The sequence below is a fragment of the Triturus cristatus genome, chromosome 2_1 (assembly GCF_964204655.1).
Source record: "Triturus cristatus chromosome 2_1, aTriCri1.1, whole genome shotgun sequence".
Lineage (NCBI taxonomy): Eukaryota > Metazoa > Chordata > Amphibia > Caudata > Salamandridae > Triturus > Triturus cristatus.
Genome location: NC_140581.1, coordinates 626,809,753 through 627,963,185, shown reverse-complemented (window position 1 = coordinate 627,963,185; position 1,153,433 = coordinate 626,809,753). Strand labels below are relative to the sequence as shown.

Below are 1,153,433 nucleotides of genomic sequence, written 5' to 3'. Positions count from 1 at the left end.
AAGGTATTCAGCATGAGATGTGTCAGCTAATTGAACACGTGTTTGCAACTCAAGGAAGGGAATAATAGAATGTTGAAGGATTAATTGGTGAACGAAGAAAATACCCTTCTCCTTCCAGTGTTTGTAATAGAATGATTTACTCTTGTATCTAAGGAATTTATTTTACCAGATAGTGGAGGAGAGAAAGCATTGAAATGGAGTTAAACCCTTAGTAAACGTATTATATAATAAACTTTGGGAATGTTTTATAATCGGGTTATTAGAAATGAAAGTATAATTAGACATATAAATCACATTCTGAAAAGAAAAATCCTTTAGACATGAACGTTCAAAAGTAATCCATCTCGGGATAGGAGTATTCGCAAAATCAAAAGATAAAGCGAAGGACTGTTTAATAAGAAAGGCTGAGTGGTAAGCCTTAAAATCGGGAAAACGTACGCCACCCTCAGACTTCGGACATTGGAGCTTAGAAAGGGCAATACGTGAGTGTTTCTTGTTCCATAAAAATTTTACACAAATAGAATTGACTTGCGAAAGATATGAAAGGGGAATGCGAATGAGTAACATGGACAATATATAAAGGACATGGGGAACAATCATCATTTTTATAGTGTCTAATCTGCCCCACCAAGAAAGAAATAACGGGGACCATATAAGAAGCAATGCTTGAATTTTAGTAAGTAATGCCGCAAATGTATACTTGATTGTGGCATGTATGGACGTAGAGAACCAAATCCCTAGGTATTTGATTTTTGTGGGGCACCATGCAAAATTAGTATCCTGAAACATATATTGATAACATAAGGAGTTCAGGGGCAGAACCTCTGTTTTAGAGAGATTTAACTTATACCCAGAAATGCTAGAGTAAAGTCGAACCTCATCCAAAAAGGGAGGAAGGGATGTGAGAGGGTTGGACATATAAATCAGCATAGGCTGATAATTTAATTTCTACTGAATTGTGTGAGAAACCAGAAACATGAGCATTAACTCGAATACGCTCAAGGAAGGGTTCAAGGCAAAGAACAAATAACAAAGGGGAGAGAGGACAGCCCTGACGAGTCCCACGAGATAAAGAAAAAAACTTGGAAAAATGATTATTTACAAAAATACTAGCCCGGGGACAGGAGTATAATAATTTGATATAGGAAATAAAAGTTGAACCAAAACCAAACCAACTAAGGGTACGGAACATAAATTGCCAATTAATACGGTCGAAGGCCTTTTCAGCATCAAGAGATAACGCTGCAAGAGGGGATTTGAATTTCTTTGCATGCGCGATAATATTTGCAAACATTCGTGCATTATCTGCTGCTAATCTACCCTTAATGAAACCAACCTGATCAGTCTTAACTAATAATGGGAGAAGACTCTCAAGACGGATGGCAAAAATCTTTGCAAATATTTTACAATCATAATTAATCAATGAGATAGGGCGATAGTTTTTACATAATGAGTGATCCTTATCAGGTTTGGGAATGATGATTATTAAAGCATCCATAAAGGATCCAGAGGCCTTGGCATCCCTAATAAAGGAGTTAAACAATGTCAGAAGTTTAGGAACAAAAATTGATGCAAAGGTGGAGTAAAATTCGACCGAAAAGCCATCCGGTCCTGGAGCCTTTGATTTTTTTAGGGATTTTATGGCATTAAGAATTTCTTGGCCGGTAATAGCACCTTCCAAGGCTTCGAAATCTTGTGGCAAGGATGGAGGGGAAGGAAGGCCAGAAAAGAAAATATCTAAATTTTGACTAGATGGGTTCCTGTCATCAGAATAAAGGGCCTCATAGTAATTATGAAAGATATTGGCAATATCATCGTCAGAGGACACCAGGCGTTTGGTGGATTCATTTAAGATGGGACCAATGTTTATACGTTCAGATTTGATTTTCAAATAATTAGCTAACATCTTACCAGCTTTGTTTTGGCCGCCATGGTATTTGGATTTAATTTTGAGAAGAATATTACATGCTTCAACTGTCGCAAGTTTCTTAAGCTCAGATTTGGCCTTAATGAGGTTGTGTAAAGCCGAGGGAAATTTAGACGTGAAATAATTATGCTCCAGTAGTTTAAGCTGTTGTAATAAAGTTAAATATTTATTTTGAGCAATTTTCTTTTTCCTAGAGACATAAGAAATAGCAAATGCCAGAAATGAGGCCTTAAAAGCATCCCAATTATTGGGAACAGAGGTTGATGAGGGGTTATTAAACATGAAGAATTCATTGACAAAGGAATTAGTTTCTTTTATGAAAGTAGAATCCGATAATAAAACAGTATTGAGTTTCCAACGGCTAAATTTTTGGGAGGTTAACGAGAGATCCAAAACAGAAAGGACTGGTGCATGATCTGAAATGAAAATTGACCCAATCTCCGAAGATTGGATAGATGGGAGCAGGGATTTACTGACCAGAATATAATCAATCCTAGATCGCGTATGGTGTACATTGGAAAAAAACGTAAACTCAAGAGAATCTGGATTACATGTCTTCCAAACATCAAAGAGAGGACGAGAGGTGATGGCCGATTGAAAAGCTTTATGGGATTTGTCAGGATGAAATTTGGACTGAGATTGTCTATCAGAAAATGGGTCTAGCCATTGGTTAAAATCACCTGCAATAATAACATTAGGACAATCAAGGGAGAGTTGGACCTTTATGTCATGCCAGAACTTGGGGTCAGGTTTGACCGGGCCATAAATATTCAACAAAACCAAATCCTTTCCATGTATAACAACCCTGGCCATCACCCATCGTCCATCAGCATCATTTTGCGTAGAAACAATTTGCACAGATAAAGATTTATGAAACAGTATAGCTACACCCCCTTTTTTACTAGAGGCAGGGGAATACACAACTTGGCCCACCCACTGTCTTTTAAGCTTAAGTAATTCTGCTTCAGTACAATGTGTTTCTTGAATGAAAGACACCTGAGAGTGTAATTTAGATAGATGAGAAAGTACCTTTTGCCTTTTGACGTGGTGGCCCAAACCGCGAACATTCCATGTAACAAAATTACACATAATGAGGGATCAGAGGGGAACAGTACAGAAGAAGGTGATAGACTTCAAGGAAACATCTAAAAGAAAAGAGACACCAAAATTGATCAAAATAGGAATAAAAACCACAGTATACAGTAGAACAATGGACGATTCCAAAAGACATATGCAATAAACAACACTGTATCAAATACATAATAGGACAAACTGACGGGAAAAGTAACAGAGCAAAGAGATAAAAAGAGGATAGAAAAAGAAGTAAAAAAAGATAGACCAAGGAAAGATATCCAGATCGAAAGAGAAACAACAATAAAAACAAATACATGGGGCGTAACAGCACCAACAAGAAATGACGTGACAGAGAAAAAGATACAAATAGAAAACCAAGAAACAGCCGAATTAAAGGGGAGAACGAAAAGACACAAGGACATTAAGTAGAAGGAGAAGAGCCAGCCGCAGCAAGGGAGGACAGGTTTTGAAGAAACTACTTCAATTTAAGAGGGTCATCAAAAGGCCGAGTGGAGCCATCATGAGTGACTTTACACAGACATGGATGTAGAATACCATATCGAACATTCAACTGTCTCATTTGCGGACGAAGCGCCAGAAATTCCTTCCTTCGCATGTTGGTAGCATTGGATACGTCTTGTGAAATAAAGATGTTATGGCCAGACCAAGTAAGGTGACGCTTCAACTTGGCAGCTGATAGGACTCGCATTAAGTCGGTAAATTCCAAAAACAACATGATAATGCCTCCAGGCTTAGAAGCATTAGGCTGAAGACGACCAAGTCTATGTGCACGTTGAATGTTCAAAGCAGGTTCCGGGGAAATGTTTAAAAGTTCAGTCAGAAATTTCCTCAGAAAAAGGAGCAAGTCCGGACCCTCCAAATTTTCTTATTACGTCGATTACGATTGCAAGGTCCTCTGTGTGCAGTTTAAGACGCTGGATTTCCTGTTCCAAAATTGGAATTTTAGTAGAAATGTCCTGCACATCACTAATACGTTGCTCCATATCAAACACCTTAGCTTCCATAGTAATCCACCGGTCCTCAATTAACTGAAGCTTCTCATTAGTAGTGGCCATTAAAGATTTAAGACCCCTCACCTCATCCAAAATAGTATCCAGGACAGGATGTTGAGAGGAAAGTATGAGTGAGGGAGGGTCATTCTTGGCTCTCTTAGGCTTGGTACCTGAGGAAACTGCTCTAGCCGAAGTAGAGGCATCACTAGCCATCTTGAAACGGAAAGGCGGTCGAGAAGTGATCTTCAATAAAGATTTGCGTCTGCCCATCCGTCAAAAAGAGACACCTCACTCCACAAAAAGCCTCCAGGGGCCAGAGAACAGAGAAAAAAAAAAAAATATCACAAAAGAACGTCACCTTCCGTTAGCCCTCTAATAATAGATGACACTTGTGGGCAACACAGCGTCGTTGTTGAACAGGACAAGTCACCAAGAGGCTAGGAAGTATGCCACCAAATAACAAAAAAAATTAAGGTCAACACATAGTGGGTAGGAAGCCAAGAGCCATATATAGGAGAGAAGATTGCAGCTGGCGCCATCACCCAAATAGCTCACAAAAAATTGATGCTAAAAATAACATGCTGCGACTGAGGAGAACAGAAATATGTGTCTTGCCTTCATCTGGACATGATAGTAGGCCTGGGCGAAAATTTCGTTCCGTTCGTGGAAATTGCGATAATTTGACATTTTCGCGTTCCGCGGAGAGCGCGAAAATGTCAAAAATTCTGGTTTCCGCAGCTTGGCGATAATTTGTTTCTTGCTCGCGCTATAAAATAATACATTCTCGCGCGCGATCGCCTTACCTGAATCCCTGCGTTCGCCGACAAGTTTTCTTGATCCGGTCGCGTTCTCCATGAGATGTTGTATTGTTTTTAGCCATTTGCGCTGTCTCGCGACAGTTCGCGCCCGCAGTGACGTCATGCGTCGCGCGATCACGTCTTTCTTCTCGCGATCATGCACCGCGAGAAAACTCAAAACAAGATGGCCGCGCCCGCAAGCAACCACATGGGTAAGTTGGCGACCCGCAACCATGCAGAAAATCTCGCAAACATGCCGGAAAAAATCTTCCGCATCTTCGCGATATTTCCACTTGTTTGCGATAATTTTAAACATTTTCGCGATAATTTGCAAAAGTTAATTTCGCAAATTCCGCCCACCCCTACATGATAGCGTGCTGAAAAACAGTTCTTACGGCAAAATATTCATAAATGTTGAGGAGGAGGATGAAAAAAGAGAAATAAACAACAAAAAAAACGTTGCCGTACGCTAATTAATTAGAGCGCCGGATTACCTCAGAATGATCAGCGACTTCACATGCAGCCATCGGAAAATGGCGGCCGTTATCGGCGTTGCACTGAGGGGAGATCACCGCCGCATCTACCAGGTCCGTGGAAGAAGACTTCAGGATCGGAACGGGGTCAGTCCTCGCCCCGATCCTTCAACATCCGTACGCCATCCTCAAAGTGCGGCGCACCTCGGTAGAACCGGCTGTATTTTGTGAAGTTTCTCCGCGTCCGAGCGGAGCTCAAATCTCAGCCGCCATCTCGTCGTGGTGCGAGACCACACCCCCAGGTGTACCTGTTTTAATTGGAAAAAAGTTGAGAGCTTTCACAAAAAAGGGCTTGCCCTCCACGCAGCTGTGGTCATTTTGTTTTTTTATCTAGCTGCCTAAACTTGAAACTTTAGGGGCACCCACATGCCATTCTAATGCTACTCAAGTGTCATAGACAACTAGATAATTTATGATATTTTCTGTGTATTTTAATCAGTATTGCCTAAGTTTTGTACATATTAGCCGCGCAACGTGTTCTGCTTCACGAAAGCGCTCCTCACCAATCCCGAATTCCGGAATTGCTGGGAAGTGGTCAGCTGTGGAGCTTTAAGATCTGCGAGATGCAAAACAGTTGCAAAGTGTTTTTTATTTACTTAATTCCGTAAGCATTCTCGGCAAGCTAGTTTTTCACTTTTTCAGTTTTGCTGTACTGCCTCCTTTTGTTTTCTTTTCTATTAACCCCTTGGATGCTCATGACGGAGCGGTTCCGTCATGAGCATCAGTTGGGCTGTGCTCATGACGGAACCGCTCCGTCATGAGGACAGCCCCTGGGGGAAGCGCTGGCGCTCCCCCCCTGGGGCACCGATCGTGCCCCCACAGACGGGGATGGCAGCGGAAGAGTTTCCGCTGCCACCCCCGAGCCCCCCCACGCTTCCTGGTGACGTCAGCGCGCACAGCGCGCGCTGGCGTCATCAGGAAGTGCTCGGACGCCTGGAAGCCATTTGCTTCCAGGCGTCCATAGAGGAAGGTGAGTGGTGTTTGCTCCGGTGGGGTGGCGGGGGCCTTGTAGAGTGTATTGAGGCGTCGGGGGAGAGGAAAGAGTATTTCCTCTCCCCTGATGTCTCAATACAGGGCATTCCTGCTCCACGATCGCGCACAGCGTCGCGATCGTGGAGCAGGGATGCCCCACTAGACACCAGGGATGTGTTTTTTTTTATTTTGGAAGCGACCCCTTGGGTAAGGGTCGCTTCCTGGGGCCAATTATTATCTGTAGACTTTTCTGCCCCCTCTGGGGGCAGATCGGTGTTTTTTTTTCACCGTTTCTGCTCCCAGGGGGGGCAGAAAAGCCCACTAGACACCAGGGATATTAGTATTTATGTTGGAAGCGACCCCTTGGGTAAGGGTCGCTTCCTGGGGCCAATTATTATTCTGTAGACTTTTCTGCCCCCTCTGGGGGCAGATCGGTGTTTTTTTTTCGCCGTTTCTGCTCCCAGGGGGGGCAGAAAAGCCCACTAGACACCAGGGATATTAGTATTTATGTTGGAAGCGACCCCTTGGGTAAGGGTCGCTTCCTTGGGGCCAATTTATATCTGAAGACTTTTCTGCCCCCTCTGGGGGCAGATCGGTGTTTTTTTTTCGCCGTTTCTGCTCCCAGGGGGGGGCAGAAAAGCCCACTAGACACCAGGGATATTAGTATTTATGTAGGAAGCGACCCCTTGGGTAAGGGTCGCTTCCTTGGGGCCATTTATTATTTGAAGACTTTTCTGCCCCCTCTGGGGGCAGATCGGTGTTTTTTTTTCGCCGTTTCTGCTCCCAGGGGGGGCAGAAAAGCCCACTAGACACTAGGGATATCAGTATTTATGAAGGAAGCGACCCCTTGGGCAAGGGTCGCTTCCTAGGGCCCCTAAATATTTGGAAGACTTTTCTGCCCCCTCTGGGGGCAGATCGGTGTTATTTTTTTGCCATTTCTGCTCCTGGGGGGGGGGGGGGCAGAAAAGCCCACTAGACACCAGGGATATAAATATTATTGTAGGAAGCGACCCCTTGGGCAAGGGTCGCTTCCTTGGGCCCCTAAATTTTTTGAAGACTTTTCTGCCCGGGGGATCGGTTTTATTTTTTCGCCGTTTCTGCTCCCACGGGGGGCAGAAAAGCCCACTAGACCCCAGGGAATTAGTTCAAATAAAAATAGAAGTGACCCCTCGCTTCCAGGGTGCAATTTGTTTTCTGCCCCACCTGGCACACAACCCGATTGACCATTTGGGTAGTGACATAGCATGTTAGAATGTTTATTGTTATATTTTTTGTGATTTCCAATTGTAATGTTTTTTTTTTGTTTACTTTTTTGTTCTAGGTGAAGGCTTTTCTTCTTTTCACGTTGCCGTTTTGTGGCTGGTGGTTCTGCTGTTTGTGTAGTTTGGTAAGAGACTTATTTTTGTACAATGTAAATGTGTTTGATTTCTCTGCCTGTTTTTTTTTTGCAAATGGTGTAATAATAGCAGTATGTTTGGTTTTTGAGTGTCAAAAACTTTTTGCATTGGTGCTCGATGTGTATTTTGTTGTCTTGTGAGTAATTTGTTTTTTTTTCTTCTTTCTAGTTTGATATCGTTGGTCTTTGCTGTGTCACTGCAGAGTTTATTTCTGGTGAGTGCAGCTGTCTCTTGTAATTGGATTGTATAGTTTTTGAGTACATTGATCTTTGTGATAAAGGTACACAATTCTTTACTTACTTGGTGTGCACATTGTTGGTTGTTGTTGACTTGTTTGTGCAGTCTTCCATCTTAGTAGGTATAATGGCTAGCCGCAGGATGACTGCTCAGCAGGTTGTTGGTTTGCTGTTTGAGTCTTCCTCTGATATTGGGTCAGAGACTGACTCTGCTTCTGAGGGAGAGGGGGCAGGGGAAGATTCTGGCAGTGAGTTTTCTCTCCGTATGGGGTCATCGGATGATGAAGATACTCTTAGTGCGGATGAAGTGCCTGTGTTAGAGGAGGAGACTGATGTGCCGATAGTGCGGCAAGAGGCATCTGGGCTGCAGCCTGCGGCTGCAAGGCTTCCCGTTGGTGTAGTGCGGCAAGAGACATCTGGGCTGCAGGCTGGGACTGCAAGGCTTCCCGTTGGTGTAGTGCGGCAAGAGACATCTGGGCTGCAGGCTGGGGCTGCAAGCCTTTCCGTTGGTGTAGTGCGGCAAGAGACATCTGGGCTGCAGGCTGGGGCTGCAAGTCTTCCCGTTGAAAGTGATGACCTCTGGGTTGCCCCTGGCATGGTGCAGCCGGAATTTCCTGAGTTTACTGGTGTTCCAGGGTCTAGAGTGAATACCGAGAACTTTTTGCCTGTAAATTTTTTTCAGTTGTTTATGGACGATGTGTTTTTGGCAGAGATTGTTGAGCAGACTAATTTGTATGCCGAACAGTTTTTGAGGGACAACAGTGCCAGTCTTAAGCCACACTCTAGAGCTACCCGGTGGACTCCCACAAATGTTGAAGAGATGAAGAAGTTCTTGGGTTTAACTTTTTTGATGGGCTTGCTAAGGAAGCCATCATTGGCTTCATATTGGTCTAGCAGTCCCTTGATGGCAACGTCTATTTTTCCGGCAGTCATGAGTCGTGACAGGTATTTGCTTCTGCTTCGGATGATGCACTTTGTAGATAATGGTTTAGCGTTGCCACGAGATCACCCTGATTGTGACCGTCTTTTTAAGATTAGGCCTGTCCTTGATCACTTTGTTGATCGATTTTCTGAGATTTATGCCCCTGGTAGAGAAATTGCAGTGGATGAGTCTTTGGTGTTGTTCAAGGGCCGCTTGGTTTTTAGGCAATACATTCCTAGTAAGAGGGCACGCTATGGAATAAAGCTGTATATGCTGTGTGACAGTAGGACTGGATATGTCTCCAATTTCAGGGTGTACACCGGTAAGGAATCTAGGTTTAACCTCCCTGGTTGTCCGTCCACTTTTGGAGTGACTGAGAAAATTGTTTGGGAACTTGGAAGAGGATTTTTTAACAAAGGCCACCATTTATATGTAGATAACTTCTACACTGGTGTACGGTTGTTCAGGGAATTGGCCAAAGTGGACACTTTTGCTTGTGGCACAGTCCGCTGTAACCGTAAAGGTTTTCCGAAAGAACTTGTTTGTCAAAAGCTTGTGCGGGGACAGTGCAGTGCGTTGCGTTGCCAGGAGCTTCTTGCTGTGAAGTTTACAGACAGGAGAGATGTCTACATGCTGACTTCCATCCATGATGAAAGCACTGCACCTGTGACTGTTTGGGGTCAGGTCGCTGAAGCGCGCAAACCTGTATGTGTTTTAGACTATAATAGGTACATGGGTGGTGTTGACAGAGTAGATCAGAGGTTGGAACCTTACACTGCTCTTCGTAAGGCTTACATTTGGTACAAGAAGTTGGCTATCCATCTTTTCCACTTGGCAATGTTTAATGCTTTTGTTGTGTTCCAGGATTCTTGCCATGAGTCAAAGATGACTTTTGCTAAGTTTCAGGAGTCTGTAATAGGCAGCCTTGTTGTAGTGGAACAGGCAAGTGTTCCTAGAGTTGGACTGGTGGAGGATGTTGCTAGATTGAAAGAACGCCACTTTCCAGATCACATTCCTCCCACACCCGCAAAAGATTTTCCCAGTAGGAGATGTAGAGTCTGTTGGCGAAGAGGTACGCGGAAGGAGTGTCGTATGTACTGCCCCGATTGTCCCTCTCATCCTGCACTGTGTCTCTCTGCTTGTTTTAGAGCGTACCACACGCGAAAAAATTTTTGGGAGGATTCTTGAGTGGTAAAGTGAACTGGCTGGTCTGTATTCTTTGGATAATTTGATTCTGTTTCAAGGTTGGTGTTAGTGCAATGTATTTAGTTGCTGATTTTCTGTTAGAAAATTTGTATCTATTTGCAATTTGTTTGTGTTTTTATTTTTTTCTAAAAAAATCCAAAATGTGATGGCGGTGTGTGTAGGCTTGCGCTTGGCTGTTGGTGTGTGTGGACTGGCACTTGGTTGGTGGTGTGCGTGGAATGGTGCTTGGCTGACGGTGTGCGTGGACTGGCGGTGTGCATGGACTGGCGGTGTGCGTGGACTGGTGCGTGGCTGGTGGTGTGCGTGGCTGGTGGTGTGCGTGGAATGGTGCTTGGCTGGCGGTGTGCGTGGAATGGTGCTTGGCTGGTGGTGTGCGTGGAATGGTGCTTGGCTGGCGCTGTGCGTGGACTGGTTCTTGGCTGGCAGTGTGTGTGGACTGGTGGTGTGTGCGGACTGGTGTTTGGCTGGTGGTGTCCGTGGACTGGAGCTTGGCTGGTGGTGTCCGTGGACTGGAGCTTGTCTGGTGGTGTGTGTGGACTGGAGCTTGGCTGGCGGTGTGTGTGGAATGGTGCTTGTCTGGTGGTGTCCGTGGACTGGAGCTTGGCTGGCGGTGTAGGTGGATTGGCGATTGGCTGCCGGTGTGCCTGGACTGGCGATTGGATGGTGGTGTGCCTGGACTGGCGCTTGGCTAGCGGTGTGCGTGGACTGGCGTTTGGCTAGCGGTGTGTGTCGACCGGTGCTTGGCTGGCTGTGTGTGAGTAGTGACTTTCTGCTGGTCACTACACACACTGCTAGCTGAGTGCCACTCCACGCAATCCTTCTGCCTGTGTAGTTGCTGTGTCTGGATTGTGGGCGTGTGAAAGTGATGGGCCCTTGAATGGCGCTGTGTGCCGGTGTGAGTTTTGTTATGTGATGGGCCCGCGGCTGGCGGTGTGAATGGTTTTGTATGTCTCACACGTATGAAAGGTGTATGAATGGCCTGTAAAGAGGTTGGTGCCTTGTCGTGGCTTTACAGCTCACGAGCTGTGAGTCAATGGTTCAGTTTCTTGCCCTTTCAATTATTACCAGTGCATTTCATTTTTTGTGAAATCACTTGGTAATACAATTTTATCTACTGAACCATCACTCACCCTCGTGCCAAATCCAACCAGTATGTGCGTGTGCTTGCGGGTTAGATGACTGTGCAGTAATATTTGTTTTTTTGAAGCAGGGTGTACCTTGTCCCTTTTTGGTGATTTTTGTACTGTGTTGCTTTTGTACCTGGTGGTGCGAATGGTCTTGTTTGTATCACGTATGAAAGGTGTGTGAATGGCCTGTAAAGCGGTTGGTGCCTTGACGTGGCTTTACAGCTCACGAGCTGCAAGTCATTGGTTTGGATTTTTGTGAATTTAATTATTGACAGTGCATTTCATATTTGTGAAATCTCTTGTTAATAAAATTTAATACACTGAACCATGACTTGCCCTCGTGCCAAATCCAACCAGTATGTGTGTGTGTTTGAGGAATAGATGGTTGTGCAGGAATCTTTTTTTTTTGTTTCTCTGCCAAGGTACACTTTCCATGTAAGAATAACCCACCAACTGTAGATATTGTCGAAAACCTTTGGGAGTTCATGGTGATGTCTCTCTAGTGATTTGAAAAATATTTTTTATCCCCATTGTCCTGTAAACCTCAAATTGTCTGCCACATTTTCTTTGCAGTATTATTCCTAAATTCTCACGCTGTAGTAACAATAGGTAATCTGGTTATGCAAGGGGGGTTACTTTTGTTTTTTGCCCAGGGCTCGGCGGCCATCTAGGGAAACCTACCAAACCCAGGCATTTTTGAAAACTAGACACCCGGCGGCTTCCAGGGAGGTATGGCTTGCGTGGATCCCCCAACGTTTCCTTACCCAGAATCCCCTGCAAACCTCAATTTTTGCCCAAAAAATCACTTTTTTCACACATTTTGGGGTGGGAAAGTAGTGGCATCACCGGGCTCACACAAATTTACCACCACCCAGCGTTCCCCCAGGTCTCCCGGTAAAAATGGTGCCTCACTTGTGTGGGAGGCCCAAGTACCCGCGGCAGGCAAGGGCCCCAAAGGTAGTGAGGCCACCTCAAGATGGCCTATCGCCAAACCACCTGGTTTTGCAAGGGGGGTCACTTTGGTTTTTGGCCCGGTGCGCGGCGGCCATCTAGGGAAACCTACCAAACCCAGGCATTTTTGAAAACTAGACACCCGGCGGCTTCCAGGGAGGTATGGCTTGCGTGGATCCCCCAATGTTTCCTTACCCAGAATCCCCTGCAAACCTCAATTTTTGCTCAAAAAATCACTTTTTTCACACATTTTGGGGTGGGAAAGTAGTGGCATCACCGGGCTCACACAAATTTACCACCACCCAGCGTTCCCCCAGGTCTCCCGGTAAAAATGGTGCCTCACTTGTGTGGGAGGCCCAAGTACCCGCGGCAGGCAAGGGCCCCAAAGGTAGTGAGGCCACCTCAAGATGGCCTATCGCCAAACCACCTGGTTTTGCAAGGGGGGTCACTTTGGTTTTTGGCCCGGTGCGCGGCGGCCATCTAGGGAAACCTACCAAACCCAGGCATTTTTGAAAACTAGACACCCGGCGGCTTCCAGGGAGGTATGGCTTGCGTGGATCCCCCAACGTTTCCTTACCCAGAATCCCCTGCAAACCTCAATTTTTGCTCAAAAAATCACTTTTTTCACACATTTTGGGGTGGGAAAGTAGTGGCATCACCGGGCTCACACAAATTTACCACCACCCAGCGTTCCCCCAGGTCTCCCGGTAAAAATGGTGCCTCACTTGTGTGGGAGGCCCAAGTACCCGCGGCAGGCAAGGGCCCCAAACGTAGTGAGGCCACCTCAAGATGGCCTATCGCCAAACCACCTGGTTTTGCAAGGGGGGTCACTTTGGTTTTTGGCCCGGTGCGCGGCGGCCATCTAGGGAAACCTACCAAACCCAGGCATTTTTGAAAACTAGACACCCGGCGGCTTCCAGGGAGGTATGGCTTGCGTGGATCCCCCAACGTTTCCTTACCCAGAATCCCCTGCAAACCTCAATTTTTGCTCAAAAAATCACTTTTTTCACACATTTTGGGGTGGGAAAGTAGTGGCATCACCGGGCTCACACAAATTTACCACCACCCAGCGTTCCCCCAGGTCTCCCGGTAAAAATGGTGCCTCACTTGTGTGGGAGGCCCAAGTACCCGCGGCAGGCAAGGGCCCCAAACGTAGTGAGGCCACCTCAAGATGGCCTATCGCCAAACCACCTGGTTTTGCAAGGGGGGTCACTTTGGTTTTTGGCCCGGTGCGCGGCGGCCATCTAGGGAAACCTACCAAACCCAGGCATTTTTGAAAACTAGACACCCGGCGGCTTCCAGGGAGGTATGGCTTGCGTGGATCCCCCAACGTTTCCTTACCCAGAATCCCCTGCAAACCTCAATTTTTGCTCAAAAAATCACTTTTTTCACACATTTTGGGGTGGGAAAGTAGTGGCATCACCGGGCTCACACAAATTTACCACCACCCAGCGTTCCCCCAGGTCTCCCGGTAAAAATGGTGCCTCACTTGTGTGGGAGGCCCAAGTACCCGCGGCAGGCAAGGGCCCCAAACGTAGTGAGGCCACCTCAAGATGGCCTATCGCCAAACCACCTGGTTTTGCAAGGGGGGTCACTTTGGTTTTTGGCCCGGTGCGCGGCGGCCATCTAGGGAAACCTACCAAACCCAGGCATTTTTGAAAACTAGACACCCGGCGGCTTCCAGGGAGGTATGGCTTGCGTGGATCCCCCAACGTTTCCTTACCCAGAATCCCCTGCAAACCTCAATTTTTGCTCAAAAAATCACTTTTTTCACACATTTTGGGGTGGGAAAGTAGTGGCATCACCGGGCTCACACAAATTTACCACCACCCAGCGTTCCCCCAGGTCTCCCGGTAAAAATGGTGCCTCACTTGTGTGGGAGGCCCAAGTACCCGCGGCAGGCAAGGGCCCCAAAGGTAGTGAGGCCACCTCAAGATGGCCTATCGCCAAACCACCTGGTTTTGCAAGGGGGGTCACTTTGGTTTTTGGCCCGGTGCGCGGCGGCCATCTAGGGAAACCTACCAAACCCAGGCATTTTTGAAAACTAGACACCCGGCGGCTTCCAGGGAGGTATGGCTTGCGTGGATCCCCCAACGTTTCCTTACCCAGAATCCCCTGCAAACCTCAATTTTTGCTCAAAAAATCACTTTTTTCACACATTTTGGGGTGGGAAAGTAGTGGCATCACCGGGCTCACACAAATTTACCACCACCCAGCGTTCCCCCAGGTCTCCCGGTAAAAATGGTGCCTCACTTGTGTGGGAGGCCCAAGTACCCGCGGCAGGCAAGGGCCCCAAAGGTAGTGAGGCCACCTCAAGATGGCCTATCGCCAAACCACCTGGTTTTGCAAGGGGGGTCACTTTGGTTTTTGGCCCGGTGCGCGGCGGCCATCTAGGGAAACCTACCAAACCCAGGCATTTTTGAAAACTAGACACCCGGCGGCTTCCAGGGAGGTATGGCTTGCGTGGATCCCCCAACGTTTCCTTACCCAGAATCCCCTGCAAACCTCAATTTTTGCTCAAAAAATCACTTTTTTCACACATTTTGGGGTGGGAAAGTAGTGGCATCACCGGGCTCACACAAATTTACCACCACCCAGCGTTCCCCCAGGTCTCCCGGTAAAAATGGTGCCTCACTTGTGTGGGAGGCCCAAGTACCCGCGGCAGGCAAGGGCCCCAAACGTAGTGAGGCCACCTCAAGATGGCCTATCGCCAAACCACCTGGTTTTGCAAGGGGGGTCACTTTGGTTTTTGGCCCGGTGCGCGGCGGCCATCTAGGGAAACCTACCAAACCCAGGCATTTTTGAAAACTAGACACCCGGCGGCTTCCAGGGAGGTATGGCTTGCGTGGATCCCCCAACGTTTCCTTACCCAGAATCCCCTGCAAACCTCAATTTTTGCTCAAAAAATCACTTTTTTCACACATTTTGGGGTGGGAAAGTAGTGGCATCACCGGGCTCACACAAATTTACCACCACCCAGCGTTCCCCCAGGTCTCCCGGTAAAAATGGTGCCTCACTTGTGTGGGAGGCCCAAGTACCCGCGGCAGGCAAGGGCCCCAAACGTAGTGAGGCGACCTTTGGGATAGGCAATGTTGATGTTGCCTCACTACGTTTGGGGCCCTTGCCTGCCGCGGGTACTTGGGCCTCCCACACAAGTGAGGCACCATTTTTACCGGGAGACCTGGGGGAACGCTGGGTGGTGGTAAATTTGTGTGAGCCCGGTGATGCCACTACTTTCCCACCCCCAAATGTGTTAAAAATGTGATTTTTTGAGCAAAAATTGAGGTTTGCAGGGGATTCTGGGTAAGGAAACGTTGGGGGATCCACGCAAGCCATACCTCCCTGGAAGCCGCCGGGTGTCTAGTTTTCAAAAATGCCTGGGTTTGGTAGGTTTCCCTAGATGGCCGCCGCGCACCGGGCCAAAAACCAAAGTGACCCCCCTTGCAAAACCAGGTGGTTTGGCGATAGGCCATCTTGAGGTGGCCTCACTACGTTTGGGGCCCTTGCCTGCCGCGGGTACTTGGGCCTCCCACACATGTGAGGCACCATTTTTACCGGGAGACCTGGGGGAACGCTGGGTGGTGGTAAATTTGTGTGAGCCCGGTGATGCCACTACTTTCCCACCCCCAAATGTGTTAAAAATGTGATTTTTTGAGCAAAAATTGAGGTTTGCAGGGGATTCTGGGTAAGGAAACGTTGGGGGATCCACGCAAGCCATACCTCCCTGGAAGCCGCCGGGTGTCTAGTTTTCAAAAATGCCTGGGTTTGGTAGGTTTCCCTAGATGGCCGCCGCGCACCGGGCCAAAAACCAAAGTGACCCCCCTTGCAAAACCAGGTGGTTTGGCGATAGGCCATCTTGAGGTGGCCTCACTACGTTTGGGGCCCTTGCCTGCCGCGGGTACTTGGGCCTCCCACACAAGTGAGGCACCATTTTTACCGGGAGACCTGGGGGAACGCTGGGTGGTGGTAAATTTGTGTGAGCCCGGTGATGCCACTACTTTCCCACCCCAAAATGTGTGAAAAAAGTGATTTTTTGAGCAAAAATTGAGGTTTGCAGGGGATTCTGGGTAAGGAAACGTTGGGGGATCCACGCAAGCCATACCTCCCTGGAAGCCGCCGGGTGTCTAGTTTTCAAAAATGCCTGGGTTTGGTAGGTTTCCCTAGATGGCCGCCGCGCACCGGGCCAAAAACCAAAGTGACCCCCCTTGCAAAACCAGGTGGTTTGGCGATAGGCCATCTTGAGGTGGCCTCACTACGTTTGGGGCCCTTGCCTGCCGCGGGTACTTGGGCCTCCCACACAAGTGAGGCACCATTTTTACCGGGAGACCTGGGGGAACGCTGGGTGGTGGTAAATTTGTGTGAGCCCGGTGATGCCACTACTTTCCCACCCCCAAATGTGTTAAAAATGTGATTTTTTGAGCAAAAATTGAGGTTTGCAGGGGATTCTGGGTAAGGAAACGTTGGGGGATCCACGCAAGCCATACCTCCCTGGAAGCCGCCGGGTGTCTAGTTTTCAAAAATGCCTGGGTTTGGTAGGTTTCCCTAGATGGCCGCCGCGCACCGGGCCAAAAACCAAAGTGACCCCCCTTGCAAAACCAGGTGGTTTGGCGATAGGCCATCTTGAGGTGGCCTCACTACGTTTGGGGCCCTTGCCTGCCGCGGGTACTTGGGCCTCCCACACAAGTGAGGCACCATTTTTACCGGGAGACCTGGGGGAACGCTGGGTGGTGGTAAATTTGTGTGAGCCCGGTGATGCCACTACTTTCCCACCCCAAAATGTGTGAAAAAAGTGATTTTTTGAGCAAAAATTGAGGTTTGCAGGGGATTCTGGGTAAGGAAACGTTGGGGGATCCACGCAAGCCATACCTCCCTGGAAGCCGCCGGGTGTCTAGTTTTCAAAAATGCCTGGGTTTGGTAGGTTTCCCTAGATGGCCGCCGCGCACCGGGCCAAAAACCAAAGTGACCCCCCTTGCAAAACCAGGTGGTTTGGCGATAGGCCATCTTGAGGTGGCCTCACTACGTTTGGGGCCCTTGCCTGCCGCGGGTACTTGGGCCTCCCACACAAGTGAGGCACCATTTTTACCGGGAGACCTGGGGGAACGCTGGGTGGTGGTAAATTTGTGTGAGCCCGGTGATGCCACTACTTTCCCACCCCAAAATGTGTGAAAAAAGTGATTTTTTGAGCAAAAATTGAGGTTTGCAGGGGATTCTGGGTAAGGAAACGTTGGGGGATCCACGCAAGCCATACCTCCCTGGAAGCCGCCGGGTGTCTAGTTTTCAAAAATGCCTGGGTTTGGTAGGTTTCCCTAGATGGCCGCCGCGCACCGGGCCAAAAACCAAAGTGACCCCCCTTGCAAAACCAGGTGGTTTGGCGATAGGCCATCTTGAGGTGGCCTCACTACGTTTGGGGCCCTTGCCTGCCGCGGGTACTTGGGCCTCCCACACAAGTGAGGCACCATTTTTACCGGGAGACCTGGGGGAACGCTGGGTGGTGGTAAATTTGTGTGAGCCCGGTGATGCCACTACTTTCCCACCCCAAAATGTGTGAAAAAAGTGATTTTTTGAGCAAAAATTGAGGTTTGCAGGGGATTCTGGGTAAGGAAACGTTGGGGGATCCACGCAAGCCATACCTCCCTGGAAGCCGCCGGGTGTCTAGTTTTCAAAAATGCCTGGGTTTGGTAGGTTTCCCTAGATGGCCGCCGCGCACCGGGCCAAAAACCAAAGTGACCCCCCTTGCAAAACCAGGTGGTTTGGCGATAGGCCATCTTGAGGTGGCCTCACTACGTTTGGGGCCCTTGCCTGCCGCGGGTACTTGGGCCTCCCACACAAGTGAGGCACCATTTTTACCGGGAGACCTGGGGGAACGCTGGGTGGTGGTAAATTTGTGTGAGCCCGGTGATGCCACTACTTTCCCACCCCAAAATGTGTGAAAAAAGTGATTTTTTGAGCAAAAATTGAGGTTTGCAGGGGATTCTGGGTAAGGAAACGTTGGGGGATCCACGCAAGCCATACCTCCCTGGAAGCCGCCGGGTGTCTAGTTTTCAAAAATGCCTGGGTTTGGTAGGTTTCCCTAGATGGCCGCCGCGCACCGGGCCAAAAACCAAAGTGACCCCCCTTGCAAAACCAGGTGGTTTGGCGATAGGCCATCTTGAGGTGGCCTCACTACCTTTGGGGCCCTTGCCTGCCGCGGGTACTTGGGCCTCCCACACAAGTGAGGCACCATTTTTACCGGGAGACCTGGGGGAACGCTGGGTGGTGGTAAATTTGTGTGAGCCCGGTGATGCCACTACTTTCCCACCCCAAAATGTGTTAAAAAAGTGATTTTTTGAGCAAAAATTGAGGTTTGCAGGGGATTCTGGGTAAGGAAACGTTGGGGGATCCACGCAAGCCATACCTCCCTGGAAACCGCCGGGTGTCTAGTTTTCAGAAATGTATAGGTTTGGTAGGTTTCCCTAGGTGCCGGCAGGGCTAGGGTACAAAATCTACAGCTAGTCACTTTGCCAAAAAAAGGGTCATTTTTCACTCCAAAACCACGTTGCGTTTTGCGCCGTTTCCTGTCGCGGGCACTAGGCCGACCCGCACAAGTGAGGTACCATTTTTCTCGTAGGACTTTGGGGAACGCGGGGTGGGTGGAAATTTGTGGATCCACGCAGATTCCAGAACTTTCCATCACAGAAATGTGGGGAAAATGTGTTTTTTTTGTCAATTTTTTACGTTTGCAAGGGATTCTGGGTAACAGACCATGGTGGGAGGCAGTCAAGTCACCCCATCCTGGATTCCCCTGGGTGTCTAGTTTTCAGAAATGTATAGGTTTGCTAGGTTTCCCTAGGTGCCGGCAGGGCTAGGGTACAAAATCTACAGCTAGTCACTTTGCCAAAAAAAAGGGTCATTTTTCACTCCAAAACCACGTTGCGTTTTGCGCCGTTTCCTGTCGCGGGCACTAGGCCGACCCGCACAAGTGAGGTACCATTTTTCTCGTAGGACTTTGGGGAACGCGGGGTGGGTGGAAATTTGTGGATCCACGCAGATTCCAGAACTTTCCATCACAGAAATGTGGGGAAAATGTGTTTTTTTTGTCAATTTTTTACGTTTGCAAGGGATTCTGGGTAACAGACCATGGTGGGAGGCAGTCAAGTCACCCCATCCTGGATTCCCCTGGGTGTCTAGTTTTCAGAAATGTATAGGTTTGCTAGGTTTCCCTAGGTGCCGGCAGGGCTAGGGTACAAAATCTACAGCTAGTCACTTTGCCAAAAAAAGGGTCATTTTTCACTCCAAAACCACGTTGCGTTTTGCGCCGTTTCCTGTCGCGGGCACTAGGCCGACCCGCACAAGTGAGGTACCATTTTTCTCGTAGGACTTTGGGGAACGCGGGGTGGGTGGAAATTTGTGGATCCACGCAGATTCCAGAACTTTCCATCACAGAAATGTGGGGAAAATGTGTTTTTTTTGTCAATTTTTTACGTTTGCAAGGGATTCTGGGTAACAGACCATGGTGGGAGGCAGTCAAGTCACCCCATCCTGGATTCCCCTGGGTGTCTAGTTTTCAGAAATGTATAGGTTTGCTAGGTTTCCCTAGGTGCCGGCAGGGCTAGGGTACAAAATCTACAGCTAGTCACTTTGCCAAAAAAAGGGTCATTTTTCACTCCAAAACCACGTTGCGTTTTGCGCCGTTTCCTGTCGCGGGCACTAGGCCGACCCGCACAAGTGAGGTACCATTTTTCTCGTAGGACTTTGGGGAACGCGGGGTGGGTGGAAATTTGTGGATCCACGCAGATTCCAGAACTTTCCATCACAGAAATGTGGGGAAAATGTGTTTTTTTTGTCAATTTTTTACGTTTGCAAGGGATTCTGGGTAACAGACCATGGTGGGAGGCAGTCAAGTCACCCCATCCTGGATTCCCCTGGGTGTCTAGTTTTCAGAAATGTATAGGTTTGCTAGGTTTCCCTAGGTGCCGGCAGGGCTAGGGTACAAAATCTACAGCTAGTCACTTTGCCAAAAAAAGGGTCATTTTTCACTCCAAAACCACGTTGCGTTTTGCGCCGTTTCCTGTCGCGGGCACTAGGCCGACCCGCACAAGTGAGGTACCATTTTTCTCGTAGGACTTTGGGGAACGCGGGGTGGGTGGAAATTTGTGGATCCACGCAGATTCCAGAACTTTCCATCACAGAAATGTGGGGAAAATGTGTTTTTTTTGTCAATTTTTTACGTTTGCAAGGGATTCTGGGTAACAGACCATGGTGGGAGGCAGTCAAGTCACCCCATCCTGGATTCCCCTGGGTGTCTAGGTTTCAGAAATGTATAGGTTTGCTAGGTTTCCCTAGGTGCCGGCAGGGCTAGGGTACAAAATCTACAGCTAGTCACTTTGCCAAAAAAAGGGTCATTTTTCACTCCAAAACCATGTTGCGTTTTGCGCCGTTTCCTGTCGCGGGCACTAGGCCGACCCGCACAAGTGAGGTACCATTTTTCTCGTAGGACTTTGGGGAACGCGGGGTGGGTGGAAATTTGTGGATCCACGCAGATTCCAGAACTTTCCATCACAGAAATGTGGGGAAAATGTGTTTTTTTTGTCAATTTTTTATGTTTGCAAGGGATTCTGGGTAACAGACCATGGTGGGAGGCAGTCAAGTCACCCCATCCTGGATTCCCCTGGGTGTCTAGTTTTCAGAAATGTATAGGTTTGCTAGGTTTCCCTAGGTGCCGGCAGGGCTAGGGTACAAAATCTACAGCTAGTCACTTTGCCAAAAAAAGGGTCATTTTTCACTCCAAAACCATGTTGCGTTTTGCGCCGTTTCCTGTCGCGGGCACTAGGCCGACCCGCACAAGTGAGGTACCATTTTTCTCGTAGGACTTTGGGGAACGCGGGGTGGGTGGAAATTTGTGGATCCACGCAGATTCCAGAACTTTCCATCACAGAAATGTGGGGAAAATGTGTTTTTTTTGTCAATTTTTTACGTTTGCAAGGGATTCTGGGTAACAGACCATGGTGGGAGGCAGTCAAGTCACCCCATCCTGGATTCCCCTGGGTGTCTAGTTTTCAGAAATGTATAGGTTTGCTAGGTTTCCCTAGGTGCCGGCAGGGCTAGGGTACAAAATCTACAGCTAGTCACTTTGCCAAAAAAAGGGTCATTTTTCACTCCAAAACCACGTTGCGTTTTGCGCCGTTTCCTGTCGCGGGCACTAGGCCGACCCGCACAAGTGAGGTACCATTTTTCTCGTAGGACTTTGGGGAACGCGGGGTGGGTGGAAATTTGTGGATCCACGCAGATTCCAGAACTTTCCATCACAGAAATGTGGGGAAAATGTGTTTTTTTTGTCAATTTTTTACGTTTGCAAGGGATTCTGGGTAACAGACCATGGTGGGAGGCAGTCAAGTCACCCCATCCTGGATTCCCCTGGGTGTCTAGTTTTCAGAAATGTATAGGTTTGCTAGGTTTCCCTAGGTGCCGGCAGGGCTAGGGTACAAAATCTACAGCTAGTCACTTTGCCAAAAAAAGGGTCATTTTTCACTCCAAAACCATGTTGCGTTTTGCGCCGTTTCCTGTCGCGGGCACTAGGCCGACCCGCACAAGTGAGGTACCATTTTTCTCGTAGGACTTTGGGGAACGCGGGGTGGGTGGAAATTTGTGGATCCACACAGATTCCAGAACTTTCCATCACAGAAATGTGGGGAAAATGTGTTTTTTTTGTCAATTTTTTACGTTTGCAAGGGATTCTGGGTAACAGACCATGGTGGGAGGCAGTCAAGTCACCCCATCCTGGATTCCCCTGGGTGTCTAGTTTTCAGAAATGTATAGGTTTGCTAGGTTTCCCTAGGTGCCGGCAGGGCTAGGGTACAAAATCTACAGCTAGTCACTTTGCCAAAAAAAGGGTCATTTTTCACTCCAAAACCATGTTGCGTTTTGCGCCGTTTCCTGTCGCGGGCACTAGGCCGACCCGCACAAGTGAGGTACCATTTTTCTCGTAGGACTTTGGGGAACGCGGGGTGGGTGGAAATTTGTGGATCCACGCAGATTCCAGAACTTTCCATCACAGAAATGTGGGGAAAATGTGTTTTTTTTGTCAATTTTTTACGTTTGCAAGGGATTCTGGGTAACAGACCATGGTGGGAGGCAGTCAAGTCACCCCATCCTGGATTCCCCTGGGTGTCTAGTTTTCAGAAATGTATAGGTTTGCTAGGTTTCCCTAGGTGCCGGCAGGGCTAGGGTACAAAATCTACAGCTAGTCACTTTGCCAAAAAAAGGGTCATTTTTCACTCCAAAACCACGTTGCGTTTTGCGCCGTTTCCTGTCGCGGGCACTAGGCCGACCCGCACAAGTGAGGTACCATTTTTCTCGTAGGACTTTGGGGAACGCGGGGTGGGTGGAAATTTGTGGATCCACGCAGATTCCAGAACTTTGCATCACAGAAATGTGGGGAAAATGTGGTTTTTTTTTCAATTTTTTACGTTTGCAAGGGATTCTGGGTAACAGACCATGGTGGGAGGCAGTCAAGTCACCCCATCCTGGATTCCCCTGGGTGTCTAGTTTTCAGAAATGTATAGGTTTGCTAGGTTTCCCTAGGTGCCGGCAGGGCTAGGGTACAAAATCTACAGCTAGTCACTTTGCCAAAAAAAGGGTCATTTTTCACTCCAAAACCACGTTGCGTTTTGCGCCGTTTCCTGTCGCGGGCACTAGGCCGACCCGCACAAGTGAGGTACCATTTTTCTCGTAGGACTTTGGGGAACGCGGGGTGGGTGGAAATTTGTGGATCCACGCAGATTCCAGAACTTTGCATCACAGAAATGTGGGGAAAATGTGGTTTTTTTTTCAATTTTTTACGTTTGCAAGGGATTCTGGGTAACAGACCATGGTGGGAGGCAGTCAAGTCACCCCATCCTGGATTCCCCTGGGTGTCTAGTTTTCAGAAATGTATAGGTTTGCTAGGTTTCCCTAGGTGCCGGCAGGGCTAGGGTACAAAATCTACAGCTAGTCACTTTGCCAAAAAAAGGGTCATTTTTCACTCCAAAACCACGTTGCGTTTTGCGCCGTTTCCTGTCGCGGGCACTAGGCCGACCCGCACAAGTGAGGTACCATTTTTCTCGTAGGACTTTGGGGAACGCGGGGTGGGTGGAAATTTGTGGATCCACGCAGATTCCAGAACTTTGCATCACAGAAATGTGGGGAAAATGTGGTTTTTTTTTCAATTTTTTACGTTTGCAAGGGATTCTGGGTAACAGACCATGGTGGGAGGCAGTCAAGTCACCCCATCCTGGATTCCCCTGGGTGTCTAGTTTTCAAAAATGTATAGGTTTGCTAGGTTTCCCTAGGTGCCGGCAGGGCTAGGGTTCAAAAACTACAGCTAGACTCTTTGCAAAAAAAGTGTAAATTTTCAGTGTGAAAATGTGGTGTGTTCACCTTAGGTTTTGAGCCACTTCCTGTCGTGGGCACTATGCCTACCCACACAAGTGAGGTACCATTTTTCTCGGGAGACTTAGGGTAGTTCAAATTTGTAAAGCTACTGTTATTACCTGTTGATTTTTGATGCATTTCTCCCTTCCAAATGAAAGACATTGTGTAAAAAAAAAGTCATTTTGAAAAATGACCAATAATTGTCATGCAAATATGAGTATTCCCAATTTCGAAAATGTGCAAATATGCACTGTTTCTGAACTCTGTAATTTGTTCCCATTTCAGAAATACATAGGTGACTTTCATACCGATTTTTCCAAGTATACATTTTCCCACAATAATTGCTATATACCCGGACCAAAAAAAAAAAACATTACAAAATGCTGCTCATTTTTCTACTCTGGGTTCGTTGGGCTCTTGATGAACCTACAAGTCCTATATGTCCACACAACCAGGAAGGTCTACCGGATGTAACGGTACATTGCTTTCAAAGAGATGTCATAATTCGAAGAAGTTACAGGTAAAAACGTTGACTCAAGAGGCTGCTTTTTTCAACAAATTTTTAATTTCTCATATATTTGCCTGTAAATTTCTATAAAGAAACCTTGATGGATCTACGCAAATGACCCCTTGCTGAATTCAGAATTTTGTCTACTTTTCAAAAATGTATAGCTTTCCAGGATCCATTATTGTTTTGTTACCCTTTTCTACCGTTAACTGGAAGGAGGTTGAAAGCACAAAAAATAGCAAAAATAGGGTATGTCCCAGAAAAATGCCAAAACTGTGTAAAAAATGTTGGTTTTCTAACAAAAGTCTGTCATTCCCTAAAAGCTGGAGAAATTGTGATTTCAGCCCCACAAACCCTTTTTTGATACCATTTGCAGAGAAAAACCCAGAAGCTTTCATTTGCAGCCCATTTTTCACATTTTTCACAAAAAAAAAAAAAAATTGCTGTATTTTGACTAATTTCTGGGAACCCTCTAGGAGAATCCACAAACCCTGGGTACCTTTAGAATCCCCAAGATGTTGGAAGAAAAGGACGCAAATTTGGCGTGGATACCTAATGTGGTCAAAAAGTTACAGGGGCCTAAGCGCGCACTACCTCAAATAGCCCAAAAAGGGCTTAGCACAGGAGGGGAAAAGGCCTAGCAGCGAAGGGGTTAAACTGTCAGGGGAGAGATAAACAGCAGCCACAGGCGCCATTTACTCTTTCAAACAGTGGTGTTGTTCTTGAGCCAACAACGCTCTCTCAGAGGCTGTGTTCCTATTGTTTACATTTGAGTGCTATGGAATTCTCTGGTCTAGTTTCACCACTCAGGACTGAGATTCTACTGCGGTGATGTTAATATAGGATGCATGACACATTATTCAAAAACATCTCTTTTTTCACGTATGAAAAGTAAAGCATGCTGCATGATTGCAATATGATCATATGTTACTATAAAAAAAGGTCATACATTTGATGAGTGGCCTTGTAGAGACAGTTTCTATGCAGTTTTTATTTTGGTATTTGGAAAACATGTATTGTTTTTGAAGCAGTTGGCGACAGCAGTAGCAATGTTCCTGAAAGAATGCACATATGACGATGACACTTTTTTGTTTCCATCTGAACGGTGGGGGACTTTTCTCTCAGTTGTAATTGGCATGTGTTCGTTTTCCTCCTCAGGATTATGGTGCCAGTATGGCAGTGTGTTTGTCAACAGCAAGCTGATAGCCCTGTTCAATGTTCTGCGATTCATTTGTCTAAATCACTGGGCAAGGGGACAGGTTAGGCAATTATGAGCACCTGCCAAGCAAAGTCTACACATTGGGATTCATTGTGAAATCTAGGCAGTACATTTCACAAACTATACATTTTTGTAGTTGTTCAGGCAGGGTTCCCCTCACTAATTTGGTGCAGTTCATATGGGGACGGTTGACAGTATGAAGCAGTGTTCTGGTATTAGGAAGCTAGCAGCAGAATGAAGCCAGCAGAATGTGTCAGAGAGATAAATGCCTACTCCTAATATCATGCAGTGTGCCAGAGGTTATAAGCTTCAATCATGGCAAGGCAAGCACAGCCTTTTTACCTTTCCGTAGGTGGGTAGTACCATAACTGGTAATGGATAACTTGCTATTTACAGAGCTTAGAAATGTCAAAGTGCAGTACACATCACTTTATAGAGCATAAGTTATTATCAGTAATCATAATTTGTTCTCAGGTGTCACCATACTTGTGAGTGTTCTGCTGATGTCTGGCATATTGCCTTTGTGTGTTTCTTCTCGGTAATTTTCCTCAGCAGATTTGTTTCAGTCTTATCTGTCATTATTTTATTAGGAAGCAGGTGATAACTTTCTAAGGGCCCAATGCACAAAGGGGGTTAGAACAAAAGTCTAACTTTAGACCTGAAGTCTAACTTTAGACCTGAAGTCTAAGGGCCTGATTCACAAACGTCAACATACACTTTTATGTAAGTTTACGATCGTATGCTATTCACCAAGGGATTTACAAATGGCATCTTTGCGAGTGCAGAGTCTCTGCACATAAAAATATAGGTCTTTTTAAGTGTGGAGATTCTGCATTCGTGAAGATACTACTCGTAAATCCCTTTGTGAGTAGGATACAATTAAAAAATTACACAAAAATGTAAGTTTACATTTGTGAAACAGCCCCTCAGTTTAGACCAAAAGTCTAACTTAGACTTAACTTTACTACTATTCGGTATTCACAAGTGTAAGTTACTGCTAGTAACTTTAGTACTAGTAAACTTAAAGTTACTGGTAGTAAAGTTACTACTAGTAAAGCTACTAGTTGTTAAGTTACTATTAGTAAAATTACTAGCAATTGAGTTACTAGTAGTAACTTACATCTGTGAATACTGAAAAGCAGTAAAGTTAGACTTTTGGTCTAGACTCTAAACTTAGACTTCAGTTCTAAACTTAGATTTCAGGTGTAAAGTTGATTTCAGGTGTAAAGTTAGACTTCAGGTGTAAAGTTAGACTTTAGGTCTAAACTTAGTAATCAAGCCTAAAGTTTGACTTTTGGTCTAATTTAACCTTTGCGAATCAGGCCCTCAGTGTTCACAGGGCACGAAGGTGATGATTGTGCATGTTGTAGGTTAATGCTTTTTTTTCATTTTGTTCTCTCTTGCTCTCTCTTGTCATTTGCTGAAGCTGATAAGATCAGAAGTTTTGTCAGTCAAGTGTAACTGTAACTTTTCTTTAAAACTAACTGTGACAAAGATCTTTAGTTCTCGCTGTTCTTGTCATGCATGTGAGTGGATACTTGTATGTTTTTTGCAAAGCTGTTGAGGTTGACAGATCAATGGCTTCTGGATTGGGAGAAACAGGAGGAACAGCTTAGACCATCAGGCCTGTGAACAGCCATGCAGGGCTTGCGGACGAAGCATAGGTATTTGAAGTTAGATTGTTCCTTCACTGGGAGATTATGGAAGAAATCGAGTGTTGGAAGTCGTCGTGGTTTTCAATGGCTATCAATCACTCCTGTTATGTTCACTCCATGTTAGCATGTGTGTCCTTTTCTCTCCACATCTCATCCATCTACATACCTTACAACTCATCTCTTTCATCACCCACTTTTCACTCTCTCCTGAATGCATTTCTTTTCATCTCTTCATTTCACCACCCCCCAATGCACTATGCATCCACTCACCTGTAAGCACTGCATTTTCGTTTACTTTCGCTTTGTCAATATTTTGATAACTGCGTGCCTCCTTCATACACATCTGTACAGAGTCACAATTGCAACTGGAATACAAGACCATTGCTATGCCCTCAGCAGAGAGGCCATGGATTGGAGGACCATGTATTCTGACCACATTTTTTGACCCACTGACAGGCACTGTGAGAAACTCGCACTGCCGTCATCCTGAACTCCAGAGCTCTCAACTGTGGCCTGTTATAAACCACTTGAGGCTACTTAGTTCAAAGTATGCACCACACAAGAATAATAACCTATATGAAAACATACAACAAAACACTCCATGGGAATGGAAGAAAAGCATGTCAGATATGAACAGAACTCAATTGCTGACGTGGATTACCATTAAGATTCTTAAAATTAATTGTTCGGAAATCGGTCAGTGTTTTTGCTAGTAGAGCTAAAAACATGAATATAGGGCCCGATAGGGGCCCCTTTCAATGTGCGTTTGTAATTACTACCTGGTCTGAAACAGGGGCGGATCGGGCCAACTTAAAGCACTGGCTGCATCATGAGTGCCTGCAGATAACAGCACTTGAATCACCGCTAAAACATTTCGTTCATTCTTGGAGGTGAGCATAGAGCAGAAACACTTTAGATCTGAACCAACCTCCAAAACTAGGACCCGAAACACAGGGTGCCACGGAGCTCGCTGCACATCTTAACAATTTTGGTGCTTTTACATTTTTGTTCATCTTAAACAAAGTGCGGAGTATAGTTGTATTCTATTGCACATGCATACTGTGATATTGTGCATTTGCTTTTGAAACATGACATATAGAAGTGTGTTTTCCAGACTCTTCTAAACTAGGCCTCAATTTACGCCCAGGAACAATCATATTTAAAATGGATGTGTTCTTATCTTTCCTCTGCATATTTCACTGTTCATTATTAGTGCAGCGCATAGTCAAGCAGTGTCATGTTTCTTTATTTCCATTGCTGTTGCTCTTCTTGTTCTCGAATCAATCTTTCTAGCTTGGTCACAAAACTCTGTCTTATGCCAAGGTCCCTGTGCTAGCCCACTGTGCATTGTCTCATAATAATTTGCTGTTGTTCATGTATATAGTTTGTTCTACCACCTTCAGATTGCATTAGCACAAAGTGGGCAGAATCAATATTGATCTAATGGGATAGTGCTTAGGTGCTAAGACAGTATGGGCATTTTCACAAACCCCTATCACCATCACAACGTCACTTTCAGTGACGTTGAGGTGGCGATAGGGGCCTCGCATTATTCACAAGGCAGCGTTAAGCCACTTAACGTGGCTTAACGCTGCCTTGTGAATAGGCCCCCTTTCACGCTGTGTTTAGCGTAAAAGGGGCGTGCAGTGGGTGTTGTGGTGGGCGTTCCACAGCAACACCTATTGATATTTACACTACCCCTATTCACAAGGGCAGCGTAAATAGGAGCTAACGCCAAACTTAAGACCAGCAAAACCCTGGTCTTAAGTTGGCGATGCGAGGAGAAATGCTTTATTTCTCCTCGTTTTTGCATTTTCCATGTGTGCTGCCTTGTGCAGCACACATGGAAAATGCAAAATGTCATTGCTTGTATATGTACAGGAAGGTGTCCCTTCCTGTACATAAACAAACCTTTTTTTAAAAAATGCCATCTTGTAACTTACATGTGTGCTGCATGAAGCAGCAGACATGTAAGTTACAAACTGGCATTTTAGGTTTGTTTATGTGCAGGAAGGGGCACCTTCCTTTACATAAATAAACCTCCCTGCTTGCAGTCACCCTTGCACTCTGGTGCAAGAGTGCCTGCGTTGGCGCTAAGATGTGAAACTTAGCGCCATCGCAGGGGGAGAGGCAAGGCTGCACCATGTCCTTGTGAATATGGTGCAGCCTTGCTTTTCCGAAGTGGCGGAGAGAGGCGTTAAGCCATGAAGGCTAACGCCTCTCTCCACCACCTCCTTGTGAATATCCCCCTATGACTTTTTATAAATCTGTGCTCTCATTTGCTGAAGTATTGATACTTTTGCTTACACCATGATCAATTTTCACTTTCTATTCTGTTCCACGAAAATATTTCCTATATCAACCCTTGATTTTAGGGGTGAGCCAGAAGACCTTCCGATTCTACTGAGGATACTGTCCTCTGTTTCTCTATTGGTTTTGCTGCTCATTTTGACTTTGAAATTATTTTGATTTCGCACTTATTCTGTTTGCCCTATTTGTTGAGAGCCTTCTTGGTAAGGACTTTATGCGGACTCTGAATCGCAATCCTTTTGAGTTATGTAGTAAATCTTTAAATGTATTCTGCTTATCTGGACCCAGTCTAGTTATTTAGTGGTCCCTTTATTTAATTACTTTAATTTTGATGTGTTCGGAGGTACCTTAACTCAGGGACACATTGACTCATGAAACTGAGGCTTAACACCGTATGTGACTCATCAACCCATGGGCGTTCTGTTAGGGTAAGTAAGCTTTAAGGTGTAAAATATTTGAGGTTTCCTGCACCAACACATGTCAGAGCATTGATCGAAGCAGAACCAGGACAGAGATTTGCTGTGATCTCCAGTTTTCTGTGCACAAATGTTTACTTTGCAAACTTAAAATGAAAAAGAGCTAGAGTGAGTACTTACAATTGATGCAAAATAGGCTAGTAGCACTTGAAAACTACCAGGCCACTTAAAGCAAAAAGGGAAGAGAACACATCGAAGATGACATAATCTTCCTCACCCTCAATCCTTCAATGAAGCCATGCAACAGTAATCTCCCATACCTTAATGGTAAAATCCCTGTCAGCCAGCCTCCTACACTCCCACACCCATACAAATCTAACTTCCCTGCCCACACAATTCACAGCCCTCACCCCATCCTCAGTCCCATTCCCCGTTTATTTGCCATATACATAAATAGTCTGGGGTTTCGGGACTATGCAGCAGGGGAGGGACAAATTATGCGTCAGGGTTGAGCAAATTATGTGGCAAAAAGGCTAACTTTGCAGCTTAATGCGGCACATTTTGTGATAGTATTACTTCATTATTTTGTCATTTTTAAACTTGTTAAATCTGTCCGGGCATTGGTTGCACCTCATTAGTACCAGTAAAACACATAAGCATACCAATAAGCAACTGAAATGTGACCAACCAACCTTTGTAAGGAGTCTTACACTGCGTGTTGCTGCCTTTTTAGTAACTTTTGACCGTTTGAGCTAGGAACAAAAGTGTTTTTTGTTAAACTCTGCAGATTATGTGGCAGATGATGGATTTTGTGGGAAATGCAGCAAATCTATAGTTATGCAAAAATCACCGCATCCACAAATCACATAATTCCGGTGGCCATGACTATAAATCAGCCCCAGTTTTCTAGTCACACCCTTAAGCAGCAGGTTACTTTAAGGCTTGATTTGTGCAGGCTACATGTGATAAAATATCACTCTGCTGAAGCCTAGCAAAGTTGTAAGGGGGAGATTTACAAGAAAGTGACGCATCTGTAGAGATGCGTCACTTTCCCTGCGCCAACATGCCAAATCCTTCCGTCACCATGGATGCGCCGTATTTACAATACGGCGCACCATGGCGCAAGGATTGACAGATGCGTCAGAAATTCTGACGCATCTGTTGACGAAAACGTCACGCATTACTGGAGTCGTGTCGCAAGCACGACGCAGCTCCTGCAATGCTCAGGGGCACCCTATGCCTAACATGCTGCGTCACTCCTTACGCCTGCTTCAAGCTGCCACAGGGTTTTAACGCAGCATGGACGTGAAAGTGACTCAGTGAAATCTTGTAGATTTCACTGCGTCACTTTTACGGGGCTTCCTGCGACAGAACGCCCACCCTGCATACATTACACCTGACGCAGGTTTAATGTGGCGCAGGGCTTCACAACGTGACGCATCTCCCTAGATGCGTCACGTTGTAAATGGGCCGCAACTTTTATGCTGCCACTGCGTCACAAAAGTGACGCAACGACGGTGCAAAAGTGACGAAAGGGGCTTGTAAATCTGCCCCTAAATCTTTTACCCCTTCACTACAACAAAGATTTGCAATTCGTCCCATTTCACCAGTAAAAGTTTTCCCTTTGCCCACCACAAACACATTTAAGCCACTGCTCTATTTTCGAGTCTCAGTAACAACAGCTGCTCTGTCTTTCCATCTTTGAGGAAGGAAAGTTGATAGGGAAATACTCTAGTCCTGTACCATTCATCCTGAACAGAATGTTTGTGCCACTGTTTCACTACTTCCGCCGGGCGAGCTTTGCTAGGTTTAGTATGATTAACATATGCGGCATGCACTTAAGTAGTGTTGTACCCTGGGCATCTCCTAAAGAGAAACAGCTATCAGCCAGAATTCATACCTCAGCATGTCACAGAGCCAGTTCTTGTCCCATTTAGAGAAGATGTTCTTGCTATATTACCATTGGAGACCTTTCGCTGTGATACTTCTGAACCAATCAGACATGTTTGAGAATCTGGACAATGAGTTACTACTTGACTGGCTTAGGATGGCGACCACCCTTTACGGGATGAAAACAGAGTGTGAGGCTTACATCATCTGCAGGAAGGGTTGAGTGTAGGGTTTGACAAGGATCACTTCCGTTACTACTACTATTTATGGTTTAAATCTTTTATTGATTTTCGGTAAACAACAAAAAGACCCCCAGCTCCCTGGAGACAGTGCAGTGAAGACATCTGGTGTCGCAGAAATAGCATTACAAAAGTAAGATGCTCGGAGCGGGTCTACAGAGGAAGACAATAAATGGGGATAAGGAACACAGAACAAGCATTAAAACCTAGCCCTACCCACCCCCCCTCGTCCATGAACGGGGAAAAAGAAAAAAGGGGGAAAAAGTGGAAAGCGCCTCTACAATCAATGCGCCTGCTTGGGGTTGCATGAGGTGGCTTTTGTCGGAATTTGTGTATCCACAAGTCGGAGAAGTCTGAGATATCGGGGGCATGTCAATTCTCGAAATTCAGCTGTGAGCAATGTCAAAAATGGTCGCCACAGTTCGGGGAATTCATACCCTCTGCCTGCGAGAGTAAGGGTAAGCTTCTCCATGCCCAGTACCTGCCAGAGTCTCTGCAACCATTCGGAGTGAGTTGGTGGATGAGTGGAGCCCCAGTGCGCAAGAATGTTCTGTGTACCCGCCCCTAGAGTGGTAGCTATCAGCCTGCCCCTCCTGGATTTTAGAGGATATGTGATAGAGTTGGGCAAGCCCAGGAGGACGTACGCGGGGAATCGCGGGATCTGTGTATCAAAGTGGCTGTCCCCCTCGTCTAGTATGTAAGACCAGTAGTTCTGGATGCGGCCTAGCTCCATAGCAGGTGTGTAAGGGTAACCACCTCTCCACATCCCCCCAGCACAGGGCACTTTGTTGTGAGTCAAATTGATGTAGGCGTTCCAGCGTGTAATACCAGTAGGTAGCTACTTTTGTCAACGTCTCCGTAAGGCCCATGTGGTATGCCGAGTGCCATGCCCTATGGTAAATCCCATCCTTTATGGCTAAGGGTGCGTCCCAGCTCCCGCTCCCAGCTTAGTCGGCCTGCGTTGTAGGTGAGTGCCAAGGTCAGTAACAGCTGTTTGCACAGGTCGGAAATGAGTTTCTTATCAGAGGTGCGGGTGACTAGCCATTTTTCGCACGGAGTTAATAGGCGTTGGGCACCGGGTGTGATGTGTGGGTGGAGTGCCCAATGCCTGAGTTGTAAATAAGGCAGTCGTTCCGATTCAGCGATGCCGTAGTGTGTCCTGAGCCACGGGAACGGGAGAATCCCTTCTAGATCAAAAAGATGGCCGAGGGATCGACAGTCTGTGGAGCGCCACACTGTGAAGGCCTTAGGGTCGGTGCCAGGGTGAAATTCAGGATTATTAAAAAGGGGCGTCATTGGGGAAGGGAAAGAAGTCAGACCATGGGCAGCGTTGGTGCAGTCCCACACCTCCATGATACAGTACTTGGGGAAGAAGGGTCATTTTGATGGCAGCTATTCTGCCTAACCACAAGAGAGTGTGATGCTTCCATTTCCCCAATTCCTTGCGGACATGTGAGCGAAGGTTGGAATAGTTAACGGCAATAGTGGTTGGAATGGTGGGCCCCAATTGAATTCTCAGATATGGGATTGAAGAGGTCGACCACTGGAGAGTGTGTTCCTCTTGCAGGTGGGCTAGTGTGGCAGTGGAGAGGGAGATATCTAACGCTATAGATTTGTCGATGTTATTATTATTAATGCTATTTGTAGAGCGCACGGCTACCTCCAACGGAGGTGTCCCGACGCTAGCAGCATGAGCAGTGATGTAGCCAGGGCACTAAAATTGCTAGGTCAGGTCGAATAGCCACGTTTGTAGGGCTTTCCTGAATATGCGTTCTGATTTGGACTTCCGTAGATGTTCGGGCATAGAATTCCATAACACGGTTGTTCTTACCGCGAAAGCCCGGCCACCAATCCTGGCTTTCCTAAAGTGTGGAATTACAAGTAGCTCCTGATGATTTGACCGAAGCGCCCTGGTTTGATGGTATTTCCGGAGTCTTTGCTTAAGATATACTGGACCAGAGCCTCTAGTTGCTCTATAGGCCCTGGTTAGTGCCTTAAACTCTATACGTCTTTTGACCGGCAACCAGTGTAGGCTCCGGAGATGCGGGGTGATGTGATGGCAATATGGCACATTCCTAATGACCCTTGCTGCTGCATTTTGTATGATCTGCGACTTTCTAATAAGATACTATGGCAGACCTAGATATAGACTGTTTGCATAGTCCAGCTGTGAGATGACTAATGCATGGACCACTGACTTTCTACAGTCCATCGGCATTAGATTAAAAAATCTTCTCAAGGCTTTCAACTTCCAAAAACATGTGGAGGAAACCTGGCCAGTCTGGGATTTGCCTGATAAATTAGAGTCAAACTTAAATCCCAAGTTTCTGGTTAAAGTTGCAGGCATGGAGGGGGGATTCAGTTCTGAGGGCCACCAGAGTTCTGGCCTGGGGGAGATGGTTGATTAAAAAAGAGAACCTCCGTTTTTTCTGCATTTAGCTTCATGCAGTTATCAGTCATCCAAGATGCCACTTTCAGTAGACACCGCTTGAAGTTTTTGAATGCCGCCTCAGAGTGCTCCCTAAAGGAGAACACGAGCTGAGTATCATCAGCGTAGGAGATAACCTTTCCCCCAGTTGTTCAATTATAGGGGCCAGAGGGGCCAAATAAACATTGAAAAGGGAGGGACTCAAGGCTGAGCCTTGCGGAACTCCAGATGCCAAGGGGCTAGAAGAGGATACATACGGGCGGAGGAACACTTTCTGGGATCGTCCCTCCAGAAAGGAACGGAACCATCTTAAAGTAGTTCCCGTCACTCCCAGAGATGCAAGTCTTTCTATGAGGATCTGGTGCGACACCGTATCAAATGCTGCGGATAAATCCACCAGCACAAGCATCGCACAGTTACCTTGATCCACAGACTCCCTTACTGTTTCTGCCACTTCCAACAAAGCCGCTTCGGTACTATAGCCCAATCTGAAACCCAACTGAGAATCATGAAGAAGTTTGTGAGACTCCAAGAATTCGGCCAGTTGTATTTGGACTTCCTTCTCAAGTACCTTAGCTGGCACTGGGAGAAGCGAGATCGGCCTAAAATTCTTTAAGTCTGCTGGGTCGGCATCTTCTTTCTTTAGGATTGGCTGGACAAACGCTTTTTTCTACTTAGTTGGGTAAGTGCCTGTTTTCAAAGAGGAGTTCCAGATAAAGTTAAGTAAGGGGTTCAGCCAAGGGGCTAAGATTTTATAGAACTTAGGTGGACAAGGGTCGGCTGGGGAGCCAGACTTAACTTTGCACAGCTCCAACATAGAGATCTCTAGACTAAAAGGGCGGAAACCCGACCAGCACTCCACATGCTGATCCGTCGGAGAGGTCTTAACTAATGGCCTCGATGTAATTGTCTTGGGGAGGGAGGCATAGATAGTTTGGATTTTCGTCTGAAAAAAACTAGCTAGATCTTCACATAAACTAGCTGAAGGGGCAATCGTGCTTTTTAAGACTCGTGGCTTCAAAAAACCCTTCACGATCTTAAAAACTTCTCTTGAAGAGTTATCAGAAGCATTTATTTATTATTATTTATTTATTTGATGTTGACCTTAAAGCCTGAGGCCTGGGCGAAGCAGTACAGTTCTATGAATAGAGCGCGCATTGCAGGGATCGGGTTAGAGAGGAAAAGCATAATATCATCAGCGTATAGGCTGATGGTGTGAGTGTCCCTTCCAAATGTAATGCCTGTGATAAGGGGGTGGCTACGAACCCTCAACGCCAACGGCTCCATATAAAGCGCGAACAGGAGGGGTGATAGGGGACACCACTGCTTCGTGCCTCTGCCTATGGGGAGCGTTACAACAAACAAATGATGGACGGAATGCTGACAATGCAGACATTCTCCCCCAGTCAGGAGATCTGGGTTAAATCCATCGTTCTTTTGCCCACTACGCCACCCCAGTTCAGACATGGCCATATGCAAATCAGCCTTGACCCTGTGCCTCATGGGAACAGTCCAGCCCGAACTGCCAAGCCATGTCTTCCCTGGACCGGAATCAAGCATCCTAGGACCGGTTTCTGGCTATCAGCCGTCATCAGCCAGGATAGCTTGACTCCAGTGGCGTAGTGAGCACGGGTCCCACGTCTGGGAATACCCATCCCACTTAGGGCGAAAAGCGTTACAACAAACAAATGATGGACGGAATGCTGACAATGCAGACATTCTCCCCCAGTCAGGAGATCTGGGTTAAATCCATCGTTCTTTTGCCCACTACGCCACCCCAGTTCAGACATGGCCATATGCAAATCAGCCTTGACCCTGTGCCTCATGGGAACAGTCCAGCCCGAACTGCCAAGCCATGTCTTCCCTGGACCGGAAACAAGCATCCTAGGACCGGTTTCTGGCTATCAGCCGTCATCAGCCAGGATAGCTTGACTCCAGTGGCGTAGTGAGCACGGGTCCCACGTCTGGGAATACCCATCCCACTTAGGGCGAAAAGCGTTACAACAAACAAATGATGGACGGAATGCTGACAATGCAGACATTCTCCCCCAGTCAGGAGATCTGGGTTAAATCCATCGTTCTTTTGCCCACTACGCCACCCCAGTTCAGACATGGCCATATGCAAATCAGCCTTGACCCTGTGCCTCATGGGAACAGTCCAGCCCGAACTGCCAAGCCATGTCTTCCCTGGACCGGAAACAAGCATCCTAGGACCGGTTTCTGGCTATCAGCCGTCATCAGCCAGGATAGCTTGACTCCAGTGGCGTAGTGAGCACGGGTCCCACGTCTGGGAATACCCATCCCACTTAGGGCGAAAAGCGTTACAACAAACAAATGATGGACGGAATGCTGACAATGCAGACATTCTCCCCCAGTCAGGAGATCTGGGTTAAATCCATCGTTCTTTTGCCCACTACGCCACCCCAGTTCAGACATGGCCATATGCAAATCAGCCTTGACCCTGTGCCTCATGGGAACAGTCCAGCCCGAACTGCCAAGCCATGTCTTCCCTGGACCGGAAACAAGCATCCTAGGACCGGTTTCTGGCTATCAGCCGTCATCAGCCAGGATAGCTTGACTCCAGTGGCGTAGTGAGCACGGGTCCCACGTCTGGGAATACCCATCCCACTTAGGGCGAAAAGCGTTACAACAAACAAATGATGGACGGAATGCTGACAATGCAGACATTCTCCCCCAGTCAGGAGATCTGGGTTAAATCCATCGTTCTTTTGCCCACTACGCCACCCCAGTTCAGACATGGCCATATGCAAATCAGCCTTGACCCTGTGCCTCATGGGAACAGTCCAGCCCGAACTGCCAAGCCATGTCTTCCCTGGACCGGAAACAAGCATCCTAGGACCGGTTTCTGGCTATCAGCCGTCATCAGCCAGGATAGCTTGACTCCAGTGGCGTAGTGAGCACGGGTCCCACGTCTGGGAATACCCATCCCACTTAGGGCGAAAAGCGTTACAACAAACAAATGATGGACGGAATGCTGACAATGCAGACATTCTCCCCCAGTCAGGAGATCTGGGTTAAATCCATCGTTCTTTTGCCCACTACGCCACCCCAGTTCAGACATGGCCATATGCAAATCAGCCTTGACCCTGTGCCTCATGGGAACAGTCCAGCCCGAACTGCCAAGCCATGTCTTCCCTGGACCGGAAACAAGCATCCTAGGACCGGTTTCTGGCTATCAGCCGTCATCAGCCAGGATAGCTTGACTCCAGTGGCGTAGTGAGCACGGGTCCCACGTCTGGGAATACCCATCCCACTTAGGGCGAAAAGCGTTACAACAAACAAATGATGGACGGAATGCTGACAATGCAGACATTCTCCCCCAGTCAGGAGATCTGGGTTAAATCCATCGTTCTTTTGCCCACTACGCCACCCCAGTTCAGACATGGCCATATGCAAATCAGCCTTGACCCTGTGCCTCATGGGAACAGTCCAGCCCGAACTGCCAAGCCATGTCTTCCCTGGACCGGAATCAAGCATCCTAGGACCGGTTTCTGGCTATCAGCCGTCATCAGCCAGGATAGCTTGACTCCAGTGGCGTAGTGAGCACGGGTCCCACGTCTGGGAATACCCATCCCACTTAGGGCGAAAAGCGTTACAACAAACAAATGATGGACGGAATGCTGACAATGCAGACATTCTCCCCCAGTCAGGAGATCTGGGTTAAATCCATCGTTCTTTTGCCCACTACGCCACCCCAGTTCAGACATGGCCATATGCAAATCAGCCTTGACCCTGTGCCTCATGGGAACAGTCCAGCCCGAACTGCCAAGCCATGTCTTCCCTGGACCGGAATCAAGCATCCTAGGACCGGTTTCTGGCTATCAGCCGTCATCAGCCAGGATAGCTTGACTCCAGTGGCGTAGTGAGCACGGGTCCCACGTCTGGGAATACCCATCCCACTTAGGGCGAAAAGCGTTACAACAAACAAATGATGGACGGAATGCTGACAATGCAGACATTCTCCCCCAGTCAGGAGATCTGGGTTAAATCCATCGTTCTTTTGCCCACTACGCCACCCCAGTTCAGACATGGCCATATGCAAATCAGCCTTGACCCTGTGCCTCATGGGAACAGTCCAGCCCGAACTGCCAAGCCATGTCTTCCCTGGACCGGAATCAAGCATCCTAGGACCGGTTTCTGGCTATCAGCCGTCATCAGCCAGGATAGCTTGACTCCAGTGGCGTAGTGAGCACGGGTCCCACGTCTGGGAATACCCATCCCACTTAGGGCGAAAAGCGTTACAACAAACAAATGATGGACGGAATGCTGACAATGCAGACATTCTCCCCCAGTCAGGAGATCTGGGTTAAATCCATCGTTCTTTTGCCCACTACGCCACCCCAGTTCAGACATGGCCATATGCAAATCAGCCTTGACCCTGTGCCTCATGGGAACAGTCCAGCCCGAACTGCCAAGCCATGTCTTCCCTGGACCGGAAACAAGCATCCTAGGACCGGTTTCTGGCTATCAGCCGTCATCAGCCAGGATAGCTTGACTCCAGTGGCGTAGTGAGCACGGGTCCCACGTCTGGGAATACCCATCCCACTTAGGGCGAAAAGCGTTACAACAAACAAATGATGGACGGAATGCTGACAATGCAGACATTCTCCCCCAGTCAGGAGATCTGGGTTAAATCCATCGTTCTTTTGCCCACTACGCCACCCCAGTTCAGACATGGCCATATGCAAATCAGCCTTGACCCTGTGCCTCATGGGAACAGTCCAGCCCGAACTGCCAAGCCATGTCTTCCCTGGACCGGAAACAAGCATCCTAGGACCGGTTTCTGGCTATCAGCCGTCATCAGCCAGGATAGCTTGACTCCAGTGGCGTAGTGAGCACGGGTCCCACGTCTGGGAATACCCATCCCACTTAGGGCGAAAAGCGTTACAACAAACAAATGATGGACGGAATGCTGACAATGCAGACATTCTCCCCCAGTCAGGAGATCTGGGTTAAATCCATCGTTCTTTTGCCCACTACGCCACCCCAGTTCAGACATGGCCATATGCAAATCAGCCTTGACCCTGTGCCTCATGGGAACAGTCCAGCCCGAACTGCCAAGCCATGTCTTCCCTGGACCGGAAGCACGAGGACCTCTGGCCATTTACGCGAACGGTCGCCTTGGGTAGGCGATAACAGTTCAGTATCCGGGAGCGTAGTTTGTCCCCGAGGCCAAACCGTATCAAGACCTGTTCCAGATAGGGTCAGTGGACTCTGTCGAAGGCCTTTTCGGCGTCTATAGCCAACAACATATATTCTCCGATAGCGCGGGACGCCTTCTCTATCAGGTGGAGGATTCTTTTGGTGTTATCGCTCGTTTGCCGTTGGGGGATAAAGCCGGCCTGATCCGGCTCAATCAGTTGTGTCATGTATGGCGCCAGTCGGGTAGCGAGAATACTAGTGTATAACATGATGTCAACATTCAAGAGGGAAATCGGCCTGTATGCGCTGCATTGTGTCCTGTCTTTCCCAGGTTTCGGTATAACCACTAGCGATGCTTCCAACATCTCCTCCGGTATAGCCCCGACATTTGAGAAGGTGTTAAACAAGTCGCGCAGTATGGGAGCAATTTATGCGCAAAACGTTTTATAAAAGGCCGCCGAATAGCCATCTGGCCCAGGTGATTTGCCCAGCTTAAGGTGAGAGATCGCTGCGATGACCTCCTCCGTGCCTATATCCCTATCTAGGTGGTCCTCCTGCACTTTGGTGAACTATCGCTGCCGTCCTCAGATAATCACTGCAGTGTTGTGCATCGAGGTTCTCGCCCGAGTAAAGTGTTGCATAGAAGTCACGAAAGGTTTCTGCGATGGCCGTATCATCAGTGGTGAGCTCCCCCCGAAGTGCGGATAGTCTGCACTCCCTGTCACTGCCTGGTTTCCCGTAGCTTGTGTGCTAGGAGGTGACCACATTTATCGCCCCCAGTATAGTAGGAGTGACGGAGTTGGAGAGCCGCAAATTCGGCTCGGTCCTGGTCAAGTGCCGCCAGTTGCTTCCGCTCCACACAAAGTTGACGCCAGGCCCTGGACGCTCCTGTGTGTTGGTGCATCTGTTCGAGCTCGGCCACCAGTTGGGTGAGCTCAGCCCGCTTGCGACTATGGTCTAAGTTTTCAGCAGTGGAAATGGCTATCAATTCCCCTCGTAACACCGCCTTAAGAGCCACCCATTGTGTCACCAATGAGGTGTCCGGGGTGTTATTAAGAGCAATGTAATTTGTGATCGCAGCCTTAATCTGATCGACAGTGAAGACCCGGTGCAATAGTGTGTCACGCAGCCGCCATTGTCTCGGCGGGCGCCGCGTAGGGGTGAACTGGAAGGAGGCAATGACTGGGGAGTGGTCTGATAGAGACACTGTCAGGATCTCAGAGTCGCACGCAAGTGCTTGCAATGGGGTAGTGCCAAGGAGATAGTCTAGTCTGGCGTATGTCTTATGTGCTCCCGAGTGAAAAGTGTAGGCTCGGCTGTGGGGGTGAAAGTGGCGCCAGATGTCAACCAAGCCCAGATCCCGGAGGCGACCCGTCACTGCCAGCGAGAGAGCCCCAACTTGGCTTGATCGCTGACATGAGCGGTCATGAATGTTATCAAATACCATATTCAGATCCCCCCCAGCAGTAGGCGCCTCTCCGAATTAGCCGTCGCCTCTGTGAGTGCCTTGTGGAAGAATGGTTCCTGCCCTTCGTTAGGAGCATAAAAGGATCCCACTATAAAGGAGACACCCGCCACCTGGAACTGATACGTAAGCAGATGACCCTTGATTTTCGCCTCCTTCTGGAGCCCTTTGCCCTGAAAGGAGCGGGAAACCAGGATGGCGACCCCAGCCGATTTAGTAGAGTTAGAAGAAAACAGCTGTGTGGGAACAGTGCGTGACTTCATCCTATGGTGATCTTTGGGAAGAAGGTGCGTCTCTTGTAGGTGACATATGTCGGCTTTGGAGTGCTCCAGATAATGAAGTATGGCCCTGCGCTTAATGGGGTTGTTGAGGCCACGCACATTAAAGGTCAAAATGCTAACTGAGTTATGTGGCATGGGGGTTAGTCAAGAGCGGACGCTGTGTCACCCAATGAGCAAATGTGTGGGCAGAGGGTCGGAGGCACATGAGAAGGCAGCCTACCCCATGAAATAGCTGAGCCGCATGGCGTGCAGGGAGAGGGTGGACGAGGGGACCCAATCCAAAAAAGGGAAAGTAAAAAAGAAAAGACCCCAAAAACCCCTAAAACTCGGCCCCAATACAACATCCAGGTGGGGACAGTTCGATCATACAAAGTCAAGTAACATTGTCCGCCATTCCAAGATGACCGGTCAGAGAAATGAGGGGGCTCCACGTCGTGACCAAGGGGAAGAGTACCACTCTGCCCGCCGCCCGCCCATTTCCATGTGGGAACATGCTAGATCTCTAAGACAAGATAGAAACTACAAAATCCCTCAGTGCGTCACTTGGTGCTGGGACCCCTCCCCCCCACCCCCCCCCCCCCACCCTCCCGTGAGGGCCTCTGCGACTGCTGTGATGGCTGCCTGCTGACTTCTGGCAATGTCAGACTTGTGTGGTTTCCGGGAGCGTCTTCTCCTGCCCTGCCTTTGCCATCCCAACAGGGACCTATCCGGACCCGGCCAGTAGAGTTGTCATGTGGGGAAGAGCCAGCTCTTGAGTAATCTTCTGAAGCTAAGATGGTTGTCAGTGGATCATAGGTGCGTGGGAGTAAATTCCCTAGTTTGCCTGTTTAAACAGAGAAAGATGTTCTGCCCATGTTGTTTTCTTGTATGTAGGAGTCTTCATTGATATTGAATCTAGAGAGATCTCACCGCCTCTCCAGCACTAGACTAGTGTTATTAGCTCTCAAAACACAATTAAATCGAAACTGTCACAGTCTATAGAGCCTTTAAAGTCCGGTGGCAAAGATTTATCAAAAGGAAATGTATTCTCAATACCAAATAACTACAAACATATAAGTTGTTGAGAGGCTCCTGGATCCCACAAGTTACCATGGCTCAAGTTACCGAGGGCCCGATTCACCGAACTAACTTAAGACAAAATCCTAAACTTACTACCATTTTGGTATTCACAGAAGGCACTTACTCATTTTCGTATTCACAGAAGGCACTTACTCATTTCGGTATTCACAGAAGTTAGGAGTCCTAACTTTAAGACTCCTAAATGCCTTCTGTGAATACCGAAAGTCTTAAAGTAGGGATTTAACTCAGTTTAGGATTAGTAAAGTTAGGACTCCTAAAGTTAGGAGTCTTAATTTTACTACTCCTAAACTGAGAAAAATACTAACTTTAAGACTTTTGGTATTCACAGAGGCATTTAGGAGTCCTAAAGTTAGGAGTCCTAACTTTACTACTCCTAAAATGAGAAAAATCCTAACTTTAAGACTTTCGGTATTCACAGAAGGCATTTAGGAGTCCTAAAGTTAGGACTCCTAACTTTACTACTCCTAAGATGAGAAAAATCCTAACTTTAAGACTTTCGGTATTCACAGAAGGCATTTAGGAGTCCTAAAGTTAGGACTCCTATCTTCTGTGAATACCGAAATTAGTAAGTGCCTTCTGTGAATACCAAATGAGTAAGTGCCTTCTGTGAATACCAAAATGGCAGTAAGTTTAGGATTTTGTCTTAAGTTAGTTCTGTGAATCGGGCCCCTAGGGTACAAATTACGTAATTTCCCTCACTCTTTTCTCTTCCTGGCGCTAAAGGTGTTTCTTAATTATAGTGTTTAGAATTGCAGCATAAAACAGTATTTAGTTGATGCGTTAATTCGAAAACAACACCGCAGTCTTTGCCAAACCAACAATATTCAGAAATTTAAGGAAAGAAGGTTGGCTCGCTGAAGATACTTGCAAATTAATCTTGTATTTCTGCTCATTAGTCTTTTGCCCTGGCTCCCATTGTTCAGCTTCTGACTACAAAATGCACCTTTGCATGGCAGAATATTTTTTGGCTGGCTAACAAGCCTCTTACGCCACCGGTGCGTCACTTTTTTTGATGCACCGGCAACGCAGTTTGCTGGCCAATTTTTACAGGGCCACGCAAAGCCACCCTGCGTGGCTTTTTATGGCCTTGTAAATATCGCCCCTTTTCACACATCACTTTGCTATGGGAGTTCCCATGCAACACCCATAGATTCTGTGGCATTTCCAGATTTACAACATTTTGTAAACATGGGAATGCATCAGAATCCTAAGCCTCCCCAAGGGAGGCGTAAGGAAGCGCAACAAGAGGAACTTTTTTTATTTCTCCTTGTTTGTTTCTCTTTCTATGTGTGCGGCATTATGCCGCACACATAGAAAGAGGGAAACACCATCAATGACTGTTTTTGTGCAGGAAGGTGTCCCTTCCTACACAAAAACAATCATCCCGCAACGCAGACACATTTGCACCATGGGATGCATCATATTGTGGTAAATATGACACATCCCTGTGCTTTTAAAATGATGCTGCTCGGCGCAGCAAAATGGCTTGCAGTGACGCTCTGTGTTATTTTGTTGTAAATGAGGCCCATATATTATGTTGTGTTATTTACTTAAAGTGTTAGTTCTAACTAAGGCGTACAAAGGTGTGTAAAATAAACACACAGACTGGTCGCTCCTGAGGTTTGAATAACGTTCGATTTGTCCTCCTAATTTCAACCAGGAAAACAGAAACGATTAAAAAACAAGCATTGGCAAAGGAGGAGAGAGTGAGCAACAGGGATGAGGGTGGGAGGGGGACAGGGCAAGCAATGATGGAGAGCGGGATGGAGCAAGCAATATCAGAACAATAAGCAGAGAGGGGAAGATAGACTGCAAACACAAGCACTCTTATGGAGTACAACAAAGATTTTGTTTAAAGTACTACTGAAAGTGGCCAGTGGAAGGATACTGGCCACAGGAAGCTGTACTTGGTTCATGCTCCACAGAACAAACAAGCACTTGAAGAGAAAGTGAAACTGGGAGGCGGTAACCATTGATAAGCATGGATATGAGAGTGATCTTGAAGCCAACCAATGGCAAGTAACAAATGGAAGCTTGGCCCTTTTAAGTTTGTTTTGTTTTGTTTTGTTTTTAGGAACAATGGACTCACAAGGGACAGCGCATGTGCTGTCTCAGGTGAGATCTAAAAGGTAAAGAAACAGAAGAGCAGAAGTACAGAAGAGATCGTGGTTAAAAACAGAAACGAGTATAAGGATCTATGTTTACCTTTGGGGGAGAAAAAGGTAGCGATAAAAGCAAGAAAGCCCACTTAACAATTCTGTGTGCACTCATCATGTAGGCCAGCACCAGGGGTCTCCCTGAAGCTCAAAAACACTGTACATCTTGTTTGATAGCACCAGAAGGCACGCCATGCAGTTCTTTGTGTTTGTTGGGCTGGCTAGTACCAGGAAAAGCACCTAAAGAAGACGCACTATACAGCTTCCTGTGTACTAGGGAGCCGACTGTATAGCTCCTGGTGCACTCTTTGTGTTAAGCATAACTATGAGACACACTGTGCAGTCTTCCGTGCTACTACAGAAGTAGATTAGGTATCAGTCTGTACTAATGCCCATTGTGTTTTTTTAACAACAATACCCAGCCAGAGTTATTTTTTAACAAACAGAGATTTATTACACAAATATATGCATTGCCACCTTATTTTATTTCTCATACAAATGCGAGACAAATTTCATATCTGTCTGTACCCAGTAAATACTACAAATGTATCACTTAATGTGCATCGTTAAATCGATCGCCAATATAGAAATCTGACCTTCCATTAGACGGAGTGGCCTAATTGTTCTCTGCAATCTTGCTGCAAATCGTTTTGGCATTGCCCTCCCGTCTCCCATAATCTTCCTAGCTATGTAACTGATCTTCAGAGTGTAACAGTTAATCTCCACCCCCATCCTGGAACCATTACCATCCCTCCTCTAGTGACCCAGTGCCACTAAACCTTATTCTAACTTCCACCCTTGACAAAATATCCAGCTCGCCTAGCATACCAGTTGCAACAATTTTACAAACAGACATACACAGAATTGTTACCAATCCCATGGTAGACTCACAATCAGATTACACTATTCACCCAAAAGATTCTAAAGGGTGACTGGCCAGGCATGGATTCTCCTCCCTCCATTGTGCAATCGCCCATGTGAGCTCCTGATAGAAGCCCAGCATTGGATGCAGTAGTATCCAGAGGAAGATGGCTGGACCCTGAAAGGAGATAAAACTAGTGCATTTTATCCGCCCATTGATATGTCATTGATAAGTCATGCAAACATAAAATACTGTTGTTGGAAAGTGGATTATTAGTAGGGGCAAATGCATATCTGCTGCTGGCAATAAGGCCATTAACACAGTTTAGGGATCAGAATAGGTCTTAGAAAATTATTCCCATGCTCAACCCTTGGTAGCTTGGCTGCAAGCAGGCGGGCTTAACTTCAAAGACAGATATGTAAAGCATTTAAAAACAACAATTCAATACATAATTAAAACACAATGCACAATAAAAATCCAACACCAATTTATAAAAATAGGAAATATTATTTATCTTTAAGATGACATCAAAACAACAAAAAAACCAGGGTAGGGAATCTGAGATGTACATTTTAAAAGATTTAGCATTATATAGCACATGTCGCAATAGACCGGGTCAAATTCAAAGTTTCAGGCCAACCATGATGGAGCCCTGTGCGGCTACCCCTCAGGGTAGGTCTCAGTCAAAGTTTTTACCTTCTGACTTGGACACCTTTTCTGAAGCTTTTCTTCCCGGGGTCTCTCGAAGCTCTAAGCCAGTCCAGATTCTGTGTGGGTTCATCGGATTACCTTGCGACAAGCTCCCGGTCAAATCTATGGAAGTCAGACCTTCAGAGCGTTCCAGGGGGATATACCAGGGATCCAGGCCGGCTCGTGGTTGAAGGAAGGCGGCTTGGCTCTCGTGGTTGCTTCCGGTTACCTTTTCTTCGTTCGGACTTAGAAACTTTTGCAGAGCTTTTTCTTGAGTGGTCCCTCAATGCTCTTCACCAGGCCGGATTCGGTGAGGGTTCGCCGGCCTCTGATTCCGCCTACTCCTACTCAAACTCTGGAAGTCAGACCTACAGAGCTTTTCAGTGGTACGAACCTGGATGGCAGGTCGACTCGCGGTTTAGGGTTGCCGGCTTGGCTGGCCCAGGTTGAGTCAGTCCCCTTAAGGAGCTTTTTTCCAAAGTTGCTCCGAACTTCTCCAAACTTCTGGAACTTCTTCTTGAAGTTCCCCAAAAAGTCCCAAAGTGTCTCAAACTTATTCCAAGGATCTGGAAGCTCCAGGATGGTCTTTGAAAGTTGAGGACTTCAGTTCCCACAATCCACTTGGACAACACCCTTACAAATCCACTGGTAGTGCTCCAGGTTGAGGATTCTTGATGCTGAGGTTCCAGGTGAGCTCTGTTAACCTGTAGCTTGAAGGACGTCCACTCTTTAGTCCTTTTAAAGCAAGGTAGTCAACAGGGCTGTAGTTCTAGATGGTGCAGAAGGCGCAATCTTCAGAGTGCAGGCCCTAGGGAATGCATATCAAACTCTCAGCATGGCCCATCTTGCTCTCTTAGGGTTCAAGCAGCAGATCCTAGAGGCTCTGCTCCTCACAGATACTTTTTCCAAGTTCTCTGGGTCAAGAAGGATGGCACTCCAGTCCAATGGGGGGGCAGGATAACACCCCAAGGAAAGACCACATCCTTCAAAGTGTGGCACTATTTTGTCCCATAGTGCACCAATTCTTCCAAATTCATCATGGCTGATTTTCCAGCAAGGAGAAAAGAGCTGGGTAAACACAACCCTAGGATGGCTAATCTCCATAGTCTCTTCCTCTGGCATCTGCTCATTCCTTCATTCTAGCATCTGGCTGGGTACAAAAGAGGAGAGTTGTAAATGACAATTGTGTCTTCCCCTTCCTTTGAAGTCCATTGTTTACAACTCCTCCCCCTGCTCTGGCATTCCTGTGTAACAGAACAGTGCCCTCCCAGCAGAGCTGGTTAAACCCATGGGCTATTTATCACCTCTTGAAAGAAGCCTGGCTAATCCACTTAACTTTGACCAATCCGGACAGATTACTGGAAGGCTGAATCTTGTTTTACAGTCAAGAAAGTCTTATAACTTTTTGTCTGTACATTTTAGGAGAAATTCAACAATATCATATTGTTGGATTTATCATTACCATTCTGGGAAGTCTTTGAATGCTATTTTATCATTCTACTAGCGCGATTTATTAGTTAATAACTTCTTGCCACGGTAACCTATGTGGCAGGGGATTTGCAATGGGAAAAATGACTTGGGCCATTATTCCAGCACTTGGGCTTATAAAAACATATTTTATAAGTATTCTGCCTATATCTACAGGACCCTCACCTTTGGAACACCTAGGGGAGACGTTAGAGGTTCTGAATATGTAGAAATATTTCTGATCCTCCCTCCACCTTACTCCTAGCACCAAAGTCGATTTTGTTCAGCACTTTATCACAGTGCGAGGAGTGAAATGTGCAATTTCACTAAACCCAGGGCATATAAAGCTCATTCTATAAGGGTCCTCCTTAAAAATACCTGACCCCATATCCATGTGACACCTAGGGGAGACCCCGGGTGTACCTAATATGCCCAAACATTGTAGGGTATCCATTTGTAAGTTTCCCAAATACCAAAGTTGAGTTTGGGCACAATTTACTTTTTTAAAGCAGTCCTGCAACACAGGGCTGCTTTTAAACTGACCTCAGGCTTCAGCAGTACACACATGCAAGTGCAGAAAGGGCTACTGGCCTCTAAACTGCCATGCCCTAATACATACTAGGGATACTTAGAGGTAGTTTCAATCCCCCTGCCCCATTATGTACTAGGGCCTTATGGGTTAGGTCGTGCCAATCATAGAGGTACCCTAACCCATAGTGTACCCTAGTGTATGTAGGTGTTTTCACTGCATACTAAGTGTCTCTTTCAGCATAGCACTGGCCCTGGGCCTGGTTAGGCAGAGCCCAGGGTCAGTCAGAGTCAGTTACCGCCAGTCAGCAAAAAGTTTGGGGGGCCCAGGGCACAGGATGACTTTGCAACAACTGTGTTGTAATATTGTGTGTACTTTAAGAGACAGGAGAAATACATTTACAAAAGACCTTACAAGATGTAATTAGACTGCTGCCATCGAAACAACATAAGTACAAAAGAGGGGTCCTTTTGGTTGCTTTAAAGGAGTAATTTGCAAGTTTTGAGAACACCACTGTCAATAACAGTGAGAAAGTTTAAAAGTTATGTAACAAAACCCATGAGTCGAAAACGAATATATTGACCGAATTTCTACTGCCAATAATAGCAAAGGGCTGCAACAATATCAGAAGGTGATGATGAAGTGCTCAAGTGTCCCACATCAAAAAAAGGTGCTATCTCATTGCAATAATATCAAATGAAAATGGAAAGATGAAGACAAAAAGCCCCTTTATGTTATCTAAAAATCTAAATTAGAACAATGCAGGGAATCAATGGCTAGTCCAGTAGTTAAAATGTGTAAACACATCTAGTCAATAAAATATTTGTTGAGAAATCCAGTAGCATGGAATGTGATGTTTCAACCCCTAAGGAAAACAATTATTTATATAGGGTCATTATCAGGACTGAGGAGTCATCAGAACTGAAGAGTCAAGGTGGAGCACCCTTTATCATATGATTGATAGAAACTCCCCACCGTTGGTTAGCTATGCAATCATAGCACTCCCAATGCACTACTTAAGTTTCCCAGTAATGGTTAGCTGTGCAATACATAGCCCTGGCAATGCACTGCATACACCGTCACCCAATACATATTACATCATTAATGACTGCATTAGACATTAGACATTGAAGCAGCAGGTGGGTGTCACGTGTGCCATCTGTTTAGTAATAGTTGAAATACAGTCTTATTTCTGTATATTGAGCTCATGGTATTATCTACTTGATGGCAAGCCTTACAGGTGCATTTACTGTAGACGTGAATTGCTATTATATGTGATGGCACTACATCAAAGTTTGGGTATCCTATCGAATTCAGTAGTAATGTAGCTTTACACCTCATTTATGTCCGTAAAAATAACTAGTCAGTGTGAGTGAAACTGAAGTAGACCATCTTCTTTTTATGGTCTTGGTTAAGAGTACAGCTGTCACCAGACAATTATGTGAGCATCCCTACAATGGGGCTTTGGCTCTGTTCACACCTTGGGATCCAGGGGTACATGTTTTGAGTGGGCAGAAGTTCTGTGCTTCCATAAAAGTGCTCGTCCTCCATGCAGCTGTGATCATTTTATTTATCCAGCTGCCTAAGCTTGAACTTTCAGTGACACACACAACACATTGGAATGCTAGTAATGCTATCTACTTGTAATGCTTCACATTACCACACATAATTCTTTTAAAGCCAGACGTATTGGAATTGCCACTGCTTGTTATAATTTTCTGAAAGACAAGTATCTACCAAAAATGGATTCAGAGCCTTACACCTGCTCCTACTGTTTGTATGGATATCATTTACTAACACTCTGTTATTGCAGTCTCTGTTGTCCACTTAATGTATAGCCTGACATCTGTTCAGTGAAACTCCAGTCTTTTTCTCTCTCCAAATTTTGTTGAGGAACAAAGATTATCGAATTTATGAGGTCACTGACAGGATTTCTAGGAAACAGGCTGGTCCTGTTTCACATTTACACACTTGTGAAAGTTGCTGACGAGGAAACACTGGTTGAATTCTCAGGTTAAGGCATGCTGTAACATGGTGATTAACTCATTAAGTCAACACACTAGTGTTTCCAAATACAACAGAATTCACGCCCTGGTTTCAGTGGCAACTCGCACAGGTAATGCTGTGTAGCGGTGAGGCGTGGTGGGTGCATGGCCAGGTGGGGGAGGGGGGGTTGTGGAGTTCGATATCTGACGGGAAAGGAAAGAGTAAAGAATTCAGGGGCATATTATCAAGAGCTGCGTTAAAATTATCGCCGCTTTAGCGGTAAAAGCGGCGATAATGGGCTTGATAATATGCCCTTGAGAATTCTAATAGAAGCCCATGTTCACACCAGAACATGGGCTTCTATTGGAATTCTCTGCTGAATATTATCAAGCCAATTATTTCCGCTTTAGCGGCAGTTTCCTGCTGCTAAAGCAGCGATAATTTTAATGCCGGTTCTTGATAATATGCCCCCCAGTAAATAAAACCACTTACCTAGCGCACGCCGCTTCGCCAAGTCAATGTGTTTTTAAAAGGTGGACAGTAAGGGGCATATTATCGCCGGTTAGAAAACTGCCGCTAAAGCGGCGATAATGGGCTTGATAATATGCCCAGGAGAATTCCAATAGAAGCCCAGGTTCACACGAGAACATGGACTCCTATTGGAATTCTCAAGGGCATATTAGCAAGCCCATTATCGCCGCTTTCCGGCGATAATTTTAACACCGTCCTTGATAATATGCCCCTAAGTTTTTAACTGAATTAGTTACTCAAGTGTTTGTGATTTAGTGCCTGACTTAAAAGATACTTTCCTTCATTTCGGAGCAAGGGGTTCAGCAGCCGCAGCCCATCCAAGTAAGAGCGGTGGGGCAGTGAGGCCGGGTTGGGGGGGGGGGGGGGATTTCAGCAGACGATGACGAAGGAAAATTAAATAAATAATTAATTTTCCCTCTTTGTCGTCTGTCAAAATCCTTCTCACAGGGCCCCACCAACTCATCGCTCTTACTTGCATGGGCCGCAGGTGGGATTCAGATGTGTGTGGACAAGGAATGGAGCACTTTAAACATCCATCCATTCAACATGCAATCAACACCGATTCATTCAACCCATCCTTATTCCACACGCGTACCCATCATCCATCAATTTACCATCTACTCATAACACACTATATAAAGAGAAACTTGTTTTTAAGTCCACTTTCTACCTCCCTCCAGAAGTCCCTGCACGTTACGACTCGGAAGACAGCAACTGAACCCGTGTTTTGTGCAAGCCATTATAGGCGCTTCACACGCAGACTGCTGTGCTGTAGGGAAAAAAGGGGGAGGGGCAAGGAATCAAGACAGGCTGAGTGTATATAAAAGGCCGGTTGGGCTGGGGAAATCAGTAACAAACATGGGGTCAGGAATACCTCATTCCCTTATAGCTCATCACTGCAGAACTGCACCACTCCCTCAGACCAGTACACAAAGCTATCAATCAGAACATCAAACACCTCTGCCGCCACTGTGCTTTGTACTGTGTGCTGGTGCTGTATGCGCAGTGCCATGGTGGTGGGCTCGACACTGCACTGGCAGCACACTACTAAGGTGCTTCTCGTTTCCCTGCAATGCTTCCCAGAAATATCCATAGTTGTAAAGGTAGCAGCGTGCACGCAGACACTTGCCCTCTTCTAGAGCGTATCTAAAGTTCAGGAGAGGGACTGCAGGAAAGTTAAACAAATAAGGCTTAAAGTAAAGTAAAGTAAAGTAAACCTCACGTAGTGTATGTCGAAATAAACATTGAGAAAGCCAAATAGTTATCGCGTTATGTGTGAGGGGTGGGGGCTGCAACATTATGCCAGAGCTGCCGAAATGGGGATGTGAGGTTGATTTCGTAAGCACAGTCACTAGTTTGATCACAATACCACACACGTAGATGTAGACCACAGCACAGAATCAAGTCGTGGTTTCCCTGTCTTGGAACAACCAGAAGGCAGGCCAGGGCGTGTTCTGTGCAGCTGATAGAGCCAGGGGACCAAGGGTAAACTAAGAACTGGGCACAGGATGTGGTCCGTCGGCTAAACTGCCGACTTAGGTATTGGAAACCAGGGTTCGAGCCTCGAGGTCTTGTCCACATCCTGTGATTCTGGGCAAATCACTTAATCTCCCCGTGCCTGAATGTGTAATGTAAATACGGTGCTCATGTAAAGCGCTCCAACACCTGCGGGTCGAGTTCGCGCTATATAAATATGAAAACAAAAAAAAAGAACAGGCTTTAGAATAAAACACGTTTGGTCCGGCTTCATTTAATGTCAGTCAATTGCAAGGCATGCACCAGAGAGGGACGTCCTTGCTTTAATGTCTGATTGGACATAAATGGATGCACACATCATAGGTCCACAGCTTCATATAAGGCCCTGACAGCCTTGATAATCTGTCGGGTGGTCGAATAAGGGTGAAATACATTAGTTGAGCACGGCTGGTTTGAGTGCATGTCTGCAGTGCAGCATTTGCAGAAGCGGCCTGTGGAATGAGAGAAGATCTGCATGCTTCATATTTAAAACTACAACCGTCTTTACTGACTGTAAAAACATATATAAAGAATTGTCTATTTCTTTACTTTTGAAGCAATCTCAGCACCCGACTTTAGCCTAAGATGTTTAAGCTAAAGCACAGGTGCCACCATTACTACATAGAAGTAATAAACAGAATGGCTCACGGAGAACATCAAAGCGGACGTGCGGCCGTGAAAGTGAAAGTGATCACGATCAAACATCAAAGCGGCGTGCGGCCGCGAAAGTGATAGTAATGGCGATCAAGCGCAGCGTGCGCACCCGCGCACATGCACTGTAGCTCTAGGCTGGCCATGGTAGCACTTTTTGGAGCCCTCACAAAAAGTCTCGCCAGACCAGCGCATGCGCTGGGTCAGACGAGACCTAAAAAAAACGTACAGACGAGCAAGCAGAGAAAGGGCATGCAGCGACAGGAGTGAGGTGGTGGTAGGGATGGGCGATCTACAAACTGGAATGCAGAATGAGACCCTAATTAAAAAAAATAGTACAGACGAGCAAGCAGAGAAAGGGCATGCAGCGACAGGAGTGAGGTGGTGGTAGGGATGGGCGAGCTACAAACTGGAATGCAGAATGAGACCCTAATAAAAACAAGCATTTACAATGCAATGGTTTCGGCATTGGTAAAGTTAGAGCTATTGGCATTGCTCATGACATTATTTTTGTTTATGTTTTAAAGGAACAGCATTGTTATTTACAATGTCAATAGCTTAATCACTCTCAAATGCGAGACCTATTGCATTTGCACCCACACACAGAGCCACCTACACACACACTGATTAAGCTATTGACATTGTAAATAACAATGCTGTTTCTTTACATGTTTTAAAAAAACATAAACAAAAAAAATGTCAATAGCTCTAACTTTAACAATGCCGAGACCGTTGCATTGTAAATGCTTGTTTGCTTTAAGTTTGCATGATCGGTAAGTGAAGGGTCATTGACAGACAATGAGACCTACATTTGAGAAGCAAGGTGGCGGTCATGTAGCGGCCGTTAGCAGTAGAAGCATACTGACCGTTGGGTTGTGATTATGAACTGAGCAAAAATAAGTAAAACTGATTAAAACAGACCTCTGGGATGCAGGTGGATGGTGGAACGAGGGAACCGGGACTTGCCCACGAAGGGAACCTTAAAACTGACTGTACGACTGGCAGTTTTCACTTAAAACAACAATGCACTCACTTATGTAGTCCCAGTTCACCTTGATTGAAGGTAAACTGAAGATCATTTAACTCTGTATATACCTGCCTTCTTTTGGATAGCCCGGGATAGGCTCTGGCTCCGAGAATTTGCTAACTATATATTGAACTCTCTAATGTGAATGAGGAGTGTGTAAATTTAACTGGCGGCCATGATCGAAACCCAATTACGATGACATAATCCCATACATAAATTATGAACGTTTGACGTAATCTTCATGCTGGTAGCTGGTTTTGAATTTAGAAACAGTAACTTTATGCAATGCAACCCCAGATTATATTTATAGCATCCAACAAGCTCACACACCAATTCGTTGTCAATAAGAGAGACTGGCAGGTTAATGTTAGTTCTCCACTAATGTGGACGCGTACTTAGGTTCATGCACCTGCTGCACAAACGTTTATTTGCGCGAAACGTCACGGTGACTTCTACTATAGGTTTGTTTCTTTGACAGTGTGAATTGTAAACCACTTAAACACCTCGAAGTTGAGGTGCTGTACAATGAATAGCGAACTAAATGAATTACTCACGCCTTAAAGTCAGGTTATTTTGGGAACCTGGCTTCAAACTTCGAAGGTTGGTATGTGTGGGGGGGAAGGGGGTTGGGGAGTACGTCTGTGTGCCGGGTGTTGAGTTGAGTATTGCTGATGCAAGCTAAACCCGTTGCGGAGTTCAGAGGGCCAGCTCCTTAACCAGCGTTTATAATATGATGTGCACATTTGATAAAAATACCGATTTGAACACGCCTGGTCGCCTGCTTCCACCTCATACCCCTATTAACTATCTATGCCTTCATTTGTATGGAGTACCCTTCTCCCAATGTGGAGCACAGAAGCGCACATTGGGTGCAAGTTTTATTGGAGCGCAGTTTCACTCAAACCACGGTCATCATTTTATGAAAGCCTGACACTTTGCAAGCACTGCCAAACACAGACATTCGGGAAACTTAGAATAAGCTTCATGTGTCTTATTTTAGGACACCTAGTTTCATAAGAAAATAGTGAAATAAATAAACAACGAGGAAAATGTTGTCAATATTAGGAAATACAAGGGGGGTCTTGCGTAGCTGTCAAATAGAGTGGAAATTATTAAGAGAATGAGGGGCGCGAATGAAAAGAAGACCCTTTCGACCACAATTGGAATATCGATAACGACGGCCTCATCTATTCTTCAAACAAGCTCGATCGAAATAATTTACATAGATTCCCCGCTGACATGTTTAAGCAGTCTGTCTCTATTCCACACAACGTAGATCTTACTACTCTACTTAGCACTTAGTCTCAATCTGAGGTCTCACCTACGGATGTAGACCTGCTGTCAAACCCACCAGGTCGCATTGCTAGGGTGAGAGCCTCAACCCTTTGAGCACAGTCACGATCTCAAGTACTTTAAGTCCGGCTCAGAGTCTGCGTGTCTAATATTTTAAAGCACAGTTTCAGTCTTAGCACATATTAGATCTGAATCGTTGATCTCCAATATATCAAATAAACTAAAAACAATCTGAAATGCCAGTTTATACACAGGTCTACACCGCCAGTGTTACGTGAGTGCATTTCCAAACAGTGAAAGGGATGTAGTTGGACATCTGCTCCTAAGGTCTCATGGAAATTCCGCATCCTCCGAAAGGGAGAGATGGTCCAGTTGTTGGAAGGCAAAACAACACTGAAACTGAAATAAAGAACTCCATTGTCGGAAAATAAAGTCTTAAAGAGAAAAAACTGGAGGTCAAATTAAACGGGCGCTATTATCTCTCACTTCAAAACAACAATTTACTGAACATGTCCGCGTTCAAGGTGGCTTGGTGGTGGTACTAGGTTACTGCTGACCGCCACACAAATAACACCTTTCCATTTCATTGACAAAAAGTGCTCAAAAACCGAATATCCAAATAGTTTGATAACATTTTCCAGACTAGAATTTAAGAGACCCGATAAACAAACGGGTGAATAAATGCACGGCATTTTCAGATATTGTGTTCTAATAATATCGTTGTTTATAACACCATCTGAGCCAATTTATATATCTACCTATCTGCCATTACTAGTTTAAAACATCCTGCACTTCGGACGGGTACCATGCTGCATTGGTTACGGCATATTGATCAACAAAACGCTAACGACAGTCTAGAAGAAACGGCTGCTTCGCCTGTAATATTTCTAGCTTCTTCTGTAAAGGTTATGGATTTTGGTCCTTCTTCCGTTTCTCTCCCTCCTCACGCATGCGCTCTTGTTGTTCAAGGGGGTGTGCGGGGGGGGGGCATCGAGGGTTTCGCTCGGTGGTCTCCATTTCAGGGCAGCAGACATAAAAGAAAGCCAGTATGTTTGCTTTTCCAACGGCTTTTGTGTGATCCGCGCAGGTGACACAGTATCCGAAACACAAGAGCCGTCGAAGCATTAAGAACTAAGCAGCAGTTTTAACGTATACGGAGAGCACTTGCAGTGTTAACCAACAAACAGTACGGTGTATGTTATATTATGAAAGGATTATGGTATTTATTTATACGAAACCCCCTGGGCCAACTACATTTTACAGTGCTTGAAAACTTCTTAGCCTTGTAATAAAAATTGTATTTCATGAGTATAACGAAGGTTGCAAGCTCTCTGTGACTCCGCTCGTGCAAAGGGTTCACCGGTAGTCTATTTCCCAACATGGCGCCTGCGCTCTAGCGCTAGAGCCCGCCTCTTTCCATTCCCACTAACTCCCCTTGCTCAGGCTCCGGTTTCCGACCGCGCTCTACCGCATCCTTAAAGTGACTTTGAGGGCAGCTGCAGCGGACTCTGATCGGGCGGTGCAGGAAGAGAACAATACTGTAAGTGCAGGCGTGTGCCGGGGCGCACGTATGCAGGGCCCAGGGGAGAGGCCCCGGGAGCGGTGCGCGTGACTAGGGGGAGGCGCTGCGGCGGGGGGATGTGAGGCTGCCAAATGAAATTAGTGACTGCTTCTTTTCAGTGTCTCCTGCAGCCGAATGGTGGAGGGTGGAAAGAATAGTATTGCGACCGCACGCAAGACGGCTAACAAGCACACCACCGCCTTTCTCAGAGGCGAAGCAGAAATGCCTCGGAGAAACGCAGGGGGGGTTTCGAATTCGGGGGCGTGTTTTCCTTTACTCTCCTCTTGCCATTGGCTGGAGGAGATAATTAGACTTCTTGAAAAAAACACGCCCCCGAATCCGAAAAGGACGGGGCCTGTTCAGAGTGACGGACCTCTTCTCCAATGGCTGGCCAGCATTCAAGAGGCCAGCCAATGGAGAACAGGGGAGAAGAGGGGCGGGTTCAAGCCCCTCTTCTCCAAGTAATTAAATCTCGGATCGAGACTGCGCAAGCGCAGCCTTCGAGCCGAGACCTAAAAAAGAACAGACGAGCAAGCAGAGAAAGGGCATACAGTGATGGGAGTGTGGTGGTGGGAGGGACAGGCAAGCCACGAACTGGAATGCGCAATACAACGCTAATAAAAGTACCTTTACAAGTGGAAGAGTGTTAGAAATGGGATTTCTGGTTGACTGAGGTATACACCCAGGACAGACAGGAACCACCACTTTATTCAGGGTAAGCTAGAAACATAGTAAAAAATAATCTGTGCTCACCCTCTGGTAGCTTGGCACAGAGCAGTCAGGCTTATCTAAGGAGGCTATGTGTAAAGTATTTGTGCAAAACACAAAGTAACACAATGAATACACCACATTAAGACTCCACACTGGTTTATACAAATAGATTATTATATTTTAAACAAAACAAGACCAAAAACAACCAAAATCCAATGTATAGAAGTTGAGATATTCAATTTTAGAGGAACAAATGCAGTAAAGCGCTTAGATTCAAGTTGCACTAAAAAGGTTACTTTAGTGCGCGCTGGACTGGAGCAAAGACAAAGTTCGGGCTGACCGCCATGTAGCCCAGGCTGGCCACAGGACCCATGCAGGCACAGGCAAGTAAAGTACTTTTCCTGGTTGCACACAGCGAGATGCGTCGATGTCAAGTCCCGCTGGCGCAGGATGCGCTGATCTTCTCCAGAGTTAAGGTGATGCGTCAGATCCGAAGACGAGAGCCGGAGTCGACAGGCATTGGGAGATGCGCCAAATTCTGTCACTCAGTTGAGGGGATGGGACGATCTCACCAAGCTGCAGCGGCAGTGATACACTGTCAGATGTTCCAAATCGATAGTTCCGAGGCGATGCAACGATTTTGCTACCACATCTTGGTCGATGCACTGGTTCTTCTAGACGCAGAAAGGAGATGCGTCAAAATCCATGTTGCAAGTATCTGGGCCACTTCCAGTGAGCCAGGCACAGGTCCTGGTATATGCTATTCCACTTTAACGTGGCCAGGAACAGGGGTAGAGACTTTAATATCCCTGAGTCTCAAGCAACAGGAGGCAAGCCAGCAGGCACTTGGAGATCACTTGGAGTGAAGGCAGAGTCCAGCTCTTCTTCAGCAGAGTCAGAGAGTAGCAGGCAGCAGGGCAACAAAAAAAAGCTAGCCTTCTAGATCAGCAGTCCAGTTGGGTCCTTTAAGCAGTACAGCAGTTCTTCTGGCAGAGCATAAGTTACAAGTCCAGTAGTGGCTGATTTTAGGTGTCCACAGGGCCTTTGATGTGGTGGGTGACGTCCAAGCAGCTCTCTGAAGTACACATGGATCCCTTTCAACCCAATACTGTCTGCCAGGCTATCTGTGGGGGATAAATCATTGTTTTGTGTCTGGATAGGACACTACCTATTGAAATGTAATTGTCAGCCCCTCCCAATCCTCCCTGCGCAGGAAGGCCCATCAGAATGCAGATCAGTGCTCAGAATGCAAACGAGCATCACCTTCCTGTGTTTCTGGCGGTCTAGAGGGAATGCAAAAAGTGTAGCTGTTACCCATTCCAGACGTGCATGGGAGACAGGCTGTAAAGCACTAAGGGACAGATGTACAACCGTTTTGCAAGTCACAAAATGTTTGCAAAATGATTTGCGCATGAAAAGTGGGCCACACATGATGTACGACAGGCACTCGCAAATCAAAATATTGCGTTGCAACTGATGACCAACTCACAAAGTCTGTGGGCAGAATTTGCGTGTCCCAAATAGCAGGTTGCAATTTGCAAGTCGCTATCTTTCATGTTCAAATGAGTCGCAATTTGCGAGCATGCGCAAAATGACCTGTTTGCAAATGCAATTTGCCATGAATCCTAAACAGGTGGTAACAGGGCCCAACCTATAAAAACAGGCCCAGAATGCATCAGAAACCTATCAACAATGGCTGCCCTGTATATGTTGATGAGGAGGATGCAGATTGTGGTTACTCAGCAGAGGAGGTGGAGACAGGAGCGGATTTTCAGAGTCAGACTAACCTTGTTTGAGAAAAAAGAGGAAGAGCTATATGGGCAGTTCAGGCTGGGTCGCAATGTGATTCTAGAGCTAATAACCACCTTGTAGCCACAAGTAGAAAGCAGAACCCAGCGCAGCAATGCTATCCCCACCCATGTCCGTGTGTTGCGCTCCCTCCAACTATAGGCCAGTGGTAGTAACCAAGATGTCATTGCAGTGGCCGGAGGGGTTTCTCAGAGTGCGCTTTTCCATTTATTTCATAAAAGCCATGCTCCACCACATATACCAACACATCTACCTGCCCAGAGATGATGTGGAACAACAAAATACAAAATTCAAATTCTAACAGATAGCAAGATTTCCACAGGCCATTGGATGCATATGTGCCAATATGTCCCCCATCTCACCTAGAATACATATGCCAAAGGTTAGAACTGGGGGTCTCTAGTTGGCAATGGTTTGCACCTTTGTCCAAATAGGGACCCTTGCATCTAGTCAGGTAAAGGGGGATACACTCCTAAAATAACTCCTGCTCACCCCCTTGGTAGCTTGGCACGAGCAGACAGGCTTATCTCAGAGGCAGTGTGTAATGCATTTGTGAACACATACAGAAATACAGTGAAAACACTACAAATGGACACCTCACCAGTTTAGAAAAATAAGTAATCTTTATCTAGACTTAAAACAAGACCAAACGAAAAAAATCCACAATACAGTACTCAAAAATATGACTTTAAAATGGTAGAAATAGCTTAGTTCAATGTAGATGGTAAATGCAACACTTTACTCTCAAAGTACCTTGGATGCATCACGCACAACAAACAAAAGGGTCGCAGGGAAGGCAATGTGTTGAATCCTTGCTTCGGGGGAAGCGGCGCACCTGTTCCTTACTACAGCGCAGGGGAGGCAATGCATCTGTTGCTTACCGGAGAAAAGGCGAAGCATCTGTTCCTTACTGCGTTCCGGTTGCGATGCGACAAGATGGCGCCTCGATGCGTTGCGACGATCCGGTGCTGTGCGACAAGATGGCGTCTTTGATGCGATGCGACAACTTGGATACCATGCGTGCACGCCCGACGGCTGGTTTCTTGACCCGGGCCAGGCCCTGCGACGCGCTTCTCTGGTGATGCGACGGCAACCTCTGCGGTGGCGGCACGCTTCTCTGGTGATGCGACACGCTTCTTTGGCGATGCAACGACGAACAGCTGCAGCGGAGGCGCGCTTCTTCTGCGGTGCATCGACAACAGCTGCGGTGGCGACACGCTTCTTCCTTGTTGCGTCGCGCTTCCAGCTCCCAGCGACACGCAGTCTCTAGAGGTCCTTAAACAACAGCAGGCACCTCTCTGCAGGTAGAATTCCCAGCAAGGAAATTCAGGGGATTTGGTGGTGAAGTCTTTGCGTCCCTGAGACTTCAAAACAGGTGGCAAGCTCAGCTTCAAGCCCTTGGAGATTTTCCTCAAGATGATAAAGTACACACAATCTTCCTTTTTTCCCTTTCCTTAGCAATAAGTAACCACTGCAGGCCAACCCCAAACAGTCACTAGTGCTGGGACATTCTCCTCCTTCAGCTTCCTTGGTTTCTCTCGTTGGCAAAGGTTTGTCTTGATTCCCAGGTGTGGGTCTGGGCCCCAATATTTATACTACAAAATCCTTTGTTCTCGGAAGGCAGAGAGTGTCTGTACCCAGCCAACACCAGTTCTGTGTTCCCTGGTGTAGTGTCCTTGCAGGAGGTGGAGACAGCATTGTTGAAAGCAGACCTGGCCCAGGTAGATGAAAAGAAATCTCCTCCCCCTACTCTCTATTCTATGTGGGCTCAGGCAAGTGAAAAGAAATCTCCTCCCTCTACTCTCTATTCAACCCAGGTCCTATTCAGCCCAGCCCTGACTCATCAGACTGCTGGAGTTAAAGCCCTCTCCAGCCCCCCGTCACTCACAAACCAGACATGGAATACACAAACTAGCAGAGCATACTGGATGGTTAGGCAAGAAAATACCTACTTTCTAAAAGTGGTATTTTCAAACACAGAATGTAAAAATCACCCACACTAAAAGTTGTATTTTAACATTCAGTCATACTAAACGTTATTTTCCCATCTTGTTCCCTGGGTCAATTATGTTTAAGATGTTATAATCAATCTGCCCATTCTAGCCTATGGGAACAAATAGCCTTGCAATAGTGAAAAACAAAATTGGCTGTAATTCACTATCATGACACGTCACACACATCAGGGCATGTCCTACCTTTCACGTACAATGCACCCTGCCCATAGGTGTACCTTGGGCCTACCTTAGGGGTGACTAATATGTAGAAAAGGGAAGGTTTAGGAACTGGCAAGTGGGTGCACTTGTCAAGTCGATATGGCAGTCCCAGACTGCACACAGGCTCTGCAATGACAGGCCTGAGCCATATTTTAAAAGCTGCTTCTGTGGGTGGGACAATCAGGGCTGCAAGCCCACTATCAGCATTTGATTTACAGGCCATGGGTACCCATGGTGCACTGTACTAGGGTCTGACAAGTAAATCAAATAAGCCAATCATGGAGTCAGTAATCCATTACAACAATCTACAATAGGGAGCACTTGCACTTTGGCAATGAATAGCAGTGGCAAAGTGCCCAAAGCATCTAGACCAGCAAAAACATAACAAAAGCACAGGAGGCAACAGCAAAAAATGGAAGGGAGACCCATGCCAATGGTGCCAGGTCTATCACTGAAACATAAGAAACACATATTGCCTCAACATTCAAGTAGTCTGCAGTGTATACAACCTCATCACGGACATTGTGGCCAAATATCCAGGGATGACCCATGACTCCTACATCTATAGGCACAGTGGCATACTCCAACGACTAGAAAGAGGGGATTTTGCTGAGGATACGCACTAGGTACTGGAATGTCATGTCCACAGTAAAATGCATTGGCACAATCCTGTCTCACCAGGTGACAGTGTGTTTGCCCTGCATCCATGGATCCTCACACCGTAAGTGTCTCCCAACAACCCACATGAAAGGTGTTACAACATGGCTCATAGGTTCACCAGGTCCATGATTGAGTATACATTTGGCCTGCTCAAATCACGCTTCCGGTGCCTTCACAAGAGTGGCAGAGCCTTGCAGTAGGCACCTGAGACTGCGTGAAAAATTGTCGCAACCTGTGCCATACTCCACAACCAGTGGCGGCTCACCGAGGGAGTGCTGCGGGACGGTGGGGTAGGGCGGAGGAGTGGCAGGGTAGAGGGGTACTAGAGTCCGACATACTACGGACAGGATTAAGGTAAATAATTAAATAAATTTAAAAATGTACCTTGCGCGTGCTGCATCGCCGAGTTCGCAATGCAGCGCGCGCAAGGTAAATTGTTTTATTAATTTAATTATTTACTATACTCCTGTCTGTCGTATGTCGGACTCTACTACCCTCCCCACCCTGCCCCTCCCCCGCCCTGCCCCACCCCCCACAGCACTCCCTTGGCAAGCGGCCACTGTCCACAACATTGCCTGCAGGAGTGGCTTACCGATAGAGGTGTCTGGATCAGACTCAGAGAATGATGACCCTGCCCCACCTGACCAGCAGCAAAGCGACGGAAGCACAGCAGCAGAGGGAAGAAGGCGCGGTGACCACATAGCCAGAAAATATTTTGCAAGGTACGATCTATCCAGTGACACACCACCCTTTGCAAATGACAGTAAGAAATGTAAATTTCACTATCAATGTTTCCCTTTATTTTCAGGGCACACAAAAACCTTGGTGGACAACCAGTCCTTCATTACCAGCATAACAGAACAAAATGACATGTCATGTCATGTCATGTGGTTACTCCACCACCAACAAAATAATAATTGGGGCAACTGTATGGCACATTGCTTGTCAAAAGTAATTTCTTCCCTCTACGTCTGGCAGGGGGTAATCTGTCAGGTGAAATGACAGGTTGGCGGCTTCTGCTCGTACGCTGCATTTGTATGTCTGCAGCAGAGACACTTCTGCAGCTAGATACCTCACTGTCTGCTGCCTCTTCTGCTCCTCTAATGACAAATGTGGCAGCCTGTATCGCTCAACTGCTGCTGTTATTTGTTGAAGCCCTCGTGCAATGTCACCACTGTAGTGGCCTATCTCAATCTGCAGGCCCAGGGTGCGCTTTGTGTGTTGGGTAGTTTCCTGCTCCAGCCTCCCGATTGCCCTGGTCATTGCCTCCATTCTATGTGTCCAGCCACGCTCAATGCACCTTTGTTGCACTCTCTCCTCTGACAGCTTGGTACACAGGTTCCCAATAGCCCCTTTAAGGGCATCACGTTTCTCATCAAGGTGTGCCTGGTTATCAGCCAACTGTTGGGTGATGTTGTCAAAGCCCTGTCTCAGGTTATTTGTTTTCGCTACAGGCGCTGAACCAGCATGGCCTGTTCAAGACCACCAAACACAGCCTGATTGCCTGATCCAGCCTGGGAGAGAGTGTCAAGCCTTGCTTGCAGCCACCTTCTTGATTGCTGTGTTGGACGCATCAGCTGGACCCTGGTGACAGGAATCAGATTATGGCTGGCTGGTGGGATGCTGGTGCATGAATCACTGTAACCTGTGCGAACTGCATGCAGCACTGGCCTGGACATGGGAACAACTTGGCTGACTACTTGTAGCCCCATCCAACACTTCCTCCAACTGGCCCTGCTCCTGGTCTTCGCCTGCATCATCAGACCTTTACTCTCTTCGCAGCGTTGTCTCTATGTGGCAAAAAGGGAGATGAACAAATGTATGTGTCAGCCACTATCTCAGTGGTGGTACTATGTTGTTCAGCTCATGTCAGACCTTAACTGCACTGTTTACGCCACTGACTACATTTCCCAAAATGCACCAGCTATGACTTTTTGATCATGTAATGGAGCATCTAGGTGTAGCAGGGTGAGGGTGTGTGGCATGCATGTGGAGAACAGGGTTTTGGCTGAAATGCTGGTATGGTACACATTTTACATCTACCACGGAGTGGTGGGGGTTGAGATGTGCCGTGGGTCCCAAAGCCTACCACTGCCTCTCTTTCCAGTGAACTCCCCATCAATGCTTCCACAGTTGAAGGTTCAGTGACATTGGATTGGACCTCCTCCCGATCCCTGGATGCCACACAGCCATTTTGCCACCCTGTATTTGTCCAGGGAGCACAGGTCATGCCACCCTTTCTTTATTTCATCAATGGACCTGTTGGCCACACCCAGGGAATTGATGCACTGCTGGATCTCCCTCCAGATTTTTCGTTTCTCAGACTCAGGGACAGTCTGAGATGCCCTCCCAAAAGCTGTTCATGGTTGTTGCAGCATTCTTCAATGAGGCATTGCAGAAGAATAGCCAGTGACCCCTGCAGGCTCTTAAACATAAATGGGAGGCAATGTTGGGACGCAAGAGGACAGGGGCGGTTGCCTGTAGTTATCCCAGAGAGGTTGCGATTAGAGCAGGTTTTCGCTTGAAACACCTGAAAATGCACTGATGCTGGCCAAAAGAGACATTGTTCAGTTGGGGGGTAGTAAGGCAACTCACCAGGTGGATCAATGGGCTTAGAACATGGACTAGTGCAAGCGAGCAGAGGAAACAATATATCGGGCAGTAGACTATCCTCAAAAATTTCCAGTTCTAGTGTCAATGAAAGGAGTTGAGAGTCACGATCTGGGTATGGCTTGGAACCTAGAGGAGAGACTGACATCCCGACCCCAAATAAACAGACACTGGACCGTCGGAGGGCACTGTGTGGAAATTGATCTTACTTAAAGTTTCGCTGATTTAATCAAAACTGGAATCTATAAGGTCCTTGCTTGTCTCTAGAACCACTATGATACCACATTTCTTGTTGAATAATATGATACATGGAATGTACCCAGTGAATGCCACGATGGGTTGTTTCTTACCTTCATAGGTGATTTGAATACAAATAATGATGATGTGTGTGTGTTATGTGCGCCTTTCCTGACCCTCCAAATGATCTACTCCTGTCAATAGTAATGGAAGGCTGCAAGGACACTCCTATTACCATACCTTAGACTATAGGGGGTATAAATCAACAGAAAGAATGCACAGTAGAAAGAAACACACGTGGAAACAGCGCGCTGGACACAAATGTGGACATTTCTCAAAGAGGAGGTAGTTCAGATTTAAAAATGCGTGGGAGTATATGCATCACTTAAAACATAAACACTTCTCTTATTTTAGAATCAGTAGTTTTTTCTAAAAAGAAATATCGACAAAGACCTAATAAACAAAATGCACGTTTAGTTTATTTCTTGTACCGGTGCCATAGGATATGCTAAAGATTCCACAGCTTCTCTCCTTTTATTTTATCATTAATATAGAATGTTAGCTCGCACTCCAGTTCTTTATTGGAATGCTGTATTCAGGATACAGTCGAACACTTGGGGATCAACTGAGAAACAGCTGTTGTGGTAAGTATATTTTTCACTCAGCATGTCAGACTTTGCGAAATGGATTAGGAAATACTTTTAAATTGAAAGGAAATGTGCCTGAATTATAGGCATTGGCACTATTCATAATCTCCCTGAAAACATATGCGATAAAGACTAGTTCCACCCATATGTTGTAGGTTAATTTCTGCGAGGGTTTTTAAACTTTTTACGTGATGAACCCATCTTAATTTTCAGAATTTTCAAATCAGAAAAGGACCAGAAAAAATATTTTTAGAGCACCTATAGACCATTATCACCTTGTTTACAAGTTGCTTCTTTGCCTCGAATATAGCCAGCCACTAATGCATCGCAATAGAAACTGGACACACAAAAGGATTTTGTCTTGATTCTGACTTGCACATCCTACCTGCACCTTGTGGCCTGTTTTGCAAGACAATGCACTCCTTTAAGTTCAGCTTACACACCAGTAGCATTTTTTACTCGTGTAAAGCCCCACTTTTCTTTTGCCATTGTCAAAACATGTTTTTATACCCATAAAAACGTTTTATCGCATATACATTTTATTGTGAGTAAATTATGAATAAGAGAAACGCTGTAGGCAGGGATTCCCTGACTGGTTGTTTGTGGGTGTTCACAAACATGTTCCCACCTATTTCCATCCACCGTGAAATGGTCTGTCTGTACTGCTAAAATTCCTAGAAACAGGGTTGCCCCTCAAAAACATTAACATGGGCAGTCCATTGGAAGATTCACAGAGTTTTAACTTACCTATCATGTTGTTCAAATTCGCCTAAGAGTGATGGGTGGATTGATTCAACTAAACTCAGCCACTGGTAATCACTGTGAGAAAGTAAATGTATGGATTGATTACTAAAAATCATTACAATATACTCTAATAAAACAGTGATAAAAATAATTAAAATATATAGTGATAAAACAGTTACCACACTCATCAAATTATTTTGGTTATAAGCAGGTCTAAATAAAAAAATTGTGCTACCGTTAGATGCATAATTTGTCTGCTGTTCCTAAAACCAGGAATACTACCTTTAGGCAATCAACAACAATTAAAAACAGCAATGCATACCTGCAACCGAGTTAATTCAATAGGTATAAGCTGTTATTCAAAAGTTATAACAGATTAACAATGCTTATGAAGACAATGCAGGCAGATGATTATTAAAGTAGATAATTATTAAGCAGATACCAGCCTGGAAACCATTTTGTGCAGGTGCTAAAATACATTTGAATTTGTCAGGATAATCTTGGCATTGAGGCTAAAACTTACATTCTAAGATCTTTTCAAGAATCCGCTCTTTATTGGCATTAGGAAGCCTTGGTCGTCTACGACACATTAGCTTGTCTCACAAGGTTTCAAAGGCATAGATGAAAGTGACGCTTTTGACTCTGAAGTGGTTGAGATGACACTCTAACATCGAAAATGACACCAAGATATTTATAGGACCTGAGAGTCTCTATAGGCTTCCCACTGATGAGCCAAACACATGATTTCACCGTACAATGACCTATTGTGATGATTTAAAAAATTTTTAATATTCAACTCCAAGCCTTTGTAGAAGTAACTATTATTGTATTTCTTGTGCATGCTCTGTATTGTTCCTTTGTAAGCATGTTTTTCAGTTATGGGCATTGTTCTATCTATGTGTTCTTTCAAGGCAATTGGTCGGCAGGTGTTTATGTTCTTTTGAGGTTCCATGTTCTTGGAGACATTCAAGTGCCAGTCGCTCTCCAGATGTGTGGATGCTCCAATAAAGTACCCTTTACTTAAATGTTGTGTAGTCCCTACTTACTTCATATTGGTGATGATCGATGGGATTTGGCCAGTCGTTGAAGAGGAGTATCCCCGAAATCAACTTACTGCGGGAGGTGTTTTGCTGTTCTGTCCAGCTGGTGTCTAGTGAAGGATTCTGACAGAGGGTTACGAGTGAAGTCCGGCAAGGATATTTTGGCAGTGGATGGTGGAAGAGGGCTGGCGAGTAGTTTGAGGGATGAGGGAGGAGCAGTAGTCGCCGCATGTCCGTTATGTGGTGATTTAATTTTTTTGTGCTTCACTCCAGTCCTGGGTAGCACACCTGTTTCCACACAGCTTTCTACGATCTTCACCTTGAGGAAACTTTCTGCTACTGGCAATTTTTTCTGGAGTATCTGAAGTGAGCGAGTGCTGGCATGAGAGGAGTGCTCCTACGTAATGCCATTGTGAAGCCGCGTGCGGCTGATGACGTCAAGCATAGTGGACGAGTCCAACAAGGTGACATCAGCACGTCATGTACTTCAGCACCATTTTGGATTGAGCAACTAGAACGCGCTGCATGTCTTCTGGCTATCTTGACTCTGCGTATCTCTGTGATGCGGAAACCAATTTGAATTAGCCTGAGTCTGCCTGGTGGTTTTCATTGGCGATGTGCACGCCTAAGGATGGGGCTATAAGCGAGTGAACGGCATCTCACACACCTCTCTGGACGTTATCCTGCGTTTATGATGTCCTCAGTGATGCGCACACTAGTGGATAACTTAAACAGGTTCATACAGTGACTCCCACACTTGATTTATCTGTGTTTTTCAAGGTCATGCGTTTGACATTTGGATACAGTGATGCACACACTATTTATTCAACTGGTGGTACACTGTTGTATCTGTATTTTAAGGCTTTTAATTGTTACTTAGTGTATGGTTATTTTATTATATCTTACCACACAATGATTAGTGTCTGTGGAAATCACCACCACCATTCTTTTCAAGTCCCAATCAACCCAGTATCAGATGGGAAAAATGGTTCAGATACTTTAATGACCATCTTTTAGCCATTAATGGAGATTGTTTTAACATAAAAATAATAAAGCGTGATTATTAAACTTGATGGGTACACATGCTGAGGATGCTTTTGAACATTAACCTCCAACTCCAACTCCATTAGGGATGGAAACAAGAGATAATGATTGTTTTACAGAGGCCATAAATTGACGTATAAAGAGATTTACAGAAGAACCTCATATTGAAATGGAAAGATATACATTTTACACTCGAAATCAATTTGTGAATGAATCTGTAGATGCTTATGTATCTTGTTTGAGAATTCTGGCTGCAGCATGTGACTTTGTGGCACAGGTGGACAAGTATATTCAAGATCAATCAATTATTTGACAAGAAAATCCAGGAACAGCTTCCAAGACAACATAATTCATCTTTACAAAAAGCTATTGAAATTGCCAAAAGTGTTGAACGATCTTTTTCTTCTTTTATACCATAAATGTAAATAGTGAATCTGGAGGTGTGGCTGCTCTTACGATTAAAGATACCAATAAGTCTGTCAGTTCAAAAGGAAAATTTAACAAATCATTTACACCAAATACTGCTATGAATAGACAGTATCCTCATAATTTATCTTCTAACAAGCTGTTGTTTACTCATGTGACTCTCAATCACATTCTTTTCATTTTTAACATTGTCATGCTAAGGGTAAAAAGTGTTTTAAATGCAAGAAAGTAGGACATTTTGGGGTAATGTGTCAAAGCAATAAAAGAGTTGCTAGTTTGGTATATGAAGAAATGGTGGATGATATGGACAATGATTCAGTGGTAGAAAATACTATTCAGTGTGGGAGGCAAGGAGATATGAGTGGCAATATGTTGGGTCAAGTGATATGCAATACGGCAGCTTCAAGTGACATAGACAATGAACTGTACATACCTCCTAAGTGTACAATTACTATTGATGGTAAAAGTGTTGTGGTAATGTCGGATTCTGGTTTCCCATATACCATTATTTTGGATTATTTCTTTAACACGTGATGGGAGGGCAAGATCTTGGAACCTAATAATATTCGTGTGTACGGCTTCGGTGGTAAGGAAATCGAAATGTTGGGCTATCTTTTGACTGACATTTCTTTTAAACACAAAACCATTTTAGGAAAAGTGTATTTTGTGGTTGATGGTTTGACATTACTTTGCATCCAAATGCTAGAGTACAGGTATTGTGTGATCATGATGGGGTGATTTGAATGAACCAGTTAATCCTTCAGAGCGGGTCTCTCCCATGTTTTAGTTAAAAAAAGGAATGGGGAACTTAGAATGTGTATTGACTTGAGGTCTGTGAACAAGCAAATTGTAATGAAGTGTCCTCCTTTACCCAAAATCTACAAGCTGCTGACAAAGTTAGATGGAGCTAAGTTTTTCACCACCATTGACATACAAGCGGCATATCATCAAATTGAATTGACAGAAGATTCCAGAAACATCACCACTTTAATAATGCCTGAGGGAACTTTTAGGTATGTTAGAATGCTTTTCGGTTTGTCATCTGCCGCATCAGTGTTTCAGAGATTGATTAATTGTTTGTTCTGGAACACTGCTGGGGTAGGGGCCTTCCAGGACGATATTATGATATATTCTGACACTTCTGAAAAACATTGAGAGATAGTAGAAAAAGTACTGTCAATCTTAGAGGATAAGAGTATGACCACACAATTAAACAAATGTAAGTTTTTTTCATCTGAGGCAGAATATTTAGGTCATCTTATCAATTGTAATTGTATTGTTCCAAAGAAGGATCTTCTTGACTCTATAAAAAATATGAATGAACCACAAGACAAAGAGCAACTCAAATCCTTTTTGGGTCTATGTGAGTATTATTCCAGATTTGTCCCTAATTTTGGAGATATTGTGCTTCCATTGAGATCATTGCTTAAAAAAGGATTTAAGTTTGACTAGACCAGTGATCATTATCTGTCAGTTAAGGCCATCAAGTCTGCCATTGTTGGATGCAAACCCTTGTCTCCTTTTACCTCCACTGCTATAAATGTTGTTACTGTTTATTCTAGCCCAACTTGACTTGGGGCTGTGTTGAGTCAGGTTAAAGGAGGTAATGAATTCACAATTGCGTTTGCATCTAGACCACTTAGGTGCCAATTCCGATCCGGCAAAATAAATTTGCGTATGACTCGTATCCATATATTTTCACGTACGAATCGTACAAGTACCGTACTGTTGGACTTGGCCCTTCTGGCAGGTTCACCCCTGAACTTTTTGCCTTTTATTGGTGACTTGGTGTGGTGATTTTCTTGGTTTCTGCGCACTTTCCCTGTGTCCCAGGGTAAAGTGCGTGCGTGCTCTGAGTGCATGTGGTGAGATAGGCCTGCCCTCCCATAGGAATGCATGGGGAATGTATGTGTCCCTGGTAGTTCCTGATGCGTGGGGTGTGCAGGCCCGAGTTTGGTATGTGCGGACTCATGGGAGTGAATGCTGCGCGATGATGTGTGCGGCGTGCATGTACCTAGTGTGGAAGTGCCACTTCTAGAAGTGGGCACTTCTGTGTGCAGTGCGTCTGGCGTGTGATTGGCTGGAGCTGGCTGGTGAGCCTGGCTCCAGGAGTCTGGTTGGGTCTGCCCCAGTGGTGAGTGTGAGATTAGCATGCTGATGGCTGGGGAGGAGTGCACCTTGGACCTGAATAGGGCAGGGTTTTCCCCACACACTGCTGGCTCCGCCCCCTGTGGTGCGACTGACGACCCTAGCCCTGCCAGTGAATAGAGTGAGGGGCTGAGCACATCAAGGGTGCTCCCCAACCAGCTGCGACTGGTTTTCCCCCTCACCCTGAACCCAGAACAAAGGGATTCGGTGTATAAAAAGGGGCTGTGTCCCCTTACAAAATGTTCTTGTTCTGCACTTGAATCTACCAGGGGCGCGCTGCTGCTGGGGCCCAGGGGAAGGCTTGCCTCCCTGGGCCCTGCCCAGCCCCTGGATGCCCTGGATGCCTTCAGGACCTCTGGGACCCTTCTTATTTCCCTTGCCCCTGGACCTTTGCTGTCTTCTAGCGCCTGGGAGCGCTCTATCTTGATTGGCCCGCCCCCCCCCTTTTGATTCAGGAGGGAGCCATGCCGTGACTTTTGCAGCGCTGGGCTGCGATCTCCTGAGGGAATCCCGACGTAGGGATTCCCCCGCATCATGGTGCCTTGCGGGTGCCCACCCCGCTGGTCGTTTGCCTCTGGTATGCAGGTGCCCACCCTGCGTCTTCGTTCGTATTTTCTAAAGTACTGCGGGTGCCCACCCCGCTTATTGAAGTCCCATACGGGTGCCTACCCCGTTTATTTACTTGGTTGTATGCGCGGGTGCCCACCCCGCGACTTTGCCGGCCACCGTGATTGCCGCTCTGGGTCCCGCCGCGGCCGCCCCGGAAGTCAGGCAAGTCCGCCTGCGACGGGGGCGGGGCTGCGGCGGGACCGGAAGTAGTGCGACGGCGATGCGGGGCTCCCAGAAGCCGAGGAGAGCCCCGATGTGGAGAGCGCGAGATGGAGAACGGGAGCCCACCCCGCCTCCCAAAAACCGAAAGATAAAGTCCCGGGTCCCATGAGGGGGCCCGGGTGCAGATGGCAGCACGGGGTTCCCAGGAGTGAGGGAAGCCCCGTGCCACGTAAGAAGTGCGGCCGCCGCTGATACAGGAGTCCTCCCTCGCCCCCACCCCAGCCGGTGAGTTCCACGAAGGGAGTCCGGGTGGGGAGAGGCAGGCTCTGAGTGGTCCCGCCATGGAGAGGGCCGCGGGTCGCAGTTGTCTCGAGCCACAGATGGCTCCAACGGTTGGGGCAGTGTTCCTTCTTAGAGCGATAGTACGCTCCAGCTTTGGGGGCAATTCCTTGGTGTTCTGAGCCCAGAGAGGCTCCAACGAAGAGGGCATAATTTGTCTAGAGTCCAGAGAGACTCCAAAGGGGACAGATATATCTTTAGAGCCTCCGTGGCTCCCCCAATTGCGTAGTTCATTCCTCCAAGACGCCAGCGCACTCCACAGTACTTCGGCCCTTGTCTATATTGGCGCACCATTATTTTGGGAGCCCACGCGCTCCAGGGGGACATGTCATTTTCGAGCCTAGGCGGCTCCAACGTCTGGATAGTGTTTCAGGGGCTAGTGAGAGCCCCTGCCTACTATGTGCCTTCCCCAGCTGCGCAGCACTTAGTGCCAGCTGCAGCGTTTAGGCCCTGTCCTTGTCCCCAGCTCCCCAGCAAGTAGTGGGCAGCTGCTACGTTTAGGTTCTGGTGCGTCCTGGACCCTAATGTGATTGAGGTGGTTTTGCGATTCATGCTAATGTGATTTGAGTGGCGAGGGCCCCAGAGAGGGGGCCCCCACCTATCCCTGCCAGTGCTCGAGCGGCCCCGCCTGCCAGAGGGCCGCTCCAACGACGGGGCAGATATTTGTTCAGAGCCACGAAGGCTCAGGGGGCATTTCTTGGTTTAGAGCCTGCAAGGCTCAGGGGGCATTTCTTGTCGTAGAGCCCAGAGGGGCTCAGGAGGCCATAATTGTTCTAAGGGCCCAGAGGTGCCCAGGCCTCAGTCCCCACAGCTGCCCAGCACTTAGTGGGCAGCTGCCACGTTTAGCCCCCCACCCTGACATTGGGACATAGGGCGTCCTAGCCCCGACAAGGCCAGTTGGCCTAGGGACTGCCACAGGTAGTGGCTTATGTGAGTTCTTGCGCAATTGTGTTTCCCTGCACCTCTGAATGTATGGTTATGCGTCATGTGCTTTGCTTTACACCTCTGAATGTTATGCATCATGTGTTTATGTGCTTAGACCCCTACAGGTATAGTGATACTTAGGTGGTTGTTTTCTCCCTAGTACAGGTGGTGCCAGTGAGGTCCTGATTCCCTGCGCAATATTTTCCTAAGGTGGTTAGGGTTGCGTAGGTGGTACTTACCTGATACCAGTAGTGACTGGTTGTGTGCTAGGTGTAATTTAGTGCTACAGTGATTGTATGTGCTATGTTCTAAAATATTATTCCTACGTTCTAATTGCTATTTCTACAAAGTGCTAATTCCTGACAGTGGTCCATGTGGCCCTGTCCCCTGTATATATAATCCCTTGTAAATTCTGCCCGTGCCTGTTGGCACATTGTAGAGTGTGTGTTTTTATCTAATGTGTTGTGTATAATACAAAGGCTATTTTTATAGAATACCTTGTGTGGAGTTTCCTTTGTGGTGGGCCTTGGGTGTTGTTGCTGGGTGCGCGCGCAAACGCTTTACACATCGCCTCAGGGATAAGCCTGACTGCTCGTGCCAAGCTACCAAGGGGGTGAGCAGGGGTTATCTTTGGCGTGTAACTCCCCAGCCCTGACTAGAGTGGTGGTTTCTGTCTGGCTTTGGCGCAAGCCCTAGCCAACCAGAAATCCCATTTCTAACACGTACAAACTGCGAAGTACGATTCATACGTGAAAAATACATACGAATTGCGTCGGGAAAAGGGTACGAGAGGGAGCCGAAAATTTTTACGTCCGAATAGCGTCGGTAAAAGTGTACGATAGGGAGCCGGACATTTTTACGTGCAAATCGTGCCCGGATACGAGTCGTACAGCCCCCCCTCCCCCGCATATGTCAGCACTGTACCCCCCGTATGTCAGCACCATACCCCCCCTCCGCACCGTACCCCAGGCCCGTACCCCAGCCCCGCACCTGTACGCGCCGCACCCCAGGCCCGTCTCCCAGCCCCGCACCTGTACACACCGTACCCCAGGCCCGTACCCCAGCCCCGCACCTGTACGCGCCGCACCCCAGGCCCGTCTCCCAGCCCCGCACCTGTACACACCGTACCCCAGGCCCGTACCCCAGCCCCCAACCTGTACGCGCCACACCCCAGGCGCGTACCCTAGCCCCGTACCTGTACGCACCGTACCCCAACACTGTACCCCAGCCCCGTATCTGTACGCACCGTACCCCAACACCGTACCCCTGCCACCCACCTGTACGCGCGGCACCCCAGGCCCGTACCCCAGCCCTGTACCTGTACGCACCGTACCCCAGGCCTGTACCCCAGCCCCGCACCTGTACGCACCGTGCCACAGGCCCGTACCCCAGCCCCGTACCTGTACGCACCATACCCCAACACCGTACCCCAGCCCCCCACCTGTACGTGCCACACCCAAGGCCCATACCCCAGCCCCGTACCTGTACGCACCATACCCCAGGCCCGTACCCCAGCCCCCCACCTGTACGCGCCGCACCCCAGGTGCGTACCCCAGCCCCATACCTGTACGCACCGTACCCCAACACCGTACCCCAGCCCCATAGCTGTACGCACCGTACCCCAACACCGTACCCCAGCACCCTCACCCAGCATCACGTATGTACGGACCTTACCTACGCGAAAAAGACTCGTACAGAACCAGGACACTGTAAAACAGCACAAGGAGGGTCAATTCGACTTGCACAACACCACAAAACACGTCTACATGACAAAAAACATCTCAATGACTGACCTGGGACATCCAAACAGGCAAACAGAGGCCCTAAATCACAACCACCTCTTATAACACACCCACCAAAATGTCAAACACAGCCACACCCACAAATGGACCAATAAAAAGGGCCCACACACACAACCCATGAGCCTTTGCAACAGACCCACTGCTTACAGACCCCACAGTCAAACAACTGCACCTTACTTACACCTTAACTATACCTTAACTTACACACCTTCACACAACCTCCTTCACAAACACACCCTCTTCACATTCACACACACACCGTCACATTCACACCCACACACCCACAACCATCCACACCCACACCCCACACCATGCCCACAGACAAGAATCCAAAGTTCACAAGGGCGGAGCTGGACCTCCTTGTCAACGAAGTCATCAGAGTCGAGCCACAGCTGTTTGGAACATTGGTCAGACAGACCAGCATAGCCCAAAAAACGAGCTTGTGGCAGAGGATCGTCGATAAGGTGAATGCTGTTGCGCCCATCCAAAGGACCAGGCATGAATGCCAAGCCAGGTGGTACGATCTGCGCAGGGCAGTCAAGAGGAAAATGAACGAGGAAGACGCCCAGAGTAACATCACTGGAGGTGGGCTGCCCCGCAGACCCGTACATTACCATCCCTGGGAGGAGAAGGTGATGGCCATGCTTCCGCCGGTGGGAGTACACGGAGTCAAAGGAGTCGCAGAGCCTGGTGAGTACACAAACAACTCATGTAACATGGGGGGAATGGCATCCACACCACTAATACACCAAATGCACGCAACTTCCCCCAAGCCCTCACCGCACACAACCACACTCAAAACCACGCTCATGCCACTAACGTCTCAATGCCCTATTCACAAATAAAGGCAATGCCATGACCCAGGCCACACCAACCACAAACCCAAGACTGGATGTCCGGGATGCTGGGAGGGTGGGGCTCACACAACACATTGTGCAACTCAGAAGCAGACACCAATGCCCTCAGCCCATATGGCCTAGGTACATACCCATGCACCATGCCCAATGCACAGGGACTGGCAAAGTACAGACAAGGTAGCTGAGACTTGGCCCTGCTGTATGCAGCACAAGGCCCTCCTGTGACCACTGTACACTCAAACACCAACTCCACTAGCTCAGATATCCAGCACAGGAACTCACACTCACTGACATGCCAGCATACACCATGAGGGGACAGACACATCACCTGGGAGACCTAATGACAAATCACACTACACCCAACAGCAGGTCCGGTCACACACCCCCCCTTACACAAGCACCCCCCCCCCCCGGATCAGGCAACGGATTTACCCACACTCACAATGGACATGTGACACAACCAGACCAATCCATAGCCAAATAAGCATCCCAGCCAAAATTCAACAGGTCAAACACTCAGGAGAACATATCAATCTGTCCCCCGCAACATACCCATCCCCAAGTGGACATTCAGAGGAATGCTAGGCACATCCAACTACCTGGAGGAACTGTGACAACTTGAGTATGTATGAAACATGGATGTGGCATGAAACAGCATTAACATTGTCTCCCTCTCACACACAGGGCAACGTCATGGACCTCCCCCCAACAATGGGGGGGAACAATCACAGTCACAGGCTCAGCGTGAAGATGATCCCACCGGGAGCGACGACTCTCACCACTCCGTGGATGACCCCGACCAACCTGGCCCCTCTGGTGCCCAAGCCCCTGCAGCACCTGCGTCCGGTACATCTGTGCCAACCCCCACCCCCATTACTGCCACATCCCAGGAGACACCCAGGAGCCCTGCTCGCACTGAACAACACAGCCAGTCTGACCAGGAGGGACAAGGTTCTTCGGGAACCCAGGAGGAGGCAGACAACCCCGCAAGTGCCATCCCTCAGGGGTCCCGTAGACCCGATGTGCCCACAACGGCAGGCCAGGCTCGTGTGGGCAGGGGTGGTGGGAGTGGAGGCAGGCGGAGGCGAGTACCTGATTAGGCAGCTGAGGGAACCGGTATGTCACACATACGCCACATCCTGGACACATACCGGCGTGACACCAGGGGCATCAGCCAGGTAGTGTCGAGCCTCACAGAGATGAAGGGGACCCTCGACGAGATGAAGAACCTGCATGCCGAGCAACATGCCAGTCAACAAAAACACCAAGGACGGATGGAGGCAAGACTGGCTGAGCTCCTGGCGGTGCAAACGGACATGAGCCGTTCACTCCGTCGGATCGCCGACAACATGGGCAACCCTCCCTGTACCACCAGGCGAAGACCACCACCAGCCACAGGGAGGGAGGAGGAGGAGGATTCGTCCGACAGAGCATCACAGACATCGTCAAGGCCTGCATCTGAGGGTCCCCCCAGGAAGGTGGGTCATCCACGGAAAAGACCGTGAGAGTCAGCGGACCATCCACATCTCCCAGGTCACCTGGCCTGGCACCTGGCCCTCTGGCGCAACAGCAGCACCTCATCCAATGACATTCTCTGCCACATGGACTTGCTGGTCACAGTCTGACCAATGATGACCAACACTGTGTTCTGGACTCTGATGACTTCCAAAGCAAAGGATACCATCTCCCCCTGTGAACTTTGGATTCTATGCACCCGGTAGAGCACCTTAGTTCATCTACCAAAACACGTACCCCACCGTAAATAAATACTTCATTTTGTCATGAGATGTTGCTGTCATTTAGCATTAGTCCACAACATATGTGTGTGTAAATGTCAAACTATGCCTGAGTGTTGAACTAAATCCACCCATCCATACCCTGGGATCTGAGTCTGGTACAGGACACACATGGGTCACAATGTATCATTCAATGCAGACATGGAGCACAATACTCACCTGTGATGGCCTCAAGCTGCTGAGGGGTGGCTTGCAATACTGTGCGGACAGACCTATTTGTAAGAGTATCATTAAGGCGTAGAGGTCATGCCTCATTCGGAGGTTCCCGGGGAGGGAGGCCCAGGTATGTGTTCCCAGGTGGGAGAACTATGTCGTGCATGCTGGAGTACGGTGGATCTGAAAAATGGTGGCCAGGTCAAGGTTGGATGCACGGAGATGGCACTACGGGGTCTCGGATGACAGTGGTACAAGGTTGGTTTTGGGTCGGGGTTGTGGCCTGCCTCCTGAGTGTGTGTGGGGAGTCTGAAGGTCATCCTGCAGCACACAGTGATCCATTGCAGCTTTCTCTGCTGGATGGTGATGTGTCTGGGGCATGGGATGTTGCAGCTGAGGTGTGCAGATGAACCCTGGATGTGGACAAGTTTCCCAGGAGTTTGGATGTGGCAGCTCCGTAGAGGGCAGGGCAGTATTTGACACGGATGTTGTCGTGGACCTGGGGAATGGTCCGTCTTTCCTTGGAGTGGATCTATCTGGGGATCATGTGCATAATTTAGAAGTTGTTGCAGTCTGAGGCACAGATGCTGGTGATTACCTTGGCAAATGTGAGCAAGCAATCCCATGATGCACACCATCTTGTGTGCGTGGACACTGGGTGCTTGTGCAGGGCTTTTGCGGGTGGGACACAAGCAGTTGACCCAGCTGTAAGGGGACAATCCTCAGATGTTGACCTCAGTCCTGTACAAGTCCTGCCTCAGGTGGCTGATGTTCTGCCATTCATCAATGGATCTCCTGCAATCTTGAATATTGGAACTGGCAATGTCTGCGTCCTTGGTGAGGGTGAGGAGCACCTGGCTGTCAATGGCATACGAGTTGATGATGAGGTTGTGTGCACATGTGATGGTGGAGAGGGGGGTCCTGTACACATTGTAGATTGACACGCTGAGAGATGATACCTGTGCCATGTGCCTGACGACGACACCATACCACATGCAGAAGCCTTGAGTCCCACTCCCATGGCCTTGCTGGGGTACAGAGCCGGTGGGGAGCAGGAGGGACATGACCTGGTTGGTGTGACAGGGCCTGGAAGGCGTGGCAGCGCTGTGTAGGCAGTCGGAGTTGCACACTCATCATGCAAAGGTGTTGTGTGTGCACTTAGTGTATGCCTGAGAGCAGGCGGGAGATTTGTGGATGGACATTGCTTGGAGGGTGTCTGCAACATCACACTGTAGTGTGATGTGGGTCATGCAAGGACCTGAGGGTCGTGCAATGTGCACGTTGCATGTGCAGACGGTCCAGCCTTTGGCACCGCGTGGCCGCAACTGTGGCACAGACAAGCTGATGACAGCCAAAAGCATAGGTTTAGGGAGGAAGGGATGAGCATCTTTAATGTGTGTGTGTTGCCAAATCCGGAAACTTCGTGTGCCCTTGCTGCAGGGGCAGCAACAGCAGGCGGCATGTCCTGGACACTATGCCACAAGTTCCACCCAAAGACTAGGATGTCAGAAAGGACCACTGCAACAGGTGTATGTAAAGGAAGGAGTGTCCGGTTTTCCATGGCACACCCAGAGACAAAGGATGCACAATCACCAAAGATGACTGACACCGGATCATGAAACTGAAGGGCGATCTGCGCACAGGAAACACACCCTCAGCAGGTGTTGACGGCCCGTTGTGGGGACCAACATGCCAAAACACATACACAGCCATGGACTCCATGCACAATAGAGAATCAAATACATGAAGAACAGCATGCAGGTTGCTAATCTACACATAGACTCATATGCACAATCTTTGACAACTATGCCAGAGATGCCGCATGCACAGTGGCAAGAGACCTGCATTGACAGAGATGAGGCACATTGGAGGGTGAGGAACACCTTTATTACTCAGCCTCACACCTATGGAAATGCATCAATATGAGCAGACACACAGGTCTTTTGGATGAACATGTGGGACCTACACTGGACACCCCCTTCGCACCACAGATGCTGAAAATCCATTGGACTGGCACACAAGTGAAGGGGGTGAGCCAAACATCCCTTGCTGCACACGGAGAGGCTGCAATTCCCCATTGAGCCTCTTATGGGGATGTCTAACACTATGTCCACCCGTAGCATCCCGTATGTTTCATAGGGAAGTTTTACACACATTGATGCCTTCATCACAATCCACAATCCCATTACAGATGACTGTCACGAAGTGTGACTATCAATTCATGTGAGTCATGCTACATGTCATGTGCCCCATGGTGAGTCAACATGTATGCATAGTCACAAAACCTGCACAGGAGCAGTGCCCACACACTCCAAACACGTACCACCCCCAAAATGGCTTGCTGCAATCCTTACCCAAAGGAGACATCTCACCATGTCTGTGCATGTAACGCTGATTCAGCACACGTTGCAATACTCATGAGGAATAGCAGGAGCACAATGATGCCATGAGCAGACAGCTTGCGCAACTACCTGGGGATGACAGACACACAATAAGTCAGGAAAAATATAGTCATCCGCATGCATGGTGATGTACTCTACATGAATAAGGTTGACACCATGCTTGTTGAAAACTGAGTGTGTCAGCTAAAATGTGTGAAATTACATCATCTCTAGAGTGACACATCAGAACACACCTCAAAGTCACTTAGCATACAGTCAGCTGGACACACACATTGCAACACATGCCACACAAGGCTCCAAGCGTGCACACTCAGACCCAGAGACTCACCATTATGAGAAGAAGTTGCGTATGAGCTGACTCCGGATGTCCTCCTCCTCCTCCGCCTCCTCCTCCTCAGTTGCCTCGTGACCAAGGCCTTCATCCTCCACGGGTGGATGTTCCTGCTCATCGGGATCCAGGATGAGTGGCACAGATTTCTCCACTGCCATGTTGTGCAGCATGCAGCACACGAGGAAGATTTTGCAGACCTTCACCGGTGCATATGGGAGGGACCCGCCTGTCTTGTGGAGGCACCGGAATCGGCTCTTCAGGAGGCCAAACGTCCTCTCAATCACTCGCCTGGTCTGCCCATGGGCGTTGTTGTAACGGTGATCTGCAGCTGTTCTGGTGTTGCGGAGAGGCGTCACCAGCCATGGCATGTTGGGATAGCCAGAGTCCCCTACATGGAAACATCATGTAAAGAAGTGGGTCAGGAGATGCTGTAACATACAAAGATACAGCTAAATACAGGACAAACAGAGTATACCCACCAACAAGACATGCTCGCTCGTTGTGCAGCAGCAGCATCATTTCTGGCACCCTGCTATGCCTCATGCTGTAGGCATCGTGTGCTGACCCTGGAAAACGTGCACAGACATGGGAAATCAGCATGTTAGCAAGACACACCACAAGGGTATTGATGGAGTGATAATGTTTTCGGTTTCGATAGGCTACCTCCTGTGCCTTTGGTGGTACCAAAGCCACATGTGTCCCATCAATGGACCCAATTACATGGGGCATCCCTCCCAGGGCATAGAACTCACCCTTGATACCTGTCAACTGCTCAGGAGTTGAAAAATGGATGAAATCATTCAGGTTCTCCAACATGGCTTCTAAAACATCATGCAGGACACGGCTGAACATGGTCTGGGACATGCCACCCACATCAGCTATGGTGAATTGAAAGGTACCGGTGGCAAAAAAATGTAGGGCTGCCATCACCTTCATCTTGGGGGTCAGCGCAGTAGGATACCTGTGTCGCGGTTGGAGGTGTTGTTCAAGCTTTGCGGTCAAGTCCATAATCAAATGTTGCGAAAAGCGGTAACATCGTAGGAAGTCACGTTCCCTCATGGCAGCCAAGTCTGGCATTGGTCGGGGGAGAGGCGGTGCCCTGCAGATAATTGGAAGGAAGAATGAAGAGGGAGTACCTAACAACATCAATGTCAATGAACTGAGCACATGCTCAACTGCTAATACACATCAGCAAAATACAGAGTCAGGTCTGTGCTACACATCCAGGACACGTATGGCAGCCAGGTGATACTCCTACGACAAGCCAGCTACACCCGTTGATAGTCACGTTCTACATGACATGGGCTGGAACTAGCTGTGGGCCAGTGTAAGTGGACAGCCAGAGACATCACAGGAGTGACATACATACACAAATCTGCATTGGAAGGATGTCATCTCATACAGACTGCTGGCGGCAAGCTAGACGCACAGGTCACATGTCATTGGAAATGTACAGATCATACACATAGCAATGAAGGGGTACACGTGAAACACGAAAACACAGACATGGATACGGCACAGATATGTTCTCATGTCATGAAATCATCTTTGAAGCATCCAGACACACGTAACGTGTGAATCCACATGTGGCATGGTGTGCGTATATATGTGTGCCATGCCCATCTACACACAGACACATGTTGGATGCAGCAACAGCAGATGCATTTGACGGAACAACACCAGCAAGCTCATGGGAACACATGACACACACAGGACATGTTCACATCGGGGCACGCTGTTACATAGATGTCAGGTGTTAGTGTCCCTGGCATCAGGGGACATTTGCGGGTGTTGGTGACTGTGCCATACCAGTGATGCAGTGCTTGACACGTTTGTACTACATGCACACATGTGCATTGTGGAAAGGGGAAGTGTGCCACATACTGCCCCATCACACATGACTTGTGTACACAGGTCATCACACATCTATTGTGCTAAAACATGAGTAGACATGTGCCACATCACTGCCTGACACACCTAGGCCCTGCTCATGTGGGACTGGAATGACTATGACTTGATGTACAGCCGTGCACGAGTCTGACACCTTCATTCCATTTGTGTGTGCCTCCTATCACCTGTGTAAGCTGTGAAGCGCACCGTACACACGCTCTGAGGGCGTGTGAACGGTCCGTATCATCACACTGTTGTTCCCGCCGGAGTACGGGTGTGTGTACGGACCGTACACACGTACGTGTACGACCAGTGTGCACATACGTGTACGCCCTTGTAGTCCACGTACGTGTACACACTGGTAGTCCACATACGTGTAGGCCCTGGTAGTCCACGTACGTGTTCACACTGGTCGTACACGTAGGAACACGCCCTGGTAGTCCATGTATGTGTACACACTGGTAGTCCACGTACGTGTACGCCCTGATAGTCCACGTACATGTTCACACTGGTCGTACCCGTAGGTGTACGCCCTGGTAGTCCACATATGTGTACGCCCTGGTATTCCACGTACGTAGACTACCAGGTCGTACACGTACATGTACAACCAGTGTGTACACGTACGTGGACTACCAGGGCATACACGTATGTGGACTATCAGGGCGTACACCTACGTGGTCTACCAGGGCGTACACGTTAGTGTACGACTAGTTTGTACACGTATGTGGACTACTAGGGCGTACACGTACGTGTACGACCAGTGTGTACACATACATGTATGACCAGTGTGTACACGTACGTGGACTACCAGGGCGTACACGTATGTGGACTACCAGGGCGTACACCTACGTGGACTACCAGGGCGTACACGTACGTGTACGACCAGTGTGAACACGTACGTGGACTACCAGGGTGTACACGTACGTGGACTACCAGGGCGTACACCTATGTGGACTACCAGGGCGTACACGTACGTGTACGACCAGTGTGAACACGTACGTGGACTACCAGGGCGTACACGTATGTGTACGACCAGTGTGTACACATACGTGTATGACCAGTGTGTACACGTACGTGGACTACCAGGGTGTACACGTACGTGTATGACCAGTGTGAACACATACGTGTATGACCAGTGTGAACACGTACGTGGACTACCAGGGCGTACACGTACGTGTACGACCAGTGTGACCACGTACGTGGACTACCAGGGCGTACACGTACGTGTACGACCAGTGTGAACACATACGTGGACTACCAGTGTGTACACGTACGTGTACACACTGGTCGTACACGTACGTGGCTAACGCAATGTGCAACTGGTGCGGTAGGAGTACGTGTGAAACGCACCGTACCTGTGTGTGGATAGCTAAATTACGTAGGGACACATGAGGGACAAGTATTGGGGCCTAAATGCATGCTGGTTGGCATGAATACCGAATTTCAAGTTCAAATTTTCGATCATGTGGCCTGGAATAGGCAGTTGGCAACTAAATACAATGTTGCAAAGTGGTTGTTGACTTCACATCATGCTCAAATTTTGAACCATGCAAAGGCCCTCACTGGGGTATGTTTAAAGGGATTGGAGGAAATGTAGGATGCAAATGAGACTGACCAATCACTCTGTACTCCTGTAAATGTAACAGCCCAGCAAGGCAGATATAAGTCAGCCAGAACCCATGAGAGGGCACTTGCCTGCACTACCTTACACTCTACACCACTGCTGCTGCTTGTGATTCCTCTGGGAACATGTCAGGGACTGTGGAGAGGGCCCAGCCTTTCAGCCATGAGGAGAATGAGGCATTGCTTGATGTCATCCTCCCACAGTACCCCAGCCTGTATGGGAGACCAGGGGAGCAGGTGAGTGCTGACTCCACTAGCTTTGACTGTGCCCCTTTTTTGTGACTGTCACTGCTGGCATTGTGTCCAGGTGTGACAGACATGCAATGTTTTTTAGCGTGGGTCCCAGGGGGGGAATGGCTTATGTCTCCCATGCAGAGCATGATGTAGTTCCTGTGTGCACTCCTCACTTGCATTGTGCTTACTGTGACATTCACTGCATAGTGCATGGCACATTCAGCCTACCCAATCCTTATGCCAAATTTTGTCCTATTGTCCAGAGCTGATTCCCTGGCCCCCCCGGTGTGACAGGTGACTGTACCCACAGATGTGTGTGAGTTGAGTGGAGCTGTGCTGAGTGTCCAAATGATGTGTATGCCCCCTGGACATTGATGTGTGTGAATGTTCCTTGTCACGTGGGTGAGTGCTATGTGGAGTGTTGCACCCCAGCTGCATGGAGGAGGCAACAGCTCCACCCATCTGAGGGGTTTAAGTAAGCCGTGCAGAGTGTCTGACTTGCTGAGCTAGCACCACACCTGTGACACCCCACAGGCAAGTGGCACATGTGCAGAGTGAGGTTTGTATCCGCTGTTGCCAATGGCAGGTGATTGATCTGTGCCTGTGTGTGTCTGTGTACTCTGCTGAGGTTGCGTCAGTGGCCTGCGGCATGTGACTGCTTGGAGGTGCTGTCCATCAGCCTCGTGTTGCATGTGATGCACAGCGTGTGCCATGATCATGGAGTGTGTTGCACCCCTCATGCCACCTGTGTACTTCCAATGCCATGTCCTGCTTTGGGGCTTACACATAGGCTAATGTACCTATGAGAAAGGTGCAATTGGTTGCCAGCATAATATGCCCTGTTCTAAATATGAAAGATGTTCAAATGTGTGTCACTGTGACATGGAGCAGGTGTAGTGATGTTGTCTCACTTTGTCATCCTCACAGGTAACCGCCTACACCAAGGGGGAGATATGGAAGCAGGCCATCAGGGCCGTGAGATCTGTGGAGGGTCGCAGTCGGCGCCTCGCCCAGGTGAAGAAACGCTGGCAGGATATCCGGTGCTGGACCCGGAGGATCGCCCGGTGGCAGCCCAAGGACTCACCTCCACACAAGCACGGCGGGGGCCGACGACTGACCCAACAAATGAAGCGTGTCCTGGCGGTGGTCTTCCCTGAGTTGGATAGGTGGTTACAGGAGTTGCAGCAGCAGGAAGGGGGTAGGTACATGTGTGTTTGTTGTGTGTCACCAGCTTTTGTAAGTGCTCAGTTGCCTGGATACACAGCGAGGGTTAATTTGTGCAGTGCATATCATGTTCCCCAAAGTCAAACGGGGCTGTTCCTCCTCCCTTCCCCTACATGACATGTGTTCCCTGGTCTGTGTGTAATCACTATTGCACATGGTCATCTAGGCTGCCAGTTAATCCAAGTGCACATTACTTTCTGCATCATGTGGGGGGGGGGTCTGAGACATGTGTTGTTACCTTGCCTGTGCCCTATCCTATACAGTCATTTGGGTGTCCATGGTAGTTGGCACTGATGCTGAGTCTCAACATAGGAGTGTGAGTTTTCAAATGAACAGACTTGCAGCATGCATTAACAATGTTGTGGCCTCAGACATGATGTGCATGAATGGGAGATATGCATAGTGCAGGGACGGTAGCTCAGGTTACAGTCAGATAATTCCAGGACAACGGAGCTGTGTTCCCACTACAGTCCCCTAAAACAACCTTGCCTCTGAATCATGTGTGTCATCCAACACTGTGCCCATTCTCTGTGTGTTCAGCATAGTTTGGCCTCTGTGGCATAGTTCCCTGCCCTCATGTGTATTTCTCTGAAGTGTGCTACATGTGCCCATTGTACATGCTGACCCCATTTAGCTTGTGCATCCTCACACTGGGCAGTGCCTGTGTGTCTATGTACAACTATCTGTTGATGGTTGTTGGTCACAAATATGTGTTGGCAGCCTCACGAGGTGATGTGGAGTACATTTAGGAATTTGTGATGCACATTGAAGTAAACCCAGATTAAGAGGTGTCACTTCTTGATCTATCTCAATCACATTGCCTCAGGTATGGGGGGTTTGTGCGGGCAAGGCATACATGTCCAAACCTTATGTCTCCTTGCCGTGTCTGACCTGTGTGTGATAATTGTCTGGACAGACACTCAACATGCAGTGACCCAGTCAGGTTTTGCTGGGTTTAATGTTTGTGATTTGCAGCATGTGTCAAAAATGGAAATACATGGCTCATGCTCATCCATTTTTGTCACCAGTGTGTGGTCGAGATGCTATGTACTTTGGTCTGTGTGTGCTGACATCTGTGTGGACATTCTTGCTTGCCATGAGGGTGTCTCCTCAGTGCATGTGCTCCTTATCCAGACACATTGCAGGCCCATTAGCTAATGCATTGTCCTGTGTTTGGACAGGTGTGCCACTCCACATGATAGGCAATGGGTCAGATGTGTTGCCAACTGTGTCATCATGGTACGGATGGCCATGTGACAGGTGGCATTATTCAAGTTTTCAGTCAATAAGTATTGTACCTTGGCACTGACTACACTTGTCAACATGTCTGCATTTTTCCTATGCTTACTTTTGCTAGTTGGTTGTGAAGGACAATAATGTGCCTGCATGACAGATGTCTCCCAGGGAAGTGCAAAAGAAAGTACTTTTACACTTTCCGTGGACACGCAGGCACATTTCACTGGAAGGCACAGTTTGATTACCACTTGTCTTCTGTATATACAAATCCATGTTCACACAGTGTGTTTGCATGTGTGTAAGTCCTTGGTTGTTGCAGATACGAACTTACCAGTGTCAAGTCATCCAGACCACCGTGGTGCCATGTATATGTACTTATTTCTACACCATTTATTATTTACAGTGGCTTTTTAGAATTCGGCTGCCAGCTCATACAATGACTGTCTAAAAGTATTTTTGTGTGCACATCATTGTGTGACTTCTGTCATGCAGGCAGATGTGTCTTCTGTTCACAAAGTGGCACATTCACACATTCTAAACATGTACATTGTGTAAAGTGTTGTGAGCCCCAAAGGTTTGCAATGTTTTTGGCTATGGTTTCCTAAGTACTCGCAGGTCTCAGAGTGTGGGGACACCTTCAGTATTGAGGTGTGTTATTTGGCCTTGGGTGCACCAATACTGTTTCGTTCACAGTGAACAAGAGGTGGCATGGATTAATATTCTTGCTGTGCTCAACTGTCCCCAGACACTAGCTTCTCAGTATAATTCGATATCAAGTTATTTGCTGTTGTGTCCTGATCTCCATTGTTTCCAAGTGTCATGGTGGGTCAACCAACTGGGGAGTGCAGGGTTACATATGTGCGGACTATTCTAGATGTTACTCATGATGCATTTCCTGATATGCACTGTGACATTTTAATTGTGACTCTTGTGTCTGTTGTATACAGGTGACTGATTATTTTCTGTCTCTTCACCTTGCCCACAGCATCATCGGAGGACACCGAGGGAGGCACCTGCATGGACGTGGAGGAGGGATCCAGCACCACTGCCACCACTGCTGCGGAGTCTGCGGGAGCAAGTGGCACTGAGGGCGAGGGGAGTCAGGCGGAGGACCTGTCTAGTGACAACACTGACTACGACGCAGACGGGTCCGATGCTGAACTCCTCCAGGGGGCGGAGGCTGCTACGACACCTGGCAGCAGCACTACATCTGTCACCGCCCCCTCCATTCCCATCACCGTCCTCCCAGTTGCTCCGGTCCCTTCTGTCCGTGCTAGGCAACACCGTGTCTCCTTCATGCCAGGCACCGCACCCCCTGCCCCTGTCCCCCCTGCTGCACTCCCTGCAGAGTCTGTGGACATTCTGCTACAGTTGCAGGTTGGACAGACATCGCTGCTGAATGTCCTCCATGGCCAGAGCCGAATGATGACGCAGATGGTGTCGTACATGGAGGGCATGTCATCAGCGATGTCTGACCAACGGATGTTGCTGAGGTCCATGGACTCTTCACTGACGGCAGCAGTGAGTCTCCTGCAGTGCTTCGTCCCCCCCTACCCCTGCACCATCTACATTTCCCACTCCCATACCTGTCCCAAGCACACACAGACATTCACAAGCACGCACCCCACCAGACACAGGCAGCACACCACCACGTAAGGGCAAGCGCACTCCTCCTGGCACGCACACTCAGGGGGATGAGGGCACACCCACTGGGTCTGGGGCACACAGGCATACACGCAGTCACAGTCCGAGGCCGCATGGCGCACTAACCAGTCCCTTCAAAGGCACTCCCCTCGGCTCCCCTACCACACCTCCAGAGAAAGAGGCCTACTTGGCTGTGCTGGGACTCAGCCCCTCTGTCTCTCCAGCCCGCAAACGGGAATGGCACTCCACGGGTAGGGGAGTTGAGCCCCCTCCTGTCCCTCCCCTCCCCCAGTAGCGCTGCACCCCATCACTCCGACCCCCCTACTCCTTTGAAGCTGTGTTGTCTTCGGGTGAAGGGGAGACGCTTGACGACCTGGCAGTAGTGTGCAGCACCGAGCTGACCTCCACCTTTGGCGCTGCCCCACCCCCTGTGGTGGAGGCGTCCGTCCCTGCACCCACCACACCTACCCTTCCACCTCCTGTCCCTGCAGTGCCTGGTCCTTCCCCACATGATGCCCCCCCAGTCGAGGAACCTGCGGGTTCTAATGTGCAGGCAAGCTAGGGGAGACGCATGGCCATGTGTCCCCCCCAAGGACTTCATATCTGGACTGGCCATGTGCCTTTGTTAATAGTGTCATTAACTACTTTTTCTTTTAATGCTGAATAAAGCATTTTGTTTTCCCTTTGAACACATTTGCATTTCAGGTATTGATGTGGGTGCTGATGGTCCCGGAGTTGGGGTGGTGGTAATGTGTTATGTGTCAGGAGAAAGTTGTCGTCTGATGCTAATGGGGTGGACCATGGTATCTGCCTGCCATCACAATGTCTCTGCAAGGTATATTTGGTCGTGTGTGCTATTTGTGTTTGGAGACATTGTCCCAAGGACTGTTCCTTCCTCTGTGGCACCTGACATCTACCCTGCAGGGAGTAGCACTTTTGTAGTGCTGACCTGTGTCTAAATTTCCTTTGTTGGTGACGGAACCCTTCAACTATGGCCATGCGTGCTCAGCAATGTCTCCGGCTGCATCCCCTGTGCCATCCTTGCTAGTCACTGTACTTGTGTATTGAGTATGTTGTCATGCCTTAATGGCGACAATCAGCATTTTCCACACTATGCATGTGTGTTATCCCAGCCTAGCACACATTTGGTACTTGTTCTGCAGGGTATTTGAGCACCTGAGTGACAGCTATGGTGAATTGAAAGGTACCGGTGGCAAAAAAATGTAGGGCTGCCATCACTTTCATCTTGGGGGTCAGCGCAGTAGGATACCTGTGTCGCGGTTGGAGGTGTTGTTCAAGCTTTGCGGTCAAGTCCATAATCAAATGTTGCGAAAAGCGGTAACATCGTAGGAAGTCACGTTCCCTCATGGCAGCCAAGTCTGGCATTGGTCGGGGGAGAGGCGGTGCCCTGCAGATAATTGGAAGGAAGAATGAAGAGGGAGTACCTAACAACATCAATGTCAATGAACTGAGCACATGCTCAACTGCTAATACACATCAGCGAAATACAGAGTCAGGTCTGTGCTACACATCCAGGACACGTATGGCAGCCAGGTGATACTCCTACGACAAGCCAGCTACACCCGTTGATAGTCACGTTCTACATGACATGGGCTGGAACTAGCTGTGGGCCAGTGTAAGTGGACAGCCAGAGACATCACAGGAGTGACATACATACACAAATCTGCATTGGAAGGATGTCATCTCATACAGACTGCTGGCGGCAAGCTAGACGCACAGGTCACATGTCATTGGAAATGTACAGATCATACACATAGCAATGAAGGGGTACACGTGAAACACGAAAACACAGACATGGATACGGCACAGATATGTTCTCATGTCATGAAATCATCTTTGAAGCATCCAGACACACGTAACGTGTGAATCCACATGTGGCATGGTGTGCGTATATATGTGTGCCATGCCCATCTACACACAGACACATGTTGGATGCAGCAACAGCAGATGCATTTGACGGAACAACACCAGCAAGCTCATGGGAACACATGACACACACAGGACATGTTCACATCGGGGCACGCTGTTACTTAGATGTCAGGTGTTAGTGTCCCTGTCCCTGGCATCAGGGGACATTTGCGGGTGTTGGTGACTGTGCCATACCAGTGATGCAGTGCTTGACACGTTTGTACTACATGCACACATGTGCATTGTGGAAAGGGGAAGTGTGCCACATACTGCCCCATCACACATGACATGTGTACACAGGTCATCACACATCTATTGTGCTAAAACATGAGGAGACATGTGCCACATCACTGCCTGACACACCTAGGCCCTGCTCATGTGGGACTGGAATGACTATGACTTGATGTACAGCCGTGCACGAGTCTGACACCTTCATTCCATTTGTGTGTGCCTCCTATCACCTGTGTAAGCTGTGAAGCGCACCGTACACACGCTCTGAGGGCGTGTGAACGGTCCGTATCATCACACTGTTGTTCCCGCCGGAGTACGGGTGTGTGTACGGACCGTACACACGTACGTGTACGACCAGTGTGCACATACGTGTACGCCCTTGTAGTCCACGTACGTGTACACACTGGTAGTCCACATACGTGTAGGCCCTGGTAGTCCACGTACGTGTTCACACTGGTCGTACACGTAGGAACACGCCCTGGTAGTCCATGTATGTGTACACACTGGTAGTCCACGTACGTGTACGCCCTGGTAGTCCACGTACATGTTCACACTGGTCGTACACGTAGGTGTACGCCCTGGTAGTCCACATATGTGTACGCCCTGGTATTCCACGTACGTGGACTACCAGGTCGTACACGTACATGTACAAACAGTGTGTACACGTATGTGGACTACCAGGGCGTACACCTACGTGGTCTACCAGGGCGTACACGTTAGTGTACGACTAGTTTGTACACGTATGTGGACTACTAGGGCGTACACGTACGTGTACGACCAGTGTGTACACATACATGTATGACCAGTGTGTACACGTACGTGGACTACCAGGGCGTACACGTATGTGGACTACCAGGGCGTACACCTACGTGGACTACCAGGGCGTACACGTACGTGTACGACCAGTGTGAACACGTACGTGGACTACCAGGGTGTACACGTACGTGGACTACCAGGGCGTACACCTATGTGGACTACCAGGGCGTACACGTACGTGTACGACCAGTGTGAACACGTACGTGGACTACCAGGGCGTACACGTACGTGTACGACCAGTGTGTACACATACGTGTATGACCAGTGTGTACACGTACGTGGACTATCAGGGTGTACACGTACGTGTATGACCAGTGTGAACACATACGTGTATGACCAGTGTGAACACGTACGTGGACTACCAGGGCGTACACGTACGTGTATGACCAGTGTGAACACATACGTGGACTACCAGTGTGTACACGTACGTGTACACACTGGTCGTACACGTACGTGGCTAACGCAATGTGCAACTGGTGCGGTAGGAGTACGTGTGAAACGCACCGTACCTGTGTGTGGATAGCTAAATTACGTAGGGACACATGAGGGACAAGTATTGGGGCCTAAATGCATGCTGATTGGCATGGATACCGAATTTCAAGTTCAAATTTTCGATCATGTGGCCTGGAATAGGCAGTTGGCAACTAAATACAATGTTGCAAAGTGGTTGTTGACTTCACATCATGCTCAAATTTTGAACCATGCAAAGGCCCTCACTGGGGTATGTTTAAAGGGATTGGAGGAAATGTAGGATGCAAATGAGACTGACCAATCACTCTGTACTCCTGTAAATGTAACAGCCCAGCAAGGCAGATATAAGTCAGCCAGAACCCATGAGAGGGCACTTGCCTGCACTACCTTACACTCTACACCACTGCTGCTGCTTGTGATTCCTCTGGGAACATGTCAGGGACTGTGGAGAGGGCCCAGCCTTTCAGCCATGAGGAGAATGAGGCATTGCTTGATGTCATCCTCCCACAGTACCCCAGCCTGTATGGGAGACCAGGGGAGCAGGTGAGTGCTGACTCCACTAGCTTTGACTGTGCCCCTTTTTTGTGACTGTCACTGCTGGCATTGTGTCCAGGTGTGACAGACATGCAATGTTTTTTAGCGTGGGTCCCAGGGGGGGAATGGCTTATGTCTCCCATGCAGAGCATGATGTAGTTCCTGTGTGCACTCCTCACTTGCATTGTGCTTACTGTGACATTCACTGCATAGTGCATGGCACATTCAGCCTACCCAATCCTTATGCCAAATTGTGTCCTATTGTCCAGAGCTGATTCCCTGGCCCCCCCGGTGTGACAGGTGACTGTACCCACAGATGTGTGTGAGTTGAGTGGAGCTGTGCTGAGTGTCCAAATGATGTGTATGCCCCCTGGACATTGATGTGTGTGAATGTTCCTTGTCACGTGGGTGAGTGCTATGTGGAGTGTTGCACCCCAGCTGCATGGAGGAGGCAACAGCTCCACCCATCTGAGGGGTTTAAGTAAGCCGTGCAGAGTGTCTGACTTGCTGAGCTAGCACCACACCTGTGACACCCCACAGGCAAGTGGCACATGTGCAGAGTGAGGTTTGTATCCGCTGTTGCCAATGGCAGGTGATTGATCTGTGCCTGTGTGTGTCTGTGTACTCTGCTGAGGTTGCGTCAGTGGCCTGCGGCATGTGACTGCTTGGAGGTGCTGTCCATCAGCCTGGTGTTGCATGTGATGCACAGCGTGTGCCATGATCATGGAGTGTGTTGCACCCCTCATGCCACCTGTGTACTTCCAATGCCATGTCCTGCTTTGGGGCTTACACATAGGCTAATGTACCTATGAGAAAGGTGCAATTGGTTGCCAGCATAATATGCCCTGTTCTAAATATGAAAGATGTTCAAATGTGTGTCACTGTGACATGGAGCAGGTGTAGTGATGTTGTCTCACTTTGTCATCCTCACAGGTAACCGCCTACACCAAGGGGGAGATATGGAAGCAGGCCATCAGGGCCGTGAGATCTGTGGAGGGTCGCAGTCGGCACCTCGCCCAGGTGAAGAAACGCTGGCAGGATATCCGGTGCTGGACCCGGAGGATCGCCCGGTGGCAGCTCAAGGACTCACCTCCACACAAGCACGGCGGGGGCCGACGACTGACCCAACAAATGAAGCGTGTCCTGGTGGTGGTCTTCCCTGAGTTGGATAGGTGGTTACAGGAGTTGCAGCAGCAGGAAGGGGGTAGGTACATGTGTGTTTGTTGTGTGTCACCAGCTTTTGTAAGTGCTCAGTTGCCTGGATACACAGCGAGGGTTAATTTGTGCAGTGCATATCATGTTCCCCAAAGTCAAACGGGGCTGTTCCTCCTCCCTTCCCCTACATGACATGTGTTCCCTGGTCTGTGTGTAATCACTATTGCACATGGTCATCTAGGCTGCCAGTTAATCCAAGTGCACATTGCTTTCTGCATCATGTGGGGGGGTGGGGTCTGAGACATGTGTTGTTACCTTGCCTGTGCCCTATCCTAAACAGTCATTTGGGTGTCCATGGTAGTTGGCACTAATGCTGAGTCTCAACATAGGAGTGTGAGTTTTCAAATGAACAGACTTGCAGCATGCATTAACAATGTTGTGGCCTCAGACATGATGTGCATGAATGGGAGATATGCATAGTGCAGGGACGGTAGCTCAGGTTACAGTCAGATAATTCCAGGACAACGGAGCTGTGTTCCCACTACAGTCCCCTAAAACAACCTTGCCTCTGAATCATGTGTGTCATCCAACACTGTGCCCATTCTCTGTGTGTTCAGCATAGTTTGGCCTCTGTGGCATAGTTCCCTGCCCTCATGTGTATTTCTCTGAAGTGTGCTACATGTGCCCATTGTACATGCTGGCCCCATTTAGCTTGTGCATCCTCACACTGGGCAGTGCCTGTGTGTCTATGTACAACTTTCTGTTGATGGTTGTTGGTCACAAATATGTGTTGGCAGCCTCACGAGGTGATGTGGAGTACATTTAGGAATTTGTGATGCACATTGAAGTAAACCCAGATTAAGAGGTGTCACTTCTTGATCTATCTCAATCACATTGCCTCAGGTATGGGGGGTTTGTGCGGGCAAGGCATACATGTCCAAACCTTATGTCTCCTTGCCGCGTCTGACCTGTGTGTGATAATTGTCTGGACAGACACTCAACATGCAGTGACCCAGTCAGGTTTTGCTGGGTTTTATGTTTGTGATTTGCAGCATGTGTCAAAAATGGAAATACATGGCTCATGCTCATCCATTTTTGTCACCAGTGTGTGGTCGAGATGCTATGTACTTTGGTCTGTGTGTGCTGACATCTGTGTGGACATTCTTGCTTGCCATGAGGGTGTCTCCTCAGTGCATGTGCTCCTTATCCAGACACATTGCAGGCCCATTAGCTAATGCATTGTCCTGTGTTTGGACAGGTGTGCCACTCCACATGATAGGCAATGGGTCAGATGTGTTGCCAACTGTGTCATCATGGTACGGATGGCCATGTGACAGGTGGCATTATTCAAGTTTTCAGTCAATAAGTATTGTACCTTGGCACTGACTACACTTGTCAACATGTCTGCATTTTTCCTATGCTTACTTTTGCTAGTTGGTTGTGAAGGACAATAATGTGCCTGCATGACAGATGTCTCCCAGGGAAGTGCAAAAGAAAGTACTTTTACACTTTCCGTGGACACGCAGGCACATTTCACTGGAAGGCACAGTTTGATTACCACTTGTCTTCTGTATATACAAATCCATGTTCACACAGTGTGTTTGCATGTGTGTAAGTCCTTGGTTGTTGCAGATACGAACTTACCAGTGTCAAGTCATCCAGACCACCGTGGTGCCATGTATATGTACTTATTTCTACACCATTTATTATTTACAGTGGCTTTTTAGAATTCGGCTGCCAGCTCATAAAATGACTGTCTAAAAGTATTTTTGTGTGCACATCATTGTGTGACTTCTGTCATGCAGGCAGATGTGTCTTCTGTTCACAAAGTGGCACATTCACACATTCTAAACATGTACATGGTGTAAAGTGTTGTGAGCCCCAAAGGTTTGCAATGTTTTTGGCTATGTTTTCCTAAATACTCGCAGGTCTCAGAGTGTGGGGACACCTTCAGTATTGAGGTGTGTTATTTGGCCTTGGGTGCACCAATACTGTTTCGTTCACAGTGAACAAGAGGTGGCATGGATTAATATTCTTGCTGTGCTCAACTGTCCCCAGACACTAGCTTCTCAGTATAATTCGATATCAAGTTATTTGCTGTTGTGTCCTGATCTCCATTGTTTCCAAGTGTCATGGTGGGTCAACCAACTGGGGAGTGCAGGGTTACATATGTGCGGACTATTCTAGATGTTACTCATGATGCATTTCCTGATATGCACTGTGACATTTTAATTGTGACTCATGTGTCTGTTGTATACAGGTGACTGATTATTTTCTGTCTCTTCACCTTGCCCACAGCATCATCGGAGGACACCGAGGGAGGCACCTGCATGGACGTGGAGGAGGGATCCAGCACCACTGCCACCACTGCTGCGGAGTCTGCGGGAGCAAGTGGCACTGAGGGCGAGGGGAGTCAGGCGGAGGACCTGTCTAGTGACAACACTGACTACGACGCAGACGGGTCCGATGCTGAACTCCTCCAGGGGGCGGAGGCTGCTACGACACCTGGCAGCAGCACTACATCTGTCACCGCCCCCTCCATTCCCATCACCGTCCTCCCAGTTGCTCCGGTCCCTTCTGTCCGTGCTAGGCAACACCGTGTCTTCTTCATGCCAGGCACCGCACCCCCTGCCCCTGTCCCCCCTGCTGCACTCACTGCAGAGTCTGTGGACATTCTGCTACAGTTGCAGGTTGGACAGACATCGCTGCTGAATGTCCTCCATGGCCAGAGCCGAATGATGACGCAGATGGTGTCGTACATGGAGGGCATGTCATCAGCGATGTCTGACCAACGGATGTTGCTGAGGTCCATGGACTCTTCACTGACGGCAGCAGTGAGTCTCCTGCAGTGCTTCGTCCCCCCCTACCCCTGCACCATCCACATTTCCCACTCCCATACCTGTCCCAAGCACACACAGACATTCACAAGCACGCACCCCACCAGACACAGGCAGCACACCACTACGTAAGGGCAAGCACACTCCTCCTGGCACGCACACTCAGGGGGATGAGGGCACACCCACTGGGTCTGGGGCACACAGGCATACACGCAGTCACAGTCCGAGGCCGCATGGCGCACTAACCAGTCCCTTCAAAGGCACTCTCCTCGGCTCCCCTACCACACCTCCAGAGAAAGAGGCCTACTTGGCTGTGCTGTGACTCAGCCCCTCTGTCTCTCCAGCCCGCAAACGGGAATGGCACTCCACGGGTAGGGGAGTTGAGCCCCCTCCTGTCCCTCCCCTCCCCCAGTAGCGCTGCACCCCATCACTCCGACCCCCCTACTCCTTTGAAGCTGTGTTGTCTTCGGGTGAAGGGGAGACGCTTGACGACCTGGCAGTAGTGTGCAGCACCGAGCTGACCTCCACCTTTGGCGCTGCCCCTCCCCCTGTGGTGGAGGCGTCCGTCCCTGCACCCACCACACCTACCCTTCCACCTCCTGTCCCTGCAGTGCCTGGTCCTTCCCCACATGATGCCCCCCCCCAGTCGAGGAACCTGCGGGTTCTAATGTGCAGGCAAGCTAGGGGAGACGCATGGCCATGTGTCCCCCCCAAGGACTTCATATCTGGACTGGCCATGTGCCTTTGTTAATAGTGTCATTAACTACTTTTTCTTTTAATGCTGAATAAAGCATTTTGTTTTCCCTTTGAACACATTTGCATTTCAGGTATTGATGTGGGTGCTGATGGTCCCGGAGTTGGGGTGGTGGTAATGTGTTATGTGTCAGGAGAAAGTTGTCGTCTGATGCTAATGGGGTGGACCATGGTATCTGCCTGCCATCACAATGTCTCTGCAAGGTATATTTGGTCGTGTGTGCTATTTGTGTTTGGAGACATTGTCCCAAGGACTGTTCCTTCCTCTGTGGCACCTGACATCTACCCTGCAGGGAGTAGCACTTTTGTAGTGCTGACCTGTGTCTAAATTTCCTTTGTTGGTGACGGATCCCTTCAACTATGGCCATGCGTGCTCAGCAATGTCTCCGGCTGCATCCCCTGTGCCATCCTTGCTAGTCACTGTACTTGTGTATTGAGTATGTTGTCATGCCTTAATGGCGACAATCAGCATTTTCCACACTATGCATGTGTGTTATCCCAGCCTAGCACACATTTGGTACTTGTTCTGCAGGGTATTTGAGCACCTGAGTGACAATTGTGGGCATTGTATCTGTGGGAAGTCCACCCTATTCCTTCCATGCGAGGCAACATCTTGGTGGCTGTCCCGGCACCTGTACATTCCTATCAGTCCTGGGATGTGCGTGACAGTGTGTGTTCCCTTTGACTCTCTTAGTGTAGTGGGCATTGACATGAGTATACAGTCTTGTGGCATTATCTCTGTGTGTGTATTGTGCTGCATCCGCCAGGGGTGGGTATGCATGTGTCATTTGTCCTCACACCCACATGTGTGGTGTCATGCAGTGGGGGAAGGACATCCATCCTCAGGGTTGCTCTAACGCTCCGTCCATCATTCCCTTTAGTATCGCTTTGTTCGCCCTAAGTTGGCAGGGTATGTCCAGACGTGGGTCCCTTGCTCAATTTGCCACTGGGTTCAAGATAGCCTGGCTGATGAGGGTTATGAACCCGAAACCGGTCCCAGGATGCTTGTTTCCGGTCCAGGGAAGACATGGCTGGGCAGTTCGGGCTGGACTGTTCCCATGAGGCACAGGGTCAGACTGATTTGCATATGGCCATGTCTGAACTGGGGTGGTGGAGTGAGCTAAAGAATGATGATGGATTAAACCCAGATCAGTTGACTGGGGGTGAGTGTTTTATTTGCTCTAACGCTCCGTCCATCATTCCCTTTAGTTTCGCTTTGTTCGCCCTGAGTTGGCAGGGTATGCCCAGATGGGGGTCCCTTGCTCAATTTGCCACTGGGTTCAAGATACCCTGGCTGATGAGGGTTATGAACCCGAAACCGGTCCGAGGATGCTTGTTTCCGGTCCAGGGAAGACATGGCTGGGCAGTTTGGGCTGGACTGTTCCCATGAGGCACAGGGTCAGACTGATTTGCATATGGCCATGTCTGAACTGGGGTGGTGGAGTGAGCTAAAGAATGATGATGGATTAAACCCAGATCAGTTGACTGGGGGTGAGTGTTTGATTTGATCTAACGCTCCGTCCATCATTCCCTTTAGTATCGCTTTGTTCGCCCTAAGTTGGCAGGGTATGCCCAGACGTGGGTCCCTTGCTCAATTTGCCACTGGGTTCAAGATAGCCTGGCTGATGAGGGTTATGAACCCGAAACCGGTCCCAGGATGCTTGTTTCCGGTCCAGGGAAGACATGGCTGGGCAGTTCGGGCTGGACTGTTCCCATGAGGCACAGGGTCAGACTGATTTGTATATGGCCATGTCTGAACTGGGGTGGTGGAGTGAGCTAAAGAAGGATGATGGATTAAACCCAGATCAGTTGACTGGGGGTGAGTGTTTGATTTGCTCTAACGCTTCGTCCATCATTCCCTTTAGTATCGTGTTATGAAACTATCAACATAGTTGAACATTAGGGATGCTTACATACACCCATGGAGTTGTGCTCATCTGATCATGATGTACACACACCCATGACTCTGTCCACTGCTGGGAGTCCTCTGCACCCACCCCTCATATGTCTGTTCACTGCTGGGAGTCCTCTGCACCCACCCCTCGTATGTCTGGGCACTGCTGGGAGTCCTCTGCACCCACCCCTCACATGTCTATGTCCACTGCTTGGAGTGATATGCACCCACCCCTCATATGTCTGGGCACGGCTGGGAGTCCTCTGCACCCACCCCTCACATGTCTCTGTCCACTGCTGGGAGTGATATGCACCCACCCCTCATATGTCTGGGCACTGCTGGGAGTCCTCTGCACCCACCCCTCACATGTCTCTGTCCACTGCTGGGAGTCCTCTGCACCCACCCCTCACATGTCTCTGTCCACTGCTGGGAGTGATATGCACCACCCCTCATATGTCTGTCCACTGCTGGGAGTGATATGCACCCACCCCTCATATGTCTGGGCACTGCTGGGAGTCCTCTGCACCCACCCCTCACATGTCTCTGTCCTCTGCACCCACCCCTCACATGTCTCTCTCCACTGCTGGGAGTGATATGCACCCACCCCTCATATGTCTGTCCACTGCTGGGAGTGATATGCACCCACCCCTCATATGTCTGGGCACTGCTGGGAGTCCTCTGCACCCACCCCTCACATGTCTCTGTCCACTGCTGGGAGTCCTCTGCACCCACCCCTCACATGTCTCTGTCCACTGCTGGGAGTCCTCTGCACCCACCCCTCACATGTCTCTGTCCACTGCTGGGAGTGATATGCACCCACCCATCATATGTCTGTCCACTGCTGGGAGTGATATGCACCCGCCCCTCATATGTCTGGGCACTGCTGGGAGTCCTCTGCACCCACCCCTCACATGTCTCTGTCCACTGCTGGGAGTGATATGCACCCACCCCTCATATGTCTGGGCACTGCTGGGAGTCCTCTGCACCCACCCCTCACATGTCTATGTCCACTGCTGGGACTCCTTGGTAGACACCCACCCACCCACCCGCACCCTTGGTGCTGTACACAGCTGTCCTGGCCATGTACACACCCCAATATACTGGTTATATTCTGCCCAGGCCCTAAGCCAACATTTGTGGCGTGTGTACGCTTTGTATCACTAATGTACTGGTGCCCTAGAGGTACGGGTGATGCGGTCCATACCCATGCCCTCAGAGCGTGTGTATGGCCCATACCACCATTGGAGTGGTGATGTAGGGGTACGTGCCGTACCCACGCCCTCAGAGCGTGGGTACGGCCCGTACCAACATTGGAGTGGCGATGTAGGGGTGCACGTGGTACGTGCCGTACCCACCCCCTCAGAGCGTGGGTACGGCCCTTACCACCATTGGAGTGGCGATGTAGGGGTACGCGTGGTACGCGCTGTACCCACGCCCTCAGAGCGTGGGTACGGCCTGTACCACCATTGGAGTGGTGAAGTAGGTGTACGCATGGTACGGGCCGTACCCACGCTCTGAGGGCATGGGTACGGCGCATACCCCTACATCACCACTCCAATGGTGGTACGGCCCGTACCTACGCTCTGAGGGCCTGGGTACGGCGCGTACCACGCATACACCTACTTCACCACTCCAATGGTGGTACGGGCCGTACCCATGCTCTGAGGGCATGGTTATGGGCCGTACCTCTACATCACCACTCCAATGGTGGTACGGGCCGTACCCACGCTCTGAGGGCGTGGGTATGGCGTGTACCACGCGTACACCTACTTCCCCACTCCAATGGTTGTATGGGCCGTACCCACGCTCTGAGGGCATGGTTACGGGCCGTACCCCTACATCACCACTCCAATGGTGATACGGGCCGTACCCACGCTCTGAGGGCATGGGTACGGCACGTTCCACGCGTACCCCTACATCACCACTCCAATGGTGGTACGAGCCGTACCCACGCTCTGAGGGCGTGGTTACGGGCCGTACCACCATTGTAGTGGTGACAGGTACGCGTACGCGGGGATTGGTGGACACGCCCCCCGAAGTGACCAGACCCTGGAGGTAAGGTTAGGACAGTATATGGTATTTTACAAATTTTGTGGAGGTTATGTTTCCTGCCCCTCACCCCCCCTTTGCCCCTGGGTGTTGTGCTGACCTTCTGCGGCGTCTGCGTCGGTTTCTGTGCACCAGGTCGTAGGCTAGGAGGGCTGGGATGACACGTAGGGTGGGGTCCATGGCTGTCCGTCGCGTCCTGCAGCTCCTTCTTCGCTTCGTCCTCACTTTCCCGGGAGTTTTTAGCTGCAGTAAAAATGATGCGTGCGGAGTGACGTAGGCACGAATCGTACTTGCTGGTCCGTAGAACGCTGCCTGACTCCATCCAGACGTCACGTACGTGATGTCCCGGATCGGGATTGTGGGTATTTTTTAGCCGGTCGGTGTTTTGTACGACTCGTACGGAAATGGTGTTTCTGTACGAATCGTACTTGTGGGTTTGTAAGGTGGTTTTCCCGGGTACGAGTCGGACGGAGAATACGCTCCGTACGACCATTCGTATCTGGGTTTTACAGGATCGAATCGGCACCTTAGTGTGACCAAAACAAAATACTCTACCATAGAAAGAGAGCATTGGGCTGTTCTTGGGCAGTTGAACATTTTAAAACTTATTTGTGAGCCAAATCTAAGGAGATTGCTCTCCCTAAATTGCAAACAGAGGACTTAGAAAACCGCAATAGGCGCAACAACCTTCGGATCTATGGTATTCCTGAGGGAGAGGAGGGGTCGGATATGCTCGCCTTTTTGAAGACTCACATTCCTAAACTTGCTGGTCTTAAAGACGGCACCACTCTTAATCTGTAAAGTGCCCATCGTATCGGTCCTAAATCCGGAGGTGCTTCTTCCTCTTTGTCAGTCAACCGCTCCAGAGGGATAATCGTTTTATTTCTGGAATACACTGAGCTTTTAATGGGTCTTTCGGCGGCTAAACTGAGAAAGCAGATTCTGTGGTCTGGTCCAAAAATGTTCTTTTCTCAGGCTGTGGTTCGCGCCACTGCTGCTCGTCGCAAGCAATTCCTCTCTCTTTGGCCAGCTCTTCGATCCATGAATGCCAGATATGGCCTGGTTCATCCTTACTTCTTTAAAGCCACCTATAAAGAACGGTCCTACTCTTTAGATCATCTCAAAGATTTAAGACAATTTATTTCTCTGCATAAATGAGATGAGATGGACATTGGTGGGGCCTGAGCAATGTTTTCTCCTCCTTTGTCTTATGCCCTTTGAGTATCTTTTCCCATTTTAATGTTCTGAAGAATTCGGTCTCCTGTGTTACTGTTGGTTGTGACTTGTTGGTGTTATTGCTGATTGTTATAGTTTGTCCGCCCTACCCAGTAGTCATCTCTTACAATTTCTTTGGTTTTTCTCCACAAATTTTTCCCTTCTCCCACCGACTCATTTCCCCGATGTTTCTTTTCTTCCTGCCTTCCCAACCAGCTGCTAATGTTCATAATTATCCCTCATGTTTGGTAAGTGTTAATCCCTTTATCATATACTCCTTTTACAGTTGTTTGCCTGTTTTATATTTATCACTCTATGTTCCTTTTGTAGTCGTTCTCCCCCTTGGTTTTTTTCTCTACATTGGCTCCCGGTTTTTTATATCTGTCTCTCTATTAGGCCCTGTTGTTTCTCGGTGTCCTTGCTCACTTCGCCATCTGTCCTCCTTCTGCAGCTCCCCGCCTCCACATGTTACCCTTTTTATTCTGGATATGTATTCCGTCATCCTTGACTGAAGTCTCCCGGCTTCCTGTCAACCTTTCTTTGTCTATCATTTACCTTTTTCATCTTTTCTCTTTTCCTCTTCTCTTCCTTTTTTGTTTTTGTTTTCCTTTTTCAGTTTTTTCTTTCTTGATTTCTGATCCCTTTTTCTCTTTCTCCCTCTTAGTTTCATCATCTACTATTCTTCTCCACCGTTTCGTAACCCCTACTTTTTAATCTCTTTCGCATCCTTTCCTATTATTTGATCTTTCTGCAATGTAATAACCTTGTTGATTTTAAATTTCCACATATTGAGTTCTTAACATTTTTCAATTTTACAACGGTGTTGTATATTGAGTTTCCATCTTTTCATATTTTCTCTCAATTTTATAATACTCATGTTGTGTTTAATGCTTTTACCCCCTTGTGATGATAGATACTGTTCGAATTATTTCTTGGAATGTAAAGGGTTTGCGTAATCCTGTCAAAAGGCAAAGGGTGCTCATCTCTCCAAATTACAATGTAAGATTGCTATGCTACAAGAAACACACATTATTGACAAAGATGTTAATCCCCTTAAAAAACAATGGGTTGGCTATGGTAATTAGTCACAATATCGAAAAAAAATATATCGACTGGTCAGAATATCGAGTTTTTAATATAGAATGGACACAATATCGAATTGCAAAAATATAGTGGTGCAGAATATAAAAATTCAGGTAGGAAATATCGATTTTTATAATATCGAAGTTAGTAATATCGACCGTCATAATATAGTTGTTAAAAATATCATTTTTTTATAGTGTTTTAAGTGTTAGTATATGTGTTAAAAGTATGCATTATTCTTGTAATGTATGTTTGATTTTTTTTAAAGTAATGAATTTTATGTTATTTAATTCTTGCGTAATTTAATTCCATAGTGGGTTGTGGTTTTATAGGGGAATAGGTTGGAAGTAATTTAATTATAGTAAATTAAATATTACATTTTAGGAATTATTAATTATTTTTAATTTAATTTTGCGCTGTAGTTCTGTAGCGGGTTGAGGGTTTATAGGGGAATAGGATGGGAAGTAATTTAATTGTAATGAAGTAGTTATGTATTTTTATTTATTGGTATTGATAATTATTAATTGGTAATTAATGTTTAATAATTGGTAATTATTTTTATTAATTGATAATTATACTAATTGTATTAATTTATTATTTGGAGCGGGTTGTGGGTTTATAGGGGAATAGGGTGGGAAGTAATTTAATTGTAATTAAGTAATTATTGAAATGATCTTTGTGTATTGATAATTAATTTACTGTTAATTAGTTATTAATTGGTACATTTTTTATTACTTATTAATTTTGGGCATTGAAAATTATGTTGTTAATTAATTATTAATAGGTAATTCATTTTTAATAAATAATAGTTATTGGTATCTATAATGAATTCATTATTAAATGTTTTGTAATTGATAATTATTTTTTATTGGTATTGATAATTAATTAATTTTTATTTAATCATTAAATCATTACTTTCCCTACTGTTGCACTCACTGGAGTGGGAATAGAAATTTTTACCCCTACGCTGTCCAACACTTTCCCTACTGTTGCACTCTCTGGAGTGGGAATAGTAATTTTTACCCCTAAGCTATCCAACACTTTCCCTACTGTTTCACTCACTGGAGTGGGAATAGTAATTTTTACCCCTACGCTATCCAACATTTTCCCTACTGTTGCACTCACTGGAGTGGAGATAGTAACTTTTACCCCTACGCTATCCAACACTTACTCTACTGTTGCACTCACTGGAGTGGGAATAGTAATTTTTACCCCTACGCTATCCAACACTTTCCCTACTGTTGCACTCACTGGAGTGGGAATAATAATTTTTACCCTCCCGCTATCCAACGCTTTCCCTACTGTTGCACTCACCGGAGTGGGAATAGTAATTTTTACCCTCCTGCTATCCAACGCTTTCCCTACTGTTGCACTCACTGGAGTGGGAATAGTAAATTTTACCCTCCTGCTATCCAACACTAAAAATATTGAATATTTTTTCATATTATTAAGTTAACATATATATGTATTTAAAAATGCATGTTTATTTTTTTTAATTTACATTAATTATTTATTAATTTTGAGGTTATTTAGTATTTTTAAGTATGTTTTACTTAATTATATTAATTATTTCATTATTTTACATTACTTTTAAGGCATTTAAAAAAATTCGATATTTTAACAAACTATATTATTTACAACAATATTTTGGATTCAATATTTTTGTACTTACCTGTTTGTAGTTAGGAATTCGATATTCTGGTGTTCTATATTTTGTGAGAGATAATCTGTCCTCTCGATATTTTGATGGACGATATTCTGTCAGTGATCTGTTGGCTATGTATACAATTCCCTAGCTAAAGATAGGAGAAATTGAGTGGTATTCCTTTTTCATAAGTCCCTTTCCCTTACTATAGAGAGAGAGGAAAAGGACTCAGATGGACGATGGTTTCTTTTACATACCCTCATAAATGGATCCCGTATCTCTTTCCTCAACATTTACAGCCTCACAGGTAATGAATCCCAATTCTGGCAATACATGTCACACACCCTTCATTCATGTTCGGATTCAAATCTCATAGTAGGTGGGGACTGCAACTAGGTCACAGACCCTTTTACTGATAGGAAATCCTCCTCCAGGTATATTCCCAATTACATGCAAAAGACCTTTGCCATTACAATACTTTTGAGAGGCCTAGTTGATGCTTGGAGGATATTTTATCCCATTTGTCTAGAGTTTACCTTCTATTCCCCCACACATAAATCTTCATCTAGAATTTACTACATTTTTTTGAGCCCACAACTTCTTCCCAATGTGCAACATGCTGAGACTAGATCTATCCTTATTTCCGATCATGGCCATGCCTTTATCAATTTGGAGCTCCCTTCCCTGCCTTCCAAATCCTGCCGTTGGTGCTTCAATAACTACCTCCTCAAAGACCCTGCCTTTATTGAGCACTTTAAAGATTTTGTGTCAGAATCTTTCCTCTTTAACGCCAGTCCAGATATGTACTTTCATAATTTTTGGGATGCATTTAAGGCAACAGCCAGGTGATTTATTGTTGATTTTGTTGCTATTAAGAAGAAACAATATTGTAAGGAGTCTGCCTCCATTTTGTCTTCTATTAAGAAATTGGAACACGCATATTTCTCCTCCAATGATGATGTTATTCTTAAAAATTTGGTTCAACCAAAACTAAACTTTAATAGAAAATCCACTGAGGAGGCTCCCGGGACGCTACTAAAAATTAATTCCTAATTTTATGGAGGCCGCAATAGAGCCGGTAAACTGCTGGCAAACTATTTGAAGATTAAGTCCCAAAGATCTAGAATAGTTAAAATCACTGATGATAGTGGTGTTAATCCCTTCAAGGACAATGAGATACTGAATTGGTTTACAGACCCTTTTTATCCCTGAATCCTACCCCTCTGATGCTGCCTTGGATTCATTTTTTGATTCATTACCTTCATTACCTTCCCGCTCTTCCCCTCCCCCTGATTGTTCTATACTGGATACAGATATGTCTCTCTCTGAGATTAAGTTAGCCTTGGCCAAGTTACCTAAAGATAAGGCCCCTGGCCCGGATGGCTTTACTGCCGAATTTTATTCCTGTTTCTCTCAAATCCTTTTGCCTCATCTTTTATCTCTTTTTCAATATTTTATTTCTCACAATGCAGCTTGAGTCTCTTTTCTCGAGGCTATGATTTGTTTAATTCCCCAAAAAGATAAGGATCCCTCACTATGTGCTAATTTTCGCCCCATTTGATCAATCAATATTGTAAAAATTTTGACAAGGTACTGGCCCTCCATATTAATCAGGTACTTCTAGAACTGATTGGTTCTGAGCAGATGGGATTTGTTAAGGGAAGGACTTTGGCTGATAATTCTAGAACTTTTCTTAATATTATTCATCTAGCTTCTAAGAGTTCCTCTCCAGTTGCTGCCATAACCCTTGATGCGGTGAAACTTTTGATCGTATTCACTGGCTTTTTATGATGCGCCCCCTCAAATGGCATGGTTTCGGCCCTCCTATTCTTTCCCTCATCAATTTGCTATATTCCTCCCCAACTACCTCAGTTTTTGTTAATGGATCTCAATCCTCCTATTTTACTTTTCTACGGGGCACCCGTCAAGACTGCCCTCTTTCTTCCTTGCTCTTTATCCTCTCTCTTGAACCTTTTCTTCATTCTCTACGTCATTCTTCTTCTTTTTGAGGTTTCAAACACAAGGCAATTGAAGTTAAATTCACACGAAACCGGTCCTAGGATGCTTTTTTCCAGTCCAGTGAGGACCTGGCTTGGCAGTTCGGGCTGGACTGTTCCCATGAGGCACAGGGTCAAGACTGATTTGCATATGGCTGGATTCAAACTGGAATGGCATGGTGAGCAAAAAAACGATGGATTTAGGCCCAGATCCATGTACTGGGGTGAATGTATGACATTGTTCTGCATTCTGTCCACCAACTGTTGTTTTTTCATTTGTCACCCCGAGTGGGACAGGTATGCCCAGACGTGGGTCCCGTGCTCTCCATGCCACTGGAATCAAGCTATCCTGGCTGAAGAGGGGTGAAATCCCGAAACCGGTCCGAGGATGTTTGTTTCCAGTCCAGGGAGGACCTGGCTTGGCAGTTCGGGCTGGATGTTCCCATGAAGCACAGGGTCAAGACTGATTTTCACATGGCTGGGTTCAAACTGGAATGGCATGGTGAGCAAAAGAACGATGGATTTAGGCCCAGATCTCTGTACTGGGGTGAATGCATGACATTGTTCTGCATTCTGTCTATCAACTGTTGTTTTTGCATTAGGCATTAAGTATTCCTCCTCAATTGTGAGAATGATTCAGAATAATTTGGACGATGGTGGGGCAGAATGGACACAATCAAAATGATGATGCTCTCTGTTATACATTTGTATCTGTCCATGCTAACAGTGAAACTTCCACAAACATTTTTTACAAACCCTTAATGGTAAATTCCTTTGGAATGGTCATAAAGCTCGTATCTCTCTATCTTTCCTGTCTGCTCCCAAGGACCGGGAGGTGCTAATATTCTCAATTTTCAACAATATCATTCCTCCTTTTTAATCCGTCAAGTGTTACAATATTTTTCCCCTACGGAAGACATTCCCTCATCAGTTTGGCTTCAACTGGAGGAATCCCTGCTTCACCCTTTCCCTTTTTCCTCGCTAGTTAATTTTACCCATCCTCCTCGCTCCTTTAACTTCCGACCATTTCACAATTTATTTCAACCTTCCATCCGTCATGCGCAAATCCCATACTCCTCTACAAATATTTCTTTATTCACCCCTTTGGCATAAAAAATTGATTAAATTATCCAATCGTACCATTTTCTGGAAAAACTGGGCGGCTAAGGGGGTCTTCTTGGTTAAACACCTAATACATTGTTCATTTTTTCTTTCTCCCCAGAAAGTTCAATTTAAGCATGGTCTACCTGCCTCCTCACTCCTCCGGTATGACTCTTTAAGATTGCTTTTAACAAATCAATTTTCTCTCCTCCCGGATCACCCCCCTCTGCTTGCGATCCCCTCTTAGAGCCTTTGTCCACATCTCCTTCCCTTCGGGCCTCTCATATTTATAAATATCTTCATTTCTCTTCCCCTAGCCTTCCCAAGAGTAAGGTTGAACTCTTATGGGAATTCGATTTGCAGCGTACCCTCTCTATTCACACATGGAACTCTATTTGGGTACGAATACGCCACACTTCCTACACTGCAAGCACTACTCAGACCCTTTATTATTTCTATAAAAGGTTATTTTCAACACTATTTTCGCTTTTCAAGTATAGTTTAGGTCTATCCCCGAACTGCTGGTCCTGTAAAAACACCCTGGGCTCATTTATACATTCCTCTTTTCTTTGCCCCAACATTACTATGTTTTGGACTAAGGTGCGTGAATCAATCTATTCCATTTGCTCTGTTAATTTTTGTTTTGACGTTTACTCCATATTCTTGGGAAGTAATTTTGTAAACTGGTTTGGCTCTCGAGAGGTGGGTATTTTTGTGGATTTGTTAATTGCTATTGCCTTACATCTAATTGGAAGGATGCCACTATGGTGTCTTTTTCTGCTTGGTGGAATCTCCTTTGCTATCATCACAGATTGGATAGAGCATCTGCTATCACCTCTCAGCAGCTTCTTCAAAAGGAAGACTTCTGGTCTCCACTCACCAATTATCTATCCGCATCTGCATTTCGCAACAAGGACAATTCCTTGATTTATCAGCCACCATGAGTATTTTGTTTCCTTTTTCTTTTTTCTTAAATAGTTTTATAAGTCAATGTATGATTCTTACTCTGTTTTTCAGGATATAATATACTCATTGTACCTCGGTTGTCTTACTTAAGGTTTCTGATAAGGATGTTGCTTTCTTTTCTTTTCTTTTCTTTCCTTTTCTTTTCTTTCCTTTTCTTTCCTACCTTCCTTTCTCTTTTTCTAGCTTCCTTTCTATTCTGAAAAATATAAAACGCTACTTTGTTTTAAGGTACAATCTACCCCTAATACCTTCACTTTCCGGTTTTATTCGTTTGGCAATAGAAGTTATTGTAAGTTAACATTTCCCGTTATTATATACTTTGCCTGTTAATTTTTGCCACTTTTCTAAAATTATTCCTATACTGTTGTACCCTTGTTCCTATTTGCTTCAAAAAAGCTTTTTAAACTTAAAAAAAAAAAAGTGTTGTGGCATCCATTGAGGATATGATGGTTTCTGTAGCACAAGTTGTAACCAGAGAGGAATGGTAAAAGGCCATGTCTGAGGATGAGGTCTTGGAAATGCTAAAAAAGTACATTATTAAAGGTTGGTCTTCAGAGAAGAGTTTATCTAAAGAGCTTTGTGTGTATTGGAAAGTTAGAGAAGAATTAACACTTAGGGGTCGATTCCGATCCGGGTCGGACAGCCCTCCGAGAGCTCTCCGCAGCCTTACCTTGCGACTGACTCGTCCCGGGAGCCGGTCCCCCGGGAGATGAAGTACGATGAGCAGGCTGTGAGTCCAGCAGCCTTTCCCGTACTAGCCGTACCTCCGAACGCCGATTCGAGTCACCCGGAAGCAGTTCCCACAGCAGTTTCCGGCCGGACAAGTACAATGCATAAATACTACGCGCCGGACGGGTCGCCACTAGCAGCACGTCACAGCATCCGGGAGAGCTACATATCAGGTCCGATTCGCGCCGCAACACGATCCACGGCTATGAGACGGACCAATTCTCAACATGTATGAGACGGAGCAATGAGCAGCAAGTACGAGACGAACCAACGATGAATCCCATCGCGCAGGTCATCCCAGTACTCTATATCTATGACCGGATCAGGAACAGACGCGCACAACGCGGACGGTCAGTCAGACACCCCCACAAATAAACGTCACAAACACGCGAAATGCTACACACACATAGGCGGGGTTAAATCCCTTCCACCAGCAACAGCAAAACCACAGGGGTAGAATGGTCTACACTACCAGTCACCACACCAATGGGGGGGTGTCCATCACCACTCCCCTCCCCACTCATAGGGGGCTGTATGTCCTGCACCACTACCCTCCTCACTCATAGGGGTCTGTATGTCCTGCACCACTCCCCACAACTCATAGGGGGCTGTATGCCCTGCACCACTACCCTCCCCACTCATAGGGGGCTGTATGCCCTGCACCACTCCCCTCCCCACTCATAGGGGGATGTATACCCTGCACCACTCCCCACAACTCATAGGGGGCTGTATGTCCTGCACCACTACCCACAACTCATAGGGGGCTGTATGCCCTGCACCACTACCCACAACTCATAGGGGGTAGTATGCCCTGCAACACTACCATCCCCACGCATAGGGGGCAGTATTTCCTGCACCACTCCCCACAACTCATAGGAGGCTGTATGCCCTGCACCACTACCCTTCCCACTCATAGGGGGTTGTATGCCCTGCACCCCTCCCCTCCCCACTCATAGGGGGAGGTATGCCCTACACCACTCCCCACAACTCATAGGGGGCTGTATGTCCTCCACCACTATCCACAACTCATTGGGGGCTGGATGCCTGCACCACTACCCTCCCCACTCATAGGGGGATGTATGCCCTGCACCACTCCCCGCAACTCATAGGGGGCTGTATGTTCTGCACCACTCCCCACAACTCATAGGGGGCTGTGTGCCCTGCACCACCCCCCACAACTCATTGGAGGCTGTATGCCCTGCACCACTACCCTCCCCACTCATAGGGGGCTGTGTGCCCTGCACCACTACCCACAACTCATAGGGTGCTGTATGCCCTGCACCACTACCCTCCCCGCTCATAAGGAGCTGTATGCCCTGCACCACTCCCCACAATTCATATGGGGCTGTATGCCCTGCACCACTCCCCACAACTCATAGGGGGCTGTATGCCCTGCACCACTGCCCTCCCCACTCAGAGGGGGCTGTATGTCCTGCACCGCTCCCCACAACTCATAGGGGGCTGTATGCCCTGTACCGCTACCCTCCCCACTCATAGGGGTCTGTATGCCCTGCACCACTCCCCACAACTCATAGGGGGCTGTATGCCCTGCACCACTACCCTCCCCACTCATAGGGGGCAGTATGCCCTGCACCACTACCCTCCTCACTCATAGGGGGCTGTATGTCCTGCACCACTACCCACAACTCATAGGGGGCAGTATGCCCTGCACCACTACCCTCCTCACTCATAGGGGGCTGTATGTCCTGCACCACTACCCACAACTCATAGGGGGCTCTATGTCCTGCACCACTACCCTCAACTCATAGGGGGCTGGATGACTGCACCACTACCCTCCCTACTCATAGGGGGCTGTATGCCCTGCACCACTCCCCACAACTCATAGGTGGCTGTATGTCCTGCACCACTCCCCACAAGTCAAGGGGGCTGTATGCCCTGCACCACTCCCAACAACTCATAGGGGGCTGTATGTCCTGCACCACTCCCCACAACTCATAGGGGGCTGTATGCCATGCACCACTCCCCACAACTCATAGGGGGTTGTATGCCCTGCACCCCTGCCCTCCCCACTCATAGGGGGCAGTAGGCCCTGCACCACTACCCACAACTCATAGGGGGCAGTATGCCCTTCACCACTACCCTCCCCACTCATAGGGGACTGTATGTCCTGCACCACTACCCACAACTCCTAGGGGGCTGTATATCCTGCACCACTACCCACAACTCATAGGGGGCAGTATGCCTGCACCTCTACCCTCCCCACTCACAGGGGGATGTATGCCCTGCACCACTCCCCACAACCCATAGGGGGCTATATGTCCTGCACCACTCCGCACAATTCATAGGGGGTTGTATGTCCTGCACCACTCCCCACAACTCATAGGGGGCTGTATGCCCTGCACCACTCCCCACAACTCATAGGGGGTTGTATGCCCTGCACCACTACCCTCCCCACTCATAGGGGGCTGTATGCCCTACACCACTCCCCACAGCTCATAGGGGGGTGTATTCCCTGCACCACTACCCTCCCCACTCATAGGGAGGCTGTATGCCCTGCACCACTCCCCACAACTCATAGGGGGCTGTATACCCTGCACCACTCCCCACAACTCATAGGGGACTGTATGCCCTGCACCACTCCCCACAACTCACGGGGGCTGTATATTCTGCACCACTACCCACAACTCATAGGGGGCTGTATGCCCTGCACAACTCTTCACAACTCATAGGGGGCTGTATGTCCTGCACCACTAGCCACAACTCATAGGGGGCTGTATGCCCTGCACCACTTCCCACAACTCATAGGGGGCTGTATGTCCTGCACCACTACCCACAACTCATAGGGGGTGTATGTCCTGCACCACTACCCTCAACTCATAGGGGGCTGGATGCCTGTACCACTACCCTCCCCACTCATAGGGGGATGTATGCCCTGCACCACTCCCCACAACTCATAGGGGGCTGTATGTCCTGCACCACTACCCACAACTCAAAGGGGGCTGTATGCCCTGCACCACTCCACACAACTCATAGGGGGCTGTATGTCCTGCACCACTCCCCACAACTCATAGGGGGCTGTATGCCCTGCACCACTACCCTCCCCACTCATTGGGGGCAGTATGCCCTGCAGCACTACCCACAACTCATAGGGGGCAGTATGCCCTGCACCACTACCCTCCTCACTCATAAGGGGCTGTATGTCCTGCGCCACTACCAACAACTCATAGGGGGCTGTATGTCCTGCACCACTACCCTCAACTCATAGGGGGCTAGATGACTGGACCACTAACCTCGCCACTCATAGGGGGCTGTATGCCCTGCACCACTCCCCACAACTCATAGGGGGCTGTATGTCCTGCACCACTCCCCACAACTCAAGGGGGGTGTATGCCCTGCACCACTCCCCACAACTCATAGGGGGCTGTATGTCCTGCACCACTCCCCATGACTCATAGGGGGCTGTATGTCCTGCACCACTCCCCACAACTCATAGGGAGCTGTATGCCCTGCACCACTCCCCACAACTCATAGGGGGTGATATGCCCTGCACCACTACCCTCCCCACTCATAGGGGGCAGTATGCCCTGCACCACTACCCACAACTCATAGGGGGCAGAATGCCCTGCACCACTACCCTCCCCACTCATAGGGGGCTGTATGTCCTGCACCACTACCCACAACTCCTAGGGGGCTGTATGTCCTGCACCACTACCCACAACTCATAGGGGGTTGTATGCCCTGCACCACTCCCACAACTCATAGGGTGCTTTATGCCCTGCACCACTACCCTCCCCACTCATAGGGGGCTGTATGCCCTGCACCACTGCCCACAACTCATAGGGGGCTGTATTCCCTGCACCACTACCCTCCCCACTCATAGGGAGGCTGTATGCCCTGCACCACTCCCCACATCTCATAGGGGGCTGCATACCCTGCACCACTCCCCACAACTCATAGGGGGCTGTATGCCCTGCACCACTACCCACAACTCATAGGGGGCTGTATGCCCTGCACAACTCCTCACAACTCATAGGGGGCTGTATGTCCTGCACCACTACCCACAACTCATAGGCGGCAGTATGCCCTGCACCACTACCCTCCCCACTCATAGGGGGCTGTATGTCCTGCACCACTACCCACAACTCATAGGGGGCTGTATGTCCTGCACCACTACCCTCAACTCATAGGGGGCTGGATGCCTGTACCCCTACCCTCCCCACTCATAGGGGGGTGTATGCCCTGCACCACTCCCCACAACTCATAGGGGGCTGTATGTCCTGAATCACTCCCCACAACTCATAGGGGACTGTATGCCCTGCACCACTCCCCACAACTCATAGGGGACTGTATGCCCTGCACCACTACCCTCCCCACTCACAGGGGGGTGTATGCCCTGCACCACTCCCCACAACTGATAGGGGGCTCTATGCCCTGCCCCACTACCCTCCCACTCATAGGGGGCTGTATGCCCTGCACCACTCCCCACAACTCATATGGGGCTGTATGCCCTGCACCACTACCCACCCCACTCACAGGGGGCTGTATGCCCCCACCACTCCCCACAACTCAGAGGGGGCTGTATGTCCTGCACCACTACCCACAACTCATAGGGGGCTGTATGCCCTGCACCACTACCCACAACTCATAGGGGGCAGTATGCCCTGCACTACTACCCTCCCCACTCATAGGGGGCTGTATGTCCTGCACCACTCCCCACAACTCATAGGGGGCTGTATGCCCTGCACCACTACCATCCCCACTCATAGAGGGCTGTGTGTCCTGCCCCACTACCCACAACTCATAGGGGGCTGTATGCCCTGCACCACTACCCTCCCCACTCATAGGTTGACCAAGCAAACCATCCCCCTTACATCTTAGCAAGATCATATGTTTGTGTGTGCAAAATGGCCACAACCCAGATCCCGACAGTGAACATACAATGTGGCTCACATCACATGTCTGCCCAAAAGGTTGTTGTGGGGTCACAAACTCACGATTTCTAGGATCATTGTGTTAATGGGGTCTAAACCCCACATCACTACAGTCAGCAAAAGGTGAGTGTGGGGTCCAAAAAACTAGCATTATCGGATCATTGTGGTAATGGGGTACAAAACCCCCATCACTACAGTGACCAAAAGGTGAGTGCGGACAAACAAGAGCAGCATCACCAGACCAGCATTTGTGACTACTGCACCCAACACCGCAACCAATGTAGTGGCAATGTGGTGGTTGTGTCACTTACAAACATAGACATGAGAGGCAAAGAATGCTGTGTATCACAAGAACTTCCTCTGCCATGGGCAGACAAGCATTGGCCATGACCCCTGACAATGCCAACAGTGTACAATTAGACGGTGTGAAAAGTGAGCATCATGATGCATACACACACATCTCTACAAACAGACACACAAACTGTGAAATCCTGTGGAGACTGTCGCTGTTAGGTGACAAAGTCACATACCATGGCAGCAATGGGACATACCAAACATGATCAATGTGCAGACCGATGACCTACAAACCGCTTGGACAATAGGGACAATCACACAAACAACATCCCCCCAATGGAACGCTGAAGCCACACCAATGCAGAGGCACAGATGCACAAACACAGACAGGTAGCCACACACTGCATATCATACACGTGTGTGTCACAGTGTCCCCAGAATAGAGCACAAGGCATGACGGTGGGCTGAAGGGAGACAGGGGTATAGGCCTGGGGAGGGGAACTGGTTGGGTGGGGAAGCAGGGGGGGTGAAAATTTAAAAGCGGAAAATAGGCATCCCTTAATGTGATGAACAACTGTACGGGGGGCACGGGGTTACGTATCAAGACCTACATGTTATCGCTGCCCGGCCTCCGGGATGTGGGCTTTCAAGCTGTGTATGGGAGCCTTAGGCCAGAAAAGAACGCAGCACTGGCATTTGCGATGCAGGATCCTTATGTATGTGAGCTGACTATCCTATTGTTCTGCAATAAAAACGGTTTAAAAAAAAAAAAATGACGGTGGGCTGAACTACAATGAAACACATGTTTTCACTCTGCCATACAAAAGTAAGTCTTTGACTGGGCACACCTTTGAGGGGCAATCAGGCATTGTCAGGTAAGCGGGATTACAAAGGATTCATGTGACACAAGGTGTTTGGAACAGCAACCAACACAGCAAGAGACAGACCCAACAAAGCACTACCCTCTAGTACCCTAATTTGTGGTGACATTAGCCTGTACACCAATCCCACTGTGATGATAAAGCTAGGTTTTCCCCATACTATGTAGCACAGTCAGATGTGCATCCTGGGTTATGTGTCCGGGACCACAAACTCACATCACACCTCCATAAACACAAATCACTGGCCATGGCTTGCAAACAGTGGGCAAAAAGTAATTATGGTCCTAGACATAAAACAACTCCCATTTTGCCAACATCAACACCACACGCCTTGATCTGCAACAATGTGCATCAGCTAGGCACACAGGGACTGGTGATATTGCTCATGCACACATGACAATCCCAGGGATGGTGGGGGGATCAAAGGTACCCACAAATCCTCACACATGGGCTGACAACAACACCTATGAAGGTCTGCCACACTGCACAGCATGCGGCACATCGACATTACGTGAAAACTACACAATTCATTCGGAACCCTGCCAGACAACTACACCAATGTTGAACCACAGGAGAGCCACAACGCACAAATGTTGACACCTTCCAACATAGCAGCAATGACCCTGATGATAGGGAGTAGTCACACACACACACACAAGTGAGCTTGTCAATGACAGATACCACATGGGGAAAACAACATGATGTTGGTAACACATAAGTGCCAATGGTAATCCAGAAAGTGTCCCACATGCGTTGGACAACATCCCTGGAATTTACTGCTGAAACAGCCAGGAATGACAGCCTAATTACCAGTAGTTTGTCATGCACCTACATCCCAGAAAAGGCAGGGCAAAGAAGTTAGATGAACACAGGCCAAGTCAGCAAGTCCACAAAATAGGTACATCTGTCTGGAACACAGGCTGCCTCCAATAAAGGGAAGTGAACACACACAGACATGCTCACACAACACACACCATGTGCCCAGGCAATGTCATGGAATTACACAATACCATGATGGGACTGCACTCCTGGGGAAGGTCAGGTGTGCCACAGTCTGTGCAGGCTCCTGTCCTGCCAGCACAAGCCTTGCCCAGTGATCCAACTATTACAACTCAAGAAAATCAATGGTCACATAAGCTTGTGTATGGTAATCCTCCCTGAGTTATCTGCACATATGCAATACACATGTAGACCAAGTTGGACTGATGACACAGATGACTTGTGTAACATGGATGCACAAACATGCCTGTCCAGTGGAGATTGTCCAAGTCAGGGAATCTTTCCATGTGCCCAAATGTAAGCACAACCTATGTGCAACAGTGTATGCTAAAGATGTGAAGTAGCAACCCAAACGAGAAAATCCGGCCCACAACATGTAGCCAACATCACACACTGAAAATGCAGCTGAGGATGTCATGGATACATATCTGAAAAGTACACAGATTTCATGGACCACATGGAGTAAATCCCATCAAAAATTCATTCTGTCATACCTGTGTAACACCTGTGCAGCAGAAAGTCCATGACACTCATCATTAACATCTTGTACATTTGATGCAACAACACTGGATAACAACAATTGACTTTATTGGGGACATAACTCTTTGGAACCGTCTAGACCACAATGTCAAAAGGCCAATGGCCAGTCCATTTCTTGAGTCCTCACAGGGAGAGATGTGACAAGTCGTCAACCATTTCTTGCCTGCACTGCTACGGGCAGGGGACATCTCCCCTTGAAGGGGCATACACAGGGGCAGGCCAGGCACCGCAGCAACAGGATCAGGGGACAGCAGAATGGGGCAGGGGAGGGCTGGTGGGTGCAGGAGTGTCACTGGCAACTGCCGCGGAGGTGTCTGACACTGTGTGCGCCGTCACCACGGCAGGGCCCAAGTCCAATGGAGTGTGTGCTGACATCAATGCAGGGCCCAAGTCAGACGGGGTTGTTACCGGCACCACTGCTTTGGGCAGGTCAAATGGTTGGGACAGGGCCTCCACTGCAGTGCAAAACTCCAAGGGAGTGTCATGGGGCTCAGGTGAGGTTGGCAGAACAGAGGGGTGGACACGGTCCCCACATCAGTGGCAGGAACAGGCTGAGCATGTGAGGTGGGGGTGGAAGTGCATGTGGTAGGAGGGGATGGCTTAATCATTTTGGGGATGTGGTATTGGTGTGTGGGAGAACCAGGGGCAGGGTATGGCAGGGGACCTGTGGAGTGGTGGCCTGGGGGCTCCAGGAAGGAGAATGTGACTTTTACCTGCGGGATTGGGGGGGTCTTGCTCTTCCTGCTCCGGGGGCACTTGCGGATGGGGGCCTCAGTGTCCAGGCACCTGGGGGAGGGTGTCTGTGTGGGAGGGGAACTCCCCCCAGTGTGTGGTGACCTCCTCTTCCCCTTGTGCGTCTGAGCAGATGGATCAGTGGGGAAGAGGCCAAGGTCACAGAGGAAGAGCTGCTTGGAAAGGGGGGATTGCAGGTGAGGCAGGGGAAGTGCTTTTGGAGGGAGAGGCATCTGAGGTCTGCGGAGTGCTTGTGGATGCCTGTTTGTGCGTCTGTGACCCATCCCTTGTGTGTGTGCCATCAGTCCCTGGAGTGTGCGTGCCTGTGGATTTTGTTTTTGACTTGCGTGAATGTGTGCTGCCTGGGTCTGTTGTGGTGCGTGCCGGTCCAGTGTGTGTGTGCGTTGGACAAGTAGGGTAGTGGGGACTGTGGGTGGGGCAGAGGTAGGAGGGGTGAGGGACTGTTGGAGGAGGGACACTGTTGCCGTCTGTGTGGAGGCCATGAACTGAATGGTCCGATGTAGGGCAGACAGGTTGGATGAGATGCCCTCCATGAAGGACACCAGTTGAGTCAACAGAGTGGTGTGGGAATGGAGGACACTTAGCATCGCTGTCTGCCCTACATGGAGCTGCTTCAGTAAGTCCACAGACTCCACACTGAGGGCAGCAGGGGAGACAGGGGCAGGGGGTGCTGCGCCTGGACCAAAGGAGACATGTTCCCTCACACAGGGGCCTCCACAGACATCTGGGATGGCAGCAGATGGGAGGGTGGAGATGATGGTGGTGGCGGGGACAGACTCGGTAGGTGTTATCTGGGGTCTGCTGACACCCGCCTCCACAAGGGAGTCCTCACTGGAGATGCTCTGTTCCTCAGCAGAGGTGTTTGTAGCTGAGGTCTCCTCTGTGTGGCTCCCCTCACCCTCTGTGCCACTGGGTCCCTCAAACTCCTCTGAAGCTGTACCAGTCTGGCTCTGCGGCTCCTCTTGGTCCATGGAGCTGTCTCCTCTAGTAGCCGTAGATGTATCTGCAATCAATCGGGATAAACAGATCCACATCAGTAACCTGTTTCACCTGACACATCACAGTCAGTACAGCACATCACAGAGTACGGCTTTGCATCAAGTGAAGGATATTGCAAAAAGTGGAGACATTATTTGAAAATGACACCTGTCAGTCTGCCAGTCAACCATGCCCCTCATATCCTGCCTCTCCATGGACCCATCTGTCTGGGACATGTTGTATGCCACTTCTCATATGTGTGCACAAGCACCACATAGACATATCTCAGAACTGCAGGTCTCAAGATTTAAATCTGCCAGGACTAATACATGCCATCTCCTGCCACTGACTCAGTACATGTGTCATGAGAAGGTATGGCCAAAATCATTGTCAGTAAAATGGATATGCTTCACTCACAAGACACCATGATGTGCACATGTCTTGATGGTCAATGCCACAATAGAGTGCATGCTGTACAACTGACATCACTGCGGGATACACATCAGCAAGTGGGATACCATGCTATGGCCCAGTATGGCTAAGCAGCCAGCACTGGCTTCAGTCTCAGGGGTAATGCATCCAAAATTAAACACTCTGCACTGTGTCACAACCATTAACATGTATGAGAATGTAAGCCCTGCAGATGTCAAGTGCACAGGTACACCCAAAGCTAACCGCATCTTCAGGCATCTGATGATCACACGTAATACAAATGCAACAGGTGACTGACTGCAAGCACCAATCTGTAAGCATGATGACTTCACAGCATGATGGGAATGAATTGAGACTGCCTGCACTGTGATGTACAATACAACATTATGTACCGTCATGTGATTCCACACCTATGCATGAACCCATTGTGATGATCCATTTCCCACACCCCAGCTAGCTGCACTAACCAAAATGACCAACACCACAGGAGTGTAAAAGGCAAGGCCACCTCACAATGACACCGATGCAGACACCATATAGCACACTTCACAATGCACTAATATTCGGCTGACACACAGGAGTAGAAGAACAGAGTGTACTTCATGTCCGGAGTAGGCATACCTGTCCAGGAACCTGTGCAGCATGGGATTACCCTGGACACCAGGCATGTGTCCATGCATGTGTGAAACACATGATGTACATTTTTCTGAGGCCCATACATTCTCGTTGTTGCTACATGGCTGTGTGTCAAATACCCCTGGCACATATGGTGTGCCAAAACATCAATTGGAACACATATCAATTGCCCACACAGAGTACATGTCTTTTTTTCAGGCAATGTGCAGACACATGGAAATCATGTGCCTCACTCATGAACACAAAAAAATGCACCGGTCGCAGATGCTGTTGACAACGTTAGGTTTGTACAACAGCAGAGACACACAACCCAAGTTACACAAGTCACAGCCTGAAAGGGGCACACCTGTGTATCAGAGGAGGATGGGACATGACGTTGTTTTGCCACATGACTCCTGCACAAGCAGACAGGAGATCTGTGGAAGTGTAACCAGGATGTGGGCGTGCAAAGAGCATGTGATACATTGGACACAGAGAATGCATGCACTTACCCCCTTCTTGCTGCTGTCTGGCCTTTCACTGCCCATCCAGGTCCGGGAAGACACCACCAGAATCCTGAGCATGTGGGGGGTCAGTGTCCATCATCCGCCCCTTCTGCAAGGAGGCAACAGCTTCAGCTGGACTCTGGCAATCCTCCGGGTCCAGCCACAAAGGTCCTGCCACCTCTTCTGGCAGTTACGGATGCAGCGTCTGTGGCCCCCCACAGAATGAACAGCCCGGGCAATGGTTAGCCAGATCTCCTGCTTCTGGTGGACATCAACCTGTGAGGATGACAAGGGTAGAATAAGTCCTTTACCACACAAGCCACATATTTGTGCATCACACAGTTGGATATACATGTCTTTCTCGCAAGGGAATATGATAGACACAGGTAGTGCAGATATGGTGATTGACAGTTGTCCTGAATTTTCAACAGGGAAACATTGCCTGAGTATTACAACCGTGTGAAAATGCACTTTTCATGCACAGTACCTGTCCACTACAGGGACCTACACACCCTGGGGGTATGAACTACTCAGTGAGCATGCTAGACACTGTTGAACACAATTTCATTGGTGCCAGGCAGACAACATACACAATGAATAAGGGATGTGGAGTGCACACTCACCTGCTCCCCTGGTGTTCCATACAGCTTGCTGTACTGTGGAGGTAGGCTATCCAGCAGGGCCTTGTTCTCCTCCTCTGTGAAGGCTGGGGCCCTCTCCACAATGCGTGCCATTCTTGGAGCCAGAGGATGTAGAGACAGCAGCAGTGGTAGCAGAGATGTCAATCTTGATCATGTTGTGCAGGCAAGTGAGCTCCCAGGTGAACAGACAGACTTAGATCTGTGCTGCAGATGCAGAGTCAGTCCCATGTGTCAAAAGCGATAGGTCCGACACGTTTGCATCCTATGAATCTGGCCAATCCATCGCATTGCACGCCTCGTACACGGCTTCCGCATCGTTTGAAATATTCAAAAGCATCGCAATGACGAGTCTGAAACATTGTTGCAGGCAGCCAACGGATTTTCAAGAAACCAATTCATACCAGGCTCAAATCCGCGTCTGTTCCTATTGAAGACATTGTGCAAAGCGTGCGTGCAAGGTGTGCGTGCGGCTCGGTCCACCCGCGTCAGTCCACATTGGAGACATTGTGCAAGGCATGCGTGCAAGGCGTGCGTGCGGCTCGGTCCACCCACGTCAGTCCACATTGAAGACATTGTGCAAGGAGTGCGTGCGGCTCGGTCCACTCGCGTCAGTCCACATTGGAGACATCGTGCAAGGCGTGCGTGCGGTTCGGTCCACCTGCGTCATTCCACATTGGAGACATTGTGCAAGGCATGCATGCAAGGCATGCTTGCGGCTCGGTCCACCCGCGTCAGTCCACATTGGAGACATTGTGCAAGGCTTGCATGCAAGGCATACGTGCGGCTCGGTCCACCCACGTCAGTCCACATTGGAGACATTGTGCAAGGCGTGCATGCAAGGCGTGCATGCGGCTCCTTCCCTAGGTGTCTAACGCGTCTTTCGCATTGGTCACCTGCATCAATCATCATAGAAGTAACTGCTTAAGGCATGCAACACACCATAGCTTGCCATTGACCCATGGGCACAAGAACAATACAGTCTGTGACACAGTAACTCAAAGTGCATGTCAGACTGCATTACCTGTGTGTGTATGTGGGTACACATGTGAATTTGTATGTTTCACTTAGTGGCACCCACTCCCAGGCAGGGCAGGTTGTCATGGAGACAGATCCAATTGTTGGCTGGACACATAACCACTGTGTTTGACAACAGTACATTTCAGTGCATGAGGCATGTACACAGTTCCCGGTGTACATTGTGTATGTCATGTGACATACACCCTGACTCTTCAGTGCAATGGTAGGTGCCTCACAGGGTGTCACAGCGCCACATATGTGATGTTCATCCACAGTATTTGTGCATTTCAATGCAGAGATGACTCAGATTTCATGTGCTCAATGTCAAATGTTCACAACAGTCTATTGTCAATGTGAGTTGATGTTGCGTCTGTGTGTCACAGACATCCATGTGTGAGCTGACATTAAATCAGGGGGCACTTCATGTGTGTGTCATGTGTGCGTTGTGTTGTGCACATGGGACGCCACATCATGATGGTGTCCATGTTGCGACACAAGGTCCGTGTGTGTGTCTGTCAGGAACCTGTGATGTGGGGTAGACATCTGTCCTCACTAGTCACTGTGGTGTGTGTCTGGTATGTGACACTCATACTGATGTACTGTGACGGAGCCCATTGATTGATCACAGCACAACAGGGACCTTGTTGTGTGGCCCTGTAGAGGTGAGATGTCAGATGAGGGGCATGTATCTGATATGTGTGTCCATACCCAACAGAACACACATCATGTTCTTGTGTCCTGTAATGTGGTATCATGTGCTATTTGTCATGTACACTGGCACATAGATAGGGGGAATGACAAACTGCCTTTGCTCTCCTATGTACTGCAGGATACCAAATGTCCCTAGACTGTTCCCGGACCTGGAAACCATGGTTGAACGTGACTGCATGCGACGGTACCGCTTCACCAGGCCACTGATCGAAGAATTGGCGGAGCTGTTGGCTCCACATCTGCAACCTGTCCGGACATACCCCGCAGCGCTGACCCCCAAGGTGAAGGTGATGGCAGCCCTACACTTTTTTGCCACAGGTACTTTCCAGCACACTGTTGCTACTGCTGGTGGGATGTCACAGACTATGTTCAGCCGTGTGCTTCGGGATGTGTTGGAGGCAATGTTGCATTTCCTTAACCAGTACATCCATTTCCCCAGAGCACAACAACTAGCTGACATCAAGGGGGACTTCTATGCCCTGGGCAGGATGCCACATGTCATTGGCTCCATCGATGGGAGACATGTGGCTTTGGTACCACAGCAGGCACATGAGCAGACGTACCAGAACTGGAAGCATTTCCACTCTATAAATGCTCTTGTGGTTTGTTTGGCGGACATGACCATTTCCCATGTGTGTGCAAGGTTCCCGGGCTCAGTGCATGACGCTTACATAATGAGGAGTAGTCGCATCCCAATGATGATGGCACAGATGCAGTACCAGCGTTCCTGGCTTGTCGGTGTGTACTGACTGCTTAGCATTGTGTGTGTTTGCTAAAGTTGATTTGCACCCTATTTTCACGCTCAACTAATGTGCAATTGTCTCTCTGTAGGTGACTCCGGATACCCCAACATGCCGTGGTTGCTGACACCCCTCAGGAAGCCTGTGACACCAGCGGAGATGCGCTACAATGAGGCACATGGTCGGACCAGGAGTGTGATGGAGCGGAGATTTGTCCTCCTGAAAAGCAGATTCCGCTGCCCGGACAAGACAGGAGGGGCCCTCCCATATGCACCTACGAAGGTGTGCAGGATCATCATGTGTGCTGCATGCTACACAACCTGGCAGTGCGGAAGCGGTTGCCTCTCATCCAGGATGACGATGACCAACCTTCCCCAGCCATGGAGGATCCTGGTCTGGGCATGATGCCAGTGATGATGAGGGTGATGGTGATGTTCGGAGCCAGCTGATCCAGAACTTCTTCTCATGAATGTCAGTATACAGATATGTGTTGTCAAAGTATTGTGTCGGCATGACCTATGTTGGTGGTGCACTGGTGTTGATTGAGTGTGGCTGTATCTTACTTGTCAGTATGCTTGCTGTGATGTGTCCTTTCTGGTAGTCTGTACTCACAGTCTTTACCTGGTTGTTTGGTTGTGTCTGCGTAGTTAGTGTTTTGTTTTGGGCATGTATATTGTTGTTGTTTGCTGTAAATCTGTGTTTTTGATTGTGTTTTCTGTCTGTCCTTCACGGGGTTCTTTGGATGCTGTGTGGTGCGGCCTGAACCCCAAGACACAGATCCTTGTTCCAGAGTGCAAATACTCATTGTCCCAACCAATGATGTGCCACACACCCCTGGACTTTCATCGTTCACCACATGTTTAATTTTTTGATCACTGTCACGTGAGGTTAACGTGCATCTGTTGATTAATTCTCACAATGTGAATATTTAATTAACCTGCCCTTCACTTTGAGATGTGCTCCGTGTGTGTCCACACCTCCAACAGTAATTTGCATCCTGTACCTGTGGGCCGCTTGCCAATGACCCAGGTTGGGTGTTGTGTGTGTGCATTCCACTGTATTTCCTGTTGACATCAGTGTTGACGAGGAGTTAGGGGCCCTGGTGAGTATGTGTTGTGTTGTCCTAGTGGTGTGTCTCTCTCAAATGTGTCACATTCACATGACTCACATAACGGTGTTCGCATTGCTGTATTAGTTTGCATGCACGGTGTTCCTTAGCAGCTCATCATCGCCATGGCACAAAGCAAGTAGGAATCACGACAGAGGCAAGTATTGTGTGATTGTGAATTTATTTACAAACATGTGTAAGGATGGTGAACGGAATATGCAGTGCTGTACAATGTGATGGTAATCCAAAGTTCACAAGTCAGTTGGTAGCCTTGGTAATTGAAATGTCCAGAGTAGAATCCACAGTCATTTGGTGCATTCTCACTACTTTGATCCTCCATGTCAAGTGGGTGATTTTGATGTAGGTCGACAAGGTCAACTGGTTTGCACACAGAGGACGTTAACAGGAGCAGGTGTTGGGTGCCTGGGGGATGTGCATGGCCATCAGCGTCTCAATTGCCCTTCTTCGGACGACCCCTCTTCTTTCTCGGGGGACCCTCATGAGCAGGCTGCTGCGGTGCCGAGGACTCCCCGCCAGAGTCCTCCTCCCTCCCTGTGGCTGTTGCAGATGTTGTGGCAACAGATGTTGTGGGTGCACAGGGAGGTGTGGTCAGGTCGGTGCTGATCTGGCGGAGGCATGTCAGTATGTCACTATGCACCGCTGTTAGATCATCCAATTTGTCCCACTTGGACTCCACCCGGGCCATGTGGGAGTCCAAGCGGGCATGATGGGCAGCCTGCTGTTCTTTGAGTTCCTTGAGGAGCCCCACGACCTGTCCTAACACTCTGGTGCTTTCCTGGTACGCATCTATGATTAGTTCCAGGTGTGGCTCATCATGCAGTCCAGCCCCCTCTGCAGGCCGTGTCCTCTCCCTGCCCACCCTCCCACTGCCCGACCCACACGGGCAGGCCCTGCCATGGCTGACCCAGCCGACACTTGGCCCTCTTGAGTGTTAGCGCTGGTGGTGTTGTCCCTTGCTTCCAGGGGGCCCTGTGTACCTGTTCTGTTGTTGTTCTGAGGCCTGGGCCTGTCCGTGTCGGCATGGGGACTCTGTCTGGTGTCCGATGTGGCAGGAGTGGTTGAGGGGGGTGCTGATATTACTGCTGCTGGGGCTGCACGATGGCTCAAGCCGGAGGTGCCAGGTCAGTCAAGGTCGTCGTCCGAAGAGGATGTAGAGTGATCCACACCGGGGAGCTCAGGGTCCGCCAGAGACTGGGACTGTTCCTCAGGACCTGTGGTGTGTCCACAGCATCCCCTGTGTTTGGAGTAGACACACAATGTATGTTATGTTTCTACAGACCTCAGTGTTTCACACACATGACATTTGACACTGAACAGCATTATGAGGGTCTGTACATTGCATTGTCCTAAGATGTGATAGACAGAGGTTAATATTGTTGGAGCACTTTGTAATGGCAACCTGGAGCATTTTGATGTGCACGTCAAGCTGTGTGCAAGACCAGCTCATGTATTGATCAATTGTCTGTAGATGCCCATTGCCACTCAGGTTCCATCACATGCCTGACACTGCTGTATTATCCCTGTCCACATTTGTGCTTTAATAATGACATACGTACAATTACACTTGGGGTATGTTGTGAGGTTGGGGCATGTGTTGTGTGATTATTTTCTTTCCTCTGTGCGTCACATTTGTGAGTCTGTGCAACATGGTTGCAGTACGGTATGCCTGAGATCCATTGTGAGATACTAATTTGTTGTCTGTGTTCCTAGTTCACATCTCTTTTCATACAAGTCATGGTGTTAGCATAGCTAATGAAGTTGGTGCTGAGTTTTTTATGTGCTAACGCCTTCTATCTTGTCAAATTCATCCACAGTGAGAGGGATTGGGCACAGAAGCTCTCTTGTTTTTCAATGCTCATTACAGTGATGGGCAGAGGTGTGTGTGTTACAGTTCAGCTGCTGTGAGTTGCATGCCTCCTCAGATGCAGTCCAGGTTAGTCATTGTGTTTGAGGTCTCCATGACAGTGAATGATGTGTTGTATGAATGATGCGTACAACGCAGACCGATGTGGGATTGAAATGCAGCTCACAACTGCACATGTTTGGATGACACCATCTATGTGTGTGTCCATTCTAGTCACTGTCAGGTGTCCACTGTCAATGATGTATAGGTGACATTGTGTATGCTTGTTGCTATGTACTATGTCTACATCTCCCCAATTGTCATCTACAAGACACACCTTCACAGCCAGGTCAGGGGACACAACAGGGACACTGCATCTCCAGGAAGTGGGAGGATACCTACAGTTCCAATGGCTATGAGTGTAGATGTGTTTGAGTTGGCCAGTGCATAGGTGTGACTTGCAGACAATTCATACATCATGACCATGTGTCATACATCTTGCCAAGGCATTTACTTTTGGAGTGACTGGTCCCAAGGGTGCACTTTGTTCTGGCTGAGAAGGTGTGCTTTGAGGCAGCATTGATGGCATTTTGAGTCATTATAGGACCTCCTTCACCCACAGAGGCCAGCGAATCCCCCATGTGTCATGCTTCCATTGCAGGGAGTCACAATTTACATTCAGGATGTCTCGCATTGGTGTCCTGTTGTCAGGTAGAGGCCAGGTCCCAGCAGGACCTTGTGCTCCCCACAGCAGGGCCTAGTGTCAGCCATCTTGGCAGTACTGTTGCACTCCCTGTGAGGTGAGCATGGTTCAGTGTGAGCTTGCAGGGACATGTGGGTGGGGGACTGGTGGCTGTGACTGAAACTCCCATCTTGCTTTTGGCTCCACCCACCTTCCCACAATACCTGAGCTTCCTTCCTGTGGATCTTTTTCCCTATGTGGTGGTGTGCCTGTGCTGACAGTTTGGCAGGCAGTGGTGTCCTGGTGTTTGTTTGCACTCAAGTCCTGAAAAGCCCATGTCCTTCACACAGCAGAAACCAGTGTGGTCAATCTTTGTGGGATATTCAAATGGATTCTGAGGGAATGCATTATACCAGGTGGGTTGTGTGGAGTTTGTGTTAAGGGGGGTGAGTGTGCAAGTACCTGCTGGTAGATGTAGTCAGAGCTGGCAGTCCTCCTCCCCCAGTCCAGATATCCCACCATGCTGCATGCTTCCATTGCAGGGAGTCACAATTTACATTCAGAATGTCTGGCATTGGTGTCCTGTTGCCAGGTAGAGGCCAGGGCCTTGTGCTTCCCACAGCAGGACCTAGTGTCAGGCACCTTTGCAGCACTTTTGCAATCCCTTTGAGGTGAGCATGATTCAGTGTGAGCTTGCTGGGACATGTGGGTGGGAGACTGTTGGCTGTGACTGCAACACCCATCATGCTTTTGGCAACACCCACCTTCCCACAATACCTGACCTTCCTTCCTGTGACTCTGCTTTTGTGTGAGTGATTGAGACACCAATGGCAAGATGACTGACAGTGGTATCATGTTGTTTGTTTGTGCACAATTTCCCAGCAGGGCCTTGTGCTCCCCACAGCGGAGCCCATTGTCAAGGTTCTTGGTAGAGACTTTTCACTCACTCTCTTGTGGAGCATAATCCCAGGTGTGTATTTTGGTTTAGGTGGGAGGGGTGTGTGTGTGTGACAGGGGCTGCTGGTAGATGTAGTCAGAGCTGGCAGTCCTCCTCCCCCAGGCCAGTCATCCCACCATGCAGCATGCTTCAATTGCAGGGAGTAGCAGTCACCTTTCAGGCTGTCTGGCATTGGTGTCCTGTTGTCAGTTGAAGCCCAAGTCCCAGCAGGGCCTTGTGCTCCCCACAGCAGGGCCTAGTGTCAGGCATCTTGGCAATACTTTTGCACTCCCTGTGAGGTGAGCATGGTTCAGTGTGAGCTTGCAGGGACATGTGGGTGGGGGACTGATGACTGTGAATGCAACTCCCATCATGCTTTCTGCTACATGCACATTCCCAGCAGCCAAACCTTCCTTCATTTTGACTCAGCTTTCCTGTGAGGTAGTGTGACAGTGGTGGCAAAATGGATGATAGTGTTTCTTGGTTATTTCTGGTCATGCCCTGCAGTATTGGTCTTTAGGTTTGTACATGTTAGGACGTAGTTCCATATTACTGTGGGATGGCAGGTATTGTGTTTGTGTAACTGATGTACACATAACAAGATACTTGCCTTTCCGTTGCTATGGCTTTGCTGGCAGTAATTTGTTTCACAGTTCCCTTGACAGTGTTATATGTGTGTTGCCACACAATGTTGAGTGAATTGGTTGTGTACTCACCAGGCTCTGGTATTCCTGTTAATCCATGTATGCTCCCCGGTGGTAGGATGGCCCGCACCTTCTCCTCCCAGGACCTAAATTGCGTTGGTTTGGCAGGAGAGCCACCGCCAGTCTGCCTGCTCAGGGTGTGTTCCCTGTCGATGAGCTTCTTGACCCTCCTGCGCACATCATAATACCTGTTCTGTATGTCTTCCTTTGTGCGCAAACAAGGTGCTTGTGTGTTGACCTTGTCGACAATCCTCTCCCACATCTTGGTTTTCTGTGACATGGGGGTCTGTTGGACCAATGTACCAAACAACTGTGGCTCTACCCTCAGTATTTCATCAATCATGACTTCCAAATCACTATCTGTGAACTTTGGAATCTTCTTGGGGGGCATGGTGCTGAGTGGTTATGGGGATTGATGGGAGGGGTGTATGTGAGTGTGGTGGGTGTGTCTGCTGTCCTATGCCTGTAGTTTGCAAAGGATTGTGGTAGGGCTTTCCTGCCATTATATAGGTGGAGTTGTGGGTGTGTCTTTGTTATTTTTTTAATTTATTTTTATTCATTGGCTTTGTCCTTTGTTTTTTGAGCTTTTTTTGTGACTTTTCCTTTGCTTTTGTTGCGCATGATGGAGACATTTGTTTGACCGTGTTGGACGCTGGATGTGGCTTGCGGGGGCTAACCCGAGTCTGCCACATTGACATTCTGCTGTTTTCGACGTTGTCGTACGTGTCGGACGCAGAGGGGTCTGTTGTTTGCTAGTCACTATTTGCTGTGCGTCTCTGTTTTCATGATCGTGTCCATGCGAGTCGGTCTCAATTCACACGTTTGGCATAGTACTGCGCGGCTCGTGCATCGCGGGTACGTTTCGGTCACGTCAATTCCTGGTGCGTGCCGGTGAGTAGGATTCCCGGTCATTTTACGGGCGAATCACTGATTTTCAGACAGGTCGGTCGTTCGGCTCGTGTTCTGTGCGAGTGGGTTGTAATTCACACGCGTTGCATCTTACTGCACGGGTCGTACGGTGCCAGTCCGTGTCGGTCGGTCTCCGTTCCTGGTCCGTGTCGGTCGGTACGTTTTACGGCCGCAATTGGCCCCTTAGTGATGAGCTAATCTTGAAGGGTGAGTTATTTATACCTCCAGCTGGCATAAGAAGAAAACTCATTTTGATTGCTCATTTAGAACATTTAGGCTAATCTAGTATCATCAATAAGTGAGGGATCTGTTTTGGTGGCCTTATATGGACAGTTGTATTGTTGATTTTGTTAAAGGATGTTCACTTTGCGCTGATTCTGAAAAAGGTTTGAAAAGTGCAGCATTCAAATTCCCATTGATATTCTGGGTCCATATGAAGGGATCTATTTGGGGAAGACTTACATCTTAGTTGCCATTGACTATTTCTCCAAGTGGGTTGAAGTTAAGTGGGTCTCGCAAGCTGACTCAACAGCTGTCATTGAGTTTCTTGAAGAAATTTTCAGGAACGAAGGATTACCTAGGACTAACGCATCTGACAATCGATCTCAATTCACCTCTCGTGTTTTGTGCCTTTGTGAAAGATGTCTAAATAAGTCACATAAGGACTGCTCTTTACTCACCAAATATGAACGGATTAGTGTAGAGGTTTAAGAAAACTTTGGTTGAGGGTATTCAATAGCCCGTAAAGCTCATGTAGATGTTGAAACACATGTAGTAGAGTTGATTTGGTCGTATCACTGCACCCCACATTGCACTACAAATTCTTCACCTTTTGTACTACTTAAAGTTGGGAAACCTAGGCAAGAGTTATCCCTTTGTTGGTAAGATTCTACTGAAAATTGTCTGTGTAGGAAAGTAGGATCTGCTTTTATGGTTACCCCCACTTTTTACCTGGTGCTAAGCTGTTTTTGACTAGTCTGACTGGGATCCTGCTAATCAGGACCCCAGTTTCTCTGCTTTCTTCCCTAAATTGTTATGTTCAATACTTAGGTACATCTCATATTGGATACTTAGGTACCCTTATCAGTCCCTAGTATACTATACTAAGGTACCCAGGGCATAGGTACCCCAGAGGTCCCCCATGGGCTGAAGCATGTATTATGCCACCCATGGGAGACCATTCAAACTGTAAGTACAGGCCTGCCATTGCAGCCTGTGTAAGCTGGTGCCAGCACCACTTATGAAAGATATAGGTTTCTTATACCTAGGGTTACTGCATTTAAACCTATAAATCACCCCTATAGCAGGCCTTTGCAATCCTGAAGGCAGTCCATCTTGAGTCGCCCTTCCAGCTTCCAGGTCCCAGCGACACGCAGTCTCTCAGAAGGCCAAGCTCAACAGCAGGCACTTCAGATTCCAAGCAAGGGAACTCAGGGGAGCTGGTTGGTGAAGTCTTGTATCCCTGAGACTTCAGGCAGGAGGCAAGCTCTAGTTCAAGCCCTTGGAGATCTTTTTACAAGTTGATGAAAGTAGCACAAAGTCCTTTCTCCTTTCTTTGGCAATCAGGTAACCACTGCAGGCCAATCCTCAAACAGCATACAGCATAGGGATAGTCTCCTCCTGCAGTCTCTCTCTCTGGTTCCTCTCCTCAGCAAAGGTTCTTCTTGTTTCCCAGAAGTGATCTAAAGTCTTGGGGTCTGGGCCCCAGTATTTATACTCATATTATCTTTGTTCTCTGAAGGCAGAGAGGCCTTTGCCTAGTGCAAACCAGTTCTGGTCAGTCTTTGAGCACTTTGTTTATAGGACTCCTTCTTTCATTTGACAGTGTGGACCAGGGACACCAGACGCACCACAGGAGGTGGAGCCAGCATTGTGGAAGGCAGGCACAGCCCTATTCAGGTCCCAGGTGCAAATCCTCCCACCACTCTACATGCAGTTCTCTCTATTCAGCCTTGTGCTGACTCACCCTGTCTCCTGGAATCCCCTGCCCCTGTCACTCACAAACCAGACATGGAATACACAACCTAGCAGAGGCAGGCTTGGACAGTTAGGCAAGAAAATACCTACTTTCTAAAAGTGGTATTTTCAAACACAGAATGTTAAAACCAACTTCACTAAAATATGTATTTTATCATTCTGAGTTCAGGCATACTAAACTCGAATTTCTACCTTGGGTCAGTTGGAATTATAAGGTGTTATAATCAAACTGCCCATTCTGGCCTATGGGGAACAGGTAGCCTTGCAATAGTGAAAAACGAAAATGGCTGTAATTTACTATTAGGACATGCCACACACACCAGGGCATTTCCAACCTTATACTTACAATGCACCCTTCCCTTAGGCCTACCTTAGGGGTGTCTGATGTGAAGAAAAAGGAAGGTTTAGGGACTGGCAAGTGGGTGCACTTGCCCAGTCAACATGGCAGTACCAGACTGCACACAGGCTCTGCAATGGCAGCCTGAGACACACTTTACAGGCTGCTTTGGTGGGTGGCACAACCAGTGCTGCAAGCCCACTAGCAGCATTTGATTTACAAGCCCTGGGCACCCACGGTGCACTGTACTAGGGTCTGACCAGTAAATCAAATAATCCAATCATGGAGTCACTAATTCATACATCATTTTATCATAGGGAGCACCTGTACTGTGGCACAAAATTAGCAGTGGCACAGTGCCCAAAGCATCTAAAACCAGCAAAAACATATGAGTCAACAGCAAAATAAATGGAAGGGAGACCCACGCCAATGGTGCCAGGTCTAACAGTATATAATAGGATTATTAAGCCGGGCACAGGGTAGCCATCAAGCAGTGTGTTTTGCCCATAACCACTCTCATGGAACAGAGTCAAAGACGGCCTTCAAATCCACAAAACAAATATATAATTTCCACTTTTTATATATCACTCTTTTAGCCATTAAGGTGAAAGTCAGTAGATTCGTGGTTGTTCACTGACATTTCCTAAAGCCTGTTTGTTAAATGGGGAATATGTTTTGCGATGCTGCTCGCTCATTAAGCTCTTTGAGTAGGCAGGATGCAAATACCTCAGCTTCAACATCTGTTAAGGCATTAAGCCGGTAAGTCACCTGATTATCTACTGTCCCACTCTTGTGGATAGGCTGTAATTTACTCCCTTGACAAGGTTCTGGAATTTACCTTGTTATTGATATCTCATTGAATAAGGGAGTTAGAATCTCAGACCAGAGCATTGGGTTAGCTTTAAAGATTGCATTAGTGAGGCCGTTTGGGCCTTGCATTTCATTAGATCTGATCCTTTTAAGCAGATTAATACCCTGATCCTCATTTGTGAGCTCCATAAACTGGGTTGATCCTGAAGATAAGCTCAAACACCGAATATCAGTTTTTTTAAATGCTTTATTTATCATTTTCCGTGAATAAACATGGGCAACATGAGACACACAATGTTGCCTCAAGGAACAAATGAAACCAGATTGTTATGTTACACTAGATAGTGCAGCATGTAAAGAAGAACATCAAGACACACCACTTCCTCCACAGGAGGGCAAAATCAACATTGAACAGTGAAACAGAGGAAAAGGTAAGCTCTATGCAATAGTGTATTGACTGGTGAAACATGAGTAGGAAGCAGCGGGAGGGGAGGGAGAGTCTTGGCTCTGGGAGTCTGAGTTCACAGTGAACAAATTAGGTCCATAGGGGTTGCCTAATATCGTTCAGTCTGGCAGTAGGGGGTTGAAATGGGGCATATACTTCACTTATCATGTCACAATACGTCATGCTATGTAGCCAAACATTAACAGTCGGGCATTTCCCGATGTTATGGAACATGATCTCTTTTTTTGCCAGTAACACAGCCAAAGCAATGAACCTATGGGCACTCTTCGGGACGTCAGCCACACTGCCCAAAAGAGCCATCATGGAGGAAGGTACAAAAGTGGTCGAACTCGAAATCATGCAGCAGAGGGTGTTAAAAACTTCAGTCCAAAAAACTGCAACAGGTGGACATGTCCACGTTAAATGGGGAAATGTTGCTTTTGGGACATAAGGAGGATCTGGAAGGGTCAAGTCTGACAAAGCCAACATGGGTGGTATAAGATCTGGGCAAAAACTGAAAGTGGAGTAGCTTGTGCCGATGGTTGGGGGATACCAGTTTAGTTTGCGTGCAGCAAAAGGACCAGTCATTGTTTGAAATAGGACGGCCAAGATCCTTTCCCACTGAAGTCGGACCCTGCTGTCCAAGGGTCGTCAGAGGGTCATGCAAGGCGATAGAGCTTAGTAACCGTATGGGTCCCCTCTGTGTCCATTATTAACATCATTAGGGGTATGAAGTTATCAGGAGGCAAAGGATAAGTGGGGATGCGGGAAAGGAGTGATCCAGCGCGAGAATATCCGGGGAAAAAGAAAAGCAGATTTTCAACTATACTCCCTACGTCGCAGACCCGACGTCACACTTAACTCATTCACACACACATTAATTGGTGGGGCCCATAACACCAACACTCGCACGTCTCTACTCACAAGTCTGCACACAGGGGGGATGATGATCTCACGCTGGACATGTGGGGGAGTACCTTATTACCTATAGGGAGAAAAGATACTTTACAAAATATACATTATCCTTCACCACCTATAGATTCCTAATCCTAAACATCAAGACACTCCACCACTTGGTCGACGGACCAATTAGTTGGATTGGTTGATGGTGATTTAGAACCAGCTAAATCACCTTTAAGACTCAGAATCCTTTACTCTTTCCATTGAATAACCACAAACTCGCAATTTCTGTTAATCAAATATTTGTTTATCTAAATATTGTTTGCAATTAATATTAGCATTTTAGCTCAATCAAAAGTTAGAAATTGTATTTAATTAATATAAATCGCATGACATTATATTTACCTATTCTTGCTATCTGGATTTTTCTCTAATTCATTTAGCTCTGCATAACCAAATGTTGCCGTTAATTGTCCAAATAAAGCAGGCCAAAGCTCAAAGTCCGAAAGTTCTTTGCTCTGCACGTTACAGTCCCAAAGATCTCCAAAGGACCAGAAATCGTGCAAGCATCTGTCATCGCCTGTGGGGTCAATAGGGTTTCTGGTCATCAAGTAAACAGGCAGCAACTCATCAATCGATCTCCATTCTCTAAACTCCTCCCTATTCTACTGCTCTTTTATAATAAATTTCAGGATAACATGAAAGATTTTTAGACTCAGAAAGAAGGTGATTGGCTGGTTGGGAACGTCCGATTTTACGTTTTACCAGGTTCACATGGATTTTGCTGGTTCACTTCCTCTGTCTGTGTTGCCCTTTATGCAACAATGTTGAAGGTTTGCTTGTATGTCCCAATTGTGCATTTAGACCAGTTTTTACTGACTGAAGTTTGGCAGTCCACCAAGTTCCTATCCTTGACCAGGAACACTGTGCCTTGGGGTTACTTGGAGATCTACGGAGCCATCCGAGTCTGCGCAGTAGGCATCGCGCTCACGAGACGGTGGCCACTTCTGAACTCCATTTCGGACGCCATTTTTAGGTAGGCCCAAATGCCAACTTAAGCGAAACAAACACAAAAGAATAATTAATACAAAGAAATGAAGATTCTAATGTTAAACCCTCACTAATCCCTTTATGTATTAGTATTTTCCTAGCCTTTAGCGACATTTAAAGCAATATAACTCACCCTTACGGTCCAAATCGGGAATGCAAACGTCACAAAAGCTACATAAATCATGCGATATCCTATTACCACATATACTACTATTAATATGCGTACATAATTAGTTATTGAAGTTATTTTGCCATGCAAATAGCAATAAGTACCACGTGTAATTGGTGTTTACAAATTTTGCAGAGGTTGAATAAGTATTACACAGCACACCGTTAGTCAAATTATAATATAACTAGGTTATATAATTAGTATTTTCGTGCAAAATAGAGGAGGTATACAAAATTTTGCTCTACCTGCTCCATCAGGAGCATCCCATGTAGCCGCCGAAATATGAATTTGTCCATGTAAGTAACGTCAGCGAACCTAGTGTCATCCTAGTGGGAAAGCACATGGCTAACTGGGAATAAATCTCCCAGTGTGAAGGTCTTGTCATGTCAGTGTTTGTGGGACAAGTTTTTCGAGTATTAGAGGCAGCCATGGATTTTGTGTTAGAGGAAGCGGAGGAGAATACAAGATGTCACAATCCAGGATCAAACGAAGCTTTTGTTAGGCCCAGGACATAGTAGACAATGTCTGTTTGATCGAGCAGTGGTGCTATTATCGGTTGTTCGAAGGAGCTCCAAAGTGTTTAATTGTACAACAGTAGTAGTTATTGATGTTTTGCTCTCATTTAGCATGTTTTGAATGCTATTTGCTGTATTTTGGTTAGACACCATAGATACCTTTGTTTGCTTACATGCCTTTTTGGATGATACAGAGGAGCTCATAAAATTCTCTGGAGATAGCACTACTTGATCTTTGGTAGGTCCAAGCTGTTCATAAGACAGATTTCCTTGAGCTTGATTTTGTGTAACATCGCCTATCTCCTCTACTGGAGATTTTGGACTGTCTATTATCCTGAGGTATGAGATTGAAAATTGGGTAGTTACCATGCATTCTATTGGTTGATATAGCTACTGATCTCCTGGTTGTGTTTCGTACCTTACGTATGCTTTTCCTGCCCTTTTTGTTAGCCCTTGTGCCTTTGAGCAAGTTGATGAGGTTGTCAAATTTAGAGCATGAGCTTCTTCACTTTCATGCCTCATTCAATGAATCAATCAGGGGATTGTAAGCGTGCTACTCACCCGTGAGGGTCTCAAGGCGCTGAGGGGGGGGGGGGGCGATGTGCGCTGCTCTGTTCAGTCGAAGAGCCAGGTCTTGAGCGTCCTCCTGAAGGTGTTCAGGGAGGGGGAGAGTCTGATGTCTGCTGGTAGCTCGTTCCAGGTCTTGGCTGCAATGTGAGAGAATGATCTGCCACCCGCTCTGGCTCTGTGGATGTGGGGGGTTTCAGCCAGTTGCCAGGTTGGATGATCGTAGGTTTCTTTTGGGTACGCAGCAGTTTATTCTGTGGTTGAGGTATTTGGGTCCGCTGTTGTGCAGGCATTTGTAGGCGTGAGTGAGGATTTTGAAGGTGACCCTCTTCTCCACGGGGAGCCAGTGGAGTCGCCGCAGGTGTTGGCTGATGTGTTCGCACTGGGGGATGCCAAGGACAAGTCTGGCCGCTGTGTTCTGTATTGTTTGCAGTGTAGGGACTTGTTGATGCCGGCGTACAGTGCATTGCCATAGTCGAGTTTGCTGGTGATGAGTGCGTGGTTGACTGTTTTTCTCGACTCAGGGGGATCCATCTGAAGGTATTTCCGAGGATGCGGAGGGTGTTGAAGCAGCTGGAGGTGACGGCGTTGACCTGATGGTTCATGGTGAGTGATGAATCGAGTCGATGCCGAGGTTCTTGGAGTGGTCTGAGGGGGTTGGGGGGCTTCAGAGGGCGGAGGGCCGCCAGGTGTTGTCCCATGCTGAAGGGGTGGTTCCAAGGATGAAGACTTCAGTCTTTTCGGCTTCATTGCCGATGGCATATCTTCTCCATCATACCGATTTATCAATTATCAACTCCCGGATCAGCTGTTTCAAGTAATGCCTCCTCCATACACATATTATCATTTAAGGCCTGCTGAGCGACTTGACCAAACTCTGTTCATAATCTTTTTGTATTTGTTATGTTCACCCTAAGTGACCAAGTGTATGCCCAGACGTGGGTCTCTTGCTCACTGTGTCATTGGATTCAGGCTAGCCTGGGGTGATACCCTGAAACTGGCCCCAGGATGCTTGTTTATGGTCCAGGGAGGAGCTGGTCTGATAGTTCAGGCTGGACTGTTCCCGTGGCAGATTAGCATATGGCTGGGTCCAAACTGGGGGGCCATGGTTAGCAAAAGAATGATGGATTTATCCAGATCTCTTGACTGGCGGTGAATGTTAGAAAAGTTTCAGGACTCTATCCATGATCTTATCGTATGAGCAACTTGACTAATCAGACCCTCCGGAAATTGTCAGGCACTATGACTTGAATCCTGGATGACTGCAGGTTTAGGGTAATGTTGCATAAATATAGTTTTGACTTCACCCACAAGGTTGCCTACAATTTTAGACAGCCCTGCAACTGTTTCTATCATATATGCACAAGTACAGGTGATTAATTGATTATCTACAACTAGATTAGTCACTTTGAGTAGTTTAGAGTCTATCCCCGCAACATAGAAAGGCAAGCGAATTAAGCAATTCTCAGTTTATCTACTTACTTACTACTGTGAGCCGCATTGGATTCAATTATTATTTATGTCATGTGTGCCATTTCAAGCAGGTACCAACTGCAAACAAATTTACCTTGGCCCTGCTCAAAAAGTGATGGTCCAGCGCAAATTTCTTGCCTACATACTCTCTGAATGCAAAAAAAACCTATCCTCAATCACATTCTGCCTTGCTGAACTTCATCAGTGGGGAGCATCGGTAATTATTTCTGGGTATATCCCATCTGATTTAGGGAGCTTCACTTTGAAGTGGCAAAGAGGAGTTAAAAACAAAAACAATACACTAGAAAGCAGCCCAGATTCACTGCTATTGGCCGAGATGTAATCAAGTATTCCTCCCATAATATTTGTGCTAGCTTTTAAATTGTCATTGGTGTGGTTCTGTTGCAAGATCCATATTTTTATTTTCAGTTTTGGGAAAGTAATTATCTATTATTTCTTTTATCAAGCAAAGTGTAACTTTGCTAGTCTGAATGTTTCTTGATTACAGAAACATAAGACAAACTAAAAACACTGTGTGAATGTTGATATGTATGCTTGTATGCATGTTTAAAGTGCAAGCCAACCTTAAAATCAACAGAGAGCTGCAGCGTGGACATGCAGCTGATGTGGGCTGCAGGCACGCTGCTGGAGCACCAAAGGCAAACCCATCCATGCCCAGACCGCGCCCAGCACCAGGACTTCTGGTTCTCTCCCTGACCCCCAATACCCTGCTACTCACCTCCATGCTCTTAATCCCAGCTGCTGCTCTCTGCACTGCTGTCAGACATCATCACACAATATGGAAGAAGCCTTCACATGTGCCTCTTGCAAGTTCTCATGCACTCTTCCACACCCTACACCCAACATTCCCTCACCAACAGCACCCAGCGCCCAACTCGCTCTCACTCATGCAAACCAAACCCCCGCTCACGAAAATCAACACCACCCAAATAACACATCAAACTTGCATTCATGCTCCTCAATACACGCTTGCTCACCAAACACACCTCGGAGATATGGGACCTATTTAACGACCAAGCTCTTTCTCATAGAAACATGGCTAAACCCAAACTTGGCACCAGACATTGCTACAGTAATTGTTGCCAGCTTGCTAAGCAAGACCGCCAGCACAATCCCCAGAGGTGGAGTCGCCATCATATGCAAGGATACCATCAGCTGCACCACTTATATTAATACCCCCACCAGCTACATGGAATATCACATCCAACTTCTCCCTGGGTGGAACTCCCATGCAGATCACCTCTGGGTCCTGGGGACCACCATCTCCCAGAGACAACATGAAATAAATATATGGGGGGGTCCACATTGGGGACCACCACCTCCCCGGGGTTACATAACTAAAAATGTTAGGGTGCATGTGGACCCCCTTGGGTCACAGGGATCACCACCTCCCCGAGACAACACAAAATAAATACATGAGGGTCCTGCAAGGACTCTCTGGGCCCTGGGACCGTTACCTCCCTGGGACTACATTAAATAAATATAAGGGGTCCACACTGACCCCCGGGCCCTGGGGACCACAACCTCCCCAGGGCAACATAATTATAATAGTTAAGGGGGCCATGTATACCCCATGGGACCATCACTTCCCCAGGACAACATAACATTAATATATGGGGGGGTCGCATGGACCCCCCAGCCCCCAGGAACCCCACCTCCCCCGTGGCTCCATTAACTAAATAAAAAGGGGGCCACGCAGTCCACCACCTCCCCAGGGCCAAATAAGTATTTTTTAATGGAAGGGGGCTACATGGCCCCCTTACTAGGCCAACTTCATCCTCGGGGACCCCATCCACTGGGGCCCAGCCATGTTTTTCTGGTTGCCCTAGAGTCTATCCAGGGCACCCACCCTGTAATAGGACTACGGGGAGCCTCAATGCCCCAGCGGTCCCATCCAACTTCCCACTCCTGCAGGAGCTGGCATTTCTCCCGCAAGCAGAGAGTTGCTTTAAATAGTAGTTCCCTGCTTGCTGGAGCAACGTTTTCATCTGTTTCCCTGCACACATATTTGCGTACAGGGAAACAGATGAAAACTATGTTTTCTGCAGGGGGAAGCTGTTTCACAGCTCCCGCTTGCAGAAAGCAGAGTTTTGTTTGCGTTTGCTTGGTGGAAGCTAAGCAAAAGCAAACAGCTACCTCCTGAGGGTGGGCACTTAAGGAGGTAGCAGAGGCCGACCCTGGGGGATGGGGCCCTCAAGGACATCTATGGCTCCTCCATGTGGGCCGTGCAGCCAGCCTGCAGCTTTCGTTTTAGACCCGGGGATGTAGTGGACCCCTTTTTTTTTTTGATTGTAGCCTCGGGCTAGGTGGTCCCCGAGGCCTGGGTGGCCGAATACCCCAATACAATTTGATGATTGGCCCGGGGAGGTGGCAGTCCAGGAATTGGCCCACCTGGGTGAAACCCCAAAACAGGTCCTAGGTTGCTTGTTTCCAGTCCAGGGAGGACCTGGCCTGGGAGTTCGGGCTGGACTGTTCCCATTGGGCGCAGGGTCAATACTGATTTGCATATGGCTGGGTTCAAACTGCAATGGCATTGTGAGCCAAAAACGATGGATTCAAGCCCAGATCTCTGTACTGGGGTGAATGTATGACATTGTTTTGCATTCTGTCCATCAATTGTTATTTTTGCATTTGTCACGCCGAGTGGGACGGGTATGCCCATACGTGTGCCCCGTGTTCTCCATGCCACTGCATTTGGCTGGGTTCAAACTGGAATGGCATGGTGAGCAAAAAAACTACAGATTCAGGCCCAGGTCTGTGTACTGGGGTGAATGTATGACATTGTTCTGCATTTTGTCCATTAATTGTTCTTTTTGCATTTGTCACGCCGAGTGGGACGGGTATGCCCATACGTGGGTCCTGTGCTCTCCATGCCACTCGAGTCAAGCTATCCTGGCTGATGAGGGTTGACCCCCCAAAACCTGTCCTAGGATGCTTGTTTCCAGTCCGGGGAGAACCTGGCCTGGCATCACGGGCTGGACTGTTCCCATTGGGGGCAGGGTCAAGCCTGATTTGCATAAGGCTGGTTTCAAACTGAAATGGCATGGTGAGCAAAAAAACGATGGATTCAGGCACCGATGTCTGTACTGGGGTGAATGTATGATATTGTTCTGCATTCTGTCCATCAATTGTTCTTTTTGAATTTGTCACCCAGAGTGGGACAGGTATACCCAGACATGGGTCCCGTGCTCTCCTTGCTACTGGAGTCAAGCTATCCTGGCTGATGAGGGATAAAACACAGAAACCAGTCCTAGCATGCTTGTTTCCAGTCCAGGGAGGACCTGGCATGGCTGTTCAGGCTGGACTGTCCCCATTGAGCACAGGGTCAAGACTGATTTGCAGGTCCGGCTTTAGCGCTGGTGGCACCCTGTGCGACAATGTTTGCTGGCGCCCCCCACGGGCACTTCCAACAGACTCCCTCACTACTACCCTTTTACAGTTCCCCCTCAAGTCTCCATAACCACTCTCTTTCCGATGTGTTTAATAACGCCATCTATACCAGTGTAGGGTGTCAGAGCACTTTACATCACAAACACTAAACTGCGACAATCAATCAGTGTGTAAATCACTGTATAAGAAATGTTACATAATACAAGGTGTAGGAGTAGCATGTCATCCATGCTGGTAGACAGTATACTTTAAGAGTGCTTGGTCTAGAGACGCACAGACTCAGAATTCTTTTTTAAAAACATGGTTGGGGTAACATTCAATAATAAGGATTTTTTCTTTACCAAAATGAACCCTTTTTGAAACATTAGAATAATGAAAAATGGATGAAAACATCATAATTCTCTAATCTATACCTTGCCCTTTGCATGCAGCTCTTTGGCAGTTATTAGCTCACTGGTCCATGTCAGAATTTTAACCTCTGCACTGATAGGAACAAAAGGATCTCTCTGACAAAATCACTTCCCTATTTAAACTATATGCACTTTGTGATCTTCATGGTACACATACTTTGCAGCAGGGACATTAAAACTCTGTGCTACCATAAAATTAGTTAAAACTTCCGCTTGCTAGAACTCCTTCTCTCGCGAGGAAGAACGTTAATCACCGTGTTATCTTGACATTTTTATTTTTGTGTGAAAATTGCGGAGGCCAGAAATGCAGCAGCGGGTGGTTTTAAAACAATAAAATTCTTCTAAACACAGTGCCCCTCGAAGAGTCAGCACCCGGTGCGGTGGCACCGATCGCACCGCCCTAGAGCCGGCCCTGCTGATTTGCATATGGCTGGGTTCAAACTGGAATGGCATGGTGAGCAAAAAAAGATGGAGTCCGGCCCAGATCTCTGTACAGTGGTGAATATATGACATTGTTCTGCATTCTGTCCATCACTTGTTCTTTTTGCCCTGGGTGGGACCAGGGCACCCTCAATTGAAGCCGGGCCCCAAGGGATGGGATCCCTGGGGCTGAAATCAGCCCCGGTAGGAGGACTGCAAGGCCCCACTTCTCTTTTAACAACAACGCCTCCTGTTACCTCCAGTAAGTCCAACACAGCGGGATTGCTGAGAGTTTGTCAAAGGCTCACCCTCTTTCTCCACCACACCGCAAACGTGCCTCCTGGCACACTACTGGTTGAGGGCTGAAATCCCCCTGGCTGCTAAGAGCTTGTGGGTGTCCCCATCCCCTTTCTCCATCACTCTGCAAACAAGCCTCCTGGGGCCCTACTGGTTGGGACTGAAGTCCCCTTGGCTGCTGAGGATCTTTGGGGGCCAACAACCCCTCCTATTACCTCCAGTAATTACCATACAGTAGGATTGCTGAGAGCTCATCTGAGGCCCCGTTCCTTTCTCCACTACCCTGCAAATGCACCTCCTGGCTCAGTACTGGGTGGGGGGGTGAAGTTCTCTTTGGATGCTGAGGGTACTTGGGTAGCGAAGAACCCCTTCTGGTACTTCCAGGAAGTCCCAGACAGTGGGATTGCTGAGAGATCCTCGGAAGCCAGTCCCCTTTCTCTACCACTCTGCAAATGCACCTAGTACTTAAAAAGCCATGGAAATTCACTTAAAAAACAAAGGCTACAGGGAAGTTATAGTTAGGAAATAGAATTATAAAAACCATAGTTAGGTTCAGATTTCACTCATACAAAACCATTGAAATTCAGCAGTTATCGTTACCTGAGCTAACTATAACTTACGCCCCCATAATGCACTGCTTATGACCTTTAATATTACACCACTCAAGACATTGTCAGTGACATCACTACCAACATCGTAAATGACATCACCGATGACATCATCCCATAACTGTAATGTTTTTGTTAACGTGTCTGAGACTAAAGAGATATATAGGCTACTGCATAAGTTAAATTACTATTCCTTCTGTACTAATAATTAGTCATACTATTTCTAACATATCTTATCTGAGTGGCTGCCAGTCAGTGTCAGGGCCTAAGTGGACGCCTGAGTGGCTATATGGGTGTGTGAGTGGCTGTATGGTTGTGTTAGTGATTATGTGAGAAGCGGTATGGGTGAGTGAGTGGCTGTGTGAGTGGCTGTTTTAGAGAGTTTGGCTGTGTGAGTAGCTGCATAGGTATATGAGTGGGTGTGTGAGTGAGTGACAATGTTGCTGAGTGAGTAGGTATGTCAGTGGCTGTATGGGTGAGTGAGTAGCTGTATGTGCGAGGGAGTAGGCATTTAAATGGCTGCATGGGTAAGTGAGAAGTTGTTTGAGTGTGTGTATATGTGAGTGGGTGTGAGTAGCTGTTTTAGAGAGTGCATGTCTGTGTGAGTGGCTGTGTCAGTGAGTGGGTGTGTGAGTGGCTGTCTGGATGTGTGAATGGGTATGAAAGTGCTTTTGTGGCTGTGTTGGTGGCTGTATAGGGGAGTGAGTGGCTGTGTTAGTGGCTGTATGGGTATGTGAGTGGGTGTGTCAGTAGCTGTATCAGTGAGTGAATGGCTGTATGGGTGAGTGTGTGGGTATGTGAGTTTCTGTACGGGTGATTGAGTAGGTGTGTAGGTAGCTGCAAGGGTATATGATTGGGTGTGTAAGTCTCCTCTACACCTCATTGAAGACATTGGCCTCCATCTTGCCCCATTCTCTGCTCTGCCATCTCTCTGAAACATAAACTAAGCTGTGTCCCCTGCTTCAATTTTCCCCTTTTTTGGGTGGCTGGTCCAAGGCCCGAAGCAACACTGGCACAGCAGTGGTGCCCTGGCTCCTAACGTAAGCAAGGAAAGGTATTAAAACCATACCAATTGGGGTTTAGAAGGTGCATCACACCCCTGGGTCCCTGTGACAATGCACCTGCTGCACAAATGATACCTACTCCTCTACCCATTCCTCTGGCCATCAATCCTAGGCCTAAGTCTCAAAGCCGGCTGTATTGCTCCTTGTGTAAAAAAAGGGGGAAAATGCACATCTCACCCACTGTTGCTTTGGACATCTTCCTGCACAGCAAGCGTCACTTGGGCCATAATGCGAAAGGTGAAATAGGCTTCCCACCCATCTTTCTGCTAGTAACGCAGACATAATTTGGGTGCAATGGTCCCTCATAGCAGTGCTCCTGTCACTGCACCTGCCGCACTGATGCCAGTGAAGGTCATTTAAAAAACAATCTCCACCTTCCTCAGGAGAACTCCTTGAGGAAGTTGTGTCTGTCCATTTGTAAATGAAGAAAATAGCCCCCCACATAGCACCATCTCTTCAGGGACATCTCTTTGATACTATCCATGGACAGAGAACTAAAGAAATAGTCTTTCTCCCCAGGGTACTTGCTATCTGAAAGAAAGGTAAATGTGTGCAATTGGTTAATCACCAAATGTAAAGGCTGCATGGAACCGAGTACAGGCTCTTATTTATGGAATCACTAGAAGCGTCATGGTAGCAAAGATGTATTCTTTTTTAAAGGTAATCTAGGGGTGTTAAGCTTTGGAAAGCACCCTCTTAATGGGCTTATAAAAATGTTTGCACTAGGTACAATGTATTACCTATTACTAAAAGATATTCTTTTATAGCACTTGTTTTATCTTAAAAACTAAATAATTTTGAGCAGCTTACCTTATACTCAGGAGGCAGAATCGTCCACATAATTAAGAATTTGCTGCATAATCCACCATCTACTGAATAAACGAAAGAAAATGTGTTTCTAGCTCAAACGGGTACAAAGTTACTAAACATGCAACAATACATGTTGCCGCATAGTGGAAGGCTCATCGCAAAGTTTGACTGGTCACCTTTCTGTTGCTTATTGCTGCATTTGGGTGATAAACTAGTACAAATGAGGAGAAACCTTTACCCAAACAGTGTTGGCATGTAAAAAAACTGACAAAATAATGACGAATAACATTTCCAAAGACCCACATTAACATTTCCAAAGACCCACATTAAGCATCATATTTTGCCTTTTTTTGATGAATAATTTAGTCTGCTATGCTGCAATAAATTAGTCCCACCGTGCTGCACAATTCCTGTGGCCATGCTGATCCTGTGTGAAGAATACGTTTTAAATAATGACTTGCATATTCACAGTGCTTTGTGTTATAGGCTAGGACCTCATAGTGTTAAAAATGCACAAGTCACTATTACGCACTGCACCAACCAGGATGCAATTGTGTGGCCATACAGTTAGGCATCTGCAGTGATCACATTAACCAATTGAGCCTTCACAACATGAAAAAGTGTTCCCAATGATTAGTTTAATTTGCTTTTATTTTTCATTTACGGTATGTGCATTATTGTATATGGAGGTGACTGAAGGTGAATACAAATATTTACAGAACATTTTGTTCTTTTTAGCCACTTAGCAGTGTCTTTGACCCCATCACCAGGGCACCAAGAATCACCATACATTTTTATGCACTTCAACTGCTTGATTTTGATGAATACAGCCTGAAAACGCCAAATAAAGAAAGTCACGCTTCAAAGCCATCTTCTTTTACAAATAGTTAGCAAGTCATTTGTGCTGCCCTGGTAACACAGCCTCAGACTCCCAGGGGGGCGCACCCCATAGTTTGAAGACCTCTGGTGTAACCTGCAATCTTTCACAGTGAGTGTGTGAGTCAGTGCATGAGTCTCTCAGTGGGGGTATGAGTGAGTGTATGAGTGTCTCAATGGGTGTGTGAGTAGGTGTGTCTGTGTCTGAGTGGGCCTGGGAGTCGCAGCATAAGTGTCTCAATGGGTGTGTGAGTGCCTCAGTGGGTCTTCAAGGTGGGTATGTGAGTGTCTGAGTGGGAGTCTGAGCGAGTGCATGAGTCTCTGAATGGGTCTGTGGGTGGGAGTGTCTGAGTGGGTCTGTGAGTGTCTAAGTGGGTCTGTGAGTGGGTGTATGAGTGCCTCATTGGGTCTATGAGTGAGTGCGTGAGTCTCTGAGTAGGTCTGTGAGTGTCTGAGTGCTCTATTTTTTGCCCTCTTCTGCTCTGTTTTGCCTTTTATGCCCTCTGTTTTTCCTTTCCTGCTTGTTTTTCTAATTATGGGAAAAAGGTATTCCCCTTTTGGCTAACTCCCCACTACCAATTCGCTCTCCCTCCTAGTCAGAATCCAGAATTTAATTTTCTGATGGGGTTTTCTCTGACTAGATCCGACGCCCATGCGAGTATCCTTATGCAGATTTATACTCAGTTTGACTTCTCGTGCCTATAATTCCTCTATAGATCATGTCTACTTTGCTCCATCCCAGAAACACTACACATTTTGCAGTATATGTATATTTTTTAAGCATCTTAAAGTATCCTCATAGAGATGTATCTCTTTTTCTATATATGACATCTTTGTAGTATTCACATCTTAGACCTACTTGCGATCCAGTATCACAAATTATTATAATCTGCGCGCTTACTAATATCTCCTTATCCCTCCAAGATGGCGCCCAATTGTCCCATCTTAAAACATCAAATACTTAGAACTCAATCAGAGACCCTGTACCTCTTTGGAGTAAAAATTTCTTGATCACACACGATATCTATGTGAGTATCCACATTTCAAAACTACTCGCATATCCAGCACCATAAACTATTACAATCCGCGTGGTAATTGATAATATCTAAAAAAAAAATTAAGTTAGCGCCTTCTGTTCTACTTTTATCACATGATGCTCCCTTTACACTGCGAGAACATAGGAAGACCTAATCCACTATGCTGTATGATTGCAATTGCTAGACCACACAGCATAGGTTCTTTCTAAGGTTATTCCCACCTTACAGATTTCGTATTGTCACTAACTGCTTCGTGTAATGTTGTTCGTCTTCAATGTAATATCTTATTCATAGGTATTTTACCCTTTCAAAGATGGCACGCTATTACACACAACACACAACAGAACGTTTATACTCTATGGTACTCCACCTTTTTGAGCAATACTCAGCTTATAATATGAGGGCTTCTCTCACTTTATGCTATTCCTTATTGCCAGACGCCCTTTCCAACATGTCACCCAATCTTAAAATAACCTTAGTCACATAGAACCGTAGAAAATATCGCGATACTACGCAATTACAGACAGGGCATTTAAACGCGCCAAAAGTTGATCGGCACAAACTTCGAATCGGACGCTAACCAGGCAACGCTCTACATAATCATCGGAAGGTAAGCGGATCGCACTAAACCAGTCATTATGACTTAGACGCCCCCTCTTCATTGTATCACGGATGGGATCTTATTTTGCCCTCAGTGAGAAGACTATACGTCTATCTCACTAGAACAAACACGTAGAACACGTAGTACACTTTGGTACAGAGATCCTTTTCCTGTTTCCTTTCTTCGTGTAATGGAGAATACCGTGCTACAACCTTGGTTACTAGATGCAAGCAGGTGTTCATTGAAGAGATAAAACTTAGCTTTTGAACCAAAGACGACACAACTCTAGTCTGTTTTTTACCATAAACTACAGTGCCCTTGCCGTTAGATTATACATTTAAATATGGTCTATACGGCGATAAGATACATTTTTGAGTACAACGCAGCGTTGCTAGACATTTGAAACTTTGTTGGTATAAACATGAGGTAAATTTCAGTAGCAGGCCTTTTCATATCTGATGGGTGTAACCGGTCACGATCACGGTTACCAATTGCAAGCAGACAAGATACTCGTGTATAAATACACATACCCATTACGGGACACGTTAATCATTCTGGAAATAAGTGACACTCTCTGTTGCAGTTCTTTTAAAATCGTGTGCACCTGACTAGAATGCAAATGGTATTCTGTCCTATTTATCTTCGAGAACTGACTAATAATCACAGCCTCTCTAACCTTCTGTGGGGAATTTTGACACCAGACCCCTTAGAAAAAGGAGACCACCATCATGCTTCCCACATCTTATTTGAAGGTAAGACTAATATCAGATACTCCAAATACATCGCGCATTGAATGTCTTCTACTTTAGAACCATCAATTTATATGTCCTTTTATTGTAGGAGTAGCGTTGCTTAGAAGAAAACAATAATCCGATGCTGAAACATTTTAAATAGGACTGAACTTTATCGATATACAGATTACTATATATTTAGGGTAAGTGATAACAACACCCTTTTACCATTTAGTCACAGCCTTATGAGATAAGACTATCTTTCTCATCTGTTCTAATTTCACCTTCAGCTATAAACAGACCCTGGATATAATAGACCAAGTCCTACCTTACAGTTGCCCAAGAAGAAGTGGCCACGATGACTTAACAACCTGTATAACTGTCACGTGTTACCCCTAAACAGGTACTTCACAGTAAACACTCATCTTCATCTTAGCACTAGGTTATCTAGTTTTCCCTCTACAATGGCTGCATAATCAAGAATCCTATGGTTTTCTATTTCCACTGATATATTTAGTTTCTCACCTCTTGGAAGGATGACAATTTATTTCCCCCACTCAAAGAATTTCTGTTCACCTCTTTCCCTCTTTTTCTTCTTCGTTTCCCTTTTTCCTCTTTTCTATGTTCTCCCACCCTGAGACTTGCATGTACCAGCACCTTGAAAGAAATATACATAAATAGTTGTTCTAAAGAAAACATTAAGAACATCAATATTCCCTATTCTTATATACAATGTATTTGTATTTATATTTTCAGTACAAAGCCCCTTTTCTTTCTACTTTTATTCTCAATTTCTGATGGTCCTGAGGAAGGTGATCTCAATTACTTTCTCACCGAAACGTAAGTAGACCAGCTACCTCACAACTGGACAACAAACTCTAAACGGATCAATCTAAGTTCAATGAGAAAAGAAATCTAACTTGCTGCTAATGTCATCAGAGTAGAATTTGAAAAAAATATTCAAAAACTAATTTGTAGAAGGTTTATCCAGTTTTTTGTTTTTAGAATTCTTTCACTGTATATTTCTCTGTGTGTAGTATGGATGTTGGAATGCAAGAATAGTATGTCAGATGTGAATACATTTTTGTTTGATTGTTAAGGGGCAAACCTAATTTGTCTTAACAGTATGTTTTGATAACAATGTATTTGATGCTCATATTATTGATTACCTATATTCACTTGTTTTAGTATATCTGTAAAGCACAAAAAAGAAAAAATATATAAATGAAATATGAATATATCTTTGATATAAAAAATCTTTGTGCTTGTTACTAAATAAAAAAAACTAAATAAAAAACCAACAACTGTGTACAGACACTGTATTTATGGGGAATATTGATGTGTTGTCATTCTGATCTTTGAGAGTACTTACCAGTAAAAATAAGATAGGTCGGTTAAGAGGCATCATCCTCATATATTTGTTTCTCTGCTTGTTTTTCTACCCTCTGCTTTGCCTTTTCTGCTTGCTTTCTGCTGTCTGTTTCGCCTATTCCGCTTGTTTTTCTGCCCTCTGTTTTGCTTTTCTTGCTCGAATTTCTACCTGCTGTTTTGTCTTTTCTGTTTCTTTTCCCACTTAGAAACCTCGGGGACCACCACCTCCTGGGGCTTTACTGATATTAACGAGGGGGGCCATGGGGACACCCCTCCATGTAGCTCCACCAGCCCCATCTCCTCAGGGCTTTACTTTTACCAAAGGTGGCGGATCACATGGACACACCTCCTGGACGTCTAAGAAGCCTCGGTGACCACCACCTCCCCGGGGCATTAACATGATTTGGCGGGAGGCTGCACATACCCCCTGGGCCCCAAGGACCACCACTACCCAGGGGTCCAAAAACTTTCTTTAGAGTGGGCGGAACCCCCCTCCGGGGCCAGGCCAAACTTCAAAGGGGGAGAGGAGTCACATGGCTCCACTCCCCAGGCCAAATTTTAGCCCTGGGGATCCAATCCCACGGGGCCCAGCCTTAAAATATATATATTTTTTAAGGGGGCATGCAGCCCCCTTCTCCTAGACAATTTTGGCCACATGGACACACCTCCTGAGCTTCTAAGAAGCCTTGGGGACCGCCACCTCCCTGGGGCAGTAACAAGATTTGGCGGGCGCCCCCAAGTACCTCCTGGTCCCTGGTGACCACCATTTCCCCAGGGTCAAAAACTTAATTTAAAGTGAGTGGATCCCTTCCCCCGGGGCCAGGCCAAACTTCAATGGGGGAGGGGTCCAATTGCCCCCCTCCCCAGGCCCATTATAACCCTCAGGACCCCATCCCATGGGCCTAGTCTTAAAATATATGTATCATTCTGTCAGTTGGTGTCTAAGTAGCTGTATAGGTGTATACGTGGGTCCATGAGTTTCTGTATGGACGAGAGTTTGGTTGATTGAGGACCTCTATGGGTGTCTGAGTGTCTGTGTGGGTGGGTCAGGGGGTGTGTGACTGCCTGTATGGATGAGTGAGTCAGTGGCTGTAGGGGTTAGTAAGTGTGTGTGTGAGGGGCTGTACAGGTGAGTGAGTGTGTGTATAGCTGTGTCGGTGAGTGAGTGCATGTGACAGTGGTATATGGGTGGGTAACAGGGTATGTGAAAGGCAGTATAGGTGAGTGATGGGGTATGTGAGTGACTGTGTGTGTGAGTGAGTAAATGTGAGAGTGGCTGTATGGGTGAGTGTGTGCTTGTGTCAGTGATTGTATAGGTGATTAAGTATGTGTTAGTATCTGTAAGAGCAAGTGAGTGAGTGTGTGTGTAACTGTATGGGTGAGTAAGTGGCTGTGTGATTGACTGTATGGGTGAGTGAGTAGGTGTGAGGTACCAGGAGGTCACCAGAGGGGTAGTTGTCCCCCAAAGACGTTCTTGGAGGACAACTACCCTTTCTGTTACCTCCAGTAAGTCCCACACAGCTGGATCTCTGAGAGGTTCTCAGAGGCCACGCCCCCTTTCGCCACCACTGTGCAAACACACCACCTGATGCACTACTAGTTAGGGGATGAAGTACCCTTGGCTCTTGAGGGTCCTTGGGGGCCAACTACTCCTCCTGTTACCTCCAGCAAGTCCCACACAGCTGGATTGTTCAAAGGTTGTCAGAGGCCCTTTCTCCACCACTCTGCAAACACGCCTCCTGACACACTACTGGTTGGGAAAGAGGTCCACTTTAGTCCTGTGGCCCTCAGGAGTAGAGTGCACTTCATTCCCCAACTAGTAATGTGTCAGGAGGTGTATTTGCATAGTGGTGGAGAAAGGGAGCAGGGCCTCCAGCGAGTTGCTTGGCTTTTTTTTAGATTTATCTATTCCTATTTTTTAGCCCCCCCTTCCCTGTGCCAATTTTGGCCCTGGGAACAGGCCTTTTTGGAATGTGAGTGGGGCTGTGTGGCCCCCTCCCCAGACTGATTACGGCCTGTGCGGCCCATCCCCTAGGGCCTGGCCTCTACACTGGGTGCCCTGGTCCCACCCAGGGCACCCAGTCATTTTAGTTGGGGATCGTGGGGAAGCCTGAAGGCCCCCCCCGGTTCCCGCAAGCTCTCCAAATACTGTGGGAGCCATTGTTGCTTTTGGACAGAGGGAGCTGCTGAATATGCAGCTCCTTCTGTCCAAAATGAATTCTTCTCTGCTTTTCGCAGGCCTGAGAATTTTTAATGCTCTTGCTTGCTGAAAGCGGAGCAGTGTTTGCTATGTTTTGGCAGGAGCAGTAATGCTCCCGCCAAGCCATAGAAAACACCAACGTCCCGGGATTGGGCACCCTGGAACATTGCTGTCCCCAGGGCCATCCATGGCTCCATGAGGGGGCCGCGTGGCCCCCCCTCTTGCAAGTATTTAGCCAGTGGAGGTAGTGGTCCCTGGGGCCGGGGGTCCACAACGGACCCTTAATTATTCTGTTTGTGCCCCGGGGAGTTGGCGTTCTGTGCATTTAAAAAAAATGGATGTGCCCCAGGGACATGGCAGTCTCCAAGGCTGCGGGGTAGGCTGAAGGTCCTCGCCTGCATTCCTTTAAAATAAGCTGTGAGCTCCTGTCCCCGGGGATTACAATAGCCTTAGGGGGGCCCCCGTGTGCACCCATCCTATATATTTTCCACATGTCCCCGGGCCCCGGCCCACCCGGGGGCTGATTACAAACAAAGTGCAGGATCCGTGCTTCATTTTATTTTTAAAATTTTCAGCAGGAGAAGCGGATCCAGCACGATTCCCACCGACATCTTTTTTTTAACGTTTTTTTATGTTACTCTGTTCAACCGAGTTACAAGATGACAACAGTTCCTGGTTTGAAGTGCTGGCAGCCAATCAGATCTCAGCATGAGATCACTGATGGGGACGCGTATCCTCTGCGTCCCCAGTTGTGCATCTTAAAAATCTTTAAATTTCTCCACAACTACTGAATAGACTTACACCATTTGACAAAAAGGGACTTTCTGGACAAACAGCTACCTTTCTGCCAAAGTTGGTGCAATTCTGTTCAGCAGTTTGGGCTGTTGCCGTGTCTAAAACTTTCTATGGAAATTGACTGGAGAAAAAGCATTTTGGGACCCCCCTTTTTCTCAGCCCCTGCTTGAGGAATCACCACAAAATTTTCAAGCAACCAGCTTAAGTGACTGGCAAATTAGTTTTGCGAGGATTTGTGTAATGAGGCCAAAGTTACTGGCAAATGAAGAAACGGTCTCCCTATAGAAACTACATCCTAACTATGCCTACTGGAGACTGCGGCTCCTGGTACAATGCTGCTCGGGGGATGAAGTCCACTTGTTTCCTGAGGTCCCCAGGACACAAGAGGACCTCATTGCCCCACCAGCACTGTGCCAAAAGGCAAGTTTGCAGAGTGGTGTAAAAAGGGGCATGGCCTCGGACCCCCTCTCTGCAATCCAGATGTGTGGCGCTTACTGGAGGTACCTGGTGGGCTAGTTGGCCCCCAGGGACACTCAGGATTCAAGAGGACTTAATTGCCCAACTTAAAAAGTTTGCAGAGTGGTGTGAGGAAGGGGCGGGGCCTCCGGCGTGATGCTGGCTTTTTTAATATATATTTTCAGAAGGGGGGCCGTGTAGCCCGCCCTTCTTTTAGTATTTTTGGGGCCTGGGGACCCCATCCCCCAGGGCCTGACCCTATTAAAAAAAAAAAAAAAAAAACAGGAAGGGGGCCCCCCTCCTGAGGCTGATTTTGGCCCTGGGTACCCCAATCCCCCGGGGGATGACCTCCTTTTTTAAAATATATTAATAGGGAAGGGGGCCGTGTGGCCCCCTTCCCTGGGTCACTATTGGCCCCGGGGACCCCACCCCCAGGGCTGGCCACTTTTTAAAAAAATAATTCAAGGGAAGGGGACTGAGTGGCCCCCTCCCAGGCCACTATTGGACCCGGGACCCCATCCCCCGGGGCATGGCCTCTTTTAAAAAAAATATAAGTTAAAGGGGAAGGGGACCGAGTTGGCCCCTGGGGACCCTATCCCCGGGGCTGGCCCTCAGCATTGGGGACCGTGCAGGGAGCCCCAAGGTCCCCACACGGTCCCAGACAGCACCCCGCCCCTGCGGCAACCGGTATTGCTTTTGGACAAGGGGAGCTGCTAACATGCAGCTCTCCTTTACCAAAAGCAATTCTGCTTTGCTTCGTGGAAGCGAGTGCTTCAATGAAGCAAGGCAGTGTTTGCTATGGCTGGGCGGTACCGTGCTCCCGCCCTGCAATAGCAAACGGCAATGTCCCGGGGGTGGCCACCCGGGACATTGCAGGAGCCGGCCCTGGTGGGTGGCGGTCTCCAGGGCCATAAAGGGCTCCATGAGGGGGCCCCCCTCAAACATGTAAAGCCCCAGGGTGGTGGTAATCCATGGGGCCGGGGTCCACAACAGACCCCCGCATTTACATATTCGATGCCCAGGGGACGTGGTGGTCCCCAGGGCAGTGTGGGGGGCTCGAGCTCCCCAAACTAATTGTAGTTACAGCCATGGGGAAGTGGCGGTCCCCGTGGTTGGGGGGCCCACTAGGCCACCCCACCCAATTTTAATAAAGCCTCGGGAGGTGGCGGTCCCCGGGGCTTGGGGGGCCTGAAAGGCCCCCACCCATATTTAAATAAAGACCCGGGAGGTGGCGGTCACCGGGCTGCAGGGGGGCCACATGCCCCAGCGCATAAATTATAAAGCCCCGTGGAGGTGGCGGACCCCGGGGCTGTGGAAGCCCCCACACCATAATTTAGAATTGCCTACAGGACCTGGCCCACCCAAGGGCTTTTGAACAAACAAAGCATGGGCAACAGCCCTTTGTTATTTTTATAATTTAGCCCGGATTCGAACACCCAGCGCAAATTCGACTGAAATTGTGAAAAAAAATAGTTTTTTGGGCCTGGGGGTCCTTATGGGACCTCCTGAGCAGGCCTAGGGGGTCAGGGTGTTTCTACCCTGCCCCCTTTTCTTGTTTTTTACCTTTTTTTGTTTTACCTTTTTCTTGTGACTCGGTTACTGACTCACAAGATGGCTGCCAACACATTCTGGTTTAGATTGGCAGCCAATGAGAGTGAAGCTTGTGCCCGGGAGGGTTCGCGAATCCTCCTCGGTGCTCAGATATCGATATTTTAATTTTTTTAACTTCTCAGGATCTACTGAACGTATTTACACCATTTTAAAAAAGCACGCTTTCTAGACCAAGACCTACCTTTTTGCCTAATTTGGTGTAATTCCGTTCAGCAGTTCGGGCTGTAGCTTGGTCTAAAGTTTCCTATGTAAATTAACATGGCAAAAACGCGTTTTGGGACCCCCCCTTTCTTCTCGACCCCTGCTTGACGAATCACTCCGAAACTTTCAAGACAGACGCTGACCGGAGGGCCCCATTAGTTTTGAAAATTTCATGAGTATTCGTCAACTGGCGCCAAAGATATTGGCAAATCAAAAAAACGCTTTTCCTATGGAAACTAGGTCCTAACTATAACTACCTACTGGCGAACACCAGTAGGTAATATATATACACATGCACATCTATATATATATTTTTTAAATAAAATAATATAAACCCTAAAAAATAGAAATAATCAAAACATATAAACATAAAATATTAATAAGCTTTAAATACCAATAAAAAAATATAGATTCAGGCTAACAAACATTTCATAAAGCATAAAAGTACTTAATTTACAGAACCATATTTTATGATTCTACTCCATTTTACAGGCACCTTCGAAGGAATTATATTTTGGGCCTTATAATGAGTTTGGCAGTCCACCAAACACACGGTGGCTCGCCACACCGGTGGTCTGACCGCCTTATTACAAGTAGGGCAGTTGTACCGTAATGGGACCGCTGCTGCCGCCAGGGATCTACGATCCCTTGCAATTTTGAAGTGGTCTGAGGCCCCAAATATGCTGGTGGTGCAGCTACTGCTCCACCAAGCATATTAGGAGTTTCCTCACACCACAGTTTTTATGGCAGTGAGCCCGACATGAAAAGTGTGGCAGTGAGTAAACAAAGAGGTCCCTACAGGGCCCCCTGTTGCATCTGCGCCAGGGGATGAATGCAGAGGGGCACATGGAGTGCCCCAGTGTATGTATGCACCCACAGTTCCTGAAGGGCATGCCCTGAAGGAATGTGCAATGGTGTTACCATTGTGGTGCCTTGCTAAGCCACAGGACCACCAGACCTGGATTCCAGTAAGAATCCGATGGGCGGTCTTAATATGACTTTGGCCATGTGGCAGCGGGGCACTTGCGTGGCGGCCCGCTGCCACACCTCCAAAATCATAATAAGTCCCTTACTATTTTACTATTCCCACTCCAGTCTAAGCAATGATAGGAAAAGTGTTGGACTCCCGAGAGGGTTAGTTTATTTTTACTATTCTCACTACAACCTAAGCAATAGTTGGGAAAGTGTTGGACTCCGGAATATTTTGGAGTGGGTATTTACTATAACCACTCCAGTCTATGCAACAGTAAGCAAAGTATGGGAACTCGGAGGGGTTACATTTACTATTCACTCTCCAATCTAAGCAACAGTAGGGAAAGAGTTGGATTCCTGAGGGGTTACATTTACTATTCCCACTCAAGTCTCTGCAACAGTAGGGAAAATATTGGACTGCAGAGGGGTTAGATTTATTATTCCCACTCCACTTGGTTTAGGCATGCATGGTTCCATCATACGACCCTATAATTATCCAAGAGGGCAGGGTCAAGCATAGGTTTCATTAGAAGTGGAACAACTTTGGCATGTTGCCATGCAGTGGGCACCACATCAGTAGACAAAGAAAGGCTGGCCAAACTCATAAAAATGGGGATAAAAATATCCTAATTTTTAATCATCAGTTCTGGTTTCGACTGGTTATCAGGAGAACCTGACTTTAAGAGAAATGTCGTCCAGCAATTTACACTCTACCCGCCCATCCCCCTGTGCCATATTCCCAGTTTTTGGGCTCCGAGCTCTGGCATTGGACGCAGAAATGTCACAGGGGTGCATAGATATATTTGACTTTTTAAATAATATGATCCATGAGCCTATATCGTCAGAAGCTTCATAATGGCATGCGTTGGCAACAGGCTTCAGCAGGTTCTAGACAATGGCATCGTTTTCTTTAGAGGGATTGCTACTTTTCTCAATTTACTCTATGCTTCTTTGAGGCTCTTTAATGAGTTAAGCCTGCTGAGAAGAAATAGAACTGTTGACTGTCAATCCAGCTCAAAGATTTCCCCATCCATGAAGTTCTCTGTACATTCAAGAACTGACATCTGATCTGAGCAATAAAAAGCCATTGGTGGATAAAAGACTATTTGAGTGTGATGAGAATGGGCATTATGGTGATGCCCAGTGCTGATGTTCTAGTAACAACTTGTTGTATTTTACTCTTATCTGTGAAGTAGACATTGCCTGCTTTGAAACTCTCCTTAGAGTAAATGATAGGAAGGAAGAAGTAGGATTTATACATGGCTTGACAACTATGAAGAGTGCTTTGCTCGTGCAAGAGGCTCCATTGATGATGGATGTATAGTAAGTAGTATTAGCTACATAGATGATTTTCACAAATGTGGTGCAGTGATTTTTTGTATCCCTAGGTGCTCTTTAGTCACTATCTTTCTCCATTCTTTTCTTTAACTCTTATTTTTATTTATTTATTCATCTATTGGAAACTCTTCTAAAGCGTGATAGTTACTTTGAAAGAAGTGTCCCAGCGATAACTGGCCAAAAACTCCCAAGGAAGATTACAGAAAGCCAGCAGAATCAGCAGCCTATCTCAAAAGCTATGTTTTCAAATATGTCCGGAACAGAACCTCTGTCTTAGCTTGCCTAAGATAGAGGGTAAGAGAGTTCCATAATTTAGGTTACAGAACACTAAAAGAGATGCCCCCAATTTCCAAACTACTTGGCTCTAGGAATTTCAACCAGTCAGGTCCCCGAGGACCTGAGACACCTCGCAGGAGAGTAAGGCCTGATAAGCGAGTAACGGGAACTAGCACCTGTCTTCCTAAAGACTCTATAACAGTAACAAAGAGCTTTAAAGGAGAGACATTTCTTGATGGTGATAGAGAGATAGCAAATGCCGAGCAACAGAATTCTGCACACACTGGAGTCTCATCAATCGGCCCTGAGAGACTACCAGATAAAGGATGTTGCAATAGTAAAATCGACAGATAGCAAGTGCCTGAATCCCTGTTTGTTTGGGCAGGCTCAGACAAAAGACGTATGCCATGCTTGCTGTTGGTCAGCTGCCCAAAAGCTGGATATAAGCTGACTGAGTGAGAAGATCTGCTGCTGCTACGTGCTACGTGAATGACAGAGGAGGGCGACTGCCTATTGCTTAGAGACACTGTTTCAATTTAGCTTTGTGGACCTAGGATCAATTGACGCCTTAAACTGTATGTTGCTGGACTGGGCCTCTGGTAAATGACAGCCTGAGACCGCTTTGCACTGGACTTGGCTGAGTGCAACATTTGGGATCATTTTTTTTTTTTGACAACAAACTTTATTGGCATTTTAAGGACACCGGGGAACCCGCCCCTATACATGGTACCAATACGGATATAAGAATAGTGAGAATTGGCATCCCTGTTCGGCCCCCCCCCTGGTCAGCAGAAAATGAGACCCACAAACCCTCCCCCCCTCCCGCACAGCACACCAACCCACAGTCCAACATGGATATGCAACATTTCCCATCAGTGTTCGTTCCATATTCTGGTTCCCCTCCAGCAGCTCATAGGTCATGGGGCCTCGAAGGGGAAGCCACCGGGGCTCTAATCAGTCTCTCTATTGGGTCCAATGTCGCTGCACCCGCCCGTACGGATAATACGATGCCCCGATATCGTGCCCATCTCTTCCAGACTTTACTATGCTTGTTCGGACAACCCCTTGCCAAGAATACTGCCTCTTCCGCGGACATGCAGCGATCCAACGCCTTCTTCCAGGTCTGAACCGGGGGCGGGGTAGAGGACTTCCAATGCTGGGCAATATCTCGTTTGGCCAGCGTCAAACCCAGAAACAGAAGGTGCCGCTTATAGATATTGCCCCCTATCTCCTCGGTACAGTGCAATAGTGTTAATCGGGGATCGAGGGGCAGCTCCCAGCCCAGCACTCCTCCCAAGCATGACAGAACCGCATCCCAGAACAGGCGCAACCGACCACAGTCCCACACCGTGTGTATGAAGGTGCCGTCGCCAGCGCCGCATCTGAGACACGTGGGGGACTCAATTAAGTTCATACGCCAGAGGCGGTGCCGAGTGTAATATGCCCGATGTAAATACTTGAATTGTATAAATCGGTATTTAGTGGCCACCGCCGCATATCGCGGACCCGCGATAGCCTCCTCCGAATAGTCCTCCGTGAGTGTGGGGATATCTCGCTGCCACGCCTCCTTGGTAGTATCTAGGTTGGTTTTCATGTATGTTGTCAGCGTCTGATAAATCTTTCGGATTTTGTGATCCCCGAGGCCCCCCATCAAGAGTCTGCCTTCTAGCGGGTGGAACTCTGGCAGAGTGTCCAGATGTTGGACGCTGGGTGTGAGGGCATGTCTCAATTGAAGGTATCTGTGAAACTGGGATTTATGCAGCTCAAATTCAGCCTGCAACATCTGGAATGATTTGAGCGACACCCCCCTCATTACGTCTCTCAGCGTGGAAATCCCAATTACGTCCCAATAGCGAAAGCCCTCCAAACGTGCCGTCTCCTTGAGCAGGGTACCCTGCCACAGTGGGGTGGCCCGCGTAAGCCTGCCTCGCCATCCGATGGAGTTGACCGATTGCCGCCAGATCCGGACCACCGTGGCACACGCCGGGGGCAACCGTCCTAGCGAGGAACGGCTATAGAGGAAATGCAGCAGAGGCGTCCCCGCCAACGCGGCCTGGTCCAGCGCATAGGCTGGATCCGTGGGGGAGGCGTACCACCATTCGTTTATAACTAGGAGATGCGCAGCCCTGTAGTATGCCTGAACGTCCGCCACCGCTATTCCCCCGCAGTAAGTAGATTGCACACACGTCGCCAAGGCGACCCTCACCGGCCCGCCATGCCATAAGAATCCATTCAAAAGTGCATTAAGCTGACGGAACCACGCCTGGGGCACCTGAAATGGGTAATGTTGAAGGTGGTACAAGAGACGCGGTAATGTCACCATCTTAAAGATGGCTGATCGGCCGTAGAGGGAGAGTGAAAGGTGTGACCACACCGTAGTTTCATTGCGGACCTGAGTCAGCAGGGGTGCAATGTTCAGAGTCCAAGCAAGATCCGGTGTACGAGTGACTTCCACTCCAAGGTATTTGATGTGATCTGGGGCCAGCACTAACTGGGAGGCCCAAGCCTGGCTTCTCTGGTCTCCATACAGGGGGAATAGAGTAGACTTAGCTGGGTTAGCCAAGAGGCCCGAAGTCTCGCCGAACACCCGCAGAATCTGAAGCACCCTGGGCCCGGAGGCCCAAGGGTCCGTTATGAAGAAGATGACATCATCGGCATATAACGCGATGCGATCGGAATGGCCCGAGGGCCAGTCCATACCCCGAATGACCGGATCTGAGCGGGACCACGCCGCCAATGGCTCGATCGCCAACGCGAACAGCAAGGGGGACAGCGGGCATCCCTGCCGTGTCCCCCGTTTGATTGGGAAAGAAGGGGAGCAGGCGCCCGTCACCCGAACGGACGCTGAAATGTCCGTATACAGCAATCTCGTATACGCCAGGAAGCGGGGCCTCAAGTTCACCGCCCCAAGCAGCTTGAACAAGTAGGTCCAGCTAAGGGAATCGAAGGCTTTATCAATATCAGCTTGGATCAGGGCCGAGGGCCGTTCCAGTTGCCTGGCCTCGGCGATGACATTGTGAAGCCGGCGTATATTATGTCTGGTCGACCTATTGGGCATGAACTCGGATTGATCGGGGTGGACTAGGGTAGATATGCAGGTCTGCAGCCGATCCGCCAGGACCTTCCCTAGCAGTTTCGGCTCGACGTTTAATAACGAGATAGGCCGGTATGAGCCTGGGTCTTCCGGGGGCCTGCCAGGTTTCAGAAATACTACAATCTCGGCATGTCGCCAGTCGAGGGGAAGAATGTTATGGTCAACTGCGTCTTCCAGAGCCGCAAGAAGGTGCGGGCCCAGTGCCGCTGCATGGGGCCTAAAGACATCTCCCGGAAAGCCGTTGGGTCCGGGGGCTCGGCCCGGGCGCATATTTGTCATCGCGGTGCGGAGCTCATCCAGCGTAATGAGCTCGTCAAGTGCATCCCTCTGGGCATCCGTCAAACGCACGGGGGGAATATCAGAGAGGAACTCATCTATGAGCGCCTCATCGAGGGGCTCCCGCTTCGCATATAAATCCCGGTAAAAGGCAGCGAACGTCTGCGCTACCGCCTCAGGGGAGGTGTGGAGTCGACCGTCACCCGCACGGAGGAACGGGACCTGTGTTTGGGCATCCCGAGATTGGCACAGCCGGTGCAGCATCTGGCTGGACTTATCCCCCCATTGATATATCCGGTGCTGAGTGGCGAGCCACGCCTCCTTAGCATTATCAGTCAGCAGCTGGCCCAGCTGACGCTGGACATGCAGCAGATTACGCTGAGTGGTGGGATCCAAAGACTAGAGGAGCTGCGCCTGTAGCCGCGTCTGTCTGACCTCCAGTTCCTCTATGTCTGACCGCCGGGCCGCCTTAGCGTGCGTTCGAAAACTTATATCAACACCCCGGAGCACGGGCTTCATGGCTTCCCAGAAAATCGCTGGTGAGGACGCAGTACCCGCGTTATGCTGCATGTAGTCTGTGACTGCTTGGTCTAGTGCTTCACTATATTCTGCGTCCTTGAGGAGCCATGGCAACATACGCCATCGATACAGCGTCCTACGAGTCAGCAGGCGCAAATGCACCTGTGTCGGCGAATGGTCTGAAAGACCTCTGGGCAGGATCGCCGCCTGGGACACCCTGTGGAGATAAGTATGGGTAATGAAGATGTAGTCCAGTCTGGACATAGTGGGGTGGGCCGCCGAAAGGTAGGTGTATCCTTGTAGTGTCGGATGTAGCGCTCGCCAGGAATCGGCCCATCCCAAGGTGGTCGCTAGCGCATGTAATCGGGAGTCCGTGTGAGCTGCTGGTCGCCCCTGCATGCGCAGCCTGTCCAACCCCCCCATTGTGGCGTTCCAGTCCCCACCCAACAACACCAGGCCCCGCGGCAGCCCGCCCCAGACCCGAGTAATTACCTCCACAAACGTTTGGCCGAGCGGCGGGGGCGCATACACGCTACCAAGGGTGACGAGTTCCCCGCCCAGCGTTCCCGACACAATAATGTACCTCCCTCCGTCATCTACCCATCGCCTGTCGATCTGAAAGGGAACCCTGCGGTGGATTAACAGCGCTACTCCTCGTGAGCCCATCGTGTAACCGGAATGCAAGACGGTGGTGTAGCCGAAGCGTGCCAGGCATGGCGCCTTGGACCCCTGAAGATGGGTTTCTTGCAGCATAAGAACATCCACGCCGTGTGTCTTACCCGCCCGCAGCAGCGCTCCCCGCTTAATCTTGTCTAACAGGCCCCTAACATTCCAGGACACAACATTCAGGACGGCCAAACGGCCGGCGTTATGACTCTGTGCCATTGCAAGTCAAGCGACAGACCCGGAGGAACCCCCCCCCGGGGCGGACCTTTCGTGGTGATGTCTGTGCGAGAACAACTAACCCCGTAACAAAACAACGCCCTCCCCTCCCCTCCAAGCCCCGAACCCCCAGCCCCCCTACCCACCCTAACCCCCCCATACTTCCCCAAACATGAAGTATGTGTCGCGGTGCCAATCTCCCACCGGCTCCAACTTGAGTCCAGATGTGCGACCACCAATGTATCCCCCCCATCAAACCCTCCCTCCCACAACCAAACAATGGACGGGCTACCATAGCCGCTAGGAGTCTCTGTGTGCCTGATCATACGATACCATTCCGCCGAGGAGGTGATGATCGGTGAAGCTCTCGGGCGCCAGATCAGTGTAGGTCCATCTATGTAGCTGTCGCAGCCGGGGAGCGAGAGCGCCAGTTGGTGCGCGACCTGTGGCGTTTAGGGCGAGAGGTCCCATCCTGCTGCGCCTGTCGATGGGAAGTTTGAGAGGAGTCTGAGTCCAAGGCCGGTGGGGTGTGGGGCCGAGTTCTGTGGCGCTCCTCCAGCCATGCAAGGGCGCTGTCCGGAGTGTCAAAGAAATGAGTTTTCTCCTGGAAGATTACTCTCAGCCGAGCCGGGAAGAGCAGGGCGTTGGGTTAAGTTCAGTTGGCGGCGTTTCCTCTTGACCTCGACATAGGACTGCCGCTGTTGTTGGACCAGCCTGGTGTAGTCCGGGAAGACCATGATGGGCTGGAAGTCGTATCTCATGAGGTCTCCGTGTAAGCGGGCATGTCGCAAGAGAGCGTCTCTATCCGCATAATTGAGAAAGTGCGCAATCACCGGCCTGGGCCGCGCGCCCGGCGGAGGTTTTTGGGTCAGCGCCCGGTGGGCTCTTTCAACAACAAAGCAAGGCGATCTGTGTTCCGCTGGGAAAACCTTAAGGAGCCAATCTGTCAAAAACTGTAGCATGGATGTCCCCTCGCAATTTTCTGGAAAGCCCACCAGGCGCACGTTATTGCGGCGGGCCCGGCCTTCCGCGTCCTACACTCTGGCGGCCAGGTCTCGTGTCATGGCCGTCAATTTGTCCACCGTGGCCTGGAGAGACGTGACATTATCTTCCACTGTGGAGACCCTGTTCTCAGCTTCGGTGATCCGTTCCACCGCCTTGCGCATGTTCTGACGCAGAAATGAGACCTCCGACCCCACCACGCCAATCTGGGCCTCCAGGGACGCGTGGGATTTGTTAATGGCGGCCAGGAGGGTAGCCGAGTCGTGGGACAGGCCTTCGGAGGAGTCCTTGGGTGTCGGTGGCTTGGCAAATTGATTGAGGGTGGGCTGTTTGGCCGCCCCCCCCAGCTGCCTGTCCTTCCCCATACCGATGGTTATCCTCGTGCCACTGATGGAGGCCGTGGATGTTGCTGCCCCAAACGTCGTGTCCCGACCACTGTGGATTCCCGGCTCCCCTGCTCATGGTGTGGGGCCTCCCGTGGTCAGCCCGGCCCCGGCGCACAGCTCCTACACCCTGCGACGCCTCCCGGCCGGGAGAGTCGCTCCTCAAGTCGCCACCTTAGTCACTCCGCAGGCAGCAGACCTTCACTGTCGTCCGGGGCTGAACAGCCCCCAGGCGTGTGCGGGAGGCAGGCCCCAGCCGACCTCCGCCGCGTCTCCGGCCCCGAGGCTCAGCCCGCTCCCCAGCCTCTTCCCGGGTCCGGCCCCGCCTCAACACCAGCAGCTTCGCCGACGAGCCGGCCAGGGATCGCCGCCGCCGTCCACTGTGCTGGCAGCTGGCTCGTTGCAAGCCGCTGCCGCCGCCGTCTCAGGCCAGAGTCTGCAAGCTGCCCTCGTCCTTCCACTCCGCGCCACTTCTGCTGTTACGGGCACTCAAGCGACCCCCAGATGGTGTTGGGGGACAGTCCCGGCCCGACAGCCGTCGCGCCCACCCGGCTGGCTCAGGGCAGCACCGCTGATCCAGCGCCTCGCTGTGGGTGGTATTCAGCCCGGACCGGCCCCGATACCAACACTGCCCCCCAGCCGAGGATATCCGGGGGCATCGGAGGTGCCGGCATCCTCCGGGCAGCCAGCCGCCCGCCGTCTCCTGCCGAGGTGGTCGCCGTCAAAAGGCCCCAAGCCGCGGCCTCGCGTAGCTGGGCTCCCTGGCCCGGGTAGGACCCCTCGCTCGTCTTGCCCCTCAGTCACGGGCGGCTCCTCAGCGCATCCGGCGCTCCCGGTCGGCTCCCCAAACAAGCGCCCCAGCTGCGACGGCACAGGGAGAGGATAAGTGCAGGATCATCAACGGCTAGGTGGCCGAGGTGGCGGAGCTCTAGCAAGAAGCGTCCGCCATGCTCGGAACCCAAGCCACGCCCATTTGGGATAGTTTTGAAGTAGATTATCATTGTTTCAGTGGTTTATGCTGAGTTTTGTGAGTAGGTGAGTGGTGGAGCAAGTTTAACATGATCATGGTGTGATGCATCCAATGCACAAGTTTAGTTAGTGGCATGTTCTGTTTGTCGGAATGGTGAAGATGAAGTTATTAGTGTTCCCCTTTTAGTGGGGAGATAGCATATTTGGCTGTAAGATATCCAGAATGGCCAGTAGAACGAGAAAGGCCTCTTTCATAGGCTTGGTTGATGCTTCGCTTGAAAGTTTTGAATCTACAAAGAAGGTACCCTTCTTGAAGCTGGTTGAGGCTGTTGCAATCAAGCTGAATATTTCTGAATGGAGTGTTGGGATGCTTCTGGGAGGCTGACAGATGAGCTTCAATGTGCAGGTAATTGTGACTCATTATATGAAAAAATATAATATAAGTTGTTGGAGAGTACATGGCCAGGAACCCCACCACCTGCTTTGTAAGAACTGACTGTTATTGGTGCAATTTTATTGAATCAGAACGATCCTTAGTATTTAGCATCCAAAACAAGCATGCAGTTGATGATTCATTGTTTTTGTGTATGTTGTTGTACCAATGGTGGAGCTAACGGTGGGCTAAGTGGCCTATGGTCCCCATTCCCAAATTGTTCTTCTTGAAGCACCCCTTGCCTGGTGCATCACAATAATAATAGTTGCTTGCATTTTACATTTGAAAATCAAGCATTGTATTTGCTGAAGCAGCCACAAAGTCCTCACATAGGGTTTTGGAGTGACTAATTTTGCAAATAAATGGTTTGTATTTAAAACTAAAATGCATCATAGTACATGCTGGTAGATTTGCTGGAGGGATATTAATTTTAAAAAAAGCGACCCATCCCTTTTTTAGAAAAATGTGTGCAGTCCAGCTGCAGGAGTACTGGGGGAATGCAAAATGATTTAAAAAATTAATTTTGGCCCGGGGTGGGGGGGTTCCTCTAGGACTCCCCCCCACAAGGCCTGGGGGTTGAGGGTATCCCTACCCTGCTCCCTTATGCCCTTTAAAATATATATTTTCAGGCGAAGAGACCAAGTTCCCGTGTCCTGTTGTGGCAGCTGCAACATTTCATCTCATGTTGCTGCCAGCCGATGAGATTGCTGGCTCCGAAAAAGCCTTCTCAGCCAATCAAAAGTCATGAGTTATGTAATATGTGAAGTAACTAGCAGTGCATGACATGGGTGCAAATTATAGTTACTCTAGGGCACGAGTTATAGTTACTTGGTATAACAATAACTGGTATATTCCAGTGGTTTTGGTTGTTTAAAACAGTGTGTTTTAAATAATATTTTGCGTGAATTTATAAAGTTTTTTTAGGCAAGGTAAGATATCATTACCATATCTAACTTTAATGTCATTTGTTCATACAGTGAATTTCTAGTTTTTTTTTTACATAAACGAATATTTTATTACCATAGGTAATGCTAAACCCACCCCTGCAGCCAGTGGAGTGTTGCATCTGCGTCCAACACCCCACAGCCATCCAACCCCATGCTGCGCACAGCCTCAGGCTGTGCTCGACGAGAGGTTTGCTGCAGGGCCTGGCTTGTAGTTAGGCCTTGATTCTACCCCCCGCAGATAGCCAAACCTACGCTACGTGCGAGCGTGGGGTTGGCCGCAGCGCCTAATCTCTGGTGGGGGGGTTGAGGCTGGTAGGAGGTTGGGGCACAGGGCCCGGTTCTCTAACCAGCCCAAACACCTGTGGGTTCGCACAGCTCTGTGATGTTACAATATAAAGGGTGTCATTTTAAGTAAAGCACACATACTGACTTTGTCAATGGGTTACAATTCAAACATGTAAAAAGTGGGCCTATTGTCTTTATGAAGGGGTCAATTATATTCAAATATATGTTTCATTAATTCACAGTGTGCAATGTTTAATAACAATGATTGTCATTAAAGTTTTTTATAAAGATTTATAAGAAAAAAAGTTTTGGAGATTTTTTAAAAACAATTTTCAAACTACAAAGTGCAGCTCTAGAACCAGCCACCAAAGAGCTCTGCTCTCCAGCTGAAGAGCATAGAGCTCCAGCTAAGAGTACTTCAAAAATATGGCTATCTCTCATGAGGTCATGGAATTTAATGTCGCTAGGGGCTGCCGTTGACCACACAAGACAAACACAAGGAGATGATGGACTCACCCCCAGTCACAGATCTGGGTTGAATCCACAACGGACCACACAAGAGCCAGCAACATTTTTTATTTTTTAATTGTCCAGCTGGGGTGCCTCGGTGCCCACCTGGGGTACCTCACAGCATTGTTTTGAGTTGGGGTTTGTGGGGGGAGCCCCATGGCTCCTGTAACCAGGTGGAAGCACAGTTCAGTTTTCTGCCCAAGAGAGTGGGGTTAGGGTACGCCCACGCATTCTCCTTCCCCTTTTGTAACTTATTGACCCTGGGGGATGGGGTCCCCGGCACCTCTTCAATGCTCAGGGAGGGGAGGCTGCATGCCCCTCTTCCCTTAGAAGTCAATGCAGCCATGGGAGATGGGGTCCCGATGGCCTGGTTAAGGATTGGGGAGGGGAGGCCGCATGCCCCCTCCTCCTAAATGTCAATATGGCCCCAGGAAATGGGCTACCAGGTGCCTATTAAAAGCTCGGGAGGGGGTCAACAAACATCCCTCCCCTTATTTTTAAATATGTGCTGCCCCCATGCTTTGGCCCCCCCGGGTTGTTTTTCAATATAGAGCAGAAGCCCACACTTTTCTTATTTTTCTTTTATTTTACTGCAGGTTTGTGGATCTAAAATCTTTTATTTCTTTTATTGGTTTGGCCCATGGGAGGGCCCCCTGGGTCCCCCCACTCCAGCAGCCCTGGGGGCAAGATATCCTTCCCTGGCCCTTAAATTTTTTTTTGCTTTGTTTCAGGACAAGGGACTGAGTTCCATGGCCTAAGAAGATTGTCGCCACATTGTTGTTGATATGGTGGCAGCCAATCAGCTATCATCTCGAGATCTTTGAGCTTTGTGGATCCTCAGTGGCATGAAATATACAACGTTTTTAAGTCCTAATTTCATTAAAACTAATAACCTGATTCTCGCCCAATCACAAAAAGCATGCTTTCCCATGCTTTCTACACAAAAATCTAGCTTTCTACCAAATGTCTTGTAAATCATCCGCCTTTTGGGGAGTAGCTGTGTCGAATTTTCCTATAAAAAAATGAATGGGCGAAATTTATTGTGGGACCACCTCTTTTTCTCACTGTTACTTGACAGATCATCCTAAAAATGACCAGTTCAGAGCTTATATGGAAGAACATGTTTTTAGAAAGTTTTGTGAAGATTGTCAAATTGCGACCACCACTGGGTAATATAAGCAGCAAAAAGGATGGATAGACTAGGGAAACATGGATACAGGGTATTGGACAAAAATGGGAAGAGTTCTTATTTGCCATTTAATGCAGTATGATGGTTTAAAATGACAGGTTCCTTTAAGAACTTGTTATGAGTGAGCAAGCTCCTGCTTTGCAGAGGAAGCTCACATGTCAAAAAAGGCATTCCAGTTTCTATGTTTGCTTTTAAGTTACTGCTTTATGGTCCACGCTGCTTTCCTGTATCGGTTGCTCAGTCTTCGTTGGGCGTTTGATGCATTAGGTCAGGATACATGTGGACTCCTTATGTCTTACCTTGTACTTCATGAAATAAAGACTGTATTTATCTCTGCTTGGCTCCCAAGGTCTCTATGTAACAATTGGTGATGATTTATCAAGAAATTTGAGAATTTTGAGTCTACAGCATACTCTGGACAACCCACTCTATCATTGGTATAATTTCACTTGTCGAATCCGTTACCCAATGAGTGCTTCTCATCTACTTCCTGGAGCCCACACAGCCCAAGGATACTTTTGGGCTATTTGAAGTGCAGCTCTACCCTTTTCCTCATTTCAGCTCCGTGTGCTCCACTTCTTCTTCACCACGGGTGAGCCACCGAGCCTGCCTGCTTATATATGGGCTTGATATAATTTCTTCAGTTTACATGCCTATCCTTCAAGTAAATACTTATCTTTCCTATGCGCATATGTCCTTCTGGCACTAGCTTTACATTTCTGATCTGTTCCTACTTTAATTATTGACGTTGTGCCTATACACTCATATTTCAATGGTAGTGGTAGATTGCTTTGGATATTTCAAGTTTACAGCATGGTTTCTTTAGAACTGCAGAGATTTTGCTTGAATTGGCTCAAGTGAACTTGGAAATACTTATTGACTTATCAGAACTTTTTCATTACCAGTATCAACTCTTCATTGGATGGTGGCATCTTAAACAATTGTTTTCAATGGCTTCTAACAATTTAGCTCAAATCTCACCATTACTTCAACTACCTGGCAAGTCTTTGATTACGTGGAATGCTTGGTTAAGATCTGTTGAGAACTATTTAATCACAGTTGGAGCAGATTGCTTTGAACCTAAAAGAGAGGCAGCTGCTATATTGTTTCGTCATTTGGGCAATGAAAGGCAGCAAGTTTTTGATAATTTTTCTACAGTTGCTTCCACATCTGGGTAATCCAGAGATCTAATGAGTACTCCAAAGCAATTTAAAGACTTAGGGCCTGATTTAGATCTCGCCGAACTGGTTACTCCATCACAGCGGTGACCGATATCCCAGCCGCCGAAATATAAATGGCATAGGATATAATGTGATTTATATTTTGGCGGACAGGATGAGGGAGTAACCTGTCTGCTAAGATCTAAATCAGGCCTTAAAGTAGAATTTTCAGAACACAGTGATCTATTGGCTGGATTTATTCTTTTCATGAAGAAACAAACAACTGACAAAACTGTTGAAGAATTCTTATCAGCATTAAGGGCATTAGCTGCTACATGCAATATTGGAGCTCAAATTGACATATACATTCGAAATCAGTTTGTGTATAGCTGCTTTTCAAAAAAAGATACAAGAAAGGCTACTGCACAGATTGTCAGAAGTTTTTGAAATGGTCAAAAACATTGAACATTCGATAATCTCTAGTCGTATAATGGCTCAGGAATCCACTCAGGCATCTTCTCCAATTGTTAATGCTGTGGGGTATTCTGAATGTGTTGCTACTGTACAAATTAAGGGCAAGTCCTTAAGAATGTTCTACATAATACTAACACTTTTTGTTGCAGGGGCACATCTAAATCCCATTTAAGCAATTATAGGCAATGTCCAGCAGTAGGTAAACGATGCAATAAGTGCGAGAAATTCGTTAACTTTCACAGTGTTTGTACATCTAGTAAACACCAAGATTAAGTACACAGGGCCCGATTCACAGAATTAACTTAAGACAAAATCTTAAACTCACTACTTTTGGTATTCACAGAATGCACTTACTACTTTTGGTATTCACAGAATGCACTTACTACTTTTGGTATTCACAGAGTGGATTTACGACTACTAACTTTACGTCCGCACTCGGGCTGGAAATTCCGGCCCGGAGGCAGAGCTTCCTGCCCGGAGGTGGAGATTTTGGCCATGGCTAAATCTCCGCCACTGGCCGGAATCCCCACCTCCGGCCCGGAAGTTCCGCCTCCGGCTCGGAAGCCCCGCCTCCGGGCTGGAATTTCCGGCCCAAGTGCGGACGTAAAGTTAGTAGTCGTAAATCCATTCTGTGAATATCAAAAGTAGTAAGTGCATTCTGTGAATACCAAAAGTAGTAAGTGCATTCTGTGAATACCAAAAGTAGTAAGTTTAGGATTTTGTCTTAAGTTAATTCTGTGAATCGGGCCCACAGTGTTGACTTAAATGAAGGGGACTGTCCTGTAGATCTATCAAATATGGTCCTGAATCTGGAGATTGACTCCTTGTCTACTATCAAAACTAAGGAACCTTTATGTCAGGTAACTCTAGGTTTCAAAAATAACTCTTAACATGATGTGCGACTCAGGCGTGCCTATTACTAAAATATCTGATACTTTATTTTACCAACAATGGAGTTCTAATGTTATCCTGAGCACAGTGGACGCACATCCCAAAGCTTACTGTGATCAGGATATCGATATGGTTGGATTCTTCATAGACACTGTGTCTTGCCTTGGCAGGTTAATGTCATCTAAAATCTATGTTGCAGTCAAGGGAAGATGTATAGTTGTCTGGCACGACCTAGCAAAACTTGGTTTTATGCTTGTGCCTGGTGCTGCTCCACTATATTTACTCACTATTGCTGATTTTAATCCCACTGAAGATTTTGTTAAAAGATTTCCTGGTTTTTTTCTCGTAAGATTTGGCTCATTCAGAAATATGTGCACATAATTAAGTTGAAGAGGCATGGTATACATATTGCATGCAAAGCCAGACCTGTTCCCTTAAGTGGTAAAGCTGAATTGAAAAAGCTATTCAAGAAGTTAGTTAGAGATTGCATTATCAAACCCACTGACTCCCCTGAATGGGTAAGTCCCATTGTAATTGTGCTCATAAAGGATGGTGAGATTTACTTGTGTGCTGATCTGCACAGTCTCAACAGGAACATTGTGGTTAAATGCCATCCTCTGCCCAAGGTTCAAGACTTACTTGCAAACATTGGAGACTCTAAGGTGGATATTCACAAGGAGCTATCACCGAGTTAACGGCACTTTATCGCAGCCAAAGTTGTAATAAATCGATCGCCCCATTCACAAGCTGGTGTTAACAGCCCACAGCACCAGTTTACCAGTGATACAGCTGCAAAAAACATCGCCACAGAAGACCCCTGCAACTTTTGCTAATGAGATGCAGAGTAGGCGTTCCCGTGCCCAAAGCCGCGACAACACCACTCCACAACATTCACAACGACCAGCCAGAACTGCGATAAGAACACAAAACAGGCGATAAGGTTTGTTAGCAGCAGGAAAATAACACCTGCTCTGACCTGGTGCAAAGTCGGACCACAACCTGCACCACAAAAGGGAGACCAGCCCAAGGCCACATCGGAAGGGCAACAGATGCCATGGAACCACCGCTCATGCGGGTAGGACACCCAAGAGGGTCACAACACCAACCAACCCAGGACCCCAACACCCAACCGGAACCCCCCCGGACCACCACAGAGGCAGCGCCGACAAAGACAGCAGACCCCCAGGAAACGCACCAGCCACACAGACTCAACACCTGACAGTGTCATTGCCCACTACAGGCTCAAAAGGACAACCATCCTATGCATTCTGACTAGGGGTGGGCGGAATTTGCGAAATTAACTTTCGCAAATTATCGCGAAAATGCAGAAAATCTCCGCAAACACGCCGGAAATATCGCGAAGACGCTGAAGTTTTTTTGCAGCCTGTTCGCAGTATTTTTTGCGTGATCGCGGGTCGCCAACTTACCCATGCGGTTGCTCACGGGCGTGGCCATCTTGTTTTCACTTGTCCCGCCCTCTCGCGATGCTTACTTCCTGTTCCGGGTCGCGCAATGCATGTTCGCGCCTGTTCGCGGTCGATATTTCCTGTTCGCGACCGCTTTTACTTGATCGCGTTGCTTTTTGCTTGCTCAGGGAGAAAATATCGCGCGAACTTGCGCACATGGTCGCAATGGGCGCGGCCATCTTGTTTTTCACTCTATTGCATGGTTCTGGGGCCTGATTTTCAATCCTCCCTAAATCTTTTCAATCCTTTGTTTATAGCCACTTTTTTTGGATCTTTATTACTTATTATTTCTCTAACTATTTTCCTGCTTCTATATTTTTAGTTTTTGTCTACTTTTTTTTGTTTTTTTAGCTACTTTTTCTCTTTCTATTGCCTGCTATTTATTTCCTTTACTTCTTTATTTATTTTACCTTTTCTTTCCCGCCCCGTCCCCAGAACCATGTCCAAGGGTAGGGCTGTTCGCCGGCGCAGCCAGAGCCGCGACCGCCTTCCTTGCGGAAGGCGGCGCCCACAAGGGGTGCAGGCACGGGCCTTATTTGGGGAGGTGGAGTTGGCTGCACTAATTTTCTTTGTGCAGCGCCACCTCCCCTCAACCCTGGCAGCAGGTGGCAGGCCTGGGTCCGCGTCGGATGCGGTGGGGGAAGGTGCGCCGGGCAGTGTCGCGCATCTCTGGGGTCCGGCGCACCCAGGCACAGCTGACGCACCGGTGGTCCGACATCCTGGACCGTGAGCAGGACCTGCTGGACCTGCTAGGAGTGGAGGTCCCGGGGCTTGGTGAGTACCTATTTAATTATTACAACTTTGTGTCTGTTCTTCTGCTCTAAGTTATATATTGCGAATATCTTTTTTTCCTTCCAACCAGCTAGAATGTTGCTGCTTACAATACATTCCAGGTTAATAACGTTTAAAAGTCTTCTGTGATTATGACACAGGTGCTCTTCTGCGCTACTACTAATCTTACTTGTTTGCAGCTTTGCGTTTGCGCTTGCTTAGCGTGATTCTTTACGAGTTTATTTTAGAGAAATTAAGTTACGTAATGCTACAGTGACTCACGTCCACTCCTTACTTTGTCCTGTCACTAATAGATAGGGGCGGATTGATACTAAGGTTTAGGTACTTTGTATGAGCTTCTAATTGGTTAGTGGTATGCGTGATGCCCCCCCTCACTCAGTTACGTGACGTGCTGCTAGTACGGCAGTCTTTAGAACCTTTTCTAGTTTGTTCAATGAGTGGAGGTAGGCTTAGCAGTTACTTAGCAGTAGCAGATCAGCATCAATCAAACAAAAATTTGGTGTATACAAAAAATGTAGTCATGTTCATGTGTCCTCCATGATTGGACCATACGCATTGTTGAGGAATACAGTGGAAATGCATACTTAATGTACAATTGGCATGCCTGGAATAGGTGGGCTAGGTTGGGTGGTACGTTGTACTACTACTTAGGCTTAGTTGTAACTTAGTTTTCAGGAATCAGAGTGGAAGACTGGATTACTGTTGATAAATAGTAACTTAAGTAGTCGAACTACGAATCCCCCGATATTACATGTTGACCAGATGAGATCGGTCAATGTAGTTATTGCAATTGTTGTTTACATAAGTGTTTTTTGACCGTTGTTGAAAAATATTGTATTTGTTTGACACCATCCATCAATGTTTGTCTCTTTCTTATATCTTTCCTGTTCATCAGCACCCAGGGGCAGACCGACAGGGACTGGGCAGTCGGCGGGACAGGAACACCACCAGGCGGACACCGCTGAGGGCTCCTCTGCTGGCCCCAGTAAGTCTTCTTGTTTTTAATAATATTTCTTATTCCATAACTTTTACTGCCCCATTTTTCCCGAACTATAGTGTGTTTCCAAATGCTATTTTTTTACCACCAATTATCCTTCGATCTGTACGGTTTCAAAAATCTTATCCCTGCCTCCGCTATGATGACTCTGAGTACTACTACTACTACTACATACTATCAGTCTGTCTGTACTGTAGTAGCTAGTCTTGCCCAGTTGGCCAGTGCCACTCTTTGTGAAAGGTTGTAATATAAAACTCATATTCACCAGTAGCTCGTACAATCCGTTGGGTCGTTGTCTTGTACTACTTTTACTCTTATTGATGTTGAGGCTTTGAAAATTCACAGCAACAACAGCCCTACCAGATTTCTTAATATTTTGATATGATACCCTATAGGACATACCACTGTTGTAGGGATCTTGCACATACATTTGCACCAGAAAATAGGATGTTGGTGATGGTAGGTTGGACCTTCCTTGCACACCTCAATCAGAAATTCCGCACCCACCACAATTCCACTGCTTGACTATAGTACTGTCTTGTCATACCTATTAGGTCTCGGAACCCTCCCCCCAAGATACCCAACAAGTACACAACCCAGAACATAACACACCCAACCTCTGTCGTGGAAGCAATTCACATGCACACCCTTACTTTAATTTGCTCACTCGTGTAAGTTAGTCCACACCAAATACCACCAAGTCTATGTAAGTTTAAAATTTTTATTTCAATTTGAGAAGGTCTGTACACTGTTTTCTTAGCAGCACCAACCGGCAAATCAATAACATTAAAACAATATACATTGTTACACTTATACAGTTGGGAATTAAATCATGATAACTGAACAGTGGTGGAAGGCAGCACCACCATCCCATAGCAATTTAGTTTATATAAATTTATAAATGAAGATGTGAGTGAAGGGACCCCTCACCTCAGAAGAACCTAGTTCTGGTAGTTGGTACATCGTTCAGAAGCTCTGGTTCGTAGAAGGGAATCTTGCGTCTGTAATGCGAAAAAAGAAATGGTGTGTGTTAGTATATTGCAACTTGCAAGCATTTCTCAGCCGTGCCAAAAAGTGTAGCATCTATGGATAAGCAATATGGACTAACAATAACAGTAGTACACCAGTTCTTCCTAAAAAAGTGGCTTGTTAATGTTTGTTGACCGCTTGTACGCAGCGCGTAGACTAGACAGTAGCAGTGTGAGGCAGGTCATGTGGGCTCAAAGGTGTCTTAAGAAGCTGCAAGGTAAATGTAACGTCACATGTGCATGGCTAGGGCTAATCAAGCAAAGGCTACAATGATCATATAACTATTAGTGTCTACTCTACTACTACCTGATTTGTACTAGTGATGTATGTTAGTATTAACTCATTTTTCAACCTTGCTACTGATCAATAGGGGGGAGGTGTATATGACGCCTAATAAATGTGTAATGTTTTCTAGGCGCACTACCGACCACCATTGCCGGGGCCAGCGAAGGCGACGCGGAGGGCGAGGATGCGGCAGTTGCAGATAGCAACGGAGCGGTAGGGGGAGTGGCAGCACCAGTGGCAGGCGGTGGTAAGTTAGATTCATAATCCTTAACTATTGTTGAACTTGACAGCACACTCACTGCAAGGGTGTAGTATGTGTATGTATACTGTACAGTTGTGACTTAGGGCCCCATTAGGATGGTGGGCGTATTGCCCCCGCCGGGCTGGCTGGAATTCACTGCCGTCACCGCAGGGGCAAACCTCCCGCCATCCCTGTAGAAAATATTCAGACATGTCCAGGCGGAAAAGGGTTCAATATGGCGGTGGTGTCTCTCTCACCACACCGCCAGCCATATAATCTGCATTTTGGAATGCCTTTGAGTGGCGGCATTCCCGTCCGCCACGGAAAGGCATGCACACATTGCAGAGTATGCTTGGGGGCCCCCATGGAGGGTACCTACCTATGCTATGGTACCCCCCGACTTTCAAAGCAAAACGTGACAGGCTCCGTGCGGGGCCCGTCATGTTGTGCTTGGAAAAGCAGCACAACATTTTAGCATTGGTTTCAGCAAAGCCAACCAGAATTTGATTTCAACTCCGCTTTGAAAGTTTTATGGAGAAGAGCAGCACCTGGTGCACTGTGCAACTAAAAAGTGTAAGACAGGTGGAAGGAAGAAGGACGGGCGACATTTAAAATGTTATGTACTACTGTGCTTTATTTTATAGTGCTACTCTACCATGCCACTATGTGTATAAATAATTACCTTGTCCTACTGTTTTATTAAGACTATATTTTACAATTGTCTTGTTTTTTTCTTTTTGATACACAGCTACTCCGAATCTCAACCGGAAGGAGTTGGCCGCCAAGGCACGGCGCCGGAAGCTGGAGGCAATCCAGCAGGAATACCGGCGGCTGGTGGTCCTAGCCGAGGAGGAGGAGACTGCAGCAGCAATTCAAGCCTCCTCCAGTGCCCCGGGCCCCAGCCACCGCCCTCCAGCGGTACGGCGCCACCGTCTGGCGGCTGCCCGCCGCCACCGTGCCATCTCCGGTGCCCCCCCCACTGTGGCTGCAACTGACGCGGCCTTAGACGCCGCGTCGCCCATTTAGAGGACGAGATGCGCCAGATGCGTGTCCTCCTCCAGTCCCGCCCCACCAGTTAGTCCCTGTCACTGCCCCTTTTTTAATTCCTGTTCTTGTTCTTTACTCGTTTGGCCGTTAAGACATTTTTCTACTGTGGACAGTGGTTGGGGTTAGGGAGGGGGGTGGGTCAGCTTTTGTGAGTTTAGTTTATTTTTGTTAGGGTAAATTAAATATATTTTTCTATGTTACATGCAATGTTGTTAATGTTTTGTAGGTGGGGTAACTGTTTTACATCACACTGTTTCCTTGCTGGTGCATGGCCGCCCATAGCCTGTGTTTGATTTCAATAATTAGCTGACTGTTTAAGACACAAACAGATAGATGCGACACACCTCACTCATTGACTGGTCCTTCTAGTACTTTCAGTCTGTCCTCTAGTCTATGCATTCTTTGGAGTGGTGTGTGAAAATGAAATCATTGACAACATGTCCATTATTAATTCTGCCTCCCCCAAACTTCTCTCTTACCGGTGCTTGATGTTTATGTTCAACTGTGGCACAGCACTGGCTGCATGGTGAAGATGGTTTCCTTTTTCATACATGCCATGATTGGGGTGGTGGTGGTGGTAGTATAGTAGTAGTAGTAGACACTGGCAGGGTGGCAGCATTTCCAAAAAAAGAAAAGGAGACAGTCAATCGCCTTTGAGAGACTGTTAGAGGAGTAGTTGAATGAAGTACATTACAGAACTTACCGAGCAACAATTATATGCTCAAATATTTGACAAAAAAACTGAATGGTGGTTATGAGGATAGCCTACTAGACAGAGTTACAAACTATAGTTGTGTCGACTAGAGTCACTTGACTGTGCCTACAGTCAAACAGTTAGTGCTGTATATGAGGAATGACAACAAACAAATCCAATCAATGCCGGCAATTCATGCTGAGGTATATGTTCCTTTGTTAAATAAAATAACCTCTGAAATATCCTACTCATGGGTGGGCAAGCAGAAGAAGATCATCGCTCTGCATTGAAGTTGAAGTAGTGTTGCTTTCACCACATCCGCCCCAGCAAGTGTGTGATTAAATATTGGTGTAAATTTAATTTAGTTACACCTCGACAATAAGTCACACAGACCGGGGGAAGAGGGTTAGGGTTTGTTGAATGGATGGGAAGGGGGATTTTGGGAAAGGTTTGACATAGAAAAACAGTATGCATACATAGACAAACAAACGACAATCATTGAAGACTACCATATCCATATGTTAAGGGAGAAAAAGGCAATGCATGCATGATGATGAGAGACCCGCATTACATACACTTCTATTTCTTGTTCTGTTCCGGCCTTAATACTTTAACAGATAGCAAATAGAAATTTTAAATATTGGTAGTGAAGAATCGTAAACACAGAGCAAACCTAATGATGATTGATAATAACAACTCCAAGAACACACTGTTGTAAAGATTGTATACAAGATATTAATCAAATTATTTAAAAGAAGTTAAAGGTGGATACTGTTACTGTCTTATCCTGGTCAAAAATGTGGACTGGATTTTTGCATCTCGGCATTCCTCTTGCTCCTCTCGTCCATCAATCTTGGGTGTGTCGCCTCGCCACTCGCCACTGTCCGGCTGGAAAAAAAGGTGATTGATTGGTAAGGTAATTAATTAATATGCATTGTAATGTTTTACAAAGTTTTGGCCAAGGCCCGGACTGTAATTTTAGATTGAAAACCAAAGGGGATATTGTGAAATCAAGTGAAAACAAATGCACAAGTGATGTTGTAGTGCAACAAGAACACTTTCCGAGGTGGCATGTATGCATATGCATCATCTCTACTCTAGTCTGTTTCCAGCATTGACCTTCCACAGTAACAGGAGAGATCAGGCCCACAGTGCTTACCATTAGCACATCCTACGTTAACACTTTAGAGTCCTTTTTTTCTCTCAAAGAGTTGGACAAACGCAAAGCATATTATCCATTCCAAACATAGCATTTTACAGTTTAAGTTAGTAAAATCAATGCACTGCAGTCATCCCACCGCTACACTCTATTCAACTTCTACACAGACATTTGGGTCTGCTGTGGTTGTTGTTGACGTGTTTACCTTTAGGCTTTTCCGTTTTATGCCACTCCTGAAACATCCTCCTCCTGACTTCATCATCATCTCTGAGACTTTTACTGACTGAAGATCGGCCTGCAGTATAAGTATAATTTTTATGACACAACAAGAGTAGAAATATAAATATTACTGACTTGAATCATTCTTTATTGTGTACAGAAAGATAGATTACTACTAGTACACTTTGACATCACTTTGTGCACAACAAACAAACAACGCAAACACAAAGACCAATAGCTCAGAGTCAGGTGTCCAATGCATGCCATTAATTGTCATCATTCATTACCTGTTCCTTCTCATCTTAAGTTAACGGGCCGTCTCTTTCGCCATCATCATGATGGACGGTGCTGTTAAGTCACAGTCATTTGCATTGCGCAGATTGAGTGAGTCCCCTTCCTGTATTGAATTAAAAGCAATGTATCACCAAGATGCAGGAGAAGTACACATTTCTTGTTTGCAAGAAGGGGAAAATTAGTGTGTTCTGTAGAAAGTTGATTAGTGGCAGTGCACAATTACATCAATTCATGCGCAACACACACAACAAAATCTACATCATTCAGTCTGCGATTATGCGGCCAATGCATGGCATCAATCATTACCTGTTCCATCTCATCTTGTTAACGCTGCAGGCCGTCTCTTTCGCCATCATCATGATGGACGGTGCTGTTAAGTCACAGTCATTTGCATTGCGCAGATTGAGTGAGTCCCCTTCCTGTATTGAATTAAAAGCAATGTATCACCAAGATGCAGGAGAAGTACACATTTCTTGTTTGCAAGAAGGGGAAAATTAGTGTGTTCTGTAGAAAGTTGATTAGTGGCAGTGCACAATTACATCAATTAATGCGCAACACACACAACAAAATCTACATCATTCAGTCTGCGATTATGCAGCCAATGCATGGCATCAATCATTACCTGTTGCATCTTATTTTCAGTTAATGGCCAGTCTCTCTCGGCTCTGAAAGGAGGATAGCTATAGTAGTCATCTGATTCATGGTCCACTTGTTTTGGAAGGACAAGGAAAGTTTGAATTTGTTGTTACCATCATCCAATCATCATTCATGAGGGAAATGGAATTGAGCAGGAGATTCAGTATGATCGAGCGGAGGAGCTGGATTCTGAGGACTGTAGTGTCAAATGGCAGACACCTGAAACTTGTATCTTAAATTAGAAGAGTAGAAGACGGTGAGAATGGATTTGTTGCGATTCACAAGTTTATAACCGGAACGACAGAGTGACAGACACATAAACAAAGGGGCAAAAAAGGGAAGAAGACAGTGAGTGCGAGCCTAATTGTCAGGGAAGTATAGCTCGTCCTCAAACTCTGGGGGTTCTTCCAGTAGTAGGTAATCATCTGACACAATACTTCTGTCACCTGAGCCGCTTTCCTCATCTTCCTCTGTTGATTCATGCATTGTGTAATTCGGTGGTATGAAGTGCTGATTCATTTTGATCATTGTTAACCTCTCCACATTTTTTGGAGATAGACTGGTCCTTCTCAAGGTTACAATGGAACCAGCAGCACTGAAAACACGTTCGGAAGAGACACTTGCGACAGGGCAAGCCAGATAGCTTATCGCCAGCCTGCTGAGCTGTGGCCATTCAGACCTTTTCCTATACCAATACTGCACTGGGTTTTGATCAACGTACACCTCTGTTGGGTCGTCCAGATAGGCCTGGACCATCCGCTCAATGTTCAGGGTTGCTGCTGGTAAGCTTTTGTGCTGTTTTTTCTGTGCATCAGCACTGTGCTTACAATAGCCCATCTTTACATACCAATCTGATAATGATTGTACTCGGCCTAATGATCCAGTTATTGTTTCTGTAGTCGATGGTGATGGTGAGTGTTGTGATTGTGAGCCAACCGCACTGCCCTCAGCCGACAAAGTTGCACTTGATTCTGCATGGCCTGCTTCAGTATCAGTACTTGTTGTGGGTTGATGTGGCGGGCTTTTAATTAGCAGCCCTTCCTTTTCAAACTTAATGGCTGCTTCAGCTATACAACTTTTGTAGCGGGCAACATCATTGTCGGAAAAAGCAAGGAATGTCTTCACTAGTCCTAATTTTGCACGTGGATCCAGAATTGTGGCACAAATGTAATGTTTTTGTGACAACATTTTATTTTGTATCCTTACATTTTCAGTTAAGCGCCTGGATAAGCTCTCCACCAAGTCATGGGCTTGCCTTCTGTCCTCTACACCTTTGTAGGATTCAGACACATTATTCAGCTCATGCTCTAGCATTTGCAACAATGGGATAGCTTGGCCCATTGTACAGTCCTCCTTGCTGACTTCACGTGTGAAGACCTCAAAAGGAGACAGCATCTCAGTCAGGCATTTAATTAGGGTCCATTGCTCCATGTCAAGGGTCATGCCTTTAACACTAGCATCACTGCTTCTGTACCAGACATATTCATGGAGTGACCTGTGCTGTTCGTACAGACGATCAAGCATGTAATACGTTGAGTTCCAACGTGTTGCCACCTCCTGGATGAGTGCCTTGACTGGCATCCTACATTCACGTTGGATGATCCTCAGCTGCTTCCGAGCTTTAAAAGAATGGCTGAAATGTGTGCATATTCTTCGGCAGATGGCCAGTAAATTGCTGACTATGGGTTCTTTTTTCAGAAAGTCTTGCACTATAATGTTTATGCAGTGTGCCAAACATGGAACCCTGAAATAGGAACCAAGTTCCATGGCCTTAAGTACATTACTGCCATTGTCTGTGGCAACAAAACCAATACCAAGCCCTCTGGGCCGCAGCCATTCCAAAACCTTGGTGCGAAACTCTTCTAAAATGTTTTCAGCCGTATGAGATTTCTCCATGGCGAACATGGCTACAGTTGCATGTTTCCGAGTACCTTCAAAAATCGCAGCTGTGTCAACAACACCTCGTGCAGATAGTTGATCTCTAACCCCCACAAAAGAGATCCAGTGTGCAGTGATGCACATGTAATCTGTGGCTTGGCAACTGCTCCACATGTCTGTTGTCAGGTGGATATTGTGCACAGCACTCTGCTGCAAACCTTGACCAACCAATTTCAGCACATCATGATGTAGTGCCGGAACAGCAATTCGTGCAAAATAGGATTGGCTGGGAACCTTCCATTTAGGGCAGATGGCAGACACAAATTCAAGGAAACCCACCCCTTCCACAAATGAAAAAGGAAGAAGGTCCAGCGCTAACATTTTAGCCAGCTTCGCATTGTACAATCGTGCCGTTGGGTGGTTGCCTTGGAACTGCCCCTCCAACCTAAACATGCTCTCAATGGTAGGCTGGCTTACTTTCCTTAGTGGTGCTGTTTTCATTAACCCACTAAGGCTCAACGACACAGATTGTCTCATTGAGGTAGTCGCCGGTCGCCTTGGTGTCTCAGCCTGACTCTGAGTATCGCTCTTACTGCGGTGCCACTCTGATGTTACTGAGGAGGATGTGGGCGTTACCACTGCAGTACTGGGGACAGGGCTAGAAATGCCTCCCTCTTCTTCACCTTCCACCACAATAATATCGCTCCCTGATTCACCTTGACCAACTTCAATGAGTTGAGTTTTTCTACTTTCTTTTAACTTAAGTAGGTGAGCCTCCCACACGATATTGTGGTGTATTCTGAGATGACTTGCTTGTCCTCCGGTACCATAGTTTGTACCAAGCTTACCACGCCGAACACCTTGGCGACAAATTGAGCATATAGCAACGTTCTCCTCCTTGGCGCTAACAGAAAAGAAGTCCCAAACTGGGGAGGAGAACTTTCTGGCACAGCTGGATGTGCCACTTTCAACACCAGATGAACTTGAGGGGGTGCTTGAAAATATGTGACCCTGTCCACCTACACTGTGACTTTTACTACCACTACCTACTGAGATGGTTGAGCTGGATGTAGGTCCCTGCCGGGCCTTGGAAAATATGGCAGCTGGAGGTAGTGGTGGTGTAACCTGTGTTGGTGAGATCCGTGCTACATCCCGCTCAGTAGCAGCCTTTCTGGATAGGGTGAGAATGTCAGTCTCCAATCCCTTTGGGGCGGGAGTAATGTGCGTGATGACTGGCTCGTCTTCATCAACATCATCACCCCCCTCTTCTACATCTACCTCCATAACTCTAAGTTTTTCTGGGACCTTCCTTTTCAGAAGCAATGTCTTGTGGCGTACATCACTCTCAGACCGAGCTGGTGGGACCCAAGTGTCATCACGATCATCAGAAGCGGGGCTTGATGAAGAAGAAGATGATGGACTAAGCCTCCTTTTCCTTGCTGGTGGTCTGAAAGACAATTGATCTTCTGAAACAGTGGTTTGACTTCGCTCCACTTTGTCTGCAGGAAGCTCGATTTCCTGAAATGCCCCTATGTCAGGAGCAACAACTACTATGGTGGGCTGTTGCGGCGGCTGCTGCTGTTCTGGTTGCGGTGGCTGCTGCTGTTCTGGTTGCGGCGGCTGCTGCTGTTCTGGTTGTGGCGGCTTGACACTGATCTGCTGAGTTTGCGCCTGCGTTGAACTTGATTGTGTACTACTTTGCGGTAATGACATTTCTTGAACATCGCTGCTCGTTAGTAGACTGGCTACCTCTGCGACACTAAAGCCCTTGGGCCTAGGTTGGTGGGTTTGGACCGCTGTGCTGCTCCCAGCTTGGTTCCCGGACAATGCTTTGGTGCCAAAAAAAACATTGGCCGGCACACCACCAGTCGTGGTTAATGGCACTTCCTTTTCTTTTTCTGTTCCTTCTTCTCACCGGCAACTTTCTTGGTACTGGACCTGGTACCTTTCTTTGGGGCCATCTTCTTCAGATGTCAGGCAGGAGGCCGATGCACAACAAGTTCTGGTCACACGTGGGCGTGATGCGCAGCAGGACTTCTGTCTGGCTGGCAGTACAACAGGTAGCCAGGTGATGCCAATGACACCTCCTACTCTGTCTTTTGTGCACCTAAAAGCAAAGAAGACAGGAGAAGAACATCAGGGAAATGTTGCATTTGTTGTTGTGGTTCAGTTATTTAGTACTGTACTAGTGCAAACAAAAGATAGTCTAGCCATTTATGACTATTTTTTTTAACTAGAGCTATGTTATACTACTAGTACTGTGTACAGCCACACACTACACTCTCAGGAAGGATAGGAAAGTTAATAATAAACAACAAAATAAAAATCTAATGGAAGTGGGGTGGACCATTGCATTATTTGAGCATCTCAGCATCCATGGAGCTGCTGCTGGCAAAGGGGGTGGATGGATGGAAACAGTAAGCCAAAGAGCCAATAAGAAAACCATGCAGGCCTATGGCAAAAGCAGGACACTAATACTCACAGTCCAAACACCCAAAAAGGCCACCACCCACATGGACACACACAAATCACAAAGAAGCCGGGGGCCTGGGAAACACCAGGAGCTGACAAAAGGCCTATAAAAGCCAGGTAAAGAATGCCTGCTAAAGCACACTGCTCTGACTTTTTAATGCAACAAAATGTAGGAACATTCACAGGCCCCAAAAAGCTCTGCAGGGTGCATGCATTGCACACCAACACACCAGTGACCAGACACATAAAAAAAGCATGGATTGTCTTTAAGACAACCAACATCAGCAAGGCCACCCCCCAAAAAGCACACTTCCCCAACTCAATCCAATGCCATCCATGCCCTAAATGATGTCTACATTCAACAGATCACATAGAAAACACTTGATCAATAAAGCTGTGGCTACCTGCTCTGATCCTAGTGGATGAAAAAGCAGGCCTGTTGGCAGACAAGGCCAGGCAAGCTTGCAGGCCTAGGCCTCAAAATGGCCACCAGCCACATGGCCAGGCCCAACAACATCAGCAAGGCCACCCCCAAAAACACACTTCCCCAACTCAATCCAATGCCATCCATGCCCTAAATGATGTCTAAATTCAACAGATCACATAGAAAACACTTGATCAATAAAGCTGTGGCTACCTGCTCTGATCCTAGTGGATGAAAAAGCAGGCCTGTTGACAGACAAGGCCAGGCAAGCTTGCAGGCCTAGGCCTCAAAATGGCCACCAGCCACATGGCCAGGCCCAACAACATCAGCAAGGCCACCCCCAAAAACACACTTCCCCAACTCAATCCAATGCCATCCATGCCCTAAATGATGTCTAAATTCAACAGATCACATAGAAAACACTTGATCAATAAAGCTGTGGCTACCTCCTCTGATCCTAGTGGATGAAAAAGCAGGCCTGTTGGCAGACAAGGCCAGGCAAGCTTGCATTCCTAGGTCTCAAAATGGCCACCAGCCACATGGCCAGGCCCAACAACATCAGCAAGGCCACCCCCAAAAACACACTTCCCCAACTCAATCCAATGCCATCCATGCCCTAAATGATGTCTAAATTCAACAGATCACATAGAAAACACTTGATCAATAAAGCTGTGGCTACCTGCTCTGATCCTAGTGGATGAAAAAGCAGGCCTGTTGGCAGACAAGGCCAGGCAAGCTTGCAGGCCTAGGCCTCAAAATGGCCACCAGCCACATGGCCAGGCCCAACAACATCAGCAAGGCCACCCCCAAAAACACACTTCCGCAACTCAATCCAATGCCATCCATGCCCTAAATGATGTCTAAATTCAACAGATCACATTGAAAACACTTGATCAATAAAGCTGTGGCTACCTGCTCTGATCCTAGTGGATGAAAAAGCAGGCCTGTTGGCAGACAAGGCCAGGCAAGCTTGCAGGCCTAGGCCTCAAAATGGCCACCAGCCACATGGCCACGCCCAACAACATCAGCAAGGCCACCCCCAAAAACACACTTCCCCAACTCAATCCAATGCCATCCATGCCCTAAATGATGTCTAAATTCAACAGATCACATAGAAAACACTTGATCAATAAAGCTGTGGCTACCTGCTCTGATCCTAGTGGATGAAAAAGCAGGCCTGTTGGCAGACAAGGCCAGGCAAGCTTGCAGGCCTAGGCCTCAAAATGGCCACCAGCCACATGGCCAGGCCCAACAACATCAGCAAGGCCACCCCCAAAAACACACTTCCCCAACTCAATCCAATGCCATCCATGCCCTAAATGATGTCTAAATTCAACAGATCACATAGAAAACACTTGATCAATAAAGCTGTGGCCACCTGCTCTGATCCTAGTGGATCAAAAAGCAGGCCTGTTGACAGACAAGGCCAGGCAAGCTTGCAGGCCTAGGCCTCAAAATGGCCACTAGCCACATGGCCAGGCCCAACAACATCAGCAAGGCCACCCCCAAAAACACACTTCCCCAACTCAATCCAATGCCATCCATGCCCTAAATGATGTCTAAATTCAACAGATCACATAGAAAACACTTGATCAATAAAGCTGTGGCTACCTGCTCTGATCCTAGTGGATGAAAAAGCAGGCCTGTTGGCAGACAAGGCCAGGCAAGCTTGCAGGCCTAGGCCTCAAAATGGTCACCAGCCACATGGCCAGGCCCAACAACATCAGCAAGGCCACCCCCAAAAAGCACACTTCCCCAACTCAATCCAATGCCACCCAAGCCCTAAATGAAGTCGAAATTCAACAGAGCACACAGAAAACAGTAGATTAATAAAGCTGTGGCTACCTGCTCTGGTCCTAGTGGATGAAAGCAGGCCTGTTGGCAGACAAGGCCAGGCAAGCTTGCAGGCCTAGGCCTCAAAATGGCCACCAGCCACATGGCCAGGCCCAACAACATCACAAAGGCCACCCCAAAAAACACACTTCCCCAACTAAATCCAATGCCATCCATGCCCTAAATGTGCTTGAAAATGAAATACATTCAAAAAACAAAAGGAACAGTTGCTTCATCATGCACACACACCCATGAGGCCATGCCCATGGCTAGCTTGGGCCTACTACTACAACCCACAAAATAAAAAAAAATAAAAAAAAAGGAATGATGATAATTAATTAATTATCAAAAATAAATTGTAGTTACAACAACTGCAATGCCCATAATCAAACACAACAACCACTTACTTGTAAAATATCCTATTCCAAAAATCCTGAAATCCAATTGCAATGATGCAGCAGACAAAAAGAGTGATCTTTCCAGCTCCAAATCCAAAGGCAGAATGAGCAGGAGATGGACAAAGCACTGGGAGGAGCCTGCTGGACAGGAACAGGAAGTTGGAGATTCTGTGTCACTTCCTCCCTCTCTCCACCTTTTAAAAAAATGACTGCTTGCACAAAAAAGGAAAGCCAAATGTCAATGTAAGGAGTTCTTTTCATCCAAAATCAGCATTTGCAGATGGTTTCATGCTGCTAGAGCCGATATTCCTCTCCAAATTGTAAATTTTACGTTGTTGAGTTCTCGAGCTTCACATTACTTCCGCCGGCGTGTCGAAAACGATATGATCGCGTTCTCTCCTTTGTCCCTGTCGCGTTGGATATGACGTGTTCGCGGTCTCTTTCTCCTGTTCGCGTTCGATTACACGTGCCCGCGTCCTCATCCTCTGGCTCGCGATGTAGAATGACATGTTCGAGATCTCAATCTTCTCATACTCGCGCGGTGCATGATCGCGAGAAGAAAGACGTGATCGCGTGACAAATGACGTTAATGCGGCCGCGAACTCTCGCGAGACAGCGCAAAATGGCTACCAAAATCCAACATCTCGTGGAGAACGCGACCGGGTCAAGAAAACTTGTCGGAGAACGCAGGGATTCAGGTAAGGCGATCGCGCGCGCGCGAGAATGTATTATTTTACAGCGCGAGCAAGAAACAAATTATCGCTAAGCTGCGGAATGCGGAAATTTTGACATTTTCGCGCTTTCCGCGGAACGCGAAAATGCCAAAATATCGCAATTTCTGCGAACGGAACGGAATTTTGGCCCAGGCCTAATTCTGACCAACAACGCCCAACAGGCCGACAGCACCAACACAGCGGAGAACCAACATCCCACCCCACACAAGCTGCTGGCTGTGTTGCACCTGTTGGCCCCTGGTACCTCCCAACCAACACCCGCCACAGTCGGAGGAGTCACACAGCCAGCCACATCCAAGTCCCTCACACCTGACCTGGACAACACCATCAGCCTGTCACCCCAGTCCCTATACGTCCAACACAATGCGCAGGATCCGCTGGACACCAAGCAAGGACCATACGCTATAGCTGGATGCACGCACATGTCGGGGGCAATACACAGCACACATGTCATACCTGTGCCCCCTGCTAACACAGCACACAATCACCGCAACAGAAAGCACACGTCTCACATCAATGTGCAGGCAACAACCAAACACCGTGGAACCTCCACCAATCTCGCCTCCAAATACCCAGCCACTGTGCACGATTCCTACATCCTCCGACAGTCAATCAGCAACCAGCGTCCCATGGATGGCACCAAGGGAAATGCACAGCCCCTTGGCAAGTCCCAAATGAACACCCCACTCACCTCAACTCCACAACCATGCAACTCACAACTCTGGCAATGCACACGTCACAAAATCAAAACCAACATGCCAAGCAACATGCCCACCCACCAGACACAACAGAACTACTCACGATGGTAACCTGGGCATGCCGTGAACATGAGCCATCAATGGCATGACACCTCAGCCACACACTAGCCCAATGAGGGGAGAAGTGGCAACCAGGCTTGTGTGAAGGAGACAGGAGAAGCATGACTGGGAAAGCACACAATGCAAAGAGTGGTGGTGATGTGCTGGACAGACCGCAGTATGCAGAACACACCCATATCCATGCGAAATACATCTCTGGTGTATGGGGTGCAGTGCACAGTGGACCCAACCATGTCACCCCGGCCAGTGGGGGAGTTTGCACAAATGTTGCCTGTTACATCCCCCCGTAAGCGCGAGCGGAGTGGGATGGCCCGGCATACGCCAGGCCAGCATAGTGGTGTGGATAAAAAGCAAGTAGCCCTGGGTGTGGTCCACTTCCGGAAAGCCCAATGTCTCTGCCAGGGCGGCGCCTCTCACCACGCCACGGGGCCAATGCCATCATTGTGAGCATAGTTGCCTGCGATCCTGTGCACCTGCTGTATCCCGGCCAGCTGGACCCCGAACCCGCCAGGCACGCCCCGCGCAGCCAGGCTACACTGATCACCTGCCAACACCGGCGTGTGTCAAGGAGGGTCCACCACGTGCTGGTGCAAGCTCCAAGTACCAGTTACCTGACCTCTGCAGCCTCTCCAGACCATCGGTGGCCCCCGACGCTGGCCCACATTACTCCTTCCGCATTCACATACTACACCGGCGTCCTCTTTGGCCCAGTAGGTCCCATATGTGAAACTGTGTCCTGAGTCCTGAATGGCAGTGACCCCAAAGCCGGGGCAGCGGCCACAGCACCAGACCCCCGATCAGTGAGGCATAGTTCCATAGGGGCATCTTGCGACACGTGGTGCCACTAACCCTGTTCATTGCCAGCCGGCAACACGTGGTGCCACTAACCCTGTTCAATGCCAACCAGCGACACGTGGTGCCACTAACCCTGTTCAACGCCAGCTGGCGACACGTGGATGAGGGACCAGGACTACCCTGCGGACCAGTAGGTCCCGCATCCAGCACCTAGTCGCGAATCACGAATGGCAGAGTAAACACCAGTGGTCACACAGAGAGGAGTAAGAGGAAGATGCGGCTCACTCCGGACAAAAGCCGGGTCACAGTCACAGAGGTGACCGAACACTATCAACAACTGACCTGGTGCCATCAACCCTGTTTATCACAAGTCCGTGTCCCATGGTGCCACTGAACCTGAACTACGCAGGCCGGTGGGGCCATCCAACCTATGCCGGCGACACTCGGTGAATGGCCCGTGCTGACCGCTGCCTCAGGCCTCCACTGCAGTCCATTAGGTCACACATGTGGAACTGTGTTTGGGGTAAGATGTGGAGGAATCCACACCATTGGACATGCCTCATCACAGGCGGCATCCCCTAACTGCACTGGTGCCACTAACTCTGTGCGCAATGAGTCATGGGCACCCTCTGGTTGGACCCTGGTGGCATCAGAGCCCAAGACCTGGGGGTTTTCTGCATCTTCTTCTGGCTGGACCGGACTTGGTGTCCGACATGTGTCTGTTCCATTCACCTCCACCATAGTGACTGTATCAGCGTGGGCCTACCCTCTGCATCCTGCCCTGGGGGTACACCTTCCACTGTCCATAGAGATACTTCACGACAAGGCCCCTTGTCATCCCATGAACCTGCTCTGCACCCGTGACCCTGCCCCAGTACACCGTAAGTCAGCGGCTCGTGGTGGCAGGCCCATGCAGGACGATGTGCATCCGGGCCACTAACTCTGTGCAGCACAAATCATAGGGCCTTTATGGTTGTTTGGTTGTGTCCTTTACGATGTACACTGTTGTCGATTTCTGACTTCACCAGGCAGCCCTTGCCGGCTGGTGTGCACACACACCACACACATCCAACGCAGGTGTCACTCAGTAAGTGTGCCTCATAATAAATGTGGCTGTGCGCATGTGCCTATAGCCATTCACACCATCTGAGCAAGTGTGGCTGTGTGTTCATTGTGTCAGCTTGATGTTCAGGTGACCTACAACATCACAGTGTGCTGTCTTCTGCAGACGTTACCAAGTCACCTCAGCGTTGGCACTGACCCTGGACATGTAGCCCCGCACCTGCCCCCATGCATGCACAGGCTGTGTGTGCTGGTTCGGCAGGGGGGGCAGGGCTTGGTCTGGACCTTGCCCGGTGCAGGAAGTGTGGTAAGTGTGTCTCTGTATTGGGGTGTTGTCGCCACCAGGGCCACAGTACACAATATTGCAATGTGGCATGTACCAGGAGGGTAGGCCCGCAGGTACGGGGACATGTAGGTGCACTAGGACGCTAGGGGTCTTGGCACATGCATGCCAGGTGTGATGTGTATCAGTCTTGCGGATGCATGAGTCTGTTGCCTGGCCTCATTCGCAGCGTGATCCCAGCCAGCCATGGGCTGGACACCTGTGTCCGCCCTGTCTGGACCATTGGCCTACACCCAAGTGGGCTCACACCTTCGAAGGACAGCGTCACGGTGTTGTTGGCATGGTGCTGGACATGCGCTGACAGGCATTAGAATGGTGTCCCGTAGGAGTGCACATGATGCAACCATGCAGCACACACAAGTGTGGGTGCCCGTGGCAGGGCGGAGCAGCTGTGTGGCAACGTGACACACAGTGAGTCCGCTCATGTGCATCGTGCTGGGCATATCATCCATGATTCCCAGGGTCGCAGACGTCCCACCACACCCACGACCAGCCTCTGTACGTCTCCTGTATGCATGCAGCTGGTGAAGTTACTGTAGGGATGATAGGTCCTTTGTATGTACTATCAGGCGGTAGCACAACTGCAGCTCCAAGCAGGAACTTGCATGTGCCCAGCACCCCCTGACAGGTACGATAGCATTTGCTTGCGACTCCCACACTACGCACTGCCCAGCATGAGACCAACGTGTACACATCCCACACGCAGTAGTCCTTGGTCATAGTTGGCGTGCGTGATATGGCCTTCACACATACTCCCACCCCACCCAAGGCCTGCAGCCGTTGCACACAGACACTGCTCATTGCACCGAGCTGTGCCATTTCATCCACAGGGCTGTCTAAGGGCAAGCCAGTGCTGCTTGAAGCAGAGCCACTAACGCAATGCTAGACCATCCCGGACACATGGTCTACTCCAGTCACGTGGAGCTGTACCGTGCATGTCTGCTGCATGTACTGGGGGCACTGCCATTGACAGTGCTGCGGATCAGTTACCGGGTGGGCTTCCGCCTAGCGCACGTCACCTGCGTGCAGCCTGTGTTGCATTGTCGCTCGTGCATATTCGAGTGGTCCATGGATGTCTGCCTCTCCAACGTAACGGTAGCTGACCTGGATTTCGAGGTGTGTGTGCGCCCCCTGTTGGACCATGACCAGGAGTGTCACCAGGATGACTGCTTATGGCATGCATGGATGTTCGGCATACAGGCTGGAAACTGGACCTGGGAGATTGCACGAGTCGTCATGTGCAGTGAGCACATTGAGCCACTACCCGATTGGGCTTTGGTGCACATTGGGGCCACTGGTTGGAGTCAGCACATCTGTCCTGGTCAGCTGAAGGATTATGTCAACGACATGTCAGATGTGGTGGACGACGATCGCTCATTGGATATGTTGACCTACGCAGCTGCACTCACGTTCATGGACGAGTGACAAGGTACCTGCAGCCACAACTGGATGTGAGCCATTGCACTTGTCACGACACATGGTTGCATGTCGTGGATATGGTCACAAGCCCCGAGACGACAGTGGACATGGCTGCATTGGCCGGGACTCATGTTCCAGACGCGGACAACCAACGCGGGTTGGCACTGACTTGTGTTGGTGAAGGACTCCTCCGAGGTGGACATGGGCGCTTTCCTACGTTCCACATTCAGACATGCTGCTGCATTGGTCTGCATATCGTGGCACTTCTCTTGGTCATACTGACTCGCACTTGTTGATAAAGTTTCCCCACTTTCACTTGTCTCCAACTGTGTTATGTCTTGATTTGTATGCCAATGTGTGTCACAGACTCTCTGGCTGCCTGCCATCTGTGCATTGCTACCCCATCAGGACTGTGTGTTTGTACTTGTTCATTATCATGTCCCTGTTATGTGCTTTGCCAGATGCGTATGGCTGTTTACCGCCCACAGGCGGGTGCACTTGTGTCCTGTGTTTGGTTGTGCACAAGTTGGTGTTTGTACCACATTGTGTTGGATGTTGGGGTGCTCTGCTTCCTCTGTGTGTGTGCTGCATTGTGTGTGAGATGTCCCTTCAGCTCTGATTTGGCTCACCCTTCTCCCTTTCAGGCAGTGTTGTGTTCACCTCTGTGCCTGTTCAGTGGTGTGACATTGCCGGGTTGTTTGTCTTGTGCACCTGGTTGGTGTTGCTAATCTTGGGCATGGTTTGTCTGCAGTTGTGCTGTGCTTAGTTGTGCATGTGTGCCATTGTGCCCATCTCCCCCCGTCCCCCAGTCCCTGCTGGATCCTCTCCCTGTTGCCTTTGTGTATGTTGTTTGGTGCAGTTTCCCGTCCCCGAGTCCTGCCACCAACTCCAGACTGATGTGGTGGAGACCATTTCCTCCATGTCATCCAGCTCCTGGTGTGGCGCTGGACTCCCACCTCCGGTGTGCATTGCTGCCTTCTTGTTGTTGACGTGTTTCTACTTGTTTATGCCTTTCGCATCATTGCAGGAGTTCTGGTTTTCTGCCATTGTCCTCCTCCGCTCTCAGGCTGCCTTCATCTTGTCCAAGTTGGCCTGCCATGTACAATGTTTTGTTGCCAATGGGTTTGGTGGGGTTGTCTGCTGGCTCGGGTTGCCTCCATTGTGGTTGGCTGTTGTTTTCTGGTTGGTCTGTCTTACTTTTTCAGGCTTTTGTTGTGCTTATTCCCACCTGCCATGTGTTTCACGCTCCTGGCGGTGCTTATCCCTGCTTTCCTCATCGTGGATGGGCTCATCGCAAGATTTCTGGTGTTGTGGTTTCTGTTTTTATCTCCGTCGGGGTGGTTGTATCGCGGACATTGGCCGTGTTTTCGGGGGACTATCGCATGGTACCGCCGTGTTGTGAATTCAACATTAACACTGGGTTATTTTCCCACGATGGGCTGCAATGTGTAAAGTTGCGTTAGCATTTTTTGGTGATGTTTACCACACGTTCTTGTGAATATATCCCTACATTTTTCACACTTGTGGATCTCAAATCAGCTTACCACCAGATCCCATTAGTGGAAAGGTGCCAAGAATTAACCACCTCTGTAATTCCTTTTGGGCATTTAAGTTTTGCAGAGTTCCTTTTGGATTGGCGTCAACAGTTAGTGTTTTTCAGTGCCTCATGGATAACATATTGGAGCGTGTGAGAGGGGTACAAGCATTTGAAGATGGTGTGCTACTATTTGAAAAATCTTTACCTGAACATAATCATACTCTTGAAACAGTTTTCACTAAATTTAAAGTTTGGTATCACTCTTCGCACTGAGAAATGAAAATGGTTAGCAGAAAACATAGACTACTTAGGACACTCTATCACCCCCAATGTTCACTGATTAAAGCCGCTGGAGAAGCACATTCGCCTACTGACAAAGATACACTTCGCTCCTTTCTTGGGCTAAGGGAGTACTATCCAAGGTTTGTGCAAGGTTATACTTTTATTGTGCAGCCCTTGAGGAATTGACTCAAGAAAGAGTGCAGTATACATGGTCTGATGATGTGCAAGAAGCTTTTTAGAAAGTGAAAAATGTCATTATTTCAGCCCCAGTTTTATGTTGACGCCAATCAATTTGGATTGAGAGCCGTGTTTTCACAGTTATGTCAGGGCAAAGAAAACACCTCTGCCTTTGCCTCTCACTCTCTCAGTAGTGCGGATGCAAATTACAGAACCATTGACCGAGAGCTTGCTGTTGGTGTCTGGATAGGCTCAAGACTTTCATTTGAGGTTCCCATCTTGATCTATTGACAGACCACAACCCATTGCTCCCCCTGTTGAGTGACATGGTGTGGGGAAAGCATCATCACGATTGGTCAGATTGTTATCACAGCTGCAAGAATTTAATTTTCCTGTGAAATACATGCCTGGTGGGAAAAACGTAAGAGCGAACTGTCTCTCAAGGTTACCCATTAAAGGTGAAGAATCCAACATACTTCAAGATAATGAGAATGAGACTGCTTTTGTTATGGATATACTGTGGAATGGAGTTGTGATCACACATAAACGGTGATTAGAAGCTTCCAAACAGGGTGCCACGGTACAATCTGTTTTCAAATTGATGAAAGAAGTTTAGCCCAAGGAAAACATTTCGAGACCTCTTTGAGACCTTTTGTATAGATTTTAGTGGACCTATCAGTTGTTGAACGGGTGGTAGCACAAAATGATGTGTGTGTGCCTCCTGTGACTATAAGAGATTATATTATTAAGGAGGCACACAAGGGCCATTCAGGTGTCCGTAGCACATGCAAACATATAAAATTATTTTACTGCTGGCCTGCATTGGAAGCTCAAGTTTCTAAGTTTATTGATAATTGCACCACCTGCTTGGTAGCTGATAAGCACTGGAAGGCACATGAGTTACCTATTCATATAGTCCCTCAACCGGGGGAAGCTTGGAAAAAGTGCACATGAATTTACGGGTCCATTTGAGTTGTTACCTATTAACATAGGATACGTGATGGTTTTGATTGATTTTTTTTCAAAGTTGATGAATTTTGGTTTTACCTCTGTTCCCAACGCTGACGCTATATTCAGATTTGTTAAAAATTATTTTTGATGTAGAAGGAGCACCCAAAGAAATTGTTAGAGACAACAGCACCTACTTCACATCAGTGCCCATGAAGGGCTTCATTGAGGGTTTTCACATAACTCATCTCAGAGTTGCTCTTTACTCACCTTCTGCCAATGGTTTGGTTAAACGCATGAATACATTCTTAAAAGAGGGTAATTTATCAGGGAGAAAGTTAGGTATTATATTGTAACTCCACACAATACAACATGTACGTTCCCATTTATGATGTCACGCAAAAGATTTCCAAGGGCTTCAGTTTGTCTTGTCTGTGTGAGAGAGGTAAGTAAAAAGAGCACACCTGTTGTGCGGACTATTGCATCCAAAGTTGAAGTAATGTAAAATCAGGTTAAAGAACATTTTGACAAAACACACCATGTCAAATAATTTACATCGGGAGCAGAGGATTGGGTTTTAATCAGGAATCGCACTTCGGTCAAGAAAGGTTTATTGGCATTTTCAACACCAGTTTTTGTTGAAAGAGTGTCCATAGGCTCAGTACTTTCAAAGGACAAAGGCTGGTGGAGTAAGAGAGATCTGGTCAAGATTATCCAGGCGCAGGCAGCCAAAATTCAAAGGGGCAGATTTATGTTCCCTGGCGCATCCCTGCAAATCAGCATGGATGCGCCAGGGAAGATGCGTCACGCAAGTTTGCGCCGCATTTACAATGCAGTGCATCGTGGCGCAAGGACAAGCAGATACGTGACGCATCTGCCGGCGTAAGGTTGGCGCAGTGCTGCAACTCCAGCACTGTTCCAACCTTTCCTATCCCTAACATGGTGCGTCAAGCCTTATGCCTGCTTCAAGCAGGCGCAGGGTTTTGACGCATCAGCGTTGGGAAAGTGACTCAGTGAAATCTTATAGATTTCACTGAGTCACTTTTCAGGGGCGTTCCTGCGACGGAACGCCCCCCCTGAGTTGAAACGCCCACATGAAACCTGACGCAGGTTTCATGTGGCGCAGGGCTTTACACCGTGACGCATCTCCATAGATGCGTCACGATGTAAATGGGGCGCACATGGCGCAGGGTTTACGCCGGCGCTGCGTCACAAAAGTGACGCAACGGCGGCGTAAAAGTGGCGCCAGTCCGATATAAATCTGCCCCAAAGTGTGGGAGGCTATGATGGCAACAATTCCTCTCTAGAAAGCACTTGATGGGAAACAACTGAAAAGCATTCAACTGACAGTCAAGGGTCATCTCAGATCGATAATTCAAATAATGTGTTACTTAAATATTATGTTGTTATGCTTATTTTGGATATTTGTATTTATATATATTTTTTTATCATACTAATTATTTAGCTTTGCTTTTTTCATAATGGGGAAGGTGTTTTAGCGTAAGACACCGCAGGAATGTATGGCGTGCGCAGTACCTTTAAGAACTTATTATGAGTGAGTGAGCTCCTGCTGTGCAGCGTGAGCTCACTTGTCACAAGTGAATGCATTCCTGTTGCTATGTTTCCTGTTAAGCTACTGCCTTATGTCCCGCGCTGCTGTCCTGCATCGGTTGCTCAGTTTTCATTGGGCGTCTGATGCAGGACAACTGCTTGTGGGCCCCTTATTTCTGACCTTGTACTTCATGGAATAAATGCTGCACTTATCGCTGCTTGGCTCCCGAGGTCTCTGTTTAACAGTTCTCCTTTTAGTTTAGCAACTGCAGATTAAGAAAATGCTGTAACAGCGGTCAGTCAGTCATAGTCCACGTTTTCTTGTTTTCTTGCAGCCAGTTCCATAGGAATGATGAAAGTTGCACAGCTGCTGTTCCTGCAACAGGATGTCCAGAGATGCCCTGCTTTTATTCTGTCACAATGTAGAATGTTAGAATCCCAGTTCCCTATTAGAATGCTGCTGTGAAGATACAGCAGAACACTGTGGAATAACCTCAGAAACAGCTGCCATGGCAAGTATATTTTTCACCAAGCACGTCAGACTTTCTAAAATGGAGGAGCAACATATTTGTGAATGTAAACAACGTGTGTCTTTATTTAAGGTTGTGGGGTCATGATTCATAATTTCCCTGGCATGACAATATGAGAAACTGTTTTCTTTCAAAGACTGCATGAATTCCTCTGATGGATTCAACAGTTTGGAGATGATGAAACCTGTCCTAAAAGACTTAAATATCCCAATTTATGAAATCACGGCGACACCTTCTTTTTGCATGCTGCTTCTATTGGTGGGATTCTAAATACTGAAAATCCTTTCTGATGCCTTTCATATAGAAGTCCATGTTGATGTTCAGTAGAAATAAGAATTCCCAAAGCCCATTGAATTAGCCTTTTGTAGTGTGCAAGTGATCCTTCACTGATAGAGAGATTGTTTGTGTGCTTCTATTGATGGGTAAGTGTGTTAATGTTGGAATTATTTAATGATTGAATGGATGAGTGAGTGCACGGATGGATGAGTGATCGAGGACATGGATGCATAGATGAGTGCATGGATGAATTAATGGGTGTGCAAGTATTAATGCATGAGTGCACTGAAGGGTGAATGAATGGGACTTGTTTGAAATGTTTACATTACTGGGGGTGTGGCTTGCTGTCAAGAGAGTACAATTCAAAGCACTTCTGATTGTCAACTCATCAGGCTTTGCTACAGACTGCCATCCACAGCATCACTGGCATGTAACCTGCAGTGAATGTGAATGGATAGCCACAATATTACAAGAACTGCAGCCACGAGGTTAGGGCTGGGATCATGACACACGGACTTGCGGAATGGGGATGTCAGATACAAAGGGGGATATTTCTTATTATGTGCTACATACATGTGTAGATTTCTTATTACGTTATGGAAGCAGAGGCCAGTGTTCTGTCAGGGGTCGATGTCATCATGCCAAGAATGACCTCAATGACCCATAATTCACAGTCATTATACCAGGACCAGTATTAGCCAGGCATTAGCCTTGGAGACTACAATATGCTAAAAGTATAACATAATTCTTACAGCAGGCTCACCAGTGTGTCACAACCAGGCGCCGTCAAGCCTCAGATGCCTAAAATATGAGTAAAAGTATTACCATTATTCCAAAGCCAGTATTATTTATAACGTTTGTGCTATAATTTAAAGAAATTCAACCATTATTCGAGAACCGGTATTGAACCTGTCAGTGATGTCTACACCCAACCAGGAGTTAACACCAATATGATAAGAATGACCACTATAAAGTCAGTCATCATTATGCCTAAATTGAGCATCATAATGCTATTGATGCCCGCATAGTGCTACCATTGTCACTGACATTATCACCATTTTAGCTGAGGCAAGCCCCCTTCAAATCAAAGAAGGACCTCTATGTTGGGGAAGGGATAATGGATTACCAGATGCTTGAGATTTGAACATTAGCTCTCTGCTTTTAGTGACACAAAACACACCACACTCTCTTTCTTACCAAAGCACATGGATGCACAGCACACACACAGACACCACAATGACTGGCCAAGGGAAAAAGTTCCTACTTCTCCCTATATGAACTCTAGGCGGGCACATGTATCAGTTCTACAAATCCTGTACGATGGTAAAGAATGAAGTCTTCACATGTCATGATTGGCAGTTAAGTTTGACCAATAGCAGAATGGTAGATAAATGTGGGGTGATTCATTTGGCAATTATACAAACAAAGCGAGTGGATGCTGAATTGTTGCTACTCTTCCTGTATTAGTCCATATACAATTTTGCAAGGTTTCTAAGGCTGTCTCTAGCTGGACTTAACAAGCATTGGCATAGCCAATAGGTCACGCCTTTGGGACCTTATAAGTGTTTAGCCATGCAATACTTGATGTTGTTGCACCAAGAATATTGTGCTGGATAACTAAACACTTACAAGGTCCCAAAGGCGAGACCTATTGGCTATGCCAATGCTTGTTTTACTGGTCATCCTGCGGTGAGTGCATTGTAATGCAAAATCTGCTAAATTTCACTGAGCCACTTTCACCTGCCACAGATCAAAGAAAGGCAGGTGGCAGCCAATGAACTGCCCCAAAGAAGTAAACTTCCTGCATCATAGGTGGTTTTGCACAGAATCAGTTTTGTTGCAGAAGCAGCCCATCATTAAGAGCGGAGGAGCTCTGCCCCTTCACATTTTTCTGACTCATGAAGAATATGTGTCAATCTGAGAAAAGGTCCATCTGACAGGCACCCATTATGTTTGGGTCAGTCATCAACGCACTGTACATGTGCTATATTTGCAGGAACATGACTACCGGAGCTGACATTTGCCAGGCTGAAGATTTCACAGCACGCTGGGCATGACCTCCTCAGCCCTGCAAAGTCTTCTATGAGCCTCACCCTCTTCCCTCATGATGAGGGCTAGTGTCACAGACATGAGTGCTTCAGTTTTAAGCCCTGAAGTGCCCAAGGCAGAGTGTCTGTCAGTGACACTCATCAGAGAGGGTGTGGGGTTTACAACTCTCACTGATCCCATTCTGTGATGAGTTAATGAAGGTCCTCCTGTCATTGGCAGGTTGGCCAGCGAGAGGAGGTGGTGAGATCATTCTTCAGTCCCTTCCTCCAGGAAACAAGAGACTTCCCTCCTGTCACCCACGATACAGCCCAATACGTTTTTTTTGTGTAATGTTGCGTGCGCGTGTGTATGTATGAACGTTTGTGTGTTTGAATGTGCATGCATGCATACAGTGAATGGGAGTGTGTGTGTGCCTGAGCTGGGTATGAGTATGTGTGTGTGCGTGTGTGTCCGCTTCACAGCTGTGGGGGAAAAACACACAAACAGCATAAAATCCATTTAAAAAAGTTTGTTTCTTTTGCATGCCAGAGGAATTCATTTGGACAGTTTTTATTGCCAATTTTTTGCTGAATACAGATTGAGAAAAGGGCAAATTGAGCCCATGTATACAAATTTGCTAGTGCATATGCCCATGGCACCTTTTCATGTTCACACTGCCTACGAAGCATTGTTTGCTCTCTCCTGGAGGTAAAAATTGTGTGGAAGAAGCATAAATAGAAGAATCACATAAATTACAAAAATGCGATAATTAAATGTGTTAACTGAGTGGAACCTTATTCATCTGGAAGTGCCTGGGTCCAGAGCATGCGTGCGGTGGGAAAGGGTTAACGTTTTATGTGGAGCCCTGGAGAAGCCGTACAGAACTGTTTCAGCCTCCTCTCATGGGTATTCTGCTGCACACTCTGCCAGAACTCATTTCACGCTTTTAAAGGCACTTGTACTACAAAAGGAATATGTAATGAGCCGCCGTGAGATACGATTGTTTGCTGCTTGCGCGGAAAGACCTGTAGCTCTTCGGCACTTGTTAAAAATCATTTCTCAATTAGGCCCACCACCGATGCCTTAAAGGAGACACCCAAACTGCACCGCTCTCACGCACATCTTGTTAGTTGAGAGCTTTTGGCGCACATCTGGCATTCGGTCTTCGCCTCATTAAAATGAAAGTCGAAATCACCAAAATGCCCAAGGGTAGCGGAAGTGACGTCATGCATCATTTGACCTCTCACTGACAAAATCGATGTTACCCATGCCCTACCCATAGCTTCCTAACCAATAGCTTCTTATTTCCTTGTGATGGGCTAAAAACATTGCATGGATTAGAAAAGAAAGAATTAAAGAAATCGTGTTTACCTTCTGTTCCTGCACGGCCCTCATGATTACTGAGACTAGTGGTACGAAGTGCAGTACCAGGGGTGACAAAGACATGCCCACTGTAGCAGCTGCCACCCCTAATCGAGATCCAAGCTTCATAACTTCACTACTTTCCCTCTTCATTCTAGGAAGCTGGTGTGGCTGGAGGAAAAGAAAACAAGCCAAAGCGCGCGCGCCTCGCGCAGCAGCATGGGGAGGGGAGAGAGGAGGGGGCCTGTGCGGTTCCCTTGTGGGAGTGAGCAGCAAGGTGCGATAATTGATAACATATGGCGCCAGCTGCTCGCTCCCGCAAGGGAATTGCCAAACGTGCACACGTTGCCATTGAAGGCAATGGAAGGCGTGCACGTTTTTGGGCGAAAAAGGGAACCGATGGCTAAAGCTCTCTTTCCTAAGCAGCGCATGTGCGCTGCGTTGGCGAGACCTAAAAATGGTGATGCCTAGTAGGGGCGGTCATAACTCATGTAGCAAAATCACGTGGCATTACCTAAGAATTCCACAAGATTCTGTGGAATTATGCGAGAAGAGTAATTCTTTATCTAGCACTATTTCTTAGCTCAAAAATGCCCCCCAGTGTCCAAAATGGGCGTGAGGATGCATTTTTGTGCTAAGAAATAACGCTAAATGCCTCAGAACTTGATTAGTGAATGGCTGCTCGTGCTGGCTAAATGCGCTCTTGGGGTAGGATTTTTCTTCAACATGCTTCTGACATTTAGCAAATTTTTTTAGCCCAAAATGTACCTCTGTGTCTAAATTAACACAAGGATGTATTTTGGTGCTAAATAAATAATGCTTAAATGCTGTAGAACACAATCAGCAAACGACTGCTCATGCTCAATAAATGTGCTCTTGCTGTAGGAGTTTTCCCCCCAAATTAAGCAAGCAGGGGGTAAGTGTGTAGTTATTGGCAATTACGCGTCGCAGAGTAAGGCGAAATTACCAAAGCTACTCGGGGGTAATAGAAATTCCACCCAGCACATAGTCTTGTAAATAATCGCAGAACACTTGGCATGCCACCAATACATTTTACAAACATTTTATGAATTCCTGTCTAAGTTTTTATGCTTGCAGTATGATCCAATGAAGAGGGAACTCTTGGGTAATCGTTTACAAGAGGGATGGAGTTGGGCTCTCGGTTATAACTTCATCACCTGCAAATAGCTGTGATTGGGGTCCCCTTCAATAATATTGCTTAAACACTCTGTGTGAGTATGATACCTGTACCTTGAAAGGGTGTATTTGGACTGGTGAAGTGTAGTCTAGTAAAATCAATTGAATAATGACCTCGTTCATCTATATGCTCTTTGTTTTATCGACCTTACATTGGCACAGGTGAGATGTTGTGCTCATGTGTGCTGTACATTTAAAAAAAGAGCCTCGTTTTACATTGATGGAACTATTTTGTGGTGTATTTAGATGCGCACACTATTGCTAGAGCATTCATTGTTTTCTCTTGCGGGTGAGTGATTCAACTCAAGTGAACAACCACTGGCAAAGCCGTTAGGTATGGCCTCAGAAAGGTGGTGTGATTATTATTTAAAAAAATGTATTGCAAACATACGCCGCCAAAAAAGAAAAAAAAAAAAAAGATGCGCCTTGCTACAACTACATGCTTACTGTTAGACCCGGGATCCCCGGTTGGCTGAGGTAGGTACATTAGGTCAAATAGGGACCCTCGTTTCCACGTCTGGGAAAGAAGGACACCTTCTGAGATAACCCCTGCTCACCCCCTTGGTAGCTTGGCACGAGCAGCCAGGCTTATCTTCAAGGCAAATGTGAAAAGTATTTGCAACCACGCCCACAGCTACGCAATGATGACACCACAAATGGACTCCACACGAGTTTCATAAAAACAAGTATAAATTTATATAAAAGATATATACGATAAGACCACACGATACAAATCCAACATATGAGTATTTGTAATATTCCTCCTGGACGGTTGTTAGGCCAGACAGACCTTGTAAGTTCTGGTGATATTAATGAGCACTTCTTAAATGTTCCACTGCAGTCCTAATGCAATGCTATGCCGTTCGTAATGCTAGAATCAGGCCCTTTGCAATATAAACATAATGCAGTTTGTAATGCTAGAATCAGGCACCTTGCAATGTCAAAATAATGCAATGCGTAACACTAGAATCAGGCACCTTGCACTGTAAACATAATGCAATGCGTAACACAACAATCAGGTACTTCGATATGCAGAAATAATGCAATGTGTAATACACTAATCATGTAGTTCGCTATTCAGTAATAATGCAATGCGTAACACAACAATCAGGTAGTTCGTTATGCAGCAATAATGCAATGTGTAATACACCAATCGGGTAGTTTGTTATGCAGAAATTATGCACTGTGTAATACGACAATCAGATAGTTCGTTATACAGAAATAATGCAATGCGTAATGCACTCCCGCACAGATCACGGTGCCTTTGGCGGTCTCTCCGCCACTTGTGCTAACTCACAGTCAGCCTCTGTCAACAGTTGCCCCCAAATGGGTATGGTGTTACAAAAAGTGCAGCTCCGCACTCTGGCCCCGGTCCTGCCAATCCTTTGGCCATTACGGGCCGCAACACAAGCCGAAGCAGAGGCTCGCACTGCAAGAATGGGAGAAGCCGAGAGCATCTCCCTCTGAGCCCGCACCCCAACCCAGGCGTCAACACACGTTTCCTAGGGGTGCAACCTCACTCTCCTCTCCGCTCCCAGCGACTTGGGCCTCCGATGCAATCTTTGTGAATTCCGGGCAGTGGGACTCGGGCCCTCCCTCGATGAGGTCGGCTTGTGGTCCCGTTCTGACAACGGCGGGGTCAGGCCGGCGGCTCAGCTCCTCCAGGGCTGCCGGTCCGGGTCGCTGCTGCTACGAAGATCACAGGCTGCCACAGGGCATACACACACAGCCTCACTGAGACTCACTTGAGCTTCGGCTGCCCGATCACAGGGCACTCCTCACGAAGGTCTCAGGCTGCACGAAGCACACGCACACAGCGTCGCTGAGACTCACTTTAACTCCGGGTGCACGATAACAAGGCAATCCTCACGAAGGTCTCATGCTGCACAAAGCACATGCACACAGCGTTGCTGAGACTCACTTGGAGTCCGGGTGCACGATAACAAGGCAATCCTCACGAAGGTCCCAGGCTGCACAAAGTACACGCACACAGAGTCGCTGAGACTCACTTGGATTCCGGGTGCGCACGATAAGTAGGCAATCCTCACGAATGTGCCAGGCTGCAAAAGCACACGCACACAGTGTCGCTGAAACTCACTTGGATTGCAGTGCACACGGTAACAGGACAATCCCTACGAAGGACTCAGGCTGCAAAAAGCACACGCACACAGCGTCGCTGAGCCTCGCTTGGATGCCAGGTGCCCACGATCACAGGGCATTTTTTACGAGGGTCTCAGGCTGCAAAAAGCACAGGCACACATCGTCCCTGAGACTCTCCTGGAAACTTTTGTGTTCCTGTGTTTCCACAACAGGGAGCCAGCTCACCTCGGGCCCTTGGGGATAAGTTACTTCAGGACACAGCACAGCAAAGTCATTTCAAGCAGGGGGCACAGCACACAGCAAAGTCCCATCAGCCTCTCCTTGGTTAAAACAGAAAACTGCAGGCCAGCCCCAGAACACACAGCAAGGGTCAGTCCTTCAGTCTCTTCAGTTGTTTCTTCCTTGGCAAAGGTTCCCCTGGACCATGAAGTAGCTTCAGTCTTGTTCAATCTTGATCAAGCCATTCTCCAAAGTTCAGGGGTTTCAGCTCTCATAGTTATACTCCTAAATGTCTTAAAAGTCTTTGTGTTCAGGGGGCACTGACCCCTGTTCAAACCAGTTCTGGGTGCCTCCCTGTCAGTGACACCTTCTTCTTTTGATTAGTGGGGGTCTGGATTCTCAATCACTCAGCATGAGATGGGACAATTGTTTTATGGCAGCAACCCAGGCCTCTTCACCTCTAGGGGCTACACCTCCCCCTACACTCTAAGAGCAGGTCAGCCTGTTGCTGTCTCACCTCCTCCCCTGGGTCAAGATATGCCCCAGATCCTATCACTTTCAAATCCAGACAGTCAATCCACAACCAGGCAGAGACACACAGAAATGTTTAGAGCACAAAAACCCAGCCACTTCTAAATAAGTGGCTTCTAAACGCACAATGCAAAAACCACCTTCATAAAAAGATGTGTTATTACATTGTGAGTTCAGGCCCACTAAACTTCACCTCTCCATCTTAAGCCTTTGGGAAGATAGGCTGGAAAACATATCACACTGCATCCCCATTCTGTCCTATGGTCAAGATATCCTTTCAACAGGGAAAAACGAAATGGAGATTATTTCACTGTCAGGATAGGGTACACACCTTAGTGCATGTCCTACCTTTCACATGCACTGCACCCTGCCCAGGGGGGGACCCCGGGACCTACCACAGGGGTGTCTGATGTGTATAGACAGGAAGGGTAAGGTCTGGCAAGTGGGTGCACTTGTCCGAACAACATGGTAGTTTAACAAACTGCATGCAGGCACTGCAATGGCAGGACTGAGTTCCCTCTTTAAGGCTACTTGTGTGGGTGGCATAATTAATGCTGCAGGGCCACTAGTAGCATTTGCATTACAAGCCCTGGCACACATAGTGCACTTTACTAGGGACTTTACAAGTAAGGCAAACATACTAATCATGGACAACCAATTACCATTACACTTTACACAGGGAGCACTTGCACTTTGACACTAATCAGCAGTGGCAAAGTGCCCAAAGCATCTAAGTCAGTCAAAAATAGAGGAGGTAGAGGCAAAAAGTCAGGGGTAACCACGCCAAGAAATGCCAGGTCTAATACGTGTCCCCCCCAGCCGAAAACTGGGGTAAACTACCTACCCTTGTGGAGAAGTGTGGCTCAATGATTAGGTGGAGAAGTGTGGCTCAATGATTAGAGTGGCAGACCCTGATGCAGAGGTCTAGCCTGGGACCAGGGTTCAATTCCCCACCTCGGCAGGTCTTGGGCTCAAACATTCCACAGACCTGATAATTCTTGCCTCGTGCCTATTCCAATCATGGAGTCCCACTCTGCAACTCTGGGCAATAGCTTGCTTAATCTCCACAACGGCCCCCACAACGCTAAGGATGCCTGGCCCTCACCTTGGGGGTGCCCAGGAGTGGACGCCTCACAGGGAAAGCCAGGATGGGTTCCACAGCAGTATATGTACAAGCACCTTGAGACCCTTGCGGGTGAGTAGTGCGCTATACAAGTATCAAATTTACATTTTAATTTACATTTATGGGAGTTCTCATCACTAAAGTGGAAAAATCTGGACAGACATTCAGCATTGGCGAGTTGTGTTCCAGGGCGGTGTTCCACCGTGAAGTCCATTCCCTGTAGGGAGATGGACCACCTCAACAGTTTTGGGTTCTCACCCCTCATCTGCATCAACCATCTGAGGGGCCTGTGGTCAGTCTGAACCAGGAAGTGAGTCCCAAACAAGTAAGGCCTCAGCTTCTTCAGTGCCCAGACCACAGCAAAAGCTTCCCTTTCAATTGCACTCCACCTCTGTTCCCTGAGAAGTAGCCTCCGGCTAATGAAAGCTACTGGTTGGTCCAAACCCTCATCATTCAATTGTGAAAGTGCCGCTCCCACACCATGCTCTGAAGCATCTGTCTGTACTACAAATTCCTTGGAGAAATCAGGCACCTTGAGTATGGGTGCCGTGCTTATGACAGTTTTCAGGGCATCAAAAGCGGTCTGGCAGGCATCAGTCCAGATAACCTTCTTGGGCTGTTTCCTTGACGTTAGTTCTGTCAAAGGGGCAAAAATGGTGCCATACCCCTTCACAAACCGTCTGTAATACCCAGTAAGTCCTAAAAAGGCCCTCACTCCTGACTGGGTCTTAGGGGGTTCCCAAGCCAGAATGGTATCAATCTTTGCCTGTAGGGGCGCCACGTGGCCGCTCCCCACCTGGGGGCTTATTTATGAGCCCTTGCGTCACTTTTGTGACGCCGGTGCGTTAATTTTGTGACGCACCAGCAGACTAAAAAATTTGCCATGTTGCATCATATTTACAAAGTGACGCATCTATGTAGATGCATCACTTTGTAAACCCCTGCGCCATATTATACCTGCGCCAGGTATAATGTGTGCAGGGTGGGCGTTTTGACGCAAGTAAGCCTCGTAGAAGTGACGCAGTGAAATCTATGAGATTTCACTGCATCACTTCTAGGACGCAAATGCGTCAATATCTTACGCCTGCCTCACAGTAGGCGTAAGACTGACGCAGGAGCACTTCACATGGGACTTGCCCATGTGTAATGACCCATTGATGGAGTTGTGTCACTTTCATGACACTCTCCAGCAATGCGTCATTTTTCCGCCTACAGATATGGCAGAAATACTGACGTATCTTTCACACCTTGTGACATGATGCGTCATATTATAAATATGACGCATCCAGCATGTCGCAAGGAGGGCGCAATGAAAAGTGACGCATCACTGTTTTCTCACAGCGATGCGTCACTTTTCATAAATTAGGCCACTGGTGTCCTAGGTACACCACAGAAACCTGCCCTATCTGGCACATACTTGCCTTGATAGTCAGGCCTGCACTCTGCAAGGCCTTCAACACTTCACAGAGGTGACGCAGATGTTCCTCCCAACTGGAGCTGAACACAGCAATGTCGTCCAGGTAGGCTGCGCTGAATTCCTCCAGCCCACTCAGCACCTGGTTATCCAGTCTCTGGAAGGTGACAGGGGCGTTCTTCAACCCAAAAGGCATAACCCTGAACTGGTAGTGCCACTCTGGAGTTGAGAACGCTGACCTCTCTTTGGCCCCCTCGGTTAAGGCAATCTGCCAGTACCCCGATGTCAAGTCAAATGTACCGGGCAGCTCCCAGCCGATCCATGAGCTCTGGGGATGGGGTGAGCGTCAGTCTTAGTGACGGCATTGAGCCCCCGGTAATCCACACAGAACCGGAGTTCTGGTGTGGCACCTGGCACAGCAGCTTGTGGCTCAATCCCCCTTGGCGCCAGCATCTTGGAAACCTCCACCTTGATGCTGACCCTGACCTTATCAGCTACTCTGTAAAATGTTTGTTTTCCAGACAGATAGTCTCCAGTGTCCACATCATGGATGCACCAATGGGTGACTCCTGGGGCCAGGGAGAACAGGGAGGCGAACTGACCCATTACCTGGCAACAGCTGTTCTGTGGTCAGGGTAGGTGAGAGGTTCACCCCATCCTCTGACCCATCCTTCTCCTTGGCTGACAGGAGGTCGGGAAGAGGTTCACTCTCCTCTTCTGCTCTATTATCTGTAGCCAAGAGCATGGTCACCTCAGATCTCTCAAAGTGTAGTTTGAGGCGGTTCACATGGAGGACCCTCAAAGGGTTCCTAGGAGACCGTAAGTTACCCAAGTAGGTCACTTCGCTCCTGTGCTCCACCACCTTATAAGGCCCAGTCCACTTGTCCTGGAGCACGCAAGGCTCCACTGGCGCCATCACCCACACTTTTTGCCCAGGTTGAAACTCGACCAGAGTGGCATTCTGGTCGTACCACCATTTCATTTCTTCCTGGCTGACTTCCAGGTTCACCTGAGCGAGTTGCCTTAAACGCCTAGTTTGGTTCCTGAAGGCCAGCATGTAGCTATATACATCCTCGGGGGGTTTACTAGGAGCCTTAATCATGCCCTTCAGGGTCCGGTTAAATCTCTCAACCAGACCATTACCCTGGGGGTGGTAAGGCATGGTGAACTTGTAGGTTACACCTCACTCCTTCCATAGAGATTTCATATACCTAGATAAGAAATTAGTACCCCTGTCGGATACCACCTCTCTGGGGAACCCGACATGGGAGAAAATCCCCATAGGTGCACGGCCCACCACGAGGGCTGTCACCGTCCGGAGAGGGATGCCTTCCGGGTACCGGGTGGCATTGTCCACCAAGACCAGGATGAACCTGTTGCCCATGGTGGTCTTGGGATCAAGAGGCCCCACAATGTCAATGCCCACCCTCTCAAAGGGGGTGCTGACTACAGGGAAAGGTTTGAGGGGAGCTTTGTGCTTCCTTCCATTCTTACCACTTGCCTGGCAAGCCTGACAGGTTCTGCAATGAGTATCAGAACTCTTGCGCATTTGAGGCCAATAAAAGTGGGTGACAAGCCTTTTAAAGGTCTTTTCCCGCCCCAAATGTCCTGCTAAAGGTACATCATGAGCCAACCCCAGTAAGAAAGCTGTGAAGCGTTGGGGTACCACCAGCGCACGGCTTGACCCAGGCTCAGCAACCTTAGACTCACTATATAGGAGATCATTCTCCCAGTAAATCAAGTGTGATCCAGACTGATCCCCTGCTGCCTGGTTTGCTGTCTGTTGCCGCAAACCTACAAGAGAATGGCACTTCTTCTGCTCCTCACAGAATTCCTCCCTGAAGGGCCCTCCTTCCTGCGCCATTCAGTCAGCTCAGGTAGGTCCCCCAGTTCGGCCACTTGGTCCCCCGTAGGATCCAGGGCATCCCCCTCAAAGGGTGCCTCCTCCTGGATGGTGTGAACGGTGGGGGCCGGTTTCCCATGCCCCCTGACTCTTCTCTTTACGGCAGGAACCTGGGCCACTGTTTCAGGCTCCAGGTCCTCTTGAACACCTTAACTGACTGCCATAGACCGAGTGGTCAGATAAGCCCACTCAGGCAGACCCAAGATCTCCAAATGTGCCTGGCGCTCCACCTCCTTCCAGGGGGTGTTCTCCAGGTCATTCCCTAGCAGACAGTCTACAGGCATGGGCGGACTTACAACGACCTTCAAGGAACCTGAGACCCCCCCCCTCTCAAAGGGAACCAGTGCCACCTTGCAGAGGCGCACTGAGTTGTCTCCTGCAACTACAGGGCAAAGCACATCCGGAATTACCTGCTCTTCAGACACCCACTGACACTCGACAGATGTCAAACTGGCTCCGGTGTCCCTCAGAGCCTCCACCCTCCTTCCATTGATGGTAACCCACTGTCTGTATTTCTTAGTATTCTCAGGCAGAGAGATTTCCTAGACCATCTCTCGATCTCCTAATGAGACCAGGGTCATGACTGCTTGCTCCTCCCCATTCTAAGGACTCAATTCCTCCCCCAATGCTACACTCACTAATCCTGGTGTTGGAGCACCAGTGGGTGCATATGACTTCTTGGGACATTTAGGGGAAATAAGACCCACTTCTTTACAGAAGAAACAAGTAGGAGGACCTCGGTTGTCCCGCTTGCCCTTATGGGGCCAGGACCTCTTAGCCTTGGGGTATTGGACCCTTTCACCTGGGAACTACTTTGGGGCCATTTAGAGAACCCCTTCTGGTTACCCTTGTCCTCCCCCACCTTCGTCGGGGGACCCTGTACACTTTTGGTAGTGGTACCTTCAATCCCCTTGTGGACTCGGGTACTGGTCCAGTGGTCCGCCTCTATAGCAAGCTTACTGGGATCAGTCAGCTTACTGTCCAAAAGATGCTGGCACAGCTCTGGAATGCACAGACTACTCAAGTGCTCCCAACTAATTAGATCGCATCAGCTCTTAAAATCAGTTACCTTGCTGCCCTTCATCCAACCATCCAGTGCACGTGTGTACGCACTCACACACTCAACCCAAGTACTGGATTCCAGTTTCTTGAAGTTCCTGAATTTCTGCCTGTACTGTTCAGGAGTGAGCCCATACCTGAGGCATAAAGCCGCCTTCATATTGGCATAGGTCAGGGTTCCCACCCTCTCTAAAGCGGGTAAAACATCCCTCCCAGAAGCCTCAAAGTGTTTCCATAGGCCCGCCCCAATGCTTCTCAGGCACCTCATTCATCCTCAGTGTGATGTCATATGCCATGAACCACGCATATATATCATCACCCTCTCTGATGATCTCGCACTAAGTCTTTGGGAATGTACACCTTCCCCACTGGCACTGGTTGTGTGCTGCCACCATTTGAACTGGACTCGGCCTGTTTAACCTTCATTTCCAGTTCCCTCATGCTTAACTCATGAGCTAAGATAATCTTTTTCTCTTCCAAGGCGAGAGCGTTCCTGATCTCCTCTGCTCGCTTTTTACTTTCAATGAGCAGCTTCTCTTCTGCTTGCGTTTTAGGTTTTAAAACCTCCAACTCATGCTTTCTGACCCTTTGGTTTTCCTCCAGCTCCTCTGGTGAAAAACTCCTCCCTGAATGGCTACTACCAGCCCCTGAGGCTGGTCCCTCCACTGGCAAATCCTGTGGACCAAATCCATTCCCTGGGTCATCCTCATCCACCTCAACATCACCCGCCTCCTGAGCCCCCTTTGGCATCCCACCAGGCCCTCAAGGCCATTTGCAGCTCCTCCTTCTTGGCGCTACTTTTCATGGGACATCCCAAAGCTCTGCAGAATTGCCTCAATTGATCAACTTTGTAGGTAAGCAATGCCTAAATCTCAAACTCTAATTCTGCAGCCTCACTGGCTACTTGACTCCTCTGAGACATGATATGTGGCTCAAAGGTCGCTCAAAAATAGAACCAACAAATCAAGAACACAATATGTGTTTGCGTCGTGGTCTGCGCTTAACTTGTGATATGCACCAATCACTGTGAGTAGATTTGCAAATACACGTTCAAATACTTCGTTATGCAGAAATAATGCAATGCGTCATACACTAATCATGTAGTTTGTTATGTAGGAATAATGCAACGCGTAATACACTAATCAAGTACTTCGTTATGCAGCAATAATGCAATGCATAATACACCAAGCAGGTAGTTCGTTATGCAGAAATTACGCACTGTGTAATACGACAATCAGGTAATTCATTAAGCAAAAATAATGCAATGCGTAATACACTCCTGCACCGATCACGGTGCCTTCGGCGGTCTCTACGCCACTCGTGCTGACTCGCAGTCAGCCTCTGTCAACACACAGGTATGGTGTTACAAAACGTGCAGCTCCGCACTCCGGCCCCGGTACTGACACTCCTTTGGCCAGTACGGGCCGTGGCACGAGCCGAAGCAGAGGCTCGCACTGCAGGAATGGGAGAGGCCGAGAGAGTCTCCCTCCGAGCCCACAATCCGCCCCAGGCGTCGAAACACAATACCTGGGGGGTGCGACCTCACTCTCCTCTTCGCTTCCAGCGACTTGGGCCTCTAATGCAATCTTTGTGAATTTTGGGCAGTGTGACTCGGGACCTCCCTCGACGAGTTCGGCTCGAGGTCTCACTCTGACAACGGCGGGCTCGGGCCGGCGGCTCGGGTCCTCTGGGGCTGCCAGTCTGGTCCGCTGCTGCTACGACGATCTCAGGCTGCCACAGAGCACATGCTCACAGCGTCGCTGAGACTCACTTGAGCTTCGGGTGCCCAGTCACAGGGCACTCCTCACGAAGGTCTCAGGCTGCACAAAGCACACACACACACACACACACACACAGCATCGCTGAGACTCATTTTAACTCCGGGTGCACGATAACAAGGTAATCCTCATGGAGGTCTCAGGCTGCCCAAAGCACACGCACACAGAGTCGCTGAGACTCACTTGGTCTCTCGGTGCACGATAACAAGGCAATCCTCACAAAGGTCCCAGGCTGCACAAAGTACACGCACACAGCGTCGCTGAGACTCACTTGGATTCCGGGTGCGCACGATAACTAGGCAATCCTCACGAATGTCCCAGGCTGCACAAAGCACACGCACACAGCGCCGCTAAGACTCACTTGGATTCAAGTGCACACGGTAACAGGACAATCCCCACGAATAACTCAGGCTGCAAAAAGCACATGAACACAGCGTCGCTGAGCCTCACTTGAACTCCAGGTGCCCAAGATCACAGGGCACTTCTTACGAGGGTCTCAGGTTGCAAAAAGCACACGCACACAGCGTCGCTGAGACTCTCCTGGAAACTTTTGTGTTCCTGTGTTTCCACAACAGGGAGCCAGCTCACCTCGGGCCCTTGGGGATAAGTTACTTCAGGACACAGCACAGCAAAGTCCTTTCAAGCAGGGGGACACAGCACACAGAAAGGTCCCTTCAGCCTCTCCTTAGTTAAAACAGCAAACTGCAGGCCAGCCCCAGAACACACAGCAAGGGTCAGTCCTTTCCTTCAGTCTCTTCAGTTGTTTCTTTCTTGGCAAAGGTTCCTTTTGACCCCGAAGTAGCTTCAGTCTTGTTCAATCTTGATCAAGCCATTCTCCAAAGTTCAGGGGCTTCAGCTCTCATAGTTATACCCCTAAATGTCTTTGAAGTCTTTGTGTTCAGGGGGGCACTCACCCATGTTCAAACTAGTTCTGGGTGCCTCCCTGTCAGTGACACCTTCTTTTTTTGATTAGTGGGGGTCTGGATTCTCAATCACTCAGCATGAGATGGGACAATTGTTTTATGGCAGCAACCCAGGCCTCTTCACCTCTAGGGGCTACTCCTCCCCCTACACTCCAGATGCAGGTCAGCCTGTTGCTTTCTCACCTCCTCCCCTGGTTCAAGACATTCCCCAGATCCTATCACTTTTAAATCCAGACAGTCAATCCACAACCAGGCAGAGACACACAGAAATGTTTAGAGCACAACAACTCAGCCACTTCTAAAAGAGTGGCTTCTAAACGCACAATGCAAAAACCACCTTCATAAAAAGATGTGTTATTACATTGTGAGTTCAGGCACACTAAACTTCACCTCTCCATCTTAAGCCTTTGGGAAGATAGGTTGGAAAACATATTACACAGCCTCCCCATTCTGTCCTATGGGCAAGATGGCCTTTCAACAGTGGAAAACGAAATGTAGATTATTTCACTGTCAGGACAGGGTACACCCCTTAATACATGTCCTACCTTTCACATGCACTGCACCCTGCCCAGGGGGGACTGCGCGCAGGCACTGCAATGGCAGGCCTGAGTTCCCTCTTTAAGGCTACTTGTGTGGGTGGCACCGTTAGTGCTGCAGGCCCACTAGTAGCATTTGCATTACCAGCCATGGCACACATAGTGCACTTTACTAGGTACTTTACTAGTAAGGCAAACATACCAATCATGGACAACCAATCACCATTACACTGTACACAGGGAGCACTTGCACTTTGATGCTGATCAGCAGTGGCAAGGTGCCCAAAACATCTAAGTCAGTCAAAACTAGAGGAGGTGGAGGCAAAAAGTCTGGGGTAACTACGCCAAGAAATTCCAGGTCTAACACTTACAATAAACAATTACCTTTTAAAAAAACTTAAATATCACATCGAATTTTAATAGAATAGCACGGGCGCTTCTTACCCGAAAGTTGTACCTAAAATAGGTGTAGGACCCTTTCTAGTTTAAATGTGCATCACAGAAAAAAATTGTTTTTGGTGCAAAGAAAAGGGATTATTGACTTTGAACCATTATAAACTGCCTCAGTGTAAACACACAAGGATGTCTAAAAGAGGATAAAGAATGGACAGAAAAAAGCATTGACAATGTAAACTGCTGGCTCACCATTCCTGACACTGAAAGGCACTTCTAGTTAGAAGGAGGTGCACATCATTGGTAATAAATGCCATCACTCAGTGGTTAAGAGCCAATGGCTGAAAAGGACTGATGGAGACGTCTTAAGGCATGAGCAAAGAGCAAAGTGGACAATTTTCAAGGGCCCCCACCTTCCAAGGGGTCCTTTGGTAAAATTAACTTTCTTTTTATTTGATCTCTGTCTATTCAATTTCTCAACTGAAAACACTTTCCCTCTCTGCCTGCCACTATCACTGACTGTGTCTTTCTCATCTGCGTCATTTATTTATTTATTGAGAGTTTTATACAGCACAAACATGACCTGAGGGTATCCGAGCGCTGTACTGGGAAAAAATTTCCCTACATCAATAATCATCAAGCTCACAAGAGGGTGATGGGGTAAAAGGGCCGGACCCATGAGTTCCAGACCCTTTCTAGAGACACACTCTGATGGTTCTTTTTAGCAGCATGAAAGTGTAATGGGGAGAAAAATTGTTAATACACAATCAATTAACCAATACGTTTCCTTGACACATAATAATCTACGGTCAACTATATAAGGTTAGTTAATTTATTCCAAAGCCAAGAATAACTGGACATAGAGGTACCGCAACACAAGAGTATAAAAATACAAAGGAATTAGTGTGAAGCCCAATTTACACATCCAATTTAAATGGTGTAGCATGAACAAAACTATTAGTTCAAGAAGTAGGATACAGAGAATCAGGAAACATGAGTTCAGATTTCCCTGCATCGAGGGTTGATGAATGAAGAGCATTGCATCTATCCCTACTCTATCACTAAGATGACATCTCTACATGAGCATTTCAAATAAAAGGAAAAAAGGTGGAGTCTTCCTAATTAGCCTCTCTACCATCAATGGGTCAAGTATCATAAAGTCACTGTCGCAAGAGGAAGAGCTCGTTCTGGGATGCTCCCTCTCCGAAGGCAAGAAAGAAGTGGGCACTGTCCCCAATTCCAACAATCTGTTATTCACAGGTAGCTTTCCTATAACGCACAGTGTGCGCATTGTCCACAATGGGCACAGTCATGGGAGCACTTTTCCATGGTGTTCTCCATGTCCATCCCTCATACAATTAGTCCTTAGTTACCATGCCTTTTACCGTGTGAATCTGTCTCCTACTTTATCACCTCCAAACCATGTAACTGTAACTTCTTTTCTCTTTGCCTAGCTACTAAAACAAAGACATTACTCTTCCCCTGATGAATTCTTCTCCATCTTCAATGCAAACGTGAGAAAGAAGAAATTACACAGTCCACATGAATTTCAAACCATTGATTCTAAAACGAGAGTTGTCAGGGTCTTGCAATGCAGGCCCACGACTTTAGCTAACATAAGAACATCTCACTTTAAGTATTACAGATTTGCATAACTCTATAGTGTTTCGACTAACACATCTTAACAATTTATAGAAATTACATTGTTAATCACATTTAGTATATGAATAGTGTCAACTCACAACACAAGATTTTCATGTTAATGTTTTCTGCTAGTTACAATCATCTCCTACGTTAATTCTCCATGCTGCTTGTCAGCAACCCAAAATATGTCACATAGTTAAATTATTAAATTTCACAATCCTAACACTCCACGTTAATATAATTGCACGATTATGTGCAAGTAATCTTGACTGTTGATTATGATGCACCCCTACAAATAAAATTAGATTTCCGCTCCATCAGTTCTCCCCTCAGATGACGTTGAGTCATCATAAAACCTTCAATACATCCCTGCAGAGTAGACCGATCTAAACAGATGTCGTAGCTAATCTTCTCTGCCTGAACTCCTCCATTCACTTTAAATTTCCATTGTAACTGTCTTGCAGTTCTTCCATCCTACTTCCTCTTTCTGTAAAGGAGTTCTCCAGCTGCCTCATTTTGTGCCACTTATATCCCATTATCATTGCTTCTAACACAATGATACAGATTACAGCAATAGTTATTTGCTTCAGGAGGTATGCAAATATTCTCCTACCCAAATCTGCAAACCACTTTACAACTGCACCAAATCCCTTCTCAATCTTATCCCAAACTTCTTCGACTGCCAAGTTGTGTGCTTCATGATGTATATCAGTGATGTCACTGATATATCCCCTCAGCTCTTTACTTCTATCAGGGATAGAAGTACAGCACTGTTGGACCTTCAGCATACAAGTTTTGCAAGTAACTCATCTAATGATAGGCGATTTTACATCATCATTGTCCTTATCGAGACAATCTCCCTATCTATGAGTAGTAAAGACTGAGCCGTGTTAACAGATAACTTATCCACTATGATAGACAGCCTTCTAATCTTGATGCCATTCAACAGTACTCTCAAACTAGGCATTATTGTTCCAAATACATCTCCCACAACCTCTCTTGCACTCAATCAATATTTTTTCCTGCTGTTTGATTTCTCTTCAGAACTCTCCAAATCATCCACATGGTATATTTTCGGAAACACAACCGCCAAATAACAAGTACCATACCATTTGGTCACCAATCGAACATATGCATTTTTCCACACACAAAAATTCTTTCGGTACCATTCAAACTGACTCTTCCAAAAACGTCTTTCAAGGACCATTGACCAAGAAGATAATCACACAAATAGTAAATTGTAACTACTCCAGTCGCGGCTGGCATGACTCACAGGTGGGGGGATGGGGGTGTTGCACAGGGAGCAGGTCGCGCAGGGAGGCAGGGTTAATTAAAAAAAAATGTTACTTACCTTTGCCTCCGGTCCTGCGTCGCGTCTCTTCTCCCTGCTCCTCACAGGAAGCAGACAGCCTCCCTCTTCTCCCCTAAGCCAATCACAACACTGCAATGGCAGTGTTGTGTTGGCTGGGACGCTGACCACACAGGTGTCTATGTGGAGGCTGTTTTCTCCATTCAGGTTGCATGCAGCCTACATGGAAAAAATGGGAGTGAGTGTATGGCTGGTTTGGTCGGCCTTTGGGCCACTCCTCCCCCACCTGGAGCAGGACCAACCACCCGTCCGCCCCAACCAAACCCTTCTGCTATCTCGCAGTGCGAGAAGCAAAAACATAAAATGGTATTCATGATACCATTTTATGTTTCTGCTTCTGGCACTGTGAGAAAGCAGTGGGGCGACGCTCCTCTGCCCATGTGGAGGAGCCACCCTTGAACTACTCTCAGCTTGGTGTAGGAAGGTGGAATCTGACTATATGGTTGCCCCCACTTTTTTCCTGGTGTTTTGCTGGTTTATGACTTAGTTGGACTGGGATCCTGCTATTCAGGGCACCAGTCTATCTGCTTTCTCTGTAAAATGGTTTGCATGTACATTAGGTACATATCTAATTGGATTCTGGAGTGCCTTATAAGCCCCTAATATATGGTATACTATGTACCTAGGGCATAGGTACATCAAAGGCCTACCAGGGGCTGCAGCATGTATTATGCCACCCCTGGGGAGCACTCCAAAATGACACCACAGGTCTGCTACTGCAGCCTGGGTAAGGGTGTGCTTGCACCCCTTACTGTGGTATAGGCTAACTATATCACTACCTTATACAGACACATATAAACCTATAAGCCACCCCCATGGCAGGCCTTGACAATCCTGAAGGCAGAGTGTTTGGTTTTATGTGAGAGGGTGCCCAAGCATGAGCTGAGCCCCTCTGTAGCATTCAGAAATATTTCCTTATGGCTGTTCTGTGATACAGCCATACCATATACTCTTAAGTGCATTATAACCTCGTGGTAAACGCTAACTTTGGAATGGCTGCATCAAAACATGTTGTGTTTGGTGTCAAACGCTTTGGAATACTACCCCCCCCCCGCCAGTTCTGGTGGCGGGGGTAGCATTCCACCCTTCTAGAGGGAGAGACATGTTCACACTGGCTAAACCCGGCTAAACCTTTCCAAAACCCTGGCATCACAAAATGGATGCCACTGCCACAGACAGGGGGAGGCCTTGACAAAAGGTTTCCTGTCACAGGGAGGTGTAACCACCTCCCCAGACAGGCAGATGTGTATTGGGGCAGGGTGGGTGTATTCAGAGAATGCTTTTGAGACACTGCCTGGGGCACACAAGGTGTCCCTGTGCGTAGCCCCGTTCAAACCGGTTGCAGGGGCACTCAGCCCCTGCTCTGGTGTGAAACTGGACAAAGGGGAAGGGGTGTAACCACCCCCACCCCAGGTCCACCCATAGGTGGGGCCTTATAGTTAGTCCATCCCCTAAACTTAGTATAAGTGTAGGAATCCAGTCCCTAGGACTTTAGATTACCCTGGACGAAACTCTGCAACATATATCCTGGACCTTCGACTTTCTATTTAGACTAAAATATGGAAGAAATCTCCCTTGAGGTCAAGGAGTGACTCCCCTGCTTGGCAGGCACCAAAGAAGCAAATGACCGGTCTGCAATTCTGAAGCTCCCTCCAGACGCTGAAGTCTCTGCATCCCCAGAGTTAGATTTCCAGATTTCCCCAAAGGCTACCCTGAGTCCACAGCAAAGCTGAGGCCTATGGCTATCGTGGGTGATGTGGAACCATGACCCCATGGACACTGTGAACTTTTGCAGCAACACTATCTTCCTGGTCATCCTTGAAGTTGTGCTTTGGGCTCCGAATATCCCCAGCCTTGAGTATCTCCTGCACCGAAGATTGTTGGCCTCCACACCACGAGTGACCCATGGGCCAGCTCCAAGTGCGACCGCTTGAGGCTCCTTTGCGATCACTAGCCCATTGGCTAGCAGGTCCCCATGAAGGCGACTCCTTTTTTGATTGGGCTTACCTGGTTGCTCCAGACGTGCCCTGACTTACCCTTGCTGGGTGAGTCTCTCAGACCTTGCTGGTCTGCACCGCAGTCCTTTCTCTGATTTCCAGTGACTTGCCGTTGCCAAGGCTTGTTGGGTCTATTCTGGTCGCTGACACCACAGCACTCGACAGACTTTGTGGGACAGCTCGAATCCCGCTCGTGGACTTCGTTGACGCCTCCTGGACCTCGCGGCTGAAGAGTCCAGACACCCATCAACTTACCTGAAGCACCCGACATCTGTGGGCATTGGTCCATCCTGCCCTCGGTCACTGGCTAGTGACCCAGACTCTGTCCCCTCTGCTTTCAGGTTCCTTACATCCTAGATCCAGGCTTGGATCTCTTCGGACACTTCTCCTCTTCCCGGCAGCAGCAGTTCTTTGCAGGCTTCCATTGAAATCAACAACACGACCCGACACCAAAAGACACCTATGCACCCGGCTTCCCTGGGTGAGGTAACTCGAGTACTCTGGTGCTCTTGTGGGTGTTAGCCCTAGAACTTCTTAAGTCCAAAAGGGTTTGGTCCAGACTCAAATAGAAGTGTCCCTAATCTTTACATTTCCAACCTCAACATTGCCCATAGAAGATAATAGGAACCCGCGGTTGTGTTTTCACACTGCATACAGCTCCCGTGGGTCCCCTGTGTCACTACCTTGAGTGGTTCCTTGGGGTCCCAGCGATTCTAGAGGCAATAGGCCTAGTGCCTGTTCCAGTCGTGGTTCTTATACCATTTTTTTGGTATATGGTTTAGTACGCCCCTAGGGCCCAAACGTGTATTTGTGCTTTTACTGATGCTTGATCACTTGTAACTAAAGTACTTCGAACTCCAGTCTCATTAAGAGACTAGAGGGGTGTGTGTTAACCTAAATACATATATTTTAAATATATACCTGGTGTGGTTGTCCTTTCATTTGATCATTCAAGAGATTATAGACTGGTAAAACGAGCTGCTTTACATTCCTTCAAGACTTAGCCTGAAGGCTGCTCTCCATAGCTACCACTAGGATAGCTTTCACATAAGGTTGTCTTTAACCATTCACCATAAGGGGTTGTTTGGACTGATACAGGGTGCCCACTAGAACTAGTGGACAGCATATATCAGGCCACCTTCTCACACAAAGCCTGACTTGTTGTTGCAAATCCAAAGCTATAGGACCAGAACTTCCTTTAGCCTTATGAGTTAACTCCTCCTTGTTACAATTAGATTCCTTTTCCTTGTTCTCATCATTGCTAAGTAATCCCCTACGTCTATCTTCTACCTGGTCTATGAATTTCTTTTCTATATCTGTTAGTATGCATGTTAGGCAATGTCTATTCGTTCCTCTCTCCTTTGGACTTCATACTTATTCAGATGTTTACATACAGGTATTTCTGAAAGTATTACTGAAAGTACCACATCATAATTTGAAAAGTAGTACTCATGATGGCCTTTTTCATAGAATATACTAAGGAGTAAACTACAACTAATATCTTATGGTCAAGGGTAAGTTATGGTATTGTATTCCTTCCTGGACTGAGGCAGGTAATTGCATTCACACGTAGCAATCCCTAACTTCCATAGTGTCCACATATTTGTATAACAACCTAGCGTAAGCATTTAAAGCAGAATCACTCTTGGATAGGTCTACATGAAGAAAGCGACTAGTTTGCTCTATCTAGCCTTTCTCAGATACCAGTGTACTCTCTTTTGAGACAGCAGTAGTGGGTGTAGATGGCCTGTGTACCCCCACCCTATGCTCCTCGCTTTCAGGTGAACTTAAAAGTGACACTATAATGACTACAGCTTTTACTAAAATTACCCCTACAATGAGTGCACCTACAATACATTTGTGCCTACGATTCAAATTTCCATACTCCATTTTAGTGTAGCTCGGATCACAGTTCAAAAGAGAAAAAACACACAGAGTCTCTCTTCTCCTCCTCGTGTTACGTATGACAAAGTTCTTGAGCAACTTTTGAAATCTTGGAAAGTTCTATTCAACAGTCTCTGCTTTCACAGTATTTACACTGCTAGGAAGAGCTCCTTAGCCCTCTTTCTTCTTCTTCTTCTAGATGAAAACCCTAAATGTATTCTTTTTCCACTCAGACCTAGGATATCTACTTCAAACAAATTATTTACAGTTAAAAATTCAGTTCATGCCTCTAATCATATCAGAGCCAATCTCTGCAATGACTCGAAAAAGTGGAGCTCTTAGTGCTGCAAATTCTTGAGGAGACTGTCGTCCTCCGAAGCATGGGAATTTGATATCTTCCAAAATCAGTGTCCGAAAGCTACTTAATCTTGGCGGGAAGGGAACAGTCAACGACAGAAGTGCATTTGCTTCAATCCCAACAACTCTCAGCAGTATCTTGATAACCAGCACCGAGATCTTGGACCTCGCTCTCCTTGGCATTTGCAACTAGATAAGTCCACTTGGGAGAGGAATATCTCTGATAAGGCACTCAAGCTCTCCTGGATCTTCTCACACTTTCTGTGTTTGGCTCGGTATCACTCTGCTTGGACTCCGAAGCTTCGCTTATGGGTGCAAGTTCTCTTTCAGATGTACGCCTCAGGTTCTTTCTTCTCTGTCTCACAGGCCAATCCTCACCTTCAGCATCTTTCTTCCTTAACTGCACACGCCACTTGTCACATCAGTCTCTTCTACTGAGTCAGACTCTCTGTCACACGCAATGGTACCCTCTCCCTCAGAGTCCATACCAGGGTCATGTGTAGCTTGACTCACCTCAGGTCAACTTAGTCAAGGAGGTGTGTCCAGCCTCCTTAGGTACCTCTACAGCTTGACTTGACCCCTCGGTCACGGCTGGAAGTTCTTCTGGGAGAGAATCTGTTTCCTCAGAGGGACCTAGGATAGTCAGGTGTGAGAGGCATTGACCCAATTCGGCACTCTGCCATACTTTGAAGCAGTCGTAGACACCAGTATCACTTGAAATGTCCCACGCCAATAAGAATCAAGACAGTTTTTCCTCATGCTTTCTGAGGAGAACCCATTCTCCTGGTCGTGGCAAAGATCCTTTGATGTCTGTGCAGTCGCTGCTTCAACTTGATGGGACACAGAATGAAACACGTCAGATAATCCTTTACAGTAGTCAAGGACCAAATCATCTGAGATGTTCACTAACGCAGTGGCAGGCATGGCAGGCAAACGCATCGCTCTTCTGAAACCCCATAATAGGAGAATTGCATGGACTTCCCATGATCCCCTTTAGGATGCCCTGCACAATCATGGATTCAATTACAGGTGCAATCCCTGCCACTGTTTCTGGGATCAGGACTTTACTGAGATTTTCTCAGAAACTCTGCATTGGGTTTGACCTGTGTGCCAAATGGCTCAACTCCTCGAATCAGTCCTATCTCCTCTCCTGAGAAGATCCACACCACTAGAGGGACGGTGTCTCTAAGGAACAATGAGATGTCTTCCACTGTCAGTAAAGGAAACATTGCAGTGCACAGGTTCTGGTTTTCCAATTTGAAAGCAATGCCCTCATCATTGGTCTGCAATTCTATTTCCTTTGGTGTGCAGTAGATGTTACAATTTAACTTGCACAACAGGTCATACACTCGTAAACAGACTGGACTCAAATCACACACCATGGACTGATGGTGATCCGGAAAGGTTCCTATTTTCACCTGCACCTCTTCTGTCAAGGGGTTCGTCATTCTTTTATTAGAGACTCCTACAACTTGGATTTTTTTCCCGAGTTTTGGGGCTACTGCAGATCTCACAGTAGAATGGGTAGCGCCAGTATCAATCAAGAATGTAATGGGATGACCATTCACATCTGCTTCTACGTATGGTCCACTCTGGTCTTCCACTAAGACTGTGCCTAGTGTACAGTCTTCCTCCCCTTCTCAGGCACCGTCCTAAGGATGGGTCAGGATCAAATCCATACAGAAACTCCATTAAGGGCATCTGATGATATGTCTGATGGCCAGTGGAATTCTCGGAGGCTGAGGCACTTGTTCTAATTAGTTCAGACTCCCTCCCGCATTAAATGATATTGGCCTTGTCACTGTAATTGATTCACATCGTCTGCCACCTGTATGAGTTTTCCTCCCTGCTCTTGGTTTGCAGGATTAATGTGGCACTCGCGTTTCCAATACCCAATCTTATGACAAAAATGACAGGCAGTGCTCTTTTCAGGGTGTAACATCTATCCCTGTCTTAAGATATATAGGGATACCTCTCCCTTTTCCTTGGCCTGTCAACCCTGCAACTGGTTGTAGTTGTACACCTCCTGGGGCATTCCCCTGACCACGGACTACAGCTCCCATCATTGACTGCACCTGCTTTCCTTTCTGGGCATTACGCATTTGGACTAGCATCAATTTCTCCTTTATCTTCCCATGTTTCAAGTCCACCTCATCACTGCAATACCTGGCATACCGTGAGATTTTGTCTACGGATTTGTTTTACCAACAGATCAGGTGCTGTTGGATCATGAGGCTGGTCCTCGGCCTTAGTCCAATCACAAACGTGGACACAAATTGCCCCATGTCTTTGGGGTCGAGCATGTCTTACCCGCTGTACTGTTTGAAGGCTTGTAACAGCCTTTCATAATAGGCATGTACCGACTTTAGGTTCCTGGGTCGTTCGATCTATCTTAACCCAATCAATGTCCTGCGGGGCTATTTTGGACAGCAAACATGTGATCACCTGATCGTACTTCTTCATGACCATCGGCTAAGAACCATGAGTTACTGAGTCTCTCTCTGGTTCAGCACTAGGCCACTCAACAGCTATTTTATAGGCAGACCATAGATCACTAGAAACCACAATTTCGAACAAATAGTTTAAATCGTTCCACACCACTTTTGAGATCTTAACAAAGTCATTGACTTGTTTTTCCACTCAGCAGGTTTCTGTCTTAATTTAGGAAAACCATTCATGAATGCAGCGAGGTCATCCTGACTCTAGGGAACATGCATGTACCCTCCACTAGGCACTTCCCGTAATGGATATGCCTCTTTTGCCTGGGTTGCCCCTCCTGGAGGAGACGTCTCTCCTGTTACCTTTCTTGCGCTCGTCTTTTTTGACCATCTCTCCTCCCACTTATCCAGCAAACTCCAAGTCCTTATTCCTATTACCAGCTCTCAAATGTGCGATCTCAATCCAGTCACTCTCTTTTCCTCTAACTCTGGGTCACTGTAAGTAAGCCTGTGATTTCCCTGTAATGCCTTTATTCGGGACAAATCTATCTCATACCTCTGAGGCAACTCCAACAACTTCTCATGCATCTGTCTTGCCCTCCGGGTGACATCCTTAGCCATAAACAGCAAGTCATCTGGCTCATAGGCCTCTATTCTGTCTAAAGGTAGACTCCCACTGATGATTTCCTCAAATTCTGCCTTCATCCTCACCACATCCACCAGCTTCACCTTCATTGCAGCGTAGATAGTACCCTGACTCGTTTTACTATTCTGGCTCTCCTTACTGTTATTATGCTGCTTCAACCATGACTCTAAGTTTTCAACACAAATGACGTGCTGATTCTCATAGGTTCTCTGACCTGCGCTGGCTTCTTGAGTTATAACACTTGGTCCTCTCACAGGAGTTTTCCACATTTTCAGATCTGAACTGGTCCTTACCATAGGTATATACCTATGGTACTGGAGTCAATCCTACTCCGGAAGGGGCGGCAGTAGTCGCTAAAGGGCTACTGAATTCCATAGGCACTAAAGGATGATGACCCCCTTTCACACTCCCTGTTCTTCTCAAACCGGTCCCTTCGGCATGTATGGATTGTCTCTGACTAAGGTTTTCTGTAGGGCCTGAGTCATAAACTGGAACAACAGGACCAATGGTAACCGGTACTGTAAGAACTTCCTGCAACCATGAAACAGCACTAACACCATTCTGTTCCATAGCGCCTGAGACAAACACTCCCGTCCCCCCTACTACTGTCAATATCCTTCCCACGACTCCTGGATGAGAAGCCACTGGGGCTGATATGCTTCCCACATTCTCTGTACTTTCTGCGCTTCGTCCCCCTTCACCCAGTTGTGGACTATAGGGTGGTGGACGCTCAGCCAACAACCCATCCAACAAGCTTTTTTCATTATCCCAACTGTCACTCCCATTTGTCCTTGTGCTCCTATCCTGTGGTTCTCCATCTTCTACCAGCGCTGGGTACAACCTCTCTCCCTCAATTGTATCCACTCTCCACCTCTTAAGCTAAGCGTCCCACTGTACATTGTGATGTACCTTCATAGTTTTCTTCATCCTCCCTTGATATTTCTCTCTTTGCTTAGCATGAACTACACGTATCCATGCATCCAATGCTTCAAATTATGTAGGTCTGGGGAAAGGTTGCATCTCAAACATTGTTCCTTGAAAAGATCCCGTAACACCCTAAAGCATCGTATGATTTCAGAAATGCAATGTTTGTTCAATTGGACTTCACAATGACTGCCAACCAATCCCAGTGCAGAGTTACGCCAACTGACCTATTGCAGTGCGGCACAATCCGAAATCACTCTCACCTCTCACAGCGACTCACCGTCCTTCACATTCACTCAAACAATCAACTTAAATCCATAATTGTCTGCCATTCTGAAAGATCGATTGAATTCAACCACACAAGAGCATTCACACACAGTAACCCTTGACCAGCATGGAACACCTGAATTGGTAAAGTCAACCCCTGTACACAAGGTCTACTATTAGTAGAGAGATGTGGTGCAGCGGCCAGGGCAGCTGACTTCGGAGCACAGAGTTCGATCCCCGGCTCCGGCAGCAGCTCAGCTCAGCACCATGTGACTCTGGGCAATAGCTCACTTAATTTCCACAATGGCCCCAGGGTCTTGAGACCCATAAGGGTGAGTAGTTCACGCTTTACAAATACGGATTTATTTACTAGATGATTTCCCATATATCCCATTCACATAAAGTTCCTTGTCTTAGCTGGAGCTGCAGATGACGTCGCATGACAACTCCTGAATTCTTTGGTCAGACAATCACAATCTCTGTGTCTTCTACACCATTTAATATCCTGGGATCTTAGGCCACTTCGGGACCTGCAACTCAAATCTCAATCCTTGGGCCATGTCAGACCCAAAACTACATTCACTCGACTCTCACTCCAACTCTGCAAAACATCACAAAATCAAACCATTGCCGCAATCAAACATTCTATATACACCCTGTTAAAACTCACTCCTCCTTCCGTCAGACTCCATCGCCTTCCGTTCTCGATCATATGGCTCCATTTCGGGGCTTTGGGGCTCTGAGTTCCACCTTCTGCTAGACCACTTCTAGATTATCCCCTTACTTCATGTGCAACCCATCCTACTCTACTACCAACTGAAAGGTCCAATTAGTTCTAGACCCTTTCTAGAGGCACACTCCAATGGCTCTTTTTAGCACCGTGAAAGTGTAAAGGGGAGAAAAATTGTTAATACACAGTCAATTCACCAATAATTCTCCTTGACACATAATAATCCACAGACAACTATATAAGGTTAGTTAATTTATTACAAAGGCAAGAATAAGTTGACTCAACATGAGGGTATAGAAATACATAGGAATTAGCATGAAGCCAAATCTACGCATCTAATGTAAATGGTGCAGCATGAACAAAACTATTAGTTCAAGAAGTAGGATACAGAGAAGCAAGAAGCATGAGTCCAAAATTCCCTGCATGGAGGGTTGATGAATGAAGAGCATTAAATCTAACCCTACTCTATCTAATTTTCCATGGTGTTCTCCATGTACATCCCTCGTAACAATTCGTCTTTGGTTCCCATGCCTTCTTCCGTGTAATTCCGTCTTCGTCTTTATCACCTCCAAACCATGTAACTGTAACTTCTTTTCTCCTTGCCTCGCTACTAAAAGAAAGAGATTGCTTTTTCCCTAATGAATGCAATGAAAATGTGAGGAGAACAGATTCCCCAGTGCACATGAAATTCAAACCATTGATTCTAAAGCAAGAGTTGTCAGGGACTTGCATTTCAGGCCTACAACTTTAACCAACATAAGAACATCTCACTTAAAGTATTACAGATTTGCATAACTCTATAGCATTTAGACTAACACATCTCACCAATTTATAGAAATAACATTCTTAATCACATTTAGTGTATGAGTAGTGTCTACTTCACAAAATGAGTTTTTCCTGTTAATGTTTTCTGCTAGTTACATTCATTTCCTACGTTAATCCTCCATATTACTTGTCTGTAACCTAAAATTTGTCACATAGTTATATTAATACATTTCACAATTAAAACACTCCACATTAATATAATTGCACGATTATATGAGAGTGCGCTCTGCTCGTGATTATGATGCACCCCAACAAATGAAATGAGATTTCCATCCATTAGGGGCACGGGGATAAAAACATCCAATCAGTATCACAGAGTTGCAGTGGCTTCGATGCAACTGTTCAGGTTTAGGCATTTTTCAACTGTTTTTATGTGAGCCTGTTAAAGGTGCACATATAATCTAGTATTGATTGGCACGCGGGCTTGAATTATACAGGGAATAGGTAATGGCATTCAAATTTGTTCTGCACAGGGGCGTCCAAAATAAGTCTTGCCAGGAACCCTCAAAATCCTTGAGCAGACACTGGACTGCCCCATGATGTAGGCTGTGGTAGATTGTATCAAAATGTAGATGACAGCTGAACAGAATAAGGGATGAAGAGAACCCCTTCTATACATGAGGATTGAAGAAACACCTAATGCGTTCTGTTAACCAGACCTAAAAATGTCATAAAATAGGGTATTTACCCAACATTTAGAAAAACGTTTAACATGTTTTTTTTCCAGCACCAGTGTACCTGCTCACAACACAGCAAGAAAAACTGCACTTAAAAGTTATGACCAGGAACACTTTGTGACTAAAGCATTTTGCTTAAAAGAAACAACATGTGCACAATTTAAAATAATTATTAGGAGCCCCTGCCAAGTGCCAAAGATCACACTAAGAATAACTAGCATTGGTTGTATTGGTAACTTCCTCGTGAGATGATGATGCCAAGATGACTTTGCAGTCAGACACACAACAACCTGTCAGAGGGCGGGGCCTGTGCACCTGCCCACTTCCTCCGCCTATTGCTTCAGGGGGTGGGAGGAGTGTCGAGGAAATTTGTCAACACTGACACGCACGATTACGAAAGATGACTTAAGAAAGATATCTTTTTTTTTCAGATCAGTTGTAATTTTTACGAGAGGCGTGGAAATGAAGCCAGTTAGGGTGGCTGAAGAAGGCGGACCGCGCAAAGACTATGGCGGGTAAATGAGTGCCAGAGCCTTCTCCCTGCTGCCACCTGAGGCACGAGGAGGCGATACCAACAGGTACACCCAGGCGCCCAGTCAGACAGGTGAACAATGGAAGGGAACTGGAGCCCGTGATCGCACGCCCCTTCTCGAGCCGGCAGCTTTAGCGGTGCCTCACAGAGGAAGTTATACAGCCTAGCGCTCAGAAGTGAACTCTGCTAGCGCTATGACGGACGGCGTTGACAACCCGGTCTTCGTCTCGCTCGACGAGGTGGGGCTGACGAGGGTAGCCAGCCTCAGGTTATACCGTGAGCCCGAGCCGGAGCATGCACCGGAAATATCCAACCGGCAGTACACGGCGCAGGACGACAAGTACACGGAGGGGCCCTGCGGATGGGGCCGCTTCACGCCACGGTGTTTGCAAGCGTGCAACAACGCCGTGGGGTACCTGGTGTTCTTCAGCTTACTAGCTATCATGCAAGGTAACAGTTCGATATGATGTTCATGACAATGTTCCCCTCATATATGCCAGTGATGTTTCAGGTATTAGGGAATTACACACGTTGCCACATAGAATAGGAGATGATAAATCGTCCCATCAGGCACCCTTTGCAAAGGTGTATGCAAAGAGCATATTAAATCTTTTTTGCGCACGGTCTGCAAACAGTGAATGTACACAAGTTATTTTGTCCCGGTCCCCTTTTTTGCTAAATAGGAAAATGGAGGAAACTGAGTATGGACCCAATGCACATCACGTGAATTACTTTTGTGAAGTCCGTAGAGCTACTTGATTCTGTTTTTTTGGTACTTTCAAGAAATGAAACATAATGATACTGCTCAAAGGTAGTTGTGTCTTTCAGATTTGAAGACTGGAAAGTTTAAGTGCTTCATTTCTGGTTAAACACAACCAAAAGCATGCTCCATCAGCTTGCTCAATTTAACTATTCTTGGATTTCTTTAGTTGGGCAGAGTTTGTATGATTGCCTAGTATGCAGAAAATGAAAATGGTGCAAAATGCATTTGTTCTAATTCTGGAAGTCCTCTTCTGAGCAGCGTGTGCAGGGGCACTGACTGTCACGCCATCCTTAGAGTAGACAGAGGGACAGAAAGGATGCTTAGGGCCTGCGCCCATCCTAGGGTAGGGCTATACGGCACCCCACACTTGACGAAAGGTGGGTAGGAGGAATGCACTAATACTTTCCTCCAATGGGTGCCACTTTGTCTGCCGTCAAACAGGCCAAAAGGCCCATATTACCACCTAATTTGGGGCAGAGTTTAATTTTGTTGCATTTTCTCACTTTGCCAGGGTGTAAAATGTACCACCCGCTAAGGTATGATGCAAAGGTAATTTTTAGTTGAGCTTTGTGAAATGCATGCATGTCCCATGCGTGATTTGCAAAGTAGAAACCTTGAGAGATCTATTTCTAGAAAGTAGCCTATCTGTGGAATCTAGGGAAAGTCCACTTGCACAACCATGCCCCTTTACTCTTCGTATAAAAGCACATTACACAAGGTAAACTACTAAAAACAAACAGCAGTAAATGCAGTATAGTCCTACACTCTCGAGCATCCCCTGTTGAATACAAGGGCACAGGTCGATTCATTTATGTGCCAACATAGGTAAAAGCCAAGACTTTACCAAATCAAGTGCAAACTATATCCCACATCCTTTGTATCACACACTCCAAAGAGCGCTATGAATCCGTTTGTAATCAAAGTGATATGTGGCCTTAGCTGGGGTGTGAAGCGCTATACAACTACAACAGTACCTTACAAACCAACAGAGCTTCAATGAGTCCAGGTCCGTCTTGCTTTCGGGTTCAAGCCCGAGAGAGCCCTGAACTCACGCAAAACCTTGTAGCATCATTCTTCTATGGAACACAGAGATCTTGGGAAATCCAGTGATAGGTGACTTGTGACGGTGCTGAAAGATCAAATTACCTAAAATGCTTTTGGACCAGCACAGTCTGCTCAAACTGAATGGCAGCAACATTTATGAAGGCGGTCATGCTTTTATATGGTAGTAAACAAATGATTGTAATTAACAAACATTTGTAATAATGATATTAGTACAACCTTGTATTTTAAATAGCGCATTATATTTCGCTTTTTTTATTTATGTGCACTGTAAATAAGGTGCTATTACCACTCAAGGGGGGCCACGATTCTCTTAGCGAAAGCTCATGGGATCTGCAATCCTTGCATTACTCGGGTGGGTCGAAGGTGCCCTTGCCCTATCACAGAGTACAACACTTGCAAAGAATTCCTTTTGGACTTGTGGTATTTCCAGAATCTGACATGCGAACAGACAAAAATCTCGTTGTGATCTAGTTACTTTTTGTGGCATGGGGCCAGGTTTAAACTCCTCTTGTGGGGTTGCCTAGACTTCCTGAACCTAAAAGAGCAGCCCCCCATTGACTGTGGCCTCTGTGCCTTATGTGGACAAGCATTTATAAGGAGGATGTAGTATTCAGGAGCGGGTTCGAGGGACTGTGATCTTAACCCACCAGATGTTGCTCCCTACCAAAATCTTTTGATAAGCCTTCAGAAATTTCCTACCCAGGAATCATGAAAGAAAAGTTGCCTGCTTAGAGTATCTTTAGAGGTAGGATCAACCTTCATAGCAAAATACTTTGGCATCCATTTAGTAGGCTGAGTCAGTATCTTTTTTGAGTGGTCAACGCCACCCACAAAAGATATTTACAGGACCATGCCCCACAGGAGACAGGGTTGCCAATACCTCTGTGAAGGGGTGGAGGCAAACATTGTGCACATAATTCCACTTCACATCTGAAATATTGCCATGCTGGCTGCTGCAGGAAGTCAAAAAGAAAATCGTCCTGACAAGGGTTTGTTGGACGTAGATGGATCCGTTGTATCTCCCTGTGTTCACTTAGTGATGGAGGGCAAAGGTATTCTCTAAGTTGTGGTCACACGAGGTAAGTGTACAGACAGTATTCTACCTTTACTACGCAGTCATTACTTCGTATTACCATTACTAATATTCGTACAGACAGGTGCCGCTGCCTCCCTTCTTAGACTGGGACATGCTAGAGAGGTGACAACATTCCCACGTGCCATACGAAATGCAGAAATGTGGCGCATATCCAGCCCATGTGGCGTAATTTGAACTGATCTGATGCTCTGTGGGCAGAAACAAAAACAGAAACACAGTTTCCTAAATACCTCAAAGGGATGGGCGGTGTATTTATCTTAATGCTATGCACTTTAAGGTAAATATATTGCCTGTATCCCTAAATGCGCACTTCAAATCAACTTGTGCATCTGTGTGCACGCCTGCCTGCAGGGTCCCCCTGGCAGTATAATCACAAGTGGTTCTGTCGGGGTTATTTCAAAAATATTAAAGCATTTAATTGAGAGAGCCCTATTTCTTCCTCCATCTTAATACAATAATGGAAGGCCAGGCTACATTTTCCATGTTTGTGTTATGCAATTTGTGTTATGCAAATAATTGTAACAATCCTTGTTGTTATAATAGTAGCACATTTTTTTGAAACACAAAGCATTTTTTGAGAAAAACAGGATGTACAAGTGCAATGGTGATAAATAAGGTGCTCGTAAAATATGCACACTCCTTTCATTGGAAATTGACACATTTCCATTGAAAGGGAGTGGAATTTGGCTATAATCCATTATACTGATTACCTACCTAGGTACCTAGGAGCACAGGGATCCCCATCAGCTGTTCCGTGGGTGCTCCTGGAAGGCAGGCACTACGCCCAAACTCGCATGCTGGGAAAGTTTCCTTGAAGTACAGACAAGGACCAGACATTCTAATGAACTTAATGCACGATTACTATTAGATCATTTCAATGGCGGGCCCTGACAGTGCCAAGCGGCACAAACATTCCTCCTATCGTTATCGGTCAATGCCCGGTACCTGGAATTCTCTTTTTGGCAGACAGTTCTCTAGCATTTCTCACTTTTTCCATTCCAGGGCAGGCGGATGTGAAATCTGCGAAATTACCCACAGTTTCCTATCTGCTTATTGCTGACAGGAAAAAGGGAATTTCACACAACCCTATTGAACACATTGCAAAATGTAAACATTTTTGACCAATTGCTGTCTTTTCTGACTCTATATCAGATGCTGCAGTGGGCAAAGACTACTCCATTACTGTTTATAAAGAACATTTTTGAAATTGTTTACACAGTTCATTACTTGCTTGGCAGTCAGATTAACTTCACCCGAAATACTCAAAATAATGGTTCAGATAATCTGCATATGTATCACCCACATTAAACGGACAGGCAATCGTACAAAAACGTATCGATGTCACTACGTTTTATTAGATTATTTATTCATCATGTGACCCTATATTATAAATACTGGTACTTGCGGGAATTCTTTCATTCAAAAGACAAAAAGACATAAACCAACATTTTGTGCAGTTCGAATTGCAATGTGAAGCTTGAATGGACCAACTGGAAATTGTGTAACATGAAGGTGAAAGGTCATGTTAGCCTCCGTTATCTAATGTATAAACCTGGGGTTTGACAATATATGCTTTATGCGATGTAGCAGTACCAGAATCATCGTACATATTTCAGTGCATACCTTTCATTTGTTATGATCATGATTTTGAACACTCGACCCATTTCACAACTTAGTAGCTTTTTCAAGGCTGTTGTCAGAGAAAACAATGCATCAAAAAGTTGCAAATGAACTGGTAATGCAAGGTCTAAACACTCCTACATGATGAAAATTACAGCACTTGCTACATGAAAAGAGACCTGAACTGATCATTTTCTTGACTCAAAGAAGAACCTGGTAAAATGAAATTCTGCATCTTTTGCACAAATGTATTACTCCTATCGATACTAGAATTTTATAATCCTACCATATCTTGAATTATCAACTACCTAGGTAATTATTGGCAATACTCTATCTATTATAACTATTGTATCTTCTAGGAAAAATGCGATTAGAAGAAATAGTGCTTAGCTAGACACCACCTAGTGAATTATTCTAAATTAATTAAAGCCCAACTCTCAACCTAGGCCATTGACTATATGAAGGGCTATATTGTTTACATTTGCGGTTTTCTAATAGTGTGAACAATACATAGAAACGAGGCAATTAGACATACAAAAATATTAGCTACTGTATTATACAAGAAAAATGGTACAAATTGATATGCACAATAAGAAGGAGTACAGGCTCATATAGCTATAGAGGACAGGGTGTGAAGGAAATGAGAGATAATATACAGGAAGGTAAAGATTATGAGCAACCTCTTTTAAAACCATTACTTACAAATGTGTTAAAGACACCAAATAGAGATCGTGCTGAAGAAAGGATAATATATTGAGAGGATGAGAAGATATATGAGGGAAAAGGTTTAAACAGCCAACCTGTGTCCAAAGTATAGGGGGAAAGTGGCTATTTATTTAAATAGAAAATGCAGGAGACCAGGGCTTTTCTAAAGAGCATAATACTGAATGGTGGAATTTCATATTAGCACAGTTGCCTAATCTTGATTGTCCTTATGCTGCTATTTTCTACCACCCTCCACTTTCTGCTACTTTACCTCATTCTTGCAAGGTCTTTTGGATCCCTGCTTTTCTCTTTGTCATAGTTTTCCTACATGTTGTTGAACCTGGTGTAAGATCCAATGATGATTCCAGGCACAAAAGTTATAAATGAAGTTTAATGCAGTGAGGCACAGTACTTCTTCTATCAAGATCTCCAGTAGAATAAATGGAGAACAGTTCTTGTTAACAGTTCTAAATAGAATGCATTACAGAACAGCATGCGCAGCAATCATAGATATACAACAACTTTAAAGGAATAGGCACATAGAAATTATAATATGAATACAATACAACACATTTCTCCCCTAAGGAAAATTAAGAATTATTTCGAACACATTTTGAAACACGTCTAACATTCCATGTTTTACTATTTTGGGTGACAACACTATTATAATTAACCTTAACAATTCTAATAGGTTGTCCAAATTTTGCCCCACGTTTGTGTACAAACCCAGGTCTCCGTATCCTAACCCACTCTCCCACAGAGAAAGAGGGTTCTTTCACCTTCATACGGATATCATAGTTAGATGTAACTTTGTCTTGTTTGTCTTCCACTCTCCGAGCAACATCATTGAAAGAAATATCAGAATTACAATACTTCACTCTTTTTTTGAACCACCATGGGCACAATTTTGAATTAGGATCTCTACCCCTCAGAATTCGAAAAGGTGAAACCTCAGTGGTAGTATGAGGGGTTATACGGTACAACAACAGCTTCTCTCTTAACTTCTCCTTCCAGCAAACACCAAAATTCCGTGCCCACAAAACATCTTGTTTGAGAACTCTGTTATACCTTTCCACCTGTCCATTACCCTGGGGTTCATACAATGCTGTTGTCAAATGCTTGATATTGCAGAATTCTAGAAATTGTAACATTTCATAAGATTTAAATTGAACACCGTTATCAGAAATGATCGTTTCTGGATACCCTTCTCGAGCAAAGACTTCTTTAAGAAACAAGATTACACTCTCAGTGGTGGGATGAGATACAAGTTTGACTTCTGGACATTTTGAATGGTAGTCAATCAATACCAAAGCATACCTACAATCGTGTGGTAGAAAATTGAAAGGACCAGCAATATCCAAACCTAATTTTTGCCAAGGTTGATCAGGCCATTTTATTGGCATGAGGGGGGCAGGATCACATTTACACATTTTGTCGCTACTCATGCACTCTTGACATTCTCTGACAACTTTGTCTACAAATCTATCTAATCCAGGCCACCAGAACACAGATCTAATCAACCTCTTCATAGAAGACATTCCTAAGTGACTTTCATGACTCACTGACAGAATGTGGTTGCAAAGAGATAAAGGGGAATGCACTTTCCTTGCTGAAAAATCAAATCACCCTCAATGAAAAGTTCTTCAGAAACTTTCCAAAAAGGAAAAACATCAGCAGGAATATCATGCTTTGATGGCCACCCTATCTTAACCTAATCCATGATTTTACATAAAAGAACGTCTTTTTCCATAGCTTTCTTCCACATTTCCTCAGTGATGGAACCAAATTTGCCTGAGGTTACTTCAGAAATATTAGTAACTACTTCTTCGTCATCACAGTCAACCTCAGAATCACAAGGAAGTCTTGATAAACAATCTGCCATTACATTTATTTTACCAGAAACAAATTCAACATCAAAAGTATACTCTTGTAAACGCGACATGAGCCTGGCAATACGAGCTGTGGCTTTAGATCCACCCCCCGGCGTCAAGATCGATACTAATGGTTTGTGATCTGTCCTCAAAACAAATCTAGCACCCCATATATAATTGCGGAAATGCTCAATTCCCCACACACATCCCAACAACTCCCTTTCAATGACTGCATAACGCCTTTCAGTGATACTTAAGGTGCGAGATGCAAATGCAACATGCCACTCTTCCCTTCCACCTCGTTGAGAGAGCACACAACCTAAACCATAAAGGCTTGCATCAACGGTTAGCACACACAATTTATTCATGCAGAATGGTTTGAGCGTTGGAGCACTCAACATCTCAGTTTTAATATTCTCAAAAGCTTCTTGCTGTCTTTTCCCCCAAACAAATTCTACATTCTTCCTAGACAGTTCTCTAAGAGGTTCCATTTTTGTGGCAAAATCTTTGATTAATTTGCTGTAATATTCGCATAAGCCTGAAAAAGAAAGCAGCTTCTCTTTACAATTTGTTGCTGGAGCTTTCGAAATCGCATCAACTTTAGATTTCTTAGGAAAAACACCTTCCTTTGATACTGTGTGACCCAAATATTCAACAGAGTCTTGATACAATTTACATTTCTTGCTTTTGAGAGTTAGACCATAATTATTTAACACTTTACAAACATTTCTGAGATGTTCCGTATGAGCTTCCCTGTCTGAAGAGAAAAACAAAATGTAATCTTGAAAACATTTGACAAAACCTTCCATATTCTTGAATAAATGGCACATTGACCTCTGAAAAATGGACGCCGCTGATGCCAATCCAAACGGCATCCTCTTAAACTGAAATAGTCCCTGAGGAGTGATGAATGCTGATAAGTGTCTAGATTCTTTTGCCAACTCTATTTGGTGATACGCCGACCTAAGGTCAAGCGTGGAAAACACAGTAGCTTCACCCAACATACTTACTACTTCATTTATGTTTGGTAGAGGATGACAATCAATGGTAATGTTTGCATTTAATGTTCTTAAATCAATGCACATTCTCAGGGATTTGTCAGGTTTTTGTGCAAGAACTACTGGAGAAACCCATTCAGACGATTCTATCTCTTCAATCACTCCACCCCTTAACATTTCATCCAAAGTCTCTCTTAACTCTTCCCTAACATTAATAGGGACATTTCTCAACTTTTGTTTAACTGGAGATGCTCCCTGTTTGAGTTTGATAACATGTGTAAAACCTTTAATTTTTTCCAATTTATCTGAAAAAACATCAGGAAACTCTTTTACCACCTCACACTCCCCCACATTTCCTTCAACTACCATAACAGGTTCTCGGTTCCGAGGATTGAGAATAATTCCCAATTTCCAGTGGTCTCTCCAACCTAGTACATTAACTCCTTTTTTTGCAACATACAATTTGATCAGAGCAAATCTCCCCTTGAACTCAATTTGAGAAGCCACTAACCCAATAAATTCAATAGCCCAACCATCAAAAGTTTGCGCCACTATATCAGGAGGAGACAAATCTTCAACAGATTTTTTACCAGAGAACTTCTCATTGAAATAACACTCTGTCACAATGGTCCAAGGAGAACCTGAATCAACCATGAGTTTGAGTTCTTCACCCAAAAACCTAACTATGCATTTCGGAGAATTCTTCGCCTTCAACACTACTTATATTCACTAATGAGTCAACAATCCCTTTATCTACTTGGGAATCATTACGAGATGAATGTTCACATCTAAGACATGTAATCTCAGACAATTGGTCAGACTTTACACGCGACACTTCGTTATTTTTATTGAAGTTCCTATTTTTATCAAAGTATTTTCTCTTTTCATCCTTACATGCCTTGGAAAAATGTCCTACCCTTCCACACTTGTTGCATTGTTTTCCTATAGCCGGACAAAATTTGAACGAGGCTACATGGTTGTTACTACCACACCTATAACAAATAACACTTTTCCCTCCAAATTTTCCTGCCAGAATATTTTTACTAGTGTTGGTATTGCTAGTATTATTCATCGCACATACTTCATCACAAACCTTTTCACATTTTATGCCTTGGGAATTAACATCTTCTATAGTTTTCATCCATTTGTCAGATTTCTCAAATGCTTTAGCAGTAGCAATTGTATCATGCAAGTTTGGATTACCCAAAATCCATAGCTGTTCTTGTGTTTTCTTGCTTCGAACATTCACAATAATCTGATCTCTAATCATCTCATCCGATATGGCTCCAAAATTATAAGAAACCACTAGTGTTCTGAGTGCAGTCAAATAATCGTCAAATGATTCTGATTCTCTTTGTGCTCTAGTGTAAAATTTGTACCTATTTAGCGCAATGCTAGTAGTAGGTTTAAATCTTGTCTCTACATGTAACATGGCTTCATCAAATCCCCCTAAATCTCCTTGTACTACAGGAAGTGCTCTGAACACCACTTGTCCCTCAGAACCCAAACAATGAAGAAAAATACTTGTCTTCCTCTCATTTCCCATCCTTTCTCCATCAATCGCTTTTAAATAAGTTAGGAATTCTTCCTTCCATCTGATCCATGGAATTGGGGGGTCGCCTTTTGATTGGAGAAATTTAGTTGGGGGATCAAACTGCATCCTGCCTTATTCACTATATACCTGGATGGTTATGATAATTTACATATATAAAATTATGTATCCTATAAGTCAATACATATATACTAAGAAATGTGTACAGAATAAACACCTACTTAACACAAAAACAGTCAAAAAGAATATAAGTACTGTTATAAAACTGTCCAATATAAGCTGTTTAGTGTAGTAGTCCATAAAAGTACTTTTGCAAAATGCAGTTCTGTAAACTAAAAAAAAAAAATTCCATCAGAATAATAATACACTTAGAATTCCATTAAAGTACCTCTTGACCTCTTTTAAATAAAGTGAAATTGCCGAATTTCTCAATCCAACTAGTGCGCGCTTAGTAGCTCGCAATTACACTGTGAGCGAGTTACCTGTAATTGCAACAAACGTTCCGTGAAAGTGACACAATCCTTTCCCTGAAGATGCAGGATATGACGTAGGACGTCATGCTCCTCTGCGTGCGTGATGATTACACGGCGTACAGCTGATGCAGTCGAGGCGGAGAAGAGCTTTCACTGAGACGCCGGTACACACGCTGGGACACCCCGCGCCGAGATTCCTCAAGTATCTATGGTTTCCATTGTTTGTTATGAGGTAAGCGGAGAAAATCTTGGGCCAGTACACCTCGCGCTGATCCATGCTTCAGGTCTCCACGGCAACAGTTCCTCCTGAGTGCATGCGTCGTTGTTGACACCTCGTGCTGATACACGCTCTAGGTATCCATGGTAGCAGTTTCGTCCGAGTGCACACGTCGTTGTTGATCTTTCAAAAAATAAGTAATTTGTAAATAGCGTTCCCAGCGGGTCAGAAAGGTCCAAATTTATTGTAAAATTCCTTGCTAAGAGTACGATGTTCTAAGTAGCCAAAATACACAATATCCAGGAATTTGAAAATTGAGTTCTCATAAATAAAAATCAAAAATCAAAAATCAGTTGAAAATACCGCTCCTGTGCCTCCCAAAAGTAGCAGGTACTCCTCGTCGCCAATTTGTAAGATCCAATGATGATTCCAGGCATAAAAGTTATAAATGAAGTTTAATGCAGTGAGGTACAGTACTTCTTCTATCAAGATCTCCAGTAGAATAACTGAAGAACAGTTCTTGTTAACAGTTCTAAATAGAATGCATTACAGAACAGCATGCGCAGCAATCATAAATATACAACAACTTTAAAGGAATAGGCACATAGAAATTATAATATGAATACAATACAACACCTGGCCCTTTTAGCAGGGTTATCCCCAAACCTTTTACTTTCCTCCACTATTTTTCTGACATTTTTGTTGGCCTTAGGACTCAGGGCACTTTACCACTACTAATCAGTGCTAACATGCATGTGCTCTCCCCCTAAAACATGATATGGGTGATTCACACCTGTTTGGCATATTTGATTTACTTATAATACCCTTGTAAAGTGGTATACCGTATACCTAGGGCCTGTAAACTAAATTCTACCAGTGGGCCTGCAGCTTTGCTTGTGCCACCCACAGATGTAGCATTTTAAACCTGTCTTAGGCCTGCCACTGCAGGGTCTGGTTTCACAGTTTACTGCCACTTTGACTTGGCATTTGAAACTACTTGCCAAGCTTTAAACTCTCCTTTTATGACCCATAGGTCAGCCCTAAGGTAGGCTTGAGGTATCCCCATGGGCAGGGTGCTGTGTAAGTAAAAGGTTTGACATGTGCCTTTATTGTGTGGCATGTCCTGGTAGTGACAGTCTATTTTGTTTCTCACTGCAGTGAGGCCTAATCCTCTCATAGGTTAGCTTTGGGAATTCCTGTATATACAAAGTGGTAATTCCTGATCTGAAAGGAGTAGCATTGCCATGTTTGGTATGTTTAGAATGGTAGTGATAAATCCTGCTTACTGGTGTAGTTGGATTTTGCATTACTATTTTAGAAAAGCCGTTTAGAAAATGGGCATTTCTCTGTGCTTATATCTCTTTGTGCTTTGCAGCCTGACCTCAATCCACGTCTAGGGCTGGGTGACACTTACACTTGGTGCATACTTTCAGGCAGCCACAACAGAGGAAGGGTTGGGTGTGACAGGGTTACATCTGCATTCATTTGCATACTAATGGTCTTCCTTGGCTGGGAGAGGATGTTCACACTTTACATTTCTATAAGTTGTATCCTGCCCTCACACAAAGTGCTGATTTACCCCCTACTGATATCTAGAGCCAGGGCTGGTTTTAAAGGGATTATTCAATCAATCAATCAGGGGGAATTGTAAGCGCGTTTGTAAGAGGGTCTTCAGGTGCTGGGGGGTGGGGTAAGCAGCTCCTTTCAGTCAAAGAGCCAGGTCCTGAGTGTCTTCCTTAAGGTGTTCAGGGAGGGGGCGCGTCTGATGTTGTGCAGGAGCTCATTCCAGGTCTTGGCTGCACCTTCTAAAGGTTCCCTTTGAAGGTTCTCCTTGTACAAAAACATTTTGAGTATAAGTACAGGTGCTCTGGCCCTATGATTTTAGACACAGCGTGGATTTGTAACCAAATGCTGCTGACTCTACATACTGCACATTGCCAGGGGACTGTTGTGCTGTCAGGAGAAACCACCATTGGGACTACTTGCTCTGTTGTAATTGCCTGCCTGCCTGCTAGGCTGCTGGAGAGACTGCCACTTCGCAAACTGCCTTCATGTGCTGGCCTGCTTAATGTTCTCTGCCCTGGTGCCTCGCTACTGCTATCCAGGGACTGTGGCATGCACCCTCTCTGTTATTGTGGGGGTTGTTGAGGAGTCAGGAGGATTACCTCCCACCACCTACCTTTGACCGTGGAACTCGTGAGTCTGGTCACTGACAATCATTTTTGATTAGCGCAAGTTGAGCACTGCTTGCACAGAGGGTAGTACGTGCCGACTGCTCCCCATCGTGTCAGAGTGGCCTTTTAAGCGGGAGTGCCGTGGCGAGGTACCCGCTCTCTGTGTCCTGCACCGCCATCAGCCCGAGTGAAGTACCTCACTAGCGCAACCCCCCTCCCTTCCAGCAATGTGTGGTTGCCAAAGTAACACCAGTATTAATCCCACCGAGAGGCCTGACCGCACTGCAGCATCCGCCTCCCAAGTTAGTTGCAGGAGGGTAATGCAACACTCATGAGGTACCAGCAAAGGCCGGAGGCAGCTCTCCATGCCCCCAGGAAGGAGACCAGGGTAGACTCCATTGGGAGTGTCCGCAATTCCCCAAGAGCAAAGGTACTGTGTGGGCGGGACCCGTCTAGCCATCTGCGCTTCTTTCGGAGCGGCATTAATCCCAGTGAGGAGGAGCGGTCTGAGTGGCCCCAGAGAGCTCTGTACCCACTGAAGATTGGGAACATCCTTTGTTGTTGGTATTCAGGGAACCTTGAGGTCATTTATATAAACAACCACAATGGAGCGCACACCGCTAGCTCCTCCTCCGGGTTGCCCCCTAGGGAATCTGGTACATGCAGTTCTTGAGTGGTTCACCCCAGTGGGTGCAAGTGAGTACTTGTTAAACGGATAATCTCTAGACCCGATACATGTCCCGGGTTTTAAAATATCGCCTGAGACATGGCTCGGGTTTCGGGATAACTTCCCTCCTCAGTAGAGAAAACAGTCAGGGGTGGAAGAGAGGGCCGCCAAGCAACCGTCAAGGGCCTCAGTGCCCGCACAGGCACGCAGGTGCGTCGTCCAGGAGCTCGTCAGCTCAAAGCTCAAGGGAGCCATTTATATAAACAACCGCAATGGAGCGCACACCGCTAGCTCCTCCTCCGGGTTGCCCCATGGGAAGCTGGTACATGCAGTTCTTGAGTGGTTCACCCCAGTGGGTGCAAGTGAGTACTTGTTAAACGGATAATCTCTAGACCCGATACATGTCCCGGGTTTTAAAATATCGCCCGAGACATGGCTCTGGTTTCGGGATAACTTCCCTCCTCAGTAGAGAAAACAGTCAGGGGTGGAAGAGAGGGCCGCCAAGCAACCGTCAAGGGCCTCAGTGCCCGCACAGGCACGCAGGTGCGTTGTCCAGGAGCTCGTCAGCTCAAAGCTCAAGGGAGCCATTTATATAAACAACCGCAATGGAGCGCACACCGCTAGCTCCTCCTCCGGGTTGCCCCATGGGAAGCTGGTACATGCAGTTCTTGAGTGGTTCACCCCAGTGGGTGCAAGTGAGTACTTGTTAAACGGATAATCTCTAGACCCGATACATGACCCGGGTTTTAAAATATCGCCCAAGACATGGCTCGGGTTTCGGGATAACTTCCCTCCTCAGTAGAGAAAACAGTCAGGGGTGGAAGAGAGGGCCGCCAAGCAACCGTCAAGGGCCTCAGTGCCCGCACAGGCACACAGGTGCGTCGTCCAGGAGCTCGTCAGCTCAAAGCTCAAGGGAGCCATTTTTATAAACAACCGCAATGGAGCGCACACCGCTAGCTCCTCCTCCGGGTTGCCCCATGGGAAGCTGGTACATGCATTTCTTGAGTGGTTCACCCCAGTGGGTGCAAGTGAGTACTTGTTAAACGGATAATCTCTAGACCCGATACATGTCCCGGGTTTTAAAATATCGCCCGAGACATGGCTCGGGTTTCAGGATAACTTCCCTCCTCAGTAGAGAAAACAGTCAGGGGTGGAAGAGAGGGCCGCCAAGCAACCGTCAAGGGCATCCGAACACCTGCTGATGATGCGCGTCCTTCGTGGCCTGGAGTCCTTACCCTTCCCTTTGTAGAACACAAGATAGTTCTGTTAACAAGCGGCTCCTCTAGTTGCTAGTGCCTTCCACAGCTGTGTCACGCATTTCTTAGGCCAGCCCCCTGGGGACAAAGGGAGGTTCCCCCACTCATGCCTACAGTGTGTTTACCCCCTTCGTTAGGTCGTACTGTGGACCTATTTTCATAAAGAGAGCATTACGGGTTGAGTCCTCAACGGAGGTCTCCCAATAAAGAAATGGTTAATTAGTAAAAACCTTACTATAGAGGAAATATTACTGCAAAGCACCTAGTAGGTTCTCAGGTGCTCCTGTGCCCTTCAGGGGATGCCTAATGCTGTATGCAGTGTAGGAAGAGTGCAGATGCACTGCACCCTCCATTTATGGTGTTGTTCACTGATCCATGTACTGCTGGTGATATTTGGGGATTAATATGCTTTTCTCTAACCCACTTTACATTACTTGCACTAATGTGGTAATATATGTGCATTTTCATAATCTGATTTGCATTACATCCCCTAGAGATTCACTGCTAGATGTCGTTTTAGCCTTGTTTTATGTACAATATACCATATATACTTTTATATAATCCTGTGTGGAGTTTATTTTGTGATGTATTCTTTGTGTTGCGCAAAGGCTTTACACAATGTCTCTGATGATAAGCCAGCTTGCTCTGCGCCAAGCTACCACAGGGCGAGCACAGGCTAACTTTGGTGTATAATTTACTTGCCCTGAATATGGTGGTGGGTTCTGACTGGTTGAGGTGCATGCCCTAGGCAACCAGAAACCCCATTTCTAACACGTCTTTCCCTCCTTTCTGCTTTCACTGCCTTTATCTTTCTTGCTCTGGGTCATAATCTTATCGTAAAGAAAACACCCTTCTCCTAAAAAGTGAGTGCTTGTCCCCACCACTTGCAACCACTGGAAGGAATGAAGCATTGAGCTGTAATGAAGGGTGGGGACAGGAACGGATCGCACAAATGGGTAAGAGCACGAGGCAGGCAGTTACAAAGCAAAGGAAAAGCTAGATGGAGTAGATCATAATATTAACAACCAAGGCAAAGTGTCAAGGAGTAGTCAAATTGTCAGTTAGTGGGATCAAGTTTAGTAAGGCCTTTCAAAAGAAGTTTAAAGTCCATCTTGAACATATCATTTGATATACTGATGCAGAGAGTGGGGAAAATTGTATTTCAAATTTAGATAGCACAGTCAGAAAAAGACTGGGCAATAGTGCATTGTTCTGTTTTAATTCCAGGAGTACCAGCTGGAATGATTACACACTGCCTACAGACTTTTGAAATTGCATTGCAAGATATTTTCTATATTGATCTAGTTTTGATGGGAAGCTGTTGAAATGTTAGCTGGAGAGGGGAGATGTGGTGATTGTTTTTCCTTAAACTGACAAAGCCAGACACCGCATGCACACCTGACGTCTGTGGAGCCAGGTACATTTTTGGTAGACCATTTATTAGGGATTTGTCATAGTCAAGTCTTGGAGGAGCAAGGATTTGTACCAAGGTATTTAGGCCCTGCTCTGGGGTGAACAAATTGATCTCAAAACATTGTCAGTTGAAGAATGAGTTCGCTAAGCCATACTGTTGATATGCAATTGGAGATTATGGGGCCAATTACGATGGCAGGCGAATCGCCCCTGCCGGGCCAGCGGTGCTCACTGCTGGCCCGGCGGGGGCGATCCGCCCACCATCCTGACAGCAAATACTTCCGCCATATTATGATGGCTGGGGGGTCCGCGGCGGACGGAAAGACCGTCCGCCGCTTTTCTGCCGGTCGACTCGTCGTCCGGCGGAAAACGTGTTTAATATGGTGGCAGTGTCTGGAAGCCTCTTATCAAGGGTTATTCTGATGGACTTTGAACAATCAATAATCACAGAACTATTCTCCAGGACATTGCAGGAGTCAATTGCACTGGTATGTTTAAAGTACATAAGTAAGGAAATAGGACCGACTCAGTTCTCAAAGATGTGTACTTTTGATGCAGTTTGCGTTTACATAGAGATTATGAGCTAGCTGTGGCATGTCATCAAGTGAAGAGACCTTGAGGTTAAGGCAGCTCTGTTGGCTCAGTAGACTGATTAATCAACTTCATGGATACCTGTTTGACTTGAATTTTACAGGTTTGCATATCATTGGGTTCACAATGATTTTCACCCTTCTGAGACCAGTAAATTGAGTTCCATTGAGTTTGGTAACAATAACATCTTTTATTTAGCACCAAGATAGCCACAGATGAACCTGTGGTATAGCAATGTACATCTTATGTTTGGGCTTTCTGTTTATTTGTGATGGAAGTTCCCTGAGTGCTTGAGAATGTCATCAGGAGGTTTCGATTAAAGATTAAAGTGGGTGGGAAATAGTGGCAAGAGAGTTTAGTAGATGTAACATCGATGTTGAATAACTGTCTTTACATTTGACCTCTTGATCTTTAACAGTAAAAGAACATAGATGATAATTGGAAATTTTACAACTTCACAGAGTGTCTCAGTTAGTTGTCACAGTATCAGTTAGAAAAATGATTTAAGAGCCCTTTCTGATCAAATAAAGTGACGGTTGTACAGTCTTGTACCTTCTCTAAGGTTATTGAGGTTGGTGCATGAGTGCAAATATCTGCATATGTTTTCCATCACTGTTAGAATAATTTTCCCTTCACAATGGGCTCTGGAGAACAAGGAAAGGAGTGGTTGGCTCACTTTCTTTTCCTTTTACTCACGGTTAAAACATTGAGAATTACAGTAATGTTCTCATTGCATTAACTGGTGTTTGGTATTGACGCATTGAGTTGACAGGATAATGGGAAAATAGTTAATTGCTGATGGTGCTAAGGTACTGTAGGAAGGTAGGATCCTTCTGCATGGTTAGCTCCACTTTTTGCTTGCTGTAATGCTGTTTCTGACCAGTCTGACTGGGATCCTGCTAATCAGGACACCAGTCTCTCTGCTTCTTCCCCTAAATAGTTATGTTCAGTACTTAGGTACATCCTAGATTGGATACTGAGGTACCCTTATTAGTCCCTAGTATATGGTACTTAGGTACCCAGGGCATAGGTACCCCAGAGGGGATCACTGACAGAATATCGACAACAGAGATGACCACCGACAAAAATATCGTGACAAAAATATAGTTGTCAAAAATATCGACCTCCTATCTACATAATGGTAAGTACAAAAACATCGGAAACAAATATCGTTGTTAAAATATCGTTTTTTAAATGTTTAAAAAATAATGTAAAATAAATTAAACAATACATATAATTACATTTTTTTTTAGAATTAATAAAACATGTTTTCAAATTATAAGTAATACATATAATGTAAAAATAAATTAAACATACATATATAACATGTAATATATATATTTACCTAATAATATTAAAACAATATTATTTTAATACATTATAAAATGATACAAACATATTAAAAATAAAAAAATAAAAATATATATATATATATGCACACACCTGTAAAATAAAAATATAAATAAAATATATATATATAATACATTTAAATATAAAAATATTTAAATTTTTTTAAACTACATTTTACACTACATTAACTGCAACAGTAGTGAAAATGTTGCATAGCGGAGGGGATAAAATTACTATTCCCACTCCGGGGAGTGCAACAGTAGGGAAAGTGTTGGATAGCAGAGTGGAATAATTTACTTTTCCCACTCCAGCTAGTGCAACAGTAGGAAAAGTATTGGATAGCGGAGGGGAATAATTTACTATTCCCACTCCAGCAAATAAATTAGCATTAATTAACAAACAATTAATTAATTAAAAATAATTTACCTTCCACCATATTCCCCTATAAATGACACCACCAATGTCATAAAACATGACACAATTAACATAATTAATGAACAATTAATAACTCAATTAATTACAATTAACACGCAAATTGGAAACAATTATTAAGACATTAATTCACACAATTAATACTATAAAACAAAATAAAATAAATATTATCTAAACATTTTTAAAACATGTATTAAAATTAAATTACTTCCAACCCTACACCCCTATCAACCCACAACCCGCTCCTAAAAAAATGACACAGTTAACAATACATTAATAAAAATTATTAACCAATTAATAACTGATTAATAATACATTATTTACCACAGTTAACATTATAACATATTAATTAATAAAACATATTTATTAATTAATTAAAATTGATTACTTCCCACCCTACTCCCCTATAAACCCACAACCTGATCCAAGAAATATAAAACAATTAACATAATTCTCAATTAATGAATTAATAAAAATAATAACCAATTAATAATTCATTTATAAAACATTACTTATAAATACTAATAAATAACAATTATTAATTACCTTATTATAATGTAATTACTACCCACCCTATTCCCCTCTAAACCCACAACCCGCTACTGAACTAAAACACAAAATGTAATTAAAATAAAATGAATATTCAATTTATTATAATTAAATTACTTCCGACCCTATTCCCCTATAAACCCACAGCCCGCTACAGAACTAAAACGCAAAATGTAATTAACATAAAAAAAATTTACACATACATTTAAAAAAAAGCAATACTTATACAAAAAATTAGATCACATACTTTTATAATACATACTAAAATACATCAAACTAATAAGAAAATCGATTATATAAACAACAATATTTTTACTAACGATATTACTGACTTCAATATTTAAAAAAAACAATATTTCTTTTATAGTCCTGGGCGGTGAACTTAGCTCCATTCGCAGAGTTTGCGGCACTCTGCATTCCGCGGAACTTACAGAGTGCAGAAAACTCCGCTTCGCGATGTGCAGCAGAGTTTTTTCTCCGCTCACGATCGCAAACGGTAAGTTTGCGAGTGTGAGCTACTGCTCGGGTAGAATTTCTACCCGAGCGACAGGAATACCAGCACAAACTGCAGTTCACACTGCACTCCGCCACTCGCAGAACTTCGCAGAATTTCTTTTATAACTTCGCGGTGTTCCGCGTAGCAAAACTCTGTGAACTACGCCCCAGCCTGATTTCTTACCTTACTGTCGATATTCTGGACCACGATATTCTTGCAGTCCATATTCTTGCATTACGATATTTGCAACTCGATATTATGGTAGGCCGATATTTGCAACTCTGTATCTTGTCTGTGCACCACCCCAGAGGTACCCCATAGGCCACAGCATGAATTATGCCACCTATGGGAGCCCATTCAAACTGTAACTACAGGCCTGCCATTGCAGACTGTGCGGAGCTGGTGCTAGCACCACTTATGAAAGATATAGGTTTCCTATATCTAGGGTCACTGCACTTATGCACTTAAAACCTATAATTCACCCCTATGGCAGGCCTTCACAATCCTGAGGGCAGGGTGCTTGGTTCTAAGTGTTATGGTGCCCCTACATGAGCAGGACACCCCTAGAGCTTACGAAGTCCATTCTCCCGGGTTGTAAGTGAAGCAGTCATATACCATATAGTCATTACGCAATGTCCATCTCAAAATCGGCTGCAATGAATCTTATCATGTTTGGTATCAAACATGTTGGAATCATACTCCCACACTGTAAACGGCGTGGGAGGTATGATTCTGAGCACTGGGAGTGCCCTCCGTTAGGCGCTCCCAGTACCACTCTTCTAGACACGGACAGCACAACATGGCTGCTGCCGACCAGAGACACAATTCTGCCCTCCTGCTGCTGAGCCAAGATCAAGCAGGGGAAGACAAAACAATAGGGATCTGTTAGACCTGGCATCATTGGCATGAGTCTCTCCTCCATTTTTTTCTGTTTGCCTCCTCTGTTTACGATGTTTTTGCTGGATTATTGCTTTGGGCACTGTGCCACTGCTGATCAGTGCCACAGTGCAAGTGCTCCCTATGTTAAATTGTTACATTGATTGGTGTTACCATGATTGGCTTGGTTGACTTACTGTTCAGTCCCTAGTCTAGTGCACTGAGAGTGCCAAGGGCGTGTAAGTTAACTGCTGCTGGTGGGCTTGCAGCACTGGTTGTGCCACCCACAGAAGCAGCGTACAAAATGTGTCTCAGGCCTGCCACCGCGGCGCCTGCGTGCAGTCCCTGACTGCCATGTCGACTTGGTAAGGAAACCCACTTACCAGTCTCTAAACCTTCACTTTGCCACATTTCAGACACCTCTATGGTAGGCCCTAGGGCAGGGTGCATTGTTGGTAAAAGGTAGGTCATGCCCTGATGTGTGTGGCATGACCTAATAGTGAATTACAGCCATTTTCGTTTTTCACTATTGAAGGGCTACCTGCCTCCAATAGGCCAGACTGGGCAGACTGATTATTAACTCCATTATAATCTATCTGACTCAGGGAGCATGGTAGCAAGTCGAGTTTAGTATCCCTGAACTCAGAATTTAATAACACACCCTTTAGGATGGATGGTTTTTAAATTCTATGTTTGAAAATAGCACTTTTAGAAAGTGGCTATTTTCTTGTCCAACTATCTACCGGTCTCTGCTGGTTTGGTGTGTGTGTCAGGGGCTGGGTGGCTCCCGAGGTCTGAGTGAGTCAGTGTGGGGTGAATGGGGCGTTTACACGTAGAGTGAGGGAAGAGTAGCCTGCCCTGCCGGACACAATACTGGCTCCGCCTCCTGCTGGGCGACTGATAGCCCTGCTCCTGCCAGTGACAATACTGGCTCCGCCTCCTGCTGGGCGGCTGAGGATTCTGCCCTGCTCAGTGAATAGGCCAGGTGCCTCTGCCTGGCAACACCCCCAACAAACCTGAGCTGGTGGGAATCTCCCTGCTTGGACAAAGGGAACAAAGGGAAAAAGGGGTATAAGAGAAGGACCCCTGAACCAAGAACTCAGATCACTTCTGACAAGGAAACCTGTACCAAGGACAAGAAGCCTGCTGATCTAAGGACTTGCCTCCCCTTTCTGCCAGAGTGCTGTTTTGCTGTGGAGGAACCTGAAAGCTGCTTCTTTATTTTTGCCAAGGAACAAGGAGAGAGGAACTTGGTGTGTACTCTCTGAACACTTGCTAGGAAATCTCCAAGGACTGGAAGAGTGCCAGTCTCCTGCTGAAGTCACAGGGCCAAAGGACTTCACCATCTACTGAATTGCTGAATTGCTGGAAAGTGTTGTTTCCCGTACACAAGGGAAAATCTGCAGTCTCGACGCCAGCAGCAACGCCAGTGAGCAGTGGGTATCGGCCCCGGCTCCAAGTGACCCCGTCTCGACGCCGGTATCGACGCCAGTGAGGAGTGAGTATCGGCTCTACCTCCAAGCGACCCCGTCCCGACGCCGCTGCTGATCGCATCGACTCGACGCCCTTCTCGACGCCGTGAGCGCTGCTCCGGCCCGACATCCCTCGACGCCGCTGCGGATTGACCCGACTCCGAGGCACGATCGACGCCGACCTCGACGCCGACATCTCGACGCCGTGGATCCTCGTTTTCTTCGTTTCTCAAGGTACTGTACTTGTGGGGTCTGTTGCGACTCCAGGCTCGACGTAGCGCTCCTCGCGGTCGACGCCGAACCTTGGGAATCGTGTAGACTCGACGTCGTGTGACTCCTGTGGGGGTTACATTGTTGCCAAAGAACTGTGCTCAGAAGAATACTTTGCTAAAGAACTATTTGCCAAGAAGAAACCTTACTTGAACTATTATTTTTCCTTCCAAAGAGTATTTATTAAGACTGTGGTATATTTTTGTCGTTATTTGGTCTTGTGCTAAGCCTTATATAAAAATACTATTTTTATAATAACTTCCGTGTCGTGTCCATCTGTAGTGTATTCGCTTTATTACTGTATGTGGTCATAAATGCTTAACACACTGCCTCTGAGATAAGCCTGTCTGCTCTGCCAAGCTACCAAGGGGGTAGCAGGGGTTATCTGAGTGTGTAATCCCCTTTCCCTGACTAGAGTTGGTAGGTCCCTATTTGTCAGAAGTGTATACCTCTGCCAACTAGAGACCGCCGGTTCTAACATTGGTGGTCAGCGGTGAGGATTTGAACTTTGCATTTATGACTCATGTGCAGTGATCAGTGTACGCTACATAGTGAAAGCAGACCATAACGCAGCCACAGTCTGTTTGGTAGGATAGCCTATTTTTGTTCTCCGCTTTCCTGGATCTGATTTTTCTAAACACTGCCAGTTTTGACCATGGAGAATGCCAGAGCTGCTACACCTGTGGAGATTGCTGTGGGGGAATTTGATAAGGAGAAGATAGATTCCTACACGCTAAAAGATCTAAAAGGATTTTGCAAGCAGTTTAAAGTTCCTACCACAGGTGTCTCAAAGAAAGAGGGCTTCCTCAAAGCGCTGAAGGCCTGGTTAGAGGCCAGAAATCCCTCTGATCCGGTGGTGGTACCGGAAGAGGAAGAAGAAGAGGAAGAGGAAGAGCCCACAGGTGGGCCAGTGTCATCTCCAGGCAGTAGTGCGTCCTCTAGGAGCCTTTCCCCCGAAGAATTAGAAGACAGGGAGAAGGAGAGGGGGTACAAGTTAGAAATGGCAAAACTTAAATTAGGAGGGCAGTTGGAATTAGAGAATGCAAGAAGCAAGAGAGAAGCTGAAATGGAGAGCAAAAGATTAGATTTTGAGAGAGAGAAATTAGCGTTTGAACGTGAGAAGATGGTGAGGGAGATGGAGCTCAAAACTAAGAGTTTAGAGTTGAATCCCTCTGGTGGCAGCACTCCATCTGTGCCTGCAGAAAGTAGGTTTTATTTTCCTAAAGATGTGATCAAAGATTACAGTAAGAATGAAGATATTAGCCAATGGTTTAAAGCGTATGAGTTAGCATTGTTGGCCCACCGGGTCCCTGAGAAGGATTGGGGAACGGGGTTGTGGAGCCGCTTTACAAACGAGGGGAGAGATACCTTGTTGAGCCTTCCTGCTGAGGATAGGATGTCTTATACTCATATGAAAGATGCTTTAATGCTGAGATATGGCTTAACTCCAGAAAAGTACAGACAAACCTTTAGAGAATGTAAGAAGTTGCCTGGTACTACGTGGGTTGAATATGTGTCTTTTTTCTGCAGAACCATGGATGGTTGGATAAAGGGTAGCAAGGTTGATAGTTATGATGCTCTTTATGATTTGTTTGCTTGGGAGCACTTGTCTAATAACTGTTTTCCAGAGCTACGCCAGCACCTTGTTGATAGCAAGCTATCTAACCCTAGAAAACTTGCTGAGGAGGCGGACCGCTGGGTCAGTACCAGGGTCCACAAGGGTCCAGTGGGAGACTCAGCCAAGGGTGGGCAGGGTCCCCAGCAGAAGAGTGGGGGGGACAGGGGTAAACAGAGGGAGTTTCAGAAAGGGCCCCAAAGTAGTCCCCAAGGGAACCAAGGGAAGGGTTCCCAGCCTCCCCCTGTAAAGAAGCCAGAGGCCCCGACAGGTAAACCTGTTCACAGGGGCCCCATGACCTGCTATGCCTGTAAGCAGGTGGGACACCGTTATTATGATCCCCAGTGTCCCATGAAGGATTCGAATGCACCGCCGCGTGCACCCCCTCGTCAGGTAGCGAGTGTAGCCCTGGGATGGGAGGAGATGGGTGCCCCTGGTGGGTGGGGTCCCGCAGAAATGTCCCTGGTCTCTTTAGGAGACGTGGAAATGGTCCCTCCAACCCCTCTGCCTAGTAACACTAAGAAATATAGGCAGTGGGTGACCATTAATGGCCATAGGGTGGAAGCTCTCAGAGACACCGGAGCGAGTGTGACAGCTGTCAAGTGTCACTTGGTGTCCAGAGAGCAGGTGGTCCCGCATGCATTCTACCCCGTTGTAGCTGCCGACAACTCACAGAGTCAGTGTGAGGTAGCTCAAGTTCCTTTTGAGTGGGGGGGGTCTCAGGTACTCTTCAGGTTGCTGTGAGGCCCGCCATGCCTGTTGATTGTCTCCTGGGCAATGATTTGGAGGACTCCCCTTGGGCTAAGGTGGAGAGAAAAGCGCATCTGGAAATGTTGGGTCTGCCTGAGTGGGTGTGTGCGACCACCCGGTCCATGTCAGTCAGTAAGGGTGTTGATGGGGGCCCGGAGCCTGAAAGTATGGCCCAGGTCCCAACCGTGAAGAGAAGAGGCAGGGGGCGCGGGAAACCGTCCCCCATCGTTCCCGCGGTCCAGGAGGGAGCAGACCCTGAGGGGGATGCCCTGGAACCGACAGGAGAACAAGTGGCCGAACTGGGAGACCTGCCCGAGCTGACCCATTGGCAGCAGGATGGTGGTCCCTCCAGGGAGGAATTTTGTGCTGAGCAGAAAGTGTGCCCTTCTCTTGTGGGTATGAGGCAGCAGGCCTCAGCCCAAACGACAGGTGATCAGTCAGGATCACATTGGGTCTACTGGGAGAACGACCTCCTGTATAGCGAGCCTAAGGCTGCTGAACCTGGGTCAGCCCGTGTGCTGGTGGTACCCCAGCGCTTCAGAGCCTTCCTACTGGGGTTGGCTCATGACGTTCCGTTAGCTGGACATCTGGGGCAGGACAAGACCTATGACAGGCTTGTCACCCATTTTTATTGGCCTCAGATGAGAAGGGATTCAGATATCCATTGTAGGACCTGTCAAACTTGCCAGGCAAGTGGGAAAAGTGGGCGGAAGCAGAAGGCTCCCCTCCAACCTTTTCCCGTCGTCAGTACCCCCTTTGAGCGAGTGGGAATTGACATTGTGGGGCCACTGGACCCCAAGACAGCCATGGGCAACAGGTTTATCCTGGTCTTGGTGGACCATGCCACCCGGTACCCGGAAGCCATCCCTCTCCGCACAGTGACGGCCCCCGTGGTGGGACGGGCACTGATGGGTGTTTTCTCCCGCATGGGGTTCCCCAGAGAGGTGGTGTCAGACCGGGGCACCAACTTCATTTCGAATTATATGAAGTCTCTGTGGAAGGAGTGTGGGGTAACCTACAAGTTTACCACTCCTTACCGCCCTCAAGGTAATGGGCTGGTTGAGAGATTCAACCGGACCCTAAAAGGCATGATCATGGGTCTTGAAGAACCAATGAGGCGTAAATGGGACGTCCTCTTGCCATGCCTGCTGTTTGCTTACCGTGAGGTGCCACAAAAGTCTCTAGGGTTCAGCCCCTTTGAGCTCTTGTATGGTCACCCGGTAAGAGGACCTTTGAGTCTGGTCAAAGAAGGCTGGGAGCAATCTCCCAGGAAACCTCCCCAGGATGTATATAGTTACATGCTGGCCTTTCGGAACCAGACTCGGCGCTTCAGAGATCTTGCTCAGGCAAATCTGGAGGCCAGCCAGGAAGAGATGAAGCGGTGGTACGATCAGAATGCCACTCTGGTTGAGCTTCAACCTGGTCAGAAAGTTTGGGTCATGGCCCCTGTGGAACCTTGTGCGCTCAAGGACAGGTGGACCGGACCATTTGAGGTTGTGGAGAAAAAGAGCGATGTCACCTACTTGGTGGACTTGAAGTCTCCCAGGAACCCCTTAAGGGTCCTGCATGTCAACCGGTTAAAGCCCCACTTAGAAAGGTCCGAAGTGGGCATGCTCCTTGCCACAGATGCTGGGATGGAGGAGGAGAGTGAGCCTCTTCCTGACCTCCTGTGTGCAAAAGAAAAAGATGGGTCAGTGGATGGTGTTGTCCTCTCTGACACACTGACCCCTGAGCAGCAGCAAGATTGTCGCCATCTGTTGGTACAATTCCCTGATCTGTTCTCCTTAATCCCTGGTGTCACTCAGTGGTGTGTCCATGATGTGGACACTGGGGACAGCACTCCTGTGAGGCACAAGGCCTACAGGGTGACTGAAAAGGTCAGAGCATATATCAAGGAGGAGGTCTCCAAGATGTTTGCCTTAGGGGTGGTTGAGTCCTCTAGCAGTCCTTGGGCCAGCCCAGTGGTCTTGGTCCCAAAGGCTGCAGCGCCTGGTGCTCCACCAGAACTTCGGTTCTGTGTGGATTACCGAGGACTCAATTCGGTCACCAAGACTGACGCGCACCCCATCCCCAGAGCTGATGAGCTCATCGATCGGTTGGGGGCTGCCCGGTACCTTAGTACGTTTGATCTAACGTCTGGGTACTGGCAGATCGCCTTGACTGATGGGGCAAAAGAGAGGTCTGCATTCTCCACACCAGATGGGCACTACCAGTTCCGTGTGATGCCCTTTGGGATGAAGAATGCCCCTGCCACATTCCAGAGGTTGGTTAACCAGGTATTGGCCGGGCTGGAAGATTTCAGCGCCGCCTACCTGGACGATATCGCAGTGTTCAGCGCCAGCTGGGAGGAACACTTGCGCCACCTCCAGGAAGTGTTGTTGGCCCTGCGCAGAGCAGGCCTCACAATCAAGGCTAGTAAGTGCCAGATTGGGCAGGGTTCCGTGGTGTACTTGGGGCACCAAGTAGGGAGCGGCAAGGTGGCCCCCCTGCAACCCAAGATAGATACCATCCTGGCTTGGGAACCGCCCAAAACCCAGACTCAGGTGAGAGCCTTCTTGGGTCTCACGGGTTACTACAGGAGGTTTGTCAAGGGGTATGGCAACATTGTGCACCCCTTGACCTCGCTGACTTCCAGGAAGCAGCCGAGACTTGTGATCTGGACTGACGCCTGTCAGAACGCCTTTGACACCCTGAAAACTGCAATGTGTACAGCACCGGTCCTCCAGGCACCCGACTTTTCAAAAGAATTCATTGTCCAGACGGACGCTTCAGAGCATGGTGTGGGGGCTGTTCTAGCACAGATGAATGAGGAGGGCCGAGACTTACCTGTAGCCTTCATCAGCCGGAGGTTACTTCCCAGGGAACAAAGGTGGAGTGCGATAGAGCGTGAGGCATTTGCTGTGGTCTGGGCGCTGAAGAAGCTAAGACCCTACCTGTTTGGGACTCACTTCCGGGTTCAGACAGACCACAGGCCCCTCAGATGGTTAATGCAGATGAGGGGTGAGAACCCAAAGCTGTTGAGGTGGTCCATTTCCCTACAGGGGATGGACTTTACGGTGGAACACCGCCCTGGTACAGATCACGCCAATGCTGATGGTCTGTCCAGATTTTTCCGCCTTAGTGATGAGGACTCCCTGGGTGAAGGGTAGTTCTCCCCACATTTCAGCTGGAGGGGACACGTGTTAGACCTGGCATCATTGGCATGAGTCTCTCCTCCATTTTTTTCTGTTTGCCTCCTCTGTTTACGATGTTTTTGCTGGATTATTGCTTTGGGCACTGTGCCACTGCTGATCAGTGCCACAGTGCAAGTGCTCCCTATGTTAAATTGTTACATTGATTGGTGTTACCATGATTGGCTTGGTTGACTTACTGTTCAGTCCCTAGTCTAGTGCACTGAGAGTGCCAAGGGCGTGTAAGTTAACTGCTGCTGGTGGGCTTGCAGCACTGGTTGTGCCACCCACAGAAGCAGCGTACAAAATGTGTCTCAGGCCTGCCACCGCGGCGCCTGCGTGCAGTCCCTGACTGCCATGTCGACTTGGTAAGGAAACCCACTTACCAGTCTCTAAACCTTCACTTTGCCACATTTCAGACACCTCTATGGTAGGCCCTAGGGCAGGGTGCATTGTTGGTAAAAGGTAGGTCATGCCCTGATGTGTGTGGCATGACCTAATAGTGAATTACAGCCATTTTCGTTTTTCACTATTGAAGGGCTACCTGCCTCCAATAGGCCAGACTGGGCAGACTGATTATTAACTCCATTATAATCTATCTGACTCAGGGAGCATGGTAGCAAGTCGAGTTTAGTATCCCTGAACTCAGAATTTAATAACACACCCTTTAGGATGGATGGTTTTTAAATTCTATGTTTGAAAATAGCACTTTTAGAAAGTGGCTATTTTCTTGTCCAACTATCTACCGGTCTCTGCTGGTTTGGTGTGTGTGTCAGGGGCTGGGTGGCTCCCGAGGTCTGAGTGAGTCAGTGTGGGGTGAATGGGGCGTTTACACGTAGAGTGAGGGAAGAGTAGCCTGCCCTGCCGGACACAATACTGGCTCCGCCTCCTGCTGGGCGACTGATAGCCCTGCTCCTGCCAGTGACAATACTGGCTCCGCCTCCTGCTGGGCGGCTGAGGACTCTGCCCTGCTCAGTGAATAGGCCAGGTGCCTCTGCCTGGCAACACCCCCAACAAACCTGAGCTGGTGGGAATCTCCCTGCTTGGACAAAGGGAACAAAGGGAAAAAGGGGTATAAGAGAAGGACCCCTGAACCAAGAACTCAGATCACTTCTGACAAGGAAACCTGTACCAAGGACAAGAAGCCTGCTGATCTAAGGACTTGCCTCCCCTTTCTACCAGAGTGCTGTTTTGCTGTGGAGGAACCTGAAAGCTGCTTCTTTATTTTTGCCAAGGAACAAGGAGAGAGGAACTTGGTGTGTACTCTCTGAACACTTGCTAGGAAATCTCCAAGGACTGGAAGAGTGCCAGTCTCCTGCTGAAGTCACAGGGCCAAAGGACTTCACCATCTACTGAATTGCTGAATTGCTGGAAAGTGTTGTTTCCCGTACACAAGGGAAAATCTGCAGTCTCGACGCCAGCAGCAACGCCAGTGAGCAGTGGGTATCGGCCCCGGCTCCAAGTGACCCCGTCTCGACGCCGGTATCGACGCCAGTGAGGAGTGAGTATCGGCTCTACCTCCAAGCGACCCCGTCCCGACGCCGCTGCTGATCGCATCGACTCGACGCCCTTCTCGACGCCGTGAGCGCTGCTCCGGCCCGACATCCCTCGACGCCGCTGCGGATTGACCCGACTCCGAGGCACGATCGACGCCGACCTCGACGCCGACATCTCGACGCCGTGGATCCTCGTTTTCTTCGTTTCTCAAGGTACTGTACTTGTGGGGTCTGTTGCGACTCCAGGCTCGACGTAGCGCTCCTCGCGGTCGACGCCGAACCTTGGGAATCGTGTAGACTCGACGTCGTGTGACTCCTGTGGGGGTTACATTGTTGCCAAAGAACTGTGCTCAGAAGAATACTTTGCTAAAGAACTATTTGCCAAGAAGAAACCTTACTTGAACTATTATTTTTCCTTCCAAAGAGTATTTATTAAGACTGTGGTATATTTTTGTCGTTATTTGGTCTTGTGCTAAGCCTTATATAAAAATACTATTTTTATAATAACTTCCGTGTCGTGTCCATCTGTAGTGTATTCGCTTTATTACTGTATGTGGTCATAAATGCTTAACACACTGCCTCTGAGATAAGCCTGTCTGCTCTGCCAAGCTACCAAGGGGGTAGCAGGGGTTATCTGAGTGTGTAATCCCCTTTCCCTGACTAGAGTTGGTAGGTCCCTATTTGTCAGAAGTGTATACCTCTGCCAACTAGAGACCGCCGGTTCTAACAGGATCCTGTTACAGAAAGGTGTGACCACCTACCAGACAGGATTTAGTGTATTGGGGCCGGGTGGGTGTGCTTGCCAGCACCACCCAGTCTGCATGAGGGGCACATTTGGTGCCTCCTTGCATAGTCCAGTTCAAACCAGCTCAGGGAGCTGTTGGCTCCCGCTCTGGCATGGAACTGGACAAAGGACATGGGAGTATCCACCCCCTGTCCAAACCCTCCCCTGGGAGGATCCCCTGAATTGTCCCAACCCTTTCCTTAGGGTACTTAAGGGCTTACCTAGGTGTAGGTCCGTAGATTCGTCGCGGGACACGATTCAATTCAGACACCACTTCAATGTCTACTGTCTGGGCACTCTGGACTTCGCTGGACTTCGTTTGGGCTCAACTTCATCTCCCTTTCAGTCTGCTGCATCGTCTGTGCACCATACATGAACCTTCCAAGGCCTGTGGATATCCAAGACACCTGAAGGAATCTCCCTTGGAGTGAAGGAGTCCCTTCCCTGGATCTGCGGGCACTGCAACTAAGCTAATTGGTCTGCTGATCCTGAGCTCGCACGGACTCTGGAAGGCTCAGTAACACAGGTTGTGGTTCTCCGTAGCTCTCGAGGCCTGCCCTGACCTCTCACCAAGTTTAAGGTCAGCATCCTTTGTAGGAGTTGCAGGAACCGAACCCCTGTGCACCTCATCGACTTGCCCTTGCAAAGGCCTGTTGACTTTCTTTCACCAAGCTCCTTGGGTGCCAAGTAGCCCCAATTTCATGCATCTCCAGTGACCAGGATCTTTGTCCACACCGCATCGGCTGCACTGTGGTCTGCATCTATTGATGAGCTGCTCTAGGTCCTCTTGCGACTCAAATGCCTCCGACCTTTGGGTCCTGCTGAGGGTCACCTTTGTTTCTTTTGGGTTCCCATGATTGCTCGGGGCCTGCCCTGACTCCTCTGCTTGTAGTGAGTCCCCTGGACCTTGCTGATCCCGACACTGCACCTTCTTCAACATCCATGTTGTGTGCAGTTGCCAAGGCTAGTTGGTGCTCCTAACAGACACCCACCCCTTAACTCTCAACATCCGACATGGGACAGCTCATGCATGGCTCATGGACTCCCTCAGCATTGCCTGGTCCTCACAGCTGCACAGTCCAGGTCACCATAAACTCTTCTGCAACTCCCGACATCGGTGGGCATTCGTCTTCCAGGTCTCTGGGTCACTCCTGAGTGACATAGATTCTGTCCCCTCTGCATGCAGGTACTCTTCAACTTGAATCCACCTTTGGATTCCACCGGACACTTTCTCCTTCTCCAGAAGTGGCATTTTCCTGAAGTTCTCCATTGGGTTCAACAGCGGTTTCCGATGCCAATTCAGACCTATGCGCCCGGCTTCCCTGGTGTAGGTAATGTGGGTACTAGGGTATCCACGGGTGGGGTGGCTCTCCAACCTTCTGTTTTCCACTGGGTTTTTCAGGGTCCACTGGGAAGGGTCCTTAATCTTTAAAATTGCAACCATGACTTACAAGTTGATTTGTATGGAGAACGCAGTCATGGTCTCACACTGCACATGCTCTCTGTGGGGTCCCTATCTACTTACCTTGGGTGGTTCCTTGGGTCCCCAGCACTTCTACGTCCTCTGAACATTGTCTTGACAGGAGTCGTGGTTCTTATACCACTTTCTTAATATATGGTTTGTTCCCCCCCCCGGTTTCCACTGTGTATTCTGTGCTATTTACTCGATTTCCATGCAAAGTATTGTGTGCATTGTGTATATCTCCGGTAAGGAGATATTTGTACATATAAGCGAGTGTTATATAATAAATACATATTTTTATTAATACATTGTGTTGTTCTTTTTCATTTAATCTATACATAAAAGGTTTCCTTCTGGTGAAACAAGCTGCTTTACATTTCCTTCTGGACTAAGCCTGAAGGCTGCTCTCCACAGCTTCCACTTAGAGAGCTTTCTAAGGTTGTCTAAAATCTCCTAAATCACCATAAAGTTTGTCTGGACTGGTGCAGGGTATCCACTTGCAAGAGTGTACATCCTATACCAGGCCAGCCTCTCACAGTTACCAATGTCAATATTTCTTGTGTCAAGAAACCAAGGTATTTTCTTTTAAGTTTGACAAATATTTTGAATAGCTTGATGCAGGATATTGAAAAATTATCAGACTAGTTAATAGGGTTTGGGCCTTCAATGGTGAGGAGATATATTTGTATATTGATCAAGAGTGGAGCCTTTTATTGTAGGAAGGTTTACAGCAGTGCTGAATAATTCCCAAGTTTATCAAGAAAAAGGTGAACAAATTGGCTAAGTTTCATTAGAAACGAGTTAAGCAAGATCAAGATAAGTGAGATCAAAGTTGAAGAAGGATTTATGAGAGCCAGAGTCATCAGGCAGAACATATATGTGTACACTAGAGATATGAGAGATCATTTTTTGTTAACAACATGCCAAGTTGCATCAGAACATCTGATGTCAGTGAGTTTGGTGCTGAAGGGGGAATATCAAAGATCATTCAAGTGCAGTGTTTAACTGAGTTTAGATAATGTACATTGGTTGAACATATTGAATGTAGGATCAAGTTAGTATGCAAGAAATCCAAATGTTAAGCCATGGATAGTGTCATGAGAGATAATTTGTGCTTATTTAATTAATTATTTATTTATTTATTTTAAAGGTTTTATATAGCGCTAGCTGGACCCAAGAGTATCAGAGTGCTTTACAGGATTTGGTAACACAGAATAACAGACAAACTTAGTACAATTGAGAAAATAAGGCAAGGCAATGTGAACTTTAAGAAAGTTGTAAGTTCGGAAAATCAAAATCAAGTATCAAATCGAAGATAGTAGATCAGGTAGACAGTGAAGAATTATATAGTGTGTCAGTAGATGGAGGGGCGAGAGAGTGAGGTATATTTGTGGAGGGGAGGGAGGAGGTGAAATTATAAGTAAAGGGGGGCCAATATAAACAGTGAACATGGGAGAAGTTCTTGGCCAGACACAGTAAGTTAAATTAAGAACCCCAGTATTTGTTGAGAAGGAGCAGCTTGAGGTCTTTTTCAAAGCAGGGGTAGGAGGGGTTGCAACGTAGATCTTTGGGAAGGGTATTCCAGGTAGAAGGCGCATTACCAGAGAATGAGCGAGTCAGAGTTGATTTCTTTTTTAACAGAGGGACAAGGACAAGAGCGTTAGTGCTCCTCATTGTTCTGGTGCACCCAGCTTTTTGGAGTTTGTCAGAGAGGTAAGAAGGGGTATTTTGATGAAGGGCTTTGTGTGTGATGCAGGCGATCTTGTAGGTGGATCTGCCTTCGATCGGAAGCCATTTAAGGTTTTTGAGAACAGGGGAGATGTGATCGTAACACTTACAGTCAGTAATAAGCCTGGCAGCGAGGTTAAGAACGGATTTGATAGGGGTTAGATGGACCTCAGGGGTACCAGCAAGAGTGGTGTTACCGTAATCAATTCTAGACAGGACTAATGATTGTACAACTGATTTAAAGTCATCTGCTGGAATGAAGGGTTTAATTTTTTTAAGGTGATGTAGTATGAAGAGAGCACCTTTTACCAAGTGTTTTATATGGGGAGTAAGACTGAGGTTCTGATCAATGCCAATACCAAGGGATTTGACCGAGTTGGAGATGGCAAGAGAGCAGTTGAGAGCTTTACTAGCCGTGATCCAGTGTTGAATAGAGAGCGAGTTGTTCTTGGGAGAGAATAGGATGATTTCAGTTTTTTGGGGGGTTTAATTTGAGGTGGTTTTGGTGGAACCACAGTTGGATCTTAGTCAGGGCATCGTTAAGATGTAAGACATCATCATGGGATTTGATCTTGTAGTATAGTTGTTTGTCATCGGCATAGAGGTGATAACTGATTTTCGCATGTTTAAGAATAAGGGTAAGGGGTTCTATGAAGAGGTTGAATAGAGTGGCAGAAAGAATAGAGCCCTGTGGAACACCCAAGGAGACAGGCTGAGGTTTAGAAAGGCAACCGCTGACTTTAATTTGTTGAGTTCTATTTTGGAAATAGAAAATAAGAGGTGAACCACTTGAGAACATCACCGTCAAAGCCGAAACGGTCTTTGAGAATATTGAGTAAAGCGTCATGTTTAACAGTATCAAAGGCTACAGAGAGGTCAAGAAGAATGAGGAGAGAGGATTCGCCTTTGTCAAGGGAGCGATGTATGTCATCAGTAATGTTGAGCATTGCTGTTTCCGTGCTGCATCCCTTTCTAAAACCTGATTGGCAAACGTCTAAGAGGTTGAATGAGTCGATGTGTTTGTCCAACTGTAGCAGGACACATTTTTCGAGGGCTTTGGATAGGAAGGGAAGGTTGGAGATAGGGCGCAGATAGGGCGCAGGTTGTTTAAGTCGTTGGGGTCAGCCGCTGTATTTTTGACGATGGGGTAATTTGGCCTAGTTGGAGGGAAGCAGGATCACTACCAGTGGCAAAGGACGAGTTGATGATATTGGTCCATAATGGGGCGATGATGTGTTTTAGTTCTTGTACCAGATGAGTTGGAAGTGGAACTCTAGTATGTGAGGATGGTTTAATCTTGGTGATGATGTTAAGGACATCACTTTCTGACACTTTACAAAAATTATTCCAGGAAGCATTATTTTTTAGCTGGGGGCCGGTAAGGTAAGGTTCATAGTGGGTGATAGAGAGATGGAGTTGGGAGGAAACAGGGGGGGGGGGGGGATAGGAGTGGAAGAAGGCTCAGGGGGAATGTTAAGGAGAGGGGGTTGACTATGTGGTGGGGGCGTTAAGGCGGAGGATTGGTCAATCTTGGTGAAAAGAAGCTAGCAAATTCTTCGCACCTCTCAACCGTAGCTAGTAATTTAGGGGGGGCTGAGGTAGTTTGGTTTTTGACAATGTTAAAAAGCTCCCTAGGATGATTTCTAGCCCGATCAAGTTGTGTACGTAGGAAGGAAGCTTTTTCGTTAAAGATGTGTTTTTTGTAGTTGGCCCTTGCAGCTATGAGGAGGATCTGACAAAAGTTTGTGCATTGAGCTTTGAGGAGCTGGGAATGTCCTGCACACAGTACCAAATTAGGCCAGCAGTGATTGGTAAATTCATAAAGAGGCTGCTCAGATTGAGTGGGTTGAGTATTGCAGAGCAGATTTTCAGTGATGATGCTGGTATACCAGCTCTGACTGAAGAGAGATGCCTTACTTGATCTGTGAAAACAAACTTCATCAGCAGGAAGTTATGATGGGGTAGTCCTAAAGCCTGCAACTCATTAATGGATGGATAGGGGTAGCAAGGAAAATGAGTTCCTGCAGCCTTTGTGGAGACAAGGATAAAAAGGAGGAGGTACAAGAGCAGAAATAGTTGTAGGTAGGTAGAACCCAGTGGAGTGGAGGTGGAAACAGTAGAGGCAGGAGAAACAATAATAGGGAGGAAGAGTCAGACAAGTATGATGACGGTAAAGAGGGAAGATATTGTTAGGGGGCTTAGAAAAGTAAGAAGATGGGAACAAGTTAGAATGGGGGACAGCAAAATAGGATATGCAGATAATGAGTAGAGGGGGTAAGTGCAGATGCCTTAAAAGCAGAAAGCTGGAAGTGAAAGTTATGTTAATTATATAAAATATGTGTTAGGATCAAAATGTTTGGAGGGAGCACTGTAATAATATCGATGAAGTCTGTGAAGGTGAGAGTAGGAGGGATATTGAAAGGAGCCTCTGGACTGAATCAAGTGCCCCCAGGTGCAAGCCAAAGGCTGGATAAGAGTCTAGTAGTGAAAAGGGTATGAGATTTAGGAACGAGTAGTAAGAAAATGAGGAAACAGTTCAAACGAGAACGGAGGTGTGGTTGATGAAGTAAGCAAAGTGAGGAAGAAGAGTATTCTTTAGAAGATAAAAGACGCATCAAGAAGGGGAAGTCAAATTGTTCTTGTTTTTAATCAGTTGATTGTATTATCACCTTGCCATTATTACAGATGGAAATTGAGAAATCATTTAATAACCTCCATTCTAGGGAGCTAAGTCAGGGAATGCAATAAAGTGTCTGTTTGACAAAAGCATATCACTTTGTCGCCCCTATCAGTATTCTCTGCGGAACAGAACTGCATGTACAGAAATCTAACGATTGATTTCTGAAAGGTTCTTTTGAGACCAAACACTACACTGTGAAACTTATTTTTAAGATTTTAATTATGTATGAGTTCTGATGCAAATATGTATTTTCTGATCTGAGACTCATTTCTTTTTTTTTCCATAATCCATAAGGGACAGGAACAGCAGCCCCTTCAGTGGACTGTCATCTGTGCAGCTTACATTAGTGATGTGTGAAAGAAAAATATTTCTTCTGAACGCTGTCTCACAACTGTATTCATGCTGAGCAGTAGATAGGAGGAACTGAGAAGCAGCCACCCAATTCTATCACACTTGGAGGCCCATTAGTGTAGCGGGCGGATTGCCACCGCCCGTATGGCGGTGGCGATCCGCCCGCTAAAAACATCCGCCCGCATTCAATTTCCCCCTGCCACATTACCATGGCGGGGGGGACCCCGGCAGACGGGAACACCGTCTGCCGGTTTTCCGCCGGTAGGTAAAACAGTTTATATGGTGGCGGTGTCTGGTAGACACCGCCATCCATATTACTATGAAGGCGGGGACCTGCCTTTCCGTGGTGGCAACCCCGCCACGGAAAGGCAGGTGATGTTTGACATTGTGGGCCCAAAGCGGGCCCCCAGGGATTCTGGAGGGTGCACATGGGGGTACCTATGGTACCCCCCTGCATTTCAATGTACAACATGGCAGGCACCGCGCGGTGCCTGTCACATTGTGCATTGAAAGGCACAGGCTGCCTTTGTGGCATTGTGGCGGGCAGTGCTCTCTGCACCGCCCGCTGCAATGTTGCAGATGAGCCATTGCGCATGCTAATCGGGAGTGCGGGTCCGCCCGCCATACCGATGGTGCTCCAAGGCTTTTCCAGGGGTTCAGTACATCTCTACTGCCATCCAGAGGTATTATTCTCTACTATCTTGGGGTTCACTATTTCCAAGTGGAGAATTACACCTAGGTATGAACTTACATGTCTCCACTCCCTTTAATCCTTCTGTGGAGCCTCCTACAATAGAATGTACAATTGTACAGGTACTACTAATAACTATTCACCTGTTGGTGGAACTCTCTGCCACTGAGGTGGAACTGTCCTAATGGAAAATATGGGAACGATTATTAAAGTGTTTTAAATTAAATTAAATTAAAAAAAATAAAACTATTTTAATGTAATTTAATAATTTATGATTAAACTAGAACGAATAAAAGAAAATGTTACTGCACACTAACTCCATAATTGTGTAATACATATTATGTTACTTTATATATCTAATAATTTAATTGGTAAATATTAATGTTTAAAAATAAATTATTTTAATTTGATATTTAGAATAGGTTGTTAAACGTTCTGTTTAAACAAGATTTACTTTTTAAAATGAAGTAGCAATTACATTTTTCTTTTTAAGTTTATTATTACGTTTCCATAGGAAAGCATAATTAGTTTGCTTATAACATTGGCGCAGTTTGACGAATCTTCATAAAAGTTCATCATCCTCCGCTCTTTCCTTGAATGTTTTGGGGTGATCCATCAAGTGGCACTGAGAAAAAGGGGGATCCTAATTAACCCTGGGCATAGCTTGCGTACTAGCGCTACGCATAGCTACGCGAAGTGCAGTAGGGAAATTATGTTTGCACTGATTGCACAGTGCCGAATGCTTGTCCAGACTGTGCAATCATTGCAAACGGCATCTTGCTGTAGATTTGTACTGGAGCGGCAGCTTTCTCAACGCGAACTGGTAGTTTCTCATCACGAGCGGTCGCGAGCATACGCGACCACTCGCAATGGGAAACCTGACCTCCCCGCGCTGAGAATCTCGCCGGGAGGTTTATTTTCCACGCTCGCGATCGGCAACTTGATGTTGCTGATTATGAACGAGGAAGAAGTCTTGTCGCAGTGCTGATTTTGCTCGCTCGCGGTCGCCAACATTGAGGACCGCGAGCAAGCAAAAAATACCCGCTACGCTATGTGTTTTTGCACTGTGCTATGTGCAATTCGCGTAGCGTGTAGTAGCGCAAACTACGCACGCTCCGCGAGCATAGCATAGTACTACGCCCAGGGTTAATCCTAATCCAAGATCTCCACATTCGATTTCCATAGGGAAAATTAGAAACAGTTACTGCCAAATGGGCTGAATCGAAATACACCAAATTTAGCAGGAAGCTAGATCTTGATCCACAAAGCATTTTCATCCAGATTAAAAAGATTGCCTTACGCCTTTCGGAGCTGCCTTGCTCCTTGTTCACAGGCTTTGATGCACTTGTGCAGATAGAAAGGAAACTGTTCTGTTTGTTCAAATTAAATGCCCTCCAGTGGGCCTCTCAGGTTAGTTTAATTGTAGGTGCAGGCGTGGAACCTGTAGTTTCCTTTTTACAATTTCTGCCAATCAGTGGGTTCTGCGCCAAAAACATACTTGTAATAATTTTGTGAAGCCCTCCAGTGGGCCTCCAGATAAGAAATACCAGTTCATTTTCACAATTCTTACCTGAATGCAAGTTGCCGGTTGGTGTTAAATAAAACAGATTCTTGGTTCACTAATGAACCAATCAGCATGCAGATTTCAAGTGGCTCTCAGCATGACTGCGCCATTTCCCATGAGCCTGTGATCAAGAAGTATTAACTTCGAAACACATAAGGCAGAGTTATTACCCGAATGCATCTTGCCGGTTGGTGTTAAATAAAACAAATTCTTGGAATCCAGACAGCAGGCAAGTACGTCTTCATTTTTGTTGGACACAAAATGGGAACATGTTTACTGGCTGTCCTGCCAGAGAAGACTGCACCATATCCTAAGTGAAGGAGGGGCCGCAGGACTGGAACCTTTCCTGCCTAAAAAGCGGAACTGCTGTAAAACGTAAAAGACTGTGTAAGCTGTTTTTGGGGGCCCACTGGAGGGCTTGAACAAAATAAATATTCATCGGAAATGGCACAAAACCCACTGGAGGGAATGATAGACTGAGGCATACTACAAATCCCAACATACCTTACAAGTGAACTCACTGAAGAGACCCACCGGAGGGTAATTTTACTAATGAACCAATCAGCATGCAGATTTCAAGTGACTCTCAGCATGACTGCACCATTTCCCATGAGCCTGTGATCAAGGAGTATGAACTTCGAAACGCGTACGGCAGAGTTATTATCTGAATGCAACTTGCCGGTTAGTGTTAAATAAAAGGAATTCTTGGAATCCAGACAGCAGGCGAGTGCGTCTTGATTTTTGTTGGACAAAAAATGGGAACATATATATATATGTTACCATATGATCAAGACTCCCAGTGAGTTGAAACGCGTTATGGCGGCATAAAAAATAAACAACTGATGAATGCACCTAATCTGTGGTCCGTGTCCGTGTGCGGCGATGCTAAATTGAAGAGCTTACGGAAAAAGTGATATATATATATATGGTCATGTGATCAAGGCCGTTTTCCGTCCGAAACGCATCATGGCAGACAAAAGGGAGCTATTAATACTATAAATAAATAAGTATTCACCGACGAAGAGGAGTTCGTGCATTCTTTTTCCTGTGAAAAGCTGACGAATGCTCTAAGTTCATATATATATATGTATATATATATATAGTACCAAGTTTCCATAGGAAAAGCGTTTTTTATTTTCCCAACAACTTTGGCGTTGTTCAACGAATCTTCGCGAAATTGTCAAAACTAGTGTGGCGCGCTTCGGTCAGCTCCTGTCTTGAAAGTTCTGGGGTGATTCATCAAGCGGGGGCCAAGAAAAAAGGGAGGTCCCAAATTGCATTTTCCCCATGTTATTTTCCATAGGAAACTTTAGAAAAAGCTACAGCCCAAACTGCTGAACGGAGTTACACCAAATTTAGCAAAAAGGTAGGTCTTGGTTCAGAAGGCGACCTTTTTTTTAAATGGTGTAAATCCGTTTAGTAGTTCCTGAGAAATTATAAAAAGAAAAAGTTTTGATATCTGGGGCAGCGGTGGGTTCGCAAACCCTCCCGAGCTTCACTGTCATTGGCTGCCAACACTCCAAACCAGGAAATGTTGGCAGCCATCTTGTGACTCGGTAGAACTGAGTCGCAAGAAAACAGAAAAATAGAGGTTAAAAAACAATAAAAGGGGCAGGGTAGAAACACCCAGACCCCTTAGGCCTGCTCAGGGGGTCCCACAAGGACCCCCAGGGCCATTTTTTAAAATAATTTCAGCAGAAATCGTGATAGGGTTGCGAATCCCGCCGAAATTATTTTAAAAAACGAAGCGCCGGCTCCCATGCTTCAATTTCAAAAATCCCCCGGGTGGGCCAGGTCCCATGGGCACTGCCAATTAAGCAGCGAGGGCCCACAGAGGCCCCCACAAAAAAATGTGTGGGGTGTCCCAATTCCCCCCCATGCTGCCCTAGGCACCACCACCTCCTCGGGGATTTATTTTTATCTTTTTTAAAACCTTTGTGGGGGTGCTTGAGCTGGCGGGACTGTGGGGGCATTGGGGCTCCCATCACGGTCCCCAACAGAGTGATCAGGTCCCGGGGTATGGGTCCCCGGGGCTAAAAGTGGCCTAGGAGGGGGGGCAATGCGGCCCCCTCCTAATATTGTAAATAATTACTGGCCATGCCCCAGGGGATGGGGTCCCCACGGCTGAGGGATGGGTTCCCTGGGGCTGAAAATGGCCTCGGGAGGGGGGGCCATGTGGCTCCCTTCCCGTATTTAAAAAAAAAATAAAAAATAGTGGTCAGGCCCTGGGGATGGGGTCCCTAGGGCACCAAAAAATAGGAAAAGAAGGACGCCACACAGCCCCCCTTCTAAAAATTAAAATGTAGAAGAAACAGCATCGCGCCGGAGGCCCCGCCCCCTCAGTGCATCACTCTGCAAACGCGCCTGTGGCGCATTGTATGTTGGGGAATGAATTCCCCTTGAATACTGGGGGTCCCTGGGGGACAACTAGCCCCCCAGGTACCTCCAGTATGTGCCACAGAGCTGTGTTGCAGAGAGGTGGTCTGAGGCCAGGCTCCTTTTTACACCTCTCTGCAATGCAGCTCTGTGGTGCTTACCGGAGGTACCTGGTGGGCTAGTTGAACCCCAGGGACACTCAGGATTCAAGGGGACTTAATCCCCCAATTTAAAATGCACCACGGGGCGTATTTGCACAGTGGTGAAGGGAGGGGGTGGGCGCTGATGTGACATGTGTGCAAACACATTCTGTGGCATGTTTTAGGTTGGTGGACTAAGTCCAATTAAGGGCATGGTGCATTGCTCCCCTCCTAACTCCGCTGCTAGTCTCTGTCTTCCCCCCACCTTGTCCTCTTCATTTCCTGGTTTGAGGTGCTGGACGGACCCCTTCGCTTCGTGGCCGATATCCGATGCCTCGCTGGTCTCTCCGGAGGGTTGCTGAGGAGGCGGGCGGAGACCCCCGTCCTGTCTCTGGGCCCAATTGCTTCTGCCTTTCTCTTCAGCCAGCCCGCCAGCCCGCCTGCGTTGCCTCCTCGCTGGACTTATGGATTGACTTGGAGACACGGCGGAGGTGAGAGGGTGCCGGCGCCTCTCTCCGTGGCTGCTCGGAGCCCTTCATCTCTAAACCTCCAGGGCCGATCTGAGTCACAGCGGAGGTTTGGAATCTGCACCGCTGTCCGTGACTACTCTTGAGCCCATCATTCTGCTATCGTTCCGGTGAGACGCCCCCTCCTGCTGTCCTTTAACTTTGTTTTTGACTTTCCTGTCTCCCGTTCTGCGGACAGCTGCCTAGGCGCCCGTGGTCTTTCTTTCCTGATCCCTGGTCTCTGGATTGTACACCTCTGCCCTCGCTGCTCATGGACGATGCGGCTGTTACTTTGGGGCCGACCGCCTCTCTCCCTCCGGACTTGCTGGCTATGGTAGCCCTCTTCCTTGACTTTCGGACTTGGACCTTTGCGCTCCCCGCCATTTTCTTTTTATGACTCGCTTCTTCTACTACCTTTCTCTTGATCCGCCATTTTAGCGATCTCTGACCTCTTCCTCCATCCCAGCGACCTTTCTATTGTCTCTCATGTGCCTCTGACCCACTCCTCGCTGTCTTACTCGTTACTATCTGTTTCCCTCTCTCGTTTTGTCTCACTATCTCTCTCCTGTCCTTTTCTGCCTTCCTTCACCTTTCTCTCTGTCCCCCTCTTCCCTCCCCTGCTCCTTCCCTCCCCTGCCCCTTAGATTGTTCTTGTCTCTTACTTTCTGCCACTTTTACAACTATCCCACTGCTTTTTGTTATCTCACCCAGAGCCTTTGTTTTTGCCATCCTCGAGTATTCTCATTTCCCTACACCCTGTTTTTTTGTAATGTGTAATTTCATGTAATTTATTGTACTGCTGTGGTTACTCTTCTAAAGCGCTCTGATACCTCCGGGTCTAGCCAGTGCTATATAAAACTCAAGTAAATAAATAAACAAATAAAGTCCCCTTGAATCCTTATGGTCCCTTGGGTCCAACAAGCCCACCAGGTACCTCCAGTAAGCGCAACAGAGCTGTGTTGCAGAGAGGTGTAAAAAGGGGCGTGGCCTTTGACCACCTCTCTGCAAAGCAGCTCTGTGCCGCTTACTGGAGGTACTTGGTGGGCTAGTTGGCCCCCAGGGACCCTCAGGATTCAAGGGGACTTAATCTTCCAACTTACAACGTGCTAGGGGGCATGTTTGCACAGTGGTGCAGGGAGGGGGCGGGGCCTGATATAAGAAGTTACAATCCTGCTGTGTGGGACTTACTGGTGGTAACAAAAGGGATAGTTGGCCCCCAAGGTTGACATTGGGGGCTTACTACTCTTGTTACCACACAGTGGGATTGCTAAGAGGTGTTTCGGAGGTCACGCCCACCTTTCTCCCCCACTCTGGAAACGCGACTGGTATGTTATAGTTAGAAATTAGCATTTAAAAAACCTTTAAACTTCCCTGAAAAAACCATAGGTTTCAGGGACGTTATAGTTAGAAATTAGCATTAAAAAAACATTGAAATTCACTGAAAAATCATAGGTTTCAGGCACGTTATAGTTAGAAATTAGCATTTAAAAAACCTTAGAAATTCACTTAAAAAAACATAGGTTTCAGGGACGTTTTAGTTACTTGGACATTTCACTCGTTCAAACCAGAGAAATTCCACCATTATAGTTAGTTCAGCTAACTATAACTCGCGCCCCCGCAATGCACTGCTGATGACGTCACATATTACATCATTCATGACATAGTCAGTGAAATCACTGATGACATCACTGGTGACATCTCAAATGACATCACTGATGACATCATCCACGTGAAACTCTGATGCACCTCCTCACACTCTAATATAATCTTTGATACACCTACTGTAAAATACAGACTACCATTTTCAAAACCATTGACACACCAATACCAGTTACTACATAGGCACTCACTGATTCCTAGGTCTACACACAGAATCCACTCATTCACCCATACAATCACTCATACATGCAGTCGCTCATCAATACAACACTATCATATGCACTCATACACCTATACAGACTCACACACCGCCACTCATCCATGGAGTTACTCACACACCTAGTCAGTCATGCAAAGAATCAATCACACTCCCATTTACTCACCTATACAGTTATACACACACCACCTCACTTATTCCTATAGATACTAACGCATACTTACTCTCTTATATAATCACTGATACAAGTACACACTCATCCAAATAGCCACTCTCACAATCACTGACTCTCACGTAAAGTCATGTATATACTCCAACTCACACATACACTGCCTTTTAAATATGTAGTTACTTGGACATGTACCACTGAGACATCCATTCACTCACCAACACACCCATACACACACTCACCAACCCATACAGCTGTTTCCACATGCACTGTTGAAGCCATACACCCAGTGAATCAACCACTCACACATCTATGCACACACCTCCTGCCCACCCACACACACACTCAGTCTCCCATACAAATACTCAGGCAACCAATCAATAACCCATTCAGACAATCATGTAGCTTCTGACCAACCCATGCAGCAGCTTACACAACAACAGACAGACTGATACAGTCATTCACACAGTTTAGTCACTAACCCATGCATTCAGTAAGATACATTTAATCGCTCACTAATACAGTCACACACCTACTAAATCCTTCATCCAGACACTTATACACCCACTCATTCTTCAATACGCCTTGGCATATATATAAAACATATTTAAACTTGAAAGAAGCACACAGTCACTGGAAGATGTCATCAGTGATGTCATCAGTGATGTCATTTGAGATGTCATCAGTGATGTCATCAGAGATGTCACTGACCATGTCATGAATGATGTAATCATCAGCAGTGCATTGTGGGGGCACGAGTTATAGTTAGCTGAACTAACTATAACGGCGGAATTTCTCTGGTTTTGTACGAGTGAAATGTCCAACTAACTATAAGGTCCCTGAAACCTATGATTGTTCAGTGAATATATATATATATACTTACATACATACATAAATACATAGGACAGATTACATCGGTAGCTCAGAAATCTGTCAGAATACATGTCCCAGAATGCCCAGTGAAATGAATTCAACATAGATACTGACTGTGATGGTTGTTTAATGTGATTCGCTAATTCTCTCAACGCTGCATTGATTGTTGAAATCAATTGTATTTCCAATGTGCACTTTGCTCTTAAGTTGCTGCCAATACTTTTTTCAAAAATGCAAGGACTCTGAAGTCCACATGAACAGGTACAATACCTTTCACGCAGCCCTTGCTCGTCTCACTGATGCATGTATTCTTTAGGGTAAATCCTTTTTCCATCATCCGGTGAAGGCAAACGGGTCATGCCCCCAATTTAAATCCCAAAACAAAGTCTCCAAAGTTAGGGGGCCCCCAACCCTAGCAGGGCGGCCTTGGCAAGACCGGCATAGAGTGGTCCGCATATGGAAGCATCCAAAACAACAATTTCAGAGTTTTAAGCGCCTTTATTGTAACATCAGAGCAACAGCTTGTACTGACGCGTTTCAACACTTAAATGAGTCTTAATCATAGCAGAGCAATTGATGTCAGGTGATCACTGTTAGGACAGATTACATAGGTTGTTCAGAAATCTGTTAGAACACATGTCTCAGAATGCCCCAGGGAAATACATTTAAAATACATTCGGAATGCGATGAGTGTTCAATGTGATTTGATAATTCTCTCAGCGCCGCATTCATTGTTGAAATCAATTTTATTTCCAATGTTCACTTTGCCCTTAAGCTGCTGCAAATACTTTTTTTAAAAGTGCAAGTACTCTGAAGTCTGAACGAACAGGTACAATACCTTTCACACATCCTTTGCTCGTCTCACCGATGCATGTATTCTTTAGGGTAAATCCTATTTCCATCATCCGGTGAAGGCAAGCAGGTCATGCCCCCAATTTAAATCCCAAAACAAAGTCTCCAAAGTTAGGGGGCTCCCAACCAGGGCCCCCTAACTTTGGAGACTTTGTTTTGGGATTTGAATTGGGGGCATGACCCGCTCGCCTTCACCGGATGATGGAAAAAGGATTTACCCTATGAATACTCTCAGGTCCGATTCACAATGGTAAACTTAGTTTTTTGGTCTAAACTTATACCAAACGCCTATATTTATGACTTTGGGAATTCACAAATGGCATTTAGGAGTACTATCTTTATGTCAGCACTCAGGACGGAGATTCAGCCCGAGTGTGGACATAAAGACAGAAGTCATAAATGCCCTTTGTAAATTCCCAAAGTCTTAAACTTGGATGTTTGGTCTAAGTTTAAACCAAATGTCCAAGTTTAACCTTGGTGAATCAGGCCAGGTAAATTTAATCAGACATTTTCACGTAACTATAACGTTTCTTTAACCTTTGTTTTTGTCTATCTATCTATCTATCTATCTATCTATCTATCTATCTATCTATCTATCTATCTATCTATCTATCTATCTATCTATCTATCTATCTATCTATCTATCTATCTATCTATCTATCTATCTATCTATCTATCTATCTATCTATCTTCACGAAAATTTCAAAACTAGTAAGCACCCGAGTTCAGCTGCTGTGTGTAATGTTTTGGGGTGATTTGTCAAGCGAGGGCTGAGAAGAAGGAGGGGTCCATAAACGCGTTTTCCCTATGTTAATTCCCATAGGGATTTTGAAAACTATTACAGCCCGAACCACTGGATGAAAATGCACCAAATTTAGTAGAAAACTAGCTCTTGGTCGAGAAAGAGGCCATTTTGTGATTTGGCATAAATCTGCTTAGGAGAGAAAAGTTGTGTTCGCCATTTTATTGTTGGGGAAAAGGTTCCCGGGACGGAAAGGAAGCATGTAAAGCAGATGAAGGGGTCAGGTTAGAAGTGCACTAACGATATGGGTGTCTTAAAAATGAGGTGAAAGCATTTTTAATGGGCAGTAAAATGCCAGAAAATTATTTTGTGTGGATACTAGCGAAATCCTTGGAGCATTTGCGGGGCTCAGCATGGCCCCAGTGGAAATCCACGAACCACGCGGTAAAGTTACACAGGGGGCCACTCTAAGCATCATGGAGGATTTGAGGGAAAACAACAAAATACCTACCATTTAGAAGTGGTATAACAAGAAAGAAAGACAAAAGGAATGTTGTGATTTGTTAATTTGAGCAGCATAAGTAAGAGCACATGGTGAGAGGTAGACATTTTACCTGCTTTACTACTCAGAGACGAGGTGGTTTGCAAGAGTTCTGACTGGACATTTGTAATGAAAACAGATGTGATCAGAGATAGAAATAAAACTGGGAGAACAGCAAAGAGCTTTTATAGGTATATTAATTAGGTTGTAGTATATTTAGATAAAACATTGTGGGTCCGATTCACAAAGGTTAACTGAGATGAAAGTCTAACTCACAAAGAGCATTTACGAGTAGTAAAGTTAGACTTTTGTCTCAGTTAAACTTACATTTTGGTCTCAAGCTTACCTGGGACCAAAACTGAGACAAAAGTGTAACGTTACTACTCGTAAATGCCTTTTGTGAATACTGAAAGTCATAAAGTTAGACTTTCATCTCAGTTTACCTTTGTGAATCGGGCACTGTGAGTGTATGTAAGTTGAAAGAAAATGTGTACCTTCAAGAGACTATACTAGAAGGGAAAATAGAAGGAAGCTTACATCAAAACATTAACTAAAACTACAGTGAGGAGGAAAGGAGAAAGAGAAATTGGTATACTGAAAGTTTGGTAATTTTACTAAGCCAGTTTGAATGAATGTCTTTGAAATTAGATTTGGGTGTTTGCTTACAGTATGTAATTTAATAGTATGTAAATTGCACACAGTTAGGCAGGCACTTACATATCCTGTTACTCTTCCCCAAAATCACTTATCAACTCTCCACCACTCATATAACCAGACAGTGATTGCAACATTCAGTCACACAACCATAAAATCATTCACACACCCATTTACTCACCTATACGTCAACGTTTGAGTACTAGTTTGCGCTTAGACAATGGGAGGCCATGCACAGAATGCAATCTGCACCACAAGAAGAGTTTGAGGAGGACCTCCTTAGGACTCTTGAAAAGGGAGAACCCTGAATGTAGTTGACCTCCGAATGAGGGCCCCAAAGTGTAGTGGGTTTCAGAACGAGGGAGAGGAGTGGAGAAATGCATGGGTAAAGTCTCCAGAAGAGAGAGGTGGTCCACTAGAGACAAACATCTCTATTGGATATGATGCAGGAAGTAATGTATCATCCCAAATCCAGTCCCCTGAGGAGCTCAAGGACAGACAAGCTGAGTGGGACCTGAGGCCACAGCTGGACCAGCTGGGTGCAGAGGAGAGAAATGGCGAGGTTAAGAAAACCATGAAGCAGAAAAGGGTTGTGCTGGCTGGAGTGTTAGGGTGGTGCACTGTAAAGCTACATAGCTGTTAGAGACTAGCTGAAAAGGCGTGAGCACTACTACTCTGTCCAGTGCAGAAGAAAGACTTCATATATATTCAGGGACTTGGTGCCTGACTTTAAGGAGGGGTTTGATATAGACAGGTTATTTCTGGCATAAGAAGTAGCTTTAGTGGTATAGAGGATATCTTAGGAGGATTATAGAGATGCCTTTGAAGTCATATTGGTGGTGATGGGATGGACAACGTGCTGGCTCTAGAGAAGGGAGGAGGTTCATGTATCCCACTATAAAGGAGGTCTTTGTCAGTAAGTTTGAATTAACCCCAGAGAAGTGCAGGTTGAATTTCAGTGTTAGTCTGAAACTGTGTGACGACTCCTGGTAGGATTTTGTGGGATAGTTTCAAATATTTGTTAAAGGTACTGTTGTTTTTTTAAGAAGGTGTTTCTAACAGTTTTATACTTTTCTTTTTTTTCAAGTAGGAGTGAGAAGAAACAACTTGATGAACCTTTTCTTCAGATGCTTATAGGAGTTCTTTTAGCTTGTATATCTGATACAGGGCAATGGCATCCCCATTATCTCTTTTGAATGTAGTAGATTGATACTGTAATGCTCATATATTTCTTCAGATCTACTTTTATCCACTTTTTCAAAGAGGAAATGGCCTGTACAACGGTGGCTGAGTCATGCATGCCATTTCCCTGCAAGCAGAACCATGCTTGCCTTAACACATATGTGTGGTTAAGGCAGTGTGTGGTCTAGATGAGCGTATCGGTGGGCACAGGAAGAGGAAGGATCGAGAGACGTGGATATGGTCTGGTAAGTGGAGCTGGGGCCGGCTTTTTAAAAGTTTTTAGGGGTGGGGAAGTTTTTAGGGCACAAGGGTGGGTCGGGGTACATTTTCAGGGCTCTGGGTTTTTAGGGCTGGGGGTTCTGGGTTGTTTTTAGGGCTCAGGGGTGTTGGGTTGTTTTGAAGGGTCTGGGTTGTTTTTAGGGTTTCGGGGGGGTCGGGGTTGTTTTTAGGGCTCAGGGCGATTGGGGTTGTTTTTTTGGGCTTGGGGGGGTTGGGTTGTTTTTAGGGCTCAGAGGGGGGACCGGGGTTTTTGTTTTTAGGGGTCGGGGTCGGGGTTGTTATTGGGACTCCGAGCTGGGGGCTATGGTGTGATCTTTACCACACATATCCTTTACCAGTCATGCTTTTACCACGAAATTGCATAATAAGGGCATGCATGGTAAAGGCAGGAGACCGCGCTTGTTTTAAAAAAAAAAACATTTTGATGTGGATTCACGGGTCTTATGGGAATCCAAACACTTTTTGGCCTCAGCGGGGTCCCTGTGGGACCACACCATCAGGCCTAGGAGGTCAGGGTATTCCTACCCTTCCCCTTTCAGTGTTTGGGTTTAGCTTGCATGGGGAAAAAGGGTTTTGGGAGTCCCCTTTTCTTAGCCCCTACTTGACAAATCACCCCAAAACTTTTCAGGCAGCAGCTGCAGTGGGTGGCGTACTGGTTTTGAAGGTTTTTGAAGATACGTCAAATTGCGCCAAAGTAATTAGCAAAACGAAAAATGCTTCCTCTATGAAACTAGGTCCTAACCTATGCTCCCTCTAGGCTGAGCTCGTATGCGTGTGCACAGCCTTGCCTCTTAGAGTGCTCAGACACAATGTAGGAGCGCGCTCTCCCCTAAAGGAGCAGAATACAAACCAAAAGGGCATTGTGAAAACATCCCTTTTTAAAGCGGGCGGCACACCAGGAGACCCAGTACAGCAATTAAATGACAAAGGGGCTCCTTGCAGTGTTCCAAGAGGCCCCTAGCAGGCAGTGTGAAACAAATCATATGTGAATGTGTTTCACACTGCAATGAGAGTGTGTGGATGTGTCATTACGGCCAGTGCTGTTGACATTGGAACTCGGGGAACATTGCAGGGCCGGCTCTTGGGCAAGTATATTAAAATTTAAAAAGCACCTGCTGCCTCATTCCTCGCCACAATAAAAATGTTAAGATATCTCCAGTGATTAATGCGGTAAACAGCATTTACCACGCATGCGTAACAATGCATGCCATAACAACGCGGATGTTACAACGACCGTGTTGTTATTTCGCATACTGTTACAACGCAAGTCCGTACAACGACTTGCTTTGGGGGGCAGAAGGTGTTGGATTTAAAATCCAACACCTTCCCTAGTGTCCACACAGACAGGAGTTGGAATAGTAAATTATACTATTCCAACATCCAGCGCCCCTTAATGCAAGTCGTTTTTACAACTTGCGTTGTAATGGTATGCAAAATAACAACGAGGTTGTTGTAATTACCGTGTTGTAATGGCATGCGTTGTAAACGCATGCGAAAAAGCATCACATATTCGATTAATGTTCTTCCTGGAGTGAGATTGGAGTTTTGTCTAGTGAAAGTTTTGACTCATTGTGAGGTAGCGCAGAGGGTTAATGTGTACCATGCACATCACAGACCTGTATTTATAAAGATATCTCAGTGGGTTACTGCTTTTGTTAGAGGGATCCTTTAGTTACTTGCAGTTTATAAGTTAAAATCCTAAAATAGAACAGCGAGCTATCAGCTGTAATTAAAGAGCTGCATGCAAACTGCAAGGTATATATTAGAGTGTTATGATTTTTTCCCCAGTCTTTCATTTTCTTAGTGTTGAAAAAAAGATTTGTTTGGGTAGGAAACAGTTGTTATTATTACAGAAAACCCCCAACCATGATGTTACATTTTAAATCCTGTTAAAGGGTGGTAGTAAGGGAATCTGTGGCGGAGGTGGTCATTGGGGGGTGCTAACAAACAGTGTCACACTGGGCACCACCAGTGCTAAAGCCGGGCCTGGAAACAGGTTCCAGTCTTGATGCTCAAGAAAAGAACTCCAATACTTTCCAGTCAAAGTTGCTAAACAAACTGTAAAAAAAATCATTAAACATTCATCTTAAAATATAGGCAAATACTTTTAAACAGATCCTCCTTAATATTTATCATCACAAAGAGTACACCTTCAAATACATGAATTCAGGCTTTACACTGTGCAAAACCCCTGACTTGCCTTTTAGTTCACTAACAGCATTGTCTTTTGGGGGGAGGTGGTGGGGGAGTAGCAACGATTCTCAGTTCATGTTTAATAAATACTTTGCACATGATCTGATGTACTAAAATGAGGTGCTTCCATTAGCTTACTATAGTCTAACATAATCTGTGCTGCGTGATTGACATGCCACATATTTTCAAGGCTTGGCTTGAGTATGGGTTCTTAAGAGCCAGAGCAGACCCTTGACTCAGCTGTACCTGTTAATTTGTTGTTTCGCCCACCTTTGCCTTTTGCCATAGTCCGGGTCACTGGAATTATGCGTCAGGAGAGGACCAAATTATGCAGCGGAGTTGAATTATGCAGCAAGAAAAGGCAAGTTATGCAGCGTAATGCTGCATATTTTATGATAGTATTACTTTATTATTTTGACATTTTACACATGCTAACACTAAGTGGGCAAATGTTTCACCTCATTAGTACCATTTAACATCCAAATACAACAATAAGCAACAGAAAGGTGACCAAATCAACCTTTGCAAAAGGTCTTCCACTTCACAGCAATACAGGCAGATCCGGTTTTAGTATTTTTTTATCCAAGCTACAAGCAACTTTTTGGGAATTAAAATCTGCATATTATACAGCAGATGATGAATTATGTGGCACGTGACATCATGCAAGGATGTACAATCTTATAATTCCAAGTGCCTGACCTTAGAACAAGGATGTGAGCATTCTGTCAAGCATAGGTTTTATACTGGAATGGGATCTTTCCATTACAAAAAATATCCCCCCAAAAAATATCTGCCCCAAAAATCGGCAAAAGTCGCGGAGCATCCGCGGATCCTGCCGTGAAAATTAAAAAAAAGCGCTTCGTTATTATTTAGCCTCCGGGTGGGCCAAGTCCCGGGGCCATGCTATATTGTGCAGCCCCGGGGACCGCCACCCCGGGGCTTTTCTTAAATATTTGCGGGGGGCACATGCCCCCCCGCAGCCGTGGGGACCACCACCCCCCGGGGCTTGTTTTTTTATTTTTTAATGAACCTGTATTGGGGAACTCGAGCCCCCCCACACGCCCCGGGGACCGCCACCTCCCCGGGGCACTAACTATGTAAATTCGGGGGTCCGTTGCGGACACCCCAGCCCCGCGGACCATCACCTCCTCGGGGCTTTGCCAATGTTGGGAGGGGTGCCGCGAGGCCACCCTCCAGGAGCCCTTGATGGCCCTGGGGACTGCCACCCACCAGGTCCGGCTTCTGCAGTGTCCCGGGGTCCCCACACTCGGGACACTGCTGTTTGCAATGACAAGGCAGGAGCCGCGCGGCTCCCACCCTGTCATTGCAAACTGCTTTGCTTCATTGAAGCGAGAGCAGGGAAACCTGCTCTCGCTTCTATGAAGCAAAGCAGAATTGCTTTTCCAAAAGGGGAGCTGCATGGCAGCAGCTCCCCATGTGGAAAAGCAATGCCAGCTCCTGCAGGACGCGGGTAGCCGGCGGGACCGTGGGGGCATTGGGCTCCCCACAGTCCCCAACGGATAGGGCCTGCCCTGGGGGATGGGGTCCCCAGGGCTATAAGTGCCTGGGAGTGGGGTCACACGGCCCCCTCCCCAAAAAAATAAAAATAAAAGCCGGCCCGGGGAATGGGGTCCCTGGGGCCAATAGATGCCTCAGGAGGGGGGCCACGCAGCCCTCCTCCATAAAAAAACAAACAAAAAATATGGTCATGCCCCAGGGGATGGGGTCCCCGGGGCCCTAATTGGCCACAGGAGGGGGGCCCACACGGCCCCCTTCCTGTTCATATATTTTTTTTTTAAAAAGGGGCCAGGCCCTGGAGTTTGGGTCCCCAGGGCCCCAAAAAAGGAAAAATAAGGGGGGCCACATAGCCCCTCTTCTAAAAAAATCAAATTAAAAAAACATAGCGATCATGCCGGAGGCCCCACCCTCTCCCAGCAACACTCTGCAAACACGCCCTGTGGCGCATTTTAAATTGGGGAATTAATTCCCCTTCAATACTGAGGGTCCCTGGGAGCCAACTGGCCCACCAGGTACCTCCAGTAAGTGCCATAGGGCTGCGTTGCAGAGAGGTGGTCCAGGTCACTTCCCTTTTTACACCGCTCTGCAACGCAGCTCTGTGGCGCTTACTGGAGGTCCCTGGTGGGCTAGTAGCACCCCAGGGACCCCAGGATTCAAGGGGACTTAATCCCCCAACTTAAAACGCGCCACGGAGCGCATTTGCAGAGTGGTGAAGGGAGGGGGCGGGGCCTCAGGTGACATATGTGCAAACACGCCCTGTGGCGCATTTTAAGTTAGGGCATTAATTCCCCTTCAATCATGAGGGCCCCTGGGGGCCAACTAGCCCACCAGGTACCTCCAGTAAGCGCCACAGGGTTGTGTTGCAGAGAGATGGTCCAGGCTATGCCCCTTTTTACACCTCTCTGCAACGCAGCTCTGTGGCGCTTACTGGAGGTACCTGGTGGGCTAGTTGGACCCCAGGGACCCTCAGCATTCAAGGGGACTTAATCCTCCAACTTAAAATCCGCCACAGGGCGCGTTTGCTCAGTGGTGAATGGAGGGGGTGGGACCTGCGGTGACGTGTGCAAACACGCCCTGTGGCGCGTTTTAAGTTGGGGAATTAATTCCTCTGCAATCCTGAGGGTCCCTGGGGGACAACTAGCCCACCAGGTACCTCCAGTAAGCGCCACAGAGCTGCGTTGCAGAGAGGTGGTCCAGGCCATGCCCAGACCACTACACTTATTTATACATCCATTTACTCACAAACATACCCATACACACACTCACCCACACATGTGTTTCCATATGCACTCTTGAACCTATTCATCCAGTGAAACAACCACTCACTTATCTATGCACACCCCCCACCCACCCACAAAGACACTCAGACGCCCATACAGATACTCAGACAACCAATAAATAACCCATATAGACACTCATGTAGCTCCTCATCAAGCCATGCAGCCGCTTACACACTAACTGACTAATAAAGACATTCACAGAGTTTAGTCTCTAACCCATGCATTCAGTAAGACACATTTACTTACTCACATATACAGTCAGTCACACAACTACTAAAGCATCCATTCAGACACTCATACACCCACTCACACTTCAATACACCTTGGCGTATATATATATATATATATATATATATATATATATATATATATATATATATATATATATATATATATATATATATATATATATATATAAATACCTACTGGCAGTTGCCAGTAGGTAGTTATAGTTAGGACCTATTCTCCATAGGAAATCCGCAACATTCTATTTGGAATAACGTTGGTGTCGATTGATGAATCTTCGCGAAATTTTCCAAACTTTTGGCCAGCTCCGGTCCGCTCCGATCCTGAAAATTTCACGGTGATTCGTCAAGCGGGGGCCGAGAAAAAAGGGGGTCCCAAAACGCGTTTTCCCCATGCATTTTCCCATAGGACCTGTTGACGCAGCTACAGCCCGAAGTGCTGAACGGAATTACACCAAATTTGGCAAAGAGGTAGTCCTCAGTTCAGACTCGTGCCTTTTGCTTAAATGGTGTAAATCCGTTCAGTAGTTCCTGAGAGAATCCAAAGTAAAATCACATATATATCTGGGCGGAGCCTAACCACACATCTCATCGTGAGATCTGATTGGCTGTCAGCACTTCATCCAAGAAGTGTTGGCAGCCATCTTGGGACCAATATACATGATAGCACTTCATTAAAAAGCATTGCAGTTAATAGAAGGTTTTAATACTTTAGTTACATTATAAATCATTTGTTGATGGTACCATACTCATTTTAGGAATTGTGGTGTGTTCTAAGGTGATTTTACCATGTGAAAAAGCCTTCTGCTGTGATATCATGAATCATGTTTGAGAGAAAACTATTTGCTCATGCTTTTCCCACAGATGTTTCGAAGGTTATCTATAAGCTAAACTGAGAGCTTATTTTCTGTAAATTCACATTATCTTTCTCAGTCATGTGAGAATGAAGTCTGACATTTTCAGTAAAACATGTACATCCAACAAGGGCAGAGACTGTCAGTTGATTCCTTTGTGTTCTACTGCAGCTTCCCAGAGTGTTCTAAAGAACAACTTGAGCGCTAACAGTCCTACTTATGACAAACGTATGGCACACCTGAAGCCATCTTGGTTGGAATAAAGTGGTAACTCTTAAAACATTTAATTTAAAAAGGAACAACATGAGGGGGTTCATTTTGCCATAGAAAGTATGATTAGGGCTGCAGAAAGAAAAATTAGGGCACATTTTGAGTGACTTCTCAAATCCTCTTCTATTTCATTAAAACATTCTGACATGCAGACTGAAACATGCACTTTCAATACCAGCAGCAGACTTCCCTGGTGAGCAGTAGCTTTACTACAGTGATCTAATAAGCAACTAGAGTGCTAACATTCAGAATTTATGGCAAATGTGTGACACATCTGAATACCTTCTTGATGGAATCAAAGTAAAAAACTGAAAGCATTTCCTACTGAGGAGACTGCAGTAAATGAGGAAATTAGGAAACTTCATAACAAATAAATCTCCCAAGATGGTCATCAGAGACAAAAGAGCCCAAATGCAGCACAAATATCACCCAGATGTAGCCCACATGTAGCCCAATGACAGAAGTGTGCAAAACACTTATTTGTTGTGTATTTGTAGTTTTATATAGGGCAGACTTGTCAGGTATTGGAGGGCTTTACATGAGCATTGGTTACATTACACAAGATCAAATTCATTTTAGTTGTAGACATGGGGAGATTAAGTGATTTGACCAGAATCACAGAATGTTGAGCTGAAGCAGAAACTCCAACCTGGTTCCCCAGTTGCAAAGTCTGCAGCTCTGGAAGTAACACCACATCCTCTCCCCTAGGTGCAACATTTAATCAAGTGGTAAACTGGATAAAAAAACATAAAGATTACAAATAATTTAAAAGTTCTTTGTCGCTATTTGAAAACTTAGAAAATATGTCCTCATTTTTCCTTTTTTAGAGCACTAACCATATTTTTAATGCAAATAAGACCCTCTCATATATGTAATTTCTAAAGGAAATACTCTAGGTATTACAGTTTTGATTACATCAAGATGACGTCAATAGAATAATAGCAATCTAGTTGTTCATTGGGATACTGTTGAGAGGCAGAGGCCAGGGGCACGGACTCTGAAAATTAAAGGCAGGTAGGAGAGTGCAGATGCAACTATTTGACCACACTGGGCAGGCAGGAAGGGCAGTGGCAGCACAACAGACTATGGAGGGCAGTGGAAAGGGGGGCAGGGGCAACAAACCAACAATACAGGACTGACAAGAGAGGCTGTGGCAATATATTAGACCATTGTGGGCAGAAGGAAGAGGCAGTGGTAGTACAACCATACATGCCAACAGACCCGTTTCAGCCAGGAAACGTCCAATGTTTTTAGGCTCAAATGGGCTTTATTTGATCTGTCTCCTGTCTACAATATCCTCTTTTTCAATGTAACTCAAAGGGGAAAATCAATACCCCAGTTTTTTTTCAAAATCTCCCTCTTACCAAGTTCAAAATGTTTGCAAGTATGGTACATTGGATCATGGTAGGCAAGAGGAATTGGGGTAGGGATATGGACTTGGATAACAGAGGACAGGAGGGACATGGAGAGGTGCACCAAACTGACCCTACAGGGCAGGCATCAGGGTGTGCAGCAGCACAATACACCACACAGCGCATGCGGGACGGGAGTGAAGCACAACAATCCATAGAAAGCAATAGGGAGGGACAGGACCATGCACATGGACAACAGGGAACAGAGGGGAAAGAGGCAATGGTAGCTAGCTAACCATAATGGACAGACAGGAGAGGAAGCTGCAGCATAACAGACCAATAAGGGCAGGAGGGACGGATCAGGGGCATTACAATGGAACAGACAAGCCAGGAGGGAGGGAATAGGGGTCTGCACATGGATACAGAGGGCTGGGGCAAGGGGGCAGGGCAGGAGCAGCAAGATGACCATGGAGGTCAGGCAGGTTGGGCACTAGAAACAAGACACACCATGGAGAGCAACAATGAGACTATGATGGCATACACACAGACCATGGAGGGAAGGTGGGAGGGGGTCAGGGGCAGCTAGCTGACCACACAGGGAAGGTGGGAGGGGCCATGGCAGCACAGAAGACCATGCATGGCAAGCGGAGGGTTAGTGGCAGCACAATGGCTATGATGGGCAAGAAGGAGGGTGCAGGGGCATGCACAAAGGACCATGGAGGATAGAAGGGAGGGTCAGGACCTGGGCACAGACAAGAGAGTTCAGGGGAAGGAGCCTCACAACAGACCGCACGGGGCAGGCAGGAGGAGCAGTTGCAGCACAACAGACCAGGGAGGGCAGAAGGGTGTGGCAGCAAAATGGACCATGGAGGACAGGAGGAAGGGGATAGGGGCATGGCATGTGGACAGGCAGGGTGGAGGTGGCAGGGACAGGTTACAGTCATCTGACAATGCTAGGCAGGTGGGAGGGGAGTGGCAGCTCAACAGAACACTCAGAGTAGATAGGAGTGGCAGGTCCATGGAACATGGTGGGCAAAAAGGATTGAGCAGGGGCATGCACAAAGACATCGGAGGGCAGGGGGAAGGTGAATAGGGGCAGCAAGCTAAGCACAGAGGCTAAGCAGGAGGTCAATGATGGGCCATAGAATTGGGCAATGGATGGCAGGAGGAGTGGACTGGTACATCATTCTAAATGGAGGGCAGTGGCAGCACATCAGACCATGCATGGCAGGAGGGAGAAGGCTAGTCCATGGATTCAGACAACAGAGGATAGGGAGGAGGTGGATGGGGCAGCAAGCTAACTGTTCAGAGAAGGTGGGTATTAGGAACTTTATTGTTTTTAAAATGTGTGTCTGTGCGAACTACTTAAAATATGAACAAGTATGTAGCATAATCTCACTTTTATTCAGAAAGAAGAGGACGTTTGTGACTGTGACTCCGGGCTCACTTGGCAGAAACACCCCCTGACCCTCCACCCCCCATCGCAAAATGTAATGCCCGTGAAAAGGGTAGGTGGACGCAATGTTATATAGAACATAGTCCTGAGAGCACGATTGAAAATGAAAACTAGATATAGTCTATGGTATAAACTATGCACCAAAAAGTGTGATATAAGATGAACCGGGGCGTGAAATATAATATGCAATACATTGTGAGCAATGACAGATTCATTGGAGAGCGCGAGATAGCACAGGCACTAGCGCGTGCTATGCGATATGCGCCTTGGAGTGTAATGTAAAATATGTCCTGGGGAGTGTAACGTTGCATATGCACTGTGACAAAGATATGGATCCCAGATTGTAATATGTATGGCATAGCGCTGTGCGTTATAACATAGGCATCGAGGAAGGCATGTTAGATGGGGCAATATAACCCGTGCAAAGGCAAGTGTGGCATGACATATTCACGGGTGGTGTTATAGTGCACATGGGCTAGAGAGTGTCATAGCAGACGCACTAGCTGGTGGAATACAACACAGAGGTGTGAGGCACTCGGCGGGCACTGGTGGGTGTAACACAGCATTGGGCTCAGCCAGGAGCACGCTGTGACTCTCAAGTGAGGTTCGTCTCCTTTCCAGAGAGTAAAATAAAAAGTATTACACATCCGGCAGTGGATGTGTGTTTTATTAACCGTGATGGGGGTTTCTTGCATAGTTTGGTCGAATATTTGTCGAATCCCCTTTGAATGGCTTGGTGTGCGTGTATATTAAATGTGCCCATCAATAGCTACCCATGTTTGTATAAATAAACGAAAAGGGTGTCTACTTGGAGAGTACCCACCGGCGGGGGTGCCGGGATTAGGCACGGTAGGGCGTCAGACACGTAAGAGCTTCACTAGCGGTGTAAATACATTCCATGTGGATTTATTCTATGCATAGTCGCCTTTTAATGAATATCACGCAAATCGTCATGGTTATAGGTACATATGGTTTGTCCAGCATGTCCTAGGTGTTTCTATAAATATATATTTTTCTAAAATGATAAAAAACAAAGGCCGGCCCCGGGGGATGGGGTCCCCGGGGCCATAAGTGGCCTGAGGAGGGGGGCAACGCAGCCCCCTCCTAAAGAATTTTTTTAAAAAGGCCATGACCCGGGGGTTGGGGTCCCCGGGGCCGATTAAGGCCTTGGGAGGACCAAATTTTTTTTTTCAACAAAAAAATTAGGGTGCAGGCCCTGGGGGATGGGGTCCCCAGGGCCAGTAAATTAGAAAAAGAAGTGGGGGCACACAGCCCTCCTTCTTAAAAAAATAAAAAAAATAAAAGGCAACATGCCGTAACTCTAAATATCCAGTAACATGAGTCCTGCCCATGGGCGTGTCAGCACAATGCATGCTGGTATTGAGAGTTCATATTCATGTGATTCATGTGGATATTTAGAGTTACGGCATGTTGCCTGCCCCCATTTGCCATCACCTGTGATCAAGGGAGCGTGGACTCCCGAAACGCGTAAGGAATATGAAAACTGGCATGCAGAATCCTGTGCTAATGGACGTTATTTCTCAGGCTGCCTAACAGAATATATATATATATATATTTATATATATATATATATATATATATATATATATATATCAAAGCTACCTGTTGCCCCCTCGGCAAGGCATCACTCGAGCAGCAGTCATGGCGGGTACAGCACATCCCCGCACACCGAGAACTCTCTCCGGCGCTCATGTCTTTGATGTTCAGCCTGACGCGTTTCTGAGCCTTCGCTCTCATCAGAGGCTCGACTTGAGGTGAGTATTAGGACACTCCTACTTGGCAAATTGATGGCCCTCCAATGGGTGATTCGGGTGTGACCCGCACTGCCTGATGGAATTCGTAGTTCGTGTCTTCTCCCATGGATTGGCGCTAATGCTCACAGCTGTTGTAATTATGTGGCCCTTGGATGGGCCTCGGGGTGCGTGGTGTGCCTTCATCCCTCAACTGCTCCTTCACATAGAGAGCTCGGCATGATTCCGAGCTCGTGACCCCCATTTTCTTTGGGGTGGTGCTTGCCTTCGCGGCTGGGCTTGCCGCGTGAAAATCAAAGCTACCTGTTGCCCCCTCGGCAAGGCATCACTCGAGCAGCAGTCATGGCGGGTACAGCACATCCCCGCACACCGAGAACTCTCTCCGGCGCTCATGTCTTTGATGTTCAGCCTGACGCGTTTCTGAGCCTTCGCTCTCATCAGAGGCTCGACTTGAGGTGAGTATTAGGACACTCCTACTTGGCAAATTGATGGCCCTCCAATGGGTGATTCGGGTGTGACCCGCACTGCCTGATGGAATTCGTAGTTCGTGTCTTCTCCCATGGATTGGCGCTAATGCTCACAGCTGTTGTAATTATGTGGCCCTTGGATGGGCCTCGGGGTGCGTGGTGTGCCTTCATCCCTCAACTGCTCCTTCACATAGAGAGCTCGGCATGATTCCGAGCTCGTGACCCCCATTTTCTTTGGGGTGGTGCTTGCCTTCGCGGCTGGGCTTGCCGCGTGAAAATCAAAGCTACCTGTTGCCCCCTCGGCAAGGCATCACTCGAGCAGCAGTCATGGCGGGTACAGCACATCCCCGCACACCGAGAACTCTCTCCGGCGCTCATGTCTTTGATGTTCAGCCTGACGCGTTTCTGAGCCTTCGCTCTCATCAGAGGCTCGACTTGAGGTGAGTATTAGGACACTCCTACTTGGCAAATTGATGGCCCTCCAATGGGTGATTCGGGTGTGACCCGCACTGCCTGATGGAATTCGTAGTTCGTGTCTTCTCCCATGGATTGGCGCTAATGCTCACAGCTGTTGTAATTATGTGGCCCTTGGATGGGCCTCGGGGTGCGTGGTGTGCCTTCATCCCTCAACTGCTCCTTCACATAGAGAGCTCGGCATGATTCCGAGCTCGTGACCCCCATTTTCTTTGGGGTGGTGCTTGCCTTCGCGGCTGGGCTTGCCGCGTGAAAATCAAAGCTACCTGTTGCCCCCTCGGCAAGGCATCACTCGAGCAGCAGTCATGGCGGGTACAGCACATCCCCGCACACCGAGAACTCTCTCCGGCGCTCATGTCTTTGATGTTCAGCCTGACGCGTTTCTGAGCCTTCGCTCTCATCAGAGGCTCGACTTGAGGTGAGTATTAGGACACTCCTACTTGGCAAATTGATGGCCCTCCAATGGGTGATTCGGGTGTGACCCGCACTGCCTGATGGAATTCGTAGTTCGTGTCTTCTCCCATGGATTGGCGCTAATGCTCACAGCTGTTGTAATTATGTGGCCCTTGGATGGGCCTCGGGGTGCGTGGTGTGCCTTCATCCCTCAACTGCTCCTTCACATAGAGAGCTCGGCATGATTCCGAGCTCGTGACCCCCATTTTCTTTGGGGTGGTGCTTGCCTTCGCGGCTGGGCTTGCCGCGTGAAAATCAAAGCTACCTGTTGCCCCCTCGGCAAGGCATCACTCGAGCAGCAGTCATGGCGGGTACAGCACATCCCCGCACACCGAGAACTCTCTCCGGCGCTCATGTCTTTGATGTTCAGCCTGACGCGTTTCTGAGCCTTCGCTCTCATCAGAGGCTCGACTTGAGGTGAGTATTAGGACACTCCTACTTGGCAAATTGATGGCCCTCCAATGGGTGATTCGGGTGTGACCCGCACTGCCTGATGGAATTCGTAGTTCGTGTCTTCTCCCATGGATTGGCGCTAATGCTCACAGCTGTTGTAATTATGTGGCCCTTGGATGGGCCTCGGGGTGCGTGGTGTGCCTTCATCCCTCAACTGCTCCTTCACATAGAGAGCTCGGCATGATTCCGAGCTCGTGACCCCCATTTTCTTTGGGGTGGTGCTTGCCTTCGCGGCTGGGCTTGCCGCGTGAAAATCAAAGCTACCTGTTGCCCCCTCGGCAAGGCATCACTCGAGCAGCAGTCATGGCGGGTACAGCACATCCCCGCACACCGAGAACTCTCTCCGGCGCTCATGTCTTTGATGTTCAGCCTGACGCGTTTCTGAGCCTTCGCTCTCATCAGAGGCTCGACTTGAGGTGAGTATTAGGACACTCCTACTTGGCAAATTGATGGCCCTCCAATGGGTGATTCGGGTGTGACCCGCACTGCCTGATGGAATTCGTAGTTCGTGTCTTCTCCCATGGATTGGCGCTAATGCTCACAGCTGTTGTAATTATGTGGCCCTTGGATGGGCCTCGGGGTGCGTGGTGTGCCTTCATCCCTCAACTGCTCCTTCACATAGAGAGCTCGGCATGATTCCGAGCTCGTGACCCCCATTTTCTTTGGGGTGGTGCTTGCCTTCGCGGCTGGGCTTGCCGTGTGAAAATCAAAGCTACCTGTTGCTACCTCGGCAAGGCATCACTCGAGCAGCAGTCATGGCGGGTACAGCACATCCCCGCACACCGAGAACTCTCTCCGGCGCTCATGTCTTTGATGTTCAGCCTGACGCGTTTCTGAGCCTTCGCTCTCATCAGAGGCTCGACTTGAGGTGAGTATTAGGACACTCCTACTTGGCAAATTGATGGCCCTCCAATGGGTGATTCGGGTGTGACCCGCACTGCCTGATGGAATTCGTAGTTCGTGTCTTCTCCCATGGATTGGCGCTAATGCTCACAGCTGTTGTAATTATGTGGCCCTTGGATGGGCCTCGGGGTGCGTGGTGTGCCTTCATCCCTCAACTGCTCCTTCACATAGAGAGCTCGGCATGATTCCGAGCTCGTGACCCCCATTTTCTTTGGGGTGGTGCTTGCCTTCGCGGCTGGGCTTGCCGCGTGAAAATCAAAGCTACCTGTTGCCCCCTCGGCAAGGCATCACTCGAGCAGCAGTCTGCTGCTCGAGTGATGCCTTGCCGAGGGGGCAACAGGTAGCTTTGATATATATATATATATATATATATATATATATATATATATATATATATATATATAATAACAACCTGAACGTCTTTCCATCTTTCCACAAACAGGCACCAACCCCGTGAAATATTTTGGCACAGACGGCGATTTATTTCAAATACAGGTCAGACGCGTTTCGGCGGTAAAACCGCCTTGCTCACTGCATGAAATGTTCTGTCAGTGTCAGCCATACATATACCTCCACCATTTATCTTTGGTTGCCTAGACAACCAGAAAATGTCATAGACATAGAAGTTTTCACCGTGACTTTGCAAAATACAATTGTATCTGAAATAATGCAAAGACATTCATCGATAGCTAAACAATAAAAGCTAGCAACATAAAGCGAATAATTTCATAAAAATAGAAAACATAAGTGATTAGGAATACCGCTTGGATAGAGACAGAACATCCAGACTCAGTGTATCCCAAGTAATGTGCTTTATACCAAGGTTGCTGTACTGGCGTGCAGAGGGGGGTGTGTGGTATATAATTATCATATAACAATAATTGTAAACTCAACCGGCCTAGACAATTTCCACTATATATATATATATATATATATATTCACTAAGAAAACAATGATTAAGGTAACATTATAGTTAGGTGAATATGTCAGTGACAACATTAGAGTTTCAAACTAAAGAAAACACAGAAATTCACCACTTACAGTTGATAGAGTTAACTATAACTTGCTCCCCGCCATGCAACTGCTTATGACTTCACATACTAATCGCTCATGACATGATCTCATGATCTCATGACATCACTGATGACATTTCAAATGACATCATTAATGAAATCACTGATGACATCATCCAATGAGTGTGTTAGATTGTTTTATAATTTACATTGTGGCAGGTAACTATTCGCAAAACACATGTGCTCCTAATGCACCATAGGTGTGTAGAGCTATTGAACATGTTAAAAATCTTTGTGCAGGTGACAGTTGACAACTTATGTTCAAAGTTTCCAGCTGGGCAAAGATTGTACATACTACATACTAAGGGCCTGATTACAATGTTGTCCGGAAAGCAGTCTAACCAAATTGGTTTGGGAATGCTTTTCGAAGGACTCAGGTTTGGGGAATCCAACTGACTGATTACGATGAGTCTGAACACCATTCAGTCAGACTCCCATTGACTTCAATGGGAGCCTGTTTTCCGAACGATAACACAGGCTCCCATTGAGAAAAGGAGTGGTTGGGGAAAACCTTGCACACTATGGCAGGCACCCCATGGTGCCTGCCACTCTGTGCATGCAGGAAAATGGGGACCCATGGGTACCCCCACGGACCCAATTTGAAGGGCCCCGGGTGAAGAGGGCCTGCTATGTGCCCTCCAAGTCAGATTACAGCAGTCAATCTGTGTTGTAACAACCGACTCGGAAAGGCTGTCTGAATCCAACATTCTACTCGCTCGTCTGGAAACGCAGCCCGTAGACCTGTACGAGTCGTCTCCTAATGACACCGTTACTCCGAATGACGTTTGGAACTGAGTCAGACAGTACGGACGCTTTAGGGACATCATGATCCGTCGTTTGGAAATGGTTCCGAGTCGGTTAGAAACAAAGCTTCCGAATCGGATACAACCAAATCTGATGCTGTTCGGAACTTTTCGGGATGGCATCGTGATCATCCCCTAAGTATTGTAAACAGCCCTGAGTTATTAGACAAAATCTTCTAAGCATGACAATTTCTACTTAACACCGAAGACTGTGTGCACTAGGTACGAACCTATATATATGTGCTTGTTTTGCTTCAGAAGATGGGCTTTCTGTAAAGTTTTCACCACCACATGAATGCTTCACATAGTATGAATGTTTGCACCTTCACACCTTGGTTATTTTATGTGAATAGTCACTCTTTTACAAGTTTTGCATAGACTGTACACTCTTTTTAGTAGATACTCTTTAATACTCTATGGTGTATTTTTTATAAGAGTTTCTCTGTCTGAAAACAGTGTGGTACAGAGTAAACTCTCTACATAGACTAAATAGTGTTAACAGTACCAACTTTTCCACTTATATCCACTTCTTTTCTCAATGTAGGTTCAGTGACTCTCTGGGGTTTGATACAGGTAAAAACTGCCTATAGCAGAGCATTAGCTATGTAATATCGCTTCAGTATCTGGAGGAACCTGGATTCCTGAACAGTTGTATATAGATTGAACACCATGTGCAGGAGAAGGTGCCCTTTTATCCGTGGTTACTAGTCAACAGGAACTCGGCTACCCGTGAAACATATGGTATAGGGCCAATGTTGCACATAACACAAGCTTGCTTTACCTATGGGGTTGTTTGTATGATTGCAGTAAAGATGCTTCATATTATTCTGAGGTATTTTGCACTTAGTTTCTTAGCTCTAATGCTATATCTGTTCATTGAGCAATATGTACAAAAGAAGCTTGGATGATGTAATCAGTGATATCATCAATACTGGCATTTGAGATTAGGCCTGGGCAGTGAAATTCGCTCCGTTCACTGAGTTTTCTGCACTCCGCACTCCACGGAGCTCGCAAAGTGCAGAAAACTCCGCTTCGTGATGTGCAGCAGAGTTTTTCCCCGCTCGCGTTACCGTTCGCGAACGCAAACTGCCACTCGGATAGAATTTCTACCCGAGCGGCAGGAATACCAGCCCAAGCTGCAGTTCGCACTGCACTCAGCCACTCACGGAACTTCGCAGAGGTATTTTGTAACTTCGCGGAGTTCCGCATAGCATAACTCAGCGAACTACGCCCAGATCTAAGATGTCATCATTGATGTCATAGAACATGTCATGAGTGATGTAATATATGAGTTCATAAGCAGTGCAAGCCGGGGGCACAAGTTCTAGTTAGCACTGCTAACTATAATGGTGAATTTCTTTTTTCTTTAGTTCAAAACGTTAATGTTGTCACTGACATATTCATTTAAGTATAAGATTACTTTAACCTTTGTTTTTTTCAGTAAATTTATTAGGGTTTTTTTGTTTATTACAAAAACAGATCTTTTTATCACACCTAACTATAACCTTACTTGAAACTTTGTTTTTTTTCAGTGAATTTCTTTTTAACATAACATAATATTTTATCACTGTATGTAAACCCAATTCCCAGCATTGCATGACCTTTGGCCGGGTGCGACGGGTGGTTGGCCATAGGAACTTGTGTTTTTTAAAGGGGAGTGATCCACATTCCTCCCTTCCTGATCCTTATTAGGCTCTGGGGACCACTTCCCTGAGGTCCTTTTTTTTAAGGTGCCCACCTTCCCAGAGCCATATTTGGGCCTGGGGTCACCATCCCCAAAGATCTTTTTTTATGGAAGGGGTGGGGGCATGTTGCCTCCCTTCCCAAGCCTTAGAAAGTGCTGGGGACCCAATCTCCCAGGGACTTTTTTTTAATTAAATGGGAGAGGGTCATGTTACCCTCCCCCAAGCCTTATTAGGCCCTGGAGACCCCATCCACCAAGGCAATCTTTTAAAATTAGGCACTGAGGATGCCATCCTCCAGGGTCACTACTTGAATTACAGGTGAGGTGGGCTGAGTGACCAACTTCCCAGAGATTTATTAGACCCTGGGAGCTCCATACCCCAGGGTTACATCTTAAAATAAAGGAGAGGTGGGTCACGTGCCCCCTCTCCCCGAGCCTTGTTAGACCCTGGGCCCCTATCGATCAGGGCCTTTTATACACATAAAACCAGAGAAATTCAGCAATTATAGTTATCTCAAGAAGCTATAACTCGTGCCCTAAGGGAATTATAACTCACGCCCCACCATGCATGGTTTTCCTAATAATGTTATTGCAAATGTTGCAGTGATAGTATCAATGATGTAATACAAGATGTCATGACTGCCATAATATGTGGGATGATTAGCAGTGCATGGCGAGGGCACGAGTTATAGTTGCCTTAGGACATGAGTTACAGTTTCTTGACATAAGTATAACTCCTGAATTTCTATGGTTTTATATGTGCAAAATCTGATCCTAACTATTATGTCCCTGTAACCTTTGTTTTTGTTACTGAATTTATAAGGCTTTATTAATTCGATTTCCTAACTATAACATACCTATAAACTTCAGTTTTCTAGTAAATTTCTATGGTTTTTAATGCTATTCCCTAATTATAATGTCCCTGTAACCTTTGTTTTTTTCAGCAAATTTCTAGAGGTTGTTACTTGAACATTAAATACCTTGAAAAAAACAAGAGATAAGAGACGTTGGTGAAACAGGAACAATTTGTTTAATTAATTATAGCGGCTGGGAGAACAGTTACAGGCATAGGGTCTAGGGACTGTCTCAATTTACAATCAGTCTGAAGCCTTCTTTTATTCAGTTCATCGTAGGTAATAAAGATTTCTGGTGATCCATGTATGGTGCAGAATGTAAGTTGCTGACTTTGGAATCATAAACGAAATGTCTAAGGGAAAACACAGGAGTGCCTCAACCATGCGTGGACACAATGTGGGCAGTGGATAAAGTGTCCAGATTTCTGGCATGGGGAGTGCATGATCACTGTGTGTGCTGTGTCTCCTGATTGGTTATATGTTCTTAACTCATGTGGCATCTGACTTTATGGAGTTTTTAGAGTGCATGTACCCCCTCTGGCCATGTTTGCGTTATTGGGGCCAATTTCCCATGACCATTGTAGTGCCGAGGCCCCTATCTGTGGGATCGATTTAAGGTTTCTTGTTTGTACGTTTGTCTGCCGACTACGTGCCATCCCACCTATGACCTTTCAATCAATAAACTCGGGCCTAGATCTCAGTGCTTTTCTGACTATGTATTTGCGAGTCAGGGTTGATGTGGAGTTCACAAAAATCGAATTTGTTAATAAAGATGCAATTTTGTTCTAATAAATTAATGTATCATTTTTTATATTAGCATCAACTTTTTCCATATTAACAGGTTTTGTAATGTAAAATAATATTCTATTACTGTACATTAATCCAACCGCCAACAGACAGGTCCACCAGTCAACACCCCGCATGCAGCCAAACCCACACTGTGCATGCCCTTTGGCACACAGCCCCCTCCTGGGTCAATTTTGGCCCAGAGGACCCCATCCCCTGGAGTCCAGACAACAATGAGTGGGTGCGCTGGTGTACCCACCATACTATGTTTAGGGGAGCAGGGAGATCTCCAAAGACCACGCGGCCCGAGCCATCTCCCTGCCTCCAGTGGGAGCCAGCATTGATGATGCCTGCAAAGGCCAGCTAAAAATGCTGCTCCCTGCGGGGGGAAGCAATCTTAATATCTATTTACCTGCCTGTTGACTGTGGGCCGTGTAACAGATGAAAATTTCACTCCCAGCAGGCGGGAGCATTTTTCATGTTCCCGCCCACTGGGAGCAGACTTGGTGTTTGCTCCCGCTTGCAGGAGTTTTGAAATTTCTCCCACCTAGCGAGAGCAAACAGTGCAAGCACCTCTATGTCCTGTGGTTGGCCTCCATGGGACATAACCCGAGTCAGCCCTGGGGGATGCAGTCCTCAGGGCCATTAATGGATCAGGGAGGAGGGGCCACGTGACACCCATCTCTATTTCATGCATGGCTGGGCCTAAGGAATGGAGTCCCTGTGGCTGAGATCAGTCTGGGGAGGGGGGTCGCATCTATCGTAAATTAGGCCGGGCTCTAGTGGATAAGATCCCGAGGGCCGAAATCAGCCGGGACAAGGGCTGCGCATCCTCTTCCCCCTTCTGAAACTCTGCCAAGCCCGGGGTTAAATCGGCCTGGGGAGGGAGCCTACGTAAGCCCCTCCCTCAAATATACTTATTTCCCCCGGGACCAGGCCCATCCAGGGGGGGGGCATAAAAAAGAACCTAGTGCAAGAGACCGCACCTGTTTTTTTTTTAAATTGCCACAGGTCCTTCCCGAATTTGTGGCAAAATTAAAAAAAATAAACAGTTTTGGCCCCAGATGAGGTTCCTATGGGACCGACCTCCAAGCCCAGGGGATCACGACATTCCTACCCTCTTGTTTTTTGGGCCTTTTTTCTTGGGTGCCAAGGTGGCTGCCACCACTTCCTGGTTGAAGTGGTGGCAGTCAATCACAGCATAGGTACTGGTGCATGAATCAATCGCTGTGGATCTGCATCTCTAGATATACATAAATCTTTTTTCTTTAATAACTCCAAAACTACGGAACATATTTACACTAAATCTCAGGGAGATGTTGCTGGACCTCCGTTGGTATAGGGTCCCCTGGTGAAATTTGCGCCACTCTTGATATGGATGCATCTTCTGCACTTCGCTCCCTCTGTGCTCTGGCCAGGTGCTGGGGGTGGTATGCCTTTAGGTGTGTCAACATACTCATTGTGCCACATGAATATTTCTTCGGCGTACCCCAGAGAGGGTCTTCCCACATAGAGAGCATTTCATGTTCCTTGTCACTGTTTCCTTTTCCCCGGAGGGGATAGTGAAAAATTCTCACACAATGGTTTGGCACTTTGTCAGGAATTCCTCTTCTGATGAATTGTCTTCCACTAGGTGTAACTCCTAATTACCACTGCCACTAGATGCTATTTTGTTTTTAAAGTGCACTTAAAAAAATTCAAAAAGATTATTTTAATAGTAGAACAGCAGGTGCTGGAATGTGAACCTCCAATTTCAGTACTGGAAGTCTAAAGAAAAGAGAAATGGGTGGGGATTTCCTTTCTAGAATAAAGTGATTTGTTCAATGAAATCTCTTTAATTCGTACTTCACTTCATATGTTATATCAGTAAACTACTGATCACAAACATTAATTACAATATGTATATATATGTTTTTTATACTTTCTAAAAATCACACTGAGTTTGCGAATAACCATGGTACCGAAATGCACTTATCGCAACTGTTCACAACAATTTTGCAAATATAAAAAAAATAGGATTCAAAAAGACTTCTGTGCATATCTGCTTCTTGCAAGATAAAATATTTCTATATATCTCAAATAATCCTAAACTCCTGGGCTTTGCAAAGGCAAAGTAATAGTGTTTTGTCAGCAATTCCACATTAAAATAAGATATGACATGCTTGGTGGATGGATGTGAATGCATTATTGATCTTGCAGCAAGCAATTAGTAGTGACTCTGGTGAGTGAGTTCTATGTTGTCCTCTCTTGATGAGAGGAGAGTACATGGATCTCTCTTTACATTATTGTAAGTATACAACTCTTAGTATCTCACTATCTTCTCTATAAGAGTTTTCATGTTATCACACACTTCTGGATAAAGATTCATGAGGAACAATCACATTGCTGAAATGCATGCAAGGTCTCAGGGGACATTTCATCCTGGTCCACTATGCAGCTGAACTGTGTGATATGCATTGCACATTAACCCAACGAGATAGCGCTTACTAATTAACCAATAGAAAGTAGTCCATTTGGATAGACACTTTGTGCAAAGCTATTTGCAAATTAGACATTCCAGGGATGTTATAGTTTGGAAATTAAATTTAAAAAACCTTAGAAATTCGCTGAAAAAAAAACGTTAGAGGGATGTTATAGTTAGGGCTTAGAATTTTTTTAAAAACCTTAGGAATTCACTGAAAAAAGCAAGGGTTACAGAGATGTTATAGTTCAGAAATAGAAATTTAAAAAATCCTTAGAAATTTCGTGAAAAAACCCCAAAGGTTACAGGGATGTTATAGTTAGGCTCAGATGTCACTTGTACAAAACCATTGAAATTCAGCAGTTATAGTTAACTGGTCAATGACATCACTGATGGCATCTCAAGTAACATCACTGATGACATCATCCAGGGAGTGTAAGTCTTTTATAAAGGTTTTGGAGACTTAGAGTTATATACTAAGCTACTGTATAAGTTAAATTACTATTCTTTTTGTACTATTAATGAGTCGTACTGTTTCTAACATATGTCGTCTGAGTGGCTCTGTGCCTGTATCATTCTGGGAGTGGGTGTGTGAGTGGCAGTGTGGGTGTGTGAGTGGGTGTGTAAGAGGCTTTATTATTAAATAAATGAGTGTATGAGTAGCTGTATGGGTAAGTGGGTGACTGTATTGGTGAGTGAGTGGGTGGGTGAGTGGCTGTATGGGTGGGTGAGTGTCTGTGTGATTGACTCTATGAGTGGGTTAGTGTATGTGAATGGCTCTATCAGTGACTGGGTGGCTGTGTGAGTGGCTCTATGGGTGGGTGAGTGTGTGTGTGTATGTGTGTTTGTGTGTATGTGTGAGTGGCTGTATGGGTGAGTAACTGGGTCTGTAAGTGGGTGTATGGGTAAGTGAGTGGCTGTTTGAGTGGGTGTATGGATCAATGAGTGGGTGTGTGAGTGACTGTTTTGCACAGTAAGTATCTGTGTTAGTGACTTTATAGTTAAATGAGCGTGTGTGTGCTTCCATCGATGTGTGAATGGGTATGTAAGTGGTTTTGTGAATGGAGGAGTGAGTGGTAGTATGGGTGAGTGAGTAGCACTGTTAGTAGCTGTTTGGGCGAGTGAGTGGTGTATGGGTGAGTAAGTAGTTGTGTGAGTGACTGTATGAGAGCGTGAGTGGGTGTGTGGCAGTAATTGAATGGGTCTGTAAATGATTATGTTAGTTGTTTTATTAGTGTGTGAGTGGGTGTATGAGAGATTGTATGGAGGTGTGAGTGGGTGTGTGAGTGGTTCTGTGGATGATGTCATCAGTGATGTCATTTGAGATATAATCAGTGATGTCACTGACCATGTCATGTGTGATGTAATATATCAGTGCATTGCAGGATCATATGTTGTAGTTAGTTCAGGTAACTATCACTGCTAAATTTCAATGGTGAATATATATATAAGATATTGTATTAATATTATGTATAATAAGAAAATGTAATGTACATTTTTTGTTAATAGTTTAAATTAAATAATGTGTTAATTTTTTTATAAGTATATGTTTTGTAATGTTATATTGATTGTTTAATATATTGTGCATTTACTTTTTATTGTATTATAATTTTAAACATACAAATCTACATTTAATTCAATGTAAGGCTCATAGTAAAATAGATACACTTACTTACCTCTTTTATGACAATATTCTGATCCACAGTATTTTCAACTCGATATTGTTGTAGTTTGCATACAAGGTATGTAAAGGACAATATTTTGGTTCCCAATATTATTCTCATAATATTTGTGCATCACAATTCTTTTTCCTGACATTTCTTCATTCAAGCCTAAGCTTAAGGGCACAGAGTCAGATTTGGTTTATCTCATTGCATTTGGTATTGGCTTTGCTCATGCAAAGACAACTCCCTTTTATCCAGATGAGCAGATGATTCAGGCATGAATTGATTTGGGTTGGGTTATTGTTTTGGTTGGTTATTTACCAGGAAAGGGGTGTGGGTGTCATTTGTGCACATTTGGAAAGCCACATAGTGTTGCTTGTGAAGTTGGACCAATGGAACTACATTACAAAAATACACAATAGAGATGATCATTGGTACCCTACAGGGATAATTTAGGAGACAGATCCCTGATGTCTTGACTGTGATTAGATGGAAACTACTGGACTGATAAATGCAAGTTCTGCTACAATAGCATAATCACCAGTATCATAAGCAATAGATATGAACAACTTAGAAGAGTATTACCTTAAAGCAAACCTTCTTGAAATTATAGTTGGAAACTTACAGGAAGCTGCCAACTGAGTTCTCTGCCAGTCTATATTCCCTTTTGGATATCAGCTCACTCTTTACCCTGTCCTATATGATACAGGATAGGAGAGTGTTTGATTTATTAGCTCTTTTCAGAGCTAATCTTAAAGATAGTCTGCCATGCTTCTGAGACTCATTTGTGGTGTATCTCAATTCTAATCTAGCAGCCATTTAAAGGGGTCCAAGTGTCATGAACTGTCCTGCTGAGACACCGTACTAGCCTTAAGCTGCTAAAAAAAAAGTAGATAATTATTACAGACATACAATCCCGGCATCAGCTCTGCTTGCGTCACTACCAAAACATTTGCTATTTTGTCAGTTAGTCTAAATTCACGAGGGTAGATTAGATTCATGCCAATGAAATTCCAAGCAATATTTCCTCAATATTCGTTTCTGCTTGCCTATAATGTGCTCCCCAACATATACTATTTTGGCCACAGTCACTCGCCCCAATGCTATTGACACATACTGATTTTAAACCAGCCTGCCACACGTTACAGTTGGGCAACCAGATAATATGCCTCAAAATCCATTACTCTCAGGCCACTCTCAGTGTGTGACAGGTGTAAGTTTGAAAGTGTAACTCTGCTTCTACTTGAGCTTCATATTAAGTTGAACAACAATGAGTTTATTTTGTTAAATATCTGTTGTGGCATGGAGACATAGCACCCTTGGCAAACAACCATTTCGGACCTGGCCATCCCTCTCATCACCATTAGGGTGAGTCCTCATCAGAAGGAGAGTTAGTCCAAATCACAGCCATTGACTTTGTTGTTATCCTTGTTTATAATGAGATCAGATATGCTACCAAAATTCTCCAGCCTCACTATGATTTTGATAAGGTCAGTTTGAGCTCATGCAAATATTTTAGAGGATCATCCTCAAACAGTGGGATTACATGCAGGCTACCGGACCCCTTTATCCTATGTGCAATTCCTTCTTTGCGGGTATCATTTGCTATCATTTGCTAAAGGCTTGACCGCTAACGCAAAGGACAGTAGAGGCAATGGGCACACAATCTGGTTCCACTCTCCACCCACCAGCGTTCGGACATGCCTTAGACATTTTTGCCATGAATTAAGTACTTCTTTTGATATTGACTGATACATTTGCTGGTGTTCCACAACTCCCAAAGGTGTTATCTAAAAGACGAAATAATCACATAACAATAACATTCGGGAATGTACAGTTACCTGGTATGATCCATTCTGATCTAAATTAACCAGGATAGATAGAAAAGCACAACACTTTGGTAGCTAATATTTCCCTAAGATTTTGTAATGCAGATTCGGTGTTGATAATCGCCTATAGACAGTCCTATCTAATAAGTCATGATGAGGTTTAAGCAGTACATACAATTTAGTGCCTTTCTTTTCATAGGTGGCAAAGGCCCTAATATGGGGTCCTTTAATGGCAAACATTATTCATAGACTACTAGAAAATATGAATCCATCAAGTGAAATTCATGATTTTTTTTTGTCACTGAGTTTCCTAACACTGGTATTTTGCAATGGTTTTCCACCATTAATGTTGTCATGTTATAATTATGAATGCTTGCATTTGAACTTTGCCAACAAGAAGCCAATAAATTGACTACAGTTTGGACTTAAGGTATATGGATTGTGCATCTTTAAAAATACCATTAAATAGCCTTTCTTTTGTATGGATTGTGTGTACAAATATTCTCCACTGGCTACATTGCTGTCAGTTACTGAATAGGTTCATTGCTTCAAGTCAGCAGCATGGCTGAATTTCACTTCACTCTTAATTTTCATGTTTACTTTTTCTGTAGTGCAAAAGAAAGTGGAGGGATTCACTAAAATCCATAAAAGAATGGCTAGTCCATTGATATATTACTTAATCCTAATTTCAAAATGTCTGGCTACAAGATATTCCCATAAACAGAACTTTGATAAGCTTCAGGGTGAAACTCATGCTGTCTATCATTTTGTAAGGAAGACTTCCATATTAACCTTAACATTGGGGCACATGCCTGCTCAATGTAGATACATTCCAATCCAGTGCAAATTGAAGCTGAACATGTTTCTTCCTCACAATATTCTTAGGAAAACCCAATTTTGTAACAGATATAGCAATTAGAACGAATTGTTTTTTTGTATGGATAAGTTATGGGGAAGTAACAAGTATAGAGCTCTAACAAGTAAATACACCTAATGTACAGAAAAAACAGAAAATCAGGCATGGTTGCCTTGACAGGATCCTTTGTTCACCTTATCGGTCAGTTTTGCAAATACATGCTGTATGTTTTTTAATAAAAGAACCATATGCGGACCAGGTGAGGTCGTCTCACTCAATTTTATTTCCATGTGTTGTTGCTGTACCTTTCTTTTGATTACCTGTTTTAAACATCTGGTTGTGTTTTCTAGTACTGACATTTAATCCTGCTATTCATCTTTCCAAAGCCTCAAGGCATAACATTGAACATTCTTGTGCTTTCGAAAAAATGTTTTGTAGTAATGTCCGATTTATGTAACTCACTTCTACTGACAAGAATTTGATGCTCAGAAACTCGTAAAACCACCTACTTATCTTAGAAAAGCAATTCCAAGTAGAAACAAAAAAAGCATCAATAAAACTGCAAGATCCAACAATGAACACCAGCAAGGCGTCGACATGATGTTGATGTGCAATGCCTTTCATTATGTTGAAAGGATGTCTAAGATCCTCGGCACTACGCCACAGTCACTGCTGTGCCGTAACTGGCGAAGGATTTGGGAGAGAGAGTGGTGAGAAAGCGAGTTCCCTGGGTGAAACTTGAAAAACAATTGTAAGACTGAATGTAAAGCGGATTCGTCTTCTTCTTTTTTCTTTTTTTTAAAAAAAAGTTCCACAGCTTTCATTGTCAGTGTTTTTCCTTCTTTCAAACTACTTATGTTCTCCACTGCGCCCCAACACGAATGGAAAAGAGGTATTTTTTAATCGATAGTGTCCACGGGGATTTTAATAGATTAGCATTTTCATACACCAATTTTATGGTTTCCATTTTAAGAAACAATTTTTTGGGGGGGCTTTCAAATTCTGGGATCAGAATGCTCTGGGTCCCCCTCATTTCATTAGCTATGAGTCTTGTTTCATAGAACATGTCAAGGCTCATATCTTGAGGTTTTGGGGATATTTATTTGTTACTAAATAAATTTTGTCTAGGAGCAGTTCATGCACATATTTGTCAAGACTGTTTACCCCGAGTCCCGAGTCTACAGAATGTGCAGGACTACTGGTCATTCGTAATCAACAAATTCACACGATTCAGGGAGTTAGCTTGGGGTGCCTACACTTTTAACCAATTCATAGAAGGATCTTCATTTGTGGATTTTCAGCATGGGCTATGCACCAAGATACCCTCCTGGGTGAACTATGCACTATACAAATACACATACGTGAACAACATGTCAAGGTGAGACGTCAATGTTATGGTTTATGTGCTCAAAAGCTTACAAGTACCTCATATGTAAAATTAGCATCTCTTTCCACGTTTTATTTTTATTTCATTTGAGCATTTGAGATATTTGTAGAAGCAAATCTTGATTCATTGAGCAATAATGATGTGTAGAGAGAACACACTAAAAACCTTACCTTTCAGTAACAGCGAAATGGCAATCAGGAAGAAGATTGAGAAACTAGCACAGCAAGGGTGGGCATGGACATGGGTCAATGCAACATTTACACCAAGAGGATGACAGGGTTGATTTCTAGGAGGTAGACAGCAGGTTTGGAGCGATTTTCTAATCATTCACCTTAAGGTTATCTCAGAGATCCATTTAAACAAATGGGCCTTGAGGTCTTCCTACATTGAAGGTGGGGAAGGGGTAAGCACATAGAGTTTGATGCTGCTCCACAGTCTCTGGGTGTGGACTTGAGAAGGTCTGTTTCTGAGTCATTTTTCTGTTGGAGGCCTTGGATTATACTTGGGAAAAGTATTGGCTTCTTTTGCTGCAATTTCTGCCAGAGATGTTGAATATTGTGCAGATAAGGGACATTTTCTATGTCACCATTGTTAATATGTGATGGATGACAATTATATTTATTAATTTATATGGTTAGTGTGGATTTGTAGAGTGTGTGGTCTCCTGGCGCTTATGTCACATGTTGGGGCAGAGAAGAGGCTGCATATTGATGGAAAATCCAGGCTTTGATTGGTTGTCTGAAGTGTAAGATGAGGTGATAGCACTGACGTCAAGCAGAATAGCATTTCAGAGCTCAACACAAGCACACTAAAGGAGCGGCTGCCTCAACATCTGAGCTTGAAGAGAGGAACTTCAAACAGATATTGGGTCATGGATTTGAGGGCGTGTGGGCTTATATTTAGTGAATTTGCAAGTCAGAATTTTGGGGCCGTGCCAGAGTAGATTTTATGCATAATGCAAGCAGTTTTGAACACAATTCTTTTTTTGCCTGAAACCTAGCGCACGGACCTCCAATGAGAGAAGGTACAATTTAATTGTTTTAGTTGGAAAATACTTCTGTCAAAGGCTGTTTTGCATTTTTTACAATGTGGCTATTCTTTTGAGGAGCCGTATTTGGAAGAGGCAAAATTTGCTGACATGACTTTAAGATCCAGTTTATGATCTAGGAAACTGCAGGCAATCCTGAATTTAGAGATTGGTTGGATACATTGCCCCTGATTTTACAGCCATAGCAAACTATCCCAGTGATTGAGTTTGTGAAAGATAGGTAGGATTTCTGATTTGGTGGGGTTGATTTTAAGATGAATCACTCCATCCGGGTAACAACCGAGATCACAACAGCTTGAAAGCCACTGACCTGGTTATGGGGATCATCTTGAAGGTAAATCATCAGCTATGTGTCATCAGAATATAACTAACATGCTAGTTGTGAGTGAATAAGGAGTTATGCAAGAGGGACCATATACAGGTTAAGTATTGGGCAGGAGAGTGATGAGCTTTGCGCAACACCTGGTTTCAACTAGAGGGAGGTGAGTGTGCCTAGTTGAATGGTTGGAACTGATTTACAGGGAAGGAAACAATCCACTTAATGGGGAGTGTGATTAATTCCTCGTGAGGATGACATGATCATTAGTATCAAAGACTGCGGAGAGGTTCGGATGCAATAATGCTCCTGAGCCTCCGCTGTTGACTGGAGATTGAAGATCGTCCAGCACAGAGAGAATTACCAGCTCCATGGAGTAGCCTGGTCTAAAGCCGCCCTGGTTATAACATAGAAGATTATGTTTCTCTGTAAAGGTTTGGAGCTGAGAAGTAACAAATTGTAAATGTATCTTGCATTTTAACAGAAAAAAAGAAAGGGAGAGATGGGCCTGAAATTAGCTACATTGCCAGGATCATGACCAGGCTGAGTAATAGGAGGTTTGACAATGTTTCTTCAAAGAGGAAGTGACAATGCCTTTGCTAGGTGATGCCTTCAAAATATCAGTGAGTTCAGCAGCAAGAGTACCTTCTTGAGATTGGAGGAAAGCTAAAGGACAGATATTGAGCAGAGAGCCTGTGGGTTTACTGTTGAGTAGATGTTTGCTTAACTTATCTGGTTTAATGGTGGAAGAGAATATAGACTAGAGTCAGCGGAGAATGAGATGGTGCTAACATCAGAATTTCTTTGGGTATTTCAAAGAGGTAGGAAGAGTTAGTAGAGGAGAGTTATGTTCTTTTCTGTTCTGTTCAAAGAAGGCGCCAAGTTTCTCGACCAATTGTTGGAAGGGTAAAAGATTACACTGAATGGCCAAGGAATTAAAGAGGAATTCTTTCATTTGAAAAGGGCCTTAATACAACACAAAAACCCACCTAATGACCCACCCCCCACCCCCAGCTCAGATTCTGTTGCATTGAAAAGAAAGAAAAAAGGCGTGAAGAACAACAGTTATGGTCAATAAACAGCATACCATAATACGGAACTGACAATAGTCTAAAAAAACAAGTATGGCTTACGAATTACCCCGTTATCTCTGAGACCATTGCAACACGGGATCCCAAATTGCCAGCCCTAACTTGTGCTTGCGCAAGCCCTTTCTTCTGTAGATAGCTACTTCTAAACTACAGGTGGCCAACAGGCGTGATCTCCATTGTTGAAAACTTGGCGCATTTGTATCAAGCCAAGCTGACGCGATACATAATCTAAAGACAGCCATGGCCACAAAAACCAGACCTTGCATATATTTCGGTCTTGAGATATTTGCAACACCTAACATAATCTCTTCAACATAAATCTCTATTCTTGTATTAAAAACTTCCGAGAGAAATGTTGAAATATCGGCCACTACTGAAGTTAGTACCGTACAGGTAGCAAAAATATGAATGCTATCGGCTTCAACTAGATCACATCTAGGACATGTAGTTCCCTTCCCGGTCCCCCATTTAGCGATCTTATATGGAGTATAATATAAAAAGAAAAAAGTTTTGTAAAACTGGGCCTGCAGCTTGGTAGACATTAAAATAGACTGATATAGTAAGAGAGATTGATGAACAGTTTCCCCGGACACACCCAGTTTAAGCTGCCATTTACTTAAGTATTTATCAAGATCATCAGTTTGTCGCAGAAGCAGTTGTTCATAAATCTCTCCTAATTTGAGATTATTTCTCGAAGCCATATTCTCCATTAACTGCACCTTTTGAAACGACACATCTCCTCCTCCTCTTTTTAATACAAAATCCTGAATTTGCAAAAATTTAAAAAAATCCCGTTGCTCTAAATTGTACTCCAGCTGTAATTCGCCAAAAGATTTAATACCTAATGGAGTATAAAAACACCCAAGATGCGTAATCCCATTCAAAAACCATCTTTCCATACATAAATCATTGAAGATCCCAGGGAGGTGGCTATTTTTATGAATTAGGGTGTAGAAAGATAGTTGTCCGATATTAGTAAGTTTTCTAACGGAATTCCAGGTCTTATAAATACCAAATATGGACTTAAATGTAACTTTTTTTAAATAGCTATCGTTAAGATGACGCCACAGGCAACCTCTGGATTCATTACCTAATAGCAGCTCTTGTGGAGTTGGAATATCCCCTTCGCTGCTAGGTGCAAACGTAAATAAAAGCTTATTGCAGTATTTTAAGATAGTAGCCCAGTAATATAGCTTAAAGTTGGGCAATCTCATGCCCCCTCTATCTTTAGGGAAAGTAAAGGTTCGCAAGGCTCTATGGGATTTTTTGTACCCCCAGATAAATCTAGAAAACATACTATCCAAATCTTTAAATACTTGTGAAGGAAATTCTAGACAGATTGATCTAAAAAAATAAAGAAATCTTGGAAGGAAAAGCATTTTAATCAAATTACACCGACCCACAATGGATAAGTGAAGATTGTTACTCCTAATCAAATCCTTTTTTGTACGTTGAATTAATGGATCAATATTATCGGTAACTAAATTCTCTATTTTGGCCGTAATACTCACGCCAAGATATATAGCTTTCTCGGTGACCCATGTATCCATCATCTCAATTTTACTGTTAAGGATAATCTGAGTTTTTGATTGGTTGAGTTTATAGCCCGATATTTGGCCAAAAATGTTAGCTTCCTCTTCAATCACCGCAGCCGAAATCGCTGGGTCACTGGTAACCAGCGCGATATCGTCCGCGTATGCCAATGTTTTGGTGGCCTGATCTCTTATCCAGATGGATGGTATCAATGCGTTGTTATCTAATCTTCGGATAAATGGGTCAATATATATAGCAAATAAGAGGGGTGAGCACGGACACCCCTGTCTTGTACCTCTAGTAATAGAGAATGGTGCTGTAACTGACCCATTCACCATAACACCGGCAGACGGGTTGCTGTACAACATTTTTACCGCTGTAATAAAGGGATCTCCAATGCCACATCTAGCCATCGCAATCCAGAGATATTTCCAGGAGACCCTATCGAAAGCTTTTTCGGCATCTAAAAGTATAAGTGCCATAGGGTCTCCTGAAACTTCACACCAATCAAACAATGAGATTACTCTCTGGATATGATCTGTGGTATCTCTACCCGGGATGAACCCGTGTTGTCGAGCCGATACGATTTTATGTATATTCAGAGCTAATCGTGCAGCGAGTAACTTAGCGTATATTTTAGAATCACTAGTTATTAAGGTAATTGGGCGATACGAACCAAGTTCTGTAGGGTCTTTATGTTTTTTTGGAAATACTATAATTTTGGCCCTTGACCATGACTCTGGGGGTCGCCCCCCTAAAAATATATGTGCGAAGAGTGTTGTTAGTATATTCTTAACTTGGGGAAAGAATTGGATATAAAATTCAGTGGGAATCCCATCCATACCCACCGCTTTGCCTAAAGCAAGACTTTTTAATGCGAGAAGAATTTCCTCCCCTTGCGGGATGACATCCATATCTTCTGAATCATTACTTTCTAATCTCGATGGGCTAACTTGATTGATGTATTCGTTGATTGCATCTAATTGTATATTAATATCATTATCCCTATATAGAGCCTGATAGAATTTATAGAAGGCAGTTCTAATTGCATCCGAATCTGTTATTAGCCCTACTTCTGGATCTCGAATCATCTTAATGGAATTAACGGAATTGAGTTCACGGGCGAGTACCGCTAACTGATGTCCAACTTGTTCACTCAGTTCGTAAATAGTTTCCTTATATGCGGTTGCTTTATTAATAGCTTTTGTAGTTAGTATATCTATGACACTGTTTTTAGCAAGTGAGATCTGTCTTAACTCATTTTCCGTGTCTCTTCCCTCCTGAATGGCTTTAATTAGCCCTCCTTCAGCGATTGCGATGTTACCCTGAAGTGTTTTCATTATTTGTTTAGCTTTTTTATTAGCATTCAATGAAAATCGAAGTGTTTCCCCACTGATTCCAGCTTTAAGAGTGTCCCAAACGATCTCAATTGGTGCACTACCTATATTTTGTTCTAGGAATCTGGGGATCCACTGTCGCATGCATTGACAGTATGCCTCGTTTATTAATAATGCTCTTTCAAACGTCCATATCCTATTGTTCCGTTTTTGCGTACCAATTTCCATAGTTAAAAGAAGGGGATTATGGTCTGAAAGAACCCTTGGTAATTTTTCGATGAAACAACTAGTGGATAGAATACTAGAGACCAAAAAGTAATCCAACCTTGCATGGAGTGTATGTGGATGGGAGTAATATGTAAAACCCTGATCGTTTGGGTATTGCGCCTGCCAACTGTCTATGAGACCATGAGTTAAGCATAGATTTTTAAGGGCTTGGAAAACTTTAGGCTTTCTGCCTTTATATTGGAAACCAGACTCCTCTGACCAATTACTAGGTAGATTTATATTAAAATCCCCGCAGATTATTACTGGAAGTGGCCAATGGACCAGTTCGTTAGATATGTGATCCAAAACTACGGGGTCATCATTAATATTACTATAGATTGTACAAATTGTCATTCTATCTCCATTAGACATCTGACACTCTGTAATAGCCCAGCGACCATATTTATCGGAGATTGAGCGAGTAAACTGTGCCATACTCGCTTTCCCCAAGATAGCAACACCCTTTGTCCTAGTCCCTTGTGTGGTGGCGGTAATAAGCTTAAAACCCAGTTGATTCAGCAAATAAATGTGTGACCCCTCAATATGTGTTTCTTGAACACAGAGAATGTTCGCTCCGGATACTTGAAGCCCAATGGCCACTCTTTGTCTTTTTTTTTCATCATTGAGGCCACAAATGTTGATCGACAATATTTTTAGTTTATCCATACTGCTATTTTCCTTGCTCTAAAAAAATAAAGAAAAAGTTTACTTAATTTCTCAGTATTAATCTTTTTTCTACATTTGATCCCGTTAGTATCTTTTTCTATGTTAGACATAAGATTTTGCAAAGATATTAAGGACCCAGAACTGAGCTTTAACCCCCCTTCCCCCCCTCCCCCCTCCACCCCCCGCCCCCCACCACTATGTAGGCAATCAGGCTCAGACCTGAGCCTGTTATGATGGCGCCTGGTTACATCCTCACCCCAACCCCACGGCTCTCTATTTTTTCTACTATTTTTTTTTTTCCCTTCCCCCCCCCCCTTTTTTTTTTTGCATTTGAAGAGTTTTGGCCACAATCACTTTGTCCCCTCTCTCTTTTATCTCTTTTTTTCTTTCCCTTTCGCCCCCCTCTCCTCGCCCTACAGCTTTCTCCTTCCACAACCAAGAAAAAAGGGAAACAAAAAAAAAGAGATTACCCGCAAGAATAACTATAGGGCGAGTCACTAGGAATAAATGTTACCCATCTTAATTTCTACAGCTACTTCTCATCACACCCTTTTCTATCTCCTTTTGTAATCTCCTCTAGTAATTTCTGCGCTTGAATTTCTGAGGTAAAGTAGCGGTATTGTCCTTGGACATTAACTTTTAGTTTAGCAGGGTTTTGTAGGAAAACGGTAGCCCCAGCTTTCTGAAAAGGTGCAATCAACTGTCTAAGTCGTCATCTTCTCTCAACTGTAGCGTGCGCAAAATCTGGGCGAACAAAATATGAAAAGCTCTCCCAATTCCTTTTCTTGTCCGGTCTTGCGAGTTCAAAGACGGATTGGCGCAAAAGAAAATTTCCAAAGAAAATCAATATTGTTCTTGGGTACTGTTGGTCATTTGGGCGCCGTCTTGAGATATTGAGGGGAAATCTATGCACTCGCTGGATTTCTCTATCCCACTCCCAATGATTTAGTTCAGGTAAAGAGTTCTTTAACAAATTGATAGTGAACCCTCTGATGTCCTCTCCTTCGCTATTCTCCGGAATTCCGAGAAGTCGCAGGTTATTGCGACGCTGCCGATTTTCAGCCTCCTCTAGCTTCCACATGACGTCGTTCAAAGTACTTTCCTGAAGAGTAGTGTTCTTTTTTATGGTATCCACCGTGGTCTCCAACAGCTCGGTGCGATTCTCCAGAAGACTTAGCCTGTCCACAATCTCCGTGCAGGTCTTCCCCACTTTCCGGATTGAAGCTTGAATTTTTCAATAAAGATTGGGTTTAAAAAAAAAAAAAAAAAAAAAAAAAATGAAAAGGGCCTTGATGTTTTTAGCAGTAAAGGGGATACTCTAGGAACAGAAATATCTTACAGTTTTAAATGTCAGGTGATTGTATTATCGCATTCAAGTGCAGAAGGCAGTCAGCACCCAAATATTATAGTTAAAGTTTTCTCCAAGCTCTTTTGAGCTTGCAAACAGCCTTTTTTTTCTTACATGACCAGATCAAAATGCCAGGAGCTGTAGAGAAATTTGGCTTCACCCGTTTATCATGGGGAGGGGCAGGTTTGTGAAAGGGTAAGAATATAAGATGGCATTGAATCCTTTTTTTAAATCAGCATGAGAGGTGTTGTGCCAGTCGCATTTCAGAATAAAAGTTTTGGTTGACTAAGATAAGGAATGGGTGCACTCTTGAAGGAAAAGGAGTTAAGAAAATGGTTGGACCAAGTGATGGGTAGGGCAGTGACTGGGGGGCTTATTTATGTGAGGTTTACCCCGCTGAAGCGGCCCTTTTGTTTTCTCTTGCGGAGCAAGCCTCTCAATCATATCTATGAGGCAATGTAAAGACACTCTGCGTGGCTCTGCATGGCTTCACAGATATGGAGCAAGATAAAGCAGTGCAAGTCGCTGACTTGTCTTAGTCTTTGTCAAGGAGGCGTTCCATGGGCTTTGTGGTGGGTTTTCCCTCAAAACACCCCTGGATTTGACGCTGCCCCAGATTTGCTTAATCACGTACACCTGGGACAGCACCAAAAAAGGTATGCCTCCGCTGAGCAGGCGTAACAAGGAGAAATATTTGTATTCCTGCACAAAACAATCCTTCCTGCAACAGGGGCACCCTTGCACCTTGATGCTAGACAACAAATTGTGCGCCAGCGCAGGGGGGAAGGACAGGTAATCACTGTATTTAATAAATACGGTGCATTCCTGCCATTTCACATTGACGAACGGCAGCGCAGCAATTCCTCTTAAATGATGCCCCGAGTCTACGATATTACAAATGACAAAGTTGACAAAGATGAGGTTCAGGGTATGGCCTCCTTTGTGTGTAGGAAAAGTTACAAGTTGACTTAACCAGAGGGTGCAAATGTTCTTGATATGTTTGGCACATGTGGACTCATCAGAGGTATTGGCGAGTTTCTCTGCCCAAATGTTAAACTCACCTAGGACCAGAATGTCCTGGAAGAGAGTGGGGGTGTGCATTATAGACTCTTCCACACCAGTTAACTCTGTGGGGATATCATAGGGCCTACAGTGAAGTAGGAGGAAGAGAAGAGTAAAACTGCAGCTCAAAGAACAGGGATTCAGTCCCAGTAAATTAGATGCTTGCTGGAGTATGAATTTTAAGATTTTCTTTAAAAAATAATGCCAAAACTGCTATCTCATTTAGTAGGGCAGTCAAGCTTCAGAATGTATAAAACATGGAGTATCTGAATCATATAGAAATGGGAGGCTGTCCTCCAAAATCAAGGTCTTAGTTAAATATAGAGTATCAAACTCCTGTGCATGATCTCTGTTAAAAGAGTTGCCTGACGAAAGAGATGGGACTAAAAGACTTTCAGCTGATAAGGAAGTTTTTATCAAATCTGCTAGGTCATTATTCCCCGAAATGGGTACAGGATAAAAGAACAAGAATCATAAAGCTTATCTGAAAGTCTGGCATGATTGCATAACTTGATCATTTTTGGGATTCTCCACCAGCAGCATGGGTGGTGGCCAGATGTATTGAGTCGTAAACAGGCCAAGATATGCTTGCCTTCGGCATGCCAGTGGTTTGCCAACTGCTCACATCTGCTGGGCCTCTTGCTGTGGCCATCATTAAGTGCAGAGCAGAGACCGCTCCCCTGGGGGAGAGCATGCTTATAAGCAAGGACCTGCCCACAAACAGGTGGAAATAGGTGAAAAAAGGGGCAAATAAAATAGACTGGCAACAAAAAGAAGCTAAAACAAGAAAGCAAACAGAATAGAAAGAAGGGCCATGCAGTCTAAGGCGCAACAAGGAAACAAAATTAGTGATTAAAATAAAGTAGCTAAAATAAGCAGATGGTCTGCGAAGGCGAGGCACCCCTCAGCTGGAGGGCTGGGGGGACTTGGGCCAGTACAAGAAAAATAAAAAGTACGTCATACAGCAAGTCTTGCATCCAAAAAGAGACACAATGAATATCAATGTAAGAACATGCACAAGGAACTAGCAGAGTGTAATAAATCAATCAATTAGGGAATTGTGAAGCGTGCTAGTCACCTGTGACGGTCTCAAGGCGCTGGTAGGGTGCAGCTCCGGGTCAGTCGAAGAGCCCAAATAGGAATTTGGGTGACATGGTTTTACATATAAAGGTGCTTTCAAGTAGACCAAGCAGTGCCTGAGGTAGCCTCCACAGCAAAGTATCCTGTACATTTAGCTGTTCCTCATGGAATCACTGCAGGATGGACAGTACAAATGAAGTGAAGCTAAACCCACGTTGTTTCAACATAACCACAGTGTTGTTAGGTACACGCTCACAACACCTATGGGTGTCATGCTTCATCATCGGGTCTCGTCCTGGTCCATCATGTTCCAGGGAGCCCTTAGGATAATTGTCCTGCCGTAGCCTTAAGGTGAAAATACCTAGAAACATCAAAGCATCCCTTTATACACAACATAGGGAGTGGACTTTTAGAGCACTGGTGCCATTGCATTTCTACATCATTGAACGTAAAACTCGGTATAATTGAGCTCAAAAACGTGTTTTCTGAGAGCGCCTGAGTCTCCTTTACCTCACAGATATTTATTGGTCTTGGCTGAACTAGGGCCCCCTGGAAGGTTGGGGAGCTGAAAAGTTGGGGTCGCCATGCACTGCAGGTGCCTGTGCGCCGCTCCTCCAGAGCATAAGGAAGGCCGTCCTCCAGTCCAACATGAACTGAAGTGTTTATTCAGCACCGCCTCTAAGATGGCTCCGGGCGGTGAGGCAGCTCTGCGACCTGTGTTTACCAGACTGACAACCTTTTCTTCTTTTCTTTTCTTTTCTTCTTTTCTTTTTCTTCTTTTCTTCTTCTTTTCAGTCTGGTAAACAGCTCGCAGAGCTGCATCACTTGAGTTCGAGAACAATAATCACTGAAGTGGTTAATGGAAAACATAACACTTTCACCAAAATGCTGCAAAAGGAAGCGCATTATGCGCAGCAATAAGCCCCTTATAATGGCAGGCTTTATTATTATGATTTCTATTATTATTATTACTGTGGTTGATGAGTCATTTTCTATTCTTGGTTCCCCGTCCACCGTTCCAGCACCTCCACATTTAGTGGACGCATGGCAGAGAAGGCACCGACTGTGTTTCTTTCTTTCCAGGCACTATCGTGAACGGCCTGGTAAATGTCAGCATTTCTACCATCGAGAGACGCTTCCAGCTGAGCAGCTCCCTGACGGGCCTGGTGGCCGCCAGCTACGACATCGCGTTCTGCGTCCTGTCGCTTTTCGTCTCTTTCTACGGACAGAGGGGCCACAAGCCCCGGTGGCTCGCCTTCTCAGCCTTCACCATTGGGCTCGGATCGATACTCTTCGCCTTGCCGCACTTTATCGATGGATTGTACGAGTACGGAGCCGACTTTGAAGGTAAGACATTTCCAGCTCACCATGAAAAACAAACAAAATCCCCAGCTATTGCTAGCGTGGGTGTTTGTTGAGAAGGTACGCGCTCTGCCTAAAATGTTACTCTTTTGGATGCAAAATACTTTGCGTAATGTTTATCTTGAAACTGAAGTGGCAGGAACCTCTGGAATACAACAGTACTGCCTGGTGACATTCCTGCTTGGGACAGTGATTGCTCTTGTTATCTTGAGACTGTTGCATGCAAGTAACGCGCATAACAAACATGCCCAAGGTCAAGGGCGCGGCTGTTATTATTGTTAAGTATTTCTTCTCGTGCAGGTAGGTGCTTGCCCTGACCTCAAACTAAGTTCACCTCCATTATGTTCGATTTTTCCCTTATTACACCAAAAGTGTATTGTGTTTTTCACAGCCATACCCTACATTGTTTTAGTCAGCAGTGAAATAGCAGGCGGGGAGTAAGCAAACGTGCATGATATGATAGTCTATTTAGTTGGGTGTTGCAGAGTATAGCTTCTCTGAATCCTTTGTTGCAAAAGTATCTTCACATTATTTTCAGCCATGAATTTAACAGGAGACAAGTAATAGCAATTACCAAAAAGCATTTGTTTGCGAATCGTTATTTGGTAATCTCTATTACGAATGTACTAAAGTTTTTTCTGGCCCTTTTTCCTAATTAACGATTCACAGTGGGGCGCAAATAGACCCACATCGTGAATATTAATGAGGTAGGTCGCAATTTGTGACCTACTAGGATTCGCTTGAATCACAGGCCACGTCTTTGATGCTTTTAAATAAAGAAAACAGTTTTTTTTTTAATGCAGCCTGGTTTCTATAAAAGATGTGCTTAAAAAAAAGTAAAATGTTTCAGTTTTATTTTTAGGTCTCGCCTGAGCAAGCGCATGCGCTGCTCTGGCGAGACATTTAGGAAGCGGTTTTAAAAGTGCTACCCACAGACATTTTCAGGCCACCAGCTTGCTGTTACGTGCACAAGCGTGCGCGACGTGAACAGCTGGCATCTGGCTTTCTCGCGCCCACAGGCTTTTTCAGCCCGTGAATCCCCTCCCCTACCCCCTCCCTTCTCCCATTCCCTCCTCGTCAGCTTCATGCTCGCCGGTGCCGCGATTGATGTTATCAGAGTGCACATATATGTAAATATCAATCATTAGGTCCATGTTTTGCTATTTGCTGTTATCGGGCTGGCGCCAGGGTTTTAAAAGGAGAATAGCAGTGCTCAAAAACATTTTGTTGTTGCAAAACAGACTAATTGCGTCGCTTTGTAATCACCACCATCAATAGACATGTTAGCACAAACAACCTCGCAGGAGCTGAAGGCTTCCCGCCGAGGAGCGTGAACTGCAACCCAACCGCAGATAGGCGAAGTCTCAGATGTCCCCATCAGGGTCTCGCGCGCATGAAGCACTCACATTTTTGAAGTGCATACCTCCGTTTTGTAGTGGAGCCAGCCTGACCCGAGCGCGCAAGGCCTGCATTCACTTCACTCTTTACAGGGCTTGTTAATTTCAAAGTTTTGCTGATCAAACAATAACAAACATCAGAGCCAAGTATGCAGGTCACTTAAAAGTTTACGGGAATCATGCTCCGGGCCTCAGACAAGCCCTCGCGTACCCAAACAGATTAATATTCGCTATCTTCGGATTAAGGGAACCAATAGGTCACTGTCATCGTTGTAACCCTAGACCAAGTTAAGTGGTCCCGTTCCACTCTTCGCCAGCGACCTAAAACATAAATCAAGAATACATAAGGGGCGAAAGGTTGAGTTGCTTTTGAATAAGTAACCTGCTGACCACCCGAGGTTCTCACTACCAGCAGATGTGTTAACCCACTGAGCAGCGTACCACCCGTTTTAAAAACGGGCATGTGTGTACACTATTTTATCAAAACAGAAAGAACGGCTTTCCCAAATTGTCACTGGATATACGAGCATTAGAGACAGTCCAAGACAATATGCCAAGGTATTCCTTGTTTACACGGCCGTTTTAAAATTAACACCCCACTTCCTCAAAAGCGTAAAAGCCTCAGATTAAAAGTTAAAGTGAATGGTGATTGAAACATAACCCCTTTGCAAGCACACACACGGGCGCCCTACCCAGCCAATCAGGAATATTTTTCTATTTGCAGTTTTTAGTGTCATTTTGAGTCACTGCCGTCAGCCAATCCCGACTTCCGTTGCTTGCTGACATCACTAACTAGCCAAAATGTATGCTGTTAGCGGCAGATGACATCCACCTATTCATGACATGTCTATATATATTGTCCTATTGGAATTCAGTTTGTGAATTTATCAGGGAAACGACTGGGATGCAGATTACAGTCTGTACTCGGTTAATCTTTTTTGGTTTAAGTTTGCAGGAAAATGTGCAGCCTTCCACGTGTAACGCAAAATTTCTGTTTTATGTGATTCTCTTGGCCAGACGGGAGATATGCAGGCTATGGAAATCAGGAAATCCACTATTGTTTATTGAATGTCTTAGAAATATAATATATACCAGTGAGTCTGATATGGCATGTGACCCTACGAGTGAGAGGAGAATTTGGGCTCCGTTGGTGAGATGGAAAGAAAAGGAAATGGGAATCCTATGGTTAAGCCAAATCTGCTGTCGGCTACCATTCTCTCCTATTGGCGGTATCACTGGGTACAGGAGAGGGAAGTGGATGCAGCAGTAAGCTTGTGGGTCACTCCTCATGATTGTCTCATGATTTACCGGTCAGGTTTCCCTTTATAAGACCTAGAGGGATCAGAGTATACCCTAACAAGAATGTTGGCAGAATGAGGACACAAAAAAATCAGTAACTAGCCGGTTCCCTCCAGCTGCAGAGAGCTTCGGTTTCAGTCCTTTTTTTAAAACTGAAATGGAGGCCGGTTCCTCGCCCTGAGAATTATCGCACCGCTTCTCCCGCTGGGTTGGTGGGGTGATCATATCTTTTAGGTAAAGACATTTCACAACAATTGCACCCATTAAAAAAAGTTACCAAACTCGACCCGCCAGGCATTTGTTTGATTTAAAAAAATATATATAAATACGATCGTTTCTCGTATTCTAATTTGTAAAAACTAAAAACAGCATATTTTGAGCAAAGTTGAACTGTATTGTTAAGGAACAAATAAATGCCAATGATGACACTATTTGTAGTAGCCATCCTGTCCAATTACCTCAGTTGGTTGTGTTCAACACGTAGTTTGTGGCTGCCTGCTGTCCATATGTTATTTACTGGGAAGTATTTATATGTAAAGTGGAACAGCACACTGTAAAATTCTGGGCTCCGCCCATTTCACCTCCACCCACCTTCCCTCGCAAAAGCAGAGCACGCCCAAGTCAACATTCAAGCTAAAATGGTTTGTCCTTTAACTCGACTTCTCTCTTCTATAATACCGGTGTTTGTAATCTGGTTTTTTTCTTGATTTAAGACTGCATACTCCATTTCCTGTTTAAGAGGCTTGTTTTATTAGACTTGTACTTGCGCACAGTTAAATAGCTTTGGTGGGCAAGTTTAGGATGAATATGGTGCCACTGGAATCTAGAATTGAAATGGACAACATTCATGTTTTTGTTTGAAGGAGGATTGCTAAAGAGATGATGCACTTTTACCTGATTTGCCCCTCTGTTGAGAGGTTAGAAATATAAGCACGTTGTGTCGAAGATCAACAGATGGAAGGCTTTCTTATGTTTATGAGACGCAGTGTGTGTGGCAGTAGTGTAAGTCGTAGGCAAGTTCGCCTAAGAAGATACCCACATGCAAACTCATAATGTGTTTTTTAAATTAATTTTTTCTAGATTATTCGGCTTGGTGTAGGGGTGACATGTTATTTTATTGTTTAATATATTGTGATTTCCTCTTGCATAACATGATGTATTGTAGTTATTGTGGTTTGACAGTTATGTCTTAATGGAGAAATCAGAATAATCTATGTATTACTATATATAATGCCAAAGAGCTAGCCTATATGCCCCTTTGGAGCACTTTGTTCAGATAGGTACAGGTACACCTGGTAAGCGCAGTGTTGGACCATAAAAGGCAGTAGGTAGTCAGTTGCTAAGGTTGAAGGACAAATAGGTTTATTTTATTTTTGCTCTGTGGGTCATTTCAAATTGATCATGGCCCACTCCCACAGTACCCTGTGTCTGTGCTCTAGAGAATGTGTTAGAACTTTTAATGAAAACGTTTGTTCAAAGAGCTGATGAATTGGCTAGGCTCTCGAGCATTGAGGAAGGTAGTGTTCAGAGACTGTGGCCCTCTAATTCCAGTAGGTCCATGTCATTATTTTTGCCACGTTTACTTCATATGGCAGTTTGGCATGATGGTACTCTATCTAAAGTTGTTGGTTGGTCCATGGAAGGCATTGTTTCAGCTGGTTTGTTTTGACCTTTACTCTAGAATACATGGCGATTCTAGCAGACAATCTAGTTTACATTATTTAATAGAAACCTCTTGTTTCCTCCTCATTTACTCATTATGCATTTTAACTTCAGTTTTAACCTACTATACAAAGGACACAAGTTGGCCCATCACCCCATCCCTTCTCCTGCAACATTCACAGAGAAGAAACATCTATGATCAACTTCTGCACCCCTTTATTATTTACTATCCACCTGAATTTAATGCTGAAATGGCATCCTGAAAAGAAATACTGTACCCCAATTGCTTTAATAAAACTGAGGTCATTTTCTACTAGTGTCCATGCACCCATCTGGGGTTCTCGAACAGCAGCGGCTGGTCCTTGGGGGCAATTGAAGCTGTGTCCCTTCAGGATTGAAGAGGAGTGTGGTGACATGCTCATCTGTTTCTCTCATTGTGACATCTGGCAGAAGGAGAGCAAACCAATCTAAAAACACATACACTAGGCATATGAAGAAGGGTAACTTTCCCCCCGTCTTTCATGTCCAGTGTAGATCTGAGATACAGATAAGAGATCAGGCAGGTGTTGCCAATGTCTCCAACTTGCTGCATCCTGCTCTCCTTGGCTCACTCTTTAGGGGTTTCCTGTTCTGAGCCCTTGTCTCATCCCTATTATCTTCCCCCTCCCAGGTGCCCCGGCATGCCTTCTAAATCTTCGGCCTATTAGCCTGAATCCTGGCTCTCCTGACTACCGTACCTGTTCCATGTAGCCTGTGTGACCCCCTCATGGCTCCTAAAGTAGAGAACTAAGTTTGCTATCTCCTGAGCCATGATGCGGCTGCTGAGTCCTGGGGCCCACTGCTTGCTCCAGCTGCAAAGAAGGTAAGGCAGAGGGTGGTGAGTCAAGGATCTTGTAGCCAGTACCGGTCTCAGAATCAAAAGAAGCCCTTATAAATTATGTCAGGCCAGCCTTCTTGTTGTGAATAGCGAGAGCAGAGAGGGAGCATGATTACTGCAAGGGGGTTCTTGTCTCAATACATTTTTTTGAAAATTGCAAAACATTTCTCACTATGGGAAGAACCCATAGTGAGAACTGTTTTGCAAGAGCCCAATCAATGAATGGATGGATAATTGGGACTTGGCTCTGACAATGCACAATATTTGGGCCCCCTTTGCCTACGCCCTGGAAAGGAACTTTCTTGGGTGCCTGAGAGACAAGAGGAGTTAGGATCAATTTCAATTTACAATTACAGTGTAACCCATGTGTTCACACTGTAAAGCTCAGAGTCAATAAGTGTAATTAAGTATACGTTTATTACAAAGTAATATAAATCAGTCTCAGAAACATAGTATAAAAATACAAAATTACTAACGGAAAGCCAAATCTGTGCACAGTTTTTCTTTAAAAGCAGAAAGTAAATGAGGAATTCAGTAGCCACAAAAAATAATACAGTCTGATGATTAGATTGAAAGTTTCGGTCCTTCTGCTTATGATGCATGAGGGAATACTAATTTTCCTTACCTAACCTACATTAATTAATGCTAAATTCAAAATCCCTGAATAGATCCAACAAAGTAGAAAGGTGTCATCATAGCAGAACTTCTGTAGAAGTTCTCCAAAGAAAGAATATTGCATAGCACAAAGTCACACAAAAGATATGGCACAAAAAGGTCTGTACCTCTCCTAGTCTAAAAGGAATCTGAACAAAGCTAAAGTGTGTTGCTTAGTTATACCCACAGACAGAACTCTCTACAATCCCATATCACAGGTCTCATTCTTTGATTTACATATTCAGAAACAACCTTGGATTCCACCCGTCACCCCATTCTGCACAGATAGTAGCCCTCATTTGTCTCATCAGTCTTATCGTTCTTGCCAAGATTACTCCCTTTGAGCCTCACTATCACGTTCACACAATGTGCCTTTCTCCATTCATTAGTTCGCACCACTGCACATGCATATGTGAGAAAAACATTGCACCCAAAGCAAACATTCACCTTGAAGGGTAAAACATTGCGGAATCCAAATGCTTAAGGCCTTTGGTCAACTTTAGTATAACAAACATCTCAATTTAAATTGTAAATGCATGGTTACAGATACATAGGAAGTTGCATTAAAAGTGCAGAATGCTATTCTAATAGACACATTTCCTATTATATAATAGATATTATATAATTTATAATGTTATTTAAATGAGTAATTGGATACGTAAGGATTAGCAAGATTATTCAAACCACACATGCAGATATATAAAAGGACTGCAATGTTTTGTTACTGTAAGGACAACAGTAATATGCACACACATATGAATGTCAAAATTGCACAGTAAATTTACTTTCTATATTGCTTCAAGTGCACTTCACTTCATTGATCATTTTAAGTTACTCAAATACATAAGGCCATAAGTAAACATATATGTGGCCTAATAAAACATGAAATGGTGGAGCCAAATTTACGCTGCTCGAGCTGCATGACTCATTGAATGAATTAATAGTTGGATGGATAAGCAGTGGGTGGATGAATTTGTTTAAGAATGGATGATAATAAATAAATACATTTAACTTCATGGGACAAACACTATTACTGCTCTGACCAAGCGTGGGTGCTCTGGTTTTCCTTTTAGCTTCTGCATAAAACATCTGCCTTCCCACACTCTACCAACACCATACATTGTGAAATATGATTAGCCTGTACAACTTACTGAAAACCCTCTGGGCTGCATTTGTACTCCCTCTGCCCACTCCAGACAGCCTTGAAGCGAAAACAAGTACACACCATCAGTCCACAAGTGCTAAGAAGCCACACCATTGGCGTAACGCATTATAGACATACCCACTAGATAATATTGCATTGTTTGCTTAACTTGCTGGCAGAAATTTTCCTTATCTCCTAAGCAATGTTCTCCTCTCCTGCACATGCCCAACACTACAGGCTACTGAAGGAATATTCCTGAGCTTAGAGGGAGGGGGCATCATGGAAATGAAGTTCTATAGGGTTATTAAATCACCCCAGTCAGCGACCTGCTGGGTGCTTTAGCACATGCAGTAATTAAGAAGGCCAGGGCCCCATCCCTGCTCGCAGCAGCCAACAGGCCTATAGAGGTGTTGGAGAGGTGATGGAGTGGGTATGTGATTTGTTGCACCCTCCCAAGTTAGGCTGGCACTTGCCCAACCAGCAGTAGTGGGCGAGCCACTGACGACTCAAGTCTGGTGCATTCCAGATGTCTAGCTCTAACACTGCTCAAGATCAAAATCTAGTTGAGTCTTTGTGAATCCTCACTAGCACAGCAACCCCTCCCCTTCTCATCTGGCCGGCACCATAGTGCTGCACAGTGTTGCCTTGTTTATCCAAATAGAGATGGCAATATGCTGAAGACCAGTGAACTGCTGTGAAAGTGATCATTATGCTAATGATTTTTCCAATTGTTGTGAATTTTGATGATTGTTCTCCTCAAAAGCACTTTCACTGCATGATAAAGGGTATTTTGGACCTGAACTGGCCACCCCTGATCTCAGGGGATCAAAAAATACAAACAGCTTGCACGGTATGAGGTACTTGTGAGTGTGTCTGCAGCTGAGCTCTGCACTTCACTTGTATTGGTGTGAAGGCATGTATCTCTATTGCATCACCTAGTCCTTTAATAAAAAAGTGATTCATAAAATTAAGTGATTTATAAAGCACCTGGTTACTTCTGCCGAAGTGTCCCCGCGCTAAAGCTTTTATTCTCCAATGCAGAGCCGAGGAGGCACGCTCAAGATTTGACAAATTAAGTCTGTCTGAATAGCCAAGTTTTTAGTTTTTTTGGGAAGGCTAGTTCAGTGCTTTCCATTTTAAGTGACAGAGGCAGAGAATTTGACATTTTGGAGGCTAAAAAACTAAAAGGGCATCCTCCCATACATGCTTTATTCACCATAGGAATGCAGGCTAAGGAGGCCCCTGCAGATCTGACACTTCTGCCGGGCAGTTAAGGTTTGACAAAACAGTGTATATAGAGAGTCCCTTTCCTATTCAGGATTCTGTGGCAGTAGCACATACTATGAAGGACACTCTCTTTCCCAGAGGCAGCCAATGCAATTTGGCAAGAGCTGGACCCATTGGCGATCGCCTGGGGAGGTTACGCAGCAGTCAAGCTGCCACATTCTGCACTCTCTGAATTGTGAGACTCCCAGGAAAAACACATTGCAATAGCCTAGTTTGGACATTAGTAGAGCTTGGACTACTGACTTTCTATTGGCTTTCAGAAGAAGTCCCAGGATCTTTTTTTAAGGTTTTCAGGACCCCAAAGCATTTTTCAGCTGGGCTGGCGATCTGACTATCAAATGAGAAACTTACATCACAACAGATGCCGAGATTCTTAACTTTAGACTAAGGGTCTGTTAGTGGCTCAAGTGAATCTGGCCACCAGGCAGTGGACCAAATTGATGGTTGCTTCCCTAGGATAAGGACCTCCGGTTTTCTGCCATTTAGTTTAAGACGGCTGTAGCCCATCCACTGTGCCAGCTCTGACAAACAGGATCTTAACAGAGCCACCGTATTTTCTTCATCCTGAGACAGAGTGAGTGATAATAAGTTGCGACCGACATGATGTTGAAGCCATAACACTCAATGATATCAGCTAGGGAGATTGAATAGAGTAGGGCTCAATGCTGGACCCTGGGGTACCCTCTGCTGCAGCGGAAGAACTTCAGATTAAAAGTTGTTAGAGCCACCTGGAAAGTGCGGTTCAGTAAGAAAGAAGCTAGCCACTGCAGGGCCTTGACTCCGATCCTGTAGTAACACAGTTGTTTGAGTAGAAGGCCGTGGGACACAGTATCGAAGGCCGCACTTAGAATCAGCATTGTCCGTGCTGCAGTATTACCCCCGTCAACGACCTGCCTGATGGATTCAGAGGCTAACAACAGCACAGACTGTGTGCTGAAGTGTGTTGCTCAATTTATCCAGTGTAAAAATGGTGATGCGTAGCCCTGATCTCTTTGTGGTACTCCTTCAAGGCCACTCAATAATCATGTTTTTATTGGAGCTTTTTGTTGCTAATAGGTGTACTTGCCTTCACTGGGGATCCTCAGTCTGTATTCAAATCGGTCTCTTTGTTCAGTTTGGGGAGAAGCCAATAATAACATTGAAATAGCATACTTGGCTTCCATTAACTTTGAATTTTTTCCAGCAAGGCTTTTTGTGTCAACCTGATTCTACATGAAATATGTGAATGCATTTGCACTGATTTTACAGCTCAAACAATAAACATAAAGCATTAAGCCTTAATCTAAAATAGGAGAATGAAAGAGGTAAACATATACTGGCTGAAATGCACAACATGAAATCAGGAAACCTTACATCAATCCAGCTTCTGCCTGATCACATTTGTATGATCCTAGACAATAACTTTTTTCACAGTCTCCTTTTCCTTCATTATCACATGAGAGCACCCGGAAATATGTTAGTTAAGGGTGTGCGCTATACAAAAAGTTCCCATGTACATGGGTAAAAGACTTGTACTTGCTTGATAGGGTCATTTCAGGTATGGTTGTAACTGCAGAGGAAGCACTCTGCCAGGTAAATTAGGAGGGGCTGTGTGAGTGTGAGCGAGTGTGAAGTAGCCTGTATGCTTGAGCTTGTGTTTCACCAAATTGAATGGCTGCACCTGAAAGGTTGCCAGATTGGGCGACATGTTGGTTTTCCCTGGCATAAGTGATGACCCCATCTTGTTTGACATAGTGGACATTCTCTGCAACAGAAAATTCTTCGAAAAGAAGGTGCACCAGGAACAAAGTTTAAATTTCACAAGATTGAGTCCATCATGTTCCTTTATTATTACAAAATATTTTAAAAATCAGCCAACGCGTTTGGTTCCTGGATGCCTAGGAATTTCATCAGGTCGGTTGCTTTAGTTCTGTCGAGGGTACTGGCAGAGAGGAACTCTGGAGGGCCAGCATGGTTGATTCCACGCCTGCCCTCGAGAAGCGACCTTTCACTGCACCTTGTCGGCATTCTCTGCAACATGTCGGCCTGCATGGCATAATGGTAGGCCATCCTTGACCTAATGGGTATTCTTAGCTCAACTTCAACATAGTGAGCATTCCCTACAAGATTTTGCATAAATGTAGCCCAACACTGATATAGTGGGTATACATCAATCAATCAATCAGTACATTTGGAGAACACACAACTCAGCTGTGAGAGTCTCAAAGTGCGAGGGGGGGAAGGGGTGCTGCTGCTGCTCGAACAGCCAGGTCTTGAGGAGTCTCCTGAAGGTCAGCAGGTCCTGGGTCTGTCGCATGCGGATGTATAGGGTGTTCCATGTCTTAGCGGCGAGGTGGGTGAATGATCTGCCGCCAGCGGTCGCTCGTCGTATGCAGGGAACGGTGGTGAGGGCGAGGTTGGCGGAGCGAACCTGGCGGTTCGGGGTGTAGAAGCTGAGTCGTTCATTGGCCGGTGTTGTGGAGTGCTTTGTGAGCGTGGGTGAGGAGTTTGAAGGTGATCCTCTTGTTGACGGCTTGCCAGTGCAGGTCTTTCAGGTGGGCTGTGATGTGGCTGTTGCGGGGGATGTCAAGGATCAGGCGTGCGGAGGCGTTCTGTATGCGTTGTAGTCATTTTTGGAGATTGGCTGAGGTTTCCGCGCAGAGAGCGTTGCCGTAGTCCAGCCTGCTGCTGACGAAGGCCTGGGTGACCGTCCTTCTGGTTCCAGTGGGGATCCATCTGTAGATCTTGCGGAACATGCGGAGGGTGTTGAAGCAGGAGGAGGAGACGGGGTTTGCTTGCTTGTTCATTGACAACGCTGAGTCCAGGATGACTCCCAGGTTGCGAGCATGGTTGGTGAGCGTCGGTGCTGCTCCCAGTGCGGCCGGCCACCATGAGCCGTCCCAGGCGGAGGGGGTCTTGCCGATGATTAGGACGTCCGTATTGTCTGAGTTGAGTTTCAGGCGGCTGCTCATCATCCAATCGGCGATGGCCTTCATTCCTTCGTGGAGGTTGGATTTGGTGGTGGTGGGGACATGGCATGCTTGGCAATAATTTGGATATTTTGTGCATTATGTTTTGCCCAGCCTTTGCATAGTAACAGACTGACTGATTGGCTTCTCCTTCAGGGGCTACTTCTATGCTTGATTGAACATGAAACCTTAGGAGATCAGATATATGAACAATACAATTGCAACCCAATGTTTCTTAAGGAAACCTGGGTATATATACATTTTTATGAAACAACAGTTCACGTGGGAGTCATTTAAATCATGTATTTTAACTTCGTTTTGCATACACAGTACTTCAACATGCTGCCAGTACCTGGTCGCAAGGAGAAACATGCCTCTTATTTTAAGGAATTATATCTAGAGATAGCATAATTGCATTCTAGAAGCTTCTTAGATGTTCGCCACTTGCCTCGCTGTGCCTTCTTGCACAATGTCTCCTTGTACCCCTCTCTCTCCCTGCACAGCCAGCACTGTCCCATTTCCTTGAACATCCACAGGTGCATCTCAGGCATCCTGTGCCAACATGGGGAAATTTATAACATCTAAAATATGATCCTTGCATGCAGGAAGGGCGGGACCTCACAGTTATTTTCTTCTAGCTTTTCTCATGGAGTGAGAAAGGAAAGTATCTTTACCTCATGCACACTGACCCCCCAGGCTTTTCTCCTGTTGACGCCGCACGGCCAGCAGAAAGGCTGGAATGGCTGGATCAGTGAGCCTCTTTCAAAAACATGTTCATCTTTATAGGGTGTGCACTAGGATCCTAGCATTCTTGCATATCTTCCCCTCTTCACATTATTGTAGAGTTCACCTGCTCTATACCATGAGGTATACTCATACATCTACCCACTGAATCTAAACCTGTCATCTCATGCCCAGATGACATCTGAGCATTTTTAAAACACCCATATAAGAAAGCATAGAAGCAGAAATCTGCACTAATGATGTATGACTTAATCAGCGAGTCGAGTGCACTACACCTGCAGAAATAAAGCTCTTATCTTTGGCGGCTGGTGTCGTTATGTGGAGCCCAGTCCAACTCTCTCATATGGCCTGGTACTCTCGAGTCCCCTATTTACCTTTTGTAATCACAGGCCTTGTACGGATGGAGTTTCCCTCCCTCCTTCAAGGCAATTAATAAGACCACACCAACTTGGATCAGGGGGTGTAACCCCCCGGCCGTATTTATTACAAAATTAAAAAACATTATTTATTCACATTATGTACAATTACGCAGAAAGTCCGGATACATTGTTAGACAGATGATGTAAAATGGCTAGCCTTAAACGCTAATACACACGACACTCCTACCGTAAATCTAACAATGCATATATTCACTTTCTGCGTGTCCCCTCTAGAGCCTACGGCAAGGTCAATGACTGGCAGCCTCTAGATCCCAGCAAACTACAATTTACTCTGCCGGAGTAGGCTTGCACATGCGCAGGGGTTACAGCTTATTGGACGGATATTCTCCCCCAGGGCCCCCCTACGCCCTGTGCCTTAAACTCCATAAACGGGGGCTGCAAAATTCTGCATACTTGCGCCCTGATGCGCATGCGCGTGTGAGGGTGGCCACAGGCCCACTGGGAAGAGTGACTCCCCTAGCCCCCGCACCCCGACAGCCTACCTACCGGCTGTCACTGCCCCTGGAGTTACATGGTTCTGACCACTAAGGACCGAAGACTATGCTTACCAATCATGACCTTACCGTCACAGGACAGCATAGTTGCCCGACTATCTGTCCTCCCCCTCAGCCCACTAGGAAGGTCATGCCCTGTAACTCGCCTGCCCCTGGACTGGACTCAACTAAAAACTCTTCGCCCCAGGCGAGTCGGGTTGTTACCCCCTAGGTGCAGGTCCATGAAACTATACTCTCGTTCCCAAATTACGCACCTTGGCCTAGAGAAACTGCAAGCAAACATGAAAATAGCACATCCGTCTGTGTATTGCCCTACTGACAGGCTAAAACCTCCCTACTGTACATGATACTATGTAACAGTGTACTGATGCAAACTTCTCCCTGAGTCACAGGGTAAAGAAACTTGCAATTCACGTGAAACAGAACCAATGGGCTACAGCAAGTCAGCTGAATCCAAACCAGCGTCTTGGATGGCGAAAACCCATGACTCTTGAACTGAAACATAGTGAAGCGTAACCCATCGCCACGTAGCAGAAGTGACCCTGACAGCTCGCATTCATTGCGGTATGGGTCACTTCCCAGGTGTCACCTTCATGGATCCACCATACATAAAGGAAACTAAAACACAGATGATTAGTGCTCCTAGCCTTTGGATAAGAGATACCTTCTTGGTCCCTTACGCCTTTTCCTACCCTAAGCCCAGGTTGCAGAGGTACGGTGTGACAATGCGGACATCGAGTGCGCAAGCAAAATGGCTGCATAGGTACTGCGTGCCACCACATACGTATCTAGTGCGAAAAGTGTAAAAGCACAGGGTGTGCAGGTATTGTATGATATGACCTAGGCATCTAATGCCGGAATGCGCCCAAGCGTAGATACCGTGACACGAAACACGGACATCCACTGCATAAGTGTTCGGGCACAAGGGCGCCGAGGTCCTATGTGCCACAATTCATTAATAGTATAAGTGTATGAGCACAATGGGGGGGTGATGAACCCCAGGCATATAAAGCTTGATTGTACAAGCACAAAAGGTGCATAGGTGCCGTGTGACACGACACACCAATGCCTCATCGTTCAGGCACAAGGTTGCTGAGGAGCTATAGTGTGATACCATACCTAACTCATCATAATTGTATGAGCACAAAGGGTGTCTAGGTACTGTGTGACACTCCCCAGGCATATCTTGTGTACGTGTACCCGTGCACAGGTGCAGAGCTATAGTGTGACATCACCAGCTTCCTGTGCATACATGTATCTGCGATGGGTGCATAGATGCTACTTGCCAACAGACTCCTAGTTCATTTTCGTATTTGTAAGAGCACCCGCAAGCCTATGGGTACTTGACAACAGACTCCTAATTCATATTTGTAACAGCCCCCGCTTGCCTATGGCACTCTTGAAGGTGTAACAACGAGGCCTGGGATGTAGTGACCTCATAAGTACTGATCATGTATGTAAGTGACCGCACAGAGGCAGGCGCCTCGCGAGACTGACATCAAAGACTTGGAGTATATTGACGTGACCTTTGCATTGACATCAGACTTTCAATTCTGACCGCTTAGCATAGCCACAGCTCCATTACCTAAGGAACATTGCATGAAACCTTTAATGAGAGCCCTAACATAGCGCCATTTGCATTAAGTGAAGGAACAGTGACAATTATATTACCAACTAAGAGCACCTAGCTTAGCGCCAGCTGCATCCTTTACCTGAAGAACCTTGAAATCAGACTTTCAATTCTGACCGCTTAGCCTAGCCTCAGTTCCATTACATAAGGAACATTGTATGTGACGACCAATGAGAGCACCTAGCATGCGCCATTTGCATTAAGTGAGGGACAATGGAAATCATATTACCAATTGAGAGCGCCTAGCATAGCACCAGTTGCATTTACCTAAGGAACATTCAGGTCAGACTTTCAATTCTGACCGCTTAGAATAGCCGCCGTTCCCTTACATAAGGAACATTGCATGTGACTTTCAATGAGAGTGCCTAGCATAGCGCCATTTGCATTAATTGAGTAACATTGATCAATCATATTACCAATTATGAGCACCTAGCATAGCACCAGTTGCATTTGCCTGAGAAACATTGAAAACCGACTTTCAATTCTGACCTTTTTGCATAGCCTACATAGGGAATATTGCATGTGCCTTTCAGTGAGAGCGCCTAGCGTAGCGTCATTTGCATTCAGTGAGGAACATTGAAAATCATATTACCAATTAAGAGCGCCAAGCATAGCACCGGTTGCATTTATCTGAGGAACATTGAAATCAGACTTTTAATTCTGACCGCTCAGCCTAGCCTCGGTTCCATTACATAAGGAACATATCATGTGACGTTCAATGAGAGCGCCTGGCATGGCGCCGTTTGCAGTAATCGAGGAACATAAAATCAGACTATCAATCAGAGCGCCTCTTGGTAAAACCAATCACTGTCACCATTTCCTACAGAGGGCATCTGCCCTATCGGCCCTGATCAGTAGTGCCCCTGAATCTAAAAGCCTCTTGCCTCTGCCCATGATGTGCAGAAGGCCAAGACCGACGTAACTGTGAGCCCGGCAGGTGTCCCTCACCATCTCTTCCTGACCGCAGATGGTTTGTGCCCGAACCTAGACGAAGAGGATTTTTAGCTACTCACATGACCCTTCCGTCATTACTGCTAACAACCTGGCTGACACTTTACTGTCCATGTTGTCACTTTTCATCGGTGTCTGCTGCTCAGCATAGTATTGCTAAGCACCTGCTTTGAACAACTAAAAATTGCCGCTCTTTGCAGAGAGCAAGCTACAGGGCAAGCGTTCACTGAGAGAATAACATAGCAAAATATGCTTGGGCCTAGCAGTATTACGCTACTGCACAATGTTGTAATGCCGCTGCCCAAACGGCAGTTCAGTGACGCAATCAATCCTTTGTCGTTTTTTCCTAAAAATCGCCCAGTATCCTGAAACTGACCCAGGTTAGTGAGGCAACACAAATTATAATTACTCTTGGGTTATCCAGTTAAACTGACAACAGTTGTGTTTACGAGAGTCACTAGTGCCTGTGCACAAAAATAGCCCGGGATTGGAAATCCGGCAGGAGGCGTGCGGCTTTCAGCGGTGCCATCACGGACAATGAACGAGGGCAGTAAACAGAGGACTGTTGGATTGTCTAAAATGAAGCAAGGAGACCAGGTTCAGAAAAACCAACAAAACACTGGCAAGGGACACAAAGTGTGTACTGGCTGGAACTCTGATGCAGAACATGTTACCATCAACTAAACCCCTGCATATCCAACATTGGGAGTTTTTGCTACTATTTAAACCAACATGTATTTGCCAGACTCACGTTCACCAGAGGGCATCCTGGCGCTGAATAACAGATGTTTATTTTTACCCAACACAGTGGTACTCAACCTCAGCAGGATAAAAGGCTGAAAGAACCCACCGGGATTTGAACCTGCAACCATGAGATCAAACACAGGCCCCTATAGTGGACACAGACCCAACTCAATAATGAAGGCAGCTGCAGCTCATTAATATTGCTGCACAATTACTCTGAGACCCCTCCTGTTTCTTTTATGAGATCCTGATTTTTATCTAAAAGCAACTTTTATAAATGCTGCACGAACAACACTTCCCTGCAGCATGTTTATACTGGGCTCTCATAAGGCAACCTCAGGAGATAAAAGGAACACAGCCTTTAAAATATCTGCTTGAGAATTATTCACGGACATCAGGGCCAGACTCTGCCGAAACAGAGCTTGTTCTATGAGGGAGCCCCCTGCCCGGTTGTGGGCCAAAGCCCACTTTCTATGCATGAAAAACGCCTCTGGGCTAATGCTTGCGTGGAGCGTCTGTTCGCTCCACAAAATCCATGTGTAGTACATGCTCACATGCAACAAGGGATTTAGGCGTCTGGTGACAAGATCGCGTACATGGAAATCTTGTATCTAGAAAATGGCCCAATTCTTTACTTATGGTGTACCTGAGATCCTACTGCGCTCCGAGCTGCCCTGAGGTACTTGGCATTGCTAAAGCAGGCCACGCCTGTAGTTGTCGTATGGCTGCCCAGCCCAACACAAAAAGGGGATTTCCTCTCCCAAGCGCTGAGCCATGGGAAAACGAAGCCTCAGCATAGCTAAATACATGTAATGTCCCAAAGGCGAGACCGATTGTATTACACATGCTTGTTAATTACGGCTTGCCCTGAGACTTGGTAACAAATAATACAAGTACCTAAATGGTACTGTTTGCAACTGCGTTAAGGAAATTGAACAATACAGTTTATGCCCCTAATCAGACAAACATCCAAAGTTTTCAAATTTCATAGCACGGCGATTACATTATGCAGGATATTTCTTCATTAAGGTAAACTTCGGAAACTTGAGCCGCAGCGCCACCTAGTGTTAAGAAGTGTGCTTTTTAAAGTTGGGGCTCAAACACGGAACCCCAGCTCCGCAATCTGCAGCCCTGCTGGCTGTGCCACGTTCTCTCGCTAGACTAGCTCCTAACGCCATCCCGTGCCCGGGATTCCGTGGTCTGCCCAACCATGGGGGAACTAGAGTCTGTTTTGTAAATGCGGGGGCCAAGGTTTCTTGCAGCCTAGCTGAATACACAACCCAACTACTTGAAGTTTGCCTATTCAAAAAGCAATAACACTTCGATTTTCTCTGATTTGACAAACTTTCATGAGAACGGCTCCGTATATACAGGCACACAACAAACAACTATGGAAAACATAGCTTTCTGCATTTTGGCCGATTCCACTCATTGCCATTACAGGAAAAAACTCTAGCATGGCCAGGTCCTAAGACTCAGACACAACTGGAGCAATATAATATACACGTCTTCAACAGACAAGCTGATATTTGAGCGACAGACTAAAAGAATGTGATTATCTGGGTGTCATTATTAAGATGACATGGACGGGGCACGCAATAATAACAGGGAGGCCCTCATAGATTCCAACAACAGGTATGCTGAAAACCCTACCTATTTAGGCATCAACAAGTAAAACGCGGCGGGAGTGGGAGCATACATAATTCGCCCACCGACCGCTACCAGAGCAAACGCGAAGAACGGGAAAAACATGCCCGGGGAACTTACCCACTATCAACAGGGAGGCCCTCATAGAAAGAAAACTAGTTGCACAAACCAACCACTATTGTGCACGGATGTGAAAAAACAGGCGCAGCAACAAGTAAAAACGCGGCGGGAGCATTTATAATTCACCGCCTGACCGCTACCAGAACTAGCGTGAAAACGCGCAAAACATGCCCGGGGAACTTACAAACTATCCACCGCCCTTGTGCCCACTGCAGCCTTCGGCAGGGCAAAACGATGTGCCACAGGGGGCCGCCGCGACGAACACTGCTCCAACGTTGACAAGGCTGCCCACCATGCCGCGGGGCCTCCGGCTGGAATCCTCCTCCATTTGCCTTTGTCCGCTCTTCCCCGGGACCAAAGCTCCTCCGCCACTCCTGCGCTGCAGAGACCAGTTGCTCGCTCCACGGCTACGAGACCGCAAACCTGTAGAGGAAACAAAAGAGAAAACAAATTACGGGCCGCTGGTGGCCCGGGTGCTGTGCCTGCGGGGAGCAAAGAACAAGAGACTGTTCCGCTCCCCGCACCCCCCTTTTAAGGGAGGCCTGGACCAGGCCGGACTAAACCGGTCATACCCCCAAAGTTGGGCGCCCTAGTGAACCGGAAGCACTAAAGTGCTTCTGGTTCACGCCCCTCCCTACACCTCCTATGGGACCCTCACAGGAGGTGGGAGTGTTCCCACCTCCTCCTAGCCCCCGGGGACCGGTGCGACCGCCATAATGGCGGCGCGTGCTATTCTAGTGCTCGGCCTTGCCCAGACTGAGAGTAGACATTTCCTGGCCTAAGGCACCAACTTGTCTCAAAGAAAAGTTAATGCAAACCTGCTTAAATTGTGAAACACATTAGTTAAGCAAAAGAAGCAAACATATTGATATTACAGGAGAAAGAGAAAGAGCAGTGCCTCCTGAAGCAGTTGAGTATAGAATACTAACTACTCCGCATATTTCCCTATCATGAATACATTTCCTTCACATCGGCCATTGAAGGTGGATAGGTGTGACAGAGGCACAAAATGTTAGCTACTGGGGTTAGCTGGTGCATGGCTTTCCCACGAGGACAGTATGTATGAATGTGTATGGCATTTCTATAGAGTGAACCTAGCCAAAAGACAATGGAGCGCTTTGCAAGTTTAAAGACCAGTATAAAGTTAATGAGTGTTTGGAGAGATATTTGACTTGTGGACGGATAATGCATTGTGATGTAATGGTCTTTTATGAGGTGGGTCTTCAACTCTTTCCTAAACTGGAGCAGCGTTGTGGCTGTCCTGATAAATATGGGGATTTTGTTCCAGATCCTGGGTGTAGGGGAAAAGGCATGCTGTCTTGTTTTCTCTTTGTTTTACAGTTCAGTCTACAGTATGATGGTGTTCTGGCTGTGGGTGTGTTGAGAACCACCAGAGATGGTCAGTTTGTCTGTAGGGTAAGACGGGGTTCTGGTTAGGATGGCTGCGTAAAGCTGGTTTTGAAGATGGCCCGTACCGGCAAGGAGAGCCAATTGTCTTCCATCATACTGTGACATGTAGAATGCTCTCAAGGAGTGTGATTGTGGAGTCTGGGGGGCCAATGGAGCAGAGTTTTAACATCATGCAGATGTGAGAGTACTAGTACAAGAACAGCATTTCTGAAGGTAAATAAACCTTGGAAAATATACAAACGTGCTTCCAGAGGCTGAGCTAGATTGATTCAAAATTCTCACTTTGATGTGGCTGGCATGGAAATCAGAAGCAAGAAGGCCCAAGTTAGGAGAATTACTGCACACAAGGGAAAGGGCGACATAGAGCACGAGGGAGAGGGTGATTTCTCAGGTGGAGAAGCCCACGAGAGAGATCAGCACACAAGGGAGACAGCAACATGAGGGTAGGTATCTGGCACAAGGAAGAGAGGTTAAAACAGTGCTTCATTAAAAGAAAACAGCAGTTCCCAAAATGTGAGCAATGAAATTAAACCAGACAAGACTGTAAAGAGGCTGTGGTCCAATCGAGGGACAAACACAAAAAAGACGAAGACAAGCCACTGAATACGTGGCAAGTAAATAAGAGTGAGAATAAGCCAACCAATGGTATGCAACAGGTGGGCTGTCAGCCCATTGTAAGTTTTGTTGTAAAGTCCACAAGAAGCTTTTGTCTATAGACAGCTGAAACCTGTCTGTCTGGCGTCGCTGAAAAAACTGATCTATGCATGCTAGTTTTCAATTCAAGCTTACAGTAAAGAAAGGCCTTGCATAAAATGTTTGAGGGGCGGTGTGTGTGTGTTCACGATCTAAATATGGCAGACCAACTGCAATTAAGCCAACAGAAACAGTGCCTCCACGGCTTTCCTAATTTGGAAGTCAGACTTCCTGTCTCGATGTGATGGGCAAGGGACCTTCAGCATCTTAAAGGTATTTGCAGGGACTACAAACGTGGTGCATCCTGCAAGGCAGACACGATGGGTTGTCATAGCTTGTCTCTAGCCGAATGTATTTACGTGTTGCATAGAAACCTGCCTTTATTTGTTAATATCACAGTAAGTGAACCCAACCAAACTGGTTCGAGCAGTCAGCGTGTGCACTGCCCATGTAACTCAGCACTATCCATGGGTGTGTGAAAACAGTCAAGTGCGCTCAATCCCTCAATGTGGAAATGCTGCCGGACTGGAATGACATGGGCACTTTCCTTTGCATTCTCCCTGCTTATTATCATTGCAGTGAAGAGGGAAAGAGGCCAGCGTGTTTGAAACTGAACACCCGGAGGATTTAAAAAGAAGTGGTTTGGCAGGTTCGCGTTCCAAGGCGAGGTTAGCTACTCCCCTTCGACTAGTTCAACTTAACAAACACACTGAGAAGATGAACTGTCAAAAGAACATACCTGAGAGAGGCTCTGGAAAGGACCCGCCCGGTTTACTGGAGGCTGATAAGATCAGCACATACCTTGCGTAGGTTTAGTGAAAGCATTTATAAACATCGCTAAAGCAAGGCTCTTTCTGCCACGCTCGCAGGTGTTTTCTGCCCAGAGAGATCGTGTCATTTCAAAGTGCGATCTTAATCTCAATCGCGGGGTAATTTGAATGACTCATTAACGATGTTTTGTTTTACTAGAATTCAGTTTGTTTTGCCAGTGACTCGCACTTCCGGTCGCCTGTCATGTAAGAAGTGTAGACACCGCTTCTTAATGTCGACGCTACCGTTCACTCTGCTTTCTACAATTAACCTCCAGGCGAAGGTCAGAGGGAAGCAGTTTTAATAGCTTCGCTTCATAAACTGACTATTTAGATGCCGTTGCTATCAATCAATCAATCAATCAATCAGTGACACTTATATAGCGCGCTACATACCCGTAGGGTCTCAAGGCGCTAGGGGGGGGGGGGGGGGGGTGCCGCTACTGCTCGAACAGCCAGGTCTTCAGCTTCTTCCTGAAGGAGAGGTGGTCTTGGGTCAGGCGCAGGTCGGTCGGGAGGGAGTTCCAGGTCTTGGCGGCCAGGTAGGAGAAGGCCCTTCCTCCTGTAGTCGATCTTCGGATGCGGGGGACGGCGGCGAGGGCGTGGTTGGCTGATCGGAGGTGGCGTTTGGGAGTGTAGAAGTTGATCCGGCTGTTGAGGTAGCTCGGGCCTTGGTCGTGTAGGGCTTTGTGTGCGTGGGTGAGGAGGCGGAAGGTGATTCTTTTGTTGACGGGGAGCCAGTGAAGGTCTCTCAGATGTCCGGTGATGTGGCTGGTTCGTGGGATGTCGGGGATGAGTCTGGCTGAGGCGTTCTGGATCCGCTGGAGTCTCTTCTGGAGCTTGGCGGTGGTACCGGCGTAGAGGGCGTTGCCGTAGTCCAGTCGGCTGGTGACGAGGGCCTGGGTGACGGTCTTCCTGGTCTCGGTGGGGATCCACCAGAAGATCTTCCGTAGCATGCGTAGGATGTTGAAGCACGCCGAGGAGACGTTGTTGACTTGCCTGGTCATGGAGAGGGAGGAGTCCAGGATGAAGCCCAGGTTGCGTGCATGGTCTGTCGGTTTGGGTGCGGTGCCCAGGGCGGGAGGCCACCAGGAGTCGTCCCAGGCGGAGGGTGAAGAGCCCAGGATGAGGACCTCCGTCTTGTCAGAGTTCAGTTTCAGGCGGCTGGTCGTCATCCACTCGGCTACCTCTTTCATCCCTTCGTGCAGGTTGGCTCTGGCGGAGGTGGGGTCGTTGGTCAGGGAGAGGATCAGCTGGGTGTCGTCGGCGTAGGAGATTATGCTGAGGTTGTGTTTGCGTACGATGGCCGCGAGGGGGCTCATGTAGACGTTGAAGAGGGTGGGGCTCAGAGATGAACCTTGAGGGACGCCGCAGATGATTTCGGAGGCCTCTGACTTGTACGGTGGTAGGCGGACTCTCTGTGTTCTTCCGTCGAGGAAGGAGATGATCCATTCCAGCGCCTTGTCCTGGATCCCGATGTTGCTGAGGCGCTGTACTAGGGTGCGGTGGCAGACCGTGTCGAAAGCCGCGGAGAGGTCTAGGAGGATGAGGGCCGCTGTTTCTCCATTGTCCATCAGGGCTCGGATGTCATCGGTGGCGGCGATGAGGGCGGTCTCGGTGCTGTGATTGGCTCGGAAGCCGGACTGTGAGGGGTCGAGGGATCCGTTTGTCTCGAGGAAGGCGGCCATCTGCTTGTTGACGGTCTTCTCGATGACTTTGGCTGGAAACGGGAGGAGCGAGATGGGGCGGTAGTTCTTGAGTTCGGTGGGGTCCGCTGTTGGTTTCTTGAGTAGAGCGCTGAGTTCTGCGTGTTTCCAGCTCTCAGGGAAGGTGGCGGTGTCGAAGGATGTGTTGATGATGTCTCGTAGGTGGGGTGCGATGACAGCGTCGGCCTTGTTGAAGACGTGGTGAGGGCAGGGGTCGGTCGGTGATCCGGAGTGGATGGAGTTCATCGTGCGGATGGTGTCTTCTGTGCTGATCGGGGTCCAGGCGAGGAGGGTGGTGGTGGGGGGTGATTGTTCGGTCATGGTGTGCGTTGGTTGGGTGTTGAAGCTGTTGTGTATGTCCGCGATCTTGTTGTGGAAGTGTGAAGCGAGGGAGTTGCAGAGGTCTTGCGATGGGGTGATGTCGTTGTTTCCTGCGCTGGGGTTGGAAAGCTCTTTCACGATGTTGAAGAGTTCCTTGCAGTTGTGTGCGTTGTTGTCCAGCCGGTCCTTGAATGCTGTTTTCTTGGCGGCGCGGATCAGCTGGTGGTGCTTCCGGGTGGCAAGCTTGAAGAAGGTCCTGTTGTCTGGTGTAGGTTCCCTTCTCCAGACTTTCTCGAGGGCTCGGCAGTTCTTCTTGGAGCTCTTGAGTTCGTCGGTGAACCACGGGGCTTTCTTGCTGCCGGGTCTGCTGGGCGGGGTCCTCAGCGGGGCGAGCTCGTCCGCGCAGATGCTGATCCACTTCGTGAGGTTGTCGGCGGCCTGGCTGGGGTTCGCTGAGCTGGCAGGAGGGTGCTGGCTCAGGGAGGTGGCGAGCTGGTCTGCTGTGATCTTGTTCCAGCTTCTGCGGGCGGCCTGTTGCTGGTGGTGGTGGGTCGTCGTTCTCTTGAAGGTGAAGTGGACGCAGCTGTGGTCCGTCCATTGAAGCTCTGTGGCGTGGCTGAAGTTGATGTCTGTGCTGGAAGAGAAGACTGCGTCGAGTGTGTGTCCGGCGAGGTGGGTGGGGGTGGACACCAGTTGCTTGAGTCCAAGATTGGCGAGGTTGTCGAGCAGGGTGCTGGTGTTGCGGTCGTTGTTGTTCTCCAGATGGAAGTTGAGGTCCCCCAGGAGGATGTAGTCAGCGGAGGGGAGGGCATGCGGGCTGACGAAGTCGGCGATGTCCTCGCTGAATTGTGTGCGTGGTCCAGGGGGTCGGTAGATCAGGGTGCCTCTGAGGGTGGTGTTCGGGTTGGTGTGGATCTGGAAATGCAGGTGTTCGGCGGTGGTCAGGGTGTTGTCGGTGCTGGTCGTGAGACGGATGGTGTTCCTGTGGATGATGGCGATGCCTCCTCCCATCTGGTTGGCGTTGCGGTCCCTCCGGACGATCTTGTAGCCCTCTGGGATAGCGATGGCGATGTCGGGAGCTGAAGAGGCGTTCATCCAGGTCTCCGTGAGGAAGGCAACGTCCGGGGCTGTGGCGTCTAGAAGGTTCCAGAGTTCGATGGCGTGTCTGTGGACGGAGCGGGTGTTGAGCAGGATGCACTTGAGGTGGGTGCTGCTGGTGTTCGACTTTGCGGGTGCTGGTGCGAGGCAGGTCCGGATGCAGGTGAATTTGCAGGCGTGGCAGCTGAAGGGTCCGTGGGTACGACGTGGAGTGGCTTGATGGCATTCTGGGAGTCGGCCGGTGTTGAGTGCGATGAGGGTGGCGGCGGAGTACGTCAGGCGGGTCGGTCGGGGTCCTCGAGGGCCAGGGGTCCTGGCACTGGGCGCGGTCCAGGCGCGGACGGGCGCAGACGGGCGTCCCTTTGGCGCGCCTTCGGCGCACAATCGGCGCACCCGCTGCGCGTGACCGCTGCGCGTTCGCACGGTCGCCATTTAAGGCGATGTGCGCGGGTGGGCGGAGCAGCTGGGAGGCGGGAGCGGGGAGGGAACAGAAGAGAAAAGGGGCGGGGCAAATGGCGGTGGCGGGAAGCGGGAAGCGGGGAGGGGGAGCGGAGGGCGGCGAGGTAGGCGGGCAAACAGGAAGGAAACTGACCCACGGCACAGAGGTTACATTAAATTAAACAGGCACAAATGGAGGGCAAAAATAAAGGCAAAACAGGAAGGAAAACGAAAACGATGTCACGGCACAGAAAATACAGGCACAAAAGGCGGGCAAAAATAAAGGCAAAACAGGAAGGAAAACGAGAACGATGTCACGGCACAGAAAATACAGGCACAAATGGCGGGCAAAACAAGGTAAAAACAGCTAAAGAACGATCACACGGCACAAAGAAACAAGCACAAATTTAGGACAAAACGACTGGCGAAAACCAAAGGGGAGCGAGCAAGGCGGCAGCGAGGCCGGCTGCGAGGCAGAAGGCAGGCAATGGGGCACACGCAGCAGCTGGTGGCCGTGCGGCGCGGGGGTGTCCCAACCAACAACCTCTTTCTGTAGCAATGGATGTGTTGTGGATACTTGCATTGAGAACTAGTATAATATTATGACGGCTTGGTCAATAATGGAAAATAGATTACCTTTCAGCCATCACATTTTCGATAAATACATTTTTATTAATTAAAATGTCGTCTGCTCTTGTCCTCTTCCCTTCTGATCGTTGATACTAGCAGTACGCTTCTCGTGGTATTTTATGTTCCCACTACCACTTGTATTGCCGCTGGGGTACCACGATATTGACCTGCAACAATTGCATCCACAATTAGGCCTGTCTATCGAGCACCAAAGCAAGTAATGTCTAATTAGGAATGGCAGATTTGTGCTTTCTTGTCTATACCTTATATTGACAGTACGACTTGTACTGAGTACAGCAGTAACCAGTACTGTGCATGCAATCATTTCGGTGGCGAATATTTCCACTGCAATATTGTGACATACATTTGTGGTGCCAGATCATTAAGAACGGGTCTAGTATTTTCAACTAAGTTGTCTGTTTTATTGGCAAATCAATGATGTGTCTGCTCATTTTAATGCCATTATACAGCCGGACATTAGCCTGATGTTTTGAATAAAAGACACAAAACACTCTGTTGAAGTAGTCAGCCATAAAGATAGTGGCTGTAAGCACCAGGAGATCCAGTGGGGCATCCGGATTTCGGCCATAAACCCCCCGAGTAGGCAGAGGAAGAGGCATGTGTTCTGAGTCCTATAGCCAATCTATGCAAAGAATAGCGAATCTCTGGCTGACGTTTATTCGCCAGATAATCAGTGTGCTGTGATGGCATAGTGAGTAGCCCACCAAATAGCACCACTTATATGGAGCAATGTGGAAATCTATTCCCAACAAATCGAAAACCAGCCCAGGAAAAGTGTATGACAGATGATGACGCGTAACTGCCTGGTTGTTTCACGCCTCAATCCGTAGAGGATTGGGATGAACCACAATGATGAAGCATGCCATCAAGGGGTAACCCTGGTGGGTGAGGGGTCTCTAGGGAAATCGTTTTTTTCCTAATAAACTTTCCAAGTGGTGATTCATCATATGTCATACACTTTTTCCTGGGCTGGTTTTCGATTTGTTTGGAATACGTGTCTGTAAGGAGGATAAACCAAGACTTCACCTCTATCTCTCCCCTTTTTAGGTCTCGACCTTGCTATCGCGTAAGCGATCGCAAGCGAGACTATTGTAAGGGGGTTTGAAAAGTGCTCCCAAAAAGCGGATTGCATGGCTAGCACGCGCACAATCACGCGCATCGTGCCACCATGCAATCCGCCTTTTGGGAGCACTTAAAAGGGTCCGCTCCCCCGCCCCCAAGCGTGCGCGCGCCACAATCCGCCGGGCTTGTTTTTTTGGCGCATGCGCGCACACACATCTCCCAGGCTTGTTGCTCGCGCTTCTTGTTCTACATTTATGTTGAGCGCGGCGTCCACTTCAGGGACACGGCGCTCTGTTTATTTTTGTTCATGTTATTTTAGGCGGAGCTGCATCCAGGTGCCTTACTCAGTGGCTGGCTGCTTTTCAAATGCGGAAACTTCGAAGGCAAGGGCGAGTGTCTGCCCAGTTTAGCTGCTGCCCAACCCCCCGCAATTACAGACACTGTGCGAGAAAACTCCCTCAGTGTAATCAAGAGTATGAGATTCCTGTGTAAGTAGTTTATCGGACCCGTGTTTTTGCTTTCAATTCTAGGACTTCCCTGGACATCCTATTTAGCGCACGATAAAATCAAGACTAAAAATATCCGAATGAAACGATAAAACCTCCTGGGCGAGTTAGTCCACCGCAGAGATAGGAAATCCAGGCGTTCTGTTCAGTCTCATGACTAGCGCTCAGAAGATGGCATGCCAGCGCTACACAAAACGTCAGTGAGAAAGATATGGGAGGCGTCTCTTACCCTCCCAGTCCGCTGCTCCTGTGGGCCAGCACAAGCCTCCCTTCTCTCCTTCATTCATACTGTTTTTCTCCGCTGCCTCGTTCCTTTTCCTTCTTGCTTGCTGTCTTTCGCCTTTCCTCCAAAAGTCTCTTTTCCCACTGGTTCTCCTCTAGTGCTGGGCTGTTTGTCTCTTCCCCCCCCCCTCTACCTTTTTTCTTTCCCTCTCTCGGTACCGTCTTTCTTCCCCCTGCTATCTTCTTACTTTCTTTTTCATGTTGTAATTTTCGTCTTTTTCTCCTTACTTTTTGCATCCGCGCCCTTTTCTTGTTCTGCCCTACTTTCTCTTTCAATATAAATTTCGCATCAGTTTATTTTTCTTTGCGCCTCTACTCTCTCTGCCCCCTTCTCTATCTCTCTTTCTATACCCTCCGTTACTCTTGCCTCCCCTCTTCTCTCGTCCTCCCGTCTCTCCGCCCGCCAATCGGTCTTCTTTCCTGAACTGTGGCGTTTGTCTGAGACTCACCTGACCCCTCCCTCTTTCACCACCCTGTCTTGAAGAGAAAACTTTTTCACGCATTGCTGAGCCAGCTTGTCGTCTTTCTCCTCCTCTTTCGTAGCCAGGGGGAAGTCACTTCCTTAACAATGCATTGTAAAGTATCCAGCCGTCGACGCAGATAGCTTGGTGGGTTAATTCACCTGGTGCAGGGACTTGCCTTTAAAGTGAGATGATAGGGAGGAATCGCACCTGCAGTACAGATGTGATACGAAGATTACATTTTCAATCATTTTCAATCATTAGTTTGATATGTCAGAAGGATAACGTGCCTCCTGCAAAACACTGTGAATTGTGCGCGTACCATCTATGGGCTTCTGTTAGTGCCGAGCTCCTCAACCATCTGAGGTCGAGAAAATTAATGTCATGTAAATGTAAAGTGCATTTATAGAGCGTCAGGTCAGCTAAAAGAGCTTCTAGGCGCTAGATACCTCAGGTTACCAGATCTGGGGTATTGGGAGAAGGGATTAAAAAAAAAACAGACGACTAAATTTGATAACAAAATTAATTGTTCATATTTAAGACTCGCGAGCTGTCCTAATTGAGTAGCACAAACCTCTCGAAGCAGCGTGTTCTATAATTTAGCACCAATAAAAGGTAGATTCAGAAGCAACCTAGCCGCCGAGTTTTGATCCAACGGAAGTTTCCTATTTAGGCAGAACGAGGTACAAATGAGCTAGCGTAGTCAAGTCTGGAGGTGATTAGAGCATGGATTGCAGGTTTTCTTTTCTGTGGCTAAAGGCAGAAACCCCAAGATTTAAGTTGGTTAGCAGTGTTCTTCCCGGTTAGGTAGTTGAGTGTGGTCATGGTATGACAGAAGCCCAAATCACTGGTGCCAGAGAGCTCATATAAACGTTAAGGAGCCAGAGGCGTAGTTTACTCAGTAAGATTCGGGAAGGGGGCTCACATTTCTCAACTAAAACAGTGGGCAACAGGGTGAGAATGTGTGGGGTGACCACGTTGTGGGATGGACTAGTCTCATGAGGAGCAATGGTCAGTTCTGATTTGCAGAATGTGGGCCTCTGGGACTAATTTAGAGTTTGGCAGACCTGTAATCTGTCTAGCATTTACACGAGTTTGAGCTATTGACTTTGCAAATAACAATGCCTTTTATTTTTGATTAATTTTTAAAACATAAATAAAAGGCATTGTCATTTATAAAAACCAATAGCTTAAACTCGTGTAAATGCGAGACCTATTGCATTGCAAATGCTTGTTTTGTTGAAAGCAATGTGGAAATCAATAATATCAAAAACAAAATGATGAGTTTTCGACTTAAGTATACTATGTTGTTTTGCCATCATCATCAAATAACTTTATTTCGATCACTTTGGATCAAAAAAGTACAGACAAACAAGACAACCAGCATCACAGATATGCATAAAAATAAAATTTTAAATAACAAAAAATACAATTATAAAAAATATTCAAGAATCGCCATTAAAATATAAGTTAAACCATTATAACATCACACATTTGATAAACACAGGACAACTAACTATAGTGCGTAGGAAAAGCAGCAGCAAAGAGTGGTGCCTGCCCAAAGAGAAGAGATATAGCAATATTGCATATTCAACCACACTTCAACATAGGCAGTGTATAATCCTTTTCATAAACTAAAAACTGACTGTACATATTTCAAGCGCTTTATTCAGATTGCGGTTAACAACTTGGCCAGGCAAAAAAACACGACTCTACTATTGTCATACTGCAGTAATCTAAATGTTTCCTTGTATTCTCTAGTGCCCAGGTTTGTACAAAGGGGAACAATCCATTTTGCACGCAGTGGTTTGTAGAGAGGGCAGAAAAACAAAAAGTGTAAGGGATTCGGGTCCCCCTTCACAACCTGTGCACAAATCATCATTTGTACCACTATCCTGTTGCCATTTGCTGGTAAATGATTTTACAGGAAGAGTTCAATACCTAAACTTTAAGTAGAGTTTCCTAGCTAAAGGGGGAACAATTTCCTCAATGGTACTTTCATAAAGAGCCCCTGGTTTATGGTCAGTAAAGGCTACAGATAGAGAGCCCTTACACTGCATAACATTATCAATTGCAACACTCTTCCAAAAATTACTTTAATGCTGGCTTTGCCAATTGAACACATGGTCTCAGGAGAGACCCAGTATTTATCCTGGTTCAACCTTTAAAGTAGTGCTTTGATAGTACAAAGCCACGGAACTTTCCTTGCACACTGTGGGACGAGAAGGTCTTTACTGTCCTCCCTTTAAGACTCTTGGGAGGGTGTTGTCCATAGCCTATATCAATGAATGAGAAGTCTGCACTAAGTCTTGTGGGCAATTTTCTTTGGGGCCAGATCTAAATACAGTGGGTTCAGTGGTGTACTTGCCGGAAAATTAAATAAAGTTCTCATGAACCTATGTTCCACTGTAAAGAGGCTCTGGGTTTGTGAACAGCCCCAGAGCTCTGTACCATATACAACCGCCCCTAGGGCCTTCACATTATAGATTTCTAATGCCAGAGCCACCCTTCTGGATGTGGTTTTCCTGTGTATATTCCTTATGTATGCAGTGTGTTGGCCCATGGACAACTGTGCTTTTTCCACCTGTGGTTCCCAACATAGAACTACTCAAAATTTGACACCACATCTAGGGGGTGTGTCACCGACTAGCATCCTCCTCTTGCTGAGAGTCGACTTGTGTCTGGTAAAAATCATGCATTTAGTCTTGGAGCTGTTAAGCTCAAAGCTCCGCTCAACACACAACATTTGAAAAGAGCTATTGCAGTCCCTGCAGCGACTTAGATATTAGCTTAGTATCGTCCACATAGAGGCATTCAGGGAACCGACGCCCGCCTATCTTGGGGTGTCACAGTCATACTTGTTTAAAAAGTTAATTTCACCATTAATGTATAACGTGAACATAGTAGGTGCCAAGACGCACTCTGGTCTGACTCCCCCCTGTCAATCTGAATGGGATCAGTCAGGGCTCCATCCTCCCCCCACCTCACCTGGTCAAGAGTGTCAACATGTAGCCTCACTAAGATATCCAACAAGGGAGCGGGTACCCCCATCTCCTCGAACACCCTCCCATAGCTTGGCTCGGGGAACCAGATCAAAAGCTGAGTGAAGATGGACAAAGGCAACATAAAGTTTGCTTTTGGCGATAATCACCTCCACCCAAAAATGCAAGCGAAGAGATAAATCTGATCTACAGTGCTCACATTTGAGCTGAAACCCACCTGCCAACCTGAGAGCACACTCTCATTGCTTATCCAGTCTTGGATATGGGCCAAAACCTGTTTACAAAAAATGTTTTGTAAAGAATCAATCAGTCTTATAGGCCTATAGTTGCCTGGATTTGCCTAATCTCCCTTCTTGTAAATAGTAATGATTGCAGCTAGTTTCCAAGAAGGACGAATCTCCATACAATCTAGAATAGTGTTAGAAAGCAGGTTGATATATGGCCCCCATATTTCTGGATTTTCCAGATATAGTCCCGATATAGATCATTAGGCAATCCTTCAGGGCTCGTGGCACAACCAGGGATACAATAATTGATGGATTTTAGAGTTTCATTTAAAGAAAATGTCAAGGTATTAGGGTTAGAGAAGGAACTAGTTTGAGGATCCATACCATCCTCCCTGACAGTGTCACCCTTGGTAGAATAAAGCTGTCCAAAATGTACCATCCGTTTATGGGGTTAGATGCAGAAATCAAGTGACGGTTTACGACCATTTAGGCAAACCACACCTGTCTTCCAAAAGGGCTTGTTGTCCTTAGTGGAGAGTGCTTCATGCAGTTTTACCAAGGTGAACTCTTGCATTCCCTTTTTATTTAGTACTTGCCGATAGCACGTCCTACTTTTATTTATTTCTGGCTGCGATTTTGACTTAATTGCCACAATGAGTTCACTCTTGGCTAGTCTACATTCCCCATTATGTCAATTGTCAGGGTTTAACACAGATTTCCCCATACACCTTTCCCAATACCTCCCTAATATGGGAAAATAGCTTGTTGTGACTGGTAGCAAATTCCTCAATCCTACACATGGAAGATAGTTTTGATAAATACTCATAGTCCGCGATTACACTATCATAGACTACATCAGTGCTTTTGGATTTCTCTTCACCCAATCCCAGATAATCGTTCTAAGATTATTAGTATATAAAAGGGTACCTATATCTCCATTGGTATAAGGCACATGGACTGGGGCTACTTCGTCACGTAGTGACAACCTAAGTGCATTATGATCACTTTCTGTGTGATCAACTACTTCCATGTCCAAAATGGCCAGCCATAGCTTTACATCTGCCAAAAAATAGTCTATTCTACTGCTATGCCCCAGCCTATTGTATGTCATTTTGCCTTGAAGGTGCGAGGAACATTGAAGGAAGGTGGAATCTGACTATATGGTTGCCCCCACTTTTTTCCTGGTGTTTGAATGGTTTTTGACTAGTCTGGCTGGGATCCTGCTATCCAGGACCCCAGCCTATCTGCTTACTCCCTTAAATGATTGGTGTGCATATTAGATGCACTAGTGATTGGATACTGTGGTACCTTATGAGCCCCTAGTATATGGTACCTTAGGTACCTAGGGCATTGGTACTTCACACGCCTACCAGGGGCTGCAGCATGTATTATGCCACCCCTGGGAAGCATTCTCAATCTGACACCACAGGCCTGCTACTGCAGCCTGTGTGAGGTAGTGTTAGCACTCCTCACTGAGGTATAGGTTCCTATATCTCATCATACACACACATATAAACCTATCAGCCACCCCTCGCGCAGGCCCTAACAATACTGAGGGCAGGGTGCTTGGTTTACTGTGTGAGGGGGTGCTTCTGCATGAGCAGGACCCCTCTGCAGCTGGCAGAGTCTATTCTCTGCTGCTGTTTGTGAATGCGGTTAAACCATATACTCTTAAGTGCATTATAACCTTGAGGTAAATGCTAACTTTGGAATGACTGCATCAAAACATGTCGTGTTTGGTGTCAAACAACTTGTAATCATACACCCACACCAGTAACTGGTGTGGGAGTATGATCCCACCCTTCTAGAGGGGATGACATGTACCCACTGTACTAAACGGTAGAAATCTCCTAGAGCCCTGGCATCACAAAATGGATGCCACCAGCACAGACACTGGGCTGCCCTCCTGCTGCTGACCGAAACTCGCAGTGGAGGAAGCCCAACAAAGGTATCCTGTCACAGGGAGGTGTCACCACCTCCCAGACAGGATTTAGTGTATTGGAGCTGGGTGGGTGCACTCTTAGAGTGCTTTGAAGTCCTGCACTGGGGGAGCAGTAGGCTCCTCTGTGCATATACCAGCTCAAACCGGTTCAGGGGCTACCTGCCCCATCTCTGGCGCGAAACTGGACTAAGGGAAGTGGGTGTAACCTCAATCAACGGTTGCAAACTTCACCGCTCCCACCGGAGTCCGAAATCCCTGCGGCCCCTGAAGTGGATTTCCTGACCTCTCAACGGCCATTTTGAGTCCCCAGCGAAGCTGTGGCATCTGGTCCCCACGAGTGACGAGGAACAGCAATACCTGAGAACCGTGCACTGATTTTGAGTGCAAACCCTAAACAACGTTCTACGAACTTGTGCTTTGGACCATTTGTGGCCCAAGTCCCTAGCAGGTCTTGTTCCAAAAATCAGCGGCCTACCCCGTCCTGAGTGACCGTGGGCTCCTGTGAAACTTTTCCTGTGAAGGCGTCTTCACGGTTACTTGCCCATTGGCTAGTGACTCCCCCGAAGACTTTCTAACCGACTTCAAGGGGTCTCCTGGTTGCTCCGGGCCTGCCCTCACTTACCCTCGCTGGGTAAGTCCATCAGACCTTGCTGGTCTGCATCACTGACTATCTGCAGTTGCCAAGACTTGTTGGATCCAATCCGGTTGCCGACACCATCATCAGCTGCAGACGTTGTGGGACACTCGGAATCCAGCTGCTGGTCATCGTCGATCCCTCCTGGACCTCGTGAGCGAAGAGACAAAACACCATCGACGACCTGAAGTGACGCGACATCTGTGGTCATCCATCCTGCTGGCCACCGGTCACTGGCAAGTGACTTTGAACACTGTCCCCTCAATTTTCAGGTCTTCTCCATCTTCAATCCACCTTCGGATTCCAGCGGACACCTCTTCAGTCGTCTCAAGCAGCAAGTCTTCATTGTTCACCATTGAAAACAGCATCGCGACCCGACACCAAAAGACACCTATGCACCCGGCTTCCCTGGGTGAGGTAACTCGTGCACTCCGGTGCCCAAGTGTGTGTTGGCCCTCGAAATACTTACCCTGTAAGTGGCTTGCTTGTTGACCTCTTCAAAGTGCCCTAAAACTTTAAAATACAAACTGCGACTTGCTCCATTGTAACCCATAGGAAACCCTCAGCTGTGTTTAGACACTGCACGCGTCTCTTGTGGGCTTGTTACTTACCTGCTAACACTGCAGTAGTGAAGCCCCAGCGATTCCCAAGGCCCTAGGCTTTGTCATTTTGCAAGTCGACTTTGTTAAACCATTTTTTAGTGTATGGTCTGGTACGCCCCTAGGGCCCCTGTCATATTTGTGCTTAATTTATTGAGAACTGTTGACATTTGAATGTGTATCTGGGTTCTAATCTCATAAAGAGATTAGTAGAGTGTATCTAGAAATAAATACATATATATTTGATATATATACCTGTGTGGTGTCCTTTTCATTTGGTAATTCAGGAGATTATAAGGTAAAACAAGCTGCTTCACATTCCTCAGAGACTTAGCCTGAAGGCTGCTCTCCACAGCTACCACTAGGATAGCTTTCTTTAAAAGGTTGTCTTAAACCTATCTACCATAAGAGTCGAATTGGACTGGTGCAAGTGACCAGCATATGCCAGGCCAACTTCTCACAAACATCTACCATTTGTGACTCTTTAGGTCACAATTTAATGTGAGAGCCAACAATTGGCCAGCTTTAGCTCATATCATCTTATATCATCTTGTTAAGGGGAGATTGATCTGTGGTACACCCCATTGGTTATCCAATTCCGGGGTTAAATCAAGTGGAGTGGCTGCCAATGGTTCAAAGGTGTAATTTAAATCTCCAGCTGCCAAGAGCCTATCCTGACCAACATTCTCCAAAAGTACTTGCTCTTATAAATGAATTACCTTTGTCTCCTCACTGCAGATCTCCACTCTATTATAGACAATATAAATGTTTCAATGACAAACCTGATGGAAACACCAGTCTAGCTGCTAATACAGCACGAGAGGCAATGGGCACTGGATATATTCTTCAGTGGAGTGTTATTTTAACCCATATGCCTAGCCCTCCTGAAGGCCTGCCCCTTGCAGATTTAATCGCATTCATACAGAAAGATGTGTACCCACACCTATGTAAGGGGGTTAAGCGCCACGTCTACTGAGAGACAAATGTCGATAGTTTCAATAAATTGCCCCCACTCAACCTCAGACAATAGCTTAGTAATTCCTACTACATTCCATGACAGAATTTTAATAGAGGTTTTGTGGAGCAACTTGACAACATCATGGACAGGAAAGGCCAACTCAGCAATGGTGCTTCCCCCATTGCTTGTGACTGGGGGTCAAGATGCCAGACGCAATGTCTGGCCCAAAAGCACAGCTCCTGTAGCTTCCCTATTCTTCCAACTATTTGAAGGGAGTGAGCTAGCCAGCACTTGAGCTGGGGTAGAATGTGACTGCACACCCTCCTCAGAGGCTCTAGCATCCTTAATGCTGCAGAAGGGTGTCTTGGGCTCCTGTCAATGAGGGACACCATTTGTCCCATTGTTGGTTTCAGCCAAACCCAGTTTTGATCCCTTCACACTGCGACCCCTGAAACAGGGCCGGGTCATGAAATTTAAGCCGTATAGTAGTATTTACACGAGAGATAGTGCAGGCTTCAACTGCCATAAGGCCCTCCACCCCAAGAATGTCACTCCTAATAATCGCATAGAATTGTCTTGTCTCACGAAACCAATAGATTACCTTATTAATTAGAGAGTCCTTGTCTTACCCAAACTCAGAAGCCAGCTTAGGGACCCTGTCGAGATATACCATCAATCAATCAATCAATCATGGCATTTATAAAGCGCACTACTCACCCGTGAGGGTCTCAAGGCACTGGGGTTGGGGAATGCTGCTACTGCTCGAAAAGCCAGGTCTTGAGGAGTCTTCTGAAGGTCAGCAGGTCTTGGGTCTGCCGTAGGTGGATGGGGAAGGTGTTCCAGGTCTTGGCGGCGAGGTGGGAGAATGATCTGCCACCGGATGTCGCTCTTCGGATGCGGGGGACTGTGGCGAGGGTGAGGTCGGTGGAGCGGAGCTGGCGGGTGGGGGCGTAGAAGCTGAGCCGTCTGTTGAGGTACGCTGGTCCGGTGTTGTGGAGTGCCTTGTGTGCGTGAGTGAGGAGCTTGAAGGTTATCCTCTTGTTGACAGGGAGCCAGTGCAGGTCTCTCAGGTGGGGTGTGATGTGGCTGCGGCGAGGGATGTCGAGGATCAGGCATGCAGAGGCATTCTGGATGCGTTGCAGCCGTTTCAGGAGTTTGGCCGAGGCTCCTGCATGGAGGGCGTTTCCATAGTCCAATCTGCTGCTGACGAGGGCCTGGGTGACCGTCCTTTTCATTTCGGTGGGGATCCACTTGTAGATCTTGAGGGGCATGCGGAGGGTGTTGAAGCAGGAGGAAGAGATGGCGTTGACCTGCTTAGTCATGGAGATGGTGGAGTCGAGGATGACCCCTAGGTTGCGTGCGTGATCGGTGGGGGTTGGCCACCAAGAGTCGTCCCAGGCCGAGAGGGTGGATCCGAGGATGAGGACCTCCATCTTGTCTGAGTTCAGCTTCAGCCGGCTGTTCCTCATCCATTTGGCGACGGCCTTCATTCCTTCGTGGAGGTTGGTTTTGGCAGTGTGGGGGTCCTTGGTGAGGGAGAGGATCAGCTGGGTGTCATCGGCATAGGAGATGATGTTGAGGTCGTGCAGTTGGGCACTGTGGGCAAGTGGTGCCATGTGGATGTTAAACAGCGTTGGGCTGAGGGATGAGCCCTGTGGAGCGCCGCAGATGATCTCGGTGGCTTCGGAGCGAAAGGGGGGAGGCGGACGCTCTGTGTTCTGCCGGAGAGGAAGGAGGTGATCCAGTCTAGGGCCTTCTCTTGGATCCCAGTGTCGTAGAGGCGTGTGCATAGTGTGTGGTGGCAGACCGTGTCGAAGGCGGCTGACAGGTCTTGGAGGATGAGGGCCGCGGTTTCTCCGTTGTCTAGCAGGGTTCTAAAACCCAGTTTGAAGCAGGCACAGTACTTGCATATTTCGACAGCAGCCTTAAGTCCTCATTTGGACATTATATTCTTTATTCTTTAAATATTTACTGCTTGTGTGTTGCATCCAACTACTCACCAACAGCATTAAACACTGAAACACCACCCATTCAAGTAAATAATTAAATCTTTAGTTTAGCTGAGTATAGTCTACCTGATCATGTTGTGAAAGATTGACAGAAATGATGAGTGCTTTTTATCACTTACCACCCCATCAGTTTTTGAGATGGAGTTTTGACAATATGATGATGCTATTTCCACAGCAACACTTTTGGCCAGACAGCTAGTCGGTGGACATGTGGCAGGAAGCAAAAGTGAAGAAGGTCATACAGACATGCAATGACATTATGGAACTTGAATTTTCAACCAGAACAAGAGTTGCCTACTTTATGGTGCTTACAATGCGCACAGTGATCTATGTCCCTAAAATATGCTAACATATGCTTGTGTATTTACTACAAATATTGAGGTGCACTTGTAGGTATCAGAAAGACAGTGAAATAATACTGCACACGTGGAAGAAAAATGACCAGATCTTGGCATCCATCTAGTCTGTGTGGCCATTCTAGATGACATTCCTGGAAGGGTAACAGCAGTGGAGATGGTGGCAGGAGGCTGAGGGTCTGATAGAACAGTTCCATGCAATGTTGACATAAACAGACTATTCATAAGGCTGCGAGGCTTATGTTTTGTTTAGGGCCTCCCACAGCGAGACAGCATACAATGTGCACAGACAAATATAGGTGGCTGGACAACTTAGCAGGGATAGTGAACATTTATACAGGTGATGTAACCCAGCAAACAGTCTTTAAAGTGTGCAAGACCAAAATTTGTGATACCCCTCTCTGGCTATGTGAGGGTGGTGGGCTGCAGGGCCAGTCTTGGTTGTTTCATTGCCGCAGCAAGGGTCGGCACTTTTAATGTCCCATGAAATGGTGAATGCACGGTATCTGGGAAGAGTAAATTATATCATTGATGGCATGTACATTTGATGGCTATGTGTGGGGATGTGGATCTACAGTCATGTGTGCTGTTCCTTTCTTTTTAATTTGGGTTGCGTTGTATGTTGTGAGCCTGGCCCAGTGTGTTTGATTTGCATACACTATGTTTGTGTCCATGTTGACATTTGCAAGATTTGCAAATGTTGATACTTGTACATTTCACTTGGCCCAAAGATGGCGGTCTCCAGAACTGCCAAGACTTGCAGCTTATGTGAGTTTATGGGAATGAGGAAACATTGCTCGATGGGGGTGAGTCATAGTTGTGCTCCAGATCCTCCACCAGGGAGTAACCTACTACCTGTATCTTAGCAAATGTTTCCTTAACATACCTCCTCTCACCTTGCTATTTTTAATATATATTCCTCACAATGAGTATCTCTATCTCAATGGATTCAACATATGGGCGATGTCCTATCCAGAACATCCTTAAAAGCTCCACTAAGGGTGTGTGTAGAGGCAGATGATGTAGTTCACAACAACAACGTTGACCACGCTGTCTGCCTCTTCCTCACCTATGTGAGATGGTGAGCATCTTCAGCAGTGCTGTGGGTTCAAAATGCTGTGTGGAATAATGGAAAGATGGAATGACTGTGGTGATTGCTTCTAAGTAGTGCCTTCGAGTTGTATTACGGCCTGATGTGTTGGATTGCATTTAGATGTGGCTCTTTTCCAATTCCTCCCCATTTAGAATGCAACTCAGTATATGTGTACACTGTTTCTTCTTTTAAACTGTGTGCACAGTTATGTATGTGAACTAAGAACAGAATGGCATATGTGGGAACAATACATTTGTAGGTGTAGATGTATAGATGTATGCGTGTGTCCCCTGTGATTTGTACAAGACTCAAGGAGTGAATCATTGAACGTCTACACTAAAACAGAAGTCTATACATATACTTTGTAAATACTGTTTATTTGGAAATGTAGGCACTCTAGTGAACATGTGCATAGATGTCCAAATGTACAATTACTTTTATGAATTTGGCCATTTGTTTTTAGGGATTCGAGACTAAGGAAAATTTGATTTAGCTCCATTACACCATTTGTAAGTAGCGAAAATAGTGCAAAATCAAATTGCTCCATTTTTGCTTCTATGAAAACTATTTTTGTAATATTTTCACTCAACAAACCCTGTTTACACCAATCCAAGTTACGAAAATAGCATGTATATGCTATAGTTTACACCCAGGTGCCAATATGAGAATGAAAGCCCTGCTATGAAAATTATGTTATTATCAACCAGCCATGTAGCTAGCACTAGAAATGCTGCCTCCAATGTTTCCATACACTTTGTTTCTACTGGTGGCAGTTGGCTTTCAATGAAACTGGCAGATAACAATTTAGCAAGTAAAATATGTGAGCTCCATCCTGAACCAACATGCCTTTCTCTCTCTTTCCTTCTCCCTCTAGCCATCTCTCTCAGCTAATTACAAAGCAGTTCTACAGAACGACACCCATAGTCTGTTCTTGTTTGTGTCTTGTATGCAACGCAATAATATGACATGAATGGGAGTCTCCAATTGTCAAATCTAAAATACAAGGTTGGTTTCTTTTAATATTTGAATTTCATATAATTGTTCTTCAATGCATCTTCTTTTTTACAGGTGTGTGCCCTACAAACGCAACCAGTGGTAGTATCCAAATGTGCAGCACTGCCACAACATTCGGATCCTCCAAATATCTTGCTATATTTATCATAGCACAGCTGCTAACCGGCGTGGGCGGAACCCCTTTATACACGTTGGGGACAGCATTTTTTGATGACAGCCTACCTCCGCATAAATCATCACTGTTTATAGGTATGACTTTTAAATTAATGCAACTATTTTACATGTTTAAGCTGCTATGGGTGGACACTAGAAATGATGCTATGAGCAGATAAACGCTTTTAAGGATTTCCCTAATAAGCATTGCTAAGTTATGAAGCACTGAATAGTTAAACAACTGTTATTTGAATTCATTATATTTTTCAAAACTACCTGCAAGTTTTGACCCAATAGAAACGTTAGCCTAGGTATAGGAGGGGAGGGGATGTCATACAGTGCACAATGGCTCTAATGGCTTGATAAATACAGAATAGAGTAGATATATGTCACTTTCCTGAGCTGTGATGCACTTAAAATGATGGCGTGGGCTGGGGTATTTGAGAGTCAACAGTCTTCTATTATATTGATTATTATTATGTAAGACAGTTGACACCTCATAATTAGTGGATACTGTATCCTTCATATGTAACTGGAATTTATCAGAAAGTTTGTCTGTAAATTATGGTTTCATTGGTCTTCAGTTTTATTTCCTCATGTTGCCCGTGTGGCTTTTTGTGTTCCACTCCTCTCACTTCATCTCTTTCAAGGCTGGTTAGACAGTTTTGCTGATCATCTGTAATTGACCGTGGTCCTAGAAGATCAGATCCGCAGCCCTATTTGGAAGCTTTAAAGATCAGATTTTATCCAACATTAGACCGCATTACAACTTTTTAAAATTATCAGTTTCTAGGACTTTAATCATTTTTAGATGAGTATCAGAACAGCCTAATCACCGCACTGCTTTACAAACCTAGAACTTCACCTGAACTGCAACTGTGCTACCTAGCATTATGAAACGTGTAAAATCCCCCTGTTGCCTATGTACCCAAACACTGCTATTTACTATAATCAAAGTCAAGTTCTTTTTTCCTCAACTCCTGTGGTACCAGGTCAGTATTGTATTGTTGGTCAGAGTTCATAGAATAACTGTGGGCTCCTTTCTGAATTTTTCCTGGGATTGGTACCTAAATGGACTTTCTGGAGCACGCAGCCCGTTTATTGCATTAGAGCTCATAAGAGCTGGAGAGCAGTCTTGAGGTCCTGTAATAACGTAGGAGAAATAACTGTTGAGTAAATACCTGAAGTCCATTATTAGTTACCTCCAAATACTACACAGAATCTATTTGGAACTGCACTTCTCCACATCATATGTTGTCCTATAGCATGACATGAATGCAATTAACTTGGATGTATTTGAAATGTTACTGTGGCCCTTTAGTAGTACAGTTGCATGTGGAAAAGAGACAGACTAGATCCAATTACCAAAGAAGAAACTTTTTGGCAGGGGTTGTTTTACAGAAATTCCACAGTGAGCAGAACCCAATTGGCGCCATATTTGGAACTCCCAGTGTAAATTGGAATTAGATCATAAATATTTACAAAGCTCCACCTCTGCATTAGAATACCGTCAACAGTATTTGATTTTATTGATGGCAACAACAGATAGTTAACAACTCGGTTAGTTGGCATCCCGCACTCCTATTATTCAAAGTTCATCATTTTTTCTTTTGGATTTAGTCTTTTTGGGGTGCAATCCTGGTATGTGCTCTGTCCCACAGCACCGAAGAATATCAAAACATGATGCTGATGCATGACTATGCATCAGTCTCAGGATGCGACACCTGCATATTAGATGAAAAATCATCGTTTAACCATAATTAGTTTGTTTTAAATATATTTTATTCTTATTTTTCTCTTTTGATGTGTCAAATTGGTAATTTCGATTTTCAAGTGCATGTATTATGCTCAAAGGCCTTAATTACAGCATGTCGAAAAAATCCAATATAACAAGTAATCATGAAGTGATTTTAACCCAATGCATTTCGGGCTTCTCGCCCTTCTTCAGGGGTAACTGTAAAACATGGAGAAAAAAAACATATCAGACGCCTCAAAGGCAACGTTCAAATTGTTTAAGTTAAAAAGATCTAAACCTATAGCAATAGCAATACAAGATAATTCAATCACAGAAAACACTGTAATTGTGATGTCATATCGAGACTTCAATAAAAAACATCCCATCTGTTGTTAAGCGAATGTTTCCCCCCGTGATAAAGGTAAATAGGATAACTTGATCAATAGCAAATAGCAGTGAAATCATGCCGTGACTCAATTATAACTCAGAAAGCAAAATAATTTAAAGAAACCTGCAAGATGCTGCGCAGCAGCGTTGCTTACCTCAAACTTCTGGTTTAAATGAGGGTGGAGTTTGGCTTCATTTAACGGGGTCGGTGAAACTGATCTTTCAAATATGGAGTGTTTATTTGTTAGTCGCTTCAAACGACTAATCAAGAAGTTTGAGGTAGGCAACGCTGCTGCGTAGCATCTTGCAGGTTTCTTTAAATTATTTTGCTTTCTGAGTTATAATTGAGTCACGTCATGATTTCACTGCTATTTGCTATTGATCAAGTTATTCTATTTACCTTTATCACGGGGGGAAACATTCGGACTTGGTGTAACGATTTTAGCGTGGCTTGAGCTGTTGCTGTATGCCTGGGCGACGGGTTTTGGAGATGCTGCCAGTCTCCGGAGCCGACCGCTTGTATCGCCAATTGAAGACAGTCGTCGTCCTGGGTAGCGGTTATGACCTCTTGCAGTGACATCGGGAGGGGTCGGGACCGCTCAACTACCATCCGTATCCGTACATAGTCTTCTGTGGCAGCTGCTTCCTCTGCTTCGGGAGGGGTCACTGGCCGGGCATGCCGTGATAGGAAATTGGCCGGGTTACGTGTTCCGGGTCGGTATTCCACCTTCAGCTGGAACTCCTGTAGCTGCAGTATCCACTTTTCAATCCGTGGAGGAGGCCGGGACAACGAGCCTAGGAATGGTGGAATGAGTGGCTTGTGATCTGTGATGACTGTGAATGGGTGGCCGTACAGATAGATGTGGAAATGGCTGCACCCCCACAGAATAGCGATGGCCTCTCTTTCAATTTGTGAGTAGCGTTGTTCAGTAGGCGTTAGAGTTCTACTCGCATAGGCTACTGGTGCCCAGTCACCACACTCCTGGCGTTGCGCTAAGATGGCACCAAGACCGGTGGGGCTGGCATCTACAACCAGTTGGGAGTCATGGCGCGGGTCAAAGTATACTAGGGTTGTGTCCGCGGACAATGCGGCCTTGGTCTGTTGTAATGCTTGCTCCTGAGCTGGGCCCCAGGTCCAGTTGGCGGTTGTCTTTGTGAGCTCTCGCAGGGGGCCTGTCAGATCCGACAGGTTCTTGATGAACCGGCCACAATACGTGACCATGCCCAGAAAGCTGCGGACTCTGGTCACCGATGTGGGGGCTGGCGCTTCTTGCACGTCTCTGACTTTGGCGGGATCAGGCCCGATGCCTCTGTCTGAAAACCGATACCCAAAGAAGCTTATGTCTCGGCAGAGAAATTCGCATTTCTCCCTGTGGAGTGTTAGGCTTCGGTCTCTCAGGCATGTGAACACTGCGTTGAGGCGGACGATGTGTTCTTCTAGAGAAGGTGCGTGGACCAGGATATCATCACTCACATTGAGCACCCCTTCTAGCCCCTGCAGGACCGTTTTGATGATATTTTGGAACACTTCGGCTGCGCTGGAGATCCCGAAGTTAAGGCGTTTGTAACGCCACAAGCCAGCGTGGGTGGAGAAAGTCGTGATTGGACGTGAGTCCGGATGGAGCGGGACTTGATGATACCCTGACCGAAGGTCCATCTTCTAGAACCACTTTGACCCTGCAAGCTCGCCTATGATGTCATCCACTATTGGCGTCAGGTGGCGTTCCCGTTTGATGGCGAGATTCGGGATCCGCATGTCAATGCATATGCGGACGGCGTCAGGCTGCTTCGGTTTTTTCGAGACCACGATGGGCGACACCCATGGGGTGGGACCTCTCACCCGTTCAATGATTCCGGCCACTTCTAGCATGCGGAGTTCTGATTCCACTTTCGGCCGGAGATGGAAGGCAATTCTCCTGTGTCTGAGAGCCACCGGGGCGACTGACTTGTCTATGTGTAGGCGAACTGCCAGGCCTTTGAGGCACCCGATCCTGTCGAAGAGGGGTGCGAACTCAGATATCAACCTGTCTAGATCATGTGCTTGCACCGCAAAAGCAAACTGGATGAGGCGCAGTTCTTGGGCTGTGCGACAGCCGAGTAGAAAACCTGAACCTTCTATGGAAACGTAGACTTTGGCCGACTGGCGGATGTCATTGTGCGAGATTTCTGCTTGGAACACTCCGCACATTTGGAGTGGGGTGTGGGTCCCAAATGCGTACACTTGGACGTTGGTATTGCGGAGCACCGGTGGGTTGGGCAGCAGTCTGTAGGCACAGATGGCCATGAGATTGATTGTGGCGCCGGTGTCAATGAGTGTTGTTACTGGATGTCCTTGCACATTGACAGTGCACATGGGTGCAGCTTGCGGTGGTGCCGAGAGGGCATGTAGCATGTGCACCACGTGCACAGTGGCGGCTTCATCGTCGTCCATGTCTCCGCTCGAGGAATCACCAGGGATAGGCTCCAGCGCACACACTGGTCGTGTTGGGCCTTGCGACCGCCTTGAGGGCCTTGAACGACAGACTTTAGAGAAGTGATTGATTTTTCCACAGGCACTGCATGTTTTCCCTTAAGCTGGGCACGCGCCGTCGTGTGGGAGCAGGTCTCCGCACCATCCACAGAGGCGGAGCTTAGGATTTTGTCCTGGTCTCTGGCTCGAGGGTTTTTGGGGTGTCTGCCGTGGGCCTCGCGGATTGGGTTGAATAGCACAGACCGATTCCTCTTTGATAGACGTCGGAGCTTTAAGTTCCATACGGGCTGCCCTGGCCCTGGACAATTCTTTGGAGCGTCCTAGGGTCAGTATGTCCTTCATTGCCATGTTGTGCTCTTCCAGGACGCGTTCACGAAGCTTTGAGGAAGCGCACCCCTGTATGAATTGTGCTTTTTCCTCATCGTCTTCATCAGGCAGGGTGCACGTGCTTGCTAACTCCTTGAGCCGGGCATAGAATACGTCGACCGATTCTTCTGGGAGCTGTTTCGCTTGGCGGAGAAGGAAACATTTGTAGTCTGCGTAGGCATATGGCTCAAAGTGCGCAGTGATGGCATCCCGCAATGTGGCGTAGGTCTTCGGGGGTCCGGCTTCATGGACGGTCTTCGCGATTTTGTGGATTTCCACGCCACCTAGATGAAGGAGCATGGACCGCTGTCGTCGCTCTTTAATCTCCGCAGCTTAAAAGAACGTCTCCAGCCGTTCTACCCATTCCTTCCATCGTGCAGCCTGGGAAGGCGGCGGACCTGTTACGGAAAAGGGCTCCAGTGGCCGGACGGTGGTCATGGTGGCACCGCCGTGGACGACCCCTGGGGCGCAGGAATGCTATACTGCGGCGTCTGTGTGTCACCAGAGCATCGACGGCAGGAGGAAATCAGGAAAGATACCAGGCGGCGGTATCTTCACTGGTGGCTGACTAGCAGGAGGTGGTGTCCGGGGCCACGATGGGGCGTGCACACTACAGGCGGCTGGGACTGTCCCACAGCCGAGGAGCGCGTTGCTAGAGGCGGGCAGCAGCTCCAGTATCAAAGAGGGGATGGGACCCCACAGGTGAAACGGCTTGGTACTGTGTAGCACTGTTGGGCCTGCGTATTTTGCGAGGTGAGCTCCCAGGACGTGCTCGGCAGCCACACTTATGGCAGCTGGTGGTGATTGGTGGCCAGATAAGCAGAAGCGGAGGCTCAGTGCATGCGCCTGCAGTGCGCGACTCCCGGGCGGTGTTACCCACCAGATATGCCGGGTGAAGGCCTTGTCGGGTGCAGTGACGTCAACCAGCCAGAGGGGGCAGCAGAACGCACGCGAGCACTCACCGCGTTTAGAACGTCTCGCGGGGCACCGGCACACGCGCTCCAGCTCTCCTTGTTAAATTGGCACTGCAGGCGCTCTTCGATGGTGTAGAAGGGCCGCTGCGAGGCCCCAGCAACTTGCGGGGATTTTTGGCTACGCTCGCGCCGTGCGAGGCACATCACCGGGAGGGGCTGCACGGCAGCAGGTGGGTGCGCGGCGATGGCAGGTGGGCGGCACGGCGGGTCAGAGGTAAGGCAGCAGCTTGCTGACACTACCTCGTCGTCAGTGTAGTATGTAGTAAATAATGACGCTGTACACAGGTGTGGTGTTGGTCGTTAGCTAGGAACTAACACCCGCCCAGAGCCCTGGGCTTTTTATTGCGATACTCACGTGGTCTCGGCCTCCGTCGAGCCCACTCTCAAACACTTAATCTGGGGGGGTTTGCTTGTAGGCAAATCTACCCCTATCGTAGCGAGAGACGTGGGCTGTCACATCGCCTCTCGCGATACTACAGTGCCCATGGGCTGTGTGCAGGGCGCCAAGAAGGGCAGATGTCACATCAAAGGCATTCAAATGGAAAAGACATGAACTGCAGGCAGTACCTGGAATCCTCTGTTACTTTCTTGATGAATCCAGACTCGCATCTGGGGCAAATATATTCCTGCAGCAAAAAAAACCCAAAACATCCGGTTTACTGAGAATGCGAACTATGCAGTTTTCACCTGAATAAAATGGATGGGTTTCCTGGCTGGCCAGGAATAGCAGCAGGCCTGTGGCATCATGAAGTGTGTACCCACCCACCCCCGGCGCCTTGCAGGCAGAGGGGGCAGCAACCACTCCCTCCAATGGACGAGAGTGCAGATCTGTCCACGGGGAGGGTGAGCTGGATGCCTAGAGGGGGAAATGCATCCCACGTTCAGTCCTCCAACCCACCCGAAATACTGGCCTTTAGGAGAATGTGTGTACAGGGCAACCGGAGGCACTTTGGGGATGATTTAGAAGCACAATTACAGGGCAAACAAGCAAAGAAATGCACTTTAGAAAACAATCTCTAATGCGAGTGAATGGGGGGTGTTTGTGGAAACGTCACACTTGTTTTCATTGAGGCTTTTAGGAGGAGGAGACTATGTTTAAACAAACACTGACAAAGGCAATAGGTCGGGTTTAAGTGCTAGCGCGTGCAGTTTTAGCGCGTTAGACAGAAGGGAAGGAGCAGCAAGAGCGGACACAAAGGGCTGTAATTGTAAAGTAGTCCCTCATGTAGTCTGAGCCACTTACTTGGGTGGAGGTGGAAGGATGCATCCAAATAGCACAAGCGTTGGCATAGCCAATAGGTCTCACCTTTGGGGCCTTATAAGTGTTTAGCCATGCAACAGTTGATGTTGTTGCACCAAGGATATTGTGCTGCATAACTAAATACTTATAAGGTCCCAAAGACCTATTGGCTATGCCAATGCTTTTTATATTTTATGATTCCAGCATGAGCAGTTATGGGCCTGCAGTTTATGCCCCGCTGCTCAGCGCCTTGTCCTCCGTAGTCTCACAGGATTCAGCTGCCAGCACACAAACAGTCTTGTTAAAGTAGAAAAAGTTATTTTTCCTTTCTTTGAAAAGTATACCTTTTTATTTTATTCTAACATTAACTTACCAGAGAGCCCCTAGCATGGTGGCATAATGTGGGCTTAGTATTTTAAAAAACGTTAGTTAAATCTCAGCATAGCGCAGCACTAATTTTCTGTGCCATCTGACAAAAGGTCGCACATCAGTGTACCTACCTCGGGACTCCCAGAGAAGCTGATGATATTTGGAACCTGCTTCATCGTGGAGCAAAAGACCTGCACACTTTTGATGCTTCGGTGCAGGGAGCTAGTGCCCCCAACCCGCTTACTTTCACTGAAGGGTAAGACCCCTATTGGCCCCTCCTTGAGAAGAGCAAAGTTGGAAGGGCACATGTGTACACATCTTAAAGGACTGCATGTGGTTCAGGACTTATTTTCTAAACATGTGGAGGTGGCTATTACAAGTATGTAAATGTTTACGTTTTTATACATTTTGGTGCATTTGTTTTATTGGTTAAAAGTTTAGTTTGAGTATTATTAGGTGTTGTTGGGTTGACCATGAGTTGTGGTGATGAAATTGGCAGCTTAGTTTTGTACATGTAGTGGATAGTTTGGTATCTGAAGGGCATTTATGATGTGATAAATGGTGCTTGGTTTGAATGTGGTGTGAGGCTTTTTGTGCCAAAGAGGTCCTTACGTGGAGTACACTGACGTGTATGGTGTGAAATGCGGAGAGTTGTATGTATATGTTGCTTGTTATTTTGAGAGTTTTTTGCACGGATGCGTCTAGTGTGTTGTATCGTGTTAGTGGTGAATATTTTCAGGATTTGTCGGTGTGGACCTGGAATGTGTTCAGTTTGAAAGCCTCACCAGGTCTAGCCCTTCCTGCTTGTCTGTGAGACTTTCTCTGCCTTCAGATCTTGCGTGCATCTTGGGTGTTACTCAGTATAAAAGCCACACTCAATCTGGATATCTCTGCTTACTTTGATACATTTGAACAGGGAGCAATAGCCATTTGTTCAGGCCCCATCAGTTCAGCCTTTAGACCGACTGATTCCAGTGTTTAACCCAGATTCCTGCAGCAGTTTCTAGTGTTGAGGAGCTAGGACTCACCAGATGCAGAGCTTCCATTCCAGCACCAGCTTCACAGTTCTTTCTTCAGTGCTGTCTGGAAAATCAAAATCAAAATAAATGTAGTTGGCTAGTCCGTTCGGGATTCAGTTTGCGAGCCTTATGGGCATATCAAAGCTTTGCTCCTCAAGAAGTGTTTTGGATGAGCTTCCCAACTGAAGACTTCACCAAGTGTTAACGCACAATGACATTAGCTTTATCATGTAGCATTCAAAATTCAGATGGTTCCAGGCAAGTTGCCTGTTCTACTGCTGATATAGATACTTCTTTTGATTCTTAGTATTTGTAGACATTCATCCAAGACATGCAGCACCTAGACGCCCTCGGGCATTAGTGTGCTAAATAAAAATCATTTTTCATTTCATCCTAATTATGTTTAGTTGAGATTCTAGCACTCTGAAGTATGGGTTTTCACCAAGTAGCACTACAGAACTTCAGCACTGTCAGTTTGTAATCTCAGTGCATGTATGTGTTATAGTACAAGTGACTGTTTCTGTATTATATTACATTATTATATTTTAAGCTTTAACAAACCTGTGTTAACCTTGCTTGTATTAAATTCACAGCACAATTGAAAATACCCCAGACAACTTGTACAGTATAGCATGATTTACAAAAAGGGCTGGACTCGCCTCTTCCACAGGTAGATAAAAAGATAGGACGTTCCAAGGTTTAGGGGCTGATTACGATGTTGTCCAGAAGCTCTTCCCACCGAATCGGTTCCGGAATAGTTTCCTAACGAATTGGGTTTTGCGAGTCCAACCAATTATGATGATTCCAGACATCGTTCGGTCGGACTCGCATTGCCTTCAATGGAAGCCTGTGTTCCGAACGAGAACAAAGGATCCCATGGACAAAAGAGGTGGTTGGGGAAAAGCTTGCACCGTATGGCAGGCCCCCCATGGTGCCTGCCACACTGTGCATGCATGGGAAGGGGGACCCATGGGTACCCCAGTGGCCCAATTCGAAGGGCCACTGGTGAAGGGGGGCCTGCTATGGGCCCCAAAGTCAGCATGTGACTGCCGATCCGTGTCGGAACAACCAAATTGGAAAGGAATCTGAATGTGACATCCTAATCGCCGTTCATAGACCACTACGATTCGGCTCCAAATGACTCAGTTACTTGCAATGCCTTTTTGAACCGAGTCGGACAGCTCAAATGATTTCCAGACATCGTAATCAGTCATTGGGAAATGTATCCGAGTCAGTCGGAAAGACGGGTTCCAAATCGGATTCGGACAAATCAAATGCCATTTGAAGCCTTTCCAGACGACATCGTAATCAACTCCTTAGTGTGTAAATGTAGGCTGATACTTAGTGAAGTAATGACTTGACTTTTCCACAGTAGCAATCTTATACCAATCACATTGCATGGCAAGACTGTGAGTACCAAGATGCACAAGAGCCGTTTTCTCTCTCTGTCTCTCTTGTTGCTCTTTCCCACACTCCCTTGTGTCACTCACTTCATGATACTTTGTGGTGGTAGTTCCTAGCGAGTGAGGGAGTGGTGGCTCCACCTTCCTTCTGCAGGGCCATCTCATACAGGTTAACACATGTCATTCCCTGATATTTGTGTAGTAAGGTGGTTTAGCTATATGTGTGTGGCGCTATGCTTCCTGGTGTACACTACATTTAAGAGAGTAGTTCTTATTTGGATTTGGCTCTGCTGTGGAATGATTAGTGTGAAGTGTGGGTGTGTTAGGACCATGGCCTAATGCTCCTGAAATGGAATTATTTATTTTGAAGCATTTGTCTCTTATTTTGTCAGGGAGAGGAGTTATACAGAACAATGAGTACTATATATATCCATGATACTTGAGTGCAGTTTGATTCTAATGAAGGGATTAGGACACTTGGCTTGTTTGAAATTTGGTGTGTACCAATGATGCAAAAGCAAAAGGGATTACTGGGTTGATGTACAGGGGGTGGTGGTGTGTGGTAAGTGGCTGTAAATGTGAGTAATATGTATAGAACTTGTTTGTGTTGGGTGAAGTAGGGCCTATGCTGTACATTTGACGCAGTGTTTGGCGTCTTCATGCTTGTGAGTAGTGGGATGGCTTAATTAATGCAAATTATGTTTGTTATATTCCATGGTTCAGTATAGAGGAAGCAGAAAATGCGAGCAGGCTAATGTTCAGGATTTATTGTATGATATTACTTGTTTGCTATAGTGGCATGTGTATGTGGAAAATTTGGGTTGGGATGGGTGAGTTATATGGTGTATCTTTCATTTTTGATGCAGTGTGTTTAACCAGTAGTGTGTGTGGGTGTGGTGTTTCCCTTACTGGTAGAGACCATTAAAGTGAATGGTTGCTTTACGTGGCTGTGATTAATTGCCTCATATATTGCTGGGCCACAATGGCATAACCTTAAACAATTTCATGATTTAATGTGCCCAGATGTGTTATGTGTAGAAGACAGGGAAGCATAATGAATCTAAGAGCAGAGACATAGCTAGGTCTGCCAACAGGAGCAGTCTGACTGTGCTGGTCCACCGACTCACATGATATTGGCAGGCCTGCTGGCTTCACATTTCTTATATTTTTCCAGGCACCATTGCATTGCTTGATGTTTCCAGACTGGAAAAAACGAAACATTTGTGCCACGTTGAGGTATAAAACTGGAACTTTACGGATTTGTCTTTAAAAAACAAAGAAATGCCAACCGGCATTGGGCACCGGCTGTCTTTGTTTGTTTTTCTCACAACTGCTCCTACCATAACAGCAGAAGCAATTTCAGCAAACAACCTTCAGAATAGGGGGGATGCTGTCTCTCCACCAGCCTGATTGCTAAAAAGCCCAGCTTTTAAGCTATAAACATGACCGTAAGGAGATGCTGAAGGTTTATAGTTGCATGTTTTGGAGTGGGGGATTTATTTGCGATTAGTGAGGAGAGACATGTGTATGGGATGGGTGCAGTGGTTTTTCAGGTGCATGGTAGTGATAAAGTGTGATTGGCATTGTGAGTGAGAATTTAGATGTTTAAATGTGCTGTGTTATTAGATGTGGATTATGGCTTTTCTAAGTGCATACGCGTATTCTGTGGTATGTTTTTGGTACTGATACAAATGTTTTTCTAAGAAATTGGTATAATGGGAAATGTCAACCATTATATGCTGTGCTGAAGGAGAGGACATGAGTACACCTTGTTTGAGTGGATGCAGTAAATAAGTTATCAATGTATATGTTTGAGTGGGGCTGTGTTGTGAGAAGTGCAGTGGGTTGGTTTTTCCAGTGGTAGGTTTGAGACACAGGTTCTGAGTGAGATATAAGTTCACACTTTTGTATGTGGCGGGTAGGTGGTTTCGCTGGTGAAGAGTGCTTTTGATGCTTAATGATAGCTTAATTGTGTATGTGAGACTTATTCTTGGGTTAAAGGGTGTGATTCTTTTGTATGTGGGGTGTTAGTACGGCAGTGTGGTATGGGTGAAGGAAGACAGCTAGGGTAATTTATTTTGTGTGAAAGTGATACTGATTGTGATATGGTTTCCAGTGACATTACATGCAGGTGTTGATATTTTTTCTGGTGGTTGAAATCAGTAGCATGTCGTGGACCTGTGCACCAAATGAGGTATCTGGTACATCTTTGTTTCAGGTGACAGGGTTCCTGTACATTGTTGGAGGCACGAAAGGTGGAGTGTATTTTTTTTCACAGGTCCATCAGTGGTTGTTCAGCAGGAGCTAGATGCAGGGGCTGGAGTGCACTGCTGGTGGAGATAGTGACAATATGAATAGGAGGATGGGATAATACAGTGGTGACAAGTTAATTGTTGTTCTGTGTGTGGGCCCCCAGTGTGGTAGGTCGGTGCACTTTGTGATAGTTGATGAATATGGTACTTTTCCATCCTGGGTGGGTGAAGAGATTGTTTTGAGTTACATTTCGGTAAGGAGAGACCTGAATTGAGATGAAGAACTAGGTGCAAGTTTTTAACTGTGGTGCATGTCGGATATATTGTGTTCTGGGTTCGAAAGGTCCAGATGATTGAATCTAAAGATAAGAGGATGTATCAGTAGTGAGTGTATTTCATGAAGGGTAAGGATTGCAGTTCTATTATAGAAGGTATAGCACCTGTGTGGTGGTTCATATGCTGTATATAACATGTAACTGTATGAGATTTGGAGTTTGACTGTAGGAAAGTGCAATTTTGGTGTTACCTCAGCCCCCTTTCTTGGTTGAGTGTGTCTCCTGCTATGTGGGGGGGGGTGGAGATAAGTTGCTTCAGTCCTATGTTGGTGAGGTAATCCAGGACGGCAGTGGTGTTGGGATCGCTGAGGTTGTCTAGGTGGAAATTCAGCTCGCTGAGCAGTATGTAGTCCATGGAGGGGAAGGCATGGGGAGTGATGTAGTTTGCGATGCCATTGATGAAAGGGGGGTGGGGTCCGGGAGGTCTGTAATCGAGTGTTCCGAGGAGCGTCATTCTGGGGTTGGACTGGATCTGAAAGTAAATGTGGTCCATGAGGGGCGAATTGTCATCCAAGTTTGCTGGTTGTTAGTCGGAGGGAGCTTTTGTGGACGATGGTGTGGCCTCCTCCTGGGCGGTTTGTGCTGTCTTTCTTCAGGATCTTTTATCCGTCTGGGATGGCGGTTGCGATGTCTCAGGCGGAGCTGGTGTTGGTCCAGGTTTCTGTGCAGACGGCTATGTCGGGCGAGTGAGCGTTGCGCAGGTCCCAAAATCCTCGTGCGTGTCTGTGCATGGAGTGTATGTTGAGGAGGATGCAGCTCAGGGTCATGTGTGGGGTAGCATCCGGTGGGTAGGGGCCAGCTGTCTAAGTCCAGAGGTGGGTGAAGGTGTGGCGGCAGTGTCGGCAGGAGATTGGGCCACTGGTGTTGCTCGGTGTCGAGAGCTGGCAGTTGTTGTTGCATCCAGGGCTGAGTGCATGGAGAGTGCTGGGGTCGTAGTGGGGGGTTTGGGGGACCAGGGTCCCTGGTGCTGGTCATGTCGTGGATTGGCACAGGTGGACTTGCCATTAAGTAGGGGTCAGGGGAGGGTGAGCAGCTGGGAGGTAGGAGGGAGGAGCGGGAACATGCGTTGGAGGGGCCACGGGGGCCGCAGCAGGGCAGCAGTGGCAAGAAAAAACAGGACAAACAGGCAAAAAGAGAAAAAGACAGAAAAGGCTGACACCCACAGAGCGGACTAGCAGAAGAGCAGGCTCTTCCACTAGACCACCAGGGATGAGGTGCAGCCAGTAGCCTGTGGGTGGAGGAGGGCCTCAAACACCTACCTGGGACACAAGAAGACGCTAAGGGCAGTGCCTTAATGGTAGAGCTGCGCGAGAGGAGAGCAGTTACTCTGACCAGGAGGTCAGAGGTCCTGCTCTCCTTGGTGCGCCGCGGACGCAATTAAGTAGTGGTAGAGGGGAGGGTGAGCAACTGGGAGGTGGGTACGGTAACACGCTGGGGGGAAGAGGCCGCAGGGGCAGCAGCGGCAGGAAAAAACAGAACAAAGAGGCAAAGAGAGAAAAAGGCAAAGGATAAAACAGGCAGAAGAGAAAAAGTCAGCAGAGTAAGGTAAAATAGAAAGGCAGAACAGAAAAGACATAAAAGGCTGAAACCCACAGAGCAGACTAGCAGAAGAGCAGGCTCTTCCACTAGACCACCAGGAATGAGGCGCAGTCAGGAGCCTGCGGGTGGGGGAGGGCCTCACACTCCTACCTGGAATACTAGAAGGCGCTAAGGGCAGTGCCGTAACCGCAGAGCTGTGTGAGGGGAGAGCAGTTACCTTGACCAGGAGGTCAAAGGTCTTGCTCTCCTTGGCACACAGCGGCTGCCATTAAGTAGGGGTTGGGGGAGGGGGAGCAGCTAGGAGGCGACAGGTGGGACCGGGAGCACGCTGGAGGGAGAGGCCACGGGGGCAGCAGTGGTGGGAAAAAACAGGACAACAATGCAAAGAGAGAAAAAAGCAAAGAATAAAAAAGGCAGAAGAGAAAAAGGCAGCAGGGAAAGGCAAAACAGAAAGACAAAACAGATAAGACAGAAAAGGCTGACACCCACAGAGCGGACTAGCAGAAGAACAGGCTCCTCCACTAGTCCAATGTGAAAAGAACAATGGATGGACAAAATGCAGAACAATGTCATAAATTCATCCCAGTACAGAGATCAGGGCCTAAATCCAGCGTTTTTTGCTCCCCATGCCATTCCAGTTTGAACCCAGCCATATGCAAATCAGTCTTGACCCTGCACCCAATCGGAACAGTCCAGCCTGAACTGCCTGGCCAGGTCCTCCCTGCGCTGGAACCAAGCATCCTATGACCGGTTTTGGGGTTTCGCCCCTCATCAACCAGGATAGCTTGACTCCAGTGGCATGGAGAGCCATATGCAAATCAGTCTTGACCCTGTCCCCAATGGGAACAGTCCAGCCCGAACTGCCAGGCCAGGTCCTCCTTGGGCTGGAAACAAGCATCCTAGGACCGGTTTCGATATTTCACCCCTCATCAGCTAGGATAGCTTGATTCCAGTGGCATGGCGAGCACGGGATCCACGTCTGGGCATACCCGTCCCACTCAGGGTGACAGCTGTAAAAAGAAAAATTGATGGACAGAATGCAAAACAATGTCATAAATTCACCCCATTACAGGGATTTAGGCCTAAATCCATCGTTATTTTTGCTCCCCTTGCCATTCCAGTTTGAACCCAGCCATATGCAAATCAGTCTTGACCCTGTGACCAATGGGAACAGTCCAGCCCAAACTGCCAAGCCTGGTTTCCCTGGGCTGGAAACAAGCAACCCAGGACCGGTTTCAGGGTTTCACCCCTCATCAGCCAGATAGCTTGACTCCAGTGGCATAGAGAGCACGGGACCCACGTCTTGGCATACCCGTCACACTCGGGGTGACACATGCAAAAAGTACAATTGATGGACAGAATGCAGAACAATTTCATACAATCACCCCAGTGCAGAGACCTGGGCTTAAATCCGTCGTTGTTTTTACTCCCCATGCCATTCCAGTTTGAACCCAGCCATATGCAAATCAGTCTTGACCCTGCACCCAATCGGAACAGTCCAGCCTGAACTGCCTGGCCAGGTCCTCCCTGCGCTGGAACCAAGCATCCTAGGACCGGTTTTGGGGTTTCGCCCTCATCAACCAGGATAGCTTGACTCCAGTGGCATGGAAAGCCATATGCAAATCAGTCTTGACCCTGTGCCCAATGGGAACAGTCCAGCCCGAACTGCCAGGCCAGGTCCTCCTTGGCCTGGAAACAAGCATCCTAGGACCGGTTTCGATATTTCACCCCTCATCAGCTAGGATAGCTTGATTCCAGTGGCATGGCGAGCACGGGATCCACGTCTGGGCATACCCGTCCCACTCAGGGTGACAGATGTAAAAAGAAAAATTGATGGACAGAATGCAGAACAATGTCATAAATTCACCCCATTACAGGGATCTAGGCCTAAATCCATCGTTATTTTTGCTCCCCATGCCATTCCAGTTTGAACCCAGCCATATGCAAATCAGTCTTGACCCTGTGCCCAATGGGAACAGTCCAGCCCAAACTGCCAAGCCCGGTCTCCCTGGGCTGGAAACAAGCAACCCAGGACCGGTTTCAGGGTTTCACCCCTCATCAGCCAGGATAGCTTGACTCCAGTGGCATAGAGAGCACGGGACCCACGTCTTGGCATACCCGTCACACTCGGGGTGACAAATGCAAAAAGAACAATTGATGGACAGAATGCAGAACAATTTCATACAATCACCCCAGTGCAGAGACCTGGGCTTAAATCCGTTGTTGTTTTTACTCCCCATGCCATTTCAAGTTTGAACCCAGCCATATGCAAATCAGTCTTGACCCTGCGCCCAATTGGAACAGTCCAGCCTGAACTGCCAGGCCAGGTTCTCCCTGGGCTGGAAACAAGCATGCTAGGACCTGACCCCATATCAGCCAGGATAGCTTGACTTCAGTGGCATGGAGAGCACGGGACCCACGTCTGGGCATACCCGTCCCACCCAGGGTGACAAATGCAAAAAGAACAATTGATGGACAGAATGCAGAACAATCAGTGTATAAATGTAGGGGTTCCCCTGACAATGAATAGAGTTCCTAAGCCAGGGGCAAAGGAGCAATTGTCTTAATAAACGTTTAGGCAACTATATATTTTAGAAGTTCTGATAAGTAAAGGGGGGCTTTGGAGCTTAATGACCAGAGGTAGGCAAGATGGCGCCTGAGTGAGGTCACCACTTACCTCTTTCCTCTTTTCTTCTCTGCTGGGTGCTCCGTGGAAGGCAGATGATGCGCCCAGGGCATCAACAAACCAGGGACCCTTGCAGGCTTACACCGGGGGGACAGAGAGGTGGATGCGGTGCAGGCTCGTGCGGGAGAAGCGCAGGTTTCTGTGGTGAGAGCTGGGAATTGCTCGCACAGCTGCTGCTGATGACAGTGGCATCTGGGATGAGACTCATCAATGGCTGCAGACAGCTTTCGTTGCCTAGTTACCGAGATGCTTTTGGTACTCAGACCTCAGAAGAAATGGCGATGGCAGCCCGTGGATGAGGGAAGATGCGGTCAGCTTCTATTCCGATGCAGCCATGCCGGGAGGAGTCCAAGTCCAAAACAGAGGGCAGAAAAGCCAACATTCAAGCTGGTAAGTGGGCAAAGAGGAGAGAAAATAAAAGGAGAAGGAAAAGTAACAGGGATATGAAAAGTTTTCCCAATGTTTACCGCTGACTGGGGAGCAGGGTAAGTTACAACCTCCCATTACAACCTTCCATTGTGCCTTCTGTGAATACCAAAATGGTAGTAAATTTATGATTTTCTCTTAAGATAGTTCTGTGAATCGGGCACGGTGACTCTAAAATGTATTCAAAGTTACTGACCAGCCGGCTTGCCCCAGTAATCCATAAAGTCATCTCATATCACCAACATGGATTTGTCCCTGGTAGATCTACTATTGACCATATACAAAGAGTGATCACTCTATTTGACATAACCAATGTTGCAGGAAACCCTATGGCACTCATATTGTTAGATGCTGAAAAAGCTTTCAATAGGGTCTCCTGGCAATATCAATGGACGTCTATGTCCAGAAATGGCATTAGGGATGGATTTATCAAGGCATTAAAAATTTTATATACTGAGCCATCAGCGATACTTATGGTCAACGGTGCACCATCGGAAACATTTCTGATCTCCAGAGGGACCAGACAAGGGTGCCTGTGCTCCTCTCTCTTATTTGCGGTGTTCATAGATCCCTTTATCTGAAGGTTAGAGAATAATGCGTTAATTTTGGCAATCTAGTTGCAGAATTGTCCAACTAAGACCTTGCCTATGCCGGTGATATTGCATTGGTTACATCTGATCCAAACACTGCCATAAAGGTGAGGCTGAATGTTTTGGGCAGATCTCCGGTTAGGCTCTCTATCAAAAGAGCTGAAAGAGCCATGTATTTGGGTGTCAGCATAACCTCAAAACTAGACAAATTGGTTAGGAACTACATGGAACCCTTAATGGAACATACAAAAAAAGATCTTGCCAGGTTGAACAATTTACATTTATCCTCTGGTGGTAAATGTAATATAATAAAAATTATGTTCCTCCCGAAAGTTTTATATTTTATTAGGGGAATATGTCTGGAATATACCCCACAATGGTTTAAAGCAATAGAGAAATCATTTTCCAGGTTTATATATACACGCGACCCCGTAGAGCACTTAGGTATATCACTTTACCAAGGTATGGAGGTGGCTTGGCTCTCCCAAACCTGAAATTATATTATTGGGCTGCCACACTAATTTAGGGAAGTGAGCTGCTTAGGATTGATATGGATAACAGGCCAAATACTAGGGTTCCCTCACCATTGGAACTTATGTTGGGGGAAGAAATGGGAGGAGGTCTGTTGTGGCAACTACATGATAGTTATTACAAGAAAGTTTATTTTAAAACTCTGTTTTGAATCCACAAAGTATGGAGTACTGTACTTAAAACCTTAGAAATTGGTACAATATCATGTTATACACCTCTATAAAACAACCACAATCTCCCCAAGATTTTGGGATATTTTTATATGGATAAATAGGTTTGGGCCAGGATTGTCCGGATTGGCTGTTTTTTTTCCTCTTTAGGGCTTAAGTCTTTTGACAAAATGAAAAATGAATATACTCTTGATCAAATTGATTTTTTTAAGTTCCTCCAAGTTAGGGACTTTCTCTGGCGAAAGGGAGTGGGAAGGGCTATGTTTCAGAGAGTAGAAATCATTGAAAGTATAATTAGTGATAAAACTGTATTTATCGGGGAAATCTATGGTTTCATCAATGCTGCTATACCCGACGACCTGGATAAATGTTCTTTAAAATGGCAGACCATACTGGAGATTTCAGCTGAAACTTTTTTGTACACTTATAAATTGTCACAATCTCTTTTAATGTCCAGCAGGTTGCAAGCACAATTTTACAAGACATGTTTTTCACTGTAATATACACCTGATAAAATAGCCAAATGGGGATCCGGAAAAGGAGCAGTATGCCCATGCTGTGCACTTCATAAAGCTGATATCATCCATATGTTTGCTTCCTGTAATCTATTACAAAAACTGATTAAGGGTATCTCGGATTTCTTATCAGAAGTGTTAAGAACTGAAATAGCATTTTCAGAAGAGGAAATAATGTTAGGCACGGCAGGTGCAAATCGAAAGAGGAATGGGCATGGGTTGATTTTTTTAGCTATGGCTGTCTTAAGGATTTGCATCGCCTCTGCCTGGTTAGATTCAAGACCATCGGCCTTTCAATAATGACATGCTAGATTGTTAGCAACATTTAGCCTGGAGGTAGCCATATATAAACAGAAAGGGCGTCTTGCATGTAAAAAAGGTATGGAAATCTGGGATCCCCTAATCAAATGGATGCAAGGGCGTAGCAGGCCATGGGAATCTATGTATGTTTTTTATCATTTTTTGTATAGTTTCCTTCTCTTCTTTAGCAAAAGGGTATAAGCACATGCCACTTTAAAACTGCTCTTGCACGTTTCATGGATATTACTTGAATTGAGATGCACAGAATTGTATTTGGATGATTTATGCTCTTGGGACGCCTATCTATATTGTAATGATTAATGATGTTATTTATTGCACCCAATGACTTAAGTGTTGTTGTTTTACCTGTCTGAGGGGGGCGGGAGTGGAGGGGTGGGGGGAGTTCGCATGGAAAACAAAATGAATAAAGATCATTTAAAAAAAAAAAAAAGGATCTTAATGACCAGAAACGACTGACCAAAATACTGAACTCGATTTGGTGTATTTATTATATCAAAAATAGAAAATAAATAAATAAGTATATATTCTTTTATCACAGATTTTTAGTACAGAAATATCTTATTGTGGCTTGTAGTAGATAAAATTCATTAATACATCCTCAATCATACTATCGAGTATTATTCATAGTGTAATGTGACACAATTATATCCTCATTTTAACATTTTATTCCTTCATTGCTCTATTAACATTGAACATTTCCAATCTTTACATGGAAGATATGACCTTCTACATTTTATCAAATGCCATTATATCTTCAATGAACTAGCTTTTTAATCATATCTGTTTTTTGTTTTTCTCTTTTTTTAAAATATAGAGTTCTGTCAAAATATGTGGACTGTAAGAATGAATCTTTTGTCAAACATTATGGCTGTGTGTTCCCATCTCCTACATGCTTTTCGGCTAAACAGCCTTTGTCAGGAAGCCATGTACAAATGAAAAGTCCTATAATGTCCCAGTAACCTTCGGTTTTTTATTTGAGTTTCTAAGGTTTTTATTTCCCCTTACTGTAACCTCTAATGTTTGCCACAGAGACCACCACCTGCCCAGGGCTTTAAATAAAAAATGATATGGCGGGGGCTGCGTGGACCCATGTGCCCCGGGAACCTCCCCTTTCCTGGGTGCTCCAATAAACATTAAAGAGGGGGTCCACGCGGATCACCGGCCCAGGGGATTACCACCTCCCTGTGGCAATTACTTTTTTTTAAATACGGAGGGCCCCCCCCCTCCTGAGCCACATATAGTTCCGGGGACTGCCACCCCGCTACTGCTATCTTGTGAGGTGTCAACCCTCGGGAGATAACTGTTTGCTTTTTCTTGGCGGGAGCTGTGAAAGCTCCCACCAAATAAAAACAAACACTTTGCTTCCAGCAAGAGAGAGCTGTCAAAGTGCTTCCGCTTGCTAGAAGCAGAGTTTTCCTGCCTGGAGACATGCGGGCACTAAAGGCGAGGACAGCATTGCTCTTGCAAGCAGGGAGCTTCATTTTCAGCAGCTCCCAGTGTGTGAGAGTAATGCCTTCTCCTGCAGGAGGTAGGGAGCTGGGTGAGACATTGGGGGTCTTGAGGCTACCTTCGCCATTCCCAACATATACACTGGGTGCCCTGGGTGGGACAAGGACACCCAGGGAGATGTGGCTGTGCCTTGGAGGAAGAGGTCTCTGAGGCCAAAATTGGCCCTGGGAGGGGCCCCCCTCCCAATTTTCCTTAATAGTATGCAAAGGTATTTTCCCACATTGATGGACAGCTTAACAAAAGGGCCTTGAACGAATTTGCAGCCAATTTTGGTGACCCGTTATTGAAGCAGAGGCATACGAGGACATCTCCACCAGAAGTACCCCTAGTTGGTGGAGATTCACATCTTTGAAGTCGTACCCTCTTCTCTTGACAAGGATTCAAGTTATCACAGATTTGCGAATGAAGACACTCGAGGAACATTCACATTGCTGAAATTACATGCACACAAGGTCACTGGAAACATTCCAGTGGTCCTTTATGCAGCTGTAGTGCAGAATATGCACAAGACATTTACCCAGTGAGATAGCACTTACTACTGAACCAGATGAAAGTACTTCAGTTGGGTAGACGTTTTTGGGAAAACTTGGGACTCTTCGGGGAACAAATGAGGTACCAGTCTAGCCCTGGTGCACATTTCATAGAAATAAAACCTCAACGGGAAGCACTTACAAATATAAACATGGCAGGTGCCTCAGTAGTAGCTCCACTTCAGTAAAGCACAAATGTTCATAACTTCTTGGGCTTGGTGAAGGTACATCAAAAGTGTTTCCACTCGTATTTCACATTGGAAAACAATTTGAAATCCTTAATGGAGGTGAATTCATCATTGATCCAATGGAGCACAATTTGATCTGTGACTGTGAGGAGTGGTTTCTTTCTTGTTGCCTCCTGGTGATAGCAGAGTCCATGGACCCTAAGTATGCAAATGCCCAAAATCTATAGTGCTACTTACACACCCACTCACAGACCCACACTATTACTCACAGACCCACACAGGCACTAACACACCCACTCAGACACTCACATAGGCCCTCACACACCCACTCACAGAGGCACACAGGCACCCACAAATCCACTCACAGACACACAAAGCACTGACACACCCATTCACACACACTCATACTGGTACTCACACACCCACTCACACACTCACACAAGTACTCACAGACCCACACATCCACTCACACACCCACTCTCACAGAAAAAAACAAAAGTTACAGGGACATTAGAGTTAGGAGATAGATTTTTTTTTAAACTTAGAAATCACTGAAAAAAACAAAGGTTACAGGGATGTTATAGTTATGCTCAGTTTTCTCTCATACAAAACCATTGAAGTTCAGCAGTTTTAGTTACCTGAGCTAACTATATCTTACACCCCCACAATGCACTGCTCATGACCTCACATATTACATATAAAATCAATCAGTGACATCACTCGTGATATCTCAAATGACATCTTTGATGAAATCATTCACAGACACACTTACACATCTACTCATACCCCCTTCCAACCTCTCATATGTCTGCTCACACACTCATACAACCACTCACATACCCATTCACTGACCCATTCAACGACACATACACACCCACTAACAGCCAAATCACCCATCATTACAGATACTCATCCACCCATACAGCAACTCACACACCTACTCACTCACCCATATGGCCACTCACACTAGCATTCACTCACCCATAGAGCCACTCACAGAGCAACTCATTCACTAACACAGCCACTCACAACCACTCACTCACCCAGCAAGCCTCTCACACTAGTACTCAGTTACCCAAACAGCTACTCGCACAGCCACTCACTTACACATATAACTACTCACACATCCATTTACTAATCCAGCTAACCACTTAAATACCCATTCACACATTCATACAAGCAGTCACACACCCACTCACTCACCTGTCCAGCCAATTGCACTGTCCCTGTGCACACCCTCCTTTTATATTTTAATGGCCACAGGACCCCAGGACCTGGCCCACCTGGGGGGCTATAATTTAAACAAGGGCAGGAGACCGTGCTTGTTTTTGCCTGGGATTCACGACTCCATCGCCATTACTAAGAAAACATTTTTTAAGTGCTTTTTTGCTGTGGTGGGGTTCCCATTTTTCCAAGCATTTCCTGTGTGAATAGGTCCCTAAACATAATTATGCCACTTGATGCAGTGTAGAAATACCCTGTTCTATGACTAAAGTTTCTTGAAGTTGACTGTTGCTACCTAAATATTTGAACTTGGTCAGCTATCTTTTATGTTAATGTGACTAAAGCAATGCCAATTTTTATGGAGGTGTACTGTGCTTAGCATACTCTGTTCTGTAGCTTATGTGTGTCTGTATTAAATACAAAATAAATTGAATTAAAAAAGCAATCTTAAACCGTATAATGTTAATAATTTCCAGATACTGGATCAATTTTAAGAATTACTTATGTGTGTACAAATGAATGGCCAAAACAAAATGCACTATTTGTGAGTGGGAAAATATGGTTAAACATTGTTCATTTCTTCTTCACAGGAATCGGTTATGGAATGTCAGTAGTGGGCCCTGCTATTGGCTATGTGTTAGGTGGACAGTTACTTAACCTTTATATTGATTTTGATCGAGTTAAGAGGTAAGTCCTGCTCTTGCTCTTTGTGTGCCAATTAGTATTTTAAATCGAATGATATTTTTTGCATGTCTGTTTTTAATAACTTTACCCAAATCTTGCCCACACAATAGTAAAAGGTTTGAGAGTTTTTCTTAAAGTTTAAAAAGCTTCACTTAAACAATGCAGCAAGGTACAGAAGAAATAATAAAATCTCTGTAACAAGCAAAGATGATGCCAATGTCAACAATGGAATAAGATATAAAACGACTAACATGAATATTGACCATATGAAATGAAAGCTTTTGTGAGTTTTATTATTAAGAAAGGAGCTGTGATAAAAACTAGAAAAAGATAAATGAAAGGGAATGAGAGTACAAGAGTTAGAGTGTGAAGATCAGGAATGAAAAAATAAAAATGTATGTTGTAATATCACTAAAGAATAGAGAAATATGGGTAAATCAAGTAAATAATATAAAAATATGGAGGTCCGAGAAGTTCAAGGTGGTTGAAAATACATAGCAGTAACAGAAGATACACATAGATCCTTTTCGGAAACAGTATTCAAATGGGTATTTGTTGGAAGTCAAGATGTTCCCCTATTGACCGCAACGTCTAATCTATGATGATAACATACTGCATACCACCATGCTTTAAAAGAAATATTTGAGGAACATTTCAATTTAATCATTATCTGCTGAAAGGCAGTGGCCAATAAAAGGTCAAACAATTTATCCGGAAATAGGGTTATATCATTGGGTTCAACTAGGCTGCCTCGAACAATACATTTTTGGGTTGAGCACAAGATCTACAGATGGTAGACATAACTGGAGTTAGTTTCATAAGCAACACGGGAGTAACATATAGTCTATTATGTACGAAAAATAAAGTCTGTTTAGTATTGGATGTTTTAGAGGTTTTATATATTTTTAGCTAGAGTTTGTCCCATACAAGTTGTCTGCCAGGTAACATCAAAGTCCATCTCCCATTAAAGTATAATGATAGATTATGAACTTAGCAAAGGAGGAGTGGAGATAATTCTTTATATGAGGGAGGCATTAGGAAATCAGTTTGAAACCTGAAACAACCAAAAGTGAGTAGCAGAAGAGACTGGAGAGCTATCAAAAAAACATAGAGCATCTAATATAAGTTGACAAGAGGTGAGAACCTAGATTTAAATGACTTAGGGAAATGAAAGCGTGACTGAAACCGAGGAAAGGAAAGAGGATCATCATCCTGAAGAAGATCCAGAAGCCCCTTCAAGGTTTTCAGTAAATCTGTCTGTTATGAAATTTAATAAACTTGTGTACCACTGGGGGATCTGCTGAAAATTCACATTAGACAAAGAGTTTGAAGGAGTGTATGATGATGATGATGACAGGCATGTTTAAACACTGATTGATTAATTATCAAGGGTTTTAAGTAAAAAAAAGAAACAATTTCAGAAAAAGAGAAGGGCACATGTAATGATTCATCAATGTGAAGCCTTAATAAGGAAAAAGCAGAAGTGCTCTGTCATAACCATAAATAAGCTTGACAAAGACAGAAGGCTTTATGATATTGAGGAAAATCAGGAAAATGAACCCCTCTCTCCCTTTTAGAATATTTTTATTTGGTCAACGAAATACAGGAGCTTTGTCCCTTCCATAAAAAGGTAGCAATAAGTGAGTCATGCTTCTTGAAATGAAGGAAGGTGATTCTTACCGGAATTATGGAATGACATAGAGAATAATTGATGAAATCATCACCCTAATAGCATCTAAATGACTCCACCAGGCTTAGAATAACGGATTCCAACTAGACAGTAAGGATTCAGATACAGGCAAGGCTTCTTTTACATTATTTGTGAACTGTCTCCATGATGGAATTAGTAAACCAAAGACCCAAATATTTGATTTTAGAAGAACACCAGGTAAAGCCCTAAGATTCAAAAGATTGCCCAGGACAATATTAGTTTAAAGTAAGGACTTCAGTCTTCTCAAAATTTATTTTATATCTGGAGACAGATGAGAATTGGGGAAATTAATTCAATAGAGCTTGTAATGAAATATCAGGATTCGATATAAAAAGCTGAATGTCATCAGCATAAGCTTCTAATTTCAAATGATGATTCCCACTTTGAAAGCCCAAAATTAGCAAATTATTCTGGACTTGAGATAGTACCAAATGGCTGTATTGATTCAGATGCAGGCCTTATAACACCTACTCAGAGAGCATCTTGGCTCAGGCTGTCAAAGACTGACCAACCAGAAGAGGCTGCTATAGGGCTGCTTTAGGTAACTTCAGGATAGCAAGTTCTAAAACAACTTTCCTGCAATAGTTATATTAAATTCGACCTTGGCAAGTTGTTGGAGTTATTGTAATTGTTATTTTGATACTTCAAATGAAATTGCTAGGTAGCTCCCAGGCAAAGATAGGATTTATTAAGTTTAATAAAGCCTTCCCATATTAGCCTATGGAGCTAGCAGTACTATACCAAGGAAAAACAACTTTGCCTTATTTTCCCTACCAAGGCATATAAAACATATTTTATATTGTCCCTACATTTTATAACATTGTGGAGGAGTGTGGCTCAATGGTTAGAGCGGCAGACCCTGAAGCAGAGTTCTGGCCAGGGACCAGGGTTCAATTCCTGCCTCGGCGGGGCTCAGGCTCAATTTCCTCGGACCTGTCTATTCTCGCCTCGGTGCCTATTCTAATCACGGGCCCCACGCTGCAACTCTGGGCAATAGCTTGCTTAGCCTCCACACCGACCCCAACAGTGCTAAGGATGCCTGCCTTCACCCTGGGGGTGCCCAGGAGTGGACACTTCAAAGGGAAAGCCAGGAGGGGTTCCACAGCGGTATGAGTATCAGTGCCAGGAAACCGCAAAGGCGTCACTGCAAGGTGGCCGTCTGGTGACAGTGCGCTCTATAAGTACCTTGACATTTACATTTATTTACATTTACCATTGAGACATCTAGGGCAGAACTCAGGGGTGACTTACATGTAATAAAATGTAGTTTTGGCCATTGAAAGTAATTTTAATTCAAAGTTGAATTTGCACACAATTTTATTTTAAAACCAGCCTGCAAGGCAGGTCTGGTTTACAATGATGTCAGGCACCACAGCAGTGCACACTTAGGTGCATTACATCCACTGGGGTCTCTAAACCTACATGCCCTACCCCATACTAGGGACTTGCAAATAGGCTATCTTGGCCAATTAGAATTATACCAATTGCCATATAACTTTAGAGGACAGAGCATAAGCCCTGGTCCTGGTTGGCAGAGCCCAGGGTACTTTCAGAGTCAGAAACCTCCAGTATCAGTCAGAAAATTGGGCTTGGCAAAAAGTATGACTTTCATATGGGGTCACTAAGTCTCCATGAATCACTCAAAACTTCCTAGGACATGACTGAGGAGGAACACTGATCACAGTGCATGTCCCCGCATCACCAGAAGGATCCCACTGCACCGCCCCATCCTCCCAGAGCCCCAAAGTAATTCCTGCAGTATGAAAGAAAAGATGAGGTGCAGAGTTCCGTCCTTAGGTGGCCATTTATGGTGGTGGCTGTTAGACCTCACATCTTTTTGCCTGTATTCCCCTGACGTTTTGCTTCTGAACTCCTGTTTTTTACTATGTGCTGAACTTTGTTGTTGCGGGTTTTAGGACTCTAGGCACTTTACCACTGCTGACAAGTGCTAAAGTGCATGTGCTCTGCGTCAACGATGTAATCGCATTTGGTTTCTCCATGGTTAGCATATTTGATTTATTAACAAGTCCCTAGTACAGTGCACTGCATGTGTCCAGGGCCTGTGAATCAAATGCTACTAGTGGGGCAACAGCACAGATTATGCTACCTACATGAGTAGCCCTTCAAACATGTCTCTGGCCTACCGCTGCAGGGTCTGTGTGTATAGTTTTAAACTGCCATGTCGACCTGGCAAGTTTACCTACTTGCCAGAACCAAACCTTGCATTTATATATGTAAGGTACCCCTAAGGCAGACCCTACGCAGCCCCATGGGCAGGGTGCAGTGTATTTAAAAGGTAGGACATGTGCTTTAAAGTTTTACATGTCCTGGTAGTGAAAAACTGCTAAATGCATTTTTCACTCAAGCACGGCCTATCTCTCCCATAGGTTAGCATTGGAAATGCTTTGTATCACTTTACAAGTGTAACTTCCAATTAGTGAAGTTTGTTTTTAAATTGCAGGTCTGAAAAGGCAACTTTTAGAAAGTTGGCGTTTTCTTAATTCAAACATTCTGTGCCTCTGCCTATCCCCAAAATACATGTCTGGGTTGGATGACTGTTGGGCTTTGTGAATTTACTCTAGTCGGTCACACACAAAGCGAGCTGAGGTGTGCCCTGCAAATCCTGATGGCCCATCACCAGGCTGATGGGTCTTCCCTAGCTGGAGTGGTAGGAGGTGTTGACACTTGCACCTGAATAGGGCTGTTCCTGTTCCCTCACAAAGAGCTGCATACCCTTCTGTAGTGTGTCTGGAGCAAGGGCCAGGAAGGGCAGTGTCTTGTGCACTACAAAAACCGTTCTTTGAGGTCTCCCTACTTCAAAGACTAAAATGGGTATAAGTACTGGACCGCTGACATTGTATACTCAGAACGCTTCAGAACTGAAGACATTTTGCCAGAAAGAAGAGCTGTTGGGCTGCTAGAAGGGACTGCCACTTTGTTGCTTGCTTTGCTGTGTTGGCGAGCTGCTTCTTGCCTGGGAGTGAGAGGACTGGAATTTACTCTCTGCATCCTGCTTCCTTAGGTTCTGCAAGGGCTTGACTGAGCTTGCCTCCTGTTGCTGAAGTCTCAGGGTCATCAACGTTTTCATCTGCATCTTGCTACCAGCACCTGGGCTCCTCTTCCGTGAGTCCAAGTGGTGCCAAATCCAGTACTGGGCCATTGGAGGTAAAGTTGGTGCTGCAACCAGGAAATTGACATACCGACTCCAATGTATGAGTTCAGAACTGGCGAATCCCTGCAAATGCATCGCCGCTGCCTACACCAAATCCATTGTCCCCGCTCACCTAGCGTGTGTAGCATCAACCGTGACTTATAGCGTAGCCCTGACTTTGCCACAGCACCTCCGAAGAACCATCACTGTGTGAGTCTTAAGCACTGCTTCACTGAAGCCTGCGCTGCGGCAACTAATGATGAGTGGAATGCTGAATAAATCACACATTCTCCCCCAGTCAAGAGATCTGGGTTAAATCCATTGTTCTTTTGCTCACTAAGCCACCCAACAACATTGGACCCAGCCATATGCAAATCAGTCTTGACCCTGCTCCTCATGGGAACAGACCAGCCCGAACTGCCAAGCCAGGTCCGTAAACAAGCATGCTGGGGCCGTGTTTGGTGTATATCACCCTTCATCAGTCAGTCTAGCTTGAATCCAGTGGCTCAGTAAGCAAGGGACCCACACCTGGGCATACCCATCCCAGTTAGGGCAAAAAGTGATGCGGCAGCAAATGATGGACGAAATACTGAATAAATCAAACATTCTTGCCCATACAAGAGATCTGGGTTTAATCCATCGTTTGTTTGCACACTAAGCCACCCCAGGCTGTAATCACCCCTCTGACTGTGACGCATCCTTGGCCCTGCGTGGCTTTCGGCCGACGCAGTGCCTTAAGCACAGCAGTTTGACTTGACGCAGTAGAATCGACGCATTGTGCTGTTTTATTTTGTTTTTTAAAAAATATTTTTTTATTAGCATTTTAGGAACTTACATTGTTCAATTTACATACATCAGACATCTGCATATATCCCATACAGTCTGTTTACATTTTTAAACATTGTTACATCAGGTTCATATTCGTTCAAATATGCCAACTTGTTTCCTAAAACAAAGGATAACTATGCAATTCCCCAATTACCACTATCCCTCCCCATCCCAACTTCATATTTAACCACAACTCTTCAGCGTCACTTCCTTTATTGTCTAATTCAGTACAGTGCATCATTATTCATCTTGTGGGGGATTGCGTATAGGGGATGTTATCGTCGCTGTTTGTAGGTCCTTTGTATCTGCTAGCATGGCCACCCTACCTGCAAATCGTCCTCCAATGTCTCATCTCGTCTCACTCTCCTCATTCTTACCGCCTCTGCCGTTGCCCATTTGCCCATATCTTTCAACCAAGACTCAATTTTCAGGGGATTAGTACCCATCCATGATATAGCAATTTGTCGTTTGGCCAATGTTAACCCAAGCATTACAAATTTCCTACTCCGTTTCTTTTTCTTGGGAGCAGGAAGGAGACCCAGTAATACATCCCGTATACCTATGTGTACAGACCATCCCGTTGCCTCCTTTATTTTCTCCATTATCGAGGTCCAATACTGAGATAGCATCTAGCATATCCATACCATATGGATAAAATCCGAGTCAGCGGCTCCACATCTGGGGCATCTATCAGATCTTGTCGGAAATATCCTATTAAGTGTTCTTTGGGAGAGGTATGCTTGGTGTACAAATTTATACTGGACTAGTTTAAACGTAACATTCAAATGTATAGCTTTGACCCCTTTGTGTACCTTAATCTAGTCTTTTTTGGATAGGGGTTCACCAAGTGTCTCCTCCCATCTAGCTTGAACCGGTAGGGATGTAACTGTCAGATCTTCTCGCAACTCCCTATACAAATGAATAATGAAATGTCTCCCCTTTGCCACATACAGCATAACCTGCAACACCCTGGTTACCGCAGGTTCCTCTGGGACGGAAGTCCAAATCTCTCTGGTGACTTGATTAATCTTCCCATATTGGAGAAATTGTCCTGTCTCCAGCTCGAACATTGACTCCGTATCTTCCCTAGTAATAAATCATTTATTGTGGAAGAGATCCCCCATCATCAGGCACCCACCCTTCTTTCATCTTCGGACCGACATTGATGCCTCTAGTTTGACAAATGGTTGTACCACCCATAGGGGCATGTCTGGGGCATAAGGGGCGTGTGTCACAACTTTTTTAACTACCCACTCCTACATCCGTGCTACATTCCGGACTATGTATGGGACAGACCGTGGGGTGCTCGCCCACAGCATCAATAGTGCTGATAGTGAGTGTCCTCCATATGTGCTGGCCAGTAATCTTTTCTCCCAGTTTTCACCCCCGTCCAACCAGTGTATTGCATGTTGAAGCTGGGACGCCATGTAATATAATTCCAAGTGTGGGACTTCAAATCCATCTGTATGCCATGTTCTTTGCAATGTCTCAAGACTCACTCTGTTCCTTTTGGGTCCCCATAATAATTCTATTAGTAATGTGTTCAGGGTCTTAAAAAAGTGCGCCGGTACTTCGTATAGGGAGTGTTGTGAAGCATACAGACATCGAGGAAGTATTATCATTTTAATAATTGCAATTTTGCCCATGAGGGGGAGCGGCAACTTTTGCCAGAGGTGAATTGATCCTTTTATACCTTCGATCTCCTGCCCTATATTGACCTCCAAATATCTCACAGGGTCCTTTACTAGTCTGATTCCCTGATATTTAGGGTCAGAATCCACCCATGGGAGCCCCGCCTCCTGAAGTGCCATCCTTGGTGGTTGTGCCAGACATCCCACCGGTAGCAACCTGGACTTATTGGGGTTAGTTTTCAGGCCTGAAACCTCCCCAAATTTGTACAGTTCATCCAGTATTTTCGGGACTGCCTGGGTTGGTTGACACAAATATACTGTAGTGTCATCTGCATACATGGAAACCTCATGATTTGTGTCTCCTAATTGTATCCCCCATACCTTCAAGCACCATCATAGGGTCTACGCCAGTGGCTACATAGCCGCCACGATCAATAAAGGCGACAAGGGACAACCCTGTCTGGTACCTCTTTGTAGTTCAAATACTCGGGATATCAGTCCCCCTTGGCGCAGCCTAGCTCGTGGGGCCGTATAAATTAGTTTGAGCCAACTTAAGAACTTTGGACCCAGTCCCATTGCCCTCAATGTTGCCCAGACATACCCCCAGTCCACAGACTTAAACGCTTGTTCGATATCAAGCAATGGACCCACATGTTCCTCCTGCTCAATCCTAGGGGAGTGCCACACCAAAGCCAATATCCTGAGATTATTTGCAGTGCTACATTTGGGGATAAATCCTGATTGATTGGGGTGGATCAAGAAAGACATATGAAAAGGCATTGTGCAATCACTCCTCTCAAAATTTTCATATCGATATTAAGAAGTGAGATCGGTCTATATGACTTTGCCAACTGAGGGTCCCCATCGGGTTTGGGGATCATGATGACCATAGCCTCCCTCATACTATCTGGCAGGATCCGTTGTTGCAGAGCTTCCTTGTATACCTCCAAGAGGTGGTCAACCAAAAGGGGAGCATATATTGATAACATTCTGATGGTAGACCGTCAGAACCTGGACTTTTGGCGGGTTTCAATCTTTGAACTGCACTCAGGATTTCCTCTCTAGTGATTGTGTCTTCTAGTTCATCTCCCGCCTCAACAGGCATGGCAGTTCCACCGTCGAAGGAATTAATTTATTCTCTCCAGTGGGGGAGAGACCCCAGAGACACATACCTTTTCCATATCTGCAGTTAGCACCTCTAATATTGCTGCCTGATTGTAAACTGTGTTCCCTTGTGGATCCTGCATTTGCACCATGAAGATGTAAGTTTATCGCTTTTCAACAGTTTCGCAAGCAACGCTCCCGATCTGTCCCCCTCCATGTGGAGCCGCTGTTTATATGCCACTCAGTTTTATTTACCTAGTCGCTGAAGGGCTCCATCAGGACCCTACGGGCCTCACTCCACTCCACTATAGATTGGGGATGTGCATAAAGCATAGACTCTAGTCTCTGTAATTCTCTTTCCTGTAGTTTCACATCCCATTCCAACTGCGGTCTCACTCCATAGGAAGTTTTAATACACAGGCCCCTCACCACCACCTTCATCGCCTTCCATTCCGTAGCCCTTCTGGCCACCGTCCCCCAGTTTTCCCTAAAATAATTAGTAAATCCCTATTGTCTTGGCAAATGATGGGTCTTATAATGCCTCCACCCGCAACCTCCATGTCGGTATTGCCGGTCCTGGGCATCTCAAATCCAGTGTAAGTCGCCCTGAGGAAGGATTCAAAATATATCTGGGTAGATATGATATGTCTTGAACTTCCAGGAATGTCTTATCAGTTAAAAAACACTGATCTATTCGACTATTTGTGTTTGAAGTGGGCGTATAACAGGAAAAAGCCCTCCCCAAGGGATTTCTACGTCTCCAAACATCTCTGAACCCCAATATTCCCCATCAAGCACACAGTTGTCACCCATCAGAATCACTTTGTCTCCTAGGTATAGGGTCGCTGCTGCAACCACAGCTGGAAAGAAAACCGGACAGTCTGAGTTAGGGGCATACACATTAATAATACAAATCTCTTGCCTGTCCAACCTTCCCTGCAAGACCACATACCGACCCTCCGGGTCTACAGCATGGCGCTAGTGCTGGAACAGCACTCCAGGGGCCCCCCAAATGAGAGCCCCCCGAGTGAACCCAGAATAGGACGTCGCATAGACCTGCCCCTACATCTTCGTTTTATACATGATATTGTATCCCCCATACATGAGTTTCCTGCAAACATGCAACGACAATCGTATACCGCTTTAAATAAGACAACACAAGTCTCCGCTTATTTAACATTGCCAATCCCCGCACATTCCATGTAATTAGCTTAATCAAGGAGGGAACCACAGTTGCTATAACAGTAACTTCTTTTCACTTGTCCATTGTTCCCACAACCAATTTCTCCTAAAGGGTGACGCTGATATTATTAAGCCATTAATAGAGTTAAAGCCCCTCCCCCTTCCTTGAAAACCTTCACCAATCAAACCCCCCATTCTAACCCCCACCCCTTGGGCAGTGGTGCGATCCCCAGTCTCCCTTGACAAGGTGTCAGGAGCCGCTTCCCCCGCCCCATACCAAACCACCCAATTTCTACCAATAGAATGGCCAGCCAGTTAGTACAAACAATAACACTCTCAACAACACCGGCTGGCATCGTACAATATAACTTTGAAATTTTGAATTTAAAGTGGTTCGCCAGTGGTAAGGCCACTGTCGAGGTGCGAGAAATAATTCTCCAGCTCCTCGTACATGCCTTAACCTCCAAAAGGGGCGTGTCCACCCCGCCAGCAGTAAACATATGGCATGATAAAACTTCCCTTTGTATCTGAACCCCTTCTCAATAAAGCCCACATGACCTATCTGTGACTATGAGAGGTCCTTTTTGCTCTCCGCTGACCCTTCTGGATACAATCATTTGGAGGTCCGTTGGGGGCACCGGCTGATCCTGTGTAGAGGTATCAGACTTAGATGAGGGATCCGCCATACACAGAGTTCCGTCTGAGCCCACCCGGACCCGGCCTGAGGTAACCGCCGAGGTCCGCTGTGTCTTGGTGATCATGCTGCCCTGAGAGTCCTGACGTTCAGTGGGCATTGCCTGGACTGATCCCTGGAAATCTCTGCCTCTCTGAAGGCCCTGCCCCCCCCAGACCATCCAACCAGTCCACTGCCTCGGCTGCCGATAGAAAAAAGAATGCTCTTCCGTTGTGTTCAATTCTCAGCTTAGCAGGGAACAATAGACTGTATTTGAATCTATCGTTCCGCAAACTCCTTTTAACCGCTAGGAATGTTCGTCGTTGGTCTGGCACACGTTGCGTGTAGTTCGGGAAATGGCAATCTGGTGCCCCTCGTAAGAAGGCGCATCTTTCTGTCTGGTGGCCTGCAATACCACGTCCCTATTCCGAAAGTTGAAGAAGCATGCAATTATGGCTCGCAGGGTGCACCAGGCCGCGGAGGAGGGACCAGTGCCCTGTGCGCTCTCTCTATATTAAAAAACTTCGACAGTCTTTTAGGAGCCAGGGTTTTATCTATCCAATCCTCCAAGAACAGTTCCGCCGAGGGTCCTTCCGCTCTCTCCGGAAACCCCACGAATCTCAGATTATTCCTCTGAGATCGTCCCTCCTGATCTTCCACCCTGTCATCTAGAGCAATCACCCGCTTTGAGAAATCCACAACCGCCTCTTTCAGTTTCTTAACTTCCGTCTGAAGGGCCTTGATAGTTTGTTCATTTGCAGTGACCCTGCCAGTCACTTTCCGTAGATCACATCTCAATAGATTGACGTCCATGGCCACTGCGTCGATTTTGTTAAAAATGTTGTTCCTGGTAGAGTGTATGGCAGCCATGATGTCCACCAGCGATGGGTCTGGAGCCGCCGATTGCCCGGCCTCCTCTCCCTGCATCCCCACATCGTTGCTGTGTTTCGGTTGCTCCAGTGGGCATGGTTGCGCATAGTTAGAGATTTTGTTTTTTTGTACTTGGTTGCCTTGCCCCTTGATCATGGTGAAGCTCTGGTTATCTTACCGGTAACCACTCCAGACGAGGGAAACGCGCCTCCCTCCTCCTCCAAATTCGGCCCCCCTCTGCCTTCCTGTGGTTCATGTAGCCCAGTTGGGCCCACCGACAGATCCTACGTTTCAGCTTTACAGTTCAGTTTTTTCTTCTGAGTTATTAAGTGAACACAGTACTTGCACCGGAACAGGGTGCCACTTGTAATGCAAGAATTCCGGTTCTCAGTTCAATGAGTAAAATATGGAGTTCCCAGACTGTCTGTACAGGGGATGCCAATCTGGGTCTTGCTCTGACTGCCCCTATCGGTACCTTCCTCCGTGTACAGAGTTTATTAAATATCTTACACACAGGATCTTATTGAGTGGGACTCCTGTTTATTCCCTTAATGGTCCAGGGATCGTCTGACCTTTATGCTGAGCCCACAGGCACCATCTTATCAGCTGCATGGGCCATGGGTTGCCACTCCTGTATTGTTATCCAAGGCTGTTTCCTATTTTTCACCGTGCCCACGTTATCAACAGCAGCCCCCATGGGTCTTATGTACCTTCTTGTTGCAGGCCGTACTGTGCAGCTCTTATCGGCGCCTACAATCACCCTCACGGGCCCTCTGTGCAGTCAGCCCAAAGGTGCCACGTAGTTAACCCAGGTCCCAGTCTTCCCAGCGAGCCAGACACCTCCAGGGCATTCAGAGGGTCATCGTGCTGCTGCTCCTCACTATGCATGCAGTACTTGTGCCTTCCAGCTGTGTTTGGGGGCTTCTTCCTTCTCTCAGGCACGGAAACTCCCATCCCTGTACTCTCGTGTCACCTGCAATTGCTTGTGTCGCTGCTACCCGTCGCCCTCTCGTTTTTGCCGGCCACACCACACCGCATGGGCCCGCACCTCCTGCAATTAATCACGCACACCCAGGAGACCTCCCCAGGACAGCTGGTTTGTAGAGCTCCACGGCTCAGCTCCTCGCCTCCAAGATGGCGCCCCACACGGAGCCAGGTCGAAGTTCGTCGTTCTCTGCGCACATCCGTATTTAAAAAAAAAATGCTCCTAAGTTTCTCCAGACACTCAGCCGTGCTCCGGGATGCCAATTGCGGGGTTGGTGTCTATTTACGCATCGTGCTATTAACATCGACACATACTCAACATTTCGCCGCCTTCAAGAACCGACCCTCGCACCAGCAACTGACACATCACCTACTTCAATGACCTTGCACCACCTTAAGGCACTGTCGCATCACCTGCATCCACGCCGCCTCACCTCCTCTGCACCACTCATCAGCTCTGATTTCTGACGCATCCAAGGTACTGTAAGTGGGTCTGCATGACTCCTTTAGCCAGCCCGTAATCCATTGCGATCAGACTGAACGTTTGGAGTCAAGCATGACCAGATGACCCCAGTTGGAGCTTTTGGCTTCTAAGCACTGCATTTTGATTTCGTCTTTAAAAATTTATATTTTGACCTGTTCATGTTGAATTTTTGTCATTTTGTTCTTGTTTTACTCAGATAAATACTGGTTATTGTTCTAAACTGGTATGGAGTACTTTTGTGGTGTTTTCACTGTGTTACTGTATGTTTGTCTGTGTGTGTGTATGTGCACAAATACTTTACACATAGCCTCTTTAGTTTAGCCTGACTGCTGTGTGGCAATCTACCAGAGGGTGAGCACAGGTAAACGTTTATGCCCCGAATATGATGTCGGACGGACCTGAGTCCGTCCCACATCATTTGGGAACTGGGACCGAACGACCTCCTGTTGTCGCTCTCAACCCAGCATTTAGGATGCGACTGAACACTGTTCAGTCACATTCCTATTCTTTACAATGAGAGCATGCATTCCGACTGCAATGCATGCTCTCATTGTAAAGAGCTGAGGTGCAGTTCATCCCTGCACCCGGTGGCAGGCACCTTTAGGTACCAGCCACCGGTTGCAGGGATCAACAGGGGGCACCTAGGCTGCCATCCGGTGTCCTTGTACCCATAGGGTCTCTGCTGGAGGCCCACAAAGTCGGATTCCCACAGCCTTTCTGTGTCAGAAAGGCTGGCACTGAAATGCTGTAGGAATCTGCCATCGTAATCCCTCAGGTGGAAAGAGCCGCACGAGGGATTAATGGAGGCTTTCCGAATGGCAGACGGGCTCTCCAAGCCCATTGGAGGCCATTCATAAATCCGGTTCAGATTCCTTTCCGACCAACCCCATCAAAATGGGTCGGACAAAAAGGAATCTGAACAGCCAATTGCGATGCTGTGTGTGCTATACTTACCCTGACTACACTTACCCACCCTACTTGTACAGGGTGATTACCTCTGTCAACTAGAGACCCATTTTCTAAGAGCAGCCAAGCCATGCCCATAAAATAATTTGAGAGTTATGATGTTCTTTGGTCACAGATGGACTAGGGAGAAAGCATAGTAAAATATTTAATACTAGCAAAGGTTTGATATGTCACATTCTGATATGCCAATGATAATTCCCCAAAACTGGTTTAGAGACTTTCAACAAAATAATATTTTGAAGGTTTGATTTCAATGAGCATGTTCATAAACTACTCTTTTATGCATGCATGGGAAGAGAGAGATTATCAATTCTTTGAACTACCAATTCAACTCCTTTCTAAAGCATATTTGCCCATAAATCTTTAGTAAAATTACGATGTCAGTATATATGTTCTTGCAGTTAGATTTTGAATGCATGCAAGTGACTTATATAGTGTGAGTCTAGCTGCAAAAGAACAGAGTGATGCAGTCACGGAAGTGGGAAGTGCAGAAGGGGAGGGAGAAGTGGAAAACAGCAGGGATAAAGAAGGATGTTTTGGTCAGACATACGGTAAGGGTTGGCAGCAGCAAAGAGATAAGAAGAGCTGGGTTGCCTCTAATACTCTGGGTTTTATTATTTCACTTGCCCTTCAATTTGTGCAAGCTGGATGTTGTATCTGGAGCTCTAGACATATCCCACAATACAGGACTCTCGCCTGAATCTCTCTGGTATCTCCTACAAAAACATTTCATCCTGATGATGACCCGTTCCTCATTAATTTTGTAATATGGATTGAAACATCAACAAAACTGTGTTTTTAAAGTTGATTGTAGATTTTGGACATTTGTATTATGAGTGTCATTCAAAACTTTACATTATCCCTACAGTATGTGGTAAATAATTTAATTACCGGGACTTAATTTGATACAGAACATAATAAAAATAGCTCAATAAATAAGAGGCAGAATCCGTGGTATTAGAGGTTCGGAATGGGCTTTATTCCAATGGACGATTCGAATCGTTGACTCCAGGTTCCATCACCACGGAGGTTCAGGAAGTGAAGTACATACTTTATTGATAAGTAATTACTTTTATACAATAGGCATTACATTGAAGCAAATGCAAGAGGCGTAACAATTGATAGTGTAGATAAAACATACATACGTAGCAAAAGTAGGTGTAACTGGGTGTAACTAAAGAACGTCATTAAGTGTGATGTCATAATAGGGTGTTTCCATGAAAGAATTTCGCAACGTTAGCAGAAATACTTGGCAGAAATGCGCGCGCAGCAGCATGACGTGTGATTGACGTGCAACTAGGGGGTGAAGGGGACTTGACATTTAGCTCTACATGTGGCGACAGATGTCTGGAGGGTCAAGTCAACATCATCCCAAATCATATCTAACATCCTATGTTTAAAGAACTATGTTATCCAAAAGAGAGGTCTCTTAGAGTAGAATCTTATTCTATACTGACTATACTGACTGTTAGTGCGTGTACAAGCGTCTAAGTGTCTACACTAGATGCGAGGGCAGAAGTCTTCCATAATAATAAGGCTATGAATTACTTGCATAAAGACAGAGAAACCGGGCCTTTGCTCGGTAGCTGGAAGAATGTTTACTTAAACTACTAGACAGGAATGCGTTGGGCAGGGAGCGGAGCAGATAATTTCGAAGGTGAAATACAGTTTTTGGCAGGCAGCGAGCTGATGTCAGGCACCGTGAGCCGCGCAGAGAATGAGACAAAGTTCATGGTCACAGATGCAGGCTCAGACTGGAGCTTCAGAGGCAGAAAGCAAGAAAAGCTTGATGACAGAATCAGGGCCTACTTGCCTGGACTGTAAAATGGCATAAGTGAACCATATAAAGCCGGTGGCCTTTCATACTTAGGAATGGAATATCCAGCCTATTCATGGCGGATCTGAAAGAGGACATGTTGACGGTGGACGCACATGAGTTTGCGTCTTTATAACTGGAACTGGAGGGAACATGCATGTACTTGTGATTCATACATGAAACCGTTGGGGTCCAAGATAGGGGACATAACTGATCGGAAAAATCCATATTTCCACATTCCCTCCTTGTCCCCTACTTGCCCGTCAAGAGATATCAATCTTCATCAATCCATTGATCTGTTCATATAGCATCATTTGTTCTTCTTTTTTCTTCTGGGACGAATGAAATCTTGGTGATGGAATACACGATGTGGCACACAGACCACAAATCGCTGGTCCACATTGTAGGCATAGACAGCAACTGAATAGTATGAGAAAGCCAATACCTAGGAAGGATAGGACCTTCCATCCAAAGGTAGATAATACACTCCAAAACCAACCGGACCAAGTCCAGGTGCCTGGATTCTGGTGTATCTGGCTTACAATCTTATGAAGGCGAGTTATGGCTTTATATACAGATGGCGAATTTTCTGGTATGAAAATGCAACAGCTTGATCCGATGACCCTACAAGCTCCGCCCCTATCGGCCAGGATGACGTCAAGGACAAGACGATTTTGAAGCACAACAATCCGCATAGCAGACTGCTCTTCTGTTAACTTGCCTAAGGCGGAAATAGTTTCGTTCACTACTGCTTCAAGGGTTCTAGTTAATCTACGTATCAACTTACTATTAGTAACGGTACCTATATAGGGAAAGAGACCTTTATTGAAATCTGTGTATTTTTCCCATGCTGTTTCAGTGTAATCGACTATTGGGAGATCTCTCCTTTCTCTATTGTGTACTAAATGAGTATTTCTGTGATAATCGGGAGGAGCTAGGAAAACAGGTGGCAAAAGGAATGCTATATAACAGGTACCATCCCAATCTAGAGGTAGGCGTATATATGCGGTCTGACCACATATAAAATAGGAATGGCGGTAAGCTCTAAATGTCGACTTGCCTTGATCACTAAATTCTATTACAGTGGTGCATCTACTATGGCCCATATGTATGGAACCATTCTTTCTTACACATAATTCACCTTTTACTCGAAATACTGACATGGCGGGCAAAATTGGAGTAGCTTCGGATTCGACATTTAGGATCATAAGATTAAGCGTAAAATTACCTAATCCATAAACTTCATTTTCTAGATCAGTTCCTGTTCTCTTGGGAAGTCCCTCCTTGTTAGGGTAGCAGACTTTAAGTAAAACTAAGTTTAAATTTCCCCATACCCAGTTGTCTTGATAAACTGCAGAATTTGAATCAAGGGAATTAATTAAACTAAACCATGCTCCACAGGAGCCGTTGTGTGTGAATGGGTATGGAAAAAGAGGTAGAATTCCTTTATAATTCTGATAGGGAGGGAGTCGGCCACATATCCAACAATTTGTAGCATTGCTAACCTGATAGGAATGATGTAACATACTAATAAACGTATTATTGCGCAGCGCAAATCTATAAGACAACTCATGCGGAGGTAATTCACTAAAAGAATGTTCAGCAGTAACATTATAAACATGTCTAGAAATAGGATAATATATGTGCAACAATATACTTGCAGTAATTATTAAAAGACTTAAGAAAAACAAAATTAATAACGTCACTGTGCAATGACTACGCAGTGATTTACAGTATGCATGTCGTTTCAACATTTTTCGGGTTTTTTCTCTATTCAGGTCTAAGGGATACATGTCAGAGACAAATTCAACCGCTTCACCTTGGAGAGGACTTAAACAATCAAATTGCCTGACTGGTTGGACCTGAGTTTTAGTTTATATTGTTCGTGATTACTCATTTCAACCAAAGGAAGCTTTGAGTCAATGGGTGAAGACACACGAGGTGTGGTATTTACATCCGATGGTAGTCCATGAAATTTCTTGATATGACTTGAATGCACCCAGCCTTTCCTGCCTTCGATCTTCACGGCTGTCCTTGTGGTGAGCAAGACCAGTTGCGGCGACCTCCACCTAGGATCCAGCTGAGTCTTTCGATCAAAGTTCCTCACCAAGACCAGGTCCCCCGGAACTACGTCATGGGGTTTCACCTCAGTGTTGTCAGGAAAAGCTGCAGCTACCTGTGAACGACAAGATTGTAGTGCAGACATCAAGGAAGCCAAGTAATCTGTCAGCATATTACAGTCAATATCAGTTATTTTACGTGGTATAGGCGTCCCCCACATATTTGGTGGTCTACCGAAGATCACCTCATAAGGGGATAGCCCTGTTCGAGAGTGTGCTACCATTCTCATGTAAAAGAGTGCAACTGGCAACGCTACTACCCAGTCGACACCTTTCTCTCTGCATATTTTGGACAATCTAATTTTCAGGGTCTGATTATGTCTTTCCACGAGACCTGCTGCCTCGGGGTGTCGGACACAGTGAAACTTCCACTGATAACCTAACAAAAGTGAAACGTGTTTCATTACTTCGGATGAGAACGGCTGGCCGTTATCTGAGTAGACAACACGTGGTAAACCGTATCGTGGGAAGAATTCTCGAACTAACTGTTTGGCAGTAGTCGGGGCAGTGTAATCTGAAACCGGGTATGCCTCTGTCCAACGGGAAAGAGCACAGACAACTACGAGAACATATTTGAATCCTCGACATCGTTCCATCTGGATATAATCCATCTGGAGGACTTCAAAAGGGTGATCAGGAGGCTGAAATCCACCCTGTTCTACGGGAATGCTTTTTCCTGGGTTGAACTGACAACAGATCATACAGGTACGAACTTTTTGTTTGGCTGCTGCTCGTAAATGTTTGTTGAACCAAATGTGTTGAATGCTGTCTAGCATAGCTTTTTCTCCTAGATGCGCTGGACTATGTACAGTGTTAATAATAACTTGGACCATTGAATCAGGAAGGAACCACACAGATTTTTCCTTCGTCATCCATCCTTGGTCCGTTTGAATCCCTCCTAATTCAGTCCATTTCTTTATTTCGTCTGGAGTAGCATGTGTCTGTATGTCAATTACATCAAGAGCGGGATCTTTAATCGTCATACAATGTGTTGGCGTCGGGACTATTGTCTTTGTCATGTCGGATGTTTGAGTTTGAGCAGTCTGTTTAGCTGTTCTGTCAGCTAGATCATTGCCTTGAGAAATGATATCAGTAACTTTCGTATGAGCTTTACATTTCATAATTGATATTGCAGTGGGTAGATGTATTGCATCTAATAAGGCATGAATGAGGGGTCCGTGCTGAATGTGGGCACCGTGAGAAGTTAAATAACCTCTCTCTCGCCACAGCACGCCGAAGTCATGTACAACTCCGAATGCATAACGTGAATCAGTGTATATGTTGACTCTTTTATTTGTGGCTTGAATACAGGCTTGTGTCAGAGCGACGAGCTCTGCTGCTTGAGCGGACAAGGTATTTATGCAATTTGTTTCAATGATTTCAGTGTCTGTTGTGACTGCGTAAGCGGCCACTAACTCTCCTGTACTTGTTCTCATACATGAACCATCTACATACAACGTTAGGTCTGGGTCTGACAATGGGACATCTGTCAAGTCTTGTCTGGGTTTCGTCGTGATTGTAATAACTTCAATACAGTCATGAGCTAGTGGGTCTGTTCCGATTACAGGTAAAAGTGTGGCAGGATTCAATGTGTTACAACGTCTGATTTCTATATGTGGCTGAAACAATGTTAATTCATACCCTGTAAGTCGCGCTATAGTCAAATGTTGTGTTTGCGTTCGATTCACAAGAACCTCTACTGCATGTGGTACTTGAACTGTCAATGGATGTCCTAACACTATGGCATCGCTTTGTCTGATTGCTAAAGCTGTTGCTGCCACTGATTTCAGGCATGCAGGCAAAGCCTGAGCTACGGGATCTAATGTACTAGAAAAATAAGCACATGGTTTGTGGGATCCTGCCTGTTCCTGTATGAGTACTGACAAGGCAGTACCTTCGCGTTCTGTAACAAAGAGTGTAAACTGTTTATTGTAACATGGTGTTGCTAAAACCGGTGCTTGGCATAAGGCTTTCTTTAGGCTTTCAAAAGCTTGTGCATGTTCCTGAGTCCAAGGGAGAACAGTCGATGTGGCTGCCTCCTGTGTTGTCAATTGAATGAGTGGTTTTACTAGAAATGCATACTGAGGGATCCACTGCCTACAATATGAAGTGAGGCCTATAAAAGCCCGCACCTCCTTTTGTGTCTTGGGTATTGGCATGTTAGCTATTAACTGAATGCGGTCGGGTGTAAGCTGCCTTCCCTCCTTGGACAGCGAGTGTCCAAGATAAACAACTCGCTGGACACAGAATTGCAGCTTAGAAGGGGACACCTTGTGCCCTTTTTCGGCTAGAAATTGTAAAACTGTCAGTGATGCTTTCTCACATTCAGGTTCGCTTCTAGCGGTGATCAGCAGATCATCGACATATTGAAGCAGGACAGTGTTTACTGGCATGTGGATACTGTCGAGTTCTCGTTTCAGTGCTTGGCTATAGATGCTGGGGCTTTCTGTAAATCCTTGAGGTGCGCGTGTGAATTTAAAGCTACGTCCATTTAAACTAAATCCGAACAAGTATTGGCTTTCCGGATCTATAGGGACGCTGAAAAAGGCATTCTTGAGATCAATTACAGTAAAGAATGTTGCTTCAGAATCAATAGCTGTCAGTAATGACGAGATATCTGGGACCACAGGGAATTGTGGCACAATGCATTTGTTCAATTCGCGCAGATCAATAACCAATCGATATACTGGCGGGGCCTTTGGATCTGTTCGTTTAAGAATCGGAATTATCGGGGAATTACATACATTGGAGTCTGTTTCCACAACCACTCCTTGGGCAATGAGCTCGTCAATGATTTGTAGTAAAGCCACTACAGCATCTGGTGGTAACTTGTATTGTCGCATTCGTGGTAATACCACTCCTGCCTTTAATGTAACTCGATATGGTGTAATATTCATGCAACCAACATCAGTAGGGCCTTGTGCCCATAAATGTGTAGGTAAAGTCTGCAGTCGGGGATCCATGTCTCGAGACACATAGTGACCTTTGAAATCACGTAAAAACAATCTTACTCCTTCCGGAGAACAACATATTATAGCTCCTAGAGCTTTCAGTGTTTTTATACCTAACAAGTTTTCTGGACATGATTTAGTAAGCAATAAATCTGTAGTTCTGGTCAAGGGTCCTATCGTAAGTGGAAGAGGCTGTGATACTTCATTAACAATAGGTTTTCCTGAAAAACCAAGGGAAATATTCTGTGAGCCTGAGAGGGGTGCCCCTGGAACTTCACGGTGTTTTATTGTTGTTCGACTTGCCCCTGTATCAAGTAAAAATTTTCTATCTTGGCCTAATAATTCACTATGTACATAAGGTCCTTCTTGGTCTACAGGGACCTCGATAAGGGGTAAGTCAACTTCCCTCTCTAGGCTGGTTCATGCATATCGTTGATAATCAGGATAGTCATACTGTGCGGTCTGGTACAGCTGTCGTGTCGTGGTTTGTGTGGCAGCAACCGGCAGCGCTGGTGCAGCTGGCACAAACTGTATAGACTGTTGTGGAGCTGGCATGGACTGTGCATGCTGCGGGGCTCCTTGTTCATTCTGATCCTGTCTAGGTGGCCGTGGTCTTTCCTGTGTTTTACCTGTGGCGATATTACGCTTCAGGACTGGGCAATCGTGTATGTAATGTCCTGGCTGTTTACAATAGTTGCATGTCCCTTTTACAGGTCCTGCTGACTCACCGGAATGTGTCGTACCCTTTTTATGTCCTTCAGCTGGAACTGTCTGGGAGACTAGCATTTTCATTTTTGTGTCTTTCATGCGTTTCTGTTCATGTTCTTGTTCCTCTCTAATTCTATTGTAATGGTACTGTAACATTTGTAACATTTGTGATGGGGTATTACCTTGCCAGGTACTCTCGAATTTTAATACTCTATTCTTCACTTGGGGCAAGGAATTTTCAACTAATTTTGTCACAAACAGATGTGGGTATGACTCGCTACTTGCTTTTATACCACTATTTATACCAAAACATTTTTCGAATCGGGCATAGAAATCACTAGTGTCTTCATCTTGCTTTTGTTTACAGGCTGAGATTGCACCCCAGTCTTCCTTTTTCGTAGTTAATAAACGCGGCAGTACCTGTACTAGTAAACCTGGTAGTGCTTTAGTTTTGTCCCCAAGCCCCGAACCTGGACCTCGGGCCTTTTCTTCATTTTCTAATGCTGTCCAATCTATCTTTTGGTCTCCCACCTCCCACTCTTTTTCCTTGAGTTTTTCATAAATGCCAGCAGGCATTAATACCTTTAATATTGTCATAATGTCGGGATAGGTATACTCTCCCATGAGTAACATGTCTTTAATTTCTCGGTGGAAACCCGCTGGGTCTTTGTCATGACTGGGTACCACTTTCTTCATTTCTAACAATTCTATTTTTGATATGGGCGTATATACAAATACACGTTTAAACTGATTGTCCTCGCCCTTTATTGGGTGTACTTCTCGTAAGGGATTCTGTCTGTCCATGTAATACGTCGTTCTTTCCTTGATGGGCAGTGAGACATGTTCTGGACATACAAAAAGAATGTACTGCTTTCTTGATTCTAGTATTTCTTTAATTAGCTTAGTACCTGAACCTCTCCATCTATTCGTGAGTAATTCAGTCAATATATCAGGTAAGGGACCAGGATCTGAATGTTGGCTTTTATATAGTATAAGAAGTTGTTGAATCATATAAATCCCAGCTAAACGCTGTTCATCTGGGGTGAGGTTCAAAAATGTGTGTGCTACTGTATCATCACCATATTTTCCGGGACTGTCAGCCCAATGAACGGCTGCCCTGGCTAATTCTTGTTCATCCATAGAATCGAGTAAATGATAACCCCTTCGTTCTCGGAGTAATTTGTCAGCGGCTTGGAACGAATGCTCGGGGGACCTTAGATTTATTATAGGTGTTTGGAAATTCCTGTTATTATCTGGACATATCGGACGTATCGGGTCAGTGAAACATCTAGTACTATTACAAGATCTTCCTCTACCTACATAGGCTATGGTTTCTGACTGTCCTGTGGGCAGTCCTGATCCTTCCTCCTCCTCGTTTTGTTCAAACTGGTCTACCGCTAATCTCTCTTCGTGTAGGCGTTCTATTTCTTTACGGATCTTTCTGCACATGGCTATTATACATTTTTGCCTATCATGTCTCCCTTCTGATATATTCTGGCTCCATCTGGTAAGAGTTTCCATTGTTTCCGGATCTACCCCCGGTCGGTCTTGATTTCTGATTACACAATTTATGAGAAAACGTAACAGTTCCCCCTGTATCTCCACTTTCTGGTATTCCATAGCTCTGTTAATACATTCAGAATCTCGCCCTGTTTGGACAAAATGATATATATTATCTAGATGCATAGTCATTCCTGGTAGCTTTCCTAAATACACCGCAGCTCGTCTGATACGTAGTGATGCCATGATCATTTCGTCCTCTTTTCCGGGCACAGGGTCATATCTACAATCTACAAGAAGTTCCTTAAGCGTGCGGGCATTTATGAGTTTGGGGGTACGTGGATGTGCTGATTCTTGAAAAGTAAGTTTATTTATTCTGGGTGGCGTAGAAAAAATGTTAGTAGCACCTCCGGTAGCCCCGTCTGGGGTATCGGGCGTGAAAGGATTCGTTGAACGCGATACAGCAACTATAGGTGTGGGCACAGCTGTAGAAGCAGCTGTAGGAACAGACGTGGAAACAGATGTGCTTGCCGGAACTTGTGTCAGGATTTGTTGTTGTAGAGATACAGATACAGGATCTTGGCGTTGAACCTCCCCGGCCGACGGTCTATGTGGGGCGGGGTTAGCATACTCGGGAGCTGCTTCATCTAAATATGAGGAAAGAAAAACATCTTCTACTGTTCTAGGATGCCCCTTAGGATGCATTTTTATTGGGAACAATGGGGGTGGCAAGTCTTTTGGTATCTCCGGAGTAGCCTTAGGTAATCCCTCGGCCAGAAGGGGATACATACCATTCATAAGGGCATTCCTTTGTCTGTCTACTTGTTCTGATTTCACTCGTGTACCTTCTTCAATTAATAGATTTTCTCGGACTTTATTTGAATTTTCCTTACTTTTCTCTTTCTGTCGGAGTGCTTTTTCTGTACGTCTATACGATTCTTTACGCCATAATTCAATGGCGTCTTTCTGTGATTGTCTGGCTTTCCTTTTCCATAACTCTTCCTCTACTTTCATGATGCACTCTGCATCCCAGGTCCCAGCTGCGGGCCACCTCTGACTTTCTGGTAATTCCTTGGTGTAGTCTACCCACAAATCAAGAAATAGTATAGCGTCTAAGCCGTGCTTATGATACATGAAGTACCCTGGAGTGTCCCTAGGAGGAATAGGAACAGCTTCTTCGAGTACCCCTTTTCTAGTTGTGAACTGTCTTAATTTCGAAAAGAGCGGCATATTGAGACTTGATCTTGAACAAACTTAATACAATAAACCACGATAATGAACAGTCATTCACACCACAATATGCAGGACGTATTAACACATTTAACATTTAACATTTAAATGAGCAACAATGATGATGACGATTCTAAGGAAACTTAATCACTAAACATAATACTCGGCATTAACTGAATTATTCTGAATTTATATACTTGATATACTAGATATACTGCTAAACAGTACAGATACACTGCTAAAACAGTGCAGACCGGATTTGTGTACCCAAACCCGTCTTGACCGGCACAACCTATGTGCACGTCAGAACGCCTCCCCAGTAATGGTACTCACCGGGTAGCTCGGAACGGAAGGCCTCGGAACGGAACTGAACTGAACTGGACCGGACTGGACTCGACTCGAAAACTTCGGACACTTCGGGACATCGGAAACTTGGTGGGCCTCTGTATACCTCGGATCTTGCTCTCTCAGCTAGGCTCTGGTCGGGATACTTCGCACTTCTCACCGCCTCGTCTGGGTGTTGATCGCAGCCTCAGTCGCCCCCGCTTGACCGGAGGGAGATACAGGAAATCCTGCTGGTACGCGTTGTTGTCCGTCCAGCTGTGGCAGGAGACCGGGCCTGCAACGCACCGCCGGCGCGTGAGATGAGAAAGTGTCCCTATTCGGGCGCCATTCATGTGGTAAATAATTTAATTACCGGGACTTAATTTGATACAGAACATAATAAAAATAGCTCAATAAATAAGAGGCAGAATCCGTGGTATTAGAGGTTCGGAATGGGCTTTATTCCAATGGACGATTCGAATCGTTGACTCCAGGTTCCATCACCACGGAGGTTCAGGAAGTGAAGTACATACTTTATTGATAAGTAATTACTTTTATACAATAGGCATTACATTGAAGCAAATGCAAGAGGCGTAAAAATTGATAGTGTAGATAAAACATACATACGTAGCAAAAGTAGGTGTAACTGGGTGTAACTAAAGAACGTCATTAAGTGTGATGTCATAATAGGGTGTTTCCATGAAAGAATTTCGCAACGTTAGCAGAAATACTTGGCAGAAATGCGCGCGCAGCAGCATGACGTGTGATTGACGTGCAACTAGGGGGTGAAGGGGACTTGACATTTAGCTCTACATGTGGCGACAGATGTCTGGAGGGTCAAGTCAACCTAATCCCAAATCATATCTAACATCCTATGTTTAAAGAACTATGTTATCCAAAAGAGAGGTCTCTTAGAGTAGAATCTTATTCTATACTGACTATACTGACTGTTAGTGCGTGTACAAGCGTCTAAGTGTCTACACTAGATGCGAGGGCAGAAGTCTTCCATAATAATAAGGCTATGAATTACTTGCATAAAGACAGAGAAACCGGGCCTTTGCTCGGTAGCTGGAAGAATGTTTACTTAAACTACTAGACAGGAATGCGTTGGGCAGGGAGCGGAGCAGATAATTTCGAAGGTGAAATACAGTTTTTGGCAGGCAGCGAGCTGATGTCAGGCACCGTGAGCCGCGCAGAGAATGAGACAAAGTTCATGGTCACAGATGCAGGCTCAGACTGGAGCTTCAGAGGCAGAAAGCAAGAAAAGCTTGATGACAGAATCAGGGCCTACTTGCCTGGACTGTAAAATGGCATAAGTGAACCATATAAAGCCGGTGGCCTTTCATACTTAGGAATGGAATATCCAGCCTATTCATGGCGGATCTGAAAGAGGACATGTTGACGGTGGACGCACATGAGTTTGCGTCTTTATAACTGGAACTGGAGGGAACATACATGTACTTGTGATTCATACATGAAACCGTTGGGGTCCAAGATAGGGGACATAACTGATCGGAAAAATCCATATTTCCACAAGTCACATGTACATAGTACCTTGTAAATAACTCTGGAGGACTATATGCTCACTTTATTCACTTGCGCTGTGCCATCACTTAATAGGAGCACCTAAAATATCAATTTAGGTTGAAAGGTTCTTTGAATCTTAGTTTTTTCTCTCTGAATGTAAATAAAATGCACAAATCCCATAGCAAACCTCACCTGTGTGGAGGGTTATTTGTAACTATTGCCTTGAAAGTCAAGGGTTACACTTACACTTTGCTGCTTTAAATGATAAGCGCCAAAAGATTTGTCATGAGACTGGTCGTGTTCTGATGTACTGTAGCAGTTGTTAATGCTCTACAACTTGAAACACCGATCAGAAATATAGGTTCACTCAGGATCTCATGTAACTCTGCAGAGTTGTTACAGCACAATTTAAGGGTGTGATAGAATCCCAGTACATAGTTTCAGGAGACAGGACAGGGCGCAAACAGAAATCCCACAATAAAATACAATATCTAACTCTTCCTAGCAATTACTAACCTGAGCCCTCTGAAGACAGCACTGGGAGAGATCCAATAATTTCAAGGATGAAATTACACTGCAATGAGGTGGTACTGCAGATGGAATTTCAAAAAGTGCTGCATGCATAAAATTTAAATTTATTTCAATGTTTTATTGTTTCAGTTAATTAAAACCATAACAATAAACAATGTTTTTTGTAAATTCCTTATGATTTAAAAATCTTTTCTCAACAATTATTAACACTCAACTATATATAAAATGTCCATTAAACAATTATTTGATCACCTAATAATATCAAAATGTTTGCAAAATACATGATTAACAGTTAATAGGTCGGAAGGTTTAGTATGCCCATAGTCCGCTATACTACTTTTCAAGTCTTCTTGACATGCTTTCCAATGTTTTCAATATATAGTATTACTCTCCAAGGCCAATCAGTCTTAGTCAAAATTACCGGGCAATAGCCCAAGATTAATTTTTTTTTCAGAGTTTGCTTGTGTACGGTAAGGAACTTTATTAGTTGACAGTTCAGTAAGGTGTCAGTTGGGACCAAGCCAGCTATGATTGCAGATCTGCACTTCCTTATTCTTCTGATGTTCATAGCGTTTTTTAATAAAGTGACTCGTGCATTTAACAATTTAGGACATGTGCCGACTAGATGGATAAGATCCTCTTTACTGCCACCACGTAATCTACAATCTTTCAGCCCTTTGTGGACCAATGATAGCTGGTCCGCAATAGATGGCAGTTTACCCAGACGCAGGGCAACTAGTTGTAACTTTCGATAGGCCGAGAATGTGATATCTCGATATGGCGCTGGGGTGTATGTTTTATATTTGGGGATTATCATTCAGGCGTGTTTTCTGTTGCTGAAGATGTTTATGTCTACTAGCAAAGAATGACATTTTGCTGATTTATTTATAGCTTGTTGGAATGATGAGTAGGACAGGCTAGTTTTCCAAAGCTCACCTGTGCAGGTTGCTGATAAAGCTTTTTTTAGGTATTGATTGTAGGGAGACTTTTCATCCTTCTCTAGTTCTTCCCACATAGCCTTGTTCAATTCCGAATCTTCTGTGTTTTGCTTCAGTCTGTACCATTGCTTGTTGGTTATGTACATTCTCCCTAGCATTTCGTTGGTTACCCCAAATTCCAATCTCACCTGCGCTGGGGACGTTGAATTATGGTTTTGAAAGACCCTTTTGTATGTTGAGACTTGTAATTTATTTAACAGGTCGGCGTCTTTCCCACACAATGCCGTACTGCCGTATGACAACGTCAGTAAAATTTTAGCTGATATTACCGCTAATAAGGGTTTGAATGATGGCCGCTTCAGTTTTTCTGCTAAGAACCTGAAGGCAAATGATATAGCATTTGTCCTCTGAACCATGTGCGCTTTTTGTTCCAGATGATTGTTCCTGCTGTCAATATAAAAACCCAGGTACTTGTAATTAGAGACTGCCTCTAGCTTTTTTCCCTCTAGTTTGAAATGCTGTTTAGCTGTCCGGTGTCTACTGATCAGCACTGTTTTACTTTTGGCTGTGTTAGAATTGGGGGTCTCTAGTTGGCAGAGGTAGGTGCCTTTGACCAAGTATGGGCCCTTGCTTCTAGTCAGGGAAAGGAGGATACACTCCTGAATAACCCCTGTTCACCTAATTGGTAGCGTGGCACAAGCAGACAGGCTTATCTCAGAGGCAGTATGTAAAGCATTTGTGAACACATACAGTAATACAGTGAAAACACTACAAATGGACACCACACCAGTTTAGAAAAATAAGTAATCTTTATCTAGACTTAACACAAGACCAAACAAAAAAAATCCACAATACAGTAATAAAAATATGACTTTCAGATTGTAGAAATAGCTTAGTTCAATGTAGATGGCAAAAGCGACACTTTACTCTCAAAGTACCTTGGATGTGTCACGCAAAACAAACAAAAGGGTCACAGGGAAGGTGATGCGTCAGTTCCTTACTGCAGCGCAGGGCAGGTGATGCGTCAGTTCCTTACTGGAGAGGAGGTGTTGCGTCAGTTTCTTACTGCGTTCCGGTTACGATGCAACAAGATGGCGCCTCGCTGCAATGCGATGATCTGGTGTGATGCGACAAAATGGCGTCTTTGTTGCAATGCGACAACATGGATGCGATGCCTGCCCGCCCCGACGGCCGTGCGGCGAACTCGGTAGACTCTTGAGCGGTGACAGGCCCTGCGACACGCTTCTCCGGTGATGTGACTACAACCTCTGCGGCGGCAACACGCTTCTCCGGTGATGCGACATGCTTCATCGGTGATGCGACGGCGAACAGCTGTGGCGGAGAAACGCTTCTCCGGCGATGCGATGGCAACTGCTCCGTTGGCGACAAACTTCTTCCTCGTTGTGTCGCGCTTCCAGCTCCCAGCAACACGCAGTCTCCAGAGGGCGAAAAACAACAGCAGGCACCTCACTGTAGGTAGAATTCCCAGCAAGGAAATTCAGGGGGAGCTGGTGGTGAAGTCTTTGTTTACATGAGACTTCAGAACAGGAGGCAAGCCCAGCTTCAAACCCTTGGGGATCTTCCTCAAGATAGTAAAAGTTCACACAAAGTTCCTTTACTCCTTTACTTGGCAATAAAGTAACCACTGAAGGCCAACCCCAAACAGCAACAACGCAGGGGCAGTAATCTTCCTTCAGCTTCTCCGGTTCTTCTCCTTGGCAAAGGGTTTGTCTTGATTCCCATAAGTGATCTAAAGTTCTGGGGTCTGGGCCCCAATATTTATACTGCAAAATCCTGGCAGGAGGTGGAGACAGCATTGTTGAAAGCAGACCTGACCTGACCCAGGTAGCTGAAAGGAAATCTCCTCCCCTACTCTCTAATCTATGAAGGCTCAGGCAAGTGAAAGGACAACTCCTCCCCTACTCTCTATTCATTGCAGGTCCTATTCAGCCCAGCCCTGACCCATCAGACTACTGGAGTCAAAGCCCTCTCCAGCTCCCTGTCACAAACCAGATATGGAATACACAAACCTAGCAGAGGCATGCTGGATGGTTAGGCAAAAAAATACCTACTTTCTAAAAGTGGAGTTTTGAAACACAGAATGTAAAAATCACCCACACTAAAATATGTATTTTAACATTCTGAGTACAGGCATACTAAACTTTATTTTCCTAACTTGTTCCTAGGGTCAGTTAGGTTTATAAGATGTTATAATCAAACTGCCCATTCTGGCCTATGGGAACAGATAGCCTTGCAATAGTGAAAAACAAAATTGGCTTTAATTCACTATTAGGGCATGCCACACACATCAGGGCATGTCCTACATACAATGCACCCTGCCCTTGGGCCTACTTTAGGGGTGACTAATATGTAGAAAAGGGAAGGTTTAAGGACTGGCAAGTGTGTGCACTTGTCAAGTCGACATGGCAGTCCGAGACTGCACAAAGGCTCTGCAATGGCAGGCCTGAGCCATATTTTACAAGCTGCTTCTGTGGGTGGCACAATCAGTGCTGCAAGCCCACTAGCAGCATTTGATTTACAGGCCCTGGGCACACATGGTGCACTGTACTAGGGTCGGACAAGTAAATAAAATAAGCCAATTATGGAGTCACTAATTCATTACAAGAATTTACAATAGGGAGCACTTGCACTTTGGCACTAAGTGCCCAAAGCATCTAGAACAGCAAAAACATAGCAAAAACACAAGAGGCAACAGTGAAAAAATGGAAGGGAGACCCACGCCAATGGTGCCAGGTCTAACATTGTGTTGATCTCTAACTTATTATCGGCTATGTATTCCAGCATTCCTGCGAGTGACCTACATAGGCTGATCTTAGTTAAGCTCATCAGGACCACACCGTCCGCGTATGATACGTGGGATAGAGGCAGAGTACCAAGATTGGGTGGATGGGAGTTGATATGGTTGAGCTTTTGTGCCATGTCTTCCATAACAAGGTTAAAAAGATGTGTGGCCAAAACACACCCTTGTTGGTCGTGACCTTCCATGATATTCTTGAGCTGTCTCCCAGCTTTACTCTCATCCATGTATTGGAATAAAGAAGCAGTATTCCTTCTCGAGTATACTTTCTGGGATGTTCCACACACGCAGTTTTTCCCATAGTATGTGACGGTCCACAGTATAGAAAGCCTCATTTAAGTCTACAAAACAGAGGTCCAGTTGTTGTTTCCTCCGTATGTATTTGTCTGCAATCAGTGAGAGTGATAGGATGTTTGTAATCATACCTGTCCCTTTTCTGAATCCTGTTTGATTAAGTTGTATCAATTTTGATTTGTCAGACCAGGCAATTAGTTTTTCCAATATCAGTGAGGCATAGTATTTGGCGTCTACGCCCAGAAGCGCTATTAACCTTTAATTGGCGGGGAACGTTCTGTCGCCTTCTTTATAGATCAGGTGTAATTACTGATCCTTGCCAGCTTGGCGGAATTTGCCTTTCGTTCTCCACTTCTTCAAATAGATTCTTTTCCTCCGCTCCAAAAATCTGGAGCCAATTTGAAGTTTATTGGTGGGATACCATTTGGTCCTGGGTCCCCATTTCCACGACCCTTCAGGATTGCTCTTTTTATATCTTCTGATCAATAGTCTGAGTTTCTAGGTTTAATTCCTAGACTGCCGGCACTCATTACGGCTCCATTCCTTTGTACTTTGTCTGCGCTTAGCACTTTGGTCTGAGGAGAGGGTAGTCTGCTGTTTGTGTTTTGTGTATCAGTCCTGTCATTGTTCCTTTGTTCCTCTTGCTTCTTGATGTTTACGTGCTCCTTCTCTATACCTACTAGATGGTTCGAAAATTAGTTATCTATAAAGCTTTTTGTTAGTAGCATGACCCAATCATTTTCTTGTACACTTGAGGTAATAAAGTTTACAGGCCGATTTAGACTATTTATTATTTCCCAAAATGTACTTGAATTAATTTTCCTCGCAGTGTATAGTAGTTTAGCCCAGAAATTGTCCTCGCTGGTTCTTTTGTGCTCCCACAGTTTCTTTTTGTATTCTTTCTTGAGATTCCGTATTAAGTCCCAGTCTGAGCGGTTCGACTCAGTTCGTTTCAGTTTCCTTACAGTTTTCCCTAATTCTCGCTTAAGTTGATAATGACGTGGTATTTTTAGATTTTTGGCCCTGTTTTGATTTGCCTGACATGATTGTTTTTGATTTATCAGTGAAGCTTACCCACTCTTGTATCATATTCAAGTCACTAGTTTCACTTTTCATTTTGAACCTCTGTAATTTGGCTTGAAGGTCGTTGATGTTCCCTGTTGTCCATTTCAGCCATTTCTAATCGATTGAAAATGTGCTTTCTACAGTTGTTGCACTAATATGGTGCTTAGGAGGCTTTAGGCTAAAGTGGATATGTTGGAATGAGTGATCGCTTTTGGTGATGAATTCGATAGCAAACCAGGTGAGAAAGGGCATTAGTGTTGATGATATTGCTGTATAGTCAAGACTTGATTGCATTTTCCCTCCGAAGTAGGTGTGCATTGGCGGGTAGTCCTCTGGTGTTCTACCGTTTATTATTCTCAAACCCAGATATTCAAAGGTTTTCACCAGTAGTTGTCCTACTAGGTTGGGACAAACCGACTTGAGCTGATATTGAAGTTGTATATCCCAGAACTTATTGTCTGCTGCTAATTTCTTGTCCTCTTCTGGTGTATAGATTAAGTTGGAATTGAAGTCTCCTGTTATAATGATTTCCCAGAAGGGATTGATGATTTGTTTATCGTTGATGATGGTTGTTAGCAGAGCAGTGTGAGTTTTCTTCTCTTTCGGGGATGGATGTACGTAGGTGTTGACTAATAGTACAGGTTCCTCTTTGGCTGGTAGAAACAGTTTTATTAGTTGTACATTTGGTCCATAGGGAGCTATTTGTTCTGATTTAATATTGATTGCAGTCGAAACATAAACAGCTAGCACACCTTTTGGGCATCCATGCCTCCTGTGTTTCTCTGCCAGTGTACTAAAATGTGTAAAAACCAATGAGATGTTGCTCCTCCAGTGCCCAGGTCTCCTGTAATGCAATTATATCTCATGTTGCCCATTCTTGGAAAGGCCTGCCATCTTCTAACCATTTCGTCGCTCCGGCTATGTTCCACGAGATAAGGTGGAGGGTTCCTTGGCTGTTGTTCAATATCTGCTTTCGTGATGGTCAATTAGCTTTCGCTTTATTTAGCATGCCCGCAAGCCAACTCCAGTGGTCAATGACAGGCTCTGTGATTGCCTTTTTTTTGGCGTTGCCCACATTGTGTCTTGTTGTTAATAGGCTGTTTCCCCTTGCATTCCGGAGAACTGAATAAGCCTGTTCCTTTATCGCCATGCTGTGCCCTGAGTTTCCATTCTCTGCGGGGCTTTCCCCTAGTGGGTCTGGGTAACGTGGTTTTACAGGTTTCAAAAGCCTTATGCCCCATGTATCAAATAATTGTTTGAAGGACAAAATTAGCTGGGCAATCTCCACCGTTTGCCAGGTTGTAATGGTTTGCTCGTTGAAGTTACCATTTCCTTCCTGGCAAAATGCCACAGACAGTAGATGGGCTGAATTTAGATGGTTTAGCCCCGGAATAGTTGCTAGCAATTTAAGTATGTTGCCCCTGTTTAAAATGTCATGTCGTCCATGGGACTCATACTCTGGTGTTAGTAATATTTGTTGTGCTGACCTCCCGGTGGTGCTACTATTGCAGACTTCTTGATCAAGTCCCGCCAGTGTAGATCTTTGCATTCTACAATTGTCAATTTTGATCTTTTTGCCCTTTTCGATGTCTTGAACTGTGGTGGTTAGCAGTGGGCTGGTATTCTGGTTGTTCTCTTTCCCTTTTGCATCAAGGACCTTTCGCTGGGTTCTTAGTTCAGTTTCAGAGGTTGCTGCCCTTGGCCAATTCCCATGTGTACTTTCTAAGGGGGCTGTTTTCACCATATTGTTTACGCTAAATCTAAGGTTACCATATTGTAGGATAGTCCTTGCTACGGGACTGGGTAGTAGTCTTACAATCCTTTCCTCATTGGGTTGTTTCCGCGTTATCCTTAGACCCTTGCTTATTATTGCCATTTACGCCTTGATTGTTCCCCATCCTTCCCAACAAGCTCCTGCCAGTTTTCCCTGGTTCCTTGCTCTGTTGTATGTTAGAGCCTTCATTCCATTGGTCGTTCCTTTTGTCCCTTCCTTCCATATTGGGTGCTTAGTACAGTCTTTGACCAATTGCGATATCAATTTCCCCACTTGCCCTTCCTTTTTCCTTTGTTGCTTTGGCCACGGGGGAAGTGTCCCTTCGTAAGATTCTCTTCTTTGTTGGTTTCCCATGGTGCCTTTTCTCGAGCTTAGTTCATCGTCACTCTCTATTTGAGTGCTGTTCTGTGGGCTAGCGGTTAACTGTTTCCATACTAGGGATTCTGTGCGGTCCCCAGTATTTTTTGCCTCAATTGAAGTGTCTGTTGTTCCATTTGAAGACCTTGTAGCATTTAACGTATCATCTGTTTCTCTAGTTCCGCTGAATATTGTAAACATTTTGGTTCCTTGCTCCATGTTATCTGTTAGATGTTTATTTCTTGCTTTCCTTTCACGTTTTTTTTGTCTTCCTGTTAGTTTGGTTGGTTTAGTTGAAATGCACGGTTTTAGTACAGGAGCGACTCTTATGTCGGCTGGTGTCCTTTTTTGCTTTGTCGTCTTCTATATTGTCCACCTGCTTAGAGGGGGCGGATTGTGTTTTACTTTCAGCTCCTTTGAGCTTAGTGCTTGACATATTTTGCTGTCTGAGGGCTATTATGTGTTCTAGGATGGTTGGAAGGGGGCTCAGCTCAGACTTTGCTTTAGCGTATATTTTGATTGAGCTGTTGTTATTAGCTTGTTAAGTTTATCCAATTTGGTGTCTATCCCTGTTATATGCAGCACTATGATGTTCATTAGTTCTATTTGGATATCAAGTTTTTCCGATTGCAAATTAAGTGCCTTTACTGATGATTGAAGGGTATCTATTACGGATATAAGTAGCTTTGGTGGTTTATTATGTCGCTTTGTGCTTTCTCTTTCTGGAATGTTTGCTTAAAGCCCGTATGTTGTACTGCATTTGACACATGATTGCTGATTGTTATTTGACTGGTGTCCTGGGTAGGTATCATTGCTATTTTATTATTTCCCAGGCTTTTTCCCTGGTCAAGTTGTTCCCCTTCATTTTGCACTGGGGCTTTATTGTCCTCTAGTCCCTCTATTTTGGTTAAGTCTTGCGGTGACTCCTTATTAAGTGTTGGACTTAGGAGCTTCAACCATGAATTTTCTGGATCTTCCAGGTCGTTTACTTCATCTAAGCTTAGCCCTGTGGATCTGAGCTTCCGTTCTGATATGCTGTTTACAGGTGTGATAGAGATTATAGACTTTCCGGTGGGGCATGGTGCAACGTTCGGGCCGACGCTTAAATCTGGAAGGCTGGCACTTGCAGTCCACTTCCTTCTTTCTTCGCTCGGCTCTCTTCCTTTGCCAGGTGTAAACTTATCTATTGCCTTGGGGTTACACCCAGTAGTACTATTTTTTTCCCGACCCTCTGTGGATGGCCCAAGATTGTGATCATCTGGCATTGATGTTTCCCCCTCTGGCCTCCCATGCCTTAGTAGTTTCTTTTTTTATTCTACTCTTCCTTTTCCTTGTTTGTCTGCCACATATTTTTGCTTAAGTCTTGGCTTAGATCTTGGCTACTTGGGTCCGTTAGCTCCAGTATGGCACCGATTGGTCCTGAGGGATGTATGACGTTACAACGCATACTTTTACAACGCATGCACTTACAACGCATTTTTTACAACGCAACATCCACTACAACGCATTCCATTACATCGCATGACACTACAACGCATTTTTAAAAACTACCTTTACAACGCATTCCATTACATCACATACTACCTTTACAACGCATACCATTACAACGCATAATATTACATTGCATTTAAGGTAAGTGTTGGATAGTATAGGGGTAACAATTACTATTCTCACTCCAGGGGGTGCAACAGTAGGGTAAGTGTTGGATAGTATAGGGGTAAAAATTACTATTCTAACTCCAGGGGGTGCAACAGTAGGGTAAGTGTTGGATAGTATAGGGGTAAAAATTACTATTCTAACTCCAGGGGGTGCAACAGTAGAGTAAGTGTTGGATAGTGTAGGGGTAAAAATTACTATTCTAACTCCAGGGGATGCAACAGTAGGGTAAGTGTTGGATAGTATAGGGGTAAAAATTACTATTCTAACTCCAGGGGGTGCAACAGTAGGGTAAGTGTTGGATAGTGTAGGGGTAAAAATTACTATTCTAACTCCAGGGGGTGCAATAGTAGGGTAAGTGTTGGATAGTATAGGGGTAAAAATTACTATTCTAACTCCAGGGGGTGCAACAGTAGGGTAAGTGTTGGATAGTATAGGGGTAAAAATTACAATTCTAACTCCAGGGGGTGCAACAGTAGGGTAAGTGTTGGATAGTGTAGGGGTAAAAATTACTATTCTAACTCCAGGGGGTGCAACAGTAGGGTAAGTGTTGGATAGTGTAGGGGTTTTACCCCTATACTATCCAATACTTACCTTAAATGCAATGTAATATTATGCGTTGTAATGGTATGCGTTGTAAAGGTAGTATGCGATGTAATGGAATGCGTTGTAAAGGTAGTTTTTAAAAATGCGTTGTAGTGTCATGCGATGTAATGGAATGCGTTGTAGTGGATGTTGCGTTGTAAAAATTGCGTTGTAAGTGTAGTGCGTTGTAAAAGTTGCGTTGTAAAGGTTGCTCCCCGTCCTGAGGATGTCTGATCCACTGGGTTGACTTCTGATCCTGTATTATGTGCCACCCTTTGAGGAGTTAGCGGTGCAGGAAGGCTTGAGAGGTCTCTAGGTGTTGAGAGAATTGTGGCTCAGGGTTTTTAAGGAAGAAGAATGTTTTTTTTGTCCATTATACCTCTAGCTTCTTGATTACTAAACAAGGTTAAGATCGGAGAAATTAGTGGACTCTTAAGTTTGTAACTGTTGCTTTCGTGGTCTGATTTATTTTTTGGCTTTTTTCCCCTGGATTGGTATCAATTATTTTCTGGGTCTTTTCAGTTTTTTGGGGGTGTTTCGGGTAATGCCTGACTTTGCCTGATCTCATCCTCCGTAGGTGCCAATCTTGTTTTCTGATTTCAATTTAATTGCAGTTTGATTGCAATTTGATTGTAGGTTATGGGCTGAGAGCTAAGGATTGAGGGCTGTGAGTGGGTTTCTCTTGGATTGTCCTTCAACAGGCTCTCGAGACTCTTCTACCACCACAGCGTCTTTGCGGACGTAGTGTGTGTTTGCTCCTTCTCAGGACTGCCACTACCGCTGTCGCAGTCTCGGTTTGTTCCAAACTGTAGGTGCTGTGCCAAGTTTGCCAGTTGCTTGCACGGCCGTATTTTTTGTTATCCTCTCTGGTAGCTTAGCTCGGTGTCCTTGCTGTTGCTACTGCACTCTGGCTTGGTTCAGGTTACCACCTCTGACGCCTCAATGTACAACCTCTGTTCGTTTCTACCCGTCTCTGCCCTGTTATTCCAGCGCTGTGGAGCTGTGGGGCCGTGGATCAGCTCTTTCTAGTTGGCGCCAAACTGATTTTACCTCTGCCCCCTATGCTCCACGACTCTAATCCATCACTCTCTAAACCGCCTCACTGCACTACTGTGCTCCGCTTGCTTTTCCTTTGGCGCCGCCGCTGCAACTCTCTGCAGCTCCACCGCACAACTACAGCTCTCTACAGCCGGGGCTCACCCACTCCCTTTTGTTGCCAGAACGGAGTGGAAAAGAACAGGGCTCTACGGCTCTAGGTCTAGGTCAGTGCTCAGGCCCCCGCCTGTCCCCGCCTGCACCCCCACTACAGGGGCTCGCAGGGGCTCACAGGAGTTCACAGAGGCTTACTGAGGCTCACAGGGGCTCACAGGGCTCCCAGGCTTACCTGGCTCCCTGGTACGCTGGTGGAGGTAGCTGTTGCCGATAGGAGGCTGTTCTAAAGCTGCTCAATGGCCCTCAAAAGGCCCCGGCCTGCAGGGGCTCACAGGGGCTCATTGTGGGTTAACCCGCGATCAGTTCCGGCACGCCACGCCACAAGCCGCTCCGCCAAATCCGCCAAGTCCACGGGAGTTCAATCTCTGCCAAGAAATCCTGCCGGTAGGACCAGGTCCCCAGGCCCCCAGGCAGACGCTGCACCCCTCGGAGATTGGTGGTGTTCGACGGTGTCAAGCACCTGGCACCCGGCTCCTAGTCAGCGTCTCAGAAAGCTCCGCGGCTCAGACCGCTGATGCTGCTGGCTCTCAGTCACCACTACTGCGGCTCTCTGCTGGTTCCTTCACAGAACAGAACATGCATAAAACAGAGTAGATGTTCTCGATGTATGGCTTGAAAATGTCTCCTAGAAAACCAGGAAGACAGGTGAAGAGCAGAGCCCAAAGAGCCTTCCTCTCATCAACAAGCACGAACATCAAACACTGTATATGTGGCTTTTATACACTACAGGGTCCTAAAATTCTACTATAGATCCTTGAATCTTGGGAACCTTGAATCCTTTGATAGATCATCAAATACTAATGAAGTCTGCCACTCAGATGGGGCGTACAGCCACAGATTTTGAGATTCCACATGGCTGTGCTGGTGAAGAGAAAGGGTCACAATTGTGTATCACTCATGTGGCTGGCACAGTCTTGGGCTGTAACACTCCTCTCGCACCCGTCGGGATGACATCCTGAGTTGCAAATATCCAGGACCAGAGGTTAATGGAAGTGGGAGAAATCACCTGTGGAAAGCTGTGACATTAAATACTTGCACTTTGTAAATGATATTTTACATTTAATATTAGTTCTTTTTGTGAAATTTTCATTTGTTAAGGTTTTGGAGTGTTTCAGTAAAATACATTTTTCATCTATGTATCATGAGTTAAAAGAAGAACTTTCCCTGAAGTGTGTTAGACTGTAGTAAGAATAGTAAAGATACCCCATTCCAAAAAATTTGTACTTTCCCCAATATTTTTTTGCTGGAATTAGAATAGTAAATTTGATCCAGAGCCCCCAAATATGGACTGTATTTAAACAGTAAATCGGACAACCTCCATTTATGAGCGTTCCCCAATGTTTGTTATACTATAGTTGAAATTATAAATATGACTTCAACCCCTCCCCCCAATTTATACCTTTTCCTAAATATTTGTCTGACTGGAGTTAGAATAGGAAATCTGCCCCCATCCACCATATATGCATTTTCCCAAAATATCTGTTGGAGTAGAGTTAGAATAGTATTTCTGACCCCCCCTCCCAACGTATGCACTTTCTCCATTGTTTTTTGGATTTACATGTGTCCCTTTCACCTATGTTTGCGTTTTCTCAATTTTTGTAATATTGGATGTATTTGAATAGTTTCTTATTGGTATAAAATCTGTAATTTAAAAAAAATAGACAGTACAGCTACCATGGGCATTGAAACAAAATGTGCACATATAATCAATCTTAAGTACATTTAAAAAATGTAATCATCATAAAAGTGCAGGTACTTAGATTCAACAACTACCATAACAGTAATAATCATCACTTCATAGTTCCCATCTAATACTCCAGCAATGCAACACAACTGGATAATTTTAGAGAGAAGAGATACTTGCAGCCTACCTGAATTCCTAAAACAATAATTTATACATACAATAGCCTTTAGTAACTATCTTAAAAATTGACTAGCATGGGAAGTGAGTTGCTTAAAATCAGCAGCTATCATGAGGATGTTATTCAGCAGCTAATATTTTGCATCTGATACACCAGGCATCCAGTAGATACCTTGATACTGAAACCCCCTCAGTATTTTCAGAACTTAATATGCAAATAGCATCCGTCAGTCGTATTATAAAATGTAGCCAAAAGACTGGGATTACCTATGTCATCCTAGCTTTTTCATAGGCAGGATTGTAAAACATAAAAAACTCCACAGATTCAGTGCTTAATTTCCATGCCGGACAGGGTGGCATAATGGAACTTGTCCGCCACTTACTTTTGAAACAATAAAAAAAAAACAGATCTGGCTAATGGGGTTCTATCTGGTTCATAAATTGTTAAAAAACCAAAGTGCTTTTAACATCAATAAAGCACCCTGTTAAAGTGAGGAGACAACCAGGTTTGCAGGTTATAATCCCAGTATCTATTCTTCAATTTAGCTACCATTCTCCTGGTCAATCTCTCCTTAACATGATTAAATCAGGGCATTAATTCCGTTTTATCCAGCTCTTGGGGCCCGATTCACAGAATTAACTTAAGGCAAAATCCTAAACTTACTACTTTTGGTATTCACAGAATGCACTTACTACTTTTGGTATTCACAGAATGCACTTACTACTTTTGGTATTCACAGAATGGATTTACGGCTACTAACTTTACGTCCGCACTCGGGCCGGAAGTTCCGGCCCGGAGGCGGAGCTTCCGGCCCAGAGGCGGAGTTTTCGGCTGGAGGCGGGGCTTCCGGGCCGGAGGCGGAGAAAACGTAACAATACCCTATCAGCATGCACCTAAAAGGAGAACTGTAAGATAAAGTACATAGACAGCTCAAGTAACAACCGGCTCACCTCTCCGCCGGTTGTAATTCTGTCCCGGCTGTACGGGATAGGTGACCGTGATTAGATCAATAGCTGTCAGCTCGGGGTAAGTACAATATCAAAGTGAAAACCTACAGAGGGACAGAGAAATAAGTATCAGGAAGGTGGGTCAAACTGTGACATGAATAACACCCAAGCTACCGTAGCGCATCTCGAAATATCTCATAATCTATAATGCATGGTGTCGTCATTAACGAGAAAACACGTCAATGTTTCTATAGTTAACAACATTGTGCCTGTGACCAGAACATCAGCCCAAAGAAACGTAGATCCTAGCTCTAGGCTATTCCTGCAATTTACTAAAAAAGTATGGGAACAAATATAGCCCATACTATCCACACAAAACACAAGGACCTCAGCCCAATGAAACGTAGAATCTAGCTCTCGGCTATTCCTGCACTGTAATGAAATAGTATGAGAACTAATATAGCCCGCAATCTCCAAAGAAGTCACGAGGACCTCAGCTAACAGAGCGGTACGACTAAATATATGAGCAAAATGAATACCGTACTAATAGTAGCCTATGCTTACACTAGTGAAAAGAACCAAGTACCGAATTACGTCCAACATGACTATTAAATCACAGTAGCACGATTACACTACGAGCACCGACATACCTTGTTGGCATGTCAGCCACGTAGTAGCGAGTACGCTGTGACCACCTCAGGGAGACCGGACGTAAGACTTCGACGTCGGTGTGAAATAAATACCCGACATGTAAGAACTAGACCGCAGCAAAGAAATCCGGTCAGTACACCGGAAGTGAGTCAACGACCCAAAATGAGTAGGCGGGAAATATCTAGCTACAGCCAATAAAACTAAGCTGAGAAAATCACAATTGTGAACAAGTAGCACACGCTCAAAAAATATATATCGTCGTCCCAATGAAAACAATGAGGGTACACGCAACCCTCAATGTCCCAATATCAAATCACTAATCGATGCTAATCAGGACCAAACACTGGGTGAGTGTGTCAAAGCAGGAAAAAAACGAAAAAATGACAAATAAATAAAACAAGGGTAAAGACGATAATAACCATGACAGTCTCAGAAAAAAGTGCCAGGAAGGGATTATCGAAGGGGCGAGGGGGGGGGGGCATATGCAGAGAATACGATAGAATAGCAGGAAAGGCAAGGCAATGATCTAAATGCAATTAATCCTTACATACATCTGCTGCTATACATGTGATTGAAACTATAACACGTAAATACAATTCAGTAGGACAGTTTCGGTAATCCAATTCAAGAGATATAAATACACAGATCATACAACATAGATAATATATCAGGGAGTATCACTAGAGATAATAAAATACAAGGAGATACAGTGCGTGTATAGAGTGAGCCAGTACAATACTCGTAGTACAATATCTAATGTCACAGTATTTAACAAAGATGTAAGACTTATGCAAATTAATTCAACAGCACAAAATGTGAGATAGTTGGTAATCATTCCCGTTACACTTAATGACAAAGTATTTCTGTGTGACATGAGTGCACTGCACCTCAGACACAGAGTGGTACATAACTATCCAATGTAATAACAGAAGTAATATGTTATCCTGGTACAGAATACAAGAGACCAGCCCCATATAGTTCCCTAAAAAGAATTGAAGCTCGTGGTCTGTGTTGAGTCCCAGATCAACCGCTTGAAGGCGCATTATCCAAAAAGCTTCTGCCCGACGCAACGTCAGTTCTCTGTCCCCACCCCTGGGATGGAGTGGGATCTGTTCAATTCCAAAGAACGTAAAATGTTTGTACGGGCCCTGTTCACTGCAACTGCTGGCGTAATGTCACTTTGTTTCAATGCCCTAGCATGTTCACTAATGAGATCTTTAAGCATCCGAATTGTGCTTCCCACATATTGTCTGCGACATTTGCACACAATAATGTAAACAACAAATCGCCTCCTGCAGTTAATGTTCTGCTTGATCCGATATTCCCTACCGTTTGGGCCTGAAAATGTTTTTGTCTCATGAGCCGCACATCTGCAGACGCCACAGCATCCACATTTATGGAAGCCTTGAGTGCGTGTGGTAAGCCAATCACTACAGTCAGTTTTATTCGGGACAGTGGGACTCAGGATGGTCCTGAGTGTCCTGCCTCTCCTATAAGTGACAAGTGGTCTCTGTAATGTAAAGGTTTCAATCGTTCTGTCTGCCCTAAGGGTATTCCAATGCTTATGCATGCTTCTCGTAAGGACCTCCGCTTTCTGATTGTAGTCAGTGATCAGTCTAAGTGGTTGAGTAGATGTGTCAGGGGGTCCTCTGGTCCTCAATGTCTCAATGCGTGGTAACCTCAGAACACGTTTTTCTGCCCTGTCCCAGGTGTTCTGTTGGTAGCCACGGGCCTTGAACCTATTTTTCATCACATGCAAGCAAGAGTGAAATTCTTTGTCATCACTGCAATTGCGTCTAGCTCTTGTGAATTCTCCAAAGGGAATAGCCCTGATCTGATGAGTGGGATGCGCACTGGTCGCATGAAACACAGCATTACATGCCGTGGGCTTGCGATGAAGTTCACTTTGTATAGCACCACCAATGATGTATAACTCTACGTCTAAGAAGACAAGATTAGTCCTGCTGTGTTGATGGGTAAATTGAACACCGAGAGTGTTGGACTCTAGGTAGCTATAGAATTCCTGTAGTTGAGGTTCTGTGCCTGACCAGAACAGTAAGCAGTCGGCAATATATCGCCCCCAATAGACGATATGTTGACTGAAAGTGCTACCATTCTCACTCCACAACCATTTGGCCTCAAAATATCCCATGAAGAGATTTGCAAAGGACGGTGAAAATTTGGAGCCCATAGCTACTCCTCGTGTTTGCTTATACCAATGATCTTGAAACATGAAACAGTTGTTTGTCAGTATAAATTCAGTCATAGACAAAAGCATTCTTGTATGCTGCCAATGTTTTGCCGGTAGCTTTCCTAGATGCCATTCCATGGCCTGCATGCTTAATCTCGGGTCAATATTAGTGTAGAGCAGGGGTCTTCAAACTGTGGGGCGCGACCCCCAGGGGGGCCGTGGAGTGATGCAAAGGGGGTCGCGCCTTCCCAGTCAGCCCGGGCTGCTGCAGTGAAACTTGAGCTGCTGGGGGCTCAGCTGGGCAGTGTCTGGATTCCTATCTCCGGCACCCCCGTGTTTTTTCACAGGTCTTTAAAGACCATTTAACATGCCTTTGTAAACTGCTTACAGAGGCTTAGGTTTTTTTGCTGGTTCCAGTACCCCCTGGGTCCCCACTGTGCCTATTCCTTACATTTGGATTTTACATTCACTGCCGTAGTGTGAGAATGCATTTCATGGAAAGGAATACAAAGTTGGCTTCCTGGGGGCGCCGTGTGTGAAAGTTTATTGTGCTTTTGAAGCACCTGCTGCAGCGTTTCTTTCCCCGGCAATTACCAGGCCTCACATAAATGTCAAGATAACTCGTGTGATTAATTATCTTCCTGGAGAGAGATCAGAATTTTGTATAGTTGAGGTTGTGACTTAGGTGAAGTTAGTGCAGAGGGTTAATATGCCTGCTGCAAAGAACGTGTACCAAGTAGATTACAGAGTGCGTATGATGTGAAGAGATCAGCAGGTTACTGCTTTCAAAAGAGACATCCTTTTGTTACTTGCAATTTATAACTTAAAGTCCTAATATAGAATAGTGAGCTATTAACTTTCATCCTAGAACAGCATGCACACTACAAAGAGTACATTATTAGACCATTGATTAATGTTGCAAAAAGGGTTAATTTGGCTAGAAATCAATTCTTATTATTAAAGGAAACTCCCAACTATGCTGTTTCTTTTTCGACTCTGAGTTTGTGCTTCTCCACACCAAGCACTCTTGAACTATACTGCCTACCAGTATGGATGACATGTGACTCCTATACTTTTAGTCCTTTGGCTTATGTAACATTTCCTACACACTGATTTACACACTTATGATTGATTGTCTCTGTGTAATGTGTGTGTGATGCAAAGTGCTTGGACACCCTACACTGGTATGAGTGGCACTATATAACTAATTCAATGCATCTGAGAGTGTGGGGTTATGGAGACTTGGTCACTGTTAAAGGGTGCTAGTGAGAGAATCCGTGGTGGGGGTGGTCATTGGGGGGGCACCAACAAACATTGTCGCACAGGGCACCACCAGCACTAAAGCCGGCCCTGGGAAGTATGCACAGATAAGCGCTGAAAATACCGCTTTAGGTGACTGCTTTTTTTTGTACCGACTGGGCCATCAAAATAATCTGCTGGTAACCCTAACCATAGGACTGGAAGTTTGTTGCAGGATCAGCACATTATTTATTTCCTTCACCCTCGATCCCCGATTAATGCCGCAATAGTTTAACTTAGATCTTAAAGTCTACGCCCCGTCAATAACATGCTGAGTTACTTCATGGGTCTGGGAACGCACCCTGCATTCAGACAACTCATTCCTCATTCTCGCCCTTTATTGTCACGCTCACCTGGCACTCACAGCGATCACAATGCACTCACACTGATCACCATGCACTTGCACCATTCACCCGCTCACCTTGCACTCACAGTGATCACTCTGCACTCAAAATGCACTTGTCCTGCTCACACTATACCTCAACCTGCAGTCACACGAGTACACTACTCATCCTGCACTCATGTGACACTTCACTCACCTGTCCCCCTCACTACTCAATATGCAACTCACTCAAACAAGCCCATCAGTAATCATACATTCATTCATCCCATTCTGAACTTGCATCCGCACCCAAAATGAGAGAGGACAGCAAGGGAGTGAGAGAATTTGATTGAAGAGGTCAGGGATGAGGAGAAATGTGAATTGCCGAAGAGAAGTGTGGACACGCAAGAAGTGAGTGTGATCCAAAGGTGAGGGCTTCTGTTAGAACAAAGGGGAGATGTGAAAGAGGAATGGGGGGGATACAAATAGACAAAAATTTGAATGAAGAGATGAGGTGAATGAGAAGTGCTGAGGGGCACGGGAGGTGACAGGGCCAGAGAGGCCATGAGATAAATGTGAGAGACTGTTAGAGATGAGGGCAGTGAAAGGACAGAATGGCAAGAGGTGATTAAAGGTGAAGTGAGAGGTTGAATGGGGAGAGTTCAGAAGTTGTAAAAAGGGGTGAAAGAAAATGACCTGCAAAGTGAGAGAGGGATCCGGGGTTAGGAGAGGAGAGAGGGATGGAAGGGAGGGGGTGAGAGGAAAGCTGCATGGGAAAACGGCTTAACTCTACACAAAACCGCCAGGGTTTTAAGGGACCCCTGCTTCTTCCGGTCAGGGCCAGGTGAGCTTCTAATGTGGCAGCACGTATTGCTGCAGAGTGGAAGGCCCTTCACAAAGGTTGACTTGAAATCTTTCTGATGATAATTGCTGTATTTTGGTTATAAATGGGTACTGATTGGGTGAAATCTTTCCTCAGCGTTACTGTGTGTAACAAATATCAAAATAATGAAGCAATGCTATCCCAAAATACGCGGCATCACATAACCTCATTTACATTTTCATCCCACGCAATTTAGTCAACAGGTTTAAACATTTTTGTCAGGAGGGGGTCCTTACGCCTCAAAATGTTGACAGGGGGGTCTCGGCATCCAAAAGTTTGAAGACCTCTGGTGTAGAGAGAGACAACGTCCAACGAGGGTAAAATAATGTCAGCATTCCAGGTCAGATCAGTCAGTAGGCTAAGGATGTGTTTTGTGTCTTTAATGTAGGCAGGAAGATTTTGAACCATGGGTTGCAGGAACAAGTCCACATATTCAGCTAATCGCTCTGTGGGGCCCCCTATACTGGAAACAATGGGTCTGCCGGGGGGAAAGGGTAATTTTTAGTGTACCTTCGGTAGTGTGTACCAAACCGGATATCTAGGTCTTTCCACTTTTAAATACATAAATTCTTCTTGACTCAGGAGTCCCTCCCCCAGCCAGGTTTGGAGATGCTTGTTGATAAGGAGGATGAGCATTCCAGTAGGGTTGCTCGTAAGGGCAATGTAACAAGACTCATCATCGAGTTGACCCTGTTCCTCCCCATTGTAATCTTGTTTGTTCATCACTACAATGTTGCCGACCTTGTCAGCCTCTCTGATGACAATGGAAGTGTTAGTAGAGAGGAGTTTAAGTGCCTTGCGTTACCCTGTGGTCAGGTTATCTTGTATATGCCCCCTGCGAGAAGTATTCTTGGCCTCATGTTTATCTATGTCTTGTAGAACCAGTCTATGGAAGATGTCTACGGTGTTGCCACCAGGCAAAGCCGGTGTCCATTTGGACTTAGTTTTTAAACCGTTGGCTCTGGTGTAATCAGTATCAACATCGAGGTCCAATAGCAGTTGACTCATGTTATCCGGTGTCTGTTCTTGGTTAGTGATGGAAAGAAGCAGCTGACTATCATAAAGAACTTGTATGCTGAGAACATCAGACACACCACACATAGGGATATTCTTAGTATGTTTATTCACAATAGGATTATTGGCAAACATTTTTTTCAATTTCAAACTTCTAACAAATTTGAAGAGATCTACTTTCGATTTGCACAAATCACCTTTATCTGTGGGGCAAAAGCCTAGACCCTTTTTAAGGAGGGAGATCATGTCATCTGTGAGGGTGAAGGAAGATAGATTGATGATGTCTACCCCTATCCCTTGTTTCTGAGTTAGATCCTCTTGTCCCCAGACCTCAGGTTTCTCCTGTAGTTGTTTGTGGCCTGCTCTCTTAACTCGCCTAGTTTTACGGGAGGTTCTCCTGTGTTGGGTTGTGTTCTGTTGCCCCTCTTTATGCGTTGGACCTCCTGCAAAAAAGAATTCCCTAGTCTGTCTACATTAGTTGTGGTAGTTGCATTCTCTATTTCACCATCACTTGATGCAGGTACACTGAGCGAGGTGGAACTTGAGGAGAAGGAAGTGGTTGGTTGTCTACCAGATATGTTCTTATCTTGTTCACTAGATAAAAACTCATCATACCTTTTGGCAAAGGTAAACACTCTACCCTCCCTGTAATCAATTTCATCCCGCTTCAATTTTCTAGCTTTACGTTGTTTAATGTCTTCTTGATGTTTAGCTAGTATATCAGCTAGGATAGCATAGTTTTTTTCTGTTGCTTCAGCTAACCCAAGGTCTTTGATTTCCCCCTCCAGTGTGCTAATTTCCTTCTGTAATGCCGCGACTTTACGGTCAGCATTATCGATAAGAATACCCATGTTGTATGGTCATCTGGCTATTCAGTATTTGAGCAGCCCATGATAGGTTATTGGTTAGCCTTGCATTCAGGTATTCAAAGTCTTTAACCTGGTCCTTGTTCCTGGATCCAAGACTCACTTTCCCTCTGAATGTCTTATGCGGCAAGAAAGTCATACATTTGGTTTTAAGGGCGTTAATTTGTAGCCCAAATTTTTCAGAAGCATCCGAAAAACGATTCAGGATGTTTTCTAATCCCATGGGTGTCTGAGATATTATCAATGTATCATCTGCAAGGAGGAGGGCAGGGATTCGTTGGTCTGCTAGTTTAAGGGGGGTCACCTTTGCAGTCATATACCATTTCTATTAGCCTATTGATACAGAATGTAAACAAGGTTGGAGCGATAATACATCCCTGTCGAACCCTTCTAGAGATATATATGCATCCCATCAATTTTCCCTCCCCGCCCCACCTCACTTGTGCATAATTTCCATTATATAAGTGGATTAATAAGTGCAGCAGATCTATTGACATCCCCGTCTCCTAAAGTACAACCCACAATTTCTCTCTAGGGCTTAAATCAAAAGCGGATTTTAACAGGAGGCCCTGCCTCCTTATACTACCACTCTGTAAAGGGGCCTCTTGGTACACATCTTGTTGGGGGGTGAAGTCCCCTTAATAGCTAAAGGTCCTTGGGGCCAACAATACCTCTTATTGCCTCCAGTAAGTCCCACACAGTGGGATTACTCAGAGGTTGTTGGTGGCCCCACCCCTTTTATCACCACTCTGCATTTGCCTCCTGGCACACTACTAGTTAGGGTATGACGTCCCCTTGGCTCCTGGGGGTCTTTCATGGCCAACAACCCTTCCTGTTACCTCCAGTAAGTCCCAGCCAGAGGGATTGCTGAGAGGACTTCGGAGACCATGCCCCCTTTCTCCAACAGTATGAGCCACCTGGTATACTACTGGTTGGGGGATGAAGTCCTCTTGGATGCTGAGGGTCCTTGGAGGCCAAGAGTCCCTCCTGTTACCCCCAGTAAGTCCCACACAGTGGGGTTCCTGTGAGCTGATTGAAGGCCTGCCCCCTTTTTCCACCACCCTGCAAACACGACTACTAGTTAAAAAAAAAACATAGAAATTCACTTAGAAAAACAAAGGTTACAAGGATGTTATAGTTAGGAAATAAAATTTGAAAAACCTTAGAAATTCACTTAAAAAACCAAAGGTAAGGTTGTAGGGACTTTATAGTTTGGAAATATAATTTTTAAAAACATAGAAATTCACTGAAAAAAAACCTAAGATTACAGGGATGTTATTGTTAGTCTCAGATTCCACTTGTACAACACCATAGAAATTTAGCAGTTATAGTTACCTGAGCTAACTAAAACTTACACCCTTGCTCCTGCCTGGCAGAGCAGCTGTTTATTCTTGCTTCCGGCATCTGAGAGCAATCAGAGTTTCCCTTGCCACAAGAGCACAGACAGAGAAACAAATATCTTTTGCCACCTAGTGGGAGCATTTTTGCAGCTCCTGCTGGATGAGAGCAGACAAGTCCCTACTTGTGCTCCTGTAGGCTTCTGGGACACAGTTAGTTGAGCCGGCCCAGAGGGATGGGATCCCCATTTTATGCAGCTGTTGTATAGCTAAGCACTAGTCATCCACCCAACAAGGTAGCACTTAATATTCAACCAATAGAAAGTACTCTAGTTAGGGAGACATTTTATGCAAAACTATGGACACTTCTTGAAAAAAGAAGTACAGACAAGGTTCCATTTCATTCTGAGACAGATGCTCAATTCACTTCTGGTGCATTTAGATCTATTTCTAAGCACCAAATTCATCCCTGCATCCATTTTGGATGCAAGGAGGCATGTTGGTGCTACGAAATAGCGCAATAATGCACAATTACACTCCTTGAAATGCACTGCTAATCATCCCACATATTACCTCATTCATGACATATTCTATAACATTACTGATAACATCACTGTTAAATCAGAAATTAGCTCATTGATCCAATAAATCAATCCAAGCAAGGATTTTTAAAGCGCAACAAATTACCTGTGAGGGCCTCAAGGCGCTGGAGTTTGTAACTGCTTTATTTTAAAACACGGTGAAAAGCAAAGAGAGGGCACTCAAAAACTGGGGAAAACAGGGAAAAAGCAATTAAAATAAGGGAAAGCAAGGAAAAGGCACTAAAAAATTGGGGGAAAAGCATTGGAAACAAGGGAAAAGCAGGGAGAAGACTCTCAAAAATTGGGGAAAAACAAGGAGAAAGCAATGAAAACAAAGGGAAAGTGAGGAGAAGGCACTTAAAACACGGGGAAATTAAAGGAGAAAGCAGTGAAAATGAGGGGAAAGCAAGGAGAAGCCACTCAAAAAAAACAGGGGAAAAAGCAAGTAAATGACAGTAGCAAGAACAATGCAGCAGCATGGGAAGAGCTGGGCCTGGGGGTTTTGATGTCAAAACTGTGTGGCAGGGGCATGAGGTACAGTTACTTTAGGGCATGAGTTATATTTATATTTACTGGCTTTCCGACTGACATCTTTGATTTGACTTCCGACTGACGTATTATGATTACGTAGGTCGGAAGTAAAACCGACATGAAGCCAGCTGAAAACCGCAACAAAATCCCTTACGGACAGCATTTCCGCTGTTGGTATTATGATGTCGGTTTCCGACATGAAAAGCCTGTTTGAAAGTGATTTTGGGAGGGCCCCTAGTATGGCCCTATGCGTCCGCGACCTCTGGTTGGGGGCCTGGTGGGGCACCCATGGTGTAAATCACCGTGAAGTGCCTGCCATGCGGTCCAGGGATTTACAGGAACTCCCATTTCTCTATGGGAGCTTGTGCTGTGGCCTGTTTACGACCGCTACATGTACGGTCGCATTGTAACAGTGTGTTCAGAACCACTGACTTACAGTCGGTCGGTTCCCACACCGAAACAGTGTCGACAATTCCGTCCGACATCGTAATTAGGACCCAGGTTGTCACTAAAATTTTCCCCAACTATAATGCCACTTTAACCTTTGTTTTTTCAGTGAATATAAATACACAAGGTACATATATGTGGGGTATGTCTAGTTGTTGACATATTGGTCACAATATGTTTGCATGCCGAAATTTTAAATTCAATATTCTGGTACCAAATCCCAAATAAACCATTGTCCTTTTACATTCAGTCATCTACAAAGTATCTATAGAAAGAGATGAGTACCATGTGGTGTGATGTGTCACATGCCCCGGGGCACCACAGCAGACTTAACTGGGACAATACAAAATCAGCAGCTTCTTCATTAGTAGACTGACAGCTAGTTGCACATAAGACACTCAGGTGTCTGTTTCACTATCAGATTAGCAAAGGATATACCAGCCGCAGCAAGTAACCAGTATGTGAAGTACAACTGAGCCTTAGTGCAGCTTCAAAATGCTTCACTGGTTCACAGGTTCTGGATTGATGTGAACACCCTGTATAGTAAAGACTAATTGATATGCCGTGTATGAGACTAACAGCATAGAACTCAGAGCAATGTTCTAATTTGTGGATGGAAAGACAAGTAGAAAATGAAAACAAGTTTCACATTTAGAAATGTTTGCATTGTTATTGACTTTCAGTGTTTGTTTATTAACTTGCCAGCATGTATTATCAGTTGTTTGAAATAGTGCTTTCGAATATATCAAAATGTCACACACCTTAAGGACATGTTTTCCTTGTCCTTTTAGTGTTCACCTAACTCCAGATGACCCAAGATGGCTTGGTTCTTGGTGGATAGGATTTATCATCTGCTGGTTTATAACCTGGCTCTTAATACCTCCATTTTCTTGCTTTCCCAAGCACTTGCCAGGTGAGTGTTTAAGACTAACATAAACATATGCAAATCATACATATTTATCAATTAATTGAGTACTGAGCATCATAGACATATTAAGCTTTAAGTAAAGAGCAATACATATGTTGCACTGAAGTCCAATACTAAAGGGCACTGGAGATCCCTTGCACCTGGAAAATCTGTCAACTACTTTTCTGAACGCATCTCAGTATAGTAAAACATATTCGAAGAGTCAGGAAAGCCAAACAATGAGCTCAACTCGTGATAATGTCTTTGATATTTTCAGTGGTTAAGTAATTGAATGTGGAGATCCTTTACATGCCCAAATCCCTATAGTCACAGCTGCTGCCATCTGCTTTCTGTATACCCAAGAGCAATGCTGCTCTGTCCTTAAAATTGCCTATAGCGAACTAGAAGGATTGGATTGGATAGCTAAGCTAAAATAGTGTATGGTCAAAATATTGTGATAAGAATATCGAGGACAACAATATTGTGAAGTTAAGTTTCCATGGCTAAGCAAAATTTTACTGTGCTTAACTGTACATAAATGTATCTTGATGATATATACATTTTCAAGGTGCATACAGGTGGAGTTACGGATGGAAAATCTATGCTTACCTATCTGCACTTCCGTTCTAGATAGTCTTGTCCTGGATATTTTTGCCACAATACTTTGGCCACACAATATTTTGGCTTCAAAATTCTATCAGACAATCTTTTCTTGGTGTCCATCATCTACGCAGAAATCATTAAATGTACTGCGGAAATGTTTTCTGGTCTGGAAACATATCTTTCAATGGCATATTTCCTTTATGTGAAAAAAAATACAACCCTAAAGTGTCCTTAACTACGACTTTAATGTTAATTTGCATTCTTACTAACTCTGATCTTCCTATTTATATCAAAGGCAGTGCTTCTGCTGTATCTTGGCAATGGCATAATAAATGTGAATACTTATGCGCCATTGAGTAAACTCCCCTTGCAAAATTAATTTTTCTATACACCATCTTTTAAAGAGGTTTATGATGCCTGTTATTTAGGTACCACTAATGCACTCAAACCTCTGGTGGGTTTCTACATTATCTTCGACTGAAGTGTCCCTGTTAATGTGCGTCTCCAAATCTTGATATTGACATCACATGATGATGGCTTTCTAACATCTGGGTTGCTCCTATACTTTGTAACTGAACGCAGAGGACTCTGCCAGCAGTGATTGCAGCATTAGAAATAGGTGCAATGGGTCACATGTATCATTATTTCAAATAGTGTTTACCTAATTGCAATTCTCAGCGAATTGTATACATTTAACTGCTTTTTGAATGCATGAAACTCCATGAGTCCCATTTAGTGTTTCCTAATGGGTCACAAATCGACCAACCTCATTAATAGTAATGAGGCAGGTCACAATTTGTGACCAATTCATTAGAAATCGTTAAAATCACAGGGATGGTGGCCTGCTGTTTAAAATAAGAAATTATTAATTATTGAAACCATCTAACTTTAGTGGGGATTGAGGCATTAAACGACCACACTTGCCTTAGCAGTGGGGACAGTTAACAAATTGTTTTGGTGCACAGAACCGGAAGTTAACCCCCCTCCACTTCCAACAGGAAAAAATCTCCCAATTCTAAATCGATCAGCAATGGTTCAGCATCTTAAAATATGTGAATCATATCACTTGTATTAAATAGTAGTTCCACAAGGTTTCTTCAGATAGTTGCCACATTCAATACATGATTTTTCAATTCATAATACCATTTAAATATATTAGATTTGGAATCCTTTATTAATTTTCTTCTTTTCACATTCCATTAAGAACCGTAGCCAAAGCATTTCGTCCTCAAAGACTTCTTCAGGGCTCTCAGTCAGAGAATGAGACTCAGTGATTGGTGTATACAATAATGAGTTCAGAAACGCTCTGAATAATATCATAGTATCCAAAATTCAATTTTATGGTTCCAATCCAATTGGTGGAGTCCTATAGTTGAAGGACAAATCATACTGTTTCTGCATGCATGGTGTCTATCAATGTAGTTGGAGGTGAAAAAAAGTTCTTGTTTTTTAAATACAACCCATTTTCCTCAAAAATCATTTTTACGAACATTCACAAAGGGGAAGGGTCCCTTGGGGACTTCAAGTAGGTGGGAACCCCTTCCCCTTCGTGAATGTTCGTAAAATTGGTCTTGAAAAATAAAAAAATTTATTGTTTCATTTTTCTTTTTTAAATGCAACCATTTTTCCTTTAAAGAAAACGGGCTGCATTTAAAAAAAATGATTGCTTTATTTAAAAGCAATCACAGACATTGTAGTCTGTTGACCCCAGCAGGCCACCATTACCGTGATTTTAGCGATTCCCATAGGTCGCAAATTGAGACCTGCCTCATTAATATTAATGAGGTTGGTCGATTTACAACCCGTCAGGAAATGCTAAATGAAACTCATGGAGTTTTACATATTCAAATAGCGATTAGCTGATTGCGATTCACAGAGGATAGCTATTAGGGAATCACTTTTTGAAATAATGTTGCATGTGGCCCAAAATGGGAATGTTTGCGACCGCATTTCAGTCACAAAACATTCCTACATACCGCTCGACTCGGTATTAGGGAGGGACGCCCTAATCCTGCCCCTTCCTAATACCGAATCAGTATGTATTCGCAATTCCAAATTGCGATTTGGTAACGTGTTACCGAATCGCAAATTGTAATTAATACATACCGAAAAGCATTTTACTGGTCGCCATACGGCTGATTCTGCGAATAGCACTAGTTGTGACCAGTAAAATGAATTATGCATGGGGGCCAAAGTCTTCAATTCACCAATTGACAGGCACAGGGAACATGTCTTGAGTCATACAGAAAGGGTATCATTTATTTCTCGCAGTTTCTGTGGGATTATTGCAGTTGACCTGCGGCAATTGATTTTACTGGTTATAACTGTCTCAAAGGGTTTGTGGATATTGTACTACATGGGCTGATTCATAAAGGTAAATTAAATATATGTTTGTAGCTGACTATATCATTTTGTGGGACTTCTGCCAGGAACTCTCTAATGTAATTCAGGCAGGCGTGAATGGTTTACAAGTACATATGTTCTTTCACGAGGACAGAGAAACCTGAACTTGTAAATCCCACTCATAGGGTGAGAAATTAGCATTCCAAGGTGTTGTTTGCCCTAAACATTTAGGAATGCCCACAAGCATATGTTAGTGAACATTCCCAAGCTCCTTTCTGACATCTTCCCCCTCATGGAAATAGTCAGATATGTACTCTAGCCGGATGGAGTAAATCCCCTTCCAGGATGCGAAGGAGAATGGATCAGCCCCCGATTTGGTAGGGTGAAAGGGCAGAGCCCCCATGGAGAGTGAATTTGCAATGAAGGTTCCGTCCATCCGGTACGGAGTTCTCCATTTTAAAAATCTCTACACTGGAAGAGCGTGAGTCTTCACAAAAGTGCAGCTTTCCAGACTTGCTTTTGGGAATGTTTGTGCACAGAAATAAAAAAAAGAAGATGTGCTCTCAGGAAGAGGCATTAACATCCACCCGTAATTGTCCATTGTTTGCAGATACAATCCACAATGTCTACTATATTGGTTATTAAATATGAACTAAAGCCAAAGGACTCCATAAGAAATTATAATTAATTCTCTTGGGGCCTTATTATGAGTTTGGTGGTGCAGGAGCGGAAGCGGAACTGCCCTGCTCCCTCACTGCTAAACCCATGTTTGAACGGTCAACCAGATTAGGCGTTTTCTCCTGTCTGGAGGGCAGTTTCTTGGCATTCACAGGGTAATACCTATGAAATAGGCACCACAATAGAAACGTCAGAATCAGTACCTGCACGGCATGGACTGCTGCAGCCGATGCCGTGGAGGTACTGGTGTGCATGTACAGGGGGTAAATATTGTTCCCACCTGTGTGCATCCACATGGTTGGAGTCACAAGAGGGCCCTGTAAAGCCCCCTTTATTTCCTTACTGTCACACTTTTCATGGCGGTCACACCACCATGAAAAGTGTGGCAGTGAGGGACCTCGTAATATGCTTGGTGGGCCACAGCAACCCCGTTAAGCATATTGCAGCCTCAATACCACTGTACCACTGCCAGGGATACACAGGCTCCAAGGACTGCCCTGGTCGTAATGGAGCAGTTTGAAGACCACCACCACTGCTCCCCGGTGAGTCTGAAAGGCCCGTGGACCACTAGACTCATAGTAAAGCCCATAGACTGATTACGAGTGGGTCAGTGTTTCCCAAACCCCTGCTTAAACCTGTTTGCGCAGTGTTTGGCGTTACAAGTTGGGTTTTAATTACCACCCCCAGTAATTACCAGGTGTGTTAAGTATCTCCCCTTTCTTTAAATGTTAGCAGGTTAAACCTGTTGGATTTTAACAAGGACACAGCGCATAGTATTTACGGTACCATGCATATTTTGGTATGTTAATCACCAAAATTTGCAAATGATTCCCCAGAAACTGGTAATGGCCACTATTTATCCCACCCTATAAAAGATGTACCTCACAGTACCATTATTTATTTGGTGCAATAATAGGCACCTGTTGTTCGACAAACTTGGAATCAGGGCATTACTGGATTAGAAGGGAGAGTGCCCAAAGAATCTTACATGTGAACATCTAGGGGGCTTGTTTACAAGCCACTTGCACCACAAGTACATCACTTTTTCCCATATAAAAAGTGATGCACCAGTGGCGCAAGGGCCTTGTAAATAAACCCCCTAATTGCCTAAAACAGCATTTCATATATAGAAATATAGAACATTTTCTTAGAGGATATCTGTATGCTATTGTTATTCTCATTGACCTCAGAGACTCTGGTGAAGTAATGTACCTCTAGAAATGTGTCAGACTTTTAATTCTGTAATCTGGCACTTCATCCTGGACATGGGGGAACTTTGTAACTTTGAAGTGTGATCACTCCTTGCACAGGTCCAGCTAGCATGCTGAAGGAAGGATACCACCAGTTGAATTATTTCACCTTCCTTGTACTCATCCAGATACATGTTTGGTAGTCACTCACAAAAGTTGTCAAACCTATATTAATGTTCATGGCACTTTCTGTCATTTACATATGTTGTATTATCAAAACTTTGCTTGCCAACTTGAAATCAAATGGAAACTCTCTTTTAATGTTATCAAACTGTGTTTATGTAACTCACAGAAAGCCTGTTCTTTGGATAACAATGTTTACCTACCTCCTCACAAGTCATGTGTAAAGCATTCTAACAGCCACTGAGATAATATTCAGGTTCAATGAGAGTGAGAAAAGACAGAGAGTGTGTGTGTGCATGTGTATATGTGTGTTTTTGTGTGAGTGTGTGTTTGTGTGTATGCGTGTGTCTATTAACCTGAGGCCACAGGTTTTAATGGCATTTAAAAGAAGGGTGCTTTGTAAGCAAGGCTTTCAATTGTAATTGTTTATCAATTTTATTGGGCGTATGTATGTAGTGTGAACTAACCCCAGGTTCTACTGAACACTAGGGGCCAGATGTACGACCCTATTTTGCATGCCCATTTGGCATGCAAAATACATATGGGCTATGTACTAATCCTATTTAGCGAGTCACAATTTTTTTCTGGACCCAGCATATGGCTGGGTCCAGTTTGGACCCAGCCATATGCAAATCAGTCTTGACCCTGCTCCCCATGGGAACAGTCCAGCCGGAACTGCCAGACCGTGTCCTTGCTGGACCAGAAACAAGCATCCAGGGACCAGTTCCGAGGTACTGTCACTCATCATCCAGGCTAGATTGAAAACAGTTGCACAGCGAGCAAGGGACCCACGTAAGGATATACCCTTTTCCATTTAGGGCAAACATAGTAAACACAACAAGATGATGGGCGGAGTGCTGAAACTTTTTAGACACTCACACCCAGTCAAGGGATCTAGGGTAAATCCATCGTTCTTAGTCAAGACATGTCATATTGTTTTATTTCCAGTAAATAAATTCTTCCAGAAATATACACAGTTTTGCAGTTCATTAATACAATGCATTAGGAAATATCATAAAATCTCCATCAAAATGGGACTAAGTCACATCAATCTAACCGGTACAAGACACAGACCTAAACACAAATATATATTGCTGTGTAATATACCATGTCAACTAAAGGGCATCTTAAGGGAGTCTACAACCCATTTATACCATACATGTCAAAAAATCTTTTAAGAGTGCATCGGGTTGACCTAATAATACTAGTTTTGATTATTTAAGACTTTTTTGCTGTTATTAACCTCATCTGTTTTGCTGTGATTAACCTTGTCATTGTACTAATAGAAGACTTAAGATTGTTGTCATCTTACCTGGGTTTTTGTTAACCTGTTAAATCCAAAATCAGAGTACTGTTGCCAATGGAGAAAGGAAAGCTCATTAGGTGTTGTCTCATTGAACTAAAATTAAAAAAAAAAAAGAAAATCAGATTTTTTACATGAACTCGCCCCAATTTCTGTATAGTAGGTTTTAAAAATATTTATGTTTTATGTATGTATGGAACACTTTTATGATTCCTGTGAGAATCGAATAAAGTCATTTGAACTGAACTGACTGAGAGAGACGACCGTTTCACTTTGTTGTCCCCCTTTGGTCCAGCCAATAATCTCTACTACTCCAGGACGTATAAGGGACACAGAAGGATTTAATCACTCGATTAACCTTAGACGTAATGGGAGTCACTTTTTGAGCTCTCTTTCCCTTAATTCTTTGCCTGTCAATACTACTTGCGGAATTGCTAATATCTTTCCTCCAATTCCATCCAGCAGTATATCACCCCCAATGTTGGAGCCTATCACCTCTTTTCAGGGTTATGCATTTTCTTACCCTACCAAAGTACATCTTACATCCGGGAACATAGCTGGTCTGCGATACAAAACACCTCTTCCAGAATGGAATATTGTAATGGACAAACATGACATTTATATGTTCCAAGAAACCTGGTCTCGGGACCCCATCCATAGACTGGGATATCTTAATTTCTTTGTTCCTGCTATCCTGAGTCCAAGGGGAAGGGCTGCCGGGGGTCTGGTTATACGTGCTTCACTAAATTCTAAAATTCACCAGATAAAAATGTATTCTCCTGCCATATTAGGTATCCAGCTGGACATTGGTAGCACCTATCAATTAACCATTCTCAATATTCATGTAAGAGGGGCTAAGAATGGGCAGGCCTTGTGTACTCTACATGCACTTGAGAATTTTCTTAACCACCTTCTCATGTTAGTGGGTGATTTTTAGGCCTGGGCAAAAATTTCGTTCCGTTCGCGGAAATTGCGATAATTTGACATTTTTGCGTTCCGCGGAGAGCGCGAAAATGTCAAAAATTCCGGTTTCCGCAGCTTGGCGATAATTTGTTTCTTGCTCGCGCTGTAAAATGATACATTCTCGCGCGCGCGCGATCGCCTTACCTGAATCCCTGCGTTCGCCGACAAGTTTTCTTGATCCGGTCGCGTTCTCCATGAGATGTTGTATTGTTTTTAGCCATTTGCGCTGTCTCGCGACAGTTCGCGCCCGCAGTGACGTCATGCGTCGCGCGATCACGTCTTTCTTCTCGCGATCATGCACCGCGAGAACAACTCAAAACAAGATGGCCGCGCCCGCAAGCAGCCACATGGGTAAGTTGGCGACCCGCAACCATGCAGAAAATCGCGCGAACATGCCGGAAAAAAACTTCCGCATCTTCGCGATATTTCTGCTTGTTTGCGATAATTTTAAACATTCTCGCGATAATTTGCGAAGGTTAATTCCGCAAATTCCGCCCACCCCTAGTGATTTTAACCTCACATTTGAACCACTAGATGATGAGGTTGCCCATCTAAGGGAGGCTGAGGATGCTGCCTAAGCAGTCCCTCTTCTGGACATTCCACTAATCCGCAGCTTGACTTGTTCAGCGGTTTATTTAAAATTACTTATAATATAGCATGGCCTGAGGGCTCCTAATGGCCACACCAAATCTGATCTAAAGGGTGTTTATACCTTTAATAAACCCTTCCACACAAGTTGTATAGATTATATACATGTTGATCTGGGACTATGGCCAGTTGTCAATGTCATTTCATTGTTAGATAGAATGGAGACTGATCACAATCCTCTATCTGCCACTTTTCAAGCTTTTTGCAAGCACATTCCCTTAGACTCTTGCACTTCCTCCTACACCAGGGAAGTCAACCTGTCAACAGACAATCGTCACTTAAAGTGGAAACAGATTGCTGTGTACCCAGAAATCCTGGCCGCTATCCAAGATTACATCAACGCTATTTTCACTAATATTGGGGAGGTCTATCCTAGTTGTCCCGACCAAGTGGTTGCTCAGGATGGGGTACTGTTTGAGCAAATTCTTTCTCACTTTGCGATTCCGAATGCACGTAATCAGAAAAAAGTAGGCAAATACAACTCCTGGTACAACAGAGAATGTCGTATAACCAGCTCCTCCTTAGTTGAAGCTATCAAAACCAAAGACTTGTTAAGTTTCCCAGTTCTTAGAAAGGAATATATTAAGGCGATTGCTTGGGTAAAAAAAGCTTGGGATTAAGAGAGGTGGGTGGCCCTTTTGGATGCATGTTCAGCCTGCAATCTTTCCAAATTCTGGTCACCGGTCTCCCGGGGATGCTCAGTAGTTGCAACAGACTTTTCTAATAAGGTGGCTGCTGCAGACTGGGTTAGCTACTTTAACAAACTCTACTCTGGTGACTCTATTGATATCACAGCGACAATAGAAACCACTGTTGCTCGGAGGGACACTGACTCCGACCCCTTGTTTCACATGGCTGATATTCTGCATTTCCTTAATGCCTCCAGGTGTGGTTGTGTGGCTGGTGCAGATGGCATCCCAGCAGACATATTCTTATAAGATACAGAGGCCTGGTCTTCGTACATTTTTACTTGCCTAACCCTATAGCGGCATGGGCACCTATCCCCGATTCTTGGAAAGGAGCTATAGTAATACCTATACATAAAAGGGGTGACTGTTCCATAACCTCCAATTACAGACCAATAAGTCTCATAGATTACATTCAAAAAGTCTTTGGTTCTTATCTCTTCAACAAAAAACGAGACTGAATGGACAAAAATAATGTTTCAAGCCCATTCCAAGCAGGCTTCCGTCACAGGGTTTCAACTATTGATCAGGTTTTCTTGCTTTGTGTTAATATACTGGAGAACAGTTTTTATCGGCAGGGAGCCTTTAGGTTGCCTTTTTCAATCTAAATTTGGCCTTTGATTTGATTCCTCAATCTAGCCTTTGAAGAGTCCTAAAATATCTAGCAATGCCTCCACCTATTCTATCCCTTCTACTTTGTTTGCATGATAATAACTATGCAAGTATTCGTTGGGGAGGGGACCAGGCCCAGTTGACAGAAATGGTACCAGTCTTCAATAGAGTCCGCCAAGGCTGTGTCCTGGCTCCTACCTTGTTTTCATTCTTCATTATTGATATTGTGTCCTTTTTGTCCATAGTTGATTCAGATGCCTCATCTCAGGGGGGTAGTAAATCTCCAATCCTACTCTTGATATTGTGTCCTTTTTGTCCGTAGTTGAATCAGATGCCTCATCTCAGGTGGGTATTAAATCTCCAATCCTACTCTTCACAGATGACACCTCATTGATCTCCTAAGACCCAGAGCAGGCTTCAGAAACTATTGACTTGCATTAACGGGTTTGTGTCAAACGCGCCTTGAAGATCAACACTGATAAAAGGAGAGTGGACTCTTTTGCATATCTGGGGGTAACATTTGCAGAGGGCATGTCTGTGCACCTTCATATTAGTAAGGCAACCACTAAATTCAAGCAGATCTCGGGTGATGCTCAAGGACTCTCCATGTCATTCACTAAAAACATTCAACCAGCTTTGAAGATCTATGAGGCAAAGGCTTTGGGCTCAGCACTATATGGTGCAGATCTGTTGGGGTATTCGAGTTATGAGGACCTGATAAAAGCTGAGAGCAAATTCCTTAGGAATCTGGTCTCTCTTCCACCTAGTACTCCATTATATCCATTGTTAAGTGACTTGGGGGTCAAAGTGGCGGCATACAAAATCTGATTATGGCCCCTGCTTCTCTGGAGACATCTTTGGACAACCCCTGAGCTTGCTCATTATGTTGATAGTGTGAAGGATGTTATGAAGGCTGATCATGTTAGCAAAATCCCTTGTTTCAGGAATTTGAAATCACAACTGAACTGGCCATAGCTGATTTTCCAACTAAAGATGCACTGAAAAAGAAATATTGGGCACATGTTATGGCGGAGGAATCATGGACAGCCAACAGCTCTAGATTGACCAGTGAATAAACGGACATCAAGCCCGTTAGGGGGTTTGAGCCATTTTGTGATCTGGTGACTGTTCAGTTACACAGAAAATTATATTTTCTGTTTCGCAGAGGCACGATACCACAAAAGATGTTTACTTCGGGATGGGTTGGCAAAGGAGACACTTGTTGTCCCATTTGTATTTTGTAAAGGACAGCATCTTCCACAAATTATTTGCTGTCCAGGTATCACATTGTCACACCTGCCTTGAGGTGGCATGCAGTCTACTCGGAGTACGTACCCATCAAGAAGCCTTACGCATCCTCAGATCAGATCCCTGCCCAGTCTTAGTCATTTCCATCTCTCATTTTATGGGTGCAATGTGGGTGTGTGAAAATGTGCCTTTTAATGAGCACACCAGTGCAGGGGCCACCCTTCTCTGTCCACAGGTCCTCAGACCAACAAAATAGAGATTGGCACTGAAGCTGGAATCCAAATAACAAGTTTATTAATCACTGATGTGTGGGACTACGTCCACACAGCACTCTCAAGTGCTGCCTGAGGTAGTACTTTGAAGTCACAGAACACAGGTCTTATATACAGCTTTTTCTGCACTAGTAAGCATGTGGATACAAATAGAAGGTACAGGTCTACACAGGAATAGTTACTGACAAACATGGGCAGATGGGAGATCATTTGGTCAGCAAAGTGGGAGGGGGAGCAGGAGTGCTTATGGCAGCAGTAAGAGATTGACAGTTGAGTCTGATACCAAGTGTTCAGGCAGCTACAAACTCCTAGCATGCATAAATGTAGTGGCAGGAGGAGGAACCATAGTAAGAAGTGTTGTGATGTCAGAGACTACCGGGTATTGGGGCACCACAATTTTGTTAACTTCTCGTAAATCAATAATGAATCTGTAAATTTTAGTATCAGTGTCTCTTTTCAAAATAGGAAGGATAGGGCTAGTACAAATGTTATAAGGGACTTCTTCCACAACCCCCACCTTGATAACATCCTGAAAAATGTGCGTCAATGCTTCCTCGCCTTCCCGAGATATTTTATATTGGGGCAGTGGAGTCAATGCAGCACCTTCCTTCACTTGAATATGCACTGGTGGACTAACCATTTGTCCCACATCGGTGTCTGATGTAGCCCATAAAGTACTAGGTAACAATGCCAGAGCAATATCTTCTTTAATGAGACAAGATTTGTCAACCATTGAATAGTTATAATTTAAATAACACGGACACCTTCTGGGGAACAACGTATTGTAGCATGAAAATGTTTAAGCGTATCGATACCCACAATATTAGGTGGTAGGGGTGGTAGGGGAGAGCAAAAATGGACATGCTGCAGTGAATTTATCAAGACTAAATGCAAGTGGCTGTGACAGTGGGCTAGATGTAGGTGTCCCATTGAATCCTATCGATTTTATCATTGCACCAGACAGGGAAGCCCTAGGAACCAATTTTTTAGACAGAGCTCTACGAGTAGCTCCTGTATCAACCAGAAACCGATCAGTAGAGCCCAAGACATCTGCATCAACATAAGGACCTTTCTGATCTACTGGGACCTCAACCGGTTCCTTACCCCATCCTAGGCATTCCTATGCATAATCAGAATCCCCAAGACCATCAGCCGAATATTCTGACATTTGATATTGATTTCGTGTATCAAAAGTATTAGAATAATTTGGTCTGTGTTCAACTGCCTCAAACCTTGGACGAGTTCCTAATCCTCCCCTATTTCCTGAATTTCCTGGCCGTCCTCTACCCCATTGAAACTGCTGACCCCGCAAAAGGGGGCACTCAGAATGCCAATGTCCAATCTCTTTACAATAAGCACACTGATCAGAAGACAAAGTTGATCCAGGAGTATATACTGCACATCCGCCTCTACCACCACCTCTAAATGGTGGACCATACACTTGAGCCCACATAACTTTTGTTTTGATCTCCTTTACCCTCTTATCCTCCTTGCCTTTAGCTTCCAATTCCTGACACTCATAAACTGAGCCATAGTCAAAAGGGAGACTGGGGAATGCCTCTTCAAATCGTGTAAAGAAATCAGAAACTGACTCATCCGCTTTCTGTTACAAGACACTAACGTTGTCCAATCTATTGTCTTGGGGGTATGAAAGTTTTTAACTTAGTTACAATAGCTTTGGCAAGATCTAATATCTCCTGTTGTGGTTTCTGCGCAGGTTCCCTAGCCGCATCTATTGCTTCTAATTATACCCAAGTATCACCATATGGTACATTATCATCTATTTTCTAAATTTTTCTCCACATATCAGGGGGAAAAATAAGTCCAAAAAACATATCAATATCTGGCAAGGTCATAGTGCAGGAGCTAATTGCGCCTTTGACTTCTTCATAGAAAGTGGACGGATTTTTCCACGAGTCAGGCAAAGCAGCTTTAAGAGCCATAACATCTGCTCTACTCCAAGGAGTATAGACCCAATTATAGACAAAATATCCCTTTGCATATTCTGAATCTTTATCAGCACTTGTTCCCGCACCCTTCGGAGGAACATACAAAAGCGCGGCTTCACGCATCGGTTTTAGAGTAACTACAGTATCACTAGAATCATGGTCTGTCCCCAAAACCTCTTCTTTTTGCACTGGGGTCTGAATTGTTTATGCAATTTTAACTCTACTAGCTGATTTTTGCTCCGCTTTTAAACATAGTGTATCATGTCTTAATTTAACCACTCGCCTAATTAGATCCGGTATATTTGAAAAAACTGCTCTAAATCCTTCCACTGTTGAACCAGCGCTACAAGGTCTGAGGTAGAAGTAGTCCCATGAGCTTCTTTGCGAGCAGTGGATCTGATAGTGGCTTTTTCGTCAACAGTCAAAGTAGAGCGAGTCTGCCGCCCATCTTGTTTATCTAAGTCTTTATCATCTGAAGAAAGATGTTCTTCTTCAGGGAGATCATTCTCAGGGGCAGAGGGAAATTTATACAGTGGCGGAGGTTGATCTAACAAGATGGAATCATCATGAGGTTTATTAAGTATAGGATAAATGGGGTGCCTAACAGGGTACTGGCCAGTTACCTCTAAACAACGCTCCCTTTCCTCTTTTTCTTTTATTGCCTTCATCTCTTTATTTTTTAATTCCAAAGCTTTTTGATATATCGTTTTTCGATGTTCTTTTTCTGCTATAGCTTCTTTCCTCACTCTTTCTTGCACCTCTTTCTCCCACATTTGTACACAATCAAACATATCTTGTCGACTTTTTCTCTTGAATAAACACTGCTCTACATATTGAATCTTTTTAAAGTCAAATGACCCATTCACTGGCCATTGTAGATCAGGATCCTTTTTCGTATATTTGTTCCACAGTGATGATGGAAGAAATACCGTATTTAATAAACATGTCTATTAGGTGTCCCCTCTGGGGGAGCCGGCTGACTTCTTTCAAAATTAGTTTTGGTACCACCAAGACAGCAACACAGCCTACGGAGTGTGCTGGAAACAGGCATGCTACCAAATTTTTGTAAAATATTACATTTCAAAATATTCAAAAGTAGAGACAAATCTTCACATTACCTGCCTTTATGTTTTTTGCAAAAAATAAATCAAACTAACAAAACCAGAATCTTTGCCACACAAGCAAGAGTGCCGCTTCAGCGACCTTACCAAACAAGAGTCTCCAACCCCCAACTGCCACTCTCTTGGTCGACCTAATGGTCACTGCAAAAATAAAGCCTAAGGATACCTCTGTCGGGACCGGCCAACACCTGGAGGGTCAAATCGAGAAAACTGGAAAAATCACTTCGGCTGCAAAGACAAAGGTCTCCTCATGCAGGTCGTCTCCTCAGCAATATTCCACTATTCCGTCAAGACCACTCCTTCAGACCGCCTCATCTTTGATGAGGTCCAATGTTGGGCGCCAACTGTGGAAATGTGCCTTTTAATGGGCACACCGGTGCAGGGGTCACCCTTCTCTGTCCACGGGTCCTAAGACCAACAAAATAGAGATTGGCACTGAAGCTGGAATTCAAATAACAAGTTTATTAATCATTCATGAGTGGGACTACGTCCACACAACACCCCTAAGCGCTGCCTGAGGTAGTACATTGAAGTCACAGAACACAGGCCTTATATACAGCTTTTTCTGCAGTGGTAAGCATGTGGATACAATAGAAGGAACAGGCCTACACAGGAATAGTTACCAACAAACATGGGCAGATGGGAGATTACTTAGTCAGAAAAGTGGGAGGGGGAGCAGGAGTGCTTATGGCAGCAGTAAGAGATTGACAGTTGAGTCTGAGACCAGGTGTTCTGGCAGCTACAAACTCTTAGCATGCATATTGCTTTTAGCTGAGTCAGGAAGTCAACTAAAATAGACAGCACAGGCAGGGAAGAAGACGAGCAGCAGAGGATGGGAGAATTACAAAGTCATCAAAACGGATGCCACAATCAAGATGGCTTCAGCTTATGGTGACAGAAATAATTCCAGATTTCCACAGATGATTCGTAGCAAAGCCTTACATTGCCATGTCACTTGAATGCACTACAGTGTACTACGATTTTGCTCGCTTTGGCCCCTCAAACTTAACCATTTGACATAATGGCATTTCCTCCTATAAATAAACAAGAGGCACATTTCCTATATATTTCCTTAAACAAACTGTTAAAACAAGTATGAATTAACTGATAATTTTTTAGACAATATTTGCATTATTTTATTTTACTGGACTGTATTCCTGCCCTGTTGTGATCAACCTATACCCAGATATATACCCAGATATTACTACCAGGAGAGCACACAGGGCCTCATGTATGTTACAATGTCAGAGCTTGCACCATGGTGTACCTCTGTCCACCCTATTGAATGCCGTTAAGTCAAAGAAGCAGCAGCAAAGACCAATTACCAACGCCATTGACCTTCTTGCGACACTCCACAGAGTGAAACAGTGGTCAGTTGTTGAGTATTTTGGCCTAAATCATCCCTGCTCTACCTGGTGTTAAAAACCCAGGAAGGAAAAGTGCTTCAATAGGGTTTGGGCAAATAGCTTTGAAGTGATTCCCTTAATGATATCAGTGAAAAGCTGGCTAGTTGGTCAGTTTTGCCTTTTTTATGAATAGGTTTCACTGTGACTTTCTTGCTTGAATCTGGATACCCTTAGATGTTACCCACTTGAAGAACCCACTCAGGATTAGGCCCCACTTCCTGGGATCATTCTTAAAGATAACAGACAGGAGACCATCTGGACCACTAGCCCTGTAAGATTTCACATTACAAATAATTTCAGACTGCACCACTGCTGTTTGGGATTTTGCGATAGTCTCTATATCAGATTGGAAAGTATCCAAGGTTCATGCAAATTACACCAACACTGCTGAATGTGGTGGTAGCTGGGTTGGGTTTCTTTTAGGAGTCTTTAGACATAGAAAGAGAAAAGATGGTCCTGCACACATTGTCACATATTATTGTCTTGCATAAAACTAGGCAATAATCGGAAAAACTGCACGTAGCATCACAGAGTGGGGTTTCTCCTCTTGCACAGCTCGCCAATGTTACGTGGGCAAGCGTGAGTGAGGAAAATCTTTCTCCAGGCCACCTCCCGGTGAGATTTCTCAACATGTGCAGCTGCTCAATACCACTTGCATTCAGATCCTTTCTGCTCGCATTGAGGAAGCTGCTGCTTGAGTAGAACATCTACTTGCACGTCAGAAAGAAGCAGCACCCTCTTGCACAATGTATGGTGCTGTTTGCGCTGATTTTACAGAGCAGGACAAACACCTGTGCTAAAAATTAGCATGAGCAGCTCAATGTATAATACTCAGCCACTTGACGAACTCCGCACAGCGCTGCAAAGTTTTTTGGTCACTTTGCATAGCTCTGCCTAAGCTCCACCCAAGCCTACATAATTGAGATATGTGAAGTAACACATTTTTCTTGCAAGAATATATGAAGATCTACATTTTGCCAATCTAAGGAAAGTCAGTGATTTTGTATTATATATATTTAAGGGATAGTCAAAATAGTATATCAAAGGATGTGGACAACTAATATGAGCTTTCCATATCTAGAGAGGAAATAGATAAAAGTATACCAGTCATCCTTACATACCTGTGCCTCAAGGGAGGATGGTGAAATAAAAGCAACCCAATTCACCATCTTCCAGAAATGCTTACTATTCTTTCCTACAATAGTTGCTAATATTAGTTGCCAGTCTGATTTATACAATTCCCTTTTTTGTAGGCACATAAGTTATGATATGCTATTTTCAAATCCTCCATCCCTTCCCATTATTTTGAGTTGTATTAAACCATCAACAATACTTATTCTTCATTCCTTCCTGGCAGTCATCATCAGTCCAATCATTCCCCTTTTCTCTGTTACCGCAATCTGCCTTTGAACCATCCTTTGACTGTTTAAAATGGCTAATAATTGCTTCACCAAGTCTGTTGTACCAACCAACTCCATCATCTGCTACTTCCTTATCTAGGAGCTAAAATTCAACCAAAGAAAGAACCTAAAGTCTTCCGTAATTGATCTCTGGGGGCAAAAATGCATTTGCACAAGATGCAAAGGGATCTTTAAACTCGGGCTCAGTGTATTATGATCACTAGGCCTTAATTCAAGAACTCTGAAACTTTTTTACCTGATGGAACTAGTGTGTTTGCACAAACATGTAATCAATGGGCATACAGTTATTATCATATTCAAAGGTTCTGATTGCAAAAATATCGCCATTACACAGTCCATTAAAATTATCATGTTCTGCTGGACTCAGCAAGGCAGAACCTTCAAATCCCCTTCAATGGTACTTGCTGGAAAAATACAGTAGGGAATATTTACTGCAGACAGCTGATCCATCAAGAAATCATCAAACACATCGAATTAAAGTCCCCCCCTACAATAAAGAAGGCATCAGGATAATACAATGACAATCTTTGCACATCATTATCTAAATTGAATCGCTCTCTTTCAGGTACGGAGCAGGCTGGCGAAACATATATGTTTACACTGTGGAAAATTAGTTCGTAACTGAACATTATCTGCGCCATCTTGTCTCTCCCCAACGCAACACACAGGAGTACGCACGGCAGCCATTTTAGGCACCCTGGTCTCTCTCCCTGCTCATTGCCGATCGCCAGCGCGTCCCCCTGGCGCTGCGAGCCTTCCCCCGCACGCCGGCCACCCCCGCTCTCTCATACACGGGCCATAAACCCTCTCCTTCTGCGCGACCCTGCCATGGAACCACATCCCACGCCTGACCGACATCCCATACATGGTCATGCATCTCTTTGATAACCCCCTTCCTCTGCGCCCAATTGTCCGAACCGATCCCAGGCCATCACCTAGCCCTGCGGATGTAGTTTATTGCCCCTACTGTAAGGGAAACACCCCACATCAAAGGGATTACAGTAGATAAAGGCCCCCCCACCCCCTGAGACCCGACCGGTCGCACACCCCCCCGGGAATTGGCGGAATGTCCAGCTGTGTGATAGCCATCTCCTACTGTGGGTGGGGTGGGGACTTCCACTGTAGATATGTGTGGGAACGAGCTTGAAGTGGGGATTCTGAGGATGTTCTTTCATGTATCAAAGCGATCTCAAGAATGTGCCATGTATGATAAACCTGCAATAAAGTCATAAACCTGTGTATAAGAGGCCAGGCCTCAGAGATGCAGTTAGAGCACCTCGTGACGATACCTCGCTGTCTGATCTGATGTGTTCCACTCCGATGGAATAAAACTTTGTTTCCTGCCTTCCAGTCTCCGGCGCCTGCCTCTTTGTTGGTTTAGCATCGAATGGTATAAGAGGCGATTACCGCCGGGCAATACTTGAAAGGTTATCGACTACGACTGCCGCTACCATTTTAACAATTGGCGTCCCAAGCGTGGGGCCCATCAGCGACACGTGGATCCAGTGGGAGAGGTCCCGACGACAGAGTGAACGACTGCAACGATCGGGAGAGCTCCTGCCCGATAGACCCTCGTCTGGCAGCCGATCATCCGAACTTCACTGGTTCCGAGCAGACCTCTCTCTCTCGAGTGATCTACGGTCCTGACTGGGAACCATCAGGAGTGCCGCGGCAAATAGGGAGAGTAGAGGACGATCGGGCGCTGGAGGTGGAAGACGAGAAACAGTCCATGCGGTCCGGGTAAGGTCGTGAAACACGACAAATTGCGAAATGATTGATTGATTGATTGAAAATACTAGTATTGCTTATTGATTTTCTCTTTGAGATATTCGCTGTCTACAAACGGAGAAAAGTAGAAATACTCTCTCTTCCTTTGCAGATAGTGAAGGGTAGGTAACGCAGACTTTTGTCCCCATTGTAACCCGTCGTGCCTATCTTTATCTCCCCACTGATTGATTGTCCGAACATTGATTGTTTTGAAGAATAGTGCTCTTTGAGATATTCTCTGTTTGCAAATAACGTAGAATAGAAATATTCTGTCTAGTCTTTGCAAATAGTGAAGGGTAGGTAACGCAGACTTTTGTCCCCATTGTAACCCGTCGTGCCTATCTTTATCTCCCCATTGATTGATTGATTGTCGGAACACCAGTTGTTCGATATTGGTTCTTTGGAGGTATTCTCTGCTTGCAAATAACAAGGAACAGAGATATTCTGTCTAGTCTTTGCAAGCAGTGAAAAGATAGGTAGTGCAGACTTTTGTCCCCGTTGTAACCCGTCATGCCTGTCTTCCCCCCACTGATTGGTAGTTGGTTCTGCCCGGACCGCTTATTAGAGGTGAACCATCCGGCTCCACTGGAGGGCACCCCTAATAAGGACATGTTCACTAAATATGGACTAGTCGCCGTAGCTTATAGCAAGCTATGGCATAAATATACAAAGGGGGACCCCGAGAGTCAGTGGCCACTGGTGGGATCCTTTTTGACCCTGCAAAACTAAAAGAAACCCTAAGAAATAGCCCTTTGTGGGATATATGAAACTAGGGGAAGGAGCCAAGCTCACGGTCAAGAGGGCCACGAGGTAGCTCGGCTCCGTCGCTCTCGCTGCCTAAACATGTCTACCCTACCACCCACCCCGCCCAGTAAACACGACAAAAATCCCGCACAACCGGAAGCCTGCTGATACCCACCATCGACATCACCGAACTGGGCTAGAATCACGCACAATTGGACTATGCCATTTTCCGATTACACAGTAACATCCTTGTGCTCGTTGCCAGATTGCAAATATGTACAACACTCCAACAAAGTAGTATGATTAAAACATTTTAATAACTTATAGGTATAACAACATTCCGACAGGGCGAACAAGTTAAAACACATTTTAAACAACTATTTACATGACAGTCTGCTGCAACCTCCATCCCAAAGCATTTACGTCCGCGTGACACCGTCCTCGCCTCTCCTTCCTCGAAGTTGCAACATTGGCCTGTTTTGGGCGGTCCTTTTGGTCGACTTTGGGCTATAAAAAGACCTGCAAAATCCATCGGCCTGTGAGGCGGCATCAATGGCGGACGATTGTGCGAATGGGCCGGAGGCTACACGCAGCGCCGAGGCCCTGGCAGCGCCAAGGTGGAGTCCACCACGTTGTATTGGTCTTCCCATTCTCTGCTTCGACCGGCAGCGAAGGGTGCCCTGACAGGGGGGAAGTGACGCGGACGGGCCTCCCCCGCCTCCCCAGGTGGAGGCTCGCCAACAGAGAAGGCACCCCCGCCGTTTCATTCGCCGGCCAGCTGAGTTGCACCCAGCCATTTCACTCGCCGGCCAGCTGAGTTGCACCCCGCCGTTTCATTCGCCGGCCAGCTGAGTTGCACCCAGCCATTTCACTCGCCGTCCAGATGAGTAGGCGCCCCTGCACTCACCGGCCAGCTGCAGCAAGACAGCCATTCACGTCTTGCCTACCGGACAGCCGCCCAGGCGCGGGTTCCTTTCTGCACCAAGATTGCCATTAGCGTTTGACTTGAGAGGTGGGTCCCCGCAGCAGAGTGATCGGGGGACCCACCCCGGTGGCTGTAACGAAGAGCTGCTGCTGCCTTTGGACTCTGGCGGTCGGTTCTTCGGATCCAGGCCTGGCCCACCGTAAGACGGCCCTGGACTCGGAAGCTTGTCTGCTCGGGCGTGGGCCCCACCCTTGAAAAACACCCTCTCAACTTTGCAGATTCTGCGGGAGTCATTGACATTCGAATCCCGTGGACTTCCGGCGGGGGCACCCTCCGCTATTGCTCGATCATTCCACATTAACTTGTCTTTGCCCCGGGCGGCAGCCATCTTACGTCCCTTTTGGTGCCCTGAGAGAGACTGATTCAAGGCGTCGGCAGCGAGACCCGCCTGCTGTCCCGCCCTGAGAATGGATCATGGCATTGCTGCGAGACCGTGGTGACGCCATGCTGACGCAAGCTTCTGTTGAATTACCAAGAGACACTGTAGCCTAGCCGCTCGAATCAGTTCCGGTGGAACCTCAACATGACCCGGTAGGACCAAAAACTGTGCTTCCCCACCCCCGAACCACGATCCATGCTGTCTGTTCTTTCCGTTGGCTCTAACGAAAGTTCTCGAACTACTGAAAGGGATTCTGGTCTGGCAGCTAGTTAGCGGAAGGACTTAGACTGTACGCTGGACCCGCCCGACCTCGCCCCAAAATGGCGCTGATGTAGGAAGGGCCTACAACTCCCCATGGCGTTTCAGTTTTTTTTTACATTTATGTTAACAGGATATGAATGCGATGTTTTCACACATGATGGGCGGAGGGACGGGGAGGGTACTGATCGAGCATACAAACAACCTTATTAATGCTGGCATTTCCATTTTTTTTATTGTCATTTTTTAATTTTTTTCATGTTAAGGTAGAGTTGCTCATGATACCCAACGCCTCGCACACCGTGGCCGGCCTGTAACGGTTGTAGGCCCGTATTTGTATACTGACACTGTTTTAAATAAAAGGCTCTTCGAAGGAATTACGGAATTGGCGTCATAACTGATCATCTAGGTTGGTAGAGGTTTTTAATGATTGTTACTCCCAAGCAATAGAAGGCAGATAATGCAGACCCTTTTTCTTTTTGCCTGAATTTTGAATTAATGAAATTTGTACCCATCACGCCTATCTTTTTTCAGACTTGTTAGAAAATGGTTTACTATAGCTTAAGGTATCTGCCGAATGCAAGGTACGATACCTTACCTTATAATATGCGACCAATTGAGAAACAAATGCACGACAAGGGAACCCGAATTTAGGAGGCGAATAAAATGGAGCATCTTGTATAGTCGAAGGGAAGGATATAGTAGGTCTGTGGTATTACCCGCCCCTGCAACTAGCCTGGTACGTGGTAAGTAGAACTTTTTCGTGTCTACGCGCGCTAACGTACTTTGAATACTGCACCCCCCCCCCCTCTTTTCCCTCTCTATAGGTCACAACGAAGTTCCGACTGAAGAATGGAGTGGACATGGACCGCACCGTGCTCAATATAGAAAAAAAAAAAACATAGACAAACGTTGTGGGATAGTGCGCGAAGTGCAGACCACCATTGGGAACGTGAAAAACTGTATGGTATGACTTTGCGTGTGTGCTACGATTATACGGTATGAATGTGTATGCATTTCATATGCTTGGGTCGCTTGAAGAGAACGTCATTGTATGATTGAAGTGCTTGTCTATCGATCAAAGGGAGGGGAGTAAAAGGTCCGACACCCCCCCCCCCCCAAGATAAACTACAAAAATACTGAAAATACGCAGCGTGCATAGGAAAGAGGACAGGAAAGGAGAGGTCCCCATACTCAACGTAGCCCTGTGTCTCCGTCTTAAGTTTCTGCACTTGATGTATGTACTGTCACGCCCTATCCGGTATTTGTGTGTACGTGATCACCGAATTTATGTCTTTCCCCCGCTTGTGTTTTCTTACATAGAACTGACCCATGCTGCTCCATGTTGTGTGTGCACCAAGTAGCCTATTATCGTACACATGTCTCTCTCTCTCTCGTTTTGTGTCGTACGTATGCCAAATAGCCTACTTGATGCGCACGTCTCTCTCTCTCTCTCTCTCTCTCTCTCTCTCTCTCACTCACTCTCTCTCTCTCTCTCTCTCTCTCTCTCTCTCTCTCTCTCTCTCTCTCTCTCTCTTACTCTCTCTCCCTCCCTCGCTGAAGGCTTTCTTGCCCTCTTTCTTTCTGAATAAATTAACGACACATACCTCCTCAGTATGTGTATAATTGGCCTCAAACACGGCGGTGTTCGAACAAATTGACAGAAACAAAAACGACCGTACTTTACCACGTTACTACCTCTCCTTTCTGCAAAATGTTGAATTTAATTGGCTGAGAAAGAAAGGACAGGTAAGACGACTGATGTCTCCCAATCTGGCCCTCACCACGGGGACTATATGTCAGTGGTTTTCGTTTTTAGAGCTTTAACGACACCATCTCCACCGCCCAGAACTGCCCCCGCCCAATTGTTCCGAACTAGTATGTCCAAGCACCCCGTCCTCCCACAATCACCCCAGCTCTGTACTAGCCGTCCCAGAGTATTCCGAACAAAACAGCTGATGACTTTATTTTCTAAAGGTACATCGCCTAAGCTGATGAGGGTTACCTATTGTCTCCAGCAAGAAAAATGTTTAGCTTGTGTCCCTCCCCGAAATAGATACCTGTGAACCCATGACAGTAGCACCTCGCACTTTTTTCATAAACTTAGCAGTCCTCTGAGGAAAATGTGTATTAACAGAGCTTGTGTTAAGAAGAACGAGTCTCTACCGGAGAAGCCGGTTCGAATTTTTGATAGACCAGAAAGTTGACAGATGTCAGGCTTCCTGCAACGATTATAGGGCACAGGAATCGACACCTAGCAGGCCAGACGATGGACAGGAACACCCACAGAAACCTGCACCACAGCAATGATTAATAAATTAGTAACACACACTGACATAAGAGTTAATAGACATCAATCATACAGCGACCGATAAAAGCATTTCCCCAACTATTCGGTGGTTGGGAGAGAGGATGAAGTGTGTAAATGTCTTCCCTGCCAACTCTCTAAGATTTTGTTTTTTTTGTACTCATTCAAAGATAACCTGCGGCCATCGGAAGAGAGGGGTCGGACGTGACGCACAGCCTGGCTGCGGACCATGGAACATCTATGGCATCGACCAAGGGGGGAGCAACGAAGCAAAAAGGGCATGAGACGAGGCACCATTATCAGCATGATAAACGATAGAACGAAGGGCTATCTCGAGGCCCCCTGCTCGCTGACCAGCGTGCCTGAAGTCCCAACCCGTCGGGCCCGATTGATGGGCCCAGTGCTGAAAGATTCTGCTCTCCTTGGTCCGCTTTTTGATCCGATCCCACTCCACCCCCTCTTCCCTCGGCATCCCAAAGCACGCCACACCCCTTCTCTCTCTCTCTCTTTTATATGGATTTTGAATTTGACTTAACTACAGAAGAACAAAATGCGTCTCAAGGTACCTATGATAAAATGTGTTAGGGAACAGGACTGTGAATCGAGAACAACGAATGGTCACACCCTGCTACGTGAAAACTTGGATTTGAGCTGGACCTTAGCTCCACCGCCGGTGCTCAACAGTGCCAACAAAAGAAGAAGAACAATAAGAGCTTACCAGTGATGGCTCGTTATAATAGGACACTGGAAAGAAGAACTCTCTTCCCTGACTGTAACTCATGTTAAGTTGAATTCCTCTCCCAACCGCTTTTATATTGACTATCTTCCAATCGAGTTTTCATGATATTGCATCAGTCACTTCCAACTGTACACTGATAAGTTAAGAAACTCTAACTTTGTATAATGACATTTGTATAACACCAGCCGTGCACATGACTATGCTGACTATTTTTGATCCACACGAAGTCTGGGCCTTAAGTAATATATGAAATATCCCTTGTTTTGCCAGAAACATTTTTTGCTTTACGGTATCATGTTTGTGCTCAAACAAGCTTCCCTCCTCCTATCTCTGGGTCTGACATGCGGCGCAGCTGATGTAATTTTGTATGCACTACCTCCTCGCCTATCCCATCAACTACATGTAATTATGTACAGATGTGTCAGGTTATTCCCGTCCGCCCTAAAACTTGGAACTTTGAAGCGGAACATATGAAAGCTTTATACAAGGTAGAAGCTCGCGGCATTATGGGGATAGATCCGAACTATACAAGCTGGCGAGATATGTTAAAAGGGAGGACTGTGGAAAATTAGTTCGTAACTGAACATTATCTGTCCCATCTTGTCTCTCCCCAACGCAACACACAGGAGTACGCACGGCAGCCATTTTAGGCACCCTGGTCTCTCTCCCTGCTCATTGCCGATCGCCAGCGCGTCCCCCTGGTGCTGCGAGCATTCCCCCGCGCGCCGGCCACCCCCGCTCTCTCATACACGGGCCATAAACCCTCTCCTTCTGCGCAACCCTGCCATGGAACCACATCCCACGCCTGACCGACATCCCATAGATGGTCATGCATCTCTTTGATAACCCCCTTCCTCTGCGCCCAATTGTCCGAACCGATCCCAGGCCATCACCTAGCCCTGCGGATGTAGTTTATTGCCCCTACTGTAAGGGAAACACCCCACATCAAAGGGATTACAGTAGATCAAGGCCCCCCCACCCCCTGAGACCCGACCAGTCGCACACACCCCCGGGAATTGGCGGAATGTCCAGCTGTGTGATAGCCATCTCCTACTGTGGGTGGGGTGGGGACTTCCACTGTAGATATGTGTGGGAACGAGCTTGAAGTGGGGATTCTGAGGATGTTCTTTCATGTATCAAAGCGATCTCAAGAATGTGCCATGTATGATAAACCTGCAATAAAGTCATAAACCTGTGTATAAGAGGCCAGGCCTCAGAGATGCAGTTAGAGCACCTCGTGACGATACCTCGCTGTCTGATCTGATGTGTTCCACTCCGACGGAATAAAACTTTGTTTCCTGCCTTCCAGTCTCCGGCGCCTGCCTCTTTGTTGGTTTAGCATCGAATGGTATAAGAGGCGATTACCGCCGGGCAATACTTGAAAGGTTATCGACTACGACTGCCGCTACCATTTTAACAAGACAAGCCGTTTGTTTAAACTATGCAACATTGCTAAACATGTCAATTAAGCCGGCAAGTACCCATGCACAAGCAGTTTGCAACTTCGTTACTTTCCTCCAACAGTGGACAGATACCAGGATTAGTAATTCACCTTCAGCTGTTCCTCTGGTTGAAGCCTTGGCATTTTGAGCTATGGGGACATAACCCTAAACTACCCGGCATTCTAACATTCAGGTCTCCTGGAGGAATAGTACAAGGTATTTACTCTGGTCCTCTCTGCAGTTTCACATTTTCATGAAAGATTTAATCCCATGAATGTTCCATATCAAGACACGTCCTGGCAGTAGATGCCATGCCTCCTACCAGTCAATCTTATCAACTCCTCTATCATTCAGTGATGAAGTATGGAGACACTGCATGACTTTGGAAAAGGGACTCTCTGCTCCCCAAGAACTATATCACTGACAGCTGGGGCCATCATCACTCCAGAGACGGCGGGGTGTTAAATCGCATCTAGATGTTGGGGCATGTCTTGATTACCCCTAGTTTGGTCACTATAATTTCTGGCACCTGGTCTCTGTCCTGCACCCAAGGACCTAGTTGACATTACCTGATTGCATTTTAACCCACTGTGTTCGGCTAAAAATTTAGCTTTCCAGGGACAACAACCTTTCCCCAGTTGCTGGATTGAACTCTCCCACTCTACCTCAGCACCACTGTATAGGCAGATTGCTTTTGCTACCAAAGCAGGAGCTGAGGTTTTAACTAATCCCTTCAACTCCTCAAAGGTAAACAGTGCACACATTTGCTCCACACCTGCTTTGGTCTTGAAGCCCATCAATACCAAGTCCTTTGAGGAAACGTCCTTCAATTTGTTTATGTTTGTGAAAATCTTTAAAAGCCTGGATAGATTTAGGAGACGGCTTAGATTGGTGTTTAAAAAATACCTACAGCAGTATCCTAGACCTGGAATCATCCCTACCCTGAACTGATAGGGTCCTTTTAGAAGCAACTTTGGCTTCTCTTTTACCAGATTTACTGTTACGAGACATGTGAATAACGGGGGGGGGGTGGGGTCTCTCTGTACTACTCCCCCCCATGTCCTCCTTTCTTTCTATTCCTGGATTTTTCTTCCCCCTTAAAGTTTTGCTCGGCCTTCCTGTGCCTGTCTTACAGGGCCTCTTCCTGGAAACTAATTGTTTGCCCTTCACAAAGTGTGCTGCTTAAATAGGCACCTCAATAAGTTGACTAAAAGATGTCACTCCAGCTATCTTCTATCTTCTGCCATATTTGACACTTCCCCTTCTACCGATGGCCCTCTTTTCACCCCCTATTCTATATAACAGGTTAATATTAATGCTAATATGGAAATCGATGTAATTCGCAATCGCTATTTGTGATCTCGAAATAGAGACTCACAATTTTTCATGATGATGTCACAATCAGGAAGTGAACCATCCCATGCTGTTACCTGTGTGCTTAGAGTGAAGAGGAGGAGGAGGCAGGCTGCAGGAGAACAGCACTGGGAAGCCATTTGGGACAGCTGAATCTGTGCAATTATCCAGCATGGCATCAGAAACACCCCAGAAGCAGCGCAAAAGAAAGCTGAAATTCAGTGAAAAAGAGTTGGAAATACTAATAGAGGAAGTTGTGAAGAGCCATGAAAAACTTTTTTGCAAACAGTCACTGCAGGTCTCAGAGTTCGAAAAAAGGAAATTATGGCTGGGAATCCAATCAAAACTCAGCGCAGTGGGGGTCACACAGCGCTCCATCCCTGATTTGACCAAACAGTGGTATGATGCAGAGCTGGGCCAAGGAAAGGGTGGCTGCAAGGTTAGCTGAAGCAAAAACTGGAGGAGGACCATCCACACTAACAGCCCCTACAGCCCTAGAGGACCTTGTGGGGACCACCCTTCAGCATGAGGCTGCTGTTGGAGTGACGTTGAGAGCTTCCTCTGCACCGTCCAGTATCTCCCGAGGTGGGATGCATGCAAATGCCCATACAATATTAGAAATACTAAGCATACTCCGTAAGTCAGATCCGGCTTAGTGTAGGAAATAGTATTCCAGACCATATTTTATTTGTAACACACAAATACATTATGGGAATAGCAGTCAGCAAATCCAAATGGGAAGGCAAGTGGGTAGCAAACCAGCTTAGTTGCAATCAATTGTGACAAGCAAGTTTAATCTCCACACACAGTGTGTTGAGAAATAACTTTATTTAACAATACAATGTGCAAAATTACATTCATGTCCAAATATGCAAACTAAAAATGCACTGTTTAACATCACAAATGCACCTAAGCAGGAGCCAGATGACAGTGAAGGCCATGCACCCCCGGAGAGTGAGTCACAGTCAGGAGAAGACATCACAGTGTCACCATCACCCACAGCACCTGCACCCACAAGACGCAGGATGACAGTGGCACCATTGTCTGCACTAGAAACAGAGGATGAGAGCCAACCTGACCCTCCAACAGCACAGCCTGTGCAGAAACCCACATCAAGACCAAGTGTCCAGGTGCAATGCAGGAATATCCACATCAGGAGACGCAGGGCAGCTGCACAGATGAGAGCTGAGGAAGGTGACAGTTCAACGTCCTTTGCTGGCCTCGAGAACGCAATGTGAGGGTACAGTGCCTGCAATGTAAACACGTGTTCAGTGCAGGCACACCTTTCATCTCTTGCAAGCAACATGGGAGAGATGAGTCACAGCATCAAGCAGCTCACAACAGCTGTGCAGGAAGGTTGCAGGGAACCAAATCAACACTTTGGTGAGATGACACTAGTACTCAGGGACTTATGTAAGTTGATGCAAGGAAACCAGGTGTCCCATCGCAAAAGACACCATCAATTTCTTGGACGCTTGGATGGGTATACTAGGGCCATCAACCGGCTAAGCACAACAACTGCACAACTATCCCGACGTGCTGTAGGCATGCAGATGGAAATGACTCATGCTGTGGTGATGTGGCCAAGAGACTGATACAGGTCACCAATGCTGGGGAGCAAATGCAAACTACTTCTGTTGCTGCCAGTTGTGTCTTGGGTGGAGGGGATAGTGAGGATGGCTCCTGCCGTAGTAGCAGCATTGCACCAGTGACCGAATGCAGGAGGTGCAGCACACGGAATACTCCGGCATCAGAGTGCTCACACAGGGATGTGTCAGAACACCCAGAACGGGCCATGGGAGTGCGTGGACAACAAAAATATTTTGGTCTTGAGCACTGGAATGTGTTTTGGTGAGGTAACCATTATCTATATTTGTCTGGACTGATTTATAAGTACCATGGCACAGTTATCCTGTTGCGTTAAAATGTCCACATTGGACTTTTTCTGCTTGGTAAGTGTGCATCAACACAACCGGAAGACTTTTTATTTTATTAAATGACAATGGCAATCAAACCATGTATGACTGTTTTAATCTTTACCCACCTCAAAAATAATTCTGCGTTATTTCTGCACGTCACTGTCTTCCTTCTAATGCACTCGATGCGCTTGCTGCTTGTTGTGGTTGTAATGGCTCCTCATCTTCATCGGGTTCACTATCCGAGAGTCCCAGGGGTACGCCTCTAGCAGTTGATATGTTATGCAACCTGGCACAAGTGGCAACGGTTTTACAGCAAGTGTCTGGCCTGTACTGCACTGCACCGCCGGTTTTATGTAGGCAGCAGAAGGGACTTTTCAGTAGGCCAAAGGTCCTCTCAATCCCATTGCGCGTTGACCTGTGCGCTGCATTGAACCGCTGTTCACTTTGTGCACTTGGATTCAGGTATGGTGTCAATATGAATGAGCGCACGCTATATGCGCTGTCACCTATGGGGTATAAGGCAATAAATTAGTCACTGCTATGTCTCACAATGACCATAGAATCAGCAAAAGAGATTTACGTGTGTTTACCAAACAGGTATCCTTTGCAAAATTCACCCCCAAGGAGACGTGTATGTATGCCACTGTGTCTGAAGATGTAGGAATCATGCATACTACCTGGTAATCTTGTCACTATGTCTGTGATGATGTGCTTTGCATTGCATATGACTTGTATATTCAGTGAATGATATGACTTCCTATTCCTGTAAATGTACTCATTCACTGAGGGGGGACATATAGCTACAGGCGTACCATCAATGCTACCAATTACATGGGGGATGTGGGCTATCTGGTAAAAGTCCAATTTTGTTTCCTGCAATTCCTATGGGGTAGAGGGAAATCTTATGTGGTGGTGCACCCTCAGCAACATAGTGTCCAGGAATGAGTGCAATAGACGCGATAGTGCACTTTGGGAAACCCTTGCTGCTGTAGGTATTTCCCCCTGTAAGCTACCTGAGGCTAGGAGGTGCAGTGAACATAGTTCCTGCACATGAGTGATGATGGCATGTGCTCTGTGAGTCTGTCGCTGCAATAGTGGATCTAATTCAGCTATCAGATCATAGATCATGGAAGAATTCAACCTATATTTCCCATAAATCTCTTCCTCTGTCTGACCCAATAATGTAATGTGCAATCTAAACACGCGTTCCTGTAGCCTCCTTCTTCTCTGTGCTGCTGCTTGTATCCTCATCCTCCTCGCCATGACGTACAGCGCAGCCATTGTGAAACATTCTGAGGCATTCTGGGCCTTTTTAAATATATTTCACTTTGTTAACACTTGATGATAATTGATGCTATTTTGAATGTGCTAAATAGCGAATTCTAGCATAATCGCAATTTGCGATTGTTTGATACATTGGTTTGCGAATCCCTATTTGCGAATTCGCAAAGAGGGAATTGATATTTCATGGTCGCAAGATTGGGAATCTCAAAGTTTGCAAATTTACCCCAAATTCTGTGATTTTCAATGATGCATTTCTTAGTTCTATTTTGCGATCGCAAACAGCTGTTTTTTGCGATTCGCACTCTTTGCGATCACAAAATAGCTTGATGCATGTGCCCCAAAATCTTGTCCTTAATAATAAAATCTCCCATTCTGGACTCCACATCAACCTCGACTCGCAAATATGTAGTCAAGCAGGTCCTGAGACCTAGGCTCAAAATTACTGATTGATAATCAGAGGTGGGAGGGTGTGTATCTGGCATGCAAACACTTGGGCAGAAAACTCGTAATCAATCCCACAGATAGGCACAGCAACATTGTAATGAATGAATTAATAAAACTGCATTTGTAAAATGCACGTCTACTCCGAGGAGTGTCCTGGCACTGGAGAAAGTTATCTGCACACTGGAAGCTGGACAAATTACCTCACTTGCTAAATGGGCAAGTTTTTAGCTTCTTTCTGAAAATTGAAAGTTCCGGGATGGCACGAAGTGCCAGCAGGAGTTGATTTCAGGCTTTAGCACCAAGATACTAAAATGATCTTCCACCAGTTCTGGGCCTGTGTATTTTTGGGATGGTGGCTAGTTGGCCAAAAGTTGACCGTAGAGTCCTAAGAGGGGCATAAGTAGAGAGCCTTCTCCTAAGGTATACTGGGCCATTCCCGTGCAGAGCTTTATGCACCAGTACCAGTGTCTTAAAACAGATCATCTTTTTCATGGGAAGCCAGTGAAGTGAATATAAATGTGGGGACAAATGGGTTCTTGGGGCAAGATTGAGAACTGGTCTGGCTGCCGCATTTTGAACAATTTGCAACCGGCTCAAGTGATATTCAGGCAGACCTAAATGCAAAACATTACCATAATCAAATCTGGATGTTAGCAGGGACTGGATTACTGTTTTCCTAGTATCGACTGAAAGAAGGGTTAGGACTTTTTTCATGGTACGTAGTAATCCAAAGCAGGTGCCCACCAGAGCCTGAATTTGGGGTTGCAGGGACAGAGCACTGTCAATTTTGAACCACAGATTTTTTACTGAGCTCTGAAGAGTGGCTGGGGGAGGGACATCCTGAGCACACTACGGTCTCCAGATTTCTGATGGAGTTGTGCAAAAAAGACAATCTCTGATTTGTCTGGATTGTATATTAGTTGGTTGATGAACAGCCAGTTGACCACCTTAGACAGGCAAGTTTAAATTATTTCTTTCTCAAATTCGGCCCCCTTAAAAAGAAGCCAAGTATCATCAGCATATGATATCACTTTGGCTCCACATGTTTTAGCAGGAATGACTAGGGGAGCCAGATAAGCATTGAAGAGCGTGCGGCTTAGTGCCGAACCTTGAGAAACATCCATCATCAAGTTCTGTATAGGAGATGCAAAAGGTAGGATCCATCTTTCTTGGCTTCTTTTGTCCAAGAAGGAAGTCAGCCACTTAAGAGCCGGGCCACTAATCCCAATGTTATTAGCTGATCCTATAGTCTTTCTTGAGGGACAGTATCAAAAGCTGCAGAAAGATGAAACATAATCAAGACGGCCTTGCCCCCGCAATCTAGCTTGTCTTTAATGTCATCTGTTACCTCTAGCAAGGTTGTTTCTGTACTACAGCTTGCTCTAAAACCTGATTGACTGGGATGCAGTAGATTGTGTTTTTTAAGGTAACCTGAGATGAGTGAATTTACATGTTTTCTAGCACTTTTTAGAAAGCAGGTAGAAGAGAGATACGTCTATAGTTGGCCAGGACCCTGTGGTTGGCAAATGGCTTTTTAAGCAGTGGGAGGATTTTGATGTGTTTCCATTTACGAGGCACCCTTCCAGATGCTAATGATGCATTTAAGACTTTATTGGCCACTGAATTAATAGCCTGAGCCACTTTGGCCAAAAGCCAGGGCGGGCAAGGTCCGGCGGAAAAGCCTGCCTTCAGACACTTAGGGGTCTATTAGGATGACGGGTTGACCGCCCCTGCTGGGCCAGCGGTAGCCACCGCCGGCCTGGCGGCGGAGAGCCGCCAGCCATCCTACCATGAATGACCCCCCCCCCACATTAGGATGGCTGGGGGTCCACGTTGGACGGAAAGACCGTCCACCACTTTTCCACTGGTCGACTCGTCGACCGGGCGCAAAAAGAGCATGATATGGTGGTGGTGTCTGCAAGATACCGCCATCCATATCATGAAGTTGGCGGAGATGTGCTTTTCCAATAGCGGTGTTACTGCCATAGAAATGCATGCGGTGTCTGCTTTTGGGGGCCCGTTGCTGGCCCCCAGAGTGTTGGGGGGGTGGGGGGTGCACATGGGGGGTACCTATGGTGCCCCCCTACATTGGCGTGGACAAGATGGCTGGCACCACGTGGTGCCTGTCACCTTGTGCCACAATGTTGTGGATGGGGGATGCCACGGTGCGGTGGCATCCTAATGGCCACAGCAGGACCGCCGCACCTCTAGCGGACGGTCCCGTTCACCGTTACGGTGGCGGGCATCGTAATAGGCCCCTTAATGACTGATAGGGGCTCATCTGTGGACATGGGAGGAAAGTAGCCTCAGTAACACAGTTATCAGTCTGTCAATGGTCAGGGGACATTGCCCCAGAGGGGGCAAGCACGTTTCTAAAAATAACATAAAAAGTCACATGACACATGAGTTAGGAACACATAGCCAATCAGAAACTAGCACACGTAGTGATCATGCGCTCTCCATGGCAGACATCTGGACATGTTGTCCACAGGCTACACAATGTTCATGCGAGGTCGAGACCCACCTGGAGTAACCATTTGACCATTAATTTATTACTCCAAAGGCAGCAACCAACATTCCGTACCATATATGGTGCGCCAGAAACTTTGATAACCTGTCGCGGTTTTTATAAAATAAGAACATATACCTGTTGTGAATTGAGACAGTCCGTTGACCTCATGGGTATTCAGTTAAAATATTGAGTTGGAAATGTCGACTTCCACTAATATCGAGTCTTAAATATTGTGACACAGAAATATCAACAGTAAGAATATTGTGGTCACGAATATATCAACTTTAAGGTAAAAAAATTAAATTTTAAAAGTATAGAAATCATTAATATCGTTTGCAAAAATATTGATTTTTTAATTACTGTTATATATTTTAGTATACATTTTAAATGTATGTGATAATTTTTTTGTATAAGTATTGTTTATATTTTGTAATCTATGTGTAAAATTTTTAGAAGGTATTAATTGTATTTTAAGAAACTTTTGCGTTTTTTAGTTCCGGAGTGGGTTGTGGGTTTATAGGGGGAAAAGGGTGGAAAGTAATTAAATTATAATAAATGAATAAATACATGAATTTATTAATATTTTTTTAATTGAGATTTTATAATGTTAATTGTGTTTTTAAGTTTTTGTGGGTACATTTTAGGTGCGGGTTGAGGGGTTTTTAGGAGTAAATGGTGGGAAGTAATTTATTTTGAATTAACTCATGATTAGTTGATAATTAATATTAATTAATTAATTGATAATTAATCAGTGTAATTGTTTAATTATTTTTTGTGTGTATGGGTTTTGGGTTTATAGGGGTGAAGGGTGGGGAGTAAAGTAATTTTACTTACTTTATATTTAGTTGTTAAATACTGTTAGTTATGTAATTGAAAAAGTGTTTTAATTTTGTCATTATTTTTTTTACAGTTTAGTTTTAGGTGTGGTTTGTGGGGATTAAAGGTTTAAAGGGTGGGAAGTTAATTACCTTTTATGTGTTTTAATTTGTTTTTTAATTAATAATATTTGTTTAATTGATAATTCATTATCTTAATTATGCAAATATTATTTTTTGTTTTTATTTGTGGGTTGTGAGTTGTGTGGTGTTATAGGGTAGGAAGTAAATAGTGTATGTATGTAATAATTTATGTTTTTGGAAATAAATATTTTCTAAATAAATATATTTATTTATTTGAAAATATATATATTTTTTTATTTAATATAATATTTGTAGGTATTTGTGATATGTATTTAACATAACATGTATTTATTTTTAATATTAAATATATTTTATTTTAATTTTTAACATATGTATATTTTTGTTTTATGTTCTTTTTAAAAAATATTTTTATTTTGCTGATGATATTTTTTTGTTTTTAATAGTAATTTTTTCCCCTCCGCTATCCAACACTATCCCTACTGTTGCACTCACTGGAATGGGAATGGTAATTATTACCCCTCCGCTGTCCAACACTTTTCCTATTGTTGCACTTACTGGAGTGGGAATTGTAAATTTTATCCCTCTGCTATCAAACACTTTCTCTTCTGTTGCACTCACTGGAGTGGGAATAGTAATTTTTACCCCTCCACAACCCAACACTTTCCCTACGGGTGCACTAATTGGAGTGGGAATAGTATATTTTACCCTCCGCTATCTAACACTTTCCCTACTGTTGCTCTGACTGGAGTGGGAAATTTAAGTTTAAAGCTTTTTTAATAGTTTAATGTTTTAATTTATAATAAAATGTTTTTAGTAGATTTTATGTTATTGGTATATGCATACATTTTTATTTAATTTTCGAAATTATTAAATATATTACAATTATTAGTTTAATAATTGTTTTAAAGTCAATATATATATATTAATTATTATTTATGCATGTTTAACTTTTTAAAATTAAGTTTATTTGTTATATTTGTTAAAATGTTTATTAAATCTAAATATTTTTTATATTAATTGTATTCTTTAATACATCCAATATTTATGAATATATTTTATATAAATATATACAAAACGATATTTTGTACAACTATATTTATGACATTGGCAATTTTTCCTGATATTTTTGTACTTCCCATTATAAATATGAAATGTGGATATTTTTTACATTAATATTTATAACTCGATATTGTGGTATGGGGATTTTAATTGTCGATATTCTGTTAGGGAACCGACCTCAAGCCAGTATCTGTTTTACTAGCTGTAACGTTTAATTAAACAAACTGTTCCTGGTTTGACAAATGCCTCTTATGTTCTGTTTTTCAAGGATTTTGAACTAAAGCAACATTTTGGCGAGATAGATAGGAGGATTGGGATCTCGTACCCGACTGCAGCCGAGAGAAGGAGACCCCGCCCGGACGGATTCATGTTTCTGCAACAAGAAAGTTGGTCAGACACCGCAATTGATTGAAACTTCTGCTGAATCCCCGGGGCAAGGTCCATCCTAAAGCCGCATTCACAGAGGATAAGAGACTACATCTGAACCTTAAACATAGTCTAACACATTTGGCATATGGTAAGCTAGGGAGAAGCGTAAAACGATCACCTGAGCGCCTTGCCACTGACAGGGTCTGGCATATTTCCAATCTTATAGATGCTAACTGAATCAGTTGTAAGGTGACCTTAAAGGAGTTCCCATGGAAATCCCCTTGGTTCAAAAGCTACGTATGCTAGCTAAGGTAAATATAGCCCTTGATGACTCCCAGGACGCTGATTTTAGTGACATAACTTTCCTGATGGAGTAGAGTTGACTCCTCAGTCTCATAGTTTTTTAGTTCAAAGTTTTCCCCAGTGCTAAAGAGGTTTCTTAACAACCATATTCTCTGGAAGGAGTTTGGGTTGACCCTGGGCATTAAAGGACAGAATTAGGACATTGAGACAAAAATTGGACACAGGAAACTTGGTTTAACTTGCATGTGGCCAAGAGGGGCCAGTGATTCCAGAGTTATTATGATATGGTTTCTAGACCTTTGTCGTGGAGCGGAAATTGAAAGACTATCTAGCTCACTTAGGTGTACATTCCACATTAGCCATCTCTTGCCAGAAGACAATATGTGATGAGAACGTACTAATGTTTTTTTGACATAGTAATTTTTTCTGTCAACAATTATTGAACTGTATTATTGTATGTGACGATGTTGCATTGATTGTTTATTGAAAACTGAAATGTGAGAAAAATTGAAATTGTGCTGATGCTATTCTAACATATTCATCATATGTTGTAATACTACATAAGCATTTTTATCTTGTCATTATTGAAATGCTCATTCAAACTGTTTGATGTAAAAAGTGTAAGCACTGAGCTCCATAGTATGCAAGTTTTAAGTGTGCACCATGTACAATTGCCCCTACAATTAGACAAACCAAACTGCATAACGTCATTTGAGTCAGAGTAAGCACATGATTAGGTTTACAAATTTCATATATAAAAGAGCATATTAGATGTACAATTAACATTACACCAGAGCATTGAAAAGAGATGGAAAAGAAGAAGAATACATCTAAATTATTGTTAATTGTGTATAAGTGCACATGCGTTAAAAAATCATGAATATTAATACATTAGTCATTTGTGCTTCTTTTTGCTTTGTAGGATTAGTTGTGTTAAGATGGTTAAATTTGTGCTCTTGGGATCTTGTGCATTTACTCTTTTTATTAATAGGGACAGAATAATTTAAATGAATTGGTAAAGGGAAGGTATGAGATGGTATTTGGAGTGAACATGTGCACCTGTCAGTGGGATGAGTTGTATAGATAAGAGGGAAGAGTTTGAAAAGCATGTTTGGGAATCCATAGTATTCAGAAAACTTTGGGATGAGCCAGAGTGGATGGGAAGGAAGGGGACATGTCCACACCCCTATTTACACACTGTAAAATGAGCAGCCTTGCATAAAGGTAACTAATCACACTCACGCTTTTTCTTTCTGTCAATTCCTGCCACACTGCAATTCCTAAAAAATGAATTTGTAATAGAGCCACGTGTGTTCTCAGCACATTGTGTTCCTGCTATATAAGCTATCTCTTTTATTGTTGATTTGCAGGTACAGCAAAAATGCAGTCAGAACGGGTCTCTCAGGCACACCATAATGGAAGTGAAAAGGTTGTCCAAGAAAAGGATATTGGAAAGACATTCAGAGATTTCCCAGTGGCATTGATGGTAATGACATCATTTTAAAAAGTATACACGTAAAAATAATACATCATGATTAATGGGTTCAGATTGTGAACAAATCTTAGTATGCCATCTGTGGTCTTATCCAGACAATCATTCAAAATTGTGCTGGAAGCAAATATCAAGAACCCAAAGCTGCTCTTGTTTGAACATATATTAAATTGGACTTGGTATTTATGTATGTACAGAGGTGTTTTAGAGTGCTGTGTGCCATCCTTTAGTCAGATAGAGCTGTAAGAGGTGTATAAGATCCTAAAGGTAATGCAGATAGAATCCAGTATATTATGGAGACCAAGTCTGATATTGCTCAAAGTAATCCTCTAGCTAAAGTGGCTCAGTCGAAATCAAGCAGGAATAAGATGTCAGTTTCAAGCCATTCTTGAAACATACATATGGGTCGATTAAGATGTTTTTCAGAAAGCATTCTAATCTAATTGTTTCAGAATGGTTTTGGACCGAACCAGAATCAGGGAGTCCGAGTGACCGATTATGATGGTTCTGGACACCGTTTGGTCATACTCCCATTGTATTCAATGGGAGCCTGTGTTCTGACTGACTACATGCTCCCATTGAAGAAAGGGGTGTGTGGAAAATCGTGCACCCTATCCTGGGCACCCCAAGGTGCCTGCCACACTGTGCATGGTTGGAAAGAGGGGAACCATGGGTACCCCCACTGGCCCGATTCGGATGAAGGGGGGCCTTCAATGGCCCCCAAAGTCAGTTTCTGACAGCCGATCCGTGTCAGAACAACTAATTCAGAAAGGATGTCCGAATCCGACATCCTAACCGCTTGGTGGGAAACGCCGACCGGAAATGTTTCTGAGTCGGTCAGAAACAAGGCTTCTGAATCGGATTTGAACTAATCAAATGCAGTTCTGAGCCTTTTCGAATGACATCATAATCAACCCCATAGTTGGGATCTGTCTCAAGATGTGTTCTGTCTCCAGGATTCAGTACATTCCAAATTTTAGGGTCCTCTGCTCATGGGTTCCTGCCTCTGTGTTTGATTGGAATAAATACTCTTTGAATTGTAGCAGGTACAGAGGAATAAATACTCTTTGGATAGTAGCAGATGCAGAGAACAGTTTTGTATGGAACTAGTAGCGAGGTGTCACTTTGGAATTCTCAGGGACCTTTTCCACCAATATGCCTTTTTGGCAGTTCAGACTACTATAAGCATAATCCTGGAGTCTGCTGAAAATGTCAGATGCCATTGAGGTTGTGATATGGTATAACTTTTCAAGTTTAGGCATAGCCTGGATGCCTTATTTATAGCAAAACCAAAGGGGATGATGGACAGAGCGTTAAACATTGCAAACACTCACCCCCAGTTAACTGATCTGGGTTTAATCCATCATCATTCTTTAGCTCACTCCGCCCCCCCAGTTCAGACATGGCCATATGCAAATCAGTCTGACCCTGTGCCTCATGGGAACAGTCCAGCCTGGGTCCTAGGATGCTTGTTTCCAGTCCAGGGAGGACCTGGCTTGGCAGTTCGGGCTGGACTGTTCCCATGAGGTGCTGCAGATCAGGGCATACAAATTCTCCCTACTTCCACGGATAGAGTAATTTCACAGACACACATTTCACTAACATACGCTCGATTACTCTATCAGCACTGAACCTGGGGAGAGAAAACTCCTAAACACCCTGTATCTACAGTAAGGCCAATGTGATCAGTTTGATACTGTCCTGAGTCATGATTTAAACAACAATAATCACATTAGAATACTCAATAATCAACAAGAAATAATCACCAACACAGTAATTCATAAATGATATTTTATCTAAAATTAGTTCAAATGAAAGTCAATCATTAGCAAAATCATTATTCTCATAATTACCTATTCTAGCTAAATGTCATAAATGGGTCAGGACAGGTCTCTCAGTAAAGTCTCCCGAGTCGCCGTCCTCACAGCATCGATCTGTGAATCGGGCCCATTCAGTCTATCTAAGACCAGCTTCCTTGTGATAGATATGAGCCCATTATGTCACTGAAATGATTGAAAGCTAAGGTGGATACCTTTCTCAGCACAACAACGCCAGGATATATTGCAAGGTTGGAGCTACACTTTATAGCAACCTATTCTCCATTTATCAAGCCATCCTTCCATTCCACCTTTCCTGCACATGGGAGATGACATCCTGTTCATTGAAACTTATTATGCTGGAGCTCCCTCTTGGCTTCTATTTGCAGTTGAGTAGGGGCTGCAGACCACTATCTAAGCTGTCTCATTCCTTCTTCTAGAAAAGCAGCTGGAAAGCCACCATTGGGAGTCCCATGGTAGGTGCAAATTAGCTAAAAAAGACTCAAAATAAAGGAACCCCAAGCATAAAGAGATCGAGGGATATAGCTATACAAATAAAGACTAATTGCATTAGTGGCCCGTGGTAGGAGTGCTGCCGGGCGCTGATGTGGGGCGGAGCAGGGTGGGGCATAGTAAACTGCGGAATACGGCCTCGCAGAGGTAAGTACACAAACAAATAAATAAAACGAAATTTGTTGCGCGCGCTGCATCGCCAAAGCAAAATAAATATAACGAATTTTGTTGCGCGCGCTGCATCGCCAAAACGATGCAGCACGCGCAACGAAATTTGTTTTATTTATTTGTTTGTGTACTTACCTCTTTGTGGCTGTATTTGGCAGTTTACTACCCCCCTCCCTGCCCCTCCCCACGTCAGCGCCTGGCAGCACTCCCACCATGGGCCACTACTGACTAATTGTCATCTTTTAGAATTAGTTCTACCTAGAGGCCATACTTGTTACTACAAGCAGTCTTTTACATAAGCAACTCTGGCACCTCACAGAGAAAGGCATGCGAGAATCCATTTTTCACTTTAACTTGCAGCACTGACCAAAACCCTGATACCTAATGAAGGGCCATGGGAATGAGTGGATAAACTAAAGATACGCTACCCTAGCTAATCTTCTGCACTTCTATAATACTCTTCCCAACGTCTGTATTGTATTTTTCTACATTTGTTAAAGTCATCATCTCTTGCATTTTTGCAAAATGTTATTGTTGGAGAAGCTACTGGTCTCTTGCCATCAAAAAACACATTGGCTACAAGCAAAACACATTTTTGGTCTCACATTGCCATAGTAGTCTAGGCAGAGAAAGGAACTACTTTGTGTGTGGTTGTGCTCGTTGTGAAATGACAGAAGGCTGTCACTTACAGTGAAGGATGCCAATGGCTGAGATGGATTGACCCATTTTCCCATGCTGTATTCTGTAGTGTGCAGAAGAAAAATATGAATGACACAACAACAGACCAATGATAAAGAGTGGTGGTTCAAGCCCCTTAAAGTATGTGTATACTGTGTATGTAATTTTAATAAAATCAAAAGGTCTTGGGTAATACTAGATCTAAAAATAAGAGCAGAAAAAACTAAAGGTCAGTTCATGCTATAATTGTTAGCTTTGACTGAGCGCAATCATACAGTCAAACTTTCACTTATAGCATAGAGACCAATATGCAATGTTTAACAACCTACATGACTATGAATTCAGTCTTTCGTGATGTATTTTACTCACAGATGCACTCCCGAACCACAGAGTACTCCGAACGTGGAGTTTTTGTCCTTTTTTATAATAATGTGGAAATGTTACGTGTACATGGCTCTGCTCCAATTTTTTGGGGGTTCTATATGTCGAATAATAAGTATAAATATTGTCTTATAAAGAAGGTTAAAAAAGTTTCGGCCTTTTGGCTGTATTGCAGCTTCAGCAAGAGCAAAGTTTGTTACTTAATAACCACTGGATAAACCTTAATAAATGTAGGAATATCCAATATGCTTTAGGTTCAAACAGTACATTTCTGTCATTTTTCAACTGTTTTACCTATGGCACTTGCTTTCCTTCATCAAAGAGTCTATTTATAGTTGTAAATTGTGTCTGAGGAAGAGTGAATGGAATAATTCTATAGAAAAATAATGTTATACTAATTTTGTTCTAAAATAAATGCTATTGACTAATGTGTATATGTTGCTCAGGGGCATTAGTAAAGATCACTTGCAGTGGCGCTCACAGATCTGTTGGTGTGACTAATTGAAAAAGATAATTTGTTTATTTGTATGTAGGCGATCCTAGAGAGCGGCTTTATGAGTGGGACTGAACAGAGGGGGAGAGAGAGGCAAGAGAAAGATGACTGATGTGTGTCATTGTCATGCACAGTGATGCTTCTGCAGATAGTCAGCCTCATGCAGCACCACCAAAGGGCCCCACTGTAGTCCAAAGGGCAGAAAGGATCAGACTCTGGGATCACGTGTATGGTGCAGTGCATTGCATGCAGTAGTCTGTGGGAACAGACCATGCCAATCATGCATGCTACTTTTGATGAAAGCCTCTCACTTATTGGGAGCATCAGTTTCAAAGATTAACCTGCATACTCTAGCCGTTTAATAAGTGAGAAACAACTAAGAAACTGCAAATTTCAATATGCAAAGACATGCACTGTGCAAGTATCTGGCGGCCATCTTGAATAGGACAAAGTTACATAAACAGGGTACATCCTCAAAGGAATATAGCATGTCACAACGCATGCTATTACATCACGTGCTTTCACAACGCGGTCGATACAACGACGGCGCTGTTAGTACATGGTACCTTTACATCGTAAGTCATTAGAATGAATTGCTGTAGGAGGCGTGCTGGACTTAGGAATTGTATTATTTACTATTCCTACTCCAGTTTGCTCAACAATAGGGAAGGTGTTCAAATTCATTTCCAAGACCTTAGCACCCCTATATCAAGTAGGTCCAATGACTTACAATGTAAAGGTATCTCGTACTAACAGCTTTGTAATAGCACTGTGATGTAATGACAGCATTGTAAACGCTATTTCAACCCTCAGAGGCATGATAGTCAACACTTACTGTTCGGAAAGGAACTCACCTGATCTCTGCATGGCGGAAAGGGAATGACTATCATTCCAGTGTAGGCTACACTCCCCCATGACAGTGGAGGGACACTTGATTCCTAATGAAGTTTGATCCTATGAGGTCTGCCAAATATGCACAAGTAGCATCACATTTGTATATCTAAGAAAGATGTTGCAATGATAAATAATGTGCAATGGTTTAATAGGGACAATGGGACAGGAGATACATGGTAATTGAGGCCTTTGTCTCCGGATCCTCCCATCTTATTTTTATCAAAGTCTTCTTCATTCTCACACTGCCATCTTATTCTTGACCTATGCAGCACCTTGGTGGGATGAGGATTCTGATACTTACTATTCAACTTTGCTTTTCTTGTGCTCCCCTGCAAAGCTGATATCATACATAATGGTGCCAGTGTAATATTACATAGAATGTGTCACTTAGTGCCACCTTAACTCTCTAGAGCTGCAGCGATTGTGCATTGTAAAGCTGGAGAGCTTGCTCAGGTAGTGGCTCCAGGACTGTCTCTACACACCAACAACTGGACAATCACACAAGGCAGAGTGGTAATTAAAAGCCTGTCACCATTGGGACTGAATCTTTGTTTTCTATCGAGAACTGTTACCTGTTATGTTGCAGAGGAGTGAATGAGGATACAGAACATAATAACAGTAAGTGGGAGAGAAAGCCTACAGACAAATGTAGCCAAGGGTGAGGAAACAAGGCTATAAACACATTAGCAAGGAAGGGTATCCCCAAATGGTCAGAAAGAACTAAATTAAAGATAGGATTATGATTTTAAGGCAGAGGTTCAGGGAAAAGACACAAGCCGAAGGAAAATATGTAATGTTAGTTTATATATTAGTGGTGACTGACATTGTCAACAAATGTCTCCGAAGGGATGGCCCATAACCATGAAGACAAATTAAAAAGGCCAACTGAAATAGTGCCAAGATCTCAGATAATGAGAATTCACATGGAACCGATTAGATTAATTATGGATGCAATTCACATCCTCTGATAAATCCAGGCAGAAAATGTACTTACTAAACTTAGGCACATAGCTGGCTTTAGAGTTAGTGGCTTCTGGTGCTACAATCATTTGTTGGTACCCCCACCCAATAACCTCCTCCTCAGATTCTCTCACTATCACCTGTCAAAAGTGCCACTCATCTCTCTCCAAAGCCTCTCTCTCTCACATACATTTCATTTGTTGTAAAGTGCTGGTAAAAGCTGGTTTTACTATTTCACTCAGCCATCCACATAAAATATAGGTCTGTTCTGTGAAGCAGGCATTTTAATCCTCTGCGCTATTTTATTGCGAGTCAAAACTGCGACTAGACAAAACTCCAATCTCTTTCTCTAGCAGGAAAATTCATCACAAGGGCTATCTTACCATTTGTATTGCTGCCTAATAGCTGGGTGCACAAGGAACTTTGCAGCAGGTGCTTTTAAATCGTAAGTGATTACTAAACTCAGCACCCCCCCCCGAAGCCAGCACCCCCCCTCCAGGTCAGCGCCCAGTGCTGCTGCACCAGTCACACTGCTCTAAAGCCGGTCCTGCTCAGGCAAATGTGATATCAGAAGCAAACAAGTCAAACCTATTTGACCTATGTTACACGCTGATTTTATTCACAGTACCACTATTCAGACTAGCCATGAAATACAATGAAGCGTAACTCCAGATACTATACAATAGTAGAGTCACTGGACAGCGTAAAACTACGCAAGGAGAGGTAGTTTTTCAAAACATAAGAAACATACTTACTGAAGACCATAAAATCCTAGGGCCTAATTACAATGTTTGTTGGAAAGCCTCCGAGCACTGGTGGGAGACTTTCCGACTGACATTGTAGGTTTAAAGTTTAACCGCCATATTATGAGGACGGCGGTTGGAGTTTAAACCGGCTGGGGAATCCAATGCGCCAGTTGGAAAGGCCTCATAATCCCTTAAGGTCGGTGTCTCAGCTGTAGGGATTATGATGTCGGTTTCTGACATGGATTGGGTGTCGGAAACTGACTTCGGGGGCCCCTGGTAGGGCTCCTTCTCTCCAGCCCTCCGCATTTGGCCATGGGGGACACCTATGCTCTTCACCCTGTTGCAGGCACTATGAGGTAAATGTGATATGTTAGTTGCCTGCCACACGGTGCAGGGATGTTTGGAAACATGCATTTTTCTATGGGAGCTTGTGCTGCAGGAGTTTTCTGACCGCTGCACAAGCTCCCATTGAAAAATGGATGGTTCCGACCCCGCTGTGTGCGGTCGCATCCAAATGATGCAGTTGGAACCACCGACCTAAGGTCGGTTCCCATTCCGCAGTAGTGGGACACTGTAATCAGGGTTTAGTCATCCATGGTGGTAGTTAATAACAGAATAAAATAAAAGCTGTAAGACAACGTTGTGAGTCCATATGGAATTTACGAGTACACACCACTCTGTATAATATCTACCTGTACACGGCCTTTGTACATAATCGTGCCGGTGTGATATCACGTAGAATGTGCCACTAGGTGCCACCTTACTCTGTAGAGCTGCAGCCTTGTTCACAAACATGCAAACGAGTACTTGCACCATGCATTGCAGGGAGAAATAAGTCCACAGAAGAGAAGAATGTCAGCCCGAGCCCACCTTTGTAACAACCTGGTTCCCGTGCTAGTTTCGGTGGCTGTGCACCACGAGACACACACAGAGATGGCATCAACCTCTGCTCTATGCACTCTCCCAACGTGCCAATAAATTGCAGTTTTCGTTAGAAGTGGGTAGCCACTAGTATAAAATTAAGCACTACTACATGAACCGCCGCCCGTACTCGCCCTTCAATTTATTTTGTAAGGGCACGCCCCCTGAAAAAAAAAGTAAGAGGTCATACATTTTGCAAAATACCACGACTATTGCTGGGAGCACAGGTGTTTTCTGCTCGAAAACCTTCATGTATTATTCGCCTTTATTTTGCATTGTATGTTCCTCCTTGTCCTGCGCAAACTAAGATATATTTCACAACAGCACATTATTTTCTGCTATGAAATGTCAATGATGTTATCTACCAGTATCTCATCAGAGAGCTTGGACGGATGGACATATTTTTATTATGCGCATGTGCATGGATTTTTCTTTACCCTGGGAAGGTGTGATTCGTTTGGTGTTCAGACATTTCATGCTAAATGTTTTTCAGATATGCGGTTTAAAAATTCTGCATTTTCCGGAGTGATATTGAATACTGTTTTGATATTTTTTCTTTTCACAGTTGCTGTTGAGGAACCCAGTGTTTATGTGTCTAACAATATCCAGCTGCTCTGATGCTTTCACGACGGCGGGGTTTGCCGCGTTTTTGCCAAAGTTTATAGAAAATCAGTTCTCCCGAAGCGCCAGTTTTTCAGCCACTATTGGAGGTATTTTTTTATTTTATTCTTATTCTACACAAATTCACATTGCATAACCTGTGTGGTGCCACAAATATTCTACAGAAAATCTAGAAAATGGAGCCCAAAATACATGGGACATTATGTTAATACAATGAACTGTGTAATGAAGGATTGCAGCAAAGGGTGTAGAGTGTAATGATCATTCACTGTTTGCTTATTTTGCACAGTAACAAACAAGTTTCATTTCGGATCACGCGCTCCACATAAACTGTGCATAATGTTGGTGGGTAACTTTGTGTGTGATAAGCTGAATCCAGTCTGGTGCTACTGTGCATAGGATAAGCATTTTAAAATAAGAGGTATGAAATTAAAATATATCTGGACGGATTTCATGGACAGGGTGGGTGGTACTGCGGATAGTAGTGGGTTGCTTCATAGTGAGGGGGGAGCGATGGTCCACTCTAGACTGTAGGCAGCTGGAGTAGGTCCCTTGGGTGTTTCTCAGTCACTGTTTGATTAGTTCATTTATCAAAGGTTTCTTGAAGAGCAATAATTAGGTTGCTTCTCTGTGATGCTTCATCCATAGGCAGCATTTCAGAGCCTACGGCCTTGCACAGCTAGGGATCTGCCTCCACGACTTTCAACTTTGGGGGTAGATAGTTCATCTGGTATCTGGACGGAGATTTCTAGTTGGTACGAAATAGGAGGGGCATGCCCTATATATTATCTGGCCTTTTCTGACAAAATAAATTGAACATGGTGCATAGAAATTTTCATAAAATCCTGCAATGGAGCTACTAGATGTTGTCCGTGACAGCGTCACCTTTCTTTTCACGCCTATGTATGGCACTGTATCTCACATTCATGCAATCCTTGAATGAGCTTTGAGTTTGCAATTTTGGGTCAATGTAAAGCTGTAGATTGCATTGAACTCTGACTGCAGTACAAGTTGAGCCCGAATAGGGTGTGTATTTCAAATGCTCTGTGGGAAGTGGGAAGGCCCAGCTGCTCAATGTATTTCTGTGTAAACACTTAAGCTAGGCAGAACCTGTTCTCTTCTGTTGTGCTGTGAGCAAGTCTCCTCTCCCTGCAGCCTGCACTTGAATCTAGTGAGCTTTTCTAAAAAAGAAACTCAGTGCTGCACAAACCTTCATGTAAATAGAAATTGAGCATGGTATAGCCCTGGAAAATTAAGGGAGAATCCGTTTGCATGTTGGATCAGGCACATTTCAGCCCCCAAAACTCAGTGCTCTCTTCCTGAAAATTATCTAGCCTCCAGTACAATTGGGGATGGCCATACTTTCATATTTGTGACCAACATATTTGGAGATCATTGATATTAGTCAATTCACAAAAATGCCAGAGATAGCAGAAGTGATATTGAACCCTCTTTAAGTCCCAATAACAACGCAGGGGTAGTCCCTGGCCCCACACCTATGCAGAGAAGAGGCTCGTAATGGTTTCTGGGATGCCAAAGGGGAAGGCCAAGCCACGGAAACTCTGAAAGTGGACCTGCTCTTTTTTCTACCCTTAAGACACAAGAGCCCAGGGGTTATCCCAGAGTATCATCCATGTTGGAACTCGTCTTCAAGGGAAATCAAGATGTTTTGAAAGTATTGACCATAATCGTAGTCTCATCTGAACACTGAATGCAGGAGTGGGTACAACGGCATATATTTCAAGCTGATGATGTTAATAGGTCCCGCAGAAAATACCCTGAAATTAATGAGGGCTACAGAGTATTCTAAGAACCTCTTCACACTCTTTCAGTGCAACAGAGCTATTGTCAATTGAGGGGACATTAGTAGAATTTAATTTTTTCATTCATTCGTTATTGTTTGTGAATTTTTCGTGCATATCACGTATAAGCTACAATATCCTTAAGAGTCATAATGATAAAATAAACTTACATACACAATATTTATTACTTTCTGCTATAGTTAAGCCCAGTACTCATCATCACATTCCATAAACCAGTTATGTGCTTATTTGTCAACAGTCTACTGTTATTAGCAGTGTTCCTGATAGTCACTCCTCTTGTGCTAAAGCACTAAAAACTATTTATGGGTAAGGGTTTTTCTTGGAATCTTCATAAATGGGTCAGAAATTTGTAAATCGCGAAAACACAGTCATCTTGAAAGCAAACTTACAATGCATCAGAGCTTCTCAACATGTTCCATTCCTACTAGTCTGAGAATACCAACAGAAAACCATTGATTACACAGTAGGGCAGAAAACCAACAAATGTAATACGGCTCTTATCTTATCTAAGCACAGACAACAGACTTTAGAAATTTGCCTGCCCAATTTTTTTTAAAGAAGGCAATTAGTAAAATGCTATGGTTGAAACTTGACCCTAAGGCCCTAATTACTAGTCTGGCAATCCGAGGATCACCAAACTCACGGGGTGCAGCGGTGGCAGTCCAGCCACCATCGCACCAGCGGTCCGAATGCCCCATTATGAGTTGGTCGGTAGTACCGTCCTTGGACCACCGATGCTGTGTGGGAAAAGAGAGAGCTTGGAAGGGATAGCTGGGTCACGGTTGGGTTTATAAAAACTTTCTGTAACAGCGTGCACCTCCTGTGTGTGTAATGGTTTGAGGATATAATTGGAGTAATGTATATATGATACGTCAATGTTTTTACTTGTATGGTTCTAATTGTAACTGAATAAAGTTCTATGATGTACCTGGAAGTGCTACTTAATAAGTATGTGTGAATATAATGTGAGCGGGACTCACACAATGTGAGTGGGAGGCGTGAAAAGCACCAACATTGACCTAGGTCAGCACAAAGCACTATCCTCTGATGGTTATGGAGGGTAGCAAAGAAACTGTTTGAAGTACTTGATCTAGGTCCGGTGTCTGATTGTCAACCTCAGAGGTTGAAAGGCGCATTTTTTCTTTGCACCTGAATTTGGTGGGATCTGACACCGAAGGATGATGCAGTGTGCTCAGGGTCAATCAATTTGATGAAACTAGGATGCAGGGATTTTATCTCTGGTATGCTTGTTACCCAGTCCACAGTTCGGTCAAGTAAACGAAAACGACACATTAATTCCTTGGTTGGGAGTAAATGGATCTTTACAGGAAAATAACAGAGCCTAAAACGTAGGTTAAGAAACACAGCAAGACGTTAGCACAAAGCAGATGAGGTGCCATGCGCGCGGCTCACCTCTCTGCTTCATGGTGTTTGGAATGTTTACATAGCATGGACCTCACTCCAGGCGGTGGGGGGCTTGATTAGAGCATGGGATTGGTACCAGCATTGCTTAATTTGTAAATTAATTAGTGCTGGGGCTCTCTTCAGGAGACCACTGCAGCTTGCACCACGCATTGCCCCTACCATGCTGACGGTGATTGCAACAACAAAACTACTAACCATCACAAGCATTGAAGCAGGGATCCCGCGGCCAGAGATTCAGTTAACTTTGAAAACAATTAGTAAAACTTCATGCTTAAAATTGTGTAAGTAATTCTTCTTCAGTTCAAAATACTTTATTGCTCATAATTTTGGGATTGACTTCCATGGCAAACCACAGGAAGTTAGAAAATAGTTGTGGTGCCACACAGAATACCATTGTCTTGAATATTGTTCAGAGATGCGTGGCACTTGCAGGGCCTAGCTTCAGAAACCTTTTTATCTACATGTTGTTATATGACATCCCTTTATTAATGTAATAATTGCACTTTCACAATTGCTTTATTAACCTTGCTTCTCAATTTGCTTGAAAATGCACCATTTACCTACTCTTTTTTCAACATTTTCTCAGGGGGAGAACCCCCTGTTCCCCCCTTAAGATGTTCGGGCACTTCGACAGACAGTTTACGCCCCACCACTTTCAAATGTCACCAGTCACCACTGCCTTTTGGGCCAACGGCAGAAACATGTTGACGATAATGGTGGTGATGGGGTACTAGCACCCTCAATCTCCATACTTTTTAAGACCAAATAGAAGTGGCTCCCTGTCTCCAGGTGTAGGCCCGCTCTCTATCAAACACAGTTTTTAGAGAGTGAGATGATGAAGCATGACTCCTGGTGGTGTGTGAGGACAGTCCTTTACATTTTTTGAAATGCCTAGCACTCCTCTGACTTAATGTGCAGTGCTTTGTAAGGTTTTGGTCGCATTTTCAACAACTAATCATTCAGCGTATCTTCTTTTTGTGTGTGCAATAAATGAAAACACCCAGTTACGCTGTATTCAAGGTGAATCAAAACAGGTGGACAATCTGTGGACCAGAATACTCTCCCAAAAATCCCCCCCCCCAAAAAAATGTAAAAAGTCTAAAAATGAAGCAGCAAAATAACTGCTTCAAATGTCTCAGCTGGAGGCCATACAATCACCAAATCCCCATCTCAGACAAGGGCCGAATAGCCTGTCAACTACTACAATGATACCGCAAAAAACACAGGAACCAGTTAAAACGGAAAATGTATACAGTAGCCTCAATATGTTCATGCAAGAAAAACCAGCAGACAAACAAGCTAGAGGCAACTGCACCATCAATGAGACCATTAGTGACCTTATGCCCGCAAACTTAATCCTCACCTCCCAATATTCATCCGAGGGTCAACATGACATCTTAAATAGATCAAACTTGCTGTGACTTTTTAAATCCATCCTAGACCTAGCAAATATAACCACGGAAGACATCCCCAGGGTAGAATTTAAAATACTGGCAACGCTTAAATCTCCCTTACTGATAGCAAATATCTTGACCAGAAAACCGATCTTTGAATTGTGGGGGATTGGGATTATGAAACCAAAAACACCTAAGCACCTGCATCCACTGAAGGATCATGTAGAGCCATCAAGGCCACAAGATCATCCTTATAGGATCCCAGGAGGGGCAGGAAACTCTCAACTAAACTAAGCAATCTCACTCAAAGGAAATGGACCCAATCAGGAAAATTGATTTAGAGCTTAAAGCCAAAAAATGGGAAAAGGAGCTCCTTATCGTACACCCTCCCAAGCAACACCCAAATCTATTCCTAAACAGACACCCATCTCAGATAGGTCCAGAAAAAAAAAATATATAACAATATCATGGAATGTAGCTGGATTATCAAAGCTACTCATCTCGTTAGCTTCAAGCTCGTTCATGCCAAATGCACACATTCTTTGCCTCCAGGAAATCGGTCAACAAGCCCCACTACAATCCCTGGATTTCATGAAATACATCAAGCTGCAATAAAAACAAACATCTTTGGGAGGCCATCAGATGACCTCTCAATATATGCATTGTATGCAAACATAGACTTGGACCTGAAACTAAAAAAAAATCGAAACGCACAATGAAATGATTCAATTGACTTCTTTGGAAGGCCTGCACATAAATGATCAGCTAACAAAGATATTGCTGTTCCATGTTTATTTCAACTGCTTTGGATGAGGGCAAGCAGACAGGCTGATTCAATTATGCAAATTCCCAGAATCTGTGCTTTGTGAAAATACCAACTATGAAGTCAATATATGTTGCCTCTTCAAACAGCGCCACCTGGGATCTGACCTGACAGACCCCACTGCAGCGGGCCAGGCTACAAACCCTCTTTAAAAACCAAGGGCCTCTTTTATGAAAAGTGTTGCATCGCTGTGGTAAAACAGTGATGCAACACTTTTCAGTGTGCCCTCCTTGCAACACCATGGATGCACCATATTTACTGTACGGTGCTCCATGTCGCAAGGATTGACATATCTGTTGGTGCAAAAATGCTATATTGCTGGAGTGTGTCTGGAAACAGACGCAACTCCAGCAATGTGTCATTTCACATGGGAGCAAGACCCTTTCGAAAAGACCTGCATCACCCCTTATGCCTGCTTCAAACAGGCATAAGGATTTGAGGCAGTGACGCCATAGAAGTGTCACGGTGAAATATCATAGATTTCATTGCAACACTTCTACAAGCCTTTTCTGTGCCGGAACTCCTACCCTGCATACATTACACCTGACGCAGGTATAATGTAATGCAGGAGTTTACAAACTTACACTTCTGCCTAGATGCATCACTTTGTGAATATGGGACAGTGTGGTACATTCTGTACACCACCGCAGTATCACAAAAAGTGGCGCAGCAGCGGTGTAGGGCCACATAAATAAGGTCCCGAGTACATCCATCATACATTGAAAAATAAAGCTTCTGCACTAAAATGTCAACATTTTTTCAAGGTAATAGGCACCATAGACTATGTGTTCTCCACTGATAAAATCGTAGATTCTCTAATGAGCTTCGGAATTCCAACTCGTCATGAGAGTGATCACTCCCCTCTCCTCACCAATATAAAAGCCAGCATGAAGAGGTACAAAAGTCTGAGGGTAGTGGCCTATTCATCTGGTAAAGAAAGCCAGCGGATAATCAGAATAAAATGGGGAAGAATGACAGTGGACATCTGTGACTTATTGAACAACAAAATTCATCAAGCTTTAGGAAACACCTTAGTCCTCAAAATGATGTCTACCAAGTCTTCTCCTAAAAAGTGCCATATAACGGAATGCAAATGGAACATATGAAGAATCAAAAAAGCATGCCAAAGAGCTATTATAAAACAACAAGTAAAGCGGAAATAAAATTAAGACAACGGTCTTTAAATAAACAACATAAACAGGTGGTTTGGACAGCTGAATGTGAGCAAGTGGATGAAGAATGGCTACATGTATATACTTTAATGGGCAAACGGAGCCAAGCGGACCAATCAAGATACATCCGAAGCAAAACATGCTCGGAAGCAGCCAAAATAAATGTCATTGAAGAATCCCTGTTGACAATACATGTAAAAAAACCTATATATAGCTAAAACTACAAGCAGTGATGACTTGGGAACAATGGGCACCCTTACAGAAAGCCATAACCCAGGGGTGCTGCTAACAGTCAATGGCTCTCCAAATATTTGACGAAAATCTGAGCCACTGGAGCCCCAGGCCTCAACGGTATCCCAAGACAGGTCTTCAAAGATGACACTGACCTTTGGTCAGCCATATTACTCCCACTATACCAATCCTGCTTTTTGAGCCAGCAGGTCCCAGAAAGATAGAGAGGCTCCTCTTGCACACAGCAAACTACCACCTTATTGCCCTCTTAGACATTGAAGCAAAAGCCTACACCACTGTACTCCTGAAAGAGCTGAAGCATTGGGCAGATGCGAACAAGATTATCCCGTTCTGCCAAACTGGCTTCAGGGCAAGCTCCTCAACATTGGGCAATATAGTGGCACTTTCCTTCTTAATTCATCAGGCAACCAGTCAGAAGTAGCTTCAGCTCTATGTGTGCTTTGTCGACTACTCTGCCGCATTTTACTCGGTAGACATCAACATCCTCTGGAGGAAAATCAGAGGGTGAGGCATCTCAAACAATTTGCTCCAGGCAATTACATCTTTATACACCTCAACCTGGGTCAGAGTCAAGCTATCACTGACTGCCGCTACAAGCAAAATTCTGACAGCTAACGGTGCATGCTCACAACCTTACTATTCAACCTGAATACAGCTGGCATGGGCTCAGCAATGAAACATGCCAACTTAATTCTGCCACAAATTAGAGACACCTTCGGCAGACCAACCAAGAAACCAAAACATGTTTGGAGCCTAAGTCCACTAAAATCCAAACCGCTGATTCATACAATTACCCAGGAGTCTGGCTATCATCAAACGGAGGAGCGAAAACACACTTGAGGACCTTAGAAGCAAAGGTGGAATTACTAATTATCAGAATATGTCAATTTAATAACTCTCTTGAAAGCCCCCACACAGATCCAATAAGACGTGTAATAAAAGCGACACTACTCACGATGATCAAATATGGCCATGAAGCCTACCCGGGCCAACTTGTCAATGTCATGGAAAAATTCCAACTTAAAGCCTCCAAAGGGTTTTCAGATTACATTATACATAACTTGGATGCCTTGTAAGGCTGGAATTTGGACTGGAGGGACAATCATGGGCCACTAGGGCGACCTTTTTAAAGTTCTACTGTAGGATTATAAAGGCGCCGCCTCAGACCCTGAAATAAATCCTTCAGAATATCTTCAAATCAGGAAGGAATCCCTGGTCACACTATCTTGAAAGATCAATTGGCACCCTCTAAATAGACCAGTTGGAATTAAACAAGCTACAGCTCCTGCCTGCTGCACTCAAAGCAATACTGAAAACGCAAAACGAGGACACTTTCGAAAAAATGCAACATGGGCAAACTCACTGCTGTTGTGAGCTGTAGAAAATCATACGCCAACATACAGCCACATTGCCTCGGCCCGCAGCTATATCTTCACTATCGACTCTGAAAAACTGCCTCAAGCAAACAATGATTGCAAGGCAGATGGGCCTACAGTCTAAAAAACTAATCCCCAAATGGGTCTCTCTCTCCAAGACTACCAGCTGTAGACTCTGTGCTAATATGCTTGAGTACTTCAAGTATTTACTTTGTTGCTGCCCAGCACTTTTGCATGCCCTACGCCCCTTGTTAAAACCACTCTTTCTGGCATGCAGAACTCAAACCAGTAATGAAGCAAGGGAAGTTGTATTTACAATCACTGAGCCCTCCGAGTTGGCCACATTAGCCAAGTATATCAGTCTCATACAAGCATGCATAAAAGAGGTGAATAAGATTTGAGAGACTACACTGGGAAAGGACAACCCTGTATTCGATTTGCCATCGTTGAAAAGTGGTGAGTCTGTAAACCAGACGAGCAGCGCCTACTCATCCAACCCTTTCCAGGCACAGACAATCTAGGTGTCCCTCTTTGAAACATTGCAGTGCATGCAGAAAGGCACTGCCCTCACTAAGCTCTCTTTAGGGCAGTTAACCCAGGTCCTGCCTCACCTGAAAAAACTGTAGCACGTATAGAATGGCAACGGTACCATCATGAGTCCAAAATGATCGAGAAAGGCTGCGCTCCGCCATTAAACTGTCAAACAATGCCATCCTCTGCCCCCCATATATAAAATCTTTGCTGGATAATTTATCTGCTCCTTACCATCTCATCGCAGCATTCTATCTGTCAGAACCACTTTGTAAACACTCTAGCCAGCCTCTTAATAATGACTAAGGGCCTCATTTCGATGTCAGGCGGAATTCTTTCCGCCCAACACCAACTCGGTGCTGGGACCGACTAACACCTGGTCAGCGGTCCTGACCGGCCCATTACAATGCGACCGAACACTGTTCAGTCACATTGCACTTTTCTCAATGGGAGCTCATGTTACGGCCAGCAACCGGCATAACATAAGCTCCCATTGAGAAAAGGGAAGTGCAGTTCATCCGTGCACCCCATTGCAGGCACCTTGAGGGGCAGGGCTCAACACCCCTCATCCTCCAACCGGAGGCTGTGCACCCAAGAGGGTCCTGCTGGGGGCCCCCAAAGTCGAGTTCTGACAGCCTTTCCATGTCGGAAAGGCTGGAATGAAAAGACTGCCGAAACCCAACATTGTGACCTCAAGGGCGGAAATGCCCGCCCTTGAGATTACAGGCTGGATTCCGACTGGCTCTCTTTTAATCAATCATACATGCCACTAGCACTCTAACTTTTAGAAGCACTGTCCAGTATTGCAGCCTAGCATCTTACTAATGACTGTACTTGAGTTGCTGCTACTGCATTTTGTATTTTAGGTCTTATTTTTACATATTGGTGTTTTATCCTATTTTAATGTAGTTGTCTACTCTTGATCATATGTATTCGTTCCTTTACGATAAGAACATTGCAAAGATTTTAATTATTCACATAATACACTTCAACAACAGCAACTTTTTTTTAGAGTGAATTGCTTCTCAGACTACACTCTCAAAGTTGAATCAAGATTTTTAGTATTGAAACTGTATTTCGTCTGTTACCTCTGTGGAATCCTCCATTTGGTCAGTAAGCTAGTTCAGTCTAAGCTCATATCAACAATGTAACCTCTCTCCGCTTAGCCTGCCATTGGTGAATCCCATAATCACATATCACTCTTGGTTACACTACACATCTCTTGTGGGTGTACATAAAAGTTTTCCATTTCAGAATCAACTTCACGTTATGCTTGTTTTTGTATTAGAAAATGTATTATAAACATTTCATTATTAGCAGTAAAGCATTACCTTTTTCTTCATGCTTTTTGAAAATCAGGTGGAGTCCTCATTCCTGCAGCAGCGATAGGCCAAGTAATCGGTGGCATAATAATATCCAAGACCAAAATGAACTGTAGGAATGTGATAAAGTTCTCAGTCATTTGTGCAGTTCTGGCACTTGCACTTTGTTCCGTATTTATCTTCTCTAAATGTGGGAATCATCCATATGCAGGAGTCTCTGTGAACTACAATGGGTAAGCAAAATTCTAAGTAAAATTATATGAATTGTATATACTAACTGTAGCACATCATGATGCTACCTGTATTCCATTTTCAGGTGATGTCTTATCTTCAACAGATAGAATATGGGCATCATTCAGTTCATTTACATTAAGGAAACAAGTCAGCATGATGTATCTTAAGGTATTGTTTTCATAGAAGGGCAACTTAACTGCAGCATACACATTGGTTAAGCAGTAGCTCTAAAATGTGGCTAACAGGAATTTTCTATCAGAGTGCCTGGCACCTCCCCCTCTGGGAAAAGACTATAGTCATTTCAGTGTTTCTTACCCCAGTGTCAGGCATACATCTGTCCTGGAGTTCTACAAAAGCTCATAGAAAGAGGAAGGCAAGCCAGCAAGGTTTCCCTCTTATAATATATTTGAGGGATTTTTAGAACATGGGAACATCCATAACTGTTAGTGATGGTACATGCCTTGAAACATGCCTTCAAACACAGTGATTGTATAGTACAAGTCTTTGGTGCGTGGAATAATTGCGTGCCATGATGTACACATGAATTTAATACTGAGTAATAGGGAATTTAAACAGGTAAAATGGAAAGCAGCAAGCTAGGTAAGAAGAAGATGACGAGTCTCACATTTGGTAGGTATTGCTTAAATCAGTGAAGGACAGAAATATGTTACATATGATAATTAGTGCACACGTCCAATAGAACACCAGCAGCTTGTTATGTGTGATAACTTCAATGAGGACTGAAGCGAGGTAGAACTATCTAAAATCATACAGTACAACCTCCATTTGTATAACCTGGAGCACCCTGGAGGGAACTGATCAATATGTCTTCATTCGGGACACAATCTTAAGGCAACACTGGCTCATTGGTATCATGAAATCAAACTATGCCACCGTAATCTGGAGTGTTTTTTTGTCACGAGAATCTTATGTTATTTTTTATTAATACATTAGCCTATATTTACCGCCTGATTTTTGCGTCTGCTTTTGTTGTGTCACTAGGGACACATTGCACCTTGTTTTAGTTTGTAACTGTGGGGCATATTAGCAAGCAAATGCGATAATTATTGCAAAATCCCCTTAGCGTGTTTTTTTTATCGCCTTCTAGTGCTGGAGTACATCGCCCTGTTAGCGGCATATTATCAACATGCCGCTAACAGGAGATGTAAAATCCAGCGATAGGGGTGATAGCGGGAGAAATCCTGCAAAAGAAAATAGCGATAAGAAAAAGCTTGCCAATATGCAAGTGTGTTCGTATCCCAACAATCCACCTCCCATTGAAAGTATGCCTAAGTAAACTTTTTTCCAAGCGTAAAGTAATTGCGATAAGCACGGTTATCGCTAGTTTTTTTATCGCTTCACTGGTCCTGGGCCGCATTGCTAATAGGGCGATGTTGTGTTAGCGACCGTTTTCATTACGTTTAGGTGAGGAACGCCTACCTTGCATGTCATTAGCGATATCTATCGCTGACATGCAAGGCGTAATGGAAAACGCCCGCTAACGCTAGGAAAGCAAGCGCTAAAGCAGTTTAGCTCTTGCTTGATGAAAGTGCGATACAATTATTGCTGCTTTTCGTCCGAAAACGGACGCTAAAGCGGCGATAATTTTATCGCGGGGGCCTTGATGATATGCCCCTGTCTCTTTTTATGTATCCTATTGAAATGTGCATATATACATTTCTTTCACTCACGATTACAGGGACTTAGTGTGATTTAATTTCAATTCCCCATCAAGTGTATGATGCTATTTCTGCTCTTAATAAACAATAACAATGAAAACCATTCTTGACTAAAGATTGTTCTGTTGCCTGGATCCCATGAGTTTAAGGGTTGCTCTTGTAGTTCACATGGGGCACGACATAAAGAACAAACCCCCACCCTCCAAAACCCCCTGGAGTCAAAGGGCCTAGTATTATCATGCTTGTGAATTTGCAATAAAATGTTGACCGCTGTTTTTGCAAGCACTACCAACTTGCTGTCTCTGATCATTATCTATTGTGTTGCCCTCAGCCTCTGCCCATCTATATAACTCTTTATTCCATTCAGCACAAGAGGGTGGCGTTGGCATCTTCCACTTCTCTGCAATATACTTTTTGCCCAAGGTAAGGGCTAGATCTATAAGTCTACTTTTGTATTTGCGTTTACTGGCGCGTGGCATCAGACCCAACAAGAATACTTCAGGGTAGGAGTAATCTGTACACTAGAGATCTTAACGATCATAGATCTGATATGTTCACAGAATGGTCATATCTCAGTGCAGTCCCAGACAATAAGAAGGAGGTTGGCACTGTGAAACTGGCCCATGGGACAGCAGTCTTGGACTATTCAAAAGTTCTCATTCAGTCTGATAGGGGTAATTAATGTCTGATGGAGAGCATTAGTTTCAATGACTTTGAAGCAAGCATTCATGCATACTGTTTTGGGTTGAAGGTTAGTATTCAGCTGTATTTCTGATCTTTTACCTATCTATGGGGATACTATTCCCATATCACCTTCAAACTTTTGATGGTCAAGTTTGGTCAACTGTGTCATTGCTGTGCATTATCTGGTGACCACCTACTGCTTCTGCCTATGTCCAAGAGTGCATCCAGCACTGTGTGTGCCTGGTGTGGGCCAATCTGTTGAGGCTAAGCAGCATTAGTGATGCTCATCTGCCAGAAAACACAAACACTGGCCTCCGTGTAGAGCATGCTCCTGTCTGATAGATTTAAATGTATCATATCCACCCTCACCACACAAGTATCCCATGAATGACCCCGGCCAGGCACTCCAATCGGATGCAGAGACAAGCCATCAGTGCTCAGAAAGAGTCCATAATGTCAAGCTAGGAGGAAAGGCTTTCCTAGTGTTCGTCCTGCTTAAGACTAAGTCACCTCAGTAACAGGGATTATGCAGGTTCAGGCAGGTCAAGTTAGTGCTGGGAAGCTTCAGGGAGGCCTCTGGAAACCTACTGTGCCCCTGATTACAAATAGGAGGTCAACCAACTGACCCTTGGCGTCACTCTGGGTAGCCTGGGATCACGTTAACAGGTCCAACATCCTTCCTCAGACAGCAAAGCAGTACCCAGCAGCAAGGCAGTCATTCTGGCAGCAGAGCAGCAGTTCTTCCACAGGTCCAGGAGTATTGGTGAGTGGTTCTGAAGGTCCCACTCTTATACCTGGTACCACCCTTTGTGTAGGGGGGGTTCCTGGCATACCTCCAAAACTTGTTCTGATCAGTTCTTGCCCTTCTATGGTCCTGGCTCCAAACTGTCTAGGGGGGGGGGCAAGGCAAAGGCAAGCTTAGTGTTAGATTCCTTTGTGTGTGCTGTAGGCAGCACACTTTGAAATATGATATGGGCAGGAGACAGCTCTTCCACAGCCATCCCATCAGAAAGACCCATCTTCCTCATACCTAGGCATTCTTTGTTACCATGTCTGGAAGCAATATACAACCCACTACAGGAGAGCCATTCACAGTCATGAAACCTAGGACACTGGCAGAAAGGCATATTAGGTTAGGGCAGAAAAATGTTAATTTTCTAAAAGTGGAATTTTTTTAATTGTAACTCAAAATCTGATTTTACCATTAAAGATGTAATCATCACTGCTCTATCTGCTAAGTGTAATAAGGCAACCCAGTATTAGCCTATGGGAGGGATAGCCTTACAACAATGGAAAACTCCTCTAGGGGTTTTTCACTGCCAGGACATGTGAAATATAAACCCATGTCTTACATTTTAAATACCCTGCCCAATAATCATTTAGGGCCTACCATAGGTGTGACATATAAGTATTAAAAAGTAAGGTTCAGGCTTAGCGAAAGGTTTATTTTTCTAGGTCAAAATAGCAGTTTAAAACTGCACTACAGACCACAGAGGCAGGACTGAGACTTAAAAAAGGCTACTTTAAGTGTTGCTGCCCACACCAAACATTTAATTTACAGGACCTGGGTACAGGTAGTATCATTTACTAGGGACTTACAAGTAAATTAAATGCACCAATCTAGTGCAGGTCAATTTTAGCATGCTGGCCTCAGCCCTTCCATGAGGTGTAGGAGTTTCGCCACATGTATTGACCCCTCCACATACATCAGCCCTTGTGTATCAACATTCCAGGATGTCACTACAAATGTGAGTAATTTTGTCATCCTCCTATCGTAGCATTAGTATATGCATATTGTTTTCCTAATTCACAAGCTAAGCCAGGAGCCTGCCAGGTTTGTCACCCTCTCTAAATAGTATCTGTCTATATTTTGTATGAGTATACCTGTTCTATATGACCTATGAATAAACCTGTCCAATTAAACCTGTCCAATTGGGACCTTTTATCTTCCACCACTAGTCTAGTAACAATAATTTGTTTAGTGTTGTCAGGGTCCATAACCACCCTTTTCCCCAACTCGGCTGTAACAAAATCCTGTTCCAGTTGTCTCTACACCCCAAAACATTGTGACATACATTCCCCTCGCAACACCATCTGATAGGATCCCCAGTCAGTTGCCCTGCTATCACAGGATTTATGATTTGTTTAAAGAAATATGTGATAAAAATCCATGCATGTGTGTGAAAAACAGTGTCCATAATTACCTTTGCCCGTGATCGCTACAGCAACATATAAGGCCATGACAGCCTTACCACTAGGGTACAGGTAAGGGGACAGTGATCCAAAATAAATCAATATAAGTAGCTTGCTGTCCTAAATAATTTAGTTTCGTCTCTGTCTCCCATTATATAATCAATTCTACTTTATGTATCATGTACATGGAAGTGTTAGGAGTATTTCCTATCTGTTGGATGCTGGTGCAGCCAAATGTCTATTAAATCAGATTCTGTCATGGGATTAACAATTGACGTCTCCACACCTGATTTCTGTCTATGCCTGTGAGGGTTTTTATTTACTGGCCAGTCACAGATTAACCTAGTCCTAAGGAATGGGAATTCTGCCCTTATAATGCTAGGAAAGACGTTTTTATCATCACCATTCAGAGCCTAGTCATTAACTAAGCACATCTCCACTCCATCAAGGATCCCAGCTACAATACTCTATCTTGCCTGTGGGTCTACTATTTCTTCCTAGAATGTAAAGGGAACCCCTGATGCAATCCATTTTCTGTATCACTTTGGTAATGCATTTAGTCCCTGCACCATCCAGGTTATTAATGCTCTCTTTAAAACTATTGCTATGTATGTGTTAATGTGTTGCAGTCTAAGAAATTGTGTTATTGGGTCGGGGGGTGGAAGCCTCACTCAGGCAACAACCACATCCCTTGTCAGGGTCAACCACAAAAATCATTAAATGAACTTATGCTTAATCCTCTGTCAGCTTGGCACAAATCAGTCAGGCTTAACTTGGACACAATGTGTAAAGTATTTATGCAGCACACACACACAGGAAAATCCTAAACCAATTTAGAAACAAGGAGGAAATTAAAATGAATGAAATGATAGTATAACAGCAAATCTGTAGAACCACAGTAAATCTAGTGCCTGAAAGTAGAAAGCACCACTCATGGTAATCTTACTGTGCTAGAACAGGGGAAAGCCACAAGTTCAGGCCAACCACAATAGAACTTGGGCCTGATACAGGGACGAGGTTAGTCTGCTGAAAAGTTACCTTCTCATTGCCAGGCGTGAAGAGTTTCATTCGTGGTTGAGGAGACTGCAAGGAGCAGGGAGAGTGTTCCGGATGGTCTTAGCTGCAGCATGAAGACCAGGCCAGCACTGCTCAGGCTGTTGTTACTGTAACTTCCACCACAGAAACGAACGGGTCCCTATGTTTACTAGCTCAGCCTCCTACGGGGACCTTTACACACCTTATGGTATAGGTGTTCCTTCGCCGAGGAAAAACTATAGCTACTCTGTTCACCCGATATTTATGGACCTACACAATTGGGCAAGAAAATTTTCAGGATGGCCTCACACACCATCCAGGTGTCAAGCTGCATCCTCGGCCATGCCACGTTTGCCAAAGAATCCTCTAATGGCAAACAAGCACATACTAGGGCTGTGGATCAGGTTGACATATTTCTGCCCCAAAATGGCCCCTACAGGCGTCCCCGGCTTTCTTCAGGACCTAATTGAACCCTATATGCCCCTACAGTGCTTCCCTATTACATGCGTGCTAATTTACATGCATGCAATACCCGGTTGGCCCTTAGTCCACTCCAGGTCCTTCTGTGCCAAGAGGAAATTATCTAGAAGACATAAGGATGGGTGGTTAACTGAATACATTACACACATATACACCCACACTCATTGAAAAAGAAAACATATTCTGTAGAGTAGCCAAAGAGCATTTGTTTCAAAAGGTTTTGAGGTGACTGTTTGCATGCCCAAATGCCCTTGTGCGAGTATCATGAGTAATACACACGTTCCCACACCCATGCTCATGCACACTCAATTCTAAAACATACGATGTCTGTGCGGTGTCTTAATCAATCCTTGTAATATGCACATCATTATAATTTTATCTTTATGTCCCTTTAGCGTAATCTGTGTACACAACATATTCATAAACACACCCACTCACACTGTGATCTTACCCTGTATAGCTAAATCATGTGCCTCATGGAGGGGTGAGGGAGGGAGTCCTGTAATCACACCCTAAAAAGGTTACACCAGTTAGATGGATCAAAATTCATACAGAGTAAGTAGAGAGTGCCGCACGATTATGCGCAATTAGAGAGGAGAGCTTGTCAAATATACTGCTTACTTCATCAAGGAACTCCCTCTCCGGATCACCTACAGTGTATCCCTATCCTCCTCCCGATGCTGCTGTCCTGTTTGTGTTTTGCCAGCCTTGTACAGCTTGGCGTCCCTTCTATGACATCATTGATCGGCGACTGAATCTGGATCACGGGAAATGTATTCCTAAACTACTGGAATTGTCACTGAGAGTGTAATCTATCCTGAAGTGTTTGCCAAAAAGCCACAATCGCCACAGATCATATGCATGGCAGGATCTTGTAAAAGTATTCTAGGCTCCTGAGCCAGCATAAATCAATATGTACTATTAAAGGGCCGGACTATGTTGCTGGAATTTTCACATAGGCAGTGCTAGTTATTCTGGGAGAGGTAGTCCCAAGATATATGGTTCACGTAGAGGAAGGATCTGCCTCTGTATTTCTGAGCTACGTTCTGTGTCTATTTTTTCTTCTCTCTTAAGATAGTTGGGGGAAAATTTATAGCAAGAGGTACAGAAGTAGCGTTTATACCAAATTAAATAGTGCCCTCCTTGAAAGTTAGTTTTCACCTAATAGGTGTTGTCTATTATGATTTTAAATTAGGATAAAATGAGTGAACCAAGCTGTACATGTAACCACGGTATCTTATCATTCAGACCATTGATATGAGTCTTTAATCGGTAAACCCATCATAAAGTATTTTGCTCATGTTACTTCCTGGTCTGGTAAACCCATGTCTTTTCTCTTTCAAAAAGTATTTTGCTCATGTTATTTCCTGGTCTGTGTCTAAGGGCTTCTAATATGACCCACTGTAGGTCTGCGTAGGTTGTTTGGGAGATCATAGTAGCCAACTGAGGTTTGAGGTGAGCAAAGGAGGTATAGAGGAGGGAAGAGCCTAGAAAGGGTTATTTTGGAGATCATAGTAGTAGAATGAGGTTTGGAATGAGTCAATGGTGACATCCTGGAACGTGGAAAGATTCTAGAACAACCTGATGCTGCCTTTCTTAAAGTCCACTGCGGATTGCAGGACATTAACCTGACACTTAATAAAGAGAACCCTGCAAACAAACTCTATGAAATTCTTTGGACGTATTTTCCCAGCTGATGGCATGAGTACAGACCCAATAAGGGCACTGCTTTGACACAAACACCACCCCCAGATAATTTGTATGTATAGATACAGTATATCACAATTATCAAAAATTTATATTTTACATTATATATATATATATTTTAATTTACTACTATGAAACACACACATACACACACACACATATATATATATATTTATATACACACACATATCTATCTATCTATATATCTACAAACTTAAATATCTATCTCTAAATAAATAATAACAATTAAATTACAAAGCATTAAATAAATTACCAAATATTTAATATGTAAGAAGTTCAGAAAAAACAATTACAAAAATTAAACTAAATATTTGAAACATTTCAGTAATATTTTTTTTTAAAGTAACAAATAATAAAAAGTGAAGAACTCTACTAATCCCACTCCAATGTATTACAGTAGGGAAAGTGTAGGACTTCGAAGGGGTTACATTTACAATTCCCACTCCAAACAGCACAACAACAGGCAAAGCGTTTCACTTCAGAGGGGTTTGATTAGCTATTTCGCCCCCAGAAAATGCAACAGTAGGGAAAGTGTTAGACTTTGGAGGGATAAAATTCGCTATTGCTACTCCAGTCAACACAACAATAGGCAAAACGTAAGACTTTGGAGAGGTTAGATTTACCCATCTCTAGTGTGCACAACAGTAGAGAAAGTGTTGGACTTCGGAGGGGTTAAATTAATTATTCCCACACCAGCAACACTAGGGAAAGCATTAAACTTTGGAGGGGTTACATTAACTATTCCTACTCCAGTCACTGCAAAAATATGGAAAGTGTTGAACTTGAGAGATGTTACATTTACTATTCCCACTCCAAACAATGCAACAGCAGTGAAAGTACTGGACTTTGGAGGGGTTAAATTTACGTTTCCCATTCCAAACAGTTCAACAGTAGGGACAGTGTTGGACTTTGGAGGGTTAGATTTATTATTCCCACTCCACTATATGCAATAGCTGGGAAAGATTGGATTTCAGAGAGTTTAGATTTACTAATTCGACTCCAGTCAGCGCAATAGCAGGGGAAAGCATTGGACTTTGGAGGGCTAAAATGTACTATTCCCACTCCAGTCTAAATAACAGTAGGGAAAGAGTTAGACTTTGAAGGGGTTACATTCACTATCCCTACTCTGGTCAGCACAACAGAAGGGAGAATGTTGGACTTCAAAAGGGTTACATGTATTATTCCCACTACAACAGCGCAACAATAGGGACAATTTTGGACTTTAGAGCGGTTAGATTTAATATTCCCGCTCCAGTCTATGCAATAGCAGGAAAAGTATTGGACTTCAGAGAGGTTACATTTGCGATACCCACTTTAGTCAGCGTAACAGAAAGGAAAGTATTGGACTTCATAGGGGTTAAATTTACTGTTCTCATTCCAAACAGCACCACAGTAAGGAAAGTGTTGGACTTTGGCGGGGTTGCATTTACAATTCCCACTCCAAACAGCAAAATAGGAGGGAAAGTGTTGGAATTCGGCGGGGTAAAATTTGCTGTTCCCACTCCAGTCTGTGCAACAGTATGCAAAGTGTTGTACTTCGGAGGGGTAAGATTTACTATTCCCACTCCAAACAGCACCACAAAAAGGAAAGTGTTGGACTTTCGAGGGGTTACATTTACTATTCCCACTTCAAACAGCACAATAGTAGAAGTGTAGGACTTCTGAGGGGTAAGATTTATTATTCCCACTCCAGTTTGTGCAACAGAATGGAAAGCGTTGAACTTCGGAGGGATACGATTTTCTACTCCCACTCCAGTCTTTACAACAGTAGGGAAAGGTTTGGACTTCGGAGGACTTACATTTTAATATAAATAAATAATAATACATAATTAATTATCAATAACGATTATTTAATTGTTAATCAATTAACTTCCCTCCCTACACCCATGCAAACCTAGAAGCCCACACCTAAAATAAAATGAAATAAATAAGTATAGGACAATTCACATAATTGATAATAAATTCAATTATTAATTAAGAATTCATAATTAATTAATTATTAATGAATTAGGGTCCCACCCTATAGCTGTACAAACCCACCGACCTGCTTCTAAAATGTTACTAAAATATATATGTATTAGATAATTTACATAATGAATAATCGATAAAATAATTAATTAATTAATAGTCATTAATTGTTAATTAATTATATCTTGATTAAGGTCCCACCCTCTACCCCTACAAATGTATTAACCCACACCTAAAATATAGCTACAAAAAAAAAATCAGCATTACATAATGTACATCTTTTATATCAACATCAAAAATATTTACAAATTATTAATTAATTAATAATTCATTATTACTTAATTATCGTCCCACCCTATCTCCCTACAACCCACTACAATACTATAAATTACTATTAACAATTGAATAGAAAATTCTAAATCACTTCAAATTACAAACTATATTTTAAAAATTAATAATTATACAAACAATAGTAACACAAATTAATTTATGAACTAAGACACATTAAAACAATCAAAAACTATATATTTTACTACTTTATTACAGAAAACGACGGGAAAAACAATGATTTTCTCAAAAACGATGTTGCTTCCCTAAAATACACACATTTCATTTCCGATATTTCTTTTTCCTGATCATTACAACTGGATATTTTGTCAAAACACCCCCTGTGGGACTTGGAGTTATCCTAGTTCAGAGAGACACTGACTCTAAAGCACCTACTCGTGTGATTGTATGTACTAGTCATAGTCTTACTATGCCCAAGGTGCCCTAGTCACAAGCTGAGATAGAATCCCTGGCTGTAGTGTGAGCCTGTGAGAATTTTAATGTTTTCTTGCATGTTAGATGCCTCACAGGTCTGACGAACCACCAACTTGGCAACCCAAAAGCCAAAATGTCTCCTCCTATTGATAAACAGTATTTACGTTTGCAGGACTACCTGTTTGAAATAATTCACAGGACCTGCAAAAGACAAGAATCCTGTGTACTTTATATCATGTTTTCCTATAGAAACCTCAGCACCTCCTCCATCCACAGCTGAGACATATCTGAGCAATGTAATTTAACAGTCACAGACCTGTGCCCTGAGGCATTGAGCATTAATACATGCACCCAGACAAGAACCCACCATGTGTGAGATACAGGCACTGATCGAGGCTCAGTAATGAAAGGAATGGGGAATATTCATAAGATGTATTCCCAGAGTAAAATGAAACATCGACAAAGATTCAAAAAAGTAAAGGAAGAGGTAGCATACATCCAAAATGACTGCTTCTGCCGGGCACACTATGGGTCATTCCCAGGTCTCTGCAAATATATGACATAGATGTTGCATGAAGCACATCGAGGAGTTTTTGTCAGAATACGATCCCCAAGGCAAAAGCTGAGGTGTGTAAAATCAGACTGAGGAGTTGAGAGGAACATCTGCACTTGTCATATCTGTCAGGCATTGAGCAAAGATGGAGCTCCAGAACCTCTTCAGATGTCCAAGATGCCCATGCAAATGTGGAAAGAAGCGGCTGTTAATTTCTTTGGACCCATATCCAATGGTCAACATTTTTTAGTGGTCATTGATGAATGTTTAAGGTTTCCTGAATTAATGGCTGCACCAAGCACTTCATCGGATGTCACCATTTTGGGTTAAAAAAATAATTTTCATTATTTGGCATCCCTGCTGTTGGGAAGTCCCACAAAGCTCCTCAATCTCCGCCTTTTCAGAAAAATATTTCAAATACTTTGTAAAAAAGTTAGGCTTTAAGCACCTTTGTGGCTGCAGGCCAATTGTATAGTCAAATGTTTTATGACCACTCTAAAGAGAACTTTCCAAGTAGGTAAGTTTACTGGCCAGCCCCTATCCAAAGTCTTATCTCAGAGACTTTGGGCCTGATTCCCAAAGGTAAACTTACACTTTTGTGTCAGTTTACATTTGTTTTAGAATTCACAATCTTAGATTTATTAGTAAGTTTAGGACTGTGAAGGCTCCACTGTCTAGACAGAGAAATATGCACATAAAAAGATAGACATGTCATATATTGTTGTGTGGAGTTCTCCGGCACGGCTTTGGAATTTACTTACTAAATCGCAGATTATAAATCAATCCGACAGTGAGTATTGAGAAACTCTTCCTAGTACCACAAACGTAGCTTAGGCTTAACTGATCATTGAGTGGAAAAAGACACAACAACCTATAACACATTGGGCAAAAAGATAATAAATTCCTTATATCATAAGAAGTACGATGCCAAGATGCTATGTCCAAGAATAAAATAAAGAAATATGCACACAAACGAGGAGAGGCCAAGATCTCCCACTTACAAAGCGATCTGGAATTTGCTTAGTCAGGAAGTCATTGAAAAGAACATTCACATTTTGACCACCAGCCTTATGCAATTATTGACATAAATTGTTCCATGATCTTTGCCTATTGGCATGAACACACCATCTCTCAAAACACTTTGTATATCAAGACTCTTCATGGTGAGGAGTGTGGCGAAATAATGACTGATGTGGATCAAGGAGAAGGCTGTGACTCAATCTGGCAACAGGCTTTGAATACGTTTTGACAGTGACTTCAGACCACCTGTTGAATGTTTCAGTTACAGCTCATCCTGTTCCCATGATAGGCTTCCGGATATTTCATTTTTTCCTGTTCCTATGCCACAACCGTCTTACAATCTTGATGCCTCTGTGGCAACTAACTCCCCAACAGTTGTGTCCTAGACAAACTAATCACACCTCAGAATGTCTTACCACTGCTATAATGGACTACTATGAACCATATATCTGTGTTGTGGGGGGATGCAGTGTTGTGAATGCTCCAGCTGATGGGTGTATCCTTTCTCCCAGCGTGGTGATACATTTCCAGGCTCCGCACTGAGAGTGGAGACACTGTCAGGCAGGGGACTTCAGTTGGCACGCATCCAATAGTGTAACATAGGCCCCCGACCTCCAGGGGGCCTTCTCAGCACAGTACCCTGACCTGAGAGCTCCTGATTGAGTCTGGAGGAGGGCACCTCCATGTACCTTGCAGGGGGGCCTGCTCAAGTTTTGTTACGCTACTGCACGCAGTCACCAATGAGGGATGATCAACCATCTCACTCTTGTGGTAGAGTTTTACTGCATAGTTTCCTAATGGGCCTTTTAAAGTAATAGGTCATTCATGTATTATTAAATACCCTAGAGTGATTACCTGTGAGTTTGTCATAGCTGATGATCCAACCTAAAGAGTCGCTCAAGGAATAAAAGAATGATTGAAGTTCCCTGCATGTGTTACTGGTCAATAAGGTGATTCCAGTTCATTGCAGGTTCCTCCTAAAGAGATTACATGGAGAGAAGAAGACTAAAATAATGCCAATGAGCGCCTGGGCTGGAAAATGTGGTGATGGAAAAGGGGCGTTCCCTCAATGAGAACATATCAACAAACTTTGTATCCTAACACATTTCAGAATTAATACCAGACTAATATGTATATTAAATTTTTCATATAAACCAATAATTTATGCTACCTAAAATAAATTACCCAAAAGACTGCATTCTTTTAAAGAAACCAGTTTGTATGCACTGAGCCCATTATCAGTCGACAGATATTTCGTAGTCCTAAAGACACTGCACTACAATATCCGAAATTGCTCGTAATCTGTAAGTTATTACATGTATTCAAATGTTTAACTGCAACTGTCAAATTGTCTAAAATTGAATTTTGCTGTTCAGTTGAAAGGTTTTGCCTGTGTGTTATAATTGTTAAAAACATTGCAGTGTAGAATTGGTCCGATTCATTGATATGAGATGCACGCAGAAAAAATAAAGTTTTTGAAGAATTCTCTATTTTTGAATTTTGCTGCTTCAAACCACAACAAATATAAATGAGACTCTACTTAATGCTTTTTATGGTTTTCCAGTTGTATTTTGTGAGAGAAAAAACAAACCAAACACACATGGTTAGGTTGCAACACATGCAAACGGGGCTGGTGTGTCAGTTGTTGCTTCATCATGAGAAGCAGATCTGAGGTTCATAAACCAGAGGCAGAAGAAGCCTGGAAGCATGGTGTTTGCTGTGCTTGATGCCTAAGTCTACCAACAGATGATATTATAATTATTCATCAAGAATATAATCCAGTGTAGTTGAGTGACACAGCCATTATTTGTTTGAGGCTGATATCCTGACCACCGATTGCACCCATGTAATAATAACTGTAACTACTGATAGCTCTTAGATCTACATGCCTGGATATTAAGCACTACATGATTACATGAAAAAGAGCACACTTTTCTCTCAAACATTTTCTCCTCTTCCATCTTGAAACCGAATAACTTTCTGAACAAGACTAAGACATTTGATAAAAGATTTCCATGTCAATTGGTGTGAATTACTTTTTCTCTTGAGCGCTCCCATCTCTTAATCCTCCCCTGGATGAATTATTAGGATAACCAAGAGGGAGCAAAGATGAATTATCCAAATGAATAAATACACATTTATATAGCGCATGGCTACCAAAGGCATCCCAGCACTTAAAGAGCATGCTCAAGAGCATAACTTGTTTGCACCCAGTTTTATCCTTACGGAAGGGGTCATTGCTGTTTGTTCACTGCCTCATCGAACATACATTTCTCAGGCACACATTTAGCATCGATGCAATAGCATGGAGGACATGCCATTATTTGTATGAAGTATAGACAGTGACAGCTGGCATACAGGAAGGGGGCGTCCACAAATATTAAAAAATAAAGTGTACCTGAACCGACATCCTCCGCTTCGGTCCACTTCCGATGAACTGCATGCTGCAGTGCGGGCAACAATCCTGCGCTGCTCCCAGGCTGTGAGAGCAGTGCCCTGAATGGAGGGAGCGGCCTCACTTACTCTAACCCAGCTGTCTTAAGTGGGGCGACGCGACGCTTCTCTGCTCCAATGGAGGAGCCACCCCTAGATCCTTGGAAATTAAGTAAAAAAGATTACCTTCGAGGGCGTACAAATAGGCATCAGTAGAACAAGATTTGGCACACTAAGCCAGTAATTCAGATTGGATGTGAATACAAAAATAAGACCCACATGGAGGTTGCAGCCCATTTCAAATTACAAATTGAACATAGATCGTATTGGGTTACATGTTTTACCTGGAAGAATTTGTCTGGGCAAACAACTGAAGAAAGAGTACCAGGTGATGATACTGGTCACAAAGACCATTGCCGTATGCTACTCCTGATTCCCACTTGAAAACTCGGAATATGTTGCAAAAACAGCAGATTTAATACCTTGACCTACCAGTAATAGTATTCTATACTTTTTTTTTTTTCAATATTTCTGAGTGATGTGTAATGGGACTCTTAAATGTAGAGTTTACCTACCCAAGAGAGGAGAATTCAAACAGTGTTCCCACCCTTGAAACAGTTACTTTTACCTTTTCCTGGGATAACATTACCCTTGTTTCTTGGCTGGATACACTTTTGAAGCATCAAGGCCTCAGTCCTACACCTCTAAGACACAGGAGGAGCTGCATGCCTTCAGCATAATAGTACACCTGGAAGATAAGGTAATGGACATGAACAGCTGATGGTGCCATGTAAAGAGGTGTGCCGACACTGCAAATCAAAAGCGTGTCAGAGACCTTAGAGGTGTAAGGAAGTATTTTATAAAGAACAACTAAAACTGCCCAATTATTGGTCTCTGTGAAAGTTCTCATCAAGCCTCTCTTTCAAGATGCTGTTGTCAACAGTGCCAAATCATATGGTAAATTTTATGAATACAGAAGACATTTCCAATGTTCAATCAGCCACCATCTGGAGATTGTCCAAAGCAGCTACACTAGGACTCCTGCTCAGACATAGAATTGATCTCATCAATGAAAGTGGAAAATGCTTCTCTACGTGGTCTTTAACTTCCTTTTGAGAATGTAAAAAAATATTTTTTAAGAGCAGGAAATGGTCCCACAAACTACTGCCTACTCCTAAAAATTGTTTTTACAACGATTCATTTTTTTTAAATGTATTTATACAACTCCAATTGAAACATTTGAAAATAGATACATACATACAACTGTTATCCAATACATGAAAGGAAAGAAAAGGGGGATTCAAGAAGTTAATTTGATAAATAGAGAATACATTAAGTATACAATTCAATGCATTATATCAATTCTAATCAGATATTGTAATCATAGCGATCATCTACCTATTTTAATTAGAGCATTTTTATTTTTTAAATCATTCTTATGGCTATACTCCAGGTTTCTATTGGGGCCCAGATCTTACTGCCCCGTGCTCTGGAATTACCCCCTCTCGTGTCATAAATGGCTTTTTCCTGATTGTATACTCCCAGAAAACGAGTTAGCCACATTTGAAAACTTGGTGGATCTACATCTTTCCAGTGTGCCGCTAGTATTATTCTATAAACTGCTGTGCCAATGAACAGGCAGGACTCCTCTTCTTGGCTTAGTTCAAGAGTATTGTCATAGCCCAGATTATATAAGGTGGACGATTCTGCTACTTTATGCCCGAACACCTCTTCCCAAAATTCTGAAAGCATATTTTTAAATAATGTTAATTTGTCACATTCATAAAACATATATATTAGAGTGGCTGGACCGATTCCACATCTAGGGCATTCGTCGTTTATCCTTTTGCCCCAAGCATGAAGCTTAGCTGGGGTATAATACAAATTATAGATTGTTTTATATAGCTGGGCCTTTAGATTCGATGATAAGAGCAGTCGTGATGTTAATAACAAACACTTATCGATGTCAACGTTTGAGTTAGCCAGTTTACCAGCCCATGACACTTCCGTTCGTTCTAGGTCATCTGGCAGCTTTTCAAGAAGAAGACTATATATTATGCCAATCTTTGTTCTTTGTTTATTTACGGTCTCCAACAAAGGAATTTTTCCCAATGTAATAGTAGGAGTTTTTAGGTTCAAAATAGTATTAACTTGGATAAATTTAAAGTAATCATTGCTAGAGACCCCATATTTTTCATGTAATCTTAAAAAACGAGCAGATGAGTCTTCACCCTGAAAATCCCATACCGTAATGATCCCCTTGCTTTCCCAATTTCTAGCTAAAACATCATTGACTTGTGCTGGTAATAGTGAGGAATGCCATAGAGGGGAATATATGTTCCATTTGGGGATTGCCATGTGTTTAGAGATTTTATTCCATATCTTCCATGCACTACTAATAATTTTAAATTTAGTTTTTTTAAAGTAACTAGGCTCTAGTTGTTTCAGTAATAGTCCTCTGGCCTTCCTTCCGATTGATAGTTCATAAATAGATGGTATTTCTATATTCCCTATATTCTCCGTATCGGGTGAAGTATTGAACAGAGGTGTCATTTGTTGAAAAGCGCAGCCCATAGATAAAATGTCATATTGGGAATTGCCAACCCACCCCTATCCTGGGGCAGTGATAAATACTTCAAGGTTCTCCTGATTTTTCCAAATTGCCAGATGAAGTTAGCGATTTGGGATTCTATAGTTCTCATGATGTTGTCATCAACCATTAGAGGAATAGCCCAAAATAAGTATAATACCCGAGGAAGTATGTTCATTTTTATAAAATTTCCTCTGCCGATAATTGAGAGGTGTAGACTATTTATTCGTGTTAGATCCTTTCTTATATTGCTCACTAATGAATCATAGTTTAGTTTGCAGATATCTTGAATCTTTGTGCTTATACATACCCCAAGGTATGTTGCTGTTTCTGCTTTTCTAGGGTCGATATAGTTTATATTATCGGTGCATAAGATAATCGTCTTATCTTTATTAAGAGAATATACAGAATAATTACCGAATAGCTGCATGATTGCCTGTACTTCTGCCATTGCTTCAGACGGATTTGATGTTAGCACAGCTACGTCGTCCGCATAGGCAAGTATTTTTGTTTCATATAGACCCACTATTACTGGTTTTATTACTTGGCTCTGAAGAAGTTTCACGATTAAAGGATTGATATACATAGCGAATAATAGAGGGGAGCAGGGGCACCCTTGCCTAGTTCCTCTCGATATATTAATACCCCCGGACTCAATACCCATTATTTGAAGTATCGCAGTTGGTTTTTGATGCATTGCTCTAATAGCCTTTACCAGATTCGGCCCAAAGTTGTTCCGATCTAGGACCCCCCATAGAAATTCCCACGACACCCGGTCGAAGGCTTTCTCGGCATCCAGAAGGATCATCGACTTCCGGTCCCCCGTACCAGCCATAATATCGAAAAGTGAGATAACTCTTCGAGTATGGTCAGTGGTGCCGCTGCCCGGGATGAAGCCATGTTGCCAGGGGGATACCAGATGTTCGATGACCCTCTCGAGCCGATTAGCCAAGATCTTGGCGTATAATTTTGAATCAAAATTAATCAATGAGATTGGGCGATACGATGAAGGTAGATCTGCAGGGTTACCTTTTTTATGGAAGATGATTATGTTAGTCTCCTTCCAGGTGTCTGGTGGGATCCCGCTCCATTGGATACCAACAAAGAGATTTAATAGGAAGGGTAATATTTGTTCTCCTAGGATTTTATATAGTTCTAATGGAATTCTATCAGGTCCTGCCGCCTTCCCTGAAGATAGAGCTGTCAGGGCAGTTTGTAGTTCTGTAATGGTAATTTCTTTCTCAAGATCTTCCTTTGTTATACAATCAATGGCACTATACCAGCCTGTGTTAGCTGTAAATTCGCTCCAGAATGTTTCAATTTCATCCGAGACAGTTATGTTATCACATTTATATAGCTTTTGATAGTATTGTTGAAATATTTCGACTATCTCTTCAGGTTTGGTATAGTTATGACCTTCTGACTTAATAGATGTAATTATATTATAAGAAATCCTCTGTCGCGTCCGCAAGGCAAGATGTTTCCCAATCTTTTCGCCATTTTCATACATATTGCTTTGATGTATTCGATAGGTTTCTGCCGCTTTCTGTGTCAGCCCCTTATTAAGATCAATTTTCAATAATAGTATTTGGCGTAACGTAATCTTCCCCTCGTCACCTCGGGCTAATGATGCAGCATGTTCCTCTTCTGCTCTAGCTAGCTATAGCATCAGTAGGCGGTGTTCATTGTCATGCTGTTTTTTAATTCTTGCCACATAGCTAATTGTCTCATCCCTAAGGGTAGCTTTAAAACAATTCCACACCACCCCCCTAGAGGCACTATATCTGTTTATGTCAAAATAACCTTGAGCCCATTTAGTGATATAGTTTATATAATCTCTATTCACAAGGAGTTTCCTATCGAAAGTCCATTTTGAGTATTGTCTGGTGAACCCCATTAAATCAATTGTGAGAATTAGAGCATTATGGTCAGAGATTGTTTAGCGGGCATTTGAGGATTCTAGCTTGGTTAGACAGATCCCTTGTTGTTAATATATAATCTATTTTAACATATTTATTGTGGGGATATGAGAAATAAGTATACCCTGGATTGGGGTGATTTTTTAAATCCCATCTATCCAATAGGTCATAACTGTCCCTAAGTTGGCAGATAGAATTGAATACTCTTGGTTTGCGTCCTGTGTATAATTGTTGTCTATCTTTCCTGAATGCAGTGCCTAGTGATATATTAAAATCACCACAAAATACAAGTGGTCCTGGCCATGATGAGTGTTCCAATTCCAGATTTTCAAATATGTTGGGGTCATCTTTGATTTGATCCATACACTGAACAGATAGTTATTCCCAGTGCCAACTTCACAATGACCCACCTCCCTTGAGTATCTACTGCCTTACGTATAACTTTTCCTAAGGGGGCTTTGGCTATTATGGCTACACCTCGGATTTTCGATGTTTGAGACGTGCAGGCCAGTAAATTATAGCCATGCTTTTTTAATAAATCTCTTTTCTCCCAAGGCAAGTGAGTCTCTTGAAAACAAATAATATCGGTAGGATTTTGTTTTATGATCTCGGCTAGGCGGGCACGTTTATTTCTATCGTTCAGCCCTGCTATATTCCATGTGCATATTGTTATCTTCCCCATTGCAGTTTACAAGTCGGTCTCTTAAGAGCATGTATTTGCAACAGTTTAATTAATTTCCCTTTTCGCCCTTCAGGGGAATTTCGGTCTTCTTGTGCTATTTTTATTAATATAACTAAATTAGTTATATCATTTTTTAGTTTCATTACGAAATTGGAGTTGTTTATTTTGTTTGTTTTAACCATTTGCCCTCCCATCACCTGCCCTCCCTCCCTGCCCCATACCCTCCCTGCACCCAATGTGAGGCGTACAGACTCTATAAGAGTCTGGTTGTGATGAGCATGCACCAATTGATTAGAGCTTGCTCTAATATTTTTTTCCCCCCAATTACATTAAATCTCTTCCATCTATTACCATATTTTAGATACTGTTACCAGCCTAAATCATTCTAGTGCTAGGAACACAGATTCTGAAATACTAAACCTCTCATTCTACTGATCTCATTCAATTCTCTTCCTACTTAATGCTTTTTGTTAAGCCCCTCCAGGTATTCTTTAGCTTTTATTTCAGAGGTAAAAAAATTGGTTTGACCATTATAAATTATTTTAAGCCGTGCAGGATTATTCAGAAATGCCTGCGCTTGCTTGTCCTGAAATGGCCTAATTAACTGGCGCAATCTCCACCGTCTTTCGACGGTAGAGTGGCAAAAATCTGGGCGTACAAAATATGCAATCCCGTTTGCAGTGCGTTTCGTCTCAGGCCTAGCTTTCTCAAAAATAGCCTGGCGGAGCAGAAAATTGCCGAAAAATACAAGGATAGCTCGAGGGTATGCTCCTGGTTTTGTTGGTGATTTCAAATTGAAGGGTATCCAATGGGCGTGTTGTACCTCTGTTTCCCAGTTCCAGTGCGAGAGTTCGGGCAGTGATTCACGTAGAAGATTCACAACAAATGAGTGGACATCTCCCCCTTCAACTGTCTCGGGAACCCCCAGAATGCGTAAGTTATTCCTACGTTGGCGATTTTCAAATTCTTCCAGCTTCCATCTAACGTCTGCTAGTTCAGCTTCATGTGATTCAACCCTTTCTTGGTTCATGGCGATTCCTGCCTCATTAGAGATGATTCTGTATTCCAGCTCGGTCAGACGGTCCCCGAAGGTACTGCAGGTCTTGGTCAGTTTCCGAACTACCCCTTGTACCTTACGTAGGGCTGCCTGTGCCTTGCTGCCATCTTGTGAGATCTCCTCACGGTGTGATGCTATTGCTTGCAGGACAGTATCAAGGGTTACAGCTGGTATATCACCTGGTGTTAAGCGGTTTGATTGTTGTATCGGATCAGCTCTGCAGGAGGGACTAGTGAGTTGGTTTGTAGGGGTATAGTCCCATGCTAGATCTGTCTCATCAAAATGTTTATTTTTCCCCCGTTTCACCGTTGTTTTGGGTCTAACGCTGGCTGCTTGTGATTTCTCGCCGCTAGCACTCTGATCGGTCTCGCCTGAGGTAGAATTATCTGACCACTCTGCTTCGTCCGAGAAAGAAAAAAAATCGCTAGGGTCCTTTTCGGGGTCTGTATGGCCATCAACATTGAATGTTTCCTTCATTTCCAGGTCAGTTACCACCACGTTATTAATACTTATATTTGAATTCAGGCTTACCACCTGTAATTGGCATTTTTGATGTACTTGTTGTAATTCAGGATCAGAAGCCAGTTTTAATACTGCCTGCATCTGGTTGGGCTTTTTGAGTACATTTATATTTACATTAGTATCAGTTGAGGTGGATATGCCTTCTTCAAGACTTGTACCTGTGTCTACATTGATAAAATTATTGTTTAGAGTCAAAACAGGCGTAAGCATACCTTCATTCTCCCTGTTGCCAGTCTCGGTGGGAGCGCCAGCGTTGTATTTAGTCGCTTGAGCTCCTCCGCTGTTATCTCTCGAGGTTGCCGATGTTACTATATTCGCCTCAACTGGAGCATTTGAGAAATGTAATTCTCCTGGCAAAGCATTCCTTGCGCTCGGGGTGTTCCCCTGCGCCTGCCCGCTGTGTTTATCTCCAGATCCGCGCTGCAATGCTCATCGGGTCTCTCAGAGTCTCCGGGTTTACTCTTCCCAGCATGAACCGGACGCACTCCTGAAGCCTTGCGAAGCAGTTCAACCACAGATGGCCGGTTGGATTTCCTTTCCAGGCTGTGGCACCTCGGTGCTTCGGCGTCCCTCCGGTTCCATCATCAAGAATAGTTTCTTCTCCGGCTTCTACTATGGACCCACTGGACCTCTCCATGGCTTTGCGCTGTGCAATTCTTGCAGCTCTGGCCCGAGCTGCGGCCGTCACCATCGCTGCATTCTTAGGAGCCATATCGTCATCAACCCCAGTCGTAGCACCTGCAGTGAGGTGGGTTTTACCGACACTTCTTTCTTTTGCCAGCGCTTTCCGCATGTATCGAAGGACGGTCAAGCCGATCACCGTCCCAAGAGTAGTTAACTGGTTATACGATAATTCAACCACTACATGCTGGTTAGGATGGTTATCTTCTATCATCTCCGTGACTCTATCTAGAATTCCTTTAGTCTTTTAGTCTACAATTGGCATAGACATCAGGATCAGTATCCTTAGGAGCAAGCAAACATTTAGTTCACCATGGAGCTCTGATCAATCGTGTGCACTACGGCTTCAGACAAACCGCCATCTTGCCTTCCCCCGCCATCTTGCCTCGTTTTTACAATGATTCAAAGGAAAACTGGCAGCGTTTTTTAAAAAAGATTGCTTAGTTAAAATGCAATCAGAGACATGGTGGTCTGCTGATCCCTGTAGGCCACCATCCCTACGATGCCTGTCATTCTTAATGAGACGCAAATTGCAACCTATGTCACTAATATTAATGAGGTAGGTTGATTTGCGACCCCCTAGGCATCAATAATTAAAAAGAAAGTTGTGTACATTAGAAACAGTGATTTCCTAATTGATTCAGAGATAATCATCATTTGGAAACTGCTGTTCATAATGTTAATACATCTGGCCCCAAGACCCTAGGTAAAATCTCCGACCAGCATGAACCTGATTTGTGTATCTGTCCCGCCGTCTAGCACCGTTAGCCTGAATTCATGCCGATGTCTTGGTCTACAATGACTATAGACTACCATTGAAGTTTAGTGCTTTTGGTGCTGCATTCCTTAAATGTTTTAAAATTCACATCCTTGGTTCCCATTATTTGATTTATGTTGTTTTGGTGACATTTTGTTTTTTACAGTTTGCTCTATTTTTCTAAATTGTAGTTATATTTGACTGTGTTGTGTTTTTTCCTTTTTAACGATTTAGGTTCTTTAAAATGTGTTATCCTTTTTTAAGATGTGTCGGTCTTTTCTGTGCCATAGTTAAACAAAGTCATCACTATTTTAATTAAATTACTGAAACCTTTGACTGGACTTAAAAGGTTTGTGACTTTATTAGTGGACTTCCATCTTCTCCAGTTATTAATTCCCATTTCTTCAGTTATTATAAAATCTGATAGAGGAAGGCATATGACCCTCCAGCTGTAAAGCAATTAGACTGCCTGCTGGATCTCATACAAGTCTCTAGCTGAGTAAAAGACTCTCCAGAGTTTACTGACCATTTTCCTCTTCAGAGGAAAGATGTCCCAGACCTGAAATACAAACCAGATGTGGAAGATCAGATTTCAGACAGCAGAAATCAGTTTCCTCACTAATGTCTGCATAATGTCATGATCACCTTATATCAGAGCATAGACTGAGAGAGGCACAGAAGTCCAAACTGTTTTTGCTCATTAAGCCTGGAGATGCACCTGTTGAATAATAAGTAAGGAGGCTCTAGAGCAGACAGAAAAGTTACAGAACAGTAACGATTTGTGGCAAAATGTGTCTAAACCCATGCTCAGTCATGAGTGGACAATGACTAGAAACCTTTCAGGCACACTCTGCCGAGGGTGATCTAAGACTGTCAGATTGCCTTCAGCACAAAGGACACTATTCTCTGTGACCAAACTCCATGTCACTTTGAAAGAGTTGTAACAGGTTTTTCAAAAACATGCCTTTCATCAAAGTGCATTTCCTCATATTGTGATTTGTAGAGCAGGAATCAAAATCTTTCCTTGTTAAAAATCTTAATAATGCTTCCTAGTTGAGTATTACATGTATGGGTTAAAAACATCAGCCATGCTTTTTACTGTGTATTTTCATAACTTGTCTATTGCCAAAGTATGAATCTGTCTGAAATTCCATAGAACACAGTAGTCCTCATTAGGAGTTAACCATTTGATTCGTGAGTAACTTAAAAACACCAGAACACAACATAGTTTCCCCGGAGGGTTTTGATTGTTTGAAGCAGCAGAAATTCCCCATGATTTGGATTTCTAGGTTATTTCCAGTCCCAATTAACCCGAAATGAGCTAGTATTTCTGACACATGAAGATACTGTTTTAGATGGTAACAGCATCTCCAAGAGCCATAATTACTGGACAAGGTAATGGGCCATTTGCTATGAGGATCTATGTGTTAATGTTACTATTAATGGGTATTTATAGACTGCAGCAAGCACCCTAGGATCTGTTGGTGCTATCAGGTCCTGAGAGTAGCATTAAAATTGACGATAAATGAACCTAGTTAGCAGAAGCCCGCTTAAAGAGCCATGTTTTTAAAGCTTTCCTAAATTTGGTTAGTTCTGTGATTAATTGGATCTCCGCTGGAAGGGAATTCCACTCCTTGGGGGCAAGTATTGAGAATCTGCATGTTACAATGTCATGATTAAACCTATGACCAAGGACCTGCCTACATGAACCACTGCCTGAACTTCCACCTACCTCCCAGATCCTCACCCAGATACCACGCATCGGACACTGCCACACCAGAGGCTAAAACAATGAATGCAGGCAAGTATATAAAATACATGACAGTAAAATGCGTACTCCTACGATGTGACCCTAACTAGATGTACCTGAGTGTACCTAGCATGTATGTAGGTGTAAAGCCAAGAACCCCTGTAGGATAAAGTCAACCCCATTACCTGAAGTGAGAGACCGTGGGACCCCACCTTGGTCTCGAGATGGACACCCCGTGAGGGATGTCAGACCACTGCGAACTGGAGTGTCTGTGTGCAAGAACCTCAGCGTCTTGCGTCAGTGTGTCAGCATGGAAATCCTTTTCTTCTCTGACTACCTCAGCAAGATTTGGTGTTTAGATACCCAAAGTGGTACCCTCAGGGGTTCTACCTTGCTGTGTCATGTCGGACTTAGGATGACAGATGGAATGACCCTTATACATAGCTATTATGCAGGAGATGGTAGTCCTGCTGAGTTTCCAAGAATCCTCATGCATAATGGATGAGACTAGCTTTCAGGGTAAGCAGCATTGTAACTAGGTAAAAGGTCAGTCCCAAAAACTGTTATATAGTGTAATTGTAGGGGAGAATATAAGTGAAAGGTTAGGTGACTATCTGAGCCTAGATTGGGGTATCCCTATGAAACATAACAATGATGAGTTTTCAGGTTGACCACGATGGCGCGTGGGTCGGATACAATGACCATCTTTGTTCCAGTGGGAAAGTTATCACCTCAACATCAACAGTTTACAGAGAAATCAGGGTAGCATCAAGAAAAAGGGGTTCAGTTTCGACAGAGTCCACAGTCAAGATGTAGCCTCAGCGAAACCATTGATCTGGAGTGGAAAAGCTCCAGCAGAAGTTGTTCAAGTTTCTGCATCGTGGAGATCTTCGGGGTTCATTGGGTTCTTGCCGACTGCAGTGTCAAGGGAGCTGCCAAGTCAAGGCAGTCTTGTCATCGACAAATTCCAACATCAAGCGGAGAACCTAATGGGAATTGCGGCAACATTAGGCCCACTGGCGATGCACCTTCACCGGATCGTCAGGCAGGTTGATCCCGGTCACAACTTTTAGGATTAGGCTGGATGAGTACACTCTGACATCAGGGAAATGTATCAGGACCCTGGGAACAGTACTTGAGGATCAGAGCTCACTCCAACAGAATTCAACTGAACAGTCCAGGGCAGGTACACTTGTGAATGGTCAGCTGGGAATTTTCAGGAAAGTGGGCTTCTTGCAGCATTGTGTCCCTGTACCTTAACAAGAGGTCAGCCAACTGACCTTTAGAGTTCACTTCTTTGTCCTGGTTACAAGTGGGAACAGGTCCAGCTAATAAGCATCGCCTCACAGTCCTTAACAGCAGGTGAAGTCCTTCTTCTGTCTTACACAGGTTCAGAAAATGGTATTCTAGGGCTACCACATTTAGGTCTGGCACTAGCTTGTGGGTGGGGATTATTCCTAGTTCCTCTCTAACCAAAACAGACAAAGTTTCCAGGGGTAACCCTACCTACATTTGAAGCTGTTCCTGTGTGACCTACTGCAGACAACTCCAGAGTGCAGCTCTCCCTCTACATCTAACATGTTAGAACCTTTCCTCCCCTGTTTAGAGCTCTTGTGCCAAAACTGGAGGCATGGCCAGGGAAATGAGCAGCCCCTCCTCTGTGGTAACTCAAAACCAGGGTGCAGCTCCTCTCCCACTGAGAGTGGAGTCTGGCTGGCTAAGAAGACAAAAGGGAGGCAGGCCCAGCTGTGTGTTACATCTGCCAATGGCAGGGTAGGCATCCTTTGAATTAATGCAAGGGGCTGGGCAGAACCCCCAAGCCATCCCGTCAAGGGAAGGTCAACCTCTCCACATGACCAAGGCCTTTTTTCTCAGCTCTGGGAGCCAATTCACACATCCTCAAAGAGCTATTCAGCTCCTGGGTGACAGTTGGAGGCTCAGGCAAATGGGCTTCTATAGGCTTTAGGCAGGTTAGAAGTACCTTTTGCAGAATATTTAGGATAAATCCTACTTTACTAAGGAATTGAACTTGTAATAAATATTTTAAAAAGTCACCCAAAAGATTTTTGATCTGGTTCCTAGGTGGGCATAACTTCATTTAATTTTAAAATTAACTTCCAATGTTTTCCTATGGAACAGATTACCCTGATACAAAGAAAATAGCTTTTATGGCACTGTAATTGTAAGGACATGTTTAAGATTAAACTTTTATACGTTATACTTCTAAATATCAAACACCCTGCCAAATGGGCATTTAAGGTCTACATAGAGGTGACTTATTAATATTAAAAAATTGAATTTAGTCCTGTCAAAATGGTTTTTTTTTGCCAAGTCGAATTTGCAGTTTAAAAACTGCTCAGCCAGATTTCTAGTTGCAGGCCTGCAGTCAGGTTTTGCATTGTCACCTTAGCGGTGGCACAGTACCAACTGCAGTCCACTATTGACTTACAGGCCCCGGGTACATTGTGAACCATATACTAGGAACTTATAGGTAAGTTAAATGTGCCAATTAGGACTAAAGCTAATATCAACGTGCTTTAGGAGCCAGAGCAGGTTAGTCCAAGTGTACAGACTATTTTAGCACAACAGCATCAGTACAAAAAGTGGGGGTAACAATGCCAAAAAGGGACCTTTTCCTACAGTGACAGACTCTCTTCCTGCTTAATTAAGCTATATTTAACACTAATGAACTAAGTTGTGATTTCATCAGAGTGGAAGTGTTCGGGGATTGACATTGTATTTTGTTGCTCATGTAAGAGCTCACTGTGGGTTCATTAGTGGGGGCGTTAGAGGACTCCCACAAAGGCTTCAGCTCTAGGACTCCTTAACCACCTATGTAGCAACAACGCTCTGCCTTTGTTCCCTTTGACCCTTAAACTCAACCAGTACATTTGCTTTTAGAAGCAGTTCTGACCTCTCATGACAAGGCACCCCTTAAATTGCATATCTGGATCTTCTGAGGGGAAACCGATGCCCCTGAGGTGAGGAGACCTTCCATTATTCTCGCCACCCAAAAGCTACGAAGGGGTAACACCCTCAACTATCTCCACACTGGATCTGGTTGGATGCAGCTTTTATAGGGTTTGGGGTGCAGTGATGCCCAATCACCTCTAACTCAGTCGCATAAAGCAGATGGGGACCTCTTTGTATTTTATTTTTTGTATGAGTGGAAGTGTTGGCAGAAATGTAATTTTATTTTGCAATAATGGTTGAGAACATTGGAACATGGAGATAACATTGTTCAACTAATAAGTTAGCTGATTGATCGCAAGCACGTTTATAGTTAGAAGAATGGTGATAGCAAATTGGAGGATGGCTGATGCAAGGTGAGTTCTTTTCCCACTTCCCTTTCCTCTTCTGTTCCTTGGCCTTAAGTCAATAAAGTTAGCTGACTAGACTAGAGAGGAACAAGGGCGAGATTCCTTGACTCCTGCTTATTCTGAGAGTTAATGAAGGAGGACTGAACCCTTTCATCTTCTGTCAAATGATGTCCTCTGGCCCACAGCACTAAACACAAAATAAGTACTAAATAGGGATGTTTCATTTCTCTGTTCAAAGCAGAAGCTCAGGTTGATACATTTCAAATAAATAGCAGATCCAATTGTTTTTGATTACTCACATTGTAATGTAGCTCTTAAATTAATACAGTTTATTCTGTGAACTGGATGGAGCAAATATTTTGGATCATTTTTCTTAAGATAATATTACATCTGACCCGTGTGTGGACTGTGTTATCTCTTTTCCGAGAGCCTATTTACTGCTTCACACATGGAATACCTACCATTAAGAAATGTAACGCAACGCAGCGGAAGTCACTGCACTGCATTAAATTTCTTTACAAAATTATTCAAGGTGATACCAATCGAGCCTTGCGTGCCTCAGTAAATATCACTTAATGACTTGCCTTGCCTTGTATCAACTTGCATGATGCATGGGCAACACAAGCCCTTAGTAAACTTGAGGCCTAGTTCTTCAGGCATATATGCAAAAATAATATTTATCAACTGTCGTGTAAAAACACACCTAGATATTATGATAATCCTCATAGACCATATTTCTAAGCAATACAGATACTAAGGGGCTAATTAGGATGTCCATTGGAAAGCTTCTGACCGCTGGTCAGAGTCTTTCCTACCAACATCTCCGGTTTGACTTCCAACCGCCGTATTACAATTACGGTGGTCGGAATTCAAACTTCCGAAGGACTCGAGGAGCCCGCCAGTTGGAAGGGCTGCATAATCCTGTGAGGAAGGCGTTTCTGCCTTCGGGATTATGATGGCACTTTCTGAGAGTAAATCCATGTTGGCCTTTCTGACATGGATTTGCTGTTGGAAAGTGCCTTTGGGGGCCACTAGAAGGGTCACCTTCCCCCCTGGCCATCCGGTTGTAAATCCCTACACCGTGTGGCATGCAGTGTGATGTGCCTGCCACACGGTGCAGGGATTTGCACAGGCTCCCATTTCTCTATGGGAGTTTGTGCTACGGTCGGTTTATGGAGTATGGGAGTATGTGATCCGCACCACGTGCGGTCGCATTGTATTTGCGATATCGGGACCACCGACTGCAGGTATCATGCCCTAAGCGGAAAAGGCAAAGCTAAGGTGCTCTTCACATTCATGATCCCAATAACCAGCTCAATAAAAACATAGTCTGTCCAATATTAAGTCATGAACTAAATGTATTTTGTCTTTCCTTTTCCTTTGAATTGTCTAATGCATGTTTTTGTGAATAGCAAAGTATCCAGCTCTAACTTCAGATCTAGGTATAAACATATAGCTCTGACATAGACCTCTCCTTCCTTTTGAACTCAACCACGGTGGACCCACTGCTACGAAATGGTGGAACAAATTATCTGAGCTATGATGTTTTACTCAGAGGAAATAACCTCATCAGTGTGGGGCATGATATCTGCCACACAAGACTCTTGTAGGCAACGTAACTCATGTATGATAGGTGCCTTTGTGTTACCTACCTTAATGTTGTAACAGTAAGGTGTAGTAACTATCAACTTGAAAAATACAGTTTTATGTTGATTTTGACTGCAGTTTTGCCTGAACATTGTTTAAATATTTTCTGGCCCTAAAGGTGCATCTTCTTTAATTGAGGCAGCCCTCTTTGAACAGCCACTTGGTGAGTAAGCCACCAAGTGCATGAGTGAAGGATCAAATGAGCAGGTGATCACTTAAGTGATATAGCTGGTTGCTGAGAGGTACATGCGTGATGCAGGGGTCTCAATCAGATTTATGAAGCCACACAAAGCCACCCTGCGTAGCTTTGAGTGGCTTCATAAAACTTAAGTAAACGAACACAACGCAAATTGCTACGTTGCCTTACTCTGCACTCGAGAGGCGTTCCATGAGCATTGTGGTGGGTGTTTCCACGCAACAGCCAAGGATTTTGACTCTGCCCCAGATTCACAAAATCATGTAAACCTAAGGAAGTGCCAAACCCTTACGCCTCCCGAACTGAGGCATAATGAGGAAAAATATGTTTATTTCTTGTTTTTTCCTCTTTCTATGTGTGCTGCACCATGGTGCAAGGGTGCCTGCATTGGTACTAGGCTGCCGAAACTGAGCTAGCTCATGGAGAATGTGCAAGAATGCACTGTATTGCATAAATACTGTGCAATCCTGCCCTTTCAATTTGGTATAGGACAGTACAGCAAACTGACCTGCTGTGCTTCCCTACACCAAATCCCCGAAATGAGGGCCACGTATCTAAATATGATTGCTTAGGATGTGAGAATTCGAAGATGACAAGTTGGTCTTTTAGAAATTTGACTGGATTTTGGTGTAAAAAGAACAATTGATGGACAGAATGCAGAACAATGTCATATATTCCCCCCAGTACAGAGATCTGGGTCTAAATCCATCGGTTTTTTGCTCACCATGCCATTCCAGTCTAGATCCTTGGAAGACTTTCATGCTTGTTTGCAGGATACGGCATATTGGCTGAGAAAGAACTCGCTACAATTTAATGCTGACAAGACCGAGGGTCTTTACTGTGCAGCAGGGAAGTCTCCCCCTCCACTTCCCACTAATTTCTGGCCATTACCCACAGCCATTCCACTGCCCCCCTCGGAGAAGGTGTGGAATTTGGGAATTATGTTTAATAACAGATTGACCCTTGAATCACAAGTAAATAAAACCGTGGGGAGCTGCTTCTCTATTATTAGAGCCCTTCGTAAGGTTCTTTCGGTTCTGCCAGCTCAAGCTCCAGAGTACCATTCTAAGCAGGCTGGACTCTTGTAATGCCTTGCTGCTGGAGTCTCCAAGATATTTGATTGAGAGGCTCCAGAGGATTCAAACAATAGCAGCTAAGCTAGCCTTGAGAAGGCCAAGACGCTCATCTGCCTCCTTGACCTTGTCGGAGCTGCACTGGCTTCCTATACTGCAAAGAGTTCAATTTAAGTCCCTTCGCATAGTATTCAAGGCTCTGCATGGGACTGGACCTAAACCAATGCAGAATAAATTTGTCTGGTATGCTCCTGCTAGGAAGCTTCACTCCTCCCCCGCCAAGATGGTAAAGGTGCCAAGATTTAAAAAAAACTAAATCAGGAGGTAGAGCTTTCAGCATCTCTGCTGCACAACTTTGGAATAATCTCAATTTGAGTTGAGACAGCTGGAAGATCTTTTTCAGTTTAGGAAGAGACTGAAGACATGGCTCTACCTTAGAGCATAACTCCACTAAATTGGAGAGACCCCCCCACTTACCAGGAGCCCAGTTGGGCACACATATAATAGCGCCAGGATGCCCGTAGGCTGACAGTGTGCTTTATAAGTGATGAAAATAAATAAATAAATTCCAGTTTGGACCCAGCCATATGCAAATCAGTCTTGACCCTGCAGCCCTTGGGAACAGTCCAGCCTGAACTGCCAGACCAGGTCCTCCCTGGACTGGAAACAAGCATCTTAGGACCAGTATCGGGCTTTCAGCCCTCATCAGCCAGTATAGCTTGACTCCAGTGGCACGGAGAGCACGGGACCCACGTCTGGGCATACCCATCCCACTCGGGTTGACAAATGCAAAAAGAACAATTGATGGACAGAATGCAGAACAATGTCATACATCCACCCCAGTACAGAGATCAGGGCTTAAATCCATCGTTTTTTTGCTCACTATGCCATTCCAGTTTGGACCCAGCCATATGCAAATCAGTCTTGACCCTGCGCCCAATGGGAATAGTCTAGCCCGAACTGCCAGGCCAGGTCCTCCCTGGACTGGAAATAAGCATCCTAGGACAGGGTTTGGGCTTTCAGCCCTCATCAGCCAGGATGTGGCTCTTTGATTCTGATGTTAATCAGTCTGGTCTCAACATTCATCATCAAATCACCTCATTATGAGTAAATTGATAATTATGTTATTTGTATCTATTCTTCCTAAGATACATCATTTTTTATTGTATTTTTAAAATATATTTATTTGCAAGGTTTAAAGTGTTTCTTGAACTTGAAAGATCGGGCTCAAGACACAGAAGAATAGTCACAAATGATATTGATTCCTTCTAGGATCTGCACATTCTGAGCTTACACATTGTGAATGCATTTGTGAGACCCAATAATGAACATAATCATATGAGAATCATCACATATTGCAAAACATTAATGCATTTAAATAAAGGGGAGATGCAAGAGCAGTAATAAGTATAGAAAACACGTTTTCGATCTCAGCTGAGAAAGAACATTTTTAATAATGAATAGTTTGGAATGTTAACAATGAATAGATTATCTCTCAACTATGAGGGGCAAAATGTTAATAATGAATAGATTGATGGTAGTGCTGAGCTACATTCTGGCGAGGGTGCTGATACTCCTATCTGTTTTCACATAAACCATGTAGGAAACTGGTTCATTAAGCTATGAGAGAAAGAGGCCACAAACATGATGTTAGCTACGGCTAAGCTGCCACAAAGTAATATCAGTCTGACTTCTAAAAGGTAAACTAGTTCATGTGAGGAGTACCCGGTGCATCCTGTTTAACTAATTTCAAGCTTTTCGAAGATAAATGCATGTGGTACATGTGCAACCACACTTAAACAGGAATATCATTGAAAAATAAGGAACTTAAAAGGCCCAAACCAAGTTTGCGCCAAAAAAATGGTTGATGATGAAAATTACATAACATGAAGAAAATTGGATGTAAAGATCATGTGATATTTTAAAAACAAACTCTGGTGCATGGAAAATTAAGTAAAGTCAAAATAGTGGGGCAAGCTGGAACTTAGGTGCTCTTCGGAGCTGACCCATGAGTGAGTGTAGTTGAATAACAGTTTATTTGTCCTGATCAGAAGGTTTGTCTTTGGCTTTAGAATTATTTTGGAGGTGGAACATCTTCAATGGGGCAACACTGGAAGCTGTAGCAGAAATGTGATACACAAGGCCAAATGCTTATTTTCTCTGGCTGTACAGTTGCTTTTACTTTATGGGCATAGGCTAGGAGTGGGGCAAACCCCCAAAATGTAGGGACCGACACCACATCTTTTTTTGGAAAAGCTTGGTATCTTTTTCCAATACTGTAGAGATAGATTTTTTTCTAAGCTCCAATATTCAAGAAAATGTATGTAATTCCGATTCTGGAGGCTGAACGTCTTCAGAACTAGAGGCATGGTTCCTTAGACACAAGTTCACGTGTCCAAGTTGTAATAAAGTTCAGTAACAAATGAATGCTGAAATCTGTCTGTAACAGCATTAGCTCCCTATAGCCACATAACTGTGCTCTCCGGACACAGGAGATGAAATTTACAATGGCAGGCAGTAGAAAGGTCCATTTTCAAGTACTCCAATAGTTTTCATATAGTCAGCCACAGCTTCCTATGTCTGAAGGACCTACTGCACTCTAAGGTAACAGTCGAGACATTCCAGGACAAACGGGACCCTTTCCAGGGACCTGGACCCATCTGATCTCTCGGGCCAGAGCAAACCTACATTCTTTAGTCCCAGAGAAACATAAGTGAACAGTGTACATAATCCTTCCACAGGCCCCTGTTGGGTAGGCAGGAAGTCTTCAAGCTGGAAGCCGGAAAGTCTTATTTTTTCTTGGCGTAACTTTGTTCTATGCTCATAGCAATAAAAGTCTGTTACTAGTAATGGCCCCTTGTAAGAAAATATCCTAGCAGTGGTGGATGGAGGGACTAGAGTGCTAATCAAAGAGTCAGGTCTTCAGATTATGGTCACCCCCACCTTTTTGCAAGATTGTATTGCTGGTGTATGAACTGTGAACACTTGGGGACTGCCATCCAGTGCCCAGTGTATGTGCTCAGACCCCCAAAAATATATAGAATTGGCTAATCCCTGATCGGCATGTAAAACATACCTCTAAGTCTCTAGCATATGGTACTCTGTGTACCCAGGACCTGTAATTTAAATGGTTCTAGTGGACTCCAGCACCTATTGTGCCACCACAAAAGTGACAATGCAAGCGTGACTTCAAGCCTGCACTTGCAGCCTCAGTGTGCAGTTTTAAAACTTCATATTCAACCTGGCAAAATAAACCAGGCCTAAACCTTCCTTTTTTAATACTTATAAGTCATCCATAAGGTAGGCCCTAAGTGTCTATAGGGCAGGGTGCATGGTGTTTAAAAATTATGACATGTGTAGTTAAGTTTTACATTTCCTGCTCTTTTTTCACTGTGGCAAGGCTAGCATCAACAATAGAAAAGCACTGAGTTACATTAGAACACCATAAGAATCAGTAACCATGTACATAAATTATTAGGAATTCAAAAACCAAACTAATGGTCAAGTCGGATTTTAAATGTCTATTTTGAAAATGCCACTTTTAGGTGTGTATTGCTCCCAGGCTGTGGGCATAAGGCTTTTTAAGGTGCATACCCGGCTGCAAGCAGATATAACTCACACCTAGGCCTGCCCCTCCATTTTTCTATAACCAGCTGGGCACCAATCCCAGTGCGAGAGGGGCTGCCCCCAGAACCGGTTTTGAGTGCCCGCAAGGAAGGATTTTCACATTATACTAACCACATCTCTGTGTGGGTCCAGAGAGGTCTGCATAAGGGAAGAAAGATTCTGCCATGTTGGTTTTGGTTAGTGAGGAGGACTGTGGGTTAGATTACAGTACAATCTATAGAGAGAAACCCAAGGCCTGGGTCTTCTCCCACCTGAATGTAAGACAGCTGCCTCATGCTCAACTCGGACAAAAGCAAAGTACTTATCCTGGGACCTACCTCATCACCCGGGATGACTTCTGGTGGCCTGCCACGCAACCGTGGCATAATACTGGACTTCTAGCACTCAATGAACCGCCAAATCAACGCAGTATCCTCATCCTATTTCCACACGCTCTGCCTACTTTAAAAGATTTTCAGATGGCTCCCACAGAATCCAGAAAGACAGTCACCCACACACTCATCACCAATAGACTGGACTACGGCAACACACTCTACGCCGGCGTCACCCAGAAACGGCTCAGGAACTCCAAAAAGTCCAAAACGTCACATTCAGACTGGTCCTGGACATCCCCCGCCGCAACCACATGACACAGCACCTCCAACAACTCCACTGGCTCCCTATCAACAAGAGAATCACCTTCAAGCTCCTCACACATGCCTACAAAGCTGTCCACGATGCAGGACCAGAAAATCTGAACCACTGCCTCGCCTTCCACACACCCGAAAGACAACTCCGCTCCGCCCAACTCGCCCTGGCATCTGTCCCACAGATCAACAAGACCAGAACCGGAGGAAGAGCCTTCTCCTACCTCACCGCCTAGACCTGGAAACCCTGCCCCACCACCTCAAACAATACGCATCATTGACACAGTTCAAGAAGGACCTCAAGACCCGGCTCTTCAACTGAACCTCCACACCCAGATGGATCAGCAGCCCCACCCCACCAGTGCCTTGAGACCCTTATGGGTGAGTAGTTGTGCTCTATAAACCACTGACTGATTGATTGATTGATTGATTGATTGATTGATTGACATGTGCCCAGGACAGAAGGGTGGACTCCGAGGCTAGTTGCCTAGCCTCCTGCTCTGCTCCAGAAACACAAAAGCTACAAGAAGCCTAACTCTTTGCTGACCCAAGCTCAATAGTTGATTAGTCTAACTTGATTTGCCTTAAACCCTGCAGATGGTTTCCAGGAGATTGAGTTCTAACCCCCAAATGGTGCCCAAAAAAGTACTGGGCCTTTGGCTGCTGTTAGAGTGCACTTTCCCCCACCTCTCAACATTGAAAAATTGGACACCTTTTCTGAAATTTTTGCAAAAAGAAACAGAGGCTACCATCGGCCCACTGTCATGCCTCAACTGCCGATATCGAACTGGTGGCCACACTCAACTTGCTATTTTGTCCACTGTAAGGATCCTGATTTGCAGAAAAGTTTCCAAGTTTGAACGTGGAAACCATTACCAGGGCAAATGCCGAGCAGCACTCCCATGACAATGATGCCTTTCTGTGTTCTGACTTCAGACTTGGCCTATTCCGAGGTTCACACCTTCGTCACCAAGAGCCTCGAAGTTTCTGCCAAAGCTAAAGCTCCTACCGAAGTTGTGCTCTTCAGCAGGCGGATTTCAATAGCCCCTCTTTGGAACGAGCTGGCACTTCAACCCACTGGTGACTTTGTCAACAAGAACTTTTCTCCAGACAAACAACTAAATCAGGAGGTAATATTTCCAACAGGATGAACCTGTTCCCTGTACCTAATCCACACTCCATTGAAGTCAGCCTTAACTTTTGACATTGGCCCAGTCCAGCGCGACCATGTTCCTGTGGTTGGTGCTTTATCTTTTTTGGCACTAAAAACATCTAAAACTTTAAAAAATCATATCTCCGATTCCCTACATCTAAATTTTGTCATTTGGTGTCTATTGTTCATTAAAATGTTGTCTGTTTTCGTAAATTGGAGTGGGATTTTTATTCTTTAGGTTGTGCTCTGTACTTTTTAACTAAACTGTTAAATTATTTACACATTTCTCCTTAAGTTAAACCTGTCTGCACTGTACTACAGCTACCTATACTTGAACTTACCTTAGCAATTTTGAGACCTAACTGTTTAGGAATAGTGGCATTATTACTTGAACAGGTTTACCATCCACGTTAACTAATGGTTCACTTTCTCACACCCTGAGAAAATCAAATTGAACAGCTTTCTCCACCTATCATTTTCACAAAGTGATGAGGTTTTTATTCCAGGATATGCTTTCTGTCAGGAGTTCATTTCACCACATAAAACCAAAATGAATGCAGGACTGGCCTCTTTTGCTTTTTCCAAACTCCTTTCTAGGCCTGCGCAATCACTCACGGGAAGTATTAAAGAAACTCTATCACTTCATGTCCTTGTCTGGTCTTGCTGTCATGCTGAGTCTCAGAACAGTGTCTATAGAACGAGGCACCTTTTTAAAAGAGGATGCTGTTGTGGGATTCATTCAACATGAGATTTGATCTGGAGGATGCAAGGAGCTGGCCTTCTCAGCCGCAAAAGAGATATGTTAGGATGCAGATGTAGAAGGCCAGTAAATTATATCAAATGGCTTTTATTTCAGCACTGCAGCTAAGTTTCAAGCATAGTATATATTTGAAACACAACAATGCTAGATAACTAATTATGCCTTACATCCAGCTGCCGCAAACATGGACTTTGTAAGTATGTCTTTATTTGGATACAAATGAGCAAACCATTTATTTCTCTCTTGAAATATGTTGGTACAATTAATGGTAACTTACCAAAGTTAGTTATGGCAACTTTACAGAAAAAAATAATATTTTCTGATCAAGGCCTGGGCAACAGACCTCAATTACTCTTTTGATCAAAATACCTAGGTCTCCGTTCACAAAGAAACCCATTAATCTGCACCCACAAGTCTAATACCTCATTTGTCTGCAGATTTCACAAAATGCAAAGTTTCCAAAAGTCTGCCTGGAAGACTGTGACAGTTTTCAGACATATTCTGAAAAATCTTTGAATTCCTTTCTTTGCATACCAATTGTTTTCGTTTACAATAACCATGTTGAAATACCATTTTGGGCAACAGCACATTAAAAAAGACTATTATGCTTCACCAAGAAAATATTTTTCCCTTTTGCAAAGTTGATTCTTTTATATCTGCAGCACAGCTGTTGAGTGTATTTCCTTCTACTTCATACTCTGGAACTGGATTTACTCCTACCCTGGGTAGTACTAAATCTCACACCATTGTTCATGATGGGATAGGGCTCAGAATAATTTGGGAATACCTACATTCCCTACAACCTCTCAAATTTGTGGGTATTGCCAACATTTTCAAGGAAACTCCAGACTGGTATACCCACTCCTCCCACACTGAGTGGGGTTTACGTGTGTGCTGTATACTATTACACCATCATAAAGTAATATTGCACATGAGTTAAAGGACCTACTTGTGCAGTTTTGTCTTTTGTGAATACCTTACACTCATTAACATTGTACATGTAAGTCAGATTTCTTTGTGCAAACGGTTGCGTGAATCAGGTCTCAAATGTCCAGGGCACAACAGTTGGATGAATATCACAAAATTATGCATTTCCTCGCAGACCACACAAACGTTTGTCACATGATCATCACTGTTTAGATTTGAAACACTATCTTAAATGTTTACCAATCATAGATAATATCAATTTGTGCAATTCTAGTTATTCACTTCTATATGTTTTCTCAAATTCTTTATTTGAACACATTCAATTAAATGTAACATTTGATAAAAATAATTTTACTCCCAAAAAAGAAATTTTCAGCACCCTGCATTAGCTCAGTTGCACCATCTCAATGCGTGGTTGCATGTGGTCTCTAACTGTAAAGTCCTTTACCCAGTGCCCACCTGGCTCATTGCTAGTTACAGATTGACATCTTCCCAAACTAGTAGTGCCTGGTGTCTGTGGAGTCCCCTGCCCTACAAGACAATTGGTGGTTGGTCTCATCTGTGTAGAATAAAATCTCCCTGCTGCGTTTTGGTGGTTGATGAGAACCATTCACAGAACTCCTGCTCCTTGTGAAATGGCTGCTTACATTGTAGGCTTTTTTTCTTACATTCCCAGCATGTCTCACCTGCTTACCACTGAAAATGGCTGCCGAGACCTTCCTGTTGGACGAGTAGCTCGTAACGTCCACCTCCCCTGGGTCTATTGCTTCAGTCGCAGCACTTTGGGATCCGATCTGGATTAATCTGCAGTAGATGGCCGTTTGGGGGTGGAGGGAGGGGCCACTGCCACAATACTGTCAGTCCGTTACCAGGACTGAAAGAATCCAGAAAATCCCCAAATATGTACAGACAGCGTGTACATTGTTCGATGAATATACCTTTTTGTTATATCGTTAAAGTACGTGAAGCCAGCCCCTTTAAACTCCAACCGTTGAGAAAGCAAACTGAAACCACCTCATATTTTACCAGTGGCACCTGTAGAGCAATTTGTTGCATTGGTTTTTTATTTTATTGAATTGCAACGAGCTGTATTAAATGTCAGCCTTACTGAGTCAAATGATGTTGTTGAACGTATTAGTACCTGGCGTGCTGTAGCTGTCAACACCACAACTTTGCGCAGGTGACTTGTAGCCCTTTTTTGGTTGTCGGGAGTGACGGTTTATTTCATTTACGTGTATGTTCAAGAACACATTTTTCTTACGAGTTCGCTCTGGACTACTTGTTTTAAATGTACGCATTTGGGTGCCTTCATTGAATGGTAGTTGGACCATTGCTTTACAGCCAAAAATGTTTAGTTCATTTAAATATTTTAAAATATACGTCATACAGAAGTGACTTGTTGGTGTGGGGTGGGGTGGGGGGCAGCCCCATTGTTTTAGGACATAAACTTAGAGCCTATTAAGAAATGCTTTTAGATCCCTCCGAACATCCTCAAATTTGCTATACGCAGCCAAATAAGCACTTCCTTGTGGAGATAGTCTCCCAAATTGTATACTTGTCAGCATGCCTCAAATATCTTATTACTCAAACCTAAGGATGCTTGTGAATGTCAGATCTAACTAAAATCGTGGACATGATTTGATTGCAGACAGTGTGTTCAGTTGTAAATTCTATTTTTTTCCCTATGTAAGTTGTTATACGCTGCTCTCCAATAATGAGCTTTGCAGGCGGTTCACTTGAGCCCCGCCACCCCCGTGTAAATAATATCAGTGACGAAAAGCAGTTGCCCTAGAACAGATTTAATCATTCAGCTTAATTTTTGAAATAATATAAATTTTCTATAATCGTGGGTAGTATATATCGTAATTTAAACAACTGTACTTCAAAACGGAGTTCCAAAGTTGGCAAATACTGTCTAGATTTTACTGTTGGCTAATGTGTCTGCATTTGGTCAATCGTGTTTCTTCTGTTGTGTGAAACAGTGGCGTCTTGCCTTTAAAAAAACACTGTTATTCACTTGCTCATATTGCTTGTGGCTCACTGTGCATTTCAGCGATAGCCACCTGCCAGCTGGTTTCTCCACGAACATTGGCCCTTTCCGTCGGCACGTAGACATATCCTTGCAATTTATGTATAAGACAAATATGTTTCACTGAAAGGGCGTGAAAAAATGCCAGTTAAAGTATTCTGGGTTGTCACAGAACATCAGCAGTCTTGTTGGTCATCGTAATGTACAAAAAATGGTCTTCATTTAGCTTGACGCTGCATTTCAGAGTGACTTAAATAGCTTCCAAAACGAGTATCGCAAAGTGCTGTCGCAACGCCGCTGCAGCAAAACTGCTTGTCAACTAAGAAGTTTAATGAATATTGTTCAACTAAAACACCTTTCATATGTCTATGCCGCAAATGCTGTATAAACCGTGTTTATGGACGACAGCGGTCACCGACGGCCCAGAATAAAGGAGTAGCATATTCCACATATTTAAATTAGCGTGGCACAACTATTTTCTAGAAATGGAGGAATGTCAGTTACATTTAGAAGAAAATTGCTTTAGTCATGGGGACCTCAGAATGATTATGTACTTTGAGTTCCTGTCCAAGATAGGAGTTGTGGCATTCCCTGCTCGGAACATCCCCTGCGAGTTGATGTCGGCATGTGGCACCATCTGATGTCCGAAAATACAGATCTATCCGTGGACAAAGGCCTTCAACGGACTGTGCTTTTGCAGTGACTTTTGATTCTAGTCCGTAGTTTAGACGGGTTCTGAAACTTAACTTTTGTAAAACAGTGCTTACTTAGGTGCTGTTCTTCCCATTGTTTGTTTAAAGTTCCTGTGCTGGTTTCTGGTTTAGGCATTCTTTGTTAAATGATGCACTCTTACCATGTATATATTTTTATATTTGTGTAAGCAGACCTACAGTTCGTAACCAGGTCTCCCGGTGTTATGACTTTTTATTTTATCCATCTGAGGGTCAGTTCTTGATTTCTCCTCAATCCGAAGCGCTACTTTTGGTTAATCACAGGCCTGTGGAGGTGTCCTGAGAGTTCACAGACCCCCCTTTGCAGGAACTTGTTTGCTCGCTGGTCTTGCCTATCAAGCACCTTGACTGCTCATAGATCTCGAAGGGGCGTTCTGGCTGCTCACTGATCTGTTGCTGAGGCTGCTTGCCTGCCCATAGTATGTAAACCCTGGGGTGTATGGTTATCCATGGGGAAATCTGGCTGCTCCGATTTCTTGGTGCCCATAGCTCTAGTCGCTGCTCACAGCTCTCTGTCCGGGGGTGCTCACACCTCCTATAGGACCCCACCTCTGTCTCTGTTCGTCTCTGCTGGGGTTTTCGTCTCCCTGGGCCGTTCCCAGCTCTGCTCCTTGGCTGATCAAACTGGTGGCAGCAGCGTAGAAATGTCTCTGGGACCCCGCCGCCCCCTCCCCCCTACACCTGCAGGAGCTCTCTCTACCCCTCCCCTTCAAGCGAACTCCTGTGTGGGGTCGCGGGTGGGTGATCCAGATGCAATGAAAACACTTACAAAGAGTGTACCAGCACTGTAGTGCCACGGCCTGTTATTGAACCCACTGCCCTAGTCTCTGTAGCAATCTGTGGAACCCGAACACCCATGCAGTAGTACACACATGAACACCCATGCAGTAGTACACACGTAAACACTCATGCACAAGTACACACATCATCCCACTGAATACTCCATAATGCACAACCCACAACCCACCCAGTGGTGCAATCATGGAAAGGGCAATCCGGCGGTGTCAAAAGGGTTGGTGTGACAGGTTGGTGTGCATGGGCTGGTTTCTGGCTGTTTGTCGGCCTGTTTTATGGTTTGGTGGGCCATTTTTCATGCTGATTTCTCTGAGTTTACCACAAACATTGCCCGCAGCGAGCACAAATGCACGAAGCCTCCTGTACTTTGCAGAACACCTAAACCGTATTTGCAAAAGTTAAAAACCGCCCCAAATGCAAACGTGGGTACCTGTTTTAGATATGTGATTCGCAGATGGGGCCTCTATTATTTTTGGTGCCTGGACCTATTTTCTGTCACAGTCCGATTCTGACCATGGAATATGCATGTATCCAACCTGTGTGTTGCTCTGTTACAACTTATACCACCCTTATCCCAACCCCGAAACCTGTGTACTTTAGGAATTAATCTATGTATAGCTCTGTTGCCCAGCTTTGTAGAACCCCGTATTCAACTTATCACAGGGTAATTTCATAGAATCCAAATGTCCCGCCTTTACTGTTTCCCCCACCTCTCATAGGTATGATAGCCAGTCCATTGCATTATTACATCATATGGAGACTATCCTTCCAGTGCGATTTTCACACCCTAGAACCACCCCCTTGCAGTACACTCGGAAACCCTATCGTACCATCTCCACTTGACACATACACTGTATTTACCACAAGAGGCCTGCCCCCCATCACTGCACACACGTTCCATCTCCTCATAATGTCCCATGAAGAGAGAGCTCCCCTCCACAGCCGCTGGCCCAATTCCAATTTCTCAAACTACCCACGAAAGACTCTTCACGCTGCCCTCAGAATCTGCCATTTACCCCTTGTTCCAACTTCATGTGGGGCCCCATTGGACCAAGTGCCAGCTTCTCACAGTACCCCAGAGGCAGCTTCTGAATCTGCTAAGAGTATTAACTTCTTACGGTGCCACTACTGCAAGCCAATTGATGCTCACGCATTCTATCACTGGGTCCATCAGGGCCAGGTCTCTCAGTGCCTACCAGTGTGTCCTTCTTACATTACCTCCATGGTGAGTTCCTCACACTTCTCAGCGATGATGGGCACATGCTGATAAGCCTTGCGGGGGCCAACAGGGGGTAAAAGACATTGTCATTTACAACGTCATTACTTGATTAATGCTTCACGAAGGGAAAACAAAAAACCAATAACTTTTTCAATGCCAGTAGCTCAAAACAAAGTCATTGCGAGACCTATTGCATTGTAAATGCTTGCTACCTGAGCACTGAGGAAGGCATCATACCGGAATGCGTTTGCTTATTAAATTAACAGTGTCCCGTGAGTGCTACATGTTTGAGCTTTAATATATATATATATATATATATAACTACTGGCGGTTGCCCGTAGGTAGTTATAGTTAGGACCAAGTTTCGATAGGAAGAGCATTTTTTGTTTTGCTTATAACTTTGGCGTCGTCTGATGAATCTTCATGAACTTTTTCAAACTAATTCTTTGTTCATATCAGCTCCTATGTTGAAAGTTCGGGGGTGATTCGTCAAGGGGAAGCTGAGAATAAAGGGGGGTCCCAAAACGTATTTTCTCCATGCAATGTCCATAGGAAATTTTAGACAAGGCTACAGGTCGAACGGGCGAATGGAATTACCCCAAAATTTGTCAGGGGGCAGGGTCTTGGTCTAGAAAGCACGCTTTTGTTTATTTGGTGTAAATCCGTTCTGTAGTTTTTGAGAAATATCGAAATTTATAGATATTGATATTTGGGAATTCGGCCATCTAATTGGCTGAGGCGTTACGAGCATGAGATTGCTGCTTATTGGCTGCAAGCGGTTTGAGCAGTTGCAACTAGGAAGTGTTGGCAGCCATTTTGTGATTCCGTTGAAGCGAGTAAGGGGAAAAAAGGGCAAAAAGAGTAGGAAAGAGGAGGGTAGGAGCGCTGTTAGGTCTGTGGGGTGGTTAGGGTGTGCTACACAGGGAGTTTGAAGCAATGTATTCACCTCTACCGGTGTGAAAGTGCTGTTTTGCCCAGAGTGAGATGGTGCTGAGGTGAGGTGCCGGTACACTCGGGGATGAAACCGTGAGCTGATTGCTATAAACTGATGAGCTCTGGGCACTGTAGCATACTGGCCGCTGTAGCATAGCTGTGCAAGTGGTGTTAGTATGGGTTTAGACAAATGCGCTGTGAGCTCTGTGGGGTGGTTAGGGTGTGCTATACAGGGAGTGTGAAGCGTAGTATTCACCCCTAGCGGTGTGAAAGTGCTGTTTTGCCAAGAGTGAGATGGTGCTGAGGTGAGGTGCCGGTACACTCGGGGATGAAACCGTGAGCTGATTGCTGTAAACTGATGTGCTCTAGGCGCTGTAGCATACTGGCCGCTATAGCATAGCTGTGCAAGTGGTGTTATATATGGGTTTAGACTATAGCGGGAGTGGGAAGCAAACTACTCACCCCTACCGGTCTGTAGACTCGAATTGAGTGTTTTAGCAAGCAGGAATGAAGAAATAATCATGAAAAATATAATGCAGAATGTTGCAATGCCACAGAAGACATATGGTAAAAATCAGGTGTGTTTAAGAAAGTGGCTGTGTGGGATAAAGCAATGGAGTCTGCAAGTTATATAAACATTGTCTTTATTTAAGTGCCATAAATGGACCCACTGGTGCAAGAGCTAAGGCATCCAGCTGAGGCAAACTCCAACCGCTTCTGCTGTATTCAAACCTAAGCTCCTGCATCAGTCAATTCCACATTACATGTTACAGTTCCATGTGATATAAACAATGCCTATTAGACAAGAATGACTGTAAATTGTAGGGTGAAAATAAAGGTAGTATACGATTACCACACTGTGCCAACCAGTTCCTAAACAATGCCGTGTTTTTTGATCTTGAGCGCCAGCTCATGAGCAGAGGCTGAGGATGAGCTAATTTGTGTGAAAGGGCTTCGTGGATAACAGGCAGGCAGAGAGACGTGTGCACAAAGAATAGACATGGTTTCAAAATGGTTGTCGGGTTTAGGCTAATTTAGCAAGTAAATAGTGTATTTGCATGGGCCATTCATCATCCATCCCTGGTTAGTCTGGAGACGTAAGGGCCAAAAATGAAAACAGAGTTCAAATGCTTAAGCATACTTAGAAAGTTATTATATGAAAATAGTTCAATTGAAGTGTATTAAAAAAATGTATAGGAAAAAGTCAAAAAAGTTGGAAAAAATCAATGCAAGAATAAAGTGAATTTCTTACAAGTCTTGGAGATTGCAGTCCGGAAGTTCTTCAGCAGCTTGAGATGCGTAATGTTCCAAGAGCCGATTGTTGCCATTGTGTGAGAAAAGCGAAGCGATCCAATTCATATCCTCGAAGGGACAGTAATGCTCCTCAAATGTTGGAGCGGCAATTTGAATTGGCAGGCAATCTGCTATGTTGTCAGAGGTCGCACGTTACAGGAGATCTTTCGCGGCTGCGCAGAAATCCCATTCAGGCAGGATACATTTTTGCGTTGCATCCGCCATTGCTCCACTGCCCGAACAATCAAGTTCATGGTTTTCAAAATACTCCATTACCTGCTGGATATTGGGAGCGTTTGCTGGAATGTTGGCAAGGCATAGATCCATTCACCAGTCGATTGGGCAAGTTTTGCAATTAAAAGATGGCTGCACGCAGATTGTATATGTGTAAATAAATGTCATGTTGTAGCTGGCTCCGATAATAGATAGAGGCAGGCAGCCGAAAAGTTGTTCCATTTTTTCATGGTATTGATGTAGCTTCGCGTAGAGGCGTATTCTGTCGGACATGCTTGTTACCACAGGGAGCGCAGCCATTTTTAACAAGCTAAAATAGTAGTAGGATGGCCGCAAACAGAGCGAGAATTATGGGCACTGTTCCTGTTATTCCAGAGATGATTGAATGAATGAAGTCTGATTTTCGACTAAGAACAGTTTGAAAGCCTGTGAGAAGGCCGGAGGAGACAGTGTTAAAAAAGTGTGCCAGACCTTAAATGTCAGATTTGTTGAAAATTGTGTAACAATTCACAAAGTGTAATGGGAGGTTCGTATTTAAAAGGGAGTGTATTTTACTTGAAGTTCGTGCTATCTGCTGTCGATAAATTACTTTTGGAGAAATGAGGGACACTTCTGTTTGAAACACAAGCGCTTTCAGTTTGCTCCGTTTAATAAAATCTGTTTTCAAAGTAGGTATTGAAGGCCAAGTTGAACATTTGGAGTTACTTTGTGTGGGTGGGAATAGAGATTGCCAGAGGAAGTTATCCGGTTTGAAACAGTAAGGACATACGGTATGCCAGCTCACATTGCGTAGCAGTCCATGTTATTAAGAAGCAGATAACTGCCGTTAGAAAGCTGTGTGAATGTTGGTCTGATTGTGGGAGTTGGAGTGCTTTTAAGAAAGCATGCAAGATTGGGGTCTCTAAGCTTAGAAGCGTCGTGCAGTTGGACATTCTTGCATAGTAATGAATGGCTGCCATTGTGGTCCCACTTTTCACCTGTTAGAAAAACTTCTGTATCCTCTTTAAGACAGCGATATGTAAATGGGAGAAACCACTACTCGTAAATAAACGCGCTATCTTATATAATCACATAGAACATGACAAACAACATGTACACCTAGCAGACACAACAACACCACGTACTGTGTGGGAACCGTGGCTAGCCATGTACAGAAACCAAACATAGCACATCTGCCGCAGAATGTGGGGAGAGATGGGAGCAAAGTATGTGCGAAGGTGGCAAGTGATTCTTGATTATAAAAGTATACAATGCAAAGTGTTGAGGGGATGTGCCGGACAGACTTGAGTATGCAGAGCACAGACATGTACATGTCAACATACACCGATGGTCTATTGAGTGAAGTGGACAGTGGACGCAACTATGATAGCACAGTCAGTAGGGAAGATTAGGAAAACATAGCGCGTACGTGCCCCCTTCCCCCCCAATCTTTAGCGTAGTGGGCTGGCTCGGCATATGCAAGGCTAGCTTAGGAATAAAATGCTTTTTTCTCTGGGTGTGGTTCTCTTCCAGAATGGCGATCATGTCTGTCAGGTCTGCGCAGCTTACACCGACACGAGGCTGACGCCATGAGCGAAGGTGGCTGCGGGAATAATGCTCCCAGCCTGCTGGTATCCAGAAACCGCCATGGCCGCTGTGACGCACATATGCCCCACAGTTCACCTTTTGACACCGCCGTATGTGAAAGAGGACCCACCAAGTGCTGGCGGAAGCTTTTGGGCGAGATCTACGAGCTGGGAAGGCTCCTGAGATCAACGCTGGCTACCACGACACAGGCAGACAGCACCCAGCCTGAGGCCCAGCACCGTGGAATGCTCTGTATACTACTAACACAGAAGTCCAACAGGTACCAACAGTGGAACGGGTGTCTTTTTCCCTACAATGGACGATGTTAGAACTGCATCTGAGAGTGTAGATGAAGGTACTCACTTCGACCAGGTGTAACCAACTCTAGGTCCCAACAGTGGAACAGTGTTTTGATCCCACAATGGATGATGTTAGAACTACATCTGAGAGTGGAGATGAAGGTACTCCCTTCGACCAGGTGCAAGCAACTCTAGGTCCCAACAGTGGAACGGTGTCTTGATCCCAGAATGGACGATGTTAGAACTGCATCTGAGAGTGTAGATGAAGGTAGTCCCTTCAACCAGGTGTAACCAACTCTAGGTCCCAACAGTGGAACGGTGTCTTGATCCCACAATGGACGATGTTAGAACTACATCTGAGAGTGGAGATGAAGGTACTCCCTTCGACCAGGTGCAAGCAACTCTAGGTCCCAACAGTGGAACGGTGTCTTGATCCCAGAATGAACGATGTCCGATATTACCTGCTGCTTGTTGTTTTTTACAGAACTCCCTCCGTTGAGGTGCATCAGACTCTGTGCTTCCGTAGCTAATTGCTGCACATGATCATTGGGCTTGGCTAACTGCAGTCGCTGGAGTACACCGCGGTACAGCAGGTCTGAGCAGTGAAACAGGGTGTTGATCCCACAATGTGCGATGTTAGAACTGCATCTGAGAGTGGAGATGAAGGTACTCCCTTCGATCAGGTGCAACCAACTCTACGTCCCAAAAGTGGAACGGTGTCTTTATCCCAAAATGGACGATGTACGATATTACCAGCTGCTTGGTTTTCACAGAACTCCCTCCGTTGAGGTGCGTCAGACTCTGTGCTTCCGTAGCTAACTGCTGCCCATGATTATTGGGCTTGGCTGACTGCAGTCGGTGGAGTACACCGCGGTACAGCAGGTCCGAACAGTGAAACGGGGTCTTGATTCTGTGATTGAGGATGTTAGAAGTTAAAGTCTGTGATGATTGTGTGTACCCCCTCCGATCAGCTGCAACCAACTCCATGCTTTCGAATCCAATGGCACGTGGCTGTGAGGCGTTAATGAACACTGCCTCTGGCCTGCACTGCGGTCAGCAGGGCTCACAATTCAGATCGAGTGGTGATTGTTTAATTACAAAATCCAGTAGGCAACTAACTACAACGTCTATTGAAATATACACAATAGCCTTTTAGTATACTTGCTTGAGGAAATTTTTTAAGATGACTTATAGGTCTAGTACAATGACCAAATTCTTCTTGGTAGTGGTAAAGAACACTGAATAACAGTCTACACAGTGGACAGCAGAGATAGCAATTCGATTTATATATTGTTTTGATTTATATATTGCAGAGTTTATTGTAATTTATGTTGTTATATTTTGTGAAGAGGAAGGGAGAAAAACTATTAATGGAAGACTGTGCTCACTACTGCCTTCAATTTACACTGCAGACAGCAGTGTTCACAATTCAGATCGAGTCGCTATTGCAGATGACGCAGTCCTGTAGGCAAAAGACATTGCTCCAGTGCGCTCTGTCCGCACCACGCATAAGCATCATCACAGGGTCCGCACACAGATTTTGTTGCTTAGTGTACGGCAAACTGGGCAGCTCAAGTCAATGCCACTTGGCTGTGGGCCCTTGCTGACCACTCTCTGGCCTACACTGCAGACAGCAGTGTTTACAATTCAGATTGAGTCGCTATTGCAGATGATGTAGTGTTGTAGGCAACAGACATTGCTCCAAGTAAGGCCCGCCCGCAGCACGCATCATCGCTGGCTGTGCAAATGCTGAATGCATTTGATGTGGCTATCTAAGTGCACTAGACCTGATGGACCCTTTATGATACAATCTTTTTGTGTATTATTTCAGATCTACTGCCTGTATCTTAGTACACCACAAGTTATGGTTGTTTTACGATAGAATCTTTTCTGTAATATTTCACATCTAGTGACCCTACCTTACTACAGCACAAACTATTGACCCTTTTATTATTGCATCTCTGTGTGTGATCCAATGATTACTGTTGTAGTTGATTCTAGCAGCAACCATTCCCTGAGGGCTGCTTTACACTCACCCCACACGTGTCCAGCACAGACATCACTGGATATGTAACCCTGGTAATAAAAAGGAGTTGAGCGCACGTACCCGTACCCACTTCCACTATCTATCTGTGTCCGTGTGTTCATTATCTATGCATGATACTGCTCCGGGGCCAAACCACATTACATTGTGCTGTGGACAGCGTATGCAACCATGTTACCTCTGGCAGTGGGGAAAAGTTCTGTTATGTAGCTTTTAGATGCATGGCTATCACAGGTGGAAGGCTACTTTACAGAGCATGAATATTGATGAAGATGATGGTTGCATGTTGTGTGTACTGTCAGATATGTGTACCTAGCAAAAAGTTTTCAAAAAAGCTCTGTAAGTAGAAGAGGAGTCTCTCATCAAACGCTGTAGAGAGAATGGCGAAAATGGGTGGGGATGGGTCCTCCAACTGTTACAATGGGAAATGTTATGAACCAATCAAATGGCAATAGCGCAGCGAGCGTGCAAGGAGGCTGCACCCGACGCGATTTTGAGAAAGTATTACCATAATATAAGTTTATTAGTGTACGGCAAACTGGGCAGCTCAAGTCAATGCCACTTGGCTGTGGGCCCTTGCTGACCACTCTCTGGCCTACACTGCAGACAGCAGTGTTTACAGTTCAGATTGAGTCGCTATTGCAGATGATGTAGTGTTGTAGGCAACAGACATTGCTCCAAGTAAGGCCCGCCCGCAGCACGCATCATCGCTGGCTGTGCAAATGCTGAATGCATTTGATGTGGCTATCTAAGTGCACTAGACCTGATGGACCCTTTATGATACAATCTTTTTGTGTATTATTTCAGATCTACAGTTGGAGGACCCATCCCCACCCATTTTCGCCATTCTCTCTACAGCGTTTGATGAGAGACTCCTCTTCTGCTTACAGAGCTTTTTTGAAAAATTTTTGCTAGGTACACATATCTGACAGTACACACAACATGCAACCATCATCTTCATCAATATTCATGCTCTGTAAAGTAGCCTTCCACCTGTGATAGCCATGCATCTAAAAGCTACATAACAGAACTTTTCCCCACTGCCAGAGGTAACATGGTTGCATACGCTGTCCACAGCACAATGTAATGTGGTACGGCCCAGGGGCAGTATCATGCATAGATAATGAACACACGGACACAGATAGATAGTGGAAGTGGGTACGGGTACGTGCGCTCAACTCCTTTTTATTACCAGGGTAACATATCCAGTGACGTCTGTGCTGAATGCGTGTGGGGTGAGTGTAAACCAGCCCTCAGGGAATGGTTGCTGCTAGCATCAACTAAAACAATAACCATTGGATCACACACAGAGATTCATTATTAAAAGGGTCAATAGTTTGTGCTGTAGTAAGGTAGGGTCACTAGATGTGAAATATTACAGAAAAGATTCTATCGTAAAACAACCATAACTTGTGGTGTACTAAGATACAGGCAGTAGATCTGAAATAATACACAAAAAGGTTGTATCATAAAGGGTCCATCAGGTCTAGTGCACTTAGATAGCCACATCAAATGCATTCAGCATTTGCACAGCCAGCGATGATGCGTGCTGCGGGCGGGCCTTACTTGGAGCAATGTCTGTTGCCTACAACACTACATCATCTGCAATAGCGACTCAATCTGAATTGTAAACACTGCTGTCTGCAGTGTAGGTCAGAGAGTGGTCAGCAAGGGCCCACAGCCAAGTGGCATTGACTTGAGCTGCCCAGTTTGCCGTACACTAAGCAACAAAATCCGTGTGCGGACCCTGTGATGATGCTTATGCGTGGTGCGGACAGAGCGCACTGGAGCAATGTCTTTTTCTTACAGGACTGCGTCATCTACAATAGCGACTCGATCTGAATTGTGAACACTGGTGTCTGCAGTGTAAATTGAAGGCAGTAGTGAGCAGAGTCTTCCATGAATACTGTTTCTCACGTCCCCTTCACAAAATACAACAACATAAATTACACAAAACTCTGCAATAAATAAATCAAAACAATTCGAATTACGATCTCTGCTGTCCACTGTGTACACTGTTATTCAGTGTTCTTTACCACTACCAAGAAGAATTTGGTCATTGTACTAGACCTATAAGTCATCTTAAAAAACTTCTTCAAGCAAGTATACTAAAAGGCTATTGTGTTTATTTCAATAGACGTTGATGCCTACTGGATTCTGTAATTAAACAATCACCACTCCATCTGAATTGTGAGCCCTGCTGACCGCACTGTCGACCAGAGGCAGTTGTCATTAACGCCTCACAGCCACGTGCCGTTGGATTCGGAAGCACGCAGTTGGTTGCACCTGATCGGAGTGGGTACACAGAAAGCATCTCAAACTTTAACTTCTGACATCCTCAATCACAGAATCAAGATCCTGTTTCACTGTTCCCACCTGCTGTACCATGGTGTACTCCACCGACAGCAGTCAACCAAGCCCAATAATCATGTGCAGCAGTTAGCTACGGATGCACAGAGTCTGATGCACCTCAACAGAGGGAGTTCTGTCAAAACCAAGCAGCACATAGTATCAGACATTGTCCATTCTGGGATCAAAACACCGTTCCACTGTTGGGACCTAGAGTTGGTTACACCTGGTCGAAGGGAGTTTCTTCATCTGCACTCTCAGATGCAGTTCTAACATCGTCCATTGTGGTGTCAAGACCCCGTTCCACTGTTCGGACCTGCTGTACTGCGGTGTACTCCACCGACTGCAGTCACCCAACCCCAATAATCATGTGCAGCAATAAGATACGGAAGCACAGAGTCTGATGCACCTCAATGGAGGGAGTTCTTTGAAAACCAAGCAGCACGTAGTATCGGACATCGTCCATTCTGGGATCAAAACACCGTTCCACTGTTGGGACCTAGAGTTGGTTACACTTGGTCGAAAGGAGTACCTTCATCTGCACTCTCAGATGCAGTTCTAACATCGTCCATTGTGGGATCAAGACACCGTTCCACTGTTGGTACCTTCTGTACCGTGGTGTACTCCACCGACTGGTGTCAAGCAAGCACAATAATCATGTGCAGCACTTAGCTACGGAAGCACAGAGTCTGATGCACGTCAACGCAGGGACTTCTGTGAAAATTCACAAGCAGCAGCTAATATCGGACATCGTCCTTTGTGGGATCAAGACACTGTTCCACTGTTGGGACCTAGACTTGCTTGCACCTGCTCAAAGCGAGTACCTTCATCTCCACTCTCAGATGTAGTTCTAACATCGTCCATCGTGGGATCAAGACACCGTTCCACTGTTGGGACCTAGAGTTGGTTACAGCTGGTCGAAAGGTGTACCTTCATCTGCACTCTCAGATGCAGTTCTAACATCGTCCATTGTGGGATCAAGACACCGTTCCACTGTTGGTACCTCTTCGACTACTGTGTTAGTAGTATACAGAGCACTTCACGGTGCTGGGCCTCAGGCTGGGCGCTGTCTGCCTGTGTCACGGAAGCCAGTGTTGATCTCAGGAGCATTCCCAGCTCACAGACCTCGGCCCAAAAGCTTTCGCCAGCATGTGGTGGGCTCTCTTTCACATACGACTGTGTCGAAAGGTGAACTGTGGGGCATATGTGCGTCGTAGCGGCCATGACGGTTTCTGGGTAGCAGCAGGCTGAGAGCATTATTACCGCAGCCACCCTCGCTCACGGCGTCAGCCTCGTGGCAGTGTAAGCTGCGGAGAACTGACAGACATGTTCGCCATTCCGGAAGAGAACCACACCCAGAGAAACGTGCCTTTCTGTCATACCCCTATGCTAGCCTTGCGTATGCTGAGCCAGCCCACTAAGCTAAAGATTTGGGGGTGGGGGAAGGGGCACATACGCGCTATGTTTTCGTAATCTTCCCTACTGACTGTACTATCATGGTTGCGTCCATTCTCGATTTCACTCAATAGACCATCAGTGTATGTTGACATGTAAATGTCTGTGCTCCGCATACTCAAATCTCTCCGCCACATCCCCTCAACACTTTTATTGTATACTTTTATCATCAAGAATCACTTGCCACCTTCGCACATACTTTGCTCCCATCTTTCCTCACATTCTGCATTATGTGGCAGAGGTGCCATGCCATGTTTGGTTTGTGTACATGGCTAGCCACGGTTCTCACAGTACGTAGTGTCTTTGTGTCTGCTAGGTGTACATGTTGTTTGTCATGTTGTATGTGATTATATAAGGTAGCACATTTATTTACGAGTAGAGGTTTCTCCCATTTACATATCGCTGTCTTAAAGAGGATACAGAAGTTTTTATCACAAGTGAAATGTGCGACCACAATGGCAGTCATTCATTACTATGCAAGAATGTCCAACTGCACGACGCTTCTAAGCTTACAGACCCCAATCTTGCATGCTTTCTTAAAAGCACTCCAACTCCCACAATCAGACCAACATTCACATAGCTTTCTAATGGCAGTTATCTGCTTCTTAATAACATGGACTGCTACGCAATGTGAGCTGGCATACCATATGTCCTTACTGTTTCAAACCGGATAACTTCCTCTGGCAATCTCTATTCCCACCCACACAAAGTAACTCCCAAATTTCAACTTGGCCTTCAATACCTACTTTGAAAACAGATTTTATTAAACGGAGCAAATTGAAAGCGTTTTTGTTTCCAACAGAAGTGTCCCTCACTTCTCCAAAAGTAATTTATCGACTGCAGATAGCACGACCTTCAAGTAAAATACACTCCCTTTGAAATACGAACCTCCCATTACACTTTGTGAATTGTTACACAATTTTCAACACATCTGACATTTAAGGTCTGGCACACTTTTTTAACATTGTCTCCTCCGGCCTTCTCACAGGCTTTCAAACTGTTTTTAGTCTAATACCAGACTTCATTCATTCGATCATCTCTGGAATAACAGCAACAGTGCCCATATTTCTCGCTCTCTTTGCGGCTATCCTACTACTATTTTAGCTTGTTAAAAATGGCTACGCTGCCTGTGGTTACACGCATGTCTGACAGAATACGCCTCTACGCAAAGCTACATCAATACCGTGAAAAAATGGAACAACTTTTCGGCTGCTTGCCTCTATCTATTATCGGAGCCAGCTACTATATGACATTTATTTACAAATATACAATCTGCGTGCAACCATCCTTTTATTGGAAAACTTGCCCAATCGACTGGCAAATGGGTCTATGTCTTGCCAACATCCCAGCAAACGCTCCCGATATGCAGCAGGTAATGGAGTATCTTGAAAACCATGAACTTGATTGTTGGGGCAGTGGAGCAATGGCGGATGCAAAGCAAAAAGGTATCCTGCTGGAATGGGATTTCTGCGCAGCAGCGAAAGATCTGCAACGTGCGACCTTTGACAACATTGCAGATTGCCTGCCAATTCAAATTGCCGCTCCAGCATTCGAGGAACATTACTGTCCCTTCGAGGATATGAATTGGATCGCTTCGCTTTTCTCATACGATGGCAACAATCACCTCTTGGAACATTACGCATTTCAAGCCGCTAAAGAACTTCCAGACTGCAATCTCCAAGACTTGTAAGAAATTCACTTTATTCTTGGATTGATTTTTTCCAACTTTTTTGACTTTTTCCTATTAAATTTTGTAATACACTTCAATTGAACTTTTTTCATATAATAACTTTCTAAGTATGATTAGGCATTTGAACTCTGTTTTCATTATTGGCCCTTACCTCTCCACACTAACCAGGGATGGATGATGTATGGCCTATGCAAATACACTATTTACTTTCTAAATTAGCCTAAACCCGACATCCATTTTGAAACCACATCTTTTGTTTGTACACACCTCTCTCTGCCTGCCTCTTATCCACGAAGCCCTTTCACACAAATTAGCTCATCCTCAGCCTCTGCTCACGAACTGGCGATCAAGATAAAAAAAAAACGGCATTGTTTAGAAACTGGTTGGCACAGTGTGGTAATCGTATCATACCTTTATTTTCATTCTACAATTTACAGTCATTCATGTCTAATAGGATTTGTTTATGTCACATGGAACTGCAACATGTAATGTGGAATTGACTGATGCAGGAGCTTAGGTTTGAATGCAGCAGAAGCGGTTGGAGTTTGCCTGAGCTGGATGCATTAGCTCTTGCACCAGTGGTTCCATTTATGGCACTTACATAAAGACACTTTTTCTATAACTTGCAGACTCCATCGCTTTATCCCACACAGCCACTTTCTTAAACACACCGGATTTCACCATTTGTCTTCTGTGGCATTGCAACCTTCTGCATTATATTCTTCACAATAATTTCTTTATTCCTGCTTGCTAAAACACTCCATTTGAGTCTTCAGACCGGTAGGGGTGAGTAGTTTGCTTCCCACTCCCGCTATAGTCTAAACCCATATTAACACCACTTGCACATCTATGCTACAGTAGCCAGTATGCTACAGCGCCAGGAGCACATCAGTTTACAGCAATCAGCTCACGGTTTCATCCCAGAGTGTACTGGCACCTCACCTCAGCACCATCTCACTCTGGTCAAAACAGCACTTTCACACCGCTAGGGGTGAATACTTTACTTCACACTCCCTGTATAGCACACCCTAACCACCCCACAGAGCTCACATCGCTATACTCTAAACCCATACAAACACCACTTGCACAGCTATGCTACAGCGGCAAGTATCCTACAGTGCCCAGAGCACATCAGTTTACAGCAATCAGCTCATGGTTTCATCCCCGAGTGTACCGGCACCTCACCTCAGCACCATCTCACTCTGGGCAAAACAGCACTTTCACAACGGTAGGGGTAAATACATCGCTTCACACTCCCTGTATAGCACACCCTAACCACCCCACGGACCTCACAGCGCTCCTACCCTCCTCTTTCCTACTCTTTTCGCCCTTTTTTCACCTTACTCGCTTCAACGGAATCACAAAATGACGGCCAACACTTCCTAGTTGCAACCGCATACAGCGCTCACAACCAATAAGCAGCAAGCTTGTAACGCCTCAGCCAATCAGATGGCAGAATTCCCAAAAATCGATATCTGTAAATTTCGATATTTCTCAAAAACTTCAGAATGGATTTACACCAAATAAACAAAAGTGTGCTTTCTAGACCAAGACCCTTCTCCCTGCCAAATTTAGGGTAATTCTGTTCACCTGTTCGACCTGTAGCCTTGTCTAAAGTTTCCTATGTAAATTAACATGGAGAAAACACGTGCTGGGACCCCTCTTTTTTCTCGACCCCCCTTGACGAATCACCCCCAAACTTCCCACGTAGAAGCTGATATGAACCAAGAATTAGTTTGGAAAATGTCATGAAGATTCATCAAACGACTCCAAGGTTATAAGCAAAACAAAAAATGCTCTTCCTATGGAAGTTTGGTCCTAACTATAACTACATACTGGCGACCGCAGTAGGTAATATATATATATATATATATATATATATATATATATATTACCTACTGGCGGTCGCCAGTAGGTAGTTATAGTTAGGACCACGTTTCCATAGGAAAACCTCAACATTCTATTTTGAATAACTTTGGCGCCGGTCGACGAATCCTCGCGAATTTCTCAAAATAGGTGGGGCGCTACGCTCCGCTCCTACCCTGAAAGTCTGGGGGGGATCCCTCAAGCGGGGGCTGAGATAAAAGGGGGGTCCCAAAACGCGTTTTTCCCATGCATTTTTCCATAGGACCTTTAGACAGGGCTACAGCCCGAACGGCTGAACAGAATTACTAGAAATTTGGCAGAGAGGTAGTCCGTAGGTCAAGGAAGTGCCTTTTGTAGGTTTGGTGTAAATCAGTTCAGTTGATTTTGAGAAAATAGCCTTTAAATCAATATATATATCTGAGCCAGCTTACGGTACGCTTACCGTACGCTTACGGTAAGCGTACGGTGGCGTGCGCGAGCGCGATTCTGATTGGCTCTTAGATCTTAGTAAACATTCGAATCGGCCGAAACCAGGAAGCGGCGGCCGCCATTTTGTGTATTTCACTCTGAAAAAAAAGAGTGAAAACAAGGAAAGGGGGCAATGAGGAGAGTTACAGACCCCCTAACAATTGTAAGGGGGTCAAAGAAGGACAGAAAAGTACAAAAAAAACATTTATTGATTTTAAAAAAAATCACGGGGTACGCGTACGGTAAGCTCACGGTAAGCGTACGGTAAAAAAAATAAAAATAAATAAATGAAAATCAGATTTAAGAGTTTAGAAATTAGGGAGCTCTAAAAAGAGCTGTTGTGTTTATGGAGTCATTTTTTTAGTGGTACCTACAAGTAAGTACCGATGCAGAGTCTAAGGTTCAAGAGGAAGACTCTGTTCCCTTCATCATTGAAGTGCACACCATCTCCTCTATAAATGTCTTGCATGTCGTAACGCAAGTTGTTGTGGTAAATGGCACCCATACCATAGTCACGGAGGAAAGCAGAAACAGATTTGTTGACGTGCTTTCTTGCTTTGTCAATCTGTGGACAGAAATGATTGGACCAGTTCCATTTTTGCCTTTGGCATATGTTGGAAAACACAAAGGCAGTTTTAGGGAAAAGTGTAAACAGTTGTGCAAAGGTGTCCTTCATAAGCATTTCCAGACCTACCCCAGTCAAAGTGCCTAGGTCATTGCCACCACAGTGCACTATTATGAGGTCAGGGTGTTGGATTTGCATGAAGGATTTCACCAATGGCATCAATTGGTGCCACTTTAACCCTCTCTGACCAATCCATTTAATGTCTACATTTGGCAAAGCAAGGTCTCTCACCATATCTGTTTTCTCTGCAAACTTTTCACTCCAGAAGACATAGCTGTGCCCTACAATCCACACTGTGAACATCTTCAAAGGAGAACTGGATGCACTCAGGAGGTGTCTTTCAGTAGAATGGCAATATGAAAAGAAAGACAGTTTGGAAATGGAGGCATACATATTTTTTACAAAACAAAAAGAACTGATTGGCTGTTTCATACCATTCTAGAAAAAAAACTAGGCTGTATGTGAAAATTAATAGAAGCATGTTTTGTATTGGTACAAAAAAATGTGTAACCAAAGAACAGTACTATGGATTTGCAGTTAGGTTTGAAAAGTCAAGCACTCTTGCTCTGTGGAATTGAAACATTGTGTGTCGAACTTCTGACCTAACTGCACACAGCAGTGTTCCATGAGCTGTTGCTATGGTAGCAGGCAGAAGTCAAGTTGGGGGAAGGGTACTAGGCAGAAGTCAAGTTGGGGGCAGGGTACTTTTGGAAAAGGGTTGGTTTTCAACCAATAGAAATGTGTCATTACATTTGAAAAAAAGGGGGAAGCACTGAGATTTGAAACTTACATGTATATGTGTGGAAAAATAGAGGGAAAGTTTGCCATTATCTGGTTCTGCTGAGAGGAGAGAGGTGTACAGAACAGAGATCCTGGCTCTGATAATCTGCTGTTTGAGTGACACATTTCTTTCACAACTAACTAATTTTAAAGGTGAGTTTACAGTTTGAGAGGGGATGTATGTGGTAACTTAAGAAATGAATAATAGAAATGGGAATTGTTTTTGTTGTAGTTACACATGGTGGATTCATAATGTGTCAGTCTGTAAAAGAGATTTTCACTTGGCCCGAAAAAAAAAGAGCAGTAAGTGTGCTTTCAAATTGGCAAAGAAATTTCGTTTTGGCACTAATGTGAAAACATGACTGTGTGTGCATAGAAGAATTATAGGCAGAAATGTATTGCGTCTTGCTCTGGTGATTTCACAGTTGCAGTAGATGGAAAAGAGGAGCGAATTTTTGGGGGAAGAAGCAGAGGTTTAGCACACACCCATGTGCTTGCCATGTATAGTCATGCACAGTAATTAGAAGCGAGTGGGGTTTTCAGGTTTAAGTCTGTAATGCAAATACATTCAGCATCACTAAGGCTGGTTGCCCCTGCTGGAGTGTAGGCAGTCACAGAGAATGCACACGGTGGTGGTCTGAAAAAAAAACAGCTTGGACATGTGCATTTAAATAAATTTAAAAAAAAAGGTTTCAGAATGTGTCAGTCTGTAAAAGTGATTTCAAAGTGTAAAAAGAGATTTTCACTTGGCCCGAAAAAAAAAGAGCAGTAAGTGTGCTTTCAAATTGGCAAAGAAATTTCGTTTTGGCACTAATGTGAAAACATGACTCTGTGTGCATAGAAGAATTATAGGCAGAAATGTATTGCGTCTTGCTCTGGTGATTTCACAGTTGCAGTAGATGGAAAAGAGGAGCGAATTTTTGGGGGAAGAAGCAGAGGTTTAGCACACACCCATGTGCTTGCCATGTATAGTCATGCACAGTAATTAGAAGCGAGTGGGGTTTTCAGGTTTAAGTCTGTAATGCAAATACATTCAGCATCACTAAGGCTGGTTGCCCCTGCTGGAGTGTAGGCAGTCACAGAGAATACACACGGTGGTGGTCTGAAAAAAAAACAGCTTGGACATGTGCATTTAAATAAATTTAAAAAAAAAGGTTTCAGAATGTGTCAGTCTGTAAAAGTGATTTCAAAGTGTAAAAAGAGATTTTCACTTGGCCCGAAAAAAAAAGAGCAGTAAGTGTGCTTTCAAATTGGCAAAGAAATTTCGTTTTGGCACTAATGTGAAAACATGACTCTGTGTGCATAGAAGAATTATAGGCAGAAATGTATTGCGTCTTGCTCTGGTGATTTCACAGTTGCAGTAGATGGAAAAGTGGAGCGAATTTTTGGGGGAAGAAGCAGAGGTTTAGCACACACCCATGTGCTTGCCATGTATAGTCATGCACAGTAATTAGAAGCGAGTGGGGTTTTCAGGTTTAAGTCTGTAATGCAAATACATTCAGCATCACTAAGGCTGGTTGCCCCTGCTGGAGTGTAGGCAGTCACAGAGAATACACACGGTGGTGGTCTGAAAAAAAAACAGCTTGGACATGTGCATTTAAATAAATTTAAAAAAAAGGTTTCAGAATGTGTCAGTCTGTAAAAGTGATTTCAAAGTGTAAAAAGAGATTTTCACTTGGCCCGAAAAAAAAAGAGCAGTAAGTGTGCTTTCAAATTGGCAAAGAAATTTCGTTTTGGCACTAATGTGAAAACATGACTCTGTGTGCATAGAAGAATTATAGGCAGAAATGTATTGCGTCTTGCTCTGGTGATTTCACAGTTGCAGTAGATGGAAAAGAGGAGCGAATTTTTGGGGGAAGAAGCAGAGGTTTAGCACACACCCATGTGCTTGCCATGTATAGTCATGCACAGTAATTAGAAGCGAGTGGGGTTTTCAGGTTTAAGTCTGTAATGCAAATACATTCAGCATCACTAAGGCTGGTTGCCCCTGCTGGAGTGTAGGCAGTCACAGAGAATACACACGGTGGTGGTCTGAAAAAAAAACAGCTTGGACATGTGCATTTAAATAAATTTAAAAAAAAGGTTTCAGAATGTGTCAGTCTGTAAAAGTGATTTCAAAGTGTAAAAAGAGATTTTCACTTGGCCCGAAAAAAAAAGAGCAGTAAGTGTGCTTTCAAATTGGCAAAGAAATTTCGTTTTGGCACTAATGTGAAAACATGACTCTGTGTGCATAGAAGAATTATAGGCAGAAATGTATTGCGTCTTGCTCTGGTGATTTCACAGTTGCAGTAGATGGAAAAGAGGAGCGAATTTTTGGGGGAAGAAGCAGAGGTTTAGCACACACCCATGTGCTTGCCATGTATAGTCATGCACAGTAATTAGAAGCGAGTGGGGTTTTCAGGTTTAAGTCTGTAATGCAAATACATTCAGCATCACTAAGGCTGGTTGCCCCTGCTGGAGTGTAGGCAGTCACAGAGAATACACACGGTGGTGGTCTGAAAAAAAAACAGCTTGGACATGTGCATTTAAATAAATTTAAAAAAAAAGGTTTCAGAATGTGTCAGTCTGTAAAAGTGATTTCAAATTGAAAAAAGAGATATACACTTGCCCCCGAAAAAAAAAGAGCAGTAAGTGTGCTTTCAAATTGGCAAAGAAATTTCGTTTTGGGACTAATGTGAAAACATGACTCTGTGTGCATAGAAGAATTATAGGCAGAAATGTATTGCGTCTTGCTCTGGTGATTTCACAGTTGCAGTAGATGGAAAAGAGGAGCGAATTTTTGGGGGAAGAAGCAGAGGTTTAGCACACACCCATGTGCTTGCCATGTATAGTCATGCACAGTAATTAGAAGCGAGTGGGGTTTTCAGGTTTAAGTCTGTAATGCAAATACATTCAGCATCACTAAGGCTGTTTGCCCCTGCTGGAGTGTAGGCAGTCACAGAGAATGCACACGGTGGTGGTCTGAAAAAAAAACTGCTTGGACATGTGCATTTAAATAAATTAAAAAAAAAGGTTTCAGAATGTGTCAGTCTGTAAAAGTGATTTCAAAGTGTAAAAAGAGATTTTCACTTGGCCCCGAAAAAAAAAGAGCAGTAAGTGTGCTTTCAAATTGGCAAAGAAATTTCGTTTTGGCACTAATGTGAAAACATGACTCTGTGTGCATAGAAGAATTATAGGCAGAAATGTATTGCGTCTTGCTCTGGTGATTTCACAGTTGCAGTAGATGGAAAAGAGGAGCGAATTTTTGGGGGAAGAAGCAGAGGTTTAGCACACACCCATGTGCTTGCCATGTATAGTCATGCACAGTAATTAGAAGCGAGTGGGGTTTTCAGGTTTAAGTCTGTAATGCAAATACATTCAGCATCACTAAGGCTGGTTGCCCCTGCTGGAGTGTAGGCAGTCACAGAGAATGCACACGGTGGTGGTCTGAAAAAAAAACTGCTTGGACATGTGCATTTAAATAAATTAAAAAAAAAGGTTTCAGAATGTGTCAGTCTGTAAAAGTGATTTCAAATTGAAAAAAGAGATATACACTTGCCCCCGAAAAAAAAAGAGCAGTAAGTGTGCTTTCAAATTGGCAAAGAAATTTCGTTTTGGCACTAATGTGAAAACATGACTCTGTGTGCATAGAAGAATTATAGGCAGAAATGTATTGCGTCTTGCTCTGGTGATTTCACAGTTGCAGTAGATGGAAAAGAGGAGCGAATTTTTGGGGGAAGAAGCAGAGGTTTAGCACACACCCATGTGCTTGCCATGTATAGTCATGCACAGTAATTAGAAGCGAGTGGGGTTTTCAGGTTTAAGTCTGTAATGCAAATACATTCAGCATCACTAAGGCTGGTTGCCCCTGCTGGAGTGTAGGCAGTCACAGAGAATACACACGGTGGTGGTCTGAAAAAAAAACAGCTTGGACATGTGCATTTAAATAAATTTAAAAAAAAAGGTTTCAGAATGTGTCAGTCTGTAAAAGTGATTTCAAAGTGTAAAAAGAGATTTTCACTTGGCCCGAAAAAAAAAGAGCAGTAAGTGTGCTTTCAAATTGGCAAAGAAATTTCGTTTTGGCACTAATGTGAAAACATGACTCTGTGTGCATAGAAGAATTATAGGCAGAAATGTATTGCGTCTTGCTCTGGTGATTTCACAGTTGCAGTAGATGGAAAAGAGGAGCGAATTTTTGGGGGAAGAAGCAGAGGTTTAGCACACACCCATGTGCTTGCCATGTATAGTCATGCACAGTAATTAGAAGCGAGTGGGGTTTTCAGGTTTAAGTCTGTAATGCAAATACATTCAGCATCACTAAGGCTGGTTGCCCCTGCTGGAGTGTAGGCAGTCACAGAGAATACACACGGTGGTGGTCTGAAAAAAAAACAGCTTGGTTTCATAATGTGACAGTTTGTTATACAGATTTTCACTTGCCCAAAAAAAAAGAGGAGTTTGTGTGCATTCAAATTGGCAAAGAAATTTCGTTTTGTGACTATTGTGAAAAGAAATGTAGTAATATATTTAAATTCAATAAAGAATTTTTTTTTTAGTTTTTTTGCAGGTATTGCTGAAGAACAGTGAACAAAATTTAAGATGCCTACAAAATCTCGAGTTCAAAAAACGCTAAAAAAAAAACTATATTTGAGGACAACTGGAGGACCAAAGTTAGTAGAAGATGCTGATGTTGGGAAAAAGAAAAAATCTTCTGGTAAGCAAAAAAGACAATTCCTAAACAAAATATTGAAAACAAACAAAAATGTACAAAATGTCTGTTCTCGGAAAAATGTAACAAAACCTACAGAACAGCAAAAAATTGAGGATTTAGTTAATGCAAATATACCTTCTGCAATTGAAAAGTTTAACATAAACAGAAAAACAGCATTTAAAGAGATACGTAGAAAAATGTTTCAGAGAAGAGTTATGTCCAATTTGATAAAGGATATAAAGAAATATAAGCAAAAGGCTAAATATTATAAGAGAAAAAAAGAAATTGAAGCCATTGCAGCAAAGGCATTAGAATTAAAAAGGAAACTATTCATATTAATTTTGAATAGGATGCGTACATTAGATAAAATGGTTAATGTACTGAAATCACAAAGCAAAAGCAAAAGAGTAGTGAACAGAACAAATTTTTGTAAAGTGTTTTTAGGAAAGTGGATGCATAGCTCAAGTAGTGAACCTTTTTTTAATGAAGAGAGCTATTTTCAAAGTAATAGTTTGCTGCATGCAGTTGACACCAGAGGTCGTTCATACGAAGTAAAAAATGGTTGCATAATGGAGAAGGAGATAATGGTTCCAAGAGATGAGGTACAAGTGATGGCAGATGAGGCAATGGGGAGACGTCCTAAAGCCCCAGTGTACACTTGGAATTGTAGTAGTATTTGCACTGTGCGTCAGGAATCTATTGACAGATTTCGAGAGTTTCTAAGAGAATATAGTAAAAAAAGTGTAAAACAAAAGATTAAGGTGCTTCAAAGTCTGGATCCATGCAGAGTGAGAGAGAATACTGGTTTGCAGGGTCATTCTCTTGCTTGTCTATCTAGAAAAGTGTGCAATAGTGTTTTCCATCATTTTAGGATGCTGGCTGTTCATCATACTGAAATGAGAAAGTTTGTGAGACGGTTGTATTTTGCCAAAAGTCCAGCAATAAAGTTAAATGAATTGAATAGGGCTCTGTTCCGAGGAACGGTATCAGATGTAGAGAAGGTTGTTGATGAAATTCAGTTTTGTTACTTTGGTCCTGAACAAAACAGTGCAGAGAAGGACACAGTAAATGAGGCAGAAGTGGAAGAGAATGTAGAACCTTGTGTAAGTAAGACATTTAATGATCACATAACAAAATTTGCAATAGTCTCTAATGAAAGACCAAATGTTACTTGTATTTGTTGCCGCAGAACTCATTATAGAAAACAAACTAGGAATGTTGATCTCTACAGAAAGAGTGAAAATGAAGATAATTATAAGTGGATGGATTTTGCAACATATATATTTCTTGAAAATTGTTTTGAATTGGGTGAAGATCAGCGTATTTGTAAATACTGCTACAACAAGTTAGAGGAAAATAGAATGCCGACCAGAGCTGTACATAATAATTTAGAATTGGATGCTATTCCTGCTGAACTTTCTGAATTAAATACATATGAGTCTATACTCATTCAATGTGTTCATCCGTTCCAGACCATAGTACGTATGGAGCCCAAAACTGGTAAATTACCTCCTTCAGATTTAGTGAGAGGTTTAAAAGGTAGAGTGGTGTATTTGCCCTTGGATTTGAAAAAAAATATGGAAACTATTGATGCGGATACTTTGGAAACTGAACCATTAATTATTCTGGTTAATGGTGTACCTACAAAGAATAAGAAGATTTGGCAGGAGCTGGTAGATGTGCGGAAAGTACAAAGAGCAAATTTGTATTTGAAAAAAAATAACAAATGGTATGAATCAATTTATATAGTAGAAGAAGAAGAAGAAGAAGATTTACAAGGAGATACAGAAACACCAAGTGGACAAATTGAAAAAGTGGACAAGTCAAAGGAAGAAGAAATTTATGAACATTTTAGCATACATCCTCTCCATTCGAAAGAAGTTATGGGAGACAATATTGATCTCTTTCAGATGAAGAAAGCAAAAGGAAATCCCGTGAGTGTATGGGAGGAGAGCTTGGAAGCTCGATGTTTTCCCCAGCTGTTTCCTAAAGGAAAAGGAGGACGATACGATGAACGTCCGGAACAGATTCCAGCTTCTGAGTATCGGACTACAAGACTATATGCTGAAGATCCCAGATTTCGACAAAGTATCCCTTATTTGTTCCATCTTTTATTTGAAAGCGACTTGTCTGCACTGTCTTATGCAGTAAATCACATTTTAAAAAGTGGAGTACATTTACAAAATGTGTCTGCTAAGGATTTTATGGAGAAAGTGCAGCACCGAGATGATCATTTGGAAACACAACTGATCAATCTGATGGCTTGTCAGCGTGGGACAAATGAATATTGGTACCGACGCCATGGTGAACTAAAATGCATGTTACGCAATTTAGGAACACCAACATGGTTCCTTACCCTAAGCTGCGCCGAGTACGCTTGGGATGATTTACTGGATTTTCTACGAGAGGCCAATTCAAACATTGAAAACATCGAATACAAGACAGCAGGAGAACTGTGCTCATTGGATCCGGTTAATGTTTGCAGATATTTCAATCATAGATTTGAGGCTATGATGTCCTTCATCTGCAATAAAAAAAATCCACCCCTTGGAGAAGTAGTGGATTTCTTTTGGAGAAAAGAGTACCAGGCAAGAGGTGCTCCTCATATTCATATGCTGCTGTGGATCAAGGATGCCCCAAAGTTTGGAACAGATACTGATGAAGCAGTGTTATCTTACATTGAAGAATATGCAACATGTGCTATACCTAAAAGCACAGAAGAGTACAAGTTAAAGGAGCAAGTTCTACGTTTCCAAAGTCATCGGTGTGGAAAATACTGTCGACGGAAATACAAGAGCAAAGAAAAATACTACACTAAATGTCGATTTGGATTTCCTAGACCTGTTCTTACAAATGGAAGAGTCAACAGTTTTATGTCAGCTGTGAGACATACTATCACAAGAAAATCACCTAAGAATACCTACAACCTTAAAAGAAAAGAAGAATCAAAAAATATAAATGACTACAACCCAGTCATTTTATCCATGTGGAACGCTAACATGGATATACAGTATGTTGCTGACAATTCCATTGCTGTTGCTCGATATGTAACGTCTTACATTACGAAATCAGAAAAAACAGAATTGAAGGAAATGTGGGAAGAGATTTCTCACGAGAAGACTGTCAGTAAGAAGCTGTACAGTTTCAGTTTGAAGATGTTATCGCATCGAGAAATTGGATCCTACGAATGTTCAGATAGATTATCTTCTGCAAGTCTCTACTCGAAGTCAAGAAGAATAATTTGGGCAAGTTTAGGCCTTGCAGCAATGAGAAATCGGGTACTGAAATCTGTTGGAGAAATTGAATATTTGGCACAGTTCGAACCTGAAAGTACAGATATATTGAAAACAAACATGTTGGACACATATTATCCCAAGAGAAGTCATCATCTGGAGAACATGTGTCTCTATGAAGTGCTGCAGAACTACATTTATTCACGGAAAGCTGCAGAAGACATCAATAATGGAAAATATAAAGTCGTTGGTGAAGAAGGATGTTTGGTGAAGCAAACCAAAGGAAGTTTGATAAATCACCGGAAGCTGAGTTGCGACACTACCGACAAGAAATAATTTTACTACTTGGCTCTTTTACAGTTGTTTAAACCATGGCGTTCAGAGGATGAACTACTGGGAGAATTCCAGAGCTATGAAGATTCTTTTAATGCTTGCAAAGACAGCATACAATGCAGTACATTCTCAACTTATCTGCAAATGTTAAATGAAGAAATTGAACAGGAAACTACAATTGCAGCAGAAATTGCTAGAGACAGTTCTCAGGACAGCCAAAGTTCAGGAACATACAGTCAAGATCCCCTAGGACAACCAATCGTTGAAAATGAAGCATCAATAGCCATGAATGAAGTGGAAACGGCTATGAATCAAGCTCAAGAAGAATTTATAGACTTAGAAAATTTGGAAAGACAACTGAATCAAGAGCAGCAACAAATTTATGAAGAGATCAAAAACAAAATTGAACACGGATTTCTACATGAAAAAAAAGAGTGCTCATGCACATCATTTCATCCAATCAGGATGTATGTAAGCGGACAAGCTGGCACTGGAAAAAGTTTCCTAATTAAAGTCATCAGAAGCTACCTAAAGCAAAAAACAGATTCTACTTTGTCTTGTGTGGTTACTGCTCCAACTGGGTTAGCAGCATATAACATAAAAGGAATCACCTTACATCGTTTGCTAATGTTACCAGTGGAGCATGAGAACAAAATACAATTCAACAAGCTAACTGGAGAAGCATGCTTGGAAGTTTCAAGAGTATTGAAGAAGATGCAAGTTCTCATTATTGATGAGGTGAGCATGGTATCAAACTTAATGCTTGCCTTTGTGCATTTAAGAATGCAGCAAATTTTGAAGACAGACTATGACGTGTTATTTGGTGGAAAACACGTCATCGTTTTTGGGGATCTTTTGCAACTTACTCCGGTTAAAGGACAACCAGTGTTTAATACTGTGACACATGAAGACACGAAGAAGTCATTGGGAAGCATCGGTAATACAAATATTTGGTCCTTCTTTGAGTACAAGGAACTTACAACTAATATGAGGCAAGCAAACGATGAAGAATATGGAAGTATTCTGAAAGATATCAGGATTGGACTACTCACAGAAGCTGGCAAAAAAGCATTACAGACTCGGCTGCTACATAATTTATTTCCAAAGGAAGAAATAGTTGCAGAGAAGATATACAAGAACATTGCAGAAAACAAAAGTGTCATCTGCTTAATGCCAACTCTACGTGAATGCTCAATATTCAATGAGGAGCTTTTGAAATTGGAAAAGGAAGAGATCATGAAATTGGAAGCAGTGGACAAAATTGAGGATGGAAGAATTACTGTCACAGTAACAGGCAAACTGAAAAATAAATTGGACTCACTAGAGAAGAACATCTCCAAAACAGCAGGATTAGAAAAAAATCTATATGTTTGCATGAACTGTAGAGTGTTTTTAAGGAGAAATTTGGATGTTGAAAAAGGCTTAGTAAATGGAGCGATGGGAAGAGTTGTGGGTTTTATTAATTATCAGAAAAAAGATGGAATTGAATGGTTAAAAATAAAATTTGATCAGATAGAGGAAGTTAAAGACATTTGTCGTTGTTCAGTTCGTTTCATGCTTGTGAAAGACTTATATGTACGTAGGAAGCAGTTTCCGTTTTCTCTAGCATATGCTGTAACTATTCACAAGTCTCAAGGATTGACTGTAGATTGTGCATTTGTGAACATTGGATCTAGTGTGTTCAAAGAAGGTATGGCATATGTTGCTTTGTCACGAGTCAAAACATTATCAGGTTTATTCATGATAGACTTCGATGACTCAAAAGTTAGTGCTGATACAAACTGTGTAAAGGAGTATAATAGATTAAGAAGAAGCTATGCTCCTCATTTAGGTCAGTATCCTGTGTTGGAGAAACGTGTAGTTTCTCGTAAAAGGAGAAATGAGAATATCTGTAATGAAGATGTAGAGAAGAGGAAAAAAAAGAGGAGTGATGTAATTGCAAGCAAAAAGAATAAGGAAAATGAAGAACAGGTTGTAGGATGTCATTTTGAAAATAGCTCTGGTGTCAACTGCTACGCAAATGTAGTGCTGAATGTTGCTTTTTATCTGGAAAGTTTGCAAGAGCAGATAATAATAAATCAGGGAAAAAGATTCTGTTCAGAGCTCAGTCTCCTTTTTCAAAAGCTGAGTAAAGATAAAACTCAAATAGAAAGTGCTACTGATATTAGAAAACTTTTAGATGTATGTTCAGGACGAACACAGTTTTCTCAAAATGAACAGCAAGATGCTCACGAATTTTTGATGTATTTTCTTCAGGTAGTGGAAGAAGAAGGAGTTCCCATTGACATTTTTTTTGGTCTCTCTTATAAATGGGAACATAGTTGTGATAATTGTTATAATATAAGTGGTTCTATTGTTGATAATGAAAGGTTTATTTATTTGACATTGCCAGAGAGTAAAACAGTCACTTTTGCAAACTTAGTTAAAGATGCTAATCATAGCATGAAATGTGGTGAGTGTAATTCTGACATGTTATCAACATTAATTTTAAGGGAATACGGACAGTATGTAATTTTAATGATGCAACGATGTAGAGCTGATGGATCAAAATTGGATACTTTAATAAAGAAGTTTACAGGACAGCAATTATCAATTTCAGGAAAAACTTTTGTAACTGTTGCAATAATTTTCCATGATGGACCTACTGTTACTTCTGGACATTACACAGTTTATCTAAAATGTGAAAAAGGATGGACACTGTGTAATGATTCCCAATTGATTTTCAAACAACGTTTGCCTTTTGATTTAGCAAATTCCTATCTAATCTTCCTGAAACCTAAATTTTAGAGAGACTTGGCAAGATCTGGACAAAATAATTTTACCATTTTACAGGATTACCATTGCAATTTTGTAGAAAAAAGATTTTTAAAATTATCATTTGGCCTAAAGGAAAGATAACCAATTGTAATGTGGACTTTTTAAATTTTTAATGCAATTTTGAAAAACCAATAATTTAGAGATTATCGGTAACTTCTGCACATTTTAAATTTTGGAATGTTATTGGACTGCCACTGGAAATTTTTTCAAAAATAATTTCAAAAATTACTATTTGGCCATGTGGAAAAGTAAGCAATTCTATTGTGGACTAAATAAATTATTCGAAAAATTTTCGTGAACCAAAATGTTACAGAGAATCGGTGAGATCTGGACAGATTAAACTTTAGAATTTTAATGGTTTTCCCTTGGAAATTTATTCCAGGGAAAGAATAAAAAATACTATTTGGCCTAAAGGAAATAAAATCAGATGTATTTTGGAGTTATTTGAGATATATTATTGTGAATGTACTTCTGAAACAAAAATATCAGACGGTATTTTAAAGAAAAAAGTATTGTTTTTAGATGACATTTTTTAAGAATAATATGCATTTCTGTAATGATAAGTTTAAGTGAGAAGAGATTCTGGGCTTTTTTAATACAATCTTTGAGATTGTTATTTTTTTTTGCCCGCTGTAAAATGATGAATGCAATTGCTTTCACAATTTATAGTGAAATGCAATATATTCTGAAAACAGCAAAAATAAGGCAAAAATATTTTTTGGGAAAAAATGTAAATATGTGTACTGTATTATAAAATGTTTTAAAAATATTAATACTTTTTTCTTTTTTTTCAGATCGATATAGAAAATTTTCGTAAACTACAACCATTTTAAAAACTATTTTTTAAAAAAACAAATGAATAAATATTTTTTTCAGTGAGTATGGTAAGTCAATAGTAATAATTGTAGTCTTTCAAGGACCTTGTAATGTGAAAAATGATTTTTAGTGTTTTTTTTAAAAAATAAAAAAAAAGGTACGCTTACCGTACGCGTACGGTAAAAAAAAAAAGTTTTTTAAAAAAAATGTAAAAAAAAGATGAAAGATAAGGTTGGCTCTTAAAAGAACCGTTGTGTTCATGCAGGGACAGAGGAAAGGAACCATGGGAAAATCATTCAAAGCTACAAATGTGCTGATCTATTTTGTTATTCACTAGGGAAACACTGGTCTCCCTATAACAAATTAGAGCTTTACAAAATGTGCAATGAATATCAACCTTCCGAAATCGAGGGTTCATTTCCAGAGGGCCAGCAAAAGGAGATTCTCCCCCCACAGATGAAGGGCTCACCTGAGCTGCAGAAGAAGGAGTAAGCTCTGCAGGTGATGGTCCAGGCTGAGCTGCTGTGGATGTACTGGCTCGTCTTTCTGAAGAGTTACCTCCAAAAAGTTGAGCATGTGTCCTTTTGTGTACATCCTTGAGGTGCCTCATCATGGTGTGATTCCCAAAGGAATACTTCCTGTCAGGATTACCTCTAGAAAGTACACGCTGACACAGCTTGCAAGTAACTAAGGGTGCATTCACCTTTTGCTGGCCTTCTGGAAAAGTAAAATAATCCCAAACATAAGAAGGTTTTACTTTCCTCGCTCTCTGCCTCAAGACAGTGCTGCTGGTGCTAGCCTCACTCTCAGAAGAGCTCTGCTGTTCTGCCATCGTATCCCAAAGACAAACCAGCTCCTTCTCCCAAGGGATCACAAGCAGAAATGAGGGGAATGGGTGTGGTGTAGGAGAGTTCTAGAACTGAAAGTAGTTTCAACCAATCAAAAGTTGTGTTTCAAGATCACATGACCTACCGTACGCTTACGGTACGCTTACGGTGCGCTTACGGCAAAAAGTACGCGTGCGCGTAAAAAAGACACGCGCTTGCGCACATGCGCATAACAGTCATTTCCCGGCACTTCCGCGTAACGTGCGCGTGTTGCGTAAGCGCGCACGCGTCCCACGCGCAGTACGCGCGGCTACGCAAAGTGCGTAACTATACGCAAGCAGCGTAGATAGATTACGGACGTTGCGTAAACCGTACGCTTACCGTGAGCTTACGGTACGCGTACTATAAAAAAAAAAAAAAAAAAATCTGGAAATAAATTTTACATGTTTATTTTAAAAAATATATATAAAAAAAATATTTAAGGATTTTAAAAATTAAAGCATAGTCTTTATAAAAGATAAGAAAATTAAAATAAAAATATGTTTGAAAAAAATGAAGAATATAAAAAAAAAATAGCATTTAAAAAACCTTGCAAATTCACTGAAAAAACCATGGGTTTCACACACGTTATAGTTAGGAATTAGCATTTAAAAAACCTTGCAAATTCAATGAAAAAACCATGGGTTTCACACACGTTATAGTTAGGAATTAGCATTTAAAAAACCTTAGAAATTCACTGAAAAAACCATAGGTTTCACACACGTTATAGTTAGGAATTAGCATTTAAAAAACCTTAGAAATTCAGTGAAAAAACCATAGGTTTCACACATGTTATAGTTAGCTGGACATTTTACTCGTAAAAAACCAATGAAATTGCCCCGTTATAGTTAGTTCAGCTAACTATAACTCGCGCGCCCGCAATGCACTGCTGATGACGTCACATATTACATCACTCATGACATGGTCAGTGACATCACTCATGACATCACTGATGACATCTCAAATGACATCACTGATGACATCACTGATGACATCATCTAGTGAATGTGTGTTATTCTGAAAATTAAATATGTTTTATATATGTATATCTCATGGTCGATGGAAGAATAAATGGGTATATAAGTGTCTAAATGGATGATTTGTTTTTGAAAAATTGATTGTGTAACTGACTGATTAAGTGTATCATAGTGAATACATGGCTTAGTGAATAATGTTTAAATATGTAAATATCTGTATCAGTCTCTCACTTTGTGTATAAGTGGCTGCATGGGTTGGTGAGTAGCTACATGGGTGCCTATTTAGGTTATTAGTTGTTTTTTTGAGTATCAGTCTGAGTGTCTGCATGGTTCGGTGGGGGGTATTACGTAGTGCATCGGTGCATGAATGAGTGACTCACTGTTTGTATGTGTTGAACACAGCATGTGTGCAGGACTGTATGGGTGGATGAGTGTGTGTATGGGTGTGTTAGTGAGTGAATGACTGTCTCAATAGTGTCTTCAGGAGTAACTACATACGTTTTAAACTAGTATATGTGACTATTGGTGTATATATGTGAGTATATGTGAAAGTGAGAGATTGAAAGAGTTCCTGTATGAATAAGTATGTGTTTCTATAAGTGATTGTTTAAAAGACTAAGTATGTGTAAGTTTCCGTAGAAGTAAGTGTGGTGGTGTGTGTATAACTGTATATGCAAGTAAATGTATGTTTGATTCTTTATTAGCATGAGTGACTATGTGTGTGAGTAACTCTATGGATGAGTGGCATTGTGTAACAGGATGTATAGATGTATGAGTACATATGATGAGTGAGTACATGTATGAGTGACTGTATAGGACTGTTGGTGAATGAGTGGATGTGTATGTGGATCTTAGAATTACTGAAGAGGTTGTTGTAACTGGTATTGGTATGTCCATTGTTTTGAAATTTTTAGTCTCTATTTTTGAATGTGTGTATCAAAGCTTATATTAAGGTGAGAGGAGGTCTGCCACTCTATCACAAGGATGATGTCATCAGTGATGTCATCAGTGATGTCATTTGAGATGTCATCAGTGATGTCATGAGTGATGTCACTGACCATGTCATGAGTGATGTAATATGTGACGTCATCAGCAGTGCATTGCGGGCGCGCGAGTTATAGTTAGCTGAACTAACTATAACGGGGCAATTTCATTGGTTTTTTACGAGTAAAATGTCCAGCTAACTATAACATGTGTGAAACCTATGGTTTTTTCACTGAATATATATATATATATATACGGGCAATAACTAATCGAGATGGGAATTACTCAGTAGCCCGACATTTTGCACACAAACACAATAGTGATAACAAACTATTGCGTTTTTTCGGTATTGACCGAATTTTGCCACATGTTCGGGGTGGAGATCGGGAGCGCAATTTGAGAATAAAGGAATCCAGATATATAATTGACTTAAACACAAAAACCCCAAATGGTCCAAACAGTGGGGAAGAATTGGCCACCCACATAGGTTAGAATTTGATGTAGCAGCAGTATCTCGTTCTTCATTTCAATATCAATTGCACTGTATCACTGATTTTAATTGGAATGAGTACAGGGCTAATCCCCCAGTTTTCCTTGTAGATTATCGCATGGAAACATTTATGACTATAAATCTCTTAATATAAGAAAATATTTTTTCTTTGAAATCTCTTCTTCATATGGGGAATTGTCATTAGCGATAATGCCAATTATATAGCCTGTCCGTCCATCACCACCCCCTTTTGTACCACTTTGTTCGCCATAAGTTGGCAGGGTATGCTCAGACGTGAGTCCCCTGCTCACTTTACCACTGGATTCAAGCAAGCCTGGCTGAAGACGGCTGAAATGCCAGAAACCGGTCCTAGGAAGCTTGTTTCCGGTCCAGGGAAGGCCTGGCTTGGCAGTTTGGGCTGGACTGTTCCCATGAGGCACAGGGTCAGACTGATTTGCATATGGCCATGTCTGAACTGGGGTGGCAGAGTGGGCTAAAGAACGGTGATGGATCAAACCCAGATCTGTTGACTGGGTGTGAGTGTTTGATTGTTTCTGATGCTCCGTCCATCACCACCCCCTTTTGTACCACTTTGTTCGCCATAAGTTGGCAGGGTATGCTCAGACGTGAGTCCCTTGCTCACTTTACCACTGGATTCAAGCAAGCCTGGCTGAAGATGGCTGAAATGCCAGAAACCGGTCCTAGGAAGCTTGTTTCCGGTCCAGGGAAGGCATGGCTTGGCAGTTCGGGCTGGACTGTTCCCATGAGGCACAGGGTCAGACTGATTTGCATATGGCCATGTCTTAACTGGGGTGGCAGAGTGGGCTAAAGAACGGTGATGGATCAAACCCAGATCTGTTGACTGGGTGTGAGTGTTTGATTGGTTCTGATGCTCCGTCCATCACCACCCCCTTTTGTACCACTTTGTTCGCCATAAGTTGGCAGGGTATGCTCAGACGTGAGTCCCTTGCTCACTTTACCACTGGATTCAAGCAAGCGTGGCTGAAGACGGCTGAAATGCCAGAAACCGGTCTTAGGAAGCTTGTTTCCGGTCCAGGGAAGGCATGGCTTGGCAGTTCGGGCTACACTGTTCCCATGAGGGACAGGGTCAGACTGATTTGCATATGGCCATGTCTGAACTGGGGTGGAAGAGTGGGCTAAAGAACGGTGATGGATCAAACCAGATCTGTTGACTGGGTGTGAGTGTTTGATTGGTTCTGATGCTCCGTCCATCACCACCCCCTTTTGTACCACTTTGTTCGCCATAAGTTGGCAGGGTATGCTCAGACGTGAGTCCCTTGCTCACTTTACCACTGGATTCAAGCAAGCCTGGCTGAAGACGGCTGAAATGCCAGAAACCGGTCCTAGGAAGCTTGTTTCCGGGCCAGGGAAGGCATGGCTTGGCAGTTCGGGCTGGACTGTTCCCATGAGGCACAGGGTCAGACTGATTTGCATATGGCCATGTCTGAACTGGGGTGGCAGAGTGGGCTAAAGAACGGTGATGGATCAAACCCAGATCTGTTGACTGGGTGTGAGTGTTTGATTGGTTCTGAAGCTCTGTCCATCACCACCCCCTTTTGTACCACTTTGTTCGCCATAAGTTGGCAGGGTATGCTCAGACGTGAGTCCCTTGCTCACTTTACCACTGGATTCAAGCAAGCCTGGCTGAAGACGGCTGAAATGCCAGAAACCGGTCCTAGGAAGCTTGTTTCCGGTCCAGGGAAGGCATGGCTTGGCAGTTCGGGCTGGACTGTTCCCATGAGGCACAGGGTCAGACTGATTTGCATATGGCCATGTCTGAACTGGGGTGGCAGAGTGGGCTAAAGAACGGTGATGGATCAAACCCAGATCTGTTGACTGGGTGTGAGTGTTTGATTGGTTCTGATGCTCCGTCCATCACCACCCCCTTTTGTACCACTTTGTTCGCCATAAGTTGGCAGGGTATGCTCAGACATGAGTCCCTTGCTCACTTTACCACTGGATTCAAGCAAGCCTGGCTGAAGACGGCTGAAATGCCAGAAACCGGTCCTAGGAAGCTTGTTTCCGGTCCAGGGAAGGCATGGCTTGGCAGTTCGGGCTGGACTGTTCCCATGAGGCACAGGGTCAGACTGATTTGCATATGGCCATGTCTGAACTGGGGTGGCAGAGTGGGCTAAAGAACGGTGATGGATCAAACCCAGATCTGTTGACTGGGTGTGAGTGTTTGATTGGTTCTGATGCTCCGTCCATCACCACCACCTTTTGTACCACTTTGTTCGCCATAAGTTGACAGGGTATGCTCAGACGTGAGTCCCTTGCTCACTTTACCACTGGATTCAAGCAAGCCTGGCTGAAGACGGCTGAAATGCCAGAAACCGGTCCTAGGAAGCTTGTTTCCGGTCCAGGGAAGGCATGGCTTGGCAGTTCGGGCTGGACTGTTCCCATGAGGCACAGGGTCAGACTGATTTGCATATGGCCATGTCTGAACTGGGGTGGCAGAGTGGGCTAAAGAACGGTGATGGATCAAACCCAGATCTGTTGACTGGGTGTGAGTGTTTGATTGGTTCTGATGCTCCGTCCATCACCACCCCCTTTTGTACCACTTTGTTCGCCATAAGTTGGCAGGGTATGCTCAGACGTGAGTCACTTGCTCACTTTACCACTGGATTCAAGCAAGCCTGGCTGAAGACGGCTGAAATACCAGAAACCGGTCCTAGGAAGCTTGTTTCCGGTCCAGGGAAGGCATGGTTTGGCAGTTCGGGCTGGACTGTTCCCATGAGTCACAGGGTCAGACTGATTTGCATATGGCCATGTCTGAACTGGGGTGGCAGAGTGGGCTAAAGAACGGTGATGGATCAAACCCAGATCTGTTGACTGGGTGTTAATGTTTGATTGGTTCTGATGCTCCGTCCATCACCACCCCCTTTTGTACCACTTTGTTCGCCATAAGTTGGCAGGGTATGCTCAGACATGAGTCCCTTGCTCACTTTACCACTGGATTCAAGCAAGCCTGGCTGAAGACGGCTGAAATGCCAGAAACCGGTCCTAGGAAGCTTGTTTCCGGTCCAGGGAAGGCATGGCTTGGCAGTTCGGGCTGGACTGTTCCCATGAGGCACAGGGTCAGACTGATTTGCACATGGCCATGTCTGAACTGGGGTGGCAGAGTGGGCTAAAGAACGGTGATGGATCAAACCCAGATCTGTTGACCGGGTGTGAGTGTTTGATTGGTTCTGATGCTCCGTCCATCACCACCACCTTTTGTACCACTTTGTTCGCCATAAGTTGACAGGGTATGCTCAGACGTGAGTCCCTTGCTCACTTTACCACTGGATTCAAGCAAGCCTGGCTGAAGACGGCTGAAATGCCAGAAACCGGTCCTAGGAAGCTTGTTTCCGGTCCAGGGAAGGCATGGCTTGGCAGTTCGGGCTGGACTGTTCCCATGAGGCACAGGGTCAGACTGATTTGCATATGGCCATGTCTGAACTGGGGTGGCAGAGTGGGCTAAAGAACGGTGATGGATCAAACCCAGATCTGTTGACTGGGTGTGAGTGTTTGATTGGTTCTGATGCTCCGTCCATCACCACCCCCTTTTGTACCACTTTGTTCGCCATAAGTTGGCAGGGTATGCTCAGACGTGTCACTTGCTCACTTTACCACTGGATTCAAGCAAGCCTGGCTGAAGACGGCTGAAATACCAGAAACCGGTCCTAGGAAGCTTGTTTCCGGTCCAGGGAAGGCATGGCTTGGCAGTTCGGGCTGGACTGTTCCCATGAGGCACAGGGTCAGACTGATTTGCATATGGCCATGTCTGAACTGGGGTGGCAGAGTGGGCTAAAGAACGGTGATGGATCAAACCCAGATCTGTTGACTGGGTGTGAGTGTTTGATTGGTTCTGATGCTCCGTCCATCACCACCCCCTTTTGTACCACTTTGATCGCCATAAGTTGGCAGGGTATGCTCAGACGTGAGTCCCTTGCTCACTTTACCACTGGATTCAAGCAAGCCTGGCTGAAGACGGCTGAAATGCCAGAAACCGGTCCTAGGAAGCTTGTTTCCGGTCCAGGGAAGGCATGGCTTGGCAGTTCGGGCTGGACTGTTCCCATGAGGCACAGGGTCAGACTGATTTGCATATGGCCATGTCTGAACTGGGGTGGCAGAGTGGGCTAAAGAACGGTGATGGATCAAACCCAGATCTGTTGACTGGGTGTGAGTGTTTGATTGGTTCTGATGCTCCGTCCATCACCACCCCCTTTTGTACCACTCAGTTCCTTTTATGAGCACCATCAGCACTTTTACAGTTTAGATATCACTTATCACACTTTAGGCACACAAGTTTGTAGTGGCTATTCCCTAGGATACTTAAGAGGACCAGTAGGCTAATATGAAATATGTATAGGTGACAATCTGGTGGAGATGGCTGCTTACATGGTTTGCAGCGACAGGGTACATTACCCCTCACTCTATTACTACTATTATTATGATTATTATTTTTGTAGGGATTTGAGCAACCAGTATATAGATAAGTAAGCGTACATTACCCACAATACACTGTCTTGACGTTTATGATTGCTATATGTTGCGTTGTGCATTTTAAAGAATGCATGACCTTTGCTGGCGTAATTGAAGATGGAATCCATGTTGACAGGGCAATATTCGCATATATGGTATATTATCATTATCATGGCGGAGTAATGTCCAATATTTGATTCCTAACGCAAATTGCATATGGTCATCGATGATTGTTACTGTTGCCTATTCCCAGCATCTATGCCTTTATAAATGGAAAATGTCCAGATTAATGCATATCAACGGAGCATTTGCAAACATAACTAATAACTTTATTGTATATACTGAGGCACGGACAAAATGTATATTGTTTGAAAAGTGCAATTCAGCATGATCTGATTTTGTTATCTTAATTTTATGGTATCTTTTATTGTTATGTTTACACAAACAAGTACCGGAGACCAGTGAAATTAATAGGATTTATCGCTGATACGTAATCTCGTTACTGATTGAAAGATCGAAGCGCCGTACGTGATTGCAGTATGTCTTCTATGTTTTTCTTCATTTTGAAAACAATGGTGCCTATTTCTAGGGGAATTTGCCAATTTTATTTCACTCGAAAAAGGCTTAACGCCGAAACGCGTCGTCTTGCTTTTTGTGTACAATAAAACTTTGTACACTCTCCTGGTGTGCCGTTCCTCTGCTTTATCTCCTTCGGTGGAAGGGCGCTTGAAGCAATTCTTGGGACATATTTCGGTTGCTGTAACTGCTGAATCGGCATCAACATCGTGGGACTGGTGAGCCGCTAAGCACAGCAGTTTTGGACATATATATATATATATATATATATATTGCCTGCTGGCCGTCGCCAGTAGGTAGTTATAGTTAGGACCAAGTTTCCATAGAAAGAGCATTTTGTTTTATATATATATTCACTGAAAAAACCATAGGTTTCACACACGTTATAGTTAGGAATTAGCATTTAAAAAACCTTGCAAATTCAGTGAAAAAACCATAGGTTTCACACATGTTATAGTTAGCTGGACATTTTACTGATAAAAAACCAATGAAATTCCCCCGTTATAGTAAGTGCAGGCAACTATAACTCACGCGACCGCAATCCTCTGCTGATGCTAATACTGTATTTAGACACTTATTTGCCCATGTCTTCTTCCATTATATTTTAGCTATACATATATTGCAAATATTTTTTTTTCATAAAGACACATATGTCATCAGCAGAGGATTGCGGTCGCGTGAGTTATAGTTGCCTGCACTAACTATAACGGGGGAATTTCATTGTTTTTTTATCAGTAAAATGTCCAGCTAACTATAACATGTGTGAAACCTATGGTTTTTTCAGTGAATTTGCAAGGTTTTTTAAATGCTAATTCCTAACTATAACGTGTGTGAAACCTATGGTTTTTTCAGTGAATTTGTACGTTTTTTTAAATGCTAAGTTACTTTACTCCATTCGTGGCGTGCGCGCCCACTTAACGCAGTTCGTTCCGTGCGCGCACGGTGCGCTTTGCGCACCGCGCGCCCACTTTACGCAGTTAGTGCCGTGCACGCACGGTGGGCACGCGGTGAGCTACGTGCACCGCGTGCCCACGTTACGCTAGATGGGCCATGTACGCACGATGCGCTTCACGCACCGTGCGCACATGGAGGACATATGATGCGCTTCGTTGTGAAAGGTAATATTTTAATTTTTTCACACCGGTCATATGCCATGCACAAATGGTGCCCTTGGGGCAACATTTGCACATGGGGTGGGGAGATTGTGGATATTTTTTTTTTTTAAAATAATTTTTACCGTACGCGTACGGTAAGCGTAATCGGCGAAATTATCGAAAAAATTAAACTTCCGTTTTTGGCCTTGGGGGATCTTTGGGGACTCCCTCAACATGGCTAGGTGCTTAGGAGCTGTCTAAACAGCCCCTTTACATGTTTTTGGCCTTTGTTTTTTAACCCCCTCTCAGAGTGCGAGAGAGAAAATGGCGGCCGCCACTTCCTGGATTCGACCGATTCGAACGTTTACTAAGATCTAACATCCAATCAGATTCGCGCTCGCGCACGGCACCGTACGCGTACGGTAAGCTTACCGTAAGCTTACCGTAAGCGCACCGTAAGCTGCCACAGATATATATATTGATTTAAATGCTATTTTCTCAGGAACTACTGAACAGATTTACACCAGACCTACAAAAGGCACTTCCTTGACCTGAGGACTACCTCTCTGCCAAATTTCAAGTAACTCTGTTCAGCCGTTCGGGCTGTAGCTGTGTCTAAAGGTCCTATGGAAAAATGCATGGGGAATACGCGTTTTGGGACCCCCCTTTTTTCTCGGCCCCCGCTTGACGAATCCCCCCGAGACTTTCAGGGTAGGAGCGGAGCGTAGCGCCCCATTAGTTTTAAAAATTTCGCGAGGATTCGTCGACCAGCGCCAAAGTTATTCCAAATAGAATGTTGCGGTTTTCCTATGGAAACAGGGTCCTAACTATAACTACCTACTGGCGACCGCCAGTAGGTAATATATATATATATATATATATATATATATATATATATATATATATATATATATATATATATCCAAAATACATCCGCTCCTTCTGGACAGCCAGCCCCATGGAAGGTGGCGTACACGCCGGCGAAGCAACCGGCAAATTAACTCTAATTAACCAAAGTTTCGTACGCTCTCAGGCAGGTAAAAAGCACGACCAAAGTAGAAGTGATCAGGTTTATTTCATGACGCGTTTCGACTGCGTCCGCAGCCTTGCTCACATGAAGATAGTGCAACATAGGGCAGCTCGCGACTATATATATATTATCTACTGGCGGTCGCCAGTAGATAGTTATAGTTAGGACCACGTTTCCATAGGAAATCCGCAACATTCTATTTGGAATAACTTTGGCGCCGGTCGACGAATCCTCGCGAAATTTTCAAAATAGGTGGGGCGCTATGCTCCGCTCCTACCCTGAAAGTCTCGGGGGGATTCGTCAAGCGGGGGCTGAGAAAAAAGGGGGGTCCCAAAACGCGTTTTTCACATGCATTTTTCCATAGGACCTTTAGACACAGCTACAGACTGAACGGCTGAACAGAGTTACTTGAAATTTGGCAGAGAGGTAGTCCACAGGTCAAGGAAGTGCCTTTTGTAGGTTTGGTGTAAATCTGTTCAGTAGATCCTGAGAAAATAGCCTTTAAATCAATATATATCTGTGGCAGCTTACGGTGCGCTTACCGTGCGCTTACGGTAAGCTTACCGTACGCGTACGGTGCCGTGCGCGAGCGCGATTCTGATTGGCTGTTAGATCTTAGTAAACATTCGAATCGGTCGAAACCAGGAAGCGGCGGCCGCCATTTTCTATCTCGCACTCTGAGGGGGAGGAGGAAAAACAAAGGCAAAAAACATGTAAAGGGGCTGTTTAGACTGCTCCCAACCACCTAGCCATAATGAATGTGTCCCCTAAGAACCCCCAAGGCCAAAAATTCAATTTACATTTTTTTTTAAAAATCGCCGATTACGCTTACCGTACGCGTACGGTAAAAAAACTTTAAAAAAAAATAATTACCACAGTCTCCACACCCCGTGTTCAGACCATCTGTGCATTGCATATATTTGCAAAAAATCAAACATTACCTTTCACAACGAAGCGCATAATATGTCCTCCATGTGCGCACGGTGCGCGAAGCGCATCGTGTGTACATGGCCCATCCAGCGTAACGTGGGCATGCGGTGCGCGTAGCGCACCGCGTGCCCACCGTGCGTACACGGCACTAGCTGCGTAAAGTGGGCGCGCGGTGCGCGAAGCGCACCGCGTGCTCACTGTGCGCGCACGGTGCGTGAAGCGCACCGTGCGCGCACGGAACGAACTACGTTAAGTGGGCGCGCACGCCACGAATGGCGTAAAGTAACTTAGCATTTAAAAAAACGTACAAATTCACTTAAAAAACCATAGGTTTCACACACGTTATAGTTAGGAATTAGCATTTAAAAAACCTTGCAAATTCACTGAAAAAACCATAGGTTTCACACATGTTATAGTTAGCTGGACATTTTACTGATAAAAAACCAATGAAATTCCCCCGTTATAGTTAGTGCAGGCAACTATAACTCACGCGACCGCAATCCTCTGCTGATGCTACTACTGTATTTAGACACTTATTTGCCCATGTCTTCTTCCATTAAATTTTAGCTATACATATATTACAAATATTTTTTTTTCATAAAGACACATGTCATCAGCAGAGGATTGCGCTCGCGTGAGTTATAGTTGCCTGCACTAACTATAATGGGGGAATTTCATTGGTTTTTTATCAGTAAAATGTCCAGCTAACTATAACATGTGTGAAACCTATGGTTTTTTCAGTGAATTTGCAAGGTTTTTTAAATGCTAATTCCTAACTATAACGTGTGTGAAACCTATGGTTTTTTCAGTGAATATATATATATATATATATTCAGTTCGACAATGCCAGAGGCACTCCATGCACTCCTTACCAAAGAAAGCACGCTCCAGATCACGGGGCTTCAAAGTCGTTTATTTTCAATAACCAAGCCGCACATGCCCAACGCGTTTCGGCGTCACCGCCTTGATCACGGGTAAATCTGTTTTCCAAGTATGTCACATTTTAAACAATCAACAATTTACTACGCATGGCGTGAACGCCAAATAAAGTGAAACAAAAAGAGGACATATCGGAAACAGAACACAGGCACATTGATACAATCTCATTCCCAATGCGTCGGCCATTTTTGAATGGTAAAACACTCCAAATAAGGTACTCAATTATTCACATTACAAGTTTGTCAAATTACTTCTTGATTTGAACAAATGTGCATTACTTTACACATAGTCTGTGCCATACGGTCGCCAAATTAAATAACTACGTACAATTCAACAGCCACAGATTTCCTCCTATATACACGCTGTATACAATTTGTATCAAAAAGTACCTACTTAGGAAAAGGTGTGCCTAAAAAAACATAGTATACTGTTTTAATAACATAATAGCATCCGATAACTCATCATGTATGTACATCAACATCTGATTTTTTAATATTTTTTTATATATACAAAACTTTATTGACACTCCGTAAATGCGAAAATGCTGCTACCATTTCGGTAGTGTCACTGCTACTGCGTATATTGAAGCAATATATAAGTAAATACATATCTCTGTATACACATATGTATATATGGGCAAAATGGTATGCGCCTAATAGGCAGAAGAAAACTTCAAATGGCTTCACCAAGAGTAAGATAATAATCCACCTCAAATTAAACGATGCATCAAACCAATACAGGTTGTATGAAATAATCAATCAATGAAGGTACCCACAATACACCGAATACTCACAACCAGTAAACAAAAATTGAAGGTGGTGGAGCCAAAAGTAATTTTGTACATATCTTACTATTGGTAAATTATGAAGCCAAATTAAATAATACAACCCTAGTGGGTAAGGATTTCTTCAATATACCAATATAAACCACATTGTGAGATACAAAACAAATATTATGCGAGTAAGCAGATAGACTCACAATAAAACCCCAGTGGGTAAATATTCAGGTAGCAGAATTAGCATAAATAGAATTAAACATGTGATCCTACTAATGACAGTAAAGGAAACAAAACCATTCTCAATTGAACCCCAGTGGGTGATGGAACTATCGTAGACCAATACTGATAATTGATTATTAATAATAAATCATACTCGGAGTGTGTCTTCACATCAAATAATTCTTACATGTCAACTCCATCTGAAAAGAATAATAGATGCGATGAAACTCAATGGTTATCACATTTAGGACACACTATTTCACAATCAATTATTACTCTTACACTGGAATGAAAACTGATCAATGTGCATGAATAAGTTAAAAAGGATGTCTGTCAGAAGATATATGGGTCAAAGTCCATTAATACACCAAATGCAAGTCATCATTCCTTAAAAATCACAGAAGAACAATTATAGATTAAATTTCTACTCGCCCAAAAACCAAGACAATTCTTCCTCGGAATTCAGACCAACCGGGATCTTTGTGTCAAGTTCCAAAATATATTTGGATTCTAACTGTCGTAGTTTGCGTATTCTATCCCCTCCTCTGATTGTTGCGGGTATCCGATCAATCACAAAGAATTTTAGCAAACTACGATTGCTTTTATGGAACTCTTCATAGTGTCGTGCTATGGAAGAAAGCTTGTCCCTGTTTTGTATGGCCCTCATATGCTCTAAGACACGTTTCTTGGCAGCAAACATCGTGCTGCCCACGTATCTTTTGGCACAAGGGCACGTTAATACATAAACACAGTGATCCGATAGGCAACTAAGATGTTTATCAATGTTTCTGTTTGCGTCTGTGATAGGGTAGTGAACTTTTTTCACATTAGAGCTGAATTTACAAGCCTTACAAGACATGCAAGTGTAAAAGCCCTGCACTTCTATGGTAGAGGGTCTCATACAACTGATTTCGTTCTTACAGAGTTTGTTACCTAAGGAATCTGCCTTCCTAAAAGTAACATTGGGCACATCATTAACGATCTCTTCCAGAGTTGACTCAGTTTTAAGGATGCCCCAATGTCGTTTCAGACACTTTTTCACATCATATGAACCTGAATTGTACGTTGTTATGTATCTGATAATATTGCTGTTTTCCTCATCAGGGTTTACTTTAGGGACCAGTAGTTCTTCATGCTTGAATTTGGAAGCTTTCACGCGAGCTTGTGTGATGATATTGGGATTATATCCCCTTTCCACAAACCTCTCATTCATGATTTCACATTCTAGTTCAAAATTGTAGTCAGAACTACAGTTCCTCCGCGCCCGGAGGAACTCCCCAAATGGGATGCTTTTAATGAGGGCTTTGGAATGTCCGCTGTCAGCGTGTAACAACGTGTTACCAGATGTTTTCTTACGATACAATTTCGTAGTTAATGTATCTCCTACTGGCTGAATCTGCAGATCAAGAAATTCAATACATGAATTGCTGATGGTCCCCTCAAATTTCAAGTTGAACTCATTATCATTGAGTACTTTAATGAATTCCAGGGCAAGATCTTCACTTCCCTCCCAGATGATAAAGAGATCATCAATATATCGCAACCATGTTTTCACATGGTTGCGATATGGACCGTACACCTTAGGCACCTGCTGCTCCCAGTACCCCATGAACAGGTTGGCATAACTGGGAGCAAAGCAGGTGCCCATAGCAGTACCCTGTTTTTGTCTGTAAAAGTTGTCATTGAAGACAAAAAAATTATTCTCCAAACAGAATCTAATCATCAGGAGTAGCATGTCTGTATGTTGCAGAAAGGAAATAGAACGTGACGACAAGAATTGTTTACAAGCCTGTAAACCGTCCTCATGTCTAATGGACGTGTAAAGACTACACACATCAAGTGTGATTAGCAAGTAGTCTTTTTGCCAAATGATGTTGTTAATTTTCCTAAGAAAATCCCTGCTATCTTTCAGGTAAGATGGAAGACTCTCTACGTAAGAACGCAGAAAATAATCAATGTACTTAGATGTTTTTTCCAAAAGTGATCCTATAGATGACACAATAGGTCTACCTGGGGGTTTCTTCATGTCTTTATGTACTTTAGGCAAAAGGTATAGTAAAGCTACTTTGGGTGTACGGTTCAATAGATAGGAATATTCATTCCATTCCAGGATCCCCTGAGTATGCCAATCCTTTAACATTTTGTGATAAGTAGTATTGGACTCGTCTATTTTGCCTACATCCACTGTCTAATAACATTCAATAGCTTCCAGCTGACGTAGCCCTTCCTGAAGGTAATCCTGTACATCCTGTATAACTACATTACCCCCTTTATCCGATTGCCGGATCACTATGTTTTTGTCAGTTTGTAGGGACTTTACTGCTAGTCTTTGTCGTTTACTTAGATTGTCACACCGCCATTTCCTCTTTCTGGCTAAGGATTTAAGGTCTGCAATCACTAGAGTTTCAAATATGTCTATGCCACTAGGGGGCATAGTAGGGTTAAAATTTGATTTGGGTGAAAAGTCATTGGGACAACTGAGGTCAGTCTTAAAGCCTAATGAATGAGCAGTGATGGGAATAGGATCAATAATGTCTTCAAATTCTAGTTCTTTTAAGGCAATCAAAGTATTAACCTCATTAATGGTGTCCTGCACTGGACTAACTTTAGTTAAGAGGTTCTGAGGGTGGGTGTTTTTAACTTTCAATTTGTGCCATTTATGTAACCTTAGTTTCCTAGTGAAGTGATATAAATCTACTCTTTCTTTAGGATACGAAAACAAAGCTGTGGGACAGAAAGATAAACCAAACTGTAGTACATCATACTCATCAGTACTTAAACAATGGCTAGAAAGATTTACCACATTCTGAAAATTCTTCATTTTCGATTTTTCTGACCCCTTGTTTCCAATCCCATATATCTTCTGACAGACATCCTTTTTAACTTATTCATGCACATTGATCAGTTTTCATTCCAGTGTAAGAGTAATAATTGATTGTGAAATAGTGTGTCCTAAATGTGATAACCATTGAGTTTCATCGCATCTATTATTCTTTTCAGATGGAGTTGACATGTAAGAATTATTTGATGTGAAGACACACTCCGAGTATGATTTATTATTAATAATCAATTATCAGTATTGGTCTACGATAGTTCCATCACCCACTGGGGTTCAATTGAGAATGGTTTTGTTTCCTTTACTGTCATTAGTAGGATCACATGTTTAATTCTATTTATGCTAATTCTGCTACCTGAATATTTACCCACTGGGGTTTTATTGTGAGTCTATCTGCTTACTCGCATAATATTTGTTTTGTATCTCACAATGTGGTTTATATTGGTATATTGAAGAAATCCTTACCCACTAGGGTTGTATTATTTAATTTGGCTTCATAATTTACCAATAGTAAGATATGTACAAAATTACTTTTGGCTCCACCACCTTCAATTTTTGTTTACTGGTTGTGAGTATTCGGTGTATTGTGGGTACCTTCATTGATTGATTATTTCATACAACCTGTATTGGTTTGATGCATCGTTTAATTTGAGGTGGATTATTATCTTACTCTTGGTGAAGCCATTTGAAGTTTTCTTCTGCCTATTAGGCGCATACCATTTTGCCCATATATACATATGTGTATACAGAGATATGTATTTACTTATATATTGCTTCAATATACGCAGTAGCAGTGACACTACCGAAATGGTAGCAGCATTTTCGCATTTACGGAGTGTCAATAAAGTTTTGTATATATAAAATTTTTTAAAAAAATCAGATGTTGATGTACATACATGATGAGTTATCGGATGCTATTATGTTATTAAAACAGTATACTATGTTTTTTTAGGCACACCTTTTCCTAAGTAGGTACTTTTTGTTACAATTTGTATACAGCGTGTATATAGGAGGAAATCTGTGGCTGTTGAATTGTACGTAGTTATTTAATTTGGCGACCGTATGGCACAGACTATGTGTAAAGTAATGCACATTTGTTCAAATCAAGAAGCAAATGACTTAAGTAATTTGACAAACTTGTAATGTGAATAATTGAGTACCTTATTTGGAGTGTTTTACCATTCAAAAATGGCCGACGCATTGGGAATGAGATTGTATCAATGTGCCTGTGTTCTGTTTCCGATATGTCCTCTTTTTGTTTCACTTTATTTGGCATTCACGCCATGCGTAGTAAATTGTTGATTGTTTAAAATGTGACATACTTGGAAAACAGTTTTACCCGTGATCAAGGCGGTGACGCCGAAACGCGTTGGGCATGTGCGGCTTGGTTATTGAAAATAAACGACTTTGAAGCCCCGTGATCTGGAGCGTGCTTTCTTTGGTAAGGAGTGCATGGAGTGCCTCTGGCATTGTCGAACTGAATTGTTGACAGGGAGCCTTGGACCCTGTAATGCACCGCTGTTTAAGTGTCCCGGTAACTTCTAAGGATGTGACTCGCAATATATATATATATATATTGATATATATAGTGATGTCATTTGAGATTTCATCAGTGATGTCATCAGTGATGTCACTGACTATGTCATGATTTATGTAAATTGTGACGTCATCAGCAGTGCATTGCGGGGGCGGGAGTTATAAATAGCTGAACTAACTATAACGGCCGAATTTCTCTGGTTTTGTGCAAGTGAAATGTCCAACTAACTATAACGTCCCTGAAACCTGTGTTTTTTTCAATGAATTTCAAAGGTTTTTTTAATACTAATTTCTAACTGTAACGTCCCTGAAACCTATGGTTTTTTCAGTGAATTTCAAAGGTTTTTTTAAATGCTAATTTCTAACTATGACGTCCCCGAAACCTATGGTTTTTTCAGTGAATTTCAAAGGTAGGACATGTGAAGAAAGAGGCAGAAAAAAGCAAGACAAATGCTGAAAGAGGCAACAGAAGTCCAGAAAGACGAAGAGAAGTGCAGGAAGAAGCAAGAGATGGGCAGAAAGAACCAGCAGAGGAGCAGAAAGTCCTCCTGTGCCCCCAACGTTTTGCTAACGGGTACTGGTGGTAACTGACTCTGACTAACCAGGCCCAGAGCCAGTGCTATGCTAAAAGACACTTAAAATACAGTGAAAACACCTACATACACTAGGGAAGACTATGCGTTGGGGTACCCCTGTGATTAGCATCACCTCCTCTGTATTTGCCATGAGTTCATGCCTGTGCCATTGCATGAGTACATGCGTAGTGACTGGATGATTAGAGTGCTGCAAGGAGACTGCATGGTGAATTTACAAGTGCTGGGGTTTTAGCAGATCAATTTGATAAGTATATGGTGCTGGCAGAGTGAATGGAAGAGTGCACAGGGAGTGACAGAGGGATTGCTGGACTGCATGGGTAGTGATCTGGGGATTGTAGCAGTGCATGTGTTAGTGCCTGGGCCATTGCATCAGTACATGGGTAGTGACTGGATGATTACAGTACTGTGAGGAGAGTACATGGTGAATTTATAAGTGTTTGGGTTTTGGTGGACTGATTGGATAAGTACATTGTGCTGGCTGGGTGATTGAAGGAGTGCATAGGTAGTGACAGGCAGATTACTGGACTGCATAGGTAGTCCTCAGGGGATTGTAGCACCACATCTGTTAGTGCCTGGTTCATGCATAAACACATGGTTAGTGACTGGATGATTAGAGTGCTGCAATGATACTACATGGTGAATGTATAAGTGATTGGGTATTGGTACAGTGATTGGATAAGTATATGTGCTGACCGGGTGATTAGAAGAGTGCTCACAGAGTGACAAGGGGAATGCTGGAGTGCATAGGTACCGCTCTGGGGATTGTAGCAGTGAATATATTTTTGCCTAGGCCATTGCATGAAGAGTGCACACGGAGTGACAGGGGGATTTCTGGACTGCATGGGTAGTGCTCTTGGGATTGTAGCACTGCATGAGTTAGTAAACAAGGAGGAGTCTGCTGTACCTATGTGCTTTGACAATATGCAATTAAGTCAGTTTATAATAAAGACCACTCTTGCTAGACCATGCATATAAATTGTACCACGAAACAGGTTACCATATTTTTACTTTTTTATTTTCAAAGTGATTGAAAACATTTCTTAAATGCATAAATCATATATTGAAAAAAACAATTCAACTAACAAATAGCATCATAATCATACGAACAACAATGCCCATGGAAATCTGAGACACAGATTATTCAAACATTCTCACTCACACTTAAATCCATTCAAACCATGAAAACATACTACACATACATCCTAAAATCTGGAAAGTGACAATTCAGAGGCCCAACGTAGTTGGCATGTCTTTTTTTCAGGAAAAAACAAGAATTAATATATTGTTGGTAAGAGTTTATGATCATGAAAATTCAATGGGGAAAAGAAGAACAAGAGATTATCCTTTTGAAAATATAAAATCTCAATGATTCTATGTAACTGATAAGGCTAAACAGCAGATCAATTCAAAAACACCGACGCACGTTTTGGTGTAACACCCCCTTTCCCGGGGTAACACCTTCTTCAGGGCGTGAATTTATACGTGTCTGATATCCATGGGACCGTGTGGCCCCCTCCTCAGGCCAATTATGGCCCCGGGGAACCCAGTTCCTGGGGCCGGCCTGCCTTTTATTTTATTTTTTGTTTTTTTAGGGAGTGGGCCGCGTGGCCCCCCTCCACGCCACTCTGGGCCCCGGGGACCCAATCCCACAGGGCCTGGCCACTCCGTTGGGGACCGTGGGGGGAGCCCCAATGCCCCCATGGTCCCGCCAGCACCCCGTCTCCTGCGGGAGTCGGCATTGCTTTTCCACACGGGGAGCTGCTGACATGCAGCTCCCCGTGTGGAAAAGCAATCCTGCTTTGGATTTTGAAAGAGAGCAGGCTTCCCTGCTCTCGCTTCCAAAATCCAAAGCAAGTTTACTATGACAGGGCGGGAGGTGTGCTCCTGCCCTGTCATAGTAAACAGCAGTGTTCCGGGGGTGGGCAACCCGGGACACTGCAGGAGCCGGCCCTGGGGGATGGTGGTCCCCAGGGCCACCAAGGGCTCCAGGAGGAGGGCCACGCGGCCCCCCTCCCTACGAGTGCAAAGCCCCGGGGAGGTGGTGGTCCCCGGGGCTCCGTAACAGACACCCACATTTGCATTTTTAGTGCCCTGGGGAGGTGGCGGTCCCCGGGCCACATTGGGTGGCTCGAGCCCCCCACACAGATTTATTTTAATTTTAAAAAAACAAGCCCTGTGGGGTGGCGGTCCCTGGGGCTGCGGGGGGGCTGTGTGCCCCCGCGAATATATTAGAAAAGCCCCGGGGGTGGGGATCCCCACTTATTAAAAAGGAAGTACCGTGGGGTGGCAGTCCCCGGGGCTGCAGGAGGGCACTCTGCTTAGCCCCAGGGGTTGGTGGTCCCCAGGGCTGCGGGGGCCACCGCGTGCCCCCTCGGGCCCCCGCTACATAAATAAATGCACATGGGACTTTGAAAACGAAGTGCAGGAGACCACGCTTCATTTTTTTCAATTTTTGGACGGATTTGCGCACCAAATGCTTTTTTTGGGCCTGGGGGATCCTATGGGACCCCTTGAATAGGCCTGGGGGGTCAGGGTGTTTTACCCTGCCCCTTTGTATTGTTTTTTTTTAACTTTTTCCTCCCCTTTTCTTTCTCCCTGTGTCCGAGCACAAGATGGCTGCCAACACTTCCTGGTTTGAAGTGTTGGCAGCCAATTAGAGCCAAGCTCGTGCTCGGGGGTTAGGCTCCGCCCAGATAACGATTGTTTTATTTTTTTAATAACTCAGGAACTACTGAACACATTTACACCATTTAACAAAAAGGGCTCTTTCTGAATCAAGGGCTACCTCTTCGCCAAATTTGGTGTAATTCCGTTCAGCAGTTCGGGCTGTAGCCGTGTCTAAAGTTTCCTATGGAAAATAACATGGGGAAAAAATGCTTTGGGGCCCCCCTTTTTTTCTCGTCCCCTGCTTGGCGAATCACCCCTAAACCTTTAAGACTGGAGCTGACCGGAGCTGGCCACTAGTTTTGAAAATTTCGCGAAGAGTCGTCAACCGGCGCCAAAGTTATTGTGAAAACAAAAAACGCTTTTCCTATGGAAACTAGGTCCTAACTATAACTACCTACTGGTGACCCATATGTATGTATGTATGTATGGTATGAATCTATGTATATATATGTATGTATATATATATGTATGTGTATATACATATATGTATGTATAGGTATGTGTATGTATATATATACATATATATATGTATGTATATATATGTATGTATATATATATATATGAATATATATATATATATTTCAACTTTAATCGGTCATAGAGTATGAGCTATAAAAGTAAAATACACAAATATACTATAAGACACAATTTATGATAAAACGTACTGCACGTTGGCATTCTTAAAAATATCAAAACTATGATCCTTCCTCAATGCATTTAAAAGTTCTAAAGAACAGAGATCACAAACTGCACAATTTTAATAGCGATCAACTTGGAAGCCTGCCTATGCAATTTTCCAGTGTTAAGCATGGGCCATGAAGTTATACACAAAGTCAACACAATCTCATCTAGGGGCAAAGATTACAAATAGGTGCAGTGCTTCAGTGCAGAGGTGCATATTTGTCTCAAAAAACCTAAAATAGCAATCAGCTTTAGAACGTATCCCAGCAATTTCCTGGCCTTAATCACCAGCCTTGGGCAAGAGCACACAATTGACACAATTTCTTCTGAGGCCAGGGATTCCAAAAAGTGCAGTGCTTCTGTGCAATGACAAAAGGAATATTTTATCAAGAGGGGCTTGATGGTAGGGGATCTGCAGTTTGAATAAAAAGTGCAAATACATGCTATGTGTCAAGTGGCTGTGCTGATTTCTGATCGCACAGGCAAGGTAAAAGATCATGTTTCCGGTCATTACACATAGGAAAAGGGACTAGCCTATGAAATAGCATACACTGAAACCGGAGTAGGATAAAGTGCTGATAATGCTGTGCATCAAGTACCAACAATGGTTAAATGCCCCTATGTAGATTAGGCTACATGTATGAAGTTACCCACCTCTTTTCTTCCCAAACGGTGTAGCACATGGCCCTAAATGACTTTTTCCCACCAAGATTAAGGTTGTAGGTGAATCTTCAAAGAACTCCCACCTACCCAAGGCCATAGCAATATACCTGATTCCCCCAGCCAGGGACTCTCTAGTCCTCGGGACAGAGACAAACAATCCTTGAATATCATTCTATTCAGTGATAGAGCCTTATTAGTCCAAGCCCTGTGCCACAACATCATTGGACATGTCCTTAGAATGTCCTCAAGGTATAATAGCCCTAACTCCCTATGGAAAATAAAAGTAGAAGAGCACATGGAAGAGACAAAGTGGTGGATCCATTTGTTTTCTGTTACCTCTAAACAACAGGCCACCTGTAAACAGCGTACCCCTCCCCCATAGGTTGCCATGCTAATACATTTAGTCCGGTAGATGGTCAACATATGTGCAATCAATCTTTTACCCAATTTGGCTGCGAAGGAGAAAAGGTCATTAATACTCCTTGCTAACTTATTGTTTCTGACTTCCAACTGAGGAACCCATGAGCCTCTACTATTAAATGTTACCCTTAGATAGCTGAAGTTGTCGCTGGTGTTTTAATGGGTTACCACATAGCTTGAAGAATCACTTTAGTTTACTTTTATATCCACAGGATATTATGAAGGACTTGGTAATATTACTTCTCAGGTTTAGCCCCTCCATAAATGAGCAAACCGTGCCAGTATTCGCCCCAGGGCGACAGGTGTGCGGCCCATGAGGACAGTGTTGTCATCATATAATAATGCTTGTATGGGACAAAGTCCAATCTGGGCATGTCTCTATACCTTAACATTAACTCCGTCTCCAGATGCTTAATACAGAGAGAGATAAGGAAAGACACAAGACACACTTTTTCCCTGCTAACTCCAAACATCTCAGAACACTTTCCCCCGCAGCACAAATCTGACTGCCACTTTGGAATCATTGTATATTTCCCTAATGATGTTGATTATGGATCTGTCAGTGCCCAGGTCTTTCACAATTTAGTGTGGGATACGCAATCAAAGGCACTGGACAGATCCATGAAACCCAAGAGCAGGGAACCTCGCTTGGCAACTTTATATTTCTCCAATAGGAGGGAGAGATCAAGACATTGGTCCTCAATCTCCAGCCCTCTCCTGAACCCATACTGAATGTCCGAAAAGTCACCGGTCTCCTTGGCCCACGCCTCAAGGCGGGAGAGTAAGACGCAGCACAATACCATTACTGTTGAGTCCAGAAGAGAGATTGGGCGATATCAGCAAGGGTCCTCTCGATTCCCCTTTATAAAGATCAGGACAATTAGGGAGTCGGACCATGATGGAACTTTGGCAGAGAAACAGTCAGGCCCATAAATCAGGATTACTCTTGAATAGATCTAAGGGGACCCCAATCAGGCCAGGGGCTTTCCAGCTAGGTAGATATTATAGCCTCTTTCACGTCCTCTAGGGAGGGGCAATACTTGGAGAAAAAGTGTTCCTTTGCTGTGCCAGATGACTCCCTTACACCTTCCTCTCCTTCCCTATTAGATTAGATGCCCCCAAAAAAGGCAGACCAATCCTGACTAGAAACTGCTATTTCAAACAGAGGTTCTTGAGGATCTTTAAAGAACGATTGGTTTATAACACAGCAAAAGGCTTTCTGATCATTACTAAGTGTAGCTTCCTGTAGATCTCCTCAAGCCTTCAACTTGAGTGAATTTTTCCTATCTGTGATTGCCTTCTTATAGCCCTTCCTGCAACATGCGACTACAGAGGCTGACCTAGGTTGTCTACGGAGATAGGTCATTGGTTATTTGTAGGATCTACAGAGTATTGCATCAAACCCATTCTCTTCTCTGAACCTGCTTCTCTTCTCTGAACCCCCATTTGTTGACCTGCATAGTGCTCCCTTAACTGCCTCTGATAGGATAATAAAAGCTCTCTTTATATTAGCTTCATCAACCTCTGTATCTAGACAAGCATCAATTGAGGTGGAATTTCCTGTAACTAACTGGAACAAAAATGTCTCAGCATAAACAAACTACTCCCATTTAATGTGAGTACCTTTTTTCTTTTGGGCATAAATACTGGTGACTCATCTAGTTGGGCCGGTCCCAAACGTGCCAGTTGGAAAAGCATAGCCATTGGCACTTCTCAAGATCCCAACACCTGGAACATTGGGGTTGCTAGAGCTTGGTGATAATGGTCTGGGGTTACGAGGTGGGAGCACTTGCGACAGTTCAATGCCCCATGCGAAGAATTTGTCCTTGATATGCCAAACTAGACCAGGTGGTGATAGTGGTATCTTTTCATCTCAGATTTGGGTTTGCCTTAAACTCTATTGCCTCCCGATGTATTGTATTAATGTGTCTGGAGCTCGCCAATGTCCCAAACAGTTTAAATATTATACTCCTATTTAAGGTATCGTGATTGCCTTTAGATACAAAATGCAGAATAAACTAAAGCTTTTTGGTTGGAGAAGCGAAGCTTAATATAGACTCCTATCTTACAGAGTCTACACCTCCAGTGTGGTCTTCCTGGATTCATACTAGTTTTGTCATACTCCTACCTGGGAGATAGTAAGCTGATAATGAACTTGGCCATTGGTAATCAATATGCAGATTGGATGACAAAGGGTCAACAGTAGGTTGATCTAATTGTCGGCCAGTGTCCAACAATACCACTGGAACCGTTGACGGCTGAATTGATGATTGGATATGAGAGAGCATTGGCTTTGGGCCGGTTGCAAACATGCCAGTTGGAAATACCTAAAATGTTACTTTGGTGGAAATGGTCAGTGATAGCGTGGTTGCATAGAAGATTATCCCCTACCATATTGACTAAGTTGGCACACCGTAAAATGAAATGAGTATCTGAGCCCTCACCCTTACCCACCAAGGTATTAAGGAAAAAAACATTCATGTTGCTAAAGTCATTGGCAAACCTCATATTGAATTTCATCATCAGGTGAATATTATTATTGGCATATATATTGTGAGATAAATGAGACATAGGATTCCCTTATGCACTCGTAAAACCACAGGCATCCAGTGACACAATGGGTCAAAGATGGATATTGAAATCATCCCCCCACAACAAACCCACCTTATTGCCTCCTTTTGGTTAAAGGGAACCCAAATCAAAATCCAACTTTGCCAAAGCTTCGATTGGCTTTAGAATGAACAATGCTCAACAATAAGCTATTCACAAATTCAAGGGCAAGTATCTGGTAAAATTATGTGTCTGCTTTATAAAGGAAGGGCGTGCCATTGAACATGGCCAAAATGTATATCACCAATCGCCCCCAGGGTGGCCACAGGAAGATAGGGTAGCTGCCGGATAGATTGTTTCAAAAACATTAATGTGTAAAAGTGGTACAGCCCATGTCTCCTGCATACAGAGTACCACAAAGTCAGACCATATTTGATTCTCACTTTTCCCTCTTATGCCGACCACATTCCAAAATCAGGAGTGAAAATTTTGAAATATTTCTGAAGTTATTAGCAGAGTCAAACAATAAATCAAAGCATTGTGGTGATTGGTTCTGTACATTTCTGTCCTTTAATTGGACCTGACTTATGTCAGATTCCTGGTTCCTCTGAATATTGGGAATTTCCAGGGATTGTACCAAATCTAAAATTTTACGCAGAGGTTAAAAAATTCCAGATTACACATTAGTTCTTTCACTAAGTTCATAGCACGAGGTGGAACAGGTTCATGGAGGTCCACTTTCTGTTTCCCACATGTATATCATGCACGAGCAGTCGGTAGAATAATTCTCATCCATGAGCCTTCTGTGTGCACTTGCTGTATATGAGAGCTGACTTCAAGATGATGTCCCTCTGTATGCACATTGGTAACTTCCAAGGGTGCTAGTAGATGCCTTTGAAAACCATAGTCAATGGCACTTCTCAACATCCCAACACCTGGGACATTGGGGTTGCTAATGCTTGATGATAACGGGCTGGGGTTACGAGATGGGAGCACTTGCGACAACTTAATGCCCCATGCGAAGAATTTGCCCTTGATATGCCAAACAAGATTGGCTATCGCTGGGGAAGAGCAGGTGGTTATAATGTTGTCTTTTCCTCTCAGATTTGGGTTTGCCTTAAACGCTATTGCCTCCCAAAGAATTGTATTAATGTGTCAGGAGCTCGCCAATGTCCCAAACAGTTTAAATAGCATACTCCTATTTAAGGTATCATGATTACCTTTAGATGCAAAATGCAGAATAAACTCTAGCTTTTTGGTTGGAAAAACGAAACTTGATATAGACTCCTATCTTACAGCATCTACTCCTCCAGTGTGGTCTTCCTGGATTCATACTAGTTTTGTCATACTCCTACCTGGAAGATGGTAAGCTGATAATGAATTTGGCCATTGGTATCAATATGCATATTAGATGACAAAGGGTCAACAGTAGGTTAATCTAATTGGCGGCCAGTTTCCAACAATACCACTGGAACCGTTGACGGCTGTATTGATGATTGGATATGAGAGAGCATTGGCTCTTCATTCAGTGTAGTTTTAGATCTTTAGATGGCTACAGTGAGGCTCTTAGGGTGTATATTAACAGGGCAACTCCTCGTAGTTAGTGAATCTGTAACAGATAATAAAGGTGAATCACGAGCAATGGACTGACTGTTCCGTGGCTCTGTTTTACCACCACTAACATTGTCAGTGTTGTGTTCTGGCTTTAAAGATGTATTGCATTGAAATAAAAAATTCTTTTTTATTTCAGTAGTACTCTTGGGACCCTGTTTATCAGTTGATAAAAGTAAGTCTGTATTAGCCAACGGAGGCTCATTTGGGAGCGGGGTTAAGCTGGCAAATTACTGTGGATATTGTGATTATATCGTGCTTTCCAAAGCTGCTTTCGTTCCCTTTTCATGAGTGGCCTCACAGTAGATGTCTGTTCTTCTAGCTGCACTGTCCTTTGAGTAAATAAGACTAGACGACATATTGTTAGTGTTGCATTCACGGCCAGGGACAATGTTAACTGGGGGGTTCCCGCTGTATTCTTCATGACGTTATGAACAAGTATTACCGTCTTGTGGCTTGTGGTGCCCCAAAAATGCCCTCTTTATTACAACCAGTGCTCACAGACGGAAGTTCAGAAGAAATAAAGTCCTTGAGTGTTGATCCCTTCGGAACATTAAAGGAATCACAGACAGTGGGCAAGCAGGTGAGCTTTTGGGCAAAAAAAGGACCTGACGAGGCTCCAACTTATCCTGTTTACCTAGAGGAGGTAACGGCTGCTATACTGGAAGTGAACTCTTTTCCAGAATAGAGTCCAGCATTTAAGGTATCCTTGAAAGAGAATTGATAGTACTAGCGAAAGGATAAACATGATCTGAAACTGCTGGCTCAGACTGGACTCTTGCTATTAGGAAATTCAAGGCCAACAGTTTTGCATCTATTCCAACTACATGGACAGCTAGGGCATTTAAAATATCCATCTGCATATCAAATTTATCAGAGTGGTACGTCAGAGATGCAGAGACTGTGCCCCAGGCCGTTAAGCAGAGCACTCCAAATATTGACGCTCACATTATGCGGGGCTTTTCTCCAGGCTGACTGCTGAAAGATTTATTAAACAAGTTATATTCTTCCCATAAAGACATAAGATTGGAATATCTTGAAAAACAGATTTCATGAGTAGTTGAGATCGCATTGTTCAAAAAATGTAGCTTAATTGGGATTAATGGGGTGGAAAGAGACAATCGACTGGCAAAATTCCCTGTTGTAGTCTGTTAGCTGATCAAATTGGTTCTAAATTATTGAGCTAGTCCCCTGATGTTCCTTACAAAAGAAGGCATGGGCGGAGTTCGCAGAGTTCCACGTAGCGGTGGAGTGCATTAGGCTGTGCCGTTCATGCTGATTTTTAGTGCCAAGGGTTTATTCCGTGCTGGAAAATCAGTACGAATAGCACCATGCGCTGTTCAAGAGGGTGCTGCTTCTTTCCGCCACTCGAATAGATTTTCTACTCAAGCGGCAGCTTCACTAAAGCGAACAGAAGGTTTCTCAATACGGGCGGTAGCGGGCAACTGTGACCGCCCCCTGTGAAAAATCTCGGCAGGAGGTGGTCTGGAGTAAGATTTTCCTCGCTTGCGCTCACCAATTTAAGATTGGCAAGCACGAGCGAGGAAAAAACTCCAGTTTTGTCAGAACTCCGCATGCTACGTGGAACGCAGAGTGGGAAAAACTTTGCAAACTCCTCACGCGGAGCGGAATTTCACGCCGAGGCCTATAGAAAAGCTGGTAATATTGTTGACAGAGCTGACCATAAGACTTGATAGATTGCTATTGTTGGAATCTCTCATATTCTCGGCCTCTGCTTCCAATGGGAAAGAACGAGAACGATCAAAAACAGTCTTCAGAATTGAAATATTCCCATCAAAACTGTCAGTGGCTGGTGCATAAACCTCGGCAGAGATGGTTAAGATTGTGCAGTGTACATCTAGGGGAATAATGCCCTGCTCTTTGCTTTGTGATTCAGTACTTTCACTGCCTAAAATCCAATCTGTTTGTTGAGAATGAATAGAAATCCCCTTATTACTGCTTGGTTTACTTAATTTGAAATAGTCTGTGATCTTAGGCCACTTTGGTGGAGGCGGGGACAAAAGCAAGATGGAGGTGGAGGGAAAAGCAGGAGAAAATACTGTTGTAATCAAAATATTGCCTACCAAATCATCAATGGAAATAAACATATCGTTTTTATCAGGCATCCTGTCAGGCTTTCAGCCTTCTCCTTTCATCTTGCTGTAATGGCCTGAGCCTTGGATTTTCCCTAAACACATGACATTTAAATTGATCGCTAGCACCTCTTACCGCCTCTAATGACCCCTCTCTCAAATACTGCTGAAGTGTGGTGCCACTGTCTGTCTGCTGTCTCGATCCCTAGGGATGATGTAATAGGATAGGCAATAGGATCTGGGATGGAGCTGGGGACGGAGAGGGGCAGACAGTTGCGTGGGTGGCAAAGTTGAATGTAAATTAAGTTAAGTACCATTATGGGCCTGTCGTTATGTGCCCCTTTATCCCTGTTGGTGAAAATCCTGCGCCAGGTGATGCGGGCCGCTGATGAGCAGAGAGACCCATGACAGCCTTTGGCTGCATTTTCAATGCACTTGGAATGCCCTTTTGTTGATATTTTTTTTCTAACTAGGCTGGAAGTTGAAAGCAAAGCAGGAGTGAAAGTTGAGCAGCCGATTACGCTGTGCTGAGTTACTGGTAACTGGGAGCTCATCATCAAGCCGAACCCGATCGTAACTGGGCTGCATCCTTAGATTCAGGTCTCAACCTTGGTGCGGCTATACTAATCTGCCGCTCTCCCCCCTGCTGGCTGCTGCAACTCCTGTTCTCTCCAGGTGCGCTCCATGACCTCTCAAGGGAGTCCGCTTCCACCACCCATGGCCTCTGAGACTTGGGCCAGTTGTACGGCATAACCTAAAGGCTCTTCTCCCCTCACCTCACCATGCCGGGACAGCCTGATGGGTTTTACCATCCGGAAGTCACAGGCAAAGGTGGTGGCAAGCAGCAGTCCCTGGCTGCAACGGGTGGGGGTGTGGTCTGGCTGGTTCAAGATGGTTTTCTGCTGTAGGCTGGTGCTGCATCCCCAAACTCTGGTGAGGGCTCATCTGTGGGCTCTCACGGCCACGTTTAGTACACAGTGCTTAATCGCAGGGCCACATCTGGAGTTGTAGCGGCACCTGGCATCCGCCACTCCCTCGCTTAGAAACCGCGCAGAAACTGGAATCCAGAACTCCTCTGTCTCTATGTAATATAGATTACACTATATATAATACTAAAACATAATACAATTGATGAATATAAACATTATTAAAAAACAAATATTTGGCCTAATCAATAAACAAATCAACCAATGAACAGTTAATACAATTAATGATCAATCTGTTGTAAAATATCTATTACATTTAGAATAACAATATTGTACATAATGAATAATCAAATTAGCCAATTAAAATGAATAAAATAAGAAACTATTTATAAACAGATATAAATATTATAAAAAGTTAGAAGTTAAAAAACACTTTCCACCTACTCCCCTACAAACCAAACAACCTGACAATAAATGAAAAAATTCAAATAAAATAAAAAAGTTGTTTAAATATATGACCAAAGTAAAAGTAAAATATAGTATGCAAAAAAATTACACACACTTATGATAAAAATATGATTAACGTCTAACAAAAAAAGTAATAAGACATAACAAAATCTATATACAACTATATTAAAAAATATATTATACACTTTAAAAATATATTCTTACCTGTAGTGTTCTGTACCAAGACATTCTTGCCATCACAATATTGTTGACACAACCTGTATGTCCAATGATATTTTTCAACACTATTAAGTTAGTAGACTGCTTAGTGACTTTGTTGTTGAATTTACTCTCTGGAAATTTCCTAGTACCTTGAGATTTTTTCCACTTTTCTTACTGCTTCCCTTTGCATAACACGACTTTACAGAAAGCCCACCATAACAATTTTGAGGTTTGAAGGAGTTCAATTGCATGCCCCTTTTGGGAATATGTATCTTTGTTTACCCAAGACAAACTTCATCTTCTTGGTGTAACAGAAAAACCAGCACTTTTATTTACGAGTGTACAATGATTCTTACGTTTTGTTAAACGTTGTTTAGTCTAGTTGTAACACATAGCCACAAGTACTAAGAATACTCTCTGGCTCCTCAACTTAAAAATACCTGCTACCAGACTATCATAGAGTTGTTCGACATAACAAGGAGCATAATTACAATGCTGCTTTAATAGCGAAAGTGAGAACAAGCTTTTGAGCGCTATGACAACGCACTCTACGCAGGAATCCCAGCCAAACACCTACGACGACTACAACGCATCCAAAACGCCTGCGCCCGACTGATCGTCAACGTCCACCGCTGCAGCCACATCACCCCCACCTGAGAGACCTACACTGGCTCCCTGTCGACAAGAGGATCACCTTCAAGCTCCTCACCCACGCACACAAAGCACTCCACAACGCCGGACCAGCCTACCTGAACAGCAGACTCAGCTTCCACACCCCCACCCGCCAGCTCCGCTCCGCCAGCCTCGCCCTCACCGCCGGCCCCCGCATCCGACGAACGACCTCCGGTGGCAGATCCTTGTCCTACCTCGCCGCCAAGACCTGGAACACCCTCCCTACCCACATACGGCAGACCCAAGACCTACTCGCCTTCAGAAGACTCCTCAAGACCTGGCTCTTCGAACAGTAGCAGCACCCCCCCTCTCCTCAGCGCCTTGAGACCCTCACGCATAAGTAGCGCGCTTTACAAGTACTCTGATTGATTGATTGATTGATTGATTGATTGATTGAAAGTGACATTAGTCAGTGACTGAAGTAGGCTGACTCACTGCCGCATGCTGTACGCTATAGTGGGTGAAAGCAAAATGGGAATGACACAATAACAGACCGATGGATGAAGACAGCTGGCTGAAGGCCAATTTAAGTATGTTCGACACTTAAACTTTGTAAAATCAAAAGTACTTGGCTAACGCCTGACCTAAAAAGTTAGATGACAGGGTGACCGTGGCCATCTGCAAGTGCTGCATTTACTTTCATTTTACCTGAGAGTTAATGTCATTTGTATTGGAAACAAATGCTCCAAGAAAAAGGTGAAGGGTGAACGCATTGGGACTATCTGGTGGAGGTTTCATTGCAAAATCCCAAAGTATTCCTTGGGCTGTCTATCCTCTTAATTGTTTTGCTTTACATTCATATTTAATCCATTCCCCAATTATCCAGTACAGTGTGCAGTAGATGCATAGGTGCGCCAAAATGCAACAATAGAAAAGGACAGTGGGGCAGATCTACAAGGAAGTGCCGCAGCGTGGCACTGCAAGCCCTTTGGCTGTGCCACGCTGCAGCACTTCCGAAGTACAGGGATGCGACATATTTACAAGAATATTTTGCATCTCTATGCTTCCCCCTGAGCTGGCACACAAACTGCAGGCATGCGCTGACGCAGGCACTCTTGCACCATGATGCCTGCATCGTGGAGAGATTGTTTTTGTGCAGGAAGGGGCACATTCCTGCACAAAAACAATCACTACAGGCATTTTCCTCTTTCAATGCGTGCTGTAGAATGATGCACGCATTGAAAGAGGAAAAAACGAGGAGAAATAAAAACATTTCTCCTCATTGTGCCTCGCTACGCCACCTCTAGGATGGCGCAGCATTCAGACGCATCTCCAGATTTACGATTTCTCGTAAATCAGGAGATGTGTCTTGTTCCATGGGTGTTATGTGGGAACACCCACAGCAACACCCATGGAACGCTCCTTCAATGCAAAGTGCTGCGTGTGAAGGGGTCATATTTACAAGGAGAGGAAAAGTCATGCAGGGTGGCTTTTCCTGTCCTTGTAAATATGGAGGAGCCCCCTGCGCCACCAGTACGTCACAAAAAGTGACGTAGTGGTGGCGCAGGGGGCTTGTAAATCTGCCCCAGTATATATTGAAATATTTAACTTGCACCTCATGTGTTAAAAAATTGAAAACTCCTCTACGCCCCAAAAGCAACAGGCAACATGTTGTGTTTGCATCTCTAAAACATCTCTATAGTAATTAAAGATAACTTAGCTTTTTGAGGAAAACTTCAAAGATTTAATTTTTGGTAATTGCAAATATCACAGTTCATAACACATTAGGCCAATATTCAGAAAATATGTTTTCCTTCGCAATATCTTTCTATGTACAGTTGATTACTCACATTGTACATTAATGGAAAATGCACACACAGTTTCCATAAACTCCAGCATTTGAGGCATCATGTACTGTAAAAAAACACATTAAATTCCCAATGTATGTAATAAGGATATTGAACAGTCACCTCAGGATTCTATGACCTCATTCGGGAACTGGTCCTGTGGGCTTGAGCTTCTGTATGGTCTCTGTGGTGACTTGCAGTATCAGTTGTTGGTACTTTATTACTTGCATACTTGTAACTGTGAATTGTCAACATAAACAGTTGGATGAGAGGAAAAATAAAGCTATCTGGATAATTAAATTAAATTGAACTAGAAATAAAAGCAATTTACTTCTGTTCTCTCTTTCAGGACTGGTTCGATTGGTGAGCTGACAGCTCCATGCAACGCTAACTGCAGCTGCTTGCGCTCATCTTATGAACCTGTGTGCGGATCAAATAATATTCAATATTTCTCCCCTTGTTATGCTGGCTGTTCATCATACACATCTGACAGTCAAGGAAAGGTAAGCTTTTGAACTTATATTATGTTGCCTACTGTAATCAAATCTTCTTCCATCTCTTCATTAGAAGTACATAACTCGGTGAACATGGACCAGAAATACCTAAAATAGGCACTGGGACAAAGTTTGGTACACAGTGCTAATTTGTCACAGTCTGCGTTTATCTGGTTGTTGGTTACTCCAGCGCTATTTTTCACCACGCCACATAGGGTCTCATCACAAGCGTGATTAAATTTACTGGTCCCACTGAAACTGAAAAAGGCAGCTGAAATTACAATGGAGAAAGAGGAAATACCAGGGGAATTGGACCTAGAAGTCCTTATCACCCCTTTAATTCTTCATTACTCATTGGTTCTCGAAATCCCTTTGTTGGCTCTCATGTTTGAAATCTTTGACTAGCAGCCCTTCCACCACACAGTTTTTGCCTATCTACATCATGTCACGCTATGTGTAGGGCATCCTTTGCAATACACATCTTCATGTGGTTTGCACCTAATGGGCTGTGTATGAAACTTATTAGTTTACACTTGGTGAGAGAGCTCCAACATTATGTTTGTGCAGTACAAAAATAGATATGGATTTGAATATATATGACCTACATAATCATGAGAGGATTAAAGAGGTGTTGATCAGATGGTCTGGTCAACCCCATGGCCAATACTGGCTCAAGTTTAAGGAGATTGAGAAAAGGTTGCATGAAATATGTTAGTCATGGATTTCTGGTGCACCCAAGAACTTGAGAGGTTTCATGAATGGAACAAAAGTGGTACCTATTTAGGGACTGTTTAATTGTCTCTAAAACATTTTGGATTCAAGCCAGACAAGGAGGTCATGGCTGTTATAGGTAAGGGGACAAGGACCTTCTGAGCTTGGTTCAGTACCTCAACCAGTAACTTCTGCACATAATCCTGGAGTGAGGTTTGACAAAGAATTGTCCTTCAAAGCCCAGGTATATCAAGTGATAGATGCATGCTGCTATGTTGGGATGCTAAAGAAAACCTTTCCTTTTATACCTCAGTTGGCACAGAAAACGATACCCCAAGCTTTAATTGCTTCCTGCCTGGACTACTGCTATTCCCTCTATCTGGGAATTACTCAGGCGATATGTTCAAGTACACTCAGAAAGTAGATGCAAGATTGATTTTAATGTTTCCTAAATATTATTTCATGTCAAAGGCAGTGAAGTGTAAACGCTCCATCTTTAGTATGCAAGTGAATTCCAGTCAATCATGCTTATCTTTTTATGTGTTTAAGATGTGGGTAAGCATTATGTTTTGTAATAGTCATTGGGATCATTGTCTTACATGCAAAGTATTTGCTTTGCAAACACTAGCAGTACTCCTGTGGTTAAGGTTTCGCCTAGCCATTTGCAAATAGTTACTTGTATGACTGACAAATGCAAGATGGAAGATATCTTCTTTTCAAAAAGGACAACAAGGGCGGACCCACCCTCAAATTTCTTCCAGGGTAGTCAGGAGGGATGATAGTAGGTGGCTGCTGCAATGCATTCCAGGCAGTAGATCTTCTAAGACATTTTTCAGGAGGATGTACATTTTTCTGTAGCCTGATCTGCTGGACTGTATAAGCTTGAAAAACTTAATGACTGTCATAGGTCTATGGTGCAGGTGCCCAGGTGCCTACAATTGAAATGTAACAGATCCATCCTATTGCTCAGCTCTTGGACACAGAACAACATTGATGCTACTGCTGCTGTTTGTGCTTCTAGAACATGGAGCTGAGTTTTGCCCATTTGTTCCTGGTCAGTAATAAGCATGCTGTAGCGATGCTGGCCTGGCCTGACCTGCTGATACTGACCTTGCCTACATCAAAGAGCCATGCCAGTCCAAGGAGCTTGGAGATGTGGACAGGGCACATTGAAGTGGGCTGTGTCCCTCCACGAGGTTGATAGAAGAACTTCCCCAAAACACTACAGCTCCAAGTGTGAGTGAACTGTGGACAGGGCACATTGAAGTGGTCTGTGTCCCTCCCCGCGGTTGATAGAAGAGCTTCCCCAAAACACTACAGCTCCAAGTGTGAGTGAACTGTGGACAGGGCACATTGAAGTGGTCTGTGTCCCTCCCCGCGGTTGATAGAAGAGCTTCCCCAAAACACTACAGCTCCAAGTGTGAGTGAACTGTGTGGTGACTGCGCCTGGCAAGTACTCTCTCACATTCTTCATTGAAAGAATGAGGCTGCCTGAGTGAGGAGCTTCTAACCAAGTCCATAGGACACTAGGCTTGTATCAATTTAAGGTATTTAACTATTCATTCCTAAACCAGCAGAAAATTATCCTCTCTTGCCAGATTAACTGTGTCACAAACAGTAGTGGCTTACTTACTTATTCCTTAGTTCAGTTGTTCTTGAACTTTTGACTTCTGTGGACTACCATATATTCATTACTGGGACCCAGAGACCCCAATGCATAATTATTGTTATCTATGGACCCCCACAGAGTAATTTCTGGAAGCTGGGTACCTTGGCCTAAGCATTTTCGAGATGAACTACAAATCAATACACAAAAGATACAAAAACAAGCCTTTATGAAACAAATCCACAAAGGCTAAAATATTTTATTTAGTTCACAAACATATAAAAAATAATAATTGCAATTTTAATGGGAAGGTCGGAATTTTTCTAAATTCAATGGAGGTCAGTTATCGTCTATACTATATTCTGTTTGATGCACTTGCATTGTTCCCACAAATCAACTGAGGATACTAACCTAATTTTTAGCCTCCAATTTTAAATTGCATCACATTTACTGACTGTAAAGTTTAAATTTGACATTTTGCATATTATTTACATACACTTTATTAATCTGGTGATATTATTTCATTTTCTAAGTAGTCACGGGCCCAGTGAGTAGGCTTTGCGACACCCAGGGGTCTTCATACAACAAGTTAAGAGCCACTGACTAAGGGCTTTCTTACGAGTCTGGTGGTGCACAGACCACCAAACTCGTGGGGGCACAGTGGTGGTGGTCTACTGACTGCCCCGTTACAACCAGGGCAGTCGGGCGCCCTGGGACCACCGCAACTCTCAGAGATCAGAGATCCCTGGTGGTGGCGCGTCTGTATTGAGTTCGTAATATGCTTGGCCACTGCGGCCCGCCAAGGATATTATATGTTTCCTCATGACACACTTTTCATGGTGGTGCGACCGCCAAGAAAAGTGTGGTGGTGAGGAAACATAGAGGGCCCCAGAGGTCCCCCTTGTGCCTCACACCACGTGTATGCACATTGGGGGCACAACACCCGTACCTGCATGGCATGGACTGCAGCAGTTTTTGCCATGCAGGTACTGCGTTTTACATTCCCATTAAGGTGCCTATTTCATAGGCACCACCCTGGTAAACACCAAAGAACTGCCCCCATGACAAGAGAAAACTCCCGATCTGGTGGGCAGCTTGTACATGTGTTGGGTAGTGCGTGAGCGGGGCGGTCCCACTGCCGCACTGCCAAACTCAATATGAGGTCCTTAGTGTTTCTCTTGGGGGTAGGCTTGCAATCCAGTTCAAAGTGCTGTGATAACAATCACTAACAAGTCATAATCAGAATATGTTTACCAACATTGTTGAATCAATCCAACTTTAGACTAATTGCATTTCATTTGATATTGTGTTTTCAGTTTCAGGATTGTGCCAGTGTTAGCCTTCATTTAATTATCATGAACAGTATATTGTGGCCAAAGTCAGGGGCCCTGGTTTTAGCAAAGTATTGGGCCCCATTCCTAGTTTATTCTGAATTGTACTTTGTTTATTTCTTCTTTTTTGATTTCTACATTTATTGTAAATATAGTTCTATATTTTGGAATAATAATAAAAATGTTCTCATAACGGTAGCTGTGAGGTCCCATCTTCATTGCAACTGTGAGATATTCTTTATTGCAAATGTGATATTTGTATTCTACTGAACTGTACCTCGAATCATCATACGCGCCCTCCCTTGTAATATGTTTGACTTTTTAGCCACACCGACAAAGAGAGTCTAATAGGTTTAGGAGACAAACTTTCTGTCACAGACTAAGGAGGTAATTTAGATGTTGGCATATGTGAAGCATCAGTTACAAATAAGGGCTACCCTGTCTGTCAAACCTTGTAGTTTCTTCTTTCAAATTATAAATAGAGAGGTGATGGATTTCTTCTGCTGACACCTCAGTAGGCTCTACTGCCAGAAACCATTGACCTGTCTCTCTGGGTCACAGTGGCAGTATCTTCAGCATACTTAAGATGGAGAGTCTATCCCTGTCATGGACTGGATACCGACAAGGTCTTTTGAGTCCCTTTCTAGATTACCTGAGGAAAGGGTCACTCCTCCTTGAAGTCACAGTGCTACCCTGCACTGAATGTTCAAGGTGAAATGTGTAAAATGCATTCTTAAGAGGCTCCCAGTTAGGAGAAGAAAACTACAAGTGGTTGTAAACTTCCTTGGCAATCTAGTAGCACTTTATTAAAGATGAAGTCTAAAACTGAAATCAATAGAAGCCCCAAACTCCTCCTCGCATGAGAGAAGTGAAAGAGCCAAGCTGGAGTAGAAGTTACAACTGATAGAAGTAAAACTCTGAGCCAAAAATTGTTCAATTGGAGCAAAGAATGAAACGAAAAAATAAGGGAACAAAGGCATTGTGATGCATCCAACTCTTGGAAATGCCTCCTCATATATGATTCAAACAGTAACATCACTGGAATATATGCTACTTCATACTGGAGTGGGGACCTCGGATAGCTTTTCATGGACAGACCACCATATTGGAAAGAGAAGGTTATGTGGCTTTTCTGGGCCCCTTTCCTTAATCTCATGGCTTTAATTTTGGCACACAAAGGAGAATCCCAAGTTTGACATCTTTTTCTCAGAACACGATTCTTCAGTCCCACAACCAGTGTTTAAGGCTGATGCTTCACGTGGCTTGCGGAATACTTATCTGGCTTATCTAAACAGAGAAGCACTGGCGTGGTCCAGACCATGAGGACGCTTAACCACATGCAGAGTACAACATCTAACCACATGCTGCCAGCAACCCCTCTGTCTTCTTTTGACCTCATGTAATCTCTGGTACTCTCTCTCTACAGTTCTTAGCACAGTTGTATCATTCACTTCACTGAATATTCCTGCTCAGAACCACCATGTGTGGCATGGCAATCCTGAGCATGAAAAGAATCAATGGCCCTCATGCACAGAGAGAATGTTTCTGGGCATTAAGGCTATTGCTTTTAAATTGTTTCTACTTTTGAACTTTTTGGGGGGAAAAATTAAAAAGAATGCTGAGTAAGAAAACAAATGACATGACACCTGCTCAGCATTCCGCTCTGAGTTCAGTGCATCTGCAGCACGCGTGGGTATACTGAAAGTATAGAGTTCACCACCATGTTAGTTGGCATATCCCAATATGCCATGCAGTCCTCCACCAGGGAAGTGGAGGTCAGAGCTTCAGCTCACCTTACAGGTTGGCGAGCCACCCACTAGTCTACAAAACCACTCTGTAAGTATAAAGGGGCTCATTTGAACTTTAGGGAGCATCCCAGTGGCCAAGAGGTCAGCAGAGTCTATGGCCTCCGCTCCCCTATTACATGACTGCCCAGCATTGGAGTCTGCATAGAGATCCCCACCAATTTAGTGGGTGATATTTTCTAAAGACATAGGGTTTGATTCTCTGGATCCCCTGGTCCTAAGAACTCGGCCAATGTGCCAAACTGAATCAGAAAACCAGCCGAACTGCAATACACACCCAACCCACTGAGCAATGTTTGCATAAGATGTGTTTCAGGTAAGGACCAGTCCCATGACACATGACAGGGACACTTAGTGGAACACCAAATCGTCTTTCATATATGAATACCACATTCAAGAATCACTAGAAAATCTAATGTGCATTTTAAAGTATTTAGGGGCATATTTACAAGCCCTTTGCGTCGCTTTTAACATGGGAAAAGTGACGCAAAAGTGGCGCAAGGGGCTTGTAAATCTGCCCGTTAATATTTAGTACTCTAACCTATTGGCTATTTATCCTATAACACTGACACCCTCATTTGCAAATTCTAGGCACTATACTACCTCCAGCGCATTTGCAAATGAAAAGCCTAAGGTATTTCATATTTGTATATCTGAATTAGAACATTAAAGCTTATTAATAGCAATGCTGCTATTAGTGGTAGGTAAGTGATTAGCATGCCAGCCAGACTGCAATCAGAGGCCAATTGCCTCCCTAAAGCCTTCAGATAGAATGGGTGCTACAATTGTGCCTGCCCTTGTTATCACCTCGCACATGATGGTCTGCTCTCACCCCTAGCTCTCTTTTTTTTTATAAGATAATCCTTTAGCTTTATTGAAGACTTTCAGAATAAACAACCAGCAGGTGATAAAATGTAGTTTAAACTATTTTCATTCTGTTAGACAGTATTCCTTTGAAATCACAACAAAAGGTAACATACAATTACCAACCTTCTAGAAACTCTGCTATTTCATAATAATGGATTAAAAATTGAAAGATCAGCGTTAACTAATAAATATCACAAATATATTCTTGTAAGGATGATTATTACATGTGCAGAATAAAACAAAAAGGGCACTTAAATGTGCATGATCACTTAATCATACACATTGATTTCTAATTAATAAATTAGCACATATTGTTCACAGAAGGGGAGAATCTTTAAAAGGAAACAATATAATATTTATGACATCCCTGGATTGAAAATAAAGGTGTATACTATGAATATATTTGCATACATATGTAGAAATATATGAACAATGATAAATAAAAAGAAGCTAGGAGAGTGATTTAAGTTCTAATTATTGTGCTGGTTACAATAAGTATGTTAAAAAAAGCAAAAGGTACAAACAGTCCCTTTTTTTTCATAGCAAATTGTATTGGGTTTTAACAATATATCAGGGCCTAACGGCCCAGATCCATACATAGGAGATCGCAATGTAAAATCCTGGGGACAACTGTAACACAAGAACTTTCACAGTCAGCCCCCGCCCCCCACCCTATGTCACCAGTAATGCCATTATTCAGATGCAGCATTAGACCCCATCTAGGTACCTTGTGCGTGTGTCTATGGTGTTTTATTTCAGCATCTAGTTGAGATTCCATAGTATGAACTTGGGGCCAATACTATACCCCTGTAATCTGCCCATCGCTGCCGTATCTTCTGATGCTTTTCTTTGCATCTCCTAGCCTGGAACACCACCACCTCCAGTCCCATACAGTGGTCCATCATCTCTTCCATGCCCCCACCAATGGTGGTGTGCTTACTTTCCACAGTCTAGCTATTGTAAGTCCTAAAAATAACAGGTGCCATTTATAGCGGTTCCTGCCTATTCTCTCTGTTTTATGAAGAAGGAGCAATTTAGGGTCCATTGAAATGTCCCAGGCAAGAACCTTCCCAAGATAGAGCGTTACCCCTCACCAGAAGCGCGTTAATTCCACACAGCTCCACACCCTATGAAGGAAGGTACCCTCCTTTGCCTCACAGCAATGATATATGGGGATCCAATCAATCCTATGTGCCATACGCGGCTCCAAATTAATTAGGCTCTGTGTAGATATTTTAGTTAGATCAGATGGAGCCTGGAAGATATTTCTGCACCACGGGGGCCTTTAGAGCTTTTGTCCAGTCATCTTTGTCTATGTTTCCAAAGTCCTCCCCTATGCCGCCCTAAGGGCTGTCTGCATAGTGGAGCTGTTTGTAATCAGAGACTGAAAAACTTTAGTGATCTTGTGGGTATCAAGATTCCTCTAGCGGATCCCTCTAGTGTACTAAATTCTGGCAGTTTTGGGAGGTCTCGCAGGTACGGGAATATGGTGGGACACAATTGTAACTGCATGTAAAACTGGCCACGGTGCAGCTGGAAATCACTTTGCATCTCCTGAAATGATTTTAGTACCGTGCTGCGCATGATGTACCATAGCGTAGAAATTCCTATGGCATCCCACTTTTGAAACCATCTCAAGAGGGCCACCTGTCGAAGAAAAATGCCCTGTCACAATGGTGTCCCTTGTGTCAGTCTCCCCCCCACCCCAGCCTTTGGAGGTATAGTCTCCATATGTGTATTACTACCTGAGTTGCCAGGGGAAGAGTACAGAGTTGTTGCCCATCAGCCATCTTTCTGTGGCATATGCTGGATCATCTTGAGCGTTTTACCACCAGTTATTAATAATCTGTAAGTGGAAGGCAGCATAGTAGGACTGCATTTCAGCTGAGGCAATGCCCCCACAGTATGTGGACTGAAACATGTCTGGAGAGCAATACATAATGCTCAAACACCCCCCCCCCCCCCAAAAGAATTGACTCAAAACTGCATTAAACTGTCAGAACCATGTCGGAGGGACAGTGTAAGGGTTATTCTGGAGCTGGTTTACCATACGGGGTAGGGAAACCATTTTGAAGATGGATGATCTGCCTAACTGGGACAATGGTTGCGGGGACCAAGCCTTCACTTCTTCGTTAACTCGCGATAGCGGGCTATATTATGGATCCACGAAACAGTTGGATCTAGAGAAACAAACACTCCTAAATACTTGAACCCATAAACAGCTAGCGTTAATCCTGATGCCCACTCCATGTCTCCAGCAACCCGACCACATTAAATATCACTGATTTATCAGCGTTCATGTATAGCCCAGATGTCTCACCAAAAACCTGCATAATCCTCAAGATGCAAGGTCTGGAGGTTGCCGGGTCCATAAAGAAGGATAAGACACCGTCCGCATACAGGGCTATCCTTTAATAATAATAATATAATAATGCCATTTATAGAGCGCGAACAGCTACCTCCAGCAGAAGTGTCCCGGCGCTATAGCAACAGGTGTCACACAAGGGTCAATCAAAACAGCCAATAGCCCATACAGGACTAATCAAGGCTTAAAAGCCATGTTTTTGTGGCTTTCCTGAATTGAGATTCAGAGACAATCGGACGCAAAGCATTAGGCAGGGAGTTCCATAACATGGACGCCCCGACTGTGAAAGATCTGCCACCCATCTGAGCTTTCCTAACTCGTGGGGTGCAGAGCAGGTTCAGAGCATTCGACCTCAATGCATGGGCCTGCTTGTATGCGCAAAGCCGTTGTTTCAGATAGCTAGGGCAAATACCATGGATAGACCTGAAGGCTGGGGTTAAGGCCTTGAATTTGATTCTTTTAGCCACCGGCATCCAGTGCAATTCCTTGATGTGCGGAGAGATATGATGACGAAATGGAACACGTCTAATCAGTCTCGCAGCCGCATTTTGAACCATCTGAAGTTTCTTAGCAAGGTATGCTGGCAAGCCCGCATATAGGCCATTCGCATAATCTAGCCTAGCAGTTACTGTGGCATGGACTAAAACCCGACGGGAGTTCTCCAGCAGCAGATGTAGAGATTTTTGCAGATTTCTCAATCTGCCGAAGCAGGCAGCTGTCACCTGCTGAATTTGGGCAGAAAAATATAGGTCTGTTTCCCACTTTACTTTACACCCAGATATTTGGCCGTGTCTGCTGGAATGGGAGGTGAGCCCATTCCACCGTTCACCACAGGTCTGCAACTGGAGGCTTGTTCGTAACGATGAACATCACTTCCGCTTTATCGGCATTACGTTTGAGCTTGTTGTTGTTCATCCAAAGGCAATATCTTTTAGACAGCCCTTAAAGCTCTTAAAAGAGTCTTACGATTGATCCTTAAAGGGAAACACCAACTGGGTATCATCGGCATAGGAAATCGCCTTCACACCCCAGTTGGCTATCAATGAAAGTAGAGGAGCCAGGTAAATGTTGATCCTATCCAACAGCCCTGCAGACCCTTCAAATCCCGCACCTGAGAGTCAATCCTAACCTTGCAGCAAAAGGCTCCATAGCCAAGCCAAACAGCAGGGGTGACAATGGCACCCCTGTCTTGTGCCCCGGCAAATCTGAAAGAGATTCAAGACTGCCCCAGCCACCTGGACTGTGGCAGTTAGATGTGTGAATAATAGGTGGATATAAGAAAGGAACCTGCACTGAAGAAGCGCAAAGAGTAACTCTCAACTTACGGAATCAAAGGCTTTATAAAGGTCAGCTAAAGTACTGCTGCTGACCTCCCCAGTCGGTCTGCCATGGCCAGGGCGGTATATACGTGCCTGATATTGTGGCGAGTGGCACAGTTAGGTATAAAGCCAGCCTGATCAGGGTGCACCACGTCGGGCCTGTATTTTATTAGCCTATTGGCCCAGGTTTTAGCAAGAAGTTTCACCTCTATCTTGAGGAGTGAGTTTGGATAGCACTATGAGTGTACTTCTGGTGAACGGCCTGGTTTAAGGAATACGACTGTTTCAGTATGCCACCAGTCTGGCGGAATATGGGATTCCCCAAGCTCTGCGTGAATAACAAGTGTTTCCCCATTTGCCGCATATAGTATTTAAGAAACTTACTGGGGAAGCCATTAGGACCCAGGGCCTTCAATCCCGCAGCTCTGCCAGAGCCACAGAAATCTCCTCTTCATTGGTCATCTCATCAAGCTGTGTGCGATCGGCATCTGTTAGAGACCGCCGTGGCAGGGCCTTAATAAATTTGATTATTTGTTCTATTTCTACCGCTTCTCTTCCGGTGTATACCTCCCCTAAATACCCGGCAAAACTTTGCATTCCTCCCTGGGCATCCATTATCACAGGCACCTAGAAGACTGCGTGTGTGGCCTATCAAGGCCTATGTAACATTCTACTCTATTTGTCGCCCCATTGATATATGCATGCTTGTTTGGCTTCGTCTAGGAGCAGTTGGTGGACTCAATACAGATTATGCAGCCAACTCAATCCTGCATCCAATACCCTCATTGTCAAGGCTTGTTTAATCATAGCAATGGCATGTTCTATGATTATGTTTGATTCTGGATGAAAAAGATGTGGATATAGCAGCCGTACTCCCAGAGCAGACACAATATTCCAGGACGCCTTAGCGGAAAATGCAGGACCACTGTCTGATTGAAGGGACAAACTGCTCCAATAGCTACTAGGCACTGCAAGTCTTTTTTTACCACTTGAGCTGTGCAGTCATTTATAGGCAAACCCAAACGAATCTGGTGCATGAATCAACAGCATCCAATATGTATTTATATCAGTTTACGCTTGGAATTGACTGACATGGGCGAGGCAAATTACTCTGAAGGGTATGTCGGATATAGTAAGGGGAGTCTGCACTAGTCTTGAAACAACGAAGTGCTACACCCGTTGGCAAAGTGTGCATTGCTTTGTTAACTATGGTTACAGTATCTTTGCAGAATTGATACAGTAACACGTATGCCAGAATATGTGAACTCATGAGCTTCTCTGGTTAGATCTAACCTAACTCGCTCATTGGGAATTTGTCTGTCTTCCACTCCAGGTATAAAAAATATTAGAATGGTATCCTGAGTGACAATGTAGGAGTATTTGGAAGGAAAGCCATCTGGAGGTTTTTCTCCTTTTAAAGTTGGTTTTATTGCTGTCAAAATATTTTCTTTCATCGATCTTGGTTTGAGGTTGAGTTACCGCAGCCACCTTTGTGGTTTGCACTGCTGCTTTTTGCATCAAAATCTGCTGCACAGTTCCCTATATCATGTATTTGTCCACTTGTATGGGCCATGGTGTGCTGTACATGGACCAAAGGAAGGTTATCCTGAAGAATTGCCACCTTTACCCAGAGTTGCTTCCTCTATATTGACTTCCTTTTTGAATATCTGAATACGTTCAAGTGCCAATGAGGTAAATCTTCATAGGATCCTTGGACAAGAAATGCTGAATCCTACACTATTACTGTGGGAACTAATGGGACAGCCTTTTGTATGGCAAGTAATTGGGCATTCATTTCACTTATTGCCAACCCAGGTGTTAGAGATGTCAGCCTTAGGGTAGTCTTTTCCCAAACATGTTGTTTACTCCTCTACTGTATTGCTGAATTAGTTTTTGTTAGCCATAGGACTTTGTGCACTTTACCACTGCTAACCAGTGCTAACGTGCTCTTGCTCATTCACCAAAACATGGTAAAATTGGCTTACACCTGATTGACAAATGTAATTTACTTACAGGTCCCTAACAAAGTATTATAATGTACACCCAGGGCAGGTAAATTAAATGCTACTACTGGACCTGTAACACTTATTGTGTTACCCACTTAAGTGGCTCCTTAAAACATGTCTCAGGCCTGACATTTCAGCCTGTGCGCAGCTTTAAAATGCACAGTTGACTTGCTAAAATAATTCTTTTGGCAAGCCTAAAATTCTCTTTTTGATACATTTAGGTCACCCCTAGGGTAGGCCGTAAACAGCCCCTAGGGCATGGAGCATTGTATTTTAAAAGTCTAACATGTACTTTTAAGTATTGCATGTCATGGTAGTGAAGAACTCACATATCCAGTAGGATAACGTTGGGTTAACGTATTACATCTAAAAAGGGATAACTTTTGTTTGGCAACAGGTAGAAATATCATGTTTATTGTCTAAAGAATTGTAATTTAACATCCTCTTTAATGGTAAAGTCACATTTTTTATCACAATTCTGAAAATGCAATTTTTATAAAGTTAGCATTTGCTTGTCTTAATCATTTTGTACCTGCAGCTTGTATCCTGGGTCACATGACTAGGTGTAGTTGGCTTTTGTGTATTTCTACCAGATAGTAACAGAAAGGGGAACTATGTGTTGGCAGGATGGGCAATTCCATGACAGGATAGGAGGGGCAAAGCTGTGCACAGCCCCACTTGCATTACAGCGGGTGCCTCAGCACACAAACAAATGACTTCAAACTAGCCTTTTGTTACCCCAGACATCCTGGGACCCAGGCAGGGAGAAAGGACATTTCAGAACCATCTGTGGTGGGGGGACTCCAGAAGTTTCTTCCACCCCAAAGCTGACACCAGGTATGATAATAAGATCCTCAGAGCGGCTTTTCAGTATACTCCTGGACCTGCATATGCTACAATAGGAGTACCCTGCTGCTTGAGGCCTGCCCTGGGGCCTGAGAAGGAAGACTGGAGCTGTTCCCTTCATCCCAAGCAGAGTGACTCCAAGAGTCAGCTGGCTGACCTCTTGTTCTGAGCTACAGGGACACAACAAGCTCCAGAGGCATCACTGCAACTGCCAAGCTGACCTGCTGCAACTGAACCTGCAACTGGATCTGCCAAAGCCCCTCTGGCCTCTTCTAGAGTGAGTCCCTGATCCTCAAGTGGCGCCTTCCCAGGTCCTTGGCCTTTGGGTGGCATTAGAGTTCACCAGAATAAGGTAGTCATCCTGAGGTGTTTATCTTTTTGCGACTGTGAATGGGTCTGTTCGTGCTGAGATCGTGCTTCCCACAACAACCTCCAATGCAAAGCTCTGGTGGACCCGACTCTTTGCACTACTCTGATCGTCAGCGATGACCAGCAATGTGAGATCTGCACATTGCTTTACAGTGACAACAGCCCACAGTGACTGCCAACGTGAAGCACCAGCAACAACCATCCACGACACCTGACAGGATCTTCACACTACAGTGGTGACCATTCCAGATGCTTTGCCTAATCGTCATGCTACAGCAACCACCATCTGTGACACTCTCTTTGCTCCTCGCGGCCTCTTGCACCACAAGTTGAACTTTTCTTGCTGGCCTTTGAGAAGGTAACTTTTTTAACAGAAGTAACTTGGTCCGTGTATCAAGTCTGAAGTTCGGACTTTCCCCTGGTCTAGCACAACCAGATGACCGCAAATAGTGCTTTGTGCTTTTAGGCTCTATTCTTACCTAAAATCTTTGCAATTGAATATCTCTGGATCTAGTGATTGGATCTTTGTCATTTTGTTGTCAAAAAAAGTATTACATTTTGCTCTATTTCTAAAATGGTGTCTGATTTTTCTTGTATTATGTTTTCACGCTAATAATGTTTAAGTGCTGCATACACATTGCCTCTAAGTTAAGCCTGACTGCTTTTGTGCCAAGCTACCAGCGGGTTAAGCACAAGTAAATTTGGTGACATTTGTGGTTCACCCTGACAACCAAAAACCACATTTCTCATACCTGGCAATTCACAATTTCACAAGACACAAGCATGCCGTCACTGGCACTGATGGTCTCTGAGACTGGAACTCGCGAGCCCCACAAAAAACTCTGACAGGCATTGGTGGCGACTTGTGAACTTTAAAAAGATCCAACTGGAGTCCTAACAAGTGGAAAATACTAGTAGTCTCACCTTTGATGCCACCTGGTTGTCCCCTAATTTTCACACGTAAGGTAGAAAGGCTCATACTTGCCATGTCTGTTCATCCCCAACTTTGTTTCTTGGTTTTTAAAACAATCCTTCTTACCACAGTAATTTTGGGCATAACAGTGTGAATTGCTTTTCGAAGACTTTGTTAGGTCTCGCCTAGCGATGCAGCACAAATGTGCTGCCATCGCTTTGCAAGGCATGCAGTATACACTGTAGTGTGGAAGCTTTGTGGCAGCTCCGCCCACTCTCTGCCCATTTGCTTTTGTCTTAAATGCTGCCATCCGATTGGTTTGAGGCTTGTTAGTCCCTCCTCAGTCATCAATTGTATCCTTCCACGGCTATCAGCCCCTTTACTGAACAAACTACTTTCTTCCAGTCTCTCCCCCTCCCTCCCACAGTCCGTGACTTCTTTGCGGCCCACCCCCTTCCATGCACTCCCGGTGGTGCTGGTGCCACTACAGGGCCCAGCCTTTGCCTTGTTTGCCCCTGTCTGCAGGAGGGAAGCGGGAGCCCACCCCACTGTTGCGTGTCCAACGTGTTGCATTACAGTACTCCTGAGCGTGTGTAAGCTGTGCTGCTCGCAGCTGCTCTCCCCCTCCCTCCCGCAGTCCGTGACTTCTTTGCGGCCCCGCCCCCTTCCATGCACTCCTGGTGGTGCTCGTGCCACTACGGGGGCCCAGCCTTTGCCTTGTTATATTATGTGCAGTGCAGAGAACATATGGCCAGAAGAAAACATTAAAATATTATATTGTCTGCCCGGGTGAGGAGTGCGGCACAAGATGGTAAAGTGTCTTTGCCGAAAGCATGCGCAGTCACACGTCGGCTCATGGGTTGAGTCACCATGCTCCTGTAAGCTGCCCCTGCCCTCTGCATGCAGCGGAGGTCCTTGCTGGCCCGGCCGCTCTCTGGTGTTCCCGCACGGCAGCCCTCAATAGACTCCGATACCAGGTCAGAGTCAGCTACGCTCCAAGGAACGGACAAACGGTAAGGCTGGACGCAAGCCTCTCCTTCTGGCAGCTCCGTCCTTTGCCTGCACAGCGCTTGTGCTCTCCAGTGTGCACCGGGGATGCACAGCACGTCCTGTTTGTTCCCCGTGGCTGCACTAGAATAAAACCCTCCATAAAACCATGAGCTGCACTCTCCGATCGCAATAACACTCACCAGTCCCCCCGGCGCAACGCACACCCAACAGCCCCCTCAGGGCCAAAACAGGCACCCACTTTTGTGCTAAAGCCTCATCAGAGGCCGGCGCTTGTTTTAAAACGAAAACAGCATGTACAACAACATAAAAGCCAGTGCGTTTATGCTGGATGTTTTTACGTTCCGGCTTGTTCCACTGTGTGCTACTATTTGGTTTCACTTTCAGCCGTTCTTTGATCGACATTCTTTAAACTCTGCATTTCCATAGCTTGGTGGGCGTCTTTCTAATGTATGCTCGTACACATTACTGCATGGCTGCTCGCTTGTCTATTTAACCGTTCCCAAACTAGTTTTTTCCTCTTTGATTGCTGTTTAGTACTGTTATGCTTTGGTTGATTAGTCATTAACTCGCTCAGTTCACTATGCAGTCTGCTAGCTGGCTTTGTTAATGTGTGGTCGTTCTAATCTCCGAGCATGCCATTGTCAATGACTCCCCTAAAAGGAATGCTCCTTCCTGAGACACTTGAACTTGTGGGCTGCAGTAAGCTGTGGCCTCCGTGACGTTTGGTTTTCACTGCTGACTTCGCACCTTCCAAAATTCATTTGTGAATCCAACTTTCTGCCTTCTGACCCTACCTGTTTGCTTCTCCGCTCCCTGCAGTTCTGAATCTGGTGTGCTACTTTTTCCACATTATATTTTGACTTTGTGAGTTTAAATAGTGATTAAATGTGTGCCTTTTTCAAATTATACCGACTTTGTTTACTCCTGGTGAGCCGTTCGTTATTCACACTTAACACCGAGTGCTTTCGGGATTCCTGTTCAGACTATGGCTGCTTTAGCTTTCAGATATTTCATTTTGGCATATTTGTGTCTCATGCTATTAAACTCCCTACTCCCGCCCTAAAACATCTCAGTAGGCATTAAGAGTCCTAGTTTTTAGGTGTGGCTAGAGAAAGCTTTAGGTGTTTGCAGAGATTGTCATGTTTGCCCTGCGCATTGCATGCCCCTCGTCTCCAGTGTGTACCCCCTATCATTTTATAACTGCCTCTTAGTGGCCATTTGTTTCTTACTTGTTTATCTGCGCCTTCAATAAATGCAGGTGTATAAATAACACCTGCCCACATGCTCCTAAATACTGCCTGTGGCTAAGGGCTGTTTGAACTGCTGTGTGTTTAATGTGTCTCGGACATGCTGATGTCTTTTTACATCTGGTATGTGGCACTGGAGAGTAGCACTGAATACCCCCAGTCACCTCCAGCCTGCAGGTCGCACCAAAAATACAAACTCAGTAGTGGGTGCATTGTCCGCAGAGCTGTGTTATGCAAATGTGAGTCCACCTTCATGCCTCTTGCTAAAACTGACATATCACTTCCACAGGTAAGCACCTTCTGGGTGGCATATACATTTGACTTTAACGACCAATTTACACCAAACTTGAATGTGTAGTTAGGGTTACAATAGGGGCAGATTGCAACACACACTGGAGTTATCTCGTCGATGCTTTCCACTTGTGTTTAGTAACCTATATGTGCAATATTTTGTTTTGTCTTTTACAGATATGGCTTCTGTTCTGGTTAGTTCACTTGATACGTGCTTAGTTGATGTGCTGATGAGAGATAAAGGCACAATCTTGGTCAGATTATGTATTTTGTTAGTGCACTTGTACGTTTTCTTGGTGTGACTGTGCAGGTATTAGAGTAAAAAGCAGGGTTAACAAAGCATGACACGCAACTCTACCCCTTGTCATGGAGCACTAGGATCTGTAGCTCACAGGAAAGGTCTTCTGCTTTTGGTGTCGCGGGCCCCTCTGTGGCAAGGGTACAAGTCCCCGCACTAGTAGCAAGGTGTTGTAGAGTTGTCTTTACAGTTGGCACCAGAAACTGTTCTCCCTGAATGGATGTTTCCTTTCAGTCCATTCCTGGTGGAAAGTTTGTTTCCAGGGATGATCTGTGCAAAAAATCATAGAAGGAGGAAAGGGGTTCTAGCGCCATTACTCTGGTAGCGCCTACTTGTAAACAAGAAAAAGAAGCATTTGCAATGCAATAGGTCGCGCATTTACGAAACTTTAAGCCATTGGCATTGTTAATAAAAATGCCTTTTATTTATGTTTTAAAAAGCAAAAGACAAATAAAAGGCAATATCATTTACAATGCCAATAGCTCAAACTCTCGTAAATGCGAGACCTGTTTGCATTGCAAATGCTTGTTTTTATATACCGTGTGCTCTGCTATGTACAGATGTTAGGTATTAATGCTTAACAAATAAATGAAATGTTTGAAATAGGTGCTGTGACACTAATGTAGTGTAATGAATTGGGTAGTTTATTTTGGACGAAGGAATTCATACTGTACGCCTTTGAAGGTTAAATATCGTGTTCCTTGAGTTCTGATTTTGGCAGGTTTGTCCTTTGTATTCTTCACCAAAAAGTGTCTATTTTTGCTAGTAGCCAGTAGACCAGATCTTTCGTACACTTTTTTGTTTATTGTATCTGTAACGTTAAATGGATCCTATCCGTCAGAATTGTATTAATCAAAGATGCAAAATAACTTATATTACAGACATGTCGATGAATTTATGACTTTATATTTTTAAGTACTAATGCTTAATTTTCTACATTTGTGAACTGTAGGTTTTTTACAACTGCTCCTGTGTCCGCAGTCCTGACCTTCCCTTGTCTATTGATCGGTATATCTTTAATGCAAGTGAAGCTATTGCAGGAAAATGCACAGCAAGTTGCACAAAAATGCCTTTATTCATGGCCTTTTTCTTCTTTGTTGTGGTTACTACCTTCATGGCTGCAACTCCAATTACAATGGCCATTCTCAGGTCTGTATTCGGTGACGATTTATTTTTTATTTGAAATGTATATATTAAGTTTAGAAATTGTAACTAAGAAATCATGACACAGAGAAGGCAGCATGGCATCTAAAGAGCAAATACCAAACGGTCCTTAGTGGAAGGCTCAGTGCTTTAACATCATGCATCTTTAAAACTGCTGTGTAAACATAGTATGATAAATTCAGGATTGAGATAAACATTAGATCAAGTTCCCAGAGTAGGAGCAATAGGATTGTAAACATGATATTTTCAAGAGATCCGACATGAATTAATAATCTTATGTCCTGGATCTATCCATGTTTTATCCTTATAGATGTCTAGCGGTGGAGTAAGATACTACTTCTACAGTTATTAAAACAATACTTTGCATGCTAGTGCTCCACGGGTGTGGGCTTTACATGTGGCATGCACTCATCCCTGTTGGTATGTGCAACCTCAGCAATTCCTTTTTACCTCAGAGCAGCATGCAATTGATCCTATTTTGTTTATGCCCAGTACTTTTGCAGTATTTCCCCCATTGTCTTCGCCCTTCAAGCTGGGTTGTTTATGCCCCAATGACCTGGATTCAGTGATGCTCTTTGTGCCATTGGCTATGCTGCATGTTTTGAACTACGCCATTTTACTTTCTGTTAGACCCCTTGAAGTTTTATACTTTTTTAGGTATGCCATTCCTAAATGTGAATGATTTTTTGTTAGTAAAGCTCTCTGATGATATATGAGCACATAAATACCATAATTGCATATAATACTTAGGATTTAATATGCTCCAATGCTCGTAGTTTACCTTAGAATGCAGGCATAGGGGCCCTTGCTTCAGCCAAAGTATGCATCCTCTGGCATTGGAAGAAACCCTCTCGTTCAACTTCCTCGGAATGGCTTGTGCAGCTGGTGCGGGTAGCGGATCGTGAGCACCTGAACTACAAACTCAATGCTCAATTGGGAGTATTCAAGGCCATATGGGAGCCCTTTCTGCCTCCCCGCCCTTACTCTTGGAGGGGACCACTTGAACATTGGTGGGGGCGGCTTACATTGAGAATGCATTCTCCTCCCACCTGGTCTCCCTCTGTTTCATGGAGTGGCCCTCATACGCCCACCCAGAGCACCACAGAAGCAGGGCTGTCACTTACACCCTCCCCCTCCCCATGCTTGCAGTTTGCTAGGAGCCTTATTATGACTTCAGTGGTCTCAGAGAGGGACCACCATGCTGCCGCTCTGATCCGAGTCTGCCAAAGCCATTAAAGACTGCCTGCCAGAATACAACTTATTTTTACTCTGGCGGGCGGTTCTTTGGCTGTCCCACTGCGGTGCCTTTAAAAAAGGCACTGCAATGGGAGCATCAAAGGCATTTCTTGCAGGGTTGTCAAGTCCATGCCCTGCAGGACCTGGAAGTGCATGCACCACAAGAGGCAACAGGGGGCACTGCCATGAAAAGTGTGGCATGAGGAAACTCTTAATATTCTTGGCCGTGCTGCAGCGGCACCACTAGCATGTTAGGAGCCTCAGACCGCTGTGCCGTGACCTGGGATCGTGGATCCCTGGCGGGAGTAGCAGTCCCGTGGCTGTCCAACTGCCACAGTTATTATGCGGCAGGCGGACCACCAGACTGGTGGTCCGCGGACCGCCACCACGGGTTCCAACTCATACTAAGGGCCTAGGTCTGTTACAGACTTTGGAAGGGACCACTATGGATACATGCAGACCTGACGTTTTTACCCCCTGTGCCTGACCGCCCACCCAGTCTGTTCATATTAGGCACTCCGCACTGCTCCTCCTTTGTTACTTAGTTGTGCTTCATCTAATGCAATTGATTACTTATGGTCTTCGGTTTGTACTTGATGTGTATGACTTTCTGTTATATTGCATCAGCATCTTCTCAGTGGTGCATTAATTTAGTTCTACAGCATCACCAATGAATGAAAAACTGAAAAAGACAATAAAGAAATGTTTTCAAAAAGAGTGCAGGCATATATGATTGCTTTATCTAGATTGCAGTCACGTCTGAGGTTTTTATACTTCTAGTGGCTAATTTAGAGTTTAGAGATCTCCTCTGCCTCTTCAAACCAACTGCCATCAATGTTTGATGGATTGTCATTGTCTTCCAGTGGGCTGGGTCAGTATATATTTCTATCAGTGACAGCAAGTTTTTTCATGGCGGTGACGGACAGAGAAAAAAAACATCGGACCGTCTGCTTTAAATAGGGCAGGTGGACTGATGTCCTTCATCCGACATCTTCTACCCCATCGGGCTATTAGAGTATATTTTGTAATGGCAGCATGGGTATTTCTGTAGGAAAACTGACAGCCTGCCCTTTTGCGGCACCCCTGCTAAGGCAGAGGAGCATCGCCCCACTTGCAGCAGTCAAATAAAGGAAAAATAAAATGATAATAACTTGATGTTATTATCATTTTAGTTTCTCCTCCTGCTGCAGCTTTGCAGGGCGAGCTTGGCTGCTCTGCTCACAGTGCAGGGAGAGAAAGAGTGGTGGGCACACTAAGTGAAAATAACTGTTTGACCGGCCAAACAGTCATGCGCACTTTGCATGTTCTCCACCCAGGCTGTATTACAGCCTGGGTGGAGAACATTCCCAAGCTCCCATTCCCTGTCTAAGCGCTGCACTAGAGCGCTCAGACCAATCACAATGCTACCCTCCCTGCTGCAAAACGAAATCAGGCGTTTGTTTGTATGAAGTGCTTATCTCTCACTGTGATTCCATCTCTGGTTTTTACATCCATGGTTTTTATTCAAGTAGTAGCAAGACTTATTCTCTAGACATTTTCACATTCTTGTTTTTTACATTCTTGGTTTTTGTACTTTTGAATTATTGATATTCTTGACTTTAACATCTTCAGTTTTTCATTCTCCTAGCCCTCGATTTACTAATGGTTGTACTGGCACTCACGGGGCACTGAACAATTTTTCATGGTCCTCCTGGGCCATGGTAATGAAAGATACATATACACAATGCTTGTTCCACATGAGTGCCTGTGTAAAATGTTGGTAAATAACACCTTTAGTGTGCAACAAGAGCTATCTCTAGCTTTAATCGCATCCTTGCAATCTTTCTCCATCCAGCATGTCATGTGAATTTGGATGTGAGGTTTGCCTCCTGCTAAATAGAATTTCCTTATATTTCGTGTCATTTTGTATAATTTCCTTGAAATCTTTTGAAATGTTGAAAAAAAATCACAATTGTGCGCACTTTCAGTTTTTACGTTGTTGCTTTTTACATTCTTGCTTTGCACCAGTGCTTATGACTAGCTATGACCACATCCTTGGTTTTATTACAGCAGCTCAATGCCTGCATTAGCTACCATAGATAAAGGCCTTGAACACTAATGTAGGACAGTGGAAGGAAAGAGGAGACAGAAAGCATTCAGAGGCCACCACTGCTGCAGTAGACCAGAAGCAGAACAGGCGACTGGGGTTCCTAAACAGTGGCTGCATTTTGCAGGCAGGCAAGTAGACTGAAGGTGTTTGGGTGTGGGCGAATCAGTTTTCATAACTTGGAATAACTTGACAGATTGGTTGCTGATATATATTGATTGTAATGCTATGTGTTGGAAGCTAGAACGAAGGCTAGAAGCTACATTAGGCCTTTACTTTGGGGTGTGCTTTCTGATACTTCCCTTTTTTGTTGTTTAATATTAACGAAAATGATATACAAATACTAAACAAAGACATGCAATTCGAAGATTTTACTTATGCTCAATAGCCCATCAGACCGTGCTAATTGACCCTGTAAGTACTCTCGAAAGATTACACTTTAAAATACTCAGTATCGTGACTAGTCCGTGAGAGGATTGGTAGGAATATCATAATTTGTTCCTCACAACTCTACACACCTGAGAGCTTCCTACATAGAGAAGAGAGTATGCACAATCTACCAAGTGTGGCGATGGCCCCAGCAATAGTCATTTGTATAAGTTGAGCTAAATAATCTCTGCATCTTGAGTTTGGAGAAAAGGCATCCAGTATAAGCCTGTGCAATCTGTAGATGGTCATTAGTATGTGGTCTCTGCAAAACAACCTGGCTTCACAGGTTTATAAAGAGACTTTGGAACTCATCAGAAAGCAAAGTCAGAAGGAAAATAAAGGATTTAGTTCACCAAGCACAGCAGGCAGAATACTTGCCGCACCACACCAGTCAGGGAGGTTTAAATAGGAGGGTGTTAGAATTCACCCATACAGCAGACCTACATATTTCGTGCAGCAAGACCCCTCCTGCTTATGCCTGTGATTCAGCTACTGCCCTGGTTGACCTTGTCATAAGTATTAGTTACTTATTATTTATGCCTACTACCCCTCCTGGGGTATGGACCATCAACCAGGACTCTCCAGCCATCTCTGTCCTGGGCTTTTCTTTCAATCTGACTCCAGATGCAACTCATCTCCTTGCAGTCAGCCTCAGCTACAGGTGTTTCTTGGCCTTCCTCTTTTCCTTTTGCCTTGGGCTTTTCAGATCAGAGCCTGCCTGGTGGTGTTTGATTGGGGTTGCGGAGAGTGTGACCTATCCAGCCCCAATGTCTTTTCATGATTTCTTTATGGGCAGGGAATTGAAACATCTTCTGCCGTAGGTCATTGTTGCTGATGTTGTTTGACCAGCAGGTTTGCAGGATTTTCTTCAGACAGGTGTTGATGAAGGTCTTTCTTTGTTGATGGTGGTCACTGTTGTCTTCCAAGGTTCTGCTCGATACAGAGGGACTGATTTTACGATGGTTTTAAAAGGCCTGATCTTGGTTTGTTGCATTAGGTCCTTGGAGCTCCAGATCTTCCTCAGCTAAATAAAGGCAGTCTTCGCTTTGCCGATTCTTGCTTTGACGTCTATGTGCGTGACACCCTGCTTGTCTATGACACTCTCGAGGTAGGTGGAGGCCTCAACCTCTTCCACTGCATCACCTGAAAGAGTGACTGCAGTTGTGCTGGCCATGTTAGCCTTCAGGATCTTGGTTTTTCCCCTGTGAATGTTGAGGCCAAGTTGTGCTGGTGTGCCTGCTACAGTCAATCTTCTCTTGCATCTGCAGATGGGTATGGGAGAGCAGGGCCATGTCGCCTGCAAAGTCCAGGTTGTTGAGCTGCATTCAAGGTGTTCACTGGATTCTATTTCTTCTAATTTCTGTGAGTGTCTTCATGATTCAGTCTATGGCTATAGGGAAGAGAAAAGGCAAGAGCAAACAACCCTGGCGGACTTTGGTCCTCCCATAGAAGACTTTCCTGAGTTGTCCGCCACTGACTATCTTGCAGGTCATTCCCTAGTAAGAGGTCTTGATCATTCTTATGAGTTTATCTGGCCAATTGTAGTAGTGGAGGAGTTTCCAGAGGGTCTCTATGTCATCACAGTTGAATGCCTTCTGATAGTCGATGAAGTTGACATAGAGGGATGAGTTCCATTCAATCGACTTCTCAATGAGGATGCACTGTGTTGCAATCTGGTCTCTGCAGGAACAATATTTAAAGAAGCCAGCTTGCTTTCCTTGCAACTGAGCATCAATTTGTTCCTTCATTTTCTTCAGGATGACTGTTGAACACTTTTCCTGGGGTTGATAGAAGAGTTATCCCTCTAGAATGTGCGCTGTTATTCAGGTCATCTATTTGGGATCTTGATGAAATATCCCTCTTTTCAGTCCGATGGCACCTTTTCCTCTTCCCAGATCCTTCCAAACATGGAGAAGAGCATGTATACTGATGTTTCAATGTCTGCCTTCAGTGCCTCTGCAGGAATGTTGTCCGGTCCTGCTGCCTTCCCATTTCTCATATGTTTGATGGCTTGTCTTATTTCTTCCATGGTTGTTCTGCTGCAGTCGAATAGCAAGTCCTTATCAACTGGCTGTATGTCTGGTGGAGATTGCGGCACAGGCTGGTTCAGCAGTTCTTCAAAGTGCTCCACCTATCTTCATTGTTGGCCTTCATTTCCCATGATTGTCTTCCCAGCTTTGTCTTTAACAGGTCTTTCTGACTTGCTGTATCTGCCAGAGAATTTCCTTGTTGTGTCGTAGAGTTCTTTCAAGTTTCCTTACCTTACTGTTTCCTGGGCGTCTGTGGGAAAATAAATATTCAATTGTCTGCTCTTTAGCTTCTATTTGATTCCTTGTTGGTTTTGGTGTATTCTCCTTGAGCTTTCACTTTTTCTTCTCTTGTTAGGCTGATATTGACTGCAGCTTTCTTTTCCTTTCTCTGTTGGAGTTTGTGGAAAATCTTGGTGGAGATCAATTAATTATGTTGGTGTCTCTTGGCACCCATTACCTCCTGGCAGGTTGATGTCACTGTGTCTTTGACCTTCTCCCACTGACTTTCTACTCAATCTCTGTTGTCTTCTAGTTCTTGCAGGACTTGAAACTTGCTACTGAGGGTGACTGAGTATTCACTCCATTTCTTTGCATCTTTGAGGAGGGTGGTGTTATATCGCTTGTATTGGTTTGTTAGTTCCATTAATGCTTTCCTCAGCTTTAGCTTTAGCCTGGCCATGACAGGGTGAGGGTCTGATGCCGCATCCGCTCCTCTCATCAGTCTCACATCCTGCAAGGACCCCCAGAACCTTTTGGCAATGCAGACATGGTCAAGCAGATTTTCTTTTGAATGGTCTGGTGACACCCACATTACCCTGTGTATTCATTGTGTGGGAATACAATACGGTCTATCACCAATCTGTTCAGGGTACAAAGATCTGCAAGCTTTCACCATTCTCATTTTTGTAACCAAGGCCACGGTTGCAACTAACTTTTTCATACCCAGTGTTGTCACTTCCAGTCTTAGCACTGAGGTCCCCCGACATCTCTCTCTAGGGATTCCTCAAGGATGGACAGGATTCTGTTGTAAAACTGTTTTTTTACTCTCCTTTGCTATCATTTATAGATACATAGCACTGGCTAACATTCATGATGATCCTCTTTTTCTTTGTGCAGAAGGTCGCTTGTCTTGCCTGTCTCGTACATGACCCTCACGTTCCATGTCCCTTTGGTGATGGCCTTGCTCGAAAGCAGGTGGATTGACTTTGTTTCTTCCAGGGATCTCTGGCTTTCACCAAAAGGTGTCATAGCTCTCCGTAAAGGAGATTCCTCTATCCCTAAGGCCGGGATGTCTTTTGGTTGACCTTTCTGTAGCTAGAATTTTTTTATATGGTGCGGTAGCTAGCCCCATGCATAACCCTTCTCCTTTGGCAGACGGGCTTGGTAGAGGCCATTGTGGAGTTTTGTCCAGGGATTACCAGGTAATTCTTTTGGTTCATAGATTTGAACAAATGGGCAAAAAGGCTTGCCTGATCCGCCTACTAATTATAATAATCAAGGCCTGTTTTCCTTTGCAAGCTTTGCCATAGGAGACAAAGAGGGACTGGAGACCCTGGAAGTCTAGATATATCAAACAGTTCTCCTCATATCTAAAGTCAAAGGAGGGTTGTCAGAGGTATGAAAAACTGCTAAAATAATTTCCTGTGTGGAATGAAACACTGATTGAACTTTGGGCTTAAACCATGGATCATTCTCTCGGGAAAAAAAAGAAATATGGATACAAACTTAATAAAGGTGTTCATTTTCCTAACCTCCATGCAGAGGTAATTGAAACAAGGCCACCTTACCAGATACTCAGCCTGTGCTTACTGTGCCACCAGATTCAACCTAGCCTGGCTGAGAAGGGGTGGCGCCCTGAAATCAATCCCATGATGCTTGTTTCCGGTGCAGGGAGGACCTGGCTTGGCAGTCTAGGCTGGACTGTTCCCATGAGGAGCAGGGTCAAGTCTGATTTTCAGATGGCTGGGTCCAAACTGGGGTGGCGTGGTGAGAAAAAGAACAATGGATTAAACCCAGATCTTTGTGACTGGGGGTGAATCTTTGCATTGTTCAGCATTCCGTCTACTCATTGCTCTGTAAACAAATCTATAAACCATAACACTCCTAGAAGTGTGACAAGTCAGACTATACCAGGCCACCAAAGCTTTAAGAATCTCCTGGGTGGCAGATAGTAGAAATGTTTAGGTCTCGCCTGACCCAGCGCATGCGTTGGTCTGGCGTGACTTATTGAGGGGGCTCCAAAAAGTGCTACCAGGACAGCCTAGAGCTACAGTGCATGTGCGCGGGCGCGCGCGCCGTGCTTTACCGCAATTACTTTCACTTTCGCGGCCGCTTTGATGTTTGATCGTGATCCCGATAGTGATCATTTTAGCTTTGCATAGCCAATAGGCCTTGCTTTTGGGACCTTATAAGTATTTAGTTATGCAACTGTTGCATGGCTAAACACTTATAAAGGTCCCAAAGGCGAGACCTATTGGCTATGCCAATGCTTGTTAATGTATAATTATTAATACACATCAGTTGTAAGGCTCATCTCTAAATTAGATAACATGTGTCAGACTGCCATATGTACTGGTGTTGACAATTAAGTGCCGGTGCGGAGCACCGGAACCCACCTGCTCAAATTAAGCACTGATTGTAGAACAGTACATGGGTACAGAGAATGAACAGGTAAGTAGCTCATATATAACAATGAACAGAACGAACAAGACATAAATAATCCCTAAGGAAAAATCACATTAATTGGAACATTGAGTCAATGGAGGTACACTCCAAGATGAGGATTAGAGTGCAATGGTACCTGCTAGAAGAAAAGAAAATACAAGCATTATGTGTCAAAAGGACATCATGTATGACTTATAGAAGCTTCAGAATCCATAGCAATCAGAGCATGAAGATGTAAGTGGTCAATCAGATCTGCAGGTGAAGTGAAGTATTAAGATATGTCATTTTTCGATATTCTCATGACTAATGAATTAGTAAATCCATATTTGAAACCAGTTTCTTGGAGTTTGGGGCATAAATCAGAGATTTGCTTGTGTAAAGTTACTGTTTCCTTTGTGAAGTCGTGATTAATAAATATTTTATTTCATTTGGAATTTCTATGATAGTCTTCCTTATTAGAATGAGGTGATGATGATGACTTGCCGACTTCCTAATTGAAATACTTCATAGATTTAATACGAGATCATATAAAGAAGCCTTTTTCACGTTACAGCAATTATGGACCCCTGAGGTGTGCTATGCTGTGTTTAATTTTATTAAATGTTCTCTGCTCACAAGAAAGAGATATTGATATGGGCCATTGAATTGTTGATCTTTCTATACCAAATCATGTTAATTATCAAGAAATAGTTGTTGTCTTTGTATATTACTTTTTTAACGCCTTTCCTTTTACTGATAATTGTTATGCCAATGTATTGTGATTGATATGTACTATTATGTCTGTTTTTGCAGCAGAATAAAGATTGATTTGATTTGATATCACTTGCCGAGGTTTAGAATTATTCGGTTTATGATATGAAAGTACATGATGATCTCTATCAATTTCAAATTATTCAGAAATGTTAATTTTCAGTAGAAACGTCAGCAGGATTTCCAAGAAAGCACCATTATTTTGGCTCTCAATATTTTCTGGCAAGTTGAATATGCACAAGTAATATTAAGATAAGATAGTATTTATAGAGCGCTCTATACCCGCAGGTGTCAAGGCGCTAAGCAGACGCAGAAAGGTGGAGAGAACACGGCTACCAGTTAAATGGGAAATAACCAGGTTTTCAGGAGTTTTCTAAAGATAGAGAGGGAACTAGCATTGACAATGGCAGAGAAGATTCCAAAGCTTGGCAGCGGCCACCGAAAAAGTACAACCTCCCCATCTGGATCTTCTAAAACTAGGTACCGCAAGTTTAAACTGAGTGGATGATCTCAAGGTCCCGCTGGGAATATATAGATGAAACAAAGATTTAAGTTGGGAAGGACCCTTGCAATGTACTGCCTTATGAAATGTAGTAAGGGTCTTGAATGAGATGCGTTCCTTTATCAGGAGCCAATGTAAAAACCGAATACCTTTTTGAGCAGATTGATATTTAGGGATGTTTAAGATCAGTCTTGCAGCTGCGTTCTGAACCAGCCGTAGTTTGTTCAGAGATGCAGCGGTAATATTAAGGTAGAGGGCATTACAATAATCTAGCCGGGAAGTAATCAGGGCGATAATAGTGGAATTATGCAATTCTGGTGGGATAAGTGGAAGGTTTTTTGGGAGGATTTTCAGAATATAAAAACATGTACTCACGGGACAATTGACCTTGGCATCAAAAGACAGATTCTCATCGAAAATTACCCCTAAATGTTTGTCCGTTTTCACAGGGTCAGAAAGATGCCCACATTCTGTCGGCCACCATGCCATAGACCAGATGGACTTCTGAGGTCCGAAAATTAGTACCTCAGTCTTATCTGTGTTGATCTTTAAAAAGTTGCTCTTCATCCAGCAAATAATGTTCAACATGCAAGCATTACATTTTTCGGCAACTACCTGCAGGTTGTTGGTGATAGAAACAATAATTTGGGTGTCGTCCGCATATGACAACACTTAAAATCCATGAGATCTCACCAATTCAACTAGAGGGGTGACATAAAGATTAAAAGGATGGGGCTGAGCGAAGAGCCCTGAGCAACCCCACACGGAAGAGCAAATGCTGTGCATTTAAAGCCACCATAGATAACTGTATACCTTCTGTCTGTGAAAAAAATACTGAAGAAGCTGTAGAGCTTTTCCTGAGACCCCACTTCTCGCAGGCGTAGGATCAGGGGAGATGGTGTTGAAAGCTGCCGATAAGTCAAGCACAATCAACACCTGCAGATCCCCCCTGATCTACCTGCATCCAAATGTGGTCGGAAGCTGTAATGAGAGCAGATTTCATTCTGGGAGCCATCCAAGATTTCTTGTGCCTCCAAATACTTCATCAGCTCAAGTTGTAAAACGGTTCAGTGGTATTGTTTAATAGGGCTAGTGGCGCCACTCAGTAGAGTAACACTAATATTCAATCGAGTAATATCTTGATCTCGGTGCTGAAAGGTAGGGAAAACCACCCGTCTCCCCAAATCAGTGATCCGGGTCACTTTGATACAACATTACAAAATCCCAAACACATGATTGAGGTATGGTACAAATATATTAGTGCAAAGTGTGAGCACAAATTTGACATCAATATATATGGATTCTTGTTCTTTGCCGGAGCCGGAAGGAGGTAGATGGGATGGAAGTTCTTTAATTCTAGGGGTTCGCATTGGGTTTTTTAAGGAGCAGAAGGATGACAACTTCCTTCCAGATAGCTGGGTAGCAGCCAGATGTAAGTATTCCATTGTATACCTTACTCAAAAAGTTGGCAGCTAAATCAGGCGCCATTTTAAGAATAGTAGGTGCACAAGGATCCGAAGGTGCTCCTGATTTTAGGCGGAGTAGGTGATCTTTAATAAGTTGGCTTGGTATAGGGGCAAAGAGAGCCAAGCCATCCTTCCTGGTGATCTGAGAGCACTCCACCATACTTAATTGGGCCTCGGTATTCCTGACTTCCTCTCAAGCGGAGGCACTGTCAGGGAAGGGAGCGAAACTCCTGATGAATCTGCAAAACTTTCTCTTGAAAATAGGAAGCTATCCTATCACAGAAATCTTGGGAGGGAGTCATGGGCAGTTGCTGGGGAGGTTCAGAGATTTCCTTAATTACCGTGAACAGCATGCTGGATGAATTATTAGATGCCATTATCTTTCCAGAGAGATAGCAGGATTTAGCCTGGAAGATAGCCTCGTTGGAATTCCGCAGTATAGAGCGTTGCTTATTTTTCTCCTGAGGGCAAGGATTAATAAGCTATTTACGCTCTTGTCTGCGGCATTCCTATCTCAGAGCCATAAGTTCCTCCAGGAACCATGGGGCGGAGGGTTTACGCCCTGCTTGACCAATCTCGGAAGTCCTCTGCTGTATAATGGGGGATAATTTGCCCCCGTCCGATGTACTGACTAGGGCAGCCTCCCAGCTAGCAGCAGTGATCCTATTTAGTTTCCTACAGGAATGGTATCTAGCGGAGGAGTCCACACATTTTTTATGGGCTACCGGGGGGGCAATTACGAATTTGACCAGATAGTGATCCACCCAACTAAGGTGCCGATTAGGATCCTGGAAAAATGTTCTCCTTACGACTCGTATCCGGTCTTTTTACCGTACGAATCGTACAAGTGCCGTACAAACTGCCAAGTACGATTCGCATGGGAAAAACTCCATACAAATCGCATTGGGAATAATTCCCCACACGTCCTCGGGTCGGAAAATGTGTCCGACACGTCCCCGGACGATTTACTGTACAAACGTGAAAAGTGAAGTCCGACCGCGCAAGTACGATCCATCCCGTGCGTCCGATGTCACAACCGTATGGAAAAAACACCGTCCACACCGAACTCCCATAGCAACCATGGAGACATGTGCCCACATACGCGCCGAACACCCCCCCTGCCCCCGTATGTACGAGTCGAACCCCCACCCGTGTATGTACACCCGTGTACGTACGAGTCGTACCCCCACCCGTGTATGTACGGTGCGTACCCCCAGCGCTACGTACATACATGGGTGGGGGTACGACTCGTACGTACACGGGTGTACATACACGGGGGGGTTCAACTCGTATGTACACGGGTGTACATACACAGGGGGTTCGGCGCGTACTCACGGGGGCTGTGGGGGGGTACCGGGCCCCCTAATCTGGTCGTTTCACGGCGTACTTCGCTTTTCCGGCACTTTTTGGGTGCCGTAAAAATATTGCCGTCCGGACTGCTGTCGGTTCGATTCGTACTTCCTGGGTCGTGAAACGCTGCCTGAAAGCGTCCAGACGTCACGTCGGAGCATTCCCGGATCACATTCGTATGTATATTTTCGTCGGTCGGTGTTTTGTACGACTCGTACGGAAATGGTGTTTCCGTGCGAATCGTAATTCCATGTTTGTAATGTTTTTGTCCCGGGTACGAGTCGGACGGAGAAAACGCTCCGACCGACGGTTCGTACCCGGTTTTCCAGGATCCTAATCGACACCTAAGTTGGATAGTCTCAATTGCTAGGTTATTGTAATTACTAAAAATGTCAGCCAGTGAATGACCAGCAGTATGGGTTGGGGAGCGAACCTGCTGCTCAAACCCCATGGAATACATAAGATGAACAAGTTGCATAGTATCTGTGTCTAGGAGATTTTCCAGGTGGAAATTAAAATCTCCTAGGATCGTATAGTGGGCAGTGGTGGTGAACGGCTCAAAAATGTTACACCATATCTCCACAAATTTAGCTTGCAGACCAGGCGGACGATCAACCAGAATTCCAGAGAAGCCGAAGTTCTCTGTCAATTTGATCCTAAAAGAGGCAGCTTCTAAAATGGCTCCCAGAGCAGATGTAACAGCAAGGAGTGTGAAGTTAAAGGAGTCTTTGGCTACCAAAGCTATTCCGCCTCCTCTTCTATCAGGGCAGTCCAGACTAAGTATGGTATAGCCTGGGGAGTTAGCATCTACCAGATCTGGCCCTGAAGTCTCTGGCACATGTTTCCGTAATGAATAGACGGTCAAGATTGCTAGACTGAATGGTCAGGGCTACTTCAGTTTTATGCTTAATCATGGAGTGGGCATTAAGCAGTGTCCCCGAAAGGTATAAGGTTTTTTCTCTGCTAGTATCCTGGTCTTGATCTTGTCTTCAACCTCCTGAGTTTTTTTGAGGTGGTTCAGCTGGAGATCCTTACTCCTACTAGGACTTCCATTACACTGGGGGAGGGGCACACCAACCCCCTCAGGGACATCTCAGTTCTCTTTGCTCCTCTCAAGCTGGTTATTGGGGCACAGTTCTAACCATTGTAATCTAGAGTAAGTAGTGGCTTGAGACTCCTCAGATCCGGGGGATAAACGGGCCAAAAGCCTGGCCCCTTGCGCCGGCCAGGTGCGGACGGGTGCAAATGGGCTTGCCTTAGCGCCAGCTGCGCTCCCGCTGCGGGCATCCGCTGCGCTTTCGAATGCCCATCTGATTAAATGCCCTTGAACCGAAAATGCACACTAAGCTAGACTGCCCCCCTCCACTGGCGTCCGGCTCGAGAAGGTAGTGGACAGAGAAGAAGAGCTCTCTCTTGGCAATTACTGTTTTCCAAATCCATAGCTGTTTCTTCATTGAAACTATGTGACCGACCTGAGATGCTAGATTTTCAGTGGCAGTTTTATTATTGCTTATATTTATCTCATTGTCCAATAGTTATTGTTAGTCCCACTATATCTCTTTGGATGTGTTTAATTGCAGAACATATGGCATCTATATTTTTACAAATCAGATTATTTCTTCTAGTAGTTTTTCAATTGACTCTTCTTAAGACTATACTACTTTGGATTTGGCAGATGTAAGAGTAGTTTGTTTTCTTTTGTTAGAAGAGTAGTGCATAATTTTCATTACCAAATAAGAAGCAGGCATACTCACAACATTTGAAATAACAAATTCAGCTATATCATTATAGTTGGGTAATAAAGCTGTTTCTCTGGAGTATCACAAGATGTACACGATAAATGTAAAGTAGTTGGCAAACTGCACCAGAGATTAATTATCATACCTTTAAGAAGAGCAATTGGAATGGTTAAACCATCACCTTTAAGAAAGAGAATTAAATATTAGGGCCTGCCTCCACACACATGTACAGCCCTTCATACTCTCAGTCACCTGAACGAAACTGTACTCAGTAAGGAAGGAGCTTCAAAATGCCCAACGTTGGGCGGGCATGGCCGGGCAAGATGGCCAAGCGGACGTAATTCGTCATGGCTCCCGGTCCGTGCTCGAGTCTCGGTAACGTACCTGTTGAAGCACAACGCCGCCACTGCTGCTGTGACCACCGAGCAAGAGCCCTAAGGCTGGTGCATGTAGCGAATCCAAGAATCTTGCGGCCGACTTTCTGCGGAAGACCATAATGGAGCCTCGACAGTCTGGCCGCAGAACTTCTCAAAATGGCGACAGCCACTTTCTGAGCTGACAAGGTTCCTGCCTGACACGGTGGTGACCACGAAGATAAAGTGGGTTGGGATCTCCGCTCCCCTCAATGAATAAAACACGTTGATGAACACTATTGCCGCCCCTGCCGAAGCGGAGAAGTACGAGGGGAGGCTTTCAGCTGCAGCCGGCCTGGACGCTGCGCGCTACATTGCCAATGCAATCAGGTGCGTTGGGGGCCCCATATTTACAGAGATGAGGATGTGCTACACAGCGGACAAGACACGAGCGAGCAGCATTATTGAATCTGCACTCAGCGTAGGGCCTGCAAACATCCTCTGATTTCCCGCAGCGGGGGTGAAGCACAGAGACGGTGTCACGGCACGGGGCACAGGCTCTCTGGGGAGACCACAATCGCTCCCTGGCTACTGCGCTCTACCGAGAGACACTAAGAACCTGCACGCCTGGGAAGAAATAAGTCTAGAACGCAAGAAGGGCCCGGTCGCCACATTTTCTTCAGGGGGTGAACTGGCAGATAGGATGGAGACGGCTGCACAACTGGGCCTTGAACTGTGAAGATCCTCTCCATTGCAGCAGGAGCAAATAGTGGGAATTAGCTTTGGAGGGAAGAACAGGCAAGTGTCTGCATAGTGAGGCGGGACCCCTGACGGTGTGAGGTCGAGGGGAGTGTCCGACAAGCTGGCACCCACATCGCGGCCTGTCCCCTAAGGGGCTGGTACGTACACTACGAGAGACCAGTGGCCTACTGGAAGGGAGGAAACAGATCCCACTGAAAACCTCCAGCAACCCACGGCAGCAGCCGACTGCAGAGATAAGAGGGGGCGGTAGAGGTCCTACCGTAAGGTAGAAGTGGGAATATCACTGGGCCCGCCTCTATGCCACCAAAAAAGGCGGTGACCAAAGCCACGAATAAAGTTTCCAACTTCTTCTCTCCAGCCGACAAACATTGCCATCAGAACGCGACGACAGCACGGACATCATGACCCTCACGAAGGATGATCTCATGGCTTCCCTACGAGATTTCAAAACAGAGCTCCGAAAGGAGCTTAGCCAGGACATTAAGACCTCCATTGGCCAAATGAAGAGCGACCTCAATGAGAGACTCTGACATACAAGACAAAATGCACGCCCTCCAGGACCAACTACTCCAAACCCAATTGAAAGCTGAACATCTAGAAAACAGGGCTCGGAGAGACAACCTACGGATTTGTGACCTAGAGGAGGGGGCGGAAGGCCCAGATCTTGAAGCTTTCCTCGAAGGCCTATTTGCAGAGATCCTAAGCCCACAAATAAAGTTGGATCGGGCGCATCGAGTAGAAGGACCGCCGATTGGAGAGCGTAGGCGAACACGAGACGTCCTGGCAAAATTTCACACTTATAAGGTGAAAGAAGCAGTCCTGCTTGCGGCCAGGGTACACAATATGGTCTCCTTCCAGAGTCATACCTGCAGCATCTACCAAGACTTGGCAACTGCAACCTTAGCGAGGTGGCAGCAGTTTCAACCCATTACTTCAAAATTACGTGACAACAAAGTCAGATACCGCTGGACATACTCGTTTGGCCTGAGTTTTGAGTACAAAAACAAGCAACGTCACATAACAGAATTGAGCAAAGGGTTGGACTTACTGGGACTCTCTGCAACCTATCTTAAACCTTCACAAAGTAAAGTACAAGGGACAAATCAAACTGGCTCATCTCCGTCACAATGGTCCACGAGCTCAAGGAGGAATCACAAGTGATGCTGGAGACAAGAGACTACAGGATGTGCCTCCACAAGGATTAAAGAGCTATTCTCTTTTCCAGACTTAGACATTAGAGCACAGTTGAAGGCCATGGTAACTTCAAATCCTGATGACAGCCTCAAGGTTGCGGCTAAAATAGAGCTGCTCAACTCCGGAGAGCCGTCATTCAAGGTGAACTTTGCTACTTTCGATCTCCCAGGACGGCCGCGGATGGGGACATCGGTTACGCCATCCAACAACGCGTCAGGTTAGATGGTTACATCTAAGGTCGGAGACTCACTATCGATCCGACACATGTTCCTTTTTTTCTTTGTTTTTTGGGAGGGGAAGGTTAAAGGAGTGATAGCAGCTTCACTCAGATAGGCAGCACACCGAAATTCTGGTCAGGAAACACCCAACAAGACAGACTCACCTGGGGGGCCTTCGCTTGTTTGATTGTGAAACTGATAACATTGTCTTACATGAGAGGGATGTGAGAAGGGGAGAGGAGGTTACTATGGGAAGATGGTAATTACTATAAGATCGTGGAACGTCAAAGGACTCAATTTGCCACAAAAGAGACAAAAAATCTGGAAATATGTCACTGGCACCTTCGGAGGACTGAAGAATCGAGGCTTAGACACAAACAATACCCCCTTATTTACAGATCCTCAGCACTCACTAAGCACTGTGGTGTTCTCTTAGGCATCCATGATCCTTCTCTTCACTACCAAACCAACGCAGATAAAGCCATTCTGTGGACATGCTTGGAAGAAAAAGTCAGCCCCCACTCTTTCATTATGGCACTTGCGACTCTGGAAACTACTATGTCTTGAGAGAATGGTTGATAACTTCCGCGATAATTATAAGAGCTTTGACTACAAGTGGGGACCACTGATTGCTTTTCTCACACGGGGCTTGCCACTGGCACTATGTCCACCTTCAGTCAGGGATATGCATCTCTTCCGATTCTAAACATCTAGCACATAACCAGACAGTGAAATACCTTCCATAGTTAGAGCTGCCCCACCTTGTTGCTGGGAGGGGGGTGGGTGGGTGTTATTTTTGTTTTTGTTGTTTTGGGATTTTCTCTTTTTTTTCTTTCTTACAATTATGTTTTTATTGGGGGACCTTCCCGGTTGGAAGGGTAAGGCAAAATTCTGTCACAAAAGAAAGACGGGTTGTCTCTTCACATTTTCACAAAGGGGATATTCTAGGCCTGTACACTACCGGAAACTGCACTGGATATTATAGAATTTCCATAAAGGAAGGCTTGGATATGATTGAATAAGCGAGTACAACCTCACTAATTTTCATGTTGCAATGCTTTGTACTTTTGACTTCGAAACATCTTTTGCCGTAATGTACGAAGTGTATGCCGAACAGAAATGCCAATAAATACACGTTTGACAAAAAATGTCCAACATCAGAAAAAAATGCCATACATGCCAAGCAGACGATTTCACCACACTCTCCTCTGCTGGGAAAGGCACCAATTTGCCACAAATCAGCAAATAAATCATCTTAATAGCAGGTAAGGATCGAAGCTCACAGAGAATACGCCATGGATCACGCGCGCTCCTCTGTCTCTCTCCCGGTTAAAGAAAAACTTAGTTACCTGATGTGATGCTGTGGAAGGATACAAGTTATCCAAAGGATGGTAAATAAGCTATGCTTCATGAGAGGGATGCAAGAATAGGAAGGAAAACCATCAAATAGTATTAAAGCAACTGGGTTTCACAAGAAAGCCAAACAATGGTAAGCAGTGGGCTGACCCTAACCCACAGCAAATAATGCTACAGTCCACTATAGTTATTTTCCAGTGGACAACCAAAAGCTGCCTGTAGGTGGTAACGAAGAAGGGCTACTCAGAGATGGTCCAGTAATCCACATGGCCACATGCATAAGGCAGAGATGCTGTCAAATGACTAAAATTATGCTAAATTTGCTATTATTGGAGCTGGTGACACAAGCAGTACCCAGGCACCTTTTTAAAAGGCATTGTGGAGCCATGTGTTGAAGTTAGGTCCCCATTTAAGTCCATAGAGAGGAACCATGGAGCATGTCACAACTCACTTAAAACAGTCCATAACATTTCTAATCCTGGGAGATATGATGAGATCAGAGGAGTTCTGAAGTTATGCTATATCAAATATGAGTAGCTGAACTAAGAACGGGTTTTATATTTCAATTTGGGTTAGTAGTTATGTGTCTCTTGTATTTTTTCCAATCCTAAGTCAAAGCCTCACTTGATAGGACTCTGTTTAGGCCGCCTGAAGCTCTTCTCTGCTTACTGCCCCTATTTCCAAAGTTTTACATATCAGAATAGTTTTTGGAGATACATTCTTTAGTCAAAACTTGAAATAAAATATCATAAATCTCTGTAAAAAGGATGCACCATCGGCTTAATAAAGGTAACCATATTAAATTATAGTAACTGGCATATAAAATACAGATTTGGGTACTAAAAGAACTGTAGGGAGCTTGCACTCATACCAAGGTTAATGGCCAGTGGAAAACGAGATACCACCATAGGGACACATTTTTTAACAAGTGTAAAGTCATGTTATCGGTAGGGAACAGTTAGGGTCTAATTATCTTCGCTGTCTCGGGACCAACCAACCTCTAGTCAGCGGTCTCGACACCGCCATTACAATGCTACCGCACATGGTGAGTTCACATACTTCCATTTCCCTATGGGAGCTTCTTCTGGGGCTGTAAACCAGCTGTAGCACAAGCTCCCATGGAGAAATGGGAGCCTGTGTAAATCCCTGCACCACGTGGCAGGCACCTCACAGTGTCTCCCACATGGTACAGGGATTTACAGGGGGCACCATATGTGCCCACCATGCCCCCAACCTGAGCATGCAGAGACATGGGGCACTGCTAGAGGCCCCCAAAGTATCTTTCCGACAGGCTTTTCATGTTTGAAAGCCCACCATGAAAAGCCTGTCGGAAACCAACATCATAATCCCCACTGCGTAAATGCCATACATAGGGGGTTATGAGCAATCTCCGACAAGCCGACGAGCTCCTTGTGCCCGTCAGAAACCAGTTGGTCTGACCGACCGGTTTCAAATCTGGCAGCTTTTTTCATAATAAGGCTGTTGGATTTGAAACCTACGATGTGAGTCAGAAAGCCTCCGACCTTAGGTCGGAGGCTTTCTGACTAACATCGTAATAGGCCACTTAATGTGGGACTGCCCGGCAAAAGAAATGAAATAGCCTACTAGTGACATAAATTTAAGCATAGAGTATCTTTAGTTGACAACAATGGAAATAGATGACGAGTGATAATCTTCTTATCAAGCCTTTGTAAGTGTTAGCAAAAAAACTGTACCATGGGTTTGAGGAGTAAATTTGGCTCCTGATATCCACAGATTTTAGTAACACAAACAGAAGCCAATCCAGCGACAAATGAAAAAATGCGCTTGACCATTACGGATGGGCAGCAGAGGGTATTCGTATATTCTAATAAATTTCTCCAGTGACCCCAAGACGGTTTTGTGAGAGAAACTACTGATAGCTCAATTTGCAAGTGTATTTCTTTATCCTAGATTATGCTTTGGTGCATTGGCAGTGGACTATTTTCACTGTGCATCAACAAACTGCCTTTTAATTGTTAATGCTCCCATTCCTCATTATATCACTGTGCATGCTCTTGTCCTTCTTCAGGGAGGAACTCATTTTTGTAATTGGCCTATGAAAGCTTGATGCAGACCAGTCATAGTATTCTACATTTACTGGCTATGTTCAAGTCTTTGTCTCCTGTCTGACAATCATGTGTCCCAAATCTTGACTCTGGTGCACATAATTAAAAACCTGTACAGTGCTCAATAGACCAGGATGTCTGGCCACCCTAAATCTAATGACCCAAATTATTAATAGGACCCTGATACATGTTTGGTATTCAGTCCAAATAAATAATGTTTGGTGTAACTGTATGGTGTTAATGTTTAAAGGAAGTCAATTCGGGAAAGCAAACTATGTTTTCAATGCTGTGAAAATTAATTTAAGAAATACTCCTTTGAAAAATGGTTGTCCAAATAAGAAAACAAACTCAATTGAACTATTGCAGAATATAGACATAAATGGAGAGGCTGCTTCTGAATTAATATGTAAGGCCTGATTTATACCTTGATAGTATGGATACTCCGTCCTAGCAGTGATGGAGTGAATATCCATACTGCAAAGACTGTGGTCCATCTGCCCGATTTAAATGCTGGCTGACCTTTGGTTTTATCACGGCAGAAGTGACTCTGTCTCTGCCATGATAACATTTCTCTGATGGCCCGATGGAGTAAGGGCCATCTGAAGTTGACCTCTAACTCCGCTCACCTGCTGTGAAAGTGGTTCCTGGCAATGCTGGAAGAAATACCTGTCAGCTTGGTGGTTAATTCTTTCTTTGGCAGGCGGAAGTGCAGTCACGGTGACTGAGTATATTGCTTCGTCACCTAGACTACTAAACCTCCATCTGCCAGATTATAAATTGGTCCCTTCGTTTCCATGGAGGGAAGGAGCCATAATCCCAAAATTACTTGGTGACTTAAATTAGGGTGTGACTGAACTCCAGTGGAGTAAGATGGGGAATTTGACACTCCCCGCTGGCCGACTCCATCTAGCAGCATCCACCTTCTAATCCCCAGCCGAGTGAGCCCCCAAAGAGAAAGAGAGGGCCCCTTGTGCTTCCAGAGCACGAACAATGGTGAAATTGTGGCTCCAGACTGCAGCACCCCAACTTTATTCAAGGGGCTGGGGGCCGCACAACCGCAAGGTCAAAATGGCTTTGGGGCTGAGCTGACAAAGCCCGGCCAGTGGAGCCAACTGCAGAGAGAGGCGCTCACGTGAAGCAGATCAAGACGGTGAGGAGAGTATTCCTGGAGGAGACCCGTGACTGAGTGGGGGCCACGGCGATGAGTCAGGGGAGTAGTTGTGATCAAAGGGACCCCAGAGGAAGTTAAATTGGGCCACTCAAGCCACACTGGGAAATGCAAATAACCTCACGAGGCCAGGAGTACTCCCCTCTCCTCCCCTGGAAGTTGAAATCCTACCACTTTAGAGTGGTGGGTGCATGTGAGGCCCTAATTGATCGGCTGCAGCACTATTGAAGTGGAGAAGCACTAGCCCCCTGGGGAGATCTCACAGGGACTTGAGGCCCCAAGGAGGTGAGGCTGATCACGAGGACATTGTGGCACTGAGGCGTGGCCAAGGTGCGAAGTCTGGAAAGGGAGCCTTTCTCCCCCCTGTTGAATAATGTCTGGGTGGCTAACTTGTGTACTTAAAGGAAGAAGGCCGGTGATGGAAGTTAGGCTGAGACTTCAGACCTAGTTAACCTGCTGGTTCTGCTGCCACCAGGGATGTGGGAGAGTGCTCCCTGCAATGCTTATCCGAACCGGATCCATCCTACTGCCCACACTGTCAGAGATCCAGCAGTCTGCACCTGAATTGTTGGTGGATCTCCCACCATATAAGGACCTACTATTGAATTCCAGGATTGTCCTTACCCCGGCCACAGGCTCCCATGGGCAAAACAGCCAAAAAGAAAGAAATGATTCCCTGACTGCCCTCCCACCTTGTGCCCAGAGATGCTGAAGAGGGGGATAGGACTGTGACTGGTCCACCGGTGGTCACGAAGGGGGTTACTTTGGATGCCATACTATGAGCGATCAATGACTCCCATACAGCCCTAGAATTAAAAATGGACATGGTTGTAGGAGAAATGGGGATCCTTAGGAATGACCACAGCTGCCTGTCCAAGCAGATTACTACTGCAGATCAATCCTGACTATTTTAACCCTGGAATTGGAGTCCCAGAGAGAGAGCCTGGCATCAATGGAGGGCATGGCCAGGACCCTAGAGAACTGCACTTTGGATGCTGAAAATAGGGTCCTTTGGAACAACATTCAAATAATTGGATTATGTAAATGGACGGAGAGATATAACGTTACATTTCCTGGATAAACGGCGGCAGGAGGTCAGACCGCTGAAGGGTCTTCCTGGAGAGGGCACAACAAAGCCACCAGCACCTGGCACGGCTCTTTGCCTAGTTGTGGCAATGCTACTTCATTACAAAGACCGGTACCACAAACTGCACTAGGCTAGGCTGAGGGGGGACGTAAAGGTGGAAAACAGAAGGGTTATGATTTTTCCACATTTTACATGTGAGGTCCAGAAAAAAAGAACCACCTTCATGGATGCTAATAGGCGCCTCCAGCAGCCGGGGTTACAATATGAGATGTTATATCCTGCTAGATTAAGAGTGGTTACCGCAGATGGTGTGCAGTTTTTTCGCACACCACAAAAAGTATGGGGCTGGATATATCAACAACCCTCCACTGCTGACCTCCTGGCCCCTTGGGTTGCGGAACCTCTCAGAAGAAACCTAGATGTCAAATGCGAGGACTTAACTGGTGACCCTTTCTCATTCTGAAGCCCAGCAGGAACAATTATGAACGGTGAAAACAGCAGCGAAACCTAGTGGAGCTGGAGCGCGCCACCCACTGGAGGAGGAGGGGGCTGAAGTTAGTGACTCAGACTCGGACCATGATTTAAGTTCTACGGCTGGCTCAGACACTGTCCTCCCTCAGCTGCTGCCTCGAGCAGTGCATGATCTACTGTGACAGGGGGATCATGACCGATTGATAAATATGATTTCAGTTTGGTAGATGTTCGTTATATCATGCTCCTGGTGCCCTGAGGGAGGGTGTTTTCCCTCTGCTGTGTGTGACTGCTGTCTAAACTTTGCTGGTTGGAGGAGTGGCTTTCCATGAAGCACCCACGCAGGTGAAAGCCCCACTAAGAGGAGCACGTGTGTCCGTCATGAGTATGGTCACTGTGTATTTTTTGGCTTGGATGGGGTGATGTTGCCTTCTTGTCCTGGGGTCGAGGAGCTGGGGTTGTGGTTGTTGCTGTTGAGCTATATCGCTTGGAAATGAATGTGGTGGTCCTTAGTTGGTAAGGATAAAACTCAATTCAGAAGCAACTAGGTTACCTAAGTGCAGTGGTGGAATGGTACTGCTTTCTTTTGGCTGCCCCCTTGACTTATAAGTTCCTGTCCTGGTATGTCCGTGGGCTGAATAATATATCCAAAAGATATAATGTTTACTCCTACGTCAAGAGATGAGGAGTCCACTTAGCCCTTTTGCAGGAAACATACCTTACAGCTAAGGAGGGGTTAGCACTTCACAGGCACTGGCGAGGACAGACATGTTACACCACATACTCTGCTTTTGTGAGGAGTGTTCTTATATGGGTGCACTGTGCGGTACCCTTTCTGAAAACTGGGGAGCTGCTCTACCTGCGGGACAGTATGCTGTGGTGTCGGGGAGCCTAGCTAGGTGGGACCTGGCAGTAGTTAACATAAATTCCCCGAAAGGGGACCAAATGAGCTTTCTGGTAGAAGGTTTTGGCACCAAGCTCTCTGCATTCAGTCCTGGTTGGGGGGGGATTTTAATTGTGTTGCTGACCCGATGTTAGGTCGAACCCGCCATTGGGCAACTCACCCGTTATTAGGATGACGCATAGGTTTGTGGGGTCGCAGACACTCTTGATCTCGGTTGAGTCATGGTGCTGCACTAACTCTTCCTCTTAGGCCTCCATGAGCTACACTTGCACCTTGACACCTTCCTCTGGTCTTCTGAGGTTTACGGGGTAGTGCAGGTTGTTGAATATCTAACAAGAACTCTCTCAGATCATAATCTGGTGCTGCTGAGCTTGAAATGGGAGATAGGGTGCCCCTGTATACCTATATGGCGCTTGAAAGTTGAGGCACTGGAAGGCTCAGTCTTCCAGCATTCGATTGAGGAATTGCACACCTTCAAGGTAGTGATCCGGGGGTAGTTGAATAACAGAGGCAATGAGGCTGAGGCATACATTGCTGATGAAGGTGGAGCCCCAGAAGGAGGTAGCAAGGGATGTGGAGAGACAAAGGCGTGGTGACTCGGACTTAGGACAACCGCTTTTTGGAGCCAAGGAACTCCTGGGGGCTCGGATAGAAAATCTAAAATGTTATGATTAAGGAGCATATATGGTATGGGCACACTCTGAGCATAATAAAACTGGATCACTGCTGGCTTGGTTGGCCAACTCCACTAAAAGGGGTCCATGATTCTAGAATTGGAGACATCTCAGGGGAAGAGGCTATATAGGTAGGACCATATTGATGATAGTTTTCGGGAGTATTACCAGTGCTCATGCCCGGCCGCCGCGGGAGGTGGATGCATTTTTGGATCCAATACATATGCAGTCATTCATACGAGAAGAGGCTGATGCACTGGGGGGAGACATGCTACCTGAAAAATGGTCTGCCCTGAAATGAATGGCACGGGGGAATGTACCATGGATGGATGGCCTCCCGGTCGAGTTCTACGTGGCCTATGCCGAAACACTGGCACCCAGGTTGGTAGAATTGTACAAAGCAGCACAGGACCTTGGGTCAGCTACCAGCTACCATGCGAGCGGCATTAGTTAAAACCTGGCCGGCCTACCCATTGGCCACACAGTTATTACCCTATATGACTAAGATACTACATACAGATCAGGCAGGATTTATTCCAGGCTGCATTACAGCACTCAACATTCTAGTACTTATGGGACCAGGCAGACAAAATACAAGTCACCAGGGACAGCAACTTTCCCAGTCCCCCACCCCTGTGGCATCAGCCTCCAAACCAATTTAGTTTGACCCTTAAGGGCACATGACCACCCACTGGGGGGCAGGAGTAAGCATTTTCACTATGGGTAGTAAGCTATGACAACTGACAGATGGGTCCTTCAGATAATTTTGAGCATTCCTTTCTGAACCACCACATCTGCTGCCCACATAAGAGTACCTGTCCATCCTGTTGCAAACGGTGCAGACACTTAAAGTCAAAGAGGCCATGAAGAGGGTACCAAACTCAGAAATAGGGACTGTTGTTACTCCTGTTATTTTCTCATGCCGAAGAAGAACAGAGGTTTTAGACCTATTTTAGATCTTTGCCCTCTGAATGACTTACTGCAGATGGACAAATTGAAGATGCTCACACTGACCTAGGTTCTGTCTGCCTTGGACCTGCGTGAGTGAATGATGGCCTTGGACCTGCTAGACACGTACTTTCATGTACCCATTCTGAAGCTACATGTGGTTCAAGGTAGGCCAGGAACATTTTCAATTTGCTATACTCCCCTTCAGCCTCACAAGTGTCCCTCGGGTGTTCGCTGCACACTTTTGAATGTTTGGAATAAGGGTTATCCACTACCTTGAAGACTGGCTGTTGAAGGTAGGCATGCCTCCGTCAGTTGTATACCACCCCTAAATAATGCCAATATTCCTGACATCTTTGGGGTTCACAGTCACAATGGTGAAATTTCATCAGACTGCTTCAAAGAAGGTCCCTTTCATAGGGGCCATCTTAGATACAGTGCAGTTCAGGGTCTTCTCTCCTTAAAAATGAGGTTAGCACAATCATTCTATGATTCTATTATTTTAGCCTTTGTCATGGATCTCAGTGAGAGTGAGACATCTTGGCTTATGGGCCTCCTGCATCCTACTTGTTGACTATATGCGGTGGAATATGCAGGCTCTGTATTTGAGTCTGAAGTCTCAGAGAGCCCATTACCAAGGGAAACATTTGTATTCTATCCAGGTTTCGGAGTAGACTGCAAAAGATTTGCAGTGGTGGCTACTTGACCGCAGCTGGAGCAGTAGCAGACCCCTCTCCCCTCCCCATCAGAGCATCAGTGGCAATGGAAGTGTCACTGTTGTGTTGGGGAGGTCATGGTGGAGATCAGAGAACTCTGGTCTCCAGCAGAAACATAGCTTCACATCCATCAAGGGAAGCATGGTACAGGCCCTCTCAGACAATACAACTGCTGTGCAGTACTGCAACAGGCAGGGTGGTATAGGGTCATGCTTCCTATGGCAAGAGGCTCTTCACATCTAGAGTTAGCCAGGGATTCAGAGCAGTTTCCTATCGTGAATCACCTGGCGTGATCTTTGTATTCCAGGGAGGGTAACATCACCGGCGGCACCTGGCAGATCACAAATTGCAGTTTCACCCCATGGTGGCACAGGACATCTTCCCGCAATGGAGAGAAATCTGGCTGGATCTTTTTGCCACCATCAAGAACACACTGTCAAAATATTTTGCAGACTGGAATTCCCCAAAACGCTATCTTTGGGAGGTACATTCCAGCTAGGGTGGAGCATGGGGCTCCTTCACTTTTCCAACCCTGTGTCTCCAGCCGTGAGTTCTGAAGCAGATCAAGTAAGACCAGACCCAAGCCATTGGCTCCCGATTAGGCCAGGAGAATGTGACACTGGAAATTTCAAGGCATGAGCACCTGTCACATGATCAGGCTTCCTCTTCAGGAGGATCTTCTATCACAGCAGTAGGGCAGTGTTCTGCACCTAGACCTGCACAATGAACACCTCCATGTGTTGAGTTTGAGTGGCGGGAATTGACTGCATTCAAATTGTCTCTTGATGTTATGGATATTATTCTTGCTGCACGGTGTCCCTCTACAAAGTTCATTCATGCTGGGCTCTGGGGCAAGTTTGTAGTCTGGCGTGGATTCTGCAATACCGACTAGTTGCTAGCCAAACTGTTGGATGCTTTGTTGTTTCTTTTATCTTTGCCCCAGCAAGGACTTGCCTTGGGCATCATTAAAGGTTATTTGTTACCCCTTTTGGTCTTTTTGCGTTTGCTAGACCAGTTTTCCTTGTTTAAAACATCGGTTGTGATAAGATTTTTAAAAGGCTTGACACACCTGTATTCCCTCAAGCCTATTATGATGCTATAGAGGGATCCTAATTTGGTCCTGATTTTCCTCATGTATACTCCGTCTGAGCTGATGTATAGCTGCTCATTGTGTTTTCTGACTCTAAAGACAGTCTACTTTGCTTTGAAACTTCAGATCATTGAGTGAATGAGCTTCATGCTCTCTCTGTGCAGCCACCCTACACCACATTTTTCCAGACAAAATGGTGCAGAGGACCAGGGCAGCCCATTTGCCAAATGTTGTGACTGCTTTTCACATTGAGCAATCCAGCACAGTTCTTTACTCTGCCTCACCCCTCAACAGAGGAGGAGAGCCTAATTTGCTGGACTCCAAAAGACCCATTCACTACAAGGGCCAACTTCCACCACTAGCGTCGCCAACTGAATGCAAAGCAACTGCCTCAAGATCAACACAGACATGACAGAAGTACTGATTCTGATGAACAACACCTCCCCATGGAATGGCCCCTGGTGGCTTTCTGAACTGGGACCCTCTTACACCCCGTTGGACCGCTCCTGGAATCTTGGCATCATCTTGGACAACAAACAAACATGAAGAACCAGATCATCGTAGCCTCCTCCGCCTGCTTACTCACCCTGTGAATGGTCCAAAAGATCTTCAAAGGGTTCTCAGTCTCCACCAGACTCACACTCACTCAAGCCCTCATTACTAGCCCCTTGGACTATGGTAACACACTACGCAGGAATCAGCACACACCTTCTGAAGAGACTGCAGGCCATTCAGAGCTCAGCAGCCAGACTCATCCTCGACCTCCCCAGATGGACCCACATTACCCCACACCTGAAGAAACTCCACTGGCTCCCTTTCCACAAGAGATGTCATTTCAAGATGCTGACCCACGCCTAGAAAGCCCTGCACAACCCAGGACCAGCATACATCAACCTGCGCCTGAGCATCCACCAACCCTCCAGACTTCTGTGCTCCATCTCCTTATCTCTCATTCAACCCCCTCATATCCGCTGAAGAACAATGGAGAGCACTCCTTCTCCTACCTCGCAGCGAAGTCCTGGACCAGCCTCCCCCTCCATCTCCGGTCCTACCCTTTGTCCAGAAATGCAGACAGGGACTCAAAACCTGGCTTTTCAACTGATGCACCCGAGCAGCTTGGTTCACAGCACCTGGATACCCCTGCGGGTGATTAGCTGTATTTTATAAATATTGATTTATTGATTGATTGATTGACCAAGGTGGATGTGATCTGGTGGACGGTCATCTTATGAACCTTGATCCAGGTGAGTTGTTAATTTTGAAAAAGTCGATGTCTGTGTTCACAATGATACATTCATGTGTTAGAACAAAATCGCATCTCTATTACCGAATTCACCTGTCATGAACTCTCCATCAACCCAGACTCAGATATACGTGGTCAGACAGGCTCTGAGACCTAGGCCTGTTACTTTTTGACAGGTCACAGGTGGGAGCTGGCAGAAAAATGAGAGAACAGGAAACTCAGATCAATCCCACAGATAGACAGAGGAACACCTCAATGGTCCATGGAGACTGGTCCCAATAAAGCACACATGACTGAAGGGTGTGCACATCCTCTACATCTCATAAAGTCAAATGCCACATAAAGTTAGGAACACACAGTGAATCAGGACCCAGTACACTTAGGAATCATGCTCCCATCATGCTGGACATCTAGACATGTTACCCACTGGCCCCCATTGAGTCTATGCAAGATCGAGTCCATCCTGCATTTGTTTTCAGGGGCATTTTTTATGACTCCAAAGATATGTCCAGATCTTTACCAAAATGGATCGACAAAAACATTTTATGATACCCAAAGAAATTTAATAAACCTTTCTCAGATCAATGGTACTTTGAGACAGTCTTCAGACCCGCTTCAGCAACTGTCCTCCTGGCGAAACGTTTAATTAAACTAACTAGTCCTGTTTTTCTAAATGTCTTTTGTTTTTTTCAAGGTAAATTCATATTCAAGCAACATGGTAGGCAGGTGTCATAAGATGGGTTGCCCTATTTCTGTGCCATAATATTTTGAAAAAGAGCCCTCTGAGTATTGTTGATCCTGATACTTTAATGCATGATAGTGATGAGATGTCCATTAAATGCAGAAATACAATAACCATCAGTGGTTTGAAACAGAGTTTGATATTTTGCCGATGTTCCCAATGTGAAATATTCAATGATCTATATCAAGAATTAGTGAAAATGGATCAAGTGACTGGGAAAGATGGTACAAAAAGGGATATAAGAATACCATCACCTAGACCAATAAGCAGTACTTAAAAGTTTGAAAGATACCACAGAAATCATCTTCAGCACATCAGATAACAGCAACATCATTGCAATGGATCGAAACACATATATGCAACTGAAGGATGTTACCTGTTACCCATTATCGAAGCAGGCTCCTGAATTCAAACCGGAGTACCAACTAATAATGAAGGCATTGGATTTTGAGGAAGGAAGATACCTGATAACGTATGAACCTGTCACTCCAACTGTATATTTCCTACCAAAAGTCCTGAAGATTCAAGTCCATGGGATGACCAATTGTTAGATCAACCAACTTAGGGGGTAAAGAAATGTTTCTTTTTCTATTTGTGGAATATCTATCTTCCTTTTTTACACATGCAGCAGACTTTCTGAGCAAGATCAATTATGTCCTTTGGCAAAAAATATAAACTAGCAACATTTGATGTGGCTTCTCTGTATACATTTATAAAACATGAGAAGGGCGCACATGTGAGTAGCCATGTTTGAAGAGGTCTACTATCTGGTCTCCAGAAACAAATGCAGATGCCTATTGCTGTGCTGCAATATTGCGTATCACAACATGTGTTAACCTTCAATGGCCACTACTATCTGCAGAGCCATGGAACTGCCGTAGGCAGCTCCTTCGCTCCCACATGTGCAAATCTCTACATAGGGTAGTGTGAGCAAAAAGCTACAATTGATGTGGTCCTACAGATTTTTTCTCTAGATGACTTTTTCATTATATGGAATGGTACACTGGAGGATCACTACCTGAAAAAAAATTGTAATTGTCAGGCCGTTGAACATTCATCAGTCTTGTTTGGGCTTATTAGCTATAGATGTGCAGGCAAGGTCCAAGATGCTTCCCTTGCTGTGGGTTGGGATAAGCGGTGCAAAAATCAACTGCTTTTAGCATTTCCTCTTTTCAATTTCACTTACTGATTCATTTATTCAATAATGGTGTTCTGTGTAGTGTTTCATTAATAAGGATGATTAACAAAACTATTAATATATCTTCAACACAGTTATAAACTACACACAAGTACACTATTATAAAACATGAGTGGTAACATACTTGTGGCAAATTCATTGACATATTGATAATTAGATTATATTTCAGTTTGGAAGCTGCACTTCTTTCCCGTCAAAAGTAGTCAATACTGAGAATAGTTGAACTATGGCATATATATTGCTATTCTAATTGTTATATGATAACCTTCTTTTCAGGCTTAGTCTGTGTTGCAGCCTTCCAACACAAAAGCTTGGGAAGGATCTATAAGAAAAGAAATTATTAAGCACTATGTTCTTCGTTTTAAGTTTTACATCTGACTCGCACACAATTTTCTGCTAACACACTCACATACCTTAAAAATATATTTAGAGCCCATACCAATGCTAGAAATCTTTGTTTAAAGTGAATTATTTGTTGGTTGTTAAAAAAGCGTGGTTGAAAAATGGATTGTTGACGGCAAGGTATAGAAGTTGCTGCTGCCATAAAACCAGCATGCTACAGAAAAATCCCCTTTCTGGTAAGAGACAGATAAAAATACAAATGTTCGAATTGTAATTATATGCTTTTCCTCTATGTAAATTATTTGAACCTAAGGGTATTATTGTTAATTGCATGGGGCTGTTGCTGAATCTGAAATGTTGGTGTGTGCAAGTTCTTTATCTGGGATGAAAAATTGTATGAGTTTGCCAAATTCAAAATAACTCCCTTATTTTCAGGTGTGTACCAGACAAGCAGCGGTCCTTCGCTCTCGGAGTGCAGTGGTTGTTTGTGCGGTTATTAGGTAAGGCATTATTTTTCATTTGGATCCTCATAGTGGTTTACCTTTAACCTATAAGTTTTAACAGCAGTCAGTTGATGGATGAGGTGCACCCAGTGCATGGTACTTTTATGTCGGGTGGAAAACATGAATGAGTGAATTCTGATGAGCAAACTAGTTTCCTGTGAAAAAACTTGTATTGCTGACTTCGCCATAAAATATTGAAGTATTCCCTTTCACTGTGCCTCCGTAGAAAGACATTTTCACCTTCCCTTCACAGAAATAGTTTTATTTTTGTTTCCAGATTAGGTAATGACTACAAAATGTTTATGAATAGCCGGAGATGATCAGTGCATTTTAAATGGCCAACAACCTGTAAAGTTCCCTTTTTTGCCCTGACCCTCAATGCTTGTTGGTAAAATATTCACCATGTTAATGGATTTGTGCAGCTACCTTCCATTTATTTTAAATATATAGTTATTCTGAAATTTTTATTTTCCCATGTTTCTCGTTCAGTGGGTTGTAGGTACTGATGCCTCTTTCAGACCACCAAAACAAACGGCTGTTCGCTTTCAAGACCACACAGTTTCTTCATATAGGTGTTATAGTTTGTAATAGAGGAAACACTGCATCATGTGACGTTGATCACTCTACCTAACCAGGGAGCAGCCTAACAGTCCAGAGAATATCCTACCTAAAAAGTTGCACATGTCTCAGATGGAGCATGAACCCTATGGATGGAACACCTCTCTATGAGATCTAGCTGGATGCTTATCTTGTGATCTAGGGATCAGGGTTTTTCATGCTATATATACAGAATAGTGTAATCTCAAATCAAGCATGTAAGGAGACCTAAAAAAATACCAATAATGTGGCATTCAATTCTTGTAGTATTCCTGACCACCATATTCCCCTTTTCTCCTAGGTCATGAAGACAGTATGAGGACAATTCAATTCATATGTTTTTGTGATCTATTGCTAACATTTTAATTATAGCTTGCATTTATTTTTCACTTGTGATCTTTTCTTTTTTAGAACTTTCAGTAAAGTCAAGCTTGTTAGTAATTTAGATGCTAGTATGTGTTTAGACCGTGCCTGCACTCTGGGAATTTTCTTTAAGGTTTATAGATTCTAAACATTCTAGTGTTATAGAATTTTAAGCCCCTTTGCAAGCATGCTGTTCATTACAAAATGTATTTATTGTAGTCACTAAAAAAAATAGTAGGTATATTCTATTCCTTGTTGCAACAGGGCTTCTTCACTAAATAAACCAGTCAATCAGTGCTCACCAAATTCGAAAACTGAGCAAATGATCCAAAGCCACTCAGAAAGTCACAAGGTTATTAATTTCCCAATAGACAATTTCCCATTCATTTTGAAATGAACTATGACCTAATGCTGATACAAAGCTTTCTAAAAGGAACTTAACATCATAGGAACCTAACATAGGAGAAGCATTTTTTTGCATATATATTAAGAGAAATATTTAAATAACTCTTTGTGGGAGTGTGTGGAGTGTAGGTACATAAGAGCAATGGCATGACTCCTAGTGAAAACGGTGGACAAACACAATAATATTGTTAGAAATTTGCTGATTTATTAAGTTCCTATCTTGCCCAGATGATGCCAGAGATCTCATTAGATCCAGATAGAGCTACTTGTAACTTTCATCAGTGGATAGACTGCTCCCTAAATCTGCTGGTTCCAGCCAAAATATGTAATGATTGCAAATCTAATCCTCCAGAACTTTCGGTCAATGAAAATCTAAGAGACCAAAAACAAAAATGTTGCAGATTAGAAAAGAAATGAAGACAGAACTATAAGAGTGAGGACAAAGAATGTTACAAAGCCTCAATCCAATACTACAAAAAGATGATCCAAGTAGAAAAAACCTGCTACCTCACTCTTAAAATCGAAGCCACAAAGAATTCATCAAAGGAACTGTTTGCCATGGTGAAAAAACTTTCAAAACTTCCTGAAGTAAACAATATTATGGCCAGTCAGCAGTTTTGCATACTTCTTTCAAGACATAGTGAAATCTGTCTACGATACTTTTCTGGCCTCGAACAGGCCTTCCAGTCATACAACCAGCCAGGTTGCTGAGAGCCCTTTAACACCAATTGAGGCATTGACAAACCCTAAATGCAGTAAAGCTCCCTTAGATGCAGCAACCAATGCTTATTCTAATCTAATAGAGAGTCTTTCTCAAAACAACAATGATGGCACTTTACATACTTTTTCCTCCCGACTGTAGCTCAGATATTAGACCTTTTAAAACAAGTCAAATCGGGATCCCCTCAAAACCCATGTTGCCCTAAAATCATGCATCTGATATTGAAGGTCACTACAGCCCATCATAGAGGCATTTTTAACAGGCTGTTCGATATGGGCTATTTCACGAAGGAGTGGAAAATTACCTCCATCCTTCAGCTCCTAAAATAGGTGAACCTAGATGTAACTGACCTGAATGATTACAGACCAATTTCTCGGCTTCTGTTATCGGCCAAATTCGCTGAGAAGGGTGTTAATTTGGAATTAACGGCTTTTATCAATAACAATCATCTATTGGATTCAGCTTGGGTTTCGAAGCCATCATAGTACAGAACTTGCATTAATTATTGCCCCCGAAGAAATCAGAGAGACCTTTCATGTGGAGGCATTATGGCTCTGATCTTATTAGATCTTTCGGCTACCTTTCATACGGTTAAACATGACCTTGTTGACTGGCTTGCGTCCATCAGTATTAAAGACAGAGGTTTCACCCTGTTAAAATCCTTTCTCACAGGTTGAGAACAAACAGTGCCCTTAGGAGACTTCATATCACCATCTTTCTCTTTGCCATGCAAGGTGCCTCCACGGTCTTCTTTAAGTCCTACCCTCTTCAATCTGTATTTTACACTGTTGGCTGGTCTGATTATATCCTATAGTTTCACTCTGGTCTTCTATACCAACGATACTCAGATCATCGTATTGGTAGCTGGTAACCCAGATGCTACAGCTAATAAATTCCACAATTACATGCTCCACATTGGTAATTGCATGAGGGACAATTGCTTGAAGTTAATCTCCCCCAAAATAGAGTTTTTGTTGTTTGGCAGTAACCCATCCTTCTGGTCCTCTAATTGGTTCCCTCATGAAATTGGAACTCTCCCGACCCCAAATGTAAAGTTTAAAAACTTAGGTGTGATATTTGACAACCAACTTTCTTTTGAAGGGCAGATTAATCACATCACCTCTTCATGCTTTTTCATCCTCAAATGTCTTAGGAGGGTCCTCCCCTACATCCCACCAACCTTGCAGGAAGCAGTAGTCATGGCTCTTATTACCTCTAGGCTGGACCACTGCAACACACTGTTTACCAACATACACAAACGTTTCCTGAACAAGTTACAGACCCCTAAAAATGCGGCAGCAGAGTTGCTTCTGAGCATTCCTAAACATAGGTCTGCAACACAAGCCCTGGTCCATTTATGCTAGCTCCCCATCGAAAAGTGCATTAATTTAAAGCCTTCTGTATAGATTTTAAATCCTTATATGACTTGGGTCCTGCCCATCTGGCACAACGTTTCAAAAATTATACCCCAGCTAGATCGCTTCGATCACCCTTTTGTGGAAACCTCGAGGTGCCCAAATTCAACTGAGGTAAATGGGGTGGGAGAAGCATCATAACATGTACTGCCAGGTTATGGAACTCTTTACCTCTAGAGCTTAAGAAAAAAATCAAATCTGCTTGAATTCAGAAAAAGTCTAAACATTCGGCTATTTAAGAATTAAGGTCATCTCTCCTGGACCCCTGATGTATCACGTTTAGTTCTCCTTAGAAAGGTTAGCGCTTGATGCCCCTAGGTAATTGTGCACCTTAGAAATATTATTTTAATTTTATTTCATTTCCAAAATTGGGTCTCTATTTAGCAGAGGTATGCACCCTATCTAAGTAGGGACCAAAAACCTTGTCAGGGTAAGCTAGTTACAAACTAAAAGATAACCTGTGCTCACCCACTGGTAGCTTGGCAGGGAGCAGTCAGGCTTCTCTAAAGAGGCAATGTGTTGGCACCCTGTTAGAAGACCTCTGAGGTTGGTGAAGGAAGGGTGAAAACAAGCTCTCAGGAAGATTCCCCATGATGTAGTGAACTACATGCTGGCCTTCAGGAGCCTAATGACTAAGTTGTGGAATTAAGCTTCAGACAACTTAGAAGCCAGTCAGCCAGGATTTTGGGACAGCCCCTGCAGGTATCCCATCTACCTCAGTGGGAAGAGACTCATTGACTGGTTTACCACACCTTCTGCCTTTTTTACTTTTTAGAAGCTGGCTGGGCCATTGCTCCAGACTTCATTATTTTTGGACTCCCATCCTGTAAAGCCATGGGCCTTGTTGTTGCAAAGATCCAATCAGGTAACCCCCAACATCTCCACAATTGCCTACAGATCCACTTCTTCTTAGATAGTGTGCTCTAAGTCAATACCCAACAAACAGTCCACAGGCATGGTAGGGCTTAGAATAACCATAAGAATACCTGACCCCCACTCAAATGGAGCAAGGGCCACTGGATACTGCCCCTCTCTGTTATCAACTTGGTGGAATGCATTTGGAATTACCTGCCCTGGGGACACCAGCTGACTTATGACCCTAGTCATGCTGGCTCCTGTATCCTTCAGAGTCGTGACACCTTGCCCATTGATTGTGACTCGTTACCTATACTTAGTAGTATTTGAGGTCATATGTATCTTAGGAACCATCTCACTGTCAACCAGGGACACTAGGGTAACCCCACTAAACTCCCCCTTATTAACTGGAACAAATTCCTCCACCAGCCCTACACTAGCCACCTCTGGATTCTTTCCTCCAGTGGAAGCTGGTGCGCTTTTTGGACACTTGGGATCCCGCTTGTAGTCCATACTTGTAGCACTCATAGCACTTCATGGGCTTGGGCAGTTTACCTTTCCAGGGTAGTTTTTCTTCTGGTGGCCAGATTGTGAATGAGAACCAGACCCTTTCCACTGTGAGGTTTTTGGGGAGCCTTTTGAAAATTCTGTCTTTTTCTCTATCCCTGCTTCTTCTGGTGGGAACTCCGCCCACCCTTTTGTCCCTTCTAGATGCCTTCTTGGACACTCTGGTGCTGACCCAGAGGTCTGCCTCCTCAGCAGGTTTCCTGGGATCAGTTAACTTGCTAACAACGAGGTGTTTGCGCAGCTCTGAAAACAAATATCAAGCTTGGGCTCCTTCAAAATCAAATTGTACAGCTCTGAATAATCATCTACGTACTACCCCTCACCCAGCCCTTCAGTACTTTGCTGGCATAATCCAAGAAATCCACCTATGTTTGTGATGTGATGTGATCTTGTGGCTGCCCCTGAATCTGAGACAATACTTCTCAGGAGTCAGTCCAAACATGGCCTTTATTGCAGTGTAGCATTTCTAGTCCCCTGCCTCTAGTGTAAGGAGTATGTCCCTCTCCACCCTGGGCATATACCTCTATAGACTACCACCCCAGAACTCCTCTGGGACCTTGTGCACTCTAAAAGCCACTTCATAGGCTGCAAATCATTTGTCTCTGTTATCCCTCACCACATAACTGGGCCCTAAATCTTTGGGTATCCTGACTCTCGACTCACCAGTGAACACTGTTAGCATGCTGTCCCCACTGCTGTTGCTGGACCCCTCTCTTGGACTCTGTTGTCCAGCTCGCTCGTGCTAAGCTCATGGGCCATTTGTCTTTCTTCCATGGCCATCTTTCTCTCCTCAAGAGCCTGCTCTTTGTCTAATTTTGCAAGATCCAATTTTAGTTTCCTCTTCTCTCTCCCATCTGCCAGGTCCTCTGGGGACAGATTTCTTGAAGACACACGTCTGCCTGGTCTGCTGCGGACTTCCAGGCATGGGAGAATGTTACACCCCACATCAGCAGACTTCATGGCAAGACCTCCGGATAGGTCCTGCTGCAGTTCTTCCTCAGACCCCTTCTCCTCATCCTCTGTGTTGGTCTGGTGGGCTGCTGTCCATAATCTTCAATCAATCAATCAGGGATTTGTTAAAATGCGACTACTCACCCGTAAGGGTCTCAAGGTGCTAGGGGTGTGGGGAATTGCAGGTTCCATTCCATCAAGGAGGGGGTTTGTCGAAGAGCCAGGTTTTGAGGTTTCTTGTGAAGATGGGGAGCGAGGTTGTCTGTCTGAGGTGGAGCGGAAGAGCGTTCCATGCTTTGGCCGCGAGGAAGGAGAAGGAGCGGCCTCCTGATCTGGTCTTTCTGATGCAGGGGACCACAGCGTAGGAGAGCTGGGCTAATCGTAGGGTCCTTTGCAGTGCGTGGGATTTGAGTCGGCTGTTCAGGTATGCTGGTCCTGTGCCGTGGAGGGCCTTGTGTGCGTGGGTGAGTATCTTGAAAGTGATTCTCGCCTCGACAGAGAGCCAGTGGCATGTGCGCAGGTGCTGGGAGATGTGGCAGTGTTTTGGCAGGTTTAGGACTAGTCTTGTGGCGGCGTTCTAGATGTTCTGTAGCCTGCGGGTGAGGTTTTTGTTTATTCCAGCGTAGAGTGCGTTGCCGTAGTCGAGTCTGCTGGTGACCAGGGCGTGAGTGACGGTCTTTCGGTGTTCAAAGGGGATTCATTTGAAGGTCCTATGAAGGAGGCCGAGGCTGTGGAAGCAGGAAGACGAGAAGGAGTTGATATGGCAGTCCATTTTGAGCTCGGAGTTCAGGATGATTCCCAGGTTGCGTGCGTGGTCCGTGGGGGTTGGCGGGTTTCCGAGGGCATGGGGCCACCAGGTGTCACTCCAGGCATCGGGGTTTGGGCCCATGATGAGTACTTTTGTTTTGTTGGTGTTTAGTTGTAGGCAGCTGTTTTTCATCCATTTGGCGACGGCTTCCATGCCTTCTCAAAAGTTTTGTCTGGCGGTGTTGTGCTCGTTGGATCTTAAGGCTTTCTGAAGCTCTGAAGCTTTCTGAAGCTCTGCCTGCTTGGCACTTCCCTTTGTGATCACCCATCTCTGCTGGCAGAACCCCTTGAGCTGGGCTACTGAGTAGGTTTCCAGACTACTCAGCTCAAATTCCATATTGCCAGATAAGGCCACAGACATTGCAGAAAAAAATGAGTATGGGGCAAAAAATCTTTTAGAAAAATCAAAGATATCCATCAGGGAGAATTGAAAAAGGTTTAAACTGGTCTTAGTGTAGAATTGTAGTGCACAATGAGTTACTCTATGGTATTGCACAAATACTAGTGCTTTACAATCGCTACCACCAATGGTAGTAATGTGGGCCCAGCCGGGCACTATTGGTGAAAGAGAAAAAGCAATTGGTCAAAAGAAATATGTTTTCCCAAACTGTTTCATATAGATTATTCTTGTTTCAAAAAGGTACTCACCCCACGGTGAGGTGAATGTGAATTTGACAGTCCTGTGAGGTACGAAGGCGTGGTTCCATTCGATCATGGTGTGGGGTGGGTTACTTCCCATCTGATTTCAATAGAAGGATAGTTAGCATAGATCTATACAAAAAAAAAATAATCCTTGGAGTAACTACCCCAGGGGAGCAGGTTGCAACCTCATTCTAGAGGCACTGATGAAGTTAACAGTCACAGGCAGCAGTCGCCTAGTACAAAACCTGTGTGGAGAGGGATGCAGTGAGTGACCCTCTTTGCCTTATCTGGGGAACGAGTAGGCTGTCTTGTAAAAAACCAAAGAGAATATCTCCCCTGGACAAGCTAAATGCCTGTGTGGAGGTCAGAAGAGCTATAGACTAGTATGGGGCCTAGTTTAGAACCTGTGTAGAGAGGGATGCAGTGAGTGACCCTCCCTGCCATATCTGAGGGGTGAGTAGGCTGTCACTGGTGTTGTTTTAGAGGTGAGCTAGCAAATATAAGTAGACTCTTTTTCATGTTGTAGGAATGTAGCATTGTAATATTAAAATCACATCTAGAGACTTACTTCGCCAGTAATCATGCTCCCCTCACATTGAATGGTGTAGCTGGCGTATACAAGTAATGGGTGATCAATGGAGTGAGGCTTCAGAATATACAAAACATAAGCGGCGAAGTGCAGACCTCTCTATGTGTGCCCATTATCTGAATCAGCAGTCCCAATTATTTTATAAGATGTGAGCGAGTGGGAAACCTGCGGTCCTCTATGAGTGCCCTTTGTATGAAGCAGCAGACCGGGGCATTCAATATATCCCGTTGTTACACCTGCGAGCCAACAGGCTCCCCCCACGTGGTGTGTAGGCTTATGTGTAGATGCTGGAGGGGGCACCTACACGGAATTCTTGAAAGGCTTAACCGTGTGAGCAGGATAGCAGGATTGTATTATGACCAAGCTGCAGATGTCAGCCGGTCTTGAGAGGAGTTGTTTTTGCAATGGGTCAATTACTGGGCCACGCGCGCTTCAGCCTAATTAAGAAGCCGCACTCGGAAGCCCCGTGGGAACGTGTTCACATTAATGCAGTGTGGAAGGAGTTAGGATTATTCAAACCAGTGCAGATGGAAGAATAAAAAAGGTGGATAGGAAAAAGGGAATAAGAAACATCTCGAGCCATAGTTAAAAATTCAAAAAAGCATTGTGGAGGTTAAAGAATAACATAGCCGGACGGGGGTTCCTTCTCTAATATAAACAGAGGAAATACTGTATACAATTTCATAATTACAAGACATATTCATGTGTCAGGCATCATCTTAAGATTTCATATAAACCTTGTGACAAACTATTGTGTGGCTTGCTAGTAAACTGTTAACAACTGGTAATCAGAAAAAGGCATTCTCATGTTTCTGTTGCTACAAATTACATGTCCTACAAACCTGGTTTCAGGTAGATTGTATACACTTCATAAGTGTCACACTGATCAGATGGGAGGTCTTCCATTACAACACTGGGTCCATGTTCAGAAAGGAGGTTAGTCAGCAATATGCGACCAGAGATTGTACATGCTGTTAGGTGTACTTAATTGGTCAAGGTTGTCAGAAAAACACGCCAATCTTCAATAGTGTTAAGTCCATGGGTGATGGAATCCACCCATTCTATCCAGCGGCATTCCAATCTTTGGAGGATCTTTGCAATGTTGCCACCTCGTTCCGGTACGGTGGCCATGTAAATAACTTGCTATTTGATCTTGTTGGCAGTGTGGCCCATTGTTTGAAAGTGTGTGACTAAGGGTGCATTTGGTACTCCACATCTTATTCTGCTGCGATGTTGATTGATATGCATCTTGATTGGTTGCGATGTCTGACCAATGGATAGCAAGTCACTTGGGCACTAAATGCAATAAATTACATTTCGTGAATTACAATTAGAGAAAAACAAAAGATCCTGTTTGATATTTGATGTTTGCATATTCAAAGATTTTTGTGTCAAATGAAAAATTACAGGCCGTGCGGTTTCCAAAATTAAAGTGACCCTTTATTTGTGGATGGCCCCAGATGGTCTCTATAGTTCTCATCTTGTTCCCTAACATACTTGGTGTGAATAAATGTACTAGATGGTTCTTAATGTTCTTGCCACGTTTGAATGCAAAGAGGTTGGTAAGAGGGCCAAAAGTGGTGACACAAATTAATTTATTGCACCTGGTCTTTTCTTTGGTGGACAACAGTTCCTCCCTAGAGTTTTTCACTAATTGGTTCCGGCAGCCCCTACTGATCAATTTTCTTTTCAGGACTTGGGCTTCTCGCATACAGTCTTTCTTTTTGGAACACTTTCTGCGTAGTCGCAGGAATTGACCAAAGTGTAAACCATTGCGTAATGCTCAGGGAAGTTTGCTTGATTAGGAATGAAGGGTATTCCGTTCAGTTGGCTTTCTATGCAGGCTAGTGTATGGTTTACCCCCTCATGTCTGATGGCTAAATCAAGGAAGCCAATTTCTGATTTCTGTATGGTAGCGGTAAAGTAAGATGTATTTGAACTTTGTTAAGGTACATCACAAAGTAGTAAAAGTCCGCTTCAGTCCCTGACCAGATCAGGAAAATGTCATCAATATATCGCTTCCAGCAGGAAATATTGGGGCGATATCTATTCTGATGGGACAGAGCATATATATGTTCCACATGATCCATGTAGATATTTGCCAAGTTTGATGCAAAAACTGCACCCATCAAAGTCCCGGAACATTGTTGATAGAACTGGCCTTCAGAAAGAAAGTAGTTGTATTGAAGCGCTATCCTCAATAATGATATAATAAAGCTATTTGGCACTTGGGGGTGTGTGCGTGTGTCTAGTAAGTTCTTAATTAACATAATGCTTTCCTCTTGTGGTATGTTGGTGTATAATGAAGTGATATCTAATGTGGCAAGCCAATTTGTATCGATGTTAAAGGGCATATCTTCCACAAGGTTTATCATAACTGTGCTATCTCTCACATAGGTTTCTTGTATTGGTACAATGTCTTTGAGAAAAATATCGATGTACCTGCCAAACAGTTCGAGGATTGAGCCCGGTAGTGAGCGTGAGGTCACCTCCAGAGCTAACATCTTTATTTATTGAGTGGGAAACGAGAGAACACACAAACTCCTTGACACAGTCAAGGGAGCAAAAGAAATAGTCACATTGCCCACCATTACTGTCAGGAACACCTTCACTTTGACAAAGAAACAGCCATGGTGTCTGCCCCAGTGCTGGCAGCCAGCCAACCATCTTTGATTGTGATAGCACCTGAATGTTACACAGACTACTCCCACAACATTAAAAGGATGACCAATAGACTGAACTAATGAAGTAGCGGCTGTAAGCGTGCGCTACGCTGTTTAGAAAGTCATTGATATAAATTAACTGAATTCCTTGTGATTTATCGACTTTGTATAGGTCAGTCTGACAAAGAAGAGGTTTGGTCATTCTTAAAATACAGTCTCTAACAATGCAAAGCGCAGCAGACGTAAAGCATGTGTGGGGCTGAGGCAAGGAAACACGAGAAGAAGAAAAGTAGTCCCCAAAGGAAGACATAAACATATAAAGCGTAACTATATAGTACTTGGTCGGTGCTGCATGGAGAAAACCGGATACGAGAAGGAGGGACAAAGACTGCGGATTGTCCATTGGCAAGCAAGTATTTGTAAAGGACACTAACTTAGACAAATAAAAAGCTATTGGCAAGCAATGGGTGTAGTTCAACTGCTAAGGCATACACAACAGGTCGCTAAGCGACCACGCAACCCCTGTATGCTCGACCTAAAAAGGCCAGAAATCAACAAGCTGCTGGAGCAGTGTCATCCCTCTGGGTCTAGTTGAATCCAGTGGCGGCCACTATTTACCAGGGTTGGCGAGGCAGGGGGATGGGGAGGCTTATAAATGGAAAAAGAAAAAAACACCTTCAGGCCTCGCCTCGGCGACGTGGGTGGGCACTCAGGCATGGAATGGGAGCCTGTGGCATTTTCTGCACCTAGGCTGTATGTAGCCTGTGTACAGAACATGTAAAGTGTGCATGACAGTTCGGCCGGCCCAAGAGGTCTAGTCAAAGCGTCATTGAGCACCTTGGAGTAGGCATAACAATCCTCCATTGAATGCTCTGGCAGTCCAGCCCGCCCTGAACCAGGAAAGGAAAACTGAGATGATAATAACGCTAATTATTATCATTTTAGTTTTCTTTAACTACTGCTCATAGAGCAGTGGGGCGGCGCTCCTCTGCCTTAGCAGGTAAGCTGCCGCTGGTGGAATCCCCTGCTGAGAGTGTCATTCAAAGGTCCTGGTCCGCTAGTCAGACAACACAGATCCACCTAAAAATGGCGATAAGGTAAAAAAGGTTTCAGAGCAAAGTAAGGTACACGAATGTATCACATACAACTGAAATTTTTACAGAATAAGGCCGAAAACAAATAGATCAAAGAAGCAAGAGTAAAGAAACGGAGAGAAGGGGTGCAAGAGGGAGAGTTTGTGCACCACAGGTTTTTTTGATGAGAGGAAAGTGCTGGTAATTATGTTTGTGAATATTACTGTACACAGATAGCTACTTGTTCTTGATGAGGTGTTAAGCAATTAATTCACTTAAACATAACAGAAGAGAGCCTGGGTAAAGAAGTACTAGCAGGAAAATCTGTGAAGGAGGATTGTGAAGATCATTGGGATCGCATGATGAAAAATAGCCAGCAAGGAATAAAGGAACTCAAATTGAAGAGCAAAACAATAATAAATGGAAGGAACGTCAGAGCTACAGAGTAGGCATGATGAGTGTGAAGAATGACACCATTGGTTTAAAAAAAAGATGCGCAAATGACAGGCTGACAAAGAGAGAGTGAGGAAAATAGGAAGAAAGGAAAGGGAAGATGATGGAGGAAAAAAAAGGGTAGGGCAGGAGCGAAAATCGCCTCCATTGTGCTGGAAATTAGATGAAGAGAGTGAGCGGTCACTCATGATTTGGCTGCTACTAAACAGGAAAAAAGAGTTGTGGTTCTCGTCTATTCTTTTGAGTGCAATAGTTAAGAGAGTTAGTTTATTGCACCTTGCGTTGAAATATGTGTAACATGCAAATCTCCAGAATCCAATCAGGGACAAGGCAGCCTTTTCTTAGACCTGAAATCCTTGGCGTGGTATTCCCTCAAATGCATTCAGTGTCTAGTATTTCCCACCACACTCCCTCTTCAATTATTTTCGGCACAAGACACGATCCTGAAGATTTGTTTCCTCCTTTGTCACCTTTTACTGGAGTTGCTCGAAAACGTGGATTTTCAGTTAGATTTCCTAAACAGATTACTTCAACTGTGAAGGAAACTTCTCGAGAGATATATCACTCCAAATCTGTATAAAATTGCTTGACATTCTTTGAAAAGCCCCCTCAAAGTAGCTCTTGAACAGAAGCACTCAAATGTACAGATTTTTCAGTTTCCTATTGTGAACTCTCTTCCTATGCTTTTCTATGTTTCTGCATGCATGTTAGACGGAGATCCCTGCACAAGTGATGGTGGATTCACCGGGCTGTCTTCCTCTATTTTATTTCGTGTATATCTAATCGTGCCGGCCCACCTCATACACACTCCGAGAAGCAGAGGGTCGTCACGCTGATAAGCCACAAACATTAGGCTAAAACCACGACTGTTGATGCCACGTTTGTTGCAGTGCTGCCTTGCCCGGACCTGGGGACCTGCTACTTGCTCGCGCACTTACCTGCCTTCCTGCCGCACCTGGGGTCCTGACGCTGTGTGCCTCCCCTGCCGCTGCTTCTCACCATCGCGCAGTCACTGCAGGGGGAGACTACAGCTCCCAGGTTGCTTAGCGGCCAACTTACGTTCTCCTCGCGCCGGGAGGCGCAGAAAAGGGAGAGGCTCCCTCGGTGGAGCAGGTGTCTTTTCCAGTGCTGCCTTGCCCGGACCTGGGGACCTGCTACTTGCTCGCGCACTTACCTGCCTTCCTGCCGCACCTGGGGTCCTGACGCTGTGTGCCTCCCCTGCCGCCGCTTCTCACCATCGCGCGGTCACTGCAGGGGGAGACTACAGCTCCCAGGTTGCTTAGCGGCCAACTTACGTTCTCCTCGCGCCCGGAGGCGCAGAACAGGGAGAGGCTTCCTCCGCGTCGCTGGACGCGCGCGGGTGGCGGCGGACGAAGCCCGGACAAAGGGCGGACCGTCTGTGGCCGTCAGAGGCCAAAGGAGGCCGGGCTGGGCCACGTCCTGTTCATCTGCCCATGGCTGTAGTCGCCTGTTGAACTCTCCAACGTATATGCCTGGACGCTAGTGGCCAACCATCTTGTGCTGCAACTCAGGTGACTGTAATATAAGTTGCACAATTGACTGCCCCTGTATAACGTACATTGCATTGGGGGTAGACTGTATTAATGCTGTGGGATTTGTGTTGAGTCCGATCTGTTGTTTGGCATCGTAGCGCGGTGCATGCTAAAGGACGGGGCCCATTATTGGGATACTTAGCTCCGACTCACTCGATCATGGTCAAAACTAAGAACTCCTAGCCGAGGCCAGAGGGAGGGGTAAAAGGGACTCTAGATGCCTTTATCATAAGAGCTGAATCGTTTCTGGCATATGAGATCCAACTGACTGAGCATAGGCTATCATTGGATTCTCTAATAGCCAAGACGCGATCTTCCTTGGGAAATATAGCCTCTTGCTTAACGCCCTGTGAAGGGATGCATCTAACCCAATCCACCCAAGCCCATGCAACTCAGTATGACATCACTGACGCACCGACAACAGCTGATTTAAGCCTACAGGGGGATCTTATGATAGTAGGCCCTACTGGGCCGTCCAATGGTAGCCTAAATGCAGCAAATGGAATGCATAGCACAGGTGAAATTAAGATGGTTACCCAACAGAGAATAGCGCAAGGGGACGACTCAAGGGAGGGGTCTAGTGCCCAATTAGTAACAAGGGATACCGACCCTACACGGAGCCCCAGTAGAGAAGTAGTTACACGCTCTAAAAGATCGCAAGTTTTAGCGGGGCTTGCAGAGTCGGGTGGACCACAACGATCTACTCGTGCCAGTAAATCTTCCCGAAAAGGGCCGGCAAAGCCCACCAAAGGTACTAGTAAGAACCTTGAGAATACGGGATGCCCAACCTGTCACAGTGCAAGAGGGACGGATGGGCTCCAAGAAATCATTTTAGCGTTGGAAAATAAAATGGAACAGCTCTTCCTTAAATATTTGGGGCCAGTAATGACTAAAATCTCCGATATAGAAGGGACAATAAGCAGCCTAGCTGATAACAATAGGGGACAATCAACCGGAAATATCCCACAGGGGAGGGAGGAGGGGTTCATAGCGGCTGATCACAGGAAGAAGGATGTAATCAATATGGAAATCGTTCAGAGCGAGTATATAGAGCTTACCCTTGAGCCAGAAAAGATTAGCAACAAGGTTCCTTGCTGTAAGGCCTCAGGTAATCTACGAATGCCATATGATGCTAGGGATAGTCGCTTGGGACAAAAGGAGCCCAAGAAGACCGACAAGAACATCGGTAGGGACTGTACCCAGAGTACTCCAGGTCTCCAGATATTAGATTTACCTCCGGCCTCCTGCCCTTACTCAATATTGCTAGTAGGAGTACCAGAAATAAGTAATGACAGTGAAGAATCGGTTAGCACACTAATAAACAAGGTTTCGCACTGGATTCATAATAATATACCAGTAAGGAGATTTTAGCACGAGCACATCCTGATGGCTAGGAGGGTGGCTTGGATTGGGGGTAGTGAGAAAAAATTTGCAGGTGACTGTGTCATCGTAAATTTTAGACACCCGGAGCTAGTCAAAGACCTACTAGATAACCGGCATGGGGAGAGTGAGAGAGGGTCTTGCATAAGGATGCTTCCACTGTACTTTTGTTACAGGGATAGAGCCCTTGAACGTGGGCAGAGTCTGCAACGGCCATGGATAACTAAGAAAGGCAGGGAGGATAGCACTAGATTTGCACCTCTCTCTAGCATTTCTGCCCTGGACAAACAAGATTGACTGGTGAGAACGGGAAGTGTTGTGGCAGAAAGAGAACTAGACACCCAATGGAATGTTGGAGATACAAATCCATCAGAAGAACACGATCAGGATCCAAAAGTTGGCACACCCGTAGGGTTCGAGAAGGATGTGGAGGATACGTCTCCGAAAGTAACTGGTTCAGAGAGGAGTCTCCCTCCAAGGAACAAAAGGGGAGGGATTAGCGGCTTTGATTTAACAACCATGGGGTTGAGGCTGACTTCCTGGAACATTGCAGGACTTGCATCTAAAATCCCTAATGCAGAATGGCAAGTTTTTGTTAAAAGGTACAAAGTCATCTGTCTCCAGGAAACATGGGAGACGGATAATAGCGTGTCATTCTTGGAGGGATACAAATTGTTTTCGGTCCCGGCCCGTAAATCTTCAATGGGCCGAGCCAAGGGTGGCTTAATTATGTATGTGGCATTGACGCTGCAAGGGAGTTGGCAAGATTTGGGGTGGGACTCTGGTTGTCTTCAGGGCATAAGATACATTACAAAGGGCCTAAAGCTTATTTTTATTAACTTTTATAATGCGGGACAATCCATGTCAAATCTGGCGGAGCTGGAGGAGAGACTGACGGGGTTACTCGACACAAGGGACTCAAGTACCCAGCTGATTCTTATGGGGGATTTTAACAGTCATCAGTGCCCCTATCTGAAATGGGAAGGAGGGATTTGGGATGCTTGCCCTTCTATAAAGGGATGGCACACAGAGCACTCCAGTGAGGGCATGGCATTAGGCACAATCTTGGGTAAGTTCGCCTTAACTCACACGATGGATCTGATTGATGGTGGGTCACCTAATACAATAACTCCCTCCTTTAAGGGACGGGGATGTGATTCGTTTTCATTTAAATCTTTATTTCGACGCATTAACATCATAAAAGATATCATAGATTATATCTTTGTTTCTAAAGCACTAATTGGTAGGGTGAGCCATTTCATGATAGTTCCTAGCGCATTTAGTGATCATAACCCATTGGAACTGACAATAAGTGTTAGTAACAATTCCACTAAAGCGGATAAAAGGTGTACCGTGGAACAGTATAAGGCAAAGAACCAGGGCAGGAGAATCAAATGGAGCAAGATTGATGGGATAGCACTCCATAGAGCGCTCCTTGCAAATGGTGATAGCCAGACTTGGAGGTGTCTGGACACCACGGTAGAGGGGAGCGAACTAATCACAGCGTTTGAGGGTACCACCCAGCATATTGATAGTCTTTTGAGGAGCAAAACAAATATGCAGGTTGACCACTGCCCTAGATGGTTCGACAAGGAATGCTCTAGGGCTCTCAGGAACTTGAAGAAGGCACTAAAAACAGTCCCAAAGGACAGAGGCACGATTGTTGACTGCAGGAGCCTGTATAAAAAGGCGATTAATTCGCGGAAAACCTTCCTACAATCCCAGGCTTGGGAGTCACTAAGAGAGGCTGCAGAGCGCCACGATATGAATAGCTCCTGGAGGGTAATAAATGACCCGTGTTTTCAAGCCCCTAACAAACCACAAATGGCGTCCCATATTTTGCCAGAAGCTTGGGTAGCGCATTTTACAAGCCTATACAATCGGGGCACTCAAGAGACGCAGCAAATTCAAGATATAGGACTCCCCGTGTGTGACTGGATACCTTTTACGGTGGCTGAAGTAAAGTTAGGAATAGATGGCCTGGTACTGAGAAAGGCGCCAGGCCCTGACGGGATTCCCCCTGATTTATTTAAAAGCCAACCAGACCTCTGGGCCCCCATACTGACTAGGGTATTCAACGCAGCCAGGAAGGTGGGCATGCCAAGATCTTGGTCCACTGCTGTCATCGTGCCAATTTTTAAAAAGGGAAACAAAAACGATCCACAATGTTATCACCCAATATCCCTTATAGATGTCACGGCGAAAGTCATGGGGAGAGTAATTTTAAATCGTTTACTGGACTGGGCTGAGGAACATAACATCATTACTGACGTCCAGTATGGGTTCCGAAATGGGCGCTCTACTACAGATCAGTGCCTCAATCTTTATCATTTGGTGGCCAAATATACCCTGGCAAGGGAAGGAACCGTATATTTGGCATTTATGGACCTCTCAGCAGCTTTCGACTGTGTTAACAGAAGGAAGTTGTGGGATATCCTGGGAGCTATAGGTATTGACCCAGGACTGATACAAGTCCTACAAATGCTACATTGCAACACAACTGGATTCAAGCAAGCCTGGCTGAAGATGGCTGAAATGCCAGAAACTGGTCTTAGGATGCTTGTTTCTGGTCCAGGGAAGACATGGCATGGCAGTTCGGGCTGGACTGTTCCCATGAGGCACAGGGTCAGACTGATTTGCATATGGCCATGTCTGAACTGGGGTGGCAGAGTGGGCTAAAGAACGGTGATGGATCAAACCCAGATCTGTTGACTGGGTGTGAGTGTTTGATTGATTCTGATGCTCTGTCCATCACCACCCCCTTTTGTACCGCTTTGTTCGCCATAAGTTGGCAGGATATGCTCAGACGTTGAGTCCCTTGCTCACTTTGCCACTGGATTCAAGCAAGCCTGGCTGAAGACGGCTGAAATGCCAGAAACCGGTCGTAGGATGCTTGTTTCCGGTCCAGGGAAGACATGGCTTGGCAGTTCGGGCTGGACTGTTCCCATGAGGTACAGGGTCAGACTGATTTGCATATGGCCATGTCTGAACTGGGGTGGCAGAGTGGGCTAAAGAACGGTGATGGATCAAACCCAGATCTGTTGACTGGGTGTGAGTGTTTGATTGGTTCTGATGCTCTGTCCATCACCACCCCCTTTTGTACCGCTTTGTTCACCATAAGTTGGCAGGGTATGCTCAGACGTTGAGTCCCTTGCTCACTTTGCCACTGGATTCAAGCAAGCCTGGCTGAAGACGGCTGAAATGCCAGAAAACGGTCCTAGGATGCTTGTTTCCGGTCCAGGGAAGACATGGCTTGGCAGTTCGGGCTGGACAGTTCCCATGAGGCACAGGGTCAGACTGATTTGCATATGGCCATGTCTGAACTGGGGTGGCAGAGTGGGCTAAAGAACGGTGATGGATCAAACCCAGATCTGTTGACTGGGTGTGAGTGTTTGATTGGTTCTGATGCTCTGTCCATCACCACCCCCTTTTGTACTACATTGCAACACAACGGCACGGGTAAGATTCACTGAGGATGGTGACCTCACGGAAGACTTCCGGTGCCGGGGTGGGGTGCGGCAAGGCTGTATCCTAGCGCCCTTTTTGTTCACACTCTATATAAATGGGTTAGATAAGGCGCTGGGAGCACTGGAGGCAGATTGCCCCTGCATTGGGAGGAGAAGTATACCAGTCCTCCTATACGCAGATGATGCGGTTCTTTTGGCAAGTACAGGAAGGAGCTTACAGGTCCTTATTAGTGGATTTGTCAGGTTTATGGCGGATTTAGATTTAGTGCCCAACCTCTCAAAATCATATATTATGGAAGTGGGTAAGACGCCATCCAAGAACTGCAGTTTTACAATAGGAGCCCATAAACTTGAAAAAGTAAACATTTTTAATTACCTGGGGATTGTTTTTGATAAAGATCTTAATTTTAAGCCTCTAGTAAGACACAAATGTAGTCAACATCCTAGTGCTGTGGGGTCCATTATGAACTACGCGACCAGATTGGGCCGCTGGTCACCGCATGGAATAGCACAATTATACAGTTCGGTATGCTGTGCAAAGACCCTGTATGGGAGTGAGTGTTGGGGTTTTACAGATATGGGAAACATCCAACTGGAAGAAGACAAGTTTTTAAAAAGGCTTTTGCAAGTGCCAAAATGTATACCCTCCTTCATTGCCCATGAAGAGCTGCGCATTCCCTATCTTAGTGATAAGGCCGGACTCAAACCAATTATGTGTTGGATAAAAATCTGGACAAATCCTGAGGCAAGCCTAAGCAGACTTATCCTAGAGGACTGTATGAGAGGGGATAAGGGGTCCCAAATACCATGGCTTAAATATGTAAGGGACGTCTTGACTAGCTTGGGCCACCAAAATTTTTTTTATGAACCTCGTACACTGGTCAGCAGAGACAAGGGTGGTATAAAGACAGATTTAATGCAGCATTTAGGTAGGGTCAGAGAGGATAGAGAAGGGCGGAAAAATACAGTAAGGTTACATCAGCTTACCAAAACAACCCCGGGCATGGAATTTTATCTTTCCAATATGTATAACAGACAGGATAGATTTTTAATGTCTAGATTTAGACTAAATCTTCTGCATCATATCCTGTCGGTACCAGCGGGTTTTGTACACGATATAAGTTTAAAAGGGTGCTGCGGTTGCGATCTTAGATCTCCGCAAGACACCCTTCATTTCGTCCTAATTTGCCCCTTCTATGCTCACCCAAGGTCCCTGTTTTTAAAAACAATTTTAAGACGTTCCAATATAAGACAGGCTAAAGTGGCCCTTTTATTTCTTAAACTTGCCTCTGATCCTTTCACCCTATTCAGCACAGTACACTTCTTACGTCTGGCAGTTAAATTAAGAAAGACCAGAGGAGAGGATTAATTTTGAAGTTTTACATATAGGGGGAAGGATCGAAAGATTTATATTTAGATTGGTATAGTAAATTTTTAAGTAAGAATCTTGCCTTTCAAGTTCTCTCCTTCCATGCGGTGGGGGAAAACCCTACATGGCCTAATGAATAGACCACTGTACAGAATTGTCCCGGTTTTTAATGCTTATATTGCTGTTTTTTATCTTTATTGTTTTAATGTGAAATATGTAAACTGGGTTGAATTTTTTAATGGAAGAAGGTCCTAATATAATATGTATCTTTTATGGTTATTTTTAATACCCGAATAAAGATTATTTGAATTGAATTGAATTGAGTGCTATAGTTAAGAGAGTTAGTTTATTGCACCTTGCGTTGAAATATGTGTAACATGCAAATCTTCAGAATCCAATCAGGGACAAGGCAGCATTTTCTTAGACCTGAAATTCTTGGCGTGGTATTCCCTCAAATGTATTCAGTCTCTAGTATTTCCCACCACACTCCCTCTTCAATTATTTTCGGCACAAGACACGATCCTGAAGATTTGTTTCCTCCTTTGTCACCTTTTACTGGAGTTGCTCGAAAACGTGGATTTTCAGTTAGATTTCCTAACCAGATTACTTCAACTGTGAAGGAAACTTCTAGACAGACATATCACTCCAAATCTGTATAAAATTGCTTGACATTCTTTGAAAAGCCCCCTCAAAGTAGCTCTTGAACAGAGGCACTCAAATGTACAGATTTTTCAGTTTCCTATTGTGAACTCTCTTCCTATGCTTTTTTGGGGTGCTACATCCCGAGCCTGGGTCTAGTAAAGCTGCTGTTGTCCTAAGAATTACTCCCCTGTCCCCTTGTAAGTGGGAGGGATCCCTTCTCTTTTCACCCTCGTACTTTTGTTTACTAGCTGCATGTCACTTAATCTGTCTGTCATTTGCCAATTTCGTGTCAGATTGTGTCAGTTTCCATTTCTTTATGCCCCCTATCCCACAGTGGTCCCAGCACCTGTGTTATTGTGTTTTCATGTCTCTGCCTGAGAAAGGGTTTGTGGCACCTAGCCCTCATAGTTGAATTTACCTGAAAAGGCTTTTGTTACCTGAAGCTTGTACAACAAACTATGAAAACACCAAAAATCATGAACGCTAATGGCTCAGAAGGTGACCACCTAAAATGTGGATGTTACTCAAGTGACCATGCAATGGTAGTCTCTAAAGAGTCGAAGGTCGATAAGAGATTAAACAATTTGACTGAGAGGTTGCAATTCAGAAAGCACTATTGGAAGTCATCTCTAATCTTGTACTCATTCATTTCATGACGTATGCATGTTATGTAAGAGGAAGCAGTCAGCCTTTTCAAAAATGTCTTGATAGTTTGAGGTCAAGGTACCTTCTGCTACATAAAACACTATAATCTTCAGCCTTGAGTAATATGGTTGTCTATTATGAAAGTATCAAGTAAGATCTTTGGGTTCCTCAGATGGGGGAGTATTCTTACATAGGCAGAAAGCTCATTCGACTAGGTCAAAACGCCATTTGAAGCATTGAGTTATCCGATCCATGCAGTGCATGATTGTTAGCTTGGCTTGGTTGCGTGGCCCATGCTCATGCAGTGTATAAAGGATGTTTTGATATTGCAATGTCTCAACCTCGTCAAATAGGTGGATTTATGCAAATACGCTGGTCTATCCTGTTCGCCTGTGGACAACAAAATATGTGACATCTTTCTATATAGGCAGATGTAAATAATTCCTATAATGAATGTTATTGTATTTGAGTGTCATTGAATATGAAGTGAGCGTAAAACCAGCAGATATTCACTGTATTTCAAGGAGAGACATTGAACGTTTTTGAAAGGTAGAGGAGCTAAAGGCACAGGGCTCCGTTCAGCACTAGACGCCAAGAGAGGTCTGGCTTGCTAGTTGGAAAAATACTACATGGTGCATGTTTTTGTACAAGGTGGTTATCAAAAAAAGAAAGAAACTCGAGTTGTACTGTGAGAAATGTCATTGCAGAGGAAACCGCTGTCGGTGCATTCGTTGTAAACATCCTTGTGACAGCAGCATATTAAATGTCACCCAAGAGAAGGCCTGGGGACGTCTTGAGAATGCAGGACAGGATCCGTCTCGTGAGGATCTTGTCCAGGCTTTGTTAAATTGGGATGTATCTGCTTATGAACAGGTGTGAAGCTACCTTAGGCTCACACAGCAGCACGCATTCCTTCCATTCTCGACAAAGATCCCACACACAAGAAAGCTCAGATCAGATTTATGCAAGAAAGCACGTCTCTATACATTCTTAACATTTTCCTGCCCATTTCCTTCTATACTTTATTGAAAACATACTTAAAGAGCTCGATTGCTGTCCACTGTAGTTTTATTTTTTTTAATGATGCTTCCTTTTTCATAATTTTTATTGTAGTCTGAGGAATTATCACTGCATGACGCCCGTAACACATTGTTATTGTGTCTGAACTTCACTGCATGTAAATTATGTCAAAAATGGCCACAAATATTATTCATCAGAACATTCAGGATTGTTTAATAAAGGCGGGCCAGGTACAGTACCCACCTGGTTCCGTGCACATGGTAAATTATGTTAAATATTTGTACAGCGGGCACCCTTAAACGACATTTTCTACTTGAGGAACTGTAATAGAAAAGTCTGCATGAGATATGTAGTGTGAAAGTACTGTCCACATATTTTTTTTTTCCTTTCTCTTTTTTCTTCTTGGGGAATTACATTGTCCTATGGGTAAACCCTTCAACTCTACACCCATCACGTTTGGTTGTGATGCTTGCTCGTTCCCTACCTAAAATGTTACTTACTTCTGCCCTCAGCATACGTTTGAGGATGGCGTTTGTGAAAAGCCACAGACAAGGTTGTGGATGGTCGCCATCCTACCCTGCAGTGCCCACAGATCCCCTCATATTGCAAGTTTTCCAAACAGAAATTCCACCATTTTGGTAGATTTTATGTGCGAACATAGGGGCATATCATCAAGCCCCGGAGATAAAATTATCGCTGCTTTTGCGTCCGTTTTCGGACGGAAAGCGGCGATAATTTTATCGCCTAATCAGCAAGGTCACGCTATCGCGTGAATCCTTGCATTATCGCCCTTTCCCCCCAACACCCATCTTTGCATCTCTAATGAGATGTAAAGTGGGCGTTCCTGCCCTGACAAAACTGGAGAAATGTCGCTAAGCGACATTTCTCCAATTATCAATGGGCACGCTAACCTGCAGAGCGACAAGCAAAGTAGCGATAACCTCTGTTATCGCTACCTTCCTTACGCCTGCTTCAAAACTGACTTAGCCATGATATCCTATGTAAGGTGGATATCATGGCTAAGTATGCCTTGCCCTATCAGCAAGCTTTCGCCAAACCTTGTGCGATTATCGCTGTATTTCCAGCGATAATCGCACAATTGGCAGCTTGCGCTCTGAATTTTATCGCTTTGGAGATAAGCGTTGCTGATAGCACGCTATCTCCACGATAAAATTCAGAGTTGGCCGGCGATAATTATCCTCGCGCTAAGAGCGCTGTGCGATAATTATCACATGGCCTTGATGATATGCCCCATAGGGGCATATTAACAATGCGGCGATAAAAAATTATCGCTGTTTTTGCGGCAGTTTTCGGCCAACTGGAGAAATGTCGCTAACCGACATTTCTCCAAATATCAAGCAGAGCGATAAGAAAAGTAGCTCTAACCACAGTTATCGCTACTTTTCTTACGCCTGCTTGTAATCTGATTTAGCCATGTAATCCAATGGGAGGTGGATTACATGGCTAAGAACACCCTGCCCTATCAGCAACGTATCGCTGGTCGCAGTGCGATTATTGCTGGATTTCCAGCGATAATCACACTGTTTTCTAGCTAATGCATGGATTCCTATCGCTTGGGAGATAAGAATTGCTGATAGCATGCTATCTCCGCGATAGAATCCAGCATTAGCCTGCGATAATTATCCTCGCGCTAAAAGCGCTGAGCGATAATTATCGCATGCCCTTGCTGATATGCCCCATATTTCTTTCGTGAAGGTGGACGCCCTGATCCAGGTGAAAGTATGTTTTTGCTCTTCCGAGTTCCCCTCGGTTGTACACCATGGTTCAAAGATCAGGCCAGTAGAGCACTTAAGCTGATATGCAATCTGTCCCGTATTCCAATCGCGCTGCCCATGATTTCCGTTCCCGACCATACCTTGACCGAAAGCAAACCCAGTGTATCTACGTCACGGGAAACTAGAACTTTGCTTTCACTTGAGCCGCTGATCCTTCGGTAAAGCCGACAAAGACAGTTTCTTTTGTCAAATCTATTAAGTTATTCCAATTTGCCAAGTAAAACAATGACGTTATGCAGACATTTCTATTGTTTTGCTTATTTACCCGTTTCGCTAAGTGATGTTGTTAGGCGTCTATGTATGCAGGGGACATAGAGTGAAACAATGCCACAGACCTGGACGTGGAACGGTGGGGGAGGTTGTGGCCAACAAGAGGGTTGGGTCGGGCGATTGAGGGCGAGAGAGGAGAAGGCGAGCGCATGGAATGGACTTTCATCACGTATTTACGTCTCCGCTCTCCTTTCCACATCTGTTTTTCAGAGTCTTCTCTTTGCACCAGCTCGTCTCCGAGTTATTGCTCTTGGACTCTCATCCTTATCGCTCTGCAGAGGCCAGTGCCGTTAATGCTTTACTTGTTGCAAAGGGCAAGGAGTTTTCTTCCATAAGAATGACTCAGGGTCTGTGTGCACGCTCCAAAGTGACACTAACTGCTCCATGATACCCCTGCTCTGATTGATGAAAGTCTCGGCCAGTCTAACGGGATGTTTACAGCCTATCAATGCTTCCTTAAAACCGGCCTGGCAAGTAAATGAATAACGTTAAGAAAAGTGGAACACACTGGAGAAAGATGATGTAAGCCTACGGCGCCACAATGTGTCATCAATCTTTGGCTCTTTCTCAGAAAGGTCTGCAAATGTTTGCTTCTGAATGTAGCTGCACTTGGCTCCATTTGAGGGAATCGCCACACATTCTCAGCAAATCTGGTCATGAGAACTATTTTCTCTAGCGCAGTATGATGAGTTTTCTGAGTCCGTGAGTTTTCAACGATAGAATTGCCTTCGCTTTTGACAAGGTTAGAACATTTACAGAGAGAAGGTGCAGCCCTGCTTCCTCCGTCAGTGAGTGCTTAGCTGTGTGTGTAGACATAGGGGCCAGATTAACGACCATGTCACTCAGCACAGCGCAGCACACAAAGTTGCGGTGTTGCATGACAGCGCCAGAGGGGAAAACACCATGAGCCTCAGTTATGAGGAATTGGTGATGGGCAGCGCCGCAGTTCTTCTTGCTGCACTGCACTACGCCAATGTGAAAGGGCAGGAATGCACTGTATTTATGAAATACGGTACATTCCTGTCCTTTCCCCCTGCGCACAATTTGCTGCCTAGCGCCAATGTAGGTACAATGGTGCAAGGGTGCCCCCGTTGCAGGCAGTATCCGGAGAGGCGTTTTCCTCATTCTGTGTGTGCTGCAAAATGCAGCACACATGGAAAGAGGACAAAATGAGGAGAAATGAAAACATTTCTCCTTGTTACACCTGTTCTGGGGAGATGTAAGGTTTTTGCACTTCCATAGGTTTACATGAGTTTGGAAATCTGGGGCGGCATCAAAATCCATGGCTGCTGCATGGGAACACCCCCCACAATGCCAATGGAACTCCTACTTGACACAGAGTAAGGAAATGCAGCACTTTGCCTTGCCTTAGTCCATATCCATGAGGTAATTCAAAGCCTCGCAGGGTGGCTTTGTGTCCCGTCTGAAGTCTGGAGACATAACTCATAAGGTGAGGGAAGATTACGTTACCACCAGAAATATTGCTACCGAAGGTAAGTAACTTTTCTTTAGGGACAAAGAAAAATGTCACCCGTAGAAAAAAATTGGAAATCAAAAAGTGAATATTATCCTGTAGAGTGTGATAGACTGCGACCAAGGCCCTTTTTTTTTGCTGATGTGGTTTGAGTGTCAGGTAAAGCCTACCAATCCATCCCAGTCAACAGTTTTACTTTCTGACTTTTTCAGATTTCACAGTTTTCAGCGGTGAAGGTTAGAGCTGTCAAGCACAACCACATTGCATTTTTTAATTTTGCGGCCACACTCTTAATGGCCAAAGAAAAAGTCAAGTCCAAACAGCCCTGCTAGTTTTCTCAATGGCAGCACAATACACTCTTCTTGGGACAGCCTTCCTTCTTACCAGCCCTGGATAGAGTTAGGACACACCAGTGCCTCTCCTGGCTCAGTCCTGTCTCCCTCTTCTTTTAAGCAGCCAGCAGGAGGCTAACTTCCCTATCCTGAGAAGATATTTGGAAGTCAGAGGCTTAAGAGGAGAAAGGATTCCCGCAGTCCTTGTTCAGGGACCATTACATTCATAGTCTGCCATCAGTTGTAATCATATTGTTTTCTTAGATTCCAGCAGCACTTTGATTTCCAGTTGGTAGGAGCAGTACGTTTTAGATGTAACCCAGCAGTGACTAGCAGTGAGTGCAGAAATTATAAAATTCCCACTCTGGCTAAAGCAGCTCTTCCTTAATTTTCTGGCTGTAGCTATCCCAGGAACCATCATGCTTGGTCTTTCTTAAATAGCGGACGGGAACTGTATGTAACAGACGATTAGGTAGCAAGTCAATTTAACCCCTTCAGCGCTGCGCGGATTCCCCCGCGGTGCTGAAGGGTTCTAGCGCGGGCGTGGTCATGACGGAACGGTTCCGTCATGAGCACAGCTCAACCGATGCTCATGACGGAACCGTTCCGTCATGAGCATCGAAGGGGTTAACAGTGTTATAAATACAGTTAAAAACATACGTAGCTCATACTGCACAATCAATCCATGGCGTAGAAAGCAACTAGTTGGTTCTCTTGATTGCTGTTTCTTACCGTAAACGGGGATTTTTAGTTTACTGTATGGCACTGGTTTTGTTTCTCCAAAAAGAGGGTTCTCTGGTTTTTTAATGTTCCAAGGTAAATTCGAAGGGAAATTCCTATTTTAAATTTCTATGTATCACATTTAAAGGGGGAAATGACTGCACACATCTGCACTTTATCTGGCGTTTGGTGGGCCAGTTTTTATCTCCTCTTAGGGGAGTGGAGCAAACATTTATCCCTGTTGTATGTGCCGCCGCAGGGATGCCATTTTGTTGAGTTATAAAATGTAACTATGCCTGCAAGGGATGTTGTTTGTGATGCTCAGTCAAGCTATTTATGCAAATTACTCTATGGTTGAGTCTCAAATGGTAACTAACCTTAGAAAAATCGGAAACATCAATTAGCTAATTTAAATCTAACTTAATATAGCGAGAACAATTTGAAAACAGGGGTGTTGATTTCTAAATTTCTTGTTCATTTAATGAAAGTAAACAAAACGGGGAGGTACAAATTATGATAACAAAAACACAATGTCAGAGGTAAACAGACCATATATAGAAATTGTGACCTTCAAGTCATTTGTGATGACATATATTTAAAAAATCATATAGGCAGAAAAATAATCTAACAGAACAGAAAACAATTCCTGCCAAATTGAATCATTAAAGAAACTAGATGATCTTGTCGACGTTTCGGTCTTGTTGGCATGTGTCCGTTAGACCATCTTCAGGACGGTGAAAGGAGAATTACATTTAACCCAAAGGTCTGGTCAGGCATGTATCATGAACCAGAAACTTCACTATGTGTATAAAAAAATGCCAGGTTTGCAAACACCGGAACGGTAACTTGTTCAATATGCTTGGTGAGTATCCAAGCTGGTCATTTGAAATAAGCAATCTCAAGGGATTTGCTTATGTTGACGCCCAATTCAATTGAACGGCATGAACAAGGCACTGCTCCTCTGAGTAGCCACTGTCTTCACAGCGGCATGAATTAGCACTCTAGCAGCTTGGATGACTGGTGGTCCTCATCCTTTCTCCCTCTGTATTCACTATTTAATGCAGTCTATGTCGCGTACATGCAGTGTAGACTCCAACTAGTTGTTTCTCGTGATTGCTGTTGTTGTGGGGCTGATTCTTACTCTAAAAGGGTGATTTTTGGTATTATAGGAAAGTTTTTTTTTCAAAAGGAGGGTTCTATAGTTTTTAAGTGTTCAAAGGGCAATTCCTGTTTTTAATTTTTATGTATCACATGTTAAGGGCGAAACCTCTGCACAAATCTACACTTTATCTGGACCTGGGGCCAATTTTTATCTGCTGTTCGGGGAGTGAAGTGCCATTTTTCCTTCATTGTATGTGTCACCTCAGGGATATATTTGTGTTGAGCTAGCGCACTAGCAGCTGGGATGACTAGTGCCCATCCTCATTTCGCCCGCTTTTTTCACTATTTAATGCAGCCTATGCTGCGGACGTGCAGTGTAGACTGAAACTAGTTGTTTCTCTCGATTATTGCTGTTGTGGGGCTGATTCTTACCCTAAAAGGGGGATTTTTGGCTTTACTGTGTGGGACTGTTTTCTTCTTTTCAAAAGGAGGTGTTTTAAGTGTTCAAAGTGAAATCAAAGGGAAATTCCAGTTTTAATATTTTATTTATCACATGTTAAGGGGGACACCTCTGTGTGGGACCAATTTTTATCTGCTCTTTGGGGAGTGGAGCACCGTTTTTCCTTTGATGGCCTTAGATATGCCATTTTGTTCAGTTAGGCTCTAGCAGCTGGGACGACTGGCACTGCTCCTCCTGTCTCCTGCTTTTTTCACTATTTAGTGCAGCCTATGCTGCGGACGCATGCAGCGAGTGAACTGCTGGTGCACCAAAGGCAAGACCGTCTGTGCTCGGCTGTGCCCGGATCGCATCTAACACCAGCTTTGCTGCTCGTTTGTCTACGTTCTCCCCTCAGATGAGAGTCTGTTCTAGGGAGGCACTTTTACAATTAGGAACAGTATGTGCCTCCTGCCAAGGGTCTTTTAACCTTGCACAGATCATGACAAATTGTTGCATCTGAGACTCTTGTGGGTTTGCACTGCCTTGCTCACTGGGTGAATCCTTAGTGAGATTGAATGCCTACTGCAAACAGAGTAACTCGCAAGATTTACCAACGTCATCCCTTCCTGATGAGCAGCCTTTATATAGGGCCTGTATCATCACCTGCAGATCACTTCCTAAACACTCCTCTGATGTGTTTAATCAACTATCCGATATACCTGGGATTGTATATAATTGACTGAAACATGGCTGAAGGAAACTTCAGCACCTGATATAACACTTGCCAGTCCCCCAGGATATCATATTTTATGTGTTAACTATGAAGGAAGTAAAATGGGAGGTGGAGTGACTGTTATATTTAGGGACTCTTTTGAAGGAACCTCAACTTCATTGAGGCAAGCAGGGAATTAGGAAAGCCTAATTTTTAGCTTTAAATTGGCTCTCTCTTTTTATTGTCAGGATTCCTGATATATAGACCCCCATTGTCCAATTAGTTGTTTTCTCCAACTATTTGACACAATTTCTCAACTGTCTTTGCAATCTTCCAATTTTACTCTTTTCTGGAATTTTAATCTGCCTGTGAATGACCACCAAATGCTCCCATACTGCCCAGCTCAGTCTCACTTTGGCAGGCATGAACCTCTCACAATTGGTCCTGTCCCCTACACATAAGGCAGGACACAGTCTCAATCTGATTTTTTCCAAGGTCACTGATTTGCAAGCTTTGCTGGCTGAGTATCTCATTTGGTTGGATCATTCTCTCATTCGTTTCTCCTTTTCTATAGTGTCAAATCTGAGAAGCTAGATATTCCTCATGCTCTTACCAGAGGATGGCATGAAATCTTAGAGGCACCTTTCTCCCAAATGCTACAATCCACTTCTCATTCTATAATGGGGGTTCTTGATACGGATGTGACCAATTTTAATAAATGGATCCCCCATGCACTTGATCGTGTGACGCCACTGAAACCTCGGCCCCCTTGGTTCTCCCTTTAACTAAGGGTAATTCCGTACAACCTCATCATCCTCTTTTCTCGATTGTTCTCATGATTACAGAGGAAGTTACCCTGAAGGAACTAGACAAATGTAAATCAGGTTTCCCTGTGGACCCTTGCCCACACTGAATTCTTAGGATGATCTCCCATACCATTAGCTCAGTGCTCAATAAAACTTGGAACACCTCCTTCGAAGTAGGTCTTTTTCCCTCTGATTGGAAACAAGCTTTCCCTTTGCCCCTTCTTAAGAAACCAAATGCAGACCCTGCCATTCTGAACAATTTCAGACCCATCTCCCTTTTGCAGACGGCTGTTGAAATCATGGAGAAATTGATAAATCGCCAGTTATCTTCTTTTGTGGAAATGAATGGTCTACTTCATAACTTGCAGTTGTGCCTTCGACCTGCAATACTTGAGGTTACAGAGTACATTAAAGAGAACCTGTACTGTGGACCCTAGCGATGGTGGTTTTGATGGACCTGCCTGCACTGTTCGATATGGTCTCTCATGTCACCCTTTTAGACAGATTTAGTTCAGCAGGTATCAAAGGTAGGGCCCTCTCTTGGGCGAAATATTTCTTAGGGCTGCTTTGATTTCGATTGAAAGTGCATGAAGGTGTCTGCACCATTCCAACACTGTGAACTTGTCTGTGTGAGTTAAAGTGAGAGAGAGTCAGTGAAGGAGTAAGTCAGAGTGAGTGAGAATGAGTGACCGTAAGGATGAGTATGGGTGATAATGAATGTGATTGAATGAAAGAGAATGACAGTGAGTGTAACTAAGTTTTACTGTGTATGAGGCACAGTAAGACAGTAAATTAAATTGAGTCAGAATGAGTGGCACTAAGTGAGACAGAGTGGGTCAGAGTAGAATGAGTGAGATTGTGTGAATTAGTGAGACAGAGTTAGACTTAGTGAGTCTGAGTGAGTCAGAGTGAGTCAGACTGAGTCAGAGTGAGTGAGAAGGAGACAGTAAACTTACGGGGTTATTAACAAGAGGCCTGTGCTGTCAGAGAGTCACTTTTTTGGACATTCCATGGCTCAGGCCTCTCAGTCATATCTCTGAGGCCATGCAAAGCTCCCCTGTGTGGATTTGCATGGTCTCATAGGTATGAAGTAAGACAAAGCAGCGCTAAGCGATGCATGCCTTACTCTGAGTCAAGTAGATGTTCCATGAGTGTTGCTGTGGGTGCTCCAACGTAACACCCATGGATTTTGACACTACCCCAGATTTGCAAAGTCATGTAAACCTGGGGCAGAGCCAACAAATGATGCCTCCCCAGAGCCCAGGTGTAACGAGGAGAAATGTTTGGAGCTGCAGAATACAGCACACATAGAATGAGGACCACGCCTCCATGGATTGTTTTTATGCTGGAAGGTGTCCCTTCCTGAACAAAAACAATCCTGCCAACAATGCAGAACAAGTGTGCCTGTGTTGGAACTAGGCACCAAATTGTGCACCATTGGTGGCTGAAAGCATAGGAATACACGGCATCTCGTAGATACAGTGCATTCCTGCCCTTTTGATTTGGTGTAGGGCAGCGCAGAAACACAACTTGCAGCACTGCCCTACTCCAAATCTTTGTAAATGAGGCCCTTAGGGCAAGAAAGTGTGAGAGAACCCTTGGAGAATGAGCTCATTAGTGTTCAAACCAAGGATTACGCCTCACATTTTTTAAAGGTCACCAGCCACCACTGCGTAGTAGCCAGCATTCAAATTTTCCAATGTAATGAAGCTTAACAACAAACAGGTAAACTGCTAAAATGATTGGAAACCAGACTGGTATGCCTCTTTCAGTGAAATGCAGAAATTCATTAGACAAATATTTAAATATGAAAAATATTATTGTAATGAAGTGACAAAGAGCCGAGCACAGGTAACACTTCTTTATTCAGGCCAACCGCTCTCTAACTGACAAGCAGATTGTCAACATTCCATTGTAAGCTTCAGAAGATACCAAGGTGAGAGGAAAGCGGGGGTGGGTGGAAAATACCAAAGAGGAGGGAAAAGGGGAAGATACAACACATCTCCTTACCCAACATAACAATGACAAAAGCACGGAATATTACACAGCAACTCTATCCCCACTCCATACCTGACCATTTTCACATTCCACCACATTTCTCCCTTTGCTCATTATCTTTTGAGGAGGGAAGAATTTGCTCTGACCCAATTGTACCCTAGTGGGTTTCTTTATCACTGCATCATCGTTGGTGTTAACTTTTAAATCCTTCACACCATATTTCTTGTCATACCATCCTTTATAGCGGGATTGATGTTGCTGCACTTTTGCCTGACTTTTTGTTCTGTCGTAGACAACCGTCTTGCCCCCTTCAAGCCAAAGGGGGAACAACTTTGTTCCAGGTTCTCTCCCTCTCAACACCACAAAAGGAGAAATACCCGTCACCAAATTGGGTGCCGTGTGGTAAGCCCACAAGCAGTCTCTCAGGGAATTGTCTACATTGAACCCATTAGATATGGCCAGTTGGATATGTTCTTTTATCAAACGGTTCATCCTCTCCACTAGTCCATTGGCCTTGGGACAGTAGAGAGCCGTTTTCTCATGCTTGATGTTATGGTTCTTCAAAAAGACTAACATTTCCTCCGAAGTAAATTGTACCCCATTGTCAGTCACCAGAGTGGATGGTACTCCTTCATAACAAAACACTGAACTTAAGAAGGCAATGAGGTTCTTAGTTGTAGTGGAAGAAGTGAATTTGATATTGACCCAGTGGGAAGTATAATCTACCAGAACAAACATGAATCTCCTTTGGGGACCTAGAGTATCCATTGGGCCAATTATGTCCACAGCCAGTTTTGTCCATGGAACAGTAGGTACCTCCACAGGGGAAAGGGGAACCTTATGAGTAGATTTTACTTTGTCACTTTTGGCACAATTACAGCAGTCCTTGACTTTCCATTCTACCCTAGAGTCCATCTTAGGAAACCAGAAACTGTTCCTCACTTTAGTTTTAGTGAAACTTCTCCCTAAGTGGCCTTCATGTGCCAGATCTATTATCCTGTCTCTGAGTGCTTCAGGTGGCACAATTTTGGAATTCCGATAGATTTTGTTACTCTGGATGTTCAACTCATTTCTAACTTCCCAGAATCCCTTTAAGCTCTCCGTAACATCGCTACATTTTCCCGGCCACCCATTTATGATGTATCTTTTAAGTGCCTCCATGTTGGAATCTTTCTCCATTCCCTCATTCCATTCCTCCTCAGTAAAAGAGGGTAAAAGAACAGAAAAAATAGGAGTGTCTAGGGGGTCTTCCTCAACATTGCTTGTAATGGGAGACCTGGATAAATAGTCCGCAAGGACATTGTCCTGACCAGGAAGGTATTCAATGCGAAAGTTATATTTCTCCAGCCCCAAGACCCATTTAGCTATCCTGGGGGACTCACAACTTACTTTTTTAGATGAAAAAATGTGCGTTAGGGGTTTGTGATCCGTACGGACCGTGAAAGAGCTTCCCCAGAGAAAAAACTTAAAATGGCTGATGGCCCAGTAGCATGCCAAGGCTTCCCTCTCAATTACGGAATAATTCCGTTCAGGTTGACTTAAGGTGCGTGAAGCGAAGGCTATGATGGTTTCCATACCGTCTCCTTTCTGTAATAGAGTGGCCCCGAGACCTTTGTTGGATGCATCAGTGCATAAAATGGTCTTCTTCCTATGGTCAAAAGGGCCCAGAGCACGTGAGCTGATAATTTCTTTTCTCAGATTATTTATGGAGACAGAATGTTTTTCTTCCCATTTGAATTCACAATTTTTTTTTAACAATTCTCTTAATGAATCACATTTTTCTGCAAAATTGGGAATGAATTTAGCCATGTACTCTACCAGGCCTAAGAAGGACTTTAGCTCTTCCTTGTTCGTTGGTACAGGTGCGTTCTCGACTGCCTGAACCAAACTGAGTTTGGGTTTTATTCCTTCAAATGACAGATTGTGGCCCAAATAATCTACTTCCGTGACTTTGATTTTGCATTTTTCTTTTCTCACAGTAAGACCTGCTTTAGTTAGTCTAGTACACACTTCCCTAAATATAGAGTCATGTTCATTTCCATCTGCACCATAAACTAACACATCATCTTGAAAACACATACAGTTGGGAATTCCTTCTAGTACCCTTTGCATCATTTTTTGGAAGACAGCCGCCGCCGAAGCCAGACCGAACGGCATCCTTCCAAACATGTAGGTGCCAAAAGGCGTGGCAAATGCTGTTAGTGGCCTAGATTCCGGGTGGAGATCAACTTGATAATACGCCATGGAAAGATCTATTACTGAAAAGAATTTGGCTTTACCCATGGTGCATAACATTTCATTAATGTTTGGAAGAGGGAACCGTTCCACCCAAATGTTTTCATTAAGGCTGCGTAAGTCAATACAAAGACGAATTCCCTGTCCGTTGGCCTTGGAAGCTATGACAATTGGGGATACCCACTCTGATGCCTCAATGGGATAGATGACGCCTAGTTGGCACAACTTGTCAAGTTCCTCTTTCAATGGTTGTCTTAGGAGCAAAGGAACTTGACGGGTTTTATGCACCACAGGTTTAGCTCCTTGCTTAATTTTTATCTTATGCTGATAGTGTTTAAGTAATCCCAGGTTCTCAGAGAAAAGATTTGGGAATTCATTACAGAGGGGTGACTGTTCAATGGCTTCATCGATTAATTTGACCTGTTCCCTGCTATTAGGATCAAGGATAATGCCCAGTTCCCTCTGGTGACGCCACCCTAGAAGATTGGATCCTGAGCTAACCAGATAGACTTTACCCATAGTGGACCTACCTTTAAAATGAATTTGTGTCTCCACCATTCCCACTAATGGAATAGGGTCTCTGGTATAGCCATGGGGTGAAATGTCAGGTGTAGATATGACCATGCCATGCTCTTTCCCTATTTTCCTGAAATCATTCACATTTAACAAGGTAAAAGGCGAGCAGGAGTCTGCAAACATTTCAAAAGATTCACTATTTATGACTACATCGCATATAGGATATTCATTACCATTCCTTTCCACCAAACTCCTTACTTGGAACACATAACTAAGTTGATCCTCACTGGATGCACTGATGACTTTGACTTGACTAGGTTCGCTGTCCCTGCACACTCTAGCTAAATGTCCCCTTCTGTTACATTTTTTGCAATGCGCATTGCGAGCTGTGCACAATGGATTATTAGCTAGGTGATTACTACTGCCGCATCTATAACATTTGAAATCATGTTGATCTTTTGGCCATTTCACAGAAGCCTCTCCTTTTTGTCTGACTTTAGGAGGATTCTTGTTAGGCCCATCAACCTGAACTGCTGCTACTACTTCCTCATTTATTTTGATTTCCTTCATACATTTGGCAGTGTGTTCAATAGACTGAGCTATAGAAATGGCCTCCTCTAAGGATGGATTTTTGGATAGCAACTTCTCTTGAATTCTACTGTTACTTGTACATCTGACCAACTGGTCGCGAATGAGCGAATCATTTAGTTCCCCAAAATCGCACCTTTGAGTTAGCCCTCTCAAAACAGCAATATAATTCTTAACAGACTCATTTTTTCCTTGGGACCTACTGAAAAATTTATGACGTTCAAGGACCACATTAATTTTGTCCCCAAAATGATTACCTAACTTTAACATAGTTATGTCATACACATCTAAATCATCTTCTTCCTCCAACTCAGGTTCTGGCAAAGTTTCATACACTTTTCGCCCATGAACACCAATATTGTGCAAGAGAAGGTATTGTTTCCTTAAGGCGGAAAACCTTTCTCCCCCCATAGCAATTAAATAGGACTCAAATAGTTTAGTCCATTCCTTCCAATGGATCTCTGGATCTCCACAGTCATTTAGGAAGGAAGGTGGTTGGCAAATGCCTGGCGTGCCCATGTTTTACCAAAAAAAAAAATGCAAACGAAAACAAAGTGGCACAGGAATCCAACCACCACTGTTGCCCACAACGCTCTCCTCAAGGTAAAATGACTCCCCACAATACTTGCATGAACTAGTGCATCGAATAACAAACTATAGCATATAAACTTACATCACTAATATGAATAATACGCAATGACCAATATAATGGATGTAGTAATATAGTTCACCGCTAGTGAAGAGTTTATGTAATTTACAATTACGGATCACCCACCACTCCTAGGAACGTTATGCAAAACACTGTGGGGAAAATGCAGACAGGGCCAACCAGAAATGGTTCTGAGAAACTTTGAATTCTCTGGCGGAGTGAGGTAGAAATTTACCCCTAACTTAAAGTAACAGGCCAGAAGAATAGAGTGTCACAGTAAGATAATATGGCCAAAAAAACAAAAAAAAAAAAATAGCAGGAAGCGTAGACTCCTCGAAGGAAGGAAGCCGCTGACAGCGTATACAATATCAATCCTACCAGAACGAGAAGAATTGCTCCGAACAGGACCCTGTGAATAACGAGGCTTCAGTTGCAGAGAAACATCACCGAGTGCTGCAAACAGGATCCTGCAAGGACGCGAAGTTCCAGCACACCGTAAGAACACCTCAGAAGAGAAGGGTGCCTACCGTGTGGTAACGCTGCAGGATTCCGCCGCCAGACACCTCCGTTGCCCACTACAATCTCCTGAGACGCCGCGTGAACCTCGCCCAGGGTGACGAAGGAGGCGTAACTACACCTCAGCCAGCCTTGAGCTTGTAAACGCGGAAGCTGCCTCAAAGTGACCGCCCCCGAGGGCGTGAAAAGCAAGGCAGACGAATTCACCAACCAGACCCTGTAACTCCGCCCGCTTGTGGGCGTGAGGAGGCGTAGCAGGTCGAAGAACTGACAGGAAAAATACTTCCACGTCGAATACCGATCGAGACACTGCCGTGAATTCCTCCCAGCAGACGATTCACCAACCAGACCCTGTAACTCCGCCCGCTTGTGGGCGTGAGGAGGCGTAGCCGGTCGGAGAAACTGACAAAAATTCTCCCACGTCTTATGCAGAGCGAGACACTGACGTGAAATCCTTCCAGCCGTCAGTAGCTTTAGGAAGACGTGTGGGCAGTAGCGCAGGGAGCCCCTGGTCCAGCACAGTAAATTCACGAATATCACCGCTGTTCCTAGGTATCTGAGAGCAAATGAAAAGGGGAGTTGGCCTGATCTGCCCCCTCCACAGGATCGTCGCCAGTGTAATGAAGTGACAAAGAGCCGAGCACAGGTAACACTTCTTTATTCAGGCCAACCGCTCTCTAACTGACAAGCAGATTGTCAACATTCCATTGTAAGCTTCAGAAGATACCAAGGTGAGAGGAAAGCCGGGGTGGGTGGAAAATACCAAAGAGGAGGGAAAAGGGGAAGATACAACAATTATATTATCATAGAAATGTTCAATGCAAAGAGATGTAATATTACTTGTGGACATATACAAAAAATCTTTTTCCATAATTAAAGTTTCCTCAGATAAAGCTATGACAAATTCATCTGACATTGATCAAGCATTTACTGAATATTAGTCTTGCCTGTATTCCTAAGCAGCAGGTGTGCACATTAATAAGTTTCCTTTACATAATACTGCAGTCACATTTTACCTTACTGCTTGAAAAAAATCTAGAGCTCCCCATTCTGTTAAAAGAATAAACAGGTTGTTTTAGTACCCCCCATGTTAGACCTGTTGGCCTTAGTGTGGTCTTCCCCAAACTTTTTGCATTACTTCTCCATTTTCTCTGATCTCGTTTTTGTTGGTCATAGGACTCCTTTCACTTTTCTACTGCTAACCAGTGTGAAAGTGCTTGTGCTCTCATCTTTAAACATGGTAGATTTGGCCTACACTCAATTGGCACATTTAATTTATCTGTAAGTCCCTAATAAAAAGGTGCTACATGTACCCAGGGCCTGGTCATTAAATGCTACTAGTAGGCCTACAGCAGTGATTGTGCCACCCACTTAAGTAGCCCTTTAAACATGTCTCCGATCTGCCATTGCAGCCTTTGTGTGCAGTTTAAACTGCAAGTTTCGACCTGGCAAAGTTAACCTTTTGCTGGGCCTAAACCTTCCTTTTTATTACTTGTAAGTCACCCCTAGTGTAGGCCCTAAACAACTCATAGGGCAGGGTGCAGTGTATTAAAAAAGTTGGACATGTAGTTTCAACTTTTCCATGTCCTGGTAGTGAAAAACTCTTAAATTCACTTTTCAGCACTGCAAGGCCTAACTCTCCCATAGGATAACATTGGTTTAAAGCTTTTAAGAAGGGATAGCATTTAATTAGGAGCAGGTTGTAATATCGAGTTTGATGTCAAAAGAATTGTCAATTAAAGCTCCCTTCAATGGTAAAGTTAATTTTAATTCGCAATTCTGAAAATGCCACTTTAAGAAAGTTATCTGAGCATGACATCAGCAACTTAAATGAAGGTTAAACAATAGTTTTATATTTGAAAAATACATTTCAAAAGACAGGTGTTTATATATATTTGTCAAATTTGTATAGAACAAATAACAATTCAAACTTGAAAGCACGGGTTCAGAATATATATATATATCATAATATATTGACACTGATCATTGCAGTACATTTCAAAATTAGAAATCTATTTGTCAATGTATTTAAAGCCCATTTTATTAATATACAGGTAGAGTCTGTTACAAAACAGAATGACTAGTCTCTAACTAAATGTTTATCAATAGCTAAAAGGAAAGATGGGCTATGCCTCAACGTTTCAGTCTCGGTTGTTGAACATATGTGAGACCATCTTCAGGACTGTATACGTGAAGATATGAGGTCAAGAGGTGTGTGAATGGCCGAGACTGCTTGTGTGTACTAGCAAAAAGTCACACAATGTGAAAGCACCTGGAAATTCTTTCGGTCCCACCATAGAGTTTGTAGCGAAAATGTGCGGACAGCTACTATTTCTGGTTAACTCAGCATATGTATGAGTCTTCAGTGCAATTGACCATCTATTGTTTAATGATAGGTCTCTGGAGCCTAGTCAACACCAGTCTTAAGGCCAAGCGAGTTAGATGGTTTTGCAGCAATCCTGTTGTGAATTAAATAGTACAGTGCAAACACAGTGAACTTTCACCAATAACTGCGGTATGATAAAAATGTATCTGCCCTCTTCCCATATTATAATAAACTCCTTACTTGAAAGACTTGACCAGGCTCCTGAGACCTATTCTTAAACAACAGCCTCTTGACCTTACAGGGGGTCTATTATCTTCATGAAAATATACAGTTCTGAAGATGGTCTCACAGATGTACAGCAACTGAAATGTCGACACATAACCGATGCATAACCCAGCTTTCTTTGTAATCATTGTTAAAGCTATTGTATAACCTTCAATTAAGTTGCAATGCCATGCTAAGACATCTTGTATGATCTACACATTCATTTGTGAATCTGTTTTCTGAACAAATCCCTTGTTGCCATTCTTACCTACCTGACTGTAAGTACTCAAGTCCACAAGGCAATATTGGATTGCTCTTTTGTATGTTTAATACTTTTAGAAAGTTGCCATTATCTTGTCCGAACCATTTGTTGTCTGCAGCTTGTACCCTGGGTCACAAAACTAAGTGTAGCCGACAGGTGGTCTTCGTGTATTGCTCCCAGAGAGTGAAACAAATGGCCATAGGTGTTGGCAGGATGGCCTTCTCTGACGTGACGAGGGAGAGGGGCTGTTATCTACCACACTTGCACATCACAAAGGTTCTGCCTGAGTGCACTCACAAATGGTTTGTCACTGATCTTTTGTGACCCCCCGACAAGCAAGGGCAGGGTGGCAATAAATTCCAAACACCTGTGGTGTTCAGAAATGGCATATAGTTATTATGTTATAATTTATCATACAGCATAAAACATTTCAATTCTTTAACCTCAAAAGTAAACAAAGGTCAATCAGATAAGGATTACACAGGTGACACTGTACCAGAAAAACAAATATAGGGGTCCATTTGTTAGTGGTGTTGCAGGTCAATACCAAGGAATCCTTAGGGGTCATAGCTGTTATGTGGTGCAGGTTATGGTACCATGCAGGCTGTCATGGGCATCATCTATCATGGGTGGTGTCGTACTGTGGCATATCTCAGCGTTTTACACTTTTCTGGACCTCTACAAGTTTTTATGGCATTGTCAGGCATGTTTGCCTCGCTCTCCATAGGTGGGTGACATGTCGGTGGGAGCCTTTAGACCTTCCCAGCTTCCTCCAAATCTTGTGTGTGGTAACATTTATACGGGTCCAATTTGTGGGTCTGGTGGTTGGGGAGGTTCTGCATACATGTCAAGCTGTTTGTTGAAGTAAGCCATGACCTCTACCCATTGAATGAAATGTATTCAGTGACCTTGTCCCCAGTAGCAGGCTATTAGACTTTTGATAGTGGTAAAGCTAGTGCTAGGAGTTTGTTATGTGGCATATTGATTTGTTCGATCCAGCCAAGTAAGGCCACTCCTGTGTCCAGTGCAATGTTGCATTCAAGCATTTGTTTCAGTGACTATAATATATCTGTCCAGTATTCTCACTCTCGTACAGGACCATGACATATGCAAAAATGTGTCTTTGGGGCTCCACATCTTTAACAGTTAGGGCCCGATTCACAAAAGGCCTCCGTATTTGTGGTGGAGGTCATCCAGTCATGGCAGGGGGCCCACTCTCTGTGATGAGAAACTGCAATGCAGATGTCCCGACACAAGTGCGGGCCCCCCACCACAACTGTGGGGCCTCAGCCATGAGTTTAGCGGTCCTTTCTGAATCAGGCCCGTAGAATCTGCTAAGAAGTCAAAGCAATGAAAAAGCCCTGGGGGTGTATTGGGTTTTATGCAGGAATTTAAAATGTATGATACGCTGCCTCAGCTAGAAGTCATCATGCGCATTTGGGTACAGCAAACTTTCCAGGCACTCCAGGTTATCTCCTGTCTACTTGCTGCTCCCATCCCACTCTTACCAACTTTGCTCCCTCCGCTAGGCTTTCGATTGTTGTCCGGTATAAGGGTGAGATTAAATATTTTGTTGTATTGTTAGTGAGAAATGTATCTTGCGCTGACAATGACTAGGGATCCCAAGGAAACGTGGTCCCCCGTAGTTGGTAATAGAGGAATGCATCTAATGCATGCGGGTTGGGTGTACCACAAAAATACTCCAAAGTGAGGAATATTTCATTCTTGGATAGGTCAACACACCACTCGACCTCCAATTTACACAGTTGTGACCAAGCTTTGGATTCTTGCGTTGGCATCTTTGTCCATGGTATTCCCATAACATGAAGGTTAATGGCAAGGCTCGGTCCACATATTGGACACAAACGTTTTCTGTTAGCAATTTTGTCAAACTATTGTTCTAGGCATAATAAACTTAGGTGTAAGGCACAAAGATGCTCAGAACTTGTTATGTGAATCAGAAGGACATTCAGTAGTAATTCACACCGAAGGCAGGAGCAAGGCATAATTACAGAGAAAAACTTACTGAATCAGGGCCATTTATTTGCCACTTGCAGTTTCACTTAACGTTTTAAGTTCAATACAATTCTACAATTGTGAACCTAGTTCACAAAGCGTTGTTATGCCTTATTCCTATCTCAGGTGTTAATTACTTGTGAATTTTGTGGCATAATTCACTAAGCGTTATCTGTGAGTACCTGTGTCTTATTTAAGGCTTAGTTTAACTTAATAATGGATTTGCTGAAGTAAGACATGTTTATAGACAAGGGTGATGAGTAAATCATATCTTAGCTTCTAGTAAATTATAACCACTCAAAAAATGCATCGTGAATCAGGCTTGGAATCTAAAGAGTGCACCTAAGATGGAACAACTACTCATGGAAAAACCTTTGTGAATCTAATACCTGCTGGTTCCAGACCTGGTTTGTGAACAAATGTGCAATTAACAATGCAAGATATTGAAATAAGTTGAATTGCAACATACCCATTACAGGAGGTCACAAAACCATATGTCTCATGAATATTAATTAGGCTGGTCGCTATTTGCAACCTCCATTGATTGGCTGCCAATAAAGGGATGGTGGCCTGCAGGGAACAGCATTTGCACTCCCAAATCTTTAATATCGATCCCGTTTCCATTCAAGGATCTGGTGCTGCTGCAAGATAATTTCATTATTGGCAACAGACTGTGGTCCTTGGATCACTGCTTACTTCTCCAAGACCACAAGCCATGAATATAAAAATGTACACTGACCCCCAGGGACAGCTTTCCCTTTGTGAATCTGTTATCAGCCGAAAAGGACTTGGTACATTTCCACTGCTTTGCTACCACAATTGTGACCAACAACCCTTGATGCATTTCTTTATAAATTGGAAAAAGGAGGGAATGCCCCTTTCATGCTCTCTCCTAATGCCGATTTGTAATGAGTCGCAATTTTGCAAGTAGGAAAGGCATTTCTGGTTTGTAATACTCCTTTGAAACATTCTGTGCTTACATTTTGCATCACTAAGTTTGTATCTTTGTGAATCACAGGCTTTGGGAGCTCCAGATGCTGTGAGGGTTCAGGTCCGAGATGTGGTGATGTGTTGTGTTACTGTTCTAGAATCGGTAGGGTAACAAAAACACTTGGACAAAACAAAGAACCTCCTCCCACAAATGTACTTAAAATACAATGTTTAAACGTTACAGAATATTTAAGTTTCTCACATTGCGTGGAACATTAACTTACATAAATTATGTACTTTTTCCTATAGGTGCTATTCCTGGTCCAATTCTGTTTGGTTTGACAATAGACAGCTCTTGTATTCTGTGGGACATTAAACCTTGTGGGGGATACGGAGCCTGTTGGACCTATGATAACGATAAAATGTCCAATTTGCTAGTAATAATAAGTAAGTATCGAGTTTTAACAATACAATTATATGGTGTTTATTTTTATATGCTATACTTGTTTGCTTTCTCTAAGAATAATAACATATTTTACGAATATTGGGGCATATTAACAAGGGCTTTATCGCCGCTTTTTTTGGCTTACAAAGCCAAAAAAGCGGAGATAAAACTATTGCCCTATTTACATCTCTAATGAAATGCAAAGTGGGCGTCACTGGGCGTACCCCGGATAGAATACCTTGTAAAATATCGCTTATGTTCACATCGCGATATTTACAAGGCAGCCCACAGGATTTTAGCACACGTTAGATTTTGGCGAAAACGGCAGTTTTGGCCAAAATCTAACGTCTGCTAAAATCATGACTTACCTATGCTTAACATAGAGGGTGGATTATGCTGCTACGACCACAGGGTGGTATCAGCAAGGTTATCGCCATTTTGCAGGGAACATTGCTGGAAAACCAGCGATGTTCCCTGCAAAACGGCGATTTCCCCGCTATCGCTGGATTTCTTATCACCGTTGTGAAAAGCGTTGTTGATACAGCGCTATCACAGCGATGAAATCCAGCGATGGGACAAACATGGCTAAACGCGCTTAGCGATGTTTAGCTCTAATCGTTGTTGATATGCCCCATTGTTTTGTAAATGAGGTGACACTTGAAATAGGGGTGAAAACAAATAGAATGTAAATTTAGCATCCATTTCAAAATCACTGATGTTTAAATGACTGTCTATAGAAATGGAGCTGCAAGGAGCATTGCTGCCACGCCCTTTGACCCCGATTTCAACTCTTGCCCTTGAAAATCAAAGCCAAACAACCTGAGTACACTACAAAATATCCCATAGAGAAACGCAATGGACAGACACTTGTCCGTCTTTGGAAGAGAAATGTGGGGGTTTTATTCGAAAAATGTACCTTGATTCAACATGGAAGTTCAAGCCGTGATCCAATGCATCCAGTTGTGTTGGAGTATTAATACAAATATTTGTAGATGCAGGATTGTGATGTTGTTACTTCATTGTGTATGAACTTGGATCTCGTGTTTCACAACGTTGAATAATGGTAGAATCCAGCACTCAAGAAAGTGAAGGGCTTTGCCCTCTTGTCGGGTACCTTGCAACCTATTGAAGATGTCTCCAGCAGCAGTTTGCTGCCAGAGAGGGTGTGATAGTGGGAGGTGGTGGAGCCTCTGCTTCTGTTGGTCAATCACAGAATGTATGGCCCAACTTCTAAATGCGGCAGAAAGGGCAGGCCAATCGCAGTCTTTTCTGCTTTACTATTGTGAGTTTCCTTTTAAACTTTTTAAAGAAACCTGAGGAGTATATCACATCAATGTGTTTTTTCTTCCATTTCATATCCTTACAGCATAGTAAGTTTTATACCTCACGTACATAGCAAAGTTCTAATATATGACCCAAATAAATTCACGAAATCTAGCAAAGCAAAACACGTAAATAGATCCCAACCAGAACACATCTGTCTTGTTCTGAATACATATCTTACCTTGTTTGGTGGTCGTATGAATAGATGAGAAAGATTACCAGCTTTTGATTAGCATCTTCGTCCATGTCTTAGTTTGTGCAAATTTAACAAACTCCAGTCCGTACTGAAACAGATCTTTTGTAGAATTATTTTGCCGTGCATTTTCTGGCTCACTTTGAGCTACAAACCAGAATATCTCGCCCAAGATTCGATGTAGGTCCTCGTCCGGGCATACATCTTCACAAATGGACATTTATTTCCTTTTTCTTTCATTACGGCATCATATATATGGTTCACCATGCTATAGTTACACAAACCTATATTTTTATTACAATGGCTAAAATATTTCTCTTTTTTTTCTTCTTATCTTACGATATTCTGTAAACAACAAAACGTAACGTATCCCGAGGTCGGGTTCTTCTTTTTTTGCCTCAGGGGTTCCAAATGTTTTTGTAACCCTAGAGGAAAATAAATGTTGTAAATATAACACATATTCACCTTTATACACCCAATTTCGGATTCCAGGATTTTGGTGTAAAATATGATTTTTTGCTACAAATGTTTTCTTTAGAAAAAATGATGCAATAACATAATAAATAAATAATCTAATTTTACAAAAATTGACTTGTTTAAATGTTACAAACTGAAGATAGAATTGATCTCTATCATTACAAGTACGTTTCTTCAATTTTAATACAAATTGCAGTAATCCGTAAAAAGTAGCTAAAAATTGTTTAGAACTTCTTACCAACCAATCCCAATCTTTTTCTAGTCCAGCCAATTCAGATTTTTCCAGTTTATTATGTCTGCTAGCCACAAGTTTGACTGTTGATAGTGACGACATAGCCATTAGGTATTTTAATACCTTAATTTAATATTAGCCAAGGAGCTAAGTCAACGATGAATGCACAGTCTTCAAAGACTCTGGGTTGAACTCAATACTATAGCACTAAAGCATGGTAGAAAAGGCTCGTGGCCTAATTACGACTTTGGCAGTGTGGGAGCGGGCCGCCACGCCAGCGCCCCGCTCCCACTGTGCCACAGCTGTACTGACACCACCGTCCAGATTACGAGTTTCCTCAGCGGTGGGCATTAAAACTGCAACACAATGGGCGTGCCAAAGGCCATTATTGCACAGCACAGACTGTGCAATCCATGCTGTGCAGGAAAGAGGAAGAATGCACACAAAGAGGGCACAACATGTGCTTCATGAAGGCACCCCATGGCCCTGAGGAAAACAGGGGTTCCTGTAGGGACCCTCTCTGTTTCATCACAACCACAGTTTTCATGGCCACCTCACTGTCATGAAAACCGTGGCAGTGAGGAAACTGCAATATGCTCGGCGGTGCCGCCAGCATATTAGGTATTTTTAAGCAACAATTGTCCCATTCACATAGAGTAGGTATAATATCACAATTACTACAATAAGAAATTGGAGTTAAACAAGTGATCAATGCAAAAGATAAATAATACTTTTAATTATAATTAGGAACAATTAATAAACAATTTGGTGAGTGAGCTAGCCGTGATGAGGTAAAAGGGAAATCAGCCGATTTCCTTAACCCAGGCTGGTGACTTTAAAAAGTGACTTTTTGGTGAAAGATTGCAAATACAAAAAAGTCAGATCAGCATCTCATACTCAACAATCGAATGTAAAATACAATATAGAGTTTAGAGACGTAAGTCGACGACGTTTCAATCCCCATGAGAATAGTGTGATCTCTTCAGGACAAAGCGATGACAAGAATGCCTGGGAAGTTAGCCTGGGTAGGTAAGGGTGAAGAGGTAAGAGAGGGTAGGGCGAGAAGGGGGGAGGAAGAGTGGGAAAACTTTGGTTAGAATAAAAACCGGTTAAGGAGTACAGAGCACGAAGGGAATACAGAGTCATGAGGCATGAGATGAGCAGAAGTGATATGCCGACAATGGAGGAAAGATAAATGAAAACCGTATCAAAACCATGCTGAAGGCACTAGGATCAGCAGTGAATCAATATTGCAATTAAGTGAAGTGCTAAGAATGAGGATCAAGATAGAAACTCTGGAGAAATATACCAATAGAGATTGGCCCAAGTAGTAAATACAGAAAGTCGATAGGTGAGGGCAATAAGGTAAATATGACCTAGTGAGAGTGAAACCACATGAGTAGATAAGAAGAGGAATTAAAAAATAATCAAGGTGAAGGTAGGAGAAGTAAGGAAGGGAAGCAGTGAGTGGTGGAGTAAGGGGGAAGGGGACTTACGTGATGGCGATTGGGGGGTGACCTGAGGCCGTAAGCAGCGTTGGCGCGTTGGCACGCAGACCAAAATCGGTCGCAATACAAAATCCAGAAGTCCGTTGCGGGTAAGGCAAAAGCATCAATTAGTACGCAATGGAGGCCTCGAAGCGGAGAAGAGTTGGGTCCCAGCTGGGATCAGAGTTCACAAGGGGAGAGACCTTGGAATCTAAAAGAGGGTGAGAAAAGCGAGTGGGTAGTAGCGATTGAGGGAATGAAAACCGGGGAAGGGAGAGGGGAGACGACGCAGCTGGTAGCGGCGCTTACCTGAGGACGGAGCCTTCAATACATGGAGAACGGGCCACACAGGTCACCTGACGGAAGCTCGGAGAGTGCGTGCGAGTAGGCGGGGCAGGGGGGGCGAGCTCGATAAGTACCGCAGAGGGAATGAAAATAGTAGAAGTACTAAAGAAGAGGTCAAGGGGGTGGCCATGATGGAAAGGTGTAAAAAGAGAAGGGGACGGTGAAAAGTAATTGCGAAAATAAAGACCTGAAAGTGGGCAGGTGCCTAAATGTAGAAGACCAGAGAGAACATAAAGAAGGAGGTATAGGGAAGAGGTAAACTGAATATTCCGACAAGAAGCAGAAGCAGAAGTACGCCATAAGGGGAAACAATATATGTGGAATGCCAACAAGAGGAAAAGGGAAGGGAGGGACCAGGCGAGTGATAGAGAATAAAAGGGTCAAGTGGGTGTCAAGGAGGAGAAGAGGGCAAGAGTATGTTTAATATACAAACCAGTAGGAAATTAGGGTGGAGGAAGGGAAATTGAAGGGAGAGCAGGCATAGAGGATTGATAGGAAAAACTATTTTGAAAAGGGAATTAAAGCACTAAAACATCGAAAGGCAATTCAAAATTACAGGCGTTCATAGACTGGTTAGATCAGGTTAGACCAATCCTCCAAACGGTTCAGCCCTGTGTACAGGCTGTCAGTACGGATTATCCACTTAAGTTCTTCCTTATTCAGAATAGCGGCAATGTTTGTGTTTTTTGAGGGTTGTTGGATCACACTAATGACTTGCCACCTTAAGTCATCTTCTGTGTGGTTCTTGCAAGTAAAGTGTTCAACAAGTGGAGCATTGGCTGTTTTGCAGTGGATCCGGCTTCTATGTTGGCAGATCCGGATTCTGATCTTCTGTGTCGTTTGTCCCACATAAACCAAATTACAAGGACAGGTAATAGCATATATAACATTGCAAGTGTTACAATTGGAAAAGTGACAGATGGTAATGTCTATATTGGCATGCACAAATCTTTTAGTGTCTGTTGTGATACTACAAACACTACAGCCAGCGCATTTAAAGTGGCCGACTAAGGGCGGTAGATTCCATAACGTTCTGAGGGAGGAATCCCTTTTAGTGTCAGGGAGGGTAGCCCTGACCAGATGGTCTTTTATGCTTTTGCTCTTCTTGAAGGCATAGAGAGGGCGTTCTAGCTTCAAGTTGCCAGCATTTAGTGTTGGCCAATGTTTGGGGATGCATTTTCTCACAGCATATTAGGGCCTCTCACCACCGTGCAAACGCCATGGGATCAATGATCCCCGGCGGTTGCAGTGGATCTGTTGTGGTCCCACCGTCGTTGTCGTAATACGGTGGGTGGACCACCAGTCTGACATTCCAGGGCCCGCCACCATGGGTTTGGCGGACTGATGGACTGCCAAACTCGTTATCAGCCCCTCAGTCTTTTATCTTTTAGTGAGTGAGGAAATGGGTATACCATTGACATATTCAGGAATGACACATGTTATGCACAGTACAACAGTATGACAATCAAATGTGGTAGCACATGGGGATATCACTACTAATGCACCCTTAAATGACAGCTGTGTGACCTAAGTTTAGTAGTTACACTTTTAACAAGACTGTGACAGTATTTCTTTCTTACAAGGTGTTTGAAGGAGTATAATTTAGTAAGAGTTGCATCTGGTATTTGCAGTGCTGCAGTGTTTAGTTGCCCTAAAAGCACTGAAGTGAACCAGTCTTTCATCCTTCAGAGAACAATACGCTTATTAACATTGAATGGGGTAATTGAAACACGTTGTTAAAAGCACCAACATACAGTCAGCCAAAATAGTGGTCCGATTCGTTAAGAATTAGATTGGCCAACTTCGATTGGCCCCCGTTTAGATTCTGCCTAGTTGAGGTTCTTAACAACTTGTCTCTTAGAAAAGGTTATCTGTAAAACTGGCATCTTTATTTCTTTTAAATGCCAACTTTTAGTAAGATGTTCTTCTCTTTTTCGATGCTTTCAACTATTTCCAAAAATTCTTTAAGGCAGTGACAACATTGCAATTTTACAATACATCCATAAATCCATTTGTTACAGATTTGTCAACTGTATTTAGATCCCAGTTCATCACATTTTCGAATCGGTTGTCAAAAATTGAGGGGTATATTTACAAGAACGTGTGCTAAACATCACCAAAAAATGTTAATGCAACTTTACACATCGCAGCCCATCGTGGGAAAATAACCCCGTGTTAATGTGGAATTCACAACACGGCGGTACCATGCAATAGTCCACCGAAAACGCGGCCAATGTCCGTGATACAACCACCCAGACGGAGATAAAAACACAAACCACGACACCAGAAATCTTGCGATGAGACCATCCGTGATGAGGAAAGCAGGGATAAGCACCACCAGGACCGTGAAACACACGACAGGCGGGAATAAGCACAACAAAAGCCTGAAAAATGTAAGACAGACCAAACAGAAAACAACAGCCAACCACAATGGAGGCAACCCGAGCAAGCAGACAACCCCACCAAACCCATTTTCAACAAAACATTGTACAATGCAGGCCAACTTGGACAAGATTAATGCAGCCTGAGAGCGGAGGAGGACAATGGCAGAAAACCAGAACTCCAGCAATGATGCGAAAGGCACAAACAGGCAGAAACACGCCAACAACAAGAAGGCAGCAATGGGAGTCCAGCGCCACATCAGGAGCTGGATGACATGGAGGTAATGGTCTGCACCACATCAGTCTGGCGATGGTGGCAGGACTCGGGGACCGGAAAATGCACCAAACAACAGACACAACAGCAACAGGGAGAGAAACCAGCAGGGACTGGGGGACGGGAGGAGTTGGGCACAATGGCACACATGCACAACTAAGCACAGCACAACTGCAGACAAACCATGCCCAAGAGTAACAACACCAACCAGGAGCACAAGTCACACAACCCGGCAATGTCACACCACTGAACTGGCACAGAAGTGAACACAACACCAACTGGAAGGGAGAAGGGTGAGCTAAATCAGAGCTGAAGGGACATCTCACACACAATTCAGCGCACACACATAGGAAGCAGAGCACCCCAACATCTAACACAACGTGGTACAAACACCAACATGTGCACAACCAAACACAGGACACAAATGCACCCGCCTGTGGCCGGTAAACGGCCATACGCATCTGGCAAAGCACGAAACAGGGACATGATAATGCACAAGTACAAACACACAGCCCTGATGGGGTAGCAATGCACGGATGGCAGGGAGCCAGAGAGTCTGTGACACACATTGGCATACAAATTAAGACACAACACATTTGGAGACAAGTGAAAGTGCGGAAACTTTATCAACAAGTGCGAGTCAGTACGGCCAAAATAAGTGCCACGATATGCAGACCAATGCAGCAGCATGTCTGAATGAGGAACGTAGGAAAGCGCCCATGTCCACCTCGGGGCAGTCCCTCACCAACACGTCAGTGCCAACCCACGTTGGTTGTTCACACCTGGAACATGAGTCCTGGCCAATGCAGCCATGTCCACTGTCGTCTCGAGACTTGTGACCATATCCACGACATGCAACCATGTGTCGTGACAAGTGCAATGGCTCACATCCAGTTGTGGCTGCAGGTACCTTGTCACTCTCTCATGAACGCGAGTGCAGCTGCGTAGGCCAACATCTCCAATGAGTGCTCGTCGTCCACCACCTCTGACATGTCGTCGACGTAATCCATCAGCTGACCAGGACAGATGTGCTGACTCCAACCAGTGGACCCAATGTGCACCAAAGCCCAATCAGGTAGTGGCCCAATGTGCTCACTGCATACGATGACTTGTGCAATCTCCCAGGTCCAGTTTCTAGCCTGCATGCCGAACATCCATGCATGCCATAAGCGGTCATCCTAGTGACACTCCTGGTCGTGGTCCAACAGGGGGCGCACACACACTTTGAGATCTAGATCAGCTACCGTTACGTTGAAGAGGCAGACATCCATGGACAACTCGAATATGCACGAGCCACAATGGAATACAGGCTGCACGAAGGTGACGTGCGCAACGCGGAAGCTCACCCGGTAACTGATCCACAGCACTGCCAACAGCAGTACCCCCAGTACATGCAGCAGACGCGCACGGTACAGTTCCATGTGACTGGAGTAGAACATGTGTCCGGGATGGTCTGCCATTACACCAGTGGCTCTGTCTGAAGCGGCACTGGCTTGCCCTGAGACAGTCCTGTGGATGAAATGGTACAGCTCGGTGCAATGAGTAGTGTCTGTGTGCAACGGGTGCAGGCCTTGGGTGGGGTGGGAGTACGTGTGAAGGCCATATCACACACGCCAACTATGACCAAGGACTACTGCGTGTGGGATGTGTACACGTTGGTCTCACATCGGGCAGTGCGTAGTGTGGGAGTTGCAAGCAAATGCTATCGTACCTATCAGGGGGTGCTGGGCACATGCAAGTTCCTGCTCAGAGCTGCAGATGTGCTGCCACCTGATAGTACAGACAATGGACCTTTCATGCCTACAGTAACTTCACCAGCTGCATGCATACAGGAGACGTACAGAGGCCGGTCGTGGGTGTGGTGGGACGTCTCCGACCCTGGGAATCATGGATGATATGCCCAGCATGATGCACATGAGCGGACTCACTGTGTGTCACGTTGCCACACAGCTGCTCCGCCTTGCCACAGGCACCCACACTTGTGTGCGCTGCATTGTTGCATCACGTGCACTCCTATGGGACACCATTCTAATGCCTGTCCAAGCATGTCCAGCACCATGCCAACAACACCGAGACGCTGGTTTTCGAAGGTGTGTGCCCACTTGGGTGTAGGCCAATGGTCCGGACAGGGCAGACACAGGTGTCCCACACATGGCTTGCTGGGATCGCGCTGCGAATGAGGCCAGGCAACAGACTCATGCATCCGCAAGACTGATACACATCACACTTGGCATGCATTTGCCAAGAGCCTGAGCGTCCTAGCACTCCTACATGTCCCCATACCTGCGGGCCTGCCCTCCTGGTACATGCCACTTTGCTACATAGTGTACTGTGGCCCTGGTGGCGACAACACCCCAATACAGAGACACAGTTACCGCACTTCATGCACTGGGCCAGGTCTAGACCACGCCCTGCCCACCCTGCCGAACCAGCACACGCAGCATGTGCATGCAGGGGGGCAGGTGCGGAGCTATATTTACAGAGTCCCTGCCAATGCTGAGGTGACATGGCAACATCCGCAGAAGACAGCACACTGTGATGTTGCAGGGCCCGTGCACATCAAGCTGACACAATAAACACACGGACACACTTGCTCAGATGGTGTGAATGGCTACGGGCATGTGTGCACCGCCACATTTATTATCAGGCACACTTACCGTGTGACACTTGTGTTGGATGTGTGTGGGGTGTGTTCACACCAGCCGGCAACGGCTGCCTGGTGCAGTCAGAAATCGACAACAGTGTACATCGTAAAGGACACAACCATACAACCATAAAGGCCCCATAATTTGTGCTGCACAGAGTTAGTGGCCCGGATGCACATCGTCCTGCACGGGCCTGGCGTCACGGGCCACTGACTTGCGGTGCACTGGGGCAGGGTCACGGGTGCTGAGCAGGTTCATGGGATGACAAGGGGCCTTGTTCCGGAGTGTCTCTATGGACAAAGGAAGGTGTACCCCCAGGGCGGGATGCAGAGGGCAGGCCCACGCTGATACTATCACTATGGTGGAGATTAATGGAACAGACACATGTTGGACACCAAGTCCGGTCCAGCCAGAAGAAGATGCAGAAAACCACCAGGCCATGGGCTCTGACGCCACCAGGGTCCAACCAGATGGTGCCCATGACTCATTGTGCTCAGAGTTAGTGGCACCAGTGCAGTTATGGGATGCCGCCAGCGATGAGGCGTGTCCAATGGTGTGGATTCTTCCATATCTTACCCAAAACACAGTTCCACATGTGTGACCTAATGGACCGCAGTGTAGGCCTGAGGCCGCGGTCAGCACGGGCCATTCACTGAGTCTCGCCGGCATAGGTTGGATGGCTCCACCGGCCTGCGTAGTTCAGGTTCAGTGGCACCACTGGACGCGGACTTGAGATGAACAGGATGGATGGCACCAGGTCAGTTGTTGATAGTGTTCGTTCACCTCTGTGACTGTGATCCGGCTTTCGTCCGCACTGAGCCACATCTTCCTCTTACTCCACTCCATTCGACCACTGGTGTGGACTCTGCCATTCGTGATTCGCGACTAGGTCCTGGATGTGGAACCTACTGGTCTGCAGGGTGATCCTGGTCCCTCATCCACGTGGCGCCGGCTTGCGTTGAACAGGGTTAGTGGCACCACGTGTCGCCGGCTGGCATTGAACAGGGTTAGTGGCACCACGTGTCGCCGGCTGGCGTAGAACAGGGTTAGTGGCACCACGTGTCACAAGATGCCCATATGGAACTATGCCACACTAATTGGGGGGGGGCTGGCACTGTGGCCACTGCCCCGGATTTGGGGTCACTGCCATTCAGGACTCAGGACGCAGTTTTACATATGGGACCTACTAGGCCGAAGAGGACACCGGTGTAGTATGTGAATGTGGAAGGAGTAATGTGGGCCAGCATCGGGGGCCAGCAATGGTCTTCGGAGGCTGCAGAGGTCACGGAACTGGTGCTTGCACTGGACTGTGGTGGACCATTCTGACACACGGCAGGTGTCGACAGGTGATCAGTGTGGCCTAGCTGCGCCGGGGTGGGCCTGGCGCGTTAGGGGTCTAGCAGGCTGGGGTACGGCAGGCGCACAGAATCGCAGGCAACTCCACTCACGAGGACGGCGTTGGCCTTGTAGCGTGGTGAGGGACGCCACCCTGGCAGAGATGTTGTGCTTTCCGGAAGAGGACCATGCCTAGGGCTACATGCTTTTCATTCACACCTCATTCACGCTGGCCTGGCATACGCCGGGCCATTCCACTCCGCTCACGCTTATGGGAGGACATAACTGGCAACATTTGCGTGAATTCCCCCACTGGTCGGGGTGACATGGTTGCGTCCACTGTCCACTACACTCCATACACCAGAGGTATATGTCGCCATGGATATGGGTGTGTTCTGCATACTGCGGTCTGTCCAGCACATCTCCGCCACTCTTGGCATTGTGTGCTTTCCCAGTCATGCTTCTCCTGCCTCCTTCACACATGCCTGGTCGGCGATAGTTTCTTGTGAATATGGCCCTGAATCACTTTCCAGTTATGAAGTAGAAATAGCGGTTTTGACTACAGAAGGACTTAGTCTGGGTATGAAAAGGAAAAAAAACATATGGCAAAGACAGCAATCAGACGCGGCACAGATTGAATTATCTTTGAAAAATAGAGGAAATTAGTGGATTTATAGAAATCATTGTGACCTACTTAATGTAAGTTCAGAAGAATTTTTAGCAGTCCATTTACTGCATGAGCAATGTATCCTTAAAATGGTTTTATCATAGTAACTAAATTGGACCTCTGTAACAACATTTGGATAGAACTTCTCCCTGCCCTCAAATGTCTGCCTGTGCTGCACTATTGCACTACAGATTCCTCCCAAGCGCAGTTTGCATGGCTGCTGCTTTTTTCTGCTGTAGTATGCAGCAAATGGTTGCCACCATGATGACTGAGATGCATTGTTACATGAAGTTCCTATAAGGTAATGCACAGCTCGGTGTGATGAAGACTTGATGTGGTTGCGTCACTTGGGCTGCTATCATATTGATATCCTTCTCACAGAAGCTTGTGAACAAATGTGCAACAAAAAGCACATATTCCTTAGATGAGAAGATGATCTGCTGTTCTGGAGCAATGATCGTGCTGTTATCGCAGCTGCATCGCATCAGCCTACGATGCATACATTGTGCGGAGCAGCAAAACAGTGATAATGGAACCCATCTTTACCTTCAAATGAGTACGATACAGGCATGAAGGGAAAATGAAGAACACCAGGACTTTCAAGAAGAAGTACAGAACAGTAATCAATGAAGTTAGATATGGCATCGACATGATTAACCCCCTTTGTGATGAGGAGGTGACCACAACGTCCCGGACAATGGGATTCTTCAATCCTTTGTAATTAGGAGGTTAATGGCTGGCGGTGGGTTATTCAAAGCTTCTCTAAGGGAAGATGCTGCAAAGTCTTCAGCAGCTTTATCATCATGCTGTCCCCCCCCCCCCACCAAAATATTTCAGTGGTGCCTCTGATGGTCTACACCTCACTCCCACAGACCTCAACTATAGAAATATGGTAAATGTGTTGATTTGATTTTCTCAGAAATAATTTCGAGTATAACAGGCATAACTCAGGCTACAGTGGGTAGATGTTGAACTTCTAGACTGTGTGGTTGTGGCTCAGTGTTCCGTGATCTTTAAATTTAAAAACTTCTTTATTTCCCACTGTCTTTTGGTTGTTGGGAGCACCTGCTTGTCACTCTCTGTTAGAGATACCAGGTCTGGCTAATTTCTAGATGTGCTAAGGCACTCTACTTTCTCTTCCTTAAAGACTGTTGTCAAAGGCATTTTGATCTTTCTTACCTACTTTGCCTTCGAGAGGAAGGTCTACTATAGAGGAGTGTGAAGATTTAAAGTATGAAGACACATAGCAAGGTCACTCTGTTAATCGTTAGGCAGGACAAGCAGTTTCTCTTATCAGCCTCAAAACTTAAAGATTGTGTGGCAGCTGCCACCAAGTAGATAGGCCATGAATAACTGACACTCAGCACAAGTAAAACTGGGCTACTGCTCCAGAGAAATCAAGTGGAATGCTGAGACAGTAGTTTGTGGCTCTCCAACAGGAGGTTCTTTCCGTCATGAGGTTAAGTAATTGGACATACTTAGATTATGAGGCTTAGCTTAAGTCACAAAGCAAATCAGTTGATACCACAGGTTTCCAGGTTCTGCATCGGTTGAGGAAGATGTGTCCTCCCTCCCTAGACACATGCATGCATGTGTACTCACCACATGTGTAGTGTCTGTAGTAGACAACTCAAGCAGCCTATAGCTAGGCTTTCTTTCCTATCTCCTTTACTATATCTGAGACATCTGTAGAGAACTGCATTGGCTAGCAGTGGAAATGAGGGAGATGTTTAAGTGTCTCTGCATGGACCACAAAGCTTTTCACTGAATGGAAAAAATGAACTCACCAGCGTTTATAAAGTTTCCTCAAATTCTAAAATGAATACTGTACTTACACCATCGTGAGAACAAATCAGTATTTATTTTCACCCTACAGTTACTATCACAATTCATGTTAAGAGTACTGTTGACCCCAAATCATTGTCTGTAGCTTCATCCAGAAAAGTGTGAGGAGGCCTTCCTCATTTTGCAAGTCTCCTTCCCATTTTCATGATTGTGGCTGCTGCAGTCTCAAACATACACACGTCTCCCTCTTGCAGTGTGCTAGCCATGGCACATCATTTAGTCACATAATTGTGTTCACCTGTATCTTTTTGTTCAAATCTATGCATTGTAATGTTGTCTTTTGAGTTGTCCAAGCTGACCAAACCTGCAAAAGCCTCATGAGTTGTTCGCTTTGTATATAAGGCGCATGCTCATATGCTGTCTTTAGGAAAGATGAGGTTTGCCCAAACGTGCTGTAATAGTGCACCTGTCTCATTCCTTGCAAAGGCCCAGTACATGCCAAAATCTGACCCTTGATAACAGTCTCAGATGCATTGATGCTCTCACTTAGGAAATCCTGGCATAATGGATTTCATCTTGGTTAAGCATAATAACTGAAACTTTTGAAATCACTTGTGTAAATGGATGACTTAAAAAGATTTCACTATAGCATTGCCAGCATTATGGGAAAGAGCTTGCAGATATGGAATGCGCTTGCGGGTAGTCAGTACATGAAAGCAAAGCCTGGGAATAAACACTTCTCTAGTTTCTCAGGTTCATGCATAAATAACCCATCCAGACCTGTTTTTTATTTAGAAATTTTTGTCTCATCATAAAAACAAGACTACAAGTCCCAGCATGTTAAGCAAAAAGCTATTGTGAGTGAGCTACTCATACAAAGACCTAGGAAATGTAAGAGCTCTGTACACATATAAAAGAAGATATCATCGTTAGAAAGCACATACAGGTTGGGCTCAAACTGCTGTATTTCCACTTCTGTTTGTAAGAATTACTTGGTGTGGGTTAACTACTTCACTCGAGAATAAATGTTATCAAAACATTGCTATTTTATTTACAGAAACACATACATACTGACACGCGCAAGATGACATATTATGAGAACATTGCTGTTTCATTTTTATGACCATGAAACGGAGGGGTTGAACACGCACTAGCAGTTTGTGTGGATATGACAAGTTGTTGCGTGCCTCAGAGGTATCACTCTCTGATCTTTGGAGTGTTAATGAACAGCTGGATACGTTGCGTTCTCTACACTTAGGGAATGCCCCTCTGGGCGCAGCAATGAACGAATCGCGTGAGCGATATTCAAATTCTGGTGCCAATGTAAATAAGCGATTTTGATAAGGTTGTCTCAGCTATATCAAATCTTTATTTTAACCATAAAGATGTGTAAGCTTCTTTCAACTTTGAAGACCCATCTGAGCCATCCTTTATGAATTGCCAACAATGTTTAACAATGATCCCAATGCATTTCGGGCTTGATGTTAGCCCTTCATCAGGGGAAATCTAAACACAAAAGAAATGACGTATAATGAATTCAATGAGGGGCCACGTCCTGTGGATGTTCGACTAATCATGTGCCCATTACCAGCATTAACGTGCGGGTGTACCAAGGTGTGTAACCATTCTAAAGCGGTTATATCGGGTGAATGTGTAGGATGTTATATCAAAAACGTGCCTTCATTAGTGCGGTAGCTGAATATAAAAGTCTCTATTGATCATGAGCGTCTCCCATGAATTATCGTTGGTTCAGGAAGTGCAAATGTCGGCGCATTAAACAAAATGGGTGAATAAACGGTGCTCTAAAATAATTTTCGGAAAAAGTGGACGATTTTAAGCAGGTAGCATTTCATACATAAAGCGAAACGTAAATGGTTTGATAAGTCTGTAAACTAATGGTGTTGCGTTAATAATACCCGTGTCATACACAGACTAAGACCCACGTCGAGGCGTTGACAACCCAGTGGCGAAACGAAACTTGAGGGGGCCCCACTGCAAAGCACATGGAGGGGGCCCCCCACCCCCGGCGGCCAAGCCCACCACCTACCACTTTGCCCTACCACCCATAAATCTAGTATATTTTGATTTGAAAACTCCAACATTTAAATGAAATGCCTCTATTTTGTCTTTCTCTAAGTTCTAATGAGAAAGTGGCAAACACTCTTAACATACAAGCTATGCCATTTGTAACAATACTGTCAAAAGCAGATTATTTAACTGAGGCAGCAATCAGAGCAAGGCCAAGGAGCGATCCTATGGTCTCAGGAACACTATGAATGAAGAACAAAGAACAACTATGAAGGGTCTGAAATAGAATAGACATTAATGAACACTAACTTGAAACTTTGAAAGACAAACCCAAACCTGCAATTCCATAAAAACTCGACTGACAATATACATGAGAAGTACACAAGATTTAACTCAGTATCCTGCGGAAGTCAAGAGAAATAGACTGGTGAATTATCTGCATGCCACACACTAGCAACTGCCAAGGGTTGTGCATGATTATAACAACGTGAACTGAGGAAGCAATTTCAATTTCTACCATCATGTCTTTATTAGTAAGCATTGCAAAAACAGGCAGGCAAACAAGGCTGAGGAAGAAAACTGTTTGGATGCTTCAGAACATTGATGCAGATGTTTGTTTTAAATTATCATTTCTGTAGTATAAACAATGCTAAATACAATATTTAAGGCACACGTATTACAGACAAGTGCAAGCAACACCATAAATAACACTGCAGGTTGAATAAAAACAAACCATATCAGCAAGTGCTTAATGACAATCTATACAAACTGTATTTGGTGAAGCAAAAGAAAAAGTGCAAATACTTTCAAAGTGCATAATAAAGCATTCACCAGTCCAGCACTATAGAAAAATCCAGCATGTTTTGTAAAACAATCCAATTTTCTTCTTGCATCAAGGTGAAAATACTTTCAAAGTGCTTGGTAAAAACAAGTCCAGCAGTATGCAAAAATGAAGCCAGGTTAGTCAAACAACTCCCTGTTTGGTGTGTGCATAAAGGCACATATATTTCAAAGCAACTGGTAAACAGCAATAACTACAGCACCATACAATAATCAAACCAATTTAAACTAACAATTCCCTTTTTGAAGGCTCAGATATTTCAAAGTGACTAGCAAAACAGTAACAAGTACAGCAGGCAGAAGCATACAAAAATCAAACCACTTTAGTCAACCAATGCCCTTTTGTTTTGTGCAGGAAGGCATAAATATTTCAAACTGACTGGTAAAAGCACTGCTGCAAAACCGGCTTCCTGCAACAAAACCGCCCCCCACTGGTCCAAAATCGCCCCCCAACTTTCCAGCCCACCGGGTAAATGCCCAGTGCCCGCTACAGCCAGTCCGGCCCTGCTTGTGTGCTTGGCCCATTCTCAGTAGAGCTTACCACCCACAGGTTAATAGTAAGCCAAGTAGGACAGTCTATGCTCCAGTTAATAGTAAGCAGAGAAAGACAACCTACCCTTCTTTTGTGTCCTTATTGGTATTGTCTTAGAGGAGGCCTTCAGCTCCATCCCACATGCCTGCTCATACCTCACCGCAAAGATTTTGGCTGGATCTAACTCATTGGAGTAAGCAAAAGGTCAAAACTGCTCTAAACAGGAATAAGAAGTGACAGATTTAATACACTTCTGCCGTTTGCGGCTTTGGTATATAGATGGATGAAAGACTTCTGATTCCATTTGTTGAGCCGAAATATCTCTATGGATCCTAGGTTCTGCCTCCAAGTGGTGTTGAGAAACTCTCTGTGCTCCAGGATAGGGTCATCCACAATGAACTCCCCTTGCCAAGTTCAGGTCCACAAAGCTGAGGACTTCGCTTTGACCTACCAGGAACAGATGCATAAGCTCCATGACCTCCACAGAGAGATTACCAACCATACAACAGGGACTCTAGAGGTGTCCTTACTTGAGGAAGATGCTACTCAGAAGAAATGGAAGCCATGAAACAGCTGAGGTGAGGTGGGATGAGCCAAAGATGTCCATTGCAGTACCAGGGAAGGGCCTGCACACCTCTGTGAGGGTGAGGCCCAGAAGTTCGTGTGGTGTCACCACAGTATGACCAGACTGCGTAACCCAGGGACTGAAATTACTCTGGGAATCAAACTTGTTTAAGTTTTGATGCTACAATCAATCACCATGAAGCCATGCTCTGCGACATGTCTTAATGACTTTAACAAAGCCAAATAGCATTTGGCTTTGTTAATGTTTTTAGGCATGTTGGATAGTAGAGTGGGGTGCTGTGCAACATGGCTTAAAGTAAAGAAAAACAATAAGCTGTGATGTGGCCAACGCTAGCTGAATCATAGCGATTTATTTCTTTACTTTACACCATGTTTGGTACTGCTGTGCAACATGTCTAAATAAACATTGACAAAACCAATATATCTTGCATAGGTTAAACTTATTGGCATCGCCAATGCTTGCTATGGGGCAAGCTGTAATATAATGGACGGTGGGAGGGGCAAGCAACAGGAGAGAGGAAAGTTGGGCAAGAGGATGTGATGTTACAGCCAGAGCTGCCAACAGCTGGGGAACCAGCTTCGAGTATCGGCACTGGCTCAACATCCTGTGATTCTGGGTAAATCTCCCATGCCTAAAAAAAAATTTCGAACATGGCTTAGTGTAATGTAACTGGTGCGCCTGAAAAATTTCTCCAATACCTTTGGGTCAAGTTGTTGCTGTATAAAACTGCAAAACTAAAAAACAAAAGAGTACAAATGGTGGGAGGAGGGCAGGGGCCAAAGAGAGCAAGGAAAAACACAGACAGAGGTGGGAGGGGGGGAACATACTGCAGACACTTGCACTTGTGTAAGACAGTATGTGGCTAACAGCTAAAGCGGTCAACCTCGAAGCTAAGGATCGGGGTACGAGTCTCGGCAGGGACGCTCAACACCCTGTGATTCTGGGCAAATCACTTAATCACTCTGCGCTTAACAAAATTAATGTGTCCATCTGTAAAGCAACTGCTGCTCATGTAAAACATTCTGATACCTCAGGTTGAGTTCGCGCTATATATAAAACAAAAAAAGAAACAAAAAAACCAAAAAACAAAAAAGGAGTGCATGAATAAAATGAAGAAAAAAAAGTTTGTGCAGAAGCCTGTGGCCAGTGGAAGGACACTGGCCGCAGACAGGAAGCTGTACTTCAGAAAGTGTTGAGGGGCACCTTCAGAAAATAGAGTTCTGCTGTTTATTCAGCAACTGACCTTCCATGTTGACCACCTATCCATTTTATACTTAAGAGGCTAACGGTGGCTCCATATTACTAATTTACTGGATTTGTTCTAAGGTCCTGATTCATAAAACTGCTTCTGGTGATGGCTTTGTTCATTCTGAAAAGAAGATGGAATCATACGTTTTGGGATAGATGCTGCGACCATGGGATATGAGATGATTAAATGTCTCAAGGAGAAAGCTAATGACTATGGGAGATTGGATGTTGCACATCTATCGTTTTTATTGGTGGAATGAACTCCTCCTTGTTTTAAGGGTCCGTGGTAGTTTTGCTAATTTTAAAAAGAGGCTAAAACAGATTTGTTTGGATGTTCAGCTTGGTCTCCTGATTCCTTTGAGCTGGCAGTTGGATACTTGTGGGTTTATGTCTTACAAATGTCTACTTGCCTTAAATTGACTTCAGGATTTTAACTTTTTGCAAGAACAGTTAAATCTAGGATCCAGTCATTAACTGAGTGAGCAGAGTGGGACTTCCCAACTTTTAAACATGTTTTTTTGACCACCAATAAAGCCCGTGAAAACCTGCATTTTGTTACTTTAAATGAATATTTTGCAAAAATAAAATCATATCTGTTCTTGGCAGCGTTATGCCAAGAACTAAGCCAATCTGATCGCTCACTTCAGCTCTGAACACCAGAACATTATTAACCTTCCAGAGTCCATAGCATATGTTTAAAATAATACCTGTTGTGCGTTATGATTGCACATTATTATATCTGACACACTAATTGACCAAGTTACATTTGAGTTGCATTTATTGGCAATTAACTGGAGCCCAAGTAAATTGCAGGGTTCATCACTAGTCGTTTCATTCTCAGGTGGTGAGAGGCTAATGGGGGGGTTAGGTTCTGGTTTCAATTAGTGTCCTGTTCTTGTGGGATGAAATGGATTTACCCCATGCACAACAAAGAGGTCAGCACTGGTGATCATACAAAGTGGGTCCAAAGATCAAATCAACCAACAGCATTAATCCCATTGCAAAACAAGAACGCGACATTGCTATCTGTTTAGGCCAATAGCTGCGCTCAAAATCTATGTGAATGAATGTATATTTTGAGCTGTGCATGTTTTAGAATGGGGTGGTAGCTGACAGCCATTTGTGGCTTTTCACTCATCCAATAACTTCTTGCATCATGTAAATCTATGCTCTCACACTTAAATTCTTTTCCCCCCAGGATCAAATTTGAAACGGGTTATGGGACCTCTGTATAAATTGTAGTGCTTTTTCAAAAGAAGTTGTGTACGGAACATTTGCTCTGAATCACTGGTGGGCAAATGGGTGGTGTTTTGTAGCAGGAGGACATGCTTAGAGTGAAAGCAACACATCCCTAACGGCCCACATATTTTGGGGTAATCCTAATCCATTACAAAGCAAGGACTCAGGACTGTGGAGGATCTAATGCACCTAGAATAGATGACTCACCTGAGGGCTGGGCCTGGCCTGGCCTGGTCTGCAAATATGGGAGGCCTTTGATTAGGAAAAATGAGTCAGAATGAAGGGCTATGTATGTGTTATGGTTTAAAGATGTATCCTTGAATCAGGTACTCTATTGGCCAGAGTAGATTTTGTGGCTAAAGCTGGCCATTTTAAAAGTGATGCATTGTTTTACCAATGATGGGCCTGACCTGCACGAGAAACACGATCATATTTTCTGAAGCTAATGACTTTTCTTATTGTAGAATTCCGCATTAATTTTGAGCTTTTTCAGCTCAAGATCAGGTGCTTCCAGGTAAGGCTGTTAAAGTGATCAATTTATGATAGTACACAGTCCTTGGTGAGACTGGATGATTTGGCTTGAGGACTAATGGAAGGATTTTTGCTGTTGGTGCCTCATACGGTAGCAGGAAGCTGTAATGTTGCAATTTTGTTGCTGAAACGAAAGATCCGGTTAGATAAGTTTGCCTAAAGATTACATGGTTTGATTGTGCAGGTGGTGATCCAAGTGATCGTGGCCAGAATAAGTCCAGCTGGTGGGGCTTCTATTTCTAGCTATCAGTAACTCAGCTTTATCTCTGCTCTTGCCCGTCCAGCCTGGACCATTGTTCAACAAGACTGAACGTTTGTCAAGGCGCAGGAGATGCTCCAGTCTAATAAAATAAATATTTGTATGCCATCATCATATGAGTCAGCTAAGAATCCAAATATATAATCAGCTGTCATAATAGTCTGACAAAAATATTAAATATTATTTGTAATAATGAAGAGCCCTACACTCCTGGGGTGTTAGATCTGTAAGTAGGTAGTCTTACCAATCGTTTGCTACCTTGCAGGATACCACTTTTCTAGCATATCTCAGATAACCAAGAACCACACTAATGTGGCCCAGCCAAAGTCATGTCAACCACACATCAAATAGGTCTCATGGCTATTCCTTCCAAGAACATCCTCAGTTCAACTTGCTTACCAAGCAGTTCAGAAATGTACACATAGGCCAAGCATCATAGTTCACTGAACATATTTTTGATATTTAGTCAGCATGCTGAAAATGTGGTCAAATGGAGGCAGACCTTGGCCGTAAGAGAAATTGCAACTTTCTGTTAGAGCTCTGTGCCACTGGTAAGAAGGGATACAAGGATGAGAAGTTGCTGCCTGTGATTGAATTTGTCTTACACACTTGTGGGATCCCAATCAAGGTTTTTGGGGGCCCGTTTGCAGTATTCCAGAGACATGATGCAGAAGAGGCCCACGATGAGGCTATGGAGGCCATAGAGACTGGACCACTTTGAGAGACTGCAGACCAGACGATGACAAAAGAATGATCCATAACATCTATGATTCCCCCTTGGAGACAACGGTTATCAAGAAGGGTGCTGGTGGTACCTGATCTAATTGTGAGGATCTTAGTAAGTTTCCTTCTGATGACCTGACTCGCACATGACTGGCTGCCACCACTGGAAACATTGCAATCTCTATCATAATCTCTGTTTCACCACATGGGAGATAAAAAAATATGTCTCACATATTCTATGGGGCAAATCCCATTCCACACATTGGAGAGGATGTCGCTCTGGACAATATGGTTGTTTAATCTATTCCTCATAATTCCAATTCATACATACAATACCTACTTATCTGCAGAGCGGCAGCCACATTCTGCTTACCGCAAAAAGAAATAGTAATTTCCAATGCATGTATCTAACATTTAGTAGATATCTTCTGCCTATTGTCTTTCCAACAGGATTCACTTTTGTTCTTTGCCCTTTCCTATCATCCACTCACATATTCCTAGCACTTCCTTTGTTACCCTGCTGACAGATTTATTTAGTATTTTATTTTGTATTACTTTACATTTGTCAATGGCTGCAGTACATTTATAATTAAGACACTGTTGAAATTGTACTAGAGATGAGACAATTGTTTTAAAAAAATTTTTTTTTAATTTAAAACCTTTATTCAACAGATAAAGTCATCCCACGGCGTTTGCCTACAACCACTTCGGGCCGGCAGCATAGCAGAATAAGCAGAGAAATAGAGAGGTACACAGCGAAATGCCAACAACCCTAAAGGGCCGGCCGCGCAACAGTATATATGGGTTTTGCATTTTAGTAGAACAAAGATACTCTTGTCCAATAATAAAAAACAACAACTAAATACTCCATCCCAAACTAGCCGAGACAATTTCTTACTTTTTCTCCTACTCATTTCTTTCATTTTACTACTGTAGGAGATGACCATCCATTGTGTGATGTGCCACCAGATGGTTGCCCTATCTCTTTTTGCTGGCTGTAGAACAACCCCCTGCACTTTACACCTGATACCCAGCAGTAAAGTGACTGTGCTTCCACTTTTAACAAGGTTAAATTGGCATATTTGCCTTGCCTATAAGTGCTTAGTGTATCGTGCAAAGTGTACCCAAGGTCTGTAATTTAACTGCCACTAGTGGAATGCAATGCAGCATCTATGGTGCCATCCACTACAGTGGCAGTGGAATCATGGCTTCAATCCTACCATTGTAGTCGAACTGCAGTTCAATCTGTCTAAATTAACCCTTTTGACAGGCCCAAACCTTCCTTTTAAAAATAGATCCGTCACCCTTAAGTAGACCTGGTAGCTTGCTTGGCAGGGTGCATGATATTTAAAGGAAGGACATTTAAACTTTTAATGTTAACAAGTCTTTACAGTGAGTAGCACTCAAAAGCTATCTTTACTGTAGGAAGTCTGACTGGCCCATAGAGAAACACTAAGCAATACTGAATATTGATTTTGCTATCTCCAGTTAGGGGAACAGCTAAAAATATGATTTAGCAACTCTTATTAATATTTATCTAAAGCACAACTCAATGAGAAAATCAGACTTTTTAAACACATTTTATTGATGTATATTGCCTATGAACAAAATACAACAGTTCTGCCATATTCCTCTACCCCCATGCATTGATGCATTGATACATTGATACACTGTTTGTGGCGAGTGGCCAGTGCCCTCTTGGTCTTATTCTGATTGCCACTCAGAGAAGAATCAGACTCCATGTGTGAAGTTGTATGCAGCCTAATCTGGATTCGTTCATCTATCCACCGAAACACTTCCTGTAGAGATTCAAAACTGAGCATCTGAGATTGATGCAACACCTTGAGCCTTGCAGGATACTGAAGCATGTACCTGATATTCAATTCACAGAGAAAGTGTTTTGCAGCTTGAAAGGATTGGCGCTATTGTTGCATCAACATGGTATAGTCTGGGAATATCATAACAACGTGCGATTGGTACATGATTCTTTCCTATGTTCGGGCATGTTTTAGGATGATGTCTGTTCAAGTAGTTTAGAAATTTCATAATTAAAAGGCAGGGCCTGGCCTCTGGTGGTGGCCGGCCCTCCAAAGCAGCCCTATGGGCCCCCTCAACCACAAAACATGGAGAGAGGGCCCCCGCCAGCAAGAAGTCCTGCAACCATTGATCTAAGAAACACTCTATCGCGGCCCCCTCGCAGCCCTCTTGGGAACCCAACAAAGCACAGGTGATTGCAACATGCCCTTTCTTCAGCTTCTTCGATGCATGCTGCCAATCCCCTGGTCACAGAGGTAAGTTTGGACACAGTGACTTGGAGGGCTGCGACTGAGTCCTCCACTCTGGAGACCTGGGTCTCCAACTTTGTGATCTGTTCCACTTCGGTGCAAAGGTCCTGTCTCAGTAGCATCACATCCAAACCCACAGCACATATCTTGGCGTCAAAGGGATCACATGATTGGGTGATGGCGGTTAACAGAGCTGCATTGTCTGGGATCATTCCAGCCTGGTTATCTGGCGCTGTCTTTGGCACCGAGCCACTGGGCTGGGTGTATTTGTCAAGAGTGCCTTGAATGATTGCTGGTGGTCCCTTGTCCTTCATCCTGTTGCACAGATGATCTTGGCACAATCCCCAGCTCCTGGCGAATCCAATCTGCTTCTGACCCGCCTGACACCTTCTGCAACTCCCTGGGCCGGCACTAGCAGTCAGATTAACAGCCAGCAAAGGCCACAGGCCCACGTGGTCACTATAGTAGAGTATTGGCACTAGGCGAGGCCTAAGCCCACTATAGAGGAGGGGTGCCTCGCAAACCACACCGAAGCCTAGTCCGGCTGTCTCCACAACCAATGTGTCCATCCTCTATGCCTCCCCCTAGCGGGGATCAGTATACGTGTGTGCTTGTTCTGGGGCCTTGGCAGGCATCCCCTCGGCTCCCACAGCATCTGGACCAATGGTCCAATTGCTGATAGTCTCTGGGGCACTTGCTTTTCTCAGAGGGAGCCGTAACATCATTCACCCTTACTTCTGGGTGGTGTCAGGGCTCTTAGGCCAGCAGGCCTTTTATAGGTGAGAGCTTAAGATGTGCTCGGTGATCCCACGTGGTGTTCCATATCTCCTCCCTAGTCCAGTGTGCTTCAGGCCTATCCTAGCACACAGCTGCAGGCAGCCCCACAACATGAGAAAGCGGCACCCCCTACTGGCAGGATGCGCTGTTCGGCGGTGCCACCTCACCTAGCGTCCGCTGATCTCCCCAGGTGGCTACATGTTTGGAGCAGACACACCGCCGCAGTCTGCGTGTTCCCAGTGCCCTCCTCAGCCGGGCATTAAGGAAAAGTAACTTTTACTATTGTATGCACCGTATATTTTTTTAACTGTATGCATTTGTACTTTTATGGTCCGAGTACCAAATAAAGTTGATTGAATTGAACTTTTGCAACTTAACATTTTCCCTGTCTGAATCTTCTGAAGGCTAATTTACACGAGCCTTCCAACTGTTACCCAGCTGGTGAATACCCATGAGTGAGGTGTGAAAACTGCTGCCAGAGCAGAGACACATGCCTGGGTGTGGGGATGTGTCTTTTTCCTATAGCAGGATGATCATTTGGGCAGTGCCCAAAACGTCAATTTATTTCAAGGGGGCCTCCCCTGTCACAAGCAGATGTCAGATGACACCTGGACAGACCCCTACCAGTCAGGCAGACACCAAACCCAGTGGGGGGTGGGAGAGCTGCCCCCAGACTGGTTTAGAGTCACCACAGAGGAAGAGCTGCTCTTTACCCTGGCTACACCTCTGAATGGGCATACAAACTCTACACATGTGGAGAAGGATTTCACCATTTTGGATTTTAGGAGTGAGGGTCACTGTGGTACTGTTTGCAGTACAGCAGGCAGGAACTGCTGCAGAAGTGATTTGGGTTGCTCCTATGAACCTTTACTACTTTGGAACTCACTTCCACTAAATATAAGGGCCATCCCTCAGTTCCTGCCCTTTAGGAAGGCTCTTAAGACATGGCTATTTTCCATGTAAGTTCCTACTGAAGCTGGTGTACTACTGCACCTCTTCCGGACAGTGATCTATAGCGCCTTGATCCCCTTGGGTAATTGCTGCACTTTATAAATTACAAATCAAATCAAATCGGTTAAGGAGGGGCCACCTGTCACCCCCACCCACCCTCTTCAGGACTCCCCTTCATCTGAGAAATATCAGAAGAGGACTGAACATGCTGTCTGTTATCTGAGAGGAGCACTGAAGGACTGGACCTGCTCCCTCTTGTACCCAGGAAAAAGAAATGGACTCCAAGGGTTGCAAGACTGACCTCTTGTTCAAGCTGCAGGGGCACAACAAGCCAGAAGAGGTTTTCTTTGTGCAACTGCCCAGCTGACCAGTTCCATCTGGACCTGCCCTGGACACCGTTGTTGGCCTCCTAGATTGAGTTCTGACCACCAAGTGCTGCTCCTGAGATCCTTGAAACCTTCGCTGTGTGTGGCTGGACTTCTCCTGCCACCTCTGAAAACCTGGGGCTCAGAAAGTTTTTCAACACTAAGATCTCTGGAGTACCAGGAAACCTGCTAAGCCAATCTGCCCAAGGTGTGTTGCTGTTGCCAAAGATTCTGGATTCTCCTTCTCTGAGCTTCTCTGTAGCAGCAAATCTTATTTAGCGGCACCCTGCAGAGCGGGTATGCGGCATCGTTGAGCCTTCTTTGGATACAGCCTGCTGCCTTGCCCAACTTAAAGATTCCGTGCTCCGAAAAAGTAGCTAATTACAAACATAGAAATCCTCAAAGGGTGAAGGCACCAAAAGTATTCAGATGGCCGAAAGACTTCCCTGGGCATTAAATTAGAATTCCTCCCTCTCTGAACTTTTCCTGTCAAAGCCACACAGGGGCTATGTCAAATGGTTATCAGACCTTGCGGACCCGTCTTTGGCTATAGCTTACTTCCTTGCCCTATGAGGATTTTAACATTTCCTATTTTAACTGAGCACTTACATAAAACTACATAAAACTACATAAAACTCCCGACCGGGTTGAACCTGGTTTCTGTATCCGACCCACTCTCAATCGCGGTCAGCCTCAAATTGTGCCAAAGTCCTGATCTACCGCAACCAGTTCATTGCAGTTGGCACTTCATATTTTTTTATGGTATTTTAATTTTAAAATGTTAACATTTATATCTCTGGTTCCCCTTATTGGATTTTTATTGTTTAAGTGTAATTTTATTCTATGTTTCTAATTCAGTTTTATATTTTTATTGTCTTGTGTTTCGGCTTTATTTTCTTACGGTACTATAAAATAATGTATACATTGCCCTAAGTTAAGTCTGCCTGCTTTGTGCCATAGCTACCAGACGTTGAGTTCAGATTAATTTAGTGACTTTGAGGGCTCACCCTTACAGGGATTGTGAGGTAGTCATCCCTTGATTAATAACCCAGTTTCTTACAACTAGTATTACACCAGCCTTATTATTTTAGGTATGTATGTATAAGTATGCTTAGTATTCTTACATCATAATCATTGTTCTGAGTGCATTTCCAAATCCTTGATTGTTATGGTATACTCTAAAAAATGTTAAACATAAAAGCTTATTAAAAAAAACTAGAAAATATGGTCAATGCATGGGGCTATTAATAAACATAGTGGCAGGCAGTGTTAGGCCTGCCACATAGACCAGCAACCATTCAGTTGTTAGACCCATTGCACAACTCAGTGTTTGTCATGACACTTACACCGCAGGGTATTTCAGAGCCCTGCTTACAATATCAACATTTTAAATGTTCACCCTTAACGTTAATGACAAATGTTTAAAATGCGTAGTCTAGTGTATGTAAAATGTGTCCCCTACAGTTAACTTATCTACTTAACGGTTTTTCTTGGAAAATGGAGTAAATTAATGATTATTTATTTAAGTACCAGACATAGTATTATTACATTATATGTGGCTTCTGCACTAGGATGTCGGAAAAAGTGATGTCCCTGTGGTGCAATCCCCTTGGAAATATGCCCCTAGAAGTATAAAAGAGAACATGTGGATCTCAAGCTTGACTTACACATCATTTAACCCCTTCGCTGCTGCGGACATTCCGCTGCAGCGCTGGGGGGGGGCAGGGGGGCAGCGCGGCGGGCCTGTGCTCATGACGGAGCCGCTCCGTCATGAGCCACAGTTGAGCTGTGCTCATGACGGAACGGTTCCGTCATGACTCCGCCCATTTGCGTTGTCGCCCCGCACAGGCGGGGAAACAGTGCCGCGCAGGCGGAGCGGCCGCCGGCAGGATTGTCATGACGGAACCGTTCCGTCATGAGCACACGGCAACCGTGGCTCATGACGGAACGGTTCCGTCATGAGCAGGGAAGGGGTTAAAGTTGTAGGGTGGGGTTGGGTGTGTCACATAACTTAATAAAGTAGCGTGAAGTTGTGAAGCCTTAATTTCGTAACTAAGCTTAATTCTTTTTATGCTATGATTAAGTAATGCCTGCCAGCACTGAAATTTCAAATCAGCCAAACTATGCAACCTGCCCAAAGTATTTCCCATCCCAGAGCCTCCAATGCTTCCCTGCCAGATGCCCTTGCAACCCTCATGTACTATCCCTCTGAATGCTTGTCACCTCTACCCCCTACACTGTCCCAGATGTCACTGGTGTAATGAAACGTGAGGGGGCCTCTCTGCAAGGTACTTGGAGGGACCCTCTTGGGACTCAATCGGGAGCTTGCCGGCCAGAGCACTGTGCTGAGGGGGCCCCCTGCAGCTTGGGGGGCCCCCCACACCGTGGGGGCTGCAGGGGCCTGTGTTATGCCACTGCCAGATGCCATCCCTAGAATCTACTGGTGTTCTATGTAAGGATACACCCTTCCTGTCTGCCATTTCCTGCTTGACATTTCATCCAGCAACATCCTACAGCGGGAAATAGGGGACAGAAACACCAGCGGCGGCCCCCCCTCATTAGGGCAGAGGAGCGTTGCCCCCTGCTGCCTGTGCAGTGCAGCAAAAATGAAAACTAAAATGGTAATAAAATGAATTACCATTTAATTTTTCATTGCTCCCAGCCCAAGCAGTGTTTGGGGATGGGGCTGCTGCTGACTGGCATCAGGGGAGTGGTGCTCATACTTCCAGTTTACACTGACCAAGTCACTTTGGCCAGCCTGACTTGCGCAGTGTAAACCTCTCCAGCTAGCTGTCTCAGAGAGCTGAGTGGAGAGCAGGCACAGGTCTCCTGTGCCTGCTGGAGCATCAAGTCCGCCCCCTCCAGACAATCCTGGCTTTGCTGTCAGGCTGCTCATCTGCAGCATGAGGGCAGCATCGGCCTTTGCAGAAGGGGGTTGCCTGAGGGTCTATGAGGTGTGCCTTCAAGCTGACTGAGGAAGAAAGAAGAAAATGCAGAGCGAAACGCGGGTAAGTACTTTTTTTTAATGATACCTTTGCCCCCTTCCCCGGGGTTTGTCTTTCGCTCCCCTCACGCCCCTCCAGTGTTGAGGGTCACGGCCCATCACTGAGAAATGCAGTGGTGTAACAAACCTCAGGGGACCTCCATGGAAGATAAGGGTGAGGGGGACCCCATTCCCTAACTGCTTTCTGCTTCTGAGTGTTTTATTTGTTTGCAACTGGCCAACCCAAGGGGCCCCCTTTCAGGTGAACCGTGTTGAGGCACCCCCGCACAGAGGGAGCCTCTTTTAAACCGCTGCAGTATGCATTTGTCTCACCTCCCCATCCACAACTTCCTGCACCAGAGGTTTCTGGGTGGGACCTACAGACATTAATGGCAGTAGGAAAGGTTGCACCCTCCTGCAAAACACTGATAGGAGCTGTGGATGGCAGCCAGGGCTGTTTTAAACTAAGCATCATGTGGTTGTAGGAAAATCAGAAATCTATGCCTGCTACCCATGTGTTGGAATTTCCACATCTGCACATACGTGATTCAACACTTGCATATCCCTAGGTCTTATAATTCTTAGGAAGCCAACTGGACCACATAAAGCTCATTCATTTATATTTTATATGTTGTTATTCAATTATAGAATTGGAAACTTTAGTCTATAAGAAGTCACATCTTTAGTTGTTTAGTTCCATCAAGTATGTAGTTTCTTGTTAACAAGTATTGGAATTTGAGGCATCAGTGGACAGTCACTCAGAACAAGTGTCTGACAGTGCTACTGTGCAGTTTTGGACCTATATTAGAACACTCCTAAAAACTGCATGATGATTCACGTTTACACAGTGCTAATAATTGAAGATGTGGCCCCATGGAATGCAAGTTTGGGAAATAGAGCCAGCAGTTTGATACTTGAATTTCTCGTCTCTATTGTTATGCTTTTCTATGCACTGAATGTTCATCTGTGCTTCATATTATTCAATAACTGCTGGTTTGGGATACACCAGCATAAGAAAACTGTGTGTGGTTGAATGTGTTTTTCAATTGTTCTGACCCCTAACTTGGCTGAATATAGTAAAGATTGGATTAAACAATTGTGTTGCACAATTATGTTACTTTTTGAAAGGTATAATATATAATAAAGAGGAGTAAATAGAGTTACCATTGGAATATGTGCGCATAAAGAAATTTAGAAGGAGATTTTTTCGAAATATTCATTAGCTTAAGGAACTTTTTTCCCCAAAGAACGTCTGTTAAACAGCAAAACATATAAGCATGATATTAAGGAATGTTTCTTATGTTTGACTCATGTGGCCACTCTTACAAAGTGCGAGATTAGATTGTCATTTATCCAAAAGATAGGATTGGAGCTTTGATTTATTACATTAATTTCATAAACTAACTTGTAGAGGCACCATGCATAAGAGAGCTCTCACAATTGGTACAGTGAAAGCCCTGAAACTGATGTCATGATTCTTGATACGTGTTAGCCGTTGATCGCCATCTTTATCATATTATATTGAGCCAAGTCAGGATAAAAATCTATGTAATATTACGTAGTCCATTTTGAAAAGTCCAGTGCTAGTGCATCCTAAACCCAGAGTTATGATACACAAGTGAATGATAGTCTGTGAGCAGCAAAGAATAGTGGGAATAGGCAGAGAGTGGGCTTGAAGTCAGAGCTGATAAAACAGAATTAGCCTTGAAAAGCAAATGCTAAGACGATAAAATCATTCCTTTCTATATGAGAAACCCTGAGCAAATGGCAATCCGCATAGGCAATGTAAAGGTGGGTTTATATGTGCTCTTCTCTGTACTCATGGAATACCAGTAGAGGAAGGCCAGTAGGCATCTGTAAAGAATACGAATTTGAAGAAAGAAATGAAAATTTACATAAAAAATCTGGGATTTGGTAGATTCATGCGGTAAAGAAGGCACCTAAACAAACTAGTGGTAGAGATCAAGAATTGAAAACATGACAAATATAGAGTTACCGGAGAATGACTCTGAATACTCTAATACAATGATGTAGCAACGATGCTGGTTGTTGTCACTGAGGCAAGCTACATGAAGTAAGAATGGAAAAATAAAAGGAATTACAAGCGGATACTGACGTCTTTTTAAGGAAAAGCATTTGTATACGTTACTAATATAGATATGGAACAATGTGATCAAAGTTAATATAATACTACATATATTGGTCTCCTTATCCTTAGAGTTGTACTGTACAATGTACGATACTTAAAATATATTGGCTATACTACTGATCATAATAATACTTTACACAAGTTCTTTATTGACCCCCAGGGAAATTCAAAATTTTCACTATGGCCATGCCTCTCCGACTTTAAATAAGCAAGTATTACCCATATTTGATTCTCTCACAATAAAATTACAAATATAGATCATTGTATTTTCTATTAATATTACAATTACTGACAGATCATAAAAGATTTAAGGCCCATCCTTTTTAAAAAAATATAATTTTCAATAATACTTATCTCTAATAATGGCAATAATCAATATAATTCTATTTAAACAAACTATTGTAAATATAACATGTTTTAGTTGACTATGTATATGGTGGACTGCTAATATTAGTACATCCAGTGTTGTGACCGTAAGCCAGTCTTTTTTTCATTTTCATAACGTTTCTTTTCAAAAACCGGTATCATCTTTGGGCAATATGTTTCGTCACCAGTCTTTCCCTGACAACAATATCTTTCACCACTTCTATATATATTGTCATGTTAAAAAATGTAAATACCTATAAATTATAATTTGACAATTCAGACATGATATGTATTCACACACATATGGTAGCCATATCTTAAAATCACACCGTTGGCCCTCTTTCTATTATAATCATCGGGGCCGATTCACAGAACTAGCTTAAGACAAAATCCTATACGTACTACTTTTGGTATTCACAGAAGTTAGGATTTTGTCTTAAGTTCGTCTTAAGATAAACTTAAGACAGACTTAAGACGGACTTAAGACAGACTTAAGACAGACTTAAGACAAACTTAAGACAGACTTAAGACAGACTTAAGACAGACTTAAGAAAGACTTAAGACAAAATCCTAACTTAAGTCTGTCTTAAGTCTGTCTTAAGACAAACTTAAGACTAAATCCTAACTTCTGTGAATACCAAAAGTAGTAAGTTTAGGATTTTGTCTTAAGTTAGTTCTGTGAATCGGGCCCAAGATATATTGCTTGGGAATTCTCACTGTGCACTCATTCCCTAGACCTTATCTGCACTGTTGCAAGGACACACAACTTGCATATATGTGTAGATGGCAATAGGCAAGCAAAATTAACATAGCCTTCCAGGGCTCTTTCTTTTTAAATTTTGCAGCTGAGTTGGTAACACTGTTTTACTCAAATTGCTCTGTATAATGACTGTATCTATACCCAGGCCATTTTCCTTTTCAGAATCATTATTATAAGTGTTTTTTTTTTTAAATGGATTTAATGGCCATCATTTTTTTGGTGCAACACATAGGAACAGGAATGAAATATTAAAAAAACTGATTTAATTGCTAACAGTAAGTATTAATTTATGTACCGAGCAGTATAAATAGGCCTATCTATGTAAACTTTTTCGAAGTACTAGGCACGCTCTTAGTGAAGAGTGTGCTGTTTTCACAGTAATGCACTGCATGTACACACACATGATATGATTTCTATGGTAGGCAATTGAACTTTAGTAGTTTAGTTTTCACTTTTGGCCTCGATAAAAAACACTGCACTTTATCCGAAGAATGAAACCTGCTGGCTACACAACATCACCAAAGGATCTAACAATATTATATGTAATAGCTCTAAAGAATACCAAATCTATGTAACAAGAAATGCAAAATATGTAAATGAAAGCAGATTTTAAAAACAGAAAGAAGTGGAGCATTTTTCTGACAAGCCAGCTCAATGTATCATGAGTAATTCATCTGGATGTAAATAGTGCATCTAACAGAATATTGGAACTACTCTTCAATGCTGGACCTGCAGGTTTAATCAAGAAAGGCAGCATCAGCATAAACCAAAGAGTAACCAGTGAACTATGGGCTTGAACAAACATTCCTACCATAATCAGCCTGCAGCTAGTATTGACACCTCCAAATGAAATAATGTATATATTAAATATATGACACAGACAGCCTAACATTAAAAAATAATGGCATACGAAAAGACATAGATACTACAGAGCATGATATTAATCTAGGAAGGAAAACACGCAACAATGGACATGACTGTGACATTGTACGAAGATGCTGATTTATGATGAGTGATCAACTAACCAAATGCATCAAATAGATAAATTACATGGTGTAGTTTCACTATCGAAGTTGTTAGAAGTTAGATATTACATTAGATTAGGGGAACCAGAGCTAGAAATGTTTAGGCATTCGTTCTCGCTGTCCCCAGGAGACGGTTCTTCAAGTTGGTTTAACCATATTCAAACAGGAGACAGTCCAGTGATGGAATCTAGAATTTGGTTTTAGTGAGGTCAGCCAGTTCTGGTTGGCAGATTGTATATTCCAGGTGACTGTGTAGCAGGTCATAATCCCGACATGATAGTGTTGGGAAATATTATAGACCACTGCAAAAACAATTATCAGTATCTTTTAGCGGGCCTTGTTTTTAGCAGAGAGCCACCCAGCATTTTCCCTGGTAAAAGGGAGAGGTAGCAGTTTGCTTAGACAAATTGAATAATCTCCTAGTAGCAAAGCTATGAACTTGTCCAGCAGCGTGAAGGGCTTTTGAAAAATACCCACCGGCAGCCTATTACAATATTCTAATTTGTTAATTAATAGGGAATTAATAATACTTTAGTCATGTGGAATTTGAATTGTGCACATTTATTGAATGTTGATTGCTTATGGTTGTGCAAAAGTGACAGTGGTGGTAATTCTATTTTCTATATGTTTTGATTGGCTGAAATGTACACCTAGGGCCCGATTCACATAACTAATTTAAATCAAAATCCTAAACGTACTACTTTTGGTATTCACAGAAGTTAGGATTTTCTCTTAAGTTTGTCTTAAGACAAACTTAAGACAGACTTAAGACAGACTTAAGACAGACTTAAGACAAACTTGACAAAAGTGTGTGAATAGAGGTGGCATAGTTGGTATTGAAGGCAGCTAGGGCACCGGTTTGTTGTTGAGTCAATCTCTCCTTATGCAGCCCCTATGGAGCAGGCGCCCCAACATTTACCCTAATGCTTTAAACTATATGAGAGATACAGGAGTCATAGGGGGCCCTGAACACATTTTGCAGGGGGACCACCATCCTTTTGCTTTATGCCAGTACGATCGACTTCCTAGTCTGTGAAGGTGTAGAATAAAGGCAAAATCAACAAATAACATGTAACAGTGAGTGTTGAAAAGCATATTGGCAAACAGAGCAGTTTTGTGTTGGATGAATTCTCAAGGAGTGCAAAAGAAGAGTAGCCTGTTATCTTGAAGAAGGTAATGCTTTTAAGTGTGGAAGATATTAAATACAGTGTACTGGTTATGGTGGGAAATCCATGAATAGCATGGTGCTATACAGACTGGAATATTGATTATTGCTTTTTCTGAGTTTGTGGTACTGATATGCTATGAAAGGTACATTGATCAGCATTGTGAATTTTTGAGACACGATTCTTAAAAGTGTACATGTTATGCAGTATCAGCAGCATTGGCAAGATCTATCCGAAGAGTGTTTCTGCTTGACACTGCACTCACAGTAAAAGTCATATTATTGTTTAGGGTAATAGGGTTCTTTGCTTCTAGCTCCTTATATACTCAGTCTTTATGTAAATTGAGCATATTGAGTGCCCGCTTGATTTAAAAATATGATGAATGTTATAAGATGTTGACTTTGTGCATGTTTGGGTGGCCACCTGGGTGATGAGTCAGCCTGGAACTTTGTATCCCTTATGTGAAAAACGTTGCTAATTCTGTCATGGGATGGGTTTTATCTCCCACAAATATTTGCAGGCTATCAGACCCATTTCAGGGGGCTATGGCACGAACAGAGAATACTGGGCCTCAATCATGGGTGAAGAAGTTGTTTTCCCGAGGGCCATCCTACTATGACTGCAACTGGGCACAGTTCAACCCCTTCATCGCTTGACTCTCAGTGATGGATCACTATAGAAGCCAACTTAACACAAGTGTCCAGTACAGCTCCACTCCAGTGACACAGATGAAAAGGTCTGGTCACAACTATTGATGCACAAAATATGGTACATTGTCAACACCACTTCATGTACTTAATCCCTGAAGGGAAGGTTCAATGAGGGCATGCTTGGTGCTTCCTTCCAGGTCACGGGACAGGTCCAGGACCAGGACCTCACTCATGTGAAGGAACAGGCCTAGGCCTCTGCCCACACACTATATTAGTGTGAGAGTAGGGGCAAAATCAGAAACTAGGACACAAGACACACACTTTTTTGCACATAGTGCAGGGAAACATAATTGTACACCATGCAGGGAATAGTCCCATTCCACACAGGCCATAAATAGCCCTGTAGTCAAATGAAATAATACACCAGATCATAGAAATCCACCTAATCTAGGTCTATAGCGGGACCTTTCCTTAAGTAAAGTCTTTGAAAAACTCTCCACTATACAATTAAATGTTTTTGGTCCATGGCAGATGTCAGTGATCTCTCAGAGAAATGTGTTAGGTCTTTCCTGACTAGGAAAATGCAGGTGGTAAAAATGGGCCTTTATCTAAAAGTCGGGTGATGCTTCATGTGGAGCCCCTCAAGAATCACTTTTGTCACCCATAAGTTTAACATGTACTTGCAGCCACGAATGTCATTGGTTCCAGGTACTGGCCTGTTAGACCTGGCACCTTGGCGTGGGTCTCCCTTCCATTTATTGCTGTTGCCTCAGGTGTTTTAGCTGGTGTTAGTTGCTCAGGGCACTGTGCCACTGCTGTCCAGTGCCACAGTGCAAGTGCTCCCTATTCTAAATTGATGTATGAATTTGTGATTCCATGATTGGTTGGTTTGGTTTACCTGTCAGACCCTAGTACTGTGCACCAGGAGTGCCCAGGGCTTTTAAATTCAAATACTGCTGGTGGGCTTGCAGTACTGGTTGTGCCACCCGCAGAAGCAGCCTGTAAAAATGTGTCTAAGGTCTGCCATTGCCGAGCCTGCGTGCAGTCTGGTACTGGCATGCTGACTGGGCAAGTGCACCCACTTGCCAGTCCCTAAACCTTCCCTTTTCTTCATATCAGACACACCTATGGTAGGCCCAAGGGCAGGGTGCATTGTAAGGATAAGGTAGGACATGCCCTGGTGTGTGTGGCATGTTCCAATAGAGAATTACAGCCATTTTCGTTTTTCACCATTGCAAAGCTACCTGTTCTCCATAGGCCAGAACGGGCAGTTTGATTATTACATCTTATAATCCTAACTGACTCAGGGAACATGGTAGAAATTCGAATTTAGTATGCCTGAACTCAGAATGATAAAATACATCTTTTAGTAAAGTTGGTTTTAATATTCTGTGTTTGAAAATGCCACTTTTAGAAAGTAGGCATTTTCTTGTCTAACCATTCAAACCTGCGTCTGCTAGGCTGTGTATTCCCTGTCTGGGGTTTGAGTGACAGGGCTGGGGAATTCTAGGAGACAGGGTGAGGTGTCCCAGTGGTGAATAGAGAGATCTGCATCTAGATGGGTGGGAGGAGCTGCACCTGGGACCTGAATAGCGCTGTGCCTTCCCTCCACAATGCTGGCTCCACCTCCTGTGGTGCGTCTGATGTCTCTGCCCTGCACTCTGAAAGGAAAGAAGGAGTCAGGTAAACAAAGTGCTCCAGGACTGACCAGAACCGGTTTGAACAAGGCAAAGGCCCCTCTAGCTTCAGAGGACAAAGGATTTTGGGGTATAAGTATTGGGACCCTGATCCCAAGAATTTAGATCACTTTGGGAACAAGAAGAAACTCTGCTGAGGAGAGGAACCAAGAAGAAACTGAGGAGAGACTATCCCTGAAACTGGGGTATTGGCCTGCAGGGGTTGCCTACTGCCAAACAGAGGAGAAAAGAACTTTGTGTGTACTTTTGCTCAACTTGTGAAGGATCACCAAGGGCTTGGAAAAGAGCTTGCCTCCTGCTGAAGTCTCAGGAACAACAGACTTCACTCCCCCCCCAGCTCCCCAGAGTTCTTTGGAAGTGCCTGCTGCTATTGTTGGGCCTTCTGAGGTACTGCGTGTCGCAAGGAGCTGGAAGCGTGACTCAAGAAGGAGAAGCGTGCTGCCGTCTGAGCTGTTGTCGTCGCATCGCGTAAAGTGTGTCGCCGCTGCAGCTGTCGCATCGAGCGGAAGCGTCTCGCATCATCCAGGAAGTGTCTTGCAATGCCGAAGAAGCGTGTTACCATCGCAGCCATCGTAGCTGACGCATTGCACTGCATCAAGAGAAGAGTCTCGCATCGAGGAAGAAGCGTGTCGCCATCGCAACCGTCGTAGTTGTCGCATTACACCGCGTCAAGAAAAGCACCTCGCATCCACGGAGAAGCGTGCCGCCGTCGGAGCTGTTGTCGTCGCATCGCGTAAAGTGTGTCGCCGCTGCAAGCTGTCGCATCGAGTGGAAGCATCTCGCAAAAGTGGGAGAAGAGTGTCGCCGCCAAGGCCGCCGTCATCGCATCGCATAAAGGGATGTCGCCACTGTAGCCAACGCATCGAGTCGAGTCTTCTCGCAACATCGTAGAAGCGTGCTGCATCTGGAAGATCTTCACGTCTTTATTGCTTTGCACCAAAATCTTCAACGCATCAACATCGCTGCAACACTTTCGTTACCCTGCGTGTCACATCTAAAATGTACATTGACTTAAAGTGTCGCATTTAAGAACTAAAGAGAACTAAGCAAAATTCTACCATCTAAAGCAACAGTATTTTGTATTTTTGTCGTTTAATGGTCTTGTGGTAAATCTATATAAAGAATACCTATTTTTGATATAAAACTTGTATGGTGTCCATCTGTAGTGTTGTTACTTGATTACTGTATGTGTTCACAAATGCTTTACACACTGCCTCTGAGATAAGCCTGTCTGCTCGTGCCAAGCTACCAAGGACTCACACCAGGCAATTCTGGATGATCAAACAATGGCTCAAACTGAAAAGTTTCTAAACTGATTTAATCATCTTTAGGTTTCTTGGTCAATCTGAGAAGGACCCCTCCCCCCATTACTGTATAACCTTAGGTTGATTGGACATAACTGTACGCCTATGTCTAATTAACATGGTAAAAGTGTATTTTTCTTGTTTTGAATCATGATCGACCTTATTCCTGCCAATTGGGTGTCATTCCTCATGTGTAAGTGTCAACTGAATATTAGATTTTTTCAATGGCATGATTTTGAGCACTGGCTAGGCAGGAATAGGGACATCCTAATGAACAGCAGGAGCCCCAGACTTGTGTTGTTGACAATTCATTGAGAAATATAAACGTTTCTTGACTCATTCTTGTACTAAAATTAATCACTTTAAAGTGTACATCTATCACATCACAATCATTAAATTATTTTACCAATGCATTAGGGGAGAACTTGTTCATAATCACAAAAAGTCATATCTCGAAGTTAAAAGGAAGCAAATCACATAGCATTTTTAAACCTGATATACAATTCAAAATAATATAAACATTGAAATGTTTGCACTGATAATTAGAAGATATGGCAAAAATTCAAACTGTATGGGCCTTAAATTGTGCAGTTAAACAAACACTTACGATTAGAAACAACACCATCCATAGTGGTGAAAAATGCATTGCGTAGCCGATATTAGCTGCCTCTGACCAGACCCTTTGCCCAACCTCCCTCTGCAATCTAACCCCTGCTGTATACAGCATTCAACTATGTGCAGAGGGTCCCTATCTTTATTTATTTATGTATTTATTTTTATTTAAGAAGTTTTATATAGCGCTAGCTCCACCAAGGGGTATCAAAGCGCTTAACATTAGTATGATGAAGTTAAAGGAATACAGAACAGTTGTTTCAAATGTAGCATTCATACATGGTGTACTAAAAGAGCATATTGAGTACTATAGACTAATTGGTGAGAAAAAGGAAAGAAAGGGCAGTTTAAAAAGAAACAGCATGAAAAAGATGACGTAAGAAATTATAATACTGTTCACCTGGGGAAGGCTCAGTGGTCAGAATTAAGCTGAGCGCGTGAGAAGGGTGGGATGGGGGATGTTAGGTTGGGGAGAGGAGGGAAGCAGTGTGGAGAGGGGTCGGAAAGGGGATGTATAGGTGAGAGGGGGAGTAGGTGGGGGTATTAGGGAGGAGGGATAGTATAGTAGGTACAGTAAGAGAGGGATTATGTACCCCAATATTTGTTGTGCAGGTGTATTTTAAGGACTTTTTTTAAACCGACATAGGAAGGGTTACCTAGTAGATCTTTAGGGAGGGCATTCCAGATGCTGGGGGCCTTACCAGAGAAGGAGCGGGATTGAGAGGCTTTTTTTTTAGAAGAGGGGGATGAAGAGAAGAGAGTTGGTGCTTCTCAGCGGGCGGGCGCAACCTGCTTTGTTGAGTTTGTTTGAGAGGTAGAGCGGGGTCTTTTGATAAAGGGCTTTGTGCGTAATGCAGGCATTTTTTACTGCAGTGAAATGTACTTTTAGTAAAGAAAATTAGGGCCTCATTTACACTTCTTTGGTGTAGGGCAGCGCCACAAGCCTTCCTACCGTGCTGCCTTACGTGAACAGAAAAGGACAGGAAAGCACCATATCTATGAGATATGGTGCATTCCTGTCCTCTTTCTCAGCGCTGGTGCACAAATGGCTGCCATGCGCCAAACGGAGGCATCCTTGTGCAATGGTAAAAGGGTGTCTGCATTGATATCAGGTTGTGTTTGTGGAGGAAAAGACACCTTCCTGCACAAAAACAATCCTTACGCCACCCCTTGGGGGGGCATAGGCTTTTGACTCATTCCCAGGTTTACAGCATGTTGTAAATCTGGCAATGTGTCAAATGTGTTGGGTTTAATGTGGGACACCAACAGTAACGCCCAAGGCTGGCCTCCCCATCGCAGTGTGAGGCAACACAGCGACTTGAGATGCGTTGCCTAACACCATATTTACAAGGCCATTAATAGCCACGCTTCACCTGGCCCCATAGATATGGGTAAGCCCCTTAAAATTTAAAGACGCATAGGCCTGAGGGCCAGGGAGTGCTGACTCGGCCCCCTTATATGCCTGTTTCTTTCTGTTTTTTACAGAATGCAGGTACTGAACCCCGCATCCTGTACTGGCAGCCGCTATAAAAATTTCTGTTTTTGACAGCTACTCAGAGCTAAGAGGCCCGCAGACCCAACCTTAGATCTTCAGACCTACAATGGGCACAAGAGATGAAGTTCTCTTGTCCAATGAAATGCCATTATAGTTTATTTTAGATTCATGTCGATGGACAGTTCACGAACTAACTATCCGGATATCATCAACATTTAACTCCTAGAAAGAAGACCACTTGCCACATTTTTGTAATGATAATTTCTCAAAAGCTACTGAAGTTGTTTGCACAAAACGTAGCAAAGGCACTTTTCTAACTAACAGACTAGTTTCGGAGCTAAGTTTGGCGTAATTTTGTTCAGCGAGCATTTTTTTATTTTTAAATTAATATGGCAACCTTGCTTTTTTACCTGCCACTATATTTCGCCCATACGGACCTGCACAAAACTTGCCATGCTAATATAAACCAAGAACATTTTTTATTTGAAATTTCATACATATTCCTCTAAGAACACCAAAGGTATTAGCAAAACAAGCAATAACTTTTCAAAGAAATCTTTGTCATCACCATAACTACACAATCGCTATCGCCGACTCTATAATTCAAGCATAGGTACATACATTTGTCTATGAAAATCAGGACCTTAGGCATTGAGTATGTTTATGAAGTTTTGTAACCTAGTACTGATAGTTATAACTGTCTTGCAGTTTAAACTAAATATCTTCTAGCAAGCCTTCATCACTGCATCATCCCAAACAAAGGCAAAGATCCACTTATGGAAATGGTGCACGGAGTAAGGAGTTTTAGCATTGACCTCCCCTGGAATGCAAAATCTAACTTTGAGCTCCGGTATTGAATACAGCTTTCCTACAACATGGAAGAAATTGAACATGTATGAATAATGGCCCATGTTTTCAGCCCCAAAATAATGACTACTGTCTGTTTGCCGCTCAAGTCATTCTACATGTCTCAAATCCATTACGGATTGTTTTTAGTAGGTCTGGGAGAAAGTTTAATGATGCCAGAGTAATCAGAGTAATTTCCGGAATTAAGCACTACTCTTGTGACAGGGCTTCATAGAGAGCCTCACTGCGCTTCCGCACTTAGTGGGCAGGCCACTGGTGCACCAAATGCAAATCATCTACGCATGTTCGCGCCTGGACAGAGCCCAGCGCCAGACACCCTACCCATTTCTAGTCCCACTCATCACCCCTATTAAGATACACTAGGGAAGAACTTCTAGCACTCAATACTTCAGGTGCTTGCGGCCCTATTTTCGAACCACACTGCATTCTGGACACCGTGAAGTGTCAAGAGTTCTGCCTCACACTTAAGTACCACACAATTGGTTCCAGTAGCTCTAGAAGGTTAGTCAAAATCAACAGCAGGGTTAGACAGCGTATATGTTCCAGTACCTTATTAAATGCTAGATCATTGGTAAAAAATAAGGTTGAATTCGCTGACTTTTTAGACTACCACAAGCTAGAAATTGTGTTTATAAATGAAACCTGGGCTAATTCCACTTCTGGTCCTGATATGGTTTCAGCAATCCCTATTGGGAACTCTGGGGCATATTTACAAGAGCTTATCACCACCAGACCGTCACTTTCTGTGACGTTCTCGTGGTGATAAGCCCTCCGCCAAATTTATGAGGCGGTGTTAAGCCCCTTAACAATGCTTAATGCCGCCTTGTGAATGAGGCCCCCTATCATGCAGCACTCAGCTTGAAAGGGGCGGACAGTGGGTGCTGCGGTGGGCGTTCCGATGCAAAACCCATTGTTTTTTGACGCTGCCCCTATTTACTAGGGTAAACACAAGGAGATGATGGACGGAGCACTGAAACTTTTCAGACACAAAACCGGTCCTAGGATGCTGGTTTCCAGCCCCGGGAGGACCTGGCCTGGCAGTTCGGGCTGGACTGTTCCCATTGGGTGCAGGGACAGGACTGATTTGCATATGGCTGGGTCCAAACTGGAATGGCATGGTGAGCAAAAAAACTATGGATTTAGGCCCAGATCGCTGTACTGTGGTGAATGTATAACATTGTTCTGCATTCTGTCCATCAATTGTTCTTTTTGCATTTGTCACCCCGAGTGGGAAGGGTATGCCCAGACATGGGTCCCGTGCTCTCCATGTCACTGGAGTCAGCTATCCTGGCTGATGAGGGCTGAAATCCCGAAATCGGTCCTAGGATGCTTGTTTCCAGTCCAGGGAGGACCTGGCCTGGCAGTTCGGGCTGGACTGTTCCCATTGCGTGCAGGGTCAAGACTGATTTCCATATGGCATTTAGGGCTGGACTGTTCCCATTGGGCGCAGGGTCAAGACTGATTTGCATATGGCTGGGTCCAAACTGGAATGGCATGGTGAGCAAAAAAAGGATGGATTTAGGCCCAGATCTCTGCACTGGGGTAGATGTATGACATTCTTCTGCATTTTGTCCATCAATTGTTTTTTTTGCATTCGTCACCCAGAGTGGGACGGGTATGCCCAGACGTGGGTCCCGTGCTCTCCATGCCACTGGAGTCAAGATATCCTGGCTGATGAGGGCTGAAAGCCCGAAACCGGTCCTAGGATGCTTGTTTCCAGACCAGGGAGGACCTGGCCTGGCAGTTCGGGCTGGACTGTTCCCATTGCGTGCAGGGTCAAGACTGATTTCCATATGGCTGGGTCCAAACTAGAATGGCATGTTGAGCAAAACAACGATGGATTTAGGACCAGATCTCTGTACTGGGGTGAATGTATGACATTGTTCTGCATTCTGTCCATCAATTGTTCTTTTTGGATTTGTCACCCCGAGTGGGACAGGTATGCCCAGACGTGGGTCCCGTGCTCTCCATGCCACTGGAGTCAAGCTATCCTGGCTGATGAGGGTTGAAAGCCCGAAACCGGTCCTAGGATGCTTATTTCCAGTCCAGGGAGAACCTGGCCTGGCAGTTCGGGCCAGACTGTTCCCATTGGGTGTAGGGTCAAGACTGATTTGCAAATGGCTGGGTCCAAACTGGAATGGCATGGTGAGCAAAAAAACGATGGATTTAGGCCCAGATCTCTGTACTTGGGTGAATGTTTGGCATCATTCTGCATTCCTTCCATCAATTGTTCTTTTTGCATTTTTTCCTATTTACTAGGGTGGCTTAAATAGGAGGTAGCGCCAAAAATAAGACCAGGGGAAACCAGGTCTTAACCTGGCAAAACGAGGAGAAATTATAATTTCTGCTAGTTTTTGCTGTTTTTATGTGTGCTGCATTCTGCAGCACACATAGAAACAGCAAATTGCCACTAGCGATTGTTCATGTGCAGGAAGGTTTCCCTTCCTGCACATAAACAATTATTAAAAAATGACGAGTTGCAACTTTTATGTGAGCTGCATAAAGCAGCACATATAAAAGTTACAAATCACCATTACTGATTCTTTATGTGCAGGAACGGGCACCTTCCTGCACATGAACAATCATTCCTCGCAATGCAGGTCCCCTTGCACTACAGTGCAAGGAGTGCCTGCGTTGGCGCTAGGCAGGTAAATTTAGTACCAGCCATAGTGGAAATGCAGGGGTGCGCTGCATTCTTGTAAATACAATGCATCTCTGCATTTTCAGAATGGCGGAGTGCAGCATTGGCAATTTCAACTTAACGCTGCGCTCCGCCATTCTCTTGTAAATATGCCCCTCTGTCTCTAGAATGGACAGAGTTGCAAAGAGGGGTGAAGCACTGGAAATAATGTATAACGATCAGCTCCCCACATCTTTTTCTGCTATGTCCCGAAATCTCAAGTGCAAAGAACTCTCATTTCAAGTGGTTCTAACTAAAAGCCACACATTCAGTGGCCTGCTACTATACCGTCCCAAGGCTCGGGATCCAACTTCACTCAGGCCATCAGCCCTGAACATGAATCCAGTATAAATTCTGCAGACTTTGCGATTAATGGAGACTTCATTTTTTACTTAGGGATTCCTACAGACAGACACTCTGAAATCTTAATTGACTTTATGGCCAGTAGATACCCTGACACAACTGGTGGGCCACATGTTGGATGGCATTTTCACCAACAATCCTTTGCTTTAATTTGCCGCCTCACTGCCGTGGTCAGACCACAGAGCAGTTATGTTTGAACTTGGGATACAGTGTAATATACCTGTAATCAACACTTCCCAACCTGCCACAAACAGTCGAACCTGGCACAAAATTGAGAAATCTCAATTTAATTTAACTCTCTCTAGCTCAAAGCCTATTGTTTCTAATGATCTACACTCAGCCATTTCAGATTACTCTACGTGGTTAGGGGCTGTGATTAATCAGCTTGCTCATGAAAAACACACATTAATCAGAGAAATACTACATCAGAACCTTGGGTCTCAGACAAATTTAGAGCCTGGAAACAACTTTGCCACAGGCAGGAGTGTAGATGGAGAAAGAATTATGATTCTTTAGAAAGAGTCACCTACAAATAAACCATTAGGGACTACAAAACCTTGATCCTAAAGGAAAAGACCATGTATTTCACACATAGGATTGAAACTTGTCAAACTTAATCTAAAGAATTCTTCACAACAGTTAAGAAACTTGCAAATATTCCTGATAAAAATAACACTAACTGTAATCAAGTCTTTTGTAACACTCTGGCAGGCTTCTTTCAGGCTAAAGTGGAGGATAGTTATAACATTTTTGCTGCCAATCATCATCCAGCCATAGAGGCCCAAGACGTTAATCCTCCTCCCAATAGCTCAGACATTCTGTACGCCTTCTCCCGGCTTACTGCTCAGCACAAATTATGCCTTGCCTACTCCACTAAACCAGGCTCCCCATTGAACCATTGCGCCCTAAAATCATACTGTTAGCCCCTGAGATAATATATTCTTATCTTGTCAATATCTTCAACGTAATGTGTAGTTCAGGCTACTTTCCCAAAGAATGGAAAAGATCATCCATTCTTCCATTATTAACAACGTCCAATCATTTCCCTCAGGATCCAAGTAGCTATCGACCTATCCCACACCTTCCATTTCTGGCTGAAATAGTAGAAAAGGCAATTCATTTGGAACTGGTTTCTTTTTTAAATTCTGCCACCCACTTGATCCCACACAATTTGAATTTAGGCGGGAGCACAGCACCGAATTGACCATGATTGTTGCTCCTGAATATTTGTTGCAAGTAGGTTACTGGATGAGAAATACCTGCCTCAAATTAAACTCAGGAGAAACAGAGGTCCTCCTTTTCGGCAATGACGTCTCTTTATGGGTCCCCTTTTGGTGGCCGCAAGAACTGGGCACTTTGCCAACTCCGGTTAGGAAAGCCAGGAACCTAGGGATACTTTTTGACAACAAATGGCCTTTTGAAGGCCAAATCAAGGCTGTGACTTTATCATCTTTCTGTACCTTGAAGATCATTAGCAAAGTGCTCCCTTTCATCCCCCCTGATATTTAAAAATCTGTGGTCACTGCTCTTGTTTTATCCAAATTGGATTACTGCAATGCTCTTTACTTGAACATGCAGCAAAGACTCCTCAACAAACTTCAGATTTTACGGCATGCAGCAGCTCGCCTGTTGTCGGGGATTCCTAGGCACCAGTCAGCCTCACACGCCTTAGTTAAGCTACACTGGCTGACTAAAAGGAAGCTTATCGAGTTTAAAGCCCTCTGCAGTGCTTTTAAAGTTCTGCATGGCCCTGACTATCCAGAACTTTAAAAGCACTGCAGAGGGCGTTAAACTCGATAAGCCCTGACTATGGCCCTGACTATCTAAAAGGCATGTTTATCTGGTACACTCCTTCCAGGGCGCTGCGCTCTTCTACTGCCAAGAGCATAGTCGTTTCGAAGTTCAGAAGTTCAGAAGGCAGCAGAAGCTTCATAACCTGCACTGCCAAACTATGGACCAACCTTTCTTTACATCTGAAAGAAGCTACAAGTCTTCTTCCCTTCAGAAAAGCATTAAAAACGTGGTTGTTCTGCTAATAACTCTAACCCTTTCTGTTAAACCACATGCTTTTAGCAGCACCAATACTCACCCGGGAAATTGAGCGCTTTATAAAAATAAATAACATGTGAAATTACAGAAATTATGCGATTATTGAGTGATTAAGAGTAGTTTAGGGCACAAATCCTACCGCAAAAGCACAGGAGCAATGAACTAAGAGAGAGCAAGTGGCTGCTGGTTACTGCTGTTCATGTCCTGCAGCATTTAGTGCTATTTTCTTAACTCAAGATGCATCTTGGGTCCTATTTTGGATGTAAGGGTGCATTTTGCATGAAGAAGATAGAGCTACAAGCTGGGTTATGCCTCTCAGCCAATTATGCATAATTACGAGTAATTTTGTGATAATTATAAGTAATTATGCTAGAGAGAATTACTCTGTTTATGCCTACTCCTACGGGCATATTTATGAAAATAGTGGCACAGGGCAGCGCAGCAAGTTACCATGCTGCCCTGCCCTGCATCACTGAAAAAGGAGCAGGAATGCGCTGTGTCTAAGAAATATTATAGCAACACAAAAAGATGATGAACAGAATGCTGAACATTTACACGTGGTCACAAATCTGGGTTAAATCCATCGTTTTTATGTTCATCATGCCACCCCATGTTGGACCCAGCCATAAGCAAATCAGTTTTGACCCTGCTCCCCATGGGAACAGGACAGCCCAAACTGCCAGGCCAGTTCCTCCCTGGACCGGAAAACAAGCATCCTAGGACCGGTTCTTCATCTTTTTGTGTTGCTATAGTCACCCCAAGTAGGAAGGGTATGCCCAGACGTGGGTCCTGTGCTTAGTATGAAATTGTATTCAAGCTAGCCTGGTTGATGAGGGATGACACCCGAAACCGGTCCCAGGATGCTTGTTTCCTGTCCAGAGAAAACCTGGCTTGGCAGTTCTGGCTGGACTGTTCCCATGGGGAGCAGGGTCAAGACTGTACTGATCTCTGTACTGGGGTGAATGTTTGACAATGTTCAGCATTCCGTCAGGATTGTTTTTGTGTGGGAAGGTGCACCTTCCTGCACAATAACGATCCATTGAGGCGTTGTCCTCTTTTTTTGCATGCCGCAGAATGGCAGACATATAGAAAAGGAAAAACCGATGATTAATAAAAACATTTCTCACTGTTATGCCTCCCCTGGGGAGGAGTATCTTTTTGGCACATTCCCAGGTTTACCAGGTTTGGTAAATCTAGGACTGCATCAAAAACCATGAGATTTGTGTGGCAACACCCACCTGCGACGACCACGGAACGCCTTCCTTGCGCAGAGTAAGGCAACGCAGTATTTTGAGTTGCGTTGCCTTACTTCAGATTTATGAAGCCATTCAAAGCTACCCTATGTGGCTTTGCATGGCTTCATATATCTGACTTAGAACTTCTTGCGTCACATAGTCATTTTTAGGAATTATAGTATGCTGGTATTTGATAGAGAAACAACTATGTTCCCAGAAAAAAAAAACAAAGGCAAATGTCCTAGAACTGAACATTCTCTGAATAGGGATGATGCACAGGATTAAAAAAAAATCTGGTTGATCCACAAGGGGCAGGCGCTTTAAATTATTTAGAAGATTTAGCTGATAATGGTTAACAAAAAATGTCATTACTTTCTTCTGTCAAATGAGAATGCAGAGTGTTAAACTGATATTCGAATATGTCCTTGGATACAACACCCTGTAACATGTTTTTGTTTTACTTTCAGGTGCTGTTTGCAAATGTATCACTATTTTGTTCCTTGTTTTGGCATTTTGCCTTTATAAGCCCCCACCAGAGAAGAATCCACCACCCGGAGAGGACAACACATTTATTGCTACTGTTTCTACCTGAAGCCTCATAAAGGTGTAGAAGACTCAACAATATGAAAATAAATATTAAAGTGCAATAAATATTATTTGTCTTTTTATGAATTTCAGATGTTGACTGCCTTCTTACTTCTGCTTAAACTCATTTTTATCTGAAGAATTAATCATGAAATGGGAACACTGTCCACTCACCAGCTATGAAGCTATTGTTAGCTAGGTTTATGATCTGATTCTCTGGGGAAGTATCGACCTAAACAGAGCTCAGTCGAATTACATTTGTACAGACGTCCATGAAGTCATGGATGGCAAATATTACAACCTAGCATGTCCCTATCAATTGTAATTAATTTGATATATATTGATATAACATGTAAACAATATATGTAGTCTGACTTTGATGATGAAATCAGCAAAAAATATGCTTCACATTTAATCATAGGTACATATTCTCTGACATTGAATACAGAGATGGACACAAAACCTCACAATTCACAAATTCTCACAGTTAATATTATCTGCCCTAAAATAGAAGCTATCTAATGATAGAAACTGCTTTTTGATGGGTGGATCTGCTGGCATCTGTTAAAAATTAAAGCAATTGTTGGGGCATATTTACTTATATTTCATGAAGGGCATCAAGCTAAATTTCTGTGTTGCATTGCATGATAGAGAGGCAGCAAAAATGTGCCATAGCTACTAAGATATGGCACACTTCTGCTGTCTCCTAGTGATTGCACACTTTGTGCAGCTAACTCAGGCACCATAGCACCATGGTGCAAGGGTGTATGTGCTACAGGCAGGATTGTTTTTTTGTGCAGGGAGAGATACCTTCCTGCACAAAAACAATCCTTAGAGGCACATTCCTCTTTGTATGTGTGCTGTTGAATGAAGAACACCTAGAAAGAGGAAGTTACAAGGAGAAATTAAGATATTTCTCCTTACTGCGCCTGTTTCAGGGAGGCATAGATTTTTGACACATTCATGTGTTTACTAGCTTTAGTAAATCTGGGAACTCACCAAAATCCATATTTGGATGCATGGGAACACCCTTGCTCTACCCATGGAACTTATTCCCAACGCTAGGTAATGCAAGGCTGCCTTGCGTTACTTTGTTGCATTTGTTACATTGTTGCTGCAAAAGTAAGGAGTGTCTTCTTGGGAAAAGGTGGAAAGGTTCCATTACAGAAATCCCACATGCCGCAGGTAAAAAAGCATTATTGAATCAATAGTTGTTACTTGCACCCGTCACAACTGGAAAACGATCTTTACAACGCGGTCAAAACACCGTAATACACATACATTGCTGTTTTTACAACACTAAGGAATAGTGTGATCTACTATTCCAACACCTTCCCTACTGTTACGTAGGCTGCAGTTGGAATAGTAAATCACACTATTCCTAAGTCCAGCGCCCTCCAGCGCAAGTCGTTGTAACAACTTGCGTTATAAAAGCAGCGATGTAATGTACGGCGAGGTAAATGATCACGTTGTATCGTCATACATCCGTCACAACTTACCACCTCTACAACCTGTGATGCAGCGTGGAATTTTAAATCCTCCCTTCATCACAGATCAAATATCACACTAGCACATTCACTCAATACATTCATTGGTGGGGCCCATAACACCAACACTCACACTTCATTGATCCGTTGTCATGGGAGAGATAAATTGTCCAAATGCTGACATGAAAGGAATACCTTTTCAACTAACGAACCTAATTTACCTGAACATACATTAAGTACCTTTATTAAACTCAGAACCTCGAGATATTCCCTCCATTTAGTTGATGGATCAGTTAGTTGATATTGGATATTTGGTGACTCAATTCTTTAATCTACATTTAAATCTTATTCTAATTTCTCTGAGTAAATCACCCGACGCATTTGTTCGTTGGAATAATAATTTCGTTTATCTAATCAATTTCAATTTCAATAAGTCATAAACCAAATCACCGAACATCATATTTACCTAATCTGGCTATTAGACGTCCTCTAAGTCAATCAAGTCGTGGAAAAGTCTTTAATTCATCAAAGTCAGCAATTCAGTCTTTTAAAGATTCAGGATAACAGCTGTCCAGCAGTGTCACCGTCCTCTCCGTCAGCATAACGTCAGGGAAAAGGAAAAGTTCGCTCTCAGAGTCTGTCAGTCCCTAATTCGCTCTGTCTACCAACTTTTATAATGAAACTAACGTCAAAATGTAACAATAATCAGTTTTAGGCAGTCCTGATTGGCTGGTTTGGGGTCATTCGGTAAAGTTCTCACATAGTCCGTTAGGTTAAGTCATCACACTTGCTGGTTCCGGTTTTAAAGACAGTCCTTTGTTTCATGAACTTGGCGATTCTCCCAGTGTGACCTTGATGGGTACATCTTGCCTGGGGTCAGGACAAGGCCACTTTTTGCTGTCGGTGGCGCAGGCGCACTTCACCCGAAACCTTGTGAAACGGTAGTGGTCGCGTCATGTGTCTCAGTCAGCCATCTTTTCTTTGGCCCAAATGATCAACTTAAGCAAAACAAACACAAAACGTAATTAAAACATTGAAATGGCTAATAAAATGTTAAACCCTCACTAATTCCCCTATGTGTAAGTAATTATCTAGCATGATAGCAACATTCAAAGCGTTTATATTCACCCAACGATGTCATCTGGTGCAACTTACAATTACGTCACAAAAGCTACATATATCATGCAATATTCTAATTTTCTAACATTAGTATGCGTACATATATTAGTACACATTTAGTTTAGTCATGCGAATGCAAATCCCACGTAATTCTTTCGTTAATATAATTGGTGAGTTATCACTTCAAACAGATTAATAATATTACAATTAATAGGTTATTCGGATTAATATAAACATGCAGAAATGGGGGGGGTATACAAAATGTTGTGTACTACCCGCTCCAGCAATCCCCCCTTTGGTGATTATATCACCACACCATCAAAATTTTGTATCCCTTTTACGGAATTTCAAAGTGATTTCTTGTTTTTATTCATAATTCAGTTTCCCCTGTCTCTTCTCTTTTTGCTGATTTGTACATACTCTCCTTAACTTCCTCCAATTCTATCTCATCAAATTCTCTCTCTTGTTTTACGTCTTTTGTCCTTAAATTTTCTCTTGTTGACTTTTTCTGGTTTTTATTCTTTTTACAACAAATACACCCTAGTCTTATCATTAATACTATAAAAATCACACATGTTAATGGAAATAATATCTTAACTAAAAGGTACTACCTAAATTTACTAAAAAAATTTTGATAGCTAATATCTTCCTTCCAATCCTTTCCCATACACCTTCAACCTCCAGTGGTACAATTTCGTCATGCAATTCTGTAATATTTTTAATATAAATTTTTAAATCTTTACTTTCGTCAGGTATGTAAGTACAACAATGTTGAACTTTCATCATTCCACAGACTCCACCCTCTTTTGTCAATAATATATCCAGGGCAAGTCGATTTTGCATTACCATAGCACGCATGGCAACCATTTCAGTGTTTACCAATAAAAATCCTCCAGCGGTGCTTGTTGACAAGCGATCCACTACTATTGAAAGTCTTCTAATTTTGTTTGCATTCAGAGATATTCCCACTGCCGGTATCAATGCTCCAAAAATATCACCTACAATTTCTGCCCAAGATTCTCTCTTACTACGTACTAAAATACTACCTAAGTTATGTACACCATCTTCTCCTCTATCCATGTGTAAAATCTTCAGAAAAACCAGGCCTACATAGCATGTGCCATACCAATGGTCGGGCAAACGATAATATGCCCTGTTCCCACAAATAAAATATAGTCCAGGAAAAACTGGATCTTTTCCACCTTTAAATCCCCATCCACCCATGATTCGGTATGTATCATGGCACTCGCTATTCCCTACAAAATAATTATCATATGCAGTTTGATTCCTTCTAATACACAATTTCCCTTTCTGAGGCCAATCTAAAGCCATAGTTGGACTCGTTTCCCCTTTCAAGTGTTTTTCCATCTCTACATCCCATACTGTTTTCTCCACCTTTCCTTCTGAAGCCTTTCTTTGCATTTTCAGTCTCCTTTCTTCAACCATATCTAAAAATGTATTTTCCTCTTTCTTTAAACTGCAGGTCAAATTATTTTTAAATATGTATTCTAATGTTAGTTCTTTAGTCTCTATGAAAAATTCACCTAACGCTTTTGCAGGTTGTACCTTATTTAACTTGTTGATTGACGATACTTGTGAAAATATAGTATCTACATCTGAAAAATAATGTTCTAATTTTCCTGTCTGATAAAATAAACTAGCTATTACACTACATGTTATTCCATAAGTTACTGGAAGGTGATGATAAGTCACTCCCTCCGATACAGAAGCAGGTAACTGCATACAGACATAGCAGTCCCTTACATCCATTGTTTTTACATATTCATATAACAATTTCGAAAACACATTATTAGATAAATTAGTTATAGACCTGTCTTTATGTAAATAGTTTGTATCTATTCTAGTCGGAACTACTTTTTGAATCTTCCCTATATTAGTTATGTTTTCACTATGTCCTTTTAATGTATCTATAGTAACTTTAAATGAGATCAGGAGAGCAATTAGACTCCATAGAAGCATTAATATTCCTGTACAACAACAACACATTTTACACCATCTCTTCAAAAATTTACATCTACCTTTTGTACTATCTATGTTTGCCATCTTTGATAAAATGGACTGTGTCTTTTGACTTAGCCTCTTCTACTTCACAACTAGTTTTCTAACCCAAGACTCTAAGCACCTACTTGGTTCTACCAGTTTTTGTCTTTTTCGGTAATTTATTGTCTTTCTATCAGTTGTTTTCTTGTCTCATTCAGTTTGACATTTCATCATTCTTCACTTTTCCTTCATTATCGGTATACAGAATGTCCTGAACATCCGCTTCTTCTCCAATATCGGACAAGATAACTCTCAGGATTTCCGATTCTTCGTCTTCCTCAACCACTTCTGGTACAACCACCTCTGGATTTCCTTGGCTATCCACCTCTTCTTTTACTTCAGGCAGGGCCACATACGTCCATTCTGGTGATTTATACTTCTGGTTAGGTTTTCTGGTTCTTTTTCTCTCTTTAATTTCAATGGTGTCTTCGTCTTTTGATTTCACCTGACTTGTCACTTCATTCACCTGTTCAGCTCTTGGTGAAGTTACTCGTGTCAGTTGGTATCTCAATCTTTTTATTTTATTCGGCCAAACCTAATCTTTTGCTGCTCTTTTCAATCTACTTCCTTTATCATTCTTTTTAGTTCTCCAAGCTCTCTTTCTTAGAACTCGACCTTCAGGTATTTCATCTTCGCTCTCTTTTCTATTTCAACTTGCTTTTTACTTTCAACAGTTTCTTTTTCCACCACTTCTTTAGTTTTCCCTACTTCTGTCCCTCCTCGAATCTCCGTCACGCAATCTTCCTGCTGACTACTTGTCCCTGTTTCTAACTGGATGTTGGAGTTCCCTACACCTCCTCGGGGGTCTTCCGCAATAATCTTTCCTTCTCTCTCTGTATCTGGCACCTGTCCATCTAAACGTGTTGTTTCAGGTGGAATTTCTCTCAATCTTTCATCTGGCACTTCCTTCTCATGAATCTTTTTTATTGTCTCTTCATTGTCTTTTTCTTTGGTTTTCTCTAGTTCTTCCTTTGAACACTTCACTGCTTGTTCAGTCTCTGAGTCTGAACTGGTATCAGAAATCTGTAACCTTCTTCTCAGGGAAATACTTCTTGGAACATATGTTAGACTTTGTTCTGCTTCTCCCCTTTCAGGGTTTTCTTTTGTTTTTGGCTCTTCGTCATCTGACTCAGTACTGGATTCTGATTCATCAAAATACTCCTTCTCCTTGCCGTCTACTGGATTTGGAATTCTCAATGTATGGCTTGCATGGATCCAATTTTTCAATCCAGCACATTTTACAGCTGTTGTTGTGGTCAAGATGACTTGTCTTGGTTTTCCCCACCTCGGCGCCAAAGAGTTTCTTCTTCTGTGTACTTTTATTCTCACCCAGTCCCCTGGGCTTAGATCATTGGCTGGCTTCTTTTCAAGGGTGGTGGCATCCGCTCCAACCTGATGAAACACAGAATGAACTGCGTCAGCCAGGCTTTTACAGTATTCCAACACCATGTCATCAGTTATAGTCATCAGCTTTTTGACTGGTATAAACACGTGCCGCATGGCTCGTCCCATGATGATTTCATGGGGGCTTAACCTTGTAGTTCTATCTGGAATTTATTTAATAGTCATGAGTACCAGAGGCAAGACATCAGGTCATTTCATACCTGTGGCTAAACACATTTTCCCTATCCTGTTTTTGATAATCATTCATCTGTTCCACCACACCAGAAGCCTCTGGTCGGTAGGCACAATGTAGTTTTTGTTGTACATTCAATGCTTCACAAATCAGTTTTATGATCTCATTATGAAAATGTCCTCCTCGGTCTGATTCAATTGTCACTGGGAACCCAAATCTAGGAATGAATTCCCTCAAAAGTAATTTTGCCACTGTCATTCCATCATTTCTTCTTGTTGGGAATGCCTCTACCCATCTAGAAAACAGACAGGCCATAACCAAAACATACCTCAGTCTGTTACAGGGAGGCATCTCAATGAAATCCACTTGCATTCTGGTAAAAGGCCCTTCTTCTCGACCTATTGTTCCTAGACTCACTACTGTCTTTACTGGATTGTATTGCTGACATATTAGGCATCTCTGACAAAGACTTTCTGCTACAAGTCAGAATTTTGCATTATACCAGGTTTGTTGAAATGACATGACCATAGCATCTCTCCCTATGTATCCCTGACCACGATACATCCGTGCCATGGCAGACATCATGCTATCAGGCATAACTGGTCTTCCATCCCGATAGACCCACACCTGATCTTTCTCTCTAGGTGCACATCCTGCTTTTACCCACTGCTTCATTTTCTCTTCTCCTACCTCTTCCTGCAATTGTCTTACTTCTTCCCATGTTCCCACAGTGTTCGTAAACATCAAAGAGCAAGAAATCACCTCTCTTTCCTTAGCCCGATTAATGGAATTCTGATTTCGGGCACAGTATTGTGCCATGTCATTTGCATATTTGTTGCCAGTGGCGATATAATCACCACTTTGACTATGGGCGGCACACTTCACAACAGCCAATTGCCTAGGCAACTGTATCGCCTCAAGCAATTTTCCAACCACTTCAGTATTCTTAATGGGAGTTCCACTTGATGTCAAAAAGCCTCTCTGCAGCCATATTTGACCGAAGTCATGTACGACTCCGAATCCATACTGGCTGTCAGTCATCACAGTCACTCTCACACTCTTTCCAATCTTACATGCTCTAGTCAAAGCGACAAGTTCAGCTACTTGTGCCGATTTTACTCCTTTCAGATATGATGCTTCCATCACTGCTGCAACCGTACATACCGCATAGGCTGCACTTAACACTCCATCATCTGTTCTCAAACAAGACCCGCCCACAAACAGAACAAAATCACTTTCTGGTGCGGGTACATCTTTTATGTCAGGTCGAGGTTTTGTACAGAAATCAAGTACATCCAGACAGTCATGATCTGCTTCATCTCTGACTTCCACATTCTCAGCATCAGGCAATAATGTTGAAGGATTCACATTCAAACATCTCACAAGACTTACATTCGTGGCACCTAATATAACTTTCTCATACTTAGTCAGCCGACTATGTGTCATATACTGAGTGCGACTCCTTGTTAAAAGGATTGCCACATCATGGGGTACGAACACTTTCACAGGATATCCCATCACAATTCCCTCACTCTGTTCCAAACTTCGGCAGGTAGCAGCTACTGCTTTCAAACACCCAGGTAAGGTTACAGCTACTGGGTCCAACATTGATGAAAAATATGCAATTGGTCTCCTCAGTTTTCCATGTTTCTGTATTAGCACAGAGAGCGCACATCCATTTCTCTCACTGCAATACAACTCAAACTCCTTTTCATAGTCAGGCATACCTAATGCAGGTGCTTCACACAACCCATCTCTCAATCTTTTGAATGCTGACAATTCTTCTTTGGTCAAATCAATGAGATCTTTCACATCACTTCTCGTCAGTGACACCAAAGGTTTTGCAATCATCGAAAAATTGCTAATCCATTGACGACAATATCCAACCATTCCCAGAAACATTCTCACCTCTCTTTGGGTCATGAGTGCACTCATTCTTTTTATGATCCTGATTCTATCTATCGTTATTTTTCTCAATCCTTTTTCAATGTGATGTCCTAAATATTGTACTTCTTTCTTGCAAAATTGTAATTTTGATGGTGACACTTTAAGTCCTCCATCCGCCAAATGATTCAGCAAGGCTATCGTGTCAAGTTCACAAGCCTCACGGGTTTTTGACGCCACAAGAAGGTCGTCGATGTACTGAACTAATACTGAATTTTCGGGCATTTCTGGACTGTCCAAAGACTTCTTCAATAGCTGATTAAATATCGAGGGGCTTTCTGTATACCCCTGTGGAATTCGGCACCAAGCCAAAATACGCTTGCCGAAACGAAATGCAAAACAGTGCTGACTATCATGGTGCAATGGGATGGAAAAGAAAGCATGTCATAGATCAATTACTGTATACCATTCTGCTTCATGGGGAATCTGATATAAAATCACAGATGGATTTGGTACAATGGGACAAAATGACACAACAATTTGGTTATCTTTCTCAGATCTTGTACTATCCTGAACTTCCCACTAGGCTTTTTCAGTCCCATGATTGGTGAATTACATGGACTACTCATTATTTCTCTCAAAATACCTTGTTTTTATCATTTTTTCAATCACAGGAGTCACTCCTTCAATTATTTCAGGTGTCAATTTATATTGAGGGACATTTGGATAACTTACTCCTTCTTTTACTGTTATTTTTACTGGATCTACATTTCTCATTAATCCCAAGTCTTCTCCTGTGAAATCCCAAACTTCTGCCTTAACAGATTGTTTTAATTCTTTAGGTAATTCATCAGGGTTAAATACAGCAAAGGTTTCAATAACCTTATTTTCCCTGTTTGTCATTGTCATTTTATACAGCACATCTTCATCTGGGGTTTCAAATGCTATCCCATCCGGGGTACAAAATATAGTGCAGTTCATTTTGCACAACAAATCTCTACCTAATAGATTCACAGGACTGGTATTGCACACGACAAAGCGGTGCATTTCAGAAAATTTCCCTATGCTAACTTTCACTGGGTCTGTAAGGTAAGTTTTAATCTGCCTGTTGGATACACCAACTACTTGGATCGTTTCATTCGAGAGAGGAAGATTCTTAACATCAGCTGATCTGACAGTTGATCGAGTAGCACCAGTATCAACTAGGAAAGAAATGCTTTCATCATTAATCTTTCCATCTACAAATGGGCCTGACTGGTCTACTTCTAGAGTTGCGCCAAGTACGCACTCTTCTTCCTCCCTTCGGCACCGTCAATAACTTTCTTCTGAATCACTCTCATCGCGTTGCAGCCAATACTGCGAAACAATGCTAGTGCGCGTCGGTTTATTTACCTGTTCTCCGTTGTAGAATCTCGTTTCACTACTATACCTCTGGGAATTTTTGCTCTGTGGAAAAGGCGGTTTTGGCACCTGATTCTGTTGCGTAACAACCTGCTGCTGTCGCTGTGGTTGACCACTCACCTCATTCTGCACCTGTGGATTCAATGATGCATTTTCATCATTAGTACTTGGGGGAAATTTACACTCCGATTTCCAATGCCCTATCCTTCCGCAATTATGACACGGGAATTTCTTTTTAGCTTCCTCTATATTTCCTTTACCTTTCCCAGGACTAAATTTTTGTCTTAATCCTATATTATTTGCTTGCTCTGCTAATTGTGCTTCCTGTCTGTCTGCTACCTTCACTTGTGCCCACATAGCCTTTTCTTTCAATTTTCGCTGTTTAGCTTCAATTTCATCACTGAAATATTTAGCATGTCTCAATACTTCGTCTATTTTCTTATTCTGCCAGTCTACAGTATGCTGTTTTATCATCTCACTAATTTCTGGACGAAGACCTTATACAAACATGTATACAAAATGACTTAGATCCTTTTCACTCAGATTTTCATCTCCACTAAACTGTTTAAAGGCCAAGATCAACCTCTCATAATATGCATGTGCTGACTCTTTGCTTTCCTGATGTGTTCTGTCAATTTTTACCCAATCTGTTTCTTTTGGTGAAACCTTATTCTTCAGAAAGGCAATAACCTGTTCGTATTTCTTCATTACCTCGGGGTCTGGAGCCCCTGTTTTTGGATCCCTTGGGTATTCTTGTGTTGGCCAATTTATAATGATTTTACACTCTGTCCATAGATCTGCTGGTACTATTATGTCAAACAGGCTGTTTAGATCAATCAATAATACTTTGGACAATTTCACAAATCTGTCTACCTGTCTATACCACTCGACGGGCTTTTCACGTAGTCATTTGTGAATGACAAAATATCTTGCCTAGTCCATGGGACATGTACATATCCTCCTCCTGGAATTTATCTCATAGGGCATTCTGTTACTACCTTCTCTTTTTCTCTAACAGGGAAAGCTGAAAAGGTTTTCTCTGAAGCATCATCTCATTTTCGATACCATCTACTTTTCCATTTGTCCACATCTCCCCATTTTTTCAACAAAATAATTATTTCCTTAATCTGACTCATTCGTCCTGTAAATGTAAATTGATACTTGTGTAGCGCACTACTCACCCGCAAGGGTCTCAAGGTGCTTGTACGAATACCGCTGTGGAACCCATCCTGGCTTTCCCTGTGAGGCGTCCACTCCTGGGCACCCCCAAGGTGGAGGCCAGGCATCCTTAGCGTTGTGGGGGCCGTTGTGGAGATTAAGCAAGCTATTGCGCAGAGTGGGACTCCATGATTGGAATAGGCACCGAGGCGAGAATTATCAGGTCTGTGGAATTTTTGAGCCCAAGACCCACCGAGGCGGGGAATTGAACCCTGGTCCCAGGCTAGACCTCTGCATCAGGGTCTGCCGCTCTAATCATTGAGCCACACTTCTCCGGTGGTATTCATGTTTTCAATGTCCTTTTCAGTGAAATCTATGCGATATGGTTTCTGTAGGGCTTTTACCTTTTCAATATCTATACCCATTTCATTTGCTACTTCTTCTAATCTTTCATGGAGACTTTTTGCTCTCCAAGTTATGCTTTTACACAGAAATAACAACTCCTCATCCTGGCAGGTTTTTAACTTCTCCGTTGGGATAGTTCCTACTATTAACTCTTCCAGTACCATTCGTAGTTTGGCCACATCTATTGACTGAGAATCTTTTTCTTTCTTCTGCAAGCTTCTCAACCATCCACTTAATTCCTCTGTAGATGGTCCTACTGACTTCTCTACATTACCTTGTCCAGAATATTTTTGTGTTTCTAATATTGACTCCACTGTTGTTATACGTCTTTCTGCACAATTCTGGCCTACAAACGGATTATTTGAAACATTTGGTTCAATCCTACTTATTGTCTGTCTCCATGGATTGTCATTTTGACTCGGTTTTGGCTGTTCAACCTGTTTATTGCTTTTATAAGGAACCGTTAAACAATGTTCGCCATCTTTTTGTTTATCAAAAATGGGGATTACTGGACCTATCGTTACTGGAACTGTAACAGCTTCAAGATTTTTGGTTGATTCTCTTATTTTCTCTGTTAATTCTAAGGTTGTCTTTGCTAGTTCCGCTGAATTTTCACCATTTATTCTACTTCTGGACTTCCTTTCTACCTCTCTACTGGAATTGTTTTTTCCCGAATCGTGGAACTCTGGTTCCGATTTTATGATTCGTAAAGTTTCTTTCATTGGGGCACTTGGTGTTAATATTTCTGGTTCTGGCCGATATGGGGGTGGATTTTTATAGAACATGTCATCAAGAACATCGTCTTCTGATTCATTCACTCCATACCCTCTTGTTTCCACATTATGTCTCTTTTTTGTGCATTTTCTTCCTTCATTTTCTCCTGCATTTCTTACGGGAAACAAACCTTCAGTCATACTTGCATTCCGCCACCTTCTCATTCGATCATCATGATTCTCATGTCCGTATGACCTACCAAACATGTACCTATACCTTCCACCACTTCTCTGTCTTTCTCGGTCATGCATCTCATCTTCCTATTCTGTCAATGCTTCAAATTGTGTCGGTCTAGGTCTTGGTTCTAAATTCATCATTTTCTCTCTTAAATTTCTCAAAACTGCCAAATTAAATGAACCATGTTCTGGAAAAGCCAAAACTCCGTCATTCTCAGTATACTTGACCCAATTGTCTAACCAAATGGAGGTGTAATATCCATATTTTGCAACCATAAAGGTTGCGGGGGGTTTCGGTGGAGGAAGTAATTGTCCTTCCCTAGTTACATTCGGTTTGTCCTTCTTAAACCATTTTTTAATTCTACCAAACCAGGACTTCTTCTCCTTTTCTGGGGGGTCGTAATACATCTTTTCTGCCTTTTCGTGTATCTCTAGTTTCTCCTCTCGACGGTACCGCATTTCTGTCCTAATTGTAGCACGACTCACACTAACGCACCAATCCGGAACGTCTACGTCACTTTGTAATTTTCCAATCCCAGCGCGACTCACACTAACGCACCAATCCGGAGCGTCTACGTCACCCTGTGATTCTCCACTCAGCGCGGCGTACACTAACGCACCAATCCAGAGCGTTCTACGTTTCCGACTGACTGGCCAATCCCAGCGCGGTCGTTCTGACGTCGGCAGCCGCTGCCGCAGCTCCTGCTCCTGTCTACCCCTCCTTTACAAAATTCACTCGGTAAGTTTTGTTTCAAATTTACAATTCTGTTAGTAAAAACACAAAAACACCACCATTGTCCGCTTCGCTAACCAAGGAATAGCAATAGACCTTTCTCACGAGAATTCCGTCTTTCCCGAGAGCAGCGTTTACCTCTGCCCTACTACGGAATCGTTAATTCCGTTGATAAAGTAGCACATCCCTCTACCTTACCCTTCTAACAAGCATTATCTAACCGTTTCTCCAGATTTAAGACACTTGGTTGGAGACCCAATGCTCCTGAGAAATAAAACTAGAGTTTCACAATTAACCCGAATGCCTTCACATTCACGCACTTTCACACGAGAAAATGTAGTACATTCACACAGAATCCTGTTTTTCCCGAGAACAGCGAACAGTCTGTCCTACTACAGAATTATGACATACGTTGATAAAGTAGCACCTCCCTCTACTTTACCCTTCTATCAAGCTTAGGGAGCACCTATTACCTTTCTAGTGATAAGCATTATCGGAGTGCCATTTGGACTCCTGGTACCTAAGACCAAAACTTCACAGGTGACCTTCGCTACCATACACTTCTTTCATACAGGAGATATTTCTAATGGCAACACGCGACGATGTCACCGAATCGAACCCAGATAATGCGTTGTGCAACTTCAATCGTTACACGTTTTTACCTGTGTACCTACAGGGCAACAACAATTCCGTCTTTCCCGAGAGCAGCGCTTACCTCTGCTCTTCTACGGAACCGTTACAAACTTCCGACTTCCTACATCCCAGAAGCCGTGCAAACAACATAGAACTAGACGCGACTCAACATAGAGTGTTAATACATAAACCAATATCAATCAATAACCAATAATCAATAAGCAATTTACAAGCTATAATCACCAAACCAAAACAATAACAACCATCATTCTGCTACCAGAAAAACTGATGCAGCATGGAATTTTAAATCCTCCCTTCGTCACAGATCAAATATCACACTAGCACATTCACTCAATACATTTATAGGTGGGGCCCATAACACCAACACTCACACTTCATTGATCCGTTCTCACGGGAGAGATAAATTGTCCAAACGCTGACATGAAAGGAATACCTTTTCAACTAACGAACCTAATTTTGCCTGAACATACATTAAGTACCTTTATTAAACTCAGAACCTCGAGATATTCCCCAATTTAGTCGATGGATCAGTTAGTTGATATTGGATATTTGGTGACTCAATTCTTTAATCTACATTTAAATCTTATTCTAATTTCTCTGAATAAATCACCCGACACATTTGTTCGTTAGAATAATAATTTTGTTTATCTAATCAATTTCAATTTCAATAAGTCATAAACCTAATCTGGCTATTAGACGTCCTCTAAGTCAATCAAGTCGCGGAAAAGTCTTTAATTTATCAGGCAGCAATTCAGTCTTTCAAAGATTCAGGATAACAGCTGTCCAGCAGTGTCACCATCCTCTCCGTCAGCATAACGTCAGGGAAAAGGAAAAGATAAGATAAGATAAGATAAGATATGAGTATTTATATAGCGCACAGTAGCACTGCAACCCAACAGGTATCCAGGCGCTCTGACCAGATGGGATATTTTATCACTGAAAGTGGCAGAGTCGGGGACATCATGCTACTGGAAAGAGCCAGGTCTTAAGGCTCCTTCTGAATTCCATCAATGACTGCGTCTGCCTGAGTTCCGATGGAAGCGCATTCCAGCTTCGGGCTCCAACCACACTAAAGGCCCTCCCCCCCAGCCTTGCCCGTTTGAACCTAGGCTGTGCCAACAAGTTGGCCTTGGATGACCGCAACTGCCTTACGGGGGAGTACCTTAAGAATCTTTCCTGGAGTGAGACCGGATCTGTTCCGTGGATTGCCCTATGGACCAGGCATAGGGACTTGAAGAGGACCCTCTCTCTGACTGGCAACCAATGCAGCTCCCTTAGTGCCTGAGTAGAGGACGAGTCAAGCTTGCGACCAAGTGCCAACTTGGCAGCGGCTGACTGAACTCTCTGTAGCCCCTGCAGAATGTATTGAGGGGCTCCGAGATACAGCGAGTTACAATAATCCAATCTGCTGAGAATGGTACTCCTGACGACCGTGTTACGAGAGTCGGCAGGCAGCAGCGGAAGGATACGGTGTAGGAGTCGCAGTAAGCCAAAGCAGGTACTCGAGGTTTTGCTCGCCTGTGAGTCCAGCTGGAGATTATTATCAAATAGAACCCTCAGATTCCGTACTGTAGCAGCTGGTATCAATGGGGCCACGTCCGGAGGGAGCCTAAAGTCCATTGGTAGATGATGAATCTGTTTCGTAGGCGCGTAGAACAACAGCTCGGTTTTATCCCCATTGAACTGCAAGCAGTTTCTCTGGAGCCAGTCCGTGGTCTGCCTCATGCAGCTTTGGAACTGCTCCAAGGGGACTGCTTGGTGGCCTTCCAGAGAGAAGGCCAGTTGAGTGTCGTCTGCATAATTTATCAGCTCCACCCCGAACGCCTTGATGATAGAAAATAGCGGCTGCAAATATATATTGAACAGGATGGGGCTGATGCTGGAACCCTGTGGAGCTCCAAAATCCACGGGGGTGTTCTCAGAGGCAAAGGGACCCATAGTCACCATTTGGTGTCTCCCTGCTAGATAGGATCGGAGCCACTGTAATGCCTGACCTCCCACCCCCGACTCCATCAACCGACCCAGAAAGATGGTATGGCTCACGGTATCAAATGCGGCTGACAAATCCAAGAGCACCAATACGGCGGTGCTCCCTGTGTCAGCCCGCACTCGCATCGAGTCCAGCATGGTGACTAATGATGACTCGGTTCCGTGGCCGGGGCAGAAGCCAAACTGGTCCGTGTCCAACAGCAAGTTGGCCTCTAGGTAGTTCGAGAGGGACCTGCTCACCACCTTCTCTAAGATTTTGATAGGGAATGGGAGGAGAGAGATAGGTCGAAATCTAGCAGGAACAGTTGGGTTCAGAGTTGGTTTATTAATAAGGCGGGACCAAACCCTCTTCCAGTGACTGATTGCAGATCTGACGCAACCAGGGGAAGGTTGGGTGGCCATATAGCTTCCATGCCCTCTGGGGCAGAGGGTCAAGAGGGGAACCAGACGAGATGGTAAGTGCCGTATTGACAAACAACACTTCTGAGAAAAGTGGGAAGCTGGTCAGATGACAAGCCCCCCCTAATCTCTCGGAGGCCATCCCCTTCCCAGGTTCCTCGGTCGCTCTGTCGGTATCCCCAAAGAGATTGGTAATCTTCGTCACCTTGTCCTTGAAGTAGGTGGCAATCTCGTCACACAACCTCTTTGATGGTACGACTTTATTTTCAAGGCAGCTTGGGGCCGATAAGGATTTCACAATTCTGAACAATTCCCTGGCCCCATTTGGGGCATTCACTATGGAGTTGGTATAGTAACTAGCTTTACAATCCTTGATAAGCTGCTTGTAGCTGCTCTGTGCAGACCTCAGTGCCAGCTTATCCCTGGCAAGGAACCCCTTCCTCCATTTTCTTTCGGCCTGTCTACAAAGCTGTCTCAGCCGTCGCAAGCCATCATCATACCAAGGCGCGGACGGCCTGCTCCTTACTCAGAGTCTGTCAGTCCCTAATTCGCTCTGTCTACCAACTTTTCTAATGAAACTAACATCAAAATGTAACAAAAATCAGTTTTAGGCAGTCCTGATTGGCTGGTTTGGGGTAATTCGGCAAAGTTCTCACATAGTCCGTGAGGTTAAGTCATCACACTTGCTGGCTACGGTTTTAAAGACAGTCCTTTGTTTCGTGAACTTGGTGATTCTCCCAGTGTGACCTTGATGGGTACATCTTGCCTGGGGTCAGGATGAGGCCACTTGTTGCTGGCGGTGGCGCAGGTGCACTTCACCCGAAACCTCGTGAAACGGTAGTAGTCGCGTCGTGTGTCTCAGTCAGCCATCTTTTCTTAGGCCCAAATGGTCAACTTAAGCAAAACAAACCCAAAACGTAATTAAAACATTGAAATGGCTAATAAAATGTTAAACCCTCACTAATTCCCCTATGTGTAAGTAATTATCTAACATGATAGCAACATTCAAAGCGTTTATATTCACCCAACGATGTCATCTGGTGCAATTTACAATTACGTCACAAAAGCTACATATATCATGCAATATTCTAAATTTCTAACATTAGTATGCGTACATATATTAGTATACAGTTAGTTTAGTCATGCAAATGCAAATCCCACGTGTAATTCTTTTGTTAATATAATTGGTGAGTTGTCACTTCAAACAGATTAATAATTTTACAATTAATAGATTATTCAGATTAATATAAACATGCAGAAATGGAGGGGGTATACAAAATTTTGTACTATCCGCTCCAGCACCTGCCAATTCTCTTACATCCTCAACATAGAGTTAACTACATCAATTTAACATGCGTAGACTCTAAGGTTATGAGAGACTGAAATTTTCTGTCCCCTTAAATTTCAAGAATTTCTTCGAATTGATATGTGTTCCTGTGGTAGCCTCTCTCAGAGTAGGGGGCAAACTGTACCTGGCTTGCCAACTGTGACACCCGGGGGTAGATTTACAAACATTTTGCGTCAGAAAAGTGATGCACGCCAGCCCAAACTGTATTTGTTATTTAATTCCCAGCGCTTAACTTATTTAGCACTGGAAATCTGCCATAATTAATACAAAGCAGAGTGACGCACTGTTTTGCATTGCGAAGAGTCAAGGGGGCGTTACATCATTAGCATATGGGCATTCCTATGCAACAAAAAAAAACACAAGGAGATGATGGACGGAGCACTGAAACTTTTCAGACACTCACCCACAGTCTCAGATCTGGGTTGAATCCATCATCGTTCTTTAGCTCACTTCGCCACCCCAGTTCAGACTCAGCCATATGCAAATCAATCTTGACCCTGTGCCTCATGGGAACAGTCCACACGAACTGCCAAGCTAGGTCTTCCCTGGCTTGGAAAGAAGTATCCTGGGACCGGTTCCGGGGTAACACCCCATATCAGCCAGGCTAGCATGACTCCAGTGGCAAAGTGAGCAGGGGACCCCCATTTGGGCATACCTTGCCAACTTAGGGCAAACAAACCAAACACAAGGAGCTGATGGACGGAACGCTGCAACTTTTCAGACACTACCCCCAGCCACAGATTTGAGTTGAATCTATCATCGTTCATTAGCTCATTTCGCCACTGCAGTTCAGACGCAGCCATATACAAATCTATCTTGACCCCGTGCCTCATGGGAACAGTCCAGACCGAACTGCCAAGCCAGGTCTTCCCTGGACCGGAAACAAGCATCCCGGGACCGGTTTTGGGGTATCACCCCTCATCAGCCAGGCTAGCTTGAATTCAGTGGCAAAGTGAGGAAGGGACCCATGTCTGGGCATACCCTGCCAACTTCGGGCGAACAAAGCAAAAACAAGGAGATGATGGACAGAGCGATGAAACTTTTCAGACACTCACCTCCAGTCACAGATCTGGGTTGAATCCATCCTCGTTCTTGAGCTCACTTCGCCACCCCAGTTAATACCCAGCCATATGCAAATCAGTCTTGACCCTGTGCCTGATGGGAACACTCCAGTCCTACCAGCCAAGCCAGATCTTCCCTGGATCAGAAACAAGCATTCTTGGACCAGACTCTGGGTAACACTCCTCATCGGCCAGGCTAGCTTGAATCCAGTGCCAAAGTGAGCAAGGGACCCACGTCTGGGCATACCCAGCCAACTTAGGGCAAACTACCCATGCTTGACTGGGTTTTGCATTCAGATTTAACGCCACTTGAAAGCAGGCGTTAAAAGGGGAATTGCTTTCATTTCCCATTTTTTCTGACTTTGCATGTGTGCTGAACTGTGACTTAGCGCTGCCTTGTAAATAAGGCCCCCTTTTATGCTATGGTTAGCGTGAAAGGGGTGGACAGTGTGTGTTGCGGTGGGTGTTCCCAGGTTTACGATTTCTCATAAATCTGGGAATGCTTCAGATTCCATGGGTGTTGCGTGGGAACTCCCTCAGTATCAACCATGGAACGTCCCTTTCACACAGTGTTTTGTGTGAAAGGGGCACATATTTACAAGGCCATGAAAAGCAACGTAAAGTGGCTTTACCTGGCCTTGTAAATATGCCGTAGCACATTCCGCCACCAGAACGTTAAAAAAGAGACGTTCCGGCAGAGCAAAAGTGCCGAAAGGGGCCTTATAAATGAGGCCCACAATCCTGAGAAGCTTTTCCTCTTACTATGTGTGTTGCAGAATGCAGTACACATAAAAAGAGGAACAAACAAGGAGAAATAAAGATATTTCTCCTTGTTACGCCTCTCCTGGTAAGGCGTAAGATTTTGGCGCATTCCCAGGTTTACAAGTCCTTGTAACTCTGTATATGGGTCAAAAACCATGGTAGTTGCATGGGAACATCCACCACAAGGTCCACGGAATTCCTACCTAGGGAAGAATAGCATAACACAGCGATTTACACTGCGTTCCGCTTCTCCAGATATAAGAGGCCTCTCAGAGCCAAGCAAAGTGGCTTTGCGTGGCTTTATAAATCTGACTCAGGTTTGCGTCGCACCTTTACCACATCGCGTGGTGCAAACGCGATGAAACCTCCCATAAATAGGCCCCCGTCCTTGTGATGAACGCTTGGGGCAGGTTATCCCAAGTGATATCCAATTAGATAGCGCCAACTCAAATGAACAGTAATATGCTGGTTAACAAAGATGTCGACTCATCAATGTTTATTTTATTAAGAATAAATGAAAGCTGAGAAAGTTCTCTCAGGATTCAAAACGATGTCCTTCACTTTAACAGGGACCTTGCTGTTGGTCGGAAAAAACTATTTTAGAGGGATCGGGGGCTGAATGCATTTTGTGTTTTTCGCACGTCAGAAATTCAGCTTCGGAGCGCGCAGTAATAAATATTCTCAATGATAAAGGATTTGGCTCCACCAAGCGGAATATGCGATATTTGCAGAATATAAGGCAATTAAATTTGTCATAAGGATGTTATTATGAATCAATGTTATTAGTTTAATTTGCCACACTTTGTAACAATTCAAAGTAATTTACGTAAAATCAGAGCTTATAGAAACATTAATATAAGATGACAGATAACAAATTAGAATAATAAGAAATATAAAAGAATGTGGGGGTTTCGTACTAGTCTTGTTTGATAAAACATGATTACTTAAAAAATCGTCTCAAATTTCATAACTGTGGAGCCAGATTTGAGTCATAAAATGAACACTAGCTCAGTGCAAAAATGTTGTGGTGGTATGTGCGTTCAAACTCCTATCATGATTTTCTTTGGAATGCTGACTAAAGTAATGCAAAGTGACGCTATGCATCATGAGGCATACCAGGGATGGTATATAGGTATTCCCATGTAACCACTCAGGTTTTGATGAAAGTCCCTATCTACTACTCAGTTACAGGCAGAGATTTGCGTATAGGCGATAAAATTATCGCCGCTTTGGCGGCCGAAAACTGCCGCTAAAACGCCGATAATGGGCTTGATAATATGCCCTTGAGAATTCCAATTGAAGCCCATGTTAGATGTGAAGGACATCTAACCTGAGCTTCAATTGGAATTCCATAGAGCATATTATCAAGCCCATTATAGCCGTTTTAGCGGCAGTTTTCTGTCGCTAAAGCGGCGATCATTTTATCACCTGCCTTGATAATATGTCCCTACGTATTATAGCATATTTTCTGCTATTCTTTTTTTGTGTTGTAGTTCTTTATTAACATTTTTAAGAGATTACATCATGTAGGCATTAGCATCGGCCACACAATTACAATGATCGGCTGAACATTTTAATGAGAAATGCACGTGACGTGTGCTTCTCAGGGGCTGGGACAAGCATACATTGGTAAGATTCGGTGGGGTGGGGGGGAATGGGGGGGATGAGGGGCTCCTTGACATGATTGATGTCGCAATGGTAGTAGGTCTAGCATTGGCCGGATGTATGTGTGGGACTTTGTGAGTGGCGGCTTTGTTCAATGAAGTTGAATCTGTGTATGTAGCTGGTGCCGTCTATTAATCGGATGTATCGGCTTGTGAGTCTGAGTGAATGCTCTTCATTCTCCTGAGTGCTGCTACTGTGCCTGGTTGGGGGGCAGGACTCAGAAGGAGGGGGTGGTGCTATAAACCTCCTACTGTGGGTTCTCTTCTCGGTGTTTGTGTGGAGCATGGAGTACTGTTGCTGCGGTACCAGGGAGAAAGGGTATGGAAGGGGAGTGATGTCAGGTGATAGGTGTTGGTGACAAGGATACAACAAGCATTGGCATAGCCAATAGGTCTCGCCTTTGGGACCTTATAAGTGCTTAGTTATCCAGCACAATAGCCTTCATGCAACTACATCAACTGTTGCATGGCTAAACACTTATAAGGTCCCAAAGGCGAAACCTATTGGCTATTCCAATGCTTGTTTTTAACGCTGAAGTCGATTTATGTATTTGGTCTGAATTAACCGGGCGCTCAACTATTAATTCTGAAACATTCATTTAATAAATAAATAAGCTGCTTGGAGGCAAGGCAGCAATCACACACTGATGAACACCACAGGCCTGAGCTCAAGTGGGTTGTAAACTCTCTGTAATCGGAGACGCCTGTCCGAGGCTTGATGAAAAGGCCAGCTGGGGTTCCAATTGTCTTTCATTGACAACAGGGGGCTGGTTAGAGTGTTTTAATTGCCCCTCTCCGACTGCTGCCGCGAACACCCCCTCCTGCTTTGTACAAAAACATTAGGCCATTAAGGGACAACAAAAGGTTAATGTGGTGAAATAGCGCCTTCAAAGGTGGTCGTAAATGACGCTTCTCCACAGTGAAAGATCGGCCTACTCATTTAGCAGGAAACGCAAAGTAAGCACCCTGTGACGTCATTGCAATGTTTTTTTCACTGGAAAACATTGGTTCACACCAAACCACACAGCGTCTAGAGACCAGACAGATGGTCCAATGCGCTATATATTGTATGTTAGCATGTCGCACGGCAAAGATGTAGCGTTGGTAATTGGCGTGCTAATAGCCAGGAAATAATTACCCTTGACAAACACTCGGGTATTCAGATTTACTGAAAGATAAAACAGCCTGTGAACGCCACTGAATGCGTAACTTACAACGCTTTGTGATGGAATAATAAAAACTCAGAAGTGCAGTTTGCACTTGAGACTGTTTAGGATGTTAAAGTCGGCCATTGCTATAGTTCAAAAAGCCTCCCGCCGAAACACAAATGTTTTGCATCTAAATGCGAGAATGCGTGTATACAGCTAGGGCTTAAAACGGAGGAGTGAATTACGTCTGCCTAATACGTCAAAGGATTCCTTCTCCTACATGAGAGCAGAGGCGAGCGATTCGTTTTTCGCCGCAGGCACGCGATGCTGGGAAGCTGTCTGGCAGCAGGGCCCTCCAGGCTACCATAAAATCAGGTAACGTGCACTGGGGTGGCGGCAGAAAGGCAAATAACACATGTTAAGGGAAACAATGGACTTCAAAAAAGGACCTCACTGCCATTTCATTTACAGTCCTACTGATCAAAAAGTAGAAAAGTCGCTATGGATAGCACTGGGAGAACTATCACTGGATCCTTAAAATCACCACTGATATCACAGTTTGTACAGTTGTTGGAACACAATAGAGGTGTTTATGACAGCCCCTTGACGAATATTGCACTAAAACATTAAGTGTCTGTTAAAAAGATAAAACAAAACCAAACGGACAACCTGGGGACTAAAACATAAAGGAAGTCTAAAACAAGCAGGAAGTGGGATAAGGTAGGTGGGTAGGGCACGTCGCGCACACTAAGGCGGAGAGAGGCATGCAGGCTGGCAAATGGTGTGCACTTTCGCGGCCGCTTTGATGTTCTCTGTGGCCGCGCGGCTCACTGAGAACATCAAAGTGGCCGTGAAAGTGAGCACGCAGGCTGACAAATGGTGCGCGCACTCGGCGCACATGCACTGTAGCTGGAGGCCTGACAAAAGCCACTAGTTAGCACTTCCAAAACTGGCTTACTAAAACTCTCGCCAGAGTAGCGCTAAAGCGCTGGCTCAGGCGAGACCTAAAAAGGGCAATGTAGAGCATTACTGATGTGGTCATGTGAAAGAGAGAAAGGAAGGGAGGATTGGGGTATATGTAAGGCTGTATGAGCACTGGTGGGGCGTGAACTCTAAAGTGAGTGGCCACTGCTCTTGTTTTGATTTGGAGAACGCCAACTGAAGTCATCGTTGCCGCTGCATGAGTTGGGTTGTCTACCGTGGGGTTCTCATATAGGAGTGACCATACCTGAAGGAACAGGTCTATCTGGTATCATGGGTACCAACCATGCCTCCTGCGACGGCGGGGTCTGTGATCACCACAGTTGCAGTATGCATATCTTAGCTGTGGCTAGTGCTGTGTGCAGGAAACAGCGATGTGAATTTGAAAGCTCCTGGGATTGTCGCACATCATGCAGGAGGATAGTGGCAGGTGTAAGTGGGAGGTGCAGGGGCATTGTGGTGCATAGGGTCTGGCCCACGTAGGCCCAGAAGGGTTGCACCGACGGGCATTCACATATAATGGGGTTTATGTCACATCCAGTTTCAGTGCATCTCCAGTATTTGGCATATGAAAGCAGCCCTGCCCTGTGCAGTTTTTTTGGTGACCAGTGCCAATTGGGGAGGATTTTGAATAGACAGAATTTCAGTCTTGCCTCCCAGGTGCCCTTGTTCAAATCCTCTAAGAGCTCTATACACTCGTCATTCTCATAGGAGACTGATAGCCGGGTTTGCCATCTGGTGCGGAGATCTCGCAAAAGGAGCTGTGAAAATAGGTGAGATGTGAGTACTCTGTATAGGACGTAACCCCCTTGTGATTTCCCCATGTGTGCAGGTACAATACCACTGTTTAGGCTTGTAGCGACCAAAGATGCAGCCCTAAACCTTTCTTCAGGCATTGCCGAAGTTGCATGCATTCCCAGGATTGCAGCGCCGAGAAGCCAAACTCCTCTCGCAGTTGTGCGAATGTCTTGAGATCACCATCATGGAGGAGCCGGTCAATGGTGTGGATGCCTGCTGCCTTCCACAGGGGCCAGGGGAGTGTTTGCCTATCAATGCATATGCCTGCATTTCCCCACAGGGGGGCTTTCTCATGGATTCGACGGCTCAAGTCCAACAGTAGATGTGCACGTTGCCACGACCTGCGCATGGCTGATAGAACCGGATTGGTGGGGTCGTGACCGCTTGTCCCTGTCCCTTATAGGGTGGAGAGGCCTAACTCTGTAGATAGCAGGTGCCTTTCAATATGTACCCAATTGCGGCGTGTCAGGGGCTTCTGGAAGCATGTACACCATTTGAGATAATTGCAGTGCGAGGGCAAAGTGTACACTGCAAGGAGGTTCATTCCTCCGCAGAGCGGCGTGCTTTCAGTTTCAGCGCTGTCAGATGCGGCCTCGCTGAGTTCCACACAAAGGATTTTATCCTAGAGTCTATTAGGCATAGTGTGGTCAGAGGGGCCTGAAGGGGGAGCATGGCAAGAGTATAGACGAAGCGCAGGAGAGTGACCATTTTTACTGCTTGTACTCTATCCCACATTGAGAGCCCCAGTACCTTCCAGTTTTTGAAGTCTTGTTTCATCTGGGTGAGCAGGGGGCTTAAGTTATCTGCAACCATGCTTTCCGTCTCCTTGTTCACCAGTACACCTAGGTATTTTAGGCGCGAGGGTTGTCAGTGGAAGAAGAACCTGTGTATGGCCGCTATTGTGGTCCCATTTGAGATGGGCAGTGTATCACTTTTGTCCAAATTTATCTTGTAGCCAGAAAAGGAGGAGAAATCATCTATAATTTGGAGCAGGGAAGGCATGGAGTAGGGTAGGTCCATGAGGGTAAGCAGAATGTGTTCTGTGTACAAGTAGAGTTTAGATTCTCCCGTTGGGAGGGCCATGCCTGTATCATTGGCAGCTTGACGTATTGTGGCTGCTAGGGGCTCAATGGCCAAGAGAAAGCGGAGTGAAGATAGGGAACACCCCTGGTGCATTTCCCTACAGATCGGGAACGGCTCCGACACAAAACCCCCGTAATTTACTTGTGCAGTGGGGTTATGGTATAGCAGTCCCAATTTGGCTATGAACAGATCCCCCAGTCCGAACCGTTCCAGTACTTTAAAAAGGTATTCCCACCCAATGCGATCAAATGCTTTCTCTGATTTGACTGATAATGCTAGTGCGTAATTTTTGAAGAGTTTGGTGGACCACAATGTGTGGCCCAAAGTGAGCAGGTGGCTCCTAGAGGAGCGTCTGGGTACAAATCCCTCTTGCACATGGTGAACCAAGGAGGGCAGGACTTTACGTAGGCGGGAAGCCAAGACACTAGCCAGGATTTTGATATCACAGTTTAACAGCGATATGGGTTGGTAGCTGCTGCAAAGTAGGGGGTCCTTCCCAGGTTTGGGTAGGACGGCAATCACTGCTTTATTAGAGAGGGGACCCATAGAAGCCCTGCACTCTGCCTCTTGGAACGGGGCTTGGAGGGTGTCAACTACCCCCTCTACCGCCCATTGGTAAAACTCAGTTGGGAAGCCGTCTTCACCAGTGGCCTTGTGGTAGGGTAGGTTGGTTATTGCGTGCAAGATCTCCTCTTTGCTGATCTCCCCTTCCAGAAGTTCTCTACCTTTGTCCAAAAGGCGGGGGAGGGCTGCCCGTTGCGAGGAAGGTAGCCAACTTTTCCTCATTAGCCTGTATCACTCGGGTGTAGAGAGACTTGTAGAACAGGGCAAATTTGTTCACAATATCCTGGGGTTGGTTGAGTGTGGCTCATCCGCTGACTGTATAGCCGGTATGGCCATGGTCGCTTCCCTTTAGCGTAGCTTTGCCGCCAGTACTATCCCTGCCTTTTCCCCCTGCTCCTAGTGTCTCCCTTTCATCCTTTGTAGGGCGTACTCTGCATTGGAAGGAAAAAGGCCATTCAACACCATGCGGGCCAGCTCCAAAGATTTGCGATGCTGAAGGGTTGGCTTTGCTGTGTATAAGTGGGTATAGAACACAATGTCCTTTTCCAACTCCTTCTGTCGAGCAGCTGTTTGCCTATTAGCTTGTGCTGCATCCCGCATAAGCTGGCCCCATATGGTAGCTTTTGCTGTGACCCAGAGGCTCCTGCCCGAGTCCACGGACCCTTGCTTTGTGAAGAGGTAACCCTGAAGGTGTGCTCGCAGTTGGGATTTACCCTTAGGGGTCCTGTGGCGCTGAATGTTCATGTGCCAGGGCTTACGGCCCGGCCTGGCCAGTCCTATTTCCAGTGACAGGAGGACCGGAGAGTGGGCAGAAAGTGCTGCCTCTAGGATGCAGGATTCTAGGACCATCTGTACCGCTCTCTGGGAGACCAGGAAGTAGTCTAGGTGAGAAAGTGTAGTGTGGGTAGGGGAGGTGAAAGTATAGTCTGCATCTGCCGGGTGGCAAAGGCGGCAGTGACCCACCAGTCCATTAGCTGCCAGTATGTCGCCCATCAGGGCTCTGTCTGCGGTGTTGTTCCTGTCCAGGGGACCCATTCTATCCAGAACTGGGTTTCTTACCAGGTTCCAGTCCCCGCCAATAAAGTACTGCAGGGCGACTATCTCCACCAGAAGGCGATTCAATTGAAGAAGGAATGATTTTTTGCTCCAGTCGGAGCATAAACTGACATGGGATTCCCCAATTCGCAACTTGGCAAAGGTGTGTCGTTCATCTGGGTCCGTCCATGTCTTTGACAGCGTGGCCAGTAGAGATTTGCAAATAAGGATAGCTACCCCAAATTTGCGGGTGGGTATCGCATCCGGGGCATCCCCCCTGTACACTGCTGTAAATCACCTTTCCCACTCAGTCCCTGTGTAGCTTGTCAGACTCTGGGGCATCAAGGTGCATTTCCTGGAGTAGTGGTATGTCCACCCACTTTGATTGGAGATAGGAGAGTATTTTTTTCCTTTTGATATAGTGTGTCAGTTTATGGACATTCCATGTTACTAAGTGGAGTGGGTGAGTGGTGTTCATGCTGAGGGGCAGGGAGGGACGGGTAGTGGCAAGTGGTCACTATGGATATGTCAAAGACGCTCAGTGGTGCTTAGAGCGCGTGAGATTTCTCTGGGTCTGCAGGGGGAGAATGGAAGGAAGGAGAGAAGGGTGAGGAAGGAAGTGTGAATGATGGAAGGGGTAGTCCCTGGTCTGCAGCAGATGTGTTACAGTCCGGTAAAGTGGTCGGGGTCGATGGTGACGGATATGTGGGCCTGGACTTAGGTCACAGGTGAGGTAATGCTCATGCAACTTGTTAGGGGGAGTGGTGGAGGGGGTGCGGAGGGGTAATGGGGGGAGGTAGCTTGGGGGTAGGGGTTGTTCGCAGCCTTGCAGCACTGGGGAACCTAAGCATTCAACCGCAGGTCTAAGCTCGCTGGAGCGCTGCCATGAGGAGGGGGCTCCATCGGGAGGGCGGGGTGATGGCTAGGATGAAAGTAAAGGCTATTTACGCCATGCGGGCTGGAGTGTGTATAGTGTTGGCAAGAGGAGGGAGCATCTTGGAGATACCACTACAAAAGGGGGACCCCTAAGACAATAGAGGTAGAGCAGCAGGGGATAAATCACAAATAAATACAAAACGATCTGCTATACCTATAATTTTTTAAAATGTTGCATATGAGTCAATTTTTGAAAAGAGAAAACCACTCTATCTAGACCATGCATAAATCATGATACAAAGCAATTAACAATGTTTATCTTTTTTTATTTTATTTTGTTTTGTTTTTAGAGTTTAATTGAAAAAAACTTAGTTGATAAATGTGTAAATAAATATTTGCAAAGACAATTTAATAAACAAAGGCCGAAATGGTCCTACAGAGTAATGACAAAAATGCCCACGGAAACCCTAATATATAAAATATTCAGTGCTCTCATTCAAACTCAATCATACCATAACCACATATACAGCAAACATCATAAAGGGTAAAAAAGTAAACAATTTAGAGGCCCAACGTGGTAGGCTGGTCTTATAAGGCGTGAAACAACACAAATGAAAAGTTGAACATGAATATTGATACAATCAAAAATATCCAGTAATGGAAAGTAATGAATCTGTGTAAAGCACTATTCAGTTCAAGACGCCGACGCGCGTTTCGGTGTGATACCCCCTTTCCCTGGGGTAACACCTTCTTCAGGGCAATAAATTATTCAAATGTGGTTTCCATGGGACCTATCAAATAATAGACACAAAATATAAATATAATGTACACATTTTAAATTATTACATTGAAGGGTCTAACATTCTCAGCACTTAAGACATTTCAATCATCAAAATGAATAGGCACTGGTCTAGGCCATTGAGTGGTTAAGGACATGATGTATGATTTGTATTAAAAACGTTGCACACATTGAACAAATAAATGAAAGATGAGAAATAGAACATATGAAGTGGGGTATGTAAAGAAAAAAGGGCAATAAGAGGACAGTTTATGACAGAGGCCCAAGAAATGTTTAAAGGTTGCTGCTAACTTTTCTGTTTCTAAGTGCCTAACGATGGCTCAGAAATAAAGTGCAAATTCATGATCACCAAAACACACAGGGAAAAATGCCAACTTTCCTATTTCTAAATGCCTACCGATGGCTCAGAAATAAGGTACGAATTCATGCTCACCAATACACATAGGGAAAATGTCCTCTGGTTCAATAGGACAAGTTCAAAAATTTCTTGCAGGGGACGTAGATAGCAAAAGAATAGAGCTCGTCCTCTAAGTGGGTTAGTGAATCTGAGAGCAAGTAAGGACAGAAATTTTGATTAGATTATGGGGAATGTGATGAACGGATACTGAATAACATAAGACGAAAACATAGGATTGATCTACCTGGGGTTCAGAGAGTAACACAGTATTTTGGATAGGTGCTTCCAGACAGTTCAGTTTAAATTTTGAGTCTGGAAAGAAAAGTACAAACACTGTCGTTGAATCGTTCTAAAAAAGACTCCAAATAACGAACAACAAGCTAAATTATTGGAGTGAGCTACCTACTTGCTGAACAGAGGAAACAACTTGATATCGCTGCTAGTTCCAAACAGAGGGGCTACTCCAAGGTAGTAGATGACGAGTGATATAGCAATTTCTCAAGATCTGTGAGTCAAAAAATAATAATTGGTATTAGAACGTGATAGAAAAGAAAAAACTAAGAACGACGTGGATATATGGGCACCTCCACTAACACAGTGCCGCCGTTTTTGGCAATTCGCTCACCGTAGAGAAATATCTAGGCTAGGTGGTTAGAGAAGAAAACAACCACGTAGCTCGGGTTGGATATGTGGATGAGACACTAAAACGGGCTGGTCGCAGGCACTAAAGATAAACAGAGACAAAAAAAGTGACAAAAAAGTGTTGGCATTAACGGAAAAAGCGGGAGATTTAAGAGACTTCCAACTCACCTAGTTACACCAGTTGTTAAAGCCGCTTACCGTGAACAAAGTCTTTTGGCACAGTGAAACACCCGTCTCAGCTCATTCGAGCCGGGCAGACCATGGAATGCGCTCTTTCCTCACGAGGATCTTGCTATAAGGAAGAGGCCACGTAGCTCAAATTAGACGGCTGGGTTAGGCGATAAAGTGTGTTTGCCGCGAGTTCTAAGTATAAACAGAAAACAGATGCTGTTAGCGTTCACGGGGAGCGCCGGGAGTCTAGGATAGCTTCAATTTAAATAATGCCAACAATTATTTGGGCCGCTTACCGTGGAACCGTTTCTAAGCTGGGTGAAAATCCGTCTAAGCTCACTCGGGCAGCACGGACTGTAGAGAGTACTCCTCCCTCGACAGGAACTCTCTCCAAGGAAAGAGAAACGAACAGTTTGAGGGCACTCAGCCAAAAATCTAGCATACCATTCAGCCAGTTTCTACGACTCCGTAGAAACTGTACCTCAGTCAAAGATTATCTCTTTCATTCAGAACTTATGAAACAGAAATTCATACTTAGAGGGTATCCCAACAGGCTTGTTAGGGATGCTCTCAAGAGAGCGAGATATTACAATCGTGATACGCTGTTCATCCCCAAAGAGAAAGAAAACGAGATGGAAAAACTGGTTTGTGTTATCAAACACTCCCCTATAAACCACAAAATACGTCAAATTGTCAACTCACAATGGCATCTGCTCAATCTAGATAACCAGACAACTAGGATCCCGAAACCTCTCTTTGCATTCCGACGGAATAAAAACCTCAAAAATATGCTGGTAAGGGCAAAACTACCAGAACGGAATATTGCAACACAGAGATCCATAACTGGTAACACCCCGATTGTGGGGCACTATCAATGTGGAAGCTGCCAGGCATGCCCCAACGCCATTGTTGGTGACAACTTCGTAATCAATGGTAGGACAATCTACCTTAAAGAAATGACAAACTGCAAAACATCGAATTGCATATACGTCATCTTATGCCCCTGTGACATCCCATATGTGGGAGAGACCGGCAGAGAATGCAAAACACATAGGGGAACACAAGTCCAACATCAGGCGCAACAACCTAGCAGCCCCATTGGTTAAACACTGGATGGAGTCCAAACACACAGAGAAAGAACTGCGTTGGACCATCCTAGAGAAGGTTAGAACACAAAAGGGCACCGACAGCGCTCGCATTCGAAAGAAGCGAGAAGTCTTTTGGATTTTTCTTCTGGACTCCAAAACAAAGGGATTAAACGAGGAATTACCTTGGGAAAATGCATTTATATAATCCTTTTGATATAGTGAGTCTTTTGCCTCTTGAAGATTACTTCCATCATTGTGTTCCGCCTTAATCACTGTTCCCACGCTTAAACTATCTCGTGTTTGGATCCATTTACCTCAGATTCCTGTAACGTTGTAGGACTCCTACTTATCTTTTTTGGATTTACTTTATACTTTCCGTATACTTTTCTGACCTCAGTTATGGCTCTTTCAGTTTTTTTCTTTATCACTTTTATCAATCGTGCGACTTGACTTGCTCCACTCTGGGCCTCTGCGCAATATTGGTACAATCAGTGCACTTCTCTACGACCAGCCCTTGTTATCAGTCCTAAGTAATCCGATCCGATCTTTCTGGTGTGATCCGTAGCCACTTCTTACATGTTACTTTTCAATGTAGTTTGTGCACTCCCCCTGACGATATTTAAACAGCTGAGTGCCCTCAAACTGTTCGTTTCTCTTTCCTTGGAGGGAGTTCCTGTCGAGGGAGGAGTACTCTCTACAGTCCGTGCTGCCCGAGTGAGCTTAGACGGATTTTCACCCAGCTTAGAAACGGTTCCACGGTAAGCGGCCCAAATAATTGTTGGCATTATTTAAATTGAAGCTATCCTAGACTCCCGGCGCTCCCCGTGAACGCTAACAGCATCTGTTTTCTGTTTATACTTAGAACTCGCGGCAAACACACTTTATCGCCTAACCCAGCCGTCTAATTTGAGCTACGTGGCCTCTTCCTTATAGCAAGATCCTCGTGAGGAAAGAGCGCATTCCATGGTCTGCCCGGCTCGAATGAGCTGAGACGGGTGTTTCACTGTGCCAAAAGACTTTGTTCACGGTAAGCGGCTTTAACAACTGGTGTAACTAGGCGAGTTGGAAGTCTCTTAAATCTCCCACTTTTTCCGTTAATGCCAACACTTTTTTGTCACTTTTTTGTCTCTGTTTATCTTTAGTGCCTGCGACCAGCCCGTTTTAGTGTCTCATCCACATATCCAACCCGAGCTACGTGGTTGTTTTCTTCTCTAACCACCTAGCCTAGATATTTCTCTACGGTGAGCGAATTGCCAAAAACGGCGGCACTGTGTTAGTGGAGGTGCCCATATATCCACGTCGTTCTTAGTTTTTTCTTTTCTATCACGTTCTAATACCAATTATTATTTTTTGACTCACAGATCTTGAGAAATTGCTATATCACTCGTCATCTACTACCTTGGAGTAGCCCCTCTGTTTGGAACTAGCAGCGATATCAAGTTGTTTCCTCTGTTCAGCAAGTAGGTAGCTCACTCCAATAATTTAGCTTGTTGTTCGTTATTTGGAGTCTTTTTTAGAACGATTCAACGACAGTGTTTGTACTTTTCTTTCCAGACTCAAAATTTAAACTGAACTGTCTGGAAGCACCTATCCAAAATACTGTGTTACTCTCTGAACCCCAGGTAGATCAATCCTATGTTTTCGTCTTATGTTATTCAGTATCCGTTCATCACATTCCCCATAATCTAATCAAAATTTCTGTCCTTACTTGCTCTCAGATTCACTAACCCACTTAGAGGACGAGCTCTATTCTTTTGCTATCTACGTCCCCTGCAAGAAATTTTTGAACTTGTCCTATTGAACCAGAGGACATTTTCCCTATGTGTATTGGTGAGCATGAATTCGTACCTTATTTCTGAGCCATCGGTAGGCATTTAGAAATAGGAAAGTTGGCATTTTTCCCTGTGTGTTTTGGTGATCATGAATTTGCACTTTATTTCTGAGCCATCGTTAGGCACTTAGAAACAGAAAAGTTAGCAGCAACCTTTAAACATTTCTTGGGCCTCTGTCATAAACTGTCCTCTTATTGCCCTTTTTTCTTTACATACCCCACTTCATATGTTCTATTTCTCATCTTTCATTTATTTGTTCAATGTGTGCAACGTTTTTAATACAAATCATACATCATGTCCTTAACCACTCAATGGCCTAGACCAGTGCCTATTCATTTTGATGATTGAAATGTCTTAAGTGCTGAGAATGTTAGACCCTTCAATGTAATAATTTAAAATGTGTACATTATATTTATATTTTGTGTCTATTATTTGATAGGTCCCATGGAAACCACATTTGAATAATTTATTGCCCTGAAGAAGGTGTTACCCCAGGGAAAGGGGGTATCACACCGAAACGCGCGTCGGCGTCTTGAACTGAATAGTGCTTTACACAGATTCATTACTTTCCATTACTGGATATTTTTGATTGTATCAATATTCATGTTCAACTTTTCATTTGTGTTGTTTCACGCCTTATAAGACCAGCCTACCACGTTGGGCCTCTAAATTGTTTACTTTTTTACCCTTTATGATGTTTGCTGTATATGTGGTTATGGTATGATTGAGTTTGAATGAGAGCACTGAATATTTTATATATTAGGGTTTCCGTGGGCATTTTTGTCATTACTCTGTAGGACCATTTCGGCCTTTGTTTATTAAATTGTCTTTGCAAATATTTATTTACACATTTATCAACTAAGTTTTTTTCAATTAAACTCTAAAAACAAAACAAAATAAAATAAAAAAAGATAAACATTGTTAATTGCTTTGTATCATGATTTATGCATGGTCTAGATAGAGTGGTTTTCTCTTTTCAAAAATTGACTCATATGCAACATTTTAAAAAATTATAGGTATAGCAGATCGTTTTGTATTTATGAGGGAGCATCTTGGTGCAGCATGGTAGTGCACTGGTCGTCCCCGGGGTTAAAAAGGATTACATATATACAACCGGTGGGGTTAGGCTAACGGCAATGACGTCAATTACTTTACATATAGCGATAACAATATCAATAAGGCCTTATGGGCCATGACTGCAAGTAACATTTACGGCATATGTCACTATTCAAACAGGTAATACAGTTAATACAGTTAGCATAGTTAACAAAATTGTCACCATGGACCCAACGTGAGCGATACTCAGCTGTCTGGCGCTGGACATCTTCTTACTTCTCGGCATCCTGATCACATCCAGCTCTGTCTCTGGCATAAGAGGCTCTGAATGCAATTATGACTATGGCTATGACCATGACCCTGACCATGACCAGGCCCCCCTTGGCATCATTCTGAGTCCGAAGTAGGTTTTAGGGGGGATCAAGACTTTTCTCTGTGCTGCTCCTGGGTAAAGGCAGTCACAGTTTGAAGAGCTGAGGCCATGTCCTCATGGATGCGGGTGGACCTCTCAACTAAGACCCTGCCACTGTGCCTGAGCCGCTGGTGTTATGCTGTCTGTTGCTTGGTATCTGCAGGGAGGGGCCGGGTTGTGCTTGTTCTGGGGCAGAATATTTTGTGTCCATGTCCTGTGGCCTCATGCGATCTAAGAAGAGGCTCAAGTCCTCAGGGTTGTAGAAATCTTTGGAGTCCCCATCTTTGGTGATGTGGAATCAGGCAGGCTCAAAGCGGCCGTACTTGATATCCATTTGGCGCAGTTTAGGCCTCATGGAGAGGAATGCTTTACGGCGATCGTTGGTTTGTCTGGAGAAGTCAGCTGCCATATGGATTTCATGCCCGTCATATGTGAATGGGCCTTGGGTGCGTGCTGTTGGTAATCGCTGCCTCATCTGTTCATGCATTAGAAAGCAGGCAATGAGGGGTCATGGACGTGTTACAGAGTCTTTGCGTGGTGGACCGATGTGATGTGCATGCTGTATTTCCAGTGGAGGGTCCCTTGCTAAGCCCAATCGGCCTTCTGCCCTTATGTGGCCACAGATAGGCCCTCCAATCTCATACATTTCCTCCCAGCCACCAAGGCAAACAGGCTTCCCAGCCTTTTTGTGGCCAAGGTCCAGGTCCCATAGGCAACATGGGTCAGGCGGCCAGTGGTGAGGCCAGCCCACCATCCCCCAGTAGCCACTGCTTCCAAGCCTCTATAGTTTGCCCTCTAACCATCATGGACACCCAGTGAGAGACAGGATATTTCATCTCCTGCCCCACTGGCGGTTAGTGACATCAGACTGCTGGGTCCAAACGGGTATTCTCTCCCCTTTTTAACTATCTTGTCATACATGCCACCAACTTAGGATTGGCTAACCGAGGACCATCTCTCCTTGATCTGTCAGGGATTGCCGCTCCTTTCTGGTACCAAAGATGGATGGAGAACTTTGTCCTGTCCTAGACCTGAGCCTTCTCAACTTCTTCCTGAAAAGGAGAAGTTCCAAATGCTCACGCTTGCCCAAGTCCTCTCTGCCCTGAACCGGTGAGACTGTATGGTAGCATTGGACTTGCAGATGTATATTTCCACACCTCTGTCCTGCATGCCTCCAGACGTTGCCTGCATTTCACAGTGGACCAAAAGCACTTTCAGTTTGCTGTGCTCCTTTTTGGCCTTTCCAACATTTCTCGGGTGTTTACAAAAGTGAGATCAGTGGTTGCAGCTCATCTGCAGTGGTGGAGGGTAACAGTCTTCCCCTACCTCAATGATTGGATGTTGATGGTGGGCTCACCCCAGGCAGTCATCTCCTACCTTCTAAGTGTGGCGAACCTCCTGCATTCACTGGGGTTCACTATCAATGTGTTGTAGTTGCACATTACTCCCTCTCAGATGCTTCCTTTTGTTGGATCTGTTCTGGACCCAGGGAAGTTTTGGGTCTATCCTCCCGAGCAATAAGTCCAGGATATTCAGGCTATGATTCTGATGTTTCAGCCTCTATCGTGGATTTATGTAAGACTGACTCTGAGGCCAGTGGGCCTCATAGCCTCCTGCACCCTGCCTGTTGCTCATACCCATTGGCATATGTGGACTCTGTAGTGGGACCAGAAGACCCAGTGGGGGCAGCATCAGGGGACTCTCTCAAGATTTCAGAGGGAACTGAAAAAGATCTGCAGTGGTGGTGGCAAACGAACCGTGATTGGCTCCGTGGTAGACCCCTTTCCCTTTCCCAACCAGATGTGATGGTAGTGACAGATGTGTCACTCCTGAGCTGGGGTGACCATCTGAGAGAGGTAGAGGTCAGAAGACTCTGGTCTCGGGAAGGCTGATGCAGGTATTCACAGACAACACCACAGTCATGTTATAATGCAACAAACAGGGAGGGGTAGGTCATGTACCCTCTGTCAGGAGACCCTGTGTCTCTAGATATGGCTGTAACGACAGGGCATTTCCGTAGTGGTTCAACACCTGGTAGGCTCTCTGAACATCACAGCTGACAAACTCAATGTCAATGAGTGGATCACAAATGCCATCTCTATCCATCTCGATCCAGATGCAGACTCCTGGAGTAGAGGGGAGATCCCTGGTTAGATCTTTGCTCCACCACCAAGAATGCGCAACGTCAGCAGTTTTATGTGCTAGAGTTTTCAAGGTTACTCTCATTCGGAGACACGTCGTCTTGAGTGGAGCTCCGGCCTCCTGTACTCCTTTCTGCCAATACCAATTCTGCCCAGAGTTCTCAAGAAGATCAGGAATGACTGGGCCCTAGTCATTCCTGTGTCTCCGTACTGGCCTTGGAGAGCGTGGTATCTCGAGCTGTTGAGCATGACCATCGGTCCTCCACTCAGGCTACTTCTTCAGGAGGATCTTCTGTTGCAGCAACTTGGGAGAGTCCTGCACTTGAACCTAAACATCATCCACCTTGATGCATGGAGATTGAGTGGATATTGAGTGGCGATAGTTGACAGCTTTCGACCTTTGTATAGAAGTCTGTGATGTTATTCTGGCAGCCAGGCATCCCACCACCAAGTCGATATATATCTGCCATTGGAATTAGTTTGTGTCGTGGTGTGCTTCCACAGCATTGATCCCCCCTTTCTGCACCTTTATCAAGGGCTCTTTTGTTTGCTTTATCTTTGACCCAGCAAGGCTCTGTTCTGGGCACAGTTAAAGGTTATTTCTTTGCCATTTTCGGCATTTTTGCAGTTGACAGACCAATCTTCTCTGTTTGGCATCTGTTGTGGCTCTGTTCCTTAAAATCCTGCAGCATGTGTTTCCCCACATGCCATTCATCATGCCTCAGTTGAACCTTAACCTCATCCTCACCTTTCTGATGTGTGCACCATTTCAGCCTCTGCTCAATTGCCCTCTTCGGCTATTGACCATCAAAACTGCCTTTTTAGTTTCTATAAAATTGGCCAGGACGGTCAGTGAATAGTCGGCCCTCTGTACAGTCTCCTGATCCCACCTTCTACCAGGAGAAAACTGGTTCACCGAACAAGTGCCTCTTTCCTTCTGAAGGTTGTGACTCCCTTCCATGTAGGCCAGAACATCACCCTGCTACCTCTTTTCCTCTGCCTCTTTCCTCCAAAGAGGAGGAGAGACTCCACTGTCTGGGCCCAAAAAGACCATTGTTGTTATATCTTAACCACACGAAAGAGTTCCAGGTGGAAAATCAACTCTTCATGAGCTACATAGGAGCTAAAAAAGTGAAGGCTGTGCAGAAACAGGCTATCCTGAGATAGATAGTTCTATGCATTAAGAACTGCTACGCAATGGTCATGAAACAGCCCCCTGAGGGCTTGCGGGATCACGACAACAGAGCCAGGGCTACAATCACTGTGCTAGCACATGGCATCCCTGTCCTTGAAATCTATCAGGCAGCAACGTGGGCATCCCTGCATAAGTTCACCAAGCACTACAATCAATCAATCAATCAATCAATCAATTTGGGATTTGTGCTCATTACTCACCCGTGAGGGTCTCATGGTGCTGGGGGGAGTGGAGATTCAAGCAGCTCTGTCTCAGCCGAAGGGCCAGGTCTTGAGGCTCTTCCTGAATGCTTGCAGTGTGGCGGTTCGTCTGATGTTGAGGGGAGTTCATTCCGCGATGTAGGAGAAGGCTCTCCCTCCCGGTCTGGCTCTGCGGATGTGTGGGATTTCTGCCAGGGCAAATTCGGTGGAGCAGAGTTTTCTCTTTGGTGCGTAGAAGGAGATTCTTTTTTTTTAGGTATTGGGGTCCGGTGTGGAGGGGTTTGTAGGGTGTGTGAGCAGCTTGAAGGTCACTCTCTTTTCAACGGGAGCCAGTGGAGGTCTCGTAGGTGCTGGGTGATGTGGTCTTGTCATGGGATGCAGAGGATGAGTCTGACTGCAGCGTTCTGGATGGTCAAGAGTGTGATGAGTAGAGATTTGTTGAATCCGGCATAGAGGGCTTTCCTGAAATCCTGTCTGCTGGTTATGAGTGTGTGGGTGACGATCTTTCTGAATTTGGGGGATCCATTTGAAGGCTTTGCCGAAAATGTGGAGGGTATCAAAGCACGTGGAAGATATGGCATTGACCTGTCGGTTCATGGTGAAGGAGGAGCCGAGTATGATGTTGAGGTTGCAGGTGTGGTCCATGGGTATGTGAGGGTTGCAGAGGGTGGTGGGCCACCAGGAGTTGTCCCATGTGGAGGGGGTGGATTTGAGGATGAGGACTTCCGTTTTCTTCGAGTTGAGCTTCAGGCAGCTGCTGCTCATCCAGGATGCGACGTCCTTCATTCCTTCCTGGAAACCGTGTCTGGTGATGTCGGGTTCCTTGGTGAGGGAGAGGATGAGCTGGGTGTCGTTAGCATAGGATACTATGCTGACTCTGTTTGCTGATGATGGTAGCAAGGGGGGCCATGTAGATGTTGAAGAGCGTGGGGCTGAATGAGGATCCTTGGGGTACTCCGCAGCTGATCTCTGTCGGTTCGGATAGGAAGGGCGGGAGTCTGATTCTTTGAGCTCGGCAGGTGAGGAAGGAGCACATCCAGTCTAGGGCAGTTCCCTGTATGCTGGCGTTGTTGAGTCTGGCGGTTAGTGTGCAGTGGGAGACGGTGTCGAAGGCTGCCGAGAGGTCTAGTAGAATGAGGGCAGCCGTGTGGCCTTGATCGAGGAGAGTGCGAATGTCGTCCTTGGTGGCTAGTAGGGCGGTCTTGGTGCTGTGGTTGGTGCAGAATCCGAATTGGGAAGTTTTGAGGATCAAGTTGGATTCTATGAAGTTCATGAGCTGGTTGCTGACGATCTTCTCGATGACTTTGGCTGCGAAGGGGAGGGGAGAGATGGGTCTGGAGTTCTTGAGGTCTGTTGGGTCTGCGGAAGGCTTCTAGAGCAGGGGCTTGACTTCTATACATTTCCAGCATCGGAGAACGGGCCTGTTTCGAGGGTGCAGTTGATAGTACGTCGTAGTTCGGGTACTATGGTGGAGGTGGCTCTGTGGAAGATGTGTGGCGGGCAGGGGTCGATGGGGGCTCCTGAGTGTATGCTCCTCATGGTCTTAGCGGTGTCTTCTGTGGTGACAGGGGCCCAGGCGATGATAGTAGGCTTGGTGGCATTGCCAGTGGTCCTGCTCTTGTGATGGAAGTAGGAGCCGAGTTTGTTACAGAGGTCGTGGGAGGGAAGGACGTTGGAGGTTTCGCTGGGGGGTTTGGTGAATTCTTGTTTGATGCTGAACATCTCCTTGGAGTTGCGGGAGTCGGAGAAGATTCTGTCCTGGATAAAGTTCCTCTTCTTGGATCTGATGAATTGGTGGTGTTCTGTCATGGCAGTCTTGTAGATGGTGCGTGCTTCCAAGGTTTTGCTGTTCCTCCGTGATTTTAGAGTCATCGGCACGTGTGTTTGGATTTTTGGAGGTCTGTGGTGAACCAGGTGGCTTTCATGGTGTGTTGTCTGTTGGAGTTCTGGAGGGGGGTCAGTGTGTTTGTGCAGTTGGTGATCCATCTGTGGAGTTTGTTGGCTGCAAAGTTGGCGTCGGTCGTGGTGGGTGGAGGAGCACAGTTGAGGGCAGAGTTGAGGTGCTCGTCAGTGATCTTGCACCAGTTTCTGCGTGGGGGTGCGGTGTAGGCTTCTGTGTGGTTGAATTTGAAAAGGAGAAGTGGAAGCAGTGGTGGTCCGTCCAGAGGGTTTGCGTGGTATGGCAGAAGCAAATGTTGTTTCTTCCTGCGAAGATGGGATCGAGGGAGAGTCCTGCCTTGTGGGTTGGGGCGATGACAATCTGTTTCAGTCCGATGTTGGTGAGGTTTTCCGGGGCTGCTGAGGTTGTCGAGGTGGAAATTCAGGTCTCCAAGCAGTACATAGTCCATGGAGGCGAGAGCGTGGTGCGTGATGAGGTCTGTGATGTTAGTGGCAAACAGTGCATGAAGTCAGGAGGTCTGTAGGTGAGGGTGCCATGTAGAGTCATTCTGGGATTGATCTTGATCTGGAAATGGAGGTGTTCCATGGGGACAAGGAATCGTTCGTGCTGGCTGTAGTGAGTCGGAGGGAGTTTCTGTGTACGATGGCGAGTCCACCTCCTGGGTGGTTGGGGCGGTTTTCCCCTGGATAGTGTACCCATCGGGGTTGGCGATTGCGATATTGAGTGTGGAGCTGGCGTTGGTCCAGGTTCTTGTGAGTAAGGCGACATTGGTTGATAGGGTGTTGAGGAGGTCCCAGATTTCTATTGCATGGCTGTTTAGGGAGCGTACGATGAGGAGGATGCAGCTCAGGGGTTTGGGCTCGCTGGCGTCCGGTGGGTTGGAGGTAGCAGTGGGGTCTAGAGGTGGGTGAAGGTGCGGCAGCAGTGTCGGCAGGAGAATTGGCCTTGGGTGGTGTACGGCGTTGACAGCTGGAAGTTGCTGTTTCGTCTGGGGTTGAGTGTGTGGAGGGTCGCTGAGTTGTAGCAGTGGGTGGTTGGTGGACCAGGGTCCCTGATGCTGGTCGGGTCGCAGACGGGTGCAGACGGGCTTGCCTTTGGTGCTCCTTCGGCATGCCAGAAGAGCAGCCGCGCAGGGGCCTCCACTAAGTATGGGTCGGGGAGGGAGAGCACCTGGGAAATTCAGGTTTACTGACAGGGGCTTCACTTTCTAATTTAATTGGCTTCGCAGATCCATCTCTGGGAAGGTATACTTTGCGTATCTATTCTAAGGTAACAAATCTGCAGCTATAAGTCTCTATCAGAAAGTTACTTACCTTGGTTAAAGGCTTATCTAGTAGAGACTCATCTCATCTAGCTGCAGATTGCTTACCCGCCCTCCCATCCTCCCTGCTCTGCGAACTGATTATGGTGTAAAGGATAGCTTTCTTAGGGTCTTACCTTGTCTTATCCATGTCCAATTCTCATCTTGGCTCAGCGCTCCTGGTGTTGAAAGTCACAAAAGTAACTGACAACAGTACATCTGGGTGGCACCTATATAGGTACCATGCACATCACTTCCGTCGCAGATGACGCCGATGCAGAAGCAGAGTGACACCGTCAACTGGCCCACAGGGGTACACCTCAAAAATCTTCCAGATCCAGACTGATGCCTGGGGAATATTCTAAAATAAGGAATCTGTGGCTAGATAGAATCTCTACCATATAAGGCATTACAGAAGGTAAGTAACTTGTTCTTTAGTGCTACTTTCCAGTGCCAACAGTATTTTAGACTTGTTAGAAATTGGGTTTCTGGTTGGCAGAGGTGTGCACCCTGTCCAAGCATGAACCACAATCCGAGTCAGGGTAAGTCAGATATACACTATAAATTAACCTGTGATCACCCTCTGGTAGCTTGGCACAGAGCAGAAAGGCTTAACTTAAGAGGCAATGTGTAAAGTATTTGTGCAACACTACAAACAGTAACACAGTGAAAACACCACAAAAAGACTCTACACCAGTTTAGAAAAATAGCTTATATTTTTATCAGAAAAACAAGTCCAAAACAAAAAATCCAATAAAAAAAAGTCAAACATTTGAATTTTTAATAATAAACTGTTTTATAGTGCTTACAAAAAAAGGGCCAACAGGAGCTATCTGTTGGTGTTTGACCCAGGCAAATCCAAAATTTCAGGCTGACCGCGATGGTGCATGCGTCAGATACAGAGACCAGCCTTGGTCTGCTGAACAGTACCTTGGATGCATCGATGTCGAGGACGATATGTGGAGCAAAGGAGGCGATGCGTTGACAGTTAAGATGCTATTCGTTCCTCAGGGCTCGTCGTTGAGCCCCACTCTTTTTCATATTTATGTTAGTCCGTTGGCAAAGCTAATTCGATCTTTGGGTTTCTCTGCTGTCTCCTATGCCGATGACACCCAGATTGTGGTTTCAGTGACAGGTTCACCATCAGACACGGAAGCACAGTGCCACGCCTGTCTTCTTCAAGTCGGGGACTGGATGGCAGCAAACTGTCTGAAATTGAACTCCGGTAAGACCGAAGTTCTACTCTTTGGTGGTCACACAAAATTCTGGTCTCCTGCCTTGTGGCCCTCGGAGTTGGGCTCCCTACCAAATCCTGTCAATAAGATAAAGAACTTAGGAGTCACGTTTGATTCTATGCTTTCTTTCGAGGGTCTTGTGAACCAGGTTACCTCGACATCCTTCTACACCCTAAAATTACTTAGAAGGATTCTTCCTTTTATTCCGGCTAATCTGCGGGAATTAGTGGTTTGGACTCTTGTTTTATCCAAAGCCGACTGCTGTAATTACCTTTTTATCAACCTTCGGAAGAAATGTCTGACCAAATTGCAGATTGTGCAAAACACAGCAGCACGTTTACTGTTGAACATCCCAAAATATAAATCTGTCTCCATGACTCTTAAAGAGCTACACTGGTTGCCGGTGAAGAGACGGATCAAATTTAAGGTCCTCTGTATAGCTTTTAAAGCTATTCATGACATAGGACCTGCCTTTTTTAAACAGAATCTGAAGCCTTACATTCCGGCCCATCATCTCCGCTCAGCTTATGCTCATAACCTGGTAGTTCCCAGTTTCAAAAAGTGTTCCTGGGGTGGAAGAAGCTTTCTAGTTGGTAAGACCCGACTTTGGAACTCGCTTCCACTAAGGCTAAAAGAAGAAACCCATCTGTTGTCCTTCAGAAAGGTGTTAAACATGTGGCTCTTTAATCTCTGATGTGGAATAATCTGTCCGGTATCTTTTGTCTGATGAGTCAGCGCCTTGACACCTTTGGGTGAATGTTTTGCGCTTTATAAATTTCTTTTTCATTTCATTTTATTTTTATTTCATTTCAATGCGTCGGGGCAATGTGTCATCCATGAACTCTTGGGCTATAGGTGAAGACAGCATCACAAAGTGAGACAAATGCACTCAAGTGCTGCCAGTGTAGGCATACGATTTGGCAATGTCATCACATATTTACTTATAACCATATCATTCCTGAGTCGCAAGCATGATGTCGTGTCCCTATGAAATCGGATATATGGTTCACATATTGACACTTTGGTATTGGTATTGTTTCATGCAAATGGGTTTGGCTTTTGCTCATTAACATATGTGAAATTAGTTAAGTCAAGCAAGTATAGGGGGCGTGTCCAAGATGGCGGTGAGGTTGGTCACATAAATGTAAGCTCTGACCTGCCGCCACTAATTATCCAGAGTTACTCCCACCTGGGGGCATTTCATGGTGAACTGAGGGCAAACATGGGACCCTCTTGACACCGGGGACCTGGCTGTTTGCCACTTCAGATGTCTTGCTATGCACACGGACCGAGAACAGCAGACTGACACAACACCCACATACTATGGCTGGGGCCTGGTGACCCTGTGCAGTGCAGCCCGACTACGGTGCAGGCTCAGAAACACCAGGGAGTGGCAGACAGGCCGACTTGATGCCTACTCAGCATAGCCAGTGGAGCCAAGGCGGGGACACGAGGTGTGTGACTGGCATGGGAGAGGCCGCGATCTGCAGGCCCCTCTGTTCCACATCTCCTCAGATCGGGTGCGTGCTGCACCAATATACCAGGGCACCTCTACCGCACGGGCTACACAGACAGTGGTGTGGATATGAGGCTGCCGCAAGGAACCTGACCAAGCTGGAGTGAGCACTGAAGAACGGCCTAGGATCCTGACCAATGAGTGAAGGTGAGAAACAGAAGGGAAACACGCTTTCCATGAGCGCCACTCACCTGCTGCTCGGAGGGACCCAGGGTGCTCCTCTAGAGCCATACCTTTACACAGATCCAGATTTCTCCTCCAAGCTGCTGTTGATCACTCAACTGGGGATCGTTAGACTACAAGGGGACCATATCATCTGCCCTCACTGATTTTGGTCCCAGGGCGGCTCAGGGGGCTGGTGTTGCTTCCAAGGAGGGACTTTCCTTTTTGCTGCAATTGCCCCGTGGGAAATTGGGGTCCTACGTGGACATTAGGATTGCTTGAACAGATAAAGTCACTATCACTGATTGAAGCGCCCTCCCTCCCCTTGCATTTCAGGTCTGCCCCCGTGGGCTTGGCTGAGCTGGACAGTTGGAAGGACTCATTGAATCTAGCCTCAGGTGGAGAGGTAGGATCCGGTTGGTGACCTGTTGCTGGGTGAAATGACTCACCCTGTACTGACTGAGTGCCACTCCAAACAGTAAGTTGCCATTTCTTCTTCCCCATTGGGGATCCAGTCTCTGATATATGAATGGGGGCTACAGGACACACCACTTGAGAGGAGGGTAGACCCACCACTCCCGCTAACTGCCCCAACACAAATGACCACCACTGACCCTAACCCCTCTGAGATACAACAATGGCTAAAGCAAAGGTTGGCAGACCTGGGGAAGGAACCTTAATGTCCTGGCACACCACAGCTGACCCAACTGTCCAACTAAGGAAGTGGCTGTGAAACTGGACACTTTGGTGCAGGATGTGGGGTTTCTGAGGGATGATCTTAGGAAACTTAAAGAAAGAGTGAAGGATTCTGAACAGGAACTAGCAGATATCCGTGCTTTGCTGACAGACCATGATCAACATATTGTGGCGCTTCAGAAGAAGGCTACAGTACTACGCACAAGAGTTGGTGACGTGGGGGTAAGGTCTAGGAGAAATAATATCTGGGTAGTGGGCCTCCCCGAAAGGGAGGAGGGCCTGAGCATGGACTTCTGTTTGTAAGCCTGGTTAACAACCACAGTCCTACAGTGCAAGACGTCAACCTTCTTCTCAGTGGAACAAGCCCACGGAGGTCCGGGCCGAGTACCGAACCCGGGGGCTCCTCCACGCCTGGTGGTGGCAAGACTTTTCAATTTCAGGGATCAGGACAATATCCTACAGATTGTCAGAGTTAAGGGCCCTCAGCTAGCTCACACCGAGGACTGCAGACCTGTTACTGTGCCCTCCTTAATTGAGGTAATATCCTTTAATTGTAAGTTATGATAATTGCTGGGGCGTCTCTGAGCTATGACAAGGACAGTTAAGGGGCCTCCTTAGAAAATGAGCCACATGGAGTTGGAGAGTTATACATTATTTCACTAGCGGCAGGGCTGGACATCGCCCCTGAAGGTTGACTAGCTTGAACCCCCCCCCCCCCCAATATCGAGTACACTTTGCACTAGTTGCCTAATCATTGTTGGCGATGTCAGACCGTAACCGATTGAGGGCGTGGCCTGAGATTTGGGGTTTATGGGGTATTGTTCTTGATGTTTGCTCCTTTTTTATTGATTGGTATTTTCTTTCCTTGCTCAGCCTCCTGGTGGCTTCACTTTTTCCTTGCCACTCAGTTAACAGATACCCTCCCGTAACCTGTACACATCACATTACCACACGTGAATATAATATACTCACCTGGAATGTGAGGTGTATGGGCACTTATTTCAAATGGCACATGATCCCCTCTTATTCAAAACGACGTCACATCCAATTCACCTGCTTACGGTAGACACATTTAACTGCTGAGAAGCTCCCGAAATTGAGCAAATGCTGGCGAAGCCTTGTACTGGGCACCACTGACTCTGCCTATGCTAGAGCAGTTCTCTTATGGGTTGCTCCGGGAGTTCTGTTTGTTTCAGAACACACCTTGATTGACCCTGAGGGCTGTTCATTATCACGGAGGGCACCTTACCCTAGCAGTACACTTTGCTCCCAATATGGGATAGCCCCTGTTTTTAACTGTACTGAAACGCACCCTTCTTCATTCAGATCAATCAAATGTGTTTTGGTATGATGACTTTAATTGTGAACCTGAACCTAGGCAGATCCACCCCTCCTGTTCTGGGAGCACAGTCCCACAACAGTATCAACCATCTGCTACAGTGGACTCAGCAGGTGTTGGATGCTTGGCGCACATTATACCCCATTACTCTGCATTACATGCCCTTCGCATGAGAATAGATCTGATCTTCGGCACCGGTCTATTGGGCAATAAATGCAGACTGATGGAATATCTGGGATGGACATTGTCTGATCACTGTCCCCTGTTGGTGCCCTTTCATTGGGGGTGACCTTGCGCCTCAAAACTTACCTGGCCTCTTGCAGCCGCAGGCACTAGCAGACACAGTGTTCTGGATGATTGTAGGGGAACACATTGATAGTATTTTTCAGAGAACGAGGGGACGGCTTCTGCTGAGGAGGTTGAATGAGATGTGCTCAATGTGGTGATGCGGGGTGTGTGCATGATGCAGGGTGTGTGCATGACCATACAATGTGGTATACAACACACTATATAGAGAGAAATGCTAGATCTAGAGGATAGACTGAGATTGGCGAAGGCAGATTGGGTGTCTGACCTGACCACATACCCGGTACTGGCAGCTATTAAGGCAGATTACAGGAACTTGAGTGTGGTAGTCTGTCTGAAAGTATGCTACTAGCTCTGAACCATCCAGATCAGAATGGATTTTATCCAGGCAGGAATACATTCCTCAATATCTGTCATTTGTTTAATTGGGCATGCAGGACAGACACTCAGGGCGGGGTGGCCTCCTAGGATATTGAGAAGGACTTCAACACCCTGGGATGGACCTATCTACAGGATGTTCTGTGGAAACTAGGATTTGGCCTGAGATTCTGCACATTGATTCAAGTCCTTTATACTGCTCCCATGGCCAGGGTACGCACAGGTGATATTGTCTCAGATAGCTTCCTGTCACCCTTGTTCGCTCTAGCCATGGAACCCCTGGCCTGTCTGTTGTGGGAACGGGCGATTGCATGGGGATACAGGACATCTGATCACTTCCAGATAGTTTCTACGTATGCCAGTGATACCCTCATGTACCTGAAGGTAGACCCATTGCTCTTTCCGACAGTCATTTTAGCTTTGGACGATTTGGGCCGAGTATCCAGAGCAACTGGGGGAAGTCATGCCTTTTCCCATTGTTGCAGATTCCCACACCAATGCAGGACTCGGATGTGCGTTCACCCCTCCTGTGTGCTCATGACACATTTAAATACTCAGGGATCCGTGTATACCATCTAGAATGAGATCTGATAGACAGTAACCTTGGTAAGGCGCTCACTTCCATCTGCCAATTGCTGCCCTTTTGGACGCAGTTACCACTGTTGCCTAAGGGTAGGGTGTCCATAGCAAAGATGTTAATACTCCCCCATCTTCTTTATTTTTTAGCAGCACTACTGATGATATTGAGAAAACATTTTTTTCAGGAATTACAACGTCTACTGGCTTACCTGATCTGGGGTCCTAAAAGACATGGGGTAAAAATTGAATCGATGACTCCGTGGAAATTATGGTTGCACCCAACTATGAGTTTTATTATGCTGCTACTCAACTCCAGTGGCTGCTGCGTTGGTTCTATGTTGAGTCCTGTCCTGAGAGGGACACACTGGGCCTTGATTTTGGGGGAGGCTCGATACTTGGATGGTTTCTGATGTCTCCCTCTTATCCCATAGTGCCCAATGTCCTAGTAAAGGTGGTAGTGTGGTGTTGGAAGAAATATATTCATCGCAGGTGTACAGGGGTGTCATTTGCACCAAGTTTACACTCATAGGAACCACCGCTTTGTAGGTCCCTGCAGGCCTTCATTCAGTGGACACCTGGATGACTGCAGGATATATGACATGGGCGACATGGTAGTGGAGGGCAGATTGCACACATTCAAGGATCTGATGGAGGCAGACAACCTAGGCCCGGCTCAGTTTCTGTTATATTCAGCCCTCCGGGAGGTGACTAGTAGAACGTGTGACTTTGAAAGAGCTCTATTGAGGGTGGCTGGGCCGCTGGAGTTGATGCTGACCACCAAGAGCTCTAGCCACACGATATCTGTTATATTTGGAACGCTGAGTCGAGATCCTTTGGATCCCTGCTTCCATACCCTCAAGGAATAGTGGGAAGATAAATTGTCTGCGAATTGTCCAAAACTGTCTGGCAGAGATGTCTCAGATCCCCCAAATTGATTTTGTGGAACGCTTTTTCCGCTTTGCAGAATTTAATTATCTGTATCACCCATACCTGTCTCTAGACAAAATAGGCAAGATGTATCCTGGCTCAAGTACACAATGTCCCAAATGTCAGCAGGCTATGGCGTACTTCGTTCATATGGTGTGGGCATGTCCAGTGATCTTGGATTACTGGCGGTCAGTGACCTCTTGTATTTCCACTATCACAGATTCTATTCTGCCTTGTGATCCCTCCAGTTGCATCTTTAATGCAGGGGTGATAACAAAAAAGACATATTTACAAGCTCCTTGCATCCTTTTTGCACTGCTGTAGCATCACGTTTTGTGATGCATTGGAGGCGTAAAAATGCGACTCATTTACACCGTGACGCATCTAGGGTGATGCGTCACATTGTAAAGCCCTGCGTCACAGCAGACATGCAGCAGGGAATAATGTATGCAGGGTGGGCGTTCCCTTGCAAAAAAGCAGCAGCACTCATGAGCTTAGTATGATGCTAAGCAACAATAGTACACGTTGCATTTGGACACACATTTATTATAATTCTGATTACATGAGACTCTATTATTGACTATTGGTAATGCTTTCTCATGCTTAAATATGGTCATACGCAAGCATAAAATGTCCATACAAGCTCAGCCATAGCTCATTCCACTTTGCTGCAATATTCGTTGAACAGTAGGTTGCAATGTTTGTGCCATGTGTTGGGTGTAAAACAATAAAACTTTGGGCCATCTGTACAATTAGTGCAATATGATGGTACATGTGCTACAAACATCCAAACAGTAGGTGAGCAATCATCACCACAGCAGGTAAAGATGTATGATTCAGTGGGGCCTTCATACATTGCCCCTACATGCACATTGACATATGTCCTGGTCCATTTTACATTATACTGTGTACTAGTTCAGTTGTGTTTGTACATTGAGTGTAAATTGATTACATGTGATTGATATACCCACATACATATCACAATGTTACAACTATCATAGATCTCACACAAATCTTACAGAGCTACAACCATGTACTCATTATACTTACTGGTAGCACTAGAATCCCTGAAGGTCTCAACTTTGCCCCTGGTATATGTTGCAGGTCCACCTATAAGACAATAATTTGAGTATTGCTTTATGAATATAGCAAATACACACCATCTACATATCATGAACATAGCAGTGATCTGGTATATTCAACATGTTGAACACACATTTATATAATTGTTTGTCTACATGAGATGCAGCCAGTCACCTTGGGGCATATGTATCAACATCACCATTTGCGATTCTCAAATAGCGATTTTTAAAGAATCGCTATTTGAGAATTGCAAAACGGGATGTATTTAAAAAATTGCAAACTTTTTGCGATTTCTTAAAATTCCTTAATTGCGATTAGCAAATTGCGAAATCGCAATTAAGGAATACCTGCCCATTCATTTCTATGGGCCAGGAGACCCATAGGAATGAATGGGAAGTAATTCTCAAATAGCGAATCGCAATTTGCTAATCGCAATTTGAGAATAATTTCAAAGGTGCAAGGGTGTCATGATGACACCCTGATGCACCCCTGAAATGAGCATGTGTGTGCATATGGCGCACATACATGCCCTAAGGGCATGTATGAGCGCCACGTGGCACTTTGTAAAATTCAAAAAAGTGCATTTTGAAAGGAAATCGCAAATTACCACCAACTGGAAGTTGGTGGTAATTTGCGATTTCTTAAGGATAATTCGCACAACTTGGGTGCTTTTTACATATCATTTAAGAAATCGCAATTTGCGATTTCTTAAATGCTTACGCAAAATTAAGAAATCGCTAAATTAGCAATTCCTTAATTTTGCGATGGGATTTGGCTCATACATCCCGATTACCGATTTTTTAATCGCAAACGCTGTTATTTTGCGAATCGCAGCGTTTGCGATTAAAAAAATCGTTTGATACATATGCCCCCTTATATGGCAGATGTGGCCGGATGTTGATGCTCAGAAATATCTCACATCACATGCCTAAAGCATGCCTCAGGCATGTGATGTTTTGTGTACCCCTGAGCAGCAGCATCTCAAACCAGCTTGCACCTTGATACAAGGGGTAAAACCATTGGCCATAGGCATGGGAAAGTAGAGCTGGTATTGAAAAGGAAAGATATATTGTGTATATAACATTGTAAGGACAATACCAGACTATTAATGTCACTGGTGCACAGGGTGCTGAGTAGCCACAAAGCATGCTACTTTGCAACTTGTGGCAAGGGTTCATGCCTTTGAAGACAGTATCAAATTTCAATCCTGAAAGGGCAACATTTCGGAACAACAAATTGCCAGGGTAATGTTAAACTCTCTACGTGTGCTGAACAGTGCAGCACAAATAAGAAGCTTAACATTATAGGAGATTGATCATTACTTTCCTCCTTACATGTTACCTCTGCAGGTTTAAAAAAAAAAAGCAGTTTATGCTCTGAAGAAGCATGTAAGTGATATCAGGTCATATTTACAAATACATGCATGGGAACTTAATTGAAAAAACAAAAAACCTTGAACACCCTCAGGGTCAGGGTATAGCAATAGAACAGATGCAGACTGGATTTTTGCATCCTACACCTTAAATGATCTGCCCCTTACATGTAAAAAGAAAGTTATTTTAATGTGATAGGGACAATTTCTACATGCAGATGTTGCATACATACGTACGGGCCACCGACATCCAAGACAAGGTGGTGTAGGAGATTTGCCTTTGGGAACCACATCCTCCTATCAGTGCTTAAGCTGGTGGAGGGTGTGTTCAACCCCAAACGCCCTTGACATGTGCCACTGCACCCTCACCCATTTCTCCTTGTGTTCCTTGATAGGGTAGCCCTGGCTGACCAAACATCCAGATGACATCATGATGGGTATTTAATGTGCCAGGAGCCATGCAGGGCCCCAAACTCTCCCTTAGAAAGATGTTTTGCCCTGCCCTACCCTTCCCTCACACGACTCAACCCACTCTGAACTCCCTAAACCCAAAACAATCACCCCTTAACCTAACCCATGCCCCTAAAATAGTAAACCCCTAAATGGACAAACACCCGACAAACCAATGACAATAAAAATACAATTTTCAATTAAATTACAAGATGAGCACAATTAGTACAAGTTAGGGACAGAGCAGACACCTAAAAGACCACATTTCACTACAATCCACCAGCCACTCTCCAAAACACCTCCAACACCCAGCACAAATCGATAGACTGTAAGAGACAGTGAAACTAACTTTCGCACTTCCTAGTTTCCAGACTGCCACACCCATTGCATCATTTCCTGGGTCTATCCTTCCCAATTTTGACATCTGCGTCATATTTTTTAGGACGCATCAGGACTTAAATGGCCAATACATCATTCCTGCACTGACAAGTGGGACTTCTGCAGTCATTTTCATGTATTGACTTGGATGCGCGGCTTCCGATTGACACAAGTGTTGCACTGCGCTGTACAACAGGGACAATGCGTGGGTTGTGATCCATGCAATGGGACTCGTGTTGTTTTTTCCCCGTAGTTTTATATAGCACAAACTTGACCTGAAGGTAGAAGAGCGCTTTACAAGAGCACAAGTTGCGTTAGACAAGGCCACGTAGGCACATGGATATTAAGCGATTTGCCCAGAATGGAGTGCAGACACAAAATTGAGTTAGAAATTTCGAACTACAGGAATATCGATTCCTAAATATCGTCAGTGAGAAATATCGACAGCAAGAATATCGTGGACATGAATATCGATTTGAAGGTAAGAAATATCGTTTTTTAAAATTTCGAATTCAATAATATCGTTTGCAAAAATGTAGTTTTTAAAACATAGATTTTTTAATTAGTGTTATGTATTTTAGTATATATTTTAAATGTATGTGATGTATTTTTTAATATATGTTAAATTTTTAGTAGTTATTAATTTTATTTTAATTACATTTCGCATTTTTAAGTTCCGTAGCGGGTTGTGGGAGTATAGGGGAGTACAGTGTGAAGTAATTTAATTATAATAAATTAATGATTTTTAAATGTATTGATATGTATTTAATTTAGATTTTATAGTGTTAATTGTGGGAAGTAATATTATTTTTAATTATTTATTAATTTGTTGTTTTATTAAAATTAATTAGTTAATTGAAAATTAAATATGGAAATTGTGTAGTAAATTTTACGTGCAGGTTGTGGCTTTTATAGGGGTAAAGGGTGGGAAGTAATTTATTTTTAATTAATTAATCATTAGTTGTTAATTATATTTCATTAAATGAAAATTAAATATGGAAATTGTGTAATTAATTTTAGGTGTGGGTTGTGGGGTTTCCAGGGGTGAAGGGTGGGAACTTAATTAATTTGCATGTGGTTTAATACGTTTTTTAATTAATAATATTTATTTAATTGATAATTAATTATGTTAATTATGGAAGTACATTTTATTTTTTATTTAGATGTGAGTTGTTACTTGTGTGGTCTTATAGGGTAGGAGGTAAATAAAAGAAATATATGTAATAATGTTTTTGTTTATGGTTATTTTATAATTTAAAAAAATTCTTTGAAAAATTATTTTATTTTTTATTTAATATAATATTTGTAGGCATTTATATCTATTTAACATTATGATACGTTTCTGATTTATAATATTAAATATATTTGTATTTTAATTTTTTACATATGTATGTATATTTTTTATTTATTTTGTTTTTCAAATACTTTTTGTTATTGTTGATATTTTGTTTGTTTTCAATTTTGAATTGACTGTAGTGGGAATAGTCATTTGTATTCCTCCGCAATCCAACACTTTCCCTACTGTTACACTCACTGGAGTGGGAAGAGTAATTTTTACTCCTCCGCTATCCAACACTTTCCCTACTGTTGCACAACTGGAGTGGGAATAGTAATTTTCACCCCTCCGTTATTCAACACTTTCCCTACTGCTTCACTTATTGGAGAGGGAATAGTCATTTTTATCCCTCCGTTATCCAACACTTTCCCTCCTGTTGCACTCATTGGAGTGGGAATAGTAATTTTACCCCTCCGCTATCCAACACTTTCCCTACTGTCGCCCTGACTGGAGTGGGAGTAGTCAATTTTATCCATCCGTCACACCAACTTTCAATTCCTGATGCTAAAATAAGAGACAGATGACATCATATTTTTTTGATTCCCAGTAGGAACCATGGTACTAAATAAAAAAAAAACTCCTTTGGATGTACCAAATACTACTCTGGCTTAAGGTATGCTCATACTTCCTCCTACCTGTATATCTTCCTCATGAAAACAGTATAAAAAAACATTTTCAGTAACAGTACTCAACACTGTTATCCGTCCATTTCTAATGCAGAGCCAAACGTTGAAACTAAATATGGAATGACCTACAAACTAAGGAAGTTCTCAGATTTTCTAGAAAAGTAGCCAAAACCAGCTGTTCCCACAGTATGTCTCCATACAAGTTGGTTGAGACATGCTATATATCGACATTATAGGAAATACAAGGCCACTTCCCAGATATTAATTATTTGATTTAATATTTCACGCAATGTCCACAAAGCTCACAGCCCTGAGGAAGACCTTCTTTGAAACACACCCCTGGCCCACCGTGACGGTTGAAATGCATCGGCATATGGCGTATTTAAGAGCGTGGCCAAGAGCTTTCATTTGATGTATAAATTTGTGCATACATGTGTGTACTACCAATGATGGAATTCATGATTCCATGTGCATAATAAACTTTGACCACCTTTCAAAATAGGGCCAAGCAGTAGTAGTTTGGACTGCAGATAAGAGGGTGCAAATTGAGACTTGCCCCAGCAATATGATAGTGTTGGACACTAGACACTTAAATATGTCTGTTGATGTTTTATTATCAATTCCCCTGTAAGTTTAATGATTAATGTGATGTATTGTATTTTGGTTTGTGTTAGATCCGGGATCCCTGGTTGGCTGAGGTAGGTACCTTAGGCCAAATAGGGACCATCGTTTCCACGTCAAGGAAAGGAAGGACACCTTCTGAGATAGCACCTGCTCACCCCCTTGGTAGCTTGGCACGAGCAGCCAGGCTTATCTTCAAGGCAAATGTATAAAGTATTTGCAATCACGCTCACAGCTACCCAATGATGACACCACAAATGGACTCCACACGAGTTTCATAAAAACGAGTATTAATTTTATATAAAAAGATATACGATAAGACTACACTATTTAAATCCAATATATGAGTATTAGTAATATTCCTCTTGGCCGGTTGTTAGGCCAGCCAGCTCTGCCGATAATAATGAGCACTTCTAAACGTTCCACTGTAGTCCTAATACAATGTTATGCAGTTCATAATGGTAGAATCAGCCACTTTGCAAGGAAAAAATAATGCAGTTCGTAATGCTAGAATCAGGCACTTTGCAATGTAAGAATAATGCAATGCGTAACCCAACATTCAGGCACTTTGCAATGGAAAAATAATGCAATGCGTAATGCAACAACCAGGTACTTCGTTATGCAGAAATAATGCAATGCCTAATACACTAATCAGGTAGTTTGTCATGTACAAACAATGCAATGCGCAATACACTAATCAGGTAGTTCGTTATGCAGAAACAATGCAATGCGTCATACGACAATCAGGTAGTTCGTTATGCAGGAATAATGCCATGCGTAATACACTAATCAGGTTGTTCATTATGCAGGAATAATGCAATGTGTAATACACTCCCGCACTGATTACGGTGCCGTAGGCGGTCTCTCCGCCACTCGTGCTGACTTGCTGTCAGCCTCTGTCAACAGTTGCCCCCAACACGGTTATGGTGTAACAAAGAGTGCAGCTCCGCACTCCGGCCCTGGTACTGCCACTCCCTTGGCAAGTACGGGCCGCGATACGAGCCGAAGCAGAGGCTCACACTGCCGGAATGAGAGAGAGATGGAGAGGCGTCGACACACGTTACCTGGGGGGGTGCGACCTTACTCTCCTCTCCTCTTCCAGCGACTTGGGCCTCCGATGCAATCTTTGTGAATTCCGGGCAGTGAGACTCGGGCCCTCCCTCAACGAGCCTGGCTCGAGGACCTGCTCTGGCAATGGCGGGCTCGGGCCAGTGGCTCAGCTCCTCCATGGCTGGCGGTCCAGGTTGCTGACGCTACGAAGATCTCAGGCTGCCACAGGGCACATGCACACAGTGTCGCTGAGACTCACTTGAGCTTCGGGTGCACGATCACAGGGCACTCCTCACGAAGGTCTCAGGTTGCACGAAGCACAAGCACACAGTGTCGCTGAGACTCACTTTAACTCCGGGGCACGATAACAAGACAATCCTCACGAAGGTCTCAGGCTGCACAAAGCACACGCACACAGCGTTGCTGAGACTCACTTGAAATTCGGGTGCTCGATAACAAGGCAATCCTCACAAAGGTCTCAGGCTGCACAAAGCACACGCACCCAGCGTCGCTGAGACTCATTTGGATTCCGGGTGCGCACGTTAACAAGGCAATCCTCACGAAGGTCCCAGGCTGCACAAAGCACATGCACACAGCATCGCTGAGACTCATGTGTAGATTACTTCAGGACAAAGCACAACAAAGTCCTTTCAAACAGGGGGACATGGCACACAGCAAAGTCCCTTCAGCCTCTCCTTGGTTAAAACAGAAAACTGCAGGACAGCCCCAGAACACACAGCAAGGGTCAGTCCTTTCCTTCAGTCTCTTCAGTTGTTTCTTCCTTGGCAAAGGTTCCTCCTGACCAAGAAGTAGCTTCAGTCTTGTTCAATCTTGATCAAGCCATTTCTCCAAAGTTTAGGGGCTTCAGCTCTCATAGTTATACCCCTGTATGTCTTTGAAGTCTTTTTGTTCAGGGGGGCACTGACCGCCGTTAAAACCAGTTCTGGGTGCCTTCCTGCCAGTGACACCTTCTTCCTTTGATTAGTGGGGGTCTGGATTCTCAATCACTCAGTAGGAGATGGGACAATTGTTTTATGGCAGCAAACCAGGTCTCTTCACCTCTAGAGGCTACTCCTCCCCCTACACTCCAGATGCAGGACAGCCTGTTGCTGTCTCACCTCCTCCCCTGGGTCAAGACATTCCCCAGACCCTATCACTTTCAAATCCAGACAGTCAATCTACAACCAGGCAGAGACACACAGAAATGCTTAGAGCACAAAACCCAGCCACTTCTAAATGAGTGGCTTCTCAACTCACAATGCAAAAACTACCTTCATAAAAAGATGTGTTATTACATTGTGAGTTCAGGCACACTAAACTTCATCTCTCAATCCTAAGCCTTTGGGAAGATAGGCTGGAAATCATATTACACAGCCTCCCCATCCTGCCCTGTGGGCAAGGTGGCCTTTCAACAGTGAAAAACGAAATGGAGATTATTTCACTGTCAGGACATGGTACACACCTTAGTACATGTCCTACCTTTCACATGAATTGCACCCTGCCCAGGGGGTACCCTGGACTTACCATAGGGGTGTCTGATGTGCATAGAAAGGGAATGGTAAGGCCTGGCAAGCGGGTGCACTTGTCAGAACAACATGGCAGTTTAACAAACTGCGCACAGGCACTGCAATGGCAGGCCTGAGTTCCCTCATTAAGGCTACTCGTGTGGGTGGCACAATTTGTGCTGCAGGCCCACTAGTAGCATTTGCATTCCTAGCCCTGGCACACATAGTGCACTTTACTAGGGACTGTACTAGTAAGGTAAACATACCAATCATGGACAACCAATTACCATTACACTTTACACAGGGAGCACTTGCACTTTGACACTGATCAGCAGTAGCAAAGTGCCCAGAGCATCTAAGTCAGTCAAAAATAGAGGAGGTAGAGGCAAAAAGTCTGGGGTAACCACGCCAAGAAATGACAGGTCTAACAGTTTGTACATGTCTTTGTTTCAAATTAATGTGGTCATAAGTGTAACCCCTATTTGAGGGTGTGTAAAACTACAATGTTTGTCTTGTTTACAAAAAAAAAAAAAGAAAAGTGAATGGAATAAGAAACATGATACCTTGTATATTCCCACTCATTTATTGATTTTAAGAGCACTGTTATGATTATCTCTATGGGTGTGATCTAATTTTGTGTACACTATTGAAGTACTTTTTAAATTAGAACAAGTCAAGTCATTGAATTTTAGAGAAACAATGTATTGTTTTTTTCTAGCTGAACATTTATTAGATTGATGAGTTTGGGGGTAACGTTTTTATGATAGTGTATGATTTGATCCCAGCCCCCAATGTCCTCAACTGGAGGACTCTCCTTAATGAATCACACACCTGGGGCACTCTGTCATTGGGCCAGTACTGGGGTGGAACCACTTGAAAGTTTTGTGTGACAGAAGGCAGTGTCCAGGTGGTTAATCTGGGTGGTTGTAAGTCAGTCATCTGCCTGTAACTTCATAACCAGTGACGCAGCACATACAGGTGGGGCAGCAGATTGCCCATGGAGTCATCCTGAGTCCAAAGAATGCATGTCTAGTCCCTACCACCAAATTGTGGAAATTATTAGGAACCATTGCAGCACAGCAAGGCAGACATTATGGGCTGTAGGTTCACACATCAGTTGCCACAGCCATTACCAGGGTACACACCTCGATGTCCCCTATAGTCATGTGTGCATTTAAATATGGCTCCTGTTGCCTCTGTGCCACCCTATTGCAGTCCCTATTCTAGCTACACTCTCTATTCGTGCAATGTGTGGGGAATCTGTTATTGTAATGTGTCACAGATGCAGCACACACTTAGGCAAGCACAAATACAGCCTGGCTTAACAATACTACAGTGTATGTCCCACCCAGATTCCACATTTCGATTTTTTAACACCATCAGGTGTAAATCCAAATTGTAACATGCTTTTGAGAGTTAATCATGTTTTACACACAACGCTAGGCAAGGTAATCCATATAATGTAGTGGTGCAGGCACTTCAGCACTCCAGGGCATATGTATGACTTGAGTTGTGTGGCGCTTCCACCATGCAACATGGTACATCTGCAATGCGCATCTCTTATGATATCTTTTCTACAACCAAAGTCCACCTTGCACGGCCCTGTGAGAGATGATTCGTCTTGTGTGATACAGTGCAAAACAAAAAGACTGCATTGCCTGAATTAGCACCAGAGACAGGTTACATGAACATTGCATGGACGTACCCAAGCAACTTCCATAGTTTGAGACACATTCCCTGACATAGTACATTAGGGCAAACTGGCAATGTGCCAGAAAGCACAACTTTCCCAGGAGTGGTGTAACAAGGTGTCATACATTTGATTCTCCTTGTTACTTCACCTTTCAAAGTTTGCTGCATACTGCAGCACGCATACATGGTGGAATGAGCCTCTCAAGATATTTTACTTAGCAGGAAGGCACACCTTCATGCACCAGTACATTCCTGCATGCTTAAGAAGCACCCTTGCACCATGGTGCAAGGGTGCCTGCATTAGGCCTAGCCAGCCAAACCGGTCCTGTTGGAGAGGAGAAGGAAGGAATGCATTGTTTACAATTAGATGCTGCACTTTTCTCCTCTTTTGCTTTCACACATAGCAGTGCAGTAGGGTGACTTCCTTTCCTGCACTGTGTGGCCTTGTTCAGATGATACCCCTCTGTTTATTGTCACAGGACATTCTTGTAGCAATACTGTGGTACACATGTTTTTGGCTAATGCCTTCATTATGACATGCAGCACACACACTCAGTCACCACACACTTATTGGTGCTACACTCCCTTTTGGCTGTACTTGGGTGTGTGAGAGTGGACACACACTACCAGCACACACTCATTCACCATGAGCACACTCTTCCACATTGGAACCCATGTCTTGCACAGTCTTGCACAGGCACATGCATTCTGCACATGGTTTTATAATGCACACACATTTTCAACAACATGATGTTGAGAAGGGTTGAATGTAACACACATCAACGGACCCTTGGAAGGGGTGAGTTGAAGAACCAGAACCGTTTGGGCCTGGCGGCGCAGGGTACGCCCTATGTCTCCGGAGTTCTCCTGCTTCGCTACACAGAGACATGGGACACTCTGTCGGCGTTAGAAGATTGGATTTATTTAGCTGCAGCTAGTACAGTTATCCTAGAAGTACACAAAGCAGGTTCTCGGAGACTTCCACTTCACTCTGTGGCGCATCAGATTAAATACTATACAACGATGTAATTATTAACGAGATACACTCCCAGAGCACATAAGAAAGAGCCAATAAGGAAAGTTGGAAAACAAAGCGGAACCAATAGGAAAGGTTCGAAAACAGAAATATCAGATGACTCGAAGAGACCTTGACTCCAACTGTGTTTGTCACCCCACCCTCAAGCTGACATATTAAACTAACTTGCAGGTGGAGAGATACATTTGTGTGCATTGGAGGACATTCGTGAAACAAGAGAATGCTAGCAGGAGACAGTGATGGCCAGTCGATAAGATAAAGTCAGGAAAGAATAGTGTGAGCCAACAGGTAGTTGAAACAGGGATTAGGAAAGCCAGACAGGAATTAGTGTACTCGGCTAGTTCTAACACCAGCTTTGCAAATAGAGGCCGAGAGCGTATTTCGACACCTGGCTACAGAAAAAGCAGAATAGACTTTGTTTGCCGTGCTGCCAGAGTGATGGCAACACAAAATGGCGGTGGGCCACAAAATGGCGGGTCGATTCGATCGTGATCGAAAATCGAAGTTCCTCAGAGTGACCAAATAGGCCTCACTGCAGTGAACCAGGGTCTCATGGTCAGGTTTTCTACTACTATTCACTGAACATCATGCTGTCAAAGCCACTTTAGCTCTGTCTTACTCCTGTCAAAGGCAGTAGCAGTACATCTACTCTAAGGGCAGGTCTTTGTGTGGCCCTCCTGGTCCAAGGAGACTGCACTTCATGACACAGGGGTATATAACGGCACACACTCAATGCTCTTATCCCATTGGGATGTGATAAGATATGTGATCCCCTTAACTATGCACTTGGCCACTCAGGGCAGGGGTAAACTACTCTTGCCATGCAGAGATAAGTTAATATCCAAAATCTTCCATTGAACCATGTTAAATTAGATAGTGTATGTACACATGCATTTGTATGTGACTTGTGACATGGACACTTCAGACTTTTGCCATCTCAGTATCGTTCAGGTAATGTGATGGCTGCAAGAGCATTCCCATTGCTTTACTTGTCTGGGTAATTCCACACTTTGCAAGGTAATCTGTTCATAGTGCTGTGTTACAGGTCTTTAAGCCTCATCACATTGCTGTGCAATGCATGTAAAATGTGTGAACTGTCAACTGTGGCATGGCGTGGTATGTATGACAGTCTGGCCAGGAATTGAATCACATGTGTAGTGTTTTGAGTATCACAACAGACGCATGTATGCCTTCTTTACAAATGATATTTTTACATGTTCAAATGATACTTGGACTTTTTTCAATGACAAGCATCACTCATTAACTGTTATGGTATCTGCAACAACATTTGTTCCTGCAAAGTTCTGCTGTTCTGCATGCTATCGCATTGGTGAGACACACTAAAAGGAGGGGTTTGTCTCACCTATAGACATACTGTGTGGTTTGTGTTCCAGCACTCACTGAGTACCATCTGAAGCACGCTTTGCTGCTGCAGAACACAGCAAGTCCTCACTGCTCTGGTGCTCGAGGACAGGACTGGTCAGACCTGTCCCTATAAGACATTATTACACTGCATCACATTGCATTGCTGCATTAGTTGATTTATAATTTTGAGCCATGGCCCCATGTTTCTTAACGGTTCTGACAGCATTATTGTTACATGCTGAGACTTTCTTCGAGTTGAGAAGATGTGAGTGACTTGATGTTTACATTGACAGTGAAATAAAAAGCAACACAATTAATAGGTCAAGACATTTTTTCTCATGTTGAACATTTCAGATAATTTCAGTCAATTTGTCCATTAGTTCTGATCATTTAAGACAATAAATTTGCCGCAATGTGGTTGAGTCAGACCAGCTATTGTGTTTTGCCTGTATCTTCCATCCTCCTCCTCCTCCTCGTTTTGGCTCAGTTTCTTCAGGCTTCAAGATCCACAGGACATTAGTTCTCACACACCTGTACAGGCATCTGAATCTGGACTTCATAAGACCAAATAACCATTCAACCACATTCTTGGTCTTGATAAGTGCCTGATTGTAGTGTCTTTCTGGCTCCGTCTGGAGATGTACAATTTAGGTCATGACCTATGGCTGAAAACCATATGCTTGGTCAGCTGAAAGTAGAGAAAAAAACAACTGTTAATGAAAAGGCAATTTGTTACCAACACATTCCTGTCCATGTGTGTAATGTACACTGACTGACTCATACACATGTATTACAGTATTTGACAATATGTGGTTAGGACATGTCTCTCTGGCATTTCAAATGTTGACAATGTCCTGCTACTTTGTATTCATCCACTTGCTTACTTTCATCTTTGGGCAATAGATTAGTGTGATACGTGTTTTAAATGTTCTTGAGCTCTCTATGTTATGTACAATCTCTACATGTGCAAAGTTACAAATTAGTGATCAGATTTTTTGCCATATGTTCATCCCGAGGTAGGCTGTGACAGTACCAACATGTATGATGCATAACATTGACACAGCCTTTGCATTGTTCACTTACTTTATCAATGCAATTTCCTGGGTTTATGTGGTGCATTACCAACATGTAACTTGGATACTTATACAATTTTTTTGTCATCCATCAGCTAATACCTTTTGTCAGACAGATAGTCATGGTGCACATGGATTGACATATAGTTCTTGCAATGTGGGCCATCTTTTTTTTTAATTATTATTTTTCCAAAATTATAGTATAGAACAAACCAAAAGACAATACAATAATAGACAATACAGGTGTTAGAATCGGAAGCAGGAGTGAACATCGACATTACATCTGTGCAGGATGAAGCATGGATTACAACAGACCAAAGAGCGGTTTGAAAATGCCAGCAGGATAGGTACGCCAAAAAAGAATATCCAGTTTCAAATTATACATACACACTTATTACTCAAAAAAATGAAAATACTAATCACATCATATTAAGCGAGGTGGACTCTGCGCAATATCGTACATAAAGCAGTAGTTAAGTGCCTGTAATGGCGCAGTTGGTGTGCATGCTATAACTATTCCAGAGCCACGGGGGAGACACCCAAGGAAGATAGCAATTCATCGGGTACAACTAGGGATCCAACACGCGTCCTCTCAGCTCGTGGGGGGGGGGGGGCAGCGAGTAGTTAGGAACAACCCGGGAAGCGTGGAGTGTTCGTTGTAGAAATGTGCGGTATATGCACCAGATATCACGAGGCCTGGAGGACGGAGGCTGGAGCGAGGCGTAAACCTCGGAGTGAACATTGCAATACGCCCTGCTCCTAAGCCAGGCCCCCTTAGTTGGACGAGCCCTGGTTTCCCAGAGAGAGGCTATCTCACGCTTCGCAAGCAGTAGGGCAATCGCTGTAAAGCGTTTATAGCATAGTTTGAGTCGATGGACCAACCCCAGCAACCCCAATTCAGGTGAGGGAGCCAAGGGCGTTTCTATCATTTGAGATAGCACATCAAATACCTCCTGCCAGTAGGGGAGAACGTGGGGGTAGGACCTGGCCATGTGGGCGAAGCCAGCATCCAGGGCGTTGTACTTGGGGCAATTCGTTGGTTTAGAAGGGTCAAATTAGGCCAATTGTACAGGAGTCACATAAATTCTGTGGATGAATTTAAAATGGAGTAACTTGTGTCTGTGGTTAGGGGATACCTTGTGTGTCTGCTCCAAGCAGTAGGCCCATTCCTTGTCCGTGAAAGGACATCCGATATCAGATTCCCATCTTTGACGTACCCGGCTATCTCGCCCCGGCCGGAGTGCCACACACGCCTTGTATTTGTGGGCCATCTTTATGTAGGCTACTACAGGCCTGGAAACAATACTTTAGATGTTCACATATGTATATGATTGTAACTTGTGGGGGATTCTGTACTTCTATGCCTTGATTCGGTCAGCATTGATGTAGCAAGTGAATGTTGAGATTAGTGTTCTGAGTACACTGTGATACGTTGTCCAGGTTGCGTTTTATTCTATTTTAATTAATGATGTATGCCGTGCTTGACAAACTTGTGTTTGACTTAGTGAGTTTAACACTGATGGATTCATATGCAGGGAATGTGGCCATCTCACAACCTAAAACTGGTGATCTATCACTTTGGTTGCATATGTCAATATGGCTTAATACCTATGTGCATGTGTGTCCCTAGACTTTCAGTATGGCTGAGTCATATGTGTGTTTTGTACAGTTGTTTTCACATTGTTACCCAATATGGACATTTATACATGAATACATGAATGCAAACGGATGGTGCAACTTCTTCTGTCAGTGTTGTTCTCAAAACTCTGGTCAACATACACGTAGTCCCCCACCGTTTTAGGGTACTATTTAGAGCTGAATACAAAGCTAGGCACTGTGTTTAAAGGTGTCCTAGAAGAGAGCTACTCAGCGACCAGTCTTGTTACATGCAGTGATCAGTCAAACACAATAACCATATTAAGGTATGAGACTGCCCTTTATCCCATGGAGCTAGTCAAACAGCAATCTGGGCAATCTAAGGAAAAAGGGAATCAGCCTACCAAGGGGGGTCTGCCAAAGCCAAATAAATCTGTATTGGTGTCCCTACCACTGAGGAACCGCTGGGCAAAAGATAAAAATTAAGATCACGTACCTTTTTGGGAGGAGAACCTCTTGCGCAACAACCTAAGCAACCTTGTCAAGCCATTGAGATTTCAGTAAATAATCACAAGCATAGGAAGCCTCTCAATAAATCTGTGAAATCTACTCTTGTGAAGGGCAGGAAGAAAAATAAGAACCAAGTCCTCTCAAAAGTGACTCCCTCACTTAGGTCGTACTTCATGGCTAACACTCAGGGCAATACGGAATCTGTAAAACAGCTGCGTCAGTGTCAGGCGAATACCTGGAATTAAATCCCGCCATTTATCTTTCTAACCAATTCTCTCTGCTAAGTGAGATGGCCACTATGGCAGGGAGGGGCTGTCAAGATGAACGAGATGAGTTAGGGGATACGTCCTCAGTGGTAGCAGCACAGAGCCCGGATACATTACACTTGATGTTAAGGCAGCTATTGGTGGAAATTAGAGTTCTATTCTCTACCTCCGAAACAAATCAGAAGAAGATTCAAGATACCTGCACCAGCTTAGAGTAAAATCAGATGGAGGCCCTTGAAAATAAAGTGGGGGAACTGCGTTTGGAGGTTAAAGATAACACCCAGGAAGTGGTTAGACTGAAGGAAAGAGAGCGGGACTTGGCGGAGAGATTGGAGAGGCTCGAAAATATCTCGAGAAGGAACAATATCAGGATTTTAGACTTAAAGGAAGGGCTGGAAGGTGATAATTTAAAATTTTATGTTATAGACATCTCGACTAAAGCCTTTCCAGAGGTCGCTGCAGCCCCTGTTTGGGAAACTGAGATTCAGCAAGTCCATAGGGACCCCTTTAAGTTGAATTCCGCTCGGAAAAAGCCTTGGAAAATCCTAGTACATATCCCATCCTATCTTCATAAGGAGCAACTATTGGGGGCGGCCCTTAAACTTAAGACTATACAGGTTCACGATGCCTCCTTCAGAAAATGGTCTGATATTTCTCGGGTTACAGAAGATAGGAGATGGGAATAGGGTAAGCGGATGGATGCATTAAGGGACCAGGGAGCTCAAGTTCAGTTGCGATTTCCTGCCTTTCTAAATGTTGTATGGGCTAATAAGATGTATAATTTTATGTTCCCGGAGGAAGTAGATAGCTTCTTGGCACAAACTAAATCCAGCTAATAGCTTATAGATTAAGGGAATTCAGCGTCTCTTGTTATTTTGATTTTTTCTATATTTTGTTGTAGTAGGCTTGCGGGCTCCGGCTCGAAAGACAATAGTCTATTGCTGATGGTTAGTCAGGGAGGATTTCCGTGGGAGGGTCAGGGGGTTGGGGGGGTTCTGAGGGTTTTCACGTTTGTTGGTGTGGAGCATTGGGGAAAAAAAAAAGAAGAGTAACAACAATCTCATGTGACATAACAACCTCCAGTAGTTACAGCAGAGGGTCGAGTCAGGACAATGGCTGGGGATAGACCTGCTCGGGGAGGGAATCGGCATCTTTAATTTTTAAGTTGGAATGTTAACGGTTTAAGAGTTAGAGGAAGACAGCGCCTGATTTTACAGTACTTAAAAAATAGTTCAGCCAGGATCCTTATGATCCATGAGACCCATCTCTTACAATCAGAATGTAAAGCATTATTTGGTAAACATAGATGGGTTGACAAGATAATAGCCTCGAACCAACAATGCTGCCCAAAGGGGATTGCTGTTATACTTAAAGCAAATTCAGGAGTCGAGCTTATTAAGTCCCAGGTAGATGACAGAGGACACTGGGTTATTGCGGAAATTAAATGTCAGGAGTCTAAATACACTCTAGCCAGCTATTATGGTCCTAATGAGGATGACATCACGCCTCTAAACAATGTTTGTCTTGCCTTGGCCGATTATGAGGCTCCTCTGATATTGGGAGGAGACTTCAATGTGCTCTTAAATAACAAGCTAGACAGGTCCTCCCCTCGAACACAGGTAGCAGTTCCGCTTGTTAAAGCCCATCTTTTGACTATACTAAAAATAAAATTTACCTCTGTGATGTGTGGTGGAAAAAATGGGTGAGACTAGGGAGTACTCCTTTTAATGTAAAAAGAATTCTCATTATTCCAGAATTGATTACATATTTATGGAGCACTCAGAGCTTGATAAAGTAAGCTCAATTGAATATTTACCCATACATCTTTCTGATCATGGTGCCATAGCTCTTAACCTGGAACTCCCTCTAGAGTGCCCCCTGAGGAGATGGACTTTAAACAGATTTCTTCTGCAATCTTCAACTCCAGGCTTTTTGAGGTTGGCAACAACTAGTTTCTTTCAAGACAATTTGGGGTCGGCCCCTTTGTATATTGTGTTGGATACCTTTAAGGCCTGGCTGAGAGGGACACTAAAAGGGGCAGTTGTGGGCTGGGCTAGGGCCGAGAGGAAAGAGCTGGTTGACTTAGAACTACAGATAGCAGGGGCAGAAGCAGATTTAAAGGCTAGGCGTCCTCCCGGAACAGAGATTGATAACCTAATAAAGAGAGGAGAAGAGTCGCAGCTGAAGTTCAGACTTAAGTCTGAAGAGATTGTACTTCAAAAATGGAAGGCTAGCAAAATGAGGGATTTTGAGCAAGGGGAGAACTGTGGCAAGGTTCTCGCCATGAAGAGTAAAGTTGATAGATCTTATAACTATATTAGTAAGATTAAAGTTTGTACACATATCACAGAGGATAAAGGGAATATAGAACAGGCTTTCGCGCAATTCTTCCAGGAGCTATATCGAGAAGATCTTCAGGTTGAGGAGGAACACATTGATAGTTGGCTCAAAGAGAAACAGCTTCCAAAAATAATCGAGGATAGTCAAAAAATGCTTACATTAGAAAGAACAGGGAGTGAAATATTATCTGTTTTAGATAGAGCTAAAAAAGGGAAAGCGGCAGACCCCGATGTGATCCAGATTGAGGTTTATTCCTTATTGAGGGAGGAGGTCATCCCAGTCTAGCTGAAACTGTATCATGAGATCTTAGATGGTACCTCCCCTTTGACTGACTCCTGGAGCGATACAGTTATTACATTGATTCTGAAGCCCGGTAAGGATTCAACCCAATGCCAGTCATATTGGCCCATTTCATTATTAAATGCCGACTAAAAGGTATTTGCTGGGATTTTGAACAACCGGCTGTGTAAGAGCATAGGGCCAATAATTCACAAGGATCAAAAAGGTTTTCTTCCGGGCAGGTAGATGTCGGAACTGGTACACACTTTAATTGGGGCGGTTGATCTGGCATCGTCACAGGGTCTTCCTCTTTCAATTATTACTGTTGACGCTGCCAAAGCCTTCGACCGTGTGAATTGGCACTTCCTGGATAGGACCTTGAAGGTTTTTGGCTTTGGTGATGGTTTTAGGGAAGTTCTTAAAAAAATATATAAATCCCCAGGGCTCGGATCCTGGTCAATGGTAGCCTTTCTCCAGTTGCTAAAATAGGGTGTGGCACTAGGCAGGACTACCCATTGTCCCCTATCCTTTATTTATATATCGAGCCTTGAGCCTTGAGCCCAGAGTTTAAGACAGAATAAGATGATTGCTCCTTTTGAGGAAACTAGCGCTATACGCAGATGACTTAATTTTAACAGTACACTTCCGCAGCTTCTTTTTGAAGCCCAGATATTTTGGAAATTCTCTGGCTATGAAATTATTAATGACAAAACTGAGATTATGGCATGGAACATCGCTGATCAGGGGGGGATTTTCACCAGGGAGCTCAGATATCTTGGAGTCATAATAACTCAGGAACTCAGAGAAATCCCCAAAACTAATTTAGACAGAGTTTCGAAAGAGGTTAATGTTATATTAAAAAGATGGCAGAATATCCCGCTCTCACATTACGGTCGGGTTAATTTGACTAAAATGTGTGTGCGTCCAAAATATGCTTATCTGTTTAATAACATCCCCCTAGAATTCACAAAAGTTGATCTTCTTAAAATTCAGGGCAAGATCTCCTCCTTTATTTGGGCAGGTAAAGGAATCAGGCTGTCCTGGAAAAAATTAAGGCGCAAATTAATGCGTGGGGGCATGGGTTTACCAGACCTCCAGCTGAATTGTTGGGCCTACCAATTAAAAAACTGTAGGATGTCACTGCTTACCCCAGATGACTCGCTGATTGGCAGAATGTTTAAAGCCATGTTAGTCGGCATAGGGGAGCTAGGATTCATGTATAAGTTCGGCTCCTCTAAATGTTTTTAAAAAGTCCATTTGAAGACGTTGCGTATGGCGGCCAAGCTATGGTCGGACTGTCGAGATTGCTTGGGAATTTCCTATTATAGTGATTGGGCCCCAGTGTGGGGTTCCCCTGGAACACCGGAGTGTCTTTTGGATGTCCTAGCTCTGCCATTAAAAGAGGCCGGAGCCTCACACTGGAAGGACACCGTAGTGGGTAATAAATGTAATCCATGGGACTTTTGGAGCCACACTACGAGAGGTGCTCTGTCTAGGTTTAAGTTTTACCAGATTTCATCCTCGTGTAAGAGTCAACGCTGGTTCCTTTCGGAAGATAATCCTATGGAAAACAAACTACAAGATTTGTCCCCGAGGAAGAAATAAGTGGCTCATTGGTACAACCATCTCCTGGCTGCATTAGACAGGAATATGGAAAAGCCATACCGGATCTGGGAGAACTACTTGCCGAGTGAAGAGCTGAAAAATTTCTGGCAAGTATCTCTAGACATTCTTTACCCACTAATTAAATCTGCCGCACTCAGGAGAAAACACTTTTTCACACTCAACAGGATATACTGGTCCCCTCTTAAAATATCCAGAATAACTAGCGGGGGAGAAGCTAGCTGTCTGAGATGTGGTTTCCAGAATGCAGATGACGTCCACGTATTCACCTCTTGCCCCAAGATACAAGAATTTTGGAAAAGTGTGGGTAAGACTATCTCCAGTGTCCTGTGTACTGTTGTGGAGGTAAGCCCATCTCTTATTTTATTTGGTATTGTATCTATGCCGGGGGGGGGGGGGTGCTAGGCCTGATGGGGTTGCAGCACATATTGGTGTTTTATCTGATCCTGCTGGCCAGGAGAGAGATTTGTAAATTGTGGCGTCAGGTGGTACTCCCTACCTGGAATGCCTGATGGAATTCTGTAAGATATTTTAGATATTTTAGATCTTTAGATCAGAGGGTAAATGTATATAGAGAAAGGCCAGATATTGGGTTATTTTGGAACTTGTTGGATGATTCATCTTTTGATTAGATTAGATCAGATCAAGGTATAGGATAAGTTCCAATGATTAAAAACTCTGGGTCAGCTCAGGTTGTGCGCAACAGGCGGTCCCCATAAGAACACCAGCTGAGATTGGAACCACCAAGTTATAAGCACCAGAGGTGGATCAGGTAAAGAGGTTGCTATAGCTACAGAGGTCATATGAGGAAAAAAAACATACATGTATACTGCAATGTGTGATACACCTAATTATGAACAGAGGATTTGATCACACACCATTGATTTTGTGGAGCTTTAACTGATATTGAGACTAGGTATGCCATTGAGGAGACATTGATCTCACCCTTATCTATTTTGTACCCTTTGTACTCTTATTGACTTGTCTTGTGTAGCACATTATCTGTGTCTTGATGTGTCTTGATGTGTTAACCAGTGCAGATGATGTTGTTCCTCACAATCACACAGCGGTGTACCTTGCCGCACGCTGAATTCAAGGAAATCCTTTGTGAAACCTGTACCTGGGGCCGGTGGGCGCAGAGTGAGGGCTGCAGTACGCGTGCGGAGGGTGGACGCTCCCTACCGCGTCGCTGTCTCTGGTGACGGGCGCAGGAGGGCTAGAACTACAAAGCCCAGCATTCCTGCCAGTAGCTCCGCCCCCACCCATGACGACTTCCGCGCCTGGAGGCGCTAAATTGGAAAGATTCCCTCGGCAGAGCGGGTGTACCTTGCCACACGCTGAATTCAAGGAAATCCTTTGTGAAACCTGTACCTGGGGCCGGTGGGCGCAGAGTGAGGGCTGCAGTACGCGCGCGGAGGGTGGACGCTCCCTACCGCGTCGCTGTCTCTGGTGACGGTCGCAGGAGGACTAGAACTACAAAGCCCAGCATTCCCGCCAGTAGCTCCGCCCCCACCCACGACGACTTCCACGCCTGGAGGCGCTAAATTGGAAAGATTCCCTCGGCAGAGCGGGTGTACCGTTCCGCACGCTGAATTCAAGGAAATCCTTTGTGAAACCTGTACCTGGGGCCGGTGGGCGCAGAGTGAGGGCTGCAGTACGCGCGCGGAGGGTGGACGCTCCCTACCACGTCGCTGTCTCTGGTGACGGTCGCAGGAGGGCTAGAACTACAAAGCCCAGCATTCCCGCCAGTAGCTCCGCCCCCACCCATGACGACTTCCGCGCCTGGAGGCGCTAAATTGGAAAGATTCCCTCCACGTCGTGGGACGCGCGTGGGCGGCGCCGGGCTGAGCCCGGGCAGAGGGCGGGCCGTCTGTGGCCGTCCGGGGCAGGTCGCGGCAGGGCAGGGCCCAACCTCTTGGCCGGACTACTGAAACATTGTGACGAATCTTATGTAGTAAGTGGATGCAGGGCTTGGTCCTTCCTGTTGTTATTGTTTGAGGTCTCGTGTTAATGACCGTACCGTTATCCTAAGTCATGGGCAAGCATAAGTCTGCACCCGCACATAATGTCTCGCAATCCAAAAATACTGTCAATACCCCTCTTCCAAGTTTGACAGCTATCGATCGCATGTTACAAAAAACTATTGGGGTGGTTTCCTCAGCCATTGAAAGTACGGAGAGTCGTCTTTCACTCCCTGCAGGTTTGCCTTCCCCTCTCTCTGCCAATAATGTATCGATTTTCACATCTAACTTACAGGAGTCGCTAATAGTTCCATCTTTTATTGGCCTTCCTGAAGTTCGAGCCTCACAAATACCCGGTGATAATTTACATTCCCTTCCGCTGGCACAATTAGATCATATACCTGCGGAACCAAGGTTATCTTTGTCCCCTGTTATTTTTTCTAGTGACCAACTTTCCGAACATTCTTTACATGAGAGTCCTATAGCTGAGGTGGGAGTAGCATTACCTTTAAGTCCAATTGTAATTTCTGGACCCGAACATAACACTAATAATGACTCACCACGTATGACAACTAGAGGGCAAAAGGCAAAGCGAAAGCCCATGCGGGCAAATGATCCTGTATCTCAGCTGGCTGAAAGTTGTATGCAGCAGACATCCGCCAGATCGAAAGGCCCAAATCTGGTGGGTTCAGAGGCACCAGGACCTTCCTCAGCTGTTCAAAGTAATTCCCCACCTGTCATAGGGACAGCTGTTGAAATTAGGGAGGTCCTTTCTACACCTAGGTTACCTTCCATAAATTTGCCCCCAGAGGCACTACCATATACTGTGGTGTTAGCCAATGTTCCTCCCCTTCCCCCAAATGTTCGAGAACATTGGTCAACTTTGAGAAATAAATCTTTATATTTCTTATCAGTTAAATGTGGGTTTAATGATGCTTTGTTTTCTAATTTCAAGATGGCTAGAAGAGTTGGATGGATTGGCCCATCTCCTAAATCATTGAGAGGGGACTGTGTGATTCTTTCATTCCGGTCACCTCCTTTGGTTAAAGATATTCTCGAGAGATGTTTCTCCGCCCAACTCCTCACAGATCATGTAAATATTGTCCCCCTTGCCTACTTCTACTCGTCCCCATGGCAGGAGAGGATGCGAGATTTCCGTCCTTTACTTCCTACCTGGGGGCATTCTCAGGGAGGGAGATTTGCTGTTCCAACTTCCAACCGATTTGACATTCTTAGTGGATTAGACAATAATGATTGACAGCAAACTAATCTCCCATCTAGTATTCAGACCTTTGCAATGGTCGACACGTTGCCTTCTGACCCACGGGCCATTATTAATGGTGAAACAAGTGTAGTCAGTTCGCGATCTGGAACTGATGGTTTTATGGGCAGGGACGCATCGGTGGCTGAGAGTAGTGTGGTCATGAGCGAGAGCGGTGCATTACTCTTGAGGGAGGATTCTATCCTGACTCCCATTACCCCCCCTTCGAGTAACACTTCGCTATGCAATATATGCTCATGGAATTTTGCTGAAATTAAATCCAAAATTGGCAACCCTTTATGGCAAAATTTTATTTGCGAGCAAGATCTTATTTGTCTCCAAGAAACATGGACAGGGGACCCAGTTCATATAAATGGCTTTATAACGTTTCATACTCCAGCAGTGGACTCTGTACATGGCAGAGCTAAAGGAGGCTTGACAACCTATGTATCCAATAAACTGTTTTTATTAAAGGTATTGGAGCCAGTAAAAGATTTTTACTTTCAATTTTTGATACTGGTTTTCAACTCAGCGACCCCGATTGCTTTGATCAATTTTTATAATAATTTTCCCTTGGAGGAGGCTTCTATTATACTTAACAAACTGACTAAATCAGTGTCCCAACAAGAAAATTCCTTTGGACACAACTTAATGATCCTTCTCCTGGGCGATTTTAATTGTACCTTGTGTAATATGATGATTGATAAGAGATGTACTATAGGACAAGAAGATGGAGTGAGCTCCTTACATTTTAATCACTCCCATCTAGGGGAATATTATAATGAATTTCTGGGGCATTTTGATTTGGGTTTTATAAATGAAATTTGTATAAACCCTTTCCCTCTTCCACCAACTTTTCATGGCCGCGGTTGCTTTTCGACCATTGATTTTGCACTAACTACTATCCGACATGCAGAAAGGATTGTCAAATTCAATGTTTCCGATATGGTGCTAAGCGATCATTTTCCATTATGTCTAACTATCTCTATTCCCAAGAGATCTTCTTCCCATAGTAGCGACAGAGACCCATTGCGGGAAAATTTGACCATTGGTCGTACCAATGGTTACACACTTAAATGGGATAAAGTTGACAAATCTAAAGTATTAAATTCAGTATTAAACAAATGTGCCCCGGAGTTTCTGACTTGTCTTTCGGAGGATGCTACTCCAGAAAAAATCCTTGCTTCCTTCTCGACAATTTGTGACGAAATTAAATCTTCCCTAATGAGGAAATGGAAGAGTAATAGAGCACCGAGGGATGGCTGGTTTAATTCTAGCTGCACCAGCGCATATTCTTATTTAAAGAAAATGCTACATAACCATCCTAGGTGTACGGAAGACATACGTGGAGCTAGGAAAGGATATAAACTAGCCTTAAAAGAGAGAAAAGACGAGCTTTGGAAAGAATCCTGGGAAGCGCTGCACCAGGCATCGGTTAGCAATGACTGCGCAAGGTTTTGGAAAATCATGAGAAACCCCTTTCTTAGCGAAGAGGTTTGTCCCTCTATTGAGATAGCCATCCCAAAGGACAAATGGATTGATCACTTTTCCAAAGTGTACGAGGGAGAATGCATGTTATATTCCCTCTGCAAACCTATGGACTACCCTCTCTTAGGAAATATGCAGTTTTCCCTAAAAGAGGTTGAAAAAGCCATATCTATGAGTAAGGGTGGGAAGGCCCCTGGCCCTGACGGCGTTCCAATAGATGTGTTTAAGACCCTTACGTCTCTGTGGGCTCCCCTTCTGGTCCAGGTGCTAAACGCCAGTTGCAGGACGGATTTATTGCCCACTTGGGTGGAGTCGATAATAGTTCCGATTTACAAAAAGGGGGATAGAAATGACCCGGGTTGTTATAGACCCATTTCCCTTTTAGACTCCTACACCAAAATAGCTGGACGTGTCATTTTGGATCGCCTACTTTTATGGGTTGAGAACAATTCCATTTTATCCGACCTGCAATATGGATTTCGTTCTGGTTTGGGAACTGTGGAACAGGGTCTTAACTTTTTGATGTTGACCGGGAAGTATACCAGGACTAAGAGGGAGAATCTATTTGTGGCTTTTGTTGACCTTTCAGCCGCCTTTGATTGTGTGATTCACTCTAAACTATGGTTATCATTGGAACAACTTGGGGTTGAAGAAAGTATTATTTATTTTCTTAAATGTTTTTACAGTGACGCTTCTGTTCGCGTTCGTTTTGGACGTCAGGGAGAATGCACGGGCAAAATCCCAATCAGGAGTGGTGTCAGGCAGGGTTGCGTCCTGGCACCACTACTTTTTAACTTGTACATAAATGGATTGGAGAAGGCTCTGTGCAATACAAGCTTTGATCCCCCATATGCAGCTGGTTGTCCAATTCCGCTACTAATGTATGCGGATGATGCCGTATTAATGTCTCGCACTCAAGTGTGCCTACAGCGCGTGGTGGATAGCTTTGCCCTCTTTATGAAAGATTTGGGCCTACGAGTTAACATAGCAAAAACTTTCATCATGAACTGTGGTAGAAGGGCAAAAATTAAGAGGACCGTATTTATTGAGGGCCAGCAGCTATCTTACACAAAGCAATTCTCCTACCTGGGTATATTATTTACCGGGAAGGATGTCTGGTGTGAGGCTATATCAGCTAAAAGATTGGTAATGAACCGTGCGATTGCTGCCCTTAGATCCTTTTCGAGGAAATTAGGCACCAGACCACCTACTGAATTAATTAAGATTTATAAGGCCAAATGTGTCTCTGGTGCAATGTATGGTAGTGGGATCTGGGGCTTTGCTGATACCTCCCAGCTCCAGGTACTTGAGAATTTTTTCTTAAAATGTATCCCCGCAGTCCCTAAGAGTTCCTCCAATTATATTTGTCATTCAGAACTGGGACTCTCTTTTATATCTGATCTTATCAAGTTGGAACCAGTACTACTTTGGCATAGGGTTTGGACAAATGAAGAACCCAAACTCAATAGAGACATACTGGCAGATGTTGTAAAACTAGATGGACATTCGAGGATACCTTGGTTGAATTACGTACGCAAATTCTTAAGTGATATTGGTAAATTGGATTACTTTTTAAACCCCCATACTATGCAAACTATTTCACGGAAAGACCTTAAAAAAGAGGGTTTGCTCTTTCTAGAATCTTTAAGAAATGCTGCTGAGACCACAAAACCCACTGTTTTTAATCATCAAATAATTTTAACATCTTTTAATATTCAACCCTATCTGATCCACGTTCCGGGTAATTATGATAGATTTTTATTAACCCGTTTTAGGTTGGGGCTGTTTCACAGATTGGTCAGCTTCCCATCAGTAAATACTTGGTCTCATGTATTGCCTCCCTGTCCCTGTGATGGAAGCTCCCCCCAAAGTACAATGCATGTAGTCCTATTTTGTAAATTCTATCATCAAATGAGGTATGTTCTTTTATTACCATTTTTAAGAGAGATCGGGCATCGGCAATGCTGCCCCGCTATGTACGATATCCGACGCTTGGATAATCACCTCTGTGTCGCAACAATCACATTGTATTTAAAGAAAGTGATTTTTATCAGAAATAGGATAACTGTATAAATGGTATCTTTCTTCACTTTATTTATGATAATATGTTTGCTACATGATGTGATTTTTCTTCTTATTTTCCTATTGAATTGTAATGTTTTGTTATTATACACCTTTATGATTGTTTTTATCTACAATCGAATAAAGTTATTTGACTTGACTTGACATAATTCTTAACACAGATATTCTGTTGCTACTGCCATTGCAGGATTAGTGAGGGAATGACAGAAAGGAATATAGTTGTCTACACATTGCAGTACATTGTTCCCAATATGTGCACATGACATGACACTAAGGGCCAGATATTTTGCTAAGTGGCACAGTGCTGCCATTTTAGCCAGCATTTTAGTCAGCAGCTTGGCATAAGTGTTTAATAGGGCTATGGGCCGGTATGACAAACAGAGAGCAGTGTCCATCCCTGCCTCAGGAATGAGGGAGGTGTCTTCTACCAACATCATAGGTGTAAGCCAAATGATGTGAGTAAAGTAATTGAAGAGCTCAAGCAAATGGTCCTTTAAGGTAGGTAAGAAGATCTTAAAAAAGGAAACGACTAGACCATCTGGACCCGGGGTCTTTTCCACTGACATGTCTCCCACAACTTTTTAATGTTCCGCCACCATAAAGAGTTGTCTCCATATCTATTGCAAGGTGTGGTTCTAAATGCATCCATGGGCACTTCCGCAGGGAAGCATGGATGGCTGCAGGGTCTTCTCCTCCATTCATATAGAGAGCCCGGTAATAATCTTGAAACGCTTTCTGCTTATCCACTTCAAAGACTGCAAAGCCCGAGTCTGCTCTGCAGAGCTTGACAATGTTTGAACTGGTGTATTGACAACAGAGGAGGTATGCTAAGAGGGTTCCCACTTTGTCCGCCCCACAATACTATTTTTGGTTAATGGCAAAGAGGAAGCGTTCAGCGTTGTTAACTCTGTGTGCTTGCAACTGGCTGTGAAGTATAGCGAGCTGGCACTTGCTATGGCTTGAAGGGTTCCGTTTATCTAAGGCCTCCAGTGTCTTCATCTCGTCAGTAAGTTTGGTTTCAAATAGGTGTGCTTTGTGCGCCTGCACTGTTGCTATTGAGGAGATAACGCCCATATTGTGGCTTCAAAACCATCCCATAGTATATGAGGTGGGGTAGCCGGTAGGGCGTTGAGTTTGAAGTATTCCTGAATCACTTCATTGACGGCAGCCCTAGCTACTGGATCACGCAATAACTGGGGTGGAAGTTGCCAGGGCTGGGGAGCATTTGGGGTGCCAGTCTAGGAAGGCCAAGTCAGCTCTATATGCGCGTGGTCAGAAATAGAAATGTCTGAAATCAGCGCTGTCTCCATGCCATGGAGGAGGGTATGAGTAAAAAACACATAATCAGTTCAGGAATGTGACTGATGCCCTTGTGAATGAAAGGTATAATCCTGGGCTTCGGGTGTAGGTATCACCAAGCATCTACTAGACCAGCATAAGTGATCTCCCATTTAAGACGAGCTGACATGGTTCCCATGTCTTCAAAATGGGAGGAACTTCTGTCTAGCATGGGATACCACACCAAGTTAAAATCTCCTCCCAATACTACTTCCCCCTGGGCCAGACGGAGCTGGTCCTGAAGAATCCCACAGAGGAATGATTCTTGCACCTGGTTAGGAGCATACACATTTATGACCCTGCTCCCATGTTCCACTGTGACCATTAGAAAGTGCCCTCCCGGGTCCCGAACCACATGCAGCAACTTGGTGTTAAATCCCAGCTTAAAAAGTATACCCATCACCAGTGTTTTACTATCTGTGTATGCCCAGTATTGGGAAGAATATTTGGGATGTGTCATGCAAGCGCAATCCTACCTGAGCAAGTGGGACTCCTGTAGGAAGATTATGTCTGGATCGTGGTTAAGTGGGTAGCGCATAACTGTTTTCGTTTGTTGGTGGAGGTAAGCCCCCTCACATTACCGAAAAGGAGCTTAGCTTGATTTAGGGACCCCAGACCCGATTCACAGAAATAACTTAAGACAAAATCCTAAACTTACTACCATTTTGTTATTCACAGAAGGCACTTACTCATTTTGGTATTCACAGAAGTTAGGAGTCCTAACTTTAGGACTCCTAAATGCCTTCTGTGAATACCGAAAGTCTTAAAATTAGGATTTTTCGCAGTTTTGTAGTAGTAAAGTTAGGACTCATAACTTTAGGACTCCTAATTGCCTTCTGTGAATACCGAAAGTCTTAAAATTTGGATTTTTCTCAGTTTAGTAGTAGTAAAGTTAGGACTCCTAACTTTAGGACTCCTAAATGCCTTCTGTTGATACCGAAAGTCTTAAAATTAGGATTTTTCTCAGTTTAGGTGTAGTAAAGTTAGAACTAACTTTACTACTCCTAAACTGAGAACAATCCTAACTTTACGACTTTAGGTATTCACAGAAGGCTTTTAGGAGTCCTAAAGTTAGGAGTCCTAACTTTACTACTACTAAACTGGGAAAAAACCTAATTTTAAGACTTTCGGTATTCACAGAAGGCATTTAGGAGTCCTAAAGTTAGGAGTCCTAACTTTACTACTACTAAACTGAGAAAAAACCTAATTTTAAGACTTTCGGTATTCACGGAAGGCATTTAGGAGTCCTAAAGTTAGGACTCCTAACTTTACTACTACTAAACTGAGAAAAATCAAAATTTTAAGACTTTCGGTATTCACAGACGACAATACCGAAATGAGTAAGTGCCTTCTGTGAATACCAAAATGAGTAAGTGCCTTCTGTGAATACCAACATGGTATTAAGTTTAGGATTTTGTCTTAAGTTAGTTCTGTGAATCGGGCACCCCATGTTTTATCAACAAAAAAGGGGAGACAGGAGGATGCAGGAGCACTCTCGTGGTCATGGATTCACCAGGGTATGCAGACAAATCGTTTAGAAGCAAAAATCTTAGATCAAGCACACCCCACCCCCCAGAAATCCCTGAGGGCTGGCAAGTAGTATGGATCAAAAAGCCAGAAAAATTAAATAGGCCAACGGGGCCTAGCACGGTGGGGCCCTCCATTCTTGGACCGGTGATGAAATTCCTCCAGATCCGTAAAGGTGTCCCCTCAGGTGGAGAAATACCCCAATGGGGGAAGAGGCCAAACCGGCAAAGAGGAGTTGATAACAAAATAATCTATTTCCATGTATCCAGTCTGTAGGAAGAACACAGAGTAATGCAGAGGGCAACGGAAGAACAAAAAGTCAAGCCTGAGTCCGCGTGCCCTGCAGAAGGAAAAAGAAAGTGGTTAGTACGACAATGTGTACAGGCTGCCATGTTAGAGTTGGTGCTGCTTGTCTCAGTCAGAATCAGTTGTCTGAAATGGAGTGTTGAGAAGATCCCTGCTTCATGTTTTCAAGATGGGATATAATGTTGTCTTTCACTGCTTGGAGAGCTCTCGCCTTATCCAGATGATCCCTGGTGCGTCTACTCAACATGCTCCATTCCGGGTGCCATTGATCATTCTCCTCTGGAGGTGGAGGCGAGGCCTCTCTCCTTGGGGACCCCTTTGGAAGGCCCAGAAAGATTTTGGCCTCAGTGAGGGAGCGCATCATGTGCTTTTTACCATTAAGGTGGAAAAGTAAGCCAAAAGGATGAGTCCATTGATATTTGAGGCCCATTTCTCTGAGTTACTCCATGAGTGGTTTAAAATGTCTCTGCTTTTTAAGTGTCACAGGTGAAAGGTCTTGAAAAGTCGTCAGTGTATGGCCTCGAAAGGCCAGGTCCGCCTTGCTCTTAGCTGCTTTAAGAATGGCCATCTTTTCTCAAACAAAGTAGAATTTTAAGAGAATGTCCAGGGCAGCATCCCTCTGGCCGGACATGCCCGTCACGTGATTAACGCAGTCCAGAAGCAGTGGTTCAGCCCCTGTGGCACCCCGAATCTCCTGGAGGAGCTCCATGGTGAAGGTCATGATATCATTAACTTTTGCGCCCCATGGGACACCCTGGATTCAGAGGATATTTATGCAACTTTGGTTCTCCAAATCTTCTTGTTTGGCCTAATGTTCAATGTGTTGCTCTTCCAGGATACTAACACAGCATAAAAGCATCTCCTGCTCCTCCGTGCGTGAGTCCATTGTGTGCTTGAGGTCATCTACGCGTGTCCCCACTTCTGTGACATCTCTGTGCTGATCTTGCAAACAACGTTTGAAGTCTGCTTTTAAGGATCTCATTTCCTGTTTAATGTCATTGAGGAATTGGGCCATATAGTACTGGGAAATCGGCTGCACAGGTGTAGCCTTGAGTGCTTGTGTGGAGAGTTTCCCTTTAGCGACCATGCCTTGAGAGGATGATTTGGACCATAAAGAAACCATAGAACAGTCTTTGGAGGATTTTCCCCTCTGCATATCATTGTGGGGACAAGTCTTGAGGGAACATAAAGGTAAAGGTCACAGGATTCCTTCCTGGGTACTTGAAATGGGGCCCTGAGGGTCCACGGATAGCTGCAGAGGAGGACAGCTTCAGAGGTGAGGCCTGCTGGGAGGTGCATGGTCCAGAGGTCTCACTCAGAGCGGGGGCAGATCACCCTACAGAGAAAGGGGAAAGCGGGGGGAGTGCTTTACTGGTACCCTGTGATGCCCACTCCTTGTCCAGAAACAAGTCTGCACCTGCTCGCCAGCAGGGATAGGCCCCACCACCACCAAAGTAGACAATATAGAGGGCCAGGTCAGGGAATTTCCAACAGTGCAGTCACATTCCATAGGCAGTGCTAAAGCCAGTATGCGCCAAAGTCCATACCCCATCTCGTAAGTGAGTTTTGTTTCAAATAGGTATGCTTTGCATGCCTGCACTATTGTTATGGAGGAGATATCGCCCCATATTGTGGCTTCAAAACTATCCAAAACTACATAAGGAGAGGTTGCCGGTAGGGCATTGAGTTTGAAGTATTCCTGAATCACATCATTGATGGCAGCCCTAGCTACTGGATCACGCAATAACTGGGGTGGAGGTTTCCAGCACTGGGGAGCATCTGGGGTGCTAGTCTAGGAAGGCCAAGTCAGCTCTATATGCGAGTGGTCAGAAATAGAAATGTCTGAAATCAGTGTTGTCTCCATGCTGTGGAGGAGGGTATGAGTAAAAAACATATAATCAGTTCAGGAATGCAAGGAATAATCCTGGGCTTTGGGTGTAGGTATCACCAAGCATCAACTAGGCCAGCATCAGTGCTCTCCCATTTAAGCAGAGCTGACATGGTTCCCATGTCTTGAAAATTGGAGGAACTTCTGTCTAGCACCGAATCCCACACCAAGTTAACATTTCCTCCCAATACTACTTCCCACCAGGCCAGATGGAGCTGGTCCTGAAGAATCCCACAGAGGAATGAGTCTTGCACCTGGTTAGAAGCATACACATTTAGGACCCCACTCTCCTGTTCCACTGTGACCATTAGAAAGTGCCCTCCAGGGTCCCGAACCACATACAGCAATTTGGTGTTAAATCCCAACTTAAAAAGGATACCCAACCCCAGTGTTTTACTATCTGTGTATGCCCAGTATTGGGAAGGATATTTGGGATGTGTCATGCAAGGGTAATCCTCCCTGAGCAAGTGGGACTCCCGTAGGAAGATTATATCTGGATCGTGGTGAAGTAGGTAGCTCCATAACTGTTTTAGTTTGTTGGGGGAGTTAAGCCCCCTCACATTAAAGGAGAAGAGCTTAGCTTGATTTAGGGACCCTGTGTTTTAGCAACAAAAAAGGGGAGACAGGAGGATGCAGGAGCACTCTCGTGGTCATGGACTCACCAGAGTATGCAGACAAATCCATTGGAAGCAAAAATCTCAGATCAAGAATACCTCCCCCGCCCCAAGAATCCCTGTGGGCTGGCAAATAGGAGGGATCAAAAAGCCAGAAAAATGAAATAGGCCAACGGGGCCTAGCACAGTGGGGCCCTCCATTCTTGGACCAGTGACAAAATTCCTTCAGATCCGTAGAGGTGTCCTCTCAGGTAGAGAAATGCCCCAATAGGGGGAAGAGGCCAGACAGGCAAAGAGGAGCCAATAACAAAATAATCTATGTCCATGTGTCCACTCTATAAGTAGAACACAGAGTAATGCAGAGGGCAATGCAAGAACAAAAACTCAAGCCCCGAGTCTGTGGGCCCATCAGAATGTTATGTTAAAGTTGGTGCTGCTTGTTTCAGTCAGAATCAGTTGTCTGAAGGCTTTTGGCCTCAGTGAGGGAGCACATCACGTGCTGTTTACCATTAAGGTAGAAGAGTAAGCCAAAAGGATGAGTACTTTGATATTTGAGGCCCATTTCTCTGAGTTTCTCCATGAGTGGCTTCAAATGTCTCTGCTTTTTAAGTGTCACAGGAAAAAGGTCTTTGAAAAGTCGTCAGTGTATGACCTCGAAAGACCAGGGATGCCTTGCTCTTAGCTGCTTTAAGAGTGGCCATCTTTTCTCAAGCAAAGTAGGATTTTGTGAAAATGTCCAGGGCAGCATCCCTCTGACCCGACATGCCCGTCAGATGATGAATGCAGTCCAGAAGCAGCAGTTGAGCCCATGTGCCACCCGAGTCTTCTGAAGGAGCTCCATGGTGAAGGTCATGATATCATTACCCTTTATGCCTCATGGGACACCCTGGACCCAGAGATTATTTATGCTTCTGTGGAGAGTTTCCCTTTAGTGACCATGCCTTGAGAGGATGATTTGGACCATAAAGAAACCACAGAACAGTCTTTGGAGGATTTTCCCTCAGCATATTATCATGCGGACAAGTTTTGAAAGAACATAAAGGAAAAGATCACAGGATTCCACCTTGGGCACTTGAAATGGGGCCCTGAGGGTCCACTTATAGCTGCAGAGGAGGACAGCTCTAGAGGTGAGGTCTGCTGGGAGGTGCAAGGTCCAGAGGTCTCACTCAGAGTGGGGGCAGATCACCATACAGAGGAAGGGGACAGTCCGGGGAGTGCTTCACTGGTACCCTGTTATGCCCACTCCTTGTCCAGAAACAAGTCTGCACCTGTCTGCCAGCAGCAAAAGCCCCCACTACCACCAAAGCAGACAATATGGGGGCCAGGTCAGGACATTTACCAAAAGTGCAGTCACACTCCACAGGCAGTGCTAAAGTCAGTACGCACCAAAGTCCATACCACTTCCTGAGAGGCCCCAAAAGCAAACCAGGGCAAAAGTATGAGAGATGGGTAGCAGGTATGATGGGCTCTCTGTTTGCAGTGAGCCCCCAAGTGTCTTCCTGCCACCCCCAGGACCACACAGGATTTAGGCCATCTCAGGAGGGGTAATGCACAGTAAAGAGACTCTAGACAGCATGTAGCAGGTGGGCAGGTCACTCACTTACCCATTATTGAAGGGGAAAACCTCAGCAGCGAGCAGCCTGCTCTCACCCAGTCAGGACAAGAGCAAATGCTCCTGCCAGAGACCCCCTGGTTCAGCTCAAGAGGCCCCAGTCAGGCGACAGTCGGTACCATATCAATCCACTCTAGTGCACGTTGCCACCTTAGGTCCCTGCTGCCTCTGTAATGCACCTCAGACTGGGAGACAAGTAAGTCAAGGGTCTGCTCAGGGGGGGGCACAAGCAGCATACCCGCTGCCCACACTGCATTCCTCCCACGCCGGCAGCAAGCAGCCTTGGGAATTTGTGGGAGCCCGAGATTAGAGTCGGCTCGTCCTACGTCTCAGTGCAGCAGTAGGCCCCGTCGGCGTCTCAAGGCCCCTCAAGATGGTGGGCCGGGCAGCCTCAGGCCCGTCACCTTCACTGCTTACAATCAGCCCCGATAGTCTGCCATCTTTGAGGAGCTACACTGCAGTAAGCCTCATGCGCTCAGGAGGTATCCATCTCTAGTCTGAAGATCAAAATGGTGGGTGCTCTCGGGCCCTAGAAACCAAGCCCGGCATCTCTTATGACAGGAAGGTGCTTAGCCATGCTACAAATGTCAGAGCCCCAGACTCCAGGGATCTGTGGACACATGCAGCAAGTGGATCTGTTGCAGGCCGGTTCTGCTAGGCAACCTATTTCCGATCCGTAATGCGCACAATGAACTATTCACTCCAGCAATCACTGTATGCACTGTTACTTATCCAGTTAAATTGTCAAGCGCCTAACCTAAATTACTTTCTTTTTGTATTTTTTTACCCAACCACTATTGCCCCTTTCTTTTCTTTCTCTGTTCCATGGCATATACCATGTGTGGTTAACCCGGCACCTTCTGGATAATTGACTGGTCCTACCTCATTCCATTGAACCTATATGTATGATGTGTAACAATATACTGTATGCCATTTTTGCCTTATGGAATTTATGATGGTCCTCCACTATTCCCTATCTATTGACTCTGTTGTTTGATGGTCAACCCTCTTGACGTCTATAATTTCTATGCTTATCTTTTTACCCTTGTCTAACTCGGACGAATTCTGGTTTATTTTACTATGCAATTACTTTTTCCTCCACAATTGTAATTTGTTTCTTGGGCGCAGTTCAACCCTCTGTAATGGAACATGTAATGGGCTTTCTTGCTTTGCATATTGGAATTTGAATTTTGTACACATTGGGGATTATTTTAGTGTTTGGTATTACTTCCAGGCTTGAAAAAGCCCCAGGCCTGTACGCCATAGGGGGCAAAACAGGTGCTGGCTGCACTTTTTTGCTTTACACTTTGGCCTACCAAAATTATTTGGATCAATAAACTGGTCTTTGTCTTTCAAAGACATGTAATCTATTCATATTTGCTATCTATTAGGATAGAGGATTGACCACCATATCATGTTACCAGCTCTTTCCACCAACCTAATTTACGTATTTATATGTAATGGGTTATGGGTCCCACATTCTGGACATCTGGTTATAAGTGAACAATCTCATTGAAAGAGGACGGACACCTCTGAGACCTTCTATCCCTTATTCATATTGTACGGAACAGGGATGACTGAGGGCATCCTGCTAGTATAGTATTGTCAAAGTCCAAAGAAAAGATGACTAATGCGGTGGCAACTCCTTTCAGCTAGGTCGAGTATAGTGCAAGTCTGGTCTTTCTTAGTAAATGAAGTGAAAAGGTAGAATATCAAGCTAACTTGTTAATATGCAGAATGAATGAAAGCATTTATTAGGTGTAAAGCCCTGTGGTTTTATTATGATGATGTTATGGAGCAACACCTTCCACTCATAGTTCTTCAAAAAGCATGGTGCTACTGTAGAGCAGTGAGATATGCCACATGATATCACCCTTTTTCCGAGATGTGGTTTCCTTGTTTACCACTTGGTAATTGTTGGATAGTGAAGAAGAACCCCTGCCTCATACATTGGCCGCAGAAACCCATGCAACTTTAAGAGGTTGAAACTAGTCTAAGGAGGTCATCTCTGTCTAGAGCTCCCAATAAGTTGATTATAATGAATAGACACGACTCTCAAACCCGTTTATAATAGCTCTTTCTATGCTGCTCTGAAGGCGGAAGCCAGTTTGTTAAAACTTATACAGATGGTAATTTTTGATGTGAGCCAGCTGAAGGGAAAACATCTCTCAACTGTTTTGCCCGCTCAGATCCCATTAAAATTGCCATCAAATGCTATTCAGTTTTCAACAATGTCATTGAGCTAATGTTCTTAAAGCACACTATTCACCTTCCCCAAAGGCCCCTGATGGATACTCACCCTTGCTAGCTTAGCACCGAGCAGTCAGGCTTATCCTCAGGGCCCAAGTATAAAATATTGGCACAACACCACCCTCCAATCACACTGTGCATGCCACAAAAAGACTCCACCCCGTATGTATAAAAGCAATGGTCTTTGTATTACACACAAACTGAAATCAAAATGGGATACTCACTGTATATACACTTTACAGTTATATGCAATTGTCGAACTTTCCCATTAGCAGCAGAACAGTATGAACATACATGCCTTAACCAGAGGTATTCATCCAATACAACATTCCCCAATATTGCATACCCCCAACAGTGGCAATGGTCAAGCAGTAACAAGTCTGTGACTTTGCCTCGTGACTCAGCCCCTAGGTCACTCAACTACAAGCCAAAGATACACGTTGCCCCTGCTGGCGTCACGTTAACTAGACTGGCTGAACCACCTAAAATATAAAGAAACAGCTACTTAGTTTCGTCCATTCGGATTAGACCTTCAGGTGCTCAGCGGCACCTGCCCGAGTGCGGGACCACTATTCCCCGTAGACAAATGGTTGTGACCCAGGAAGCTGGTGCCCTTCCAAGTCTTGAGAAATGTTTTCCCTCAGCCAGAGGTGTAAGCTGCCGTAGCTCCTGACAGCTAGCAGTAGGTGCCCACAAGTCGCAACAAAACCCCTTGGGCCCTGTCACGATGTTCTCCACAACAAAGTACCTTGTGGTGTGGATCCAGGGAGAGGGAGCCAGCAACCTTGAATGGAGGCAGCAATGTAAGACACTGTCATTCTCCCAATCTGGAGATCAAAAACAGTCTCACCTTTGTGCTCAGGTCCCCCAACACCCCTTGAACACCACACACTCTGGAGTGCAAGATAGCACATGTCCCCTGGTTGCAAGCATGGGTCCCTCAGACTCTGCAAGCTTCCCCTGCTACTCCTTGAACTACTCATGTCCTGGCACCTCAAGCAGCCGCTGGTCTTTCCGAGCACATTCCTCTGTACAGTGTGATGATGGTGTACCTCAGGACGGTCCCTGTCCCAACCGATGACCACTTCCACTTGTTTCTTCCACACCCTGTGTGGTCCTTGCCTTCTCTTGGAAACAGGGTGATCCTTTGTGTCCCTGCGATCTCGTGGACAGGAGGCAGCCAACCAACCCTAGGAGAGTACTTAGGGACCGGGCTACGGCGGTTGGCACTTAGCTGAATGCCAGCACATCTAGGCAAAATCCACTGAGTGACTTTCCCCTTCCCGTAGAATGACAAGCTCCAGGCCACCACAAGTCTGTGGACCGTCCAGTTGCAGTCCCTCCTGCCCTAATGATTCCTTCTGTCAATGTCCCAATATCAAACCAGCATAGTATGGTTCCAAATCCAAAAGCGCCTCTACTTTGGGAGGCCTGAGCCCCAGTAGTTATACCCACAATGGCCTTTGAAGATAAGATCAGTTCAAGAGGCCACCTTTGAAATGCACATGCCCTCTCTAAATATTGCACTGTCAGTCATCCTACCCCGGGAGATATGATCACTATCTTTAGTGGGGGTCAAGACCCTGTCCCTTGAAATGCAGGTGCTAATTCCACTCCCACATAACTGTCCCAGAAAGCCCCTCAGATTTAAAGGTCTGCAGTTTCCCTTGAGCCACTAGTTTCTGGCCTTCTATCAGGAATGCACAGATGTAGCTGTCCCTCTAGCACTCAGATGTGCATTGGAGACAGGTCGACAGCCACAAGCATTGAAACGCTTACTTTCCTACATGTAATGTTGGATCCACTCACACTACCTGAGAGGATTGCCATTGCAAACTCATCGATATTGGTCAGTAGGAAATACTGCTCAATAACCTTTCCCTACATACCCAGCAAAGGGCACTGGCAGCCATCAGTGTCCAGAACCTGGTTTGTATCCACCCCAAGCCCTCCATCTTCGGTGGTTTCCCAGAGGGGGGTGGTTGATAGACCCAAGTACATCAGGCCTGTTATCTGCTCTCTCTCTCACCAGCTCAGAGATGGTCTTGTGAGGCTGATCCTCCAGTGGTGAGTTGAGACCCTGAAGCTGGATAGGGGTGAGCTCTTTTGCCCCTGTACCCCTTTTCGGAAGTTCAGCCCTCCCCTTTGAGGAGGGGTACCCCCCGAATCCTGAACAGGGGGAACGTGAGCTAAGTAGGAGGCATCCTGGACCTCGGTCCAACCCTACCCTCCCTCCTCCTTTGAGAAGAGATAGGGGGCCCCTCAACCACCTAACTCCACAGAGAATTGCCAATGTTTATCTGTACCTCCCCCACCCTTGGTGAGGGATCACTGGAGCAACTCAAGTTAGGTTCCTTCCCCAGTGCCTTCCCGGCCACCGCACTGGACCCAGTTGACATACTGCCACCACCTGGGCCGGACCTAGGCCTCTTGGCTTGTGAATCCGACCCTGTTATACTTAACCCCTGAGCCAACATCCCTTTCCTTGGCTTCATACAACACCTTCTCTCTGCCCTTGCTCTTCTTCGCACCCATTGGAGTCTACCGTGCTCCACCTCAAGCCTCCTTTCCCACTGCCTGTCCCCCAGTTCCCTGGAGGACCGACACTTAAAGGCAACACTGTTTCCTGCCTTGGGGGGGGGGGTGCCACTCCCCATCCCTTCAGCTCCTGATTCTGGAAAGCCTCAAGAGGTAGATCCTGTCCCTCATAATCCACAACCTCATTCTCCTCTCAATCCGCAGCGGCACTCCTGGCCCCCAGCCAGGCCTTCCATGACTTTTGCAGCTCCCCCTTTCTCCGGCAACCTTTAAAGAACATTTCAGTTCTGTGCAGAGTCTCCTGAGCTGGGTCACACCCCCAACTTCCCATTCCAGCCCAGACACCCACACAGCAAATAGCCCTGCTGGCTCTCCAGATTTAGACATGACTGTTGTATACACAGAAAATCCATGCACATTCCCGGAGAGGATTTGCCATTACAAACTCATCGATATCAAACACTACACTGTTACTATTCTGCCCGTAGGAAATACTGCTTAATAGCCTTTCTCTACATTCCCCCATGCTAATCCAATATTAGAAGCAGGCCCTGTCATACAGAAAACACCACCGTTCATGACCCTTGCATGTAACGCACATATGCACACACCCTAGCTCCTCCCAACACCACGCCCTGTCACCAGGGAGAACTCCGATATAGCAAGAGACATGCAGGACCTTGGCACGTAGCTTTTAAAATAGCAAGCCTATTAACAGGAATCCGTGCACACAGGCCGCACCTGGGTAAACCAGTGGCACGATTGATGAGCTACCTCTGTGGATGGCACAATCAGTGCAGCAGGGCCGCAGAGGAGTATTCGAAGTACTTGCCCTGGGTATATGTCTTACCCCTAAAGAAGGGACTTACAGGCTAACTCGAATCAGCCAATCACGTATACACCAATCACCAGTATGTAAATGTCTATGACAGCACTTTGGTACTGAATGGCAGTGTTAAATGCATTCAAAGTCCTAAGCTTAGCATCTAACAGTGGAAAACTGGGAAAAAGAAAAGCAAAAAGTCGAGGGAAAACCCACTTGAAAGGGCCATTTACAGCATATTGTCTTGACCTTGGGCAATACCCCTAAACATATTCTCCTGACTATGGTTCGCCTTCCAATGGTGCTAATTTTAAGAAACTAAAAAGCATGAAAGTCTGCATCATGTATGCCTGACAAATCTGGCTCAAACACATGCTTGCAGAAGAGATGAAATCACACACCGTACGTCTTGGACCTGGAATTATTTAGTTGAATTCCAAATACTAAAATGACTAGTCATCCTTGAGACCATTACATCTAGGGAAATGAAGAAATATGCATCGATCTCCACAGTAGGTACTCTGGTGTCACATTACAGAGGTCAGTGTGTTGTTTCATCTGCATTTCACATGTTCAATGCACAATAATATGCGTCCTCTTGCTAACTTACACACCAGTGCCATTCCCATACTTCTCCCTTCCTCTTCCTCTCTCTCCCTTCCTCCTGTTTTCCTCCCTGTAGCTTATATTTTGGAATGTGTGTTAACTAAAAAAAAAACCTCTCATTAAGTCAAAACATCCCAGAACTTCTCTAAGCTTTTCTGAATCTTTCCTTAAAATTCAGCATTCAGGTCAAGATTTTTGCAGTTTTTTTCAAAGACATGCTAATAGCCCTGAATCTCCCTTGCAAGCTCATGAATATCAGCAAGCACCATTTTAAAAATATCTTCCTATTTTTACCTTTTCTCATTTCTGTTTCGAATTGTTCCTCTGATGGTATGTAAAAATTAACTTCTGATTTAGTTCTAGACGTTTTCAGGAGTTCATCCATTTGCATTGTTACTATCTCTTGTTTTGCAAGGTCTGGCTGGGATAGTACTAGTTTAGGCAATTCTAGTTCTGTGCATGTTGCAAACGATCCTATTGTCCTGAGGCAGATCAAATATTCTTGCTATGGGTAAACAGATGCACTGGGAAGGTCTTGTGCCAGAATATCATAGTCAGATCATCAACAGACTTAAATACTGTTAGACCTGGCATCATTGGCATGGGTTTCCCTTGTATTTTTGCTTTTGCCTCCTGTGTTTTTGCTGTGTGTTGGACTTCGTTTGGCTGGTCTAGATGCTTTGGGAATGGATTGGTGATTCCATGATTGGCATATTAGTTTATTAGTCAGTCCCTAGTACAGTGTACTGTATGAGCCCATGGCCTGTAAATCGAATGCTGCTAGTGGGCTGCAGTACTGATTGTGCCACCCACATAAGTGGCCTGTAAAATAACTCAGGCCTGCGATTGCGGAGCCTGTGTGCAGTTTGGTACTGCCATGTTAATCTGGTAAGTGCACCCACTTGCCTGGCCCTAACCTTCCCTTGTCTTACATGTTAGTCACCCCTAATGGAGGCCCAAGGTACCCCTGTGGGCAGGGTGCAGTGTTTGTGAAAGGTAGGACATTCCCTGGTGTGTGGCATGTCCCGATAGTTAAATACTGCCAATTTCGTTTTTTCACTATTGCAAGGCTACCTGTTCCCTTAGGATAGAATGGGGTGTTTGATTATAACATCTTATAAACATAACTACGCCTGGGAACAAGGTAGGAAAATAAAGTTTAGTATGCCTGAACTCAGAATATTAAAATGCATCTTTTAGTGAGGGTGATTTTTACATTCAGTGTTTGAAAATACCACTTTTAGAAATTAGGTATTTTCTTGGTTAGCCTTTCAGTGTACATCTGCTAGGATGTGTATTGACTGGCTTTGGAGTGACAGGGGCTGAGGATGTGCAGTTGCTCCAAAGAGTCTGGATGAGTCAGGGCTGGGCTGAATAGACCTGGGCTGCATTTAGAGTAGGGGAGGGGAGATTTCCTTTCACCTGAATGGGCCTGGTCTTCCTTCCACAATGCTGTCTCCACCTCCTGCCAGGAAACTGCACCAGAGAGGACAGAACTGTTTTTTTACTGAGCACACCAGAGAACATAGGGTTTTGCTGTGTAAATGTTGGGGCCCAGACCCCAGAACTTTAGATCACTTTTGGACTTCAAGAGGAACCTCTGCCAAGGAGAACAGCTGGAGAAACTGGAGTAGGAGTACTGCCCCTTTGCTGTGTGCTGTCTGGGGTTGGCCTGCAGTGGCTGTTTCTGCCATGGAGAGGAACTGTGTCTGCATCCTGCTTGAGAAAGTATCTCCAAGGACTTGAAGTGGAGCTTACTCCCTGTTCAAGAGGTCTCAGGAACAGCAAAGACCTCACCGCCCTTCTGGCACCGTCTCTGGAACCGATGGTTTCAGTCGCCGTAGCAAAAAAGGGCAACCAACTCTGTCACTGAGTACGTCGCAGGATTACGTGTCCAGAAGGCACCGCAGAGAGTACCGCCTCGCTTTGCAATGCAACCCTGATCTCACCGACTCCGTCAATGAGGCACTGCTTGCACCGTGTCCTGTGGGCACTACACTCCGCACCGCTTCGTTACACGCTGCACAGACGTCACCGACTCTGTCGCTGCCCGACGCAACCATCAACCGGATCCGTCACTGCACAGTGACCTGCCAGCACTGCATTGAGCACAGCCTCACCCTGCAACGCAAGCCTGTGTCTCACCGACTCCATCAATGAGCTGCTGCCTGCACAAAGCCTTGAGGACATCGCACGATGCATCGCTTCCATCTCACATCACAACCACGACGGTTGCCTCTGACCGGCTCATACCATTGTGTTGGCCGCAACAAGAAAGGTACTGTCCCCGAGTCTGTTGATGCTTAAGCTAACCCGTACTGACGTGGTAACAGGTGTGGTGTCGATTTTTAGTGTTTTCAGTGTGTTACCGTGTGCATGCACAAAATGCTTTACACACTGCCTCTGAGATAAGCCTGTCTGCTCATGCCAAGCTTCCAAGGGGGTGAGCAGGGGTTATTTTAGAAGTGTATCCCCCTTACCCAGACTAGGAAGAAGGGTCCCTACTTGTACAAAGGTACCTACCTCTGCCAACTAGAGACCCCCATTTCTAACAAATACCTTGTCCTAAATCTGACTTACAAAAATCTCACGGTATTAGTGTTAATAACAGAAAATCTACAACCACTGGGCTGACATTTTTGTAAACAATATTTAGAACTCAATATTTATATCAGTCAATAGTCTGAGAAACAGCACTGAGGGAAGCATCCATTTACCCATTGCACACTCTGTGCTGGTGGATTCCTGGTTACTTCAATGTAATATTTATGCAATTGCACGGGATGCTCCTCTAGTGGTTTTTCAGCCTGCTCACCTTCATATTGCTTGAAATTAGATTATGGCTGTACTTGATCTGCTTCTTCTATAATTGAATGTGTGAGAGGTTGATTCTGTGATGATTGGCCATCCATTTTTAGCGGCTTATGCAAGTCTTTGAAATGACAATCAACTTCTGTTAAAGTGCACAATACCAGAGAATGAGATGTAGCAACTGCAGCATCGATGCTGAAATTAGGGAAGTACATTAAACACAGTTACTGTTACCAATCTTTATATATAAAAAATATTAGGGGATTAAACAGATGTGTTCCTCCGCTGTACTGTAGGAAGCTGTCTCACTATATAGTGTACTAAAACGAAGTACACTGTGCAGAGACTCCAGTGGGTCCCAGATTGGTATACAGAGGCAAAAGTAGACAATAGTAACGCTCTATGTATGGTAGTGTGGGAAAGCAGTTGGGCTTATCAGAGGGGAGTGCTATTCATTTGCTATACTCACAGAGGCAATAAATGAGACACACACTCAGGAATACATCTGAGACAAATTTGCAAAAATAACACAGTTTTCTATGTATTTTTTCAGATCAAGAACTTTTTTCACAGGTAAGTAGTTTTTTAGTTATGATTTTTCAAAGTTCGTAAAATAGCTCACTGTTGTGCACAATTACGCACAATGAAAGTCTATGGAGACAAACACATAAATGTATATAAAATTGTACAGTCAGTTCTAGGGGTTTACCATAGAGGTTTAGGGTAGCAGCAGGCTTAGGTCCAATGTTCCACCAGCAGATTATTGGAAGTATCCTGGATTTGGTCGGGAACAGAGTGCTGAGGTCATTAGTAGCTGGTGTGTTATGATGAAGGGGGGCCACCCAAATACAGGCTGCATAGGAGGACTTACAGGAAATGTCTGGGGGACCCCAAATAAGGGATCAGGTCACAATGGAATCAGGACCATGGGAGCACAGCGGATTCATCGGTACCCAGGCTGGGCGGGCTTGGTGCAATCTGGATAGGTCAACCGGGCTCTGTGCGTCAAGGCGTTCTTCGTGGTCAGGGGCAAGCAGCTTCCAGGGATGATTTCTGGAGGACTGGGCCACTCACAAAGTGGGTCTCAGGAGTCTTGATGTCCCTCAATGGGTGCTTGCTTCCCTGGGAGTTGGAATCCGAATTGAACTCTTCGTCTAGCTGTTGGTTGCAGGTGGTTCTCTTCTACAGGTATTGCTATGGCACGGTTCCAGTAGGTACTGCCATCCTCTTACTCAGTAGAAGGACAGATCTGACCCTCTGGAGCTGGTGTACCACTTCTGGTTCAGCTGCCGCATCGGTGTCAACGGGGAGCGGAAAGTTAGTAAGTCAGACTCTGCAGGCTTCAGGGGAATAGCTCCTTTAATCCAAGGGAGTTCGCTGGTGATTGGCAAAGGGCTTGAAGGGCTCTGTGGTTCTCGGAGGCCTCATAGCGGCAGGATGAGACAGCACACCACAATACTCGAGTCCTCGGGGCAGCAGGCAGGCTTTTGTGCCACAATTCTGCAGCATGTACTCCGTTCTCGGGTCAGCAGCTCTTCTTTGTCTGTTTTCTTCTTAGTTCCGTCGAATCTTAAGTTCAGGGTCCGTGGGTGCCACCTAATAAATACTACATTTAGGGATGTCACATGGGAAGACATGTAGTAGCCAATGGGCTACCTACCTTTAAGGTGTCTACACCCTCTATGTGACCACCTCCTTTGGGGAGTGAGTACAACTCTCATGGCATTGTAGAACATCTGGTCAGCCACTGCCACCCCTAAATTCAACAGGGTATCCCTATCTTCATCTGACTTGACTCTCCTGTGGTAAATATTTCATTACCGGTACTATTTTTATGCGGTAAAGTCTATTAAGAATAACTCAGTAAATATAAGAGGCAGAATCCGTGGTATTAGAGGTTTTAAAAGGCTTTATTCCTATACAAAGGAATACAATTCGAATTGTAGGCTTTCTATTCCATCACCACGAAAGTTCAGGAAGGAAGGGCATACATTATTGACAGATAGGCAGTTTTATAGAAAAATACATTACAGTGAAACAGATGCAAGAGGCGTAACAGCTGATAGTACAGATAAAAGGTGCATACGTAACTAATAGAGGCGGATGTATGGGCGTAATTTAATAAACGTCATCATACATGATGTCACAAGTGGGTGGATCCATAAAAGAATCTTGCAATGTCAGCAGAAATATTTGACAGAGATGCGCGCGCAGCCGCATGACGTGTGATTGACGTGCAACTAGAAGGTGAAGGGGACTTGACATTTAGCTCTACATGTGGAGACAGAAGTCTGGGGGTCATGTCAACCTAATCCCAAATCATATCTAATATCCTATGTTTAAAGAACTGTGTTATCCAAAAGGAGAGGTCTCTAGGATAGAATCTATTCTATACTGACTGTTAGTGCGTGTACAAGCGTCTAAGTGTCTACACTAGATGCGAGGGGGTAGGAATATTCCATGGTGACGGAGCTATGAATCACTTGCATGAGGACAGCGAGGCCTGGCCCTTTGCACGGTAGCTGGAGGAATGTTTACCTAAACTACTAGACAGGAATGCATCGGATGAGGAGCGGAGTAGATAATCTTGAAGGTGAAATACAGTTTTTGGCAGGCGACAGGCTGGATCAGGCACCGTTAGCCGCGCAGGGAGTAGGACAAAGTTCATGGATACAGATGCAGGCTCAGGCTGGAGCTTTCAGAGGCAGAAGGCAGGAAAAGGCTTGATGACAGAATTCCGGGCCTAATCGCCTGAATCTGTAAAATGTGGAAAGTGAACCACATAAAGTCGGTGGCCTTTCATACTTAGGAATGGAATATCTGACCCATTCATGGCGGATCTGAAAGAGGACATGTTGACGGTGGACGCACATATATTTGCGTCTTCAAAACTGGAGCAGGAGGGAACATACATGTACTTATAGCATGCACATGGAGCCGTTGGGGTCTACGATAGGGGACATAACTGATCACAAAATTCATATTTCCTCATTCCCTCCTTGTCCCCTACGGACCCTCAGGAGATATCGATCTTCATCAATCCATCGATCTGTTCATATAGCATCATTTGTTCTTCTTTCTTCTTCCGGGATCTCGAACGAAAACTTGGATGTGGGATACACGAGGTGGCACACAGACCACAAATCGCTGGCCCACATTGTAGACATAAGCAGCAACTGAATAGTATGAGAAAGCCAATACCTAGGAAGGATAGGATTCTCCATCCCCAGGCTGACAACACGCCCCAGAACCAACCGGACCAAGTCCAGGTGCCTGGACTCTGGTGTATCTGGCTTACAATCTTATGAAGGCGAGTTATGGCTTTATATACTGACGGCGAATTTTCTGGTATGAAAATGCAGCAACTTGATCCGATGACCCTACAAGCTCCGCCCCTATCGGCCAGGATGACGTCAAGGACAAGACGATTTTGAAGCACAACAATCCGCATAGCAGACTGCTCTTCTGTTAAATTGCCTAAGGCGGAAATAGTTTCGTTCACTACTGCTTCAAGGGTTCTGGTTAATCTACGTATCAGCTTACTATTAGTGACTGTACCTATATAGGGAAAGAAACCTTTATTGAAATCGGTGTATTTTTCCCATGCTGTTTCAGTGTAATCGACAATTGGGAGATCTCTCTGCTGTCTATTGTGTACTAAATGGGTATTTCTATGATAATCAGGAGGAGCTAGGAAAACAGGTGGTAGAAGGAATGCTATGTAACAGGTACCATCCCAATCTAGAGGTAGACGTATATATGCGGTCTGGCCACATATAAAGTAGGAATGGCGAGAAGCTCTAAATGTAGACTTGCCTTGATCACTGAATTTTATTACAGTGGTGCATTTACTATGGCCCATGTGTATGGAACCATTCTTTCTTACACATAATTCCCCTTTTACTGGGAATACTGACATAGCGGGCAAGATTGGTGTAGCTTCAGATTCAACGTTCAGGATCATAAGGTTAAGTGTAAAATTACCTAATCCATATACTTCATTTTCTAGATCAGTTCCTGTTCTTCTGGGAAGTCCCTCCTTGTTAGGGTAGCAGACTTTAAGCAAAACTAAGTTCAGGTTTCCCCATACCCAGTTGTCTTGATAAACTGCGGAATTTGAATCTAGGGAATTATTCAAACTAAACCATGCTCCACAGGAGCCATTGTGTGTGAACGGATAGGGAAAGAGGGGCAAAACTCCCTTATAGTTCTGATAGGGAGGGAGTCGGCCACATATCCAACAATTTGTGGCATTGCTGGTTTGATGGGAATGATGTAACATACTAATGAATGTGTTGTTGCGCAGCGCAAATCTATAGGACAACTCATGCGGAGGTAATTCGCTAAAAGAATGTTCTGCAGTTACATTGTAAGCACACTTAAGAATAGGGTAATACATGTGCAATAGTATGCTGACAATGATGATCAGAAGACTTAGAAAAAACAAAATTAATAATGTTACTGTGCAGTGACTACGAAATGATTTACAATACGCATGCTTCTTAAGCTGCATCTGATGATTTCTTTCTCTATTCCGGTCTAGAGGATACATGTCAGAGACAAATTCAACCGCTTCACCTTGGAGAGGACTTAAACAATCAAATTGTCTGACTTGCTAGACCTCAATTTTAGTTTGTACAGTTCTGGTTTTGACTGCTCAACCAAGGGGAGCTTTGAGTCTGTCTGTGAGGGAATACAGGGTTGAGTATTCACACTGGATGGTAGTCCATAAAATTTCTTGATATGACTCGAGTGCAACCACCCTTTCCGTCCCTCGATCTTCACGGCTGTCCTTGTAGTTAGTAGAACCAACTTTGGCGACTTCCACCTAGGCTCCAGTTGGGTCTTCCGGTCGAAATTCCTGACCAAAACCAGGTCACCAGGAACCACGTCATGGGGCTTCACCTCAGTATTATCGGGAAAAGCTGCGGCTACCTGTGAACGACAAGATTGTAGTGCAGACATCAAGGAAGCCAGGTAATCTGTCAGCATATTACAGTCAACATCAGTGATTTTGCGAGGTATAGGCGTCCCCCACATATTTGGTGGTCTACCGAAGATCACCTCGTACGGGGATAGCCCTGTTCGAGAATGTGCTACCATTCTCATGTAAAAGAGCGCAACTGGTAAGGCTACTATCCAATCGACACCTTTTTCCCTACATATTTTGGACAATCTAATTTTCAGAGTTTGATTATGGCGTTCCACGAGACCTGCTGCCTCGGGATGCCGGACACAGTGGAATTTCCATTGGTAGCCTAACAAAAGGGAAACGTGTTTCATTAGTTCGGATGAGAACGGCTGGCCGTTATCTGAGTAGACAACACGTGGTAAACCGTACCGTGGGAAGAATTCTCGAACTAACTGTTTGGCAGTAGTCGGGGCAGTGTAATCTGAAACCGGGTATGCTTCTGTCCAACGGGAAAGAGCACAGACAACTACGAGAACATATTTGAATCCTCGACATCGTTCCATCTGGATATAATCCATCTGGAGGGCTTCAAAAGCATGATCGGGAGTTTGAAATCCACCCTGCTCTACGGGGATGCTTTTACCTGGATTAAACTGACAACATATCATACAGGTATGAACTTTTTGTTTAGCTGCTGCTCGCAAGTGTTTGTTGAACCAAATGTGTTGAATGCTGACTAGCATAGCTTTTTCTCCTAGGTGCGCTGGACTATGTATAGTGTTAATGATGACTTGAACCATTGAGTCGGGAAGAAACCATATAGATTTTTCCTTCGTCATCCATCCTTGATCCGTTTGGATCCCTCCTAATTCAGTCCATTTCTTTATTTCTTCTGGTGTAGCATGTGTCTGTATGTCAATTACATCAAGGGCGGGATCCTTAACTGTCATGCAATGTGTTGGTGTCGGAACTATTGTCTTTGTCGTGTCAGTTGTGTGAGTCTGATTCTGAGCAGTCTGTTTAGCTGTTCTGTCAGCTAGGTCATTACCCTGAGAAATGATATCGGTAACCTTTGTGTGGGCTTTGCATTTCATAATCGATATTGCAGTAGGTAGATGAATCGCGTCTAATAGGGCTTGAATGAGGGGTCCGTGTTGGATGTGGGCACCGTGAGAAGTTAAGTAACCTCTCTCTCGCCACAGTACGCCGAAGTCATGGACGACTCCGAATGCATAACGTGAATCGGTGTATATGTTGACTTTCTTATTTATGGCTTGAATACAGGCTTGTGTCAGAGCGGTGAGCTCTGCTGCTTGAGCTGACAAAGTGTTAATACAATTTGTTTCAATGACTTCAGTGTCTGTTGTAACTGCGTAAGCGGCCACTAACTCTCCTGTACTTGTTCTCATACATGACCCATCTACATACAATGTCAAGTCTGGATCTGACAAAGGGATATCTGTCAAGTCTTGTCTGGGTTTCGTCGTGATAGTAATGACTTCGACACAATCATGTGCCAATGGATCTGTTCCGCCTACTGGTAACAGTGTGGCAGGATTTAACGTATTACAACGTCTGATTTCTATATGTGGCTGAAACAATGTTAATTCGTAACCGGTGAGTCTCGCTATAGTCAAGTGTTGTGTTTGTGTGCGGTTCAAGAGAACCTCTACTGCGTGTGGTACTTGTACTGTCAATTGATGTCCTAACACTATGGCATCGCTTTGTCTGATTGCTAAAGCTGTTGCTGCCACCGATTTCAGGCACGCAGGAAGTGCCTGAGCTACTGGATCTAATGTACTAGAGAAATAAGCACATGGTTTGTGTGATCCTGCTTGTTCCTGAGTGAGCACTGACAAGGCAGTACCTTCACGTTCTGTAACAAAGAGTGTAAACTGTTTACTGTAACATGGTGTTGCTAGGACAGGTGCTTGGCATAAAGCTTTCTTTAAGCTTTCAAAGGCATGTGTATGTTCTGGAGTCCAAGGGAGGACAGTCGATGTGGCTGCCTCCTGTGTTGTCAACTGGATGAGTGGTTTTGCTAGAAATGCATATTGAGGGATCCACTGCCTACAGTATGAAGTGAGGCCTATAAAAGCCCGCACCTCCTTTTGTGTCTTGGGTGGTGGCATGTTAGCAATTAACTGGATGCGGTCGGGTGTAAGCTGCCTTCCCTCCTTGGACAGCGAGTGCCCAAGGTAAACAACTCGCTGGACACAGAATTGCAGCTTAGAAGGGGACACCTTGTGCCCCTTGTCGGCCAGAAATTTCAAAACCGTCAGTGACGCTGTCTCACATTCAGGTTCGCTTCGGGCGGTGATCAGCAGATCATCGACATATTGAAGCAAGGCAGTGTTAACTGGCATGTGGATACTGTCAAGTTCTCGTTTCAGTGCTTGGCTATAGATGCTGGGGCTTTCTGTAAACCCTTGAGGTGCGCGTGTGAATTTAAAACTTCGTCCATTTAAACTGAATCCGAACAGATATTGACTTTCCGGATCGATTGGGACACTAAAGAAAGCATTCTTGAGATCAATTACAGTGAAGAACGTTGCTTCTGAGTCAATAGCTGTTAGTAATGAAGAGATATCTGGGACCACAGGGTATTGTGGTACAATACATTTGTTTAATTCGCGCAGATCAATAACTAATCGATATACTGGTGGTGCTTTTGGATCCGTTCTTTTAAGAATCGGAATTATCGGGGAATTACATACATTGGAGTCGGTTTCGACAACCACTCCTTGTGCAATGAGCTCGTCAATGATTTGCAGTAAAGCCACTACAGCATCTGGTGGTAACTTGTATTGTCGCATTCGTGGTAGTACTATTCCTGTTTTCAGTGTAACTCGGTATGGTGTAATGTTCATGCAACCAACATCAGTGGGGCCTTGTGCCCATAAATGTGTAGGTAAATTCTGCAGTCGGTGATCCATGTCTCTGGACACGTAGTGACCTTTAAAGTCACGTAAAAATAGTCGTACTCCTTCCGGAGAACAACATATTATGGCTCCTAGAGCTTTCAATGTTTTTATGCCTAACAAGTTTTCTGGACATGATTTAGTAAGCAATAAATCTGTAGTACATGTTAATGGACCGACCGTAAGTGGAAGAGGTTGTGTTACGTCATTGATTATAGGTTTTCCTGAGAATCCAAGGGAAATATTTTGTGAGCCTGAGAGGGGTGCCCCTGGAACTTCACTGCGTCTTATAGTTGTTCTGCTTGCCCCTGTATCAAGTAAAAACTTTCTGTCTTCCCCTAATAGTTCACTATGTACATAAGGTCCCTCTTGGTCTACAGGAACCTCAATAAGGGGTAAGCCATCTTCCCTCTCTAGGCTATCTCATGAGTATCGCTGATAATCGGGATAATCTGTTTGTGCATACTGATACATCTGTTGTGGAGCTGCCTGTTGTGGAGCTAGTTGTTGCGGAGCTAACCTAGGTTGTGCATGCTGAGGGATTTGTTGTTGATTCTGATCCTGTCTAGGTGGACGTGGTCTTTCCTGCGTTCTACCTGTGGCAATATTATGTTTCAGGACTGGACAATCGTGTATATAATGACCTTGTTGTTTACAATAGTTGCATGTCCCTTTCGCAGGACCTGCGGAATCACCCCTTTGATGACCATCGGCTGGAACTGATTGTGCAACAAGCATTTTCATTTTTGTATCTTTCATACGTCTTTGTTCATGTTCTTGTTCTTCTCTAATTCTATTGTGGTGATATTGTAACATCTGTAACATCTGTGATGGGGTATTACCTTGCCAGGTACTTTCGAACTTCAATACTCTATTCCTGACTTGTAGCAGAGAATTTTCAACTAATTTTGTCACAAACAGATGTGGATATGACTCACTACTTGCTTTTATGCCACTATTTATACCAAAACATTTTTCAAATCGGGAATAGAAATCACTAGTGTCTTCATCTGGCTTTTGTTTACAGGCTGAGATTGCACCCCAGTCTTCCTTTTTCGTAGTTAATAAACGTGGCAGTACCTGCACTAGTAATCCTGCTAGTGCTGTAGTCTTTTCCCCAAGCCCTGCTCCTGCAGCTCGGGCCCTTTCTTCGTTTTCTAATGCTGTCCAATCTATCTTTTGGTCTCCCACCTCCCATTCCTTTTCTTTGAGTTTCTCGTAAACACCGGCGGGTAATAGGACTTTTAATATTTTCATAATGTCGGGGTAGGTAACATGTCCTTTATTTCACGGTGGAAACCTGCTGGGTCCTTGTCATGGCTGGGTACTACTTTCTTCATTTCTAATAATTCCAGTTTAGTTATAGGCGTGTACACAAACACGCGTGTAAAATTATTACCGTCACCTCTGATTGGGTGTACTTCGCGTAACGGGTTCTGTTTATCTATGTGATACATTCTTCTTCCCATGATGGGAACTGGAACGTGTTCTGGGCATACGAAATTTAAATATTGGTTTCAGGATTCTAGAATTTCCTTAATCAAATCAGTACCTGACCCTCTCCATATGTTCGTGAGTAGTTCTGTCAATATGTCAGGTAAAGGTCCTGGATCGGAGTGTTGGCTTTTATATAATATAAGGAGGTGTTGAATCATGTATATACTAGCTAAACGCTGTTCGTATGGGTCAAGATTCAGAAACGTGTGTGCAAGTACATCATCATTGTATTCGCCGGGACTGTCAGCCCATTGTACTGCTGACCTGGCTAATTCTTGTTCGTCCATGGAATCGAGCATGTGGTACCCCCTTCGATCTCGGAGTAATTTATCAGCGGCTTGGAATAGGTGTTCAGGGGATTTTGTATTTAACATAGGGTTTGGAAAATGTCTATTATATTCTGGACGTATTGGACGTATCGGGTCGTTAAAACCTCTGGTATTATTATGGGGTCTTCCTCTACCTACATAAGCTATCGTTTCTAATTGCTCTGATTCTTGCTCCTCTTCTTCTTCTGATTCTACTCTGTCTGTTTCTCGTCTTTCTTTATGTATTCGTTCTACTTCCTTGCGGATCTTTCGACACATGGCGATTATACACGCCTGTCTATCATGTTTCTCTTCTGATATGTTCTGACCCCATTTGGCAAGTCTTTGCATGGTATCGTGATCTGCCCCAGGCCTGTCTTGATTCCTAATTACACAATTTATGAAAAAACGTAGTAGTTGTCTTTGGACATCCACTTTCTGGTATTCCATAGCTTCGTTAATACTTTCTGGACCTCGCCCTGTTTGGACAAAGCGATATATTTCGTCTAGGTGTTCACCCATTCCTGGTATCGTCATTAAATATAATGTAGCTCATCTTATACGTAGTGATGATATGAGCAATTTATCCTGTCTACCTGGTACTGGGTCGTATCTACAATCCACAAGCGCTAAATCTCTAAGGGTCTGTTTATTTCGCGGCGGTGTGGCAAACATGTCTGTCGTACCTCCTGTGGCACCATCTGAGGTGCTAGGCACGAAAGGATTCGTTGGGCGTAGGATAGAGATTGTAGATGCGGGAAAAACTGTAGAAACGGACGGGCCTGTTGGAACTTGTGTAGGAGTTTGTAGTTGCGGGGATACAGACGAATGCTCTTGGTGTTGAACACCATCGGCAAGCGGTGTGGGTGGTATGGCATTAGCATACTCGGGAGCTGCGTCATCTAAATAGGAGGAAAGGAAAACGTCCTTTGCTGTTTTGGGATGTGTTTTGGGATGTGCTTTTATCGGGAGCAATGGAGGAGTTAAGTCTTTTGGTATTTCCGGGGTAGCCTTAGGTAACCCTTCGGCCAGAAGAGGATACATACCATTCATAAGAGTGTTTCTTTGTCTATCTACTTGTTCTGATTTTACTCGGGTACCTTCCTCAAGTAATAGATTTTCTCGGATTTTATTTGAATTCTCTCTACCTTTCTCTTCCTGTCTGAGTGCTTTTTCTGTACGTCTATATGATTCTTTACGCCATAATTCAATGGCATCTTTCTGTGACTGTCTGGCTTTCTTTTTCCATAATTCTTCTTCTACTCTCATGATGCAATCTGCATCCCAGGTCCCCGCTGCGGGCCATCTCTGACTCTCTGGTAATTCTTTGGTGTAGTCCACCCATAAATCAAGAAATAATACGGCGTCTAGGCCATGCTTATGATACATAAAGTACCCTGGAGTGTCCCTAGGTGGGATGGGAACAGCTTCTTCGAGTACACCTTTTCTAGTTTTGATCTGTCTTAGTTTCGAAAAGAGCGGCATTTTTTTAAACCTTATTACTAGAACACACTTTATACAAGAAAACACAATAATGAACAGTCATTCACACCACAATATATAGAACGTATTTAAAACATTTAACACTTAACAGTTTTACGAACAATGATAACTAATAGAAAACTAGTTACTGACATAATACTGACACTAGATAGTACTTATTTATATGCAAGACATACTATATATACTGCTAAACAGTACAGATACACTGCTAAAACAGTGCAGACCGGATTTGTGTACCCAAACCCGTCTTGACCGGCACAGACTATGTGCACGTTAAATGCCTCCCCGGTAATGGTACTCACCGGGTAGCTCGGACTGGAAGGCCTCGGAACGGAACTGAAACTGGACCGGACTGGACTCGACTCGACTGGACTCGGAACTGCGGAACCTGGTGGGCCTCTGTATACCTCGGATCTTGCTCTCTCAGCTAGGCTCTGGTCGGGATACTTCGCACTTCTCACCGCCTCGTCTGGGTGTTGATCACAGCCTCAGTCGTCCCCGCTTGGCCGGAGGGAGATACAGGAAATCCTGCAGGTACGCGTTTTTGTCCGTTCAGCTGTGGCAGGAGACCGGGCCTGCAACGCACCGCCGGCGCGTGAGATGAGAAAGTGTCCCTATTCGGGCGCCAATCTATGTGGTAAATATTTCATTACCGGTACTATTTTTATGCGGTAAAGTCTATTAAGAATAACTCAGTAAATATAAGAGGCAGAATCCGTGGTATTAGAGGTTTTAAAAGGCTTTATTCCTATACAAAGGAATACAATTCGAATTGTAGGCTTTCTATTCCATCACCACGAAAGTTCAGGAAGGAAGGGCATACATTATTGACAGATAGGCAGTTTTATAGAAAAATACATTACAGTGAAACAGATGCAAGAGGCGTAACAGCTGATAGTACAGATAAAAGGTGCATACGTAACTAATAGAGGCGGATGTATGGGCGTAATTTAATAAACGTCATCATACATGATGTCACAAGTGGGTGGATCCATAAAAGAATCTTGCAATGTCAGCAGAAATATTTGACAGAGATGCGCGCGCAGCCGCATGACGTGTGATTGACGTGCAACTAGAGGGTGAAGGGGACTTGACATTTAGCTCTACATGTGGAGACAGAAGTCTGGGGGTCATGTCAACCTAATCCCAAATCATATCTAATATCCTATGTTTAAAGAACTGTGTTATCCAAAAGGAGAGGTCTCTAGGATAGAATCTATTCTATACTGACTGTTAGTGCGTGTACAAGCGTCTAAGTGTCTACACTAGATGCGAGGGGGTAGGAATATTCCATGGTGACGGAGCTAAGAATTACTTGCATGAGGACAGCGAGGCCTGGCCCTTTGCACGGTAGCTGGAGGAATGTTTACCTAAACTACTAGACAGGAATGCATCGGATGAGGAGCGGAGTAGATAATCTTGAAGGTGAAATACAGTTTTTGGCAGGCGACCGTTAGCCGCGCAGGGAGTAGGACAAAGTTCATGGATACAGATGCAGGCTCAGGCTGGAGCTTTCAGAGGCAGAAGGCAGGAAAAGGCTTGATGACAGAATTCCGGGCCTACTCGCCTGAATCTGTAAAATGTGGAAAGTGAACCACATAAAGTCGGTGGCCTTTCATACTTAGGAATGGAATATCTGACCCATTCATGGCGGATCTGAAAGAGGACATGTTGACGGTGGACGCACATATATTTGCGTCTTCAAAACTGGAGCAGGAGGGAACATACATGTACTTATAGCATGCACATGGAGCCGTTGGGGTCTACGATAGGGGACATAACTGATCACAAAATTCATATTTCCTCACTCCACAGACTCCCCCCTGTTAGATATTTGATGTAGTTTTACCTATCGTTTTGCATTCAGACTGTCTGTCTTCACTGACTTCGTTGTTGCTGCCCTTAGGACTGCATATTTTACCACTGTTTACCAGTGGTAAAGTGCTTGTGCTTTTTCCCTAAAAAATGGTAACATTGGCTCATACCCAATTGGTGTATTTTAATGTTCTTAAAGTCCCTAGTAAAATGCACTACATGTGCCCAGGGCCTGTAAATTGAATGCTACTAGTGGACCTGCAGCACTGATTGTGCCACCCACTTAAGTAGCCCTCTAAACATGACTCAGGCCTGTGTGTGCAGTTTAAACTGCCATTTTGACCTAGCAAAATAAACCTTTAGCCAGTCCCAAACCTTCCTTTTTAATACAGTTAAGTTAGCCTAAGGGTAGGCCATGGACAGCCCAAAGGGCAGAGTGCAATGTAGTTAAAAAGCAGGATTTGTACTTTTAAGTTTTACATGTCCAGGTAATGAAAAACTCTTACATTTATTTTTCACTACTGCAAGGCCCATATGTCCCATAGAATAACATTGGGAGTACCTTATTACATGTTATAAGTGTAATTTCCAAATGGTAAGATGTGACTGATTCTAGTTTGATGTCTCTGGAATCCTAATTTAAAATCTAAGGGCCCGATTCACAGAACTAACTTAAGACAAAATCCTAAACTTACTACCATTTTGGTATTCACAGAAGGCACTTACTCATTTTGGTATTCACAGAAGGCACTTACTCATTTCGGTATTCACAGAAGTTAGGAGTCCTAACTTTAGGACTCCTAAATGCCTTCTGTGAATACCGAAAGTCTTAAAATTAGGATTTTTCTCAGTTTAGTAGTAGTATAGTTAGGACTCCTAACTTTAGGACTCCTAAATGCCTTCTGTGAATACCGAAAGTCTTAAAATTAGGATTTTTCTCAATTTAGTAGTCCTAAGTCTAAACTTAGGACTACCAAGAACATGATCACCACCATCCCCAATAACTTTGAACCCCAATATACAGACCTTTACAGCCTCCTCATGCCAACAGATGCCACCCACAACACCCAAAACACTCTGCTCATTGCATAGGAACAATTAATCACACAGCGCTCCACAGCCCTCATTACCTCTATCCACTCTGGAGCACCCATGGACTCCTGCCCCCACACCTTCTTCAACCTTGGGAGCAAGGAAATCTGCATCAAACTCACCTCCGTTCTCAATCACTATGCCCCCTTCCCTGATCAATGAAAACATTCAGAAATCAGACCCCTCTCAAAAAAACATTCACCGACCCCAGCAATCTCAGTAACTACGGCCCATCTCTCTGCTCCCATTCCTCACCAATGTCATAGAGAAGGCCGTCAACCGACAACTCACTGAACACCTGGAGAACAACAACTTGCTGGACACCACCAGACCAGCTTCCACGTCAGCCACAGAACCAAGACAACCCAGATTGCTGCCACCGATGGCATCAGAACCCTTCTATATTGGAGAGACGCAGTCGCCCTGATCCTCCTTGACTTCTCAGGGGCGTTCAACACCATATACCACCACACCCTTATCAAGAGACTCCACCACATCAGGATCCAGGGAGACGCACTCAAATGGATCCCATCCTTCCTCATAGGATGAACCCAGATAATCCGCTTGACACCCTTCATGTCAGATCCCAAGAGCATCATCTGTGTCATCCCACAAGGTTCATCCTTCAGCCTCACCCTGTTCAACGCCTACATGATGCCCCTGGCCAACAACGCCAGATCAACGCAGTCAACTCCGCTTGTTTCCACACCCTTCACATGCTCTGAAAGGTCATGAGATGGCTCCCTGCTGACATCAAGAAAACCATCACCAAAGCCCTGGTCACCAGCTGACTCTACTACGGCACAGCGCCTTGCGCAGGAATCACCAACCAACTCCTGAAACAAGACTCCAGACTACACAGAACTCAAATGGACCCACCTCACCGCAAGCTCAGGGACCTCCACCGGCTCACCATCCTGAAACAGATGCCAATTCAAGATGCTGATACACTCCGACAAGGCCCCCCTTATGACCAAGGACCAGCATGCATACACCTGCATTCTGCCTCCATCGCCCACACTCCCTGCATTTGTCAATGCAACAGCGAAGGGCGAGCTCCTCCTACCTTGCTGCCAAAGCCTGGAACGACCTTCTCCTCCATGTTTGAACACCATTCTCTTTCTCAGAATTCAGAAAAGGACTCAAGACCAGGCTCTTTGTCTGATCGCAGCAGGATCTCAGTGCCTGGATATTCTCACAGGTGATTAGCCACACTCAACAAATCCAGAATGATTGAGATTGGTGTTTTTGCTGTTTTACTATTTGGTGTGTCCCACAAATGCTTTGCACATTGCCTATAAATTAATCCTGAATGCTCTGTGCCAAGCTACCAGGGGGAGAGCACAGGTTAATTTTGAGTTTGCTTGTGCCTTGGCCTGACTAGAATTCCGGTTGGTGCTTGACCAGGTTTCACACCCCAGTCAACCAATAACCCTATTTCTAACACCCCCCTAAACTCCTCTGGTACCCTTTGTATTTTAAGGGCTACCTCACCGGCTGTGAACCATCTATCTTGTTAATCCCCAACCTGAAAGCTGGGCACCAAGTCTTTGGATATCTGGACTCCTTGATTCCCATTGGACACTGTGCTGTTGCTGGTGCAATTTCTGCTAGACTTTGACAGCTGCTTTAGATTCAGTTCAAGAGCCCAAAACATCATCTTTTCTGAAAAGTCACTCTTTGTCTCTGCCTTCTCTTCAGTAAGGATGTTTCTGCTGCAGCCTTTCTCTCTTCTGCAGTCTGTCTGGTTATCTGCAGCTTCAGGTCCCTCTCAGCCTGTCTTATCCTTCAATCCTTCAGGAGACAGGGTCTGGGAGGATACACTGCTTCCTGCATTGGATCCAGAAGGGGTTCCATGTCTGTGAGTCCTCCTCTGTCCTCTGTCCTCTGAAGGCATTGCTAAGTAATTTACCTCCTCCTCATCATCATGCTACTCAGAGTCATCATACTTTTGGTTCTTGAAAGCATACAGGGCTGCCGAAAGGTCCTGATTTGTGGAACTCTTCTACACAACCAGCCCCCTCGCCTTGCAGGACTACTTCATCTCCCTCATATTGTAGTTTGATAGGTAGTTGAGATCCAGTATTGTTCTGGAAAGGTATCACAGATGCAACAACAACAAAAAAGTTCGAAGTGTATGACAGTGTGGTAGGAATTCATTTTGGAAAATTGAACAATTTGCTAAAAAAAGAGAATTTAAAGATAGGTGAAATATGATATCAAATTATTTATATGGTCTTTTAGTGTTGCACAATATATATATATATATGCTGGCAATGATTAAGGCATTCGCCGAAACGCGTCTGCCAGGTGTTTTAAGTACTTCTCTGATTGGTGGCAATTACACCTTACCTGCAATTGTCCAACAAGCATGTGTCGGACCCGTTCTTGGATAAGAGGCGGGATTGTGTGTATGTTAATGTGCAACAGTCGACGCTGCACTGTCCGGCACGCCTCTCGGTCAGGTGCTCCGCTTGATGTCGACAACTTCTGTGGTGTATTGTGCTGAACGCGCAAAAGCGGCGCCCCCTCGCCCAAGACAACGTTCCTGGTATTGAGGAGAGAGCAGCAGATGTCTGCTGATTTGGACAACTGCAGACGATGTTTGCCGCCATGGTCCCCGTACAAATGGATGAGCAGACTCACAAGCTGGCAACAGCCAGGGCATTACTGAATGCACGGACCGGGTACTGAACCAAAAGTTCGCGGTGTGGGACTGCTGACTCGCACAGTACGTGGGACATAGGGACTGCGGGACTTCAGCTACCAGCATTCCTTGCGCCCATTGCCCACAGTGATGAAAGAACAAAGACTGTGATTGGATTTTTAAGCACCAATAAGGACACAATGAACAGTATGTAAAGTCCCTGCATTTTTTAACCTGTTTTAAAACACAATGCTGGCAATGATTAAGGCATTCGCCGAAACGCGTCTGCCAGGTGTTTTTAAGTACTTCTCTGATTGGTGGCAATTAAACCTTACCTGCAATTGTCCAACAAGCATGTGTCGGACCCGTTCTTGGATAAGAGGCGGGATTGTGTGTATGTTAATGTGCAACAGTCGACGCTGCACTATCCGGCACGCCTCTCGGTCAGGTGCTCCGCTTGATGTCGACAACTTCTGTGGTGTACTGTGCTGAACGCGCAAAAGCGGCGCCCCCTCGCCCAATACAACGTTCCTGGTATTGAGGAGAGAGCAGCAGATGTCTGCTGATTTGGACAACTGCAGACGATGTTTGCCGCCATGGTCCCCGTACAAATGGATGAGCAGACTCACAAGCTGGCAACAGCCAGGGCATTACTGAATGCACGGACCGGGTACTGAACCAAAAGTTCGCGGTGTGGGACTGCTGACTCGCACAGTACGTGGGACATAGGGACTGCGGGACTTCAGCTACCAGCATTCCTTGCGCCCATTGCCCACAGTGATGAAAGAACAAAGACTGTGATTGGATTTTTAAGCACCAATAAGGACACAATGAACAGTATGTAAAGTCCCTGCATTTTTTAACCTGTTTTAAAACACAATGCTGGCAATGATTAAGGCATTCGCCGAAACGCGTCTGCCAGGTGTTTTTAAGTACTTCTCTGATTGGTGGCAATTAAACCTTACCTGCAATTGTCCAACAAGCATGTGTCGGACCCGTTCTTGGATAAGAGGCGGGATTGTGTGTATATATATATATTCACTTAAAAAACCATAGGTTTCACACATGTTATAGTTAGCTGGACATTTCACTCGTAAAAAACCAATGAAATTCCCCCGTTATAGTTAGTGCAGGCAACCATAACTCCCGCAAACTCAATCCTCTGCTGATGATGTCAGATATTACATCACTGATGACATATGTGTCTTTATGAAAAATAAATATTTCTAATATATGTATAGCTAAAGATTAATGGAAGAAGACATGGGTAAATAAGTGTCTAAATACAGTGATGTAATATCTGACGTCATCAGCAGAGGATTGCGGTCGCGTGAGTTATAGTTGCCTGCACTAACTATAACGGGGGAATTTCATTGGTTTTTTACGAGTGAAATGTCCAGCTAACTATAACATGTGTGAAACCTATGGTTTTTTAAGTGAATTTGCAAGGTTTTTTAAATGCTAATTCGTAACTATAACGTGTGTGAAACCTATGGTTTTTTCAGTGAATATAGAAACATATAAATATAATCTGCATATCTATATAAATATAAATTCATGCAAACATATACATATATGCATACATATGCATGGTATGTACATGAAAGTTTGAAAAACTCTAATACGAGCAAAGCTAAAAAGCCACCTAATTACAAACAGAATTGCTTTAACTTAAACGAGGGCGCATGTTTCAGTCTGCATGTCAGAATTATTTAATGAAATAGAAGAGGATTTGAGAAGTCACTCAAAATGTGCCCTAGTTTTTCTTTTTTCCTCACTAATCATAATTTCTATGGCAAAATGAACCTCCTCATTGTGTTCCTTTTAAATTAAACTACTCACTCTCTACTACTCACTCGCTACTACTTTCTACTACTCACTCTCTACTACTCACTTTCTACTACTCTCTACTACTCCCTCTCTACTACTCACTCTCTACTACTCTCTACTACTCTCTACTACTCTCTACCACTCACTCTCTACTACTCTACTACTCACTCTCTACTACTCTCTACTACTCTCTCTCTACTACTCTCTCTCTACTACTCCCTCTCTACTACTCTCTCTACGACTCACTCTCTACTACTCACTCTCTACTACTCTTTACTACTCTCTACTACTCTCTACTACTCACTCTCAACTACTCACTCTACTACTCTCTCTAGTACTCACTCTACTACTCACTCTACTACTCTCTACCACTCACTCTCTACTACTCTCTCTCTCTACTACTCACTCTCTACTACTCACTCTACTACTCTCTACTACTCTCTCTGCTACTCACTTTCTACTACTCTCTACTACTCACTCTCTACTACTCACTCTCTACTACTCTACTACTCTCTACTACTCTCTCTACTACTCACTCTCTACTACTCACCCTCTACTACTCTCTACTACTCTCTCTCTACTACACACTCTCTACTACTTGCTCTCTACTACTCACTCTACTACTCACTCTACTACTCACTCTCTACTACTCCCTACTACTCCCTACTACTCACTCTACTACTCACTCTCTACTACTCTCCTACTCACTCTCTACTTCTCCACTACTCTCTACTAATCACTCTCTACTACTCACTCTGTACTACTCTCTACTACTCTCTCTACTACTCTCTACTACTCACTCTCTCTACTACTCTCTCTCTACTACTCACTCTCTACTACTCACTCTCTACTACTCACTCTCTACTACTCTCTCTCTACTACTCTCTACTACTCTCTACTAATCACTCTCGACTACTCTCTACTACTCACTCTCTACTACTCTCTACTACTCACTCTCTACTACTCTCTACTACTCACTCTACTACTCATTCTCTACTACTCATTCTCTACTACTCTATCTCTGCTACTCAGTCTCCACTACTCACTCTCTACTACTCTCTACTACTCACTCTCTAATACTCACTCTCTACTTCTCCCTCTACTACTCACTCTCTACTACACCCTCTACTACTCACTCTCTACTACTCTCTACTACTCTCTACTTCTCACTCGCTACTACTCTCTACTACTCACTCTCTACTACTCAATGCTACTCTCTCCTACTCACTCTCTGCTACTCTCTCTACTACTCTCTACTACTCTTTCTACTACTCTCTCTCTACTCTCTACTCTCTAATACTCATCCTCTACTCTCTACCTCTCTACCTTTCTCTACCTCTCTCTCTACTACTCTCTACCTCTCTACCTCTACCTCTCTACCTCTACCTCTCTACCTCTACCTCTCTACCTCTACGTCTCTACCTCTACATCTCTACCTCTCTAACTCTCTCTACCTCTCTCTACACGCACACATATGCACATATATGCATTTATATATATGCATGTGTATATATATGTATATACATACATATATAAACATATATATAATCTGCATATCTATATAAATACAAATATAAATGCATGCATACATATACAGATATGCATGTTATTTACATGAAATTTTGAAAAACACTAATAAAAGCAAAGCTAAAAAGCCACCTAATTACAAACAGAATTGCTTTAACTTAAACGAGGGCGAGACCTATTTCATTTTCAATGCTTGTTTACTTTGGTTCCATCAAGAAGGCATTCAGATGTGACACATTTGCCATAAATTCTGAATGGTAGCACTCTAGTTCCTCATTAGATCACTGTAGTAAAGCTACTGCTCACCAGGGAAGTCTGCTGCTGGTATTCAAAGTGCATGTTTCAGTCTGCATGTCAGGACTTTTTAATGAAATAGAAGAGGATTTGAGAAGTCAAAATGTGCCCTAAGTTTTCTTTCTGCAGCACTAGTCATAATTTCTATGGCAAAATGAACCCCCTCATTTTGTTCCTTTGCAAATTAAATGTTTTAAATGTTACCACTTTACTCCAATCAAGATGGCTGCAGGTGTGCCATACCTTTGTCATAAGTAAGACTGTTAGCGCTCTAGTTGTTCTTTAAAACACTCTGGGATTTCTGTCATTGGGCTATACTTGGGCTACATCTCGGTGATATTTGTGCTACATTTGGGCTCTTTTGTCCCCTGGTGGCCATCTTGGGAGACTTGTTATGAAGTTTCCTAATTTCCTCATTTACTGCAGTCTCCTCAGTAGGAATACTGTCAGTTTTTTTACTTTGATTCAATGAAGAAGGCATTCAGATGTGTCACACATTTGCCATAAATTCAGAATGTTAGCACTCTAGTTGCTCATTAGATCACTGTAGTAAAGCTACTGCTCACCAGGGAAGTCTGCTGCTGGTATTGAAAGTGCATGTTTCAGTCTGCATGTCAGAATTCTTTAATGAAATAGAAGAGGATTTGAGAAGTCACTCAAAATGTGCCCTAATTTTCCTTTCTGCAGCACTAATCATACATTCTATGGCAAAATGAACCCTCTCATTTTGTTTCTTTTTAAATTAAATGTTTTAAATGTTACCACTTTATTCCAATCAAGATGGCTTCAGGTGTGCCATACCTTTGTCATAAGTAAGACTGTTAGCGCTCTAGTTGTTCTTTGGAACACTCTGGGAAGCTGCAGTAGAACACAAAGGAATCAACTGACAGTCTCTGCCCTTGTTGGATGTACATGTTTTACTGAGAATGTCAGACTTCATTCTCACATGACTGAGAAAGATAATGTGAATTTACAGAAAATATGCTCTCAGTTTAGCTTATAGATCACCTTCCAAACCTCTGTGGGAAAAGCATGTGAAAATAGTTTTCTCTCAAACATGATTCATGATATCCCAGCAGAAGGCTTTTTCACATGGTAAAATCACCTTAGAACATACTACAATTCCTAAAATGAGTATGGTACCATCAAAAAATGATTTATAATGTAACTAAAGTCTTAAAACCTTCTATTAACTGCAATGCTTTTTAATGAGGTGCTATCATGTATATTGGTCCCAAGATGGCTGCCAACACTTCTTGGATGAAGTGCTGACAGCCAATCAGATCTCACAATGAGATGTGTGGTTAGGCTCCGCCCAGATATGTATATGATTTTACTTTTGATTTTCTCAGGAACTACTGAACGGATTTACACCATATATGCAAAAGGCACATGCCTGACCTGAGGACTACCTCTTTGCCAAATTTCAAGTAATTCTGTTCAGCCGTTCTGGCTGTAGCTGTGTCTAAAGGTCCTATGGAAAAATGCATGGGGAAAACGCGTTTTGGGACCCCCCTTTTTTCTCGGCCCCCCGCTTGACGTTTCGCGAGGATTCGTCAACCGGCGCCAAAGTTATTCAAAATAGAATTTTGAGATTTCCTATGGAAACTAGGTTGTAACTATAACTATCTACTGGCGACCGCCAGTAGATAATATATATATATATATTACCTACTGGCGGTCGCCAATAGGTAGATATAGTTAGGACCTATTTTCCATAGGAAATCCGCAACATTCTATTTGGAATAACGTTGGCACCGATTGAGAATCTTCGCGAAATTTTCCAAACTTTTGGCCAGCTCCGGTCCGCTCCGATCCTGAAAATTTCACAGTGATTCGTCAAGCGGGGGCCGAGAAAAAAGAGGGTCCCAAAACGGGTTTTTCATCATGAATTTTCCCATAGGAACTGTTGACGCAGCTACAGCTCGAACTGCTGAACGGAATTACACCAAATTTGGCAAAGAGGTAGTCCTCAGTACAGACTCGTGCCTTTTGCTTAAATGGTGTAAATCCGTTCAGTAGTTCCTGAGAAAATTAGAGTTAAAAAGATAGATATATCTATGGCCTCGGAGGATCCGCGCACCCTCCCCGCACCCAGCGCGCACACTGCTGTGCACGAGCTGTATTCTAATTGGCTGTCAACACACCAGATCAGGAAGAGTTGGCAGCCATCTTGTGCCTCGGTAGAACCGAGGCACAAGAAACCTGAAAAACAAACGCGAAAAATGCGACGGAGGCAGGGTAGAAAAACCCTGACCCCCTAGACCGGCCCAGGGGGTCCCACAAGGACCCCCAGGGCCCAAAAAAGAATTTAAAAAAAAACAATTGGCGAGATTCGCGCACCCAGCGCGAATTTAGGCTGAAAAAAAAAACAAATTCAGAGCGGGCTCCCGCGCTGAATATTCTAATTTTTAAAAAAATTGTGGGGGTGTCCCAATCCCCCCCACACTGCCCCGGGGACTGCCACCCCTGGGGCTTTATTTCAATGTATGCGGGGGACTCATGGCCCCTCCGCAGCCCCGGGGACCGCCACCCCCGGGGCTTGTTTTGTTTTTTAAAATAAAAAACCCTGTGTCGGGGGTTCAAGCCTCCCCCACGCGCCCCAGGGACCGCCACCTCCCCAGGCACTAAATATTTAAAATAGGGGGTCCGTTACGGACCCCCAAGCCCCAGGGACCACCACCCCCGGGGCTTTAAATTAAGTGGGAGGGGGGCCGCGCGGCCCCCCCTGTAGCCAATGATGGCCCTGGGGATTGCCACCTCCAAGGGCCGGCTCCTGCAGTGTCCCGGGGTGCGCACCCCCGGGACACTGCTGTTTGCAATGGCAGGGCGGGAGCCTTGCGGCTCCCACCCTGCCATTGCAAACTGCTTTGCTTCATTGAAGTGAGAGCAGGGAAACCGGCTCTCGCTTCAATGAAGCAAAGCAGATTGCTTTTCCACATGGGGAGCAGCATGTTAGCTGCTCCCCATGTGGAAAAGCAATGCCGGCTCACGCAGGAAGCGGGACCCGGCTGGAACCGTGGGGGGATTGGGACCCCCCCACGGTCCCCAACGAGGTGGCCAGGCCCCGGGGGATGGGGTTCCCGGGGCCAGTAGTGGCCCGGGAGGGGGGCCACATGGCCCCCCTCCTAAAAATAAAATAAATAAATAAATAATGGCCCCGGGTGTTGGGGTTCCCGGGGCCAAAATGGGCCACAGGAGGGGGGCAAGGCAGCCCCCCAAAAAACAAAAAAAAGCGCCATGCCCAGGGGGATGGGGTCCCCGGGGCAAGTTATGGCCTCGGGAGGGGGGTCACGCAGCCCCCTTCCGATTTTTGTTTTTTTTTAATAAAAAAAAAAAAAATTGGGGGCAGGCCTTAGAAAAAGAAGGGGGGCTGCACAGCCCCCCTTCTAAAAAAAGAAAAAAAAAAAGGAAGGGATCGGCCAGAGGCCACGCCCCCTCCTTGCACCACTCTGCAAACGCGCCCTCTGGCGCGTTTGCAGAGGGGGATCTAATTCCCATTGAATTCTGGGGGTCCCTGGGGGTCAACTAGCCTACCGGGAACCTCCAGTATGCACCAGGGGGCTGCGTTGCAGAGAGGTGTAATAAGGCCACGCCCCTTTTTACACCTCTCTGCAACGCAGCTCCGTGGCGCTTACTGGAGGTACCTGGTGGGCTAGTTGGCCACCAGGGGACATCAGGATTCAAGGGGACTTAATCCCCCAACTTAAAATGAGCCACGGGGCGTGTTTGCACAGTGGTGAAGGTAGGGGGCGGGGCCTGAGGTGATACTGTGCAAAGACGCCCTGTGGCACGTTTTAAGTTGGGGAATTCATTCCTCTTCAATCCAGAGGTCCCCTAGGGGCCAACTAGCCCACCAGGTACCTCCACTAAGCGCCACGGAGCTGCATTGCAGAGTGTTGGAAAAAGGGGCGTGGCCTCTGAACACCTCTCTGCAAGGCAGCTCCCTGGCGCATACTGGAGGTACCTGGTGGCTAGTTGGCCACCAGGGGACCTCAGGATTCAAGGGGACTTAATCCCCCAACTTAAAACACCCCTCAGGGCGCGTTTGCACAGTGGTGAAGGTAGGGGGCGGGGCCTCAGGTGATATGTGTGCAAACACGCCCTGTGGCGCATTTTAAGTTGGGGAATTAATTACTCTTTAATCCTGAGGGTCCCTGGGGACCAACTAGCCCACCAGGTACCTCCAGTAAGCGCCACGGAGCTGAGTTGCAGAGTGTTGTAAAAAGGGGCATGGCCTCTGAACACCTCTCTGCAATGCAGCTCCCTGGCGCATACTGGAGGTACTTGGTGGGCTAGTTGGCCCCCAGGGGACCTCAGGATTGAAGAGGAATTAATTCCCCAACTTAAAACACGCCACAGGGCGTGTTTGCACATGTCACCTCAGGCCCCGCCCCCTTCCTTTACCATTGTACAAATATTCCTCTAAAATCAGCCGAACTACGAATTCCGATTTACTTACCTGTTATCAGGAGAAAACCCAGGGCTGCATCTTTTAGACCAGCACTGACCCTGAAAAGTAATTCTAAGCGTACTTACCAGTAACTTGTATTTCTTTCCATAGGAATCCATTGTGTGGTTTTCAGCAGAAAAGTTTCTAAGTGTCCATTTTTGAAACGTACAAATATTCCTCTAAAATCAGCCAAACTACGAATTCCGATTTACTCACCTGTTATCAGGAGAGAACGCAGGGCTGTATCTTTTAGTCCAGCACTGACCCTGAAAAATAATTCTAAGCGTACTTACCAGTAACTTGTATTTCCTTCTATAGGAATCCATTGTGTGGTTTTCAGCAGAAAAGTTTCAAAGTGTCCATTTTTTAAACGTACAAATATTCCTCTAAAATCAGCCGAACTACGATTACGATTTACTCACCTGTTATCAGGAGAGAGCCCAGGGCTGCATCTTTTAGCCAAGCACTGACCCTGAAAAGTAATTCTAAGCGTACTTACTAGTAACTTGTATTTCCTTCCATAGGAATCCATTGTGTGGTTTTCAGCAGAATAGTTTCTAAGTGTCCATTTTTGAAACGTACAAATATGCCTCTAAAATCAGCCGAACTACGAATGACGATTTACTCACCTGTTATCAGGAGAGAACGCAGGGCTGCATCTTTTAGTCCAGCACTGACCCTGAAAAATAATTCTAAGCGTACTTACCAGTAACTTGTATTTCCTTCCATAGGAATCCATTGTGTGGTTTTCAGCAGAAAAGTTTCAAAGTGTCCATTTTTGAAACGTACAAATATTCCTCTAAAATCAGCCGAACTACGAATTACGATTTATTCACCTATTATCAGGAGAGAACCCAGGGCTGCCTCTTTAAGCCCTACAACAAACAAATGATGGCCGGAATGCTGACAATGCAGACATTCTCCCCCAGTCAAGAGATCTGGGTTAAATCCATCGTTCTTTTGCCCAATACGCCACCCCAGTTCAGACATGGCCATATGCAAATCAGTCTTGACCCTGTGCCTCATGGGAACAGTCCAGCCCGAACTGCCAAGCCATGTCTTCCCTGGACCGGAATCAAGCATCCTAGGACCAGTTTCCGGCTATCAGCCGTCATCAGCCAGGATAGCTTGACTCCAGTGGCGTAGTGAGCACGGGTCCCACGTCTGGGAATACCCATCCCACTTAGCGCGAAAAGCATTACAACAAACAAATGATGGACGGAATGCTGACAATGCAGACATTCTCCCCCAGTCAAGAGATCTGGGTTAAATCCATCGTTCTTTTGCCCACTACGCCACCCCAGTTCAGACATGGCCATATGCAAATCAGTCTTGACCTTGTGCCTCATGGGAACAGTCCAGCCCGAACTGCCAAGCCATGTCTTCCCTGGACCGGAATCAAGCATCCTAGGACCGGGTTCTGGCTATCAGCCGTCATCAGCCAGGATAGCTTGACTCCAGTGGCGTAGTGAGCACGGGTCCCACGTCTGGGAATACCCATCCCACTTAGGGCGAAAAGCGTTACAACAAACAAATGATGGACGGAATGCTGACAATGCAGACATTCTCCCCCAGTCAAGAGATCTGGGTTAAATCCATCGTTCTTTTGCCCACTAGCCACCCCAGTTCAGACGTGGCCATATGCAAATCAGTCTTGACCCTGTGCCTCATGGGAACAGTCCAGCCCGAACTGCCAAGCCATGTCTTCCCTGGACCGGAATCAAGCATCCTAGGACCGGTTTCTGGCTATCAGCCGTCATCAGCCAGGATAGCTTGACTCCAGTGGCGTAGTGAGCACGGGTCCCACGTCTGGGAATACCCATCCCACTTAGGGCGAAAAGCGTTACAACAAACAAATGATGGACGGAATGCTGACAATGCAGACATTCTTCCCCAGTCAAGAGATCTGGGTTAAATCCATCGTTCTTTTGCCCACTACGCCACCCCAGTTCAGACATGGCCATATGCAAATCAGTCTTGACCCTGTGCCTTATGGGAACAGTCCAGCCCGAACTGCCAAGCCATGTCTTTCCCGGACCGGAATCAAGCATCCTAGGACCGGTTTCTGGCTATCAGCCGTCATCAGCCAGGATAGCTTGACTCCAGTGGCGTAGTGAGCACGGGTCCCATGTCTGGGAATACCCATCCCACTTAGGGCGAAAAGTGTTACAACAAACAAATGATGGACGGAATGCTGACAATGCAGACTTTCTCCCCCAGTCAAGAGATCTGGGTTAAATCCATCGTTCTTTTGCCCACTACGCCACCCCAGTTCAGACATGGCCATATGCAAATCAGTCTTGACCCTGTGCCTCATGGGAACAGTCCAGCCCGAACTGCCAAGCCATGTCTTCCCTGGACCGGAATCAAGCATCCTAGGACCGGTTTCTGGCTATCAGCCGTCATCAGCCAGGATAGCTTGACTCCAGTGGCGTAGTGAGCACGGGTCCCACGTCTGGGAATACCCATCCCACTTAGGGCGAAAAGCGTTACAACAAACAAATGATGGACGGAATGCTGACAATGCAGACATTCTCCCCCAGTCAAGAGATCTGGGTTAAATCCATCGTTCTTTTGCCCACTACGCCACCCCAGTTCAGACATGGCCATATGCAAATCAGTCTTGACCCTGTGCCTCATGGGAACAGTCCAGCCCGAACTGCCAAGCCATGTCTTCCCTGGACCGGAATCAAGCATCCTAGGACCGGTTTCTGGCTATCAGCCGTCATCAGCCAGGATAGCTTGACTCCAGTGGCGTAGTGAGCACGGGTCCCATGCCTGGGAATACCCATCCCACTTAGGGCGAAAAGCGTTACAACAAACAAATGATGGACGGAATGCTGACAATGCAGACATTCTCCCCCAGTCAAGAGATCTGGGTTAAATCCATCGTTCTTTTGCCCACTACGCCACCCCAGTTCAGACATGGCCATATGCAAATCAGTCTTGACCCTGTGCCTCATGGGAACAGTCCAGCCCGGACTGCCAAGCCATGTCTTACCTGGACCGGAATCAAGCATCCTAGGACCGGTTTCTGGCTATCAGCCGTCATCAGCCAGGATAGCTTGACTCCAGTGGCGTAGTGAGCACGGGTCCCACGTCTGGGAATACCCATCCCACTTAGGGCGAAAAGCGTTACAACAAACAAATGATGGACGGAATGCTGACAATGCAGACATTCTCCCCCAGTCAAGAGATCTGGGTTAAATCCATCGTTCTTTTGCCCACTACGCCACCCCAGTTCAGACATGGCCATATGCAAATCAGTCTTGACCCTGTGCCTCATGGGAACAGTCCAGCCCGAACTGCCAAGCCATGTCTTCACTGGACCGGAATCAAGCATCCTAGGACCGGTTTCTGGCTATCAGCCGTCATCAGCCAGGATAGCTTGACTCCAGTGGCGTAGTGAGCACGGGTCCCATGCCTGGGAATACCCATCCCACTTAGGGCGAAAAGCGTTACAACAAACAAATGATGGACGGAATGCTGACAATGCAGACATTCTCCCCCAGTCAAGAGATCTGGGTTAAATCCATCGTTCTTTTGCCCACTACGCCACCCCAGTTCAGACATGGCCATATGCAAATCAGTCTTGACCCTGTGCCTCATGGGAACAGTCCAGCCCGGACTGCCAAGCCATGTCTTACCTGGACCGGAATCAAGCATCCTAGGACCGGTTTCTGGCTATCAGCCGTCATCAGCCAGGATAGCTTGACTCCAGTGGCGTAGTGAGCACGGGTCCCACGTCTGGGAATACCCATCCCACTTAGGGCGAAAAGCGTTACAACAAACAAATGATGGACGGAATGCTGACAATGCAGACATTCTCCCCCAGTCAAGAGATCTGGGTTAAATCCATCGTTCTTTTGCCCACTACGCCACCCCAGTTCAGACATGGCCATATGCAAATCAGTCTTGACCCTGTGCCTCATGGGAACAGTCCAGCCCGAACTGCCAAGCCATGTCTTCCCTGGACCGGAATCAAGCATCCTAGGACCGGTTTCTGGCTATCAGCCGTCATCAGCCAGCCTCTTTAAGCCCAGCATAGACCCTGAAAAGTAATTGTAAGCATACTTAACAGTAACTTGTATTTTCTTCCATAGCAATCCATTGCCTGCTTTTAAGTAGAAAAGTTTCTAAGTGTCTATTTTCACAAACTAAAAATATTCCTAAAAAATCGTCTATAAGACTTAAACACATTCTTTCAACTGTTTACAGGAGATTTACCTGTGCTGGATCCAGGATCCACCACTAAGTAAGAAAAAGTAACAATAACACTTTTTACCTGCTGAGTGAATTTTCTGCCATAGGATAACATTGGTGATACTATGGGAAAAAGTTTCTAAGTGTCAACTTTTAAAATACAATAATAATCCTTAAAAATCACTACTGTACCAAAACGCTTTTACTCAACTGTTTACAAGAGATGTCCAAGGACTGAATCTAGCATCCAGTCCTGTGGTTAGAAAAGTAATCCATAAAGTAACTAATTGCATTTGACTAGAAATTCACATTGAGCTCAATGTTGCTTTGTGTTTGAAATTGTGTTGCTCTTTGCAACAACTGTAACTACTGCACTTAAAAGTCTATTGCCTATTTGCAAAGTATTTAAACTAAAGTAATTCATTCTGAGAAAGTATATTTTGTATTGTAATGTATAATGTAATTAAAAACATAAAATATCCTAAAATAAACAGTTTAAACAGCGTTGTAAATCAGTATCAAAAAAATCTGTATAACAATTAATACATAAAAAATTGTCATTTACAAAACCTTTGAAATTCACTTTAAAAACCCTAGGTTTCAGGCCTGATATATTTAGGAATTAGCATTTAGAAAACCTTTTGAAATTCACTGAAAAAACCATAGGTTTCAGGCCTGATATAGTTAGGAATTAGTATTTAAAAAACCTTAGAAATTCACTGAAAAAACAATAGGTTTTAGGGGTGTTATAGTTAGCTGGACATTGCACTCGAACAAAACCATTGAAATTCCTCCGATATAGTTAGTTGTACTAACTGCATCTCATGCGCCCGCAATCCACTGCTGATGATGTCACATATTACCTCATTCATGACATGGTCAGTGACATCACTGATGACATCTCAAATGACATCACTGATGACATCATCCATGTGACAATCAGATATACCTCATCATACACTAGTATAACCTTTCATCACTCACTGTAAAATAGAGAGTGCCAGATTTAAAACCATTGACACACCAATACAAGTTTTTAAACACCCACTCAGTGATTCCTAGATCTATACACACATCTAATCACTTACCTATAGATTCACTCATACATGCTGTCAATGATCCATAGAACACTATCAAATATACTTATACACCTATATCGACATTACACACCAGCACACATCCTAATCACTTATGAAGTCAACCTACTCACTTATGCAAACAATGGATCATTCTTAGTTTAACTTAGCTATACACTTATAAAAACACAACTTCATCTATTCATATGGATAATAGCTCATACTAAGTGTGTTTTAAAATCACTATTACAACTATACAGTTATCCATACAGTCACTCATACAATCACTGAGTATTATGTATACTTATTTATATACAACAACTGACCCATACACTGGCTTTTTTTTTTCTAGTTTGTTGGACATGTACCATTGAGACATATATTTGCTCATCGCCACACCCATAAAGATATTTACTCACCCAAACAACTGTTATAACATGTAGTTTTAACTTCATAAACCTACTGAATCAACTATTCACACATCTTTGGGCAGTCACACACCCCCCACCGAACCACACACACATTCACTCTCCCATACAAATACTCAGTTAACTAATCAATAAATAATATAGACTTTCCCGTAGCTAGTAACCAACTAGTGCAGCAGTTTACACAACAACTGACTAAGTGATACAGATATTCACACAGTTTAGTCACTATCCAATATATTTAGTGAGACACTATAAATTAGTCAAGTAAACAGTCAATCACACTGCTACTAAATCCTTCATCCAGATAATTATATTTATATATCCACTCATTCTTCAATGTAAATTGCTATATATATAATACATATTTAAATAACAAACCAAACCACATTCTCTGGATGATGTCATCAGTGATGTCATCAGTGATGTCATTTGAGATGTCATCAGTGATGTCACTGACCATGTCATGAATGATGTAATATGTGACATCATCAGCAGTGGATTGCGGGCGCGCAAGATGTAGTTAGTACAACTAACTATATCGAAGGAATTTCAATGGTTTTGTTTGAGTGAAATGTCCAGCTAACTATAACACCCCTAAAGCCTATTGTTTTTTCAGTGAATTTCTAAGGTTTTTTAAATGCTAATTCCTAACTATATCAGGCCTGAAACCTATGGTTTTTTCAGTGAATTTCAAAGGTTTTTTAAATTCTAATTCCTAACAATATCAGGCCTGAAACCTATGGGTTTTCCGGGATATATATATATATATATATATATATACCATATGAAGCTTGCTCGCTTATTGAGGAGACCACACGCAGCGTTTCGTTTCGCTTCTTTATTCGGAAGACAGCAACAAGATCGGTAACGGACTTTCCAGCCTACTTTTCGCCACTGGTGCCACACGCGTTCCGGGACAACTTCCCTTGATCACTGGCTGGGCTCAGGTGGAAAGGGGACAGCATGTTCCTGTCTTTAGCGATGCTTTTAAAGTTTTTAAGACTGCCCCTGCAGGGGCGTGTCCTCGCTATGCTTGCTGGTCAATGCAGTTCAGGTAAGTTAAAATCTTTAGTAGAGGCTGTTCATTTTTCCTACCAAAATACTGAATCCATTAGGTTGCTGTATGGTGCGCTGCCTTCTTGCTGCTTTGCTTGTGTCAGCCAAATTCGCAACGTTGCTCCATTGTGTGCTTGTGAATCCAAAGCACACGGACCTGTACCGTCAACAGGGGGGTTTCCTCGTGGCCAGAGCGGGCCACAAAACATACCATATGAAGCTTGCTCGCTTATTGAGGAGACCACACGCAGCGTTTCGTTTCGCTTCTTTATTCGGAAGACAGCAACAAGATCGGTAACGGACTTTCCAGCCTACTTTTCGCCACTGGTGCCACACGCGTTCCGGGACAACTTCCCTTGATCACTGGCTGGGCTCAGGTGGAAAGGGGACAGCATGTTCCTGTCTTTAGCGATGCTTTTAAAGTTTTTAAGACTGCCCCTGCAGGAGCGTGTCCTCGCTATGCTTGCTGGTCAATGCAGTTCAGGTAAGTTAAAATCTTTAGTAGAGGCTGTTCATTTTTCCTACCAAAATACTGAATCCATTAGGTTGCTGTATGGTGCGCTGCCTTCTTGCTGCTTTGCTTGTGTCAGCCAAATTCGCAACGTTGCTCCATTGTGTGCTTGTGAATCCAAAGCACACGGACCTGTACCGTCAACAGGGGGGTTTCCTCGTGGCCAGAGCGGGCCACAAAACATACCATATGAAGCTTGCTCGCTTATTGAGGAGACCACACGCAGCGTTTCGTTTCGCTTCTTTATTCGGAAGACAGCAACAAGATCGGTAACGGACTTTCCAGCCTACTTTTCGCCACTGGTGCCACACGCGTTCCGGGACAACTTCCCTTGATCACTGGCTGGGCTCAGGTGGAAAGGGGACAGCATGTTCCTGTCTTTAGCGATGCTTTTAAAGTTTTTAAGACTGCCCCTGCAGGGGCGTGTCCTCGCTATGCTTGCTGGTCAATGCAGTTCAGGTAAATTAAAATCTTTAGTAGAGGCTGTTCATTTTTCCTACCAAAATACTGAATCCATTAGGTTGCTGTATGGTGCGCTGCCTTCTTGCTGCTTTGCTTGTGTCAGCCAAATTCGTAACGTTGCTCCATTGTGTGCTTGTGAATCCAAAGCACACGGACCTGTACCGTCAACAGGGGGGTTTCCTCGTGGCCAGAGCGGGCCACAAAACATACCATATGAAGCTTGCTCGCTTATTGAGGAGACCACACGCAGCGTTTCGTTTCGCTTCTTTATTCGGAAGACAGCAACAAGATCGGTAACGGACTTTCCAGCCTACTTTTCGCCACTGGTGCCACATGCGTTCCGGGACAACTTCCCTTGATCACTGGCTGGGCTCAGGTGGAAAGGGGACAGCATGTTCCTGTCTTTAGCGATGCTTTTAAAGTTTTTAAGACTGCCCCTGCAGGGGCGTGTCCTCGCTATGCTTGCTGGTCAATGCAGTTCAGGTAAGTTAAAATCTTTAGTAGAGGCTGTTCATTTTTCCTACCAAAATACTGAATCCATTAGGTTGCTGTATGGTGCGCTGCCTTCTTGCTGCTTTGCTTGTGTCAGCCAAATTCGCAACGTTGCTCCATTGTGTGCTTGTGAATCCAAAGCACACGGACCTGTACCGTCAACAGGGGGGTTTCCTCGTGGCCAGAGCGGGCCACAAAACCTACCATATGAAGCTTGCTCGCTTATTGAGGAGACCACACGCAGCATTTCGTTTCGCTTCTTTATTCGGAAGACAGCAACAAGATCGGTAACGGACTTTCCAGCCTACTTTTCGCCACTGGTGCCACACGCGTTCCGGGACAACTTCCCTTGATCACTGGCTGGGCTCAGGTGGAAAGGGGACAGCATGTTCCTGTCTTTAGCGATGCTTTTAAAGTTTTTAAGACTGCCCCTGCAGGGGCGTGTCCTCGCTATGCTTGCTGGTCAATGCAGTTCAGGTAAGTTAAAATCTTTAGTAGAGGCTGTTCATTTTTCCTACCAAAATACTGAATCCATTAGGTTGCTGTATGGTGCGCTGCCTTCTTGCTGCTTTGCTTGTGTCAGCCAAATTCGCAACGTTGCTCCATTGTGTGCTTGTGAATCCAAAGCACACGGACCTGTACCGTCAACAGGGGGGTTTCCTCGTGGCCAGAGCGGGCCACAAAACATACCATATGAAGCTTGCTCGCTTATTGAGGAGACCACACGCAGCGTTTCGTTTCGCTTCTTTATTCGGAAGACAGCAACAAGATCGGTAACGGACTTTCCAGCCTACTTTTCGCCACTGGTGCCACACGCGTTCCGGGACAACTTCCCTTGATCACTGGCTGGGCTCAGGTGGAAAGGGGACAGCATGTTCCTGTCTTTAGCGATGCTTTTAAAGTTTTTAAGACTGCCCCTGCAGGGGCGTGTCCTCGCTATGCTTGCTGGTCAATGCAGTTCAGGTAAGTTAAAATCTTTAGTAGAGGCTGTTCATTTTTCCTACCAAAATACTGAATCCATTAGGTTGCTGTATGGTGCGCTGCCTTCTTGCTGCTTTGCTTGTGTCAGCCAAATTCGCAACGTTGCTCCATTGTGTGCTTGTGAATCCAAAGCACACGGACCTGTACCGTCAACAGGGGGGTTTCCTCGTGGCCAGAGCGGGCCACAAAACATACCATATGAAGCTTGCTCGCTTATTGAGGAGACCACACGCAGCGTTTCGTTTCGCTTCTTTATTCGGAAGACAGCAACAAGATCGGTAACGGACTTTCCAGCCTACTTTTCGCCACTGGTGCCACACGCGTTCCGGGACAACTTCCCTTGATCACTGGCTGGGCTCAGGTGGAAAGGGGACAGCATGTTCCTGTCTTTAGCGATGCTTTTAAAGTTTTTAAGACTGCCCCTGCAGGGGCGTGTCCTCGCTATGCTTGCTGGTCAATGCAGTTCAGGTAAGTTAAAATCTTTAGTAGAGGCTGTTCATTTTTCCTACCAAAATACTGAATCCATTAGGTTGCTGTATGGTGCGCTGCCTTCTTGCTGCTTTGCTTGTGTCAGCCAAATTCGCAACGTTGCTCCATTGTGTGCTTGTGAATCCAAAGCACACGGACCTGTACCGTCAACAGGGGGGTTTCCTCGTGGCCAGAGCGGGCCACAAAACATACCATATGAAGCTTGCTCGCTTATTGAGGAGACCACACGCAGCGTTTCGTTTCGCTTCTTTATTCGGAAGACAGCAACAAGATCGGTAACGGACTTTCCAGCCTACTTTTCGCCACTGGTGCCACACGCGTTCCGGGACAACTTCCCTTGATCACTGGCTGGGCTCAGGTGGAAAGGGGACAGCATGTTCCTGTCTTTAGCGATGCTTTTAAAGTTTTTAAGACTGCCCCTGCAGGGGCGTGTCCTCGCTATGCTTGCTGGTCAATGCAGTTCAGGTAAGTTAAAATCTTTAGTAGAGGCTGTTCATTTTTCCTACCAAAATACTGAATCCATTAGGTTGCTGTATGGTGCGCTGCCTTCTTGCTGCTTTGCTTGTGTCAGCCAAATTCGCAACGTTGCTCCATTGTGTGCTTGTGAATCCAAAGCACACGGACCTGTACCGTCAACAGGGGGGTTTCCTCGTGGCCAGAGCGGGCCACAAAACATACCATATGAAGCTTGCTCGCTTATTGAGGAGACCACACGCAGCGTTTCGTTTCGCTTCTTTATTCGGAAGACAGCAACAAGATCGGTAACGGACTTTCCAGCCTACTTTTCGCCACTGGTGCCACACGCGTTCCGGGACAACTTCCCTTGATCACTGGCTGGGCTCAGGTGGAAAGGGGACAGCATGTTCCTGTCTTTAGCGATGCTTTTAAAGTTTTTAAGACTGCCCCTGCAGGGGCGTGTCCTCGCTATGCTTGCTGGTCAATGCAGTTCAGGTAAGTTAAAATCTTTAGTAGAGGCTGTTCATTTTTCCTACCAAAATACTGAATCCATTAGGTTGCTGTATGGTGCGCTGCCTTCTTGCTGCTTTGCTTGTGTCAGCCAAATTCGCAACGTTGCTCCATTGTGTGCTTGTGAATCCAAAGCACACGGACCTGTACCGTCAACAGGGGGGTTTCCTCGTGGCCAGAGCGGGCCGCAAAACATACCATATGAAGCTTGCTCGCTTATTGAGGAGACCACACGCAGCGTTTCGTTTCGCTTCTTTATTCGGAAGACAGCAACAAGATCGGTAACGGACTTTCCAGCCTACTTTTCGCCACTGGTGCCACACGCGTTCCGGGACAACTTCCCTTGATCACTGGCTGGGCTCAGGTGGAAAGGGGACAGCATGTTCCTGTCTTTAGCGATGCTTTTAAAGTTTTTAAGACTGCCCCTGCAGGGGCGTGTCCTCGCTATGCTTGCTGGTCAATGCAGTTCAGGTAAGTTAAAATCTTTAGTAGAGGCTGTTCATTTTTCCTACCAAAATACTGAATCCATTAGGTTGCTGTATGGTGCGCTGCCTTCTTGCTGCTTTGCTTGTGTCAGCCAAATTCGCAACGTTGCTCCATTGTGTGCTTGTGAATCCAAAGCACACGGACCTGTACCGTCAACAGGGGGGTTTCCTCGTGGCCAGAGCGGGCCACAAAACATACCATATGAAGCTTGCTCGCTTATTGAGGAGACCACACGCAGCGTTTCGTTTCGCTTCTTTATTCGGAAGACAGCAACAAGATCGGTAACGGACTTTCCAGCCTACTTTTCGCCACTGGTGCCACACGCGTTCCGGGACAACTTCCCTTGATCACTGGCTGGGCTCAGGTGGAAAGGGGACAGCATGTTCCTGTCTTTAGCGATGCTTTTAAAGTTTTTAAGACTGCCCCTGCAGGAGCGTGTCCTCGCTATGCTTGCTGGTCAATGCAGTTCAGGTAAGTTAAAATCTTTAGTAGAGGCTGTTCATTTTTCCTACCAAAATACTGAATCCATTAGGTTGCTGTATGGTGCGCTGCCTTCTTGCTGCTTTGCTTGTGTCAGCCAAATTCGCAACGTTGCTCCATTGTGTGCTTGTGAATCCAAAGCACACGGACCTGTACCGTCAACAGGGGGGTTTCCTCGTGGCCAGAGCGGGCCACAAAACATACCATATGAAGCTTGCTCGCTTATTGAGGAGACCACACGCAGCGTTTCGTTTCGCTTCTTTATTCGGAAGACAGCAACAAGATCGGTAACGGACTTTCCAGCCTACTTTTCGCCACTGGTGCCACACGCGTTCCGGGACAACTTCCCTTGATCACTGGCTGGGCTCAGGTGGAAAGGGGACAGCATGTTCCTGTCTTTAGCGATGCTTTTAAAGTTTTTAAGACTGCCCCTGCAGGGGCGTGTCCTCGCTATGCTTGCTGGTCAATGCAGTTCAGGTAAATTAAAATCTTTAGTAGAGGCTGTTCATTTTTCCTACCAAAATACTGAATCCATTAGGTTGCTGTATGGTGCGCTGCCTTCTTGCTGCTTTGCTTGTGTCAGCCAAATTCGTAACGTTGCTCCATTGTGTGCTTGTGAATCCAAAGCACACGGACCTGTACCGTCAACAGGGGGGTTTCCTCGTGGCCAGAGCGGGCCACAAAACATACCATATGAAGCTTGCTCGCTTATTGAGGAGACCACACGCAGCGTTTCGTTTCGCTTCTTTATTCGGAAGACAGCAACAAGATCGGTAACGGACTTTCCAGCCTACTTTTCGCCACTGGTGCCACATGCGTTCCGGGACAACTTCCCTTGATCACTGGCTGGGCTCAGGTGGAAAGGGGACAGCATGTTCCTGTCTTTAGCGATGCTTTTAAAGTTTTTAAGACTGCCCCTGCAGGGGCGTGTCCTCGCTATGCTTGCTGGTCAATGCAGTTCAGGTAAGTTAAAATCTTTAGTAGAGGCTGTTCATTTTTCCTACCAAAATACTGAATCCATTAGGTTGCTGTATGGTGCGCTGCCTTCTTGCTGCTTTGCTTGTGTCAGCCAAATTCGCAACGTTGCTCCATTGTGTGCTTGTGAATCCAAAGCACACGGACCTGTACCGTCAACAGGGGGGTTTCCTCGTGGCCAGAGCGGGCCACAAAACCTACCATATGAAGCTTGCTCGCTTATTGAGGAGACCACACGCAGCATTTCGTTTCGCTTCTTTATTCGGAAGACAGCAACAAGATCGGTAACGGACTTTCCAGCCTACTTTTCGCCACTGGTGCCACACGCGTTCCGGGACAACTTCCCTTGATCACTGGCTGGGCTCAGGTGGAAAGGGGACAGCATGTTCCTGTCTTTAGCGATGCTTTTAAAGTTTTTAAGACTGCCCCTGCAGGGGCGTGTCCTCGCTATGCTTGCTGGTCAATGCAGTTCAGGTAAGTTAAAATCTTTAGTAGAGGCTGTTCATTTTTCCTACCAAAATACTGAATCCATTAGGTTGCTGTATGGTGCGCTGCCTTCTTGCTGCTTTGCTTGTGTCAGCCAAATTCGCAACGTTGCTCCATTGTGTGCTTGTGAATCCAAAGCACACGGACCTGTACCGTCAACAGGGGGGTTTCCTCGTGGCCAGAGCGGGCCACAAAACATACCATATGAAGCTTGCTCGCTTATTGAGGAGACCACACGCAGCGTTTCGTTTCGCTTCTTTATTCGGAAGACAGCAACAAGATCGGTAACGGACTTTCCAGCCTACTTTTCGCCACTGGTGCCACACGCGTTCCGGGACAACTTCCCTTGATCACTGGCTGGGCTCAGGTGGAAAGGGGACAGCATGTTCCTGTCTTTAGCGATGCTTTTAAAGTTTTTAAGACTGCCCCTGCAGGGGCGTGTCCTCGCTATGCTTGCTGGTCAATGCAGTTCAGGTAAGTTAAAATCTTTAGTAGAGGCTGTTCATTTTTCCTACCAAAATACTGAATCCATTAGGTTGCTGTATGGTGCGCTGCCTTCTTGCTGCTTTGCTTGTGTCAGCCAAATTCGCAACGTTGCTCCATTGTGTGCTTGTGAATCCAAAGCACACGGACCTGTACCGTCAACAGGGGGGTTTCCTCGTGGCCAGAGCGGGCCACAAAACATACCATATGAAGCTTGCTCGCTTATTGAGGAGACCACACGCAGCGTTTCGTTTCGCTTCTTTATTCGGAAGACAGCAACAAGATCGGTAACGGACTTTCCAGCCTACTTTTCGCCACTGGTGCCACACGCGTTCCGGGACAACTTCCCTTGATCACTGGCTGGGCTCAGGTGGAAAGGGGACAGCATGTTCCTGTCTTTAGCGATGCTTTTAAAGTTTTTAAGACTGCCCCTGCAGGGGCGTGTCCTCGCTATGCTTGCTGGTCAATGCAGTTCAGGTAAGTTAAAATCTTTAGTAGAGGCTGTTCATTTTTCCTACCAAAATACTGAATCCATTAGGTTGCTGTATGGTGCGCTGCCTTCTTGCTGCTTTGCTTGTGTCAGCCAAATTCGCAACGTTGCTCCATTGTGTGCTTGTGAATCCAAAGCACACGGACCTGTACCGTCAACAGGGGGGTTTCCTCGTGGCCAGAGCGGGCCACAAAACATACCATATGAAGCTTGCTCGCTTATTGAGGAGACCACACGCAGCGTTTCGTTTCGCTTCTTTATTCGGAAGACAGCAACAAGATCGGTAACGGACTTTCCAGCCTACTTTTCGCCACTGGTGCCACACGCGTTCCGGGACAACTTCCCTTGATCACTGGCTGGGCTCAGGTGGAAAGGGGACAGCATGTTCCTGTCTTTAGCGATGCTTTTAAAGTTTTTAAGACTGCCCCTGCAGGGGCGTGTCCTCGCTATGCTTGCTGGTCAATGCAGTTCAGGTAAGTTAAAATCTTTAGTAGAGGCTGTTCATTTTTCCTACCAAAATACTGAATCCATTAGGTTGCTGTATGGTGCGCTGCCTTCTTGCTGCTTTGCTTGTGTCAGCCAAATTCGCAACGTTGCTCCATTGTGTGCTTGTGAATCCAAAGCACACGGACCTGTACCGTCAACAGGGGGGTTTCCTCGTGGCCAGAGCGGGCCACAAAACATACCATATGAAGCTTGCTCGCTTATTGAGGAGACCACACGCAGCGTTTCGTTTCGCTTCTTTATTCGGAAGACAGCAACAAGATCGGTAACGGACTTTCCAGCCTACTTTTCGCCACTGGTGCCACACGCGTTCCGGGACAACTTCCCTTGATCACTGGCTGGGCTCAGGTGGAAAGGGGACAGCATGTTCCTGTCTTTAGCGATGCTTTTAAAGTTTTTAAGACTGCCCCTGCAGGGGCGTGTCCTCGCTATGCTTGCTGGTCAATGCAGTTCAGGTAAGTTAAAATCTTTAGTAGAGGCTGTTCATTTTTCCTACCAAAATACTGAATCCATTAGGTTGCTGTATGGTGCGCTGCCTTCTTGCTGCTTTGCTTGTGTCAGCCAAATTCGCAACGTTGCTCCATTGTGTGCTTGTGAATCCAAAGCACACGGACCTGTACCGTCAACAGGGGGGTTTCCTCGTGGCCAGAGCGGGCCGCAAAACATACCATATGAAGCTTGCTCGCTTATTGAGGAGACCACACGCAGCGTTTCGTTTCGCTTCTTTATTCGGAAGACAGCAACAAGATCGGTAACGGACTTTCCAGCCTACTTTTCGCCACTGGTGCCACACGCGTTCCGGGACAACTTCCCTTGATCACTGGCTGGGCTCAGGTGGAAAGGGGACAGCATGTTCCTGTCTTTAGCGATGCTTTTAAAGTTTTTAAGACTGCCCCTGCAGGGGCGTGTCCTCGCTATGCTTGCTGGTCAATGCAGTTCAGGTAAGTTAAAATCTTTAGTAGAGGCTGTTCATTTTTCCTACCAAAATACTGAATCCATTAGGTTGCTGTATGGTGCGCTGCCTTCTTGCTGCTTTGCTTGTGTCAGCCAAATTCGCAACGTTGCTCCATTGTGTGCTTGTGAATCCAAAGCACACGGACCTGTACCGTCAACAGGGGGGTTTCCTCGTGGCCAGAGCGGGCCACAAAACATACCATATGAAGCTTGCTCGCTTATTGAGGAGACCACACGCAGCGTTTCGTTTCGCTTCTTTATTCGGAAGACAGCAACAAGATCGGTAACGGACTTTCCAGCCTACTTTTCGCCACTGGTGCCACACGCGTTCCGGGACAACTTCCCTTGATCACTGGCTGGGCTCAGGTGGAAAGGGGACAGCATGTTCCTGTCTTTAGCGATGCGGGGCAGTCTTAAAAACTTTAAAGGCTGGAAAGTCCGTTACCGATCTTGTTGCTGTCTTCCGAATAAAGAAGCGAAACGAAACGCTGCGTGTGGTCTCCTCAATAAGCGAGCAAGCTTCATATGGTATGTTTTGTGGCCCGCTCTGGCCACGAGGAAACCCCCCTGTTGACGGTACAGGTCCGTGTGCTTTGGATTCACAAGCACACAATGGAGCAACGTTGCGAATTTGGCTGACACAAGCAAAGCAGCAAGAAGGCAGCGCACCATACAGCAACCTAATGGATTCAGTATTTTGGTAGGAAAAATTAACAGCCTCTACTAAAGATTTTAACTTACCTGAACTGCATTGACCAGCAAGCATAGCGAGGACACGCCCCTGCAGGGGCAGTCTTAAAAACTTTAAAAGCATCGCTAAAGACAGGAACACGCTGTCCCCTTTCCACCTGAGCCCAGCCAGTGATCAAGGGAAGTTGTCCCGGAGCGCGTGTGGCACCAGTGGCGAAAAGTAGGCTGGAAAGTCCGTTACCGATCTTGTTGCTGTCTTCCGAATAAAGAAGCGAAACGAAACGCTGCGTGTGGTCTCCTCAATAAGCGAGCAAGCTTCATATGGTATATATATATATATATATATATATGTGGCATGCCACAAATACAAGTACTGAATCCCACCACTTAACAACAATGTGTAAAACTGGGTTATTGGTTGCCGGGGTGAAACCCTACTCAGTCAACACCTTCCATCCTTCTCAAGGTCAACCACAAAAAATTCATTAAGTTAACCTGTGCTTAATCCTCTGATAGATTAGCACAAAAGCAGTCAGGCTAAATGTAAAGACAATGTGTAAAGTATTTATGCAGCACACTAATAGTTAATTGACAAATATACCTGCCTTTAAGTTTCCAGTATATTATGTAGGAAATTCATCCAGTGCCTGGAAGTTAAATGCCACCTTTGGGCTGTAGAACCTATGGTGCTGTCCACAGTGTTGGCCTGTTAAACATGGCTTCATGCCTATAGTGTACAGCCTGATTTCAGCAGCCTAAAAGCCTGCTGATAAGCCTAGCAAAATAATCCTTTTTTGCCATGTGGGAAACCCTGCTTTTAAATATTGATAAGTCACCCCAAAGAACAACTTGCCACCCGCCAAGTGCCTGATATTTAAAAGTAGAACATGTGCAAACCTAAAGTAGGCATGTTCCTCCGGTGATTAGACCACAAAAACTATTTTCAGTGGCGGAGCTGTAGATGAATGTTAGACAATATCAAAGTAAAATGTATCAACTTTATTCTGTAACCTTTGTCTTGAAATGGCTACAAACTTCACTCAAAAACTAGTTCTGATATTTATTAAAATTTCAATTTAGAAATGAAGTTATATTTGTATTAATTATTTAATGAGTACATTTGGGAAAATTATCTTGTCCCTGCCTGAAGCTCCTGGATGCTAATTTGAATTAGCTTCCCAGCAGCTACCCAGCCAGTGATTGGCCTTAACCACTTTGGTGCATCGGATGTCCAGGAGGCATATGATGCAACAATGCTCATGTGTCGGACGGCTCCAAGCCATCCACCACAGTAAATCCCTCTGGTGCGGGCACCATAGGGATTTCCTTTCAATCAGAAGAGCCTTGGGAGCTTCCCCAGCTCCCGAGGCTGTTCTGATTGTTTCTCTGAAATGATAATCAGCATGCACTCCGCGCTGACCTCATTTCATAGAAACAGATCTGAAATGAGCTGCTCGTCTCATTTCCGTTTCACTGCCTCGGTGCTCAGGGGACTCTCTCAGCCCTCTGAGCACCGAGGCAGATGGGAGAGGTATCAGGTAAAGGGGACAATCTCCTCTTTCCAATGGTACCCCTCCCTAGTGGATCCCTGCTTGGGAATCCCCTCAGGAGGGCGATCCCCAAACAGGGACCTACACACTAGGCACCAGGAAGGGGGAAGCGGCCCCTTGGGCAAAAACTTTTGCCCCCCCCAATGTTTCCTCAAATGTCAGTCTTTCTGCCCCCCTTGGGAACCAGATGGGGGCAATAGCCCCAGATCTGCCCCTGAGGGGCAGAAAGCACTCAAGACGCCAGGGATTTTGTTTTTATGTCTATAAGGGTGAGGTCTGCCCAAGAACTCCACAGTATTTCTGCCCCCACCTGGGGGGGCCAAAAGCACACTAGGCATCAGGGATTTTTATCTTTTGCATATAGTGGTGGGCGCCTACCCCACACCCAACAATTCCACAGTCGTTCTGACCCCCCTGGGAGGCAGATGGAACAATAGCCCCCAGTCTCCCACCCAGGTGGCAAAAAGCACACTAGGCACCAGGGATGTTTTATATGTATAAAGGGGTGTGGGCTGCCCAGAATAGACATGACAATGCCCCACCCCCAAAGACAATTCCACAGTCTTTCTGCTCCCCCTGGGAGGCAGATGGAGCAATAGCCCCTAATCTGTCCCCCCGGGGAGGGGGGGCCGAAAACACAATAGGCACCAGGGAATTTGTTTTTATGTATATAGTGGTGGGGGCTGCCCAAAATGGCCATGCCAATGCCCCGGCCCACCAAAGAAATGCACAGTCTTTCTGCCCCCTCTGGAGGCAGATGGGGAAAAGCCCTGATCTGCCCACTGAGGGAGCAGAAAGCCCACTAGGCACCAGGGATTTTTTTAATGCTGGGGGGGGGCTGTCCAAAATGGGCATGCCAATGCCCCACTCCCCCCAAAAAATTGCCACACTCTTTCTACCTCCCCCGGGAGGCAGATGGGGCAATAGCTCCTGATCTGCCACCCCTCGGGGGGGCAGAAAGCCCACTAGGCATCAGGGATTATGTTTTTTTTTATACATAGCAGTGGGGGCTGCCCAGAATGGGCATGCTAATACCCACACCCCCAATAAAAGTCTTTCTGCCCCCCTGAAGCACTAGCCCCTTATCTGCCCCCAGGGGGCAGAAAATCCACTAGGCACCAGAAATATGTTTAAGGGCATATCTGAGAGAAGCTCCATAGGCAAGGGTTGCACCCCTTATATTTAGGCTGTTACAGTGATATTTTTAGTCTCAACTGCCCCCAAGTGGGGGCAGAAAACCACTAGAAACCAGGGAGAGTTTGTGTGTGTGTGAACTGGAGTTTGGCTGATGGTCTGAGTGTACTGACCTTAGGCTGGCATTTTGCTGGTGATGTGTGTGGACTTGCACTTGGCCAATGGTGTGTGTTGACTTGCGCTGGATGACGGTGTGTGTAGATTGGTGCTTGCCTGGTGGTGTGCATGGATGGTGCTTCGCTGGCGGTGTGCAGGGATGGCCCTTGGCAGACTGTGTGCATGGATGGCTCTTGGCTGGTGCTGTACATGGATGCCACTTGGTTGGTGGAGTGATTGTACTGACTCTTGGCTGTCGGTGTGGCTTGCATTGATCCCCCAGCGTTTTCTAACCCAGAATCCCAACAATCCTCAAATATACTTACAAACTCACATTTTCCTCACATTTCTGTGTGGGTAAGTTGTAGAATCACTGCGCAGGCACAAATTATCTACCACCCAGCAGTCCCCTTGGTCTCGAGACAAAAATGATACCTCACTTGTGTGGGTGCCTGAAGTAGCATCAGCCTAATAACGTATAAACAAACTGCCCCTTTCTACCCGCTTTGGGTACCCCCAATCTCTACATGTTTTTGGCCCTTCCATGTCATAGGCACTTGGTCCATCCACACAAATAAGGTATAATTTTTATTGGGAGACTGAGGGGAATGCTGAGTGGTAGGAAATTTGTCCCATGCTGCGATCCCACAACTTTCCCACACAGATATTAGAGGAAAATTTGACTTTTTAGCTAAGTTTGAGGTTTGCAGTGGATTCTGGGAAGAAAAATGTTAGGTGATCAACACAAGCCACACCTCCCTGGACTCCCACAAGGGTCTAGTTTTCAGAAATGTCCAGGTTTTTTAGGTTCCCCTAGATGTCTGCAAGCATGGGACTAAAAACACAGGTTCCCACCCATTGATCGCAAAATGACTTGGTTTTTCAAGGGGGTCACCTGGGTTTTTGCTCCCGGACTCATCGGCCATTTAGGGAAACCTAATGGAAGGAAAATGTGATTTTTTTTAGCTAAATTTGAGGTTTGCAGGGGATTCTGGGTAAGAAATTATTGGGAGGTCCATGTAAGCCACACCTCCCTGGACTTCCTTGGGTGTCTAGTTTTAGAGATGTCTGGGTTTGGTAGGTTTCCCTTGATGGCCACCGAACTCGGTACCAAAAACGCAGGGGACTCCCTCGCATAATCGATCATTTTGAAGTCTCTACTGTACATTTTGGGCCATTTCCTGTCACAGGCACTAGGCCTAGCCACACAAGTGAGGTACCATTTTTATTGGGAGACTTGGAGTAATGCTGGGTGGTAGGAAACCTGTGGCAGCCCGGTGATCCTACAACTTTCCCACACAGAAAAGTGAGGAAAATTAGTTTTTTTAAGCTAAATTTGAGGTTTGTAGGGGATTCTGGGTAGGAAAATATTGAGGGATCCATGCAAGCTGCACCTCCCTGGATTCCTGTAGGGTCTAATTTTCAGAAATATTTGGGTTTGGTAGGTTTCCCTAGAAGGCCGCTGAGCCCTAAGCACAAACTCAGATGACTCCCTCACAAAACCAGGTAGTTTCGCGATCGATAATTTTGAAGTCTCCACAATACGTTTTGGGGTGTTTCCTGTTACGGGCACTAAGCTTACACACACAAATGGTACAATTTTTATCGGGAGACTTGGGGGAATGCTGTGTGGATAGACGTTTGTGGCTCCCGGTAGTTTCCAGAACTACCCGTCACAGAAAAGTGAGGAAAACGTGTTTTTGTTGACAAAGTTTGAGGTTTGCAAGGGATTCTGGGTAACATAACCTGGTGAGATCCATACAAGTCAACCGTCCTAGATTGGGTGTCTAGTTTTCAAAAATGTACAGGTTTGCGAGGTTTCCCACGTGCCGGCTGAGGGAGGGTCCAAATTCCACACCTAGGCACATTGCGAAAAAAGGGTCAATTTCACAGGAACATTGTGTGCCCACGTTGCGTATTGTGTCGTTTCCTGTCACGGGCACTAGGCCTACCCACACAAGTGAGGCAACATTTTTATTGGAAGATTTGGGGGAATGCTGGGTGCATGGAAATTTGTGTCTCCCTGCAGATTCCAGAACTTTCCATCACAGAAAAGTGAGGAAAATGAGTTATTTTGAAAAAGTTTGAGGTTTGCAAGCAACAGAACCTGGTGAGAGCCACGCAAGTTACCCCATCCTGGATTCCCCTTGATGTCTAGTTTTCACAAATGTACAGGTTTGCTAGGTTTCCCTAGGGGCCGGATAAGCTAGGGTCCAAACTCCACAGCTAGGCAAATTGCTAAAAAAGGGTTTGTTTTCACTGGAAAGATTTGATGTGTCCACATTGCATTTTAGACTGTTTCCTGTCACGGACATTAGGCCTACCCACAAAAGTGAAGTACCATTTTTATCGGAAGACATTGCGGAATTCAGAATGGGTAGAAGGTGGTGGCTCCCTGCAGGTTCCAGAAATTTCCATCACAGAAATGTGAGGAAAAGGTTTGTTTCACAAAGTTTGAGGGTTTGCAAGAGATTCTGGGTAACAGAACCTGGTGAGACTCACACAAGTCACCCCATACTGGATTTCCCCGGATGTCTAGTTTTAAAAAATGTACAGGTTTGTTAGGTTTCTCCATGTGCCAGCTGAGCTAGGGGCCATTTTCACTGACAAAATGTGATATGTCCATGTTGCGTTTAGGGCCATTTCCTGTCACAGACACTAGGCCTACCCACACAAGTGAGCCACCATTTTTATCGGGAGACTTAGGGAACACAGTATTAAAGAACAAGTGTTATTACCTATTGACTTTCTATGCATTTCTGCCTTCCAAATGTATGACAATGTATAAAAAAGAATTCACTTAGAAAAATGTCCTCCAATTCACATGCAAGTATGGGTACCCCTAATTTCAGAGATGTGCAAATAACTACTGCTTCTAAACTCTATATTTTGTTCCCATTTTGGAAATACGTAAATGTCCCTGATACCTTTGAGAAGTTGGCCTGGTATATGATGTCCACTAATTAAAGTGGGCACCTTGCACCAGCCCCAACAAACCTTATGGTGATTTAAGAGGTCAAAGATAAACTTAGAAAGCTATCCAAGTGGTAGCTGTGGAGAGCAGCCTTCAGGCTTTGTCTTGAGGGAATGTTAAGCAGTTAGTTTTACCAGAATGCAACCGTAATGTATTGGTTACATGAAAGGAGAATCACACAGTAGTTATGAAAATATGTATTTATTATTATAACACACCTTAAATACCTCACAGTATTTGCTACATGCAGATAAACACAAACCACACAATACTGTAACACAGAAACAAACGTAAGTAGCACTAATACACAGTGGTCTCCAGGGGGAGACCAAACCATATACTAAAATAGTGGTATAAGAACCACGACTTGAGTCAAGACAGTGTCTAGAGGTTGTAGAATCGCTAAGACCCCAAGGAACCACTCAAGGGGAGTAAGCAGGGACCCCACGGAGGACGGGTGCAGTGTGAGAACACGACCGCGTGCTACATGCAATTCAATGGGAGAGTCGCGAATGCAGTTTTAGTGTTTAAAGACCCTTCCCAGTGGATTACGAAGAAACCTTTTAGAACATAAAATGTTGGAGAGCCACTCCACCCCTGGATACTGAAATACCAGAGTTACCTATCCCAGGTAAGCCGGGTGCATAGGGTCAAAGTGGTGTCAGAAACCGCTGTCATTCTCAATGGGAGACTTCAAATAAATGCCACTGCTGGAAAGAGGAAAAGTGTCCGGTGAAACCCACAGGTGGATTCTTGAAGGAAGGAACCTGAAAGTATAGGGGACAGAGTCTGTGTCACTTAGGAGTGACCAGGGGCTCGGTAGACGAATGCCCACTGATGTTGGGTGCTTCAGGTGCGAAGATGGAGACCTTGACTCTGCAGCCATGGGGACCAGGAGATGTCAAAGATGACCAGGAGCTGGTTATGAGCTGTCCCACAAAGTATGTTGAGTGCTGAGGGGTCAGTGTCTGGCGGGAGCACCAACAAGCCTTGGCAGCGGCAACCCACAAAGAAGGTCGAGGAAGGTCACGGTCTGGCCCAGCAAGAACCCAGAGACTCACCACAGCAAGGGGAGTCAGGGCAGGCCTGGAGCAACCAGGGGAGCCCAAGAAAATCAGTGTTGTCCCTCAAATGGACCCACAGGCCGAAGGCACAGGAGTCGCGTGGGGACCTCTGGCAGTTTCACAAAGTCACAGCTTGCAGGGCACAGAGTGTGAGGAGGCCAAAGTCATTTGTGCGAAGTGGGCGCAGAGGTTGGGGCTATTAATAGCCCAATGAAATTAATTGGGTAACTCCAACAAGCATATGCAATTGCAAAAGTACGGGGTGCACAGGGGTTCAGGTTATGCGGTCCCCACAAGGATACTGGCCTCATACTTGGTGAGAGGGCATAGGAACATAGGAACCCACCTCCTGTTTTGCTGGAGCTTTCGGAGTCTGCAGGAGCTCAGGATCAGCAGACCAGTCAGTTGCATTATGGTGCCTGCGAATGCAGGGGAGTGACTCCTTCACCACAAGGGAGATACTTGGGATGTCCTTGATGCTCCACAGGTCCTGCATGGAGCCTGTATGGTGCACGGGCACAGACAATGCTTTGGACGGAGAGAGAGCGATAAAGTCGGGCCCAGTCGAAGTCCAGCGCAGTCCTGAGTGGTCAGACGGTAGCCGTTCAGTGGTTGCTTGTTCAGAATGTTGTCCACATCGAATCTAGGGTCCTACAGCCAGGTAAGCCTTTTTGGACCCACGTGAGAGGGTTGGACAGGTTCAGGGGACCCTCCCACGGGAGGGTCATGATAGTGGGGAGGATACTCACATGTACTCTGTCCAGTTTTGCACCAAAGCAGGAGAGAGCGGCTCCCAGGACTGGTTTGAACTGGACTATGCACAGGGACACCAAGTGTGCCGCAGATGCAGACTTTCAGGCACTTTGGAAGTTCACGCCCCAATACACTAAATCCTGTTTGGGAGGTGGTCACACCGCCCTGTGACAGGAAGCTTATTGTCCTGCCTTCCCGAGCTCGAGCTAGGCTCAGCAGCAGGACGGCAGAAATGTGTCTCTGGTCGGCAGCAACCATTTTGTGCTGCCCGGGTTGAGAAGGCTGGCACCGGAAAGACTAGTGACCCCACGAAGCTCACTTCAGAAGGGTGGAATCATACCTCCCACACCAGTTACCAGTGTGGAGGTATGATTCCAAGGTGTTTAAAACCAAACACAACATGTTTTGTTTCAGCTGTTTTCGAGATAGCGTTTACCGCGAGGATATAATGCACTTCTACCTATATGTCTTGCTGCATCACACACAACCCAGGAGAATGGTCTCCGAAGGCTGCAGAGGGGCTCTGCTCATGCAGGGGCACCCTCTCACATAAAACCAAGCACCCTGCCTTCAGGATTGTCAAGGCCTGCCATAGGGGTGACTTATAAGTTTTAAGTGTAGTGACCTATAGATATAGTAAACCTATATCTAAAGTAGTGCAAGCACCAGCTTACACAGGCTGCAATGGCAGGCCTGTAGTTCCATTTTGCATGGCCTCTCATGGGTGGCATAATACATGCTTCAGCCACTGGGAGGCCTCTGGGGTACCTATGACCTAGGTACATGTATACCATATACTAGGGACTGACAAGGGTACCCCAGTATCCAATCTGGAGTGCACCCAAGTACATGCATAACATTTTAAGGAGAAAGCAGATAGACTGGGGTCCTGATTAGCAGGATCTCAGTCAGACTAGTCATAAACAGTGTAACATCAAGCAAAAAGTGGGGGTAACCATAAGAAGCAGATCCTACTTTCCTACAATACCTATTTTTTACTCTTTATATTGTACCAAATGAATTGCTATATACCCGATCAACAATGCAAACCCATTGCACGGTGCAGCTCAGTTATTTGCTCTGGGTACCTTGGGTTCTTGGTGAACCTACAAGTCCTATATATCAACACAACCAGAAGGTCCAGCAGACATAACGGTATATTGCTTTAAAACACTTGCTATAGTTATAAGACGTTACAGGTGCAAACATTGGCACAAAGGGCTGTTTTTTCCAACTCAATTTCAATATCTTTTTATTTCAACTGTTAGTTTCTTTAGGAAAACCTTGAAGGATCTACACAAATGACCCCATGCTAAATTCAGAATTTGGTCAACTGTTTGAAAATGGAAAACTTTCCGGGATCCATTATTGCTTTCATACCCATTTTTACCACTAACATGGAAGGAAGTTAAGAACACAAAAAATTGTAACAATAGGCTATGTCCCAGTAAAACGCCACAACTGTCTGCCTATACTTAAAAGCTGGGAAGATGGTGATTTCAGCACCCCAAACCTTTTGTTGATACCATTTGCAGGGAAAAATCAGACGCTTTCTTCTGCAGCACTTTTTCCCCATTTAAAAAAAATACATAATGTTGCTGTATTGTGGCTAATTTCTGGGCAGCTTTAAAATCCTCCAGATGTTAGAAGGAAAAGATGCACATTTGCCATTGATGACAAAAGGTTACAGGGGCTTCAGCGAAAGCTACCCCGATAGCCAAAAAAACAACTTATCACGGGGTGAAAAGGCCTAGCAGCGAAAGGGTTAAGAAGGTGCTCCCTGAGCACGAACAAAGATGTAGGATGTAAAGAGGTGTTTTTCTTTTCTTTAAAAAAAACATTTAGGGTGGACCCTGGAACTTCGTGAATTTGTTAAGGGTTCTGCAGTTTCACAACTAAATTTAAGGTGAGACCTGGAGAAGATACCACTTTGTCTCCTCCAGCCAGGCTGGCACTAATCCCAGCGGGAGTCAAGCTGCCCCCAGAATTTGTTTGGAGGGATCACAAAAGGGAAGAGTACTCATTGCACATGCCATACCTGAGAGTGAGCAAACAGTTTCTGCACAAGGGAGGAAGGGTTACTCCATCTTAAAATTGAAGAAGATGGTACACTGGGGATTTGTTATAGTGGGGCAAACAGGAAATGCTGCAAAAGTGGGTTCTCCTGGGAACTTTTGCCCCACTGGTTAGGGAAGAGCCAGGAGCCACACCCACCCACAGGCTAGTGCCAACCATAAATGTGGCACCCTAAGGCATCCTTCTCAGAACACTATCTTGTTTTTCAGAAGATCAGAAGATGATAGTGTCTGCTGTCTCTGACCTGAGAGGAGCCCTGAAGGTCTGGGCGGGCTCTCTCCTACTCCCAGAACAAAGATGTGGACTCCAAGGGTCAGTTGGCTGACATTCTGTGTGGCTACAGGGACGCAAAAAATTGCAAGAGGCCTTTTTCCTGAAGTTACCAGTTAACCATTATCAACTGGACCAGGACTAGACCTTGCTGATGGCCTTTGCTGGAGTGAGTCCTGGCTCCTAAGTGGTGTCCCTGAGGTCATGGGAGGCTTAGAAGTAATTCAGAGGAGCTTCTCCTAAAACCCAGAAAAAAGCAGAGACTTGGAAAATAGTCAGACTTCCAAGACCACAGGGGCCATCATGGGGGCCACGTGGTAAAGGTGTCTGATTTCAAAGCAGCTTCCTCAAATGCAGCTTCAGGATTGACCTCCTGGAGGATCAAGAGCTCCATAAAAAAAGAAATAATTCAGAAAGACAAACCCTCTATGTGTACTGACTGCTCCATTGTGGTTCAACTGAAATCATACCCACATCTGGGTCTACTTCTTCCATAGTTTATCATTCGCACTTATGGCTTTTTGGCACTATCTTTACTTAAAACTTTAAAATGCATGTTTTGGGATCCCCTTATTGTTTTTATGTTGTTTGGTGTAGTTTTGTTCATTCAATTTTACTGTATGTTCCTATTTCAATTTGGGAGTTTAATCGTTTGGTGGTTTGCCTTTTTTATTGTTTTGGCACTGCATAACTACTTTACACATTGCCCTAAGTTACGCCTCTCTGCTCTGTACCCAAGCTACCATGGGGTTCACCATGACAAGTTATTGTAATTATTCCTCAAGGTGGGTAACTTCCCATCCTAAATATGAATCCACTTTCTTACGCCCATAAAATGAAGACCACTGCTCATGTCCAGCTTCTTTTGGGAATTGTGATCAGTGGAATTCCATGGGTAAGAGACACAAAGACTTTTTAGCAAACCTCTTTAATAGTTTTTCAACTCAGATCTTCCTTTTCCAATACCTGGTGTTCGGACTTTATGTGTTCTTGGAGAGTGTGCACTTCAATGCAGAAAGGCCTGTTTGTCTTGGCTTTTTAGCTAACAAAATGATTGCGTAGAAAGAGTACACCCAGTTTCTTCTCCCTTCTACACCCTTCAAGTAGAAATAGTGTAACTATATGTAATAATACTAGGATTCCAGTAACTGGCTAGGAATATTTGTAGCTGTGGCACCTTTTGTTCCTCTTTTCCTATACCAGAGTGCTACCCAAAGAGCAGACTTGGCTCTAGCGACCCCAAATCTGTGTCGCTTATCCTCTTCAAAAACACATTGCAACGATTAAGCCCCCATTAAGAAGATAGGACCTGAGCGATTCCAAAGTTCTTCAAATAGACAACAACCAAGCCATGTAAGGTTTATCACATTTAGCATGGTTAGGCATTTTAATGACGAAGAAGAACTATATAAATTGTATTTGATGAGGTAAACACAAGGGGGATGATTCATGACGGCATGTAAGTGTACAAAAAAGAGTACTTCACTGCATGCCTTTGACAAATGACACCAAAGCAACTGAAATGTGAAAATACTGATATACAATTAGTACAAGTAGAAAGGGCTGTGTCCTCTTTGCCGTTTCACGATTGGTAATTGGATGCCTTTGACGTGTCGGCAGCGTTCAACACATTCCCGCATTCTCTTCTCCTTTCACGACTTACCAGGATAGGTGTGTCAGGTACTGCCTGGAACTGGCTCAGATCCTTCTTAGAAGATCGGGCCCAGCAGATTTGGATGCCTCCGTCCTCTTACTCTTTACAGTCTGTGACCACGGGAGTGTCCCAGGGGTCTTGCCTTAGTCCCCTTCTCTTCAACATTTATGTTACACCTTTAGTCTATCTGGCCGAGAGCCTGGGGGCCAAGGTGATGGCCTATGCCGATGACACCCAGCTGCTATTTACTTGGGACAATGATGATGAGTCAGTCTCCTCGGTTCATCACTGTCTCTCATCCATTTTTCAATGGTTAGCTGCTGCGCATCTTAAGTGTAATGAGGAGAAGTCAGAGATCCTCCTCTTTGGAAATTTCCCTCCCAATTTCTTTGAATCTCCTTGGCCTCCTGAGTTTCCCTTGCCAACCTCTGTAGGGAAGCCTGCCAAGAATATGGGGGTACGGTTCGATAGAGTCTCTCTTTCTCATTCTATATTAAGAAGCTGACTGGCAATTGTTTTGGTCTCCTCAAAACTTTGAGGATGTTTTTCCCTCCCCTTCCCCAAGCAGAAACGGTCACCTGTGCACTCATTTTGTCCCGGTTTGATTATGCCAATACGCTTTACATCGGCATTCCAGGCTACTTTCTGAAAAAGCTTCAGGTGGTCCAAAATGCGGCAGCCAGACTTCTTCTGGGAATCTCTGCGAGGAACAGCATGCAATATCACCTACACTCACTGCAATGGCTCCCTGTTGCGGAACGGGTGAAGTTCAAATTGCTGGTTTTGGCTCACCGAGCTTTGCATGGTCTCGGCCCACTCTATTTACAAAAACGGCTCTTTTTCTATGTTCCATCTAGACAGTTGCACTCTACGTCTCTTCGTCTTGCTCAGGTTCCTGTTGCTTTGAATACACTTGCCATACACAACATTCAGGACCTAGTAGTATTTAAAAAAAACCTAGAAAACACACCTCTTCGCTTAAACAGACACTTTCACCCTTTTTTTGGTTTCGTGCCGGGACACTCGTGAGTATCCCTGTGCGCTATAAATCAAAATAACATAACATAACATGCTTTGAGGAATCAAAAAAGCATGTAAGAATACTTAAAATAGTCCTCCGGTATTACTACTTTCCCACTCTTAAATGATATTGGGCCTAATTGCAGTGTCAGTCGCAAAGTCTCCGACCGCTGGTCGGAGGCTTTCCGACCAACATTGTAGGTTTAAATTCTGACCACAGTATTATAATCAAGGAGCTCGTTGGCCAGTGGGAAAGGGTTCATAATCCCTTTAGGACAGCCTTTCCGCTGTTGGGATTATGATGGCACTTTCCGTAAGCAGTTCCATGTCGACCTTTCCGACATGGAACTGCTGTCGGAAAGTGTCCCCCATTCCTCCACGGCCTCCGCTCGTGGCTCTTCACATCCCTGAACCGAGTGGCAAGCACCGTGAGGTGCCTGCCACACAATGCAGAGATGTTTCAAAACTTCAATTTTTCAATGGGAGCTTGTGCTGTGGTGATTTCGGCCCATCCGCACACGCTACCATTGAAAAATGGAAGTTTGCGACGCACCATGTGCAGTCGCATCCTAATTGCGGTGTTGGAACTGCCAACCTTAGGTCGGTCAGTTCCCCATCTGACATCGTATCCAATCCCATTGTGATTTGCTACAAATATATATTCAAAAATCTTCAGAAATAACGAATGCTTGCATGCATTAAACTCCGGTTGCCAGAATTTGTTATTGCAGTGTTGCTTAACAGTGTTTAAATGCCCTTCTATCAGAAGGAAGCTCATGAGAATTAAATGAGGCTGCATTATGCATCATTAAAAAGAACTGGCAAACAGCCCGGATCGGGAGGCTCCACATGATGCAGGTTAGGTGACCTAGAAACAGAGGATTATATTCACATACCGTGTATTTGCCCAGCTGTAGTGGAGATGTGTAAATGTTCTCGGAAAAATGTATTTTAAAACATTTTCATGGGTTTTAGTATGAGGTTCACACAGAACGAACTGGTAATATTTTTTAGGGTTGTTTCAACCTTTATATGCTGTCCTATTATCACATTCTTGAATCTGCCGTAGCACACAGTGGGTGGAGTTGAATGGATTTCTTAATTTTGCCGAGTCTTCTTTCAGATGCACTTGTATTGTTGGATTTTACTTTGTACTGTAATGAATGCTAACACTGTCACTCTGAGTTTGCTGTTTTTATGTAATTGTGCTACTGCATTGTTTGCTTTCTCTACCTGGTAGGTAGGTCCTTGTGTCTTTGACTGTTTTAGCATCGTATTTATTTGCATAATAGTTAACGACCTTTTTGTAATAAAGGAGCTTAAAATCTTGAAAGAGATCCCGGGCTACATCACTAAGAGCGACACGTTTTGACTTACTCTCTGTTACAGTTTTTGGCTGGCTTATGTCTTGAGTAGTTGTAGAGTTGCAGCAGCGATATTTTACCACCTTAGACAGTGGTAAATGTTTTTTTGTTGCAGGACCTATCGAGGCATATGCTGCTTTTAGCGGTAATGTAGTAGCATATGTTAGGAAAAAAACATCATAACACAATGCCATACACAGAGCACCATCTTTATGTGTGTGCTGTAAAGTGCAGCACACGTACAAAGTCATAAAACGAAGGCGAAATTAAGCATTTCTCCTTCCTTGCCCCTTAGGTCGAATGGTATACCAGGGGGTATTTGCAAAGAAGATCAAAAATGTTGGGCTCCTTTGAAGCTCAATCTGTTCAATTAATGTCTTACTACATCTAGCATCCCTGATGCTTGGAAAGGCTCAATCCTTCATCCTACACACAAAAAAGGCGATCCTACCTGACCTGAAAACTACAGGATAATAGCCCTACTGGACATCGATGGCAAAGCCTATGCAAAAGTGCTACTAAACGAGCTAGAACACTGGATCAATGAGAATAACATAATTCCAATTTATCAGACAGGGTTTAGGCCTAACTCCTCCACAATGGATAACATCAAAACATTCATGCTCTCATACCTGGGCACCAAGGTCTGTGAATTGACCACACCACCACTAATTTGTAATTTAACAGTATTGGTAAAGCGCATCAATCATCCCGGGGGACATCACGGCGCTAGGACGGATTAGAGTGAGAAGTGGTTGATCATTGGTAGGGTCAGTCTCCAGGGAACAGGTGGGTTTTCGATGTTTTCTTAAACAGTAGATAATAGTCTGTTAAGCGACGATCAAGGGGTAGGTTATTCCAGAGGACCACAGCTGATTTTGAGAAGGACCGGTCGCCCATTCTGGCCTTGGAAGTGCACCTAACAGAGGCGAGAGCTAGGTGGCGTGATCTCAGGTTACGCGAAGGGTTGGGGAACTGTAATTTATCATGCAGAATTTGTGGCCCCTTTTTATGTAGGGATTTATGTGCAAAGCAGAGAAGCTTGAAACTGGCTCTCTGGCGAACTGGGAGCCAGTGTAGTTTCTTCAGGCAGAGGGATGCTGAACTATATATATATATATATAGATTTTATTACATATTAGTTTGGCTGCAGCATTTTGAACAACCTGAAGTCTGGCGAAAAGATAGTCGGCCATGCCCACATACTGTTGCCATAATCAAGTCTGCTCATAAGCAGAGCCTGGGTGACCGTTTGTCTGCATTTTTGTGGAATCCAGGGAAAGAGTTGTCTGAAAAGTTTCAATATAGCGTAGATTTTATCGCACAGTGTCCGTACTTGGTCTAACATAGATAGGGTATCATCGAAGATAATGTCCAGGTTTCACTATATGCCTGTTTCGTAGACTAAAGTGCCGCGTTTGATGGCATTGATCGTAACATCCTCTGTAAAAAACTAGCAGGATGGGGATACCGAGACAACTGCTTGTGGCAATAACGGCGCTATACACCAACACTTGGGTGAGGACCAAGATAACAAAGACCCACACCACGGCAAGGATCTTGTTGCGTCATCACCCCCACATTGTTTAATCTATATACAACAGATCTAGGTGAGGTACTACTGAAAGGAAAAAACCTTCCCACCCAATTTGACCAGATCAAACTACCAATAATATAATATGCAGATGATCTGGTATTATTAGATCAAACCCGCATTGGGATGAGGTGGGCCCTGGACATACTGCATGTATACAACGCACTGAATGCTTTGCAGGCGAGTGGCAAGAAAACTAAAATCCTGATTTTCGGTCATAGAACCAAAAAATACCAACTTGGATGGCAACTTTGCCCATTGAAAATATTACTCCTTGAGCCACGAGCATACACTGCCAGGTCGCTTAAGTGCGAACCCGACACAGTGGTGTATGCTCTTGGCTGGAGTAAGTTGTGTGGGGGAAGTCACCCTTTGGGACCCTCCCCGGTGATTTGCTGGTAGGCGTCCATCTGGTCCTGTATACTATTGAGGTGGAGATGTGTCTCCGTGCACTGATGAAGTTGACAAAATATTTTAGGGAAATGAAACATGTCGACCATTGAGGCTAAAATGGTCTAAACATGCTGCCTTTTTTAATTGGGTGGGAACACTAGTCAAAAATAAAAAATATCTGGGATAGATGTTCACAACTCTATTTTAATAGGGAGTTTAGTTTACTCTTTTTCACATTAGTGGACTTAGATAGCAGACAGATGACGCCATTATTTACACCTTACTTTTTCACTTCTTATGTTTTCACATTAGTTTAGGAGTTAGGTCACATTCCTTTTCTGTCAAGAAAGTGCCGATGATGACAAAGTGAGGAAACTGGTGAGTACCAACCAGTAGCTCTATGGATGGTGCTTACATGAGGCACTTTCTGACCCACCTCACATTTTTTTAATGATACCTTTGTCAGTTTTTGAGATCATTGGCTAATGGGTGTGCGAATTGAATTAGGTGGTTGAAGAATTTTTAATAATGTTGAACACATACAGGGGGGGCATGAATAGACAAGTAAGCATAGCCCCATCCAGGAGTAATACATGATACCCATTTGATAGAGACTGTTTAAAGTTGTCATGTGCTTTCTATAACCAGGTCTTGTTGTTTTGTGAAGTACGTGAGTGGAGGACGTCCTGGTTATATCTCCCTCTGTGGCTCCTTATTTTATAGTCCAGTGAAAATAGGCCCAATTAGTAAATACAAATACCTCAGAGTTTGGCTGGCAGACACTGGAAAACCCACATTGCAGGCAACTGCTTTAGCAGGAAAAGCAGCCAAAACCATGTATGCCCTATTTAAACTATACTATAAACTAAACAGGCACTCAGCAGAAGCGATATGATGAGTCATAGGGGCGAAATGAATAGCAACAATAAATTATGGCCACCTTGCTTTCCCTGGCAGGCTCACTGAGCCACTAGGGTGCAGCCATATAGCCTCATACAGAAAAATATTTGGCATTCTCAAAAACACCCGATGCACTCTAATTCATCTTGAGTTTAAACTTGTGAGCAAACCCAGAAACCCTGTGGGGAGCACTAAATATAATTTGGGGCAGATTTATGAGCCCCTTGCGCCACTTTTGCGTCACTTTTCCCATGTTAAAAGTGACGCAAAAGTGGCGCAAGGGGCTCATAAATCTGCCCCAATATTTCTGATAAAAAAAAGCAAGTGTGCAAAGTACCTTGGCTCGGCGAGGACAACATTAAATACAGATGAAGGAAATTTGACCGACCCACCCAATTAGCACAGCACAACTAAAGAAAAACCTAAAGGAACAGGGCACTATGGCCTCAAGAGAACACAATATAAAACAAGGGAGAAATATTAGAGGAGCAGAGGAGCTCTTTGCATTACCCAACGCCACACTTGAAATCAGCCATTGGAAAACCAACCTTCAAGAACATACTAGCACTTAGACTTTTAACAATGTCCATATGGGAATACAGGGCACACTAGAAGAACTTGATACAGAGGTATGGGCAATGTAGGCTGTGCCAATACACCTCAGAAACGGCTGCCTACATTGTATGCTGCTGAGCAGGCCTGCTACAACTGAGGCGAAAGTACCTAAGACCAATCTTTTTGCAGCATGGGTCAATGACATGCAAAGAGGCACTAAAGCTTATCTACACCACAGTAACACCAAAAGAATTAGCTCAGTTTGGAAAATTATTTTCTCGGAACCCGCCGGTTCCTACGTGATGCCTGCCTAGTACAGCCTAGACAAAATTCCAACAAAATTGTGGAAATGGGGCTGGCCGCTGAGTACATGGGCACAATATGTTATGAGTGAACTCAAGCACAAATCACTACTTATCCTGCCTGAAACATAATAATCAAGTGACAACTTGTGACATACTCTACACTGCATCATTAACGGACACTCATTTCTTTTATATTTTAGGTACTAGCATTTTACAGTATTGTACTTTAACCATAATCCTAGGGTTTTAAAATCAAGTTTTAAAGATAGCTCATTGCGGGATGCTGCTTATTGTCACAACAGTCATTTTTACTTTTATGTTTGTAAAATTCTTTGTTTCCTGTACTCAGAACTATTATGGACTCCATTGTCTCAATAAAGTGTACTTTGTCTAGTAAATAGGGTTTAACGTCAGAAACCCTGGGTAGTTGCATCACCCATGGTTCGCCCCCTTGGTGCTAAGTAATTAAAAGCAGTGCCATGGATTTCTTAGCTCTATTTTCGTGTTATTTCCAGTGCTAAACAAGTTTCACGCTGGAAAGTAAAACAGAAAAAAAGATTTTGCGCCAATTTGCGTCACCTTTGTAATGCACACGGCTTAAAATCTTATTATATCTCCCCCTTAGTGCATTTTTTTAAATGACACAAGAAAAAAAGTGACGGAAGAATACACTGCTTATTAGGTTTTATTCTGAGCGCTGCGGAAATATTAAAATTAGGCACCAATACTGCATGTGTCTGCATACAAATAATGGGCTATCTTCAAAGTGCACTTGGTCTTTGAATTTTTTCGCCACAACCCTTTGCAGGTAATACCTGGAGAAGAAATGTGGGCAAAATAGTGAACATATGGGGCTACTGTGTGGTAATACTGGACACAAAGACTGTTACTGCATTCCATGAAAAGGTGTAATCGGGTTCAGTAAACACCCAGATACAGTACAGTATATATATTTCGCTGCAGCAGTTTGTGTACCCAATTTTTACTAGTAACTTAAAATGAAGCTGTGAGGAAAATTTTAATTCATTTTAAGGATCAAAAGATGCATAGAAAGTATCATTCTAAGGCAAGAAAATATGAAAATGTTGGGAAACAGCCTTTACAACGAGGTTTTTTACCTCCTTGTGCCTTCACCATGCATTTCTTAGCATGCATATTTTTACCGCGAATATGCATTTACAGCGCATGTCAATACCACGCATTTAAGGTAAGTTGTGGGGTTGTGGGGGGTCTACCCCCACAAATACATTGTTTTTAAATCTAAAAACAATGCGTGGTATTGGCATGCGTTGTAAATGCATATTCGCGGTAAAAACATGCGTGCTAAAAATGCGTAGCACAGGCATGCAATGTATTTACCTGCATTGTATGGTCGTACAACCAAAATGTTCCTTGTTGGGACCTATTCACAAATGCGTTTTGGAGCATCTAGTATAATATTACTCTTTTACATACTCTTAAATGCCATTGTAAATTGATACCACAACAGATAAAATGAGAATAACATTTTAATATTCAGGAATTTTTCATATATAGGGGAATATTATCAAAAAACAGCGTTAAAATTATCGCCGCTTCAGCGGCAGAAAACTGGCGCTAAAGCGGCGATAATGGGCTTGATAATGCCCTTGAGAATTCCAATAAAAGCTGGTGTGAACATGGACTTCTATTGGCGATAATTTTAACGTCATGCTTGATAATATGCCCCATAGTTAGTATAGATGGAAAGGACTGTACCCTCTTTGCACTTTAACCAATAGGCAGTTGGACGTTTCAGGTCCGGTCCACAAATGTATATAATAGTATGTACAAAACTACCCCTGTAGTACCACTTCCCATACTCCACAAATGCTTTTTGAAACGACCCCATTATGCCTAAACTAATGCTCCCGTGTAATCCCCGCGCACTTTATCCTCTGGATAATTGACATGTGGTTCAGTTTCCACAATCCAGTGCTTCTTAACTCTGTGCGGTGACCTTCAGGTTTGCAGCTAGGGGATGCAGGCATCCACCAATATTAATTGTGTCGTTCCTGCCATTGCTCCTTTTATTCTCAGAGGAAGAAAGACATCAAATTCGACCAATAGCTGTGGACGACCCTCGAGCCCCGCACTTGTGGGCGTCAGAGGAACACCGGCTGTCAGCTGTGGAGGTTAAACAATTCCATTATCTGAAACTCAGTCTTTGAGGAATCTGTAAATGATGAAAAAATATTTTCAACCGGCATAAAGACATTGAAAATATCCCCAGGGTGTTCATAGAAGGCTCATTGGAAATCGAATGAAGATGAAATTGCATTGCGTTTCCCTCAAGGAGGGAGAAAATAATGGTTGCTTGTAGCAGAAGAAAAGAGTAAATTGTCAAACCCATAGAAATTGGGGCATCTCATAGCTCAAGAAAAGTTTTGATTGCAAAATATAACATAAATGCCTTCCTTCTGAATGCTAGCGAAGTGGGAGAAAGAAAAACATTATGAAAGGCTGCAAAGCTGACAAGTTGCTGGCATTTAAATTAAAAGCTTTATAAAGCCTCAGACAGGTATCAGCATTAAAGGATTACTTTGGACACAAGAAATACAATTCCAAAGAAACTTACCGGATTTGGCGGATTTTATATGCAAACTATATTCAGCTCGGTTGTCAATGATATGCAGACAATTGCATTTGAAATAGCGCTGGATAAATTGAATCTGCTTTCGGTGATGCTCTGGTGAAATGAGGCAATTGCACTAAAAGAATAAAAAGAAAGGCAAAAACAATCAAGTTCTGCAAGACTGGAGTCAATATTTGTGTTGCTTGGTTAATGTTTCGTATACAAATGGTAAAGTTACGAGAGGAGCGTTTGTGGAATAACAGAGCGTTTTCTGCTGTAATGTTTCAACAATTTGGGCAGGGTTTGATCATAGTGCTGTAAAAACCAAGCTGTGGCAAAGCCAATAGGCCCCAAATATGTATTGTATTCGGGACCTACCGGCTTTGCCAATGGTAGTTTTGCTGTATAGTATACCCAATGCTGTGAAGCGTGGCTAAAAAAGCAATTTTGTCATTTTGTAAGCATGCACAACGCAAATGTATGGGCCACAAAATGACATATGTGTTTTAATTACAGATTTGGAGCAGTAAATAAAAAAAAGTGCAAAAGCGTATTTTTTTTAAGCAAGGGTGGGTAGCAAAATAGAGCACTGGGGTGGAGGGGGGAATCAACTTGGAGGACCAGGGTGGGGGGAGGAAACAGGGAGAGCGCGGGTGGGGGAAGCAAGACAGGGGCGTAAGCAACATGGAGAGTCGGAGTGAGGAGAAGCAATGGGTAAGAGAGGAGGAGGGCACAGGTGGGGGAAAGCAACATTGAGACTGCGGTAGGGAGCAGTAAGTAGCAAGGGGCGAGAGGAGGGCATGCTTGAGGGGAAGCAACACAGAGGAGAGGGAGGAGAAGCAATGGGCAAGAGAGGAGGAGGGGTGTAGGTAAGGGAATACAGATGACGGAGATGGGAAGGAGAATCAACATACAAGAGAGCAATGTGGAGGGGACAGAGAGAAGCACACGGGGGACAGACTGTAACGCAGAGTGAAATCAGGAAAAAGGGCTCAAGGAAGACAGCTTGAAAATGCTTGCACTCCCATGGAGTGCTTAACCCAAAAGACGAAAAACAGTGCTTGAAAAGCAAGCAGTGGGAGCAGAGAAGCCAGCCAATCAAAAAGATGGTAAGTAATGGGTGGGTAATCCCCTGTAGTCTCATGTATGTTCTTGGTAAGCCTACAATATGTCTTGTAAAAAACAGCGCATGTGCTGTCTAGCCGACTTGACCTAATGACCCAAAGTAAATTGTGTCCTTCACTGAAACGCAAGCACATAGAGAGCCACAGAATAACTCACATTCATGCAGTGCTGCTGTTGCTGAAAATCAGCAATGCTGCATTGTGCCAATGGGAAAAAATGTACAGTACCAAATTCAGAAAGTTTTAAATGGTGATCATGTCATCGTCCCACTAAAATAAAAAAGCCACTTTAGGTTAATCATCGGTAAAAGTGCCTACAAGGGATTTTATTTTAACCAAAACAAGGTACAAAATATCATACACAAAAATACAAAAGTGAATGACTTAAATTTTCTTTACAGTAAATGTTTTCTCATAAGCACTTTTGTTACAACCCATTTCAAATATTTACAGATGAGGAAAACATCATTGGTGATACAATTTAAAATTCCAAAGAAACATTTACAAATGAAAATGGGTAGGATTGTCGACGTTTTGTCAAAAACATCAATTTTGACCTATATTGAAAACAAAAATATCAGAATCAAAAATATTGTTAACTTTAAATAGACATATAATATATCAAAAAAATTGATTCAAAACAATATCAACTACGATATTGTTGCCAAATAATTAAATCGTTAATAAATAGATAAATTTTTTTTTTACATAAAGCAATTACTTTAAGTAAACCAAAACTTGTTATACACATATTTAAATTGAATAGAAAATTGATAGGCAACAAAATAATTACCATTCACCTCCAAAAATTATATATAACAAATATTACCAATACAGCCCCATAAAAATATTAGCTGTTCCCTTCTTCAATGGCATCAGTCTTAAACACCAGAACGTACTTCCGGCACCAATTTTATTCCCCGGAGCCAGCCCCAGTGGGGGGGGGGGGGCAATCCCATGGCCTTCTGGTCCAAGTGGTGCAGGGAAACTTATACGACAAACCTACTGTGAGGCCGTTCGGTGTAAAGTCATTAAAATGTTTATAACCACAGTGGGTCGATGAAAATCGCATTGCTTCGTCTGCCGCATATCTCAGCTGTCACTTCGAACGAAAATCCCGCTGTACTGCTGAAGCCACACTGGCTCCAACTCGGGCCCGCTTACTTGCGGTGGGCGCCTCTCGCGGCTGGGCTCAGCCGCTCAATATCCAAACAAAAGGTTAGCCCCAATGAGAGACACCAACAGATAGAAAAGGGGGGGCCAATCGGCCCCCACGCAGGCATGGCGGGGCCCGGCCCCTCCCATATCCCGTCCCCTTCGTGGTGGCTGTTCCCGCCCCCCCTTGCCCCGGAAGTAGTTGTGTGCTTCCGGGCCGGGGGGGGGGCGGGGCCGCGATCACGAAGGGGTTAAGAGCCTGGGGGGGCGCGGGAGGCGGCCTCTTTGTGCCCGCGCTCCCCAGGCTCGCCCCTCGCCCCACCGTGGGGCTCTTTATTTTCCTTTTTGTTCGTTTCAGGTGTGTACCCGGATCCGGCCAGCTGCGGAGGACTGCGGTGACCTCGTTTTCCTGAGGACGACGGAAGAGTTTGCCGATTCGCACGTTCGTGCAGGAAGTTTTCCCGGGCTCGTCTGGAGGCCGCTTGCGCACTGCGGGGACGTCCGCGTTGTGGCCATCACGACACGAGGTATTTTGTGGGGCGGGCGGGGGGGGGCTGCAGAGCCTCAGCGAGCGTACAGGAAAAGCCGGGCGGCAGAGGTGAACGTTTCGTTTCTGTTTCTTTTACGAGCGTGTGTAGAACGAAGTTAAGCAGGGACAGCTAGGGCAGAGGGCGGATGGGTGACCAAGAAGGTTTTCTCAGGAAGGAACGTTTGTTTTTGAATTAAACAAAGGGCTAGGGTGGTTACACGTTATTCCTACAGTCTAGCAGGTATATTGTCCGACGTGTGTATTGTGTAATAGGTGAAGGATCTTCTTGTTAGACGACTGGTGCTAGAGAAGGGGCTCTGTTACAATTTTGAGCACCTATTTACAATAAATTGCAGAGGTACATGATCTGAGGTGTGTGCATAGCACACCAGTTTAGTGTCGTTTTTTGCCTTTTTTCCATAAGGAAGTGACCCATTTACAATTCAATTGGGTATATGATCGGATGGTGTGTCTTACAGGGGTGGTTGGTCTGGCCTCAAGGCACACGTGAAATTGTTTAATTTTTGTTTTACGGGGGGTAGTGCTCAACTTACTTCAGGCTGCCACAGTGTGAAATTTAACGCATTTTCTGTTACAGGTCAACAGGACTAGGAGCTAGGTCGGTATTCCAGCTTGGGCGCCTTTTCATTTGGGTCAGGTACGGAGCACGGTGTGCTCATAAGTATGTCTGCAAGAAGGGGGCACGCGAATGCTAGCGTGGGTTGGATGTTTCAGAAAATGATGCGCAGAATGGCGGCAATGGAGAAACGCCTGGGGAAAGTTGACAAGCTGGGTAGGACGGTAGCGGAATTGGGAGAGAAGGTAGGAGCGCAGGCCGGCCCATCGGGAAGACCTAAGCGAGCGATAGTGCCGCCCAAACCAAGGGGCGAATTTGCGACACCGCCCAAGCGGGCGAGATCTAAGAAGGTGGGGGGTCGTCCACAGGGTCCAACTCCCATGGTACCGCCGGCGGCACCTGTCCCTCCACCTCAGGCACCCGTCCCGCCACCTCAGGCACCCTTGGGCATCCCAGCACCGGTGCCCCAGCTACCAGTTGCTGTGCCAGTAGCGCCGGCAGCACCTTTAGCACCATTGGCGCCACCGCCCACCCCGGTTCCCGTGGGGGGCTCGGTACCGAGTGGGGTCCCTCCCCTCCTGCCCACGTCTGGTCCAATGCCAGCAGATTTAGCAGCCCAGGTAGCAGTCGTTCTCCCCTGGTTAGGTAAGGGCGCGTTGCCGGACATCACGAACCTCACGGCAGAACAACGAACATTAGTTGCGCAGATATTGTTGGCTAGTGGCCAGGGCAGCCCGCCACTCGCACCGGTTTCTCCCCAAACAGGTCCAGCGAACACCGGGGGCCCAGCCAAGACCGTGGAGGTGGCGTCATCCAACGACAATGGTAAGGAGGTTGCCCTGCCACTGTTGGGCGAGGGCGCGATGCCCTCCAGAGGGGAGTGCCTGGCGCAACATGTGTCACAAAGTGTGAAAGAGTTGATTTGGGCGGATAAATACGTTAATATCTTTTCATTGTTGATAGACAGCAGGGAATGGGAATATGCGAAAGCACAGAAAGATATGATGTTGCCTAGTGAATGGAGATCAAAATTGTACAAATTTAGGGTTGAAGAAACCATCCTCAATTGGGTGAGGGCCTTTGCTGTGTACAGTGCAGTAATTGGGGAACGTTTTCCAGGAATGCAATCAGTCATGAGCTGCTATCAGAGTAGGATCACAATGTACCATGATAATCATGCGGGGGATGTCTGGAAAGAGTACGATATAGCCTTCAGAAAATCTAGGGAGTTCAACAAGTCTTTGGCATGGGACAAGGTAGATTCTATTTCTTGGCATTCTCAATTTGAGAAGGGGCAGGGGGCGGGCCCTAGCTCTGACTGGAACAAAAGTTATTCTCCCAGGCCACAACAGCCATTTCAGCAGCCCTTTCGGCCAGCGCAGGGCGGGGAGACAAACCAAAAGGCTAGAAGCGGTGGAAGTGCAAAAGGGGTGTGTTGGGACTTCAACAAACGGACATGCAACAGGGCACCGGGCACTTGTAAGTTCAGGCACGCGTGCAACATATGCGGCCATCCTTCCCACCCAGAAGCGACATGCAGGAACAAGGGCAGTGGGCCTGGGAATAGGGGAAGGAAGAAACCAGAGTAACAGGATCCATCCCATTATAGCACATTCGCCCATTCTTTTGTCGGTTATGATCCCATGGCTTAACAGGTACCCCAACCACACGTCTGCTAGATTATTGCAAGAAGGGTTCACTCATGGTTTCAGAATTCCAGCTGGGGGTTATGTCGGGACACCGCAGTGCAGGAATCAGCTGTCAGTGCTCTCCAATCCCACGCTGGTGGCTAGCAAAATAGAAAAGGAGTTGCGCTTGGGTAGGGTAGCGGGTCCTTTTCATGTCATTCCTACTAAGAATTTTGTATGCTCCCCGTTGGGCATAGTGCCAAAAAAGGAGAAGGGCGAGTATAGGCTTATCCACAACTTATCTGCACCTAGGGGCCTATCCTTGAATGATGCTATTGATGAATCAATCTGCAGCGTTAAATATGCATCTTTTGATCAGGCGGCGGACATGCTGAGGGACTTAGGCGCGGGTGCACTGATGGCCAAATCAGATATTGAGTCAGCCTTTAGACTACTCCCTGTTCACCCGGAGGATCAGCGCCTCTTAGGTTTCTCTTTTGAAGGGAAGTACTACATGGATAAGTGTATGCCCATGGGCTGTTCCATTTCATGTGCATATTTCGAACAGTTCAGCTCTTTCTTGGAATGGGCCCTAAGGCAATCTACAGGGCACCAGTATGTCATGCATTATCTGGATGACTTTCTTTTCCTGGGTCCGGCGGGGTCACGGGAGTGTGCGTCAGCATTGCAGGAATTTTGCGTGCTCATGCGCTCTTTCGGGGTACCCCTGGCGCAGGGAAAAACGGTCGGGCCAGTGGCATGCTTGGAATTCTTAGGAATTGAACTGGATTCAGTGGAGGGTTGCTTTAGATTACCAATGGAGAAGATACAAAGATTCAAGAATACCCTAGGATCATGCATACAGGCTAAGAAGGTTACTCTGCAAATGTTACAGCAGACAGTGGGTCAGTTAAATTTTGCATTGAGAGTAATACCCATGGCGCGCCCTTTTTCACGCTCGATTGCACAGGCCATGAAGGGTCTTCGGGAGAAGCATCACCGGACACGGCTATCTGCAGAGGTTCGCCAGGATATGCGGATATGGATTGCATTCCTGGAGGATTTCAATGGCAGAGTGCTGTGGGGTGCACCCACGTTGTCCTCGGAGGACTTGGGTTTATGGACTGATGCTGCAGGCAGTGTAGGTTTTGGGGCAATCCTTGGTAGGAAATGGGTGGCACAGAAGTGGCCCGCCTGGTGGGAGGAGAGCGGGCTGACGATGAACATTGGTTTCCTCGAGCTCTTCCCAATCTGGGTGGCACTGAAAGTGTGGCCCCAGGATCTGGCCAACCGATCAGTAATCTTCTGGTCAGATAATATGTCAGTGGTGGAATGTATCAACCAACAAGCTGCAAGGTGTCCATTCATATTGCGCCTGATGAAGGAGATTGTGCTCTGTTGCATGACATTAAACATACTTTTCAGGGCAAAACATGTCCCAGGGGTGTTGAACAATGCAGCTGATGCTCTTTCTCGCTTTAAGATGCAGGTGTTCAGGGATCACCTGCCGGACGCAGAGACCACCCCGGCCCCTTTCCCGTCGTCTCTCTGGCAGATTGGTGCCCCCAACTACATGACCTCGTGGCAGCCAGCATAGCACCCAAGACAAGAAAAGCTTATGAAGGGGCGTTCAGGTCTTACTGTCACTTTCTGGGCCAGGGCTGGGAGAGCGGGTGGTTTGTGGAGGCTAGCTTTAATAACTACATGAGCGCGTTACACAGGGAAGGGCGCACGGCCGCAACAGCCGGCAGGCACAAGGCTGCAATCTCCTTTTTTGCACGTGCTAAAGGGGTGAGGGATCCCACGAACAGTTTCTTAGCGCAGAGGGCATTGAAGGGATGGCGGCGCATGCAGGCACCGGCCACAGATACTAGGAAGCCGATAGGTTTTGAGCGCTTGTCGGCAGTGCTCCTCACGCTGCCGGATACATGTAGCTCCGCGGCCGAGGTATGTTTGTTTAAAGCGGCATTTTCATTAGCCTTTTATGGGGCATTCAGGGTAAGCGAACTGGTGGCGGCCAACAAATGTGATAGGGTAGGCGGCCTTCAGCTACATGATGTCAGCATGAGGGGTGACACAATGTGGATTACCATCAGGAAATCAAAGACTGATCAAGAAGCCAGGGGCCAAACCTTGGCGTTACACCGGGCACGGAGCAATGTCTGCTGCCCGGTGGCACTAGTGGAGGAGCTCTTGAGACAGCGGGCGCAGGAATGTAGGGGGCCACTGCTGCTGCATGGGGACGGAACACCTTTGACTAAGTTTCAGTTCCAGAGGGTGCTGGCCATGAGTATGGCCAGGGCGGGTCTTAACCACAAAGAGTTTGGGACGCACTCCTTTCGGATTGGGGCAGCCACAGAAGCAACTGCCAGGGGGTTGAACTCAACCAGTGTGCAAAGGATTGGGAGATGGTCCTCTAATAAGTACAAAGGTTACGTGCGGTTGCACATGTTGTGAGAACAGTTGCCATTTTGAGTCTTGACACTTGTCCTTTTTTTTTTTTGTCTGGTTATTTACAGTTTCACGGGCCTGCGACGCAGGACGGAAACTTCCCATGGACCATCTCTTCAACTCAGCAACATCAAGGAATTGCCCAGAGGACAAAAAGAAGACAAGGGTAGTGTGGGTAATAGGACATTCATTTGTGAAGCGCGCTAACACAATTTTTCTTGCAGGTTTGGGTAGACGGAGGGCGGAGAGTGGGGGGTGCACGGTCTCCTTCCACGGCAGGGGGGGGCTTCGCCTTAGTCAGTTCAGGGATTATATGTTGGATTTACTAAAACGACATACTGCACCTCCCTCGGCGGTGATCCTTCATCTAGGGGGGAATGATCTGGCAGGCCTGGGTAGGAGGGTCCTCCTGGAAGAGATTATAGCAGCAGCAGGGTGGGTGGCAAAGCGGTTACCGGGGTCTGTGATTGTATGGTCACAATTGATACCAAGAATGCAATGGAGGGGCGGGGACTCTGTTAGCGCCCTGAATCACTCAGTAAGGAGGATTAACAACAAGCTGGACAGGTTATTTAGAACCCCGGTCTTACAGACCATACCTCATGGGTGCATCCGGGGGGAGCACTTTTACCTGCGGGACGGGGTCCATTTAACTGAGGCAGGGAATGCTCTTTTTATAAGGAATATCCTGGCGTGGGTTGAGGACTTTGGAAGTAGGTTATGACCTTTCTAGAGGTAGGTGTGCGGGGGGGGGGCCAGATAGTCGGTCAACTATGCTGGCCTGTGGCGGTAAGGTCATAATCGGTGAGCAGCATTTTAAGGTCCTTAGGGGGGGGCGGGCCCAGTCACGAAAGGGGCCGCCCATCGGGAGGGGCCATTGGTCTCTCCCAGAACTTCAGGGGCAGGATATGATATCCATTACTTAGAAGGGTGCGGGGGAGGGAGTCCACGCTTTCCTCAGGCTGGTAGCCACCCCTCACAGACACTATGACGTCATCAAGGTGCGCAAGTGTGGGCCCTCCTGTTATGGTTTAATGGAGTTCAGAGCGCACGGGGTGAAACGTGCCCTGGGTTGCGCATGCGCATCTTGAACGTGAGAGCGTAGCTGTAAGGGATCTGACACCGGTTAGCGACCTTGCCGTCCGACGTAATTATTAGAGTGCTTAATTTTCAGGATGTTTAGATTCGGTTAGGAAACACGCTGTACTAGATATTTGTTAAGGTTAGCCCATCTTACAATGTCAAAAATGGATGTAATCTAATGTTCTGAAATGTGCATTCTAAAAATTGTCAAAAATGTTTATTTTATAAAATTTTTCATTTTATTTTCATATTTTAATAAATACGGCCAGGGGTCCCTTGACCCCTGCCTTCCAAAGACCCATGTGTGGACCTTCTGAATTAAGTAATGCAATTTGTGTAGTAAGGAGGGGGGTGGCTGGTAGTCCCAGCCCATGAGAAAAGGGGGGGCCAATCGGCCCCCACGCAGGCATGGCGGGGCCCGGCCCCTCCCTATCCCGTCCCCTTCGTGGTGGCTGTTCCCGCCCCCCCTTGCCCCGGAAGTAGTTGTGTGCTTCCGGGCCGGGGGGGGGCGGGGCCGCGATCACGAAGGGGTTAAGAGCCTGGGGGGGCGCGGGAGGCGGCCTCTTTGTGCCCGCGCTCCCCAGGCTCGCCCCTCGCCCCACCGTGGGGCTCTTTATTTTCCCCACCCTCCGTCCCCTTGGTTAGCAAATTGGGTGATGACAATGGTAAGTATACTGTTTAATGTTGTCGCGTGATCATAAGAATGGCATGATCGCTGCCTCGGGCGTCCCCCCGCTCGCAGGGGGATATGCAGGGATATATGCTTGGTGCTTCACTGGGTGTTAACTTATTCTCTCCTTAGGCCTTTTTCCCGTCTACAGGAGACTGTGCAGATGTAAATGTGGTGTGCTTTGCTGTGGTTTGTAACTGATTCTCTCCTTAGGCCTTTTTTCCCGTTTTACAGGAAATGTACAAATGTAGATGTTTTCGTGTGTTGCTGTGGTTTTTAAGTAACTTTCTCCTTAGTTCCCTTTTTCCCTTTTAGAATAGCAATGTCGTATTTATTATGTGGGTCTGGCGGTAAGGTCATAATCGGTGAGCAGCATTTTAAGGTCCTTAGGGGGGGGCGGGCCCAGTCACGAAAGGGGCCGCCCATCGGGAGGGGCCATTGGTCTCTCCCAGAACTTCAGGGGCAGGATATGATATCCATTACTTAGAAGGGTGCGGGGGAGGGAGTCCACGCTTTCCTCAGGCTGGTAGCCACCCCTCACAGACACTATGACGTCATCAAGGTGCGCAAGTGTGGGCCCTCCTGTTATGGTTTAATGGAGTTCAGAGCGCACGGGGTGAAACGTGCCCTGGGTTGCGCATGCGCATCTCGAACGTGAGAGCGTAGCTGTAAGGGATCTGACACCGGTTAGCGACCTTGCCGTCCGACGTAATTATTAGAGTGCTTAATTTTCAGGATGTTTAGATTCGGTTAGGAAACACGCTGTACTAGATATTTGTTAAGGTTAGCCCATCTTACAATGTCAAAAATGGATGTAATCTAATGTTCTGAAATGTGCATTCTAAAAATTGTCAAAAATGTTTATTTTATAAAATTTTTCATTTTATTTTCATATTTTAATAAATACGGCCAGGGGTCCCTTGACCCCTGCCTTCCAAAGACCCATGTGTGGACCTGCTGAATTAAGTAATGCAATTTGTGTAGTAAGGAGGGGGGTGGCCGGTAGTCCCAGCCCATGGTGTGTAAATCTTCGAGTGTTTAATGATAGCAGCAGCTTGCAGGCAAAGGTACACACGGTCTCATCAGGCAATGTAACCAAGCCAGACGCGTTTCGGGAACGCTGTTCCCTTCTTCAATGGCATCAGTCTTAAACACCAGAACGTACTTCCTGCACAAATTTTATTCCCCGGAGCCTGCCCCAGTCTGCGGGGCCAATCCCATGACCTTCTGGTCCAAGTAGTGCAGAGAAACTTATACGACAAACCTACTGTGAGGCCGTTCGGTGTAAAGTGATTAAAATGTTTATAACCACAGTGGGTCGATGAAAATCGCATTGCTTCATCTGCCGCATATCTCAGCTGTCACCTCGAATGAAAATCCTGCTGTACTGCTGAAGCCACACTGGCTCCAACTCGGGCCCGCTTACTTGCGGTGTGCGTCTCTCGCGGCTGTGCCCAGCCGCTCAATATCCAAACAAAAGGTTAGCCCCAATGAGAGACACCAACAGATGCGTGTAAATCTTCGAGTGTTTAATGATGGCAGCAGCTTGCAGGCAAAGGCACACACGGTCTCATCAGGCAATGTAACCACGCCAGTCGCGTTTCGGGAACGCTGTTCCCTTCTTCAATGGCATCAGTCTTAAATACCAGAACGTACTTCCTGCACCAATTTTATTCCCCAGAGCCTGCCCCAGTGGGCGGGGCCAATCCCATGGCCTTCTGGTTCAAGTAGTACAGGGAAACTTATACGACAAACCTACTGTGAGGCCGTTCGGTGTAAAGTCATTAAAATGTTTATAACCACAGTGGGTTGATGAAAATCGCATTGCTTCGTCTCCCGCATATCTCAGCTGTCACCTTGAACGAAAATCCCGCTGTACTGCTGAAGCCACACTGGCTCCAACTCGGGCCCGCTTACTTGCGGTGGGCGTCTCTCGCGGCTGGGCTCAGCCGCTCAATATCCAAACAAAAGGTTAGCCCCAATGAGAGACACCAACAGATGCGTGTAAATCTTCGAGTGTTTAATGATGGCAGCAGCTTGCAGGCAAAGGCACACACGGTCTTATCAGGCAATGTAACCAAGCCAGACGCGTTTCGGGAACGCTGTTCCCTTCTTCAATAGCATCAGTCTTAAACACCAGAACGTACTTCCTGCACCAATTTTATTCCCCGGAGCCTGCCCCAGTGGGCGGGGCCAATCCCATGGCCTTCTGGTCCAAGTAGTGCAGGGAAACTTATACGACAAACCTACTGTGTGGCCGTTCGGTGTAAAGTCATTAAAATGTTTATAACCACAGTGGGTCGTTGAAAATCGCATAGCTTCGTCTGCCACATATCTCAGCTGTCACCTCGAACGAAAATACCGCTGAACTGCTGAAGCCACACTGGCTCCAACTCGGGCCCGCTTACTTGCGGCTGGGCTGAGCTGCTCAATATCCAAAAAAAGGTTAGCCCCAATGAGAGACACCAACAGATGCGTGTAAATCTTCGAGTGTTTAATGATGGCAGCAGCTTGCAGGCAAAGGCACACACGGTCTCATCAGGCAATGTAACCACGCCAGACGCGTTTCGGGAACGCTGTTCCCTTCTTCAATGGCATCAGTCTTAAACACCAGAACGTACTTCCTGCACCAATTTTATTCTCCGGAGCCTGCCCCAGTGGGCGGGGCCAATCCCATGGCCTTCTGGTCCAAGTAGTGCAGGGAAACTTATACGATAAACCTACTGTGAGGCCGTTCAGTGTAAAGTCATTAAAATGTTTGTAACCACAGTGGGTCGATGAAAATTGCATTGCTTCGTCTGCCGCATATCTCAGCTGTCACCTCGAACGAAAATCCCGCTGTACTGCTGAAGCCACACTGGCTCCAACTCGGGCCCGCTTACTTGCGGTGGGCGTCTCTCGCGGCTGGGCTCAGCCGCTCAATATCCAAACAAAAGGTTAGCCCCAATGGATGCCATTAACACTGCTGAGTGATTGCGATAAGATTGCCACTGATGAAGAGAACTTTGTTCTTGAAACGCGTTTGGTGCGATTTAAAGATTTGATGGACATTGCTTTCCCTGTTGTCTGCCTGCAAGCTGCCACAAATAAAGCCAAGATTTACACGTACCTGTCGGCTGCTCTCATTGGGGCTACCTCATTGTTCTGGATTCGTAGTGGCTGCAGCCCAGCCGCGAAAGCAAGCCCACCGCGTGAAGCGGGCCCGCATTGTAGCCAGGGCGGCTTCGTGTGTACAGTGGGAGGCGGTGTTGGCATGTCAGCAGTGCAAATGAGTGGCGGACAGTGATGCAGTGTTTCACCAACCCACATGGGATTACCTTTATTTTAATTTCTCGCACTCTCAACAGGCTCACAAGAGTTTTACCAAAGATACTACCAGGACCATAATGCCATGGGAATGGCTCCGCCCACTGGGGCAGGGTCCGTTGATAAAATGGATGCCATTAACACTGCTGAGTGATTGCGATAAGATTGCCACTGATGAAGAGAACTTTGTTCTTGAAACACGTTTGGTGCGATTTAAAGATTTGATGGACATTGCTTTCCCTGTTGTCTGCCTGCAAGCTGCCACAAATAAAGCCAAGATTTACACGTACCTGTCGGCTGCTCTCATTGGGGCTACCTCATTGTTCTGGATTCGTAGCGGCTGCAGCCCAGCCACGAGAGCAAGCCCACCGCGTGAAGCGGGCCCACATCGTAGCCAGGGCGGCTTCATGTATACAGTGGGAGGCGGTGTTGGCGTGTCAGCAGTGCAAATGAGTGGCGGACAGTGATGCAGTGATTCACCAACCCACATGGGATTAACTTTATTTTAATTTCTCGCACTCTCAACAGGCTCACAAGAGTTTTACCACAGATACTACCAGGACCATAATGCCATGGGAATGGCTCCGCCCACTGGGGCAGGGTCCGTTGATAAAATGGATGCCATTAACACTGCTGAGTGATTGCGATAAGATTGCCACTGATGAAGAGAACTTTGTTCTTGAAACGCGTTTGGTGCGATTTAAAGATTTGATGGACATTGCTTTCCCTGTTGTCTGCCTGCAAGCTGCCACAAATAAAGCCAAGATTTACACATACCTGTCGGCTGCTCTCATTGGGGCTACCTCATTGTTCTGGATTCGTAGCGGCTGCAGCCCAGCCGCAAAAGCAAGCCCACCGCGTGAAGCGGGCCCGCATCGTAGCCAGGGCGGCTTCGTGTGTACAGCGGGAGGCGGTGTTGGCATGTCAGCAGTGCAAATGAGTGGCGGACAGTGATGCAGTGTTTGACCAACCCACATGGGATTCCCTTTATTTTAATTTCTCGCACTCTCAACAGGCTCACAAGAGTTTTACCAAAGATACTACCAGGACCATAATGCCATGGGAATGGCTCCGCCCACTGGGGCAGGGTCCGTTGATAAAATGGATGCCATTAACACTGCTGAGTGATTGCGATAAGATTGCCACTGATGAAGAGAACTTTGTTCTTGAAACGCGTTTGGTGCAATTTAAAGATTTGATGGACATTGCTTTCCCTGTTGTCTGCCTGCAAGCTGCCACAAATAAAGCTTTACACGTACCTGTCGGCTGCTCTCATTGGGGCTACCTCATTGTTCTGGATATATATATATATATTTATATATATATATATATATTTATATATTCACTGAAAAAACCATAGGTTTCACACACGTTATAGTTAGGAATTAGCATTTAAAAAACCTTGCTAATTCAATGAAAAAACCATAGGTTTCACACATGTTATAGTTAGCTGGAAATTCTACTGATAAAAAACCAATGAAATTCCCCCGTTATAGTTACAGTAGGCAACTATAACTCACGCGACCGCAATCCTCTGCTGATGCTAATACTGTATTTAGACACTTATTTGCCCATGTCTTCTTCCATTAAATTTTAGCTATACATATATTACAAATATTTTTTTTTCATAAAGACACATATGTCATCAGCAGAGGATTGCGGTCGCGTGAGTTATAGTTGCCTACAGTAACTATAACGGGGGAATTTCATTGGTTTTTTATCAGTAAAATTTCCAGCTAACTATAACGTGTGAAACCTATGGTTTTTTCATTGAATTAGCAAGGTTTTTTAAATGCTAATTCCTAACTATAACGTGTGTGAAACCTATGGTTTTTTCAGTGAATTTGTACGGTTTTTTAAATGCTAAGTTACTTTACGCCATTCGTGGCGTGCACGCCCACTTAACGCAGTTCGTTCCGTGCGCGCACGGTGCGCTTCGCGCACCGTGCGCGCACAGTGAGCACGCGGTGCGCTTCGCGCACCGCGCGCCCACTTTACACAGTTAGTGCCGTACACGCAAGGTGGGCACGCAGTGCGCTACGCGCACCGCGTGCCCACGTTACGCACCGTGCGCACATGGAGGACATATTATGCGCTTCCTTGTGATAGGTAATCTGTTAAATTTAATTTGTAAGTGATGACAATAATATGCCATGCACAGAGAGTGTTTTTTTTTTTTAATTAAAATTTTTAGCGTAAGCGCACCGTACGGTAAGCGTAATCGGCGAAATTTTCAAAAAATACAAATTTACCGTTTTTGGCCTTGGGGGATCTTTGAGGACTCAACTAACATGGCTATGTGCATGGGCGCTGTCTAAACAGCCCCTTTATATGTTTTTTGCCTTTGTTTACAGCCCCCCCTCAGAGTGCGAGAGAGAAGATGGCGGCCGCCGCTTCCTGGTTTCGACCGATTCGAATGTTTACTTAGATGTAACAGCCAATCAGAATCGCGCTCGCGCACGCCACCGTACGCGTACGGTAAGCTTACGGTAAGCGTACCGTAAGCTGGCTCAGATATATATATTGATTTAAAGGCTATTTTCTCAGAATCTACTGAACAGATTTACACCAAACCTACAAAAGGCACTTCCTTGACCTGAGGACTACCTCTCTGCCAAATTTCTAGTAATTCTGTTCAGCCGTTCGGGCTGTAGCCCTGTCTAAAGGTCCTATGGAAAAATGCATGGGAAAAACGCGTTTTGGGACCCCCCTTTTATCTCAGCCCCCGCTTGACGAATCCCCCCGAGACTTTCAGGGTAGGAGCGGAGCGTAGCGCCCCACCTATTTTGAGAAATTCGCGAGGATTCGTCGACCGGCGCCAAAGTTATTCAAAATAGAATGTTGCGGATTTCCTATGGAAACAGGGTCCTAACTATAACTACCCACTGGCGACCGCCAGTAGGTAATATATATATATATATATATATATATATACGAGTTTTAAAGCATTCAGAGACCTCCAGGCGCACAGCGCGCGGCGAGAATGAATGAACAAACTCCTCTTCGTCGGTGCTTGAAAATATTTGTTTATTCACTCGCTTCTGCTTGCCATGACGCGTTTCGACCGAAAAACGGCCTTGATCACATATATATATATATATATATACACACACACAGACATATATATATATATGTATATTTATACATATATATTTTATTGGTTAGTTCAGTTTAATTTGAATTATTTGGTACCAGTCGCAGTCCTTCTAGGGTAAATGTTAATTTAGGTTTTATATTTGATGCATGATATATAGTTTGATATTTTTGTATGTATATGTAGGTATGTATATTAGCTACTGGCGGTCGCCAGTTGGTAGTTATAGTTAGGACCTATTATCCATATGAAATCCGCAACATTCTATTTGGATTAAGTTTGGCCCTGGTTGACGAATGTTCGTGACATTTTCAAAACTAGTGGGGTGCTCCGGTGTGCTCCTATCCTGAAAGTCTCGGGGTGATTCGTCAAGCAGGGGCTGAGAAAAAAAGGTGGTCCCAAAACGTGTTTTCCCCATGCAATTTTCCATAGGAACCGTTAATCGCATTGCAGCCCGAACTGCTGAACGGAATTACATGAAATTTGGCAAAGAGGTAGCCCTTCAATCAATCAATCAATCAAGGAATTTGTAAAGCGCACTACATACCCGTGAGGGTCTCAAGGCGCAGGGGGGAGGAGCTGCTACTGATCAAAGAGCCAGGTCTTGAGAAGTCTTCTGAAGGCCAGTAGATCTTGGTTCTGTCGTAGGTTGGTGGGGAGGGTGTTCCAGTTCTTGGCGGCGAGGTGGGAGAAGGATCTGCCGCCGGCGGTCATTTTACAGATGCGGGGGACTGTGGCGAGGGCGAGGCTGGCTGAGCAGAGGCTGTGGGTGGGGGTGTAGAAGCTGAGTCGTCTGTTGAGGTATGCTGGTCCAGCGTTGTGTAGGGCTTTGTGTGCGTGGGTGAGGAATTTGAAAGTTATCCTCATGTTGACGGGGAGCCAGTGTAGGTCTCTCAGGTCGGGGGTGATGTGGCTGCGTCGGGGATGTCGAGGATCACTCGTGCCGAGGCATTCTGGATGCGTTGCAGCCGTCTCAGGAGCTTGGTTGCTATTCCTGCATAGAGGGCATTTCCGTAGTCCAGCCTGCTGGTGACGAGGGCCTGGGTGACGGTTTTTCTCATTTTGGAGGGGATCCACTTGAGGATCCTTCGGAGCAATCAGAGGGTGTTGAAGCAGGATGCGGAGACGGCGTTGATCTGTTTGGTCTTGGAGAGGGTGGAGTCGAGGATGACCCCCAGGTTGCGTGCATGGTCGGTGGGTGCTGGAGCTGTTCCCAGGGAGGTAGGCCACCAGGAGTGGTTCCAGGCTGAGGGGGTGGAGCCGAGGATGAAGACCTCCGTCTTGTCAGAGTTTAGCTTCAGCCTGCTGTCCTTCATCCATTCGGCGATGACCTTCATTCCCCTGTGGAGGTTGGCTTTGGTGAGGGAGATGATCAGCTGGGTGTCATCGGCGTAGGAGATGATGTTGAGGCTGTGCTGTCGGGCGATGTGGGCGAGTGGTGCCATGTAGATATTGAACAACGCCAGGCTGAGTGAGGATCCTTGTGGTACGCCGCAGATGATCTCGGTGGTCTTGGTGTGGAAGGGTGGGAGGCGGACGCTCTGGGTTCTGCCGGAGAGGAAGGATGTGGTCCAGGCCAGAGCCTTCTCTTGGATTCCAGCATCGTGGAGGCTTGCTCTTAGGGTGCGGTGGCAGACCGTGTCAAAGGCGGCTGATAGGTCCAGAAGGATGAGGGCAGCTGTTTCTCCTTTGTCCATCAGGGTCCTGATGTCGTCGGTGGCGGCGATGAGAGCGGTTTTGGTGCTGTTGTTGCTGCGGAAACCGAACTGGGATGAGTCCAGGATGTTGTTGTCTTCGAGGTATCGGGTCAGTTGTCTGTTGATGATTTTCTCTGTGGCTTTTTCCGGGAATGGGAGCAGGGAGATAGGACAGAAGTTCTTGAGGTCCGCCTTGGGTTTCTTGAGTAAGACGTTGATCTCGGCGTGCTTCCAACTCTCAGGGAAGGTTGCTGTCTCGACGGAGATGTTGATCGCTTTCCGGAGATGGGGGGCGATGACTGTGCTGGCTTTGTTGAAGACGTGGTGTGGGCATAGGTCAGACAGGGATCCAGAGTGGTTGGAGTTCATTGTCTTGATGGTGTCTTCGTCACTGACGTTGGACCAGGAGATCAAGCGGCTGGTGCGGATGGTGGTCGTGGGGTGGTGGGCTTGGTGGTGGACGTGGGGGTTGTGGTGTTGAAGCTGTTATGGATGTTGGCGATCTTGCGGTGGAAGAAGGTGGCCAGCGAGTCGCACAGGTCTTGTGATGGGGGAATGTCGTAGGTGTTGGAGCTGGGGTTGAAGAGTTCTTTCACGATGCTGAAGATCTCTTTGCTGTTGTGTGCGTTGTTATCCAGGCAGTCCTTGAATGCGGTCCTCTTGGTGGTCCTGATGAGTTGGTGGTGTCTGCGGGTGACGTTCTTGTGGGCTGTGTAGCTGTCTGGTGATCGTTTGTGGAGCCAGTTCTTCTCCAGTTTCCGACAGGTGCGCTTGGAGGCCTGGAGGTCTTCGGTGAACCATGTGGCTTTCTTGCTGGAGTGGTTGGTGGCAGGGGTCCTGAGTGGAGCGAGGGTGTCGGCGCAGTCGTTGATCCACTGTTTGAGGTTGAGGGCGGCGGTGTCGGGGTCAGTGGGGTCGGCAGGTGGTCTCAGGGCAAGGGTGGTGGTCAGCTGGTCTTCGGTGACCTTGCCCCAGCAGCGGCGTGGCATCTGTTGGGTGCGGTGGTGCGTCGTGGGTTTCCTGAAGGTGAAGTGGACACATCTGTGGTCGGTCCAGTGGGGTTCGGTGGTGTGGTTGAAGGAGACGTGGGGACTTGCCGAGAAGGTTGGGTGTTGTCACGAGCTGTCTGAGTCCGAGGTTGGCGAGGTTGTCGATCAGGGCGGTGGAGTTGGCATTGTTGTTGCTCTCGAGGTGGAATTTCAGGTCCCAGAGGAGGATGTAGTCTGTGGAGGTGAGGGCGTGGGTGCTGATGAAGTCGGCGATGAAGTCGCTGAACTGTGGTCGGGGTCCGGGCTGTCTGTAGATGAGGGTTCCTCTGAGGGTAGTGTTGGGGTCAGTGTGGATCTGAAAGTGCAGGTGCTCGGCGGTGTTGAGGGTGTCGTCGGTGTTGGTCGAGACTCTGATGGTGTTCTTGTGGACGATGGCGATTCCACCTCCCACTCCATTGGTGCGGTCTCTGCGGGAGATCTTGTAGCCTTCTGGGATGGCTATATCTGGTGCTGAGGTGGTGTTCAACCAGGTCTCCGTCAGGAAGGCGACGTCGAGAGCGGTTGAGTCGAGGAGGTCCCAGAGTTCGATGGCATGTTTGCGAGCAGATCGTGTGTTGAGGAGGATGCATCGGAGGAGGTTGGGTTCTTTGGTCGACGGTTTGGTGGGCTGGATGCTGGTGAAGCTGCAGTAACGGCATGTGAAGGGCCCTTGGGTGCGCTTCGGGGTGGCTCGGTAGCAGGTGTGTTCTCGTCCCGTGTTGAGTGCGTGGAGGGTGCTGGCGTCGTAGTGCAGTCGGTGTCGTGGCGTCTCTGGGGTCTAGGGTTTCTGGCGCTGGCCGCGGTCCAGGCGTGGACAGGCGCAGACGGGCTTGCCTTAGGCGCACCTTGGTTCACACTCGTGCCTTTTGGTTAAATGGTGTAAATCCGTTTAGTAGTTGCTGAGAAAATCAAAAGTAAAATCATAGATATATCTATGGCCTCTGGGGATCCGCGCACACTATGCGCACCCAGCGCGCACCCTCCCGATCACGAGCTGCATGCTAATTGGCTGTCAACTGGCTGTAAACACTCCAAACCAGGAAGTGTTGGCAGCCATTTTGTGCCTCGGTAGAAGCGAGGCTTAAGAAATCAGTGGATGAAGTGTGCAAAACGTATAAAGGGGGCAGGGTAGAAATACCCTGACCCTCTAGACCTGCTTAGGGGGTCCCACAAGGACCCCCAGGGCCCCCCCGATTTTTTTTGGGAAAAACATCAAAATGCGCGCTGGGTGCGTGAATCCTGCCGTAAAAAAAAAAAATGAAGCGCGGGCTCCCGCACTTCTTTAATAATTAGCCCCCGGGGGGGGGCAAATCACGGGGGCAAAAAACATAAAATTTGATGGGGGCCCAGAGGGGCCCCCCAGCCCCGGGGACTGCCACCCCCCGGGGCTACAAAATAAATGGGTGGGGGGGCTCAAAGGCCCCCCACCCCCGGGGCTTTTTATTTTGTGGGAGGGGGGCCAAGTGGCCCCCCTCCTGGAGCCGTCGATGGCCCTGAGGACCGCCACCCCCAGGGCCGACTCCTGCAGTGCCCCGGGGTGCCCACCCCCAGGACACTGCTGCTTTCTATGGCTATTGTCATAGCAAACTTGGTTTGGATTTTGAAAGAGAGAGCAGGAAACCTGCTCTCTCTTTCAAAATGCAAACCATATTGCTTTTCCACACGGGGTGCTGCATGTTAGCAGCTCCCCGTGTGGAAATGCAATGCCGGCTCCCTAAGGACGTAGGGAGCCGGCTGGGACTGTGGGGACATTGGGGCTCCCCCCACGGTCCCCAACGTTGTATATAGGCCCTGGGGGATGGAGTCCCCGGGGATAATAGAAATTAGTGATAGTTTTTTTTATGGGCAAATTAGGAGTCGCGCACCCAGCGTGGCGCTCAGCACGGCCCCCTGGTGTGCACGCGCTGGGTGTGCGACTCCTACGCGTTGGGTGCACGACTTCTAACTCGTGGGGTGCATGACTCCTCTTGCGTTGGGTGCGTGACTCAACAATAAAAAAAATATTATAAATATATTTTACAAAATATAAAATAAAAAAAACAATATTAGAGTTTCAATATTTTTTAAAACAGTTTTTTCAATTTATATTAAAAATATGTAATGTAATTTAAAAAATAAAATATGTAAAAATAAATAGTTTAAAAAATGTAGAAAAACAGTATCAAAAAACTAAATATAACAATTAATATATTTAAAAATTATCATTTAAAAAACCTTTGAAATTCACTGAAAAAACAATTTTTCAGATATGTTATAGTTAGGAATTAGCATTTAAAAAACCTTTGAAATTCACTGAAAAAACCATAGGTTTCAGGGGCGTTATAGTTAGGAATTAGCAATTAAAAAACCTTTGAAATTCACTGAAAAAACCATAGGTTTCAGGCACGTTATAGTTAGAAATTAGCATTTAAAAAACCTTAGAAATTCACTGAAAAAAACATAGGTGTTAGGGAAAGTTATAATTAGTTGGACATTTCACTCATACAAAACCAGTGAAATTCCCCTATTATAGTTAGTTCGGCTAACTATACCTCACGCCCCCACAATGCACTGCTGATGGCGTCACATATTACATCACTCATGACATGGTCAGTGACATCACTGATGACATCAGTAATGACATCTCAAATGACATCACTGATGACATCATCCATGTGATAAATTGATGTATCTTTTCACACCCTAATATAAACTTTGATACACCCACTCTAAATTACAGACGGCCATTCTCAAAACCAATGACACTCCAACACCACTAACTACATACCCACTCATTGATTCTTAGGTGCACACAAACATCCACTCACTCACCCGTACAATCACTCATACTTACGGTCACTCAGTACAGGACTATCATATGCACTCATGCATCTATATAGACACTCAGACACCGCCACTTATCCATAGAGGTACTCACACACCTAGTCAGTCATGCCAATAATTAATCACACTCCCATTTACTCACCTATACAGTTATACACTCACCAGATCACTTACTCAGACAAAATATAGCACTCCTGGGATAATGGTATGTTGCTAGAACATTGTTCGATAAAGTTTTGTGAGTTTGTATATTTATACATTTCATATTTATTAGGACAACATTGCCTATTATCAATTTGCCTTTATGTGTTTGATTTAACCTTTGGCAATGGTATTTACATTGGTTTTCACTCCGAACTGGTTACGGAGTATTCTGGTATTATGAGTGACACTTGTATGAGGTATTTCACCATGACATTTTTACAGTTGTTACAAAATGGCCGGCGTATTTACTTTTTACTTTTACTTGCACTCTGCAAAATAACAACAATGTCCTTCTTTTATGCTTATGATATGACATAATGGTTTACTAGTTGCCTGTTGCTTGCGCACGTTTCATGTGATCAAGGCTTAGCAGTAAGCTGAAAGTAGTTGTGGAATAAACACCTTTTGGATACTCTACGGTTGCGGAGTGCGTTGGTTACTGAGAGCGCACATTGTTGTGGACATTTGTTGATTTTGATTACCGGCACGCTCCGCTGGTGCGTGCGCCACTGCCTCATGGGTCCCCGGCAGTCGGAAGGAAAATAGGACTTGTGAAATATATATATATATATATATATATATATTTATATATATAAATATATATATATACATATATATATTAGTTATAGTTAGGACCGTGTTTCCATAGGAAATCCGCAACATTCTATTTGGAATAACTTTGGCGCCGATTGACGAATCCTTGCGAAATTCTCAAAATAGGTGGGGCGCTCCGCTCAGCTCCTTCCCTGAAAGTCTCGGGGGGATTCGTCAAGCGGGGGCTGAGAAAAAGGGGGGGTCCCAAAACGCATTTTCCCATTCATTTTTCCATAGGACCTTTAGTCCGAGCTACAGCCCGAACGGCTGAACAGAATTACTTGAAATTTGGTAGAGAGGTAGCCCTCAGGTCAGGGATGTGCCTTTTGAAGGTCTCGTGTAAATCTGTTCAGTATTTCCTGAGAAAATAGCATTTAAATCAATATATATATCTATAGGCACGCTCCGAGCGCGTACCGTAAGCTTACCGTACGCACACGCCGCCGTGCACGAGCGCGATTCAGATTGGTTGTTAGATCTTAGTAAACATTCGAATCGGTCGAAACCAGGAAGTGTCGGCCGCCATTTTGTCTCTCGCAGTCTGAGGGGGTGAAAAACAAAGGTGGAGAACGTGAAAAGGGGGCAGGGTGGACAGTTCCTGACCCCCTAGCCTCTGTCAGGGGGTCCCAGAAGGACCCCCAAGGGCAAAAATTAATTTTAATTTTTTTCCGAAAATTTGGGGAATGCGCGTAGCATACGCGCACGGCGTAAACGGAAAAAATCCGCGAGGAAAACTTCCGCGAACTTCGCGTAACTATTACGCGTACCGTACGCGTACGGCAAAAAAAAAATTTCAAAAAGGAAAGCTTAAAAAAAAATACAAAAAATTGTGAGGTAAGGTTGGCTCTTAAAAGAGCCGATGTGTTAATACAGGGATAGAGGAAAGAAAGAATGGGAATATTATGAACGTCTACAAACGTGCTGGTCTATCTTATTGGTAATAAGGGAAACACTGGTCTCCCCAAAAACAATAAGACCACAACACGTTGTACACCTCATTGAAACCCTCCGAAATCGAGGGTTAATGTCCAGAGGAGCTGAAGAAGGTGATGCTCCCACCTCAGAGGAAGGGCTCAGCTGAGCTGCCGATGATGTACTCGGCTGAGCTTCTGAGGTTGGGCTCCGGTGACTTACTGAAGAGTTTTCTTCAGTATGTCGAGCAAAGGTCCTGGGATGTTTATCCCTAAGGTGTCTCATCATAGAGTGATTTCCAAAGGAATACTTCTTCCTTGGATCTCCTCTAGATAAAACACGGTCACAAAGTCTGCAAGTGACCAATGGAGCATTGACCTTTTTCTGCCCCTCTGGAAAAGTAAAATACTCCCACACAAAAGAATCCTCTTGTTTCCTCCTTCTCTGTCTGATGATGGTGCTGCTAGGCTCACTCTCAGAAGAGGACTGCTGCTCTGCCATTGTATCTCAATGTCAATTCAGCTCCTTCTCCTAGGGGATCTCAAGCAGTAATGAGGGGAATGGGTGTGGTGTGGGAAGTTTCTGGAACTGAAAGTAGTTTCAACCAATGAAAAGTGTTCTTTGTGGATCACATGACCTACCGTGCGCACTCCGTAAGCTTACGGTACGCGCTCGTAAACAAGTACGCATGCGCAAACGTGACGTAAATATGCGCTTACGGAGCGCTTACGGAGCGCGTACGTAGGACGCACTCGCGCATGCGCATTACACGCACCCACGTAACCGCGACGTTGGTTCCGCGCAACGCGCATGCATGTACGCGTACGTCACGTACGTATCACGTAAGCGCACCGTACTTATGATGTACGGAGCGCGTAGCGTCAGCTTACCGTACGCGCATTGTATCACGTAAGCGCACCGTACTTATGACGTACGGAGCGCGTAGCGTCAGCTTACCGTACGCGCATGGCAAAAAATGCCTAAAAAAAAAAAATACAAGTTTCAAGAGTTGTAGAAGATAATAACTGTGATGTACAACTGTATGTAAACATTAATTTTTAAAAAATTAACCATTCCATAATGCAGGATATAGTACATATATTATTTTATACATAGGTTGGATATTATTTTTTACCAAAAATCTCAAAAAAAAAATTGCATTTAAAAAACCATACAAATTCACTGAAAAAACCATAGGTTTCACACACGTTATAGTTAGGAATTAGCATTTAAAAAACCTTGCAAATTCACTGAAAAAACCATAGGTTTCACACATGTTATAGTTAGCAGGACATTTCACTCGTGAAAAACCAATGAAATTCCCCCGTTATAGTTAGTGCAGGCAACTATAACTCACGCGACCGCAATCCTCTGCTGATGACGTCAAATATTACATCACTGATGACATATGTGTCTTTCTGAAAAAAAAATATTTGTAATATATGTATAGCTAAAAAATAATGGAAGAAGACATGGGTAAATAAGTGTCTAAATACAGTGATGTAATATTTGACTTATTTTGTCAACAAAAGTCCCTAGCTTAATTTTAGTTAGGAAGGAATGATTCTGCATAGACTTCAATGAGACCTATGTGAGTTCCTCCTGTGTCCAGCCGGACAGAGGAGCATTTAATCTTAAATAGTCAAAGAAATGTAAGTAAAAATTGAAAAGGCTGATGAAACAAGGGCACAGTCCTGTACCGAGTTTTCAACAGAGAGAGGAAAAGAAAGGCCAAGAAGTGAGAGGCAATTACAAATTGGTAACAGGCAAACACATTTTGGAGCGATCATGGGGGCTTACAATACAATGAGCGACTTCAGGTAAGCTCTAGCCAATAGTATCCACGGTACATTTAAACAATTGCCATAATGTGGAACTATTATAACAAGTCAACGTAGCGTTTCGATCCCTAGCTCCTAGTATACAGGGATCATCATCAGGACTAAAGGATATGTCAACAAAGTAATGCCTGGTAGAATTATAACGCCTAGGGGAGGGGCTTGGGTGGAATAGAAAGGTAGATTGTACCTCCAAGGAGGTGATATTCTTCTTGCTCCAGGACGATGCAGCTCATGTGGTCAGCCGCGTTGTGATATCGTCGAAAAAGGGAGACACGCTTTAGAGTCAGGGAATGAGGAGCGCGTCTGGGTCTTGAAGCAGAGTGGCAGCTACTTGTGCTGTCCGTAGTATTTGAAGCGCGTGATTGGAATGATAAAAGCGGCACGCTGTTGTTTCAGGGAAGACTGATGAGGTGCGTCTATATCCGATATTCAGCCGGCAGCTACGATGGCTGTCCGCGTTCTGCTCGTCCGTGTCTTGCAGCCGCAATGGGGTGTCCAAGACAGTCGACAATATTTGACGTCATCAGCAGAGGATTGCGGTCGCGTGAGTTATAGTTGCCTGCACTAACTATAACGGGGGAATTTCATTGGTTTTTCACGAGTGAAATGTCCTGCTAACTATAACATGTGTGAAACCTATGGTTTTTTCAGTGAATTTGCAAGGTTTTTTAAATGCTAATTCCTAACTATAACGTGTGTGAAACCTATGTTTTTTTCAGTGAATATATATATGTGTGTATATATATATATAAAACAACTATAAACGTTTACCAATAAAGTCCAACAAATAGTTAAATGGACAATATAAATACAAAAGGCACGCTAATGTAAACAAGTAAATAATTCAAAAATGACAAACATTGCAAGAGGAGGAAACTCTGCCATATTCTCTCACAGCCCATTGAAGAAAAATTATATACACCTCAACAACTACCTAACCAAGTTAGCAAAACCTATTTTTAAACTAAAGTGTAACTGTTATTAATCTTAAAAATGTAAAACAGCAAATAAATATTAACACACTCTCTAACTTCTATTTCTTTACATATACTTCCTGAAAGAAAAAATCTACAACTTGAAAACTGATAAACTGCCAGAAAATAATACCTATAACAAGCTAGCAAAAACGTATAAAAAATAAGTATAAATATATTAATAAAAAAGTATAAACTCACCCAAATAACAAGCAAAACTAAATATAACAGCCTCAACCTCTAAAAACTACCGACAAAATGAAACGTCATTTCTTTTCATCCAACAGACAAGAAAGCACCTGCTCCACATTAGATCACCACCAAAAAGAAATCTGCAAAATTGTGGGAAACATCTAAACTGAACATACATGTGATAAGACCAAATAGAAGCAGTTGCATTTTTTTACATGTTAAAAACAAATGTGCAAAACTTGACCCTTTCGGTGCGTCGGACGCGCGGGACCCGTCAGACGCATAAGTGGTCCTGTGCGTCGGACGGCTCCAGCGCGTCCGACGCCATGACCCAGAGAATCCCTCTGGTGCGGGCGCCAGAGGGATTCCCTTTACCCCCCAAGAGCCTCGAGAGCTGGTGAAGAGCTTCCCCAGCTCCCGAGGCCCCCCAGGTTTCCCTGAAATGACGATCAGCGCGCACGTCGCGCTGATGTCATTTCAGTGAAACCGAAACTGTAATGAGCCAAGAGGCTCATTTCAGTTTCCCTTTCTATGTGCTCAGGGGGCTATCTCAGCCCCCTGAGCACGTAGACAGACGGGAGAGGTATCCCTGGAAAGGGGAGAATCTCCCCTTTCCAACGGTCCCCAGTGGATCTCTACCTCCTTGGGGATCTTCCCAGCAGACAGCCCACTAGATACCAGGGATTTAAAAAATATATATAATTAGGGGTGGGGGCCGCCCAATATGGGCATGTCAATGCCCCCTTCCCTGCCACAAAGGTACAGTCTTTCTGCCCCCCCGAGGGCAGATGGGGCAGGAGCCCCCAATCTACCCTTCGGGGGGGCAAGAAGCCCACTATCTACCAGGATTTTTTTTAAAAAAATTATAATTAGGGGTGGGGGCTGCCCAATATGGGCATGCCAATGCCCCCACCCCCCTGCTGCAAAGGTAAATCTTTCTGCCCCCCCCAGGGGGGAAGATCAGGACAGTAGCCCCCAATCTGCCCCCGGGGGGGCAGAAAGCACACTAGACACCATTTTTTTCCCCTGATGAATTTAGGGGGTGGGTGTTCCCCAAGATGGGCATGCCAATGCCCCCCCCCACAAAGTTCCAGTCACTCTGCCCCCCCCGGGGGCCAGATGGGGTCAGTAGTCCCCAATCTCCCCCCACCCCGGGGGACAGAAAGCACCCTAGATGCCAGGGTTGTTTTTTATAGGCTCGGATGGGGGCTGCCCAGAATGGGCATGCAAATGCCCCCACCCTACCCCCTAAAGAAAACAAAAGACTTTCTGCCCCCAAGAGGCAGAAAGCCCACTAAGCGGCAGGGAATTTTTTTATATAGGTAGTGGTGGGGGCTGCCCAGAATGAGCATGTCAATGCCCCACCCAAAAAAAAACAAAATGCTACACTCTTTATGCACCCCCTGGGAGGCAGATGGGGCAATAGCACCTTATGTGCCCCCCCCGGGGGGGGCAGAAAGCCCACTAGCCACCAGGGATTTTTTTTTATCCAAAGTTCGGGCTGGGGGCTGTCAAGAATGGACATGCCAATGCCCCCACCCACCCCAAAAAAGATGCCACAGTCTTTCTGCCCCTCCCAGGAGGCAGATGGGGGCAGTAGCCCCTCATATGCCCCCCAGGGGGGGCAGAAAGCCCACTATGCACCAGCACATATGCTGGCTTTTTTATACGCAGGGGTGGGGGCTAGCCAGAATGGGCATCCCAATGCCCCTGACCCCCCCAAAAGAATATCCACAGTCTTTCTGCCCCCCTCGGGGCAATAGCCCCTGATTTCCCCCCTCCCTAGGGCGGCAGAAAGCCCAATAGGCACCGACTTTTTTTCGGAATGTGCCTACCTGTGGATTTTGGGCCCTAGTGCAGCCGGCACCTAGGGAAACATAGCAAATTACATATTTTTGAAAACTAGACACTGAGGGAATCCAGGATGGGGTCACTTGTGTGGCTCTCACTAGGTTCTGTTACCCAGAATTCCTTTCAAACCTCGAATTTAGTTTAAAAAACAAATTTTCCTCACATTTCTGAGGTGGAAAGTTTTGGAATCTGCATGGATCCACAAAATTCCACTCACCCTGCATTCCTCAAAGTCTTACGAGAAAAATGGTACCTCACTTGTGTGGGTAGGCCCAGTACCCGTGTCAGGAAACGGCCCAAAACGCAACGTAGACACACCACATTTTACAGTGAAAACTGACACTATTTTGCAAAGTGCCTAGCTGTAGAGTTTAAACCCTAGTTCTGCCGGCACTTAGGGAAACCTAGCAAACCTATACATTTTTGAAAACAAGACACCTAGGGGAATCCAGGATGGGGTGACTTATCTGGCTCTCACCAGGTTCTGTTACCCAGGATCCCTTTCAAACCTCAACATTTCTTTTTAAAAAACATTTTCCTCCCATTTCTGTGGTGGAAAGTTCTGGAATCTGCATGGAACCACAAATTTCCAACCACCCCGCATTCCCCAAAGTCTTCCAAGAAACCTCAGTTGTGTGGGTAGGCCAAGTGCCCGTGAAAGGAAACGGCCCAAATTGCAACGTGGACACACCACATTTTAACAGTGAAAACTGACCCTTTTTTTGCAAAGTGCTTAGCTTTAGATTTTGAACCCTAGGTCTGCCGACACGTAGGGAAACCTAGCAAACCTATACATTTTTGTAAACTAAACACCCAGGGGAATCCAGGATGGTGTGACTTGTCTGTCTCTCACTAGGTTATGTTACCCAGAATCCCTTGCAAACCTCTAAATTTGTTTTAAAAAAACCCACATTTTCCTCACATTTCTGTGGTGGAAAGTTCTGGAAAGTGTGTGGATTCACACAAATTCCACCCACCCCGCATTTCCCAAAGTCTTCCGAGAAAAATGGTACTTCACTTGTGTGAGTGGGTCAAGTACCCGCGACAGGCAAGGGCCGAAAACCTATTGAGGCGACATAAAAATTACCTATCACAAAACAACCTGGCTTTGCAAGGGGGGTCCCGTGAGTTTTTGGCCCTGGGCTCGGCGACCATCTAGTGAAACCTACCAAACCCACACCCGGGGGAGTCCAGCAAGGTATGACTTGCCTGGGTTCCCCAACATTTCCCTACCCAGAATCCCCTGCAAACCTCAAATTTAGCAGAAAAAAACACATTTTTCTCACATTTCTATGTGGGAAAGTTCTGGTATCTGCGCGGATCCACAAATTGTCTTCTACACAGCATTTCCCCAGGTCTCCCGATAAAAATGGTACCTCACTTTGTAGGTGGGTCAAGTACCCGCGACAGGCAAGGGTCCAAAACACATTGAGGAGACATCAAAATGACCTATCACAAAACAACCTGGTTTTGTAAGGGGGGTCTCATGAGTTTTTGGCCCCGGACTCGGCGGCCATCTAGGGAAACTTACCAAACCCACACATTTCTGAAAACTAGACACCTGGGGAAGTCCAGCAAGGTATGGCTTGCGTGGGTCCACCAACATTTCCCTACCCAGAATCCCCTGCAAACCTCAAATTTAGCTGAAAAATCACTTTTTTCTCAAATTTCTGTGTGGGAAAGTTCTGGAATCTGCGTGGATCCACAAATTTCCTTCTACACAGCATTTCCCCAGGTAACCCGATAAAAATGGTACCGTACTTGTGTGGATGGGTCAAGTACCCGCGACAGGCCAGGGCCTAAAACGTATTGAGGAGACATCAAAATGACCTATCACAAAACAACCTGGTGTTGCAAAGGGGGTCACCTGGGACTTTGGCCCCAGGCTCGACGGCCATCTAGGGAAACCTACCAAACCCACACATTTCTGAAAACTAGACACCCAGGGAAGTCAGAGAGATATGGCTTGCGTGGTCCCCCAACGTTTTCCTACCCAGAATGGCCTGCAAACCTTAAATTTAACTGAAAAAAATCACTTTTTTCTCAAATTTCTGAGTGGGAAAGTTCTGGAATCTACGTGGATCTACAAATTTCCTTCCACCCAGTGTTCCCCCAGCTCTCCTGATAAAAATGATACCTCACTCACGTGGGTGGATCAAATACCCACGCCAGGCAAGGGCCCAAAAGGTATTGAGGAGAAATCAAAATTACCTATAACAAAACAACCTGGTTTTGCAAGGGGGGGTCACCTGGGTTTTTGGCCCTGGGCTCAGCGGCCATCTTGAGAAACTACAAAACCCACACATTTCTGAAAACTAGACACCCGGGGGAGTCCAACGAGGTATGGTGTGCGTGGATCCCCCAAGTTTTCCTACCCAGAGTGCCATGCAAACCTCAAATTTAGCTGAAAATAATCACTTTTTTCTCAAATTTCTGAGTGGGAAAGTTCTGGAATCGACGTGGATCCACAAATTTCCTGCCACCCAGCATTCCCCCAGGTCTACCAATAAAAATGATACCCCACTCGTGTGGGTGGGTCAAGTACCCGTGACATTCAAGGGCCCAAAACGTATTGAGGAGACATCAAAATTACCTATCAATTACCTATCAATTACCCTATTAAAGGGTTATGATCTGATAGAACTCGAGGAGAGCTATCAATATCACTGTTGTGGATCAAAAAAGATATAACCAAAAAAATAATCTAAATGTGCGATGAAATGATGAGGTGCCACTGCTGAGTAGAATGTATACCCTGGCTGATTCGGTTTCAACCAAGACCAAACATCCACAAGCCCATGTATATGTAAGAGATTTTTTACAGCTTGCAGAACCTTGGGTTTTTGACTTACAAACCCCTGTTGATCGTTCGCTCCCCAGTTGCTGGGTAGATTGATATTGAGATCCCCGCATACAATAACTGGGAGAGGCCAGTGTGCTACTTCCCTTGAAACCCAGTTAATCACTCTGAGGTCATCCACTGTGCTCCCATATATGGAGCAAAGGGTAAAAGAGTATGTAGGGGATAGTCAACACTCTACTAGCGCCCATCTTCCCTGGGGATCAACTTTAGCCCGAGTGGGTTGAAGCAAATGCTTATGATGTGCTAGAATGGTGACCCTCTTGTACATGCCCCCTATGATGTTCCCCCAATAAGGCTATATCCCATAGTTTTTAGGAGGTGTGTCTGGGAACCCTCTATATGAGTTTCCTGGAGGCAGACTATGTCAGCCCCTATTAAACGTAATCCTTGAGCTGTTTTCTGTCTTTTTCAGGTATCATTCAGCCCGCAGATGTTTAAGGAGACAATTTAATATGTGTTATATTTGTCATGTTGATTTGTTAAAATTGTTAAAGTATTGTTGAGTCAGATATGTGCAAACAAGCACAAGAACAAGATTAGAAATCAATGACCCCAGCTGCTGCTTAAGATCATAAGTGTACTGAAGAAGACTACCCATCATAATAGAGTTTAGTAACCAATTTCAGATTATTGCACATCCCATAAGTTCTAAAGACGAATACTCGCACAGATACGCAAAACAATTGACATATGAAAGAAAAAACAAATAAAGCTCTAGTAGGCTCAGCCCCCCCCCTTCCCCCTTGTCCTAACCCTACCTCTACACCAACCACTTGGACCTCCCTCCCCCCCCTTCGGCCCCCAAATATGAGCAATCAGGTATTATCTAAATGATGGATACCTATAATAAAACACCCACCACCCCCACGTAAGAAAATAGTGCATAGAGATTTAACAAGCCAATAGTAATAGAATACTAAAGGAAAATAGCCTAAGACAGTTAGCACATCTGAGAAAGAAAGAAAAAAAGAAAAAGCAGTCCGTGTCTTGAATCCTGACCGCTGAACCCTTACTTCAACTAGACTCAAGGATTCCCAAGGATTGCCCAAATTTCATCTCGAGTGTGGCAGCCCCTTAGAGAACCTATCTGGGGCCTGCCCCATCTCTGACCTCCATCCCCTCAAACGAAGCGTGAAATACAGCAAACAAGAGACAGATATATAGCATGCGTCAAATTTGGAGTGGCGACCCATAGTAAACCATAGATGTCATTAGCATTGCCCTTTTCTGGCCTTGACCTTAGAGAGATAATCTTGGGCCTTAATCTCAGATAGAAAAGTATGTGCAGAACCGTTCACAATAACTTTCAACTTGGCAGGGTTCATAAGAAAAACTTGTGCTCCTTGTTGCTGAGGGGGGTTGATGAATTGGCGAAAACCCCATCTTCGTTCCACTGTTGTGTGGCAAAAGTTAGGCTTTGCAAAGAAAGACAGCCCCACGTAACTCTCCTGGGAACGTTGCCGGACTTGGTCGAAGATCATCTGCCTAAGAAGAAAGTTCCTAAAAAATACCAAAAAGGCTCGGGGTTTTATGGTTTCATTGGCGTTGGAGTGCTGTTTCTTCTGTGTGAAGGGAAAACGATGGGCTCGTTGGATTTCGTGCTCCCAATTCCAGTCTTTGTGATCGGAAAAAGCCCCCCTCAGTAGTTTTATAATATAACGCCAGGGATCATCATCCTCCACCCCTCCGGGAATCCCAAGTAGGCAGAGGTTGTTTCAGCGGTGTATGTTCTCTTGTTCTTCTATCTTCCACATGACGTCTGTCATACAGTCGCTATGGGTGGAGCACTGGCTTTTCAGGGAGGTGACTTTGGATTCAAGACTTTCGGTGCGGCCCTCAACCATAGTAACTCGTTCACCAATGTCCGAGCAGATTTTATTTAGTTTCCTAAGACCCCTTTGCAGTTTCTTAGCGGCACCTTTAGCTTGTCGGTTATCACCACGTACTTCCTCCTGGAATTGTTTAATTGAAAATAGTATGGCTGCCATAGAGGGTTCTTCTGATTTATCCAGTGAGGCTTTGGGGTGACCTACTCCCATGGTCTTGTCAAGTGTATCGCTGCAGGGAAAAGTGAGTTGAGACCCTGCATCGTCCCATCTTAGCTGACTGTGTTTTTCTGCCCTTTTTGCTCTTTGTTTAACGGACGCAAATCTTTGTTGTTGGACCGTGTCAACACCTTTTGAAAAGTTGCTATAGTTGGCTTCAGATAAATCGCCATCACAGGAAGAAGAGCTTTCTTCAGCCATGGAGTTGGACCCATCTGATACTGAAAAGAAGTGCTTGCCCGCTGGTTCGGGAGTTACTACAACCTGAGACCATCGTGTACAGGTAGCTTTGGGGTCAATAGAGGAAGGGCCCCAGATTTCTTGCTCCCTCTCCTCGGACTCGATCCCAGCTGGAGTCAGATTTGTTGCCCCAGAAATCCCCAAAGGTGTACCTAGGGCTCCAGTATTTGTACTGAGGCAAATCATGCCTGTTGCTAGAGTCTCTGGCCCTTGGGATTCAATCATGTGCTCTAGCTCAGGGCTTCCTGATAACTGCAGAACGTGTTGTGGGACAGATTTGAGCTGGACCTGATTGTCTGTGCAGAGTCTATTGTTCCAGTATCTCTACCACTCTCTGGGTCATTTACAGCTTTTTCCCCCTTGGTAAGGTATAGGCTGGCCGATAAACCAGCCACGGAGAACATTTTAGCAACTGAGGACTGAGAGCTACCCCCATCCTTGGGAACTCCTCCCCCAGCAGGTTTGTTAATAGTTTTTTTGTTGCCCCCGCCTCCCATGTACCTTTAGGCATCAGTTCTGAGCCCGTGTTTGGGGGCACTGAGGCGGAGGATCCCACATTGCTGCTGGGGGGTATTTTGTTTTTTAAGCCCCTGACTCTGCCGGACGGCATGCTCTGCCCGACCTCGGCTCGCTGCAGCATGGGAGATGCTGAAGCCAAAAGGAAAGCAGCCAAGCAGTGCAGAAGACAATCCAGGCAGTCCACACCAGCAGGGGCCATCAGCGAAACCGTCCAACCTGATGAAAGCCTCGAACCGGGGCTCCGTGCTCTGTTACTCTCAAAACTGGTGTTCGTGTTCAGCGTGAGACAGCAGCCGCAGCGACTTCGAGTCAGCACGCGCAGAGCCCCGCACACGTCTCTGACCTAGGCTGCCTATCCGACGGCCGAGTAAGCTCAAGGCGCAGGTGGCGGTGAGGCAGGGAATTACACAGGCTCCATATTGCTCACCTCGACTCCCCCAAACACTGTTTGTAATGTTTATTAAAAATACATTACAAATCAGTGGTGAAGTCAGACATTTAATGAATCTTTAGGAACATTTACTTTTTAAAAATTAGACTTTATTTGCTTGAACCTTCAGTGGGCTAATTAGCTTTAGTCTGTGATCAGATGACGCATCCAGTGTTTCCCTTTAATGAAGTGTGAAAACTGCTCCCAGAACAGAAACACTGCTTAGGCCGTTCAGTAGAGAAAGATTTGGGTGTGAAGTATTTGACTCCTATCATCTCAAGAGGGCAGCTGGGGAAGGCCTGCCCATTCGTCATACTTAAGTGTAAAGAGAATTCTGGGGAAGAGAAGCCTTTGTTCTCTAAGTCCTCTGAGGCCAGCTTGGCACTAGCCAGGTGGGTGGAGAAGCTGGTCACAGAACCCGTTTTGTATAGGTAAGGAAGGGAAGCTAGCTAATTTCCCTAAACACACCCCTGGCTGGCACACCAGCCACCTCCACAGACAAAAACGTTGAGCCATCTAGGATTTTGCCTAGAGTAGTCCACTGTAGGATGCAGTAAGACAAATGGGATGTGCTAAAAAATGGGAAGGTTACCCCCAAGAATTCGTCATTGGTCAAGACGTGTCCAGGAGTCATCCCCACTGTCTGGCTACTAATTCCTTTGAAAGTAGCAGGTCAGCCACAGGTCATCAGAATACTCTCTGGACCTTTGGAAGAACAGAAGAAAACTGAACTTGTTCAGAAGAAGAATGACTAGTCCTGCTCACTCATACCCAGGACTAACATGTAAACTTCAAATGTCAGTTTGCTGATTTGCTATTCAGCTACAGGAAGTCAGCAACATTCTAGAGGCCATTTTCCTGAAGTGTCCAGCTAATCAGTGGCAACTTGACCTGGACTGGACTTTGTTGATGGCCAATGCTGCAGTGAGTTCTGGCCCCTAAATGCTGTCCCTGAGTTCCTGGGAGCCTTAGAAGTGACCAAAAGCTACTGCTCCTGATACTGTGAAAAGTTGAGACTTTAAAATGTTTTAGATTTCCAAGACCTTTGGCTTGTAATGTTGCAAGATTGTGAGCTCCTTAAAAAAGTCTAGGTCTGAAGGTTGAAGTTTTTACCAGGTGAAGGGTTGAAAAGTATCCTCCAAATGTAAAGAATTTTGTATTGGCAACATTTTAAATTCTCACGCTCTGAGCTTTCCCGCCAAAACCAATGGCATCATTGAAACCTTGTCCAACAGCTATCCAGCTTTGAGAGAACCTCTGCAAGTGCAACCTGCAACCTTGCCTCCATGGAGGATTTTGACTTCAATTTCAGAGACTAAGACAGAAGGTAGAATCTTGGATTATCCGCTTGATGTATCCGACTCATGCTTTATCTGTTCTGCCTGAAATCACTTCTAGCTCCTAGTCATGGGTCAGGGTCAATCATGAACAATGACTACTGATTGCCACTTTACTTTTTTTGATACTTTTGGCAATTTTTTTAATTCATATCTCTGCTTCCTCTTATTGGATTTTTGTCATTTTGGTGTCATTGTTCTCATTAACATTTTCTCTGTTTTTATAAGTTGGTTGTTGGATTTTTATTGTTGTGGTTTGATTTTTAACTGTTTTGTTACTGCCAAATATTTTTTACATTTCCCTAAGTTAAGCCTGTCTGCTCTGAAACATAGTTTAAGCCCAAGTTTAGATTCTTGAAACTGTACTTTATTCTGACAAGTTTGTGGTTTTCGGGCCTGATTTGTATCTTGGCAGTTGGGCCGTCTTGAATAGGACAGCTGTTGTCAGTCATGGCAAAGCTAGATCCGCCCTACTAGTGGTTGCACCATATAGATAGTTATCAATTCTCAGTCGTATGATAACACTCCATTGGTGTTAGTGTGGCAGGATTACGCACACCAAATTTATATACGTCTGCCATTGGGACTGTCTCATAGCAGTGTCCTGTCAGAGTAATTAGGCCTCTGGATCATTTGGTCTTTGCATCCTATGGACGGACTCGTAAGTCATGCACCTGATAGCAATGTAATTAATCACACCTGCAACGCACACTACAAAATACACCCCATGTAATACCATGATCCTTTGCCTTCCTAAGAAGCAAGCAGCAGCAGCTAGGTAAAACATTTTTAAACTCTACTTAGCTTTCCCTGTTTGCTTATTTTGTACATTTAGACTGCAGGTAATTTCTTTTCCTACTTTAATGTATTTGTTCCTGTTAAACAATGGCTGGTAGAAGGAACCCTAGATTCACTGGCACTGAATTGACAGTAATGGTGGATGAAATCCTTAGGGGAGAGCCACACTTGTTTGGAGCCCATGTTCAAAGTAGAACTATTACTCAGAAATGGCAAATGTGGGATAGAATTGTCTCTAGAGTACATGCAGCAGCTGTCGTACTTTGGTATTCGGAACCGCGTAGGGGACAGGGCCCTACCTCTGTCTATCTTGGTATTAGCGAACCGCAAATGGTAAATGCGGCACGTACGAGTGCTTTATGTGCCGTTCTAGCTATGAATGCACTGTGTACACGTATTCTGCTCAACTACGCGGGTTCCATTTTGGAAGCAGTGGCCATCTTGTCATTGCCCTCACATAGGCTATGATGGAGTTAATACGGGCCTCACAGTACATGGGCTTTCCCTCTGACTTCTCTGTGACCTGGGCAGCTGGCTCTGCTGCCCCGGGTCAAACCGGTCTCACGAGCTCCCCTTCCTCTCTCCACCTGTGATTCGTATCAGGGCTTGACCCGTCATAAAACCCTTTCATTCTACACAATCCCCCGGCTAATCTCTTTCACACCTGCTTGTTCTTGCTTTATGACTTGTTTCCCAAAACAGGAGATGCTCATGTTTATTGGGGGGTCTATTTACTTCAAACATGGGATCTGAACCTTCCTGTGTAAATCATTGTGGGCTGGCCGAACTGGAATGTGGGATGGTCATCATGACTCTGCTTTTTCGTTTGTAATGTATGCTTTTATATGACCATATCGTAAACCAAGGAATGCGTGCCTGGAGCATGATATTTTGTACTTAAGGAGAAGTCCGTTCCTATGATTTTCAGCAGTCTCCTGAGAACATACACGCTGTTGTACTTCTAGGATACCTGTCATTGGTCTGCAGCCAATAAACGATTCTTTGACTTCACCCAGAAGACTCTGTGTTTCTGTAGGTCCGGAACAGGGTGAAACCCAGAAGTCATAGGGTGTGTGCCCCTGCACCGCTGGGACTAAAATACCCAGTACTTCACAGCTAACAGCAGGAGTTCACATGAGGAAATCAGTAAGTGCTGGAATGATCTGCAGGGGAGGGTAAGATCCCTAGCTTACAAAACACAAATACCTCGCAGACTGGAGGTGGGTCTCCCAGGCCTATGTACGTCTTGCAGTGGGAGGTATAGGTTATGGGATCCTACACACTGAAGGCTTTGCAGGAATCTCAGGTGGAGAAGTGACAGGTAGGTACAAGCAAAGTATATTACACAGCAACTAATGTTAATTTATTTTCTTGCAGTATACTAGATGGAATAGTGTCTTTTAAATACCAAAATTAATAATGTATTGTAAAACTTCAGTCAAGCATGTACAACATATGTACTTCCGGCATATGTTTTGTGATAACAAGATAACCAATAAGCATTGTGTGCATTTTTTTGTTCTCCAAGCACATATACGCTGGCGCCCAACTCGGGACGATTTCAGCGGTACCAGTCCAAGCCAGAGGTTCGTGAGGAGCTTCGTGTGGAAATTCCGGAGGAAGGCCGCCACTTCATCGACCCCTGCATGTCGACGTGGTCCGAAAGTCTTTTCTGCGAGGTTCTCCGCGTCCCGACGGCTACAAAGGACTGCTGCCCTGATTAATCGACCTGTTTTGGACCCTTGACGAGTTTGAGAGAGCGAAACAATCGAGAGAGTCTTCTGGTGACGTCATCGATCAGCAATATTCAGTTAAGTATAAGTGGAGCGTCTCCCATTTGTTTTGGTATCCCTCGGGATCGTTTGGTTTGATTTGGTAATTGGTGATTTGGTGTTTGCAAACCCCAAAGCCAGAGGATTCGTGTATTCACGAGGCTATCGTAATCGATAATCCTTTGACGTTTGGATCTAGACTAGTGAGCGAAGATGCCTGGTTCTGGACTATTTGGTAGATTATTCTGTTTGGGTTGTGGAAAAGATTTCCAGCTAGAGGAATCATGTCCGGTTCCTCCGGTTGGAACTCCAACTTATGAGCTCTATGTGAAACATGGCGTAGGCCCCATTGCATATAACGAAGTGTGGATCCACTACACCAGGAAAGACGGTGTTTTAAAATGGCCCCAAAATGGTAGTTTTGATACCGATATTTTAGATAATCTGGAAATTAAATTGTTTAAGAAGAAAGCCCGGCCGGCGATGTTTGACTCTTTCCGCTTATGGCGAAAGGAAGCCAAACAGAAGGAAATTAAGTTATCGAAAAAGAATAAGAGAGAGAGAGGTATGTCAGTAATGCAAGCAGCTGTACAATTTAAAGACAATGAAGAGGAGCAAATGAATGAGCAATTGCACAGGCAGCGTAAGTTAGGGATTGACAAATGTTACCCAGCTTTGCCACATTCTAAGCAGGATGAGTCAGAAGAAAAGGAGAAAGATCCCTTGATGTCACATTTGTTGAGTTCGCCACCCCCGTATGCTCAAACTGCCACGGCGCCTCCCCAGCTTGTAAATATGCCACCTCCAGTGCATATACTGCAAGCCTTGCCGCAACCGCCAGTTGCTTTGCAACCAGTTCCTATTCCTGTAGCGCAGTCCTCTCAAGCGCCTCCAGTAGTGCTTCCAACTACCCCCGCACTTCCTGCGACTTTGCTTAATCCAGTAACTGCCTCCCCTAACACTCTTCCTTCCACCACTCCAGTACCTGTCTCTACATCCTCTTTTCTTCCCTCTGTTTTTCCCCCTGTTCTCGCCTCAGCTTCTCCTTCACCGCGACAGCGTTTAGCTAATGTGGTTACTACATTAATGTCGCCTCTCTTTGGGTCATCTGGTGCAACTCCTGGTGTACAGCGTAAGCAGTTGCGCAGCCAATTGCCTAACCCCGATGAGAAAAAGGTAATAGATCACATGGCGCGTAGATGGATCGTTTTTCCTTCACTGTATGATGTGGAATCGGTTGTTAACACTTTCCATCAATGGGATGCCCCGAAACAGAGATATGTATTTGAGAAAATGTGCGAAATTCTCTGTGAAGAATTGGAGGATAGTGGTAGAAATCCGAACCCGCAGGAATTGTGTAAAGTGAGGTTCGATTTTGGGACTGGTATAATTGTGGACCGCGAAGTAGATAAAGCAGTTGCGGTTGTATTGTCCTTAAGGAATGACGATTGCCAACAGTCATTGTTTGAACAAGAGGTCCTTGTGGGGAAAAAGGCAAAAGCGCGACAATACCCTATGAGAGAAGTTCCCCCGGTATGGAAGGAAGCAGTTGCAGCTGTCGGCAATAACCCCGCTGTGCCAGCGCATTTCCAACGTGTTTGGGTGCATGTTCCATGGAAGCGCTCTGAGGTGTTAGCACTTAAGCAGACATTGCCTGATCCCCGTAAAAACCCAGCAGGTTATTATAAAGAGTTGTCACAGACGGCAGGGTCATGCATTATGAATCTGGCCGACATAGACATGTTGTTTGGTAATGTTGTTCCACAGCCTCTATGGGGATCAATTCGTAATGTAGATCACAATGCAGAACTAGGGGATACATGGGCTAACATTGTCGCTGCTGATGCTAGACAAACGGGTGGTGCGAAACCAGAACCTTTAGTAGCTGAATTGCCTGGTAGAATCATCACGTATATGAAGACAATAATGCCTGCGATGCGCGTAAATTGGGACAAGTTATCTGCATGTAAGCAGAAGAAAGATGAGACAGTGTCAGACTTCTTTACTAGGTTTGAGGAAACGTTTATTGACCACAGTGGGCAAGATATGAGTACTGAGGGTGGCCAACGGTTGTTTGTGGATAAGTTTGTGCAGAATTTACTCCCTGATCTGTGTAAAAAGTTGAAAGATTCAGAGAGTTCTTGGGCCGTTTCCTCTTCAGCGCAAATACTGGCTACTGCACAGTATTATGAAAACAGAGATAAAGACGAGAAAGATAGAACGGAGAAGAAAACGAAGGAACTAAAGACAAAGGTCCTTTTACAGCAGGCCTATCCACCACGTGGAGGTGGTAATAATTATAGACAACCCCAAGGTGTCTATCACCAACCCCAACAATTTCAGACTAATCAGCAAATGAACGGATATTATCAACCACGTGTCCCTGTAGGTCCCAACCAATGTTCATACTGCAAAGAGGAAGGTCATTTTAAATATAGTTGCCCTAAATTAATGCAACGGAACGGTAATACGTATGGCGCCAGAGGTAGAGGTGGTCAGCAAGCTCCTAGAGGCAGAGGGCGTGGAAGTGTTCCCCAAAACGCGCGTCCTCTTCCGCCCCAAAGCGCCATTAATAGCTTTGATCAGCAAGCTAACGCGACTGGTAATACGGCACAGTATTACAATAATGATTATTATGCAGAGGATGGTGATGCAGAAAATAATGGTTATTAGGACAGCCATAGACAGAGAGAGGGAGTTGTTTCAGTGCCAGTGGATCAGAGTGGACCGTATGTTGAGGTGACTACAGCAAATGTAACGGAGCCTTTTCTGCTAGACACTGGTGCTGCAAAGAGTTCAATCATGCATTCAAAACTCCCTGGCGCACCTTTGTCTGGCGATATAAATGTTTCAGTAGGTTTTTCTGGCGCCCCAGTTAGGAACCCGATTTCCAGTCCCATGTCACTTTCTGTTGGACCTTGCGAGCTGAAAGCGCCCCTGATCCTGACAACAGGTTGTGGTGAGAATTTGTTGGGATTAGATTTGTTGAAAAGATTGCACGCTACACTGTATTGTTCTCCTTCAGGAGTACAACTTACATTAGGCAAGAAAGTGGTTTCCCCAATGTATTTGTCTAAAAACACGATGCCACCTGAATTGTCATCCCTTCCGGATGCCCTTTGGGCTACTGGTCCCAATGATGTGGGCCTCTTGGAAATACCACCATATGTCAGACTGCCACGTATTCCCCAGTACAAGATCTCTAATGAAGGGCAGAAAGCATTGTTAGACATTGTCAGCGACTTGATTAAGAAGGGTGTGATTGAAGAGACAAGAGGCAACGTTTGCAATAGTCCGATTTTACCTGTCTTAAAACGAACGGACCCTTCACAGCCACCTGTTTACAGATTTGTGATTGATCTTAGAGAGGTTAATAAGATTGTTGTGCCTCAGTTTCCGGTTGTCCCCGATATAACTGCCTTGTTAACGATGATTCCAGCCTCTGCTGCATGGTTTTCGGTGATCGATTTAAAGAATGCTTTCTTTAGTATCCCAATTGCAGAAGAGAGCAGAGACATTTTTGGTTTTAGTCTGGGAGGCCGAAGCTTCCGCTTCAAACGCGCTCCCCAAGGCTACTGCGAGAGTCCATCCATATACAGTCAAGCTTTGAAAGCGCAGCTTGATGCACTGGTTTTACCTAGTGGCGCTATCCTGATCCAGTACGTGGACGATTTACTGATCGCCGCGGATACTGAGAAGATTTGTAAAGAAGCCACCTTGTCACTGTTGCGCCATTTATCCGCTTACCATCACAAAGTGTCTCTCTCTAAGCTGCAATATTGTCGACAAGAAGTGAACTACTTAGGTCATCTCTTATCGAAGGAGGGAAGGAAACTGACCCCAGAAAGAATTCAAGCCATCGCACAGTTGAGTGTGCCAAAGACACAGAGAGAAGTGCGTGCTTTCTTGGGCATTACCTCATACTGTAGGCATTGGATCCCAAGTTTTTCTTTGTTGGCAAAACCTTTATTAGCATTAACATGCAAAGACACACTGAATCCTATCCCATGGTCTGAAGAGTGCCAGAAAAGTTTTGTGGAATTGCGCAATGCGTTGTGTTGCGTTGTGTTCAGCACCTGTGTTGGGCACTCCTGACTATAGCAAGCCTTTTACATTGTATGTTCACGAGAAAGATGGATGTGCGTTGTCAGTGTTAACACAGCCTTTTGGCGACAGACCGCGCCCATGCGCATATTTTTCATCCACCTTGGACCCTGTAGCGAGGGCATTGCCAAGCTGTCTGAGAGCGACAGCTGCTGAAGCGATGTCTATCCGACAATCTGCTGGTCTGGTAATGGACAACACATTGATTGTCATGGTTCCACACGCTGTAGACACATTATTAAATAGAACCAAGACACAACACTTGACTAGTGCGCGATTATCAGGGTATGAACTCACACTGTTAGCGAATCACATACACATAAAAAGATGCAATACGCTGAATCCAGCCACATTATTGCCGATTCCAGCAGACTCAGATGAGATTGAGCAACATGACTGTCTGTTCAGAACAGAAGAAGAGACGAAAGGGAGAGTAGATCTCAAAGATACTCCCCTGACTGAGTGTGATGGCACTTTATGGGTAGATGGGTCATGTTTCAAGCTCCCTAATGGTGACACGACTGCTGCATATGCTATCACGACTTTACATACGGTCGTGGAAACTGCACAAGTGCCACATAATTCGGCCCAAGCAGCAGAATTAATCGCCCTCACGAGAGCATGTGTGTTGTCTGAAGGAATGAGAGTGAACATATACACAGATACAAAGATATCAGGGTGGGGGAATGGACCACTTGTCCTGTGTACCAGGGTCTTTTAATTTACGTGGTTGGGCATCCTTAAAAAACCCTCATATACGTACACTGGCGTTAGGCGGTATATCTTGATTCTCCGCCGTAGTGTATCGTGATAGCATGATCATTGGGCTTTTTATTGTCCAAATGCTAACCTCCCCATGGAGGAAGACCAACTGGTTGTACAGTAGTGGTCAGAGATAATGGAACGAGGGCGTGCTCGTGCTCTGTGAACTGTGGTGTTAAAATTCCTAAAGTCAAGTCCCGTGTCCTTTATTCTTGGGGTTCTTGACAGAGGGAAATTAAAAATGGTGTTCGTGCATGTGAATAAACTTGATTATTAGTTTTATGCACTGGTATGAATCTGTTGTTATCTGGTCAACATGTTTCAGCCCCATGCAGGGTCTAGAGGCTTTCGTCAGGACCGGAAGGTGAAATGGAGGGCTTAATTGGGCTCTCCACTATTTTTCTGGAGGTGGAGAAAAGTACTCACCACCTTCGATTTAAGGAAGTCAGACCGGTTGTATCTGTTCCTGTAAAGACAATCAAGGATTAAATGACAGCCTAACGTGATACTATACAATGCTAAAACGATATTCTCGTGCTTTATGCCCTGTTGACATCAATATCTTAAATCAATGGACTGCGTTGCTGTCGCGCCTTCTTTCATTACAGGGTGCATGCTTATTAAAAGGGGGGACTCACTACAAAAGGTTTTTGTGAACGCTATCTCGGTTCTCTTACTGGTGTGATTCTTCATTGTATTGAATAAGGTCGCTTAAGTGATGCGATTAGTCTATCGTTGTTATTCTCATAACTGCTCGTTTCCCTAAGGGAGAGCGAGCCGTCGTTGTTAGCTAATAGGTTTAGTATGTTGCGTCTCAAAATGAGATTGTAGGGTAATGGTAACAAACTGAAGGTTCGGTGCATTGTAAGCGTAAGGCTATGTGAACTGACGGCGTTGCCGTCTGCTGATTCAGCGTTACGAAGCCAAAAGCGAGAAGCAAACTGTCTGGGTCAATTACCTTGTTTCGCAAGTTGGACATCTTCATTCAGGGTGTCAGTCAGTTAGTTGAGTGCCAATTGCTGCATGGAATGGGAAAATATAAGGTTACTTATCTTAAAGGTTACCGCGGTGTGGAGAGCTCGCCTCGCCGTCGCTTACCGGCTACTCTGGCAGAATAGCTTGTTCTGACTCTGACGTTCCCCTGGATTAACGTGCTCCCGGTTGGGCTCGTTTTTCATAGACCGGTTCTATGAAATTGAAGTAGGACTAGTCGGTCTTGGTTGGCCTCGGGAGAGCACTTATGGTTGGCATAATAGTCTTTGCCGTATAAGTGTAATATGATGTGCGAATGTGAAGAAGAGATTCTCTATCGTATTTTCGCATCTTGAGTTGCGCCAAATTAGACAAGGATAATGGTGGCAGATGGTTTGGTTTGTTGAAGCTTCCCTTTCACGGGATGCATTGAGCGGTGTGCACAGTTAACATGATGAGCATCCTTAAGCATCTTGTATACCTTTGTTACTCAGGTTAGTGCCTCGGGGTTACCGAGAGACTTGTGTGTGTATAGATCACATCAGAGTGTACTTAATAGAATAGGCATTTCTGCAGTTAGATTATCATCCTTACTCTGAGTGAAGGTGATGTCTGTGATTCATAATGAGTCTATACATGGGGTCTTCTGTATAAGGGGATCACATTCGAGTATTTCACCTTTTTAGGGCGTGCCATGGTATGGTATCGTTCAGGCCCTCTTTATCTGTCTTAAGGCGGTGGACCCAGCGCTGTTCTTTTTCAAAGAGGGTGCGTTCCACATTATGGCCTTTGAACAGTTGGGTTTCCAAAACAACCCATTGCAGATCTTCTGCGGTATGTTTGGCTTCAATATAGTGTTTGCTCATTTGTGTTGTTGCTCTTTTACATGTGATGTTACTTCGATGTTCTATGATCCTTTGCTTGATTTTCCTGCACGTCATCCCTATGTATCTCAATCCACACGGGCAGACAATCATGTACACCACATGGGTGGTGTTGCAGTTTGTGTGGTGACGTAGTTCCCATTTTAGGTTTGGCAGTAGTTGTAGGGTCTTGGTCACTTTCGTGAGTTTGCAGACCGAGCAGTTTCCACAAGGGTAGTGTCCCACTATAGGATTCAGATTCCATACTGTAGTCAGGGTTTCTCTTGGAATAACATCTCTTGGTCTGGTGTGGACCAGAATGTCTTTGATGTTTTTGGTTCTCCTATGGGCAAATCTCGGTTTGGGCCATTTCAATGTGCTGGAGGTCAAGATTCCCCAGTTTTTATTGATAATTTTCTTCACTGCGTTCGATTCGGTGTTATAGGTTGTGACGCATGTGAGGAGATCTTTTGGTTCTTCTCTCTGCATCGTTGAAAGTAGGTTCTCTCTGGGCTGGTTACGGGCTCTCTTCTGGCATCTTTTTATGATCTTTGTAGGGTAGTCTCTCTTCTTGAGCTGATCCTCTAGACCTCTTGCTTGTTCTCTATAGTCATCTAGGTTACTACAGTTACGTTTTAAACGTAAGAATTGACTATAAGGTAGATTGTCTCGGAGGGGTCGGGGGTGGAAACTGTTATAGGAAAGAAAGCTGTTCCTTGCCGTGGGTTTGTAATAGGTTTTGGTGTGCAGTGTGCCGTTTTTGGAAAAGATGGTTACATCCAGGAAGTCCAGTTGTTTCTTGTCTGTTGTGGATGTGAACTTCAGACATTCGTCTCTGGTGTTTAACCATATTAGGAAATCATTGAGGGTTGATTGACTGTCTTCCCATATCATAAATACATCGTCTATGTAGCGGCGCCAGAACTTGATGCCCTGCTGGAATGGATTGATGGCGTTAAGTATGTGCTCTTGTTCAAAATTACTCACATACAGCCCTGCTACACTTGGAGCAAATGTGCTGCCCATCGAAGTTCCGTGGCACTGTCCAAAGATGGTTCCTTCGAATTCAAAATAATTTTCTGTGAGTGCTAGTCTGCAGCATTCTAACACGAAATGTCTTGGTGTTTTGTAGGTCCAGTTGCCTGTGAAAAGAATTTCTTCAAGGGTATCTAGAGTCTTCTGTTGGGGTAGGCTAGTGTAGAGACTCTCTACATCTAGACCTACCAGAAGCATGGTATGTTCATTGTAGACCTGTCCCTCAAGTAGATTGAGGAGATCACGGGTATCTTTTAGATAAGTTGGTGTCTTTTGTACCAAAGGTTTTAGGAATTGATCCGCAAACTGAGAGAGTGGTTCTAACACTGAACCAATTCCGGACACTATTGGGCGTCCTGGTGGTGGAATCCTGTTCTTATGAATCTTTGGCAGAGAATAAAAATACGGGGTTCTTGGTGATTTGGTTTTTAAAAACGCAGCTTCTTGGCTCGAAATCCATTGATTGATCTCTGCTTCATCCACCATTAATTCAATGGTTCTTTGTAGTCTTTTTGTAGGATCAGCAGGTAGTTTAACATAGAATCTTTCATTAGAGAGAAGATCAGTACATTGTTGTTGGTAACCTTGTCTGGTTAGTAGAACAATGGCTCCTCCTTTGTCCGCTGGTTTGATTATCAGGTTGTCGTTTTTGCGTAGATCGGCCATCGCTCTTTGTTCCCTCTTGGGAAGATTAATGTAGGGTCTCCTGTTCGCGGAACCTAGGTTGTCTGCTTGCTGCATTATGGCTTGTTCAAAAGCTTGTATCTCCACCGGAATTAGGTGCATTGGAGGGTTGAAGGTAGACTTTGGTCTCAGGTGTGTATCTCCTTCTTTAGGTTGTGTTTCCTTTTCTTTGAAAAAAGCCTTGAGTTTTACTTTTCTGCAGAATTCTGCTAGCTCACATTTCAATTTGAAGATGTCGAGTGTCGGAGTCGGAACAAATCCCAGGCCTTTATTTAGAACATTTTCTTGGTCTGGTGTCAGTGTGATTTCAGTCAGGTTGACTACCAGTGATTGGTCGTGCTGGTTCCTGGTTGGTCCTTGGTCATGCTCCGGGTGTGCATTTGTCTTTCTGGTTCGTTCCAGGTGACTGTTTTTCTTCTTCCTCTCTGGCGTCCAGGGCCTCTCCCTAAAAAAGAGGAGGGCTGCGGTTGCATATTCATCATCGTGCCCATGTGTGGTGGGCCTTGGAAATAGGGGTTCATCCATCCTTGATAATTAGGTACGTAGGGTTGGTAAATTGGTGGTGGATGTTCATAGTACCTGGGCATTTGCCAATTGTTGCCTCTCTGGCGGCGGTTCCTCCTATTTTGGCCTCTTCCTCTCCTTGAGGTTGTTCCTTCATCGCTACTCCAGTCAGAGTTGTTGTTAGAACTCTCTACTGAGGAGTCATCGTCTTCCCTGTCTTCAGGGGTAATGTAGTCCTCTCTTGAGTAGGGGTGCATCTTCTCTGTTGAGAATTTTTTTAGATCTTTATTTAATTTTTGAATTTTATTTTGAGTGATGTATTCCTTTGTTTCGTTCATTTCTTTATTTATTTCCACAAGTTTTTTCTTGAAGACTGATATATGCACTGTTGTCTTGAGTTTGGCTTCACTGGTTTGTATGCTGATCGTCAGAGCTTCTACTAATCGTGTTGCTGTTTTGATGATTAGGACCAGATAGTCTCTGGTACACTTCCATGAAATGGACGACCAGTCTTTACGGAAGAGTATATCGTTCAAAAAAATGCGAGGAGCGTTCTGTACCCAAAGGCCTTTGGGTGCTGAGTTAGCGCGCAGGTATTCCTTCATTATGATGCCATGGATGGCTGTTCTCACTAGTTCTTTCTTGGTTTCTGTAAGTTCATCCCACTCATTGGTTTGTGTTAGTGTTTGTGCCAGGTCTCTGTCTTGTAACAGAGAAGATTCCGAAAGGATAGCGTTCACCTCTTCCTCTGTGTAGCTTAGTCCTTGCATTTCAGCCATGATCACCTTTATGTTCTCAAGCTGTTGTTTTACTACCCTTTTGTCCCAGTTCTGGTGTGAAATAGGGTTTGCAAGAAAATCCCACAGCTGTGCGCTGCTGATAACTGTAATATATCAATGGGGGGAGGGAAAAAGAAGCAGAGGTCCATTCGGCTTCCAGGGGTTAGTACAAAGATATCAGGGTGGGGGAATGGACCACTTGTCCTGTGTACCAGGGTCTTTTAATTTACGTGGTTGGGCATCCTTAAAAAACCCTCATATACGTACACTGGCGTTAGGCGGTATATCTTGATTCTCCGCCGTAGTGTATCGTGATAGCATGATCATTGGGCTTTTTATTGTCCAAATGCTAACCTCCCCATGGAGGAAGACCAACTGGTTGTACAGTAGTGGTCAGAGATAATGGAACGAGGGCGTGCTCGTGCTCTGTGAACTGTGGTGTTAAAATTCCTAAAGTCAAGTCCCGTGTCCTTTATTCTTGGGGTTCTTGACAGAGGGAAATTAAAAATGGTGTTCGTGCATGTGAATAAACTTGATTATTAGTTTTATGCACTGGTATGAATCTGTTGTTATCTGGTCAACATGTTTCAGCCCCATGCAGGGTCTAGAGGCTTTCGTCAGGACCGGAAGGTGAAATGGAGGGCTTAATTGGGCTCTCCACTATTTTTCTGGAGGTGGAGAAAAGTACTCACCACCTTCGATTTAAGGAAGTCAGACCGGTTGTATCTGTTCCTGTAAAGACAATCAAGGATTAAATGACAGCCTAACGTGATACTATACAATGCTAAAACGATATTCTCGTGCTTTATGCCCTGTTGACATCAATATCTTAAATCAATGGACTGCGTTGCTGTCGCGCCTACTTTCATTACAGGGTGCATGCTTATTAAAAGGGGGGACTCACTACAAAAGGTTTTTGTGAACGCTATCTCGGTTCTCTTACTGGTGTGATTCTTCATTGTATTGAATAAGGTCGCTTAAGTGATGCGATTAGTCTATCGTTGTTATTCTCATAACTGCTCGTTTCCCTAAGGGAGAGCGAGCCGTCGTTGTTAGCTAATAGGTTTAGTATGTTGCGTCTCAAAATGAGATTGTAGGGTAATGGTAACAAACTGAAGGTTCGGTGCATTGTAAGCGTAAGGCTATGTGAACTGACGGCGTTGCCGTCTGCTGATTCAGCGTTACGAAGCCAAAAGCGAGAAGCAAACTGTCTGGGTCAATTACCTTGTTTCGCAAGTTGGACATCTTCATTCAGGGTGTCAGTCAGTTAGTTGAGTGCCAATTGCTGCATGGAATGGGAAAATATAAGGTTACTTATCTTAAAGGTTACCGCGGTGTGGAGAGCTCGCCTCGCCGTCGCTTACCGGCTACTCTGGCAGAATAGCTTGTTCGGAAGCCGAATGGACCTCTGCTTCTTTTTCCCTCCCCCCATTGATATATTACAGTTATCAGCAGCGCACAGCTGTGGGATTTTCTTGCAAACCCTATTTCACACCAGAACTGGGACAAAAGGGTAGTAAAACAACAGCTTGAGAACATAAAGGTGATCATGGCTGAAATGCAAGGACTAAGCTACACAGAGGAAGAGGTGAACGCTATCCTTTCGGAATCTTCTCTGTTACAAGACAGAGACCTGGCACAAACACTAACACAAACCAATGAGTGGGATGAACTTACAGAAACCAAGAAAGAACTAGTGAGAACAGCCATCCATGGCATCATAATGAAGGAATACCTGCGCGCTAACTCAGCACCCAAAGGCCTTTGGGTACAGAACGCTCCTCGCATTTTTTTGAACGATATACTCTTCCGTAAAGACTGGTCGTCCATTTCATGGAAGTGTACCAGAGACTATCTGGTCCTAATCATCAAAACAGCAACACGATTAGTAGAAGCTCTGACGATCAGCATACAAACCAGTGAAGCCAAACTCAAGACAACAGTGCATATATCAGTCTTCAAGAAAAAACTTGAGGAAATAAATAAAGAAATGAACGAAACAAAGGAATACATCACTCAAAATAAAATTCAAAAATTAAATAAAGATCTAAAAAAATTCTCAACAGAGAAGATGCACCCCTACTCAAGAGAGGACTACATTACCCCTGAAGACAGGGAAGACGATGACTCCTCAGTAGAGAGTTCTAACAACAACTCTGACTGGAGTAGCGATGAAGGAACAACCTCAAGGAGAGGAAGAGGCCAAAATAGGAGGAACCGCCGCCAGAGAGGCAACAATTGGCAAATGCCCAGGTACTATGAACATCCACCACCAATTTACCAACCCTACGTACCTAATTATCAAGGATGGATGAACCCCTATTTCCAAGGCCCACCACACATGGGCACGATGATGAATATGCAACCGCAGCCCTCCTCTTTTTTAGGGAGAGGCCCTGGACGCCAGAGAGGAAGAAGAAAAACAGTCACCTGGAACGAACCAGAAAGACAAATGCACACCCGGAGCATGACCAAGGACCAACCAGGAACCAGCACGACCAATCACTGGTAGTCAACCTGACTGAAATCACACTGACACCAGACCAAGAAAATGTTCTAAATAAAGGCCTGGGATTTGTTCCGACTCCGACACTCGACATCTTCAAATTGAAATGTGAGCTAGCAGAATTCTGCAGAAAAGTAAAACTCAAGGCTTTTTTCAAAGAAAAGGAAACACAACCTAAAGAAGGAGATACACACCTGAGACCAAAGTCTACCTTCAACCCTCCAATGCACCTAATTCCGGTGGAGATACAAGCTTTTGAACAAGCCATAATGCAGCAAGCAGACAACCTAGGTTCCGCGAACAGGAGACCCTACATTAATCTTCCCAAGAGGGAACAAAGAGCGATGGCCGATCTACGCAAAAACGACAACCTGATAATCAAACCAGCGGACAAAGGAGGAGCCATTGTTCTACTAACCAGACAAGGTTACCAACAACAATGTACTGATCTTCTCTCTAATGAAAGATTCTATGTTAAACTACCTGCTGATCCTACAAAAAGACTACAAAGAACCATTGAATTAATGGTGGATGAAGCAGAGATCAATCAATGGATTTCGAGCCAAGAAGCTGCGTTTTTAAAAACCAAATCACCAAGAACCCCGTATTTTTATTCTCTGCCAAAGATTCATAAGAACAGGATTCCACCACCAGGACGCCCAATAGTGTCCGGAATTGGTTCAGTGTTAGAACCACTCTCTCAGTTTGCGGATCAATTCCTAAAACCTTTGGTACAAAAGACACCAACTTATCTAAAAGATACCCGTGATCTCCTCAATCTACTTGAGGGACAGGTCTACAATGAACATACCATGCTTCTGGTAGGTCTAGATGTAGAGAGTCTCTACACTAGCCTACCCCAACAGAAGACTCTAGATACCCTTGAAGAAATTCTTTTCACAGGCAACTGGACCTACAAAACACCAAGACATTTCGTGTTAGAATGCTGCAGACTAGCACTCACAGAAAATTATTTTGAATTCGAAGGAACCATCTTTGGACAGTGCCACGGAACTTCGATGGGCAGCACATTTGCTCCAAGTGTAGCAGGGCTGTATGTGAGTAATTTTGAACAAGAGCACATACTTAACGCCATCAATCCATTCCAGCAGGGCATCAAGTTCTGGCGCCGCTACATAGACGATGTATTTATGATATGGGAAGACAGTCAATCAACCCTCAATGATTTCCTAATATGGTTAAACACCAGAGACGAATGTCTGAAGTTCACATCCACAACAGACAAGAAACAACTGGACTTCCTGGATGTAACCATCTTTTCCAAAAACGGCACACTGCACACCAAAACCTATTACAAACCCACGGCAAGGAACAGCTTTCTTTCCTATAACAGTTTCCACCCCCGACCCCTCCGAGACAATCTACCTTATAGTCAATTCTTACGTTTAAAACGTAACTGTAGTAACCTAGATGACTATAGAGAACAAGCAAGAGGTCTAGAGGATCAGCTCAAGAAGAGAGACTACCCTACAAAGATCATAAAAAGATGCCAGAAGAGAGCCCGTAACCAGCCCAGAGAGAACCTACTTTCAACGATGCAGAGAGAAGAACCAAAAGATCTCCTCACATGCGTCACAACCTATAACACCGAATCGAACGCAGTGAAGAAAATTATCAATAAAAACTGGGGAATCTTGACCTCCAGCACATTGAAATGGCCCAAACCGAGATTTGCCATTAGGAGAACCAAAAACATCAAAGACATTCTGGTCCACACCAGACCAAGAGATGTTATTCCAAGAGAAACCCTGACTACAGTATGGAATCTGAATCCTATAGTGGGACACTACCCTTGTGGAAACTGCTCGGTCTGCAAACTCACGAAAGTGACCAAGACCCTACAACTACTGCCAAACCTAAAATGGGAACTACGTCACCACACAAACTGCAACACCACCCATGTGGTGTACATGATTGTCTGCCCGTGTGGATTGAGATACATAGGGATGACGTGCAGGAAAATCAAGCAAAGGATCATAGAACATCGAAGTAACATCACATGTAAAAGAGCAACAACACAAATGAGCAAACACTATATTGAAGCCAAACATACCGCAGAAGATCTGCAATGGGTTGTTTTGGAAACCCAACTGTTCAAAGGCCATAATGTGGAACGCACCCTCTTTGAAAAAGAACAGCGCTGGGTCCACCGCCTTAAGACAGATAAAGAGGGCCTGAACGATACCATACCATGGCACGCCCTAAAAAGGTGAAATACTCGAATGTGATCCCCTTATACAGAAGACCCCATGTATAGACTCATTATGAATCACAGACATCACCTTCACTCAGAGTAAGGATGATAATCTAACTGCAGAAATGCCTATTCTATTAAGTACACTCTGATGTGATCTATACACACACAAGTCTCTCGGTAACCCCGAGGCACTAACCTGAGTAACAAAGGTATACAAGATGCTTAAGGATGCTCATCATGTTAACTGTGCACACCGCTCAATGCATCCCGTGAAAGGGAAGCTTCAACAAACCAAACCATCTGCCACCATTATCCTTGTCTAATTTGGCGCAACTCAAGATGCGAAAATACGATAGAGAATCTCTTCTTCACATTCGCACATCATATTACACTTATACGGCAAAGACTATTATGCCAACCATAAGTGCTCTCCCGAGGCCAACCAAGACCGACTAGTCCTACTTCAATTTCATAGAACCGGTCTATGAAAAACGAGCCCAACCGGGAGCACGTTAATCCAGGGGAACGTCAGAGTCAGAACAAGCTATTCTGCCAGAGTAGCCGGTAAGCGACGGCGAGGCGAGCTCTCCACACCGCGGTAACCTTTAAGATAAGTAACCTTATATTTTCCCATTCCATGCAGCAATTGGCACTCAACTAACTGACTGACACCCTGAATGAAGATGTCCAACTTGCGAAACAAGGTAATTGACCCAGACAGTTTGCTTCTCGCTTTTGGCTTCGTAACGCTGAATCAGCAGACGGCAACGCCGTCAGTTCACATAGCCTTACGCTTACAATGCACCGAACCTTCAGTTTGTTACCATTACCCTACAATCTCATTTTGAGACGCAACATACTAAACCTATTAGCTAACAACGACGGCTCGCTCTCCCTTAGGGAAACGAGCAGTTATGAGAATAACAACGATAGACTAATCGCATCACTTAAGCGACCTTATTCAATACAATGAAGAATCACACCAGTAAGAGAACCGAGATAGCGTTCACAAAAACCTTTTGTAGTGAGTCCCCCCTTTTAATAAGCATGCACCCTGTAATGAAAGAAGGCGCGACAGCAACGCAGTCCATTGATTTAAGATATTGATGTCAACAGGGCATAAAGCACGAGAATATCGTTTTAGCATTGTATAGTATCACGTTAGGCTGTCATTTAATCCTTGATTGTCTTTACAGGAACAGATACAACCGGTCTGACTTCCTTAAATCGAAGGTGGTGAGTACTTTTCTCCACCTCCAGAAAAATAGTGGAGAGCCCAATTAAGCCCTCCATTTCACCTTCCGGTCCTGACGAAAGCCTCTAGACCCTGCATGGGGCTGAAACATGTTGACCAGATAACAACAGATTCATACCAGTGCATAAAACTAATAATCAAGTTTATTCACATGCACGAACACCATTTTTAATTTCCCTCTGTCAAGAACCCCAAGAATAAAGGACACGGGACTTGACTTTAGGAATTTTAACACCACAGTTCACAGAGCACGAGCACGCCCTCGTTCCATTATCTCTGACCACTACTGTACAACCAGTTGGTCTTCCTCCATGGGGAGGTTAGCATTTGGACAATAAAAAGCCCAATGATCATGCTATCACGATACACTACGGCGGAGAATCAAGATATACCGCCTAACGCCAGTGTACGTATATGAGGGTTTTTTAAGGATGCCCAACCACGTAAATTAAAAGACCCTGGTACACAGGACAAGTGGTCCATTCCCCCACCCTGATATCTTTGTACTAACCCCTGGAAGCCGAATGGACCTCTGCTTCTTTTTCCCTCCCCCCATTGATATATTATACATATACACAGATAGCCAGTACGCCTTTGGCGTGGCTCATAATTTTGGGCGACTGTGGAAAGAGCGTGGGTTCCTGACGTCGCATGGAGCTAAAATTCAGAATGGCAAGTTGGTGAATGATCTCCTTGAGTCATTGACCCTACCTTTGCAAGTTGCGATCATGAAATGCAGTGCGCACAGGAAAGTCACAGATGATGTTGGACGTGGGAATGCGTTTGCTGATGAGACCGCGAAAGAAACCGCACAGAATGTGAAGACTAGAATGTATGTTGCAGGCCCCGCAAGATGGGTTAATGATGTGGGAATGTGTGAGAACACAATAGAGAGTGTGAAGTCGCTTCAGGCTGAAGCTACAGAAGAAGAGTTAAGCAAGTGGAGAGAGAGTATGGGTAAGTTGGATGAGAATGGTTGTTGGATTGACCTGACAGAACATAGGCGATGGTTGTTGCCTGATGCATATGTGCTTCCAGTGGTTACTATGGCGCATGGAATGGCACATATCAGTACGAAAGGTATCTGTAAGTTGTTGGCTCCAGTATGGCAGAATGTTGGGATTCCCAAGTGTGCAGAGAATGTGGTCAAGAATTGTATGGTATGCTTGAAATACAACCCTGGTAGGGGAACCCCAACTCCAGCCGGTCACTTTGCACCCCCATCATGTCCATTCGAAGTTTTGCAGCTGGACTTTATTCACATGGACAGATGCAACAACCTAAAATATGTATTGGTGGTTGTTTGTGCTTTTTCCAAATGGGTAGAGGCTTATCCTCTGAAAGATAACACTGCCCTATCCACAGCCAAAGCCCTTGTGAAGGAATTTTTCCCCAGGTTTGGAATGCCGAGAATGGTATGGTGTGATAATGGAAGTGAGTTTGTGGGTAAAGTGATGAAGAATGTATGTGAAGGTTTAGGCATAAGGCAGAAATTCCACGCTGCAAATCACCCCCAATCAGCTGGACTAGTTGAACGCTACAATGGAGCCTTAAAGCTCAAGTTAGCCAAAATCCAGGCGAGCACCGGTCTTAAATGGCCTGACGCTCTGCCTTTAGCACTCCTGTCCACCAGAATGACGATACACTCACGAGTGGGACTTAGTCCTTATGAAGTAGTCTTTGGCCGCCCGGCCAACGTGTGGGGTGTGCCAAGGCCTACGAAGTTCAGCGAAATAGAGCATCCAGTACAGCTCGATTACCTGTATGATTTGACTGTTAAACTGCGTGTTTTGCACCAACAGGTACATGATACTCTTCCCCAAGCCTCTGAACCTCCTGGACACCCCATCAACCCTGGCTCGTGGGTCCTGGTCCGGAATTTCCAGCGCAAGGGCAACGACGAGCCTCGCTGGATCGGCCCTCATCTTGTTCTTCTTTCGACAAGATCAGCAGTGCGAGTGAAAGGGAAGAAACACTGGATTCATGGTACTCACTGCAAGGTAGTTCCCTTGCCTCTGCCATATGACCAGTGGGTCAAGGAGGGTATCGCCGACTCAGAGACAGACATTGTACCTCGCTTTGTACCATTCAGTGACGCCCGCTTAAGAGACACAGCTTCAGTCCAAGAGAGTGACAATATTCTGCAGGAAGCTGTGCCGCCATCAAATCGACTGGACACCACTGAGCCTGAACTTTTGTTTCAAGACCAAACAGCACCTGGCCGTCTCCGCTATAATTTGAGACCTAGGCCCATGGACAAATAAAGATTTCCTCATTATTTCCCTTTTTGACATTTTTTGCTCTCCCATCTGAAGGACTTTCTTGATTTTTGTTTTTCGAACCACCATCCGGGTTCTGCCGCAGGGTCGCGGTGCCAAGACTTTGGGGTACAGGCCGAAGACGCTAGGTCAATGGTTCTGGTTGGTCTAGGGCGTTTCCCTGGACTGACAGGCGTACTCCTTAGCAGAAGAAACTCATCCACCGCGAGCGGCCCGAGTAGAGGATGGAGTTTTGTAAGATGGAGAGACCGATTGAGGAAATGAACTCTAAAACAAGGATGTGTAGAATTGTAAAAAGTAAATGTTTTGTCTTTTTGTGCTTTTTTACACTGTGTAGTATCATGATGTTTATTGTAGGATGTGTGTTTTTCTCTGCTCAAAAACCCATTGCACCCACTCAACAGCCTATATCTCTTTCTACTACCTCCTCTCACTCTTTTCACCCTTTGCCTGAGCACGAACAGACCAGACGATCAGAGTTCGTAAATAACTCGTTTATCCAACTCTTGCACCAGCACCAACTGGTAATGAATACGACCAATTGCTGGGTCTGTGGGTTAATGCCCCATACCATTAACAAGGGTATTCCCTACCTGGTGCTACCGTACAGTTACAATGGATCATCATGGGCATTCCAAACCATGTTTCTCTACGCTCTAGATACATACTCCCCTCGCCCACCGCGTTCCATCAGACCCATCACCAATAATAAGGCTTTGATGAAAGGAGTTGCCGATATGAGTAGAGATATTGATGCATACTCATCCATTCCCAAAGAAGAGCTGAGACCTTATGTAGGATGGAACGCGACGGGGTATAGTATTAGTCTGGGTGAAAGACAGCGAAAAATCTCATCTCCAATCTGGGTCGTACCCCACATGGGTCGGTTCTGCTTACAGGGTAATGGTCAGAATCCAAGGGCTCAACTGGGAAGAAGTGACTGTACTGAAACGTACACTTTCCCGTCACAGTTTTCCCCTGCGTTTTTGGCTGCTAAGGGCACATATTTCATCTGTCATGACCGAGCATATACGTGGTTGCCCCCTGATTTCTCGGGCACATGTTATATTGCGAACTTGCTACCGCCGACATTTACTGCCGCCTCTGACTATCACAAGACCAGAGTTGTGAGAGGTGTGATTAGTAAGGAGGACACTGCCGGTCAGGAAGCAGGAGACTTCTTCTTGGGTTTCCTGCCGTTTTGGGGACCTATGGTCAATAGTAGGAACCTGAGACAGCTGACTCGTGTGGTTGAATCCACCGTCAATGTAACGGCTGGTGCCCTTAGTAATTTGACAGCTGAGCTCCAAGCGGATCGCCTTATGACTCTGCAGAACCGCATGGTTCTAGACGTTATTCTTGCAGACCGCGGTGGGGTATGCAGGGTTATCCAATCCAGTTGCTGCATTTTCATACCAGATAATGCTCCAACAGTGTATCAAGCCATCTCCAAACTCCATAAAATATCTGAAGCCATACACGTGGATAAGGGAGATTGGTCACTGGTGGGATGGTTCTGGGAATTGATATCTGCCTGGGGTTGGAAAGTTCTGATGGTCATTGGAATGATCTTAGCCATTCTTTTCCTGTTCTGTCTATGCATACAGTGTGCTCCTGCGATATGTGGCCTCTGTGCTACCTTATGTGTAAGGAAACCTGTATCGAGGGACGAGCTAAGTAATAGGATGATGCTACAGCAACATCTCCATGACTTCGTGAACATTGACCTAGACTCGGATTAAGATGAGTATAGTGATTGCCTATGTAAGGGCAAAAGGAGGGTCTGTCGTACTTTGGTATTCGGAACCGCGTAGGGGACAGGGCCCTACCTCTGTCTATCTTGGTATTAGCGAACCGCAAATGGTAAATGCGGCACGTACGAGTGCTTTATGTGCCGTTCTAGCTATGAATGCACTGTGTACACGTATTCTGCTCAACTACGCGGGTTCCATTTTGGAAGCAGTGGCCATCTTGTCATTGCCCTCACATAGGCTATGATGGAGTTAATACGGGCCTCACAGTACATGGGCTTTCCCTCTGACTTCTCTGTGACCTGGGCAGCTGGCTCTGCTGCCCCGGGTCAAACCGGTCTCACGAGCTCCCCTTCCTCTCTCCACCTGTGATTCGTATCAGGGCTTGACCCGTCATAAAACCCTTTCATTCTACACAATCCCCCGGCTAATCTCTTTCACACCTGCTTGTTCTTGCTTTATGACTTGTTTCCCAAAACAGGAGATGCTCATGTTTATTGGGGGGTCTATTTACTTCAAACATGGGATCTGAACCTTCCTGTGTAAATCATTGTGGGCTGGCCGAACTGGAATGTGGGATGGTCATCATGACTCTGCTTTTTCGTTTGTAATGTATGCCTTTATATGACCATATCGTAAACCAAGGAATGCGTGCCTGGAGCATGATATTTTGTACTTAAGGAGAAGTCCGTTCCTATGATTTTCAGCAGTCTCCTGAGAACATACACGCTGTTGTACTTCTAGGATACCTGTCATTGGTCTGCAGCCAATAAACGATTCTTTGACTTCACCCAGAAGACTCTGTGTTTCTGTAGGTCCGGAACAGGGTGAAACCCAGAAGTCATAGGGTGTGTGCCCCTGCACCGCTGGGACTAAAATACCCAGTACTTCACAGCTAACAGCAGGAGTTCACATGAGGAAATCAGTAAGTGCTGGAATGATCTGCAGGGGAGGGTAAGATCCCTAGCTTACAAAACACAAATACCTCGCAGACTGGAGGTGGGTCTCCCAGGCCTATGTACGTCTTGCAGTGGGAGGTATAGGTTATGGGATCCTACACACTGAAGGCTTTGCAGGAATCTCAGGTGGAGAAGTGACAGGTAGGTACAAGCAAAGTATATTACACAGCAACTAATGTTAATTTATTTTCTTGCAGTATACTAGATGGAATAGTGTCTTTTAAATACCAAAATTAATAATGTATTGTAAAACTTCAGTCAAGCATGTACAACATATGTACTTCCGGCATATGTTTTGTGATAACAAGATAACCAATAAGCATTGTGTGCATTTTTTTGTTCTCCAAGCACATATACATAAACTAAGAATATGTATTTGATGTAATTGTTATAGGCCTTGAATAAATCATTGGTGTTCAAACCAGTTATAATTACGAATAATGTGTTAGGAAGTTGGTAAGTCATTACATAACTGTTTTTCTATGCCCTCTCTGAAGGGTCATTCTCTAAGTGTTTGCCTTTGCCATCCTTTGTTCATAAACCTTTTCTTGGCTCTTAAGACTCTGTGCACTTTACCACTGCTAATCATCATGCAAGTGCTTGTGCTCGCTCCTTTCGACATGCAAACATTGCCTTTTGCATAATTGGCACTGCTACTTAACTTGTAAGTTCCTAGTAAAGTGATACTACATGTACCCTGCACCTGTAAGGAAATTCTAGTGTTGTGCCTGCATGACTTATTGTGCCACCTACTTAAGTAGCCCTTTAAACATGTCTCCTACCTGACATTGCAGCCTGTAGGTGCATTTTTATAAATTCCATTTCAATCTCACGAAAAGCAACATAGAGTAATTTCTGCAGTACACAAGAGCAGCTGCACTATTAGTAGACAATGACTAGAGCTGCCATAATGAGCTCAAATACATAATATTCCTTAGTGTGATGTTTTACTCTCATCATATCACAGTGTTTTCCTTGTTTCTGTTTTCAAGTCAACGCTTAGGGCCTATGCTGTGTGTAATATTCTGAACCATTTACATGGAGTTGCTTTCCTGTACACGCTATATATATTGTGTCATTTATTAGGATGTGGTTTAGAGTCATGAAATAACAAGATATATTTGAGTTAGAAAGCTCAACATGATAAAGAGTTCATTATCACTCTAGGCAGATGACTTGCAAGTGTGATGTGATATAAATACAGACCAAATTACTTCCTCATACTTTGTCAAATTTGGTGAATCTAAGTATCACTGAAGAAATTAAAGATAATGCTCTAATCTAAGGTGTTATTAAGTCTCATCTCCCTTAACATCCTAAACTTTTACGTGTTTTACAATCTAGTGTTCAACTTGTTCAATTTGTAAACATTCATTATTAGTGTAAAAAGGCTAAGCCCTTCTCTCACACATATTATAGGACCAGCTTCAAGAGGAGAAAGGCTTGAAAATACTCCTCCAAGCCTGACCACCGTCCAGACTCTTGTAGAAGACTTCGGTGAGGACACAACTCCTGCTGGCTGTGACCTGTAAGGGGAGCAGCATTGTCTGTCAGGTGTATCTGAGCAGGCTGCAAGGGTGGCATCAATTTGCCTACCAGTACTTATTACCACCCTTGTTTTGTCTGCTGTATGCTACACTATGCTCTGCTAGGGATTTTTAAAGGGCATGGATACTCAATAGTCCTTCCAGCATTGAAGATCAAGTTCATCACATAGAAGTTCAAGCAAGCTGCTCATTTAACCCCTTGTGTGCCCATGACGAGCTGGACTCATCATGGGCCGCGGTTGCGCTGTGCCCATGACGAGTCCAGCTCGTCATGAACCCCGCCCGCTAATGTAACGGCCGGCACAGGCCGGGAATGGGCGTGGCACACAAGGGGTTAAAAATATACGTTTTGAGTAGTTTCCTACATTTTGTTTTTCTCGGTCATCCTAAGGGAGAAAGGCAGTGAGTTCCAGAGCCTTGGCGCCAGGCAGGTGAACGAACAACCTCCACTCCTGGATTTCTTTATTTTTAATACAGTGAGGAGTCACTAGTCTGTTCAACGTAATGATCTTTTAGGGCTATAGGGAGTTAGCAGCTGATGAATTAAAGGAGAACGTTTATTATAAATCACTCGGTGGGCCAGACAGAGAGATTTAATTGTGATTCTCTTGAGAACTGGCAGCCAATGTAAACCTGCCAAAGATGACAAATCAGAGTGATGCTTGGGAATCTTTAGGAGAATGCGGACTGCAGCATTCTGAACAATCTGAAGGCCCTTATCACAACAGTCTGTAGTTGTCACTGCTCTATGTAGCCCAACATCCCAATTAACAATTGCAGTGAGCACTCCAGTCCTGGCTCCAGTTTTGGCAACTACAACTCCTGCACAAACATCTGCAGGTGAGGCAGGACCCAGTCTAATAGTGCCAAATCTTCAAAGGCCACTGAGCAGTTGTGCCAGAGGGAGGCTACCATGTGGACAGCAGAGTGAGGCAGCTGATTTCCATAGTTTTGGGGAACCAATGGGCCAAAACATGATCGGACCTACCTTGTGGTATATAACGCAGATGCACCAGGTCATAGAGCTCATCAAAGACAACAGAGACAAGAGCTCATGTATGACATTAAGCAGTTGCAGAGGGAGCACAATGAACTTATTGAGAAGCAAATATCTATCTTGTGCTCCTTGTCTGCGGTGGTGAACGACTGGTTTAGGGCTATATATAGCACTATTCGTAAGTCATATACTCCCTTTATGTGGACCCACAGTATCTGAAAAACATACACCCGCGTCTTCCATGACGAGGGAGACCCTGCAACCCCTGGAGGCACCTGACTTTAACTCTAACCCTGCAACTGTTAAGAAAACAGCCACAATGAGGATGGGCAATCATCAGGACCAGTGAGAGAGTATCCATGCCCTCAAAATAAGTTGTATTGGAACCTAAAAGTTCTCATGCATCATGATACTCAATTTTGTGTTAATTTACAATTTATTTCTGCGACATTAAATATATACCTTTGTTTACTTATCCCACCTCGATAGTGATATGGCTTATTTTTAATAAAATGTCACTTGATCACTACATTTACACTGTTGTACTCTTTGGTGAATTGTCAAATATTGTCATGAAATAAAGTAAATATGTTGAGAACATTTAATCCATATAATTTAACAAATGTAAAACATTTTATTACCTTTACAAAACTGCAAAGTTATGCTCTTCATGTATTACAATATAGGCAGTGTACGCATTTTAGATATATACCATTAACATCACATTATTTATGTATATACTCACACAGGAGTATTAGCTATTCATAGAAACATATACTGCAATGATGCTTGCTGCTATAACATATTTTTATGTTACAACACTACAAAGTACCACAAAAGGAAAAACATTCACTAGATACTATATTTGTATGACACAAGTAGGCCAACTTACCAATTCAATGAGGCATCCACTATTCTTTTGGGCTACTGAACTTGGCAGTTGATGTTGAACTATGGGGAAAAACATGCATAAACTCAATCTTGGAAATTACTGCAGTATTTAGGTAGACTCAAAAGAACTTCACCACAATGTAACAACTTTAAAAAAAACAATCTTCTCTCGCTGACATTAACACACTGATAGTATCAGATTCCAATATTTCTAGCATGGCCACTAATGAAAACAATAATACACAACACAATTTTAAACCACATTATGTGGACAACAACGTAACATTTAGATTCAAGAAAAGACTGCAGGAGACTGCCACCTATAGAGTAAGTTTTGGTACATTAAAAGTCATTGAACTAATATTTACCTTCATTAGAAGTCAATGACTTGTTGATGTAAATAATTGCCTTCTTCTTCCCCAATGTCATCTTCATATGGCATCACCCTGGGCCTCCTCATTACATATATGAATGGAATGTTCCACCACAGGGCAATGTTGTGCAACATACAAAAAAGCGTTGTTATCTTGCACACTTTCTCAGGTGAGTATAGGAGGGCTCCACCAGATTTATCTATACATTGAAATCTAGCGTCAGGATCCCAAAAGCCCACTGCACAAATCTACAAGCTCTACCACGTGCTTCAGTCAAGCAGACTTCGCCGGGTCTATTAGGACACACTGAGTCTGCTAAAAAATATAAAATATGAACATCATTGAAGTTTTCTAAAAGTTAGAGGTTGATATAATATCATTGAATTCTCACATTCATTCACACAAAGCATTTACCAACAAGAAAGGTCCTCACATTTCCAAATTGTGCAATTTTATTTTGTAAGCTGCTATTTTGTAGCAGAAAAGAATTATGCATGGATCCAGGGAAGTTTGAGAACACGCTAGTGATGTACAGATTTGGTAGACAACCCACTTGCCCATTTATGGAATTGAAGTTTTTTGATAAGTTACACTTGTTCCCCATTGTGTGGTGGTACCAAGCCAATGTGTGTCCCATCAATGAAAGCAATTACATGTGGAATGCCAACAAAAGCGTAAAAACCTGCTTTCTAATTGTTCACTTGATCCGCACTACTTAGATATTGAATGAAGCTTTCCCTGTGAGTCAGCATCACTACCATTAATCCCTGCAACACACCACTAAAAGTTGCTTGGGTCATGCCGTTGTAGTCTGCTATGGTGTATTGGAAAACTGTCGCAGAAAACTGAAAAACTGCCTAGCTTTCACTAGTGGTGTGATTGTTGTTGGATTTTGGTTCAGAGGTAGAAGTTGTGGTTAAAGCTGATGGCTTAAATCCAAGATAGTTTGGTGACTGAGCCAATATTTACTGATTACTTCTCATTCTTGCATGGTCACAAGGTCAGGAAAATTACGGAACATTTGAATTTGCAGTCTATACAAGGTTGTTCTCTGGAGTTTGGACGATGTCTCCGAAAGGCAAGATTCAAAAAGATAAGTATACAGGTAAAATAAAGAAAATATCTTATAATTTGACTAATATTTACAATTTATTGTAACCTTAATACAGTATGGTTACCTAGATACCTACACTTACATTACAACACAATATAAGAAAACTTTTACCCTACATGTGTTTTTATCCTAGCACAAAAAGTGTTTTCTTTAAAGATTTTGTACTGTCTACACTAATATATAATAATACAAAAATCTAAATGAATTAACACTCCCTGATGTACAAAAAATGTTTACAGTTCACTGCCGTCATTGTGCATTCAAAATGTTATGCTGTCTGAAAAGTGCATTTTCAAGGTAAATGGATTTTTGTAACATTATGCACCATTTTATGTGCTGCTATGAAATGGGTAATGAAGTTCAAAGCATTCTATATTTAAATGATGAATGCCTGACTACTGCGTCATATAATTAATGTTAACAAATTAACAAAAGAGACCATCATTCCTAAGTACAAAGAACATACTGGCACATGCATCATGCTAGGATTTTGCGAGTCCTTAATTGCGAATATTAAGGATTCGCAATTAAGGACTTGCAAAATCCTATGCATGTAGGAATCGCTATAATAATAGCAATTCCTACACATTCCTTATTTGCGCCTCGCAAATAGCGAGTTGCAAATAAGGAATAGCTTCCTATTCATTCCTAAGGGCCTGTAGGGTGCAAGGGTGTCAAAAGGACACCCTGTTGCACCCCTGACATTGATTTGTGCACAAATGTTGCGCACACACATGTCCCAAGGACATGTGGTTTTGTGTAACCTACAACTTTGAAAAATGCACTTTAGTGCATTTTTCAAAGTTTTTGCAAATTACCATGAAGTTCAACTTCATGGTAATTTGCGCCCCCTAGTAGCGAGATCGCTACTTCAAAGTGGTTCTTGCATTGCATTTAAGGAATCGCAAAATGCGATTCCTTAAATGCAATCGCAATTTGAGAACTCGCAATTCATTGTGAATTCTCAAATTGCGAGGGCCTTGACCCTTGATGCATCGCAAAAGCTAATTTTGCGATCGCAAACGGCCGATTTTTGCGAATCACACTGTTTGCGATCGCAAAAAGCTTTGATGAATGTGCCAGAAAGTACTTTATAAAAAAAAAGTGAAGTGTACATATAGACAACAGGGAAGTATATTGTGTCCCAAGTTAAAGCAAACCACTCTATAACAATAATGAACAAGCAAATCTAGGTAGTAGAAAACAGAACGTTTGTTCGGAAATAACAACCATGAATTTTTGAGTCATTAGGTATGGTAATCCTGAGGCTATTTCTGAGCTAGGCTTGTTAGGTTTGTTTATACTTATGGTGTCGATGAGGTTTTGACCCTATATTATATGTAAGGTCTCATCAGAACAAGAAGATAAGGGGAGATCATGAGCAAACATATATAGTAAAGCTAGAACCAAGGAGAGATGGCCAAGTATCTTATTAAGGGAACAAAAAGGTAGACAGCATGAGTATGTTGTAACACTGGCTACAATTATGCAAACAATGCACAATTGGAAAGTGCCCCGTGTGTAATGCCAATTGTAGTCACAAATTAATCAGGTACTTACTCATGTCACAGGGAGCAACAAGAAAGAACATTTACTCAGAAGTCAAAATAAAGAGTAATGAAAGACACTAGCACAATGGAATCTGGACTTACCCCTGGAAGCACCAGAAGGAGGCATAGATAATCTCCACCATGAGTGGGATTCTGGATCGATGCTTTGCCTATTTTTTATCTGCTTAAACGCAGAGTGAAGCCCGTTAATATGAGTATTTTCTGCAGGTGTGGGAGTAAACCAATTTTACCCAGAAGGCAGTACTCTGAATAGAGAGTTCGCTAGCTGAAAATCTGCATGACTACTCAGACTCAGACCCTCAGGAGAGACATAGCAGTAATAGCCATCAATCTGGCCAATTGTTTTAGAAGGAGGCCAGAAGGGAACAGACCATGGAACCAATACCCAGCGGACCGCCAGAAGAGGAGGAAATATTACAGGTGGGGGCCAGTGGGTCCATTGTCAGGTGAGGATAGATCAACTGACAATCAACAGATTCATATTTTCAACCTGTCTCACCACTCACTAAGTTCCCCAGAGATCTCAATTTTTGGTAAGGGCCTGTCTTTTGTTGTTACAAAAAAAACATTTTTTATCCCTGAAAACAGAACGTTTGCAATGTTTTTGAAAATATGTTTGGGAAAAGCTTTCTTTTTTTAAAAGGAAGACCCAGTCGGTGATTCAGACACAGATCTTAGACCACCCTCATCCTTCTTTCCGTGTAATTTGTTGATGCCCCCTGAATTATTGACCTTTGAAAAATTGGTATTAAAGTATGTTGCAGCACTGTGAACTAAAACAAAAACATTACCCCTTACAATATTTCTCCAATACAAATAAGGGCATTCAATGACTTGAAACTAAATTCCTCAATTGTAGGGATGCTGGCAGATAAAGCAGTGGGAAGAGTAATACAAAATCTTACTTCTTATAAGGCTGAAATACGAAGACAGAGTTGTGATACAAGACACTAAATTAGACTTCCTCAAAATCCCCTAGCATCATTGAAAACCTGAATATTCAGTATCATCACATATGCAAAATAGATTTATTTTGTCAGAAAAAGAGTTTACATTTCTGAACAAAACCAATACTCGGATACTAGACCTGTACACTCTCTCTAAGGTACTCAAACAACCTATCCATCCTTCAGGTAGACCCACCTTATCAGAATGCTACTCCATCTTGGAGCCTCTAGGGGAATATATTAACATCTTCATTGAAGATTATGTTCCTGTACTTGAGACACATGCATGAGAAAGCAAGTTCATGGTGAACCTGTTTGAAGACATGTCTTTTGATGCCACTAAGAAACTCTGGTTACTCTTGACATTGTGTCACTCTACACTATTTTATCCCCAAAAGGAGAGCATGTTGATCATTGAGAAACTGTTTAACACTCAATGTCAACCAGTGAGAGTACCCACTGAGTTTATAGTCGATCTACTTAAGATTGCCTTGCTATCCAACTATTCCAAATATGATGACCCCTATTACCAGCAGTGCTCTGCAACGTCTATGGGTGCTATTTCTGCACCAACATCTGTTAGAAATTGGTTTCTGGTTGGCAAAGGTATGCACACTGTCCAAGCTGGAACCACAATCCTAGTCATGGTAAGTCACATACATACCATAAATTAACCTGTATTAACACTGTGGTAGCTTGGCACAGAGCAGGCAGGATTAACTTAAGGGGCAACGTGTAAATTATTTGTGGAGCACTTCAAACAGTAACAAGGTGAAAACACCACAAGAAGGCTCTATCCTGGTTATGAAAAAAGCTTATATTTTTATAAACAAAACAGGAACAAAACAAAAAAAAACCAATACGTATACCAGGAGTTTTTAATTTTTTAGGGATACATGAAAATAAAATGCTTAAAAGTGTAATGCGACAACCAGGGACATGTGGTCACACTAGACTGGGATAAATCCAAAAGTTCAAGCCGACCGCGATGGAGCCCGGGTTGGTTACAGGGACCAGCTTTGGCCCGCTGAAAAGTACCAGGAATGGGTCCTCAATGGAGTCAATAATGATGAAGCAAAGAAGCGATGTGTCAGTGTCAAACTGCGAAATCGAAGGCGATGCCTCCGTGTCAAGCCGCTGAGGCGAAAGTGATGCATCAATGTAGAACCACTGAATCAAAGGTGATGCATCGGAGCTGAGCCACGCAAGGTCAGAGATGATTTGGAAGCTGAAGACGATGCTTCACACAGTCAGCGATGCGATGTCCACTGTCCGTGCCACCGGAGATGCATCGGTATGAAGGGAGATGCGCCAGTTCCAATCGGATTTTTAGCAGTTGTACACTTTATACCCACTTTCAAGAGCCCAGGACTGGATTGGCACCACTTGGCAGGGCAATACTTGCAGCAAGCAAAGCCCAGGTGCGGTTGCAGGTTGATGAGATGTATTTGATGCCCCTTAGACTTAGAACAGGGGACAAGACAGCATGCCTTTGGAGTCACTCTGGGTTCAAGTGAGATGGGCCTGGTCCTTCCTCAGCAAGGCGTACAGTAGCAAGCAGCAGGGCAGCACCACAGAAAAGTAGTTCTTCCAAAACAAAAGTTCATCAGAGTGGCAATCCTTATAGCAGCACAGCAGACTTCCTCCTGGCAGAAGTTCGTCACAGGTCTAGTAGTGGCTGAGTTGGTTTGGTCAGAGGTCCATTACATATACTTAGTTGTGCCTTTGTGGTGGTGACTTCACGAGGGGTTTTTAAGTGGACAGAGGTCCTCCCTCCCAGCTGTTGCTACAGACTCACTACAGGCGGGTATGCAGTTCTTTGGGTGGGGATCGAACACAGCCTATTAAGCTGTAATTGTCAACTCCTCCAACCCATCCTGCTCAGCATGACTCATCAGGATGTGGATAGCCACTCAGTTACACCTAAGCTCCCTTTATGTGTGGTTGTCTAGAAGGAATGCACAGAATCCCGCTTTCACCCAACCCAGACGTGTATTGGAGACAAACAACGTAGGCATGCAGGGTGAAGAGCAGAAAAAGTCATCTTTCAAAAAACTGCCATTCTTAAGAGAGTAGTGATAAATTCATCTTTACTAGTAAGGAGGATTTATCATTATCATTCAAATGATATGAAACATGGTAGAGCTACTCCTTCTCAATCAGAAATTACAGCTCATAAGTGTAATAAGGAATACACATTGTTACCATATAAGAGGATCAGGCCTCACTGTAATGAAAAATGAATTTGCGTGTTTTGTTTTTCACAATTAGGACGTGCAAGACCTAAAGGTATATGTCCTACCTTTTTATTACACAGCATCCTGCCTTATAGGCTACGTAGGGCCTACCTTAGGGGTGACTTAATGTAAAAGGGGAGTTTAAGGCTTGACAAGGGGTTTTAAATGCCAAGTTGGCATGGCAGTGTAAACTGCACAAACAGGCTCTGCAGCTGCAGACCTGAGGCATGGTTAAAGTGCTACTTGTGTGGGTGGCACATTTAGAGTTTCACTCCCACTAGTAGCATTTAATATACAGGCCTTGAGCACATGTAGTGCACTTTAATAGGGACTTACAAGAAAATAAAATATGCCAATTGTGGTTGTATCAATTGCACCAGATTCAGAGGAGAGAGCACATGTACTTTAGCACTAGTTAGCAGTGTTAAAGTGCTTAGAGTCTTACGGGCAACAAAAACGAGGTCAGACAAAGAAAAGGAGAAAGGCAAAAAGTTTGTTGTGACCCTTCAGAGAGGGCCATTTTCCAACAATATCTTTGTTGACAATCTTGAACAATGCTATGTGTTCACAGAAACCAATATGTTTCTCTTCAGCATAAAATGCTAGAAGTGTTACATTGATGATATCTTTATGATTTGGTCAAACACCAGAGGAGGCACTTTTTCATGGAATACTTGAATGGTGCGCAGAAGAACTGTACATTTACCTGTACCCACCATAGAGGGCATATTGTATCCCTGGACTTGACCATTAAACATCAAACTGATAAGCTTTATATAACACTCTTCAGGAATCTCAATGATCAGAATACATTACTCTCTGATGAAAGTTTCTACCCAGGGCCCTGAAAGATGGACTCCCTTTGGTGAATTGATCTGGAGGAATTACACACAGAAGAGACTATGTTAAAGAAACGACTATACTAAAAGACAGATTATTCACTAAAGACTACCCACAAAAAAACAGTTATAAAAGAGCTTGATAATGTCCCTGTGAAGAGCTACTTCAGATAAAAGAGAAAGACTCATAATAATGAATCAAGAATGATAAACCAGTATTTCTGACTACATACTACGTCCTCATTAAAAGGAAATAGCATATAAATCACAACATTGACCTATTGCTTAACCTTCCCCTATTTGCCTTCAAGCATGGTTAGAATATAAAAGACCATCTGGTGCTCTCTATGATTAAGAAACCAAACACAATCAATACATTAGACAGTATATGGGGCCACTCATGGCCCATTATCGTTGTTGTCACTGTGTTGCATGCCAATACACTACAAATACAAACGTTTTTGAACATGATACAATTAAGAATGATCTAAAACATTTCTCAAATTGTAATACAAAAATGTGGTATACTGCATATGGTGCCCCTGCTGCTGCATATACGTAGAGCAAACAACACACCCTGTAAAAGCTAGAATCTGTCAGCGCCACAGTAGAAATAAATACAAAGAGATAAATGCATTGATGGTGTCAAAATTTCTGGAAAAGAACCATTCTGCAGATGATGTTGTCTGGCAGGTGACTGATGTGGCGCATAAACCAGAAAGGGGTGGAGACCTGACACATATACTTTAGAAAATGGAATTCAAATGAATAGGAATATAAGGACGTGATCATCAAGGGACTTAATACTGTTGAAGGATGGAGAACGTATGTGGCAGGAATCAGTGTATAACTTATCTCAACAACATGGAATAATTGATACCTGACCCACTGTTATATCTGGTGGACCAAACCTGAAATCTTTATGGACCTTCCTTGCGGTAATATGACTTCAACTATATATGAACCGATCATTTATGGTTGCCACTTTTAGGATGTCTTTGTCACTGTTACATTCTTCAGATTGCAACCATAATATTGTTGTAATGTTTCTTAAGAAATTGTTTTATAGAATTCTACTAAATATTTTATTCCCTTTCAATATAATTTTCTATTAATGTATTCTTGTACAATTACTTGCACATTAGAAACATTCTGTCACCACTTCCATTCCTGAATACTGCTGCATTGCCTTAAAAAATGGATTATGATCTTTTACTGGTCTTGATTGTATTTGGCATCAGCATATCTGTTATTTAACAGTGAAACAATGGCGATTACAATTAGGTAACATTAATGATTGAGTTGGTGGTAATCCTTCATTTAGGGGACATCAAGGGGACAGTGGTTCCTCCTCCGAGGGCTGCACAGGGGCCACACAAATCCCTCCCCAGTAATCGTTCCATTTACACCACACTGCGGACCACTTCCTGGGACATCCTCATGTCACATATACCGTTTTCTCCCTGAACATGCACCAGCTCAGATTCCTTTTCCAGGTGGCCAGAGTTGGAAGGGTGGCCGTACCCCACATCTGGACTATGTCTCGTTTGGCCACCATTGCACCCAGCGTAACCCAGAGCCTCTCCATACTTGTTAAGTCAGAGTGTCCCCACGTGTTTCGAAGACACCGTTTTGCTTCTGGGCAGATGTTCTTATGCAGCACTTCTCCCATCATCTCGTGTATCTCCCGCCAATACTTCTGTATCTGCTCACATTCCCAGAGTATGTGGAGGAAGGCACCTACATGACCACAGCAGCGTCTACAATCTCCCTCCTCCCTCTTCCCCATATGAACCAATTGGGGCCCAGTGATGTAACTTCTATGCAATATCTTGAGTTGGACCAACCTTAGTCATGCGGAAATCGCCACCTCTCGAGGCGAAGCGACCGCCTCCCGCCATTCTTCATCCTCAAGTCCATCTCTCATCCCAACACTCATGCAATCGGTCAAGAGGATCTGGGGTGTTGTTAATCAATTTCTTGTATGTTAGTGAGATCGCTTTTTGTGGAAGATAGCTGTCTAGTAAATGGTCTTCTAGTGGTGAGGATCCAGGGGGGACTGCACCCTTCTGCAGGGTCGCAGCGATAGCATGGCGAATCTGCAAGTAGCGGAAGAATTCTGAACTAGAGAGCTCAAATTGTTGCTGGAGCGTGGCAAAAGTGACCATAACTCCCTTCACTCAAAAATCTCCCAATCGGGATATACCAATCAGATCCCATTTATCAAATCATTTTGAAGTTCGGAGGTTGCCCAGCTCGTCAGAGTCCCACAGAGGTGTCACCAGCGTGAGCTTTCGATCCCAACCTAGGCTTTTATTGATGGTATGCCAAATTAGAACAGAGTTTTTCTTGGGGCCGGTTAGGGGGAGTTTCCTGGGGTTTGAATACAAGGCTCTATTGCAATTCCCCCCAGGGAGCAACCATCTAAACCCGGGTCATCGGGCTGGCGATATGTGCACTGATTGATAGTGGCCAGGTGGGAAACCCATTAATATTTCCGAATGTCAGGCAGACTGGTACCGACGTCTTACCAATTCAGGACTAATTTATTGAGTGCGATTCTGGGCCTCCCCTCCCACAGTAACTCTCTCTGCAGCCCTTCAATTTCTCTAAAGTATCGCGCTGGAACCAGATCTGGGTAATTTTGCAGGGCGTATAGCAGATGGGGCAGGGACATCATTTTAAATAGTGCAGCTCTGCCCAACAGAGAGAGCGGATGGTTCCTCCAACTAGCAACATTGCGTTTGTGTCCTGCAGGGGATGGGACAGGTTCCGTTCTTACCGGAGTTTAGGATCTGCGGTAATAAAGATTCCGAGGTAACGCATCCCTCGCCGTCTGCATCGGGCAGTTTCTGGGCAGCAGAGGAAACTCACCTCCCAGGACATATATGAGAGACTTGTTCCAATTAATCGAGTAACCCGAATATTTGCCAAATGTAAAAAATATCCAACACACAGCTTAAAGACCTTTTGAGGGAGGCTAGGTAAAGGAGTACATCGTCAGCATAAAGCGAGATGCGCTCTTCCCAGTCTTCTGACAATCGCAGTCCACGGATTTTCGGATCCGTAAGGAATCCAGGCCGCCAAGGGCTCCAGTGAGAGGGCAAACAACAGAGGGGACAGCGGACACCCCTGCCTAGTCCCTCGATGCAGCTGGAATGCGTCTGATCTCTTATTATTAACCACCACCTGGGCCAGTGGCTCCGAATACAGGAGTCTAACCCATGCTGTAAACACATGCCCAAACCCCATTTTGGCAAGGACAGCTAGTAGGTACGGCCACTCGATGGTATCAAATGCCATTGAGGTGTCTAGGGACACTATAACGACCGGCTCCTTGATAGTATCAACCTTCCCCCGTACTCCGCGAATCCTACGCAAATTAGGGGCCGTGTTATGGTGGGGCATAAAGCCCAACTGATCCGGGTGGACTAGAGTGTTTATCACCCGAGACAACTGAGAGGCCAAGAGTTTGGCAAGTATCTTAGGTTCCGCATTAAGGAGGGGGATGGGTCTGTAAGAGGTGCACTTGTTTCTGGGTTTTCCCTCCTTTTGGATCACGACCAGAGATGCCAGTCCTGCTCTCTTCAAACATGGATAGGAGAAAGGGGGCAATTCCATCAGGACTCAGTTTGTAGAGCTCAATGGGCAAGCCATGGGCCCGAGCGCTTTCCCCGAACAGAGGCTCCTAATTGCCTGGGCTATTTCATCATTCATGATACCGCTATCTAAAAGGTTTTTGTCTTCCTCCAAGAGGGTGGTTAGACGGATGTCTCAAGGAAGGTCCATAGAGTCCTCCTTGAGGAAGGATGATCCTGTTGTAGTATGCAGCAAACTCATGAACGATTTCAAGAGGGTCTGCCAGTACTCTGCCCTCCTCGTCCGACAGCTCTGGGACAAGCCTGTTGGCCTGCTCCTTCCTGTCTAGCCTGGCCAGGAGCTTAACAGCCTTGTCACCCCACTCATATACCCTACCATCTCTCTCTCGCTCCCCCAAATCTTAGCCCTATCAGTGGCAATACTTTTATATTCATCTCTCTTGAGTGGTAGGAGGTGAATTGTTTCCGGACACATTTCCTCAATGGGACCGTCCTCGAGACAGAGACTGTTTCCCTCTATGGTGTCAAGATCTTTTTGTTCTTCTTTTCTAACTCCTGCGATCAATGAGAGAGCTTGTCCTCTAATCACCAATTTAAATTCCTCCCACAGTATTTGGGGGGAGTCGACTGAGCCCTGGTTCTCCTGTAATTAGTGATCAATGGCGAGCAGGAGCCCTTGGCGGACCAGAGGGTTGCAGAGAAACCAGGGGTTGATGGGCGTGATCATACCCACCCGTGTGTTTCCCAGGACCAATCGAGCCCATAGCGGGGAGTGGTCTGAGATACCCCGTGCCAAATGTCGAATCTCGCAGATGTGTTTGGTTTGAGATGCTGGGGTTAGGAGGTAGTCAATGTGAGAGAAGCTGTGATGCGCCCCTGAGAAAAAGGTGTACTGGGTGCTACTGGGATGGAATGTCCGCCACACATCCGAGAGGCCGAAGGACTCCAGGAAGTCTGGGAGCCTGCGGGATGAGGTGCCGATATCACGGGGAGAATAGCGGTCAAGAGAGCCAGAGACAACAGCATTGAAGTCCCCTTCCACTAGTAAGAGACCCTCGGGAAGTGAGAGCAGATGGGTCCCCAGATCAGTGAAGGTTTGATTCTGCAATCCGGGTGGGACATAAACTGACATTAAGGTAAGTGTGTTGCCCTCCCACTGTCCCGTTACAGCGATGTATCTGCCCCATTTATCAGCGTGCGTTGATTGTACAGAGAAGGGAAGGGAGTTTTTACTCAGGATGCCCACCCCCCCTGGATTCCGAGGTGAAACCAGAATGGGCTACCAGCCTATATCCCCATCTATGTAGCGCTTTGCAGGTATTGCTAACCAGGCGTGTCTACCTCTGGGGAATGGCGCCTAATTACTGGAGGACTAGGGTGCGCTTCACCTTATCACCAAGCCCATTAACATTCCAGCTCAATAAGGTGAGGCTTTTATCCTACTGTGTATCCATAAAAAATGTCAAGTGTGGTCTTGCCTTCGTATGCCTTCATAGGTAGTGCTGCCGATTGAACCTTATCAAACAAACTTCCCACCCAACCCCAACTCCAACCACACCCCTCCCTGCTCCCCTGCACTCTGGGCCCAAAAACTACCCATGATATCAATTTTGCAGAGTGCCTGTCGCCCAACCTGGAAACTAAAAGTAGCTAAATGTGGGGAAAGGTTCTCCATCCCCCCTCCCAACCACCATTTTCAAAAATCATCAGGGTTGTTCTCCATGCGGAACAGCCGCCCTTTTCTCTAGAGTCGGAAAAACATGAGGTGAGTTGGTCAGTCAATGTACCTCTGGGCCGTCAGCACCACCCATATGGCCCCCTCGATTCAACACCGGGTCCAGGACAAAGCTGATACGTGAGACCATATGGTCAGGTCCGTCCCACAATCAAAGTCCCACATCAGGTTGGGTTCAGTGGGCATTATGTTCCTTTGCATCTCTCCATCCCTCCAGCCAATCCGCCACGTCTTCAGCGCGGTTGAAAAACCAGGTCTTTCCATCTACCTGAACCCGCAACTGAGCCGGGAAGAGCATGGCATACTTCAGGCCGTTGTCTCTAAGTCTCTTTTTTGATGGTAAGGAAGAATCTTCTCTGCTTCTGGACGGCCTGAGTAAATCCGGAAAGAAAGAGATAGTTGTGTTTTCGTATCTAAGTGACGGTGTCGCTCTGGCACCCTGTAGGATTGTATATCGGTCACGAAAGTTAAGCAGCTTAGCCAGTAAGGGACGGGGAGGGGCCCCAGGTCTTGGACGCCCCCCAGGGACCCTATGGGCTCATTCTACAACGAATAACTTTGACAGTCCCTTGGGGTGTGGATGGTCAAGTATTAGGTCCTCAACGAGGAGGTCAGGTGTCTGTCCCTCTGCTTTCTCCAGCATTCCAATGATTCACATGTTGTTACGCCTGGAGCGTCCCTCATAATCATCTAGCTTGTCCTCAGCATACTTTCTGAAGGTTTGCAGGTCTCGGACTTCGTTTTGAAGCTTCGAGACATCTTCAACCAGGCTAGTCGTGGTCACTTGAAGCTGTTGGACCTTCTCACTCATTTTGGCAAGGTCCGCCCTGATGAGAGTTATTTCCACCGTGATCGCATCTGTTCTCTGTTCCATAGAAGTTCTCAGTCCGGCTATCGCCACCATGATGTCCTTCAAGGTTAGTCTGGGGGGGGGGGGCAACTCTCGAAAGGGAAGTTCAGGAACAGTCACCTTAGGGAAGGTGTATTTGTCCAAACTGTTCTGTTGTACCTGTTTGGTGTCCTTTCCACTCATATTGACCACTGGTCCAGCACTCCTCACCCTCTTATCTGTTCCCGGATCTCACTGGCCAAGTTTTAGGCTCTCGCTGTCCCGGGTGGCAGACCATAGAAGACGCAACACTCCGCCCCTCACCTCTACACTTCAGCAGGTGCAGCGGCCTTTGAGGGTAGATATATTCAGCAAAATAGTTGTTCGTTCAGAGGGGAGGATTCCAACCCTTGATGCAGGGGGTGGGGGCCCTCCACTCCCGGCCCACTGTCACTGGAAGGTGGGGCCTCTCAGCAGGGTCTCAGGGCATGCAGGCTTGACTCGCTTCCATGAGGGGTACATAGGCACTAGGTCCCACTCTCACCGCTACACAGCCATTCGGTTCTTGCATCCACCAGGACAGCAATCAGACATGGCAGATTGGGCGCACCACAGGGCCAAGTCTCACTCTCTTGTTGCGGGTCAGCCGGGCACCACCGAGGGCTGCACTCCTCACACAATCCGCTTCTTCTGCCACTCCAGGTGGGCTGTACACGCCAACATAGGTGAGGGGTAGCTTCCCCCACAGCACTGCAGGGCCGCTGGCCTCTCCGTGATGTTGCCCCCAGGGGTGACACCCCTTTGATCTGGCAGAGGCAGCCGGAGTCGTTGGTTGGGCAGGGTCGGCTGCGCCGCTGTTCTAGGTGGCTCAACGGGCCCCACTGCTGAGTTTGGGTATTTTGGAGAGGGGGCCCCAATGGTCCAGCAGCCCCCAGGCACTCCTCAGGGGAGGGCGCCAACTCTGTGACACCTCCGCCGCCACTACCCCAGGTGCAGGCCTCAGTCCCTGGGGTCGCGTGACGTGTCAGCCACCCGCACACTCGTCCTCTTTGGGCTCCACCGGCACCACAGGACCCGGTCTTTCACTCCGGGGAGGCCGCAAAACTCTGAAGACCTCAACTCGTTCCTTGTTGTTTCGGCTGCTGCAGCGACCTGCCAGTTCGGTTCCGGTACGTTTCAGGCAGCTGTCCCCGTGAGCGGGGGTCGGATTTACAAATGTTTTACTGTAAAACCAACTGCTTATTACCAGTGTCCGGGTGCATTACCCACGCATATCATATTTCTTTTATTTTCTCCATTCTTGGAACACAGGCCTTACCATTGTCCAGTCAGTGTTGGGAGGAAGAGCACTTCCACGTCTTTCTCCCAAACACTGATGATGGTTTAAAGGGAACACCCGACAAAGCAGCTTTCCCCTCACACAGATTTGTTATGCTTCCTATGGGTATTTCCAGGGGTAAATCCAGATGCCATTGTGCTAGTGTTTATAATTTCTCCTTATTCTGACTTTCTGAATAATTGCTCTTTCTTGTTGCTCCCTTTGACATCCCCATAGAATCCCTGAGTAAGTACCTTACTAATTTGTGACCACAATTGTTGTTGCACACAGGACACTTACCCATTGTGAATCGTTTGCACAGTTACAGCCACTGCTACAACTTAAGATATGCTCTCTACTTTGTTGTTTCCTTAAATGGATGCTTAACCATCCTTTATGTTAAAGTTACTGTATCTGTTTTTTCAGGAAGTCTCCTTATCTTCTTGTCCTTATGGGAGCATACATTTATTACAAGATCAAAATGTCATTGACACCATGGGCCATATTATACAAAGTACCCCGGGGGCGCAAAAGGCGTTTGCACCTTCTTTGCACACCCCTTTGGCACTTTGGTATTACAGAAGGGGCCGCAGATGCTTGGGCAGCCCGTTTTGTAATATAAATAGTGCTGGTGCACATATAGTGCCAGCGCTACCACCAGAGGGTGTGCCCTCATTTGCATCGGGGGTGGCCACGTGCAAATGAGGGACTCCCTTTGCCGGTGCGCAGTATTATAGACATGGGTGCAGAGGCAAAGAAGCTGTAAGTGTGCTCCTGATGATTGCCTTCTGAAGGGGGTAAACGGGGTCCTATGGACACCCTAGACATCCCCTTGTAGAGGGGTGCCGCCTACACACGGAAACATGGAGTGGCTGCTTCAAAGCGTATTTTCCCCATTTTTTGATTGCTTTCTGGGAAAGATTTTTTTCCATTCCCCAGGGTTTTTATCATTATCGGCTTCACATGGCACACTTGTTAGTGCAGAGCGCACCTTCTGTAATAAGGTTGCATAAGTACACACAAACCTAGTAAGCCTAACTTAAAAACAAGCTAAGGATTATCATAACTAAGAACTCAAAAATTCTTGATTGTTATTTCTGAACACACTTTTTGCTTTCTACTACTTGAATTTTTGTGTTCATTATTGTTAAAGGCTGTTTTGCTTTGTTTTGGCACATGATGCACTTGTCTGTTGTTTATTTGTACACTTCACTCTTTTTTTATAAAGTATTATGAAATTGTTAGTTTGGAATGATGGTCTCTTTCATTCTTTTGTTAACTTAATTGTTTACAGCCATTATTGATGACAAAATTAACATTATGATACTTAATGATTCCTGATTGGGCCACTTTTATTGACGATTTTGAGATATGGACATTTCAAGAGACCTGGGCAACGGTCCCCCATTTTCGTATAGGTTTCTTAAATTTCTTTAAACCTGCTGTTAAGGGCCACAGGGGTAGACCGATGGGCGGTCTAACCACTTGGGTTCGTCAATGTGAGGGTGTCCCTGTGACAGAGGTCCCAATCGATAGTCCAGATATCCTGATTATTAGGGTTCAATCTCTCAATGGCCTTAATCTCCTTATTATAAACATTTATGTGAGGGGCCTTCCGGGTGGTAAATGTTCACCCATTTGTCTCCTTTTGGAGAACTATTTAGGGTTCGAATCGAAATCCACCAGTAAGATAGTGGCTGGAGACTTTAATGTTTGCTTTGAGCCCTTGGGTGTTGATAGTGGGGATCTTACAGAGGAGGAAGACTCTCTCTGGGGTGTTCCCCAGTTGGAGCTGGAACCTGTAAGAAAATGGACACAAGCGGCCCTGTTCATGAAAGGTTTATGTTTAAATCAGGGAATGAGAGCAGTTAATGGGCGAACAAAATCTGATAGGTTGGGGAGGATGACTTTTTACAATGGTAGAACTGGGAGTCGAATTGACTATATTTTAGTCAATTTGGAGATGTGGTCGCTTATTGATGATATGTTGGTAGCAAGTAGAGTTGAGAGTGATCATAACCCACTTGTCCTCTGTATTAATGATAATAGCTTTACTGGCCCTCTTTCTACTCCTGATGCCAGTACCTCTATGGATGTAATTCTTACAAACGATCTAAGAAGGGTGAGATGGCTGAAAATCGCCACTTGTGAGGCTTCACGGGCGGCTATCAGGAATTTGGTCAGTAATACCATGGTAACTCTCAACCGGTTGAAGTCCCAAGATCTGATTAAGGATAACATACGGGATATTCACAATGTGCTCTTTACCGAACTTAAATCATTCTTTGTTAGAACTTCTTCTACGGTCGGTAAAGGCAAAGAGTTGAGACCTTGCACATGGTTTAACAAGGACTGCAGACTGGCCCAAAGTGCTCTGATACAGGCCATTAAATCTAGTTCTCCTTCCATCATCCAAAAATGTAGGGCTGCATACAAATCTGCCCAACTTAAGGCTAAGCAAAACTGGGATGAGGACCGCTGGAGGGAGCTGTATCAGGCTTGTCATGACCGTAATATGGTCCAATTTTGGCATCTTCTTAAATGGGGCAACTGCCCCTCGGATATGCGTCCCACCACCTATGTTGAACCACAGCAGTGGGTTGCGTATTTCGAGGAGCAGTTGAAGGTTAATAACACTTGTCTATTTGATATTGAAACCCCCTTGGAATTCTCCCCCTGTGAGGTCAAGTCTGTCTTAAAAAGTATTAGGAGTGGTAAGGCCCCGGGCCCCGACTGTATCCTTGCAGATTTATTCATCCAGGAGCAAGATGTATGGATCCCGTACTTGACTGTGCTAGCAAATGGCCGTCCGGGTGGTGCTGCTGTCCCAGATTGGTGGCTCGGGGCAGAGATATTGCCGATCTATAAGAAAGGCAATCGCTCTGCCCGGCCAATTATCGACCAATCAGTCTTATTGACGCAGTACAGAAAATTATAGCCCGCCTTGTACTGGGACGTATACAAACCTGGATGTCTGATTCTAATGTGCTGTCCCCTCTTCAGGCGGGGTTTCGTTCACATATTGGGACCCTGGACCAAGCTTTTAGGGTTGTACTCCTTTACTGGAAGGAGGTTTTTTTGGGAGGCGGTAAGCTCTATGCGGCCTTCGTGGCCCTACGGTCCGCGTTTGATCTCGTGCCGAGGGTCAAGTTATGGGAAGCACTTTTGGAGATGGGCATGCCCAAAGAATTGGTGTCCTTCCTGGTTACTATTCACGACAATACGTATGCCCGTGTTCGATGGGGCAAATCAGGGGAGGGGACGGATAGATTTAAAGTATCCAAAGGAGTTCGCCAAGGGTGCGTGCTTGCCCCCACCCTGTTTTCACTATTCATTAATAGGGTTATAAGCTATTTCTCCAACCACCCAACTGATGCACCCTCTTTGGCTGGAATGAAGATTCCCCTACTCATGTTCGCAGACGATACTCTTCTGATTTCAAAGACGAGACAGGGCTTGCGGTTAGCCCTGTCTCGCTTTGAGGTTTTTTGTCGCGAACATGAGTTGGAAATAAATGTTGGGAAGACCAAGTTCATGGTTTTTCGAGGCCCCATGCGCGGGTATGTTTGGGAGGCGTCAGTTTGGATCAAACGGCTGTGTTTACTTATTTAGGGGTTACCTTTAGCGAGACTTGCAGCTGGTCAAACCAGCTGGATCTCCTCGCTCTTAAACACGCCCAATTAGGTGGAGCTCTGTTGAAAGAGCATAAACATTCTTTAACAAAACCAATAGCTCCCCTAATGAAGATTTATGGTTCCAAGATTCTTCCTACCATTTTATATGGTGCCGAAATTTGGGGCTTTAGTAAACCTCCCAGACTGCTCGGAGTCAAGCTCGAGGTCTCGACGGACAGAGCGGTGCCTCCTCCACTGAGCAATCAGCCGGGTGAGGTGAGGCTTTTCTCCCACAGAACGTTGGGAAAGAAGATAAGGTGACAATACCAAAGCAAAGCAAAAACATTGCTAGTCTGGTAGGGTGGCTATGGCCACATACTTATATTGATAATATCATGATTAAATATTGAGATTCACTGTTTGCGTACACCATTTTACCAAATCTATCCTGCAGTAGCCTTGAACACCATCATTATTAGGTCCTGAAGAAAGCCGGGTTATATTACCAGATCGGCTGAAACATGTCGACCTTAAGAGACCAAGTCAGGAATTAGTCATATATTTTTCAGACTAATTTGGTTTTTAGATATGACACCTGGTCAATTCACAATAAACACATTTTTTGACCACGTAGTCATTTTTAAAGCACTATCACATAATAGCACTGCAATTTTTTGAATCCTCCGAAATATTATTGCACACTTTGGCAGGAGATTTTTTTCTTTCGGGGATCATTGGGACGGGTACCCAGTAGAGCCGGGTGGCTCGAGTGTGTGGGCCCTGACTTTGACCCCGTAGGGTCTCATATGACGACGCTCCGCCAATAAGGATGGGCTGATGGACTCTTAATCTCCTTACCTAGTGATGTACTAATTCTTTGAAGAGGTGTGCACAGCATATGCAGCATCATGCGGCGTTTTGTTTATTTTTGGACTGAAGACCTTCTGTTAGTGTATTGCTTTAGTAATCTGTCCAGGTTGATGACTGCCCAGAACAAATGTCTCCGGTCAGCAATAGGGCTTCCACAATCAACTCCGCGTATTCCATTATTATATGATTCGGGAATTCAGCCTCTAGAGGACCTGGCAGGGTATAGACCCCTGGCGTTTTGGCGATGCCTGTGGACTACTCCCGAATTATCTATTTATGCTAAAGCCCTCTTGGAGGTTAAAGGGCTGTAGGGTTCACATAGGGTATCATGGTTGTCTCGTATTAAAACCCTGTTGACTGACCTTGGGATGGGTGACCTTTGGGCCAACCCAGTCAATGCAGTTTTCCCGCCGAAATATGTTTTAAGGGAAGCTTATTGGTGTATGATTAAGAATAGGAGATTTGCCTCCCTTTCGGGTACCTCTATGGTTGCTACATTTTTCATTTTTTGTTCTTAAGGACGAGTCTGGTTATGAAGGTTATTGGGACACCATTATGAAACATCTTGATCGTAAACTGTACCATCAGTTTAGAGTGGGCGCCCTACCACTGCGAGGACTCACTAAGAGCTGGAGTCCTCTTGGTAGCGATAAGTGCCCCTTTTGTGTGGATATGATCGAATCTATGGATCATTTTCTCTTTTGTTGTCCAACCTACCTTCTTCCTAGACATGTATGGCTTCGTCCCGTTTGCAGATTAATGAGCACACGTTCTGCACAGGTTGCAAGTAGAATTTTGAAAACGGACACATCCAAACCTGTTGTAATAGGTGTTGCCAAATTCATTAGTTGGGCGTGGATTCTTCGGGTACGGAAACTCAATCCTTGATATGTGTCCCACATGGTCTCAGCCGTTTTAAACTAGCGCTATTACTATGGACTTTTAGGTTAGTCTGGCGTGTGTTTTACTAATTTTTTACTATGCTTAGTCATTATGTCTCAATCATTCGACTATTATGAAATATCTTACGTTATTTTAATATTTGTATCTTGTATTGTAATATGATATTGTATTTCTATATGAATTCTTTTTAACGTGTATAGTATGTCTTTTATGATGTTAATCGAATAAAGACTTATTGACTGACTGACTGATACTTAATGATACCAATAAGACCACTCTTTTTTTACACATATTATTTACCCAGGTTCCCATGGGAGTTAAGTGTTGCCCTCTGAGTCATGACAGATGGAAATAGTACATCTTGTAGATGTAATGTACGACAACGTAATGCACACCTGCAGCTTAATGTGGCCCGATTGCTTTGCCAATATCCAATAGTTGTGGAATACATCCATTGATGCATGCATACGACTGCCTTCTTTAGAGGAGTTTCACATGCCTCCTAGCTTGTTACTGTTTGGACCTCCTCTGAGTTTGCTGCTGCCACTTAACTGTTGGCAACTATGGCAGAATGTACTAGTGACAGGGATCCTAACTTCTCTCCTGATGAGTTAGAGGCACTAACTGATGAGGGCCTTTACTAGTATACCCAACAATATGGAACATTAAGGCAAGGGCATTATTCCTCATATATTTCTGAGTAATGAAACCATTTTTGTTTTCACAGATAGGGGTCACGTAAACAGTGTGTATATAAGACACAGGTTAAATTACCTTCAGAAGACAAATATGTAATTTTAGCTATGTAAAAGTAAATTCTTTTTTTTTAAAAAACACTCATATTGCTAAGTGCTTCCATTAGCTACTAACTAATGAGAAACAAAACTATTTAAGCCATACTGAAATATATCATTCAGTGTTGCATGTGCAATGTGTTTACATGCTGGTATGTAATGGATAGTAAACACTGACAGAGAGTAATGAGGCAAAGGCAATGTGGCCTCAGAATATATATTCTTAATTCAGTGACACATACCTACATCCTTTTGTAACTTATTAATGAAGTGTAGGAAAGTAGGATTTGCTTTCATGGTTACTGACTACTCTGACTGGGATCCTGCTAATCAGGACCCCAGTCACTGTGCTTCCTCCCTAAATTGGCTATTGTGAGTATCTTGGTACATTCCTAATTGGCTGCTGGTGTATTCTAGTAAGTCCCTAGTATATGGTACTAAGGTACCTAGGGCCTAGTTATACCAGGGGTTCCCCATGGGCTGTAGCATATGTTATGCCACCCATAAGGGACCCTCAAAACTCTGACAGCAGGCCTGCCATTGCAGCCTGTGTGAGTTGGTGCATGCACCTTCCACGAAAGATATAAGTGTCCTTATATCTACCCTCACTGCACTTGAAACCTATAAGTCACCCCTCTAGCAGGCCTTTCAGTCCCAAAGGCAGGGTGCTTGGTTCTGAGTGTGAGGATGGAACCACTATAGACCCCGGAGTCCATTCTCCAGGCTTTGTGAGTGAATCAGCCATTACGATATAGAGGGGCCATGTGTCATTGTGCGATGAGAATCTATAAACTGGATGGAACGAGCCTGGGCATGTTTTATATCAAACAAGTTGGAATCAAACCCCAACACTGTATCTGGTGTTGGAGGTATTATTCCATCCATGGTAGGGCACCTCCGGGGATCCCTCCATGTTCCTGGGACCGATCTTACAGAGCCTGACAGCAACCTAGTACTGCTGCCGACCACAGATATGATTCTGCTCCCCTGCTGCTGGGCCACGCCCCAGCAGGGGAAGGTAGAACAATAGGTTTCCTGTCATAGGGAGGTGTGACCACCTCCCAGACAGGATTTAGTGTATTGGGCAGTGGTGGGGGCTCTTGCCAATGCCACATAGTCTGCGCGATGGGCACATCTGGTGCCCTCCTTGCATACTCCAGTTCAAACCAGATCAGGGAGCCGTTGGCTCCCCGCTTTGGCACGAAACTGGACAAAGGACATGGAAGTGTCTGACCCCTCCTCTGAGAGGGACCTCTGAATCGTCCCAACCCTCACCTTATGGTACTTAAGGGCATACCTGTGGGTGGGTCCATAGATTCATCGTGGGATTTGAGTCATGTCCAAATCCACTTCTATTTCGACTGTCTGGGTACTCTGGACTTTGCTGAACTTCGCTCTGGGCACCGAGACCGCATCTGGGAAGATCCCTACTGCTCCTGAGATCCCGTCCTGCAAGCTTGCTGCAATGTCTGTGCCCATGCTTCGTACAGGTCCTCCCAAGGCCTGTGGAAATCAAAGACAATGGAAGGAATCTTCCTTGGGGTGAAGGGATCACTCCCCTGCATCCGCAGGCACCGCAACACATCTGACCGGTTTGCCGATCCTGGGCTCCAAAGGACTCCTCAAGGCCCAGCAACACAGGTGGTTGGTTTCTTCTTCGTCGAGGCCTGAGCTGCCCTCTCATCAGGTTGAGGCCAGTATCCCTCTTTGGGGTCTCTACAACCAAACCCCTGTGCACTGCGTCATTGCAATGCTTCACCGCACGACAACCGCATCGGTTGTCCCGACCGACTTGTGCCAACAGAGTCAGACGCGGTACAAAAGGGGGTGGTGATGGACAGAGCATCAGAACCAATCAAACACTCACACCCAGTCAACAGATCTGGGTTTGATCCATCACCGTTCTTTAGCCCACTCTGCCACCCCAGTTCAGATATGGCCATATGCAAATCAGTCTGACCCTGTGCCTCATGGGAACAGTCCAGCCCGAACTGCCAAGCCATGCCTTCCCTGGACCGGAAACAAGCTTCCTAGGACCGGTTTCTGGCATTTCAGCCGTCTTCAGCCAGGCTTGCTTGAATCCAGTGGCAAAGTGAGCAAGGGACTCACTTCTGAGCATACCCTGCCAACTTATGGCGAACAAAGCGGTACAAAAGGGGGTGGTGATGGACGGAGCATCAGAACCAATCAAACACTCACACCCAGTCAACAGATCTGGGTTTGATCCATCACTGTTCTTTAGCCCACTCTGCCACCCCAGTTCAGACATGGCCATATGCAAATCAGTCTGACCCTGTGCCTCATGGGAACAGTCCAGCCCGAACTGCCAAGCCATGCCTTCCTTGGACCGGAAACAAGCTTCCTAGGACCGGTTATTGGCATTTCAGCCGTCTTCAGCCAGGCTTGCTTGAATCCAGTGGCAAAGTGAGCAAGGGACTCACGTCTGAGCATACCCTGCCAACTTATGGCGAACAACGCGGTACAAAAGGGGGTGGTGATGGACGGAGCATCAGAACCAATCAAACACTCACACCCAGTCAACAGATCTGGGTTTGATCCATCACCGTTCTTTAGCCCACTCTGCAACCCCAGTTCAGACATGGCCATATGCAAATCAGTCTGACCCTGTGCCTCATGGGAACAGTCCAGCCCGAACTGCCAAGCCATTCCTTCCCTGGACCGGAAACAAGCTTCCTAGGACCGGTTTCTGGCATTGGAGCCGTCTTCAGCCTGGCTTGCTTGAATCCAGTGGCAAAGTGAGCAAGGGACTCACGTCTGAGCATACCCTGCCAACTTATGGCGAACCAAGCGGTACAAAAGGGGGTGGTGATGGACGGAGCATCAGAACCAATCAAACACTCACACCCAGTCAACAGATCTGGGTTTGATCCATCACCGCTCTTTAGCCCACTCTGCCACCCCAGTTCAGACATGGCCATATGCAAATCAGTCTGACCCTGTGCCTCATGGGAACAGTCCAGCCCGAACTGCCAAGCCATGCCTTCCCTGGACCGGAAACAAGCTTCCTAGGACCGGTTTCTGGCATTTAAGCCGTCTTCAGCCAGGCTTGCTTGAATCCAGTGGCAAAATGAGCAAGGGACTCACGTCTGAGCATACCCTGCAAACTTATGGCGAACAAAGCGGTACAAAAGGGGGTGGTGATGGACGGAGCATCAGAACCAATCAAACACTCACACCCAGTCAACAGATCTGGGTTTGATCCATCACCGTTCTTTAGCCCACTCTGCAAACCCAGTTCAGACATGGCCATATGCAAATCAGTCTGACCCTGTGCCTCATGGGAACAGTCCAGCCCGAACTGCCAAGCCATGCCTTCCCTGGACCGGAAACAAGCTTCCTAGGACCGGTTTCTGGCATTTCAGCCGTCTTCAGACAGGCTTGCTTGAATCCAGTGGCAAAGTGAGCAAGGGACTCACGTCTGAGCATACCCTGCCAACTTATGGCGAACAAAGCGGTACAAAAGGGGGTGGTGATGGACGGAGCATCAGAACCAATGAAAAACACTCACACCCAGTCAACAGATCTGGGTTTGATCCATCACCGTTCTTTAGCCCACTCTGCCACCCCAGTTCAGACATGGCCATATGCAAATCAGTCTGACCCTGTGCCTCATGGGAACAGTCCAGCCCGAACTGCCAAGCCATGCCTTCCCTGGACCGGAAACAAGCTTCCTAGGACCGGTTTCTGGCATTTCAGCCATCTTCAGCCAGGCTTGCTTGAATCCAGTGGCAAAGTGAGCAAGGGACTCATGTCTGAGCATACCCTGCCAACTTATGGCGAACAAAGCGGTACAAAAGGGGGTGGTGATGGACGAAGCATCAGAACCAATCAAACACTCACACCCAGTCAACAGATCTGGGTTTGATCCATCACCGTTCTTTAGCCCACTCTGCCACCCCAGTTCAGACATGGCCATATGCAAATCAGTCTGACCCTGTGCCTCATGGGAACTGTCCAGCCCGAACTGCCAAGCCATGCCTTCCCTGGACCGGAAACAAGCTTCCTAGGACCGGTTTCTGGCATTTCATCCGTCTTCAGCCAGGCTTGCTTGAATCCAGTGGCAAAGTGATCAAGGGACTCACGTCTGAGCATACCCTGCCAACCTATGGCAAACAGAGTGGTACAAAAGGGGGTGGTGATGGACGGAGCATCAGAACCAATCAAACACTCCCACCCAGTCAACAGATCTGGGTTTGTTCCATCACCGTTCTTTAGCCCACTCTGCCACCCCAGTTCAGACATGGCCATATGCAAATCAGTCTGACCCTGTGCCTCATGGGAACAGTCCAGCCCGCACTGCCAAGCCATGCCTTCCCTGGACCGGAAACAAGCTTCCTAGGACCGGTTTCTGGCATTTCAGCCGTCTTCAGCCAGGCTTGCTTGAATCCAGTGGCAAAGTGAGCAAGGGGCTTACGTCTGAGCATACCCTGCCAACTTATGGTGAACAAAGCGGTACAAAAGGGGGTGGTGATGGACGGAGCATCAGAACCAATCAAACACTCACACCCAGTTAACAGATCTGGGTTTGATCCATCACCGTTCTTTAGCCCACTCTGCCACCCCTGTTCAGACATGGCCATATGCAAATCAGTCTGACCCTGTGCCTCATGGGAACAGTCCAGCCCGAACTGCCAAGCCATGCCTTCCCTGGACCGGAAACAAGCTTCCTAGGACCGGTTTCTGGCATTTCAGCCGTCTTCAGCCAGGCTTGCTTGAATCCAGTGGCAAAGTGAGCAAGGGACTCACGTCTGAGCATACTCTGCCAACTTTTGGCGAGTCAGACGCATCAAAAGTTTCTGACTACAAGTCAGCCTCCGCTATAACTAATCGGTGCTGAGGCGGTTGGTTGGACCTGCTGGACTTTATCGTATTCAGCGTCATGGTAGCTCGGGCAGAGCTACCGACTCGGTGCAACAGGGCTTGAAGCTCCTCATCGTCTTTTTACCAACATCCTTGATCTCGAGTGGCCTTCGTCTTCTGTGTCTCCTGGTCACCCCTGGGTGGTATAGACTCGGTCCCCTCTGTTTTCAGGTACTCTCTTGACTCGAACTTATGTCTGGGTTCCAACCAACTCTTCTTTATCCTCTGGTGGTAAGACTGCAACTGCAACACACCAATTGTGTAGCACTGAGTACGCAGTAGTGTACCCTCCATGAGCACGACCGCCATGGGGTTCCTAGACTCTTCCCTGGGGTGGTTTCTTAGGTCCCCGACTCTTCTACATCTCATGGGTCCAGTCTCGATTTAGGTCGTGGTTCATATCCCCCTATTTTCATATATGTTCTGGTCTCTTCCTGGTGACCTCTATGTATTGGTGCTAGTTGTTGGTCCATGTCCAAAGTATTGTGTGCATTGTGGTTATATCACCGGGTAGGAGATATTGTAATGTGTTAGTGAGTGATTGTAATACATATCTATTTTTATAAGTACACTGTGTGGTTCTTTTTTATTTAGTCTATACTAAAGATTAGATACTGGTGAACCGAGCTGCTTTGCACTTCTCCTAGATTAAGCCTGAAGGCTGCTCTCCACAGCTACCACTCTATGGATATCTAAACTCCTAAAATCACCATAAGGGTCACCCGGGTTAGTGCAGGGTGCTACACTTACATAAGTGAGCACTATATATTGACACTGCTTCTCACATGATGGTATACATTTTAAAATGCACTTATTTATGGGTTGTACTAAGAAGAAGGTAGCCGAGCATGGCCCATTCATATGTTATCAAACAGTTAAAAGTGCGCCTCTCAAATTTGACCTAAACGAAACTGTTTTTTTTAATCTATACATGTAATATGGTGCTAGATCTCACATTTGTTGTCCAATTTTTTCTCATATCTTAGGTCAACCCCCATTTCAAGAAGTATATAATAATACTGGGGTTTGATCCTATAAGGCCACCTGGGCTAGGGATCCGTAAATAAACCAAGACAAAAGAAACCCCCAACAGACATCGTTGGGGGTTTCTTTTGTCTTGGCCCATTTCAAGAAGGGCATCTGGAAAGCCATTGCAGTGAAAGTGCAGGCTTTAGGGGTCCTTAGGCACCATGGCCTGTACTGCCATAAGTGCTGGGAGGACATTCGTCGTTGGACCGAGATGGTAACAGACGTCCTGCTGCAGAAGTCCTCCCAGCAGCCGAAGTGGATGCAGATCACCCTTTTTTCCCTTAATGGCCCACAAAATGCTGGTGGCCTATTCCCTGCTTTATGGAGGGCTCAAGAGAATAGCAACAAGAGGGTAATTATGATGGTCTGTGTTTGGCCAGTTGTATGATGAATCTTTTAATTTTATATAACAAGTATTTACGTAGGAGTAAATGTTGAACAGCTAAACATTGTAAACAAAATTACACATGGACTAGTAACTACACTATATGTGAGTAAGTGGATTTTGTATCTAGCTCCATGACAAAGTTATTTCCTTAGTCTGATGATGGTTTGTGACATGTAAAGAACAGATATGTAAATGTGAAGAAGTTGTGTACCAGAAAACAGAGGACTTAGATCCACATATATATGTTGCATTCTTTTTGTATCCAACTATTTAGGCCTCATTAGTGAATAATGTCCATGATTGAATTTTAATTAAAGTAATTTTGATACACAGTTCTTTGCAATGTTTACTAAGAACAAATGGTGAGTGACCAAATGAAGACTCTTACAAACGTGTCACAAACAGCAAAATTTCAAATTTGAGACATGACTTCAGAAACCCATATTTTGCTTAAAGATATTTGTATTATTCATGGCAACATATTATACTAGTATGGTTACGGTTAATTTTAGCCACAAATCTTTAATGAGGGCCTGAATTACAAAGCTAAACTTACAATTGTTTGTAAGTATAGTTTGATTTGGTATGCATGCACTATTTTTATTTTTGTTGTGAATACGATTGTGGAGTCTGCACACTCGTTTTGGAATCTACACACATATAAAGTTAGGACATGCCTATTTTTAAATGTGTGGATTCTCCCCCATGATTGGGTAAACTCCCCTTTCATAAAGATACTAGTTGTAGAACTGGTGTGTCCTTACCCAAATAACCTTATTTTTCACTAATGTGTTATTGTACTATTGAGAATAAGGACCCTGAGTGTATAAGATTTAAATATGTAAAAGGTATTGTGGGCTGCCAAATTAACACACACACACACACACGTGCACACACAGCCAGGATGGTCACATTTGTACTATCCATAAACCATGATCTCAGCCTGTATGCGGATTCTAAGACAATCTGAGGTTTCCAAATGTTGTGATTCAGCTGATAGAGGACAAGCCCTGCAGGTAACAAATGGGTATGTGTAATACCTGTGTTTATTAGTAATACAAATCACCATTGAATTAGTGTGATATCCAGCTGTTCCTTAAAGTGTTTGTTAAATGTGAATAATTTCCTGCATACACGAGTCTGCACTATGGGGTGGCTATTGAAACCAGAGTGGGAGACCTATGGTAAGTATTGTAGAAAATGTATGATTGGACAGAAAGTACAGGTGTTAATATGTTTTAAAATTTGATATAACTACAGAGATTGGACCATGTAGGCCTGAAATATTGGTACCAATTATACTGAGATGTGTTGCTTCAGAAGTGGAGAAGGAGCAATACGAAAATACAGTCAAATAATGGGTACATGCATGTGCGCTCAATCAATCTTGACAGATAGACCAACATTATCATGAAAAGGAGCATGTTTAACTAATTTTGCATGTGTCAGGAACATGACTATAAAACTGTATCACTGGTCAGTGGTTATGCTGTCCACAGAAGCATGGTGTCATGATACAGCTTCATGGATGCAACTTTTTAAATATTTTTACGTATGGTTTTATGTTATGAACATTCGGTACATGCAGGCTCATCAGATATATTTTGTCCTTTATCAGTGGCCTCCAGTCCAAGTGAGGGAGACGTTGGCCAGGAAGGTGAGAAACCTGATGTCCACTGGGAGTTTGAAGGTGGTACCACTGAAACAAAAGAACCCAGCAGCATGGAAGGTGATGGGGTTGGAGAGAAGGTCTCCACATCAAAACAGCCCCAAGTGTAGGTGGACCCAGCATCATCTCCTGGACTTACACCGACATCCACCACCACCAGGAAGATCAGCACCCTCCCTACTGTTTCCCCCAATGTTGGTGAACACCCTGCCCCTTAAAGGGCTGGGGTCTCCTTTGCCTCAGGCACTTCAGCTCCTGGCCCAGGCCATCCAGCAGTGATGTATGAGGAGGTTCCTGATGTGCTGTGATGTATTTCCATTGGCCAGACAGCACTGCTGCTTGCCATCCAGGGGGTCAGTAAATAGTTAACCCAGTCACTGGCCTACCAGGATGTAATTCACAGTGCAGTGACATGGCACATCTAAGACCCCCCTCAAACATCACAACCAATCACCATCCAACCCCTGGCCCTTCCTCTCAAGATCCTTCCTCTTTGCTAACCCATCCACCAGCCACCATAACTACACCCGTCCCCTCTATTACAGCATCATCCACTAATTCCGCTTTCACACCTTCACACTAAGCCAAACAGAAACACACAGCCACCAACCCAGACATTCCTACTAAAAAGACAAAACATACACTCAAACTAAAACATTCAGATGCAGACACTCTTATAACACCCTTAACCATCGCCACAACACCCACCACACTACAATGCGCACCACACCCACAACCCAACCACACCACTACCCAACAACCACCAGCACACCCTCTACCACCACACACACACAACTACCACCAAAACCTCTGTCACCACCACATCCACAACTCCCAATACACCCAGAGCCACCACCACAATCTCTACTATCACCACCACACCTACAGCCACCACCACAACCTCTACCACCACAACACCCACAACCACACTATTACCTCTGCTACCACTACACCCAAAACCATGACCACCACAACTTCATCCAACCACACAGCCTCATCCAAAAACACAACTCCATGCAAATGTATCACATCACAAAAACAATCCACACCCGTAAAACACATACCCTCAGACAAGCACACACCATCACCCAAACAAACACCAAATTAACACAAGCCTTTAGACAAGCACTTACCATCATCCAAACAGACACCACAGAAGCACAATCCCTCAGCTATGCATAAATCATCAATCAAACAGACACCATATAAACACAAACCCTCGAGCTCACTCCATCACCTAAACAAGCACCACAAAACACAAATCCTCAGACACGCACACACCATTACCCAAACACCACTAAACACACACCTAAAGACTCTACATCCACAACACTACACCCACAAACACTACACACACATTACAGCACACAACCAAAAGCACAACCATATATTACCATGACACTTTAGACATACACTCAGCCACACAACAATACACACCACAACTGCAACTCTTCCTACACCTTGTACTTCTCACACACCACCTACACCCGCCCCATCTAAGCCTTCCGCCTCCTGCCATAACCACCACTACTACTCCAAGATCCCTGAGTAAAAGCCCCACTCCTCCTCCCAATTGGTAAAAAGAGGTGCCTGGATTTAATCTTAATGTTCATGGAATGACATATGCCCCTTTGGCAGAGTGGCATTTGTGTGCCAATGACTATGGAGGCAAGGATCCTAAATGGGATTGAGAGCCACACATTTTCAACTTAAATATATTGGGCCCGATTCACAGAACTAACTTAAGACAAAATCCTAAACTTACTACCATTTTGGTATTCACAGAAGGCACTTACTCATTTTGGTATTCACAGAAGACACTTACTCACTTCGGTATTCACAGAAGTTAGGAGTCCTAACTTTAGGACTCCTAAATGCCTTCTGTGAATACCGAAAGTCTTAAAATTAGGATTTTTCTCAGTTTAGGAGTCCTAAAGTTAGGACTCCTAACTTTACTACTACTACTAAAATGAGAACAATCCTAATTTTAAGGCTTTCAGTATTCACAGAAGGCATTTAGGAGTCCTAAAGTTAGGAGTCCTAACTTTACTACTACTAAATTGAGAAAAATCCTTATTGTAAGACTTTCGGTATTCATAGAAGGCATTTAGGAGTCCTAAAGTTAGGAGTCCTAACTATATTACTACTAAACTGAGAAAAATCCTAATTTTAAGACTTTCGGTATTCACAGAAGGCATTTAAGAGTCCTAAAGTTAGGAGTCCTAACTATACTACTACTAAACTGAGAAAAATCCTAATTTTAAGACTTTCGGTATTCACAGAAGGCATTTAGGAGTCCTAAAGTTAGGACTCCTAACTTCTGTGAATACCGAAATGAGTAAGTGCCTTCTGTGAATACCAAAATGAGTAAGTGCCTTCTGTGAATACCAAAATGGTAGTAAGTTTAGGATTTTGTCTTAAGTTAGTTCTGTGAATCGGGCCCATTGTTTAAATTTATGTTATTTTCTTTATTAAATATATTTTTATTTAAACAAATTATCTCATTATGAATTACATTTTATTGTTGCTTGAAAACTCATTTATTCTTCTTGTTTACACAAATACATTGTTTAATATGTATTTGTTTTACAGTCATTTAAAAAGAGAGCATACCCTTTCTGTAATTTGAAGTGTAAATTGACCTTGGATATTCTGCTCTCACTATAAGATTCCTAAGTGGTTTTCGCCAATTATTTGATGACATCTCTAATCTAAAATCCCAATATTGTATGCTACTTCAGTAGTTCCCACATCAAGTGCTGTTAGGGCTCACGTAACATCGGATGCACAAGTCCTGCCTACACCGAATTGAATCTTCATAGACACATAAGTGTCAATATGATATTCTAATTAGGTGTAAGGCTAATGTGTATTGCATTATATTTAAACTTGGAATGCATAGGTAATGGGACAATATCAATAAAATATGTCAATAATCTTCAGATAAGAGGAGAGGTAAGGAAGAATATTTATTGCGGTCATCCTTCAGAGACAGCAAAGTAATAATAATAGGAACAACGATATATACAACACTGTGGTAATCCATAACGTGTGCACATTTGTTAATCATTTTTAACATTTCAAAATCTATAATGGAACTGTGAAATTAGGTCTATAGGACACACACTTAAAAGTGTAAGTTCTCAGATGGTGAAGATACTTTATCGAAAATTACTATTGAAGTAGTACTGCAATGTATCATCTAAACTTGATATATTTAAAGTGAGACCATCATGATGAAGGACAATGATATGACAGACAGATTTTTGCTAACTATTCATATGTCCACAATGTGTCTGCATACTTGTACACTTATTTTAATTAATGTTAGATTTTTACATAACAGATCTTTTAATCAATCAATCGATCAGTAGAATTTTAGAGTGCTTCTTGTCACCCTTGAGGCTATCCGGGCGCTGACAGGGCCCAGTTGATTAGCCGAATAGCCAGGTATTCAGGGAATTTCGGAACTCTGAAAGAGATGGGGAGGTCTGTAGAAAAAAGGGTAACTCGTTCCATGTTTTCGCGGCTGGGTAGAAGAAGGAGAGGCCTCCGCATCTGCTACTTTGGATGTGGAGAGCGAGGGTTTGGAAAAAGGGATGCAGAGCCGAGGTGTCTGGTGGGCTGATGGAAGTTCATGCAGTGGTTCAGTAGGTCGGTCTGCAGTGGTGTAGGAGCTTGAAGTGGCATCTTTTCTGCACAGGGAGACAGTGAAGTTGCCTGAGGTAGTGGGTGATGTGGGTTCATCTAGGGAGATCCAGGAAAAGTCTGGTTGCAGCGTTCTGTATGGTCTGCAGTTATTGGAGGAGGTGAGCTGCGATCCCTGCGAAGAGAGCCTACTTTGGCAGATGATGTTCTTTTAAATCTAAACTTTACTATTTGACATAAAATCAACAGCATACATCACATATGTGTATAAACATGATAATGGAGAATTTATGACGATTCCTTACATTCCCATAACACTGCCGCATGGTTGGTAATTGTCCATAACCAGGAGCAGGTACGTGGCATGTTGCAACATCAGGTTCATTGTGACTGGTAAGGTATAAGAGGTCGTTAAAGGTAGCTTACCCCCTTTTATCTGTTGGAAACTGCTTACTCAGGTGAAGAGGTTTAGCCACCATTGGACCACTGACGGTAAGCAACGTTGTGATTAGGAGGGTAGAGTTGTGGCTGTAGTCCTGTCATCAGACACTTTTTTAGGGTCATGCTCAGTCGATGGAGGAGTTTGCACTCAACAATGACAAAAGGGGACTGATGGACTTTGGTCCATCAAACAGTCAACATATAAATCAGGCAGGAGAACAGTTCTGATGGCGGATTGATGGACTGTTGATTTTTGACGTTCCAGATGCATTCACCAAGATGACGGATGGCCCAGCATTCTGTCAAGGGTGACAGAGCAAATTACACTATCCCCATTGCAGAGGGACCTCCCGCCGAATTTATAAAAGACTGCCAAGCAGGCGATCATTTATAAATAGGAACCATTGTCACGGTGGACAGTCAGTGCATATCGCTGTTGGGTACATTGCTTCATGAGCATGATGCAGCCCACACCACACAGTTTCTTTTATTTTTAAAAGGGAAAATTAAAAATAATGCTTCAGTCACCACGGGATTCATGACGGGGGGATCAATATTCACTTTTTACAGTCCCTCATGGACAGCAAAACAACAGCTATATGTCCACTCATTCTGCTTGGGCGTGTTTCTTTTCTTTGATGGCCCTTACTCCGTCTGGCCGTTTGAGGGGTTTGACTATGGCGGTGATGGAGTAGTCACCGCCATAGCCAAACCTAAGGACTGCCAGTATATACATTTTCAGACAAACCATTATGTTGGTGGTATTTATACTCCTTTGCTGCTGCAAAGGAGTATAAATACCACCAACACATAAATCAGACCCTAATTCTTTGTGGTGGACTCACATCCACCCTAATTAATAACCCATTTTCTTAACCATACAAACAACAATAACACTAAGGTGACCTTTGGTGGATGCCAGGAAAACTGCACCATAATATTTTGAAAACCTGTAATGCTACAGAAAACATTAAACACAATATTTGTTTAAAGATACTTTGATATTACAAAATATGCAATACTTATCTGTGCTAGAGCAGCAAAGAAGAGGAAGGTTCCTGCTCTGCAGTGTGATTGCACTCTTGACTGTGTTATGAAAGTGGGTTCTAGTGTGAGGCCATTGCACTGCTGCTGTGATGAACTTCATAACCCATTGGACTGCTACTTTTTCTTCCATTTTGGAATTTTATGTGTATGTTTTCTCTTTGCTGCTAGAGATTTTCAGTAAAGAGTATTCAGTTGTAATTGAGGCTGTGGTCTTGTAATAAAATCTAGATTGTGTGGATCATTCTCCTAGTGGCAAACATTAGGGGCCCGATTCACAGAATGAACTTAAGACAAAATCCTAAACTTACTACTTTTGGTATTCACAGAATGCACTTACTACTTTTGGTATTCACAGAATGCACTTACTACTTTTGGTATTCACAGAATGGATTTACGACTACAAACTATACGTCCGCACTCGGGCCGGAGGTGGAGATTCCGGCCAGTGGCGGAGATTTAGCCATGGCCAAAATCTCCACCTCCGGGCCGGAAGCTCCGCCTCTGGCCCGGAAGCCCCACCTCCAGGCCGGAAGCTCCGCCTCCGGGCCAGAATTTCCGGCCCGAGTGCGGACGCAAAGTTAGTAGACGTAAATCCATTCTGTGAATACCAAAAGTAGTAAGTGCATTCTGTGAATACCAAAAGTAGTAAGTTTAGGATTTTGCCTTAAGTTAATTCTGTGAATCGGGCCCTACGACATTGCGAACTTTGAAGAGCCTCCTGATACTGACCAATGAAATGAAATGTGTGAAAGTAAAAGGCAACAAATGTGTGCATTCCATGTTTTTGGCACTGTTTCTACCAGAGGACCTTTAGGCTTAGCTTGCAATTCTGTAGGTATCCCACAGCTTTATAGGGATGAGTGAATCCACACTGCTAAACAACAGCATATGACAGCTGTGTTGGTGACGAGCATGACCTGGTGTGCTCCACTCCAGCGAGGCTGCAGTGTGGTTTTCCCTTAGTGTACATGTATGTAGATCCATTCACCGAGCTAAAGGGACTGGCATGCTTCAATGGAACATTCAGGTTACATTTCTTTTCAGGTTTTTAACTGTAAATCCAACATAGCAGCTGAAACTGGGGGATTTGAGGGTAGCATCATTAGAATAGCAGATGCAATAAGAAAATCTTCAACATAGTGAACTAAACTAAAACCCTGAGGGAAAACCTAAATGTCAAGATCCTTCTTCAGATTTTGTGAAAATTCCATAAATCGTTGACGGTGTCAAGTCCATGAAAGTTGACACTCGTGAAACATGGAGAAATACTGAATCCCTTTGGGTATGGGGATGTCAACCACAGTATTCCATTGGGCCTTAGCGGGGATACAAGAAAGGATGCTTGCTGCATTAGGGACCAGAGGGGAACTTTGGATAATCACATTCATAATAGCTAAAAGGTCCTGTCTAAACCTGTTCATGTTGAATTCACCGCATTGCACATCAGTAGAATCATGTTATTATATCTACTAACAGTAAGCACTAAAACGCCTAGATTGATCAAATTTACCATTTCAGGGCTGATTCCAAACTGCTCAGGAAGAGTTGGTGCTTTAAACACAATGTTGGGATGGATCTGTTTCCACTGTCTCAGCTGTCTGCAAGCAAAATGTGATTTTATCCACCCGACCTACAGCTGAGTTAGCGACCATGGAGAAGTAATCGGTACTTCATACCACCGCAGATCAGGATATTTGTCTTACAAATAAGACGTCCGTCATCCAAACGGCATCATCTTGAATACCACATGCGGAATATTCCCCAGACAACTATATAAAAAGAATCTCTTTGCATAGAGAGAATATCCTGAATCCACGAACTATCATCGAGTTTATAAAAGAATTTCATCTCTACATCTTAAAAGCTATTTACAATATAGAACAGGCTTCACGACATCCCCTGGCAATATCTTTGAACTTTTCCTACCTATCGTGACATCGTTAAAAGCATTGCATCGAATATCAGGCTGTTAGTTCCATTTCACGATAATCCCTCCACCTCTTACCTGTTTGCTAAGCTGCAATTTGAAGAACTGTGGCTTTTCCTGACGAAGGCGTACTTTTCGCCGAAACGCGCGTAGAAGATAATTATATGGGACTCACCTTTTGATCTTGAACCAACGCGGAACTGCACCAGGACTCTCCTTGCCCCACCGACGCTAGTACCTCGCCGGACCCACTGCGCGGGTCCCGCAGCGTCCATCAGGATTTGCGGAAACGGTTTGGAGCAGGACTGAATAGAGCCGGGTGTGCGTCAGCTGACAGGGCTGTGAGCAGCAGGGGACTCCATTGCCCAGGAGCCCCTGCGCGCCCAATTGCTTACACCTGGGCAGCTCTCCCTGGAAGACACGCCCCCAGCTGATCTGCAAGCTAAATCTGCCCTTCCACTTGGAGCCTTTGGGACTCACCTTTTGATCTTGAACCAACGCGGAACTGCACCAGGACTCTCCTTGCCCCACCGACGCTAGTACCTCGCCGGACCCGCTGCGCGGGTCCCGCAGCGTCCATCAGGATTTGCAGAAACGGTTTGGAGCAGGACTGAATAGAGCCGGGTGTGCGTCAGCTGACAGGGCTGCGAGCAGCAGGGGACTCCATTGCCCAGGAGCCCCTGCGCGCCCAATTGCTTACACCTGGGCAGCTCTCCCTGGAAGACAAGCCCCCAGCTGATCTGCAAGCTAAATCTGCCCTTCCACTTGGAGCCTTTGGGACTCACCTTTTGATCTTGAACCAACGCGGAACTGCACCAGGACTCTCCTTGCCCCACCGACGCTAGTACCTCGCCGGACCCGCTGCGCGGGTCCCGCAGCGTCCATCAGGATTTGCGGAAATGGTTTGGAGCAGGACTGAATAGAGCCGGGTGTGCGTCAGCTGACAGGGCTGCGAGCAGCAGGGGACTCCATTGCCCAGGAGCCCCTGCGCGCCCAATTGCTTACACCTGGGCAGCTCTCCCTGGAAGACACGCCCCCCACGCATCCTATTTTAGTTCTTGTTATCCCGCAGCGCGGGAGCGCCCGGGGCTAAGCCCGGGCAAAGGGCGGGCCGTCTGAGGCCGTCAGAGGCAGGAGGAGGCTGGGCTGGGCCCACTCTCTAAGATCTGTTTGCCATTACTCCATTCCCTGAGGTACTACCTGTTTACAAGCGCATGTTAAAGGGGCACACACATATCATCTAACGTAGTTGTTGTTTGTATGCCACCTGATATAAAAGCCACGTATGTCATTTATATTGGTGGTATAATTTTCCCGTATGTAATCACTGGTTTGGGCCATTTGTGCGTCTCCCACTATGGCTACCTGTACCCCATCACGTAAATTATCCACGTTGGGAGGCTCAGTCAGAGGCACGCTAGACAATTTTATTACAAGAGCTACCTCTGTTCTGGAAAAGGAGATAGCTATGGCAGAGCGACGTCTATCGGCCGAAATCTTACAATCTAAAAGATCTTCTCTTGGCCCTATCCAGTTGGTTGTTTCACCGTCGCCGGCCCCACCTATCTCTTGTTTACCGGTCAGCCCCCTTGCTTCTACATCTTCTCTGACCATTCATGTTGACAATCCAACATCACCTTCTCCCTCACACCCAACTTTGTCTGATCCTACCCTCCCTATTAGTCATCCTAGGGGCTTTACACCTCCGACCACATCTGTTCCTGGAGCCATATCCAATTCTAATGCTGTCAGCCCGCAAAAGTTGAGAGGGAGAAGCAACATCATAGCCCCCCCCTTCCAAAAAAAGAAAAAAAGGAGGGAAAAATCTTAACAAAACGAACCATTTGGGTATTGCTAAACACACTGCGTTGGGAAACATCGCAAAAACTTCTATCCCAGTAGCTAAGCAGCCAGCAGAGCAAGCTACGGAGTCAGATCACTGTAAATTTGATCTTCTATCAAACAATATGATGTCCCAAATTGAGAAAGTTCTTAAATCCCTCCGTCTTCCACTAACAGAAAGGATAAAGAATGTGTCCAATCAACTAGGGCTATTAGAGCAAATGATCCAGAAAAACACTGACAAATTAAACGAGCAATTCCCAAAGGCCTTGGTATCATCAAATAACACTTCTGCTGTTAACCTATCTCCAACGCTAGATGATAGGCTAAGTAGATCAGAAATAACTAATATCAAAATTGTCCCACCCCCATCAAATGTACTTAACCTATCATCCTCTCGTAAGACAACTGTTATTTCCCCTTCCTCTAGAGGCATCCTCCCTTCCACAATCAACGCCCTTCCCTCCTCTGTTTTAAATAAAAAACACGATGGTAGTCCTGACCACATAGACCTCCCACCAGAGGCAACCCCCTACGTTGTACTTATGACAGGAGTTCCTGCACTAGAGGCAGGCAAGAAGGAAGGTTATTATGACCTAAAAAACAAAGTTTTACACTGGTTGGGAAAGAATAGGCCGTTACCTCTTAATATAAATGGCGAACTTTTGAATGTCCGTAGGCTTGGTTGGGTGGGCCCACGGCCCAAGGACATTGAGGGCGACGTAATCGTTGTCAATTTTAGAGATGTTAGAGCTACTAGACACATTGTGAATTGGTCCCAAGCTCCATACCAGAGCCCCATTAGAACCCTCGATCTAACCTATTTTTATCCGCAGTCACTAATTAGGAATCCTACTTACCCCATCATCCCAACTCGGCCACAGGCAGGACCATCTCTTTTTAATGTACCTACTTTTAATCGCTTCTCCCCACTTAGAGGATTAGAGGATATCGATTGATGCCCCCTAGTACATTATACTCAGCATCCCCCATATGGCTCAACGAAGGGACACTTACCCAAAAATTATTCCCCCGTACCCCTGACTAATGCTATACCAGATAGTGGGAAGGCCAATTCGGGAACAATCCAAATACTTTCGTGGAATATCGCAGGACTTAAGAAACATCTGGCCAACCCGGATTGGCTTGACTTCGTCAACCAATACGATATTTGCATGTTCCAGGAGACCTGGAGTTTAGACCCTCTTTATAAGCCTGGTTATTCTACTTTTCATATCCCGGCAGTCCACCAGGGTGTGGGCCGACCTTCGGGAGGCCTACATATTTGGATTAAGGTCGCTCTGAATTTGGACATTAAAATCCACAATGCCAAGTCAGTAGATCTTCTTCATATATCTTTCAAACGGCCCCAAAATGGCTCTAGAGTCGACCTCCTCAATGTATACGCTAGAGGAAGCCCTCCCAATCAAAACTCTGCCATCATCTCTATTCTGGAAAACGTTTTGTCAGGTATCCCACCACTCTCTAACATCATTATAGGTGGTGATCTGAATTGTACGTACGAACTATTAAGAGATGCTGACCTTTTAGGGCTCACTGAGGAAGACAGTAAAAACTGTATCCCCCCTTTAAATTTGAGTTCTACTATGAGATGGTCAGCAAGGGCACTTCAGATGACTGGTCTCACTCTGGAATTTAACCTCCGTGCCCTAAATGGAAGAACTCTCTCTGATCCACATGGGGCTATGACCTTTAATAGATTACATGGGCCATCGCGTATCGATTACATTATCATAGATGCAAATTCTTGGGACCAGGTGGTTGATATGAAGGTAGAACAGATGCCAGATAGTGACCATAATCCCCTCTGTGCAGTTTTTAAATGGAATTCAAGGCCAAACTCCCTAAATTTGAATTTGGCCTCAAAAGCAGTAACTCCTACAAACTGCAATAGAAGGTTGAAATGGCACAAAGTATCAGGTCACGAGGACACCCTAACCTCCATAATCCTCCTAGTGGCCTCTAAGGCTGCTGAATTTGCTCACCTCAATGCAGGGTCACTTGTGACAAACCATGCTAACTTTATCAACACTTATAAAACCCTCATTGAGGACATAGGCTCTCATTTTATAATAAAAGGTCCAAAAGCTGGCATAAATCATCAACCCAAGAGAGGCAACCCATGGTTTACCAACGAATGTAGAACCCTGAGACAGGAGATCATACTTGCACTTCGGAATAAAGATCCGATAGCTGTCAGGCTGGCTAGGCAAGCTTATAAAAAATCCATAGCAGCTGCTAAACGGGCTTGGGAGGAGGAACATTGGCAAGCACTTAAGTACGCAGCCTTTTCAAAAGACTCTAAAATCTTCTGGACCTTAATAACTCAACTATCCAGAAGAGACTCTGAACCAATCCCCAACAATATAACCAAACAGCAGTGGTCTGTGCATTTTTCAAAATTATATTGTAACGAGGTAGAGCCCGACCACCTCACGTCTGATAGTCCAGACCTTAACCCAACCTTTTTACAGCCTGATCCAATGGACCTTTTTACCTCTGGGGAGGTCCAGATCGCCATCAAAAGCATAGCTTCCGGGAAGGCGGCAGGCCCTGATGGCCTTCCAGGCGATTTGATTCTCCATGACCCCCTAATATGGGCAGAACTTATCACTAATGTGATGAACTTACTGCTAAGAGGCCATGCTATCCCTGATTCATGGAAGGGTGCCGAGGTAGTCACAATCTATAAGAAGGGGGCGAGAGAGGACCCTGCCAACTACAGGCCAATAAGTTTAATCAATGTCATCCAAAAGGTGGTTGGCAGGGTTCTCAACTCGCGAATGTGGACCTGGCTTGAAGAGGGAAACGTCTTATCACATTTACAAGCAGGATTTAGGAAGAAAGTGGGCACTATGGACCAGGTGTTCAGATTCCTCGCCACATATTGGAAGACTGTCCTGATTGGCGGGGGTTCTTTATACCTGGCCTTTATTGATCTTAAAACTGCATTTGATCTCGTTCCCCGGGCCAAACTCTGGCAGGTTCTACATGGAATGGGGTTGCCACGATACCTTTTGGAGTTTATCAAAAGACTGCACGAGGACACATATGCAAGAATTAGATGGGGGAGTGAAGGCCAATTGACTGACCGTATCCCTGTCCAGAGGGGGGTTCGCCAGGGATGTGTGATGGCTCCGACACTGTTCTCCCTCTTTATTAATGGGGTGGTAGACCATTTGAGGGAGGACCCAGCGGATGCCCCCGCCCTGGCGGGGGAAAAAACACCCACCCTCCTCTTTGCAGACGATACACTCCTCATGTCTAAGACCCCTATGGGTCTTCAGAAACTGCTTGACAAGTTCTGTATCTTTTGCGACAATCGTGGACTTACCATCAATACTACTAAGACCAAATTGATGGTATTATCTAGAAACGAAAAACTTTTAAAAACCACCGTCGCATTAAATGGCACCCCCTTAGAAGAAGTGGATGCCTTTGATTATTTGGGGGTCAGGATAAACTCTAGAATGAAATGGGATTCGCATATTGCCAAAATGACTTTAAATCTAAAGAGAGTGACAGGAGCGATCCTTAGAGACCACCGTTTATCATCAACTAAGCCTATTAGCCCTGCCTTATTAGTATAAGAGGGCAAGGCATTGTCTGCTGCTACTTACGGATCTGAACTGTGGGGATTCGAAAGAGTTGCTGATTTAGTCTCTGTAGAACATAAATTTATGAGAGAATTAGTGGGTCTCCCAGTTTCCACTCCTATTAAGCCGTTAGTTTATGATTTGGGACGCCATTCCATTAAAGACATTGTTGGCCTTCGGCCCGTTTTATTTTGGGCCCTGCTCAGGAGAACCCCGGAACTGAGCAACTATGCAGCCGCCCTTGACGAACTTATTGCTTTAAATGGTTTCAGACTAATCCCATGGTTGAAAAATCTGAGGGACATGGTAATTAAGCTAGGGCTAAAAGAAGAATGGCTCTTGCAGCAGCCCCCGCAAAAAGATATTATTAAGAAACTATATTGGTCAAGCGTCGAGGGAATGGCTTTGACAGACCCAAAGTTGGGTGCTCTAACTGATGCATTCATGACCTGCAAGCCAGCTCCAAAGCTGGAACCTTTTTTAGATTTCATCTCCTCACCAAGGGACAGAGCTTTGTTCCTCAAAATGAGGTTTGGCACACTACCTCTTAATAATTTTACAAATAATTGGAAAAATTCTAAATCCAATCACACAGCTTGCCCGGGATGTTCTAATCCTACTGAGTCACTGGGGCATTTCCTGTTTGCCTGCAAGGCGTACAGGGCACCTAGAAAGCGCTGGTTAACTCCAGTTTGTAGTAATCTGGGTACCAGGCAGTCATCAGTGGCCCTCCGTATTTTAACGACGGACACAACATCCTTGCTGGTAGTTTGTGGGGTAGCCAAATATCTTGGAAAAGCTTGGATATTACGATCTAAGCTGGTTGAAGCAAGCTCTCCTTAGATTGCCATCTTGTCTCTCTTTACCATCTACATCAAACAATTTTTATAACTGGATATGTATCTCTTGCCTTCATTCTCTTATTCCTCTGTTTTATTTAATCTCCCTTTTTTTCTTTTTTTTTTTTTTTCTTTTTTTTTGTTTTTCTGGATGAAATTTTTAAATGTATATTTTTATATGTTATCATTCCTGTGGTCGTACCTATGTTGATTCGAAATGTAATTACTTTTATGATACCTTGTTATCGAATAAAGTATAAACAAACATGATAATTATATGGCCACTGATTTGTTTTTACTTTTATCTGTAATTTGATGAATATTACTATATTGAATGTTTATATTATGTATAAATGCATTGTTGAATTGCCTTTTTTAACTATTGATTTTTTTCTTTGATTCTGTGAGAATCATTTTAACAATAAAAACTATTGTGAAATTTTTAAATACTGTTTTGGCTATACTAATTGGACACGTCCTAGATATCACTTCACTAAATATGTCAATTGCCTAGGAAGTTATTATTGCACTGTGAGCAAAACGTGATTCTCCAGCTCCTAGGGCCTCTTTCGTGCCCCCTTTATTGTCTCTCTTTGCTGTTCCTCCTCCTCTTCCCTCCCCCTTTATTCCAATTCTGCTAGTGCTGCTGGACTCTGCCTTCTGTGAGTCTCACCCTTGCCTGGGGTGTTCCCTTCAGGTTCTGGGTCTCAGAAGTGGGTTCTCCAACTAATTACTGCAAAAACCCACACATTACATCGACTGCATGAGAAATTCTACCATTTCACCCGCTGGACTCAAGCAAGCCTGGCTCATGAGGGGTGTTACCCCGAAACCGGTCCCAGGATGCTTGTTTCCGGTCCAGGGAGAACCTGGCCTGACAGTTCGGGCTGGACTGTTCCCATGAGGCACTGGGTCAAGAGTGATTTGCATATGGCTGACTCCAAACTGGGGTGGCAAATTGAGCTAAAGAACGATGATGGGTTCAACCCAGATCTGTGACTGGGGGTGAGTGTCTTAAAAGTTTCAGCACTCTGTCCATTATCTTGTGTTTGCTTTGGTTTCCTTAAGTTGGTAGGGTATGCCCAGACATGGGTCCCTTGCTCACTTTGCCACTGGTTTCAAGCTAGCCTGGCTGATGAGGGGTGTTACCCCAAACCCGGTCCCAGGATGCTTGTTTCCAGTCCAGGGAGGACCTGCCCTGGCAGTTTGGGCTGGACTGTTCCCATAAGGCACAGGGTCATGACTGATTTGAATATGGCTGGGTCCAAACTGGGGTGGCGAAGTGAGCTAAAGAACGATGATGGATTCAACCCAGATATGTGACTGGGGGTGAGTGTCTGAAAAGTTTCAGCACTCCATCCATAATCTCCTTGTGTTTGCTTTTTTCGCCCTAAGTGGGCAGGGAATACCCTAACGTGGGTCCCTTACTCACTTTGCCACTGGATTCAAGCTGGCCTGACTGAGGAGGGGTGTTACCCTGAAGCTAGTCCCAGGATGCTTGTTTCAAGTCCAGGGAGGGCCTGACCTGGCAGTTAAGGCTGGACTGTTTCCATGAGGCACAGGGTCGACTGATTTGCATACGGCTGGGTCCAAACTGGGGTGGCGAAGTGACCTAAAGAACGATGATGGATTAAACCCAGATCTGTGACTGGGGTAAGTGTCTGAAAAGTTTCAGCACTCCGTCCATTATCATCTTGTGTTTGCTTTGTTCGTCCTAAGTTGGCAGGGTATGCCCAGACATGGGTCGCTTGCTCACTTTGCCACTGGTTTCAAGGTAGCCTGGCTGATGAGGGGTGTTACCAGGAGGCTTGTTTGCGGTCCAGGGAGAAACTGGCCTGGCAGTTCGGGCTGGACCGTTCCCTTGAGGCACGGGGTCAAGACTGATTTGCATATGACTGGGTCCAAACTGGGGTGGCGATGTGAGCTACAGAATGATGATGGATTCAACACAGACCTGTGACTGGGGGTGAGTGTCTGAAACGTTTCAGCACTCCATCCATTATCTCCTTGTGTTTGCTTTGTTCACCCTAAGTTGGCAGGGTATGCCCAGACATCGGTCCCTTGCTCACTTTGCCACTGGAGTCAAGCTAGCTAAGCTGATCTAGGGTGTTACCACGAAACCGGTCCCAGGATGCTTGTTTCTGGTTCAGGGAGGACCTGGCCTGGCAGTTCGGCTGGACTGTTCCCATGAGGCACAGGGTCAAGACTGATTTGCATATGGCCGAGTCCAAACTGGGGTAGCAAAGTGAGCTAAAGAACGATGATGGATTCAACCCAGATCTGTGACTGGGGGTGAGTGTCTGAAGGGTTTCAGCACTCTGTCCATTATCTCTTTGTGTTTGCTTTGTTCACCCAAAGTTGGCAGGGTATGTCCAGACGTCGGTCCCTTGCTCACTTTGCCACTGGATTCAAGCTAGCCAGGCTGATGAGGGGTGTTACCACGAAACCGGTCCCAGCATGCTTGTCTCTGGTCCAGGGAGGACCTGGCCTGGCAGTTCGGCTGGACTGTTCCCATGAGGCACAGGGTCAAGACTGGTTTGCATATGGCTGAGTCCAAACTGGGGTAGCAAAGTGAGCTAAAGAACGATGATGGATTCAACCCAGATCTGTGACTGGGGGTGAGTGTCTGAAAAGTTTCAGCACTCCGTCCATTATCTCCTTGTGTTTGCTTACATCACCCGCTGATGCAGATACTGCCCGATGACAGTGGTTCCATAGCCTATGCGGGCAGCCTGAACTTTGTATTTGCACTGGTCGCTGGCAATATCAAGTAATCTTTTGACTGCTAGTGACTTCTAAGCACTATTTTTGATTTAATCTTTAAAAATTCATATCTCGACTTCTACTGATTTAATTTTTGTTGTTTGCTCTAATTTTGCTCAAATAAATATTCTCTATTTTTCTAAACTTGTATGGAGTGTTTTTGTGGTATATTCATTGTGTTACTGAGCGTTTGTCTGTTGAACAAATACTTTGCACGTTTCCTTTGTAGATAAACCTGACTGCTCTGTGCCAAGCTACCAGAGGGTGAGTACAGGTTATCTTATTTTGTATCTCGCTTACCCTGACTAGAGCGGTAGCTCCAGCCTGGCCTGGGTGCATAGCTCAGCTAACCAGGAACCCCATTTCTGGCACTGGTGATAAGCGGTGAGGATAGGACTTGTGTTTGTGCAATACCATATAGTAACTCATTGTTCACTACAGCTCTATACTAAGGTAAATTCAATTTTTTTCTTCAGTTTTCCCTGTTCTGATACATTTTGATATTTCCAAAATCCTATTGCCCAAGTCCTATTTTACTCTGCAACGTCTGTGGTCCTTCCTGGCAAGATAGAATTCGAGCTGGCCAGCCTAGAAGCATACAAAGTGGCTTAGCTCAGGGGGTTCTGCCAGGTGAAAGGGGTGTTCCACAAGGGTAGTGCCAAGAAGGCAGAGGTTCAGAAAGCATTAAGAGCATGGGCAGCAGCCCACCCAGAAGGAGAAGTTGATGAGGAGGGGTCAGTGTCTGAGGAAGGATCAGAGCAGGATCTAACAGAAGGCCCTGACATGCAGCCTACAGAAGGAAGGAGACATTTCCTCCCAGCACTGGTAGTCCTCTCTAGAGCAGGGAGTGTGCCTTAAAAGAGCCTGTCCCCAGAGGAGCTGATGGCCAGGAGGGAGGAGAGAAAACTCAAACTAGAGCTTGCCAACATGGAACAAGCCCTTGCTAAGCTTGAGCAGGAAAAGGCTCTAGAGGAGAAGAGGCTGGCCATGAAGGAAAGGAAGATGGCCCATAAGCTCAGCCTCAGAGAGCTGGTTATCAGATCTTTCCAAGTGGGTCCCAGCAACAACAATAATGGTGACAGCATACCTGCAGTGTCTGCACATGAGTCTAGAATCCATATCCCAAAATACAGGGTTCCCAGTTACCATGTGGGGCATGACATAGATAAACGGTTGACAGCCTATGAAGTGGCTTTGAAAGTGCACACGGTCCCAGAGGAGTTCAGGGGGAGTAGTCTTTAGAGGCACATGTCCATGGTGGGGAGGTACACACTCCTTACACTAGAGGTGGGGGACCAGACCATCTACACTGCTAATAAGACTATTTTAGTCCGGATGTTTGGGTTGTCATCTGCAAAGTACAAGCAACAGTCAAGGGCTAGTTGCAAAAACATGGGTAGATTTCGGGAATTATGCTGGTAAGGCACTGAAGGGCTGGGTAAGGGGCAACAAAGTTATTGATTATGAAGGGTTGTACAGCTTGTGTTTGACAGAGCACATTCTTGATACTTGTTTTTCAGAACTGCAACAACACTTGGTTGATAGCAAGCTTACTAATGCCTGGAGGAGGTGGACCACCTCTGGGTAAGCACCAGAGTGTCCAAAAAGATATCTGGGGGTGGGGGAGAGCTCCCATAAGGGTGGTCAGGGCCCCAACCAGAAGGAGGAGGGGGAGATATAATGACTGAGTTTTTTAAAGGCCCCCAAATCAGATCACAGGGGAAAGTGTCTGGTTCAAATTTCCAATCTGGACACCAGAAGAAACCTTACCCTGACAAAGGGCAGCAGCCCAACCCCATCTAGTGCTATGAGTGCTACGAGTATGGACACTACAAAGGGGATACCATGTGTCCAAAAAGGGCACCACCTCCCACTGGAGGAAAGTTTCCAGTGGTGTCTAGTAGAGTGATGTGGGTGAGTATGTCCCAGTTAATGAGAGGGAGTTTATCAGGGTTACCCTAGTGTCCCTTGGTGACAGGGAGATGGTTCCTAAGATCCATGTGCCCTCAAATACTACAAAGTATGGTCAATGACTCATTATAAATGGGCAAGGTGCTGAGGCTCTGAGGGATACAGGATCCAGTATGACTATGGTAAGGAGTCAGCTGGTTTCCCCAGAGCAGGTAAATCCTAATTCACTCCTATATTTTGGCCCTGGATCCATTTGAGCAGGGGGGTTCCAGGTATTCTGAAAGTTGCAGAAAGCCCTGCCATGCCTGTGGACTGCTTGTTAGGTAATGAGCTAGAGCTCACTACCTGGAAGGTGGTGGAGCTCAAGGTCCATGGCTGCCCAGGACTGGAGTCAAGAAGGGCTGGAGCCTGGAACAATGGCCCAACCAGCTGATAAGAAGTGGAAAGGCAGAGGATGTGGTAATCCAGCTCCTGAATTTACCTCCAGTGAGATGGATGGGGCACATGTGGTGGCCACCCAGGAGTACACTGAGGAGGACATTGCTTCCCTTGGTGACCGGCCTGAGCTAGCTGGGTGGCATGTGGAAGGAGGACCTACCAAGGAGGAGTTCTGTAGGGCACAAAGCGAGTGCCCAACCCTTGTGGGCATGAGGCAACAGGCTGAAGCCGAAGCAGCAGGTGATGCTTCTGGTAGTCACCACATTTACTGGGAGGACAACCTCCTGTACAGTGAACCTAAGGCTCCAGGGCATGGGACATCAAGGGCCCCAGTGGTTCCCCAATGATACAGCAACTTCTTACTGAAGCTGGCTCACATGATTCCCCTGGGAGGACTTGTAGGCCAAGACAAGACCTCTGCAAGGTTTGGCCCCCACTTCTATGGGCCTAGGATCAAGAATTCCTCAAATACATTCTGTAGAACATGTGTGACTTGCAAGGCTAGAGGAAAGATAGGGCAGAGACTGAAAGCTTCCCTTAACCCACTACCTGTCGTTTGCACCCCCTTTGAGAGGGTGGGCATCAACCTTGTAGGACCTATGTATCCCCATACTGCATCAAGCAAAAGACGTTCATCCTAGTTCTGGTGAATCATACCACTAGGTACCCAGAGGCAATCTGTTTGAGGACTAACACTGGACCGACAGTGGCAAAGGCCCTGATGGGGTTTTATACCCCAGAAGGGTGTGCCTGACAGGGGCACAAACTTTGGGGCCAATTCACAGGAATAATCTGAGACAAAATCCTAAACTTGCTACTTTTGGTATTCACAGAAGGCATTTAGCAGTAGCAAAGTGAGGATTTTGTCTTAAGTTTGACTTAAGTTTGACTTAAGTTTGACTTAAGTTTGACTTAAGACAGACTTAAGACAAAATCCTAACTTTACTACTACTAAATGCCTTCTGTGAATACCAAAAGTAGTACGTTTAGGATTTTGTCTCAAATTACTTCTGTGAATCGGGCCCTTCATGTCTGCTTATATGCAGTAAATGTAGAAGGAGCGTGGGGTAACATACAGGTTCTCTACCCCTTACAATCCACAAACCAATGGGCTTATTGAGAGGTACAACAAGACCCTGAAAGGCATGATGAGGCCTGCCTTAGGAAAAAGTGGGATATCCTCTTACCATACCAGTTGTTTTCTTACAAAGAGGTGCCACAGAGAGGAGTGAGTTTAGCTCCTTTGAACTGTATCTTTGTACCTTTAATCTTGCATCCGGGTAGTGGGAGATTGCCCTAACAGAGGGAGAAAAGGAGAGATCAGCCTTCTCCACTCCAGAGGGCCACTATCAGTTTAGGGTATGCTGTTTGGATTAAAGAATGCCTCTGACACCCAGGTACTTGCTGGTATGGAGAACTTCTCTGCTGCTTATCTGGATGACATAGCTGTCTTCAGTAGCAGATAGAAGGACAACCTCCGTCACCTCCAGTGCTTCAGGCTCTGCAACAGGCAGGCCTGACTATCAAGGAAAGTAAGTGCAAGATAGGGCAGGGGAATGTGGTGTATACATGGTGGACAGGAGAACGTGTAACCCCTTCAGGCCAAGATAGAAATCATCATGGCCTGGCTGGCCCCCAATACCCAGACTGAGGTCAGAGCATTCTTGGGCCTCACTGGTTACTAAAGGAGGTTTGTCAAGGTATTTGGCACCATTGTTGTCCCCTAGACTGATCTTACTTACAAGAAGCAGCCCAGAAATGTGATTTTGACAGAGGCATGTCAAACTGCATTTGACTCCCTGAAACAACCCATGTGCACAATGCCTGTGCTTAAGGCCCCTGATTTCTCCCAGGAGTTTATAATTCAGGCAGATGCCTCAGGTAATGGCACAGGGGCAGTGCTATCCCAATTGAATGAGGAGAACCTATACCAACCTGTAGTTTTCATCTCCAGGAGGGAACAGAGGGGGAGTGCTATTGAGAGAAAAGCTTTTGCTTTGGTCTGGGAGCTGAAGATGTTGAGGCCATACCTGTTTGGCACTCACGTCCTGATTCAGACTGACCACAGGCCCCTCAGGTGGCTCATGCAAGTGAGAGGTGAGAATACAAAATTGTTGAGGTGGTCAATTTCCCTACAGGTTATTGACTTCAGGGTGGAACACAGACCAGGAGTAGACTACACCAAATGCTGTCGATCTGTGCAGATTTTTCCACTTTAGTGATGAGAACTCCCTAGAGGTTGGGTAGATCTCCCCACTGGGGTTAACACATGTTAGACCTGTCATCCCTAGGGTGGTATTTCCCCAAACTTTTTGCCTCCCGTTTTTGCTGATTCTTTTTGTTGGCTTTAGGTCTCTAAGCACTTTACCACTGCTGAGAAGTGCTAAAGTGCATGTGCTTCTCTCACACACATGATGACACTGGCATATGCCTGATTGGCATATTTGTTGTACTGATAAGTCCTTTGTAAAGTGGTATACAATATACCCAGGGCCTGTGTAGGAGAGTAGGATCTGCACTTATGTTGCCCCCACTTTTTTTCTGATGTTAACACTGGGTTCTGGCTATAGTCAGGCTAGGTCCCCACTAATCAGGGCCCCAGTCTCTCTGTTCTCTCTAAACGACTTGGAGTGCATATTAGATGCACTAGTGATTGGATACTGTGGTACCTTATGAGCCCCTAGTATATGGTCCCTTAGGTACCAAGGGCATAGGTACTTCACAGGCCTACCAGGGGCTGAAGCATGTATTATGCCACCCCTGGGAAGCAGACTAAATCTGACACCTCAGGCCTGTTACTGCAGTCTGGGTGGGGTAGTGTTAGCACTCCTAACAGAGGTATAGGTTTCTATATCTCACCATACACACACATATAAACCTATCAGTCACCTCTATGGCAGGCCCTATCAATCCTGAGGGCAGGGTGCTGGATTTACAATGTGAGGGGGTGCCTCTGCCTGAGCAGGGCCCCTCTGCAGCTGGCAGGGTCTATTCCCTGTGGCTGTTTGTGGATGCGGTTAAACCATATACTCTTAAGTGCATTATAACCTCCCGGTTAATGCTAACTTTGGAATGACTGCATCAAAACATGTCGTGTTTGGTGTCAAACATCGTGGAATCATACCCCCACACCAGTAACTGGTGTGGGAGTATGATCCCACCCTTCTAGAGGGGATGACATGTACCTACTGTGGTAACACAGTAGAAATCTGAAAGAGCCCTGGCATCACAAAATGGATCCCACCAGCACAGACACTGGGCTGCCCTCCTGCTGCTGACTGAAACTCGCAGTGGAAGAGGCCCAACAAAAGGCAGCCTGTCACAGGCAGGTGTCACCACCTTCCAGACAGGATTTAGTGTATTGGAGCTGGGTGGGTGCACTCTTAGAGTGCTTTGAAGTCCTGCACTGGGGGAGCAGTAGGCTCCTCTGTGCATATGCCAGCTCAAACCGGTTCAGGGGCTACCAGCCCCTGCTCTGGCGCGAAACTGGACAAAGGGAAGTGGGTGTAGCCACCCACCCCCTGACCCTCCTAGAGGAGTGGTCATAGAGCTAGTCCCTCCCTTTCTTTCACTATAAGATAGGTATACCTTGCCATTGCAAGTTAGATAACCCTGGATGACGCTTTACAAGAAGAATCCTGGCCCTTTGACGTTCCACTACCTTTGGAAGACGGAAGAATCTCCCTTGGAGTCAAGGAGTGACTTTCCTGCTTGGCAGGCACCTGAAACTCTAATCAACAGTCGCAAACTTTCCCGCTCCCGCCGGAGTCCAAAGTCCCTGCAGCCCCAGAAGCAGATTTCCTGACCTCCCATCAGCCATTTTGAGTCCCCAGCAAAGCTGTGGCGTCTGGACCCCAGGAGTGACGAGGAACTGCAATACCTGGGAACCATGCACTATTGTCAAGTGCAACCCCTTCACGGTGTTCTACGAACTTGTGCTTTGGACCATTTATGGCCCAATCCTCCAGCAGGTTTTGCAGCAAAAATCAGAGGCCTACCCTGTCCTGAGTGACCGTGGGTTCCTGTGAAGAATTTCCTCAAGAGATGTCTTTGCAATCCCTTGCCCATTGGCTAGTGGGTCCCCCGAAGACTTTCTTATCAATTGAAAGGGCTCCCCTGGTTGCTCTAGGCCTGCGCTCACTTACCTTTGCTGGGGAAGTCCCTCAGACCTTTCTGGTCTGCACCATCGACTTTCTTTACTCTACACAAGACTTGATTTTGCCAAGGCTTGTTGGCTCCAATCCGGTTGCTGACACTGCAGACGTCGTGGGACACTCCGAATCTAGCTGTTGGTCATCGTCGATCTCTTCTGGACCTCGTGAGAGAAGAGTCAAAACACCATTGATGACCTGAAATCACCCGACTTTCGTGGGCATCCATCTTCCTGGCCCCGGGTCACTGGCAAGTGACTGTGAACACTGTCCCTTCAATTTTCAGATCTTCTACATCTAGAATGCAGCCTTGGATTCCACCGGACACTTCTTCAGTCGCCGCAAGCAGCAAGTCTTCTTCGGTCTCCATAGAAAACAGCGACGCGACCCGACACCAAAAGACACCTATGCACCCGGCTTCCCTGGGTGAGGTAACTCGTGCACTCCGGTGCCCTAGTTTGTGTTGGCCCTCGAATTACTTACCTTGTAAGTGTTTTGCTTGTAGACTTCCTCAAAGTACCCTAAAACTTTAAAAATCAAACCGCAACTTGCTCCATTGTAATCAATCGGGAACCCGCATCTGTGTTCTCACACTGCACGGGTCTCCCGTGGGTCTGTTACTTACCTGCTATCACTGCAGTCGTGAAGCCCCAGCCCAGGCCCTAGGCCTTGTCATTCTGCAAGTCAGCTTCCTAAACCTCTTTTTTAGTATATGGTCTGGTACGCCCCTAGGGCTCCAGCCATATTTGTGCTTAACTTATTATGAAACGTTGATATTTGAATGTGTTCCTGGCTTCTAATCTCATAAAGAGATTAGTAGAGTGTGTCTAGAACTAAATACATATATATTTGATATATATACCTGTGTGGTGTCCTTTCATTTGGTAATTCAAGAGATTATAAGGTAAAACAAGCTGCTTTACATTCCTCTGAGACTTAGCCTGAAGGCTGCTCTCCACAGCTACCACTAGGATAGCTTTCTTTAAAAGGTTGTCTTAAACCTATCTACCATAAGAGTCGAATTGGACTGGTGCAAGGTGGCCACTATAACTAGTGACCAGCATATGCCAGGCCAACTTCTCACAGCCTGTACTTCAAATGCTGCTATAAGGCCTGCAGCACTAATTGTGCCACCCACAGAAGTAGCCTTTCAAATCTGCCTCAGGCCTGCCACTGCCTTACCTGTGTGTGCAGTTTACTGGCACTTTGACTTGCTATTTAAAACCAGTTGACATGCCTTCAACTCCTCTTTTATTACACATAACTCACCCCTAAGGTAGGCCCTAAGTAGCCCTAAGGGCAGGGTGCTACATTAGTAAAACGTAGGACATGTACCTTTATGTTTTGCATTTCTTGGTAGTGACAAACAGACTATTTTGTTTATCGCTACTGTGAGGCCTACCCCTCTCATGGGCAAGCATTGGGAATTCCTTAAAACACCTTTAAGCTGTAATTCCTGATCATAGAGGAGTAGCTTTTTCATGTTTGATATGTTTGGAATGGTAATGCTAAATCTTCCTTACTGATGAAGCTGGATTTTACATTACTGTATTAGACATGCCACTTTTAGAACATGGGCATTTCTCTCTACGTACTGCTCTTTGTGCCTGATAGTCTGTCTCCAATACATGTCTGGGTTGAGTGAAAGCTGCACCTTATGCATTTCCTTTAGGCAGCCACAACCACAGGAAGGTGAGGATCATCTGTATTCTGAGCAATCATCTGCATTCATCTGCATTCTGATGGATCTTCCTGGCAGGGAGAAATGGGAGGGGCTGACACTTACACTTCAATAGGTAGTGTCCTGTCCACACACAAAGCACTGATTTACCTCCCAGGGTTAGTCTGGCAGACAGGGCAGGGTTGCCAGGGATCGGTGTGCACTTCAGAGAGATTCTTTGAAGTGCCCTCCTTCTTCAAATGCACTTTTGACACACACAAATCAGACACTTCTGGACCTTGAACTGAACCTCTGACAGAAGTGCTGCTATGATGCTTAAAGTATTCAACTGGACCGCTTTTCTGGAAGAATTGCTTTTCTACTTGTTGCCCTACTTGTCCCTGACTCTGCTGGAAGGACTCCGCCTTCTCTCCAAGTGATCTCGAAGAGGTTGCAGGCTTGCCTCCTGTTTTCTGAAGTCTGAGGAACACAAACAATTTCCCACAATTCTGCTAGTGCTGCTGAACTCTGCCTTCCGTGAGTCCTACCCTTGCCTCCTCCAGGTTCTGGGCCTCAGAACTCAGTTCTGCAGCTGATTACTGCAAAAACTGATGCATTGCATTGACTGCATGAGAAATTCTGCCGCATCGCCCTTCATCGCCATTGCAGAGGCTGACCGAGGACTGCAGTTCCACAGCCTGCATGGCTCGACAAAGATGCTTATTGTGGCTCAGTTACGATACATTGCATTCACTTCAACGGAGCTCGACTATGAAGCGGGACCCCTTTGCGCGGCGCGACGATGAAGCAGTTAACTCTTGACATCAACAAAAGCTCTGTCCAAGGTATTTCTTCAGCCGCAATTGTCAGGGTGTTGGAGCGACCTGTCGTCAACTGTGGTCAGTCTGAACTTTAGATTTGCACCGGTCCCTTACAACCTCAAGTAACCTTTTGACTGTTAGTGACTTCTATGCACTATTTTTGATTTCATCTTCAAAAATCCATATCTCGACTTCTACTGATTGGATTTTTGTCATTTTGCTCAGATAAATAATTTCTATTTTTCTACTCCTGTGTGGAGTATTTTTGTGGTGTATTAATTGTGTTATTGTGTGTGTGTACTGCCCAAATACTTTACACATTTCCTTTGTAGATAAACCTGACTGTTCTGTGCCATGCTACCAGAAGGTGAGAACAGGCTTCATGCATACCTCAGATGACCAGGTTCCCTATTCCTAACACAAACACATTAATCTTCATGAGTTGGCGGATTTGTGACATACTAGGAATCACTATTTGGGAATAAAACACGTCATACATTAAGGAAACCAATTTCCTATATGCTTTTTGGAGATGGGAAATAGGCATTCCTAATATTAGTACATCTGGCCCAATGTATTTTCTAAAGCTTTGTTGAATGCAGACTTAGCCTAGGGCTTACATCTGGGCACACACAGATGATGCTATTTCAGGAGTGGCTGTACTCAACTCCAAAGAGGCATCAAATAAAATTAATTCAAAAAATGCTGGTAGTGTTCTAGAAACATTTGATATGAAGTCACCATGCAACATTGGGTCACTCCTAGGTAGATAGGCGAATAAAAGAGAAGCTTTCAACCTGGTCTTAAACTGAATTAGATAAATCAGAGATCAACTTTTTTGATGGGATTGCAGAAGTCACAGAAGGTTTCTCATTCCTGTACCTTATATTACTCTTATGTTCAATCAATCGTGTTTTAATTTTGCGTTTGGTTATGCTCACTTTTTTGGGGGACTGAACCATAGAACATAGTTATGGCAAAAATGTATCTTTGGCCACTAGGAGCCAGTGAAACATATGCAGAATTGGATGTAAGTGTCGGTGACGAGCTAGGTCTACCAGAGTCAGAGACGTTTTAAGGTATGGGCAAAGTGGGCTCTGGGCGAGGGCCCCAGCCTTTTGAGGGGGCACCCTTATGGAAACAGCTCTTTTCTGCTGAGTTTTGTTCTAATTCTGACCTTGCATAATTCTTAAACAGATTTTTTTAAATACCATTTCCCATTAATTTATTTTTAATGCGGGTGATGTGGGAAAATTGATTACAGACATTTGCAGAGAAATGTTGTGTTTATGCTTCATGCAACATCCATTAAAAAGGTTTCCTTTAGATCTAAACAGAACCTCCTATATGAGAAGTGGGAGAGTATCACAGAGATTATTTTCAGTAATATTAGTGAGCTGCTGCTGTGTTACAATATTGAAAACAAACGTCACCATCCCCGAATATAGATATTAGACATTTCAAATGTGGATGAGTGTCTCTGTGCACTGTCAGTGACCTGGCCAAAGTGTGCATGAAAGAGCTGAAACTGTATCATAAATTCAAAGCTGTTCCAAACAGGGGACCCCTAAATTAGTTTGGCACAGGGCCCCCAAAATCCTTAAGATGTCCCTGGCCAGAGTTCCGGATTCTTTGCAGACAGCCCAGGATTTTCTTAGTGGTGCTTACAAAGTATTCTGTCCTTGGGAGCGCCATAAATCTTCCTATCCTGACACTATTTTCTTCTAATATCCAAGACTCCCAAGAAGATAATAGTGGAACATAAAGATAAAAAATCTCGGTTAGTTCTTTCAACAAATTCCCCATGCTAATTGCACCATCAAAACTGTGTAAATGGTTTAAACCTTTTGGGAAAAGTTGATGGTTGAACTACTTACATTTCTTACAGTCCATCATCAACGGTATCCACTCAATTTTCTAATTAGAAACTCACGAGCCAACCAGCATCACTTAAGTCTAAACAGTGTTCAGTGCGAGACAATATTACACCTCGGACTCTGATTTGCCTCCACCAAGGGTGGAAAGGCTATAGAGTCTGAATTAAAGTACCCACCATGTGAGATCACAACTGTGGTTAGTTGAAATAAATGTGAAACCCTATGGCTGAGGTTGCACAAAGTCTATATATACATTGAAAAGCAATGAGACTAAAATGGAGCCCTGAGGAACTCCACATGCAGATGCCACCTTCAGAGCAAACACACTTTCCTAGAACTTCTCTGCAGTTTTTTCCTAGAGATAAGACTCAAACCATTTCAAGAAAGATGGCGAGACCCTTGCAATTTGCTACATGTAGTTAATTTGGATATTTTGCTTCATATTATTGAAACTGGACAAGAGGTCAAGGAGCACTGAGGGCTGCTGAACCCGCATCCACCATCTCAGGCGATCTCGCTTGAAAATCCAACAATGCAGTCTATATTGCAGTGAGGTTAAAGGGCTCTTGCAATTTTGAGCAGGAACTCGTTTACCTCTAGATGTTTAGTCAGCTGTCTGGTGTTGCCTTTATTAGTACCTTGAGGAGAAAAAAAAAATTATCCGAGCAACTGGGCCTGGAACTAGAGGGGAAAATCTCAAGCAAAGATGTTGTTTGTCCTTACAGCGTGTTTTCTGCAGTCCAGCATTCTTCCTTCAATCACTGTACTGTCCATTATGTCTGCGATCACCAGAGCGAACATAGACTTGAGTTTATTCCCTTGAAAGAACAGACACAGGTCGCAGGGGCATTGGTGCGAATTCATGAACCGATTAATTGCTTGCTCTTGGTTGGGGTCTCTTTTTCTGGGGTAAAAGCTCAGAAGATGGGAGTCCATCATGGTACCTAACTCAGAGGGCGTCTTGGAAGGATGTGTGATCATATCGGACGTTAGGGTCCTGCAGAAGAATCAATCCCAATGTCCCTTGAAGGAGGCAGACACCTTGGTGTATAGAAGTCCTGGGTGGCCTGTGAATATATGGGCACTTGAGAGGTTTCCAAGACCTTGTTATATATTTTTTTTAACGTTTTTTTATTTTTATTTGGAGAGAATATACAGAGTAGTAAAATATACATTCATGAACAATTTTCACATATAAATACTGCTAACGTCTGATCAACCAAGAGCATATTATTCGATATTTCATACATATTTACAATGCAAAAAGAGAAAACATTTAAAATCTTCAATCCCAAATCGATTGTTCCCTGTTACAAAATCTAAAAACCATGATTCAGCCTGTCTCCTTACATAGCAGCTTGCCTTATAATCCATTTCTTCATGGGAGCCCAGATTCCCCTACCTCTCCTGCTTGCATCACGGCCTTTATATTTATATAATGATTTCTCAAGATTATATATAGCCAGCAAGTGACCACGCTAGGCTTGAAAGTGAGCAGGGTCCGCATCTTTTCCGTGAGTAGCAATGAGAAGTCGAGTTACGGCTATTGCGATGAAGACAAATTTGCTCTTCCCATGGTCACATTGTACCTTCTCATCGCATCCTAGCAGCATTAGGGTTGGGGTTATATTAATTATACTCTCTATAGCTGCTGTCAGAAATATCTCTATTTGTTTTATTAGAGGATCCAATTTATCACAGCCGTAGAACATGTGGATTATATCGGCTGGCCCTTGATCACACCTGGGACATTTATTATCCTCTCTTTTCCCCCAGCGATGTAATTTTGCAGGAGTAAAGTGAAGGTTGTATATCATATAATAATGTTGGGTTTTTATATTAGCTGCGAGGAATGTGCCTTTAGCTAAAGCTAAAGAGCTATACAAATCAATGTCAGGGTCTCCAATTTTTGTAGCCCATTTAGTTTCTACTACCTCGAGGTCATCAGGGAGTGCATCTATTAAAATTGTATATATTTTTTTAATTTTTTTCCGGGGCTGACAGATAGTCTCTATTAAGGAATTTCTATGCACGGAGAGTCCTTTCTCCTTAATTTTTATTTAAAAAACTGGTAAGCTGTCTGTATTTAAAATATGTTCCAGCAGCTATACCGTATCTTTGCTGTAGGTCAAGGAACTACAGACTTTGTTCAATTAAATAGAGGTCCCCCAGCCTCAAGATTCTCTTTTCCTCCCATTGCCTAGCCAATTTATCATACATTGATATAGGAAAGAGGGGAGATCGCCACAGTGGCGTGTATCTGTTATATATAGGTATTTTCACAAGGCCTACCATTCTTCTCCATATTTTCCAGATTTCAATTACCACCTTAAATTTAGTTTTTTTGTAATAGCTGGCCTCTATCTGTCGGAGAAGTACTCCCCGTGCATTTATTCCTATTGCTATCTCGTATATCGAGGGGAGGTCCCCATCTAGATTGTGTTGTCTATTTCCCGTACCTGGTGAGATCACGAAAGCCATGTGCTGTAAGAAGCTTGCATAGTAATAGTATCTGAGATTAGGGGCGGACCATCCTACTCGATCTTCTGGCAATGTTAAAAATTTAAGAGAGTGTCGAATTTTAGAATATTTCCATACAAAATTACTAAAAATACTATCTATTTTTTAAAAAAATAGATCTTCAATTTCTATCGGGATGGACCTAAACATATAAAGAAATTTGGGAAGCATAACCATTTTCAATATATTACATCGCCCTATAAGTGATAAATGGAGTCTATCTAGACGGCGCAGATCCGTACTGATCTTACTAATTGTGGGTAACATATTTGTTTTCCAAATGGTCTCTATGTTACTACTGATCTTGATGCCCAAAAAGATTACCTCAGTTAACCTTCGAGGGTCACTACAACGAGTTTTAGAGTTGCATAAAATCTGAGTTTTCCCTGCATTCAACAGGTAGCCAGGTTTTCAACCATATTCACTGGCTACTTTCTGAATTTGAGAGATTGCTTTTTCTGAGTCTACAGTAACCACCGCCAAATCATCGGCATAAGCCATTATTTTTGTATCGTGCCCATTGCAATTAACTAGGACAATGATCCGATCTTGAAGGTTTGCTCTATAAAGATATCAATATACAAAGCAAATAATATTGAAGAGCAGGGACAACCCTGTCTCGTCCCCCTTGCAATGCCAATAGAGATTGATTCTTCACCCATTATGTTTAGTCTCACATATGGTCTATACATTGCCTGTATAGCTGTCAAGAAACCTGGCCAAAATCCTCTCTGTATCATAGTTGTCCAAAGATACTGCCATGACACGCAAACAAACGCCTACTCGGCGTCCAGGAGGATAATAGCCATCCTCTCACCGGTTGTCTCAGTAATATCAAACAGGGCTATAGCACGTCTGATGTGGTCTGTTGTGCCTCTCGTTGGTATAAAACCATGTTTCCATGGTGAGACTAGATGGGCTATGATCCCCCCTAACCGAGTCGCTAAAATATTTGAGTATAGCTTGGTGTCGACATTCAGGGATATGGGTCTGTATGATGCAGGATTATCTGCGGGTTTCCCTTTTTTTTTAAAAAGACCACAATTTCTGTTCCTTGCCAGGACTCAGGAGAGATCCCACTATACTGTATTCGAAGAAACAGATCTAAAAGTATCGGAGCTATTTCCTCTTGAATTGCTTTATATAGCTCCAGTGGGATTCTATCAGGACCTGCCGCTTTTCCTGAAGCCATAGATAGCAAGGCTGATAGCACCTCTTCCATAGTGATTTCTTTAGCCATCTCTTGCTGCATATCTTCACTAAGCCTACGCTGATTACCGAGTATTAGCTCAATTTCATTGGAAGGCAGAGGATCAATGTTGTCCTGTTGATACAGGTCCCGATAACATTTCTCAAAGGTCTTGATGATGTCCTTCATTTCTGTATAAAGCACACCATCCTGACTCCTGATTTCAGTTATATTATTTCTGGCTATTCTTTGTTTGGTCCGTAAGGCAAGAACCTTACCTACGTTCTCGCCGTATTTATATCCCTCATTTTTATGTACCTGATAGATAGCTGCCCCCTTCTTGGTATAGTAGTTATTTATTTCAGCTTTTGTGATCATTATCTTTTGTCGTAATATTAATTCTTCTATCTCTTGGTTTTGTCTAATTACCTTGGTGTGTTCTTTTTCTAATTCTCCCAATTCGGCTATCAATGTATTAATTTCACTCATCTCTTGTTTTATAGCTTTCCCCTCAAAACTGATTGTTCTCCCGGGAGGCCTGCTTTGAAGCTATCCCAAACTATATTTTGTGAGGAACTATATCGGTTAATTTCATAGTATTCTTTGGCCCATCGTTTGATGTGTTTAAGATATTTATCATTAAATAATAGTGATCTATCAAACGTCCACTTGTCCTGTAGATAATCTACAGTCTGAAGTACTCAATCCATAACTAAGGGATTGTGATCTGATAATAGTTTGGGGAGTTTCTTTATTCCTGCGGTTGAAATCAAAGAGGATGACACCAAAAAGTAATCAAGCCTGACAAATTTCTTGTGAGGATTTGAGAAATATGTAGAGCCAGGGTCGGTAGGATGTTTCGCCCCCCACACATCTCTCAAGTCATAACTAGTCTGCAGGGCCGAGAGGGCTTGATGGACATGGGGTTTCCTCCCTTGGTATTTCTGGGTTCTACCGCAGCCCTTCTCATAGTGAATATTCAGATCCCCACAGATTATGAATGGACCCGGCCATGATGCTAACTCGACTTCTAGGTCATTAAAAATCTGTGGATCATCCTCATTTGATCCATATATTGTGCATACAGTCATCCCCATGGGCAATTGTGCAAGGGCCCATCTCCCCCATTTATCCTCCAGGACCCGTGTAACTAGTCCAAAACAATTTCTTACATGAATCTCAACCCCTCTGATAGTTGACGTTTGTGTAGAACAGGCTACAAGATTGTATCCTCTTATAGCTAAAATATCTTGCTTCCCCCAGGGGATATATGTTTCTTGCTGACATATTATATCAGCTTTTAAGCCTCTTAATATTTCAGCAACTCTAATACGTTTTGACTTGTCATTGAGGCCACCCACATTGACTGAGCAAATGATGATCTTACCCATGCGATTTATTTAGTTTCCTCTGACTTAACCACCCTTGCCTGTTAATGCCTGCTGTCTCATATCTTTTTTGTTATATCCTCTCCAATTTCTTTTTCTTTTTGCTGCCCCTCCACCCTGTGTTCCACCTCCCACCTCCCCTTCCCCCCTTCCTTCACCCACCCTGTGACCGTGCCCTTGAACCCCCCCTTAAATCCCGCCCCCACCCCATCCCATGTAGAAAGGCATCCAGACTATTTAGTCTGTTGTGATGATTGCTGCTCCCTGACTCGTATATTTTACTACCTGGCAGCTAGGACATATAAGAAAAGTATATCATGATCACTAAAATTATGAAGAAAAAGGAAAGCATAAGACACAAATATCAAATTAATCAGTCTAAGACTTCAAGTCCCAATTCTCCAGATATTCTTTCACTTTGATTTCAGAAGTGAAAAATCGAACATGATCTCCCTTAATCACTTTTAGGCGAGCTGGTTGCAACAAATATGCTTGCCCCCCTCGATCTTGCACTGGATTAATCATCTGCCGAAGGCGCCATCGTCTCTCCACCGTGAAGTGACAGAAGTATGGTTGGACAAAGAAGGAATAATCCCCACCACTGTGCTTTGTTGTTGGCTTTGCCTTATCCTATATTGCCTGTCGCAGTAAGAAGTTGCCAAAATAGACAAGTATGGCGCGGGGCTTTGTGTAGGGTTTCACGGGCTGCTTGCGATTAAAAGGAACCCGATGGGCTCTTTGTACTTCTAGTGCCCAATTCCAGCCATCTAGATCAGGAAATGCTTTAGATAGCATATCAGCCACATAACCCCGAATATCTGACCCTTCCTTTCCCTCTGGTACGCCTAGGACCCGCAGGTTGTTTCGGCGTTGCTGATTTTCGTGGTCTTCTAGCTTCCACTGTATGTCAGTTAATTGGGCATCATGTGTAATGGTACTTGTGCGTGTAGTCGCTAAATCATTCTCCAAGGTTTCAGTATGCATTTCAAGGGTTGTAAGGCGTTTATTAATAACAGTACAGGACTTCGCAACTTTTCTAACTGACCCTTGAATCTTACGCATAGCTGTCTGTGCGCATTTGCTATCTTGGCGTGTTTCTTCACAATGGGAGAGTATACATTGAAGGACCGTGTCTAGAGATGGAGGTACTGGGGAGGATGTATTGTCGCCTTTAGAAGGTGATATTGTACAGGTGCTAAGTAGATCTGCTCCTGAATGGTCACATCTTAAATTTTTTTTGTAGGCTGGGGTGGCTTATTCTTTTTACTGCCTTACACATTGTGGCTATTGTATCTCTTTTGCCAATGTCTGAATTTTCTTCACTAGAGTCCCCAAGTGAGTCAGAGCCTGATCCTGAACCTGATGATGACCAGATCCCATCAGAAAGTGAAAAGAAACAGTCAATATCCTGCTCGCTGTGATTCGATGAAGTAGCATGATTAATAGCCATGGCCATAGAGACTCCAGGATGGAAATTAGGTGTAATGGTCCCCGGCGTTATGTCTGCTTCTTGAGTCCCAGACCCCACTATGGTACATCCATTTTTTATATCTCCTGTCTCAGGTTGCAGGCAGGGGGGTCAGAGGAGGTGGGGCAGCTGAGTGTGCTGGCTAGATTTAGGTGCATCTGCACTCACAAACAGAGTTTCCTCTGATACAGCGAGGATTGTGCCATCAGCCTCCCTGATCGCATCTCCCCCATCTGTGTTGTTCCCCCCTGGTGCTGCTCACCTGTTTGACTTTCTTGCCCTTGTGGATGCTTCGCCCCTGGTGCTGCACTTAACATATCCAGTACAGTAGGCTCGCCCGCCGGTAGCACTCCACTTCGGCTTTTCTTATCCTCCATCTTCTCTGTCCTGAGTATGTTTTCCCCTTTATTCCTGTGACGACAGTGATTTTTGGAGCCATAGTTGCAGAGCACACCCGGCACAAATCTGAGCACAGCAGGTAGTGCTCCCTCTCCTCTCTGCCGAACGTCAGTATGGCTAAGAAAGTGAAAAATGCCTTCGTAAGCTCCGCGCGGCAGAGCACAGCTCCACACTGGGCGGGACCGGGGCAGAGCTTCAGGTATGGGAGCGGTGCGTCCATTTGCGATCTTGCCCTCCTCCTTTGTTTGCGTTGCCTTAAACACCCATTTTCTTGTTAGTTACTCTTGAATTATTTCTGCCTCGGGCGAAATGTAGCTACCGGCAACAATTCTGTAATCTTGATATGCGATGTTTTGTCCATTACTGTCGTTATCATATTAATTCAGCCCATAGTCAGAGAGCAGCAAACGGCCGCCTCACGCAGTCGCCATCTTGCCTCTCCCTCTTTCTCAGCCCGACTTTGTAATAGATTTAAATTATGCAATCTCCTCAATGAGCCAGAAGAAGTCTTTAGTATGATTCCTCGTCTTCAGTATTCTAGTACCACCGAATCCCCCAAACACTGTACTCTATACAGAGTTTTTGTTGATTCAGCTATTACTTTTATTAGTGGACATCACAAGATGTGTAGCTTCTAGGTAAGTTGAGAGCTGTGTATGTTGACTGTTGATAGTGGCTGAGCGCATTCAACGTTTAAAACACATTGGGGCATATCAGCAACAACCGGCGATAATTATCGCTAAGCGCACTTAGCGCTAGGATAATTATCGCCTGCTAGCGTGGGTTTTTATCGCTGGGATAGCGTGCTATTAGCAACGCTTATCTCAAAAGCGATAAAAATCCTAGCGCTAACTGCCAAACGTGAGATTGTTGCTAGAAACCCAGCGATAATCCCACAAAGTTTGGCGATAGCTTGCTGATAGGGCCTCACATACTTAGCCATGATATCCACCTTACATAGAATATTATGGCTAAGTCAGTTTCAAAGCAGGCATAAAGAAAGTAGCGATAACTGAGGTTATCGCTACTTTTCTTGTTGCTATGCTGCTTTGCGTGAGGCTTGATAATAGGAGAAATGTCGCTTAGCGACATTTCTCCCGTTATCCTGGGGAGGAATGCACACTTTGCATCTCATTAGAGATGCAAAGATGGGTGTTAGGAATTCTGGCGCTAAGGCGAGGTTTCACGCGATAGCGTGACCTTGCTGATATAGCGATAAAATTATCGCCGCTTTTCAGCCGAAAACGGCCGCAAAAGCGGCGATAATTTTATATCACCGCCTTGTAGATATGCCCCTAAGAGGTAGATTCAAAAGGAAATGGCGCTGCACAGTGCTACGGAAAGTTTAGCAGCGCTGTGCTGCATCATTTAAAAAATGCAGGGATGCGGTGTATTCAGAAGAACATGGCGCGCCTTGTGTTATTCCTTGCACTGGTGCTAAAAATATCTGCCTAATGCCAACACAGACACCCTGGCGCCATAGTGCAAGGGTGCCTGCATTACAGGGATGATTTCCTGCAATGCTGACCAGTGGCAGATGCTACCTAGGAGCAGCAGTGGGGTGGGGTTGGGGTGAGGTGGGTTAAAAAGAAAAAATCACTTCCCTCCCGACCAGCTAGCTGGCCAGTTGCCGCCTCTTCTATGTCCTCTTCCTGGCTTCTTGTGGGAGACACAAAGCAGGAAGCACCAGGGATCCCAGGCTCCCTGCCACCAATCACAACACTGCAATGCAGCTTTGTGATGGGTCTGAGCGCTGTGACACGGTGCTCAGCCAGTGGCTGGAGGGGTGGCATGTTCTCCACGCAAGGCTGTAATGCAGCCTGCATGGAGAACACAGTATGTGCACATAACTCTAATGGGCGGCCTAAGAGGGATGGCCAAGTACTCATGCTCACATAGGGTGTGCAAACCACTCCCCCCCTGCTCTGAAAGCAACCCCGCCCCACAAAGACACCGCAAAGTTATTTTTCCTTATTTTACACTGAAAAAAGCAGTGAGGCGACACACCTCCGCCTTAGCGTGTCTGTGTTACAGGAAATTATTGTTTATGTGCAGGAAGGGAAACCTTCCTGAACATAAACAATCTTTAAAGGTGATTTGCTCTTTCTGTGTGTGCTGCAGAAGCAGAAACCATTGAAAGAGCAAAAACAAGGAGAAATTAAAGTATTTTGCCCCATTGCGCCAATGTAACACCTGCTGTAGCATGGCGTTAGTTTTTGGCGCTGCCTCATATTTACACATCCTTCTAAATCTCAGGCAGCATAAAAAAGCAATGGGGTTTGCGGTGAAACACCCACCACAACAGCCATTGCACGCCACTTTCACATAGAAAACTGCTAAATGCCGATTTATAAATATAGTCCAGGGCATTGCGCCACCAGAACGTCGAAAAATTGTGATGTTCTGGTGGCGCAGTCCCCTTATAAGTATGCCCCTACAGATCTTCTGAGCACTGTTTCTGTCAAACTTAGGGCATATTTACTGGCAACTGGTGGAGTTCGGTGTTATGCCAAAATTGGTAACACCGTGCTCTATCAGTATCAAAACGCAGGAAAGCATTGTATTTACAAGAATACGGTGCTCTCCTGTGTTTCCTCTAGTGCTGGCGCTAAAGAAGCTGCTTAGCACCAGGGCAGGCACCCTTGTGTCAGGTTGGAAGGTGTGATTGTTTATGTGCAGGAAGGGACACTTTGCTGCACATAAGCAATCTTTACAGGCGATTTGCTGTTTCAATGTGTGCTCCAGAATGCAGCACACATGAAAAGAGCAAAAAGATGAGGAGAAATGAAAAATTTCTCCTCGTATCACCTGCTTAAACAAAGTATTCCCTGGCGATATTTTTGGTGCTGCCCTATACCTTGTAAATATGGGGCAGTGAAAAAGCAATGGGTTTTGTGGCGGAATGCCCACTGCAACACCCATTGCACGCCCCTTTCATGCTAAGTGCTGCGTGAATATGGGCATTATTTACAAGGTGGCGTTAACGCCACCTTGTAAATGAGGTGAATGACTTAAAGCCACCAAAACGTTGAAAATAGAGACGTTCTGGTGTGGTTAACTCCTTGCAAATATGCCCCATAGTCCCCTTTCATATCTAGATCCGCCTTTTGTGGAGCCAGCTGGTAATAAAACCGAGTTAGAGTGGTGGTATGTAAATGTACCTCTTAATCTGATACAACCGTTGACTCATTCTGTTTAGGAGGAAGGCAACGACTGGAATTGGTCAACAAAAACACAGTCACATACTCAAGGAGTATATTTCTCCAATTCTCCCAGTAGATTTCTTCTGATTGCCCGCCCCAGGTCCACATTCCCGTTTAAAAAAAAAAAAAGATTATGTTGTGATAAGGTGAGGAAATGAGTTGGGAAATTGAGAGGAGGTCAATTCTCTGGAGCCAAGAACCACTGCACAGCGTACGTGTATGAGAGAGTGGTCATAACCTGTAGTCCGCTCTCAAGGTGGGTAAAATAGGACATCAACACGACATTATCGAGTTGGTCAAAAAACCATTAAAATCCACTATCATCGGTGAGGGTTGTTTGTCCGTAATGACAGGAAGGGGTGCGTGAAACATTACTAAAAAAAGGAACGACTTCCAGGCAGTCTTAAAAACAAGCAGTAGTCGACGAGGATGAGAGCTAGCCAGTCACAGCTTCGAAGCAAGAATGCTTTGCCAAGGAGCGGTGGGGGAGCACTTAAAACATATTGGGGCAGATTTATGAGGCCCTTGCGCCTCATTTACGCCGCCGTTGCGTCACATGACGCAGCGGCGGCGCAAATCCTGCGCCATGGTGCGGGGTATTCATAACGTGACGCATCTGGGAGATGCGTCACGTTGTGAAGCTCTGCGCCACATATAGGCGTTCCGGCGCGGGGGGGGGGCGTTCCGGCGCAGGAACGCCTCCTAAAAAAGGCTGAGTGAAATCTACAAGATTTCACTCAGTCACTGTTGAGCCCATGCTGCGTCAAAACCCTGCGCCTGCTTGAAGCAGGCGTAAGGATTGACGCAGCATTGTGCAGATAGGGCACCCCAGAGCCTTGCTGGAGCTGCGTCGCGCTTGCGACGCAACTCCAGCAATGCGCCACTTTTACGGCACAGATGCGTGACGCATCTGTGCCGTTTTTGCCCCATGGTGCGCCACATTATAAATGCGGCGCATCCATGATGGCGGAGCTGGGGCGCAAAATAACTGGCGCATCCCTGCTGATATGCAGGGATACGTCAGTTATTATAAATCTGCCCCATTATGTTAAAATTAAAGCAAGCCCCTGCCCGGTGAATCTGTCCCTTTTCTAGAACAGGAGAGTTGCTGGTACTGAGTCAATATCGGTGGTTCTTGAACCAGCTTTCGGCGGTGGCCAAGATGCCTTGTTCCACTGAGGTCAGAGGAGTCTTAAGATCAGACTGTTGCGTCACATCTTTCCAAGCATTGATATACTCCTCCCTGGTCGTTTCAGCTGACTCCAGAAGCGGTGCTTAAAAGAATGCCCAACTCTTGGAATTCCACGAGTACCTCTCGCCCGGGGATACAGTAAGACACAACTCAACGGAAATGTTTTATTGTCAGGAGTATTTCTAACGGATAACATGCGCATGACACAGTTGCTTTATGAATCATGGCCATTCTTCGTAAAAACAAGCCAAAACCACTACAAAATCCGTCGCAATTTTGCTACTTTACGACAAGACATTCTTAAGACTGCCTTAAGCCAAATAAAAGCCTTCCTCGGCCAGACCTATAGTTCTTGGCTCGACATTTTCTTAAATCAGTGGGAAAGACCTAGGCCCTATAGATGTATTCAGCTTTCTGTTCTGTTTCATGCCTTACTCGTTTTCTAATACTGAACTCAGAATAGATCCTAAACCACGCAACGCATATAGCCCGCCCTACCGCGTTCTACTAGAGTCCATTGCTAGTTCCATTGCTAGTTCGGCTCTGCATTCCTCTCGCTATTTTGCCATTTTTTTTTATTTATTTTTTATATCTGATAGCATTATTCAGTTAATATTTCATATGAACCTATGGGTACATTGTGGTCCCTTGTTTGCCATCAGTAATGCAATTTATTCCAGCCCCAGCACTTGTCGCGTCCCTTTTTCATTGTTAGGTACCGACACTTATCTTCTGTTATTATTATCGTTCCATTTTTGCAGTTTTTTTTGGTAGATACTAGCACATAACTAGTTGTATGCAACATTAGTATTATTTACATACTTACTGTTTCTTTTTTGTTTCTTTTAGAATTGGACCCATGTAATTCCATAGAGGTCCATTGCTTAAAGCAGTATCTTACCTGCTCCTAAGCCCATTATTTTTTCCATCAACTTGTCATCTATATTTCCGAGTTTACTATAAACAGGTAACTTTATACTTGATTACCTATTTACTTTCATTATATTTATGGTTTAGGATTGGAAATCAATTCTACCTTTTCCCTTTTTGGTGTTTCTAGTTTTTTCAGTTCCCTGCCTCCCGGTACCCTATTGTGACTATCCTGGTCCAGAAGCTCTATCCTAAGACGACTTGGGCTCAAGCGTCTATACGTCTGGAATATATATATATATATATTCACTGAAAAAAACATAGGTTTCACACATGTTATAGTTAGCTGTACATTTCACTCGTAAAAAACCAATGAAATTCCCCCGTTATAGTTAGTGCAGGCAACTATAACTCACGCGACCGCAATCCTCTGCTGATGCTAATACTGTATTTAGACACTTATTTGCCCATGTCTTCTTCCATTAAATTTTAGCTATACATATATTACAAATATTTTTTTTTCATAAAGACACATATGTCATCAGCAGAAGATTGCGGTCGCGTGAGTTATAGTTGCCTGCACTAACTATAACGGGGGAATTTCATTGTTTTTTTACGAGTGAAATGTACAGCTAACTATAACATGTGTGAAACCTATGGTTTTTTCAGTGAATTTGCAAGGTTTTTTAAATGCTAATTCCTAACTATAACGTGTGTGAAACCTATGGTTTTTTCAGTGAATTTGTACGGTTTTTTAAATGCTAAGTTACTTTACGCCATTCGTGCCGTGCGCGCCCAGTTAACGCAGTTCGTTCCGTGCGCGCACGGTGCGCTTCATGCACCGTGCGCGCACAGTGAGCACGCGGTGCGCTTCGCGCACCGCGCGCCCACTTTACGCAGTTAGTGCCGTGCATGCACGGTGGTCACGCGGTGCGCTGCGCGCACCGCGTGCCCACATTATGCGGGATGGGCCATGTACGCACGATGCGCTTCGCGCACCGTGCGCACATGGGGGACATATTATGCGCATCTTTGTGAAATGTATTCTTTGTTTATTTCTTATCTGTAATAAGCCATGCACAATTCGTGCCATTCGGACACCATTTGCACACGGGGTGGGGAGGGTGTGGATAATTTTTTTTTTTTAAATTTTTTACCGTACGTGTACGGTAAGCGTAATCGGCGATTTTCCGGAAAAAAATTTTTTTTTATTTGGGCTTGGGGGTTGTTTGGGGACCCCTATATCAATGCTGGGTGGTTAGGATCTCAAGAAACTGCCTCTTTAGACATTTTTTGGCATCGTTTTTGCTGCCCAACTCAGAGAGCGAGAGAGAAAATGGCGGCCGCCGCTTCCTGGTTTCGACCGATTCGAATGTTTACTAAGATCTAACAGCCAATCAAAATCGCGCTCGCGCACGCCACCGTACGCGTACGGTAAGCGCACCGTAAGCGCACCGTACGCTGGCTCAGATATATATATTGATTTAAAGGCTATTTTCTCTGAATCTACTGAACAGATTTACACCAAACCTACAAAAGGCACTTCCTTGACCTGAGGACTACCTCTCTGCCAAATTTCAAGTAATTCTGTTCAGCCGTTCGGGCTGTAGCTGTGTCTAAAGGTCCTATGGAAAAATGCATGGGAAAAACGCGTTTTGGGACCCCCCTTTTATCTCAGCCCCCGCTTGACGAATCCCCCCGAGACTTTCAGGGTAGGAGCGGAGCGTAGCGCCCCACCTATTTTGAAAAATTCGCGAGGATTCGTCAACCGGCGCCAAAGTTATTCAAAATAGAATGTTGCGGATTTCCTATGGAAACGTGGTCCTAACTATAACTACCTACTGGCGACCGCCAGTAGGTAATATATATATATATATATTTTACCACTGCTCAGGTATATATATCGCTGGATTATACAGCTTCCAGTCCTTCTAGTCTAGGTATTACTCGCAACTTACAAGTTTGTCAAATGATATATAAAACATGATCTCTTTTTAGATCCATACAAGGGACTACGTGATATTTTATCAACTCAAACCTTTCAAATATCCTTGATTGTTTAACGCAAGATCTAGGATAGGTAATTCTACACCTTCCGTTTTGAGTGCCTATTAGTTGCATCATACACAATATCAGGAATTTTCAATTCATAGCTTTCTTTATTCTCGCTCTCCCTCCTTCTGCTGTTTCAGTTCTTCTTATTGTTTTTGGAAATCACGGACGTCATCATGTTTTTTTTTACGTTTAGGTAAGCACTCATTTATCAACTATTCTTCTAAGTATTTTTCACATTCTTTATCTTGTCATTATTAGACATTTCTTCTGGGTATATCTACTTTTTGGTAATTCTCTATGCACTTCACAGAGAGATATAATCCACTTTTCTTCTCTTTACTTAACTTGGAAAGTTCTTTATTCTCTTCACTGGGTGATTGGTTTTAATTATTCCTTGCTCTCGTTGCCTCTCATCCTTGGTTCGATTTTAAAACAACCTATTTTTGTGTTCTGTTCACTTGTATAACTTTATTCTAGTTTTGGACAACACACAGTAACTTTTTACCAGTACAGTCTCAGTGTACTACGATGTTATAGATGTTATGTTATGTCATATGGACTTTGTTTCCTTTTTATACAGAAAATCAAGTGGCTTCTCCCGAAGAAGGCGTTTGATACGCCGAAACGCACGTAGAGAATTCCATCTCTAACTACCCACAATTAGCCACCGATTGTATTTTTTATTTGTATAAAATGCATTTTTTGATTATAATACATTTCTATGTGTTCTATATATTTTGTCTAGAATATATGTCAAGTTATATCAGCACACATATATACAGTTATTTCTATATAATTTTGTCATGCTATTTGTTTTTCAAGTCAATATATTTATTTTAACAATATGACTATTATAATAAAATGATTGTTTTTAATGTCTTTCGGGAAGTACACTGAATTTCTGTTTATATGTATAAAACCTGATCAGCGCCAGGTTTATGGTGGCCTAGGATTTGTTATTAATTGCAATACAGTTGCTTTATGAATCATGGCCATTCTTCTTAAAAACAAGCCAAAAAACTATTTAAGTCCAGAAAAACACTGCAAAATCCGTCGCAATTTTGCTACTTTACGACAAGACATTCTTAAGACTGCCTTAAGCCATATAAAAGCCTTCCTCGGCCAGACCTATAGTTCTTGGCCCGACATTTTCTTAAATCAGTAGGAAAGACCTCGGCCCTATAGATGTAATCAGCTTTCTGTTCTGTTTCATGCCTTACTCGTTTTCTTTTCGTTTGCATCTCCAAATGTTCATATTCCATATGTTTTTTGTCGTAAACTCAATCGTAAGGGCCTGTCTCACCTAGGTTTTTCTATAAGTAAGTGCTCCTTACTCCAGGCTCAGGAGTGAGTTACCCCCTCAATTGCAATGCCTGATTCACAGGGCATTTTGTACCAGCAGGTGTGTGCTACGCTGGAATTCCCAGGATTAACACAATCCCACTCGTTTCTTACTCCTGTATACTATTACATCAAATGCTTTGCTAATCAGACCTGTACATTGAGGTGTACATCATGCCTGCAATAAGAGAAAGGCACAGCTTCCCCAGACATATGTTTCTATTCTGCATGTTGTCATGGGCTGGCTGAATTGCACCATGGATCGCCTACTCTTTTTTTGCGCTGCTTTCAACTGCTCGATTCTACAAAATGTTTCTGGCTCATTTCATTTCCAACTAGTACAAAAGAGCTACTCAATATTGTGGAATAAAAAAATAAATAAAAAATAAAGGTCCCCTTACATTTATTCTGATGCATCGAATGAATATATTATTGTCTCTGTTCACTCACGCTATCTATCATTTTTCCAGTAGGTGGCTCTGTTGCTCCTTATAACGAAATGTTATGCAACTATAATAAAAGCTCATGTACAAGATTCAGCATTTAGCTGCAACTATAATTACTGTTATCAATTTTTGGTTGTAAACAAACACAGCGTGCAGTATTAATATACATTTCAAATAAATCGCGCTTGGCTTTCATATATGAAGTTGTTCCTGATTCTGCAAGATTCAAATATCTATGGTACACCTCCAATGTCAACGAAGTTATAACGTTCAACATGTTACTCTTAAGAATTAAATCCCGGAGCAAAATGTTCTGCATAAAAGGCATGTTTGTCTTCCAGAGTTTCAAAGTGCACAATGAAGACGACGCCTTCCACGCTTGGCGCTTGCCTTGCGCGTAGCTCGCCGAGTACGAAGTCGCTGCTTGAGAGCCGATGTTGTCTCTGTTTATGAAGGTGGCAGCAGCACCTGTTGATTATAGGACTACGTGACCTCAACGCTGTACCGAAAGGTCAGTAAAATAAACACGAGGCTTTTCAAAGAACAGCGCCCAAGAGATGCGGGCCGTCGTGGAGCTTGTATTGCCACATGGCATAAGAGACTGCAAGAGTTTCAGTTCAGACTGGAGTATATTCCAGGGGTGAGAATGTCTGGTTACCCCTGATTGCAGATGGAGATGTGGAAGAGGCTAATGGTGATGCTCTTTGTGTAGTCGAATGCACATTGGCTGATGAAAAGGGCTGCATAGGTGAGGAGGAGTGGAGAGAAGCGGTGAAGCAGGACAAAGTGTTTCCACGGGGTAAGGGGATGACGTCTTGAGTTTTGCAAAGAGGTCTGGGTAGAATTGAGTGTTTCTAACTGGTTCTGAGTTGTGCACATTTGTTGGTGGTGCCTCGGGGAGTGCGTGCAAAGGTATTAAAATTGGCACATGAGGAGCACGTAAGGATGAGAGCGATGAAGAGAGGAATCAGGGACCCATTTTGGTGGCCAGGAATGGATAGAGAGGTGGAGCATCATGTAAGGGATGGTGTAGCTTATGCGGTCAGTGACAAGTCACAGTTGATGGTGCCAAATCCTGTTGAGGTAGTTCCTGTGCTTGACAAACCTTGGATTGAAGCCGGCATGGACATCATTGGACTCATCAACATGCTCAAAGAGAGTAGGTATGTAAAATTTTATTAAAGTGCACAAACTTGAGACAGTTTTCCTGCATCCAAGAAACAATGGGGCATATTATCAAGCCAGGCGATAAAATTATTGCCGCTTTAGCGGCAGAAAACCGGCGCTAAAACGGCGATAATGGGCTTGATAATATGTTCTATGGAATTCCAATTGAAGCCCATGTTAGATGTCCTTCACATCTAACATGGGCTTCAATTGGAATTCCATAGAGCATATTATCAAGCCCATTATCGCCGCTTTAGCAGCAGTTTTCTGCCGCTAAAGCGGCGATAATTTTATCGCCTGGCTTGATAATATGCCCCTATGTGCGCCAAACAGTTTTTAAACTTGTTGGAAATCTCGTCAACATCAGATGAAATTGACACAACTATTTGTGTGTCGTCGGTTTCAGAGACTGTGGCAAAACCATGGGACCAAATAAGTTTACCCAGATGGGTGACTTAGATGTGAAAAAACATGTGGCTCAAAGAAGATCCCTGGGGTACCCCGCATGGAAGAGAGAAAGGTGTAGAAGTAAAATCCCCAAAGGCAACTATCTGTTGGATAGAAAAGAGCTGAGGATTGTGAGGCTTGCAACTCTGATCCCGATCCTCTCTAGCCAGTTGATAAACAAAGAATGGTTAGCCATATCAAACGCGCCTGAAAGATCGAGAATAATCAGTGCAGCCCTCCCTCCCTTGTCTACCAACAATTGAATCTCCTCTGTAACTGCAACTGAGGTTGACTCTGTGCAGCCATATTGCGATAAATCAAAAAGATTATTAACATCATGAAAGGACGTCATGTCCTCATTAATAGTCTTTTCCAATATTTTCCTAGGCAGCGGTAGGCGGGAAATAGGCCTGTAATTTTTGGTATCACCTGGGTCATGGGAAGGTTTTTTAAAAGAGGGGGCACCAAGGGCTTTTTCCAGGCTAGTGGGAAATGGCCAGAGACTAAGATGTTACTCAATAGTTCAGCAAGATGCATAGAGGCCACACTGGAGACCAGCTGCAGTACATAAGGTGGGCAAGGATCCAGGGCAGAGCCTGACTCCATGAACTTCACCACTCTTTCTGCCGTAAAGGGAGTGAAGCTATCTAGTATATTTGGAGCCAAGTAAGCATTGCCGAGCAGCACTATTAGAGCTGTAGAAGAGGACAGAGGGTCATTTAGAGGGTTGGCTACGTGATTAGAGAAAAAATCCTCGAAAATATTGTTGGCCTTTGATTGGAAAAACTCTGCTAACTTATTGCAAAAAGATTGATCTAGGGTAAAGATCTTGCTATTAGTGCAATTGCAGAGTAGTAATGGTCCTAAATAGTTATTTCGTGGAATCTCTTGCTGTATTAATTTTTTCTGTGAAGCATTTCGTTTCTTTAAGGATGATTAAGGCTTTGTACTCACTAAAAATTAGTTTATACTTATTTTTCTCTTCAAGTCTATAGTCTTTCCTCAGTCTCTGTTCTTGAGCCTTACATTTTTGATTACATTTTTTTTGTTGCTGCGAGGAGTACCAAGGAACAGATGGCTTTTTCCTGTGAGTATTCATGATTTTTTCTAGGACTAGTCGAGTAACTGCTGAGTCTAATTGGTAAAATTCTGTATTTTTGCCTATTTCAGGTCTGTGGCTTTTAAGAGTTGACTCAGGCTCAAAACTGTCAATTTTGCACCAGTGGCGGAACTTAAATGAACTAGTGGAATTAGAAGATCATGATTTATTAGCTGGGACTTTGAGTTTGAAGGCAGCTCTGTGGTCCAACAATGTTACAGGTAAAGTTTTACCAAACTAAGGTCAGGATTGTTAATAAATGCCCCATCCAGTGTATGATTAACCTGATGAGTAGGTTGATTGACTATTTGAACGAGGTCGAAACTGCGAAGACAGTCGACCAAATGATCAGTATCTAAGTTTCCGCCTAGCTCCAAATGAAAATGAAAGTTCCCTAATATGGTGAAATTTGGAAGCTTCATACAAGACTCTGTAAAGTTTTGTACAAATCTATTAAAGCTATCTCTTGGACCAGGTGGACGAGATACCAAGGCACTGTTGAATGTGATGATGTTATTGAATCTGAAATAGAACATCATAGCCTCTGATGGAGCAGGTAAAACAAAATGTTGTATACCTTCTCTATTTTGCACGAAAATACTAATGACGTAATCAGTTATTAATCTGTATTAACTGTGTGCTGTGATTTATTAATCAACAAAAATGCTCCTTTGTTAAACACGAATTACACGTGGGACTAATTGCTATTTGCATGGCAGAATAACTTAATGACTAACTGTGGAACGCCTTTTAACATAGAAGGTGTGGTAATAGAAAATTGCATGATTTTATGTTGCTTTGGTGACGTTTGCGTTCCGGTTGGGACCGAATGGTGAGAATTATTGCTTCAAATGTAGCTATAAACTAGGAAAATACTAATATATAATGGGATTAGTGTGGGTTTAAACATTAGAATCTTCATTTCCATATATTAATTATGTTTTATGTTTGTTTTGCTTAAGTTGGCATTCGGGCCTACCAGGCCATGACATTCAAAATGGAGTTCGGAAGTGGACACCGTCTTGCGAGCGTGATGCCTACTGCACAGACTCGGATGGCTCCGAAGATCTCCAGGCATCCTCAATTCAGAGCACAGTGTTCCTGGTCAAAGATAGGAACGTGGAGGACTGCCAGATTTCAGTCAGTGTAAATTACCCGAAGAAGCAATAGTCACCTATAATGAAAGAATCAACATTGTTGATACATTGGACATTTTCGCATGGGAACAATATGAGCTCAGTGAATGACATAGCAAATCTTATGAGAACCCTGTATTATGTGAAAGGAAGAGTTACATTGCAACTTTAAGGTGTCCAGCTAATCCCAAAGCTTTCCTAATTCAGTAAATGTTACATGTTCTCCAGAATTTATTATAAAAGGATAGTAGAAAAGGGAGGAGTTAGTGTGCGTCCCGAGGAGAGAGTGCGTTCCAGTGGGGTGTCCTGAATTTGCGTGATCGACTTGCTTGCACGATTGCTTGGTCTTTTGGATATCTTTGAGACTGGGCCGTGCTGAGCAAAGGAACATTTTGGACTTGTTGAGTCGTGGCCTGCATTCGATTGGGACAATTTATTGAAAAAGATTTGGGTTATGCAGAGGTACAAAATTAGAGAAACGACCCCGATAACAAGAATAGGTAAATATAAATGTCATGCTAAATTGTGTTGATTAATTGATTTAGAACTTTATTGACCGAAATGCAAAATTATGCGACTAAAAGAAAGTAATTAGATAAACTAAACATTGATTAACAGAGAATGAGTTTGTGGTTCTTTAAATAGGGCATTGAATAAGAATTCCGAAGCTTTAATGTGTTTTGGCTGGTTCTAAATCACCATCAACCAATCCAACTAAATGGTCCATCGACCAAGTGGTGGAGTGCCTTGATGTTAAGGTTAGGATTCTATGGTTATTGATGTTTATATGTAAATATTGTAACACATTTTCTTCCCCATAGGTAATAAGGTACCCCCCCACATGTCCAGCGGATTCATCTTTCCTCCTGTGTGCAGATTCAAGTGAGACGTGCGAGTGTTGGTGTTATGGGCCCCACCAATGAATGTGTGTGTGAAGGCGTAAGTGCGGTGACGGATCTGTGATGCAGGGAGGATCTGAAAATGTCATGCCCCTTTCCGCTGGATCACTTCACTATCCAGCTGAGTAGTGGGGTTAAACATAGCCTTATTGTGGTTGCGATAGACAATCACAAACACACCACCCTGTTTATCCTGCCTCTCTGCTCTGTACACATCATACCCGTCAGAAACTGCGACTAGTAAGCCTGGATCTGGTGAAGCATCAGCATAAGTTTCTGCACAAAATACTAAATATGGAGCATAAGAGTCCATGAACTCAGCAAATCCATACTTATTTTAAATCAAGGATCTAGTGTTCTTTAGCATACAAGTAAGTGACTCAGGTAAGTGTCTTTAGGTCTGACTAACATGCAATGAGGTTGGCAGAGAATTATTGCCAAGAAAGCAGGTTTAACTGAGTCTAAATGCATAGTTACAGACAGAGCAACGATATTGGCAGAAGTCAAAATTGAAATTATAAGCCTCTCAGCAGATCTGCCTACCCTTAAAGAGAAGATCCAGCAGTGAGTCCCTCGTGTACTCATATTCCAAAAACGGCGAGGAGTCCTTGGGCATGGCGCAGTCCAGCCATGGACGGGCACAGAAGGGCTTGACTTTGGTGCGTCATTGGTGCAGACGCATTGTATGGTCCTCTAAAATGGCTGGCATCAAGGGACATGGCCAGCTTCAGAGAGTGCTGACATGCCTTAGTAGTGATAACGTGGGGGCAACAAAGGAAACAAACTGGGGTCCAGCAACCCCTTTCTCACCTGACTTTCTCCCCTGCAAGGTAAGAACACTGGGAAATTAAGAATAACTAGACAAAACATGAGAAACATGCAAAGCTCACAAAATATTAAAAAGAGATTGTGTGAACTCATTGAGCATCGCAAAGTGAAAACGGGAGCCAGGCGTGTCCGTAAATAGCCACAGCGTGTGCACAACAAGGAAAGTAGATACCGATTGCAGGGGTAGCTCAAAGGATGCTGCACGGATGAGCTACCCACTCCTCTAAAAGGGGTGGCATCGAGGGGTGTGGCCATGGCTGGCTTCATAGGAGTGCTGGCATGCCTCAAGAGCGATAACGAGGGGGCAATGAAGGAAACAAACGGAGGTCTAGTAACCCCCTTTCTCACCTGATAGGCTCCTCTCCAAGGTAAAAATACTGTGAAGTAAAGGATAGCTAAATCAAAAGTGGGAAACAAGCAAAACTCATGAAATTATTAAAAAAGGGCAGATGAACCCATTGATCAGCGCAAAGTAAAAACTGTAGCCAGGCACCTCCCAAAATGGCCACAGTGTGTTCCGCACAAGGAAAGCAAATAGCGACTGCATTGCGGCCCAAAGGACACTGCCTGGACGCGCTACACGGTCCTCTAAAAGGGACTGCTTTGAGGAGCGCGGCTGGTTTCAGAAGAGTGCTAAAATGCCTCAGTAGCAGGTATGGCATTGTCTTGATCGATTATTACTTCCGGTGGTAAAATTTGTAAGAACAGTCAATATGGTGGAAGCCGTAAAGTTCTTGCACATATTGTTTTTGAGGGACTGAGTTGGCGATAGACAACGGAGTACAATTTACATCAGATGATTTTGGTAAATTTTTAACCATTTGGATGTAAGGCATGTGACAAAATCTTTGTAACATCCCAAAAGTAATGGTCTTGTGGAAAGATGTAAACGAGTTATCAAGGATAATGAGCAATTGTCCTTAGCGACCAGCTTGGATTGAGACAGAGAAGTGGAGGACTAGTTGTGGGTATACAACCACTCCAACTGCAATTACAGTGATGTCATTCTTTGCCTTGCTCAAGGGTAAGTTGGCTGCAACCAAATTGGTTTATCCATGGCTGAATGGTGAAATGTCAAGGAAAGGCATGAAACTGCTCAAAGAAAATATGTGCCTGTGAAGGTGGATGAATGGTTGATGGTCAAGAATGGAGAATGGGCCTGACTCAGGCTGCCTTAAATAATTTCCAAGGGTCACTCATACATTTCTGACCCTTAAAAATGGTTTGTGTGAAGAGGAGTGTTGTAAGGCTTGAGGGTGGAATAAAATAAAGTTGCCTGTACAAAAATGTCTGGGTAATGTGGGAATGGTGGTGATGGATGCCCATGTTGTAAGGGCCATCCCACCCTCATCAGTGAAAAGACTGTGGTATAAAGAATCAGGAGGCTTACATTTTAGGAACAAGTACATTTAATGTAGTAAAGAAAAGTAGAACCGCCAGGGCAGCTAAAGGAATTGCAAATGGCTACATTCAAACCCTGCATTCCACGTTCCCCGTACAGTGAAGTAATCACATACTCCACATACTCCACATTCCAACTCTTCACTCCACATTCCAACCCAGTTAATCCCAACAGTCTCGAACTGAAATACTGTGGAAACTGGAAAGCACAGTGGTGCCAAAACATAGAATACTACCGCCCCACTTGGACATTCAGGACTTTTAACACTAAGCAGTGGTCGATCTGAGGAAATAAGTATTAAAAAGTCAAATAACATCGGGGAGCACTGGTGCTGAAGCTGGAGCCAGCATTCAAACATCACTTGAATCTGACACTTCAACGAGGTTACACACATCTTCTTTTCCCAAAAAATGCACCCTCTCGTAATATTGTTAGACCAGAAAAAGGCCACTTCCAGATGTACACAGGAGATACCCTTACTAATATCTCATTTGGCATAAGTCTTCCAACGCCAGATTAACACCACCAGCTGCTAGAGCACATCCAACAATAAATGATGTAAGTGTCTTCTTAAGAAAGAAACATGGAAATCCTGTTTCTGTGAGCTCGAGACTCTTCTGTGTCTTTATTTGACTTGTTTCTTGATTGCTGGGACTTCTTTACCACCTTGTAGAAAATCAAGACCACCTGGATTACATTGGACTCTGAAAACTCATTCACAAGGTGTGCATATCCAACTCTCCTTTCTTTCTTTTAAACTTCACATTAAAGTGATTAAAAGAGGTCCTATATGTGATTTGTAGACTATTGAAATGGACTGTACTCTGGCCTACTAAAGAAGCTCATATACAGACTCCAAAGACAGCAAAATTAGGCCACCGTGGCACGCCTGAACCTAAGGAAGCAAGGAAAAGCGGATGGGGCAACCGAATATCTGTAGAAAATTGAATATATTGTTTGTATATCAAAGAAGACAGTAGTTTCTTTAGGGGTCATTTATGAAAAGAATCACTAATGAACCTTGCTCAATCATGCCTACAAGACCTAATAAGGTTCCATGGTGCAAGGATGTAGATGGATAATCGGAGGTTGCTTAAAAAATAATAAACAGTGTAAGCAAAGTATTCTGTACTTTCTGACTAGAATGGCACCTAATTAAGAGTAGCTTTTTGTAGGTTGCTAAACAGTTTTGATAGTGCTTTTGCTTTTTTAATTAAAATAGGGAAGGTATTATGGGGCAGATTTACGAGGCACTTGCGACGCATTTGCGCCACCGATGAGTAACTTCTGTGACGCAGCGGCTGCGTAAAGCAAGCGCCATGCTGCGACGAGTTTACAACACGACGCATCTAGGGAGATGCGTCATGCCGTAAACCCCTATGCCACATTATACCTGCGTCAGGTATAACGTGGACGGTCCGTCGCAGGAAAGCCTCCAAGATTTTACTCAGTCACTTTTCCAATGCCGCTGCGTCAAAACCCTGTGCCTGCTTGAAGCAGACATAAGGCGAGACGCAGCATGTTGGAGATAGGCCGGGTTGGAACAGTGCTGGAGTTGCGTCGCACTCGCGACACGACTCTAGCACTGCGCCAACCTTACGCCGGCAGATACGATGCGCATCTGCCTATCCATGCGCCACGGCACGCCGCATTGTAAATGCGGCGCATTTGTATTGGCGCACGGGTAGTTTGGCGCATCCCTGCAGAGATGCGCCAGAACTTGTAAATTTGCCCCTGTGCATTCAGCATTTCTATCTTTGACATCCAGAGGGTATAATATCTGGGTGGTTTGGAGATCAAAAGAAAAAAATTGTGGTCTCAAAAACACAGAGATAGCTCTTTTGTAGAGGAGAGAATCATGTTTCCTATACAAAATGCTGTCTTGCAACAGGATGTAGTGATGAGGCACACCAAGTGTAGGAAAGTTAATTAGTAGTTTATTCATACAAAGGGGAGTACAGGCTAGTAGGTCCTTCACAACCGAAGTCTGCACCAGCTTTCACCTTAACTGTCACTTCTACATTCCACCACAGAATCTACCTGGGCCATCTACTATGACCACCCATCTTAGCCAGTTGAGCGAGTTACCAGAGCCCCGGGCTGCCGTTTGGAGTGAGGTTTCTCTTTATTTTGATGTTCAGAATATTTATTCTTGATTTCATCCTACCCGTTATTTCTCATATGGATTTGGGCATTTAACTAACTATCAGACTTCGTGCATCATCTAACTAGGAAACATAGGAGTCCTTCCTGAGACACTGGATGACGATCTGATGATCGGTGCATGGGCTCTATTTCATCTTGGGAGCCATTTGCCCTTATAGTCAGACATGATTTTATGATCTGAGATGATCAGATTCTGGGTACTTCCGCTTGTTCCCCCTTCTCCTCTGCATCTCAAGTCCTGGAATACCATTCCTGAGAGCCCTGAAAAAGGTGTGACCACTATTACGGTCCTCACTGAAACGCATATCAGCGCAGGTTATAACAGGAGTATTAGCACCAGAAGATTTAACTGAGGGGCATATTCTCAAGGACCTATCGCCGAGTTATCGGTACTTTATCACAGTCAAAGGCGCGATACATTTATCGCCCCATTCACAAGCTGGTGCAAACAGTTGATATCACCAGTTTTCCGGCGATAGCATCCTCAAAAAACATTGCCACAGATGACCCCGGCAACTATCGCTAATGAGATGCAGAGTAGAAGTTCCCGAGCAAAAAGGCGCAACAACACCACACCTCAACTTTCGCATCAGCCAGACAGATCTGTGATAAGAACACAAAACATGCGATAAGGTGCGTTAGCAGCAGGACATGAACACCTGCTCTGACCGGGTGCAAAGTCGGACTACAACCGGCACCAGAAAAGGGAGCCTAGCCCAGAGCCACACCTGAAGAACAACAGATGCCATGGAGCCACTGATCATGCAGCTCGAAGCCCCAAGAGGGCCACAACACCCACCGCCACCCACCCCCGGACCACCCCCCACTCCCTCGGACCAAGAGATTGCACATCAACGTCATGAAATCATGAAAAAAATCATTCTCCTGATGCTGCAGAATCACAACAACTAACATTCATGTGAGTACAGAAAAAGCAGAATCAATCAATCACCATTGAAAGTCCAAACAAACTTTCACAATCAAATTTCCCTCCAAACGACGGTTTGGAAGAGTCATGGCGGGTAATCCCTGGACAATCTGTAAGTAACAGCCTGTAAGACAATATCCAAGATAAGAAGGTGTGTCAGGCACTCATCAAAGGACAGAGAGAGAGAGAGAAAGAGAGCGAGAGAGAGAGACTGAACAAGGAGCGCAAGGACAATCGGGCCCTTGGCTCATACATGCCAACTGTTACGTGTGTTTCGCAATTGGTGCACCCTAAATCTAAGGCCTGGCAACACTGTCAGCGCGAAGGCCACATCACATTTCAGAAATGCAAGCAGTAGTCAGACTACAATTAGGCATGAAAGCTCCTTTGTCTCAATACACAAGGCGGAAGGACATCCGAAACTCTGACCTTGGTCTTCAATGCGCCCGGCACCCCCTGAGTGAGATACCATACCAGACTCCTACGACTGCCACACCACAAAATGTGCTAATGAAAGACAAACGTGTCCACACCCCACACACACTTGTCCCTGCTCGAGGTACACCTGCATGGCATGCCCCCAGCATATTGGTAAAAAAAAAAACATACGACCAAACGCTGAACACACATACAACTCATTGCTCCGAGCGAAGGCATATCGTCCACAGAACTGCCGCCGGTCTGAGCAGTGCCGGTGGTACGAGACCAACAAACGTAATGGCAGGCAATCCCAGGCACATGCACAACCCCTGTCACGTGGAACTGTACCGTACACGAATGCTGCATCTGTTGGGAGCTCTGTCAATGGCAGTTTTGCGAATCAGTTACCGTCTGAGTTTCCGGCTTGTGTACGTCACATGCGTCCAGCCCTGGTTCCACTGTCGATCATGCACATTTGAGTGGCCCATGGAGGTCTGCCTATCCAACACAACGGTAGTTGAACTGGATTATGACTTGTGTGTGCGCCTCCTGTTGGCCCATGAACAGGAGTGCAATCGGGATACCTATGCATGGGATGCCCTGATCTGTGGCGTATGTGCTGGCAGTAGTGGATGGGAGATTGCACAAGTCATCGTGTGCAGTGACCACTTCGAGGCACTACCCTATTGGGCTGTGTTGCGGATTGGTGTCCGGACCAGTTAATGGATTGGCTCTCCCTCGTGTTCCTTGAACTCGAGAACAACGTACTTCTGGAACTGATTGCCTATGAAGCTGCGCTCGCATTCATGGACGAGTAACTACCTTCCTGCAGCCACAATTGATCGACACCCAGAGCACAGGTCCCAACACTGTGTTGTATCATGGAGGAATGGTCACACATCCCATGACAACAGTGGACATGTATGCATTCGCCCATACTCAGAATGCATGTGCGTGCACCTGCGCGTGTTGTCACACACCTGTGCAAGGTGATGCAGCCCCATGGGCAAAGCTCCACAGTGTCATTAGGCAACGTTCCAAAATCTGGCATACTGCTGGAGGGAGACTACACACATGGCAATGTAGCACCACATGTAACCTTGTTGGTCCCGTTCACCTGCTCACTGTCATCATAGCACACACTCAGCGCAGTCCAGTGGTACAGCTCCACGCAGATCCCATGGGCTGTGAGTCGTGTCCCCGGACACGGGGCAATGAGCAGATGCCAAACATCACATGACTTGACCAGCAAGGCAAGGTGGGCTGAGACCGTTGCCATCCGTAAGGATATGTGTTAATTTTTGCCTCCCCATTTCTTGCACCTCGACACATTCCCATTCTGCCTGTAAGTGTCTTAAGGCATTTGTCTGCCTGTTGTGGCCCATTCCTTGCCCATACTGACAAGCACATGCTAATAAAGTCTACGCAACTTCACTAGTGTACAACTGTGATGAGTGTTGATTAGTATGACAGATCTTGTGCCTCAATGAGCATTGTCCGTACACAGGGAGGGACAGACTGCCGCATGTACATTGGTGGTGAATCCCTACTGGCTGCTCCACCTCTGTGAGCCAGACATTGTGTTTGGGATAGTTGCTGTGCTCTTACGTGTCTTTAGCAATATGAGTATGGTGTACAACTTCTTGCCATGTGGATCAATGTTATCCATGAAAACAGACTGTGTCCACACTGATGTGTGTGAGTAGGTCATGTGAAGAGATGTTCTGTAGCCACATGCGATGGGGGACACTACTTCAGGCATGCTACCGATTTTGACATTTCTACACACAGCCCTATATAACACATGGATGTGGGGCTATGTTGGGGGTTTGCGAGTTTGTTGTTCATGTACACTGAGGCCACAGCTAGTTCACACCTTCACAGTCATCTAATTGGCCATGTGGGTCAGGGGTAAACATGCGTATTTATGACATTTACCAGGGTGTACCTTTTTGTGCAATCTATGTCCCTACATTCATCCATATTTGTATACGTGAGTGAACATAGAAATGACACATCTGTGTGATTTGGTATGTTTTATTCACATTCTGGGGAGTGTTGGAGCTGGAGGGGTACATGGCCAGTTCAAGCCCACAAAATGTGGTTTCCCAGTTGTGGGCAAACCAGAGTCCTTGGGGAAGAGTTCAGTTCACAGTCGGACTGCTGTGGCATTGGTACCAGAGCAGATATGGCAGTCCATGTCGGGATCCAGGTGAATGTCACAGAGTGTTCCGGGGGACAGTGAGAGGTGTTGTTCCAGGGCATGATGCATAGGGCTGAACCAGGCAGGGACAGGCCATGTGGTGGGTACGGATGCTACTGCCTCCTTCCTCACACAGCCATTACCCTCCACATCTTACTCCTCTGAGACGTCTTCTGTGTCCGGTGTGTCAGATGTGTGTGGTGGTGTTATAGCTGCATCACCGTGGGGCACTGACACATCAGGGTGCAAAGGTGATAGGGCTGTATTACTGTGTGCCAATGACACATCAGGGGATGGAGTTGTGTGTGTCGAAGTTCCAGCAGCAGTTATCTGGGACAGGCTCTGTGGCAGCAATGGCAAGATGAAGATCCCAGCTACATCTTGCTGGTGTTCAGCCATAGCTGCCCTACTTCCAGCCTGCATTGGCTCCATGGTCTCAATTGTCCTCTGCATCTGTGCCAACTCTGTGCTGTCATCGCTGGAGTCTGTCTGACTAGACAGTTCTTGTATCCAAGTAATGGCCCCAGCAAGGTCAGCCATGGATTGTTGGTGAGCATGGTGCGGACAGTGGGTGTCCGTTAGGGACTGCACGTATGGCATCAAGTTTGGCTGCCATGAGGTCGAACCCCACCCACAGCTGATCAGCCATCTTCTCCTGGCACCCTAACACATGGTGTTGGAATTACATGTGTTGGTTGTGGGGGTCCTGTGAGCCAGCCGTGGTGCTGTGTGCTTCCTGCTGTGTGGTCTGTGCTGGGTGTGGGGTTACCCCGAAGCAGCTGTGTTGCCCTGCTCCTGGGGGTGGTGTGCGGAGGCTGTCCACAGGCCGTTACAGGGTGGCTGGGCAAATGTGCGGGCTGTTCTCTTCATCATCACTCAGATGTGTGGTTTGCTCTGCAGGAGGTGTTGATTGTCCCTCTGCAATGTAACGGGGAGATGCAGGTTAACAGTGTGTTCCATGTATGTTCACGCATTGGAGATATTTATATTAAGACTGCATGACAGTGTACATTTTGGCTGTTTTGGTGAAGATGACTATTTGATGGGAGACGGTGGACATTTCGACTTCATGACGGATGTGAGGTTGTACTCGTACATTATCATCTCACAGTGTCATGCAATGCCAGATGTGATTGGCCAGTTTCTAAGCACGAGCGGCACCAGTTGCGTCCTCTGTCCTGTGGTGTAAGGTTTGCACTTTGTACAACATTTTCGTAAATGTTGATGTACTGTGATTGCTATGTGTGTGTGCTGCATTGTTGGCGAGTCTCCCCTGCAGCTCTGATTTGGCGGCCCCTTATCCTTTGAGTCGGTGTGCCTTTGACTTGTGTGCTTTTCTGGTGCTGGGATGTTTGCGACTTGGGTCATTTGTGCTCTTGGACGGTTTTTGTACTCTTGTGCATTGTTTGTTTGCAGGTGTTTTGTTGACGTCATGGGTTGTAGGTGCACGTGGATGAGTCAGAGTGTGATCTGCTCCCTTATGGATGTGGTCCACACTCAGCCACTTCAAAGTCATCTCATGCACCATGGCATGTATTGTGACTGCAGCCTTGCTATTGCTATCTGTCATGCAGTGTCACTTGCATTGTCAGTGTGGCTCACGGAGCCGCTGCCTTTCTGGATTCTGCACATGTGTATGGGTAGGTTGGCACATTGGTGATATGGAGGGGGCCCATTTGTGCACAGTGTGGACGAGGGCCTACTTGGTGTTTCCATGTGTGCTGCAGTGTGCCAAGCGTATCAGGGACTTGTTCCACACTCATTGTGGGTGTGCAGTGTGCTGCACATGATTGTGCATGTGTGCCATTTTGCCCATCTCTCTCTGTCTCCCCAGTCCCTGGTCATTACTCATCATGTTGCTGTTGGATCAGGTCATATCGAGCTGTGTCCAGACCCCCAATTCCTGCCACCGTCTCCACACTGATGACTGTGGCCACCATTTCTTCCAGCTCATTCAGCTCCTCCTGTGGTGCAAGACTCCCACCTCCAGTCGCCTTTGCTGCCTTCCTGTTGGAGGCGAGCTTCTCCTTGACCTCCTCTATTGACCTCCTTGACACTCCGACTGCATTCACTTTGGTGACGATGGACTGCCATATTTCCATTTGTGTTGCGAATGACGCAGTGGAGGTGACGAACAGTTGTTGGTAGTGTTCTATCACCTCCATGACGAAGATCTGGTCTTCCTCCCCGACTCTGGGGTTCCTGGCTTGTCCTCTGTGGGGCTTTTGGGTTTCCGGTTGTCCTCTGCACTTGGTCCGGATGCATCCATGGTGCTATGCAGTTTGATTTGGTTTTGGTGTGTTATTTTTTTTGCTTTTATAGTGCATTTTCTGCATAATGCGTGGGAATTGCAGGCCTGTCGCTGGTTGTCGCTCATTTTTGTATCGCGATTTGGGGCATCGCAACTTTTTTCATGTTGGTGTGTCTCATTTCTGCAGAGTCGCGTTGATTTTAGCGCGGTCATTTTATGCGTTGTCGTGGGACTATCGCATGGTGCTGCCGGCTTGGGAATACCACGTTAACACAGAGTTATTTTCCAGTGATAGACTGCGATGTGAAGAGTTGCGTTTAGCTAATTTTGCGATGGTTATCACACGTTCTTGAGAATATCCCCCTGAGTTGCTTATGTCAATGTATAATATGACGAGAAATGTATTTATATAGATTGATCTATGATTTATTCCAAAGATTTAGAAGATGTTGGTATCCATTCATAACACTTCAACATCTCAAGTGAAGATAACTTCATTTCTGTTCTGTCACATTGTTCTTACGACTATTATTTTGGATGCGGACATCTAAGGAGATATACTATGTGTTAGCAGAATATATGTGTGGTGTGTATGATGTGTGAGCAGTTATAGATGATGAGATTAAATGACTGGGGGGGTTGAAGAAAAATATTTTGTGTAATTTACCAGAGCGAAGTTATTTTATATAATTACCGAAACTATGTACATAATGTGTCAACATTTATTGTGATTTATTTTGTATTAAATACTCAGAATTTTCAAGATTATTGTTTCTATGACTGAATGTTTTTTTTATATTTGAGGCTCTGCGATATTGGTGAGCTGTCCCCTTATCATGGCAAGATAGTCCGCGTTCATTTAGGCACGTTTTTAATTTTTGCTGTTGTTGGCAACTACTTAGCAACACCACAAATCTTCCTCTTTTATCATAAAAATAAATATGAACTATATCAAAACGAAAATTCCACAGATAGTAGAACATTGGAATAATTTATTAGGAAAAATAAACACTATACGAGATTTAACGCTGTGAGATATGCAATTTAACACAAAGCTGTAAGATAACAACATTGTAAAGTTTATGTGCCTGCAATAACAGATTTAGACATGCTATAGTAGAGATATTTGTCTATAACACCTGGAAAAAATACATGCTTAACACAAAGAAATAATGCATACATAATAGAACCATCACCCTACCACAAAACCTTTTAATTTGGTGGGCAGTGACATAGCTCTACCTGGACTCATTACCCTCACCCCCTTGATGAGAGAACCTGATGAACTGAGAAGAGGTATGTCCCTGTTACTTTCCATTGCTAGTTGACTAATTCTCAACACCAGGAAGGAAGGAACTCAATACCAGCACCTTGAGGTGGAGTTGGAAGATTTACTGTAGACTTGATTTCTGAACATGAACACCACTGTAACTGGGGACACTTTTATCTTCCTCCTCCCACAGCAATGTCCTAGGAGCTAGGGGCTCACCAACCCTCACAACTCCATGATAAAATCTTATTACACTTAGAAAGCTTGCTAAATGCCAAACTTTGTTGTTACTAAGCTTAGCTGAACACAAATACACCTTACACACTTGTAATGGTTCAGAAAAATGACTTCCACCTTTCTTCACACTTTAATCCAGCTTAACCTGCACCCAATCACCCTCTTTAAAAGTGACTTCCTGCACATGATGTTTCTTGTCATAATACTATTTGTAAGTCTGGCGTGTAGTTTCTAAATTTTCTTTGACCACCTCCGGTGATCATTTACTCTGACTACCATGAGACATCCACATTGAATTGTCTTTAGTAAAGGGATCATGTGCCTTTAAAATCTTAAAGGGACCATAAGCCATCACAGTGCAATTTATACGATATTCCCATACCAATTTGTCCAGTTCCAATTTCCAGTTTTTTTCCCACATTTATAGCAGCCTGAATACAACCCATGATCACCCTGTTAAATTTCTCAACAGCCCCATTACTGGCAGAATGATACACTCGCATCTTTTTCTCTTTAATGCAATTACTTGACAGAAATGGTGTAAACTTTTCAGCAAACAAATTGTGGACCATTATCACACGAGCGACCTGGGATTTCCTTCTTTCAGGAACCTTTTCTCCAAGAACGTGACTATACCTGTAGCACCCACATGGTCACATACTTCCAATTCAGGCCATTTTGAATATGTGTCAAGTAACACAATGATATTCTTGGGTATCCCATTACTATCCAAAATCAGAGCCAAATTAGCAATTGTTAAAACTTCCCAAGGGTTTGCTGATATCTCAATAAGGCCAAGAGGCAGTCTCACCTCCATACAAGTCTTGTCAGCATTCACACAATATTAACAACTCCTAACAAACTTCTCCATGCCTGAATCAATCCCGGGCCACCAGTAGGAACCCTTATTTCTTTGTTTTAACTTAACAATTCCTAAATTACCTTTATTCATGAACCCCAGAATCGTTTGATGGACATTGTGCGGAGGAACATCTCTGCCACCCCTGAGAAGGAACCCTGAATCAGAAATCGATAACTCCTTCTTCAGCTCCCAAAGTTTGTTACATTCCTCAGAGACTTTTTCTTTATCTGGCCACCCTTCTAACACAGTCTCAAACACCTAGCTCAAAACCATGCCTTCCTCATACCCACCTTTCCATTCACTCTCAGAAATGACTTCCATTTCACAGTCCACACTGGCTACACTATAGCTATTCAATTCACTCATTGCCAATGCCTATCCTTGAACAGGTGATCTGCTAAGATTGTCTGCCATCTTATTACTCCTGCCTGGTAAATTATACACTTCACATGCATAATGCAGCAGCCTAAGAAACATTCTGGCCATACAAGGTGTAGTATTGGCTTAGCCGTCAATAGTTAAAACATTTGGAAATGGTTTACGATCTGAATGTAAAGTGAATTCAGTGGCCCATAGAAACTGCCTACATTTTCCAGTAGCCCACACACATGCTAGCATTACCCATTCAATAATGGAGTACTTCTCTTCTGGTGATGTTAGGACTCAGGATGCAAATTATACATTGCTTTTTACTCCATTACTTGAAATTTGGGACAACACAGCATCCAGTCTTTTCCTCCTAGCATCAGGAGTCAAAACGGTGCGAACCTTAGAATTGAACTCTTTCAAAGGAATTGGTACACAGATATCATCCTTGATTCTAGTTCTATTTGCATCATGTCATTCCATTATGGAACTATCGAAAATGTTAAGTTTTTCTACAAAATTTGTAACAAATTTTGCATAAAACTCTGCAAGACCTAGAAATGATCTTACCTCATCTTTGCATGTAGGGGCAGGGGTCTCTCTGATTGCCTCTATAATCTGAGAGGAGAAATCCTCATCATTGATCTCATATCCCAAGTATGTCACAGACTGTGTGCAAAACTTGCACTTATCTAATTCTGCTGTAACCCATATTCTTTGAGTTTTACCACCACCCTGCATAAGTTACAATCATTATTATTATTATTATTAAAAACTCTTGTAGAGCGCGTAGTCACCCGAAGGTATCCCAGCGCTAAGAACCCTACCCTAAACCTGATAAGGGGGGCCGGAAGGGGGGGGAGGGATGGGACGAGGATACAGTGGTTCGGAGGGGAAGGGATCATTGAGGAAAAAGAAAGGTTTTCAACCGCTTCCTGAAGCGAAGGTGATGAGGTTCCGTTCTAAGGTCGCGGGGGAGTGCATTCCAGAGGCTTGCGGTATGGACTGTGAACCGCCTTCCACCAGTGCGTGCCTTCCTGATTCTGGGGGCGCTGATGAAATTCTCCGTGTCCAATGATCTTCTTTACCTTCCCCCATGTTCAAAATACAATTTTGGAACTAAACCACTGTAGGGGTATCCTACAAGAGTTTGGCATTTATACAAAGCAGAAACATCCCATGGGTGTAATGAAGGTAGTCAATTTCCTGCTCTCAGCATGTAGGGTCACTTGGTGGCAGGGTGAAACTAAGTCAATCGTGGAAAACCATATGTCTCCCTTAGTCTTGGCCAGTAATTCCAAAATCTTTGGCAACAGAAATTTGGCCACTATAATGTTTTTTTTTTTAAATTCTCTGAGATCAATGTATAATTTTACCTTTTCATTTGCCTTCCTGGCAATGACCAATGGTGCAAGCCTCTCTACACACTCAATAGGTTCTATGATATCTTTCCTTTATAGCATTTCCAACTCTTTAGACACTTTATCCCCGACACTTAGGCCCTGATTACGATGTCGATCGGACTCACGTCCCCCCGACACCATTGAGGATTGGGAACTGACCGACCTCAAGTCGGCAGTTTTGACTGCATCATTTGGATGTGCACACAGTGCAGTTGGAAACATCAATCAAGTAAAGTGATCATGGAGCTAGGAAACTCATGTTGACAAGTATTCACTCCATGCACTCTTCATGGCTTCCCTGTGCGTTTACAACATCTGTGAATAGACTGGACATTGTAGGGGCATATCTGCTCATGTTGATATGCTCTCACAAAAGGTATAGTGCACCCTGCCTTAGGACTAAAGGCCTGCAGTAGGGGGGACTTACCTGTACCGTACAAAGTGTATTGGAGGCATGGCACACAGGGCTGGGTGATATGTCCACTCTTTGGATTTCTCTGCACCAAGACACACAGCCTGCAATGGCAGAGAGCATAGCCTTGGTGAGGGGTCACTGGGGTAGCACAACCAGTGCTGCAGCCCCAGAGGACCATTTTCAGTACCCATGCCCTAGGAACCAGGGGTACCACTTACCAGGGTCTTACAGGGGTAACTAAAGTTGTGCCAATCATGTAACAGGTTTTGGGAAAGAGGTCTGGAACTGGGAACATGGTTAGCAGGGACCCAGTGCACTTACAATTCGAAATCACATCAGACAAATGACAAAAAGTGGGGGCTAACCATGTCAATAGAGGCACTTTCCGACAGCACCTCTGTGCACTCTTTATTGGGTGCTTCCAGTGTATTTTGGATACATGGTTCTCCTTGCAGACAGACAAGTCTTAGACCAGTAAATATGGGTGATAGTGAAGAGTCATGAAATCATATATCTCATAGAATTCCTCCAGCTTAATATCTGGTTTTAGTGGGCCTTTTCTCATTTGTATATTGTATAGTTTGTTGCTGTACCATTGAGCTTTTATGACAATAGTTTCCAATATATAGCTTCCGATATATTTTGTTTAAATATTGTGTCAAATATTCAACCATTTTCAGATAAATAGCTTGGTGTAATAACAAGAAAGACCTGAATATGGATGCAGGTATGTTTTCTTAGAAGATGGTCCATAGAGTGGTCATCACAGCCCTCCTACAACAGTGTACAAAAATCACTATGGTTTCATATCCAAAATGGTTCTGTTACCAAGAACTCTTAGATATATTGAGAGCATTACTGAGGAAATGCTAAATAATCTTCTCACACAATAGCAGACAGAAATTCAATTCCCCTGCCACCAACAATCCATGTTTACCACCACCAGAAATCCCCTTGTATGTAGTTACCTCTTAACTCCCTTTCCTATTGTCAACTCGAGCCCTTTAAGGAGGAAGCACTCCCATTTGCAAGTTTAAACCTAATTTTAAGAATGCCTGTAGTTGCAACACTTATTTTGTAGCTTCCACTTCCAGTCACTAGAAAATCTGAGCCTGGTGACAGATCTTGTTTTGCAAAAATGAACCATTAAAACATGATTAAAAAGGTCTAGTACATCAAATGAACATGCTGCTTAATAGCTAGGGTGCAACCAGAGAACAGTCCAGTTTCGTAATAGGAAATAAAATTAACATCCTGTCTCCTATTTGAATAAAGTTACAACAGTAATAGAGGTGTGTGTTTTGCTGTGACAACCTCTAGCCGAAACACACAATCAAACCTGCTAAATAGGTCCCCCACTTGATCAGTGCAAAAAGAGGCTTTACAGTGCAAGAGAATACATGTATCTAACAATGTGATGATACTAATGTGCAAAATTGGCAATAGATTGCAAAGGAGCTCATATCACATAAATCAATCATAACACCACAGAATATATGAATTACCATTAGTTAAAATACCAGTGAAAAGAAGATAAAAATACATAATGACACAGTAAGAGTTTCTCCCTTTCCCATAAGTGAGCAAGAAAAGCCAATAGGCAGGGCATCTTCATCCCTATGGAAGAATAACATCATCTACTTCTTGGCTTGGATGCACTTATTGTACTAGATCCAAATAGACATAAGAAATGTAGGGATGGAGCATACCATAAATCTATTGGTATCTGTGCTCAGGATCCTAAAAGCCTCCAGGTGCCGTCTGATGCCCGGATTCCTACAAAGTGGGGCTATCCATTTGACTCTTTCAGAGCAATAGGCTGGACAAACCAATCATATATGAGTAGGTGACTCTGACAGTCCTGTGCAAGCAGGACAGAGGTCACCCTTGGAATAGGTTCTGACCCTACAACAAAACCTTTTAGTGGGGAGCGATTTTTATCTAAACTGGGGATAGAGTGTACGTGCAAGGGGCAGGGTAATTTCATCAATTGGGAGTTTGAACCAAGGGTAATGTTTAAAATCTGTAAACTTCCTGGACAATGACCCCTTGCAATTAGTGACGGTTTGAACAGCCACAAAGTCCCAGAACATTTCCCTAAGGCCAGCTTTGAGCAGTGAGTGCATTTCATCTGGGAATAACCAAAATCTCGCCAATCCCAGTTTCCTCAATAGTGTTTTCCCGTAGTTCAGCAATGGGATTTTGCGAGCCCACCCAGGTGACATGAGATCTCTTATGCCCACTCGGTATGGTTCAAGGGCTGGGGAATACCGTAACCAGTACCAATAAACCAGAATTCTGCACTTGACCTTCTGTGTTATTCCCCTAAGTGCCAGGTCCAAGAAAACCGGTATCATTAGCGTGATTACGGAGAGTCTCAAAAGTGACCTTACAAACTTATCTTCAACAGTTGACATAGATTTTCATATATGCACCCCCCCACACATTTCCTACCCATGCTGGGCTGCCCCTAGTGCTGTAACATTATAATTCTCTAGGGCTGGAGTAACTCTCTCAGATACTGTCCTTTTGCGAATTTTTGCTATGCTGGCTGTGTGATGGGTTACTAATGGAGTTGCAAATCTCAATTGAGGTTTTACATTAACCTTATCCTGAAATAGTTAAAGTGTGACACCTGTTCAATTACATATCTGTCCACATACATTCTAACCTTATTATTTTTTTTCTTTGCAGGGATGAATAACATACATTTTGTCTTTGAACTGTTCGGCTCAATGTGCTCAACACAGAAAGAATTAAAGTTGTTCAGCAGCCGCTGAAGCCCCTGTGAGGATTTTGAGAGCAATAGGGTGTCTTCTGCAAATAATAGTGCAGGCACCCTTTGCCACTGACCTTTGGCAAAATGCACCCATCTCTGTTCCAAACAATCCATTACCCAATTAATCGACAAAGGGAAACATGACTCCATATTTGATCCTAAATAAATCTGTCAGCTGCCCATGCTCCTCTCATCTAACGCGGGCACAGCTGTTTGAGTGTAGCCATATCAAAATGTCAAGCAGGTTTGCCCGTTTCCTCCCAAACCCTCCTGAGCTTGTCTCTTGGAACCAGATCAAAAGCGGCTATCAGATTGACAGAGGCAACATACAATTTACCCTGTTGATTACTGAGATTTTTCAAAAAATATAATTAAAATGAAAAAAGTGTTCAGTCATGCTGACATTGCCTCTAAAACCAGCCTAGAAGTTCGATTAATTATTGACTTGTATCCAGTCTTAGAGATGGACCAAGCCATCGATCAGGCCAATTGGTCTGGAATTTCCTGGGTTATTGCATTACCCTTTCTCACATGTTGGAATCATTCCTGTTAATTTCCAGGATGAGGGGATCTCCATTCCAAGCAGAATTTTTAGTTTGATATTAGATTTATATATGGACCTTACACTTCCGAGTGGGCCACATATAAATTATTTGGAATCTACTCAGTCCCAGGGGCTCTAGATGCGAGACAAGACTTGATAGCCAGCAAGGTATTGTTTAGATCAAATTCGAATCAACTTTCTTTACCTAGCTCAGAGTCTTGCAGAACGTCTTCTCCATAACCTCGTGTCTCTTCACTGCATGAATATATCTTACTGAAATGGGCTTCCCAATCCTCTGGTTGGACAAAACATTCCACAACTCTCTTAGTCCCCATGACAGATTCTGAGGCTATTTTCCAGAATGATTTGGCGTCCTTGGCTATCATTGCACAATGCAAATTCTCTCACATGATGCTTTCTCCCTGTCTCTTAGCTTTAACGAACTCCTTCCTGAATGCTGATCTTTGCCTTCCCCATTCAGTCCTACATCCAATTTGACAGCCGCTAATAATTCCGCTTTGGTGTCCCTACATACTTTATTATACCAAGCCACCTCCTTTGCATTTGTGCTACGAAACCTTTTAACCTGGCCTAGGGGTTCGCTAATCTGTGAAAAAAGGACCTTGTGGTGTTCCTGGAATGCTATTAGACTATGCTCAATGGGGAGGCAGTTAGTTTTTCAAGTTCCGCCTTAACCATCCTGAATCCAGAACTTTAGGATGTTTGACCACCCAGCCCCATAGAATGTATTTATCATTATTAGTACAGGAAACATCCCCAATATGCATACTGACTCTAATAGGCTGCATCTCAACCATACTACCCACTAAGGTCAAGCACAAGGCATTGTGGTCACTATCCATTCTATCAATTATAACCATGTCTAACAAAAAGGGTCATAGACTTACATCCACTAAATAAAGTAATCAATATGGCTGGAATAACCCAGTCTGTTATGGATGATCCTACCTTTCTTATTTGAATGTGTCCCTCCATTCACTGCTCTTAGATTGTAGTTAAGCGTCAATGCTAATGCTTGTGCTGCTCTAGGGGACCATTTCACATAGGGAAGTTCTAATGAGGGATCCTCCACCGGTTATAATGAACAGAAGTCAAATGATGGGGGATTGCCACCATAGGTTCAAAGGTAGTGTTAAAGTCTCCATCTACAATTAGGAAGCCATCAACAGTTACATGAGAGAAGATATTCTTAACCACTTTTAGCACTAGGGTCTCATTGTTACGAAGCTCCACCCGGTAACATATATTAAATATTTTCTGGGAGGTCCCTGAGGGGAATGTTAAAATAATGGCCAATACATCATGTGAGTCAGTGCTAATTGGACTGATTTACACTGGTGCAAGGTCTTGACCCATATCGCTAATCCCCCCCAAGGGTCTTTCTCTGTCTGACTGCACCACAGTCGTACAATAAGAGGTGAACCCATTCCTAAAGATAGGGGCAGAGCACCAAGATTCATGGAGGAGGCAAATATTGTGGTCTTCTACAAACTGTCCCCAGTCTAATTCTGGGAGCATTTTACTCAATATGTCTTTTAGAATCACCTATTCTGCATGCCCCAATGAACTTACTGCTGTCAGAGGCCTTTACATTGTACACAAGTGGAGTTTCCATGTCTGCTTTCATTATAGGACATGCAACACCATTTATAAATCCTGTCCTACTACCTGATCCTCCAATCAAGGGAGGCAAGGCCCCATGCTCGAATTCCATCGGTTCTCCAGTGTCGATGTTTGGGTTCAAAGAAGTTCTAGGATAAAATCATTGTTCCCGGTCAATCAATTGCAGTAGTCTTCCTTTGTCTGGATTTGAGTGTTAACATTAGCAATTGTATGTGCATCTATGGCCATTAGGCTACCCACCAGATATTTGTGTTTATTCGAAGGAGTCCTCTGGGGATGTAATTCTCTTGACACATCTATATGTTTCGTGATGATTGAAAAACAGTGCTGAACCTCCCGAAACCGATATATGACCTTGCTTAGTAGGGAATCCTGGTCTCCTTTTGCTCCAATCGCCAACTTTGGAACCTGTTTTAAAAATACTACAGCATGATTTTTACTTGCCGTAGTTCGAGTGCAAACCCCTTTGTGGATCATCCCCCAGAATTGGAGTGATTGAGGGCAATGAATATAGGGTCGCTCGGGAGCTTGCCATCTCTGACCAAATCCACCACTCCATGTTTCCATCCCATTATGGGAGCCACTCCTTGGGTATCCCCTTAATGAGTTGCTTCCCTAATCTTCCCCTTTTCTAGGTAGGTTGTGTTGTTTCTCCAAAACCTCTAAAGGGTTACAAGGGATTAATGGTAGTCAAGGAGGATGCTAACTTTGGGGCAAGTGTTTCAGTACAGTAGAACCTGTGGTTAGGGTTTCCATTTGTGGGATTCCTCTAGAGCACCTCCAGCTCCACCCAATGTCCTCTCAACTTGTCTAGCAATATTTCGGTCTAGTACTTCTCCAGCCTTTATCTCAAGATCTACAATAACTTTCTTAAGGGTACAGAGTTCCTCCCTTAGCCCATCAGTGATATGCACTAAACTTTCTAATACCTCCTAGACATCCTGTTGCTTCCCAGGCTTCTTATTGATTACATTAACACCCCTGCCATTGTTTGTCACTTTGTGACTGTACAAAGCAGAGAATCGATGATGGCACTCAGTACCAGCACCAGACTGCTCGGGCAGCTTAGCCCCAGACCCAGTGGTTAGGGCAAAGTTCTCCTGAGGACTTTCAGTTTGTAAGTCTCGCCTAGCCCAAGCCATGGCTTTCTCAAAGATTGAGGGAATATGTTTATTACCTTTGCTTTACGGAGGGCTGGGATACAATGGTAATGCAGTTGGTGCCAAGGGGGGGGTGGGGCTAAAGATGCCCTCACATTCTCAAAGCAAGTTATCAATACTGTTCATTATACAATTGTCTCCTGCCTTTTTAAGGGGTGTTGGAGGCTTTTTTCAAAAATAAAGGGATAGTGAGGTATCCCTCACCCCATGAAAATCTACAACCAGACCAAGGTATCAAGGCATCAAGGTACCAACACTAGAGAAGACTCCAAACCTCCCTCTGACGTGCCATTGATAAATGAACAACCGGCAGAAGGCGTTTACTAATACTAACCCCTCCAAATGGTCAGTGGAACTGTAACTTTACACAAGGAAAAAAGAGCAAACATAATTACCATCAAACAATGGAGTCCATTCAAACCAGTACCTTACGTAAAACGTTAAAGGGGGGCCCAGCCTCTTTCAGGTTCTGATGGGCTCAACCGGGCCTGCTCTTGGCCCAGGCATGTCCAGCGCATGTCCTGCACTGCAGGAGATCCGACAGCAGCCAAGGCCCATGCAGGTAAGAGGAGTTGGGCTTGTTGGGGGGGATTTTGATGGACGATGACGAGGGAAAATAATTATTTATTTACTTTTCCCTCGTCATCGTCCATCAAAATCCCCCCCACCGGGCCCACCACCCCAATGCTCCTACCTACATGGGCCGCGGCTGTCAAACAGGCTTCAAAAGCACTAGGGCTGAGGGAGTGTCAGGAACATTCATTGGCACCTCCTCTGGGGCAAAGGCACATGGGCCTGGTAGTCCCTCAGCAAGCCCAGCAAGTTTTCAGGTGTCTTGCGCTGTGGGAGATCAATGGGCTTAAAAAGCATTAGGGCTGTAGGTGTGTCAGGGTCATTTGTTGGCACCACCTCTGGCACAAGGGCAGATGGACCCTGTAGTCCCCCATCAAATTCTCAGGTGTCCCACGCTGTGGGAGATCCAAAGCATTTAAAATGAGCAAGGGCTATAGGCGTGTCAAGAGCGCCCCTTGGTGCCGCCTCTGGTTCAAGGGCAGATGAGCCTTGTATTCCCCCAGCAAGCCCAGCACGTTCTTGGACATCTGGATTCCTGCCCTACAGGAAACGCCAGAGATGAGCTGCAGAAGAAACACTGATCACAGTGAAAAGAAAAGCACTGATATTGCTTCCTTAATTATAGTGAGCAGTACTATATACCCTGGAACAGGGAGAGGTTTAGTTAGGTGTAAATGTTCCTTTGGGGATTTAATACAGAATTCTAAATGTCAGTTGCTCTTAGAAATGTTTCAATTACTCCCTCACCATAGGCAGACAGCAAAAAGAGACACCTCAAATCTTATGTAAGAACCCCCTATTTTATAGGAAACAATACTGGGTATTTCACCTGGAAACCCACACCAAAGGCCTGAATGATGAAATCCAGTGGAGCGAGTTTCAAACACATTAATCTGTAAATGACTACTCACACTCACCTTGGCTCCCAAACTAATACACTATTGTGTCTAGGGATGCTGTCCCTATTTGTCCTACAAATGACATCGTTTTTCAATATGTTGTTTTCTGGTCCTGTGTTAAGGGTCCCTCACTGAAACATCGTTTGACTTGTTGGTCCATTCTTAGTCAAAATGCACATATATTGGCACCATGTACACATACTATAAGCTGTGAGCTTAGCCAACTAACTACAACTTCTTCAGAAATATTGCCAGGGATTTTGTGAACATCCTCATGATTTCACACATCATGTACAGAGGGTCAATTCAGCCCCCTTAGTACTGACCTTTACACTTGCTCCTCAATAGAGAGGGTGATATTGCCAGCCACTATTTCACAAATTTTACCTTTGGCCTCCGTTCTTTGAGTTCCCTTTTATTACATAGGGGCCAACATTGACTTCCCCATCATGGTTCATGGCACCCAGTTTGGCATGTCTACTATTGGAACCCATGTGACATGCTTATATTGATTCTATGCACCTCCTTGGAATCATGTGACCCTTCCATGACTAATGCAGATTATGTTTGGCCACCTGCACTCTTTCAGTTACTATACACGTTTTATTTTTACTTCCTTTCCCCCTTTCCATTAGTCAGTATAGATGAGGCAATAGTTAGGGAAGATGTTCCAATATGACACCTTTATATGCCCAGAATTTATAATCTAGTGTCTCTTGTCTGTGTTTCTAACTGAGATCTCCTGCCCAGCCCCTAGACGTAGTCACTTTTGGGATGCACTGAAATAGATGTGCCCACCTCACCGGTTCATCTCTGGGCTTAGCACTGGCGTAGAGAAACTTGAGGGGGCCCCCTGCAAGGTACGAGGAGGGGCCCCCTCCGGACTCATTAAGGAGCTCTCCGTGCAGAGTACTGTGCTCGAACTTGGGGTGCCCCCACACTGCGGGGGCTGCGGGGTCCTGTGTTACGCCACAGGGACTTACCGAAGGTGGCAGGTTGCCGGCACTGAACCGAGCATACCAACTGAGTTCCTTTAACTAAGCTGACCTAGGGCTCCCACACCAACTTTTGACTCGACTTGTCTTTTCCATGTTTTTCATACTCTTGTTTCCTACAGTTACTGCCTACTATGCGGTTAACATCCGTTTCACCTTAGGGGTCTGATCTTGATAATCTCAAGGTGAGGTTACCATCGTGAATTTGCCACCTGTGACTAACAATGTTATTATTTGTTCAGGGGTAATTTGTATTGCATACAACTGCATAACTGTGGTCATTCATTTTGGGTGGTTCCATTTTTACGCTGCAAATCTATAACATGATATGATAACCATGATATTTCTTGTCTGTTATGTGTAATGTGCTGTGTTTGTCTGATAGTGCTCATAATTCATGAGAGACAAACTAAACACCACCGTGAAAATGTTTTACTTTTTATCATTTCAGGTTGACTACTGTTATGCCCTGTGTCCAGCTGCGCTCCATTGTGGTTGGCCTGAACTTTTGACTTTGTCCCGCTCTGGTGCAACCCGATCACCCAAAGAAGCACTTTTTGGTTTTATGTGCTATTTTACAGTTTATTCTTCAAAAATTCAAATCTCAAGATCTGGTTATTAGATTTTTATTGTTTTGGCCTTGTTTTATTTCTAAAATTAAGTTCTAGATTTCTAAATTGGTGTGAAGTCTATCTGTGGTGTTTTCACTGTGTTACTGTCTGAAGTGTTGCAAAAAACTTTACACATAGCCTCTTAAGTGAAGCTTGACTTCTCTGTGAAAAGCTACCAGGGGGTGACCACAGGATAATTTAGGGTGTGTTGTGACTTTCCCTGGCAAGGATTGTGGTTCCTGCTTGGACAGGGTGCCTACCAAGGTGCATAGTTCCTCGATACAGCAATGCCAGGATTGTTCTCCATCCAGCACCCACCCTCTAAAACCTGTTACACCATCACTGCATGTACTATGCTGACACATTTTAAAATACAATCACTGTTTTGACAAAATCCGTTATAGACTCACTATAGTTTTTTCTGACACCAATATAAACTGCCTTTTAACAATCTCAATGAATAGGAGCTTCTCTGGTGACCATTTAATTATGCACAAAGGCCACAGTGACAATTGAAAACAGCGCTAGAAGATATTATTTGTAACCGTAAGGGGTCAGCTTTCTGTAGGTTTTATTTAGAAAGAAATATTTGTGCATTAAAGTAGGCATTAACACATTTCTCTTTCAAATTAACATATTAGTATTGTTTTGCAGCACATTATTCCAGACAATGAGCTAAGAAAGTATGGGGCATATTAACAAGGTGGCGATATGAAATTATCGCCGCTTTTCCGTCCGTTTTTGGCCGAAAAGCGGCGATAATTTCATCGCCTTATCAGCAAAGACACGCTATCGCGTGTCTTGCTGACTTAGCGCCCGTTTGCAGCACGCCTCCTATCGCATCTCTAATGAGATGCAAAGGAGGAGTGCCTGACAACACTCCCTTGGGAAAATATCGCGAAGGCAGCTTCGCGATATTAACAAGTGAGGGTAGCGATTTTTAAAATCGTGTTAAGTATGCCTTAACGCAGGAATTTAACGTCTGTTAAATTCCTGACTAAGGCATACTTAACATGGGGGTGGATTTTGTGGCTAAGACCACAGGCCCTATCATCTAGGATATCGCCGTTTTCCACCATGGAAAACGGCGATATCCCAACTATCTCTGGAATTTTTATCGCCTCTGCGATGCGCGTTGTTAATAACGCGCAAACCGGCGATAAATTCCAGCGATAGCCGGCGATAAATATGCAAGCGCTAAGCGCGCTTTGTGATGTTTATCGCCGGCCCTTGTTAATATGCCCCTATATGTGTTAATTCCATTCAAAACTGCATCCCCTCACCACCATCGAGTAATTTTCACGCAGTTCCTCTCAGAACACAGACTGACCCCTGGCTGCATCTAATGTAGGCCTGGGCAGAATTTCAATTACTGCCGGAGTATTCAGAGTAATATTGGTAATTCCACGTTACTCTTTGATGTGTAATTACTGCCAATTATGCGATTGCTCCTCCGTGTGTAATTAGGAGTAATTTTGGGGGGAGAATTCCCACCACTGATCATGTTCAGCGAGTGCAAACAGGTGCTTGAACTCACTTTTCATATTCTGCTGCCTTTGGCGCTATTTCTTAGTGCAAAATGCATCCTTGCGTCCATTTTGAAAGAGAGGGTGTGGTTTGTTGTAAGAAAACATCACTAAATGTCAGTAGTAAGTTGGCAAAAATCCTACCCCACGAGCACATTGAGTGAGTATGTGTGGTTGCTTGCACTCGCTATTTGTGCTCTTTTGCTTTGAGCGCTATTTTTTAGTGCAAAATGCATCCCCACATCCATATAGGAGGAAATGGGGGCATTTTGTGCTAAGAAATAAAGCTAAACGCAGAAATACTCTTTTTGCATAATTCAAGCGTAATATTGTGGGTAATTCTGCGTGATTACGCTATGCGGAATGTTACGAGTTATGCCCGCCCCTGATCTAATGCACGTGTTTCTAAGCAGCTTCGGATCATGGGCGCTCACATACATATCCATTAACTCGCACCTGCTAAAAGCTGGAGTCAAAGAGACTAGTAAGAAAGCTGCTGGGAACATTTCTGCACTGCAAGTGAATGTGTGCTGCCAGAATCAAACTCACGTCGGTGGCACAATGTTATGACCCAGTCCCATTGAGTGGATATTTTTGTTATATTTCCTTATGAAATTAGTTGTTTCCGTATAGGACGGTCTGTTCTGATTGAAATTCTCACTTTATGTAATAGACAAAACTGTAAAGTTGACCCTGCATTAGATGTTACAACCCTGAACTGGACAGCGGCTTTCCCAAAGACATCAGTCAAATTACAGCCTTTATTTAATTTTAGAGACCTTAATAGCAGAATCTTGGTCTAAATGATGAATTAGGCCAGCTAGTGGAGAGGTTTGAAAAAAGCCTCTATTCTCCAGAGGGGCCATTAAGGGATGGGAATAACTCCAGAGTTAAAATGAAATTCCTATTTAATTGCATTCTTATTTCCCAAGGCACATGTAAAATGTTTGCCAGTATTATTTTTGTAACTGGGCAAGGACTGGGATTATTTTTCCTTCACTATTTTGCATCAAGATGTTCCTATCCTGTTGTCTTAATTCTTGTAAGGACAGCACTTCCATGTGATAGTAGTTTAATTTTAGATTGAATTTGAAGCATAGGGAAACATTTTAAATTTCAGTCAAATAAATATCAAGTCCATGCCACTGAAAACCATGCACAAACGTAGAAAGCTTACACAGCAGCATTATGGACTCGTGAGAATCCAGCTGGTTCAATGGCCACCCACCCTGCTTTTGTTCTGCCCTCTCAAAGTTTAGAATCACACACTGCCCTCATAAAGTATGCACACTACTCAGTGACTGTTATCATACAGAAAAATTCACAGTCTCTGCCACATACCTCAATTATTTGATTGTATGATTGTATGTATCATAGACATCTGGTAAATGACCGCGGGGAGGACCTATTATTTCAATTAAAAGTTGAATGTTCATTTGTGTGTCTTTAACTTAAGTAAAAAAAAAAATCTACTAGGCCTTCCTCGTTTAGCTTAGGTAGCTGAAGGCAATGTGGTTTTTAGAAATAAAATGGCAATTTTCTGTGTGCATGTTTTTCTTTCTACAGTAACTTTCTTGTCATAAAATAGCCCTGATACTCTAGCCCTAATGCTCATCCTCTCCCTCACCAAAGACCCCACCACCGCCAAACTCAACTTCCAGAAAGGAATGCAAGACATTGCAGTCTGGATGACCAACAGCTGCCTGAAGCTCAACGCTGAGAAGACAGAAGTCCTCATCCTTGGAACCTTGAAGCCCACCTACCCCCTCAGACCACGCCAAAAACCTCGGCATCGTACTCAACTCATCACTCACCATGAACCGTCAGGTCAACGTCGTCACCTCCAGCTGCTTCAACACCCTCCGCATCCTCCGCAAGACCTTCAAATGGATCCCCCTGAGTCAAGGAAGACAGTCTCCCACTCATCTCCAGCAGACTGGACTATGGAAACGCACTCTACGCCGGCATCAAGTCCCTACTCCGCAAACTCCAGACAATACAGAACACGGCCGCCAGACTCGTCCTCGACATGCCCAGACACAAACACATCAGCCAACACCTACGAAGACTCAACTGTCTCCCTGTGGAGAAAAGAGTCACCTTCAAAATCCTCACTCACGCCTACAAATGCCTAGACAACAACGGACCCAAATACCTCAATGACAGAATCAACTTCCACGTCACCAAAAGAAACCTCCGATCTTCAAACCTCCCACTGGCCAGAGCAGGCAGAAGGTCCTTCTCTCACATTGAAGCCAAAACCTGGAACGAGCTACCAGCAGACATCAGACACACCCCATCCCTGAACACCTTCAGGAAGACCCTCAAGACCTGGCTCTTTTGCTAAACAGATCTGCGGATCCCCCTTCAGCACCTTGAGACCCTCACGGGTGAGTAGCGCACTCACAATTTCCATGATTGATTGATTGCTTTACTTTTTGTTTTGGGGTGAAGCTTCATGTACTGTAAGTATCCTGTGCTTCGAAGGAAGTCATTCTGGAGATGATCACATAAATGCTGTACATTTTGAAAGGTTTACAGTGACTGCTGGTTCAACTGTGCTCCTAGTCATTATTTAATAGTTTGTGATTAATAGTGCAATGTCATTCCATCTTTTATGTGGTTGATAGGGGATATTTGCTTATTAATTTTAGGGAGGGTCTTGAAGCAAACCTTCTTTATGTAACACGATCTTTGCATTGTTGATTCGTTTCTGCCATGTATTGTTTATTAGTACAGCCTATGGTGTTACTTCACACCATGCACAGAGCTTGGTTGTCTATTCCTCTGGACCTATAAAATGTGTTTCTTTTGGAATGTGTGCCAAACATTTTCTTGCTTTCTCAAGAGGCAGACTTCATGTTGGTCCTCATGCTTAGTCTACAGGTAGACATTTCTCTCGACGTATTGTAAATAATAATGCTGACTTGAAAGACCTTTGTGGTTTGGCATTTGATCTTGTCTTATGTCATTTTCATTTATTTGCCTTGGGCCGTCGTCCTTTGGAACTCATGCGGCCAGTCAGCCTCTTTTATAATTTAGCAGTACAAAGCGCAGTACATAGGTTTGTCCATTTTTAACAGTTTTATTCCATTTGATCCAGTGTTTTTTTCCATTCATTGCTCACTCCATTCACATGTAAGGTTCTATGTTTTCCCATTTCTTCTCGTGCAACAGATATGCCTATCCAGGCCTTTCTCCAGGGGATGCGGAAATATACAGTTCATCCTTGGCAGTTTTATCATGTTCTGCCCAATGCATTTCGTGCTCCAATAGCCCTTCTTCAGGGATAACTATAAATTTTAAAAATTGCCATTCGTTTTTTCTTCAGGCCAATATGCGTCGAAATTACTTTTAAACTTATTATGCTATGTGTAAACTCCTACCATATTTTAGACAACACCCTTTCATTGATCTACATTGTCCCCCTAAAGAACGTGTTTAAACTCATCCAAAATGTGCCCGTAAAACATGTTTTGAAACTCTTCCAAAGAGTGCCCTCCTTCTATCTTCTACATTCATGTTCACATGCACCCTGACTGAGTGCTTGGGCCGTGAGATCACACCCATTGCGTTCACAATCAACTGATTAAAAATTAACTCTATAGTAATAACAGACACAGCCACTACCAAAATGAACTGATCTTTCTTGTGTACCTGCATTCTCCATTTCACAGTGCATTAATTCCAACCGCTTTCCACATCTTCTGCTTGAAAGTGCTCAGTTCGCATCCATCACGTGATCCTCTCCTTTGTAGCTCACTCAGCAAGACCACTCGCTACTATTTCCCTGCTGATTAACCAAATGCTTCTACCTGCCCGTTCAGGTCAACGTGCTCTCAAGAAAAATACAAGTCCCATAAATCACTACATCTTATCCCTCTGTGAACCTAACTACACCTACTAATTAACCCCTGGCTTCTAAATACACATTCACGAACCCGTGTATTCAAAAATACCGGCCCCATCAAATCCTACGGCCCATCCTTCCAACAACTTGCTAATAGCTACGATTTCCACATTTTTTGAAATACAACAAAAAGAAAAACTTCAATTTAGATGTTATACATAGCATTGATCATTTGTTGATGAAAAAACATTTTTATACACGCAATGATGATCTGCAATGACAGTCTGTTAGTCCATAACTCTAAACGTGAATTAACACTTGTGGACATGATGTTACCAAATCACCTTACACGTGACATCATGTTGTTTATTCTGCTTAAACTTTCCTGGGTGCAAAGGATCGACGAGGCAGCTATAATTAACTAACCAAACATTCTAGTTTTGTTGCTATCATACATGCGTGCTACAGGGGCAAAGCCAGGGTCAAATTAAAAGAATAAATGAATTGGAATGGTGTGCAATGTGCATTCGATCTTCTTTGTTTGAATAAACATAGCCTAAAGGCATAGAAATAAGCTTTCAACAAAAACTGACTTAGGCTAATGAGTGTAGAGCAGCAAGTGCACACCATAGTTAGTGGTGAGCCATCATGAGCACTTCGAATGCACCATTACAGGCAGCTCCAGGTCAGTTTTCATGAAAATGAAGCATGCTAAGCGCTCTTTTTTAATTTCAGAAAGGCAGGGCAGCAAAATAAATCTACGAAGGATTTCCTTTACATGGAATCCTGCTAAATGCTAGCAAACCCAAACTAAAATGAAACTCAAGCCAAGCAGCCTCTGGCAACCATCGTCCAGATTTTACAAGGCCCTAACTCTGAAGCGCAGGCCCTCAGCCCTTTTGTTTTGGAGCGGCTCCGCTCTTGTTGTTTTTTTAAGCAAGTAAACTCTATGAATGAAAAATAAATTATACCTGTATTGATAGTGGGCGCTCGTACATATTCACTTCTGCTGGACTTTGTAATATGTAAAACTTTTATTGGCAGTCCTGCACACTTCCAGCCTGCCTTGCCGCCACAGCTCAGCCAAAGCCCGCTCTCAGCCATTCTCCAACGGCCGGAAATAAACCAATGTTCCGTGAAAATCAGGTGCGACGTGACATCACTAACGTGATGACGATGCTCCTTCAATACAACTGGACCTGGGTGGGACTTCCGAGGACATACCAGGCAGCCACAAAAGGAGAGCAGTGCAGGAATTTATTTTTAATAATTACCAGGCCAGGACTCAGAGAATGATTGTATAGACCCGGCCCTGTGAAATAAGTGCTGGTTCTGAGCACCGGAAAACACCGGCACAAATTAAGCACTGCCTATAGATGGTAGTCCTGCATCAAGAATGGCAGAATGGCAGACATTTAATGGAATTATATATGCCACCTAGCGATCTTGCACACCCTTTTCTCCCCTCCGCATCGTTCTTTTCCATACCTGTCCTGTGAAAGTGCAACTATGAACCAGACAGAAGGAGATAGTGGGTTAAGTGAAGAGGTAAACCACAGCAAATCTAACAAATATTCCATTAGGTGGGTATTTCCCTAGAATTTAGTATGATCATAAAGGGGCTCCATATCTTAGGTGCAGGCCACACTGAAGAGACGTTATGGAGAACTGGATCTAACTGAACCATGCCCAGTGTTTTTCCACACCTCCTACTTAACCTTTTCCTGGCCTTTTCAATTATCGCTGAGTGTTAAAATGTTGCAAGGGCAGGATACTCATTTTATAGAGCTTGGATAAAAAGCAAAGTGTCATCCCACCAGGATTCAAGCCTGTGATTTGCTCCCATAGGGGACATTGGCTTGTCCTTGCTGCAGCTTTAAATAGTGCCGAAATATTTGGTGCAGGAAAGGAGGTATCTGCAGCTCTTCAAAGACAGAGGCAGGATAGAGGACTGCCCACTAGTGACAGTGTATAATTGCAAGTGAACTGATGGAGAAGAACTTCCTCTCATAAACCCAGGTTTGAGGCAGCAGGGACAGTTTTGTACCAAAGCTCCCATAACTACCCAGTTGCCGAAGTCTGGGATTCACACTTAAGACTAAGTCAGAGGGGAACATTATGTAAAGAGACCGAACATTAGGCCTATCTTCTCAGGTCAGGCAAGGGTGTCCGGGATGTCTTAATTCACTGCAAGCTTGGCCCTTTTGTGGCCATACACCATCACCAATGGATTGATGCCTTGTGTGTTCTCATACCTACATGGGCTATCACACCAAGGTAATTTAAATCCATCATGACAGGGTAGGTGTATGGCTATAGTTTGAATTCTGGAGTCTTCATTTTTGGCAATGGAACACAGGTTAAAAGTCCTGCCTTACAGGTTAGCCCTCACACATTGCCCCAATATATTTGGAAGCTGCCTCATGTGATTATATGTCTATGGTGCCAAATCTATAATAAAACACAATGAAATCATGTGATTTTAGCGACAATGCCTGTATGGAAAACAGGGCCCAGGTAGAAGACATAATATATTCAGAAACACACAGTGACCCTCATTCCATTTAGGCAGGTACTCATGATTTGGGTTTCAGCAAGTAATGTACACATTTTTGTGCAAACTGTGCCAGGCACTACCTTGAGTAGGTGTAGGAGAGTAGGATCTGCACTTTTGTTGCCCCCACTTTTTTTCTGATGTATACACTGGTTTCTGGCTATAGCCTGGCTGGGTCCCTGCTAATCAGGGCCCCAGTCTCTCTGTTCTCTCTAAATGACTTGATGTGCATATTAGATGCACTAGTGATTGGATACTGTGGTACCATAGGAGCGCCTAGTATATGGTACCTTAGGTACCTAGGGCATGGGCACTTCACAGGCCCACCAGGGGCTGAATCATGTATTATGCCACCCCTGGGAAGCAGACTCAATCTGACACCACAGGCCTGCTACTGCAGCCTGTGTGAGGTAGTGTTAGCACTCCTCACTGAGATATAGGTTTCTATATCTCACCACACACACACACATATGGCAGGCCCTATCAATCCTGAGGGCAGGGTGCTTGGTTTACAATGTGAGGGGGTGCCTCTGCATGAGCAGGGCCCCTCTGCAGCTACCAGAGTCTATTCTCTATGGCTGTTTGTGGATGCGGTTAAACCATATACTCTTAAGTGCATTATAATGCTAACTTTGGAATGACTGCATCAAAATATGTCGTGTTTGGTGTCAAACAACTTGGAATCATACCCCCACATCAGTCCATGATGTGGGAGCATGATCCCACCCTTCTAGAGGGGACGGCATGTAAAACGACAGAAATCCTATAGAGCCATGGCATCACAACATGGATGCCACCAGCACAGACACTGGGCTGCCCTCCTGCTGCTGACTGAAACTCGCAGTGGAGGAAGCCCAACAAAAGGCATCCTGTCACAGGTAGGTGTCACCACCTTCCAGACAGGATTTAGTGTATTGGAGCTGGGTGGGTGCACTCCTAGAGTGCTTTGAAGACCTGCCCTGGGGGAGCAGTAGGCTCCTCTGTGCATATGCCAGCTCAAACCGGTTCGGGGGCTACCAGCCCTGCTCTGGCATGAAACTGGACAAAGGGAAGTGGGTGTAACCACCCCCTACCCTGACCCTCCCAGAGGAGTGGTCATAGAGCTAGTCTCTACCCTATCTTCAGTATAAGATAGCAACCTTTACCATTGCAAAACAGATAACCCTGGACGATGCTCTACAAAGAAGAATCCTGGCCCTTTGATGTTCCACTACCTTTGGAAGACAGAAGAATCTCCCTTGGAGTCAAGGAGTGACTCCCCTGCTTGGCAGGCACCAAAAACCTTAATCAACAGTCGCAAACTTTCACGCTCCCGCCAGAGTTCGAAGTCCCTGCAGCCCTGGAAGTAGATTTCCTGACTTCTTGATGGCCATTGTGAGTCCCCAGCAGAGCTGTGGTGAATGGACCCCACGAGTGACGAGGAACAGCAATACCCGGGGACCGTGCACTATTGTCGAGTGCAACCCCTTCACAACGTTCTACAAACTTGTGCATTGGACCATTTGTGGCCCAAGCCTCCAGCTAGTTTTGCAGTGCAAATCAGAGGCCTACCCCATCCCGAGTGACCGTGGGCTCCTGTGAAGCATTTCCTGAAGAGGTGTCTTTGTGATCCCTTGCCCATTGGCTTGTGGGTCCCTCGAAGACTTTCTTATCAACTTAACTCCTTCAGCGCAGCACGGATTACTGCGCTGTGCTGAAGGTTCCGTGCGCGGGCGGGGCCATGACGGAGCGGTTCCGTCATGCGCACAGCGCGACTGACGTGCATGACGGAACCGCTCCGTCATACGCATCGAAGGGGTTAAAGGGCTCTCCTGGTTGCTCCATGCCTGCCCTCACTTACCCTTGCTGGGTGAGTCCCTCAGACCTTGCTGGTCTGCACCATCGACTTTCTTCACTCTACACAAGACTTACAGTTTTCAAGGCTTGTTGGCTCCAATCCAGTTGCCGTTACCGCAGTCAGCTGCAGACGTTGTGGGACACTCAAAATCCATCTGCTGGTCATCATCGATCCCTCCTGGACCTCGTGAGCGAAGATTCAAAACACCATCGATGACCTGAAATCACCCGACATCTGTGGTCATCCATCTTCCTGACCGGGTATTGACAGGTTGAGAGCCTGTATACAACTGAGCACTGTTCACAAAGTGTCCTTCCTGACACTGGTTTGTTTGAAACTTGTGTTTTTAATTTTCAGCGTTAAATCAAAGCTTACTCTGAACTTTATACATGGTTATCAGATGTGACAGCATTCAAAAATGTAACAGTTTGTCCCAATACAAATTAATATCATTTGTACAAGAATAACATTGATACAATCAATTATCCACATGTTACCAAGTTGTATATGCTGAACATGTTGCAGTAACATAAAAACTTATACACAGCAGAAAGATTTTATAAATGCCCAATGCATTTCGGAACCAGCCGGTTCCTTCGTCAGGGGCCAATCTGAAAAATAAACCGAACCATATTTCTGGTTAGGATCATGTGGTGGGGGCTCAATCTCAATAACTCTGATACAAGACAGACGTGTTTAACAACAAGTTACCTGTTTGACTGTGTGATTGGATGTTCACTGAAAAGGACGGAAATGTGATTGAGTCAACATAGGTTCACAAGATACAATTTGCGAACAAGAGGAATGTAGATGGCGGTCAGCTCTGGGCTTACCTGGGTGTAAAAAACTCATATGTCTAAAAGAATGAGAAAGTGAACCGGATTGTATTAATGCAAGTAATCAAAACTGGGGTCCTAATGCAAGTAAGCGGAAATCGGTGTCAAATAACAATGAAGAGGTCTATTCATACCTTAAGTGAGGTCATCGGCTGTGAAGCTGTAGAGGAAATAACAGTACCGTGTGTGAACTGATAGCGAGTCAAGTCAACTCAACTCGACGTGCACACTGTTTAAAATAACACGCAGAGAAAACTTGCCGTTACAATGGTAATAGTTTGTTCATACCTTAATTGAAGTTATCGGCTGAGAGACTGTTGAAAAAATAACAGTACCGTGTATGAGCTGTCAGTTGGGCTTTAGCGTGCATAGTATTCAAATTTACACGCAGAGAGACATTGCCGTTAAGGCTAGATAACTGAAATCTTACCTTCGTAGATTTGATAATATGCTGCGTGAAGAAAAGAGAGAAAAAGAAACCGGATTTTGTAAGTAGGCGGAAACGTTAGCAGAATAATATGACGCGCTACAACAACGGTCTTAGCCTTCAGAAAGTGCGTCGTGGAAATCTCACCTTGAGAATGTTTCGTAAACGGAATAGCAGACGTCTCGGTAATACCAGTGAGCAGGTTGGAAACGCCAGTATGGCATACGTTTATATAGGTGGAGCTAATCGAAACTAACACCGGAAGTCACCGGCAATGACAACGGACTCGGTGAACTCAAATAAGGTCTAAGTAGCTGGTGTTCTCATGGTATATACGGGGGCCATATTGGAACGGAGGTGTAACGCGATGATATGAGAGGAAAGAAACAGGGTGCAGGAAGAAACGTAAAGAATACGAACTCTCAAAACTAAAATAAGTCCCCAGATAATAGCTTATGCGCGCTCATAAAACGAACTCTAAGGATTGGGTGGTGAATATGTCTAAACGAGTGTGATATTAGAAGATAAGATATAAATGAAAATTCAACGAAGGTAGAGACTTGAAGTATTAAAAAACATATGAAGTTAAGTCTGCATGGATGTACTCGAATACGAGGAAACTGATCTTTCGGACTCATAGACCCGTGGGAAAATGTTAACAGAAGAGTAGTGTACAATAAAGTTTGCGCACGGGTGTTTAGGTGTGCATCAGACTGTGTTTGGAGAGTATTGTCAGTTTCTGAAACCACTACCTAGTGCGTGATGGCCTTGGTTGGTATGTGTAGTGATATTGTGTGTGTGTGTGACACAAAATTGGAAAAAATGTAGTTGCGAGGTTAAGGACGGATTTAGCAATTATGGTGTTAGGCCTTAGGCAATGCTGACTGGTTAAAAGAAATGTTTACAATCAGATAAAACATGACATATCCATCCGGTCATTGAGACCGGTCGGGGCCAGAGTGTCCAGATTTTTGATCCAAAAAACTTCCCTTTGGAGAAGTCTGAGGTGATTATTAGTGCCTTGTTGTAACTCCACATGTTCAATGATCTGAAATCTTAATTGTGATATGGAGTGGTTAGCTTCATGCCAGTGGGATGCCAGAGGAGAATTTTTGCTTAGAGTTCTAATGCGGCTTTTGTGTTCTGTTAGGCGTATTTTCATTTTGCGTTCGGTTTTTCCAATATATAATTTGCCACAAGGGCATTTGATCCCATAAATAATATTGGAAGTATTGCAATCACTTGTGTGTCGTAATACAATGTCCTTACCAGTGGTGGGATGTTTTAGGATGTTACCTACAATGATGTTGTTGCAGTGTTGGCAGTTATGGCATTTCATGGTGCCTTTCTGGATGCGGGCAATTTGAGATTGTGGCTTGGTAGACGATAGTAGTTCACGGAGGTTTTGACCTCTAGTGTATGCATGCATTGGTGGTTCACTGAAGATGTTGTTAAATTCAGCTTCATTTGTTAGTAGTTCCCAACGTTTATTGATGATCTTCTTGATAGCTGTAGAACAGGTAGAGTATCTGGATATGAAGACCAACTTCGTTTTGTTGTCCCTACTTGTTGGTGTCAATAAGTCTTCCCGTGTTTTGGTCAATGCTCGTTGTGCACAAGAGTCAATGATGGTTGAAGGGTACCCACGCTCATAGTATTTTTCTTTCTGTTCATCAATCTTCGTCATACTGTCTCCCGTGTTCGAGCAGATCCGTTTGATACGAATGAACTGAGAGTAAGGTAAGTTGTGAATAAGGTTACTGGGATGAAAACTTGAGAAATGTAGCGCATTGTTGCGATCAGTAGGTTTAGTGTAGATCGTGGTCGAGAGTCCTGGACCATCAAGATTTTTATTGATAGTAACATCAAGGAATTGGATGGTTTGTGTTTCAATCCTGTGAGTGAATTGTATCCTGGGATAATGAGAATTCAAAGTAGATATCATTTCTTCCAAGAGTTGTTGGGAGTTAGTCCAAACCAAAAAGATGTCATCAATATATCGGCTGTAGGTGTAAATGTTTGTCCACCATTGAGGTGTGTCCATGATGTGTTCTTGTTCGAACATCGCCATGAAAATATTGGCATAAGAAGGAGCTCCTGGAAAGCCCATAGAAGTTCCCGAGAGTTGGGCATAAAATTGTTCATTCCATTCCATTTAAAGTAACTGTGGTGAAGGCAAAAGTGTAACAGTTGCAAGATGAACACCTTCTCTGTATTAATGTCTTCACGTTGAAGTAAGGCCCATTCTACTGCCTCCAAACCCGTGGAGTGAGGGATAGAGGTGTAGAGAGCCACCACATCAATAGTGCACAGTAACCATGTTGGTTGGATATTGAGTTGAATGTGTTGGAGTTTCTTGAGAAACTCAGTGGTGTCCTTGGTGTATGACCACCAGTTTTGCACAAATCTCTGTAAGTAGTGATCCAAGTATTTTCCTACAGCATCAAAAATTGAACCGCATCCAGAGACAATGGGTCTGAAGGGAGGTTGATGAAGATTTTTGTGTATCTTTTGACCGCCATCTACATTCCTCTTGTTCGCAAATTGTATCTTGTGAACCTATGTTGACTCAATCACATTTCCGTCCTTTTCAGTGAACATCCAATCACACAGTCAAACAGGTAACTTGTTGTTAAACACGTCTGTCTTGTATCAGAGTTATTGAGATTGAGCCCCCACCACATGATCCTAACCAGAAATATGGTTCGGTTTATTTTTCAGATTGGCCCCTGACGAAGGAACCGGCTGGTTCCGAAATGCATTGGGCATTTATAAAATCTTTCTGCTGTGTATAAGTTTTTATGTTACTGCAACATGTTCAGCATATACAACTTGGTAACATGTGGATAATTGATTGTATCAATGTTATTCTTGTACAAATGATATTAATTTGTATTGGGACAAACTGTTACATTTTTGAATGCTGTCACATCTGATAACCATGTATAAAAGTTCAGAGTAAGCTTTGATTTAACGCTGAAAATTAAAAACACAAGTTTCAAACAAACCAGTGTCAGGAAGGACACTTTGTGAACAGTGCTCAGTTGTATACAGGCTCTCAACCTGTCAATACCCGGTCTTAATTACAGTAGGAGAGGACAAACTCCTACAGAACTGATGCACCGCTGTCTTTTCAAAATTGATAACTACTGATTAACTCACCACAACAAAGGAGTGCTCTCCCCATACAATTGCTGTTCATCCATCTTCCTGGCCACCGGTCACTGTCAAGTGACTTTGAACACTGTCCCTTCAATTTTCAGGTCATTTGCATCTCGAATCCACCCTTGGGTTCCACCAGACACTTCTTCAGTCGACGCAAGCAGCAAGTCTTCTTTGGTCTCCATAGAAAACAGCGACACGACCCGACACCAAAAGACACCTATGCACCCAGCTTCCCTGGGTGAGGTAACTTGTGCACTCCGGTGCCCTAGTGTGTGTTGGCCCTCAAATTACTTACCTTGTAAGTGGCTTGCTTGTAGACTTCTTCGAAGTACCCTAAAACTTTAAAAATCAAACTGCGACTTGCTCCATTATAATCAATAGGGAACCCGTGGCTGTGTTCACACACTGCATGCGTCTCCCGTGGGCCTACTACCTACCTGCTTTCACTGCAGTGGTGAAGCCCCAGCGATTCTACAGGCCCTAGGCCTTGTAATTTTGCGAGTAGACTTTCTTATACCATTTTTTTAGTATATGGTCTGGTACGCCCCTAGGGCTCCAGCCATATTTGTGCTTAACTTATTGAGAAACGTTGAATTTTGAATGTGTATCTGGCTTCTAATCTCATAAAGAGATTAGTAGAGTGTGTCTAGAAATAAATACATATATATTTGCTATATATACCTGTGTATTTCAAGAGATTATAAGATAAAACAAGCTGCTTTACATTCCTCTGAGACTTAGCCTGAAGGCTGCTCTCCACAGCTACCACTAGGATAGCTTCCTTTAGAAGGTTGTCTTAAACCCATCTACCATAAGAGTCGAATTGGACTGGTGCAAGGTGGCCACTATAACTAGTGACCAGCATATGCCAGGCCAACTTCTCACAGTAGGGAAAAATGGCAACATGAAAGGCCTCATTTACAATGCTTTGTCATAGGGAAGTTCCACAAACCTTCCTGATGAGTTGCACTATTTCAAAAGAAAAGGGCAGAAATGCACCTTATCTATAAGATACAGAACATTCCTCCCTCTTTCCAATCACTGGCGCTCACTTGGTTTGCTATGCGACACTGTAGGCACCCTTGCACCATGGTGCAAAGGTGTGTACTTTGTAGGAATGATTGTTTTTGCAGAAGGAGGGAAACCTTCTTGCACAAAAACAATCAATGGAGTCGATTTTCTCTTTCTATGTGTGCAAGTGTGCTGCATTCTGCATCACACATAGAAAGAGGACAAAACAAGGAGAAATAAGGTTATTTCTCTTCGTTTCACCTCCCCTACACTTGTTCTAAATCTAGGAATGTGTCAAATTCCATGGGGGTTTCATGAGAATAACCACCATAACGCCCATGGCATTCTTCTCCATCATAGTATGAGACAATGCAGCGACTATCGATGCATTGCCTCACTCTGTCACTAAAGCTATGCAGGGTGGCTTAAGATATGGCTAAGGCCTATGCACCTGCGTAATGTCATAAAAAGTGACGTTTTTGCAGTGCATAAGGGCTTGTAAATGAACCCCTACATGAATTGCTTTTTGAAATGGGGAAAACATAAGAAATGACTGCACTGCCCCTCATTCTAAGGGTACACACTCGTTTGTATTGGCATCTACTGAATGTGGTATTATCACACCAAATAACGAGGGCATATGGAATGAGCCCAGTGTGCTCTAGTCAGGAAACCATAACTAGGTTTTGTTTCTGCTAGTTGCACGGCTTTCCACCAGACCACAACGCTTCTCACACATAATATCAGGGGCATCGAGGAGCAATAACTGCACGAATGAGATCACTTTACATTTTCAAAGAAATCATTCAAATTGGCCTGAACCCTATTCAAATGTGCAGACATGCTGCTGCGAGAACAGCAGAGTTCAAGTCATAAAAGAATCCCAGAGTGAACATTTGACTGCACCTGACACCAAGCAAGGAAAGTCTCTGGAAAAAGTTCAATAAGTAAATGAACCTGCACAGTTCATGGACATGAATATGAAACTGTCATCTGAATAAATGCATTTACTAAAGGAATTGATTATGCAGCTGGAGCAGCAATTACTGTGCAAAGAGGATTAACAATGCAATCTCATGCTCTTTGACTCAGACTCAGTGCAAATATGAGATCATTGGCAAAGTCTAAAGCAACGTATTTCATTTTGAACTTAAATATAGTAATGAAAATGCCTGTCGAACTGTGTCTTCAATAAATGACTTGAAATGATATAAGGGATAAAGTGCCCCCTGTCGTACATTATAAGGATATTTCAAGTCACAGAGGAGTTCCTTAACCATATAGAGGATCAAGGCCCAAGGCTGAGTTCCTTTATAAGGATATGGAACCCTGAGGTGACTTGCAATATCCTTATCATGTACGTTAGGGGGTACATTATCCCATATAACACATGATCCTACCATCACCTTTCCCACAAACCACTTAAAACCAGGGTGCATAGCTCTTTCATATAAAGGAGCAAGCATCTTTGCAAACATGAAGAATAAAAATAAAACCTCTCCTGCAAAATTAAACACCTCAAGAACCTGTTGCAAACAGATATTAGAAACAGTTCAATATAAGGCAGTGCAAAAATAAACATATTCTCTCTGCTTGTCATTGTAAACTATTAGAATATGGCAGAAGAAAGAAAAACAATGCTCCCTCTGTTACTTTAAACAGCATCTTGTGCTCTGTGACCTGACCTGACCTGCCTTTCACCTTGGCTGCTGGCTTTGGCAGCAGGCATTCTGAGGTCAGAACTCCAAAAACCTTATAATAGTTGAGTTCTTAGCTGACTTGTTTTGCCACAGGTCTCTGAAGACAAATAAATTAGTGACTGCCATTTATACAGGGATTACAGAATCCCATTCATTTACCTGTCTCGCAATATTTTTGATTTCTAGTGTGACACATACCACAACCTGGCAATTTAGAAAGCATCAAACATCATCAGCAGGCAGAGCTCTAGAGTGAATTTTACACCAGTGAAAAGGCCTAAGGACTCTTCATTAGAACAGACCTGAACTGCTCGTTTCAAGAATCTACTCCCAGCCTGTGACTGGTACTTTCGCTGTTTGTTATTGTCTCAAGCCGAATACCATAAGTAGTCAATGTAAGAGTGTTCAGCAAGGTCAGGAGTCAGCAATGAAAACTACAAGAGTAAGTAAGACACTAATCTCTGTCAGTCAGCCCACTACAATTTGATAACATTCACATACCAGTATTTAACTTTTTAATTAATTTATTTTTCATGTTTACTTTCTAACTTTGGCATTTATACTAATAATTACCGGTCTGGCCTGGGTCATATTTTGATACTAGCTTGAACAGTGCTTAATTTGTAAAAGAGTGAGTTTCTGTGACCAAAGCTCTACTTAGAAGTCTGCGGGCAATGCATTTAAATGTCGTGTGCAGAGTACCAAGTCTACAAAAACTCCACCTCATGTCTCTTTAATTCACTTCAGACACTCCCTTCCCCTTTAACTCACTCTTGCAGGTCCCTTTTGTCTCCCATTATGATGGTTTTCTGACTTTCTCTTTCCACGTCTTTCCGTATTTGTTTTTCACTCTTTTGTACTTAGTAAATGTCTGATGAAGAAATGTAACTGCCAGTCCCAAAACATGAGTGTCGTTGGCCCTCACTTACTTTAACTAAGCACTGAGCTTGATATGTTTTGTCTTTACCTTCTGGATCTGAAAGCTATTTTTCAGAATTAAGACAGTACACCTTAAGTTCTTTGCCTCTGTTAGAACTGGGGGTCTATAGTTGGCTGAGGTAGGTACCTCAGGCCAAATAGGGACCCTTGCTTCTAAGTCAGGGAAAGGAAGGACACCTTCTCAGATAGACCCTGCTCACCCCCTCGGTAGCTTGGCACGAGCAGCCAGGCTTATCTCCAAAGCAAATGTGTAAATTATTTGCATCCACACTCTCAGTAACCCAGTGATAACACCACAAATGGACTTCACACGAGTTTCATAAAAACAATTATATGTTTATATAAAAAGATATATGATGAGACAACACGATAACAATCCAACATATGCGTATTTGTAATATTTCACCTTGCCGGTTAGTAGGCCAGCAAGCCCTCGAAGGTTCTTGCAGTATTAATGAGCAATTCTCGATGATCCAATGCAGTCCTGATGCAATGCTATGCAGTACGTAATGCAAGAATTAGGCACTTCGTAATGTAAAAATAATCCAGTTCGTAATGCAACAATCAGGCAGTTTGTTATGCACAAATAATGCAATTCGTACTGCAACAATCAGGCAGTTCGTAATGCCAAAAGAATTTACTCCGGCACCGATCACGGTGCTCCGGGTGGTCTCTATGCCCCTCTTACTGACTCGCGGTCAGCTACTGCCAAAATATGCCCCCAACATGTGTATGATGGAAAACAAAGTGCAGCTCCACACTCCTGCCCCGGTACTGCCACTCCTCGGCAAGTACGGGCCGCGATACGAGCTTGAGCAGAGGCTCACGCTGCACAGATAGGAAAGGCCGAGGCCGTTTCTCTCGGAGCCCGCACCCCGCCCCAGGCGGTGACACACTCACGCTTGCTGAGCGTTACCTGGGGGGTGCGATCTCACTCTCCTCTCCTCATGACTTGGGCCTCCGATGCGGCTTCGTTGATCTTGGGCATGGGAACTCAGGCCCTCTCCCGACGGGGAAGGTTCGAGGTCCCTCCTTGGCAGAGACAGGTTCGGGCCGGCGGCACAGCTCCTCTGGGGATGCCGGTCCGGGCCGATGGCAATGACGAAGGTCTCAGGCTGCAACAGGGTACACGCACACAGCGTCGCTGAGACTCACTTGAGCTCCGGGTGTACACGGTCACAGGGCAATCCTCACAAAGGTCTCAGGCTGCACGAAGCACACGCACACAGTGTCGCTGAGACTCACTTGAGCTCTGGGTGCACACGGTCACAGGGCAATCCTCATGAAGGTCTCAGGCTTCACAGAGCACATGCACACAGCGTCGCTGAGACTCACTTGGACTCCAGGTGCACACGATCACAGGACAACCCTCACGAAGGTCTCAGGCTGCACGAAGCACACGCACACAGCGTCGCTGAGACCCACTTGGACTCCAGGTGCACACGATCACAGGGCAATCCTCATGAAGGTCTCAGGCTGCACGAAGCACACGCGCACAGCGTCGCTGAGACACACCTGGACTCCGGGTGCACACGATCACAGGGCAATCCTCACAAAGGTCTCAGGCTGCACAAAGTACATGCACACAGTGTCACTGAGACTCACTTGGACTCCGAGTGCACACGATCACAGGACAATCCTCACAAAGGTCTCAGGCTGCACAAAGCACACACCCACAGCATCACTGAGACTCACTTGGACTCCGGGTGAACACGATCACAGGGCAATCCTTACGAAGGACTCAGGCTGCAAAAAGCACATGCACACAGCGTTGCAGAGACACCCTTGGAAACTTTTATGTTCCTGAGTTTCCACAACAGGGAGCCAGCTCTCCTCGGGCCCTTGGGGACAAGTTACTTCAGGACACAGCACACAGCAAAGTCATTTCAAGCAGGGTGGGCACAGCACACAGCAAAGTCCCTTAGCATCCCCTTGGTTAAATTAGCAAACTGAAGGCCAGCCCCAGAACACAAAGCAAGGGCCAGTCCTTCCCTTCAGTCTCTTCAGCTGTTTCTTCCTTGGCAGAGGTTCCTCTTGACCACAAAGTAGTTTCAATCCTTTTCAGCCTTGATCAGTCTAACGTTCAGGGGTTTCAGCTCTCATAGTTATACCCCTAAATGTCTTTGAAGTCTTTGTGTCCAGGGGTGCACTGACCCCTGTCCAAACCAGTTCGGGGTATCTCCCTGCCAGTGACACCTTCCTCCTTTGATAGTGGGAGTCTGGATCCTCAATCACTCAGCAGGAGATGGAGCCATTGTTTTATGGCAGCAGCCCAGGCCTCTTCACCTCCAGGGGCTACTCCTCCCCCCTACACTCCAGATGCAGTTCAGCCTGTTGCTGTCTCACCTCCTCCCCTGGGTCAAGACATTCCCCAGATCCCATCACATTCAAATCCAGACAGTCTTTGCACAGTCAGGCAGAGACACACAGAATTGTTAGAACAAAGAAACTGGCAACTTCTAAAAGCATAGTTTCTAAACACACAATTCAAAAACCACCTTCACAAAAAGATGTGTTATAATTGTGAGTTCAGGCACACTAAACTTCACCTCTCCATGTTAAGCCTATGGGAAGATAGGCTGGAGACATATTACCCAGCCTCCCCCATTCTGTCCAATGGGCAAGATGGCCTTGCAACAGTGAAAAACGAAATGGAGAGTATTTCACTGTCAGGACATGGTACACACCTTAGTACATGTCCTACCTTTCTCATACACTGTACCCTGCCCAGGGGGGTACCTTGGACCTACCATAGGGGTGTCTGATGTGCATAAAAAGGAAGGGTAAGGCCTGGCAAGTGGGTGCACTTTTCAGGACACAAGGCAGTTTAACAAACTGCGCGCAGGCACTGCAGTGGCAGGCCTAAGTTCTCTCTTTAGTGCTACTTGTGTGCATGGCACAATTTGTGCGGCTGGCCCACTAGTAGCATTTGCATTACCAGCCCTGGCACACATAGTGCACTTTACTAGGGACTTTACTAGTAAGGCAAACATACCAATCATAGACAACCAATTACCATTACAGTTTATACAGGGAGCACTTGCACTTTGACACTAATCAGCAGTGGCAAAGTGCCCACAGCATCTAAGTTGGCAACACCATGTCAGAAAAAAGGTCTAGGGGGAAGGCAAAAGGTTTAGGGAAGCTTAGCCAAAAAAGGCCAAGTCCAACAGCCACATATTAGAATGCTTTCTGTCACCGATCATTTGATTTCTGTATTTTGTGGACATTCTACTGTCTATGGTTTCGAGTTATAGTTAGAAGAATGCTGGAACATTTCTGGCATGTACATCTTTTAATCTGAAATATCAGTTTGGTTTGAATGAATCAATGAGTGTGTTAATGAATAAATGAATGATTATTATACTTTTAAAATACAAACTAGGGGTTTCATGAAGCTCGGAGTGAGTTTCTGTGCTGAGTGAAAAAGGAAAGAAGTAACTAAAGAGGTAGGAGCTGATTTATGTTTCCTGGCGCATCCCTGCAAATCAGCAGGGATGCGCCAGGAAAGATGAGTCACGCAAGTTTACCCTTGCGCCACCACAGATGCGCCGAATTTACAATGCAGCGCATCGTGGCGCAAGGATAAACAGATGCGTGACGCATCTGATGGCGTAAGGGCGGCGCATTGCTGGAGTCGTGTTGCAAGCTCGACGCAACTCCAGCAATGTTTAGGGGCTGCCCATACCTTACATGCTGCGTCATGCCTTACGCCCGCTTCAAGCAGGCGCAAGGTTTTGACGCAGCAGCGTCGGAAAAGTGACTGAGTGAAATCTTGTAGATTTCACTGTGTCACTTTTCCGAGGGTTTTTGCGCTGGAACGCCCACCCTGCATACATTAAACCTGACGCAGGTTTAATGTGGCGCAGGGCTTTACACCGTGACGCATCTCCATAGATGCGTCACGATGTAAATAGGGCGCAACGTGGTGCAGGATTTACGCCGCCGCTGCATCACAAAAGTGACGCAACGGCGGCGTAAAAGTGGCGCAAGTCTAACATAAATCTGCCCTGTAATGTTTAATGCAGAGAACTAGTGGCAAATAGTTTCACAGTTATGGGACCAGAACCGAAACAGGCTCTGCTTCTCAAGGTGAGATTGCCGAAAATGAGGGATTAAAGCTGTGAAGAGGCAGAAGGGAAAATATCACTACATTTAAGCCTGAACTGCAGCACGCAGAGCTCGATGAACCAAGCACAATGATTGAAACTCAATTCTACAGGCCACTTGCCGCCAGTAAAAATTGTGGTAGGATTCATTAACAGATTCAAACCATTGCAGCACAAAAAATAGTCTGACCGCCATGTTTTGAAAGATTTGCAGTTTTACCACATAGTCTTAGATGATAGACTCTGGATGATTGGCTGCATCAACCAAAAGGCCTCTCATCTTCTGAGGAATAACAGGAAGGATCTTTATAAAGAACTTAATTAGAAGACGCAGGCGGTGACTATTGTGTTGCCTTGATTTTCCAAGAAAAGTTCCTTGTCAATCCAGATGATGATGTTTTTTACTTAAGGAAGACAGGGAGCAACCAGCTGACTAAGCCAGAAACCGGCATTCCACGTAATTTTTGGGTCACAAATCCACATCTCATTTTGTCACCAATGAGATTAACATATTAATGCTAACGGGCAGGGTTGAGGTGATTGCTAGATCACTGAGGGTGGTGAAACCTAAAAACAAGTCGGGCATCATCAGATTTGGACATAAAGTCGAGTCTAGAGAGTCTAGTGATATAAAGTAAAGATCCCTTGTAAATGTTAAATAGAATCTGAGAGAATAATGAACCCTGAGGAACTCTGGACCGAAAGAATGAAAAAGTAAAGGATTGGGTGCATCCTCATAGAAAGATTGAGAACCATGAAAGGATGGAGTCACATAATCAACCACGGTCAATTGTTCAAGAAAAACAAATTGATCAACTGCTGCAGAGAGGTTCAACAAAATAAATTCTGGGGATTTTTGCCATCCAAGCTCATTGTTTATCACCATGTTTCATATGCCTGTGCAAATTAAGCAGTCAATGACTCCGCTCTGCGTATATATGGAATGAACATACAGAGATAGATTTTGAAATCAAAATAATATTCTCAACAGAATTACCCTCATCACTACCTTTTCTTTACAACCACAGCATGATAAAAATAATGCCATCACATGACAGCCTTCACCACTGAGATATTATTAATTGTGACCTATGATTGTAGACAGGCCTAAGAAATCTGACCCACACAGTCGGTGCTGGCCACTCCCTAGAATGCAATCTCGTCTTTGATGTATTAGCCGTCAGGTTCCATTCTATTCTAACGGTTACTAAATACTTGATTTGGAGTTTGGCGTATGGGTCTGTCACAAACTTGATTGGTATCCTGTCCAGCTTATTACAAGTGGCAAAGGGTGTGAAGCAGTACGCCAATTACATATCAAAGACATCAGGGGAACACTAGCTTCAGGTAACAGAAAGGTCTATCAGGCACATGCATCAATCATGGCATTTGAGATTCCTTATTAGCGAAAAATAAGGATTCGGCTAATAAGGAAGCGTTAATGCCTATGCAGGTATGAATCGCTGAAAAAATAGCGATTCCTACAAATTCCTTAATTGTGACTTGCAAATTGCGACTCGCAATTAAGGAATGGCTCCCCATTCATTTCTATGGGCCTACAGGCCCATAGGAATAAATGGGAGATTGCATGAGCAATTTGCGAGTACCAATTGGTACTCGCAAATTGCGCATACAATTTCAAGGGTGCAATGGTGTCAAAATGACACCCTGTTGCACCCCTGAAATAGTGATGTGCACCCATGTTGCGCACACACTTGTCCCAAGGGCATGTGTATGCGCAACATGAAAGTTTGAAAAATGCACTAAAGTGCATTTTTCAAAGTTTTTTCAAATTACCATCAAGTTTAACTTCATGGTAATTTGCGCCCCCTATTAGCGAAATCGCTATTCTAAAGTTGTTCTTGCATTGCATTTAAGGAATCACAAATTGCTATTCCTTAAATGCAATCGCAATTTGAGAAATTGCAAATAATTGCAAATTCTCAAATTGCGAGTGCCTTGAACCTTGATGCAAAACAAATACCCTTTTGCGTGCGCAAACGGCCAATTTTTGCGGATCGCACTGTTTGCACTCGCAAAATTGGTTGATGCATGTGTCTGTATATCATTTCATGTGTGTACATGTAAGTCCGTGTACGGGTCCTGAGCCTACTGTGTGGGTGGATTTCTAAGTTAATATATTGGTTTAATGTGTCATTAAATTTTCCCAAATGATCTTTATTCTAATATACAATATCTTCACAATGAGTGATCTATCACCATTTGTTTAGGATAGGTGTGGTAGTTTGAGGCCAGTGATGTAAGTTACAGATCTTGGTAGCGGTCAAGTTTCTAGCTACGCATCAATGGCAGCTTAGTATTGTGATGTTGGATATTTCATTTAGAATAATTAGATTAGCCAAAGGGAGTATACGTATATCACTTATATGTGTCAGCTTATTCCATACTGCAGCCCAGTTTGGTTGTAAGATGTGAAATAAGTTACATTTTTCTTGACTGCATTTCAAGCATTTAGAGTAATCACGTCGTTTGGCAGCATATCATTTCTGACAAGTACACAAATCATTCTGGATTTTAAAGTCTAAGCATTTTAGTTTGGATGGCTATTCCCCTGGAGAGTATTTACTTTGTAGTGTCATCTGCCAGTGTAACCTAGATGCTCCCAAGGTTCAGTTTGGAAGACAGTTCTGTACCATTGTCTCTATATATGGGAAACAACCATCACAACCCAGTCATTGCATCACAGGCCATTACATCGTGGTTATTATTACAATGTATATTCCATTACAATGCAAAATTTAACCATCCATATGTCTTTGCAACGCATGCCTTTACAATGAATTTCATTGTAAAGTCATGAATGGTAAAGGCACATGTATTTTAAATGTAAGTATTAGGTAAGTATTAAGTGTTGGCATATAAAGGTGTGTATGGGGTCTTAGGGTTTAGGGTGGGTAAGGGTTTTTGGATGACCAGGGTACTTTTAGGGTTTAAGGTGGTTATGGGTTTTTGATTGGCAAGGGAAAATCTAGAGGTTAGGGAGGGTAGGGGATTTTGGGTGGCGAGTGGATTTTTAGGGCTTAGGTTTGTAATGGGTTTTTATGTTGCAAAGGGAATTTTAGGGGTTAGGGTGGGTATGGTTGTAGGGTGGCAAGGTTATAATTTAATATTTAGGGTGGGTATGGATTTTTGGAATGCAAAGGTTATTTTAGGGTTTAGGGTGGGTATAGGTTTTTGAGTGGGAAGGGAATTTTTAGGGTTTAGGGTGGGTGTGGAATTTTGGGTGTCAAGGGTAAGTTAGGGTTTAGGGTCGGTATGGGTTTTTGGGTGGCAAGAGTATATTTTAGGTTTTAGGGTGGGTATGGATTTTTGGGTGGCAAGGGTAATTTTAGGATTTAGGGTGGGTATGGGTTTTTGGGTGGCAAGAGTAATTTTATGGTTTTGGGTAGGTATGGGTTGAGGGGTTGTGGGGTTTAATTTTGGGTGTCGGGGTAATTTAGGATTCAGGGTGGGTATGGGTTTTTGGGTGGCATGGGTAATTTTTGGATTTGGGGGTATGGGTTTTTGGGCGGCAAGAGTAATTTTAGGGTTAAGGGTGGGTATGGTTTGAAGGGTTGTGGGGTTTAAAGGAAATGTATATATATGTTTATGCACATTTTTATATATGTATACATATATAGATATCTACACACACACACATTCTTAAGAAATTATGTTTGTGAAAATATCTAAAAAAAATACATACACATATAAATAAATACGTCTGTGTCTATATATAGAGCCGGGGAACAATGCAAACGGTTTCCACCATACGAGTGAAAATGGAAAACTAGGGGCTGTGAAAAGGAATGTGGTAAACATTTACACAAATAGGAAATGAGTGATGAGGAGTGTGCAACAAGGGATCAGGAGGCACTAAAACTATTCACCGAAATGAGCTCAAAAGATACTAGTATCGGTGCAAGTAATGCGCCAGCGGGTTGCTGCAATGACTTGTGGAAAAATGTACAACTATGGGTAATATTAAAGAAGAGGGAGATCTCACGTTGGTGGAAAAGTGACTAACTTAAGCAGTATGTACAAGTCAGTCGAGTCCCAAGGGGAGTAAGCATCACGATTACCCCTACTTATGAAAACCGAAATCCAGAGCTCTTAAAGGTATGGGCAGAACACAATGCACAGAGTTCTATGGGAATGATACACATGTTTATAAAGTATGCTGAAATTGAAAGAAGTGAAGTAATCCAGCAAAACAAAGAATTAACAACCATCCCTGATAAAGAGGCAGATCAAGGAAAAATTTAAAAATTTAAAAATGAATTAAAAGGGTGCCTAACAAAATATGAGCAAATAATAAAAGATAGAAAAGCCACAGAATTCTTACGAGATCGCCTGGATTATGAGAGAGGGCAAATATACACCTTTGCTAAATGGTTAATTACAATTAGGCAGCAAAAAAGTAAAAGAATTCAGGACAAAAACAAAGTGCAACAAGAATATTCCCTGAGTGAGATCAGTTTGGATACTGGATCTGAAATGGAATTGGAAGATCTAACCAGATAAGAAGGAGGGGCAACTTGATTCTCAGGTACTGATGATTTACATTTTTTACAGTTAGGCCAGAGAACAGATCACAGAACAACACAGGGGCAAGGAAGATCCAGAGGCAAAGGAAACAAAGGAGGGGTGGCCAAGGACACAAGGAGTAACAACAGTGAGATCAACCTGCTCGAACTCGAAACAGACATCTTGAGAGTAGGAGAGCAGAAAACAGTAGTAAATCTAAGTCAGATTGACTTAATGGAAAAAGAGAGTTTAAGTTTGGAGCTGGGATTTTCTTACTGTCATGGAAATTACTTCAACTTTGCACAAAGCAGAATCGATTTGTACAAATATGTAAGGAAATTAAAATCGGTCAAAATACACAAGATGAAAGAAAGAAGTATTGGTCAAAATACAGAAATAGAAACCGCCATGGCAAGCGAATGCCTCAACCTTGCAGTCTTGGACTTGTAAATGCTGGAAGGTCTATGGATGTTACAAGAGGAGAACAATCTTGCACAGGACACACAATTAAGTAATGATACATCAAATCCAGAATGGAGCAGACTTAGTGTAAAACACAGGGAGCCACCCCTTTTGAGCCAAAGTCAGATTTGTTCCCCAAACACCGAAAGATAATCTAGACTTTTTTTCAGAAAATGTGACAAAAGATTTGCATCAACTGTATCAAACATCTATGAATAAAAACAAATGTCATATATGGAGAGACAAAACCCTATTCACCACCATTAAGAAAATTAACAACATAGCAGATGTGATTGTAAAACACTCGGATAAAGGGGGTAAATATAGTCTTGTGAGACAAACAGTTATACACAACAGAAGCACTGGCATAACTGAATAATTTGCAATGCTATAGACGCATATTGATGGAGGAATACACAATAGAAAGATTTACTGGCAGACTGATTAGTTGGAAAGAACAAGAACTTAGAAGTTGGGAGGAATTTTGCTTTTTGACACAAGATCACCCTATGATGCCAATCTTTTATATGATACAAAAAATACATAAAGACCATCATAAACTGCACGGTAGACCTATAATTGCTGCCCACAACAGCCTATTTGAGAATGTGTTAACATATTGATTACTTTCTAAACCCCATTGTTATCACCCTACCGTCATATGTAAAAGATTCAACTGATTTTTTTAAACATGCATATGATGTGGAATAGGAGTCTAATATGCTATTGATGACACTAGTTGTGTCCACCTTATACACTAGTATTAGGCATCAGGATGGTCTAAGGACGGCATAGAATTATTTGAGAATGAAACCGATGTACTTTTCAGTGCTGACAGAATGCAATGGTGACTGACAAAGAATACAGCCATGGGCACCTGCTTCGCACACAGTTATGCTAATTTGCATATGGGCTGGTGGGCGGAGCAGGAGCTCTGGGGTCCTACCATGGAACAGTGGGCAGAGAATGTCACAATGTTTTCGGACTGTGGCAGGGTACTGAGGCAGAGGCAGAACTATTTATTTTGTACCTCAATAACAATGCACTCAATTTGAAATCCACAGGAAAATGAGTACCACATCTATGGAATTTTTAGACATGCAAATCTGGATAGGTGAGCAAAAGCTACAAACAACTATATTCACATCCTGCCCCATTAATAAAAAGTATTCCTTTTGGTGAATTCTATCGGACCAGGAGGGCATGCAGTACAGTAGTGGAATACAGCAAAATAGAGTTTGAAATTACAGATCATTTCATACAGCTAGGATATCCTCCCTCAATATTAGAAGTAGCATCCAAAATAGCTAGAGCTATAGATAGAGAAGCTTCCCTTTTCAACCCCTCTAATACATCTAGGAAGAATGCACTTACCAAGAAAGGGCCCCATAGATTTATCACTACATTTAACATATACCATGCTAGAGTCCGGGAGATCTTATGTAAGCACTAGCCCTAGTAATGCAGGACCCCGTCATAGGTACTATTGTGACGAAACAACCACAAATCACTTATAGGAAATCCAAATATTTACCTTGTTAAGAGTGACTTCATGTTTGAAAACGACAATAGAATATGGCTCACATCTAGGGACAGTTTAAGAAAGTGTTTGAAATGTAAGGCGTGTAGGAACTGTGAAAATCTTACTACAGTGATCAAAGACTTTAACAAAACCATAAGAATAAGGGGAAATTTGACATGCAAATCCAATTTTGTTGTGTAGACACTAAAATGCCCACGTGAAAAACGTTATGTTGGGAGTAAAACATCACGGGTGCACAAACGTGTGCTACAACCCATCTGCGCTATTACTAACAATAATCATAGCTACCCTATAGCTAAGCATTTTGAGAAATTTCATTAAAGCGATTCCACTTACAATAGGTATAGGTGCATCGCCCAGGTTGCCAGAAAAAAGAGAGGAGGGAGAAAGAGCTTAGGAAGCTGAACACATTCTATATTCTAGAATTGGACAGTATGGAACCGAATTGCTTTAATATCAATGAAGAATTATATACGAGGTGAGGCCGAGAATGTATATTGTAAATAGCATAAAGCACTTTAAACAACATTGTTCTTTTTTGCTTATTTTCTTTTTAAAAAAATTTCAATTGGTACTTGCCAAATTACAGTAAATCACAGCTCTTTAATTCATGCACTTTAAACTGGATACCTGACATTAGTATGTATATGAATTCATCTTATGAATTCAATGTTTTTCTTGGAGGATATGTATATTGTAATTCATACTTGTGAAAACATAAGAAACTGATATTAAATTCACTTTTAAACATTAAATCTAGCATTACCCTCATTCTAGAATTGACTATTACAAATTCAAAACTATTGCTGTACTTGCACGTTTAAAGATGGCGCTGTGCTAAACTGGTATTTTGGTATGCACTTTCACGATGCTGGTTTCCCTCTTCTATTTTGTTTAATGCAGCTCGGTGCCATTTCTTGGAGGTACCTGGAGCGCTAGTTGGACTCAAGGACCCTCAGGAATCAAGGGGACTTAATCCCCCAATTTACAACGTGCTAGGGGGCACATTTGCACAGTGGTGCAGGGAGGGGGCTGGGCCTGATGTAAGAAGTAAGCAATCTTGCTGTGTGGGACTTACTGGTGGTAATAAAAGAGATAGTTGGCCCCCAAGGTTGACGTTGGGGGCTGACTACTCCTTCTGTTACCTCCAGTAAATACCACACAGTGGAATTGCTAAGAGGTGTTTCAGAGGCCACGCTCACCTTTCTTCACCACTCTGGAAACTTGACTGGTATGTTATAGTTAGAAATTAGCATTTAAAAAACCTTTGAAATTCACAGAAAAAAATATAGGTTTCAGGTACATTATAGTTAGAAATTAGCATTTAAAAAACCATTGAAATTCACTGAAAAAAACATAGTTTCCAGGGATGTTGTAGTTAGTTGGACATTTCTCTCGTACAAAACCATAGAAATTGCCTCATTATAGGTAGTTCAGTTAACTATAACTTGTGCACCCACAATGCACTTCTGATGACATCACATACTACATCAATCATGACATGGTCAGTGACATCATTGATGACATCACTGATGACATCTCAAATGACATCACTGATGACATCATCCACCTGAATAACTGATGCACCTCCTATAACCTTTGATACACCCACTGTAAAATTAAGACTACCATTTTGGAAACCATCAACACACCAATACCAGTCAGTCAGTCAGTCAGTCTAAAGATACTTTATTCGGTTCATAGCAAAAACCATAAAAGCATAATGCACCAAAGACAAAACCATTATAAAAACATACATTATAAATATCATTTAAAATAGACAATACAAACGTATTAAAAAATAAAATCAAAAACACTTGATCAGAATTCATGAATTTCCCGTTCTCTGCACTTTAGCCAAATTATTTTTTTCCTTAATCTCATTGATATTGCCAAAAAATTAGCTACATTAAATATTTCCCAGGTAGTACCCAACAACTGGAGATACAAGAGAGCAGGTTTAACTTGTCTAAAGCCTTTATCTTTAATAAGAGGGATAATAAACTTTTCACGGATAGGGCACAGGTGTTTACAAAAGAAGATAAAGTGCACAGTATCTTTAATGGAGAATCTGTCACAAGAACAAATCTCCAAATCCTTCTCCTTCGTCCACCCTGGGCATTCGGTGAGCAGGAGATGGAATTTGTTCAATCTAAACTTAGTCAATAAAAAGCGATGATTCAAATTATTGACAATAGCCAAGTAGGGTTCAATACTACTAGAAGTAATTAGCAACTGGTGAGCCATTACTGTTGGCTTAAGTAGCTCCTTTTCTTCTCTTGCTAAATTTACCCACTGCTTATGTGTATCTTTCACCCATTTCACATCCCCCTTTAATAGATTATTCGGGTGATCAAACAATTCTGGACGACCCATTTCTCTGGTTAATTTCTTGACATAATTCAACCAGGGAATAGCATTACCATGCTCAAGGGATAAACAATCCCTAAGAGTCTCGTGATTCAACTCCAGTTCAGGGTTTAACCAAACTGATATCCATTTCAATAACGGAGCTAGAGCTATGCGATCTGCTAGATATTCTATCCCACATTCTTGATTAACAATATAGCCGGAGGTTGACTGAGGAACAGATAAAATGGATTTTAAAAACTTGTCCTCTGCCACCTGCAACTCCTTAACGTTTTTAATCCCCCACAAATCAGCACCATACATCGCTATAGAGGTACATTTAGCAGCATAAATTTTCAACATAGCCTGCAGGGGCTTCACCCCCAATTTGCGTGCAAAGTCCAAAACGGGCAAAATAGACCTGGCAAAGGCATTGCGTTTAGCAGCTAGTTGAGGGGACCAGGTGGACTTATCATCGAAAATAACCCCCAGGTATGGAAATCTAGTAACCCTACATAGAACATTCCCTTCACAGTGCATAGTCCTAAGTCTTTTGGGCTTACTGCCCACAATCATTACATGCGATTTCGAGAAATTCACACTTAAATCAAGTGTTTTCATAAAATTAGCAAATAAATCTAAAATACGTTGCAGCCCCACTGCTGTGCGTGCTAATAAGGCGGCATCATCTGCATATAATAATGCCGGGATGGAATACTTGCCCGCCCTTGGGATGTCCTTACACGCCTCAGTTAGAGCAGCACCCAAGTCATTAATATAGAGGGTAAAAAGCAGGGGGGCTAAAATACACCCCTGCCTAACACCATTAGTGATTCTAATCTTACCCGTACAGTTACCCAAACGATCATATCTAACTGTGGCGGTAAGATCCCTATGTAAATCAGCAAGAAAATACACGATGTTTTCATCAATGCCAAGCTTAAGGAGCAATCCCCACAGTTTCGACCTATTCACTCGGTCGAAAGCCGAGGACAGGTCCATAAAAGCTAAATATAACGTGCCTTTTTTGGCGATAGTGTATTTTCCAATTAGTAGGTGACGGTTGAGGCTTTGGTCTATGGTACCATGTCCCTTCCTAAACCCATATTGTAAACATGAAAGGGTATCAGTGTCCTCCAACCAAGCTGTTAATTTGCCCAAAACCACTCGCCCCAACACTTTCACTGCAGAATCAATAAGGGAGATAGGGCGATAACAACTGGGATCCCCCCTGCAGCCTTTCTTAAAAATGGGTACGATGACAGATTCGGACCAAGTGTCCGGAATACCTGCTGCAAATACCCTGTTAAAAACATTCGTTAGAACTATGGACCAGGTCTCAAGATCTGATTTAAAGAGGTCTGCTGGAACGCCATCGGGACCCGGAGCCTTATTGCTCGTCATCTTCCCGATGGCCTCAGCCACCTTGGTCTTAGTAACCATTAAAGTATAAGGATTCACAATAGGGAAAGGCATATTCACCTCCCCATTGTTTTCCCCTTCATAGACTGACTTAAAATGAGAGCACCACAACTGTTCCTGAATACCACAATCTAATTGGTCATTACAAGGGTCACGAAAAAAAGGTTTGTTTACCACGGACCAAAACTTGGCACTGTTTCTAAGGACGTCCACAGAGGATAATTCTTCCCAAGCATCCTCCCGGATCTTCTGTTTTCTAGTTTCCAGGACTTTATTATATTCTTTTCTTAACAAGGCCACAGTGGCCCTATTCACTGGTTTACAGTTCAGGGCGGCCTTCAGCTTTCTATTAGCTGACGAACAGTTTTTGTCAAACCACCCCAACTCGACATAATCCTTAGCTTTCCCTGGACGTCTGAGGTCTACGGAGATCTGGGAACAAATTACAGAGTACGCCCCTAAGACCTCCTCATTCCCTGCTTCCAAATCCAGACACTTATTCATCTCAGATCCTACCTTCCTTTTTAGGTTAGTGTGAAAATCACCCGGTATAACTCTGCTCCATCTAATCCTACGATCCTGATCTGTAGGACCAATATCAAATTTGTCTGTTCTATCATGAACTATAACGGGCTTTATAAACAGGTCCGAGACGCTAAGGGCCACTGGGTTATGGTCACTAAAATGTGTCCAATCCGCCGTATATCCATGGATCCTTTCCCCTAGTGCTGAACGAACAAAAATATAGTCAATGACTGAATGTCTGCCATTCCCTTTAAAGGTAGGTATTTCCTCATCCACCGTGGGTGAAAGCAACAAACCATTGTCCGCCAAAATTGTTTCAAGGAGATCTCCCTGTGCCGAGTGTTCAAAATGAGTCTCCACTTTCTCTACCGGGCCTAATGGATCTAATGACAAACATTTATCTAAACATCCGTGAATGTTAAAATCACCCATGACTATGATAAAACATGGTTTTTATTGACCTTGTAATCGGCCAGAAAACAATTTAACGTGGCCAGGTGATCAGTCGTGGCAATTCTGTCATACGAGTTATAAAAATTGATAATTAGAATATCTCCTCCCCCACTCAAGGAGATTTGAACTGCCAAGCAGTTACGTGATCCTGTATCTAATTGAGTATGTGTACAGGGAATAATAGCAGAAATTAAAATAGCCAGCCCACCCTTTGCCCTCCCCATATTAGACGGTTCCGCAGACACGAAAAAGCTCGAATAACCATCCACAGTCAAGGTATTCTCTATATCCCAGGTTTCTTGTAAACCTATCATGTCTCCCAGACCTATAAATTCTCTCCAAGCTGGGTCATCTATTTTATTTTTCAGGCCAGCTACGTTCCAGGTAACCAACTTTATTTGTGTACCCAACGGCCCTTGATCAGACCCGGCTATACTAGGGGCGTTTTTCGCCAGTGTCACTACAGGGGGAACTGTAACCGGGATATCAGAGATAGTAATATCTTTTTGTATCCCTAGTCACTCATTTTCTCCCAGATTGGAAAAAGTATCAAATCTGTTGAAAACTGGGACAGTGTATTCATAACAGCCACTCCCTTAAGTTGGTCACTAGACACTGACCTAATGTGAGATGGGGGATAAAAAAAAACCCAAAGGGAGTACGTTAACATACTCGTTCTGGATTCTCACTGACCCAGCCTGCCTCAATATATCGTCAACCAGCCTGGGTGATCTAAAACTTATGACAATGCAATCTCCCTCTAAGTTTTTATTTGTCTTGCCCACCCACGGAACCCTTCTAATCATCATAAAATGACTGTCGAGATGTTGTCCCAAAACAGTTTTATTGGACAAATAATGGAGGGCCTTATTTTTTAAAGAAGTCCAATGTTCCTTTTTTCCACCCTCTAATTTGGGGACATTAGCAAGGATTATTGTATAAGAACATGCCTCTGCTGGTAAATGTAATGGCAGTTCTCTCTTAACAAACTGTGCTGGAGAGCCTAACCTCCCCATTGTATTCCGAGAGCCCCTTTCCTCTCCCTGAATTGTTCCAGAGACTTTTGGCACTGGAGGTGGAATGCTTAATCCTATGCCCTGAGTAGTTGCTTGGGGTACTGGTTGTTGGAGTGGGGTGATTATAGAGTCCAGCAAGTTATTTACTGAAGCTGTAACTACACTTAATGAGTCAGCTACCGATGTGCTTGGCCCTGTCTTTGAAGCCTTAGAATTAAGATGAGATTCAATTACATTGAGGCGGTCCTCAATTCGTTTCAAGGTAGCCATTAAGGGCAAAGTAAATAATGTAAGACGTGCATCCAGGATCCTAATGAGATCTGACATAGATCCCTCACTAATATTTTCAATATCCAAATTGATACGGTCATTTGTTCCCTCCCCCGTATCCTCGCTATCCAAGTGGGGGACACTAGCTTTAACTTGATCCAACCCAGATGCAAAATTACTAAATCTGTTTTGCCTGTTGCCGGCTACCATGTGGGTTTATTCTTGGCCTTCCTTTTCCCTGAAACAGTTTTACCGCCGTTAGTCATCAAATCTGGCCTAGCCCTCAACTGCCTTGTACATATAGCCACGGAGGAAGGGGCTATACTAATTTCAGGTAAAGGGACAAGAACGATCGTGAGACTATCGTCAGCAATTGACCCATTTGGAATCACACAAGAATGCACACTGTCCAAAGGTACATCACTAGAGGCAAGTTCCACTGTAGGTAAAGAAGAAACTGTGTGCCTAATAGGATCTAAGGACAATCTACGTTCAACCGATTAAATTTCTTTAACGACGGCTGATTCTGCCTGTTTCAAATAACTATTCAAAGTCCCCATACCCGCCACCCTCGTACTTGTTTTAGAAATCACTTTCGCCATGTTGATTGATGGAATATAGCTAATACGGCCTCCCTGTCAATAACACCCACAAGGCCCAGGTCACAAGATGAAACACCCAGACCCGTGCCACCCTTGAAAATCGAATGGCCAATAAATGGCCACAAATCGAAGGGGGATAGTCCCAGCCCAGCCTCTGAGGGCCTAAGAGGGCCCGCCCTTTGCCCGGGCTTAGCCCGGCGCCGCCCGCGCGTGTCCCACGACGCAGAGGGAGCTTGTCCGTATTTGGCGGCTCCGGGCGCGGAAGTGGGTATGTGTAGGGGCGGGACCACAGCCGGGAATTCTGGGGAATGTAGGCAGAGACCTCCGCTCGGCGACCGCTGCGACCATCAACTACAGCAGCGGCAGCGGGAGGGAGTGTTAGGGTAGACCACGAGCGTCCAACAGCCCGGTTATTCCAGCCAAAGTTCCTAGGTAAGGGTACACAAAGAGTCAAACAAGAAATGAGGCTCCCGCTCCACCGAGGGAGCTTGTCCGTATTTGGCGCCTCCGGGTGCGGAAGTGGGTATGTGTAGGGGCGGGACCACAGTCAGGAATTCTGGGGAATGTAGGCAGAGACCTCCGCTCGGTGACCGCTGCGACCAGCAACTACAGCAGCGGCGGCGGGAGGGAGCGGCAGGGCAGACCACGAGCGCCCAACAGCCCGATTATTCCAGCAAAAGTTCCCAGGTAAGGGTACACAAAGAGTCAAACAAGAAATGAGGCTCCCGCTCCACCGAGGGAGCTTGTCCGTATTTGGCGCCTCCGGGCGTGGAAGTGGGTATGTGTAGGGGTGGGACCACAGCCGGGAATTCTGGGGAATGTAGGCAGAGACCTCCGCTTGGCGACCGCTGCGACCAGCTACTACAGCAGCGGCGGCAGGAGGGAGCGGCAGGGCAGACCACGAGCGCCCAACAGCCCGGTTATTCCAGCCAAAGTTCCCAGGTAAGGGTACACAAAGAGTCAATAAGAAATGAGGCTCCCACCAATACCAGTTACTACATACGCACTCACTGATTCCTTGGTCTACACACACATCCACTCATTCACCCATAAAGTCACAAATACATACAGTCACTCATCAATACAACACTATCATAAGCACTCATACACCTATACAGACACTCACACACCACCACCCATCCATGGAGTTACTCACACAGCTAGTCAGTCATGCAAAGAATCAATCACACTTCCATTTACTGACCTATACAGTTATACACACACCACATCACTTATTCAAACAGAAACAAATGTATACTTAATCTCTTATACAATCACTGATACAAGTACACATTCATCCATACAGCCACTCTCACAATCATTGACTCACATGTATAGTCATTTATATACTCCAACTCTCACATACACTGCCTTTTAAATACGTAGTTACTTGGACATGAACCACTGAGACATCCATTCTCTCACAAACACACCCATACACACACTCACCTACCCATACACACATGCACTCTTGAACCCATATACCCAGTGAATCAACCACTCGCACATCTATGCATAGTCACACACCTCTCACCCACCCACACACACACTCAGGCAAACATACAAATACACAGGCAATCAATCAATAGTCCATATAGACACTCATGTAGCTACTGACCAACCCATGCAGCAGCTTACACAACAACAGGCATACTGATACAGATATTCACACAGTTTAGACACTAACCCATGCATTCAGTAAGACACATTTAATCACTCACTTATACAATCAGTCACGCACCTACAAAATCCTCCATCCAGACACTTATACACCCACTCATTCGTCAATAGACCTTGGCATATATATATAAAACTTATTTAAACTTTACAGAAACACAGTCACTGGATGATGTCATCAGTGATGTCATTTGAGATATCAACAGTGATGTCACTGACCATGTCATGAATGATGTAATATGTGACGTCATCAGAAGTGCATTGCGTGACTTACAGTTAGCTGAACTAACTATAATGGGGCAAGTTCAATGGTTTCGTACGAGAGAAATGTCCAACTAACTATAATGTCCCTGAAACCTATGGATGTTTAAGTGAATATATATATATATATATGTGCGTGTGAACGGAGTGTCTATACATATATATAAATATATATATATATATATATATATATATATATATATATCAAACAAACCTCTCTGCCTGAGAAAGGAACGAGCCGCACTCCATCCGATAATGAAGGATTTTATTTCATTTCAAGGGTGGCATTACCTGATGCATTTCGGTCACAACTTGACCTTCGTCAGAGGGGAGCCAGCAACTTGAGGTCAAAACAGTACACCAACACGAAGCTTGCCTTTTAAACGGACATTGTCTTTCCCCAGGTGGGCGCCTCGTTAAGCTGATTTTAGGCATGCTGGGTCATGTAGTGCGCTGTAGACCACATCATTTTAACCCTCCAGTGGGCGCTGCTATCTGCTCCTTTTACCACAACCGGAGTCCCCAAACAAATTAATTTTGATATTGCTGGAGCACCAGAACCAAAATCCATTTCTTGGCGGCACCAAACACCCTCTGTGTTTCCACTTCCACAAGGTTGGTCCGTTTTCGGGTGCTTTCTGGCGCTCTTTGCAGGCGGTGCGTTGCTCAGGGCTGGACCAAGCCGCTTAACATCAAACAAACCTCTCTGCCTGAGAAAGGAACGAGCCGCACTCCATCCGATAATGAAGGATTTTATTTCATTTCAAGGGTGGCATTACCTGATGCATTTCGGTCACAACTTGACCTTCGTCAGAGGGGAGCCAGCAACTTGAGGTCAAAACAGTACACCAACACGAAGCTTGCCTTTTAAACGGACATTGTCTTTCCCCAGGTGGGCGCCTCGTTAAGCTGATTTTAGGCATGCTGGGTCATGTAGTGCGCTGTAGACCACATCATTTTAACCCTCCAGTGGGCGCTGCTATCTGCTCCTTTTACCACAACCGGAGTCCCCAAACAAATTAATTTTGATATTGCTGGGGCACCAGAACCAAAATCCATTTCTTGGCGGCACCAAACACCCTCTGTGTTTCCACTTCCACAAGGTTGGTCCGTTTTCGGGTGCTTTCTGGCGCTCTTTGCAGGCGGTGCGTTGCTCAGGGCTGGACCAAGCCGCTTAACATCAAACAAACCTCTCTGCCTGAGAAAGGAACGAGCCGCACTCCATCCGATAATGAAGGATTTTATTTCATTTCAAGGGTGGCATTACCTGATGCATTTCGGTCACAACTTGACCTTATATATATATATATATGTGTGTTTCCCAAGTTTTTGCCCTGCAATGAGGACGCACTCCACAGAAGATAATATATATATATATATATTATCTACTGGCGGTCGCCAGTAGATAGTTATAGTTAGGACTGTGTTTCCATAGGAAATCCGCAACATTCTATTTGGAATAACTTTGGCGCCGGTTGACGAATCCTCGCGAAATTTTCAAAATAGGTGGGGCGCTCCGCTCCGCTCCTACCCTGAAAGTCTCGGGGGAATTCGTCAAGCGGGGGCTGAGAAAAAAGGGGGGTCCCAAAACGCGTTTTCTCCATGCATTTTCTCGTAGGACCTTTAGTCCGAGCTACAGCCCGAACGGCTGAACAGAATTACTTGAAATTTGGCAGAGAGGTAGTCCTCAGGTCAGAGATGTGCCTTTTGCAGGTCTGGTGTAAATCTGTTCAGTAGGTCCTGAGAAAATAGCATTTAAATCAATATATATATCTGTAAGCGCGCTCCGTGCGCTTACGGTAAGCTTACCGTACGCGCACGGTGCCATGCGCGAGCTCAATTCTGATTGGTGGTTACATGACTGTAAACATTCGAATCGGTCAAAATCAGAAAGTGTCGGCCGCCATTTTCTGTCTCTCGCACTGAAAAACAAAGGTGGATAACGTGAAAAGGGGGCAACGAAGAGAGTTGCAGACCCCCTAGCGTTTGTCAGGGGGTCCACGAAGGACCAAAAAGTACGAAAAATACATTTAATAATTAAAAAAAAAAATCGCGGACTGCGCGTACGGTAAGCTTACCGTACGCGCACGGCAAAAAAAAAAAATAAAAAAAAAAATGAAATAACAATCACATTTATTAAATAAATTGAAGGACCCGCAAGGGAGAAAAAAAAATTGTTACTGTGTAAAAAAATGCAAGGCGCGCACGGTATGAACTGCGCAACGTGGGCGCTCGGTGCGCTTCGCGCACCGAGTGCCCACAGTGCGCGCACGGTGCGCAAAGCGCACCGTGCGCGCAGGGTGTGCGCACGGTGAAAAACCAGAAAAATAAATAAAAAATAAATACATAACTTAGCATTTAAAAAAACGTACAAATTCACTGAAAAAACCATAGGTTTCACACACGTTATAGTTAGGAATTAGCATTTAAAAAACCTTGCAAATTCACTTAAAAAACCATAGGTTTCATACATGTTATAGTTAGCTGTACATTTCACTCGTAAAAAACCAATGAAATTCCATTTTATAGTTAGATCAGGTAACTATAACTTGCGCGACCGCAATCCACAATGTGTCATTTCAGATGTCATCATTGATGTGAAGAGTGATGTCACTGACCATGTCATGAGTGATGTAATATGTGACGTCATCCGCAGTTTATTGTGGGAGCGCAAGTTATAGTCACCTGATCTAACTATAACGTGGAATTTCATTGGTTTTTTACGAGTGAAATGTACAGCTAACTATAACATGTGTGAAACCTATGGTTTTTTAAGTGAATATATATATATATATATATATATATATATATATATATATATCTACATATATACATGAAGCAACCACACTCCTGATTTACCTTGTGTACCGCAGGACAAACAGGTACTAACCACAGCGTGTTCTTGAATCAATTGCAGTGATTTATTGCATGATAAAATTAAATCAGCATCACCAAAATTCCAATATATATATATATATATTCACTTAAAAAACCATAAGTTTCACACATGATATAGTTAGCTGGACATTTCCCTCGTAAAAAAACAATGAAATTCCTCCGTTATAGTTAGTGCAGGCAACTATAACTCACGCGACTGCAATCCTCTGCTGATGACGTCAGATATTACATCACTGTATTTAGACACCTATTTACCCATCTCTTCTTCCATTAATCTTTAGCTATACATATATTACAAATATTTATTTTTCAGAAAGACACATATGTAATCAGTGATGTAATATCTGACGTCATCAGCAGAGGATTGCGGTCGCGTGAGTTATAGTTGCCTGCACTAACTATAACGGGGGAATTTCATTGGTTTTTTACGAGGGAAATGTCCAACTAACTATAACATGTGTGAAGCCTATGGTTTTTTAAGTGAATTTGCAAGGTTTTTTAAATGCTAATTCCTAACTATAACGTGTGTGAGACCTATGGTTTTTTAAGTGAATTTGTACGTTTTTTTAAATGCTAAGTTATGTATTTATTAATATTTTTTTTTTCAGGTTTTCCACCGTGCGCACCGTGCGCGCGCTGTGGGCACTCGGTGCGATTTGCGCACCGAGCGCCCACGAAGCGTTGTGCGTGCCGTGCGCGCTCCGTGCGCGCTCCGTGCGCGCACCCCACGCATTTTCGAATCCCTGACAAAGGCTAGGGGGTCAGGAACTGTCCACCCTGCCCCCTTTTCACGTTCTCCGCCTTTGTTTTTCACTGCCTCAGACTGCGAGAGACAAAATGGCGGCCGCCACTTCCTGATTTCAACCGATTCGAATGATTACTGACATCTAACAACCAATCAGAATTGCGCTCGCGCACGGCAGGGTGAGTGCACAGTGCGCGCACGGTGCGCGCGTATAGATATTGGTATGGTTTTAAATGCTATTTTCTCAGGAAATACTGAACAGATTTACACGAGACCTTCAAAAGGCACTTCCTTGACCTTATGGCTACCTCTCTGCCAAATTTCACGTAATTCTGTTCAGCCGTTCGGGCTGTACCTTCGACTAAAGGTCCTATGGAAAAATGCATGGGGAAAACGCGTTTTGGGACCCCACTTTTTTCTCGGCCCCCACTTGACTAATCACCCCGAGACTTTAAGGGTTGGAGCGGAGCAGAGCGCCCCACCTATTTTGAAAAATTTGTGAGGATTCGTCAACCGCCGCCAAAGTTATTCAAAATAGAATTTTCAGATTTCCTATGGAAACACGGTCCTAACTATAACTATCTACTGGCGACCGCCAGTAGATAATGTGCATGTATATATATATTTTTTTTCCACAACTGTAGTTCCGATATGACCACAAACAGATTAGGGTCACACCAAGAGTATCTAATTTTAGTTTTTTTATTGCCAACATGTTAAAAGCAAGAAAGGTGCAAAAAGAAGAGAGTAAGGTGTAGAAAGAGGCAAGTGAGGTGCAGAAAGAGGCAAGAGAGGTACAGAGAGAAGCAAGAGAAGTGAGAAAAGAAGCAAGAGAGGTACAGAAAGAGGAAGAAATATGCAGAAAGAGGTGAGAGAGGTGCAGAAAGAGGCAAGAGAAGTACATAAAGAGGCAAGGAAAGTGCAAAAAGAGGAAGAAAGGTGCAGAAAGAAGCAAGAGTATTATAGAAAGAGGCAAAAGAGGTACAGAAAGAAGCAAGAAAAGTGATGAAAGAGGCAAGAGAGGTGAAGAAAGAAGCAAGAGAGGTGCAGAAAGAGGCTAGAAATGTATAGAAAGAGGCAAGAAAGGTGCAGAAAGAAGCAAGAGAAGTGCAGAAAGAAGCAATTGAAGTGCAGAAAGAAAAAGAAAGGTGCAGACGAAGGAGGAAAGATGCAGAAAAAGGAGGAAAGGTGCAAAAACAAGCAAGAGAAGTGGAGAAAGAGGCTAGAGAAGTACAGAAAGAGGAAGAAAGGTGCTTAAATCAGAAGAAAGGCTGAGAAAGACAAAGAAGCGCAAAGAAAGAAACAAGAGAGGTGCAGAAAGAAGTAAGAGAGGTGCAGAAAGAAGAAGAAAGGTGCAGAAAAAAGCAACAGAAATGCAGAAAGTGGCAAGGGAAGTGCAGAAAGAGGAAGAAATTTGCAGAATGAAGCATGAAAAGTACAGAAAGAAACAAGAGAGGTGCAGAAAGAAGCAAGAGAAGTGATGAAAGAGGCAAAAGCGGTGCAGAAAGAAGCAAGAGAGATACAGAAAGAAGCAAGAGAGGTGCAGAAAGAGGCAAGAGACATGCAGAAAGAGGCAAGATAGGTGCAGAAAGAAGGGAGGTGAGGAAAGAGGACAGGTGTGCAGAAAGAGGCAAGAGAAGTATAGAAAGAGTAAGTAAGGTGCAGAAAGAAGCAAGAGACATGGAGAAAATTGGCAAGAGAAGTGCAGAGAAAGGAAGAAAAGTGCTCAAAGAGGAGGAAAGGCTCAGAAAGACGAAGAAGCGCACAGAAAGAAACAAGAGAGGTGCAGAAAGAAGCAAGAGAGGAGCAGAAAGAAGAACAAAGGTGCAGAAAGAGGCAAGAGAGGTGTAGAAAAAAGCAGGAGAGGTACAGAAAGAAGCAAGAGAATTAATGAGGTGCAGAAAGAGGAAGAGAGGTGCAAAAAGAGGCAAGAGAAGTACAGAAAGAGGAAGAAAGCATAGCAATAAGCAACAGAGGTGCAGAAAGAAGCAAGAGAGGTACAGAAAGATGCACAGTAGTTGTAGAAAGAAGCAAGAGAGGTGCAGAGAGAGGCAAGGGAGCCCCATGCACCTTACTCTCATCTTTCTGTACCTATCTTGATTCCTTCTGCAATTTTCTTGCCTATTTCTGCAGTTCTATTGCTTCTTTCTGTACCTTTCTTCCTCTTTCTGCATCCTTTCTTCCCAATTCTGCACTTCTCTTGCCTATTTCTTCTTTTCTTGTGCCGCTTTCTGTACTTCTCTTTCCCCTTTCTACACCTCTCTTGCTTCTTTCTTTACCTTTCTTCCTCTTTCTGCATCTCTCTTGAATATTTCGGCACCTCTCTTGCTTCTTTCTACGCCTTTCTTTATCTTTCTGCACCTTTCTTCCTCTTTCTGAACATTTCTTCCTCTTTCTGCAACTCTTTTGTGTCTTTCTGCACCTCTCTTGCCTCTTTCTGCACCTCTCTTGGTTCTTTCTGTAGCTCCCTTGCCTCTTTCATCACTTCTCTTGCTTCTTTCGGCACCTCTCTTGCTTTTTTCCGCACCTCTCTTGCTTCTTTCTGTGCCTTTCTTTTTCTTTCTGCAACTTTCTTTCTCTTTTGGCACATTTCTTCCTCTATCTGTACTTCTCTTGCCTTGTTATGCACCTCTCATTTCCTCTTTCTGCACCTCTATTGCTTCTTTCTGCACCTCTCTGGCCTCTATCATCACTTCTCTTGCTTCTTTCTATACCTCTCTTGCTTCTTTTTGCACTTCTCTTGCTTCTTCCTGTACCTTTCTTCCTTTATCTGCACTTCTCTTGCCTCTTTCTGCACCTATCTTCCCTCTTTCTGTACCTCTCTTGCTTCTTTCTGTTCTTCTCTTGCCTCTTTCTGTACTTCTCTTGCTTCTTTGTATCTCTCTTACCCCATTCTATACCTGTCTTCTCTTTCTACACTTCTCTTGCCTCTCTCTGTACCTTTCTATACCTCTCTTGCCTCTTTCTGCAACACTCTTGCTTCTTTCTGCACTTCTCATGCTTCTTTCTGCACCTCTCTGGCCTCTATCATCACTTCTCTTGCTTCTTTCCACACCTCCCTTGCTTCTTTCTGCACTTATCTTGCTTCTTCCTGCACCTTTCTTCCTCTATCTTCACTTCTCTTGCTTCTTTATGGACCTATCTTTTCCTCTTTCTGTACCTCTCTTGCTTATTTCTGTACTTCCCTTGCCTCTTTCTGTACTTCTCTTGCTTCTTTCTCTACCTCTCTTGCCCCTTTCTATACATTTCTTCTTCTTTCTGTACCTCTCTTGCTTCTTTCTATACCTCTCTTATCTCTTTCTGCACATCTCTCGACACTTTCTGCACTTCTCTTGACTCTTTCTGCGCCTCTCTTGTTTATTTCTGCACCTTTCTTGCTTCTTTCTGCGCCTTTCTTTTTCTTTCTGCAACTTTCTTCCTCTTTTGGCACCTTTCTTCCTCCATCAGCACTTCTCTTGCCTCTTTTGCACCTCTCTTTTCCTCTTTCTGCACTCCTCTTGCTTCTTTCTGCACCTTTCTTCCACTTTCTGCATTTCTCTCACCTCGTGTTATATTTCTGTTGCTTCTTTATGCATCTTTCTTCCTCTTTTTGCACTTCTCTTGCCTCTTTCTGCACATCTCTTCCTCTTTCTGTACCTTTCTTCTATCTGCACCTCTCTTGCCTCTTTCTGCACCTGTCTTGCTTCTTCCTGCACCCATCTTGCTTCTTTCTGCACCTCTCTTCCTTCTCTCTACACCTTTCTTCCTATTTCTCGACTTCTCTTGCCTCTTTCTGCACCCTTCTTTCCTCTTTCTGTACCTCTCTTGGCTCTTTCTGTACCTCTCTTGCCTCTTTCATCAATTATCTTGCCTCTTTCCACATTTCTGTTGCTTCTTACTGTACCTTTCTACCTCTTTCTGAACTTTTCTTGCCTCTTCCTGCACATCTATTCCTCTTTCTGTAACTATCTTGCTTCTTTCTGCAGCCCTCCTACTTCTTTCTACACCTTTCTTCCTCTTGATGCACTTCTCTTGCCTCTTTTTGCACCTCTCTTCCTCTTTCTGTACCTCATTTGCTTCTTTCTGCACATCTCTTGCTTCTTTCTGCACCTTTCTTGCCTCTGTCTGCACCTCTCTTGCCTCTTCATATACATTTCTTGCCTATTTCCTTCACCTCTCTTGCTTCTTTCTGCACCTCTCTTGCTTCTTTCTACACCTTTCTTGCTTCATCCTGCATTTCTCTTGCTTCTTTCTGTACCTCTATTGCCTCTTTCTGTACCTCTCTTCCTTCTTTCTGCAACTTTCTTGCATCTCTCTACGTCTTTCTTGATCTTTCTGCCCTTATATTGCCTCTTTCGGCACCTCTCTTTCTGTACCTCTCTTGCCTCTTTCTGCACCTCCCTTGCTTTCTAAGGAGGTGTGGTCTCCAAAGACCTCTTATCAATCCTACTCTGTGGGACTTACTGGAGGTAACAGGAGGGGTAGTTGGCCCCCAAGGACATCTTTGGAGACCAACTACCAATCTTATTACCTCCAGTAAGTCCCACACAGCAGGATAGCCAAGCCATGCCCCCTTTCTCCACCACTCTGGAAACGTACCTCCTGGCATGCTCTTGGTTGGGGGATGAAGTCCCCTTCACAGCTAAGGGTCCTTAGGGGCACACTAGCCTGCCTGTTGCCTCCAGTAAGCACCACACAGTAGGATTGCTGAGAGGTGGATGCCGGCCACACCCCCTTTCTCCATCACTCTGCAATGCTTTTTTTTAAAGTGAGGGGGGCCAAGTGTCCCTCCTCCCGGGCAATTTTCGGCCATGGGGACCTGATCCCCCAGGGCATGCCCATCTCTAAAGAGACCCCGGGGGAGCCTTAAGGCCCCTGTGGTCCTGTCCGGCTCCCGCCTCCTGCAGGAGCCGGCATGGCTTTTTACCCCCAGGAAGCTGCCAGGGAACAGTGCTCCCGCCATCCCATAGCAAACTGCAATTTTCCAGGGGTGGGTACCCAGGACATTGCTGGAGCTGGCCCTGGGGGTAGCAGTCCCCACGGTCATGGAGGGCTCCACGAGGGTCACCACGCGGCCCCCCTCCAGTTTTAAAGCCCGGGTGAGGTGGTGGTCCCCTGGGCAATGTAGAGGGACTCAAGCCCCCCACACTTCATTTTTCAAACATAGTCCCAGGAGAGGTGGCGGTCCCTGGGGCTGCGTGGGGGGCAATGCATTTTTAAACAATAAAGCCCCAGGGAGGTGGTGGACCATGGTGCTGTGGGGGGCCTTGTGCCCCCCACATTTAATGACTATCGCCCTGGAGAGGTGGTGGCCCCTGCATCTTAATTTGGCATTGCCCTGGGACTTGGCCCACCCGAGGGCTGAAAAGAAACACAGCGAGGGACACCGCATTTCTTTTTAAAAAACAAATCCTGTGGGATTCGCACACCCAGCTTGCTTTTTTGGGCCCTGGGGGTCCTTGTAGGCCTCCCTGACCACACATAGGGGGTCAGGTTTCTTCTACCCTGCCCCCTTTTCTTGTTTTTAAACCTTTTTTTACCCTTTTTCTTGTGACTCTGTTCAACCGAGTCACAATATGGCTGCCAACACTTTTTGGTTGGAACTGTTGGCAGCCAACCAAATTGCAGACTCAACATCGGGAAGGTTCGCGGATCCTCCATGGGGATATTTGCTAAACAGATTTACACCATTTGACAAAAAGAGTGCTTTCTGAAACAAGAGCTATCTTTTTGCCACATTTGGTGTAATTTCATTCAGCAGTTAAGGCTGTAGCCGTGTCTAAGGTTTCCTTTGGAAATTAACATGGAGAAAATGCATTTTTGACCCCCTTTTTCTTAGCCCCCGCTTGACAAATCACTCTGAAACTTTCAACACAGCAGCTGAATTCAGCGGACCAGTCATTTTGAAAATTTCACGAAGATTCGGCAAATGGCGCTAAAGGTATTGGGAAAAAAAAGCTTTTTGAATAGAAGCAAGGTCCTAACTATAACTACCTACTGGTAACTGCCAGTAGGTAATATATATAAAGAAAGTGTCTTTACACACATGTAGTTTGTTTTTAAAGAAAACATATGCCGTTACCATGCATACCTTAACCACCAACATATAAGTATTTTATGCGTAAATATAAACCTATTTATATATATATATATATAAATATATACACAGAAAGTGTTTATACTTACCTGTAAAATACTTACATTTACAAATGCAACCTTGATCACGCATATTCCTTTACTAATCATGCTATTACAATGAAATTCGTTATAAAGGTGTGCATTGTAAAGGCATATGCATGGAAAAGGTTTGCATTGTGATAACCGCGTTCAAATGGCATGCGTTGTAATAGCATGCATTGTAATGTCCTACATTCCTGTATATACCACAGGGGTCACTTTTGCGACCCTTACTTTGATATATTGCATGATTGGGGAATCTTGTAATGTGATTGGGATGTACCAAAGTGATATTTCATACAATATATCTAATACTGCTAATAGCCAGTATTGGGCAAACTATATTCAGTCTGTAGTTACTGGAAGCGTTTGGGTGACTCAATACAAAACAATTGATCTGGTGTGAAGATCCTCTTCACTGATCATTCATTACTGGTGATTTGGCGCCACCTAGCTGAATTCTCAATTTAGACCAAACAGGTGCCAAAGTATGCAGCATAGGGAGCATCTTTGGTTGGTTGTGTATGATCCACCAAGTGGACATGAATTTTACTATTGGGTTTTCTAATGTTGTTGTAACAGGTTTGTACATAGAGACTGGCTTAGAAAATTGGGCGATCCCCAATAACTAGTTATCATGGCAAACATTTACTTTAAATTCAATGGAAAACCTTTGCTGGGACCACAAGTTAAATCTATAGTGTGAGCATGATTCCTTCATTGAGGCTTTGAAGGAAAATTCTAAAGGTACTCTGTTAAGCACTTCAAACCATGGCAGCGGCTGCCGGTATTCTCTCTAGATTTGATCCTGACAATGCTGTTGTTTAGATCTCTCTGCATTGTTTCACACCAGATTATCGCAAGTTCAAAATTAGGTAGCGAGAATGTTCCATGGCCTTTGTGAATTTGACCATGACACTGAGGCCAGAAGAAAACTGAATTCAATACCACTTGAAGTAAGACTTGTTTTTAAGTCATTGTGTATAAGTCAATGACCCCACAAGGGCTCTGGAAATGAAGACCAGGATGATTAGATATGTTTCAGCTCTCCTCCTGCATTCTGTCAGTTCCGTCATAACTACAATCCCTTGATATAGACGGGTTCAGTACAATCCTCATCAGTTTAGATTTACTTTCCATACCATACCCGTTTATTTAACCTTTGGTAATAAATTGAAATCATATCTATTTATATGGTGGATTGAGCTTCTTCCTTAGTAGATTTAACAATTTACTTTTTCCTTATTGCACACTCATAGCTCTGTTTTTTCTGGCTTCATTAGCACCACGACATTTTAAGTGAATGCTGTGTTTATAACTATCTGTTTAATTCATTTAGATTACAACAGTTTTTCTAGGACAGTGGAGCAAACACCAATGTCAATCCATATCATGTGATCCCTCACCTGTGGCAATTAGTAAGTTATTTGTGATAAGTTGAAGTACAGAAAATAGGACACCCTATAGGGTAATTGGAGGCTTCTGAATGTATTGTGTGCCCTTGGCTTTAAGGTTTAAATCTAAGTTCACTTCCATCTCACTCGTATGTTCTAATGCCTTAGTCAATTTGTGTTAGTAATTTTGTATGTATCTGTAGTGGTAGCATTCCAATAATGTAGTTATATTTGGTTGCTTTTATTGTTTTGACAGACTATCTCCTGTCCCACTTTCAAAGTTGTGTTTTGTCCATCTTACAAACTCATTCTTGGTTTTAGACATAAAGAAGGTCAGATTATCTTCCATCATCATATCCAGGCCTCTGGTTAATGCAAATCCCAAAATACTTATTTGAGCCTTTTAAATCAGTTACCTTCCATAAACTTTAAGACTGGCCTTAGAGGTAACTGTGACATGGATAGTGATATGCACCTCCTCAGATAAATCCTTTATCCTGATAAACTGGAGAACAGTCCTGCAGGTCAGTGCACACATTTTTGTCACTCTCCCCTTGCCTGCTATAGCGCTTTCTCAGTGCTCCTGATAGGCAAGGAAAAAATGTATATTTGCATTTCTGATGTCTGATCCTGTAGCGGCACATTTGCATGTCCATACATGCCAACAGACCTAATTCAAGCCTCAATAGAAGTCAATATGAGAAATACATTCTCCCGATAATTGTTTTTTAAATTCCCTACTTTCCTCTTTCAAATATTGGCATGTATGCTTTAAATATTAACTCATATCCACATCCATCTCTATCAAGTGTCCTAGAGGCCTCCCCCTCCGCATGGTTGACAGCCTTGTCGGCGTTTAAGTGAAAGACCCAGGGCCTCTTTTGAACTAATCATAGTTTGCCACAGGAAATGCATCAGGGTCCTCAGATGTTTTCTAGTGGAAGGCCCATGTACAAATCCACCGGCAAGGAATGTGTTAATAGTGGTATAATTTTACCAACCTACTTGCCAGAAATTCGGCTAAGATCTTGTTGTTAACTTTAAGTAAAGATATGGGGCAGTAGCTGGTGCAACCAAGTGGGTCTTCCCCTGCTTGGAGTATGAGGGATACTGTAGCCTTGTTGGAAATTGATCCTTTGAAACCTGTGTCTTCTGCTGCCAGGAAAGATGCATCTAGCAGAGGAATTGCAAGGTAATAATTTGGAAAATTCAACTGAGAATCCATCTTTCTCAGTTGATTTGCAAGTGAGGAGGTCATCCGGTGACATCTTTAGCTCCCACTATTACCTCCATAATGATCTTGTCATCAAGCAAGGCTCTACCACCCCAGTTTAAAGTGTGCAACTGTAACAATTGTATGAAGTCTTCCCCTGCTTGTAAAATATTTATAAATGCCTGTGTAGGAGCTTGCAGAAGCCCCATTTGTAACACGACAATGGGTGAGTAGATGCTCTCTTTGTTGCGAATAGCCACTAATGATTCCTATGATTTTGTGTGGTTTATCTGTGCAGCCAGTAACCTTCCATCCTTGTCACCATGTTCATGATACGTGTGCTTTATTATAACTAAAGCCACTCTGCTTTGTCTATGAAGAAGCAATTTAAGGTACTTTTAGCAGATTCCGGTTGACAACTGACTGTAAGAGAGGGCCCTAGATTATATTGTGCTGTCAGATCTCTAATGGTTTGTTTTAAGAATGCTTGGTCACATTTTGTTTTTAAAAATTGTTAGACCTGGCATCTTTAGGCATGCTTCCCCTGTCATTTTGCTTTCTGGCCTCCTGTTTTTTGTAGATAAACAAAGAAAGAGTGTGTCCGTCAGAATTAGACCAGTGCTAAGGTATTTCAAAAGGCAATCACTATGTTTTAGAAGAACCCTCACTCACCAGCCTAGCTGGTGACATGCTTCATCATTGGGTTCCCACCTGACCTGTGGGGTCTGGAACCGCTAGTACTTACGGTTAAGGTAAAATAACCCTTCAGGATTTCTGAGAGCTTTCGGTTGTGATGTTGAATTCAACCTATTCGGTCCACCTTCGGACATCCGAGTCCGAAGGTGGACCGAATAGGTTGCTCGTGGGCTGGCGACTTTGGCGTATGTGTGACTATAAGTCCCGCCCCCCACCCGGACCCATGCAGTGACGTTGAATTCAACATCACAACCGAAAGCTCTCAGAAATCCTGAAGGGTTATTTTACCTTAACCGTAAGTTCTAGCGGTTCCAGACCCCACAGGTCAGGGTACGCCTTAGCGAGCGTATACCGCCGTGGTGGTCCAACACTAGCTCCTGAAGAATGCTTCATGTAATATCGTGAGAAGCAGAAACATGTCGACCACTTTGTTCACATCGCACCTTTTCTAGGACGTAGCTGTTCAATTTACCACCAGAGTTCTTACGTCCACCACATTATTTTTAAACTGTGTCCAGTTGACCACTATTAAAAGTCGTCTATTGGTTTAAATTGCGACACTTTTTAACTAGCACTATCACTGATTGCACTGTCTTCACTCACAAAAAATCCAGCTCCGCTGTAAATCAGGCGTTGTAGCACACCGGGGAGACATTCGGTCTCTCCAGTGGGAACCCAATGATGAAGCATGTCACCAGCTAGGCTGGTGAGTGAGGGTTCTTCTAAAACATAGTGATTCACCCCCGTGCCTTTTGAAATACCTTAGCACTGGTCTAATTCTGACGGACACACTCTTTCTTTGTTTATCTATACCAGCCCTGGGGGACTAAGAGTGGCTCCAAATAAAATTCCCTCCCTCTCTTGTTAAATTATAACTCCTGTTTTTTGTGTCATGCTAAAATTTGTTTCTGCTGGTTTAGTGTCTCTGTGCACTTTTTCATTGCTATTCAGTGTTAAAGGGCAAGTGCTCCTACCGTAAATTGTGTTACGATTGGTTCTCCATGATTGGCATGTTTGATTTACTGGTAAATACTTAGTAAAGTGCACTGTAGGTGGCCAGGGCCTATAAATTAAGTGCTACTAGTGGGCTTGCAGCACTGATTGTGTCACCCAATCCAGTAGCCTTTCAAATGTATCTCAGACCTGCCACTACAGTGCCTGTGCACAAGGTTTTTAACTGCCATGTTGACCTGGCAGGTGCACCTACCTGCCAGGCCTTCCATTTTCTTACATGTAAGTCACCTCTAAGGTAGGCCCAAGGTACCCCCATGGACAGGGTGCAGTGTATGGGAAATGTAGGACATGTAGTGGTGTGTTTTACATGTCCTGATAGTGAAATACTGTTCAATTTGTTTTTAACTATTGAAAGGCTATCTCCTCCATAGGCTATCATTGGAGCTGCCTTGTAACATCTTACACTTCTAACTTTCAATTGGGAAGTGATAGTGATTGCGAGTTTAGGTTCCTAGAACTCAGAATAAAAAAATACATCTTCTGGTGAAGTTGGTTTTTAAATTTTGTGCTTGAAAATGCCACCGCTAGAAAGTGGGCATTTTCTTGCTAGCCGCCCTGAGCCTCTTCCTGACTGTGTAATCAACGTCTGGTTTTTAGATTGACAGAGGCCAGGGGCTTGTTTGTGCATTCACTCTAGACTCTCACACAAAGAGGACTGAGGTGTGTCTTGCTTATGCTGATGAGCCATCCTCGGCTAGAGTTTTGGGAGGAGTTGTCACAAGCACTGGTTTTACTGAGAAAGAGAGATTTTTTTTAACAAAGACTTCAAAGTAAAAAAGGAGCATACGTTGTAGACCTAAAACCCCAGAACTTTAGATCTCTTTTGCACTAAAGAGCCTGCCAAGAAGAAGAGCTGGAAGAACTGCCAGGAGGAGTACTACCCCTTTGCTGTGTATTGCTTTGGTGGGTTGGCCTACAGTTGCTGCTTCTATTTCGGGTAGTGAAAGGACTGGATTGATCTTTCTGCAACGTATTTCCTGAGTTTCTCCAAGGGCTTGAAGTAGAGCTTGCCTGTTGGATGTCTCAAGAACATCGAAGACTTCAGGTTCATCTGCCACCAGTGCTGGGAACTATGGGGCTTATTTTCAAGCCCCTTGCGCCGCAGATACGTCACTTTTTCCCATATTAAAAGTGAATCACCAGTGGCTCAAGGGGCTTGTAAATAAGCCCCTGTATGTTTTCTGCTGCAACAGAAGGAAAACAAATATGAATCCATTAATGTCACCACTGCATGCTCTGTGACCTAAAGGCACCGCCCAGAACACCACCCTGCTTCACAACGCAACTCTGGTCTTACGGACGCTGCCAGCAGGCAATTTGCATTGCCCCGCTTCACACCAACACCCTGGTCCTCCTGATGATGAGGTTCTGAGGGATAAAAAGGTAGATTTCCCGTGTATAAGGATTATCGGATCTATATTATGTTAGCATGATGTATCTATACACACTCTCCCTGTTTGGTATATATGCTTTTCCCCAGAGGAAACTCGTTTATTTCCTCCCTGTATATCGTTTGCTAAAAGAGTAGGCCGAGAACCATACAGATGCCATTTTCTGAACATGTGCTCGAGCACGGGCCATGATCACGTGTTGATCACGTGCGGTTGTCAGGCCCCAGCTCATCTGAGTTACTGGTAGCAGCTGAAGGTAGGCTGTTTATTTGACTGCTTTAACACTCAAGGTCGCATCTGGCTTTGGGGGTGTTAAGCGCATTCCTGGAGGCGCCATGTCTACACTCCCAGGCACCAAGACGAAAGGGAGTCACCCTTCCTGACCTCATCAGTAATAGATAGTTAAGCCTTTGTACTGGCCTGATGTGTGCCATATATGGTCCTTTCCTGGAGCTCGAGGGCCAACTGGGGTTTTCCTTTTACAGCGATTGTATGTGTTAAACCGAAAGTATATAATCTCATGTTTGACTACGAGCCAACAGTCTTCTCGGCGCACCTGATGGGTGAGGTTCGGAGAGACTCCTCTATAGAGTATTTTGTATAATAAACGATTGAACCTTCTTCACTGCCAACTGACTGATTCTTTGGTAAATGGTATTGGGACTATTGGTAGGTATGGTCCTTTAGTTTATCTTTATGGTACATCAGTTGGCGACTCTGGTGGGACTCCGTGACTGGGTCGTCCTCCCCGTAAATGGGTGGTAAGGACAAGAGGTTATTCTGGTGGAGCGGGTGGAGGTAAAAGGATCCTTTGAAATGTAGCCATCTTTGGTATGAACTTACTCAGCTCTCACGATCAGAGTATCTCCAGCTGCTAGTGACCCTTCACCGGAGTCCTACGGGCGTAACCCAGAAGATGACCGTGTTGGTCTTCAGGAGTTGGCAGTGGAGAACACGCGATTTTACCTGTGTGCACCAGGTGAGTGAAATTGTTCTGATGTCTTTGGAATGCACTGTTGAGCAGTGCTTTTGAAGCAGTTAACTGTGTAAGTATTTGGTGGTCAGTGTACCACGGAGAATCTTGGGGGTCTGACGTGGCAGTATTATGGCTGCACGTATAAATGCTCCGCTGACCTTTTTTATGAATAATAGAGACGCCGATCGGACGCCTGGAGTGGCACGTGTGGTGCGCCACCGGCCGGACTGCTCTCGGAAACGCCCATGGCTGTATCTGGGTAGCCTTGGGAACACAGATCTGAAGTGATGCTAATGAAGCGGGCTTAGTCAGAATAGTCCCAAGAGTGAATCAGGAAGGCTGCGGGATGGTCTGTAGGCCGGTCTGTGGTTATACCTGTCTGACGGTCTCTTGGTAGTCCTTGGACTACATGATTTTGGTATCTGTCGGTCTTGGAATCGAATTTGATTGGAATTTGATTGGTTCTCTGCGAACAGGAGTCGACGGGCTCTGTTCTTTGTTTGAAAAGACGTCATTTTGAATATCTTTTTATGTATATATATATATATTATTGTCTTGTGTATGTTTGCATGAGTGTGAGGTTGTATGTTTGCGAATGTTTGAACATGGCCATATTTGAAAGTTTATATGTATGATCAAATGAGGAACGCGTGACGACAATAACCATGCCGTGTTTTAGTATATTGAGTTGTTTTGGATGTTGTTGTCTCCCTAATGATACGCGTTTGGCTGAAAGGCAGCCCAAGTTATGATATGTATGTAAAGTATGGTATTTCGCCTCTCTTGTTCAATACACTATTGCATAAATATACTAAAGATAATGTGGAATTATAATGGCCCTTAACTGTTTCTTTTGATGAGAAAAAAATTAATTTCTTGCAAGATCGATTATTTTCTAAATGTAGTCGACAGTCAATGTTTGACTCCTTAAGTTTGTGGCAGAAGGAAGCAAAGCGTAGACGTATGAGGGAGGAGAAAGTATTCAGGATGAAACGAAATCAGACGATTACGCAGAAAGCTATTGCTCATGACAAAGCACGTACTGAACAGGGGATTGATTGTGCAGACAGACAATTTAGATTGCAAGTGGAGAAGACCTATGTGGCTAGGACTGAAGCAGAAGACGAGATAGAGGATTTGTTGGATTGTCGTCCACCTCCGCCTTATGCTCCGCAGCGTATATATCCCGTTGCTTCCCCGACTCTAGTACAGGCCCCTTTAGCTTCTGCCCCCATTGTTGTCTCTTCCCTTGCCTCTCCGGGAACGTCCTCTGTTTTGTCTCCCTCAGAGTCCGAGACGGCTGCTTTATGGCCTGTTACATTGCCGTCTTCCGTTATGTCCGCAGCTGTTTTGTCTCCCCCCACCTCTGTGTGGGCTTCCCTTTCTGCGAGCACGACCCCATCTCCAGCTGTTTCAACTCCATTTCGTGCTCCGGGGGATCTCGACTCACAGAAATTATTTACCCGTTCAGCTGTGGGATTGAATGAGAAACAGATGATTGAGGATCAGTCATCTCAGTGGATGCGACAGCCTATTTATACTGTAACTGACATATGGTAGACGCTTCAAGACTATGAGCCTGTTATGCAGCAACATGCCTTGAAACACATGGCTGCACGTATGATCACTCTCTGCGAACAGTGTTTTCCAGGAGGGTTTGCCCCCCAAGTGATGTATGACATACGGGACAGGGCTCATAAGTCTGACCCTAGCCCAGATGAAGTGTATAGAAATGTGGAGATTTTATTAAATTATCAAGGACGGATGTATCAAAAGTGTCCCTCGTGGGCCTCTCAGCATCCAATGCGAGAAGTTCATCCTATCTTTCATCCTGAAATACTGGAACTAAAGAATGACCAGGGCATGGTGACTAGACCTCATGTAGAAGCCCGAGTGCAGGAACAATGGGTTTACATCCTCTGGAAGAGGAGTAAAGTCCTCTCGCTAAAATCACAATTACCTGACCCTCGTAAGAGTCCCACGGCTTATTATATGGAACTCACAGAAGCAGCCTCTTCGGCCGTCATGACCTTAGCCGACATAGAGCTATTTTTTGCATTGTTAGTTCCCGTTGATGTATGGCGTCAGGTGCATGATCAGGACCATGTTCAAGAATTAGGCGGAACATGGGGGCAGATAAAGGATTGGGACAAGGATCATAAGCCAGGGAATAAGCCGAAACCTGAATTATTGGCATTACCTGGCCGTATTATCACTTACATGCATTCCTTAATTCCACCTCATAAGGTGGATTGGGACAAATAAACCACTTGTAAACAGAAGAAAGATGAAAGTGTTTCAGATTTTTTCACTAGATTTGAGGGCGTATTCATTGATTTTAGTGGACAGGATTTATCGTTGGAGGGCGGTATACGATTATTTGTTAATCGTTTTGTGACTTATTTGTTGCCCGAAGTTTCTGCACAGCTCCAAGCCGTTGAAAGTACCTGGACCTCTTCCACGCCCTTGGTAATATTGAGTATGGCTCAATAATACGAACATAGTGAAAATGAGAGTAAGGATAAGACAGAAAAGAAAGCAAAGGATCTTAAAACACGGGTGTTGATGCAACAAGTTGTTCAAGGACGGGGCAGAGGGAGAGGCGAGAGAGGGTTCGTTCTGAGGGGGCGGGAACTGGACGAGGCAGAGGGCCGGCTGTTGCTTTGGGAATAAATCAGTGTGCTTATTATAAGGAGGAAGGGCATTGGCGATTTCAGTGTCCGTTGTTGCTGGCTCAGAATGGGGTTGCGAGAAGTAGAGGAAGTGGTCGGGGAAGTGTGGATGGCAGTGAAATGCGAAGATAAGAGGCAAGTTGGACAAGAAAATAATTTTTTTGATAATCCAAGAGGTAGGCAGTATTATAATGAGGAGTGTGCAATGGATGCGACCGAAGGGTATGCTTATATAGGAAAGCCATGAACAGAGTGAGGGGCAGGTGTCCGTACCCGTTGATCAGCAAGGACCTTATGTAGAGGCACATTTGATGGGGACATCTGAAAAGTTTTTAGTTGATACGGGTGCAATGAATAGTTCTATTCCTCGTTCCCTGGTCCCAGGGGCTGCTCTGTCCAGGCGCAGTAATGTTTCGGTAGGATTCTTGGGAATTCAAGTGGTGAGCCCTATCTCTAAACCTATTCCTTTTACAATTGGTCCTGTTACGATAGACTCCCCGTTTCTTTTGACTTCCCATTGTGGCGAAAATTTGTTGGGCTTGGATTTGTTGAAGAAATTACATGCTAAGATCCATTGTTCACCTGACGGTGTTTACTTGTCTATTAATTCCCCTGGGAAGCATACTTTACAGTGTTTTAATAAAAATGAACCCCTCCCCCCTGAGTTTGCTGCTATTCCAGCAACATTGTGGGCCACTGGTGACACAGATGTAGGATTATTAAAGATTCCACCCTTTTCTATTACTTTGAAGCAAAATGCTTGGCTTCCTCGTATACCACAGTACAAAATTTCTCTGGCAGGTGAGAAGGCTTCCGATTCATCCTGATAGCCGCCATATTTTTGGCTTCTCCTTACCTGGTCGCAGCTTCTGGTTCTGCCACGCTCCCCAGGGGTACACAGAAAGTCCTTGTATTTATAGTCAATCTTTGAAAACATTGTTGGATGATTTGGTCTTGCCCCCTGGTAATGTGCTTCTGCAATACATAGATGATTTCTTAGTGGCCTCTGATACTGAGGAAGGGTTGTAAGAAGGCCACTGTACTATTATTGTCTAATTTGGCTGCTAATGGTAATAAAGTCTCCCTTTCTAAATTTCAATATTGTCGACAGGAGGTGACCTACCTTGGTCATCTACTGTCAAAGGAGGGGAGGAGACTAACCCCTGAGCGTGTTACTACCATTTTTGATATGTCTCTACCTCATACTCAGCGTGATGTTCGTGCATTCCTCTGCATAACTTCTTACTGTCACCAATGGATCCCTAATTTTTCCCTTCTTACTAAACCTCTTCTGTACTTGACCACTAAAGACTAGGGGTGGGCGGAATTTGTGAAATTAACTGTCGCAAACTATCGCGAAAATGCTGAAAATCTCCGCAAACACGCCAAAAATATCGCGAAGACGCAGAAGTTTTTTCCAGCTTGTTCGCGGTAATTTTTGCGTGATCGCGGTTCGCCAACTTACCCATGTGGTTGCTCACGGGCGCGGCCATCTTGTTTTCACTTGTCCCGCCCTCTCGCGATGCTTACTTCCTGTTCCGGGTCGCGCAATGCATGTTCGCACCCGTTCTCGGTCGATATTTCCTGTTCGCGACCGCTTTTACTTGATCGCGTTGCTTTTTGCATGCTCGGGAGAAAATATCGCGCGAACTTGCGCACATGGTCGCAATGGGCGCGGCCATCTTGTTTTTCACTCTATTGTATGGTTCTGGGGCCTGATTTTGAATCCTCCCAAAATCTTTTCAATCCTTTGTTTATAGCCACTTTTTTGGGATCTTTATTACTTATTATTTCTCTAACTATTTTCCTGCATCTATATTTTTGGTTTTTGTCTACTTTTTTTTGTTTTTTAGCTACTTTTTCTCTTTCTATTGCCTGCTATTTATTTCCTTTACTCCTTTATTTATTTTACCTTTTCTTTCTCGCCCCGTCCCCAGAACCATGTCCAAGGGTAGGGCTGTTCGCCGGCGTAGCCAGAGCCGCGACCGCCTTCCTTGCGGAAGGCGGCGCCCACAAGGGGTGCAGGCACGGGCCTTATTTGGGGAGGTGGAGTTGGCTGCACTAATTTTCTTTGTGCAGCGCCACCTCCCCTCAACCCTGGCAGCAGGTAGCAGGCGTGGGTCCGGGTACGGCCTCCAGGAGCGTCGGAAGTGGTGGGGGAAGGTGCGCCGGGCAGTGTCACGCTTCTCTGGTGTTCGGCGCACCCAGGCGCAGCTGACGCACCGGTGGTCCGACATCTTGGACCGTGAGCAGGACCTGCTGGACCTGCTGGGAGTGGAGGTCCCGGGGCTTGGTGAGTACCTATTTAATTATTACTACTTTGTGTCTGTTCTTCTGCTCTGTGTTATATATTGCGAATATCTTTTTTTTCTTCCAACCAGCTAGAATGTTGCTGCTTACATTCCAGGTGAATTACGTTTAAAAGTCTGTGATTTTTTTGACACAGGTGCTCTTCTGCGCTAAATCTTACTTGTTTGCAGCTTTGTGTTTGCGCTTGCTTAGCGTGATTCTTTACGAGTTTATTTTAGAGAAATTAAGTTACGTAATGCTACAGTGACTCTAGTCCACTCCTTACTTTGTCCTGTCACTAATAGATAGGGGCGGATTGATACTTCGGTTTAGGTACTTTGTATGAGCTTCTAATTTGTTAGTGGTATGCGTGATGCCCCCTCACTCAGTTACGTGACGTGCTGGTAGTACGGCTGTCTTTATTAGAACCTTTTCTAGTTTGTTCAATGAGTGGTGGTAGGCTTAGCAGTTACTTAGCACTAGCAGATCAGCATCAATCAATCAAACCCAAATTTGGTGTATACAAAACATGTAGTCATGTTCATGTGTCCTCCATGATTTGACCATATGCATTGTTGAGGAATACAGTGGAAATGCATACTTAATGTACAATTGGCATGCCTGGAATAGGTGGGCTAGGTTGGGTGGTACGTTGTACTTAGGCTTAGTTGTAACTTGGTATTCTGGAATCAGAATGGAAGACTGGATTACTGTTGATAAATAGTAACTTAAGTAGTCGAACTGCGAATCCCCCGATATTACTTGTTGACCAGATGAGATTGGTCAATTTAGTTATTGCAATTGTTGTTTACATTAGTGTTTTTTGAGCGTTGTTGAAAAATATTGTATTTGTTTGACACCATCCATCAATGTTTGTCTCTTTCTTATATCTTTCCTGTTCATCAGCACCCAGGGGCAGACCGACAGGGACTGGGCAGTCGGCGGGACACACAGAAGAACACCACCAGAAGGACACCGCTGAGGGCTCCTCTGCTGGCCCCAGTAAGTCTTCTTGTTTTTAATAATATTTCTTATTCCATAACTTGTACTGCCCCATATTTTTCCCGAACTATTGTTTGTTTCCAAATGCTATTTTATTACCACCAATTATCCTTCGATCTGTACGGTTTCAAAAATCTTATCCCTGCCTCCGCTTTGATGACTCTCATGACTATCAGTCTGTCTGTACTGTAGTAGCTAGTCTTGCACAGTTGGCCAGTGCCACTCTTTGTGAAAGGTTGTAATATAAAACTCATATTCACCAGTAGCTCGAGCCATTGAGTCCAATCCGTTGGGTCGTTGTCTTGTACTACTTTTACTCTTATAGATCTTGAGGCTTTGAAAATTCACAGCAACAGCCCTACCAGATTTATTCCTATTTTGATATGATACCCTATAGGACATACTACTGTTGTAGGGATCTTGCACATACACAGACATTTGCACCAGAAAATAGGATGTTGGTGATGGTAGGTTGGACCTTCCTTGCACACCTCAATCAGAAATTCCACACCCACCACAATTCCACTGCTTGACTATAGTACTGTCTTGTCATAACTATTAGGTCTCGGAACCCTCCCCCCAAGATACCCAACAAGTAGACAACCCAGAACATAACACACCCAACCTCTCAGTCGTGGAAGCAATTCACATGCACAACCTTACTTTAATTTGCTCACTCGTGTAAGTTAGTCCACACCAAATACCACCAAGTCTATGTAAGTTCAAAATGTTTATTTCAATTTGAGACGGTCTGTACACTGTTTTCTTATAAATGCAGCACCAACCGGAAAATCAATAACATTAAAACAATATACATTGTTACACTTATACAGTTGGGAATTAAATCATGATAACTGAACAGTGGTGGAAGGCAGCACCACCATCCCATAGCAATTTAGTTTATATAAATTCATAAATGAAGATGTGAGTGAAGGGACCCCTCACCTTAGAAGAACCTAGTACTGGTAGTTGTTGCGTCATTCAGAAGCTCTGGTTCGTAGAAGGGAATCTCGCGTCTGTAATGCGAAAAATGAAATGGTGTGCATTAGTATATTGCAACCTGCAAGCATTTCTCAGCCGTGCCAAAAAGTGTAGCATTTATGGTTAAGCAATATGGACTAACAGTAACAGTAGTACACCAGTACTTCCTAAAAAAGTGGCTTGTTAATGTTTGTTGACCGCTTGTACGCAGCGCGTAGACTAGACAGTAGCAGTGTGAGGCAGGTCATGTGGGCTCAAAGGTGTCTTATACAAGAAGCTGCAAGGTAACGTCACATGTGCAAAAATATAAGACACAAAGGTAAAATGGTAGCATGGCTAGGGCTAATTAAGCAAAGGCTACAATGATCATATATAACTATTAGTGTCTACTCTACTACTACCTGATTTGTACTAGTGATGTATGTTCGTATTAACTCATTTTTCAACCTTGCTACTGATCAATAGGGGGGAAGTGTATATGACGCCTAATAAATGTGTAATGATTTCTAGGCGCACTAACGACCACCGTTGCCGGGGCCAGCAAAGGCGACGCGGAGGGCGAGGATGCGGCAGTTGCTACAGATAGCAACGGAGCGGTAGGGGGAGTGGCAGCACCAGTGGCAGGCGGTGGTAAGTTAGATTCATAATCCTTAACTATTGTTGAACTTGACAGTACACTCACTGCAAGGGTGTACTGTATGTATATGTATACTGTACAGTTGTGACTTAGGGCCCCATTAGGATGGTGGGCGTATTGCCCCCGCCGGGCCGGCTGGAATTCACTGCCGACACCGCAGGGGCAAATCTCCCGCAATCCCTGTAGAAAATATTCAGACCCCCCACATGTCGACCAGGCGGAAAAGGGTTCAATATGGCGGTGGTGTCTCTCTGAACACACCGCCAGCCATATAATCTGCATTTTGGAATGCCTTTGCGTGGCGGCATTGCCGTCCGCCACGGAAAGGCATGCAGACATTGCAGAGTATGCTTGGGGGCCCCCATGGAGGGTACCTACCTATGCTATGGTACCCCCCCACCTTTCAAAGCAAAACGTGACAGGCACCATGCGGGGCCCGTCATGTTGGGTTTGGAAAAGCAGCACAACATTTTAGCATTGCTTTCAGCAAAGCCAACCAGAATGTAAAAAAAAAAAACAGGATGCGCCCGCCACTGTGCCGGGCGCATCATCCTAATTAATTGTCCCCACAGGACCCCCACCCTTTTTAGCATGAGGATGGCGGGCGGACACAGTCCACCCGCTATCCGATGTCGTAAGTAAGTATGAGTTGTTGGGGACGTTTGAAGAGTGAACTAGAAGACTAGAATTCCCTTTAATTGGCATAGGACTAGGAGCCGGAGTATTGAGTAACCAATGGCCTCATCTATCTGATTTCAACTCCGCTTTGAAAGTTTTATGGAGAAGAGCACCTGGTGCACTGTTCAACTAAAAAGTGAAAGACGGGTGGAAGGAAGAAGGACGGGCGACATTTAAAATGTTATGTACTACTGTGCTTTATTTTATAGTGCTACTCTACCATGCCACTATGTGTATAAATAATTACCTTGTCCTACTGTTTTTCTAAGAGTATATTTTACAATTGTCTTTTTTTTTCTTTTTGATACACAGCTACTCCGAAACTCGACCAGAAGGAGTTGGCCGCCAAGGCACGGCGCCGGAAGCTGGAGGCAATCCAGCGGGAATACCGGTGGCTGGTGGTCCTAGCCGAGGAGGAGGAGGAGACTGCGGCAGCAATGGTTCAAGCCTCCTCCAGTGCCCCGGGCCCCAGCCACCGCCCTCCAGCGGTACAGCGCCACCGTCTGGTGGCTGCCCGCCGCTACCGTGCCATCTCCGGTGCCCCCCCCACTGTGGCTGCAACTGCCGCAGCCTCAGACGCCGCGTCGCCCGTTTAGAGGATGAGATGCGCCAGGTGCGTGTCCTCCTTCAGTCCCGCCCCACCACTTAGTCCCTGTCATCCTGTTCTGCCCCTTTTTTAATTCTTGTTTGGGTGGGTGGGTGGGAACTTGTTAGGGTGTTACGGACTTCTATGGACATTGGTTGGAGTTAGGGAGGGGGGTGGGTCAGCTTTTGTGGGTTTAGTTTATTTTTGTTATGGTAAATTAAATATATTTTTCTATGTTACATGCAATGTTGTTAATGTTTTGTAGGTGGGGTAACTGTTTTACATCACACTGTTTCCTTGCTGGTGCATGGCCGCCCATATCCTGTGTTTGATTTCAATTATTGGCTGACTGTATAAGACACAAACAGATAGATGCGACACACCTCACTCATTGACTGGTCCTTCTAGTACTTTCAGTCTGTCCTGTAGTCTATGCATTCTTTGGAGTGGTGTGTGAAAATGAAATCATTGACAACATGTCCATTATTAATTCTGCCTCCCCCAAAATTCTCTCTTGCCGGTGATTGATGTTTATGTCCAACTGTGGCACAGCACTGGCTGCATGGTGAAGATGGTTTCCTTTTTCATACATGCCATGATTGGGGTGGTGGTGGTGGTGGTAGCAGCATAGTAGTAGTAGTAGACACTGGCAGGGCGGCAGCATTTGCAAAAAAAGAGAAGGAGACAGTCAATCGCCTTTGAGAGACTGTTAGGAGTAGTTGAATGAAGTACAGTACAGAACTTACCGAGCAACAATAATATGCTCAAATATTTGACAAAAAAACAGAATGGTGGTTAGGAGGATAGCCTACTAGACAGAGTTACAAACTATAGTTGTGTCGAGTCACTTGACTAGGCCTACAGCCTAACAGTTAGTGCTGTATATGAGGAATGACAAGAAACAAATCCAATCAATGGCGGCAATTCATGCTGAGGTATATGTTCCTTTGTTAAAAAAAATAACCTCTGAAATATCCTACTCATGGGTGGCCAAGCAGAAGAAGATCATCGCTCTGCCTTGAAATTGAAGTAGTGTTGCTTTCACCACATCCACCCCAGCAAGTGTGTGATTTAGTATTGGTGTACCTTTAATTTAGTTACACCTCGACAATAAGTCACACAGCCCGGGGGAAGAGGGTTAGGGTTTGTTGAATGGATGGGAAGGGGGTTTTTGGGAAAGGTTTGACATAGAAAAACAGTATGCATACATAGACAAACAAACGACAATCATTGAAGACTACCATATCCATATGTTAAGGGAGAAAAAGGCAATGCATGCATGATGATGAGAGACCCGTATTACATACACTTCTAGTTCTTGTTCTGTTGTGCCGGCCTTAATACTTAAACAGATAGCAAATAGAAATTTTAAATATTGGTAGGGAAGAATCGTAATTACACAGAGCAAACCTAATGATGATTGATAATAACAACTCCAAGAACACACTGTTGTAAAGATTGTATACAAGATATTAATCAAATTATTTAAAAGAAGATAAAAGTGGATACTGTTACTGTCTTATCCTGGTCAAAAATGTGGACTGGATTTTTGCATCTCGGCATTCCTCTTGCTCCTCTCGTCCATCAATCTTGGGTGTGTCGCCTCGCCACTCGCCACTGCCCGGCTGGAAAAAAAAGGTGATTGATTGGTAAGGTAATTAACATGCATTGTAATGTTTTACAAAGTTTCGGGCAAGGCCTGGCCTGTAATTGTTGATTGAAAACCAAAGGGGATATTGAGAAAGAAAGTTAAAACAAATGCACAAGTGATGGTGTAGTGCAACAAGAACACTTTTCCGAGGTGGCATCTATGCATCATCTCTACTCTAGTCTGTTTCCAGCATTGACCTTCAACAGTAACAGGAGAGAGCAGGCCCACAGTGCTTAGCATTTAGCACATCCTACGTTAACACTTAAAATTCTTTTTTTTCTCTCAAAGAGTTGGACAAACGCAAAGCACATTATCCATTCCAAACATAGCATTTTACAGTTTAAGTTAGTAAAATCAATGCACTGCAGTCATCCCACCGCTACACTCTATTCAACTTCTACACAGACATTTGGGTCTGCTGTGGTTGTTGTTGTTGACGTGTTTACCTTTTGGCTTTTCCGTTTATGCCACTCATGAAACGTCCTCCTGAGTCCTGACTTAATCATCATCATCTCTGATACTTTTACTGACTGACTGTGAAGATCGGACTGCAGTATAAGTAAAATTTTTATGACACAACAAGAGTAGAAATATAAATATTACTGACTTGAGTCATTCTTTATTGTGTACAGAAAGATAGATTACTAGTACACTTTGACATCACTTTGTGCACAACAAACAAACAACGCAAACACAGACCAATAGCTTAGAGTCAGGTGTCCAATGCATGCCATTAATTGTCATCATTACCTGTTCCTTCTCTTCTCAAGTTAACGGGCCGTCTATTTCGCCATCATCATGATGGACGGTGCTGTTGTGTCAATCATACTCATTGCGCAGATTGAGTGAGTCCCCTTCCTGTATTGAATTAAAAGCAATGGGTCACCAAGCTGCAGGAGAAGTACCAATTTCTTATTTGCAAGAAGGGGGAAATTAGTGTGTTCTGTAGAAAGTTGATTAATGGCAGTGCACAATTACATAAATTCATGCACAACAAACACAACAAAATCTAAATTATTCAGTCTGCGACTCTGCGTCCAATGCATGGCATCAATCATTACCTGTTCCATCTTATTTTCAGTTAATGGCCAATCTCTCTCGGCTCTGAAAGGAGGATAGCTATAGTAGTCATCTGATTCATGGTCCACTTCTTTTGGAAGGACTAGGAAAGTTTGAATTTGTTGTTACCATCATCCAATCATCAGTCATGAGGGAAATAGATTTGCGCAGGAGATTCAGTATGATGGAGCGGAGGAGCTGGATTCGGAGGACTGTACCGTCAAATAGCAGACACCTGAAACTTGTATATTAAATTAGAAGAGTAGAAGACGGTGGTAATGGATTGGTTGTGATTCACAAGTTTATAACCGGAACAACAGACACAAACAAAGGGGGAAAAAAGGGAGGAAGACAGTAAGTGCGAGCCTAATTGTCAGGGAAGTATAGCTCGTCCTCAAACTCTGGGGGTTCAGCCAGTAGTAGGTAATCATCTGACACAATACTTCCGTCACCTGTCCTCATCTTCCTCCGTTGATTCATGTATTGTGTAATTCGGTGGTATGAAGTGCTGATTCATTTTCATCATTGTTAACCTCTCCACGTTTTTTGGAGATAGACTGGTCCTTCTCAATGTTACAATGGAACCAGCAGCACTGAAAACACGTTCGGAAGAGACACTTGCGACAGGGCAAGCCCGATAGCTTATCGCCAGCCTGCTGAGCTGTGGCCATTCAGACCTTTTCCTATACCAATACTGCAATGGGTTTTGATCAACGTACACCTCTGTTGGGTCATCCAGATAGGCCTGGACCATCCGCTCAATGTTCAGGGTTGCTGCTGGTAAGCTTTTGTGCTGTTTTTTCTGTGCATCAGCACTGTGCTTACAATAGCCCATCTTTACATACCAATCCTGTAATGATAATGATTGTACTCGGCCTAATGATCCAGTTATTGTTTCTGTAGTCGATAGTGATGGTGAGTGTTGCGATTGTGAGCCAACCGCACTGCCCTCAGCCGACAAAGTTGCACTTGATTCTGCATGGCCTGCTTCAGTATCAGTACTTCTTGTGGGTTGATCTTGCGGGCTTTTAATTAGCAGCCATTCGTTTTCCAACTTACTGGCTGCTTCAGCTATACAACTTTTGTAGCGGGCAACATCATTGTCGGAAAAAGCAAGGAATGTCTTCAGTAGTCCCAATTTTGCACGTGGATCCATAATTGTGGCACAAATGTAATGTTCTTGTGACAAAATTTTATTTTGTAACCTTACATTTTCAGTTAAGCGCCGGGATAATCTCTCCACCAAGTCATGGGCTTGCCTTCTGTCCTCTACACCTTTGTATGATTCAGACCCATTATTCAGCTCATACTCTAGCATTTGCAATAATGGGATAGCTTGGCCCATTGTACAGTCCTCCTTGCTGACTTCACGTGTGAAGACCTCAAAAGGAGAAAGCATCTCAGTCAGGCATTTAATTAGGCTCCATTGCTCCATGTCAAGGATCATGCCTTTAACAGTAGCACTAGCATCCCCTCTTCTTTTCCAGACATATTCATGGAGTGACATGTGCTGTTCGGACAGACGATCAAGCATGTAATACATTGAGTTCCAACGTGTTGCCACCTCCTGGATGAGTGCCTTGACTGGCATCCTAAGTTCACTTTGGATGATCCTCAGCCGCTTCCGAGCTTTAAAAGAATGGCTGAAATGAGTGCATATTCTTCGGCAGATGGCCAGTAAATTGCTGACTATGGGTTCTTTTTTCAGAAAGTCTTGAACTATAATGTTTATGCAGTGCGCCAAACTCGGAACCCTGAAATAGGAACCAAGTTCCATGGCCTTAAGTACATTACTGCCATTGTCTGTGGCAACAAAACTAATACGAAGCCCTCTGGGCCTTAGCCATTCCAAAACCTTGGTGCCAAACTCGTGTAAAATGTTTTGAGCCGTATGAGATTTCTCCATGGCGAACATGGCTACAGTTGCATGTTTCCGAGTACCTTCAAAAATCGCAGCTGTATCAACAACACCTCGTGCAGATAGTTTATCTTTAACCCCCACAAAAGAGATCCAGTGTGCAGTGATGCACATGTAATCAGTGGCTTGGCAACTGCTCCACATGTCTGTTGTCAGGTGGATATTGTGCACAGCACTCTTCTGCAAAGCGTGTCCAACCAATTCCAGCACATCATGATGTAGTGCCGGAACAGCAATTCTTGGGAAATAGGACCGGCTGGGAACTTTCCATTTCGGGCAGATGGTAGACACAAATTCAAGGAAACCCACCCCTTCCACAAATGAAAAAGGAAGAAGGTCCAGCGCTAACATTTTAGCCAGCTTCGCATTGTACAATCGTGCCGTTGGGTGGTTGCGTTGGAACTGCCCCTCCAACCTAAACATGCTCTCAATGGTAGGCTGGCTTACTTTCCTTAGTGGTGCTGTTTTCATTAACCCACTACGGCTCAACGACACAGATTGTCTCATTGAGGTACTCGCCGGTCGCCTTTGTGTCTCACCCAGACTCTGAGTATGGCTCTTACTGTCGTGCCACTCTGATGTTACTGAGGAGGATGTGGGCGTTACTGCACTACTGGGGACAGGGCTAGAAATGCCTCCCTCTTCTTCACCTGCCACCACAATAATATCGCTCTCTGATTCATCCCGACCAACTTCAATGGGTTGAGTTTTTCTACTTTCTTTTAACTTAAGTAGGTGATCCTCCCACACGATAGTGTGGTGTATTATTAGATGACTTGCTTGTCCTCCGGTACCATAGTTTGTACCGAGCAAACCATGCCGAACAATTGAGCATATAGCAACGTTCTCCTCCTTGGCGCTAACAGAAAAGAAGTCCCAAACTGGGGAGGAGAACTTTCTGGCACTGCTGGATGTGCCACTTTCAACACCAGATGAACTAGAGGGGGTGTTTGAAAATGTGTGCCCCTGTGCACCTACACTGTGACTTTTACTACCACTACCGACTGAGATGGTTGAGCTGGATGTAGGTCCCTGCCGGGCCGTGGAAAATATGGCAGCTGGAGGTAGTGGTGGTGTAACCTGTGTTGGTGAGATCCGTGCTACATCCCGCTCAGTAGCAGCTTTTCTGGATAGGGTGAGAATGTTGGTCTCCAATCCCTTTGGGGCGGGAGTAATGTGCGTGATGACTGGCTCGTCTTCATCAACATCATCACCCCCCTCTTCTACATCTACCTCCATAACTCCAAGTTTTTCTGGGACCTTCCTTTTCAGAAGCATTGTCTTGTGGCGTATATCACTCTCAGACCGAGCTGGTGGGACCCAAGTGTCATCACGATCATCAGAAGCGGGGCTTGAAGAAGAAGATGATGGACTAAGCCTCCTTTTCCTTGCTGGTGGTCTGGAAGACAATAGATCTTCTGAAACAGTGGTTTGACTTTGCTCCGCTTTGTCTGCAGGAAGCTCGATTTCCTGAAATGTCAGGAGCAACAACTACTATGGTGGGCTGTTGCGGCAGCTGTGCTGTTCGCCATAAGTTGGCAGGGTATGCTCAGACGTGAGTCCCTTGCTCACTTTGCCACTGGATTCAAGCAAGCCTGGCTGAAGACGGCTGAAATGCCAGAAACCGGTCCTAGGAAGCTTGTTTCCGGTCCTGGGAAGGCATGGCTTGGCAGTTCGGGCTGGACTGTTCCAATGAGGCACAGGGTCAGACTGATTTGCATATGGCCATGTCTGAACTGGGGTGGCAGAGTGGGCTAAAGAACGGTGATGGATCAAACCCAGATCTGTTGACTGGGTGTGAGTGTTTGATTGGTTCTGATGCTCCGTCCATCACCACCCACTTTTGTACCGCTTTGTTCGCCATAAGTTGGCAGGGTATGCTCAGACGTGAGTCCCTTGCTCACTTTGCCACTGGATTCAAGCAAGCCTGGCTGAAGACGGCTGAAATGCCAGAAACCGGTCCTAGGAAGCTTGTTTCCGGTCCAGGGAAGGCATGGCTTGGCAGTTCGGGCTGGACTGTTCCCATGAGGCACAGGGTCAGACTGATTTGCATATGGCCATGTCTGAACTGGGGTGGCAGAGTGGGCTAAAGAACGGTGATGGATCAAACCCAGATCTGTTGACTGGGTGTGAGTGTTTGATTGGTTCTGATGCTCCGTCCATCACCACCCACTTTTGTACCGCTGTTCTTGTTGCGGTGGCTGCTGCTGTTCTTGTTGCGGCAGGTGCTGCTGTTCTTGTTGCGGCGGCTGCTGCTGTTCTTGTTGCGGCGGCTGCACACTGATCTTCTGAGTTTGCGCCTGCGTTGAACTTGATTGTGTACTACTTTGAGGTAATGACATTTCTTCAACATCACTGCTCGTTAGTAGACTGGCTACCTCTGCGACACTAAAGCCCTTGGGCCTAGGTTGGTGGGGTTGGACCGCTGTGCTGCTCCCAGCTTGGTTCCCGGACAACGCTTTGGTGCCAAAAAAAACATTGGCCGGCACACCACCAGTCGTGGTTAATGGCACTTCCTTTTTCTGTTCCTTCTTCTCACCGGCAACTTTCTTGGTACTGGACCTGGTACCTTTCTTTGGGGCCATCTTCTTCAGATGTCAGGCAGGATGCAGATGCACAACAAGTTCTGGTCACACGTGGACGTGATGCGCAGCAGGACTTCTGTCTGGCTAGCAGTACAACGGGTAGCCGGGTGATGCTGATGACACCTCCTACTCTGTCTTTTGTGCACCTAAAAGCAAATAAGACAGGAGAAGAACATCAGTGAAATGTTGCATTTGTTGTTGTGGTTCAGTTACTTAGTACTGTACTAGTGCAAACAAAAGATAGTCTAGCCATTTATGACTTTTTTTTTCACTAGAGCTATGTTATACTACTGTGTACAGCCACAGACTACACTCTCAGGAAGGATAGGAAAGTTAATAATAACCACCAAAATAAAAATGTAATGAAAGTGGGGTGGACCATTAAATTATTTGAGCATCTCAGCATCCATGGAGCAGCTGCTGGCAAAGGGGGTGGATGGATGGAAGCAGTAAGCCAAATAGCCAATAGGAAAACCATGCAGGCCTATGGCAAAAGCACGACACTAATAACTCACAGTCAAAAAAACACCCAAAAAGGCCACCACCCACATAGACACTCACAAATCACAAACAAGCCGGGGGCCTGGGAAACACCAGGAGCTGACAAAAGGCTTATAAAAGCCAGGTAAAGGATGCATGCTAAAGCACACTGCTCTGCCTTTTTAATGCAACAAAATGGAAATACGAACATTCACAGGCCCCAAAAAGGTCTGCAGGGTGCATGCATTGCACACCAACACAGCAGACACATACAACAAAAGCATGTCTTTAAGACAACCAACATCAGAAAGGCCACCCCAAAAAACACACTTCCCCAACTCAATCCAATGCCATCCATGCCCTAAATGATGTCTACATTCAACAGACCACATAGAAAACAAAACACTTGATTAATAAAGCTGTGTCTGCCTGCTCTGATCCTACTGGATGAAAGCAGGCCTGTTGGCAGACAAGGCCAGACAAGCTTGCAGGCCTAGGCTTCACAATGGCCACCAGCCACATGGCCAGGCCCAACAACATCAGAAAGCCCACCCCAAAAAAACACACTTCCCCAACTCAATCCAATGCCATCCATGCCCTAAATGATGTCTAAATTCAACAGACCACACAGAAAACACTTGATTAATAAAGCTGTGGCTACCTGCTCTGATCCTACTGGATGAAAGCAGGCCTGTTGGCAGACAAGGCCAGGCAAGCTTGCAGGCCTAGGCTTCAAAATGTCCACCAGCCACATGGCCAGGCCCAACAACATCACAAAGGCCACTCCAAAAAACACACTTCCCCAACTCAATCCAATGCCATCCATGCCCTAAATGATGTCTAAATTCAACAGATCACACAGAAAACACTTGATTAATAAAGCTGTGGCTACCTGCTCTGATCCTAGTGGATGAAAAAGCAGGCCTGTTTGCAGACAAGGCCAGGCAAGCTTGCAGGCCTAGGCTTCAAAATGGCCACCAGCCACATGGCCAGGCCCAACAACATCACAAAGGCCACCCTCAAAAAGCACACTTCCCCAACTCAATCCAATGCCATCCATGCCCTAAATGTGCTTGAAAATGAAATACATTCAAAAAACAACAAAAGGAACAGTTGCTTCATCATGCACACACACACCCATGAGGCCATGCCCATGGCTAGCTCAGGCCTACTACTACTACTACCCACAAAATTAAAAAAAAAAAAAGGAAAGATGATAATTAATTATCAAAAATAAATTGTAGTTACAACAACTGCAATGCCCACAATCAAACAAACACAACAACCACTTACTTGTAAAATATCCTATTCCAAAAATCCTCAAATCCAATTGCAATGATGCAGCAGACAAAAAGAGTGATCTTTCCAGCTCCAAATCCAAAGGCAGAATGAGCAGGAGATGGACAAAGCACTGGGAGGAGCCTGCTGGACAGGAACAGGAAGTTGGAGATTCTGTGTCACTTCCTCCCTCTCTCCACCTTTTAAAAAAATGACTCTTCGCACAAAAAAGGAAAGCCAAATGTCAATGTAAGGAGTTGTTTTCATCCAAAATCAGCATTTGCAGAAGTTTTCATGCTGCTAGAGCTGATATTCCTCTCCAAATTGAAAATTTTACATGTTGAGTTCTCGAGCTTCACATTACTTTCGCCGGCGTGTCGAAAATGACATGATCGTGTTCTCTTTGTCCCTGTCGCGTTGGATATGACGTGTTCGGGGTCTCTTTCTCCTGTTCGCGTTCGATTAGACGTGCGCGCGTCCTCATCCTCTGGCTCGTGATGTAGAATGACGTGTTCGAGATCTCAATCTTCTCATATTCGTGCGGTGCATGATCGCGAAAAGAAAGATGTGATCGTGCGACAAATGACGTGATCGCGCGACAAATGACGTTAATGCGGCCGCGAACTGTCGCGAGACAGCGCAAAATGGCTACCAACAATCCAACATCTCGTGGAGAACGCGACCGGGTCGGGAAAACTTGTCGGCGAACGCGGGGATTCAGGTAAGGCGATCGCGAGAATGGTTTTTTTTACAGCGTGAGCAAGAAACAAATTATCGCTAAGCTGCGGAATGCGGAAATTTTGACATTTTCGCGCTTTCCGCGGAATGCGAAAATGCCAAAATATCGCAATTTCCGCGAACGGAACGGAATTTTGGCCCAGGCCTACTAAAGACGTGCATGAACCTTTGCCCTAGACTGATGCTTGTCAAGATGCTTTTGACTCTTTGAAATCTGTGCTTTGTTCTGCACCTGTTCTTGGTACGCCTGATTACCGAAAACCTTTTGTGCTTTACGTTCACGAGGTGGACGGTTGGTTGCTTTCTGTGTTAACACAAGGATTTGGTGGTAAGCAGAGACCTTATGCCTATTTCTCGGCGGTGTTGGATAACGTCGCCAGAGCACTTCCTAGCTGCTTAAGGGCCACTACTGCGGTTGCAGTGGCTATTCGACAGTCGGAAGGGCTCGTTCTGAACACTGACCTCACAGTGATGGTAGCGCATGCTGTGGACACATTATTGAACAGAACAAAGACTCAGCACCTTACGAGTGCGCGTCTTACCGGATACTAATTGACTTTGTTTGCTCCACACATTACGATTAAACGATGTGCCACTCTGAACCCTGCCACGTTACTACCCCTCCCTTCGATTGAAAAGAATAATGATGTTCATGATTGTATATTTCAGACTGAGGAAGAAACAAAGGGACGAGTAGACCTGACTGACACTCCTCTATCTGACCCTCAAGGGGAGTTGTATGTCCATGGCTCTTGTTTCAAATTACCAGATGGCATGACGACTGCTGCATATGCGATAACTACTCTTCACACTATAGTTGAGGCTTCGGGGAATATCCTATCAGTCAGCACAGGCAGCTGAATTAGTGGCACTTTTTCGGGCCTGTGAGTTAAGTGAAGGACTGAGAGTAAATAGTTACACCGACAGCCAGTACGCCTTTGGCGTGGCTCATAGCTTTGGCAGACTTTGGGCAGAAAGAGGTTTCCTTACTTCTCATGGTCAGCGAATACAGCATGGCCCCTTGATTTTGTGATTACTGACAGCACTAACGTTACCAGAAATAGTGGCTGTAGTTAAATGTAGTGTGCACAAGGCAGTGGTTAATGCAGTGGGGGAGGGTAATGCCTTTGACGATCAAGTAGCTAAAGAGACTGCAAAATCCAAATTGACCTCAATGTTCGTGACTAGTTCTGCTAGGTGGGTGGCTGAAACAGAGATGTTTGATAATACTATGGAGAGTGTCGGAGAAATACAGAAAGAAGCTACCCCTATTGAACTGGCTCACCAGAAAGAGCGAATTGGGAGATTAGATGCAGATGGTTGTTGGATTGATCTGACCGAAAAACAGCGGTGGCTGCTGCCTAATGCAATAGTGAATGCGGTGGTGACAATGGCACATGGTTCAGCACATGTTGGGGTGAAAGGTATTTGTGCATTATTAGATCCTGTATGGTACAATCCCAATATTTCTAGGACCGCTGCTCATTTGGTACAATATTGCATGGTTTGCTTTTGACATAATCCAGGGGGCAGGGAGCCTGTTCTGAGTGGAAACTTTGCACCACCATCTTTGCCTTTTGAGGTGCTCCAAATGGATTATATCCAGCTGGAGCGCGTTAACAATTTGAAGTATGTCTTTGTCGTGGTATGCTCTTTCAGTAAATGGGTGGAAGCCTACCCGACAAAAGAAAACACTGCTTTGGCCACGGCAAAGGCGTTGGTGAAGGATTATTGTGTGATCTGGAGTGATAACGGAAGATATTTTAATGCAGAACTCATCACACATATATGTAATGGACTACAGATTAGACAGAAATTCCATGCGGCTCAACACCCCCAGTCTGCTGGGTTGGTCGAGAAGTATAATGGAATATTAAAACTCAAACTAGCTGAAATTCAAGAAAGCACTGGATTAAGGTGGCCAGATGCCTTGCCGCGGGCATTAATGTCAATACGAGTTACCCCACATTCTCGTTCTTGTTTGTCTCCATATGAGGTCATTTTTGGGTGCCCTGCTAATGTTTGGGGCGTCCCGAGACCCAGAATGTTTCGTAATATAGAGTATCCTATGCTGACGGACTATTTGTATGCTTTGACTATAGATCTTCTTTCCATTCATCAACAGGTCTAAGCAGTTTTGCAGCCCCTGCCGGAGGGTCCTGGACATCGCTTGGAACCAGGACAGTGGGTTCTGGTCCGTAACTATCAGCGAAAATCCAGTTTGGATCCTCATTGGTCTGAACCATTCCAAGTCCTGTTGGCCACGAGGACGGCGGTGAAAGTGAAAGGCAAGCGACACTGGATTCATGTGTCACATATGAAAAAAACTACCCCTTCCACTTCCATGTGACTAGCGAATCCAAGACGGGGTTCTGACTCAGGAAGGTGAGCGAGTTCCTCGATTCATCCCTTTTTCTGACGCCCAGGTACTTGGAGAAGGGCAAGGAGAAGGTGCAACAGGCTCGGAAGGGGCTCTGTCATCAGTACAATCGACAGCCCAAGATTCTGTTGTTTCTACAGCTAACCCAGAGGCTCGCAGTACCCCTGTTTCACTGGATTCATCACCCTCTGTTTTGTTCTCTGATCAAGAAGTGCCTGGCCATACTCGATACAACCTGCGGTCCAGAAAACAACACGGTACACTAGGTGAACCTGGTAGGAGATAGGGAGAGACTTGAGTGATAGGGTACAGACCTGTGCTATGAATGTCTGTTAGATATGCTTCTGGTGTACTGAGCGAGACACTGGACTGAAGGCGCTGAGAGCCTTGAACATTTGAGCGCTCTGTTCAGAAGAAAAGACTGAATTTCATATTAGAAGGGGCTCAGGCTGTGTTTTTCTTCAAGGGTTGTGTGAGAACATAACTCCAACGTGAAAAGTTTGTTTGGTATCATCTGCGATGAACGATAGGAGCCTGCCTGTGAGGCTCTAAACGGACACAGGAAAGAAACACCCTCTGGCAGGTTGGACTGCATTGCCCTAGTTTACCGTTGGACTTTTAGTTAGCATGTATCCCTTTGCCCGTTTTGTCCCTGAAGAGGAACGTCCTTTTGTACCACGCTATTTTCCTACATATATGCCTGTTTTTTCTAGTTGGAGCAATCGTGTTAAAATTGCATTTGTAGCTACTATAGCAATATTGCTAATTATATTACTGGGAGTATTCATATATTTAGAATTTCGCCACCCTATGCATACTGTTTTAGGAACAACTACCCCACCACCGGAACACGTGTTTCACACTTTAGCCCCTCATAAGGAAAGACATTGTCAGACCTATGTGAAAAACGCATTTATTGAAATGCTTTATCAAGCACACAGTGCTACCAATACTACAAATTGCCGGGTTTGTGGTCTTTTACCATCTGTTATGCACAAGCACGACTTGTTTATATCCCTACCTTTGTCTCATCTGGGAAGTTGCGAGGCTTGATTCAAATTGTTTTCTATGATGTATATGCATTACACTGTGGATGCTCTAAGGTTTTCAGAAAAGGATTATGAAATGATTTTAGCATGTATTGAGATTCATCAAGGATTAAACCCTGATGGGAATAATGGAGAGGGAACCTTAGATCCGAATGCCTGTATGAATATGTACATAACGCTTGAAAATACCACTTGGTTGAAAAATGATATTTTGGACTTTGTTGAATTCAATTTCACTGAATATTTCCGACACTTTCAGGACCGTAATGTTCTCGAGGATAAGGCTATTCCAGTGCCTGTAGTAAACAGTACTTGTAAGTTTTGTGTTCAACAAGCAGGGTACATATCAGTAGGAGAAAGCCGGTGTAATTACGTATAATTGCGTACCTTTAGCAGCCCTCCGTTGTTAACCCCAATGTGGTGTGTTTATCAGGCGAAATTAAAGAGTGATAGATACCACCGATACGGATCAGACTGATACTCCACTGCAGCATTTCACCGACATTATGAAGGGAGTATTACCCTTTTGGGGGCCTATGCTTACTAGCCGAGAAGTACGACATTTGTCTAGAGTAGTTGAAGGGGTAATTAACACTACTGCAGGAATATTGACCAATATAACAGTAGAGATGCAGGCGACCAGACGCGTTTCGCTTCAAAACCGTATGATTTTGGATGTTATCTTGGCAGATCGAGGAGGAGCATGCCGTGTGATCGGCAGCTCCTGCTGCGTTTATATTCCTGACTCCGCCCCCTCTGTTCATTTGGCTATACAGAAGCTACATCGTTTAGCTTCCGAGATACATGTAGAAACTGGTACGTGGTCCCTCTCTGGTTGGTTCTGGGGTTTGCTGTCTACTTGGGGATGGAAAATTCTGATGGTGCTGGCATGTGTAGCCGATATCATATTCACGTGTTGTGTTTGTGTACAATGTGGACCTGCATGTTGCTCTTATTGCGTGACAAAACTCACTTCCTCTATGTCTGACCCATCCCCAACAGCGGTAAAGGCTCAGCTAGTTCAGCAGGAGCTCAAAGACCTAATGCAGATTGATGAGGGAATATTTGTAGATTGAACTGTTTTAGTTAGCTACATCATGCTAAAAAGGCAGTTCTGAGGGATAAAAAGGTAGATTTCCTGTGTATAAGGATTATCGGATCTATATTATGGTAGCATGATGTATCTATACATGCTTTTCCCCCGGAGGAAACTCGTTTATTTCCTCCCTGTATATCGATTGCTAAAAGAGTAGGCCGAGAACCATACAGACGCCATTTTCTGAACATGTGCTCGAGCACGGGCCATGATCACGTGTTGATCACGTGCGGTTGTCAGGCCCCAGCTCATCTGAGTTACTGGTAGCAGCTGAAGGTAGGCTGTTTATTTGACTGCTTAAAGACTCAAGGTCGCATCTGGATTTGGGGGTGATAGGCGCATTCCTGGAGGCGCCGTGTCTACACTCCCAGGCACCAAGACAAAAGGGAGTCACTCTTCCTGACCTCATCAGTAATAGATAAATAAGCCTTTGTACTGGTCTGATGTGTGCCATATATGGTCCTTTCCTGGAGCTCGAGAGCCAACTGGTGTTTTTCCTTTTACAGCGATTGTATGTGTTAAACCGACAAGTATATAATCTCATGTTTGACTACGAGCCAACAGTCTTCTCGGCGCACCTGATGGGTGAGGTTCGGAGAGGCTCCTCTATAGAGTATTTTGTATAATAAACAATTGATCCTTCTTCACTGCCAACTGACTGATTATTTGGTAAATGGTATTGGGACTATTGGTAGGTATAGTCCTTTAGTTTATCTTTATGGTACATCAGTTCCACGCCAACACCGACGCCACTGCATGCACCGTGGCCTGTGGACACCGCTTGCGAGTTCCATGAAGCATTGCCCCAACCCACACTGCAGCCTTGGTCCACTGACGTCAATACCATCGACTTCAGCATCAACTGATGCCAATGCTTGCACCACGACCTGTGGGCACCAAACGAAGCATCGCCTTCCTTCCCATTGCAGCCTTGGGTCTACCAACCACAGCAACGATGATGACGCTGCCTGCACCATGAACTGTGGACACCGCATGTCTCATCGCCCTACTTCACTCGTAGCCCTGGTCTCATTGACGATGCTGGACGCCATCACCAAGCTGCTGCCCGCACTGTGACCTGAGGGCAATGCACGTCATATCGTTCAGCTTCACATCGTAGCCCCGACGCCATCTGCACCTGCGCTACTAAGAGAGAGAGAAAAACTTTGTTTATTTAGACCATAGTCTTTTAAACAATACACAGAGCACAGTTGGGATCCAAATAGTAGGGACAATATGAATTCTATAGCAAATAAATAATTAAAATACCATACATGTAAGAAAAAGGTAACACCCTCAAACAATCACAATTCATTAAGCACAATTTACAAAAATATCTAAATCCCTAAAATTTTCATTGATAGGAGAACCCTTACAAATTCTTTTGTTGCTGTCAGAAATGTTCCCATTCCAATTGCAATTTCTAGCGATGGCATATCTGTAAGTAATCAAACTGCTTGGGCACGCGAATTTAGCATGTATGTTAAGAATATTGGGCGTAAAAACAATTTCTGTATGGCTAAGACCAATGTGCAATCAAGCAATAGTTCCAAGATGTCGTTTCTTCTTCCAAGTACCATCTGAGCGAATCAATGCAGCCTTTATTTTTTCTTCCGTCTTCCAAGGATTAATCCCAACTCGGGCCCTTAAACCTTGGTTGGTCAAATTATCCAAGTACGGAAACCAAGCTTCATTTACCCATGAGCTTTTTAACCACTGGACCGATTTTTTCCCTGACATATAGTCTAGGTCCTGCGATCTTGAGTAAGACTGCCTTTGTTCCCTAAGCGTTCTCTTTGTAAAGTCGACTACCAGGGATTGCTGAGAGAGTCTCACATTAAGGCGCACTGCTATTTTCTGGAGGTTTCTTCTCACGTGCTTTGCCCAGCTAAGGCTACTTGTTTGAATCTCCTCTCTGCACCATTGTGAGACCTTCTGTACATCCTATTGGTCCTGGTGTTTCCAGAATCTTAAGACATTTGGGTCTGCACACTCCATGATATTAACCCTAGCTCCATTCTGATTGCTTGGATCATTGTGCAGCTTGGTAGTGACATTAGTATTTTTAAAATGTTTCCTTCTTCCCGATCCCACCCATATTTACCACTCAGGTAAAGAACCTCTGCCTCGTACAGTACTTGCGGGGGGATCATTGATTTGAATGCTTTAACATGGGTCTGTGTGACATATCACCATATTCTTTATTACATTTTTTAAGCCCACACACTGACGAGAAAGCTTTTGCTTTTTGTGCCTCCAGGTGGGTGCGCCATTTTAGCGCGCCATCAAACCAGAAGCCTAAGTATCTATATTCTTTAACTACCTCCAATTTGTCTTCACCTAAAAAACAGTTAACATTCTTATGACTATTTCCATATTTACAGTTAAAAACTTTCTACCACAGTAATTTTTAAAAGCATTTAATTTCCTTTGGAGTCCTATTTCTGTTTGATCAAGGATCACAAGATCATCTGTGTATAGGAGGCAGAGCACTTTGTTACCACTCATTCTTGGGCTTGCACTTCTTTCAACTTCTAATACTGCATGGAGATCTGCTAAAAAAAATTGCAAATAACAAGGGTGCCAAAACGCACCCCTGTCTGAGGCCATTCCCTACAGATATCTTATGAGTTAATGACCCCTGCGTGTCTCTGATAACCTGGGCCCAATTCCCTCTATGTAACTCTTTTAAAATCAACAATATGCCATCCGGTATTCCATATTTTATCATATCTTCCCAGAGGCAGTTACGGTCCACAGAGTCAAAGGCTGCCCGAAAATCGACAAAGCAGCAATGCAACTTCCCATTTTGCTCTATCGATTTCTGGGCCAGTGCCCATAGTGCAAAACAATGATCTATTGTAGAATGGCCTTCTTTCAATACCCCCTGTTCAACTGGGATGATTGATCCCCGTTCTGCCCAATCTTTTAAATTTCACCAATGTCAACTAAGTTAATTATTCTATAATTCTTTGGTGCATAAACATCCCCTTTCTTATGAATCGGCCTGATTACTGCACCCTTCCAGTTAGTTGGGATCGTCCCCGATTTTAAGATTACTAAAAACATTTGGGAGAAGAATTCTGCCCACCAGGACGACTTTGATTTTATTATCAGAGCTGGTAGGTTATCTGGGCCTGCAGCTCTTGTCAAATTCAAGGTCTTTATCGTATTGAGCACATTTTCTACTGAAAAATCTGTTTTTAGATCATCTACCAAGCCACTCCAGTCCCCTAGTACTTCCTCTTCAGTTTCTCTCCCCGGGGTATATAGTTCCTGCAGATAATCCTCCCAGGCACCCTCTTCTACCACACAATTCATTGAGGCAACCAAAAGTTCTGTTGCTGATTGTACCAACTTCCAGAACTGTCGTATGTTCTTAGATTCGATAGCCTCCAGCAGCTTTTCCCAACAGGTTTCCTTGTGGGCTCTTTTAGTACTATAAAGAAGCATGGTATATTCTTTCTTTAGTTTGACAAGATTTTCAGCCCTGGTCTTATCAATTTTTTTACGCAGGCTACGCTCTTCTCTCCTTAATTCTCTTTACTTGTTTAGGCAGTCTATGTTGAACCAGTTTCCTTGTCTAACCAGGGTATTTTGTTTACTCTTAGTAGCCCTTGCATCTGTTCTGAGTTCTACCTTGATACTTTGTACCACTTGATTTATTTTTTCAACATACCAAGCCAAGTTTAAGCCACTCACACATCCTAGATCAATGTTTTGTTGGAGCCTGGTTAAGCTTTCTGTGTATTCTTCTGTTAACCGTGTTGTTATGCGCCTTGGGTAATCCATCTGTTGTATAATTACTTTCTCACAGACAATCTGATGAAAGTTTACCAGCTCTAGTTCTAGTAAATTGTGGTCACTACCTTCTATGTGGCTAATCCTGGCATAAAAATATAATCTATGGGGCAATTTTGTGTCCCTTGTTTAAAAGTTTTCTTTGCCGGGCAATCTTGGGATGACCCACCGTTCAAACAAAAAAGACTTTTTGTCACTAGGTAATTTCCCAACTTTGCATCATGCATTGAACAAAGGCTTTCAGGAAACTTTGCTTGATTTATATCATAGGACTCCAAGATTTCCAAATACAAAAGATCTAACTGCTTTGGGTTTAATTTATGATTAAAATCTCCTACCAACAAAATCATATCTGAATCATATTTTTCGCACAATAAATCTATATCGTTCTTAAAATGTCCCATTTCAACACCATATTCCTCCTGAGAACCCCATTGCATATATACATTTAAAATCAACACATTTTCATTCTTTTTATCAGCTGCGATTAGGGTTATTCCACAACCAAGCAGCCATTTGCATGTAATAATGAGCTGAAGTAAATGTTTCACTAGTTTTGTGGATAATAATGTCAATAAGCCACCTGCAGGGCGGCTGGACCTAGATTTTATTGCCGGGCAACAGAACTGGAGAAACTCATCAACTACAGGGGTCTCGCCACATAGCCAGGTCTCTTGGATACAAATGATCTCATTATTTTTTGCCAGTTCTTTTATACGTTCATGCTTTATTTGATTTCCTAATCCATTTATAATCCAAGAGACCAGTTTTAAGCCATGTTGCAACCCCATTACCTATTCTACGTCACTAAGGAGCCCATATCCATTGGTTTCCTCTAAGTAGCACTGGGAAGGCCCTGGGGGACTTGTACTATGGCTCCAATTCTTCCAGGAATCCTCCAAATCAGAGTTGTTTATTACTATATTAAGATTTCCCAAGCCTAATCCGACTTCTCTTTCCAATAATCTCACTTGCCTCTTTCCTAGTCCTGCGTGATGCTTTAGGAAGGCTTTCTCTTGCTGAACATTATGTTCTGTCCCTACTTCTTCATTAGGTACTAGCCAAATCCCTGCTTTTAGTATCACAGTCTCTGCCTTCTCTATGGCAATTTTTACCAGGTCGGAATAAACTTGTACCCTGGTAAACTCTTTTCCATCAATGGTTGATTGAAAACCCACCTGTCGGAGGTCTTTTGAACCTATTCCTTTCAAGTTGGGGTAGTGAGCAAATGAGTTAAGGAGAAGGGACCTATTTAGATACGACCTCTTTTCCCGCCCCTTCCCATTTTCACTTGTTCAAAATACAGCCACCTGTTCCCTTTATCCTACCAAAAAGGGCCCCCTATGTGGCCGTTGTGTATTAATTTTAGCCCCTTCATCTAATATATTGCCCAAATAAGGCCTCTCTTTAAGGGAGGTAGTAATACCAGGTATTCTAGTTATATTAGATGGTATATGTTTTATATTCCTTGTCAACTTCTCCTAGTAGTTTTGTTTACTACTACAAATCCCCTTTTTCGCTAGTTTCTTTGCTGGTTTCTCAAAGCGTTCTGTTCTTATTCTACTCGCTCTTTCTCTCATGATTTTAAAAGGTTTTAATTTTAGCTCTTGTTCAGCTAATCCTGATAATTCCTCCATCTCTCTCTTTGAGTGCCTCTTCCTACGGGTCTCCCCGATTTTAGTAAGCCATGTCCAGTATAACCGCCCCTTCTTTTTACTAACATCGGCCATCTCGAGATATAAACTTCGTGATTGGCGATTGGGGGTTCTGCGTTCCCGGCCTCCTCCCCCAGCACAACCGGGACAGGAGGCTCGGGGTCAGGGACAGGTCTTAACATTGATGGCATTTGGCCCCTAATTCCTTGTAGCTACCCCTCAATCTTAGAAAGGTGCGATTTCTGTGTTTTTAAAATGTCATTGTTTAACATTACAACTTCCAGGAGCCCCTGGAGGGATTTTTGCAGCATTAGCATCAATTCCAGCATTGAAAAGGCTGGTGTTGCTGAAGATTCTAAGTTAAGTTGTAAGGATTGAAACAGTCATTACTTCCCATGGACGCTGTATTCTGATCGCCATACACTTCCTGTCTTTCTATTCCCTTCGAACTTCCATCCAAGGCTGGGCCATCTTCCTCCTCTTGCCTTAAGTCCCCACTATTTATTTCCTGGGAATCTCACTGTAAAGGCAACCTTGGAGAGGAGGATAGTCGAGGTGACATTATTGGTCCCTTATAACCTGTTAAGGACTGTAGGGATTGGTTTATCAAATTTACAGAGTCCATCATTTGTTCGTCAAAGATGAGGGAGGAACTTCCCTTCCATGGTTCCTCCCCTACTATTTCTGCTTTGGCAGCAGGGGACTTATCTGCTGAGAAGGCCCTTTTAAAGTGCTTCCCCACAAAGTCTTTCAGGGAGTTTGATGCTGTACCCCCCTTTTGTCCCACTTGCGATGACTCCTTAGATATTTTCTCTTTTTCTCTTTTTTCTTCTGTACTCGCTTAGGTTTTGGTTTTGTCCCTGGGCACACTAGGCTTTCTCCTGAAGCTTTTTGATCTATGGGGAGGTCATTTTGCTTCTGAGTCTGTCCCAGTGTACTTTTACTCTTCCTTGGAGCCATCTTTTAGACTCTTCAAGTTATGTAGAGCAACTTCTCTGTGCCCTACCTGGCAATACCCCTTGTTTCCAAACTCAGTCCTCAGGACAGGGGTGACCAGTAATACTATTAAAAACAAAAAGAAAAAAAAGGAAACTCTCTTTCTCCCTTTTTCCTTTCACTTACCTCTGTTGTGCTTTATGCGTATGCCTGCACCCGAGCCCTTCCCCACTTGACCCTTCTTGAGGACGGAGTTCCTCTTGCTGCTAAACTCGCTTTATCACTATAGAGAGATTAACTTGGAGATTATATTCCTTAAGTATTATTATGCCCCATGGGGGAGCATGCACAGTTCCCTGCTGTTTTGTTTTACTTGCAGCACTTTGAAGAAAGACACAGCTCTTCAACATTTTCACCACACATTCACCACGTCTTTCTGCAGCCGTGTCCCTTACTTCGCCAGGAGCCTGGGACCGGTGGCCAAGTAATGCCGGGTAAGGGGGGCCAAATGCTACAAACACCTCGCATCTTGCCCCGAGATAACCCGGCTTCGGCAGTTCGGCGTTCTCTGTGGTGTGCGGGTTTAATTGCTAAAGCGGCGTCTCTTCCTGCCTCGGGTGCTCGGTGCCGGGTGCCGGATTCCTGAATTCCCAGGTACTGTTGCTCTCGCATCTCGAGTCCTCCTCACGTCCTCCGCCTCCTCGTGTAGCCTCACGGGTCACGGGATTACGCAGCAGCACGCAACACGCAACAGTGGTAAGCTGCTGACTTCAACCTCATTGAGTTCGATCTGCAACTTGTGTGACTTCAAGGGCCCTAGGACTCCTTCACCGGCCTCTGGAACCAAGACCTGCGGACGCTGATGACGCCTTCTCTTCAGAGCTCATTGCAAGGTCCATAGCGCTCTGCATTTCCAAGGTACTATATACTCGCGGTCGGCCTGAAGTGTTGGATTTGTTTCTTCACAATGCTGTGATAACCCCAGACAGAGCTATCAATTTTAAGGAACTGTCATTTATGTCTATTTTTTGCAATATTCATATCTTCATTACAGTATGTTGGATTTTTATCATTTTGGTCTTGTTTTACACAGAAAAATATTGGCTATTTTTCTAAAACTGGTGTGTTGTCCTTTTGTAGTGTTTACACTGTATTACTGTCAATTATGTGCAAATGCTTTGCACATTGACTCTGAGATAAGCCTGACTGCACGTGCCAAGCCATCAAGCCACCAAGGGGCTGAGTAGGCATTGTTTTAAAATTTTAATTCCCTCAACCTGTCTAGAGGGAAGGATCCCTACTTGGACAGTGTACAAACGTGTCAACTAGAGAACCCCAATTCTAACAGTAATAGCTGAGTCTTTCATCATGTGCCTTCTCCTGGTAGCTTTACCCACTACCCATTTTATTTAGGAAGATTGGACTGAGCCTTAATTGTCATCTATATAAGTTTTAATATGAGACCTAAGAGATTTTTCTGTCCTGCAGATACCTACAGAAAGTGCAGGTGGTGGTGTGCTACCCAGTTGGAACAGTGAGTAGTCAGTGATATCACCATCTTTAACATCGGGTGCACAAGATGCCACACATCAGGCAAGTTGTGATCCTCCATCAGTTCAGTCAGTACTGCCCCATCATTTCCATTACACATATTGGGGTGTCCTGATTTATATGGAATAGGATTTAGAGCCAGATTCCAATTGTTGCCTACCATTACAGTTGAAGATCCAAACTCCACTGTTAAGCTCAATATCATAGAGAAGAACTGTTGTTTGTGTGCGTTTGGTGTATAGATGGTACCCACAACTAATGTCATCTCTATTTATTTCAACTTAACAAAGCATTTCCACCACCGATTTTTTCCGCATCCAAAGAACTCGATGTAGAAGGGATTTCCATATAAGGATGGTCAGTCCACATTTCTTTATGCAGTTGTGGGTATCAACGAGTGTTCCTTGAGGTGTCATAGTGTGACTACTACTTACTATGTGTCCAACCAATCACTTTTCAACTACTGCAAATCTGCATATGATAGATGAGCCTCTTGTGGAGCGCAATGCCAGAATGTTTAATGGTGAGGTAATGGAGTATTTTTGCCATTTTATTTACTGAGACAAGCCATTGGCATTCACCAAGCTAATCTGTAGCACCTTATTTGGATGGCTGTGCACTTCTATAGGGCATATCAGCAAACAGGCGTTAAAAAATTATCGCTGCTTTTGCGTCCGTTTTCAGACGAAAAGCGGCGATAATTTTATCGCCTTATCTGCAAGGTCACGCTATCGCGTGAAACCTTGCCTTATCTCCATTTCCCTTAACGCCCATCTTTGCATCTCTAATGAGATGCAAAGTGGGCGTTCCTCCCCAGGATAACGGGAGAAATGTCGCTAAGCGACATTTCTCCTATTATCATGCCTCACGCAAAGCGGCATAGCGACAGGAAAAGTAGCGATAACCTTTGTTATCGCGACTTTCCTTATGCTTGCTTTGAAACTGACTTAGCCATGATATCCTACGGAAGGTGGATATCATGGCTAAGTATGTGAGGCCCTAACAGCAAGCTATCGCCAAACTTCGTGGGATTATCGCTGGGTTTCCAGCGATAATCACACGTTTGGCAGTTAGCGCTAGGATTTTTATCGCTTTTGAGATAAGCGTTGCTAATAGCACGCTATCTCAGCGATAAAAATACACGCTAGCCGGCGATAATTATCCTAGCGCTAAGTGCGCTTAGCGATAATTATCGCCGGTTGTTGCTGATATGCCCCATAGTATGGGACATCAAGGAAAACTTTGAAAAGTACGGTTCTGTCCTTGGGTATTTTCATCTATTTTGAGTTGGAATTATCCAAGGGTGGGGTATTGACTATAAGAACAGAGTGAGGCAGATGATAATGGCACAAAACCTCTGTAACCAATCTATTTAGAATGACATAAGTTCCAGTGAATGTATTAAGCAATGTATACAGGTGTGAGTAGTAGTAAAAAGCCTGACTGTTTAAGGGGTGTCCTTTTCAATTAATAGGATAGTCTGAGAAAGTGATAGTCATGCCCCATTATTTGCTGACTTGTGTGACTGGTTTTTGAACTCTGCACACTGGAGCACTACTGTCTAAATCTCAGTGTATATGATGTGACCCTTAAACATGCTAAAATTGACTAAATCCTAGTTGGCCTAGTTACCTTTTCAGCGAGGCCATGAAATATCATGCAAAAAAATACAGCAGTGGTGTGAAAAAGTAAATCTCACCTGTGGACTGCAGCACGTGTTGGCCGTCAAAGAAAACATGGCTTCAGGCTTACCTCTGTAGCCTGATTCCCACAGCTTTTAAACCTGCAGATGAACTGGTCAAACTTTCTTTTACAGCAAAGAACCCTACTTTTAAATTATAAATAAGTCACCCCAAAGTAGGCCCTGTTGCCCACAAGAAAGAGTGCTTGGTACTTAAAAATGGTGCATGCAAACATTTAATGTTGGTATGTACCTACAGTGACTAGCTCTCAAAAACAAGTTTGACTGTGAAGGGCTGTAGCTGTCCTGTGATAAAAAACAAAATTCAAAACAAATCATAACTCTGCTATCTATGGTTTGGGACAAGCTACTGGTATAAATTATACACTATTTTGAATGCACCCTTTCATACTCAAATAGTTTTGAAAAGGAAATCATTCCAGTTATGGCATAAGGCACATCAACAAGCCTATCATGTCATCTTTTTAAAAAAAATCGGTAACCCACGTAAGTGGATGTTATCTTGCCTAGCGCTGACTGCTCAATCCATGGCCTTGTGTTTCAGGAACCAGGGGCCAGATGCGCAAAGATGGAGTTGGTACATTTTGTCATAAACTGTGCACTGATCTTTGTTGGTCTTTTGGCAGACCTCGGTTAGTTTACTTTTTATGCACTTCATCAACTCTTCTGAGATTCAGTCACTAAGGGGTTGTCACTCTCTCACCTGGGCTTTTGTGGGACCTTAATCCAACTCTTACTGAGTGAGTTCTAACCTTAGTGTCACAGGAGACACCCGCTACCAACCCATCCATGTTTTATCTGGTGTGAAATCACAACCGACTAAAACTGGGGGATATATGTACAAGGCCCTATCACCACCTATATTGACGTTGTGGTGGCGATAGGGGCTGTGTCTTATATACAAGGCAGCCTTAAGCCACTTAATGTGGCATAACACTTTCTTGTACATAAGGCCCCTTAAAGGGGTGGGCAGTGGGTGTTGTGGTGGACGTTCCACCACAATACCAATATATTTTGACGCTGCCCCCATGTACAAGGGTGGCGCACATGGGAGGCAGCTCCAAAATTAAGACCAGGTAAAAACTGGTCTCAAGTTGGCGACACAAGGAGAAATGCATTATTTCTCCTCGTTTTTGCTTTTTTCATGTGTGTGCCTTCTGCAGCACGCATGGAAAAAGCAAAACGCCATGGTTTGTTTATGTACATAAACAAACTTTTTTTAAAAATTCAATTTTGTCACTTTCATGTGTGGTGCATGAAACAGCACACATGAAAGTGACATAATGGCATTTCTAGGATTGTTTATGTGCAGGAAGGGACACCTTTCTGTACATAAACAGTCCTCCCCTGCAGGTAGACACTCTTGCACCCTGGTGCAAGAGTTCCTGCGTTGGCGCTAAGTTGCTAAACTTAGTGCCATCACAGGGGGAAACACAAGGCTGCACCACATTCTTGTAAATATGGTGCAGCCTTGCGATTCAGAAATGGAGGAGAGAGGCTTTAAGCCAGGAAGGCTAACACCTCTCTCCTCTTCCTTGTGCATATCCCCCTGGGTGTCTTGAAACATCAGCCCTGCTGGAATCAAATGAAGCATTATGTTCGCAGGTGTTACTTCTCCATTTGACTGATATTCAGGCCCTTAGAATGTGAGGTCATAGGACTGTCTGTCTCTTTTCTTCTTGTTCTTCTTCATTACACCTCACCTGTCCCCATATTCCACTGGTACACCATCTTCAGCCACATAGAGTTTGCACGAATTTTTGTAAGACTAATGAAGAGCTGCCATGTTGACAGTGTATGATGGATCCGGGAGTCACAAACAGGTGACTTATGCCTGCCTAGAACATGAGTGAAACGTTTCCGAATTGGTAGCGGTCCATGAACAAACATACTATTGATTTACAAGGGGGCAGGCTGCAGCAGAATAGTCAGCAGTCTCTTTGCGACGATTAGCTTTTAATCTGATTCCTTCCTGTCACTATTTCCCAAGTGGGATCCCTTAGTGAAATGAATATTCACAAAGAGAATATCTTCTGCCCATGCAAACGTGTGTCCCTTCGTTCACCACCATTTGCTATGCCTCGCTTGACTACAGACCATGTAGAGCTTCCAATGAGCCATTCCCGGTGCAGCCCACTGAGCCCATGTTGTTTGTTCCTCCCAAGTTGAATAAATAACATTTCCATCGATGCGCAATAACAGGTTTGAGCTGCGTCTGAAAACCCTCAAACATCTTCCCTAAAACTGCTCGCATTTAAAAGCCTCACCTTGAGCTACCTGGGACGAGTCCTTCGCCGTCAATTCCATAAACCCGATGTCTTCCCTTTTGGGCAAGCTTTCAAACTGTACTAAGCGAGTTTTGCAAAATTAGCCTCAGAAAAACAAATCCACAGTGGTATTTTATTTAACAAGAGAATGCTTTCTTCCTCCTTATTTAATGAGCCCCACAAACAGCAGCAGATGCTGACATGTTGCTTTAATCATGAGCACAAATAGGCAACATTACTTAATTAATGGCAATCACTCACAAACCATCAGCCTCACAAAAGCACAAGCAGACATTGAACCTGCCGAGGTCACTTGAGGTTTCCAAGAAAGAGGAAGGAAAGTATGAAATGTCGCTCATCCCACGCATATGGAACACGCTAAATTACAGATAACAGCAGTAGAGTGACACCCCAGCTAATTACCCAAGGGAAGTCGAATGAAGCAGAACCACCGAGCCGATAGGGAATATGGCTGTTAAAACAACAATCATACATGAAAGGAAATGAGACAGGACAGAAATGAGGAACGCACTTCGAATGTATAAAATGGAGTCGGGGGCGCATAGATATATGAAACTGGCGCGTGGCGACAGGGCTGTTCCCTTTCTGGCAGACTGGAGGGGCAAGCCTCTTTACATTTAGTTAGGCATTATTCTGTCTATAGGCGAGCTTCTAAAATGTCTCCAAAGTGTTCACGAATGAATACAGGCAAAAACACCTTCTTTTCATCAACATACTATATTGTGGGGTTTTGAGGCAAAACAGTCAAGCGTGACACATCATAGCTCGGCTAACATGTCTTTTGAATTTAGCGACTATTAAAAAGGAAACACTAAAAATACTTTTGTTGCGTTCGTAAAAGAATGATTCACAGAATCGGGTCTCTACGACCTCAAAAAACTTTTGATATGTAAGAAACACAAATTGTGGTTTTGAAACAGACGTTACCCAGGGCCGGACTGGCGTTTTGGCATGCTGCCGAGCTGGGGGCCGGTGTCACTGAGGTGGGGGCTAATTTCGTTGATGGAGACCTGCGTGTGCTTCGAAATAAACAAAGCAAAACGAATTTCGTTCAGCACACGCAGGTCCCCATCAACGAAATCAGCCCCCAGCTCGGCAGCATGCCAAAACGCCTGGTAGCCAGTCCGGCCCTGACGTTACCGAATCGTAATTTGTGTTTGCAACCACATACCAAATCAGTATTTGGAAGGGGCGAGCTTAGGGTGTCCATTTCAAATACCAATTCAAAATGAAATCTAATTATGTTTTGCCACTGAATTTCAGTTGTCCCCCTTTGAAAAGTGTTAGTTAGATTTTCCATTTTTTTAAAAAGCATAACTTTTTTCCTTAAGGAAAATGGGTTGCATTAAAAAAAAGCTTTATTATAAAGCAATTACAGGCATCTTGGCAGACCAGTTTTCCTGTGATGGCTGTTAAACATATTGGGTCGTAATTTGAGAACTACATCATTAATATTCATGAGGTAGGTCGAATTGCTACCTACTACAAATGCATTTTTTGCCAACCGACCAATGAGTACATAGGTTGGTTTGGAAAAACAGAATGTGGAAGCGGTAAAAGTAGGTGTGCAATGTGCATCCACTTTTACCAAATCCAGTCCTAGTACATCTGGCAAATAGCCACAATTGTTAGGTAACCAAGAACACTTAACATGACATATGCAAGTGAAATTCGCTGTGTTCTATAGCACTGTACGATGTAGATGTATGAAGCATCTAATTAGCATTTTCTCATTGCGAGAAACTGTGAATTGCCTTTAGGAAATTGCTATGCAGAATGTACAATAGTAGTCGCACGTAAAATAACAAACCGTTATATGGTCTGTGCTTTATTAAGGTAATCACATTCTGTGATTTCCTAAATTGCAAATCTGGATCTATAATTGGAGGTTATGCTGTACAAATAGTCTTTTTTATTTAGCTGTGTTTTCTTTGAGCCTTCTGATTGGTGCAAGGAGAGTGGACCAGAGTGGAAACTCTGTCGGCCGATGTGGCAGCCTAATATGGGGAGGTGGTAGGGAAATCTTGCTTCACGACTCTATACAGAAGTAAGCCTACTGATTGTTGGAAGTAGAGTGGACCAGAGAGGGAAATCTGTATGCGGATGGATATGTTTAGCATTGGTCTTGTCAGGAAGCACAGTGATTGGTGGAGTGCTAGGACACTGAGGCATATTGAAAGGGGATTGGTGGGTGGATTGGTGGGGCCTTCTCTATAGAAGAAAGCCTGCTGATTGGTGGAAGCAGAGTGGACCAGAAAGGGAACTTTGAATGCCGTCAGATATGTTTAGCATTGGTCTGGTCAGGAAGCGCAGTGATTGGTGAAGTGCTAGGACGCTGAGGCATATTGAGAGTTGATTGGTGGGTGGACTGGTGGGTCTGCTCAATAGAAGTAAGCCCACTGATTGGTGGAAGCAGAGTGAACCAGAGAGGGAACTCTGTCTGCCGTTGGATATGTTTAGCATTGGTCTGGCCAGTAAGCACAGTGATTAGTGGAGTGCTAGGACACTGAGGCATATTGAGAGCTGATTGGTGGGCGGACTGGTGGGCCTGCTCTATAGACGTAAGCCCACTGATTGGTGGAAGCAGAGTGAACCAGAGAGGGGACTCTGTATGCCGTTGGATATGTCTAGCATTGGTCTGGCCAGTAAGCACAGTGATTAGTGGAGTGCTAGGACACTGAGATATATTGAGAGCGGATTGGTTGACCTTATCCTTTAAATAAGGGATACCCAGTAGTTAAGGTTGGATGCATTTTTCCATGACACTCGAGCTCGGATGCACGAAGGAGGAAGGTGAGAGGAGATATGGGAGGTCAAGCACATAGGTACACTGGATTGAGGTAGACTTTTAGGTGATTTACAGAATTATTAATGTCAGTGGCAAAGTGGCAACAATTGAATGTGGATTTTGCACCTATATTGGTAGTGTTTAAATACACAGATTCTCATAGGATTAGTGGACTAAAATGGAGCATGAAGAATGTGTTGATCAAAGGCCTGAATAAGTGAACCTTAAGGGGACTAAACCTACTTTTCACTGAGATACAGACCATTAAATGTGATTTTGGAAGATAGATAATTTATATTATGCTGATTATTGCCATGTTTTAATGATACATGATTTAGGGGGTACTACACCACATGAAAAGGAATGTATTACCCTTGAAGACACTAAAACAGGAGGCCATACTTCTTGCTACTTAAAAGTCACAAAAGTCTGGAAAGCACAAGTGAGTTAAAATTCAGTCATAGTTATGTACAATAGATTTTTGTTGGGAAAACGTTTTTAATGGGAAACTTTTTATTACAGACTGATATTTCGATTTGACAAATTTAGGTAGGGTATTTCTGTAATATAAATTAAAATGTGAAAAAAGGCAAAACAATCCTTGGAAGGTTTAATATAATTTTTAAAATAGGTTTTTGGATAGGCAGGGTACTGTGGTATGTAGGGCTATGTATATATTGCATTAATGATGGCAACAGTGGAAAATGAAAAACATTTTTTCTCTTAAATAGATAATATGTGTTGAGAATGTGGGTGCCGTTAGGGACTATGGGTAATTTCATAGATATATATAAATGTTTTTGCAATAATGTCAAATAGGCTTCATATATGAGTGATGTGTATATATATTTTAATTTGATTTACAGCCCTGATGAAGTCCACAGAGGATGAAACACTTTGGCTGGGCTGACTGGAAAATGTAATGTATTGAAAAATCAATAAAAATTGGATACTGGACACATTCTTAAGACTCCTGACAATTGAATCTCACTTCTTGTTCATCATTGTTATATCTGTTAATATTGGACTGCCTGAATTTGGCCCGGAAACAAAACAATATAGTGGATGTTCCTTTTCTAATGGTTGTGGTGTAAATTGAATAGTTGAGGCTTCTAGGCAGTGAGGCCATGAAAAGTTGAGCGTGGGATCACTGATGATATTTAGTACGATACATTTGTGCAACGGTAGGGCCTACACTGCTTTTGCTTATCTTTTATAAGTGTAATATAGCTTTGTTACTTAAAAAAGCATATTTGGTAGGCTTTGTCATATACATTTTTAACACATTAACAATTCTTGTGCATGTATAAAAATATAAAGGACTCAGTATGTTTGTATAGAGTAAGTAAGCTGTGTATTTTTCTAGTGCATCATGGCAGATGTAATGAAACCACATTAGTTTGAGGATAAGTAAAACTAATTTATTTGTAGCAACAAAATGAAATATAATAAAACCAATTTAACTATAGTTCAAAAATGAATCATGAATACATTTTCTAGCAGATATTCACGGTTATGGAAATGATGTGTCGGAAGCTGAGGGACATGAGGAATCTTTCATACACCTTGATGAATCAATTGATCTTGACTGCCAGGACAAGACACCCCAAATTGAATCTCTGAGTCCTAGAGTCACAGAGCATACACAGTCAGTACAAGACGTTTGTGGAAGAGGCACACAGAGTGTTACGCTGAAATGTATAGTGAGACCAAGACAACTGTGGGCAAAGGGTGGAGCTTGCAGTTGCCGTATTGCCAACATACAATCCCAACAAGATTTGGGCACTGGTAATAGTGACGAAAATGTCCACCTCTTTGGAGGCATCAATGCTTAAGGTTCAGTGCTTGCAACAACAAAAAATTAAGCATGCCAATCAGAAACTGACAATCATGGAGACAAGCATTACATTTGTTTTTTAACTTTCAACTAGCCTTGCTGAAAACCAGATTGCCAGAGAATGGAAAACTTGATAGTTTGACAGATGCATTGAAGAATTTGGAGCATATACACAATGCCACTGTGGCACCTTTATGCTGCCAGAGAGTCACTTTTGTGATGCTCCTGAGGCTCAGTGTGCTGGCTCATATTTTCAACGCGATGTACAGCCATACACGGCTTTTTATGGCCTTATAAATATGGCCCACTTTCACGCATTACTCTGTGTGAAAGGGGCGTTCTATGGGCGTTGCAGTGGGTGTTCACAAACAACACCTATGGAATCTGACGCATTCCCAGATTTACAAGGTTTCATAAACTTGGGAACGCGTCAGATTCTAATGCCTCCCCAGGAGAGGAGAAATACCTTTATTTTGCCTCAATGTTTTGCTCTTTCTATGTGTGCTGCAAAATGCAGCACCCTTATGAGGAGGAAAACATGGTAAATGATTGTTTTTGTGCAGGAAGGTGTCCATTCCTGCACAAAAACAATAATCCCTGCAATGCAGGCACACTTGCTCCATGGTGCAAGGGGGGCTGCCTTGGCTCTAAGCAGCACAGAGAAAAGCACAGGGATGAGTGATATTGCTGTAAATACGACTTTTCCCTGCACCTTCCTTATGATGCAACTTAGCCCAGCAAGATGACTTGCAGTGCCACTGCGTAATTTTCTAGTAAATATTGCCCTTTATCTATAAAATTAAACCAGCATAAAATGAGTCATAGATAGAGAAAATCAACACTATGCAAGTATTGATGGCTTAAGTAGGTCATTAATTGCTTTGCACATGCCACATCCACATTATCACAGCGTATTTTGAGCCTAGTTGAAATTGTCCACTACAGCTGAGATGTAGCTCAAGGCCTCATTCAAATGACAAATCCTGAAAAAATATTCCAAACCAGAAAATTGCAACTTGCACACAAGTAGTAGGTGCTGAAAGTGAGGATCAGTCCAATGTCAGCAGCATATTTTCCACAGATAGTATGACTGCGTGAAACCAGGCTTCGCAGTGCTGTTTGGGGCTGACTAGGAGTAAGGCTGGGCGTAGTTCGCGTAGCCGCGCTTCGCAAAGCTTCGCGAAGATGTCATTGCACTACGCGACCTTCGCGAAGCTTCGCGAGCTTGCGTAGTTGCTTGTGGCAACCTGTTCGCGATGGCTTTTTCTTGTTCGCAACCGCGGTAAGCATGTTCAGGGAGCTGTTTCCATGCTCGGGGGATATATCTCGCGATCTTACCCATGCGGTCGCCAATGGGCGCGGCCATCTTGTTTTTCTATTGTCCCACCGCTCGCGATGCCTTATTTCCTTTTCCGGGTCGCGGATAGCGTGTTCGCGATGTGCATTGACATGTTCGGGAGCGCATTTTACTTGTTCGCGATGAATAGTACATGTTTGGGAGAAATATCGCGCAAACTTACCCACGCGGTCGTGAATGGGCGCGGCCATCTTGTTTTTCACTCTCTGCTATGGTTCTGGGCCTACTTTTGTATCCTCCCTTTATCTTTGCCATCCTTTGTCTTTAAAACATTTTTTCTGACTTTTTTTTAATTATTATCTATCTCTCTCTTTGCCTAAGTTTATATTTTCCATTGTATTTCTACTTTTACTGTGTTTTTGTTACTTTTATAAAGTTCTTTCTATCTTCTCCCCCCTAACTATTTTTTCCCCTTCTAACTTTTCTTTTCCGCCTCCCACCCACCCCAGAGCCATGGCCAAGGGCACAGCAAGTCCCAGTGGCAAGGGCAAGGGACCTGCAGGAGCACAGAAGGCCCGCCTGCCTTGCGGCAGAATGCATCCTGCAGGGGTGCAGGCCCGGCAACTATTTGGGGAGGAGGAGGTGGCCGCCCTCGTTTTTTTTATCCAGCGCCACCTCCCCTTTACCTTGGCAGCAGGCGGCAGGCCTGGCTCCGGCTACGCTACCCAGGAGCGGCACCGTCGGTGGGCGAAGGTGCGCCGGGCCGTGTTCCAGTGCTCTGGGGTCCGGCGCACCCACAACCAACTAGCCCACCGGTGGACCGACATCCTGGACCGGGAGCAGGACCTGTTGGACCTGCTAGGTGTCGAGGTCGTCGGGCTTGGTGAGTAACTTATTGTGTATATTAAATTTGATGAACAACAAGATTACTGCTGCGTGCCAGGCGTTGCGGGTAAATTACGTTCCAAAAAGCAAAATGTTCTTTGATTTAAGGACCCAGGTGCTCGGTGGTACTCTCTTACTTGTTTGCAACTTAGTTCGCGCTAGCTTGTGCTGATGCTGATTATATAAGATTTTATTTTACAGAACTGAAGTTAGGTAATGCGATTTGTTAGAGAGACTAGTCCTTCCGTTGTCCTACTGTGACATAGTGGTGGATGGATATTGGATACTAGGTTTAGTTTGTTAGTATTAGTTAATAATTGTTTTATGCGGTCTGCGTGATGCCTCCTCTGTCACTGAGTGCTGCTTACCCCAGTCCTCCGAACGTTTTGTACTTTGTTTAGTGAGTGGTAGGCTTAGCATGGTCAGTCAGTAGCAGAACTAGATCAGAATCATGCAACCAACCCACAATTTGTTGTATCTTCTATGTATGCACTAATGTATGCATGTGTCCTCCATCTCATCTATGCATTTGATGGCTGAAAAAAAATGGAAATGCAGACTTAGTGAACAATTGGCCCGTCTGGAATAGGTGGTGTAGGTCAGGTGGTACTTACTAGGCTTCGTTAGTATTTGTAATCAGAATGATTATGGAACACTGGAGTGTTCATAAATAAGTAGACGATCCGTGAATGCAGGAAGAAGCCAGTAGTTGATCCATCTGATTAGATAGTTCAATTTTATTGCAATAGTTGTTTCCTAAAATCTTGTTTGACTTATTTTTCCAAATGATTTATCATTATTTCTTTCACAGCACTCCTTAATGTTTGTCTCTTTCTTTATTATATTTTACATGATCATCAGCACCACCCAGGGGCAAGAAGACGGGGTCGGAGTCGGCGGGGGACCCACAGGAGGACCGCTCCTCTACCGAGGCTCCTGCTGCTGGCCCCAGTAAGTTCTCCAGTGGTTATATTGACATTTATATTTCCCTAACTTTTACTGCATCTTTTTTTTTGGAACTATAAATTATGGTTCCACTTTCTAATTCTATTTTTACAAAAGCTTACTTCTTTGACCTTGACTATCTGTTTCCAAATTCTGTTTATCCCTGCCTCTAACTAAGTTGCTTCTAACTGCCTCTGCTATGACTCTCTGTACTACTACTACTACTATTACTATTATATTACTCTGTCTGTAGCGAAGCTTGCACAGCTGCCCACTCTTTATAGAAAGTTTTCTTTGGAATAATAAAACTCTGATTGACCAATAGCTCTAGCCACTGTGTCCTCCTGTCCTTTGGGTTGTCCTCTTCAAGTCTTCTCAATGTTGAGGTTTTGACAATTACCACAAACAAAATGGCCAACCAGATATTTGACTAGTATTTTTGATCGGATAGTACATGATACTACTATTGTCTAGTGATTCTGCAGAGCCACATACAGAACTATGCACAACAAAATAGGATGTTGCTGATGGGAGGTTGGACCTTACTGATCACACCTCAAGTCCGAAGAACCCCTGGATCCCCTGACCGACTAGCTATAGTGTCTCACATTAGGGTCCCACTCCCGAACCCCCCCACGAAGAAGATACAAAATGTTGATGATGACTGAGACAGACAACCCAGAACATAATAATACCATTTTGCACACTCACTTGTGTAAGTCCACCCCACCACACCAAATACCACAGAGTCTATGTGTAAGTTCAAAAGGTTTATTTGAAACAAGTATCAAACTCTGTACATCGTTAAGATGAAATTAATTTTACTACAGCCATAGTCAATAAGCCAGCAAAAAGCCTAACATTAAAACAGTAAACATTTACAAGTGCATGACAACAAGAACAAGAGCCAAGATCTTTAGAATTCTGGAAGACCCGTCACCGTAGAACGTAGAAATACTGGTTACATAATCTTGCATCATAATATGTTCTGTAAATCTCTGGTTTGTAGAAGGGAATCATCCGCCTATTATATGAGAAAAATGCTGCGAGTTAGCAGTTAGATAGGATACTGGTGAATGGAAGCATTTTGCAGTCATGGCAAAAATTGTAACATGTATGTGATGGCTAAGTAATATGAACTAAACAAACTCAATAAGTGTGTTTTTTTCCGACCTCGTCACTTTTACGCAACAGTCAAGTGGCCTCAAAGGCATCTACTCTACTGCACATCTCACTAAGCTTGCAGGTATAATTAAATATGCGCCAAAAGAGTAGTAGTGGACATGATGAATCTAAAAGGGTTACACATGGCTCAGGCTAACTTTCAAAAGAGTAGAGTAGGACTAGATGACCCTAGGAAGTGGAACCATATCACCACTAGTGTCTGTCTACTGACTGTACATACTGTCTAGTGCTGATGTATGTTGTATTAACTTCTTTTTCAATGTTCCAAGTGAACAACACTTAAAATAGGGGGAGGTTTCCAGGCATCTAAAAATTTGTGATGTTTTTTTATAGGCACACTACCATCCACCAGTGCCGTCGGGGCCAGCGATGCGGCCATTCCGGAGGGGGCAGGCGAAGTGGCGGCACCTGCAGACGAGACGGGGGGGATGCAGCAGCAGTGGCCAGCGGCGGTAAGTTATATTCATTAATTCTTGACATTACTACTAGATGGAAGTGTGTTCACTATTTCACTGTACTGTGTGACTTATTATTATACAACGGTTGAAGAAGACACCCTTTACTTAGCATTAGCAGCGTGATTAGAGTAACCAATGGCCTCTTCGATTTGACTCCAAAATCAGCTGTGTGAAGGTTTTATGGAGAAGACAAACTCAGATCAGATGACCTTGATAGATGTGTTGAATAAAGAGGGAAAGAACTAAGGGTGGAAGGACGGGCGAGATAAATAATATGACTGACTGGCAGAGAAGGATATGTTGTTGGAAGCATGCATAGGTGGCTGATAGTAATCAGATCAGATGCAAGGGTTGTTGAAGGATGGGTGGAAGGTGAAAGAATGCCTGCCTGGGTGCGCGACAAAGTATGGGTGGATAGTGCTAGATAGCAAAAATCAGCGTTGTTTGGTTCAAATTCAAACTCAAAGCCAAGGTAAGCAAGGAAGGAGCGGAAGCATGGGTGGTTGTTGGTGAAACCAACTAAGTATGAGAGATATAAAAAAGAAGGATAAACGTTTACTTGAATGGATATATTCCTGGATGTACTATAGACATAGTATAGGATTGGAAAGTGTCACTGGAGATTCTTACTTTGAAGAAAATGTAAAAGAAACTGCGCGACAGTAGCAAAGCCTAGGGGAATATAGGTAGTATTATCAGAATACAGTACACTTGCAGTAGTTTGCAAGCACGTCATATATATTTATATATATATACATTATCAAGCGGAAGCCCCTTCCTCCCACTCTGGGGACCACTCCCTACCTATTATTATTAATGTATTTTCGAATTGTGGCAGCCAGCCTGCAAAGAGTGGCCTATCTGTTGTTTATGGTTATTGGTTACACAATCAATGAAAGCAAAGTACCCTCTACAGTAGCGGTTGGTGGTGGGAGTGTTTGCGGGCGGCGATATGGGGAGGGGACGGGTGGGTGGCACTGGCGAGTAAACTGTGTATTACGGCCAAATACAGGTAATCAACATAAAAATAAATAATATTATTTTCAATGTGCGCGCTGCACCGCCGAATGCGATGCAGTGCGTGCAACAATTTTTTTTTTTTTAATGTATTGTTTAATTACCTGTGATTGTCCTTAATCCATAGTTTACTATCCCCACCCTGCACCTTCCCACGTCACCGACTCACCGCCCGGCAGCACTCCCACCACTGACCGCTACTGGCCTGATGTCGTATCGTATTAGCATCTATAAAATGAATTTAAGCAATGATCATTGGATCAGATAAATAATCAGCCTTTTTGTAGTACCCATGGCAGGGTGTAAGTAAAATTGTGCATGCCATTTGCCCCCATGTAACAGAGTATGGTCAGTGCCAACGGCCGTAAGGCGTCATACAAAAATATGAGCTTCCCCACCTGCAGACAGTAGTAGTAAATAAAACTAACGTGAGTCTGCATCATGTGGCTCATATCTGTTTCTCTTGGGTGCAAGCTTAGCTGACTGAGCTGGCATGCCAGCTACAACAAGGTTATGTAATTGGGCTAAACTACAGATAACAACAACACGACTGGTGTACCGGAGTACATAGTACGATTATATTTATAATGTCGGAAACTCCCACAAATGTTAGAGTCCAAGGAAGTGGGAGTAGAGATACTTACCACCAAATCACAAATGTTATGAACTGTGCTTGCTAGTGATACTGTGACACTATGTGTTGAATGATTTCAGTGTTAAGAGTATTGGCTACAACATGTTCTTTTTCTTTCTTGATTCTAGATACTCCTTCCACACCAACAAAACCATCTGGGAAGGAGTTGGCTGCTAGGGCCCGGCGCCGGAAACTGGAGGCGATCTGTGAACATTATCGCCGGCTGGTGGCTCAGGCGGAGGAGGAGGAGGAGGCGGCTGCAGCTGCAGCTGCAGTCTCCTCCAATGCCCTGGGCCCCAGTCAGGCCCTGCCTCCACTTTCACGGCGCCGTGGTCCGGCAGCCGGCCGCCGGCGCCGATCTATTTCAAGCACTGCTGCCCCCCACCCTGCATGTAACTGCAGGGCATTTCGCCGCCAGCTGCTCCACCGGGTGGCCCGCTTGGAGGAGAACCTGGAGGAGCGGGTAAAGATCCTGGTGGATAAACACCTCAAGGCCCGCCGACGATAGAGGACCTCGTCATTTGCCCCTTTTTTAATTCCTTTTGTTGGTGGGTGGGTTTGTGGGCATTGGGGATTTTTCCGGACATTTGGGACTCGCAACTTTCGTTTTGGACATTGGTTGGGGTTAGGGAGGGGGGTGGGTTAGGTCAGAGTGGGATCGTTTATTTTTGTTAGGGGTATTAAATATATACTATTATTTACTTATACGATGTTAATGTTTTGTGGTGGGTTACAGTTTTCTGAATTCAATCTAAGTTACATGGTTGTTTACTTTGTTTCCGTGCTGCTGCATGCCCACAGCCAGTGTTTGATTTAAAAGATCTGCCGATTTTGTAACACGCAAACCGATAGATTCAGTACCCCTCACTGAGTTATTTTAATTGTCATAATAGTACTGTCAGTCCCTCCTCCTAGTCCATACCTCCCACAAAACTTATCTTACCTGCAATTGATGATGAAGTTCGGCACACTGATAGCTGCATGGTTGGTTTCCCAAATTAACGGACAAGATGCCATTATTGTGGTGGTAGTAGTAGACACTGGCAATAGCATTTGAAAAAAGAAAGAGAAAGTCACTTGACTGAGAGACTGTGGGAGGAGTAGTAGAACAGAACACAAAGTAAACTACAGCATGGGTGGGCTAGCAGAAGAAGATCCTTGCACAGCCTCAGTTGAAATTCAATTAGTGTTGCTTTCACCACATCTGCCCCAGCAAGCGTGTGATCAATTGGTGTACATAATGTAGTCATCACATCACACCTCAATATAAATCACACAGCCCGGGGGAAGAGGGTTAGGGATTGATGAATGGATGGGAAGTGGGGTTTTGGGAAAGGTTTGAGAAAGAAAAACAGACAGTATGCATGGACACAACAAAAGTAAAACACAATCTTGTAAGACGACCATGATCCATTATCAAAGAAATCAAAGTATAAAGTGAGAAAAAGCAAATGCATGCATGCTGAGGAAGAAAACTTGATGGTAATGATAATGAATTGTACTTACTATACCTATTACCCAATGAGACAGTACAGTCAGGGAAGAAATTGAAATTTACCTTGCCTGTCTGCCGCCCTCAGAGCTCAGACCGAACCCAATTACATGCTGTACCGGGCTTACTTTTATTTTTCAAGCAAGCAAAGGAAATTAAAAAATAGTTCTAGGGATCAATTACCAAACAAACCACAAGACACAGTCGTAATGATTGAAGAGAAAAAAGCAATCAAAAAAATTTAAAGACGAATGATGAATGATACTAAAGTTACTGTATTATCCTGGTCCAAATGTGGAGTTGCATCATTATCGTCATTCCTCTTGGTCCTCCCTTCCATGGACACTCTGCACAACAATCTTGGGTACCACTGCCTGCTTGATGCGGATTGGTAAGGTAAGTGTGAGTCGTTTCTCCCACTATAGCACAGGTTAAATGCCGGCCTGTAAGTGTAGATGGAAAAACAAACGGGGTATTGAAAAATTACTGCATTTAAAACAATAAACTCAATTACAGTGGAGTGCAAGACGAGAAGACAACACTCTGGAGAGAACACTTTCAGACTGAGGCAGCTTGGATAGGATACATAAGTGTCTACTCTACAGCATTAAGGTACAACAACAACGGGACAGGACTCAGGAGCCAGCACAGCCACAGAACAGGAGAACCGTGGCACAGGCAAGGCACCCTACCCCTTAATTACATTTTGAGCGAGCCAGAGAAATGTCATATGCACTCCAGCAACCAAGCATTTTCCAAACGAAGTGAATAAATCAATGCGCCACTGTCCCTCATGCCACTACACTCTACTCCAGTCCACACCACTACACGGACATCTAGCCTAGGTCTGTGCTGTAGTCCGTGTTCAAACTGTTTACCTTTTAAGTCAGCCCATGAAACGCAGTTATTCCATCAATTTTCTCCGATCCAACTGACTATGTGCAAAGATAGTATGCTCAGCAGCATCATGATGATGACCGTGTGGTACGTCTTCTCCAACACCAACTCAGTCTGTAGTGACTGATTTAGTTTAGAATATATTCCATATTACTAAATTGCACCGGATATTGGCCGGCACCTGCAATGGTAGGAGTACAATGTGGTTATTATTAAACAACAAGGAAACATTAACTGTCACCACACCTGAGTCACTTTTACTTTGTCGATAAACTAGTCTAGTTCTACTTCATGCACAATTATTCGTAGTCAGCCAGCATCCAATGCAATGCATGCCACCATCATTCACAATAATCACTCATTACCTGTCTTGGTGTTCTCTTTGGCTGTCTGATCTGATGCCTGCCTAGCCTTCTGCCAGTCAGTGATGAGTTTTTTTCGGCTTGGAAACAAAATGGAATATAGCTGGAGTCACATTTCACTTCTTATGGTGGTACTGTTAGAGGCAACATGTATTGTACTATTCTCCATCTCCATCCAATGTCTGGCTTGCTTGAAATGTACTTAGGGAGAGTAAGGAAGATGGAGCTGGACCCTGAGGAGTGGAGTGGACAGTTATGCACAGACGTGCAACCTCAATAGGGAAATAAAAAGAGGAGACTGTTGATAGATTTGTTGTGATAAGATTTTGAACCAGAAAAACAGATACACAGTCACACACAAATAAAGGAAGGGAGAACAATTTGTAAGCCCCATGGTTACCCTCTCAACGCTTTTGGGCGAGAGACTGGTCCTTTTGACAGCAACAATGGCACCAGCAGCACTGAAAACACGCTCTGAAGAGACACTTGCAACAGGGCAAGCCACATACTTTATCGCCAGCCTGCTGAGCACTGGCCATTGGCTTCTTTTCCCATGCCAATACACCAATGGGCTTTGCTCCATGAAGACCTCTGTTGTGTCATCTAGATAGGCCTGAACCATCCGCTCAATGTTCAGGGGTGCTCCGATTTCCTGGGCCTATTTTGCCTTTGCATCAGTCATGGACGTACAATACCCTTTCCGTAGAAACCAATCACCTGCCGTTTTTTTAAATGTGCCTGATGATCCTGTTGGTGCTGTTGATGTTATTGCTGGCAGTGTTGTTGACTGCTGGGAGGCAAACGCACTACTCTTGGCCTCTGAAGTAGAACTTGGCTCTGGATGCCCTGCAGTACTTTTTCTGCCCTGGGGGGGCGGGCCTTTAATGAAGATCCTTTCGTTTTCAAACTCAGTGGCTTCCTCAGCTATCAAAATTTTGTACTGGGCAACATTCACTTCTGAAAAAGGAATGACTTCATTACTGCGCAGCAATATTTTGTAACGTGGATCCAAAATTGAGGCAGTAATGTAATGTGGATGTGACACAATGTTATTTTGAATCCTTGTATTGTGAGATAAGCGAGCGGATAAGGTGTCTGCCAAATAATATGCGTCTACTTTGTCATCCACACCTGCGTACATTTCTGACACCTCCTTCAGCTCTTGCTCTAGCATGAACAACAATGGGATAGCTTGGCGCATAGTACAGTCCTCCCTACTCACTTCACGCGTGAAGACCCCAATCTCTGTCAGGCTTTTGACAAGGTCCCATTGGGCCATCTCAACTCTCATATCTTTCACAGTAGGATCCCCTGACCTTTTCATGATACATAAGCATTAAGTGGTATGTACTGCTCAAACAGACGCTCAAGCATGTAATACGTTGAGTTCCAACGTGTTGGCACCTCTTGGATGAGTGCTTTGACTGGCATTTTATGGTCACGTTGAATGACCCTCAGCTCCTTCCGGGCTTTAAAAGAATGGTTGAAATGTGTGCATATTCTTCTGTAGGTGGTCAGTAAGCTGCTGACTTTGCTTTCATTTTTCAGAAAGTCTTGAACAACAATGTTAATGCAGTGTGCCAAACATGGCACCCTGAAATAGCCACCATCTTTCATGGCCCTAACTATATTACTGCCATTGTCCGTGGCAACAAAACCAATGGTAAGACCTCTTGGTCGCAGCCACTCAAACACCTTGCTGTTAAACTCATCCAAAATGTTAGCAGCAGTATGAGATTTCTCCATAGCAAACATGGCTACAGTTGCATGTTTGCGAGTGTCTTTAAAAATCTCAGCGGTGTCAACAACACCGTCAGATATCTTATCTTTAACACCCGAAAAAGAGGCCCAGTGTGCAGTAATGCACATGTAATCAGTGGCTTGGCAACTGGTCCACATGTCTGTTGTCAGGTGTATACTCTGAACAGCACTCTGTTTTAAGGCTTTTCCAAGCAATTCCAGCACGTCGTGATGTAGTGCTGGAACAGCAACTCTTGCGAAATAGTAGCGGCTGGGAACTTTCCATTTTGGGCAGATGGTGGTCACAAACTCAAGAAAACCCACCCCTTCAACAAAAGAAAAAGGGAGAAGGTCCAGTGCTAACATTTTTGCCAGCTTTGCATTGTACAAACGTGCTATTGGGTGGTTGCGTTCGTACTGCCCTTCCGGCCTACTAAACATGCTAAGAATGGTAGGCTGCATGGTATTCCTTCCTGTGGTCAACGTCGCACTTTTTGGGCCAGCAGTACTCCTTGGTGTCTCAGGCTGACTCTTACTCTTGTGCCAATGAGATGTGGCTGAGGATGTTGGCGTTACCACTGCAGTGCTGGGGACAGGGCTACTTTGTGTACCACTACCACAGAGAATGTCTCCCTCTTCTTCCTGTTCCACCGGGAGCGGACTTTCTACTCGTTTATGGCCAATGGTTCCAGTTTTGAAGCGACTAAGGTGCTCCTCCCACTGGATTGCGTGGTGTTTTTTCAGATGGGTCATTTGGCCTCCGGTACCATAGTTGGTACCAAGCTTACCACGACTAACAGAGGTATGACAAACGGAGCATATAGCAATGTTCTCCTCCTTTCCGCTAACCGTAAAGAATTCCCACACTGGGGAGCTTAACTTTTGTCTCCTGCTGGAGGTGCCACTCCCACTTCCAATGCCGGATGAACTGGAGGGTGTGTGTTGAATGTGACTCTGTGTAGGACCACTACCTACTTCTGCTGAGGTGGTGCTTGTTGTGCTGGATGTAGGACGCTGCCGGCCCTTTGCTAATGTAAATATGGAAGCTGGAGGTCGTGTTGGTGTTACCTGTGTTGGAGGTATGCGTGCTACATCCCTCGCATCCATTTTGGATAGTGTAAAAATGTTGGTCTCCATCTCCTCAGGCCCGGGAGGGATGTTTGTGATGACTGGCTCATCATCATCATCATCATCCTGCTCTTCTACATCAACATCCATAAGTGTAAGGCTTTCTGGAACCTTCCTTTTCCCATGCCTGCTCTTGTGATGTGTTTCCCTCTCAGACACAGTTTGTGGCTTCCAAGTGGCATCTAGATCATCAGAAGGGGGGCTTGGTGAAGAACTTGATGTACTAACCCTCCTTTTCCTTGCTGGGGATTTGGAAGCCAATGGAACTTCTAAAGGAGTGGCTTCCTCTTCTTCCTCTGCATGAGGCTCAATTTCCTGAACTGCCCCTACTTCAGGAGGAACAACAGCTACTATTGCGGGCGATGGCTGCGGCTGTTGACCACTTATCTGCTGTGTTGATGATGTTCCCTCCTGCGTTGATTGTGTACTACTTTGAGATAGCGATAAGTTTAGTTCAGGCTCAGCATCACTGCTTTCCACCATAAGGCTGGCTACCTCTTCCACACTCATCTGCTTGGGCCTGGGTTGGTGGGTTGGGCCCACTGATGTGGAGGTGCTACCCCCAGCTTGGCCCCCCGACACCGCTGATGCAGGCGTCATTTTTGGTGTACCAAAAAAGGTTTTGGGAGGCACACCAGTCTTAAGTAACACTTCCTTCTTCTTCTGTTCCTTCGACTCCATGGCAACTTTCTTGGTACCGGAGGACCTGCTACCTGCTTTCTTTGGGGGCATCTTCAACAGATGTCAAAACAGCACTCAGTTGCACAAGTTGCAGAGATGCCTGATCAGGTCACTCACACGTCACGTTGTGTACAGCAGCAGGACGTCGGTCAGGCACCACAACAGTGGATGATGATGACACACCTCCTCTGTCTTTTGTGCACCTAAAAGCAAAAAAGCCAGAAGAACATCAGTCAAAAGATCCATAATATAATATATAACTTATTAGTGTCTGGTGGGTGGTCCTCACAATTATTAAACTAGGCCACAAGCTTGGAGGCCTATGCAAAAAGCACAATGGCCTAAAATGGCCGCCACACACATGCACAGGCCACCCACCACAAATAACCAAAAAGTGATTACAAAGGACAGGAACAGGAAGTTTTAGTGTCTGTGGAACTTACTTCCTCCCATAAAAATATTTTGAAAAAAATAAAAGCTTCTCCGTGCTCCAAACCTACAGCTCAATGACAACCTGAGGAGTTTTTTTAGCAGAAATGCACAAAAAAGCGTTTTCGAGAAGGATCTATGTTGCTCGCGAGATATTGTTTGCCAGATTGCAAAAGCTGCGTGTTCGGGATCGCAAACTGTACAAAAAGGCTTTATCGCGTGCGCGAATACGCATATTGCGAGCCCGAAAATGACGAAAACTGTAAGTCCGCGTTGTCGCGCTGTGCAGAGTTACCAAAAGTACGCGAGCTGAATCCCTAGGCTTACATACTGCCTAAAAAGCCCTATTTATTTAACACACACCCAAAAAATGCTATTCCACCCCAAAAAACACCTTTTGCAATAAAATCCAAAGCCATCCATGGTGTAAAAGAAAATCAACAGACAACACAAACTGTAAATTTAAATAACGCACCAAAGATTTGAGGCTGACTACCTCTGGGCCTACTGGCGGACTAGGCCACAAGCTTGGAACACTCAATGTAAGCCTATGACAAAAGCACAATGCCTGCCTTAACAAAATGGCCGCCACACACATGGCCAGGAGGACACAACAACAAGCATAATCCAAGGGGAACAAAGAAAAGAAATACAAGCCTTTGTGGAAAAAGATTAGAAGCACACACTACTAAACTACCACCACAAAATTGCCACAAGCCACATGGGCACTCACAGTCACAACAGGCCATGGAAAACAATGAACTGAAGCAGGCCTATAATATATGACCGGACAAAGGAGGCCTGCTAAACAACACAGCTTTAATCCACAAATGAAAATGAACAGAGCAACGAAAGGATTGGAAAGAAGTTACACATCAAGCACCCACATCCCACAAAGGTATTTCACACACGCACCAACAGAGAAATACACCACAGCCACATTTAGCATTACAAATAATCCTATGCTATCCATGCCCTACATGATGTTGAAAATTCTACAGACACCATGAAACATGAACCCATGGGTACCCTACTGGCTGAAATTGCAGAGAAAAACAACTAGGCCCCTATTGAAAGCACAGGCCACCCGCCACAACAATAATTTTAAAAAACAATGAAAAACCCAGAAAAATGTAGGTAATACAAATACAAGCCCCAATGAAACAAACACAGCAATTCTCCAACTTACTTGTAGTAAATTAAATCTCAAATCAAAAAGTCCTCAAATAAATCCAATCCAATGGTATGAGCAGACAGACACAAAAAGTGATCCTTCCAGCTCCAAATCCAAATGAAAGTGAACAGCACATGCACAAAGCACTGGGAGGAGCCTGCTGGACAGGAACAGGAAGTTGTAGACTCAGGGGCACTTCCTTCCTCTTGAAAAAAAGAGTTAAAAAAATTAAAGGACTCCTCCTTACACAAAAGACTACAGCAAAATCACAATCTGAGGAGTTTTATGAGCTAAATGATCATTTTAGAGAAGGTTTTATGAAGATCGAGAGATATTCTTTGCCAGATTGTAGTTTTTGCATGTTCGGGATCGCGATCTTACCAAGACAGCCGCCGGAAGTCAGCTCGCGCTCCCGAATGACGTGTTCGCGTTCGCACACTCTCGCGGGATTGGGCAGCCATAGTACAAATCTCGTAGCGCTCGCGAACGGACAGAAAAGCAAGTTGGCGATCGCAGAATCACGGTAAGACGTTACCGCGCGCGCGAGAATGAATACTGAGTGCGCGAGAAAGCAAAACTACTACGCTACGCGCTAGATTGCGTAGCAATCTGCAACTTCGCACTCTATGCGAATCGCTAAGTTGCCTAAACTTCGCAAGCTCCGCGAACGGAGCGTAGTTCAACGCCCAGGCTTAACTAGGAGCCACATCACCTGCTCGTGGAAAACACAAGACACAGTGCATTCATTTGTCATTTGTTAGTTCTGGTGTATTTAGGTTAAAAATACTTGTTCTATCTTTTGTTTTACATATGTGACAATGAGTAATGCTACATTACTTTGCTTGTATGCATTACCATTCTTGCAAAGGTAGATTATGGCTTACCATCTGCAAAGTATTATTATTATGTTATAATGATTCTGCAAAAATCTAACTTACCCTGTAAAATAATTATTAGTAATGTTAGCACAGCTTATTCAGCCTTCTGCTGCTCTGTAGTCATCGTTTTGCTGAGGTGTTGGTAGTTCTTCCTCCTCCTCCTCATCAGACTGTAACTCACACATCGCAACTGACAACCCTTTCCGAGTTGCTCATATTGTGCAGGATTGTATGTGTTTCTACAATTTTACAACTAGTTTGTCTAGAATATTGTAGGGCACTGTCACTCTTATGGAGACACTGGAATCTACTTTTTAAAAGTCCAAAGGTACACTCTATGACACCTCTTGATCTTCTATGTGCAGCATTGTAACAACGCTCATGTCTTGTGGAAGGCTTCAGATAAGGAGTCATTATCCAGGGACGCAGCAAGTAAGCACTAATACCTACAACATCAATGAACATAATAATATATCATACTCTTAATACATGTGGTAAAACAAAAGAAATACTTAGACATTTACCCAATTTAAATCCAACTTCACAAGCTCCTCTTTGTAGACTTGTGTAAATTCCATTGTGTCTAAACATAAAGGAATCATGGGAAATTATGCTACTATATCTGTAATCATATTTTTATCATCACACACCACTCGCAAGTTTAAAGATTGTGTATTTTTCCGGTTGCAGAATGCATACTCTATGGCAGATTTGCACATGTGTACCATCTACACAGCCAACCACGTCTGGAAAATTGGCAATCCTATAAAAATTAAATGTTGTATTCCGTATCTCTTGTGAATTGCAAGGAAAGTAAATGTGAGCATTTATGTGCATTAACAAAGCAACCAGGAAAGCATGACACGCTCGAGATAGAGCTCTCTGTGACACCCCGACAGCTGCTGCTAACACACCTTGGCAACTACCCTAGGCTATGAGGTGCAGAGATCATGAAACCTGCACATGGGTGGGGATTGAATTACTATGCAGAGACTTACTCCCAAGCTTTGGTTTTAAATCAGCTATGAGTTCCAAAATAACAGTGCAATTTGCCTGCACTTTTCATATATTCCTTTCTCAGATTCCTGGAATAGAGGTATTCTCATTCTATAAATCCTTTCATGTCTCCTCCCCCTTCTCTGCAATCCAGCCAGTATATGCATTCTTCTCGCCATCACATATGCCGCTGCCATTGCTGACGCGACTGATGCATTCTGGGGCTGCTGTTATACTTTGCTTATGGTTACCACCAGATGCGAGTTGGTGGTAAATTTCATGTGCTAAATGCTCATTGTGTGACTATTCCGACTTTAAGAATGCCCATAACATATGGATTGCTCCTGCCTACTACTGATTCCCAATTTGCAACTTGCTATTACAAGTTGCCAAAAATATTGAACTGAAAAATATTTGCTTCACAAAGAAAGACAGGAAATGCCTTTCGCACATAGGAGAATGCATTTGTTGCAGTCGGTAAGCAGTGTACAACTGCTCACTGATTCACAAACGCTTCGCCTATCTAACCCCAAATATGATGACTATCAGTCGGGGGAGGATCCTCCTAGATGGAGTTTGCCCACTATTTTTAGAGGTGGGACTCTGCCCCCTTAATCTGAGGCCTAGGGAGGCTGGAAGATGCTTGTGACACCACTTTGTGGCCCACTATCTTCTCTGCTTGAATTTTCTAAAACATTTACAGCATGACATGCGCTTGTATTGTGGCCCCAGCTAGGTTTCAACCCTCGATTTCAATGACAGCAGCCTCCGTCACTGGCAATCGTGCATCATGAGGTTGGATCTGTTATCTTTCCACCATTTACCCTAAAATGACTAAACAAAGTGTGAATGCAGGAGAGAAACATATTAACAACAAGTGTGTTAACGCTTTAAAACAAGCATTGGCAAAGCAAATGCAGCATGCCTTTTTAATGTGAATGCCACGCTATTAGTTTCATCAAAGCTTATGTGTAAAGCATTATTAAAAAAATAAATAAGCAAGCATTGACTAAGCAAATGAAACCAATAGGTCTCGCATTTGGGGCCCACTGGCTTTGTCAATGGTTTTGAGCAACCCAGTACAACATCCATCTTGCTGTGCAGCATAGCTAAAGAAGCCCACCCAAAAAGGTGCTATGGCAGACGCGACTGCATCATGCTGAAGGTGTGTGCATAACATTTATGTTGGATCAGTAAATACATTTTTGTAGAGTAAAAGCCTTTTTCTAAAGAGTGAGTGTGGAAGCCCCACAGAGAGTAGGCATGTGTAAGCATCATGGTGGATACGGGTGGAGAGAAGCAAGACGGAGGACCTAGTGGGGGAAATGAGTACACATGTGGGGGGAAGGTACACAAAGGGTGTGGTTGGGGGAAGTTACAAGGGTGCTGGTGGGGTAAGCTACATGAATGGCTGTAGGAGGACGTATGTTGGATGGTAGGGGAAGAGAAGCAACTGATTAGAGAGTGCAACATGGAGCAGACAGAGGAGAAGCACATTGGTGGGAAAGCAATGGAGGGAGGAGAAGCACACAAGGGCTAGTGCAACACAGGGTGAGAAGTCCATGGCTCACATAGAGCAACACAGAGTTATACTCAAGAGAGACGGCTAGAAAACACACACACTCCCATTCAATGCTTAAAGATAAAGCAAAACCTAGTGCCTGAAATGCAAGATGTGGAAGGGCGCAAGTAATGAGGGCATGACACAGAGGCAGGAAAAACCCGAAAAGCGGAAGGAAAGCCCATGTATTCTAACAAATAAAAAGTACGCTAATGAGAATGACAATAAAGCCGATCAATGGTAAGCATTGGGCAAAGAACTAATGGTATGCATTGGGCAGGCTCATTGTAAGGTGACAAAAGATCTTTGCACAGACAGACAGCGTGTACTGTGAAGCAGACAAGGAATAAAAAGCATTTCAAAATATTTGAGCAAATACATCCTAAGGTATCTCAAACCTGTACAGTCAATTTAATATTTTCAATCGTTTTAAATAGCCTGGTTTCATTTTCAAACTCTCTTCACTCAAAGAACTATGAATAAAATGTGAAAAGGATAAGGAAATGCCAGCATTTAAAAGAAAATGTTTGCAAAGTCAAATTTACTTTCCACAGGACTCAGAACTAAAAAAAACGAAGATCCAGCTATGTGGTCCTCAGAAGTATGGAAGGGAGCAGATTTGTGGGCCTACAGGAAAAAAGACATCTCCTTTTCAGTCATGCTTAGTTGACCTTCTGCCTCAAACACCATAGCAACAGTCACCCGGCATCCTCAGCACCATAAAATAGTTTGTGTGGCAAGCCCTGTGCTTTCATAATGTATGCTCGATGCAGGAGATGAAACAAAAACAACCTTAAAACCTGCTCTTTAGTTGTATTTAACCCCTTCGATGCTCATGACGGAGCGGTTCCATCATGAGCATCGGTTGGGCTGTGCTCATGACGGAACCGCTCCGTCATGAGCACAACCCCGGGGGAAGCGCTGGCGCTTCCCCCTGGGGCATCGATCTTGCCCAAACAGAGGGGGATGGCAGCGGAAGAGTTTCTGCTGCCACCCGACCCCCCCCCCACCCTTCCCCATGACATCAGCGCGGACAGCACGTGCCAACGTCATCAAGAAGCGCTGGGACGCCTGGAAGCCATTTGCTTCCAGGCGTCCCAGCAGGATGAGGTAGGTTTTGGTCTCCGGTGGGGCCGGGGGGGGATTTTTTTAAAGTATTGAGGCATTGGGGGAGAGGAACGAGTATTTCCTCTCCCCTGATGTCTCAATACAGGGCATTTCTGCAGCACGATCGCGCACGGCGTCGCGATCGTGCTGCAGGAATGCCCCTACTAGACACCAGGGATGCTTTTTTCTTTAAAAGGAAGCGACCCCTTGGGCAAGGGTCACTTCCTTAAGGGGGCAAATATTTTAAAGACTTTTCTGCCCCCCCTGGGGCCAGACCGCCTCCGTTTTTTGGCGTTTCTGGCCCCAGGGGGGGCCAGAAAAGCCCACTAGAGCCAGGGATCTTTATTTTTAAAAACGGAAGTGACCCCTTGGGGAAGGGTAGCTTCCATGCCTCTCATTTAAAAAAAAATGGGTACTCTGCCCCCCCTGGAGGCAGATCGGCTCGTGTATTTGGCCTTTCTGCCCCCAGGGGGGGCAGAATACCCCGCTAGACACCAGGGAGTCCTTG

General features: G+C 44.8%; 2 protein-coding genes across 2 annotated transcripts; both read left to right on the top strand.

Annotated features, from left to right (window-relative positions):
- Positions 1–227,336: 227,336 nt before the first annotated feature.
- On the top strand, positions 227,337–726,551 carry SLCO4C1 (solute carrier organic anion transporter family member 4C1). The gene is made up of 13 exons (XM_085632555.1): positions 227,337–227,972; positions 313,828–314,091; positions 353,470–353,664; positions 376,938–377,034; positions 427,744–427,865; positions 464,641–464,756; positions 472,899–473,043; positions 483,110–483,305; positions 586,818–586,971; positions 604,900–605,096; positions 636,352–636,416; positions 678,856–678,993; positions 726,368–726,551. Exons 1-13 carry the CDS (start codon positions 227,717–227,719, stop codon positions 726,490–726,492), a joined length of 2,070 nt encoding a protein of 689 aa, XP_085488681.1. The 5' UTR covers positions 227,337–227,716; the 3' UTR covers positions 726,493–726,551.
- LOC146865699 (uncharacterized) lies at positions 541,548–549,760 on the top strand. The gene is made up of 2 exons (XM_085640761.1): positions 541,548–541,657; positions 546,037–549,760. The coding sequence occupies exon 2, from the start codon at positions 546,080–546,082 to the stop codon at positions 549,758–549,760; it is 3,681 nt and encodes a 1,226-aa protein (XP_085496887.1). The 5' UTR covers positions 541,548–541,657; positions 546,037–546,079.
- Positions 726,552–1,153,433: the final 426,882 nt, after the last annotated feature.

Coding starts and splice junctions, on each gene's coding strand:
- SLCO4C1 (XM_085632555.1), top strand. CDS start 227,717: ATGACGGACGGCGTTGACAACCCGGTCTTCGTCTCGCTCGACGAGGTG. Junction 586,972..604,899: donor CATCTGACAGTCAAGGAAAG/GTAAGCTTTTGA, acceptor TGTGAACTGTAG/GTTTTTTACAACTGCTCCTG. Junction 678,994..726,367: donor CAATTTGCTAGTAATAATAA/GTAAGTATCGAG, acceptor TTTTACTTTCAG/GTGCTGTTTGCAAATGTATC.
- LOC146865699 (XM_085640761.1), top strand. CDS start 546,080: ATGCCTACAAAATCTCGAGTTCAAAAAACGCTAAAAAAAAAACTATAT.